The sequence below is a fragment of the Triturus cristatus genome, chromosome 5_2 (genome assembly GCF_964204655.1).
Source record: "Triturus cristatus chromosome 5_2, aTriCri1.1, whole genome shotgun sequence".
Classification (NCBI taxonomy): Eukaryota; Metazoa; Chordata; class Amphibia; order Caudata; family Salamandridae; genus Triturus; species Triturus cristatus.
Genome location: NC_140588.1, coordinates 446,562,958 through 447,716,390, shown reverse-complemented (window position 1 = coordinate 447,716,390; position 1,153,433 = coordinate 446,562,958). Strand labels below are relative to the sequence as shown.

The 1,153,433-nt window shown below is 44.2% G+C and overlaps 1 protein-coding gene across 7 annotated transcripts; it reads left to right on the top strand.

The window, feature by feature from the left end:
• Window positions 1–257,815: 257,815 nt before the first annotated feature.
• On the top strand, window positions 257,816–1,042,730 carry TNS3 (tensin 3). Of its 7 annotated transcripts, none has more exons than XM_085607385.1 (32): window positions 257,816–258,045; window positions 582,928–583,039; window positions 616,537–616,574; window positions 658,552–658,590; window positions 702,040–702,081; window positions 727,813–727,865; window positions 733,747–733,918; window positions 737,810–737,860; window positions 741,030–741,152; window positions 744,426–744,490; window positions 745,793–745,876; window positions 754,443–754,555; window positions 772,767–772,827; window positions 772,919–772,994; window positions 782,822–782,951; window positions 786,216–786,281; window positions 796,808–796,912; window positions 859,736–860,980; window positions 915,331–915,488; window positions 923,605–923,731; window positions 923,832–923,915; window positions 985,376–985,553; window positions 989,723–990,366; window positions 992,779–992,865; window positions 996,368–996,499; window positions 1,011,600–1,011,695; window positions 1,015,832–1,015,909; window positions 1,017,387–1,017,464; window positions 1,035,675–1,035,843; window positions 1,036,824–1,036,892; window positions 1,038,363–1,038,389; window positions 1,039,103–1,042,730. In XM_085607385.1, exons 1-32 carry the CDS (start codon window positions 257,950–257,952, stop codon window positions 1,039,245–1,039,247), a joined length of 4,743 nt encoding a protein of 1,580 aa, XP_085463511.1. In that variant the 5' UTR covers window positions 257,816–257,949; the 3' UTR covers window positions 1,039,248–1,042,730. The 7 variants fall into 7 exon arrangements, with proteins under 7 accessions (XP_085463511.1, XP_085463510.1, XP_085463513.1 ...); XM_085607384.1 differs by lacking the exon at window positions 257,816–258,045 and adding an exon at window positions 364,196–364,560; XM_085607387.1 differs by lacking the exon at window positions 257,816–258,045 and adding an exon at window positions 482,215–482,485.
• The last annotated feature ends 110,703 nt before the right edge of the window (window positions 1,042,731–1,153,433 follow it).

Sequence of the window (1,153,433 nt, the reverse complement as noted above, 5' to 3'; positions counted from 1 at the left end):
TTTTGTGTACAGCAGTTACGCAGCATCAACATGTCAAACCGACATGGAGGAGGAGCGTGTATGAAAGAAACAAAGTGGGGTGATGGCGTTTTTAAAGCCAAATATTCCAGAACATACAAGATGCAGCAGCTTTTCATTTCCTTCACATTGTAAATCTAGAGAATCGTTAAACTTCTCTTGTGAGCAGGTCTTATATTTAACTCAAAGAAAGCATACTGGGGCAAAGTACTCCTTCTTCAAAAAGGTTTCAGCCATAATACGGAAGTCGACGGTGAGTATAGCCCGCTGCAGTTTCTCCAGCGCACCCACGTGACAGCGCAGCTTGAAGCACTCGACCTTCTGCTGGGAGCATCTCTGTGAGAACCAAGGAGAGACGTCAGTAATGCAAATGGCATGCAGCAGACAACCGTTCAAAAATAAGGTCACCTTTTCAATAGAGGAGCTTGGATGAAGAATGTTAGTGGAACTAGAGATTTTCTTAACTACGCAGTACATCGAAAATAAAATATTAACTTGAGAAGTACTTCACAAAAAGGGTGTCAGTACATTCACTGCACTCCAGCAAGAGTATAGAGGGAGGGAAAATATAAATACAAAATGTAGAAAAGCTTCAGAGGACAGTTATGTAGCAATAGAGTACGGGCATGGAGAAAGCATAAACCTGTGTTGTTGCTACAGCAGGCAGTGTGAGGTAGACTGCAAAGGCGTCGAAGCAAGAGTGAAAAGAGGCGTGAGATGGCGCAGTTACATGCAAGAGAGAAGGAGCAGAAGGAACAAGCGCGCGCGGCCACGCTAATTGCAAACAGATGGACCCTGCGTGCCGCTGCTCGCTCCTGCAAGGTGGATGCCAGCACAAGCACGAGTGCTTGAAAAGAGCAGACCAATTCCAAAAGGTCATCTCCTAGGGCACCGCATGCGCTGGCTAGGCGAGACCTAAAAACTCTTACAGCTACACCCAGGGCTAGTAGCCTGGACACCGATAAAATGGACGCCCAGATAAGCTTGCTGCAAACCCTAGCAACTGTCACAATAGCGATTGATGCAAAACGGGACCATTTACACTCATTAATTAGGCGGGCACAGGAATTTGCAAAGAACAAAGCAATATATTGCCAGTGTGACCCGATAGTGGAAAAGTTATCCACTTTACCAGAAATATAACTGTTATGATCACTACCGCTGAGCTGCTGCCTCTCAGCCGCGAACAGGCAACACAGGACCAGGCAGCTGGACAGAAAGCATCTCCACCACAAGCAAATGAAAATGGGAAGCTAGATAATGATGGGAGTTAATTGTCCAGGAAAAACAAAAAAAGCCTTAGCAAATTGAATAAAAATAACTAAAAGCACGAAAGGTCTGTAATTGCGATTTCCGTTTTGGCTAGGCCTAGAAAACTTGAGATCAAAGCAGGGGCGGCTCCTCCACGTGGGCGTCGGAGCGTCACCCCACTGCTTTCTCACAGTGCGAGAAGCAGAAACGTAAAATGGTATAAATACCATTTTACGTTTCTGCTTATCGCACTGCGAGAAAGCAGAAGAAGGGTATGCCTGGTTGGGGCGGGCAGGTGGGCGAGTCGGGGAGGAGTGGCTAGTCCAATGTTATGGGCACTGACTATTTGGTCAAACCAGTCATAGCACTCTGCATGAAGAAAACGGCCTCCCCATAGACGCCTGTAAGGACGGCATCCTAGCCAATCCCAACGCTGCCGTCACAGCGTTGTGATTGGCTTAGGGAAAGAGAGGGAGGCTGCCTGCTTCTGCTTTCTGTGAGCAGAGAGCAGGAGACGTGACGCGGGAGTCTGGCACCGGAGGTGAAGGTACGTTTTATTTGTATTTTATTAAATTAACCCCCCACCCCATGCAACCCCCCCACCCGCGATTTATGCCAGCTGCAACTGGATCAAAGGGTATGGAATACTGGGCTTTCAAATTTCCTGGGTAGGGGGAAAGAAACGAACGAAGTGAGATCATGTTTCAAGGAGGAGAAGTTTGCCTTAAGCTCTATAAATCACAAACAACAATTATCTAGGTGGGGCATAACATTTTTGTACACCTTGCCAGAGAGACATTCTATGTTGCTGAACCCTTCTGCCCCTAACCCATGTCAGCCTACTAGAACACATGCTTGAGGCCCTAAAACCATATCAGTATTGAGGAACGATAAAGGCACAAATGAGCAAGTTGCAAGAAATATGCCCTCTCAAAAAGGGCCAAATGAGTATCAACAGGAAGCACTTCACCTTTGGCCAGAAGCAGAATATGTGTAAATGAGGAAAAGCTATGGCTGCACAGGCTGCAAAACTAATAAAGCAGAGGACTTTCCCCCACCTCTCTTCCAGTCCAACTGGACCTGGCTGGATGGCGGCCTAAATGACTGTTCACAATCAGCGCAAGATAAATAGAACTAGCCTGACTATGCGGGAGATAAAAATCTGGTAATGGATTGTGAGAGGTCTATCAGAGCAAGGAGACAAACAAAGGGAACTCACTAAGTACGACATAATCTGCCTGCAGGAAACCTGTAGTCAGGAGCAGGATTAGTTCCTTTAGTATGCAAACTTTGCATCACCTGCCATACCCTCTCAATGTGGTGAATGTCCTAGTGGAGGGGTTGCAATCCAAATAAAGAGTGACTTGGTGGTGTGGCCAAGCCACGGACCAAGATTGCCGCGTGGCATTGATGGTCCGCCAGCCTTTCCAGCTTTATGGCGATATTCCCTGTAAATGCGGCAGCGTTCGCACCCAAAATCGGCGCCACTGATTCCCCTACCTCCACTGATCGCGGCGATCCGTCCAGACTGCTGAACTGTGTCCCCTCAGCGAGTGCCCGGCTCACGGCGTGCTGGATGACTGAGCACATGATGACGGTGGCCTGAACTACTTCCCGGCGGGCCACGTGGACTGGAGCGGGCAGCGGCTGGTGCCTGATCGTGGCTGGGACCTGTTGTGGCGGTGAGTGCTCCGGGCACGGGCTGTTTGGTGGCTCTCTTCCTCCCCCCTGTTGGACATCTGAGGCTCTGCTGCGGCCGTGTACGGCTGCCCCGGTTCCTACCATTTGCTCCCACCACACCCCGAGGCCCTCCGATCCCTGTGCCCGGCTGCGCTCCTACACTGGCCTCACCTTCACGCCATATACCCTGAGAGAGGCCTACCACTTCAGTGCCCAGCTCTTCTTCTTCACCTGAGGTGGGAGGCCCGCAACTGGTTGCTGCCACCCTGATTAGTTTGAAGGCAGGGGTCGGCATTCTCCCCCTGTGCTGGCGCCCCATCATACATCAACTCCTTTCACATCGCCTGCAGCCAGCGCCCGACCAGTTTCAAGTGGGCCCCCCCTTGTCTCGACATGCCACGCTGAATGCCTGGCATAACCTCACTCTTGGGTGCCTTATGCAGTGCACTGCCACATGGGATTGCTCATCGCTGCCCTATGCTTCACCTGCTGCCGACCTCCTGCGAGCTATATTGGGGACTACATCCGCCACTAGCGCCTTGTCCTGAGCTCAGACACCTCATTGCGCCTGGCCATGCTGGGGCGCACGCATGTTTCCATGCTGATCTGCACAGGGATGGTGCCTGTCTCCTCCTTCGTCATTCAGGGTCTGGGGTATTGACCCTTCATCACATTCGCCTGTGTGCTTGGAGTCTTCTACTATCCGTTACCTACAATTGGCCACCCTGATTGCCCCTTTGTTACCATGTTGGCTTTGCAGCACCACGGTATGGGCCACAAGGATCCTAAACAGAAGACCCTCCCCTTCGAAAAACTTGCAGAGAAGACCCCTGAAGACGGCGCCAGTATGGCTGAGGGCGGGCAGGGAGCAGGCCATGCTGACGACCCCTCCGCCCCACCCACTTCTTGCAAGAGATGAAAGCGGGCTTCAGAGCACTAGATGGACGCTTTGACGCTTTAGACAAAAGTCTTGCGAGCTTGGGGTCTAAAATCCAAGTCACGACAGACGCCAAGACGTGGTGGAGGTGCTTATTTCAGACATTGAGGATGGAACGCGCAATCCCTGAAACGGGTGGAGCGTGTTGAGCGCATCCTCAAAGAAGTAGCTCTGAAGAACGAGGACCTTGAAGCGCGCAGCAGACGCAACAACATCCGCATACTGGGAATTTCAGAAACCACCGCCACGGGCCGCCTTGACTTCTTTGTAGAAACCTTACTGGATGACATGTTTGGGAAGGAATCCTTTACTTCCGACTTTTGTGGTGTAGCGCGCTCCCCACTCCATGGGGCCCCGGCCCAACCCGGATTACCCTCAATGGCCTAATATAGCCCGCATTATGAACTTTCGGGACAGCGACACTGCACTACGGCTTGCCAGAGAACATGGAGACACCAGGTGGCAGGGCTCCAAACTCTCCTTCTATCCGGACTTTACCTTCATGGTGTAGGAGGCCCGCCGCAACTATAATGGGGTCAAGGCCACCCTACGGAACTTAGGTTTGAAATATGGCATGTTATACCCTGCACGGTTAAGAATCGACGTTAATGGCCGTCCTCTAATTTTTGACAACCCCTCTGAAGTGCAGGAATTCTTGCCGTACATATAAGCGGTTCAACACTCAGACAAGCACAGGCGATGGTGCTACCTCTCCCCAGCACAGTGGCTCCGATGTAAGCATGAAACTCTTTGCTGGCCCCGGGACTGGCTGACGCTGCGGGACTATTCCTTTTCCATTATAACAGGACTGAATTGGGATAACATTACCTATAATACTGTAAGTTTTCAAATAGCTGGTAAGCTGGTGTGGCGTTGCCTACCCTCATGGTGTCCACCTTGGGTTTGTTTTTTGATACTTGGTTGTACCATTCCAGGGATTTCCCATTTCACTGTAAAGCCAATAGGTACTTCACATATTGTTGTCTGTTATGGGTCTGCCTCGCTTGTTTCTTAGTGAGGGTGAGTGTGGGGGGGAAATTGCAATCACATTGTCATTTTCGGTTATCTTCTGGCAGATGCACTGTCATTGTCAGCGTTTAAGAGTTAGAGCTTGTATTTGTCACCTAAGCTGCGCCTAGAAGATGGCTCAGCTGGGTAATATTGAAGGTCCCTCTGGCCTGTCCTTGATGTCCTGGAACGTTAAAGGTCTCAACGATAATCGTAAGAGACGAAACGTGATCCACTATCTTATTCGGCACAATGTTGACATCGCCTTTCTGTAGGAAACGCATTTACCCAAGTCCAACTCTGCTGGTTTTGCCTCCAGTTGGGGTGCGCACGGGTACTTTGCCAACTTCAGCAACTATGCTTGTGGCACTGCCATTCTCATCCACAAAAGGGTTCCCTTCAGCCTCCGTTCAATTGTGCAGGACGATAAGGGTAGGTACCTCATTGTCACTGGGTCACTGATGGGTCACAGTGCAGCTTTGGTGTGTATCAGTGCCCCGAACACTGACTCTCCTGAATTCTTTAATACCCTACATGCCCAACTCTCTAAGATAGATCCTGTTCTATTATTGGTGGGAGGGGATCTCAACCTGCTCCTTAATCCCGCACTAGATGGCACCTCTGACTCCCCCCGGCACTAAAGCGCGCGCGCCGTCTCCTTCTTGACCTATGTGAGCATTTCTCTCTCCTAGACATCTGGTGCATGCGCAACTCGTCCCACACTGAGTACACACATTATGCGGGCCAGCACAACACCTGGACTAGATTGATTATTGGTTTGTCTCCCCTCGTATCTCCAACTGGGTCTATTCCCTCATGACTCTCCCGAGAACCTATTCTGATCATTCCCCCGTAAAGCTCCTGCTTAGGGTTCCCCGTCCCGAAGGGTTTGAACGCCAATGGTGCTTCCCCAGCCGCGCACTCAAAGATGACCTCTGCCATACTGAAGTACGCGAGGCCATCAAAGACTATTTCCTCCTCAACACTGGCTCCGTTGACACTTGGGTGGTTTTATGGGAAGGGTTCAAGGCGTACATCAGGGGCGTTTGCATCACCAAGCATGCTGGGGTGCTCAAGGATCTCTGGAACACTCTCTCACGTTTAGACCTAGCTGAATTAGCCCTGACATGGCTGGGAAATGTCTGGCCCTCCTCACGGAATACAGGGATGCAGCAGATCGTGAGATACTCTACTTAGGCAAATATCAAACCGCTCAACGATACGGCGAGGGCGAACGCTCAGGCCGGGCGCTGGCCCAGATGCTTCGGCCTCCTTACAGCAAGGCCTATGTCACTGAGCTGCGCTCCTCTACAAACCAGATGCTAACCGGCACCTCGGTATTTCGCAACATATTTCTGGCTTATTTTACATCCCTCTATACATCCAAAGTAGGTTGCGACCCCTCAGCACAGGAGACGTATCTATCCGAGATCGCTTTAGTCTATTTGGAAAAAAAATATGCAGGACTTTTTAGCAGAGCCCATCTCTGAGGCCGATGTTTTCGGAGCCATCTACTCCCTTAGATGCTCATCGGCCCCAGGCCTCGATGGCTTTACCGGGGTGTTTTACAAGGCTTATAAAAAGTTGCTTGCACCGCAACTAATCAAAATGTATGCTGAGGCCCTCGAGAAACAAATTTTCCTCCCACACTCCAGGAAGCGGTCGTCATACTCCTTCCTAAACCGGGCAAATACCCGTTGTTGTATGGGTCTTATTATGATTTGTTCTTCTTCTGCCTGAACTTCTTCTTCTTCTTCTATCTGGCCCTGCTCAGGGTTCGGAGTAGCTTTGTTCACTTCTACCTGAGTGTGTTCTTCTTTCCCTGTCTTTTCCTTTCTATTTTCCTTACTCTCTAATTTCTTTCTTCTTCTTGTTTTACTAACAACTTTAGGTATGTCAGTCACTGGTATCCACCCTTCCTGACTTGTGCTTGGTTGTTCTTCATCTATTTGTCTTTCGGAATCTGTCACTCTAGATTGTTTGACTTCACAACCTTCAGCTTCTAACGTTTCAGCTTGTTCAGTCAGTTGCTGCTCTTGTTGTTCAGGTGGGCTTGGTACTCTTCTGGTATGACTAGCATGAATCCAATTGGGTAAACCTGCACACTTCACTGCCATGGTAGTGACCAGTATGACTTGATGTGGTTTATCCCACCTGGGTGCTAGACACGATTTCCTCGCATGTTTCTTCACTAACACCCAGTCTCCAATATCCAATAATGCGCCTGGCTTGGCTGCCATGCAACTACGTCTTCTCCAACCTGATGAGAGACAGAACGCACCAGATCAGCCAATCCTTTGCAATAGTCCAATACCAGATCATCAGTTATATTCATCAATTTTTGTCCAGAAATAAATGCTTGTCTCATTGCCCTTCCTATGAGTATTTCATGAGGACTCAATCCTGTCTTTTTCTCAGGAATGCTTCTGAGACCCATCAGTACAAGAGGCAATGCATCTGGCCATTTTAGCATTGTAGAGGCACACACCTTCCCTAATCTTGACTTGATTGTGCCGTTAAGCTGTTCAACCACTATAGAAGCCTCTGGGCGATAAGCACAGTGCAGTTTTTGTTCCATGTTAAATGCAGCACAGATTAATCGAATGATCTCATTATTAAAATGAGGTCCTCTATCTGATTCCAAAGTGACTGGAAAACCAAATCGAGGAATCAACTCTCTCAACAGTAACTAAGCAACTGTGAGACTGTCATTTCTTCTAGTGGGGTATGCCTCCAACCATCTCTAGAATACGCACACTATGACAAGGACATACTTCAATCCATTGCACGGAGGCAACTCAATGAAATGTAACTGCAGCCTAGTGAATGGTCCTTCTGCCTTTCCAATAAGCATCATTGGCAAAGGCTCTCTGCAACTACCCTAGACCTTGGATTGTACCAATTTTGTCTGAATAGTCTGATCATTGCATCCCTACCAATGTGCGTTGTCCCATGATATACCCTTGCCATTTGAGAGAGCAAACAATCTGGCATGACAGGTCTGCCATCTGAGTATACCCACACTTCATCTTCTGTTCTCTTTATGCAAATTGACCTTATCCAGATTTCCCTTTCCTTCTCCTCAACTTCTTCCTGCAACTGTCTGACCTCATCCCATGTTTCTAGAGCTGAGAAAAACATAAGTTGGAAGCTGGTTTCATTTGATTCAATTTTTCTGTTGATTGCCATTGTATTTCTTGCACAATATTGAGCACTTTGGTCAGCATATTGATTACCTGTCGTCACATAGTCATTTCCGGACTAATGTGCAGCACACTTGACCACTGCTACTTCTTTTGGCAATTGTAATGATTCCAACAACTCCTTTACATTTTTGCTATTTCTAATTGAAGATCCTGAAGAAGTCAAAAATCCCCTCTGCATCCAGAGCTGGCCAAAATCATGCACAACCCCAAAACCATATTGACTGTCCGTAATATGGTTATTCTCCAATTCTTCCCAATTTTGCATGCCTTCGTTAAAGCCAGCAATTCATCTACTTGTGCAGACTTGACTCCTGGTAAACAGGAAGCTTCAATGACTCCTGATATCTTACATACAACGTATGCAGCACTTAACCCTCCTCCTTCCGTTCTCAATCACGACCCATCCACGAACAATACATGATCTGATTCCGTCAAGGGTACTTCTTTTATGTCTGGGTGGGGCTTAGTACACATTTCAGTCACATCCAAACAATAATGATAAACTTAATTTTCAATTCTTCGCAACATGGATCTGGTAATAATGTTCAGGATTCCTCATTGTACATCTTATCACTGTCACATTTTCAGCTCCCAAAACCACTCTTTCATACTTAGTCATCTGACTAGGAGTGAGGTGCTGTGTTCAAGTCCTTGTTAAAAGAATCTCAACTGAGTGTGGCACATACACCTTTACAGGATGTCCCATCAAAATTGATTCACTTTGCTCCAGACTCATGCAGGTAGCAGCTGCTGCTTTTAAGCAGCCAGGTAAGGTTGAAGCCACGGGATCCAAAGTGGCAGAAAAATATGCCACTGGACGTCAGCTTAATCCATGCCTCTGAGTCAAAACTGAGAGTGGACAACTTTCTCGCTCACAACAAAACAAAGCAAATTCTTTTGAATAATCAGGCATGCCCAAGGCAGCGGCCTCACACAGACAATTTTGCAGTTTCACAAATGCTCCCAAACTTTCATCATTCTAATCAATTGGATCTTTCACTCTTTTCCGAGTCAATTGTATCAATGGTTTTGCCAGCAGGGAAAAAACATTTATCCACTGCCTACAATACCCGACCACTCCCAGAAACATTCTCATCTCCTTCTGTGTCTGAGGTAGTTGCATTTGTTTGATTATTTTTATTCTTTCTAGGGTCACTTTTCTATCTCCTCTTTCTATTTTATGCCCTAAATATTTAACTTCTTGTTGACAAAACTGCAATTTCTCCGGAGACACCTTGTGTACTCCTTCGGCCAAATGGTTCAGCAATGCAATTGTGTCAGTGACACAATCTTCTCATGTCTTTGATGCCACCAATAGGTCATCAATATACTGAACCAGAACTGATTTTCCGGGGATAATTAATGATTCTAGACACTTTTTCATAATTTGATTGAAAATTGAGGGACTCTCTGTATACCCTTGAGGAACTCTGCACCATGCCAAAACACGATCTCCAAACTAGATACTGGCTGTCTGGGTGTAAAGGAAATGGAAAGAATGCCTGGAGCAAATCAATTACTGTATACCAACTTGCATTCCAGGGTATTTGATAAAGGATCACTGCTGGATTTGGCACCACTGAGCAACAAGGCACTACAATTTTGTTAATCTTCCGCAAACCCTGCACTATCCTGTATTTACCGCTAGGCTTTTTGAGTCCCATAATTGGCAAATTACAAGGACTACCCATTATTTCTTTCCGAATTACCTGCTCAATCATTTGGTCAATTACTGGAGCAACTCCTGCTTTTACTTCTGGACTCATTTTGTACTGTCGTGTGTTTGGATGGATTGCACCTTCTTTTACCACTATTTTCACTAGATCTACATTGGCCATTAGCCTTATATAATTTCCTGAAAAGTCCCACACCTCTGGATTCACTGTGGTTCTCAATTCTTCTGGTAATTCACTTTCCGTTAATAATTTCTTTAAACTTTTCTTATTAAATCTCCAGTAGTAACAACATAAAACCAGCGCTACTGTCTGTTCCACTAAACAAAGGATAGATTTCAACTTACTCAAGGAGTTAAGAATTACTCTTTTTCCGCTACGAGTAAAACCCCTGTTTACCCTTCATTCAAGCTTGGGAGAACATGTTACTACTTCAGTGTTAACCCTTTTGGGAAATAAGACCAAAGTTTCACCAGCGAACCCTCTGCTATCACTCGCACTCTACCTTTACACAATATAGTCCCTAATATAACACTACCAGCCCTGGGTAGCTTTTCAGAATTATGACATCAGACGAGTAACCTTCTGCAGTGTGGCTTCTTTCACCACCCGCTATTCAGAATTCCATTTCCGGGATGCCCAGGTAACCTCTGTACCTGTTCTTCTAAATGACATAAAACAAGATACTACCTCTTTTGTTAAACATAAATCAATAGTCAATATTCATCACCAAACGAGCCAATAATACCCATAGCTCTGAAACCAGAAAACTGATCCAGCGGTTCGACAACAACAGATACTCCACTACCATATACTCACCTGGGCCCATAAACTCACAGTGCGTAAACCGCTGGCGTCAAGTTTGTGATTTTCACTATATATTTGGATTAGTTTTTAATGCCTCTGTTCATCTCTAACTAACCCTTTACAAAACAAAAAGTTCTTTCCTCTGGTCGAAGGACCATTAGTTGAACTAATTGATGGTGAAAATAGCATAAAAACTAATGTACTTATACCTTAAAATATGATGAAATCACCACAGACTCTGTTGTGATTTAAATCCTTATCTAACTTTCAAGTGCATGTGAACCATCTCAAAATACAGTGCAGTCACCAACATTCATGGGAGAGAAAAATTCAATTAATAAACACCGTGCATTTGCCTCAGACTCATACAGTAATCAATGCTCAGAAAGGGAGAGGACAAAGAGAAAAGAATGAGAAATTATAGTTACCAAGGATGGTGTGGAAGACCAACCCCCTGGCAAAAGGGCTGGTAAGGGTCCCCGGGGATAGGTCAGGAGACAAAGACTTGAGGACAGGAATCAGGACAGGATAGTTGACCTCTCTAGAATACCGACGGTTGCACCGCACCCCTCTCTGACACTCTCTTTCTCATCGAGATTCTTCCGCAATCTTCAGATCTAACCCAAATTCATTAGGATAGAGAATTCTGCTTCAGGCTCTGCAGTCAGCTCCCTCCACCCAGCTCTAGGCTTCTTCAGCTGTTCATCAGCAACACCAGCATCTCACAGAATCATCTCCGCACCCAGTCTGCATCTCCTTCAGCATCTGTGTACCCCATTCTCTGTTCCCCAAACTAACTAAGGCTATCTTAATTATATCTTTCGTTTCTTAATGTTCCACCCACTAAAGTTTCAATATCGGGAAAATACTAAATTTGATTAGTCAGGCAAGGGGGGATCTTCATCACACCATGCTTACATGACACAAAAATCAGTTCAGTTATAGTTCGCAAACCCATCCCCTTACTTTGTATTTATAGATTTTATTCCCATACACTAATTGTGTCAACATTGAAACATTTAACCTTATGGTGAATGCGTCTCTTCATTGTTGAACTCTGCACCGTCCTGTTCCCATGATGTTTCACTTGCTCATTGGCCTGATTCAAATGCTCTGTCATTGTTCATGGTTCTCTTTCAGTGGACATGCGCAGACTTCACGTCACTCAGCACAATTCAGTTATGCGAGAGAGACCCAAATACGTGCTAATAATAAAAGTCAGAAGACAAATATAAATTTTTCACATAAAGTGGTTGCACTGTATACCACCCACCTCTACTGTATCCCATTTTATTTATTAATACTTGTCCCGGCATTAGCATTAGTAAAATAGCTTGTTTTCATTTCAGCTAAGCAGGTGCCATGCACGTGAGCCTTCAAGACTCCATTTTTAAAGCTTATGCTCATGCGCCAGAATTTCCCTTCAAGCATCAGTTTGTCATCTTACGTAGATGTAGTTGACGCATGCGCAAAACAGATTTCCCGTTTAAAGCGGTATTAGTCCTTCTTCAATGTTTTCTTCGTTAGTATATGCATACGCACGCTTCACTAATCTGCGTGTTCATGTAGTGTGAATTAGTTTTCACAAAACTTTATAAATAACTTGTTAGTGAGTTAAACGAGTGGATTGTTTCCGCACAAGTCTCTTTTCTACGAGTCCTTGCTCCATCAGTATCATTATACAGTAATACATGGGTCAGAGTTAAATTAACATCAAATTGGACGACGTCATACAACATTTTTATCAACAAAGGGCTGAAACAGGGCTGTGTACTAGCCCCTCTGCTTTTTAATCTTAAACTGGCAGATTTAGAAAGCTACCTGGTAGTTCTAAGAGTTGCCCGTCTCATCTGCCAAAGAAAAAAATAAACATTCTGGAATATGCAGATGACATGGTGGTACTCGACTATACTTAAATTGGCCTTCAGAGATCATTAGAGTCTCTCAAACAATAATGCACAGCAAATAAAATTACCATTAGCCTGAAAAAAACAAAAACAATGATCTTTGGTAGACGCCTGATTAATAATGGTGCCTGGTTGATTGGAGGATCAAGACTTGAAAGAACAACAAGTTTCAAGTACCCCTGTGCCACACTGGATGGAAGAGGAAGTAAGAACGCACAGCTGGGCACCTTGAAAACAACTGCAAAACACCTCACATACAAGATGGGCCAACTTAAAAGAAGCGTTGCATGCCAAAATACAGAGGCCCTTCTAACGGTGGTGGCAGCTAAGATGATGCCCGCATTAACATATGGTACAATGGTGTTTAAGGACAACCTTCATGAGTGGTTAGACAAACAGCAATGTATCTGCTATCGGCATATCTTTGCCCTTCCAGATTGTACTAGCCACTCGCAAATAAGGCTAGAATTCAAACTGACAAAGTAGGATCTAATTCTAAGGGCAAAATTCATAACTTACTGCCGATCATTACAAATGGCCTCAACAGGTTCAATGAAACAACTGCTCTGGGAGATATTCCAGCCCCGTGGTTCACACTGGGGTCTGCTTTTGACAACCACAAATAAGGCTTTAAATGCGGAAGATCTACTAAACAATAGTCTACCATCAAGAACCATAGCAAAATTGTTAACAAAGCAAGAAAAGATAATTTAGTGGGAACATGATTTAAGGGACTTAAAATCTAAATATGATCGCATTGGGTGTGCGAGACGACTCCCCTGTCACCCTACCTGATTCCCTGCGCTCGCCGCTCCCTTACCACAAAAAGTATGCCCTCATGAGAATGCGCTTTGGACTAATACCCCTAGAAGGCTACTGGTATGGCCGTAATGAGGGGGAAGTTGATGCACAATGCAGATGGTGAGGTAAAACAGAAGAAGCTATTGGCTCTGACCAATATTTTGAATCCTAAACATAAGGATATGTGGAGTTGCTGTTCTTGCCTGTCTACAAGGTGAATCATGTCATCTATCTGGGCACCTAATAAAGTTTATGAAATCTGTAACACGAAACCTAAAAATGCCCAAGTTGGTCATTGAAGTCTAGGAATATATTAAATCTGCATGAGACACAATCCATGTTTTATCTTTGAAAGCACTTTTTACAAACATGACTGAGGCACATACCATACAAGAGCCACATACTTCTAACAAGGAATTACGAAGCAGGATGTGTTTTTAGGACAGCTCAATTGTTATGCCATCATTTACATGCATGTTTTAGGCAGAAACTATATTTTATACTCAAAAGCATTTTAAAGTAACTCAGCACCAGAGCAACTACAAACCTGCGTGAGGCACAAATCATGTTTTATCATTGTAGGCACGACGCACTTTTGGATTTTTATAGACTACACTTAGTGGGCAGCACTTCAATGGTATGGACTTCCTCGATCATATTGTAGCCTCTTCCATTAGCACACTTGCTATTGTATGTTTTTATTCTGTTTTTATTCTCTCTGCCGTTACTTTTTCCTGCCTAAGATGAAATTATTTTGAATAACTGAACATTATTAAACTTAATTACTTACTTACTCAGTCTCAGGGACATTTAGAAATCTGAGGTTATTCCTCTGGGACTGGTTTTCTAGCCTCTCTAGATCCTCCTTCAGACCCTGGTTTTGTTTAGAGCAGTGTTTCCCAAACTGTGGTCCGCGGACCCCCGGGGGTCCGTGACACATTCCCAGGGGGTCCGCAGGCAGCAGTTTTAAAAGCACTGCAAAGTATCTTGTATAATTAACAGTTTTCAAACAACAATAAAAGTGTCAAGATAACACCAGTGATTAATGTACCTGCTGGAGAGAGATGAGAGTTTTGTCCTGTGGCAGCTTTGAGTTATCTAATGTAGCACAGAGGGTTAATACTCCTACTGCAAAGAACATGTACCATGCATTTTAAAAAACAGTATTTTATGTGCATAGGTCAGTGGGTTACTGCTTTTGTCACAGAGATTAGTTTGTTACGGTGCAGTTCATAAGTAACAATCGTAATCTAGCACAGTGACCTTTAAACTGTCATCAAAGAGCTGCTTGGAAACTGCAAGGTACAAGTTAGTGACATGTTTTGTCCCAGTCTTTCATTATCCTGATGCTGCTAAAAAGGTTTAATTGGGTGGAAATACATTTTTATTGTTAAAGTCAATGCTAACCACTGTGTTATGTTCTGAATCCTGAGTTTGTGCTTCTCCAGACCAAACACTCTTTAAAAATGCCTACCAGTATGAATGACGTGAATTCTAAACCTTGTAGTCCCCTTTGCCTTATGTGATATTTTCTATACACTGATTTATACATATGATTCACTCTCTTTATATGTGTGTGATGCAAAGTGCTCTGACATCCTACAATGGTATGAGAGATGCTATAAAAAAAAATAGACATGTGACAGAGGGGCTATGGAGAGATGAGAGGCACTGTTGGAGGGTGATAGTGGGGGAATTATTTGAAGAACCCCAAAAATGATTGTCGTATTCTGGTACATAGTAAGGACTTAATTTACTATTCTTTAAAAGCTAATACAATTCAATATGTAATGATAACTGAGTTGTAGACTGCACCATTGTTTCCAAAACAAAAACTTTTTGGGGGGGAGAGCATCCCAAAGACCCCTTTGTAGTGGTCAGGCTCACTCACTGCACTTGGTGTGCACCGTATGGGGACAGGTCTGAAAACATTTGCCAGGGCTGCTTTGGGTTTCCAGTCTTGCCCTGGCAGGAGCCTCGTACTGCGAAATAAAACCAACCATTTAAAAGTTAGTCACAGCCACGCAGCAAAAACCTTCCCATTAATTTTTTTCATTGTTTGAAAATTCTTTCAATATAAAATGCAACAGCAGTGGCGGAGAGTGCCGTTAGCCTCCTTGGCTTAACGACACGCTCCGCCACTTCAGAAACACAGGGCTGCACCAATATTTACGGGAATATGATGCAGCCATGCGTTTCCCCTGCACTCGCGCTACACTTAACCTTGTGGCGCCAACGCAGGCACCCTTGCACCATAGTGCAAGGGTGTTTGCGTTTATGGGAAGATTGTTTATGTACAGTAAGGTCCCCCTTTCTGCACATAAACAATTTTGAAATGCTGTTTTGTCACTTCTATATGTGCTGCTTAATGAAGCACACATGGAAGTTACAAAATGTCTTTTTTTTAAAAAGATTGTTTATGTGCAGGAAGGGTCACCTTCCTGAACACAAACAATCAAAGGCGTTTCGCAAAATAAAGCATTTCTCCTTGTTTCGCCGAATTAAGACCTGGTTTTCCCTGGTCTTAATTTTGGCGCTGCTTTTCATTTATACTGCCCTTGTCAATAGGGGGCAGTGTCAAAATCAATGGGTGTTGCGGTGGAATGCCCACCGCAACACCCACTGCCCACCCCTTTCATGCTAAGCATTGGGTGAAAGGGCGTCTTATTTACAAGGCAGCGTTAAGCCACGTTAAGTGGCGTATTGCTGCCTTGTAAATAAGGCAAAGACCCTATTGCCACGAAATGTCGCAATAAGTGACGTTCTCATGGTGATAGGGGCTTGTAAATATGCCGCTAAAATCCTTAGTAATTGGAGTATTTGTTTTGTGTGCACGCGTGTGTTTATTTTTTTCTAATTACTGTTTTAATGTTTGAAATTTAAATCCTACAAATTGCTTGGGGGTCCCCGGCTTCCAGTGGTAACTCAATGGGGGTCCTCAGGAGTCAAAAGTTTGGGAACCATTTGTATTCTTCTTGACAACCTCCTCCTCTAATACTCTGGTCCAAGCAGCTACTTAGACCAGTTTCTTGTCCAAGGCTGAGCAGGAAGCTTGGATCCCTGACTGGTTGGCTTCAAATTTCTCAAACCTGCTTTTAATTTCTTCCTTTAAATCCATAAGAATAGCAGCCAGTGATTAATTAGGCTGCACCCCGGCTGCCACAGACCCCTCAAGACCATCAGAACCTCCAGAATGCGTAGCCTTCTTCTGACAACACACCTTACCTTCCTGCCCAGGTCCCTCTGGTAGGGTCACAGCCTCAAATATATTGCTGGTGGCCACTTGTGTATTAATCTGAAACACTCGATCCTCCTCAGAGGTGCTTACTGCGACAGAGGTGGAGTAATTTTCCCCACTACTTACCCCAGCAGAGTTGGTAAGAGACAGGAGAGCACTCTTGGACTGGCTTCCCATATCCCCTCTAGAGGGGTTTCAATGATCTGGAGGGCAAGAGAGGCCATAACCTTGAAAAATGAATTCGGGGAGGGCGTTACTCTTATCTGTTGCACCTGTGATCTTATTAGGTGGTGTTACCAACTTCCCAGATCACCCAGTTCTGTTGACGGCAACACTACGGCCTCCCTCAAGTGTGCCGCATAGGCCCTTCTCCCCAGGTTCCGAATTGATAGAGGTAATGGTATAATATTGCACAGGACTTACCCTTTCTCCGGGTAAGGCATGGTCTCATAAAGCATACCTTGAGGTCTTACCCACATTCAGGTCTCTTTTTTCCATAGGAGTGGGATGCAGTAACCTTCTAACCTCCTCCTCTGTCTCCTGCCTCTCCTTACCTCTGTCTGATGCTGTTGTGCCCCTTCGTGGTTGCTGGGAGGCTGCTTGGACATGTACTGATACTGCAGCTATGGGCCCTGATACAGGCCCTCCTGCCATGCTGGAATCCCATGCAGCTTCCTCCCAGCACGATATCCCACGCTGGCCGTCGCATCCGGGGCCACGCCGCAATCATGGGCCACGAAAATATAGGGGGGCCACTTGCTAGCACGCACTCATGCCAGGTAAGTCAGTCACATCATTTCTGCAAGCTCAGCGGGGCAAGGGGTGCACACACACCGGCGCTCAGTGCTTTTCCTACCCGGGAGCTCGAAGCCTCTAGTACACAGCCGCCATGTTTCCGCTGAGTGTGGTCTACTTACAATGGTAACAAATGAATCTCACCTGTGTGAAATAAACATTTAGCAATACTAGGATTGCTGTATGCAGGCAATGGTTAAAAACAAGGTTCAACGTGTAGTTTCAGTTTTCTTTCTGCTTAGTAATTAGTGCATTCTGCTGGGCAATAAGTTGTGGGGTCATCATAGTAGAATTATTACTAATGGCTGCAGAAGTAAGATTTTTTTTCCCCGCAAAGTGCTACAGCAAGAACTTCCTTTCTCAGTTCTCTGAGGCGAAATATGTCCTAGAATGTTTATTTTTTAGTGTGTGACAATACCTGCTGTGTTTTAAATGTACCTAAATATTGGTAGAAATATATCTCTGAATGCTTTTAATCATATCTTGTTTTTTATGTAGCGCTTTTTAAGTGTCTATGTGCCAGTGTAAGCAATAGATGTTACTGTTACCAAACTTAATTGTACTCAATCTTACAAAAGTTTGTGATAGATAACGGGTATTTGTCAGACACCTTCAGGGGTCCACAGGGCAAATTTCGGTTACTGGGCCCCATATGTGTTGGTTGAGGTCGTTTGCCACAGGGGTCCTGGAGTCCAGGAACTCTGAAAATTGGGCCAAGTACATCCCTTTCTGCACTTGACTTTCAGGGTAGTGAGGGTGAGCAGTCACAGGCTTCTCAGTGAGGTAGTGGTGTAGGGGGGGCAGGACCTCAGAACGCAGCAGCCAAACAATCAGCACAATAGGGTAATGTCCAGCCATGCGCTTATCTTTAAGAAAACTAAAGTACTTTTGGTCCCACTGTGAAACTAAATACTACACAATTTAGCCGATCCGCTATACAGGGTTGTTGTAAATTGCGCTAAGAAATCATGAGGTAGTACACTTCCTTCCATCCCGATAATCGTCTTCCCTTCCACTGAGGTTAATACCCTGCTACTACAGTCCCCACATAAGTAGGGTTGAAGGGATGGATTAGGTTCAGATGCAGTGTAAAGTGTTAAGATGGCTTTTCTACCATAGTGTCTGAAGCAAGCATGGCGTTTTCACCTGCACACATCTCAATCATTTTCATCCCCAGTCACATCTAGGCCCTATCATTGATCAGCAGTCTTCCAGGCTCTGTGGCAAATTTCATTACATGACTGGAGACTGCCATTATGCATATTATCTTTTTTTTAAAGAACTTAAAAACACAATAAAACAATAATCTAGAATTAGAAGTCCTTAGTTCATAAATAATACCCTCATAGAATGTCCTTCTTCTTTTAAATGATGCTCCTGAGAAACATAAGTACTGTGAGAGAGAAAATATGGATTAGGTTGATTGATTGATTTATGTGAAGATAGTGTTGTAGGTATTTGAGGTGAATATAAAAAATAACTAGTGAATAGGATAAGACAATATTAGAGATTAGCTGATGTTAGTAGCTTAGTTAAACAGTTTACGGATAACTATGGCTCCAGCTCAAGAGGGTAGTGATGAGATTTCAGATGAGAAAATAAGTCAGGATATCATTAAAAGAAGTATTCAGCAGAAAAGGAAGGCTCAGGTTAAGAAAACTATTGAGAGTATACTTACAAAGAGAGAGGATTTGGGTTCTGGGGATTCATTTTGGTCAATGTCTGAAGAGGAGGATGTAAGATGTGAAAAAAGGAGGAAAAAAAAAAAGAATATTGAAAGGACGGCCATGACCAAAATAGGAAAGGATGGATTGAACACCATCAAAGAAAGATGTGTCCTAAGCGGCATGCAAGGGAAAGATGTCCTGAGTGACACACAAGAGCAAATAGATGAGGAACTTTATGGAATGGAATTGGGTCATGGTTCAATGTCAGGTGTAAATAAGGAATTTGACTAATACGATTTATATTTCAACAAGCTTATGACTTCAGTTCAGAATTAGAGAATATTGTGGGGGGGAAAAATCGAACAAAGTGATTAGATATCCCTTAGGGAAGGAGATGTTTACTCTACATGCGACCCTTGACCCTTCTTAGGCAGGTCGCTCCCCACGCCGCACAGCACCACCTGTGTGCCCGTGCTCTCAGCCCAGCTGCCGCTGACGAAGTATGAGGCCCTCCTCCACCCGCAGGCTACCACCTGCGCCACATCTCTGGCGACCAATGGTAGGCCGTATGTTTGTTCTGCTGTTGTCCTGCTCTGCTGTATCTGCATTGCCTCTGTGCTAATTGTGTATTCTGTCTCTTCCCCCCCGGTACTCAGTTATTCCTGTGCCTTTTTTGCCTTCTGTACCCTCGCCGCTTCTGCCCCGTTCTTCCCGCCGCTGCGTCCCCTGCGGCCCCGCCCCCGCTCGCTTCAATCTGTCTTAGCGTATTTGTGCTGCTTTGACACTATTATTTTATCTGCATTTTCTTCCCCCTTTCCCTCCTTGTGCCATTCTGTGCCCATTTTGCCTTCTGTACCCTCGCCGCTCCTGCCCTGTTCTTCCCGCTGCTGCGTCCCCTGCGGCCCCGCCCCCGGTCTCCCATTCGTCCGCTCCCACCTCCCAGCTGCTCCTCCCTCCCACCTCCCCTTCTTATGGCGGCTGCTGCGTGGTGAAGGGAGCGACCCTTGACCCTTCTTAGGCAGGTCGCTCCCCACGTCGCACAGCACCACCTGTGTGCCCGTGCCCTCAGCCCAGCTGCCGCTGCCACTGATGAAGTACGAGGCCCTCCTCCACCCGCAGGCTACCACCTGCACCTCATCCCTGGTGGCCAGTGGTAGGCAGTAGGTTTTTTCTGCTGTTGTCCTGCTCTGCTGTATCTGCATTGCCTCTGTGCTAATTGTGTATTCTGTCTCTTCCCCCCTGTACTCAGTTATTCCTGTGCCCTTTATGCCTTCTGTACCCTCGCCGCTCCTGCCCCTTTCTTCCCGCCGCTGCGTCCCCTGCGGCCTGCCCCCCCCGCTCTCCCATTCGTCCGCTCCCACCTCCCAGCTGCTCCTCCCTCCCACCTCCCCTACTTATGTCGGCCACGCCACTGGCACGCCGAAGGCGCGCCTAAGGCAAGCCCGTCTGCGCCCGTCCATGCCTGGACCGCATCCAGCCCCAGAACCCCTGGCTCCCGCAAACGTCGCAACACCTGTCTCCGCTACGATGCCAGCGCCCTCCACGCACTAAACACCGGACGATCACGCACCTGCTGCCTGGCCACCCCAAAGCGCACCCAAGGACCCTTCTCCTGCCAGGACTGCAGCTTCACCAGCGTCCGGCCTGCCAAACCACTGACCAGGAAAGAACCCAACTACCTCACATGTATTCTTATCAACATCCGCTCTGCCCGCAAACACGCCGTTGAACTCTGGGACCTACTCGACTCAACGTCCCCAGATGTTGCCTTCCTGACGGAGACCTGGCTGAACCCCTCCTCGACACCGGACATCACCATAGCCATCCCGGAAGGCTACAAGATCACCCGCAGGGACCGCGCCAACGGAGTAGGAGGAGGAATCGCCATCGTCCACAGGAACACTCTCAAAGTCTCGACAAACACCGACGACACCCTCAGCACCGCCGAACACCTGCGCTTCACAAACCACACCAACCCCAAAACCACCCTCAGAGGAACCCTCATCTACAGACCCCCCAGACCCTGACCACAGTTCAGGGACTCCATCGATGACTTCATCAGCACACATGCCCTCGCCTCCATGGACTACATCCTCCTTGGGGACCTGAACTTCCACCTCGTGAACAACAACGACACCAGCTCCACCACCCTGATCGCCATCCTCGGACTCAGACAACGCGTCACAACTCCCACCCACTCGGCCGGCCACACGCTGGACCCCATCTTCTCCACGAGCCCCCACGTCGCCTTCAACCACACCACTGAACTCCACTGGACCGACTATCGCTGCATCAACTTCACCTTCTGGAAACCCGCCACATACCACCGCACCCAACAGATGCCTCGCCGATGCTGGAGCAAAGTCACCGAAGACCAGCTAATAAACACCCTCGCCCAGAGCCCACCCGGCGACCCTACCGACCCTGACACCGCCGCCCGCAACCCCAGACAGTGAATCGACGACAGCGCCAACACCCTCGCCCCGCTCAAGAAACCCTCCAACAGCCACACTAGCAAGAAAGCCTACTGGTTCACTGAAGACCTCCAGGCCTCCAAGCAAACTTGCTGAAAGCTAGAGAAGAACTGGCTCCGTGAACGAACACCGGACAGCTACGCAGCACACAAGGACGCCGCCCGCAGACATCATCACCTCATCAGATCCGCCAAAAGGGCCTCCTTCAAAGACCGCCTAGACAACAACGCACATAACATCAAAGAGCTTTTGAACATCGTGAAGGAAGTCTCCAACCCCAACGACATTCCACCTCCGCAAGACCTGTGCAATTCGCTGGCCATCTTCTTCCACCGCAAGATCGCAGACATCCACGACAGCTTCAACGGCACGACCGCCCCAACAACCACTGAGACCTCCACCCCCACAACCACTGAGACCTCCGTCCCCACGACCACCACCCGCACTAACCGCCTGATCTCCTGGACCAACATCAACGACGACACCATCAAGATCATGAACACCATCCACTCCAGATCCCCGTCAGACCCATGCCCACACCACATCTTCAACAAAGCCAGCACCACCATCGCACCCCATCTCCGGAAAGCCATCAGCATTTCCTTCAAGACAGCAACCTTCCTGGAGAGCTGGAAGCACACCGGGATCAACGCCTTACTCAAGAAACCCAAGGCAGACCCCAAGGACCTCAAGAACTTCAGGCCCATCTCCCTGCTCCCGTTCCCGGTGAAGGTCATCGAGAAGACCGTCAACAAATAACTGACCCACTACCTTGAGGAGAACAGCATCCTGGACCCATCCCAGTCCGGGTTCCGCAGCAAGCACAGCACCGAAACGGCCCTCATCGCCACCACCGAGTACATCAGAACCCTGCTAGACAATGGAGAAACCGCGGCCCTGATCCTCCTTGACCTGTCAGCCGCATTCGACACGGCCTGCCACCGCACACTACACACACACCTCCGACGCGCCGGGATCCAAGAGAAGGCCCTGGACTGGATCACCTCCTTCCTCTCCGGCAGAACATAGAGCGTCCAACTCCCCCCCTTCCACTCCGAAGCCACCGAGATCATCTGCGGGCATATCCCAGGGCTCATCCCTCAGCCCAACGTTGTTTAACATCTACATGGCACCGCTCGCCCACGTCGCTCGATCGCATGACCTTAACATCATCTCTTATGCCAATGACACCCAGCTGATCCTCTCCCTCACCAAGGACCCCCACACCGCCAAAACCAGCCTCCACGAAGGAATGAAGGCCGTCGCCGAATGGATGAGGAACAGCCGACTGAAGCTGAACTCGGATAAGACAGAGGTCCTCATCCTCGGATCCACCCTTTTGGCTTGGGATGACTCCTGGTGGCAGACCGCACTGGGAACAGCTCCAAAACTGACCGACCATGCACGCAACCTAGGGGTCATCCTCGACTCCACCCTCTACATGACTAAACAGGTCAATGCCGTTTCTTCCTCCTGCTTCAATAACCTCCACATGCTCCGCAAGATCTACAAGTGGATCCCCACTGGAATGAGAAGAACAGTCACCCAGGCCCTAGTCAGCAGCAGGTTGGACTACGGAAATGCCCTCTATGCAGGAGCCTCTGCCAAACTCCTGAAACGGCTTCAACGCATCCAGAACACCTCTGCATGCCTGATCCTCAACATCCCTAGCCGCAGCCACATCACACCCCACCTGAGAGACCTGCACTGGCTCCCCATCATCAAGAGGATAACCTTCAAGCTCCTCACCCACTCACACAAGGCACTCCACAACACCGGACCAGCGTACCTCAACAGACGACTCAGCTTCTACACCACCACTCGCCAGCTCCGCTCCGAAGACCTCGCCCTTGCCACAGTCCCCTGCATCCAAAGAGCGACCGCCGGCAGCAGATCGTTCTCCCACCTCGCCTCCAAGACCTGGAACACCCTCCCCACCCACCTACGGCACGCCAAAGACCTGCTGACCTTCAGAAGACTCCTCAAGACTTGGCTCTTCGAGCAGTAGCCGCATTCCCCACCCTCCAGCGCCTTGAGACCCTCACAGGTAAGTAGTGCGCTTTACAAATGCTATGATTGATTGATTGATTGATACATGGCATTAGACACCCAAGAAGTGGAGAATGTTGGCCTATGGAGCATGTTAGTACATTTATTAAAGAGTGGATAACAAAACCTTTGGAGAAAGAACTAAGAAGGGTATTGAAGGCTGAATGAGCAAGGCCAGTGATAGATGGAAAAGTTTGTTGCACTCCAAATTTAGATCCAGAAATCATTACTTTTTTGTCTAGATTGAGAAGAGAACCTTGCAAAGGTCTTGGAAGGTCTGTAAAACAATGTCAAGACAAGTTATTAGATATTTTGGGTTCACTGGCATGGATTTTAAAGATGGCAGAGGAAGTTCATTTGAATGATACCTCTGTGTATTTGGAATTATTGCAAGGCTGGAGTCAGAGAGCAGTGGTGTTGTTAGAAAATGCTAATGCAGAATAATTAATGGCAGAAATAAGGACAGACATTTTAATTAATATAAGCCCAACATTTGGAGATATGGCAGAGAGAGAGACTATTGATAATGCAAAAGGATTACGTTTTGGAGAAAGGTTAGTGAAGAGCTTAGGAAAATATATTTCAACAATTAAAGCCTTGGATATGGCTCAGTTTAATATAATGAAGATGTTCAGAGGAGATGTTTTTGGAAGGGTCGGCCAAAGGGACCTTTCGGCTGGCCAAAGTGTACAAATGTCCCAATACACTTACCAAAATAGAGGTTTTGGAAAGGCCTTCCAAACCTCTTTGTCCTTCTATCTTAACCGAGGGAGATCAGGAAGAGAAAGAGTTGCACGTGGGTAGGGCAAAAACTCTTCAGGATTTCATGATGAGTACATTGACTACTTTTGGTGCTTCCCAAAGAAAAGTGGGGATTGGCCAAGACACTTTTTAAAGGTATGAGAAGAATTAACTTAAGATCAATGGGTATTAAGAACCATTCAGGGATTCGAAATATATTTTATGGAGTATAACAGAAGACCAAAAGGCTGTAGTAGATTCCGAAATAGATTCATTGGTACAAAAAGGGGCAAGAAGGTCAGTAGAGAAAAATGTTTAAAAAAAATGCGAGCACCCTCTTTTTAGTGGAAAAGAAAGACAAAGGACAGAGGCCAGTAATGAACCTAACACAGTAGAGCAAAGTTTAGGTTTACAGACATTTCAAGGTGGAAGGAATCCATTCATTAAGAGACATATTTTTAAAGAATGACTGGTTAGTGAAATTGGACCTTAAGGATGCTTATTTTACAATTCCTATGAAGAGCAGAAGTCAAATGTATTTATAGTTCACATGGGGGAAAACAGTTATTTAAGTGTCAATGTCTCCCTTTTGGTCTTTCATCTGCACCATGGTGTTTCACCAAGGCGATGGCAGTGGTAATAGCGTATCTGAGTGAGAGAGGAATCCTGTTAATAGACTATCTAGATGATATATTGACACTGTCTCAGGATTTGACGGAATTGAGGAGACAGTCGCTGTTGATAAGAAATCTTTTGGAGAATTTGGGACTCATAATAAACGAGGAAAAGTCAAACTTATCAAGATGGAGTTTTTAGGATTTCAGATGTCTACGGTCAAGATTATGTTACAGTTACCAGGGAATAAAGTGAGAATGATCAAAAAGATAGGGCGTGTTTTAAGGGAAAAACTTTTGACATTGACAGACTTGGTAAGGATGGTAGGATTGTTATTGTCCTCAATTCAAGCTATATTTCCTTGTCCCTTGCATTATCGGGCATTGCAAAGTGTGAAGGCAGAGGCTCTGAGACAAGATTAGTGGTATAGCGACAGAATAGAGCAGAATCAGAAAGCAAGGGAGGAGCTAAGTAGGTGGTTGGACAATCTGGAGGCATAGAATGGTTGGGTCATTTTTGGATGGGTCATGGATTTTGTTTCAGAGGCAGTTGCCAGTTTGAAAGGATGGGGTTCTCGATTAGGAGAACAACAAACAGGAGGAGAATGGTCAGAAAAGGAGAGGATACAACACATAAATTGTCTGAAGTTGACAGCAGGCTTGTATGCCTTGAAAAGCCTCAGGGAGGAGCTGAAAGGTCAGGCAGCAGTAACATTTATCAATCGATTAGGAGGGACCACATCCGGTGGGTTGTCAGAGTTAACAAAAGAAGTATAGTATTTCTGCCTGGAACGCCAAATAGGCGTGAGTACTTGCAAAGGCAAATAAATACTGTTGCAGATTGGAATTCACTCAATCTGAGGGATTTCAGTGATTAGAAGTTGAGTCAAGTATGTTTCAAGGAAATAGAAGTACATGTTTTTGCATGCAGGTTGCCTTAGCAAGTAGACAGGAATTTCAGTTGTGTTCCAGACTCGGAAGCATGTGTAGTGGAGCATTTCAACAGAGTTGGACAGGAATGCGAGCCTGTGTGTTTCCACCTTTTGAAATGAACCAGAGGGTTCTTCTGAAGGTGAGAAGTGAGAGATGTCCCCTAGTATTGGTGCCACCATTTTGGGTGTCCCAAGCATGGGTTCTGATAGTGTTGGAATTGGCTTACGAAATACCTTTTATGATTCCGGCAAGAAAATGTTTGGCAATGAATGGAGAGAAAGAGGAACATCCATTAGTAAAGAGCAAGGTATTGAACCTTCTTGCTTGCAGAGTGTCAGGAGATCTGATTGTTTATGGGGACTTTTGAAGAGGGCTTTTGAGCAACTTGAAGAGTCATGGGCATCAGGAATAGGATGTAGATATAAGGGAAAATGGAATGTCTAGGTATGTTGATACTTGAAGAGGAGTTTGTATCCTGTGGAGGTTCCTGTTGTAGAGGTGGTACATTTTCTAGTGGAACAATTTGAAAAAGATTTAACTTACAGGACAATGAATTGTCATAAATCAGCAGTTCCATCAGGACATGCTCAGGTTGGTGGAAGGTGCGACGAGATATTGTGGTGTGTAGAATTATAAAGAGTATGTGGCTGAGGATGCCTCCTACAGTGAGATATGAATATTTGTGGGATGTGAATGTGGAATTGAGTTTGTTTCAGTCATGGCCACGAAACAAATATCTGGATTTGAAGAGACTTACAGTTAAGTTGACAACATTATTATACTTGATATCTTCTCAAAGAGTGTTGGACGTATAAGCTTTGGCGATAAGTTACAGAATCTATGGTCCAGATGGAGTATTTTTGGGGATTTGGAAAATAACAAAAACAATGTCTAAATCAATATTTTATCCAAAATGTGATAAATGTAATAAGCTGTGTGTGGTAGAATGTTTGATGGCATATGAGAACAAAATTCTGGAATACAAATGAGAAGCAGTTATTAATATCTTATGTTAAACCTTAATTTGGAGTGAGTACGGCTACTATAGCTAGCTAGATTAAATGGGTGATAGATCAAGCACGTATAGATGTGGGAACGTTTAAAGCACATTCAACGAGGGGTGCTATGGCAAGTAAAGCATTTTGTTCTCGTGGAAGATTGGAGGAGATTATGAAGGCAGCAGATTAGCTAATGCTACTACTTTTGTGAGGCATTACTTAGACTGATAGAACATATGGTAAATGTAATTTTGAAGGGCTTTCAACATGAATGTTGGTAGCTTCCAGTCTTGTAATGAAATGGCGATTCTCCAATTGTAATGAGTAGAGAATCAAAATTTAATTAATGGCACAGAGGCTAAAATTATCCCACCCTCCTCTCCCATAAAAAAGAAAAAGCAGAGAAATTTTGGGAGGGAGGAGAATGTTAAAGAAAATAAGAATAAGTTAATATATTTCTTGTCTTCACAGGATGTGCATTTTTGAGGATATTCTGTTGAAGTGCAGTCTGATTTGCTTTCCTAGATGCTCAGGAAGAAGAGAGCGAAGAAGGAGATTTGAACAGTTTAAAGATTAGAAAGAAATTAGGAGAAAGAAGCTTTGGAATGTATCCACGCATATAAAAGAGGAAGGGCATTCTATGAGGGGATAATTTATGGACTAAGAAGTTCTAATTTCAAATTGTTGTTTTATTTTGTTGGTAAGTTCTTTAAATAAAAGATAATATGTATAATGTTAGCCTACATGTCTTTAATGAAATTTTGATTCTCTACTCATTGCAATTGTAGATTCGTCCTTCTCCTTCGAGGGTGTTCACCACAGCAGTTGCTGCATACACAACGATCTCTGAACAAAAGTGCCTCAGATAGGCTCCAAAAGTCCTCAACAGTGGTGGCCCTTTGTGCTCAGTTGCGAACTGGCGCTTTAGCTAGAAGTAGTTACGACCTCAAGGCCTCATCCTCTTCAGGTGTTGGGGTAGTTGCAGCAATTAGGGAGATTTAGGGTTTCTTGCTTCAGTAGTGCTTCAATCTTCCTGTTGGCAGAGGAGTCAGCCCCAGGCACTCATTGCGATGGAGTACCTTCTAATGCTTTTTTTTTTTAAACATAATTTTATTATTTTACCAAGTTTGCACAGTTCTTACAGTGGCGTGACATTACATAATAACTCTTACATATAACTTGCACTGTAAAATAGCTTCTTGTCCGCTTCCCATAGCTGTTCCCGGCTCTTACAATTGTCTACAATACTGCACGATTCGGCAAATACTATATATCCACAACAATAATAAGAGTAACTTCTAATGCTTAATCAGCCCCAGTGTCTTCATGAAAAATCCAAAGAAAGACCAGTCAAAACCCTCATCACTTTAGTGTCTGGGTCTGTACTGTTCAGCAACAGGAATGCAGGCAATACACTTACACTGACTGTGAATGAGAGGTACACACACACTCTCACACACTCTCACCCACTCTCTCACTCTATCTCACACTCTATCTCAGCGCAAGTGTCTAGGTCACACATAACAGTGGGCACAAGAGGGGTCAGAATGGCACTCTTTCACTGACACACATATAAAGGTCTGTTCATTCATGCTACACATCATTAAACACAGTACACTGCCACCACTGTTTTATGTGATGAACTCTGAACATTGACAGTCGTCCACTCTTTACTATGAGGGCGTTTGCTGCACCCCACGACGTCACAGGATAGTTTTTAGCCTCTACCTCTGCACACAGGTCTGATTAGAATGATTCCAGGTTCAAAATAAAAAGCAAACATGCAGGGAGGGGACATTCCTCCTCCCTACCTCCAACATTAGTTAATACACTGAAATCTGCACACTTTTTACTGCACATTTTACACTGATACATTTTGGCAGGATTGACTTGCCGAAATATGTCAGGGGAAAACAACATCAGGCTATAAATAGAGCACAACGCGGATTTCTGATCCCTGTCCAGACGCATGTTCTCACAGTGTCAGAAATTATCTCCAAACTCAGACGCCTCAGTCTTTCAGACATTCATAGTCATGGCCTGTAGAGTGCTAGATGCAAACGCCGAGCTTTTAATTCACTTGGAGCAACTTGCTGGTGCATGCACTTTGATCAGACAATTTTTGCCCAGGGGGTTTATTTTAGTTCATCAATTTCAGTCTTCCTTAGCATCCAAAATACTGTAATAAATGTAATGATAGGCCAGCAAATTGTAGTTGGAAAGCAAAGAGGCTGTAATCATGTACTTTAATGTACTGTACAATTCTAGTCGAGAACATATGACCTTTTTCTCACAATACCAATTTAAATCTAGATGTAGTGAAGCGTTGATTTAGAGCGACTAAATAGCAAACTTTGTTAGTTGCATACTTATTCATTCTCAGTGTATTACTCTTGCTACTGGTGTCCTTAAGTTGTGTACAGACGAGCACACACATTTGGGGGCAGATTTACAAGGAAAGTGACTCAGTGCGTGCCGCAAGCCATTTGGCTGCGCCGCACTGAGTCACTTTCAAAGCACAGGTTTGCAACATATTTACAATATGTCGCATCCCTGTGCTTACCCTGCGCTGGCGCACAAATGGCTACCATGCGCCGGCACAGGCACCCTTGCATCATGGTGCAAGGATGCCTGCGTTGCGGGGAGATTGTTTATGTGCAGGAAGGATTCCCTTCCTGCACATAAACAATCAGAAATTACTTTTTTCAACTTCTATGTGTGCTGCATTAGCACACATAGAACTTGCAAAACATCATTGTTTTACTGATTGTTTACATTCAGGAAGGGACACCTTCCTATACATAAACAATCACAAGAGGTGATTTCCTCTTTCTATGTGTGCTGCTGAATGCAGCAAGCATAGAAAGAGGAAAAACACGAGGACAAATTAATAAATTTCTCCTCGTTGCACCTCCCTTCGCCTCCCCTGGGGAGGCGTAGCATTCAGATGTATTTCTAGATTTACGATTTCTTGTAAATCTGGAAATGTGTCTGGGGTCATGGGTGTTGCATGGGAACACCCACAGCAACACCCATGGAACCCCCCTTTCACACAAAGTGCTGCGTTCAAAGGGGCCGTATTTACTAGAACAGGAAAAGTCCCTCAGGGTGGCTTTTCCTGTCCTTCTAAATATGGGGCAATAAAATGAGCTGCCGGTGCGTCACAAAAGTGACGCACCGGTGGCGCAATAGGGTGTAAATGTACCGCTTAGTGTCTAATAGTCTGGTATTTTGGTTTTAACAATATCTTGCAACTGCCTTCTCATCAGAATTGTTGTAAAAATGTTGCATTCTTTCTCAGTCAGATTCAATGTGCAGGAATGTAAGGCTATCCATTTTCTTTTGTAACCCCTCCCCTCCAGAATCCACTTGCTTTAGGTCAGGTGGTTATCCTCAGATAGATGGCTGATGTTCAACTTCCTGAATTTTCAATCACAGATAAAGCACAGGTTCTGTGTTTGTCCTGTTGACCTGGTGTTGGCCTGCTGCTGGCCTTTGCATTCCTGCTATCCTCACAACACTACAGATAGTGCATGATCAAAGGAGGTGCCATGGTGCTCTTCTTTGACCAATGGTTGTTGGGGATTTGTGGAAGACTGGGAACTTCCAACCAATCAGTCAATATAAATATTATTCGGTTTTAGAAATAAAAACCATAAAAGCAATACAAGTCATAGGATGACGTATCCAATAAAATCCATCCTCAATAAAATCAGGATAAAATAAGAAAAAGACAAAGCATACAATATGTAAAAATACATGTAAAAGACCACGGATCGAACGCACTCTGTGCAATTGGGCAATTTTAAATCTGCACCGTTCATCTTGCCAAGGGGGGGGGGGGTGCCTCAAGTGTCCTCGTTAAGCCCTACGCTTTTTAATATTTATGTTTCCAAATTAGCTTCCTTGATTAGAAGCTTTGATTTAATTCCCACCTCTTATGCCAACGACACTCAATTGGTTATCTCAGCAGTGGACAAGGACATCAACTACTCCATCAAACTTCATGACTGTATGGTCACCCTGAGCAACTGGATGGGTAGGCACTGCTTGAAGTTGAACTCAGGAAAAACTGAGGTGGTGTTATTTGGAAACCTTTCCCCTCAGTTGTCACCAGTTTGGTGGCCAGACACACTGGGCCCTACTCCTATACCATTAACCAAAGCAAATAATGTGGGGGTCATCACAGATAAAAAACTCAACATGAAGTCCCAAGTTTCTAAGGTGGTCTCCTCCTCCTTCCTCACTATCAGAATTGTACCTAAAAGTCTGCCTATTATTCCCATAAATAAACGAAAAACAGTACTGACCTCCCTTGTCTTATCCAAATTGGATTACTGTAATGGATTGTATTTTAACTTACAATCCAATTTGCTTAGAAGGTTGCAGGCAGTACAAAACCCCGCGGCTAGACTGGTCTTGGATGTTCCTAAATACCAGTCTATCAGAGCAGGCATTCAGGAATTGCACTGGCTACCAGTTGGTCAGCGGATCAAATTTAAGGCTCTTTGCACTTCGTATAAGGCATTGCATAGAGAAGGACCACGATTTCTTTAGGACCTTTTTTCAGTTGGTATTCTCCAACAGATCGCTTCATTCAGCTAATGCCTACCTGATGCCCACCTCTAGAATCAAAAGGATTAATTGGGGGGTGAAGGAGTTTCAGCTACAACACTATAAAGGAATGGAACGCTCTTCCACTCTCCCTTAGGAAGACTTCATCCCTGCTTGAGTTCAGGAAACTGCTCAAAACATGGCTCTTTAGAAATTAGCTTTTCCTGACACAGCATGGCAGACCGTGAGCGCCTAGACACCTTCGGATAGTAGTGCACATAATAAATTGTTAAATTGTTATAACATAACATACCAAATCATTTAAAACAGCCATGTACACCTACAAATTTCAACACAACCTTGTTTCAACCTTACCGCAACTTTTAAAAAGCTAAGGACGTTAAAAATGGTATCAGGGCAGGTTGGACCGGAGTAAAATTAGCCCTTTTCAATACAAGTGGAAGATGTAATTTCCTGGGAACAACATAAAAATAGTAAAACATGGTAAAATGTAGAGTGTCCTGCAGAGACCCATTATCACAGCTGCAGGACAAAAGCATATGGCCCCAATTCCCACAAAGAGGGTAAGCTAACAAAAAAGGCAATAGATCCAACCAAAACCTCATTAATAAAAACAGATCACACCTGCTTTTAACACACAAAAAGTAGAGCTCGGTGGAGGGCACAGTTTTCAACATAACATAATGACGAATGCTGGGCTTCAAAAAGGCACCCTCTTTCCTATCAAATAACCCCTGTCTTAAAAAATGGTCTTTCACCAGATTATAGTCCTTCTTGCGAATCCCCTCTGGGTTTCTAAATAAATCTACAATTCCTAGACTCAAAAGGGAGTTTTGAATATATTTAAACCAAGGGGTATGCAGGAAATGGTCAAGAGACAGACAATCCTTTATAATTTCCTTACTCAGTTGGATTCCAGGTCGGGACCAAACACTCACCCAGAGAGAAAGAGGGTGAAAGGGCATAGTTTCAGTTAAATAAGCCACTCAAATTTCTTCTTGCACAGAGTATGTGGGGGCTGTTTGCGGGATGCACAGAAAACGTCTCAAAAAAGCATTCTCTACCATTTGCAGCTCGTACAGGTTAGTTTATCTCCAGATCTCGCTCCCATATACTACTTTAGAAATAAGCTTGGCCCTGTAAATCTGTAAAAGTGCCCCAGCAGGCCTGCTGCCCAGACGCGATGCAAAGTTAAATACAGCAACGTTTGCCCTGACATAATTCTCCCTCTACCTATTAACCAGGAGATGCCAATTTAAAGCAGAATTGATCAACAATCCAAGATAGGAGAATATACTGGTCTGTGGCACAGAAGAAGAACCTACTTTAAAAGTGGATGATTTTGTAGAACGCGAGCCAACAACCATCACAAAAGATTTTTTATCGTTCACCGAAAGATCTTACTCCTTCATGAAGTGGACAAAGGAATTCAACAAAGACTGCAGTTCCCTGATGGTCCTAGCCATCAGAACTGCATCATCTGTGTATAATAAGAATGGTAAACATTGCTGCTCCACCTGTGGGCAATCTACATTTAGATCCACTAAAACATGCTCCAGGTGGTAAATATACAAGTTAAAAAGAAAGGGGCCAGGATACAGCCCTGCCGCACCTCTTTGAATTTTGAAGCCTCCTATAGCCTTTAAGTCTTTAGAATAACTTACCGCAGCCGTTGTGTCCCTGTGAACATCTCTCAGAAATAAAACAATGTCCTGGTCCACCCCAATGGATAGCATGATCTGCCAAAGCTTAGATCTATTTACACGATCAAATGCTGATGAAGGTCCATAAATGCCAAATTAATGATACCGGGGTGAGCATCGGTGTATTTACTAAGGACCAGATATAAATTCAGGTACAATGGAACAGGTGTAAACCCGCTATCCCAGTTGAGACCGGGAAAATAATATAACAATAGAACAACGACTCAACTGGTGTATCAAGCAGGGGACTGTTCATCAAATTGTATCAATCATATAGCACAGGAAAAGGGACAAGGGAGACCAAAGTAAGGTGGAAAGGTTGTTATTTACATATAGAAGCACGAATTGACAACTAAACTGTAGTGACCATAACAGCCAAATGTGCACTGGAAGTGTTGTGGTGAATAAACGGCGCAGTGACACAAGTGATTATGAAACAACGTGAGGTGGCGCAGGAACAATATACAGTGGGGCTCAAACAAAAGTATTTACAATAGACAGGTACAGTTTCAAAGTTTGTAAAGAGACCCTTCGATTGCCGCAAATGGCGTTATGGAGTCGACGGCGTTTTGACCAGTATAACTAATGGTCATCATCAGGACGATGGTTACATTAATTCTTGAATTGTGCTCTGTGGTCACTATGGGGAGTGAGAGTCCAGAGGGTGCATCCCACTCGTATAGATTTCGTCACTTGCAGGGAGCAGCGTTCAATGGCTAGCTGAAGTCTTGTGGAGGATATCCAAGGTCAAGAGGAGGCGGCGAGTCAAAGGCTGGGCTGGAAGTGAATTAACAAGTCTACGGGAGCTGCTCAATGAGTCCAGGGGGAAGGCAAGATCAGCTGAGTTGTAGCCGGAAAGCCTGCGTGAATCCGGGGGGGGGGGGGACACAAGTAAAGCGTGCTTTATGATTGATACAATTTGATGAACAGTCCCCTGCCTGATACACCAGTTGAGTTATTGTTCTACTGTTATATCAGATATAAATTCAGGCATTGATCTACTGTGGGCCACCCAGAACTAAATCAATACTGGACCTTGGATAAAACATTATTGAAATCGGCCCAGTTAGAAAGTCTTCCAGGAGAATACATCCCAGCACCTTGACCACCGAAACAAGCAACGAGATGGACCTATAACAATGGGTACTGTCCCTATCTCCCTTCTTAAAAACAGGAATAATGGTGAACATTGCCCATGAGGAGGGGGACCAACTATCACTGCCACGATGAGGACAGTGGTCAGGATTGGAACCCAGACATCCACGTCTAGTACATAGAGGTCAGGTGGTATCCCATCGAGACCAGGAGCTTTACTCTTAGATAATCCCAAGATACTTTTCCTATCCTCCTCGGCAGATATTATTAAAGCGGCTTTCCCTTCTACCACAACCTCTCCCCCACAAAATGCGGATAATGGGGGGATGTAGATTATCTCAAAGTGGGCCACCCAACTATCTTCAGGGATGTGAGCCTCCAGAGGAGAAGCAGCATCAGCTGCAACGAAAGGGATAATAATAATGCTCCATAATTTGGAGCTAGTTTGCAAAGGGCTAGCCTCAATCAAATCTGACCGGGCCGCCCCCTTAAAGATGAGTATAAAGGGAGTTGTAAAAAAAGGTCTGGAGTTATCTTAAACCACTTAAGCCTCCTACCCCCATCAGTGGCCTTAATGGCCCCTTTTAAACCCACCCTGGGTGTTTGGGCCAACAGCAACCGACAAGATTTTACACACACCAGGTTGTGGTCACTAGAAGTTCTCAAAGATATAAAAAAATCTGAAATATCAGGAGAAAGAAATGCAGAAACAAAAATAAAATCTATAAATGACTCACAACCCGTTCATGTAAAGGTGGGGTTAATGTCCTTCCTTGTGGGGTAAAGCTTTTCCATAGACGAAACCAGGTCAAACTCATTCAATATGGCGTTAAGATTGTGCCCTGTTGGGTGTGTTCCATGTGCATTCCTGTCGCAAGGAAACAACCTAGGGCAGCTTCACCGCCTACCCTCAAATCCCCACACAAATCAACATTAAAATCACCAACAACCATGACATTTGTGGTTGACAAATTCAAACCTTTTTTCGGTCCTTCAATATGAGCCCAAAATCTCAATATTGCTGATCCCTGAAGGGGAAGCAATGGTAATATACAAATTCAACAGTGACAACTTAGTGGACTCTGTGGAAAATACAAGAGCTTGCAGGATAGAGACTTTTGTTGGAAGGTTTAACCAATCTGCATCTAATGGACACCAAGATAACCAGCCCACCCATTGACCTGCCGGACGTGAAGGTGTTGTAGGTGTAGAAAAGGTTATATCATCCAAAAAAAAGCAGTTTGAGGTGGCAGAGGTCTCCTGAAGACAGATCACATCAAAGCCTATAATAAAACAGAGTCACTTAGGGTCACAAAACTTGCCAACAAGTCCAGCAATGTTCCAGCTGATTATTTTACACTCCTTACGACCGAGAAATGTGGGCTCTGGGGAGGTGTGTGTTGGGGAGGCATTCTGTTCCGCCATCTGAAGATTGCCCCCATCCAGCCAATTCAGGGAAGATAGGGGGCAAATCTATTAAAGAGGGCCAAGTCACTAGGGGCCTCATGCTGGTTACCCTAAACCATTGCCGAATGGCCTGAGACATGCCCCTGACTGGGATGTAAAATGTGATCTGATGGTCTGTAAAAGAACCCCAGGGGAAGGGCCACGATGGAGAAGACGGGACCATTATGAGAAGGGACGTCTGGTTGATTCTAAAATTCTTCTCGCCATATTCAGCCAGTTAAAATAAGTAATAATGCAATCTCCTACAAGATTTTCCTAGACCCAGCCTACCCAGTTCACTTTTCGTACCATGTTAATATATCCTTTCCCAGGGTGGTATTTAATCCCAAACAATGCAGGACATTTTTTTAATTGATTAAAATCCTCCTCATATGGAAGAGATGGTGCATTCCCCGAGACCACCAGATAAGGTGTGGCGTCAGGAGATTGGGTTAAGGGTGTCCAGCCTGGACAGAACGGGACTTGATGCGCTATTGTGGACCCTGTTAACCTCTCCTTTGGACGTTCGAACCGCTGCTGACTAATGTCGGTCAGTAGCCACTTCAGGGTGCACGTCCACTCTCACCGATAAGGAGGTAAGTTTTCACCCCTTCAGCTGATTATGGGAGCTAACAATAGCACCAGAGCTCTGGACTTTTGTTGACTCAATATCCCTTGCCATTACCAGACGCTAAGGGTCACCTAACCTAATGGAAGAAGGTGAGGCTAAGCCAGGTTGGTTGAAAACAGAGGGTTCTGCAGGACACATTGGATGTGTCAGGTTCTGTTTACAAAATTCCTTTTCAATGGCTGCTAGACGTGAACTTATGAGCTCCAGTATTGCCTTCACTGCAGCTATCAAAGAGTCATGAAAGGAGTCCATCAAAACCATCATGTCAGACTTAGTCATAACCATGGAAGCAGAATTACCAGACAATGAATCATCATTAACCCATGGACGCTTAGGCCTACTTTCAGTCATCAGGCGTTTCCTTTTGCCGACTGCCATGGGCGCCTCCGCCAGTACAGACTGAGGAATGAGTGGCAAGGCATTGCACAGTCTTGCAAGCGCATAAGGTGCGATGGGGCTTCTGTGGCATGGGTAGCAGGTGTGGTATTTTTAGAAAGATGAAGCTCAGGAATTCATTTAAAATGTTGTTTATTCAGCACTTATAAATGACCCCTGATCAGGGAAGATCCTCAGCAACTGTGTCCTTCAACCTCCCAAGGTCCAGACAGGATTCCAACACTGAAAGCACACAGGTTGTTTAGTAGCACTATGCCATCACTGGGAGAATACTCATTACATAATATGTTTATGCATATCAGAATATAACATAACAACATCCTAACAAAAGAAATACAGTGACTTAACTCTACAAAACAAATTATAAACATACAAAATCTTTCAGCCATATTCGTTTATTCTTGTTTTGCACACTAGACTCTCTTCTGCCCAAACCCCTATCAGCACTAATGGGAACTTTGGTTTTGTTCAGGCACTCTCTCTCCTCCGTTTCACTGCAAAGGGAAACTCTTCTGATATCCCGCCATCAGAAAGTAACAAAGAATTTCACTTCATTGCCACCAATCTTCTTGGGCTCGACAACTATGCACATCCTTTCTTGACCAGATTTCCTGGATATACCTTCACCAACATACCTTTCTCATACCTAGTGCTTCTTGTGCGCACTCTTTCATTAATTATTCCTCTGATTATATTGTGCCTGATAAGTTTCATCATTGTTTCTTCTCTCTTTGCTCTTCACCTTCTTGTGCCCACACCTTTCCATCCATGCTGGCAGGGTCATGGTGCATGGCACTCTGCTTCTTGAGTTCAAAATATTTTATTGAATTATATTCAAATCCAACTAATAAAGACAATACACAAAATATTATTATTTAGCAAAAAAAAATACCTAAATAACTGCATACCGTAACCAGAGTCAATAAAAAAATTACAATAGGTAATGAGAGAGTACATATTTAAAAGATACATAAAGGGAGAAAGGAAGGAAGGGTAGGGAGGGAATAAATATTACAACTAATGCATAAGATGCATACAGAGCTACTAAATTTCATAATAGAAATAATCTGGTAACGTAAAAATCAGAATTAAAAAATTATTAATACAGTATTAAAAGGATAAATATACATCAACAGGTAACCAAAAAGATTGATAAGAGAAGGAATTGTGAGTAATCCCATTCAAAGACAATTGAGCACCTCTTCTAGAAAAAATAACCCACGACCACCAAGCATTAACAGATAACTTAGAAACATCTTTCCAACAAAAAGTAATGGATTTTAAAGCAGCTGAGATAAGGAAATTGAAGAGTTTGCATTCTAAATCATGTAAATATTGTGATATAATAGCAGATTTACAAATTATTAATTGATAGGGGACATCAATTTGAATTTTAAAAATCTTTTTTATGATATCCCAAACTTCAGACCAAAATGTAAAAACCGAAGGACAATCAAAAAGCATGTGTTGTAATGTGCCTGGATGTAATTTGCAGTGCCAACAATCTGGAGAGGGGAGAAGTTTAGCTTGGAATAAACACGATGGAGTCCATAAACGATTGTAAAGGATATAAGAATTAGTTTGGTAAATTGAAACAGGCAGCCAACCAGATATACTACTAAGCCAAATATCTTTCCACGTATCAGTAGATAAAGAAAGTGAAAGTTCATTGTTCCAAAAATTGGAAATCATCTCTATATTGTTACCTAGAGTATTTGATAATTTTGTATATAAAATAGAAACCCCATGGGAAGATTTTGAAACTGTTTGAATATAAATAGATAAATCAGCTGTCACATTTGAAGGAATTGCATTGGGGAAGGAATCTAAAATTGAATTACACAAGTATTAATATTTAATAAGATCAGACTTCAATAAACCAAATCTTGTTTGTAACATTTCAAAAGAAATAAAAGTATTATTGGAATAAACATCTTTGAGATAAAAAATACCAGCCTTAATCCATGAAAACCATAAACTAATATTTGTTTAATTTAATAACATTACTATACCATAGAGATAACTCATCAGTAGTGTTTATGGGGAAAAAGAAAAATTCAAGATCATTAAATATCATTTTAGTAGATTTAATAATAACTGATTTTTGAAAAAATTGAGTATTATTATGCATGGACACCAAAGTAGGTAGCGGAAATGAGTTTACAATTGATTTCTCAATACAGAGCCATGCAGGAGGATTATTTAAAAAGGAGTGATTAAACCATAATGAAGTTTGTTTTAAAATAAAAGCTTTATGATAAAGAAAAAAGTCTGGGATACCGAACCCAGCATTACATTTAGGAACTTTTAATTTTTTATAAATAATACGAGGAGATTTGTTGTTCCACAAAAACTTTGACAATAATTTATCAACATCTTCATAAAACTGTAATGGAAATTGAGTAGGAACCATGGCAAGGGTATAAAAGATTTTGGGGCTACAGTCATTTTAATAGCATCCATCCTAACCCACCATGAAAGATGTAATGATGACCATTTAGACGTTTTGTCTTTACTATAATTTAGGATGAAATCACAATTTAAATTTATTGTCGACTTTATGGATGAGGAAAATAAAATTCCAAGATATTTTAACTAATTCTTTTGCCAAATGATGTCATGCATGGGAAGCATATCAGGGGTGCAATAAACATTTAAGGGAAAAAATTAAGTTTTGTTGGTATTTAAAGTGTATCCAGAAACTGTAGAATACTTTGTTATAATATCCATTAATGAGGGAAAAGAAGATAAAGGGTCACTAACAAATAAAAGCACATCATCTGCATAAGCAAGGGTTTTAACAGTAACATCTTTAGTAATGATTCCTTTAATATTATCACATTTTCTTATTAAGCTAAGGAAAGGTTCAATGCCAATTAAAAATAAAAGAGGAGAAGGAGGACATCCTTGACTTGTACCTCTAAAAATCGAAAATTGAGATGAAACTTGACCATTAATAAATAAACGAGCAGTAGGGGCAAAATATAGAGCTGAAAGTATGCGAATATCAAATGCCTTTTCAGCATCTAAGGCTAAAATTCCAGATGGCACCGATAAAGTAGGACTTTGTTCAATAATATGTAGCAAGGTTCTCGTGTTATTAGCAGAATATCTATTCTTCATAAAACCAGACTGGTCAGAGTGTATAATAGAATCTAATATGGGGCCCAATCTAGTAGCAAGTATTTTAGCATATAATTTACAGTCTTGATTAATTAAGAATATAGGACGATAATTAGATACAAGGGTGGGATCTTTCTCTGGTTTCGGAAGTACTATAATTAAAGCTTCTGTAAAAGAACCAGAGGTAGATCCTGTAGATCCCAAAAACTTAAAAAGTTGGTGTAAAAAAGGTAAAAGGCGAGTCTGAAATTCTTTGTAAAATTCCGCTGGAATCCCATCAGGACCTGGAGATTTGTTCTTTTTAAGAGATTTTATAGCTGATAAGATTTCATCTTTAGTAACGGGAACATCAAGTCCAATTTTATCTGATTCAGAAATCTTGGGCAACTTACAGGAATCTAAAAAGGATTTGATTAAGGAAACATCCTGAAAATCGGGTGTATTATATAATGTAGAGTAGAAATTCAAAAACTCATTAACAATTCCATTGTGCGAGAGAGCAATTTTACCATGTGGACCATGAATTGAATTAATTTGAGTTTTATCTTTCTTTATGCGCAAGTAATTAGCTAATAGTCTTCCGGATCTGTTGGCATTAAAGCTAAATCTGGCTTTGGAATTAGAGATTTGAATACCTGCTCTTTTACTAAGGATTGAATTAAATTCATAACACAATTTTTGTAGTTTAAATTTATATTGAGGATTGTTGGATGTAATAAAAAGTCGTTCAAATTTCGCAATCTGTTTTTGTATATTTTTAGCATTAGCATGAAAGGTTTTATTTTCATGAGCCATAATAGATATTGTAACACCCCTAATATACGCTTTGAAAGCATCTCATCTGTTAATTATAGAAGTAGAGCCTTCTGGATTAAGTATAAAATATTCCTGAATGGCATCTAAAAGATTTAAAATTATACCAGTGTTCATTCGCCATCTAGATTGTTTAGTATAAGTTGATTCCAAATTCAGGACCAAAGAAATCATAGCATGATCTGAAATGTCAATGTTACCAATATTAGAAGCAGTTATTGAACTGATTAGTTGCCTGGAGACCAAAAAACAATCAATTCTAGAATGGGAATTATGAGGGTTGAAGAAGAATATAAAACATTTTTCCGTCGGAAAATGTAACCTCCAAATATCAACTAACTTATTGGCTTGAATAAATGATTTGAAAGCAAAATAAACGTTAGAAGGGTGAAACTTAGTAAGAGATAATCTATCTAATAAAGGGTCAAAAATAACATTAAAATCACCTCCAACAATTAAAGGGGCATTACCGATCTTTAGAACCTCTGTTGTAATATTGGTCCAAAAAACTGGGTCATCTGCTGTAGGACGATAAACATTTAATAAAAATAGAAATGAGTCATGAACTTTAATTTTAACGAGTATATATCTATAATCCGTATCTGAAGTTTTACTCAAAATTTTACAGTGAAGTTTTTTTGCAAAGAAAATAACTACACCATTTTTTTTACCATTGGCACGAGAAGAGACAGTAGCATCTATCCATTTCTTTTTCATATAATCTAAAATGTTATCATCAATATGAGTCTCTTGTATAAAACAAACATCAGCTTTGCAATTACCTAGATAATCTAGAATTTTTGTACGTTTAACTGGATGGCGCAATCCTTTAACATTTAATGAAACTACTTTAATACTATGTATATTAGCCATAAGAGAAGAAAGGAGAAAAGAGTTCAAGAAGAGGAAGATATAAGAAGATCAAGAGAATAAGAAAAAGTTAGCTCCAGATAAGAAAAAAGGAAAGGGAAAATGAAAAACCATGGAAAAAACGACAAACAGAAGGCAGAAATTTGAAATGTGAAACGCACATGCGCTGCACAAGCATGACCAGAACCGCTGGAGCCCTTTACAGAAAATTTTCAGTGCTGTGTCAGAAAAGGCATAACTGGCAAAAATTAAGTAGCAGTGTCATTGGTATCCATAGAATGCTGTGACTGATGATCCAAAAAATGCCTCAAGTCTTCTGGACGCTGAAAAGATTTTGAAAAATTATCCTTCCAAATGCGCATCGTCGATGGATCAAAGAGACCATATTTGTAGCCTAGACTGCGGAGTTGAGGACGGAAAGCAGTAAATTCTTTGCGGATTGAGACAGTTTCTTTGGCAAAGTCTTGATGAATATAAATTCTATTCCCATTGACCATCAAAGAAGGTATTTCTCTAGCTGCTTTTCTGATTAGAACCAAATGGTGGTGTCGAAGAACTTTAAAAATCATTTGTCGCGGTTTTGTGTGCTGAGGGTTCCTATGTGAGGGTGTTCTATGAGCTTTATCAATTTCAAACTTTTCTGAAAATTTAATTTGTAAAAGACCAGGTAATAGGCTCTCCAAATATAGTCTACAATTATCTCCCTTAACATTTTCAGGTAAATTAAATAGGCGTAAATTATATTGTCTGTTACGATTTTCCAAGTCCAATAATGTTGAGCACATAGGTGAAATTTTTGCCACAAGTGGAACAAATGAATCAATTTTGACCTTATTATCCTGTATTTTAATTGAATTATCCGAAATTTCATTGACAGGCTGGCCATGTCTTTACGCACATTTTTTACTTCAGATGCAATAGTGTCTGTTTTGACACAAAGTGCTTGAATCGCCTCTAATATTGAAGAGAGTGAGGGTTCAGAAGACTCCACTACTTTAGATTTAGCAGGAGGAGGAGAAACTTGTTGCCTCCTTTTATTAACAGAACCTTTAACTTCCATTTCAAAGTGAAAAGAAAAGTCAAAAATAGAATTGCAGAAGTAAAATAACAAATGAAGAAATGAAAGCTATGGAACTATCCAAGAAATGACTGGTGCAGCAGCTAAAATAGGCTGGGGGAGTGGCTAGGCCCAAGCCATTCCTTTTCCTGAATGATCACTCCGCTCCCTTGACTGAAAGCCTGGCTGTACCTGAGAGCTGTGTAAGGAGCAGGAGCCAGGCGGTGAGAAAACTCACTGCAGCTGCGCAGAAACCTCTCAAAACGCTCCACAATGAAGGTTAGTGCCATAAAAATGCAGCGACCTCCTTTATGCTGCTTTCCTGACAGGATTTCGTCATTAATTAATTAAAATCAGGCCGAAAACGCGCGAAGACCCTCTCACGGCGGCCATCTTGAATCACGCGCTCGCGCGTCTCCCCGGCAATCTGCCTCTTAACAAACCAAAAGGAGTTACTCCTGTAACAGAATGAGGAGTCGTTAACTCCACAGCATTGCCTTAACTTGATGTTTCAATACCAATTACTTGATAACACCAGTCGAACACACTCACCCAACACACGGATAAAAAAATTCTATAAAGCCACCCCATTTTTCAAGAAACCCAAATAATTCTTTTAACACAAATTGTGGTCCATTGTCTTTGAGAATTTCCGCAGGACAACCTTCCCTGTAAAAAACATTCCTCACAAAAATCAAATACGCTGCTGTTTTTAACCTCTCTTACAAATGCCACCTCTGGCCACTTAGAATAAGAATTGATTAATACAATTGCGTATCTTTAATTTGCTCCCAAACATTCAAAGGGACCACAAATGTCAAGGTCCACTTTCTCCCACACTTGATTAAGTAAATTCATTGGACTTATAGAGCTTTCCTGAACAGTATGGGACTTGTCGCTACACCTACAAGGGTTACAATCCCTAACAAACCTTTCAATGTGTCTATCCATGCCTTGCCACCAAAGATACATTCTGACTTTCCTTTTCATGGCCGATACCCCACGAAGTCCTTCGTGCATAATGTTCAACAACCTCTTGAGCAAACTTTCTGGCACCACCAACTTCTCACCCCATCTCACTATACGAACATTAACAGACGATTCCTTCCACAAATTCTTATAATCCAACAAAGAATTCTTTCTTTTCCACCCTAGTGGCACAGGTAATTTCTCATTTAATTTAAATAAAGCAAGATCACTTTCTATTGCTTTCATCCATTCTGTTCTCCCAATGGCATTTTATGCTACTGACAATTCTCCAGCAGGCCATTCTTCCTCATCTTCAGGTTGGTTTCCTTACAACTCAAAGGCAATCTGGGCATGCAATCCGCATTAACATTACTCACGCCCGGAACATACTTTATTGTGAACACCTACTCCTGTAAACGATGCAACCACTTTGCTACCCGGGGTTGCTTTTCCTGCGCCTGTTGTGGAAAATAAGTCTATCAGTGGTTTGTAATCAGTTTTGCAGCTTGAAATGCGCACCCTATACATAAATACGGAAATGTTGTACCCCCACCAATAAGCCAATGCCTCCTTTTCCACTGTAGAATACATGCATTCTGCACCCTTGAGTGTGTGTGACACAAATGCCACCACCCTTTCTTTTCCCTAATGCTCCTCCATTAACACTGCACCAAGGCCATATCCACTGGCATCTGTGACCACTATGGTTCTATCCTTGGGATCAAATGGTTTAGGTGTGACTATTTCAGCAGTTTTCACAACATTAAATGCAAGCTGGCACTCTTCTGACCATACAAATATCACATTCCTTTTCATCAATTCACAGAGGACATGCACTCTCTCCACAAAATTAATGCACAAATTTGGCATAGTATTCCGCAAGATCAATGAAAAATCTTAACTTGTCCTAGTCTTGCAGAGGTGGAGCTTTCTCAATTGCTTATGTTTAGGTTTGATGCTTTCACGTGTCAAAGTCTGACCAAGATATTCCACTTCTAGTTTGCAAAACTTATACTTCTGAAGATCTATGGTGAGACCAGCCTTATCTAATCTACTTACAATTCCTTCAAATTTGCATCCTGTTGGGTTCTGTTTTCTCCCCACACTAGCACATCATCCTCAAAAACTAGTACATTCGACATATCCCTCAACACATCGTGCATGATCCTCTTGAAAACTGCTGATGCTAATTCAAAGGGCATGCGGATGAATCAGTATGCCCCTTCGGGTGTGATGAAGGCTGTCAAATGCCTGGATTTCTTAAGTAACCGTCCCTGATGATAGGCACTTGACAGATCTATTGTAGTAAAGTACCCACCACAGACACCCCTGCAAGCATCTCATTGATGCGGGGCAAAAGATGCCGGTCGATCTAAATACTCTCATTGACATCCCTCAAATTCACACAAATTCAGATTTTTCCATTGGGTTTTCTTGTGATCACGATGGGACTAAGCCACTCTGAGGCTTCTATAAAACCATCATTACATAATCTTTGTAGCTCTTCTTTCAAGGGATCTCTTAACACTATAGGAACTTTCCACACTTTGATACCTTAGGTATGGCTCTCTTTTTTAGAATAATACTGTGTTCAAATTTCTTAAGACATCCCAACTTGGTGTTGAACAAGTTTGGAAATTTGGTAACTCATTACTCTGTGTAACTCTGTGGTTCTGTCAATAACACCTGCTGAGGGTGGTTGGGATTCAAAATCATTCCTAACATGCGCTGTACTTTCCATCCAAGAAGAGCTTTATCTTTCTCCTCCAAATAGACTTTGTCTTCAGCTACTTTCTTTTGAGCCTTTATTCTTGCAACAAAACACCTCAATTTATTTATTCCCGTAGTACCCTTCTGGCACCACATCAGTCGGACTCAGTATGCAGGAACCCAATCCCTGCCAGATAGATTTGTCAACTATAGTAAAAGGAGAGCACGAATCTGCACACACATGTACTTCCTTTCCATTGACCCATATAATACACTTTGGGGGGAGATATTCGTCGCATTTTAACACATTCAATTCTACCGACTGATTTCCCTGATTCTGCCCTTCACTCATCATCAACACTTCCACCTCCTCAATATCACTAGTGTCACTATCTACGTCTTGTCTCATGTCAGCATTCTTTATCAGACCCACTGTTCTTTTCTTTACAGATGAATCGCCCATTTTACAAATTCTAGAAAAATAGCCCAAATCTTTGCATTTGAAACATTTGCTTCTCGCAGCCGGACAATTAGAGGCATCTGCATTATGCCTTATGCTGCCACATCTATAACACTCTTTTTTCATATTTTCAAAAACCCTTGCCATTCTTCTCTTCTCGTCTGGGTTGAGTTTAAACTCTTTACTATTGGACACTTCACATACTTTATCAGATTCAAAAACCTGCTTAGATCCTCCTGATTCCCCCCAATTCTTTTACATACACTGCAGTATTTTCCATTCTATTTGCAATTGCAATTGTTTTGTCCAATGAAGAATCTTTGAAATCTAAAAGTGTTTCCTGAATTTTATTGAATTGGAAATTCTATTTAATAGTTGATCTCTAATAATATTGTTGCTCAGATCTTTGGTCCTACATGTGACTGCAACCTTCATAAAGTGGCCACAGACTGACTAATGGACACTCCTGACTCTTCTGCAAGTGAAAAATATCTATGCCGGTCTACTATTGTCAGGACTCACGGGAGGCTTCCTCCTTCTAACTTAACGCTGGCTACTATTTTCCCCCTACAAACTCACCAAAAGGCAGTTAATCCCTTAAACTGGAGCACTAGTTGGCACAGCAGGAACTCCAAAATGGCTGCCAAAATTCTGACCACTGCAACAGCACACCGCTGTTAGCAGTCTAGTCTTTTAGGTTTAATGACAGTCTGGTGAAGTGCACTCCAACATTCCACTGTGCACTTCACTGAAGAATTTAATGGAAGAGCACCTGTTTTCCTCAGCGTCATGGAAGTCAGTTAGGGTAGTTGCGGTAAAATCGGGGTTAGCTTCGTCGGAAAACTTTATTCTTCACAGAATCAGGTTAGTGTTTTCAAACGTAGCTCATGGCTAATAAATTCTGAGAGGAAAAGTTGTCAAGCATATTGTAAATTGGAATGCGTCCAATAGTGTTGAAGCCTTGATAACTATTTAAGTCACCAGACTAATATTTTCTTTGAGTAGTGTTTTCCTCACAGAGAGTGTTTAAAAATAGATTTCGGTTCAGCTGACATTGCCAGCTGCTTCCGAGTTTGAGAGGCGTGGGTGTGACCTTTCTACATGCCGTATCTTTCTTGAAAGCATTGAAAAAAACTCCTTAAGGCTTAATTGAGTTGAGAGAGTCAGAGTTAAACGTGGGCATGATTCTTCCACATGCCACGTATTAAAGTCGTAGACCAAATAAATAGTGAAAGGTATTAAAATAATTATTTCCTAATAAATTCATAACCAAGAGCCTTGTGAAATCATAAAAATAGTGAAAGGCATTAAAAGAATCCATTCTAGTAAACTCATTACCGAGTGCTTGGTGATATTGTGAAACTCCATTGAAAGACAGAAGGCTTGTCTTTAATCAATCCTGAACCCCAGTACAAGGCATCACGTCAGTCCTCTCACAGTCAGTGAGTACAGTTGGGAGAAAGGGAAACCCCGACATTATATAATAAAAGAATAAAAACATATACTTACCTTATCTTTCTTGTTTAATGGCAGAGCAGGATCAAATGCAGATTGTTCCTGTAAGTGAAAAGCAGAGAACTGAGTGAAGACTTATAGTAATAACATCGCAGACAATATAAGAGAAGTAAGAAGAGAAGTAGGCTTCAAATACCTTCTGGTAAGATACGTTATCTAATACACAATTAAAAAGTAAGTTAAGGAATAGTAAGGTAAAGTGACCAATGTAAATGTTCACAGTCCTGTAAGAAGAAAAAGAAGAAGACGAAGCAGAACAGGCAGAGTTTGGAGCTATCTCTTCTCTGTCCCCAACCCCTTTCCCCCCTTAGAACTCACCTGCGATAGAACACTAAAGACCTGGAAGAGAGGTTCTGAGAAGGGCATTGGGACTTAGCGTCATTCTGCTCCTGTGCAGTTCAGACTGCTTAAAGCACTAGTATTGACAACTACTATGCTGACTTTCCATTCAAAATTGTTCTCGAGTGCTTTAAGATCATCCTCATAAGCAACTTCATCATCATTGTCTGAACCATCCACATTCCTACCCACAGCTACAGGTTTTGGCAACGTTTTAACACTTTTCTCCCTTATATGCTCAAGCAGTGCTTCAGAATGGCTAATTTCCTTTTAGCCACATAATCATCGCCACCTATGGCCTCCAAATATGTCTGAAACACCTCTTTCCAGTCTTCCAATGGCATGCAGGGCAAACCATGATCTTGCAGATAAGAGGGTGGAGCAGGTGTAGACTGTGTTGCCATGGTTGACAGCCTGCCAAAGCTGTTAAAAATAACTATGTCAGAATAAGCTATGCATATACCAGAGCAACTCTCTTCACTGCTGCCTATAATAACACCTGTGTAATGTCCTCCAGCGGGGTAGCGGTTCAGTTTACCCACACCTGGAGAGTACGCATCTGCGCTGGCACATGACGCCATACGCTTGTATAAAATAAAGAGGCATGGTCCCGTATCGGCAGTCGGGACCACGCGATAGAACCAAGCACCCGTGTTGCGTCTTGATTGCGGCCGCCGCAGCGTGCACTAAGTACCCCGCGCAGCGGCCCCTTTACACTGGCGACAAGGCGGTGATGAGCTCACACCGCTTCACTGATCAGCTGTAAGTAACCTGTGCCACGAGATAAGGCCCTGCAGCCACACTGTGAGCCAGCCTGCTGCCTCTCATCAAGGCCCTGCAGCCATACGAAGAGCCAGCCAGACAGTGCAAGCCAGCTGCCACTACTTGTGGCCCTGCAGCCACATAAAGGGCCAGCCTGCTGCCACTAGTGGAAGCCCTACAACCCTGTGAGTACCACCCTGTGAGTACCAGTGCTCGGGGCACTGAATCGCCCCCAGTGCCTGGCTACATATGCACGTGCGTCAGGTCCTCAGCACCCCCTGGTGGACATCGACGATGGGGGCATGCGGTGACACCATGATACACCGTGCCAGGGCCCATCTGCGTCGCGGCCAACCTCAGTCAGGCAGCTGCCACCCCGGTCTGGTAGACAGGCAGTGCTCGTGCCGTGAGGTGCTCCCACAGCTGCGTCAAGATGGTGTCGATCCCGGCCATCGAGCCCTTCGTAGTGGACGGTGCCCCCTCCTCCCTCGCCCCTAAATGGAGAGACTGGACTGACCGTCTCCAAATCTATTTTGAAGGGGTAGGAATCATTGGATGCATTCCACAGGCATTTGAAAGAGCTGGCCAGCATGTGCGGTTTTCAAGATGAACAGGACGAAATCAGGACCCAGATAATACAAGGCTGTTACTCCTCGAAGCTCAGGGAAAACATCCTCCAAAAATCCAGCAAACCCTTGGTGGACATCCTCACCATGGGGAGGTCGAAAGAACTAGCGAAGGCCAGAGCATCCCACATGGAGGCCGCCCTCCACCGTCCCATCAAGATGGAGCAGGTGAACATGGTAGAAGCCAAGTCACTCCAAAACCCAGGGAGGCGCCCGCAAGACAAGAAGGAGTACGGCTACTGCGGGGGAACGCCCCATTGCATGTAGGACTGCCTGGCGAAAGGAAAGAAGTGCACGGCCTGCAGATGGATGAACCATTTCACGGCAGTATGCAGGTCATCGAAGGCCTGGAAGGAAACGTAGCTGAAACGCAAGACAGCGAAGACATGGACGATGACATGGGCGATTACCCTGTCCATTATGTGTTCACAGTGGATCAACCGCCATGGGAAAGACGCCAGCTCCCAAAATGCCGAATCCAGATTCACCACCAAGACATGCAGGCCACCATAGACACAGGGGCCTCACTCGAACTGATGGCCGCCAACGTATATAACCAATTGAGTCCACGTCCACCCTTGCGCAAAGCAAGTATCGGGTATTTTCCTATGGACAGAAGACACCTATCCCACTCTTGGGATGCTTCAAAACCGAACTTAGGCATCAGGATCCCAAGATCCCCACCACAGTGTATGTGACCAAAGAAGGAAGCGGAGTGCTGGTAAGCGGCCAGACAGCAGAAGAACTGAGGCTGATCTCTTTTGCTCTCGCTGTCCAATTAGCGGCCATCATGGAGGAATTCAACGACATCTTCAAAGGAATTGGATGCTTAAAAGGGAAAGATGTCTCTCTCCACATCGACCAATCAGTTCAACCGGTGGCGCTGAGGCATAGGCACATAGCGTTCCACCTACAACAAAAAGTCGAAGATGTGCTGGAGGTGCTGGTCCCTGGACCAGTTGAAAGACTCTGTGTCAAGACTTATTTATTCAACCTACAGAGCTATTCAAACATCGTTGTGTTTTTTCCTGGCCTCTCAAAAAACGACATTTCTGTGAAATCCACTGTGTATATATTGTGCACCCTCACTACAGCACTGAGCACCATATTCACCTTGTCACAAATTGCAAAGCATTTTATGTTACGTTTTTACGTTTTGACAGCCACATGAATCAATGGGGATATTCGTAAATGACGTAATTTATAAAACTTCTGAATACCCTCTATGGTGTCCCTAGGTGTGTCATTATTGATGTTTTTTGATAAATCATTTTCTCTGTGAGTAAACCAATGACTGGTTTAATGTTTTAAAGAGATAACCTTTACCCGACAGAACCAACTGTTCATAGTATATATCATTGCCCAGGTTCTGAGGGATACTGGGTCACCCCATTGTTAATATATTCGGAGGTGCTGGAGCGGCAAGGGATCATAGAGAAGGTCAGCAGGCCTACTCCATGGGTGTCCCCGATCATGATGGCGATAAAACCAAAACAGCCAGGGCAGGTCCGCATCTGTGTTGACATGCGCCTCTCAAATGCGGCCATAATAAGAGAACGCCACACAACCTCCACCATCAATGACATTCTGGGCGAGCTAACCGGCGCTGTGTGGTTTTCAAAGATGGACCTGCGGTCAGGGTATCACCAACTGCCCCTTCACCCGGACTCCCGCTATATCACCACATTCTCCACACACGTAGGCCTCAGACGATACAAGCACCTCAACTTTGGGATCTTGAGTGCCGCTGAGGTGTTTCAGAACACCATTAGAGAAGTCCTCAGCAGACTCTCAGGAGTTTTGAAAGTGAGTGACGACCTGTTGGTATATGCCTCATCAGTGGAGGATCACCACCAGAGACTCCGCAGCATTCTCCAGCGAATCAAAGAGTCTGACCTCACCCTGCACAAAGAAAAGTGCCAGTTCTTGAAGAACAAAATCAGCTTCTTTGGCTACACGTTCTCGGACAAAGGAGTGGCCCCAGACCCCGACAAGGTGCGAGACATTCAGGAAGCCCCGGCGCCCTCCAACATCTCTGAAGTACGGAGTTTGCTAGGGATGGTAAACTTCTGTGGGCCTTTCATCCCGGATTTAACCAACATCACAAAGCACCTCAGGGAGCTGACAAAGTCCACCAGCACGTGGCAGTGGGGCCCCGACCAAGAGCAAGCTTTCAAAGACACTGAAGCGGCACTCCAGCTGACAGTACGCTGTCAAACTTTGACCCAGCCCGGCCCACCAACGTCGCCTATGATGCCAGCCCCTATGGGATAGGGCAGTGCCCACGCAACAACAACGCAATGACGAATGGGCTCCGATTGCCTACACAAGCCGCTCCCTGACATAAACTGAGCAGCGCTACTCTCAGATAGAGAGGGAGGCAATCGCCATCCACTGGGCCTGTCGGCATTTCCATATTTCCGTGTATGGACACCCATTTACAGTTTCCACCGACCACAAGCCCCTCATACTCCTGTTTCAAGGATCCACGTCAAAGCCCCCCCCCCCAGGATAGAAAAATTGATTCTTCAATTGCAAGGATATGACTACCGGGTAGAGTACAAACCAGGCCTATCTAACTCAGCATACTACCTCTCGAGACACCCGAGGGCCGCAACCAAAGCAGAGGAAGAGGATGCCGAGGACACCAAGGAATACGTCCGTTTCATGGCGGAAAGTTCCCGACCGCTTCCCATAAGCCTTGAAGCCATAGTGGAAACCACTCAGAAGGGTGAGTGTATGCAACTTGCCATCACCGCAGTGGGTGCCTGCTTAGAGGTCTGCGGCTAGTGATCCCGTCAAGCCTTGCTCAACAGGTGGTGGCTCTCGCACATCAAGGGCACCAGGGCGTGGTGAAGACGAAAGGTCGGCTGAGAGCGAAAGTGTGGTTCCTGGGGATGGACCCGATGGTCGAGCAGACGGTCAGAACATGCCAATGGTGGCAGATGTCAGGCCAACCGGATTGTCCTCACCCTGTCATCACTGAAGACAACCCCCAATGACCGTGGGAGTGCATCAGTATGGACTTTGGGCATCTTCCGGATGGGCGCTATGCCCTTGTGGTCATAGATGACTACACGAAATACCCCGAGATAGAAATCGTCGGAGGCCAAACAGCCACGGAAGTGATCACCAAAGTAGAGAAGATCATTGTAACTCATGGGATCTTTGAGGTGGTGAAGACAGACAATGGACAGCCCGTTCAGGGACAAGAGTTTGGCAACTATCTCAAGTCTTGGGGCATCCAACGTCAGAAAGTAACACCGCGCACTCTCAACAAAGTCATTCGCATTGCGCATGCCGAGAAAGCACCCTTGAAAAGAGCCATCTATAGCTTCCTGAGGGAATACAGATTGACGCCTCATCTCATGACCAAGAGGGCACCGGGACCAGCAAGCATGGGTCGAGTGGTGCGAGACACTATTCCCCAGTGGCGGTGCGTCCATTAGGGCTCTGGGGCATTGCCCCACAAGCCGCCCGCAGCTCCCTCGGCGTCTCTGAACTTCACTAAACTCTTAGTTTACTTAAGTTCAGAGACGCGAGGGAGAACTGACAATCATGTCAGTCAGCATGACGTCGGACCGCCCACCCCCTTCAGAGTCTGAAGGGGGTGGGTGGTCTGGCGTCATGTTGACTGACATGCATGCATTGTCGGACCAGGGGCAGGCAGCAGGACAAGTGCGCATGGCTGGTGAAGGTCGGCAAATTTTTCCGCCGTGCCCAGTCATGCTCACTAGTGTCTGCTCAGGCTGCGGCTGCGCATTAGGAGAGCGAGGTGTGAGCAAATGCTTAAACCTCGGTCTCCTAATGGGCAGGCAGGCAGCGAGCAGCGCTGCCCTGCTAAGCTAATCCTGGCGCTGCTGGAGCAGTGCCAGGATTGGCTGAGAGGGTTTGCCAGCAGTGACGCGGCTGTTTGTAGGCGCCAACCAACAGGACCCCGGAGCAGAGGCAGCGCGGACCGGGTCAGGTAAGTTTTACATTTTATTTTAAAACTCCCCCCTCGGTCCCCACCCCTGCGTGATTCCCCCACCCTACTATGAGCCGCGACTGAATTTCAGCACACTTCTAGCATGCTTTCCTACTTGCAGCATACCTCACCCGAGGCTTTAATTAGCAGCTGGCAATATCCTAAAAGCTGGGACTAGAGTTCAAAAAATGTAACCTTTGTTCCCTTAATCATAAGTGGTAAAATAATTATCGACAGTTCATTTTTATCCGTTCAGTCTGCCTTCCAGAAAAACAGAAGAGGACCTGAAAGTGGTGACCCACTTGGTTGGAGAGATTGTAAATGCAGTCCAGTTGAGAATAGACTTGATGCATAGACTGCTCCCTGTGAACACTTCCTGAAAGGTTGATGCTGAATCAGGCTGCCGGAAAGTCAATGGAATGTTGCAATAGAAACATGCCATGACGGTGACGTCCGCCTGGCCAAAGTGTGCTGTGGGCGTTAGATGTTGCTAGGGAATGTGCCAGGGCTCTGCTCAGCTTACCGCAATGGTGCCTGTGCTCAACCTGCGCAGTGTGTATGCTTTCTGTGTGTGACAGTGGCATTAGAACATCAGGCAGCCTGTGTGCGGCATTCGAGCTCCAGGCAGTATGTGTGCACACTGTGTGCGGCACCCGACCCTAGATAGCTTGTGAGTTGTGAACCTGGAGAGCGTTTGCACTCTCTGTGTGTTGTATAGGAGTTTGGACAGTTTTTGTGCTGTGTGTTGCATCCGACCATCTATGCGGCACCGAAGCTGAACAGTGTGTGAGCGTGCTTTCTGTGTGTGGCATTCAAACCTCGGAGTGGCAGTGTGCTTTCTGTGGGAAACAACCTTTACAACGCAACTTTTACAACACTATGCTATTACAACGCATTTTTTACAACGCAAAAGCTTTTACAACGCATGCATTTACAACGTATGCTGTTATATGGTAAGTACTTTTACAACGCATATACCATTACAACGCATACAACGCAAAAGCTTTTACAACGCATGCATTTACAACGCATGCATTTACAACGCATGCTGTTATATGGTAAGTACTTTTACAACGCATATACCATTACAACGCTTTTTTTTTTTATTTATTTATAAGAAAAATGTGTTTCGAATAAAATTTAATTAATATTGTATTATTTATATTAAATACTATTTTTGATAATTATGAAAGAGTAATTATTGAGTATAAATTATTTATTAATTTAGAAAAATTAAAAACAAAAGATTAATACTTGAGTATTTTTCAAATATCAAAGAGTATTTTTTAAGTTAAATTAAATAAATATAAATTTAATAATAAATGATTTGTATTATGAGAAATTAATACTTGAGTATTTTTTATTTTATTTTACAAACATGTAATAAATAATATAAAAGAATAAAAAAAAGAAAGTACTGTTGGAGTATATAAAAAGTAATTAAGTAATATTTTATTATTTAATATTATACTATATTTATAAAATTATGACAGATTAAATAATGTGTACAAATTATGTAATACATTTTTAAAAATATAAATATAAAATATTAGAAGTATTAAAAAATAAAGATCTAAAATTTAAATAATCATATTAAGAACTTTAATTTTAAAAATAAGAAAGATTATATAATGTGTATTAATTATATAAAAAATATGTTAAAAATCTAATAATTAGAGTTATTATAAAATAATAATACTAGAGCATTTATTTTTAAAAAATATTTAAAAAAATGTATTAAAAAATTAGTATTATGAAAGATTAATACTTGAGTATTTTTAACCTTCTTATATAAAGTGTAATGATTGTAATAATTTTTTTTTAAAAAGTTAGAGTACTTTTGGAGTATTATAATATAAAATAAGAGAAATGTTAACAAAAAAAATAAAGATAAAAAACAAAAAATATTTTTAATATTAATAGAGTAATTAGAAATGTATTTAACATGAAATTAAACCAAAAGAAAATAGAGCAAAGAAAATAGAACTTACTTGAAAAACAATTCCCACGCTTTTGCATTGAAGTCTATGAGCTTATTTGTCCTTCATTTATTTTGGCAGCTTCAGAATATACAACCCGCGGAACAAGAAAAGAAGGAGCAGAAAGAGCAGAAAGAGCAAGTTTGGAAGGAAAAAGAAAATAGAGTCGAGGTAAGGAACACATTTAGTAAATTTACATTTAAAAAATAACGTTTTACATGATTAAATTACAATTTAAAAAAATAATAACAGTAAACAAATAAGGTTTATAAAATATTTCTTTATTGGAACAAACTTAAAAAATAATCATAATTGTTATTGATTTTTTGAACATAATGTACATTATTTAGAAAACATAGAAATAATTTATTAACATTTATAAACATTTATTTACAGATTATATAAATAAAATAGTCCGTAATAAACATTGATGCGCGCGATGACGTCATGACGTGAGCGTCGACGTAATTCGCCATTTTGAAGAGCATCGGAGGAGGAAGCAGCAGGAAGCTGATCTGCGTCCAGGTAGGAAACATTTTCACTTTTAATTATAGATTAAACCTTTAATAATGATACATATATAGTAAGAAAAGAATAAGGAGAGGTTGCGGAATAACTAATTGATGTTGTAAATGTTTTAAATCATGTCCACATTTATGTCATTAATGTATGCCTATGTCGGGTCGCGCAAAAGAATTGGTTCATTACAAAAATGTATGTAACTGTAAAATTATTATTTATTTATTTATTTATTTTTTTTTTTAAAAGATTTTATTGTGCATAAAAAGGGTTACAAACACGGGCCTACAACCACCAGGGCCGGCCGCTAGTAGTCGAAGTGTTCCAGCATATCAGAAAACAATGACTGGCCCACAGGGGCTCCGCACTATCACAGTAGATCAGACTGCACATAAGGGAAATCAGAATACACACTTTTAGTATAAATAACAACAAAAAAGAAAAATACAAAAATACAACAAACAAGGCGAAACGACTTATGGAGGGCGGCGAACACCAGCCGGGGGAGTCAACACCCAACCACCCGAGGGCGGTCAAAAAAAGAAGACCTGAGAGGGAGGGGGGGGCCACGAGAGAACCAAATCTGTACTCCAAAGTACGAGATACACAAGGAACCCTCAAGGATCAGGGGGACGAGGCAACCCCGGACGTATCCACCAAAGGGGGAGCACAGATAGACCCACGATACGCGTTCCACTGCCCCCAAATTCTACCCCAAGCCCCCGGTTTACCACGAGCCACATACACCGTTTTCTCCCTGAACATGCACCAGTCCATGTTCTCCTTCCAGACGGACACGGTGGGGGGCCGTTGGGAACCCCAACGCTGTGCAATATCTCTCTTTGCAATCATGTTCCCCAAGGCCGCCCACCGAGCCTGAGCCGCATTGCAGTCATTGGGCTCCCATACATTCAGTACACAACGACGCACCTCCGGCAGCAAAGCGACCCCGGTGACTCATCTCATAATATCATGCACCCGGCGCCAGTAGTCCGCCACCTCGCGGCATTCCCATAGGATATGGAGAAAGGTAGCACTGAGCCCGCAGCCACGCTTACAGAGTCCGTCGTCTGAAAACCCCATCGAGACCAGGCGGGGGCCCGTCACATATACACGATGGAGAATCTTAAGCTGGACCAGGCGGAGACGGGCCGGGATGGCCACCTCCTTAGGGGATGATAGTGCAGTCTGCCAGTCCTCATCGTCCAGCTCCACTCCATCTCCCGTCCATGCCTCCCGAAGACGCACCAAGAGGTCAGCCAGATTGTTTATCAGTTTTTTGTAAATCAGGGAGATAGTACTGTCGGGGACGTGACCATCGAGGATGCGGTCCTCGAGAGGCGAAGAAGAAGGGACCGTGGTCCCCTCCCCAAAGACCGAAAGCAGGGCGTGCCGAACCTGTGCATAATGGAAGAACTCTCTGTCACTAAGCTCATACTCGCGCTGAAGCGCCGCGAAGGATTTAACCGCACCTTTAACCCACAGGTCCCCACTCTGCTGATGCCGATCGTATCCCAGCGCTCAAAGCCTTTCGTTGTCCAGAGGTTTCCCAAGCGGTCTGAGTCGAATAGAGGAGTGGCGCACGTTAAATGCTCACTCCAGCCCATCGCAACGTTAGCCGCCTTCCATACACTGACCGCAATCCTGGTAGGGCCCGTAAGGGCCCTACCAGCAGACCGCGAGTAAAGCGCTCTGTTATAGTTACCGCCGGGGAGCAGGAATGTATCCATCTCATATGCCGGGTTCGAACCAGGAGCGTACGTAGCATGATTAATGGCAGACAGCTGGGAGGCCCAATAGTACCGTCTAATATCAGGAAGCGCGATGCCCCCGTCATACCAGGAAAGAGTCAGCTTGGCCAAAGCGATACGCGATCGCCCGTCCCAAACCAGTCTCCTCTGCAAACTCTCCACCTCCCTAAAGTAGGCCGCAGGAATGACATCGAAGGAGTTCTGGAGTGCATAAAGGAATCTGGGAAGGGACATCATTTTAAACAACGCCGCGCGACCAAGCGGAGACAAGGGCAGCTTACACCACCGAGCCGTATCTGCCCTCAAACGCCGGAGTGGAGACAGGAGATTCTGCTCATAGCGGACCGCCGGATCCAACGAAACGTACACCCCCAGGTATTTAAAGCCGGACTGAGATATTTGGAGCAGAAGCCGAGGCGGCAAGAGAGGAAGACCACCAGAGATAGGATACACACAAGATTTGGACCAGTTGATTATCAGACCCGAGTTTTTCCCGAAGGAAGTAAGGACATCAAAGAGAACATTGAGCGACTTCCGCGGTGAGGTGAGATACAAGAGAATATCATCCGCGTACAATGAAACCCGATCCTCGAAGCCCGGGGCCCACCGGAGCCCTCTAATCGAGGGCTCCCAACGGAGCCAGGCAGCGAGCGGGTCCAGGGCGAGAGCAAAGAGCAGCGGGGACAACGGGCACCCCTGCCTAGTTCCCCTCCCGAGAGCGAAAGGCCGAGAAACCCGCCCATTGACAACCACCTGAGCCATTGGTCCAGCATAAAGGAGCTTCACCCAGCTAAGGAACCCCTCCCCAAAACCAAACTTCGCCAGGACGGCCCAAAGAAATGGCCATTCAATGGTATCAAAGGCCATCGTGGCGTCTAGGGAAACCAATATGGCCGGTTCAGCGAAGTACTCAGCCCTAGCGAGGACGCCGTGCAGACGCCGTAAGTTGAGAGCGGTATTACGATGTGGGATGAAGCCACATTGATCCGGATGTATCAAGTCACATATAACGCTCAGCAATCGATTGGCGAGGACCTTAGCAAGGATTTTGGGTTCGGCATTTAGCAGGGAAATAGGCCTATAGGAGGCACAGCGGTCACGTGGCTTACCCTCCTTGGGAATCACCACTATAGTAGCCAGACGCTGGTCGTCAGGAAGGGAACCCCTCTCGAGCGATTCCTGAAACATGTGACGGAGGAAAGGCGCGATTTTATCCGGGCGCAACTTATATAGTTCAATCGGCAGACCGTTGGGGCCCATAGCCTTGCCCGAGCGGAGGGAGCGAATCGCAGTAGCTATCTCTTCGACAGACAAAGGGGCATCCATCAGCTCGCGGTCCTCGACGGATAAGCCGGGCAGGGCAATATCCCGAAGCAGAAGACGAGAGTCGTCCTCATCTCTATCAGACACCGGGGAGTACACTGCACGGAGGTGGTCAGCAAAACACTCAACAATCTCACCAGGCTCAGTCACACACACTCCATCCGACACCCGAAGCTCCGGGACCACACGATTCACTCTCTCCTTCTTGTCCAACCAGGCAATCAGCTTACCCGCCTTGTCTCCGGCGTCATACAACCTACCCTGCTGCTCCCTATATATATTCTTGGCAGCATCAGTGACGAGAGACTTATATTCAAACTGCTTCAGGCTGAGGGCATGCAGCCCCTCCGGGGTGACACCCGCCTCCAAGGCTGCCTCCAGCCCCGATATTTCAGTCTCCAGCGTCACAACCGCCTCTCTCTTAACCCTCTTGGCCTCCACTATCTGGGACAGGGCATGCCCGCGGAGCACTGCTTTGAAAGCTTCCCACAGGGACACCGAGGACAACACCGACCCCTCATTCTCAGAAAAATATTGATCAATCGACTTAATCAGGCTATCACGGATCTTGGGGTCTCGCAGGTACCAAGGGTTAATAGGAGCGATCCGCCTAGCGGATCGCGACCCGGTGTCAAAAAGCAACCACAGTGGGGAATGATCAGAAATACCCCTGGCCAGGTGTTTGACCTCTCGAATCCGAGTAGCCTGGGCCGCGGGCATAAGGAAATAATCCAGTCTGGAGAGACTCCCATGGGCCCCAGAGTGAAAGGTGTACTGACACTGTGTCGGATGCATTAACCTCCAACAGTCCACCAGACCGAAGGTCTCCAGGAGCCCGCCCAGCCACGCCTGGGCAGCAGGGAGGGCCCTGGGCGGATGACGGTCCAGGTCACCCGAGACAACCGAATTAAAGTCCCCACCCATAAGCAAAAGACTGTCAGGAAGCCCAAGCAACATACGACCCAAGTCTGAGAAGGTGGAGTTCTGGAGGCCCGGGGGAACATAGACCGAGATCAAGGAAAGGGACTGCCCCTCCCACCTCCCAGTCAGAGCCACATAGCGCCCTCTATCGTCTGGGACCACCCTGGTGATCTCCAACGGAAGTGAAGCTCGCAAGAGAATGCCCACCCCTCTCGAACCAGTGGTGAAACCAGAGTGGGCCACAAGTCGATATCCCCCCCTGTTCATAGCCCGACAAACATTGCCCACCAGATGCGTCTCCTGTAAGAACACCACATCAGGAGTCAGACGACGCAGATATTGCAGCACAACACCCCGTTTGATACGGTCCCCCAATCCATTGACGTTCCAAGACATCAATCTCAACCCGTCCCCCCCATCCCCTCCAGTAGATCAAGGGCCCCCTAGCAAAGAGCTCAATACCCAAGGATGAACCATAGCCAATACTTCGCCTTGAAAACAAAAAACACAAATCCAAACAACCCCACCCACCCACCAACCCCCCCCCAACTCCAACACCCCCCACCCTGCACCCCTGCGGTCCAAAAAACCACCCCAACTTGCAGTGTGCCTGTCGCCCTACAAACCCCATTCTACGAAAAGACCCCGGAGGAGGGAAGGGACCCGTCCCCGCCCGCTCCCCACACACAACATAGTGAAACAAAATGCACAAAAGAAGTAGAACCCAGCCGAACAGTACAACATGGCAGAGTCCGGGACCATAAGTCACTCCAAAGGAGACCCACCACCCTCGGTACCGGCAGAGGGCCCAGTCCGGTCACCCCGGTCCGGCAGCGAATCCAGCCAGTCACTCACAGTCGCAGGAGAGTCAAAAAAGGTAGTCCGATCTTCATGTTCCACTCGGAGCCTTGCAGGATAAAGCATAGAGTACTTGAGACCGAGGTCCCGGAGACGCCGCTTCACCCCCTGGAAGCCCATCCGCTGTTTCTGGACAAGTTGGGTGAAGTCCGGGAAAAAGTTAATGGACGAGTTCTCATGTCGGACCGGGCCATGGACCCGTGAGGCCTGCAGAATCGCGTCTCGGTCTCTGTAATGGAAAAGTCTCGCAACTATAGGCCTCAGGGGGGCACCCGGTCGCGGCCGGCCACCTGGGACTCGATGGGCCCGCTCCACAGCGAAAAACTTACTCAGGCCAGCGGGAGCAAGATGTTCGAGGATGAGCTCCTCGACCAGGAGATCAACCGGGCGGTTATCGGAGGTCTCCGGAACGCCTATGACACGGATGTTATTGCGGCGGGCCCGTCCCTCGAAGTCTTCCAGCCGCCGGGCCATCAGATCATTGGCCGACTTGAGATCGCCGAGAGTGGCCTGCAGGTCCGACACGTCCGTACCAAGGGAGGACGTCCGCACATCCAGCGATTGAACCCTCTCGTTGGTCTTAGAGAGATCCGCCCGGATTAGCGCAATGTCAATGGCCACCGTGTCGATTTTATGGGCCAAGGCCTCGTACTGCGTAGCGATGGTCTCTCTGATGCCCTTAATGGCGCCCATGATGTCCTGCAGGGACAGATCCGGAGAAACGGACGGGCCACCACTGGTGTCCTCCGGGGGGACATTGGCCGTCCCGGGGGATCCTTTACCCTGAGTGTAGCGGTCCATGTTGTTCGTCTGGACCGGTCCCCCACGTAGGGATGCTTTGGTCTTACGCCTCTCGGGGTCTCCCTTGCCTCCCATGAGAACCTCGATCGCCGAAGGGGACCACCGAGGAAGCGTCGAGGTGGCACAAGCCAGGCAGACGCGTGTCGCACCACAGGCCGCAATATGGCGGAGCGAAGGGACCACCGTCAATGAGCACACTGGCAGCAGACGAAGCCACCGGCATCAAGCGAAGGCACAATGAGAGCCCAGTCGCGCCAAGCAAGTCCACAGTCCAGCCCCTCAAAGACCAAAAGTGAAACCGAAAGTGATGTGACGGCCACTGGCACAGCCCCGCTGCCGTTGTTGTTCAACTACGCCCCGGCTCCACAGATCACCCTCGCATCGGGCACAGCCGTCGGGTGGGCCTCAAAAGTTCAAACCACCATAACTCCGGATTGCCAGGTCCGATTTGATTTCCCAGATTCCATCAACCAAGTCAGGATAGAGTCAGGATAAATTCCGAGGAGCAGCGAGGGTCCGGGGAGCCCTGTGCTCACGCGACCATATTGGATGCGCGCTAGGCTCCTCCCTGTAAAATTATTTTTAGTTACTGCTCACAAAGTTTCTTTCTTAACTTCGGAACCAATAATACTGATTTAGATCTTCATTTCTAAGAGAAAAATAATGGCGTATTCGTAAATTTTGGAAAAATGTGATTGATTTTTAATTGGTGTTTATGCAGCAATGTGCATTTAGGATAATGGCTTGACTTGTACAATTTTGAGTAGGTTGATTTTTGGTAAATTTTTAGGCCGGTAATTAATAAAGAAGTTTTCTGAAATTAATCTACTGGCGTTTGGTTTTTGAAAAATTGGTCCAATACTATGGAACAGTAGATTTGATCACATTGGTAGTTTTGCTATTATTGAAGATTTGAAAAAAAAAAAAAAAAAAAAAAAAAAAAAGAGACCCGACTTGTAAGTTTGAAAAAAATTTTAGAAAAACATTGTATGCCAATTGTAATTTAAAAGTATTTAAATTTGAAGCAAAGCAAGAAAGTAAGTAAAAAACATATTTTAGAAAGAAAGAATGTTAGAAAGATTTTCCAGGTAGTCTATAGCCACACACAACGAAAATTGTTGTACAATAGCCAATAGTCTCTCAGACATTTCCTTAGTTTTGACAGTTACTCGTGGGTTTAGACTACCTGCAAGTGTTTGGGCTAGTCTCATTTCTTGAAAACTTTGCTCCTTCTTCAAAGTTTCCAAGAAAGAGTAGAAGTTAGGATGAGGTTTGCCAATTGTGTGGTTGAAGGAGTTATGCCATCCCTCAATGGCATTGTTTGTTTTTGCTTCTCCCTCTAAACAACTCGTGTAGCAGTTCCACCACTCCACATGGAATCGTGGCTTCCTCCTGCGACCCGATCTGCTTAGGTGCCCAATCCATGTGTCCTCGAAATAATTTAGAATGGGTGCCAATTTCTCTTCATTACTTGTATAATAAACAGATTCTATAATTGCAGTGTAGTACCCGTCCACACTATCGGGAGCAACAAAACAAAGTGCTGTTAATTTTTTTAGTTCAAATTGTAGTTTGCTATCACGAGAATATTCTGCAACTAGGGATGTTTTTTGTAATTTACGCCAAAATGCCTGGGAAAAATGGAAAAAACATCCCTGAATTTGGGTATCCGTGTACGTTTTATTGATCACATTGATCATGCTCAATTCAAAATCAATAATTATTTTCCTAGGACTTTGAGATGTTTTACTTTTAATAACTGATAAAAGTTCAGTGTATGTTGCAGAAGTCTTATCAGGTAGCAAACTATATACTAAGGGGATTACACTATTGTTAATTTTGGCATGTATAGTGTAAATTTGAGTGAAAGGATGGGGTGTACTTTTAAACGTCCCATCCATCATCCAAATTTCACTATTTTCTAACTTTGCAAGGTTACGTGGGGTGCTAAAAATGAGAATTCGTTTCTGAGGGTTTTCGTTATCATGCAGAAGGAAAGGTTCGTCAGAAAAAGAAATAGAAAGATCATGTGGAATTCTAATGTCAGAGAAAGAATGTGGTGTAGTTAATTGAATGTTACTTGCCTGCTTTTGTCTTTGAATAATTCTTCTCAAATTAGGAATTATAGGCATGTTACTAGCAACATGACTGGGGACATGCTGTGCAACCTCTCTTAAAATGGATCCTGTAGAATCATTGGAGGTGCTTGCAATAGCTTTCATTTCGTTAACTGTTTCTCTTATTTCTACCTCCATTGCAGAGGCAGAGTGGTTATGTTCTGTTGTTTTCACAACTAAATTATCAAGAGTAACCGCTCTGCCACTGCAATGGGTAGTGTAGTATTGCACACACCTCCAATGATTTCTAGGAAAACGTATTCTTTCCTTACTATAAATGTATCCTGCATGGTTTAATACATTTTTCCCTTTCCTCGATTTTAAATATTTAGCTGCTTCAAGAGTAGACATTATCTGTGAAGAGAAGAGAAGAAAAAAAAATTAGGATGTAAAAGTATATACACTAGCTCTAATGTTACCCCTACACCATCCAACAGTTTCCCTACTGCTACACCTTCCTGGAGTTAGAATAGTAAATTTTACCCCTAGACCATCCAACACTTTCCCTACTGCTGCACCTTCCTGGAGTTAGAATAGTAAATTATACCCCTACACCATCCAACACTTTCCCTACTGCTGCACCTTCCTGGAGTTAGAATAGTAAATTTTACCCCTACACCATCCAACACTTTCCCTACTGCTGCACCTTCCTGGAGTTAGAATAGTAAATTATACCCCTACACCATCCAACACTTTCCCTACTGCTGCACCTCCCTGGAGTTAGAATAGTAAATTTTACCCCTACACCATCCCACACTTTCCCTACTGCTGCACCTTCCAGGAGTTAGAATAGTAAATTTTACCCCTACACCATCCAACACTTTCCCTACTGCTGCACCTCCCTGGAGTTAGAATAGTAAATTTTACCCCTAGACCATCCCACACTTTCCCTACTGCTGCACCTTCCTGGAGTTAGAATAGTAATATTTATTACAACTACAACTCATATTTTCTGCATTGTGGGATTTTCAGTTTTGCTCCACATTTTAATACACTTCTCCACCCTAAAACCCCTAATTTCCCTGCATCCCGTGCCAGATTTTATTGTACATTTTATTAAAAAAATATTTTTTTCGCGTTGTAATGGTATGCGTTGTAATGGTTTTCGTTGTAACAGCACTTTTAAGTATTTTAATAGGTTTAGCGTTGTAAAAGTATTCGTTGTAAAGTAAAGTGTTGTAGTAGTGTTTGCGTTGTAAAAAATGCGTTGTAATGGTAGGCGTTGTAATAGCATGCGTTGTAACGTCATACATCCGCAAAAAGGACTTAAAAGTCGTTTATGCATGATTAACAGAGTAATGAATTGGATGCGTTTGAATGCCATTCACAGAAAGCAGACCACTCTCTGAGGACACAGAAAGCACACCTATTCTCCCGAGGGTTGAATGCCACACACACAAAGCACACCACTGTCTGAGGATTGAATGCCACACACAGAAAGCGGATGTATGACGTTACAACGCATGCTATTACAACGCCTACCATTACAACGCATTTTTTTCCCATCCTCGTCGCCATTGTTGCAATGTTAATGTTTGTTGGATCCAATGATGACCAGAGGTAGCCAGGAAGTATAACAGAAGTAGAAGGTTTATTGGCCTGTACATCTGGATCGGAATAAAGAAGCTGAAGATATCTCTACTTTGTCTTCTTTACACTCCACAGGAAACGCACGTATAGGTAGTTGCAGAGAATCCTTTTTGCAAGTGCTATTACCCATTTTTACCACTATTTACTTCCTGGTGGTTTGTGCTTGACTCCATGTAGGTGCTAGTTAAAAGAAGCAGAGATTTAGAACGACGACTACCGTTGCTCAATTTAAACACAATGTAAGTTTAAACACAATGTAAGTCAGGAGCCTGCCTGGAAATGTTTAATCACTATGTCTGTGCCTGCGTGTGTAGGGAGGTACCCATGCATGTCTGCGTGCAATTTATTTTTGCATGGGATTCGTGCCACACAGTACCCGCTGCTTCCTCCCCAGAGCCAGGCCGACCTCTGATGTCTGTAATAACGGGTGTCATAAACACGGGGCACACCCACCCGCTGGTGGCGGGAGTGGAATGCCCTAACTGGCAGGTTGTGTTTTAAACAGATGGAGTGGACAGTGTGTTTGCTACGACGTTGTCAGGCTGAGATGGAACTTTCTCGCGAGCGTATCAGGTGTAAAGGGAAGTGGTGGGCTGGGACGTGTGGTCTGTGGTGGGGAGGGCCGGGCAGTACCTGGAAAGGTGCAGGCAGCGGTGAAATGCATGAGGCATCCCGAGATGGTTTGTATAAGGAAAAAAAAACTGTTTTGGGTCGGTCTCCTTCGATGTTTTACTCTTACCCCGAACTGGCGACTGTGGTGGGCAGTGCATGATCCTGCCAAGTGGTTGGCGTGTCACGGCTCTGAAATGTGTGGGCACGAGCTGTGAAATGTGTGGGCCTTGTGGTATGCGAATATGAGTGGAATGCAACTTTCTGCCGCGCGCAAACATCCAGACTCCTGGTGAACTGTGCCGTGTTACACAAGTGGTAACAGAAGGTGCGGTGCTGCAGCCCCGTGTGGGTACTGAGGTTGCACCGCGAGTGTGCTCAGGGCAAAGGCTGTGCACGCGGTGGTCGCCGAGTGTGGTTGCTGCAGCCCCGTGTGGGTACAGGGACTGCATGGCATGTGTGATCAGTGCACAGGCTGTGCACGCAATGGTCGCTGAGTGTGGGTGTTGCAGCGCTGTGTGGGTACAGGGACTGCACCGCGAGTGTGCTCAGGGCACAGGCTGTGCCTCGGTGGTCGACGAATGTGGGTGTTGCAGCTCTGAGAAGAACACATAAGCCTCATCAGTTGAAGTTTCAATAATGAAGGTGCTGCTGTTTTGACATGTGGCATTGACAAAAACAACAAGTCTGATGAATTCAGTTTCAAGTGTACATTGTACAAATCTTGATTTGTTTTTATGGCTGGAGCAGGACGTATCCGGAACATTAACAGCCGGTAAGGGAACAGACTGCTCATCCATGTCCAATATTGACTTAGGAGTGCAGCATTAAAGTGTATTTTAACAGAATCGTCTCCAAGCGCTAAGAGTGTTCTTTTCCAGAGAAAGGGTAGAAGACATAAAAATGCATCAGACCACTTGAGGCGGAAACATCACTTTAATAATAATAACCGTTTATTGAGCACATCACACAAGGAATTGCTTAATGGCGCTCAAATAATACGTGATGTTATTTAACCGACTCAAGGGTATTCGTTTAACACACTTTCCTTTGCGTCAAGATAGCTCAGTGTGTTCGTGCGCAGGCTGAGCAGGTCTGTGTAGGTAGAATCTGAAGGCACAAGGTTTAGACCCAATGAAAGCATGCCACCTTTCTTCCACACTAGGGTGAAACACCAATACATTTTAGTTGGGTCGTAGCACAATATATTTAGCCCTTAAAGATTGTCTAGACGCTGTGGAAGCAGTATTTTGGCGTTGTGTCGGCCTAGCGCCCCGTATTTGCATTTCAACTCATAGAGCTATCTAATCAACCCTGTTTTTTTGGGAAGGATGCCATTTGGTAGGTGGGTGTATTTGCAGGGTGAACTTGGCGTCATCTGTTCAATATCCTGTCTGAGACTTGAGTGATGAAAGCAGGCAGGGCCAGGACAAGTGCATATTAAGACACACATAATTGAAGGCCAAAACTCCTTCCACAGGCCTCAATGCTATTTGATTCACAGACTCACTATTTCAGAATTTCAGTTTTTAATGTGTTTAATATTTCAAGACTGTACGTTCCCACTGCTTAATAAGCCTTGATTTATCGCTGCATTCATTTGCTTTAAAATGCACCATTTGCCAAACTTTTAAAAATTTCTTTCTCAGGATAGGGACTCTCCCTAGACCCCAGGTTTGTCCTTTGAACGTGTTCACATCGCTAACCAGTGTTTTCTATTGGAAAGGGTAGAGTCAAAGCACTCTTGCTTAGTACCCTAGCCCTCTTCAGAAGTCAGACTTGCTTGGCAACCCAGAAAGTCTCTGAAATAATGTATGAGTTTTATTTTATGAATGCCTTAAAAAACTGAATCTTTAGTCCATTTATCACAGAAATAGTGCTGAAAATCGCACCAAAAAGATGCCAATTTTTTTAAAAATTCTTCACCAGAGGGAGAACCTGCCCAAACCCCCCTTATTGCCGTCGGGATGGCTCGCTGCGCTCGCTCGCGCAAGTTGATTCGTTCTGCATACGCCTCACCAGTTTCAAATTCCACTAGCCGCCACTGCTATTCCCCATCACCCGAACTGGGCCCCTTCCCAGATCGACAATACAAGGGTCCTAGTCAAAAGAACCAGTACCAACCACCATCCTAGTGTCAACCGAAGAGCGAAAGCATCGACCATCCGAGAAAGGGACATGGTCTATGTCAAAGACAGACACCCAGGGAGCAAATCTGACCGAGGAACACCATCACCGCTCGGAACCCCAGACGGAGGACTGTCCAACTCCCCAGTGGGATCTTCGGAGGGCAGGGTCCTACAGGAATTGGCCCCCTCCCTATCGTCATCACAAGGAGAGCATTCCAGATACTGCCTGAGGAGCAATCCGGCTCCCTCGTCCTGTATGGCGGGATTCATGGTATGAAGAACCAAAGACTCGCAGCGGACTTTGACCTGGACTGGGTAGGAGCTGAGAGAAGACGGCCCGACCAGAACTTGTAACAGATCAACATGTTGATGTTTTGTTTATGTTTGATAAAGGTTGGAAGGAATGGAATGTCCTCCGGCGGGGTAGCGGTTCAATTTACCCACGCCTGGAGAGTACGCATCAGCTCTGGCGCATGACGCCATGTGCTTGTATAAAATAAAGAGGCGTGGCCCCATATCAGCAGTTGGGACCACGTGATAGAACCAAGCACCCGTGTTGCGTCCTGATTGCGGCCGCCGCAGTGCGCACTAAATACCCCGCACAGCGGCCCCTTTACAACCTGAACCTGATTTTAACTTAACCAGAAATCGACAATTGCCTTACTTTCTTGAAGCATGTGTGTCGCTGTTGACAGGCTTTATTATGGTAAGCCCCTCACCGTAGCCATTGCACAAACTCTCATTGTTTAGTACAGCTTTCTTGTATCTGTGTTCTCTGACTATGGGTTGTTCCTCTGCACCCTCGTTGCAGCTTAAACGGGAACCGCACTTAAACAAGATGGCGGCACGCAAACGTGGGCCATGGCGTCACAGTATTCCTACACAGCAACGTGGCACGCAAGCACCACCATACGTCACAACACTCACATGCTGCAACACGACGACACGTCACTGTGATCGTCGCATCTGCAGCAAACAGGGACAGCTTTCACTCTGCAGTCTGCACCGGCATGCTCCAGCCGATTTGAATGTCACCCCTTCAGACTGCACCGGCCAGGAGCAGTGCAATCCTCCCAGCATGCCCTTCCTCGACAGCTGCTAACTCCAGGCAAGTGATTCTATAACAGTTGCAGAATGCTTGCGCTCGTTCACGCTCCTGAAGAGCAGGACTTTGATTCCAAACAAAGTCCTTCGGGAGCTAGTGTCATGTGACTTCAGAAATAAGCTCCAAATCCAGAAGGGGAAGCAGCCAGGTCTGTCAGGTGAACAACTAATCACCTCCTTGAGGATCTTAAGGCACTGTAATATAACTTCTAATTGCTGAACTGCAGTCTTAGTAATTGCTGTTTCCTCATTCCTTCTAAAACATGGTTTCTTGATTAAAAGCTTTCTCCACGGATCTTGGAAAGATGAAGCTCAGGAGTTCATTTAAAAGGGAGCTTATTCAGCACATATAAATGACCCCTGATCAGGCACGATCTTCAGCAACTGTGTCCTTCATCCTTCCAAGATCCAATCAGAATTCCAGGAGCAGAAGCACACAAGTTGCATAGGAACACTATGCCATCACTGGGGGAATAATCATAGTGTAACATTTTTATGCATATCAGAATATAACAGATATGCTCCCAAACTCTGCCCGATACACTGGAAAGTGTTAAGGATTTCTAGCCCTGAACAGGGGAGAGGGGCAAGGGAGTACCAGATAAACCAGGTAAGCCAAGGGGTAAAAGAGGAAGGGGAGAGCGAGAAAGATGATGGGTAACCAGCTCAAATTTCTTGTCCCGGACACCGTGGTGCACAGTAAAAAGGTGGCAACCGTCCTTGTACATGCCCTAGGCAACCACCTGAGACTTACGTTTCCTCATGGGTACCCCAAGCTTGCTCAGATACTGGCCCTGGACCCAAGGTCTTTCACACAACCCCAGTCTGAGAGGTCATAGGAATTAATGAGCCTTCACAATGCTCCTCTACAAACTGCCAACAAATAATGATGCAGATATAAATCTCCTGGACTCCGTACTATAATATGCTCAGTTATATAAATTAGTGGGCCAGTACACACATCCAATGGGTTAGTTGACGAAATAAAATAATATATGTAGAAACAACTCCTACTAGGTCCATCAGATGTCTCAGATGAGTCCAGATGAAGGCGGGAAAAGCCTGCCCCTCAATCCACCCACTCCTTTCACAGAGCAGACGGGATAAAGCCATTGAGGCTACGAGATCCCGTCTAAGCTTGTGCTCAGAGCCAAGAGGGAGGGCCCAGCACAGCTCTTTCAGGAACATAATTATGGGACACTGAGTCCCTCGTTGCTCCAGACAGCAAGCAGCAGATAACCACCCGACGTCCTATGTCGCGGTAGGTGGAGGGCGCTTTTCAGTGCTTGGGGAAACTGGTCATGGGCCCCTACTCTTCCAGGTACAGAATTATGAGACAAAAAGTCCCTCGTAGCTCCAGACAGCAGGCAGCAGTTAACCACCATCAAAAAAGGCTTATAGATTTTAGCTAAATCGAATCTGAAATCAAGTAACCAGGGGCAACTGGATTATTTATTGGGGCATCAGGTTTCGATTTTAACTTACTGGCCTTAGTTATCCCCCTTTGAACTTTTCAGGCGCAGCCGGTCCCACTCTTGGTATGACTCCAAGGCCCAAGCGCGTCCCGTGGTGCAATTTCCAGTGGTGCTTAACAGCGCTGGATTGGTGGGAGCTCCTCCTCCTGGGCTCACACTGGCTACTGGGGAATGAAGTCCCAGAGTGTCGATGACAGAAGAACGGGTATGAAGGCGTCCAACATTTCATTAGTGTCATGTTTCACCGGTGCTGCAATTACCTAACCATGTCCATGTTCAAGTAGTGATACATTCCATAGTGTTTTTGCAAAAGTACACATACCACAGTATACCTGACTGGACTCTGTTCTTTCTCGGATAATGACTGGTTAGTATATTTGGCAAACCTATGCCTGGCCAATACTATCTGTGTATTCACCACAGCCAGCTTGCGTGTATCTGTAACACCTGCTGAAGGACAAACCCAATAGGTCTGATGCAGCGCGGAGGACAAGATTTTCATATTCTCCTTATGTCACAGATTCTTATTCACAACAGCTCACTCATACACTCATTCATTAGTGGGGCCCATAACACCAACACACTCCTCATTCAACTAAACTCACTCGAATATGTACTTAGGAGAATAAGGCGCTGGACATGTGGGTACCTTATTACCTGTCAGGATTAAATTGTATTTACATTATATACACCTTCTATATATACATCTTCAGAATCCTGACCTTAACATCAAGGCACTCCACCACTTGGTCGATGGACCAATTAGTTGGACTGGTTGATGGTGAATTAGAACCTGCTAAATCACAATTAAAGCCTAGAAAACATTTGGTATTTTTCGATAATTAATTAAAGAACCACAAAACTAATTTCTTATTATTTAAATTTGGTTTATCTAATAATAAATTTCTTTACGCTGCATTTCTTCATTATAGCTCATAATATAATTTTTGTTTTACTTAAAGAGAGAATCAAGCATTTAGTAAATAAACATACATTTTGAAAGACGTAGTCAATTAGTTACCAATTTTCAAATGAAGACGGCTCCTGATCAAAAAGAGAGTTATCCGCATTCCCTGGTACAACTCCCAGGACAGGCTGTCTGAACCACAGCAAGGAATCAAACCAGCAGACGAAATATAGGATGCACTGCAAGTTTCCTCCCAGAACGCCAAATAAACCCAAGGCAAACCAACAAATCGCCATCAGCTCAACGCAACCTAACACCATGAATGATCAAAAGCTAATAACCCACCCCAATGGCGGATGAGGGCATTTTATTCCCTTTTTCCCTCTTACTTCATACTAACATGCAACATTTGGGGCCAGAGAAAATGTTCTGATTGGACAGTTCAGGGTTATCTGTAGGTTAATAAAAGTTTTTTTGCGCAAAACCGGTTCTTCATGATGACTTGGCATGACAAAGCGTAACTGGTCAAGTTTATTCTAGCTCCCAGGCGACAGCCATTGTATGTAGCACTTCAAGGGAAAGATGTAATCGTTTCACAGGTTCTGTATTGTCTTTTCCGCTGTTCCCACCGTGTCATGTATTTGACTGGCAGTCAATTCCGATTTCTGTCCTTGGTAGGGAACGCGGTGTCAAAAGTTTAAGTTATTTGGTGATCTTCAGAGCCGTTCTGGCATGCGCATAATTAATTGCTCCCACATGGTGACATTTACTGATGAGGACGCCATCTTAGGTACTGCGGCCTAGTAGGCCCGAATGCTAACTTAAGCAAAAATAGACATAACAGTAATTAGAATATGGAAATGAAGATGCTAATGTTTAAACCCACACTAATACCAAAATATATTAGTATTTCCCCAGCTGAGGCAACATTTAAAGCAATAATACTTACCATTTAATGTATTTAAAGCACAGACAATCACAAAGCAACATATATCATGGAATTCTACTGTTTCACCACAATCTAAGATTAGTTTGCATACCATACTTAATTAATTAATTATTCTGCCATGCAATTAGCAATTTAGTCCCACGTGTCTCTTGTGTTTATCATGGTGTAAAAGTTGATTAATAGTTTCCCTGCAAACATGTTAAATAAATTAATTTTTAGAATAATTACGTAATTAAGTACATGGAAATTGGAGGAGGTATACAAAATGTTGTTTTACCTGCTCCATCAATCCCCCCTTTGGTGATTTTATTTATCACCACTTCTCACTAATTTCAATAAATTTATCTACAGAAATGGTTTTATTAAATTCCACTTGCATTTGTTAGTTTTAAATCATAGTGTTCTCCATACCGTTTTCTTTTTTTCTTGTACACATTATCTTGTAACTCTTCTAATTCTATTTCTTCTATCTCTCTTTCTCTTATTTATTTCTGTTTGTTTTTCTTGTTTTCTCTTTTTATCTTCTTTTGTAATTTTCTTCTTTTTATGCACACACATACTAACATTAACTAATATTAACACTAAAATAATCACAAAGGTTACAGGTATCAGTATTTTTCCCACAAAGTAGCTACCTAGTTTTGTTAATAGATTCTTAATAGTGGAAAAACCCTTACCAAGTTTCTCCCATACACCTTCAACCTACATTGGAACAATTTCTCCATGCAAATCAGTTATATTCTTAATATATTTCTTTAGATTCTGACTTTCGTCAGGAATATAAGTACAGCAATGTTGTACTTTCAGCATTCCACAGACTCCTCCCTGTTTTGCCAATACAATGTCAAGGGCAAGTCAATTTTACCATAGCTCTCATGGCAACCATTTCGGTATTTACCATTAAAAACCCTCCAGCTGTGCTTGTTGATAAACGATCTACAACTGTAGACAATTTTCTAATTTTATGTGCATTCAGAGATATTCCAACTGCTGGTATCAGTGCTCCAAAGATATCTCCAATAATTACTGACTAACTCTCCCTCTTTCTATGTGTTAGTTGTCTACCTATATTATGCAATCCGTCATTTCCCCTTTCCACATGAAATATTTTTGGAAAGACCAGGCCTACATAACATGTCCCGTACCAGTGGTCCGGCAACCTATAATAAGCTCTGTTCCCACAAATGTAATATATTCCGGGGAATACTGGATCTTTCCTCCTCTAAGTCCCCATCCCCCTATATTCCTGAATAAATCATAGCACTCACTTGCTCCTACAAAATAATTATCATATACCGTATTATCTTTACTTATTGTCAAGAATTCCTGTCATACAAGGGAAACACGCCCTTATGTAAACAGGAGAGCTGTTACATAACTCAAGGGAAACACGCCCTTATGTAAACAGGAGAGCTGTTACATAACTCAAGGGAAACACGCCCTTATGTAAACAGGAGAGCTGTTACATAACTCAAGGGAAACACGCCCTTATGTAAACAGGAGAGCTGTTACATAACTCAAGGAAAACACGCCCTATAAAGGGAGGAACCGGGAGGTACAAGGCTGTCGGATATTGTGTTTACTCCGACGTACCTGCTTCGTGAAGAGCAGTGTTCAGGAGTGGTGCTCCAGTAAGGCAAGAACGGAGGTAGGTCGAGTCGTTACTCCCTGGGCCGTGTCTTGCCCCATCGTCACCTGTGAAGGACCCGGAAGCTCTACCGGTCAACCATTGAGCTTCGCTTTTTGACTCGGCTGAGTCCAAGCGCAGTGGCGCTTTTGCTGGTTGGAGTCGTAACTCCCAGCCCGACCAGAGACACAGGGACTGCCAGCTGTAACGCACACCAGGAGGTGTTTGCCGCGTTACAGACTCGGAAGTCCACAGGATCGATCGAGCGGCTGCTCTCGGTTCAGTCTTCTTGCTTGTGATTGGGGTATCGGTGACGCATCACCAGGTGGTGACTCCGCGTCCCGGTGCAGTCTGAGGAAGAGGTTGAGCGGCTGCTCCCTTCAGGTAGAGACCCCGGCTGGGTGTTTCCCTGACTCCTCGATTCTCCCCAACACTCTTCGTGCCCCTCACAGCCTACCGATTGGCATTGTCGGCCATTTCATTTCTGCCCTCTGTTGGCATACGCCGGGATCGGCGTATATGCAGAGGACGGTTAGGACCATCCATGCTGTGGGCTGGTAACGTACTTAGCCTGGAGGATTCCAGTGACTATAACTTTTGTTTGTTCTTTGTATTTTATTTGCCTTCATTAAAAGAACTAACCCTTCACCAGTGGTTGCGTCCTCATTGTCGTGTCTGTTAAACGATCCTGAGACGTTCAGGGCGTTACACTTATGCATAACTTTCCTTCCTGGGGCCAATCTAAAGCCATTGCTGGGTTTGTTTCTCCCTTTAAATGATTTTCCTTCCCAACATTCCAAAATGTTGTTTCCATCTTTTCCCCAGTCACCTTCTTTTGCATTTTAATTCTCCTTTCCTCTACCATATTCAGGAAAGTTTTCTCTTTTTTTCTTAAACTACAAGTAAGGTTATTCTTAAACACCTCTTCTAAAGTTAATTCTCTTTTTTCTAGGAAAAATTCACTAAGAGTTTTACCAGGCTTTACCCTATTTAATTCAGGAACTACAGGAATTTGTGAGAAAATATTATCCATATCAGTGTAATAATATTCTGATTTTTCTGTTTTATAAAACAAACTGGCTAGAACACTACACGTTAGCCAGTATGTCAAAGGAAAGTGATAATAAGTAACACCTTCTGATACAGATGCAGGTAACTGCATACATACGTAGCAGTCTCTAACATCCATTGTTTTTATATTTTTGTACAATAATTTTGAAAAAACATTGTTAGAGAAATTATTTATAGACTTATCTTTGTGAAATTCTTTTCTATCTACCAATTTTTTGATATGACTGTCATCTTTCCTTGTATCATTATTTCCATTTACTGTGTGTCCACCTATCTCTTCAAATGTTACTCTAAATGAAATTGTTATTGCTAATATAATCCACACAAGCATTAATAATCCTGTACAACAAAAACACATTTTACACCACCTTTGGAGAAATCCACATGTCGGACTTCTATTCTCATTGTTTGCCATTTTGGTAATGATCAGTGTTTTTTGACTTAGCCTCTTTCTTCAATGATTTACCTTTGTCTAAACCTAAGGCTTTAGTTGCCTACTTGGTTCTTTTCTGGTCATATGTCTTGTACAGTTTTATTTCTTTTTGATTTCTTTTTGTCACTCAATCCATTTGTTAATCGTCCTTATCTTTAGATTCACAGTCCTTGTTCAAAATTTCCTGATCATCCGTTTCTTCTCTAGTGTCAGACAAGATAACTCTCAGGATTTACAAATCTTCTTCTTCTTTATCCACCTCTTGCACAGTCACTCTTAGACTTTCTTGGCTATCAGGTTCCTCTTGTACATCAGGAAGTGCCACATATGTCCATTCTGGTGACTTGTACTTTAGGTTTGGCTTCTTTATCTTCTTTGTGCTTTGCAAGGGCTTCTGATCTGTGTCCTATTATTTCTCTTGACTAGACACTTCATTCACTTGTTCAGCATTATCAGGCTTTATTCTGGTCAGTCGGTATCTCAACCTCTTGATTTTGTTGGGCCAAATATCTTCTTTCAAAGGCCTTTTCAATTTAGTTCCTTTTCTTTCTCGCTCTGTTTTCCAAGCTCTTTTCCTTAAAATTCTTCCACCTTTACTCTCTGTTCCACTTTCTTCTGATTCTGTATCTGTCTGGATTTCACTTTCTTTAGATTTTATCCTCAATATTTCAGGTTCACTGTCTGTATCTATCCCTCCTCGTGTTTCTTCCACACAATCTTCCTGCTGACTATTTGTCCCTTTTTCTACCTGTGTGTGTTGTGTCCCTACACCTCCTTGGGGTTCTTCCGCAATTACTTCACCCTCACTCTCTGTATCTAATCCCACACGTTCTATCTCTATGATTTCGGGGGGAATTTCTCTTGTGCTTGTACTCGGGATTTCTTTTCCAAAGATCACTTGTTCAGTTCTTCCAGTATCTTGATTTGTTCTTTCTTGTATTCCCACTGATTCGGTTTCAGATTCAGAGCTTGTATCAGAAATTTCAAGTCGTCTTCTCAGTGGTATATTTTCTTTTACAATAATTTGACTTGAACCCTCTCCTCCTGTTTCTGGGTTTCGCCCTGTTCTCGTTTCTTCCGATTCTGATTCAGAACTAGTATCTGATACTTCTCGTTGTTCCTCTTCGGATTGATCTTCTGGATTTGGGACTCGAAGAGTGTGACTGGCATGAATCCAATTCTTCACCCCTGCACACTTCACAGCAGTTGTTGTCAGAATCACTTGTCGTGGTTTTCCCCAGCGTGGAACCAGACAATTTCTCCTTTGGTGTACCTTTGTGCGGACCCATTCTCCAGGACTCAAGTCATGAGCTGGCTTCTTTTCAAGAGTGGTCGCATCTGGTCCAACCTGATGAAACACAGAATGTACCATATAAGCCAATCCTTTGTAATAATCCAAGACAAAGTCATCAGATATAGGCAGCAGTTTGTTGACAGGAATGAAAACATTTCTCATTGCTCTACCCATGATAACTTCATGGGGGCTCAAACCCGTTTTCCTATCAGAAATTGATCTAAGGCTCATTAGAACCAGAGGCAAGACATCTGGCAATTTTAGACCTGTGGCCAAACACATTTTCCACTATCGTTTTTTTTATGGTGCCATTCACCTGTTCTACCACCCCAGAAGCCTCTGGTCGGTAGGCACAATGCAATTTTTGTTGTACATTTAATGCTTCACAAATCAATTTTATAATTTCATTCTGAAAATGTGTCCCTCTATCTGTTTCAATCGTTACTGGAAAACCAAATCTAGAAATGAACTCTCACAATAGGAGTTTTGCTACAGTAACTCCATCATTCCTTCTGGTCGGGTAAGCCTCAACCCAACGAGAAAACAGACAGACAATCACCAGTACATATCTTAGCCTGTTGCATGAAGGCATTTCAATGAAATCAAGTTGCATCTGATTGAAAGGACCTCCCTCCCGTCCTATGGTTCCCAGACTGACTACAGTTTTCCTTCCTGGATTGAATTGTTGGCATATGAGACATCTTTGACAAAGGCTCTCAGCTATAAGCTGAATCTTTGCATTATACCAAGTTTGCTTAAAAAGTCTAATCATGGCATCCCTGCCTGTGTGAGCTTGCCCATGGTACATCCGTGCTATGGTAGAAATCATGCTATCAGGCATTACTGGTCTTCAATTTCTGTAAACCCAAACTTTGTCTGCTTCTCTTTGTGTACATCCTGATTTTATCAACTGTTTCTTCTCATCTTCCTCTGCCTCTTCCTGCAATTGTCTAACTTCATCCCACGTACTTACAGTGTTAGTAAAAAGCAAGGGGCATAAATCCATTTCCTTCTCCCTGTTACGATTTAAGGAAGTTTGATTTCGTACACAATATTGCGCTAGATCATTGGCAAATTCATTACCTGCTGACACGTAGTCAGTTAGTTCCCTTTCTGTGTGCACTACATTTAATAACATCAATTTGTTTAGGCAGCTGTATCGCCTCAAGTAATTTTCCAACTATTTCTGCATTTCTGATTGGAGTTCCACTCGACGTCAAGAAACCTCTATGGGACCAAATCTGCCCAAAGTCATGCACCACTCCAAACCCATACTGACTGTCAGTAACCACAGTGATTCGCAAATTCTTTCCCAACTTGCATGCTCTAATCAGTGCAAACAATTCAGCAATTTGAGCAGATCGTACTCCTTTCAAACAGGATGCTTTCAAAACAGTCACTACGGTGCACACGGCATATGCAGCACTCAAAATCCCTTCTCCAGTTCTTAGGCATGACCATCCACAAACATCACATAGTCACTCTCTCTCAAGGGCACATCTCTTATGTCCGGACACGGTTTGGTGCAAAAATCAAGCACTTCCATACAATCATGATCAACTTCATCTTTCACCTCTGCATTCAGAGCATCAGGCAGCAACGTTGATGGGTTCACATTAGTGCATCTTACAAGACTAACATTTGTAGCACCCAGAATCACCTTTTCATATTTGGTTAGACGACTATGTGTCATGAACTGTGTTTTACTTCTTGTCAAAAGGATCGCCATATCATGGGGAACATGCACTCTCACAGGGTATCCCATTACAATTCCTTCACTTTGTTCCAAGCTCTTACAGGTGGCAGCCACGGCTTTCAAACATCCAGGCAATGCTACAGCTACTGGATCTAGTACAGCTGAAAAATAAGCAATCGGTCGTCTCAATCTTCCATGTCTCTGCACTAGTACGGAAAGAGCACATCCATCTCTCTGGCTGCAATAAAGTTCAAATTCTTTTTCATAGTCAGGCATTCCAAGAGCCGGTGTTTCACACAAGCTGTCTCTCAATTGTTTAAAAGATTTAATCTCTTCTTTATTCAGTTCAAGGGGATCTTTCACATCACTCTTTGTCAGGCGTACCAATGGTTTTGCGAGCAGTGAAAAGTTGCTGATCCACTGTCGACAATATCCCACCATTCCAAGAAACATTATTTCTGTGTCATTGGGGTTCTCATTCCTTTAATTATTTTAATTCTGTCCATTGTTACTTTTCTCAGGCCTTTTCAATCTTATGACCTAAGTATTGTACCTCTTTCTGACAAAACTGCAATTTTGATGGGGATACTTTAAGTCCTCCATCTGCCAAATGATTTAACATGGCAACTGTGTCAACCACACATGCTTCTCACGTTTTCGATGCCAACAATAGGTCATCGATATATTGAACAAGCACTGACCTTTCTGGCATTTTTAAATCTTCCAGTGACTTCTTCAGAATCTGATTAAATATAGAAGGACTCTCTGTATACCCTTGAGGGATACAGCACCATGCTCACCGAACCGGAACGCAAAAATGTGTTGGATATCAGGGTGCAACGGAATAGAAAAGAAAGCATGACACAAGTCAATGACTGTGTACCATTCTACATCATGAGGAATCTGATATAGAATTACTGAGGGGTTTGGCACAATGGGACAGCAAGGAACAACAATTTTATTCACCTTTCTCAAATCCTGTACTATCCTAAAAGTCCCATTTGGCTTTTTCAAACCCATGATCGGAGAGTTACATGGACTGCTCATTATTTCTCTCAGGATTCCTTGTTCAATCATTCTGTCTACTACATGTGTTACTCCTGCAATTATTTCTGGTGTTAGCTTATACTGAGGAATATTCGGGTAATTTACTCCTTCTTTTACAGTTATCTTTACAGGATCTACTCTTTTCATTAATCCAACATCTTCTCCTGTGAAATCCCACACTTCTGTTGTCACTGTCTTTTTTAACTCTTGAGGTAATTCTTCTGGATCGAATACAACAAATGATTCGGTAATTTCAGGTTCTAAGTTTGCCGTTGTCATTCTGTACAGTACATCTTCATCTGGGGTTTCAAAGGCTATACCATCAGGTGGCAAAAATACCGGTGGGTAAGGGGGTCGAGGGGAAGTTTAAAGACCTGCACGGACAAAATCCCCTATTCACTAGTCATATAACAACAAGGAATCCGTGGGTCTACTGAGACAGAGCTGAATGCTAATGGCAACAGGACAAAATGCTACAAAGAAAAAAGTCCTCATAAAGAGGACTAAGTCCCATCACCCACCGAAGTGGCATGATTCATCATCTGGGGCCTCCTCTTAACCACACCTAGTGTGGTTAAGGAGCTACAACTGCTTTGCTATTGAAGAAAAAGGAGGAGCTCACGGATGTTTTCTTAAAAATAACAACCTGGATGTGCTAATCTTAACAGAGACTGAAGCTGCCTAACGTGTGGTGAAACTACGTGTGTAGAGAAGTGCGGTGTAAATAAACAGTGAGTTAAAATTGACTACCTAAAGAAAAATATGTTTATTAAGTATCTTTAGATGTCAAAAAATAAAATCAAGAAAGGTGTTCCACAGTCAATTGTCAAACACGCTATGAGCAAATGTGGTCAATAGCATACATGGTCAACATGTTTCAGCCAAACGTGATCTAACATTATGATCATGGCTTTCTTCAGGACCGATTCGTACTACTAGTGTAAGGAATCACATAACAAAAGCAAACTGGAACGATACCACCTACAGATATACCTGCTCCTAAAGGAGTGAGCGGAACTGCAAGGGTTGACAATGGTCACCTGTTCAAAAAGAAGGGGGGAGGGGCAAGAAACAGGAGAACACATCAATGTAACAGATGGTCTTGAAGCACAGCACTCAGTCACTAGAACAACTGACGAAATACTAAACAGTTGACATACTCAGGTCACTGAATGACCTTCTTACCCGTAATAAATCGGGGATAATCGCCTCCACTCCTGGTGACAACTCAGGGCGTGAGGCAGCGCTCTATATAAAAAAATCAAACGAAGACAAACTAATACAAAGAAGAAGTCTAGTACACAGTACTGCAGTCTGTGGAAGAGCAATGGCATGGCTCCAACGTTGTAAATCTGAAAATCACTCAGCAAGGCTGCCTGGGCCAAAATAGTTGTTTATATTAACGAACAGACCTAGACAGTACTAACACTATAGGTATGTATAGTAAAAGACGACCCAGTGAAGAGCAAATCAGGAAATGATATTTGCCCAAATCGCTCGTAAAAAAGCGTCCAAATGCACTTTGTAACCAGGGAGCTCTGGCTAAGATCTCAAAAACGGAACCCCTAGTTCATGTGGCCTGATGTATCTGGCCGCAAAACCGGTATGCCACAACTTCATTTGCAGCACCATACCAGATGGCACAATGGCTGGGTTATCTGGAAGCAGGCTGACACCCTAGCCGATGTACCCATTATATCAAAACATGGCTACCCACAAAGAGCAAACAAAAGCGCCGTCCTGGTTGCTTGAACATAAGCGTCCGAATGCTCAAAAGCTTAATAAAACTAACGTCGTAGTCTCGAAGACGAGACCGACCTGAAGTGGGGCCAAATACGTCTGTTAACGGCAAAGAGAAGCCAAAACAAACATTGCATTAGACCAAATGACTAGAATGTTGTATACACTCAAAGTAAACTGCCACAATAGCAAGTAAATACATAGTCCCCCAGTCAAGGGTGAGAAAGGAAAGGTCAAGGCGCGCAAACTGCATTACCTGGCCGTCGCTACCCCGGGCGGTCTTCCTGATCGTACTGAGCGGTAATGGGGCCAGGTCAAGCGCGTCTTTATAAAAACGTCAGAAGCCCGCAAACTGGCGTGCGGGGCGTGACAACAGATACGTCCATGTCACGTGATCGGAGTATATCGGCTTCCCGCTGGCGTTGCACTGCATATGTATCCTAGGCATTATGGGATATGTAGTCGAAGCCCAACGCGAATATGTTCATACAATATTGTTGTTGAAAAGAAATGTTGGTAAATTACCTCCACCCTCACCAAATAGTGTAATAGTCGGAAACTTTAACTAACCATAGTCACGTAACTGATCTCTGTCTCAACACACTGGTGGGAATACAGTCAGGATATGCCAGGCAATAGGTTGAGCGGATACTGGTTACTGCCGTGGTACTAAAAGAGGAAACAAATGTACTCAATAGTAGGAGGTAGATACCACAGGCGTAAGCTCAAGAACAGAACCGGTCTGTAAAGGAAGGCCCAAATGTACAAGGAACATAAAACTGAAACAACACTAACCGATATTGGGAGTGTATGTATAGGAGCATATGTCGCGGTGCAGGCAAATGGTAGACCATATCGAACCGCAACACCCTAGGCACGGACTCAAAAGGACCCTTCACAAATCAACTATTGAAACTGGAGACCCAGCAATGCTTAATGTTAGGAAATACATTCACTGGTCACTGGACTCAAGTGGGTCCACATACGAGTTACCTTATCATGCTTCAACGTAGGGAAGGCCAAGGAATGGCATCATTCAGCCCAACTATATCGCTGTGAATTTTAAACACCCAACGTTGTTCTATTTTAAACAGAAAAGCTGATATGTCAGTGACATGTCTAGGAATGGAGGGTTGTTCAAGGACAGTCCATGAGACTTCGTCAGGTTTGTAAATCAATTCAACGAAATGGTTGGCCAAGCGAGTCGATTGTTTTTTGCACCTAATAGTTCTCTTATGTTCCATTATTCTGAGCTTAACTTTCCTGGTCGTCATTCCTACGTATCTCTTATTGCAGGGGCATGTGATTAGATAAATCACCTTTTCGCTGTTACAGTTTGTGTGCTTAATTTGTCGCCAAGGTTTACCGGTGCCTACATCGATCTCAGTGGTATGTGAAGTTTGTGGACACACAGTGCAGCTACCACAGGCATAGTGTCCTTGTACAGGGGGCAAATGCCACAAGGTATTAGCGGGGGCAGCAGCTGTGTTTCTAGGACGTGTGTGCACTAGTGTGTCGCGCAAATTAGCACTTCTCTTAAATGAGAAGAGTGGAGGTGGAAGTTGAACAAGACCAACATTGAGAATCCGCCAATGTTTACGTATAATTTTTTGAATTTGACTAGATTGTGTGCTGAAGGTGTTGACACAAGTCAGTCTATTCAGAGCTGGTTTGGATACAGCAGGTTCAAGTAACGAGTCACGATTGTTGTTCGAGGCCCATTTATAGGATTGTCGAATCAGTCTGGGAGGGTATCGCCTCGCCCGAAAACTATGGGACAGAGAGTCGGCATGTTTCCTGAAGTTGTCGACCGTGGAACAATTCCGTCTCAACCTCAAGAATTGCCCAAAGGGTAAACCCTCACGGGTTGACTTAGGATGGAAGCTGTCATATCGTAAGATGGAATTTCTAGCCATGGGCTTAGTGTAAAGTTCACTGCCAAGGCCGTTGTCACACGGAAAAATCCGAAGATCTAAAAACGGTAAACTCAATTTGCTAGTTTCCATAGTAGAGTTGAGGAAGGCGTTCTGGGTATTAAGCCAGCCATGAAACGCATTCAATGTTAGCAAATCGCCTCTCCAGATGACAAAAATATCATCAATGTAGCGTTTCCACTCAATGATGTAATTACGATAAGGATTGTCCAAATTGAGTACACTCTTCTGTTCGAATAAATGTACGTATAGATTAGCCAGGCTGGGAGCGAAAACACTTCCCATTGACGTACCGGAGATTTGGAGATAAAACTGATCTTCATATTTAAAAAAATTCTCCGTCATGGCAAGCCTGGCACAATCCATAATAAAAGGAACAGGTGAACTCAGCTCCTCTGACTTGCCATCGATGAGGCCTCTGATAGCTGTGAGTGTCTCTGTCTGTGGTATACAGGTGTACAGAGATTCGATGTCAATACTGACGAGGAAATCTGTCTCAGTGTCAAACCTAATATCAGGAAGCAACTGGAGGACAGCTTTAGTATCCTGCAGGTACGTAGGCATCAATTTCACTAAGGGCCTCAGGAAAAAATCTACAAATGTTGAAAGAGGGTCAAGAAGTGAACCTAGCCCTGAAATGATGGGTCTTCCGGGGGAGGACGTTGTTCCTTATGTATCTTCGGTAACACATAAAAGTAGGGTTTACCGGATGTTTGGTTACCAAGAACTCAGCCTCATGTGCAGAGATCCAGCCCTCGAGTTTAGCCTCGTCGACTAACTCAATGATTTCCTTCTTGAGTCTGTGCGTGGGGTCCAGAGCGAGTAGTTTGTAAGAATGCTCATCATTGAGCTGTCGCAAACACTCAGCCCTATAGTCCCCTGTGTTGAGAATGACAATGGCTCCACCCTTGTCGGTGGGCTTAATAATGATGTCAAAGTTTTTGGAAAAGGAAATGAGGGCCTGTTTTTCAAGTCTAGGGAGATTTTGGTACTGTCCACTGGACGAAGTCTGTAACTTGGAGATATCGTTGGTGACAGCTGTTTCATAAGCAAGAACATGAGCGGGCATCGCATGAATCGGTGGATTAAAAGTGGATTTAACCCGTAATCCACTATTGCCGGATTCAGCATTTTCATAGATGTTATCTTGGAAGAAGAAGTGAAGTCTAATCTTACGAAAGAAACAAGCTAGTTCACATTGCGTGGTAAACGGATCTCCCGTATTAGTAGGCACAAAGCCCAAGCCTCTGTTAAGGACTTTATCTTCCATGTCAGTAAGGGTATATGAGCTCAAATTAACCACTAATTGCCGCTTGGTCCCGCAACTAGTGAACCCTTTGTTGTACTGGGTAGATGTCTCTGAGATGTTTGGGGGCTCCAGTGGACTCGTGTTTGTGATTGTGGTCCTCTTCTTCGTCCTCTGGAGCATCCCCGGCCTTGTCCTAAAAAAGGCTGGTTGGAAAAAAACTGTGGTGGAGGATTGAAAGGCATCATCTGCTGATGGAAAGGGAGATTCGGATATTGCCATTGTGCTGGATGCCACCACTGTGCTTGTTGGTTCCCTCGCCAGTTGTGCCTATAGTTATTACCTCTCCCTCTATTGCGTGTCGGTCCATGCTCAGTGGAATCAGAGTCGCTGGACCATTCGTCTGATCCTGAGGTGAAATAATTAGAGCCATATTTTCTGCCTTTCTTATTGAATTCAGGTGGTGCATAGTTTTCTTGTGTGTATGGATAAAATTTCTCTAAGGAAAATTTAGCCAGGTCTTTTTTGAATTTATCAATTTTTGTAACCAAAACACTGTCTTTAAATTCCTTGTTGGATTTATTTGTCTCTTCAAGATTTATCTTGAATATGGTATTAGACAGTGTGGTCTTGATCTGCCCCTCAAGTAATTGTATCTCAATTAGTATAGCATCGGCAATGCGCTTAGCGGTACTGATGATCAAGATCAACCAGTCGCGAGTGCATTGCCAAGCTATTAGAGTGCAGTCTTTAAGAAAAGCCTTATCTTGTAGAAAGAGGTGAGGAATGTTGGTAACAATCAAACCAGTAGGTGCACAATTACCCCGGAGGTACTCTGTCATAATAGCCCCGTGAATACCAGTCCGGGTATGTGACTTTTTAAGGATGAGAAGTTTGGACCACTCATCTCCAGTTCCCCTTGTTGTGGTAATGGTGGTGTCAATGATACTGGGAGTCGTAGTCAGAATAAGTCTTGCCATTTCTTCGTCAAACGCAAGACCGTCAGGTGTACAAAAGATGGTGCAATTCGTCTTGCACAGTAAATCCCTCCCCAATAGATTTACAGGACTAGTGTCGCAGACTACAAGACAATGAATGTCAGTGAATTTCCCTATTCTAACCTTTACAGGATCAGAAAGATAAGCTTTTATCTGTCTGTTTGAAACTCCAACTACTTGGATTGTTTCACCTGAGAGAGGAAGATTTTTCACTTCAGCTGATCTAACAGTTGAACAGTTGAACGAGTAGCACCAGTATCCACTAGGAAAGTAATATTTACTTCATTCACCTTTCCATCCACAAAGGGTCCTGACTGGTCTAACTCTAGAGTTGCGCCAAGTACGCACTCCTCTTCCTCGCCTAGACACCGTCAATAAATCTCTTCTGACTCACTCTCATCGTGCTGCAGCCAATACTGCGGAATGGCACCAGCGTGCCGTAGCTTTGTTACCTGTTCTTCGTTGTAGAATCCTGTCTCATTACTGTATCTTTGATGATTTACGTTCTGCGTAAAAGGTGGTTTTGGCACCTGACACTGTTGGGAAACAACCTGCTGCTGTCGCGGCAGTTGGCAACTCACCTCATTCTGCACCTGTGGATTTAATGATGAACTATCACCATTAGCTTTCGGTGGCATTTTACACTCCGATTTCCAATGCCCTAACTTTCCGCAATTATGACATGGCCATTTCTTTTTAGTTTCATCTATGCTGATCTGTCCTTTTACTTTCCCAATATTGGGTTTTGATCTTGCTTGCCCTATTCCACTGGCTTGTTCACTTAACTGAGCTTCTTGTCGTTCCACTACTGTAACCTGTGCCCACATCGCCTTTTCTTTCAATTTACGCTGTTTGGCTTTAATTTCATCACTAAAATATTTTGCATGTCGCAACACCTCGTATATCTTTTTGTTTTGCCAATCTACTGTATGCTGTTTAATCATTTCACTCACTTCAGGTCTTAAACCATAAACAAACCTGTACACAAAATGACTCAAATCCTTTTCACTCAATTTCTCATCTCCACTATATTGTTTAAAAGCCAACAGTAACCTTTCGTAATATGCATGCACTGATTCTTTAGCCTCTTGATGAGTTCTGTCGATCTTTAACCAATCAGTTTCTTTCGGAGGTACTTTATATTTCAGGAAAGTAATAACCTGATCATATTTTTTCATTACTTCTAGATCTGGGGCTCCTGTCTTAGGATCCCCAGAATAGTCTTGCGTTGGCCAATCCATTATAATCTTACATTCTGCCCATAAATCTGCAGGCACAATTATATCAAAAAGACCATTCAAATCTATCCACAACACTTTTGTACCATTCAACTGGCTTTTCTCTCAACCTCGGGAAATCGTTTGTAAATGACAAAATATCCTATCTAGTCCATGGAACATATACATATCCTCCTCCAGGAATTTCTCTCATAGGGCATTCTTTTACTACTGGCTCTTTTTCTCTCATTGGGAAAGCTAGAGAGGACTTATCTGTGGTTTCCTCTTTCTTCCAAAAACATCTGCTTTTCCTTCAATCCACATCACCCCATTTTCTCAATAACGCAATGAATTCTTTCATTTGGGTCAATCTTCTTGCAGTATTCAAATTTTCAATATCTTTTTCAGAAAAATCTACCCTGTATGGTTTCTGTAATGACCTGATTTTTTCAAAATCTATACCCATTTCACTAACTGTGTCTTCTAGCTTTTCATGTAAAGTCCTTGCTCTCCAAGTAATGATTTTACATAAAAACATTAGTTCCTCATCTTGATATGCTTTTAATTTTTCAGTTACCTTTAATTTTGCCACATCTAAAAGTTGTGGTTCTGTATCTTTTTTCTGTAAACTCCTAAGCCAATCACTTAATTCTTCAGATGTTGGCCCTACAGGGGTTGTCGCTATTCTCATTTTATCCGATATTCCCTCTAGGGGATCAGTTGTCGATTCCGTTGCCATAGGTGTTTTACTTGCTTGACTTTGATTTACGGTTACATTTTTAGGAGTACTTAGTCTGGATATTCCTGCAGTAACCTTCCACTCATTTTCTCCTGAACTACTCCTTTCTTTCTCCTTTTGCATACTGACATTATATGGGACTGTTAATGCTCACTATCCTTTTGTTTATCAAAAACAGGTATCACTGGTCCTATAGTTACAGGCACAGTCACTGCTTCCACATTCTTTGTTAATTCTCTAATCTTTTTAGTTAATTCCAGTGTAGTTCTAACTAATTCTGCAGACCTTTTTTCCAATTCTTACTGTTTGTGACATTTCCGCATCTTTAAATGGCTTATTTTTCCCAAAATTATTTGTCATTTGTTAAATATTTGTTTTCGTTACAGTCTCTTGTGGTGGTGCACTTGGTGTCATCAACGCAGAATCTTGTTGATATGGAGGTTTGTTTTATAGCAGGTAAGCACAATCCTGTGAAGGAAGTGTCCCTCGTTGCACTCGTAATGAGAACGAAGTTCTCTTTAATAATAAACTGAGTTTCACACTTTGTCCGAGGTCAATGTTGTTTATTAGACCTTTTCTTCATATGATCATGTAGAATTGTAATCATTCATGTATAATCATCAATTTATTCAGATGCCCAATGCATTTCGGGCTGTTCAAGCCCTTCATCAGGGGCGACACTTGTTAGGTGTGCAGGTTGCGGTTTCACATAGTGAAAAAACGCTTAGTCTGTTTTTCATTGTGTGTTTTTTTTATAGAACATGTCCTCCAGCACTTCATCCTCTGATTCACTCACTCCATATTTATAGCTTTCTGACCCTGTGTTATTTCTCTTTTCTGTGCATTTGCTCCCACTCATCTCACCACCATTTCTTAAAGGAAACATGCCATCCGTCATGCTTGCATTTCGCCATCTACTCATTCTGTCATCATGACTTTCTTGACCACAATGTCTACCAAATATATAATTATACCTTCTCCCACTCCGATGCTTTTCCCTTTCATACATCTCTTCCTCCCATTCAGTCAAAGCCTCGAATTTGGTAGGTCTGGGTTTCGGTTCTAATCTCATCATTCTATCTCTTAAATTTCATAGTACTGCCAAACTAAATGAACCATTTTCCGGAAACGCTAACACTCCATCATCTTTAGTATACTTTGCCCAATTCTCCAACCAAATACATGTATGATAACCATATTTTGCTACCATAAAAGATGCAGGCATTTTCGGTGGAGGAAGTATCTGTCCTTCCCTAGTTACAATTGACTTATCCTTTTTAAATAGGCTTTTGATTCTCCCAAACCATGATTTTTTCTCCTTCTCAGGTGGATCGTAGTACATCATTTTTATTTTTCAAAAATTCTTAATCAACTTAAGCTTCGCAAATCCCCTCTCTACAGCTTCTCCGTATTCTTACCAATCCCAGCGCGACTCACACTAACGCACCAATCCTGGGCGTCTACGTCACTCCTGAATATCTCCAATGTCAGCGCGACTCACACTAACGCACCAATCCTGGGCGTTTACGTCACTCTGGTGATTCTCCACTCCCAGCGCTTCATTTGTCTGCAGCTGGCCAATCCCAGTGCGGTCTTTCTGACGTCAGCTTCCCTCGCTACTCCTACTCTTGCTGACCCCTCCTTCACAAACAATTTCGGCAAACATTTCTTACGTTTTCTTTAATCAAAACCTGTTAGTAACAACATAAAACATCTCCATTGCCTGTTTTGCTAAACCAAAGAGATAATTTTTACTCATTTACAAAAGAATTCTGTCTTTCCAGTAGGCAGCGCTTACCTCTACCCTACCACAGAATTTTCGCTGATAAAGTAGCACTTCCCTCTACCTTACCCTTCTTACAAGCTTAGGGGAGACCTGTTACTTTTCCAGGGATATTCAGAGCTCACAATTGACTCCTGTTCTTAAGGCTGAAATTTCACAGGTGGCCTTCGCTATCCATACACCACTCACACACAGAAAATGTCCCTAAAGATAACACACGACAATGTTACCACTTTGAAATCAGACAATGCACTGTGCGACTTTACTTGCCACACATTTTCCCCTGCCTGCATACAGGGCAACCAGCTTCCTACTTCCCAGAAGCTTCAAATTTCTGACTACACTTAACGTAAACAATACTCAAAATAAATTGTTAGACATAAATCGATAACCACCAAACCAATACAATAATAACCATCAATCTGCTACCAAGAAATCTGATGCAGCGCGGAGGACAAGATTTTCATATTCTCCTTATGTCACAGATTCTTATTCACAAGAGCTCACTCATGCACTCATTCATTGGTGGGGCCCATACACCAACACACTTATCATTCAACTAAACTCACTCGAATCTGTACTTAGGAGAATAAGGCGCTGGACATGTGGGTACCTTATTACCTGTCAGGATTAAATTGTATTTACATTATATACACCTTCTATATATACATCTTCAGAATCCTGACCTTAACATCAAGGCACTCCACCACTTGGTCGATGGATCAATTAGTTGGACTGGTTGATGGTGAATTAGAACCTGCTAAATCACAATTAAAGCCTAGGAAACATTTGGTATTTTTCTGTAATTAATTAAAGAACCACAAAACTCATTTCTTATTATTTCAATTTGGTTTATCTAATAATACATTTCTTTACGTTGCATTTCTTCACTATAGCTCATAATATAATTTTAGGTTTATTTAAAGAGAAAATCAAGCATTTAGTAAATGAACATAAATGTTGAAAGACGTAGTCAATTAGTTACCCATTTTCAAATGAAGACGGCTCCTGATCAAAAAGAGTTATCCGCATTCTCTGGTACAACTCCCAGGACAGGCTGTCTGACCCACAGCAAGGAATCAAACTGTCAGACGAAATAAAGGATGCACTGCAAGTTTCCTCTCAGAACGCCAAATAAACCCAAGGCAAACCAACAAATCGCCAACAGCTCAACGCAACCTAACACCATGAACGATCAAAAGCTAATAACCCACCCCAATGGCGGATGAGGGCATTTTATACCCTTTTTCCCTCTTACTTCATACTAACATGCAACATTTGGGGCCAGAGAAAATGTTCTGATTGGACAGTTCGGGGTTATCTCTAGGTTAATAAAAGTTTCTTTGCGCAAAACCGGTTCTTCATGATGACTTTGCATGAGAAAGCGTAACTGGTCAAGTTTATTCTAGCTCCCAGGCGAGAGCCATTGAATGTAGCACTTCAAGGGAAAGAAGTCATCGTTTCACAGGTTCTGTATTGACTTTTCCGCTGATCCCACCGTGTCATGTATTTGGCTGGCAGTCAATTCCGATTTCTGTCTTTGGTAGGGAAGCGGTGTCAAAAGTTTAAGTTATTTGGTGATCTTCAGGGCCGTTCGGGCATGTGCATAATTCATTGCTCCCACATGGTGACATTTACTGATGAGGACGCCATCTTAGGTCCTGCAGCCTAGTAGGCCCGAATTCCAACTTAAGCAAAACTAGACATAACAGTGATTAGAATATGGAAATGAAGAGGCTAATGTTTAAACCCACACTAATACCAATATATATTAGTGTTTCCCTAGCTGAGGCAACATTTAAAGCAATAATACTTACCATTTAATGTTTTTAAAGCACAGACAATCACAAAGCAACATATATCATGCAATTCTACTGTTTCACCACAATCTAAGATTAGTTTGCGTACCATAGTTAATTAATTAATTATTCTGCCAAGCAATTAGCAATTTAGTCCCACGTGTATCTCGTGTTTATCAAGGTGTAAAAGTTGATTAATAGTTTCAATGCAAACATGTTAATTAAATTAATTTTTAGATTAATTACGTAATTAAGTACATGCAAATTAGAGGAGGTATAAACAATTTTGTTTTACCTGCTCCATCAGGTCACACGTGAGTTAGCCATCCTTTCGTGTGTGTTGCTAATACTGAACAACATTGACAAAAAAACGAAATTGCTGCTGCATCCTGACATATGTGTGCACGTGTGCATGCGCCTTGACATGGTGTCCATTTTGTATTTTTATTTGAGACCTACTGACCTTGCCAATGCTGGTTTCTCTGGAATTCAGCTTCTTGAAGTTTGAAAACTAGTTCCAGTTTCGTACGTACAGCTGCTGGGAGGATGAATATCCAAGTGCTTTAATACGAACTACTGTACCAGCAGGAGTAAATCTGCGTTCTTCACTGTCATTTATCAAACCTCACGGTTTCAACTATTTATTTTCTTTGTATTATAAGTAAATGCATGTGAGCAGTTGTGCAGGATGGTCCAGTATCAATCAGTGCTGAAGCTTTCTATGATGTTATCATTGGAATACTGGAGCTGATGTAGAGGGGAAGAAAATTAAATGAAAGTTGCAGGATGTGGAGAAGTGAAGGCAGGGAGTTGATTGGAGAAAGGGTGGAGGCCAGGAGCTGCAGTCTTTTTGCAGGTAACCTTGAGCAGGCCTTTTCTCAAGTAGTGCCTTGGGCGCTTCTACAGTTACAGCGTTACCCAAGCCTATCCTGTGTGATAACTCATGTTTATGAGACCACAAATGCTGCTTCACGGGGCCAACCTTGCTTTCTCAGGTAAAGCTCTACTGTATGACAGGTTGTGAATGCTGTTATAAATTCTACCCGGGCCATGGATTTTTTGTCTATTAAAAATTCAGGCAACAGAATCTTTTACCTGTTTATTCTGATTATTGCAGTGGGCCATCAGTTGGAACCATCAAAGTGGAGAATGGGTGTGTCAGAAGAGATAGGTTGCCGAATGGCCCTTTACATTTGCTAATCTTTCATAAAAGGAAGGCTGGCAGAGTAAGCAGCCTACGGCCGGAATCCAGTACTCTGAAAGATTTAGCAGCACACTTATCTTAACTTAATATAATCTCTACAGTTCTAGAGTAACGTGCTTAAAGGATGGGATATTTCCACAATGAACTGTGATGTATGATTTTAGCCATGGGCATCAGCAGGGGGTGGGGGGATTGACAAGGAGTGGCGCTTGCACCCCCGTGGATTTTTCACTTACCCTTTAAAAAAATCAGTATTGCGCTGCCAGTATTGAGCTGACGTCACCGCGTGCCACAACATCAGCGATGCGCAGGGGCAGTGGCAGGTCAGCTTCCGGCAGCATCAGGCTTCACGTGCCTCCGCAGCATCCCATCGTACAGTCATTGCTTGCTGGCTTGTCCCAGCTCCTATTTGCTTCAAAGATCAGTGAATAAGAAGTGGTTGGTTGCATTCTGTGGATGCCAGTGTTTATGTGGTACAAAATTGCTGTTTATAGTTCTGTGAACTGCTAAGATGGGCTAGTCCTGTTTTGGATGCCACACCCTCTACCAATTACAACACACAGGTTCTCTGGCGTGAGGCAAACTCCACCCCCTGCATACACTGGACATGGGGCAGCTCCTCCGTAAGGCAGAGGAACGTCACCCCCCTGCTGAAAGCCATCAGAGGCAAATGAAAAAATGAAATTATAACAATTTTATTATTATTTTATTTTTCCCTGAGCCAGAGCCAGCCGGGTCAGGGCGGGGCCATCCTCAGCTTTTGGAGGAGTAATCGGCACTTCTAAGTGCACATGTCAGTTTGGATGACCGTCTTAGGCCGGCTAAACAGACATGCGCACTTAGTCTTTCTCCAACACGAGCTGTATTGCACAACCGGGTGGAGAACAGGCCCAGGCTCACAGGCACTGTTTGAGCGGTAAACCAGGTCACTCAGACCAATACCAACTCTTCTCTCATGCTGGGAATACCATTCCCAGCATGAGAGAAGCGCTGAGATTGGAATCTGGGAGGCTGCGCAGTGTGCACCAGCTCTGGACTTCCAGAGTCGAAGATCGAGCGAGAGTCAAAAATTGTCTAGCAAGCGCGACAAAGAATTTTCAATTCTATTAAGGACACGGAGGCGAGGATTATGCTTCTCTATTCTTTACTGACATACACAGCAGCCAATAAACAACTTTAAACTGGCATGAACCCGGAAGGACTACCCCCTTCCTGTATATGTACCAATCACAACACAGTCCACAACATAAGACTGTCCGATACTCTCTGATCTTCCTCTTTCTTTGCCTTTGTCTTTAACCGTTCAACCAAACTGGAAAACTTCACATGATGTGGAGCCTTGTCCGAAGTGATCTCCTCCGTCATGTCAACGAACCGCACTTTGTGGATTCCGAAACCGCAGCTTCAAGTCTGTTTGTTCTGTTCACCTGAAATGGAAACTAATATCGTAATTTCCATTCGAAACAATGACACTGTATTAAACTTTCATCATTACAGGGTGGGTACAACATCTTAGCAGTAACACCATATTGTTGTTCAAATTAAAGCTTGGGTGGGATAATCCTCGCCTCCGTGTCCTTAATAGAATTGAAAATTATTTGTCGCGCTTGCTAGACAATTTTTCATTCTATGTCAGTCCACGGAGGCTCCGATTATGCTAGTTTAAAGTTGATTCACCACCACCGAAGCTACATCCACAATAGGTTTATGGTAAAACGTTTTGAATGTGGAATCAGCCGACCAGTCTGCCACAGTCATGATATCTTGCAACCGGGAACCCGCCCCAAAAGACTTTGAGGCCATAGCTCCTCTAACAGAATGAGCTCCAAAAATGGAAACATCCACCCCAGCAAGACCCAGTAACCAAGTGACCCACCTGGCCAGGGTTGCAGATGTGACCGGGCGAAAAGGTCTCTGAAGAGCAATTAATAATTGTCCTGACACATCAGATCTAAATTCCCTAGTACAATCCTCATAAACCTTCAAACACTTGACAACACACAATTTGCTGTGATGAGGAAAAGCAGGGTATGTAATACACAGAGAATGCGTTTTAGTACGTCTTGAAATCGTAAAGGAAACTCCCGAAGGAGTAAATACTCTACCTGCCAAATCCAATGCCCGCACATCCGACACTCGTCTACATGAGATTAGACACAGCAAGACTGTCAATTTTGCCGATAATTGTTTCCTAGACAAGCCTTCATTATTCGGCCAGTTTCTCAAAAAACGCCATACCACCGAAACGTCCCAAAGTACGGTGTACTTAGGTTGAGGAGGATTCACTAAACGAATACCTCGCACCACCTTGCAAACCAAAGGGTGTTCCCCCACCGGTCTGCCTTCCACATGCGGGTGGCCCGCCGAAATTGCCGATCTAAAGTTATTCACCGTCCGGTATGCCAAGCCGGATTTGGCTAGTTCCGACAAAAAATTCACAATCAGATGAATGTCGGATCCCACTGGATCACTCTGTCGCTCACCACACCAACCAACCCATCGCTTCCAAGCAGATTTGTATCGTTTGTGTGTGGAGGGTGCCCAAGCCTGAGATAAGAAAAAGAGTGTCTTGCGAAACTCCCGGCACCTGCCAGCGACGCCTGAAAGTCTCCAGGCCATGAGAACCAACTGGTCCTGCAACACTAACGGGTGTCGAAGCCCCTGTGGATCCGTGAGAATGTCCGGAAACGAGCGAAGTCAAACCGGAGGCGCACAAACCAAGGTCAAGGCGATTGGAAACCATGCTTGTGCTTTCCAACAAGGAGTAACCAGAACCAGTTCTGCGAGTCTGTGCCAACACCCTCGGGATCATGGCAAATGGTGGAAAGGCATATAGAATGCCCGTCGTCCACGAGTAAAGAAAGGCGTCCGAGCCGACCGCTAGAGGGTCCGGCCGCCAACTGTAGAACCGTGGAAGCTGACTGTTGAGTCTGGACGCAAACAGGTCCAACACACAAGGTCCCCACTTGAGGTTCAACGCCTCGAATCTGCTGGGATGCAGCCTCCAATCGCTGCTGTCCCGCAAATGTCGTGAATTCCAATCGGCAATCACGTTGGATGACCCGGGAATATATTCCGCCATCACCACCAGACGATGGTCCAGGCAATAATACCAGAAGTCCTTGGCTATCTCCGCCAAGAGGCGAGATCGGGTCCCTCCGAGCCGATTTATGTATCGCACCGCGGACACATTGTCCATGCGGAGGAGAATGCAACAAGAAACCTTCTGAGGGGCCAGAGTACAAATCGCAAATGCTCCCGCAAGAAGTTCCAAGCAGTTTATATGCAATTTCAGTTCCTCCTGAGACCACCGACCCCCCGTCTCCATGGTCCCGCAACACGCTCCCCAGCCCCATCGACTCGCATCTGATTCTATCACTACATCCGGGCTGGAGGAGAAAATGGCCCTGCCGTTCCAGGCATCCATATTGTCTAACCACCAATTGATCTCCGTACGAGCCTCTGCTGAAAGGGATATCTGTTGCGCATACGAGAGACCCTTGCGTAAATGCAAAATTTTCAATCTCTGAAGGGCCCTGTAATGCAATGGTCCCGGAAATATCGCCTGAATGGACGCAGCCAAAAGGCCTACAAGGTGAGCTAGCGTCCGTAATGATATTGTCGGAGAGGCAAGCGCTCTCCTCAATTCCTTCCTGATTGCCACTCTCTTCTTCAAAGGAAGCAGTAACTGACACGTGAGATAGTTGATTTGAAATCCCAAAAAATCCATCGATTGCGATGGGATCAGAACTGACTTCTCTAGATTCAATTGGAAACCTAGTTCCTGCAACAGTCGGAGCGTCCAAGACAGGTGCCTCATCAAGAGTTCTTTCGACTGTGCCATAATTAGAATGTCGTCGAGATAAATTATCAGACGCACCCCCTCGTTCTCTCAACCATTGCACCACCGGTCTCATGAGTTTGGTGAAACACCAAGGGGCGGAAGACAGACCAAAGGGCATTGCGGAAAACTCGAACCACTGGCCGCGCCAGAGAAACTGGAGAAACCTTCTGTGTGGCGGGAATATTGAAACCGCCAGATAGGCGTCCTTCAGATCTAAGTGAACTAGCCAATCCTGTTCTAGAAGGATGTCCCGCAGTAAATGGATGCCCTCCATTTTGAAGTGGCGATACACCACCCATGCGTTGAATTCCCTGAGATTCAACACCAAGCAAAACCCTTTGTCCTTCTTCGGAACCAAGAAAATCGTGCTTACAAAACCCCGAGAATGGGGAATAGACCTCACTATCGCGCCTTTTTGGAGTAACGCTTCCACTTCCCTGTCGATGAAACTCTGTTCTTGTAGGGAAAAATGTAGGGAGCCGGGCATCTGATTCTGATTTGGAGTGGCGTGGAACTCTATGTGGAAGCCCTGCACTGTTTGCAAAACCCAGGGATCGACCGTAATCTCTTGCCACCTGTGAAGGAACAACGCAATGCGACCTCCCACCATGCACTCTGTGGTATTCAAAATCGTTACCTGAATAGGAGCTATCTCCGGAATGTTGTTGTCCTCTGTAGACTCCTCTGTGGCCTCAACCTCGTCCACCCCGATTGCGGGAGGGGTAAAACTGCGGCTTCTGACCACCTCTGCCTCTTTGCTCAGCACCTCGGGAGGTCTGGTTATAACCTCGGCTGGACCCTCGACCCCTGGAGCGTCCGGCCCTATCAAAAACACCAGTGTGGAACACCTTCTTGATGTTTGCCTGCGCCTTATCTAGTGCCGAAAACGTGGCCACGTATTTGCCCATTTCTTTGACAAATTTGTCGCCAAACAGCATGCCATTGGCCAAGGAACCCAGTTCAGTCGTGGCCATCTCCGCCAGTTGAGAGTCTATGCGCATTAAGAAGGAGCGCCTCCTTTCCGTTGAAAGCGCCACATTGGCATTGCCCAAAAAACACAGGGCCCGCTGAGCCCACTCCATAACATCCGAAGTGTCCAACAGAACGTTTTGGTTCTTGGCGTTGACCGCCGCATCCAATATTTTTGTAAGGGGGCCCGAAACATCCAACAGTTTATCCTGGCACCCCCCGGCAGGCTATATCCAAACCCTTTTTCGGGTCCTTCGCGAATTTTCGCATAAACGTAGCCATGTTCGGATCTAACTCTGGCGTGTCTGCCACTTTACCAGCCAGCGAGGGTCTCGGGCATTCCGACCTTAAGGTGGCGCGCACCTCTTTCTCAAAACCCTGTCGTAGGTTTACCCCCACATAATGGGCCACCTCCGGACAAGGAACCCACTCCGAGGATCGAGGGTGTATAAGACTCTGAGGGTCAAATAAAAGGTTTTTGGGAGCCTGGCTGTCATCTGCTTTATAAGCAGTATGTGTCGCCTTTTTCGTTTTCTTTTTGGGCCTTACCGACTCCACCTCTGAGTCAGAGGTGTTTGTAGTAGACGGAAAAGATTCATCAGTAGTATAAGAAGCCATGGAGCCATGGTCTTTCATGACGTTTTTGGCCATGCGCGCCAAAACTTTGGCAGAAGACTGTGAAGTGCCCGCGCCACTATGATGAGTTTTCATCTTCCTCTTGCCATACTTGAGGAGAGGTTTAGTAAAAGGCTTTAGGGCTTTTATCAAAGCTTTGTTAACTGAACCCTGGACGTGGGTATCCAGGGCTTCAACCAAATTCTCCTCCAATTGTTCAGGCTCCTCATATTCCTCATATGCATCACACTCTACCCACTGATTTTCCTCTTCGGCGTAGTACGCCATTGCTTCAAGCAGAGAGGTCTGGAGGAGATTCAAGGGGGGGAGCAGCCCAGGGGTCTGTCAGAACCTGTCACTAAAAAGTGCACAGAAAAAATGAAACCTAAACTAAAGGTTCTTAACCTAAACACAGATCAAGGTGGAAGGAGAAACCCCTTATAAGCTCCCCTAGAGCAAAGCTCTATGCCGGTAACACGCTCCGGTCAGCGTTAGAATAATGAGGCCAGAGATGTGTGCAGTCTTTGTACGCTGTGCGCGAAGAGCCGTTAACTCGAAATGAACGAAAACGGGTCTTCGCGCACAGACACAGCGTCCGGGGCAACGACGCGACCGCTCTCTGAGCATGAGCGTGTCGTGTCTGCCTCCTCCTTCTCCACCGCCCCCTAGCGCTCGTAACAATCAAACGACGCGCGCGCTGCCGTACACGACGTCCCCAGAGGTACCGGAGCCGAGAAAAACAAACACCTCAGAAATCCTTACACTAGCCGCGCCATAACCTACCACAACAGTAAAACAATCCTGAATATATTTATAAACCAGCGGTAATACCATCAATACAAGAACTTCCCCACAATTTTTTAACACAACGATAAAAGGTAATGGAAAAGCACTTATCTGCTGCTGCAGCAGCAAAGAAAGAGGAAGATCAGAGAGTATCGGACAGTCTTATGTTGTGGACTGTGTTGTGATTGGTACATATACAGGAAGGGGGTAGTCCTTCCGGGTTAATGCCAGTTTAAAGTTGTTTATTGGCTGCTGTGTATGTCAGTAAAGAATAGAGAAGCATAATCGGAGCCTCCGTGGACTGACATAGAATTGCAAGGCGGTGGCCACAGGAGCACCAAATAAGTACAATTTTATATATTTTTAACTATGTCTTTCGTGTTTTTTTTTTGTATAACCTCCACCCCTCCCCCCGCCCGAACACTTCACAATGCAAGCAGCCGCTACTGCACTGGAATCACAACACCCACTGCACAATTCGTCAGTCACACCCTGTGAGGCTAGAGAAGGGACACTACTGTTATTCATCTGTTCTTCCACGAGGCGACCATAAGCTCCCTCTATTTGAAACCCACTACCCATTCTTGCTTCTCTGAACAAGTTCTTCTGAAACAAAATGTGGGGATATCTTAAACGGCTCACAGCAGACCCCTTAATAAACTCTCAATTCAACTTGTTTACGGTATGTAATGGGCAGGTTGTTGAACGTGTAAAGGTGTGCAGGCAAACAAACACCTTTCCTTTTAACTCTTCCACCATGTTTAGTTTTACTTTTCTTCAAAATTGGACTTTGAGAAATGAGACAGTAAAAGTTCAGAGAAATGATTTGGTGCATCTTTCATGGAACATTAAAGATGAAGACGTACTTGGCTCGGATTGTATATTTTGTAAAACCTCATGCAAAATAAATGGTTTGATGTACGACTTTGCAAATCCACATAACTGCCTTATTCCAGTTTACTTTATACCCCGAAAAGAACTCAAATCCATCAATAGGAATTAAAGAAACTGGAAAAAACATCCAGGTTGGGTAATGCTGCACATTACATCATCTGGATGCTAGGGCAGTTTGTAATTCATCCACCCTCAATGTTTTAGTGCAGTAAGTCCTTGCAAAATTAACTACTGACGTTCTGAACTGTCATTCCTCCACAGAAGCAAAGTGATGAATGAGTACACCTCCCCTCACAACTTCAGCACATCATTCCTTGGAGAAGCCAGGTAAGAGTGGGCACTGATCTGATCTGAACTACCCCTTCCAAGGGGCATACGAGGGTCCTCTCTAGTTGTTTGTGACCAGTATGGAAAAGGAGACTCTGGACTTCTCTTCAGTACACAGTAACTTCTTTACTTACAAGAACAGCTCACTGGTGCAGTTGATTCATTAAGCAGGGGCATAACACAGGCCCCCGCAGCCCCGCGGTGCAGGGGGGGCCCCAAGGTCCAGGGGGCCCCCTCCACACAGCACTCGGTCTGCAGAGCTCCTGAATGAGCCTGAAGAGGGCCCCCTCCATGGGCCTTGCAAGGAGGCCCCCTCGAGTTTCGTTACGCCAGTGTCATTAGGTATGCCAAGGCTTAAGACTCTACTGCAACCAACCATAGCACTCCTCAGCCTCCCACCATTACACTGCATCTCTTTACAGCCCACAAACCAATGCTCCTGTGTAGAAGGCCAACTGGTTACTGGATGATGGTGTGCAGAATGGTATAATCAGTCATTTAGATTCACATGTTTCATAGCACACTGCATTCCACCACCAGCCCTTTTGCTTTATTGAGGTGGAATGTGTCTAGAACTGTGAGAGCAGAAACATTTCCTATATTCACTTCTAATGATAATCTGCCTTAGGCTTCAAACAGGAAAAAGGCATTTTACAATGACACACAGATTTTTGGTGCTGAAAAGACGAGGCTTTCATATTCAATGCCGGGCCTCAACTAGACCCTTTTCCTTTAAAAAATAAATGCTTGCGGAGATACTGAACCTTTTACAAATATACTTAATGTGAATGCCTTAAGATTTTATCCTGATTGTAGAAATTTACTTTTTATTTAACCTAGAAAGTAAAACATGTGTGCAGAATTAACGTGCAGTTTGTATTAAATTAAACAACATTTAATAGTGCAGAACACAGTGACAGCTTGCTAGAATAATGGTTGTGAATGTGCTTTCAGATACGCTTGCAAATTTGACCTCAGCTTAGCATTCGGTATAACATATGAAAGGGAATGTTGCCTTTAGTTTGCTGACACAGAGCACCATTCATTAATGTTTTCAAAAAACCTTCATTTACTGTAGAGAACAGAAAATATACGTGTTACAAAATGCATTACAAGTTTATGTTTCTAATAATTTTCTGCTGAATAATCTTTTTCTTGCAGTCGTAGAAACGTTTTGTAAAGATTATTTGTTTAGTTAAAATACAATTTACTTTATTATAGGGTTAGGGCAGTGAAGTTATGGAAGCTAAGAAATGTGCCATGGAGATGTATTCTTGCAACCGTGGAAAGATACAGCCTGCTGGATAACAGAAAAATGTGTAAGAATGAGGAGGAATGTGCCTATTGGAGAATGCTGAATTGTCATTGGATGGAGACAAGAACAGGATACATTTTGTTTTGCAACATGAGAACTCTTTGTGGGTTCTGACTGACATAATTTGTGCCCCCCTTCTTAGAATAGGGTATTATTTCCTTTATGGAATGCGTTGAATGCATTAATTTATTATGACCTACACTATTTATATTTGTCTATTATCAATTCTGAAACCTGATTGATATTTGACAAATGAATAAAGACCCAGAATTCCTAAACTTTATTTAGAAAATAAAACCCTTTAAAGCTACACACAACTCTCATTATTGACTGAAATTTGGAATTTCATTTAAATTTCTTGTGATTTTAAAAGAGCTATTTTGATCAAAATACGGTGGCAAAGATCCATCACCTGCGAGAGTAGAAGGTGGTGCTGTAACGGGTCCTGATGGTGATTAAAAGGTTGCGCTACATTTATAAATTTGACCCAAGAATTCAGCCCTCACTGAACCAAGCTTACACCTGCTTGGATAGATGCTTGTTTGAATGGCTCTGTTACTATGAAGAACTTGGAATTAGCCAAGGAGAAAGTGGTGGATTACAAAATCAAATGAAAGAGTATCATGATACTCGATATGGAGTGAAGTAATGTGGTACAACCAGAAGAGGGGGACTTAGCATATATTCCTCAGTGGGCCACAATGAAACCAGCACCTTCAAACGAAGTAGAAAGGGTTAAAATAAAGGAAGGACAAAATAAACAAACAAAATACGAGAAAACAAAGAAAGGGCTCTGTTTGAAATCGGGAGAGTAAAACGGCATGGAAACAGAAGAGCAACTACAAAGGGAGGAGGCGTGGCTAGAGACGCAGAGTGAGGAAGTTGAAGAGGAGACTTCGGTGGAGGAGCTGTGGAATCTATGCACTGTGCTCTGACATCGACACCCCGTTGCCCTCAGGACCCAAGGTCTCACACCTGCAACTGACGTATCACCTCTCCTGCACTCCACATTATCCCTGGGTTTTAGCGGCTCAATGACCCTGCACCCCCTCAGGGAACCAATGATTTGATTTGTGCATTTGTAAAGTGCACGATTGCCAAGGGGCGTCTTGGCGCTACAGACAGGTGGATCAAGTAAGGTTGCCAGAATGGTGTGTTGATCCTGTTAATTGGAAAAGAGGCAGCTTTCAGTGCCTTTCTGAAAAATAGAAGTGTAGGGCTACTCTTTATGGCAACTGGGAGTAGGTTCCATGTCTTGATTGTCCCTAACAGGAAACTTCTTCCGCCCCAGCGTGCTTTCTTAAACCTGGGTTTTTCCAGAAGTTTGCTGTGTGCGGATCTTAGACTTCTAGACAGCGCATACCATTTCAGGTGAGTCCTCAGGAATTGAGGCCCAACGCCATGTAATGCTTTATAGGCAAGGCATTGGGATTTAAACTTAATCCTCTTATCCACCGGGAGCCAGTGTAGGGCTCTTAAACCGTGGGAAACTGGCTCAAACCAGGGGATATCCAATACTAATCTGGCTGCCGCCTTTTGCAGGCGCTTCAGCCTTTGTAGATACTGAGATTGGATCCCCACATACAGGGCATTGCAGTAGTCCAACCTCGACAAGGCTAGTGCTGTAACCAGAGTTTTTAGGGAATCAGGTGGGATGAATGGACGAATTTTCCTGATAATTTTTAGGATTAATCAAATGGTTGAGGAGAAGGTATTGATCTGACTATTAAATGTCAGCTTATCATTGAAGATAAATCCCAGATCTTTTACCTTAGACGCTGGTGTTGGGCAGTCGCCCAGACTGGCGGGCCACCATTTAGGTGACCAAAAGAAGAGTCAGAGCCCAACAGCAAGACCTCAGTCTTTCCACCTTTCAATTTTAAACAGTTGGACTGCATCCACAAGTTAACCTGTGTCATGCAGCTGTTAAAACCGTCCCCTGTCTCATCCAAGTTGCTTGAGACTAACACCACCAACTGGGTGTCGTCAGTGTAAGAGACAACTGAGAACCCAAACTGCCTGATAAATGTGGCCAGAGGGGCCACATATACATTACAAAGTGTGGGGCTCAATGACGAGCCCTGTGGCACACCACCGGGAGTTTGAAAGGCTCGGAAGAAAAGGCTCTGGATTCCACTGGAAAAGACCTATTGGCAAGAAAAGATGACAGTAATGTGAGGGTAGTGCCTCTGATCCCCAACTCAAATAGCCTCTTGGCTAATATTTCATGGTTCACAGTGTAAAAGGAAGCCGATAGAACTAAAAAACTCAAGGCCGCTTTCCCCCCGTGTCTAGTGTTGCCCTTAGTTCCTCTACAGCCATGACCAGTGCTGTCTCCGTTCCATGCGCCTCCCGGAACCCGTACTCGGAGGGATCTAGGAGGTTCCTGGAGGTAATAAAAGCAGTAAGCTGAACATTTAGTATTTTCTCCAGCACCTTGTTTGGAAATGGTAGTCTGGAGATGGGTCGGTAACTACCGGGATAGTTGGGGTCAAGATTCGTTTTTTTTTAAGAGAGGAAGGATAGAGGCTATTTTCCAGGCGTCTGGGAAAGTGCCCAACTGAATTATCCCATTGAAAACTACTCCTAACTGTTGACTTAGTATTTCTGGAATCAGGTGCAGAACTTTAGGAGGACAGGGGTCCGCTGGGTTCCCTGATTTAGATGTTTTTACCACCTGAACAATCTGTTCTAGCGTGGGGAGAGAAAGAGCGAAGGACGAATTGGCGGAAGTGGAATCTGTAAATGCTGCAATGTTCTTAGGGATGGGGTCAGTGCTGTCTTTAAAGGATTTATTCACCCTCTCAACTTTCTCCTTAAACAACTGCCCCAGTGCATTGCAGAATTCAGCACTGCTTTCCCTCATAGGTGTCTCTGGTAGTTTGGATAATTTTGTTACTGTTGAGAAGAGCTCTTTGCTGGAATTCCTAGCCTGAAGGATTTTTGATGAAAAAGATTTACTTTTTTCTTCTAAAATCAGTTTATTATATTCTGCCAAGGCTTGAGCATACTTAGTTTTTTCTGTGGGGTCATAGTTTTCTCTCCACTTTCTTTTAGCGCTTCTACAGGTTTGTTTTAGCTTAACAGAAGACCATGGTTCTGATGGGATTTTCCGCCTGGGAAGAAAACTCTTCGGAGGGCTAAAAGATCTACTGCTGATTTGATCAGCCTATGATCAGACAAATTAGTGTCAGTAGTAAGGTCTGGTTTTGAGTGAAGTAAGGTGACTTGTGGAGTGCAGGGGTTGATGTTGGACCAGCCCCAGCAGTTGACTGGGACTGGTGGAATTGAGGATCTTGGCAAGTGCTGATCTATATTTAATGTTAAAATTATGGCTTTGTGGTCTGACCAGGGGACGGGAATCACTTCTAAACTTTAAGAGATGGATTTGACGTAATGATACCATCTAGGGCAGAGGTCTTCAAATTGTGGGGCGCGCCCCCCTGGGGGGGGGCGTGGATGGGTTCCCAGGGGGCGCAAATGCCTCTGCAAACACATGTAAATGAAGATGGCCTGGAAGCTGCATTTCCAGACTGTCTTCATTTACTCAGTGCCCTTGAAGTCAAAACTGTGATCGGAGTGCCTTGGGGTCAGAGGACACTCGGTGTGCTTGCAGGGTCAAAGATGTTGCTAAAAACTAAGTCTTCGTTTTGTGTATTCACAGTAATTTAAGTGCATGATTGCTAGATGTGGGAATTAAACTGGTACTTTTGAATGGAAATATGCCAGGATAGTGTTAACAAGTGTAAAAACGGCAAAATAATGCAGTAATGCTATCACAAAATGTTCAGCATTATTTAGCATAATTCGCCTTTGCTTGCTGCAAAATGTTGTTAACCCTGCTGCGTAATTTGGCCTTCTCCTGCCACATAATTCCAGTGCCCCTGTTTATAGTGCTGTGAGGCCACAGTCTGTGGCAGAAAGCACTGTAAATATGTAAGTCAGTATTTTAAAATAATATTTCACATAGTATAAGCTAGGGTTCTGCAAATTGATGCAGTGTTTGCGATAAAACACATTTTTACAAAATATAGTTTTTAGTAATGAGTAATCAGACTATATCTAATGCAGACATGTTTATGTGTCTCCGTTATTCCAGAACTCAGCTGATAACACCCCAACATTACATCTATAACAGAATAAATATTTGCCACCATGAAGCTTTAAGCAGAGCTACTGGAATTATTCAGCACGAGAGGACCACATTATGTGGCATGGTTGAATAACTTATGCAGCAAGAAAACATAAATTATGCGGCAGAATGCAGCACATTTTGTGGTTAGCTTTACTTCATTATTTTGACATTTTAATTTATGGTTATGCTGTTAGGAGCAATATTTCACCTCATTAGTACCAGTTTAACACCCAAATACAGCAATAAGCAGTTACAAGATTACCAGTCAATCTTTGCAAAAGACCTTCCACTGATCCTGAACACTGTCCCGTTTTAAGTAACTTTTATTCCATTTGAGCGGGAAACAATTTTTTGGGGCTTAATTCTGCAGATTTCGCAGCAGATGATGGATTATGTAGCAAATGCGGTAAACTCGTAATTATGTGGAAAACGCTGCTGCTGCAGAAACTCATAATTCTAGTGACCCTGGCTTTAAGTGACTCAATCAATTAAGGCTAGTAAGAAGGCTGATTTCTTCTCTATCTTTCTGCAGTACCCCCACACCCTTCAGGCAGAGGCACCTCAAAGTCAGCATTAACTGTTCAGGGACAGTTTTTATTGTGATAGCTATGTCCATGGGGAGGCAGGTAAAAGGCCAGCTGGGTTGCATTCAGATGCAGAGCCCTAATCCTCTCGACCCTGGGGCCTCAGAGTAATGGTCCAGGAGAAAGAGGAAAGGAGCGAGATTCATGGATGTTGTCAAATAGATGACCCAGAACAGAGAGCACTGTATGGGGGCTAATGTTTATATTTACAAATGGCCAGAGACAGCTTCTTGAGAGCAATACCCCAAAGAAGGGGACAATATAAGTGGCCTTCTCCTTTTTTTTTTTAAAGGGCCGTTCATCGGTGCAGCAGGTACTGCTGCCAGGTGTGTAAGTGGCCACTGTTGGTTATCATTAATGAAGCAGATGCAGCAGGGCTGGGGCCCAGGGGTTTGAGGGGCCCACTGCATCCCGGTTATGACTGTCTACCTTTAAAAAAGGGGCATGGGAGATTATTTTTCTTTCTAGCATTACGACCAAGGGCACCCTCGCAGAAGAAAGGGATACAACATGGGAGCTCTTTTTTTCGAACAGGACAGAGAGCCTGTTTCAAGATTGGAGTGATGGTCAGGCATGATGGGGACGAGGTGAAAGATGCAGAGGAGATAGCCTGCTACTCAGGACTGCAGTTATCATTAGTAAAGTAGGTGTAGTTGCATTAGGGTCTAAGGGTGTGAGGGGCTCACAAACAAACCCAATTCTGGGGAGCAGTTTTTGGGACAATACATTTTTTTGTTTCATGCATGAACTATAGAAAAAGTACTCCTGAAATCATCTCAAAAGCCACGCCTTCTGCACGCAGCCATATCCGTCCTGCTCTCCCAATCCTTGCTGTAAAGTTTTGGAGGGGGGCCCAACCTCAAAAGATTTTCCTTAGGGGGGCTCAGAGCAAAAAGGTTTGAAGACCTCTGATCTAGGGTGTGCCCTGTGACGTGCATGTCGTTCTTGACGAACTGTGTCAGGGAGAAGCTATCCATCATATCAACTAGTGCAGCAGTATCATGGTCCGCCAGTTTTTCCAAGTGATAGTTGAAGTCGCCTAATATTGTAAAATCGGATGCATCTAGACTGGATTCTAAGAGAGGGCTGATGGCATTCAGGAAAGAGGTTCTTGCGCTGGGAGGCCTATATAAAAGAAGGCCTTTTAATGTGTAATTATTACTTAGCGAGATCTGAAAGGAAAGTGTTTCACCGTCTGTGGAGCTTCCAGGAGATGTTCCAGTAACTTGCAAGTTATCTCTAAAGATAATTGTTAGTCCCCCCCGCGTTTGTTTGCTCTGTCAGCTCTAAGGATAGAATATCCTGCTGGAATTGCTACGGCAAGGTCAGGATCGGAAGATTCATCTGCCCATGTTCTGTGATGAATGCCATGTCAAGCTTATGAGCGCCCACCATTTCTGCAACATTGGTGTTGTGTTTTGTTAGTAACCGTGTATTGATCAGCATAGCCTGGAATGCCTTAGTGGTTTGTGCTGGAAGATTGTGGCCTTAACTTTATTGAAGCTAAGGTGCGGTTTACAGTGCTGGCACTGCTTAGGCTCACTCTGAAGGTCTAATAGAGGGCAGCAAGGGTTTGAATCAACCTTGTTTAGCCTGAGTAGTTCGTCCCGGGAGTATTTGATAATAGTACTTGCTTCAAGGGGGAAACGTGAAGGGGGTCTGGCCATGGGCGCGGTCCAGGCGCGGTCCAGGCGCAGACTGGCTTGCCTTTGGCGCACGTCTGCTGCGGGTACACTCTGGCATCAGGCTAAGTAGGGTGTGCATCGGGAAGAGTAGCCCGCTATCTGCCGGAGGTGCTTGCCTGCCCAGAAGTGAGGGAGATTCAGGAGCCCAGGAATACGCCCTCCCCACAATCTGCACTTGCCGTGTCGGACCGGGGCCGTAAACCAGGCTGCAAGCCTCCCAGGACACCTCCTTCGTGCACCCAGCTGTGACAAGGTAACGGCGGGAAATAGTCAAAACCGGGAGTACACATGCGTTATTCCTAAAGTGCAAATGTGCAAATTCCTAATCATAACATAGATACAATTGCCCAGGATACACAGGTAAAAATCCACAGTTTAAAATGATAAAAATATAGCAGCCACAGCAATTCTTACCGCACCTAGCTGCACGTCCGCTCTGGCATCAGGCTAAGTAGGGTGTGCAGAGGGAAGTGTTGGAGGTGTAACTTTACTTGTTGTAGTATATATCTGGATGCAATGACAGAAACAGCAAAATACTAGTTGGGCGGCGCACTATGCTAAGCACAAGATTTTAGCATTGGTGTTTTAAGCCACGTCCTTAATTACATCGTACTCCCCCAGATTTTTTCATCCCACTTAAAGCCCTGGAAACAACATTATGTCACAGTCACCTCAGTGGGCATCTAACATGACTCATGTCTTCCACTTTTTCAGATTGTCTATGTTCAGGGGCATAGTGAACACCCTCCCCCCCCCCCAACCACTTGCTTTAGGAACTACAGCGGGGGGGGGGCGCAAGATGGGCCTTTTCTGTCTGCAAATCTGCAGACAAAGGCTCAGCTCACAATGAGAAAAGGTGGGTGAATAAGTAAGTGAATGAATGGGTGACTGGCTAGATGGATTAGTGAAAGGATGAATGAAAGGGTGAATGAATAGATAATGAAAGAAAGGATGGATGGATGCGTGAGTGAGTGGAAGGATGGATGAGAGAAAAGGTAAATAGATGGATGTATGGGTGGAAGGGTAGATGGATGGGTAAAAGGATGGATGGATGAGTGAACGGATGGATGGATGAGTGAAATGATGAATGGCTTGATCAATTGATAAGTGAAAGGGTGAATGGATGAGTGAAAGGGTGGATGAAAGGGTGAATGAGTGACTGAAAGGGAGGGTAGATGGACAAAAGGATGGATAGATGAGTGAAGGAGTGAAAGGGTGGATGGATGAGAGAAAGGATGGATGGTGAGTGATAGGGTCAATGGATGGATTCATGAGTGGATGAGTAGATGGATGGATGGGTGGGTGGCTGGAAGGATGGATGGATAAGTGAAAGGGGGATGGATAGAGAAAGGGAGGATGGATGGATGGATGACTGAAAAGGTGAATGGGTGGAAGAATACGTGACTGGGTGGATGGATGAGTAAGTGAAAGGATGGCTGGATGGGTGAAAGGGTAAATGGCTGGAGGGATGGATGAGAGAAATGATGGATGGAAGGATACATGATGGATAGGTTTGCAAATGGCTGAATATGTTTGGATATAGATGGGCACACAGATGGAAAGACAGAATAAATGGTGAAAGACTGAATGATGGATGAAAGAATGATTACACCTTGTAGCCCCCATTATCTTAAGTAATTTTTGCTATACATCGACGTTCAAATTTATATGAGTCATTGTCTCTATATAATATGTGTGTGATGTAATGCACTCAGACACCCCGCCCAACCTACTTGGGATGAGTAACATTATAAATGAAATGAAATACACATGAGATGGAGTCTATGTGAAAATGAGGGTGGTAGCAAGACTGGACTGGTTTGACCGGGCATCAGGTGTTTCTCTGGGAGGCTGGAAAGAGGGGGAGGGCGGTTTTGTTACTGGGGGCTGGCACTGCAAAGTTCTTTGTATATCCAGCAGGTTTCAGGCAACAATAAAAGCAGCCTCACTTATATTCAGGTGTGGTTCACCATTGTCTGGTGGCTAATGTAACTGCTGGAGCTAGATGGGAGTTTTGAATCATCATAGGTAGCAAAATGGGTTATTATGCCTGCTGCAAAGAATGTGTGCCAAGCATATCAAAGAATAGTATTTTATGTGCAAGATCTCAGTGGGTTACTACTTTTGTCACTGATATTCTTTTGTTACTGTGCAGTTCATAAGTTACATATGTAATCTAGCACAGTGAGCATCAAAGAGCTGCATGCAAGCTGCATGGTACAGGTTACAAAAAGTCATGTTTTCTTCCCAGTCTTTCATTATCCTGATGTTGCTAAAAAGGTTTGTTAGGTTAGGAATACATTCTTATCATTAAAGTTAACCCTAACCACAGTGGTATGTTCTGAATCTTGAGTTTGTGCTCTTCAGGCCAGGCACTCTTGCAAAATGCCTACCAGTATAGGTGACATGTGCACCCGACACCTTGTAGTGCCCTTTGCCTTATGTAACATGTTCTATATACTGATTACACACATATGATTCATTGTCTTTGTATGTGTGTGTGATGTAAAGTGCTCCAACATCTTATACTGGTACAAGAAGGGCTATAACACAACTGAAATACATGTGAGAGAGGGGTTGTGGAGAGATGTGAGGCACAGAGGGAATCATTGAAGAGCCCCTTCAAAGATTGTTGTATCCTGGTGCACAGTAAAATCCTTATTTACTATGCTTTAGAAGCTAATACAATTGACATATAATGACAAATGTGTTGTAGAATGCACCATGTTTCCCAAATTTTCTTGGGGTGCGAAAACAAAGGCTGTATGCTGTTTGTTTGTTTGTAACACACAACAACTTTTAAATATCTGTGAATAAACTGTGCAAATGTTTCAAAACATATCAACAATTAGGAAATCACAAATGGACCACTTGTTTGTAATTCAGAAGTGTGCTGGAAACCGAGTTTTATTAGAATCATAACAATCAAGAAAATGTACTTCGTGATGTTCAAATGATACATATTCGCTGAAACCACATTTGCACACATTAGTATTTGTGCGTTATATAGTTTTATCAGTAAAACTGCATGTTGGCATTTTGCTTCCATGCATGGAAAATGTTTTGTATGTAAAAGACAGTGCCTCCTTCTGCACTACAATTATGCCTCAACAGCCTATACAGTTTCTAGTTTGTAGCACACTTCTGTGCATCAATGAGAATCTGCAGTTTAAAGCTCTCAGAAATAAAACAGCCCAATCAGTTTTCTATTTGCGATATTCAGCTAAAATAAGGAGGGCTGATATAGGCTAGCCAGGGCATGATATAGTATTGTCAACTCCTATCTAACCACTCTGCCCCACAATAATACCATAACACTCTGCAGTGTGCAGCCAATTATAGCTCATGCAGTCTGGTTTATACCTCCCTTTTCCTGCTTCATGCTCTTACCCTCATACAAGACCACTCTGCTACGGGTCTTATCCATCACTCAGAACTATATCAGCCCCTATACCACTCATCCCTAGCTGAACAGAAATGGAATGCTTTAAGCGACCTGACACATAAAGCTGGTCACTGTGAGGACTGCACTGTAGTCCAGCACTGCAGGTCCCAATTAGCTGCATCCTATGCGTGCTGCTTTACATCTCACAATGCCTATCCGAGCAGATCTTCCCGACCATTTCTCTTACGAAACATGCCTGCTTAGGACCATGAATTGTAAAATAAATATCATACTAGACAACCGAGTGCAGTAACCATATAAATAGATTATTATCATATGAAATACCACGAAAGAAAACTCCTGCACAGTTGCTCAAAGATGTGGGCATACTGAAAAAGAATCATGAAGTGCACGATTGTCTCAACCTAATATAAACTTATTTTGACTTGTACTTAAGTGGTTGTCTATTTACTTAGTTATATACTATTGCGTGACCTCCTGTGATGTGTCTGTAAAATGTACCTTTTGTCCGGAAGTTTTGGCCTGAATTTTGACCTCCTGTCCTGAATTTTTGTCCTAAATGTTGCCCCTTTGCCCTGAATTTTTACACTCACCCTCCTGAATTTGCACCCATGCCAGTTGGTCACCCTAGCTGTTTATAAATTGGTTCTTGTCTCAGATCATCAAAGAAAGATGGTTGCCCAGCACTTGCTGGATTTTCAGGAGAATGTGTTGCCTTTGTATGCTATCATTACTCCGATTGCAGATGGAGATCCCCATCTGGAAGAGTCTGTTGATGTTTTACCCGAAGTTTCATACTTATAAGAGGAATCCTCTTGCGTTAGTTCAGATGCAGTCACCAATGCGCGCTTGCAGGATCCCGAGGTTGCTTGTGGGGCAGATCAGAGAGCCAGTTTTGAGACTGCTTTTCCACTCGTAGCTAATCTTCAGGGTTCTCACCAAGACCTTGTAACCCATAATGTACGAATCTCTTGAGATCCGTGATTTTTAAAGGATTAATGTGCTGATTCTCGTTCCAATGTTTGTGAAGAGAGAGATGTGTCATATCCTTTGTCACTGTGTTTTATTCATATGATTGTGTTTGCCTTTTGTTTCTATTCTTGGCCTGGCACTGTGCAGCAGACTTGTTTACTTACCTTTCCATTCGTGTCACTGCATTCTGATGCTGGGCTTCCTGACTGTTTGGTATTTGGAAGTCTAGAGTCCGGTGTACTTGGACCATGTTTTGGTGGGATCTTCATACACCAATAAACTTTTACAACTTACCCTAAGGAATGAAAGTGGTTCCACGCCAGAAGGTGATCCCGGTCATCGCTACATGAGGCCAGAGGAAGTACCACAGGCAAGCAGCAAATTCTAGGTTAACTGTGGCTTACAAACTGGGTACAACAAATATTGTCTAACATTCAAGATTATTTCAGTGCAGTCAGATTAATAAAGCTTCTCTTTTTACTGAACATCAATTACGCAGCATAGATTTACTAAACAACATACACAACAGAAACACACAGAAAGTGCAATCCGGTCCGCAAATTAAAACCCAGCAATAGGCCAGACAAGATATCTAGGGGCTTACCGGGGCTGCCGGTGCATCACTTTTTGAGGCGCACCAGCAGCGCATTTTCCTGCCCCATATTTACAAGGACAGGAAAAGAAACCCTGTGTGGCTTTTCCTGTCCTTGTAAATATGGCCCCTTTATGTGCAGCACATTGCGTGAAAGGGGCCTTCCATGGGTGTTCCCACGTAACACCCATGAAACGAGACACATTTCCAGATTTACGATAAATCATAAACCTGGAAATGCGTCTGAATGCTATGCCTCCCCAAGGGAGGCGAAGGGAGGTGCAATGAGGAGAAATGTATTCCTTTGTCCTTGTTTTTTTTTTCTCTTTCTATGCGTGCTGCATTCTGCAGGACACATAGAATGAGGAAATCTCCTCTGGTGACTGCTTACGTACAGGAAGGTGTCTAGCTATGTCCCTAGCTGTGATCCTACCACTCTCACCACATCAGAATCTCCTCCTCTCTTCTTGAATTCTGCAAGAAGGTGAAGACCTGGCTTTTCAATTACCAAACCTACCACAGGTACGGCTCCGTGCACACACCTACTTAGTGCCAGGGTACCCTCATGGGTGATACTGCGCTTTACCAACAGACATAACATAACATCTGTATACCACAGCCTCAGACACTGTGGTGGTTGGGTTAATAAAATGTGTGGAGAACGCCTAATTAAAATAAATATTAATTGGAAAAAGAGGAAACGAAAACATTATCTTGGTTGAACAGTAGAAAGTGAAAGCAGACGTATAGAACAGAAGTCCGTGTATTTTGCGCCCTATCTTGGAAAGGGAACAGAGTTGCCAAACAAAAGCCTTTTGTTTGGTGGAAGCCTTCCCGGGTTAATGCAGCAGAGAGTATTGTTGCTGGCAGCAGATTTGCTCCTGCAATAACATCCTTTCCTTTTCATGGGCAGCTTTTTCAGCAGCCTTCCAAAGCCCGCTCTGAACTGTTTGTTCAGAGTCTCCAGAAAAGGCTTTGCAAACTGCAGAGTCAAATGGCAGCAACAAAGCCGGATGTTTTGATTGCAAGAAGGTATTCTGTGTCAACAGCGCGTCATTCGACTTGCAGACCTCGAAACCGGGGCAACATGGAGGCAGAGCTGCCGGTGACAGCGGGGGTTCCCTGGGGCTGGGGACACCAGCGGAGCAAACATGGCGCTGGCGTGTGCCGCGTGCATAGACAGGGCGTGTCCTCTGGCTTTTAAATACACGTACTGTTTAAACAAATATGTGGTGGTTGGGAAGTGATAGCCGTTATTTGTCCGGTACCCTTACTTTCTTTACAGATGCGCCGCTTTGCACGGGTGGGTTGGTTCAGCTGTTGCTGCACTCTTTGTCATCTGAGGACGTTGGCGTCGCATTGCATCGGCACCTGCACAAAATATGAAAGCATCAATCATGGCCTCGGCTTCCAAAAGAAACCTTGAACTTGTCTTTCCACATTTTGGATGGAAGTTACCTAGAGTTTCACAAGCTGAGTGCTTCTTCATTTGACACGTATTTATACAACATTCATTTTCACAATCAGCCTGCATTAAGTGGGAAGTTTCATTTTTTTGTTTTGTTAATTTGATAGCCCTTTTTCTTTTTTGCTTTATATTAGGTCGTTTAGTAACCAAGATAGTTCTCCTTGCCTGGATGGCCATGCTACTACACCACACTATGTGTACACAACAAACGCCTCTCTGGCACGGCGCTTGGTTGCGAGAGGTGGCGATACTGCACTGTTTCGCCGACTGGAGAGATGCATTGATGGCTCCAAGGATGCTTGCAATCTCTGCTAGATTGCAACTGATCCAAACAGTATTATCAGTATTATCTTTATTATGCTTATATTTCCCCGGCTCGCATGCACAGGGCGGGTTTACTTCCAAGACCTAGCTGTCCCCATTGTGGGATGGACCCTGCTGGCTTTTATCATATGGTGCGGTCCTGCTCTTTGGTTCAGAAGTTTAGGTCCGCCGTGGTTGGTGAACTGACAGAAGTCCTGGGCTGGGAAGTTTCTCTCTACCCTTTGTAAATATTGCTTGGTGTGCCAGAGGGCTCGGGAGGTACAAGGGCTGAACAATTACTTTTGGGCACCGCCCTCCTGGTCACCAAACATGATATTGCCGCACCATGAGCATCTTCTAGTTCACCAACTCTTCTGCTATGGCACCGGGGAGTGGATTGGTGTGCGCAACAGGAGAAGCCAGCCTAAAAGGCAAGGGCATAAACATGGACGAGTCTGAGCGAAGTTGTTGGGCCAATTCGCCTGAGATCATACCTGCTATTGGGATGAGGGTGCTGACTGGGGTATATGTCTTGTGTTCTCTGACTGTCACTGCTATGATCAAACTCTGTATCCTTTTCTATGACAACCTATTAATGTGTCACTTAGATGTAATTTTTCATCTTTTCTGGTTTACAAAAAAAAGCCAATAATGTGTTTATCAAAAATATTAGGTTGTTTTGTTGAGCAATAATGCAAGTACATTTTGTATAAAGTGGAATGAGCTGGAGCACCTCATTCTGATGTTGGTTCTCTGCCTCACTAAATGATGAAGTCAAGATGGGAAAGTTGGGGACTCATTTTCCGCATGTTTTGGTGGGCCTCCTTTTGGCTTCCTTGTCACAGGGCAGGGGGAGCATGCAGTCCTCTTTCTCTGGCAAGAACATGGCTGCCATTTTAGGAATAGCGACTCCGTGCTCTCTACGACATTTACTTCCCACAAACATGATACTGCAACCTGCTCTCATTGTACTCCAAGGTCCAAAAAGGGGTTGTAATAATTCTTCATTTGGCTCTGTCGATCGGGGGGAACGACCAGTAGGCAAAACATTTGATTTTTATTTTAGCACAATATATTGTATATAATTATCTACTGGCGGTCGCCAGTAGATAGTTATAGTTAGGACCGAGTTTCCATAGGAAATCTGAAAATTCTATTTTGAATAACTTTGGCGCCGGTTGACGAATCCTCGCAAAATTTTCAAAACTAATGGGGTGCTCCGCTCAGCTCCTACCCTGAAAGTCTCGGGGTGATTCGTCAAGCGGGGGCTGAGAAAAAAGGGGGGTCCCAAAACGCGTTTTCCCCATGCATTTTCCCATAGGACCTTTAGTCGAAGGTACAGCCCGAACGGCTGAACAGAATTACTTGAAATTTGGCAAAGAGGTAGTCCTCAGGTCAGGCATGTGCCTTTTGCATATATGGTGTCAATCTGTTCAGTAGTTCCTGATAAAATTGCAGTTAAAAGCACATAAATATCTATAAGCGCGCACGGTGCGCGCACCATAACGTACGCGAGCGTAATTCTGATTGGTGGTTACATGTCAGTCAACATTCGAATCGGTCGAAATCAGGAAGTGTCGGCCGCCATTTTGTGTGTTTTGTGTGTGACAGTGAAAAAGAAAGGTGGAGAACGTGAAAAGGGGGCAGGGTAGAGAGTTCCTGACCCCCTAGCCTTTGTCAGGGGGTCCCTGAAGGACCCCGAAGGGTGAAAAAAACATTTTATTTTTTTTTCAAAAAGTCGTGGGGTGCGCGCACCGTGCGCGCACAGTGAAAAACCTTAAAAAAAAAGACATTTTAAATGAGCCATTCCATATTACAGGATACAGTCAATCTATAACTATATACATAGGTAGCTTATTGTGAAATAAATATATAAAAAATATAATAAAACATACATAACTTAGCATTTGAAAAACCTTACAAATTCACTTAAAAAACCATAGGTTTCACACACGTTATAGTTAGGAATTAGCATTTAAAAAACCTTGCAAATTCACTTAAAAAACCATAGGTTTCACACATGTTATAGTTAGCTGGACATTTCACTCGTAAAAAACCATTGAAATTCCCCCGTTATAGTTAGTTCAGATAACTATAACTCGCGCGCCCGCAATCCACTGCTCATGACGTCACATATACAATGTTTTTTTACGAGTAAAATGTCCAGCTAACTATAACATGTGTGAAACCTATGGTTTTTTAAGTGAATTTGCAAGGTTTTTTAAATGCTAATTCCTAACTATAACGTGTGTGAAACCTATGGTTTTTTAAATGAATATATATATATATATAATGACAACTTATGAGACACAATGCCATCATAATAAAGAAGCATCTACATTGAACTGCATACTGGGAAAGTCCAGGCGCTCTTTAGCCCAGACCATGATATGCCCATCATTTCCCCCAAACTTTCTTGTGTTTCTACGGACAACCCCTGGATATATATATATATATATATATATATATATATATATATATATATATATATATTCCCAGTCAACTCGCAAAATCTCCCTCTGGTGCGAGAAAAGAGCCACACGAATCCAGTTTCCTGAAATTTCTTGTTTATTTCACAGGGCAAAGACGCGTTTCGAGCAAACAAGCTCTTGGTCATATATATATATGGATTCTTCTTGCCATGTGCACCTGTGGATTCCACTGTTTGTCAAGGTCTCTTTTGGCAAGCATAGTTCCTATTCCAATATCAGTGTGATCTCCTCGACTTCCACTAAAGTCTTCTAGAATACCCAGCAATGCAATATAAAGAGATGGTTTCACTAGTCCCCCAATAACCCGAGAGAGAGAGAGAGAGAGAGAGAGAGAGAGGAGCAAATCTACCCTGAAACTACTGTGCAATGAGAGGACATTCCCATAGCATGTGACAAAAGTGCCTCTGTCCCCTCAAGCAACGGAAACACACAGATGTGGATAATATATTCACCTGATACAGACTGATGGGATTAAAATAAGCCATATGTAAGTACTTAAGCTGGATGAGTCGGAGCTGTGAAGAGTGATATTGATACTGATATATGTTTGTAAAGCACAATAAACACCCACGGAAGTCTTGGCGCTGGCATCTGTAAGGAACTGTACTGTGGTAACAAGATTAATGGAAGCGAAAGAGGGAAAGAGAAGAGCCAGGATTTGAGATTTTTCCTGAAAATGTTCAAATTTGACTGACATCTCAAATGACAAGGCAACCAAAATGGACAGGTGGAGTGGACAAAACTCCTCCCATCCCGAGATAATTTTGGGACAGTAACTTTTTTGGAAGCTCTGAGTGCAGACATCTATTAGGGGTACACCATAAGAAGGTTTTCTTTAGATACTAAGGGCCAGTGCCATGGAGAGCTTTGTGCACTATGCACCATGCTTTAAAGGCCGCTCTCTTTTTACTGGGAGCCAGTAAAGATCCACCAGTGCCTCAGAAACAGAATGGATTTTTTTTAATTTTCTTGCAGAGCTTTGCTGCAGCATTTTGCAGCCTCTGAAGTTTGTTGAAGGTGCCTTGTTGAATGCCCAAATCAAGGACATTACAATAGTCTAGTCTTGACAAAACTAGAGAGATTATGGTTGTCTTCTGTAGGTTAAATGGGATGAAAGGCTAGATTTTATTCAGGCCTTTTAGCAGGAGGAAACAGGCTGAAGTGAGTTTGTTGATCTGATCAATGAATGAGAGTTTTGAGTCAAAGGTTACACACAAATTCCTAACATGGGGTACTGGCATGGGGAGAGGACCCAGATTTGTGTCCACCAGGAAGAGTTCCAAAATAAGGTGCCCTTACCAAAAAAAGGAGCACCTCAGTTTTCTCCCTATTTAGCTTCAGGCAATGACAGCACATCCAGCTGCCAACGATCACCTTTGGTGACTCACAGTTGTCTCTCCAGTCAGAATCATCTAATGTACCCAACTAATATCCCATAATGTTCTCAGGTACGACAACAGGTCTGGGGAATAAATCACTAGGAACTTTTAGATCCAGGATATCCCCCCTTTCCCTATGGGGACAATGAGGATCCTTCCTTCAAGTTGTGGGCTAAATTCGGTTATATACCAAAGGCTTCCTGATGGTACATGACAGCATGACACAATTGTAAGTAGTTGTAGAATTGAGATTTTTGTAATTTGAATTCAGTCTGAAGATCATGAAAGTTTTCATAGATGTGCCCTGCCAGATGTCCCTAATGTGGATATGCTAATAAGGTCCCATATGTCAAAATCTTTGAGGGATGACAAATGTTGCACCCATCAGTCCCAATACAGGGGTTTTTCTGATCTCATCTGATCCATCGCTGCACGAATCTCAATGCAAGCAGGACTATTTTATTGGGATAGTCCATGCAATAGGACTCCTGCAGAGCAATCCCTGGATGTTATCTTGTCCCACCACTGCCACTTCCAGATGGAAGGCAGGGTCGTGCCATTCACCACTTAGCCAATCATTAATCAACATCATCTGTGCTGCCCAGAAATACAGATGCATGCTCGCCATGCCCATTCCTCTGATATGTGGCGACTGAACACATTTACCAAAGGCCAACCAAGAAGGATGGTTCATCCACAAAAAGGATTGTATTCTAGCAAGTACCTTCTGAAACCAAGCATTTGGAATGAGCAGGGGAAAGTGTTGTAGAACGTAGAGGAGCTGTGTCAGTGTCATCATTTGAAACATGGTTAATCTGCCAAGAACATTGAGGGATGAGTTTGGCCCATTTAGTGAGATCAGTGGTTAATCTGATAAAAAGAGGTCTCTGGTTCAAACTGCTCAACTGTTCAAGCATGCTAAGTTGGGCTCCAGAGCAAAGTGCATCCAGAGGTAATGAAAGCTAAGCCTGTGTACCGGCAGCCATTACTGCCAATCCACTGCATCCCTGTCTCATTGTAATGGAACCAGGAGAGATTTGAACCAAGTAACCCTCAGGCCTGATGCTTCCCCATAAAGTGCCAACATATGAAGCAGGTGGGTCAGGAGAGGAATAAGAGGATGTCATATCGTCTTCCACTATCAAACCTTAGTTGAATCCTCAAAGATGGCCATCACATCTAATCCACACTGCTGGGAGTTCTATGGCTCATGTGAAATGGAGGTGGGGGTAAGGGACAGCCCTGCCTGATGCCGCTACAATCTGGAATAAAATGGACAGAGAGCAAAACTCAATATTTTGTAGCATCCTTTGACAAAATATATTATCAAAGGCTTTCTTGAAGTGTATAGGCATTAAGGCACTATGGTTTTTCAAGTTGCTTATACTTGCCAGTGATATTTGGACTCTCTGGATACAATGTCTGGTGCTGCAATGTGACAGAAAGCTAAATTTTTTGGGGTGGACCGACTGCTGCAAAACAACAATACAAGCAGGCAGTTAGCAAGGGCCTTTGTGTAGATTTTAATCTCTGTATTTATAAGAGATATTGACAGGAAGAGGGCACAGTGGTCAGGAGGGTAGCCAGGTTTATGTTAGACCACAAGTCCATGAGTCCAGCTCTAGCGGAAAGTGCCTTTTTTCAGCTGCTTCTAGGTACATATCCAACAAGTCAACAATGCAGTCAAAATCTCCTCCTTTTACCAATGGGTAGCAGATTATGTTTGCTAAAATGTGGACATCTCACTGAGAAATGTGGATTGCTCATGATTGTGAGCACATATTTTTACAAGTGCCACGTCTCTGCCATCTAATTTACCAACTGGCACTATGTTTCATCCCTCTTTTTATATAGTGACTGTATCTGCCTGGAAAGGTATCTCTGAGTGAATCCATATGAAAACTCATCTGGCAAAGGCAGAGTATTATAAATTGTCTGGCCTCCTTTTTTTGTAGTGCCTTCTGCGTGGTTGAGATGCCTCTTGTAGGAGTGCTATGTGTGCCCCTCTCTGTAAGAAATTGGTTTTTGGCTGAGAGGGGAGGAAGCCAGGCAATAAACACAATCCTTGTCAGGTTGAACAACAAAAGTTACAAAAGTCACAATAATAACCTGTACTTAACACTCTGGTAACTTGCCACAAAAGCCATCAGGCTTAACTTAGAGACAATGTGTAAAGTATTTATGCAGCACACAAACACTAATAAAGTGAAAACACACCACAAGAAAAATCCCAAGTAAATTTAGAAAAATAAAGTACATTTTAATAAATAAAATCATCCCAGAACAACAACAAAAACATCAGTAGAACCATGGAAATATCAATCCTCAAGTTTTAGGTAAAAATAGCACTTAAAAGCACAAAGTGCCACTCAGTGTCATCCAGTTGTGCTAGATTGGGAGAAAGTCACAAGTTTAGGACAACCGCAATGCAGCACAGTTGGATACAGTGACCAGATTAGCCCTGCTGAAGAGTAACCTTTGGAGTACAGCATGAAGAGTTGTGATTGCAGTGGAGGAGGAAGCAAGGAGCAGGTAGAGCATGGCAGATGGTCATCGCTGTTGCGTAAAGAGCAAGCCTGGCGTGATGGCTTGTCATTGCAGTCGGTCATTACCTTGAATGGGGAGTGATATTACATCCCTTTGTTTATATTCCAACAAGCTTGGGCCACAATCCTACCTCTTCCGAGGTGGCACACCCTGAAAAGGTACTTGTGCATTGGAAATCTGTTAGCATTGTGCATTGATGGCACCAGATTTGTTGGCATCATCAGCTGTAGTCACAGTTTATTACCAATTCTCATCCATTTTTGTACATTCCACCAAGCCAAATCCCACAAAACATATTCCTGGTGCCCCTTATCTAGTGTCCTTGGCCCTTCCACACTTCTAACCACCTCTAACCACCTCCTCAATTTCTACAATGCCGCCCTCATCAGCAACGTTGGTGCAGGTGTTGCAGGGATTCTGCATAAACACAGAACTATGCGCGGGGATATGGGACCTTGGTGGGTCTTCCTACCACCTTAGTACCCACGAACCCAGGACCGACTAGCTATAGTATCTCACTTGCTCTCCTACTCACTCACAGAGAAGCAAATGATTAGACACCCCAGAACACAACACTCCCAGATCTCTCAGGAATCGCAGTAACAAGACACACCCTTTTGCTCACTCTATTGTACTTGTCCACAATAAGATCTGACAGAGGCACGAAACAGATTAAAATATTTATTTTAACTAACGTGCCCTAACATGCAGTATACATGCCACAACAAGTAGGAAAATGCATAGCACAAATACAGTCAGCATAGCAGCTAGTCCATACATCATGAAGGGAGATGTCATCATAAAAAGACAATGGAGAAAAGACTATAGTGCCTAACCTCCCTCCCCTTGTTAGAAGAAGTATTATTATATAAGAGAAGATCTCTGGCCTTTGTCAACAGACCACATACCTTAGCCTGTAGATGGTAGATCTACATCATAGGTGCTGTCTTGCTCTTTTCCCTGGAAAGGTCCCTCTCCAAGTGTGTGCACCTATTTGTGTACCCCACTAAAAACCCAAGTACGCTGTCCAAACAACAGCTGCATCGGTATGTTTTGTCTAAAGGCTAAGGTCTGGCCAGAACAAAATAGCATGGGGCACTGTTGTTCAACCTTGCACATAATGTTCAGTCAAAATCCCAGGAGCATGCAGAGAAGCGAACATAGCGATGAGTTCCTATGTGAAAGCAGTCATTCAAATTATTGCAAAAAATAAAGACGTGTAGTAAAGTGTGCAAAGCAGCAGACAAGCTGCAACGTGCTCATGCTAAGTTAGTGAAAAACGACAATGTCCCCATGGGCCACGTGACACAGGCAAGCTGGAGAAGGGAGGGAATAAGAAAGAAAGGGGAAGGGAAGGGTGGGATATGGGGAGGGGGTAAGGGGAAGGTATGGGTGGGTGGAAGCGGGAGGCAGAGGTCGCAGCTGGAGGTGGAACACAGTAATGTGCAGATATCATGTCCAGGATGTCCAAGTGGGAGTCCACCGAATGAGTAGTGAGGGTCTGCTCATCTAGCTCCCTGATAGACCCACCACAGGCCTTCAGTCGAGTGTCCCGATAAGTTGGGGGAAGATGGCAGTGACAGCTTTCACTTCAGGGTATATCCCGCAAGAAGGTTGTCCATGTTTGTCTAAACACCACCATTTGGTCCTGCATGCTGTAAATAACACGTTCATGTGAGGCTGTCTGTACCGTCGCCACCATCCAGTCCTCCTGTGAGTGGGCACAGTCGACCTCCACTGACGAAGGATACAGATTTTAGCTGTGGCCAGGGCAGTATGAAGAAGGCGGCATGTGGACGGGAGATGTCTGGGAAGTCTCTGGTGTCCTGGAGGAGAATGAGGGGTAGTGAGGGGAAGTTGGAGTGGCACGGATGCTCCTAAAGTGTCTCTGACGTTAGACCAGAAGGGCCGGCTTGAAGGGCATTCGCAAAGAATGTGGGTGAGATCGCAGTGGGGGTCAGAGCACCTCCAACAGTTCGCATGAGGAAGTAAACAGGCCCTATTCAATTTCGTTGGGATCCAGTGGCATTCTTGAAGTGCTTTGAAGAGGCAGAATTTCATCCAAGCTTACCGGGTGCCCCTGTCCAAGTCCTCCAGATTGTCGTCATCAAAAGTAATCTGTCAGCGGCCTTGCCACTTGCAACTAAGTCTGTGTGAGAGTGGTTTGAAGAAAGATGACTCAAGAGCGTGCCGTAAAGGCCCGACATGCCCTGAGGTCTGCCCCATGTGGAAAGGTAGGTCACCACTGGTGAGGATCACAAGGTCCAGGGGTGCGGGCTGAGGCAACATCTCAGGCAGTGCTGCAGCTGCAGTACTGCAAGGCCTGTCATGGGTGGAGGCCAAACTCCTCCTGCAGATGGTTGAAGGGTTTCAGAATACCTTCATGCAGGATCTGGTCTAGGGTATGTATCCCCGCCTCCATCCAGCTTGTTCAATGGAGGGGCTGGCCATCGATGCGAACACTCTCCTTACCCCACAGCAGTGCCTTGTCGTGCAATCGGGGGTCCACCCCCAACAGGCAATGAGCCGGTTGCCAGGCTCTGTGCAAGACCTGCAGTACAGGGTGTAGGGATTGCAGGCGGGCGCGCAGTCCCCATAAAGGAGGCTAGGATCATTGTTGCTCAACAGAAGAAACAGTTCTGTGTGGGCCCACTGTGGGGGGTCTGGGGTACCCAGAGCTAGAATGCCAGTTGAGAGAGGTGGAGGGCAAGAGCATAGTGCTCCATAGAAGGTAGCCCCAGACCTCCATAGGAGCGGCATAGCATGAGTCTAGATGTGACTAGGTGGGTCGCATGGAGCCCCATATAAAGGACCCAATCTGGGAGTCAATTGAGCGTAAGATGTATAAGGGCACCACAAGGGGCAGCATGCCCAGCATGTAGGTAAAGAGAAGTAGCGTGACCATGCTCACAGGCTGCACCCTGCCCCACATAGAAAATCCCAGGGGGACCCTTTTTTGAAGTCAAGCTTCATTTGAGTTATCAAGGGGGTCAGATTATCGATGGCCATCCCTTTTAGGCCCCTACTATCCAGTATCCCCAGGTATTTAAGTTGGGAGTGCTATCAACGGAAAGGATAGCCGTGGATAGCCACCTTCGTGGTGCCAGATGATAGCGGGAGGGCCTCACTCATGCCCCAATTTACTGTATATCAAATCAGAGCTGAGAAGCTATCAATGACTTCCAGAAATGCCGGCAGGGAGGGTTGGAGATCTGGGAGTGTAAGCAAAGCATAGTCAGCGGAGAGGTATACTTTGGAGAGGCCACCCGCAATGGGTACAAACGTTATGTGCGGCAATTGACGTATGACATAGGCCAATGGTTCCATGGCAAGGAAGAATAGGAGAGGGGAGAGTGGGCAGCCTTGCAGAGTGCCCCTCTGGATCTTAAAGGGGTCAGAAAGGAAACCCCCGCAGTTGACCTGAGCTATCGGGAAGTCATGTAACAGTCGCACCTTAGCGATGAATTAGTCTCCCAAGTCAAACCTTTTTATGGTGGCAAAGAGATATCTCCATTCAATGCAGTTGAATGCCTTCTCTGCATTTAAGGAGAGGGCCACTGAATCGGTCGGGAGGTTCTTAGTGGACCAAAGGGCTTGGGCCAAGGTATGGAGATGGTTCCTAGATGATCGTTCCGGCACAAAGCCGACCTGCGTGTGGTAAATTAGAGAGGGGATAAACGTACCCAAATGCACCACCAGTATGCTAGCGAGGATTTTAATATCACTATTCAAAAGGGATATGGGTCTTTATCTGCAGAACAATAAGGACTGCCTGTCAGGTTTGGGTAACACCGGGATCACTACCTTGTTAGAGAGGGCCCCAGAGAGGCCGTCTGCTACAATTCCTGGAAGGCGGCGTGTAAGGAATTAATCACCTCCTCCCCTGACCACCAATAAAATTCAACGGCAAAGCCATCCTCCACCGTGGACTTGTGATAGGACAATTTAGAGAGGGCCAGTGCTATCTTCTCTCTGCTAATCTCGCCCATTAAGAGCTCCCTGCCTTTGTCCAAGAAGGCGAGGGAGGTCAACCCTCTCCAGGAAAGTGGCTACCTGATCATCCTGTTGCAGGGATTCTGCTTATACACAGAACTATGCGTAGAACCCCAGGACCTCAGTGAATTGTGGTGTACCAGAAACTCACCTCAGAACCCAGAACCCAGTATCCGGCTAACATAAGTGTCCCATTCGTTATCCGAGATTTAGCTCAGAGATCCCAATGAATAGACAACCCAGAACAAGCTACTTAGTGTACTCTCAGGAATGGTGGGAATCAGGAATACCTGTTCGTATATTATTCTCACATCAGTCCACAACAATAATCAACAGAGACACGGTGTAAATAAAAAGAGTTTATTTTTATAGACCACGTGTCCTAAGATGCAGTACTTTGGCTAATACAAGCAGACAAATGATTAATATCAAAACCATCAACATAGTTACAATACCATAGAATATGAAAGGGGTGATCATATTATAATGACAGTGGATACTACCACCTTCCCTTTACTAAGAAGCTAATATTATTATTATGCTAATAGAAGGTCTCTTAGGCTTGAATAGGGGACCCCATACCTCAAAGATCAGCTTAGTGAAATCACATCACAGGAGCATCAGGAGTCTTCTCGCAGGAAGGCTCGTCTTCGGTCTGAATAATAAACATGATGTCTGTGATATTAAAAGCACCAACTTTCAGGTATTTGCAGCTGCGCGTGTGTTATGGCTAAATAGTGGGTCGATCAACCTAGAGTAGAAAACATGCATTGTGTAATAATCCAGACTGTTTGTCACACCATGTACAGACCAAGGTCGCTGCGCAGAGCTTAGGATGGTAACAACAGATTGCTCTCGTGTGAGGCAAGTCTCGAGTCAGCAGTTTGTTTAAGAAATAACATGTAAACGCAGTGTCGTGTGCAAAAGCAGAAAGATGGCTTTCTAACATTTAACGTGGTTATGCTAACCTAACAATGTATGTCCGTATTCAGGGAGAACTCACTACACGCCCCCTTGATCGAAGCACTATTTAATAGGCAAGAAAATACAGAACGCAGAGTTCAGTTTCGACAGAGCAGAACAAGGCGTAACCAATTCAAAGTGTCAGAATGCGCTAAAGTCCGAAACTACAAAAAAATATAAACATGGGTAAAAAAAAATGCAAGTAAAAAAAAAACTCAAAACGACCATCAGGACGAGAAAAAAGAAAGAAAGGAATAAGTGTTGCGCTAGGGTGCTGTCCAGTAGCACAGGCGCAAAGGACGATAGTTCAGTTAATCCATGAACGTATAGGCAGCATAAGTGGCAACCGCTTCCAACAAAAAATCGTTTGCAGGGCCACTAAAAGTCTCAGCCATCCAATTAATTAAAGAAAAGGAACATACGTGTTCTTCAACCATCGGAGCCTCTAGCACAATCAGAGGGCACCCGGAATGTTCCTCCAAATAGCTCATAGCCAAGAAGTCGTAGACAGCCGCTGAGATGTCCCAATTACCCAGGATACCATGCGCCGCACCACAGGCCATAATCCGGACGCCAGAACAGGCCAACTCGTGAGCCACTAGGGGCCCCATCAGTCGATCGAAACCCGGCACCGGAGACACCGTATTGGTTAAGCACAAATCCAGAGGCCATTCAAAGGGACAATCCAGGCAGTGAAATACAGGTTGCACGCAGGTGAAGTAGGAGTACCTGAAGGATAATCCATATGCCAGGCTCAAAGTCGCCAATGGCAAAGTACCATAAAAGTCAAGCATCCTATCACGAAGAAGATGCAGACGGGACAGGTGCTCGTGTGGCACAGAAAGAGCAGCCATTTCGTAGCACGAAAAGTAAAAGCAGCACACCTGCCACCAGCGCCAGAAGCAGCGGAATACCACCAAAGACACTCGAGAAAATCGAATGAAAAAATGCCGGAATCACACCAAAAATAGTTTGGAAAGAGGTCACGAGACCTGAGCCTACAAGTTTAAAAAAATGAGCCAGGCCGGTCGTGGACGAGGCATTGAAAATAGTTTGGATCAAAGCGCCGAAATGCAGGGGGAGGTCAGTATTCAGAAGCGCCTGTACCTCCGTGCGCGTATTAGCAACGTGAAGGACAAATGTTTCACGAGATGAAGTCAATGGCACCTCTTTTTGGGACAATAGAGCTCTTATTCTGCTCAACTTGTTGAACTCTGCTTTCAAGGTTGGAATCGAAGGCCAGATAGAAACATCCAGCCGCCCATGCGGGGGTGGAAAAAGAACATTATTGCAGCAGACAACTTTCTGCGAGACAGTTACTATGTACGGGATTCCCACTAACATCCCGCAGCAAGCTTCATTATTCAAAATTAAATAACTACCGTTTGCAAGCAGCGTGAAAGAAGGCGTAATCACAGGCACTGGGATACCTCGTAGGACGCAGGCTAAATTCGGGGCTTGTACATTGCATGCGCCGTGTAATTGAATGTGCCTACATACCAAGGAATGGTCTGGTGTCGTGGTACATTCCTCGCCTTTCAAATAAACCTCAGTTCCGTCCCTAGTACATCTATACGCAAAGGGGAGGGACCAAACCTCATGTATGAAAGCAGTGCCCAGCGGTTCATATCTACCTAAAGCATAATGTTTCATACAAGACGTAAACTTAAAAAGTGCAAAAGGCAGAGTTATCAATCCGTGGACTAACCACGTAGCTGAATTGATCTCCGCTACAGAGAAAGGCAACGGTTCTAACTTTTCAATATGCAACAAAGAATATGTAGCATCTTTCATGGACATAAATCGCTGCTTGTCAGTAAGGTTAAAAGGAAGGAATAACGATGTAGTGTTCAGATAGTCCCAAGGGACTCTCCCTGCCTTTAACGTCTGCAACGTCCATGCAAACTGCATAACAGAACGCAACTGGTTTTGACCATGATATAACACAGACATATCATCATGCACAATATCAACAACAGAAGAAACAATATTATCTAATGTATAAATTCTAGAAGAGAGAGTGCTAATGCTATTATCTATAACGGCTAAAACCTTCTCCATGTTTGATTGGTCAATAGCTCTCAATCTGGAAGCCGCCTCAATCTGCGACAACTTCCAGACTTCGTTGTAAATAGCATACGCCCACCTTTTTGTTCTGCCACCCACAGGACCTTTAACAAAATCATTCAAATCTATTTTGTCATGTAATTGTGATAAATGAACTTTGACAGATGCCAAGGTGGAATGTCGCAGCCAAGATTGACATAACTTACCCACAGAGTATGTAGTAACAGTATGTGACGACTCAAACCGGGGGTCCACACGTTCCTGAGTATACCCCGGTTGCAGTCCCAGAAAACGACGTTGACAGGTGTCAGAACTGCTTTGCCATATCAACCAACCTTCACTATTAATTTTAGAAATATTGAAAGATGTATTTGAAATTAACGATTGCAAAGCATGAAGGGTCAGATCTGTGTGGTTATCCCAATTGGGGTAAGCGCCCAGATCCGGCTCAGAAGGAGACTTTAATTGTTTAGAAGTGGCCAATCCAAAACAGGTGGTTTGGAAGATGGATGAATTTAAAAATAGTATATGATTTGGTATAAGACAGGCACGATGTAAGGCCTCTGTACCCTGGACCTGCCACGGTTTGGAACCCCAAACCGACTTTAGATCAATAGTAGCCTTCCATAGATCATAACCTTTGATTGACAACTCGTCCAGAAAGGACTTGGAATAAAGTAACTTGGTGTGTGTCAGTCGAACCTTTGCGGCAGACTCAGGCAGCACCTTAAAATAAAATGCTGCCGGGTTGGAAACACTGAAATCGGTAAAATAAGAATACTTATTAACTAGGGTTTGTGAACTTCCGAAAGAGGGAGTAGGACAGTGTTCCCATTGGGTAAAATTTACAAAATTTCTAAATGTGTTTGCCTTATGCAGGAAGTGATTGCCATAATGTTGAAAACAATACTGTTCCGCATAATTAGCCGCATTTTCATATAAATCTTCAGCATCAAAAGCGGCATATTATTTCAAATCTGAAAACAGTGATTCAATGGCGTGTACATCCCAATCATCAGAACGTATGTTCTGCCTAACCACATCACCCATAGAAACACGAAATACATTAGGAACATTAATGACCTCTGTAGGCCCATGAATTTGGAATTTTACAGCATCCCATGCGATTCCATCTAAGACGGGCCAGGCAGTAATATTCACAAAAGTCTGGTCCCTTTTCATGATGTGGGACGAGGAGTGGGGGGCCAAAGTTCCATCGATAAGTCTAATTGTTGATCTCTCTCTCAAATAGTGGCCATCCACCAAACGGAAAAAAACTATCACAAATCCAATTGACATAAACAGAAAAATAGTAAAAAGCATCAACCAGATGTATGTCCAAGGAGCAATCAAAAAATGTCTCTTAAACCAGCTGAAAAAAACAGCAATGTTCGATGGGGGGCTTGAGTGCAATGAGTTAGTGTCAAAGGAGAAACGGGACTGGCCAAGTGCTGTAGATTGTAAAACAGGCGAGGGACCACGTGTAGGATAAGCATACTCAGTCTCATCGGGCAAACCACCAGCCGATGGTATCAACAAGGGATCAGTAACTGATTGCATCTCGATGGCAACATCAGGCAAGGTGTTAGAAGCAAGAGTCAACACAGAATTTCTTTGCATCGTCTGGCATGAAACTGCTGGAGTCATACTAAGTAGTATCGGCCACTCGCTGAAGTTTGACATTGTCAATAGAGATGTACCTGTTTTCTTTGCGACCAGGAAGTGGAGGTAAAATGACTGTTCTTGTACCCTGCACTCCAAGCACTGGAACTGGTGCACGATAAGAGGGGCCGAACTCCTTCTTGTTCTCCACCTTCTCACGGACCAGGTCTCCAACTCGGGGTAGCCAGCCGACTACCGGAATCTGAACTTCAGCTTCAGATATGGAGGGCAAGTGTTCCTTCGATAGAGTGTCTCTGGCTTCTTGTAGAGTCTGCAAAACAGCACAGTGATCATCTACGTCAAAGGGTGCGGTCGACGCCGCCATGTCTAGACCATCAAGGTCCGGGACAAACATTCTGATTCCGAAGAGCATCATGTACGGGGTCCGCCCACCCAGAGACCTTCTAGGGAGATTATTAAGTGCACGTTGGACGTGATACAAATGGGCTAGCCAGTTCCGGCCTGTGCCTAAAACACGTGCTGTCAATGATTGCTTTAAGTCACGGTTCATTCGCTCCACCACACTATTACCCTCAGGTCGGTAGGGGGACGAAAATTTGACTAGGACCCCCAAATTTCTCATAGCCTCCTTGTAAGCCTTAGAGGCGAACGCAGGGCCCTGATCAGAATGGAAGGTACCACACGCAAAAGTTCCCACAAAGACACGCAAATCCCTGATGACAGTCCGCGAGTCAGCACTCCTTTGTGGCCATACCCATAGAAAACGTGTGCACGAATCCACTGCAACCAAGATGTACTTGTACGCAGTATCAGAAGAAAAAGGACCGCAGTGATCCAAATAAACACAACCAAATGGCTTATTAGATATGTACAACTGTGTTTGTGGTGGGCGCGCAACAGTAGACGGTTTAATCTGTTGGCAAATGTCACAATCAAGAACATAAGCGCGCGCTTGTTTATATAAACCAAACCACCAGTAACGTTGTTGTAGCAGAGATATTGTGGCTGACACTCCGGCGTGGGCAGACGCCAACCCCTCATGAGCAGCCAGAATCAGTGCGGGTCTGCAGTCCGCGTTGGGAATAATTCTGTCACCAACGTCGTTAATCCTCACTAATGGGACATTATCAGGACTTAAATGGTAAATGTAACGAGAAGGAAAACCCTTCGGGTAATCGCCTCCCTTTTCTGTAGCAGCAATAGCTGCCAAGATGTCATCATCAATCTTACTCTTTGATCTGGTAACTGCTGCCACTAAGTATGTAGCCACTGCTGTTTTTGCCGCCTCGTCAGCCAAGCTGTTGCCGACAGCATGGACACCAAGTCGCTGGTGACCAAGAGTGTGAATCACGTTCACGAGAGGGAGACGTTCTTTAAAGTCTGCCACTCGAACCCAAAGCGTTTTATGCTTAATTGTGCCACCTTTCGTGTCTCGATAGTCATTCTGAGACCAGAAGTGTAAATTGTCATTGTAGGACTGGACACAGTAGAAAGAATCACTCACTATAAGAGTAGTGACCCGGGGATCAGCAAACTCCAGTGCAAGCACTAGAGCCCGAAGCTCCGCCAATTGCGCGGTACAATCGCCCAATGACTGCGTATGCACTGCATCAGATTGGAATTCACCATTTACGAAAGTACCTACGACAATTGCGCAAGCCGCTGAATAAGCGTGCTTTGATCCAATTGCGGGCTGCGCAGACCCGTCAGTGTATATGACACAATGGTATTCTTCGAGCGGGCGCAAAGACAGAGGAGCCGGATGAACGAATTCATACTGCAAGAACTCTTGAGTCTGTAATGAGGCATCAAAGATGTAGGTGACGTCTGGCGACGTCAGTGTTGTAGCCCATTGTATCCACCGAGGATGCAAAGCTTTAGAATTTGGTACACTTGCCTTTGTCACTGCTTCTAAGGCAGGATAGGGTGTTACAACCAGAATCTGTTTCCCATGTGACAGTGCGCGTTCTTTAAGGATCGCCATCTGTACTGCAGTCAGAACTTTTTCGACCGCGGAAAAACGTAATTCAGCAGAGGTGTACAAGTGGGATTTGTACGCAATGGGGACTGTATCGCCCTCATTAAACGTCAAATACGTGAAACCCACGGCGCCTGGCACAATTCTTATTACCAGGTTAGTGCGGTTATCACGTGTCAGCAAATATTGTGAAGCAAGAAGGTCAGCCTGTAAAGACTGTAAAATTTTAGAATGTTCCAGCTGCCAGCTAGACTTCGAAAATGTGGGTTGTACCAAGGCGTAAAACGGCTTGATACGCTGGGCATAATCAGGAATGTACGTACGGCCGAAATTCAGAAAGCCCAGCAGAGATTGTAATTTCTTCAGTGTCGTCGGTGCACTCAAGCATGCGCACTTCTCCAGAAAGTGGGGAGCTAACCCCTTCCCTTCATTATTGAGCTCGTAGCCCAAAAACAACACCGTATATTCCGCGATGTGAGACTTCGCAAAATTAAATTTGTAGCCATAGTCAGCAAAACTCACTACAATATTGTCGACTCGAGACAGATGCGGCAACAGCTCATCATCCGTGAGGTAGATATCGTCAACATAGGAGTATGCCTCGGGGTCTATTCTTTCTAAGAGAGAAACCACGCGAGCGGAAAAGACGCCAGGGCTATTTTTGTAACCCATGGCTAATCTCGTAAACTGTTTTTGTTTGCCGCCCGATGTAAACGCTGTCCACTGGCTACTCAGTGTGGACAGGTTATGGCTAAAAAAGCCATTGGAAATGTCAAGTGTCGTTTTAAACCTTTTACGCACGAGACTGTCGACAAGAGCCGAGCTATGTGTATTTTGTACCGCGCAGGTCCGGCAATGGGAGTTTAGGTGCCGGTAATCCAAAACTAAACGGTACGAGCCGTCAGGCTTCGTTACAGTGAATAAAGGGTTATTCATAGGGGACACACAAGTTTCAATAACACCCTGATATTCCAATTGTTCAAGGATCGCCGCGACGTGGGGTCTAGCTTCACGACGCATGGGATATTGGGGCTGAGGCTGGGGCATAGACCGCAATGGAATCTCATGACAGGGGGACAACCTGTCCCAACCCACCTGAGTACGATACACCGCTGGCGCAAGCGCCAGCGCCCACTCCCCGGCGTACACTTCAGCCTGGTCCTTAGGCACTGTGTGCGCAAAGGACGGGAGGATTACCTCCTCCCCTCTAGGAGCTTCCAAAATGAAGGCTGGGGGCCAATCTGCCTCCGCTAGGAGGATATCATAGGTGGTGGTCAGATTATCCCAAAAAATCCCTTTTATAGTACGTTGTATGTCGCCCTCAATTAATAAGACTATTTCATAAAGTCTGTCAGGGGGAGCCACTCTGGTGTCAGCTGTTTCAACAGTAACCAATACATCAGTTGCTGTCACCGCCAGAAATGGACGCAGAGCTTGACGGACTATGGTAATTTCCGCCGCGCTGTCCAGTAGCGTCAGCGCCCATGTCCGGTTCCGAAGCTGTGTCCGGACTATCTGAGGCATACCTTGCCGTCAGAGCCGCCACTTTCTTCTTCTGAAACGGGGGTCTTTGTCGAGCAAATTCGTCCTGCTTGCCTTTCCCCTCAGTCTGTCGGGGTTGGTCACGCTGTTGTGGAGCACCTCGACCTTTGCCACCGCCTCCGCCACCGGACTGTGTAGCCGATGTTTCCTGTGAAGAACGAGGAGAACGCTGTTCAGAAACCTGAAATCTATCAGGAGACTTAATAGTAGCACGATCTCGCAGATCATAAGTGCGTTCACTACTTGACTGTACGGGAGAGGCAGGCCGAGAGCCCTGTTTCTGCTGCTGCTTTCCCTGTTGTTTAGTCCGCCAAGGTTGTTTTTGAAAAATTGGCCGACCATCCTTACCAGAAGTTTCTGCCTTACCCTGCTGCTTAGAATCGGGATTTTTGATCACAGGCTTAACTCCTAAAGAGCTACGACCCAAATCACGATATGCTTCTGAAATTATTTTTGCAAATTCCTGCGGTTTGTCCTCTTCAGCAACTTTCTTCAGTTCATTACGAACCTGAAAGTGCAACGCATCACCCTTAAGGTTTCCCATTATCATGGTAGCCACCAGGCCAAAATCTCCGAGGAGCCGCATCCCTAATTCTATCGCAGACTCCGCTCCATGGTCCTCTTGAACCTGTTTAATTATGGAGGGCAGCTGTAACATAGACGGAGTGCCAAAGCACTGCGCGTACGTCGCAGCAAAAATCTTACCCCAGGATACACAATCATCTATATGGGGAACTAAGTCTTTAGGCAAACTAATGGTGAGGATCCTGTGTTTTTCCACAGGAGTTGTATGCGGATAAACCGCCTCTATTTGGTCAAATTTTTTAGCAAGCCAAAAAGGATAATCATCCCTTGTGAGGGGGCGCTTGCCCATAACAGAATTGACCATAACAGGACTAATGACCACCGCGTGACGATCACTAGGTTGTCCCGCACTAACAGGCGCCCCCGCCTGTACAGTGCGTGACACATACTGCACTAACGCCCTATATACTGATATAAGAGCAGTGTGTAGTACACGCAATTCAGCCACCGTCACCGTGAGGTAACGGGGATGAGGCGTAAATCCGGCTAGTACCGGCCAAGTGGCCCCTGCAATTGATAAAGGGCCCATTCTCGGCGGTATAACCACATGGGGAAGGGCGCCATTAAACCAAATCTGATGTTGCCAAGCAGATATCGGTATCTCCTGTGTCCTATACGGCGCATAGTTAGCAGGCACGGCAGTAGCAGTGTAAGAATGAAAGGTATCGTCATCCCCACTGACTGCCGGAATCGTCACCCAAGAATAGAATAACTCAAATGGGTGAGCCGCATCGGCTCCCACCACAAAGATGACGTCCATGCCCGTGTCCGGCACTCCATACTGCGTCAAATGACATTTCAGTGCCGCGCGGCTATGCGCCGCAATGTCAACTGCCATAAGGACAAGCTATACTTCAAGTATTCAGTAGCACAAGGGTTCAGTAACCTTTTTAATGATCAAGCTTGAAGGAACCTATATCAATAGAATTAGGTAGGTTTAAATCCGTCAGACTTGTTATCCGGAAACAAGAATGAGGGTGCTGTGGACTAAATGTAAGCACTACTAAGGCGTTTCAACTCATAGACCAAACGTTAGGTGTGCCATGTTGCAGGGATTCTGCTTATACACAGAACTATGCGTAGAACCCCAGGACCTCAGTGAATTGTGGTGTACCAGAAACTCACCTCAGAACCCAGAACCTAGCATAAGTGTCCCATTCGTTATCCGAGATTTAGCTCAGAGATCCCAATGAATAGACAACCCAGAACAAGCTACTTAGTGTACTCTCAGGAATGGTGGGAATCAGGAATACCTGTTCGTATATTATTCTCACATCAGTCCACAACAATAATCAACAGAGACACGGTGTAAATAAAAAGAGTTTATTTTTATAGACCACGTGTCCTAAGATGCAGTACTTTGGCTAATACAAGCAGACAAATGATTAATATCAAAACCATCAACATAGTTACAATACCATAGAATATGAAAGGGGTGATCATATTATAATGACAGTGGATACTACCACCTTCCCTTTACTAAGAAGCTAATATTATTATTATGCTAATAGAAGGTCTCTTAGGCTTGAATAGGGGACCCCATACCTCAAAGATCAGCTTAGTGAAATCACATCACAGGAGCATCAGGAGTCTTCTCGCAGGAAGGCTCGTCTTCGGTCTGAATAATAAACATGATGTCTGTGATATTAAAAGCACCAACTTTCAGGTATTTGCAGCTGCGCGTGTGTTATGGCTAAATAGTGGGTCGATCAACCTAGAGTAGAAAACATGCATTGTGTAATAATCCAGACTGTTTGTCACACCATGTACAGACCAAGGTCGCTGCGCAGAGCTTAGGATGGTAACAACAGATTGCTCTCGTGTGAGGCAAGTCTCGAGTCAGCAGTTTGTTTAAGAAATAACATGTAAACGCAGTGTCGTGTGCAAAAGCAGAAAGATGGCTTTCTAACATTTAACGTGGTTATGCTAACCTAACAATGTATGTCCGTATTCAGGGAGAACTCACTACAATCCTTACCTGCAGCCACCGGGTTATGCAGTGTTTTATAGAAAGACGCAAACTCATTAACAATGTCCTGTGGCTAGGTGAGGACCTCCCCGGTCGCTGTGTGTATGGCAGCTTTGGAGGTGAAGAGGCCATTAAGGGCCATTCGGGCCTGCTCTTGGCGGTGGCAATTGGGCACAGTGGGGTGGGCTATCCCGCCTTCCAGTTCAGTCAGATGCAGGGATGTCTGTCTGTTGGACATATCTGCTTCTCTCATGAGTCTGCCCCATATGGTCGCTTTTGCGGCCACCTATAGGACTCTGTGGGAGTCCACGGGGCCTTTGTTGTCCAACATGTAGGTGGAAACATGGGCTTGCAGTTAGGATTTACCCTGGGGGAAGCGGTATCGCTGCACGTTCAAGCACCATGGTTTGCGGCCCGGGGACGCCAAGCCCATGTTAAGGGATAATAGGACCGGTAAGTGATCGGACAAGACGGCGTCCAGTATGGTGGAGTCACCGACCTGGGCCACCATCGAGTGGGAGATAAGAAAATAATCCAGTCTGGATTGTGTACTGTGGACATAAAAGTATATTCCTTGTCTGTCAGGAGGCAAAGTCACCAATAGTCCACCAGGCCATGGTCCGAGGCTCCATCTCCCAGCAGGGCCCTGTCCAATTCATTCCCCTTATCGAGGGGACTAGTCCTGTCTAGCACCCCATCCGGTGCAAGGTTCCAATCCCCCCAATGAAATACTGGGACACCCTGATCTCTACAAGCAGATGGTTCCGCTGGAGAAAGAAAGGACACTTAGCCCCCGTCGGGCACATACCGAGCCCACGCAAAGGAATCTCTCCCATCTGCAAATTGGCAAAAGCATACCACATTTTTAGCACCGTAGTGGGCAGTGATTTGCGGAGGAGTATAGCCACTCCGCATTTGCGGGGCGGTCCGCCCTCAGCAGAGACTTGTGCGGAAACGCTGCTATGTATCACCCTGCCCACCCAATCAGAGTGCAGCTTGTGGGACTCATCCGCCCTCTTGGCCTGAGGTAAGAAAGCAAGTTCTTTTGTTTGAAGTAGTGTTTAAGGCCATTGATGTTCCAAGATAAAACACGTTTGGGGGGTGCAGTAGAGGGGGACATGGTGGAACCGATGGTCGGCAGTAGTACTGGGTGACGAGGGGGAGTAAGTGATGGGGAGCTAGACATAGGAAAGGGGGGGAGGGGATGAGGTAGGGAGATGTCCTGGGATATTAGGTTTATGGGTCGGTGCGCTGCTGCAGGCCGTCAGGGGGGGCGGGGAAGGACTGGGGATGGGAGGCGGGGAGGCTGTAATGTCTGGACAGAGAGTGGGGAGATAATAGAGAAAGAATAATCACAGATAGGAGGGGGGGTAGGAGGTGGTAGGGCAGAAAGAAGGGGTGCTAAGGAGGGGGGAGTGAAAGGGCAACCAAGGGAGGGACCATGTACGCAGGAAGGGCACCTTCCAAGGAGCACAAGCCGGTGTGGAATGCGGGCCATTAAAGGGGAGACTGAGAGCAATATCAAGGAGGGAGAAAGTGGGAGGGGGCAGGAAAAGGGAGAATAGGCAAGCCACACAGGAATAGAAGGGCAACACCGAGCTACGTGAAGAGCATGCCTGGCACCACCAATGGTCATCAGTGTCATGGACAGTTGTTGCTGGAGCTTCGTGGTGGTGGTCACCGTCGGCTGTCGTGGCTGTAGCACGAAGTGTAAATCTCATGTTGATGTTCGTCACAGGAGGCTGCTGTAGCGCGAAGAGCTCTGTTCACCAGATCTTTGTGGTGGTGGTCGCCATTGACGTCTGAGTCCCAGTGCGAAAAGGCCAATTCTTCAGAATTTCTTCTTTTCTTCCACAGGAGTGCACACTGATGCCAGCCAAGGGTTCAGGACCTGGGGAGGTACCTCTTGGGGATCAGAGACTCCAGGTCCAATTGCATTTCCAGGCAGGTCCAGTTGCAGCAGGTCATCTGGGCAGTTGCAGAGAGGCCTCTGAAGCTTGTTGTGTTCCTGTAGCTCAGAACGGAGGGTAAGCCAACTGATCCTTGGATTCACTCAGGTATCCTGGGATGAAGGGAGCGGTCCAGTCGTCTTTCTCATAAAGCAGGACAAGTCTCAAGCAGCAGAGCAGTTTTCTGTAGAATAAGGCAGGCCTCAAGCAGCAGGGCAGCCCTCCGGTAGCAGCAAGGCAGTCCTCTGAGGAACAAGTCATGCCTCAAGCAGCGGGACAGTCCTCTGGAAATCAAGGGTGTCCTTCCTGTGTAGTCCACAAGTGCAGAAAGTGTAACAAAGACGTAGTTCAGGAGGTCCAATGTTTATACTAGGTACAAGCCTTTTGAAGTGGGCGTAATATATTGGCTACCCCCCCCCATCTGGTTCTGGAAAGCACCTTCCTTTTCCTGCCAAGGCTCCAAGTAGTCTAGGGTGACAAAAGAAGGTGTCAAGTCCCGTTGCGTATGTGCTCAAGGCAGCCCTTTAAAAAGTAAGTGGGGCAGGAAACTGCTCTGCCTCAACTATCCTGGTAGGCTGGCCCCTTGTCTCACGTCTGGGAGGAATACACAAAGGTCTACTGCCAAGCTATTCACAGTCATGTGACCCAAGGTACAGGCTACATGCACCAAATGCTTAGGACATGAAAATGTCACCTTTCTAAAAGTGGCATTTTTAAAATAGTGACTTAAAACCCGACCTTATCAATAAAGAGGGTTCAAAATTACAATTCATTTGAGACCAAACATGGCATTTCTACCATTCCCAATCAAAAGTTAGCACTTATTAAATGGAATATGGTAACTCAATGTTATCCTATGGGAGAGGTAGTCCTTAAAGCAGTGAAAAACGAATTTGGGAGTTTTTCACTACTGGGATATGTAAAACCTAAAAACACATGTACTACTTTTTAAATACAATGCACCCTGCCATATTGGCTGTCTAGGGCTTACCTTTCGGGTGACTTATATGTTTTTGTCAGGAATCCTGCCACAGGTCACTTCTCTTGATTATCACAAATATACTGGCATGATTCATATCGTTCCTCCCAACACTTATGAATGAACAAACATCTTGTACACTGACTTTTGACTGTATTACATGCTGTTGGTGATTGCTAGCTGCAGCTGTTGTTCCCCGGTTTGTTTAAAAAGGCTTAATACTTTTACAATTTTACCATGCATATGCAAGATCAGGTTTCAGGCGCCATGGAACCATCCAGAAAATCCAGCAGAATAAGTTTCAAGCAACCGGCATAGATTACCTTAACGTGAAGCTTCTGGCAGACAGCCCTCATTAAATAAATCACCTGCACCAGTTCCTTGCTATATAGCAATTAGCATGCAACCTTTGTGAACATTCTAAAGCATCTTCTAGAAGGCAGCCTCATCAAGTTAATTATTTGCACCTGTTTCTTATTACAAACAATTAGATTGCGACCTTTGTGAACGTTCCGAAGAAGTGCAAAACAAATTCAAGCTGTCTTATTTAAAGACCGTCCACACTCCTCCCCTTCGCTTAGTCTCTTTGCCTACCTTACCTGTTTCCCAGCTTCCAGGACTCTGACTTGCCAGCTCCCTTATTCTTCTCGCTTCAACCTCACTGAGAAGAACATCTCACATTAGTCTTGCACCTGGATGGAAAAAATGAGAGAATAAAGAAGAGATGCATTTACAGACTTGTTTTCGCTACCCGCTGAGCTCAGTTGCAACATCATGCTGTAAACAAAGGTAACCAGTGTTTTTGTTCAACTTGTATATACTGTTGTCAAGTGCTCTGCCAAGACGAATTGGGTGACACTAGCCCCGTCCAAAGTTGCTTGTGAGTTTGATGCTGAAATCATACTCACTGAATGTTTCGAAACTTTGATGAAGGAGCCTCTACGGATTATCTAAAAAAGAAGCAACAGCAAAAGTAAAGGTTGGTTGAGATTTGAAAAAGCTTTCATGAGGTGGTACCTTAGGAGATATAGTTAATACTAGATTAAAGCCTTATTATTTGTTTGTTTTTAGATCCATTTCTGCTGGTACCATTCATCAGACTGGTGTGAATGCCTGCTGCAATGTTGGAGTTGAGTAGATGAACCACGGCATCTTTTGACTCCACACACTCTCTACATCCCAACCTCCGTCCCCCTGGGATTTGCCACCGGAGCAGTGTCTCCTCCTGTAAACCGAGGGAAAGTCTCGGGCGGATTCAGGAACCACCCCCTTTTGTACCGTTTTTTCACCACCCCCTTTTGTACCGCTGGATTCAGGAACTAGCATCGCCGCCCCATTGGAATCACCTGGGATCAGGGTAGGGCGGCTTATGACAGAAGGCTAAGCCACAATACTATACATTCCTTTTGGGTGGCACCATGATGAGTCAAGACCAAATATTCTCGGGTGATCTAGCACATGCCTTATCAGGGGACCTCAATGACACTAACAATCTGCCTGAGTTAATTCAGCAGTTGCAATTAGATTTGAACAGGTTAAAAGCATAAAATGCAACACTTAAGGAAGAGTTGCAACCAGAAAGGACACATTTCACGTAATGGAGTGACACTAAATCTAAGAATAGCCGCCCAGTCTTGACCCAGCCTGTGTTTGGAGAACCATTCCAGAGAGGGGCGTTTACAACTACTGACCAGAATCTGCATGTATCTGTCTCTCCACTTAGTCCTGTGTCCTTAGCAGCTCCAAAATGCTTTCATGGCGACAGTACTAAATTTGCAGCTTTTATGAGTCAATGCCAATTACATTTCCTATGCAAACCTCAGGAGTTCCCCAATGACACTGCTAAAGTAGTGTTTGTAATGTCTTATTTGGGGGGTGTATCTGCAAACTGGGCAATTATTTTAATAGAAACATAAGATCCCCTTTTGTTCACCTATCTGCTTTTAAGGCTGCCATGACTAAGTTATTTTATCCAAGCAAGTGATGATGAGTTATTAAACCTGCGACAAGTCTCTAAGGACCTGCTGACTTATATCACTACTTTCAATTGACTGGTGGTAGAAACACACTTGCCAGAAGAGAAACGAACATCCTTATTTTATCAAGGGTTACCAGAGGACCTTAAAGATTCCCTCTTGCATATTGTTGATGTGCCCAACGATTGTGCAGAATTTATTGATCTTGTGGTTGAGCTAGATCACCAATTGGGCGGGCAAAAGGGTGACCGATCTCGCAGTGACACCAGAGTAGTTGTTCTCAAAGGCGAGCAGAAGGAGTCAGACAGTAAGATTCTTGATACTGAACCTATGCAGATTGGAGGTATAAATGGTCCACTATCTAATGAGGAAAAGGAATGTCGCCACAAATTAAACCTATGTCTTTATTGTGGCACAGCTGGTCATTTCGCTAGGGAATGTTCGGCAAACCCAAAAAAGACTGAGGCTGTGGCTAGTGTTGAGGTCGATCAAGAACAGGGAAACTAAGGCTCTCTACCAGAAGGGAGATCGTCTCATCGAGAGAAACCATACAGATCTCACAATATTTGACCAATGTAGGAACCCAAACTCTACAGCATCTAATTTTCTGAGTTACAGTAATCTTATCCCCACAGCGGAGGCACATAATATCCATGCTTATTGATTCAGGGGCCTCAGGCAATTTCTTTGATTTGACCCTAGCTGCCAGACTTGGGCTCACAAAAGTTCCCAAAGAAAAATCTGAACCTGTGCGAGCTGTAGATGATATAGAGTTCTCTTCTGGACTAATATGTTTTGAGACAGAGGCTCTAACCTTTGTGTGCGATAATGCGCATACTGAACGGCTTGTCTTTGATCTAAGAGACACTGCCACCTTTGGGGTCATTTTGGAAGTACCTTGGCTAGAACACCATAATCCAAAAATTGATTGGGTGCACTACACTGTAACCTTGGGCTCACCCTTTTGCACTACTACCTGCTACCAACAGGCTCCAGAGGTGGGAATACCTGTGCATTGCATCTTGGTCCAAGGAACAGAAAACCTTAAAATACCCAAAGAATACTAAGACTTTCAAGATGTTTTTGACCATGTGAAAGCCACTCTACTGCCCCCACACAGAGACTTTGATTGCCGCATAGATTTCCTCCTGGGGGCAACATTGCCCTACAGTAGAGTCTACGCGTTGACGGAATCTGAAACTCGATATCTACGCAAATATCTGGATGAATTACTAGAGATAGGTTTTACATGCCACTCCACATTGCCTGTTTTTCCCCACTCTTCTTTGTACCCAAGGAGAATGGGGAGTTGAGGGCTTGAGTTGATAACAGGGCGGTCAATAAGGTGACTTTTAAGAACCGCTATTCTCTCCCGTTAATTCAGGTGTTACTTGATCAGGTTGGAAATTCCACCATTCACACAAAATGAGATTTACGGGGTGCTTACAACCGAATCCGTGTACGAAAAGGCGATTAATGGAAAACCACCTTTAGGGCTAAGTTTGGGTTGTTTGAACATACTGTTATGCCCTTTGGGCTACGTAATGCTCCGGCAATATTTCAGTATTTTATTAATGAGGTTTTGAGGGAGTTTTTGGATGTTTGTGCAATTGTCTACATAGACAACATTCTGATTTACACAAATTCAGAACAAGAACATGTACAGCATGTACGCACCATCTGGCAGCACCTTAGGGAAAATGCTCTCTTTGCTAAATTAGACAAATGTGCCTTCCATGTACAGCCAGTAGAGTTTCTGGGGTATCACTTATCTACGACAGGCATCACTATGGACCCCAAAAGGGTAGAAGCCATTATCAATTGGCCAACTCAACCAAATGTCAAGGAAATTCAATAGAGACTTGGCTTTGGCAATTTCTACTGTGGTTTCATCCTGCACTTTTCAGAGATAGCAGCGAGCATAACACAGTTGCTAAAAAAAGGGACAACCATTCACGTGGTCTCCAGGAGGTAATCAGGCATTGCAACTGTTAAAACCTAAATTCACCACTGTATCCATCCTTCAGCATCCCAATCAAGACCAGCCCTATTACATAAAAGCTGCTGCTTCGCAGGTAGTTGTAGGAGGAATTTTATTTCAAAAGAACCCACGAACTGGCTACATGCATTCCATAGCCTTTTATTCCTAAAAACATCTACCAGCGATTCCAAACTAAATGGTGGCAGAAAGAGAACTTCTGATCATCAAACTGCTGTTCACTGAATGGAGGCATTACCTACAGGGGCCTAAACATACTGTTAGAATATTCTCATATCATACAAATGTACAATTCTTTAGCTCTGTGAGAGCTTCCACCCCCTGCTAAATGCGATGGCTGCATTTCTTTAGTGGGTTCAATTTCATCATCACCTATCGCCCGGGACCAAGCAGTTACAGTCTGATGTTCTTTCTAGACTGGGGGAATGCCCACCGGTAATGATGAGCCTTGCGCCCTCACAAGTGATTAAATTACTTGTGTACTCTGAATACAATTGAATTGAGGGTAGAGGCTATCGAGGTCGGCACCTAACAAATGTAAAGTGTCCCTATGTATCGTAGTAGTGCAAAGAACCAAGGAGCACTCCCCTCTATGCTCCTTATCTAGGAATGAAATCTTATATCAACAGTAAACACAAAAAGGTTCAGCCCTATTCAACAATTATAACAACCAATATCAATATCAAAGAAACAATGAGCACACAAGAACATGTCCAGATCCCAGATGTTGATTTCTTAAAAGGATTTTTCTTTATTGAGTTCATTTAAAAATCAGAAGACCATAACCGACGCGTTTCATCTCACAAAGAGACTTTTTCAGGGCTTTTTGGAATCACAGAGAAATCTATTCAAAAGACGTTGTAGATTTCAACCGATTGTCAAGGAGTCCATGTTTCGGAGACTTTTATGTACAAGGCATTATCAGCGATGGCTCTGTCGCCTGCAGCACGTGTGCTCGTCAGTTTCAGGTACTCTGTGTACTCTGTTTGTTGGTGCTGATTGGTTAATCCTCCTGAGTATGAGGTAGACATATGAAAACTGAATGTGATATCCCCATCCTGTGGGGAACGTCCCCAATCTGCACTTGATTTTATAATTCAAACAATCAAAAAAGTATTCAACCTAGTTCCACAATTTTGTCTTTATTTTCTTTTCACTTCAGTTTAAAGTATCCATTTTCTGATATTTGTCAATGTAACAATATTTCATAACACAAATGTGCCCAATGCATTTTGGGCGGTGCCCTTCATCAGGGGGTCAATACTACAAACATAGAAGAAACCTTCTTTAGTAAGAACCCATGATAATCCATATTTTCTAAATCTCCATGCAATTAATTATAAGGTGCATTCAAGTATCACAACGTGATTATGATGACATCCATAATGTATACAAGATGAAGTTCACAATAAATGTGTGCATGAGGAGTGCTAGGATAACCGATAAATCAGCAAGGTGCCTGGCTGTGACATGAAGCAGTGCCAATTCAGTGAAAGTACATGCAAATTCCTGTAACGTACCATTAAAAAAAGTGCCAATTCTTAAGGGACAAAATGTAAAATGGAGCACCGCAATAAGTTTACAAAAATGTGTCCTAAGTAAACTCATAGCAGTGTTGTGTGTAGATTTAGATTCCTTGTATAGGTTTCCCAATTTATGCCCTCATATAGGTACAATTCATATTGCCCTTATTTAGGCATAGAAAATCCAGCCCTTATTTAGGCATTGTCCGTGCTAACCAAACACAGGCATGGTCTCCTACATCCGTCAATCCACGTCACAACAAGTTCTTGGAAAACCGACTCTTAAGCCTTTAGGAATTTCCCTTGCTTGGATATTGATTTCTCCAAGAACTCATTTATTATGCATGAACATCTATTCCCTAGGGCTTCATTCATGACGTTCCGATGTCCGACTTTTACGTCACTACAGGCATTCCTAAACACCTTCAAGGTATAAATATACCTGCACTTGCCCTGGCAAACCACGGTTCCGGTACGGTCCAGTTCGACTGCCTACTTGCGGTTCACCACGACAAGTTCGGAAGGAGATCGAGCTCCCGCCTGATGCACTGACCAGACGCTGTCATCCTCCTCGCAGAGAATCTAGCTCCAGTGTTTCTGACTCCCCTTGCGGGGTGTTAGATATCGAGTCTCGGAAAGAGATTCCAACCTCACACATTCTAAGGTATGGAGCAGACTAGAACTTAGAGAAACTTTTGGCAACTCTTGGCAAAACTAAAACTATAGCTAGCTATACTTTATAAAACAGCACCTACTTCTTACCTCGTACTACACTTAGGTTAGGTACGCTGGGGTAGAACTATTTAGAAGCATCAGATGAGTATTCACATTTTAACTTGTGTTATTTATGTATGTATTTTTATGAATATATGTCATAGCTACAAACCATGCTATTGCAGTATTATTTTATCTTACTGCTAACCCTGTACGTATTGTATTTCGCATTCTGTCTTACGATTGGAGCAGTTCATATCTCTTGCATGAGAAATAAGACTGTTCAATAAACCCCTTTTTATTGAAACACCAGTCTCTCTATTTCTGTGCAACTCTGTGGAAACGAAGCATGCACGATTGACTGAGTGAAACTGTTATCTATTGTTTCCATGGTTCTGAGATTGTTCCGACTCTAAGGGAAACAAAGTTGTCATGTTTATGCGGTTGTCAGAAACTAATCCCTTCTTGTATAGTCGAGAAGTTTCTATTGCCCTCTGAGTTAGCTGGCACACACAAGTAATTAAGTTTAATGTACTCGATAGAGACATACTGACCTCAGTCCTATGTCAAAATTATAGTGTATATTATTCCAATGCACAGAGCCTATTGGGGATATAGGAACTACACTACATGGTGCCCAACGGCTTGGTAAGGCACTAATTTAACGCTAGATACTGAAGTAACTCAGTCGTGCTTTTCTCAGAGACCCCTACTCATAATACTCCATAAGACATCTGGAGTGGGTAGGAATAACATCCGCCATTGCTGAGTAGGACAAAAATCCTATGTATTAGATGTTTGGTTTGTTCAACGTTGAAGGATACAGTGTTCCAAAATATTGTGCACCTTATCTTTGTTCCCTTGAAACTTGCTCTGAAACTTTCATTAAACAATGACCGAAAATGGCACAAACACGAAACTGGTGGAGCTGTACCCGACGAAGTCGCAGCAGCTTTATATTATACAGGTATTGATGAAACCGATGAAAATGCAAAAATCATCGCTCCAAATTTAAGGAGAGCCATCACTCTAAAACTTATAAAACATGACCTAGAGGTGGTAGGGCAGTTTTTGTGATAGAGGCACATGAATCTCACCAGACAGAGGTATTCTATTCATGGAAAGTATTCCCAGAATCAAATCCAGTAACTAAAACGTTTCACTTCTACAAAGAAGATGAACCACCTGAGGAATATATTCCTTTCGAGGATAGTGAAATTCCACTCACATACCAGGAGCATGATCTGTGGTTTAAAGGCGCCCTAAAACATTACAATCACATTACCAGGCTCGGTCCACTAGGTAGACCAGGAGCAACATGGCCGATTTTAGCCGGCTACACACCTCATCCGGACATTTAAGAAAAGGCAGATGTAGAATTACTTGCTCAACTCAAAGAGTTTATCAACATTTATAGACAATTGGTTCAATATGTTATGAGGACTTTCACAGTCCAACCAACAATATCAATTCCAAGACAAACCTCTCACCAGGGGAATGCGCTAAAAATCACTCCACAGACTTTACACGCAGTCATGGGTAAAATGCCCACAAAACGTGATCAAATTCCATTCTGGATAGCTCAAAAAATTACTCAAATTTAAGCAGTATTTCCTAATACTAACCCTTATGAGAAACACAGAATTCTAACAATCTGTTTACCAATGGGGATCACACCACATCTGGAAGACTGCACAACTTGGGGCACAGTCTTTGCTGCAATCTACACAAAAACACATGATGTCCTGAAACAGATTCAAAATGAATACGGGGCAGAGCCTGCTCTGAATTTAGGAATGAAGTTACTTAAAAATTTCGACCAGGTCTCAACAATAATATTATCTAATATTAAAGGGGAAGCAGAATCAGTGGCAATCCGCCAAAAATGAAGGAAATTTGATGTAACAGAACAACCACAAGAACTAGCCAGAATAATTGAAAAATCCTATGAAGAATTAGACAGTTTGGGAGGGAAACCAGTTAAACCACAACTGTCTGAAAGTCCTGATAAGGTCTTTCCTAAAAACAATCCTACCTCTTCTAAAAAGAAGCTGGAAAATAAAAAAACAACAATCAAAAGAGAAAGATTCTCAATCCCGAGGTAGGTCTCCTCAAAAGGAGCCCTCTGAAAGGAGGTATAACCTCAGGAATAGGGATAATTTGAGAAAACCTGACAGGTATCAAGATACTGATACACGTTCCGCTTGTACCTTTCAGATATCATCACAGACTTCTAAAAGAAGAGGATGGTCAGAGAACAAAGAAGAACGCATAAAGTTCAAAGACGATCAACACGTTCAGAAAAACAAACCAAAACCACAATTCTCCAAAAAAGAAGGTAGCAGGTCTGAAGATGAGACATGCAGAGAATTCTGAGAACACATCTCAAAAACGGAGAATGGGCTCAGACAATGTTGGACAGCGCAGCAGAAGTTACAGTAGCTCGCCAGAACCTGAAGGGGCTTCTGGAGACAGTGGACTTGAATGAGGACATTCAAGTTGAAACTGCAGATACCAGGGTTAGTTCTCCGCATAGGTTATATCAAATAACACTCCGGATGGAAAGAGGCATACCAAGAAAAGTGAAAGCACTCTTTTGGGAGCGACTTTCAAAGGGTTATGATATACTTCTAGCAGAAAAAGACTGGCCACCAGAATCTGCCAGGGAGTGCCCACATGGCGAAGGCATGGCAAAGACATCATTATGCCAGCCTTCTCCAATGATGTTCCAGTACACTTAAAATATACTTATGCCAGGAAATGGGCAGTGGCCCAGGCCGCAGCATTATATAAGAATCGTGTAGGATGGGATGAGGACTCACCTCACCACAAAATCCAATTAAAAAATCAACCAACTGCACAAAGGCAGTATCCAATTAAGCAAAAAGCTAAACAACAGGTCAGGGAGATCTTAGATCAACTTGAATACCAAGGGGTGATTGAAACATGCACCTCATCAATGAACAATCCTTTGTTTCCTGTCTCCAAACCAGACAATACATATTGTCTAGTTTTGGATTACAGACACAGAAAACATTTGTAGTGCAAAATGCACACAGTACAGCATTAATGAATAACATTGTGCGTAAAAAGTACAAAACCACATTAGACATTTCAAATGGTTTCTTTTGTCAAAATATTGCACCTGAAAGTAGATATTTGACCGCTTTCTCAATAATGGGGGCCTAGCGTCAATTATGTCGACTCCCACAGGGGTTCAACAACATCCCAGGGTTATTCTCAGCAAGAGTAACAGAGTTACTACAAATTTATGATGACGAGGCATTGTCATATGTCGATGATATATATCTGACAGACGATGACCTGGACAGACACTTGAACAGGGTGAACACCATTATATTGGGCTTCGCCTCTGAGGGTTACAAATTCAACTTTAAAGGGTCCAGAATTGCCCATCTCAACGTCCTTTTCCTAGGATATGAACTTTCAAGTGAAGGCAAAAGCCTGGCAGCTAACTTTTTAGAAAAGTGTGCGCTGCTCCAACCTCCAAAAACGCTGAAAAACTTACAGTTGTGTGGCAGAGCAGCAGCGGGAGCGGACCCATGGCACCCCGGGGTAACCTCCGTGGACACACTCCCACCGATCGGAAGACCAGCCCCCGACCAGAACTAAAGAAGAAAAGCAGAAGAGGCAGAACAAGCGTTGGGTTTTGACGAGGCTGAAGGAGGCTGGAGAACGGACGGTGGAGACGAGGACAGCGACGAGGAAGCAAGGAGCACCGCGACGGAAGGAGGATCCAGACCGGGAGAGAACAGAGGAGTGGAAAGCAGAGAAGCGTAGAGCCAAGGACCGGACGAGAGGAGCAGAGGACACAGCGACGGAGCGAACCCAGAGGCAACCGACAGCGAGAGCGAAGAACTCCAGGGCAATACCCCTCGGGAAGGCGCAGAAGACGAGGCAGCCGTGACCCCGTTGCAGAGTCACGGTACAAGGCAAGTGGCGAGAGGGGCAAGGGGGTCTGGCAGAGCTGGGCGATGTACCGGGTAGCATTTCTGGGTTATTGAGGTGCGGGACCTGGCAGTGCTTAAGTAATAATAATAATACAATAATACAGAAATTTGTAAAGCGCGAACAGCTACCTCCAGAGAGGTGTCCCGGCGCTAGCGAGTCCTACAGCCAAAAGCGAGTAGTCAGGGAGAAAAGGATTATTGCATAAAGAGCCAAGTTTTTAGGAGCTTCCTAAAGCTAGCTTCTGTAGTGGCAGATTGGATGGCAGGGGGCAAGGTATTCCATAATTTACCCGTGCCGGCAGAGAAGGACCTGCCACCAAGTCTAGCTTTCCTCACACGCGGAGTAGTTAGCTTGAGCAAGGAATTTGAGCGCAGCTCTCGTCTTTGGTGGTAGCGAGGCAGTCGAAGTTTTAGATAATTGGGACATGTGCCTTTTAGTGCTCTGAAAGCCAAGGTAAGCACCTTGAACTTAATTCTGCTTGCCACTGGCAGCCAGTGCAGCTCGTGCAGATGCGGAGAGATGTGCTGCCTGAAAGGGACACGTTTTATCAATCTCGCAGCCGCATTCTGCACGATCTGTAAGCGTTGCACCGCATATTTGGGCAGACCAAGAAAAAGGCCATTAGAATAGTCAAGTCGAGATGTGATTGTTGCGTGAACAACCGTTTTACGACACTCGACTGGTAGCAGGGGCAGAAATTTTCGCAAACTTCTGAGTTTATGCAGACAGCCAGCGGTAAGCTGTTGTATATGCGGCAAGAAAGACAAATTCTCATCCCATCATTTTTTGCATGGGTTCCGGGAGATGGAGCCGGGCCCATTTCTGTTGGCCACCACAGGTCCGAAGAGGGGTGTTTGAGATTGCCGAAGAATAATACCTCTGTTTTGCTCGCATTCATTTTGAGTTTATTGGTGTTCATCCATTTGGCCACGTCTCGAAGACAGCCCCTGATTTTACTAAAAGCTGCCTCAGACGTGTCTGTATAGGGGAAGACCAATTGAGTGTCATCCGCGTATGATATTGCCTTGACCCCCCATTTAGCAATCAAGGTGAAAAGCGGGGCCAGATAGACATTGAACAGCAAAGGGCTGAGTGCCGACCCTTGAGGGACACCACATCAGAGGCCTTTAGGTTCAGAAGAGAAGGGGCCTAGAGCCACTTTCTGGGACCGATCTGTAAGGTAGGAGTGTAGCCAGTCAAGAGCTTTGTCACCAAGGCCGATGTCCTTAAGTCGGATCAACAGTCTGCTGTGATCTACCGTGTCAAAAGCAGCGGATAGATCCAGGAGCACCAGCATAGCTGATGCCCCTGAATCCAAGGACCACCTGATTGACTCGGCAACCTCAATGAGGGCCGTCTCGGTGCTAAAGCCGGCCCTAAATCCAGACTGAGTTTCATGTAGGGCACCGCTTGCTTCAACAAAGCTGTTAAGCTGCCGTTGGATCAGTTTTTCGAGCATTTTGCCAGGGGCTGCTAGAAGGGAGATGGGTCGGAGATTGCTCAGATCATCCGGCGCGCCTTGGGTTTTTTTTTTAGCGGGAGAAGAGTGGCCTGTTTCCAGCAATCCGGGAACATGCCTGTTGTAATAGACGTGTTCCATACGTGTAAGAGGGGAACTGTGATTGCGTCAGACATTAGTTTCCACAGTTTAGGTGGACATGGATCATCAGGTGCCCCAGATTTACATTTATTTCTTTCTTTCAGTGCCTCGGAGAGGGTGATGGGCTGAAATTGGTTTAAGGAGAAAGCGGGTGGCTCAGAAGCTCCCAGCTCATCCATAGATGTTGGCTCGGGGTGCGTGAAAGTATCATACACTTTTAATATTTTAGTGTCGAAGAAATCTGAGATGGTTTCACAGAGACTTGCGGATGGGATAATATCCGTCTCGATGGCTCTGGGCTTGAAGAAAGATTTAACAATCTTAAAAACTTCCTTACTTGATTGTTCCGCCTGCTGGATGGAGGTTGCAAAGAAGATTTTTTTGGCTTTTTTTATGGATAAATGTAGGGCATGGAGGGCTTTTTTATAGCTGGTTTTGGCTAATTCGCAGTAATTAGCTCGCCAAAGGCGCTCCAGCTTTTTGCATTTACTTTTTTCGGCCATCAGCTCAGGAGAGAACCATGGAGCAGAGGGAGATTCTCTGCGCGACGTAGCGATTCTGGCCGGAGCGATAGAGTCCACTACATTGCTAATCCAAGAATTTAGAGATGCAGCATCGGAGTTTACATCCGAGGTAAGGGGTAGGGGGATTGCTCGAAGTGCCGGGCATAGGGTGTCCGTTGTTAAATTATCCCATTTTCTCCGCACATAAGAGCGTTTCCCCGTGATTTGAGACTGGGAGGAGATTGAGAAGGACAAGGTAATTAAGTAGTGGTCCGTCCAAAGCAGAGGTATCGGAGAATTAGCTTTAATGTTCGGTATGTTGGAAAAGAAAAGGTCCAGCATATGCCCCACCCGATGCGTGGGGCCTGCAACAGCTTGAGTTAGATTGGCCGATTGCAGGGTTGAGATGAGGTGAGTAGCCTGTGGACAGTCAGGATTATCGGCGTGAAGATTGAAATCGCCGGCTACGATATAATGCGGGTGGGCTAGAGAGTTCAGGACTATAGAGTCCATAAGCTCACTCAAAGATGATGCCGGGCAGTCCGGGGGTCTGTAAATAATTAAGCCTGTAAGAGACAGTTGGGGGGAAGTTTGGAGGCAGAAGTGTAAGCCCTCTGTGCCTGGGAATGTAGTAGGAGTGGAGGACAACAATGTGTATTTCTCGTTGTAGATGAAAGCCACTCCACCACCTCTCCGGCCTTCCTTTCTATTAGAGAAGCTCAGTTTAAAGCCTGGCGGGATTGCTATCGCAATGGATGACATGTTGTCCTCATTGAGCCATGTCTACGTAAGGCACAAGGCGTCCCAATTTGAGTCCGCTATTAGTAAGCATAAGTCGTCAGCATGCTTAGGAAGGGATCTGCAGTTCAGTAGACCGATCCTGAGTTGGGTAGCGGAGGAATTGCGAGATGGTTTGCTTGCTTTATTGGGAGGTGATACTGTTTGGGGAGAGACGATGCCCAGAGACTTTTGGCAGCGTGGGCAGTGGGGCGGGAGATCCTGAGTCATCAGATTGAACACAGGCGGCTGACAGGGAGTGGCGGCGTTCAGTGACCGTAACTCCGCACTGGACCAGACAATCCTTTGATTGTGTGAATGGACACAGGCAGAGTGGCTGGCGCTGGACGTGATCTGGTCGCGGACGGGCGCAGACTGTCTTGCCTTAGGCGCGCCTTCGGCGCGCAAACAGCGCGCCCGCTGCGCCCGTCCGCTGCGCTTCCGGGGGAAGCACATGTTTTTATGTTGGGGGAGGTGTGGCCTGAAGGGGGGTGGGCGTGGCCGCAGTCTTCCCCTCACCCAGCGCAGGTGTGTCAGGATCCCTCGTGAGCGTTCAGTCGGCTCGTTGGGAAAGTGCACGTGGTAGCAGCAAGGTGTTTGTTAAAAGCACAAGTTAATACACAACAAAGCTTAAAATGCAGTTTTTTAAAAAACCTCCCGGCTATTCGCCTCAGGAGCTTGCAGGACAGTGACCGCGCTTGTGAATCAGCGCGCTCTTTATAGCTACGGGAAAAGGGGGCGTGGCCTGAAGGGGGGTGGGCGTGGCCGCAGTCTTCCCCTCACCCAGCGCAGGTGTGTCAGGATCCCTCGTGAGCGTTCAGTCGGCTCGTTGGGAAAGTGCACGTGGTAGCAGCAAGGTGTTTGTTAAAAGCACAAGTTAATACACAACAAAGCTTAAAATGCAGTTTTTTTTAAAAACCTCCCGGCTATTCGCCTCAGGAGCTTGCAGGACAGTGACCGCGCTTGTGAATCAGCGCGCTCTTTATAGCTACAGGAAAAGGGGGCGTGGCCTGAAGGGGGTGGGCGTGGCCGCAGTCTTCCCCTCACCCAGCGCAGGTGTGTCAGGATCCCTCGTGAGCGTTCAGTCGGCTCGTTGGGAAAGTGCACGTGGTAGCAGCAAGGTGTTTGTTAAAAGCACAAGTTAATACACAACAAAGCTTAAAATGCAGTTTTTTTTAAAAAAAACCTCCCGGCTATTCGCCTCAGGAGCTTGCAGGACAGTGACCGCGCTTGTGAATCAGCGCGCTCTTTATAGCTACGGGAAAAGGGGGCGTGGCCTGAAGCCTGAAGGGGGTGGGCGTGGCCGCAGTCTTCCCCTCACCCAGCGCAGGTGTGTCAGGATCCCTCGTGAGCGTTCAGTCGGCTCGTTGGGAAAGTGCACGTGGTAGCAGCAAGGTGTTTGTTAAAAGCACAAGTTAATACACAACAAAGCTTAAAATGCAGTTTTTTTAAAAACCTCCCGGCTATTCGCCTCAGGAGCTTGCAGGACAGTCTGGGTGTAATACACCTGTAAAGAAGTCTGGCTAAGCGGCGCTTGCGTAACTGGGGCACACATAGGCCTCAAGTGGAGGTAGAACTCCTGGCCCTTTCTCCCTACCTGCACGGGTGGGTTTCCTCACAAACCCCCCCTCTTTCTTTCTGTAGGTATTCTTTGGCGCATAGCCTCTTGTTTGTTGTAAGAGAAACTGTGCTCAAGACTAGAGGCCACCCCCCTTTACTGTTGTCACCAGACGGGTGGGAGCAATAAATAGAAAACATAGGGTCTCTAACTTCCTGTTCCACTCGCCATTTCCCCGAGGCGGAGACCCCGAGAAGAAGAAAATTCCCAGAACAGACCGGAAGACCCCTTTTGAGAGACAACAAGAACCCAGACCCAAGACCCCAAAAGACACAGGACGCGAATAAAAACCCGGAGTCACTGAACTGTATTTAATAAACTGTGGGGCCGATTCACAGAACTAACTTAAGACAAAATCCTAAACTTACAACTTTTGGTATTCACAGAAGTTAGGATTTTGTCTTAAGTTTGTCTTAAGACAAACTTAAGACAGACTTAAGACAGACTTAAGACAAACTTAAGACAAACTTAAGACAGACTTAAGACAGACTTAAGACAGACTTAAGACAGAATCCTAACTTAAGTCTGTCTTAAGACTGTCTTAAGACAAACTTAAGACAAAATCCTAACTTCTGTGAATTCCAAAAGTAGTAAGTTTAGGATTTTGTCTTAAGTTAGTTCTGTGAATCGGGCCCACAGTGTTATACCGAATCCCTGGCCTTGCGTCCTTTCTGGTGTATGACAAGTGGTGTCAGAAGTGGGATTTCCCCCTCTTATCCCATCACACATCAGGAAAATGACCAACCCCTTAGGCCTCGAGGACATGTTGAAACAGTTGGCCGAAGGCCAACGTCATCTCCAGCTGGTCGTAGAGGGACAAGCAACTGAGGCCAAAACAGACCGGGAACACCTGCAGGAAGCCCTCCAGGCCCAGGCTGGGCTCATAGTACAGAACTAGACGGTTCAAGACACCGCCATCCAAAGGTTAACGGACACCATCGCTAGCAGCAAAGTGCACCCCAACGTCCCAAGCTCGGTCCTACAGAAGTTCCAACCCATTGAAGACCCCGACTTCTTTTTCACGAACTTTGAAAGGGTCGCAAGTACTGCCCAGTGGCCGGTTGAGCGTTGGGAACAATATGTTGCCCCTTTGTTGTCAGGGGAATTGCAGACTGCCTACCAGGCCGCCAACCCATCAGGCACCACCCCGTATGACCTCGTGAAAAAGGCATCCTGGAAAGACTTGGCTGTGACCAAGAATATTATCGGATAAAATTCCGTAAGGAGAAATGGCTTCCCCACGACAACCCCTGGGCCTTGTTCTATATGGTCCAGGACCTAGGGAATAGATGGTTGCAACCCCATAGCTCCAGTATGGAGCAAGTAATGGAGAAGGTCCTTCTGGAGCAGTATCTGGATGCCCTCCCCGCCCCTACCCGTGCTTGGGTTAAACAACACCCCAAGGTATCAATCACAGAGGCAATGGAATTGGCATGTGCCCACCAGAGGGTCCCGGAGATGAGAGCCCTACCGATTAGGCCACCTATGAGCAACACGCCTGATGGAGAGCCCATACGCCAGGCCCCAACAACCCTCCGATCCGGCCCCTCATAAATCCCGCTTTCCTCCCTCGTCCCGCCCCCAATGCTTTCGCTGTGCCGAGTGGGGGCATATCGCCTGCCTCTGCCCCCAAAGACACAACACGACCGAACCCATGGAGGTTGGTTATACCAGAGGACGGGTCCTGTTGATTGGGGACCGGAATAAAGCCTATCACCTGGATCTTGTCATTAACGGCAGGCCCATCAACGCTCTGATCGACTCCGGATGTCGTCACTCAGTGCTCACCCAAGCCCGCGCCCGCAATGGAAAACGGAAGAGAAGGTGGCAATCACCTGTATCCACGGGGACCAGAAGACCTATCCGGTGGCTGAGGTGGTCCTCACGGACAACGGAATAGAAAGAGGCCTGAGGGTGGGTGTGATCCCTAAGCTAGTGGAAGAATGCATTATCGGGACGGATTGCCCCGACTTCACAACGTATATGGCTAGAGCCAGCAAAGAAGAAGAACGCACCTTGCTAAAAACGACACCCTTTTACACCGAAAGTATAGAAGGGGGTAGGTATAGGGAGAAGAAAACCCGCAGCACCAAAAGAAAACAGAAACACGAGGTGGTGTTAAACGGGCTCGCTAACCCCCTTTCCGCCTCCTCCTCTGCTACAAACGGGGAGACAGGAAGACCCCGCAGCTTCAGGGCAGCACAAACAGAGGACCCCTCTGTGGGAAACGCCTGGGCCCAGATAGTTCCAGAAGACGACGACCAGGTAGGCCCCAGTTTTTACAAGTCCAAAGGGTTGTTATACAGACGAGTGGGAAGGGGTACGGAAACGACAAGACAGCTGCTGGTGCCCACCCCCTACCGCCTCCAAGTCCTTCACTTGCCACATAACCAAGCCAGGGGGGGGGCATTATGGGAGAAAGAAAACCGAGGAGTACCTCCTCCGCCGGTTCTACAGGCCAGGGGTATTCTTGGATATCAGACGGCACTGTGCTGCCTGTCCCTTGTGCCAACGAACCAATCCCTCCCATGTGCCCCGAGCGCCCCTAATGCCCCTTCCTATTATTGACACCCCGTTCACCAGAGTAGGTATGGACCTTGTAGGTCCCTTGCTCACATCCTCACGAGGCCACCAATACATATTAGTATGGGTGTACTACGCAACCCGATACCCTGAAGCCATACCCCTCTCTAGTATGACAACTAACAATGTGGCCCACGCGATGTTGGGGTTCTTTAGCCGGGTGGGCTTTCCCAGGGAACTTCTGACAGATCAAGGCACACCTTTTATGTCCAAACTGATGTCTCAGATCTGCAAACTTTTAGGCATCCAACAGATACAGACGTCGTATGCTACCCCCAAACGGATGAGTTGGTAGAACGATATAACCACACCATCAAAACCATTCTAAGGAAGGCAGTGTTGTCATCGGGCAGGGACTGGGACAGACACCTACCCCTCACCCTGTTTGCGATACGTACACATACCCAGTCATCCACCGGTTATAGCCCCTTTGAACTTGTCTTTGGACGAAAGCCCAGAACCCTTCTAGAGATGGCAGCAGAGAAGTGGGAGGAGGAAGAGGACGAGGAACAGGGCCTGCTTGACTATGCCACCAGCCTCAAGGACAGACTAGCCACATTGTGGGGACAGGTGAAGGAAAACCTGGAGGCCGCACAGAAAGGACAAAAAGGGGCATACGACCGGCAAGCCAGTCTGAGAACGTTCCAGGTAGGAGATAAGGTTCTCCTTTTATTGCCTACATCCGACAATAAACTCCTAGCACATTGGAAAGAACCCTTTAGCATCATCCAACAGGTCACCCCCATTACCTATCAGGTTGCAGTCCCCCACACCAGAAGGGTAGGACAGATCTACCACATAAACCTCCTAAAGAAATGGGAGGAGGACCCCAACCCAGATCCCCCACAACACCTCGCCTTATTGATAACAGAACAACAACCCCTGACCATCTCTTTTGCGCCCCTAGACCAGGATAGCACCCCTGTGGCGGTCCCGATGGGACCCAGAGTTGACAATACCCAAAAAGAGACCCTTGTTACGATTATCAAGGAATACAGGGATGTCATCTCTAAACAGCCTGGCAGGACTCCCCTAATACAGCATCACATAAACACCAATGGGGCTAAACCTGTTAGACTACGCCCCTACCGTATCCCGGAAGCCCGAAGACAGGTAGTAGAACAAGGGGTCGAGACCATGCCACGGGACGCCATCATAGAACACTCAAACAGCCCGTGGTGCTCCCCCATAATACTGGTTCCAAAACCCGAGGGGTCAGTGAGGTTCTGTGTAGATTTCCGTCAGTTGAACTCCCTATCCCGTTTTGATTCATATCCCATTCACAGAGTGGATGAGATGATTGAGAGACTAGGCACAGCTAGGTACCTCACCACTCTAGACCTCACAAAAGGGTAGTGGCAGATCGCCCTGGCACTTGAGGCCAGGGAGAAAACAGCATTTGCTACCCCCTCCTGCCTCTTTCATTTCAAAGTCCTACCGTTTGGCCTCCATGGAGCCCCAGCCACCTTTCAGAGACTGATGGACATCGTTTTACGGCCCCATCAACAATATGCAGCCACATATCTCAATGACAATGTCATTTACAGCCCCTCCTGGGAACAACACCTCACCCACTTGTGGGCCGTGCTGGACAGTCTACGGCAAGCAGGACTCACAGCCAACCCTGCTAAATGCATGCTTGCAACAGGCTCCGCTCGGTTCCTGGGCTATCACATGCAAGAAGGGTGTCTCAAGCCACAGGTGGACAAAATAGATGCCATTAGGAACTTACCCTTGCCCTCCACCAAAAAGTGAATACGAGCCTTCCAGGGCCTCGTAGGATACTACCGAAGGTTCATTCCCCGTTTTTCAGACATTGCAGCCCCTCTGACCGACATGCTTTCAAAGGACCACCCCAACACCATTAGGGAATGGACGACCGAACAACAAAAGAGTCTGGCCACGTTGAAGGACACCCTATGCCACAAACCCGTCCTGCTGTGTCCTGATTTCACCAAACCATTCACCTTGCAAACCAATGCCTCAGACCGAGGTCTGGGGGCGGTGTTGTCCCAACCCGACCCCCTTGGCAATTTGCATCCTATCGTTTACCTCAGCTGCAAGCTGTTATCCCGACAAACCCGCTATTCAATGGTTGAGAAGGAATGCTTGGCCATCAAATGGGCTGTTCAATCCCTCCAATACTACCTACTTGGCCGATCCTTCCGTCTAATTACCGACCATGCGCCGTTGCTATGGCTGGCACGAAACAAAGACACCAATGTACATGTGTTGCGGTGGTTCCTGGCCTTACAACCTTTCTCATTTCAGGTATCTCATCGGCCTGGGGTTCAACAGACCAATGTGGACTACCTCTCCAGACCAGAGGCGGCTTTGTGGCCTGGTCGGCCATGCCTGGTGGGAATGCCGTGTGGCAGAGCAGCAGCGGGGAAGGACCCAAGGCACCCCGGGGGCACCTCCGAGGACACACTCCCACTGATCGGAAGGCCGGCCCCGACCAGAACGAAAGAAGAAAAGCGGAAGAGGCAGGACAAGCATTGGGTTTTGACGTGGTGGAAGGAGGCTGGAGAATGGACCGTGGAGACGAGGACAGCGACGAGTAAGAAAGGAGCACCGCGACAGAAGGAGGATCCGGACCGGGCGAGAACAGAGGAGTGGAAAGTGGAGAAGCGGAGAAACAAGGACCGGACGAGAGGAGCGGAGGAGACAGCGACGGAGCGAACCCAGAGGCAACGGCCAGTGAGAGCGAGGGACTCCAGGGTAACACCCCTCGGGAAGGTGCAGAGGATGAGGAAGCCGTGACCCCTTTGCCAGGTCACGGTACAAGGCAAGTGGCGAGAGGGGCAAGGGGGGTCTGGCAGAGCTGGGCGATGTACCGGGTGGCATTTCTGGGTTATTGAGGTGCGGGACTGGGTGGTGCTTAAGTCTGGGTGTATTACACCTGTAAAGAAGTCTGGCTAAGCGGCGCTTGCGTAACTGGGGCACACATAGGCCTCCAGTGGAGGTAGAACTCTTGGCCTTTTCTCCCTACCTGCATGGGCGGGTTTCCTCACAAACCTCCCCTCTTTCTTTCTGTAGGTATTCTTTGGCGCATAACCTCTTGTTTGTTTTAAGAGCAACCGGGTGAGGTAACGCGTTGCTCAAGACTAGAGGCTCCCCCTTTCTGTTGTCACCAAACGGGTGAGAGCAATAAATAAAAAACACAGGGTCTCTAACTGCCTGTTCCACTCTCCATTTCCCCGAGGCAGATACCCCGAGAGGAAGAAAATTCCCAGAACAGACCAGAAAACCCCTTCTGAGAGACGACAAGAACCCAGACCCAAGACCCCCAAAAGACACAGGATGCAAATAAAAACCCGGAGTCACTGAACTGTACTTAATAAACACGGTGTTATACCGAATCCCTGGCCTTGCGTCCTTTCTGGTGTGTGACAAGTCGATTCAAGGTTTCCTGAATTTTGGAAGAACATACATTCTACACTACGCAGAGAGGGTTAAACCTCTCTACAAATTAATCAAACCTGACTTGGACACAAGAACACACAGAAATTCTCCGTTCACGTCAAACAGACATGTTAGCAACTAAACACTTGCAAACACGCGTAAATGTACGCAACTTAGTGATCCGAATCATTCCGGGTCAATGTGGATCCACCTACTTAACTTTTAACAAAGGTGAAAAAGTACCAATTGCATAAAAATTACACTTGTACACACAAGCAGAAATGAAATTAACTTCTACAGAAAATATTCTGACAGCAGTTCAAACCGCTGTAGCAAAAGAAAGAGACTAGCACAGGGGAAACGCATTATGGTTGTGACTCCTGTACCAGCCTTAGAGGCAGTTACAAAAGCGAGTATTCCGAATGCAAAAGCTTGACATCCAAGATGGATACAATGGATTAATTCTCTTGCTGCAACTGATGTTTAATATGTTTATGATTCTTATTTACAAACACAAGCATTCCTGCAATACGAACACGAATGTCCTCTGCCTACTGAATTTCTCCCTCTTGATCAGTACAAATTTATAATTTATACTGACGGATCTGCACAACCCGCTACGGAGAGTAAATAAGCTTACAGTGCAGCATGCGCGATCGTTAAAGGTCGTATGCGCGATGGCAAATTCAGACCAATGGTCACAAAAACACAATCTCTAGGAGATTGTACAGCTCAGCGAGCTGAACTACAAGCATTCAAGATGGCACTTGAAAATACGGATCGCGAATTCCCCACACACATGGTGTGCGATTCTTTTTACTGTGTTCAATCTTACAATGAATATTTGCAGAATTGGCTTCAAAATGGTTTCAAAGATGCAAAAGGTGGCACAATCAAGCATAGAATGCTTTGGGAACAAGTAGTTCAGTTGCGAAAAGGACTACAAAACACTCACGTGACACACGCTGAGTCATCAACATGATGGCGTTCACGTTGAAGGGAATTCATTGGCTGATGAAGCCGCGAAAGGGGCTGTGCAAACGGCTTCCGTAGCTGCAATCACTCGTTGAAAAACAAAAATAGACAGTGAAATAATACTGGCTGTCAATGTTTCAAGCAAAGACAGCGGTGCAGCGTTACCTAAAGAATTTTCACTCAAATACTCATATATAATTGATGCGAACAATGTTCTGTTTGCTCGAATCCCTGGAGTGGGGGATAGGGTAATACCAAACATGGAACATAGATTAGGACTAATCCTAGCAGCACATGAAGGGATCGCCCCTGCCCATGCAGGTGTTTCCGCCACAGTATCGTTATTAAAACAGAGATACTGGTGGCCAGGCATTAGGAAACAGACCAGGAATTATGTTTTGGAATATGAAATATGCCAAAAGATGATAGTCTCTACTGTGAAACGTCCTGCGCAGATGCCCCTGTTAATTTCAGATAAACCATTAGCATATGTTTACCTGGACCACTGCGGTCCCTTACAAAGGGATGGTAACTATAAATATATCATGGTCGCAGTGGATTTGTGTTCTAGGTTCCTATGGATGTGGCCTCAGCGCTCGGCTGACGCTCAAACTGTTATAAAAGATTTGCGAGTCTTTATTTGCACACACGCAATTGGCACACTACCTTCTGACCAGGATCCTGTGTTTAGCTCTCGAGCTTACAAAGAAGCCATGGCCAGTTTGGGCGTAGCATTGCGGTATTTTTCTCCATTCCATCCTGAGGGAAATTCTGTTGTGGAAAGAAAAAAACGGGACATAAAGTAGTCTATAACAGCTAGGGTATTAGGCTCGGGTGATGGGTGGGTCAAACACCTTTATGGGGTCCAGCCCGCACTTAGCAACTTGCCAAGAAGTTCTCTAGGGGGTGTCACTCCATATGAAGTTCTATTTGGAAATAGAATGTTGGTACCGGAACTTGATATGCAAGGCACAGTGATGGAAAATAAGAAATTTGATATCAAAGATCGTTTGGCTGTTTTACAGGACTTAAATGAACTAAGAACGAAACAAAGCAACGTGCTCCTGAAGCCAACCATCACTGGGGAAAAACCGGCCGTCCCAGCAAGGCCTGTCTGGATCCCAAAGCTTGGTGATCTAGTCAGAGAAAAGATCGCGGATAAGAAGGAATTTGGGCCTTCTTACAGACAACCAGTACCTGTCCTAGCAATCCACGGATCAAGAAGAGTACTTTTGCCGCCCCTTGATGGTAAAAAGGAGAAAAGATTTGTGTCTATTGACCTGATCAAACCAAACTATGTGGCTGATACTAAGCAGTAGGCCAAGTGGACTCCGACAATGTAGCAGACGCACTCCGCTGGCTACAATCCAAGGTGTTCAAACTGAGAGACTCATCCCCTTTGAAGATTCTGCAGTGATTAAAGGACTAGGCAACAAAGCTATAGAACTCGTCCCTTTTGAGACCCAAATAACAGTTCGTCCTGATACACCTGTCTACAATGAAGTAACAAGTGATCAAATGGTTCCAGCGAATTCAACAAATCCTGATGCAATTCCAACCATTGACAGAACTGCCTCTGGCTATTTCATGAACTTTGATGCGTTTTCTGAGGATCCCACCGAATCTGAAACGACGCCAGCACAAAGAACTTTCAAAGAACAAGCAACAGACTTTTTTCATCTCCTGAAAAAGACTTATCTGGTTTCACCATGGATTGAACCATGTATTGTTTCGGGAATATTCATCTTTCTACTATGGTTAGCTCTGATAATAACTCTGGGTGTGCTGATAAGTGGAAGATATATTCAAATGGACACAGCAAGTAAAAGAGTGAACTTACTTCTCCAGAAACACAAATTATCCCATTGTGAAGCAAGAGACTTGTCAGCAGTGAACATCACAGCCGTTCCTATACATGATGGTATAGTTTGGGACCAAACTGAATATGACATTTTTGGCCCGTCTGAGCTTTTGAAGATTCCACATTTATTTAAGATTTCATTGAGTGACTTTATTACCTCTAGTACATTTTCTGATGATTGGGACTTTGAGACTGTTAATAACATGATGTCTGATCCAGAGATGTCTACAGTATTCACAAATCATGAATATTTAGAGGGTTCATCAGACTATGAACAAATGTATTGGTATAACCACTATGGTCATCATTTCTTGCATAAAACTGCATCACCTAGAAATGTATTTATGTATAACCAATGGGTTTGGTAAAGCAACGGGGCCCCTACTGTCTTGATATACAGCCCAAGCAGGGAATAAACTAATAAGGGAAAAGGTGAACACCGGGCACAGTGTCGGGTAAATACTAATTGCAAATTGACTCCCAATTAAACAAAGCTATCTCACATTCCACTAACAGTTAGCAAATTATGCCTAACACTCATTAATCTAAAAAATGGATAAACAAACAGGCTAATAAGTGCATGATAAATCTCTTTAATTAATACAAAATATAAATATATTTTTTTTGTTTTTCGTTTTTCAATATATTTTTTTACAATGAATTGTTTTCTTTATGTCAACATATATATTTTTGGACAGTAATATATCAATACGTCATCATGTTACTAATATATATACAAGTTAATTCCTATATACAATATGTAGGTTCTGATTAAACTGTGATTAGTTTTTCATAATAAGTTTACATAGCCTGCTGATGTTATCACAATAATTTCTTTCTTTTACTCTGATTATTTTTCCTCACACATTCAATAGACTGAAGCAATATTCAAAAAACGGTGAAAACTTATTTTTATCAGATTTATACTCAATTGATGATAAATGAGCACATAGGCGGTCGATTGACACAACGCGTTTCGGCTAGGCCTTCGTCAGGAACCCGCTCTGAGTTTTACACTATATGTGAAAAATAATAACAAAAAAACAAGTACCAATTAAAAACCAATTTTACGAATTGTTTTTGGGAGTCAATGTGGCAATAATTATTCATTAACAAAAATACATTATGTATAAATTCATTTGAATTATCGGATCCAATCCAAAGTCTCTCCACTCTATACTGAACTCAACACTCTTAAAATAAAGTTGTAGAATGCAACAACCCTGTATTCCGATAAGGAAAGGGCGCTTTCAATCTACTGTAACCGCACTAACAATGACCAATCGGCTAATAACCTGGGGTCTGATATGACAGGAGAATGATAGGCCCTTCTAATTTTTACGTAGAGATAAGTCCTCTACTTCTGAATGGGATGTATCTTAATGGCGCTTTTCTGAAACTATGCGAGATAAATACACGTCATCTATACTATATCTCCAACCTACTTATATCTGTTAATCTATTTCAAACAAATTCATACTGACCCTTTTTCCAAATTGGCTGTTATCGTTTTTGACCTCTGTTTGTAAGTTGACCCCAGATTGTATTCTTATTTTGAACGACGATATATGATATTTTGACTCTAAGGACAAGAAAGATAAATGTATGTCTCGCAACCTGAAGGCCGGTAAATGTGCGGTTCTAATCTCTAATTATTAACATGTTCTTATAATATCTTCCATACATTTTCCTCGAGTACTTACTTGCTCAAACTGTGTTCTTCTGGATATCAGTATGACTTCCAATAAAACATATATGTGGCGGTGGATTGCACCTTCTTTTCTGTCTTGACGGGAGGGATCAGATCTGCGGGTTTAGATATACGCGCGAGTTTATTCTGGAGGTTTTACTTTTAATAACTCTTTTTAAAGAAAAGCCTTTGTTCATAAACTTATTAATATTAGCTAAGCTGATGTCGATAATTAGGCAGTTACCTATATTTCTATTTGGTTAATTTCAGATCTAGCTGTACACTGTTACCAAATATTTCGTTTGTGCATTTATAATTCGCCCGTATGTATTTGATACACATACCTTGTTTGCTCTTATCTGTTCGTTCTATTCATGATAAATCTTTTTCGTCTGTCCTGGCGATATCTATTCTTCCGCGTCTCGCGATCTATTCCGTACTCCTGTTGGGTGGTATAAATAAATGTCTATCAATTCTTACTAAATATAACCACACCAGGTTGAACGTCTATTTGAAAGTGTTCCCCATGGTTCAAATAACTCCAGATATTACAAAGAACCCACCCTGTCTCCAATTAATCATAAAGTGAGCCTTCTGGAAGTCGAGTGTCATGATGGCTTACACTCTTTAAGGCTTCCGGTCAACACGGTTTGTATTTCTGGGTAAATTTAGTTTGCCAATTTGCCTGAGTCTATATGCAGTTTAATCTCTAATTTTTATCTTTCCTTCTCCTAACATGAACCTAAAGCTACATTTACCTCGTCTCTGTTGGGCTCCGCGTCCTCGTCTGGTTCAGCAGTAATCAGGCTCGCGGCCATTTTTGGTCTATTTACGTACGCCGGTTGGACGTGCGTTTCCTTAACGTGCTTGATCACTCGCATAGATATAGGACTAGTGGCAAACCCGATAATGATTCCTTAACTCTCGCCATATTTGAATGATTGGTTTATCTCTTTGTTATTCCCATCTTATTTAGTAAACATCCAAATGGCGGCTGTTACATATTTAGATTAAAGATTTCTAAAATGCCCCCAGTTTGTTCTTTGTCTTCAAAGGTGGTGAATAGGATTTTGTTATATATAGACTCTAACTGTCGGTGACGTGTATTCTATGCAGTGATGAAATCTGCCAATCATTAAGTCCAGCAGCGCTGGTGGTAACACCCCTCTGTGTGTGATTAGAACTAAGACCTAAATCTCATAGTATTGTCTTCTTAATAGTTTGTTGACTACAATCTTTTATTACCTCGTCTATATTTGCTGATATTGTTCGAACCTCCTATGGCATGTTACCACTAGATGGGAAATCAGTATTTTATTAATCGGTGGTTCTATGTCCATTCCCTTTTCTTTTCAGTTTATTAGACCTGACATAAGGTCAGGTTAGAATTTTAACTGGACTGACCTTTGTCATAAATATGGATTATCCATTATTTTTAATAGCTTGATCCCAAGGTATTTCTTGGTTCAACCCTGATGTAGCTGTATTAAGGATAAACATCCAATACACCTCTCTCATTTTTCTGATTTTATCCGTCTGTTCTCCTACTCGGGGCCAAATCTTTTCCAAAATATACCACTTAATGTCATCTGGTGTATGTCCCAGATCTAAAAAATGTTGCACCATGGGTGCCGATGTTTTCTGCGTTCTGATTGCAGATCTATGCTCTGTCAGTCTGACGTTAAATGCTCTCCCTGTTTCTCCCACATATCCCATGTGGCATGGACAAATAATCAAGTAGATGACATTTGTTGATTTACAGTTGTTTAATGTCTTGGGAGAAATATTAACGCCATTGAATGTGAATGTCACTGCTTCAATGGCCATTGAGCAAGATTTACACGTGGTGCATTTGTAGTTCCCCACCACTTTTTTAGAGCCTTCCAGATTGGTTTGGATGAAGGTAGTTTATCCATTTTTTAGATTAATGAGTGTTAGGCATAATTTGCTAACTGTTAGTGGAATGTGAGATCGCTTTGTTTAATTGGGAGTCAATTTGCAATTAGTATTTACCCGACACTGTGCCCGGTGTTCACCTTTTCCCTTATTTGTATAACCAATGGGAACATTGTCCTATACCTCCAAAGGGTAGTTCAAAAACTTTTGGAATGAAATTTCCATATTTTTCAGGCTTCAATTTGTCTAATGCAGAAACGTTTTACTTTAAAAATGTGAACAAGACAGGAACGAAAAATATGTTAACCAATACGAAACAGATTTATTCTGCAGCCTTTATTGCCCAAATGTCTAGATAGGGCTTCGACTTTTGGAAAGACAACATTGAGACAAAATCTGTCTGGGGTACAAAAGATTGGCAAGTACAGGGTGTAGAAGCTTTGTTTAGAGCCTGTATCATCTCTGAGCAAATTATGTTTTTGAATGACACTGTCCAGCAAACGTCTTGCCTTGGGTTAGCCAAGATCAAAGACATGAACACACCGACCATACCTATACCTGCAAGTAATAGCACCACACGGGGGGTGGTCAACGTCCATAATATTTTGCATCACAACAGATCAGATCTAGAATAGAAAAAATGGTTGCTTTGGCCCACAGACATGAATAACTGTCATGATCGATTCCTGAACAAAACACAGGGTTTCACTATCAATAGGCCAGACCCATGCTATTTTCAAAAACAGCATCCAGGGGTTGTAACAACATACAGTGTAGGGAAACTTTGCCTTGATTGGCTACAGAAAACTACACTGAAGGATGTAAAACAACACTTAACTTTACTTCAAGAAGGCGCAGACCTTAGGGAATTCTTGCTAGGACCAAGAAAGCCGTGTCAAAAACATTTCATATATGCCGGTATCTATGCTGCTTATAATGAAGCATGGAAGGTTACCCAAGCAGAGACTGCAGAACGAATACGAGAAATTGATCGTATTAATTTAGCGAAAACTCTCTCTGTAGTAGACAAGGGGTTAACGACTCTGTCGTCAAGAATATATTCATTGGACAGCATTGTGTCTTCTGTCATAGACATCATGGAACAAGACTTTGTCATGTTGCAACATGGTCAGTCTCAGCTACGTTCTATCATGCTATTGGGCTGGATGCTACAAAACTTGCGTGCAGGCTATGTGCCTTGGCATTTAATCAACACTACGTCACTGTTTTCAGAATTCAATCTCACTGATAAACAGATCAAACTGGCACAAAGGGGAGCAGACTATACTGTGCTGAGCATTGAAAAACTGGAACAATTACCATTCCCAGTGGCAGAAAAAACAGCTACTGAATGGCTCATACGTGGTAAAATTACTCTGCCTGTTACAACTTTCCATTTTCAGTATTGCCTAAAACATATGTCAGTAGGCAAATATGAAAGGTTGGGTAAAGAATACATCAAGACATCTTGGGATTTACCTTACACCCATAGATGTTGGAGTGGGGGGCGTGAAGTGTTTCTTAGCGGTACAAACTGTGAAAACGCACTAAGCGGTTCTCTCCTTTGTCAGGGTATTAACTTACACGGGGCCTGTGATGGTTCCACTACAAACTTATCCTGTCACCTGCAAGGTTCACCGGCTGCAGGGATTAATCCAATTTTTGGCCAACTTTCTAATGGGAGTTACATTATGTTGAATGATCACAGCTGCTGTGGCATGTTGCCAGGCATTCCATATCTAGTTACGGTTACATCCAGGGTCACTTGCTGTATGCAAGTCTTGTTTCCACAAATAGACACAGTCAGGGAGTCGCCTTTATTGCCTTCACTGAACATCTCTTCTATACGAATTGATACTCTAAGCAGAATGAAAGCCATTCTTTTACAACAAACTGTGCCACTGACCTTGGCCGAAGAAACCTATGATTTACAAGTCGCAAGGACTTCTGCCGAGATACATACCCTTTTGTATACAAACTGCCCTGTACATTTCTCAGAAATGTTAGGTCGTATCTTAAACATGTCTGATACGAGCGGTATTATACATGTATTTAAAAATGTATGTGCAGGACTGTTAGCACCTTTGCAAGCAGTCCTCGGCATATTTCCAAACTTTGTGCACTCTGTGTTTGGCAGACTGCCGTTCCTTTTAGCACTCGTTGCAGGGATCCTATTATTGCTCCTACTGCTACGATATGGCAAGCCAAATCACCAACAACACCCGATTCACCATGGAGAGAGCTCTATTGGAGATGAAGTGTCGTGAGCGCATCGTCCAAATTTTGGGTTTACCTCGTCTCCTAGAATTAAACACCACATGGTTTCTGTCATTCAGACCAATCTGTCAAGATTGCATCTTACCTGTTCTACGCTGCCTGCTCTGCGGTGAAGAATGCGTGCCAGACATCTGTCTAACGCTCCCATCAGTCATGCCTACAGATATCGATACTCTGCTGGACCTGGTAACGGCCCATGCTCTGTGTTGTCCCCAGCGGCTACCAATCCTGATGACAGCATTCATTGAGATCTCACATCCGCAAATTGCTACTGCTGAGGTACGAGAAGAAACATCAGGCACGCAGGTAACATTCGATTGGAACATTGCTGATGCAACCAATGCTGAAGGCGATAGTTCACATCTATGTGCAGTTAATCTTCTAAACGAGGTATTCCAACTTTCACCTACAACGGTAGACGACTTTTTGTCTACGAGATTAGAAGATTTCATGTTTTCTCCAGGTCCACACACTGACTTTTGATTCAGGCACACAGTGTTCCAATGAGACTCTGAATTTGGCCTTCATTCTTTTCAGACAAGGGACTAACTTTGGAATGTTCTTCCTATGATGAATTTTTTTTCCCAAATTTGTATTTTTTTTCATTTTTTGGCACAGTAATCTGCTGATAGTAGAACTATTCATAGAGAACAGAATTCTTTGAAAATCTTCCAGGGACATTATGCCACCCTTCACATCAACAATTGATTTGTGTTAACCTGATATGAAATGGTTTTGGCCCCTTTTCTTCTGTATTAACGAGCCATTTCATCATGTGTATATATTTCTGGTTCATTCTTTTTAGCATTTCCAATGCATACAACTCGCTTCCTGGTGGAAACGCCACGAGCGCCAATCAGTGAAGAGTGGGAGGGGCTAAGGCTGACTAGGGATACAAATGCCGCCAGCAGCACGGGAGCAACCACTTTGAAGGTGCCACTGCCTGTGTCAAGCACCAGCGCTACTACCGCCCTGTTTTTTAACAATTGTGTTGCTATTGAATCTGAAAGTCACAAACTTACTTGATGCACTTATTATTATTTTTCAAATTTAACTCACCGCGGCGATACCCGCCGTCACACCGGCTCAACTTGCTTCCTGGTGGAAACCCCACGAGCGCCAAACAGTGAAGAGTGGGAGGGGCTAAGGCTGACTAGGGATACAAATGCCGCCAGCAGCACAGGAGCGCAGCAGAAGCGCGCAGCGGAAGCGCGCAGCGGACGCGCCAGCGGCGCGCCAAAGACGCACCAAAGGCAAGCCCGTCTGCGCTCGTCCGCGGCCGACCGGGGCAAGGGTCAAGCCAATATGCTCAAAGCACTATCTACTCCACGGCCAGACTAAAATCACTCCACTCCAACGAACTAGCAATCGACCAGCGCTGTCTGGCTAACATAGTCACGAACAGGATAATGGCAAAAAGATCCTCATTTCCCGAATTCTATGATCGCACATACCCGAGTAAGAGACTGAACCTCAAGGCCACAAACAAGGAACAACCCCTAACAGTTATCTATCTAAATACCCGTTCCATGGTCAAACACCAACTTGAAATACATAATCTACTGGCGACCGAAAAAACAGGTATCCTACTGTTAACAGAAACCTGGTTAACACAGGACTCCTCCCCTGATATCCTAGCAGCTCTACCTAGCGACCATTACATCCTCCAAGCTAACTGCCATCAGGGAAAAACAGGAGGGGGGTGGCAGCTATAATAATCAAGACCTAAAATTCTCAGCACTTACCCCCCTCGACCTACCACAAGCAGACAACCTACTGATTAAACTAGAGTCCGATTCCGCCCCGCTAGTCTGTGTCTTACTCTACAGACCACCACAGAGCATGCCACAGTTCCCACAGTCTTTGAGTGAACAAATGACACATTCACAACAAACCACGCGAAAATACTACTGATTGTTGATCTTAACTACTGGGCTAACGACCCAGCTGGTGGACCTCACTCAGCGGAATTAACTGATTTACTTACAGGGCTAAACCTCCGTCAGCATATCACCTCTGCTACTCACATTAAAGGGCATACATTAGACCAGTTATGGTCCACAAACCTGACCATAACAAATCCAGATGTCACTCCTTGTATCTGGTCAGATCATTACCTCATAAACTTTTCAATAAACAACCTTACAAAACCTAAAATTCCCCTACCTGAACCTGGATACTTTAGGAGCTGGAACACCATCGACAAAGTCCAATTCCTCGAAACCCTGGCCAATACAATCCCCATCAACCAATCCTCTATAGATGAGAGTGAGGAAAACCTGTCAGAATGGCTCTTGACAGCCAGCAATAAACATGCCCCACTAAGGAAAATACAACGAGCACATCGTCACGAAGCCCAGAAATGGTTTTCTGACGATTTAAAAAAGTTAAAACTTGCTCTGCGCCAAGCGGAAAGGAAATGGAGAAGCAAATACTCACCCAACGACAAAAGCACCTCTCTAACAGCCCTTAGAACTTATAAAAAATGATTCTGACCACAAAGGCCGAATACTTTTCACTTAAAATCATCACCTCCAAAAACTGATCAAAGGACATTTTTTCAATAATGAATGACCTATCAAACCCTGACCGAGTGACCTTAAAAACCACACCTTCGCAATCCTTATGCGACTCCCTGAATAACCTCTGCATTGACAAAATCAAAACTATCAAAGCAAGCATCCCCACATGCACAAAGCCCACTTGTCAAAACAAACCAAAAAACACACAAAGGCTAGAACAAATCCCAATGATAAGCCAAGACGTTTTTACAGACCTACTGACCAAAGTAAAATCTGGCTCTCCTAGGGACTATTGCCCCCCTTGGATCCTAAAGGAAGCCTTTACAGCCTGCCCAGATCCAGCCATGGCCCTCTTAAAGAAATCACTATCCCAGGGATACGTACCTGATGCTTTTAAAGAGGTGTTTGTCATCCCCCTCCTGAAGAAGCCAGGATCAGATCCCGGAACTCTTACCAACTACCGACCTATCTCACTGCTTCCCTATATGGCCAAACTACTCAAAGCCCACGTAGCCAAAAGCCTATCCACCTTTCTGGAGCAGTCAGATTACCTGGACCCTCATCAAGCAGGGTTCCGCCCAGCTTACTACACAGAATCAGTGGTATTGTCAGTCCTGGACTCTCTGTGTGAGAAAGCGAACGGAGGTTCCCCCCAAGCCCTGGTGCTGCTGGATCTTTCCGCTGCTTTTGACACGGTCGACCACAACATCCTGGTCGACCGTGTCATGGATGCAGGAATCCAAGGATTGGCCCTTGAATGGATAAACTTCTTTCTAACAAACCGTTATCAAGCGGTCCGCCTGGGAAACTTCACAACCCCCAAGATTAAGAACACCTGCGGTGTTCCCCAGGGCTCCTCTCTCTCCCCGCACTTATTTAATTTATACCTCCTCCCCCTGACCCGTGCACTAAAAGAAAGGAAAGTCCAAACCTTCAATTATGCAGATGATTTTCAACTGATATTTCCGATTAATGACTCCCCTACCACCGTCCTCGAATTCCGGACAACTATGCTGTTCATCCGTGACTGGATGAACAGCAACCACCTCAAGTTAAATCCTGACAAAACGGAAGTGATCCTCACAGGAGGCTCATTGAACCCCTGGAGCTCCCACTTCTGGCCTAAAGAACTGAGACAGCCCCCCGTCCCCTCTACATCTGCAAAAACCTTGGGAGTCATAATCTATAATGACCTCACCATGAGAAATCAAATTGGGTCTGTGATCTCAACATGTTGCTTTCAACTAAGGAAAATAAGGAGAATCAGTTGGTTCCTCACTCAGGAAGCAAAAATACAGGCAGTTCACGCTATGGTGATAGCCCACATCGATTATGCCAACTCTCTTTACCTTGGCATCCCGGCCTATCTCACCCACCGCCTTCAAATGGTTCAAAACCAGGCAGCCAGACTGATCTTTCAAAAAAACAGGCGCCAACATATTACCCCTCTTATTAGGAAACTTCATTGGCTTCCAATAACCCAGAGATGCGCCTTCAAGGTAGGATGCATCATCTTCAAATCCCTGAATAGTAAAAACCCAAAATTCATCAACAGTTTGATCAATAGATACACTCCTACCCGCAACTTACGATCTGCTCACATGCATATCCTGACAACACCATCTTTCAGGCTAAAACGCGCTGGGGGGACAAGGTTCGCCACCCTAGGCCCTAAACTCTGGAACTCCCTGCCTCTTGAGAGCAGATCCTGCACAAACCTCATGAGCTTCCGCAAACTCCTAAAAACTTGGCTATTTAAACAGGCATACTAGTAACACCTTAGTCTAACACCTTCAGAGCAGCGCCATGAAACCAACCTGGTGTACGTGCGCTATACAAATAAAGTTTAACATAACATAACATAACATATGCTTAGAATGAAATATTGCTTTTAATATGTACAGCCCCTTATGCATAGTAGTGGTTTTGTAATGCATTTTTAGGGCATATGTTTTTAGATATGTTTTAGCTAATCATGCGATACTCTCTTTTAGATATGTTTAGTATGTTTGGGATTTAGTAATGTCGTTCATACAAAACTGGAGTGGGTGTTGTGTGTAGATTTAGATTCCGTATATAGGTTTCCCGATTTATGCCATTATATATGTATAATTCATATTGCCTTTATTTAGGCATAGAAAATCCAGCCCTTATTTAGGCATTGTCCATGCTAACCAAATAAAGGCATGGTCTCCTACATCCGTCAATTCACGTCACGAGTTCTTGGAAAACCAGACTCTTAAGCCTTTAGGAATTTCCCTTGCTTGGATATTGATTTCTCCAAGAACTCATTTATTATGCATGAACATCTATTCCTTAGGGGTTCATTCATGATGTCCCGATGCCCGACTTTTACGTCAATACAGGCATTCCTAAACACCTTCAAGGTATAAATATATCTGCACTTGCCCTGGCAAACCATGGTTCCGGTACGGTCCAGTTCGACTGCCTACTTGCGGTTCGCCATGACAAGTTTGGAAGGAGATCGAGTTCCCATCTGATGCACTGACCAGACGCTGTCATCCTCCTCGCAGAGAATCCAGCTCCAGTGTTTCTGACTCCCCTTGCAGGGTGTTAGATATCGAGTCCCGGAAAGAGATTCCAACCTCACACATTCTAAGGTATGGAGCAGACTAGAACTTAGAGAAACTTTTGGCAACTCTTGGCAAAACTAAAACTATAGCTAGCTATACTTTAGAAAACAGCACCTACTTCTTACCTCGTACTACACTTAGGTTAGGTACTCTTGGGTAGAACTATTTAGAAGCATCAGATGAGTATTCACATTTTAGCCTGTGTTATTTATGTATGTATTTTTATGAATATATGTCATAGCTACAAACCATGCTTTGCAGTATTATTTTATCTTACTGCTAACCCTGTACATATTGTACTTCACATCCTGTCTTACGATTGTAGCAGTTCATATCTCTTGCATGAGAAATAAGACTGTTCAATAAACCCCTTTTTATTGAAACGCCCGTCTCTCTATTCCTGTGCAACTCTGTAGAAACGAAGCATGCACGATTGACTGAGTGAAACTGTTATCTATTGTTTCCATGGTTCTGAGACTGTTCCGACTCTAAGGGAAACAAAGTTGTCATGTTTATGCAGTTGTCAGAAACTAATCCCTTCTTGTATATTCGAGAAGTTTCTAGTAACCTCTGAATTAGCTGGCACACACAAGTAATTAAGTTTAATGTACTCGATAGAGACATACTGACCTCAGTCCTATGTCAAAACTATAGTGTGTATTATTCCAATGCGCAGAGCCTATCAGGGATACAGGAACTACACTACTGCAGACCATGTGAACCGGTTAATATTCTAAAAAGTGAAATGTGTTGTACCCAGTTGCCAACCAAGTACTTTTGAATACCCTACTATAAACGAGGGAAACGTTTCAGGCTCCATACCCAGTGAACAGTAAAAACAAATATTTAGCGAATATCAACCCCCGTGCACATACCTCATAAGTCTGAAAATTTAACAAATTAATCTCCGTCCCATGTAGGTATCACGGTAGTTGAAAAACAACTTCCATGGTTAGTCTCGGCATGTCTGTCAGGGAAAATGCAATGTGTGGAGTTGTTGAATGCACGATAAATAAGAGTGAACCCTAACCCTGAATGGATTCCCGTAATCATCTCGGAAGTAAAAAGTAATCGTGCCGAATAAGTACAAATCATGATTAAAAAAGGATAAAATATAAAATGAATAGTAAAGAAATTAAAAAAGCCAGATCATATCAACATAATTAGTGCCACAAGTGAAAAATCAAAATACACCATACAACCAAATGTGTTTCATGTGTGATGACAATAAAGTTTTATCCTTTGCAAAAAACGCTCAGTACTTCACCCGCCCGTATACAAGAAATGTATACGAACATGTGTATGATATATGCGTGAAATGCACCATTTGTAGTTAAAAAACCTTTTTAAACATATTCAATTGATATTTAAGGTAGAAGAGTGTCACAGTAAGAATGTCATTTTATGTATATTAATGAGGTTTCGAAAGTCAAAATCTACCATTACAATCCATTTCACTGCCAACAATCTCCTGAAAACTGATGAAATAAAAAGTAAATCACTAAAAAATATAACAAAAACTCAAAACTGTAAATACTGGGTGAACACAAAAATATCCTGTTATCACAATAAATGCGGCTAATTCTTAACATATGTAAATGTATGCGTCTTGTAAAGCGCACTGCTGCCCTGAGGCGTCGTGGCGCTGTAGACCGCTGGGGAACCCGTCCTGGCTATCCCTGTGAGATGGTACCTCCAGGGTATCTCCAAGGTGAAACCAGGCATCCCCGGCGAATGTGGGGGGCCGTTGTGGAGATGAGGCAAGCTAATGCCCAGAGTTGCCGAGTGTGTTCCTGGTTAGAGTAGGTACCGAGGCGAGAATTATCGAGTCAGTTTTGACCCTGGTCCACGACCCTGCCGCGTTGGGAATTGAACCCTGGTCCCTGGCCGATTCTCTGCTTGCGGATCTGCCGCCTCAAACCAGTGAGCCACACCTCTCAACATATGTAGCACTTGTTTAGCGAACACTACCTCTGTGGTTAATCACAAATATTTGCATGGGTACATGACAATCTATAAGAAGCAATTTAAGTCCTTAGGTTCATTTAAACCCTAGGGGTTAACCATGTCCAATCTATTAATCCAATTGATTTCTTTCTGTAATAAGAATTTAGAATTGTCTCTGCCAACTGCTATTGGAATTTGCTCAAGAATTAGGAATCTGAGTTGACTAATGTTGTGTTGATGAGAACTGAAATGAACAGCAACGGTGGGTTTTTGATTGTTCGTCCATATATTACTCTTTTGTTCTGTTTATTTTCCTCTCTGTTTTCCCACATATTCAAGTCCACATGGACATTTCAGCATGTAAATAACGTAGCTGGAATCACATGTTGCTGTTAATTTTAGTTTAATCTTAGTAACTCAAGAAGGATGTACTAATACATGACCTTTTATAATAGAATTACAATTGCCCCAATTCATGCACAGCAAGGTGCCTCGATAACCTTTAGATTTTTGGTTCGGACATTTCTTTAGAAGTTGTCCCAAGTTTCTGGTGGGAACATAGGCAAATCTGGGTTGCTTGTCAAACAAACCTTTGAAATCTTTCTCTGTTTTTAACATAGGCCAATATTTCAATATTGCTTATTTGACGCTATAACTGTGCATAGAAAATGTGTACAGAAAGGTCATTCAATTTGTCATCCTTGTTTTTACTCCTTTCCTGGGTAGTTAATAAATCCTCTCGTGTTTTCAAGTCAACTCTGTAAACTGCTTCTTGTAAAATTTGATTTAAGAAAGGATTCTTAAATATTATATCTATTTTGGAATACATTAAAATTGTAATGACTTTATATACTAAGAGTTGAAACAATTTTTTTTTTAAATTAGTGTAACAATATTTTGCAACAATATATTTTTGTAGTTGAAACTTTTTTTTTCATTCTAATTTTATTTGAAAATACTTTATTTTTGGAGTCCATATTTTGGCAGTTGATATTTTCATACCTTCTAGGCTACTTAATGTTTTGGTATTAAATATTTAGGTCAGTTTTATTTATAGCATAGAATGTCAATATTTTGGTAGTAGATATTTTGAAACGTAGGTATCTACTTAAAGCATTCTTTGGCTCCTTGTATCTCCTTGCGGCATTCTCTTTTTACCTACATATCACACAGCTGCACAGGTACTCTGCAAAGAAAGCAACAATGTTTGTCAATGCAAGGTAGAGAACATGCAAGTGCCTGAGAAATCACTGACACTGAACACCTTCTGGTTAAGCTTATAGTTATTTAACAATGTAAGGACATAGTGCATCACAGTGGCAATCACATCTTTACTGAAGAACAACAACTAGATGTGTTCTTATTTTCTCTGTGCCCTTTCTTTGCAGGCCATGCAGTGGTGGCCATTTTGTGTAGCCAGTGTGTGTGTATACCATAGGCTGTTGTGTATTCTTTTTATTTAATGCCCTTTCTTTGCTTGCCATGTGACTATGGCCATTTCGTGTAGCCAGTGTGTGTGTTTGCAATGCCATGTGTTCTTTTTCTCTCCACAGCCTTTCTTTGCTGGCCATGTGGCAGTGGCCATTTTGTGTAGCCAGTGTGAGTGTGGACACAGTGGCCATTTTGCCTTTGTTCTCTATGCCTCCTTATTTGCTGGCCATCCGGCAACCACCATTTTGTGGAGCCAGTTAGTGTGTGTGTTTGGTGACCATTTTGTCTTTGTCCTCCATGCCTTCTTCAGTGGCCATGTGGTAGATGAGCTACTTTACATCATTCTGTACAGCCAGAGTGTGCCTAAATCCCTTTATTCCACATTTAAAGGCAATTTCTTAGGACCATTGATAAAAGAGGCCTATGACATATTTTTTTCCTTTTCCCTGATATATTTATTTGAGCTTGTGACTTATAGTAGTACAGTGTGCTGTTGGTTTGGTAATCATTGTTTAGATTTTTTTCCTGCCTCTCCCTGCTGCCGATCGTTTCCCAATAATAATAATGATAATAATAATAATAATCCACATTTGTAAAGCGCGAACAATCACCCATAAGGGTCTCTAGGCTCTGGGGGTCGTCGGGAAGATTAAGCAAGCTATTGCTCAGAGTCGCATGGCGCCACACCTCCTCCCAATGGGCTCTAAGCCTGGTGGGTTACTCACCAACAATTATTTTATATATTTTTTTTTGCCAGAGTCTCCATAGGCCCTAGGGCCTAGTGGATCACCATAAATTATTCAATGTATTTTTTTCACTTTTGCCAGCCCACCCCCCGCCTCTCAAAGAGTCCCCATAGGCTCTGGGACCTGATGGGTTACCAGCAATAATTTAGTGTATTTATATTCTATTTTTACCAGCCTCCTCCTGCCTCCCATATAGTCCCATAGGCTCCTGGACCTAGTGGGTCACCAGCAATTATTTATGTATTTTTTTAATTTGTACCTGCCTCCCATATGGTCCCCAAGGGACCTAGGGCTGCTGGGTCATTTGCAAACAATTATTTAATATATATGTTTTTTTCCTGCATCTACTGCCTCCTATAGGGTTCCACTCCCCACTATAACTCTGGAGGGACACAAACTAACCTTTTCTGTGTAATTGTGTTGCCATGTGAAACATTGTTGATGAGTGTTCTTTGGTACACTAATGTTAAACACTTAGGATGATAATGATGATGACAACTTCATTTGTCTCACATTGCTTGATTCTTATTGCATTTCACCGATTTGTTTTGTTGCTTTGCACTTGGTGCAGAAGACATTGCAAACAGTCCTGATATTCCTGAAGGAATAAGCTGACAGTGGCACTGGAGTCCTCCACTGCCAAGCGCTTCTTCTCATGGTGCAAAGTGCTAAGAAATGGCCCCAAAGAAGTAGGTTCCTGCCAAGACAGTGGCCAGTGGAGAGAAGAAGAATACATTTGCCAGTGCCTCCACTGACATCAAGCCCTCATCCTTTTTCAGGAAATGTGACATACCTGCTGCAGCCTCTTCCAGGCAGACAAAGAGGCGGAGATTCCTGCAGTAACAGTACCACCACCACCAAAACCTAAGGCCATGCCTCTCAATGTTGCAGTGACTGCAGGTATGGAGAGCAGAGGATCTCAATTGGAATTGCCTCAGCCACAAACTTCATTGTTGCAGGAAAGTGACAAAAACATGAGCTGCAGTCAGCAACAGATATTCTAGACGTAGCAGAAGAACAGGAGGTGGAGGTTCTTGCTGAGCAGGAGAGCACTATGCTACTGGAGGCCAACTGTCTCATTTGAAAAGGCAACACACAATCATGTGGGAAGAGCACCTTAAAAGGTTTGGAATTTGAATTTTTTACATAAAAATAAAGGCTTTTTTTATAAAATGAGGAATTAACATTATAAACTGAACTGTAGAACTTGACATCTTCGTGAAATGTGCTGTTTGCTGCAAAAGGAATTTCTTTCCTTCCCCACACCATATAACATCTGCCATATGTTTATAATGAACGAGTATATTAATGAAAGAAATGCTTGTTGTAGGTTTAAATTCCACTATCTAACCAAGACATGCTAGATATTAATGTTTCATTTCATAGAGCAGACCATTGATAATATACAATGGGACACTGAGCAGCTAACAAAGTAGGCTTACAAAGGTTCTCATGAGGCCCTTCCTAGATGTATCTTTTTGTAATACACTGTAGCCACATTCAAATAACTACATGTCGACATGGAAGTTTACTGTGGAAATCGAGGGAGAAGGAGATGGACCACTGGACGATCCTTCCTCATTGGCTATAGATGACATAACCACCTGTTTTTGCAACATGTCTTTGCTTTCTATATAGTAGGTGTTCCTAGCTAGAGAGTTAAGGCATTCAATGCACCCCTGATTTGCTACACGCTACTGCTAACGTTGATTTATTTGTTTTCCTTACAATTTGTGAGGAGACTTTCTATCTTATGCTGATCATAGTTACAGCTGTGATTAATTCCTTTACCTGTTTTAACCGTTACTACTGTAGCTGTTAGGAAATTTGGCTGAGTTTCTAGAAATACTCTTTATGGGAAGTAGACCTTTCCATAGCTATCAGCCTTTTGCTCTAAAAAAATTACTTGCTGTTTTCCAGAAGGAACTCTTTATGGGTTCTTGCTGGGATAGGCTAGGTCCTTTAGATTAGTATAGGGCCTCATTTGTTATGGAACATTGTTATTTTGTATGCTTGTTCTAACCAAATTTTCTCAAAATTTCCTGTAAATGGATTTATTTGACTACTCTGAATAAAAAGACAAAACAATACAGACTAATCACTTAAAGAGAAAATAAACTTTTAAAATGTCACCAAAACTCTCATTATTGACTGAACATCTAATGTTGAAGATGGTGTTTATTTTGCAGATGTGTATGGGTTGTGCTCCCTTCTAATATGGTGGCAAAGATTTATCGACCTGAAGAGGTGTGGAAATTGGAAGTTCTCTTAGTTTGAAGTGGAGCTACTTATATACATTGTATGATATTTCCGTGCTTGCAAAAGCATGGCAGCTGATTAAGATTGAGAGCCAGCAGCTGAAGTAATGGAAGAAGGCGGTGAGGAGGAGGAGGAAGAAGAGGATGGCTGCAGCAGCATCACGCAGAGCAGCCTCTTAGCTGTCCCCATAGTATACAACCCTTACCACACCAATCTTTGCATGGCAACTCCCACCCCCAGGTAGCCTACTTGCTGTTGGCATCAATAGGTTGCTTGTCGCAGTAGTACCTAAGAAAAGCAGTCTACTTTTAAGGCTCTGTTTACCAAGGAAGCACCATACCACCGACACCACAAAAACCTAGGGCCAGATGTACGGCCATTTCCTTTAGCAACTCCTTTAGCAACTCGCAATTAGCGACTCATGGCGAGTCGCAAATTGCAAGGGGCTAAATTAAATGTACAACAGTGTTATTACACTGTTTTGCGATTCCCGGGGATGGTGGCCTGCTGGGCTCAGCAGACCCCATGTCCGGAACTGCTTTTTAATAAAGCAGCTCTTTTTTTTTTTAAATGCAGCCCATTTTCCTTAAAGGAAAACGGGATGCATTTTTAAAAAAAAGAAATTAAACGTTTTCGTTTCATTTTTCAAGGGCAGTCAGTGGTCCCTGGGACCACTGCCTGTCCTTACAAAATACTTTTACAGACGGTCAGAAAGTGGAAGGGGTGCCCTGAAGACCCCTTCCAAATTGCGACTACATTACCCACCTCTTGAAAAGGGTAGTAATTTGCGAGTGTCTTGCAACCGCAATTGCGGTCACAAAACATTCACACATAGCATTGCGGACTCAATTAGGAAGTGAACCCCCATCCTAATTGCGACTCGCAATTCCTAAATAGCCAGCCGCAAATAAATTGCAACTCGCTATTTAGGAGTTGTACATGACCAACAGTGATTTTGCATGCGGAAACGGGTTCGCAAACCCGTTTGCACATGTAAAATCACGTCTTACATCTGGCCCCTCGTTTCTACAATGGGAAGCTAGCAAAAAATATTAGTGCTTGATCTCCTCCCTTATTTCTTTTGTGGAATGAGTGGGCTTCCTAGAATTTGTGGTTGCTCTCTACCCATAATAAAAGGTTCCCAGCTCGAGCTATTTTGCCAGAGTGACTGTTCCAGCACTGCATCATGATGTGCTGCAATTGGTTGGCAACGCTAAGAAGCAGAGCACTGTTCAATACGTCCAGCTGATGATGGACATCTGGACTAGTTGTCAAGCAATAGATTACCTGTGAATCACTGCACACTGGGTGTCGTTCCAGGAAGTTAGCAAAGGCAGCTGATGGTCTCACTGCAAATTATACTTTTTAGAGCATCCAGCAGAATTTAACAGTTGCGATGTTTGCCTTGGAGAAATTGCAAACAGCTGCCAACATCTTGGAAAAGATTAATACCAACGTCTTTGAATGGCTTAAATCCAGAGGTCTCACAATTGGATTTGTTGCCACTGACGGCTGTGATATAGTTAAAGCCATGGCTGATGGATATTTCAGAGTCCTGCATTTGGCACATTGCATCAATCTAATTGTGCATGACTTTCTTTAAAAGAAGAGGTAGTCAGCAACATACTGGCTGATGAATATGCACTCAATTCAGTCATTAATTCAAAACCTCGAAGCAGTTGAGGGTATTTCAGGGTGTTACTAAACTGCCTGTTAAAGTTCTTGGACAGGAGGTGCCAACACGTTGTAGCTCAACCTACTACATGCTGGAACAACTGTTTGAGCAGTACAAATCTGTCAATGATTATATAATTCAAAGGGCTGCCATAGCCATGACAATGGAGGTGGGGGCTAAAGGAGTGCCTCATATAAATGCTACTTCCTTTCGAGATAATGACATGGGAAGTCAGCAAAGAAGATAGTACCATGAGCCATGTAACCCCATTGTTGCATCTGCTACAGAAGCAGGTGAAAGGGTGGAAAACACATTCATCAGTGTCTATGAAGAAGCAGCTTCATTATTAGATAGCTGAATCCATCATTTGAATACTAATCAAAGGCAGCAAAAAGAGATTATTTCCTCTAAAGACTACATCTTTGCCACAATACTGAATCCATGATACAAACTAAGCACTGGCCACATTAATTCCTTTTACTAAAACAGATGTCTTTGTTTGCAAGACTTGTATTGTCAGTAAAGCGACTGATCTAAAAGAAGAATTACAGCAAATTTGAGGACAGAGCAAAAGTTCTGAAGTGCAGCCTTCAATCTCCACATAGAACAGTGCTGTTGGCTCGCATTGACATGTAGTTCCTATAAACCTATATAGGATCTCCCCATTTAGACAACATAGACTGTGGGATTGGTGTTCAGACTGATTCCAGACACCCCCACCGGGTATGTTTGCCTGTGTACCAGCTAGCTCACAGTGCCACAGTAAACTCCTCTTACCAAGGAGAGAATAGTTTTGGCAACTATCAAACATGACACCCCTGCCCCATCAGGGATAGTGGAAACAGTACAATACTTTTCGCTTCACTCCTTCTCATTTTGTCTCAGCGAGATTCACCTAAATAAACGGTGGGGACGTTTTCAATAAGTATTTATTGAACCAGCGTCATTCTAGTGTAAAATAGGTGTGCTGAAACAACCAGAAGGCAGAAACAGATATAAACGATATTAAGTACCAACAGAGAAAATGGATGGTAGTTCTACCATAGTGCTAAAATAATGCATATATGCAAGCATATAAATACATGACAATAGTAATGCATACTTCTATGATGCAGCCCTAACTAGATATACCTAATTGTACCTAGCATGTATGTAGGTGTAGAGCCAAGAATCCTCCTAGGCTGAAGCCAACCCCATTACCTGAAGTGAGAGACTGTGGGACCCCGTCTTGATCTCAAGATGGACAGCCTGCGAGGGATGTCAGACCACTGTGAGGTGGAGTGTTTACGTGCACGAACCTCAGCATCCCACGTCAGTGTGTCAGCATGGAAGTCTTTCTCCTCTTCTGCTCTGGCAAGGATATGGTGTATATATGCCCAAAAAGGTACCCTCAGGGGACTCTACCTTGCTGTGTCATGTCGGTTGAGGATGACGGAAGGGATGACCCTTATACATAGGTATTATGCAGAAGATTGTAATCCTGCTGTGATTCTGGGAATCTTCATGCATAATTAATGAGGCTAGTTATCGGAGAAAGCCACACAACATTTTATGCAGTGCTTAACTAGGTAAAAGGTCAATACCAAAACCCGTTATGTAGTGTAATGGTATGGTAAATGTAGGTGAAAGGTTAGGAGAATACTCGGGCCTATATCTGTTGTCAGTTTATGTAAGAGTAAATGCATAGCGCTTGCGTGCTGTATGCATTCCTCGCACATTTAGAGTGAGGAGACAAACATCAGCCGTGGGTGTCATGAAGAAACATTGGTGGAGCGGGAGGAGAAAGGCATGGGAAAGATGCCTTTCAAGCCTCACGCGCACCCCAACTGTTGTAAGTTTCTAAGGTCAGTGGCATCCGCCCGCCTTGTGGTTAGGGTCAGTGTGAAGGGGGGGTCAAGTGACAGGGTAAAAATTGGGGAGGAAGATGCTCCCAAGACTGGGAACCTGCCACAACAGGCAGTGTAGTGTAGTGTGGGGCTGAACCGTACATGTGCCTTAGCTAACAATGTGTGTGGCCTAAGAGGAATCAGGGATGGTGTTTGGGCCGAGTGCCCATCTAAGCTGTACTGCAAGATCACTGAGGATACTTAAAGGGGACAGGAGCCACTAGGGTCAACATTTTAAATACGAGTATCCACTGGTTGAGGGGTCACCAAGGGTGGAGTCACTGACTTTCCTCGCGAAGTGTTTGAATCACTGACATATTCCTCGGATGTGAAGATATGAGGGCCCCTCTCGCCATCTGAGGCCATTAAGGCTGGTCCTAGAGCCGCTGTCGCTTGCAGGCCCTTCCTGTACTCTGCAATGACCTGTTCCATGTTGGAGATCCTTTGATGGAGCCCAAATGCAGGGATTTGGAGCGTGGCTTGATTTTCTTTCTGCGGCGATGCCCGTTCCAAGGTTCTCGCACTCGTTCAATTTGCCCAGGTTCCCCGCGCGGATGTTCTTGGAGGTTCTGCTCAATCCAGTCAAACGCCCCGGTTGGATTTGTAAAGAAGGTGGTGGTTCCGTCATGCATTATCTTGAGGCTTGCTGGAAATAGCAGTGAGTACTGTATACCTTGTTGGCGAACGTGGCGCTTTACTTCCAGGAAGAATGATAGCTGGCGTTGCACCGCTCGGAAGTAGTTGGGGAAGAGCATGACACGTTTGTTCTCTACTCGAATGGGACAATTTTTCCCGGCTGCTCACAGCACTGCATCTCTATAGTGGATTTGAAGATGTTTTGCTAGTAGTGGTCAAGGGGAGGACCCCGGGGGCAGGCGGCGCACCGGTATGCGGTGCGCTCGTCCTACGAGAAAAAGACTGTTAATTCTGAGGACAGTGTGAAGGATCTAAGCCATGTCTCCACACAGCTATTGGGGTCAGACCCTTCAACCCCTTCCAGTAGGCAGAGGACCCGAATATTGCTCCTCTGTGAGCGCCCTTCCAGGTCAACCGCTCATTCCTCCAGCATTGCAACCCAACTTTGTATTTCTTGTAGCGTCTCTTGCTGCGACTTTGCCATGGATTGTAAGTTAGAATGGTTTTCTCACTGTCTGCAACCTTGTCTGCCAGGTTGCGGTGGTCAAAGTGAAGTAGGTTGAGGACCGTGGCTAGGGCCCCAAATCTGTCCTCCATAGTGATCCTGGAATGTTCGATAGCCGCTAGTACCTTGAGCGGTTTCTCGGATGGGGAGAGGGTGTCCAGTTCCTCCAAGTATCCTTGCTGGCTTTTGCTCGCTTAGGAGGGGCTGTGCATTGGGGTGGGCACCTGCGGCCCAACATTTGAGTGTTGCATCCCCATGGTCCACGGGGAGGGGGAGAGAACACCTTACTGTGCTCCACCATACTAGCTCGCTGAGGCCCACTCACCTAGGAGTGGTATCCTGCCCCCTTTTCTCTGTGTCCAAAGGGGTCAGGTTTGCTGGCCAGTTACGGTAGGAATCCCTCTTGGTGTGTCTCAGAATGGGTAGATATATATAGACATTGATAGATATAAACTTTACTTTTCTGTTATGTATGTTATACAGGATGGATGTATAACACGCCTAATAGGCTAATGCACACATTAACGCACACATCAATATACACATACATTAATATTTTTGAATATATATTCAAAAATGTTATTTATCTCTGTGTTCATATATTATGTATGCGTCTATCATACATAGTATACAAAACAACAATTATTTATGATATACATGCACATTTAATTTTATATAATATATCTATTATAAATAGAACATTAATATTTTAATTATATAAAATATGTGATAAATATATATATTGAGAATAACATGCACATTGATTATATATAAAATATTTATCTAAAGAATAAAATAAACAATTATATATATATGTCTGCTAGGCCATAGCCCTGACCGGGCCTTCTGCCAGCAAGAGGGAAGGTGGCAATGCGCATAAAAAAACTAGCATTACCACCTCCACCTCGCTAATCATGTGGCAAGGAATCACCCCCTCATGCCGCCATCTGCCAGAGGGGGTGCGGGACATGACAGCGCTGACGGCCTCTGCCATAGCTACGGGTTGAGTGGGACTGCTAAAAAAAACCAGATTAAGCGGGGGCAATTAAACTAAAACAAACACACAAAGGAGTTGGAAAGTAATTTAAAAAAGTGAAAATAGACTAAAAAAGGGTCACTGGTGAAGAAGAATGGGGTCAATTGGGTTGGATGAGGCCTAGGGACAGAGACATCTTAAGGATTTCGGGGCCCCTAGGCTAAAAATAATTTGGGACCTCTTGCTCAGAACTTCTCTGGATTTATTATCCATTTCAGCTCATTCAAGCCCTCAACAGCTATGGTCTGATCATACACTCTTCGTTGGACCCCAAACATTTAAGGGGACCCCACTCCTTCAGTGGCAAAGTCTTTGAATATTTATGAGATACTTAGACTTGGAAGACCCTTTACATATCATGCAGGGGTCCCACTTTGCCCATGCCTTAAAATAGCTCTGCCTAGGGTACAGAAAACACAAGAGGATAACTAGGCAGGAGCAGCCCTTAAAATCAAAAATGGCGGCGCGCATGCGCACTGCAAGATACTGGTTGCTTTTTTAGCGTCACTGGCGTCATTTTTCTGTGCGAGAGATGCATCTTGCATAATTCTACATAATCTTGTGAAATTTCTGGGGATGACGTGATTTACGCCCACCTCTAATTAATACCACCCAATTACCAGTTTGGGGGGAATAATATGCTGGTTTTGGTCCTTACCACACCAAAATCTTCATGTTCCAGAAGGTTTGACCTGACGAAACACATCATTGCTAACAATAGTCACCGCAAGCATCGCAGGTAACCAGGCCGCTAGTAACGAGGACCGAACTAGTAGAGGGCTCCAAACTGTGCTTGGATAGTATCTGGGGACAATGCAAAAAAAAGGAGAGAGAGCACGTGTAAGAGCTTTCGCATAAATCCTTGCGTTCATTAACCTGTGTCAGTGTGGGCTAATAAATCAAAACAATAGTGAATCCTTATGTAGGCCGGAATTTCTGCGTCCACATAAACTTGCTGTTGTACATGGCAATGATAAATGCACAAAATCAACTACCAGCCTTGTTATCTATTTTCTAAAACTCTCCTATAGAGAAAGAAAGACACAGAATCCAAGACTGCACACATGTCCACCCAGGCATTGTGTGAGTTTGCTGCCTTGCAGAGCTCCACATTGTCAAGCAGGAGGACATATGGTGCTGTTTACTTTAAACCAGAAGGGTTGTGTGGTGCCGCCGCAGGCCAGGTGAAGTGATGCTCGTGTGTCAACACATTTGTCACCCAGCAGTGCGCTGCGCCCACTGGCAGCAGATAAGCATCGGGGGGCTAGTTTGGACGGTGCTCGGCCTGCTCACTGCCTCTCTGAGTGATCTCTTTTGTCACACAGACTGAGACGCATTAGCACATTCCAAAGAAAAGTGGAAGCCCGGGCTATCAACCCGCTTCTTTCTTGTGGCAAAGCGCATCGAAAATCCAAAGAGATCACATCAAATTACAGATATGTTTTCACGTTCTGTTGACCTAAGTCGACAGCACTTAATAGCGCAGAGTAACTGACCAGCTGAACCTCCCCACATCTATTTCAGTTTCCTGGGTACTTTATCAGGAAAAAGTACCGTAACTGGACAATAAAGATATTTGCTGTGCCGTCCTGCAAAACTGTGCATCTCACTCTCGGAGGATTTCTTGGGAGTGCTAGCACTTTCACAGAAAGCCAGCAATTGGACCCCCCAGAGCTGTGCAAGTAACATGTTGGCTCAGAACTCCAAAGTTTTCTTAGAATGCACTCCACGCCAGGCCCAGGACACTCTCGAGTATCAGTGCGCACTATAAGTATTATATAACATATAACTCCTACACGTGAGCTGCAAGTTCTTGAAGTCCATGTGTGAGTAGCTCATTCTTTCCAGGTTTTTTTTGCTTTCCATTCTGAAACTTGAAGTCCAGATTTTATAACGAGACTACAAGTCCAAGAATGCAAAGTAACGACTGAACGAAAAGGCTGCTGATCTGGTGCCACAGACACATAGTTCAAAACTCTCTTACTTGTTTCTTTGTTTAATTTCAAAGCTTTATTCGACAGCATGTCATAAAAGCAAGTAAACATCCTAACATATACTATAAATACAACAAAATAAAATTCATTATATATTTTTTTTTTAAAACTCATTAAATCATGATGCTGTCGATTACAGGGATTAAAAAGGGATTTCAACAACAATAAATAAAAACAATTCAGAAGGAAAACTTAATTTTAAAAGTTAATCATACATCCTTTGATGTCAAAAGTTCATTGGCCAACTTCTGAAGGCTTTAAGGTGCGGGAGCGTATGATCCAAGCCCACCCTAAAAATTTTGCGACAGCAATTGCTATACAGGGTGTGCAATCTGATTCGAGTATTCTTAAGGCCTCCTTGTACCTGCGTGTCCCCAAATTTATACACACTGGTTTTAGCCACCTACGGCGTGGGTTAGTGTACAGGGGACAAGCAAACAGCAGATGGCCAATGTCCTCGGTCAGATCTTTGCAACGGTGACACTTGTCCTGAGTAGAAGACCATTTATGGGAGAATGCTTTTACAGGAAGGGTCCCAATTCTGAACTGAAAGTACAGTTTTCTATCAGGGACCCTTTCTATAATGTCCCAGTAAGCCTCACAAAATGGTATTGATTTGATATCAAGAAAACGACCCGTTAATTTAGCTTTTTGGCCAGGTCTAGGCACAGGCATCAAGGTCATATCCCAGTACATTTTTTTAAGGGTTGACTTAGATGGAATACTTGGGCATTTGGATCATCCCATAGGTGATCTAATTCCAGTTTTATTAACAAGCCCCTGATTTCCTTAAGCCATAGAATAGAATGAAAGCGATCAGCCCTGATGATATCCTTCAGGGCAATGGCATAATGGGCTAGTTCGGGAGTTGTCATAAACCGTCGCCAATAAAGAAGGGGACGTAACCGTACTAGATCCTCTATTTTATTCCTGCCCAGGTCATATGCGAGCGGAACGGTTGGGGTACTTTGTGGGACTCCAGCTAAGCAACGTAAAAACTTGTTTTCTGCCAGTCCTAGTTGTTTCAAGTTAGCGAAACCCCACAGTTCCGAGACATACAAAGAAGCACTTATGACTTTCATATTATAAATTTCTAAGGCAGGAGTAATGGGCTTAGTTAAGGAAGATTTATGTTTAGAGACAATTGCACCCGCCAGCTGGTGAAATTTTAAAGTAACCATATCAATATGACTTTTCCAGCTCATGTTGCGCTGGAGAGATATTCCTAGGTACGTAAATGCCTCAACCTGTTCCAATGGGGTACCATTAAAATGAATTACACCTCTGAATTTTTTCCTCTGATTCAGGGACATGAACTTGGTTTTGGAGGTGTTTATCTCAAGTCCACGCGATTGACAAAAAACTCCAAACGCGTTTAATGCCTTCTGGAGCCCACTCGGTGTCCGCGAAACTATCAGCGTATCGTCCGCAAACATGAGGACTGGCACGCGAGCCCCTGCTTGTACCGGGGCATCCGTAGGGGAGCAACTAAGGTGATCTACAATGCCGTTAATGTATAAAGAAAACAGCGTAGGTGCCAAGACACACCCCTGTCGGACACCACGCTCGACAGGAAATGGGTGGGTCACCTCACCCTGAGCCCCCCACCTGATTCTTGCATAGTTGTTCTCATGCAGGCGGACAAGTAACGCTAACAGTTCCGGCGCCATCCCTGCTTCAGCGAGAACCCTCCAAAATTTAGAACGGGGAACTAAATCAAAGGCTGATTTCAGGTCTATAAAGACCGCATAAAGGGTCCCATTGGACAAGGTCACGTTCCTCCAATATAGTGCTAAGAAATAGAAGACCTGGTCAACAGAGCTGGTGCAGGGTCGAAAACCAGCTTGATACGGGGATAAAATGTCATTTTCTTCTACCCATGATTGCAGTTTGTTTTGCACTAATCGACCTATAAGTTTTTGGGCTGAGTCTTTAAGACTGATAGGTCTATAGTTGCAAGGTAATGATTTGTCACCCTTTTTAAAAAACGGAATTATTTCCGCACCTTTCCATGAGGTGGGGATAGGTGCACCCATAGCCACAGAATTAGCTAACCATTGAAAATACTGACACCAAGATGATCTATCACTTAAAAACAGATCGGCTGGGATCCCATCCATTCCTGGGGCTCTACCCCCAGTCACGCAATCTAGTGCTAAATTGACGTATTTGATCGAGAATATCTGTTTTTGATAAAAAATAGTGGGGGGAAGTGAACACTCTCCTTCAGTTGGGTTGGAACCATATTGCGGTCTAAAAAAATCAACCCACTGATGTTTAGCAACATTATTTTGGGGCGATTGGGCAGTCCCTCCTCTATCCCACTTGACTATAGCCCAAAATTGCTTTTGATCTTTAGCTGCGCAAGCAAGTTTCAGATCACGCCACTGTTCCTCATCCCACTGTTTCTTGGCCACTTTCTGTGTGTGCCTATATATCTTTCTAGCTTTTCTCACACCTTCAATATTTCTAGATCTAAGTTCAGCACCAAGATTCTGGCGCGCTACTTTACAAGCTTTATTGTACCATCCCGCCTCAAGTGTTTTTATTTTATTGGCCGTTTCTATCTTTTCTATCTTTATGGTCTTCATAAAGAACCCTTGAAGTTTAATAAAGAAAAGAATATGAGCCTCAAGCATGACTTGGGGAAAATTTTGATTGGCAGTTTGAATGTTTAAATTAGCCACTTCATCAATCACCACTTTTTTAAGAACCTCCAGTTTCTCTGGGTTCTCAATAAATCTGCCCCATTTAACATGGCGCATGTTATTCGATGCTACAATGTCCAGAGTAGTTTTCTCCCCCCCTGATTTAGGTTCTCTAAACCCATTAGGAGCTTTGAATTCCATGCAAAGAGGGTTATGATCACTTTCCACCCTGGATATTATAATCATATCAATCAGCCTATGCCATTCTCTAATATCCACCAGGAAATAATCTATACGGCCAGAAGACCTGCCATTGTCAAATGTTCTTACTCCCAGGCGATCAGACGACGTACGCCCATTGGCTGCTCTAAGCCCTCTCTCTAAACATAGAGCTTTAAGTTGGATAGCTACTGCTGACCATCTTTTGACTGCGGGAAGATCCAACTGAGGGACGCCCCATTTACTGTCCTCCTCAGCAGCAAGAAATTGGTCCTCATGTCCAAGTGGCTCAAATGTCGTATTAACATCGCCTCCCACAATAATAGACAACTGAGTTGGGAGTGCTGCAAGCTGTTGATCAAGAACAGTGATTACCTCAGATAAATGTCCCCCGGTCATCCCTCTAGCATAAATGTTAAAGATTGCCATTCCATGGCCGGTTGACCATATGATATTCACGGACAAAATGTCATTTAATGGAGAGCTCTGTTGCTTGATTTTGCAGCTTAATGATTGACGGATCCACATTATCAAACCCCCTGATGGTCGACCTTTGGTTTTTTTAGTGGCGGGTATTTGAAAATTAAGGAACCCCAAGCGGTATACCGGGACCAATGACCAGGATTCCTGAAATAGGATAATGTCAAACTGGTCAACAAAGCTACACCATTCAGGAGACCCTAGCTTGTTACCAATTCCAGCAAGGTTCCAAGAAAGAAAAGTCAACCCTGCCTCAGCTGCTAAGAAACAGGAAGGGTCTTGTATTGTTAATAAGCTTTGGGCCTCCCCCTCCGTCCCATTCTCATGCTCAGCATTAATACATGAGCTACCAGGTGGCTCTATTAATGGTACCTTAGATCCTAAATTATCACATTCTGGAGGGCTGGAGCATATCGGTATGCCTGGGTCAGTTGTCTCAAACTGTCTCTCTATAAGGTTAGATACTCCCCTCATTTCAGGTCGGGGATAGGGTTGACGTTTGATAAAATTAATCTCTGCACCATGGGAGCACACGAGCTATCAAATTTATCTTTATTCTTATTCTCTAATCTATCATCCCTATCAAGTCAATCACATTCGTTCAGATCAGACAAGACCCCAAACCTGTTTTCCAAGCTAATACTCCAGTTACTGTTTAGGTCACTCCTGCCCCAGTTATTAGAGACGGAAATCCGCCTTAATCTTGATCTCATTAGATTCGCTTCGCTGCCTCCCTTACGATAGAAATATTCTAGCGTTAGTGGAATTATGGCGGTGCACCTTCGTTGTGGAGGAAATATGTTGGTCAGGACATTGGGGAGAACGCCTAGATTTGAAAAATTAAGAACTATGCAGTCTCCCACAAATTTTTTCGGATTATTCCCTGACCATGCTACTCTTCTTGCCATAATGATTTCCCCTGCTAATTGTTGTTTACCCCAAGGAGACATCTTCATATTATTTGACAACCAGTGCAGCGATTTACTAATCAAAGAGGATGTAGATTCCGCTTTACCAGGTAACAGAGTGGGTACGTTAGCAAGAACCAATACAAGAGGGGAAGCCTCAATAATGCATTGGAATGGGTCTCTCGCTTGGTCTAGTGAAGTAGGTCTTAATAGGGGACCTTCATTGGCTACATTATGTACGTCCCTATCTACTATAGATTGAGTAGGGGGAGGATTCACTATCACTTTTTCTTCAGCCCCTACCCCACACCTAGGGAGCACCACATTTGGTGCAGATCTATTTAGCACCGGGGTTGAAGAGCTATCCACCTCCTCCACAGTCTTATTTATGAGAACGCACAGTCTTGATACCTCTGCCGTAAGCAGTTCAATTTTAGCCACCAATGGTTTGATAATACACTGAATCTTAGAATCGATCATACTAGCTATTTTTATGGTTAGCTCATCCTCATTCTCTTTGTTATCGTGTGTCCCATTTGTCTCATTCTTATCCAGGCTTTTAGATACGTTGGTTAACTTTTTCCTACCTGGCCGAGACCCACTACTTTTGCACTGCGTTTTTCTACATGCTCTAACTGCTCTGGTCATAGGAGGGGGAACTGGAGACGGGGATTTCACTACTTCAACATCTGAAGCTACATCTGTTTCGAGATTAGTTTGCAGGTTGGTGACAAAAGACACACTTTGTTCAGAGGTGTCACTAACTAAAACCTCCACGTCAGCAACAACACTGCTATTAACCTGTAATGAGGAATCTAGCGAAGGTTCTGATAGGGATCTCGTCGTAGAGGGAATGGAAGAGCAGCTCAACCCTAGTGAGGCCCTCCTATCATTATTGATTTTACTTACAACCTGCACCAGATAATTGTCCATGGTATTAGGCACAGAGGAGACCTTTAATTTAGACATATCTCAAAAACAATTATGACAATACCACACTATTACTCTATACTGAATGTCCCAATCCGTGAGTAGGAATTGATGTTTCGACAGTTAAGATTGTCCACCGTTATTTTGCAATGTTACGATGCTATGTAGACTAAACAAATAACACTCAAGGGTCAACAGTACCTTTATGTCCGTGCCATGATCGGTGACAGGTCCTTGTAGAAAATATAAGGGGGGTGGCCCGTCCCGTCCTCACACGACCTCGGACGGCCTCAGACGGCCCGCCCTTTGTCCGGGCTTCGTCCGGCACGTCCCGCGCGCGTTCCGCGCAGCGGATAGAATCAGATTGTTATTGAGGTGTCAACCAATAGGCGGGTGGGCGGGCGGGAAGCCAGCTGGTGTAGCGCACGGACTCCTGGGAAACGGAGTCCAGTGCAGAGGCCCTTCACCCGACAGCAGCAGCTCTGGCCAAAACAAAGTGGACACAGCCCCTCCTGGGACAACGGCAGCTGGGAGCACAAGTAAGCAAACAACAGCGATGCGGGACCCGCGCCAGCGGGTTCCGCGAGGTCTTTTATGCAGGCGAATGCAATTAGTGAAAGATGGGCGGGCGGGAAGCCAGCTGGTGAGGCGCACGGACTCCTGGGAAACGGAGTCCAGTGCAGAGGCCCTTCACCCAACAGCAGCAGCTCTGGCCGAAACAAAGTGGACACAGCCCCTCCTGGGACAACGGCAGCTGGGAGCACAAGTAAGCAAACAACAGCGATGCGGGACCCGCGCCAGCGGGATCCGCGAGGTCTTTTATGCAGGCGAATGCAATTAGTGACAGATGGGCAGGCGGGAAGCCAGCTGGTGTAGCGCACGGACTCCTGGGAAACGGAGTCCAGTGCAGAGGCCCTTCACCCGACAGCAGCAGCTCTGGCCGAAACAAAGTGGACACAGCCACTCCTGGGACAACGGCAGCTGGGAGCACAAGTAAGCAAACAACAGCGATGCGGGACCCGCGCCAGCGGGTTCCGCGAGGTCTTTTATGCAGGCGAATGCAATTAGTGACAGATGGGCGGGCGGGAAGCCAGCTGGTGTAGCGCACGGACTCCTGGGAAACGGAGTCCAGTGCAGAGGCCCTTCACCCGACAGCAGCAGCTCTGGCCGAAACAAAGTGGACACAGCCCCTCCTGGGACAACGGCAGCTGGGAGCACAAGTAAGCAAACAACAGCGATGCGGGACTTACTTGTTTCATAATCACATGCTGCTACCCTTTCACGCAGATATCTGCGTTAAAGGAGCATGCAATGGGCTTTCCACCACAACCCCCATTGCTTTTTGACACTGCTCCAGATTTTCAAGGATCTGTACATCTGAGGCAGTGCCAAAAAACACCATGCAAAAGCAGGCATTAGAATGGCAAAACAAGGATAAATACTTTTTTTTCTCCTTGTCTTTGCTTTTCCCATGTGTGCTGCAGAATAAATGAATAATGACGATTAGCTACTTAGCACACATAGAAGTAACACATTATTGATTGTTTAAGTGCAGGAAGGGACACCTTCCAGCACATACACTACAACGCAGATGCAAGGGTGCAGGAAAACACACGGGTGTGCTTGTGCCATAATGTTGTAAAGACGGTGCATCCCTACGTTTTGGAAATGTCGGAGCACAGCACTGCCAATTTTGGCGCAGCTCTGCTCTCCAACCTTTCGTGTACATATACCCCTTTATTTTGACCAATTGAAGGCTGGGAATAAACAGGGTCAGGCTGCCCTTTCTGCCAGGGGCGTTTACCTGGCAGGATACATGCTAGGGGAAACCCCCACAGGCCCCGTGACGCGGGAGTCTCCACCCTCCAGGCACTCCCGCACTGTGCCTGAGAGCTCCTGATTGGGTTCGGTTGTGGGGAGCCAACTACATTAACTGTGCAAGGATGGGGCCCTCAAGTTTGGTTAAGCTACTGCAACCCCATAAGTACCAATAGCACCATTCTAGTTGCCGCCTCCTGCAGTGTGGAGCAGGTTTTACATTTTTTTGCAAGGGCTGATTTTGGTTTCAAAACCATCACTGTGAAAAAGTTCCTTTTTAAGGTTTTATTCTGAGAGCGCGCATAAGTGAGGCACCTCCAGGGGGAGGGGCTGGGGAAGCATATTTTTTTCATGGGAAAAATTGCAGTTGTCCACAAGACCATTGCCCACAAAACCCTGTGTACAAGTGGGTGTGCTGAAAGCCTTTAGCATGCATGGTAGTAAGTAGGAATTCACAAATGTCTTCCAGAAGCACTCCTGGAGAACTGAGACTGGCGCAGGTTTCCAAGAATATGCTTGGAAACCTCTGTTAATTATTTATATCTAGATATATGCACTCGTGTGCGATGGTAAACCTGAGAGTGCGTATTTCCTAATTTTTCTGAGAACTGGGCCCCATGGTGCTTAGCATGTAGCAGAACTCTAGTGCATTATGCTGCACTGAGCAACAACTACACAGCGTTTAGACATGTCCATGTTCACAAAAGGCGATTGCATGCACCTGCAGGTTTGACATGGAATTGAGCAGACAGGAAACACCTTGCAGCGCTACATAGAAGTAACAAAGGCTGACATCACAGATGCGAAGGTAAAAGAACAGAAGGTTGAAAGAGCTCTGCCCCCCCGAGGGGTAACATATGTTCTTTAAAAAAAGAAATTCAGGGACTTTTGAGCTTAAAAAGATCGCCTTACATCGCCTCGGCAAAGATTCACTCACCTTCTGATCTGTCCTCTGACACATTTCCTCTCGCATTGCCCTTTGGTCCTGCACTTACAGATGTCCTTCTGCAAGTTACATTTATGTTAATTAGCCATCTTGTTTAATGGTCTGACAGCGGCTTTGATTCTGGAGCAGCCACAGCCAAGTAGCCATCAAACAAGATTAGATATTGCTCAAGTCAATAAAGAAACTGCGCTCACATGCTCAGTTCAAAATTTGGGTTGTCAACTCTCTGCAATGGTGACCACTGTACTGTTGTTTAGTGTTAAAGACATCCATCTTACAAATTCATCTTACAAAGTGTTCAATGTTTCTTAGAAATTCAGGGCCAGATGTACAAAGCATTTTTCTGTGAATAGGGCCGCTTGCGACCGGAAAAATGCTTATTCAAATGTACAAAATGCAAACTGTCATTTGGTAACTTGTTACCGGATCGCATTTTGCATTTGCGACTCGATATTTGGAAGGGGTATGTTTAGCGCATCCCTTCCAAATTTCGAATCCGCATGTATGTATTATTGTTTTATGACCAAATTTCGGCTGCAAAACAGTAATACTTTACCAGTAATACTTTACCACCAGTTTAAAACTCAAAGGGGAAGGGGTCCACAAGGGACCTCTGTCTCTTTGAGAGTATAAATAATATTTTTTTTAAGAGCAAGCAGTGGTCACTGTGTACTATTAAAAAATAAATCAATGTTCCATTGTTTTTATTTTTAAACGCATCCCATCTAAAAAACAAAAAGATTGGTTTATTAAAAAAGCAATCACAGACATGGTGGTCTGCTGACTTCCGCAGGCCACCATCCCTTTGATGGCTGTGATTCCTAATGGGTCACAAACTGCAACCTACCTCATTAATATTCAAAAGTTTCATTCATTAAGAATATCGATTTCCTAATTGCAATTAGGAGCGAATTGCAGCTACGAAATCGGTATTCCTAATGTTTGTATATCTGGCCGTGAGCTCTTTTGGCTTTTACCTACAAAATGTTCATAAACATTTTCTGGTAAATCTTACTGTGCAGCATGTATTTGTAAATTTGAACCAATCTGGACCATGGTCCACCGTGGCTCATCAAATCTTTTTTATTTTTATTTATTTTTTGATGAAAATTCACGCAGGCTTACACTATTACTCGCCCACAACCCGGAGGCCGGCTGTTTCATTTCTGATAGACACAACGCAGCTTATCCCACATCCCGGGGGCTGGGCATCACTGTCTTCTTATGCTTTAAGTTGACATCTCTATCAAGAAGAGCAGCCCATCTCGCCATTCCTTTTAGTCTGTTCCCTATTAGGGACTACAAAGTTTTCTTCTTAGATCATCACATAAAACTTAACATCAACCCCCCCCCCCACTCCTGTCGAGAAATCCTGTCAGCTGCTCCCAAGGCCCCCCCACACATTCAATGCCTGGCATGCCACGCTCTCTAACAGGCCTATAATATCTAACCAGAACGTTCACAATTGAACAGTGCCAGATGACCTTTTGTGTCCTCTAGTTCTCAAACTGTACCCTGAGACGCATGCCCCCCTCTATACAGCAATATTCGGAACTCCAACAGACGTCATAGAACTCGACTCAGTTCGGACCAGCACCCGCCGCATCCAGGGCCGATTCTTCTTCTTCCCCAGCCCTAGGCTTCTCCCCCGTACCACCCCTCCTGAGGTATTCAGCATACAGTCCCCAAAAGTTCTTTGGTCTGCTTCTCGGGGGCTGCAGTTCGCTAAACGTCTCCGACTGCGTACAGCAATAGAGCACGTCTCGTTTCCACTGCGCCATCGTGGGCAAGGGGCCCCGCATCCAACATATAGCCACCCTGCGCTTGGCGATCAGCATGCCAATGTCTACTAGTCTACGCGCTGCCTTTGGGAGCCCCCTCGAGTGTCCCAGCAGTGCCACCACAGGATCCAGATTTAATTCCAAGTCAGCTATCTCTCCGATCCGTCGAAATATAGCCTCCCAAAATTTGCGTACGCCGGGGCAGTTCCACGCCAAATGCATGAAGTCTGCATCCGGGTGTGCACACCTCTCACATGCCGACCCCTCGCGCAGGCCATATCTGTGCAGCTTTTCCGGCGTGTACTATACTCTGTTTATTAATTTGAAGTGTATAAGTCTATGCTTGCCATGCAATGAAATGCGACGTATACCAGCACAGCAATATGACCACATGGCATCGTCTATCACTGTGTCCGGGTCCCCTTGCCAGGCCAATCGGGCTTTAGTATATTTCTGGGATCTCTGCGACATCGCTATGCAATATAACTTGCACATCATCCTACGAGGGCTTTTGTGCTTGATTAGATACGATAATCTCAGAACCTCAGGGGGTTCGACCATATCCTCACCTAGGTGTTGTCGCCATGCGCCTCTGACCCTATGAAATTGAAATCGCTGTAGCGGAGTGGAGGTCTCCGATGTCGACGCCACGTCTTCCCACGTTTTAGCGATCCCGTCCTGAAACAAGTCACCCAGCAAGTGTATGCCTAATCCCCGCAGGGACCGCACAACGCCACAGTCCCTGCAAGGGGACAACCACACCGCCCATTCAAGGGGCATGGCCGGAGAGTATAACAGCGCTCCCGCAATCTGCCTAAGCAGCCAGTTCCATGCATGCCGAGTAGCGTTTAATGAATCTAAGAAACCAGTTCTACGATCGGCTGTCTCAAACATGACCGCGGGTAACGGGAGAGGAGCTGCAAACAACCTCTCGAGTTTTAGGTATGGAATCGCGTCATCGCCATGTACCTAGGCATGCGCCTGTGCTCCCTGTGCAATCCTGTAATATAATTCCATATCGAGCGCCCCTAGGCCCCCCATGTGGTATGGTAGCTTCAGGACGCTCCAACGCACACGAGCTTGCTTCCCTGCCCACGCCTGGCTCATCAAATCTAAGGGCATTATTTACAGGTTGGCCAAGCCCTGACTGCCAACCTGGCGGTGCCTCCATCCAATGAATGAATGAATGAGTGATTTCTACGTGAGGGATGTGTGGGTTGTTATGTCTGCCCGAGCCAGGTTTTTAATGTTTTCCAAAATTCTGTTTCTGAATCCAACAGGCACAGGTGGGGTGGGAGGGAGTTCCAGCATTTTGTAGATAGAACCGCAGAAGATCTACTGCCCAAATGAGCTTTAGGGAAGCGTGGAACTTTTAGGAGTCGCAGGTTGTTGGATCTCAAGACCCGCTTTTGATAGTAAAGCTGTAGCCTCTTCCGGAGGTACATAGGTTCCAAGTTTCTAGAGGCCCTAAAAGCAAGGATCAGTGACTTGAAATTTATCCTCCTAATCACAGGGAGCCAATGAAGCTGTCTCAGATGCAGAGAGATGTGGTGAGGCAAAGGTACCCGCCTAATGAATCTTGCCACAGAGTTTTGGATAATTTGCAGCCTGCGCATTAGGTGTGCAGGTAGCCACAAGTATAGGCTGTTTCATAGGCCAAGTGAGAAGTAACCAGAGCATGGACCACTGTCTTACAATGTTTCTCCGGCAGGAAGCATATACATTTCTTTATTGCCCTCATCTTCCAAAAACATGTAGAGGAGATGTGTCGTACCTGGGCGGAGAAAGGGAGCTCCTTATCTAGCCTGATTCCCAGCTTTCTGGCTGACTCTGAGGGGATTGGGGGTGGATTCATTTCTGATGGCCACCAGAGATTGAGCGCAGGGGGAGACGCCTGGCTAAAAAACAGGACTTTCATTTTTTTCTGCATTTAATTTCAGGCAGTTCTTATTCATCCATGCCGAGATGTTTCTAGACATGCCTTGAAATTATGAAAAGCCTCCACTGCGTGCCCTTCAAAAGGGAACACCTGTTGCATGTCGTTCGTGTAAGAGACCACTTTCACATTCCACAAATCCATCAGAGTAGCCAGTGGGGCGAGGTAGATGTTAAAAAGCAACAGGCTGAGTGCCGAGCACTGCGGTACCCTGCACTTCAGATGTTTCTGTGATGAGAGAAAAGGGCGAAGAAACACCTGTTCGGAGCGACTCTCCAAAAATGATCGTAGCCTGGACAAAGCCGTACCTCGAGCTCCAGCCTGATTTAGCCTCCTGAGCAAGATTCGGTGTGCTACCATATCAAATGCTGCCAATAAATCCAGCAGAAACAACATGGCCTAAGTGCCTTGTTCCATGGACTCCCATATTGAATCAGAGACTTCTAATAGAGCTGTCTCTGTGCTATGGCCAGCTCTGAAACTGGATTGGGAAGCATTAAGGAGACCATTGGTTTCAATAAAGATTGCCAGTTGCTTATGCACCATCCTCTCTAAGATTTTTGTTGGGGCAGGGAGCAACGAAATAGGTCTGAAATTACAAAGAACCCTAGGATCAGTCACTGGTTTTTTTGTAGCGGTAGTAGGAACGCATGCTTCCAAGCCTCAGGGTAAATGTCTATTTTCAAGGAGGAGTTCCAGATATGATTGAGTATGGGATTTAGTCAGTCTTAATAGCTCAGCTAGCGATTCCTCAATAGGCAGAGGGACACAATCTGACATTGTGGCGTGAGAGTCTGGGAAGGGCAGCGGGGTGGAGTGTTCCTCCTCCGGAGGAAACGTAGAATATATATTGTGAATCAGTTTCAAAAGAATCCGATAAATTTGAGCAGAGTTCCGGAGGGGGAAGAAATGGGCGGTCTAAGGCTATAGGGTTCATAAAAGTTTCTGCAATCTTAAATATTTCTTTGGCGAAGTTGTCTGCGCTCTCAATGCAGTTGGCAAAATATTCCCTCATCTTGCAATGCTTCGGCCTGTGAAATGTTTTCAAACCTACTTTATATAGGTCCTTGTCTCCAAGTACGTTCCAACTTCTTGCAGCAACTCTTCTCCCTTCTTAGTTCCTCAGAGAACCAAGGGGCAGAGGTTTGGATCTTTTCCTAGTGGTCGGCTTTAGTGGTGCTACTGTATCTAGGGCAGTCGTGACCCATTCGTTGAAACCGGAAGAGTCATTGTCTGGGTCGCCTGTCAACTGTGGCAGAGACTCTAGGAGTACCGGCCCCAGGGTGTCTGTGGTAGCTCTTCACCAATCCCTTATCCTATCATCGTTTGTCCAATATACTGAGGGCCTAGCCTCTATGCTAAAGGTAAACAGTACAAGAAAGTGGTCAGACCAGATCAACATAGGGGGGTACCCACTCTAAGGTCCGCGTTGTTAGAAAAAATCAGATCTAGCATGTGGCCATCTGTATGGGTGGGTGCAGAGACAAGTTGCCTGAGGTTGAGGCCAACCAATGTCTCCAAAAACTGGGCCGCCTGGGCGCATGATCCCATGTGGCGGTGGTAGATGCACTGGCTTTATGCTGGCAGAGCATCATCTAGCTCTATCAGCCAAAATCTTTGACGTGACAGCCTGTCTTCCACTGGGCCACCTGGTCACAGTGATGGCTGCTGTTGGGACGGATAAGTCCCTTGCATGATGATGGACATGCACCCCTGCACTGGATGCTTCATCTGCAATGATGCCTGGATCCCTGATGCTGATTTTTGTTGTCATGGGCATACACGGACAATGTGTGTGCGCCACAACAAAGACCTGTCTCACAGATTGCGGTCTTTGGACCAGGAGGGGTGCCCAAATCGCTACCCTCATATTAGTGAAAGGCTTCTGTCTTTGCCAGGAGTTACGTAGCACAAGCATGATGGTGACAGCATACTTTGGAGTGATCAGTTGAAGTGAGTAGGTCTTTTTACCTATGTCACTGGTGTGAAGCCTACAGTTTCACTCATGTAATGTTCCACTGCTGTGTGCATAGCTCACATTTGGCCTCCATCAAGTTAGCATATAGTGCTGTACAGTGCGTGTGCGTTCTATGCAAGTGCTGGGTGTATGAGTCCCTGTGAATGTAGTGCAATACAAGAAATATTCCATTGCTAGTTTACCCTGCCCTGATCTACATGCACACCCAGGCTGGGAAACAGTTAATGCCTGCAACAGACAGTGGGAAAACAACTTGCACATCAGGACTATTGGTATTTACTTTTCAAAATGTCACCTCCGTTTATCAAAATCAAAAATCAGTGCTGGCCTGGCAAAATAAAGGTGCCCACTTGGCACCTGTAGCATGCTTCTCGCACTTGGAATTATATATTTTTTAATATTTTATGTTTATCCTACCTCTACATTATAGGAAACAGTAAAATCAACATGTGCAAGTATAATAAAGCTCATAATAACATTATCTGTTGAAAGATGGTACTATAGACCAAAAGCATCATAGACAACAAAATTAACCACGCTCAGGGACGTGAGGAAAGACGTTTACAGGAAGTAGAAAGGAGCTGGGTATACTCTAAGCGATGTGTAAATTTTTAATAATCAGAATTTCTAGGGGCCTGATTATGAGTTTAGGTGCTATTTATAGCACCTGATAAATGTTTGTAAATATACTGTGCAGGTATTTCAGGATATATAAAAATTAGAAAAGCACAAATGAAGCACTTTTTTTGTAACTCTGAAGTGTGGTGAAAATAAATATTTGAATACGACCAGAACAAATCAAAACACTAGGTGATGCCATTTCCACACATTATTGTTTGTGCGCTGTATACATTTATTAGCAAAACTGTATGTCTGTGCAAATGTAATGGCCATTTCAATTGAAAATGTGTTGTCTGTAATGGCAGTACTTTATCACATCATGCAAATTCCCTACTATGTCAATCCACTCTACACCACTCTATAACACACCACTCCATTCTACACCAATCCACTCCACGCTACTCCACTCTATGACATGCCACTCCAGTCTACGCCATGCCACTCCACTCTACCACTCTACTCTACAACATGCCGCTCCACTCTGCACCAGTCCAATCTTTACCACTCCACTCTAATCTGACACTGCACTCCACTCTATGCCAAGACATACCTCTCCACTCTATGCCACTCCATTACACATCCCTCCACTCTACTACATGACAATCTACGCCACAACACTGCACGACACTCTAGGCCACTCCACTCTACAACACTTTATTCCACTCTATGCTATGCCTCTTCAGTCCACTCCACTCTGCCACTCACTCTGCCACTCCACTCTACCCCGACTCCACTCTATGCCACTTCACTCTATTCTACAACACTCTATGCCCCTTCACTCTATGACTACTTCATTCTATGCCACTCTACTACACTGTACTTAACTCTATTCTATGACACACTACTTCTCTCTACCCCACTGCTCCATTCTATGCCATTCCACTCTATAGAACTCCACAACACTCCACTCTACGACACTCCACTTGATGACAATTCATGACGCTCCACTTGACGGCACTCCAGGAAACTCCACTCGACGGCACTCCACTCTAAGCCACTCTACTCTGCTCTGTGACAATCTATTCCACTCTACGCTACTCTACTTCACTCTATGCAAATCCCTCTATGCCACTCCATCCCACTTTTCTCCACTCTATGCCACTCTATTCTACTTCACTCTACTCCATGACACTCTGCTCCACACTATGCCACTCCACGACACCATATTCCACTCTACGCTCCTCCACTCTATGCCCCTTCACTCTACTCCACTCTACAACACTGTATTCTATGACACTCTATTCCAATCCACTCTACGACAATCTACTTGACACTGCGCCTTAACAGTCTACTCCACTGTACACAACTCCTTCTAACACCACTTCATGCCACTCTTCTCCACTCTACGCCACTCCATTCTACTCTATTTTTTGACACTCTATACCACTCCACAACACTGTACTCCATTCTAAATCACTCTACTCCACTCCATGCCACTCCAATCTCCGACACGTGATGCCCCTCCACTCTGCACACTTCCACTCCACCTCCTCCACAATACTCCATGACACTCACCTCTATGCCACTCTACAGCACTCCACAACACTCAACCCCATGACACTCTACGTAACTCCACTCTGATACTCTATGTCACTCCACTGTATGACGCTCCACTCTATGCTAATCCACTCTGCAACACTTTACTTCACTCTATGCCACTCCAGTGTACCCCATTCTGCTTTACGAAACTCCACTCCAAGACACTCTGCAACACTTCACTCAATGACAGTCCACTCCACTCTATGGCACTCCACGACACTCTGACACTCTACTCCACCCTATGCAACTTCCTCTATGCCACTCTAATCCACTCTTGTGTCTTTCCACTCTACGGCAACTTCCTCTATGCCACTCCAAGCCACTTTACTCCACTCTATGCAACTTCACTCCGTCTACTCCACTCTACTCCAGTCTATGCCACTCTACTCTACAACACACCACTCCACTCTATGACACTCTACTCCCTTCATGACAATCACAACACTCTTTGCCACTCTACACCACTCCACTCTACACCTCTCCACGACACTCTACGCCACTCCATGAATCTCCACTCTAATCCACTCTACTGTATTCCACTCAACTCCCTCTATGTCACTCCACTGCACTCCATGCAATTCTCGTCTACACCACTAACTTTTAACCATGCTGAACAGCAGCCACACTGGTATACACCGTGGCTAAAATACATTGGCAAAGCCAATAGCTCTTGCATAAGAGAGGCCTATTGGCTTTGCCAATGCATGCCTCAATAGGAAATATTCTTCTCGGAACTCGGCTGTACTTCATGGACTCATCTGGCCAGGTCCTGCTGTATCAAAAAGATCAGAAAATGAGCACGCAACAAGCGCAGGTTAATGCAGAATAATATGCATCTGCGTAAGGACAAATAAATAAGACATTCTGTATTTTGGAAAAACCTTTCTAATGCTGTCCAGTCACTAGACTCTAATAATAAAGACTTTAGACTTACTGACTGAGCAAGTGGATTTGCGACAGGAACATTCAGTACACCCGACTCCAGCAAAAGACAATGTGTGTGCACAGGAACCTTTTGTGAGAGAAGGAATCATGTTCTCGGGCTACAGAGCAATTGTAATGACACAATCTGTGATGTATGAGAATCCAATTAAAGCAGGTGTTTTGGGCTGACAAGTCCTTTTGCTTCCTATGGCATCTCAACGAGATATAGATGAGACCTAGTGATGCAGGAAATTGCTCTTTGGGTATTCTGATTTATTTTTTCTTTACCCTGCAAGATCTGATGATCCCTTCTGCTTGATGCTACAGAGAACATCTAGGAGAACGGCGTAGAGCTGAAGACCTGTCATTCTTCCTTGGGTCTACCTCTGTGCTCCTAGTTCTGTTCAGGAGGATAGGACTGTTGGAGCCCACATTAGTTCTGCTGCATCCAGGCGACACTAGAGATCTAGGAGTGCAGTAGGTGAGTGAAATTTACACAGAGAGATCACTGTAAGAATTCACGAACATTTTCAGTGCATTTCCGTACTTTCATGCACTTCTAAAGTTACATCTGGATAATCCAGATACACACAATGTTAAAAGTAGTTGAAAGATCTCAGAACACACCTATTTTTTTAAACTTTGTTGTAAAGAAAGCCTTCATACAGGGAATTATTTTCTATGTGAAGTGGAAAACGAATTGCCATAGCCTTATCCTTGCAGAATTTACACAAAGCTTACAATCTATATTTTCTGTGAATCGATCTGTTATTTGTCTTTTCTGCATCGAGGGGTTCTAGTCTACCCACATAACATTTTCTGTTGGAAAATAAATGTGTTTGCATATGGAGAAAAATACTGCTCCCAAAGCCTGAAGCATTAGATTATCAAATGAGTTACCGTCCGAGGTAGCTCTGAACCTTCTGGCTTTTGTGTCAGGGTCCCCACCCCAGTGATGGCAAACATGGCAGCTACCCAGAAGGATGGGGACATGATGTTTTCTTGCTGAAATGAAAAACAATGATGGCCAGACAAGTGTCCTAGTAGGGCCCAGGTGTTGACTTGGTCAGGGGAAGATATCCGGTATGTAATGCCGACAATAGGGAGTTCCATTTGTACTGCTGAGGTTGGAGCAAGATTTGAGATGAAGAAGGGGAGAAGACTAAGACCCGAGGTGAATGAGACAGATGCGGATGAGAGATGAGCAAAGGAGGCTGAAGATGGGGTCGGGGGAGCGCAGTGGAGCAGAGTGGAGAAGAAACAAACACTCGCGGTAGGAGCAGAAGGTAGGTGGAGGAGAGCAGTGCAGAGCACAGCAGATCAGAGGATAGATGAAGAATGGAGGTAAGAGGGTTGGGCAAGGAAATATGAAACCTGACTTACAGGATCTCAAGAACAACCCAGCACTCAGTTGCGGTGTTTCTCATAATAGAGGATGTGAGTCCATGATGCCATGACTTCAACTTTGTGTCCTGGCCGACGGCAAGTGTGGGGAATGCGATTGGGATTTGAAAGGGAGAGTAAGTGATAACCAAGTCGGACAAGTGGGGTTAAGAGCAGCAAAGACCCACAAAGACCCACACAGAAAACAACTTAAGTGATGAGCAGCACTGCAGAGATAGTGAATGAGAACACAAAGACTAACCACAAATAAGAGGAAACCTAGGAATCACGAGGACAAGGATCTCACCAGAGGTGGACGAACAATATGTATCAACAAATGGTTTTGGTTCCTCCTATTTGATAATATACTTCAGAGCTGATGCTTGTCTTATCTGTTCTCTGAGCATGAAGCCCTCCCTCTACAAACTGGGTGAGTACGAGACAAAGCAGCCTTGTGCTCAAAATTCCTTCTACCCACTGACTGGGAGCAAGTCCATTGGAACCTGCTTTGTTTCAGTAAGGCAATAAAAAACATTCTTGCCAGGCCCTGAACTTAAAGTACTCTGCATTTGCACCCGCTCTGCGCACCCCCGGGGCACTTTGGTATTACAGAAGGGGCTGCAGATGCTCGTTCGTCCCCTTCTGTTTTACTGAAGGCGCTGGTGCACATGCAGCTCCCGCACTTCCTCAAAAGGGAGTTCCCTCATTTGCATAGGGGCTGGTCCCATGCAAATGAGGGAATCCCTTTGCCTCTGTGCCCACGCCATATTACACATATGGGCGCAGAGGCAAAGTAGCTCTCAGAAGGGGCAATGACAGTGCGCCACCTAGAAGGTGGCGAACTGTCAGTGCACCCCCTGATTGCAGCCCTCTGGCGGGAGGAAAGAGGGTCCCATGGACGCCCCAGACATCCACTTGCAGGCGGGTGCAGTCACTGAATGCACCCGCCTGCAAGGGGAGCTCTAATCCCTTTTAAAAGTGCAGACGGGTTGCCGTCTGCACTGTAAAACATGAAGCAGATGCTTTAAAGCCGCTCTGTATTTCACTTGAATGCGCTGCCCCCAGGGCAGCACGAGTTCGCAATAAGTATCCTGTCTGAGGGAGTTGTGGCCACCTCCTTGACAGGATTTAGTGTATTGGGGCCGGGTGGGTGCACTTGCCAGGGCCACTCAGTCTACATGAGGGACACATTTGGTGTCCATGTGCATAATCCAGTTCAAACCAGCTCTAGGAGCCGTTGGCTTCCGCTCTGGCGCAAAACTGGACAAAGGAAATGCGAGTAACCTCCCCTCTGTCCAAAGCCTCCCATGGGAGGATCCCCTGAATCATCCCAACTCTTACTTAAGGGCTTACCTGAGGGTGGGTCCCTAGATTCTTCGGGAGACACGATTCAATTCAGACACCATTTCTACTTCTACCGTCTGGGCACTCTGGACTTTGCTGGACTTTGTTTGGGCTTGACTTTGTCCTCCTTTCAATCTGCTGCATCGACTGTGCCTGTGCACCATACAGGAACCTTTCAAGGCCTGTGGGCATCCAAGACACCTGAAGGAAACTCCCTTGAAGTGAAGGAGTCACTTCCATGATTCGCAGGCACCGCAACTGAGCTGACTGGTCTGCTGATCCTGAGCTCCTATGGACTCTGAAAGGTTCTGCATCACAGGTGGGGGTTCTCCGCAGGCCTACCATGCCCTCTTACCAAGTTTGAGGCCAGTATCCCTCCTGAGAGCTGCAGAAACCAAACCCCTGTGCACCGCATCGGCTTGCAGTTGAAAAGGTTTGTTGGCCTCCTTCCACCAAGATCTTCGGGCTCCAAGTAGCCCCAACCTCAAGCATCTCCAGTGACCAAAGTCTTTGTCCACATCGCATCGTTTGCACTGTGGCCAGGGCCGGACTGGGAACTGAAAGCAGCCCTGGCAAATTTTGGCAGACCAGCCCCCGTCCGGCGCGTAGCGAACGCGAGCAGCACCCGAGCCCGACCGCTAACTCCCCCCAAGAAAATTTTGGAAAACGACAGATCAAAATGGTGAATTTTACAGCACATTTATCATTACATATTCAATTGTATCAACTTTCAAAGCACAGTAAATAGTAGGTGATGACCTTAAAGAGCACCAGGTTACCCACCCAGTCATATGTACCCATAGACATTCTTTCAGAGAGCACCAAAAATAGACCCAAGAAGTGAATCTGAGAGGTAAAAGTGAGACCAGCCCCCCACATGGTGTGTAGCGAGCAAGCACCCGGGCTAGCAAGCATGGAAATGTCCCACATGAGCCTCCAGCTCCAGGTCACTGAGGCCGAAAACTAAGGAAATAGTCCACATAATTAAGCACCCAGGCCAGAAAGCATGGAAATGTCACACATAACCACCCAGGCTGACAGAAGGCATGGAAATGTCTCAAATGGCATGGCACCCTGGCCAGAAAGCATGAAAAATTAACACAAAGGCCCTGGCCTTGAAATGACACATCTTTAAATAGCCTACTTAAGTGGGTGACACAATAAGTGTTGCAGGTCCACTAGCAGCATTTAATGTACAGTCCCTGGGTACATGTAGAACCACATTTCTAGGGACTTACAAGTAAATTAAAATTGCCAATTCGGTGTAAGCCAATTTGACCATGTTTGAAAGGAAAGAGCGCAAGCACTTTAGCACTGGTTAGTGGTGGTAAAGTGCCCTTGGATACTCGTGGTGGCACTGCCCTTGTTGGTTTCTACGCCTGCATCAGGGCTAATGGAGAAGGCAGGAGCAGAAAATAAACTAAGGAGGGTTTTAAAGGACCTATTGGTGTGTGAAGTGCCCCACACCTGACGACTTTAAAAACTTTTCACTATAAGAGAGAGGAGGAGGAGGGGGCATAAACAAGGAGCCTCTCCCCTAAAACTCAAGCAAAAGCTTCAGAGGCTACCACTAATTTCCTAGGGAGGTTGCAACCCCCTTTATGGACGTCAGCAATGCAGAGCCTCCACACACAAGCTGGAAGGCTGCTTTGTGCAAGGGTTTCCAGCTCACCTTGTCTAGCACTATGATAACAGCTCTTGCCGACCATGTGAAGGGAGCTAATAGTGTGACACATGCTCACACCGTGTGAGGTAGCAGTTCTAGCTTCCACATCTGATCTTGCCCTTGCTGCCCCTGGGCCCTTAGGAGCAAGTGGGAGGCTGTTGAAGGGCTTGGGCTGGGATCAGAGATCAACTCTGTGATGTCATCAGAGGATTGGTGATGTCATTTGCCTAACACTGCGCCTTCTGTAGAGAACTCTGTGCAGCAAATTTGTTACAGATTGGAATCGATGAAAGGCAGACCCTGCCTTTTCAGCTTTCTGAGGCCAAAAAACACGAAAACTATTCAGCTGGATATTGTGTTCCTTAGACATTGAAATAGAATCATAGAACACACAGGGATTGGGTATTATGAAACAGCAAGTCTCTTTCGAAAACTTCTGTCAGATTGCACACTGGGAACTGCAGCTACTGTCACTGTGGCCCGATTGCATCTTGTAGAAGTGAACCATCCGCTGAACAGTGAACACTGAACAGTGAACACACAAGTGCGCATTTTAACAGCGCAAACTCCTTTCTTGTGAAATTCGGACTGAAATCCGAACATTTAAAAAAAAAAATGTAAGTCACGAACCAACTGAGCCAGCATCAAGGGAACGCACCGAGGGCTCCTAGAAATGTACACGTTAGCCTAAGCGGCAAGTGCCAGCGGCAACACCAGTGGGCAGTGGAAATCAAAACAAAACGACTCACTCGTGTAAAAAAGAAAGAAAAAAACCACTAGAAAGCCCTGTTGTCTGCTTAAAATATATTTTTCAGCACGAGCCCCAAGTTTGGGCTTGTGATGAAAAATATATTTTAAGCAGACTTGCTGACTCCAACCTTTGCCCCAGTTACAGCACCCAAGAGTCAAGCAGCACAGCGCCACCAAAGGGAGCACACGACATGTATCCTGCCTGCTGGCTCGGAACATTTCAGCTGGCCTGGCCCTGCTCGGAGTCTGACACACACACGAACAATAGACAACACCTGACCCTGACGAAAAGAAAACCCATTTTTACAGAATCGGACCTGAGCTCATCAGGGTTTGAATTCAGTGCTGCACTGTTGGGGGCAGCGGGCGGCCCGTGGATGGAGGAACCAAAGCAGGCAGGCCTGCTCACTAATAAATCCACACTCAGGGTCCAGGGCTCTAGTGTGCTGTGCGCCTGTGCTGCGGGCACAAAACTGGGCCGGGGAATAAACAAAAAGTTATAGGCCAAGGCCCAGACTGGGCCTTCATTGAATGTTAACATGCATTTCCCGCCTAGAATCTCTGTTAACAGATCACCATCTGCTTTCATTTCATTTTGTCAACTCCCATTCTGCTTTTTTGCCTATTTTAACGGGCCACCCAAAGAAGAGGAAAAAAATACGGTTTTATTGACCCAGTCCGCATCACTAACTCGCACCAACCGTACGTAGCCATTTTAGAATGCTATTTTGTTTGTTGACGTCTGATGGGGATCTGAGACCTATCTTGACATCATTTCCTGGACAGCGCCTTTAAATCTGCTGTTTCCCCAGTGGATGGCTATCATTGTTGTGTCAAAGGAGAGGATGTGGCATAACAACCAGAGTTGCCGACTTTGGAGCTGGGGAACCGGGTTCGAGCCTCGGCGTCAGCTCAACATCCTGTGATTCTGGGCAAATCACTTGAATCACTTCATCTCCCTGTGCCTACCAAAAATGAATGTGTTTCTTTGTAATGTGACTGGTGCTCAAGTAAAGGGCTCCAATACATTTGGGTTGCAAAAAAATAACAAGTAACCGACATCCTGCTCATTCGAAGAATTCCTCTGAAGCAGAAAGATATACGATACCATTTAGAAGCTGATAGTGTCAACAACACGTGCCAACAAATTTGATGTTATGATATATTTTAGAGGGCCTGGCAAGTGGCAAATCACTTAATCTCCCCATGTAAAGTGCTTTCATACCTTCGAGTCGAGTACGCGCTATATAAAACTGCAATAAAAAATAAAATAAAAATACCACCATAGCAATCATACCTACGTACTTCCGAGCTATGCTGTCGTTCAACTCATGTTCTAATTTATACAACTCTTCCAGTTTAACTGAAAACAGGCATAATACAGTTCTCTTCTCCTCTTGTGCACGGCACCTTGTTCATGATGAAGCCCCGCGGGCCTTCGCTTGAATGCCTGCGCAGGCCCAGATCAGAGCTGTGCACCTGTGTCTGACTGTAATCACACTTTCTGCAGCACATGAGCTAATGTACAACATTTCCAAGAAAGGCAAGATTTGTTAGTTCGCTCATGAGGTGCAGAAAGCAAAACTTGGAAAAACCTTTTGTTTAATCCCGGCCCGGCCCACAGTGCCATGATGAATCTATCCACCCCCCCCCCTCTTTTCTACACCCTCCAGATGCCGACCCCTTATAGTCCATGTGTTGTCATCTGCCTGCTGGTGACAGGTAAAGGTAATGCTCATGTGAGCTGGTTACCTGCTAGTGGCAGGGCAGCCCCAGAGACCAGGGCGCAGAGGCACTCTCAGCAAAGCGCATAGAAAAGAGAAAACAGAAATGGGGTGATGCGGCTGTGCAGAAAAAGCCACCGGCCTCGTCATTTTAGCGCTATGTTTAATAACTCCACACATAACCTGAACAGCATTCTTGATGAAATGTCAACTTAATGTTACAAAGGCAAACAATAAAAACAAGCAGACACGCACACGATGTGAAATGTCTCCAATAAGCTGCCCCCCCATAAATGACAATGGAGCTAATACAAACAATGCACGTTTCGTTCCTGCCCCACTGTGGCCCTCTGGTCTTAAGACTTCAGCTCTGCCCCTCCCGCAGTTGCCTACATGTACTTCGATCCTACGGTTATTTACCTGCGTTGACCCCGCGCTCCTACTGCACTTTCTGGCTTCTGCTGTGGTATTGTGTAATATATTATCTGATTGCAAATGCAAACAATGTGCAAAAATGCAAATGACACTCACCTGCGGGCGGCAGACAGTCGGGAGCAGGGACACTCGGACAGGCAGGGGCCAGGGCTAGAAATAATTAAATTATGGGGACGGTGCCAAGAGAGGGCCTCTCTCGTCGTCTGGCTTAGTTCTCTGGAATGCGGATCACTCACGCGCACTTTTTATTGAGCGAGCCCTAATGCGCATGTCACCAACAGCCGCGCCCGCCCCACCCCCCTAAGGTGGGTGAACTGAAGAAGACTAAGAGGCCACACAGACGCTGCGGCGGGCTCCGTGCGGAGACATCTGCGTGCTGCACGTGCGCGCACGACCCACCCCCTAAAATGGCACTCGCACTCCAATGCATTATTTGATTAGCAGCAGAGATTGAGTTTTTGCGCGGAGCGAGGAAAGAGTGAGAGTCACGAAGACGCACGCCGCTGCGCAGCAGAGTACTGTAGTGATGAGTCAGTGACTACTGTACTAGTGACTGTGTACAAAAAAATCGGCCCCAACAACAAAACCGGCCCCCGGCCAAAAAACCGGCCCCCACCCCTGGCAGCCTACCGGGGGATTGCCCGGTGCCCGGCATTGCCAGTCCGGGCCTGACTGTGGCCTGCATCTTTTGGTGAGATGCTTGAGGTCTTCTTGCGACTCCAGAGCCTCCGGCCTTTGTGTCCTGTTGAGGGTCACCTTTATTTCTTTTGAGCTCCCCTGATTGCTCACGGCCTGCCCTGACTCCCCTGCTTGTGGTGAGTCCCCTAGACCTTGCTGGTCCCGACATTACACCTTCTTCGACTTCTAAGTGGTTTGCAGTTGCCAAGGCTTGTTGGTACTCCCCCCAAACACCGACCCCTCAACTCTCGTGAGACAGCTTGTGCACGGCTCCTGGTCTTCCTCAGCATCGCCTGGTCCTCACAACTACAGAGTCATGGTCACTTTCAACTCTCCTGCAACTCCAGACATCGGTGGCCATTCGTCTTCAAGATCTCCTGGTCACTCCTGAGTGACATAGACTCTGTCCCCTCTGCTTGCAGGTACTTCTCATCCTGAATCCACCTTCGGATTCCACCAGGCACTTTCTGTTTCTCCAGCAGCGGCACTTTCCTGAAGTCCTCCATTGGGTTTGACAACGGTTTCCGACACCACTTCACACCTATGCACCCGGCTTCCCTGGTGTAGGTAACATGGGTACTAAGGTATCCATAGGTGGGGTGGCTCTCTAACCTTCTATCTTCTACTGGGTGTCTTCAGGGTCCACTGGGAATGGTCCTTAATATTTAAAATTCCAACCGCGACTTACACGTTAATTTGTACAGAGAACCCGGTCTGGTGCCCATACTGCACACGCTCTCCGTAGGGTTCCTAGTCTCTCACCTTGGGTGGTTCCTTGGGTCCCCAGCACTTCTACATCCTCTCGACATTGTCTTGACCCGAGTTGTGGTTCTTATACCACTTTCTTAGTATATGGTTTGGTCTCCCCCTGGGGTCCACAGTGTATTCTGTGCTATTTACTTGATTTCTTTGCAAAGTATTGTGTGCATTGTGCATTTCTCCGGGTAGGAGATATTTGTTTGAGAGTATTATATAATTAATACATATTTTTAGATACCTTGTGTGGTTCTTTTCACTTAATCCATACATATAAGATTGCATTCTGGTACAAAAAGTTACTTTACACTCCTTCTGGACTAAGCATGAAGGCTGCTCTCCACAGTTATCACTTAGAGAGCTTCTAAGGTTGTCTAAGACCTCTTAAATCAGCACTCGTTGCAAAGCATTTGTTTTCTAAGCATGCCATTACAACGCAAGTCATTACAACGACTTGCTGTAGGGGGGAGCTGGAGTTTGGAATAGTATAATTTACTATTCTAACTCTATTGTGTGCAACAATAGGGAAGGTGTTGGATTGAAAATCCAACAAATCCAATACCGTCCGACCCCTACAGCAAGTCGTTGTAATGACTTGCGTTGTAATGGCATGCAATGTATTGCAATTATTGTAAACGGTGTTTCCCCCTCTTAAATCACCATAAGGGTTGTCTGGATTGGTGCAGGGTGCCCACTTTCATAAGTGAACATCATATATCTGGCCAGCTTCTCACAGAAGTCTTATCACAAAATAAGTGAATTGATGAGTGCTACAGTCAACGAAATCATAAAACTTTTTGGGCTGCTATATGGGTGGTATAAACGTTATGGCATTGGTGGTTTAGGTGTAATGTTTGTAATTTCCACAGTGAGACAATAGAACAAAGAGGGTTTTATTAAATGAATCACTTTGCATTTATGGGACATCTTATGGATAAATCAAGTTCCCCACCATTTTATATGATTTACTGTGGTAGAGTAAAATCAAGTTTCTATGAGTGCATTAGCGTCAAGGTTGCAGCTTTGGAATTTGGATTAGAGACCGAAGACCTACAGTCAGAAGGGCTGCATTAACATTTGTATAGGACATGGGTCACTAAGATCAGAGAAGGCTTTCTTCTGAGGTTTCTTGAACAAATTGATATTTGATTATATTTAGAATGTCTAAATTAGATGATTTTGTTAACATGATATGTTGTGGTATATGTGATCACATGGACAAAATTAAAATTACACATGTAGATTTGCTCGTGTAAACTCACTGCAACATCTAGTTGTAACATTGCAATTTTTTTCTTGCTGTTCATCATTTCCAAGTGTAAATGTACTATTTGGTGTAGACTTCCATATCCCCACTCCCTCTAAGCTGGAACTGGAGCCTGCTAAAACAGTATTTACGAGTGTAAATTAGTCCTAGTTACTTTTCACACACAGGCGGAGGTCTTTGCCACAAGGGTGTAGATCTCCCCGTTGCAAAGCATAGGGAAAATTTATAGAGATGAATGATTATTAAAAAAAATGTATTAATGTAAAATAAAAATGTAAATTTACCTAACATAATTATTATTAACCTGGAACTAAAAACATGGTACAGCACTTTAACTTTGTTATGATTTTTTATTATTTGAAATGTTTTATTAAAAATAATACTCATTATCATTCTTACACTTGATTATTATGTAGTAATTTTTCAGCTTATTTGTTCAATTAATTTTATTTGGTTTTATTTATTTATTTATTTGTAATTAAGTTAATTATTTTTAATACAATAATTTTAATTGAATATACCTTTTCATATTTATATGTAAATTAGAATTCCCAATAAATGATCATATTTACCATTATTTCCTATTGGTTGTTCTTTAAGTTATTGTCTCTATTATTTGCTATGTGAGTGTGTTGCAATACCTGTGAGTGTCCATGTGTGGTTCTAGACCTGCTCCAAGTACATTTATGACTATTTTGCATCATTTTTAGGTCTCGCCTTGCTATCGCGTAAGCGATCGCAAGGCGAGACTATTGTAAGGGGGCATTTCAAAGTGCTCCCAAAAGCGGATTGCATGGCTAGCACGCACACAATCACGTGCATCGTGCCGCCATGCAATCCGCTTTGGCATCGCACTTCAAAGGGTCCGCTCCCCCACCTGGAATGCGCTCCCCCGCCAAGCGCGCGCGCCACACTCCGCCGGGCTTGTCTTGTTTAGGTCTGGCCTTTGGGAAAGCTTTACATGTCTTGCCAGACTACACGTCCTCCACGTTGTTTGCTTCCACTCACCAAAGCATACAGTATGGAGCCATCAGTGGACCAACAGGCTCATTTCACTCTGAGTGAATGCACAAAGCCTGCATAAGTCTTCCAACATTCACTAAAAACAGTTCCTTTCTCTTCAGTAACAAATCTGCTTCAAAGTGTATTTTAGTGTTTCTTATTTCATTTATGTTTTAATAATAACTTTAAATATCAGTTATTTTTTGGGCTAACACTTAAGGTGGCCAGTTTGATGGTAATGTATTTTCCATCTTCCTTTTAAAGCTGTTCTTGGTTAGGAGAGAATGTATTGTCTCCTCACAAGTTATTAGTAATAGAAAAATGCATGGCCCAACTGAAATTATTATTTAAAAAACAACAATAGTAACACAGCCACGATAGTTAATGTTCTTTAAATTGTTTTGTTGCAAGCATTTGGCTGCCACGTTGATGTGGCTGCATGTTTTCATATTTATTTTCAGGCTATAGGTTTGCGATTAAAAACTTAACCATCTCACCAACATGCCCAGTCCATATCTACTGGTTTTGCCAATGTTTGCTTTATATAGGTGGTGCTTAAAGGAAAAGGCATGATATTGCCTAAGATAGTGGTAAGAGGTTTACTGACACGTTGTTCCTGGTCCAAGTTTCTAGCTTTCCATGTGGTTAGCGTTAGCTTCGCCGGAAAGAGTGAAATTTTGGGCCGGAAGCAATGGTAAGTTAATGTCACCAGAAGGGCTGGAAATGCAGGGGATCCGGTTGAATCCAGTAGTTATTGATGAATCAGAACCCAGATCAAGGCCAGCTTTCGTAAAATGTCATGGCTGCGCACCGACGCACTTTGCCAACACCAGGAGGTGCATACACTTTGCGTTCAGAACAATAACCTGCGGGGAGTGACATAACACACTTATTTTCAGTTCCAGCAGGGTCCAACATAAATGCCTCACTTACGTGGCCATCAGCAATCCTTTTGTTCAAGTCTCATACTGGCTGGGAGCTAGCAGAACAGAACACCTAGACACCAGTTATAAGAAACAAAGACACAGCATGTCACTTAACAACTGCTTCAGAGAAAAACTATGGTTTAGAAGCAGGATTTTGAGTTTTGCTAGCACTGTTTCTAAGAGAGATTTGTACACTGTAAGGTCAGATGTATTAGGCTATATAAGCAATGACGTTATTACCAATTTCTAACACTAACTAACGAGCGTTTATCACTCCTCTAGAGGAAGCCTATTTTGCAACATTTGAACAACATGGCTTGAGAAAAGAACTGCAAGGTTCCACACTTAAGCTTTGCAGTTTCATGCAGCTCCTCGATGCCGGTGTATAACTTGCTGAACTATATTTCAAGAATAGTAACTAGTAAACTGTATGTAACACAAATATCTCTGAAAGAAAAACAGTACCTCAATGAGCAGTACGCATAAAATACAAATCTGTCGCTGATAACATGTTACCAGTTGTGCTCTGCGGCAGGCACATTAACCCTCTATGCTATTTCATTAGTAAAACCTGTGACTAGACTGCACACGTGTGTCCAGCAAGTGCGTTAACCACCAAAGTTATCTCACAGTTACTATACCCTGGAAAATGCTGTGTATGCAGCGACACCTGTAGCAGGTGCCTGAACCCCATAAAAAAAAATTTAATGCAGCGTATTTGTGGCCAATTCATTAAACCAGAACACATTTACTATCACATCTGGCCTTTTTGCCAATTTATTAGGGGCAGAATTTTTGAAAAATAAATGTAAAGGTTGGACTCTGCCCTTTGTGACTCCGCCCCCTTTCTGCTGCCACATCTTGAGCCACAATTCATAGGAACCCAGTTAATTTTTTTCCATTTCTTGCTTTGGTCACCAGTCGGAGTCATTGTCCTCCGGAGGGGGTGAGGTGACAGAGTCTAGGGAGAATAGCTACTATTGCATAAAAGTAAAAGCAACATGCAGGCCACAGAGCTCTCACTTTTCCCGGGCCCAGGCATGAATAGCTCATCCAGCTCTGGTGTTTTTTTTGTTGTTTTGTTTGCTTTGCATTCTGGGATTTGCAGCCCTGATTTTACAATGGTGCAAACACGACTACACTTCCCAGCATGCTGGCATTTTACAGCCAGGTGAATGCAGGAACACCTTGAAGGCTTACAGACCGAAAATTGTGCTGCCCCTTTAAAGATAAAAACTTATTCACATAATAGCTTTAGCTTTTTTGCCTAGTGGGAGTCTAGTGGTCTTTAACTGATTACACTGCTGCGATATATTTGCAATAACTAGGTTTAGGAGCATGTCTTTCGTGCAGACTGTAAACCCTCGACAATAAATGCATTCGTGTGTACTATATTTTTATTGAAATTGTCACTGCTATACATGGAAATACAAAAGTGCAGATACTCACTCGTTAGAGTCCCTGTTTGCTTTTGAAAAGTGCCAGGACTCTCGCATTAAATCTACTGCAGCAGTGCTGAGAAGTGCTGGTACTCTCACTGTCAAACGAAAAAACATGCAGGTACTCAGCACCTGCCCAATTAAAGCAGTGGAGACTGTAGTCCTAAATTCCTACATTTGTGCTCGAGTTTCAAGCAAATAAAATCATGACGTGTGGACTGGAAAGATGTAATTGGGCCAGAGCCCAGTTGCACCCACCGTGGCCGGCAGGGCATGAAGTCATCACGCTGCTTTGATCCTGGGGATGGGAGGGGCGGTGGGTGGTGCAGAGGCGCGGGCACGAAGGCGGAGGGCGAGCGGCGCAATCGAGCAGTTTGCCTCGGGCTCGACACTGACTAGAATCCGCCCTGAAGGGACAGACACACTACTGTGCACTGCGGGTAACGTGCATCACTAACAATTGACAGTGCCAAAGCCACCCGGGTCATGCACAAAAGCACCACAAAGCAACTCGCCAAAGCCACAGGCGTTTGGGTGAACAACTGTTTTTGCTTCTAATGCAATTTATTACCTTAGAGAATCTTTCCGCAGAATAAATCTTTTTATAAATCTTTTTATACACACAACACTCTAAACAAGCATTGGCATAGCCAATAGGTCTCGCTTTTGGGACATAATAAGTATTTAGTTATGCAGCACAATATCCTTGGTGCAACACCATCAACTGTTGCATTGCTAAACACTGATAAGGTCCCAAAAGCGAGACCTATTGGCTATGCCAATGCTTGTTGGTTATTGTAACTGTGTATGTGCAGATTGTGAATAGCAGTGGGCTTACTCTTTTGGGTGTGGATCTTTGTATTTCTATGTTCCTACCTTACATCTCCTTTGTGGTAAACATCGTTTACAACAAAGTCGATACATCACATGCCATTACAACGCAGTCATTACAGCGACCGTGTTATTACATCGCATACCATTACAACGCAAGTCATTTTCACATTTAATCTTTCAAATTTCATATCTCAACTTCTACATATTGTTATTTTTGTCCTTTTGGTCTTGTTTTACTTAAATAAATATTCTCTATTTTTCTAAACATGTGTGGAGTCTTTTTGTGGTGTTTTCATTGAGTTACTGTAATTTAAGTGTTGCACAAATACTTTACACAGTGCCTCTTAAATTAAGCCTGACTGCTCTGTGCCAAGCTGCCAGAGGGTGAGCACACGTTAATTTAGGGTAGGTATCTGTCTTTTCCTGACTAGAGTGGAGGTCCCTATTTGCCTAGGGTGCATACCTCTACCAACTAAAAACCCCTTTTCTAACACTCTCCCATTTAGTAGTAAGTACTCCCCATTTTCCAGCCACTCCCCAGGGTTCTTCTCACATTTACTACTAAAATGTACACTTACATGTGCAGAGACCTCTGCTACCTGGGCGAATAACACTTAATGGAAAGGTTAGGATAGGCAGAGCTCTTTGCATGTAGATTTGTCAATAGGATTTTGTATTATGTGAGTACTACTAACTGTTCTATGAAGTGCAGTATGTGAATAGGATCCATAGAATATTCCAGTCTATGGGTTGTAATTTAGAAGTAATGTGCGGGAAGGAATGTTCCAAAGCACTGGAGTTGGAGTGCATACTGGGCTCTTCCCGAGCCGGTGTGTTAAGGAAGATGCAACGGGGTGGGCAGGAAAGCAGTTCCTGAGAGGTGCCTATGTAATAGGGATGCAGAGCGTGGTTTCCCGAATTTGTATCAGCGCAGGCAAGTGATCTTGCTTCAGTCCGATGCCAAACAGTTCCTTTTGGGGCATGAACAAGAGATTTGTGTATCAGTAAACAGTAATAGGCTGTAATGAAGTATGAGGTAAGTAATTACTCCAAATATGAATCATGCCTATAGGTGGTTGAATGCTTGTGTGGAAAGTCAGTTTGCATGTTGCTGATTTGGTGTAGCTGAACTGGAGCAGTCTGTGTCAGAATAGGAGTAGGTTTGTTTGAGTTTATGAGGAAGGCTACCTTGCTATATACTGATATTCTGCTGTCTAGTCTTGTACCCTGAGTCTTACAGTGGGAGTGAAAGAGGGTGAGATAATGTTGACATAGTTGGCAGATATGATGTGCACAGTCTCAATTTTAGCTTTGTAGGTGTGACAGATGCTTTTAGGGCTTAGTATTGCTGCAGCCAACAAAAGGGCAAAAATAATCTTTCAGATTATTCGGGAACTAATGGACCCGGATTGTTTAAAGCAAGAACTTACATCTTCCCAGGAACTCTGTGATGATCTCGCTGATTTCTTTTACAAAAAAATCAGCAAGATTTTGGAGGACATTGGTAGCTCTGTTTAGACAGTATCCCCTGAACTGAATACCGCTGATAATCTAGAGACACTTTTCAGAGCGACTAACGGCCAAAGCTTTACCAAACTATCAGTTTTAGGTGCCACTGAGACCCTAAAGGGCACGGACTCTAATGAAAGCCATAATTGTAGGCTTAATCTCTTTGATACTATCTTTGAGCAGACCTTTTTAGATATTGCCTGGTCCACTACCTCGAGATCTCACTTGGATCCTCTACCTCTGGGGATATGGAAAGAACTGGGAGATGAGCTTACTCTCCCTACACTGCAGGTGTGCAACCAATCCTTAGAGATGGGTACGGTACCTCAGACCTGGAAGAATCCAATTGTTATCCCCCTCTTGAAAAAAATAGTCAGCTGATCCCTCGGTTCTGAATGACTATAGGCGCATTTCACTCCTCCCCTTCCCAGTGAAGATTCTAGAATAATATGTAAGTAGAAGATTATCTCAATATCTGGAATCTTACTCTCTCCTTGAGGATGAACAATTTGGTTTTCAATCTGGACATAGGACGGAATCAGTCTTACTTGTCACCTTGGACAATTTACGGATGCGGGTAGATAACGGGCAGTTGACAGTATTGATCATGCTTGATTTGTCGTCTACCTTTGACATGGTCAACCACAAAGTCTTTTAGTCCAGATTAACCTCAATTGGAGTTGGAGGTACAGTGCTAAAGTGTATGGAGTTGTACCTGTCAGATAGGTGTCAGGTTTTTTCCCTGCAGACCTACTGCTCTTAATTTAAAAAACTGTGACAGGGAGTACCACAGGGCTCAGCACTCAGCCATGTACCGCTCAACATTTATAAAAGGCCAGTTAAAACCTTGATAAAGGAGCATGATTTTAGGTTGGTCAACTATGCCAATGACACCCAGCTGATTTTGTCTCTTAATCATAATCAAGAGGGGACAGTAACGGCATTTCAGAAAGGCAGGCTAGGGCGAGCACCTAAGCCAGGCACAAATCACCACTCTAGTCAGAGCAAGGGAGTTACACACCAAAGATAACCCCTGATCACCCCCTTGGTAGCTTGGCACGAGCATTCAGGCTTATCCCAGAGGCAATGTACAACACACTCACACAGCAGCAACACATTAGGCACACCACAAAATAAACGCCACACAAGGTTATGTAAAAATAGCCTTTGTAATACCCATAAAACACATTAGAACGTATTCACATATATACACTGTGCCGCCTGGCACTAGGTATGACTTTACAGGGAATTATATACATCACAGGGCCAATTGGGCCACTGTCATATCACAACTCACAGGTAGTGAAAACAACCAGTAACTACTAGTAATAAGGCACTTAGCAAAACACATTAGGCATACATCATAATCATCAGTGCACCCTAGTAAATGCTAACAACGAGCACCCACCTATGAATGCATCAGGCATTAGGCATAACACAGGATAGTTTGCATAACATCACAGTAGGCCATGCACCATAGTAACATCAGGCCCAGCGGTGTACCTTTGGCCAAAGCATTGCTCAGCAACAGTGCACCAACGTACCCACTTTCAGAGGGCACACCTTATCTCAGAGCACAAGACGTGTGAATTTCCAGCGTGCACCATAGTGAACACCTGTCCCAGTACCCACATAAAACATAAGAAGGGTCATGGGTTACACATTGTCCATAGTACAAACTCCCAAACTACGGCTCGTTACCCTGAACACCTCCTGGTAGGCTTCTGGGCCTTCTGCCCGCCTTCGACCAGGAATGCATTAATCCCTGATCCCAACCGGGCCCTCCGAGGAAACCTCCTCTGTTCCAGGGGAGGAGGGGGACCTCCACCGAGGTTCCCCCTTATGCCCCCAAGAAAGAAGGGACCACTGTCACTAATACGGTAGAGGGGCTAGGCCACTACTCTCAGGCCAATGGGGCAAGCCGCGCCCCCTCTCCCTGCAGGCCCGCAATTGCTGGTCTTTCTCACCTGGGAGACAAGAGGAAGCTTGCAGTGGCCTGCGTTTGGCCTGCTCCACAAGGTGTGCCTTTAGATAGGTGCCGGAAGGGGGAACGATACTCACCCGCCTCCGGCCACAGCCATACCCTTGGCTGACATCGGCCCACAGCCTCTCTCCATTTTCACTGGGGCGGTTTCACGTGGCCCAAGGCCTCCTATGGAAGCACCATGCCTCTAATGACAATTCGAGGAACTGCGGCCGCCTGTGACCTCGCGGTTTAGCCGCTCCAGCCCGGAGACATACAAGGCTCTCTGGAGAGGTCCTTTGGGGACGAACAGGCGTGGAGCGAAGTCTCCGCCTCACCCCTTCCTGGGCGTACTATCAGGCAGCATGTGGGGCTCTCTCCACCTCACAGGAGCCTCGCCCACGACCAGGAGTCCTCCGCCTGACTTCCATTCCCCGTCATGGCCTTTCTCGCCGTGGTCGAAGCACAAGCCCACCTCTTGATTTCTGGGCCGCACCTAAAGGTGCCCACCACACCCTCCTGATGGGCAGACACAGTGCAGAGGACCAAGCCCACACACAGGCCTGGGGACCACGCAGGGCTCTCCTCGTCCTCATGAGAGCCCCGCCCAAGACCAGGCAGCTTCCTTGTGCAAAACCCAGCCAACAGCCAGGCAACACAGGGAAATCCCAGAGCCAGGATTCCTTCTCCTCAGGATACCTGGATGGAACCAGCGCAGGGCACTGCACTTCTGAGCAAAAGGAAAACAAGGACGGGCTCCACACGCTCAGTCAGGAGGTCACCAGGAGCAATAATAACAAAGTTCCAGGGCTCTTCAGAAGTGGAGCGTCCAAAGCGCTTCACCGCGCACTGGAGGCAGAGTCTCCTTCCAGTTTGATCATCTCAGGCAGGCCAGAACACCGGGGCTCTGCAACAGGGCAGCAGCTTCACTCCCATGAGTAGGGAGCCCCAGATGGTGGTTCCTCCTGGGCCCAGTAGTTCCAAAGTAAGCACATAGCACCCACATGGGGTCACAGCCCCAATACGTATACCACACAAGGTCTTTGTTCTTCCCCTGGCACAGGGCTCTGTGCCCGGTCCAAACCAGTTCTGGGGGGTACTTCCCTACACTTTTTCATGTGCATGACATCCTCATTTGTCAGTGTAGGCTCTGGCCCCAGACACACAACATGGGGGCGGACCCAGCATTGTGTAGTGCAGGCACAGTCCTATTCAGGAACAGGTGCTACTCCTCCAACTACCGCAAATGCTGATCAGCCTATTCAGCCCCTCTGGAGCCACTGCACCTCCCCAGCCCCTGTCACTCCAGAGCCAGACATGCAATACACAACAGGCAGGCACAAAGACACATCGCACACAGAAATGCCCACTTCTAAAAGTGGTATTTTAAAAATAGTGATAATAAATCTGCAAACATCATTATGCAGCATTTATTACCACTATTCCAAGTATACCAAACTTGACCACGCTACTCCTCTCAGGTCAGGAATTACCACTGAAACATGTATCAGGGAATACCCAATGCATTCCTATGAGAGGGCAGCCTCACAGTAGTGAGAAACCAAAATAGCTGTTTGTCACTACCAGGACATGCCACACAGTTAAGGCACATGTCCTACCTTTTACCTACAGAGCACTCTGCCCATAGGGCTAGCTAGGGCCTACTTAGGGGTGACTGATATGTAGTGAAAGGGGAGTCACAGACGTGGTACCTACTTTATGTGCCACGTCACAGTAGCAGTAAACTGAGCGTGCAGGCCCTGCAATGGCAGAGGCCTGAAACGGGTTTGAAAGGCTACTTGGGTGGCTGATGCAAGCAGCGCTGCAAGACCACCAGTAACATTTAATTTACTGGCCCTGGGTATATGAGATACCACTTTACAAGGGACTGATAGGTAAATTAAATACGCCAAACAGTGTAGACCAATCTTACCACGTTTTACCATGGACAGCACATGCACTCTACACTGGACAGCAATGATAAAGTGCCCAGAGTCCTAAAACCACCAACACCAGGTCAGAAAAAATACCAGGAGGAAGGCAAAAAGTTCAGGGATGACCCTGCAAAAAGGGCCAAGTCTAACAGCCGACCACAAAGTCTTTTTGTCCAGATTAACCTCAATTGGATTTGGAGGAACAGCGCTAAATTGGATGGAGTTGTACCTGTCAGATAGGTGTCAGGTTGTTTCCTTGCCAACCTACTGCTCTGAATTTAAAAAACTGCGACAGGGAGTACCACAGGGCTCAGCACTCAGCCCTGTCCCACTCAACATTTATACGAGGCCACTTATAACCTTGATAAAGGAGCATGACATTAGGTTGATCAACTATGCCAATGACACCCAGCTAATTTTGTCCCTCAATAATAATCAAGAGATGGAAATAACGGCATTTCAGAAAGGCATGCTGGATATTGTCTGCTGGATGAATGCAATTTCATTTAAACTAAATAGGGACAAAACAGAATTTCTGTGTTGCTCGGCAAATAAGATTTCCATGATTCTCCCCTCTAACTTTTGGTCCCTCTCATCTGGAGATGAGCTGTTGCAATCAGACATAGTCTGAAACTTGAGGGTCACATTTGATAACAAGTTATCCTTAGGGACAAATGTCACAAAATTAGCAGGCACATGTTTTGCACTTTTATGAAGTCTCAGGAATGTGCTACCACTACTGCCTATTCTAGCGAAATCACTTGAACCGGGTAGCGTCATACTCAGTAGGTTGGACCTCTGTAACGCCTTGCTACTTGTGGTCCCTGGTTATTTGCTGAACAGATTATATAGAGTCCAAGTGGCAGCAGCTAAACTTGCCTTAAACAGACCTCGCAGATCATTAACATCTAATGCCTTGAAGGAACTGCGCTGGCTGCCTCTGAAGCAGAGGATCCTCTTTAAAGCCATGTGCATTGTGTTAAAGGCATTTACAGGTCACGGGCCCGGTGCCCCTACAACGAAGACTGAAGGGGTATACTCTGGAGCGACACCTTTGCCATAGCACTGCAAGCTTAGTCTGTGTCAATAAGTTTCAGAAGGCAAAATAAGGGGGTCGAGCCAAAGTGGATCAACTCTGGAACAAGCTGCCACCATACCTTAGATCCGCAATATTTTTGCTAAAATTCAGGAAAGCTTTGAAGACCTGGCTTTTCCCCAAATAATCCTCACCTATGTTTTGTTCCCTGATGGCTACATGTTAGCAGTTTATGTATCTACCTACATGCTTTAGCACCAGGATACCAGTATGGTGACAGCTGTGCTCTATAAATGTAATAAATAAAAATAAAAAAAGGTCTGTCAGGTTATCAAATAATTTGGTGAAGATATAGAGGGTTGATATACCAACACTACATCATCAACTTCCAATTTTCAAACATGTTGATGTGTAGATCCCATTTTTGGTTATAGTAACCCGGGATAGCAAGTTTTTCCAGTAGGAGATGTTGGTGTTTTGAGAGTGAGATGTCTCAAACAACATACAGCCACGAGTTACCACTTAGTAGAGAGAGATAATGTTGTAATAAGATGTCACATGAGGATAAAAGGCATGCATCTGTTTATCCTGACATTACACTGTCAGTACGCTTCCTTGTAAAATCACTATGTTTACAACATCAGCATGAGTATGGAAAACGTTTGAGAGCCCAAATCACATTTATGCACAAGATCACTTTTAAGTGCAGAGTCACCCCAAGCACAAAGGCTTGAGGTATCAAATGGATATAAATTACATGTATATGCATAATCAGCTTTAGGTTCAAAATCACCATTTGTTCACCAACGGTAGGAGTGTGTTTTGGAGCAAATTTCACTTTTGGGGACAAAAACATATTTTGATGCAGAATCACCCCTGGTGCAACGGGAAACAACCTTTACAACGCAGTCATTACATCGCACTACATTTACAACACAGTCATTACATCGCAACATCCTTTATAACGCATGTCACTACAATGCAGCCATTACATTGCATGTCACTACAACGCATGACACTACAACGTATGTCACTACAACGCAGGCATTACATCGCTTGTTATTAAAACGCATACCATTACAACGCATAGTACCCCTACATTATCCAACACTTACCCTACTGTTGATATTTACCCCTACACTATCCAACACTTACCCTACTGTTGCACCCCCTGGAGTTAGAATAGTAATTTTTACCCCTACACTATCCAACACTTAATCTACTGTTGCACCCCCTGGAGTTAGAATAGTAATTTTTACCCCTACACTATTCAACACTTACCTTAAATGCAATGTAATGGTATGCGTTGTAAAGGTATGATGCGATGTATTGGAATGCGTTGTAAATGTAGTTTTAAAAAATTCATTGTAGTGGCATGCGATGTAAATGTATGCGTTGTAAAGGATGTTGCGCTGTAAAAACTGCGTTGTAGAGGCATGCATTGTAAATGTATGCGTTGTAACGTCATACATTCAATGCAACATCAATATGCATATGAGGACACTTTTAGGAGATAAAACTCTATATTTTCTGCTACTCCTGTGCCCAAGGCTGGAGTAGACATGTCCCGGTCCCCATGAAAGCAGACTGCTTGTATCAGGAATTGGGGATTTGGTGTTTTTCCCTGCCTCTTGCCAAACCCAGAGGGAGTGGGTGATATTATAGGGATGGATACATAGCACCCCTCTAGCCCATGGGTTGGTGGGGAGGCTAGCTGTAGGGCGGAGACACTTCCTCCCAGCCCATGGGGAAGGCTGGGTGTTCTGGTGTTCTGTGAAAGCATCACTGACAACCCTACCCGGTCCTTGGACAAGGTCTGGAAGGGTTAAAAAATATTCCTACTCAGCACATGGCCAAAGATGGTAAGAGGAAATGTCATGTTCTTCCTAATCTCTCTTAGGTATGCCTAGGTAGGCATGGAATATTATTTCCTCCTCAAAGCTTGGGAAAGGCCAGAAGGAGAAATGGTGGTGGATCAGCCTGTGCAGTTCACTCTGGAATGAGGGAAGGCCAGAGAGGTTTTCAATTAACTCTCTCTCTTCCTGTCTGTATGCTTCCACATTTCTGTGTATTTTGTCAGGTTTGTACTAGACTCATTATTCTAGACTCAGCGGGAGTGATGCTAATATCCACACTTCCCTGAACCCACTGACTAGCATGCAAAGGTTATATATGCTGGTCCTGGTCAGTAGTAGATCCAAGAAAAAGAGGAACGGAATTGGAGAGAGAAACAGAAACAGTATATATTCACTCTGCCTGTTCTTATATCAGAAAATCAAAGTCCAATTCCTTCATCTCAAGGGTTATCCCAGAACACTATTCTGCAACCTGGAAGCCTTTGATAACACTAGATGATAGTGGAATGAGTTCCAATCTCCTGGCAACAAGAATCCGGTTGTAGTAACTTCTCCATTGCCTACTGCTCTGAAACACAAGGAACTTACTCCCATGAATGCAAGATGGCCTCCATTAAAGCAAGTTATGTGAGAGTCCTGTTACACTCTGGTACATGTAGTTTGTCTTGATTCTCCTTGTGCATTACGCTTAGTGCAGGCATTGAAGCCTCACACCATGCAGCATTCACCCTCAGGTACGAAAGTCTTGAGAATCTAAGAAGTTCAGAGGAGTGCATCTCCATGCATGCCCTGCGTGTAGAGGTGAATGTGGTCTACAGGTCATGGCAATATGTCAGTATACCCTCTTGCCAATGTCTTCCAATGTTTACGTATCTCCCCTCAATATCGTGAGTAAAAGCAAAGGTACTTTTAACCCCTTCAGTGCTCATGACAGAGCCACTCCGTCATGAGCCACGGGTGCCGTGTGCTCATGACGGAGTGGTTCCGTCATGCTGCGGCCGTTGGCCGCCGCTCCTCCCACGCTGCGCTGATTCCCCGCCTGTGCGGGCGATTAGCGCAGTGGGCGGAGTCATGACGGAACCACTCCGTCATGAGCACAGCTCAACCGTGGCTCATGACGGAGTGGCTCCGTCATGAGCACAGCGCCACCGCGCTGCCCCCAACCCCCCCCAGCGCTGAGGCGGAATTCCCGCCGCAGCCAAGGGGTTAATAATTGAATTAAAAGGTAGACTCCTGACCAATAAACTGTTATTTGTCCTTTCAGGTTCTAGGGAGGAGTTCCAATGAAATATAACTGATAATGGAGGTGGACACCCCAATTAATTTTTAGGTGCCACTTTTGGCTGTGCTGTTACTCTTCTTATTGTAGGCATAGTTATCTGGCTATTCTGATATGTTTCAAAGTAACACAAGAAGGGAGTGAAGAGGTAATGCGCAAAAGAGTTATATTGTCAAAAAACAAAGGGATCCACCCTTATGGGAAAGTATAGAAGTGTTCCTCCAGTCTACGTGTGTCTCCTACAATGATGGAAAGCACACAGCTTTGTTTAAATACCCCTCACCCACCAAAAGGTTCCACGGAGCCGCGGTGAGGCAGTGTCCTGGTGAGGAGGTAACCTTGATATTTGTGTGACTATAGGTACCCCTTCCCTCCCGTTTTGAAGGCTCATGGGGCATTATCTGGGCGATATAAGAAACCCATTCCGCAATATACCTACAGGGGTATAGTTTACTGTGCATGTTAAATTTATATGCACAACTTAGTTAGGATTATATGTAAATACACAGTTATTTTGATTTGAGTGTAGAAGGGATCTCTTCTAGGTCCTGATGAGAAGCCAGGGGAGGGCTTTGAAACATGTCGACACAGGAGACACTGCTCATTAAAGCATAGTATTTCCATCTCATTCCCCACTTTTAACAATACCAGCTCAAAGGAACATTAAAATGTATTTTTTTCACTGAGCCAGGTATTGTTAAATTTTTCACCATTCACCCTTCGCTCACTTCTGACCCTTCCACTCACACTCCTACACCATACATAGTATTGTTTTTCATAACCAGTGCTCCCACATAGTCGTAGGTCGCAGCACACCCTGTCCCGCAGCGGGGCGAGAAGACCTCGATGATAAAGCATGCCACTAAGGGTCCTTTTGGTGGGTGAGGGGTATTTAAACAAAGCTGTGTGCTTTCCACCATTGTAGGAGACACACGTAGTCTGGAGGAACACTTCTATACTTTCCCATAAGGGTGGATCCCTTTGTTTTTTTTTTTACAATAATCTGATATGTAGGCAACACACCCAGGTGACACAACATATTGCATACAAATGGCATTTAGGTGCTGATGTGTAAGATTTTAGGAGCATCTGCCTGCATATACACTTCTGTAGCATGAGAAAATGGCGGAATCACTGCGATCCTAGTATACATTCATTATGCTACTGCGTTTAATGCATGGAGGTTCTTTAGTAGGAAATTATGTGTCGTAGCTTTCATGGAAATCACTGATGACTAGCCATATTAAAACAAAAACAGCAGTTCGCATTCAAAAAGCAGGCCCATTCAATGCAAACTTCATTATGTTATGTTGGGTTGTGTTGTGCTATGTTATTAATACTTGTATTGTGCAAACCACCATTTCCTTGGCATTGTGGCCCATTCAGTGTCTGGGTGCCCTTTCCTGTGCAAGTACAAAACCGGTCAATAGATTTTGTCTAATTTGATTGTTTGCGATTAGAAGTGAGTATGTTCAGTGTTTAATTTAGAAGAGGTTTATATAAATTAGTGTGAAGGTAAATTGTGTTTTACGTGCCTTGGTTGTGTTCGTTCTTCTGAGTGGTCTGTTATCCAATGCTCAGCTAAGGTCAAGTTTTCTCTATGCATCATGATCCCTGTCCATGGTTATGATGTGCAGGAGCGCTTTTATGTTGGATGTATTGGACTGCTCCTAGGGTGTAAGTTACTGTGGTGTGTGACGGTGCCATTGGTTTGGATGGCCGTTTGACGGTGTTCCTGGAGCAGTGATGTGTGGCGGTATTGTTGGGTGGAGGTTGCTGTTCTCAGGGCTTTAAGTGGATCGGATTCTGCCTGTGCTAAGCACCAGCAGTTCTAAAACACAGGTGCTGAGATGGGTCCCTATCAGGCTCTTAATTTTTACCCTCACCCTAGGAATGTAAAAAAGATCTTACTGAGAGGGGCACTATCAGCCATCAGAGCTAATCAAAAGATAGGCACCTGCTAGTTATCTGAAAGAGCACCTGCTAGTGATCTGAAAGTGCACCTGCTAGTGATCTGAAAGTGCACCTGCCAGTGATCTGAAAGTGCACCTGCCAGTGATCTGAAAGTGAACCTGCTAGGGATCTGAAAGTGCACGCTGTGGGGATCCGCAGCTGGGTAGGAGGGGTGAAGGCCATAGCTTAGGCTTTAAATTCAGCAGATCCACAGCGATAAAGCTGCTGCTTGGGCAGCTGCTGCCAAGTGTTACCAGCTTCTAGATATTTTTTTCAAGCTGACAATAAATACAAGTAAGTATTTTACACAGTGTTTTATTTAGCATTTCTGATGGAACGGTATAGTTATTTCACAGTATCATAATTACAGAATTGAAGCATTTTCACTATTGTTTACCACAAAGTCGTTGATGTTACTCATTCACCTTCTGCAGCTAACAACCATTGATAAAGCCAATAGTTGTGACTTGTTTTACGTGCATGCCAGTTGTTCTATTATATATCTGGATGCAATAACAGAAAGAGGCAGCAAAGTACCAGTCAGGCCAAAGAGATTTGTATCCTACATGTTTAAGCCACAACCTTTATTACAAAGGTTACACCCCTTTGGGAGCCCCCCTTCCCACCCACAGTTGTTTCACCCCATTTAAAGCTCTGCACTGTTTTGGGTGCGCGTGCAAAGGGCTGTTGAAAGTGCATTTAAGGGACACTGGTTTTGCTGGCGCACGGTCGGGCCGTTGTTGAGGGCTTCCACCATCCAGCAGCAACACCCTGGTTTGATTTGATTTGATTTGATTTATAGATTTGTATAGCGCACGTATGCCCAAGGGCGTCTTGGTGCTGGAATTAGCAGGAACGCTGGAGTTTGGCAGGACCTTGTGATGCTAATACAATATTCGAGCAGGTCAGTTAACGAATAACCATGTTTACAGCAGTCTTCTAAATGACATGAGCGACGTGCTGCTCTTTATCGAGATCGGCAGGAGGTTCCAAGTTTTCGCTGTCCCTAATAGGACGCTTCTGCCCCCCCCCCCCCAGCGAACCTCTTTGTACCTGGGTATTAATAGCAGTTTTGAATGAGATGATCTTAAATTTCTGGCTAGCATATACCATTTCAAATGCATCCTCAGATACAGTGGTCCTTTACCCTGTAGGGCTTTATAAGCTAGGAATTGTGATCTGAATTTAAATCTTTTTTCCACTGGGAGCCAGTGGAGGTCTCTCAATCTATGGGAAACTGATTCATATTTGGGGGTGTCCAATATTAATCTAGCTGCAGCATTCTGCATTCGCTGCAGTTTTAATAAAAACTGGGATTGTATCCCCACATATAGGGCATTGCCATAGTCCAGTCTGGAGAGGGCCACGGTTGTGACCAGTGTTTTTAATGCATCCGAGGGAATAAAGGGGCGGATCTTCCTGATCATCTTTAAAATACCCCAGAAGGTGGAGGTAAGCTTGTTGTTCTGACACTCAAATGTCAATCTGTCATCAAATACAACACCTAGGTTCTTAACCTTAGGGACTGGATTTGGGCATTCGCCACAAATTAGCCGGCCATCATCTTGGAGACCAAAAGGAGGCGTTGGATCCTAGCAGCAAAACTTCAGTTTTTTCGCCGTTCAATTTCAAGCAGTTGGTCTGCATCCAAGTATTTACCTGTGACATGCAGCTGTTAAAACGATCGGCTGTCTCTTCTACATTATTTGAGACTGATACCACCACCTGGGTGTCATCGGCATAGGAGACCACCGAGAAACCACATTGTCTAATGATCAAAGCCAAAGAAGCCACATAGATATTATAAAGTGTGGGACTCAAAGAGGAGCCTTGAGGCATCCCACATGGCAGTTTGAAAGATTTGGACACCGATCCACCCACTTCTACTGCAAAAGTTCTGTCCGTTAGGTAGGATGACAGTAGAGTAAGGGCGGTATCTTGAAATCCCAACTCCGCTAGTCTACCAATTAGAATTTCATGATTAACATTATTGAAGGCCGCCGATAGATCTAACAAAATCAAGGTGGCCTTCCCTCCTGCATCCAGTGTTCTTCTAAGTTCCTCTGCCGCCATGACCAGAGCAGTCTCTGTTCCGTGGCCCTCTCTAAGCCCATATTGTGAATGGTCCAGGAGGTCTCTGGCGGGAATCAAAGTTATATTCTGTATGTTAAGCAATTTCTCCAACACCTTAGATGGAAAAGGAATCCTAGAGATCAGACGGTAGCTACTAGGTTCCTTAGGGTCAAGGTTGAGTTTCTTTAACAGAGGCAGGACTGAGGCTGCCTTCCATGCCTCTGGAAACAGGCCTGACTTTATTATCTCTGTGAACACTAGTCTAAGTTGTTCACTGAATATTTCAGGGAACAGATTGGAAACTTTAGGAGGACAGGGGTCTGACGGGGCTCCTGACTTGGTTCTCTTCACCACTTGAGTGATCTGTTTCTCCAAGGGAGAGGAAAAGGAGAAACCCGTGCCGGGTGTGTGTGTATCTGGTCCTGGCTTAGTTATCTTGAAGGAGGAGTGATTGCTCTCTTTGAAGGTTGTATACACTGTCTCAGCTTTGTTTATAAAAAATTGTCCCAGAGTATTACAAAATTCCGGGCTACTAGTTGTCTAAGATTTAGCTGGAAGATTGGCTATTTTTTTTACTGTAGCAAACAGCTCCCTACTGGAGTTCTTGGCCTCCAATATTTTCGTTGTAAAATGTTTGCTTTTTTGCTCAATGATCAGTTTCTTGTAGTATGTGCATATTCAATTTTTCTCGCCTGATCATAATTAGCTCTCCACTTTCTTTTGGACCTTCTGCATGCTTTTATTTTGTGCTCGAAGTTTTTCTGAGAACCAAGGTTCAGAGGGTTTTTTCTTTCTGGACAAGAAACTCTTTTTGGGGGCTACCGCATCTACTGCTGTTTTGACCCAGGTGGTTAATCTATGAACCACCGCATTGGTATCAGATACAAGGTTTTGTTTAGATGAAAGTAATAGGGCCTGTAAATCAGGGGTATTCATTTTTGCCCAATCATGGTGAGTGACCGAGATGGGTGTGCTCATTGATGTTACTTGTTGCCAATTAGCCCTTACAGTGAGTATTATAGCTCTGTGGTCCCACCAAGGTACAGGAATAACCTCCAGAATTTTGAGCATAGGATTAGAGGTAAAAATTCCATCTAAGGTATGTCCAACGACATGTGTCTCTTGCTTAACTATCTGTCCCAGTGAGAATCCTGCCATAGCGTCGATAAGTGCGGTAGTGTTGTGGTCTGTTGCATTTTCTAGGTGATAGTTAAAATCTCCTAATACTGTAAAATCAGAACAGTTTATACTGGATTCCAAGAAGGGACTGATTCTGTCCATAAGAGGGGTCTGTGCCTACGGCGGCCGATATATAAGAAGTCCTTTTAGTGTGTAGTTATTATTACATAGTATCTGGAAGGCTAGCATTTCACAGTCAGGAGAGCTACCGGTTGAGGATACAACCACTATCAGTTCTTCTCTATAAATGACCCCCCGGCTTGAGTGTTCTATCAGCTCTGGTCATAGTATAGCCTGCGGGGAGTGATAGTGCTAATGCCAGCTCTGGGTCTGAGGCTGCACCTGCCCAAGTCTCAGTTATAAAAGCCAGATCGAGATTATGACTTTCTATCATTTCTGCAATTTCTGTATTATGTTTTACAAACGAGCGTGCGTTTATTAACACAGCTTTAATCCCTTTAGTGGTATCCGTGTGCGCTGGTTTTTGATGTTTTGTCAAGGACTTGACTCTCATAAAACTGAGCTGCAACCTACAGTGCTCACACTTCTTGGGCTCCTTCTGGAGATCAAGTAGCGGAGAACAAGATGTTTTGCGCCTTGAGTTCAACTCCAATAGCTCTTCTCTTGAATATGTCACATTTCTCCGTTCTTCAGAGAAATGCACAGGGGTTATGGCGCTGGGCGCGGGCCAGATGCAGACGGGCGCAGATGGGCTTGCCTTTGCACGCATCCGCTGCGCGTGTGCTCTAGCATCGGGTTAAGTAGGTGGTTTTCGCTGGAAGACTGGCCCGCTAACCGCTCTCACCCGAAAGTATCCAAAATCCCCCCAATATGTCAGCCTAAAAGCGCCCTCCGCACAACGGCACTTACCACGTCGGACCGAGGCATAAGATGGCGAGATCGGGAGTCAGGCACCCTGTCACCCGAACTAAGTGCAGCCCCAAGAGCAGCAGTAGGTAAGCGTGAGTGTGCAAATAACAAATTAAAACAGTTGGAACTGTAACATAAAAGTAGCAGCAATTTTCAATATTCAATCTTAAAATATTTACACTTTAAGATCAATTAGAACTCATCAAGCAGCACCGCCGTAACACAGCAGTCCTACCACTGGTGGGACTTCAGTCCCAGGGTGCACCTTCTCCCATTTTCTGCCATCTGCCTCCCTCACTTAATCTTGCAGGGCCGCCAATCACCCTGGTGAGACTACAAGTCCCAGGGTGCAACGTGAGCCCCTACCGCTGCCGCAGGTGAGGGGGAGTATATATAACAGTGGGTAATGGTGCCTGCAAGGGATTTTGTTTAAGTACACTTAATTTGCATCAGAGTCAATCTACTGCAAATGCTGTTCAAATGGGTGTACATTTTTTATGAATGCACACTTAATGACATTGCTAAATTTATTAGAAGGGTACAAAAGACTAAAACAGCACAAGGTGAATGAGGTTTACAAATTATTCGTTTTTCCTAACACCTCATAATCACCAATGTGAACATCTATTTAAACACAGTATATATAAGGAAAATGTAACTGGTCAACACAGAAAACAATTCCTTTGACAAATGAAAAACAGCGGAAGTAGATGTGGTTGTCGACGTTTCTGTCTTGTTGCTGGAAACATCCATCAGACCATCTTCAGGACAATGGATTTGAGTGTTGAATGACCCCTGTTAGACCCCTGTGATATTCCATCAATTAAAAATCAATAAAAGATCAAAAAAATTCCATGAGTAATTGCAATTGTTGATGAAATCCTAATTATATTGAAGCCCTAATCAAGGGGGGAACTATTGAAAGGTTTCTTTGTTCTATAGGTCCATAATGGGGAGGAGAACAAAAAGAGAAAGTGACATCATGCTGATTGTGAAACGGCAAGAATACAGACAGATGTACATGTGAGCTATAACGGGACCTTCTGTCTGTGGCTAAAAAAGGCCTTAACTCTTAGGTATCAAAAGGATCGCAAAGGTGAACCGTTGTACATCATCAGATTTTGTTCTCCTCCCCAGTATGGACCTATAGAACAAAGAAACTTTTCAATAGCTCCCCCCTTGATGTCCGAAATGATTAAGGCTTCAATATAATTAGGATTTCATCAACAATTGCAATTACTCATGGAGTTTTCAAAAAAGTGAGTTTTTAATCTTTTTGACCATATACTCACCACTTCTTTTTATTTTCCACTTACTGGTATGTTATCTCTAAATTGTTCTCAAAGGTAGTGGTTCTAAATCCCATCACTTTTTTTGATGTTTCTGAAATGGGATAAGTCATTTATTCTTTTTTTTTTACTTTGTTCACGGTTGTTTCTTTCTTTTTTCTTATAATTTTTTGATCTTTTATTGATTTATAATTAAGGCTCCATGTTTTCCGTTTTTACTGATTTTTACAGATAAATACAGACAGAAAACTATTTATTTTCCTGTCTGTATTTATTTTTAGATGTGGATAAAAGTGGAAATTGGTTTGTTTTTTAGTGATTCTATATGCTGTCAATCATGTCTGCTTGGACAAAAATACATGCAATTGAGCCACACAGAGGCAGACAAGGCTGGGACCCTGTTGGCAAAATTACTACGGGACAACCCCACTAACGTTGTTATTAATGAGGTCACCCTTGCAGGAGATACAGTGTCTACCCAGGGAGATATTAATGAGGCTTTTAGACAATACTATGCAACACTCTATAGTGAGCCATGGGAAGAAGTGAGCACACACATAGATGAGTTTTTATCCACCATACCATGCCCTCAGCTATCAGCAGACGCACAGAATGGGTTACTGGACTCCATCACTAATTCAGAAATTAAGGCCGCCATTAAGGGTCTCCCCCAAAACAAAACCCCTGGGATGGATGGCTTGCCAGCTGAATTTTATGCTACCTATGCGGATATCCTTGTGCTCCAGTTGGAAATCTTATATAAAGAGGCACTGGAGAAGGGCTACCTGCCCCTCACCACAGCGCAGGCGCTGGTGGTGTCACTCCCGAAACCAGGTAGGGACCCTACTGACATGTCTAGCTACCGTCCATTATCATTGTTAACAACGGAGTATAAAATACTTAGTAAAGTCCTGGCCAATAGACTCCTGCCGACACTGCATAAACTGATCCATATAGATCAGACAGGTTTCCAGCCTGCGCGTAGTACGTCATTGAACACTAGGAGACTGCACCACCTACTTGCAGAGGCCCCAAACCGATATGATTATGCGGGTTGTGTTTCGTTAGATATGCGCCAAGCGTTTGACACCATTAAATGAGATTACATATTCAGGGCCCAAGGGAGATTTGTACTGCCGGAAGAGTATGTTGGGTGGATCCGCCTCTTATACAACGCTCCTACGGCTAGAGCACGGACGGGAGGGCACATATCGACAGAATACCAGATACGCAAGGGAACGAGGCAGGAGTGCCTGCTTTCGTCGCTTATTTTCATACTGGCACTTGAACCTTTGGCACTGAAGATCTGGGCGGAGCTGGTTGACATGAGGATAACGGTGGGTAACACCACGCACTTGCTGTCGGCATATGCGGATGATATTATCCTATACTTGCGTGATCTCCGCACCCCTATGGACGCCATGGCTACGATGTTTGAACGTTTCGAACGGCTGTCAGGTCTCGCTATCAACCCAATGAAATCGACGGTATTCTTCTTTAAAGAACAGGCGCCCTTACTGGACATTCAGTTTGGCACACTACAGTTCAAGGTTGCACCTCACACGGAAATATCTAGGCATCCACGTATATTGGACTCAGGCAGACATGATAGAGGGCAATCTGAACAGAGCCCTGAGAGCCCTACGATCTAGCATTACCTTTTGGACCACTCTGCCACTGAATCGAATGTGTATTACATTGTGGAATATCAAGTACGTCATTGAAGATCAGCTAACAGAAATTGTTGTAGAATGATGTATGTAAATACTGCAAGATATCTGTAGAGATTACTATGCACTGCTGCGCTACTGTGTGGACCATGTAAACTTTAAAAAACCAATAAAATTATGTTTAAAAAAATGACTGCTTGGACAATAGCTGTGTAGATTGACAGGGAAGGGGATTAAAAAATATATAGGGATTTTAACAAAGAGCCTAAACAGCAGTTGATTTGCACAACCTTGATACAAAAATGTACACATTTTCTCACAAGTGCATATTTTACCATCTGAGTGTGTATATACCATTGAAATCTGTCAGGCATTCAGGCAGGAGTGCAAATTAACTGGTTAAATAAATGCCGAAATACACAAATTTCAACTTCATTTTTTCACAAAACCTAAAATAAATATGGATCAATACAGGTAAAATTTGCAAAAAATAAATATGGATAAATACAGATGGAAATGGCAAAAATATAAACACCATAAAACCGGGAGCCTTATTTATAATTGATGGAATACCACAGGGGTCTAACAGGGGTCATTCAACACTTAAATCTATTGTCCTGAATATGGTCTGACGGATGTTTCCACCTACAAGACCGAAACATCGACAACCACATCTACTTCCACTGTTTTTCCTTTGCCATAAGGAATTATTTTCTGTGTTAACCAGTTTCATTTTCCTTATATATATTGTGTTTGGAATAGATGTTCACATGGGTGATTATGAGGTGTTAGGAAAAATGAATCATTTATAAATCTCATTAGCCTTGTGCTGTTTGATTCTTGTGTACCCTTCTAATAAATTTTGCTTTGTCATTAAATGTGAATTCTTGAAAAATGTACACCCGTTTGAACAGCATTTTTAGTAGATTGACTCTGATGCAAATTAGGAAACTTAGTTTTTGATTGATCAGCTGCAAGCTACCAGAAGGAGCTTGCAATTAACATATTGTATATGAAACGTCTAAGTGTACTTAAACAAAATCCCTTGCAGGCACCACCATTACCCACTGTTATATATACTGCCCAAGCCTTCAAGGGTTTATTGGGTCCCCCACTTTTTCTTACAGTATTATTGTGCAGACAATTGTCTGTTGTGGGTCACTTTTTGAGAAGTGGTTTTGTCTTAATCGATTTTGATTATGTGTCCCAATAGGCCTCCCTATCTTTATGTCTGAGGCTGGGACTCTTTCTTATACTGAGGAATACATCCTTCAAATAGCTGCTGGCCCATCCCTCTTAGGGAATAGGGGCCCAATACCACAACTTCCTTATGAATCTGATCTAAATCAATTAGAAAGAGTGAAGAAAAAATTGGTGAGAGCAGAGTTACATGCAAAGTTTTTAACGGACAGTCTCAATGCGAACATAATCCCTACAGGGTTACAAATTAGGAATATACCTATCATCCTCATGGATGATGAAGACTTTAAAATAGGATTTAGTTACTTTGCCAAAAAGTGCTCACGCACTTGGATGGTGTTGAGCATTGAAGCAGCCCTAAAACATATTAAGCTACTTTCCAAAGAAATCGAGAATCTAGAGAAAAATATCAACACTGAATTGAGCATTACAAACACTAAGCTCCTTTTGTTTAATATTGCACTAACAATAAAGGATTTTGAAGAATTTAATGCACACAAGAAAACTGATAAATTGCATTAAGAGATATAGCAAAGAAAGAACCTATCCATATTTCAATAAGTATTTCTATCTCCCTCAAGGCCCCAACCAACCATCTCGCAAAAGAACAGCATTTTCTGATACTAATTCTGATTCAAGCAGCGACCAGCCCTCAGAGAACTCATATCGCCCACAGTTTAATCAGCAGCCATCCACATCCCAACAGGTTTGTTAAGGACAGGATCGGAGGGGGACGGGCCCCCCAGACAGCAACGGATAACTAAATGAGGATGGTTTCGCAATCAGTATACTCCAGGATTAAGGCAGACGAAGAACCAATACTACGAGTGGTAGGACCTCAACAAACCGTCCCAATCTTTAATCTGTCTAAACACGTACTATCAGAATCAGAGATCTCTGATCTTTCAGCTGGTTTATCATTTGTACCAACTTACAGAAATTACTTGTTACAAACTAAAGTGGAACTTTATAAGTTCTTTCGATCAGTGAGACTTAAAAACTTTCTTGCCAACAGTTTATTGATATCTTCAAAGGACACTAAAGGTCTCCACAATCCATCCACTTTCTTTCTAGCTAACACAATGGTTGCAAAGGAGGGCATAACATTTGAAAATGCCATCCTGACTGAAATAGACAATCTGTTTAAGAATGCTTCATTTGTCCAATACAATCTTACCAAAAATGAACAGAAGGCACTGCGACATCTACAAACTCTCCCTGAAAGTATCATCAAGCCGGCAGATAAGGGTGGAGGAGTAGTCCTATGGGATAAAGATGCATATAGATCAGAACTGATTAAACAACTTTCAGTGGAAGAACACTACAAAAAACTAACAAGTGATCCCACAAAAAAATCGACCAATATCATTTCCACTCTTAGGGCCCGATTCTGATGCAGTTTGGAAAGCTTCCCGACCGAATTGGTTTGGAAATAGTTTCCGACCCACTCGGATCGGGAGAGTCCGACCGACCGAGTACGATGCATCCGGATGTTTCCTGATATAATTTGGTTGGACTCCCATTGACTTCAGTGGGAGACTGAGAGGCATTTTAGCAATAACATGCGATATTTATCGCAAAACGTGCTTAGCGCGTTAATTTTTATCGCTGCCTGTCGCTGGATATTTTAGCAGAGAAAACATGCTATTAGCAACGTTTATCTCCACTGTGCTAAAATATCCAGCGATAGCGGCGAAATGCCTGAATATCGCTGGAAATCCAGCAATATTCACGCATTAACGTCATGGTGGACTTAGCCTGAAGATCCACCTCCCATTGAGGAATACAGGTAAGTCAGGTTTCCAGCAGGTGTTAAATACCAGTGATAATCGTGCTTAGTGTGATTTTTTTAATCGCTTCGCCTGCGTTGGTAATAGGCGATAGCTGTGTTAGCGACAGCTTTCAGTCGCTACCAGTTTGGGTATGCCCACTTTGCATGTCATTAGCGATAAATATCACTGACATGCAAAGCGGGCCCCAAACCGGTCGCTATCCCCTGGAAGCTGTCACTAACTGCTGTTAGTGACAGCTTGATGATAGGGCGATAAAAAAAATCACAGCTTTAGCGGCAAAAAGTGCCGCTAAAGTGGCGATCAAGCCCTTGATAATATGCCCCTATGTTCCTAACCGCATCGTAATTGGGCCACCGGTCGGGAAGACATGTTCCCGATCAGATTTGGAAGGAACAAATGCTGTTAGGAGGTCTTCCTAACCGCATCGTAATCTGGCCCTAGGTGGGAATGCTTTCCTAACCGCATCAGAATCAGGCCCTTAGTCATCAAGGTCATGATGGAGGTTTGTTGAGTGAGAAGGAGGCTTCCTTTCTCATCAATAAAGCACCAACAGTACTGGTAATATATGTATTACCAAAGGTACATAAAAATGCAACCACACCCCCCCCCGGATGACCAATTGTATCTGGATGTAATTCAATTCTCAAGCCTCTGGTCCAGTATGCCGATTTTTTTATCCGCCACTTTGCAACAGAGCAAGAGACGTGCATTAGAGAGACGACAGCGGTCATTAATATAGTTAAGAAACAACCGTTTGACCCTGTCCATGATCTTTTGGTGTCTATGGACATAGAAAGTCTATACACCAATATTCCACAAAATGAAGTTCTCTTGATTTTGGAGGAATTACTAGAGGGAAGACCAAGGCCACATAATGTTCCTACTTCCTTCCGTATTGAATGTGTAAGAATTTCATTATGTGAAAACGTCTTCCTTTTTTAAAACATGTTCTATCAACAACAGAAGGGCGAGGCCATGGAGGCAGTTTATGCCCCGGATATAGCAAACATTTGTGTCTCAACCTTCGAAAAAGATTTCATATATGATGTGCCTAACCTTTTTTCATCTAACATCATTCGTTGATGATGTCTTTTTAATCTGGAGAGGCAGTAAGGATCTCCTTTGTGCTTTTCATACATGGCTCAATTCCAGAAACCCCCATCTAAAATTTACACTTGAACTTTTTGGACATAACTATTAAAGTAGATACTAACAATCTTCTTTACACTTCATTATACACAAACCCACTGCAAGAAATACTCTGCTACAATATAACAGCCACCACCCACAGGCCCTCAAAGATGGGTTACCATTTCAGCAGTTTCTGCGTTTACGCAGAAACTGTACCCGCAAAGAGGATTATTTCTTGGAAGCAAAGAAACTCAAAGAAAATTTGAGAGCACCAGGGTAAACAAGTAAACTGCTAAAAAGATCTTTAAAATATGCATGGTACAATAACTGGGAGGCACTATTGGAAGTCAAAGGAAAACCCAAACAACCAGAGCTAGTCTGTGTATATACATGTGGTACCCATTCTAACAAAATCAAAAACAATAGTAAATAAACATTGGACATCACTGAAAGGTTTACATGAACTAAAAAATAAGCCTATGTTTTCCCTTAGGAGGGGCTCCAACTTAAAGTACCGTCTAGTCCATGCCTATGCAACACCTATTACTAACACTGTAGATAACATGCAACAGTTGGTCTCAGTGGTGGGACACTACAAGATGCAAATTGTGTACAGCCTGTGGAACTACTCAGACCACCAAGTCATTTGAAATCAATGGACAAAAGGTGGTACTTAAACAATTTTCAAATTGTAACGCAGGCCAGAATGTCCCGTTAAAGCTCACATGTACGTCTGTCTGTATTCTTGCGGTTTCACAATCAGCATGATGTCACTTTCTCTTTTTGTTCTCCTCCCCATTATGGACCTATTGAACAAATAAACTTTTCAATAGCTACCCCCTTGATGTCGGAAATGATTAAGGCTTCAATATAATTAGGATTTCATCAACAACTGCAATTACTCATGGAATTTCAAAAAGTGAGTTTTTAGTCTTTTTGACTATATACTCACCACATCTTTTTATTGCTCCATATGTTATCTCTAAATTCTTCTCAAAGGTAGTGGTTCTAAATCCCTTCACTTTTTTGATGTTTCTGAAATGGAATAAGTCATTTATTCTCTTTTTCCTATTCTTTACGGGTGTTTCTTTCTTTATTCTTATAATTTATTGATCTTTTCTTGATTTATAATTAAGGCTCCCTGTTTTCCATTTTTGCAGATTTTTACAGATAAATACAGACAGAAAACAATGTATTACTGTCCGCATTTATTTTTAAAAGTGGATAAATACAGAAAATGGTGCTTCTTCTAAGTGACTCTGTGTGCTGTCTTTCATGAATTGTAGCCCAACAGCTGAGCAGATGGACAGCATGGAAACTTAAAAAACAGGATGGAATTTCTATCAATAATTCCATATGTCAACATACATTTGTGGTGTAAAGCTAATATTTAGTGACTGTATTGTTGGATAATATTTAGCAGCTTAAATAGCTAAATCACAACAGACATCAACGTATGAGTGTGTGTCTATCAGTTAAATAAATATGGAAATGTACAGTTTTACAACTTCATTTATACACAAAACACAAAATGAATATGGATAACTACAGATAAAATGGCCAAAAAAGAAATATGGATAAATACAGATGGAAATGTTAAAAAAATGAATCAACACCCGTTTGATATGACTGAGGATCTCTTTCCAAAAGAGAGCTAGGAGGGGACAGGTCCACCAAATGTGTAGAAAATCTCCCGGCGCCTGTGTACAACGCTAGCAGAGAGGAGACGTCTTAGGGAACATCTTCTGGAGTCGAACCGGGGTGTAATACCATTGAGTCATCACCTTATAGGCTGACTCCTGCTGAGGGATACTGCGTAGAATTTTAGGGATGTCCCTCCACAGCCTCGCCCATTGAGAGGGGGTGGCACCTGAGCCAGGGACAGCCTGCCACTTCAACTGGTATAGATGAGGAGCTGGCCGCTGTGCATGTTGCAATACCCGGTAGATACGTGAGATCAACCCCTTATATGTGCCGAATGTACGTGCTAGCTGTTCGAACGGTGTGTAGGATCGCGTGGCCGCCTGCGTCAGGGAGGAGCCCTGAATCCAGTGTCGAAGCTGGATGTATTGGAACTTGTCGTTCTCCGAGAGCCCAAACTCGTGCTTGCATTGCGCAAAAGACTTAAAACTACCCCCCGTGAAGAGGTTCCCGATCGTCCTACAGCCAGTCTCCGTCCAATTGGCAAAAAAGGGCGGACGACACGCTGGGGGGAACTGCGGATTGCGTGCAATTGGGGTGTAAGGGGATGGAAAGGAAGTGAGACCCCCGCGAACCGCCACCTTGTCCCAGATCTCCAGGACCGTTCTGGTGGGGACAGCCAGATAGGCGCTGCGATGGCGCGTCTCTCGAGGTAGCCAGGCATGGTCCCACAAAGGGCGGCAGGTGACTGCCCGATCCATGTGGAACCACACCTTTTCACTCTCCCACGCCCCCCATTCCAAGACATAACGGAGATGCGACGCCCAATAGTATTCAAGAAGGTTCGGGCACGCGAGGCCACCCCTGTCGCGGGGGAGCATCAAGATCGTGTTAGAGAAACGCGGTTTCTTCCCACCCCATATAAACGCTACAAGCTCGCGTTGGAGCCCCTGGATCTGGTGTTCTGGGATCGGTGTCGGCAGCGTTTGGAAGAGGTACAAGATCTTTGGGAGGATGGACATCTTCACCGTGTTGAGTCCACCAAGCCAAGATAGCTGCAAGGCTCTCCACGTACCCAGGTCCATCTGGACTGAACATTTATACTCCTGCCAATTGGCCTGCGTCCAGGTGGCCAGATCCGTGGTCAAGTTAAGGCCTAGGTAGCGCACCGACTGAGTCGCCCATTGGTAGGGAACGCAGGTCCGGAGCGCCAAGAGATCCCCATCTGGGATCGTGATATTGAGGGCCCAAGATTTCGCATGGTTGATTTTGAGCCCGGACGCACGTTCAAACTCTTGAAGCAGCAAGTGGACCGCCGGCAGGGAATGCAGCGGATCCAATAGGGTAAGAAGAAGGTCGTCCGCGAAGAGGGCGATCTTATGCTCCACCCCTCGAAGGGAGATACCACGGATATCGGGGGACCGGCGTATCATGATGGCTAGGGGCTCCACCACAAGAGCGAACAGCAGGGGGCAGCCCTGCCGAGTACCCCTACAGATGGGAAAGGCCTGTGTAAGCTGACCGTTCATGCGTACCCTAGCCACCGGCGAGAGATAGGGGGCCATAATGCGCGCCACCATCTTCGGGCCCAGACCCACCCTCCGTAGAACCTCCCGGAGGAACAGCCAGTCCACCCGGTCAAACGCTTTATCCGCGTCAAGCGAGAGCAAGCATGCCGGTATCCCCCAATGTTTGGCTTTTCCAACGATGTGCGCAATACGGCGTACATTGTCGGCCCCCTGACGGTGTTGGATGAACCCCACCTGATCCGGCTCGATGAGATTGGGCATGTGGACACTGAGCCGTTTAGCCAACAGTTTAGTGTACAACTTGAGGTCTGTGTTTAACAACGCAATAGGCCGATAAGAGGTGCAGAGAGTATGATCTTTCCCGGGTTTCGGGATGAGAGCAATTTCGGCCATTGCCATATCCGTCGACGGGCCCGTCATCTCATCGAACGAGTTGAAGAGGCGAAGGAGATACGGTTGTAGTTGTGGCCAGAAGGTGCGGTAGAAGGATACCGGCAACCCATCCGGGCCTGGCGCTTTACCCAGCGGAAGATCGCGCAAGGCGCCAGCCATTTCCTCCGAGGTAATGGAAACCTCGAGAAGTCCTGACTGGCGCTCACCTAACGATTCCCAGACACAGGCCCCCACAGTAGAGGCTATCAAATCCGGCGCTGGGGTGTCAGCGGTATAGAGAGTCACGTAAAAGTCGTGGAACATTTGGAGCTTAGCCGACTCCGCGGTGGCCCAGGATCCGTCCTCCCATTGCAACTTTGCGATGTGAGCCTTGGCCGCCCGCGTACGCAGGCGTCGTGCCAGCACGGCGCCCACCTTCTCACCACCCGCATAATAACGCTGCTTGAGCGCCAATAAGGCGCGCTCCGCCTTATTCGTTCTGTGCGCTCGGAGCTGGCCTCTAAGGATAGCCAGGCGGCGTTTGTGTGTCATCAACGGACGCTCGTGGTCCATCCTCTCCAGCATTTTGACCTCCCTCTCGAGCTTATGCTCGTACAGTCGAGTCTCCCGTGCTCTCGCGGCCGCGATAGCGGTGAGGGTGCCCCGTATGGTAGCCTTGAAAGGGTCCCACAAGAGGGGAAGGGGAGTCCCTGGGAGGTCGTTATCCGCAAAGTAAGCTAGGATAGCTGCCTGAATTTCCTCCTTGTCTACTGGGTCCCGGAGTACGTGGTCTGGAAACCTCCACCGACTCGAACGCGGGGGGCCGGTGCAGCGCTCATGGAGACTCAGTTCCACGTGGGCGTGGTCAGAGATAGAGATGCTGGAGTGCGTCGCCGTTATGGTATCTTTAAGCAGGGAGTGCGAGACCAGCAGCAGGTCTATACGAGAGTAAGAGCGATGCGCATGCGAGTAGTACGTGTAATCTCGCAGGCCTGGGGAGTGGTAGGGCCAAACATCCACTAAATTGAGGGCACCGAGGGAGCTCTTCACTGCCGCAGACATGGCCCCCACCCCATGAAAGGCTCCCCCACAGCGATCCAGCTCTGCATCCCACACCAAGTTGAAGTCCCCCCCAACTATGAGATCCGTGTTAACCTGCTCTAAATGGTCCCTGATCAACCTGCGTAGAAAAGGATCTTGACCCTGGTTGGGAGCATAAAGGTTACATAGGGTGAGTGTGCGATGTCCCCTCTTGACCTCAACCTTTAAGAACCTACCCTCATTGTCCCGTAGCTCCTTAGAACCCCCTGGGTTAATTCCCGCCCTGCAGAGAATGGCCACCCCCGCCGTCTTGGTAGTAGCCGAGGCCCAGAACTGTCGGGGATAGCGAGGGTAGGCCATACGGGGCATGTCAGCCTTAAGGAGGTGGGTCTCCTGTAGAAATATTATGTCAGGTTTCTGGAGCAATAGGTACCGCCACACTTGGCGACGCTTATTGGGCGAGTTGAGCCCCTTCACATTAAGGGAAAGGACCTTCCAGCACAGCTCAACAGACATATTCCGTATCCCCCAGGCATGCTATGACCCCCCCAGACCTCCACCCGCCAGCACGCCCCCCCTGCCAAAAGGGCACCAAGGATAGGGAAAGATAGGGGGAAGGGAAGAACCCAAAAAAACAACCCATACTCTTAACCGGCCAACATGGCCAACATGACCTATTCCAGTCTAGGGAGTAGCCAGGCCTCGCGGCACAGGCTGTCCCAGAGATGTCACTCTCCCATGGATAGGCGTGGGGGTTCGTCATCGCCCGACCATGAGACCACAGCACCAAGAGCCCGCTCCGGGCCACCGCCTCTCCTGTGGATACGTTGTGTCGAAGAGCAGGCCCAGGCGCGCCACCGCAGCGGAGCGCCAAATACAGGAATGACGGAGCCACCAAAGCGGCCGCCGGCCCAGTAGACCGGGAGCACACACAATGTAAGTGTTGACATCACGGAGAGGTGGCCTCCCCAAGGGGTCTCATTTGTGGGGTGACGCCTGCGAGCCCATCAGCGACGATCCTCCCTCCAGGGATTTGATGTGCTGGATAATGTCTTGCTTATCTCGTGATGTTCTGCTGCCATCCGGGGAGGAAGGGTGCCGGGAACGGCGCACCGTAGACCATTGCGGCTTCGGGGGGGCTCTCCGAGCAGCAGGGCGCCACGCCAGACTGCCCGACGGGGAGTCCGGGATCTGGAGCAACTGGGCTGCCTCACGATAGGAGCGTAGCACTCGGCGCTTCGATTCCCACTGGAATATGAGTGCGAAAGGATGACCCCACTGGTAGCGGATATTGAGATCTCGCAGCTTGTCCGTGACGGGTCTGAAGTCCCTGCGGCGACGAAGAGTCGTGGATGCCAGGTCCTGGAACAGCTGAGCAGGCGTGCCTTTATAGAGGATTTCAGGTTTGTCCCTGGCTGCTTTGAGTATCGCTTCCTTCTCTACAAAGATGTGGACCCTCGTCAGGATGTCAGGGATGAGCCCAGGTCTCCCAGGCGGCCCTGAGACCCTGTGTGCTCGATCCAGGGCTGGCGGCGAAGCATCATCGTCTCCGCGGATCTCCTGGAGCAGGTCCGCCACAAATGTCATGATATCCTCCCCTTCGGCCCCAATCGGAACACCCCTAATGCGAATGTTGTTCCGGCGCCCTCTGTTTTCCAAATCCTCCTGTTTGATCTGGAGCTCGACATGCTGTTCCTCCAGGGTCGCCAGTCGCTGCCATAGGTGTTCCTGATCCTCCGTGCGGGCATCCAGGGTTTTTTTCCATGTCGTCGACACGGTCCCCCAGGTCACCCACCTCTTTCTGAAGGTCTTTGACGCAGGCCTGGACTTCCGTGCGAAGGGACCCAATTTCCGTCTTGAGCTCCTGCATAAACAGCGCCATGAAGGACTGAGTGACCGGCTCAGCGGAGGCACCCTCTCCCGATGAGGCAGCGCTCGGCTTTCCCCATAAGTCTATGACAGAAGCGTCTTTCGAGGTCGCCGGAGGCTCCTTCCCGGGCTTCGTGCGAGTCATGCTGCAAGACTGTCCGTGCTAGACCCCTTTGAAAAGGTCAAGCCCCCCCCGGCAGGCAGACGCAGAGTCACGCAGGGGGCCAGAGGTTCCAACTCAGCAGCCGCGCGCCCACAGGGGCCCCTCCAAGGATCACCGCTTCACGCGCCCTCTGTAGCGGGGTCTCCGCAGTGCGTCGGGTCGGATCCGCCTCAAGACCCCACAGTCCGCGCTGGTGCCCCCGCTCCCGGCCAAGTGTCCCACAGCGCCTCGTGCCCTCCAGCCCTCACACTCCTGGGCTTGCAGTCCCCGCGCGGGAAACCTCAGCTCGGGCAAGACGACCTACAGTCTAGGGGCCCGGTGACGACCCCCGGAATCAACTCACCGCACACAAGCTGGCGTCGTCTTGTAGCTCCGTCGCCGGTTCTTCACGGGCTCCCGCCCCGACCACACCGTGCAGGCAAAAAGGCGGCAGCCGGTCACCTCCCGGGTCTTCAGAGCTGGCAAAGGTCCCCAGCCAGCGCGCAGGAGGCCCCCGATGGTCGCAAGGGCAGCCCCGTGCCCTGCCGCAGGAGACCCAGGCCGGAGCTCCAGGACAAGGCTCCCCACTGGCCCACGGTCCGAGGCAGCAGCCCCGGAGGTCCCCAGGCTCCAGCCGCTCCAGGGGCCGCCACACCACCAGGCCCTAACCGCTTCGAAAGGCCGAGTCAAAAGGCCGGATCGGCTGGCACAGCGCTCACCGCTGCTCTGCTCCCGGCCCTCCACAGCGTCTTGCCCCGATTCACCTGCCTCCAGGGATGATGCAGGCGAGACCTCCGATCAGTCCTCCCGGCCCCAGAGGCCCCAAGGGACACCAGCGGACCGCCAGGGGGCTCCCACAGCCACCGGCGCGCCTCAGCCCGCCACCTCACCGGAGTCTCTTCGTGGGCCGACCACGTCCTCTCCCGCCTCAGGAAACGGCGGCCAGGTCCTCCTCCGCGACTTTCCACCGCTCCGGCTGAGCAGCGCCGGCCGGGGTTTACAGCCCAGATCACCTCTCGGGCAGCGGACCCTGCTCCAACTCCGTTGTCACCGCTAATGCTGCGCTGCCTGTCGGCCCAGGTGGCCTGCACCTCCGTCTGCCCGCCCTGGGGGAAGGCCAGCCCAGGGGAAAATGGCGGCTGCAACTCCACCAACGGGGGTCCCCGAGATCTGCACCCCAGGTGGTCTGGTCCGGCGTCCGCGGCACCACAAGGCAGCTCCGATGGAGTCGTCCCAGCCCTCCGGGCCTCCGATCTCTCCCCCGCTGCAGCTGCTGGGCGCCAGGAGCTTCGGACGGGTGGCGGGCAAAATGGCGGGCAGTGCAGCGATCTCTGAGCCCTCGCCACCTCAGAATCCGGCGTTCTCCGCTGTCCCCGATCGCCTCCGAGCCCCGCACCGGGTGCCCCTCGCAGTCAGCTCCACACAGGTATCGATCCGGGCCCGGGCTCCGCCACAACACCGCTTAAAGATGGCAAATGGTCACAGCGGCGGCCCGGAGCAGAAGCGGCACACGTCTCACTCCATTCCTGGTGAGACCACGCCCCCAAACTTAGTTTTTGATGTATCAGCTACAAGCTACTAGACGGAGCTTGCGATTAACATATTGTATATGACATGTCTGTGAGAAAGTGGGTTTCTGTTGCAGTAAACCCCACCATTTTCTTTTGTTGCCAGTCTACTGATGCTCTTTGACTTGATGCGCTCTGGGGCCCTGCCAATCAGGCATTGCAAGTGCAGTGTACCATTAAAGAGTATATGGTGCTGGGAGGTTGTCATTACGAACTCCACAGTACCATGATGGATACACTGAAGTCTAGGAAGATTGAAATCAAACTTCTCAGCACGTTGTACCCACACTGATGCCAGTGTGGGTTTCAATGTAAAACGCACGACAGAGGACATTTTAGAAATGGCCCCTGAACTCGACCCACAACTAGTGTCCCGACTGAGTGGCTGTTTAGGCTGCCACCCACCAGACATGTTGCTGGACCCCTGGGTCGAGAGCCATCCGCTCTCGAGGGCCTGCAACAATGCACATCCTGGGACGAGGTGCTAGGTCACCTCCCCTAGGATGGGCAGGGGAAGCTTCAAAGGCCTGCCGCCTTTGTGAGCTTCTCCAGACCACTTGCTGTACTCAGCAACTGGTCCCCACTAGTGCTACCCCCCACTTTGGGCTAGAGAACCGGCGGGAAAAACAAGTGAGGAAGAGAGGTGTGCCCACCTCTGCCAACTCCACCCCTAAGGTGGGGAGGCGAGGTGAAGCACAACCTCGAGTCCCCACCATCTTGAGGATGGGGGGACCCAGCCAACCAGGGACAGGCTCCTGCCCCCCTCCCACTGGAGAGTGGCAGAATAGGGGGTGTACCCACCCCAGGGAAGGGACCGATTGGTCCCTGCCCTTTACCTACCTGTAACGCCCCTAAATATAGTATTTAGGGGCACCCTGAACCTTCCTTCCTCAGATCCAGCAACCACAAGAAAAGAAGAGAAGAAGGACAAAAAGCAGTGCAGAGCTAACAAGAGGACGACGCCGACTGACTTGGCCCCAGCCCTAGAGGCCTGTCTCCCCTCGAACCTGCTCCTGCAAAACCCCAGCGTGTCCAGCGGACAGCAACCTCAAAATCCCCGGAAGACCTGCCTGCCTACACTTTCCAAGCTGTTTCTCCCATGAACACCGGACGTGTTTGAACTGCAGCTTCTGGTGCCAGCCAGGAACAGCGAATTCTGCACACTCTGCACCCGCTGAATCCGGCCCGAGCTCGAGTAGACAAATACCACGAGGAGGTCCCCCCGGCAATCCTGACCCATGATCCAGCAACCCCTGACCTGCTTCAAGCCTCCTGACGTTGCTGAAGCCTCAATCCAGAGGACCCCGCTACCGCGACCGGAGCAGGTAACAAAATCCGACGTCCCAAGGCACCCCTGCACCCGATGCCCCACGGCCTTGTGTGCCCAACCTAGTGGTGCTTAACCAACCCTCAACATCCCAACTTACCCCTCGAAGTGGTGGTCACTCCTGGAGGATCCTCGACCCCGAGCCTGCAGTGTTTCTTTGTCACGGAGAATCTCCTTTGAAATCAACAGGGCACCCGACCTCAAAACAGCACCCTGCACCCGGCTGCCCTAGTGCCGCTGAGGGTGCAACTTTAGTGCTAACTTGGTCCCCAACTTGCCGTGAGCTTAACCCTAGGAGCTTTGCTCCCACAACCCCGTGACCGGCTTGCCAGCAGCCACCAACCGAAGTCCCCCTATCCTCCATACGATAACATTGGGCCTCAACACTCTGCACCCGGCCGCCCTAGTGCCACTGGGGGTGCAACAACAGTGCATCACTGACCCTGGGAGACCCCTGAGTCTTGCCCCAGAACCCTAACTTCAAAGACCGAATACTCACCTATAAACCGATAACCTGTTTTTCCTCATAGGATAACATTGACACATTTTCTCCCAAAAAGTTTCTAAGTGTCGACTTTTGAAACTAAGAATATTCCTTAAGAATCACACAAATAACCTAACCGAACCCAGGTGTCCAGCACTGAGTAAGAAAAGTAACTAAAAAGTAACTTACCTGTGAATTGAATTTCCTTCCACAGGATAACATTGGGGGTTCTTTGTGAAAAAGTTTCTGTCAACTTTTGAAATACAAGAATATTCTTTAAAAATCTTACAAACTACAAAAACGTAATTAATTACCTGTTTTAAGTAGATGTCCCGGTGCTGAATCTAGGAGTCTAGGAGTCCAGCACTGGATTACAAAAGTAACGCAAAAGTAATTTACCTGCCATTTTCAGGAAAAGCCTATGTATTTCATTGTACTGGTCCAAAAAGTTTCGAAGTGTGGACTTTTGAAATCTGAATATATTCTTTAAAAACCGTACAAACTATGAATACGTTATTAAGTAAATGTCCCAGTGCTGAACCTAGGAGTCCAGCATTGGATTACAAGAGTAACGCAAAAGTAATTTTACATGCATTTACTTCAAAAAGCCATTCATTTAAATGTACTGCATTAACTAAGTATTGCAACCTACTGCATCCCCTGTAAATCAAATCAAGTACAATCTTCATTTTCATTCACTATTGACAACAAGTAACTTGTTACTGAAAAGAATTGAATGCTTACCTGTATCAGGCTTGCTTGGTTCTAATAAAATAACAGTATATCTTTTTATACAAAAACAATTGGCCTAGAGTTCAGTCCTTGAGTGTGCGATTTCATTTGCTGACTGAGTGTGTACATCAAATGTTTAACACTGTCCTCTGATACTGCCTTACTGCTCCACCAAGTTACCACTTTGGAGAGTAAGGTTCTATCTAACTTTAACCTCTGCCAAACCTCTGGAGACCCTTTGACTCTATACACACTGTACCTCACTTTGGTGCATTATATATAGAGCCAGTTTCTTACAATGTCTAACTAAGTGTACTTAAACAAAATCCCTTGCAGGCACCATTACCCACTTTTACATATCCTGCCCAAGCCTTCAAGGGTTTATTGGGTCCCCCACTTTTTTTGCAGCAGGTGAGGGAAAGGTGCTTGCACTGCGATCAATAGCGCTACCTCAACCTTCCCCCCCCCGGAGGCCAGGGACACACCCGGGCCATGCCCGGGCAAAGCTTGGGTCAAGGGCGGGCCCGTCCTTGCCAGGGAGGAGCAGGGTCACACCCTTGGCTCCGACTCTCCCATAGTCACCTGCGGGTAAGAAGTTGTTGGTTCCATAATTTTATCGTTTGCCTTCTTCTTTCTGAGACACCATCCGGCTAATACCCCTGGAATTGTTCCCACAAAAAGTACTTTGCTGAACTGTATGTAGCCACTTGATGTTAACTGGTCCAATTGCAGCAGGGATCAAGGTGGTTTCTTGGCAGGAGCTTCTGTTGAGGAATCAGAGGAGTGTCTCTTATACGATCCAATGGAACATCTTTGTCTATCACTCCCCACTGTAGGGGGCCGGGGAGAATCTGAGACATTTCTGATAACATTTCTTGTTTGTTGGCCGACTAACTTGTAATTACTCGCCTTCACTTAGTAAGGTCTGAGAAGGACGGTGATCATATTAGAGACTTTCGACTACTGGCCAGAATCGTGAGCCCATGGACTGAAAACTCTTTCCCTTTTCACTTGCTAATTGTGCTTTATGTATTTAATGGGGCCTCTCCCCTGCACAGTTCACATTTTGTCTAAATTGACCTGAGGTGCTCGTTTGCTGATCCTAGTGAGGTGGCTGCACCGCTGTACCGCCAAGGCTCAATATGAGAAAGCGCACCTGCCCCGCTAAACAACAACTACGACCCCAAGTAATCCCTTCCTCCTCACTGCCACCAACTTCAATCGACAGGATGTTACAGAGGGCTACGGGTGTGGTAACCACAGAAATACAGCTCACTGAGAGGCGCTTGTCATTAAACCCAGATCTCTGTCGTCCGGTGTTTGATCTATCTACTTCTCAAGTTGCCACCCCAGCTCCTACACCCAGGGTAAGGTAACTGTGCCTCTGCCATCCCCACATCCAGAAGTTGCACATAAAACAGTAACCGTATTGTTACCAGTATGCCAAAGAATGGGAAGCACAAGCAAGCAAGTGGGGTGGGAGCCAAAAGAAAGAAAACTAATGTCGGGTCCATAACTAGTGTGGAGGACCGGGATAATCATGCCGAAAATGCATTATGAAAATGCAGGATGTACTGCTAACTCTCAAGCAGACATGGATTATCCATCTCGGTGCTTAATTTGTTAACGGACTTATAGAGCCAATTTGGAGCTATTGTGAAGGAAGAACTTGCCCCCCTAGTTGATGGCATAGATAAATTGGTAATAACGGGGAATAGTAGGCAAACATACACCAGTGCAAGTACCACACAAGTCTTACTGAGGGGGAATGATTTTAGCTGCCAGGTAGATACCTCAAATTTGACACCTTTAGATAGGCCTGGTGCGCTGAGGAATCAAGATCCCTTCATTTTCCCGGGTTCCAGGCGGGCTAATAGTCATCAGATAAGTAAAACTACCTTGACTTCACTGGAAAGGCCAGGTGCACGGCAGGCCCAAGATCATATCATCTTCACTGGACCCAGGAGTTTTAACTGTGAGGTTGGGAACAATAACTCAGCCCATCAGAAACGGGGTATGAATAGAAACGACCCCACTCCACTAGGGTCTATAGAGAGAAGAGAAGGGTTGGGGGATGGGGTGGGGAGGGTTCAGGCGGTAGGCCCGAATTAACAAACCTGCCCACTATAAACTCACCCCCAGCTTCATCTCCATATGTAATTATAATGACAGGAGTACCAAAAATGTAAAATGGCCAGAGGGAAACACAACTGGACCTCAGGAATAAATGTTTGTTCTGGTTGGCAAGGTACATGCAGTTCCCCTATGATATGGCAGGGGAAATCCTAATGGTCCGTAGAGTTGGTTGGGTGGGAAGCAGTCAAAAGACAACACAAGGGGATTGTGTAGTTATCAATTTCAAAAATCCCTAGACCGTTTGTAGTATACTAAATCAGAAATATAATCCCCAGGAGCCACCCACAGGGATTAGGGCCTTTGCACTGGACTATTTTTATTCTCACTGCTACATGCCAGCTAGGGCCCATATTAGCTCAGATATAGGCAGGCGGCCACGGGAACTTCAAACTATGGGCTACTTGCACCCACCTCCCAGACCCTTGCTATTCAATATACCAGTAACAAATATATTTGGGCTTCTGGAAGAGGTTGATTGACATGCAATGATACTGGGACCAGCCCATGGTTTTAGATCCCCGAGGTCTGCAAGAGAGCTAGAGGAATATAGTTGTGGCCAGCCTAGCCAAACCACTCGCCTAGGGGTAGGAGCAGAATCAAAGGAGTGGGAAATTGTAACACAACAGATGACCAATGGTGTAGTAGGGATATGGGAAGAGTTGCCTGTAACACCAGCTGACCTAATACCCGCTCTCCTAAGCAACATCATATTGAGGGAAGGTGCATCCAAGAGAGTATTACACTGTTATCCCTTGGGCCAAACGAGGGATATTCAACCCCCCGTTATCTATATTTTTGATGGCACCCATGAAAAGCGTAAACTAGGTAATAAGCTGAGGGTCTTATCCTGGAACGTTGCTGGTTTAAAAAGCAAACTGTCCTGCCCCGATTGGGGGCTTTTTGTGGACCAGTATGACGTATGCATGCTTTAGGAAACCTGGGCACGGAAAGACTCTCTAAAGGTGGGGTTTGCGTCATTTAATGTCCCTGCCATCTTGAGGGTAAGGGATAGACCATCTGGGGGTGTATGCATTTGGGTTGGCTCTCATCTGGGCTGTAAAGTTGAACAGTTGAACTTCTCGTCTAATGACATCCAGTGTGTAGCACTTACTTTTCCCCCTAAGCTCAAGATAGCTTTTATTAACGTTTAGTCTCGACCTGTTAGCCTGAGCAATGAATCCCCGACCATTGACCAATTGAATCTCTTTATTCCTACTGTCCCCAAAAGTGTGTGGTTAATTGTAGCGGGGGTTTAATTGTCAGTTTGAGCCCCTAGTTGAGCCCATTGATACAACCCCTAGCGAGGAGGATCTGCGATAGCTAATATCAGACCCTCAAATCCCACCGATTAAGGCTTGGTACCCGCTGGCCCTCCAGATCAACTCAGTCACATTGACCCACTCCCTGAGAGCGTTTAACGGCCGCACTAAATTGGATATGCCTGGGAAGTTAACATTCAATAGACTAGGTCAATCTTCCTTGCTGGATTATATCCTAGTGGAGGCTAGGCTATGGCAAATGGTTGTTGATTTCACTGTCCTGCCGCAACACAACAGCGATCACAACACTCTGACCATGAAACTGGGGTTGCCGGACTTTGGAAATACCATGGTCAACTGTACCTCCTTAGACACTAGATTAATACTCCCCAATAACAGAAGAATAATAAGGTGGGGGGCAATTCAGCAGTCACCCGATAAGCTGGTCACACTATATACAGCAATGATTGCGTCCCTATTAGAAATGGGAGAGGCTGTCTCAGCAGAAGGTATTTTACTAACCATCAATAGAGTTGCAAGTTTGCATTCAGTATTAACTTACAAACTGGTTAATATATTTTATCCAACGATTCCCTCTAGGGTGAAAAAAGGGGCTATTTGATCTTGTTATAACGATAGCTGCCGAAAGGCTAAGCCGGCCATGATAAAGGCCATTAGAGCAAAGGATAGGTCCCTAACCAAACAAATGCGGGGGCTGTATAGAGAAAGTATCCAACAAGCAAAAAAGACCTGGGAACTGGAGAGATGGGATGCCTTAAAAACCGCTCTATCCAATAAAGACATGAAGGTGTTTTGGTCCATAGTAAGTACAGGCAGTAGCGAAGGCAAGCCAGCCATAGAGCCAAACATAGCAGCAGATGTATGGAAGACTCATTTCCAGGCTTTATGTACCACAAAGGAAGCAGTTGGCCCAACTGATGAAACATCCATCATTTCTTTGGGGACTATTCATGAAGAGGCTCCTGTGATTACTTTGACTGAAGTTTTAAACGCAATAAGCAAGCTTCCCTTCGACAAAGCACCGGGATTGGACAAGTTACGGGGGATCTCTTTCGGGCAGAAACAAAAATATAGGGACCCTATATATGGGTTTTATTTAACGCTATTATGAAAGGTATGGCGATCCTTGAAACCTGGGATGGGGCAGAAATTGTCCCAGTTTTTAAAAAGGGTTGACCCCTTTTGCCTGCAAACTATAGGCCGATCAGTCTGATCGATGTCACCCAGAAATTATTTGCACGGGTACTCCTTGATCGCCTCCAGGTGTGGATGGAAGAGCATGAAATTCTGTGCCCATATAAAGCCGGATTCTGAAAAAACATTTCCACCGTTGCTCAAATATATAGACTCCAACCTTCATATTGGAAAACGGTGACAATAGAGGGTGGCAGTCTCTATTTAATATTTCTGGATCTGAAGACGGCCTTTGATTTGGTGCCCGGAGCTAAATTATGGGGTGTACTTTGAGATCTGGGGATCCCCTCTACCTCCTGAGTTTGCTTATGAGATTGCATGAAGGCAACTGCGCCCAAGTGAGGTATGGGAAATGTGGTGAGCTAACCTCTTGACTCCCAGTTGACAGAGGAGTACAGCAGGGTTGTGTGCTTGCACCTACCCTGTTTTGCTACTTTGTTAACGCATTGGTCGCCCAACTCATTGAGGTAAAGTATAACGATGCCCCGAAAATAGCACGTAGAAAGGAAGCAGCAATGATAGTTTTGTTACCTTCTGCAAAAAGAGGGGGCTGGAGATTAACAAGCAGAAAACTAAATTTATGGTCTTCAACCCGGCCAACATATCATGTTCTAAACCTCGTTTAGACGGCACTATGCTTGAGAGGGTGTCGGTATTTGATTACCTAGATGTCACCTTGACAGAAAATCTGGAGCGGGGGCCGTAAACGTCCAAAGCAAGTCTCAAGCTAGTCCAGACTGTGGGGGGAAGTGCAAGACTGTATAGAAACTCCTCCTACAAGCCAGCTTGGCCAATAACAGAGATTTACAAAGTGCAAGCAAGGGGTGCGACAATGTATCGGGCTGAATTATGGGGTCATGTTGTTCTGGTAGTTTGAGTAATATAGAGAATAATTTTATTAGGCAGTTGTTGGGTCTCCCCCCCCCCCACCCCCAGTACCTCCCCTTACCCCCCTACAGCTGGACTTGGGAATCAGACCAATTGGGGATGAGATTGGACTTAGACCCCTAACGTTTTGGCGCAGACTGTGGGTAACCCCGGAACTTGCCGTCTATTGGTCAGAATTAAAAGAGTTACTCGGTTTCCCGGGTGTAGGTAAAATACCATGGTTTGTATATGTAAAGGATAAATGTTGTAGGCTGGGAAAATCAAGTTCATGGAGAAATCCAGAGGAATCGAGCCCGGTAATTTCACGCTCAGAATTTGTAAGATCTTATAGGATGCACAAACTTGCAGATATCCAGGGGAGCTCGGCCTTAGCACATCTGACAACCGAATTCTTGAAATTCAAAGACGAGTATGTATTAGAGTCTTTTCTGGATGACATCCAACCAACTCAGGCAAGGAAATTATATGTTCAGTTTAGATTTGGGCCCTTGCCGCTTCGTGCTTTATCTAACAAATGGTCAAAAACGACATCTCGATGGTACCCTGCCTGCAATTGTGAGGAAGAGTCAGAGCTCCATGTTTTTTTCTTTTGTACTGGCTATAAATCAGCTGGACAGCGCTTGCTTATCCAACTGTGCAGGAACTTAGGGTGTGTGCATTGCTAGGAGGCATTTAGAGTCCTAAAGTATGATACCTAAACGCCCATTGTCTTTGCTGTATCTAGATTTCTAACCTCGATGTGGCGTACGCGCTGGATGTTCCTACATTTGTTACAGCAGCCTTAAAAGTAGATCTTTTAACTGTTTTATCTAAAAAATGTTACTCTTTTCAATGTTTTTACATCAAGTCTGCTGATGACATGAGTTTTTACTTCGACAAATTGCATGTGCAGTTGGTTATGTCCCATGTGGCTTTTACATAAGGGGAAACATAGATGGTAGCTGATGAGGGCGGGTTGCTGACTTGAATTGTCCTGTTCTACCACCATGTGATGCACTTTAACTCTGTTAATCCATTAATTTGCATAGCTATTTATGGGAATGTTTTATACTACATGTTTTTTATGTATGTGAATTTTTTGTGTGCTCACTTTTATGGTCCACGATGATGGAAATAAAGTCTGTTGGAATGGAATGGAAAGTGGAGTGATTGTGATTGCCCTTGTTGTGTCTAGGCTGGCTGTAAATTGTGCATCCTTCACCGGACTGCTGAAGGCTGATCCCTGCCCATCTGCTCACAACAGTGACACCTTATAAGTGATACTGTTTGCAATTATATAACAACTGCAAATGTAGACCGAGAAATGTGACACTAGATGCTGATGTCTCACAAAAAGTGTGCATTCACCTAACACTCTTCTGGGCGCGTGTGAAGGCCGGCCGCAGTGCGTGCCTGGCACCGGGCCTGGATCTGGGCGGGCTGGGTAAGGCTCGCAGCTATTGTGCCTAGATGCTCGTGCGCTGCTGCCAGTACCGAGGCGGGAATGCGGAGCGTCCCAGACTCCGTTTACTGAATGGATGTGTTCAGCTATGTGTTGGAAACGCGTGTTGACATCTGAAATGCCCTGTGGAAGCAGCCAATCCCCGAGCGGGAAGACTCTGGGGGTGAAAGGGAGGGTGGGAGGGAAAGGGCCAGGAGGAGATGGCGAGGGGGTGGGGCCGCGCGGGCACATTGTTAGCAGGAGCCGAGAGGTGAAGCCCCTGCTCCACGCGCACGGCATGGGCTGAGGGGCTCCGGAGCTGTCCTGCACGCCGGACATCATTAGACCAGGCACTGCTGCCGGGGAACTACCACAGGGGCAAAGATGCGGGGGGTCTCTTTCCGCTGCTGTCGGAAGAAGAACAAGCCCAAAAAACAAGCGGAGTGTTCGGTGCCGCTTCTGGAGCGCACTCCTAAACAGGTACATTTTACAGGTTTCTTCAGTCTGACGCTTCTGTGGGCGGCTTAGAGACTTCACCTGTCACCGCAGCGCACTCGGTGCCCGTGGAAAGCACCCGGGTACGTGACTGTCTCTAAAGAGACTGCCGCAACCCGGGAATGCTTTCCATAGAGTCGGCTTTCTATACAGTGCAAAAGCAATCTAGCGCACTGTCGTGCATTGACGGGTCCTATACTTTGGGAAACTATACCATAATACAGTAAGTTGCGACTATTCACTACATGAATATACTGGGTGATTTCAACGTGCATTACTGTACAAAACTATACTACGCGGTGCTATGCTTGCTGCATCAAAATATTGTTTCGTGTAGTACTTTAGAGCACTTCATCCTTGAATCTAGTGCGGCTAAATATAGTTAATATGCGCAGAGAAGAATATAGTGTAGAGTGGTACAGTATTGCACAGTGTGGAATTGTAGAGTGTCGTTGCATTTCATTGGCACCAGGAGTATTTTTAAAAGAGCAGGTGCTGTCAGGTGCGGTCACTTCTCAGCCGGGGCTCCTTGCTTTTAATGGGAGAGTACCGGTACCTCTCAGTTGCGACAGGTACTCTAGGGTTGCAAATACCACAACTTCTATCTTTCCATTTCAAGCACTGCTCACCGCCACACATAAAACGACGTCATCAACTTAGCTCCAATTCAAAATTGTATTGGTTGATAGTTATTATACGTTTATGTTTATAGGTTGCGTTTGCCTATGCTCTCACACAGCTATTTGAGTTTTGTGGTTCATGGTCATTTCTTTAGTATATTCTCTCATGGTCTTCGGAGAGGGGGGCACCACAGAATGTTCAGAGGTCCAGAGATTGTGTGCTCTGGTTTTGTTGGCTGGTGGAAGACTTGCATTTCATGACGATGATGTTATGGAGACTACCATGATGGGTTGCATGGGCTTGTCCCTCTCGATTGGTGGCCAGTCAGATAGAGCGAACATAGTCTCCTTATAGCCCTGTGTTCATGGTAGGGATGTGCCTTGGACGTGGGGGGCTGCCCAAGAGCTGGGGGGTCGTCCTGTTGAGAAGGACCCTAAAACTATAGACTTTGCTGCAAAGTTTGTTCATCAAACCCATCGCTGACCCACCACAGAGTTGTAGGGCATTCAGTGTGGTGCGGCTATTGGTCTGTAAGCAGGGGCCTTGAGACCCATAAATTCGCTGCTCTACACATTCTTCCAGACTGGCTTGATTCAGCTTTCTGGAAAATATTGGTGTTTGAAAAAGCTGCCTGTTTTGACCCCTGATAGTCCCATGACGCTCCCCAAAGAGGGGAAACTCACACACTGCAGTTGACACTCTACGCCACAAGATCATGTAAATGGCAAACGTGTGCGTTACAAGAATTGTATAACTTAACATTACATATAATGTATTTTACACTGTGATCATTTGGTCTCTTTATACCATACTTTTCTCTCTTTTGTACTGGTCTGTACAATATTATACGGTACTATATAGTGCTATACAATGCACTACTATACCATACCACTGCGTACTAGAGCTTCATATCTATGACAAACATATCTCCCAACACTTGAGAGTGGCCTTGAATGAAACATTGAGTCAGAGAGAGGCAAAGTTTTGTTTCCCTTTCTAAGTTCTTCGAATGTGACAATTTAAAAAAGTGACAGAGAAGAGACATATATCAACATACAGCCAGTTCTAGGTACGCAGATCTGAACCACCACTCCGAATAAGTGACTCGACCAGGGGTATGAGAGTTTCATAGCAAGTGTTCCTAGGGACTAAAGAAGTTGTGATATTCTTGCCTCTTCTAAAAGAATTAATGCAGAAAAATTGTGCAGGACATGATTGGTTACTATTTTTTCCAGATAAGGTATTAGGCAAAGATGGCAGTCACTTTGCTTGTCCTTTTCCCCCTGAATGTGCAGTGTGGTACTTTTGGTGGTGGTGGGGGATGCAGACCATGGGAAAGGTCCGTCTCTGGTGCATTTAGAGGCTCTGAGACCTCTGCTTCTACTGGCTGCCCTGTCTGCCATCCCAGAGGCCGGTATTTAACATGTCTGTCATTGAAAGGAAATGAAGTTTGAAAGACTTCATCTGTCAGTGTGGGGATTTGAACCCATGACCCTCACATTCTTAGTGCCATCACCACCTGAGCCCTGCTAAGTCCCGCCTCCCCTCAGCTGTGGCGGAGGTACCCCAGCCAGTACCACAAACTGAGTGCAAGTCACAGCTCCACGCTTTCCCTTCCTATATGTATCGTAGCTTCGGTTTCCCATGAATCCGGTCTGCAAACATGAACACCTGCAAGGAAATCTGAATATGCATTTCACCTCAGGGGCCTCGATTAAAAACTGCAGTGCAAACAATCCAGCGTCGAAGGGTTCTAAACACAGACTACCAGAGAGCAAACAGGAAAACTCAGAACTGTGCTTAGGCAGAGAAGTTGCTGCTCAGGGCTGGTCCACGCATCTTGGGGTTTGACTGGAATGTGTATCTCGCATGCCCCACAAACAAATAGCTCTGGACACGTCTGCCCTTTTTCATGCATGTTTAGCTAACTTCCATGCAGTTAATTTAATATATTAGGTGCCTTGGCATACAGACATGGATAAAACTGGTTGCATTGATTTTATTTCTTGAATGCCAGTTTTGTCCACTTAAACATTAGCTATCCGTTTTATGAATCTCACTTTGATGGATGAACTGTGAAGTCCCGCCCCCCTCCCATCATGCAGTTCGTTATACACATCTAAACAATCGCACCGTTTTTGTTTTGATCGGTTCTCTTGTGTTGTGATATGCTTTGTAATGCCAAGCTGTATTTTGTATGCTATGTTTTGTTGCACGATGCCACTCTATCCTATGTTTTGCCATGCTTTGTCATTAAATAAAGCGAATTCACGCAATGTTAAGCTGTTGTGCCGCGTTTCTGACTGCTATGCAATGTAATGTGATGCTAGGGTAAAGATTGCTATGCTAGGCTATGTTTAGCAATGCAGTGCTGTTTGTTTTCTGGCCTATGCTGTGTTTTGCTTTGCTAGCCCACACTGTGTGGTTGTGTTAATATTTTCTGCGATATGCTATGTTTTGCAATTTTGTGCCATGCTACCTTATATTTGTCTATATTGTGTTTTGTTGTGTTAACAGTTTGATTCCGACGTCTTCCTCTTTGTCTAGAGGTTTCTGAGGTATTCAGGCTCTGGCTAAACATTGGGAGGGTTCCTTTCAATTCGGTGCAGGCGGAATGTTTTTCGTGCTCTTTGCTTTTGCCATGTATTGCTTATCTTTTTTTTCGCGCAAACGTTGTTTTCCTTTATCATCTCCATAGTTTTCATTCCCCGAGTCAGACGTACGTACTGAAGCATTGTTGCCAGAATTCGCCTTCCCTATAGCCTGCCTGTGCCTTATATATACGCGCTCATGACCAATGACGGATGCCACTTTCTGATGGGCCACGGGGTGCCGCCCGGTTACAGACCCAGGGGGTGTCCCACTCTCACTGGGACATTCCCCGCATTCCATAGCGTCGTGTCGTCCCACTCAGCAGCTCCTCGCATCATGGAAACCCAGCGAAAACACCCGTAGCCTGCTCGACTTTTTATCAAAGAGTCCTCACGTCTGCTTTAAAACTGCAGGTCAGGAGAGCACGCTGTGAGGTCATCAGGCAGCGACAAGAAGGCTCCTTGGCAAATGGAACTGTGGTATTGACTAGCGGTGCTGAAGTTTGCATGCGCCATTTACAATGCACAAACCTGTGCTAGATCTGGGTTGTAACGATATACCAGAGGTCTTCGGACCCTACAAATCTATGGGGCATCATATTCTTATTCAGTTGATAAGGGAAGCTTGACGTTTGGTTATTACAGCACACTTAGTGCAACCTATCGCAATAAATGAATATTAATTCACTATAACTCCAGGGTAATGTCGGTGTATAGTGTTTGAACACATTGAGGTTAGGTTTAGAGCTGTTGCCTTGGCTGAGCTCTAAAACAACGTGGCACTAACACAGCTATACTTGCTGTATGTCTCAGATGAACTGAACTAAGGAGGAAATTAAACAAAGCTTCCCAGAAGTAAACCTTTACCCATGCAGGCTGGTACAATTACACAAGGCACTACCAATGCGCGCCAAGTGCCTATCATGTACATTGCTTTAAATGCCCAGCAAAGGAAATATTAGGAAAGGACATTTCCCTTGGCGTTGCCTTATTACAAAGAAGGCATGGATATGCAGTTCATGTCTTAAATGGGACGTTCACCTTTGACCTCTTGCATGACACGGATAAGCTGTGACTAATCAAGCTGTTACTTATTGCTGTGTGGTGGAGTATTGTTTCTTTTTGAAAACGCAGCAGCAGGCACTGCCATAGATATGCAAAGGACTGTTTTACAAACTTGTGTATTCCTTCGGTATTCGACAGACTCTGAGATCCGCTGTTTCTAGAAGAGAGTAAAATGTCCGTAAAAAACTCAGCAATCATCCTATAAGCAGGGAGAGGGGGGCCTGCAGGGTCAGACTGGCCTATACGGCAGTCTGGCAGTGTCAGAAGGGCTGGTGTGGCAGGTCAGTGTGTGGGCCAGTTTCTTCGCGGATTGTGTGCCTGTTTCATGGTCTGCTGGGCCAATTTTTACGTTTGATTTCCCCGATATTACCGCAAACATGGCCTGCAGGAATCACAAATGCGTGTAGACTCCTAACTACTTGTAAAACATCTATACGATGTGTCTTTGAAAGTTCAAAACTGCCCTTTATGCAAATGGTGAAACACTTACTTTGGTGCCCGGGCCTAGTTTGTGCCCCAGTCCGACCCTGGGCACCCCATGCCCGACCGCAGTCTCCTCGGCCATTGATCAGAGTTTTGTAGCTGCTTTGAAGGCAGACTCATTGTGCCCCCCACACTGGGCGCTTTTCTTTGGGACATTTCTCCCAGTTCCAGATGTGATGCCAATTAACGTTTGAGGGGCAGCGGGGTCAGGGCTGCGCCAGACTTCATTCAAACAGTATGTACAGAAAGGCATAAATGTGTCAAGGTCTTTCTGCCGGCGTAGGCTTTCAATCCAAACAAGCCCAGGGAGGCTGGGGTCGCAGGAAGAAGGTTCCAATAACAGAGGGGCCTGAAAATGGCAACCCGAGAAAACAGAGGCCTTCCCAGCCTCGGCAGAGGCCCGTCAGAAACCTTTCAAGTCACAGTACATTTAAGACAAGGATTGCTCCTCGGGGGCCACTCTGTAAAGCTATTGTATACACCGCTCTCAACGCCCTATACATTCTTTTCGGGACAAACTTAGGTAGCCCTGATTGTTGCAAGAATGTTCTCTTGTAGCCTGCAAGGCAACCAGTTGATTTCTCCATTTTACCAAATGAATCCTTAGTTAAGGGTTAACAGCGTATTGCGAATGTCTTCAATATTTCCTAACTTGTAAGAGAATTGTGTTTGGGCCGCAGCATTGAGCGGTCGCAGTGTGTTGGTGTTAGCTCATATTACTTTTGAATTTTTTCTGGACAGAGAGTCCAGAATGTGGCTGCACACATCGCCATATCTGAGTCAACTCCGTTGCCCGACTGGAGCGGAACAGGCCACAGTGGCCAAAGTGTTACAATTCAAGACCTGTTTCCCAGTTCACAATACTTCCCATGTCACAGACACACTACGGACACTGGTCCCCTACTCACTAAAGGTCATTCTCAAAGTTCAGATTTCCAACAATCCTCTAATACTATAAAGTCAGCAAAGATGGTGAAGTCTATTTTGTAGGAGTCAAGTGATTACGGATCCAATTTTCCAAAACCTCCAGGTAAATTAGCAGTGATATGAGATTCTGCAAAATAGTACGTGGTAGGCGCACAGATGGGTCTCCTGCCCAGCAGGGATTGTGTTTTCCTTAGATTTTCAAAGCAATATAGATAGCAGAGTGTGCCCTCTACAAAGCCTCACTGTAAACCAGAGCAAGACACGCTGACTTCTAGAGTTATGTATGAGTTTAAATGGCAGTTAGTTCTTAGCAGTTGGACCATATTTGAAAAGGTAACACCAGCTACTAACAGTAACTGCAAACATCCAGGCTTGGTAATTAATGTTAGGCCTCTTAACTTCACAGTTAACTGTCTGTGAGCCAAGGAGGCTGCAAGATCGATACACAATTTCTACTCCTTTTCAGTGAAATATAATTTCAAGATAGGTCTGAAACTCAAACTCCATCCTAAGATTTTCTCCTCTGTTGCTGCTGTTGGATTCTTTGCTACTGCCCCAGACTGGCAAGATCCAGTACCGCTCAAGGCCTACAAGCTCCATGTTGATCTTGCCAGCCAAAGATTCATCCCTCCAAGGACAGTTCTGCCTCCGAGAACCTGCATAGAGGATTATTCTATTGAGCTTTTCCCCCCTGTTGCTGTCTGGTAACACTTTCTAGAAGGTAGCCTCTCGGTAACCCATGTTATACCCCGGACAGACAATATGGCATCCAGAAGGTTTCATCCAGGGTTGTAACACAGGCCCCTGCAGCCCCCGTGGTGCGGGGGGGGGGGGACCAAGCTCCAGGGTGCCCCCTCAGCACAGCACTCTTGCCGGAGAGCTCTTGATTGAGCCGGGAGGGGGGCCCTTCACGTTCCTTGCAGGGAGGCCCCCTCAATTTTCGTTGCGCCAGTGGTTTCATCCTTTCCTCTCAGCCTCTAAAAAAGAGGTGAAGGACTGACCCCCTACATGCAGTCAGTGACAGTGGGTCCTGTAAGTAATAGAGCACAGACCATATATCTACTCAGTAATCTGACAAGACTACTTTGGAAAGTGTTCAAACCCCACATGGGGCCTTTGCAGGATGGGGCAACATCGATTTTATATTAAATCCTCCCATTTTTCAATCAGAGAAAGAAAAGTGAACACCAGGTTCAATGTTAAAAGAATAAGCAGCAATTTGCCAGAAGACATTTGACTTCTGCCTTTGAATGTACAACAAATGTGCCAAGCACAACATGTAAAGGCATTTTTATTGCTCACTCACCTTCTGAACCCCAGCATGGCTATTTGAGGGTGCTGCAGAATTCCCCCACACCTCTACTTTTTTTTTGTTGCGGTTTTATATAGTGCAAACTCGACCCGAAGGTATCGGAGCACTTTACATGAGCATCAGTTACATTACACAAGGACACATTTATTTTTGGTAGGCATTGGGGACATTAAGTGATTTGCCCAGAATCACAGGATGTTGAGCCAACACCAAGACTTAAACCTGGTTCCCCAATTCCAAAGTCAGCAGCTCTGGCTGTTACATCACATCCCTTATAAGAAAGCAGACGCTCAACTGTGCGGTGCACCACTGCACCTTATCGTGATATGGCCCATGCAGCCTAATGTTGTGCAGTTAAACAACTCGCTAGCGGTGAGGGCAGTAAGTAAAGTGTGCACTGGTGTGTTGTCCTTGAAGTTTGTCACTAAGCTCCAATCATGCTCTACTTTATGTGGTCCCACCACCACTGGGCCACGTACAACAAAACTACAACCTATACAAAAGGAGCGTGCAATTCATTAGTCCTTCAATCATTGGGAGCATTCCAAGCAAGATGCTCATTAATAATCTATTCTTAATATCCCACTAAAGAAAGTCCTTAGGGAGTCTTTTTGTTGAAAGCGTGTCTGATTCTATCAATCTTTCGATTCCCGCCGTACGTTAGAAGAGAATACGGCAGGTCATAGAAGAACACTTAAACACAAGTTAAACTGTAACGACCATATTGACACAACAGAACGTGGGAATCTCGTGAGATTTGAAGCCCTGATGATGTCCACATAGGACGAAACACGTTGGCTGGACTGATTTGATTTGTGTGTTATGGACGAAATATTGGATTGAAAAATCGACAAAGAATTGACAATTCAACAAAAAGCCTCCCTAAGGACTTTCTTTATGTGGGATATCTAGAATGGACGATTAAGGAGCATCTTACTCAAAATGTTCACAATTATTGAAGGACTAATGAATGGCACGGTCCTTTTGTATAGGCTGTAGTGATAATGTGCAGTACAGGAACAGGATAGTGGTGACCCATCTTCATCACTTGCCCCACTCTTGTTCCTTCCTCAAGTGGAACATGCGCCTACGCGGTTCCTTCCGATAGACAAAGCGCTGCACTGGGCCATCACACAAGCCCAACCTGAAATCACCTCCAAATGTGAGCTTAGTCCTGGTCAAGCCCTCCAGGGAGCAGCTTTTCCCCAGCACAGCACTCTCCCTGCTTTAGTTCCTGTCCCCGTGAGTTCATCAGCGTGAGGCGGGGTGGACTCATGCCTTGTTAGGCAGCAGCAGTCCAGAGACTCCCCCGGGTAACTCGCACAACTTGCGAACACAATTATCCGTTCATTAAGCGCACCTCTCTTAGACCGCGTCCGGCACATCAGCAGGCAGCTCGCTAATTCCAGCATCATTAGCCTAATGTGGTTCACCGATGCGGTGCGTGCTGGCCACACTTCCAGTCTAATTGATTTAATTACACATGTGTTGTTTGCAGCCGCGCGCACCTGTGGTTTCACTGTCGAGTCCTGTGAACACTCTTCTGTGGGAAATGAGAATCAGAGATGAAGTAAAAAGAATGAGAGAAGCAATCTAACTGAAGTGGTGGAGGGCACATTTTATGGTAAAACTCGCCTTTACAGCGAGCGGTGCGTGTATTTAATTTGCGGGGGCAATACATCTGGAGCATTTAGGCACTTATTCTGAGTGCCTCATTAACGTCGCCTCAGGCCTACGTGCTTTTTTGGGCCAGACTCAATATTACAATTTGTGCGCTAATTTCATCGTGACTCAGCCTTTTCCCCTGCGTGACTTTGCATCTGGTCGACTTTGTGCATGGAAAAACCAAACGGCTGAAAGTTTTGCATTATGGAATATTACCATGTTACCTCTTTTACCAATTGGCGAAAGTCGGAATTGGAAAGCATAATTAGAAAAGGGAGCAAGCATTGGCAAAGCCAACAGATCTCACCTTTGCAAAGCACCCAACGACAAAATTATGCAGCTGTATTTTTTCTTTTTTATTACTGACCCGAGTTAAATCAATAACAAAAAAACAAACACCGTGCATAAGTTTTTTTTTAAGTGGGTGGGGAGCAACATTGTGGGGAGGGGTGAAAGAAGGAAGAGAGGGCAGCCAAAGCAACACAGTGTCCGGCAGGAGTGACACAGAGAAGGAGGGCGGCAGGAGTGACACAGAAGTGACACAGGAGAACGGGGCAAAAGCTACACAGGGAGACAGGTGGGTGGGGGGGGGGGGGTGGAAGCTACACATCATGCGGATGGGGAGAAAGGAAATGGCGAGAAAGTAGATCATTGGGGGGGAGCAAATGGATAAAAAAGACCAATGTGGAGCGGGCAGAGAAAAGCACACAGGTGAGAAACGTCACAGTGGGAGTGGGGAAGCACTCAGTATATAGAGAGCAACCTACACACTGCTAACAAATAAGAAGCAAGCAAATATGAGAATGACAATGAGGCCAACCAATGGTAAGCAATGGGCGGGATCTAAGTCCACTGTAGGCAAATAATACGTCTCACAACAGACAGCCAATGCGCTGTCTAGTTCGAAAAACCTAAAAAAGACAACAGCTTATGGCATCAGTATTTCCCCATGCATTATTACAGTCCCTAGAGAGAAACATTTTATAGCATAATTGGATATTTGTTTACCACTTTATGCTTCCACCTTCTTGCAGCTCTTTGAATGTGAACTGTTCAACATTGACTCACAGAACCATATTCCCAGCTACCATTAACCCCTTGAGTGCCCATGACGAGATGGTCTCGTCATGGGCCGCGGTTGCGCTGTGCCCATGACGAGACTATCTCGTCATGAACCCCGCCCACTAATTCAACGCCCGGCACAGGGCGGGGAAAGGGCGGGGCACACAAGGGGTTAATGGTTTAGCTGCAACAACGTTTTAGCTAACAAAAAGGCTGTGTTAAACCATGTAGTATGTTGTCTCCCTGTAACTAATAAACCATTGAGAACCCTGTAGTATAATTTTTAGCTGGGTTGTAAATATTTTCTCCAAGCAGTATACCTGTGGTACTGGAACAATTTTCAGAGAGGGTGTTCTCCCATCCATGTTACACCACTGAAGTCACTGAAGAAGTGTAGCAAATGAGTGACGCCCATTTAGGAGAAGAGTGTTAAGAGGGCGATATTTAGCCAGTGGTGCATTTTGGACAACACGCTCACACATATATTAGTAAATTATGGTGTGATACGACAGTGTAATTACTGACGGCACATTTTCTTTCGACATGACCACTACGTTGCCACAGACATGCAGCTTTACTGATTAAACTATATAGCGCACAAGCCATAATGTGTGGAAATTGGGTTTCACAAATATTTATTATTTGTGCACCACTAAGTAAAGCGACTTGCTACATTTTGACCTGATTAAAATATTTTTTCCATCATACTGCAGAATTACAAAAGAAATGTGCTTCGTTTGTGCTTTCCTAACTACTGATATTTTTTGACTAATTTGTACAGTTCATTGACAGGTATTTTCTTTTTATTGTTTAAAAAAAATACGTTCTACAGCCTTTCCTTCGTCTCTCCCTGTACACTAGCAAGACAGTCACATAGTTCACTGTACAAAATCCTTTCAGTTTGAGGACAGAGAAAGTAAAGTAAACACCAATCTCCATGTTAAAATAATAAGCAGCAGTTTGACAAAAGACATAACCTGACATTTGACTTCAGTCTCTGAACACAGTAAATGTGACAAGATAAAAACAATATTTGAAGGCATCTTTATCGCTCCTTCACCCTCTGAAGTCCAGCATGGTTATTTTTTTTTGGGGGGGGGGGCTGTGGTACCTCTACTTCCAGCACCTATGCAGTATACTCAGGGGAGAGACATTACAAAATGTAATCTATCTCTGCCTTGGGTCAACGGCCTATTACTTTCTGGTTCTCTGCAGAAGTTCTGGATGGAGATTACTCTCCAGAGCCTGTACTGCGACACTTGGATGCCTTTGCGCCTTCATCTGAGGGACTGTAAAGGATTCTCTGTCACCACCCCAAATGGTAGGAAGTCTTACGGAGAGCCACTAATGAGCCCATCCCAGGCAGGCCAAAGTAGATAAGCTACATTCCGGTCTACTTTCAGAGGAATGGTCATCCTTTCTCTAAATTGATATGTGATGCTAGTGTTGGATGCTGAAGGACCTTCATCAAATGGGGCACACATCCCTGCCAGAGAGGCACAACAACCAGCCTACATGCCTGCCATCATGATGGCCAGTGTCTTTTGCCAGCTGTTTTTTTCCCCTCTGACCCACCTAGAGACTAGAGCTCCCTAGCACCCTTTTACAAAATCATGAATTGTCCATCATTGGTTTCACATCTCCGCAACATTGATTCCTTTCTCAATGTTACAGGCTCAGGAGGTGCTCAGTGCAGACTTCCTTCCTCCTCCAATTCAAACTGAAATACTCAGCATGAAAGGGCTAGTTCAGTTTCTGGGTACAAAAGGTCATGCTTATTAATTTACAAAAAATAACAGCAAGAAACAACATAACACACCATACCTGTCATTTTACACTTATGCAGAAAAAATGAAAAAACTAGAAATACAAATATTTGATATCAGTTCAAAAACAGATTGTTTTCGTTGCAAGTACTGAGATCCACATTTCATTCCACCAACACTACAGTAAAGAAACCACCGGCCTACTGAGAGACCACCCACGACCTCTGGCCAACCACACACCTGTCATGGTCTTGCTCCTCCCGATCATCAGATTAATGGAGGTGGATCTTTACCTTGCCGTCAGACCAGGAGCTTACACCTCCATGCCCAAACTGCTGTCAGAATGGTTAGCCATCACTCCCAAACTAGTGTGATTGTTCCCGAAAATGAACATTGCTGCTTGCCAACCTCAGTGCTGCCCTAAGGGAGAACAAGGAGAGGACAACGCTCACTCAATTAACTGTCGCTGTGGCCTGGCCGCCATCAGGTGAGGAATGGGAAGGCTGCAGAATAAACCACCAGGTGAAGTAATTTTGCTGTAGACCTCTTGCTGCAGTGTCCTGCCAAACGGGGATCGTGGGAAAGAAAGGCCACGAGAAGATGGCCCCAGCCTAAAATAACCATCTCGGTGCCATGATTCTGGACTGACTTTGATGTGCAGATCACACCATTTCGTGAGAGGCGGAAAGGCAGGAAGTATGAGGCTGAGCAATGGTGTGATCCCCTGAATCCACTACCTTCAGCCAGAGAATTAGAAGCGCATGGGAGGGGTAGAGATCCGCAGACACCCACGGTCTCGTACTGCACACCCGTAAATCGGTGTGATTGCCATTACATAAAACAAAAGGGCAACTTAAGGCTTCACTGACGGATACTTGTGTATTTTCTGCTTAAGTGCAACATGACATTCACTTTTGTAGATCATCAGAGCATGTAGAGATCAATATTTTATAATACATACTAAATATGCATTGAGATGTGTGTTTCTGTGCCTATAAAATAATAATACCTTCCTATGTGTTCACGGGAAATAATGAATGCGTGTCCCAGCAAGTTCTCCAACCAACCTCCTACCAGACTGCTGTCTCCATCACGCTTTTGGTGTTTTTCCATTCTCATTATTTAACTGTATCTGAGAGAGGTCCTTATGACCTCTTTGACTGATTTTCCTTTAACTTCTATTCCTGGATTGCATTTCACGCACGTTGTACGAATACCTATCTAATTATTGTCTTAAGCCTACCGTCTCCCCCTCTTTGTTTCTGATCCCTTTTCCATTTATCTTATTTCATCTCCTACTTTGACAGCTTTCCACCGTACGTAGGTAGTATTAGCGCTATATAATTACATAGCCCTGGATATTTGCAGGGACCTAGTCTTTTGAAAATAAGTTGAAGGGCTTAGATATGTTATTGTGTGGTCTGGTTTTTTTTGCAGACGATTGATATCTCATGTAGTCTTCCACTCTGGATTGTTCTGTATTATACAGTTTTGTTAGGTGACCCAAAACACAGAGCTACACTACCTCCTGCTCTGGATCTAAGGCGTGTTATGCGGTCTATTTACACATATAGGTATAATGCACATGAGGTCCACAGGGGGCTTTGTGACCTCTTCTGCTGCGTTCTACCTATGGGATATGATATGTGGTAGGCTACTCTTGATTTAATGTGTTAAGACTATATGCTTGTGATGGATGGCAGAAGTAGATTTTGAGTTCTCTCACTTTGGAGGTTGCACCTGGGAAGTTAACATTGTTTTGCACTGTCTCCTAATTTTGATTACACGTTCATGATTCTAAAAGATGGTTTTGCTTCTCTGCCCATCGAAGTTTCTACATGTACGGCAGTTGATGCTTACTTTGCTACACCATACAAAGGTAAGATAAACACAATTGGTGTAGCACTGGTAAGAACCCAGGAGCACCGATGAAGCCTTTAGAGTGTTTGTAGATAAACACCACACCTATTCTAAAGCACTCCATTCTAGGTGGGCCCCTCTCGTGACCATTTGTTCCTTCACACGTCCTGCGGTGGTGGAAGCTCGTTCTCAGTACAGACGGCCAAGCTCTGGAACTCGATTCCTGCAAAAGTTAAAATACCTAATAACCACTTGGCATTAGGGAGAAACTTAAAATCGTAATTACTTCCAATCAGATACTTCTTGTATGTTTACCGTTCCCAACGAAGGTGATAGGCACTTAAATATATGACCACATCTATTCTCACACCTTCCTACAGGGCTTCATGCTTAAGCACAGACACATGGTCACCCCACCATGAATGAAACATGTCTCTGTTCTCAATGCACTACACCCATACTTCCCATGTAGTTTTAACAACAAACTCACGACCACTCAACCATGCTGACTTGGAAGGCCCCCAAGGAGCCAGCTTGATTACTGCAGGGACACTTTGAGACCATGCCACTAGTCTGAAGAGGTACATACAATCTGTAGTACAAGTCCAATGTACAAATATGAATTCACAATTGTGTAGTTAGGAGAGCAACGTGTTATTACCCTTCTTGTACAGGTTTCACAGACAAACACAAGTTACTGTGTTGGTTAAAAAAAAGTTTCAAGCTTCTGGGCCTGGGGATTTGCCAACTCGGTCGATTTATTACAATCTTTTCGGGGTTGGGGGACGGTGTATTCACATGTGACACCTTGTGTGTAGAAAGTCCTCCTCCTGCCCTCAGGTCCTGCCCTAATGTTGAAATTTCAGGACAGAATGTCCGAAACAGTATGGTTTGCTCTTTTTTTCAGCACAGGGCCAGTATGTGTATCTAATTACGTTTACGTTGTTTCCGCTTTTAATGCTGTTGTAGCCTCATTGCTGCCCACTAGGTTTGTGAGCGTGGGAACTTTTTTGTTTTAACAAAAATCATAGAAATGGGTTATTAGACATGGAGAGAGGCAAGTCTAGATGTCTGGGTCACATTTTTGGAAGACCGAGTTATGCATAGGTACACCTTTTGGCTACAGTGAACTACTGCTTTCCGCACCGTAGCTTTACAGCACAAGCCAACTATGGCACTTAACTCAAAAGTCTTTTTCCAACTCCCGTGCAGTCGGGGACAATGTACTTGAACTGGGAAGGGAGAAGTGATTTACAAATGACTCCTGGTGCGGAGTGTTTTTTCTCCTCGTGTTGGAGCTGCAGCATTACCAGCAGGCCTTGCCTCGCCAGCCAAAACACTGCTTATGAATCGCGCATTCCTGTCTAACTCCCTTAAAAGAGAGATGTAAAAAGACACATGAGGAGGGATATTTCGAAGCCCCTATCTATTGCCACCGGGGCATCACTTTTTTTCACGCTCCGGTGGCGTACCGCCATTTACCATATTTACAAGGTGGCGCTAAGTGTTTGCGTGACTTAACCCCACATTGCAAATATGCCCCTTTCCGCCGCAGTCCTCTGCGGCAAAGGGGCATGCAATGGGTGTTGTGGTGGGCATTCAACCGCAACTCCCATTGCTTTTTGATGCAGTCCCATATTTACAAGACTGAGGCAGCGCCAAAAACGAACCCCATGGAATACCAGGCATTAGAATGGTGATACATGGAGAAAATATACATTTCTCCTCGTTTTTTGCTCTTTCCATGTGTGCTGCATTCTGCAGCATGCATCGAAAGAGCAAGTTGCCATTATTGATTGTTTATGTGCCGGAAGGTGTCCCTTCTTGCACATAAACAATCGTCCCTGCAGCGTAGGCACCATTGTGGCAAGGTGCCTGCGCTGGTCCTAGGCAGCTTTTTTTGCACCAGTGCTAGGGGAAACACAGGGGTGCACCGTATTCTTGTGAATACAGCGCATCTCTGCATTTTAAAAATGTCGGGAGCGCGGCGAGGCCAAGTTTGGCGCAGCTCCGCTCTCTAACATCTTTTGTGAATACGCCCGATGTTTGCTTTAGTTTTGGCCATAATCTTTTGGGTTTTGAATCCAAGCCATAGAATAGGTATTTTTTTTAAAACGTGTGCCTATTTGCAAACGTTCAATGTAGCAGGGCCCAAACCATAATAAAAACACACAAGGAGACGGGGACCTATTTCAAAGTGAAGTTCTTTTGCATTTGGAAAGGGGTGGAGGCAGAGAGAGCCTCGTCAGTGGAGGCTGCAGGAAGGGGAGCCCCTGCTGTTCTGGGACAGTTTGTTGGGACAGGTGGCCCTGCCGCTTGGGCGATTAGCTCTCCTGGGCAATGACAGATGCCGTCTATCCTTGCGAGCTCACTTCTCCTCCCCAGGGGCATACAGAGACACTAATTAATACTGCGTGGCAGCAAGGCGGAAAAGCACGGGATTAACATCATTTTCCAGTTCTTTTCCTCAGTAATATTTGAATGAGCTTTTTGTTCGTAATAGTTAATCGCCGATGGGGCAGGCCCCTAGACGTATAATGCCCATAGGACACTGTGAAAAGTAAACACGAGTGCTGATTTGGACCGGGTTGGGACAGAGAATAGACCTGTACATCACATTATAAGTGACCCCCCTTCGGGAATAAGATAGATGATAAAAAGGTCGCGCCCATTTGCATATCACGGAGGTTTTAGACTTGTAAAGTCAAGCCTTATAGTGGTTTTTCAAGGTATGGAAGACTGCATGCATGTGTGCTTGCTGCAGGCAATGTTTGTGACAACATTAGAGAAGTCAACTGCAAAAACCACCTCACCAGATCAAAAACCCGGCCCACAAACAATCAAGACACCAGCCCCTGCACTGATCTCAGCGCAGTCCTCCGGGCTGCATAGGCCAGCCCGACCCTGGCTGCTCCAAGCCACAGAATGAGATTTTGGAACTGAATGAGGGGAAGTATTCTTGGTTGTGGCGTTAATGGTAGCCATGGGTGTGGGACAGAGGAATGCGGCCTCCAGAAAGAGTGCCTTACATCACGAATAGAGCGGTACAAAAGGGGGTGGTGATGGACGGAGCATCAGAACCAATCAAACACTTACACACAGTCAACAGATCTGGGTTTGATCCAGCCCGAACTGCCAAGGCATACCTTACCTGGACCGGAAACAAGCTTCCTAGGACCGGTTTCTGGCATTTCAGCCGTCTTCAGCCAGGCTTGCTTGAATCCAGTGGCAAAGTGAGCAAGGGACTCACGTCTGAGCATACCCTGCCAACTTATGGCGAACAAAGCGGTACAAAAGGGGGTGGTGATGGACGGAGCATCAGAACCAATCAAACACTCACACCCAGTCAACAGATCTGGGTTTGATCCATCACCGTTCTTTAGCCCACTCTGCCACCCCAGTTCAGACATGGCCATATGCAAATCAGTCTGACCCTGTGCCTCATGGGAATAGTCCAGCCCGAACTGCCAAGCCATGCCTTCCCTGGACCGGAAACAAGCTTCCTAGGACCGGTTTCTGGTATTTCAGCCGTTTTCAGCCAGGCTTGCTTGAATCCAGTGGCAAAGTGAGCAAGGGACTCACGTCTGAGCATACCCTGCCAACTTATGGCAAACAAAGCGGTACAAAAGGGGGTGGTGATGGACGGAGCATCAGAACCAATCAAACACTCACACCCAGTCAACAGATCTGGGTTTGATCCATCACCGTTATTTAGCCCACTCTGCCACCCCAGTTCAGACATGGCCATATGCAAATCAGGCTGACCCTGTGTCTCATGGGAACAGTCCAGCCCAAACTGCCAAGCCATGCCTTCCCTGGACCGGAAACAAGCTTCACGAATAGGGCAAACACAGGAATGTGTTAGACATAGTAGTGTGCATGTCACACCTTTCCCCAAAAGTTGTAACATCTTCATAAGTGAAAAGCTATAGGATAGGGTTCGGACATTCACCTTAACTTTCTGACTCAGTACCTCTTTGAGTTTATATGTATGGATTAGCCATGGCTATCCATGATTTATACATTCCCACCCATAGGTGACTGCATTTAAGTAATGTCATTGGACCTTCTTTGCTAGCCTTACGTTTTCCAATGTTGACAACGCTTTTTTGATGCTTCTTACACCGAGTGGCGATCTTTCTTTCTGCCCAGCCATTCCTTTCATTAGCATATGACATTCAAGCACATAAGATATAGGCTATGAGGCACAAACATAGCGGCCCAAAGAGGTACATTGTCCAGAGAATTTGAGCAGGCTGGAGTGGCCATGTGTTTAGCAGGTAAAATCCCCAGTAGTCTGGGGAGCAATTAACCACTGGGGCTGGATTAGGCATCCTCAGCCTTTACAGCCTTCAAAGCTGTATTAAGGGGGAAGCACAAAGTTGTCTTCTAGGCACATGCAGTACATGATTTGTTGCTGCAGCATAGTAATGCCCCCCCCTCCCCGTCACACTGGCGGACACTGAAATATTGGAAAGTTATATTAGATTATCTGTCAACCTTTGAGTTTTTAGTTCCTATATTTGGGAGATTGTGCTGTAAAGATAATTTCCTAGCCTTTAAAAAACTATCATGAGGGAAAGCTTCCCCACCGCCCAAAGCTCTCCTAACCCCTGAACAGGATTTGCTTGCGTTTGGCAGTATAGGGCTGGTGTTAAAACATTTCAAGTGCTGCTGGAAAAAGAGTCTAGATGATTTTGAGGATCTAATTAATTACTGAGTAAGTCTAGCTTGTATTCAATATATCCTCCCCTAACACATGACCTCCACTTATGTTAACCACTTATTTTGTTTACCAAAGTTTATTCTAATATTTTTTGGTTGAAGGGCTGCAGCGGCCATCGAGAAGACATGTTGTTCTTTTTACCCAGTCTTACATCACTAACAATCAAGAACAATAGGAATTCTAGGACATTGCATTGCTGATGATGTCAGCTTGAGCTTTGAGCCATATTGTGACATCATTCACCGATCCGCCCCTTTAAATTGCTTAGTAAACACCTCAGTATGTCAAACAAATTTCCAGATAGTGGTTCAGAATTTGAAGCTGCCACAAGCTAAAAGAACTGGTGGAAACACGTTTACCTTTTGTTACATATTCATTTTACAAACACCAGACTGTGCTTCATAGTATTAGTATAGGCATGGGGTGGATATTACAGTTTGCAGGGATAGACCGAGCTGCAGACGAAGACAAATGCTTGCAGTGCTACTGCAGGATGATAAACGGGAAGACTAGATGGGGGCTTGTATTCTGTTTCTGGGCACTATCAATATATCTGTACATGGCCACATTTATTTTACAGCTGTTACCATCTGAAAAGCAGTGCAGCATGATTGGTGGGCCACTGGACATTGGTACCCTACATAGATGCGTATACACGTATTGCAGCATTCCCAGCCTGTTTTAGTGGCTCCTGATATGGTCTGTACTCCGTATTCTGATGATATGCGATTTTAAGCGAAATATCAACACAAACACTCTTTATATGTACCCTGTACACACATCAACTCAACTGATAAAACACATATAGGCATGGATTCTTCTCTGTTACCTTAATTTGTTCTCACATTACTTCGTTTGCAAGTCCGGATTATTCCAAAAACCAAGAACAGAATAATAAGCTTGATTCTGGCCTCCTAGAACGGACTCTACAACTTTTTTACAATCTCTTCACTGGCTGCCAGTAAAGAAAAGAATATCTTTTTAAATATGCCGCTTAACCTATAAGGCTCTGCGGGGGAAAGGTTCTCAGCATCTTTGTCAGTGTCATTCCAGTGATAAGGAGCTTCTGGCGGTCCCATGCATTCAACGATCTAGATGTGGTGGAAGAGCCTTCTCTTACGTGGCTCCCACATTCTGGAATAAATTGCCATTTTCTGACCAAATTTAGCCAGACTGCAGAAAATTTAGGAAAGCATGAAAAATGGCACTGTTTTAGATTTTACATTCGGTTTCAGTGGGTGGACTGCGCGCCGAGATACCCCGGTCGGGGTGATTCGTTCGCGGTAACAAATTAGATTCTATTGTATTCCTATAATCCCAGGTAGGCTGGCTCCAGATTTTCCAAAAAAGCCAGTGTGCAGTGTTTGTTCTGCTCCCTGGGTTCAGGTAGTGAGGATGCATTGTCAAGCTGCTTCTCCATTTCCATGTCAAGCCTCATTACTCAGGAAGTGCCGCAGCCCCATGTGAGAGCCGTCGAGAGAGGCCCTATTAAAGCTGACACCATTAGCAGAGCTCCCTTCAGACAGGCCAGACTGGCTTGGCCATGGAAGGCTGATTACCCTCCAGGTATGGATGCGGCAACATGGCGGAGCACTTAAGAGCAGATGATGCTAATCACAGTTGACACTGGGAGTCTGGCCTCTCTGCAAAGGGAGCTCTTGCCGCAGATGGCGCGCGACATGCAAAGTTTTGAGGTGTGCTTGTTCAGCTTTCTATGATTTGTAAGCATTACTCTCCGTCCACACCTCTCTTAGGTAATATTGCGTTGCTTTATATACCCATAATTCTAACCCACCCCTCTATTTAACCATCAGCCTGTGTCATCTTTCGCAACACTGATGTCCTCAAACTTTCTTTGGTAGTCAGTTATGTTAATGATTTGTCATGAATACTCCTCGGAAGCTATTGAACTGGTTACTTAATTTCATCTGTAAAACAAACACTGTTTTTCAAGTTGGGGGTTCATCAAATGTGTGTAGTGACATTTCACACCCCCAACCAGTCTTATTCATGACTAAGAGGCGCATGAATCCCCTTAAAACACTCTATAGTATGATTTTACTTCAAAAACAAAACTAACTTTCAGCACCCATTGTTTGTTGGTTTGGGTATTAACGAAGCTCGCAAAAAAAGATCCGACATCAGGGATCAGAGAACCTAGCTAGATGGGAAGGGAGGGGTCTACTTAGTGAGTAAGACGCACCTCAAATAGAGAAAAGAAAATACTTTCTTGAGTCCCCTCACTCACCAAAGGTTTCCCCTAGGTGACATGCTTCATCATTGGGGCCATCCCAAGCATCTACTGCTTGGGGCGTGCTGCGGCTTGCGACGGTTACGTAGGAGCACTATTTAGTGAAGACTATGTGTAGTGCAGTGAGAGGGGAGTGGTGTAGGTTTAAATTAAAAATTACCTAGCTAGTGAGCGTAAATGAGTTTATTCGTGCTCCTAGTTGGTAAAGGATAAAAAGGGGGGTTAATAAAAGGGAGGAATTAGGTAATAATGTGCTAATAGTCCCTAATATTGAAAGCCAACATGTTTCGAGGTTATCCCCTAAACCTCTTCTTCAGGACCGCATGGGGACCAGCCCCATGTGTACCACTCCGTGCAAAGACCTACAATAAGGTGATAAAGTAAAAAGGAAAAATAAACGCGCACACTAGTGTTAGCGTAAATCAATTACATACGGTTAGATTGAACGCATAGTATTTAGTAGTTAATCAAAATTTGCCTCATGGTCTGCCGGGGTGGAGGAGCCTAAATAACCTTGACTCGGCTTGCCTCCGTCAAATTGACCTATTGGATCCCATCGACGGACCGCATCTAATTAACAAAGCTCTACATTTCTTTGATAGCTGCTCTGATTTTCTTGTAGTTGAATACGCATGTGTGGGTATTATACCATTTCTGCACATTAGTGAAAGATGTTCTCCCAACTCTGGGTTTTCTTGAACCAGAATACCCCTCACTGAAATTATCACACTTTCGGCCTTAGGGCCACAATATGCATGTTATATATTTGAGACTTTGCTTCATTTCTAAGTTTGAAAATAAGTAAATCCATATGGTATTTCGATTGTATGATGTGACAGAAAGAATCACCCTTTTTTAAGAAAGAAAAATAAAACATATATATGAAAACAGTTGTACAGGTTAAAGTTTAGAACCTAAGAAGTGCTCTAATGTTAGGGATGTTTGTAGTGCACTGCATGTTGTGAAAGGCTGTACCTTATCTTGCTCTTGGTGTGTGCCTCAATTTGTCCTTATTGTGTTACTACTACTTCACATTGTGTTAAGGCCTTGGGGAAACCCCCTATGCCTAGAGGCGGGATATTCTATTAACATGATTCAGAGAAGTAATCAAAATATTCAATAATGGGCACAAATGACTCTTCATTCCACTGTATGCTTTTAAGAGCCCACAGATAACTTCAACTTTCTGAACGACATCACAGTCAACTACACTGAACTACGAAGGACAATACTTTCTCCAAAACTATTCATTGGTAACATACAACTTCATGACTTCCTGGTGAGCAGTGTGGCAGGTTCCCATTTTTATACTGTAATATATGTTGCACTGAAACTTTTGTTTGCTTAATAATGTTGATTCAGGTCTATACATAACCAGACATGGCTTCCTTAACCCCTTCGGTGCTCATGACGGAACGGTTCCGTCATGAGCCACGGTTGAGCTGTGCTCATGACGGAACCGTTCCGTCATGACCACGCCCGCGCAAGATTCCATCAGCACAGCGGCGGAATCTGCGCAGCATGGAAGGGGTTAAGCTTTGTTGAAGGTCTAAGCAAATATTGCAGTATACAATCAAACCCATAAATCCGGTCAGAGGCACTCAGAATGCCACAAGCAACACCAGTCTTTATAGGGATCCAGAGGTGGTATATCATCTTTAACCTTTCCAAGATTACTGGAATGTGCTTTGTGCATTACCTTCTGTCCTCTATACCACTGTAAGGGGACAGAGAGGTTCATTGCATTTTGCTAAGAAGATTAGGTGAATCACAAGTGATTGATTGTTCCACTGATGTGTCTCAAGGAAGCCCAAACTTCTTCTTCCATAGCCCTAGACTTGCACCATGAAGAGCTCACAGTTTCAATCACAGGAGGCTATTATGGGAAATAAATACTGAGTGCGGTTTTATCAACAGGCGGTTGCATATTGTGTGGTCGCAATACGTTTCTCTCCACCCTAGAGTCAAAACTATGAATTTGGAGATACGATTAGTATACTTTAGGGATTGGGCCTTCTTTCACGTTCACTGGTGAAACAATCGGCAAGGACTCGGTGCTAATGGTCCATTTTAAATAAGGTCACTCTCTTGATGGTACTTGCAGATGGTCAGTTTCTGCCAACAAACAGCAATCCATCATCGTGACAGCTGGACAGATTGTGGTAGCTCAGGTATCCCCTTATGACCCTGAGGTTTCTCTCAGGATGTTGTCATGTGTGCGGAAAAACAATGCAATGTGGTGAAGGTAATAAGTATTGGTTGCCAGACCTAAAAAAATCGACATGGTCACTGTTTCAACTAAAAGGCCAAACCGATGTTGTTTATTTAGTTTTAACCATTGGGAAACACATTTACTCTATAAAGAAGAATCATGCATAAACTTATAATTAGGCAACGTAAGGGGCAGTGGAAAAGAATCCTCAGAAGTAAGATGGGGGGCACACTTCCCAAGGCATCTTAGTCAGTTTTGGTCAATATCCTTTTCATAGGTAAAAGTAGAAGATGCAGAGTTAGACTCTAGAGCTGTAGTTCTTAACTTGTGGTCCGAGGATCCTTGGGGGTCCGCGAGGCCTACTCAGGGGGTCTGGTCTGCAACTGTCTCACAAGATTAAATCATATTAAAATTTATAAATTAAAACTAATAAAGTATATGCTAATAAAATAGCCCAATGGGAAATGTGAAAACGTTATCTATATTTGATTGTGAATTGCACAAAATATTTCAATAGTTGAGCGTTTGCGTTGTGTATACTTGTTTTTGTATTTTTGTGTATTGTTTTCAGGGTTAAAATCATAGAAATTGCTTCGGCCTGGGTTTCCTGGCTTCCTATTATGACTTTTGGGGGTCCCCCGATTCCAGTAATGATTCATTGGGGGTCCACAGAAGTCAAAAGTTTAAGAATGGCTGCCCTAGAGTATTTATGTTTTCATGCTTATGACTGCTGACAGGAATGATTAAAGAACCTATGTTGCAGGAATATAATTCTGAATGATTGATTTGTTGTTTTATAGTTTTCGAACATGCCACATGAACCACCAGATACCAGAAATCAAATGTAGAGCCTTCTCCTACCCTTGTAGCACAACATTGTGAGCAGCACCCCATTGCTTTGTAGCAGTTAGATAGGTGCTCAATGATTCAAAGAGTTGTGTGTGCATGTAAGTCGAATTTAAAGTACCAAAAACTTGAAAAACATAAGGCAAATGCCCGAGCTTAAATTCAGGATGAGTGAACGTTTCCGCCTGAAAATCTAATTTACTACCTTGAACATTCTGTCACTTTTGCGAATTTCACGTTGGAGTACATTTCCAACAGGGGCACAACATGAAAAATTCCCGGGCTGATATCTTGCAAAATCCATTCTACTCTGGCATTGCACATAAGGCTACTTTAAAACGCACAATTGAGTGCAATTAATAGCGGAGAGAGACAAGAAATAATATGATTTCATTAATTAATTTTCACTTTTTCCTCAGGTGAGTTTTTTTTTAGTGCTTTGTACCTTTTTTTTTCACTGTCACTTTATTAACTCCATTCATTAATTCATCGATTTATTTCCATTTTCGCCGGGGGTGGGGGGCTGTGGATGGGGTTATCTGCTGGGATAATTGTTTTCTCTATGGAGTAAAACACTAAAAGAAAAAAAAAACATGTGCACGTTAGCAGCAGGCATTGCCCTATGAATTTTCCGAGAGGTGGAAATTTCACTAGAGTGTGCTTGGACGGCTAGGAGTATGCTTGATGGGCTAAGATTTCTGTGTAATTTCATGTGCACTCGCATGGAGTTTTTTTAACCACCAAAAATGAGAAATCTACATTAATCAAAAACATAAGTCTACAACACTTACATTTATTCACACATTTCTTTATGAATATGGCCAAGTGGTTTGAAAAACACTTTGCTTCCGTTGCTAATTAATGAATGCCATTAGCCCCAGTTGCCCTAGTAAACATCTGCCTGAAAGCAGGCTCTGTCCTCGTGGTATGAGAGAGCTTGTGGATAGGATGGATCAACAAGGGTAGTAGGGCTAATGAGCCTGCTGGCTTTTTAAGGCACTTGTTCTCCTTTTTGATATTTAGAACCACCCTTTAAGTTTAAATAAACAAAACTCATGTACCAAAATGCAGGGAGTAGGAGAAAATGCGGTGGGCATAGCGATGAGAAGTGCATATGGAACAGTGGCACAAGGACCCAGATTTGTTCGATTTCCGCTGCTTCCCAACTGTGGCTGTCTTTAGCTATCTAATTGATTATAAGATGACGCGTTTCGCCTGTTTCCGTTGGGTACCATGGCACCCTTGCTTATTCCACTCATCATTTGAGTCCAAGCCTAGTGATCTATAATAAGTGCAGTTTTTGTGGTCGTAAATTGGAATGGGGGAATGCTGCAAAGGTGCCACCTGTATCTTTCACCAATCATTGTTCACACCATTCCCCCCATTTACTAGTGTATCAACCTAATCTAAAGTCGTGGATGTTCCCCATGCTCAGCTGTCTTACTGGGCAAATGTGGGCAATCTGAGGAACTATCGCCTATGCCTTTTGGCAAATTTTGCATAATGCTACAGCTTCCATTACTCCATTTATCGATATAGACTAAAGTATTGGAAAAATGTGTCTGAGTGTATATCACCCATTATGGATTTGTTATAAAGTTAGGCACATATGCTTGGAGGATGGCAGAGTGTTTGCTACTCGTTTCTGAGAAATTTAACACCTAACAGAGTCGATGAATGCGCAAATAATATTCGCCATTCACCAATCGCTCATTGGAAATCAGAGAATTAGGTGCAAACTCCTTTACTAAACTGTGAAAGTTGCAAGACCTTAAATTAGAAAATTGGAATATTGAGCACTCCATTGAAGACAATGGAGTGCTCTGGGCATCTAATGGCTCATAGAAGCCCAGAGAGCAACAATCCAATGTTTTTTCTATCTAACAGCTGTTGCTATGGACAGAGGCCACTCGGAGCCCAAGGGGGTATAAACCCCCTCTAGCTCCGAGAGGCCTTTCTTTTTACAAACTAGAACATTCTTCCCTCTAGGGGTGGAACGTTCTAATCTAGCCTTAGAGCCCTACATAGCTTGCTCTACTGGCCATTAAAGCCCGCTCCCATGTTAAAGGTCTCTGCCGTAACAGCGTGCCTTTAAAGACCGGTAGAGCCCGCTATGTCGGGTTCTAAGGCTATATTAGAACATTGGAATGTTCAGAGTGCTGTTGAACACGTGGCGTGGTTCAGGACTGATATAGGCTGGTCCTGGACCTTCCGCTCCCACATTCATTGGATGTCTTTCAGTTTTTACCCTCATGGGCTGGAATGCGCTTACATCATATTAGCCCATTGCTGAGGGTTATACCTTTCATTCAAATACCTCTTACTCATTAAAGGTTATCACCTCCAGCTTGGTTTTTTAACTCAGGGAGAGGGTTTTAATAGCTGGTATAGTTTCAACAGTGATTTAGAATACAAAATGGAATATTACAGGTAATATTGGTCGTATTGGAATCTGCAGCATTCTAACAACCTGCTTTAATAGCTCACATACACAGAACAACAAGGATAATAGGGAAGAATTAATTGTCTTTTCTAAAAAAAGAAATAATACTAGAACCTGTGACATTCATAGTATGTTTGTGTTTGCTTCAACATTCATTTTACTAGTTCTCATAAATGTATACACAAACAAGCTCTTTAGTACACAATCAAATTGGATAGGTTGGACTAAAATTAATTAAGAGCTCACAAAAAGGTATTAAAGAATGTATTGTATAACTGATGTTGCGGTGTTTCTGCGATGAACTAGAAAAAAGCAGGGACGCAGCAAATGGTGTTGTGTCCCAAAAGTATACATTGTCATCTGGTGGGCTACTGCACCTAATGTGTCCAAAAAGTAATGCGATATTTCAATAAACCTGGTCCAACTATTCATATTTAAATACAACTAAAGCACATGATTGTGTTAAGTAGTTAATCGCGGTGAATGCTTGAGGTGGCATGAGGAAGGCTTTGACTTGGTCAGTGTCTTGTGGTGGATGCTTCAGCACACACAGCCTTTTAATACTATCACACAGAGCAAGGTTTTGAAGGCATGTAATTTGAACGTTGTTTGACCCCAGACTGACTGCCTTTTGGTTGTCCTTAATTAATGAAACAATGGCCCCTGTGAATAGCAAACAAGTACATAATTCTCCTTGGCTGACCTTCCTCAAAAGAATAGGGTGTCTCGCTGACAAGCCGCAATCATTTTTGATCGCTCTTCTGCTCATGAACAAATATGGATAGTGTCAGGAACCTAGACTTGCAGCTTCTTTTTTAAGATTATTTCTATATTTGCCCCAGACGCCCATAATTTGCCTAGATATATGAAGTGGTATAGCCACAATGCACTCTTTCTTATCTAAGGATGGCCCCGAGATTAAGGACAACTAGAGCTATCAGGGTCACACCTAATTGGGCTGTGCTTATATTTATTGTCCCGAGCTACAGACTAAGGGGCTTATTTACAAGCCCCATGCGCCACCGCAACGCAAAATGCAGACCCATATCTACGAGGCCACACGAAGCCACTTTGCGTGGCTTTTCATGGCCTCGTAGATATGGTGTAAGGCAATGCAGCGCAAGTTGCTGCTTTGCAGTACACTGCGTCAGGGGGGCCTTCCATGGGTGTTGCATTGGGTTTTCCTACGCAACACCCATGGGTTTTGACACATTCCCAGATTTACAAGGATTTGTAATCATGGGAATGTGTCAACACTCGGGTGGTGTAACGAGGTGAAATATCTTTATTTCTCCTCGTTTTTTACTCTTATGTGTGCTGCATTCTGCAGCACACATAGAAAGAGGAAAAAGCCTCCCAGGAGTGTTATTTGTGCAGGAAGGTCTCCCTTCCTGCACGAAAACAATCCCTGTCCTTTCGAATATGCATAGTGCAGCGCAGGAAAAAGACTTGCAGAGCTTGCCTCCGCCAGATCATTGCAAATGAGGCCCTTAGACTTTTTCCTAGTACTCCTTACTTTAAGCATCTGAATTAAGACACTGTTGCACAAACCGGCTGCCAAAAGAGTATTGTCACATTTATTGAACTAAAAAACAACCACAGTAGCACAGGCCCTGCATTATATAACGAATATCATATATCAATGTTATTGCTAAAACTTGCGTAACTTCTCCACTTGGAGTATCTCATTAATTTGTCTGGAAGGCAACTTGAAGCTTGTCCTGCCCAGTTGTCAGTCTGTTCTCCAGATGTCGTTGCCTCTCGGCTGCTTAGGGAGTCGGCAGCCTCTGTGTTTCAGTGTTCCTTATCTGACTTGTGAGATGGCGGGACTCCACACTTTCCCACATGAAACGTGAGTGCAAGTCTAACGATATAGCATGTTATCTGCAAACAAACTTCCATTACTGTGTAGGGTGATATGTCACCAGCAGTCCCCCTTTCCCGCTCTGCCCCAAGAAGGACTTAAACCTTATCAAATGAAATCTCTTTCGAACACGGTCAGTGTGTGAGTGAAGACAGACAGACAGGAGTGAGGGATGTTAGGAGGCTGCATGATACATGCTCCAGTGCTCCCTAATGAAATGCCAAAAAAAGAGAGATACCGAGTTAGAAAAATAAAAACACAAGTATCTAAGGCATAACGATCGACATCATAGACTCACTGGTAAAGGTAAAGCCTTTCTAAGACGGGGCCTACATGCCCGATGCAAAACCACCAGGCACGCTCCTGCATGCCACCAATGCAAGACAAGGAATGCTGAAAAGGATCACAAGGAAGATGACATGTTTTTGCCCTTCAGTGACTTCAAGCTAGGTATTGGCTTCCGAGGCGAGGTTTAATACTGTTTCACAACGACAAGGCTCTATCTGCTTTTGAAATCCTCACCATGATTCATAAACCCTTCCAAGTAACCTCCAGTGTTAGCCTGAAAAACCACAGAGCAGAGTTTGTGAGCCAGTTTCTATTGCTGGCACTTCTAAGTCGATGAACCCCATATATGTTCTGATACCTGGGAATCGGAAACCATCCTTAGCAATTCGATGAAAGGAATTAGTAAGAAGGGATGTTTCGAAAGATAGAATTTCTGATTTCATTTGGTTAATACCTATCTATCACAGTGGCGGCTCCTCCGCTAAGGGGGAGGAGCGTCGCCCCACTGCTTTATGCAGTGTAAAAAAGGAAAAATAAAATGATAACTTGAGGTTATTATCATTTTATTTTTTACCGTTGTGGTGTCTTTGTGGGGCGGGGCTACCCTCAGACCAGGGGGAGGGGTGGTTTGTACTCCCAATGTCAGCATGAGCGGTTGGCCAAACAGTCATGCGCACATAGCATGTTCTCAATGCAGGCTGCATTACAGCCTGCATGGAGAACATGCCCACTCCTCCAGCCACTGGCTGAGCTCCATGCCACGGCGGTCAGACCAATCACAACGCTGCATTGCAGTGTTGTGATTTGCTGCGGGGAGCATGGGAGCCTTGGTGCTTTCTGTTTCCCCCAAAAAGGCAGAAAGAGGACGCAGAGAGGTGGTAGCGGCCAGCCAGCTGGCTGGCCGGGAGGTAAGTGAATATTTTTTTTAACCCTATTCCCCCTGGCCCTACCCGCTCTCCCTGCCTCCCTGCTGCTTCCAGGTAGGAGCCGCCACTGATCGATGACTAGGCACATGTTAGAGAAAATACCAGGACTCTTTATCAAAGGTAACCAATATGTTTTGGTCGACGGTAACCTACTTCAATTTGGACTTGCATATATCATTTAATAAGAATACCAACATGTAATTATAATCAATACAACCAGGCCTTCTTCTTGAGAATGTGATTGTAAATATTTTCTTGTGTGCAACTTCTTTTAGTAGCTTTATGACATGATTAACTTCTTTGTAACAATATTGTAGACAACACAGTATGTGAAGAAGGTAACAAAATGAAATATACAAATAAAAACAACTCTGTTGACAATCCCTGGTTTATATAATAATCTAAATAGATACCTGTTGACACGTCACGGGTGTTTCCCATATATAATAGCCCTTATAAAGCAATGGATTTTCTGTTGACGTTTCGACCCAGAGGATATTCATTGAGTCTCGTCAGGACAAGTCATCTGTCAATTGTAAGCACCAAGAGAGGAACTCCTCTTTGAGAGGAGATGCAGCAGCGAATGCAAGAAGCACGTCTATTCTCGGATACTAGAGATCGAGTTGAGAGACTATATATCTCCAAACACCTTTGAATTCAAGTAACTTGTGTGAGAAACTGGCTATAATTCTTTATAGTTGAACCTCAGGTTAAGAGTTTGAATTGCTGAATCTTCATTTTTGAACTTTGGCATTGTACACAATGAGTCTCTTGATGCTGCACTTTTGTCACAAAGAAGATTGCCAATGCCCATTTACAGAGTAAATAGAGCATACCCCTAAACCACATTGAATTGGAGAAGTTGGAAATAGTGTGTTCTTTGCTCCAAGGATTGAAGGCGTTTTGGAAAAATTGAGACCTGAGCTGCAAGCTGTTGTGGGAGGGTCTGCGAGACACGTGTGAAACCAGCTTTGTCAAGATGTCTGAAGCAGCTTCTCCAGTGGAAAGACAATATAGTACAAAGAATCTGTCTTTGTGTCAATGAAAACACATATCCTAAAGGATCTATCACAACTCGATCAATCAAGTGTTGGCAAAGCCAATAGAACTCACCTTTTTTTGACATATTGTCATATTGACTTTGCCAATGTTTTTACTTATGCTGCGCAACATCAGCAAAACGAAATTATGGTAGGTGCATAATTCCTGATGTGTGAACATGTATGTGCATATTTGATGATGTCTGCCTGCACATGCCTGCACATGCGTAATGGTGCGAGCAATATTTTATTAATTTACTCACCTTTCTAGCGTGGTGTCCACCTTTCCAATCGACAATTATTATTTTTTTTGATTTGTGCAAAAACAATTTTTTTGTAAACCGAGTGGCCTGACGGCAAATGGAAGCTGCCGGGCCCCCCAAAAATGAAGACGTTAAACCAAAATAAAATTTTACGTTGGGCTGAAGAGAGGGGGGAAGAAGTCAAAATGGGGATGGGGTGGAGGCAAACGAAAGTGGGCTGGGAAGCAATGGAGAAACTTGAGTTGGGGTGGGGAGCAAAAGCAGGAAAAAAGTAAACCCTGAGTGGGTGAATCAATGGACTAGCGGGTCCTGACGGTAGAAGTGAGAAACATAGAGCGCACAAGAGTGAGGTCATGCTTTTGAGAAGGGAAAGCAGCAAATGAGGGAGAGAGCAGGAAAAGGCCTGCACTTTTATCGAGTGCTTAAAGAAAAAGAAGAAAGTTGTTCCTTGAATGTGAGCAATGGATGATACAAGCAAATAATGTTGTAGAAATTATGCACCAGTTTAGGGACTAACACAAGAAGAGGTAGGAATGCCATCAACCAAAAAGCAAGCACATGAGAGTGACAAGAACATCAACAAATGGTAAGCTGTGGTCTGCCTCTAAGCGCATAGTAAATTTATGGTATTGTCTTCAAGTGGTCTGTCTCAAACAGAGAGCTAAAAGCTGTATGTGGAACAGACCTAAAAATGAACTTGAGAATATATGGCACTGCTATGAATTGTTGTACCACTGAACCAACTGAGGCAAAGCCCCATGCTAGTAAGATGCATAAGTAGGCAGAAAGATGTGCAGTAGCTTTTTTCAGATCAAACTGCCATTCAGAGAAGACGTACACCAATCACAAAGAACGAGTGGTCACTGTTGAACCATTGGCTCATCATGCCAGCCCAGCCTCATTACCAGAATCAATTCAGGGAACTAATTCCAAGAGTGCATGGAACATTGCGACCCTTGTGCATTTATTGGACAGGTCAACCTACACGAAAGAAGACTTTCTTTACCCTACAGGGCTTGATTCCTGGGAAACTATGTGTAGTTTGGAACAGCTTCTGTGCAGGTACAGCGACACAGGGTATCTTTTGCTAATGCTTTTATCTAATCGAGTAGCAAATAAAGGTTGAGCAAGTACAACTAAGGATAGGTTTCAACGGCCTCAAAATTAGCTCCAATTCAGGTTCTCAGGGTATCCACAGTGAAGTATATGAGGGGAATTGGCCAGGAAATTGTATGTGCAACTCAGACTAGGGACCCTTCCACTATTTGCGTATACCAGCAAATGGGTGAAAGAGCAAAAGGGTGAATGTCCTGCATGTAATTATAAGGAAGAGTCTAAATTACATGTTCTGCTCCTCTGCCCTGCCTATCTGCTGCCGCGCAAGTGCTGGTTAATCCAACTATGCAAGAATCTGGGTGTTGTGCGCTGCGTAGAGGCCTACAGAGTTTTAAAGTATGACACTCATCCACCAATTGTCTTCGCTGTATCACGATTTTTAAATTGCATGTGGCATATCCGGCGGGCTTTTTTAAGTAGATCCCATGGGGAAGAACAAATGTTTTGATTTTGCGCAGGCATTTTAACTGTGTATTCAAGTTGTGGGTCTATCGCCTTAGTCCTATATTTTTATTTTTGTAAATTTTAGATTGCAGCTCATCTAAGGACGGTTGCTTTTATTAAGTTTTTAACGGGTTGAAGACAGAATTATGTATTAAGTATAATTTGATATCCCTGCTGTGACTCTTATTTCTTGGGTGTTCATTGGACAATCACTGAACATGAAGATGATTTGAGCTATTCCAATTTTTAATTACAAGTGTATATTAACTGATTTATTGTAAATTGTACTTTTATGGCCCTAGTGGCCGAAATAAGGTTAATGAATGGAAAGGAAATTGGCCTATGGTGCATTTTAGTAGAAAGTGTTTTCAAATTTCTTGTCACCCCTCAAAAAACAGATTTTTACGGTTCTGTGACTTTGTGAGCAATCACCATATTTATGAAGTCTGGCCACTCGCATGTCATTTTTTAGGTGATTTCCTCGGCCTGTTTGATTTCTGTTAGTAGTTTTTTTATAAAAATATACAACGTTTTGTTATTGCTATACTTTGTGGCAAGATTTTTCGTCCATTTCTAATTTTAGTACAATTGCCAATGAAAGATGTTAATGACATTTTCTGTATAGAAGTTGTGATTGCTTCTCCATTTATGTGAATTAAATCAATAGTGCATAAAAAGAAATAAACAGTATGTGTCCCAACATAGAAAACAGACATATTGGGACAAATTTATGAAAACAGTCATGGCTGCGAGAAGTAGTTCTAGAAGAGTACTGTTTTACAAATGACTACATGTCTTTGTGAATCAGCTCTGTAATAACTAACTCCCTCTTAGCCAAAGTGCAAAGAGGGCACAGTCCTTTCTATGAACTGCATATGAATATTTCCTGAATAGTCCCATTTTGTCTAATTGTAAATCTCATGGGGCTCATTCACAAAGAGTGTTATAGCGCGAACGTGACCCTTGTGGGTATCAGAGCGCTTTACAATAGATCAAAGACAAATCGAATCAATAGTATCAAAAGTCAAAATCAACAAAGGATACTTCAACAGTAAAACGTCTGAGCAACAACCAGAAGGCTCCCTGTTTTTATAGTACGGGGAAATAAAAACAAAATGAACAATGCATATTTATTTAAGTACTCCAAAATGCCTTGGAGAATCGGTCGAATTGTTTGGACTGGTACCGACCTTCCTTGCTACATCTCACAAGCAGTAGAAAAAGACTGATAAACGGATGCCTGCTTTCCTCCCCTGAGACTGTCAGACAGAGATTTAATGAACATGAGCAACATTTCCATGTATTGCTCATGCATGTTCACCTGAACCTCCCTGAAAACGGCGATTTACATGTCATTTTAAGGAAAGTGTTGGAGTGCCGGGACAGGCATTAAAAATAGGACCAGTCCTGGGAAATCCAGGACGTCAGACGTCGTAGCACATCAAAGCCACACTTTTGGGCTCTGCCAATGCTTGTTTGCAGTTGTGTCTGGGTCTAAACAAACCCACGCACACCCTTGCTTTCTTGTATATAAAGCACCGGCTTCTGACCCTGCAGCCAAAGGGTCAGACGAGACCGATACACACACAGTGAAAGGGTTAGGTTATATTCGCGGCAGTGGTGAATAAGGAAGACGAACAAGCAAGCGTCTTCACGCTTAGATTTCCTGACCAATGTAGGTATATTTATTTCTTTGCAGAAGCAGCGCTCGAGGACGCTTCACAATCGTAGAAGAGCGGAGGGAGCCGTTTCACAGTTCGAGTGCGTTTCTAAAGGGCCAATTCCACTTGCGCAACCTGGAATATTTCACTTTTGAGCGAAAGCCACGGCCTGCTAATGCACACAGGCTCAGCCGAGAAGGCTGTAAACGGACTGAACGCTGTGCAAGGGTCTCCTTTTAAGGAGATAGGGTTTGAGCTAGGCAAAGAAAAAACAAACGAAGCGCTGGCAAAAAGTGGAAGGATTAAAGTATCATATACCTCCCCAGAGCATTGCTAAGCACCTGACCTCTAAAAACAGCCAAACAAACCTTCCAACCAATGCAGCAAGCAGGAGGGCTTTCTAAAACAGTGGAAGACGCTGTGATGTTGTAAGAAAATAATGTAAGCTTGTTGTCTGATTTCCCCTTTGTGGCATGTGTCTGGGCCAGGCGCAGGACACGGTGGGATACCAGCAGGGGTGGTAGGATGCCTGCCAGCTCAGCAAAAGCACAAATGTAAGAGACAATGGCAAAGCCAATAGGCCTCACCTTTTGGGCCTGTTGACTTTACCAGTGTTCCCCACTGCTATGAACAGCATCAGCTTAAAGCTTTTTTTTACCGATACCGATCACCCAAAATAAAATTATATTAAAAATGCTCGATGATGCCAGCACCGTTTGTTTTAATTATAGATCCAAGATGGATTGGTAAATAAAAAATACAATTTCACCTCTCTGTAAGGTGATGCTGCTCAAAGCAATTTGTTGCCTGGCCTTTCAAAAACATTAAGATAAGAAAACAGACCCACATACAGAAATGCACCTCCTATCAGCAAGAACTTGCCCTTAACTTTTGCCTAATGACGTTAATGGGCAGGCAGCACAAGTTTGTATTCCTTTACTAAATCTAGATAGCTACAATAACGAGAGTCCACATCACTCATAGTCCAAATTTTTTTTATTTCGAAGAGGCAAGAATGGAAATCTGAGGGCTCTGGTATAGCGAGAACAATTTTTCAGTCCAGAGGGGAGGCTGAAGAATTCCACTCTATAGAAACTTTTGTTTGTTTGTTGACCTGCACCAGTCTAAGGTGTACATATGACATGCTGGTGGTATTCACAACTACTCTAAATGGGCATCAAGTAGTTGGTTGACAATCAACACTATGATTGACTTGCTCTTCACAGTTACGTTCAGGCTCCCATTAATTATTTCTTGACTCAGATGTAAAATTCCAATTCCGATAGACAGTGCTTATTAGCTTTCCAGCATAGGGTAGAAGTTCAATTCAGCCAATTTGTCTTTTTTGGTGAAAACATTTCTTAAATTTCCACTTTCCTCGTACAATCCTTGTCTTCCATTAAGATTGTAGCTGACCATCTGTGAGCCTCAATTCTTAACTTCATTTAAGTTGATTCTGCACCCCTAAATGATGAATAATCTCTTTGTCTATATTTTATCAGTGCACGTATTCTTAATTCATTGTCTATTGTAGTGGCGGCTGGTGGGATTTGAAAGTGGTGACGTAAAAGTTGGTTATGACTTTAATTTATCGAGTAACGTGGCGCTTAATGGACAAACGTGGGTTTCAGGATGAGTCATCCTCCCAAGACGAAATTGAAAAAAGATTGGCATATGGTTCATTTTGAAGCAAATGAATTTAGTGATAAAGCAAGGCTTATAAAGCAGTGGGAACGTATAGTTTTGAAATATTAAACACATTAAAAACTGCCCCACATGTTACTGCATTAATATGTTCAACGGTTACTGTAGTGTGCAAATTGTACAGCACGAGAACTTCAGCCTTTTAAAGTGTGTGCTTGCCCAGTGTCTTGCACCGCAAGTGGCATCAACTTTGGAAGAAAATGTTTGACCAGGCCTCAGGAAGCACCCACAGCTGATTGCTGTAATCAGTCATATAGAAATATTGCAGACATGTCTTTAAGTGAGATGATAAAAGTGGGTGCTTTATAAAAGGGAACATGTAAAATACATTTCTGTGATTCCCATAGTGCGCCACTTGACCGGTATTTTGGTTTCTCTCTTAGATGTAATTGGATCCAAGTATATACCACAACAACTGACATACACCTAATGCCTATTAGTACAATTGGCTTTGTCAATGGTTGTTTGCTGTTTAAGATAAATGAGTAACAACAATGATTTGCTATATATAATTAACATTGGAAATGTTTCAATTCTGAAATTGTGAGTCTATTTATTAAATAGTATAGATGCCAGTGGAAGGAGTTTTGGCCTTCAGTTATGTGCGCTTTATTTTAGATATGTATGCCCTTTTTCTCTGCATATCTCATCCATCTTCATGTCTTCAACCACCCTTTGTTCACTCTTTCCCGAATGCTCTTCTTCGCATCTCTCTCACTTCACCACTTCCAAACATACACTGCACTCACTCACGTTTAAACAATTGTATTTCCTTTTGCTTTTGCCTTTGACATCTGTGCACCCCCTTCACACACATTTGCACAGATTTTCAAGTGCAGCGGGAATACATGACCATTGTTCTGTGTTCTCTGAAGAGAGGCCAGCCCACTGACAGGCACTTCCTTTGGCTTCAGCGTCAGAGCTCTCAATCAAAGTCCCTCATAAACACCTGGTACGGCTCAAAGTTTGCACTATTTAAGAGTAGTAAGATGCACAGAAAGAAAGACAGAAGCACAGCATGATAAAATAGCTAACACTCTTGGGGAAAGCGAGATTAAGTAAAACGTGAAATAAGAGAGGAACTAAATCGCTGACATGCATTGCCTTAACGTTTTTAACACTCATTGTTTGTAAATCAATCCATGTTTTCGGCATTAATGTTAAGGGCATGGAAATAGGGCAGCTTTCTCACTACACCGCAGTAAACTCTCTTTCCCATGAGCACATATTTCTCCCTTTGCCCCTGACTCTGATATTTGGATTAACTTTGCAAGGGAACAAAAACCATGCTCGTCTTTTGGATCAATTTTACGTGGAAACAAATACAGCATGCCTACTTCTGAAGAGGCCTGAGGTGTCACAGTGGGCGAGGTTATTATGACCAGAGGTCTCAGCACAATACACATTACACAAGATTAGCATTATAACACTTACCATTCCAGAGGACAAGGCTCCAAATCACACGTGCTTGCATCCACTCCTATGTGTGACGAATGGAAAAGGGTTGGATCTATGCCTGTGAATTGCAGACGGCAGCCGTCACGCAGGGACAGAGACCCTGATGCCTGAAACCGTGACGCCAAAAGCATCACTGGCCTACAGCGGATGCTACCATAGACTACAATGGCAATGAAGGGCTTTAGAACGGTAAGCCCTGCATCACGCGTCACAGTTCAGAAAGTTGATTTACTGTCTGGCTTCTGTCTCCTGCTTCCGAGCGAGGCGGGGCAGGCAGCCTGAGACTGACAGCCCGTGCTCAAATACATCAATTTGTTTAGCAATAGAATCATATCTCTAAACAAACTGATCTATTTAATGTTTGTGCAGAAAGATGTAGAAATGTCAGTGGGATGCAGCCCCAGAGCCCTAATGGAGAAACCGACCCTGGTCTATTGATCTTTCTGCCCATGAAACTGTTCACTCATCTGTGGTTAATGCATGTATCCATCCACCCATCCAGCTAGCTGGTTAAGTTTGTGCTGTGCCCTGGATGTGTTCTGTAGCAGCAATGACAGATGTTTCCTGATTGCGGTCAGTATTCAGCTGAAAACTGCAGACGTATTTTGATTCACTAGAGTTTAAGACTGCCTTGCCTTGACCACTTGCTCCAATCTGTTTTTACAGTTATCCTTCGAAGTGATGTATGATATTGGGGTAGACAGCGCAATAAACTCTTTACTTGGTTGATGTAATAAAAGGTTGCTTTTTAGGTTTCTACTGTACTATCAGCAAAATCTATTGTTATTAAAAAAAGGCTTAAAAATGGGCTTAGAGTCTGCCCATTACTTACCAATACTTATCATTGGTTGACTTTCACATCACACTCATTTTCATGCTTCTTATTGGTCACACCACCTGCTTCCTCCAGGCTGCTCGCCTCCTCCTGCTTTCTTCCTGTGGCCTGTGACCCCTGCAGTGGAGCATGGACCTATCACAGTTTCCTGTTTTGGCCAGTGTCCTTCCACTGGCCATGCACTGCGCCAGGAACTTTAAAAAAATATAAACATTTTGCCATGTAGTCTAGAAGAGTGCATGGCGCTGTAAGGTCTACCTCAACCTCCTTCCACTGTCTATTGTTGCTTCTTTCTACACCCTTTCCTGCGGCTCACTCGTGTTGTCCTCCCCACACCCTCCTCCCTCTGTCTGTTGCTGCTGCCTCCCTCTGCCCACGCACCTCCATGGTGTTGCTTCCCCACTCCCCTGCCTGCTGTATGTTGTTTCTGTTTGCCCCCTCCTCCCCCCAGCACCTTATTAGACATATTGCAGTGCAGGCTGCTGTTTAACATGGCTGAAAAGAAAAAAAGCACCATGATGTGGTCAAAGCTGGATGCATCATAGCACTTCTAACAAAACATTCAGCAAACCCAATAGACCTCGCATGAGCGAAATCTATTGGCTTTGCCAGTGCTTGTTTTAGATGAAACTCGGACTTAAACTCAAATTCAGAAGCCAACATGTTTGCCCCCTTCAGCTTAGGTCAACATAGTTTACTTAGGCTGCAGACGTATGCCATAGATTCCGCCTATCCCTTAAACATACCCACTTTAAATGGCATCACCCTCCCACCCCCAACTGACCTCGCTCTCAAATGTCATCATGCTTCCTGGTAACCGTCTATTTTCTCTGCCTCTGCTTCGTTCTCCTGCATGTAACTGTCCACATTCCAGCCTGTCCACTCAGGGATGCACACAAGTAGCCCACTGCTCAGCCTGCTCACTGGGGTATCAGGGATGCTAAATCCTGTCCCATTTCCTCTACAATCGCATAATATCATGGCCTGGCGACCTTGTGACTGGTGTATTGTATCTGCGCTTACAACCATAAGGCTTGCAAAAAACATTCAAACCACATCCATATACACACAATTCTTCAGGTAGTTCACCTCAAACAAACTCATTCCATACCCTGACAGCCATCACAACCAATCACAAGACAGTGAGAGTAGGCCACAGATGGCAAAAGTAGAAAAGACGAACCCCGCTAGCCTGCACATCAAACCCATCACATGGCTTCCTACTCGACCATTGGCAGAGCATGAGTGACAGAGCACATACTCAAACTCAGCAGTAGCCTGGGTCAAGAGAGGGAGCCAGAGCCTTTCTTACGCCAAAAACCACTTTGGAGCAGGCAGCACGAAAACTCACAACTCTGCTTGTATGAGAAAAGGCAGTATTATCTGGGAGAAGGCCAACCTTACATGGAAACATCCTCACGCACATTTGGGTGTACACATTATAAAGTTCACTAAATACCAAACGAGTCCAATGCAACCTTACACATGGCCATATTCCAAACAATTCAGCATCCCCTCAAAGGCCAGACAGTGGCTCGGTATTTCTGTTTCAGCTGTAAACTAGAGTTTTTGGTCGAAACAAGCTTACAGGTGGTGACAGTTTAACTCGTCCGGCCTTCCCAGGTGTGGTAACCCTGCATTAGTATTTTACCATTGAAGTATCCTCCATGTCATACCTGCTGCAGATCCTGAAATTGATGTCATGTGAAGAATTATGGGTTTACATGAGAAAGTGGCGCAGCAGCCGAATTCTGCTTGTTATACTTAGTTCAGTGGGGATTATGGGAAATCATTTTGGGCGTCCTCAGGACCTTGAGTGTCTGATACCGAAAGCAATATTACTGCCCGGAAGTACCAAATGCTTCTATTCATGGACCCACTTGTCACTCACTCTGTGTTCCCTCCTCACATCCTTCTCTTCCTGCCAAGCCTGTCTTCCCACGAGCTTCCATGCATCAGACATTAATTACATAGTGTAAGAGCCCTGAGAGCAGGAGCGATAAACGGTACCTCCTACTACGGTGGGGGCGAAGGCATTTACATTGGGGCACACTACCTTGCTACATTTCAAGATTGTGATCAGTTTATCTGCTATCTAGAGGATTTGTGTGCAAGGAATGAATGAAACGATGATCACAAACTGAGATGAGGGCGACCAAAATCCCTTAATTTTAATTACTCCGTCCAGCAGGCAGCCGTGTCTGGAGGATGCGCCGAGAGAGGCCCTGTGAGCCCTGGAAGGATGCTGGCAAACAACACGGCAATTAAGGGGGAGTTTCTCAGTGCTGGAAGTGCAGGCGTCTTTATTAGCGCAGTTATTTATACCACAGATTACAGTTATTTCAGAAAACAGCCCCCGAAAATTCCAGACTAATTATAGCTTATAAGGAGATGGAAGCTGAGATTTGTAAAATTGTTCCTGGCTCATTTGTCCATCCCTCCTCTAATGGCCAGGCTAGAGAAGAGGAGTGTGGGCTTGGACGACAAGACTAAAAGAAGCCATTGCTAAGCGTTCCTTACGCCTTCAATCAGATGTGGAATTGTGGATATTAGGATTTAACAGAGAAAAGAGTGCAAATAAGCCCCTAATAAAAGAGGAAACTGAGTACAGCAGGTAACAGAAGCTATTGTGGTTCCTAAGGAACATGTCATGAAGAGGAAGGAGAGTAAGAAAAAGAGTGATACTAAATGGGGAGCATACTATTAAGAACACAAGAATTCATACATTCAGAAAATGAATAGGGCTCGTCATGGAAAGTGCACTAGTAGTGGTCAATATTGTACCAGCGCTGGCAATTTTAGAGAAGTCTTCCATTTCTTGTACTAAGTGGCGCAAAACGCTATTTGGCATTTTCTATCTCTTCACTTGTCACTGGTACAAATGTCACTGCCAAATTGTAGTAAAACGGGCGTGGCCTGGCTGGCTAAAATGGTGGATGTCCCGAGCTAGGTTTCTGTCGGCTCTGTAGAGACTGCTCCCAGTCCTAGGAGCTGGCGTCACAATCTTCCTCGTCCAGTCCTCTCTCCTGTCGCCAGCAACCACTGGAAGTGACTGGTCATAAACTTACCGGACAGGGATGGCTGTTGCTGGACTGGGGCCTCGTTGTGGCCTGGAGACAACATGGCAGCCGCCACTGGATCATAGCAGGGCTGGACTGGGAACAGCAACCAGCCCTGGCTGATTGCTGCTCGACCGACCCTGGGAGCGGGGGTGGGGGGTGCTAATAAAAAGCACCGCTCCAGCTTTTGTTCCTGGGGACCGATATTGCAGCACTGCTGCAAAACCTGCCCCCAGCTACAGAACCCGCCCGGCCCTCCGGGGAAACGCCCGGTGCCCGCTGCGGCCAGTCTGGCCCTGGATGGTAGGTCAAAGACTACGGTGTCACCCAGCTGGCCTACAGGCACAGATGGCCACAGAGTGCAGGTGCTGTTCCATTCCTTTGCTAAGGCTCTCTTAGTTGCCCAAGAGTGAGCGGGCACTAGGGAGGCTCTGAAGCTGGTAACATGCTTCCTGTGTTTCCGCATGGCTGGAAGGTGCTCAACTGATGGAGGATGTAACCATGCCAGAGATGGGTCTCCAGTAGTATCTGGGTGAGTGTGGGGGACATGAGGTGTGGACTCCCTGATTCCTGCCCAGAGGATTCTAGATGGAGGCAGGATGCCTTGGAGTGTTCGCTCCCCCCACCCCTATGTGCTGTACTGGACCTACACAAAGAAGGAAGAGAGTGGAGCACTACCCTCTCTCCTGACTGAACACACAGCCCCACTCCAGGAACACATTTCAGGAGTGGTGGAGCTGTCGAGACACAGTACACCCAAGGCCTGTTTTAAACCTTTCAGGATAGGGACTGGCCGCACACTGGGCTGCAAGGCGGCTGCCTGGGGCATTAAGGTAGACAGCTATTTTGTGGGTGGATTGTAAGGGCTGGCTCTCACTGTGAATACATAACACAACCTATTGGAAGCTGGTGAGACTACTGACCTGTAATGGTACTGAGAGGCATACTGGCTCTGTGAGGGTGCGATTGGGCCCCCAAGCTCCATTTTTGGTCCAAGGTACCCCTGTGGGTCGAAAAGGGCGAGTGGCAGTGACACATGGCTTCCAGCATCTCAGGCCCTGTACAGAAGATTCAGCTGCACGTGCTACTCTCAATTGACTGGAAGGGTTGCGGAGCAAGCGGGTTGAATCCTGACTGGAGATAGAGCAGTCTCTTGGGCGTTCATGGGACTCTGCTAGTACCCTTGACTACCTGATAATCACAGAGGGAGGAAAACTTTCTGCTGCCTGTCGGGATGACTTTTGACCTGAAGTTTTCAAACCTGAGCTGCCTCCCCGCTGGTTGATGCCCATAGTAACACCAACCTACTACTGGCCTGTTCTGGCAAACGTGTGATCAGCTGAGCAATGGGGAATGAATGGCTTCCTGTCTCCCAGGTGGAAACTAAAATGGGCAAATTCCCAGCTTCTGTGTCGAGCTCCCAGGGTGTGTCTGAAGGAGGGAGGCAACCCACCTGTTTTCAGGAGGTCAGAAACACTGGCACTATTCTTCAGGTATCCATTAGAGACCAAAATGGGAGCGGGGAGGTCGAGGTCACTCACTTTCTGCAGGATCTCTGTATTGAGATTGACAGAGTAATATAAGGTGAAGGGTGTATCTCAGAGCTAGGAAACAGTGTGGGAGATCAAATCCACCGTCTCTCATCTATCGATGACATCCAAATGCCTGGATGATCGGGTGGAAGATGCAGGCGAGGTGAACTAATCTCTGATTTGTGGACTTCCTGGAGGGAACGGAGGGCTTGACTCTGGAGAGGTTCTTGGAGACATGGATTGCATCTTGGATGCCTGCAGACCAGCTCTTGGCATGCTTGATTGTCGAGAAGGCCCACAGGTCACTGGTACAGAAGTTCCCTTCAGTTTCCTCAAGTGCCCTGGGACTGGGGGACTGAGCCAAAATCCCTACACTGTAACAGGGTTCAGGTTGAGGATCGACTGATCAGCAAACCCGGAATAAAAGTGAGGAGGGGCAATCGGCTGCGTGGGTGCAGAAAGTCCAGTAAGAGACACAGAGCAACCAGGAAAAGATTTGACACCTCTGGGAAGGAAGAGGATCATTCAAGGCAAGCTGCAATCTGAAACCTGACCCAAAGAGGCGTTCACCTACCCCCTTGGATGAGAGGTCTGGGGGAGTACTAGAGAAAATAATCACTGGATGATTGCCAAGTTTTCCTTTTTCTTCCTTTTATGCCAGCAGCACTGTATCAATTTAAGCGTATTCTTGCTGGGCCTGTAATGGTGGAGGGGGATTATTTTTTAGTAAGGTATAATGGGGTGTGACCAATGCTTCTGGGGTGGAAGTGTTGGGGTGTAGCTGGGCATGGTGGGGAATGGTTTTGTTTGTTTGACTGTCTTTGGTTTAGGCAATCCACGTTTGTACACATTGCAAGTTCAATCTATAGGCAAGATCCCCCGAAGGCAACACGCACATGAAATTTGGAAATGTTTCCTCTGCAGAGGTAGAAACAATGACAACCTTTGTATGCCTCATGATTTAAGCTCTTACTGCCGTCTATGCCTTTACAGTTATGACATGGAATGCTAATGGTCTAAATGACCATCTTAAAAGGGCAGTTCATCGATTCGCCAAGCACCATGCACCAGTGGTTCTAATGCTACAGGAAGCTCACTTCATGGGCAATAGATGCTAGTTCTTTGCCCAATATGGCTACGATAGAGTGTATCATGCAGGACACACCAAGGGGTCCTGGGGAATGGTGATTCTGCTGCATAAAGTGCTCCCCTTTGCTGATTCAAAAAATCCACCTGGACCTACTTGGGAGGTATGTGATAACAGAGGGGATCTTAGAGGGCAGACATTTTAACCTGCTGAGCTTATACATTCCCCCATTGCTCACCAAGACTATGGTCAAAGTTTTTAGAGGACTCATGCTTGCTCTGCCCTAACAGGTCACCATTATAGGAGGTGATTTCAATGATATTGTGGATCCTGGGTTGGCCTCCACCGGGAACCAGGGCAACAGACGCAGAAGAGGAGGCTTGGCGTATTGGTGAATTAAATGTTTTTGTGCAATATCTGGCAAATCTAAAAAAACGATGAATCCAGGCATATAGTCGTGTCTGCAGCCCACAAGACACGGTCATGCATTGATTTGCTATTGCTATCAGCCACTATCCCTGTGTATACAACAGCTGCTTACATCCTACCCTGAGGTATATTGAATACTCTCCAGTTTTCTGCTGCTTTGGAATTTGCGGTGGGGGCTGCCGACCAATATGGCTTCTAAATGTCTGGTTCCTTGCAGACAAACAGATGGCACGGTTTCTAGGAAAATAATTGAAAACTTATCTAGATTTGAATTAAGGGCCAGTGTGTTCGCCTGGTACATTTTGGGCAGCTGGAAAGGCACTGTATGAGAAATCACCAAGCCCTTTCTGTGGGGTACAGTGAGGGGTATGCACTGACAGATTGGAGATTAATTTCCTGGTGTTAGGGACGGAGGACCAAGGGCACCTGATGGAGCAGGTATGATCTCAGCTGGAGATCGATAGATCCTCTCTTAGATAACCCTGCCTGGAGGAGGCATGTTAGTGTGAGATGAACTGAGCTAGGAGTGTATATGGATGGATGATAAGTTGGGAAAGCTGCTGTAAAAGTCAGCAGCAAAGGATTTGGATACCCATGTGGTCTCTCACTGAACGGATGGGTCAGGGAGGTGCATCTTCACTACAGCATACATTGCTTCCGCATATGTGGACTACTATCGTTCTGCTTGTGCGGTACATAAGTGATCAGCACAAGAGCTATCTGCTCCTTTTATTAAGGTTCTTCCTTTACCCAGACTAAAATTCACTGACCGAGTTGAATGTGATCATCCCATGACCCAGGCAGAGATAGAGATAACCATAAAGGATATGAACTCAGGTAAGACACCAGGACCGGATGGTTATTTAATCAAATACTATAGTAGATTTCAGTCCCTCCTGATACCACAACTCCTAGACTTGTACTCCAAAGACATTGACATGGGCTGTTTCCTACCTGAGCTAAACCTGGTCACCATAATGGTGATACATAAACCGGGCCGTCGGCTGGACAGATATTGCTCCTACCATTTAATCTCTCTGATAAATGCTGAGATCAAACTGAATGACAAGGTGCTGCGAACAGGCTTCTCTGGATGCTAGCACACCCGGTCCATCCGGGCCAATGTGGCTTTATACCACATCGTAGTACGAGACACTGCTTACAAAGAGTGAAGATAGCCCTTGCATGATGCCTACACTGTCTGAAGGCGTCCACTGCGCTAATGCTTATAGATGTCGATTAAGTTCATTCCATACATCTGTGCCCTCTATGCACATTCACAAGCCCGATGTCGGTAAATGGTATTCTTTTCTCCCATTCCAGATCCGCAGGGGTTTCAGGCAGGGATGCCCCATGTCACTCCTTTAATTTGTTCTAGTTGTAGAGCCCTTGGTGTGTATGGGTTTGTTGGACTCCACAGATATTGGGCTTTGACTGGGGCGTAGCAGTGGAAGACAGAATTGCCCTCGATGCAGATGACTCCCTCTTGTACCTCTCTCAAACATCCCTTACAGGGCCTCGTTAAATTCAAATACTGGAGCTTAATGGCTAGGCCTCCTGCCTACAAGTTAATTTGGTCAAAATCCTTGTTGGTTCCACTAAGGGGCGATACTGGAGATGTAAATTGACAATCATGCTTTTCAATTCGTTGACTCAGTTTCCAATATCTTGGAATCCATATTGCCCTTGAAGCTAGTCTCACTTGAAGCCTGAACTTGGGACCACTAATGCTAAAAAGGAAGAATGATGTTAATAGATGGTCCAGGACACCACTCAATATTTTGGGCTGGGTGCCCTGTTTAAGATGACGGTTCTACCACACCTCCTTAAGGTGCTCCAGAATTTCCCACTGATTATCCCCCAAAGTTGGTTGTGAGAGCTACTGGCTAGAGTTCAATCCTATCTGTGATTACATCGGACTCCCCATGTGGCTTTTTGGACAAATTTGCCTAATCAACATATGATGCAGGGATGTCCATAGTGGGCTTGCGTCTTTATTTCTGGGTAGTTTAGATCTTGGTTGGGAGTGATTCGCTGAATAGAGGCTGCTGTGACCCTACCTTTCACCTAAAGGTGGCAATGCCAGGTCAAAAACACATTGGGGCATATTCTCAAGAACGTGTGATAACTACCGCAAAATAAGCTTAACACAATTCTTCACATCGCAGTCTATCGTGGGAAAATAACGCCGTGTTAACATGGCCCTAAACATTGGCCTCAGCAAATGGGTCCTTTGCCGGCCCCAGCAACTACTGTACGTAATCTCGGGATCCTCCTTGATAACCAACTATCCTTCAGGCAACATGTGGTGAAAGTCGCAGCCACCTGTACTACCATCATCAGGTGGCTGAAGAAGATCACATGGATGCTTCCTCTCGACACGCAGAAATCAGTGGTCCATGCCTTAGTGACCTCACGGCTGGACTACGGAAATGTTTTACTTCTGGGTGCCGACAAGGTGGTTTCCCGCAAACTTCAAGTGGTTCAGAACATGGCCGCCCGCTTACTTTGTAATTTGTCTAGAACCATGTCTGTTTCCTCTTCTCTTCGCGACCTGCATTGGCTACGCATTGAATCGAGGTCCAAATTCAAAGCTTTATGCTTTATGCATCGTATTAAAGCTGGCAAATCCCCTCATTCTTTATCCACCTTAGTCCATCAGTATTGTCCTTCCCGTACTCTCAGATCCTCCTCCCAGTGTAGATTCTCAGTTCCCCGTTTCAAGCGTACTAGAGTTGGTGGGCGCTCCTTTGCCTATCTGGCGCCCACGCTTTGGAATTCGCTTCCCATCCCTTTGCGGACGGAAACTTGCTATCTTAAATTCCGCAAAGGAGTTAAAACCTGGTTGTTTTCCTTGTAACCTGCTTTGACATTGTTGCTGGCCCGTGCCATTTTTTGTGCCTCCAGCGCCGGGAAACCTACAGGTAGCTGTGCACTTAATAAGTCTATATATAATAATAATAATATCCCCAACACGGCGGTACTATGCAATAGTCTCACGATAACACGACAAATGGCTGCGTCAAAATTAATGCATCAGGGTGAGTAATGACCAGGGACTTGGGGGACGGAGGGGTGGCAGTCCTGAGGGTGGTTGCTGTGGGTGTTGTGGTCCTGTTGGGGCTCCGAGCTGCATGATCAGTGGCTCCATGGCATCTGTTGGTCTTCAGGTGTGGCTGTGGGCTGGGCTCCCTTTTCTGGTGCAGGTTGTCGTCCGACTTTGCACCAGGTCAGAGCAGGTGTTAATTTCCTGCTGCTAGCACGCCTTATCGCCTGTTTTGTGGTCTTATCGCCAATCTGGCTGGTTGTTGAGAATGTTGAGGTGTGGTGTTGTCGCGGCTTGTTTCTCAAGAACGCCTACTCTGCATCTCATTAGCGATAGTTGCCTGGGTCATCGGTGGCAATGTTTTTTGCGGCTGCTATCGCAGGTAAACTGGTGGTATCGGCTGTTAGCACCAGCTTGTGAATGGGGCAATACATTTATCGTGACTTTGGCTGCGATAAAGAGCCAATAACTCGGCGATAGATCCTTGAGAATATGCCCCATTGTAGGGCTGCTTTTTGCTGCCCTCATCCCATGTGTCCACCGAAGATTTACTTGAGTGGTCCTGTTAGCATGGTTATCAGCACTGAGATGGATTGAATGGGATCGCAAAATTACACTAGAGACGCCCCTCTGGGATGGCCAATGGTTGGAGCATTCTGCACAACATGAGAGCTTCCACAGGTGGGACCTCATCAGCATATCGTAAAGAGTGCCATCTGGCAGGTGGCACAAATGAAGCCCTTTCTAGACCGTCAAAGCGAATTTCAAGTACGGAAATCTCAAATTTATCGATCTTTACAATTGTGTCACATCCTTACACGTCATCAGGAATTGCTTACCAATATACCCAGATACAACCCACTTGAGGCAAGAAGGGTCCTTATTTGTCCTTTGAGGAAAGGGGGTATAGCTCAGATTTATAAGTCACTGGTCATCAACTCCTCTGATCTCTTTTCAGAACTAAAGGCAGTGTGGGAGGTATGACTGGGCTTATTAGATGAGGGTGATTGGAGGGACTCTTGTATCAAAGTTTCTTTATGTCTTTGGCTTATCCAAATCAAATATCTCCATGTCACTTACCAGACTCCCAAATGACTGTGGTAGGTCAGAAAGCTCCCAAAGCCCACATGCTTCCGATGTTCACGGATGAGGGTGATTTCTATCACATGATGTGGGGATGTCCCATTATAACTTTACTAGTGCAGAATTGTTTTCTACTCTTTCCCTCGACAGAGTTCATGGGAGACCAATAGACCACTCCCCAAGTGGCATTACTAGTTATCCTTGAAGAGTTAGGGGTGCACATGGAGACGATGCTTTGGTTGGAATTGAGACTGTGATCGCCAAAAGAGACATTGCTAAACATTTGAACACTGCCACCCCCTCTTCTTTGGAGGAGTGGCACTCAGCTATGAACTGGTGTGCAAAGTTGGAGCAACCAATATATCAGACAAGGGGTGGTCCCCAGAAGCACAACAAAGTCTGGAGCAAATGGTGCGTTTTTTATAGCCTTGGATGACGTGCTTGTGGAAGTATTAGAACTGTTGACTGCTCAAGGGTAATCTTATAATGTGATTCCATTTATATGCCTTTGTTTCCAAAATAATAAAATGTAATAAAAAAATTGTAGTCAAGCAATAAATAATGTTTAAAACTCCCTTAAATTAAATGCCACTTCACCAGTCCTCCCAAAATTGTATTGAATATAACAGTCTAAAAAGTTGATTTGTTTCCCCTTTAACTCAATGTAGGTCAGTCCCTCAGAATAAACAAAAACGAAAAGCAGCCATATCCAACATACCATCCATCACTATGGGCTTCATCTCGTGTCACTGCAAAATAGCCCTGCGCTGGTGCAAAACAGCTTGTCAGTAGCGTAAATTATGGGATCTAGCATTAGATGATATTGATCATTATTCACCATGTCTCGCTTTAGATAAAAGTTTCTTACAGGCTTGGCAGAGCAGTCCTCATTATAGCTTCTTCCTGAATCCGAGATGCGCCAGTGTTGCCGTGCAGCAAAAGATAATTCAGTTGTTTTTTGTGTGTATAATATTGGGGTTTATTTGTCCCCCACCACTGGCAAAATCCCTCAAGTTGCTCCTCACTACGGTCTAATCCCTCTTTCAAGAGGCGGAATCAGCAGTACATTTTAGAACTGCTCTGTTGTATATAACATCTTAAGTAAAGAAGCTTCTCAGTTTGTCCTCCATCTTGGTACCTTTTGAAGTGAGTGAGATTGTTAATGTATTTGAAAAGGGGAAAAGGCACGAGGCTTCAACTTTTATAGGGCAAGCCAATAGAACTGAATATTTTAGTAGCAGGCAGTCATGCTAATAGAAGACTAAAAAGTGGCGGGATTTGCATTAGGAGGGGTTTGGTTTTTGGAAAATAAAAATGCAAGGTCCTGACACACTGAAAGTTTTATTTTAGTGCTTTCAGGATATTTGCCAAGCGCTGGATGCAAGAGCTGTTGGTTTGTATTCCTCCAGATTGTCTGAGGAAGAGACAACCTCTTAATGTAGCCACAGTGTCACTTTATTGGATGAACAAATGTGAAGATAACGGGTGGTCCTCAGAAGGACCTGCCAAACAGGAGGCAAATGCCAACTGGCAAAAAACCTCCAAGAGGGAACCTTCAGACTGGGATATAATGGAGCTGATTGCAAGGATACTGGAACAGGAAAGAGGACAGGATCCAGGGTTGAAGAAGGCGGCAAGAGGAGCTGAAGGGAACACTGGAGTATTCCAGCAAGAGTGATGAAAAGAGACTTCCCAAGAGCGCGGTGATGAAACTATTCCTGGGCTGGTCTGCTAGTTTAGGTTTGAAATATGATGTGATGTCATAGATCCACAATCTGAGGCTGGGAAACTACGGCTACTTCCAGGAGTGGCAGCATCATGGATTGGTATAAAATTTTACCATCAAATCCTTCTTCTTTAACAGTTAAATTGCCCCAAACTACTCAAATTTCTGTCTGAGGATTCAAAAATACCAGATACGCCATGGCTCCGTGGCCCTTTCAAATAGCCCATGATAATTCTGCAAAAGCTAGCCATATCCAACGGGGAAGCTGGGGCCCCAGCAGTTACTCAAGTAGTCGATACCCAGGAAAGTGGGCTCGATGCTCTGAGGCAGCCCATTGGCTGCTGTGGAACCAGGATTACGCCTGCCACCTGCTGATGGATTTCCAGTGGCGCTCATGTTCACTCCACCACTGGAGAGTGCAGCATTCACGCTCTGGGCTTGACTGGCCTATAGGGCGGTGCCTGAAACGCTGGTCTGACAGATGAGTGTGAGGGCTGTTTTTTTTTACTGCTTGTGGGTCTGTTTTATAACCTGTTGGGCCAGTTTTTATTGTTGATTTCCCTGATATTAAAACAAACATTGCCTGCAGCAAGCACAAATCCATGCAGTCTCCCATATCCTGCAGAACACTTGTTTATCATTTTTAACAAGTTTTAAACTGCCACAATTTACAAACAAAGGACACTTTTATGGCTGTCTAATTCACCAATGGGGGCCACTTTTATTTGGCTGCCTGGGCCTATTTTCTGTTCCAGTCTGACCCTGTCAATGCTTCCGCCAGCTAAATTGAGTGCAGCAATATTGTGTGTTTTTTCCTTTCCATTTGCGCTGATCATGAAAATAAAAGTGGCTGCCATGGCATAGAGACTCAGACCCTAAATATTGCAGTTCTTCAAATGCCATGTGAGTTGGAGGGTGTTTCTGACACTGGAGCCAGAAGTTGCTCCTCTGTCAGAAACATAAGTGCTTCCATCGGCCCTAGAGGTGCACAAACCACTGAAAGCTCTGGCTCAGCTCTAGGTATACTTGAAACCTGAGCCCAAAACAAGCTGAGCTTTTATGGGAGGTGATGTGGCTACAGCTGCCGACCATGTAACATAGGGGCCAGGTTTGAGCTTTGGCAACCACTGGGAATAAGTAAAATATCCAGCGGCACATAACTCATTATATTTACGTCACTTTTCCAATCTACTTCACTCCCTTCTGACAAGAGAGAAGGGCACTTATGCTTATGTCTGGTGATGCACTCAGCCCATAATTTAGTTTTTACATCTTACTGGGGAATGCCAATACTGAAACTTTCAGACACTTTGGTAGAATTTGAAAAATGTCTGAATTCATGGCATTTTCTGCGTATTCAGAAGGTATTGAAGGCCGGCTTTGAAAGCAGCACATCATTTTTGCAAATGGAATGGGAATTAGAAACGTAAAGTATGTTGGATATATATTCCCGGGACACCCGATGCAAACGTCAAGTACAAACGTGGATACATTGATCCTAAACGTGGAGATGGACACTGAGCAGCGGCAACAAGTAGGCTTATCTTCTGTGGGGTAGAGTACATGGCCACTGTGGCTTTGTAAATGATCGGGCATTTTACCGAGGGGGGGAGGATTGATCAGAGGCCAGTATTTGAGGTCTCAGGGATGCTGGGATGCCATTGGGTGTCTTATACCACTCTTTAGCTCTCCGGGGTTCATAGCAGCAGACACCAGGGGGAGGGAGAGAGTGAGTGAGTGAGAGAGAGAGAGAGAGAGAGAGAGAGAGAGTGAGAGAGAATGAATGAATATAGAAAGAGGAAAGCCTTCCCTGGGAAGATAAGTACCATGCCAATTAAAAAAGGGGCACAGTGATATCTAATACAAGATAAGTACTCACAGATGATAAAACCCAAGAATCAATTTTCAGTATACTCATTCTAAAATATTTTACCAGGTTAGTTTGTTTCATCATGGAAAGTACTTGGTCAAATATGAGCTGTATGGCATACTACTCTTTGGGAAAGTAGGAGCTGTGGCGTGACTTTGAGTGGTTCAAATTTCTAGTAGAGGAGCATCAAACTCATGTCAGGATTGAGGTGTGTTTGCGTGAAATAACCTTAGTAATGATGGTGTTAGATATTTGTATGCAACTCCAACTGTACACCCTGGGCTGTATTTACAACAAAGTGACTCAGCGCGGTGCCGTGAGCCATTTTGCTGCGCAGCACAGTCACTTACAAAGCGCAGGGATGCGTAATATCTACAGCGATATGATGAATCCCTTTGCTCCTCTCTGCGCTGGTGCACAATTAGCTGCCATGCGCCGATGCAGGGACCCGTGCAATGTGGTGCAAGGGTGCCTGCATTGAGGGGAGATTGTTTTTGTGCAGGAATAAAAACAATCACAAGAGGTGATTTCCTCTATCTATGCATGCTGCATTTGAAAAAAGAAGGAGAAATTGAAACATTTCTCATAAATCTGGAAATGTGGCAGAAGCCATAGGTGTTGCCTGGGAACACCCCCAGCAGCACCCATGGCACGCCCCTTTCACGCAAAGTGCTGCATGTAACGGGGTCATATTTACAAGGACACGAAAAGCCACTCAGGGTGGCTTACGTGTGCTTGTAAATATGAGGCAACAAGATGTGCTGCCAGTGCGTCACTAAAAGTGGCGCACCGGCAGTGCAAGGGGCTTGTAAGTAAGCCCCCCTGTGTCTCGTTAGATCAGAGGTACTTCTGCTTCATCCACAATGTTCTGTTGGTCGCAGGCACCAACTTGCACCGTTCCTACACGAACTCGTCCTCACTGTGAGCAGCATACAATTGCATGGGCCTCGCCTAAAGCACACTTCCTGTAAGTGACGTCATATGCACCCATGGTGCCCCATCTTTGCCTCAGCCTGCCCCATCATTTAAAGGGTGAGGTAATCTGATAGCAATTAGCCTTTTTGACAGCTGTTAACACTTTCTCGAACAACCAGTACTGTTCACCTGGGTGCAAATGAGGACAAGACAGACCACCTGTAAGACAGAAGTGCACAGTGTAATCGTTTCACTGTTGGACTATATTTAAAATTGCAGGAACATGGAAATTTAAGAAATGCCTTGTAAAATGAAGACTTTGCTTCTCGGATATCTCTTGTCTGCACTTGTAAATTCCTCAAATGGAGGGCAGCACAACAGGGTACAGTAAAACAAAACAATCAGCTCGACTTTCATGCTGGTACAAAAAGCTCAGTGGGTTAACTGCCCTGTGGCTGACTTTTGACGGTGTGTTTCCTAGTGGGCTGTTTGGCTTCCTATCTTCCTTTGGTTGATAAATGGTTACTCGTCTGTGGAGTGACCTGCTATTGATTTAGTTTGATGTATGTACTACTCACAAGGCACAGTAACCGCCAGAGGACTTAACAGTACACCACAGAGCAGACCTTAGAGGACCTTGCAATACAGTTTGCTGGTAGGTGCTACTTCCGGCACTGCCACCTCGTAACCCCTGTACGGACCTTGCTAGCCATGATGTCAGGGGTCAGGCACAGAAAGAAAGCAGGAGTCTAAGAGCCAGCCCTTTCATTGTGCCCAATTACACAGCTGGGTGAAAGGGTGCATGACTTCTCATCCGCTACCCCCCCTCCGTCTGTTGATGAATCATCATCCATAATAGGGAAAAAAGACGTTGATTGTACACTGCACCCAGTGGCAGCTAGTCTGCTATGGTGGAGGAGCGTCCTCCCATGCCAGCCTCAAAACTTGAAAAATAAAACGAAAATAAATGGCTTATTATCGTTTTCTTTTTCAAGTTCTAGTCTTGGGGGGCGGGTCATTTGCGGGGGCAGTCAGGAGAGGGAGTGGTGGTCAGTTTGGCCAGCCGTCTCAGGATGACCAAACCGATCGGTGCACTGAGCTGTCTCTTACCCCTGCTGCGTTGCCAGGTTGGAGACAGCAAGCACAGGCTTACAGTCCCTCTGGGAGCGCTTCACAATGTGCGCCCGGTTTCTGTAGATAAGATTAAATCCACAGCATACAGTGTCTCAAGCAGTTATCCAAGTGTACAGGAGAACAAGTCCGACCATTTGTTAACGCTAAACTCACAGGCGATTAAATGTCAAACTATATTTAAAATACCATACCCTGACCTTTTATAAATGCCCTGATAAAAAAGAGTGCTGAATGCTTAGCTTACATTTTGTCTGGTCATGAAGAGGCACCAAACCAGAGTGATATAGTTTATTTCATTTCACACAGATTACAGTAAAGCACTGAATTGAGGGAATCAGTTGAGATACAGTTATTGCTTGTTTTCAATTCACTAACCCTTTTTCTGTGAATTTTTGTCAGGTGAAGACCCCCCTGCTTTAGAATTGGAAGACATGTAATAAACACTTTGCCACTCCTCCACTCCTGTTTTTTTTATAAACATAGAATGCATTTAATTTGTGGAGAAATGCTTTGCTCTGTACCCTCTAAAACAAGCATTGGCATAGCTAATAGGTCTCGCTTTTTGGAATATAAGTGATGTTTCATAAGATTTTTCTTTGTAGTGAGTTGTATTAGGTGTTGTGTCTGTGGTATATATTGTTTTATTAATATGTGTTATGTAATTATATTGTTGTGGTAGAAGGGTAGAGGGGTAGTATGGGGGTAGAAGAGGGTAGAAGGCTAGAGGGTTATAACAAAGTAGAGGGGTAGAAGAGGGATAGTAGAGGGCTGTAGGGTTAGTAGAGGGGTAGAGGGGTATTAGAGGGCTAGAAGGGGTAGATGGCTATTAGATGGGTATATGGTTAGAAGGGTAGATGAGGGGTATAAGATGGGTAGAGCGATAGTAGAGTGTTTGAGGAGGGGTAGTAGAGTGCTAGAGGGGTAGTAAAGGATTAGATTTGTAGAAGATGTGTATAAGTGGGGTAGTATAGGTACAGAAGAGGGTTAGTGTAGGATTTGAACAGTGGTAGTAGAGGGGTAGTTGAATGTAGGTGATAGGTTGTATCCCACATTTTTTTGAAAGGTGCTGTAGTGGTAGCTATGTAGATCTGCCTTCTGTTTAATTAGCAAATCAATGTAATGTATTACAATTGTAATATTATGTAATCTTATGAGTTACCAATTAAAAGGAGACTTGTATAATAATTTTTGTACACAAATATGTATTTATGTTAAACACACTGTACTTGTCTGTTTATGAGGCTAGAGGTTAAAGCATATCACTCACATTTAATAGCAAATAGTAAATTACCATAATCTATATTGATCCCTAGGGGTGTACTAAAGTAACTAAAGTAAACAAACCCAATATTATTAACCCCTTCCATGCCCATGACGGAACGGTTCCGTCATGAGCATCGGTTGCGCTGTGCTCATGACGGAACCGTTCCGTCATGGCCCCGCCCGCGCTCGAACCCTTCAGCACCGCGGGGGAATTCTCGCCGCGCTGAAGGGGTTAAAGAGTATGTGTTTATTGTGTTAGAGGGGTAGTACAAAGGTAGAGTTGTAGTAGAGTGTTAGCGGGGAAGATGAGGGGTATTAAAGGCTTAGTAGTGTAAAAGGTTAGAGAGGTATCATAGTGTTATTAGAGGGATTATAAAGGGGTATCTGTTTATATGGGTAGAAGGGTAGAGAGTGCTATCTGTAATTATATGGTTGTGGTAGAAGTGTATAGGTATTTTTTAGGTTTAGAAGAGGGTATAAGGCTTGAGGGCTATATCGTTAGTAGAGGGGTAGAAGAGGGATAGTAGAGGGCTATAAGGTTAGTAGAGGGGTAGAGCGGTATTAGAGTGGTAGAAGGGTATTAAAGAGGTAAAGGGGTATTAGATGTGTATATGGTTAGAAGGGTAGATGAGGGGTATAAGAGGAGTAGAGCGATAGTAGAGTGTTTGAGGAGGAGTCTTATAGTGGTAGAGGGTTAGTAAAGGATTAGATTTGTAGAAGATGTGTAGAAGTTGTGTATTATAGGTGTAGAAGAGGTTTAGTGTTGGTTTTGAAGAGTGTTGTTAGAGGGGCAGTTGAATGTAGGTGATAGGTTGTATACAACTTTTATTGAAAGGTGGCTCAGTGGTAGCTATGGAGATCTGCCTTTTGTTTAATTTGCAAACCAATGTACTGCATTGCAATTTGTATAGTATGTAATATTAGGAGTAACCAATTAAAATGAGACTTGTATAATATTTGAACACACCGGGCAACAATAAAGACGAATTCTTGTTTTTATGTAATTTTTTATGAGTCATTTTAGATATCGCCACCTCGACCCGAAGGTTTTTGAGCGCTTTACTCGAGCAGCAGTTATGTCACACAGGGACACATTCATTTGTAGCAAGCAAGGGGGAGTAAGTGATTTGCCCTGAATCACAGGATGTTCAGCCGACACCCAAGGACCGGAGCCGGCAATTGTGGCCGTTAAGCCACATCCTATCTTGGTTCTGTACTGCCAGGCAGAGCAAAGAGCGAAAGAGAGGGCTTGTCCTTGCTAAGCAAGCTGCTCCGTATTACAGGTGCGCGCCCAGTCACTAGACTGCTGATGGTGGTCGTAGGTAGTCTACAAAGTCACGGAGCGGCGATGGAAGCCAGGATGGGGGTGCATTTACTTCAGCCTAAGCCAACATTGTGTAGGCCAGCTATGGCGTGCCACTGACCCCTCAGCGTCCGACACTGAAAACATCCTGCAGCCGCGTCCTTTATAATAAAGGCATTTTCTGCAAAAGTGCTTATCTATGGCCACTAGCTAAAATTAAGTTATTTTGTAGAAACATACTGCGGCCGCGTCATGTACAACGTGGCTGCAGGGAGTCGTAAATGCTGTGTATTTCTTTCAGCGCGATGCGCGCGCTCATATTTGAAATACATTTGTAATGCTGCAGCAGCAACATACTTAAAAGTGGCTCGGTATGGACTTTTTTTTTGCTGTGAATGGCAAAGCAAACGTGCAGCTGCAGCATTACAAATGCATTCAAACATCAGCGTGTTGAGATAAAGCAAACACTATCGACACTGTTCAGCAGAGTTGAATTTAATTTTTTTTTATTCAGGGCACACAATGAAAGCAAGGCCTATTGTCTTTCCAAATGCATTTTGTAATCCATCTCTGATGGCACCAAGTGTTGGAGACATTACATAGGCTTTATTACCGCGTTGGATGGATGCATAGTTTCCCAAATATGGGCCAACTTTTTAACCTTATCCTTTACCACCACCCAGTGTTAATATTGACATAGTCAGAGTGTTTCTTTGCATACAATTCTCTCTTCGAAGAACTTGTAGAGCGAACCGGAAGCATTACAATTTTACACACCGGGCAACAATAAAGACAAATCCTTTTTTCTATGTAATTTTTTAAGAGTCATTTCAGATATCGCCACCTCGACCCGAAGGTATTTAAGCGCTTTACACGAGCAGCAGTTATGTCACACAGGGACACATTCATTTGTAGCAAGCCAGGGGGAGTAAGTGATTTGCCCTGAATCACAGGATGTTCAGCCGACGCCCAAGAACTGGAGCCGGCAATTTTAGCCGTGTGACCTATCCCTCGCATTGCGTACTCCAACAGGCCACTGACCAACACTTGTTTCCCCAAGGTAAGTTAGTAAAACTTGTGCCTTCTTGTAAGCAGACTAAAGTGGTGCGTGCAGTGCTCACAGCTCTCCCCACAAAACCACACTTAGCTCCCTTCTCAGAGAACCTTCAGGGTTTCCCACAGCCAGAGATTACGGTATGAAGCCTCCTCCAGCACCCTCATTGGCAAAAGCCTCCAAACCCTCTGAAAAGTAGCAGAAAGCTTGTGTTGCAACTAGCCTCCCAGAGCGAGTCAGACGCTTCCAGGCCAATAGCAACACAGCATTAATTCAGAGCGTTGTATCGTGTGCATGACCTGCAAATCCTGGACTGTTGCTGTTACTAAAATGACCAAATATAGAATACGAGCGGGTTTAACATGTACATCTGTCACTTACACTGTGCCTCGCGCGGCATCAGGTGGAGGAGCGATTCACTTGCGGGAGCGATAATTGCTACCATACGGTGGCGCTCGCTCCCGCAAGTGAATCTCCACACGTGCACGCGTTGCCATTAAAGGCAATGGAACGTGTGCACGGTTGTGGGTGAAAAAAGGCGACCGATGGCTTAAGGTCTCCTCCTTTGCAGCGCATGCGCGCTGCGTAGGTGAGACCTAAAAACTAGGCTGTGTAGGGTGTTCTCAAACCTAAGGCACGCTACTCCTACCTGTTTGGGCGTAACTGTAAGTGTACGTGCAAGGTTTGAATCACCATTGGAAATGGTTGTAAATACCCACAAATGTACAGCTTTGTGGTCATCGCCAACATTCGCAAACTTTCTGAAAATATGATGGAATTTCTCATTATCGTGCTTTTTACTATACCCAAGACTGTGGAAAATAATGAAAGTCAGAAATGCTGTCTGCACTCTAAAAATAAAAAAAAACCTGCTGTTAATCAGGAGGTGTCATTTTCGTTACAGACAGCCATTTTGTGTGCACTGTAGATGGGCAAAAGACAAAAAGTCCTGTGACTTGGGCTTCAGTATTTGCTTCCACAACACAGAAAAGAGCAGACATAGCCATCACATGCAGCTAACGTGTTGGCTTTCTTTCCTGTTGATTGGGCAGACTTTTGAGCCTTTTTCATTTCAGGCATAACGTGTTTATATCCTCTTCCGAGATTTCACATTGTGAGCTTTATTTATGAGAAGTGTTGCATCGCTGCGACAAAGCAGCGATGCAACACTTCTCATTGCGCCCTCCTTGCAACACCATGGATGCACTGTATTTACGGTACGGTGCATCAGGTCTCAAGGAGTTACAGATACGTCAAAGTGATGCATTGCTGGGGTGTGTTTGAAAGTAACTCAAGCAATTTGTCCTTTCACATGGGGCAAGCCCCATGTGAAAGGGTCTGCGTCACCCCAACGCCTGCCATGAGGCAGGCATAAGGTTTTGATGCAATGGCTTCCTAGAAATGGCGCACTGAAATCTTATAGATTTCAATGCGCCACTTCTACGAGGCTTTGATGAAAACGCCCACCCGGCATACATTATACCTGACGCAGGTGTAATGTAGCGCAGGGGTTTACGAAGTGACGCATCTACCTAGATGCATCACTTCATAAATATGGAGCAATGAGGTGCATTATTTACGCCCCCGCAGCGTCACAAAATGTGACACAGCTCTGGTGTAAATGTGATGCAGGGCTTCATAAATAAGGCCCTCTATTTGTAGGGACAGGGCAAATACATGATATAAATCTGTAAGATTTTCCTTCAGTGGAGCTACCATTCACCCTTGGCACTGTGGCACTGTATCCTTTTAAGGATGCTCAGGGTGTTTGAAGTGAAGTGCTGCTTTTTCTGGGGGGCGGGAGGGTTTCCTACTAAGAAGAAACACTAAGGTTCCATTGTCACTACTAATTGGCAAATCACTTTAGATTTGGTCACTAGAATCCGAGGCCAACTCAGAACTGTTTCAGTTTGCAACAGGGAGGGCAAGAGAGGGCAACTCCACCGAGAGCCATTGAGTGCCTCAAAGAGTTGTTCTAAAAGGCGTAGCAGCTTTGAATAGAGGAAATGCCTTTGTGTTTGTTCTTTTTCAGACACCCTTTTTGTAAAGTCAGCTCCTAGTGGATTTTTTCATAAATGAATTTCCCCATTGAAGCATGGGCAGTGACACCAGCTCCAGTCAAGCAAGGACAATGGTAGTTTCCCCCAAAATGCCACCCATTCATGTATCCCATTAGTGTGTGCTTTCATGAATGTGGTCTCTGATCTGCCCTGTGATGAAGATGTTCAGATTTGCTTTTAGCCACATACATGCTGACCATGTGATCAGCTTGTCTGAAACCCACCAAGTGCTGTTTCAGTTTGAGTCGGGAGGCGTCAGAGTGTGGACATAACAGCATTACCCGACCGAGGGGGCTCCCCGTTGGCCTCTTTTTGTGGCAACAATGGAAAACTTCCTTTCCCAGGATTCTGGAACTTAAAGGACTTCCCACATTTCATTCAAACTAATGAGAGAATAGAGTGTTCTTTTAAAGGCCAAGTTACTGTTGGTGAGTCTGCAAAGCTGCTTTTTTGAGCAGAAAAAGACAGTAAGAGAAACATAGAATTTGAAACTTGAAGAGGAACTGGTCTGTCTACTCTTTCCCGTATCACTGGCCCCCTACTGCAGGCCATCTTCCAATTTATGAATTTATGTGACCTTTTCTTTATTACTTTTTCATCTGTGGAAGTGGGTGATTCCTTGGCCTTATTCATACTTGGAACACCCTCTTTCTCTGTTTTCAGTCTGCATTTTTCAATCAGAAAAACAGGTAGTGATGAAAATACATATGCATGCTGGGTCGATGGCTGTAGCTTTCTGCCTGCTGGAAGTGTGATGTTGGAGTGTACTGTGCGAAATGGTCTTCATCGGGTTAACTGATGAGATGCATAAGGCAGTGGCCCTCATGATGTCACAAACATTAAGGCTGTTCATAGTTTACCCTGGCTTCATAGGAAGGGTCACTGAAAGATGATAAAGAAATAAAATTCCACTAATAAAATTAAGAAACAGTACTTCCCTTAAATGTACCTATCCAAAATGTCTGAGCTTAACAAATCATTTAAATCCTTTGGGTCTCAGCTGGTCCTGCATGCTCTTTCATGTTCATTTGGAAATCTACACACAAACCCTGGCTTGTGGTTTTGATGGAAATGGCATCTTGCCATCTGTCACTTGCGTCCCCAGTTATTTAAATGCTCTTTCTTGGAGAAGTTTATGCTTAGAAAGTAACACATCAACTACAAAACTAATGCTAATAGACAGTGAGTGTGCTCAGCGTACAAGGGTTGAAAATGACGTGAAGGTGTAGCTGTGTAAAACAATAGGGCCATTTGGGACTGAGCCTGTACATTAGGCACTCCTGAGATTTGACATAACTGTATTGTTCAGTCCTCTTCATGTACGTATGTATGTATGTATGTGTGTTCTTAGATAGCGCTCGACTTACCCTTGGGCATCTCGGCGCTTGCATTGGGAACCCGTCCTGGCTTTTCCCTGTGAGATAACCCGTACTGGGCATCCCCAAGGTGAAAGCCAGGCATCCCGCCGCGGGGGGGGGGGGCCGTAGTGGAGATTAAGCAAGCTATTGCCTAGAGTTGCAGAGTGTGAACCCATGATTCGAGTAGGCACCGAAGTGAGAATTATCGAGTCCGTGGACACTTGGGCTCAGACCCTGCCGCGTCGGGAATTGAACCCATTGTGATTTGGCTTCTTGTAAAGTTGTGGGGCACTTACAAGGGGGTGAAAGGTCAGAATAAAGCATCTTCTGAAACTTTAGGCTGCATATAGCAATACAGTACCATATCTTGCAGCTGCAATAACCCGGGCAACAGTCTCAGCACACATGAATGGCCTGATCACAAAAAAAGACACATATTCAGGACAGCGCAGGCACAGCACACAGCCACATGCCAGTTGCATAATGACAGTTATGCACACAGTAACAGCCAAGCACATATAGATGACATATATCAACCATCCAGCAGACACTGACCACCCGGAACACAACAGCAATCAAGGAAACAACCTTACCCAGTCAACAGAGACTGACATACACACAGCAGCAAATGCAAAACAAGCATTTGCAATGCAATAGGTCTCGCATTTACGCGAGTTTAAGCTATTGGCATTGTAAATGACAATGCCTTTTATTTATGTTTTAAAAAACAAAACAAAAATGAAAGGCATCGTCATTTGCAATGTCAATAGCTCAAACTCTCGTAAATGCAAGACCTATTGCATTGCAAATGCTTGTTATTTAATTACGGTGGATTGGGCCCACCTCTACTCACCCCCACTCATCAATAATACACAAGGCGTTTCTGTTGATCGCTGCTTAATGAGTCTCCGCTTATGATAATTAAAGTCCCGGCAAATCAAACCTCGGAAGATGGCTGCGGATAGGGCGGCCTGCTGGGATAAAAAGTCGGGAAGTGGCACATTAGCTGTGGTGGCATGGAGAGAAGCAGTCCCGGCTCCAGGATTCGTGCTCTGAGAGGGCCATGCCATTGGAGCAGCAGGTATAGTAGCACCGGAACCTGGGGCCCCGAGGGGCCCATTGAATCCTGATAATTGTAGTCTTTTATTACCGCAAAAGCAGTCACAGGGCCAGGAGGGACCACTCATGCTGCGTAGTGGTGGGGTGGGGAGAGGGGGGAACACAAAAAAAATGAGCGGGGCGAGGGAGGGACTGCAGCGCTGCGTAATGGCACACAGCGTTCTAGGCGCAGAGTGCTTACCTCCGTACAGCAGAAGAGATTAGATGGTGGGTGGTGGGGAGAAAGGGCAAGACATGCATTAGGACATAAAAAGCATCGAAGACGTGATGCAATACGATTTATTTCAGGTCACATGGCAAAGAATGCTCTTATTTTTGGCCCTGTTATTGCCGTGAATAGAGTCATTAAAAGGTGACAGTGGACCAATCAGCGATAACTGCTGGTCTGCGAGGTATCTTCAAGAAAACAAGTTATAGAACGTTGGTCGTTGTGACGTGTATGCAAAATCATGTAATAACGTCACTTGTCAACAGTCACAGGTCAAAGAGACGAGGTATGCGGAGTCCCTCCATACTGAGTTAAAGAGGGTTGGGAAGTACGTTTCTGCCTGGTGTGCATGTGCGTTAATTCGGAGTGGGGAACCCCTTGTTGGGTAATGAGCGCCGGGCTCTATAAGTCTGGAACTTCACAGAAACTCGCTAACATGATATAAATGAAGCTGCGAAAAAAAGTACCAAGGAAGATAAAAGACATAACAAAGGAAAAAGAAACAACGGGATAGAGAAACGATTAAATAAAGCACACGATTGAAGCAAAACGAGACAGAAAGAACAAGCGCGCACTGAAGCTGACGGAGTGGGAGGGGGAGTGGGGGCGGGCACGCAGGCTGACAAATGGTGCGATGAATCACGGCTAAAGTGAAAGCAAACAAGTGGTTGCAGGACTCCAAATGGTGCGCGCGCCCGGACGGGTCACATGCACTGTAGTTGGAGGCCTGCAAAGCCACTGTTTGCACTTCCAAAACGCGCTTACTATAAGTCTCGCCAGAGCAGCGCTAAAGCGCTGGTCAGGCGAGACCTAAAGAACTATTGATGGACAGAATGCAGAACAATGTCATACATTCACCCCAGTACAGAGATCTGGGCCTAAATCCATCTTTTTTTTGCACACCATGCCATTCCAGTTTGGACCCAGCCATATGCAAAGCAGTCCTGACCCTGTGCCCAATGGGAACAGTCCAGTCCGAACTGCTAGGCCAGGTCCTCCCTGGACTGCAAACAGGCATCCTAGGACCGGTTTCGGGGTTTCACCCCTCTTCAGCCAGGATAGCTTGATTCCAGTGGCATGGAGAGCACACAGCAGCATACAGACACAGCTCCAGCACACATGCACAGACCCAGGGCATCAAAGTTCCAGCAAACAGTCACTCATGTAGTGCAACTTCACATACTCAGAAATGCATTTGTGAATCCCTCAAAAACTCCCTGTTAGCAAAAGTGAAAAGAGGTACATTTCCTCCTATATGTATTACTAATCATATATGAATATTCCCATGTTATTCCCAATTTAGGTGCTTGGGGACCAATCCACAAATGCATTTAGGAGTACCTGAAGTAGTACTACAGGGGTAGCAGTACCTGTCCCCTTAGACCCCATAGTGTTCCAGCAACAGTTCGAATAGTGCTCACTTGTCTGTAAGCTCCATTATAGAAAGTCAAGTCACACACTCTCACTCACATACTTTTACCTAGTAAACACCATACGTGATGGACGTTTGGAAGAGGCCATTTCATTTCGTGTAGGATGAGGTCTCTGCTCTGCACCTCCTGTCTGTGAGACTGCAGCCACTTGCCTCACTTCGAATGTGCCACTCTGGGAGCCCCAGGTGGAGAGGCCTATATGTCAGGCACCGCTCCCGCCATACATTCCATGTGCAACAAATGGTGGCGAGCCATTACTTTGATGTCTTCGTGTTATTTTGTGTCTCCAAGAATGCTGCCGTTCTGTCATTTTTCAGGGAGGGCCGTGATGGGTGGTCCAGGGGCTGCGCTGGGGAGCTCCGAAGCCCCACCAGGCTCTCGGTGTAATTAGCCTCTTTATGGCTTCTCATTAAGTGCGCGTTGTCAATCAGCGTAGCAGGGAGGAGGAAGAAAGGCTTTTACTTCAGCCGGTGGCGGAATGCCTTAGACATACGAGGGCATATTCACAATACACAGCCGCCCCGGAACCCTGCACTGAGTTGTATAGATGAACTTCTGCGAAGGCCCAGGATCTAAACATTGTGTGTAAACAAACTGAGGTCGTTTCCGTTTTTATAGCACAAAAACCCTACGTTGTTTCCACAAACTGTATACGTGATGGGTTGTCAAAAGACAAGGAATCTTGCACTTGTGAATGAGAAGAAAGAGTTTGTATCAGCGTCCAACACTGGACTGTACACATTATTTCTATTTACGTTTCATGTATGCTGAGCCACTGGAAAGATGTGCTAATGGAGGACCAACTTAAGTGACAGAATTGATTAAATTATGCTGCACGCAAATTATATGGCAAAATTCTGCACACTCTGTAGTCGTATTATTTCGGTGTTTTATCATTTTAACTCACACTACTACTGCAAGGGTATATGTTTCACATCCTAAGCACCAGTTTATCACTTGAATGCAGCAATTAGCACATAAAAGGTGGCCATTTAAATCATGAAAAGAATCTGCCCCTGCACAGCACCACATGTGTCACTGAGCCACGTGTGGCACAGTCTATCTGAAATGTTTGATCTATTCGACCAGGAAACACATATATATTTATGTCGAAAATGCCAATGCTGCACATTCGCATAATACCAGTGCCCTGCTTACATGTAAATTCATGTCATGTGAAAGGGGACGTGGTTCCAGCCCTTATCGATAGAGCCTAGGTTTCAACATTTGCAAAACCATTGTTCAGTGCAGGATACCTGTATACAGCGATGTGCACAGAGGCATGTAAGACTCCATGTGTAGTGTAGATGTATGAATCCTCTTGGCCGTCAGTCTGACAATGCAACATAGGGTTGGGGTTGAACTAACCCGAACTATCCGCAGGATCCTGGTAGCACTGGAATTTTTTGACTGCATGTGCTAGATGTCAGGATAATGGTCACAGTAAACACGTGAGGTTCTAGGCAACCTTAGGCCCAATAAAGGAGAGGTTTGACCATTCTTTGACCGCACACATTAAAAACCGAAGTAAATCAGGTTTTATTCGGTTTTAAGATAAAAATTCTAGCTTTGCATATGACTGAAAATCCAATAAAGGAAGCTTAAAATGCTGTGAAGCTCTTGGAGAATAGACTCTTGACTGAGTGATGCGCCTCTCCTTGGCACTGTGCTCCTAGAGCCCCGGGGTGTCTCGCCGCAAACTTCTTTCAGCACCAAGGACAACTCCAGTTATCCATGGTGCTGATCCCATAGGATGAATTGGCACATTTTAGTGTTTCTATTTCTATGGAACTAGCCCTTGCCAGATTTTATTGTTTGTGATAATTGTGTTATACTGTGTCTGATTCAACCATGCACACCAGGTTCCAAGCAGCTCAAAAGAATCATTAAAGCTTTGGAACCCCAACTTTCACTAATAAACCAAATACTCAGCCTTTTGAACAATAGCGAACACTCAACAAGTACAGTTGTCGCTTTTGTAATTTCTAGGCAGTCTCTATAATTTGGGGACGTGGGTAAAAACAAGTGTACTTTTCACTAATCTCATCCTGAAAAGGCAGGCTTGTAACATGGCAATGACTGAGGATGGACACAGCCAGTTACTCCAACATTAAATAAAAAGTGGGAGCCACAGTATCAGAAGATGTGGTCGGTTTTAATAAACAAACGAAGGCAACAAATTTGGTAATGGGCAATTCCGTAAGAGCTCACATTTAAGAGCGTGCTCGCTGTAGAGCATTCTCACAAATGACAAGAAATGTCTAGTCAGTGTGGAGTTGCTAACATAGTACGAACGCGCAGTAGCTGATCCGGTGTAATAGCCGGCTACAACAACGAAAGAGACTCTGGAGTGATGATTAAATGATTGTTATGTATGGCTCGCATAGAGAGCCACTATCGTTTATCTCATTTTCTGTATCACATAATCTACTACTATGACCTAACAACTGTTGACAACAAAACTGGTTGCACACTGTTGTGCTGTCCTAAAGGCCTTCCGGGCCTCTCTGAGAGCCATCTCTGCTTGTTTGCTTTGACGGAAGGCAGAAAGCACAGCTGTCGGAGTGGGAAGGAATGTGGTGGGGTTGGTCAACAATGGCAGGTACGCTTTCTTTTTTTTTTTTTTACCTTTGGGACAGGGATACATAGCAGAGGCTATGTTATGCACGGCACCCCCATTACTCCTCTACCACAGCGTAGCATTTGAAAGCAGGGGCAGATGATTTTGGGGGCTATGCATAACATAAAATTATAGCTGGCTAAAAAGTGAATTACGGGGGTGTTTTCACCACATGGTATTATAGACAACTTGAGCTTCCCTCTCGTTGTCTATTTGATGTCACTCAGAACCCCTTGGTGAAGAACATCACATTTATTCCCTCTTACTTATCTAAAATTCTATATATTTCTGGTCACTTTTGGTCTCTTATAATTAAGGCTCCTAGTTTTCCATTTTGTACTGATTTTTACACATAAATACAAATAGAAAACTATCCATTTCCCTGTCTGTATTTGTTTGTAAATATGGAAAAATACAAAAAATAAGTTTTATTTTAAACACTTCTCACTACTGTCAATCATAGGTGGCCGTCAGCAGCTGTTCAGATTGACATATCGGGAATTTTTTTTTTTTAAAGAAAATAATCCTAATCAAGTTTAAATAACTGTATTTGTATAGATTTTTTAGTTGGTCCACTATCTAAATGTTTTCAGGTGCTTGCATTGTTTGGGAAATTTCTAGAATCCGCTGGATATTTAAACGTGACTATATTTTTGTTAGGTAAATAAATGTGGAAATATAGCCATTTCAACTTAATGTTTACACTAAATACAGATAAATATATATAAAATGAGCGCAAAATAGATATGGATAAATACTGACAGAAATGTCAAAAAACATAAATACCATAAAACATGGAGCCCCATTTTCTGTATTCTCTTCTTACTGAAGTGGGAGTGCTGAAGCCACTAATAATACAGTGTGTTGTCGGTTGCCTCTACAAACAAAAATGAAGGCATATATTTATAGAATAGTAATAAACTAAACAGTAAATAAATGAATTATATATATAACACTTCACAGAACATTGCTAATGTTTGCAAAGAGCATTGCTTACTCATAACTGCATATTTCAAAAGTTTTTCAAAAGTAATTTGGATGCAAAATATTACAAGCAGGGACTTGTGATCAGCAGCAAAGAATATTCTGATGCATATGGTACCAGAAAATCGAGTTTTAAATATCGTGCTACAAAAATAATGTAGCAAAAATAACAACTGCCAAAATAGCTACAAGGTAAATATATAAACTAGGTACCTAGATGTGGAGTTAAGAACAGTAAATCTCTGTCCTCACCTATATAAACTTACCTTTACAAGAGTTTTGTTGTCAATGTTTTTGCTGCATCCATCCATCACACAATGACTTGGAAATAAGAAACCAACTATGTTGGAAAGAGTTATAAAACAGTTCAAAAACATGTAAATCAGAGCATGTGAAACAAAGACGGTCCTTTTCACATAGGAAAACATCTGGAGCATAGACTTGGTTCACAGTAGAGGTAGCTAAATTCAGAAAGCACTAGGGGGGATACAACTGAGTAACAAAAATGAAAAGGGAGGTGTAAAGTTAGAGATCTTGAATGTGCAGGCAACAGAGTGCTGAACAAGGCCTGGAGCCTCTGGATACGATATAAGACAGTTTGTAATGAAATAGGGTGATTGAGAGTGGTGAGGCCTGATCTGTGGGAATGTAGTGTTCCATGGGGAATATTTATAGTAATAGTAGGGTGGCTTCTAGGGAATGTGGTTGAGCGTGGAGACCATGGAGTATATATGTGATATGCCTAGAAAGGGTAATGAATAGAGAGAAGGTGCCTAAAATCCACGTTGGTATGTGTGGCAAGAGCCAGAAAAATGGCTGCTCCTACCACATTAAATATTTGGAAAACAGAAAAACCGTCTTGAAATTAGCTACTCATTTGAAATCCAGCGCTAAAGGAGTACCCATTGAGTGAGACACCTTTCTCTTTTCTCAGTAAGTCTCCTCTTTTTCACGACTTGCTGTTATTTGCAGAAGTCTATAAGCACTCTCGGCACAACCAAGGAACATGGGTCACCAGCAACGTGGTGCGGTGTAAGAGACAGGCATAATTGGATTGCCCGTGGGCCCTTCACATTACAAGGCCTGGGTGCAACAGCACCTGCTTCACTAATGATGGGTATTCCACCTCACCAGCCCCCCCCCATGCCCCCGGGGCACATCCAGAGCAGCAAAATGCTGGTGATTGTGGCAGAATGAGATTTATGTTTTAGAATGCAACGTGAACACCATTTTGGTAAAAGTCCAAGACTCAGGGGCATATTTACAATGAAGTGATGGAGTGCAGTGTTACCCTTGTTGGCTTAACACCATGCTCCGCTACTTTTACAACAATACGGTGCAGCCCTGGGTTTCCCCTTGTGCTGGTGCTAAATTGAGCTGCCTAGTGCCAATGCAGGCACGATTTCACCACAGTACAAGGGTGTCTGCGTTGCAGGGGAAGATTGTTTATGTGCAGAAAGGTGTTCCTACCTGCACATAAATAATCTGAAATGGCAAATTGTATCTTCTATGTCGGCTTCATTGAGCAGAACACATAGAAGTCGCAACTCATCATTTTTACAATGGTTGTTTATGTGCAACATAAGCAATCAATGGCTTTTTGCTGTTTCTATGTGGGCTGCACAATGCTCCTCGTTGAACCTGTTTGAGACCAGGTTTTCCTTGGTCTTAATTTTTGCGCTGACCCATATTTACACTGCTCTTGTAAATACAGGACAGTGTCAAAATCAAGGGGTTTTGCGGTGGATCGCCCATCACAACACCCATTGCCCACCCCTTTCACGCAAAGTAAAGCGTGAAAGGGTGCCTTATTTACACGGCAGCGTTAAGCCATTTACACGGCAGTGGTAAGCCATTTACACGGCAGCGTTAAGCTACATAAGTGGCTTAACGCTGCCGTGTCAATAAGACGAAGCCCCTATCGCCACAGGGACGTCACTTTTATGTAAATAAGCCCCTCATTTTATTGTACGCCATTCACCTGCTCTCCTGGTCTCCTTATCAGCATACGCCTTCTACATAAACATACTGACTGAGTTAATCCACTTCATGTACAAAGAGGATTTTCGCAGTCTGGATCACCGGATAGAGAGATATGACTTATGGTCAGAAGTTGATAAAGCAAGCTGACACAGCTCTCTGAATTACGCATTAAAGCATTTGTAGGTTGGCCTCGCTTGGGAGCACACAGATTCAGTTGTGATATTTGCCTGCAGTCTTTATTAACTCTTCTTTTTAAATAATGTCACCGTTCTAATATTTTTTTGGTCTTGATTTGGAACCCAGGCAGCTCCCTTGAGGCGCCTTGATTTAGAAGGGGGAGAGAGAGAAAGAAAGACAGAACTAAACTCACGGTAAACCCCCTCCCAGGGTGTGTACATTTAGAATGCAATTACCAGGACTTCCTGTGCACCTGGCTTCAGACGGGGTAGTGGATTTGACTTTGTTTTCGCCATTCGAACCACGAGGGTGAAGCGTGCCTCCCTCACTCTTCATGACAATGGCTTCTGTATCTGTGTGTTCAGGGCCCGCAAAACATCCAACTGCGTTCCTCTGTGGGCCCCTTCCAGTCTGGAGGTCTGCCAGCCGCGCCAAGATGAATGCACACACCGGAAGCAGGGTGCAGCGAGGCATGCCGGGCGTTCACGTAAATACACGCATTCATCCAGCAGTTATTTGTACATGCTGGTGAGCCTGGGGGGGGGCAAACCAGCAGCTTTCTGCCCTGAACTCCCAGTGACATCAGGGTGTGCCTCTCCTTCCAAGGAACATCTTTGAAGAAGAACTTCAAAGGGCCCCACGCCTTCTCTTCAGGGAGAGTTCCTCCTGTAAAATATCCATTCATTCTAAAACCTGCAAAGGCCTCATTACCAGTCAGGCGGGGGGTGGAAATACATCTTGGAATTCTGTTGTAATTGATTCTGAGTGGGCCGGTTTTACCACACCTGTGTCTTTCCAGGTGTGGAACAACTAGATCCAATTTTACAGTACGGTAATCCCACAAATCGAAGGAGGTCGGGCTGCAACATCCAAGACTCCTTCTCAGTTTTTTTCTGACATTAGGTGACATATAATGCTCCTCCCTGCCAGAAAGCACCGGCCCCTTTCTTCCCCACTCCCTCCAATATCCCTTCACTTTCCCCACCCAATGGAATTTGGAATTCTGTGTGGTTTTACGGCCAAAAGGACCGCCCACACAATAATTCCCCGATCCATGAGGTTTAATTTATACTTCTACCTAGGTAGATTGGCCACATGGTGAGAGTGAAGTCACTTGATTTTACCATGCGCCTACAGCTGTGCAACTGCGAATGAGGGCCTGAGGGCCTTCGCATCACAAGTACTGGAATACAAAATAACTTCATGGTGCTGTGATGCTTTTCATAGCAATAATTGGGGAGAGGGGTAGGCCTAACAGCTAGGGCGGTCGACCTTGAATCTGGGGAACTGGGTTTGAGTCTCGGCAACCACGCTGAACATCCTGTGATTCTGAGCAAATCTGTTAATCTCCCCGTGCCTAACAAAAATTAATGTGTCCCCATGTAACGCAACTGGTGCCATGTAAAATGCTCTGATACCCGATTCGGGTCAAGTTCGTGCTATATAAAACTCTACAAAAAAAAATATATGTATATATGTTATTGCAGTTCTATATTCCAAACCCTAACCTCTCTACAAGTAATGCATTGTGGCATCTTGTGTACTATGTTATAGTATATTTGTGATTATCCAGGGCGAATAAGGCAAATTCAGGGGGAAAACCTTATATGGCACTGAGCTCTATCAAAGATTCCTGGATACTTTTAAAAATAATTAAACATTAAACCTGCACCATTTTGCATTCTGGAAGCAGGTAGACAAAAAATTAGGGAGACAGCGGACTTTGCTGTAAGCTTTCTGTAGGGGAACAGAGGGTTGTGCAGTCTGAATGAATTAGTTAGTGAATGGCTGACTAGCTGAGTGAGCACACTGTATAGAACATGTTTAAGATAGCTCTGCGATTTAATACTTCCTGCTGAAATCTACTGTGATTGGAAGATCGCAAGCTTAACTCTCAGCTCAGCTGACTCAGCCTTTCATCCCTCTTAGGTTGGTAAAATTAGCAGCATTGAATTGGGTAATAGTAACATCTGGGATCTGCAGCACTTACAAATTGCAGACGTCAGGCTATGAGGCACTGAACAAAGGAGTTCTTATTATTTTCATCATTACCAAATACAATAAAGTGTCTTCGAGTAACGCTCACCTAAAAATAGTCACTCTGTGACACAAGCCAACCTCCGGCAAGTATGACGTCTGCCGTCTATGGAATGCATATGTCTAGCAATACTGTTAAACATCGTGTGCGGGTGGCAATTCCAAATGTGAAGAGCCTAAATTGTTAACTGTCTCAGTCCTTTAGAAGACAATCTTGAAGAAATACCCTCTAAGATTGACCCTCAGGCATAGATTCTGTGCCTGAAACATAATGGGATATTTTATCTTGACCAGTTTGATCGAAGATCTAAAAGTGAAGCAAACAAGTTTGACCCCAATCTGGTCTTTGCAGGAAGCTTTCAACAGGCCTTTCGTACCAACAATATTCATGGTGGTGCCTCTGCAATCTCTTGAGCAGTTGCATAACTGAATTGAGGGCTACTCAGAGAAGATGAGTACATGTTCTGGCAATCCTGCATGCATAGACTTGCACTCATCCAAGGTTGTGTTGACTAATGCACTCACAAAAACCCATCAGAACTATTGAGATTGAATAGGAAGCACACCTCTTATTAGCTTCAGCCCCCAAAGCAAATATCTGATATTCTTCTGAGTAGGAATGACCAAACTCCTTATTGATGAGGAAGAGTGAAACCATGTAGGTAAAACTCAAGAGGACACAAAATGGAACTTCGAGGCAGCTCTAGTAACAAATAAGACCCTACAGTCAGTTACTAGCTAGTTACTGTAACATGCTTTTGTTACGTCTTCAGACTTGAAGCAGAGTTCTGGTGTTCATGTCTACTAGTAGTAGGTGCACTTGGATTTCTATTAGAGATAGCAGGCTGCCACCCTTGTTTTGGACTTGAGTACCCTTGGCCTCAGGGATCAAGAAGACAGCAGCGGGGACAAAAAGAAAACGGGGTATTTACAGTTGTTTTTGTTTTCGTTCTGCTGTTTCCACTCCTTGGCCTTCCTCTAGCCCCTCAACAGCTGTTGATGTGCTAAAGGATGGGACAAGGGGTCAAATCTGGGATATTGTAAATATGACGTCAGTTTCAAGGAAATGGAAAGGGAAACAGTGTGCCTAGACTTTCCTGCCACCCCAAACTGGAAGATGAAGATTGTTTCAATCATATTGCGCAGACATATTCTAGTATCAGCCTGGAAAATCTGACATCAGGGTAATAATGCGAGCCATGAAAAATCAGAGAGGACAGGGATGGGCATGAATGAGTGTGACATCAGGAATGGGTGGCACAACAAAAGTCCAGAGGGTCAGTGGTCATGAAGATTGAGAGGCTAAGAGGCACAGGGAAAGTAGCAAGAAATAAGAGTGGCCTCTATGTTATGCGGTTTAGGTGAGAGTGTTTGTTGTTGTGCTATTAAAACCCTACCAAGAAAAGCAACAGCTTTGCAATCAGAGCACTCTAAATGTTTCTTTGTCTAAGCGTTGGGAGAACTGGCCAGTCTTGGGCAGAAAGATGACTGAGGTCTGTTTTTCTTGATTGAAGATTCAAAGGTCTTACTGAAGAGCTGGGATTTGATGGCAGCTTTTATTTTCAATAGGAAATATTAAAATGATGTTTTGCACACAAAAGCATCGCCAGGGAGATGGAAGCAGCGATGACAAAAAGCCAGGACATAGGTCTTGAGAAAAGTCACGGGAAACATAGGGATGTGGGATGGACAGAAAGTGTGGGCTCTTGAATGAGAAGAGAGAATTGGATATGGCGGCAAACATTAGCAGTGCTGTCGGACGTGTTGTATTTTTGTGAGTTATGCGCCATATTTGTTTAGAGCACTTTGGTCCATCGAAGCTCCCAGGGGCCTTTTTGGAGCTGCATGTTGGCTGCTGTTGGACAGCCAAGTGGTCCTGCAACAGCATGCGTTTGATCTTGTGTTGGTGGTGTTACTTGAAGGCGTGGTACCAGGAATCCTGGCGTGTTCCTGATGATGTGCTACCTGGTGTAGTCTAAAACATAACAGGTTCTTCAGGAAGTTGGTTGGCAGCCCACCAATGTAGAGGAAGATTGCGAGGCAAAATTCAGAGATCCCGCTGACTTTGCGAAATGGTTCTTGGTAAAGGAGCATCTGCTGGCACGGCCTGAGGATTTTCATCAAAATGCAGTGCTGGCTCGCCGCTGTTCCAACACTGGCGGTCGGCATTCTTTTTGTATTTTAGAAATAAAATTACAAAATTGTTTTTTAAAAAACACAAATGTCAAGGGGAGTGGTGCACATGAACTTTTCTCCCTGCATGCGGGGTCATTGATGAGTTTTCCTGCTGGGAAAGCCAGACCTTGCCTGGTGGTCCCGAGAAGGCACATTAAGCGTCAAGAGTCCAGCTCTAAATAGGGTGAGCCCTCCTAAACATTGACACTGGCGGCCCTCTGGCAGATAGGCTGCTGGGAAGAAGTCCCCGACAGCGAATCCGCAGAGGCTTCACCATTGGAAACTGGCAGGTTTCCACATCTCAATAAGGATGAGGCAGGGCAACCACTCATTGGTCAGGTTTACACATCCCATCAACCTCTAAATGACCCCCCAAGTCACTAATGACGTAATATATGTGCTGAAGGTGAATACATTAAACTGATGTGCACTGCACGCAATAATAAAATGAATACCGCAATGCATAAAACTGTTAGTAGGAAATAGAAAGTTTGGTGACACAGACATTGTTATCATTATTAACTTTGTTGTCCGGCGTCCGCTTCTAGTGTACCCAGCTTTCAAATATTACAGTTATGCCCAGAAGGGGTTAAACACGTGTTCTTCACTTTTATAATTGACACTGTCACTTTTGGTAAGAAAACAAACTTGTTTTTTCAACTTTCCCCTTATTATTGTGAACACGGCTAATGATTCATGGTGTTGTGTAATATGTTACTGTAACAGACTCGTGAGCAAGTGACACATTTTGCCCGGTGCTTTCAATGTCCATTACAGGAACCATGACTCAGGAGACTGAGTTTGTCCACAGTCACACTGCCTGCCATGTGACTGACCCAGTTAAGGCACTGACAACTTCCTAAATCCACCCACAACCCTTATTCCCTTAGCCCTCCGTCTTGCACGTCACCACCACCAAAAATATAAACTACTACCAATTGTGTTAGACACTGTAAAGGTCGCCACATACGTACGCTACTGAATTTCCTCTTTCTTATGCAGAAGTACCCATGAAATGTTCGACCATTTCTCCTTCTGCAAAGCTCTTAGAAGAATGTAAACTGTGGAGTGTGCACTATACAAACAAAAGGAAAATGAACCTAAAAATAAAATAGTTTGATAGAACGTCTTATATATTCTCTCCTTCCATGAGAGTTCAAGTTGAAGTCAAGTAGTGTTTGTGATGTGAAATTTCTACTTAAACTCTTTTTGTAAAATTGAACCCGCATTCTCCTAAAGTGAGTGAAGGGCACCACATTTCTAAGTTCAGTTGTGAGGGTCATTGTGTGTTTGTTGTTCTGACTTAAACGTTGTTGGGTATTTGACCGCAGGAACCAAAGCAGCTAGCCATGTCCTCCCGGTTCTCCATCCCACCCCCTGCAATAGAAGATACTGCTTCCTTCTTATGAGCACCAGATTTGTGAAACATAGGCTTGGCAAGGGACATACAACACTGGCTGTGCTTCAACTTTCAAGCAAACACTGAATTATTTGAGCAAATGTATTGTTGTTCACTAAATTTACCAGGATGATTGTGGGAGGGTTGGGGCAGGCTGGGACAGGCTTGCCACTCATTGTGAGCTCCCCACCATTGAAACTTTCAGCAAACATCTTGCCTTTTTATGTGTCATTTTACATATAAAGCTAGTTTTTCTTGAGTGTTTCTTTCTTTGCTGTTAAAAAAAGCTTGCCCTGACAAGGTTTCCCTTGGGTGGCAAGACTTACTGGAAGCAGGATCTTTTGTAAGGAAAAACTCCTCCAGGATGAAGAGAGGCAGAAACAATCTTTTGAACTCTGAAGCGATTTGGGTGGTGGTGTTGCTGCAAATGTAGCACCAGACTGTGTAAGCCTTCTGACTCACAGACCATGGAGAACATCATCTTTCTATGATGCGTTGCAATTATGTTCCAAGTAAAGTCGGTGCTGCTGGCAAGAAGCTTAATGGACCCTTGTGATCATGTACAGCGCTTTACTGCTGTTTCGCTAAGTTTGCGCTGTAGAAATACCAATTTTAGGTTGGCCCAAAAAAGGGTTTTGCCATCATTCAGCTTCTTGAATATGGGTGTATTATTCTCAGTCATTTGCAATGATAAAATCCTCCGGCACTGCAGTTGTAATAAATGAAAGTTTCTGGCTACGAGGAACTGTGAATTGTAAACAATTGTAGTGTGGTCTTGATAAAATGCTGTGTTTTGTTGGTCGTTCCCAGGATGTTTTTGAAGGTTGTGACTGCCGCTTGGATTGAACTCTGAACCTTACTATTTGACTCCATGTTGTGGTGCTGTGCTGAATTACACAATCAGAGAGTGGCAAACTCTGCAATGAAGACTGCGAATCAGGAGTGCGAGAGGGGATTTCTGTGAAACCATGAGGCTTACTCCATAGGAGGCAAACAAGCATTATCCAATCCACTGGGGGATGTGGGTTACATCCACCATGGATGTTGCTTCTTCAAAATGCCGGGGTAGCGGAAGAGATGTTACACACCCTTTTACCCTAATTAAATAAAAGGATGTAACATCATATTACCCTGTGTCCCTGAATCGTGCCAGGAAGTAATGTCGCTTGACTTTACCTCAGATAATATCACAATCATTGTCATTGCTGAAGTGCCATAGTAATTTTGTGATTAATATGAAAATACAACACAAATGTCTCTTTTGGATACACCTGTATTAGGGTGCTGACATGACCTTTAAAAGTAGCATTGTGTAATACAAGGCATGCCCTAAATTTTAGGGGGCGAAGAGAATGAGGGGTTTGCACCAAAGAAACTTTTGAAATAGTGCATTTTAAAGCAAATCTTTCACATTTGCTAAAAGGTGTGGACCTTGGAAATGCACTAGTTTAATATATACTTTCATGGTGCGCCAAGCCAATGAAACCTGTCACTCACCCAAATGTGTTATGAGTGCCCCTAAATGCCAAAAATAATATTGTGTCAGGGCCAACATTTTGTCATGGGTCCCCTGCATATGCTATGGGTGCCCCCTTATTCCACCAATTACATACAATATGTCAGTCCAAGAGTTTTCCTACTAATGTTAGCATATACCATGGGTGAGCCATATGTAAAAATGTAGCTCTAGTGTGTTGGGGCCAGCATTTTGTCATGGTTGTCCCTCTCCTATATACCACAGCTGTCCTCATTTATCCCAAGAATCACCTCTAAGGAGCTAGTCCCAGCATCTTGCCATAGTTATCCAGTATGCCAAGAGTTACCCATAGAATGCCAGTACCACTATTTTACCATTGGTGCCCATGATGTAAAGAATTACCTATAGTATACCAGCGCCAGCATTTTTTAGTGGGTGTGCCATACCAAGAAATATCTCCAGTATGCCGGCGCCAACCTTTAGCTTGTATGTCCCATAAGTCATGTACTATCTCTAGTATGCCAGTGCCAGTATTTTATCACAGACCCTGTCCCATTAAGAATTGTCTCCAGTATGCCAGCGCCAGTATTTTTGCCTGGGGTGGTCTATAAGCCAAGAATTACCTTTGGTATATCGGGACCAAAGGGAGACTCGCAAGCATAACCACAGTCTCACTCACACTCATTTACATTCACTCAATCATGCTCATTCTCTCCTATTCACTCAATACTTCTCACTCACTTTCACTCGGTCTTGCTCTCATTCATTCACATATACTCTCACTCGCTCATAATTATTCACACTGACTTACACTCACTGTTACTTTCACTCCCTCATTCTCACTCAGTCTGACTCACTCATACTCACTTATTGACATCCAATGTGATTTATTCTCACTCACTACCTGTCATTCACACTTTCACTCACACACGCACACAAAAACACATTTTTAAACATAAATGCTCCTCTCTTATACACACTCTCATCCACAAACATGCACACAGCATTCCTTGCAAAATATTTTTACTTAACCTCAGCTGCCAGTGAAGGTTCCATTCTAGCTTCTGATGATCCATTTTTGATTACACTAATAGTGAATAATATACAATTATTCAGATTTAGCATTAGAAAAATGAGCCAAAAGCAAGGAGTGCAGAGCCTCTCATGTGGTCTTGGCACAGAGTTTGCCACCTCTGAGGCCAGGGATAGCAAAGACAGTGCCATGGGTTGCAAGGATCAAGCCAGGGGTCGCATATATGAGCTCTAGTGACTTGTAAATGAAGGCCATGCATCCATATTTGAGTCAACTCAGTTGAGTGGTTTTTGATAATCAGAACATCCAGACACACCCAGCTGTAGATTGTACTACCTATCCAGACCTCAGACAGGTCACTCAGTGACCCTCAAGCCTTCAAGTGTTTTCTCTGCATATTCTTCCTCTGAAGCATATTTTCGAGTTTCCTCTATCAACTCTAAACATTAAATTCTTCAATTCTTTGCACCAAACCGAAATGTCCTTTATGTGTCCCTGCAATGCTACTCTGTATTTGAGCATGGATGTTTGTCTGTCATTTCTGCATGTTAGTCAACATGTTTTATAAATGTACCTATGGTTAGTTAATTGGAGGTTTAATGATTGATAGTGACAGCGTAAGAAGGACAGAAATTGACCCTCATCTTTAGTATCAGGAGCAGGGTCCAATCCAGTAGCATAGATGTGGAGATGTTGTGGTCTCCGGAGAGGTAGGTCTTCATTTTCTTTCTGAATAGCTGTAAACCTGGGATAGTATTGATATTGATGATGTTGATGTTACAGATCCTTGGAACAAGATGGAGAAAAGATTTTTTCTCGTTTTTCTGCTGTGTCCAATGTGTACCAGCTTCTGGTGTAGAGCTGTGCACCAGATGAGATTAGATTATTGACCAGGTATGCAGGGTTGTGCTTCTTCTGGAGGCCTTATAAGTGACATATCTGGTCATAAGGAAGATGTGGGTTTGGAGGGAGACCCAGTTTAGTTCCACCAGGGTTTCGGGTGATATTGTCGGATTCGTTTGGGTATTAATTGTATAGGATATCTGGTGCCTTTCAGGGGTCCTGTATGTTCTGCCATAGACCATAGAGCAGGGCTTTGCTTCCATCCATGAGCGAGGGGACTGAGGGGTATATTATCAAGACAGGCGATAAAATTATCGCCGCTTTAGCGGCAGAAAACTGCCACTAAAACGGCGATAATGGCCTTGATAATATGCTCTATGGAATTCCAATTGAAGCTCAGGTTAGATTTGAAGGACATCTAACATGGGCTTCAATTGGAATTCCATAGAGCATATTATCAAGCCCATTATCGCCGTTTCAGCTGCAGTTTTCTGCCGCTAAAGCGGCGATAATTTTATCGCCTGTCTTGATAATATGCCCCTAAGGCTTAGATTCTTGTTCTAAAGTCGGCTTGGAAGAAGTTATCCGTCAATTTGTAAGCATCATTGGCGATGGTGAATGGTTAACATAAGGCAGTCAAGAATCAGCTTTGTTTTGAAGAAAAAAACATGTCCAGTTGTTTCTTTCACTGTTGAGGAGCTGTCTTTTTCCCCAGCTTTGTGTTTGTTTAACACTACAAAGAGAAATAAAACACTCTTACATAATGGATAAATTCACTCTTTTCAACAGAAAGTATGGCTGAGCTTTGTCTGGATTTATATTTGGGAAAACTAGGCTGGGACAATGTTTACTGTTGTTAATGGGACAAATATTTGGGGTCTACAGTCTGGTCTGCGGTAAACATTGGTTGGTCTGGGAAGGTAAATGCAATTTCAATGGAACCTCATTATGGAGGAAATTGAATGGCGATTTATATTGCCAGATCACTTACTTTGATGTTAACAACGCTATTGGGGATCATTGCCTTCGATTTTATCGTTTACGAAATGCCGCACATAGCCACTATAAGCCATATGTGTAATGTTCTCCATACAAAGTAAAAGACTGTCACTGTAAACTGACGGATACATTTCAAATTTGCTAAAGTCAACAATAAAGTTTGTTCAAAAAAAAAAAAAATGGAGGAAATTGAAGAGCCAGCTGCGCTAGCCACATTGTGCCATGAGTTCAATTCTGGAGGAATCCAATTACTTTCCAGTGAAGCACTTTGCTGATCTTTAAGAACCTAATTCCTTTTTGGATAAATTCTTGTGTTTTGTGAAAACCATTCTCTCTCCAAGTCTAAGTGAGAAGCCCAAAAAGACTCTGGGTTATCTGAAGAAATAGATATTTATTTAGTTTACATTATCATGTATCTATCAACAGCAAGGAAGCGTCACATATTCAACATTACTGCTACTATCAAATAGTTCTCCCAATGATGTTATTGCGTAACTAGATTTTTCTAAATCTTTCATTTGTAGCTGTGACAGCAGTGTTCCAATAGGTTTATAAGGGGGTCCCATATGCCCTGGGAGGGGCAGTGTTTTGAATAGCGTAGAATAGGGAAATTAAGCTTGATTGAGAGTGTACTCGAATGGCGCTTATGCAGTGCTGTTTAGCTGAACTGAGCAGACCGCTGCAGAGACACCATTGTTCCCACAAAAGACAGCAGGAAACATAGCATACAAACATTGATCCTGTCATTGTGTGGAAGCATGCTACAGTAACTCAATGCACTACCTTTTATGACAATAACAGAAAATTGACTATTTTTGACATCTTTTGATGAGATATTTCTTGGAATGATGTTCGCTCATTGTAGTTTTTTTATGCTTGTACCGAATTTTGATCACTTTGACATATGTTCCTCAAGTATTCATAAAATGAAAATAAATTGTTAAATTGTACTGCAAACCTGCTGTTATTTATAGATTTACTGTGTCTGAATGGTAGGTGCAGGACCTGTAAATTAAATTATTTCTATTATATTTAATGAAGTGGGGTTTGGTGCCTTGCAAAAAAGCCATCATGATGAATTATTGAGAGTTGAACTTATATCATGTTAGCAGCTGCTCAGAAGTGCCCTGGGACATGTGGTTTCGCCTGTTTTATGGTTCGAGGCGCTGGCGCCCTGCTCTCAGACTATTAAAGAGCGTTGAGCGGGGAGATCACACGTTGTTACTTTCCTTGTAATTCGGTTTTGCAGAACCCCTCATTATTGTTTGCCAAAAATGCTTTTCTCCTGAGACATACTGTTTCAATTAACAGTCAGACTGGGACATTCAGTGATGGGATCTGATACCCCACAAATCAGCAGCTTTTACGAGCCTCGCTGCGGTTCCCAAAGTATATTATTTTTTACAAAGGGAATTTAAACTTAAACAACGTCTTTTAATAGGGAATGTGGAAGAACAAACAACACAAAAGTACTTCTTAATTAAACTCTTCTATACATGACTACTTTCATGACCTGTGAACCACATTGATTTGGCGGTATCCCCTTACAATACTGAGAAAAATGTACAAAATAAAAACAGGCTTTTGCAAAGTCAATAGGTTTGGCTTGGGACCCAGTGGTTTTTAGCCTTGCTGTTCAGGTTCCCCGATAATGGGCATCATGGCTGAAAAACAAAAGACACTATGATGTGGTGATTGTAGGAGCATGCACCCCCCATACGCACACCTATAAAATGATACAAGCATTTTTATTTTTTATTTACTGATTTGGATCAGTAAAATAGCGTGAAAGCATGTTTTTAAAGTGAATGTGGAGTCAGCCTGGCAAGAAAGCAACAAGGAGAAGTTCAGAAGAGTGAGGACAACATTGAGGAGGGGGGCAGTGGAGAAGCATGCGGGTGACAGACAGCAACACAAGAGTGCTGAGGGAAGGATATACATGAAGGAGACAGCTGGCAAAGACATGCACTCTCATTAAGTGCTGAATCAAAAGAAGAAAGTAGTGCTTGAAAAGCATGCATATAAGCCAGCCATTCTAAAGAGACAGTAAAGAGGCTGTGCAACATAGAAGAGGCAAACACAAGATTGAAAAGTTGGTACACAAATAAGGAGCAGGCGAATAAGAGTGAAAGCCAACCCATGGTAAGCAGTAGGAGGGATTCAAGCCCCTGAATGTTCTTAGTAAGCCCACAATATGTCTCTCAACAAACAATACATTTTTCGAGTGGGCTCGACCTAAAGATGAAGTGAGTTCCTGTATAACCTCCTGACATGGGGCAATGCACATTCCTGGGGCTTGTATGACATTGGCACAAAATTAAAGAAGGTGGGTGCATATCATCAAGGGGCCGCGATAAAATTATCACCGCTTTAGCGTCCATCTCGGGCGAAAAGCGGCGATAATTTTATCGCACTATCACCAAGGACACGCTAGCGCGTGAATCCATGCCTCAGCGCCCATTTTCCTAATGCCCAGCGTCCCAACACTAATGATATGCAAAGTGGGCGTACCTTACTAATATCACTTGGTAAATGTCGCTAACACAACTATCTCCTTTCATCAATCTTGCCACAAACCCGCGTAGCGATGTAAAAAATAGCGCAAACCACTCTTATCGCTGGTTTCTTAACGCCTGCTTACAATCTGACTTAGCCATTATATCCTATGGGAGGTGGATTGTAAGGATAAGTCCACCCTGCCCTCTCACCAAGGATTCGCCTATCACTGTGCTTTTATCGCTGGATTTCCAGTGATAATCGCACATTTTGCCGTTATCGCTGGATTTATCGCATTGGAGATAAGCGTTGATGATAACGCGCTATCTCGGCGATATAATCCAGCGATAGCCGGCAATAATTATGCTCGCGCTAAGCGCGCTTAGCGATAATTATCGCTGGCTGCTGCTGATATGCCCCCAAGTGGTTTAAATGAAGATAGTTGGTACATGTACTGTATTGAATTTTGTTTTATATATTTATATAGTGTTGTCCATAACCCTTGTATAATTGATGTAATGATTCATTGTCCTGATGGTGTTGCAGAGAAATAAACCCGGTCATGCATGTAGCTACAATCCGCTATACCTTGGTCTTTTTAGGTCTGGCTTGGCTGTGTAACTGTCTGCATCATCTATTCCTACCAATGTTTTAAATAAACATAGAGTGAGCTCTGGCTGTGCCCACAGGAGTATTAATCTCTCACCTCATGCTGTTGGCTGTTTTTGGTATCCTTCCATCTTCTTGTGCTGCCATTGGAATGTATGAGGGATTATTTTACACCCTGAAAGCACTCTCAATCATCACAGTGTTCCATGTTAAGTTCCTTGTCTCCTATATACATACTGTAGAGAATGCAGTACGTTTGCTACTGTGTTTCAATTTTGGCAAACCCCAAAGTCTGGCTTTAATGAGGTGAGCAGCATGTGTGCATACAAGCAGCATTTGTAAATGCCCATCATTACATGCATTAGCACACTGAAGTCAGGCCTACTGACTTTGCCAATGCTTGCTTTATATAGACGTTGTTGCTAACTGTATATTCTAAAGTTAAAACAACATATTGTAAACAAGAAATACAATTTACTCAGGGCTGGACAGCCTTTGTAAATGCCCAAGGGTGCACCGTTTCTCTCACACACATAAAATTGTTACTGTTTAACACATGTATAATTGAGGCCATAGATAATAATGCATTGGGCAAGGCATTTATTTATTTATTTATTTTGGCGTTTTATATAGCGCGAACATGACCCGTCCGGGTATCAGAGCACTGTACAAATAGCTATCAAGTCATACAATATCAGGAAAGGAGAAAAAGCAAATGACAATCAGAGATGGAATAACCATGGAGTTACATATATATAGTTTATCATTAAGCTTATCAGTTCTAAGAGCCTCTGCAAGTCCACTCGACGTTCGTCAGACTGAAGAAGGTTCATCGTTCCTGGTGAAGGAATCTATGCATCAAGAGTTTCTATAATGACTTAATAGCGCTTTGCAAACAAACCTATCAGGCCACGTGCCTGCCAACCCCAGAATCACCTCAGTAGACCAAGAAACCATTTTCCTATCATCACCCGAATCTTCACGTGTGTTGCTGCCTGATACATACCTCCCAATCTTTCACAGTTTTATAGACTGCCAATCACCTAGGATGAAGGGATCGTTTGAAATGGCACAACAAGAACTGCCTGAAGCAGTTATACACATTTTGCTAAATATTTTATTGATACATGCACATATGTGTACGATCTATGTATTTATGTGTGTAAGTTTATATAAGACAAACCTAGCTGCAAACTAGTGGGGCTCTGCATTCATACACAAGCCACACATTCGTGCCTATATCCATGGTTGTATTGCCTCTGCAAGGCACTGAATAGTTGTAGAAATACCTGAACCCATGCTTAATGAATACTGCATTCTTTCATAAATAATTATTTAAATAGCATAGACATAGAACATGTGGAATACTTCTACACCTGCCATGTAGTAATGCAACAATTAATCAACAAAATATATTATTACAGTGCATCATCATAAAACAGTTAAAAATTTAATATAGCTTATACTTCATCACCGAAGATTAAAATGAAAAGAATATTAAATATACACTTAATTGGGGTGGTTAAATTATGAGTTTGTTAGTTCTAATATAAAATAATTGATCAAACTCTTTCAACAATTACTAAATTTGGATAAATTGCCTCGAGCAATGGTAATTTGATGTTCAGATTCACAATTCACTGCAAATTGGTGCAAAATAATTTTTCCAGTTTTTCGTTATAAGCATGCATCGCTATTGATACTGGATCAAGAGTTGTGCATATGACCTGGACGTGCAGAAAGTATCTCACCAGATAATGATAATACAGTTGAAGTCCTCACAGAAATAACTGATGTGCCTGCATCAATTAATTCCATAGAAACGTCAATGAAGAATCAAGGGTCATCACAATTTGGGGCATAAAGTGTGAGAAGATGAAATTATTTTTACCCCTAAGACAAGTTGTGCCATAGACCATTGCCTGTTCTTTCCAGTTTTTGCAGCTATAAGTTTATAGACATTATTCAGAATTATAACTATGACCCCTTCTTTCTTACCCCACCTGCGTAGTTAACAATCTAGTAGATTGCGGGTGCTGCATCTGCCCTTCTAGCTTTATTTGAAAAAATCTTTTTACTTTACCTCTTTGTTGAATGACTCTCTTGCAGGCATGATATATCATGTTTCATTCATATTGCCTCAGAGAGATTTCTTGCTCTTTTAATACCGCTACTCAAACCTTTGACTTTCCAACTTAGTATTCTAAATTTGATCCAACAAAGATAAGTGGAATTGAGCTCTGTATGACTGTAATACATTATAGTTTGTTAGGTACTGTTGATTTAATTTTTATTTGCACCTCTTCTTTGTACCAACATCCCTGTCACCCTGTCACCTTTTTGCCCTCCCTTTCCTTCACAGCATCCCATCATGACTCCACCTCCACCAATCATGTGGTTCTCCTGTGAGTGAGTCATTCAAATAGATAGGCTCTTTTAGCCATTGAGAGAGTGCTGGGTGTCAGGCGTTTAGGTGAAATGAGATCAGAGAGCACAATAATCATGTGTAATAGAAAGAGAGCAATCTCTGAAAATATTAGAAAACATATGAAGGTATGTTAAAGGTAAAATGCAACAAAAAGGGCAAATGAGAGTAGGAAAGAGGCTAAGCTGTAATTCAGGATAAGTGAGAAGAAAGGCAAAAACCGGATTATTTAGCGATCAGGTTACTTTCATTTGCTTATTCATTTGCTATGTATAGCAATAGATTTTATTTTTCAAATCTACTCATTGGTGCATGTTCTAAAGATAGAACGTTGTTTTGCCTTTGAAAGAATTTTTGAGTCTTAAGGGTTCCTGTAGTGTAACAATTGCTGCTATAGCTTGAAATGTATTGATCAATTTTCATGGCTACCTCTTTTTATCTATGGTTGTTTTGAAAAAAAGCCTAACCCATATAAGAAGACATAGCCATTACAAGTGGTTGAATTCTTAGGCCCTGCAAGCTGAAAAAAAGTTTATCCCTTAATAGGAAATCTAAAAAGATGTGTTAGTATGGTATGTAGATTAGCAGGGGACTTTGTGCTCCAAACAGGTTCATAGTGTGCCCTCTGCATCTCTTTAAAAAACTCCTATGTCTTTGGATCAGGAAGTACATTGCTTAACATATCCACTAAGCAATGCTAAGTATTGGACCCTCTTTGATGGCAGAAATCTTTACGTTGTTCAGGTACTGCTTATTTTACAAGTTTTCTATTTTATTAGAGAAGCCTTGTACATTTTTGGATAATATTTCAGTGTGCATTACGGCTGTAGAAGGCCGATTTTCCATCTCCAAGAACCCTCTGTTCAATCTGAGATCATATACAGGAATGCCAGTGACTTGTTGCTGAATCAGAGAGAGCCAAATTAGCAGCAAGTAATTTCTCAAAGCTCGTTCTTCAGTCCTCTCTTTACAGGCTAATTATGTCTATTATAGTACTACATCTCTGAAATTTTCATTGTAGAGGTGGATAGGTTAATTGTCAAGCCCTACGGGCCTCTGCGTGATGAGGTTGCATGAGAGGTATGAATTTTGCTTTGATTTTGTACTTTCCACTGGATGACAGTTTTTTCTACTAAAAAGGTAGTATCATAACTAGTTCTATTGACGTTGTTGAGACCAGAATTTGTAGAGGCTCATAAGTGCCATATCAAATTATTTGCGGTAGAACTACCTTTACTTGGGGTGCCCATTCTGCGACTGGTGATATTGCATGAGTGCTTGTTACTGTCAGTTTCTACATTGTTAGTGGGTGGCCCAGAGCATGTTGATGTAGCAGAGACAATAGTTCATTTGTTTAGACTTGGCTTTCCTATTACTTATGGCCAAGGAACACTTTCACAAAAATCAGTTCTTGCCACCATGTTCCCTGTTCTGCTTCTTGATCTCAGTAAACCTGGGGCTTAAGGCTATGATTGTGTACTGTTACACTCTTACCTCATCTGCCTGCTCTGACTTCTGATTTACTCCCCATTTCGGTTGCGGCTGCTCTAAAAATGGGAGTTCCCTGGTAGTTATGGCGGCCCTGGCAGCAGAATTATCCAGACCTCCCAGGGGACTAGTTGTCTCCTCTTAAAATAAAAGAATTTCAGTATCCTCAACATCTGCCAACTGATTGTTATGTGAATCTGTATCTGGGTGCACATCAGCGGTAGGATTCTGTTCTGAAGCCGCTTCAAAGGTATCTCCTGTGTTACTCCTTGAGGCTGTTGATTCTTGCTATCCCCATTTTGGCTTTTGATAAGGAATCTTCATGTAATGCAATTCCCAGGACCATGAAGCTTTCTACACTTTCAGTTGCATCGTAGCTACCATGGTCTCTGACAACATGAGGGGGTTTGTCTGAGTTTATGCGATACATTTGTCCCCATGCTGCATTCAAGTTGCACGCCTAAATGCTGGCTAGCTCATTGAGCTGCCCCTTCCATCTTATTGCCAACTCCACAGAAATCTTTAATTTCCTTACCTACTGTCATTATCAGGATTAACCACTTTTGCACTGATGAGCAGTCTGAAAAAAGTCTTGTAACTGGCCAAAATGTCGAGATGGGTTTGATGCAGTGGGCTCTTCCATGTTAATGTGAATTTGCCCCTGGCATTCCCTTTGTGTTGTGCCAGTGGGGGGTGGAAGGCAACCTGTAATGGTCAGGATGTGCAACAGCTCAGCACCGGTGTTCATTCTTGCATTTATGACTCCTGGAGTCTCAGACCAAATCTATCCTTTCTCGAGTACCGCTCACCATAGCTTACCAAAGTATTGACAAGGCGGGAGATGCGTTGCCTCCATGTTAGTGGATCAGCCCATTGCCCCATTCGCAGACCAAAAGTGTGAACAATCATTTGGTTTGTCACAATGACAAGGACACTGAGATGGCAAATGTGTCAATCACTTAAAAAAAAAAGGTTAAAGGGATGTTATAGTTAGATGAAAATATCAGTAAAATATAACGTTTTAAATAATTGATAACACTGTGCATTGAATTTTAGTTACTTTACGGCACAAGATATAGTGGGTTGAGATAACTATAACTGGTGAATGCCAGTGGTTTTGTTAGATCAAAACATTATATTTTACTGACACTTTCACATAACTATAACATCCCTTTAACCTTTGTTTTAAGTGATATATATATATATATATATATACATATATATATATATATATATATATATATATATATATATATATATATATATATATATATAGTTAATGTATATTATAAGCAAAATCACTGATTCAATGTTTTGATATATCTGTGCTTTGAAATAACATCTAACCAGCTGCACAGCTTTCAGCAGCTATAGATAGTCAGCTTAGGTTACGAGAGCTTTGTGCGCCACCTGCCTTCTTGTTTATGCTCTGATTTAGAGCAACATCAAAAAGTTGCCAGTGGGCAGTTTATAAAGCAAAGAAACGTCTGTTCTCTGAATAAAAACATCACAGCAGATGTGGGCCATTTCCTGGTAGATGTGGGCCATTTCCTGGTAGCTTGAGCTGCTAAACTGTGGATTTAAAAATGGCCTGGAAAGTATGAAATAGATCCTGAGTGGTGTTTAAAAAATACGATCTAAGAAGTTGCAAAACAATGAAATATTTTTGAAGGCTAGCGTGTTTTTGTTGGAATCTGTACAATGTTTTGTAGTTCATTTCGACTACTTTGTATACGTTTATGGATATACTTGCTGGATGGAGTGCAAGTTTGTGGTCAGACCTGGCTGCATGGTGTCAATGAGTTTCCTTCTGCACGGATGTGTGTCTGGTAACATCAGCAATTCTTTCCATTAGAAGGAGCCTGGATCTCACCCTCTTTTAAAAGTCTGGATCCCTCCCACTTTTCTTACTGCCCCACGCAGGTTATTTTCCCTACTGTCCCCCTGCGTGCAGCTGTAGGGATTACAAACCCCTCTCTGTTTCGTGTAATCTCCCGATTACATGCTCGCAGTAACTGGTGTAATGTCACAATTAAAGTAACGTGATCAGTTGCAAAAAGCGAGAGGCTTGTATGTTAAGTATACAGCTGCACTGAAACATAGCTGCCAAAGTTTCATATTGCTAGTGTGTGACATTTTCAAAATTTCAGTGTAGTTATGAGTGACATTCAGCGACTATGAGAGACACTTTCTCATGAGCAAAATCAAGCAATGAAGACGAGGGAAACATATATAAATATCAGTAATTACACCCATTTGAGCAATGAGAAAATCTAAGAAGATCTTAAAACTGCTGCAAAGCACCAGAAATGGAAGTGCACTAACCTAGTGCCCTTATATAGGGGTGCCGCCAGGAGGCGGTGTGTCGCAGCAGACAGGCCCCAGATTGAGGGGTTTTGAGGGAAGCAGAGGGGTCTGAAAAAGCTTCATAGTTTAGCTGTTAATCAATAGCTCAGTTCTTTCTGGGTCAGGAGGTCATCAGAAGCAGGTACATCCTTAATTGCATTTTCTTAAAATTCTTAAATAAAATATCACATCCTTTACATCCTTTACCTGGTCTGAATCCTCCTTGCAGCGCACCCCAGATTCCTTTCCAAGGAGCGAACGCCAGACATGCTACCTGAAGTAGGAGTTTCTGTGTTTGGAAGCAGGTCACGCACTATTTTCAGATGAAGAGACACACCCACAGCGTGGGCAGTTGCTGGGCATTATGCAGATACCCAGTAGCGGTCCGTGGAGGGAGTTCAGTGGGGCAGTGAGGCGGGGCGGGGGAGGGGCAGGGTGGGTTAATGTAAACACCGGAATATGGATGAACGGAGGTAAGTACACATTTAAATAAATAAAACAAATTTCGTTGCGCGCGCTGCATCGCATTTTGCGATGCAGCGCACGCAAAGGAATTCGTTTTATTTATTTAATTGTGTACTTACCTCCGTTCATCCATATTCCGGTGTTTACATTTCCCCACGCTGCCTCTCCCCCGCCCCGCCTCTCTGCCCCACTGAACTCCCTCCACGGACCGCTACTGCAGATACCGCAAAAACCGAAATTGAAAGGTGTGTGTCTCAATAGGCGACGCACATGTGCCTCCGTCATTGTCCAGGGGCAGTGCACTGATTCAGGCATGTCCGATTTACAGAGGTGAGATGTTAAGGTTGTGTAGCAAATAGGGAAGACTGCGTGCCTGTTTAGGAGGCGGAATATATCCTTCCCCTTCCTTTGGCGTGCTCTTCCTACCCGAAGCACTTGGATTAAAGGAGGTGTTTAGAAAAACAATGCACTATGCTGTGGAGAAGTAGGGTGCAGCAGGGGGATGTATAACTTTACAATGGAGCAATCCCAGACGTATTCAAGTGAGAAGACAGAAATGCCTGTGCACACCTATAGAGAATACTGGTTTCTTCAGAATGACTGTTGAATGGGTGTCATTCTTTAACAAAATTAGGTGACTTTTACGTTGGCATTATAATTCAGTGGGGATGATTCGTGGTAGAAGGTACTGTATGTAAAATGACATTAGATTGGAGGATTGCTACACATCAGCCAACATTAGTGTACCATAGAGAATTCCCTAGTGCAGACTGGATATGGGGTCCGCACGTGCCTTTGTTTTGAGCCTTTCTCATGGACGCCACCATGTTTGGAGCGAACTCGGTTTGGTTAGGATTCATTCGGAGCTGCCTGTGCAGCCCAGCCACAGGCCTGCTCTGCTGCCCCTGCCCTGCCCCGTCATTGTAAGTTAATTGAGCACAGTCGTGGACATCCGCACCACTGTAATGTAGTGCGACTGCGGTGGTCGCGGACAGTCAGGTGGTCAAGGTGATAAAAATGTGTGATAATGCACTAAAATGTTGTGCTGCAGAACACCACAATAAAATGCATTAATCTAACGCCTGATGCGTGGTACTTGGCAGGGCTGCTAAAAGGCAACCACTTGCAACAATACAACAGTCTTAATCAATTCTGTAGAAAAAAACGGTCAGAACTACAAACTTACATATACATATTTAAATATTAAAATATAAAAAATAATTACTAATAATAATTAATATATTTTTCAAAATATTTACTACCATTCATAAAGTTTAAACCATAGATTGAAAAATAAAATCATAATTCGAAATTACCAATCATAAAAGTTAAAATATTTAAATAACATTTATATATTTTTTTAAATCTTTTTTTAAAAAAAAGGAAAATTAATCTTTATTAATAGTTTGGCTATATATTTATAAATGTTATTCTATTTTTTCTTTTTCTTGTTTTAATTATTTAATACAATTATTATATATCTCCATCAATATGAAATTAAAATGTATTATTTTTTAAATAAAATATATTTAAAAATTCTAAATTATTAATTTGCATATCTTTAAAATTAAATATCTAAAATGTTATTTTAAATTATTACATTTTTTAAACTCTCCCCACCCTTATCCTCTAAAAGCCCAATATCCTGCTACTATGAAAATATAATAAACATTTATTTATATATTTATTTAAATACATTATTACAACCAAAAATACAAATTCCAAGAATATAAATAAAAATAATAAACATATAAATCAAACACATTACAATAAATGATATACTAATTCACACTTACACACGATATTACACGTAACAATATTTTCTACATCAATATTTATTGTAATGATATTAAAAACACTAAAAACCATGGGCCTGATTACTATGTTGGTGGGACCCCCACCGACAGGCCGTCGTTGCCGATCCTACCGAAAGACGATCCTTTGGTTTGATTGGCGCATTAGGGTGCAGCAGGTTCGACCGCAGAGGTCGGGAGAAAAGACCACCGCCTAAGACAGGATCTAGAATCCCGTTGGGAGGCGGTCGGAATTGTATCCCTAGCATGGAGGTAGTGCCTGCACAGGCACCGCCGTTGGGATTACAATGTCCTTTCCCAACAGCCTTTTCATGGTGGTCCGCCTGTCATGAAAAGGGTGTCGGAAATGGACTTCGGGGGCCCCAGTCCCAGTGGACCACTGTAAAGTGGCCCGGGGGCACATGTAGTGCCCCCATGCACATTCATGCACGGTGTGCCAGGCACCACATGGTGCCAGGCACACGGTGCATGAATGTGCACAAAGTGCACTTTCACACTGCAGCTTGTGCTGTGGCCCTTTTCCTGGGACTGGCTTTAGCTTCAATGTAAAATAGCACTTTTCCGACTGCCAGCACGGTCGTCTCATTCTAATTGGGCAGTCAGACCGCTGCATGCTTGTCGGTCAGTCTCCTGACGTGATAGCGGGCAGCGGTATGTCTGGCCATTATCATAATGTGCTCCTATATTTTTACCTTTGTTATTCTTGTCGATGATATTTTTGATATCTTAATATTCTTTACATGATATTTTTGTATCATGATATTTTCTTCTAATATTTTGCCCAAAAATCCCCAAGTGCAAGGAAGGAAATTCCTCTTCTACCCTAGGACTGCTGTTTGTATATTAAAACACAGCAATAATCAGGGTTTAGTAAGCCCCTCGGGGCTTACTAAACCCTGATTATTGCAGCCTTCGCCCCTCGGGGCGAAGGCTGCGCTTGCGCAGTCTCGCTTGCGAGATTTAACGTTTTCTAGTAGTGGGGCTTGAACCCGCCCCTCTTCTCCATTGGCTGGCTTCCTAAACGGAGGCCAGCTATTGGAGGAGAGGGGCGTCTGTCCATTTAAGCCCCGTCTTTTTCGGATTCGGGGGCGTGTTTTTTAGTTTCTTTCTCTCCTCTGGAATGTAAACATTCCAGCCAAAGGGAAGAGGAGAGAAAGAAAAACACGCCCCCGAATCCGAAAATGACGCTGCGTTTCTCCGAGGCATTTCTGCTTGACCTCGGAGAAAGATGGTGGTGTTCATGGCGTCATCCCCGTCCACACGGCCAGGCTGGTGCTCGTCCTCTCCCCCTGCTCTCGGCTCCAGGTCATGCCGAACGTGGTTCAAAGTGGGGGGTAGTTTAGCTTTCCAGCTGCTCCTCTTTCTGTGGGTATTCGCACAGTACCTGTGTTCACGTGATGAACTGCACCACACAAGGTCCTCATGTGAGCAAACATATCTTCTGAGGTGATCATGCACCTCTCGGCTTGGCTGCCATACTGATAAGAGGACAGTACATTCACTTCTTAGAAGGGTTGCTATGCGTTTTATGGGACAGGTCTGCTCTATTTTAACAGTTCGTTTCACAGGTGTGTTGGCAATCTGAGCAGAGAGGCCAAGGAATGCAGAGACGTTTTAAGGCATGGACAAAGTGGGCTCCGGCCCAGGGCCCTAGCCTTGCAAGGGGCCCCCTGATAAAGCCAGCTATGTTCTGCAGAGTCTTGCCCTGATGACCTTGAATGATTTTTTAAACAGATTGTTGTAAATAGCGTCGTGGCAGTCATTAATAATGGTTGTTTTGACGAGCAGTGCGCAGAGTATCAGTGACAACACACTTAAACAGGTAACTAACCACTAAATCGGAAGTCTGATCCTTGCGCTCACCTCACCACATTGTGTGATCTTGGGCGAATCACGGATATGCCCCTATAGCTGGTTTCACATGTCTGCCAAAAAGTGGAGGCTCTTAAGAGGCCAATCATTTGTTTAATTATGGCGTATAAATTGATTTGAAACCTGCACAAATATTAGTCCTAGACCTCCCCCCCCCCCCGGTTAGCATCAAGCTTCCATTTGTTCTTAATACATAAGGGGGGGTGAGGGTAAAGGGGGTGATGGTAACTTATCCTGCCCTCTAAGCACTGCCCTGGCTTGCAGCAACCGGCTGGACAGTCCATCCCTGGTAGTACATTTTGTGATGGTATTGCTTAATTAGTTTGTCATTTTTGCATGTTAAAACTGCATGGACAAAGGTTTTACACCATTAGTACCAGTTTAACACGCGAGTACAGCCATAGGCAACAAAGAGACCAGTTAACATTTGAACAGGAGGTGAAGTGGGTGCCACTTCTGCTTTGGCTCCCAAGATCAATGTGTATGTGTCTAGATCTATGTGTGTGTGTGTGTGGCTCTCTATGTGTGTGTGTGGTTCTGTATGTGGGTGTGTGGCTCTGTATGTGGGTGTGTGGCTCTGTGTGTGTGTGTGTGTGTGGCTGTGTGTGTGTGTATGTGGCTCTGTGTATGTATGTGTAGCTCTGTGCGTGTGGCTGTGTGTGGCTCTGTGTGTGTGGCTCTGTGTGTGTGTGGGTGGCTCTGTGTGCGTGTGGGTGGCTCTGTGTTTGTGTGGGTGGCTCTGTGTGTGTGTGGGAGGCTCTGTGTGTGTTGGTGGGAGGCTCAATGTGTGTGTGGGTGGCTCTGTGTGTGTGGCTCTGTGTGTGTGGCTTTTTTTGTAGGTGGCTCTATGCGTGGTGGCTCTGTCTGTGTGTGGGTAACTCTGTGTGTGTGTGTAGGTGGCTCTGTGGGTGGCTCTATTTGTGTGTGGGTTGCTCTATGTGAGTGGCTCTGTGTGTGTGGGTGGCTCTGTGTGTGTGGGTGGCTCTGTGTGTGTGGGTGGCTTTGTGTGTGTAGCTCTGTGTGTGGGTGCAAATGAAATAGGTCTCGCATTTAAGAGTGATTAAGCTATTGACATTGTAAATAACAATGCCGTTTCTTTAAATGTTTTAAAAACATAAATAAAAATAATGTCATGAGCAATGCCAATAGTTCTAACTTTAACATTGCCGAGACCATTGCATTGTAAATGCTTGTTCATACTGGAGCTCCGGCATGGACTTTAAAAGTGCCCAGAATTCTCTGCGTGCATAACGCCTATAAATGTAGAGGCAAGACAATGCATGAGTTGATCGGCTTTTAGTAGCTCACAATTATTTTCACTGATCAGAAGTAGCTCTCAGTGCACAAAAGTTTGCAGGACCGCTGCTCTACACAATAATCATATATTGCATTAAAAAAACTACAGAAACACACATCTGGAAAATGTGAACATTCTTAGTAGAAGTAAGATGAAGTAAAGCGTGAAATATAAATGAGGGCTGCCCACTGACATTACATTACGCTTACATTAAGCGTTATCACTGTATTGACTATCACCGCTGTTGGGCGGGCCCTTTTCCTGGCGATTTTGAAATCTTGGCGGCCATATAAGGTGCACACTGGGACGCCTGGCGGCGCCATTTTGGAGCTCGGACGTTCTAGTCGTCACAAGGACGCTAGACGTTTACATAAGGGGGTCATGCTGACGCGCAGCGGATTCGCGCAGCGGGATCGCCGGATTTCCGCCGGAGTTACGCCTGAGTTCAGCCCGTCTGCGCCCGTCCGCGCTGAGGACGGGCTGCGGGACGGGCCGGGAACAGAAGACTTTCACTCTGCGCCTCAGGTAACATGTTCTTACTCCTTTCAGGAGATGACTGCGTTAAGGCCTTCTCTACTAGCCTGTCATCATAGTTTTTCGCCTGAGGGCATCCTACGCTCCTCTATATGCCATACATGTAATGGGGCTCTATTGCCCTCTTGCTCCATTATCGGGTCAACACATAGCTGGTCCTCTTACATTGCCCCATTCCTCTTCTATTGTTGTCGATTTTGGCATGACTTTATCGGCTCTGTCAGATTTTGTTTACCCTGCCTTATCTGCTGCGGCATTCTGGGAATGTTTATGATCTTGTGTGTTGTGGTTTTACTGGTTTGGAGACTGGGGATGTATTTTTGTGAAAGTATGCCATGTAGCGCTTTACAATCAAATAAGAGGAAGTTCTCAGTAAAAATTAAAAAAAGGGGAAACCTGCTCTTCTTTTTTGTTTGAGATTTCGGTACCCTAAAAAAGAAAAGACATTAGTATTTTTTTTAAAGGATTCTCACCCACCACACAGGCCTCATGATCGAGCCTTCGCCTGGAATGTAAATGCATCCAGGCAGGCTCGACCTGATGGTCAAAGGGAATACTTTGAGATCTTGGTTCAAAATGACTGCATCTGAAGAAACAAAAATTACCTAAGGGACTACCCAATTATAGATAGTTGCAAATCTTACAAAATTACTACTGGTAAGGATAAAAACAAAAGAAATCAGATGCTAATGAAGGTTATTAGTTTCTCTGCCTTTGATTCTTAGGTCTACATGTTTCAGCCTGCACAACTATGACCAAGAGGGTCATTAGGCTTTCGCGGGCCCAAAGGAACATGCCTGATGGTTAGGTTTTACAGGTTCTACACACTTTGTGCCAACCATCCATTCGACATGCTCTCATTCACACATGCCACACAAACCAATCTGCAGTTGTCAGGTCGTTATCTGGAGTTACAAAGAAATCATTACTCATTCTTAATATTGTTGCTCTGACATTTATAGACTTTTTTCACATTGCATGCTAGGGTGTCACACTGTGCTGCACTGCACCCCTCTGAATCGGGATATAGTCACAGTAACATGTGCCACACAATAAACACTCATCTGTTAATTTATTAAACATTGTTCAAGTTATGTTTCGGCATAGCGCCTATGAATTTTGCTCTATGTATCTATGTGCCAATGCACTTACAAATACATGCATATAATGGCATTATTTCTATATGTCTGCATGTCATGCACTTACCACAACATTGCTTAATTTGAGCCGGTGGTTTCCGGTGCTCGGCAGCAACACTTAGTGGCTGATTACGATGTCAGGGGGAGTTGCCTGTGCCCGACATTGTCTCGGTCATGGGACCAACCAACACCCAGTCAGCGGTCCCGACCGGCCCATTAGGATGCGACCGAACACCTTTCGGTCGCATTCCTACATTTTATAATGGAAGCATGTATTCCGGTCGTAAACCAACCGGAGTGCATGCTCCCATTGTAAAATGGGAGGTGCAGTTCATCCCTGCACCCCGTGGCAGGCACCTCAAGGTGCCTGCCACGGGGTGCAGTGATCAACAGGGGCACACCATAGGTGCCCCCTCAGCCTCCAACCAGAGGCAGTGCTCCCAATTGGGGCCCTGCTGGAGGCCACCAAAGTCACGTTCCGACAGCTGTTCTGTGTCGAAGAGGATGGCACGGAAAGACTGCCAAAACCAGACATGGTAATCCCAAGGGCAGAAAGAGCCACCCTTGAGATTACTGGCCGTAATTCGACTGACTGAAAACACTCGGAATGGCCGTTCGGATTCCTTTGCAACCTCCTCCATTGTAATGAGGCAGTCGGAAAGAAATCCGACCGGCATAATGCGATGCGGTCGGAAAGGCTTTGACCAATGGTCGGAGCCTTTTCCAACAGCATCGTAATCAGCCCCTTAATTGTTATCACCGACACTTATTCCAGTATGCCACACGGTGGAGCTGTTTGAGTCATTTAGAGATGAACAGAACAGTTGTTCATTAATTCAATATACATTACAATGACTAATCCCTGCCTCCCAAGCCATTCTTGTAGCTTTGGGGGCCTGGAAAAGTCTGAATTGTCACACTTGTAGGAATGTGATGGTTAGTAGTTGTGTACACCCCGTTGTTGACAGGGCTGGCAGGGGCAATGGGTGAGGAAATCTGAAGAGGCCTCCTGACAAGGGACCTTGTGGTTTTTACAAATTAAGCACTGTACCACAACCCTGTGTTGGCATTCCCTCTATGCCTATAGATATATCACTTTAGGACATCAGATTCATAACATAGAAACACCTATCATGATCCTTCACTGGTAATGATAAGACCTGTGCCATCTTTCACCACAGGAGGTCGCTGGTGCAATCTCCGGTTTTATGATGAACTTTCCAGTTTAGCCTCAGCTTCTGTTGTGTTTATGAGTCTGCAAAAGGGGGTTTGAAGGGAAAGAGTTTGTTGGATTTTTAAATGCAGGCTCTGAATTGCATGTACTCGAGAACTAGCTGGACCCTCACACGGTTATTACTTTGGCGATGATGCGATACAATACATGCAGACGTGTCCAAATCCAGTCATCAAAGCCGGGATCAGGCTAGCCCCACAGGAAACACTTGCACACAGTGTCTTTATTTACCAAGTTGTTGGTTACCATGAAAATCTGGCATGATTGCAGCCCTAGAGGACTGGAGTTGGCAACCACAATAATAATGATGACGCACAAGTCACTGATAACATGCCCCATCATTTTATCATTTACAAATCCTATTAGGGTTTACAATTTTGTATTTAGGTCAATGTACATTAGCAACGGTCCAATTTACAATGAAGAGGTAACTATTGAAAAATCCAGAATTAAAAGGAAGGTGAGGTTCCTTACGTGCTCGTAAAGATCTTAATTATTTTAACGTGCACATTCCACGCTATTATAAATAATGGAGCGTAAAGTATAAAAGAAAATAACAGTTCTCTAAGTTGTCTCGACAGGATACCTACTGCCTCACTACACCCACCCAGGGCTCCAAGTGATATAGTGCCTTTCAAATTATTGGTGCAGCTGACTCATTGGTACAAAACTCATCTTCTGATGATTGATTTTTTTTTAAAAGGTGCAAGTTCAGATCGTTGTGGGATGCAATTATACATGAGCTCAACGACTGTGTGACTGTAATAAAAACATAAAGGCAACGACAGAGCTGGAAATTAAGACTTTATGCTGTTGTGACAAGTGGGCACATCCAAGTCAGAGACTAGCTATTTTTGTAAAAACAAATCTGTGTGATATTGCACTTTAACTGATAAAATATCTTCGGCCCTGATTATGATATTGGGCGGTTGGACCGCCATCTGCTGTTGTGGTGGTCAGGAGATAGGACCACTGTGGTGGAAGTCGGAAAGTGCACCTTTACACTGCAGCGCAGGAAAAGGGTCGCAGCTCAAGCGGCCATGTAAAAGGGCACTTTGTGCACATCTGTGCACCTTGTGCTATGCACCATATGGTACATGGTGCATGGATGTGTGTGGGGGCACTACATGTGTCCCCAAGGCCACTTTGCAGTAGCCCACAAGGGACGGGCCCTGTTTGAGGCCCCCAAAGTACCTTTGTGACATCCTTTTCATGGCCGTTGGACCATCATGAAAAGGCTGTCAGAGAGGGATATCATAATCCCGATGGCGGTGCCTGCCTCGGCACTGCCTCCAATCGGGATCATGATTCCGACTGCCGCCACGCCAGGATCACTGATCTTGACCCTGGCGGAGGCAGTGATAGTCCACCGACAGGTCGGAAAGGCCAACATTGTAATGTGGTGGTCGGACCGCAGGGCTGTCTGTTGGGGGGACTGTCTAACTGTCATTATAATGAGGCACTTAGTGTACTAAGTGTCCCCAATTATGAAAGGATGTAGGCTGAATCTGACTGAGCAGGACTCGAGCTTGTGACTTTCAGATCATTGCAGATATTAGCAGCAACTATTACCTCACTGAGTTATAACAGGTCCTATCGCTATCTAACATCGCCTTATCGAATCTGAGAAAACAAACTAGTTTGTGGAAGCTGCTAGAATCCAGGGAGCTTATTTACAGATCCCTTGCTCCGCCAGTGTGTCAGTTTTTCCCATATAAAAAGTGACACACCGGCGGCACAAGGAGCTTGCAAATAGGTCCCCTAGATGTGAGGACTATCAAGGGATAATGCACCCCATATGCAATTCAGGCCCATATGTTTAGTCCCAGGAAAGGAATCCACAGGAATCCAAAACAAAGAGCAGGATTAGAATTGACCAAAAGTGATGTGGTCTTATTGTTGGCTATGGAGGCCTGGAGTCTTAATCCTAGCTTCACAATATGATAAATTATTTGCTCCTCAGGAAATCACAACTTTTCCCCATCAAAGTCGGACTAGGCTGGCCAAAAAAAGTAATCAAATGTAATGAAATGAAATGTAGTATTCTGGAGTATCCGCTAATAAGTCAAAATGGTGACATCACAGTTTTATGGAAGCCACTTTGTCCAGAGAAGGTTAAAAAGACAGTGATGTTGTTAACTCCACTAGCATGGCATTCGTTGTAGGTTTAGTGATCTATGGGATGTACAGTCTGACTACTCTGTATGTGTGAAAGGGCACTAAAATCAAATGTGATTAAAAATAACACCTTTTGGGGGGAGGAGCCTAGCGCTTGACCAAGATGGCCGCGTGAGCTTTGAGCTCCCGAGACCCTCGTGCCCTCCGTCGACTATCCTGTCTCTAATCCTGTTTGCATGCATGGCATCGTGCAGATGACTAGTCAGGGAGGCGATTGATGCTACCCGCGGTCGGATCGCCCACCGGGAACCGGAGTTATGCATGGCGGAAGATTGAGGCCTATCTCCGAAGGATGCCAGGGGCTGGAGTTGGCAGGATGCCCGGCCTCTAATTGAACAACAGCGGCCAGGCGAGGTGTGAACTACCGGACGGAGGTCTACATCCTTTCACTTTCACTTTCTCGTCCTTTGTTGGCCCTGCCCAGGGAGTGCTCTCGGCTGCCTTATTATTATTTGGACGCTCTGCACGCTACTCTGGTGGCCCATCGCAGGACTGCGCACTCCTGCCTCCTTTCGCTGAGAGAGGGTCGTCCTGATTGAACCGACCTGCTTGAGCCAACCATGTCGGGCAAGGCAGAGGTGGATCGGCCGAAGCCTAAGGCCACCAGGCGGGGAGCCTATACTCAGGCCAACAATATGGACCGCTACGCCCAGCAGAAGGGGTCACCGGGTGGACCGAGCCAGTCGCCGGATGCACAGAAGGCTGCCTCACCCTTGGCCCCGGAGCTCTCGCTCCAGGATGTCATGGGAGCGCTCGACGGACTGCAGACTTCGATTGGGAGACAGTTTGATGCCCTGGCGCACAAAGTGGATGCCATCTTGGTGGACGTTAATCTGATCCGTGCGGATTTGGGCAAAACGAATGAACGAGTTAAAACCCTGGACCTCAAGACCACGGGCCTCGCCGCTGATGTCTCGGAAATAAAGACCGAGGTCCGTAAGTTGCGGACCGAGAGTGATCTCGCCGCCCGTCGGCTGGAGGACTTTGAGAGCCGGGCCAGGCGCAACAACGTGCGCGTTATAGGGGTCCCGGAGTCCTCGGACGAGACTTCTGTAGACCTGCTAGTGGAGGACTTGGTGCTTAATCATCTGCAGCCTAAGGGTCTTGGAAAGTTTTTCGCAGTTGAGAGGGCACATAGGGTGCCGGGTGGTAGGCCCAAGGTGGGAGCCCCACCGAGGCCGATTGTCGCCCGGCTCTTTCATTTTCGAGATCGTGACGCTATCCTGCAAGCATCGAGGGTGACGGGCCCGGTCCCCTTCCAGAACGCTTCGGTGAATTTCTATGCTGACTTCACCCAGCAGGTGCAGAGGCAGAGGCAGGGCTTCCTGGGGGTGAAGAGGCGGCTTCGGGAGAGGGAACTGAAATATGCCATGCTCTTCCCTGCGAGACTACGTGTGGTGTACGAAGACCGAACATTCTTTTTTGAGTCGCCTGTCATGGCCGAGGAATGGCTGGACGCTCTGCCCCGACGACGGACGGGAGAGGACACTGCCGCAGATGGGGACAGTGGCCGGGATGAACAAGGTTGATGTCTTCGGAACCGGACTGACTCGTTTTGACTCCAGTTAATGACTTGCACAGAATGCAGTAAATACGGAGGGTTGTGGGAGGACGAGGGGAGCTCTTTCCTCCCTTAGGGTACTTTTTGTAGATTTTGGGTTCGGTAGGGCGACAGGCACACTGCAAGTTGTGGGGGCTTTGTAAGCTGCAGCAGGGGTGCAGGGTGGGGGGGATAGTTGGGATTTTGGGTTCGTTGTTGGGGGGTTTGTTTATGCAAGGCGTATTGACTATTTTCAGGGCTGTTCCATGGTGGCTCTTCGGGTGTGGGGTGGGCCTCCTTACGTTTGGGGATGGGGGGTAGGGGTTTAAGTGTTATTAGCTGGAATGTTAATGGTTTGGGGGATCGCATTAAGCGCGGGATTGTTTTGCAATTCTTGAAACGGTCATTACCGGATGTCGCCCTACTGCAGGAGACGCACCTTATAGGTAACATGTGCTATGCTCTTAATAGGAAGGGTTATAAATTCGTAGCACATTCGGGATTTTCCTCTGGGTCCAGGGGTGTGGGCATCCTAGTCAGAGCCTCGCTACCATTTGAGGTGGACTCCACCATTGTTGACGATAGGGGGAGGTTTGTGGCGGTGGCGGGGCGGTGGGAAGGAAGAACTTTGGTTTTAGTTTCGGTTTATGTCCCGCCGGCCCTGCAGGCCTCCACGTTTACAGATCTGGGTAGGGCTTTGCTGGATCTCCCGGGGGGTATGCTTGTGGTGGGGGGTGACTTCAATGCTGTTGGCTCTGGGCTACTGGATAGATACCCGCCCAGAGACACGGGGGGGGCTCAGAAGTGGCTTCCAGACTTTCTTGACACACTTGGCCTGATAGACTGCTGGAGGCTCCTGCACCCCACACAGAGCCAATACACCTTCCACTCCGGAGCGCATGGTAGCCTCTCTAGGATTGATTACCTGCTCACTCTGGCTGCGCACGCCTCAATGGTGTCCGAGGCCAGGCACATGGCGCGTGGTATATCGGACCATTCGCCAGTGTGGGTCAGGCTGGATGTTGGCCGTGAGGGAGGTGGAAGAGTGGCTCCTATTAACCCTTGGTACTTCCTAGACCCCAAGATGCGCAGCGCACTGGTGAAGACAGTTAAAAAAAATTTCAAGGATAACCAGGGATCCGTGGACTCGCCAGTGTCGCTGTGGGAAGCGTTCAAGACCGTGCTGCGCGGGGAGGCTCTCTCCCTTGTAGTGGCGGCCAAGCGGCGGAGAGATGGCGAGGTCATGCAGGTTGAGGAGGAGATTGTGGCTTTGGAGGGAGCGCTAGAGGAGGAGGTTACAGAGGCCTCACTGCATGAGCTGAGCTTGAAGCAAGCCGAGTATAAGGACCTGGTGACGAATGTCGCTAAGACCCTCAGTAGGGAACAGCAGGGCCGTTTGTATGATGTTGGTGACAAGGCCGGGAAACTCCTAGCTTGGCTGGACAAAAAAGAACGGGTTAATAGAGTAGTGCCGGAGTTGACGGGAGAGGGGGGAGAGGTGATTGTGGAACCTGAGAGGATTGTGCAGTGCTTCATGGACTATTTCCGTATGGTTTATACCTCAGTGTCGGATAGGCCGCCCGAGGACTCGCGTGACCTCTTGCGTGATATTGCTATGCCCTGTCTTTCCGATGTAGATAGGGACGATTTGGACGGAGACATAACGGTCGATGAGGTGGCGGGAGCTATCCGCGCGCTGAACTCGGGCAAGGCCTCGGGCCCGAACGGCTTGCCAATTGACCTGTATAAGCTGTTTCCGGATATGGTTGCCCCTCACCTGCGCGCCATGTTCGTGGAGGCGCGGGGGAGTGGGACACTCCCGTTGGATCAGCGACTGGCGACGATTGTTGTTATACACAAAGATGGTAAACCCCGAGATAAGTGTGCCTCATATAGGCCTATCTCCCTTCTTAACGCCGAGCCAAAGATTCTGGCTAAAGTCCTGGCGGCCCGATTGGTCAGGGTGATTGGAGACTTGGTCCACCCTGATCAATCCGGTTTTATTCCGCATCGTAACACCGCGTTAAACCTTCGGCGCCTTCATGGCGTGATCGCCAGGGCGGGCACGCTGCGTGAACCAGCCGTTGTGGCGTCTCTCGATGCCACGATGGCCTTTGATACGGTGGAATGGGCATATTTGTGGGCGGTGCTGGCCAAGTTCGGCTTTGGCCATGGCTTTGTGAGCTGGGTGAGGTTGCTGTATGAGGGACCCCTTGCAAGTGTGGTGGTAAATGGCCGGGCGTCGACTCCGTTTCAGCTTGGGAGGGGCACTCGGCAAGGTTGCCCCCTGTCGCCATTGTTGTTCGCCCTCGCCCTTGAGCCATTGGCGGCGTGGATACGCTGGAACCCGGATATACGGGGACTTAGATGGTCGCCCGAACACGAGGACCGCATTTCGCTATATGCTGATGACATCCTGTTGTATCTTGCCTCGCCCAAGAAATCACTGATAGTGGTCTGTGACGTTCTTACATCTTTCGGTAGGAATTCGGGTCTCGTCATCAACTGGAGTAAATCGTATTTATATGTTCTGAGTGGCGAGGTTCCACCGATCCCGCGAACTTGTTCAATCCAGATCGCTCAGCAGGGCTTCGTGTATTTGGGGATCTTTATCTCCACGGACTCCGCTTTGCGGTATGAGAGGAACCTGCTCCCTCCCTTGGCGCGACTGCGGCGGGATGTAGAGGGCTGGCGGAGGCTGCCACTCTCCCTCGTTGGGCGCGCTGCCTTGTTCAAAATGATGTCTCTTCCCCGGTTCCTCTACGCATTGCAGAATACTTTAGATTGGGTACCGGCCAAATACTTTCGGGAGATCGAAAGCCTCCAACGAACGTTGTTGTGGGACGGGCGGCCTCGAATAGCAATTGCTAAGTTGACGCTACCATGGTATGATGGGGGTATTGCGCTTCCAGACATCCGACGCTACTATTGGGCCACCCAGCTGAGCGCGATTAATCATGGTCTCTATGGCCCTGCCCTCAGCCCTGGTTATGCCATGGATAGGTGGTTGCTGCGTGGTGGTAACTATCACAGGGCGTTGTACTCGCGGTCTCTGGACTCGTCCCTCACGGGGCCTACTGGGGTGGCGGTGCGTGTGTGGAAGATGGCAACTGACTCGCTGGGCTGGAAGGATAGGCTCACCCTCGCTACCCCGTTGTTTGAATCTGAAAGATTGGGCAGGCTTTGGCATACGAAAGGTTTTGACAAATGGGACCTGATCGGCATCTCCAGGGTTGGAGATGTGCTGATTAAGGGGAGGGTGAAGTCCTTTGAAGAGTTGCAGAAGGAGTATGAGCTGGGGGCTTCCGAGTTTTTCCGCTATGTTCAGGTGCGTCATGCCCTCCGGTCAGTCCTCGTGGAGGGTGAGAAGGTGCCTGAGTTTTCTCCTTTGGAGGACCGGATCCTTGATGGCCATATGCCTGAGAGCACGATCTCGCTCATCTACAAGAAATTGATAAACGTCCGGGCGGATGCGCTTCTGGGGCTGCGGGACCAGTGGACTAGGGATGGACTCAAGTTGGATGATGAGGATTGGCAGTCAGCTGTTTCCTCTCCCAAGGAGGTTGCGATCCCGTCGCGTCTGAGGTTGGTGCAGCTCAAAATACTGCATCGAGTGTATGTGACGGGGCCAAGGCTGGTTCATATGGGTTTCTCTGAGGAAGGCCTATGTAGGAGGGGATGCGGTATGGTGGGTACCTTCCTGCATATCATCTGGGAATGTGGTGTCATCGCGGAATTCTGGAGGAGAGTCCATGCAGTGATGGGGGAGGTGACGGGCATTGCTATGCAGCCGGAAGCGCGGTGTTGTCTCCTGAATGTCTGGGGGCCCACTGATCACAATGCGGCGCAGACCCAATGGGTGACTCTGGGTAACATGGTCGCTAAGAGAGATATAGCGCGATTGTGGGGCTCCGTGGGGCCCCCCACATTGACCGCGTGGAAAGAAAATATGGATTGGAGTATGCTCAGGGAGAAGACAGTGTATTGCGCTAGAGGCTGCCCTCGGAAGTGGCACGCCATCTGGGGGAGGTGGAATCAATATAGGGGGGGAATATGTCTTGCCCCTGATTTGGATCCCCCCGAGGAACAACTTTCTTCTTGATATTCTTTCCAGCTCAGTATATAAGATGTGATGATTAATTGACTGCTTGGTCCTCTGCTGTCCCCCTTCTTTCTCTTATCATAGAACTGTGACTGTTAGATGATTGGGGTCTGACCTCACCTGGGGGGCTTTCACCATGGGCACTCAGTGTTTTTGCCTTGCTGGGGTTTGTTGTGTGTTTGTGTTTATTTAAAAATGGAATCTTTTCACTGCTCCTTTAATGCAATGTGGACGCTTCTTTGTCCTTCTCTGTCGAAGCTGCCGAACCTCCGGGTTGTCGGCTGAATAGCTGTGTCCAGACTCTTGACGAAATAAAGGTTTTTTATAAAAAAAAAAAAAAAATAACACCTTTGTGAGAAAATGTAAACACAATTGCCCAATGACAAAAAAGAAAGAAAAGACAATTAAATGTTCACTCGGTTATTTACATTTATGTCCAAGTGCAGATTTGCTCCTACTTTTTGGAATTCGCAAACCCTTGTGGGATTCCACATGGAAACCTGCATAAGGAGCTGGTTTACATGTGGGTTTCTTGGGAAATCAGTTGCTTTTTTTTGTAATCCATTCAGGGGTAACAGATTCCCCCATGCAAATTATTTTTTTTCTCCACAGGGAAAATATTATTCACAAATTTCCAATTCTATCTACGCCTTGGAACGCCATTAATCCCACCCTTTGATTGGGATTCACAGGTACAGATATGACCGCACAGGTAATTGGGCTATGCCTGCAGGAATCCCTTTGTGAATTCCTGGCAGGCATAACTCAGGTAAGTGCGGTCGTAAACTCTTGTTTATGGCCGAATTTACCTTTGTGAATAGGCCCGATCAATTAATCAACCTTTTTTTGTAGCAAAAATTTATTATGTTGTCATGAAGTGGAACACTTTATAGTTTATTGAACACTTTCTTGTCACAAGATTTTGAAATGCTGAGTGAGGAATGATGCTTGGTAAAGGTGGCACTGATGTTCTACCTGAAAATAACACTTGACGTTACTAGAAGCTTTAAATCGTAAAAACAATTGCATTAAGGAAACAATAGAGCAGATCCGTTCTGCACCCTTTGTGCTGCTTCACCTTAAACATCTGAGCAAAGATATTACATGTATATTTTGCACAGTTTGGGAAATGAAAACAATTTTGCTTTACGTTTGCAGTTTGCATATAATAAGGGACGGAGAAAACAGCTGTCGCCCTTGGCTTTAAATTTAGGTCATCACACAAAAAGTATTTCCTTCACTCCGAAAGCAAAAAGAAACCATGCAAACCCTTCCCTCCATATATCTACCTGGCGCAAAATTTAGATGATGTGGCTCAAGTTTGGAGAAAATAAGTTGTACGCTGTTCTTTTTTATCTGAGGAGTAAAAATAGCACAAAAAGAAGGAAAAAATTGAGGCATTAAAAAGCCGACAGTGATATGGGCGCCAGGTGTTTATCAATAATGACCCATCACAATTCTCACGCTTTCTAAACCATGCTACTTCTGCAGGACTGTTTCCGGTAAGATGTCGTGTTTGCTTGTATGAGGATGCGACCCTATGGTTTTACACTACAGCCGGCTCACTTTTCTCTTGAACCACCTCCGTGCCGTCCCCCACCCTCCGGTCCCCAGGGCTGGCGCGTTACATGTAATTACGCTCCCCTGTTATTGTGCCCTTGCTGAGTTTGCTGGTCCAAAACCCTCCCACCGGGGAGAGAGGAAACACGGCGTTTCCTCCGTCGAGAGGCCGCTTCAGGCTTCCTTCTTACAGGCAGCCCCAGCCGGGATGTGAACAGTTCGTGTCCGCGTAGGATTCGGTGTGATATCGAACAAGGAGTGGCGAAGAAGGCGCGAGAGGGCTTCCTCTGTCTGTGCGCACCTGACTGAAGGCCGGGCCCCGCGGCTGCATTTATTGGTGGCCAGCCCGAGCTGGGAAAGATTCCAAGAGCCGACGAGGATGAGGAGTCCGCAAATTGTCTCTGGTCAGCAGAACTAATTCTCCCAGGCCGATGAAGGGACTGGGATGGGAGTTCCTGATGGGCTGCACCGCGAGCCTGGCCGGGCGGGAGAATGAGCTGTGCACCACCACCCTGGAGTACCACCCGCACACCCGGAGGCAGTGGGACAGCGGGGCCATGATTCGGGTAAGGAAGCTGCAAATGTGCACAAAAGGGAACTGTCCCCCAGTTTAGGCGGCGCTTACTCCCGAGGTGACGGCGCCAAGAGTGACCTAACAGGGTGCAACGGGCCCTAATTTAAGCAAAGAAAATCAACCCCTCGCTCCAAGTTGTTTAGGAAAAGACAGCCCCGGAGATACAGTGAGCTCTTAAACTGCAGGGCCCTGGTGCAACCGAACTTGCTGCACTCATAGCTGTGCCCCAGCGTTTTTTAAGCTGCCTGTTGTGGTACATGTGGGCTCTGGGGCAGAGGGAGTGACATGATCACACAAGCTGATCACACAAGCTGATCAAGAGGGGAGCTTGCATTTGAAGACAAAACAGAGTTGACAATCCAGGGCCTGATTGAGAGGTTGGTGGATGGAGTAAACACAGGCCGGGCCGTGGAGGACTTTACATATGCCGACCATTTGAAAGTTTGGTGTAAGTCTGCCATTGATGACGGAACCAAACATCAAACTTTTAAAAGCTTTTACTTTTCCAAAACCGAACTCTCAAAGTGGGAATTTGCTTTTGGAAAAGTACCAGAACTATGGAGTTCTCTCCCTTGATGTGGGGCAAATTTTTTTTTACTGTCCTTCGCTGCGGTGATGGACAGTAAAAAAAAATCTGACCTCCTACTCTAAATATAGTGGACGGTTGGATGGCTTACCTCCGACGGCGTATACTCCCTCAGGTCATTGGAGGAAGGTATTTTACTCCATCTTTTTAAATCTGTATGCCAAAGCGAAATTGGGTAGGCAACCAAAAGTTTGGCAGACAGGGTACTCCATTGTCGTTACGATAGAGTACCCTGTCTGCCAACATGGACGTCAACCACCAAAATGTCAGGGGCAGTAGAAGTGACATTGCACCCCATTTGACCTTTACTTTGACTCACACACACATGCTTACACATAGTAACGCATTCACGCATTCACACACTCGCACACATAAACACATTCTCACCCGCAAGCATGTATACAACATACATTTAACAGCACTTTTTACTTACCTTAGCCTCCAGATAGGGTCATATTCCAGCTAATGTACTCCATTTTTTTATTGCACTAATAGTGAATAATATTATTCAATTTTTGTATAATAAAAACAATTGACAGAAACCAGGCAAGTGGAACTCCAATCAGCGTCCACTAGGAAGAGCTGCCACTGTGTTACATGCACTGATTTTGCCACCTCTTAGGCCAAGGATCCCAAAAGCATTGCCAGGGATAGCAAGGAGCAAGCCAGGGGTCGCAACTGCGATCCCTGGTGACCCCAAAATGACGTCCATGTCTGCCAAACTCTAAATTGGGCCCTTAGTCTTATTGGGCAAATAGCCTCTAAATCAGAAGGAAAAGTATAGTTGGAGAAACTGAAGTGGGTGGATGTGTTAGGTAACATGACCAGAAAACATTTTGAAATGGAATCATTGTGCATGTTCGATCTTAACTGTTGCCTTGCCGGATTTGGCATGTTCATTGAAGAAATCCTGTTTACTGCTTTTTCCTCGGCTATGTAAAGTTTTTACAGCAAATTACTGATCAATGTGAATATTGATTTTGAATGAAATTTTTTTTATGTTGCCTACTCAAATGAAAATAACTTGTTCATTCACAGTTCTCTTTGCTCAGGAGGAGACCACAGAGCCAGAGAGAGGCGTAGGTGGTCTTCTCCCTAGCAAACAGTTTTGCGAAAGGGCAACCAAGAGCTGTAAGGGGTTTCTCTTAGTTCATGCTTTGGTGACTTGCCACAAATCCTGGTCGCTATGCTTTTGAGTGCAATGAAGGGCCCAATCATGAGGTCGAAGATTAGTGGGAAAATATTATCAGATGGTGGACAGCAGACATTTTGGCCACTGTGAGTGTAGTTGTCCTCAGTGCAGCCCAACAAGTATCTAGCCCTGATGTGGAGCCTCGTTTGGAGTAGTGTTGCAGCATTACTGTGTTACTAGTAATGGAGAATCTGGAAGTAGGGACAAGGGCTCTATGCGGGCTTGCACTGTACCATGCACCGACGGAGACTTTTGTCACACAGCTTGCCTGAAATCAGTAGAACTGAGATCCCAACTTCAAGCAATTCAAATACTTTTAGAAATAGTCATGGGTCAGACTAACTTCCTTCTAATATCATTCTTGTAAAATACAAAATAGATAAATATATCTGAACTGAGGCCCATTCTCACACTGAAGGACCATATTCAGAAAGTACATATTGCTTACATACAAAAGTATCTTTTGACCTGGTTGCACACATTGGTGCCAGTGCAGTGCAGATTGGCGCTGTCATGTTCACTAACTGATTCAGTGGAATAGTTGGTCGGTTGGGGCAAATGTCGGAAGAAAATAGCACAATATGGTAGAAAAATGTATGTAATCTCACATAATGGTCAGAATAGGGCGCACCAATCCATTGACTGATTAAAGTGCATATGCTGGAGAGTGCTTTGTTTGTGGCAAGAGCGAAAGAACGATGGATGAAACCCAGATCTTGGTGACTGAGGGTGAATGCGTGCATTGTTCAGCGTTCCGTCCATCATCTGTTCTTGTTGTACTTGTTTGTGGCAAGAGCACATGGATGGTCCCAGTCCTGAGCTGTATTGCAGTTTTACCTTCCTTGGGGAAGCACCTCCTAGGCCCCGCCTCCAGTCTCATCTTCCTGCTGCACGCCCTGACACATCCGAATGTTTTTACGGTCTGCAGCAGGTAATCCTGCTTCAAAAAGCAGCTTGTCAGGTGCTGAGGTGCAGACAGAAAGAGAACAACAGAGCACACGAATGCCTCAATGAAGTGGATGAAATAAAGGAACACATTCTCAATGTGAAGTGCATGGCGCGTGATCAAGTGCATCCTGGCTCTCTTGTTCATGTTAGGCCAGACTTTTTATTCAAAAGTTGTTTCTTTTGTTAACAGCTTTAGTGCCGTTTGCCAATTCTGCATGAAACTGTCCAAAAAAACCTCCTCCAATTTGGGTTTCAGCATGACAAGTTCTGTGCAGATCGATAAAGGGGAGGGAAATAAAGGGGGCCTCCAACAAGTGACTTTCCCAATGTAACTACCATAGGATTCTTTGCAGTTTGCTGCAGCCCAAGCAGCTGAACTGCACCAAACTTGGCATGAAAATAGCACTTCCCCCAAGAAAGGAACTTTGATTGGTATGCTGTAAATTGTTGAGTGTTTTTTGAAAAATTAGCATTACAAAAATGCGTTGGACGAGCTTGAAAGGGTTTAAAAGTTAGAGATATCTTGACTGTTAGCAGATGGCCCACCAACCTGGGTTCGAGGATGATCCATACACCCATATTCAAAAAATCAAGCAATGTGATTGGATGATGACATTTTTTGCCATCATCCATTTTGGGTTCATGGACCGACTGCTGGCCCACAAACTCTATCCCTCTAATTGACTGGACACTACTCAGAAAAATCTGTTTGAAGTTGTCATTACAGGAGTAGTCTGAAAAAAAGTGAAGGAGTCATAGGGTCAGGGGTGGCATCCCCATACCTCCTGGCTCAGATTGATGAGAGCTAAAGGGACCCTCCAGTTGTCAAAATGTTGAAAAAGTTGCTTATGCCACAGAGCTTGTATTCCCTGAGGCAGGGGTTATGGACCTACACCGATGCTTCAAAGTTTGAAAAACCTGACTCAGGGTCAACAAGAATGGCAAAAAGGGCCCCATCACCCCTACAGAGTTCCCTGATGGGTTGATTAACCCGGTACTTGGTTTGCAAACCTTGTCGGAGGCCAATTAAGATCTACAAGTCTCTAAGGATTTGAAAACTCCTCCCTCAAAATGAATTATTAAAAAGACAAAAAAAATAAAAAAGAAAGGGCCCAGTTCCTGTTTGGCCATCTGAAGGCTGTGCGCAGCGGGGTTGGGTGCTGGGCCTATACCAAGCAATGCAGGAAACCCCCAATCAGCATGGGAATTGTTTCAAATAAGTTGAATGTAGTATGTCATAAAAAACAGAAATGAACTGAATTACAGTTAAAGAGAAGTTATGGTTAAGATTGGTTAAAAAAACAGTTTTTTAAAAACCTCTGAAATTCACCTAAAAATACAGTTCAAGTGAAGTTGTGGATTCCATAATAAAATCTAAAAAACATTGAAATTCGGCAGGTATCATTATCACAACCATGTATACGCATGTAGATCTGGCATGAATATAGACCGTAAGATGCCAAAGGCGACAGATTTAGCCGTACGAGTGAGACTGGGGTGGGGTGGGAGGAGGGATTTGGGGACTGTTTTTGTATTACCGTGGTACCGTAACACAATCAACTGGGATGGATGTCCCAAAAGAATTATATCCTGTTACAATTACTATGTAGACTGAGTATGCGTAGTTAACTTATAGTAAGAATATGTCGTACATGTGTACAATTGTTATAAAGAAATGACTGCAGACACTACCAATATGTAATGTGATGGTGGGACATATGAAGCTTGAAGGAAAAATCCAGAAAGTATGTTTAAAAAAAATCAAAAAATCATTATCACAACCATAACTTGCATAGCAGCAAAGTGATCAGAAGCGGCTCCTCCGTAATGGCGGAGGAGCATCAATCAGCTCACTGAGTCAGCAAGCGAAAAATAAAATGATAATAAAACAATATTAGCATTTTTCTTCCCCATTGACTGAGCCAGGGATTCTTGGGCAGGGCGGGGCCAGGCTGGCCATGGCAGGAAGGAGAAGTGGTAGGTGCACTGAAAAGTGTGAATGCCAGTTTGGCCGGCCGTCTTATGCCGGCCAAACAGACATGCGCACTTAGGTTTCTCCAACCCCGCTGTGCTGCACAGCCAGGTTGGAGAAACAGCACAGATGCCCAAGCACTGTCTGAGCGGAAGACCAATCCTGGCACTGCTCTCATGCTATTAAGAGAAGCGCCAGGATTGGGTGGGGAGCCTGTGCTAGTGTCCCAGGGACTGCTGGGACACCATCAGGAGAGAAGAGGAGCACCGAGGTGGCCGGCAGCATTGGCGGTAGGACACGTATATTTAAAAAAATTATTATAATTTCCCTAATCCTCCCTCCCACTTCAGTTTTGTAATGGCCGCCACTGGACGTAATCCATCCATCACACTCCATATGCAATGTGTATGACCTCACAATACTTACAAAAATAACTAACAACACCTAAAAGCACAACGTCATTAAATAACAACAAAACTACATTCATAGTCATCTCAATCATAGTTTTAATGGTAATAATCCATATTTTTGCCCTGGCTCGCTGTTGTTTTCTGGTGTGCCTTGATCTTCTATTAAACAAAGGTTACGGTTAGGTTAAAATGTCAGTAAAACATAACATTTTAAACCAACAAACCACTGATATTCTCCAGTTATAGTTATCTCAACTAAGTATAACTTGTGCCCTATAGTAACTAAAATTCCATGCACAGTGTTGTTATCAATGATGTAATTTCAGATATCATTAGGGATGTTATCAAACGAGTCACTGAACATGTGATGAGTGATGTGGCATGTGAGGGTGCCAGCAGTGCATGGCCATGGTGCAAGTTATTGTTAGGCTCCTTTGAGTTCCAAGGGAGCTCATGCTCTGATATACTGGCTCCAACACGAAGAGAAATGTTATGGCTGCTATGAGAGGACACAGGTATTCAGTCCCTGTGTCCTGAAAATTAAAACAAAATAAGGTACAAGGGGGCAGGTTAGGAGTTAGGAGTAGGAGTAGGAGCAGGACTCTCAGGGGGGCCAGTGTGATCCACTTACACCCACAAGTCCCAAGTGTGAACAGGGGCCCGCACTGGCTCCTGCAAGGGACCTGTGAAATCAGAAAAAAGGGGTGCATGAGTGGTGTATGGGTTGGTCCTGTGGCTAACCTACACCATGCACAGTCAATGGCTATGTGCAGCAGGGGGTGGCAGGTGGCAGGTTGTTATAGTTACATATGGTAATAAAATATTACTTTATGTAAAAACAACATTGAAATTCACTGAAAAACAAAAAGGGTACAGTGACGTTATAATTAGGTGCGGTAATAATATCTTTATTTAAATTTTAAAAACTTAGAAATTTATTGAAAAAACCAAAAGTTAAAGTGACGTTATAGTTACTCAAAAATGTCAGTTTAAAAGTAAAATTTTAAAGTTAAAAAACACTTCAAGTCAATGGTTATAGTTAGCTGAAATATTTTAACTTTTGCCCTCGCCATGTAATTCTTATGACACACGAACATAACATCCACAGCTAACCACCTTATCTTCAGAAGACTACTCAAGAATTGGCTTTTCCCCACATAACCACCATACTCAAACATAAATATACAGCATATCCCTCTGTATATAATCATTTATTTGAACTATAGATGTGAACCTACTTATGTGTAGTGCTTTGTATAAACATGTATAATAATTATGTTTTGAAAGATATAGATATGCGTTAGTTCTACTCAAAAAATGAACATTATACTTATAGGTACTTTATTCTATGTCTAACATGTATATAAATGACTGCATAAATAAATAAATCTTTTGATCATAACTATTTATCTACAATTGCTTCACTAATGAATTACAAAAAATAAAAACAAATACATTAATTTAAAGTACATTACTTGAAAGTCTGAGTTTATTAAATGCAACTTTAATCTACATAGATTACCTTCCTTATGTATATATATTCATTCCATGTACTTATGAATCTATATATTTATTACTTTGCTTCTAATTCAGCATATCCAACGCACTACCCTATATCTCACCCTATATCTCTCACAATATATCCTCTACCTCCGCTCTGACTCATCTCAAACCTCATTCTAATAATCTCTCCAATGCACTACCCTCTTTCTCACCCTATACCGCTCTAAATATATCCTCTACCTCAACTCTGTGGCTCATCGCAAACCTCATTCCACTACTCTTTCCAATGCACTACCCTATTTCTCACCTTATACCTCTATCCATATATCCTCTACCTCCACTCTCTCATTCATCCCAAACCCCATACCACTACTACAAGCCCCAAAATAACCCTTTCTAGACTCTTCCCTTCTCTACCCCTTCTTGCATCATCTAATACCTCTTTTACTATTTAGATCTCCCAAAAAAGCCTTTCTAAACCCTTCTCTCAGACTCTCCCCATCACCTCCCCTTTACTCATCCCAACCCCCCTCCTACTGCTATGAACTCCCTAAAAAACCTTCTAGACCCTTCCCTCTTCCATCCCTCCACTATCCTTTTCAATGTAAATAATAGACTAACATGTCCACCGCGCAAATTAATTTCATACTTTCCCAGACTAATTCACTACTAATCCTGTTTGGGTTCTGGATTAGCATGCTACTTGCCTAAAAGTGCTTGAACACTTCATCAGGGTTAGCAAGCACTATATAAATGCAAACCTTTTCCCTCTTCTATCCCTCCACTATCCTTCCCAATCCAAATAAAAGACTAACATAGCCACCGCTCCAATTAATTTCATATTTCACTATACTAGTTCACCACTAATCCTTTATAAATTCCAGAGTAGCGTCCTACTCGCAGAAAAAGCACTCACTTCGTCCCCTCGTCAGGGGTAGTAAGCGCTATATAAATACAATTACAATACAATACTATACATATTACATCACTGATGACATGTTTCATGACATCATTGATTACAGTTTCAGGATGATCTGTTAAGTGGGGGACAAAGAAAAGGCATTTTCTCCATCCAGTTTCCTATATGGATTTTAAGAAGTATTTTAGAAAAAACAGCTGACCAGAATTACATCAAATTACCCAGAAAGTATGCTTTTTGTGATTTGGTGTTAATCCACTCTGTGTTTTTTGAGAAATTAAGGTTCCTATGTTAGTGATACCTGGACGGGACCTAGCAGTCCCTCAGCAATCTGATTGACAGGGTGTAATATCAAAAGATATGTTGCAGCTGCAATTTTGCGGACTTAGGGACTAGGTCTCAGTGTCCTGAGTTTAAAAATAAGTACAAGGTGGCAGGGTAGGAGTTGTGGGATAAAGGTTGTGTGCCGAAGGAACCTTTGATGAATGTTCACACAACTGTCCCAAACAAGTACATCCACCTCCACTCCTTCCCTTGGAAGTTTCGGGGCGATCTGCCAAGCAGGGGCTGAGAAAAATGGGGGCCCCAAAATGCATTTTCCCCATTCAATTCCCATAGGAAATTTTAGCTAGAGCTACAGCCAAAACAGCTGAACATAATCCCACCAAATGTGTTGGGAAACTAGATCTTTATCCAGAAAGTGTGCTTTTGTGATTTGGTGTAAATCCAGTAAGCAGTTTTGGAGATATTAAGTTCAAAAGGTATTATTGGCAGTTGGGCTGAAATAAAAAAAATCTAAGCCTTCTGATTGGCCGAGGGGGCGTTTTTTGAAGGGAGTAGTACATTACACTGGAAACGCATTTTTTGGCACAGCTTGATGAATCTCCCTGTGTGGAAATTTAGCGTGCAAACTGAACATTATCTGCGCCATCTTGCCTCTCCCCAGCGCCACGCACAACGAATGCACGGCCGCCATTTTAGGCACCCCGCTCTCTCCCCGCTCACTCTCGACCGCCAGCGTTTTCCCTTGGCGCTGCAAGCATCCCCCGCGCGCCGGCCACCCCCGCTCTCTCATACAGGCCATAAACCCTCTCCTTCTGCGCGACCCTGCTACGGAACCACTTCCAACCGACAACCCATACATGGTCATGCCTCTCCTTTGATAACCCCCCCCCCTTCCTCTGCGCCCCATTGTCTGAACTGGTCCCAGGCCATCGCCTAGCCCTGCGGATGCAGTTTATTGCCCCTACTGTAAGGGAAACACCCCACATCAAAGGGATTACAGTAGAATCAAAGCCCCTACCCCCTGAGACCCGGCCGGTTGCACACACCCCCGGGAATTAGCGGAATTCCCTGCTGCGCGATAGCCATCTCCCACTGCGGGTAGGGTGGGAACCTCTACTGTAACCATGTGTGGGATCGGATCTGAGCCGGGGCTTCAGGGGATATTTCCCCGCACATCAAGGGAATCTCAAGAATGTACTATATGTAATAAAGCAATAAACCAGTGTATAAGAGACCAGGTCTCAGAGATGCAGTTAGAGCACCTCGTGACGATACCTTGCTGTCTGATCTGATGTGTTCTGCTCCGACGGAATAAAACTTTGTTTCCTGCCTTCCAGTCTCCGGCGCCTGCCTCTTTTATTGGTAAATCATCGAGTGGTATGAGAGGCGATTACCGCCGGGCAAATCCTTGAAAGATTATCGACTGAAACTGCCGCTACCATTTAACAATTGGCGTCCCAAACGTGGGGCCCATCAGCCACACGTGGATCCAGTGGGAGAGGTCCCGACGACAGAGTGAACGACTGCAACGATCGGGAGAGCTCCTGCCCAATAGACCCTCGTCTGGCAGCCGATCATCCGAACTTCACTGGTTCCGAGCAGACCTCTCTCGAGTGATCTACGGTCCTGACTGGGAACCATCAGGAGTGCCGCGGCAAATACGGAGAATAGAGGACGATCGGGCGCTGGAGGCGGAAGACGAGAAACTGTCCATGCGGTCCGGGTAAGGTCGTGAAATACGACAAAAGTGCGAAATAATTGATTGATTGTTTGAATACTAGTATTGCTCATTGATTGTTCTTTTTGAGATATTCGCTGTCTACAAACGGGGAGGAGTAGGAATACTCTCTCTCTCTCCCTTTGCAGATAGTGAAGGGTAGGTAACGCAGACTTTTGTCCCCGTTGAAACCCGTCGTGCCTATCTTTATCTCCCCATTGATTGATTGTCCGAACATTGATTGTTTTGAAGAATAGTGCTTTTGAGATATTCTCTGTTTGCAAATAACGTAGAATAGGAATATTCTGTCTAGTCTTTGCAAATAGTGAAGGGTAGGTAACGCAGACTTTTGTCCCCGTTGAAACCCGTCGTGCCTATCTTTATCTCCCCATTGATTGATTGATTGATTGTCCGAACACTAGTTGTTCGATATTGGTTCTTTGGAGGTATTCTCTGCTTACAAATAACGAAGAATAGAGATATTCTGTCTAGTCTTTGCAAGCAGTGAAAAGATAGGTAGTGCTGACTTTTGTCCCCGTTGAAACCCGTCATGCCTATCTTCTCCCCACTGATTGGTAGTTGGTTCTGCCCGGACCGCTTATTAGAGGTGAACCATCCGGCTCCACTGGAGGGCACCCCTAATAAGGACATGTTCACTAAATATGGACTAGTCGCCGTAGCTTATAGCAAGCTGTGGCATAAATATACCAAGAAGGACCCCGAAAGTCAGTGGCCACTGATGGGATCCTTCGACGACCATAAGATAGAAGCACTAGAAATAGCTCTGCGTAGCAATAAGACGACGCCTACTATGCTTGACAGTATCGGCATGTGGCGCAAAGAAGCAACGCAACGGAAAAAGAGGGAAGAAGTAAAAGCAGAAAAGGAATTACGAAAGGCAGCTCACCTTGCCGCTAAAAAGTTAGAAGAAGACATAAAAGAGAGAAGGGAAACTAAACTAAGACAGGAGCCCGAAACCTCAGGCCAGTACGCTGTTAGGACCCCTTCTCTGCTCTACCCTGTATTGTCCTCCAAGCAGCAAACGAATGACGAATTACTGTTAGGTCCCCCGACCATTTACATGCCCCCTCCGTATGCACCCTCCCAATCGGTAGTGCAACACCCACAACCCCCGAACACGAACGAAAGCAGTACAGGGGCCTCGGCCCTCACGGCCTCCGCGCCGGCTGAGCCTCTTGTACTGAACCTAACGTCGACTACAACGTTAGACGACCATGAGATAGGAAAGAAAGAGTCCACCAGAATGAATCGGTTAACTAAAGATGAACGAGCAGGAATTGACAAGATAGTAGGGACGCTGGTGGAGCGAAAAGAAAGTGAGGAGTATATAACGGACGTGTATAAATCGTATGCCGACAGCCGCAGACGACACTTCGTCGTACGGCTCTGTTATCGCACCCTGAATACATATGAGAATAGGTACCACGATAAAGGTCCCGAAGGCCTAGCGGCCCTATATAGGAAGGTAGACATTGGGGAAGAAAGAGAGGGCGATGTAACGAACCTCTTCACTCGTACACTCGAGGTCTACCGACACCTTAAAGAACATGGACAGACAACCACAACGGAAACCCCCATGGCAACTAAGCCCCAGGGAGGAAGGGCCGATGCCATGATGCCCATTAAAGAAGCTGCCCCCTACTGGGTCCCCCCACGGGGTCAGGGAACACACGACGACATCAACCACCAAGATGCGAAGGGAAGGGTTGTATATAACTGGGTCTACCAGCCGTGGGACCGGCAAGATATTTTGACCTTTAGAAAGACCCTACCCGACTTGAGAAAGAACCCGACTGCCTTCTACACTGAATTAGGCACAGCCTTAGGCTCAACGATAATGACGTTAGCAGATATCGACTTGTTCTTTGGGCTATGTTTGCCGGCTGATGTGTGGAAACAAATCCGGAAGGTTGACCACGCTGAGCCGTTCGGATATACCTGGGTACAACTCGATACCATAGATAAACAGCGAGAGCCAGGACAGAAACCCCCGAAAGCCATCTTAGAGCTCCCAGACAAGATTGTACAAAAACTGAAGACTCTAATCCCAGAAAGAAAGGTAGACTGGTCGATAGTGACAGCTTGCCGCCAGAAACCCCAGGAAGATGTGTCTGAATACTTCTCCCGATTCGAGACTGTGTTTTCCGATTACAGTGGCCAAGACATGACCACCGCAACCGGACACCACCTCTTTGTCCAGAATTATGTAAAGGGTCTGTCGCCAGAAGTTTCCCAGAAGTTACAGACCAGCGAGAGTAGTTGGGCAGCCTCCAAACCCGCAGCAATTCTCCAGATGGCCCAATACTACGAAAACCAGAAGAACGAGAACGATAGGGCGTCAGAGAAGAAGAAAAAGGAATTAAAGGAGAGGGTGATGATAGCACAGTTGCAGGGGGTGACCATAGGAAGGGAACCCCCAAAAGAGAATTACCAACCAACCGCCCCTAGAAAGCTACCCCCTAGAGACCATACACCTACGCCCTACAACGGACGGAGAGACTTAGATGGGAACCAATGTGCGTTCTGTAGAGGGTTCGGACACTGGAAATCCCAGTGCCCGGTCCTTCTGGAAATGAATAAAAATAGGAACCCCAGAGACACAGCATATGACCACAGAAATAGAGGACGGGAACGAGGGCACACGAACGACGCCATCAACGACAGGCCAGGCAGATCAAACACCTTTGATCGCCCCCGACAAAACCAGTGTCAGCAGTCCGACTATGAAAGCACTCATGACTTCGCATAGGACCGCCAGGGGCAAGGGAGGGATCCAGTCGAACTCCGTGTTGACCAGCAAGGTCCTTACGTCACCGCTAAGGTCTTGGGCACAAAATCTCCATTCCTGGTAGATACTGGGGCGACACGTAGTGCGTTATCTAAACGACTGATTCCTAGGGCACCCTTGTCTGGCTCACACGTAACCTCAATAGGCTTTGACGGAACGCCCTCCACTAACCCCTTATCAGCACCAATCCCCTTTGATTTAGAAGATAACACCACTGACACGACCTTTCTGCTCTCCTCCAACACCCCCGATGCTATTATGGGACTTGATTTGCTAAAACATTTTCGAGCCACTATCAGATGCTCCCCAGACAGAGTTCGAGTCATCCTACACGATAACCCAGATCTGTCCAGACCCTGTCACACTCGGCGTATGCTCTCTATAACCGATGCCGATATGTCCCTACTCGACACATTACCTTCACATCTATGGGCTAAAACCGACTCAGATGTAGGGCGCATGGTGATCGACCCGGTACACATAACCGTCCGACCGGACGCAGTACTCCCAAAGCTTCCTCAGTATCGGATATCCCCCGAAGGCGAGAAGGCATTGGTGGAAATCATCGAGTCCCTGGTCGAGGCAGGAGTGGTAGAAGAAGTAGCGAGTAATGTTTGCAACAGCCCTATCCTACCCATTGTAAAGAAGCAAGGCGAGGGGGATGAGAAAGCCTACCGTTTCATTGTTGACTTGCGAGAGGTTAACAAAGTAGTCATACCCCAGTACCCCGTAGTCTCAGACATCACCACTATCCTCACCCTGATTCCATCCACCGCCACCATCTTTACTGTCATTGACCTCAAGAACGCATTCTTTTCCATCCCCATCCACCCAGACAGCCGCTACCTGTTCGGCTTCACTTTAAAAGCCCGTTCGTACAGATTCTGTAGGGCACCCCAAGGTTACACTGAGAGTCCCAGTATTTACAGCCAGGCCCTCAAGAGGCAACTAGATGCAGTCCAACTACCCGATGGAGTGGCGTTGATACAGTACGTCGATGACATTCTTTTAGCGGCCGACACCACTCCACTTGCCGTCACAGCCACCATTCACCTCCTCCGCTTCCTTGCGGAGAACGGTCACAAGGTCTCCAGAAAGAAATTGCAATTCTGCCAGCCCCAAGTAACGTATCTAGGCCACCTACTATCCAAAGACGGGAGGAAACTTACCCCTGACCGAATTCAAACCATCCTAGAAACCCCTGTTCCCAAAACTCAGAAGCAAGTGCGGTCCCTAGTGGGCCTCACCTCCTTCTGTCGTCAGTGGTTGCCAAATTTCAGTCTTATCGTAAAACCTCTGCTTTCCCTGCTGGCTAAAGATACCCCCTTCCCCCTCCCCTGGACACCCGAATGCCAATCCTCCTTCAAAGAATTACGGGATGCCCTCTGCTCAGCCCCAGTCCTAGGAACCCCAAACTACACTAAACCTTTCTCCCTCTACACCCACGAAAGGGAGGGATGCGCATTGTCTGTCCTAACCCAGTCCATAGGCCCTAAACAACGCCCTTGTGCCTACTTCTCTGCCACTCTCGACCCCGTAGCCAGAGCCTTGCCTGCCTGCCTTCGAGCAGTAGCCGCCGCTGCTGTCTCTATCCGACAAAGTGAGGGGATCGTGCTCTCGAACCCCCTCACTGTATTGGTGCCCCATGCTGTTGATACCCTCCTGAACCAAACCAAAACTCAACACCTGACTAGCGCACGACTGACTGGGTACGAACTGACTCTGCTTGCACCCCACATCACATTGAAACGATGCACCACTCTGAATCCAGCCACTCTACTACCTCTCCCTGACACTGACCCCAATGCGTCCCCTATACATGACTGCGTGACCCTCACCGACGAACAGACCAAGAGTAGGGTTGACCTCCGGGATACTGCCTTCCCGAACCCTGACGGAGAACTGTGGGTGGATGGCTCATGCATCAAGCTCCCTGATGGCACCACCTCGGCTGCCTATGCAGTCACCACAGCTCGAACAGTTGTTGAGACGGCCCGCATCACACAGCGATCCGCACAGGCGGCTGAACTAATTGCCCTCACACGAGCCTGCATCCTGGCAGCAGGGACAACCGCAAACATTTACACAGACAGTCAGTATGCCTTTGGGGTAGTTCACCACTTCGGGCTCTTATGGAAAGAGAGGGGATTCTTGACTTCTCATGGCACACCCATCCTGCATGGAGACCTAGTCTCTGCCCTGACCGAAGCAGTCCTCCTCCCCACACGGTTAGCTGTGATCAAATGCCAGGCACACAAGAAGGTGACAGACATTATAGGTCAGGGAAATGCACTAGCTGACATTACTGCCCGAACCACAGCCGAGAATAGGTCCACGACCCGTATGTACGTGACCAGGTCACAAACTGAGAAATGGAAGGATGCTAGGGAAACGATTAGGGATATCCAACTAGCCAGCCCACCACACGAATTAACTGAATGGGCCCGGGTAGGATTGAAGGACGATGACGGTTGTTGGCGAACTAAAGACTCGAACAAATGGCTGCTACCCGACTCATACTTGACCCCCATGCTGACCATGGCACACTCCCCCGCACACATAGGGTCTGCCCCCATGATCGAACTCATCTCCAAAGTCTGGCACAACGACAGAATACCGGACTCAGCCAAACGTCTGGTCCAACAATGCCTAGTATGCCTCCAACACAACCCTGGGAAAGGAACTGCTGTACCCCGGGGAGGGTTTGGGGTCCCCAATCACCCCTTTGAAGTCCTACAAATGGACTACGTCCAGCTAGAAAGGTGCCAAGGTTTAAAGTATGTGCTTGTCGTTGTATGTGCCTTCAGCAAGTGGGTGGAAGCCTACCCGACCCATGATAACACCGCTATGACTACCGCAAAAGTACTACTGAAGGAATTCTTCCCCCGATACGGCCTTTGTCGAATTTTGTGGAGCGACAATGGCCCCCACTTCGTAGCCGAAGTTATCCAACTCATCTTAAAAGGGTTGGGTGTAAAACAGAAGTTCCATGCGGTCTTCCATCCCCAATCTGCAGGCCTGGTTGAGCGACACAATGCCACATTGAAGCTTAAGATAGCAAAAATAGTCGCCACCACAGGACTAAGATGGCCAGACGCTCTCCCACTAGCATTGCTATCAATGCGTTCCACCCCCACCAAACACCACTTAACCCCCTACGAGGTCGTCTTTGGGCGGCCCATGAACCTTTGGACTGCACCAAAACCATCATCCATCCACGACGTCCCGGACGTCCTCATGTCTGACTATTTGTATAACCTAACTAAGACATTGTCTGTTATCCACCAGCAGGTGCTGCACGCCATTCCCGATGTTTCCAGGGGCCCGGGACACGACATCCAACCCGGTGACTTCGTCTTAGTGCGTAACTTCCAGCGCACCAAGAGTCTGGAGCCCCGGTGGACGGGCCCCCTACAAGTCCTGATCACCACCCGAACAGCTCTTCGAGTGGAGGGGAAACGCAATTGGCTGCATGCACACCACTGCAAGAAGGTATCACCGACCCTGACAACCACGGACAACATCACCACCCAAGAGGAACTACTGGACAAAGACCGACCATCCCTGAACCGCGGCCCGGATACAGAGACACTTGAGTTGATTGAATATCCCGATCCCACTGTGCCATCCAAAGAAGGGTATAACTTGCGACGAAAGGAGAGAACTTCGGCTAAGCAGACCACAGGCTAAGTGGAAATCTCAGAACGGTAGCCTAGTCACCTAAAAGGCCACCAGGAGAGAAACTAAAACAAAGTCTGTGGTTCTGCCCGCTACCGAGTCTCTTGAAGGTGATGGAAGCGCCCGACATGAAGATGATGGAAGCAACCGGACGTCCGAAGATCCACTACAGAAACCCAAAGACTGACCGAATGCACAGCTTAAAGACTATTGCACTTTTCATTACCCTTCTCTTTTGCCTTCTCCTCATGGTCACCTTCTGGATCATGGAGGAGAGCACACCCGCTCATAAGACATTACTGACCACCGTTCAACCTACCACCACGAAAGAACATCATCTGATCTCGCTTTCACCCCAACTCCGAGAAAGGCGTAAGGAGTTCTGGAATAACTCTTTTGTGCAGTTGCTCCACCAACACAATCTTGTTACCAACGCCACTAATTGCTGGATCTGTGGACTGCTACCACACGCCACTGGACACTCTATCCCTTTCATCCCTTCACCTTTTTCTGTCCATGGTTCCTGCCTCGCCTGGCTAATCCTCCTGCAAGAAAGCTACAAGGACAATGCCACTTCCGGCAGAACCATGTCACACTTTTACCATGGGTTCTGGCTGAACAAAACTGGAAGAACTTCTGCCCTCTTCTGCCCTCTGAGATCGAACACTTCCTTTCACATGGACATCCCTGCCAAAGAACGAGTTGAAATGCAAGTGTTCAACAATCCAGCCAGACCCACCTTCTCTTACCTCCGGAAACGGACGGCCGCCACCCTAACAGTGGCCCTGTCCGTCATCATCATCACTGGGTCTGTATGCCTCGAAGGCCTGGGGGCACAGCTGGTGGGCCACAGCTCCTGCCTCATCACCCGAACATTGGACTCAGTTGACCCACCCTCCTTTGTTGCCTCCCCGAATATGTACTTCATCTGTGGTACTAAGGCCTACACCTGGCTTCCGAAAGGTTGGGGAGGCACCTGCTACATCGCCTTTGTCCTTCCTCCGACGTATGTGGCTCCAGCAAACCATCACCGACAGAAACGGGCCAAGGACATTGTGCAGGCCGACTCCACCGGAGCACAGTTCATGGACGCAGTCAAAGGCCTTGTTCCACTCTGGGGTCCGATGGCAAACAGCCGTGCCATCCGCCACTTAACCCAGGCAGTCGAAACGGCAATGAACATTACAGCTGGCGCCCTCGCCAACAACACCGCTGAGCTTCAGGCCGTCCGCCTGGTGGCTCTCCAGAACCGCCTTGTTCTAGACGTGGTTCTGGCAGATCGTGGAGGAGCATGCCGCATCATTGGGTCCAGCTGTTGTACCTACGTACCGGATAACTCACCCTCAGTCTACAAAGCAATTGAACATCTCCACAGACTGTCCGCAGAGGTTCATCAAGAACAAGAAGAATGGTCACTGGGGAGTTGGTTTTGGGACACTATTAAAGGTTGGGGATGGAGACTGTTTTCATTTATCCTGATACCGATTGTGTTACTATGTGGATGTTGCTTGGGAATTCAGTGTCTGCCACCTTTATGTTCACTTTTTATGAACTGCATCTGCCCTAAGACTTTGGACTTTGAAACTGAGCGGATGAAAGCTCTGAACGAGGTGGAGGTACGGGGTATTATGGGGATAGATCCAAACTAGGCAAGCTGGCGAGACATGTTAAAAGGGAGGACTGTGGAAATTTAGCGTGCAAACTGAACATTATCTGCGCCATCTTGCCTCTCCCCAGCGCCACGCACAACGAATGCACGGCCGCCATTTTAGGCACCCCGCTCTCTCCCCGCTCACTCTCGACCGCCAGCGTTTTCCCTTGGCGCTGCAAGCATCCCCCGCGCGCCGGCCACCCCCGCTCTCTCATACAGGCCATAAACCCTCTCCTTCTGCGCGACCCTGCTACGGAACCACTTCCAACCGACAACCCATACATGGTCATGCCTCTCCTTTGATAACCCCCCCCCCTTCCTCTGCGCCCCATTGTCTGAACTGGTCCCAGGCCATCGCCTAGCCCTGCGGATGCAGTTTATTGCCCCTACTGTAAGGGAAACACCCCACATCAAAGGGATTACAGTAGAATCAAAGCCCCTACCCCCTGAGACCCGGCCGGTTGCACACACCCCCGGGAATTAGCGGAATTCCCTGCTGCGCGATAGCCATCTCCCACTGCGGGTAGGGTGGGAACCTCTACTGTAACCATGTGTGGGATCGGATCTGAGCCGGGGCTTCAGGGGATATTTCCCCGCACATCAAGGGAATCTCAAGAATGTACTATATGTAATAAAGCAATAAACCAGTGTATAAGAGACCAGGTCTCAGAGATGCAGTTAGAGCACCTCGTGACGATACCTTGCTGTCTGATCTGATGTGTTCTGCTCCGACGGAATAAAACTTTGTTTCCTGCCTTCCAGTCTCCGGCGCCTGCCTCTTTTATTGGTAAATCATCGAGTGGTATGAGAGGCGATTACCGCCGGGCAAATCCTTGAAAGATTATCGACTGAAACTGCCGCTACCATTTAACACCTGAAGTTTCTAAAACAAAGTTCACTCATTTTAACTCCTTCATGGAAAGTTTCACTCTGATCCATCAAGCAGAGGCCAAGTAATGACAAAGGTTCCAAAACATTGATTTCCCATGTTAATTACCATAGTAACTTTGCTCTCCAATACAGGAAAAAACAGACTGAACAGAAATTTGGCAGAAAGTTAGAACTTTAATTAGAAAGTATGCTTTTCGTTGTTTGATGTAAATCCACTCAGTAGTAATAGAGACATTTGCATTTAAAGAGGTGCTCAAGATGGTCATGAAGGGGTTAATCTCTAGGAAAAGGTAGTGATAGCTGGACCATTATGGACCGTGGGACTTCCACATGGCTCCTGCCATAACCAAAAATTAAAAAATGTCTCAAATTCCTGAGGGACCTTTTTCTATCAGTCAATGGGGTACCATGGAACAGAAACCATACCGCTGTACCCAGAACCTTATTGCGGTACCTTGCAATCTAATTGGCCAGCTGCAACTGCTTAAGAAAATGTTGCTGTGGCCATTAGAGGACTTGAGGACTCAGTGCTTATGCCCTGAAATGTTTTAAGGAGGCAGGGTAGGGACACCCTGACCCCAAGGCACGTATGGAGGACTCACAGGGACCCCATAGTAATTATGTAAACCATTTTATTAACATGTACTGAGGCACACCTGCGGGATCCAGCACAATTCTGCCGTGAGGTTCCATGGTACTCGTGTTACAAACTTCCATCCCATGGTAAAATGCAAGCTTCACTGAGGAAACTTGCACAGAACCATGGGATGTAGGTTTGTGAGGCAGGTACCACAAGGGTACCATGCTAACCGAAAAAAGTAAAACAAAAAAATGAAAAGGACAACCGGTACCACAAGAGTACCACGATGCAAGGAAAAAGTTTGGAAAATGAAAGGGAGAAGACAATATGGGTTCAGAATGCACAGCTGAAGGCTAGGCACAGCACAGGTTGGGACCCTCCAGGGTTTTGGAACTCCTCCTTGCCAAAGGTGGGGGTTTGCTGCATGCAAACACTTGGCCGTTGGTCCAGTTTAGTATATGACCAAAAATAAAAACCTGAATCTCATTAAAAAAACGAACGTTAAAGTGTTATTGTTAGCGCCCATTTCGAACAGTCATTATAGTTAGGTTAGGTTCTAAGACCTTAACTAAAAAAAATTGAAAAACAAATTCACTGAAAAAAATAAATGTTAAAGTGACATTATAGTTAGGTGTTGGAATGAGCCATGAACTCAATTTTATACACCCAAAAAACACTGAAATACAGCAGTTATAGGTTTGTCAAAAACCTATAATGTCCGCCCCTATCATGCACTACTTATGACCTCACATATTACCTCACTTATGACATGTTAAAATGAAAAAAAAAGGGACAAGAATGTGGGGTGGACATTTGCGCAAGGATGGGCGTAGGAACTGTCCAGTTAATAGTGTAGTCTAGCCACGAATAACAATGAAGTATCTTTGGAAGAAGACTGTAAAAGCTTTGATAAATTTAATAATCAGTTGTAAATCGTTGAGAGCCAAATACATGCATGCATTTTTTACTGAGGATGGGCTAGGTGGAGTTTTTTATTCAATTCAGTATATTTTAGTTAAGGCTTCTAAAGGGTGTTCAAAACTCAAGTAAGAATTGTACTTACGAGGCAAAGGAGACGATATGAGGGATTGCGGAGAGGCACGAGGGTGGAGAGTAACCTTAGGGCTTACTGAATGGAAGTGACATTGGAAGCATAGTAGATTTGGAGTATACTTTAGGCATGGAGGAAATGGTGTGCATGGTGGAGTAAAGTACATGAGGGATGGGAGAGATGGCATGAAATGCGGAGGAGAAAGTTTGGAGGTAGAAAAAAGAGACTAACAAAATGTTGTTCAAGGACTTGAGGCGTGGTGGAAAGGTTGTAAGTGGTAGAAGAAAAAATCCAAGGAGGGAAGTTGAGGGAATGGATGGTGGAGGAAAAGTGGGGCAGGATTGTGAAAGTGCCTGAAGGATGACGAGAAGGGTATGAGAGCTGAAAGTGGGGGTGTGGAGGGTCTTCAAAAGCACCTGAGGACAACATTGGATGACAAATTCAGAGAGTGCATTGTAGATTGATTTATAAACTTGTATAACAAAGCTGTGTATATTTATTTTCTAGTTATCTTTGACTGCTGTAACATCATTGCAAATTGTTTGTTTTGCAGAGGGCTTGCATGTTGCCTCACAGCATCTTTAAAACGCTAAAAAGCCTCCAAAGAGTGGAATTCTTCGGTGTTGATGTGTCTGTGTGCCAGTAGCACCTGCTCAGGTGGATAGTCTTCTTTGGGCTATATGACCTATGCTCAACTCTGAATCAAAGCTAGTGATTCACCCTTTGGTTGCACAGTCCCTTATCGCTCTTAAGGGTCCTGTCCGGTCATGGGATTGCGGAGGCTCAGAGACTTCATGAACATATTGAGACACTTTTCTACTTTAACTTTGGGGTGTAGCCCTTTCCAAGACAAGCGACTTGAGTTTTAACTGACAGGCTTTCCCGCCTAAGTTTGGATTTTGCAATGGCCCATGAGATCTCATCCCTGGAAGGGGGAAAGTGGAGCACAAAGGGATGGAGTTGGGCCTTTCCTCTGGAAAAGCTGTGCATTGTTGATAGTTTTGTAAATTTGCCTCTGTAGTCACCGCAGGAGTGATGTGATTGAATTGAACACAAAATACACTGTACATTTTGTTCGGAACACAGTTTCACCAGGTCTCTCTGTAATTCCTTCTCTTGGCAACTCGTCAAAGTTCATTTTGAAAAATAGCACAATGCGACAAGCTAACTGAATAATTCTTTTATTCAGCTTGCTGTTTCTAATGTAACCTCCAAATAAACAGCATTTAAGGATTCTCATTCCGATTTGCAAGCTGTTGCTTCTCTTAGAAAGTCAATTTCCAGACGAAGAATACCAACTTCCGACTATTGGATTCCTAAATTACATTTTAACAGTGGCGGCTCCTCCGCTAAGGAGTAGGAGCGTCGCCCCAGTGCTCAACAGGGAAAATAAAATGATAATAACATATCGTTATACATATCGTTATTATCATTTTATTTTCTCTCTTGCAGTCAGTGGTGGGGCGGGCTGGGCGGGGGAGGAGAGGTGTGCACTCCCAAAGTGTGCATGAACTGTTTGGGCTGACAAAACAGTTCATGCGCACTTTGCATGTTCCTACCAAGCTGCATTACACAGCATGGCCAGGAACATGTACAGGGTCCCTGTTCCAGTCTAAGCGCCGATCCACAACGCTCAGACCAATCACAACGCTTGCATTGCAGCCTTGTGATTGGCTCAGGGGAGCTTGTCTGCTTGGGTGCTTCCTGCTGCCGCCAGCCAGAACAGAGGGATTATGAGGACAGAGGGGAGGCGGTGGCCAGCTGTTAAAGGTAAGTCCTTTTTTTTGTAGTGTATTCCCCTCCCCCGCCTCACCACCTCCATCCGGTAACAGCCGCTACCTCATTTTAAGGACGATGGCAACCTTGTAGCAGATGGTTGCAAACTATGTGACATAAGTTCACGGTTATGAAAACTTTTCTTCTGTGTTTCACCTGTCGACCACGCACAAGATAAAAAGGGTTCAATAATTAACTGCCATTGTGACGGAAATGTGGATTGAACTACAAGAATGGTCTGCAAAATAATACAAAAGATCGAATATGTTACAACATATATAAGATATTGGTTGAATAGCTGCATAACTCAGTTGCTGAGCATCTGATGCAAATATTGCTGTGTACACTTGAGCTCGCAGGTTAAAATTCCAGTCAGACTGGTTCATTCTTTCATCTCATCAATGTATCTCAGCCTTTTCACAGTTATTTAAAGTTGTAGGAACCCGTAGTACTATCAAAGATAAAACTGCATGAGTTCCCTACTGACCAGTTTGCTGCATACTAAGGAGCGGTAGAAAGCTGTGCCTCAAAACTCTCCCTGTTTCTGTAGAGTAGTCAGTCCAACAGACAGCATAGAAAGTAACATTCAGTGAGAAGCATCACTTAGAAGAAGAAATAGTAGTTTAATAATCACCTTAAAATAAAACTTTAGTTATCAACTTGAAAATGTCAAACTGTATAATGTTATAATGAATATTGAAAGTCTGGTGATTTTAGCACTAATGGTTACAGGGTTAGTGATGCCTGTGTCCCCAATGCATTGTGAAAAGAGGTTTAGATGTATGGTTGAGCCATGTCGGGTGAATCGTGTTTAGGTTTATCAACCATGTTGGGTGAGTTTGTGTTCCGGTTTATGGTTGAACTATGTTGGGTGAGTTTGTGTTTAGGTTTGTGGTTGAACCATGTCGGGTGAATTTGTGTTTAGACTTGTATTTGAACCATGCTGGGTGAGTTTGCCCCAGTTTGGGACCCTCCCATAGGAAACAATGGTCTTGGGTTACCATGTGGTGTTTTTGCATCGTGGATAGCTACAGAGCTGTCCAGAGTAATGTCATTATTTAGCGTGGAGCCTAGAGCTAACGGAGGTGCCCCCTTTGGTTTTATTTCTCATGGAATTATTTGGGGTATGAGCCAAAGTAAAAAAAGTAGATTCAAAGTCAAATCAAAGTTAAATTACATCCAAGGAACCTTCCTGGTAGCTTATGTTCTGTTGGTCGAGGTACACATTTTAGGGCGAAGCTTACAAGAAAGTGCAGCTGTCGGATTTGCAGAGACATTCAGAAAGCTTTCCTGGAAATGCATTCCACCCACTGCTTAACATCAGTTTTGTGTTTTGTAACGTACAGTTGCTTGCTTTCCATTTGCTGGCTTTATTTTTTTTAGGCTGTCCAGTATGTTATTGTCCCGTCTGTGGAGCATATTCAGTTTACTGTACTCTTCCGCGAGTGTTCGCTCTCTGTAAGCAAGCCTTTAAATGCTGTTCTTATCTTGTCACATTTGCTTTGCATTCAAAGACCGAGGTCAAATGTCAGGCCCTGCCTTCTGAGTTTGGTGTTTACTTTTCTTTCTCTAACATCAAAGTGTGATGATTTATGTGATAATCATGCTGGGTACTGGGGGTGTGCTGGAGGAAGGCTGTGCAATGTTATATTTTTTCGAGCATACAACTAAATGTAAATGTCTGTAAATGAACTGTGCAAATATTTCAGTATGTATGAGAATTAGGAAAGCACTAATAAAGCATTTTTTTACTTCCTTTCTTTAACACAAAAACAACAGCCAAGAGCTGCTGTTAATCAGGGGGCCTCATGTAAAGTTCAGGAGGACGGCATGCGGCCCCCGGGCCGTACTTTGAGTATCAGTGCTGTAGAGCATTGGTGCTAGTCAACAAGGGAAACAAAATACAGAATGGAAGTACAGTTCCATATGTGTTTTGGGGGATGAGTTGGCTCTTCCATTTGCCACCTATAAGCGTACATGCGTCCTGACAAATGTGACGGTATGCATGCTTGCTATAAGTCATCATGTTAAATAAGTGGGACTGTTCAATCCTATGGCAGGGTTTCCCTTCCCAAAGATATTGAGCAGTTTCCCATTAAATAATAATACATATGTAGGTGCGGTTTTCTGTTGCAGTTAAGTTATCCTCACCTTGGCAGTACTTCATTTGTCCCGGTTTTTGCTGATGCTCCGCACTGGCACTTACTCTGTAACAACAGTACATATTTATGGCAGTCTACCGCGTGGTGGCGCTGTGTTTTTTTAAAGCATATGAGCAAAAGCTTTAAGAATTAAATATACGATTTAAAAAAGATAATGCCGGGGTGTTCAGGCCGTTCTTACTGCTTCGGGTCTTCTAGTGCAGTCCAAATTGTATAATTTGTAGGACTGTAATGGTAAGTAAGTGTTGTTGGTACTGGTATTTGGCAGCACTGGCAGGGACCTGAGGTGGAACAAGCAGTAGTGGCCTCTGTACAAATATCTTGGGCCCTGGCATTTATTATTTTACAAATTAAGCACTGCACCAGGGTTTAAAAAAACAAAGGCTTCAAAGCAATAGAAAGGGGGTGGGGTGACTACAAAACCCCTACGCTCCCAGTTGTCCTGAAAAATGGCACTCTGTTGAGCCTTTCAATAAAGCGCATCACTCCTGTTATATCAACCAGAAATCATAGCTCTTAATACCACTTACAATAGTAATTGCAGGGCAAAACATGCCCTCTTTGCACCACTCTCTGATGTCTAGAACAGTGTCATTCCACCTTTGTGTAATAAGTAACAATGTTCCTGTATGAATAAAAAAAGATTTATGTTGAGCATTCAGTGCCTGTTCAAAGTGCATCCAAGGCCCCAAGGGGAGTATTAATGCTACCCAATTCAATAGGCATGAACTTGGTATGGGTGTTTATTCGAGAATCCTAATACAATGGGATTATAGTGGAAGAAAGTGAATTTGTGGCGCTAGCTGTTTACGCATGTAGGTGTGCTCACACGCACCATTGTGCCTGCCTCTGCATGTGTGTGTCTTTGTGTCCGTATTGGACAATGAAGATGAGGCTGTAATTAGCTGTTTTCCAATACACAATTAATACAAAGCCAGCAACTTTTCTACTTTAACTTCAGTTCTGAGGGCTTGATTCTTGTATTTATATGTACGGCAATTTAGCTAATTTTGGAAAAAGTTAATTTTTCTTAATAATTCTCTCACTTTTTAGGTGGCCTTCTATGAAATTAGCCAGATCTACAAACTATTAACATTTATCTACCATGACGGGAGGTGTGCCAATGCCTAGCTGTTGTATGTGAGCTTACATTGCCTTTGTCATAGGCCCTCCAAATCATTAACCTGTAGTTTTAGTTTTCTGCAAACAGGATCAGGACCTTAGCTATAGTTTGACGCTCATAGGCACTTACTGTTCACCACAATGTGAAACTAGCTAAGTATGCATTCTATTTCAGTGCTTATGCGACAACATTAAACTGGATACTTTGGCCATGAATTCAAACTGTATGTATGTATGATGTATGTATGTGGTATTAGTAGTTATAGTCACTTTACCACATGCACATTTTGTAAATATGTATCTATAAAGTGCTTAATTTGTAAAAAAGAAAAAAAGAAGTGCCAGGGCCCTCCGCAGGTGGCCACTGCAGCTTGCACCACCCTTTGGCCCTGCTAGTCCTGCCAGTGACAGTACCAACCCAATTACTAACCATCACACTCCTACAAGAGTGGCAATTCAGACTATTCTAGGCCCCCACAGCTATGAGAATGGCTCGGGCGGTGGGTATTAGTCCTTTTATATGTATATTTAATTAATAAACAACAGTTGTGCGCTCATTTAGACAAACAGTGCCACTATGTGGCAGACTGTCATAATTACTGGTGTTGACAACTAAGTGCTGGTGCCGAGCACTGGAAACCACAGGCTGAAATAAAGCACAGGAGTATTTGACTACATATTTACTCACCAACTGTACCAACAGTCAAGGGAGAGTGAAACCCTGGGCCTCCTTCTCAGTGACTTTCAACTCCAGACCGTTGAAGCAGCAACACTAACAGTTCATTTTAGCTTCTTCTCCATAAACTAAGCTGGTGGTGCCTCAGACATTTAGTCTTAGGCCGTAGACGCTTCCTTGATCTGCTCACCATCAGAATGATTATGAAGACTGAGACGTCCTAACCAGGGAGTGTTGTGTGTGTTTGCAACAGACGTGGCTGATACTCACAGGTCACACACCCTGGTACCAGCCAGCCCCAAGGACATAGGCATTTGCCTTCACCTTCTACTCTGTAAAGTTTAGATCTGAGTGCACATGGGACACATGTCTCATCTGCAGTGCCATCAGGGGTAACAAACGCTATATAAATGTAAACCTTTTTCCCTCTGCTATCCCTCCGCTATCCTTCTCAATCCAAATAACTGACTAACCTATCTACCTCTCAAATTACTTGCATATTTCACTTTACTAATTCAACACTAATCCTTTGTGGGTACCGGAGTAGCGTGCTACTCACCGAAAAAGCGCTTCAACCCCTCGTCAGGGGTAGTAAGCGCTATATAAATGCAATTACAATACAATATGAATAAATGATTACAAAAAAACTAAAATGCGTGACAACATTTGGGTGTGGGCGAAATTTGGTGTCACATAGCAGAAATGTAAGCGACAGGGGGAAGCAGGCATGGCAGTCTCATGTTTATAGCAATGAATGAGCAAAAGGAAATGTTGATGCCTCATTGGTGTCTGTATTCTTCCGTCTAACATAAAGACAGGTGTCTGATTTGCTGCTGTCATCACCGAACACATGCGCACAGTCACAACTACAAGTTTCTTGCCTCTCTCTGATGTCCCACCCCCATCCCAAGGAAAGCAGAGGTTTTACACACAGCAGTCCATTCCATGACATTCATGGCATAAAGCAAGGCAGTAAACCCTTTTACTCAGGGTGGGGTAAAGAACTGTCCCCCCCCCCCCATCCCTCCCCCCCCCCAGGCAGCCTTTTTAAGAGATCAGCATCCCCCCCCGCCCACAAACATACAGTGGAATAGTGTATAATTTGAGTGTTTATATTTTTCTTTTGACTGGAGTTTCTGTGGCTTAGCCCTTTGGCAACCCTTTGTTCTACCGTATAATTATTTTACACAAACTATAGGTTTGTATGTGAGGCAGAGCTGTAGAATATTTTGTACTGAAATGCAAGTTTCCGCTGGGACTTTTCAAGACCAAACGCAAGGCAGAAGAACATAAAGTGATTCCTTTGGGATTGTTGCCCACTCACAAAGCCCACATTTCTCGTAAAGGCATGAGTTCAATTTGGCAGAAATCCATAAAAGTGCAAGAGCGCCTTTGGTGACCAAGGACAGTTATGTGGCCTGTGCAGTACTGGCTTCCATATTATGTCTTCACAGTTCGTGAGTTGCTGGTTTCATACAGAGGAATTAAAATGTCTTTTTTTTTTTTTTTATTAAAATCATTTATTTTCATCGTAGTTTTACACATGCAATTATTGAAAATAACAGAGTATCATAGGTAATTACATATTAAGGGCCCAGTTGAAAAACAGTCAGCTGCGGCCCTTCCTAATGGGCTGAAAGGCCACGCCTCCTCAACTTTTGTCAACCATAACGAGTGTCTGTAAGGTTGAGCAAAGGTCAGCATGACAGACACTCTTTATTTTCAAGTCAGGCAGCCAAGAGCTAGACATGCGCTAAGTGCGCATGCTCCTGGCTGCACGAGCTGAACTTTGCCAAACTGGAGAAGTCACAGCTCCTGTGGGTGTGGCCTCTTCAGCCTGGCAAAGCACCTCGAGGCCCTCCCACTCGTGACGAGGTGGAGCATCAGTGATTGCCTCAGACCTAGGCACTTTAGTTCTAAGCCCTGAAGTACCCAGGGTTGAGTATCAATCCCTGACGCCTGGTCACATCCCACTCTGTGACAAGTCCTCCTGGGATCTCCGAGGCAGAGCACAGCACAGGTAAGTGTGATTTTATTTTTAATGTTTCGTTCCTGTGTACATGACTATTTGGGAGTGAATGTTGTGAATGGATATGTGTGTGTGTACATGTGTGTGTGAAAGCATAAGTGTAAATATTTGTTGGTCAACTTGTCAAACAAAATATTTGTCAACTTGACAAACAAATGCTTTTTTTTTGGTAAAAGCGCCCCATGCTGAGCTTTCACTTTATTGTCAGCCACGCCAATTTCTTTAGACGCGGCTCATCTAAGAAAAGGGTGCGGCCGACATTAAAGTGAAAGCGCCCCATGGGCGCTTTGGCAAACAAGCATTTACAATGCAATAGGTCTCGCATTTATGAGAGTTCCGTAAATGCAAGACCTATTGCATTGCAAATGATTGTTTTTTACTTCTGCATAGGTATTGATAAATTGAGCTGATAATGATTGTGCTCCTGTACAGAGCGCACATGGCCTGCATTAGTTTGGTCTGGACTGTCCCTATTGGCGTAGGGCCATGACTGAAATGCTTGGTCCCTGTTTGTAAACTCAGTGAGCAACAATGATGGTCTGGAATGCAACCCTGGCTAATCAGCAGTTTCTGGGATTACTTCAAGCATTTCAACCCTGTCTTTTTTTTCCTTTCTCCATTGTTGCTGATAGTCACATTTTGCGTTTTGAAACTTTCCACTCATTTTCTTAGCAGAATCCTTAGTATGCAGAGATTCAGGACAAAGGTGTTTTGGATTGGAGCAAATGGCATAATTTTTTGTAAGGGCTGCAATGCCCTTAGGCCAAGTTTGCACTATATAAAACTGCAAAAATAAATGATTCATTTGGAAGCCCCAGATGAAAACCACATGTACGTGACCGGCTAGATGCTGTTGAGATCACAATGAAAGGACTTAAAGAAACACAAGAGCTGATTTCTTCAGTAAGGTAACAGTCCCCTAACTCACTGTTACTCATGCTCAGCATGGCTACCAGAGAAATTCTGTATGAGGGAGGCTTGCAAAGTTCTCCATATCTGAGAGGGCCACGGCAAGTGACCTTAAAACACTAAGGTCAGAGAAGATGTAAGTTGACCCTGGATATCCTGTCTGGACCAGGATCGACAAAAAATCATGCATTCCTGCAGGACTCCAACAGAGTTGCTCCGAAGTCTGCAGTGGCTGCAAAAGCTGTTCAGCTCTTGGGCAGGGATGGGTTTCCAAAGAAAACCTCTTGTAAATCACCGGCTTTGCCTTTCATAGTCCTTATTTTTGGAGACTGGAGTATTTCTTAAGCATCTCAAGACGCTGTTAAAGAAATTGGGTATTAAGGGAAAGGAGAGAAGTCCTTAGAGGTGCATGACGTGTTTTGTCCCAGTCCACACTGAATGATCCTAATTTAAACTAAATAAGTGAGAAAGGGATACAGTGGAGGGGTTGACTGCAGTGTCCAAGTGGTCCCCATTGGAAATCAGATCTGTGTGTTTAGTGACACCTCATGATCAAAGAGTAAGGGGTACTACTTTTGATAGAGGGTAGAAGGAGTATAAGGGAGAAATCTCTGGTTACAGCAGATCTTTCCTATCCTAACACGAAACAAAAAAATTGCCACTTACTGTAAGTAGTGTGCTGTTGAAGAAAATACACCTCTATGTGTCTTACATATTTAAAAAGTAGTACTTTCAGGGAGCGTATCGGAACCTGATGCATAATCATTATACACATATTGAGGGAACCTCAATCTAATTCTTGAAAAGCATGAGGAGTCCTTGGAAGAGTCTTTGGATGAAAAAAAGATGTGTTTGTGAAAAGGACATCTCAATATAACATAATGTGTGTTTGTAAAGTGTACAGTCAGTTCTTGAAATATCTGGGTTCTGAAATTCAGATGTTTGTGGTTACCCACATTTTATCGACCTCAGAAAGTTCAAAATCTGAGTGAAGCTGTCATAATTTGAACCTCTTAGCATGTGAATGCGTCAGTCCACACAGCCACTAGACCAAGTTCAAAAAGCACACTTTGTGATATGAACCACCTGTAGACATGCTATCCACTTCACACGTCTCCATATGAAGGACCTATGAGCTTGACAGAATCGCCTCTGAAAAACATGTGTGCTTGATGAGGTTTGTATGGTGTGCTGTAAACAAAGGGACAGTTGTCTCATGCACAAAGGTGGCCAGATTGGGAAGGATTCCGAGAAGGACCAAGAAAAAGTGAGTTGATGAGTGGTAAAATGCAGTTTCTTAGGGGTAAAATTATTGTTGTAACAGGGTGGAAAAGTGGGATGGGTTTTAAACATTTTGGCAGGGAGTTCCATATATTTTCAAAAATTGGCAACGTTCTATCATTATGGACTCTGAACAACAAATTCAGTTGTGGGAGCTAAATTCAAATCTACACACTGAAGCAATGCATTTCATTATACTTCTCAGTTCTCTTTGTGGGTAAAAAACAAATCTTTTCCTTCTGATAACAGAGCTAAAATAGGCAGCAGCCTGCAGGCGTTAAGCACGAGACTCTTGAATTTATTCACATTTAGTGCTGATAGCAAAGAAGCTGCTTTAATGTAGAAAAGGTTTATTCACATGAATACTTCTTCAAAATGACATTGACAGCTGAATTCGGCGGCTTCTCAACATTTGCAGCATTGCCAATGAATAGAAAATTGAAGGCATTGGCTAATGAGTTAACATAGGAACTTAGGACGCCTTTTATTGTATCACAGACAAAATAAAATGAGCTGAAAGTTAAAGGATTCATCTGACAATTGCGGTGAGCTTCCATCTGTAAATTGAGTAAAAAGTCAGAAGTTAGTCTCATGATATTTTACTTCTAGATCAATTAATGTGTTTGCTGCGGAACATCTCCCAAAAAGCAGTGTATGTCCTATTCACAAAACTCCTGGGTCACCCCACCCCTTTAATGGTGAGTGATGTGTTAGATTTCTGCTGCCAGAGTATCAGCAGGTTCCATTTTTTTTATTTCTTTTTTATTTATAAAGTTTTGTTCAGCACAAATATGACCCCAGTGGGTATCAGAGCGCTTTACATGGAGGGAGGGAGGGTATAAGTTGGACTGACAAAGTAGTCACATATATGAGTGACAAACACAACAATAAAAATAAACAGAGTAATAAGCTTGATCTCTGATAATATTAATCGTTGAGGAGGTCAAGCATCATAAAAAATAGCTAGTATGGTTATGTTCAATAAGCATAAGGATGTTGTCTTAGGGCAAATATATGGTAATCAGAAATGATTTTGCTTCTTTTTTGAAGGAGGCAGTAGATGAGATTAGACAAACATCCGGTGGCAGAGAATTCTTGCTTCATACAGTAGCCAGTTCAGGGATTTTAGAGCTGGTGAGAAGTGTGCATTTCTTTTTGTTCTGGAGATGAGTCTGGCTGCTGAGTTAAGGGCAGCTCTTAGAGGGTCTAACTTGTATCGAGGTGGGCCACATAGTATGGCACTACCATAATTCAGTCTGGGCAATACAAGAGCTTGAACCGCTTCTTTAGGTCTTCATGTGGGCGGTACGGTTTAAGTTTCTGCAGAATGCTCATCTGGTAATTTGCTTCTTTGGTGACTGAGCTAATGTGATCCTGCATATTCAGATATTTGTCTAATTTAATTCCCAAGTATCTAGCAGAGTCTATGATGTGAGGAGAGCAGTTGAGGACTGTAAGATGTTTCATCCAAAGATCGATCTTGGGGATGTTATTCGGCAGGTGAGATGAGAAGGAATTCGGTGTTGGCAGCGTTGAGCTTTAGATGGTTATCTGTGAGCCAAAGATGAGTGTTTTGCAAAGTAGAATTGCATTGACTATGATCAGAGTAAGTCCTGGCAGCAGTCAGTGAGATAAGTCTAGAGCGAGGTGTGGCACCGTGGGTGTCCACATGGCCCAAGATCAACAAACCTAATGATGCAGGAACCTCCCAGGCAGTTCTAAAACAAAGGCTTAAGTCACACTTTGCGTAGCTTATGTGCCACGCTCATACCATTGTATGGTTAGGTTGTCAGGAAATCACAAGCACCACAATGGAACCTACTTTTGTGCCACTGACCTCCACTCGCAACCCATTCATTTTGCACCTTAGTAGAGTTATGAACTTCCCTGCATGCCTGACATTACAGGTACTGAGTAGGTGTCACCAATGTTGATTTCTCAGAGTAGTGAAAAAGAGCTGCACCACACAATCAAGGTCTGGAAGCACAATTTAATTACTACAATTTCTGGGGGGAGGCACTAGTAGTTTGCAACTTCCTCAAGAGCTCTGTAGTCCACATTCAAGCTCCAAAAGGGCCAGGTATGATAGGAAAAAGAATCAACAACAAAGCTTCAGAGAATGGCAGCCACTCTGGAGCTCAGCTGGCCATGCCTTGCCAAATTGTTAATGTCATTAAAATGTGAAATTACATATCAATTCTGAAAAGATTGATAACCTGGTCATCGATGGTGGAGATCGGCAGTCTGGGCTCCCTGCCAGGCCAGTCAGTACAGTCCACCACCTTAGAATTCTTTTTGATCAAGAGCTAACTCTTATCCCTCAAATCAGCAAGGTATCTTCAACGCGCTTCTACTATTTGAGGATTCTAAAAAATAATCTTCCTCTTCTTGCCAAAACTTTCTTTCCAGTGGTCCAGACTATTTTGTGATCTTGGCTGGGTCATTGTAAATCTTTATAATAGTGTCTCCTGGTCTATTTGATTCCTCATTTTTAATGTACTTAAAATTTCGCTACAAGGTTATGTGTTGGACTTTTATACAAAGTGTGCAGATCAGTGTATCTGAAAAGGATACATTGGTTATTATTAACAAAGCATACCCCTTTAAATAGTCTGTACACTTGTTTTACGTACCTGCAGGTCCAGTGTCCAGTATTCCTTCGGAAAATTCCAGCTGTATGCAAGCCTTCACGGACACTGCCCCACACTCACATACAAATCACACAACTAGACCACCGCTGTAGGGCTCACAGAGCCTAACGTGTTCTTCCAGTTTCGCCACGGGGGCATATTTATCATGGCTTGATAAATCTAGAGTAATGCAACGCATCACAAATTACTGCATTGCGTTACTCTGCCCCAGGGAGAAGTTCCCTTGGTGGAGCTGGAGCATGGGTTTTCCCATGCATCCATCCATGGATTTTGGCGCATTCCCAAACTTACCATTACTGGTAGGCCTGGGAATGCGTCAAAATGCTATACTTACCTAGGTGAGGCGTAACAAGGAGGAATATCCTTATTCCTCCTAATTTCTTTCCTCTTTCTATGTGCGCTGCATTCTGCAGCACACATAGAAAGAGGAAAATACCTCTGAGGGTCGTTTTTCTGCAGGAAGGGGTCCCTACAACGCAGGCAACCTTGCACCTCGGTGCAAGGATGCCTGCATTGACGCCAGGCAGCACATTGTGCGCCAGCACAAGGGAAGGACAGGAATGCACTGAATAATGTTAAATACAGCGTATGCCTGCCCTTTCCTTTTCATGCAACGCAGCGAGGTGGTTTTCAGCGCTGCGTGAAAACTTGATAAATGTGCGTTCTGAATGATCCTTATTTAAGATCGGAGCTCGACACAGGCCTCGGAGGAATGCTTGGCATAGCCGAGCATCGCTGAGTGCTGATCCGCGCCTCCAAGCCCAAGCCTTCTACTCTCAAACCAGTCATCCAGGCATGGTGACATCTGATGGGTCCCTGGCGGACAGACATTCACAACAGTACAAACAGGACGAAAGTGCTCTTCTAACTTTGGTTAAAAAGTTAAAGTGCAAGAAGTAGCAAAGAACAACGGCAGCAACTTTGTAGTTACAAAGTAACCTTTCACTTTTTCGGCGCAGACTGCCCCCCACCCCCCAGGAAACAGGCATAGGCTTCCAAGATATTGAGACAGGAGGTCAAGCAGCGAATACAGGAAGCATCCTCTGGCTGTAATGTTACACCCTGAGTCAAGGCAGCTGGAAACTCTGATTCACCGCGGGAAGAATGTTTGCGGCACTTTCTAAAAGTAGAACATATTTCATGAAAACGGGGAGGTGATAAACAAAAGAAGAAATGTAAGCATTATCGGCCAAAACGTTATTGCAAGCGAAGACGAAACGCCGAAAAAACAATGCCCTGTTTTTCTTGTGAAATACACAATATATCTCCTTCTTGCTTCGAAAGAACGAATTGCATACTTTTAGAACAATGTATTTTATTTTATTTTCAATAAACGGATCATCCCTGCCCATTCAAGCACAGAGTTCTTGTCATCAACCAGTAGTGAATGTGCTGGATAAACCATGCCCACTGTTGGTCAACCCATCCCTTCACTTCTCACTGTGTGTGGGTCGCTTGCAGATTACATTGTAACTCTGCCATTTTGGACTTTTAAGTTCATCTCTTATTGCCATTGCTATGGGGGGGGGGGGGGGAATACACTTACCAGCTTTGTGATTGGTCTGAGCGCCGTGGTTTGGCGCTCAGACCGGCAAGTGGGAGCCTGTACATATTCTCTACCCAGGCTATAATGCAAAGTGCGCATGACTGGCCAGCCCAAGACGGCCAGCCAAACCATCATGCGTACTTACAGTGTGCCCAGCACTCCTCGCCATGCTCCTCCGTGTGCAGAGCAGCCCCGCCCCACACAACTGCTTCACCAGGAACAAGTAAAATGATAATAGAATCATGTTACTATCATTTTAGTTTTCCTTGTAGCATTTTGTTAGTGCTTTCCTGCCTCTTGTAGAAGACCGAATGCTCTTCAACTGGTCGAGTGGGTAGTTACACAACCAAGCAGTCAAAGGGTTCTGCTGAAAGAATCTTTGGTCAGTCCTTCAGTCTCACCCTAGGGTTCGCTCCCTTACTATTCCCTCCTTTTGATATGTTTAACAGTTGTGACCACTGTTCCTCTTTCCTGGTCCTTCCTGTGCTAATGTCATTTATATTTCTTGTACCCTTGTAACTACCTTTCTGTAAAGCGCTTTGATACCCCCAGTGGTCTTGTCTGTGCTATATAAAACTCTTTAAATAAAAATAAATAAATAAAGTAGTCCATGGATGGGAGAAAGATGCTGGTTGCAGTGTCATCTAGTTAATGTTAAGCTTTGGTGTCATGCATGATGCTGGAATAGTGTGATCCAGACTTGTCTTGGAAGCATGTGGTAACGTTATGTGTGTGGTACTGGAAGCAAAGTGTTATGTCTGAATCTCAGATTCAACCCAGTGTATTCATTTATTTGATCTTGGGATAAGACTTAGCCCCAAAGATCAAAGGGACATATACTGTGACATATCTCAACTCGGTTATCCCAGTGAAATGTTACTAGTACTGAACAATTTTTAGTGACTCTCCTTTTTAAGGTTGAGCTAGTGTCCAGACCCTACATTATAGGGCTTGTAGACATGAGGCATGATCAGTCATTCCTTCCTTAAATGTACATAAATGCAAGTACTGCTCTATTTAATATGTTACTGGTGTTTACTGCCAACATTCAGATGTCTGCTAAACTGTGAAAACCACTCTGTGTAAGACATATACTGAATTAGAAATATTTCAAACAAAGGCCCCCATTACCATAGAGTCATGAATATCGCATCGGCATTCCAGCACCCAAAGTGCAATACCGTGAAAATCGGTAAATTAGCTTTGTGGAAATACCAAGTCATTACAAGATTGTGACTAGGCAATGGAGAATTCCATGTGGAAATCTATGTTTCCATGCTGAAATTTGCCTGATAATCCTCATTTGTTGACCCCTCTTCACATGCACATTTCACCTGCAGCTGGTAACTCTTGTTGAGGCAGCAACAGGAATTCAGCCCTCTCAGATGAGGGCCTCACTGTCCAGTGATTCTTTCCAGGAAGTTATGCAGGGATTAGGACGGGTTGGGTAAGCACTTGAGTTAAACAGAGAGACAGTAGTGTGCATATGGGGAGGGCTCCACCTCCAAGCCCATGTGCCTTTGTAATGTAGCTACTGCTGAGAAAAAGAGTCTTCCAAAATAGTTCTAAGTATTAAAAAATGTCTCTTGTTTACCGCTGTTTGTTCTAAAAAGTGCTTTGGTTGCCAACTTACTCTTCTCTATCAAAAGATGGGATATAGAACTCATGGTACTTTGAAGCTGGTCTTACAGAGGTGTGAGATCGTTGCTTGGAAATGTCGCCTGTTTCTTCTTTTTAAGTTGTCAGAATGATCAGATTTCAGAAGTCCAGTTTCTGAACACACCTTATTAAACAAGTTATTCTTGTCTATGCAATGACAGTGGCAAGGATTGTCCAATTGACACCCAACCCGGAGAGCTTTCTTTTGTGTTCTTTTTCTTGGTCCTTTGCTAGGTTGCCCGTGTATTTGCTCTCATTCTTGGGGAGTGCATAGACATTCTAGATCCAGGTGCCTTGTGTGCTGGACAGTACTTCATTTGATTTAAAAATAAAAAAATTAAAAAAGGTCTGGAATCCACAGTTTCTCGTAGAAGTGTGCTGACCACAGCTTGGGCCAATCACTTCAACAATCCACTGCCAATGTGGACACCGCACAATGCGCTCAGTGTTAGCACCGCACACCCATGTGCAAGTGGCCCAGTTTGGGGGCAGGGAAATGGCTGGTCAACACCAAAAAACTGGCAGAAGCATACTAAGAGCACACACTGATTAAGTTGTATGTGTGATATATGCTTTACTATAATCATTAATACCAGTTCCAGTGGATGCAGTGGCCGTCCATTTGTAATTGGAAGGAAAGTGCAAGTTGCTATAATTGGGATTGTTTCGGTAGCTGTTGGTGTAGTTGCAGTGTGGAAATAGAAACCAGCCATTTAGAGGTAATACCAGCAATCATAGAGTGCACTGTTCTAACTCATCAGACTGATTAGTAAATATCGTTTGTGTTATCATATAGCTTAGCGAACCAACTTTATTTACACGCTGATGAGAACAGAGAAGTGCACCTGAATTAATATATGAATGCAGTGATTCATTATAACATATACATCCAGGTAAACAACACATATTGCAAAATATGAGATTGACATAGAAGAACCAACACTTGTAGTTTTAACAAGGAGATGAATAAGACAGATGTGACAAAGAACCCAAACAATATTTTCAAATTATAAACATCAAAAGAGTCAATAGACTTAAGAAAAAATGTGAAACAAAAATATATACAGACTGATATGGGTGCTAAACCTTGAATACAGCTAATGTATGTCCCTAGATGAGACATTCAGAAATATAAACAACAATACAACTAACTATTCAGTATACTGACAATCAAGTAGTCTTGGTTTACAGGGCAAGGCAGAATTTTTGGGGCGTAGCATCCCTAAGGTCCTCACACACTGAAGAAGTAACTGCAGCGGCGGCTCCTCCGCAATGGTGTAGGAGCGTCACCCCACTGGGTCAGCCGACAGCTGAAAAATAAAACAATATAGTTTTATTTTTCAGCTGCTGGCGGAACCAGCGTGTGTGGGGATGGGCAGGGCCATGGGAGGGGGGCAGAGTGGTGTGCACTGCTAACTGTGCATGTTTGTTTGGTCGCTGACTTGTGCCAGAGCGAGCATTCAACAAGCCTGCTAAGGCCAATCCCCTGCTACTCTCATGCAGCATGAGAGCAGCGTGGGGATTGCACAGGGAGTCTATGGTGTTGTCCCAGGGACTGCTGGAACCAGGAATCAAAGGAGCTCTGAGGCGTGAGGTGGCAGAAGCAGTATCAGGTACGTTTTCTTTTTTTATTATTCCACCGCATGCTCTGCCCCACCTGTGCCCCCTCCACCTGCCCCACCACTGTTTAAACGCATCGACTGCCACAGAGTAACTGAGGCTGATGTCTTCTGTAATGCACTGACATTGCTCTCCTGGAGACTTGAGTTATTCTGTGTAACTGGGCAACTATAGCAGTCTGATCTTAAAGGGAGTGAGTGACCCCTCTCGAGTTTGTAAATACCCTATCCACAATACAAGAGTCTAATTTGAGCAGAAGGCTTGACCAGGTATTTATCAAATACAGATATTTTACAGTGGCAGGACCTCTGTGTTTTATAATTGTATTTGCAGCTTGGAGAACCTTGTATATCTGATTTCTAGTTCTACTCTTCATTGCTATTTAGGTTATTTTAGGAATCTTGGACTGGCAGGCTGAGCTCAATCCAGCACACAGAACTGTTTGCCCCCTCTATGAAATGTACTTTAACTCGCTGGGCAAGCTAGTTTTCATTTCTCTCCCCTACTTTACGTTTGGTATGAAGAGTCCAACAGTATGTATGTATTGGTATTATATAGCACAAACGTAGCTAGGAACCACCAGAGCGCTGCATATTACATGGACGGGAGTAGGAGACGATTTTGTCCATCAGATTAGGATTACACACATACATTTTAGATACATTAAATTTCACATTTTTAGGCACTGGGAGATTACGTGATTTTCCTAGTTTCACACGATGTTGAGCAAAGCGATGAGCCCTGGATTCAAACCAGGGGTCCCCAAGTTCCAAATTTGGCAGCTCTAGCCACTAAACTACATCTCTCAACTCATCCAAGAATTTTGATGCATAAAAGTGCATTCAATTTTGAAATCATCCCTCTAACATCAACACCAACCACTGAAATAATACAGCCGATATCACTCATTATTCGTAACGTAATACGTACACTCTCAGGAGCAATTAATCGTGGTACTTCTTCCCACAAGACCAGCAGCCATAGCCAGCTGAAAAAGTTGGGGGTCAGCCGCTACATCTCTATTTATAAAAAAAAAATCTTATCTTTATTAACAAGATTGCATGTGACAAGTTTACGGCAATGTTACATCCCATCTTTCGTCATATATCTCGGCTCTGAGCTATCTGCATATGAACACAATAATTCTCAATTTTACATTTGCGTGGCATATATTTTTCAGTTACTTTCATTTAGATGCTTAGAGAACTAGTAGCAATATTTGGGAAAATTCTCAATTTTACATTTGCGTGGCATATATTTTTCAGTTACTTTCATTTAGATGATTAGAGAACTAGTAGCAATATTTGGGAAGTAGTTCAACTCGGATTTTGCGTGCAATCATTTTGTACCTAATACACTAAACAGTAACAAGACTACATCGTCTAATATAAGAGATGATGAAGAAAAAAAGAAGAAAGGGTACGATGAATAACAGAAAGAGGGGAAGGGCAGTGGTCGGTCCCGGCAGCTTCCTATGCAGACAAACAGAAATTATTCTAGGCTTGGGCTTCAGTCATTCATAGCAGAAACCTTATATAATGGCAGACCCGTACATGTCTATTAATGAGCACTTTCAAATATCTCTTCCTGCTCAATCCACTATCCCACCATCCTATAGTTCCAGTTTTATCTAGAGCACAACCAGCAGTTGAGCGTAAAGGGGAGCCACATTCCAATTAAACCGAAGGGACCAAGACAGCTCCTCTCTTTTATCCATGAGAAGTCTTTTAAGGCATATTAAACGATGCTGTACTTTTTACAGGTTTAAAAGGGACTATCCCAGATGATCCCACATTCAACGTTGCTTTCCATCTTGTACGCATGACTGCTTATGGGCAAAGTCAGGGACCTAAGTGCCCCTTTTTGACATGGTCACCACCACTTTTTTCCAGGTATTCAATGCAATTTTGACTGAAGTGCACTGGGTTCCTGCTACCTAGGGCCCCAGTGCCAGTGCTCTTTCCCTAAAATAAAGTAACTGTGCAATTGGTCCCCAATTGGCAAGACTTTTAGATGCTATGTATGTCCCTAGTAAATGGTACCACTGGTACCTAGGGCATGGGTACTAAAGAGGGTCCCTAAGGGCAGCAGCATGTATCGTGCCACCTTAAGGGACCCACCACCAAACTGATGCAGACTACCATTGCAGGCTGCGTGAAATGGTGCAGACAAAAGTGTAAACATGACATGGCACACACCCTGTGTACTATGTCCACAGACACTGCATGCACTATATGTAATTCACCTCTACAACAGGCCTGGATAAGGCAGGGTGGATTATATTACATGTGGGAACATATCCTATTTGGAGGGGGATGTGAAAGTTCCTTTTTGTTGCTTGAGAAATGGGCTCCAACAGTAATATATATTTAAAATGATCTTATTGGTCACCTAATAAACTTTTATGATGGTGCCGCTAAAAACAAGCGGAGATATTAGGAATGTTAATTGTTCAAAATGATCAACATGTTTCGGCATTTGCTCTTAGAGCCCACTGTCACATTGCATGCAGCACAGAATGAGGAATCTTAGGGCCTAATGAAAGCAACTGACCCTTGTTCACTTGGCTTTTTTGAGCTGTGCAGTGCAATATTTCAAAGATGCCTCCATTGGTGAAGTTTACTGTTTTGTGCCTCACTCATGTCCACCATCATGGAATTGAATATGTTGTAATACAAGTATATTTGCGCTACATTTCCAAACACAACACATTTCTGCTGCACATTGTTATTATTCTCACAGTTGGCTAATTTATGTTTTTGTAAAAATGCTCTTTAGTTTATCATTTTCAGGTACCAATCTTTGTATTTGTATTTTATTTAATTAGGACATCTGTAATTTGATTCAGTTCCATATACATTTCCTTTGAGTTGAATTTAAAAAAATGTGAGAACATATCTGCATGATCAGATATGCCTCTGTGCTGTCTAGTTCAATTGCTAGATAATACAAGTGAACAGGGTAGCCATTCTAAGTATATGTACTGGGCGCTACTCATTATGAGTTGCCTAGCTACATGATGGCTTCACTGAAACATATTGTGTTTGGTATCAAGCTCCATGTCTTAATAAATCCATACTGATGCCAGTAGTGGATTTATCAAAACATGCACCCAGAGGGCACCTTAGAGGTGCCCCTTGAAAACCTACCAGCCTCTTGGTGTGCTGGCTGACTAGTATCATCCATCCTGCCACCACAGACATGTTTCTAACCCACTTCAGGTGACAGCCCACCCTCTCTGAAACCAGAAACAATGTCTGCTCTGGAGAAAGGATAGCTAGTGAAATTGCATTACAAGGCCAGGGACTTCAAAGCCCCTGCCACCTTTGATAATCGATCCCACTACCCCCAGACCTGAGAGATGCCGCCCCCCCCGTCCGTGGGCCCATTTGGCATCAGGGCAGGTGGGAAATTAGCTATGCTAGGAGGCGTGATGCAATACCAGACCAGTCACATCCCTCAGGTGGGCTGCCTGATGTACCCCATGAAAGAAGGGTTCCACAATTTTTATTTTCATGGAACTAGGAATACTGGAAAAGGGTTATGCCCACTCCCCACTGGAAGTGGTCATAACAGGAGTTTAGTACCTTCAATGGTAAGTACCCTATTGGCTACTACCCTTCAATCCCCTTTGAAGGAAGTGAAACAAATAGGGTCACCCGGGTCACTCGCGACCACCTCTCTGTCTTCCTAGAAATGAAGAGTCGGGGAGACAGTAGAGAATACAAACCAAGTTATTTATTAGTAAATGTGCTGCAGTGGAGTCCAGTCTGACCAGCCTCATGGGAAAGCTGCCGAATGGTGGCTACAAATAAAAATGGCGCCATGAATGCTAACGTAACACAGTATAGAGCTTGAGCAAGGGGCAATAACATTTTCAATTTCAACTCCTTAAAGCTCCAAAATTGAGTATTTAGGTGGCCACCTGACACCAGGAACTTAGATTTGTCTGACTGAAGAAAAGAAGAAGATAAAGAAGAGCCGAAGAATCAAGAACTGGGGTCTGTTGTTGGACTTTGGCACAAAACCCTTGCCTGCCTACCTGTTCCTGTCCCGACATTTGCAACACCCTGACTTGTCCTGAAGCTGTGTATACTTTAAAAGCCTTGGGGGGCCTCTGGCACTTCGCCAAGTCATCAGAATCTCCCTTGGAGTGGAGGAGCCACTTCCCTGCAGCCTGCAGCCACCAACCGTAACTTCCGGTTCACCAATCTGCTGCTCACTGGGTCCACCGATGCAGTAGCCACAGAGGAAGAGATAACCATGCTCCTAGAGGTCAGATCCATCTCCCCACCAAGTGAGAAGACGCCAGGACCAACAGGAGTGCCTTGCATCAATACCTGGTTTACTGGACCCGCTGCAGCCACCAAAGCTTGTTTGAGACAAATTCGGACTACAATGCTGAAAAGACCAAGCGGCCGACGAGGGACGTCAGCATCGCAGAGGCCAGCAACATGAGTGCCTAGCTGTCCTGTATCGTCCACCTTTGCAGGTCTAACTGAGATCTGTGGGTGCCTTTAACGCACTGGCACCAGCGGACAAAAACCCTCTACATCTGAGATGCGTAGCCCATGTCTATGACAACCAATGGTGCTCCCCTGCTCCCTTGACCCCAGAAACTGAGCCCCCCACTGGGAGCTCCCGGTCTTGTACCCATGCCCCCTTCTTGCCTACAGTGTAGCGCGCAAGGCGACCAACCTGTCCAGCACCTCTGCACCCGGACACTCCAGGGCAGGAAAGCATTACCGCATGAAAACGCATTTGAGTGAACATTTAACTTACCTGCTAAAATTGCTATTACGAAAAGTAAATTACCCATTTACAGAGTTCTTGGTGTTAAAATAAATATAACATAACTCTGTATCTGCCTAGAAACACAGCAGAAAAAAGTATCTCAATCCTTGCATGTTGTAATTTGAGGGATCTACATGAAGTAGTGCTTTCAAAACTGTCGCTTCAAAAGTACTGTCCCTAATACTGGCACCACATCACTATCCAGCTGAGAAACCTCAATGTCCATCCAAGATCCATCACTGTTATATTGATTTTGTGAAAATGAAGAACTTGGTGGTGAACTGGAATAGAAAGTTAATAAAGACTTTTGGAGAACTAAAGTCCAATTTAGGATGTTTTTATAAGCTACAGTAAATATCTTGCATGTTAACTCTTAGCTTGTTTAAATTAATTTTATATAGGTCTTATTTATGCCAACCTCAGCTATTCTAAAGAGATCAATGCCTGTGAAGGTGGGTGGTGTTCAATCAGAGAAAGTGAGACTCAGTAGCAAGAAAGCCTGCTTCAATCACTAGGTACGTTTCCTGTTAGGGCCAGAATGCCTTTCAAGATTCTGTGCTTGTAAGTTATTGATAGACACTGTTCCTCAATATGATATGTTATGGAAAATGTACTGTTTGTACGGAACAGAGATGGTACTTGACTGATAATTGCTACCATCAAAATTTATAAGCAGGATTCACATCCATTGTTCAGTACAGACTGACAGGCTTTGTGATCACGTCCAAAAGAATTCAGCTTAAGAAAAAACTAAATCCAACTGAGAAATGTCCTTAAAACTAAGATTTGTAACTAAGTTATGGTTTGTCTCAACATGTGTTCTTGTATATCTAAAGGTGATTGGGTTTGCACTTTGCATTTTATCAAATATCAAATCATAAAAATCATCACATAAACCAATTTCTCCTGTCTTATAGTAAAAGAAGAGGATTCCCATGTTATCCATCCTGACAAATCAATTGATCACGTAATTCTCAAAAGTTGCACACACCCTCCAGGCCACAGAAAGGTGTTTCAGTTCCTTCCTACCACATTTTACAAAACTGCAGTGACACGATCACCAACCTTCTAGGACTAGCAGCCACATGTATTTTAAAATCTCATTTTCATATATATATTTATATTTTTTAACATGTAATTGTGTATATATATATATATGTCAATAAACCTTTCTTTTCAGCGATCCTCTGCACTCCGGATCAAGAAGGGAACGGACTCCGCTTTTATTTTACCCAATATAGTTTATTTTTTTATATTCGTGCGCTCTGCCACCATGACGCGTTTCGGGCTCTGCAGCCCTTGATCACATGTATATATGTATGTATTCTTGTAACTCGTCTCATACAACCTCTCATATACCAGGAATAGCCGATGCGGACCCAAAATGCTGGTGCTATTGATTTATTTCGTGCCCTGCACCAACCGCCATAACGCGTTTCGGCCTTCCAGAGGCCTTGATCACATATATGTATATATATTTTTTTGATTTTTTTTTTTGTTATATGTCCCTGCCCCATTGAATGGCCATGTGTGGTACTGCACTTACCGTTGTTTCTTTTTGACTGTAGTAACGTACACTTGTAAATTTTGCTCCATCCTGTTTTCGGTAGGTGGAGACATGTAAATCTGCACTTTTGAACAGCTTTACTTCCGTAACTGGTAAATAGTCAAAAGTAGCAAAGTTACTCAAAAGTGTAAGAGTCAGCTTGCATGTGTAAATTACTCAAATGCTTAAGTTATCTTTGTGAGCCCTATGTGGTGTAAATATCAGGTGATATTATTAGTGATATTATTCCCCAAATAGACTCCAGATTAAGAATTAGGAATAACTGCACAGACTTGAAATTTTTGGGCACATTTTTGTACAGAATCCCAGTCCTGTGGAGATTAGTGTTCACATTTACCACCAGCATTGAACAAGTAGTAAATGTGAACAAGGGTACAAGCATAGGGAGGAGGCTTGGGATATGGGTAGGGTGATGAATGCAAGGGAAAGATGTGGCCTGGCAGGCATGAGAAGTAAATGCTCCCTCTTCCCTTAGAAGGCGGCATTCGAGGGATGCGAACAGAATGCAGGCTGTACTTGCGACCCACTTCCAAAGCAATTTTACTGGCCTCAATTTCTGACTGGTAAACTTGAACTTAGTATTCCTGCACCTAGCAAATCCAGGTTTGGGTACACTGGGGAATTTGTAATATAGCAGTGTAGTATCCTACCTGGAGACACGATGCATTGCAATTAGGCCATTAATGGTTCTTATTTTACCCACCTTAGAAGGATGGAGAAAAGATTTGGTCCTTCTGGGTTCACACATGTGTCCTGCAGTCCGTGGCATGTTTCTGTGGCCGTTGTTCAACTCCTGAAAATCCAGCTCTTCTGGACCTATGCAAGGCACTGCTGATCTAGATTCTAGACAGATCTTTGCATCAGAAGGCAGAAAAGGAAGTGCAGTGGTGTAAAAGTGTTCTTTTGTGGCAACCTGATTAATAATGGTTAGAATGGTAAACTGTTATGTCGATACATAAAGTCAGAAATCCCATCACCGGCTTATTCTCATGATGTGAGTAGATTTTCAGCTTTTCGGTTTTCGTTAAAATTCCCAGTCCCTAGTTATGCAAATCTATGACAAATATAATTTCTATGAGTACACCTAACCATACAAGAGTGGATCTTCAACTGGTTTACATTTCCTGACAACCCATGCCTTAACATGTTTTTTCCCACCATGTTTTATTTCCTCTTTGAGAAAGCTCTACCTCTACACCCTTGTGAAATATTGAGGATTCTGTGTCTTTCCCATGCCCACTTTAAATATGTACTCAAGCTTTTTTGCCACTTAGGCCTAGAAAAGGTGCACGACTTTTCAATGATCCAAGCAACTTAGAATTGTGGCTCCTGAAATGCTCCTGATGCACTAGCAAAAGGCAGTTTTCGGATCTTTTATAGTAATTTAGCATCTCCCTAGGGTGGATTTACATCATCACCTTTATAGAATCACCAGTCAAGCTCAGGCCATCTTTTACATTAACCAGTTGCATATGTCACTTTTAAAGCAATGTGGTATTAACATCATTAAAATTGTGGTAATACAGAATTTCTAATGGGGTAAAGCCACATTACAGCATACAAAGGACAGCCCATTGGCACTAGCAAATGTTGATGCTAGTTCTACAACATTAGACGAGGAAAGATTTGCAAAAACTTAATTTATTCCCGTTACTTTCCATTTAAAGATACTTTTGAAGTAATAATACAATACTGCGTTTGTTAGACGGACCGGGAGGGTCGGCCGAGGACAAGGGGAGAGGTCTCCGGGGAGAGCCGTCTCCAGCGATCGTACAGATAAATAACTTCCCCCCCACAGACAGACACCACACAAGGAGAAGATTTAGCGTTCTTTATAGGTAATTCCTTAAGGTACGATGCAATGGTACAAGGAGGTCTGGACTCAGGGGTCCCCTCGGTTCAAGTCTCTCAAGATGGGGAGAAGGGGGTAGCGGGACAGTCTGGTTACCAGTCTGGTAGTTGAGATGGTCTGGTGGATAGCTCACAATCCTCGAGCTTGGTGTTCTAGCTGGGACGGGCCGCGGCAGCGCCAGCAGGTCCCGGTGAAGATGGTCGATACACGGTCCGCGGCAGCGCCAGCAGGTCCCGGGAAGATGGTCGATACACGGTCCGCGGCAGCGCCAGCAGGTCCCGGTGAAGATGGTCGTTACAACGGGCCGCGGCAGCGCCAGCAGGTCCCGACGAGGATGGATGTTGCAGAAGGCCGCGGCAGCGCCAGCAGGCAGGACGATAGTTCACAAGGTAGGGCTACGGCAGCGCCAGTAGTCCGTCAAGGCTGAGTTCTCTCGGTGTCTCTCGACTCCAGGATACAACTACCGTCCTGCTCCGGAGCTGCCCTAGTTATAGGTCTGGCGCCCTTTGATGTCCGGACCCTCGCACTTGGAGGTCGGAGGGTCCGGGATGAAGGTGTCCAGACACCCAGCAGGGGGTGGAGCCAGCGCCTGGGGGAGCTGGAGGCGATCGGCACCTGGCGGGGGAGAGCCCTTGACGCTTCGTTCTCCCATTGACCTGCCAAGTGGTCCGCTCACCTCCTGGGTGGATGGTGGTGCCGGGATGTCGGGGCCGGCCAGGCCCAGGGTTAGGGTCGGGTGGAGGCCACGCGGCCTCGTGGCGCAGGGCCCAAGATGGCGGCTTGATCCGGCCGGGGGAGCCGGTGGTGGCTCGGTCCCGTGATACATGGAGGTCCGGGGGCAGGAGTTCCGTCGGGAGACGGGGTGCGGGTGATTCTCGTGGGTCACGCCTGGCGGGCCGGGGCTTGGGCCCTGTCATGCGGGGAGGGAGCAAGCCCTTCGTGTGGCCTGTCCAACATGCGTCCCCCCCAGCTGAAGGCGGGGAGAGTCACCCATCTTCCTGGGGACTCTCCTCGTCGAGGCGGAAAAAGCGTGACAGGCCATCTGCGTTGGCGTGGTCTTGGCCCGGTCGATGTTCCACGGTGAAGTCCATTCCCTGCAGGGAGATGGACCAGCGCAATAGTTTTGGGTTCTCCCCCCGCATCTGCATCAGCCACTGCAGGGGTCGATGGTCGGTTTGTACCCGGAAGTGGGTACCGAAGAGATAGGGCCGGAGCTTTTTGAGGGCCCACACCACTGCGAAGGCCTCCCTCTCGATTGTGCTCCAGCGCTGTTCTCGGGCCAGGAGACGTCTGCTGATGAAGGCCACCGGCTGGTCATGACCCTCGGGGTTCAGTTGGGAAAGAACCGCTCCGATGCCGTGGTCGGAGGCGTCTGTCTGTACAATGAATTCCCGACTGTAATCGGGGGCCTGGAGCACAGGGGGGGTGCACAGGGCGGCCTTCAGCTTTTCGAAGGCCGCTTGACAGTCGGGGGTCCAGTTAATCCGCTTCGGCTGGTTTTTGGACGTGAGACCCGTGAGGGGCCCCACAATGCTGCCGTAGTCCCTCACGAACCGCCGGTAGTAGCCGGTGAGCCCCAAGAAGGCTCGGACCTCGGTCTGGGTGACGGGGGGCTGCCAGGACTGGATGGCAGCAATTTTAAGTTGCAGCGGGGCCACCAGCCCGCTTCCCACCTGGTGTCCGAGGTAGGTCACGGACCCTTGACCAATTTGGCATTTGCCGGCCTTAATCGTGAGGCCGGCCCGCTGGAGGGCCTGCAGGACCTCTTGGAGGTGGAGGAGGTGGTCGGACCAGTGGCGGCTGTACACAGCGATATCGTCCAGGTAGGCGGCGCTGAACTCTTCGAGCCCCGCCAAGACCTGGTTCACTAGACGTTGAAAAGTAGCGGGGGCATTCTTCATGCCGAAGGGCATGGCCTTGAAGTGGTAGTGGCCATCGGGGGTAGAGAAGGCGGACCGTTCCTGAGACCGATCTGCCAGTAGCCCGCTGTTAGGTCGAAGATGCTGAGGTAGCGGGCGGCCCCCAGCCGGTCGATCAATTCATCCGCTCGGGGGATAGGATGAGCGTCGGTCCGGGTGACAGCGTTCAAGCCCCAGTAGTCGACGCAGAATCTCAGTTCAGGTGTGGTGCCGGGGGCAGCGGCTTTGGGGACCAGTACAACCGGGCTGGCCCAGGGGCTGTCCGAGGGCTCGATGACCCCGATCGTGAGCATTTTGGCCACTTCCTCTTGGATGCAGGCCCGTACCCGATCTGGCACGCGGTAGGCCCGGTGTCGGATAGGGGGACTGTCCCCGGTGTCCATGTCGTGCAAGCACCAAGGGGTGATCCCGGGGGTGAGGGAGAACAGTGTAGCGAACCGCCGCAGGAGGTCCCGGCAGCCCTGGCGTTGCTCTGGGGTGAGGGCATCGGAGAGCCGGACCCTGTCCACGGAACCGTCGTTCTCCTGAGTCTTCAGGAGATCCGGGAGGGGTTCGGAGTCCTCCTCCGCCCCACTGTCCGTAGCCATCAGGAGGCTGAGTTCTGAGCGCACAAAGTGTGGTTTGAGTCTGTTGGTGTGGAGGACCCGAAGGGGGTTCCGGGGGGTCCCCATGTCGATGAGGTAAGTGACGGGGCTTTTGCGCTCGACCACTTTGAAGGGCCCCGTCCACTTATCTTGCAAGGCACATGGTTCGGTGGGGGACATCACCCACACTTGTTGACCAGGTTCGAACTCGACGGAGGAGGCATTGTGATCGTACCATTTTTTCATGTCCTCCTGACTGGCCTCGAGGTTCGCCTTGGCCATCTCCCTGAAGCGCCGGGTCTGATTGCGTAGGGCCAGGAGGTACTTGAAGACGTCTGTAGGGGTCTTTAGGGGGGCCATCTCCCAACCTTCTTTGACTAGGCTGAGGGGCCCTCGCACAGGGTGCCCGTACAGGAGTTCGAAAGGGCTAAAGCCGAGGGACTTCTGGGGAACTTGTCGATAGGCGAAGAGGAGGCACGGGAGTAGTACATCCCACTGGCGACGGAGGGGTTCTTCCAATCCCCCAATCATCCCCTTGAGGGTGCGGTTGAATCGCTCCACTAGTCCGTTCCCTTGGGGGTGATAGGGGGTCGTGAATCGGTAGGTGACCCCGCACTGTTGCCAGAGGGACTTCATATATTTTGAGATAAAGTTCGTGCCTCGGTCGCTGATGACTTCTCGGGGGAATCCCACCCGGGAGAAGATCCCCATTAGGGCCCGGCCAACCACCGGAGCTGTTACAGTTCGTAGGGGTACCGCCTCGCCTCGGGGTAGCGGGTGGCGTGGTCCACCAGTACCAGGATGAACCTATGTCCTTGTGCCGTGCGGGGGTCCAGGGGCCCCACAATGTCTATCCCTACCCTCTCGAACGGGGTGGTGACCACTGGGAAGGGTTGCAGAGGGGCTTTCAGCTTACGGCCGCTCTTCCCACTGGCCTGGCACGTGGGGCAGGACCGGCAGTGGTTAAGGACGTCGTTCCGCATCTTCGGCCAAAAAAAGTGAGTCACTAGGCGACTGTAGGTTTTGTCCTGGCCCAGGTGTCCAGCCAGGGGGACATCGTGGGCCAGAGTTAGTAGGAAGTCTCTGAAGCGGAGAGGTACCACCAGCACTCGACTGGCCCCCAGCTCTGCGATTCTTTGTTCGCTGTATAGCAGGTCGTTATCCCAATAGACCCAATGAGTTCCGGTGGAGTCCCCTGCGCTCTGGGCGCTGGCTTGCTGGCGGAGTCCCTCGAGGGAGGGGCAGGTCTTTTGCTCCTGGCGGAACTGTTCTTGGGTGGGCCCCCCTTCTTGACGCCACTGAGCCAGGCCGGGGAGGTCCTGGGGTTGCGCGACCCCTTCGGCCGTTGGTTCTGGGGGGTTGGCCTCGTCGCTGTCCTCTACTGGGGCGACCGGGGGTGGAGGTGCTGGCCATTCTGGTTCTTCTGATCGGGGGACGGCACGGGCGGCCATGGACCGGGTGGTTACGCAGGCCCAGTCCGGGAGGCCCAGCATCCCCAGGTGCTCTCTTCTTTCGACGGTGGCCCACGGGGAACTCTCAAGGTCATTCCCCAGGAGGCAGTCCACGGGGGCATCATCCCGGACCGTCACTTTCAACAGGCCGGAGACCCCTCCCCATTCGAAGGGGACGCAGGCCATTTGACACAGACTTTCGGAATTGTCGGCTGAGCGGACGGGGCAGAGAATGTTCGGCAGGATCTGCTCGGGCTTCACCAGGTGACAGCGGACGGCCATCACACTGGCGCCCGTGTCACGTAAGGCCTCGGCCCGACGCCCATTAATGGTCACCCACTGGCCGTATTTCCGGGTGTTGGCGGGTAGGGGAGCCCGCGGGACCATGTCTTTTCCCCCTAGGCACGCTAGAACCATGGCGGCCGGTTCCCACTCTTGCTGGGCCGGCTCATATTCTTCCTGTTCCTCTGATAGTCGTTCTTCCCCCAGGGCGGCGGCAGCTACCTGGCGGGGCCTTGGTGTTTGGTTCTGCGGGCAGCTCGGGTCATTGGCGTAGTGGCCGACTCGCTGGCATCGGTGGCACGTGACGTTGGCTCGGAACCCCGGGCGCATCGGGGGGTTGCCCCGGCCGGCCGGGGGCGGGGTGCTGGCCACGGGCGTTGCCGGGATGGTGTCTCTCCCTCGCCCCTGGCCTCCTCCTCCTCCCCGGGGACGGTGCTGGCCTTGGTTGTTTCGGTTTTGCTCGTGTGGTCCTCTCCGGCCCACTCGGGTGCTTTCCCATCGGTCAGCTTCGGCGGCGAGTTGCCGGGGGTCAGTCAATTTACTGTCGAGGAGGTGCTGCCTGAGCTCGACGAAATAGTTGTTCGACAGGTGCTCCCATACCATAAGGTTAAAGAGTTGCTCGTAGGTCGTTACATGGCTCCCCTTGATCCAACCCTCGAAGGCTCGGCTGAAATAGTTGACGTACTCCACCCAAGTTGTACCCGGGATCCGGGTGCAGTCTCTGAACCTCTGGCGGTACATCTCGGGTGTGAGGCCGTAGCGGGTGAGGAGGGCAGCCTTCATGTGGTCGTAGGACGACATCTGGTGATCTGGGAGCTGCAATAGGGCATCGCGGCCTTCGTTGACGAACCTCCCCCATAGTCCGGCTCCCCAATCACTCCGGTCGATCCGGTGGGAGGTCATGGCGATCTCGTAGGCTTTGAACCACTGTTGTATGTCGTCTTCTCGGACATACTCTCGGACAACATCCTTGGGGATGTGGACTTTTTTCTCGGTTGCTCCCGGGGTGTGCGGTCGCTCAGGCACCCCCGGTTCTTTATTCTGTTTCCGAAGTTCTATTTCCGCCAGTTGGCGCTCGTGTTCGAGTGTTATTCTTTTTTCCTCGAGCTCTCTCTGTCTCTTTTCTTCTCGTTCTTCTCGGAGCCGCAGATGTTCTAGATTTAGTTTCTGCTCGGCTAACTTTAGTTCACCGTCCATCTTGAGTCGTGCCATTTCCAACTCATGTAATCTGGTTCTTTCTCTTTCTTGGATCTCCTCCTGCGAGAGGCCCGTTCTCCGCTCCTCGGGAGCCGTGGCGTTCCCCTCTGGTGCGACACTGTTTTGGTCGGGGGATCCGGCGACCCCAGTTTCTGCCCACGACTCAAGGGCGTGCTTCAAATCGTCTTTGGTACTCAGGCCGGTGGTAGCAATGCCTAGTTCCATGCAGAATTGTTTAAGTTCGCGGTGGCTATATTCTTCCAACTTATCCATTTGGAGCTTTTCATTGGAACCGCTATCTTTGGCTGACATCGTGGTTTTGTCGTGGGGTGAGCTACTCTCTGTACGATTACGCGTTGATTCGGATCGCGCCGCTGGCCACCAATGTTAGACGGACCGGGAGGGTCGGCCGAGGACAAGGGGAGAGGTCTCCGGGGAGAGCCGTCTCCAGCGATCGTACAGATAAATAACTTCCCCCCCACAGACAGACACCACACAAGGAGAAGATTTAGTGTTCTTTATAGGTAATTCCTTAAGGTACGATGCAATGGTACAAGGAGGTCTGGACTCAGGGGTCCCCTCGGTTCAAGTCTCTCAAGATGGGGAGAAGGGGGTAGCGGGACAGTCTGGTTACCAGTCTGGTAGTTGAGATGGTCTGGTGGATAGCTCACAATCCTCGAGCTTGGTGTTCTAGCTGGGACGGGCCGCGGCAGCGCCAGCAGGTCCCGGTGAAGATGGTCGATACACGGTCCGCGGCAGCGCCAGCAGGTCCCGGGAAGATGGTCGATACACGGTCCGCGGCAGCGCCAGCAGGTCCCGGTGAAGATGGTCGTTACAACGGGCCGCGGCAGCGCCAGCAGGTCCCGACGAGGATGGATGTTGCAGAAGGCCGCGGCAGCGCCAGCAGGCAGGACGATAGTTCACAAGGTAGGGCTACGGCAGCGCCAGTAGTCCGTCAAGGCTGAGTTCTCTCGGTGTCTCTCGACTCCAGGATACAACTACCGTCCTGCTCCGGAGCTGCCCTAGTTATAGGTCTGGCGCCCTTTGATGTCCGGACCCTCGCACTTGGAGGTCGGAGGGTCCGGGATGAAGGTGTCCAGACACCCAGCAGGGGGTGGAGCCAGCGCCTGGGGGAGCTGGAGGCGATCGGCACCTGGCGGGGGAGAGCCCTTGACGCTTCGTTCTCCCATTGACCTGCCAAGTGGTCCGCTCACCTCCTGGGTGATTGGTGGTGCCGGGATGTCGGGGCCGGCCAGGCCCAGGGTTAGGGTCGGGTGGAGGCCACGCGGCCTCGTGGCGCAGGGCCCAAGATGGCGGCTTGATCCGGCCGGGGGAGCCGGTGGTGGCTCGGTCCCGTGATACATGGAGGTCCGGGGGCAGGAGTTCCGTCGGGAGACGGGGTGCGGGTGATTCTCGTGGGTCACGCCTGGCGGGCCGGGGCTTGGGCCCTGTCATGCGGGGAGGGAGCAAGCCCTTCGTGTGGCCTGTCCAACAGCGTTCATCTTAAATACCAGTACTCGGTGCAATATCATAAATACCAATAAATTAATATCATTGTTTACAGCAAGTTTCAACACCCATTTGGTAGGTTTGTTGCTACATATCTTACTTCACTGTCTTCTCCCTACTTTGCCTTTCCTGAGAATACCCATGATCCCAACCCTATCCCTTCATCTACTACTATAAAAAAAATCTGTGGTACTGGTGGATTTTCTGTGGTCTTAAGTTCTATCTGCAGGTGTAATGTCTGTGGATCTTGATTCTGTGATCCAGAATCTGGGAATGGCCGTGGAATTACTAGTGGGATTTGGCTACAGGAAAATGCTGTTACTCGGGTCCTTTGTATACTTTAAACCCAACAATGGCTGTTTTATAAGCGGGACCGTGTGCTTATGGTAAGCTTTGTAGCACACTGTGCTGGTATGCATGAGGTTGTTGACGTGGGACACGAATGGGACAACCTAAAATGGAAGGCGTGCCAGGGGGAACTGGCAGGAACTGATCACACTTGTCACTCGCAGCCTTGCTCTTTTTTTCCAAAAAGCTTTTTAATTGCTTTTTTTCTGGGAACAGGAATGACTTGGGAGCACAGGGCCACCGACCACCTTTTATTTACCTAAAACCGTTCCAGGGAAAGAAGGAGGCTAACATCCTGTGGGCAACAGAAAAGGGCAAAATGTTAATGGAATCTCCACTCCTAATGTGTTTTGTCAGTCATCCAAGCAGCGTGAGGTAACACTCCACGCTGCCTTTCTAAAGAAAGGAATCAAAGGGCTGTTTATAAGTGCGGTACTTAGCAGGACAAAAGGTTTCCATTATTTTGTGAAAGAAAATGTCAAGCATAAACTCTTTTTTCATGTTCCTATAAGCCCAAAAAGTAAGGAATGTCTGCTTGCTGCCAAATCTGATACACACTCCGGCTGTCACTCCAAGGCAAATTAAAACCACTCCAGCCCTCAACCTGGGTGGTTCTTCCCAGTCAACAGGGCTTCAACCACACTCCTCTGGAAGAAAACGTATGTGCTAATGCCTTGAGTATCGCATTACGGCAGAGTGGTTTAAGTTGTGGAACTTCAGAAAGGAAATGTGGAAAGATGTGTTTCCCTTGCTTTTCATTTTAATTGTATATGTATTTTAACAATTTATTGAGGTTTTACTTTCCCTGCTCAGTACTATTACCGGTTGGAAATACAATCTTGGTATGCGTGCTTAAAGGGTACAGGGAAATGTAGTAACGCACAGTATGTATGGTATGTAATATACAGTTTTAATGTTCAAACGTGGCTTTGTCCCTTTTTTTTAAACCTTATGTGCTCATTGGTAGGTTTGTCACAACTGCTGAATTATGTCCTTAGTTTAATGAAAATATTTTTCATACATATGTTATCCCTCATTACTTCACACATCCTATAGAAACGGAACACATTGGTGCATGTATTTGTACTTTCTGCACCGCATACCTTTGATCCATTTCATTGAGAATTAGTTGGTCATGTAAGTGTGGGATTTGCCTCAATATATGTCTCCTGCCACCCTCCCCCAAATCCCACATGCCCCCTCCTTCCAACACAAAACAATACATGGTGCTTCTAACTATATTTGTTCGACACTATCACTACTCCCTCTGTCATGATCCTCCTTTTACTCCACACACAAACCATCTTGGTATCTGAAACCCCCTTCCGCTAATCCTGTGAGCCCCTCCCCCATATACCACTAAGTAACTATTTTCATCTGTAATGTGAACCCTCCAGAAACACAGGGGAAACACTCACAGCTGTGAATGCAGCCACCACCAATCATTTTTAGACCTCTGCCTGATACTAGCAAAATGTATCCTCAGTCCTTGTCTCATTACAGAAAATTGGGGATCAGTGGGGCCCTAACCTTGCATCAACTAAGTCTGACAGAGCTGCTTCAATACTCACACCCACCTGTCTGTCCTCTGCAGAGCTTGGGTCCTAAACACCTTGGATTGTAGTAAAATCCAGGCAGGTAGCATTCCTTGATGCTGGGCAAGAGTAGATATTTCTCTCAGTTGTGGCTACTCATGTTCGACAGGTGTGTCAAATATTAGGTTTTTAACATTGTTGGTGTCTGCATTAGACTGGGTGAATGATTCACCAAAGCATAAACCCTACTTTGTTTATATGTGTGAACCTCACTACAGTCAAGAGTCACTTGAAGAGCCACTTTCCTGTCCGCCATCGACTTACGCTCATTTGGGGTGAGGAGATCTAGAGGATGCCATTACTCATGCATGCGTAATGTATGACACTGCTCTAAAAGGCTGTACTGTTGAAGAAGAAGCACCTATCACAACCTGGTCATTGGCTTCTAGTTTGGTGCTGAAGAGTAAAGGAATACTTTAGCCGAATCGGAAAGAGGTACTTTTCTTCAGAAGCTCTGAGTAGCTTATACGGTTTCTTAATACTCTTTGCCTGGGCTTCAGATGAACTCAGAAGAGTGAAAATAATATGACTAGCTTATATTCAGCAGATTATCCTGCTTACCAGATTGTTTTGTCACTGGGACATGGAAATCTAGAATGAGTCTTATCAGAGACTAATCTTAAAGAAGATGTATTCCAAGGTCTTCCCAGAGGGTCCTGAAGAATGGAGAAATCATCATGGGTAGTTGGAATGTCATCCGATTTCTACTGTAATTCCCCATTTTTGGCCCATTCTCATTGGTAGCTTTCCTCTGGTGACATGTCTTGGGGGAATTCCATGGAATGAGGTATTCCCGCTCTTCCTTTTGCCGCACAGTGCTCCGCTTACCAGCTGTCATTTCCCGGTCAAGGGGACCGCAACGCTTGGTCTTCCCGCCTGCTTTCATTGCAGGGCTCGCCAAATCTTAAAAATCTTACTTGACCTGCAGGTCTAGTGACTAGAATTTTCTACTCGACCGAACATCAATGCACTTGACCCACAAATTGGTTTCATACAAATTTTCTTTAAAACATTTGCAGCGCCGTTGATCTATGACCATTAAGACATGATCGAATTTTTTTGCCTCATTACTATTCACACTGAAATGTTTTTAAAGTTACGAGCACGGCCTTGGATAAACACTCTCAGCAGTACTCGGGTACACTACTGTACATTAAACATACTAGAGCATGGCCCCGGATGAATACTCTTAGCAGTACTCAGGTTCAACGCTGTACCTTAACATACTAGATTACGGCCCCGGCAGCTCAACATCCTGTCATTCTGGGCAAATCACTTAATCTCCCCGTGCCTAACAAAAATGAGTGTGTCCTTGTATACCATAACTGGTGCTCATGTTAAGCACTCCAATACCTTCGGGTCGAGTAAGCGCTATACAAATCTGCAAAAAAAGACACTCTTAGCAGTACTCGGGTACACTGCTGTACCTTAAACATATTAGAGTACGGCCCCAGATAAACACATGCTCAAGGGTCCTGTGACCTCAGTGACAGAGTCACTGTCACTCTATGGTGTGCTGCTTCATAGGCCTGCCTTCAAGACTGGAGGTGAACTTCAGAATTAATTGTGGTGGACTGGCCTTCAAGGTTAACCTACACTTGCCACTGCTAGGGTCCACCTGCTGGTGCTAAGACACCAGGGCTTTTAAGATCTTGTGGGGCCTTCTAAGGCTTAGCATGGAAATGTGCTCTCAGGGAGAGTGGTCTAGTGGACTGGTCATGAAGGCTGAACCTGGTTCCCCAGTTCCAAATTCAGCAGCTCTGACCATAGTTCCACATCCTCTCCTCCACTGAACACCATACTGCCCCATTGAGAGAAACTTGCACTGCACTGACCCGCTATAAACACCTGGATGCGACTCAATTCAAATTACACACTAATTAGGAGCAATATGCTGCCTAAAAAAAATTAACAACATCCTAGTAAAAGCAAACACTCATAGAGAATGCAATATTAAGTAAAGCATGTGAAATGTAACTAGGAACAACATGGTTACCTTTTTGTTTTTACACTCATTATTCAGAAATTAGTGAGTGCTTTTGCCTGAAAAGTTAAGTCCAGGACTACAGGGTCCAGAAGGGGCCCGTTTCAATGCCCATTGCTTATAGCCTTACAAAACGTAAGCAGTGTGGTTTAAAAAGAGCCACAGTATGCATTTTGTTTTCCAATTCACCCATCAAGCAGGTATTTCAGAACCTGCATGAATAGTGCACTTTCCCACCCAGGAAAAACCATGTTGTTCAAAGAGCTAGGAGAAAACAAAAGTAGCGCTTCACTGGCAAACACTGTAAAGTGGCGCTAATGTGTTTAGGGGTGAATAACTCAATCTGGATTATCTGGCCACCTTGCAACCACTCTGTCTTGCTTTAGTTTTTTCATATTTTGAATGTTTTATTTCTCTCCACCCCGAGGATGCACTTGAAATTGAAAAATGTCAGAAAAAGCCGACGTATCCAGCAAGTGTTTTTCTTTTTTGGATCCATTTCACAAGGGAGCAAATAAACGAAAGGAGGAAAGAGAAGGTAATACGAGTTTCTTGAAGTCTTGGTTTTACTAAATGAGCATGAGGGCGACAGTTAGAGAGGGAAGAGAGAGAGGGAAAAAAAGGGGGTGGGGGGTTTGTCTTATTTGGGCACGAAGGAAAAGACAGAGTCCTTTTCCTTCTCTGCCCGTTTCGCCCGCACTGATATCGCTTAGCAAGTTAATGTGTATAGGTATTCGGACGGCTGGCTGGGAATGAAGAGCTCACTCGCCAGGCCAGTCAAGTAGGCCTGAAAACTGTCTCGCCCTGAAAGAAATTGACTCGCATTTGCGAGCGGGCGAGTACATTTTTCGAGCCCTGCATTGCCATATCCGACCACAACACCCAACATTCCCTACCTGGCGCACGGCCCCCATCGTCACCAGGAAGCGCCAGGAGGCGCTTCAAAAGCGGCTGCGGGCTCCCGCAGCGCATGATGCAGGCGGACATGACCAGGCCACGCCCGGGCCAAGGGCAGGCCCGTCTGAGCCCGTCCGCGGACGGACGAGGCTGGGCTGGGCCCCCCCTCTTCGGGTTTGTTGCCAGGGCTCCCGCTTGGATCTGCCTATGGCAACTTCGGAGATCTAACCCTCCAAAGTAAGTGGAACATTGCCTCAGTACCTGCCTTCCTCCATATTACAAGTAGCGGAAAGGAGGTACGACTGTTCTTTATTGATGATTGGCCCTGATTTCTGACTGTTTGGACCTGATTAATACCTTGACTGCTCTTCTTGTAGTTGAACTCTTGTCTGGAGAGATAGGAGGGCCTGTTTGTTTTGCCCTCTTTTCTGTCATCATTATTCGTTGGCATAGCTTATTCTGTTTTTTTCATTCTATAGTTCTCGACCCTTGATTATTCAGTCATGGTCAGGCGCAAAGCTGTATCTGCCACTGCCTTGGTGAAAGGAAAGACTGTCTCCACTGCGTCAGTAACGACAATGGACCCGTTTTTGCAGCGGGCAGCAGCAGTGATAGATAAGGAGATCGAGTTGGTCAATAGGACTCTCTCCAGGTATTCAATCAGCATTTTGCATCCTCCTCTTGTAGATACTCTTGCACCCCAGATAGAGGGCGACGACGAACTCTCGAGCTTAGCCAGTAACTCTGGGATTATTGAGATCTCACAGGTCAGCGAGGGGGCAACAAATGTGTTAATAGCCCCCACTGAGCAAGCGCCAATGCCTCTTCTGCCTGTCATTACAATATGCAACAAAGGGGGTAACGACCCATTACTTCCTCTGGGAATTGGTGTTAAAGCGAGCAGCAAGCCGACGGATTCAATCCCAGCTTCTCGTAGTGAAGATGTTAACCTGGCAGCTAAAGAGAATATTCGGTCAGGCGTTGGCTCTAAACGTAAAACTCAATCTATCAGGGGTAAAGAGAAGAAATCAAAACCTAACTGGGCCCCTAAACCCCGATGCCCGCCTCAGTACCCTCTACTCCTACTTCTATCTTGGATCTTCCTGGGGCGCTGGAAGCCTTTCAAGGAGTGATGACCAGCTAACTGGATTTACAACTGGGCCCTATTGTGGAAAGGCTGACTCGGATCGAGAAAACCTTAGTAACCCGGAACATTAATGGCTTATCTCCCTTGCTAGAAGGGTTAAAGGCTAAACAGAGCCAGAGTGCTGCAAGGGTCCCTGGAGCACGGACAAACTTGACGAACACTATTGTGGATCAGGAACAAAATCAACCGCAGATGCTGTCTGTAGCAAAGGGGGGGCTTGGAGCTAGGAGTAAAGGCACAAGCGAGAGAAGGGATACTCCTGTACAGGCTAAGGTCACGGGTGAAAGCCATAGCTCAAGGTCACAGATGATGGGTAGTAGTGAGGCTCAGTCACTGAGATTTCCAGTTATTGACTCCCCTGTGGGATCAACGAGGATTATGGCCAGCTAAAAAATAAAGTACTGCACTGGCTATCTAATAACACCGTTTTGGGTGCACGGGGGGCTAATGATATCATCATGGTGCACAGAGTCAGTTGGATTGGCAGCTCGTGTAAACTGGGTACTGGCGACTGTGTTATCATCAATGTCGATAGTCCACATGTTGATGGTAGGATTTTGTCTAGGGGCAGATACCCTACCTTTCCAAAGGCTGGATCAGTTGTTAGGGCCCTACCACTGGGTTTCTTTTATAAACCTGAATCCCCTGGGGATATTCCTAGAAACCTTTCTAGAGAAGCTCATCAAGATGGGTGGTCACAAAGATTTCCACCTGCTTTTGCGCAATTGCCTATACCATTAGCTCATTCAACATCGTGGTCTGGCTGCCAGTATATTGCCCCTCCCAATTTGGAGTTCAGTAATAGATTCTCCTCATTGGCAGGGTTGGAGGAGTGGGATTGACTCAGGAGCCTTACACCTTCTGGTATTGAGTTCGACCCTAATGCACAGCATTCCCCAGTGGTAGCTGAGGGGGCCCCATGCGTATTGGCTAGTGAGTTTGAGCCTAACAAACAGCATTCTTCAGTGGTATCTGAGGAGGCCCCATGCTTATCTGCTAATAACATCTTATTGTGGAATATTGCGGGTTTGGCTAACAAGATTCATGACCGATTATGGTTGCAATTTGTGAATCAATTTTCTGTGATTTGTTTACAAGAAACGTGGTTGGCGGACTGTGATTTGTTCTTGGAGAGATACAAGGCGTTTATTTTTAGCCAGTCTCCTCCTCTGTGGATGGAAGATCTAAGGGTGGCCTTGTTACTTATATGTCCCTGGTGGTTGACTGCCAGATTCAGGTTGTGCCGTCTCCAAGTCCAGGGATACAGGCGCTGATATTAAAAAGGGGTGCTACGGGATTGGGTCTCATTAATTTTTATAACTCCGTGGCATGCCCATCAGGTGTCTGTTATATCACAACCCTGGGTTCGTTCATAAGGCAGTCCTTTGGTTCTAACCTCCACAACCTCGTGGTTTTGAGTGATTTTAACATCCATCCTTGTGGAGACTCAAGGATAACATGTATATCTAATTTAGGCTGCCCCCGGACGAGGGGGATTCACTCTGAACATCTCGCTAAGGGGGGATTATTAAATGATTTAATAAATTAAATCGATTTGCTGTCCCTGGTGTCACTATCTGACCCACATAGTCCAGCTCCCGTTTCCACCTTTAAAGGGAGAGGTAGTGGTTCTTTTATAGATCACATTTTAATTTCCTCTGTCTTGCAAGCTTTATTTTGCGGTTTCACTATCCTGGAAACTGTTTTTAGCAACCATAACCCGCTCTGTGCCCAACTGACTGGTCCGCTTTTATCAGAAAATAGTAGCGGGGCATCTAAGGGTACGCTAAGACCAACAGACGGACAACGACGGCTTAAATGGTCCCAGATCTCTCCAAATGAGTTTTATTGTGCAGTTAGAATATCCTGCGCTTCCGAGCATAAAGAGCTACGGGGGTAGATTAACTGTATGTAGGGTGACGTGGTCTTCCCGCCCTCCTATACGCGGATGACACAGTTCTTTTATTGAGGACTGCTAGAGGTTTGCAATCCTTGTTAGATGCTTTTTCCAACTTTATGTCAGACAGGGAGCTATCGTCAATAATTCGAAATCTTATGTAATGCAGGTGGGGTCTCGTCCCCCAAAAAGTTTTCAATTTAGAGTTGGCCCCGCTAAAGTCACTTGCACTAACGTTTTTTCTTATCTTGGGGTCCTTATGGATGACCAGTTTAAATAGGGGTCACTATTACGCAGGAAAAAGAGGGATCTGGCCCGGGTGAATGCGGCCATATTTAATTTTGCTTCCAAACTAGGGTAGAGACCAATTGCAGCTAAGCTGACAATTTATCGAGCAAAAAGTGTGGCTACAGCTAGCTCTGGTAGCGAAATTTGGGGACATATCTCTGCAGATTCTCTTCAGGTGGCTGAGAATACTTTTCCGAAGCGCCTGTTGTGTGTTCCGCGTGGTTTGTCTAAGCTGGTGGCCCATGAGGAACTGGGGGTCCCCTTCCTAAGCTTCATCCTGGCATTACGCCCACTTGTGTTTTGGCTGAAGTGCTGGCTGAATAAGGCATTAACTCTTAACCACTTGATTTTATGGCTTTTGACAATGTGTACCGAATACCATGGCTTAAATATATCAAAAGTAGCCTTGAAGGGTTAGGGCGTGTTGATTTATATTCTAATCCTGAAACTATTGTAAAGAAGGACGTGGAGATAATTAGGGAATCCTTCCTCACTTTAAGAAAACTGGGAAGAGACGAGCGGGAATTACAGAAACCTAGTGTTCGTATTTATTTAACGCTCAAGACGACTCCATCTACTGAACCATATCTTTTGGGGTCTTTATCCACATATGAGCAGTTTTTATTGACTAGGTTTCGTATGAATCTTTTTCACCTCCTGCTTGCCAGGCCAAGAGGGTGCAGTAGAGGGCAATCGTTGGCACCCTGTGGCTGCGACGGACAGTCTTCACAGGATTTCCTACACTTTGTGCTCTTTTGTACCTTTTTTGCAATACCTCATAGGTATTTTTTAGTCCCTATTTTAAAGAGGTTGAATTTTACCCAGGCTCGTCCTGCCCTCCTGTATTTACAATGGTTGAAGGAGGACTGCATATCTTTTATTGTTGGCTACTTAAAATCCACTGTAAGAACCTGGGCTTGTTTAGATTCTTGGGTATAGCTGAGGTACCTCTAAGGACTTTTAGGCCGAGGAGGACTAGCTCACCCTTAAAGGGCAACATCAATCTAAGGGGGATGTGGTCTGCTCGGTTTTAGGTATGTTATTGTTTTTGATTAAACTAGGAGGGGAAGCAAGTTTTTTTAAATATATTTCATAAGGTATACTATTTAATGAAATCATGTTTTAATGTATTTTGGATTTTTGTGTAACTTTTATGGTTTACTTATGCGAAACCAAATAAAGTTTATTTGATTTGATCTGCGGTATTCCTGAATTTCTTGTATTTTTCTTTTCGGTCAGAAACACTATATCTGGCATAACCGGAAATCAGCTTTACCCGGTGCACATTTAAATGTCTAGATGAGAGACTTTTCATATATGTACTGAGGTTCTAAATCGCACCTTCGCAAAGGTTATTTAAAGCTGCCCCCAGTGCGCTCCCACTATCTCATTCTTTAAATAAATACCCTGCCATAAATAGAGCCCAAAATAGGTGCACTCTGCAGGGCTCTGTCCAGTGTTGGTTCATGTGATGTCTGCCTAGAAGATAAACACGTGCTTTGGGAGCAGCTTGTTCCCAATGGCGTCATTGTTTTATTTCTTTTATATTTTTAGCTTCTCTGATCATCAGGCTGTCCACGTGGGTTATGCAGCGCTCATTTGGTGATATCACACTATTTTATTTCTCCATGATAAGAGACCTCATACAATAGTCACCTCAGAGGAAACGAATTGCATAGTATTATCGTCTGTTTGCACCATTTAAACTCTAGTCAACTCGGGTTTACCCGGTAAAAACGGTTTTTACCCCAACGGCTCACTGCAAGCCCTGCCATGATCAATGCCTCGTGCTGCACGCCTGGACCGGAGACAAACGTCCCTGTACGTAATATGATCTGCGCTTTCACTTAGCGTGACTGCGACGTCTTATCCAAACTGCGTGTCAAGGCAGAAGAACAGGACAAACAAAGAGGGTGTTTGGTTAAATAAGACCCACTTCCTCCAGTCTGGGATTTCTCATTCTCTGCGAAAATACTTATTACAAAAGACGAAAGGTGAGCACTGCCACATTTGTTAGAAATTCTGCTAAGTAGAAGTTTGGAATTAGTCGGCTGGATCTGAATGGCTGTTTGAGGTAAAAAGGGGAATGACCATAGAAGGGTAACTGGGAATTCCTTCCGAGAGGTGCGGCCTGTGCAATTAAGGGCTTGGTTTAAAACACTCAACTAAAATCCTGTGCTTAACACAGTGCCCCCAATCTGTATTTGAGTTCCTTTCTGTGAGTTGTTTTATTATTGCCTTCAGACATGTCACACAAGGAACATATGCCTAAAACAAGCTACACACATTGTCTGTGCCAGTGCTTGTTAGCAGTATCAGATAGATGAGCAGCAATGATTTTGTTGTGAATAGTCAGTATTGAAAATATTTAAATTCTGAAAATATGAAACTGTGATTTAAATATTACTTAGGTGTGTGGAAGTGGGATTGTATTCGAGTTTCTCAGTCACTCTCGCTCTCCCCTTCACAGTACTTTACTCTGCAGTCTCGCACTCTATGAGACACTTGCAACCTTTTTCTCCTCACATCTTTTTGAAATTCTCCCATCTCCACATCTCAACTGTCATCTCCTTCCTCTTCCTCACTCTATTTTCTATATCTATCTTCCCTTTCGCATGACCCTTCTTCCTTCATCTGCCCTTCACCATGCTCTGGCTCTCTTTCGGTCTCACACACTCACACTCTCACACACATATTCTTTCTCTTTTCTGATGGTGCTGTCGATATTTCAACAGCTGTGCATAAATCCTTCATACGCTTTCACATAAAGTGGTATATGCAATTTGTATGTATTTGAACATTGCTGTGTAACACTGTTTTTTTTTTTCTTTGTTTTACTAGGCACCTGTAATTTACGCAATTTTGTAACTCGCTAATCCTCATGTAAAGCGCTCTGATACCTCTAGGTCTAGCCAGCGCTATATAAAACTCTGCAAATAAGTAAATAAATAAATTGCTCTGTGCGCACTGCAGAGAGGCCAAGGATTGGATGAGCAGGTAGCTGGAACACCTTTATGATCAACTAACTAGAAACTCACACTGACTTCTGCATCGACTCCATAGCTCTCAGTAGTGTCCCATCATGAGAACATCTGGAAACAGCAAATACTCCTAGGGCAGGGGTCTCCAACGAGTATCTCGGGAGCTACTGGTAGCTCGCCAGTACCTTCAAAGTAGCTCTCTGATGTGAAGTCAAGCCCAGTATCAATTTCAGATTAGGTGCCTATTAAAGAAGGCAGCACTGATCATCTCAAGACCCTAAGAGTGACAGCCAGCCAAACTTATCACAGTAACTCATACTAACACTCAAACACACACTGTGGCAGCTTATAGGACCTGCTACATGACAGTCTATATCCAATCTCAATATAATTAAGCTACAAGGAGATTGACCATGTTGTAGTCCCTCCTTTAGCAGTCACAACATGTGAAAAAACTATGGCAGCAGTAGCCTGAGCTGGAATCAGTGCTAACTCACCAAAGTGCGGGACTGCAGGAGTCAGAGTGAAAATGTCAGTTAGATGTATGATCAGCTCAAGACCTGAGGAAAACAGGATATGATCCAGACCTGAGAAAATTAAGAGATTCATCAACATTTATGTGTGTGCCCATAATAAACACTATTGCTTCCTGAAACTATGCCTGGTGCCAAGAACCACTAAATATATATGCTAGCCACATCATAAGAGTGTTATATTTTGCTTAATTGTGTCCATTACTGAAATAATAGTGCCAATGGCATACTTATGGTCATCCTTGACTATTTCAGTATTTTTGGTCTAGTTGTGGTATGCTGGCAGCCATCATAGACCTACTCTGAGCATGTCTGGCCTATATGTACCTATTCCTGGCATACTAATGGTCATGACTGCTATGTGGTCTTATCCCTGATCCTTCTGGTTTCTAGCCTTGGCACAACTGTGTCCTTAGTATAATGGTGGGCATTACTGGCATAATCCAGGCATCCCTGGTGCTATGGTGAGCATCCATTATGATATAATGGGGTAACCCACAATTGTCCACGGACCTGGGTAACGATTGGTATGGGAAACAACGGTCCTAGACTTCTTTAAAGCTACAATTGAGTTATGAAAAACATTCATTAGTCAAAGGGCATCCAGTACATATAGAATTAGCATTGTATCATTAATGTACCACCATTTTCTTTACAATGCAAACAAGTATATCCTAAAAAGACACAAAGGCACAAAATATCGCTCCAATAGTGACTGTTTATTATTTAGTTACTTTTATAAAAGATCACCATATTCAATGCTCCAAATAGAGAAAGAGGTTTCTCCAAGGGGAGTGTGAAAAAAGGAATGTGCTCGTGAAGTAGGACAGATATAAAGGAGGGGAATCCAAAAAGCAAATTCAATAACCAATCAATTACACATTCAGGTATCCTTAGTAAAACTGGTTGTGGTTCATAGTGGCACCAGTTTTACAGATAGGCCAGTCACTTATGGATTTACAAATATTCTTTTCATGATTTTCTGATGATTCACAGAGAATATTCATCTGTGAAAAGGCAGGCTGAGATGATATCAGGTACAGGCCCACTGGGGGAGCGTGTCGACATTTCGACCCTGGTGCAATGAGGGTAATTTATATCCTCTGCAGGCGGGTCTTCCTCAGGGGCTGTATCCTCACTGTACCTCACCCTAGGTTGCTTCTCCTCCAACCGTCCTGAGGAAGACACGCCTGCTGAGGATATAATTACCCTCATTGCAGTTTTAGTTTTCAAAAATGGGGTTTCTTCTGGAAAATTGAGTTTGTTTGCCCACAGTATTAGATAGAAAAATGTGCATTTTCAGAAACTGTTAAATGATAATTCAAGCTGAGCTGGGGAGAAGTACTGCTGTGTTTGTCCTTTGTGCCACTGGGCATGTCAAGATTTGAATGTTACTTCGTAAGTCAAGGGGAGGCATTTAATATTGAACTTCTTCCCAGCATTTCTGCTGGTAACCGCACTTGGTATACTCAGGTGGTAACTACTGAAAATCTTGCTTTGGGTAGTCATAGTGTAGTCACTATTTTGCAGGTGTAAAATTTGCTAGTAGCTCAGGAAGACTTTCCTTGAGCAGAAGTAGCTCTCACTACAGAAAAGGTTGGAGACCCCTGTCCTAGGGAATGCAAATTAAGTTAAACATGACACGTTACAGGGACTGCATCGCTGCCATGGCTTATGGAAAATGCCTTACAGCTTATTATTGAGAAATTGATTTGTGTTTTTGCCCGTAAATTTAAGGACATGGATGTAGCTGCCGTCTGGGACCTGTATTAGTGTAATTTTTTACTTTCGGCTGGGTTATGGGACCTAGTAGGACCCTGGGGAAGGTATTCTGACGTCAGACGGATCAGTAATGGTGAAGTGGGGAGACAGAAAAGGCATATCCTCTGTGAAGAACGAAGTGGCAATACTTTTAAACAATCCAGAATGATTAAAATGAATTATTAGGGTCTTGTGTGCAATCCAAACTTGGTAAAGTTATTGCTTGGTGGACTGAGAGGTACATCAAGGCCAAAATTCTAGGGAGGTATTTACTGCATGCAGTAAGTACATTGTCCCAGGGTAAGATATTTACCTGGTGCTGTAAATACCTCATATTCTGATTGGTCAATAACACTTAACTCCCATGTTTTGTCTTTTCTCCTGACATTTTCCCCGGTATGGTTTGACCTGCCAAAATCTGTCCAAGCTGATAATTGTAAAACCTTGAATTCTAATGGCAATTTTTGGGAGGATAGGAATTCTCCACCAAACTCAGAATCGGGGTCGGACTGGTCTTTAATACTATCGGAAATTACCCCCTGTGGGTGGAGGTTGAGGGACTGAAACCATTTGAGCCCGGTTTTGGAAGCCCAGGGCTACTTCTGGTGCCTATGTCACTTTCCCCAGATCCCCGAGATTAGTTGCAGCCGGCACAGGGGTTTCAAGAGAGAGAGAGGGCTGGAGAGACAGTGAGTGATCAGACAGGGAGAGCGTGAGAGATCGGTCCAAACTGCGGTGGCATATTGTGTAAAATAATGATGGACTGCGATGCGGCCTCAAGTAATTAACTTGGCTGAGATTAGTTCAAGCATTCCATCCATCACCTTTTGTATACTTAGGTTCAAATTCAAAACACTCTGCTTGACCCACAAAGCATATAGTAGAAGATGCCCTATATTCTAATAATAATGTCCTCACACTACCATCTTCCCAGGGAACTTTGTTATGCCATTCAACCCTTGTTCCCACATCATCCATTCAAGTGTATAAAACATAGCAACGACGCTTGGTTGTATTGGGCCTTAAACTGTTGAACACCTTGGATAGTAAAATCAGAGATTAACCAAATTACCTCCAATTCCGGAAATGTCTTTAAATCAATATCTTCGAGAAATCATTTGTCTGAATCAACCTTTGGCATCGCATTAGAAGAATGTGGGTTGAGGCCTCTCCACTCCTATCGGCCTTTAATGCCACACTGTCTACTCTATATTGTTTAGGGTACTTTGGTATCTGTATCATAGAGCTCCAAAGTTGTTGGAAGATGACAACAAGTTTTCTACAAAATATAAGTGTGAAGAAGAGTGCCAGAACTGGAAATCACTCACTTTGTTAGGTGTTGAAATGTCATGCTTTGGCCCAAATTGGTGACATCACACTGACAGGCACATGCATCAACCATTTTTGCGAGCGCAAACGGTGCGATTCGCATAAATCGGCCGTTTTTGCCCGCAAAAGGGGCTTTTGCGATGCATCAAGGTTCAAGGCACACGCAATTTAAGAATTCGCAAGTAATTGCGAATTCTCAAATTGTGATTGCATTTAAGGAATCACATTTTGTGGTTCCTTAAATGCAACGCATGATAAAATCGCAAATAGCGATTTTGGTAATAGGGGCCACAAATTACCATCAATTTGAACTTGGTGGTAATTTGCAAAAACTTTGAAAAGTGCACTAAAGTGCATTTTTCAAAGTTGTAGGTTACACATTTACATAATTGACATGTTGAAATGAAAACACTTCTTCTGTTAAAGGACAGTTTTAGTATTATAATAAGAATAAATACAAGTCATCAGTGTAAAAAGGGAAACTGGCTTTGCTTTGAACTAACAGCGCATCTACTCTAGACAGATAGTTTTGTTTTTCGGTGCCCATACCGTTCTCTCTACCTGACATTATTTCTCCTTTACTCATATGATTTTAGTTGTGATAAAGGAATGATCTTTCTTTTTAAGTGTTATATGTACTCCTGGATCTTCTCATGTATGTTTGTTAATTGCAAATCGCACTGGCACCCTGGGCCGTATTTTGAAAGTGCCCCGGGGGCACAACAGGTGTTTGCGCCTGTTTTGCGCACCCTCGGGCACTTTTGTATTACAAAAGGGGCCGCAGACGTTTGTGCGGCTCCTTCTGTATTACCGATAGAGCTGGCACACGTAAAGCGCCAGCACTATCTTCAGGTGGCGTTCCCTCATTTGGGGGCACGCCCTATGCAAATGAGGGAATCCCTTTGCCTCTACGCCTGCAACATATTACAGACACGGGCGCAGAGGCAAAGAAGCTCTCAGGAGGTGCACTGACAATGTGCCACCTAAGGTGTGCACTGTCAGTGCACCTCCTGAGAGCTTCCCTCTGGAGGAAGGAAAGGTGGTCCTATGGACCACCCCCAGACATGCCCTTGCAGGTGGGTGCAATCACTGACCTCACCCGCTGGAAGAGGATCTCTAATCCCCTTTAAAAGTGGAGGCGGGTGCCGCCTGCACTGTGAAAACACAGAGCGGCTTCAAATCAGCTGCTCTTTTTTTCACATGAATGTGCTGCCCACAGGGCAGCAAGAGTTCGTGGCTGCCCTGGGGGCAGCGCATTCACCGTAATGCAGCACATTTTCCTGGATTGAGCAGGCTGCACATTTTTAAAGGTGCGTCCCAGCGCTAACCAGATTAATGCGCTGCATGTATAATACGGCCCCTTATGTCTGGAGAAGTGACATAGAAGAAGCCTTAAATAAAATAAATAAATATATTTATCTATTACTCACTGCCTGCTGCGCTTAGCCTGTCCAGCGCTTCTTAGGGACTCTTGGCTTATAATTGTTCACAGTTTAAATTCCGATTTAGCATATACCCTTTCGGCAGCAAGAATCTAGAGCGATCTTTGGGTCCCGAGCACAAACTTTTTCTCCGGATTACTGTTGCACGAGTTACCAGGCTCCAAATAAATGTAAAAGTTAGCTAAGGCTGCTCTTTTCTACATGTCACCTCATTGCTGTGCTGCATGACAGACTCGATAAGCATGTTTTTGTGATGCAGAGGAAGCCATTTATGAACATGAATAGACAGGGAACAATAGCAACAGCCGCTCCAAGGATGGGAGCTGGAAGGAAGCGAAGTGTATGGAGTGAGAACATCAGTTCAGGAACATCATGTGGCCTCAAGCTAAGAGTCGAGGTGAATATGCTTTTTCAGTTCCTTTGAGAAGAGTTGTAAGGGTGTTGTGGATACATGGGCTGCTATTAGATCTTCGGAATGGTGGCCTCACTTACATAAAACCTTGTCTAGCGCATAGGCGGTAGTCTTTTAGGAACTACAAACTTCAAGCTGTCAATGGTTCACAGGCTATGATTGGACAAATGTAATTTTTACGGTAAGTAGTTGGGATTCCCACGGTGTAATATCTCCTAAATGTAGGTCAAGAGACTAAATAGAACGTCTGCCTGACCTGGTGAACTTTGACGCACTTGTATTATTGGTGCAATTGGAGATGTTAAAGGGAGGCAGATTGCAGAGTTCTGAATTAATTGAAGAAGAATGGAATTCTCTTGGGGAGACTCAGAAAGACAGAATAGACCATTCCAGGAACTTGGAGAGCGCCTTCTTCTGGAACGCATCATTGGGAGGGCTGTTGTAAGAGGTGTGCACACCATTACTACTTAGGATGAGCTGTATATTAGAGTCTGACAGTGTTTTGTCTCTTAGAAGCAGAGATGGAATTCGTAAGGATTGCCCTTCATCTCACGCTTGGCGGACAACTTGGTATCTTCCATATTATTTGTACTTGTATTTATCATTGCACATGGAGTAGACTGGACGAGGAAACAGAATGTTGTACATATCACACATACAGTGTTCGCCCTGCAAGACAGGGGTGGGACATAAAATATAGCTTAAAAGAGGATTTTTCCCACCAGCACTCATTTTAGGGGACCAGCACTTATATTTCCTCATCAAACATTTACCGAGAGCAATAGAGGGTAAAACACACAATGGTGAAAGGAGGAGGAAGAGAAAGACTAAAAAACCACCACAACGGGAGAATGTGGGGGCGTACAAGAGTGAGATAAAGGCGCAGGAATTGTCTGGTAGTGGATTAAGAAGCATGAGGCGGAATAAAGACTACGCAGCCTTGGTATTCCGTGTGCTGACATTTAATAGCACCAGCTGTGGGCTTCTGAGCTGAACTATGGGCACCGGTACTCTGTTCGTGGTGTCACAATAGCCCCTGCAGTGCGGGGTGGCCTGAGCTCCAGGGGGCCCTTCCAGCACTGTGCATGAGTGATGGGCCCCTGGCCTTAGAGCTCCGGACTGGGTCCGGAGCGTGAGGGGCCCTCCTTCATGTACTTTGTAGAGGGGTGTTTCAAGTTTCGTTATGCCACTGCACTCTTTCTTTTACAATTAAGCAGTGCGGGTGGGGTAGATCTTGCTGGACCTTCATGGCCTGAAACCAGAATCAACGTTTTGCTGGATGCATTTTATTCTTTAAATAACGTTAAAGTTCTCTTTTTGACCTCCCTTTCCAAGACTTTCCTGGTATTGGGTACTTTGGGGATCTAAAGTGAACCAAGACGTTTTAGTCACTAAAGTAACAACTGTACCTAGTCAATGGCTGGCGAAGGGGTAGCGAAGAAGACTGCAAAAAGAGAAATACATATATAAGAAAAACAATTCACGCGGGAATCAGTGGTTTTAAATTCAAATTCATAGCATTTGCATATCACTTGATCTTTTGTCTCCAAGGAGGTGAGAAAGCCATTTTGGAGGGCGAGCCCCCAGCAATCAATGCAGAGAAAAATATTTTTGGGAGGGTGATGTGGCTTTTCAGGGAGGGTGGTCCCATTAAAGCATAGCGGAGGTATTTTGTTTATTGGGAGATTTACGATGAACCCAGGATGATTGGGACTCTCCAAATGAGGGTGGTTTGAGAGTTATGGCATTGTCCAAATACATGCATTTCTGTACTGTATGGTCCTGCTTGGATCTGTGTTACCAGGGAGTTCACAGGCAGTAGCTTTCCTACTGACTGACTCAACGCTCGGCCCAGGAGAAAGCATATTTTTGTGATTAAGTGTGATAAATACATATTTTAGTTATTGCTTGGATGCATCCCTCCCAGGCCTTTATTTTCCCTCTTCTGTCACCAGGGAACACATTCTAAAGGTTCTCTGGCCTCTTTTACCTAGTTGACAGCATTTCTATGCTGTGCGTGCCAAGCGCTGTAGCGCCTGTCAGTGTAATTCTTTCCTTCCTTTGCAGCTGTCCTGGCTACAATGGGCACTGACACAGGAAAAACGTGTTTGCATGAGGGCTGCCCAAGGGCTCCAGGCAGGTGCAGACTTTTCCTCAGCAGAGAACAATTCAGACATTAATATTTGACCTCAAGAGAGTGGAACTGCTTGAAAACAAACTATACTGTCCTTGACTGCATCTGGCAGCCCTGGTCAGTGAATGCACATACTCTGGGTTTGTATTGCATGGCCTTTGAACATTTGGGGGCTTACCAGGGGTGTGCTGTCTTCTTATGAATTTTGGAGGACCTGGACAAGACATATTTTATGGGTGCCAGTACGGAACAAATTTGATTGTATTACCCGTTCCGTGCTAATTAGAGCCCGCATGATGCCAAACTACACTGAATTATATATTAGATCTTTAATAAGGTCACACAAAGACAGTTTAAATCTGTTTTGCCTGGGCCCCAAAAAATCTTTAAGATGACACTGGGTAGAGAGTCAGGGGTAGTTAGAGAGGTCTCGATATGGAAATACAATAGAAATGGCTGAAATAGAAGGAAAGTCCCCTCTCCCTGGGATCCCCTTGGAAGGAGAGGGCCCTGTGAAGTTGCCCACTTTGCCCTTGCCTTGAAGCGTCCCTGTTGGTGTGGTCTGGAGAGCTCAAGGGTGATCCTAGGTCGAGGTAATAATTCTAGGCAGCCACCTTGTGCTCCACAACAGGGGGTGCTCTTACAAACAGCAGATGTCGCCCTATGACCATGGGTGGGAAAGTGGTGACAGCACAACAAAAGTCCTTGCACTAGCCCTGCCAGTGTTCATGTTTTTCCCTTTTTTTTTATCATGCGAGACTATCTATCATGATGTTAGTCTTTTGTTACTGCAGTAGAATTAGTGTCTGTATTTATTTTTATATCTAGTCTTTGCTCAACAGGGTGACATAGCTTTTGATTGTGGCCAAATTACCTAACCTATTTAAAGTCAGCCCTTTGTAACATATCATCTTTGTGCTTCGGTTATTTAACTGTGGATTTACAGAGGTAAAGGTAAAATCTGGGCTTAATTTTGAGTGATGGAAGGCCTATGCTGCACTGACCTTCCCGGTGTATTAATTTATTTCTTTCCCTCACCTAGAAGAATCAACTGAATGTAAATACCATTTTATGTTGCTGCCTGGCTGCTGGCGTTTTCTTAGTGGGGCACAGTCTGCTCGTTTCATGAACTCAGTGGCTGGTGAAGTTCAGGTGTTCCACTTTGTTACAGTTTCCCATTGTCAACTTTGGAGGTCTCTTCTAAGCATGATGGCACATTATTGACTAGAGTCGGGAAATAAGAAATTAGAAAAAAGGTTTGGACAGTAAAGGAGTTCCAACTCTAAGAAATGGATTTGTTTTTCCGTGATTTCATCCCAGTTCCTCTTATTACATATGTTGGACAGGGGGAGAGTGAGCCAACCAAATGGAGCCAAGCAGGATGGTAGCCTTCAGTTAGTGATTAGGGAATTGGTTCTTGAGCAAATTGTGTGGGTCTTTCCTACGTTGGCCATCCCCCACACATTTACTAGATCATTAACTAAGGGTTATCTTGAATGTTTTTATTTAAAAGTATTAATGATGTACCGAACGTTGGATTTTCTGTATGTTTTTGGGTCCAATATAGCTATTTAAATCTCCTCATAGTATTAGGTTGGTGTGTCGGAGGAGATCTTGAATTCTTCTTGGAACTCTTACATTTTCTTCCACAATGTTTTATCAGGTACTTGTGCCATCAACTTAAAACAAAGGAAGACCCCTCCCAGGGAATGGTAATCTACACATCTTCCTTCCTTGAGTTTTATCTAACAGAATTGAAATCGAGCTCTTGTTCATTCTGTGAGAAGAGTGCTAAGTGTTTTTTTAGTTCTGCTTATTCCTTTTGACATAGGTGTGTTTCCTGGATAAAGGTGATGTTAGTTTTCAGCTCACTGTGGTGGGATAGAATCGTATGTCCTTTCATTTTGCGATTCATTTAAAAGTCTCTTGTGAAAAGCACTGTTTCTAGGCATTGTTTTTTTAGCTGTGATGGTATTGCTCATTAATTGGTCATGTCTTCCATGTCTGCTTTTCCCATCATTTGTCTAATGTCCGGAGTGAAAGTTTTGTGGTGCCTAGATATGTAACTGGAATGGCTGTTAATACCCATTTCTTACACTCTTGGGTTGCAGCGTGTTTTTTTTGGTTTTTTTTATACAATTCTGCATATCGGCTTTCTTTCCTCCATTGTCCATGATGTCAAAGTAAAAATGTGAGATACTGCCTTCAGAGCTACTAACATTGGTGTGATAGCAAAACTGTAAGGTATAACACCATAGGTGACTGCTTGAAGACAGAGCTTCTGGTGCAGTCTGCACATATTCAACTGTTACGTGAGGAAACAGACTTGTTTTTCTGAAGATTGCAAGTTAGGGTAGTGTGGGGTTGGTTATTTCTATGTGCCTTGTTGCATGGTGACTTTTCTAGAGTCAGATAGAATAGACTTATTGTAGAGTGCGTTGCCTAGGATTGGTCTGTTTGGTCTCTATTTCCTGTTAGGAAGAGGAGTCCAGAAAGGTTTATAGATCTTCTGACTCATCAAAGGTTTGAAATGTGTCTTTATGAGTGATTCTGCCTCTGCCTGGGTATATAATTCTGGATTCAATGTGTAATTTCATGGTGGCCTCAAATGAAAGACTGTGTTTTTCCTCACAAGTGTTGCGTTTGCTAGGACTTAAATAGGCGCTATATAGTCATTGGACAGCCCATGTGATATGTCTTCTCTTTGCGGAATAATGTTTGCCTGTCTGTATTCAAGGAATTACATTATTATGCTTCTTGTATTTTGATCCCATTAGCATTTTTTAGGAGGGCCAAATCAGTGTACTTGTTGGGTTCTCAGTTATTCATCAAAAGGGAAGTTGAGGAGTCTTGGTAGATTGTTTGTTTAGAAGGTAATCATGTATTGTATTTCTTTCCCTTCATGTTAGCCATAAATACTTATGTTATTCTTTCTATTTCTAGTTTTAAATTCCTCATGCACGTTTTGGGGTTGGATCACCAGAAATTTGAGTTCCGGTACTCTAAAAGGGAAGAGTTCCAATCTGTTAATTTTCTTTTCATTCTCATAGAATACATAATAATGGATTCCAACAGGAGGTTTGGGCAGCAGGCTACATAAAGTCTGTTTTCCATGTTGGTAGGTTAAATGTCGGACCATGCATTAGATATAGAATGGCCTAGTTATCTATATCATCCAACGAAGATAGGTTAAATATTTGAAGGTTTACTAAACTGTATACCATAGACGAACGAGACAAGGCAAACAAAGGTTAAGGGAGGCAAATAAAATGGTAGGCAGTTTGCAGGGTCTCTAAAGAGAAAATGGGGAAAACAAGCCTTCCAACACCCCACCACCCATTATTATGCATGGTTACATATAACCTTGGTCAGTAGTTTTGGTGCAGGACTGTCTAACCTATATCACATTATCAGGGCAGGCACTGAATCTATATTATTCCAATTTACAATCATAGGACTGTATATATATTTCACGTTATGTTACCAGAATTTGTGTATTGTATTTCTATGATTTTTATCTTACTGTTGAGCATTCAGAAAGCAGACGATCTTATGTGCATAGAGTGAAAATCTGTCAAAGCTCCTGCCCTTGTGCAGCAATGGCGGAGATCACAGTTTTATGCTTCACCTCTAAAGTGTTTACACAAACTTCCGAACATACCTAAGAGACGTTAAAAACACATTTAATATAACAGAACTTTATCGATAAAAGACCTTATAATGGATATCATAGCATTCACCAATGGGAAAAATGGACCAATACCAAACATCAGATGGTAGACATCACAAGGTCAGCATGTTTGTTTGCAATTGTGCATATTTAAATGTTTGGAAAAATGCCAATCATAATCAGATACTTTCTGGTCCTGATATCCATAAAAAAAGAGTTTGTCCATATGATTTTATTGTAAACAAAATGTTATTGTTTTCAATATAAAACATAAAGCAATAGCTGCCATGATACGTTACAAATAATGAATAATGGACTGGGGAAGCACATATTAAATACATTTAAAAAATGACAAGCACGCAAATACATATACTCAATAGGCTAAAAATGACAAGTAAGCAAGTACATATTATAAATAGGTTAAAAATGACAAGCAAGCACGGACAGTCAGAGTGCAAAACCTATTCAAACATACTATTAGTCCACTACAACTTCTAACTAGCAAACAACAACTAACTCCCCCACCTACAGTTACCACTTGCCAAACTGTCATAAGTGGTGTGCCACAATGCCCAGCATCAACAAAGTTCACCACAGTAGTTCCAAATTCACCCCAGAAGATCCATGCAAGGTCAGATAGTACCACTCTCTAGATCCTCCTGAGAAATCATGGACGCTATTCAGCGTTTCCGTGTCAATATTCGGGGCCAACAAGCAATCCACAAGGTGTTCCCATGCTCTAGCCCTTTAATTCTTTCCCCGCCATCTCTTCAGGTCCCAAAACAACACAGCACTCTCAAGACCTGCTTATTTAACCAGTTCTTCACGCCATTTAATCATTCGAGGGCCTCTCGTAGACTTCCAATGCATTGTCAAGTTTCTTTTTGCGAGAATCAATGCCAAGTTGATAAATCTACTAGTGATTTTCCTCTTTTTGGGGTGAAGATATCCCCCAAGGATGCAGGCTATGGGTGTACAAGGGTCGTTCATAAAGGTATTTAATTACCACAGTTCATTATCTCTTCCCAGAACTCCACTAAGGGGGGGCAGGACCATACCATATGGAACATTTCTGCCCCCTATTACCCACATCTTGAACATTTAAAAACACATATTTTTGCCATTGTGTCAAGCATGGGGTGACAAGTGTCATCACTGAGGGGGGTGACAAAATGGACATAATATGTGTTTAAAGCACATGTTTTTGCCATTTTGTCAACCCCATTCCCCCTCAGTGATGACACCAGGGGCGGCCCGTACCCACCGCACACCTCTTCCTACACCCCTGATTATACATATTGATCCATATGACTATATGTCACTTCATCATAGAACTTATCTTTTATTCAAAATGTGAATTTCTCTAGCATAAAGAGTTATGAATGTATTCACACTCCATATATGTGGTTCAACACCTCACACAATTTATTGAAATGAAATTCCCTAATGCATTTCAGTGGGGAACCTACATCAGGGAAGCGATCATTGCCTGTATTTGAATTCAGTGATTTACATATGCAAATCTGAGAAAATGATTACAATGAAATTATTACAATCTCAGATTTTCATATGTAAATCACTGAATTCAAATACAGGCAATGATCGCTTCCCTAATGAAGGTTCCCAGGGGAACAGGGAACAGTAGTTGCCAGTGAGACAGCTCATATACATCACTTTATACGCCTATCAGAAGCAAGTTTGGAAGACATTGGTTATGAATAAACTGTGGTGAACATTCACAGATAAGCTTTCAATTAGACCTTTTCTTTTTTCTACGTCAGCTAACATGGTTGGGCTACTCCAGACTATGTTTAAATGGGCTGTCTTAGGCTTGGCACACAACAGGCAAAGGCTCTTAGGGCCATATGTAGGTAGCCTAACATTTACCGCTTCATAAATACCGAATTTTACCGATTCGGTATTTATGAAGCGGTAAATGATATGTAGGTAATCTATCGGTAATATTTACCGATTCGGAATGGGTCGGTAATTTAGAATCGGTATTTACCGATTCGGTAATGGTAACTGGCTTCCCATTGATTCCTATGGGCCAGGAGGCCCATAGGAATCAATGGGAAGCCAGTTACCATTACCGAATCGGTAAATACCGATTCGGTAATGGGGGGAGCACAATCAAGGGTGGCAGGGTGTCACAGTGACACCCTGTTGCACCCCTGATTCCTGCATGTGTGCACATGTGGCGCACATACATGCCCTAAGGGCATGTATGTCTGCCACATTGCACACTTCAAAGTGCACAAAAATGCTTTTACACAGCTATTCATCATTTACCACCAACTTTTAGTTGGTGGTAAATAACGAATCCCCACACCATCGACACACTCCCCCTACATCTCATTTCAGGATTCGGTATTTACCGAATCCTGAAATGTGCCCCCTACATACCAAAAGCCTAAATACCGGTCGGTAACGGGATATTTACCGAAAATCGGCCGTTACCGACCGGTATTAGTCTTCCTACATATGGCCCTTAATGTTTAAATTATGCGTACACTCAAAATCAGATGTTTAAACTGTCTAACCCGAATATTGAGCACTATGTCTAGTTTTGTTTCTTTCTACAGCTTACATCCACTGATTGCTTGATATCTCAAAAAGTCTTTTCCCACTATACTCCTAAACCTTGCATGAAAAACTGTCCTTGGCTTAGTTCTCTTTGATTTCTCTCCTTTATTTCTCCAGAGTGACCCTCTTCTTATCTACAATCCTCTGCATGCCTTCTGCTTCTGAGTATAGCCTCCTCTCAGTCTCATGCCTGTCTGCCTCAATCCTTCTTATTGTAATTATGAAATTGGCTGATACCTCATGTCATACATCACAACCTATCCTCTTTAAAACCCTAACCCTGTAAATTAACCTTGCCTAATCTCCACCAGCCTATCTCACCAACCATTCACTTGAAACCACATTGCCCCCACTACCTAATTTGAATTAATATAATATTTCACATAGTAACTTTAGTAAATGCATGCAATTTTTCTTGAGAGCACATGACTAATACCAATAACCAATAAGAAAGCAGATAAACTGCTGAATTATTCTAGCTGACACATAAAATGCCAAACATGCACAAATTGTGCTTAAAATACATTGGTGAATTATGAAAAACAGAAAATGAAAAGATTTAGTTACTGCATTCTAAAAGCATGCAGAAGACATTAGGTTAGATAACACCATTCATTTGAATAACAGGTTTGTGATGTATAAATTGTGTTGGTATATTTAACTTAGTGATGACTTACGGATTATAAAAGATTCATAAATCATCTTCATTAAATAACAATATGTGTGAAAAATGTATGAAACTATTGTAATTTAGATGGCATTGTGTGTAAATTTTAGGACTTTCATTCAAAAACTCCATGTTTTGCACATGTGAAAATGTGCACCAAGTGGTGAAAGAGAAAAGGATGCTCCCTGTTTATAAGATTAAATGTTTTGAAACTTTCAGAGAATAATCTTCATATATGTACTAATGAGAATTACTAGAAACAACATTATTATTCAATGTTTTGAAATATTTTTCTACCTTGATACTTTGAAAAAGAAGTAATACATCATAGATATACATGTCAATTTCAATTAAACTAAATTGCTTTGTGAGTGCAAATGAGTTTAAAGACACATATAAGAAGCTGGAGACCCTAGAATGAAATGTATATTCCCATTGTTTTATATTCTGTGTTTCATGAAGCAAACTCAATTTAGGCCTGCATTTTCCTTGCTTCCTTGCATTTCATTCTCATGGAAAGGCTCCGTGTGGACTGAAACTATGTTTCATACAGAAAGTTCCCATGCGCATACTAGGATTACTTGCAACTTTTTTTGTTACTCTGAGAACATCTGCCATGAGAAACTGTCCTCTTGAACTCACTTGTGCTTCTTCAAAAAGACCATTGTTGAAAATAATACACACTGAATGGTTTGATGGCTTACGTGATGGTCGCCACCTTTTTGCTATAATATGTCTTTTCTTTATGCTGCATGACAATCACCCTATACAAACTGACCAATGGACTGAGAGGTCTGACCAGATAAGATGACCCAGGAGGTTTCACCCCGAGACTTGTGGATTAATATGCGCTGTGTGACGAAGTGATGAGGTATTGAGTTGTTGGCTGTTGGAGACCCTTTCCTTCTCTTTTGGAGTTCTTGCTCTTTTGTGGACTCTATTGGCTGACGCGTATGCTGTGCGCGCCATTCCCAGACATCTTTCCCTTTAGGGAAAGAACCTTTGAGCTGAGATGGTTCATGCCCTTTTCTGAACCCTTCTAGAGATTTGGTAACAGATGGACCACAACATTTGATTATTCTGCACTCCTAGAATAAATGCCTGATATTGATGTATTTACTCTCCTTACATTTTCTGAAAAAACCAAACCATCCTCAATTCCTGTTTCTGTCTATCCATTTCTCATCCTCAATTATTGATTGTGCATTCCAATTGAGTATTAATGAGGGACAGGACTAGCCCTGTTTGCTACCCAAAGCAGTAGAGCATGCCCAATCCTCACTTAGCGTGGAAGAGAGACTCTCGCTGCAGAGAAAACTAAGCCCAGCCTCCTATGGAGAGCCACAGTCACCATCTTGTATCATCTGTTTACAATAAAGATGAAAGTGAAGTGCTCACTGACAGTTCTGCCACTCATCACTAGTTACACAAATCCTAATATTTGTTGTCTGTTGCAATAATGCTCAAAGGGTTTTCATGACCAGACATGACAGTTTGGTAAATTTCTGCTTCCTTTAACCAAAACAGTGAAATAAAAATCTCCACTGCCACATCTTAGCCTCGCCACTTTTCACCAAAGCAAATGTCAATCATCTCCCGAATAACCGTTGCTCAAGCTATCTATCGTCCTGTGTGTGGCGACTGGGTCCTAGGCCCGCATGCTAGAGGAAGAACGACACATTTCAGTCGGATCCTATAAATCAGAGGTTCTACCCCGAACTGGGCCTATTCCCAGCTTGGTAACATGAGCGCCACAACATTGGCTAAAGAGAACACGTAAACCCTATGACGCAGTTCTCGTGGCTTTGTGTACCACTGGTGTCCCTTCTATTACCCTTTTTGTTGTCTAGTCACAACGACTACCACTTTAACATATTAATCATATACAACGCATATGCAACTTTTTTCATAACGTTCTTCGTCATGTAGTTATATAGGTTAATTCATAGGCATAAGTTTTTTATTTGCAAACATACGTTTTAAATCACTCCCGTGCAACACTCATTTCAGCATGCACATATCTCGTATATTAATTTTTTGCCGTTAAACATGCCAGGCCTATCGGGTCATCTTTTTCCTGGTTCACAAATGCTTGCCTTGCTCCATGTTCCATTTACGCAATACCAGTGTATTAGACTTTAAATCCACCAGAGGGCAGCATAGTTCGTCAACGTTGCCTATATTTCTTTGTAGATAGCCCATTTGTTTGAAGTGTGTTTTTTTTTATTATTAGTTGTTTCGGTCTGAGATGAATGAATAAACAGCTACATATCAAGAGAAGCTTTGTTTTAATTAGATCATTAATACTCGAAACAGGTGTGCAAAACGGAACCCCTTTTAGGTCGATCCTAAAAGAATTCCAGTTTTGGAATGGATCCTTAAAGACATTTACTAATTCAGTGACAGCCGGGCATGTAATGCAGTTTCACACATTTTTAAATTAAATGCCAAAACACCGATCTTTTTTATTTTGATATCTCTATCGGTATTTCACATTAATAATATAACAGCAGTGACACGATGTTACACAAGGCGGGCCGTTTTCCGTTCTCAATAGCGCAGGTAATGAAACAAACATTTCAATGGCAATGTAGTACTGGTCACTGGTCATGTTCCAGCATACCTGTCCTACAGTCGCATACATTAGACGAAGTGGAATTCCCAGATTTCGGCCAGTTTGCGTGGGGAGCCTCGCGCTACGTATATCTACATACATCTCCATCATCGCACACCTGTGCGTGCCCTCGAGACATGCGCGAACTGGCGGGGCCGTGGGAGCCAGTGTCGGGCTAACAGGAAGCCCAAACCAATGAATGTCTGAGCGCAAAGCAGGAAGCCCGCCTCCCTTATCATTCCCAACAGCGCCAGAGCCAGGGATAAAGTGATAGGCATGTGAAACACCTTAGAATTGGTCAACAATATAACGGGCAAGAGCATGTCATGTGAAAGAGGTCCGTTCTCTCAGTAATACACCTAAAGAATCGTGGGGGGAGGGGGAATTTTCTCCATCTTCCAAAGACGCAGTGGTATACAATATATACTTATGCATATACTTACATTGGATAAATCTGAGGTTAGTCGAGATTGCAGTTTTGCAGACACCCATTTTTACCTCCCCGCCAGTCACTGTCATGCACTGGACCGACATCCAATTCCCAAGCAGCGTTGATATCTACCTGCCTATTGGGGCTGTTATTTATGAGGCAGGTGGATCTGAGTAGTAATATTTCCATCCAAGGGCTCTCATAGTTTTTTTGCCTGTTATGGACTTTGACCCAACACATTCTCCAGGACCTCCCTGTGGTCTCCTAGTGCATGCCTCAACTGTAGGTATTTATGACATTGGGAATTGCATTAAATAAACCCCCTTGATAAGTCTATGAAGACCAAACTTAGGGTTAGGATACATAACTCCCCACAAATAAAGCCAGATTCTTGCCCACCATCCTCCTGCAGTATGCACTGAGGGGCATATGTATAGCAAATTCTCCAAGAGGCAGCCCTTCAAAAGTCAGAACCTGGAACGACCTCTGTCCTTCTCTGGCACAAGAGCATAAAAGCCAGAAACACGATTTTTGACTTCTTATATGGGGCTGATCTTTACAGATAAGCGAGAACTCGCTTCCGCATAGCTGGACGATGCAAGGTGGCACCTTCAAAGGATGACTACAAATGTTCTCTCTCGCTCCAAGCAGATGAGAGACCAAACACAATGACTGAGGCCTTGGTGTAGAGCCTAGGCCCATGATGGGTGGCACTGGAATGACAAATTGAGGATGCAGGGTACCTGGAGGGGAATGACAGCAGTGACTGGTGAGGTAGACTTGGACGGGAGGAGGGGGTGGAAAACTGCAAACGCTTGGTCAGCGCTTACTCATCAGGCGGATTGGAGTGTCTGTTTCTGGACATTTCTGATGCCCAAGTAGGGCAGAAGTACCCTTGTTCAGACCCAGCTTGTAGTTTGGATGAGTTCACTCCCCAGCAGCTGGCGCTCCAGAGAAAGCCTACTAATGGTGAGGCTACTGGCGGCTCCAACAGAGCCGGCCGCCAGAATGTGCTTCAGCCTCCGTAAGCAAGACCACATTTAACCTCTTCTTAAATCCCTTCATTGACTTCGAGGAGATGCCAGGATTAAAGTTAAAGTCATCCGCACTTTCAACAAAGCTTATTGGGGCAGAGGCTGCATTTACCTGCAGAAATTGACACTTTAGTGCATCCAATTCAGAATCCTTTGCTCGATATCCACCCACCTGATTTATAAACAGCACTGCATGTGAGGAATTGATTTCCAGAGGGACTCGTTACTGATAAAACTGACCTTGATGTATGTTTTGTTTGGATTACGTTTGTCAGTCGAAAAAACACGAACAACCCTGCAATGATCAACATACAGAACAATCTCCATGGAAATACAAGCTGGTGATGTTGATGTCGGCCATTTGGAAAGCGTTGCTGAATAATGTTTAGGTACATCGATCCAAATGGTCTTGTGTGATTTCTTGGCTATGAAGGTTGTTTTGACTTCCTGTCTTTGCTGATCTTGAAGAAGTGTCCTCTCCTCTTTGTTTCATGTCGGTATTTGTCCAATGGGCACATCCAATTACATACAAGCTCCTTCAGCTCTTAAAGGATGCTTTCATATTTTTTGGGATGCTCATGGTCTTAAGTGCAGTTTGGCCTTAGTTAGGAGCAGTTTCATCAGTGGCAATACAGCTTGCCAAGTTCTAATTCTCAACATACTAAACAATGAGGCGTAGGGGATGTATTTACCAATATGCTCATATTAAAATGTATAATTCTTTGAAAAAAGCATACTACTTTACTTCATGGCATTGTGTTCATCCCCAGCAGTTTCTTCATGGGCTGTGCTTTCAGGGATGGAGTCCACATGGAGCCCAGTTTTAGTTTTTCAGAATGAACATGAAACTTTGCTACACCTTGGGGTCGAGTGCAGTGAACTATATCTTTTTTGAACGTACAGGAGTTCTCCCTCCGGAGCCTTGGATCAACCCGAGGGCACCTCATGCGTTGCAGTACACTCAGCTGCCTTGAACAAGTCAGACAATTTCCACTCCAGCAGTTGAAGATTCTGAATTCTTCCCTACGAATGACCAATGACCTGATTTTATTTCAGGAGCCAAATCATTTGCAGTGACGACAGAGTTCTGCAGGCTTCCAACTGATGCAGCATGAGAATGCAAGTGTGTGCATACACTATTTTTTAAAGAGGAAGACAATTGAATTGGAAATTTACCAACCACAATTGTGTATTTTGTGCTTTTCTAATACTGCCCTGTTTGAATTGTAAAATTCGCAATATTCGCTGTATGACATGAACATGTCCTTCTAATTCATGAACATATAAGTAAATATTGTCATGTCCCAGATCAGCCACACACATCCATATCAAGGTAAATGAAGAGAGTCTTACAAGTCTGCTCCACTGCAGACTTAAAGAGTAAAAAGTCATGCATTTATAAATAAACATTTAAATATAAATTGTTTTCTTTAGGTTCATATTCGATTAACATATTTCACAGACCGCACTTGAGAGGCCCTGAATGATTTTCATATGTATATTCTTATACGGTCGTTAGTGTTTGACAGTAAAGTTGATGGTATGGGCCCCATAGGAGGACTATTTAATCCTTAGCAAAAATGCAAAGTGTTAGCGTAAGAATTATTACAGGTCAATCTTTTAGACCATAATGTATGGCCGCGACCACTAAGGATGCCATGGGTGAGTGTAGTCAATTCGACTATGGACGTAGAGCACACGAGCATACAAATAACTTGTGGCGGGTTTTCTTTCTGGAAGGGGTTTGCTTTACCATGAGCAATCTATTGGATAATTTCATACAGGTGTTTTCGGTTTCAAAATGTTGATGGTTTCCTCTCACTGTTTTCATTGCTATTCTAACTCATAACTGAATTACTTGTTCCAGTAGTGTTACACAAATAACTATGTGCCACAAAGGAAATGATTTCGTGCAGGATTATTTCTTATACACCGTAGCTCATAGCATACTAAAATCCACAACCACATTCTCTAGTGCAACTAATTGTAAATACATTTACTTAACAAAGAAAACATATATTATCAAGCGAGTGAAGTGTGGTTTTAAATGAAAGCCATTTCTTCCTGAAAAATATGATATGCTTTGTTTTTCTACTGCTCAAAACTCAAGGTTTGATTGTGTTTCTTAACGTTTTATTCATGAGGTATTTTAATTAGCTTAATATGCATCCTGAAAAAAACGCTTATTTGTCCTGTGCCCGTTAACCATGATAAATTCTTTTATTGGTAACTTTTGTTTTCCAGAAATGAGCCAATAGCTGAATATGCTATCATAGTTAGGTGTTCCATCAAAATTATAAGCAATCTTGTTTCACTGTATAGTGTCTCAGACATCGGAAATCGCCTCTTGTATTCATGCACAGCATTCTTGATAAAAGTAAGATATATTTACTTTCAGTGGCTTGCACCATTTCCTCAGAAAATACTTACATGAAGTGTTTCTTCATGAGTAGGCCATAAACGGGGACAATGAGGAAATGCCCTATATTGGAACTGACAATCAATGTCCTCTTTGCCCACATCATCCACCGGTGAACTTCAAAGGCATGCAATCCATGTTATCATAGCCAGCCCAAAGGTCACAGTGTGATCTGTGTCCCTTCCAGTGATGCCTACAATTTGGCCACCAGGATGCAGGTACGTGTCCAATCATACGTTTTGACGGGGTGTGACTAAAAGGCGAGGAGTAATCATGCTATGTTAGCTGTCTACAGCCATCTGAGGACCACAACAACAGTTGACAAAGAAGTGTCTGCAGCCAATGAGAAGTGTGGCTCCAGAGATGATGAGGGATGAAGTCATTACCTATGAATATCGCTCTTTAGTGTTCTTCCTGCTTGCGCCCATCAATTTTCTAGCCGCCAAAAGATGCTCCTGTCGTTGGATACTTAGATTACGTTCTAGTAAATTCGTCCATATGCACCAACATCTGGGTTAAATGAAGAAACTCCCTAATGTGCTTACGGTTACACTATTGACTTTGACTTTCTGTCAACATTGCATCAATTGGCAAGCAAAAAAGTGGGGGTTACCATGTCCGTGCACCGTACAGCTGCCAAACAAACACTTCTCTTTCAATCTTGCACCTAATGGCCCCACACCAAATAACCCAGCGACAAAAATTGAACACAACAGAAAATATGCAGCCACATTCCCTCTAGTCCAACTACGTATAGCACTACTCAACTCATACCAAATCCATCAACCAATAAGGCTCCATAATTGGCACACTTGCACAAGAGCATCACAAAATACACTAACTCTCACAATTTAAGATCTCCCCTATTTGTAAATGTCTTATCTCTGCTATCTTTGTTCTGTCCTGTCAAAGCTTTGAGGATCAGAGCTTCAGAACCCCCCGCCCCCAAGTCTATCACCCACTCAATACCCTGGTTGATTTTTCTCCCAGTTAATGACCCTAATATTTCTCTCCAGTCTACCTTTAATGCGTTACTTGAATATTCATATTGTCACCCGCTCAAATGCTGCCACTCTTCATGAAAATTGGTTATATTATATTGATTTATATTGTGCACTAAATACCCGAGAGTGTATCCAGGTGCTTGAGCAGGTGTGTAGATTTGTGATTCCCATGGTGCTGATATGAAGAGCCAGGTCTTCAGCTTCTTGTGGAACTCTAGAAGTGAGGAGGAGGCTCAAATGTGTTGAGGGAAGTCATTCCATGTCTTGGGGGGAATGTAGGAGAATGAGCGACCTCCAGTTTTGCGGTGATGCAGGACAGGTGTGCAAGTGAGAGTTAGGCAGAGCTTAGGTGTCTGGTGGGTTGGTTGAAGTGTATGCAGCTGCTCAGGTATTCTGGTCCTGTGTTGTGTACGGTTTTGTATGTGTGTGTGCAAAGTTTGAATTGGCTGTGCTTGTGACTGGGGAGCCTGTGAAACTTCCTGAGGTGTGATGTGTTGTGGGTGCAGGGTCAAGTATGAGTCTTGCAGCGGTGTTCTGGGTGGTCTGGAGTATGCGTAGTAATTGTTTGGAGATTCCTGCATAGATAGTGTTGCTGTAGACCAGCCTGCTGGTGATGAGTGCTTGTGTGACGGTCCGTTTGGTGTTTGTAAGCAACCATTTGAAAATGTTTCCCAACATGCATAGGATGTGGAAGCAGGAGGTGTACACTGCGTTGACTTGAGCCGTCATGTTGAGCATGTCATCTAGAATTATCCCTAGATTTCTAGCGTGGTCTGTGTGTGTTGGTCTTAGTTCCGATGGCCACCAGATGGAGTCCCATGGGGAGGTCTTGTTGCAGAAGACCAGTATTTCCAACTTATCGAAGTTGAGGTTCAGGCAGTTGGTTCGCATCTAGTCTGCTACCGTGGTCATTCACTTGGTGAAGTTGGTTCTCGCAGTGGTTGTTTTGTCTGTCAGAGAATGAATGAGTTGGTGTCATTGTCGTGGGAGATGACTGCGAAGTCTTGTGATCGGATGATGTTGGCGAGCGGTGTCATATATTTGTTGAAAAGGGTGGGGCTAAGGGATGATCCCTGTGGGAATTCGCATATCAATTTCTTAGTCTCTCATGTGAAGAGTGGGAGCCTGACCATTTGGGTTCTACCCGTGAGGAAAGAACAGATCCATTTGAGAGTGGATCATTGTATGCCAATATCATGGAGATCTCAGATGAGGGTGTTATGGGAGACAGTGCTGAAGGCCGCAGAGAGGTCGAGCAGGACGAGGGCTGCTGTTTCGGTGCTGTAGTTCATCTGAATCCTGAGTGAATGTTGTCTAGAAGATGCCGATGATCAAGGTGGTTTGTGAGTTGCTTGTTGGTGGCTTTCTCAATCCCTTTGGCTGGATTTGGAAGCAGTGAGCTGGGTCGTGCGTTGCTCAGTTGATTCCGGGTGGCTGTGGGCTTCTTGAGGAGGGCGTTGATTTCTACAAGTTTCCATTCAGTGGTCCAGACCCATGATGCTATCTCTTCCCTGCTCCAGTGTTTTGGTAGTGGATGGGGCAGCACATCATTCCTTTGCTCCCCACACTATTTAGTATGTGCAAAAGGAGGAAGCACAGCAGATGCATGCAGCAGGCGAGGCACTGGCACGCCTAAGGCAAGCCCGTCTGCACCAGTCAGCGTCCCGAAAGTGACAAGCTCCAGCTATGCTGCCCATTTATTGAGAGACAATGGAGTTATTATGACATACTCTAAAGCTTAACTACTAGCCCTGAATAAAACAAATATGTGCCTCAATAAATTGGACCCTCTTCAGGCAACCACCGCCCCCACGTGTTCTCACTGCAATTTTAAGAATAGAACATGCATTTTATTTATTTATATATTTATATAGCACACTACTACCCTAGGGCGTCTAGGCGATTGGCAACTAAACTGCATTGACAGGGATTCCTGCCAGAGCCGCCCTCCAAACAAAGGGAAAGAACCCGTTGTAGGACTCTTTATTAATGCGCTGTCCCTCCAAAAACATGCAGTTTGTGCTCACGACCTTCTCTGTGATGTGCTATTTATCACGGAAACTTGTTTGTTAGCCTCATTTAAACCTACAATAGAAATGGCTATTCCACCCGGATATAAGATGCAGAACCTTGATTGTGCTCTAGGGAGAGGAGGAGGCATTGCCATTATTTATAAGCACACCTACACATGTTCTACTTTCCAAGTAGCTGATCTATTTGAGGTAGAAGCATTAGGCTTCTGCCTGTCATTGAATGCCCAGCAGTCTGTTGGCAGCATCTTGACCACCTTGGCCAGTGGCCCCTTTTTGAACTCCCTCTACAAGGCAGTCTCGTGTACACTTCTGCATTACTCACAGTGCATTGTCTCAGGCGATTTCAACATACATTGGGACTCCCCCTTGGACAAAGACATAATCAGCCTTAAGAATACTATGACCTCCATAGGTCTCTCTCAATGCGTTGATAAATCTACTCACACTGGAGGCTATATTATAGATTACATTTTTTCTAATATAAGTCTAAGCATGTGTAACCCCCCGTCTACCTTGTCCTGACCACTACTTGATCCATTTCAGTTTTTCACTCATCCCTTTTCTGAAGTCGGGATCTTTTCCCTGCTCGGCCCTTAGTTAGACCTTTCTTCAGGATTACACAGAAGAGCCTGCTGATTACTCTTGAAAAAAATAATGCAAACTTATTAGGTCGTACAGAGTCTTTTGAGCCAGATGCTCAAGCAATGGGCTACTGGATACGTGCCACAGTGGAAAAATTAGACCCCCTCCCTATCGAATACCTGGTAGATCGAAGATCTCAAGCCCCTGGTTTAATAATACACTGAAACAGCAGAAGAAAATATATAAAATGGCTGAAAGAGCCTGTCAACAAAACTATGATTTTGAGGACAGAGCCAAGTATAAAATGGCGCTTAAGAATTAATGCCCTTATCAATGCCACTAAAAGGCAGAAAATAAATCTCTAAGAAATGTTTAAAATTGTAAAAAGATTTTCTGATCCAGCTGCCTGACATCTAAGCAAGACTCCCTCTGCTAAGTGGTGTTTACAACTGGCCAACTTCTTTCATAATAAAATAGAGGACATTCAGAATAGTTTATCTAATACAGGAATTCCAGATGCTAGCCCTTTGCTTCCATCTAGGCACTCTGGTCCTATTCCTGCTCCCTCTCCTAGTTTGATTTGATTTCCTTTGAGGACTTCAGGACGGCCATTTTAAAACTGAAGTCAGGCTCTCCCTCCAATCCCAGCCCCCATTTCTCCTACCTCTTGGTGTGGATGCCATTAATCCTGGTATGAATTCTTTACTTAATATGTCTTTAGCATCTGGCATTGTCCCCCCTTGCTGGAAACAGGAGCAAAGTTCTGCCACTATTAACAAAGCCTAATTCTGATCCCAAATTTGCTAGTAATTATAGGCCTGTTTCCCTCCTGCCAGCTCCATCAAAAGGTGTGGACAGAGAAATGTGTTAATCAGCAGGTGTCCAATTATATAGAATCTAATGGAATACTTCACCCCAGTTAGTCAGGGTTTAGGCCAGAATGTTGCCCGAGTCTGTTCTCTTGGAAGTCTCTGAACAGATAAAAAGCACTGTGGATGCAGGCAGGAAGGCAGTCTTGGTGTTGGTAGACTTGTCAGCTGCTTTTGACATGGTCCCTCTTCCCAGGCTGCTTTCTCGCCTTCTTGACATAGGCATCAGACACTGCGCTGAAGTGGCTAACATCCTTTCTGCCAGATAGATGCTAGGAAGTCAGGCTGCCCCCTTTATCATCGGGTAACAGATCTGTCCCTGCTGGAGTGCCTCAGGGTTCAGCCCTTAGACCCACGATGTTTAACATCTACATGACCCCATTGGTGGCACTGGTTGAATCCTTTGGGGGCAAGATACTATCTTTATGCAGACAACACTCAACTGGGCATCTCCTTCAAGAAAGGTGAGTTCATTACTTCGAATGGAATTAAACCCTATATTTCGGCTGTTTTTCTTTGGATGGAAATGAGCAAGCTTATCTGTAACGCCGATAAGACGGAGGTTCTTAGCTTTGGTCACAATTTCAGTTTCAACCTGCAGGCCCACTTGCCAGACAAGGCTTCTCTGCCCAACCTGCAAGTGGACTGGGAAGAAAACTTGGGAGACAAGTTCAATAATTAGATGACCATGCATAATAAAATCAATACAGTGGTACTCATGTGCTTTGATCTCATGTGCTCGGCAAAATTTGTTTTGCATATTTTCTCTGTACTAGTGAGAATAGCAGTGGTACTGGCATTAATTCTGTCCACGCTTGACTATGCTAATGCCCTTTATGCAGGTCTCCCACTATACTTGATGAAAAAACTGCAGACAGTTCAAAATGCGGCTGCTCGCTGCATGCTTAATTTAACATACCAAGCACATGTCCCATTGCATTTGAAAAAACCTGCATTGGCTCCCTGTGAACAAGCGAATCACATTTAAGATCCTTCTCCTAATGCACAGAGCAATAAACCACACTGGTTCAGTCTACTTGTCACCCCTTACTTACCTGGGAGAACTTTGTGCTCATGCGGTGACCACTTGGCTGTACTTCCTAGGGTCCGCCTTACCAAATTAGGGGAAAAATGCTTCTCATTCCTGGGACATCAGGCCTGGAATAGGCTCCTTAGAGAATTGTGACATATGGAAGAAGAGACTCTTTTCAGAAAGAAACTCAGGACGTGGCATTTATTATACTCCAGCATTCTTTCTCATCCAAACCATACTTCACAAAAGCATGGGTCCCTAAAGTCTCTATAATCTCACCCAAGCTTTTCAACATCTACATGAAATCATTACTGGCACTGATCAATTAATTTCACCTCACATGCTTTAACTTTGTAGATAACAGACAAATACTCCTTAAACTGGAAAGCCCCAAAGAAATTGGAAACTCACACATGTTTAGTTGACTCAGGGTCATTGATCAGTGGGTGTCATGGAACCATCTCAAATTAAATGCTTCCAACACAGAAATACTCACATGAGGGGCGTTTGGAAATATTATGACCCACTGGCTGCCTGGCCTGACAATCTGGGAACACCGCCTTAAGTATCCAAGGAATTAAGAAACCTTAGATTTACCATGGACTCCAAGCTATCAATGAATGCCTAAGTGGACAAACTAGCAAGATCAAGCTTCATTACTATAAAAACTCTGCGACGCATCTTCTCCTATCTGGGGTTTCCACTCAAGGTCCAGGCTACTATCTTTCTTGTACTGTCTAAACTTGATTATGCCAATAGCCTCTACCAAGGATCACCTTTAACAACTATGAAAAGGCTACAATGGATTCAGAAATCTGCTGTCAGACTACTTCTACATGTAAAGTCACAAGCCCACATCTCCCCAGCCTTGAAGGCCCTGCATTGGTTGCCAGTTGACAGAAGATCAACTTTTAGGCTGGTTTGTATCATCCACAAGGGGATACTTCTCTTCATCAGGAATAACATCAACAAATACATTCAACAAATGAACCTCTGCTCTATATTGGCACCTCGCCTCAAAATCACACCATACAGGAATAAAACAATAGGTGGCACATCCTTCTATATTCAAACAGCCAAACTATGAAACTCTTTACCCCAAATATAAGATCTATGGATAACTATCTTATCTTCAGAAGACTACTAAAGAATCGGCTTTTCCCACATAACCACCATATTCAAACATAAAGATACAGCATATCCCTGTGTATATAACCATTTATTTGGATTATATGCATGTATCTAGATATGCGTATTCCTTTGTATAAATGTGTATAATAATTATGTTTATATAAATATATAGATATTTGTTAGGTCTGCTTAACAAATGTACATTTTATCTTTGGGTTTATTATTCAATGTTTAACTTGTATGTAGGTCACTGCATAAATATGTAGCATTTTTATCAGAACTATTTATCTACAGTTGCTTCACTATTGAATTATTAAAAGGAAACAAAATAAAAAATATATAAAAACAAATAAATTAGCTTAAAGTAAAACGACACTTGAAAGTCCCGAGTTTATTAAATACAACTTAAATCTAGATATATTACCTTCCTTATTTATATATACTTTCCATGTACTACTGTATCTTTTATCTTCCCCCTCCATTTCTCCTTACTCATCCCAAACCTCCTCCTACTGCTATGATCGCCAAATAAACACTTTCTAGACCCTTCCCTCTTCTGTCCCTCCTCTATTTTTTCAATCCAACTAACAGACTCACATGTCCACTGCTCCAATTCATTTCATATTTCCCTATAATAATTTACCACTTTGGGTTCCGGAGTAGTGTGCTACTCCCCAAAAAGTGTGTTGGCGCCTCATATGGGGTAGGAAGCGCTATATAAAGAGACGTCTAAGTTTCAAATCTAATTAATCTTCTTGTTTAGAACACACCTAGCTGTATGTGCAGTCTAACACATGCAGTAACTATGGCTGCCCAGCAGAAGGCCCAACCGTTAATTTTAACAGTGTGTCATACTATAGTTTTCACAAAGCAAATAAGCACTTTGTATCAGAAATATGTAAAAGTGGATACAGTAGCCATCAATTAAATAAACAAGAGAATAACCACTGGCCATTGCGTCAGAAATAGCTGCATTTAGGACAAAATATTCCTAATATGGGAGATAAGCATACTCTGCTTGAAAGAAACAGACCATACGTACCGACTCACATGTTAGGGCAAACCGCTTGATCTATTGTTCAATGGAGGCTGAGCACCTAGGGACTATTTTCTTTAAAAATGTTTTTCTCACATTATGCTTTGCCCTGTAACAGCCATGCTATGCTAAGAAAGACTAAGAAACCAATGTTTCGAAGGAACTCTCCTCTACTACGTTGCTTAGCACTGCCTTCTATTTATGCATAGCTCTGACATGCCGCTTTTTATCTTCTTTCTAGCACTTTCAAACCCAAGAGATAACATGTGGTGATGTATATAAATGGAATAACAATATGATAAATGGTGGGAGGTTGAATGGTTCAGGTGGCAACATGCTATGGTTGGCATTAAGCAGGCAGGTAGACATTGGTTCAGCCAAAAGGATGAGCTCATTTTGTCTACTTGTAGGAGAGTCCGGCCATCTTGTATCTGTAGTTGCTGCTTGTGGGTGTCTAAACATCTGTTTTCAGTGGTCTTCAGAATAGTACATAATTCTGCAGCGGGTGAATGGAGTAGTTCTTGGCCCTGTATCCTCAGGTGATATAGCCTCGTGTTTTAGGCTTTTGAGCTTTGATTAACAGATTGGATTGTCAAAGCCTTGACTGAACGAGAGGTATAGTGTGGCTCATTTCTGTATCTCTTCTGAACTCTTTATTCAGAACAAGCTCATTATGCACAACATTTTTAATTGAAATTGGTTGCTACAGTGCACCAGTAGGACGTGTATAGAATGGGCCTGTTACCGAGGTGTATCTTGTGATTGAGTATCCACCTTTTTGTCGACTTTGTGTGTATCACAACCTGTTAATGTACTTCTCAGTTGGCGCCACTGGACCGCCTAGCTATGGTCCATGCGAGCCATGACATGTCAACTGATACGCGTAACTCTTTATACCTCACGAAGGAGTGACCAGACCTGCAGGGCACTTGGAAGTTGATTCCCTTCAATTTAAAGTTTGTTTGGGGGAATGATTGAAAGGTCTTAGTCAAAAGTTACTCCACGTGCTCAGGCAATATCCCAGTGTGGAAAGTTTAAGTCATGAGAATTCAGGTTTTCACACATCTCTTGTCGCAATCACAAGATAGCTTGTATTCGAATGCTGTGTGGAGTTTCGTCTTCACGTGCATTTAACATAGTGTATGGAAGTGTCATTCACAACAACCGGTTTTGGGCTATTAGGGGCAAAATTGTGATACTTCTCTTTGCTCTTCCACCACGCTCCAATTGTCAAAGAATGTAGAGGGAATAGATGAGGGAGATGAGGTCTAATCATTTTGTGGTGGACTCTGGAACCACAAGACCAAATATCTTGTTGAAATTGAGTAATCTTAGATAAATCCCTTACCACTTCCCTGAGCCTCAGTTGTCCTGTCTATAAACATACACATAGTATGCATAATAGAAAACAATATTTGGCAAATCCAATAAGCTTGGTCTTAGCACTCTGGTAGGATGGTTATTTTTTTTTAAAGTGTATTAAACAAAAGTGACCGTGTAAGTGTGTATCCTCCCCTTCTTAGAACAGGTATTTAAACCTTTTTTAGTTTGAATGCACATCATAGAAAATACGATTCTTATTACCTCAGGAAAATATTGACTTTGAATTACTGTTACGTGACGGCATAGTTTAATCACGATAGCTAAAAAACATACAATAAATGTAGAATTGAATCAAAATAAAAACATTGACAAATTAAAATACTGGCTTTCTATCCCTGCACAGAAGTGCACTTCATTTTATGTGGAATTTCATATGTGAACCGGCAAAATGCTATCGCTCGCAGTCCAAGAAAGTCAATGCTTCCAGTGGGCTGACCTTTTTGCCCCTTGCTATATGCTGTACTTGGAGGAAGCAACATGTGAATGAATGTTGAAAAGACAAATGTATGAAGAGGCTGACCCAAAGCCTCTCTGTTTATGCATAAATATGTCCATTTTTTATTTATGTTTGATTTTGGTCTGACCATGAGACATCTTTAGCTGGCTCGACAGCCTTATGTAGTATTATGTCATGTGTATTTGTAAAGCACACCATCACCCAAGCGGGTATCCTGGCGCTGAGCAGATCTGTGTGACTAGCCCTGCCTTTGGTAGGTTGGTTAATGGAAAAGTCAGGCCTTTAGCTTCTTGCAGAATTCAGTAAGAGATTAGGAGGCTCAGAAGTGTTGTGGGAGGCAAGTCCATGATTTAGGAGTGATGTTAGAGAACTCCTGTCCTCCTGATCTGGTTCTGCATATGCATGGGATGTGGACGAGTAGGAGTCCTGCAGAGCGGAAGTGTCTGGGTGGTTGGTGGAAGGAGATGCAACTGTTCAAGTAGGTGTGGCCTAGGTTGTGAAGTGCCTTGAATGTGTGTGTGAGTAGCTAGAAATTAGCACGTCTCTGTATTGGGAGCTAGTAGAGCTCCCTGAGGCGTGATGTGATGTGAGTTCTGTGTGGTAGGTTGAGTTTGACTACATGGATCTGGATCGTGTGTAGTCTTCTAGTGAGTTGCTTGGTGATCCTGATGTAGAGGGTGTTCCCATTAGTCCAACTTGCTGGTGACTAGGGTGAGTGACAGTTTTTCTAGTGTTGCACGGGAGCCATTTGAAGATCTTCCTTAGCATCCTCAGCGAGTGGAAGCAGGATGCAGTGATGTTGTTGACTTGTGCGGTCATGTCCAGTTTGCTGTTGGTGATTATTCTAAGGTTCCTGGCATGGGGGCTGATGTGGGTCTGAGTTTGGCTGGCTGCCAGTTGGAGTTTCCTTTTGAGGTGTCTTGCTGAAGATCACTACATCTGTCTTGTCAGTGTTGAGCTTGAGACAATTGGCTTTCATCCAGTTAGCAACTTTGGTCATGCAGGCTATAACCTTGTTTCTTGTGTTGGGCTACTTTCCCTAGAGAGAGAGTATGAGTTGTTTCTTGATGGCATAGGAGAGGATGTAGATATTGTGTGTGCAGATGACATTGATCAGAGGGATTATGTATGCATCAAAGAGGGTGGGGCTAAGCAAAGAACCTTGAGGCACTCCACAAATTAGTTTGTGGGCTTCCAAGGAGTAAGGTGCCAGGCTGACAGCTTGTGTGTTATCCATTAAGAAGGAGCAGATCCAGTGGAGATCAGGTCCTTGAATGCCAATCTCATGCAAATGCTTGATGAGGATGGTGTATGAGACCAATGCTGCAGAGAGATCCAAGAGATTGAGAGCTGCTGTGTCTCCTCTCTCAACCATCATGCGGATGTCATCTGTGGCGGCAATAAGTTCTGTTTCTATACTGTGGTTGGACCTGAATCTGGACTGCGTGGCATCGAGAAACTGATGGTTGGGGAGGTGGTTGATGAGGGGTTGGTTGATTATTTCACTAAGGCCTTTGCCTGGTATGATAGGATGGCAATGGGCTTGTAGTTGGAAAATGTGGCTGGGAACCGATGGTTTCTTCAGCAGGGGTATGGTGATGGCATGTTTCCAGGTGTCTGGAATGTGGCTGCGTCTATGTAGGCATTGAGGATGAGTGTTAGTGCTTCACAGATCGGTAGGAGTCCTTTGGTGAGGAGTGGTGAGGCAAGGGTCAGATACGTCCCCGAGTGGATGGTCTTCATTGTAGCAGAGATTACAACTGTGGTAATGGTATGCCCTGAGGTTAGAGTTCGTTCTTCAGCTGAGATGAGAAGTTGAGTTGCAACGGTGATGGGGTACGGTTAAGGATAAAAGTTGCTGTATATTGATGTGGTTTTGTTACAGAATAATTCTGAGAGCTTGTTACAAACTTCTTGTGATGGGGTGATATTGCTGGAGGTGGCAGGAGGCACGGTGAAATCGTGAATGATGGTGAAAATTCCCTTGCTGCTGTTAGTGACAGTGTCAATGCGATCTGCAAGAGCTGTCTGTTTGGTGTTCTGCATCTGCTGGTGGTAGCGTCTTAGGACTGATTTGAAGGTCTCTTTATCTGTGGTGTCTTGACTTGTTCCCCTTTTTTGCTCCAGTTGCTTGCAGTGGGGTTTTGTCAGCATGAGTTCCTCTGTGTACCATCTGGCCTGTGGTCAATGTCTTGCCGATAGGTTGCTCTTGAGGGAAGCCAGAGTGTTGGCACATGTAGTAGGTCTTGATGGCATTTGGCAAGTTACTTGTGTGCTCAGGCCCACTCCTCATCTGTGATGCTCTTCCAGCTGTGGCAAGTGGTTCCAGTGGTGGTAGGTTTGTGGTGATGTGGGATGGGTATACTGAAACTGACTAGGCTGTAGTCTGTCCGGTTTATACTTGGTGGCTTGTTGACTGTGATGTTGCTGATTAAGGTTTGAATTGCATACAATAGGTGTCCGGTGGTGTGTGGTTGGTAGCATACTGGGTGTGGCCAAGGATTCCAAGGTTTACTAAAAGGGCCATAGAGTTTGGGTAAGTGTGGTCTTCTAAGTGAAAGTTAAGGTCTCTGAGGAGGATGAGTGTTCTGGTTTTGATGATCAGGGGTGCAATGAAGTCAGTGATGTCCCTGGTGAAACTGGTGTATGTTTTTGCTGGTCTGTATATGAGGATTCCGCTCAGGGAGAAATTGGCTGTGATGTGTACCTTGAATATGAGGTGTTCAGTGAAGCGGGTAGGGGTGACTTTGTATGTGGTGTAGCTGATGACATTTTTTAATAGGATGGTGACTCCACCTCTAAAGTAGTGCTGACGGGCTTTCCCGGTGAACTTGTAGCCAGCGGGGATGGCTGTAGCGATGTCTGGTGCAGAAGTTGGGTTTAATCATGTTTCTGTGAGAAAGAGCAGGTTCAGAGCATTGTCGTGCAGAGGGTCCCATATCTCTGTGGTGTGTTTGGTGAGCATTCTGGTGTTGAGGAGCATTAATACAAGTGTTGTGTGGGTGGTGTTTGGTCTGTGTGAGCATGAGTGGGTGGCTGGTTTGTGTGAGTGTGAACAAGTGGGGTGCTGGCTGATGTTGTTGCAGGAATTGTGGGTGCAGGGTATGGGAAAGTGTGTGGTAACTTGCAGGAGGCCATTGAATGCTCATTCCATGTTGTGTGGTGCGATGTGGCACCAGTGCGGTGAGCAGTGTCCGGGGCTGAGAGCATGGTGGAGTGTGGCAGGGTAGCGATGGGTAGAGGGAGAACCAGGGGTTTCTGGTGCAGGACACGATTCAAGTGCAGGTGAGCTTGCCTATGGTACACCTGCAGTGAGTATGCTGTGCATCCACAATGCAGCTACCAGACGTAGGTTTGGGATGGGGAAGAGCACATGGTGCTGTGGGTGGGAAACCAGTGATGTCCAATCCTATGCAGATGGATGATGAGGAATCCAGCAATGTCACTTCCTGTGCAGATGGATGATGGGAAATCCAGTGATATCACTGTGTTGATGGGTGATTGGAAAATAAGTCCTATTGCTTGGCTTTTTCTTTTAAATATGGTTTTGGAGGCCAACTAGAGATGTCACTTACTGTGGAGATGGATGATGTGAAATCCAGTGTTATCGCTCTGTGCAGATCGGTGTTGGGAAATGAAGTCCTCCTGCTTAGCTTTTTCTTTTAAAAACCCAGCGCAATAAACAAATAAGCGTAATAAATAAAATCATAAATAAAAAAAAATACATGCATATGTAGAGGAGCTTTAGGTCAGCAAAGTTAATCAATTATCTATTTGACTGTCATTTACATTTTGCTTCTGCCCATCACAGCAGACAGCATGGAGTAATGGGTCAGACCACTTTAACAATCGCAATCTCTTGCGTTGCGAGTGACAGTATTTTGTCTGGAGGCAGGTTCAGATCCACCTAAAATTAAAAGTGCTTCCTGTGCGAGGGCTGATGGGCTAGTAGGCATTTAACTTTCAATTCTTTATCTTTTTTGTTGTTGTCATTCTTGTGTTTTTAACTTATGCCTTCAGATTCCAGTAATTCAAAGCCAACAGTAGCTTTTCTTTGCGGCAATATGAATCATATTTCCCGCTGATGTATATTATGTCTTTTTTTCTTGTTGTTATATCTGTTTCATATTCTTGCGATAAAGAAAATAAATAACCACCCCTCCTACTTGCCAAGGCCAGACCTCCTGGCATTGTCAATATTTGCTTATAAAGGCTGGTGAGACACATAAAGTTGTATTTAGGCCAAACCTAAAAAGTCTAGACATACCCTATGACGTCTTGGAGCCTTGGGCTGTGGATTTCTGATGCATAATATACATAATCTTCTCTTATTCTTTCAAGAAAAAGGAAAGCTTTTAATATGCTGACAAAGGAGTGACTCAAACATGCCCTTGCTGCCGCCACAGCGTTTCACCTGATATGAAAGCCGCGGCACATTGCGGTTTAACAGGGAGGCCCTGAGGGAGAGGCGCTCCCCGGGAGCTCATCGGGGAGTCCCTTCTCCATTCATATCTGACTGCACTGGGGAGGCTCATATTTCTCTTTACCTCACAACCAGGGGAGTTCCAGTTGTAGAGAGGTAAGCATTGTAATTTTTTTTTTCACACCCTTACAGAGAAGGGATCGCGTGTAAAGCACAATAAAATACAGCCGTCACTAATGTACAAGTGACAGAGTGCTTTGAAACATGTCATTCTCCGTCAACCACTCAGCACTGAAACATGCAGTGATCAGCAGGTCAAGAGTTTGAATTTCTGGCAAGGATGACTCAGCCTTCCATCCTTCCAAGGTCAGTAAATGGAGTACCATTAAACTGGATAATAGTAACACCTGCTATTTACAGTGTGGTAGTAAGCACTATGGGGCCGCTTACGACCTTAGGTCGGAGGCTTTCCGACTGAGATCTTTGCGACCTCCGGTTGGGGGCATTGGGGGCACAATAGTGATCCCTATAGTAAAATTAAGGATGGGTTACAGTGAATTACAAAATTTATTTTCATCGAGGGGTTCTGAGTGACATCAAATAGTCAACAAGAGCAAAGCTTAAGTTGTTTATGTTGTCACTTAGAACCCCGTAATTCTCTTTTTACACATCTATAATTTTATTTTATGTATCGCCCCACAAATCATCTGCTCCTGCTTTCAACTAATATGCAGGGGCAGAGGAATAATGGGAGAGTCATATATAAAATGGCTATCCTCACTGATCAAAATGTGAAAAAACACCCTTCCCTGCACTGAAAACCTCTCAGTCAGCCTGCACTGAAAGGACGTTATGACGTGGCAACAGTGGGCAACACGTTTTGTTACCAACTGTTTCTACATCATAGCAGTGAATTACCAGATTTAGAATCTGGTGTAAACGATAGAGGCTTCCTGTGGAAGCCATTCATAACATACAGAAAGTTTATGTATCCACTACTAGGTAATGTTCGTAGTGCACCATTACACCTCATACTAACTATGCTGTACATTCTACTCTCCATTAAACCTTATCTGGCTTTACTTCCTGTGGTAGTAGTTGATTCTGCAACACTACTGTGCATTAGAAGCATTCAAAGCCCCTAAACCAATCTACCCCACGTGGGGCACAGAACCACATAATCAATAAATGAGACTTTCGTAAGTAATTTTCTTTAAATGCCACGAGGCAATGGAAAGTTCTTAAGGCAGAACACGTACTACTGCCCTTCACATACTCTTTCCTTACAGGTGCGCACATTTTATATAGAGACCAGGCAAGGAGGCTGGAAGGGGAGTAAAAGCGTCATGATTGGTCACTGTGACGCCTGTACCCTCCTACCACAACAAACAACAAAGAAAGACTAGGGTGTTTATGCATAGCTTTCGCTGCACGTGGCAGAGGATTCGAGGCATCTGCATGCTGAGCACACTGATGGATACTGAAGGACAGCAAGCAGAAGAAACCAGAGATGGTTTTGGCCCACTTTGGAAACAATAATGTATTTTGCTGCCCTCCTGTTGTTTCTGTTTTTTTTTTTTAACGCGTGATCGCGCTGCTCACGGATATTGTTTTTCACTTACAGAAAAAAGCCTCTCTCTCAGTAAGCTGTCTGAGTCACAAGCCGCATTGTTGAGAAACTCTGAGACACAGAGGGCCTTATTTGTGACAGCAGAGCAGACCGCACTAACACAGGCTTATCATTCTACACAGCCTACTTGCAAATGAATGCACTGACCATACCGTGCAGTTTGAGGTCTAAGGGGGGCAAAGTTTTGCTAGACCACAGACTGATGCTGGGAACAAGGCTGCCACAACCCAACCAAAAGCATGTGGGGCATAAACAAACAGTTGACATTTGGAAAACTGACCTTGTACTGGCCCCCGTACAATATGGGACTAAAGCCTTTCCAGTATTTCTATTCATATATGTTATAAAAGGCCAGTATGGAGGGTAAGGCAACTTTTCAGCACTGAATGACGAAAACAGTGGTCATACTGCATTCCCTGCTGTTGAGAATAGGGTAAGTGCACTTCACTACTGCAGTGGTGAAGCTAGTGGGGGGCACTGCTTTTGGGGTCAGCGGAGGTGAGCAAGTCGTGTCTATCGACTACCACCAGAACCCCCCCCCCCGAGAACAAGTCACCTGTCCTGAGTAGATGCTAGCGTTCAGAGAGATCGATCTACAATTCAACTGTTACAGGGAAAAGGATCCTTCTCAGCAAAATGATATGGAGGTTGGTGGTCTCCATGACTGCTCTGATCTGCTGCATATAGGAGAGGTCTGAGTCAAAGCAGATGCTGAGATGATATTTAAATAGAGATGTAGGTGCTGCTCGCAGTTCTGAACGCCTTTAACAAGGTATGGTCGTGGTGATTTTATGGCCTGTTGGCTGAATCTCTGCCACGGTCCAGCTCACACAAAGTTGATCTCCAGCATCCATTCATGTGCCTGGAGCATATTGTGACATCTTTCCAATGTTCTGGGCTGGTCTCCAGATAGAAGTGAAACTCAACATCATGCAGGTACAATTTTAAATTGAGTTTGGTGGAAGGTGTCTTCCTCTAAGGGTCACATATATATGAAGAATAGCAGAGGAAAGAGAGTTGAGCCTTTGGGGATACCACAAGTGACATTGTTTGGTGGAGTATTTGATTTGATAGTGTTATGTCTGCCTTGCTGTTACCACTATAAACAAGCATTGGCATAGCAAATAGTTCTCATATTTGTGGGCTATTGGCTTTGCTTTGCCGATGGTTTTTAGCCACACTGCATAGCATCTTGGATGATGAGCAGCATGGCTAAAGTTAAAATATTAAACAAATCAATGCCTTGATGTGTGCAGCCACCTGTGTCAATTTGAAGGCACATACACCACACAGTTGCACCTGCAAAACGACATAGGTGTTTATTTTCTTTCTAGTTACTAATCCCAGTAGGATCATTAACTAAAACACCTCATGAAAATTAAACCTTTTATTCCTCAAGATGATCTCAAGACAATTGTACAATCCCTAGTCCTTTCTAAACTGGACTATGGAAACACCATCCTAAGAGGGTCACCAAAAGCTCACCTAGCCTCACTAAGGTCAGTCCTTAACATGGCAGCCTGACTCATAACTGGTGTAAAAAGATTTGAACACATCTCACCAACCCTCAATGCACTCAACTGGCTTCCCATGGAAGGTAGATGTATTTACAAACTGGCCTGCATCACACACAAGGCCCTTCACACCCAATCCCCAAACTACCTAAACAGCAAACTAGCAAAAGCAGGAAAATCCAGAACTCTGAGAAGCAGCAACTCTCTTCTTCTCATCCCTCCGAAACTTAAAAAGAATACGATCCAGTGCCGGTCCTTCTCTGGCAGCGTACCCAGGATGTGGAACGCACTCCCTATTGATCTCAGATGCAACCCCTCCTTCTCTTGCTTCAAAAAGAACCTGAAACTCTTTCTCCTCAACCAATACTTTACCGACCAAGTCAAACAACCTAGGCATCTATAACCTAAAGTGACTCCCCACTCACTTTGACCTTCAAGGATGGTGGTTTTCTGACTGTGTTAGCCACCTGCGTCCTTCTGCCCTCACTGGATACATAAGTATTATGTCTTTGCTTTTATCTTTATGCATCCTCATGTCCGCGATGTTATGCAATCTTTTCTTTTCCTTTTTGTATGTAAAGCGCTCTGATACCCACGGGTCTAGCTAGCGCTATTTAAAACTTTATAAATTAATAAAAGAAAAAGAAAATTAAATGCACAAAATTAGTTTTTTTCTTCAAAGCAGGTGGGCAGAGGGAGCAGAAGCAGCACAGGGTAGAATAGGGGAACGGCAAAGCAACATGGTTGAGGATGAGGGTGGGAACACCGAAGCAACACAGGAAGAGATGCATTATAACTTCAGGATTGAGGGAAAGCAACATGGCGGGTGCGGGCGGGTGGATGTGATGGGAGAAGCACTCAAGTATACGGGCATCACAAGAGGGAGGGAGTGGGGAGAAGCAGTCAGGCAGAAGAGAGCAACATGGAGTGCAGATGGTGAGAGGTGTACACGAGGGAGACAGCTCAAAAAAACACACACTCTAATGGAGTGCTTCACACAAAAGAAAAAGTAGTACTTGAAAAGCAAGCAGTGGAATCAGTGATGCCAGCCAATCAAAGAGATTGTATTGAGGCAATGTTCCATGGGAGGGACTAACACAAGAATGAGAAGCTTGGAAACAAGAAGCAGTCAAATGAGACAGACAAGAAAAGCCAATCGGTGGTAAACAATGGGATGACTCCAAGCCCCTCTAATTTGTTGGTAATCCACAATATGCCTCACAACAGACAGAGCATAGGCTGTCTAGTAGGCTCAACCTAAAAGGGATCCGATTTATATTGCAGAATGTTTCCTGTGACTCCCTCACCTAAACATGAGAGCCCTGATAGATGTGATTATGTAAGAAAATACATAACTTAATACGACAGCTCCTCAGTAGATATTAAAAAGTCAAAACAGTTGCCTTTCAGAAACATGGAGAACAATTTGACCTCCATACTGCAACATGATAAAACTCTCATACAATTGCTCTCTCGTGTTATGGGAACAATGCAGAGATTTACACTAATCAACATTTTTGGCAAAAGCCACCAGATCACATAAATGTTTCTAGTTTTTAAAAATAGAGCCTGAGATTGGAGTCGTTTTTCAGGCCATATAAACAATGGTTTAAATGCTGCTGACAGATGAGCCACTGGATTTCCAGAGTCCGCGCACCAATTGACTAATTTTCATCAAAATAGATACTTTCCACATTGCTCATTGGTGGCTTGAGTGCAAAGGCAACTTCCCTGATTTGTAGCCAGACCGCTATTTTTGGCTCCATCCTCACCTCTTTTAAGAAGGCAGTGCCTGGTTATATTTTCCATATCCATGCTGTCCTCGCTGTGGTTAAAGAAACATATGAACAAATTAAATTATCTAGTGTAAATAATTTGTCTGTTGTACAGTTGCAGCATTGGATTACCCTATAAGGCAATTAGGCAGTGCCCAATGGGTTGGTTGAAATGACTGCTCTCTCTCCGGAAAGGGTAAGTAGTATAGCATTCTTTATTGAGTTAAATTCATCGGAGACAAGGAGGGAGCGACCAGCCTGCAAGCTGCCAACAATCATCTCATTTACATTACTTTTCAGAATTCCTCGTGACATTCCAAAAGAATGGCAACCCGTCACACTGACGCACTCTAGAGAACCCCAAGGACATAACACATCTCCCTCCTTATAAAAACATAAAAATAACAAACAATAAATAATAAAGCTGTTCCTGAAAATAAAAATAGGGTACTACATTATCACATTAATGTTAAGAATTAACGCACCACATAATCACCATGCCAGACAGGTGCCCGCCTGGTCATCCCTTGACTCAAACCAAATTTCCCTTGCACCCCTCTTTCTTCAGACTGAACACCCTGGTTTCCATTAACCACATCCTTCAACAAACAGTCTGCAACTTTCATCATTCTCATTACTCAACAAGACAGTGTAGGCATAAACTTACTTCACCTGCAATGGCTCTGAAAATCTTGCTAACCCCTTGGTTTCTTACCATCCCTTCCATACATACACCTACTCCCCTGACACATTTCTCCAGGATGCCTGTCGACATCGCCAATGCATCCTCCACGCCCCTCTTCTTCTTTTCCACTTCCTTGGAAATCAACCCTCTAGACTTGCTTCCATGCATAACCTCAACGCATACTTTCCCAGTGATGCTGTTAGGTATAGTGCTATACGCCCATCCCAATTTCCTCACAACACTTCGCCACGGGTTACCTTGACTCAACGCCAATTGCAAGCCCTCCTTGAGAGTTCTATTCCACCTCTCAATAAGACCATTACTTTGGGGGTAATATACAGATGATTGTTTTTCTCCACACCATTAGCTTTTAAAAACTCCTCCATCTCTTGGGATACAAACTGTACACTGTTGTCAGTCACAACGCTCTCAGTTATTCTCTCACTTTCTCACAACTCTTCCAGAAATTTGATCACATCTTTCTTGATTACATGATCATTAAATGTAACTTATGGCCACCTTGAAAAATAGACAGTGACTACAATGGCATACTTGGGACAGGAGCCTAAAACCTTATTGGGACCAGAAATATCCAGATCAGTTTTCTGAGCATCCATTTCATCACTCTCTACCGTTTGTTTGTTATTTATCACTCCAAGCACATGCCATGCATTCTCTTATTGCTCTTTCCATATCTCTGTCTAAACCTGGCCACGAATACTCCATCCTCACCCTAAGCTTAGTTGCACTCATGCTGTGTGCCCCTCATGGGCCAACTTCAAGATATGACCCATCAACACTTTAAAGCTCTCCTCTTAGCATCACCTAACTCACTACAGACAACTCTGTACTCACATTACAGAAAGACTCTGCACCATCAGACGCCTTTTCTTTAGCAAGCCAACCATTTGCCATATATTACTTGCCTTCTTGCAATGTGCTGTACTCTTTCATTGCCTGGATCCACTCATAATGAGATATACATCAGTCGGTGAGTGCACATACGCTAGCCACAAGCTGCTCTTCTTCACCATCACCAACCTCACTTGAACTATTTACTGGTAACCTCGACAGGCAATCAGCCACCCCTTTGTCCCCTGGAACATATTCCATTCTGTAGCAGAATTCAGCATTTTCAAGATCCATCTCGCAGTTCTAGAAGAGGCTCGGCAAGTACCTTTGTAGGCAACAACATGTACTAGTGGACGATGATCAGTGTGAATCACGAAGTCTGTTCCCCACATAAACTTCCTAAAGCAATTCACACCCCACCGACATGCCAGACCCTCTCTCTGGATTGCGGAATATGTCAACTCTGCCCCTCTCAAAGGTCGTGAAGCGTAAGCACTGGTTACCTCCTTGTCATCCCTCTACTGCATTAAGACCACCCCCAACCCCACAGTGCTTGCATCTGTCCAAATTATGCTCTTGTCATATGTGTCAAAAGATTTCAAAGCTGGGGCCAATGTTATGCTTATTTTCAGTTGCACAAAATCACTTTCACACTCTTCATTCAATCCAAACTTGACATTTTTTACCATTAGCTTCTGCATGCATTTGGTCCTATCGACAAACACTGGAACAAACCGGGAATACTAGTCAGTTGATCCCAAAAATGAACACAACTGTTCTTTGTTCTATGGCGATGGGGCATTTCAATAGCTTTCACCAACCTAAGCACGCAAACCCTCTCACACCAATTTTACATTTGTCCAACCTGCTGGTCAGCCCATGCTCCTGCTTAGTTTCCAACACAGAATGTAGTGTTTCTCCTCACTCTCTCCAAATACCATAATATCACCTTGGAAATACGTTGCATTTCTTTTCTTCCTGAAAAGCTGGTGCATAGCCCTCTGAAACACCGCCGCAGCGGATGCCAGCCTGAATGGTATGCGTTTGAATCGATAAGCCCCTTCCAGTGTAATACATTATGTAACTGGCCTGGAATCTGGGTGTAAAGCGATCTGATGATATGCAGATGACAAATACAATGTACAGAAAAACGTAGCTCCCTTAATTGTCGACAACATATCACCAATGTTGGGCAGAGGATGATGATCCACCCAAACGGTCTTATTGAGATCATGAAGATATACACATAACCGTAGATCTCAGTTGCCCTTTCTTGCCAAAACAACTGGAGCCAACCATTTGGAGGCTTTGATCTCTTCAATAATGTCCTCTTCACACAATCTTTGCAGTTCCGTCCTTAAAGGTTCTCTCAAGACTATAGGCACAGTGCATGGTTTATGCATCTTAGGACATGCACCTTCCTTCAAGACAATTTTGTGCACAACCCCCTTATGCAAACCCAATGTTATTTCCTCCCACACATTGCTGTCAACTGTGTTTACATCTGCCCGTGCTTCCAGGACCTGATCTGGGTGGTTGGGATCCAACTTTATTAATAGGTCTCTCTGCTGTGGCCACCCCAGAAGACATGAACCATCTTTGGCAATGTACAACTTAGACATTGTTTTGACTCCCTGGAATTCCAGTGAACCTTCAAAATAACCCACCAAATCCTTCCAGGGAACCTTCAGAATAACCCACCAAATCAACTGACTTATCATAAGCCTTCAACTTAATGTTTGGGACACTCAGTATCCAATCAGGAAACTAACCACGGTACTCTTCTCCAATCAATGTGAAACGTGCACCGGAATCGGCCATTACACGCACCTTGACCCCATCAATTCTGATGGTACAGAAGGAGTGATCCCTATGTGTAGCAGTAACAGAAATTCTTCAGGCATATCATTTGATCTTCCTGCATCTCAAATGTTGACAGACCCCTTATTCCTTCCCTTTACAAATCCTTGAAAATGCCCCCCCATTTTACATTTCCCGCACACCTGACCGACGGCATGGCAACTAGAATCTGTAGCAACGTGCCTCTTCAAAACACACATGAAACAAAAATTATTCTATTCAGTAGACTGCTCTTCCTTTTAACAAACATTTGTTACTTCTTTTCCATCTACATTTTTCAAACAACCCCTTGTAGGCTTTCTACTCTTCTTGAGTCACCAGCCGCCATCTCCTTCAGTCCTTCCTCAGTATTTTCTGCCCTTTTTGCAATATCTATTGCCTTCTATAGAGTTAAATTCTCCATATTCAAAAGTTTTTCTTGAATTCTTTTGTCATTCGTTTGACATACAACCTTTGCACCAGCTGATCTCGAAGCATGTCATCCTAAAAACTCTTGTAATTGCAAGTGGATGCTAACAACCGCAACCCTGCTACAAAATTGTCTGCAGATTCATCTGGGACTTGAGTCTTTCTTTTAAACTTAAACCGCTCTACCACCTCATTCCTTGTTTTCCCAACAGTGCTATTTGTAGGCCTCCCACTCCGACTCATCATCATCCTTCTCTGGCAACAATGGAAGATGTTTTAATATGTGTCACCTTTCTACACCCAAACAATGCTTAAGCATGGCCAACTTACGTGAAGCAGTAAAAATGTCTCCCACCACTGCTTCCACATGAGCATTTTTTCAATCCTCTCATCCAATGATAGGCTAAAATGCTGTTAGCGCAATCATCCCATCGATGGCATGGCACCATGTGTGAATGTAGTAGTAGAAAATATCAGGTTTCTAAATGTGCATAAAAGAGCGCTATAGTTCGAATTTCCAAATCAGTTCCTTTACGAGGGAGTTAGAAAAGCTATGTGTATATACTTTCATAGAAAAAAATGCTTTAATAAAAGGTACACTTCAAACTTTGGTTTGTATATTGCTCCTCCAACACATTATTTAACACCGCCGCCAAACTTGGATTCCAAATAAAATAGCCGCTGCTATGCACGTCACAGGTTGCTGCTGCACTGCAGAAAACAATGCGCCGTCAGTCACTAGGTAACGAATGTAGCGTCATCCATGTCTGTGCATGAACACAGCTGAAATCAGCCTCTTGCGTTCCTGCAGATAGCGTGCCATTGCCTTATACTTGTAATAAGGTCTGGTCCTCCTTAACTGTCCGGTTGACATTACCCACCACAGTCACCAGTATACCTTCAACAAATAAGCTCAAACCCCAGCAGCTGGTGCTGCTGACCCCAGGAATGGGTGCTGTCCTCCCTGACAACAGTGTTCATTTTCTCCTCGTCGCCAGTGAAATGACTGCACTCTCTCTGGACAGGGTGAGTAGTAAAGGATAGTAAAGGATTCTTTATTGAGCTAAATTCATTAGAGAAAAGGAGGGAGCTGCCAGCCAGCCAACAATCAATCAATCAAGTAATATTTGTATAGTGCTGCATGTCACCCGCAAGAGTATCCTGGTGCTTGCTGCCAGGCTCATTCGTAGTGCCAGATTTTGAGCCCCTTCCTGAGTGAGTCGGTGAGTGAGGGTGCTGTGCAGAGGTGGATGGTGTTCCAAGCTTTGGCGGTGAGGTGGGAGAAAGATCTTCCTCTGGTGCAGCTGTGGAGTATGCGGGGGATCTCTGCAAGGATGAGGTGTGTGGATTGAAGGTTCTTGGGTTGTCAGTGGAAGTGCAGGTGGAGGTTCATTTAGGCAGGTTCTTGGTTGTGGAGGGCTTTGTGGGCGTGCACCAGGAGCTTGAAGTGGCATCTCTTCTGAACTGGAAGCCAGTGGAGGTCCCTCCGATGCCGGGTGACGTGGGTTCTTTTGGGCAGGTTGAGGATCAGTCTGGCTGCTGTGTTCTGGATTGATTTAAGTCAGTGCATGAGGTTGGAGGTGGTGCCTGCATAGAGTGAGTTGCCGCAGTCTCGTCGGCTGGTGATGAGGGCTTGCGTTACTGTCTTCCTGGTGCTGATGGGAAGCCACTTGAAAATCTTGTGGAGCATGTGGAAGCAGGCTGGGGAGACAGTGTTTACTTGGCATTTCATGGATAGTTCACTGTCGAGGAGGATGCTGAGGTTGCGTTATTTTGGCGATGGGGTGGGTCCGAGTTCTGATGGCCACCAGGAGTCATCCCAGAGGGCAGTGTGTTTGCCAAAGATGAGGACTTCAGTCTTGTCTGTGTTGAGCTTGAGGCAGTTTTCCCTAATCTGGGCTGGGATGCTTTTCATGCAGTTGTGGAAGTTAGTCTTCGTTGTGGTGGGGGTCGGCTGAGAGTGATAGGATGAGCTGGGTGTCATTGGCATAGGAGGTGATCTTGATGTCATGCGATCTGACGATGTCTGCAAGTGGTGGCATGTAGAAGTTGAAGAGTGTTGGGCTGAGGAATAAGCCTTGGGTAACATTGCATATGTTGTCCTTGGCTTGCGATGTGAAAGGGGGTAGTGGGACTTTCTGGGTGCGTCCCGCGAGGAAGGATGCCATCCATCTGAGTGTGTCATCTGTGATGCCGACCTGGTGTAATCGTTCGATGAGTGTGTGGTGGGAGACAGTGCCGAAGGCTGCCGAGAGGTCAAGTAAGATCAGGACGGCTGATTCTCCTCTGTCCAGTAGGGTGTGGGTTTCGTCTGTTGTGGCAATCAGGCCTGAGTAGCAGGATGGGGCTGTAGTTCTGGAGCTCACTGGGGTCAGTCGAGGGTTTCTTGAGGAGTGGTCTGACCTCGGCGTGTTTCCACTTGTCGGGGAAGGTCGCCGTAGTTATTGAGTCATTGAGGATGGTGGTGAGTTGGCAGCTGATTTAGTCTTTTCTGAGGTTGAAGAGTCGGGCGCAGGGGTTGGTGGGTGATCCAGAGTGGATGGTGTTAATCAGAGTGGTAGTGTTCGGTGAGGTGAGTTGTTCCTATGCAGTGAGTGGGTGGTCAGCGGTGGTGGTCGATCAGTGGCTGAGGAGTTTGGAGGGTCAGGAGTCGAAGTTTTTATAGATGGTTGCAATCTTTTTGTGGAAGTGGTCGGCAAGGGCGTTGCAGAGTTCTTGTGATGGCTGACGGGCATGTGAACTCTGACGATGGTGAAGAGTTCCTTGGTTTGGTTGGGCCTTGTGTCAATTTGGTGGCTTAGGGCCTCTTTTTGCACAGCTTTGATCTGTCAGTGGTAGTTGTTGAGGGCTTATTTGAAGGTGGCTCTGTCGCTGAGATTTCTGCTGGTGTACTATCTTCTTTCAAGTTGTTTGCACCTGCGTTTTTATGAGCGGAGTTCTGGGGTGTACTATCTGGCTTGTTTGGAGGGTCTGTGTGTTTTGGCTGGTCTGGTGGGGGTGACTCAGTCAGCGGTGCTGGTTATCCAGTCATTGAGGTTCTGTACTGCTTGATTAACATTGGTGTGGTCTTTGGGCTGTGTGGTGCTGACGGCGTCGATCCATCGTTGCTGGGTGCCCTTTGACCAGTTGCGAGAGGGGGTGCTGTGTCCATGGGGGCGGGGGAATAGGCAGGTCCAGCGATGGTGAAATGTACGATGCAGTGGTCCGACCAGGTGAGTTCTGAGGTGTGGTGGTATTTTATTCTGTTGCTGGATGTGAATGTGGGGTCCAGAGTGTTTCCTGCTTTGTGCATGGTGTCAGTGACTAGCTGCTTCAGTCCGGTGTTGTCCAGCCTTTATAGGAGATCAGTGGAGCTAGTTTCGGTTGTCTCATGCAGGTGAAAGTTGAGGTCTCCCAGGAGGATTTAGTGTTCTGATTCTATGGCAAGCAGGGTGATGAAGTCAGCGATGGCTTTGCTGAGGCCAATTAATGGTCCTGATGGTCTATATGCGAGGGTGGAAGCCACCAGTGAGCTTCTCCTTTACATTCCTTTTTAGAATTTCCCCAGGACATTTCAAACGAATAACTTGTCACACCCATGCTCTCTAGAAAACACCCCAGGACATAACATTTGTCTTACAGGACAGTACGTGGGCCGTTTTTAGGTCGAGCCTAGATTCAGCATGCATGCGCTGCTCTGCCAGACTTGTTGTAGTGGAGTAGGGAATAGGAGCCCCACCCACTCTTCACCCATATTTGCCATTGACTTGTGTCATTGTCCTTCCTAAATTCTGACTTCTGATTCATAAATCGGCTTGTTAATCCCTCCTTAGTATCGCCTCGTCTTCCTTTGTCACCTCCAATGGCGACTGGCCCTATTACTTTGGTTGTTACACTGTACCTGTTATTTTGTCTTTAAGCACTATTTTCTTTGTCGAGTTTCTCTGACTGCAGGCATGAGGTGCTTTGGTGCCTTCTTTACCCCCCTCCCGTTGTCCATGACTTCTTTAACCCCCCGCCCTCCCTTTCGTTGTCATGCCTTCTTTAACACCCCCCACCCTCCCTCCCATTGTCATGCCTTCTTTAACACCCCCCACCCTCTCTCACATTGTCCTGCCTTTTTTTACCCCCGTCCCGTTGTCCATGCCTAGTTTACCCGCCAGCCCACCCTCCCGCCCGTTGTCCATGATGCCTACCATTTGCAATGCAATACGAGTTAGAGCTATTGGCATTGCAAATGACAATGCCTTGTATTTATGTTTTGGTTTTTAAAACATAAATAAAACGCATTGTCATTTACAATGCCAATAGCTTAAACTCGCGTAAATGCGAGACCTAGTGCATTGCAAATGCTTGTTTTGTCTGTTTGTCGGCCTGTTTTATGGTCGGATGGGCCGGTTTTTACTGCTTATTTCCCTGATATTACAACAAACATAACCTGCAGCAAGTCAAATCCATGCACACTCCCATACCTTCTAAAACACTTACTCAGCGTGTTTTTACAAGTTAAAAACGGCTACAATTTGCAAACAATAGCCACTTTTTAAGTTACCCGAGTCACTAATAGGGGCCACTTTTATTTTGGTTCCAGAGTCTATTTTCTTTCCCAGTCCGACTCTGTCCAGTGGTGCTGTGAAGGATGCTCTCTTTGGTCTGAAATGTGTAGTCCAGCACTGGCTAAGAAGTACTAGTTGAACAGGTCTAGACTGAGTTGTGTTCAAACAATAGGACACACACAGGGGACAGAGAAAGGACAAGTCAGAAGGTAAATTAACCAGGGCTGGATCTGAAAGGGCTATTCTTTGTAAACTTTAGGCAATGGTCCGAAAAGCAGATGCGAAATAACTGACAGCACTCAAGGATGTTTACAGTCATCTTCTGCCCCAGTTTCTACACCCCCTTCTACATAACCCATTGTCCAAGTTTGCAGTTTTCTGTGCTTTTTCTGCGTTCTGCAGACTGGCCGTGTGAGAAAAAGTCATATTTTCAAGATGACATGGTCCATCACTTAACAAATGGTGTTCAACTGAGGTTCTCCAATTATAGAGCGAAAAACTCCCTCTTTCTTCAGTGAACCGACCTCTTTCCGTTCAGTTTACTCATCTGGAGAAATAAAACAAATAGGCTCTAAGTAGGTTGTTTTAATTGCTGCGTGTGTAACTGCTCAAGGTTTTGTCTTTGGTGCATTTGTCTTTGGTGAGAGCAAGCACACAAGTGAATCCATGTGGATTTTATATAAAACTAAAATGAGTGAATTTAAGAGGTGAGCTCCCTCTTTTTTTCTTCTTCTCTATTGCATCAACCCCTTCCACATTCCCTTCCTTTAAACACTTCTAACCCCCGTCCTACTAATAGCCCCTGAGGCTGTAGCCTTCCCTCATTCTAGCTTCTCCAAATTAGACTCCCTCTCTTGTAAAGAAAATATCTTCTTTCCTCGGTACAGTGAGGAATAAAATAAAGAAATGTGGGTTACAGTGAGGGCTCTCAAGGGACTATAAAATACATGTTCTATTTAAGGAAGACTCTAGACTAATTCTCTATAGAGTAGGGTATTTTTTGCCTGTGCACCTATGGCAGTGCAAATCATACTTTGGTGCTGGCAAATTTATGGTGACCTCTTTGCACAACTTGTACACATGATGCAACTGTTCTCTTGCTGTGTAATGTTATTTCTCTCATGTCTATTACATAGAACAACAGGGTGTTACATAAAGAAGCAGGCAGCTCTTTAGGGATAAGAGGTAGTACAATGTCCTCCATTGTAGTGGCCTACACCTTGGTTAGCGCTCATCTGTTCCCCCCAGCTGCATCTCATTCACTGACGTTAAAATGGGATCCCTCTCGAATTCCTGTCCTACTTTGACCTGCCATGTTATAATATGATAGGTGAGCTGGAGATGGAGATATGCCCTTATTATCTCCGTGAGCCAGAAGACTCATTCTTTGCAGACATTGTGACTATGTTGGCATTATCACAGGTGCAGAATAGGACCATCTTCATGGTACAACACTAGGCAAAATGTATAACAAAATCTAGGGCAATTATTTAAGGGTGGCAAGGGAGGTAACATTCAACTACCAAGTTAAGACCTTTTATGAAAGTGTTTGCTTGCCAGGTCCACCTGTTCTCCTTGATCATCAGTAATTGGTCAACATCGTGTTTCCTCTTAAAACAATTGCCCTCTTCGAGCACACAACATTTCATATTCTAGCTAATTTTTGTATTCATAATGTTCAACCAGGGGTGCGTTTGTCATATCACAACAAATTCTGCATTGGTGTTGTAAGATACTACGCTGACTTTCCTTTAATGTTTTGCCAATATAATACAAACCATATGTACAGTTTTGGTAGACCAATTAGAAAAATGTTGAATTTGCCATTAATATAAAATTTCATAGTACATATCTTATTACATGCTTAGCAACTACCACAACAGTAAAGCCCCAGAATTGTTCCAAACCCCTCATTTGTGTTACAGTGTTTTTACGAGGTTCTCTGCAGGCTCGTACAAATCTGTCACGCAAATTAGGACCTCTTTTAAATTAAAACAAGATTTTCTCAATTAAAAATTCTCAGTGTGTAACTGACGCCAATTTTATTTTTAAACTATGGTTTCTGATGTCATTACCTTCCGTACTAAATATGGTAACACACACCAAATGGGGATCCTTAATTTTTTCTTTCACAGTAAGTAACGATTGTACGATGGATACATTGGCATTTGGCATAATATGCCAAATGCTTTTGGGAAATATTTTGGTAGGATATGATAAGTTTCAAGGCTACGATTTTTGCCTTTTTGAAGTAACCAGTTTTTGGGGTTTTTTAGTACAGTTGCACCTAATCCAAAAAATTGTTTTTATGGTAAATTGTCTCTGAGGTTTTAGGGATGAAAATCTGTGTCTTCTTCGATCAATAAATCTAGAAAATATTTGTTAGTAGTGTTATGTTCAAAAGTAAATTGTAGGTTTGTGTTTTGTATGTTTAGCCATTCATGAAAGTAATGTAAATTAATCAGTGGTCCTTGCCAGATCATCAGAAAATCATCAATGTAATACAACCATTTTCTTACATTTGAATTAAAGAGGTTGGTATCAGGATAGATGGTAGTTCTCAAACATAGCGACATAAACATTTGTTATATTAGGAGCAAAAATGGTTCCAAGTGCTACTCCTTTACTTTAGGCAAAAAAGTGTCCAAAATAAAAGTTATGTTTAAGAGCAATTTTTAACACAATCAATAATGAATGAAGTGGATATCTTATGTGGTCTGGGATAGGAATCCAAAAGTGAATCGAAGACTTAAAAGGTCTTTGGGTTGAGGAAGGTTATTATAAAGACTCTGTGTCCACAGTTAGCAAAAGGTCCGTGGATTTGTCAAAAGCGATACCTTCAGTTACATTCCTGACAAACATACTATCTCAGGTGTGGAAACGACAATGAGGAACAAATGGTTTTATTAAAAAAATGGTATATTCAGCAAGAGGTTGGAGAATGGATTGATAACCTGCAAAAATGGGATGGTAAGGAAGTTTAGAGCAATTCATATGTATTTTGGATCAAGTGTAATAAGCCGGAATGATATAGCCACATTTGTTAAGATATGCAAACTCATTTTCAGTAAGGTGTGACTCATTGAATCCTTTTTAAGTCAGTTAAGCATCTCTTTATGAACAGAATTTGTCAGATCACTGGGCAATTGGGTACAGTGCAGTGAATGTTTAAGTTAGCTGAAGATGTTGTTGTTATAATGAGTCTTATTTTGAAAAACTATCCCACCCCCTTTATTGGCTGGTTAATCCTTATATCCTCTAAGAAAGCTAGTGATTGAAATGCTTTGGTTTAAGTTTGTGCTGTGATTTAATGATGTTGTGATTTTGGGTGTTGTTACTCATTGGTATAAATATTGAGGTCAAAAACATTGCATTTGGAGTATGAGATATTGTTTGCATGACTGTTCTGTGAGTTCTGGACTGCAGAGCTAACCATAACTTGCAAATGTCCGTGTTTTTTTGTGGTATTAATTTGTGAAGCTATCTATACTTTAAGTGTATTTTTTATGATTTTTTTAAAATATATGTTATATATTATAACCAATCCTCACAATAACTCCACTTGAACTGCAGTTTGTTCAATGAAGACAGACAGACAGCCAGATAGATAGATAGACAAATGGATATCCTTGGTGGGAATCTAAAGCACTCCAACTGGCATTAGGGTCCTGGGAGCCTTTGAGAGTACATGGTTGGAAGGGTGTTGCCTGAAGTTGGGGCAACAAATTGGATGAGGTGCAGGAGGGTCAAGCGATGTGGTGGAAGCACGCAGAGTAGTGTGGGCAGCATCAAATGTAGAAGCTGTCAGTGATGTGCGTCACCTGGATACAAAAGAGTTAGTGGAGTCAACTCAGGAACAACTGATAACAAACCCATTGGAGGAACTGTTAAGCCACCATGGGTGTGATAAAGTGGGTCCACCCAGGAGTGGCAGAGGATGCAACCCTATGAAACACCCACTGGCAGATGGGGCAAGCGGAGGTTGGGAGGGGGTCTGGAGCCAGGCCATTCCATGTCCCAAAAAGTGGCAATGCCACCAGGATGCACCTTTAATCTCTCAGCACCTTACCTGGACGCCCTGGGAGGACTTAAATAGGACACAAGGTAGGCGAGTCCCGTAAAGAGACATTGTGACATGGCACAACTCTCCAGTAGTAGCGCAGCCTGCACCCGGGGTGCACAAACAACTGGTATCATTGATACAGCTCAAAAACACAGACCTGCTCTAAACCGGGACGTATACTGTGAGCATACCCCAAGACATGGCTTGGGGTATGCTCACAGTATACCTCCCGGCTTAGAGCAGGTCTGTGTTTCTGAGATATATTGTGAGTGGAGGGCGACCTGCGATATATCCCTCTTGCGCTCCTTTTGTGAAAGAAACCTTTTATACAGCACCTCCGCCCCTGACCCCGCGCTGCGGTACTTTTGGGTGGCCAAGCAAGAGGCTACTTTGATTGTTGTGCATGGGTAGTAGTTTGTGGTTTTATAGTGTGGTCTGTCCCTTTTATCAGTAGGAACATCTTTGTTAATTGTAGTAGGTAGTCTTTTGCGGTCCATCAATCTCTTATTAACATGTCGCACCCACCTGCTTTGAATACCAAGTAGTTACAAAAAACGGACACTAGGGGTCAAAGGTTGTGTGATACCACTTCCTCATATCTTAGAAGTCAAAAGTCAGGTTGTGTGAAATCATCTGGTCAAAAGTTAGGTAATGCCACTGTCGTTATCTCTGTGTCTGCTGTGCGCCTTTGAAGAAATGTTCCAGATGTGTACAAGCTAGATAAACAAACACACAAGCACTTAACAGGGACTTCTTGGAGAAGAGCAACACATATAGCGCATGGATACCTAACTGGGGTTGTGAAAAGAGTCTTGCAACTGCACGCTCATCCACTCTTGCAATTTTACAGGAAGTCCCTTAAGTATTTTGCTACGAAATTCTATGTACCCTGCTTTTGAAAAAAATGTTGTCCCGCCATTATCTGTGATACGTAGATTAAAAACGCACGCTTCGGGCAGTTTTACGCATGTGAGACAGCCCTGCAAGAGCTTGTTTACACTGTCGTTCATCGCGGGCGCCTTTTTATCAGCAGCAGGAATTCTGTGCCTACAAGCCAGCATATTTCTCGCCTTCTTCGTTTTAGGCAGGGCTCGGGTTACCTGCTTCCGTGAGGGCCCAGCTGATGCAAAACCCTGTGCAGGCAGGGCGCCTGTGAAGAAGCGGGAAGCAAACTTACCTGAAGCCATCAATTCAAAAAAACAAAATGAGAGCCAGGTAACAACTTAAAGAAGTCACAACAGCGGGCACGGGCTGTCAGTCGTTCTGATTTGTGACAGGCCTGTTTGACGGAGACTGTTCTGCAGAGCAATCAGTGCACTTCACTGCCTGGCTGGGGAGGAGGCGAGGGGGCCGGTACTGCCCCGGCCTCCTCCTCCTCCCAGAGAGGCTCCTGCGGGGAGAGAGGGAGGGAAGTGCCTGCCTTCAGCGCAGAGCCGCACATGGGAGGAGAGAACCCGTACATACACACGCCGTGTGCCGCCTCCCAGCTCGCCCCCAGCCTGGAGCCGGCGAACTGCCCGCCCTCTGCGTGTTTCAGCTTTGGAGCGCTTCGAGGCCGCCTGTGGGACACACGTGCTTGTGGGATTGTGCGGTGCTTGGGTGGATTGTCTGCTGCCTGCAGGACGGCGAGGGGGCTCCTGGTACTGTCTGTAGCCCGGAGAGAGAGAAGCGGGTCGTGCGCACGCCGCCACTGTAAAGGTAAACTGCGCGGTACGGGGGAAGCTGGGAACTTGCACGGTGGTGACAAATGCAGCCCGTCTTTACTGTAGTTCATCCCAGAAGGCATTTGAATCTCATTGTCGTGTGTGCGTCAACTTTACGCTGGGATTTTGATTGCAGGATATGCACTTCCGGGACTGTGTGTAATTGTTTAACTAAGGCATATGCGTGGACTTTGGATGTTCTGAGACGTTTGTCGCTGCAGTGGTGTATTTCAGCCCGAGACGTTTGTGTTGTAGTCTTCTGCAGGGGGGTAGCATTGTTTCAGTGTCTATGGGACAAGGTTGTCTGTACTCTGAATTCGAGGACTGGGCAGGCAGATCAGCGGTTACTTCCCCTACCCCACCAGGGATGGCACCTCCTTGAGAGAGGTGCGTCTTGTTCGTAGTGCCCCGCGCAGTTGTCAGTGCCCCCCTGCCCCCTCGAGTTTCTCCTGCCTTGCCACACCTCCATTTGCAGAAGAAAGCAGTGTTGCGCACTTTAGCCACTAAGCATCCTTAACTCGAGTACACGCTGTCACTCCTTCTCTCAGCCCTCCGCTTTTCCGTCTTTCGGATGCCGGCAGGCACTCGACGCAAAGAACGAGGGAGTGGGGAGGGATCTCCTTGGCACTCAAAGCCCCTCTTCCGGCCCCCCTCTCACGGGTGGCATCTTAACCAAGCCCTGCTTTGAACCAACGACTCGCTGCGTTCTGGACTTGTTTTGCATTCGAGGACTTCTTTGGCTCCCAACATTGTAAGCAGTGCATTAAAAATCCCAGGATGTAGAGTGCAGATGGCCAAAACTTGAGAGTAAGGTGTCTCACGTGACTGGAGGCTTCTGTGCAGACATGGGCACTGACAACTCACCCTTGTTTATGAGGGAATGTCTCCGGCCATATACCAGGAAAGATGCTTGCTACCTAACTAAACTCTTCAAAAAATGTAATCTGGACTTTTCCCAGCAAGGACGGAGACCCCCTTTGTTCGTGAAACCATCGTCTTTCTTTTCCACCAGTTCACTATTTGTTAAAGCGGTCTACCCTTCTCCAGTGACATTTTAGGGCTCCAAATGAGACATTACCCTGTCAGAGCACCCAAGTTGCGCTTTGTCAGACAACTGTGATTTACAGGTTGCTTGTTTTAACCAGTGTAATTGTAGTTATATAGCGCTTACTTCCCCTGACGAGGCGTTGAAGCGCTTTGCGGCGAGTAGCACACTACTACTCCACACCCCAAAACAATTAGGGATGGATTCGTTTAGGGAAATGGGAATATTGTATTCGTATAGGGAGGTATGAGTTAATTTGAGGTAGGACATGTGAGTCTGTTAGTTGGGCTGAATAGAGTAATGGAGGGATAGAAGAGGGAATAAACCCAGAAGTGTTATTTGGGAGGTCATAGTTGTATGCTGAGGTCTGGGATGAGTAATGGAGAGATGGAGGAGGGAAGAACGTGTAGAAAGGGATTAGGGAGAAAGATGAACAGAGTAGAAAAACAAGCATTGGCATAGCCAATAGGTCTCGCCTTTGGGACCTTATAAGTGTTTAGCCATGCAACAGTTGCATAACTAAATACTTATAAGGTCCCAAAAGCGAGACCTATTGGCTATGCAAAGCGGCCGTGCGGCCGCGAAAGTGAAAGTAATCGCGGTAAAGTGCGGCGCCCGCGCACATGCACTGTAGCTCTAGGCTGGCTTGGTAGCACTTTTTGGAGCCCTCTCAATAAGTCTCGCCAGACCAGCGCATGCGCTGGGTCAGGCGAGACCTAATGAGGTTTGGGATGAGTTAAAGTAGAGATAACATGAGGTAGAATTTAGTAGGGTTATTTGGGAGATCATGGTAGTAAACTGATGTTTGGGGTGATTCAGGAGGTGTAGAGGAGGGAGCAGTCTAGGAAGGGTTATTTTGGAGATCATAGTAGTAGAAAGGGTTTGGGATGAGAGAGTGAAGATACAGGATACATTGATAGAGGTGTGGTTTGATGGTAGGGCAGAGTAAAGCTTTTGAGAGATTTTTTTCTTCTGTACAATAAGACTAAAAACATAGGTACGTGATTGCATAGTAAGGGAGTATATGTGTAAGGAATATAATATATTGAGATTAATGTGTTTTTGTGGATGTAGTTAGAGGAGCTATTGATGTGGTTTTCTGTGAAAGATTTGTATGTGCAGTACTGCTGGTGAGTGGTATTTGATTAGTACGGGGTGGTGATGGTTTTTGGAGAAGAGTATGTGGTGTGTAAGAGGGGATGGTCAAGAGTTATGAGTGTTCGATTTGATCACTGAATACGTAATGTGTGTGATGGAGTGGTGTGTAAGGATTTTACGTTGGTGTGTAATTGGTAAAAAGAGGAGACGGGTGATGGTGGCTAGTGTGATGGAGATTATGAAAGATCGTTAAGCAGATTTGGCTCATCTGCCATTTGTAGTTTTGTTGTCAGTCACAAGTGCAAGACTTCAAGTCCCAGAATGCCAGGGAGTAAAATACGACTAGTTGAGCAACTCGGGCCTGACATGACCAACATATGATCTCTACTATGCTGTGTATTTTTGAAATGTGAATATGTGTCATACAAAACATATGACGTAACATGAAGCTCCCCAAGAAGTGATTTTACAGAGTTCGGTCTTTCGCAGGGTGACTTGGCTTTCAGAGATCTCATGTCAGCATTGAGTTGCTTGTCTTTTGTTCTTTGCATTCTGGTACTTGTAGGTTTGCCTAATGTTTTCACATTATCAGTCGAGGCTACAAGTCCCGTAATGCAAGGAAAAAAAGCACCTGCAGATCTGTGACGAGTTATTCATTGACCTAAAGATCGTCAGTGATTGGAGGGCAGTCACCTGTGGTCTCATGTCACACAGAGTGAGTCCATAAGGTCAGGATGTGTTGTGCTGTGCAGCATGCCTGAAACTTTCACTGCACTTCCGTATATTTCTGTCCTTGTCACTCTACACGAGACAGTCAGGTCCCTAGCCTTTAGGTGCATTAAACCAGGCTATTTTCCATGCTGGACATTTCTGCAAATATGGTAGAAATCAAAGTGAGTGGCGGCTAATTTCCCAAATAACCACTGATCGATGCGTGCTGGGAAGGGAGAGATGCGTGGCAGGCTCCAGATGACCCCAAAACAAGGCGCTCGTGATTTCCGGTAAAATATTCCGATTTTAATGTATGACAGTTCTGAAGTAAAAAATATATCGGGCAAGCCATCTGGTGCGAGCACACGCCTCGTAAAGGGGGCCCTGCCCCCGGTATATTTTGCACGTCTAATTAATTTTATTCAATAGGGTAGATGCCGGCGGTTCATACAGACAGACGTCCTTCAGACGCAGCACAGTGGCATGGGCTGGCAGCCGTGGTGCCATCACACTTCAGAAATATAATGCACAGTGACAAGCCTGTGTGTCTGTCTCTCTGGCTCGCTGGTTTGCATACTCACACATTAGCTGTTGCATAATCCGTTTCTCGTCCACTTTGTAAACAATGGTGGTCTCTTTTACAAACAGTCAGGGAACAGGAAGGGAGACTGGGCCAGAGAAAGAGGTCGCCGTGCCTTTGGCATAGCCCCTCCCCCCACTTCATCTGTGCCTTTCATTTGCAAGCGGCTGTGGGAAATGTCTGGCCCTGGTAAACTGGCGGACGCAAAATAAAGTTAAAGTGTTGAGTGTTTTGAAATGAATCATAATACATATGGGATTGTCTGCAATTTAAAGGTGAGATAACAACGTGATCTGGTCACATTCCTTCCTGCCTTTCTAGTCAACAGCACAGTGCATGCTGGGACATGTAGGAGAGCAAAACTGCATGTGCTACCATGCAAACGACTTTGCCTACATAGGCTGGTCTAGCTGAGGGCGTAAGACGTGCCCACGGGCTTTCTAAAGGGCGGCACATTGTTTGTGCTGGTTGGGACAGTCTATGACTACTCTCTTTCAGAGCCTGCCACAGATCCCAAACAGCAGAGTTAATCCAGTAAAGCACAGACTGTGTGTGCACTTGTGTTCCACCCCTTTGCGGATACTTGTGCCTTGCACTGTGAGAGTGTTATAAAAAGAGCATCGCACCCAAGAGAGGTGACTGCAACCACAATCTTCTGCAATATTTTAATAAGTTTTCAAGGAAATATTTATACTCGCATTTAAAGCATTGTTATGAAAATTATGTCAACATCTTGCATCTATCATGAGCATTGTTTAGCCGTGTGTGACTTGTCCATCTGGAGAGGATGCTTGGATGTGTGACCTTTGACAACTGGTTGTTTTCAAGGAAATTGTCTCAAAAAATGGGGCGCCCTTTGACCGCTCTTGTTTTATTAGTCTTGTTGGCTTCTGTGGTGGTTTTCCGGCCTGTTGCCACGGAGACCAAAACGTTTTTAGAAAAGTATTTGTTTTTTGGAGAGTGCATACTTCATTACCTCTTGGCACCATGTCAGATAAAAGCACACTGAGTGACAGCGGCGTGGGAGTGGGTGTGTGCCGCACGTGAAGGGTGTGGGTTCCCACAGTTGTGCTAGCATTTTCTTGCATGAGATCATGCTGTTTGTGCCAGGAAGGCACTAGACTCTAAAGAAAAACATACTTTTTAAAAGTGTTGTTCCAAAATTCTCAATGCGGTACCCAAGCGCCTGACCGAAAGCTGGGCTTTACTGTATATCTGGCACACTGTCTTGTTTGCTCTGCCCGTGTAACAAAATAACCACAGAGGCCAGTTAAATGCCTGTTAGGCCGAAACCACATACAGCGAAATAAGCCTTACCTTCCTTCGCCGCCACCCACTAGTAATCGCAGTGCTTCGCAAATGGCTGTCGGCCGTGCTTTTGTTCCTTTCAGTGTGGAAGAATATATTATAATTTGTTTGATTAAATGGCTTTATTCATTTGGATTCAGAGAACAAATTATCCTTTCGCCTAGTGATTTTGTGTTTTGCGCGTGTCTGCCCCATCCACTCTTGTATACCAGACAGAAACTTCCTACATCACCAACCTGGTTGCTGCTGGTGACTAGCATGGGCCTACTGGAAACAAAAGTCGGAGATCTGTAATTTGGTGGACTTTTACCACCGTTCCATCATGGTGATCTCCAACTCATTGAAAGGCTGTTAGAGGTTCATTGAGCAGACGCCTGTTGTAAGAGCCATGACCCTTTCCTCCCTTCTTTAGTATAGGCTTCAAACTTTTCTGGAAACGGCTTCATGGCCGTTATCTGTTCCAGCACTTGGGCTGAGCCCCTTGTAAATGCAGATGGAGCTATTGCACTGTTCTTGTCTGTAGAATATCTGTGTACAGGTGTGGAGGGAGAATTTGTGGTGTGTCTTGTCTAGAAGGGATAATTGGTGGAATTATATTGCTTCTTCTTTGCACCCTCATTTTCTTCTCCATGTCATTCCCGTTTGGTAAACCTGTAACAACTTGAAATGTATATGCTGAGATCATAACCAGAAGGTTTGTTGCAGTCTTCATGGTCCTTTTAGGTCGAGCTTACAAGACAGTAGGAGCTATCTGGCTTGGAAAGATCTATTGTGGCTTACCACGAAGTTACAGGGGTTTACTGCCCGCTCATTGCTTCCCATTGGTTGGTTTTATTGTCCCTTTTATTTGTTTCCATCATAATGGATGGCTTGACTTACTCCGTCTCGTCCAACTTGTGTTTGTCCCTCCCATGGAGCATAGCATCTTTAAATCCTTTTGCTTTGCTGACTTGTGTCCTCCCACTGATCAGTTTTAGGGAACTATTTTTTTCTTTTGGTTAAGCACTCCATGGGTTTTCCCTTCTTGCCCTTGTATGCTTTTACCTTCCATATCCCTTACCTGTAATCCATGTTGCTCTCTCCCTTGTGTGCCTCTCTCCCGCAAAGAGTGTCTGTGCTCCTTGTTGGCCTCTCCGTCATGTCCCCCCTCAAAACCTTTCCATGCCCCCACACTCTGTTGCTCTCGCTTTGTGTCCTTTCCTTGCACTCAAAGCACCTCTTCCGTCCTGCTCTCCCTCTTGCTGGCTCCCTCAAGTGCTTCCTACTGGAAATCACTACCCCCTGCTCTCCATGTTGCTCTCTTCCTTTGTTTACTGCCATGGTCCGTGTTGCTCTCTTCCTTGTGTGCTTCTCTCCCCCGCAGCCACAACCGCTGCACCTGCAACTCTGTGTTGCTCTCTGACTGGTATACTTCCAGCTGCCACACTCCAGGTTGCTCTCTCCCTCGTGTGCTTCCCCCCGCAACACCCCCGTGCCCCACCGCAGTCCGCGTGGTTCTCTCTATTGTGTCCTAGCTACAACATTTAGTTCACCTTTTCCTAAAGAGCCCACACTCCATGTTGCTCTGTACCTCTGTTGCCTTTCCTCATGCAGTCCCCTCAAAACCGCATTGGTAAAATCAATAGGTCCAAAAGGCAAACCTTGTTAGCTTTGCCAATGCTTGTTTATAGTACCCACTGTATAGGTATTTCATGAGCATGAATCACTTAGTTTGAGTTTTGGCTGAAATGGTATACTCAATTCATGCTTTCATAATGAATAGCTTGTCCTTTAATTATTAGCTCTCATCTTAGGGAAAGAAGTGCACTCTTGACTCTGTGGTCATTGATGTATTCAATAGCACTATTGCATTACCCTCCCCCACCACACCGCACCACACCGCACCACACAGGGACCACTTCCCAATCACATTACTTGGTTCATAAGGTGCACCAGCACCCGAAAAAACAGGTTCTTCTCTGCAATGAAAGACGTTTACAGGGTGGGTATCACGATGGGTGATACCCAAAATTATTCATGTTTTTACATCTGTCTCTCAGCGACAGGGACTTGAGCATCGTGTTAAAGATGAGGGCAAGATCTAGAGAAGAAGAAAATATCCCCTGCCATTGCTTGCTTGGGTCTGGAGGTGCTGGCAGCAGGGGTTAATGCTTACCGAGGACGGGGTACAGCACATCACTGTCCCTGAAGCAGGAGGCGAATGGAGGTGATGCCATCAAATGGCCAAACGCAGAGCATTTTGTGGTGCGTCACAGCCACATAGTCGTATTCTAGGGCAACTGCAGCTCGTTCTTATGGGAACCAGTGCGAGGCCCCGTGGAGGGTCACATTGAACGGGACAAGGAACACCCATAAGGCAACTGGCCATTTTCAAGATGTTGCTTTCTTACCCACCAGAGCCACGAGGCACAGCATCTGTTTGTTGGGGATGGATCTGAATAATGATGGGTTCATCAAAGAAGGCCGGGAGTAATCATTGGCCCTTGACATGTTAAAGAGTAGTGCCTTTGAGGGGAGGACGAAGAGACTCCTTCTCAGTTCTCTAAAGTAGGAGATTGAAGACTGGGACGACACACAACAATTTCCAGAAAAGCACACATGTAGCTTCTTCACTGACTCATTTTAAAGCCATGAGAACCACACTGTGAAATTTATTATAGGGAAATCCTACTGAAGGTGACCCAGGTGAAGGCACGTTCACACGTCAAAGTTAGTAGTTCAACCTCTGAATCTTTTCCCTCGTCATTTGAGCATGGACTAGGATCCGACCCGTCCTGCAAAGGGTAGCATGTACAGGTGCTACAGGCGACAGAAGCCCTCCCTTATCTAGGAAGAAATGTGGGATTGAAGCGCAGTGAGAATCAGTTCTGGATTGTTTGACTAATTGATTTAGATGGGGCACAAAAAATAACATCCATAAAAGTAGGATTCAATGATTACCAACAACAAGGGAAGGTTTGAGGCAACAGAAAACTCACCCATGTGGAAAAAGTAGATTAAAAGAAGCGAAGGGCTTAAAAGAAGGTATAGAGCGGTCTAGATTTTGCCTCCAGTCAGGCATTTTTCCTCAAATGTCCTTTGTAAAGAGGTTCCAAAAGTTGTCTGCAACCATCTATCGTAGAGAGGCTTGTAGAGTCATATTGGGGATAGTGGAACTTGAAGCAAAATGTCTTTATGGCATAGAATTTCCAAATCGTGTAATATCAGCTTTGTGTGCAAGAGCTTCCTTTGTGGATCCGCATCATGACCACAAGGCACGGAAGGTGGAAGACCAAGATGACTGAGTCAAAATCCTTGTTCAGTCTCCCTTGCCTAGCTCAGTAACAGGTTTACAGAGTTGGCAGCCATGATCTTTAAAGACAAGAAGCACATGTTTTGTGCTCAGGGAAATCTCCAAACCAAGTTATGCCGGCTTTAACTTTCCCCTCTTTTTAGGGGGTGAACAGCCTAATTGCATCATATGGGAACCAGAGAGAGCTTTTAGGACAAGCATCACACTGAAAACTGTAACTCTAAAGGTTACACCACTATTCCCTTACCCAAAATCAATATCCCAGACTACTCCAGGGTTCATGGTTTGATCCGGACTGTAGGGTTCTGAAGGGCATGGAGAAGAAGTACACAATGTTCCTCACCCTATAATGACACCCTTTTCAAAAATCACTTTAAAATGGGGTCTGCAGATGAGCCTACTCAATGTCCTCCAGCGGGGATTCATGGCCACATAAAATGTTCACGATACCCATTTGCACTTTGCGATTCACAAAAAGAATGAATTATTTTTCTTCTTGACCCTACTGGTTAATCATCACAAGTCCAAAGTATTACCAATTGCCCTAAATTCACCACCAATGGTATTCGAAAAGGCTGGGGCACCCTTGTTAGGCATCCTCCAGAATGAGAGCCTGAGGGCCCACCCTACTCTGACCATTGGCTGGAACACATGCCATCTTTTGCAGCGTGTACCGGTAAATCAACCTTTTTTCCACTTCCAAAAATATAGTGTTGGAACGTAGTTTAAAATAATCCGAGTTTCATGCCCACCATAGTAACTTTAATTGGTCACCACCTGTACAGAAAACATGTATTCTTTCCCCCCACCAAACGAGCTCACTACAGGCGCTCTGGGGATGCAATTGAAGCCAAAACACCAACTTGAATTAAATCTTGAGAAACTTTTTTAAACAATATTCTGTTTTCATGTTCTTGGTTGGTAGACCTCCGGGAGGGCTGGTGTTCATCTGCTTATGGGGGCTGGCATTATTAAGGGTGTGTTTATTTTTGAAAGGGTGTTATTACATTTAGACTGAAGGACTTATCCTGCCTCCCGAAAAAGCGAGTGCTTGCTAACCCCTGTGAAAGAATGTCGTTTAAAGGCACACATTCAAGCGTAGAAGAAGGCAAAGTGTGACCAGTGTACTGGAGAAACGTACAGGAGTGCATCCTGTTTGTAAGTAAGAACATGCAGACAAAACATCAGATGTCCCTTGCGAGAGAGATTTATTCCGAGGCCGCAGGCCGTACTGTCGCAGCCCCGGCCGGTGTTGACGTGTAATTAGCATTGTGCTCGCCCTCGTGGGAGCGCGCCGCCATTCTGAGCCAGGCCGGGACCGATCTGATAGCCCCAGGGGCTCAGCAGCACCCGCCGCACAGGGCTGAGGTAATGAATTGCTCGGGGCCCGGGGGACAGATTGATTCGCGGCGATAATTCCAAGGGACAGGTGTGTTGACGCAGGCCCCCCCGTGGCCCACCTCCAGTGGGGAGATCTGAGGGAGGCAGCCGGCTTCAGAAGCCTGCCGGCCTGGGAGGGGGGCATTAGGGGTGATTGTGTGTCTCTGTACCCCTCTATTTGTGCATAAGCCGCATGGACGAGCAGCTAAGTTGAAGGGAAGGGGAAAGGTGCTAAAACACAAAGTACGTTAATCCTTTCAGGAATGTGCCGCGGCCCGGCTGGGGTGGGGGGTGGATGGTATTATCAGTTTGAAGTTGAGTTTGACCTCTCACGAGTTAAAGCGGTGTTTGTCGGGGTGGTTTCCAAGAGAGAGTCGAGCGAAGGTGAAACGCAGTTTGAAGCAAGTACAGTGACGAAACAGTACATTATCGAGTGAGACCCACATGGACACTCAATAGCTCCACGTCAAGAGACACCATGTTCCAGGCCTCGGCTTTCTTTTTATCAAACAATGCATTCTGGGACTAGCACACTGGGTTGGTTCACTTACATTGAAACAAAGTCCCAGATTACAACTGTTTGGAAAAATAAAGATGGCAAATTAGCATGTGGTGCCGTGATGACCGGAGTCGTACCTCTGCTCACATTGCACGTGAAGTTTCAGATTGGAGGAAGGAGCGCATGCGACGCCAAAGCTAACGGTCTGCAAATATATAGAGTCATAAAAATCGTGTTAGTAGTCATTTTGTGGTAAAGTGGAAGGTACTGAGACAAATCCTTTAACCAATCCTGGCGCTGCTCTCACCAGCATAAGAGCATCGTCAGGATTGGAGGGAGCGGCCTTACTCGGCGCTCTCGAGAGCGCTGGATGCCTGTGCTTTCTCTCTCTAAGATAGCTAGGTTAGAGAAGTTTAAAATGTGCATGTCTGCTGGCAGTCCCAAGCCGACCAAAGAATCATGCACATTTTAAAGCGCGTAGCTCCCTGCTGCCACTCAGTAGGAATGGCCCGCCCTGTCCTATCACTCAGTTTGGGGCGGGTCGTTGCTGAAAAATTTAATGGTACTAAATAGACTTTATTACCATCTTATTTTTCAGCTCTGGCCTGGGGCTTTTCTTCATGGGGCGACGACTCTCTTCTCAGCCGGAGGAGCCGCCCCTGAGTGTGCGTCTCACTCTCTTCCTTTGTGGCAGGCATATCACACAATAATGTGGTCAGGGGGTCTCAAGATAACCACCATCTGCTGTGTTACTGATACAGCTGAGCTGTTAGCTCACTGCACAGGTATACAGAGGCCTAGTGCCAAAAAGGCAGGCCCCATGTTGCAGGAGCCAGAGGGGCCCAATTTATGCACCTAGTCCCCTTGCCTTCCCCTCCTGTAAGGTTAGGCCAGAGTGTTTGCTTGTTTGAAGTTTTCCATAGTATGGGCCATGTCAGGGTGACAACAGGGCACTGTACGTTTTGCAGCACGAAGACCAGCACATCCGAAACATTGAAGCAACTGTAAAATTCAACTAACTTGAGGCAATGGTATTTTTTCTTTGCTTGACTCGATTAGTACAATATTAAAGAGAACAATTTGCATAGTATATATAGCATGATCACTGAACTATAGAAAGGGCAATAAATCAGTCAGAAATGGTAATTATTGGATCTTCTAGTATTCATGGGGCCTCCATACAGGTGAGCTTTCTAGCATTAGTTGCTTGTAATTGGCCCTTGGCTTCAATAGCATTCACCTTTGATTCTATGTCTAGACGCCCTCCTCTATCTGGACGCGCCTGGCTACGAAGTATTTCAATTACTAACCTGGCCTACTTTTCACTTGTTTGAGCCAAAAATGTGCATTCCTATTTCCAATTGAGAAATGAATGAAACTGTCCTGGATTGTGGAACGTAAATGTGCATTTAAATAATATTGTTTTTAGTTTCAAAACTGCCATTATATAAGCACTCCGATAGCCGCCAGGTGTGGTTTGTGTATTATAAAAAAACTACCATATAAAAATATTATTTTAAACGTTTTGTGTAGGCCTATGGTCCCTATGAGGCGAGCATTATTTCATCAATTTTTTACGTTGCAATAAGATGGCGCTTTCCTGAGCTCTGGCGGGGCATTTTTGCAAGTGTCGCGTCTGTGCCCCCAGAGAAGGATTAGTGCTGTATATTTTATTTACAGAATTTCAGAATTCTAATGTGATAGTATTTCTGAATGTCCTTCGTATACTGCTGAAAAGTTAAGAGTGGTTTCTTACCCAATATCTGGTAAGCACGAGTGAAACAAAATGAGATACTAAAAGATGGAGAATGGTTTTAATAAAATAAAATAAAAAGATGCATGCCCCGGGGTTTGCTCAGATTTATTCTCTGTTGCAAGGGCTGGATACTTTTTTCCAGACATCAGTTTTAATTTGAGTAAATGCTTCAACATGTGTTCCGCACGCTGGACTGTGTCATGCATGCAAAATCAGGGTTGTTCCCCCCGCCGCCCACCCCCTGCTGCCCTTTCCGCCCCACTTGAAATATATTTAAGTATGTATATAACATTTCCTTCCTTCAAGACATGAAAAGGCGACCCTGTTAGACATTCTGAAAACATGTTCCGCTTGCAGGGACGAGGCGTGCTGGAGATTGAAAGGGAGGAGTTGCTTGGGAATCACGGACTGGCCTTGAGAGGAGAATGCTGCCTGGGCAATCTGTTATCAAGCATTGGCGCGGAGTATTCTTGCCGCGACTCCCTCGCGCCTGCAAGAAATGCAGTTTATGAATGAACTCTGAGGAGCCGAGATGCTGTGTGAAAGCGAGCCTAGAGGGATTCTAGACAGGCCGTGGCTGCAAGATGCAATATTCACAATTTGAACTCACTTTATGCTCTTGCGTCACTGTGCTCTTGCTGTTTCATTAAAACCCACCAATCTAGTTTATCGCTCTCTCCTTCACTTTATTTATTTGTCTTATAGAACTTGCTTTCGGCCCTTGTAAACTACTCAGCCCAGTTGTTTCTGTGAATCTTTGGGTGCATCTTTTGTACAGCACATATCATATTCATCCAGGGATTTCTTGTAGCTAAGAACCAACAAGGACCCAAGAACAGTAGATTAAGTAAAATAATGAAATAAAAGGGCTATATTTTTGGGGAAACGGATGTGGTAGGCCTGCAAGGTAAATGTGAGAAGAAGCAGATTGCGCCATTGCTTACGATTTGTTGACTTTACTTTGGCAAGGAGACAGGGGAGCGCCGGGAAGGCGGGACGAGTGGCTGCCTTTAATTTGTAAGCAAAAGTGCAATACTCTCAACAAATTACGATTGGGTTCAGAACATAGTAGAGACCCTGCTGGTACATAAGCAGCCAGCTAATCGCTCAAGAATTGATCGGCAAATCCAAAGACATTGCAGTATTCGGCACAGAGTACCATGTAGGATATGATCTCTTCAAAAGGCAAACAGGCAAGCCATCTGAATAGGCATGAGACTGGTTTTGACTTCCAGTCCCAATCAAAACTGTGCTAGCAACTGTTTGACTGCACAAGATACTACGTATTGTCTTAATGCAGGGTTTGATAAATGTGTTGGATTTTTAGGCCTTTCTATGTGCCACATTGTGGGCATGAATTTGCAGAGCACACAAGATAATGACATCTAGCACAGTGAATGTGGCAAGCCTGCACTATTATGGGCAATGCCTGTGTGAGAAAAAAGTCTCTGGACCAAAGTGCCAGCTGTCCCATCCTACTGTTTTTCTTTAGTCCATGAAGTTTTTCAATATTCTCCTTTTATGTTTTTGGCTCAGTCTGAGGGTCTTTCAGAATTTCGCTTAATGAGGATGTGACTTAACGGCTAGAGCAGCTGACCTTGAAGCTGGGGAGCCAAGTTCGAGTCTGTAGAGAGGCTCAAACATCTTGTGATTCTGGGAAAATCTCTTAACCTCCCTGTGCCTAAAAAGATGAATGTCTCCGTCTGTAATAAAACTGGTGCGTGCTCATGTTAGGTGCTCTGATGCCTTCGGGTTGGGTTTGTGCTATATAAAAATGCAAAGCAAAAAAACAAAAGTTACTTTATATTATGCTGATTTGTAGAGTGTACTATAGCCTCGGAAGGTATCCTGTCATTGACCACACAAGTTACACCCTTGCTGTGCTGGAGTAAGAGAAGCCCAGAAGTAGTATGCACATCCCATTGTGGTCGATGGAGTACCACTCCGCCGCCGCTAGGTCAAGGGCCTCTTATAACATAAACTCTTGGGGTAATTTTTTTGCCTAATGAAATTTAAACTTTATCATCAATACCCAGATGCTGATCATAATAATGATCATTGATATTAGATGTAGTGTGAAAGGATGAATGATCAGACTTGGTGCACTTGTCATTAGACCTCCCTAGATGACCGCAAACATCTGTTTTCATGGCAGCTGAATGTAAGGTGGAGCATGGCTGCTTCCAATGTTCAACAAAAGGATCAACTCAAAGTCCATACTTCTTCCCTCTTGGATTCTTTGCTACAGTGTCGGTCTCGGAGGACAGGTTGCATGTTAGTGCAGAGCCGTGCGGAGAATACTTATTTAATGCCACAAAGGCACCAACTTGTACACTGCATTCTGTAGTAGGACACGTCTCCTCTACCCAGAATCTCTGTTGAGGAGAGATAGCTTATCCTAGTATGGCATCTTTAAATTGTAAAGATGCACCTGATGTGATTGGCAGTGTCTTGCCTCTTTCAGAAGACTGTGATTCTAAGCTGCAGCCCAACTCCAGCATTTTGAAAAACTACATTATCGCAGATCTGAGTGAGCCCTGTGTGCAGTTGTTCCTGAATATGGATTTGAGGGAAGTCCCATTGTCTTGAGACTGGTCCAAAATCATGTAAGACCTATAGGGTGGCTATTCAAGAACCTACTCTTTAGGTGCCAGTGATCTGAGTGGTGATTCTGCCTGGTGGCAACACACTTCCTCTACTATCACTAGCCAGTTTAAACTTTATGGAACCCACTCCCCTCTTGCCCTTGCAGAGGATCAGCACTTCACTGGCGTACCTGCTGGTCAGGTATAGAGCTGGAAGCATGTGCTACTCACCTCTCGCATTACCTTATCCAGGTATCCATGAACCTCCCGCAAATCTGGCATCCTTTAGATGTACAAACTTTATAAATTCCTCCTTTTGCAAATCCCAATTCAAATATTTCAGGGCTGGTGACATCGCAATAGGCCCTTGGAATCAAACCAGAAGAGACTCCCACAATACAATATCTAGAAAGAGTGTTGTTCTTCTGGACACAGTCTGCATTGGTTTTACCACAACGCAACTGCATGATGAATGGAGGCAAATCAGCCCGCCATCTGCGTCTAGTGGCGTCGAGTTAGGCTGTTTTGAGCACATGCAAGCGAGGATTGTTTTCAGTTTTCATGGAGAATGTAGCGCCAGTTGTGAAACTGCTGTCATTATTCATATTAAGGTAACAAGTTCTAGCTTGTGAGGTGGATGGTGATTTAAAGAAATGTGTAGGCACTTGGTAGAGAAGAATACATGTCTGTTTCTTCCCTTTATCATTAAACTGCTTTTGATCGATCTTTGTTTTGCTGACGATTTATCTTGTGAGCATGTTTTCAAGACATTTCTCTAAAATATATTGTAATTTCAGAAAGTGAGCAGATTGATAACGAGGGGTTTGACTATGAAGGGTGTTGTGGATGTCTGAAGCCAAGCATTTAAGCAAGAACTAATTAACCCTTTAATATATTTTTTTATTTTTAGAGTAAAAGACATCCAGGCTTCCCTGCCAGGACTCGTAGATTACAAAAACAGGGCATGAATCTTGCAGTTCAGCTGTTTGGAGTGTGAGAGTAACACTTTTCCTAACACGACAAAAGACATGGCACTTTACCTATGAGGCCCAAAATGTATGTGTAGGATGTATCGTGTCTGTGGGCCTCCTGTACGAGTAACAGTTAATCAATGAGAGAAACAGAAGTTTGGCGAAAAGTAGGCTTGCTCCAGTGTTCCTATTTTTTTAAGTCCGTTGGCTCAGTTTGGTTCAATCTTTTCACGTTCTTTTGGATAAGAGAATATCCTGTAATGAGATCAGCTAGAGGTGTGATGATCTTTGTGAAACCAGGTGCGCCATTTTAAGAATAGTCACAGAATCCTAGGAACATTGTAGTTGCTTCAGACCATTGAGTTTTGTCACCCGTAAAGTGGTTCTCCACCTTAAATGAATCAACAGCTCTACCTTGGGCTGAAGCAATGTGTCCAATGTACCTGACAGCGCTTTATGAACCGTGTTTGCTTCCCATGACTAGTTCCAGTGCTTGAGCAATTAGTCTGTCCAGAACTTCCATCAACCAAATGGACATGCACTTGGAGAGGTTGAACAAACAAGACCATGTGATATAGGTACATGAGGATTTTGACTAGACCAATCAACCAATATCTGTAACATTAGTCCTTGAAGTCGAGCTGCTGTCATTATTATATTTATTTACGTTTATTTCTGGACTCTTATTACGAACATCCATTATTATGAATTATTGCTGCCAGTTGGACAATCCAGTCTTTCATCATATGGGTAGAGTACTGGTCTAAAACGGTTTAGTCCATGGAGTGATTATTGGGGGAGAAAAAATGTGATCATAAAAATACAAACGCCATGAACAAACGTCACTTGCGTTCTGGTTGTTCACCTTTTTAACCGCTGTGTTTTTAAACTCACAAACAGCGGTGTAGTTATGTAACTGGTGTAATGGAGTGATGTTTGTGAATTTCACGTTAGTAGTGTAACACGAAATTCCTAAAATGATGTGAGTTATGCTGGTGTAATTTATATTTCACCTGTGCTTAATTAATATTAATTCTTAAATCACTATTTCTTTATCCACTTCTGTGTTGGAAAGGCGTGGCGTTTTCTTGATCCCTGAATGATTCCAGCACTCAATATACCTTCCTAGTGTTATCAACATGTTTCTTGTTCATTAGATTTGTGTCATCATTGATAAGTCCCATGGCATGTCTTGCATCCCATTCTCCGTGTGTGTCCATTATTTCCTATACTTTTTCTTTGGACTGGTTTAATATCTTTTCATTAGTAACACAGGTGACAAAAAATAGGGAGTATTTAAACATTTGTTTTACTACACAGATGGCATGTAGTCCAAACTCATACTAAGTAACTCTGATATAACTGTTAATAAAAAATAAATAATAAATGCTTTTAATTTGAAAAAGCACACACTCTGGGTGAAAATTAAAACCCATTCTGTTAGATCCTCTTCAGAAAACCTCATATTGTTTACACTTGGGCATTGTAAAGCGGACTGTTATGTGGGGTGCTTTTCTGTAATGAAGAATTAGCATATCACATAATTGAGTTTTTTTTTTTTTTTAAATGAAAAACTTGCCTCTCAGAAGTAATTCATTTGGAAGTGTTTGACTTAGTGAGCTCCACCGCTTAATTTAAGTTTCCCACTAATGTTTTTAGCAGCATAGGGCAAGGCCTGCGACCCAAAAGAAAATCATGGTGTTTATTCTTTTAAAGGGTGATCATGTCAATCAAGGAGGAAGCAAAATACAAACCTGTCTTTCGTTGTTGAAGCAGTAGCAACTACACTGAAGGAAAATCTCTCACCCCAATAAACCAGACATGATACCTGCAAGAGGAAAAAAACATTTCCTTTCCATTGTTAATACAATTAATTTCCGATGTTATGGTGGGTCCAATGCAGTTGTCAAAAATCATCGATTGCAGCGTTCATGAGCAACTAAACACTTGCCATGGTCATTTAGACACCCAAAGGCCTCCTGAGGTGGGTTTCACGCCACTTCATCTAGTTTTACTGTCTGCTTCCAAAACGGTGGGCACCCCTTATTGCGCCAGCTCAACACGGTCATGGCGGTAGTCACTAGAATGTTGGGTGGTGAAAAGCTTCCATGCGCTTCTCAGCAAGCCTTGTGCTGTTCTACTGATACAGGCTCTTTTAAACAATAATTCAGATCTGGACACATGTCAAATATCTGAGCTCTTTGATGCATGCATAATATTTTAGGTTGGATGGCGTTCAGGAACCTGAGGCACACACTCTGTTTACCCAAGAAAATATTTATTTTCTTGTTTTTTATTTTTACCTGTTGACATTGAGATTTCCACAACAAATCAGAGGACCACCCAAAATGCAGGCATTGGGAATGGCTGTAGGAGGATTCCTGTTTCACAGAACACTGTAAATTGGCCTCCCAACTATAACCCGTCAGACTGCTGCATTGTAAACGATGAATGATTTAATTTTCAGTGTTTTGGTCCCAAGATTTTGGGTGTGCTCTAAATAAGGAACATTTTGCTTCTTGGTAGCATCGAACCTGTGAACGCCAATGGCTTGAGTGACGTAGTTTTTAGTGCGCGCCTTCTGGCCGTCCTTTATTCTACGGATCCTTAAGAGCGCGGCGTTTGATATTTTTAGAGCTCGTGCTCCAGGTGGCAGCTAGTATGTATCCATGCATCTGCTGCATCTCTGCCTCAAAAATGGTGAGCAAATATTGACAACTCCCACAGAGGGAAGACACACCCAAGCTGCACGCTGCTCTTGCTGAAAGAGCTCTGATTTCAAGAGAAGAAAATGCTCTGATCCTAGTTTAAAATGCCTGTAACCTTAGCTCCTAACAATGGGGCAGGTGTCCCCTTTCAGAGAGCGGGGGGACGCTTGAAGCATCGTTTGTTCGAGTTTATGGTGTGGTCGACCTTGCTTTTGAAGCTTTTGCCAAGAAACATGAAATGGTTAAGCCGCATCGTCTACAGGGTCACCCTTGACACCCTTTACTGCTGTTGTGCGCCTCACTATTTACTTACACAGAGGATGGAAGTATGTTGGAGTGGAATGAACAACAATGCACACGTACATAAAATGGCAGAGACCTTTCACAAAACCTTGCCCGTATAGTTACTTTTTAGGTCTGGGTTTTGAAAGCACAGTTGTGAAACGGAGGTGCTGCTTACACTAGGGCTTCCAGAACCGCAGGTTAAGAAATGCTGACTTAGTCTAAACAAAATATATCATGGCTGTTGTAATATGGGCGTGGTTTTGCAGTGAGTATTCTTGCTCGATGGAAAAAATCCCCAACAACTAAATCTGTAATGGATCTATTGAGATTTATACCCTTATTTCACTGTTTTATAAATAGTTAAATCACTCGTACAACTCCCAATAGAGCTCTAGGATAGCTCAGTGACATTCCTTACAGAAGTAAAAAAACGATTTAAAAAACCCATACTAATAACAATAAAAGTCAAAGTTGCGGGTTATATGAAAGAAAAAATAATAATCTGCATAATTACCAACATCCAGTGTGAAATCATTATTTTACAAATAGTTCTGGAAAAGCATCACATACCATGAAATGTACCCATACAAATTTTTATGTTTGTAGTAAATGTCTTCTATGGCATCTGCGTTCTAGAGATTTGTAGCAAGGAAAACAGATGTTCTGTCATATGTCCTCTCAATGCACATCACCTATTCGCTGGCTTGTCTCAACTTCTCTTCTTCTTCTCAATCCACTAGCTCCAGATAAAGTCAATATCTGCTCTGCTATCCCTGGCACAGGTTGACAGTCTACTGCTTCATGTTCAATGTCTCCAAAACTGAAATTGAATAATCTCTATCTTCGATCACACCCAAATTCAATCCCTCTCTCATCCTCCCTTAATGATATCATGCCCTCAAACTCAGCCTTGAACATTGGGAATCCTATTGTACAGCCATTCACTGTTCTCCACTACCTCTCCAGCACCCTCTGGCTGCTTCCTCTTCTTCAACATCCATAGGATCCAGCCCTACCTTTCCTTCCACACCACAGCGGCCTGATTAACTTTCAGGTCGAGAGCAAACTTGACTGTTGCAACAGTCACCATTTTGCGTTCCATATTTTTCCTTTCTTGTTATATAGAAAATGTTCAACCTTGCTACATGTTCAGCTTCTTAAGATGCCACCAGTAAACTCCTCTTCGTTGCAGGAGGCTGGCTTGTTTTTGGAAAAAAATGAGTTGTACTAGTTTAGCATCCTGGTCTGACTCTCATCTAGGACTTGAACCCTTACAGTCACGTCCAAGCTATTGTACACCCATATTCATCCCATTGCCTTGCCACGCCACCATGGCCTGCCAGCTCCCAAAAGCCTTTCTGTCACCTAAGGATCTTGCACTCTTCACTCCATCCCTCTCACTAGAAATGAGGTTGATTGATTGATTGATTGATGGGAAACTTATATAGCGCAGCTATCGCCCTACGGGCATCTTGGCGCTTTAGACTGAAGAACCATACCAAAGAGGACAGAAGAGGAGCAGGGGGAGCGAACCGGGTTAGATTTTGGGATAGAGCCAGGTTTTAAGTCCCTTACGAAATTCAGTTAGAGAGTTACATTGTCTCAGATTCAGAGGAAGCTTGTTCCACATACCGGCAGCTACTACACTGAAGGCCCTTCCACCTACCCTGGAACGTTTGAATCTCGGGACTGTCAGCAGGCCTGCAGTAGAGGAACGAAGCTGTCTGATTGGCAGATGACGGACAAACTTGTCCTGCATCGGGGCTGGGCCCAGTCCGTGCACTGCTCGGAAGGTCAAACACAGAGACTTAAAAGAGACCCTCTCCTTGACAGGGAGCCAGTGTAGGTCCCTCAGTGCTCCAGTGGCCGACGAACTGCGACGCCGATCGAGCACTAATTTAGCTGCTGCTGACTGTATCCTCTGCAGTCCCTGGAAGATGTACTGCGGAGCCCCCAAATAGAGGGAATTGCAGTAATCAAGCCTGCTTAAAACCGTACTGCGTACTACCATAGCTCGTGACTCCCTGGGGAGTAGGGGTAGAATACTTCGAAGTAGTCGCAGCAGAGCGAAGCAGACTGAGGTGGTCTTACTAGCCTGGGATCCCATTTGAAGGTCATCATCAAGGATCACCCCAAGATTGCGTACCTTACTGACCGGTTTTAGGGGATCTTCCTCTGGAGAGAGTCTAAATTCAGAAGGTAGATGTTTTGGAATCCTAGTGGGAGAGCAGAAAACCACCTCAGTTTTACCACTATTGAACTGGAGAGAATTCCTTCTGAGCCAGTCCGTGGTCTGCTTCATGCATTGTAGGAACTGCTCCATAGGTAGTGCATCATCCCCTTCCAAGGAGAAGGCCAGCTGCGTGTCGTCAGCGTAGTTCACCAAGCTGACGCCAAAAGATTTAATTAGAGGGAACAGGGGCCGTAAGTAGATGTTAAAAAGGATGGGACTAATGGCAGATCCCTGCGGCACCCCGTGTGCAACTGGAAACCGACTAGAGGAAAAAGGGGTCATGGTGACTACCTGCTGTCTGCCTTCTAGGTAGGATTGCAGCCATTGCAGCGCTCTTCCTTTAACACCTATCTGCCTTAGTCTCTCCACCAGGACTGGATGGCTCACCGTATCGAATGCTGCCGACATATCGAGGAGCACTAAAATCATGGCATTCCCGTTGTCGGCACGCATTCGAAGATTATCTAACATGGTGACCAGAGCTGTTTCAGTCCCGTGGCCAGGACGAAAGCCGAACTGATCCCTATCAAGCAGGAAATTCTCCTCCAGGAAGCAAGACAGTGTCTTGCTTACCGATTTTTCGAGAATTTTCACCGGGTAGGGCAGGAGTGAAATAGGCCTAAAGTTAGCAGGTACCAAAGGGTCCAGGTTAGGTTTCTTAATCAGTGGGGTTACCACTGCTAATTTCCAGCAGTCTGGAACCGATCCATCCATCAGGGACTGATTGCAAATCATTCTCATCCAAGGGAAGGTGTTACGCCCATGTAGTTTCCAGACTTTATGGGGGAGAGGGTCTAGAGGAGAGCCAGAAGACACGCTTTCTATAAGACTATCAAAAGCCTCTTGAGAGAGTGGTTGGAAGCTGTCTAGAGCCGCGGTTAGCGAAGGGTCTGCGTCGGCCAGGCTGGTTATTTCCTCAGAGCCTTCCTGAGTAAAGTCATGTAATGTGTTGACAATGTTAGCAATTTTCTCCTGGAAGAAGGAGGCGATTTCATTGCACAGGGCTTGTGAGGGAGCTACTCTATTGTTCATACAGTCCGGAAAAGAGAGATCACGGACTATCTTAAAAAGGGCTTTTGTCCCGTTGGAAGCCTGGGTAATGGAGCTCGCATAGAAATCTGCCTTAGACCTCAGGATCAGAGCTTTGTATTGTAATTGAATCAGACGCAGGTCTGTCTTGTCGTCTTCGGCGTAATTTCTTCTCCATTTCCTCTCTGCTTGCCTTCGGGAGAGTTTAAGTTGATGCAGCTCCTCATTGTACCAAGGTGCTGATCTTTTCCTCACCTTCTTTAGTGACTTTATAGGAATGATGTAATCGAGGGTCTTAATGATCTGTGCAGTGAATGATCTATAATTTTCATCCACGGACAGGGCAGGGGAGAAGTGGCTGACTTCCGGTGATATAATTAAAGGGTCAGCTTTGGCCAATTTGGCCCACTCTCTGTCTTTCCTATAGGAGTACTGCTGGCTGGGCTTGTTCTTCCAACGGGGCAACACCAAGCTCAAATGTATGAGAGAGTGGTCCGTCCAGTTCAGGGGCGCAATATTTAATATCTTGGTTAAAGCCGGGTTGGCAAATACCAGATCCAAAATGTGCCCCTTCTGATGGGTAGGACTGGCCACCAGTTGGTGGAGATTTAAGTTAGAGCAGGTGTGCTGGAGGTCTCTCAGTTGGCTACTGAGGCCTCCATCCTCAGTAAGGTTAAAATCGCCTAGTATGATCATGTTGGTGTGGGCAAGTTTCAAGTTAATGATGGTGTCGGCGAGGAGATGAAATTGTGTTGTCGCACCCGGGGGCCTATAACAAAGCATCCCTGTAAGTAAATTCCCACCGGGAGACTGTAGAGAAAAGCCCATACTCTCTATCCCCCCGACCTCGTCAATCTGAAAAGGTCTGAAATCTAGTGTGTCCTTAAATATCATGCCCACACCGCCCCCTCTACTGCCTCCATGCTTGTGGGTGGGCACTTGATGCCCCTCTATCTTTGCCACATGACAGACCCAGCATTAATTTCTACTTACTCTCTTTTGGGCAAACATGCACAGAGACTAATGTACACAACTCCTGGTAACATTACAAACATAAGATACACAATTGATGGACAGAATGCAGAACAAATCATAACATTCACCCCCAGTCAAGAGATCTGGGTTAAATCCATCATTCTTTTGCTCACAATGCCACCCCAGTTTAGACCTGGCCATATGCAAATCAGTCTTGACCCTGTGCCTCATGGGAACAGTCCAGCCCGAACTGCCAAGCCATGTTTTCCCTGGACCGGAATCAAGCATCCTAGGACCGGTTTCGGGGTTTCCCCCTCTTCAGCCAGGATAGCTTGATTCCAGTGGCACAGTGAGCCCGGGACCCACGTCTGGGCATACCTAGCGCACTTAGGGCGAGAAAGTAAAAGACACACAATTGATGGACGGAATGCAGAACAATTCATAACATTCACCCCCAGTCAAGATATCTGGATTAAATCCATCATTCTTTTGCTCACAATGCAATCCCAGTTTAGACCTGGCCATATGCAAATCAGTTGATGGACAGAATGCAGAACAATGTCATTCATTCACCCCAGTACAGAGATCTGGGCCTAAATCCATAGTTTTTTGCTCACCATGCCATTCCAGTTTGGACCCAGACATATGCAAATCAGTCTTGACCCTGTGCCTCATGGGAACAGTCCAGCCCAATCTGCCAAGCCAGGTCCTCCCTGGACTGGAAACAAGCATTCTAGGACCGGTTTCGGGGTTTCACCCCTCTTCAGCCAGGATAGCTTGATTTCAGTGGCTTGGAGAGCACGAGACCCACGTCTGGGCATACCCATTCCACTCGGGGTGACAAATGCAAAAACAACAGTTGATGGACAGAATGCAGAACAATGTCATACATTCACCCCAGTACAGAGATCTGGGCCATGACTGGGAGTGAATGTTTTGATTTGTTCTGCATTCCGTCCATCAACTGTGTGTCTTTTGCTAAGTCAAATACATACTGTACAATTAAATACAAAAATGTAATTGCTGCTGCTGTATATAGTCAAGCTTGGAAGTCAAGGTAACAGATACAACACAACAACCTGCATGGATCATGAATATTGTACTGGCTTAGGCACTGTACACATAAATAAACATGTCTAGGACTGTGACAAGTGCCTGGTACCAAGCCACCCCCACCCCCCCCTTTGGACTTTAATACTGAAATTCTAGCTTCTGTGTGTCTGAAGCTTACATCTGACCTTGAAGTAATGTAGCAACTCCTTGTTTTGGCAACAAGGATTGGCAATGTATTGTTATTTTTCCTTGTAATAAAAAAGCCGGTGTTTGGCCAAGCAGTAAAGAAGGCAGATATAAAATTGGATGTTTTTGCCAGCCAGTCCAGATGCACCCTTCGGACAAAACCGTGTTTTGGTGAAAAGCGGATGATGTAGACATTCATTGACATTAATGCAGATTTAGATTAACATTCAATAAAATATGTATAGTATCATATTCTCTTGTAGTTGTTTGATGCTCCCAGCCCATGTAAGGTGAAGCAATATGGCAAAGAAATTCTACTTTTATACCACTTAAGTCAACTTATCCCATAAGCTTCATCCCTTTGTGATACTGTAGTTTGGACCAACATGAAGTTCATAAAGTTCCATGTCTCATATCGACAATATAGTTCAGTTAGGTGTCTGTGATAGAACTAGGACTCGTAGTACCGGCCAGAGTCTTGTCATATTGACTTGCTGTGTAGTGTATTCAGGTCGTCATTAATTGCCTATCTTTTAATTACTGTTTTTGTCTCTTATGTAAATTGTGGGGTTGAAGAATTAGATGACTATCTTAAGTACACATTTAGTCAACTGGATCTGTCACATCCATAAGACAGTTTGTGATGGCAACTATTCTCTCCCAGGATAGACAGACAAAGGGAAATGGAAATCTTTTCACAGACCCACTGCTGATTGGTTAATAGCCTTCAATAGGAAAACCAAAGAGTCACCAGTTTGGTAATAGTATAACGTTTTTTCCAGTTCGTCAAGGCAAACGTGGAATGTTTCTGTGCTTGTAAACATGAGAATAATTTCCATGTATTATCACCAGTTAGTATCTTGAACTAATTTTGGGTAGAAATGTGTCACTGTTTTGTCTCTGTGTAAAATAACTGCGTTATTGTCTGAAGGCGACAATGCCATTGCCCTGACTTGACTGAAGAAATTTGCTGTTTTCAAAGCAACTGACCTCTGTATGACCTTGAAAGAGTGGATCACCTGTAGAAGTACGATTTTTAGGTTTCATGACTCAACCTTTCTGTTGCCCACTCCATTCATGGTCCGAATAAACATTGCAGATTTGCTCCTGTATGTGTGGATCTCTTGTTAGACATGGGTCCTCTTGGTCTCGGTGCATTGTCACGCACGGTAGTGAGTTTTTAGCCAGTGCCATCCATGGTAAAGAAGGGGGGAAGGACTGTTTTTATAAACTTTGCTTTTTGAGAAATCTTGCCAAAAGCTGTTTGGATGCAGTAGAGGAACGTTTTGGAAGTGAAGTTACTGCCAGGTCATTGTGTTATTTTTATTTGTATAGTACTTACTACCATTATTATGTCATTGTAGCACACTCATAGTGTGGGTGACCATTCTTGCGTGCGTCGATTGTGTCTCTATGCTGATGTTAGGTTGTGAGTGGTTAGAAGGGAGCTTGCCTAGTGTTTAGAAGTGATTTCTGTAGGTTATTGTGTGAAAATTAAAATAATTTTAACTTCTAGAATTGTTTTAGTATTCTCTTATGGGCTGAGTGGGTGAAACAAATGAATTCTCCTTTTGTCTTGGAGTGTGTGGTTGATTATCCATTGCTGAGCTGGTGTAAAGTGATTTCCATATATGCATTATAACTCATTTAGACAATTGTGATGCAAAGTTATGTTCATGCAAGTGTGGTACATTTATTCTAGCTGTATTGTAATGTTTCTAGGTTGTATGGTAGTGTGGTGCATGGGGGTGCTGTCTTGTCAGCACTTTGCTAACTATATGACTTTGTTACTGCGTTAAGCACATGAGGGTGTAGGAGTTGTGACTAGTGTGTGCTGTCTGTTTATCATCATTTGTAGGTGTGTCTGGAACAATGGTGTGTGATCATATTGGTGAGTAGAGAGTGCTGTCGGCACAAACCCACATTATGGGATATTGGAACTGTTTTGGGTGCACGTGGTAAAGACTGAATGTTATGTACTGATTGGGAGGATGTTGTTTGTGTAATGCATTATGGTGGTACATGCTTGCCAGAACTAGCTATTCCAGAAGCAGAGCCACTGTGTAAACATCTGTCAATTCAAGAAATGGTAATTAGGGCCTCATGTAGGTAGCCAAATACCGGTCGGTAACGGCCGATTTTCGGTAAATATGCCGTTACCGACCGGTATTCAGACAAGTGAGATGTAGGAGTTCAAAAACGACTTTTCGGTAAATATGAGGCGGTAAATACCGAATCATATTTACCGAATTCTAAAATACCGATTCATATTTACCGAAGACATAATTAACGAATCGGTAAACATGAAGTGGTAAATATGAAGTGGTAAAATCTAAAATGACATGTAGGAGCACTCGGTAATTAAGAAATCCAGTAAAATCGGTAAATAAGAGTCGGTAATTAACACGGATTGAAAGCAGGTGGTAACCATCAACAATGCATATAATCAAACCCAAAATGCAACAGCGTGGACAACATGGCCGCTATGTACGTCATTGCAAGGCGCCTACGTCTACAGGCAGCAGGACTGAGGGTGTGGCGACGGGAGGAACAAATCTACAGACAGCGCATCACACTATTCCAGCTGACTGATGCAGAGATACATGAGAGGTACAGGCTAGACCCCGAAACCATCATGGACTTAATCAGGGACCTACACCCACTCCTGGACCATCCAATAAGAAGGGCGCACGCCATACCCCCACATGTGCAGGTGCTCTGCAGCCTACATCTGTTGGCATCCGGCAGTTATCAGGTGGTGATAGCTGCGGTGGGTGGGGTATCCCAGAGTTGCCTGTCACGTTTCTTCAGGAAGTTCCTGGATGCCATGATGCAGAGAATGCACCACTACATAAGCTTCCCGAACACACAGGCTGCACTGCAGAAAACAAAAACTGACTTTTATCACATGGCACAGTTCCCCCATGTCATCGGCTGTATTGATGGTACACACATCCCAATCTGTCCTCCAGCTGATACAGAGCACATCTACAGGAACAGGAAGTCCACCCACTCCATCAATGTGCAGGTGATCTGTGATGCAGGGAACATCATCACAGATATAGTTGCAAAGTTTCCGGGGAGCACCCACGACTCTTACATCTTCCAGAATAGTGGGATCTACACACGACTGAGTGCCGGAGAATTCGGAGAGGGATACCTGCTAGGTAAGTAACAGTGACGCCCCTTGAAACCTGCAAATCATAGTGTATAGAGGCTTGTTACTGATGGTTCCCTTTTACTCATCCAGGCGACAGTGCATATGCATGCCGGTCATTCATCCTCACTCCCTACCTACACCCAGCAACCCAGAGTGAGAGACGATACAACGTGGCACACAAAACAACACGCAATGTGGTGGAGCGCACGTTTGGACTACTGAAGAGCAGGTTCCGCTGCCTCCACAAGAGCGGAGGCGCACGCCAGTACAAACCCATCACCTGCTGCAAGATTATTGCCACTTGTGCAATGCTGCACAACCTTGCCACGAAAAAAGGTACAGATGTGGAACTAACATATTTTGAGGACAACGAGGATGAGTCAGGCCAGCCAGAGGGCAACGCAGCTAGAGTGCCAACTGCAATCGATGGGAGAGAGAGACGGGCAGTGATCACATGCAACTATTTCTGAGTAAGTAAGGGGACACAGCGAGTTGTGATAAGTCCTGACGTAGGTTTAATGTGGCACCACGCCATGAACACATGAACAGGCCAATCTGGCAATATACCATCTATACAAGGAGTATGTCCAGGGTTACGTCACCCAATGGGAAGTGGCTAAGCAGGGCCACATCAATGTTTGCGCATACGCGCTGCAGTGGTGGATTGCACGGCCTGTGCATCCTCACTAGAGCCAACCCCAAGCCGCCTGCTGCTCCTGCGTGCTTCTGGGACGGGGGGTGTGATGCTGCTGCTGGTGTCGATGCTCTCCGCAGCATCCCCTGCAGCAGTTGTCGACGCCTGACTAGTCAATAGCACCCCTAGTGCACTTGTCACCTGCACCATCCCCCGAGACAGGTCGCTGCAGCACTGTGTTAGGCCCTCCTGCATCGTCACAGAGCGCCGGCACAGCAGAGAAGTCGCAGTTGCCAGACGGTTGAGTGCCCTGCTGGTGGTGTCCCGTCTCTGGCGTTCCCGGCGCCGTGCTTCGATGTCAGCATCTAATTTGCTGCACAACTGCTGGATTGACTGGGACATGTCCCGAATGCCCGCAGCCATGCCGCTAATGTTAGTGTCCATGTTGACTAATGTTGTCTTCATCACCCGCATGTGCCTCTGGACTGACATGACTGCCTTTGATTGCAGGCGCTGTTGCTTCAACATTTGGCCCTCGAGCCCCAAGAAGACACCATGGCCGTCAGTGGGTGCTGGTGGACTCTGGACACGCGACCTGCGGCGCCCTCTTGCTTCCGTCTGTGCTGCCTGTGAGGTGTGGGGCACAGTGGCATGGCTCCCTTCCTGGGGCCCGGTGCGGTCTTCTGGGCCCATGCTGTCGTCTGACGAGGTGTCTAAGGCTCGTAGCCTGGCTGCTGGACGCCTCCTCATTCTCACACCTGCAAGCGGAGATGTGGCCGGTGAATCGAACATGAGTGGCGATGCTGGCTCTGGTGGTGGTGATGCTGGCTCTCGGTGAGGTGATGCTGGCTCTGTGTGCGGCGAGGCTGGCTGTGTTGGTGGTGCGGCTGCCAGTGGGCCTGCTCCCTGGTCTGCACTTGTGCTGGCTAGAGGTGATTCATGTGGCCGGTGTGCCGTCTCTCCTGCAGCATGCCCTGTCCTGCATGATGTCACATCTGTGGACAGAAATACAACATTGGCTCAGTGTCCCCGAAGGGCTGCATTGCAAGCGTCACAATAATCATTTCACATTCCAATATGTCCCCTGTCTCCTTGTGCCTCGAGTGCGTGACATGCCTTGTTGCCCTGTAACATTTACGTCATGGTTAGTGTTGCCCTGACTACATCTCCCGGAATGCATTGCCTGTCTGCACTGACACGTGTGGACTGCAGTGTGATTCTCGTTTCACAATGGGGGATGTGGGATAGGGGTAGGGGGGGCTACATTGCTGTGCTTTCGTCTTACCTTGGTGTGTTGCGGCTCTGGCAGAGCTGTCGGCGTCCCCAAGACCCACGACGCTCTCTTGCTCGATTGTGGCCGCCACCAGCTCCTCCAGTTCGGTGAGGGCAGGTGCCCTGTTGGTTCCACCTCCGGTCTGGCTGGCCTCCTTCTGGATGTCGCCCATCTTCCTCTTGGTTACAATCCTGAGGTCATACCAGCGCTTTTTGAGGACCTCAATGTCCCTGTGGGTCACTCCCACAGCATTGACCTGCGCCTGGATGGCCAGCCATATGTTGCGCTTTTCAGCCTCAGGCACTTGCAGGGATTGCCTTCCAAACAGCTTCTGGTGCTGCTTCACCACCTCCTCCACCAGCACCTGGAGTTCCTTGGGGCTAAATTTCTGCTTCCTCCTCCTTTCCCCTCCGTCTTTCTGTGTTCTCTGGCTGGACATGCTGTTCGTTTACCCGCTCGCACATGCAACGGCTCCCTGCCTCTCCTCTGCACTCCAAGCCTCTCCAGGGTCGGCTGATTATGTACACCTGCCTGGGTGTGGCCACTTCGGCTAATGATGTACACCTGCCTGGGTGTGGGCACTTCCTGGTTGGGTGGGCTGTCATTGCACTGGATTGGCTGTTTCGTCAAGTCATGTGTTTTGATTTACCGAATCCGTACATACCGATTCGGTATTTACCGATTCGGTAAATACCACCTCGGTATTTACCGATTCGGTGAATTCCGATTCGTATTTACCGACTGTTACCGAATCGGTAACTGTTACCGAATTTTTACCTACATATAACTTACCGATTCTAATTTACCGATTCGGTACGGCTCGGTATTTAAGAACCGGTAAAATTTATTTACCTACATGAGGCCCTTAGTGCTGTAAGACAGAAGCAAGGTTCACCTGCAGGAAAAGACAGTGCAGATTAAGACTCGTGATTACCCTGCTAGCAGAGGTAAATACAAATTGATGTGAGGAGTTGCTTATTTTTTAGGTTTGGTCTAAAGATGGCTTTATCTGTCCTACCAGCACCATTTTTTCAAAAATAGGCATACTAAAAACACATACATAAACACATATGTAAAGGAGCTTTCAGCCGGCCCTCCTCGCCCATGGTCTGTTCAGGTGTCATTCACATTTTTCTTCGGCCCACAACAGCATACAACGTTGGGCAATGGGTCCGCACACTTCATGCATTGGTTGTATTGCACTGTGGATGGTGGCATTTCAGCTCATCACATGCTCAGCTGCCAGGAAAGGACTGCATTTCACGGCCAGGGCTTGAGTTCCTGGGCTACTGTGCCACTACTTTTTTTTAAATTTATTTTTAAATACTATTAGCATTATTTTGTGCATATTGCATGTTTGCAAACATGATAACAAAAGTGGTGCAACTTCTAATTCCAGGTCCATTAGTTTTGCCAATTTTTTTTATGCTCTAACATTGCAGTGTGTTGTCTAAAGAATACAGTTGGTTCCTTGTTGGGTGCTTGTGGAGTGGGAATACTGGCTTTACTGTCAGGGCTTCACAGGTTATTTAATTGGGCTCTAGAAACCAGCACTTCCAAACTAAGTAAACACCCTGACATTGTTGCTGTGCTCTTGACCAAAGTGCATTTGATGTAAGGCGACAAGACGTGTGGGACCATGCAGGTGTGCAGGGGGGGAGCCTAAGACCTCTGGAAGTGACACTCTTTTCCTTTGGTGTGACATCGGGGAGCATCACCCGACAGTTGCACGGCTGGTACGCAAAAATTGTTCATATGGACTGTAGAGATCTGGGTGTAGGATCCTACCAAGATCCTACCAGACAGGAGTAACGAGCAGTGACTGAAGAAGCCTGCCCCGCTTTGAGACCTTTGCAAGGGGATCCTTTCAAACCTGGTGTGACATGGCATATGGCACGCCTTACCTTGTTAGCCAACCAGACCTCGGGTCGCAGTAGGGAAGGACGAGAATTTGGCGGGAAGAGAGTGAAAAGGGGCATGGAGCTGCAAGCAAGAGGGGGAATGAGTAAGGCGAGGTAAAAGCTGGCGGAAGGGAAGTACCGAGATGGATGTGTTTTTTAACCAGTTTGAAACATTACCTTGTATTGCTTTTTTCTCAGCCCAGTTAACTGTTGAGTTTGCATTATTATTGCTTTTTTTACCTGTAGCTTCCCTTTCTGCTGTCTTGAATATGAAGAATAGAATGTTGTAGCATGTTACTGGCATTTCTATATATAGCGCCCAATCCAAAGAAGACACAGCAGCACATTCGGTAGTCGCTGAGGGGTTCTGTGTGATTTTTGTAAAGTTTTTAAGCGCTTTATGACACAATGGTGTCGATTTGGCTTGTGAAGATGTGCCCTCAGTAAAACAAATGGGTCTGCGCTGATGTTAGGTGATTGTGTTTGCCTCCGTGGCTGATGGATACAACTTCAACGCTCTTCCAGGGGTGCAGGCCTTCCATTGTACGACTAAAAGCTTGTGAAGGACTCGACACAGTGGACCAGGATGCTTCTGTATTACTAAAGAACAGAGATTTCCTTGCGTCATTTGCGCACAAACATGTGGAATTTTACAATGCATTAATGCGCTGGGGTACATTAGAGCCACACGCATCATAACAGATGTAATTAACAAGATATTAAATGCCAGAACATAGTATTTATGCTATGTACTCCCCAAATCTTAACTCGGCTGGCTGACAACTTAACCCCCGGTTGCTCTGTGATACAATAGAATAATCAATCGTAGGCTGATCAAATAGACGAACACGGCAGCATGTGCACGTGCCCACGGAATCATAAAGTGAGCTATAAACGTCTGACAGCCAGGCAGAGAGCAGTGTGATAAAGGGTCGCGAGGGCACAGTTCTCGTGCTTTGCGTGCAGCCTGCCAGCTGCCGAGTCAAGCGGGAGGGAGGGCCAGTAAACCGCGCTTTTGTGGCAGGCATGGACTTCGAGCTCCGCTCATATTAAGGAACAGTCGCTGCTGGGCGCAGACGCCATGGTTGTTGTTGTAACACACTCCTGGACAGTTTGAAGTCGCGCGCTGCGTCCCCGCGAGAGGTGCGCGAGAGATTCGCGTGAGGCGAGAGGAAGTCGTGAAGTTGAACAGAAGGGAAAGCGCTTGAGGTGGAATGCGGGCAGCTTTTCTTTTACTCGAATCACGTGGCAAGTCCTTTGTTGTGGTCGAGATCAAAATGCAGTACAATTCTTCCATCGTGGGCAGGGGGAAGCGCCCAGGGGCCTGGGTGGGGAGAGCTGTCGACCCCTGTAACCAATAGTTATTTGCAAACCTGTTATATGTTTACAATGTCTGCTAAAAGTGATTTACAGGTTTAAAGGGGTGCCCCAAGGAGACATTCGTTTTCTTTCCTCTTTTAATGACAAATACTTAAATCATCAGTTCTTATTTTTATCAATACCACTGAAGTGTCCTGTCACAAGTCTTAATCAATTTCCAATTAAAACTTATTGCTTTTGAAGCCCCGTGTTGCGCACAATTCACTAAAAATGGTAGGCCTTCTGATTGCATCTCTCATGGTTTGGTAGGGATTTTAGCATTGTTGGGGTAAGGCTCGGATTGTCTTATTTTAAGGCAATATGAAGGGCTAGTCTGTGTTACAGTCAAAGGGGCGGGGTTGAAGAAACGCTAGTGGTTATGTTTTGGGCCAGGCTTGGTTAGGGTTTGATCACTGTTATGTTTAGGGCTAGGCAGGGCTTTAAGTAGGCCGTGTCTCGCCGGTGCTGAGCACCGGCAGTTTTTTAAAGGGGGCCTCCAAACGGGTCTCTATCGGGCTCTGTTTTGTGCCCTGGCACAGGCGGTCCATTTTTTCCCGCACTGCAGTGACAGCAGGCACATTGATCTGTGCATACTCACACTGCTCACCCCTCACTAGTGAAGTTACAAAGGGAAATCCTTTAAAGAGAGTAATTTTCTCTCTGGATTCCCCTTCTCTTTTTGAAACTCAGGAGCAGCAACATTGTCCTGGTGTCACCAGGGCTTTAAGCGGAAGCTTTTTCAATATTATTTACAAGTCATAGTTGCTGCTTATTTATCCTATGCAACTAACATCAATTGACAAAGACAGTAGTCCTGGCTTGTTGTAGATATGTTACTTGTTGTATCATATATCTGGATGCAATCACGGAAACAGCAAAATACAAGTCGGGGGGCACACTATGCTAAGCATAGATTTTAGCTTACGTGTTTTAAGCCATGCCCTTAATTTAATTGACCATGCCCCTTTGAGAGCCCCCCCCCCCCAGAATTTTTTGACCCCACTTAAAGCTCTGGGGCTAGGGTTCTTAGAGTTCCGCTCAAGATTAGGGTAAGGGTTGTAGATCTTTTAGTGTGAGGTCTGTGTTTAGTGTTAGAGTAGTAATATTAAGGGTTACATTTCAGCCGAGGTGAAGGATTTACTACATCCTTGCATTGATCATAAGGGTCTCTTAATATTCTTGAATGTAAAGCAAAATACTTTTTTGTGATCTATTATTAAATATCATAGTCTCATAAATGGATTCATGCAATCTCCATTAACACATACATCTGCCTAATAAAGCTTATTTCGGGTACAATTGGCAAATGATGTTACCTTGGAACAGAAATGATACCAAGTCTGTGCTAGTGACTTACGTACTTTTTCATAAATTTTTTATATGGTGGGTTTTACATGGTACAGAGGACATTTTGTACTCTTGAAGCAGCATTTGACTTTATGACCACTCAATCGGTGGGAGATTGTAACTGTGGGGTCCTTGAAGCAGGGATGCCCTGTGTGGGATGAGGAGGTCCAGGTCTATGACAGATTTTTAGCATATCTGCATAAGAAAGCATCTCAGTGTACGTTCCATTTGTAGTGAAAGTAAGAGGGGTGTTGTATACTAATATCTCTATGGAAGACCAAGAACCATATCCTAATCCTTCCAGGCCGTAAAACAGTTCCTGCTCTGCCACAGATCCAGCCAACCACCTATTGCTTTTCCGACCATGCCGTACTGAACTACAAGACCATTCAGTTTGCAAAAGATGCTTCTTGTCCGCTACCTTGCTTTTTGTCACTCAGATTAGCTGTTGCGGGTGGAACATTCTTTTTTAAGTATTTTGTCTGTGATCCAATCATCCTATTGCTTGGTTATTGTAAATTAAAATGTAGCCAACGTGCATAAATCCACATAATGTAGCCTGTGAGTCACTGTGTTACAAAATTAAACGACAGCCACTTAAATGGAGTGGCATATGTAGTTCCATGTAGCTGCTGTGGCAGGCGGGTGGCAACATTATGGCATAGAAAATGAATTGTAAAGATACATGTGTCACTATTGTTCCGTGTTGGTAATCCGCCCAGAATATTATAAGGGACCTTTGCTAGGCATCTGTACTATGTACGCATATAACAAAACTCTAAAGCCTATAACAAAACTCCATTTCTTTCTCACGTGTATTAAGAATCCTGTAACAATGCTGAACTTTAAAGAGAAGGCAGTGCCACTCAAGCCTGGCACATAACTTTGTTTCGAAGTGAAGATAGTAACTTTTCAATCTGATTAGAGAATTGTTGATTTCCCTCATTTACTTTCATGGATAGAAATGTATTTTTGTGTCCGTTAGTAGGTCTTGGGGCATTTAGTGTGAGGCTGTATTACTAATGTCTTTGGCCAGATCACTTTGTGAGGCAGGCAGGGCATTTTATATGCATTTTGCTGTTCAGTAAAGTCCCTTTAAACTGTTTAAATTGCTTCATTTTCAGCGTGTTTACTTTCAAGCTTGTTCACTTACTAGTGATGTGGTTAGGCTGTTATGGAGAGACGCAGCCAGTGAAAATTTTAAGTACAGAATATGTAAGTTTGAAAAATATGACTTGGTATTAAAAGAGATTAGTGGAAATGCTTACTGCTGGTCATTTCTCTGGGTACAACTTCCATTTCTTAAACCAAGTAGGTTACTTTTGCCAGGGCACCTGGACCAATTGCATGGTCCCTTTCTGCAGTGTCACAGATGAGCTAAAAACTGATGGAATGTAATGCTCCTCATAGAAATTGCCAATTTATAATATGAATTCGATAATTTCCTTATTTCACCTTTTTGCAGCCTGTGTCTAAGATTTGCCACATTTTAACTAAAATGTTAATTTTGAGCAACGTAAAATGTCCACTAATGCAAAGATCCATTGAATCTATAAAAAGTTGTTTATCAGCAGAGGAATGTCAAAGGGATACTATACTCTCTGTTAAAAAAAAAAAAAGAGAGATGGCGGCGGTGGTGCTTCTGTTAAGATGTACACGCAATTTAGACATTCCTACCTGTGTCTTTGGATAAACAGTTGATCCAAGATTTGTATGAGAGAAGATGGGTTCATGGTATCAGACTCTGATTTTAGCCTCTGTCGCAGCGTCCGATACCTAGAGTTGTCATAAAAGCACTCGAAGTGATCACAACACAGCGCTGGAGATTTTGTAATGCGTTCTGAAACCTCTTTAGAGAAACTTTATAGAGTATTTTTGAGTCCTCAATACAAGCTGCCTCCAGCACTACTATCCAGAAGCCAGGCCTCCCTCTCTTCTCTTGTGATGATAGACTGAGTAGGAATATTTGATTATGGAGAGTTGTGTTTGGGGTTGCCAATAGATATTGAAGATGTACTTCAGCCATCTTCAAGTTGCCACAGATTTACTCAACAGCTAAGTCTTTTGTTCGTTTACAAAGAAAACAGCTTGAATCCTTCAATGCATCAATATGAAGATTTTTGGGCCGCCTCTTTACTGTCTCTATTTCTAATGAAACAGGGAGGAGCCATTCTGCTGTATCTGAGATGATGCTCAGTGTACCAGTGAGAAGACCACCATCTGGAGTCGTCTTCTTCACGGATCAGTTGATCTCTTCCTGAAAACATGTGTAAAGATGGAGGATTAATCTGTGCTATACCTGTACCGCCCTCATAAGATGCCGCCGAAAGCCTGAAATCCTGTCGCACTTAGTGACAGAATGGGCCAAGTAGCGCAGCAAATACACATTTTGTGTCTATGGAAAGCTGTGTGCATGCCTGTGAACATTTACGCAACAACTGACCAAGTGAGCACCAAAGAACAACTATTGTGGTAACCAGACCCTTCTTGGCCGTAGCCGCACAGTGTTGTGTTCTATGTAGTAATGATGTGAAGCTTCTTCAGATCTATTCCAAATGTTTTCTCTTCTGCCCTGAGCACTCTTTACTATGCCAGCAGCTTGCAAAATTCTTTCAGCTTTGTCTCTTTTATGTCGGAGGGTAACAAAGAAGCCCAGAGTTGTTTGTTGACCCACACATGCACTTTCCATACTTGTGTATATCCAGAGGGTTATAGAGAGCGTATTTCCACATGCACAGCATTCAGTTGCCATCAAGGGTTACAGGGTCTGCCAAAACTGATTTACAGGTTTATTAGGGCGGCTTTAAGGAGACATTTGTTTTCTTTTCTCTTTTAATGGCACCGGTTTAGATCATCAGTTCTTGTTTCTATCAATATCATAAATCCAATTAAATGTATTGCTTTTAAATCTGCATGTTGCATGCAGTTCACTAGTAAGCTTACGTCTTCTGATTGCAACTGTCTCCGTTAGGTAGTAGTTTTAGCATTGTAGGGTTGGGTTTAGGGTTAGTATTGGCTTTGCTGGAGGAAGTATAAATGGTAAGTCTATGTTACAGTCCTGGGCTAGGGTTGAAGAAACAATGTTATGTTTAGGGCTAGGGTTCTTAGCGTTCCGCTGAAGATTAGGGTAAGGGTTGTGGATCTGTTAGTGTGAGGTCTTTAGTGTGATACTATTAATATTAAGGGATAAACCTGGGCTGATGCGATGGATTTTCTAAATTCTTGCATTGATCGCAATGGTTGCTCAATAATCTTGAATGTAAAACAAAGTATATTTTTGTGATAACAGGCCATATGACAGTGGATCATACTGCCAATAATTGCCATTTTCATAATTCGAAAATATATTCTCTACTTGAAGCCAACACATTAGCACAGTACTTAGTGTAACCCCCCACCCTATATTTTACCCAAAAGCAGTTGATAGCTAATTGACCAGGTGAGAAAAAACGCTCAGAACAAAAATGCCATACAGTTTCCTTTTTGATGATTTTATTGGAGCATTTTAGGATTACGTTAGAGATTCTCTGAAGATTTTGGTTTTGTAAACTAGTGCATAGTGGACTTCCGTAGGTTGGCGGGACAGTTTCTTCATGGTGTGCGCACATCAGCACTCTTCCCAGTATTGCAGCCTTGTTCATGCTGTGCGCTTCCAAGGCGGTCATTGCTTGTTTTCACAGTCGTTAAATTAACATTCAATTTTAATGAACCTTGTTGTCCGGGAGGATCTTGGAGCACGCTATTCATGCACTCTGGTCTTAATGAAATTCTGGCGCCCCTGCAGTCCGTGACTGCTGCGACTCTAATCAACCCCTTTATACAAGACCTCAGAATTTGATGGAGTTTGCGTCTTTTTTAAAAAGCGCGACATGCATTCCATTCACAGCTTGATTGCTGTACCTCGTTCGTCCTTTGCAATGTTTCATCGCACAATACGGGTTGAAGAAGAATTGCACGTCAAGGTCGTATTTTTCAGAACTGTTGTAACCCGGAAATGGACATTACAACCCCTGGCTTCCTTTATTGTAAGAAAGTTGTGCATGATCATAATTGGGGACTAGGCGGTTAGGGCTGAGAATAAATACTGTATATTTTTTGTCGGATAGGTATAATATGGTAATTAGTGATGTACTCCTGATGCAATTGGCATACACTATTCGCTTACAGATCTTTGTTGAAGCCAAATTTAGCACTCAGCATATGAAAGGTCTCCAGATAGATCCCAAAACAAAAAATGTGAAATCTGAATATTCCAAGTAAAACTCCCCCTGTCTCCGGGAGGGTAGATTGACCACAGCTACGCCTTCTATTTAAATGGACAGGTTCTGTCCAGTACCTGTCTGCATGCACTTCTTTCATTTGAAAGGAATAGTAACTGCACTTCGCAGCATTGCTGCATTACATTTAATGGGAGAGTACAAGCAATTTTCAGGAGCAAGCAGATGCTGTGGATAGTGAGTACTCACACTTCTATATTTCCATTTAAAGCACTGACTGAAACATGAGTCCGTGGGGGAACTTCTGGGGTTTGGGATCTGAGAAAATGCCCTCAGTGTGGCTTATGGTAATGGACTTCTCTTGTGGTACTCAAAACACTTCCTTTACACGTCTATCATGGGGGTATATTCTGGTAAGGTTCTGTTCAAAGGCGGCCTGTGCGGGTAAGAGCAGTGTGGCTGCGTGGGGATTTCGACAGAACGACGGGGAAAAACTAAATAAATAAATTACCCTCGTTGTCTTCTGTCAAAATCCCCCCAACTCGACCCTCCCCCTTTCCGTCTCACCACTCTGACCCGCACGGGCCATGGCTGTTCTGATTCATTGCTCTAGTTTGCTAGGTTGAGAAAGCTGAAATGGTGGAATGTCCTTTACAGCCACCCAGATTAGTGGCTCACCCAACCGTGCAGCCATCAGGACATGAAGAGTGTGTGGAGTCCAATGCCATTATCTGGGAATCCTCTGAGGATACTTGCTCTCTGACACATATTCCTCCACAACACAGTTTTGAGGGAGGGTTGGAAGACCCACCTTGTTTCCGCTGATTCCCAGTGTGGAAAAGGCACCTGATGCCTACCTGTAGTTGAAAGGGGTCATCTAGGGACAGATCTTCCCAAGTGTCACTCAGTGCATTTGTTTATCAGTACAGGAGTAAGTTGAGAAGTTTACACAGGGACATTTTTAGGTCGAGCCTGGGCAGCGCATGCACTGCTCTACGAGGTATGCTGTATTTAGGTAGGGACTGGAAGCTCCGCCCACTCTCTGCCCATATTTTTCATTTGCTTGTGTCATTGTCTATTGTAAACTTTGGCTGTTCATTGGTCAATAGGTTTAGTAGTCCCTCCTTAGTACCGCCTTGTCTCATTTTGTAAACTCCCATGGTGACACCCCCTGTTTCGTGTGCTGTTACTTGGTAGGCTTTAATTACAGCGTCCGAGCACTATTTTCTCATATAGCTTTGTCCTGCCTTCTGTTGCAGGCAGTACAAGCTCTCTCGTAACACTTTTTTTGATGTTTTTATAGCACAGGCCGCCAAACGACTTGTAATGCACAGGTCTCGCATTTGCAAGAGTTTAAGCTATTGACATTGTAAATGACAATGCCAGTAAATGCGAGACCTATTGCATTACAAAGGGTTGTTTCAATGTTAGTATGGAGTGTGAGGCATCAGCCCACCCAAAAAGTGGGCCTAGATATTCTGCAAATAAGATCTCTTTTGCTTCTCCATGTGTTTCGTGTATTTTTCAGCTGCTCACTTGAGTAGTTTAAACAAATGTGCATTTTACTTATAGTTTTGAACTGTGATAAACTGTTTTCAAATTGTATAAAAGTTTTTAATGCTTAAAATTGTAGAAACATAATAGAGGTTTAAATAATGACATGCATATACAATGCTAAACTTTAGGATGCATGGGACAATTTTAAGTATACATTTTAATTTGTATTCTATTTTGAAAATAGTGAATAAAATACTGACTACCTCAAATCTTAGTTTGGAGCATTACGTGACACCACTAGTTGGAGCCAGAGGAATGCTAGGGTTAGTTAAAGATGGAAGTTGAATCACTGTTCTACCCATCACAGAAGTGCTACCACAATATTGCAACATCAGAAATACCAGCCTCAACAGAACCGATTGAAGCATGTAAATATGTGGTATCAAGAGGGCGTGTGATGAAGATATTTAAGAACATCAAGTGCAAAAATGCAGTGTCTGAGACGCACAATTATCAGCAAACATGTAGGTGTAGGAATGTGGGTGATGAGAGATGCGCTAGACTAACAAGCAAAATAACCTTTTCCTTAGAAAGGTTCTCATGAACAAACCGGGTGGGATGTAGTGAGGAATGAGGCATTCAAGCCCGAAGCAGGAGTCTAAAGAACGGGGTGCAAAAGGCCCATTACTGCCTGTTTAAGAGAAATAGATAGCATGCTGGACTCAGGTCTGCCAGGCCACATCTGCCAACAACTTAAGTCTAAAATAAACATTGATAGCAAATTAAAATTATGTGTACAAACAGAATATGAACACACTTCACAGTCCTTTTGAAAGATATACACAGTGATGTCTGTGGTGTGCATAGAGAAAACTGGTAAGGACTGTGAATTGAGCAGCATATGATGAAAGGAAGTGGAGGAAAACAACTTGTTCATTCTTTCCAGATGGATATCTACGGACACACGGAGATGTGAGGGACACTAAATCATTCCGTTTTGAAGGAAACAACAGCGTTTGAAATCTGGGATTCTGACCTGTCTAGGCAATAGCCATCAGGACATACCTCAGTCTCCATGGCAAGTCAGGACACCAGAAAGGCTGGGATTTCGGGAAGTGGGCAGTACAAGAGGCGGCCTTGTGTGTGTGTGCTATTGACTCTTGAGGGTTACTAATGAGCCCCTCTGGCTATATTGACTCTTGCATGTAGGCACCACACTTCTACTGCTGAACTCGTCTTGTTCATTTGTCACACTTCACATAATGCCCTTCACCAGAGACCGAGGATCTTTGATCAAAGGACTAGTTATTGACCGAATCTCCTCCTACAATTCCATCAGATCGAGTATAATCTTGCTGCTCCTGGTCACATGACCTCCTTTCAGCAACATCTTTGGCTTACCTACAGTCTCAATCATCTTACCACCCCCCCTTCAACACCTGCTGCAGCCCCCCACTGGACCTCATCAAGTCCTTCAACCTAACATGTAACAGCTACACCCTCGACTCTTGGATCATCCTCTTGCAAGAAAACCCAAGGCGCCTAGACATCTTAGTACTAGACCGCTGCCTTTGAGATGTTGACCAGTGGATTCTTAGGAATTTCGTTAAACTCAGTTCATTCAAAACAGAGATCCTAAATGCGGAAATTGGAAGAACTACTAGTTAAAGACCATCTGATTGTAGGAACTCCATGCCCTACTAGCGACACCGAATGCATTGAGAAACCTCAGCATGCTCATGGACCTCTGCTCATTCCTTGTCCTGGAAGTGAACTAAGGTATGACGAGCACATTCCACATAAAGTAAACTATCGAATGAAGTTTCCACCACCATCAGCTTCAGGACACCACCTATATGCCACGTGTCATGTTGACTATTCCGATGGATTCTTCCTTGGAGCCTTGCTGTTACTGTGCTGAAGACAGCGGTACAAAAGGGGGTGGTGATGGACGGAGCATCAGAACCAATCAAACACTCACACCCAGTCAACAGATCCGGGTTTGATCCATCACCGTTCTTTAGCCCACTCTGCCACCCCAGTTCAGACATGGCCATATGCAAATGCCAGAAACCGGTCCTAGGAAGCTTGTTTCCGGTCCAAGGAAGGCATGGCCTGGCAGTTCGGGCTGGACTGTTCCCATGAGGCACAGGGTAAGACTGATTTGCATATGGCCATGTCTGAACTGGGGTGGCAGAGTGGGCTAAAGAACGGTGATGGATCAAACCCAGATCTGTTGACTGGGTGTGAGTGTTTGATTGGTTCTGATGCTCCGTCCATCACCACCCCCTTTTGTACCGCACTGTGCTGAAGACAGTCTGAGTCCAAAGCGTGCCAGTAAGACTACACCTTCACCTATGAGGTCACCGCTCACCTGCCCTCTTAAGTCCTTTATGCCAACCAACAGAAAGATGCTCAGTCTTCAGAGCTCTCTGCATTGCTCATTTGGGCATGTACTGCAAGTGCCCTTCCTTCATCTCTGTGAAGCTGTAAGGATATTCACACAAGATATTCCTCCACTATATAACATGCATCAGTGGAACCTCCTTCTCCACATCAGTAGTAAAACCTTGGAACTCTCTCCGTGCATAGGTAAGAAACATTCAAGGAATTCATGAAGGCAATGAAGATGTTGCCTTTCCCAAAGTGAGGATGGAGAGGCACACAACCAGCAGATGAACCACACGCCATCTCTAGGAGTTATTGGAACTGCCAAAATCTACACTAATTCACCCTAAGGATGGTAGGCACAACCAGAGCACCGCTATCTCACTCTCATTTGCTCAATATCATATACAGTGGCACCACATGAGAAGCCATCTGCCCTGCCCGCAGGGCACCAAACATTCCCACTATGGCCACACCACATTCCTTTGTCTTTCTCCATCCACAAACAAGGGACTTTATAAGCCTAAACATCCTCTAGCTCACTGCTTTTAAGTACACAACAGGTTGCAGTGATAATGCCTCAATGAGAGCACAAATGCTGTCCTCTCCATCGAACTGAAACACTTCCTGCATAGGAAGCACCAGAGACACGCAAATCCCCATCGAAGCATGCCTACGGAGTCGCATATTACCCATGGGTAAATGCACTTCAGTGCCCCATCAGGTTTTTGAAGCACTATATTAATGAAAAACATGCATATGTGCATTGAGAAAACCCAAAACAACTAGCTGCTGCTGGAATGCTTGACCGTATTTGTTCTGATACTAACCGGCAGGAAATAAAGGCAACCTTTTTTTTATGACACTGGGGACGATACATATATATGGTGGACATTTCTGTGCCTAGCTGCAAAAATGTTCTTCTGAATCCAGCTGTGGCATGTGGATTTTTGGACTTCATATGTTAAGTGGAAAATACACAACATTTTTTTGGGCAAAAAAAGAAAATATGAAACCAGAATCCACCAATATCCGTTTCTTAGATGCTTTTGGAACCAGGGTTATTAGAAGACAGAACATATGCCACAAAAATATATAGAAGAAAAAAAGTGAAAGACAGCCACACACATGGAATATAAAAAAAAAACTAACCCTCATATACAATTTTAATATAACAGTAGGAATGCTTCCTAAGAGAATACGTACAGAAACATTGTTTCAGATTTACTTCTCATCATAGGAAAATATGATTGCTGTTGATGCGAAGAAAAGGTACTATTGGCTTAGAGGTACTTTAACCTTCTGACATGAACACATTGTGTAAACACACAAGAATGACAACATAAAAAAAAGAATGACAAGAGAAGAAAAAATGTCAAAGTTAAGTATTGGCCCATCTGCCTGGACACAATTGTGCACTTATGTGTTTTTAAAGAGATGCACAAATGTGACCAGACAAAATGCTGTAACAGTGGACCAGAGCCATTGGGTTGACCCATTGTCCCATGCTGTACGCTCTTGTGGGCAGAAGGCATATGTGACACATCAATGAAAGGGGCTAGTCCAAACGTCTCCTTGGTGTATGCGTGCTTTTAGGCATCTTTTTTTCTTTTAACAAGGCAAGCAAGACAGCTGAGGCTGTCTCTAGACCAGGCCTAAAAATGACTAATCAAAACAACTTTGTTTTCTAAAAAGGCTAAAAAACAACGTACATTCTAAAGCACCCCTCCTCCCCTTAGTTCTAATTCCTGCTTCTCCCTGAAGCAGCCGCGGGAACGCACACGCTTGAAGACGACCAACATCGCACATATTTACATCCTGTTCACTGGCGATCTGTTGATTTGCTGTTCGGTGTCCGGAATAGGTGTTAGCTGCGCTACATCTAGTTTCACCCGCTATGGGGTTGGTTCAGAGCTAAAGCACACTCTGCACCACTGTGCAATAGAGGAAACCCCCCCCCCCCCCCCAATGCCTCAATCCGCTAAGGAACTATGCAAAGAATTCAGGAGTGACAAAGCGCGCTGTCATAGCAGACAGACACACAGCAACAGAGCAACAATGCTCCTATGTTCCTTTATATTTACCCGCGGGAGGGACAGTATATTTTATCACATATAGTTCCAATATCAGTGAATGGCACATTCTTTCTGTCCGTTTTGTATTTTCCCTGCCTCTGGAGGGAGTTAAAAGTAAAAGAAAAAAAAAGTGTCCCCAGAGGGCATTCATTTTGAATTGACTCGGGCACTCTTTGATCGTTCCCATCTGGAGGCTGGCTTGTTTTAGCATGTTCTAATCTTCGCCCTGAAATCCCCCCGCCCTCCTTTTTACATTTTTCTTTTCATTTCTATTTTGGAGCATTACTCAAAGCCCACACACGTCCTTTTACTGACTGTTCATTCTTTCTTGCAGGACTCTCTTTCTGTATCCACTTTACAGTGCATCTTTGGCTCCAGGCTAGCTGGTGGGACTCAGCCATGCCCAGGAACCCCCTACCCCCCGCCCCCCAAACACGCGCGCACAAGGGTGAATAATGCTCACCGGATACGTGCTCTATAGAAGGGGGGCACTTGAGACTAGGTTGACCACTCCTTTCAGGTCATTGTGGAAACTGATTACAATCCTGAACTTTTATTAATCGCCTAAAGTATGCTTGGTGATATAGTCCTGTTTTGCTTCAATAATAAGTTTAACACACCTGAAAGCAATGCTTTGTGGGTGGAAAGTACAGGGCTGGAGTCATTGTCTGTAGTGACTGTGTTATCTAAATACTCTTCTTATCTACATTTCACATTGTTAATGTAAAAGTGGCTGAACCTTGTTTTTTAATATTTAACTTTTTGATCATCCAGTTTCTTTCCAAGTTCTCCTTTTCCATCTTATCCTAGGCTGTTCAGTCCATAGATTGAAGAACTTCTTTAGTGTTCAACAGTTTGATGAGTGCACTGATTTTCTAACTCTTGCTCCAACCTTCAAGGCAGGTCTTAAATAGACAACCTTTATGACAGTCCAGCTAAGAGCATCCTTTCACCTCTTTTCTATATAGTCTCTTATGCAGAGACCACCTCTTAAGGCGGGAGATATATTATCTTGCCTAAGGTCTTCCCATTAGAACATGGTGATATCTCCATGAATAAATACTGACTGGGTGCTGAATACTTTTTTGTGTTGATATGAGCAGCTATATTGTGGTAGTTTTATAGTGGACACAACATCCTGTTGTAGCAGTTTTTATAGTGGATGGCGTAATCATTTTCAAGAAGTGTCACTCTTGCTCTGCTCAAAACTGACATTATATTGAGCTTCAGTTATGTTTTATTGCCCTTCGTGGCAAACCAATAGCCTATATAACAAGGTGTTCTGCAATGAATTTGGAAATTAGGGCTTGTCAAGGAAGGACAACTTGGAGTTTTCAAATGTTGCACAATTAGTATGTGCTTTCCTGGAGTAGTTGGTGGTGTGATAATGAAGTGGGTGTTCTGAGAGGGTTCACAGTCGAGCCAAATATTAGTTGTAATTGTCGGGGTACATTGCAAAGTATACCTCAATAAAAGAAAAGTATGGAATTTTTTCTGGTAAGAAGCCGTATATCGGACGATGCCATGCATGCCTTTACCTCATGGGCACTGCAGTACGTTGACCTTTCTGGTGTGTTGTAATAGTAGACAGGGCTTTACCAATCAATTGCAGTGCTACTGAGATATATAATTTTATTTGGAGAAAGCCCCAACCCCCCTTATTTATGTACATATGTGTGTGTGTATATATATATATATATATATATATATGTGTGTGTGTGTGTATGTATGTATATATGTGTGTATATATATATATTATCTACTGGCGGTCACCAGTAGATAGTTATAGTTAGGACCGTGTTTCCATAGGAAATCTCAAAATTCTATTTTGAATAACTTTGGCGCCGGTTGACGAATCTTCGTGAAATTTTCAAAAATAATGGGGCGCTCCGCTCAGCTCCTACCCTGAAAGTCTCTGGGTGATTCGTCAAGCGGGGGCCGAGAAAAAAGGGGGGTCCCAAAACACGTTTTCCCCATGCATTTTTCCATAGGACCTTTAGTCGAAGGTACAGCCCGAACGGCTGAACAGAATTACTTGAAATTTGGCAGAGAGGTAGTCCTCAGGTCAGGGAACTGCCTTTTGCAGGTCTGGGGTCAATCTGTTCAGTATTTCCTGAGAAAATAGCATTTAAAAGCATATAAATATCTATACGCGCGCACCGTGCGCGCACGGTGCGCGTACGTGCGCAATTCTGATTGGTTGTTAGATGTCAGTCAACATTCGAATCGGTCGAAATCAGGAAGTGTCGGCCGCCATTTTGTCTCTCGCACTGAAAAGGAAAGGGGGAAAAAAGGTGGAAAACGTGAAAAGGGGGCAGGGAAGAGAGTTCCTGACCCCCTAGCCTTTGTCAGGGGGTCACAGAAGGACCCCCATGGGTGAAAGAAATGTTTTTTTTTTTTTTTCTAAAAATCGCGGGGTGCGCGCCCGGTGCACGGTGCGCACAGCGCACCGTGCGTCCAATGAAGGCGCACGCGCACGGTGAAAAACCTTAAAAAAAAAAATATTAATAATAAATACATAACTTAGCATTTAAAAAAACGTACAAATTCACTTAAAAAACCATAGGTTTCACACACGTTATAGTTAGGAATTAGCATTTAAAAAACCTTGCAAATTCACTTAAAAAACCATAGGTTTCACACAGGTTATAGTTAGGTGGACATTTCACTCGTAAAAAACCAATGAAATTCCCCCGTTATAGTTAGTTCAGATAACTATAACTCGCGCGACCGCCACTCTATCACAAGGATGATGTCATCAGTGATGTAATATGTGACGTCATGAGCAGTGGATTGCGGGCGCGCGAGTTATAGTTATCTGAACTAACTATAACGGGGGAATTTCATTGGTTTTTTACGAGTGAAATGTCCACCTAACTATAACCTGTGTGAAACCTATCGTTTTTTAAGTGAATATATATATTACCTACTGGCAGTCGCCAGTAGGTAGATATAGTTAGGACCTATTTTCCATAGGAAATCCGCAACATTCTATTTGGAATAACTTTGGCGCCGATTGACGAATCTTCGCGAAATTTTCAAAACTTTTGGCCAGCTCCGGTCCGCTCCTATTCTGAAAGTTTCACGGTGATTCGTCAAGCGGGGGCCAGGAAACGGGGGGGTGCCAAAACGCGTTTTCCCCATGCAATTTCCCATAGGACCTTTAGCCGCAGCTACAGCCCGAACAGCTGAACGGAATTACACCAAATTTGGCAAAGAGGTAGTCCTTAGTTCAGACTCGTGCCTTTTGCTTAAATGGTGTAAATCCGTTCAGTAGTTCTTGAGAAAATGACATTTAAAAGTACATATATATCTATGGCCTCGGAGGATCCGCGTACCGTAAGAGCACCCAGCGCGGGCACCCTGCCGTTTACGAGCTGCATTCTAATTGGCTGTCAACACTCCAAATCAGGAAGTGTTGGCAGCCATCTTGTGCCTCGGTAGAAGAAATCAGCAAAAGAAACGCAAAAAGGGGGCAGGGTCGAAACACCCTGACCCCCTAGGCCTGCTCAGGGTGTCCCACAAGGACTCCCAGGGTTAAAAAAAAAGCATTAAAAAAAAAAAAAAACGCAAGATTTGCACACCCAGTGCGAATTTTGTCCGAAAAAAAAAAAAAAATGAAACGCGGGTTCCCGCGCTTCTTTGGTAATTGGCCCCCGGGGGGGCCAAATCCCGGGGGCATTTTCAAAAAATAGTGTGGGGGTCCCAATCCCCCCACACTGCCTCGGGGACCGCCACCCCCCCCCAAGGGCTTATTAATATTGGGTGGGGGGACTCTCAGGCCCCCCAGCCCTGGGGACCGCCACCCCCGGGGCTTATTAAAATTGGGTGGGGGGGGCTCTCAGGCCCCCCCCAGCCCCGGGGACCGCCACCCCCGGGGGCTTCTTCAAAATGTGGGAGGGGGGCCGCGCGGCCCCCCTCCTGGAGCCTTGGCTAGGTCCTGGGGACCGCCACCCCCAGGGCCGGCTCCTGCAGTGTCCCTGGGTACCCACCCCCGGGACACTGTAGTTTGCAATGACAGGGCGGGAGCCTCGCGGCTCCCACTCTGTCATTGCAAACTGATTTCCTGTTTGGAACAGAGAGCAGGAAACCTGCTCTCTCTTCCAAATAGGAAAGCAGATTGCTTTTCCACAGGGGGAGCAGCATGTTAGCTGCTCCCCGTCTGGAAAAGGAATGCCGGCTCCTGCAGGATGTGGGGAGCCGGCTTGGACCGCGGGGGGAATGGGGACTCCCCCACAGCCCCCAACGAAGAGGGCCAGCCCCGGGACTAGTAGTGGCCCGGGAGGGGGGCCACGCGGCCCCCCTCCTCATAAAAAAAAACGCCCCGGGGATGGGGTCCCCGGGGCCATGAGCGGCCACAGGAGGGGGGGCAAGGCAGCCCCCCTCCAAAATAAAAATAAAAAAAAGGGCCCTGCCTCAGGGGATGGTGTCCCCGGGGCAAATTATGGCCTCGGGAGGGGGGCCACGCGGCCCCCTTCCCGATTTTCATATTTTTTTAAAAATAAATTGGGGACAGGCCCTGGGGGATGGGGTCCCCAGGGCCAATAAATTAGAAAAAATAAAAAAACGGGATGGGGTGGAGGCCACGCCCCCTCCTTGCACCACTCTGCAAACGCGCCCCCTGGCGCGTTTGCAGAGGGGGAACTAATTCCCCTTGAATACTGGGGGTCCCTGGGGGCCAACTAGCCCACCAGGAACCTCCAGTATGCACCAGGGGGCTGCGTTGCAGAGAGGTGTAATGAAGCCACGCCCCTATTTACACCTCTCTGCAACGCAGCTCCGTGGCGCTTACTGGAGGTACCTGGTGGGCTAGATGGCCGCCAGGGGACCTCAGGATTCAAGAGGACTTAATCCCCCAACTTAAAACGTGCCATATCGGAGGAATTTCAATGGTTTTGTATGAGTGAAATGTCCAGCTAACTATAACACCCCTAAAATCTATGTTTCTTTCAGTGAATTTCTAAGGTTTTTTAAATGCTAATTCCGAACTATATCAGGCCTGAAACCTATGGTTTTTTCAGTGTGTGTGTATATATATATATATATATATATATATAAATATTCACAAAATGCCCCTTCCGACTGTATTGACCCAGATGGGAGGTGGCGCACACTCCGGCGGAGCGTGCCGGTAATTAAGTTCCAAAGTAGAGAAAAAGCAATCCCAGTGCGCTCTCAGGAGACAAAGCCACAGACACGAAATGCAAAGAGGGGTTGTTTATTCCACAACGCGTTTCAGCTCGGAAGCCTTGATCACGTGGAAGAATGTGTACAACAGGGTAACTGATAAAGTTGTAATTCATAAACATGGACATGGGACTGAAAGGCCAGCCCAAAGGCATATTCGCCGACTATGGCAGACATGTTGGAATGTGCAACAAAGAGTAATAATTGTCTGGGTATGCATTCATAATTATCAAGTGATCAAACAACAATGTAATTGAAAATAATGGATGAATAAAACACGATGTTTCAAATATATACGCTACAAGAAAATGAAAATAATAGGAAAAATGCCTAGAATCAAACAAATTGTAGCGTTATTGTGAGTAAATGCATAGTGCTTACGAACTCGAGAACGGGGCTGGTGCCTGGCAAGGCTCATCAAAAACAAATTAAATGTATGACCCAACTGGGTTTGGATAAGGGGATAAAAATAAAATGAATAAAGTAAAATGAAATGAAAATGTGAACCCAAATGGGTTCGCGTTACGATAGGTAACAGCGTGTATGTCAGGCAGAAGGGTCACATTTGTATGAAATACAACCTGAGGGTCAAATACCCCAGGAAAATGAGTATAGTGCATGAGTCCCATAAAGTCCAAAATTAATGGAATGCCGATAAAATCAGTTACCGTGCTCGAAAACGTGAAGAAACGGAAGGAAGGGTAGGTGGCCCGTGCGGAGTGAGTGCCAGTGAGAGGGCACCTTCCTTTCTTCCTGAAATGAAAAAAACACAAAAAAGACATAGTTAAAATTGCCGTGGCAAATACTCAAAAAAGTACATACATAGTCAAATGGGAAGAAGAATCTCAGACCTGTAATCAGAAAAATGAATATCATGAGGTGAGCGAGAGAACTAAAATTGCCACATAGTTAATGATACAGACATAAAACAGTAGTAATCCTGACAAATGGTTATTCCTTTAAATGAACGGACAATTCTTCATCAAAATTGAGGCCCCCTGGGTGTTTGGTTTGAAATTGGACTATGTACTTGGACTCACGTTGCCTTAATTTGAGTACCCTGTTGCCTCCTCTAAAATTGATTGTAATTTGTTCCAATATGAAAAAAGTGAGGAGTTCAGGGTTAGAAAAATGTGTTTCTTCAAAGTGGCGGGCCACTGGGTATTTCACATCCTTGTGGATTATGGCTCGGTAATGTTCAAGGATACGTTTTTTGGCAGGCAGGGTGGTGCTGCCAATGTACCAACGAAGACAGGGACATTCAATGACATAGACAACAAAAGTGGTGCTGCATGTCAGAAATTCTCTGATTTCTTTCGTGACGCCATTATAATTGAGTTTGTTGCGGAACTTGCTGTTCTTACAGGCCTTACAATGGCCGCAAGGGTAGAAACCCTCGAGGCCATGTTGATGTCTGGTAGGGTAAATGGTGACATCACTTCTCACCACCATGTCCCTAATGCTCCTGCCTTTGCGATAGGTGATACTTGGTCTGTTAGGTATGGTCTCACCAATTATATTATCGCATTTGAGGATGTCCCAATGTTTGGCTATAGTTTTGTGTATACTGCTAGAGTCAGAGTTAAAAGTCATGATCATCCTGGTGGTGTTAGTGGTGTCATCATTTGTCTCAATCGGTTTGTCTGAAATGGTATTCTCCCTGGGTATGGCATCCGCTCTAGTTTTGGCTCTCTGGAGAACCCAGTTAGGGTATCCCCTGAGCTTGAAACGTGAGATCATCTCCCTGCTGGTGGTTTCATATGTCTCTGGGGTGCTGCAATTCCTCTTTGCCCTCAACAGTTCGCCGTAAGGGATACTCCACTTGAGTATCTCCGGGTGGCTGCTGAGGGCATGCAGCACACTGTTGCCTGCAGTTGACTTTCTAAAGAGAGTGGTTTGCATGGCATTGTCAATGATTTCTATCTTGACATCTAGAAATTCTGCACTGTTTTTGCTGATATGGCTGGTCAAGACAATGTTGTTATCATTGATGTTGAGTTTGTCAATAAATTTGGTGGCTTGTTCTTCATCGCCATTCCAAATGACAAACAAATCATCAATGTAACGCATCCATGTGGTGACTTGGTCGAGATCTTGTTTGTACTCAGGGTTGGTGAATACTTGTTCCTCCCACAATCCCATAAAGAGATTGGCCAGACTTGGGGCAAAGCAAGAACCCATAGCGATCCCGACCACCTGTCTGTATAGTTCACCGTTGAACAAAAAAATATTGTTGGTCAGACAGTGATGGATCATTTCAATAATCATGGCACTGTGGTCTCTGAGACGTAGGGGTCTGGATTTGAGATAATATTCACATGCCTCTATGCCCTGACGGTGGTCAATAATAGTGTAAAGTGACTGTACGTCCAGAGTGATGAGACAAGAATTGGTTTCCCATGTGATGTTATTGAGTTTTTTGAGGAAGTCTTTTGTGTCCCTGATGTAACTGGGAAGATTACTGACATAGTCTCTCAAAAAATGATCAATATATTTGGAGACATGCTCCGAAACACTGCCCCTGGAGGATACAATAGGGCGCCCGGGGGGATTTTTGGGGTCTTTGTGCAATTTCGGAAGAAGATACAGTGCAGGAAGGATAGGATGGTCATTCTTTAAATAGGTATATTCCTCCCACTCAAGTAGACCTTTCTCTCTCCACATGATAAGCTTGTCCCATAGTGTGGTGATGCTGGTATTATATCTGTCAACCCTGATATGTTCATAATAACGGGTGTCAGAAAGTTGCCTAATGGCTTCAGTGATATATCCGTCCCTGTCTAAGATGACAACATTGCCGCCCTTGTCAGCAGGGCGGATGATGATATTGTTGTCTTCAATCAATGATTTAAGTGATTGTCGTTGTGTGTAAGTTAGATTGTTGTATTGGTTTCTCTTCTTACTGTGTCTCAGAGTGCATAAAGACTTGGTGACGCAATCATGAAATGTATCGATAGGATCATAAGGAGATGTTGGAAAGAAGGTGGATTTTGGTTTGAAGCCTGAGGAGGCATGACTGTCAGTGGAGAGGCCGACTATATCAGCAACTTGAGTTGTGCTCAGTTGTTCTCCACTGTTGTGTGGTAAATAAAATCTTCTTTACCGGACTGAATTTCATACGGAATCTTAAAATAAAGTAAAATAGCTCAAAATAACAAGAGGCAGAATCCGTGGTATAAGAGGTTTTCTAAATGGGCTTTATTCCATTCAAAATGGCCGACTCGAGTCGCGGCCTTCAGGTTCCGTCACCACGAGGGTTCAGGAAGTGAAGTACAATACTTTATTGACAGACATGCATTTTTATAATAAGTACATTACAATGAAATGAATGTAGAAGGCGTAACATTTGATAAGAAGAGTGACATGACAGGTACGTAATCGAAACTAGGCGTAATAAGGAGTAAAAGAAACATGATTGGTTAGGATTATCAGACATAGGTGGATCTATAAGATAATACTTGGCATAGATGCGCGCGCAGCAGCATGACGTGTGATAGACGTGCAACTAGGGGTGAAGGGGACTTGACATTTAGCTCTACATGTGGAGACGAGAAGTCTGGGGGGTCAAGTCAACCTAATCCCAAATCATATCTAACATCCTATGTTTAAAGAACTATGTTATCCACAAGGAAGGACTCTCGGACAGAATCTAGTCTATACTGACTGTGTGCGTGCACAAACGTCTAAGTGTCTATATGAGATGCGAGGGATAGAAAACTTTCCATGGCAGCAGGGCTATGAATCACTTGCAGGAGGACGGAAAGGCTGAGTCCTTGCTTGTGAGCTAAGGGAAATGTTTACCTAAATCACTAGACAGGAATGCATCGGCTGAAGAGCAAAATAGATAATTCGAAGGTGAAATACAACTTCTTGGCAGGCAGGCGAAAACTGGCCGAGGTAGGCACCGTTAGCTGCACAGGGAGTAGGACAAAGTTCATGGATACAGATGCGAGCTCAAGCTGAAGCTGTCAGAGACAGAGAGCAGGGAAAGGCTTTGAGGACAGAATCGGGCCTACTTGCCTGAACTGTAAAAATGGAGTAACTTAGCCATATAAAGTCGGTGGTCTTTTATACTTAGGAATCGAATATCCAGCCCATTGATGGCGGATCTGACAGAGAACATGTCGACGGTAGACACACATATGTTTGCGTCTTAGAAACTGGAACTGGAGGGAACATACATGTACTTGTAACATGCATATAGAACCGTTGGGGTCCAAGATAGGGGACATAACTGATCAGGAAAATCCACATTTCCACATTCCCTCCTTGTCCCCTTCTTGCCCTTCAAGAGACATCAATCTTTATCATTCCATCGATTTGCTCATGGAGCATCATTTCTTCTTCCTTCTTCTTCCGGCATTCTGAACGAGACCTGTGATATGGGATGCATGATGTGGCACACAGACCACAAATCGCTGGTCCACATTGCAGACATAAACAACAACTGAAAAGCATAAGAAGGCCAATACCTAGGAAGGATAAAACTCTCCATCCCCAGGCTGATATCATACTCCAAAACCACCCGGACCACGTCCAAGTGCCTGGATTCTCGTGTATCTGGCTTACAATCTTATGAAGGCGTGTTATAGCTTTATATACAGATGGCGAATTTTCTGGTATGAATATGCAGCAGCTGGATCCGATGACCCTGCAAGCTCCGCCCCTATCGGCCAGGATGACGTCAAGGACAAGACGATTCTGGAGAACAACAATTCTCATCGCTGATTGTTCCTCTGTCAGATTGCCTAGGGCGGCTATAGTCTCGTTTACTACAGCTTCAAGAGTCTTGGTGAGTCTGCGTATCAGCTTACTATTTGATATTGTACCTATATAGGGAAAGATACCTTTATTGAAATCTACATATTTGTCCCATGCTGTCTCAGTATAATCGACAACTGGGAGATCTCTTCGCTCTCTATTGTGTACTAAATGAACATTTCGATAATAATCAGGGGGAGCTAGGAAAACAGGTGGCAAAAGGAATGCTATGTAACAGGTACCATCCCAATCTAGAGGCAGACGCATATATGCCGTCTGGCCACATATGAAGTAAGAATGGCGAGAAGCTCTAAATGAAGATTTACCTTGATCACTATATTCTACTGTAGTAACACATTTACTATGGCCCATATGTATGGAACCAACTTTTCTCACACATAATTCACCCTTAACTGGAAATACTGACATAGTGGGCAGAATTAGTTCAACTTCGGATTTGACATTCAAAATCATAAGATTAGGCGTAAAATTACCTAATTTATACACTTCATTTTCTAAATCAGTTCCTGTTCTACTGGGGTGACCCTCCTTATTAGGGTGACAGACTTTGAATAAAACTAGATTCAGATTTCCCCATATCCAATGTTGTTGATAAACTGCTGTGTCTGGGTCTATGGAATTTAATAAACTAAACCATGCTCCACAGGAGCCATTGTGTGTGAACGGATGTGGAAAGAAAGGCAGAACTCCTTTGTTATTCTGATAGGGAGGAAGTCGGCCACACACCCAACAATTGGTGGCATTACTAGTCTGATGGGAATGATGTAACATACTAATGAATGTGTTATTGCGCAGCGCAAGTCTATAGGACAACTCATGTGGCGGTAGGTCTCTAAAAGAATGTTCTCCAGTTATATTGAAAGCACGTTTAGAAACAGGATAATACATATGCAACAATATACTTGCAGTAACTATTAAAAAACTCAAGAAAAACAAAATTAATAAAGTCACAATACAGTGGCTACGCAGTGATTTACAATAAGCATGTCGTTTCATTATGATTCTGGACTCTACATGATTCAGACCTAAGGGATACATGTCGGGACAGATTCAACCGCTTCACCTTGGAGAGGACTTAAACAATCAAATCGTCCGACAGTTTAGATCTGGACCTGAGTTTCTGTTTATAGAGTTCGGTGCTACTGGCCTCAGCCAAAGGTAGCTTTGAGTCAATGGGGGAAGACACACGGGGAGTACTGTTTGTGTCAGGAGGAAGTCCATGAAATTTTTTTATATGGCTGGAATGCACCCAGCCTTTCCTCCCTTCGATCTTCACAGCTGTTCTGGTCGTCAGCAGGACCAACTTAGGAAGCCTCCACCTTGGCTCCAGTTGGGTTTTCCGATCAAAATTCCTGACGAGAACATAATCGCCGGGAATTACGTCATGAGGTTTCACCTCGGTGTTGTCAGGAAAAGCTGCGACTACCTGTGAACGGCAAGATTGTAGTGCAGACATCAAGGAAGCCAGGTAATCTGTCAGCATATTACAGTCAACATCAGTTATTTTACGGGGTATAGGCGTCCCCCACATATTCGGTGGCCTACCAAAGATCACCTCATAAGGCGATAGCCCTGTTCGAGAGTGTGCTACCATCCTCATGTAAAATAGCGCAACTGGTAAGGCTATTATCCAGTCCACACCCTTTTCCTGACATATTTTAGACAATCTGATTTTTAAAAGTTGATTATGTCGTTCCACGAGACCTGCTGCCTCGGGGTGTCGGACACAGTGGAATTTCCACTGATATCCCAACAAGAGTGAGACATGTTTCATTAATTCGGATGAGAAAGGCTGACCGTTATCTGAATATACAACACGTGGTAAACCGTACCGTGGGAAGAATTCTCTAATTAGCTGCTTGGCAGTAGTCGGGGCAGTGTAATCTGATACGGGATACGCCTCTGTCCAACGGGAGAGAGCGCAGACAACTACGAGAACATATTTGAATCCTCGACAACGTTCCATCTGAATATAATCCATCTGGAGGACTTCAAAAGGATGGTCAGGAGGCTGAAATCCACCCTGCTCTACGGGAACACTCTTTCCTGGATTAAACTGACAACATATCATACAGGTACGAACTTTTTGTTTAGCTGCTGCTCGTAAATGTTTATTGAACCAAATGTGCTGAATGCTGTCTAGCATAGCCTTCTCTCCTAAATGTGCTGGACTGTGAACTGTAGCTATAATGGCTTGAACCATGGAATCAGGGAGAAACCATACAGATTTCTCCTTCGTCATCCATCCTTGATCTGTCTGGATCCCTCCTAGTTCAGTCCACTTCTTTATTTCTTCTGCTGTGGCATGTGTCTGTATGTCAATTACGTCAAGTGCGGGGTCCTTAATTGTCATACACTGTGTTGGTGTCTGAACTATTGGCTTTGTCATGTCTAATGTGCGATTCTGAGCAGTCTGTTTAGCTGTTTTGTCAGCTAAATCATTGCCTTGAGAAATGGTATCAGTAACCTTCGTGTGTGCTTTACATTTCATAATCGATATAGCAGTGGGTAGATGTATTGCGTCTAACAAAGCATGAATGAGGGGTCCGTGCTGAATGTGGGCACCATGGGAGGTTAAATAACCTCTCTCTCGCCACAGCACGCCGAAGTCGTGTACAACTCCGAATGCATAACGTGAGTCAGTGTATACATTAACTTTCTTATTTGTGGCTTGAATACAGGCTTGTGTTAGAGCAATAAGTTCTGCTGCTTGGGCTGACAAAGTATCTATACAATTTGTCTCAATAACTTCAGTGTCTGTTGTGACTGCATACGCGGCCACTAAGTCTCCTGTACTTGCTCTCATGCACGATCCGTCTACATACAACGTCAGGTCTGGATCTAACAATGGAACGTCTGTCAAGTCTTGTCTAGGTTTCGTCTTTATTTCAATGATTTCAACACAATCATGAGCTAGTGGGTCTGTTCCAATTACAGGTAATAGTGTAGCAGGATTCAATGTATTACACCGTCGGATCTCTATGTGTGGTTGAAACAATGTCAGTTCATAACCGGTAAGTCTTGCTATGGTCAAGTGTTGTGTTTGTGTTCGGTTCACAAGAACCTCTACTGCATGTGGTACTTGTACTGTCAATGGGTGTCCTAATACTATGGCATCGCTTTGTCTGATAGCTAAGGCTGTCGCTGCCACTGATTTCAGGCATGCAGGCAAAGCCTGAGCTACGGGATCTAATGTACTGGAAAAATAAGCACATGGCTTGCGTGATCCTGCTTGATCCTGAGTGAGTACTGACAAGGCAGTACCTTCGCGTTCTGTAACAAAGAGTGTAAAATGTTTGCTATAACATGGCGTTGCTAAAACAGGTGCTTGACATAAAGCTTCCTTTAGGCTTTCAAAAGCTTGTGTATGTTCCTGAGTCCAAGGGAGAACAGTCGATGTGGCTGCCTCCTGTGTGGTTAACTGAATGAGTGGTTTTGCTAGAAATGCGTACTGAGGGATCCACTGCCTACAATATGAAGTGAGGCCTATGAAAGCCCGCACCTCCTTTTGTGTCTGGGGTATTGACATGTTAGCAATTAACTGGATGCGATCTGGTGTAAGCTGCCTTCCCTCCTTGGACAGCGAGTGACCAAGATAAATAACTCGCTGGACACAGAATTGCAGCTTAGAAGGAGACACCTTGTGCCCCTTGTCGGCTAGAAAATGTAAAACTGTCAGAGAAGCCTTTTCACATTCTGACTCGCTTCTCGCGGTGATCAGTAGATCATCGACATATTGAAGCAGTGCAGTATTGACTGGCATGCGGATACTGTCAAGTTCTCGTTTCAGTGCTTGGCTGTAGATGCTGGGGCTTTCTGTGAATCCTTGGGGAGCGCGTGAGAATTTAAAGCTGCGCCCATTTAAACTGAATCCGAACAAGTATTGGCTTTCCGGATCTATTGGGACGCTAAAGAAGGCATTCTTGAGATCGATTACAGTAAAGAATGTTGCTTCGGAATCAATTGCTGTCAACAATGATGATATATCAGGGACCACAGGGAATTGTGGTACAATGCATTTGTTTAGTTCACGCAAATCAATGACCAATCGGTATACTGGTGGGGCAGTAGGGTCAGTTCGTTTAAGAATCGGAATTATCGGTGAATTACATATATTGGAGTCTGTTTCTATAACTACTCCCTGGGCAATCAGCTCATCAATTATTTTCAGCAAAGCCACTACAGCATCATGCGGTAACTTGTATTGTCGCATTCGTGGTAGTACCACTCCTGCTTTCAATGTAACTCGATAGGGTGTAATGTTCATGCAGCCAACATCCGTAGGGCCTTGTGCCCATAGATGTACTGGTAAAGTCTGTAGTCGGGGATCCATGTCTCTAGACACATAGTGACCTTTAAAATCACGTAAAAACAACCTTACTCCTTCCGGAGAACAACATATTATGGCTCCTAGTGCTTTCAGAGTTTTAATTCCTAACAGATTTTCTGGGCATGATTTAGTAAGCAATAAATCTGTAGTTCGTGTCAAAGGTCCTATCGTAAGTGGTAGAGGCTGTGATACTTCATTAACAATAGGTTTTCCTGAAAAACCAAGGGAAACATTTTGAGAGCCTGAGAGGGGTGCCCCTGGAACTTCACTACGTTTTATTGTTGTTCGACTTGCCCCTGTATCGAGTAAGAATTTTCTATTTTGACCTAATAATTCACTATGTACATAAGGTCCTTCTTGATCTACAGGAATCTCGATGAGCGGTAAGTCAACTTCCCTCTCTAGGCTGGTTCATGCGTAATGCTGATATTCAGGGTATTCATACTGTGCAGTCTGATACATTTGTCGTGTCGTTGTTTGTGTGGCAGTAGCAGGCAACGGTGGTGCAGCTGGCACAAACTGTATGGGTTGCTGTGAGGCTGGCATTGCCTGTTGCTGAACTGGCATGGACTGTCCATGCTGCATAGCTCCTTGTTCATTCTGATCTTGTCTAACTAATTGTGGTCTCTCTTTTGCAATACCTGTAGCTATATTACGTTTCAGGACTGGACAATCATGTACATAATGGCCTAGTTGTTTACAGTAATTGCAGGTTCCTTTTACAGGAACTGCAGAATCACCAGAATGTGTCACACCCTTTTTGTGACCATCTGCTGGTACTGTCTGAGAAACTAGCATTTTCATTTTTGTATCCTTCATGCGTCTATGCTCATGTTCTTGTTCATCCCTAATTCTATTGTGATGATACTGTAACATTTGTAGCATTTGCGACGGAGTGTTACTTTGCCAGGTACTCTCGAATTTCAATATTCTATTCTTCACTGGAGGCAATGCATTTTCCACCAATTTTGTCACAAATAAATGTGGATATGAGTCACTACTTGCTTTTATACCACTATTTATACAAAAACATTTTTCAAATCGAGCATAATAATCGCTTGTGTCTTCATCTTGCTTTTGTTTGCAGGCTGTGATTGCACCCCAATCTTCCTTTTTTGTAGTTAATAAACGTGGCAGTACCTGTACTAGTAAACCTGGTAACAGTTTAACTTTATCCCCGAGCCCCGAACCTGCAGTTCGGCCCCTTTCTTCCTCTGCTAATGCTGTCCAGTCTATCTTTTGGTCTCCTACTTCCCACTCTTTTTCTTTCAGTTTTTCATAAATGCCAGCAGGCAAAAGCACCTTTAATATCGTCATAATATCAGGAAAGGTGTACTCTCCCATCAGTAACATGTCTTTAATTTCTCGGTGGAAACCCGCTGGGTCCTTGTCGTGACTAGGTACTACTTTCTTCATTTCTAATAATTCCATTTTTGATATGGGTGTGTAAACAAATACACGGTGAAACTCATTGTCTTCGCCTTTTATTGGGTGCACTTCTCGTAAAGGATTTTGTCTATCCATATAGTACGGTGCTCTTTCTCTGCGGGGCAGGGAGAGAGAATCTGGATTTACAAAAAGGACATACTGTTTACGTGACACTAATATCTCTTTAATTAGCTTGTTACTAGAACCTCTCCATCTGTTCGTGAGTAGTTCCGTTAATATATCAGGTAAAGGACCGGGGTCAGCATGTTGGCTCTTATATAATATGAGGAGTTGCTGAATCATATAGATTCCAGCTAAGCGTTGTTCATCTGTACTGAGATTAAAAAACGTGTGTGCTACGGTCTCATCACCGTATTTTTCAGGACTGTCAATCCAGTGAACGGCTGATCTGGCTAATTCTTGCTCATCCATGGAATCGAGGAGGTGGTAACCCCTTCGTTCTCGTAGTATCTTATCTGCGGCTTGAAACGAATGTTCAGGAGATTTCAGATTTATTACAGGCGTCGGATACGTTCTGCTATTATTTGGACATACAGAGTGTATGGGATCAGAAAAACATCTAGTATTTTCACAGGATCTTCCTCTGCCTACATAGGCTATGGTCTCTGACTGTCTTGCGGAATTCCCTGACACTTCATCTTGCTCAAACTCGTCTGTTCCCAATCTTTCTTCATGAATACGCTCTATTTCTTTACGTATTTTTCGGCACATGGCTATTATACAATTTTGCTTATCGTGTCTCCCTTCTGATATATTCTGACTCCATCTTGTAAGAATAAGCATTGCATTCGGGTCTACCCCCGGACGATCTTGATTTCTGATTACACAGTTTATGAGGAAACGTAACAGTTCCCCCTGTATCTCTACTTTCTGGAATTCCATAGCTCTGTTAATACATCCTGGATCTCGTCCTGTTTGAACAAAATGATATATGTTATCCAGATGCGTAGTCATCCCTGGTAACCTCGCTAAATACTCTGCGGCTCGCCTGATACGTAATGATGCCAGGACCATTTCGTCCTCTTTACCAACCACCGGGTCATATCTACAATTTACAAGGAGTTCCTTAAGCGTACGTTCACTTATGAATTTAGGTGTACGTGAATGTGCTGACTCTTGAAAGACAAGTTTATTTATTCTAGGTGGTGTGAAGGTATTGCTAGCCCCTCCCGTGGCCCCATCTGGGGCGTCGGGTGTGAATGGGTTCGTTGAACGTGATACAGCAACTATGGGTGTCGATACCCCTGTAGAGTCGACTGCGGAGACAGATGCGGAAACAGATGTGCTTGCCGAAGCTTGTGTCGGGACTTGCTGTTGCACGGGGACAGATACCTGATCCTGACGTTGAACCCCTCCGCCAGACGGTCTATGTGGTGTGGCGTTAGCATACTCGGGAGCTGCGTCATCTAGATATGAGGAAAGAAAAACATCTTCTGCGGTTCTGGGAAGCCCCTTTGGATGTACCTTAATTGGAAATAATGGGGGTGGCAAGTCTTTTGGTATTTCTGTAACAGCTTTAGGTAGTCCTTCGGCTAGAAGGGGATACATACCATTCATAAGAGCATTTCTTTGTCTATTCACTTGTTCTGATTTCACTCGGATACCTTCCTTAATTAATAGATTTTCTTGAACTTTATTCGAACTTTCTTTACTCCTCTCTTCTTGTCTACGTGCTTTTTCTGTTCGTCTATGAGATTCTTTACGCCATAACTCAACAGCGTCTTTCTGTGACTGTCTGACCTTTCTTTTCCATAACTCTTCCTCCACTTTCATGATGCATTCTGCATCCCAGGTTCCCGCTACGGGCCACCTTTGACTTTCCGGCAATCCCTTGGTATAATCTACCCATAGATCAAGAAACAATATGGCATCTAAGCCATGTTTATGGTACATAAAATGCCCTGGAGTGTCCCTAGGAGGAATAGGAACTGCTTCTTCAAGCACCCCTTTTCTGGTAGTAATCTGTCTTAACTTCGAGAAGAGCGGCATATTTACAACTGATCTGATACTTACTCTTGAATTTTCTTAATACGAAAAAACACAATAAATGAACAGTGAACAATGAACAGTCATTCATACTACAATATTTTGAACACTTTAAACATTAAACATTAAACATTGTAACAATGATCGACAATGATGACAGTCTGCCTAACTAATCACCACGCTGAATTCTTGACAATAACTGAATACTTCGGAATACTTGATATACTGCTAAACAGTACATATACACTGCTAAACAGTGCAGACCGGATTTGTGTACCCAAATCCGTCTTGACCGGCACAACCTATGTGCGCGTCAACACGCCTCCCCGGCGATGGTACTCACCGAGTAGCTCCTTGAAACGGAAGGCCTCAGAGAATGGACAGGACTCGATAACTGCGGACAGCGGACCCTCTGGACATCGGGATTTCGAAAGACCTGGTGGGCCTCTGTATACCTCGGATCTTGCTCTCTCAGCTAGGCTCTGGTCGGGATACTTCGCACTTCTCACCGCCTCGTCTGGGTTGATCGCAGCCTCAGTCGCCCCCGCTTTGACCGGAGGGAGCTTACAGGAAATCCTGCTGGTACGCGTTTATGGTCCGTCCAGCTGTGGCAGGAGACCGGGCCTGCAACGCACCGCCGGCGCGTGAGATGAGAAAGTGTCCCTATTCGGGCGCCATTATGTGGTAAATAAAATCTTCTTTACCGGACTGAATTTCATACGGAATCTTAAAATAAAGTAAAATAGCTCAAAATAACAAGAGGCAGAATCCGTGGTATAAGAGGTTTTCTAAATGGGCTTTATTCCATTCAAAATGGCCGACTCGAGTCGCGGCCTTCAGGTTCCGTCACCACGAGGGTTCAGGAAGTGAAGTACAATACTTTATTGACAGACATGCATTTTTATAATAAGTACATTACAATGAAATGAATGTAGAAGGCGTAACATTTGATAAGAAGAGTGACATGACAGGTACGTAATCGAAACTAGGCGTAATAAGGAGTAAAAGAAACATGATTGGTTAGGATTATCAGACATAGGTGGATCTATAAGATAATACTTGGCATAGATGCGCGCGCAGCAGCATGACGTGTGATAGACGTGCAACTAGGGGTGAAGGGGACTTGACATTTAGCTCTACATGTGGAGACGAGAAGTCTGGGGGGTCAAGTCAACCTAATCCCAAATCATATCTAACATCCTATGTTTAAAGAACTATGTTATCCACAAGGAAGGACTCTCGGACAGAATCTAGTCTATACTGACTGTGTGCGTGCACAAACGTCTAAGTGTCTATATGAGATGCGAGGGATAGAAAACTTTCCATGGCAGCAGGGCTATGAATCACTTGCAGGAGGACGGAAAGGCTGAGTCCTTGCTTGTGAGCTAAGGGAAATGTTTACCTAAATCACTAGACAGGAATGCATCGGCTGAAGAGCAAAATAGATAATTCGAAGGTGAAATACAACTTCTTGGCAGGCAGGCGAAAACTGGCCGAGGTAGGCACCGTTAGCTGCACAGGGAGTAGGACAAAGTTCATGGATACAGATGCGAGCTCAAGCTGAAGCTGTCAGAGACAGAGAGCAGGGAAAGGCTTTGAGGACAGAATCGGGCCTACTTGCCTGAACTGTAAAAATGGAGTAACTTAGCCATATAAAGTCGGTGGTCTTTTATACTTAGGAATCGAATATCCAGCCCATTGATGGCGGATCTGACAGAGAACATGTCGACGGTAGACACACATATGTTTGCGTCTTAGAAACTGGAACTGGAGGGAACATACATGTACTTGTAACATGCATATAGAACCGTTGGGGTCCAAGATAGGGGACATAACTGATCAGGAAAATCCACATTTCCACAGTTGGCACCCTCCGTTCCTGAGCTGCAATTCTGATCAAGAACTATCATATCACTCAGTATCTCAATATCGCTTAATGTGATGTTGTTCAAATGGTGCGATGCATTAGACAAGTTCCTACTGGGATTGTTCAATCTTTTGAGTTTGTGCCATTTTTTTAATTTGAGTTTTCTTACAAACTTAAAGATATCAATTCTGGTATCAGTGAAGTTGAAAGGAGCAGAGGGGCAGAAAGAAAGACCTAGGCATAAAGTCATTTTTTCAGTCTCAGTGATGTTTCTTTGAGATAGGTTGACAACTGTTTTGTTTACCGTAATGGAATCCATTAATAGTTCTTTCTTGGGCGAGTTCTTGTTCCCACGGTGCCCCTGGCTCTGCCTCTTCTGCCATCGCTGCTGAAGTCTCTTGCAATTTTAACTATGTCTTTTTTGTGTTTTTTTCATTTCAGGAAGAAAGGAAGGTGCCCTCTCACTGGCACTCACTCCGCACGGGCCACCTACCCTTCCTTCCGTTTCTTCACGTTTTCGAGCACGGTAACTGATTTTATCGGCATTCCATTAATTTTGGACTTTATGGGACTCATGCACTATACTCATTTTCCTGGGGTATTTGACCCTCAGGTTGTATTTCATACAAATGTGACCCTTCTGCCTGACATACACGCTGTTACCTATCGTAACGCGAACCCATTTGGGTTCACATTTTCATTTCATTTTACTTTATTCATTTTATTTTTATCCCCTTATCCAAACCCAGTTGGGTCATACATTTAATTTGTTTTTGATGAGCCTTGCCAGGCACCAGCCCCGTTCTCGAGTTCGTAAGCACTATGCATTTACTCACAATAACGCTACAATTTGTTTGATTCTAGGCATTTTTCCTATTATTTTCATTTTCTTGTAGCGTATATATTTGAAACATCGTGTTTTATTCATCCATTATTTTCAATTACATTGTTGTTTGATCACTTGATAATTATGAATGCATACCCAGACAATTATTACTCTTTGTTGCACATTCCAACATGTCTGCCATAGTCGGCGAATATGCCTTTGGGCTGGCCTTTCAGTCCCATGTCCATGTTTATGAATTACAACTTTATCAGTTACCCTGTTGTACACATTCTTCCACGTGATCAAGGCTTCCGAGCTGAAACGCGTTGTGGAATAAACAACCCCTCTTTGCATTTCGTGTCTGTGGCTTTGTCTCCTGAGAGCGCACTGGGATTGCTTTTTCTCTACTTTGGATATATATATATATATATATATATATATATATATATATATATATATATATATATTATTTATTTAAAAAAAATGTTTTTCTCTCTCCACTACCCTTTTACGTTTACTCCTTACCACCCCAATTTTTTACCCATCACTAAACCTGAAAAACCCTTACTATCCCATACTGTTCCCCGCCCATGCCAATCGCTGAACCCTAAAACACTTTATTAATCTTTACCCATCCCTGAACCCTAAAAACACATTAGTGCCTCATATCCCTGAAGATAGAAAACCCTTAAAACAATTACTAACCCGTACCACTACCCATTCCTGAAGCCTACAAACCCTTTATCAACCTGCACCCTTACTCAGCCCTGATTTTTAAAATTCCCTACAAACTCTTAACCCTTGAACCCTTGTACATCTCATGAAGGCCTTTTATACATGACTTAATAATGATACCCTGATGATAGCAGCCCCCTGGAGTTAGCAACACGTTTTTGGTTTGCACATGCTACTTTTTGTGGAAACAGAAAAAGGAAGATACCGAATCTGGCTATTCAATCTCATTTCAATGATTAGATTACAGAAGAATTGCCAGCTAGTTTGCAATACCTTTTGGACCTGGGCATTTTGGGTGATCTAAACTGAGGGCTTGGTGTGCAGACTCTGGACACCGTCACAGGATGAGTCAGTCGTTAGACCAGCTAGCTCTACAGTGCCACAATCACCCCCCTGTATTCTACAGCGGTGTAGGTAGTTTCAGGCAACCACTGAACATGACAACCCTGATTCCTCAGGTATCGTGGAAACAATACGGTATCTTTCACTCAGTCACTCATGCTCGCTTTTCTCAGAATACATAGAATGACGATTGGAACGGTTTCAATAATTATTTATTGGTCAAGCGTCAGTCTAGTATGAAACATATTAGCTGTGACAATCAAAAGACAGGAGCAGACAAATGTAATTGCTAATACCAATATCGTAAAAAGTAGATGCATTTCTATAGTGCTAATAAGATGAATTAAAACATATTATATAAAACAATAGCATTGGCGTACTCCTACGATGCGAAACCTACCTAAATGTACCTAGCCTAGGTATGTGGGTGAAGCAGTGTATGTAAATGGCAGGATAGATCCTAATGGAGCCAAGAATCCCCCGGGGAAGTGCTAACCCCTCACCTGATGGTTCTGAATGAAGGACCCCGCCGTCCCTGCTTCGAGGATGGCACCCCGCAAGGGATGTCAGGTCTCTGCCTGTTGAAGGATCAGCCTGCAGAGTCTCGGTCTGGAAAGAATTCTCCTCTGTGTCTGTTAGGGTGAGGGAGGGTCTTTTATACTAAAGTGGTCTCTCCGGTGTTTTTCTAGAATCGATATGTTTTGAAAACATTTGCTAATACCCTGCTAATCCTTTTCTACAATTTACTTTCTGCTGAGCACTAGATCCAGGTTGGGGATCAGTGGGTTTGTTACGGGGAACAAGATATGAACCCTACTCCCCTTCTACGCTTCTCGCAGTTGGGTTTCTAAACATAACATCTTTGCTCAGGATGCCATTTGGATAGTTCACTATCCAACTCCGAGAGATTGCACTGAGCAGTGTCTCGATCTCTATTCAGACATTCCTGGAGGTGCTCCGATAGGGTCACTGCTGTCCGCTCCAGTTTCAGACTTCCTTCGAGTTAAGGACCCAGGTATTGAAACAGAGTCCATTCAAATCTGCTTGTGCTGGATGTTACTTGAAGGATAAAAACAGAGAGAGGCAGAGCGATTCCACTGGGAACCTGATTGCCACACCATGGCGCAAATGTGTCGGCACTGGATGAGAACTGAAAACCAGAGGTGGACAGTAGCAGAATGAGGAACCTGAGACCCAGAAGACTTGCCAGAATGAAAAGAGACTATGAGGCAAGAGTCGTAGGTGGCCTCGGAGGGCTTATTTGTTGGTTTCTTGATAGGAAGTGATTGTCCTCTGACATTCAGGCTGATTAAATTGGATGCGTACTATACCTTACAATTATACATAATGGCCCCATCCTGTGCCTGGGAGACAGACAGCCATTGTTTCCCTGCTGGAGGTCTCCCGCTTCAGGGGGATTACAATTTAAGTATGTAATTCCATTGCGACAGGAAACAATATTTTTGAGAATAGCTTAAAATAGAACTTTTATTTCCCCTCATAAGGCCCACAGGTCTCCCACCCACGCTACCTCCGAGTTCGAAGCCAACAGGGGGATGGTTCAGGAGGGGTTTTTGAGGTGCGTCGTCCTGGAGGCTTTTTATACTTAGAGGCTTTTTATACTTAGAGGCGTGTATTTTAATTCTTAAAGTAGTGTTTTCAACAACACCCCATCTCTCCCGTTTTATTGCGGCCTGGCAAACGTACAATGGAGCCCTTACAGTGATGACAATGGCCCTGTCTCCTAGTTTGAGGCCGGCTTCAGTGTCCCATGGCCGGCACCGCTCTTGCTCAGTAGTCTGGGGCAATGAACTGATGAGTTGTTGAACAGCTCGACCACTTTCGCTTCGAGTACAAAACGTGTTCTCTTCTTCTTGCCTCCTCTTCAGCAGCTTTCAAATGTAAACAGGGCACATCACTGTGGTACTTCAGCTGCATAAGAGCCCTTTTGCCATTTATTTGTTATTGTCTTTAGCGCAATGTTTTTGTGACGCGTAAATAACCTTGGACCCAACCGGTGGGCAAAGAGTGCCACTTGGACTCCATCTCTCCAAGCCATGTTTTTTCCCCCTTTTCTGACACAAAAAATGCTCGGTATACCCATTTGTTTGATGGTACTGTGTAGCCACTAAAAATGTTTGTTAAGGTTCCCAAGTGAGAGGGTTTGGCTTTCTCCAGAGTTTTGCTTTTCTTTGCGGAACCTCCTCTTTCTGGTGTCAGGGGAGGGTCACCACCACCAGCATGTTTGTTTGATTCCCTCCCAAGCTTCTGTCAGCAGCAGGGCTCCGTTCCTACCTCTGCTCCCACACCCCACCTCTGCCTCCCCATGTTGACCCTCTTATGTTCACAGTCACAATGTACTTTGAAAACAGCACAACCCGCGCATATTTTTCACGAATAAAGGCCTGCTTGAACCTTCAAAGAAATAAAGGAGGGGGGGGGGCGCTTCTGAGGAAAAAAACAAGAGTGCCACAAGCACTTCTGAGAATACCAGACCACGCTTCCAAATGCTAGAGCGCCGTGACATGTTTTACTAACAATTAGCACGGGGTAATTATGGACAGTAATTGGAGTTCGTGCTGTGAGAGCTGAGAAATTGTGGTGAACGAGAAACTCCATGCCCTGCGGTGCGTGGGACTCAAAGGCAGGGTAATTGTAAGGTTCGCAAAGAGATCCACTTTAGAAAGTCATCTTGGCTCGTGGTGCCAGTCACCACTGTTTCAGGGGTCATGTGAACACCCAATCCTGGGTGATCACAGCACACCTTTGAAAAATCCAATATCGCTGGGTGTGGTATTGACTGGGTGCGCTACTACCGCGCTATTCCAAGTTTCAGTTCTTGGAATGAGTGATACCACAATAATAGCACAGGTTCTCCATGTTCTGCAGTTTCCGTAACTCCGAAGGGGAGATATTTGGCTGCAATGATTTGCACCAGTTTTACCCAATGAAAGTTGTGCAGGTTAAAACCTGCGAGGGGAGCTATACCTTTGAAAACCCCGATTCAGATGCAAACAGGAGGTTGTATCTGAATTTGTATTTGTGCTGGTGTTGCAAAGCGCCCATGGCAGGATCCTGCTGACAAAACTATATGCACAGAGAAAGGAAAGATGTAGGTCTGTACGGGAAATGTGTCAGTCGCGAGCCTAGATCGAAGGTAATGGAGCACATTATAGGGTCACAAGTGAAGGTGCAACAGCCAGCAAGAAACATTACATTATGAAATTCACAAGTTATTTAACACACGGAAGGAAATAAATGCACCACAGAACCAAATAAAAGTGAGTTATGACTGAATATGCAGTACAGTGGAAAATGGCACTGAATCCTTCTCCATGACTACTACAGCTTCCCCTGTCCTGCCCTCTTCCATGTGGGTGACCTCGAAATGAGGAGTACCTGTGGTTGGGTGCCCACACTTTCTTCTGAGTTCTGCACTCTTAAGATTCCAAAGCCCCTTATGGAGGAAACCTTTGTTTGTCATTAATTGTCCCAGTCTTTTTCCCCTCAGCACGTGCCACTGATTCAGCTAGAAAAATAGTAGGCGGATGTTTTGTTGTGTTCATCAGTAAGACTTATTCATCCAAGCAAGGCATCTTAACAGAATTTAGATTTCATTTATAGTAAGAACCACAAGCAAAGAATTAGCACCTTGTGCCTTTTGGGCATCTCTCTCCATGTGAAAGGTAGGCTTCTGTCGTTGTCAACCAGCTGTTCATGTTCAGTCGCGATTTTGGTCCTTTGTTTATGATCTGCACTGTAACATGGCCTGGGTACTGAGAGAAGCCATACTTGAAACAGTCAAAATGACTATCTCGGAGTCTCAGTGGACACTGGGTTATCTTGGTGTAACCACCTGTTGAGCAGGAAGCTCCTATCAGTCACCACCACCAAGTCTATAACGAGGCTCGCTAAATTATTTGGTGGTAGAGCAATTGAATCACCTTTAAAGGAATTAAGAGTAAAGTTATTCGCTCTATTTATGACTCACTTGTTTTAAATGGCGAGACCATAAATAATCTTTAAAAGAATTACATGCAGAGAACTTGACAATTCTTTCATCTGCGAGCTGCCATACCTCATTCTGTTATCAGGTTGTAGTTGAATTTCAGATCTCCAGTACCACTTCACAACGGAGCTATACTTGACTACATTTGTGACTGCGCTGGGTCCGATTCAACAACTCTAAAATCTCTAATTTATACGGAGCTTAAAAAAACCTCAAACAAGGATATGGAACTGAACATCCCAACATTAAATAAGCTAATTGAAGCTCATCATTTACTGGACCTAGAGACTCTGGTTAAGTTTAGTCGAGTGGCACGTAAAAATGCAATACGACGGGCCCTACTTACTACTCAGAGGGAGAATGATCTTGCTTCACTAAATAAGTATAAATATATGGACCTGGTATCCGAATCCTCTCTGCTGCCACCTCAGGATTACATCAGCTCCAGTTTGCACCATGCAGTTTAAATGAAATATTTAAGATTTTGACTTCTCTACATACCCATCTATGAATCTGAGGGATCTTGGAATCAGAGCTTGCAAATGAAGATTGCCTGCAGCCTTTATGTTCTAAAAAATAAGCCATCATGCACGTACTATGAATTTGTCCAAGTTTCTTGCACCTAAGAAGACTATACTTGCAAACAACTTTTTATTGATGCAAAAATAAGATCAACTTTAGAGTCTGCTAGTGTTGTTTTAGACTTATACTTAATGCTAACATTATTATTTTTACAAAATTCTTAGATTTCGCACATTAAATGCTACAAAACTGTGTCTAGCATAATCTTAATTCTTGAGAAATACATTCAAATGGAACTCATTTAAACATACATTTGTGATATCACAGATATTTCTGTGCAGGCTGAATCCAAAACTCATCAATGCAGCATTTCAAACATTTAGAAGGAGCAATGATAACTCAATCATTATGTAACACGGTTCAGCCGAAGCGAGTTTATTCCAAAGCAAACATAAATTCTAACAATAACTGTAGAGAATAGGCAGTATTAAGTGAAAGAATAGTAGTAACAGAACCCAGGTGTGTAGTCAACTAAATAAATAATGGAAAAAGTGAAGAAAAAAAAGTGTAGAAGAATCAACACAAAATAAAGGTGATTGGCTGATACTAATGCGAGACATCAGTTTCATGTACACACAGTCATGGATATAACAGTGCAATTATTGTATTTGTATCTTCAAAAACCAAGACACGTTGTCTCTATACTCGTGTCGACGACGTTTCGACCCTTTCATAGTAATAGGGTCTCATCAGGACTGGAGATAACAGGGGTCTAGGGAAAAAGACTAAGTATTAGAAAAAATTTAAATCTATTCATTAATTAAAAGGCTGTGGGCAAATGTAAAGTATATACTGGCTTAGATGGAGATATACGTCTAATCTCTGGTAATTTAGGAGAACATCAATTGCAGGCAGCAATCCCTAAAGAAAAAGAGGTTGATGAATAATTGGAACAAGTGGTGGAATATGTCAGTAGTGGAGTACACTAATTGACCCTCACCTAAAAACCCTGGTGTGTGGGTTGAACAGGGATGATTCAACAGTCAACTGAAAAGTTATCTTAAGTCCTGAAAAGAACCTATTACTCTGAAAGGGTCGAAACATCGTCAACACGAGCATAGAGACAAAGTGTCTTGCTTTTTAAAGATACAATCATTGCACTATTGTATCCATGACTGTATTTACCTGAAACTGCTGTCTCACATTTGTATCAGCCAATCGCCTTTGTTTTGTGTTGATTCTTGTAAATATTGTTTTTCACTTTTTCCATAATTTCCTTGGTCTTGGTTGATTACATACCTGGGGTCTGTTTACTACTCTTCTTTCACTTAACACTGCCCATTATCTACAGTTATTGTCATAATTTATGCTTGCTTTGGAAAAAACTCAGTTCGGCTGATCTGTGTTACATAATGATTGAGTTATCATTACTCCTTCTAAATGTTTGAAATGCTGCATTGATGTGTTTTGGATTCAACCTGCACAGAAGTATCTATGATATTCAAAAGGTTATGTTTAAATGAGTTCCATGTGAATGTATTTCTCAAGGATTACTTGATAGCCCTGTTCGCATGGACATAAATTGCTCTTGTTGACTTGTTTATTTGTATAATCTTAAGTCACTTTTAACAATACTTTTCTGTTTTTAAGCGTCGTATTATGTGACTTATTCCTAACTTGACATTTGTTAGCAAGACGAGCCTCTAATGAGCATTAAAAAGAACATCCAGCTCGTACGCTGATACTGTTTTACCTCACAAGGACTACGTATGAAACTTGGCAGTCTGTAACTATTCATTTGGCATTGGTACGTACTTCGCCAGTGGAAGAAAACAAACGATGACTCAAACTTGAAGCATTGATTCAATCTGCATAAGAAACTTAATATGCAAATTACCCACATCTGGGACTTCTCAGATGTTGGCAAATAAAGATGTAAATTACCGAAAAGAGCTGGAATGACTCCTACCATAATAGGACCACTGCAAAGTGAACTTGCTAACCCTAGGGCAAGACTCCTCAGGCCTAAGCCTGGGTCTGCCAGCCAAAATTAAACAAACAAATTACCTCCCTGTGAAGCAAAGTATGTCCTGTAACACACTTCTCCTAGTTTGCAGTTTTAGATGGAATGTGCTTTTCTGAAATCTGCAGTAGATAACATGAAGCCTCTCAGTACAGATCCGCAGCTCCATGCTCCTTAAAATACAGCCTTCAATGCCAAAGGTCTGAGACCTTCCAAGTTATGCGCAGCCCTTCCAGTACACACACAACTAAAATCACTTCACATACATGATATTTCTGAAAACCCAACTCTTCCCCTACATCTTCAGACTTTGGATAAAACAAGCACATAATATGTGTCTTACTACAGGGCAAACCACTTCAGCCAGAAGATTCTTTGCTTGCATATGAAATGACCAATGCATAAATGAATAAATGGGTTCTGTTTTCCCATACTATCAGAGTGAACAGTCTGCTGGCATCATGTCATCTCTTGTCCAATGGATTCCCAAGCCTCTTGCTTGCTTGAAAGGTGTTTCCTTTCTTTGAAGCCAGTTTCAGAATAGACCATCGATACTGCTGGCTAAGTGAAGGCAGATACATAAGGTTTCACTAGAGTCCCATACTGAAGAAACTTAAAAAAAACAAATCTCCAAATTGTGTGTGTAACTACTCCGAGGAAATAGCATTTCTTTTTTAGGTCGAGCCATGGCTGTATTTAGGTATGGACTTGAAGCTCCGCCCACTCTCTACCCATATTTTTCATTGGCTTGTGTCATTGTCAACTGTAAACTGTGGTCAATAGGCTTAGTAGTCCCTCCTTAGTACCGCCTTGTCTCATTTTGTAACCTCCCATGGTCGACACACCCGGTTACGTGTGTTGTTACACGGTTGTCTTTAATTACAGCCTCCGAGAATTATTTTCTCAAGACATGCACTTTCCTAACACTTTAAAAAAAAAATATATAGCACGAGCGCTAAACGCATTTGCAATGCAATAGGTCTTGCATTTGCGAGAGTTTAAACTATGGGCATTGTTAATATCAATGCCTTTTATTCATCTGTTTTAAAAAGAACACATAAATAAAAGGCATTGTCATTTACAATGCCAATAGCTCAAACTCTTGTACATGCTAGACCTATTGCACTGCAAATGCTTGTTTTGGTTCTGTCTTGTATTTTTGTTTCCGTTTCCTTGGTGGGGTTGAGGTGCTCTCTTTCTAAGGCATTTTTTTTTGCAGCTGCAATTGTGTCTCGAAAGTTCAGCCCGTGTCTAAATAACAATAGTTTGATGGCCATACTCTTGTACAAGGATAGAACCCACAACAAGACCTGCTGGAAAACAGCAAAACCCTCGTTCAAGACGAGCTGTGCACCTTTCACACAACGTTAATCTCGTTGTTTGGTTTTGATGAACCAGTGAACTTCCTTTTTTATAAAAATAGTTTTCCCCACATACTTGTAGCATTGAATTTATATATTGTAAGATCCTATCTACAGTCTGACAGGAAAGTCTGGAGACACTGATTTGCTATTCCTATCTCTGAATACTGCTTCTTCGTTTTCTTAAGTCTTGTTCGAAGGCTAGAGTTCAAGTTTGGAGAAGATTGAGCAATTACTGTGCATTGCCAAATGACATCACTGTTTTTGAGTTAATTTTTGTGGAGCCCTCGAATACATTTACATTTAATTATGAAGAGTGCCTATTTGCGGCCTGTGGTTAGAAGTGAATAAGAGTTAAGAATATAGGTAGTGTTGTTTGTTTGTTTGATTTGCTCAGTTTTTGGTTTGTTTTGATTGCGAAGCGAGTCCCTCTTTGTATAGAAAAGGCTAACAGCAAGAGTGGACACAACAATCTGACTCAGTAATATTCCAGGAAGGCTGTTTATTCTGCTGACTTTGATTTGCCTTCATTCTGATCTGTCCAACTCGTCTACAGCTTCCGAAGTTTCATTTACATTATACATTCAAAGTCGCACTGTTTTCTGTCATTTTTTGACTGGCTTGTTTACTTGCATTGTTTTGTTGTCAGCTGATGTAATAACTGGAATATCCAGCAGCTGTGTGCTTTGTATGGTGTTATGATATCCGATAAGATATAAGAATTGAGGGAATTGGGCTTGTACACGTGTATATGTAAAAAGTAAAATTCTTGCAGTAAACCTCACTTTTTACTTTAAAAGAAACATACTATCTTGTTGTGTCGATGGAGTAATCCAGTGTTCTTAAGGTCACCTTTTAAAGAAAACCATTGCTAGTTATTCAAAGATAAGAGGGCCTAGATTTTCAAGCCTATGCGGCATCTAACAAATCATTAATGGTGACATTCATTGAGTAGCCAAGTCCACTTCAGTCAGTCCTGTAAACATGTAGCTGCCCGCAGCGCACGCAGTGTGCCCTTGTAAGGGGGCGTTCACTGTAGTGCCGCATTCTGGCACATCCACCGTGCTCCACTTACTGGGACCCCCCAAAGAAGTCCTCCAAGTCCAGCGCTTCGCTGCGTCATTTCTGGCGCACAAGGGGTTGGAGTCTGGTACTTATACTTGCCCCCACCCACTGGCCGTCCTCTGTGTTCCCCTGCTGAATGCACAGGGGAAAATGGGCAGGTAAAATGGTAGCACCGATTGGGTTGGCCACGGTTCAGTTCGACTCATCAGGCAGGTGGGCAGCTTATGGTTACTCATTACTTCCTGCCCTTGGATCGCCCGTAAGTTTAACCCACTACTTTGGCATACTTCATGTATGAAATAAACCTGAACCAATCTGTTTTCCAGCAAACTTTGTGTGGCGTGATTATTTAGTGCAGTTTCTACTATGTACCTTACTATTCTTCAGGGGAGGGTTGCCGATATTGGCGCTATGTACACAGTGTTCTTCCTGGACCAGAAGTCATCTGGTTGGGAAGGACCAAGTCTTTACCACATTCTGCATTCCAGGGTGTCTTGGGTGCTTTATGTCTTTGCCAGGAGGGAAGTTCTACTTGAATGAGGGATGGACTCATGCCTTTGTGGATAGTGCTACAGTGCTTTGAAGGAAGAGGGTCTAACTAGGAGAGCATGGTCACATAAGCATAGTTGTAGTAATTGTCTTGCCGCTGCATTTTTGAATCTTTCAAGTCTTCAGATTAGGAAGAGTGGAACCCAGACCCATAGTCCCTTGCATAGTCTGTGCAGGAAAGGACAAGGTCGATGATAACCTATAACCTCTGTGGGAAACCGAGGAGTGGGGCAATGTGCCAGTGATTACATGCCCTAAGAGGAACTTTATGTGACTTGGTTCAATTGGAGGCAAAGAAGGAGCTTTAGTTAATTAACTCTCCCATTGTCCTTACCTTAGTAAATATCGACGGTGGATGGCCACGTTCATGCGAAAGGATGTTTGTGAAGACTTTCCAAGAGCACCCTCTATTCTTAGGATAGTCATTTTCTATTTGTCTTTTGTTGTAATCCCGTCTGTGTGTGTACATGCACATGCGCCTGATTTCGTGCCTCTCTGTACTTTTTGTTGTGTAAATATGAGACCTTTAAACTAAAAAAACAAGCTTACTTCGTTCATGAATACTTGCAAGAATGTGGTCAAAGTGCTGTTATTGTGAAGGGTCAAGATTTAATTCTCAAGTCAGCTATGTACGTGTCACACTCAATGTGTTGTTTCGACCAATGCGGTCATTTGTCTCATCGGACATGGTGTGCACTCAAAGTGATCATCATTGTTACATATTCTGGGAAGGACTGCCCACCAATGCAGGGTGGCGTTTCCCCACAGATCCCAAGGATGTGTTTGCACGTACAAATTTACTATCGTTGCTCATGCTTTGGACCACTGCATTGAAATAAGGTCAGTTCATACCATAAAGAAGGCTAAGACATGGCTGTGTTACCAGACCACAGGAAACTCTTGGAGACAACGCATGGTACGGGATGGCGGTAAGCAAGGCCTGTCTGTAGCCTCATGTGGAGATTCTGAGCATGTTGTTGACATTCTACAGCCTCCTGTGCAGATCATGAGCAGTTCTGTGACCATATGTTGAGTTCCATAGAGTCATGAGCATGCTTCTAGTTGGCTGTGGCATCCTGTGCACATCCTGCACATGTATGTGACAGTCTTTGGCCTTCCATGCAGATCATAGACATATCGGTGAGAATCTGCTGCCTCCCATACATAACATTAGCATTTCTGTGACCGTATGTGGGCTTCCCTAGAGTCATGAGCATGTGTGTGATGGTCTGTGGCCTCTGGTACACATCTGAAGTATGTTAGAAATGGATTTTGACCTCACTTACCAATTGTGAGCATGTTAATGATAACTGGATTCGGCTGAGACCAGTCGTGAGTATATATCCTTAAATGGAGGTTGGACCATGTGTGTATGTTAAATTGACAATTCCTCAAATATACTAGGAGAGACTCTTAAACATGGTTTCTTTTGTGTGTGCATAATTGTGAAATATATTTCACTCCTCTCAAAGAGCATCGCTCCCAAATCTTCTTGCTTTATCTGCCTTTGTTGTAAACTAAGAGATTATTTCAGAGAAAAAAAACTTTGTCCCTCATGATATTCATTTAGAACATGCTATGTCATTTGTCACAAATGGTTTTATTCTGTGGCACAGTTCTCATTGTGTTTCTTTTGCTAATGTAATTGGAGTTCATACAAAATATTGCAAAGCAAGCACCAGCATCGTAAGTTTAGCAGATGGGGAGACAGGAAAAGTAACCTTTAATTTTCAACCTGCCACTTGAATGCTTCACAGCACAGTGACTGCCTCTGGTTTTCACTATAGGTGTTGTAACCTAGATGCACTGATTGTGAGAAAATATTGTGTGGCTGTAGATCAGAGGGCTTCTAACTCAAGTGATCTCAGGGAGGGCGCCAGGCTCGGGCAAGAGAAGCATCATGCTTTGTTTTAAGTGATAAAAACATGAGCGGCCGTAAGGCACTTTGTGATGGGCCATCACTAACATTTTGTCATTTATATTCTGACTGTGAGTATGTGTACAAGGGATAGCAGAACTTAACTGCAATTTTTTTTTAAAACCGTTTTTATTAAGAACAAACTGCAGCATCAAATCACATTACGTAGACATCTTCGGCAAAATTATACAAGGTCTCAGCATTGCATCACACCCATCCAACCATCAGGAATACATAGGACCACAATCAGTAACGGCTTTACACGTATTATGATAGTTACAACCGTGCGCCAGGGGCAATACAGCAAGATAGCCCCCCACTGGTTCACCACCTTAACGTTAAGATCTTAGTTGCCTTGGGTGTGGGCCATCAACACCTCATCTCCTCCCCCCAACAATAATAATCTCTCCCTTCTCAGTTCCACCATAGGAGATATGCAGATCTCGCCCCTGTATTTGTTCCAGCAACCCCACTTATGATCCCATTTTCATGGGCACCCTCTCCCTTTATACACCGTTTTTTCGGCAATCATGGCATAGTCCATGTCCTTGGCCCAGTCGCGCAGATGCGGTATAGTGTCCACCCCCCACTTCTGAGCAATATTCCGTTTTGCTATACTCCGCCCCAAAGTGGCCCACAAATGCTCCGCTTGTGTGAGGTCAGTTGCTTCCCAGATATTAAAGAGACATAGTGTGGGAGATGGCTGTATAGGTTTGTCACAAGTCCTGGTCAATTTTTGGGTGACATCCTTCCATTATTGTTGTATATGGGGGTAGTCCCAAAGGATATGTATGAATGTGCCAGTCTGGTTACAGTGTCGGAGGCAGAGTGGATCAGGCATCCGGTCCATTCTGAATAACAATATAGCGTCAAAATATACCCGGTGGAGAATCTTGAGTTGAGCCAGCCGAAGTCGCATCGGAATGGCCACCTCTCGAGGCGAGGCCAATGCCTCTCTCCAGTCCTCCTCAGCCAGTTCCCCCAAGTCCGCCTCCCAACGCGAACGTAGTTTCAGCATTGGGTCAGTACGGTTATTGATCAATTTCTTATACGTGAGGGAAATAGCTTTACGGTCCATTGGGTCCAGCAATAACCTGTCCTCAAGCGGCAAGGAATCCGGAAGCAGGGCATATTTCGGGAGGGCCGAATCAATGGCATGGCTGATCTGGAGATATCTGAAAGCCTCTGACTGTGCTAGTTGGTACTTGACTCAGAGGTCCGCAAACGTTGCCTTCTTCTCCTTCCCCTTCCCCCACACATCCCCCACTGTGGAAATCCCTATCATGTCCCATTTGTCAAACCCCGAACAGGTACTGAGGCGGCCCAAAATGTCTGGTTCCCATAGAGGGGTAACCTTCGTTAGGCGTCCCTGCCACCCCAGCCGCCGCTGGACAGCGTGCCACTCTTCCACCGTACGTGCCGTGGGGCCAGTCAGGCATAGTTTTCGATGGTTAGTGTACAATGCTCTATTATAGCCCCCTTTACCCATTATTAACTGCAATTTTTAAATCTTTTTAGACATATTAAAACATTGCCAATTTAGCATAATAATTGTGAAAACATTGTGGGGGAGGGGCTGATGATTTTTTTTTTTTACGGGAGGCACGCATTAAGAAGTTTGAAGACCCGACTGATTACTCAGCGCCGCAGACGTGGTGGGTGACTCTGGGATATATGGTAGCCAAGCGTGATATTGCTCAACTGTGGGGATCCCAGAGGCCCCCGACGGTCTCGGCCTGGAAAGAACACATGGACTGGTGCATGTTTCGCGAAAAAGTGGTGTATGTGGCGAGGGGTAAGCCTGGGACATGGGTGAAAGTATGGGGCCCCTGGAACGCCTACCGAGGGGGTATCTGCGCGCCACCGCTGCTGCCTGATCCCTCGCCAGCTCCATCCCCTTAGCCGACTCATTCCCCCGCTGCCGGGCATTGGGTTCCCCCAGTCCTCGCTTTGCTCTCTTCCCCCTCTTCACACTTCTGTGTATAGTTGGGATCCCCCCTCTTGGGGAGCACGTGCTGCTATTTTTGATTGTGGGTTGCCTTGTGGGTGTGGTTTTAATTTTCGTTGTTCTTAATTAAAATGAAACCGCATAATGGGGCCTGGATGATGTGGTTTTTGACATTGTTATCTACTGAGAAATGCTCCTCCTGTAATACCACGTGTTCCATAAATGTATGTCGTATGTTCCTACCATTGCTAGCGGCCGGCCGGAAGGTTGTGGGCCCATACTTGTATATTTTTAAGACCTGTAATAAACGGTTTCAAAAAAACAAAAAAAAAAAAAAAGAAGTTTGAAGACCACTGGTGTAGATACACAATCTCTGCATAGTCCTGCCATCTAGTGTTGGGCTCGGACATTACAACTTCATTTTGTTAGAAGAATCTTCAAGTCAAGGAATGTTCTGTTACTCTACTCCATGCCATCAACGACTGGAGAACAGTCACTGCATGCAGATTTCCCCTATGGGCACATTTTCTCTTTTCGAATGACTGCTTGAAATCGATGCCCAGGTGGCTGCCTCCCTAATACGTGCCTTGGTCGATTCCTCTTCATTCTCTTCGTAGAAAAATCAGTTGCAATGTCTGACCCCAACACTATATTGCAGGAGTATGAAGAGCATGTGCATCTACAGCACTGCACACTGCAAACAGATTCTTACACTGTAAATAAAATGTTCCTTCATATGCATATTGCACAAACTAAACCATGATACAAACATTGCAGCATTTACTTTTGTGTGGATATACAAAGCACCTTGTTGTGTCTTATAAATGCCATATATACTGTAAGGTGTCATATGTGAAAGCTGTATTTCTGTAAAGATTTATTTGGTTACTTTGCCTTAAATCTTTGACACATTTAGATTGTGGTTTCCTGGAAATTTCTTGGGAGAGAGCACAGCTGGGCAACTTCTCGATGATCCTAAATGGGATGATATGAGCTGTATGAATACTTCTCTCTAAATAGAGATTAATAGTTTAGAAATGGTATTATATTTGCATTCCATAGCACTTTTCTACCCCTTATGAGACCCAAAGCCTTGTAACTGCAAGTTGTCCTGGTTAAATGTCATATGTTGTCTAAAGGAAAATTGTGATTCCATCTATCAGGTGCTACATTTTGCAGGGTTGAGAACCTGGTGACAATCATTATAAGCATAATGCAGTATAGACTGGATGTACCAGTGCGCAAAGCCGCAGGTTAGTATAAGCATATATGTGAGCAAATCACAGATTACATGCAAAGTGCTCCTCCGAATCGAGAAACACAACTTCTGCAATACATATCTCGGACATTTATGTTCAAAAGATTGACATTACTTGGTGGAGCAAGCACTGATAAAGCCAGTAAGTCTGAAGTTGGCTGCCAGCCTATTCACTTATCAATGCTTTTTTTCATAGTTTTTGTAAAGCTTTTTTTGCTGTGGAAGCTGCTAGGTCTTCGACTAATATCAAAGAAAGCACTAGCACCGAGGTCGAGCGCCCTAGCACCGAGGTCGAGCGCCCTAGCACCGAGGTCGAGCGCCCTAGCACCGAGGTCGAGCGCCCTAGCCGTTAGGCCAACTCCTCTCCCTATTTACATTTCAGATGTTGGTTGACATATTCTAGTCACCAGAGGTTATATCGAGCCATCCTAGTAAGTTAGCAACATCTTTTTGTGCAGAAAATGCTCATGCATATTTGTGCAATTCAGCCATTTAATATTCCACGTTTGGCAAATAAGCACCATTGGGTTAATAATAGTTACCACCTTTGTTAGGGATCCTAAAGATGATGCTTGTGTCTATATGAATACAATGTTTTTATTGATATGCAGCATGTTTATATCCGGTTAAGATTGCATCGAATTAATGTTGTAAAGTAGGAAGTGATTTCTTATATGCTTTTTTTGGAGTCCTACCAGAGATGCCTCATAATGTGCTTACGCATTTCCTAATTACTTAAGCCCTCTATTGTCAGTATTTCCGAAGGGTTTGGCTTGTGCAGGGCCATTGTTAGCTGTGATCATTCAGGTAGCTTCGATCAGATATGCTAGATGTGCTGATAATTCATGATGAAGGCGAGGATGGGGTGCCCTGTGCTTGGTCGACGCGCAGACTAGGAGTGTTTTTGTATTGTGAAAATAGTTGTTAAGGTCCAATAGGCAGTGCCTGTTTTGTTGAAGTAAGATGACCGAGATCTGGGCAGAGAGCTGACCTGACAATAGTAGATGTTAATCTTGAGGCTTGAGATGACTCACTGCTAATGGCGTTTTGCATGAGTAGAAGCACAATAGAGTTGCACAGGGAATAAATGTTTGGCTTGGAAAATAGGAGGAAGCTTTTTGTACAGTAGTGTACTCTGAAGTCACACTGTGTTTGTGCCACCCTTTTACACTATCTTCCTAGCTACATTTACTTGCTGTTGGGGGGCAAACAATGATGGAGAAAGGAAGAGCGGGTTGGGGCAAGCAACAATGAAAGGAGGGAGAGCAGGGTGGGGGCAAGTCACAATGAAAGGGGGGAGCAAGCAACACGGAATTGGGCAAACCACAACAGAGGGGGCAAGCAACAATGGAGGGAGGGTGGATGGGGGCAAAAAGATGGACTGTGGGGGAAGAGGGAGAAGTACACAAGTGAGCCTGCTGAAAAAGGTACACTCTACCAGAGTACTTAAGCTCAAAGAAAAACATTTAGAATTTACAAAAATAAACAGCGGAGGGCACAAATAATGCATCCATGCTGCTGAGGAGGGGCATACAAACAAAGAGGAAGGAAGCCTATGATAGGTGACCAATAAGAAGCAAGCAATATAGAGTGATAATGAATCCAACCAATGGTAAGCAATGGGCAATCTCTCAGCCCACTGAAACAAAATGTCTCAGAGACAGTGCATGTAACTTAAAAGTTTGCAATGGAAGGATAGAAGCCAGCTAATCCGAAAAATGGCAAAAAGGCTATGCTGCTCCATGAGTTGGACAAACATGTGATGGACAAGCTGGGACAAGGAAAGTCTTTGAATCATTAGTAAGAAAATAATGACAGTGCCTGCCAGTGGTAAGTAATGGGTGGGCTTTAAGCTCCTGTAAGGTCTTGATAAACCAACAGTAGGTATTTTGCAACGAGAGAGCTTGCGCCGTCTGATTACCCCGATGGAAAACTGTGTCTGGTTGGAAGCTGTAGTGACTCAAACTGTATTATCATTCCAATATGTTTTCAAAATACTAATTTGACTTGGATATAAGGTGGGCCTTTGTCACTGTTCATTTTAAGAATCTACTCCCACGGTCGTTCTTCAGTTTTTTTAATGAGTATTTGCAGACACTTTTCAGGGCGGCTCGCATTCCATCAGTAGAAATGAAGCAAAAAGCACAGAAGCAACAAGTGAGCTCTTGTCTGATGATAGTGAGTTGACAACTTGGAGGAGGCTCTTGAAGGTTTGAAGGCCCCTAGGGCAGGAAGTGAATCAGAAGTATACAAAGCCACGGTGCATATCGTCAGTGCCAGTTTAATTTTAAATATTTATTTTTGGATGAGACTAAGGAGTGATGAATGAGGGAAGAATTTAGAAAGGGTTGTTTGGGCGATCATAGAAGTAAATTGAGGTTTGGGATGATCCGAGGAGAGTAGAGTGTAGAAAGGTTTTATTTGGAGATCATAGTAGTAGAATGAGGTAGAGGATATATGGAGAGAGGTATAGATTAAAACATAGGGTAGTGTTTTGGAGAGACTCAAAATGTTTTTTTTTCAGTAGGAGTAAAGTAATGAATATATAGATACATAAGTACATAGAGGTCATACATGAATAGGGAATGTAATATATTAAGAATTAAGTTGTATTTAATAAACTCAGATTTTCAAATGTTGCTGTACTTTAAGCACATTTATTTGTGTTTACATTTTTTTTTTTAATATTTCAATAGTGAAGCAATTGTAGATAGTTATGAAAATATTTACATACTGTGATAGATAAACGGAGAACCGTAAGCATCTAATCAAATAACTTATATTAAAACTAACATGGGCATCACTCCAAATGTGCATGAAAGAGGCTACTGTTCATTTGAATGCACTAAATTCAAATGTTTACACTCTTTAGTTCACTCTGCTATGAACGGAAGTAGTTGAAGATTCCAATACTACCACTATCGAACCCCACGTCTCCTGTTTGGTCCAATCCCGCAGGCATCTCTACAGAGCATTGTACTCGGAAGCCACACTCTGTCTGTGCCATCATTTCACACTGCGTTCCTAGCTACACCTATTTATCTATCTCTATGTACCTTCATAGATATAATCTACTTTAGTTTGCCAAGCAGACATTTCCCATGTTTCTCTATGTGTGATGCAATGTGCTGAAATAAGATTATGGCTTTCAGAAAACTAATGTTCAGGTCTATTTGTTTCATAATATCCCTTGGGAGCATGCTCCATCTGCGCCTGTGTCCTGTCGTTTTCCATTCCTTTCAACACCCACATCTGCCCAATAATTATGCTGTCTACAGTTGATGCATTATTGTATTCCGGTGAATGCTTTGGTGTCAACTCTAGCCCTGCGCTTATTCCCTGGAACCGCCCAGCTCTAATTAAAGATTGAAAGAAATCACTATATTGGGAGGCAACAAAGAACTTGGTCCACCTTCTTTTATTCTATGTGAAGCAGGTATCTAGTATTCTTCCCTTCAGGAAACAGATGTCACCGTAGAAGCTATTCATGCAGATGTGAAGGGAACCTGTTGGGGATCCGCCCTCTCAACCGTCCGGTGGGCCTTTGACCGAGTAACATCTGCTGGTTAGGTCTGGCTATGATGCAAAGTTGTGCTAATCTGTTCTGGGTTAGAACATCAAAGATAAGTCCTACATCAAGCATCGCGAAATTGGAAGTATACATTAAAACCTATATGATAAAGACGAGCATAATGATTTTGGAAGATAAAATAGAATTCGGAGAAACTCATCTAAATAAATGGCATGGATGCCTTAGAATGAATCCATATGGACTGAAATTCTGAATGTTGCATCTAGAGAGTATGCTTAACTGCAGGGCTGTTTTCCAGAATGCAGAAATGGCATTTTGTCTCAGCAAGAAATTTCCAAGGCTAGGTGCAGTGATTTGTCCACAATCGCATAATTGCAAAAATTATTCTTTCCAAAAATATTCTTCCACCACTGTTAAGATTAACAAATTGGGAAACGTTAGAATCTACGTTTTGGGAAACTTGTGTATAAATACTTATGTTGGCTGGACAGAAATGTTAGTAGAGTAAACATCGCTGTGTCTGATAATTGAAGCAGGCTGCATGAGTCCCAGGTGCAGAAGAGAAAACTAAGATTGAGTAGTGACTTTGTTTTATTTTTTGAAGCTTAGTTTTATTACCATTTTGGAGAAAACATTACAAGCAGGGGGATTAAGCAGAAATGGGACAGAGGCATACAAGTCCCAGAAGAACTCTCATCTCTCACATGCATCCTTTTGTGTTAGTCTTCCATACTCACTGGGCTTTCCTCACACTCACTAGTTGCAGTCCACAGGTTTCACAGTGTCACTTCAGGTCTAGTAATTTGGGTTTTTGCTCCCCCAAATCACATTTCCCATCCTGGATGGTAGCATTACCGGGCACTCCATGTCCTAGATACCATCAGATCCCAGAGTTGAAGGTACAGAAAAGAAACATTTCAGATTTGGGAGACTAGTTTTTCTATGATTTGTAAGGGAAACCAAAGTGGATGGGTTAAATGGAGGATAAAAGAAGATGGAACATTGCGAAAGGGGAAAACAACTACCACTGTCCGTTGGAAACTTTAATTTCAGTGTCGATTGTGACACCAATTGGGGCTGTGTTATATATATTTGGTACACTTTTCCTGTTTGCCCAATGCCACACTGTTCAGAAGATGCACCAGGAGCAAACGGGGAAAGAGCGCCCTATTATGCAGAATGCAGTGCTCCCAGGGCAGCCATGAACTTGTGCTGCCCTCGGGGCAGTGCTTTCAAGTGAAATACGGAGCGTCTGCTTCACGGCCGCTCCATGTTTCACAGTATAGGTGGGCATGCTGCCTGCACTTGCAATGGGGAGAGAGATTCTCTTACAGGCCGGTGCAGTGGGTGATGGCACTCACCTGCAGGATGATATCTGGGGGGTCCATGGGACCCCCTTTTTTGCCTCAGAGGGCTGCTTTAGGAGACGCACTGAAAGAGTACCACCTTTTTGTGTTGACCTTTTAGTGTGCCTCCTAAAGGCATGTCTGCCTCTGCGGCCACATCAGTGATATGGCACAGAGATAAAGTGATGCAAATGAGGGAATGCCCTCGCATGAAAGCACTGGTACTACATGTGCGCCAGAGCTAACAGTATTACAGAAGTATACGCGCAAGCAGACGCAGCCCCTTTCTGTAATACTTTTGTGCCCTGGGGCTGCACAAAGTGGGTGCACACGCCTTTTGTCTCCCCGACGCACAATGTATAATTGGGCCCCAAGTGTGAGACAGGAAGGCCTCCGCTGTAAACAATTCTCAACTTCCCTAGGGTGCTCTCTCAGTTGGTGTCGGATGTGTTTGACGTTTTAGCCAACTCTATCAGTAAATGTTGGGTTGGTCTTCAACGCATAGGTGGTGGTGACAGTCTCTCTTCATGGAAGACAAATATTTAATAGAATCGGCAGTGTCCCAAAATATGAATTTCTTTCCACCTGTTACTGCCAATACGTGTGCTGGAAAAAAAGAAGTCCTGCTAACGCTGCTCTTGCCATCAACTCCTTTTTTGGTCGAACTTCATCCTTCTCATCCCAGTGGCTTGAAAGATATCTGAGAAGAACAATATCAGGCTCTCTTCCGGTTGTATATTTTTTCCCCATCTTGCTGCATCACACATTTCATCAGTCAGGTCTCATGCTTCAGAAAGAAGATGACTGTAGGGCCTGATGTCCATCTAGGTAAATGAGGCTTTCATCTACTCCTCTGGAATAATCTGCCCATTTCTCCTATTAAAACTTCTGAGGGGATGTCAAGGGTATCAGACACCCACCCCATCTGGAAGTTTTGGAAATTATTTTATCTTGCCTGGAATGTCAAGTACCCTGATATTTTTGGCTCTGAGTTTTTCGCCATTTCAAAACTTCTCGCCATGTTGCTCTAGTGGTTTGAAACATTTATTGTTTATGTCATGACCATCTCATCTAGTGTATCTAGTGTTGCTACTCGCGCTTGCCAGGCTTCACATTTTGCATGTAAGGTTTGGATGGCTTTTTCAATGTGCCAGAGCATTTCCATCACACCCTGTTCTGAGGGACGAATAGTTCAGCAGAAAGGAAACCGGGTCACACACTTGTGTGCTTTCTCCTTCTCACTGTTTGCTCGTTGCCCTTGTAGGCGCGAAGAAATATGATTTTTTTCTTTGTCCTTTCGCCATTATGTAAGACGTTTTTATTAAAATACTTATGCAGTTTCAAGATCCCTCCAATATGGCCTGTAATAAGTCTGCCCCACAGTCCTGTTTCTGTGTCTTGTCCCGAGGAAAGGCTAAATGAAAAGGACTGCTGCTCTGTGCTCCACTTTTCATCCACTGCATAGAACACTGTGGGCCATGGCGGCCATGGAGCAATTATATCATGGACCTCCAGCCCTATGGCATCCTCTCCACTTCTTTTGTGCCTTCACTCTTTAAGCTCTTCCCAGCTCCCTAAATGAAGCAGGCGTGTTCCCTGCCACCGCACCATGAACCCTATGCACTTGTACCTGGTTCAGAACACACCATTAAATCTTACCAGTATGCATCTTCCAATTTTCCAAAGGTGCCACCCAAAGTGCCCCAGCCTTGTCTTCATTGTCCAATGTGCCTCCGATTGGTTCGCAGAGCCACTTCAGAGCTTGATTGTGAGTAGAATAGGTTTGGCTGCATCCTGGCCGCCATCTTGACCACGCTCCCGAACTCTGTGGGGTTATAATAGATTTACTAATGATAAGGTGATGAATCCTTAATGAATAAGATTTGTGACTGGGGCTAGAGGGTATTATGGACTATGTGTTGGATGGATGGCTAGCTCATAAAGAGGATGAATAAAGTTATGGACTGACAGACGGAAAAGCTAACGGACTTTCAGATGTTTTAACAGTGACATTCCCTCTTCCAAAGGGCTGCTATCAGGGGGTGTGCTGACAGCGCACCCCCTAACAGCTTCTTTGCCTCTGCGCCCACGTCTATAATATGGCATGGGCGCAGAGGCAAAAGCATTCCCTCATTTGCCTGGCACCACATCCCCATGCCAATGAGGGAACGCCCTCTTCAGGAAGGACTGGCTGTGCGCCAGCGCTTATAGTATTACAGACTGGGCCGCACAAGCATCTGCATCCCCTTCTGTTATACCAAAGTGCCCCGTGGCCGCAAAAGGTGGGCGCAATTGCCCGTGACACGCCCAGGGCTCTGATATATTTATTGCTAGTATTTTGCACTCAGTGGTAAAAAGAACAGCATTGAGTTAATTATTTAAATATAATATTTAATATTTGCAAATCTGCAAAGATGTAAGGCAGTTAAGTGTCATACCCAAATACAGCATTATTGCTACTTTCAAGGTACAGTACTTATTTCTATATTTGTTTGATAGACGCTGCAAGTTTATTTAGAATAAAAAAAGTCTCTGCCACATGTCGTATCAGCTGAAGGTTTATCCCAGCGCATTCATTCTCTGGCGCAATGTGATATTGTTTGCTCTTAAGATTATTAATTGGCAGTCCCTCCCAAAAAATTGTATTAGCGAGCAGGTTTTAATAGGTCAACACAGCCCTCAATAAACTCCGATTTCTAATCCAAAGCAAACTTTTGGAAGCACTTTGCCTATTTATCATAAACTCTAAATGTCAGGAAGGTTTTCTAAATCTGAACATTACCCCCAGGTCCCTCCGTCCTCGACACCGTCATGGACAAGTGAGATCTACTATCTCACTGACAGAAAAAAGAACGAAGGAATGCTGGACCTACCCTCCCCCTCCCACTGGGAGTACTTAAGGAGTACCGTCCCAGCATTCCTCCTGTTCTTTTTTCTGTCATCCTGACAGTGTGAGGACGCGGCAGGAGCGTGGGCGCTCCTGCCTTCTTTCTGGATGTGGCGTTGTGGCTGCTGGGTCTTACCTGGATGCCGGCGGCCCTTCGCTGTTTGCCTCTCCCTCCCTGCTGGGCTTGGGGGGAGTGGCGCGGGCCTCTTCATTCCGGACCTCGCGGCGGTGTAATACCGCGTTGGTTCTCTCCTGGCCCGATGGCCGCCTCTCCCGGCCTGCTGGGCTTGCTGGGGGGCGTGGCCGCGCTGCTCCTCTGATTGGATGGCGCTGATTCCCCGGCCGGATGTGGTCATGCCTGACTTCCGGTTTTTGAGCGTGGGGACGGAAGTCAGGCACCTCGTGATTGCCGGCTTTGGGGAAACTCGTTTAAAAACGAGCGTTTGGGGTGAGTACCGCATAGCGGTTGTTATCTCTGGTAATATTGCTGTTGTTGGTGTGTTTTTGTGATGGGAAAACATTCCAGGAAACGTCATCACCGGGAGAGGTCGTCCTCTTCCTCTAGTGCTTCCAGGTCTCCCTCTCCTGCCAGATCCAGGCGCCGTGATACTGGTGCTGATGCGCATATTAAGCGCTTGATCAGGGAGACTTTGTCTGAGATGGGTGATGCTGGATCCCGTCGCAGGTGTCCTGCTCCTGTGTCTTCGGACTCTAGTGGCGATGAGTCTGCGGGTTTGGGAGAGGAGGAGTTGAAAGGCAAATATGTGGACAAGGAGACTATGTCCGCTATTGTGCAGCATGTTAAAGAGAACATGGGGTTCCCTGACGGAGACGCGCCTAGTACCTCTAGGGGCCCTTTGTTGCGACAATTTCAGAGTGCTGCCACTGTCGATGTCCCTGTCCATCCCTTCATCCGAGATGTTTTGAAGCGCGAGTGGGCTGATCCGGATCGCATCCTGATTCCGCGCTTCATGACTAAACTCTATCCTCTGCAGGATATGGCTACTGAACTACCTGATTCGATTCCTATTGACTCGTTTGTGGCTAGTTTGGTGGGGCGTACTTCCCTTGCTGAGGATGCTGTACTGAAGGATCCGGTTGACAAGAAGGCGGATGTGGCGCTCCGTAAAGTGTATTCTGGTTCCCACCTGGCCTTACGAGCAGGCATCTACGGGACTTATGTGTCGCAGTCACTGTTGTCTGACCTGAAGTCCCTCTATCAGTCTATGGATAATGCCACGGACTGTTCTGGTTTGCTGGAGCAGATTGAGCGTCAGGTGGAACTCCTATCTGATGTCTCCTTTGACGTTGTGCGGGCTTCGGCTCTTTCCGGGGGAGCTTGTGTGGCTGCACGGCGCAGTCTTGTCCTTAAGGACTGGAAGACTGACTCTGCGCAGAAGGCATGCGCTTTGAGGTTGCCCTTTCAGGGTACTATGTTGTTTGGGGGGGAGTTGGAGGCAAAGTTACACAAATTGTTTAAGGAAAAGAAACATTCCTCTTCCTTTAAAATCTCTACTACTGCTCCTGTCCCTTCTAAACCCAAATCTTTCTTTCGCCCTGCTTCTCGTAGACAGTTTGTGAGAGGCCAGGGTAAGTTTGCTTCTGGCCGTGGTCGGGACCGTAAGGCTAAATCCCCTCCTCCTGCCAAGCCACGTTCCTGACTCTTTGGCGGTGGTTCCCGGGTTGTTGGTTGGAGGGCGGCTGCGCTTCTTCCTGGCTGCCTGGGTTCAGTCTTGTTCCGACGTCTGGGTGTTGGACATCATTCGCCAGGGTTATGTTCTGGAGTTTACGACTCCGCCTCCGGACTCGGGTGTTCGGCCGACTCCTTGGCCTTCGAGTCGCGTAAAGCGGTCTCATCTTTCTCTCGGGCTTCTGGACCTTCTTCGAAAAGGTGCCATTCAGGAGGTCCCCCCGCTGGAGACGGGGTTGGGTTTCTATTCCCTGGTCTTTCTGGTTCCAAAGAACACGGGGGGTTTCCGCTTAATTTTGGATCTGCGGGTTATGAACAAATGGGTGGCCAGAATTCCTTTCCGCATGGAGACTTTACAAAGGATAATTCCGTTGGTACTGCCGGGGCACTTCATGTGTACCCTCGACCTTCAGGATGCGTACTACCATGTACCGATCCATCCTCGGTCCCGCAGGTTTCTGAGGTTTTGTGTTCAGGGACGTCATTTCCAGTTCATGGTCTTGCCGTTCGGTCTCCGGTCGGCGCCACGGGTGTTTACGAAGGTGGTGGCGCCTTTGGTCGCATGGCTTCATCTCCAAGGGGTGATGGTATACCCCTATTTAGACGACTGGTTGATCCATGCTCCATCTCGGGTCCTGTTACTGGAGGCCAGGGAGGTGGTGTGCTCGGCGTTGCGGGCCCATGGTTTCCTGATCAACTTGCCCAAGTGTCAACTGACTCCGTCTCAGGACATGGTTTTTATTGGGGCCCGATTCCGTTCGGATCTGAACCGTGTGTTCCTCCCCGAACCTCGGGTGACGACGTTGGTGTCCCTTGCTCATCGTTTCTGGTTGGGGGGAGCCTTTCCGGTGCGCCTTTGGTTGCGTCTTATGGGTCTGATGGCGGCGACTGTTTTTACAGTGGCTTGGGCACGGTTTCATCTGCGCCCCCTTTGGGTGTACCTTCTGTCTCTTTGGGATCCCCGGTCCCTCGCTTTGGAGATTCTCATTCCTGTGTCTCCAGTGGTCCTCCCGGTTCTTCTTTGGTGGTCTGTGAGGGATCATCTGTCTTTGGGCCTGCCTCTGCAGTCTTCTCCTTCTCTGGTCTTGACTTCGGATGCCAGCGCCTTGGGTTGGGGGGCGACCTTGGGGTCTCGCTCCCTTCAAGGTCGTTGGTCCCTCCTGGAGAGCCGCCGGTCATCCAACTGGAGAGAGCTCACGGCGGTGTCCCGGGCTGTGATGGGTTTCCGCGCTCTGTTGCTCGATCGGAACGTGTTGGTGCGGTCCGACAATATGGTGACGGTGGCCTATCTGAATCATCAAGGGGGGATTCGTTCGGCGTCTTTGAATGCGGTGGTGGTGCCCCTATTTTGTTGGGCGGAGGGCCATCTGCTGTCTCTGACGGCGGTTCATCTTCGGGGAGTGGACAACTTTGTGGCGGACGCCCTGAGTCGGTGCTTTCCGGATTCTCTGGAGTTGTCTCTCACCCCGGTTGCGTTTCGGCTTGTGTGCGGGAAGTTTGGGCATCCCTTTCTGGACCTCTTTGCCTCCCGGCACAATGCTCAGCTCCCTCGTTTTTGCTCCCGGTTTCTGCAGGAGGGTTGCTGGGGGGTGGACGCTCTGTCTCTCCCGTGGCCGTCGCGTCTCCTCTATGCCTTCCCCCCCCTGGCGCTGGTTCCCAGGTTTATGGCCCGGTTGTGTCAGGAGGATCGGGAGGTGGTGGCGGTGCTACCGTTTTGGCCTCGGAGGTCTTGGTTTCCGACGGTGCGGCTTTTGGCGGTGCAGGGTCCTTGGTTTCTTCCCCTGTCTCCGTCTCCTCTGCGGTCTTCCCCGTGCCTGTCTCTTCTCCGGTTGCGGTTGTCGGTGTGGAGGTTGAAAGGCAGGGTTGGCGACGGCGCGGTTTTCCGGAACATTTAGCGATGGCTCTTCAGCGTTCCCGACGGCCTTCTACCCTTAAGGCTTATGATCGTCATTGGGGTAATTTTAATCGCTGGTGTTCTGCGTTGGGTGTCTCCCCTTTGTTCTGTTCCGTGCCGGTTGTCCTTCAATTCTTGTGGGAAGGTTTCGAGAAGGGTTTGGCTGTTTCTACGCTGCGTGCCCAGTGGGCCGCTGTTCGGGCTTTTCGTTCCCCGTGGGGGAATCTTTCGGATGTTGAAGAATTGGTTTCTCGTCTTCTTCGCAGTTTTACTGTTTCCCGGCCTGTGCCTCGCCCTTCCTTTCCCCTGTGGGACTTGCCTTTGGTCCTGCGGGTTTTGGTCGGTCCTCCTTTTGAGCCCTTGGAGACGGTGGATTTAAAGTTTCTCACCCTCAAGGTGGTTTTCCTGGTGGCTGTCACCTCTGCTCGACGTCTTGGGGAGTTGGGGGCCTTGATGGCTCGTGCTCCCTTTCTGTCTTTCACGGAGGGTGGGGTTGTTCTCCGCCTGGATTCTTCCTTTGTGCCGAAGGTTTCTTCGCAATTTCACAGGTGCCAGGAGTTGGTGTTGCCCTCCCTGGGCTCTGTCTTGGATTCTCCCGGTGGTCCCCGGTGGTCTTTGTTGGATGTGTGCAGGGCTCTGCGCGTTTATCTTGACCGAACTGCGGAATTTCGCAAGTCGGACTCCCTTTTTGTCTCCTTTGGTGCGGCTTCTCTGGGGTGTAAGGCTTCTTCTGTGTCCATCGGCCGTTGGCTGAAGCAAGCCATTTCCTTGGCCTACTCTCTGTCTGGTTCTCCTCCTCCTTTGGGGGTTCAGGGTCGTTCTACGAGAGGGGTGGCTGCTTCTTGGGCGGAGGTTCGGGGTGTTCCTCTCTCTGAGATTTGCAGGGCTGCCACGTGGGCCTCTTCTAATACCTTCATCAGGCATTATCGTCTCCTCAATCTTTTGGGGGATGATGGAGGTTTTGCATTGGGGGTGTTGAGCTCTGTTCGCTCCTCAATGTTTTTTTCTGCTTATTTCCAATAAATCTCTGGGTTTGTTTGCTGTCCTGGTGGTTTGTTGTGTTTTCTGGTATGAATGCCGGTGTTTGCTTTGGTATTTCTCACTTGTCCATGACGGTGTCGAGGACGGAGGGACCTGGGGGTAATGTCCTATTACTTACCGGTAATCTTCATTACTCCGGGTCCCGTAGTCCTCGACACCGTCATGACTTCCCTCCCTCCCTCCCTGTCTGCCGGCCTTCATTGGTGCTTGGTATTTCAGGAGGAATGCTGGGACGGTACTCCTTAAGTACTCCCAGTGGGAGGGGGAGGGTAGGTCCAGCATTCCTTCGTTCTTTTTTCTGTCAGTGAGATAGTAGATCTCACTTGTCCATGACGGTGTCGAGGACTACGGGACCCGGAGTAATGAAGATTACCGGTAAGTAATAGGACATGTTTACCCATAGGGATCTCCTGGCAGACAAGGATTGTTTGGTCTGGCGTGGCTGTAATGGAAGTCCTGCATGTAAAGGAAGCCCTGGCTCGTGCGAGGGACACGATACCTTCTGACCTCTTGCGGCTCCATCTTGAATCTAACTCATTGCTAGTTATGTTTCGGAGCAGTACTTATCGATTTTCAGAGGTGGTTAACTTGGTTATGAAAGTGAAATTTGTGCCATAGGTGTAATTACAAAATACAGCTTTCGCAAGAATTGGGTGATTTTGAATTTTGTAATAATCTCTAAGGCGTAAGGTCTATCAGGTCAAAATGATTATGCTATTAAGCCAGCGGTCGAAGGGCATTAAGAAAAGTATGGGAACTGTGATGCTGCATGCAATGGGGCGGGGTCAGTGAGCATGGGGGCGGGGTCAAACGTGTGGCTAAAAAAACTAAATATTCTGTACTTTTTTCATCTTTCACCTTCAGAGAGCTACGTATAAAATAATGTGCAGCTTAAATGAAATATAAATAAAAAAGTCAAGATAATCAATGGGAAATGCATTAAAGTACCTTACGAAACCTCTATTAGTTAATGAACTACAGAGGTTAATTTGTAAGCAGAGAGCCCCAGATTTAAATCCTGGTTGGTGCAGTGGAGAATAGTGACTTGTGTATTTTTAGTGCTTCGAGGTCCCAGCCTGTGACAGAAAGCACTGTGAATATGTAAGTCATTATTTTAAGCATGCATTACACACAATGTAAGTTAGAATGCTACAAAACATGCAAAAAGGATGAAGATAAAATGGTGCTCCCAAAATATAGATTTTAGTAATGGCCAGACTGTACGTAATGCATTTTTAAAAATATATTAACTGTCCCTTAAACTTCACAACTCAGCTAGTAACTCCCTTGCACTTCCAGTCCAAAAAATAAATCTGTCATCACAAAGCTTCGAGTGATTCCATCAATTAAAGCCTGTACCGGCTCCCAAGTTTCCTTTACATTTGCAGATTAACGAGTTGTGCACATTTGTATTTCTTTCAGGCCAGCAGGCACACTGGCTAGTAGGATTGTCGAATGTTTAGTTGTCTGCCCACCGTCGGTTTAACAGCACAGGAGACTAACTGAATGACACTTCAGCTGAAGCATTTAAACTTTCGGAATTAAATGTCCTGGGACGGTTGTAATTTCACAACAAGCATTGGTATAGCCAATAGGTCTCGCCTATTGGGACCTTATAAGTGTTTAGCCATGCAACAGTTGTATAACTAAATACTTCTAAGGTCCCAAAAGCGAGACCTATTGGCTATGCCAAGCGGGCGTGCAGCCGCAAAAGTGAAAGTAATCGCGGTAAAGCGTGGCACGCCCGCGCACATGCACTGTAGCTCTAGGCTGGCAGCACTTTTTGGAGCCCTCTCAATAAGTCTCGCCAGACCAGCGCATGCGCTGGGTCAGGCGAGACCTAAAAAGTAAGGGAGCGGTTTTTCATGAATTTAAGAAAGGACGGGCAGGCCGTGCCTTTCTGATCCCGCCCACTTTGACCTATGTATTGAGCCCTAATCTTTGGTGTGTGCAACTATCTACCCTCACAGTCCCATAGCGAGATGGCTGTGATAACACACAAGAAGATGATCTGCCTAATTCGAAATGCGTAAACCTCACAGAGAGATTCTTTGCCTCGTTTTTGAGAATGAATTATTATCTTTTCAATCCTTTTTTCATATGTTCAACTCTTAAGTAATATTTATGTGGTGAAAGTCATGCCGGAATATTGTGAGTTAATTTAAAAAGCTCTGATTTAACTGCCACTGTGTGTCCTATCAGTTAGCTTTACAGAATGTAGTCTCTGTTACTGCAAACTGAGATATGGGTTATATTATTAGGCATTTGTTAATACCATATAAAAAGGAGATTTATTATGCCACATCCAGTGCCTGATTTGACCCTTATTTCTGACGTGAACTTGGTTTTTGTTCCAAGCTCCACCCAGGAGAGCAGATCTCCCATCCTCCCGATTCATTCAGTTGTACACTGTTCTCAAAGCAGTGTCATTTACAGCTGACTCTTTTCCAGCTAGCCTTTTTATTGTCTGGCTTGACAGCTCAGCTATCACTAGACAATTACATGAACATTACTAGAGAGGGGCTTTGGCCCCGCCCGCTTGTTGGGAGCCAGAAGTACATGTTTTTATTGGGCAGAAGTTGTGTGCTTCCACAAAAAAGCACTTGCCCACCACACAAATCATTTTGTTTATTTATCCAGCAGCCTGAGATTAAACTTTCTGGGACACAAACATGACACTGTAATGCTATTGAAGTGTCTTAGATTACAAGATGATTTATGTTGCTTTTCTCTGGCAGGAGCACAAATGGGAAGAGGCCAGTCTGTAACCTACATGGACATTTAGGTCTGGTTTAGCAGTGCAACAGTCACCTGACTTTTTAACCTACATCAATATTATTTGACAGTTCTTTGCTCCCAAACAGATCTATATTAATTCCAATGCTATTTACTTGTAACACTTTACATTGCCGTACTACATTATTGTAAAGCCAGACTTAATGGCATTGCCAATGCTTGTTGGCTATTGTATTTGCCCCGGCTCCCTGAATGAGTACAGTGAATGTCAAAGAGTTAGGTTTCGCAGGCCATGCTCAGGGTTGTGTTGTAAATGTTTGAATGCACATGTTGAGAAAGAAGAAAATAACTGCAGAAGAACAAGCCGTCCTTTGCCTCCCTGAAATCTATTTGCACGACACGTTGAGGGCACGTCTTGGTGGTGGATGACCATGGAGGTTGTCCTGAACAGAGCTCCATTTTGAAACTCGGAGCAACCTACACTTGGCATGTACATTATCATAGTTACATGCCAACCTTTGGGGAGAAGACTGTAATAGTGGAAGAATCTATAAATGAAGTAACGTAGGATGTTATTTTTCGATTTCAAATTTGTATAAAGCTCGACTCCTTTCAAAAGCGATCATGGCGCTGTGCATTTTAACATCCAAGTAACGCAGGGTGGCACCTTAAAGAGAATTATCATGCAACTATGCTGAAGGAAAGATCACAGAGCAATAGATGTACAATTCTACAAATGTCTTTTCATATAACATCACCATAGGGTGTAAGGGGTGACATATCATGAGATTGTCTATAGGAGAAGGAACGTGGAAATAAAAGGTAGTGAAATAAATGGGCCAGTACATGCCAAGAGTTTTTAACGGCATAAAGGGATACGTCGTCCGACAATTAACTAGTGTTAGCATTCTTTTGTGTCTGGCGTTAGCTAAGGACTGTTAATCTAAATAAAAATATATATAATGTATATATAATGTACTTGATAGTAGGCAGTGGCATTACATAAAATGGTAGGGCCCCCCTATACAATGTGAAAAGGGGCTTCTGAGTCTCCCATATCTCACAGATATTGATTGGCCTTGTGTGGACTGGGATCCCTTTGAATGGTTTGGGGTCCCCTGAAGGGTCAGGGGCTCAGCTGAGCCGCAGGGATGTGTTCTACCCTTACCTGTAAGGTCATTCAGACAGTTTTGTTTATTCATTGATCTGTCAATCTGCCATTTGCAATTTATTTTCTGCTCACTAACACACACAGCATGGGACACAGGTCAGCCGACTTCACCTATTGGCTTGCCTCTGCGAGAGAGGACATTATTGCTCTTGCACAATGTGCACATACACACAAAAAGAAGTTCCCTTGTGTATTTTAGAAAAAAATATGCACAAACATTGGCAGAGCCAAAAGTTGGCAGCCAACACCAGACTCATTGGCTTTACCAGTGCTTGTTTTTTTTGGCAGTTGATATTTCAGTACTGGCCCAGCCTTCTCCAGGAAAGGTGGATGTGATGATTTTTGAGGGAGAGACGGAACCCACCACTTCAGCCTGAGCAAGAGGAACACTTCTTTTAGATCCCTTTGTCCTGCACCACCAAAATGTGAAATCAAGGTCGAGCTGCTGTAAGGAATCGTTTTACAAAGGAGCTTTTTCCTGCCTTCATTTTGTAAACATTGATCCAAGTGTATGAGTCTACACATCTGGATTGTTCTTCTATGCACAGCATCATCTTGCTCTGATGGAGAGGGCACAGGCCCTGCATTACAGGGCGCTTTGACTGACGTATGGGTTACTTGGTTCATAGTATATCTGTTCTCCGAGATCTGAATTTGTTACTTTTGAAGCTTTAGATTGAGATAAAGGGACATCTGATGACTTAGACCTCTAAGGCTTGTGATGCTATGTGATTGCTCGACCTTGCAATCCTTGGATACATAGGAAATACCCTGCTCTCGATCAGCATGCCCTCTGCGCCTGTGATCCAACACTTCCCTTTAGATGGCCATGTCTTGAAAGTGCTGGGCTGGAGACTGAAAGCTTTTAGTGACCTTCTGTGTAGGTGTTTTGCATTCGTTTGCGCCAACTCTCAAATATGCATTTTGGCTTGCATTTGCAGAACTGTTTTCTGTGTCGTACTCTACATTTTACTGCTGGTTTTGTGCAGCAGCACTATGTCACTCATAAGAGTGTTTATTTTCCCTTCTTCGATAGAACATCTCATTATTATGATGGTCATGGTGGCGATGAACTGATGGTTGGCTGAAACATATTAACAGTGCCATTTCTGCGGCAGCTGTCCGAGTACATTTTTGAAGAACATGACACCTTGTGCTGCTATGTTAGTTGTTATGATATGTTATCGGTCTGTTTTTTATAGAAAGCTAATCACCTGTCAGGGTATCCAGGCGCTCTGCAGCATGGGTTGGAGGCCAGCCCTGCGGTCTCACTCGAAAAGCCAGCTCTTTTTGGTGAAAGTAAATGTGTCTGTTCAGGTAGGCAGGGCCAGTGTTGTGGAGAGTTTTGTAGGTGTGGGTGAGGGGTTTAAAGTGTGTGAGCTTGTGTATTGGGAGTCTGTGGAGTTTCCTAATGTGTGGTGTGATGTGTGCTCAGCGTGGAAGGATAAGGACTAGTCTGACTGCTGTGTTTTGGATAAACTGCAGTCTTTTTGTCAGCTGGTTGGTAATCCCTGCCTACAGGGTGTTTCCACAGTCTAGTCTGCTTTTTAAAACCTTACTTGGTCATAAAAAGTTGTGAAACGTTTCTACCAGAGGTCTCATTTTAAAGCCGCAGGGAGAGGAAGGCTGCACGGCCTAGTATGGGTGGGTTGAACTCCTGTACGAGCAAAAGATGGCAGCTTTACAGATTCGCTAAACAGACCCTCAAGGTGCGCCCATAATTCTACTGTTCAGTGTAAATCAGCGGGCAAGGCCGAATGGTGGCTGCCAAGAGAGCCAGGCTATCAAAGGCCCTACACAAGGTGCAGAGGCGTTTTTTGGGGGGTAGATGTTGACATATTTTCTTTTTCTCAAATTGTTTTTAGTATTTCCATGGACATACAAAGAGTATTACAACAAGACATTTTATAAACCATTTGTTATAGCATAGCCATAATACAAATCCGTATCGAATAGGATGGTTGTATCATTAAGTCGCAGCCTAATTAACAGTCGGAGCATTTTGTCTGGCCACCTGCTACTCAGGGAGAAAAATTACAGTGCAACATTTGTAATCTATTTTATGTATTTAATTTTGTATAGTTGCAACATTTTAGTAGAGAACAAGAAGGGGTCATTTATAGTAGCAAATGAACAATATGGTGAGCAAAACGTGTCTGCCAAGTCTTAATACAGGGTTTTTATGACGAAACTTAGTAATGGCTAAGTATGATGAAAAACACCACAACAGCTGCATCAGCCTGGGTTGAAATTTGTTACCTAAATGTGGCTGTTTAGGTTGACATTGACAGCATGGAAGAACGCAATGCATCTACCTGTGTACTCTCTATTGCATCCTTCAGCGTTAAGGTTACCAGATGTGATCAAAGACACCATTTTCCAGATCAGGGCTTTTAACAACCCAATGCATTCAGGGAATTGTAGTCTTCATTAATTTTACCTGAACTAAATGGACTAAGCTTTGAAAGCCATGATTTGTAAAAGGGAAGCCATGATGTGGAGCCATCTGTAACGTTATCCACCCTCCACCCACCTAGTGACCTATGCGCTCTGTCCGCCCAATCCCCACGCCCCCCAGTTTAGTGCTCTGATGATTTTGGCTAGGCTCATGCTATTCAAATATATATATATTAAGGCACCTTGAAACACGATACATTCTTGAGCTCGACACAAAACAGCCAGGGGGTCTCAATACAAGTGAGGATTTACACACTTATCTTTACTAGATATATATCAGACCACCCGCAGTTCAGCTCCTTTCAGAAACCAGCATACATACACACATTTATATATACACATTCTTGTATACCATATTCCTCACCATCTGCTAACATCATCACCATTCTTCTCTTTTTGATAATACATCTTTTAGATATAAGGTTTTTAAACCTCATGTATTTGAAATATTAATTAATCAATTTGCACAGGACTTAATTTTATGAAAAGATTTGATATTATGATTGTTTTACGGGTAATTTTAGGAATTAAACTGTAATTTTGATATTGTATTTATATATTTAATATTTATTGTATTGACTCTATTAATATATGAATGGGATACAATCGCCTCTCAGAAATGTTCTAATAGTTTGCTAGCCATACAGATGAGAATATTCTTTCATTTTATTCGCGAGACCAATTTGTTATGACTTACAGTTTAGACAAGTTAGGTCGGTGACATGAGAATTAGCTTAAAGTTATTTGTATATATATATACATTTTTTTCGAAGTATATTGTTCATATACTTTTTCTGCACATGCACTTTATCTTCAGCACCGGTTCTTTAATTATTTATATTTGTATTGGGTACACTGTTAGATTGAATTTTTGCAACAGGGTCTAAAATTACTTAATAGACATCGATTCAAAACATGATGCCTCCCGCATTTATGCTGCTATATTGTTAGGATTGCTCCTAATCAGATTATATGGATAACGTAAATGCTGAAGAGCTATGTTGCTCTAGGCATTGAAACGCAAGATGCATTTAAGCAATTAATTTTCTCTGCATCATGTATAGATTTGTATATATATATATATATATATATATATTTTTTTTTTTTTTCTATTTCTATTGAAACATGTGACCTGGCATTTGCACTTTAAAAATGGTGATTCTCCGTGTGAGCGCTGTCATGTGATCACGGCAGAGGAGCTGCCGAAACGCGTCATGGCGGAGTGTTACTTGCAATAAAAACAAGATAAGCACTTAACTGGGTCCACTCTCGTTTTGTTCCAGTACAGCGGAGTTTGAAAGGCGAGCTTCCTATATATATATATATATATATATATATATATATATATATATATATATATATATATATATCCATATATATATCCATACGAGAACCTCCGGCATGGAGTCCCTGACCCTTCAGGGCGGCTTCTTAGGCGGGCACGGAGGGGTCCCGTCACATCCTCACTCAAAAGAAACAAGAAGAAGCCCAATACTGAGGAGAGAGGCTTTATTCAGGGTCATGCGGCATAAGAAAGCTTCCTAAATTCCAACATGTTTCGGCGGATGAGCCTTGGTCACGGAAGGAAGTTGACCGCCCAGTGCGTTACTGCACGCATAATATATATATATATATATAAAGATAGATGGGTGAATATAGTAAACCCTCTAATACATGCATTTTAGCTAATATAAAGAAAGAAGCAATAATAATATAGGCTGTGGGTGTCTTGTGCTGTAAGGCCTCTGGAACTGGTGCAAATAATCCGTGCAAATGCAATATATCTACAATGTTAACCACCCCTCCTTCAAGCTATGTAAGAAGTTTATGGCAGAATTGTTACCATTACTAAATCTATAAATGCTGCCTTACATGGCTGAAGCCTGTGTGTCATTGTTGTGACTGCTCCATTACCGTTTTCCAGCCCCACAAGGCAGGTGTCGGAATAAAAGTCTGAGCTATTATTTGTTCTCTGTTGCAGCCAGAAGAATTCGCCTCGAGGTCTCACACCTTCAAGAACAAGTCGTTTCGAAGGCCCAGGACCTGCAGCCTCTGCAAGCAGGCCCTCGACAGCCAGGGCATCTCGTGCAGAGGTAAGGAAGAGCGTGCGCTTGCCAGGGGTGCTGGCTAGCAGGCCCTCGACAGCCAGGGCATCTCGTGCAGAGGTAAGGAAGGGCGCGCTCTCGCCAGGGGTGCTGGCCAGCAGGCCCTCGACAGCCAGGGCATCTCGTGCAGAGGTAAGGAAGGGCGCGCGCTCACCAGGGGTGCTGGCCAGCAGGCCCTCGACATCCAGGGCATCTCGTGCAGAGGTAAGGAAGGGCGCGCTCTCGCCAGGGGTGCTGGCCAGCAGGCCCTCGACAGCCAGGGCATCTCGTGTAGAGGTAAGGAAGGGCGCGCGCTCACCAGGGGTGCTGGCCAGCAGGCCCTCGACAGCCAGGGCATCTCGTGCAGAGGCAAGGAAGGGCGCGCGCTCGCCAGGGGCGCTGGTCTCACTTGTGAGGAAAGAGACTCCATTACAGACCCGTTTCTAAAACCTGCCGTCTAAGAATGTGCCTTTCATGCACACCCCGCCAGACTGCACGGTCAGCATGAACCCACATGGGTTATGTTTGCATTTGGCAGCGCGGAAGTTGTGTTTGACTTTGTGCCCCTGTGACTTAAGGCTGCAGAGGTGTGGTGTAGAACATATCTCAGCAAATTGGAAATAAAGAACATGTGTATGGGGTTTATGGGCAGAAAACCCAACAGCGAATAAAGTTACTATAACCAGTAGGCTGTGACGGGAATGCTGAACACAGACAAGGCAAAGGTGTTCACTCATAGGTGTGTCGTAGTGTTTGTAGGGATCATTCTAACATTGAGACACATGCGTGATCTATATCAAATTAAGGTAGTCTGTTTTTTATTAATGTGACTTAAAATTGCCGTCGTCATTTTTGTTCGCTTGACATTATATGGAAACGAAAAAAGCATGTTTTATAGATTTCTGCCAGAAATACTAAACCGAAATTGACTACTTCGAAGTTCAATTTCATGCAATAGAAACGTAAGAAAGAGTAAGGACCCATCCAGGTTAGGTGTTTTGTGAAACCTATCTTAAATGTCTTCTTATTTTGCTCTGCGTACATCACAAAAAGCATCCTTGTCCAAGGCCTCAGTCACCCACTCAGGTGTACTTTACCCATACTGGCTGCCTACCAAGCGATGTACAGCTACCGTCTTTACGTTTGCCATTTCTCTGGGAAGGTTCTGCCACTATAAGAGCATTTTGACAAACCTGGCGCTTTGATTTTCATTGCTTGTAAGTACTGCGAGATTTACCCCCTTTCCCTTCCCTTTAAAAAAAAACAAAAAAACACAGATTTGTTCTCCAGCGTTACCCTTACTTCCCCCCTGCTCTAAACTCCCTCATGTCTGTACTATCTCTTTTTAGATGTATTCGGTACCTTTTTTTTTTTCCTTTTACAGTCACTCTGTCAGTTCCCCTCCCTGTCCCAGCTGAATGATCCTTGAGGGGCCTGTATGGGGTCAATTTATAGTAAGTGTCCCTAGTCACAAATATACTGAATTTCCACTACTCCGCGGAGCCCGATTTGCAGGTCGCGCATGTTTCTGCACACTCAGTTGCTGTTCATCGTGTTCTTCTCCAAGAAATCACTAAGTCTTCTGCGTCCCTGCTTTGTCCCCTCACAAAGCCTCGTTTGATCATCCACTGAGTCAAGAACACCTACAATCTTGACCAGCTCTCTCTCTCTCCAAGCGACTGGTTAGGCATCTTGGTACCTTGGGCTCACCATGAAGACTAGGTTGGGAAGGTTGGTGTGTTTAAAAGTGCAAAGGGTGCCCAGTCCAAAGCTACAGGGCGTGTGTCCCACTCATACAGCTTAAGTCTGCATGCTGGAATCCTCTCTTTTTGCAATTTGCTCTCTCCTCATGCATCGGTTTCTTTCTCTTTTTCTCAAACAGGTGACATCAGGTGATAACTTGCACTGTGAACTCTGTCACTTGTTATTAGTAGCTTATTTGTTACCTGACATTTAAAATGATTCTAATATTATATTATCCTGAAGAGGTTAAAACGTGAAGTGTATTTGGCAGGATTTGCAGTGATGAATTGTGATGATGAATATGTATGAATGGAAAACTGAGAGGCCAGCAGCCCCATGATGCCAAATGTGAAACTAATGAAAACCTAGTCTCCCAAGCTATTCTTACCTGAGGGCACACTCTTTAAAATATTGGAAGCAAGTTCTGTTTGTTTTTTGCCACACCACCCCTTCATCAAGTACATTCCTTCATCCAAAAACATGAAATGTTTCACAAGTAAAGGGGACCCCTGCAGGGCACAAGTAAGGCAGCACTGGGACTGATACAGCATAAGACAGGCAGATCCTGTAGTTAGGTTATTGACCAGAGCAAAGAGTTTTGCAACCACCTGGGTAGTTTGGGATGAGGTGTTGTGAAAGTATGAGCCCCAGTATTCATACAATGACTGGGACAGTGAGCAGTGGGAGAGAGGATGAGGCCCTTGCCAGCAAATACCAATTGAAAGGACTATTTCCAAGTCACAGGTCCTTGGATCCATATGTAAGGGACCGGGCAGTGAGCAAGAGAGGCTACGTCACTGAGTGACGTCTCTGATTTAAAGAGAGTACTGAGTGAGGGCCACTGACTATTTCAATATTAACTTTACACCAGGCTTCTCCTATGAGTAGCTGGTGAGCTACTGATAGCTCACAATCATGCTGTGAGTAGTTCTCCTGTGTACAGCCCAGCCTATTGAATTAGAAGCTTTTGCTTGCATGAAACAATATATTTATACCAACATCGAGAGCTTGTAATCAAGACAAAAATGCATGTGTTTTCAGAACTCATAAGCTGATGTTTGGTGAAAAATGGCTGCGTTTTCAAAATATATTTAAAGCTGATATTTGAGTGATGAATCACGTGGCACTGGGGGCACCAGTTGCTAATCATTACCTTGGTGCCAAAGGCTTTACAGTTATTGCTGTTATGAATTATCCATGTAGAGACGTTAGAACCTGAAAAACATTTTTTTATATTACTGCTGGCAACTCTGTATGATGCACTGAGATCACGGTTTGTAATATTGCATTTGGTGGACACTAATGTGAACATGTCTGATATGGTCACTATTACAACACTAATAATGCTATTAGCTCGGGATGATATTTATTGATCATAAGTAGCTCTTATTACAGAGAAGGTTGGAGATCCCCTTCTTTAAATGAATAAAATGAGCTATGCAAACAAGTGATGGACGGAATGCTGAATAAATCATACATTCACCCCCAATCAAGAGATCTGGGTTAAATCCATCGTTCTTTTGCTCACCATGCCACCCCCAGTTTAGACCCAGCCATATGCAAATCAGTCTTGACCCTGTGCCTCATGGGAACAGTCCAGACCGAACTGCCAAGCCAGGTCCTCCCTGGACCGGAAACAAGCATCCTGAGATATTACCCCAGATTTGCATATAGCTGGGTCTGAACTGAGGTGGTAAAGTGAGCTAAATAATGATGATGGAGTTAACCCAGATCTGTGACTGGGGGTGAGTGTCCGAAAAGTTTCAGTGCTCCGTCCATCATTTCCTTGTGTTTGCTTAAATGAATAAAACAGCCATTTAATTAAATAGTTTAACAATTTCTTTCCCGAATTCAGCTTTTCCAAATAAAGGCAGTTATTTTTTTATTTTTTTTTAAGACAAAGTCTGAAGCAAAAGAATTAAAAAAACAAGTTGGAAGATAATGCTCAAACAAAAACACTTTAATAACATAACCTGTAACATAAAACTATGCTGTAAATAATTGATTGTAGTCACATAAAATTATTCTTTTCACCATTTCTTGTTGCTATAATATGTGAAATTCTTTCTAACTTCATTGAAGGGTTACCATCATACAATAATAAATCCCCAGGTGAGTATTTCAAATATTAGTGAAAAAAATCTAATTGACCCTGTTTAGCTTATATTCTGTGAATTTCCCTCAGGGTCTCAACTCTCAGACATGTGGGTTGGTATTAATTATTCATTGACGCATGTGGATTGATAAAAAGATGCATCCTCTGCAGGAAGGGTATCTGCCTCTCAATCATTGATTCTTCACTTTATCAAATTGTAATTTTCTGTTATTCCGTTTGCCAGAAAATCAGGAATGTCTAGAGATGTTGCGGGTTGTACCTAGAAGTATTACATATTCATTCACATTGAGCTATTGTGAAGGTCCACCCTCCCTCTAATGTGAGGACGTGTGTCTGTGCAATAACCCCAAAGAACCCAAAACTGCCAATAGTGTCTAATGAAAGGGCTCTTGAAAATGCGTTTCATTATAATACATCCAACTATGATGAGTGGTGGGTTAATTGAGAGTTATGCGCATACTGATGTGCACATACTTGATTTCACGTGCTCTGGCATTTTGTCACATCCTTAATCCAGCAAACCAGTCTTACTCTGGGCAGTGGCATTACAAGAGAATGTCCCCCCATAAAACATGGTGATTCCATCTTCGCTGTTCAATGGTGATCCAATTTAAGGCACTTTGAATAACACAGCAGACAATGCAATCAAGCGGACGAACGTTCTTCCATCCAAAGTTGTGTACGTAGAGTGCAACGTAAAGCCTTGCCTCAAAGTTCGACCTCTGTATGGAGGTTCTTCGTTTCCACAATTGGTGGCCACGAAGGTGGCCTCTTCTAGGTTCAAATAGCCAGACTCGTGACTGTTTCACATCTGCCGTTAGGAAAATATAGGTCCACCTCACCTTTTGTAGAGCTCTAACAACTTGACTAATTCTGCTTGTTTGTGAATTGCTCAGCGCCTCACTAAAAACAACAGAATTCCGAGAAAAGCCCTTGTATTTAGCGTTGCAGTCAAACCTACTCTCGCTACTCAGACCAGCAACATAAATGACCTGTGGTCTCCAAGTAATTTTGCAAACCTCACCTGGGTACATTTAGTTTGCCCCTCAGAACTAAGCTATGTATGAAAATGTGTTCCATTTCTTCTATGTCTCTTCAACGCGGTCCCTTTCAGATGCATTAACTGATCTTTCTAACTATTCATGCAGGTCCATGCACTCTTAGCACGCCAACACTTCTTTGCCAGATCTCGCAACAGAGCCTCAACACACAGTAGCCACTCCGTTCCCTAAAAACACGAGAGCATAATGCTCATGCTAGAGGAGGGCGCTATGGTGACAACTCATCTGGAGGATAAATTGGTTTCATTCTTGGGTGTTACGTTTCTCCTTCCAAAGAGTTCTAATATCATAACAAAGGGTTTCACGGTCAGTGAGCATGTAGGCACTGGGAAAAAGAAAGGCATGTCATTTTTTTAAATCTTTAATGATTGCCTATGTAATCTCTACCATCTTTTGTTCAATGAAGAGTGTGACTGGCAGGGTTGGTACTTAAATATCCATCGTACGCATTGCTTTGCCCGTAATCCCTCAAAAATGTGGATTCAGTCAGATTAAACCAGGACCGAGTGAGATGTGCGCGAATGCCTCGGATTCCATTTTCCAAACGGAGCGAGATGTGCCAAAGGGCAAATGAATTGTTCAGGTGGTAATTTCACTTGTCACTCGACCTATATTTTCCAAAATGTAATGTGGACTGCAGCCTTTTTTTTTACCTCTTATAATTTCCTCCTCGCTGAATCTTTCAGTCCCCTGCTTTTAGTATTCCTTGTAAAGAAACCTTTGTTTCAATGGCCTTTTCCATTTCAGATAATTTTGCAGCTTTTACTAATTACGTTTTTTCTGGCCAACCTGGATTAAAAATCGAAGGCACGGCACAGAGTACAAGAGCATACGAACTGACTTGGAGTTGGTGCTTCTCTAGAGTAACCACATGCATACAACTCAATGAACTGTGGTAGCCTGCACCCACCAAGCAAGTTCCATGTTCTGCTGTGGTATTGTTCTGTATGGGGCCTTCAGATGTCAGTCAAGAAGTGACCCCCACATCCCTTAGTGGGAAATGTAATTTCTCAAGCTTTCCTGATTTAGGGTTGAATTTAATGGCGTCTGGATAAGCCGTGTGCTCTATTCAGGCTCTGTGCCATACCACGTGTTAGGTTTTGAAAAGCAATTTTGCCTTTGTAAATAGCTCCATTGTTGCATCACCAGGACTCAGTGTCCTGAAAGTGAATGTATATTCACGTTTTCTGGGAATTAATAGTCTGGTGACATGATTTCAGGGTTTCACAACTCTATTAGTATAACACAGGAAAATTGCACTATAGCTTATAGTCTGATATTGCCAGTAAATGCTCACTGTTCTGTTGGAATTTGCAGGTCGCATGAGTTCGAATCACAGCTAGGCCACCAAAGCTTGTCAACTTCCTGAAATCAAAAAAAGGCTGGCACTAAGTTGGTCAAAGGTAACATCTCCTATTTATTTGCAAACATCAAAACTACTGAATGAAGCACGATGTAACAAGTTATTTTAGGGGTTACAGCCTCCAGGCATGTCTAGAGCTACAGTCGTATAGAGACCTTGGAGGTGGGTCAACAGTAGTTCTACTAGGGGTGGGCAGAACTCATGGAGTTCTACTCTGCAGAATTCTGTGGAGTTACATAACAACTTTGCATGATTCCGCAGAGTTCTGCCCACTCGTAGTAATTTGATGCTGGCAGTGCTGAGTTGATTTATGTGCCTTTTGCCTTGCGGATAGAAGCAGAAGAAGTCCTATTTGTCTCAACAGGACACGATGCCTTGTGGAACGAAGAGCTACCTACAATCGAACTGTGGACTTAGTTAGAGCAGTTAAAAGAAGCGCCTGTTAAACACAATTTAAAGGAGTTCCTAGCTTGTCGGAAATGTAATTTCACAAGTTGTGCAAATGCTCAATTGTGGTTTGTGCACGCACATAGCCCCTTTGCCGCTAAGTGTCGCTCGCCTGGATGTCCCGGTACACGGCCTTCACCAGTTCGGCTGTCTACTCGTTACTCTGGCTGTTGATGATTACGTCCCACAGCACGAAAACAGCCCGATGCCGGGCCAACTCTAGGGCAGAGAGCCAACCCAGGCTGCTACCAGTTCCTGTTGTCATGCACAACTTGCCCGAAACGGTCTTTTCCCAGGGCTGCACCATCCAGCGACCTGCTGCCTATACGAAGACCCAGAGCACCTTCAGGGTGACCAGCAGCAGCTCCAGCAGGATTGTTGTTTATCCCGCCAGCTGGAGAGGGTGGATCACCTCCGAGTACAGCAAACACTGTGCGGCAGCACTGCCTTGGCATGCCCCAGAGACAGCCTGATCCTACCCTCCTGATTTCATTGGGAGCTTACCGGACCTTGGACTAGTCCCTATCTCCTGACAGAGGTTCTTGAAATCCATAAGCCTCTGCCTCGGTTCCCACTTTTATCTACTTCAAGAACTGAAGATACGGACGGGCCAATTGCAAAAGTTGATTTACTGACTGACTATCCCTGAGAGGGGCTGCTGCCTGTACAGCCCCTGTTAAACAAATGGCGCATAAATATTTGAAAAGGAGGTAACAGGTGCGTACGATATACAAACATATTGGCTATGACATGGAAAATGTGTGCTGTAATTATGCCAAACAGAAATTCTCCCATTGACATACAGGGAGCCAAACGTCTGTATGCTTTATTTTTGTTAAAGCTCTCAGGAGCTGTGCAGTGCATTTGTTACGCTAATTATGGGTGGGCGGTGGGCTCTGGTAAACTCTGCCATGTGGCGGTTGGCAGAGTTATTGCCAAACTCCGCTCTCCACTGGCAGAGCCGAGTTTACCGCCCACTCCTAAATTTCACCCAGTGCTCAGTGTGAATTAAAATACATATAGACTCTAAAGGCAGGATAGGGAGTTAGTGAGCCTTAGATGGAGTAGACCGCAGTGTCCAACGTAAAATAGCTAAGGTTGGATCAGTGGCAGAATTTAAAAGTGAACTAATCTATGTGTCAGTGGCTGTTGTGGAAATTAATCAATCACTCAGTATTTGTAAAGCACGGCTGCTTTACCCATAAAGGTCTCGAGGTCCTGTGGGGTTCATGCTCAGGAGTGTTCAGGGCTGGATGCAGACCCTTTTTCTCCATTCTGTAATAGTGATGAACCCTAAACATCTAAATCCCTTAATTTTTGCATAGCCTACATCTCCCTGCCCCACTGCATTCACAGACCTTGGAGTAAAAATTCTAAATGCACTAATGAACCAAACAATATACTTTGTAACAGATGGCACAAGTTGGATAAGCCAATAGCTTCTACTATAAGCACTTAAGAAATCTAACACCCTGTTCAGATGTCAAATATTGGGCCACATTGGTCTCCCTATAACGTTACTCTGATTGGGCTTTTCAATACATTGTATGTATGTGTCCTTCGAGTGTCAATAATCTAAAATGTTGAAGTGATTTAACAAAGGAGCACTGCTTATCGTCTGGCAAAAATTATTGGACCTCCTTTAATTAACTCTCCTAATTAGCTGTTAAGGCCATACAGTAGCTCCCTTCAAAACAGCATCGTGTACCTAAGATACTGTCGGATTCACAGCGTATTGCAGAACTTGGGCTCCAACAATCATAGTTTTCAAGATGGTCGGGAGTCATTTCACTCATAGCTGTGGAGGGACACATTGGTGACCCAGTGCCCCCTTCTGACTCCATTAACGTCCAGAATGACTGAAACCCATTTAAATTTCATAAAGAGTCTAGAATGTTAATTTGTTAGAGACTTTTGTTTTGCGTAGACTTGGCTCAAAGGTAGTGGCGGCTGGCACGGATCGGGGGAGGTGAGCGGGGGTGGAGAGGACTGGAGGGAAGCAGTGTAAAAAACCGCACCTTCTCGCCACTTCTTTGCCACGTCTCTCCTCCTTAGTCCCTCGCTCCAACCAGAACCAGAAGCAAACCCAGGCTCCCCATAGCCAATCACAACGCTGCAATGCAATGTTGTGATTGGTCTGAGTGCCGTGGTTCAGCACTCAGGCAGTGGGACCCTGGGCATGTTCTCCACCCAGGCTGCAAAAGAGCCTGGGTGGAGAACATGCAAAGTGTGCATGAATGTTTGGCCGGTCCGAGACAGTTGGCCAAACATTCGTGCGCACTTACAAAGTGTGCCTACCACTCCTCCCTCTGCTCTGAGAGCAGAGCTGCTCCGCCCTGCAAAGCTGCCTCAGCAGGAAAAAATAAAATGATAATAACTTTGAGTTATCATTTTATTTTTCCTATATTTCACCGCTTAAAAGCAGTGTGGCGACGCTCCGCCGCATTAGCGGAGGAGCTGCCACTGCTCAAAGCCATCAGAGCACTTTACATGAGCACCAGATTACACTACACATGGTCAGATTTCTTTTTTTAGGCACTAGGAGATTAAGGGATTTGCCCACAATCACAGGATGTTGATCGGACACCGGAACTTGAACCTCGTTCCCCAGTTACAAAACATCAGACTAAGATGATCCGTGAAATGATTGACAGCTATGAGTCTGCATCTCAGGCCGTTAGGCCGCATCTCCTCCCTGTGATGGCTGGCTTAATTTTTGGCTGGTAATCCGTACATAAATTGTGTTTCTGGATAGTTGATGACTTGTACCGTGAAACTGTTAAAATGTGGCATTTAATGGACATAACATGGCATGGAATCCAGTGCACTCCCATACACTAACACCATGTGATCCCTTCATGATTTATGATTTACTTTGCTGATTCCAAATTTATACTGTTGTATTGTATTTCTCTGGTGAGCAGAGTGAAATTAATCCGGCATTTCCAGTTCTATCTCTCTTAATGCTGAGTTTTCCTCCTATATGTGGACTACACGTGCACTTTTTGTAGGACTACTATAAAACTCTGGCACTCATTGTGACAAACTGGTTTTAGCAGAAAGCATCATCCCTTAAGTTCCTGAAGTGCAGACTCTTGGCCTAGCCCGGATGTAGAGGCATCACTTGAAGACGTAGTTAGAGGTCTTCGAGTTCATTCTGTGACCGCGCACAACATTTCTCCTGGTGGCCTACTGCCCATCATGTAAGTGCTGGGAGCGTAACCTATTTTGCTGCCCTGTGGTTTGCCGAAGAATGTCTGCCTGTTGCCCATGGCAGCTCTAGGGTGTCATCATCTCTGTTAAAAATAATTTACAGTCAAAAAGTGGGATCCTCATCTAAGATCTGAAAATGTGCAAACATGTTGGGAAGCGTGAGGAAGGAAAAAGCCTTCCAAGCAGTCCACGGGAAGGATTACTTTTAAAATCTGTTTATTTGTGCATTAACACAGCCACCACTGAAGAATCTTTGCCATTTTTATGATTGGCTAATTGACCACTTTTTACTGTAATATTATTTTCGCGGCTAACACGTGTCTTTTCAGTGTAGTACTTTTGGAGCAGGATGCGTTGCTAAGTACGAGTGAGTGAGTATACAGGGATTGGAACCAACCCATATACTCAGCTTTGAGGTTTTGCAAAAGTGTGGCCCTAGGCATTGGACAATGTCCCTCATTAATACTTCTTTTTCCCAGAGTATTGTGTGGCCGGATCTCTCATCCGCGCTGCACGGCCCCTAAGCACGCTGCTGCCAATTGCAGTTGTGAGTTAAACCAAATAAATATTTTGCTGAATCTTGGAGTGATTACATATGCTTTTCCAAACTCCTAATGTAAACACTGGCTGCTTTTAGATGCAACCACAGTAGCACACAGTACGAATTATGCTGACGCTGAAAGGGAACCTGATCAAATGTGTTTTTCTATGTTATGGCGAAGCCCTCACAACTCCCTAGCTAGTGGCAGCAAAATATAGACTCTTCAAAGAGTATCCTTGTCTCACACTTTGGTATCATTGGCTGAGCTCAAGACATGCTCTGACTGGAGGTTCTGGGTTTACTAGATTTGTCCACGCAAACAATCAAGTAATTTAAAAGAATAAGGAATTCAGGTTCCAAACCAAATCCAGAAAGAGGATTTTCTATTAGCTAATAAGTTCATGTGATGCCTGGGACGCGGAATAGAATGTGTTTATCAGTCCGAAGGCTAGTAGGAGCTACCACGCATGTAGTCTCCTATACCATCATCATCATCATCATCATCATCATCATCATCAGTCTTTATTCGATTTAAAAGTGAATCATAAAAGACACAAACATAAAACAAGAGCACAATTTTTGAGCCCACGATAATACTAAACATCAATAAATACATTAAAATACAATTTAAAAAAAGTATTAAATAAATCAGTATACTGACGAGAGGATCCAACAAATAATAAAAGGACATGTTACTATTACAGATTCTAAATCACTAAGTTGAAAAACAAGTCTCAAGACTCAAAAGGGACACAAACCCCAAGTTCCATTAATGGGCATCAAGGGTGCACTTAATTGCTTTTCTCCGCAAGGACCAAGCCCAACCCAAATATTTAGCTAGGGCAACAGAAACTATTGTCAGAGAGCTAGTGCGCAAAATTCGTAACGCCACAGTGCTGCTCCTAGTGCCAAGGGTCTTGCACATGGGAGAAAGCCAAACACGCCTTGAGATGGTAAATGCCGAAGAGGCAAACAGGAAATGCGGAATGGTTTCAGATTTAGCCCCGCATGCAGGGCATAATTCCTCCGATTTCCTAGCCCACCTTCCTGTCAAAGATCTAAGAGGCAGGGAGCCAGCTCTAAACTGGAAATAAAGTTTCCTATCACCAACATTAGTGACCAAATCCCAGTATAGTTCTAGAGTGGGAGTAATTTTAGCCTCTAGAAAGCTACCGGACATCCCTGAAGCTCTGTTCAGTACCTGGAACTCTACTCTTTCCCAATATACCGTTTTAAGAGTACTCTTTGATGGGAACTGTGCAGTCGCCGGGTCACACCATAACCCCTCCATGCCCATATCTTTCAGCGTCGCATGTAGGTTTTTCAGCCATACGATTTTGTGAAAAACATCGGTTTTTATGATGTCCATAAGGCCATTAGCGTAATGGGAGAGCTCAGGGGTAGTCCAAAGCCTCCGCCAGTATAAAACCGGTCGGAGCCTTGCAATGTCCAAAATGGACCTCCTACCTAGATCATATCTGAGTGGAATCAGAGGGGTACTCTGAGGGAGGCCAGTTATACTGCGAAGAAATTTATGCTCAACACTGGATAGAGTGGCTAGCTGATCAAAACCCCAAAGCTCCGCCCCGTAAAGAACAGAACTTAAGGCCTTAGCTTCATAAACTTGCAATACAGGGCTTATTGGCTTTGTAAATGACTTGTTGAATTCCCTGCTTAAAGCACCGGTTAGTTGTTTAAATCGCAGGGTGGCCACTTCGATGTGTTTACGCCATTTATTGTCATTTGATATTTGCATGCCAAGATACGTGAAGTTAGTGACCATCTCTAAAGGTTGCCCATTCATAAACCCCTTTTTCCCTCGAAAGCTGGAATGGGGGTTGAAGGCCATGAATTTTGTCTTTGCCACATTAACCTCCAGACCATAGTCGAGGCAGTAATCGTCAAACGGGCGCAGGGCTTTTTGCAGACCACTCGATGTTCTGGATACAATAAGCGTATCGTCTGCAAACATTAGTATAGGGATGGAAACACCAGCCAACCTTGGGGCGTCGGTGTTCACAGAAAGCATAAGATCAACTATCCCATTGATGTATAGCGAGAAGAGCGTGGGTGCCATAGTACAACCTTGTCGCACACCACGCTCAACCGGGAACTCAGGGGTAACCTCACCTGGCCCACCCCACTGAATCCTAGCATAGTTAAACTCGTGCAATCGCATAGCCAATGTCAAAATTTCTTTAGGAAGACCTAGTTTTTCCAGTACTGCCCACAACCGGTGACGAGGCACAAGGTCAAAAGCAGCTCTCAAGTCCACAAAAGCTGCGTAGAGGCTGCCCTTGCCCAGCGCCACCACCTTCCAATGGAGCTGGACAAAACGGAAAACCTGGTCCACTGTGCTGGTTAATTTGCGGAAACCGGCTTGGAGAGGGGACAAAATGCTATTAACATCGATCCACTCCTGAATCTGATTCAGGACCATCCTCCCAATCACCTTCTGAATAGAATCTATAAGGCTAATTGGCCTGTAATTGCCTGGGAGTGCCTTATCACCCTTCTTGAATACGGGGATGATGACAGCACCCCCCCCCCATGATTTAGGAACGGGTGCACCTACAGCCACAGCATTAGCCAATAGGGTTACATACTTGCTACAACTGTCTTTGTTATGGAGAAAGACATCCGAAGGAACCCCATCTTGTCCAGGGGCTCGGCCACTCATTACAGAACCCAGGGCCTTCAAAGCGTCTTGAATGCAAAAGGGACCTAGGGAGAAAAGAGCATGATTTGGAACCCAGGCAAAATTAAATGAGGAATTACAGGCATATTGGGGTTTGAAGTATTTAACCCACTCCACCTGAGAGACATAATTAGAAGGGCTATCAGGCCGCCCACCTCTGTCCCACTTGATGATGTTCCAAAATAACCGTGAATCTCTAGAACGACAAGCGCTTTTTAAATCAAGCCAATGTTGTTCGTCCCAATTCTTTTTGGCCGTTCTTACAGCTTTTTTATACAGTAATCTAGCAAAGCGAACACAATCCTTGTGTCCACTAGAAAGAGCTATAGCCAGATTGGCCCTAGATTGCCTGCAAGCATCATCATACCATCTATGACTCTTTAGTGGAGTCTTGTTCGTTTTCCTCATAGGCTTCATAAAATACGAGCCTATTTCGTTAAACAGCTTATCATGAAGTTCAGTGGCTACTATGCTGCGTGGCTCAGAGGTCAACATACCCTCGAGCTCCAGAATGGCACCAGCTAATTTCATGTCAATATCAGCAATTGCCAGATTATTGAGCTTGAGGTCGCGCCACTTGAGTCTACGCATATCATTGGTAGAAACTGCTTCAGGCGGCCTCGATTCCATGTCTTCAGCTACTGGGCGGGTACTAGACCACCATTGGTGAGTTACACAGATAGGGTTGTGATCACTCTCTGCTCTAACCTTAACCACCATATCTAAGACAAATTGACATAATTTCAGGCTACATAGGACGTAGTCAATCCTACTAGAGTGCCGTCCGTTGTCAAATGTCTTGGCCCCTTGTTTGTCGCCTGGCGTCATTCCATTCAGGGCCCTCAAACCATACTCATAACAAAAAGCATTAACCTGGATGATCGTCTCAGACCACCTTTTTATAGGATTAAGGTCAAGCTCAGGTACCCCCCAAAGTTGGTCTTCCATAGGATCAACGCCCCACCCAAAGTCTGGATCCAAGAGTGGTTCAAAGGTGACATTCAGATCCCCAGCGACAACAACTCGCCTCCCACCCGAGTACAGGTCTATAAGGGAAACCAAGTAAGTCAATACCCGTGAACCCGACCTATTAGGTCCTCTCATATACAAGTTGTAGATGTCCAGATCACCCAAGGGGCCCAATGGAAGCCTGACTAGTTGGATATCGTCAGACTTAGTTAGAACTGCATGAGCTCCTGGGAATACATCCTGTCGAACCCAAGTTACCAGACCTCCCATCGGACGCCCCTTGGGACCCTGGATTGCAGGGACACAAAAATTCAAGAAGCCCTGCATAAACTGGGGCTCACAGGACCAGGTCTCCTGGAAGAGGCAAACGTCAAAACCACCTATAAAAGCTGTCCATTCTGGGGAGTCCATTTTTGACTTCAGACCTGCGACATTCCAGGAAACCATTGATCCCCTCGCCGTTCCATGGCCAGGCGTATGTAATGGATTGGCATAGGTCTGCTCACAACCCCTTTGTATTTCACCAACCAATTTAGGAGTTGATGCATCTGCTGCTTGAGACACCCCATTAGCAGAACAATGGACTACCTTTCCTCTATTCTTAGGCTCACCTGTAAAGAAACTTGAGTTGGTTGGCATAATAGGAAGCGGCGTCCCAGACACCGGTCAGGCTAAAGCTACTGGGTAGCACAAGTCATTGGTTCCCCAATTTGCCCGGTCAGGACTAAATCTTGCAGGAATGTTGGCATTAGAATTATAAAAATACCTTAGGTCATGAACCCCAATTTTCGACTGGTCACAGGCCAATGAGTGGTCACAAATAAAACGTACTATGCGTCTGTCTTCAAAGTTAATGATGATGGAGTCCCCGGGGATATCTTGGGGTCTTGGTCCTACCCAGCTAACCCTTCTAGCAAAAAGAATCTTCCCGTCCAAATAATTCGGGATCGGTCTATTCCTATTAAGCCAGAAAGTAACTTTGTTTTTTAGTTGTTGGTAGGATTCCAATATACCTTCTTTTAGTTCGGGGACACCTGTCAATACAGCTACATAAGGAATAGAATCAGGTGGGAGGTGAATATGAGCCCTGGGGAGTGTGCTGGTTTTGACCCCAGACTCCATGGTTACTCCTTTACTCACACTCTTTTTTCCAGGATCAATACTGGAAATACTTGTAGGGTAGTCCCTTTCATGGTCAACACCTTGATTGATGAGATTATCTGTAGTCAGGGCCTTGGGGAGAGAAACCTCAGGATTGTCCCTAGGCAATGCATCCGGGTCAGAAGGCAAAAGTGGCTGAACGGAAGGAGTAGAATTTACCCTGGAGGAGCTATCCCTGTCCTTGCCCGTCCCTGCCTGATCCTGACTGGGCTGGGCCCACCGCCCCCTTGACCAATGGGGATTGGCCGCGGGAAACTACCCCATGAAAATTCAAGAACACGGCCACCATCAGGCCGCCGCCGCAAACTGGTCCACACCGGCCTGCACCTATATTCGGGGCCTGCGAGGTGGGGGTGCGGCCCTCGTCCACAGGTGAGGCACCATTATGAGACTGGTGTGCTGTAAAGGAAACCGACATTGCCACCCCCCAACATACAGCCGTTCCTTCCAATGAAAACCAGCCAGAAAACTGTACTTGCGTTAGAGAATTTCTCCTACCACTTACTTCTAATTATCAAAATATGTGCCTTTTCATAATTTTCTATGATCAGCATATTTCTCTTGTGCCACAATAATGTTCTGTGCTTTTAAGCATTATGGTGCTTCCTAAAATGGAAAAATAGCAAGCAAGCCTGATGTATTTTTGTCTACACCGGAGCTATGGGTTGTTCCAGATCTTAAAGTATTGGTTGATTGCATGAACCCCAGCTTTAGGATGGGATGGTCTCTAAACCCTTTGCTTTTTAACAAATATTTAGTTAGAAAATAAGATCTAATATCTGTTTACAATGTTTTCAATCATGAAAAAATTTCCTCTAGAGGTGGTATTCTGCTTGCTTTGATTACTCGCATAAAGACTTTCCTAATCAATCACAGCAAAGATAGTATTTGCACACAGAAAAGATGAATTAGAGCTAACATTGGCCATTGTAATAATTTTTAGGTTATGTATTCACCGTGACAGCCCTTTTTGGTAAGATCTGCTCATAGACCATCTTTGTCCGATATGTGCAGGAGTTTTACGTTTTTGACTTCTGTTCCGTTCAAACTCTTCTTGGAATCAAAGTCCTCGAAGAAGCAAGCAGCTGATCCTCCTGATGGTGTCCTGCCGATGATGGAAGGTGGCTGGCTGTCCATCAGAGGACTCTTCTTTCTGCTATGCAGCCTACATTCGATCTGCCCCAGAGGTCACTCACATTGAGACTGGTGTGGTCTCAGGATGGAGTCCTTCCCACGATAGAATACACCTTCCCATGTTGAGCAGATTGGGCAGTGCATCCGAGGGATGCGGCTAGCTCACAATGCATTTCAGCCACACATGCTGGTTGGCTACTTACACTGCTCCCTTACAGTGTATTGTAGACATTTGGCAATGAATGAAGATCTGCCTTTGGTCTTGAGTAACTGATGACTAATGGGTGATTTTAACATCATATCCATTGTGAATACATACGTGTTTCAATTAGCCAAACGCAGGGCCTGAGTTGCAAAGGGCTTCTGCCCCGCAGTCGTGGGGGGAGTCTTTGCATTCGGGGTGCAGTCTCTGCAGTGAGAATTCTCACTGCAGAGATTACCTCCCAAGTGCTGATCCTCCCCCACGACTGTGGGGCCTCCGCCATGAGTATGGAGGTCATTTGTGAATCAGGCCCTCAGTGTTTAACTGGGTATTCATTCATGCAGCAGTTGTTCTCTGAGCACCCGCAATGCCAGTTCTGTACACTTTCCCTTAAAATCCTGCAAGTACAAAGTTCTCTCCCAAATCTGATGGGAGGGCGCTGTCAAGCCCTGTAGAGTAGCTGTCATTTCCTCTCCTTCTGTAGCCTCCTGACAATAGATCCTCATGTTGCAGGTGAATGACCGGATAATAGATCCACATGTTGCAGGTAAATGACCGAACAGCTCAGTAAATGAAACCCAGTGTCCGTTCCACTGAATCACCGGGTTCTGTGGCTGGTCAAGAGACCAGTGACCGGCTACGCTTTGTTTAGGAGCCCTCAGTAGCCAGTATGAGCTAAGCCATGGCTGCCCCTCCCTTTCCCCCAGGCTCACAACAAGCACCCACTACAACATTAGTAGTAGGTGTAACACCTGTGCGTCTCCCCTGTTAACTTACCCTTTTTCTTAAGGTTTAACTACTGCTCTCATTTACAGCCCTGGAAATCCGAGCAGGATTCTGAGTAACTTGCACATTATGATCAATATCTACGTTGATAACGCAAATGGAGGTGCACCAAGTAGAGAAGTCCAATCAAACTTGTTTCAAAATCTTTATTTTCTCTTTTTTTCAATGCTTTTTCTTTATTTACATATATCGTTCAGCCAACGCGCTTTGTTCCATTAACAGTAGAAACTCCATCGGGGCTTCACAGTTTTCGTGAAGCAAGGTGACGGATACTTAGCAGGGTATCTTACAGGGGGCACGGTGATGCCCCGGGGAAATCCCTAAATTGCCAGCGTACATAGCTGGGACAAGAATATTGAACGTATTTTGGAAACATCACTTACTTGCATAGATGATGAAGCCCTGATAAAGTTCCTACTGTTTATGGAACGAAACACGTTGGCTGGACAATATATGTAAATAGAGAAAAAGCAATGAAAAAAAGAGAAAATAAAGATTTTGAAACAATAATATTGATTGGACTTCTTTACTTGGTGCACCTCCATTTGCGTTATTGACCAAGGATCTGGTACACAGGGGCACCGAACACAGGCAGGGGCCGGAGTAATTGTGCACAGGACTTATAACTTTATACGAAACCAAGCGTGAGGTGCAGACTGGAAGGTCCGCCGTTAGGTTCTTTTTCAATCAATATCTATGTTGTTGAGACATCTCTAGAAACCCTTCACCCCCAATTAAGTTCTCGCTGAGGGAACTCGACCTATAGCAAATGTGAGAGGTATTTTGAGTAACGAGATTGGCCTTTTAATTGTTTTTTTCAGGAATGCCTTGTGGTTTTTCCGATTTACAACAATGGGTTTTGAAAGCCTTTATCGCTGGCAACGATTGAAAGTCCTGTTTTTTTAAAGTATCCAAACGTACAGAGCATGAAATAACACCTTGCAAGTAGTGAATGGAAAATCTGGGATTTTCCTACTGTGTTAACTGCTTGGATTCCAGCAGTCGCTGGAAGAGGATTACCTGAAACCCACGTGGTTAGTGTGAAACGATGCCAATAAAACAACAGTGGAAACATAAACCTGCTCCAACAGCTGATGGCACACTTGCCGCTTGTTGTCCTGCCCTTGCTTCAGCAGCACACGTTTATTTCATCAGCTGTTTGCCGTTGGGTGGCCACCCATGACTTGTTTATTGTTATTTACCGGCTAAGAATACATCACCCCCCACCTGCAGCAAGTTCATTGACGTATAGCTCAAAGTAATGGCGCTGCTCTTCTGGGGATGTTCACAACGTGTTAGTTTGATTTTTGTTGAAATAATAAAAGCGTGAATATCAAAACAGATGAATTCTTCAAGAAGAATAACTTCCATTTATTGTCATGGGCCTACCCTGATTTGAACAAGCCTGGCTCTGAAGGAAGTGGAAAGCCTGAACAGGCTGTGATTAATTTCCAGATGCGGGTGGGGATTTCCAGTGACTAGAAGCCACCTCAGAATTGGAACTCCCTACCTTCACACAATACTTGAAAAATTCATAAATACTAGTGAAACGAATTTCATAGTTAGAGCTTGGAAGTTTGCATAATTGGCTTTTCTAATGTATCCCCTAGACTGGAATCCCCCACCCCCATGGCAGCCTTGCTGTGACCTCAGAGCCTCATATGTGCTTTGACTTGTTGTCTTTATTCTGCACTGAGCTCCTTAAGGTGACTGACTTCTGGTGAGCGGCATTAGTTGTGTTCATTGAGCTGCTGCTTCTGGTGTACATTACCTTTCGACTGTGCAAAAACATTCACAAAAAACACCCAAGGAAATAATGTGAGCCCGACATATTGGGTCAGAATTCACACCCATTGGGAGTTATTCCCCATGCAATGAGGAATAATATTTGCTAAAGTTCTCTGAGGCTAGCTTTGCTCCTCAGTATTACTCCTGATGACCGGTATTGTACATACATCAAGTGTTACTCATTTGTGCACAAACTCAGGAGATAGTGCAGCTTCTGCAAAAGTCGTGATTTAAAAACCACGTTGACTTTTAAGGTTAGTGCGACAAGCGGAATGAGGCCGTATATATAACAAATGTAGACTTACAGGGTGGGTCGCGTCCCTTGCACTGCCTGGTGAAGAGGCAAAGAAGGCAGATTGAGGACACGTGAGAGTTGCAGTGGCGGTTGAGGGAGGCTTATAGACACCTACTCTCAGACAAAGCAGGATTTGTTCTGCCCTTCATGGGCCTGTGTATTAAATCAGCTAGTATCACATTTTCCACATTTTTGTTACTGATTTCTACTGATAAGATTATTTATATCACGCTACATTCTACAATGCCCAACTCTACAAAATATTATCTTCATCACCATATATAATTAACTGATAACATGTTATTTTTCTGGCAGTAATTGTTAGTGGTTCTCCAATCACAACATTTGGGGACTTATACATTGTATTGTACAAACAGTGGGTACACAGCGGGTCCCTTCCACCGTGCAGACTTCACATACACTGCTTTCTGAACCTTAGCAAGTACAAGCCACAGGAATTTAATAAAAGTGTCCGTTTGCTCTTGTGCCGCAAAAGATGCTCTGGGAGAGATGACCGAGTGATGTAACAATTCATATACCTGTGTGGATGCGCTTGGATTCTGATGGGCAGGGTCTCTGCAGTCCGGCACCAGCAGCCTGCTGGAAGGCACGAAGGACAGTTGCACCAGTGATGAAAGTTCTCCAGATTCCAAAAGTGGGGGATACGCATTCCATTGGCGGTGTTGATTTTATTGAATGACTGGCCCACTCCCTTAGATGCCATGGGCGTGAGGCTTCTGCAGGACAGGCAGCCAGGCCACACTCCAGGGCTCAGGCGAGGCAGGTGTTCTTGGAACAGAAGGCCGGGATCCCCCATCTTGGGTCGGGACTGGATTTTATTTTCAGAGGGAGCAGATGTGTGGAATGCTGAAATGCCCCCTCCCCTCCTCCTGTCAGCTGTCGAGGCCGGCATTGAAGTGGTCAGTCAGTGGCACGTGCGACTCTGCCAGTCCCCTGGGCGGCTCCGGGCAGACACTCGTGGACCGGGCAGGGAGGCAGTCAGGAAGAGGCCTTACCCAACGGAGAACGGGCAGGGAGAGTCTCCCGGGCGCTCGGAGGATGCCGAGAGACGCCCAACGCTGGATTCGGAGGCATTGTTGCTGTAAGTCCCATTACCCTCTATTTCCATTGATTCTGCCCATTTCAAGACAGGCAAACGCACACTTCCCCGCCCCATAACCCCCCCCCCCCCACCTTTTCACCTCCTCTTCCTCTATTACCCCACCCTCAGGCAGGGGGTTTGGTGCACGAACTTGAATGTATATATTATTGTGACTGGGGCGAGCTGTATGTGTGTTTTGGTTTCACACATAATTTGCGCTACACAATTAACGTTTGTGAGTGAATATATGACCCACACAATTTAAATACATGTGGCTGTGTGTGATCTAAGTATGTATGTCCAGCGCCGGCCTTAAGACTGGTGGCGCCCTGTGCGACAATGTCTTTTGGCGCCCCCCCAATGACCACCTCTGCACAGATTCCCTCACTTGCACCCTTTAACGGTGCCCCCTCAAGCTCCGTAACCACTGACTCTCAGATTCATTTCGTTTTATAGCACCACTCATACCAGTGTAAGGTGTCTGAGCACTTTACATCACACACACATTGCACAGAGACAATCATATGTTTTTAAATCAGTGAATAGGAAATGTTACATCAGATAGGGCTACAAGGTGTAGGGTAGGCGTGCCTTGTCATCGATACTGGCAGGCAATATTGTTTAAGAGTCCTTATTCTGGAAAAGCACAAATTCGGAATTAAAAACGTAACATCATTGTTAGGGGTTCTCTTTCATAATAAAAATTGTTTTCTAACCAAATGAACCCTTTTGGCAAGATTAGGATAGTGAAAGACTGGACAAAAAAGCATATAGCTTTAACATATACCTTGCAGTTTGCATGCAGCTCTTTGATGACAGTTAATTGCTCAATGTTATATATCAGAATGTTGACTAGTAAAGGACAACTAACAAAAGGAGCTCTCTTACAAAAGCAGGAACCCACTGACCTATTTACATGATATGCACTTTGTTATCTGCATGGTACACGTTCTTAGCAGCAGGCAGTTTAACCCTCTGCGCTACCTTAATACTATTCAATACTTCTACTAGACAAACCTCCGGATTCTTTCCAGGAAGATGTTTAATGACCATTTGAATTGATGCCTGGAAAGGGCTGGAGGCCAGCAACGTGAAAGAAAGTGCTTTTAAAATGATAATTTACTTGGGAAAATTACGCCCCCACCCCAAGTCAGTGCCCGGTGTGGTGGCACCAATCGCACCACCCTAGAGCTGGCCCTGTGTATGCCAGAGGGAAGCACGGACCATTTCCTTGCCCACGTGCCCACGGCATACCACATAATTTCACACATTAGCTTACTTAAACATTTAAGCATATAGGATCCTAGAAAACACAACAAGAGACCTATAATCAGATCTATATACACATATCCACACAATAACCACACTAGACAGAAAAACACACACTTCGTTCACCCTCTCTCGCGCACATATAGTGACATATCTAAAGTACAATTTTCTATGTTTAGGTACAGTAAGGATATAGTTTTCATTTAACTACTGGGTATTATAAAGTTTTTACGATTCTACAAAACGAGCTGCATTTGGCAAACCTATCCATGTTTGATTTGTATGTCTGCATTCTGTAAACCAAGGGCAGTTAACATCTGGATCCACCTTCACCACTAACTTATTCCAGAGTCAAATCAAAAATGTTCCTGTTGACACAAAAACAAAAACAAGGAATTCGATGACTGCTGTCGGCCAGTTGGCAGATGGAAGATCTTGTACCCAACAATAGACTAATCGACAATGTCAGTCATATTTAATTGTATTACCTTGTTTACAGTTCTGTGCTTGTTTCTGAAAGAGATGTATAGATAGAAGACCACAGAATATGAGGAACTCTTAGGTTGAGGGATGGCTTTTGTACAGGTGGGGCAGATGAAACTGGGGCAACACACCTGGATCCAGCTGTTATGCTAACTTTTACCTGCGTTAGCCAGGTCTAACAGAAATGTGAGCGTATTCCACATTCCATGCATAAACACAGGGCCTGAGGTTCAGTGCTGTCTAGGTGTCAGCCTATCAGGAGCAGGGCTTCTGCTACTTTAAGCCAGCATTAGATATGGTTTTCCTGTGTCGAGACGTGGTTATAAAGTTGGAAAAAGTCACCAAACGTGCTGCTTTGACCTAAGTGTTCTTGCCTGTTAAAGTTTCTATGCAGACTTCATAACCCCACAAAACAAGCATTTGCAATGCAATAGGTCTCGCCTTTGCATAAGTTTGAGCTATTGGCATTGTAAAGGACAATGCCTTTTATTTATGTGTTTTGAAAACCTGCAAGCGGTGCGTAAATACGCACTTTGTACTTATAGTCTTTGCTTACGAGAAGCAAGGTTGGCTGTAAAAGAGGCGCAGTTACTGCCAGCCTTGCTTCTCGTAAGCAACGACTATAAGTACAAAGTGCGTGTTTACGCACCGCTTAAGCAAAGGGAACAGAAGGCTAGAAGATACAGTATTGGCTAGAAGAGCGCAAAGGGAAGATCAGGATAAGAAGAAGGATGAAGAGGTGACTGGAGCAGAGGTAAATGGAAGTAGAGAAATGGAAGCAGGGAACAGATGTGATCAGAGGGAAAAGAAAACTTTTAGAGATAACACAGAAAGCAGGAAATAGAGGATGGGAAATTGAAGATCAGAAGTAGAGAAAATGGAAGAAAGAATAAGGAAGATTAAATAAATGTTTAGAAAAGAGGGGAGAGGAAGCAACTGAAACAGATTGAAGATGAAATACATTTTTTTGAAAATAAGGAAAGAAAACAGATGAAGTAGAAGGAACATGAAATATACTGCTGAAAAAAAGGGGGGAAGTGAAGGAAATAAGCTGATGAAAGAACGGAGGGAATCAGAAACAAGGCTGACAGTCTCTTTTACTGCCAGCCTTGCTTCTCGTAAGCAAGGACTATACGTTCAAAGTGCATGTTTATGCACCGATTGCAGGTTTTAAAAACAAATGAATAAAAGGCATTGTCATTTACAATGCCAATAGCTCCAACTCTCGCAAATGCGAGACCTATTGCATTGCAAATGCTTGTTGGGCTTGCTACTGAGAGTCTGGGTTGGGGAACTTGATTAGTCACATTCACAGGACGAATCTACTTATGGTGTAGTGCTTCGTTAACACCAGGGAGCAGTCAATTTGTGGATACTATACACAAGAATGTTATTGCACTTTCTGATGATTATGTAGCGCAGTGCTTCCCAAACTTTGTAGAACAACGGCATCATTTTTAGAATAACAAACTTTCGCGACCATTCTTGCTTTAATGGACAGTGTGCACAGTGGACCAGCTGGGTGGGTTTTGCAGCAACACAGTTAAGTGTTTTGGTCCCTTCTGCAGTCACAAAGAATTTCTTCTTTTACTCAAAGGCTAAAATTCTTAACTCTGCTGTAATGAAGGTTAGGCCAAGATCAGAGCAAGGGATTTGCTGCTCTTTGTATTCAAAGAAGAGGGGATTAGGAATCTAGGGTTTTGTTATATTAAGGTCCAGCATACGTACCCCAGTACTTAAGTATAAACAACAAAGTATGCAGTTCCTAACTAAAGAGGCAGGAAATATATAAGGACAAAATTCTAACTGTAAAAAGGGATACCAGTGAACGACAGGAGAGTGATCTCCTATTGTTGGAATAAAGCCCTCACACACCTAACAAGAAGGTGTCTTGCTTCATCATCGGGCCCTGCTCCTACTCGGGCCGGCGCTGCAATGCCCGATCAGGCACCCGTGATGGGGCCTACTTATCGGAGATCTTTTTCCAAAGGCCGTTGGGTGAGATGTAAGTGAAGGTCTTGGTGTAGGTGAATGGGTGGGTATGTGAAGTGATTTAAAATAGGGGAACAAATCCAATCAAAACTATTTTAATGTACATGGTTCTTCCCCTAGTTAAAAAATGTGAAAACTTGCGCGTATGTACACACAATGTTGTGTTTTTATACGCTAATTTATGTGGTCAACATGTTTCATGCCTATTTAATCAAGTAGATGGCAATTCATCAGGACCTAACCAGTAATCCTACCTACACACATTTTTTGGTGGTGGACACAAAACACAGGAAGTGAAGAGTGACCACCCTTACAGCACCCTAAAAAAGTGTGAGGGTACCTCTGGTATAATCAAAGCTAAATGTAACCTGTGGAAATAAAAAACAGTTAGAATAGTCAGGGATAAAAACCTTGTCGTACCTCTTCACACCAACCACCATGATTGATTATGACAAGTGGTAGTGAATCACACGCGTGTAAAGCTCGTAGGCTGTGACATGCTGAATAAAAAACACACATCAACGTATTAGGAGATGGTAAGGTGATGGAGGGCAGTCAGGCAATCACAATGAGATTGATAAAAGACAAGAGAAAACTTACATAGTTAAAGGTTTGTTAGAACAAGAGCTGCGTCCTTACCCATGTCTCTAATGATCCGGGCCAAGTCGGTACCGGTCGCTGCGGACACTCACTTCTAGTGCCCTGATTTAATAAAGGTATGTTAGTGAGAAATATAGACAGCAGAAATAAGGGGGTGTACAAATATGCAGTGAACCCCATGAGGTTAAAGGAACTGACCAAAAACGGTCTTATGGGTCAGAGAAATGAAATAAATACAACTAAAATGACAGAGGAAGTCATCTACACGCTTATTAGGATCATATAAGGTGCGGACCATCCAACTTATCTTACAAAGAGATGTGACAAGCACTCCAAAGTATAGGAGATGCTAGTCAAAACGTGCGTTTCCACAAGAAGCATTACCAAATTTGCTGCTCTTTGACCATTACATTTATAGATGCTCTGGTGTCTACTGATGCATTACTCATTAATGCATTGCTTCCGCTTTACATCTCTAGACCTTGAAGTAACAAGTGTCATGGGCTGGTGGTCAATAATCAGCACATTGGGCATGTCCGTTTTGTATGGTTTACAGAGCAGGTATGTACCTAGCTATAAAGGTACATACCTACATGGACCCTTGCAATTAAAGTGGCTTTCTGCCAGTTCTAATTGCTTAGCCAACAGCAGTGTGCATACTCGGACTTGCTATTTGGATGTCAGAATTAAAACCACAGGCCTGCAAGTTCCACCCAGTTTAATGATGCAGGCAGAAACAAAACAGAACCAGTTCACAGTACATTCACGCCTAGAAGAGGGAGGGCGAGCATGAATAAGAAACAACTTGCTTATGCCTTTTACGGAAATGAAGGTGTGAGGGGGAACTTTAGTGGAGAGGTGGAGAGCCTGGAAGAACTTAGGCAAAGAAGGGTGGGAAAAGCGAGGCAAACATGCAAATGAACCAATGTATTAACGGGACGGATACAACGGAATTATTCCTAAATCATACCTTGTCCTCTTGCTCTCGCAGCATCTGCTCCTTCAGTCCCTCTAGCTCCTGGGGGAGCCTGTTTCGCAGGGACAGCAGCTCTTGGTGCAATTCCCGCAGCGCATTCCTTTGAGCCAGGTACAGCCAGGCTAGAGTCCCGAGGGCTCCTGCCAGCAGGGCCCGGAGAAGCCATATCAATGCATGGAGCCGTGAGGACGAGGGAGCAGCAGACCGAGACGAGGAGCTCCGAGACTCACGGGAAGGCTTCGGGGTAGAATTAACTTCCTCACTACTGCGTGCAGAGGGTGTCCCATGGCCACCTTTTCCCTTCCTCTGCCGTGATGACATGATGGGTACGACTACTTGCACCCGATTCAAGCTGCCTCATAAAAATGCACCGTCTGGTCTTGACACCTTAAGCAACGGACTATGTAACTTCCTGCCCAGGAATAGGCGTTAAATTAAGCCAAGTGGGAGGATAAAGAAGAGCAAACACGGTTGCTTATACGGGAATGCTATAGAAAAGTGTAAAACTGCCCTTCGACTCTTTCTCATGCAACGTAATACATAAGCTGCATCCCAGAAAAGAATTGCCATTCAGCGATGCGATGGAGAAAATAGATCCAAATGCTCTGATACTTAGTAAAATGCTAGATAAAGTGTTACCGGTGCATGCGACTAATGCACTCCGTTGTTTGTAACACAGGGCATCGGATTCCGCACCAGAATCTGTATCAAGGGAAAGTGCAAGGAAAACAATTAATTATAAAGATCTCAAAGTTTTCAAATGTTGAGCACAGCTTGCTCCGCGCGAACCATTTACTCCAGGGATCTGCCTAAACAAGCACGATCCGCTTTCACTTTCGTCCGTTGTGATAGCTTTCTTGTCTTTATGGGGCCATGTGTTTGAAACACATGACCCCATAAAGATAAGAAAGCTTTCACAACGCACTGAAGTCAGTCAAGCTCGTCCAAATGGGACGGCTCCAAAAGCCAAACGAAAACATCAGGAACAGCTCTTTTCCAATGGCTGGCCGCCGTTTAGCATAAACGGTGATGCCAGCCAATGGAAAAGAGGGGCGGGGCTTAAAGCCCTTTACAGAAAATACTTAAAAACGTTAAATCTCGCCAGCAAGACTGCGCATGTGCGCTGCCCACGCCAGCCGAGACCTAAAAACGACAGCTATACTCGGAAGACTGAGGCATGCACCAGTATACCAAGGACAGCTGAAGTGACCTCGCACCCTTTTAAATAAAGCGGCATCACAGGGTTGGAAACTTGTGCCACCCTTAAACCATCAATAGTTTCTTCTTTGTTGCTAAGAGGCCACAGGAGTGTCACAGATACCAATCTTGACAATTTGTGAGGGACAGAATGTGAGAGGTCTCTGTGATTTCAGTTTGTGTTTGCTTGTCGTACATTAAAAAGCCTCCAGGGCGTTTGAACTGTGTTCCACCTTTGTCCTGTACTGTTAGGATTGCGCTTTTGTGTTGAAATGTGATCACAACAAAAGTATGTTGTCATCTAATTCCATTCATGATGACCTTTATCAGAGTTATTATAGAACAAAATAACCTGATTGTAATGGCTTATCAGTGACATTTGAAACACCTACAATGCTGGCAGTAATATGTGGATGGGAGCGGGGTTTTGTGCAAACACCCAAGGTTTGCAGCTTTCGAATGTGTAGGCTCCAGTTACAGCTCAGGGATTAAATGACATCTGCCCCCCATAGTTCTACATGCATTGTTTTGATTCATTTTTTAAACTGTTGAATTTGAGTTGTAATTTTATGTGCTGGAATGGACCTGGCCTATTGACCCTAGTACTTTGTTAAGACTCCAAATAAGTCATGATTTGCTGTCAGAAATACACGACTGTGTCTCAAAATGTTACCTTACAAACAACCCTCAGTAGGGGAGTTTATCATTTAAAACAACATTTGGCACAACCTTACATTCCAGTAAAATCATTGAGATCCTCAACCTCTCGCACATAAGTGATTCCCAGAGAACTCAAAAGTAGACGCGGTGGTCTGCCTTTCTCCTTTCCTGCTTCCAAATTATGGAATTCACTTCCATTTGTGCTTCAGAACTCTGTGGGTGAGCTTACCTTTAGGAAATCTCTCAAGGCATGGCTCTTTGAGTATTCGAGTTAAGAGGTTCTCTGGTTAGTGCTGGGAGGCCCTTGGTTGGTAGCCAGACTCCTTTTAAGTCAAAATAAAATAGTTGCTTTTGGCATTGAAATGCCCCAGTGCTTCCGACCCTTGCCGATCTGTCTTCAGTAGGCCCGGCCCCTAATGTTTCAGTAGAAAATCATGCTAGGACTATTTCTGCTGCTTGGCTCTTCTTTGGGGTCCTAAAACATAGTGGGCGATAATCCTTTTCAAAACCTGTGCAGTAGAGTTGACTTACCAGTAACTAGGACTACACTAGTTGGGAGAGTTGAGGATTTACCAATAAGTTGCATACGCCACTTTGTATGTTACATCGCACAGCTGTGAAAAGAAAATATTCTTTTGGAAACTAGAAGAGTGATAAAAAAGAAGCTTGTACCGTAGTGATCAAGTATAACAAATATAGTTGCTTTTTATCCACAGTATAGATCGCGATTATAAGAAGGTGGGGCCACTAGAATTATGAGATTCTGTGACCATGGTGTTTTCCGCATAATTACGAATTTGCTGCTTTTGCCACATAATTCTCCATCTGCTGCACAATTTGCAAATTTTAACAAAAAACAGTTTCTAGCTCAAATGGATGAAAAATTACTAAAAATGTCTCAATGTGTTCCTGTGCTGTGGAAGGTCCTTCGCAAAATTTGACTAGTCGTTTCAGTTGGTTATTGCTGCATTTGATTGTTAAAAGTACACTAATGAGGTGAAATCTTTGTCCAGACACTGTTACCATGAGTAAAAATAGCAATATAGTGAAGTAATACTATGACCGAATGTGCCTCAATTTGCCACTTAATTTGCTTTTTTTTGCAGCATAATTTAGTCAACCCTGCCACATAATTTGGACCTTCCCTGCCATATAATTCCAGTGGCCCTATTTTTGCAACATACACACCATCACACAGCTGATGATTTTTGGCACTAGTAAACCCGGATATATAAATACAGCTTTTTAAATACATAGAAGAGACACTCTCTGGAGACACGCTGTTCTCTTGACATTTGCTGTTAATTGTTTGCTTGTGTTCGTGACGATATCATGTGGCAGAGCCGTGCCAAGGTGTTGGCATGAGAAAGTTGCCCTTATTGAAAGCATCTATGACGCAACAAATATCAGAAGGCCTCTGAGTGCTATTGTGTGTGTTTGCACAATGTGTAAGGCAAAGACAGCCAAAGAAATGAAAGGTCATGAGGCAACAACTAGTCTTGTCGCGTCCCACGCTCTCTGTTGGGGATACGTGTAGGAGTTCTCCTATGGTCTTGTGCTGCTTCAATTCTGCATTTCTGGCCCTAACATAATCCTCTGTTTCCAAGTGGAAGCATATTGTTGATGGTCTCCTCCAGAATGGATATATAGAAAAGTAGGGCAACACAACTCTATCTGTGAAGACTTGAGTGCCGTTGCTCCCCAAAGAGACTTTTTTTAACAAAACCAAGGCGCCTTAAACTATATTTGAGATCGCAATTCAGGTGAGAGTTAGATTTCAACAGCGTTCAATTTGGGTTTGTGATAATCTATTTCAGGTGATAAATAGGATGCTGCTGCTAAGTATCTCAAAATAATTCAATTATCATATTTTAGGGTTAACTCATTTTTTTGCTCTAGTTTATGAAGGTGGGGTTTCAAATGATTGAAGTAGCTTTGTGGTTCCCTGGGAGTAGTGTGACAAGCACAGTAGCACTGCTTTTTGTCTCAGATCTACTTTTAAACTCGTAATCTGAGGATTCAGCGTGCCTTATGTGTGTAGATACAATGTGGCAAAGGGTGTTTTACGTCCGCGTCTCGTTTGGATTGACCCTGTTTACTCATATGGCATCTTTTCAAAGGGCTGAAGCAACATAACATGGCACTGCATTCACCAAGCACATAAGTTATGGTTCTTGTCTCTTCCTAAGTAAACTTAATTTTCTGCTCTTTTCTGAAGGATTTTCTGGTCATAATCTGTACTGGACCTATCTCTAACAATTCACTTAGAACGCACTACCATGCCTTTTACACTTGACAAGCCACACATGTCACTTTTTCAGCCACACCTACTGCAGTATGCTAGACCCACCTCTACACAAGGTTAGTGTTAGACCTGACAGCATTAGGGTCGTCTTCCCCCAAAATGTTGGCTTCTACCTTCCTGAAATTCATTTTTGTTTGCCTTAGGAGTCTGCACTCGTTACCACAGCTAACTAGTGCTAAAGTGCTTGTGCTCTCTCCCTAAAACATGGTACAACTGGCTTACACATAATTGGTATATATAAATTGCTTATAAGTCCATAGTATATGGTAGTATATGTACATAAGGCCTGTTCATTTAATGCTACTAGTGGGCCTGCAGCAGTCATTGTGCCACCCACTAAAGTAGCCCTTTAATGTTTTAGGCATGCCATTGCAGCCCTTGGTGTAACGTTAAACCTGCCAATTTAGCCTGGCAAAATTAACCTAAAGCCAGGCCTAATTTCCTTTTAAAACATATAAGCCACCCCTAAGGTAGGCCCTAGACAGCCGATAGGGCAGCGTCATTGCATTTAAAAGGTAGTACAAGTGTTTTTAAGTTTTGCATGTCCTGGTAGTGAAAAACTCCAACATTAATTTTTTACTACCGTAAGGCCTACCTCTCCCTTAGGATAAAATTGGGTTACCCTATCACATCTAATAAGTGCTAACGTTTGACTGAGAACAGGTAGAAATATCATGGTTGGTCTCAAATATTTATAATTTAACACCCTCTTTAATCCTTAATTATGAAAATGCCACTTTTAGAAAGTTTGATTTGATGCTTGCAGCCTGTTTCCTTGGTCACATCACAAAATGAATAGTTGGTCCAAATGGGAGGTGCAGAGCTGTGCACAGCCCCACTTATATTTCAAAGGAGCTGATTCAGCACAGTCACAAAGGAATTCACATTAGACTTTTGTCACCCCAGACGTCCTAGGAACAGGGCAGGGAGGAAGAATTTCCTGAATCATCTGTGTAAGGGACTCCACTTGTTTCTTCCACTTCAAAAGTGGCACAAGCTATAACAACTGGACCCTCAGATCCACTTTTCCATACAGACCTGTTGATACAATAGAAGAAGGACTGCTCAGCTGCAGAGGACTGCGCTGCTGCTTGAGGCCGGCCTTACTCTCTGATGAAGGAAGTCTGGACCTGCTCCCTTCATCCCAGGTAGAGTTACCCCAAGGGTCAGGTGACTGACCTCCTGTTGTGAGTTACAGGGACACAACAAGCTCCAGAGGCATCCCTGCAACTGTCCAGCTGACCTGACCTGCAACTGGACTTGCATGAGCCCTGCTAGCCTCTGTTGTAGTGAGTTCCCGGTCCTCAAGAGGTGCCTCCCCAGATCCTAGACACTTGGCTGGCACCGGCAGAGCTAGTCCAGTGAAGAAAAGGAGAAATCCTAAAGTTTAAGGCTCTTTGCAACCATGAATGTGCCCGTTTGTTGTGAGATATTGCTGCCCACAACAACCAATAACTCAAAGCTCCAGTGGACTCAACTCGTGGCACTACAGCGGACGCCTGCAATTACCAGCAACACAGGTTCTGCGAATCACTCTACAGCATCAGCAGCTCGCCATGACCACCAACGTAACGCTCCAGGAATGACCGTCCATGACACCTGACAGAATCTTTATGCAACAGTAAAGACTTTCCTCCACACCCAGCCTGCTCTTCATGCCTCTGTGACGCTCTCCTGGTCCTCACTGCCTCCTCCATCGTGAACTAGACTCTGTGCGCCAATCTTTGAAAAGCTATTTTTTCAGCTGAACTAACCTGGTCCCTGTATCCGGCTCATGCTCCATTGTGGTCGGCCTGAACTTGTGAGTTTTCCATGGTTTAGCACAACCAGATCCTCACGAGCGACACTATGCGTTTGGGCGCTTTAATTACCTAAAACATTGAAATGGCATATCTCCTGTTCTACTTATTGGATTTTTGTTGTTTAGGTCTCATTTTGTTCATTTAATTTTACTCTAATTTTCTAAATTGGCATGGGATTTTTCTTGTGCTGCATTTTCACTTAATTACTGTTGGTGTGCTGCATAATTACTTTACACATGGCCTCTAAGTTAAGCCTGACTGCTTTTGTGCCAAGTGACCAGAGGGTTAAGCACAGATTAGTTTGTGACATTTGTTGTTAACCCTGACAGGGATTGTGGTTTTTGCTTGAGAAGGGTATTCACCCCCTTCAACCAAAAAAAAACAATTCTCACAATTAGGCACTCCCTCAACACAATATTATCTTCATCTCCTTTTCTGTACTAACTTATGCCTTTACCTCCTATTTTATTCTAGTTCCATCTCAGACAGTGAGTTGTCTCTCCCTACTAAATGCTAGCCTTAGCCCAGACTCCCACATTGTTCATGCACTAACCTACTTCCTGCATTGTATTATGCATACGTTCCACCCTGTATAAGCCCCACTTCATACGCAGGACTAATCCAATCGCTTTGAGCCTCCCCCATTTCAGTCCTAGCCCTACCTTCTGAAATGTAGAAACCCCTACACTTTCATTTTAGACACCACAACACCAACACTGTCGTGTCCCTGTCTGCTACGTGGCAGTAGCCTGTCATCCGGCGCCATAGCAGACTCTCCTACAGGATACTAGATACTCTTTCTACCATGGTCCTACCCCACATGCTACTGCGCAAATTTCGACGTTCCGGCACATTTCTGGTCCTGCCTCTGGTAAACCTCATTGATCTAGCCACTCCTGTAATAGTGTCTGGGCTAATCTGTCCTAGTTCTACCTACCAGTTTTCCGACCACCCCTAGCACAGTATTCCAGTCTCACTTACTACTCCACCCTCCACAGTGCTCGTCCTAATTTCTACGTTTCTCAAGTCCAGCTATACACTGCATAATATTGAGCTCTTTCAGTGTGCTGCCCCTGCTCCCTAATGAGGAGTCATTTCGCTTTCTAAACTGCACCAGCTGCACTTTCTACTCCAAGTGACATACAGTTTTCAAGCAAGAACTTAACATTTGATCACTTTGAAGGTCGATGACATGAGTATTTTTGAGTTTGGGCCTGTTGTTTACAGTGCCACGAGGCTGCAAAACTGATGTCAAGCACAATATGAAATTGTTATTATTATTATTATTACTACTACTACTACTACTCTACTAGGTGCTTTTAGTGAGGCGCAGTAGTATGAATGGAAATGGAGAAAGTGCTGTCATTTTAGTGAATTAGTTCAGTATTTCTTCTACATATCAGTCCTACAGTAGCTGTACACAATTTGGTTCACCTATATAACGTCAGCTGTTTCATTGTTTTTTGGCTGCAACAGAACTGTCCTTACTTTCCCTTCGACCTGCAGAAAAATGTCTTGTGTGTAATGAATTATTCACTTGATCACGCTGTCCTTTTATGTTACTTATTTGCCTGTAATATTTCTTCCCTTTGCTTCCCTCTAGTTTGCAAGTATGTTTGCCACAGGAAATGTGAAGCAAAGGTAAGGCCTATGAAATCTTTTTCAAGTACATTATTGTTTTTGTGGTAGTCTCAGTGTTTGAAGTGCATTAAAAAAAAAAGTATTGAAACTGTGATTCTGCGCTCATTTGGGTGTGGAGTGACTGAGCGAGCTTGGTCAAAGGCGTGGCTATAAAAGCAAAATATTCTGTAACTTCTTATGGTCTTTCACCTTCAGATAACTACATATAAAAAAACCACAGCTTAGATGAAAATGAAATGCAAGTTATGTTAATCAGTGGAAAATATACTATTGTACATTAGGAAATCTCTATTAGTTAATGCATTTCACCAGAGAGCTGCAGAATTGAATCCTGGTTGGTGCGGTGGAGAATAGCGACTTATGTATGTTTAGTGCTACAAGGTCCCAGTCTGTGACAGAAAGCACTGTGAACATGTAAGCCAATATTTTAAACTTGCATTACAGCAAGTATAAGATAGGCTGCTAAAAAATGTGCAGAAAAGCTTTAAGATTAAAGTGCTTTCAAAATATAGATTTTAGTAATACCCAGACTGTATGTAGTGCAACTTTTTCTGTTTTATAAGCACACACTCCATAGCTTAACTGGTAGGTCCATTACAATATCTCTCAAAAAGAATAAATGTGTGTCATAAGGAAGCTTCAAGTGATTCCATGAAATAAAGCCATTACCAGCTCCCAAACACCCTTTACATTTGCAGATTGACCAGTTGTGCACATTTACATTTCTTTCAGGGAAGCAGACACCCTGGCAAGAAGGCTTCCCCACTGTTTCTCTGCACAGGAAACTCCCTGCCTTACACTTCTGAAGCATTAAAGCTGTTGGAATTAACCATCCCAGATGGTTGTCTTTTCACAAAAAGTTGTGGAAGTATTTATCTAAAATTAAAAAAGCATGGGCACGTCATGCCCCATCTGACCCCACCTCCTTCGACCATTGGGTAGTTTTGACTTCTAAATGTTCTTAGTACTCTGTATGTAGCTAGTGGAAAGGGCACCATGTACCAAACTTCTGTGACTGCGACAGAGAGAGAACATTTTCCATAATTGTCCTGATATATTGTATGATGAATCTCCTAATGTGAAAAATATGAACTGGTGCTCGGGGAACTGAGATCTCTAAAAGGCAAATCAGGTGGACTTTATCACGAACTTTATGTGCAGTCACTTCTATTTCACAACATTTTCACCTCAAAAGATTTCATGGTGAATTGTTAAAAACACATGGATTTTGTTACAAAAACAAATTGACCTATATATAGGTAAAAAAAATCAATACTAGGGTGTGGAGGGGGATGGGACATTCTTGTAAAAATAAAATAAACTTTTTGGGGAAACGAATCATGGAAAAAACAACATACAATTTAAGAAAACAATTACAAGTGTTAATCAAGCATTGACAAAGATAATAGGTCTCACCTAGTAAAAAAAAAAAGGTTATTTCTGATGCTGAATAGCACCAGCAATCCCCTCACCCCCAGAACAGCATCATTTTGTACAGATACATGCCGCCATGTTTATGTCATGACTCAGCAGTTTCTCCAATGGTGAATGCCTGTGCGTATGTCATCAAGCATGTGCACGTTTCATGATGTGGTGGCCTGTTTTTTAAATTTACTATTCCAAGATGACGGACGAGCATCTTGAAGTGAGTAATTTAAAAGAAAAAAGTCTGCAAACGTGCATTAAGGGAAAGAGAGGTCCTGTAGCAAATTGCAGCTCCCAAGCCCTACTAAAAAGTAAAAAAAAAAAAAAAGATCAGAAAGGGGGATCAAAAAAAGGGATCAAATCCCCAATGAGGTGGTGGTAAAAAAGAAGAACCGATAACCAAGTGGGATGGGAAGCTGGCAAGCAACTGACCAGCTTGGTGGGGGGGGGGGTTAAAGCACCTCAGAGGGCAAGGAGATGAGATGGGAAGGGGGAAGCATCACACAAGTGAGAGTGAGGAGACCCAAGAAAATACATGCACGCCCGGTACATGCTAAGTACAGAATCTATCTATATATCCATCTATCACATAATATGCTGGGTTTTAAGAAATATATTACTGCGCTAGCTGTGATTTATTCCTGGAACTTGGCCTTGACCCAGTTGCAAATTATTTCATGTTTAGGTCAAGCTTACCAGACTGTGGTTGCTAAAGACCTATCGTGGGCTTGTAAAGAACTTACTGGAGCTTACAGTCCACCCATTGCTTACCAGTGGCTGACTTTATTGTCGCTCTCATTTAAGTGCTTCCTATTTGGTGGCTTTCCTTGCCCCAGTGTGTCCATTTTGTGTCTGTACTGCCCCTTTCGGGATAGCCTCTATACTATCTGTCTGGTTGGCTGGCTTCTGTCCTTCCACTGCTCACTTTTTGAAAAATGCTTTTTTATCCTTTTGCTTAAGCATGTGTTTGGTTTTCCAGCTCTCTTCCTTGTGTGCTTGTCCCACAGAAACAAATCTCCTTTCACCGTGTCGCTGTCTCCCCTGTGTGCTTCTCGCACACTAAACTCCCTTTTCCCCATGCTCTGTGTTGCTTTCTTGCTTTTGTGCTTCTCTCCTATCTTGCTCTTCCTTCTCTCCACCCCACATCCACACCCAGTGCTTCCTCCTTACTAGCCCCCACACTGCATCTAAGCCCACTGTCTTTATTTTTTTTTTTTTTGGTGTTATTTTGGGAATGGGGTGTGGTGGGTTGGGTGAAGTGGGGCATCAGGCAGAAGATTACTTCCTGCCTCCAGAATCTTAACAAAAGGTGCTTTTGCACTATTTAAAAACAAATATATATATATATGTGTGTGTGTACACGTGTAATGATGCATGGGTTCACGCACTTCTTCACATTTGTCTGTACAATGGCATAGTTGCGTTATTTACTTTTTTTAATTTACTTTTGGCCTTCTTTGGTGCACAGCGACCTGCCAATGCTGTTCGCGACCAGCAAAAGCCATTGGCAAAGCTAATTGTTCCCAAAGGCGAGGCTTTGCCAATGCTTGCTTTCTTGTAGTGGCTTGAGGAGTTGCTTGCGTGCGTCGCACCCACATTGCCCCTAAACTCCCAAATATACTTCATTCTTTGTAGTATGATCTGCACTTCCACTGGTTCTGACACCGTGCTCGGATATAAGATATGTATTTTATTAAAAGGAAGCCAAAATTCTGCATATTTGACAGATTGCCCTGATCGTTCATAAACTAAAATACGAAACAGTGATGAAAAACATATGAATCCATATTTTGGTGAGTATTTTCCTTTTAACTCATTTTTGTTATACTTTTACCAGAGTTTCGGTGTTACATAGGCTGTATGCCACTGAGCCTTTACACTTCAAAGATAATTTGAATTGTAACAGCCGTGAGCTTGTACTCGGTGGACGTGCACCCTTTGTTGAACATCCCTGGACTTTCTGATTTATGTATAGATTATCAGATGGCCGTTTCTGTCCTAGTGGAAAGTAGGGAACAATCGGCAGGTCGTGTCCGTAAAGCGGTCCGGGCTGGGGTGTACCAGAGAACACTTCATGGTGAGCCCCCACCCAGCCTGTATGAGTGAGTCAGTCAGTCCTGCCTCACCTGGACCAGGGTCCCTGGGAGAGACGTATCACACGTCCATATTTAACAAAGACGCACGCGCAGGGAGCAGATGGCCCCGTTGAAGCTCTGTGCATCAGGCCATCTGTTTTCCTGTTCTTGTTCAGGTGATAACTGAAAGGAATGCGCTGATTACCAATGCATGGCTGGCAGACTTGTGTCCACGCAGCAGTCACCGGACCTGCCCCAGGGGCCAAGGACGGGGAAGGTATGTCGGCATTGAGATGTCTTGGCAGAGCCCCTGGGAGGCCGTGCAGCGTAGGCCACGCTGTGCGTAATCAGATTCCCTCGAGCCGCACGTTGATTATTCGTGTGTCTCGCGACGGGTGAGCTTGGCATGGCTCCGGCCGAATGTCCGCCTCAGACTCGGCCCTTGGTCACGTGGGACTGGCGAGCTGAGATGGAGCCGGGCTAGGACTACCCTTTCCCTCCACAATGCAGTTAAAAAACTGTTAGCTGTTTTTTCTTTTGAAATTTTATGTTAATAAATGTCATTCAATGCAGTAACATGTTCTAATGTACTCATTTGAAACACAAAGGATAAAGGAGCAACTTTTTGAAATGGCCTTTGTCATATATATATATTTTTTTTACATGGCGTTTATTGTGTTATTTACATGCCAAATGTTTCAATGCTTTGTGTTTTTTAGAGTTAAGCCAGACCCTTGGCTCAGCTCTGGATTGGCCCGCTATCTGAATGTGTTAATTTGCCCACCTCTTCGGTGCTGTACTTAGGAAAGAAGACTACATGAAAGTTTAGCATTCCCAGTGGCGGCTGGTGTCCGGGCAGAGTGGCGAACAGGTGAGGTTAGGCAGGGAGTTGACGACCACAGACTAAACAACAACAACAAAAAAAGAACTTACCTTACCTTCAGCCAACAGCATAATGCTTTTCTGCGTCTCTGCAGACAGGCTCCCAAAATCCCCTGCGGCCAATCCTGACCCTGCTCTCAGCAGCATGAGACCTGCATCCGGATTGGCCTGAGCACCCTCGATTTGCGCTGCCAGGGAGACTGGGAGCCTGTGCCTGCTGCAGTGGCGTAGCTAGAGCTTGTGGCGCCCGGGGCTATCCCTCAGATTGCCGCCCCGGTGGGGGAGGGGGGGGGGGTGGGGGGGGGAGAAAGGACAGCACGCACTTGAAAGAGGTCCGAGAGACACGTAGCATCGCCGCTAATAGTTACCTCGATCATGCAAGTTACATGCACATACATGACACGGTCCAGGGCTACACAGCTGAATACACCAGTGACCGGCAGTACAAAGGAGGACACACAGACTGCATGATCTATCTGGGGACTCAGAAAAACCACATGCGACATCTATCAGAAAGCTGCGTGAACGATTACCTGGTAATCACCTCAGCACAATGTAAACATGCACATACATGACACTGTTCCGGGATCCGTCATTTACAGCTGACAATAAATGACCAAACATCATGGTCCCCCCCATTAAAGCAGTGGGGACGTGCACAAACGTGATGTGCTCTGAGGACCCAGAGCCAACTTAACAGTGTCGAAGCCTGTAATTCTTTATCTTTCAAAAACAGCAAATTAATTATTCACAGGGAATGACTCACTGTGTGCCCTTAGAACTAAACTCAGCACAAAGGGGTCAGTCAGCTCCACAACCTTGCCAACACAGACCAGATACAAAGCCCGCTCTGGTGGCCCAATGGCAACAACCAGGGATCACGCCCTGTCATTACTTCTAAGAAGCAGCAACCAACTCCCTGGGACCCAAAGCCAGCTTGTAATAGTGCATCTCTCCCTAAGAGCAACCTCAGCACACACATGGTGCACAGCCTACCCAGGGGGCCCAAAGCTAAAATATAGGGAGTGGAGACACATTGTCATCACAATCCTTAAAGCTGTAGGGGCCATGGGAATATGTTCAACCCTATCCAGGGACTCCGTGAATAATCAGAAGAAACAAGAAACATTACATTTTTCTGCAATTTTGTTTTCACATTACTTTCATGGTAACCAACATTGTTAAAAGTCTGCAAAAACAGTAAAATCATAATAACGTGTCTAGTATGGAACGCCAAGGCTGTGTAACACACGTCCCTGTAACACACGTCTTCAGCTGCCTCCCAGACCCGAATGTAGGCATGGCAGAATCAAGGTCTGGAGAAAAATAACCACTTAAAAGAAGTCCGGATATGAAGTAAGTTATGTGTGCTTTTACGCATGTGTGTTTCAAAATGTCCACGGCTCAATCATTGGACAGTAGTAGCTTGCTACTACTGGTATCGCTCTACTCACAGACATCCAGGAATAAAGCCCTTCATCAGATCCCTTACGCATTTCAAAAGGTTCATAACCTTAGTGGACACAGACCTGGATGCGCCTAGACAACTGCTGACTAACTGGAGCAATCACACTGGCAACCTGCGATCACAACTGGAGCTCTCGTAACCTAGGCCCTGGTGCCCTGGGATCAGAGAATACCAGGTTCTTCTCTTGTATCTCAATCTTTTGTGTTCCTTTCCTCTCACAAGCCAAAATGCTTAAGGTAAATAGCTCACACAACATTCAACTCTCTCTAGAACTCTAGGCTCTACAGATGAATGCATTATTTAGGAAGAGAGAGTAGAAAGGCTTGCCTGTGCTCGCAGGTAAATGTATCAATGAGAGAATGGAAGCAGAGAGGTCAGTTTATCCCTGCTGTTTCCTGAGGAGAATTACAAGAAGACATCAACATAAGGGCAGGGTACAGACTGACATTTACCCAGAGACAGGTGCAATAGCCCACATGTCTAACTGGCGCTAACAGCACAGCCACCACTAGCTCAGATGAAGACTTATTCCACACTCAGCGCTTATAGTACAAGTATCACTCATATGTCACAGATAGCAAAAGTACTACTTACGTGCCACAGTGACCACAGCTATCATCACATGTCAAAGGCAGCTGATTAGTACCATTCATCTGATCAATCCCTTGCTCTTCTGGTTAATTTCTTACTCAGTACAAACAGCAAATCTATCCTTTAAGTTTTTTGTCAGCAGAGCTACTCTCACCAGACAACAGAGCATTCCCAAACAAGTTACAGGGAACAAAGTTATGCCTTAATAGCAGCTGAGCTATCCCTGAATAGGTGATTGTCCTTCTGACAATCTGTCTGCACGGTGTCTAAGCAACTAGGGAACAGGGAACCAGTGAACAAGAGGGGTTCGGGAGCTAATGCTTTCAGAATGGCGTTTGGAGTAAGAGAGACTCTCATACTTTAGTGGGACAGGTAAAACAAAGGAACCGGGAGACGCAATAGATAGGCCTTGGTGACAGAGAGACCTTAATATTGAGCAGCTTTAGGCTGGGAAACATCAGGCAGAGTAGAAATGGAAGGCTAGAACAAGACAACAGAGACATTGAAAGCAAGAGACAGGCCAGTTCCAACTACAAGGATGCAGGCAAATAAGAACCTAGGGTGGAATGTTTGAATTTGAACCTAGATGAGGAACAATGCATACCAAAGGAGAAACATAAAATCCACAAATATTGCACTAGAATGACTCTTGCATCAACCACCTGTGTCATGTAGAAGGGCACATGGCATTACTTTCAAACAACACTACCATAGCTGACACTAATTAGGGGGAAGGATTCAAGGCCCTAACCTCCACTGTGAACCACCATGCAGAACCCCCAAACACACTCAACATTAACACAGGTTAGGCTGGAAAGTGTCAAGAGTCTCTCCTCCTTCCCCCCAACTCCCTTTATAGAACAGCTCTATGAGGATAACCAATGTCTTCCAAGCCAGCCACCCACATTAATGTGATTCAGTTCCTCTACTGGAAAACCTCTGATGGATGAATCACAATGTCTGCATAAAGTGCCGAGGCCAAGTAATTGGCTATCTCTGAACCATATCTGGCAGGTCAACATAACAGAACTACTGCTACACATGCTAAACAATGCTCTGTGTGTTTGGAAACGTTGCATACCAGCTGTCCATACTGTCCCTATGCTGTGTGTGAATTAGCGAAGCTTTAAGAGACCGTTCCACTTAAAAAAACAAAAGAAATCAAAATGACTGTCCTTGTCAATTTTTTTTATATTTAGCTGCTTACAATTGTGTTTCCATTATTTTTTTATAAAATTTCCCAAATTAAGCTTGAATATTGACGTTCAAACAGTTTGAATCAAACTTCTATGTAGGTACACCAGGAATACACTGTTGTATGTATCAAGTCTGCATCATCTAGGGCTGTAAGGGCACAGCCTGTCACCATTTCACATAATTATATTAAAAAGTAACGAAGTGTGCAAGGATAAACGTTTCCTGTCTCTGTCCCCAGTTCTCTCACAAGAGGAACCTAATAGACAAGAACTGCGCCGGGGCTTACCTGTTTGAATGAAGCTCCCCTCACGCTACATTCCACAAACAGTGCTCCAGGTTTAAATGTCTCGTCCTCGCAAGCACCAGGAGACCCCAAGCCTAGGCACCCCAAGCTCCGCTGCACAGCGCCGTCCACAGGAAGCGAAAGCACTATTTTGTGTCCCGACCCGGACCAGACCCCAGGCGGCGCGCACAATGAACCCGGACGCCTCCGCCCAGCGTGCAGTCAACCTCGCAGAAGCTCGTACGACGTCACGGGCCTATGCTAGGTGGTGGTGGCGGCGTGCGTACGCTGCAGGCAGCAGTTGCAAGCAGCAGGTGGCGGTGCGCACGCGCTCGTACTTCAAACAGGACCGCGCGCGTGGCACTGGTGGCCCATTGCAGTGGCCTTTATAATTTATTTGGGGACACTGACACTACTGTAACAGTAGTGTCAGATTCCCCAAATAAATTATAAAGGCCGCCGCAACGGGCCACCAGTGCTGCGCGACCGCCACCCCAAAAATAGTGCCGCCTGGGGCGGACCGCCCCCATCTTAGCTACGCCCCTGGAATCAGGTGAGTGAGATGGGGCGTGAGAAGATGGGATGAAATGGGAAAAGGGAGGGTGGGGAAGGGAGATGCAATGGTGACTGAAGTGTAATGGATGGAATGTAAGTGGATGGAAAGAGATGGGAGAATGGTGGGATGGAATGCAATGGGATAGGGGATGGGAAAGTAAAAGGGATGGGGTGGTCTTTGGGATGGGCTATGATGCGAGGTGATGTGATGAGATGAGGAGAGGGTAGGTGGGGTTGGGGTTTGATCTTGTAGCGTTCAGATGGGATGGATTGAGAAGATGGTGAGGTAGGATTTGATGCAAATGGGATGGGGTGGGGTGAGATGTGAGGGAAGAAATGAGATGTGAGGGAAAGGGGTGAGATGGGCATGGTGGGGGTTTGGTTTGATGGGACAGGGTAGAGTTGTGGTATAGGGTGGGACAGGAAGGAGTGGGCCAGGGTGGAATGAGGTGTGATGAGAAGGCAGGGTACAGTGCTGCATGGTAATTGTTACTTCAATGCTGCACACTGGAGAACTGAATGTCAGCCTTGGATACATGGAGAATGTGAGAAAGGACAATTGTAAGGGCACTTTTCAAAAACTTCAAATAAATAAGAGTTATTGGTACCTGAAGCATTACTACAATAAAAGTAAATTGGATTTTTTTTCCAAATTAAATAACATATTCTATAATTACTCACAGAGTGCTCTGGTTATCAACCTTGAAAGGATGAAAGGCTAAGATCCACTTTACTGCGATTCAAACTTCTGACCTGCAGGTAAAACTAGAGGTCTTAACTTGCTGGGCCTTCTTGCTGGCTGCTGACGTATTACCACTCCTCCACCCACTCCTTCGGCATCGTAGTGCAGTGTGTGCACATTTTGAAACATAACTAATCAGTCCAGAAAGAAGTGCGGAGGAGCTATTCAGTTTCACAGTCCCGCAGGTTTTATATTACTAAAGAGAGAGAACGCACATATTAGCCCCACCTTCAGGGGCTGGAGCCTACTTCTGCTGCTAAATTAGCTGGGGCAAGGCTGATTTTGGATATTCGCGCTGAAGAGGAGAGAAAGAGTTGCTTTGCTGCAGAAGACGCAGGGCCTGCGCCACTAAAACATTTTACAAATGCAGTGATACAACCTCACGAGCGGGCGGTGGGGAGGGCAAAAGTTTAAGCATTATCAAAATTTCACAGGCACTTTTGTAAAATGCGAGGCATTTTTTACAAAAGTGTTGATATTGTGATTTTTTTTTGCAATCATGAATCCTGAAGGGTTTGATTTACACCTTAAACAATAAGCATGCTAAATCTATTCATCGGTTTCTATGAAATGGTAAATGCAGTTCATCCCGAAAGTTTCCAACAGTCAGTTTATGTGGCATTTAACCGTTTTTCTATGAAATCACGTGCAACCCTGTGGAGCAGGTAGGCACAGACTATGGCTGGTGCTTTGAAGAGACAGCCATTGTCACTTGGTGCTGTGTATCTGTGAAAGCATGCAGAACTTCCACAGATCAGACCCAGTGATGGCTCTCTGTGATCTCACTTCCAAGCAATCACCTGCTCGCACACAATCACCTGCTCACTCGCACGCAATCACCAGGCCTCGGGTCATCTACTGCATGCATTAGCTAGGCTGTGAAACAGTGGCGGTCTGTAGCCAATCAGTTCATGGACTGTCCAGTGCATCACACGTGAAAAACTATTTCAAGATGTTATGCACCTACCACATGTTTACTGCAGAATGTGTAACGTCATGCAAATGGTTGCTAGATATCACAGCTGAACACTGACACACAGGCTCACCATAAACCCATGGCAAGTTTAATTCAAGAAACTAAAGAAGCTATAAACATATCACAAACACACCCTCCTTCACCCCCACTCAGTGGAGTGTGAACACGGAAGCACATTGGAGCAACTGTGCTTATAGCAGAACTCACAAAACTTGTGTACTTTGACATTTTTTTTTTTTTGCATATTTATATAGCGCAAACTCGACCCGAAGGTATTAGAGCCAGGGCCGGCTTAAGTGCTGGTGGCGCCCTGTGCGACGTTTGTTGGCGCCCCCCAATGACCACCTCCACCACCACGGGTATCTCTCGCTAGCACCCTTTAACAGTGACCAAGTCTCCATAACCACACTCTCTCAGATGCACTGAATTAGTTATAGCGCCACTCATACCAGTGTAGGGTGTCCGAGCACTTTGCATCACACACACATTACACAGAGACATAGGAAATGTTACATAAGCCAAAGGACTAAAAGTGTAGGAGTCACATGTCATCCATACTGATAGGCAGTATAGTTTAAGAGTGCTTGGTGTGGAAAAGCACAAACTCCGAGGCGAAAATGAAACCGCGTAGTTGGGAGTTTTCTTTAATAATAAGAATCGATTTCAAGCCAAATTAACCCTTTTTGCAACATTAATTAATGTTCTAATAATGTATACTCTGCAGTCTGTATGCAATTCCAGGATGAAACTTAATAGCTCACTATACTATATTAGGACTTTAAGTTATAAATTGCAAGTAACAAAAGGATGTCTCTTTTGATAGCAGTAACCTGCTGATCTGTTTGCATCATACGCACTCTGTAATCTACTTGGTACACGTTCTTTGCAGCAGGAATATTAACCCTCTGCACCCTCAACTATACAAAATGCTGATCTCTCGCCAGGAAGGTAATTAATCACACGAGTTATCTTGACATTTATGTAAGGCCTGGTAATTGGGGGGAATGGGGGGGGGGGGGAGAAACGCTGCAGCAGGTGCTTCAAAAGCATAATAAAACTTTCAAACACGGCGCTGCCAGGAAGCCAGCACCTGGTGTGGTGACCTCGAGGCTCGAACTCTGGTTTCCAGCACCAAAGGCGATAGTTTAGGCCAGCCGAGGGACCACATCCTCTCCCCTTCATCTAAAATCACTTACTTGCGCCCGGCGTTCTCAGAAAGTGCCGTGGAGGGTCCTCTGGTCTCTGCCCTGCCTGTAGTCCACTTCCCCGAATAATTAACTGCTTCGAGCCTAGGGCGGTACATCGCTTCTTGACTCGCAGATTTGTTTTGTATCTATCTTCTCTCTGCCTGCAGCTCCGTCGGCCTGCCACCACCTCCGCCCGGATCGCTGTCAACCTTGCAGAAGCTCGTGTTCTGCGACGTCACGGGCCTATGCTAGGTGGTGGCGGGCGGTGCGCATGCGCTTACATTTTAAACAGGGCCGCGCGCGCGGCACTGGTGGCCCGTTGCGGCGGCCTTTATAATTTATTTGGGGACACTGACTGACACTACTGTAACAGTAGTGTCAGTGTCCCCAAATAAATTATAAAGGCCGCCGCAACGGGCCACCAGTGCCGCGCGGCTGCCGCCCTAAAAATAGTGCCGCCTGGGGCGGACCGCCCCCACCGCCCCCCCCTAGCTACGCGCCTGGCCTGCTGTCTCCAACCTGGCAACACAGCTCTGGTTGGAGGCCCCTTCAGTGCATGGTTTAGCCGTTCTGAGATGGCCGGCCAAATCCACATGCGCACTTCAGGCAGTGCATACCACTCCCCCTCAATGCCTGTCACTCCCCGTGGCCTCGCCCCCAAGATGCGGCACACTTAGAAGAAAAATAAAACAATAATAAAATGGGTTTAAAACCCGTTTTATTTTTCAAGTTTTTTTAGGGTGCTGACAGGCAGGTTTTTTTTGGGGGGGGATGCTCCTCTGCCATAGCAGAGGAGCTACTGGAGCGAATTCCCCCAGCAGATATCGGTGCATGCAATCTCGCGCTTGTGCGTCTATACTTGCTGAGCTTTGCTTCCAGGAGCATGAAATTGAGACCCATACAAATCATCTCCAGGGACTTGTTGTTTTATTTAAGCTTCGTGTCCATAACTGAATTATTGTTCTTCCTTCCTCTGCTTCTCTTTCCTTGGCAGTGGGAATGGCTTGTGATGTTAGTACCGGCTACACCGCAGTGGGTGAATTTTGACAGGCACCGATGCTCCGATTTCTAGGAAAACTGTAAGGGCCTGGAAGTGGACATGTAATTCTAGATGCAGGGCTCGAGGTGAAAGCTCTGGAACATTTACATTTCTTTGCAGTTGCTTCTCTGTAAGTTTCCGTGTTTAATTCTTACCAGACAAAATTATCTTTGACAGCTGGAGAGGCATGTTTTCTAAATATTTTTAAGTGGTACATGAAGAGAAAAAGCACTGTTTCGGGAAACAGCTTTCAGATTCTAAGCCCAGCCATTTTGTACTTACCAGTGGTTTTTTAGATGGTACTTCTGACGAGGCTTCTGAGTCTCTGGAGATGGGTTCCCCAGGGTCTCTAATCTTGCGTGTCGGTGGCTTTCAAGCTGTTTATCGAGGCTCACTGCAAGAATGGTGTGAGGATTTGCAGCACAACAGGAAAAATAAAATGTGGGCCTCTGGTGCACTCATCTTGTTCTCATTAAGCAGCCAGTTTGCAGTGCTTTTTGTTATATTTTTGTCCTCCCCCTCCAGCATGTTTGTAGGGTGTGCATTTTGTTGCCCAAACTTTACATAAGCAGTTTGTATGTAAGAAGTCACGGATGTAAGGAGTCTCCATGTCTAATGATGACAGTGCTTTCAGTATGTGGACCACTGAATTTCTCTGCGTAAGCACAATCAAGAGGCAAGATCGGCCCGTGTATCCCACACTCCTCTTTGAATTGGTTGTCTTGGTTGTCCTCCAGTTTAACGAGGATGTGGATACTTTGGCTGAACTGAAAGTGGAAGTAGCCCTTGTTATGAAGCCCACATCTGTCCCAACCCTCAAGTTCCTTCCCTTGTCTGCAGTTCATCTGCATCCTGGAGCTGTCCTTTCTCTGATGCCTGGCATAGGCACAGGATGTAGCATCTGCTATCTGTGATGGATAAGGAAGGAGTGAGGTGCATGGGCCAGTGGTCAGACTCCACACCCAGGGGCTGAATTACATATTGGCTCACCAAATACATTCACCAAAGGAACCTCCTCTCTAGTTTGGCACCTCGCCTCAAAATCCCACCATACAAGAAAAAAAACTCTCTGTCCAAGCAGCCAAACTATGGAACTCTTTACCCCCCAAACATAAGATCTACGGAGAACTACCTTATCTTCCGAAGACTACTCAAGAGTTGGCTCTTCCCCATATAACTACCATACTTGTATAAATGTGTATAATAATTGTGTGTGTGTGTATATATATATTCACTGAAAAAAACATAGGTTTCACACACGTTATAGTTAGGAATTAGCATTTAAAAAACCTTGCAAATTAACTGAAAAAAACATAGGTTTCACACACTTTATAGTTAGCTGGACATTGAACTCGAAAAAAACCATTGAAATTCCCCCGTTATAGCTAGTTCAGCTAACTATAACTCACGCGCCCACAATCCACTGCTGATGACGTCACATATTACATCACTGATGACATGGTCAGTGACATCACTGATGACATCACTGATGACATCTCAAATGACATCACTGATGACATCACTGATGACAACATCCAGTGACTGTGTGTTTCTGTAAAATTTAAATATGTTTTATATATTTATAGTGAAAGGCCTGTGGAAGAATGAGTGGCTGTACAAGTGTGTGAATGGATGATTTTCTACGTGCGTAATTGACTGGAAAAGTGAGTCATTAAATGTATTACTGCAGACTAGTGACTAAACTGTTTGAATGTCTTCATGTTTCTGTCTGTTGGTGTATAAGTGGCTGCATGGTTTTGTGAATAGCTATATGAGTGTCTATATGGATTATCGATTGGTTGTCTGAGTATCTGTATGGGTGGTTGAGTGTTTGTGTGGGTAGGCTGTGTGTGACTATCCATAGATGTGTGAGTGGGTGATTCCATGGGTGCATGGTTTTAACAGTGCATCTGTGATGGACTGTATGGTCGAGTGAGTGTATGTATGGGTGTGTTAGGGATTGAATGTATATCTCAGTGGTTAAATTTGTGACTAACTACATATGTGAAAGGCAGTATATATGCGTGTAAGAGTATATAAGTGGGTATATGCAAGAGTGTGTGATTGTGAGAGTGGCTGTATGGATGAGTGTGTGCTTGTATCAAGGATTGTATAAGAGCGTAAGAATGTGGTACTATTTTTATGAGTAAGTGAACTTGTGTGTGTATAACTGCATAGGTGAGTAAATGGGAGTGTGATTAATTATTTGCATGACTGACTAGGTGTGACAGTACCTCTATGGATGATTGGTGGTGTGTGAGTGTCTATGTAGGTGGATAAATGCATATGATAGTCTTGTACGGAGTGACTGTAAGTATGAGTGACTGTACATATGAATGAGTGGAGGTGTATGTAATCCTAAGAGTTAATAAGTGGGTATGTAGTTATTGGTATTGGAGTATCTATGGTTTTGAGAATGGACGTCTGAAATTTTGAGTTCGTGTATCATCGGTTAAATTAGGGTGTGAGAAGATGCAGTAATTTATCACATTGATGATGTCATCAGTGATGTCATCAGTGATGTCACTGACCATGTCATGAGTGATGTAATATGTGACGTCATCAGCAGTGTATTGCGGGCGCGCGAGTTATAGTTAGCTGAACTAACTATAACGGGGGAATTTCGATGTTTTTTTTCGAGTGAAATGTCCAGCTAACTATAACGTGTGTGAAACCTATGGTTTTTTCAGTGAATTTGCAAGGTTTTTTAAATGCTAATTCCTAACTATAACGTGTGTGAAACCTATGGTTTTTTCAGTGAATTTCAAAGGTTTTTTAAATGCTAACTCCTAACTTTAATGTGTGTGAAACCTATGGTTTTTTAAGTGAATTTGCAAGGTTTTTTAAATGCTAATTTATGAATGTTTTATTTTATTTTTTAATTATTTATTTTACAATAAGCTACCTATGTATATAATTATAGATTTACTGTATCCTGCAATATGGAATGGCTCAGCTTTTTTTTTTTTATTTTGGATATAGTTGAACAGCATAGTTAATATCTTCTATAAACCTCTAAACATATATATATATATTTTTTTTAAGGGCTTTTGACTGTGCACGCACCGTACGCGTACCGTACGTTTACGGTACGCGTACCGTGCGCGCACGGTGCTTGCATGCGTATGTGCTCCGTGTGCGCATGCGTACGTGCTCCACGTGCGCGTGCGTGATGCGTACGTGTGTGCTCCGTACACGCATGCGCGCGTGCTCCTTTCGCGCATGCGCGCATGCTCCGTATGCGCGTGCTCCGTACGCGCATGCGTGCTTGTACCGTGCGTGCTCCGTGCACGCACCATACGCGCTCGGTGTGCGCACGGCAAGTCATGTGATCAAGAAACAACACTTTTCATTGGTTTATAGTAGTTTCAGGTCATGTGATTAAGAAACAACACTTTTCATTGGTTTATAGTAGTTTCAGTTCCAGAAACTTCCAACACCACACCCGCTCCCTTCATTATTACTTCTGATTCCCTGGGAGAAGGAGCTGAGCAGCTTTTCTAGTACTTCAGTACTTCAGAATGGCAGAGCAGCAGTCATCTTCTGGGAGTGAGCAGGAGACCCTCAGTGCTGGTGTCTTATGCGGACACCAGCATTCCGCTAATAGAGAAGAAGATACAGCAGCACACGTGCGGCACCCTATAATTTTGCCATGTCTGTTTTTTTCTCTGTCCCTCAATTAACACAACGGCTCTTTTTAGAGCCACCTAACATCTAAACACTTAAATTTGTTTTTTAATTCTATTTTTTAAATGTTTTTTTCCCCGCCGTGCGCACACCGTGCGCGCACGGTACGCGCACCCCGCGATTTAAAAAAATGTTTTTTTCACCCTTCATGGTCCCTCAGGGACCCCCTGACAAAAGCTAGGGGGTCAGGAACTCTGTACCCTGCCCCCTTTTCACGTTCTCCACCTTTCTTTTAAATGGAAGCACACATTTCTTTTTTTTGCATATTTCAACCCTTTCTAAATGATTTCTACCCCCAACATGACTTCTGCCTGCTAGCATAGCATTAGATCATGGAACACTGGTGTGAGCAGAGACGTCAGAAGTTCAGCACATAATGTTTCTAATCCAAAGAGCAAGATTGCTTAACTTTTCAAACCTAACAGCAAATCCAAAGTAATGTTCTGTGGGAACACATTTTTCTGGACCAATACAAAACATGCTTTTAAAATTTTTAACATACAGCCTAGTTTTTATTGTAAAATGGTCTGAAACAGCCAATGAGTTCTTTTTAAAAACAAAAAAGTATATAAGCCTCCATTTTACAACTACCTTTCTTTTCATTTTGTCATTCTACTGAAAGATACCTTCAGAGTGCATCCAGGTCTCCTCCTCACTCCCTGAAATACACTGCTGTTCTACCATTTTCAATTAAAATTGATTGCTGCTCAGCTCCTTGTCCCAGGTAATAAGAAGAAATAGTGGAGGGAGTGGCTATGGTGTATGAAGATTCTGGAAGAGAAACTACTATGAACCAATGCTTCTGAGTGCATCCAGATGTCCTCCTCACTCCCTGAAGTAGAGTGCTCTTCTGCCATTTACAACTAAAATTGGAAAATAATCTATGCCGATTATATACAATTGTGAAACAAATCACAAACATGCATTAGATATTCTAGAAGGGAGGTAAATATACAAATTTATCCTGAATGCATTTGTCAGCAAGAACAGTTCACCATACACAGATTAACACTAATATTATTTGATAATTAATTAGTGTTCTGAATCAGAAATGCACAAATACCGTTAGAGCAAAACAAAAAGAAGCCCTAACAAAAAAGTAATCTAGAACAAATTAATATTCTCAAGTGGTAGAACCAAAATTACATAAAGCTAGAGAAGAAAAAGAAAGGATGAGAAAAGGGGAGATAGAGGAAAAGGAGCCCAGAACACAAGAGTGCTCTTAAAAGCATTGTTCAATAATTTTATCATACCTTGATTGTAAGGAATATATCATATGCCCTTTGGGATATATTCCTTATATAGACAAAGCCAAGCGAATGAATAGTAATGCAAGTGGATCTGTGAAAGAATAAATAAAACACAGATATCCCTTTAGAGACAATCATAATCGCACCATTCGATGTCACACATATTCTATGTATATGTGCAGCAGACAATATATAATGTACACTATCGATAAGTCGAATTTTACCAATATTCTTAATATATAAGTATTTACAAAGAGTCCACAGATGCTCACTTTTTGGAACATGTATATCCAGAAACTGGATGCCCCAGAGTATAACCTCAACTTTTAAGCATGGAAATGACTTATAGGACATAGGTTGTTATATACAGTAATTTAAAGATCTCAAGGAAACAACGGTGCAGTGTCACTATGTGGATGAAATACATATGACAATAGAATTTGTGTCCTCACTATCATTATTGTGTGGACAGTATACACTATTAAGAGGTCACAGAATGCCACTCTTGTAGGCTCAGAAATTTTTACATTAAAAGCACAAAGGCGCGCCATTAAACAACAATCATAACATCTCACGTGATATCCCAAACATATATATCAATATCTAAAAGATTAATAATTAGGGCGTTTGATGAGCTGAAGAATACCCAACAGAAGCGATACGGTAACACAACATTATACAAATGTCATAATGTTTGATATCAGTTCCCTATTGGCATTAAAGAATTAAGGTAAAGCCACATAAGGGTGTCTCATCCCAAACCTCCTCCTACTGCTATGATTTCTTCTATCCATACATTATCCTTTTGAATTCAACTAACAGACTCACATGTCCTCAGCTCAAATTAATTTCATATTTCCCTATACTAATTCACCTCTAATCCTGTTTTTGGGTTCCGGCGTAACGTGCTGCTCGCCAAAAAGCGATTCGACACCTCATCAGGGGTAGCAAGCGCTATATAGATGCAAACCCTTCCCTCTTCTATCCCTCCACTATTCTTTTTAATCCAAATAACAAACTCACATGTCCACAGTTCAAATTAATTTCATATTTCCCTATACTTATTCACCACTAATCCTTTTTGGGTTCTGGAGTATCCTGCTACTCGCCGAAAAAGCGATTTGATGCCTCGTCACACGTAGTAAGTGCTATATAAATGCAATTACAGTTACAATTGGCTGCACTGTCCCTGTTTACGCCATCATGCACCCTTACCAAGGTTTGCCCGGGGAGGCGGGGCAAGGCATTCGATTACACAATAAATGCACTGACTTCAGCAAAGGTGCAAACTGGGACAGATCACGCCTGCGCTGAGGTGAAAGTCAAGGCCACAGTTTGAAACCTATGCTCCGTCTTTTACTGGAGGTGGATTGGCCTCTGAAGAAGGTGAATGGCGTCCCCCCCCCCGCAGGCAGGTGCAGTGTGCGCCCTCCTGTAAGGGGAAGCTATGAGGTCCTTCTGACCCAGTTTATTCCTCCTTGGGGGTGCCCTTGACTGTGCGCCATCTTTATTTGGTGCACAATCACTGCACCTTCTGAGAGCTCATGTGCTTCTGTGCCATTGTATATAATATGATGCATTCGCAAAGACAAAGTGTTTCCCAATCTTAATGGCTATAATATAAATAACTATCCACCTGCATGAATGTGCCCTACAAGAGCACACCTAGCAAATAACATGCAGTTATAAAAGGAGGAAGAGAATATGAAAAAGAAGACAGAGATGAGGATAGTCGTACAGTTATGTAAAATTTATAGATAGTACAGTATATATCTAACAAATGCTTGCAGCCCCATCCTATCTCGCAGACATTAAATAAACCTAATTAATCAAATAAAACTAAGCCGCCTGTTTTCCCTTCTTATTCCTACTTCAATTATTTTTATTTTTATTGAAAAACACATGATATTTTATTCAATGTTTGAAAAATATGTTGCTCTTTCTTCTCCCCTTATAGCAATGCTTGGGCATCTCCATACTGATTGTCAGCAGCTTCATGGATGGCTTCTCTGTTATTGATAGTGTGGGATATTATTTTCTTTTAATCCAACTGTGCGGCAATCTAGTAATCCATTAATCTGATCTGCACAGATCATAAACGCAGGGTGTAATGTCTGACATTTCACTTTAAATCCAAGCTCCATGCCACAATTTCAGAATATCCACAAGAGAGATGTACACATACAATAGTTGTTGTGCCTATTACATAGATCTTTAAGTAACATCAGGATCAGAGGTTCAAATCTTGTTGAAGCTGAAGCAATAAGAAATATTTTGTGGTTGATTCAATTTGTAACTCCCATGCTTAGTTTCTTAATAGTTACTATAATGATACATACATATGTTGACATCGCCAATTTAATGCACACGAAAATCCACATCACTGACCACTCTTCTCACTGCACGACCACTCTCCTTTATCCCTCACTTGGAGCTACTTCCATTGCTACCTTCTCTCTGACCTCCCCGACAGAGTTACTCAACTTTCTGAAATCTGCCTGTTCATTACAGACCTACCAACTCACACGGTGCCACTGTGTGTGACATATCGTCTCCCTTCACACAGTCACCCAGTTAGGAGCCAATTATACACTATGGCAAGTAAGATGAGCTTGAAACCACTGCATAAAGTGGCTTTCTAACTTGTCTTTGGTGGCTTTAAGCAGCCATTGTCCATTAATGGGGTTGCAAACACCCCAGGAAATTTGCAGCAGCCCTTTTTAAGTTTAGCCTGTCAGCACATGTGCTGCTTTGCGAGGCATGCTGTAATGTAGACTGTGGCATGAAGCCCCTCCTCTTTTTTTCAATCGTTCCTATTTGTGCCTTTTATAAAAACATGCTTTTGTTTGGTCAGCATGTCTAATTACTCCCAACGTTTGTTGTTTTAGATCCTCCCTGCGGACTGCTCCTGCTACATGTGCTTTTCCGGTTTTTTAATTGACGTGTATTTGAGCGCACTCCTTTATTCTTTGTTTGATGGCTTGTGTAGTAGCATGCTGCATGCATGGCTCCCACCTTACAAACCGCAGCAATGGCTTGTGTATTAGCATGCTGCAAGCACGGTGACTACCTTACGGACAGCGCCTTTCTTTTTTACCCCAGGCATCTTTTAACCCCTTCCATGCTCATGACGGAACGATTCCGTCATGAGCATCGGTTGAGCTGTGCTCATGACGGAACCGTTCCGTCATGGCCCCGCCCGCGCTCGAACCCTTCAGCACCGCGGGGGAATCCGCGCAGCGCTGAAGGGGTTAATGTATGCTGCACACGCAGCGCCTACCCTACGGACTGTGTTTTTTTTTTTTTACCCCAAGGATCTTTTAATTATTATAAGCACAACTGCTTTGTACAGTAAAGCTGCACAGTTGGGAGCAGGTCTGTGTTTCAGCTTTTTAGCGGAGGCATTGTTTTCTGGTTCCCGAAGCCGCGCTTACATTTTCTACTCAGGACGTTTTCATAATAATCAGCAGGATTGCTTTGTACAGTAACAGTGTGCCCAGTTCGGTACACTTTTGAGTTTATGCTTATTTGTGTATAGTAACAGTGTGCCCAGTTTGGAGCAGTTTTGTGTTTCTGCTTTTTAACAGAGGCATTGTTTTCCGGCTGTGGAAGCTGCAGTTGCATTTTCTCCCAAGGATCTTTTTATAATAATCAGTAGGATTGCTCTCTACAGTATTGGTGCTTGGTGATAATGCTCTGGCCTTTGTGTTCTTGGTTCACTCCCATGACCTATTCACTCATTTTCTCCTGGTCGTCCCTCCATTACTTCGGTGCAAGTCACCTCACATCACAGTACATACTCGCTTTCCCATTGGGCGCCCTCCGCATCACATGACATTGTCAAAACCTATCAGTGCTGGTGTTCGTCGATGTGCATTCCCCCCCACCCCCAAGGCACTGTTGTTTATGTTGCATTGGGTTCTGTTGCAGTATGTTGTTTCTTCCCCCGTCTACTGTTTCTTTACATTAAAGCGATTTATTAGACTCAGTCTGATTGTGTAACTGGCTCAGGATTTTAAAGGTTAACAAGGATGTTAACACCCCAAGTGAGACGGGTATACCCAGACGTGGGTCCCGTGCTCTCCATGCCACTGGAGTAAAGCTATCCTGGCTGATGAGGGCTGAAAGCCCGAAACCGGTCCTAGGATGCTTGTTTCTAGTCAAGGGAGGACCTGGACTGGCAGTTCGGGCTGGACTGTTCCCATTGGGCGCAGGGTCAAGACTGATTTGCATATGGGTGGGTCTAAACTGGAATGGCATGGTGAGCAAAAAAATGATGGATTTAGGCCCAGATCTCTGTACTGGGTGAATGTATGACATTGTTCTGCATTCTGTCCATCGGTTGTTCTTTTTGCATTTGTCACCCCGAGTGGGAGGGGTATGCTCAGACGTGGGTCCCGTGCTCTCCATGCCACTGGAGTAAAGCTATCCTGGCTGATGAGGGCTGAAAGCCCGAAACCGGTCCTAGTATGCTTGTTTCCAGTCCAGGGAGGACACGGCTTGGCAGTTTGGGCTGGACTGTTCCCATTGGACGCAGGGTCAAGACTGATTTGCATATGGCTGGGTCCAAACTGGAATGGCATGGTGAGCAAAAAAATGATGGATTTAGGCCCAGATCTCAGTACTGGGGTGAATGTATGACATTGTTCTGCATTATGTCCATCAGTTGTTCTTTTTCCCATTGTATAATGGCCGCCAAGTTTGACGTCTATGCTCTCAGCATGCAGCCATTAGGCAAACTGGTCCATCTTTTATTTCAGTTTTCTTCTTCATGTAAACTTCTTCCAAGTTCTACAGTTCCATCTCCTTTTCATTTCCCCCCTTTCTCTAGCATTCTTTCTGTTTCCATTTTCTTTCCTCTTTCACTCCTTTGGTAGATAAAAGACATTGCCATTTACAACGTCAATACCTAACACTCACAAATGCAAGACCAATTTGCATTGCAAAAGCTTGTTTTTTGGGGAGGGGAGTAGAAGGGGCTTCTGGGGGGGGGGCAGAGTGCCTCTTGAATAGTTCTTGGCATGTAGCCCTGCCCCCTACCTCACGTTTAATTAGATTTTTTAGTTGCTGGGTCTGTCATTATTGCATTGCAATCCACTGTATTATGGCATGTTTATAGTTCTTACCGAGCCTGTGTGGGGCACCTTAGTGCTTATGCACACAAGTGTAGTGCGCCACATCGTTTTTGATTTAATGCTGTTTTTGATTTAAGCCTACGAAGGAAGTGTTTCGCTTTATTGTGTGTTGACCACCAAGGTGCTGCATTGTGAAAATATTTCCTGGACTCATTTTTTACCGACATTTTAAACTTCTTGCCTAGTTGAAGCAGTTTCTCCCCACTTCCCCATTTATTTGAACCCTCACTACTTACTGGGGTCTAGCACCATCGACTCATCGTTGCTGTGCTTTTACTCCTGAAGGAAAAACAAATCCGTGTTTGTTCTTGTGTATCGTTTGTGTTAGTAGCGCTGCGGCAGCTAAATAACTGGCTCCATGCTGCATACCCACTTTTGGTGGCCAAAACAAGAAACAAATTATGATTGTTACCAGACTTCCTCGGGGCTGGAAAATGAAAATCCTGGGATGTAAACTAAAGCCCTTGAGCTGTGTAGGTTGAGGCTAGAGGTTAAAAATAAATGCCTGAAATCAAATTTTAAGCTAATTCCTTCTTTAGATCAGTTTGACGCTCTCAAAATACCTCTAAAGCACTCAATTTTTTGCATAGAACGACTGTATTTTTGGAGGAAAAAAAATAATTTTTGGAAAATTTTGAAGGGAGTTTATGGCTTGATAATCTCAGTGAACATTACAAATCTGAAATGTTACTTGCTTTGCTGTTTGATGTCAGTTGGCGCATCATTAACCCTTGAAATGTTGGGAATATTGGAACACCATTTGTTCTAGATCACAATATATGTGTCTGAAGCAATTCTCACCGAGATGAACTTCCCTGATCACAAGAAATAAAATATGCTGTGAGTACAGGCATTGACAATAAAAGTCGGTTTATGAATTCATAAAATCGAGCTGAGGAATTACACATGTGTTTTTGTGGCACGGATTCTGAAAGGTGGGTATCCTATTTCTATTTTTACTTTATGATTGTCGAATCTCTGAATATTAAAGGATCATTAACACACACCAGATGTCCGGAAACCCGCTTTATGTGCACAATAACTAATGCCACATGAACCGGACTGCTCTCCGAGTGTAGGCCGGAAAAGCTGGTTCAGATCCCCCAGGCCCTGGGAAGGAAATTAATGCTTTTTGGAAAGCAGCACAGAAAGGAAAGGGCTTTCAGTGGGCATATACTTTCCAAATTTTCTCAAGAGTAGTGCACTATGGCCTACTCCGTGTATTAAATCTCAAATCCTGGCTGTCATTGCAATTGTTATCGCTTGATAAAAACCCAAATACCAACATGCACAACAGCATGTATTTTTGTATTTGTTTCATTGTTTGTTTTTTTGTGCTTAGACATGGAGATGTTGTTTCTGCTGGGAAGGTGTGGTGGTGTTTCCAGAGATAAAGCGTGGGATTGGAGTCTGCAGTCACGAGATTAAGGACTTTGCTTTCCTTTCTACAGTCTACATACATAGCATTTTGGTCAGACATAGCTTGCCTTGACTAATAATACTGCGAATTATATCAACCTGGTTCTTAAATGATGTTTTTGTAAATGGAAACTTTACTTTTCCAAATTTTTAGATCTCATTAAAAGTAGAACCATGTACTTTTTACCCTGGGGAGGGTGGTGTGGGCTGCTACAGCACAAATCTATTTAGGCGTTTTTTGGTTGATCCTGAAAATCCCATGATGAATTCTAGCCCCATCCACAACCTGTTACTTTTACATGTAGGGACATGGTTGGAGTGGGACTCTTTCACTTGATGACATCACGGGACAAGGTTGAGAGTGGCCATGACAGGGGGAAGGCCTCAAGGTCGTTTTTCTAAAATAAGTGTAATTCACATTAGAACATTGGAATGCTGGGAGCTCAGTTGAAAACAATGGAGAGCTCTGGGCTTCTAATGGCAGGTAGAAGCCCAGAGCATCAACATTCCATTTTTTAACAAAGGCCTCCATGAACCCGAGAGGATTTCATCCGTCTCGGACTCCGTGAGTCCTTTGTGTTACGTATTCGAACATTCTGCCCTTAAGAGGCGAATGTTCTAATAGCCCTAGAGCCTTCCATAGCGGGCCCTACCGGCCATTAAAGGCCGTCTCCCTTCGGCCCAGGCCTTTAACTCTAGAGTGGGCCTTTAATGGCCGGTAAAGCCTGCTTTCGTGGGCCCTAAAAATATATTGTAATCCCAACCATAAAACGTGGATGTCCGTGGGACAAAGATACAGCCATATAGAAATGCCCTTTAGTAACAGAGAGCAGAGGGAATAGTTAACACCCATTGTCTGCAGCCCTGGCTTCCTTTTAGTTTTCACAACCAGTTGATGGTGACTCTATTGGTCTGTGCCCAAAATCTCACAGATCAAGCTATCTTTACTGATCTTAGAAGAAACTCATCAGCACGTAGTGGTCTAGTTAACAACGTTTTTGGGTATATGAAAATGCTACTTATGTACTCAAAAGGCAGTTTATAAATGTAAATTTCACATCCTGATTAGCTGAAGCAGTTGCTGCATTCCTAGTTTCTTTTGGCTGCAAAATGGCTGTTTTTGGGTGGGCTTCCTTGCAGAAGTAGGTTAAACACCCGCAAAATCATAAGACTGTGGGTATTTGCGTACGTCTAGCAAATAGTTCCCCACTCTGGAGCGGGAGCATACGTATATCTGCGTCTCAGTGGGGAGAGATAAGTTATATATGATACATTTGTGCTTCATTTATGCAAGGATAAAATTGTTCCTAGTGGAAATTCTTCTCTCGTTAAATTGACGTCCGTCTTAGGTTTCCAGAAGAATTCCAGGAATTTTTGTGAACATGTGTCCATTCATGACGCCCTTGTTTTGATCACGTTTCTTAGTGAATTCTTCCATTGAGATAATCGAATTTCTGTGGCATTGTCCTTCCCTCAGGATGCTGCGTTCTACTCTTTGCTAGCTGCAGTCTAAACATTTCCTTGCAGATCTAATCAAAGCTGGGGAGGGGCGTGTGTGGGGCGGAGAGCTGGTATTAATTACATGAAATCCTAGTGTCGGCTAATAAACTGAGTGGCAGCAAGCCTCTTCTGCACAGACCAGCCAGACCAAACAATTTATTGCCTTGGAACATTGTGAGTTTATTTTTCTTTTCCTTCCAGGGTCGTTTGATTCACATTACTGGCTTTAATGACTTTCCAAGTACTTATCAGGCCAAAAGGATACTTAACATAGGGAGGGAGTGGACCCAACAACCTCTGTCAAAAGCTGAGGCTTCTGCCAGAGTGTTGTCTTTTTTTCTAGTTCTTATTTTAGACGTGTTTGTTTTTTGTACTAGTTTCCTTCATGGTTTATTTAGATGGATGAGAGCAGGCCTATAAGCCACCATTCCAGATTTCTGCTTTCTTTTCCAGGCATCTTTTTTTGTTAGTATGATACATACTTACGCAATCAATTTTAGCCCATTTGAACAAACGGCAAAAATATGTCTGTTGTATTCCTTTGCAACCTACAGATGGGCGTACCTTATGCCATGCTGTTGGAGTCACCATACTGAAGGAATAATCTATGCTTTTGTTTTTGTTCCGTGGACCTGTTTTCCTGTTAGGTCATAGTCCTCCAACTGAAGAAGAGCACCCTCTGCAGACTGGACATTAAGCTCTTAAATTCTTGATAGAACTCCAGTTCAACCCCAAAAGTCAGCATTTCTTCCTCTGTGAAATACAATAGGCACATAACACTAATGTACTGGACAAATTGTGTACATTTTACCCTTGCACCACTTCCTCCATTCCCAAAGCGGTAACGAATTTTGGCTGGAACCCACCATGACTGTTATGCTGGTAACATGGTTTTCTTGGAACTAGTCATGATTTTTAGATAAATGTCAGCTGATTTGCTAAAATAAACTTTAATGTTCAACTTGACAGATCTTTTTTTATTCCAAATTAGAACATGGGCATCTCCCACAATTCTTCTGGTATCAAAGTGCAAATAAATATTAGACAGTTCCCTCGCCCCTCCTATTCTGCGCCTCTCATTTGCTCATTTACACATGAAAGCAAACTTGAGTACTAAGACGGTCTAACTATTAGTCACCAAAAATACACTACCTTTCTCTTTGAGAGTCATCAACTTTACAATCTGATAACATTTTGCTGTTCCTCAATGCCAGCTGATTCCCCATCAACAACAGACCAGCTGGCATTGGTAATGACATCTCAGCAGAGATTTTTCTGAGTCTAACTTTTTGTGACATAACTACTTCTCCTGCAACCCATCTCCAATGATCCTCTTTAATAGGCGTATGGAAAAGCCCTCCATCAGTGCCAGTTCATGCATTTTTTAACTAAACACTTTTGAGGACAATTCCACATTTATTGATAGGCACCGCCATATTCCCCAGGTTAACACCCTGTTCTAGTCAAGGCTGGACTCTGGCAGTGTTATGTATGTAGCCTAGCAAGTCTTGCAGAAGTTCCTGAGTTTCTTGCAGCTGATTCAAAATATAGTTTTTTTCAGTCGGCTGAAGAAATTTGATTATATAGCACCCATTTTAAGGTACATTGGATTCCTATTCAATTTAGATTAACCTTTAAGGCCATGGCCATCATTCACAGAATTAAGTTAGTGCGAAATTGGCAATTTGTTTGCTTCTTTCAGTAATTTGAAATATGAGGCACATTTCCTTTCAAACTTTCCACAAGCCTGTGTTTGCATCTGAATATAAAAGTAGTCAGAATGAAATTGTAACTATAATTGTCATGGAAAACACCAGCATTCAAGGCCTAGTCTTTTCTGTGTAAAACGTTTAATTGTGTCTTTGGATTAGGTATTTTGTCTTTGAAAATAACTATTCACTATAACTATTCCGGCTGGACTGTTCCTATTGGAGCAGCCCCACAGCTTATTTGCATAAGGCTGGTACCTGCCTGAGGTGGCATGAAGGACAAAAAAAACAATGGACTGGCTTGTGACCCAGAGTATTTTCCGGTGGCTGGGATTAATTTAGGCAATCCATCCATCACTGTTTTGTTTTCCTCGCCACTAAATATACAGCAGCCTGGGCCATAATGCCCCCCCCTGCACAATGGTTTGGCCACAATTGCTGAATTGTGCCATATATTGCCATCTTCCTGCAATATGATCCTTGCTCACACATGTAATGGACGAAGCACTCTTTGTGGTTTTTATAACTCTTTCTGCTGGGGGGATAGCACAGGATTGCTTATATTAATTTGACAAGATTGTTTCAGTGATATACAAATTAAATTATGGCCTATAATGTAGGCACTGCAAAAAAAGCGAAGAAAGCAGGTGGGAAAATCATTGTCATCCGTCACTGAGATTCCTTCCCTACAGCTCACCGAGATCAGTACCTCATGATCTAAGAAGATTCCAGTCACAATCTGACTCCTCCTCCAATTCAACAAATCCCTGATGGATGGCTGACCTCTACATCTTGACTACTTAGAAGCTCCCTGTCCTTAATAACTACAGAAATCTCTCTTCCCTTAACTTAGTAAATTCTCTTCGATCACAATCATGGCCATTCGCTTGAACAGCATTCCAGTTGCCCATGACTAGGTTGGTGCTCTATAAAAATCCAAATACATACATTCACCCAGGTACATCATATCTTCATTCACCCTGAAAAGTTACACTGGAAGTTACTGTAGCTTCTTTTTTTCAAAAGCTAACCTACCTAGCCCTTTATTACAATTTGCAATATAGGATAGATTGTTCAACATGAAAAGCATCAAGACATCTGTTGATTTATATTTGAGTGGGTTGTGTTCAGATGAATGGTGGTGGGGGGCATTCTGGGTAAGAAATATGAGAGTGATGGGAGTAGTCTGTCTCACTTGGCTTTCTTCACTGCTTGGGAGAATTTACTTCTTGTCCTGATGATGAGTTTCTCAGTTAAACATCTTTGCTTCTTGGCCCTAGTTCAAACCTCATCTCTTGCATGGTATAAGTTGATATGTTCAGTGGAAAACCAGAAAATGTGCTTCCACGTCAGTTTCTGTTTTTAGGTTGAGCCTGAGCAGCGCATGCGCTGCTCTGTGGAGCATTCTGTATTCGAGTATAAACTTGAAGCTCCGCCCATATTTTTCATTGGCTTGTGTCATTGTCCTTTGTAAATGCTGGCTTCTAAATTGTTAATAGTCTTGTTAGTCCCTCCTTAGTACTGCCTGGTCTTCATTTGTAACCTCCCAGGAGTACTTGCCCTTTTCCTTCTGTTTTTACACGGTATGTCTGTAAGCACTATTTTCTTTAATGCGTTTCTCCTACTGCAGGCATGAGATGCTTTCCAGCAACATTAAGCGCACCATGCGCGCTTTCACTTTCCAAGCAGCCCAGGACAATGGCGGGCGCTTCTTTGAATAGGTCTCGCATTTACAAGAGTTTGAGCTATTGGCATTGCAAATGACAATACCTTTTATTTGTGTTAATTATCAAAACAGGTCAATAAAAGACAGAGTAATTTACAATGCCAATAGCTTAAACTCTCGCAAATGCGAGACCTATTGCATTGCAAATGCTTGTTAAGTGTGCCTCTTGTTTTTGAGCTAAAGAGGGTTCAATCTGGTAATGTCTGAGCATCACCAAAAAGAGAAATTTGTAAAAATCCACGCCAGTCGAAGGCCATTATATCTTCAATAAAAGCCCGAATTTCGGAGTCTTCCAGTGCCATTTGTAGACAATGAAAGTAAGAAAGTGAGTGGGTCTAGCGGCCCGTAGTCATTTCGTCTTTGTCCTGTTTACATTCTTACTAAAGTCCTAATTTACTGCATCAGGTTCTTGCTGCCCTGGTAGTATTTTCGTGACAAAAAATGCGGCCATCAAGTTTTATATCTCTGCATGAGCAACAATGCTTTAAAAATCATCTCCCTGTCCAGAAAATCTTGAAACTTAGCTTTACTCTTTGCAGTGCTTTATTCGACTCCTGAGAGTTTCCTTTTATTGCAACGAAAACAGGGAGGTTTGTTATTGTGCTTCTGGAGTAGGTCGCATGGGACAAAATAAAGATTTGTTTACCCTTTTGAAGCAGCAGTCAGTCTCGAACAAACCATTATATTACAAAAAATAAATGAATGAACAGAGAGGAGCCGATTGTGGGTCTTCGTCTCGGATACGGCAGTCACGGTACACAAAGATGTGGGGATACTAGAACAGAGTTAAAGGACGCTGTCATCTACCACAGATCCCAGGGTGAGCTTCAATCATAACCGCCTGCCTTTAACTCCGTGGGAGGTCTTTTATGGCAGGCTGATGGGTGAGGTTTGTCATTTGACAGTCTGACACCGACAATAGTTCAACATCTAAACCAGAAATTAAAGTACTCAGGTTTCATAAAATATTTTCAAGCAAAACTATGAGGCCTCCATTTCCTTTAACAGAAACAACCAATCACATTTCCCCTTACAGGCGTTTACGCGTTAAAATACTTGTAGCCATAAGAATGATTTAATAGAACACTAACAGCAATCCTCTAAAACGTAAACCGGAAGCTTGTGTCCCCTTATCCTGTTCTGCCAGTCCACTTTTCAAGCACCCTTGCGTACAGCATACAATCCTTTTTAAGGCACAGAACATTTAAGATTCTATTGCTAGCGACGGGGTGTTCCAACAGATCTAAAGGGCTATGGGATCTACTAATTTCGGGTATGAATAGTAGGTGGTTAAGGAAAGCCGAGAGTATATTACGTTTGCTTTGAGAGACCAACCTTTTAGGATCTTCCTGTTCCGTATGTAGAAACTCATTTGATTAACTCTCATTTTTGCTGGGTGAGTCCACCAAACATCAGCACCAATAAAATGTTGGTGATTCGCTACAGACCATTCCTGGATTCGCTTCCTTTTAAGGAAGTCTCCGCTTTTAATGGATTTCAGTCAATATGTTCTGCTGTGTATTTAACCACTTCATCACCTGAAATACAGAAGGCATGTACCTCATTCATTCGGCCATTAAACCTTAGAAGCCCAGAGGATGGCTGTCCTGCCATAGGCATACATGGCGTGTAATGCTGTGTGACATTGGAGGCTGAACAATATCTCTCGTAGACCGTAACAGAAATCCGTACATAGTATTCGCTTTTGTATGACACACATTACAATACTGATAAATGCAAAGTAGAACCAGTGTTTATAAACCATATCACAAGCGCATCCTATATTATTAGGGAGTACTGAAAGGAAATCACACACGTGAATAAAATACACAGTTATTCTTATAATCCCACAGTTTTGAGGCTCATTGTGTTGTACACAGAGGGATGAACATGTAAACGTGCATTATAATTACACACAACTAAAGAAACAATAGTCCTCAGCTGCCCCACATTGAAAGACTTTCTGGGAGAAAATTCTCCGCTAAATTCTTTTAAATTGTTCCACTGTACTGATATCTTTATTATCTGAAGGCACCGGCGAAGATCTCTTCTTTTATCAGTGTAAAATGCTTAGAACAGCATTCTTCATGGTATGCATTACCCACAATCTGGCTGTGCCTGCAGGAGTTGTGAACATACATGCAACTTTGTGGCACTAGAAGTACCATAGGTGCCGGTGGCCTGTGCTGGACTAGGAGGCTGGAAGCTCTGTGAATCTTTCAGTTAAGCGTAAGCTAAGTGCATTGGTTGTTGATCGCCTAGATCAAGTCGTTTCTTGGCTATTTTATGATTAGCAAGAGCTTGATACTAAGGCACAAGAACATTATTTTCACTCGGAATACATTGCATGAAGACAGACTCACCACCAACTACCGCCTCACTCTTTTCTAAAATAATGGATAAAAAAAGACAGTGAAATATCGAGGCTAGAAATCAAACAAATCGCTCAAAGTTTCATAAAAACAATTATTTAAGTTTTTAAAATAAAAGCCAGATAGCAAATGGTACAACTGACCTTGTACCCTCAATTAATAGAGCGCACAAAAGAAGGGACATGCAAAGAGATGAAGCAAGCAGGCAAGGTGGCTCTGTACTATAAAGCACAATAATAAATTGAGGTCAAGGGTAACCCTGGATCGCCGACCTCCTTGAATCCCTCCAGCCCTCACAGGAATTTCTCGGAGTTTGCCAACGTGACCATGTCCTGGTGTACTTGTTCGGGCGCCCTCTAGTTTCATAGACAGGCAGTCCGAGAATCTTGCAGTGGTCCAGCCCATCCGGGCACTTCCCAGGGATACAGCCTGGATGAGCCTCCCCCACCTGACATTGGATTCAGGCACTCTGCCTGTGCAGTAAGGCTAGCCCACCAGAGAAGAGTCTTCAGCAGACTGTTAACTACCATCGCTTTATATCTAGGCGAGCCTTTCTTTTTATTGTTTTTTTTGTATTGTCTTTTCACATAGGTGTTTTGCCCTCAAACCCCTCTTGATGTTCAAAGCACGCTGCACGTTTGTTGCATTTGCTACGTTCAGGAACGCTGGCTACACACAGCAGTTGCTGTCATCAGAAAGTGCTGAAGTCGGTGACCGACCTTGCCTTTTATCTCCATTGTTCTTGGGGTAGTAAACACGTTGATTAATGTTCCTTTGAATGTATCGGTACTTGTTTGAAGCCTACAGGTGAATGCTTCCCTGCATCGGTTCCTGAAAGCAGTCAGGTGTGTGAGCTTGTTGAACAAACAAGGTGTGTCTTTGAGCTAGGCTCCATGGTGGCATTTGGGAACTTTGGTGGGAGACATTCTGATTGTGAATGGAGAATAGTTGAAGCAGTTATATTCTCTGGTGCACTGGTTTTGACCTTTTTGTGTTTTCTTCTGCATGTGATTTTGTAGATGGGTTAGTCCGAGTGGTCTCTCAAGGTACGCTTTGCTTCTCTAGTTAAAGAGGTTATTGACATTTTCTTTTTGAAGTATCATATGGCCAACATGGTTTCCTCTTTCACTGAAGTTTGTTTTCAAATCACAGTAAAACACTTAAAGTTTGCAAATATGTAATATTTATACAATATTCTCCATTGTGACTTTTTTCATTCTACCGCTGGCAGTCATGATAACAAGTTATTTCCCGGGATGCCATGGTTTGAGGATGTTACCGGTAGAGCCGCTCTATTGAAATGTAAGTGGCCACCACCATATAAGAGAGTTTTCAGAAAATCACAGCTGTATAGCAGAAGCCACAACTGGGGGGTGCGTTCCTCGTTTTTAATTGTTCGTTTTTTTCTCTCCCAAAGTGCTTTCCGTAGTCACCATTATATTTATTTCTGTTTTACAGCTTCAATAAACATAAGCTTCAATAAACATAAGGGGCTTAGACATCAGAAGACAGCTCACCATGATAGAACAAGCATTTGCAATGCAATAGGTCTCGCATTTACACAAGACCTATTACATTGCAAATGGTAGGCATCCCGGACAACGGGAGGGAGGACGGGTGAGGGGGGGTGAGAAGGCACGGACAACTGGAGGGAGAGCGGGCGGGGGGATGGGGGAGAAGGCACGACAATGGGAGGGCGGGCGAAGAAGGCATGGACAACGGGAGGGCGGTGGAGGAAGAAGGTATGACAATGGTAGGGAGGGGGGAGTAATGAAGGCACCAAAGCATGCGTGCCTGCAGTAGGAGAACCTCATTAAAGAAAATGCTGCTCACAGTCTAAATAACACATTTGAGATGTCAACAGTGATGTCATCAGTGATGTCACTGACCATGTCATGAGTGATGTAATATGTGACGTCATCAGCAGTGCATTGCGGGGCGCGAGTTATAGTTAGCTGAACTAACTATAACGGGGGAATTTCTAGGGTTTTGTACGAGGGAAATGTCCAGCTAACTATAACGCCCCTGAAACCTATGGTTTGCTAGTGAATTTCCACGGTTTTTTAAATGCCAATTCCTAACTATAACGTGCATGAAACCTATTGTTTTTTCTGTGAATTTCAAAGCTTTTTTAAATGCTAATTCCTATCTATAACTTATCTCTAAAGGTATGATGTTTAATGATTTTCATTGAATTTCTAAATTTTTCAATTTTAGTGTGTCAATTCCTTTAATTATGTTTTTTTAAAATACTTTTTTATCACCTATTTTTTTACTTATTTTTTCAAATAATTCTTTTAAAAATTAAAAAATATTTGTTTTTATTGGGTTTAAAAAAATTGTTAATGTTTTAAAATATATTTTTATATATATATTTTTTTTAAATGTAAACTATATTTTCAAAACTTTATTTTTTATTTTTTTTTCTCCATTTTTTTGGGATCCGCACACCCAACGCGTTAGGAACCGCACACCCTGAGCACATTTCGCCGTTTTAAAAAAAAAAAAGGGGGGGGGCCCCAGGGGGTCCTTCTGGGACCCCCTAAGCAACACTAGACGGTCAGAGTATTTATACCCTGCCCCCTTTACATCTTTCACACACTTATTTCCCTTACTTAATCAGCTTCGCTTCTACCGAGGCACAAAATGGCTGCCAACAGTTCCTGGTTTCGAATGTAGACAGACACTTGACAGCCAATTAGCATTCAGCGCGTGATCGGGAGGGTGCGCACTTGGTTCGGGGAGGGTGCGCTTAGGGTGCGCGGATCCTCCGAGGCCATAGATATATCTATCTTTTTTAGTCTAATTTTCTCAGGAACTACTGAACGGATTTACACCATTTATGCAAAAGGCACGAGTCTGAACTGAGGACTACCTCTTTGCCAAATTTGGTGTAATTCCGTTCAGCAGTTCGGGCTGTAGCTGCGTCAACAGGTCCTATGGGAAATTGCATGGCGAAAACGCGTTTTGGGACCCCCCTTTTTTCTCGGCCCCCGCTTGACGAATCACCATGAAACTTTCAGGATAGGAGCGGACCGGAGCTGGCCAAAAGTTTGGAAAATTTCGCAAAGATTCGTCAACCGGCGCCAGACTTATTGGGAATAGAATGTTGCGGATTTCCTATGGAAAATAGGTCCTAACTATAACTACCTACTGGCGACCGCCAGTAGGTAATATATATACACACACATACATACATACACACACACATAAAGACAGGCTGGAGCACCATGGTAAATTTGAATATATATTTTAACAATTTGGATGTACAATGATCTACTACTGAAATGTGCTCTAATAACATTGTCTTACTCATTTAATAAAGTCCTTGCAATTTTTTCTTATTTCATGTTCATTCTGCGACTTCTTTTCAACACATCTAACTTATTGTAGACTATGGTTTTCTGTACTTCTAGTCTGTGTGCAGCTAGCATCCGCATGTTAATTAGCCCGCATGTAATCTTTGGCTTAGTCTGAGCCTCCCTATGTGGCATAGCGGCCGGTGTCCTCAACCAGGCTCAGTTCATGCCAGGTGTTTGGGTTTGTGAGAGCGTACCTGTAGCTAAGACCTCTAGGTTCAGATGTCCTTGTGTACAATGTTGATGTTGAGTCTCTAGGTAAGGGATAGTCATGACCTGCTCAATGAGTTGTTTTGCTTCTAGTGTAGGTAGTTGTCCTTGCTGTAAGGATGTGTATGTGACTGCGTGGAGCTAGCCGTGACAAGTGAGTTGGTCTAGAGACAAAGCCTAGCGTAGTCATCCTAAGTGGAATGCTCGGGAGTTGTGGGTGCAGAGCATTGATAGTGTATTCTGAGGTCAGAACATTGCTAACAAACACCAGACACAAAGGTTAGATGCCATTCAGACAGAGATAGATATTTGTTATGCACCTGATTAAAGGTACAGTGTCCATTACCGGATGTAGAAAGGCAGAGCCGAGAAGCATTAGGCAGGGCACCACTTTAAGTAGACTCCACTGTTGATGGTCGGTCCTGGGTTAAACCAGCAGCCTACAGTGCCTCTCCTCTCGGTGCCATACCAGGCCCAATGGAGCTACATGGTACTACATACTGATGCAGCCCTACATAGGCCCTGCCAAAGAGCTTTCTCGAAGTTGTTTAAACATGAACTTGTTTGTCTATGTTAAATTGAAATTCCCTTCTGTCCAGCTTTAGCACACCGATATTTTGTGGTTTTCCTCAATTCTTCATGAAATATCACCTTAAGAAAGAGTTTAGATCTTGTGTACAGTTTACTTCTTTAAGAGTGCATATGTAAACGTCTTTCTACGTGTTGCTGCGGTGGTGTAGTTGATTCCTCGCTGGATGGGAATATCCCGCTAGCGAGGGGTAATTTGGATGCGCACAGGCTGCTGTTTGCCAATTCCTTCTGCCTAGTAACCAAATAGAAGGGCGGCATGGTGGTGGGCAACCATCGCAATACTTTCAGAGAGTAAACAGTCGAAGGGAAGGAGCTGGAATACAGAATACGGTACATTTCTCTGTTTTCTAGAAGATAACACATTTACTTTTAGCTGTAAATAGAAACCGCTACATGAATCGCGGAAAAATGAGCCTCTTCCCTTAATTTTCATGTTTTCTTTTAGTCGCACAACAAAATATGATTATTTTATTTTAGTGGGTGTGATATAATTCATCCTGTATTATCCCTATTAAAATATATTGTTACAATGTTATTTGTGATATAATTAGCTGTTTACAAGGGCGTACCCCTGCTATCGCAGTATACCCTCACGTTTCATGCTACTGCTTGGACACTCCACCACGCTGCACCACTACATTGGTTTATATTCCACAGGTAAGGGCTCCAATATGTTAGTGTTGGACTTGTGTGTATGATAGCAATAACCCTGATTTTATGATTATAGCTTATATTTGGCCTTTCATGGACGATGAGGGAGGGAAGGTAGTGTTGGAAAAAAAAATTACATTAATTTTAAAATGTAACTGATCATGCGGCCACCTCGCACTCTGGTGCTTCTCTGTTCTACCGCTTCTCCCGGCAGTCCCTGGCACAGTCTCTCTATCCAATACAGATGCAGCTCTCATGCCATGAGAGCAGTGCCAAGGATTGGCCTGAGCGGGCTGCTTGGATACTCTGCTCGGGCACAGGGAGTGTGGGCCGTTTCTCCAAATGTAGTTGGAGAAACCTAAATGCGCATGTCTGTTTGGCCGGCCTGAGAGTATGAGCGGCTACTGAAAAGGCTACTACACTTCTCTCCACAGCTGCGAATGCAAGGCCGTTTGATTTTGAGGGAATGTGGGATCAGTGCCCCCTCTTTTGTATTTTCACCCATCATTGCGGTTTGGCATTTACCATGAAACAGTGACACCCCTTAGAGAGTCGACAATAAATGATTCTGTTCCTAGTGGTTAGTGCATCACTAGAAGCACCCCGGATGGTTGCTCATGGCCCACAGTTCTGACGGGCGAGAAAGAAGCATTTGCTACCGAGTCTGGGAAGGATCCAGCTGTTGGGTTGGGCAGGTGATGCCAATCCTCATTCCGTGGATCGACTGTGGTACCCTACATGTTGGCCCACGCATTGTCGTTGTTCTGCTCTTGGGGCCTTTGGTATGTGAGTGTGCAGCTTGTGGATTGTCCCCAAGGAGAATATAGCGTGAGAGGGGGGGGTTGCGACTTCCTCTGGGGGTAATCTCAGATGCGGGCAGAAAAGAAAAGTAACATTTTGCAGTAACGCGATTGCATTGGCGCTGCTATGAAGTCATTCACTCGTATTCGTAGCTGTTGAACAGTGGGTAGCATTGCCTCCAAGGGGTGTTACTTCCCCCGCCTTAACTACAAAAGAGTCCTACTCTTGGGGCCCGATTTAGATTTCGTCAAACGGGTTACTCCATCACAACCACTGTGACGGAGTAACCCCGTCTGCCGAAATCTGAATCAGGCTCTTAGTCTATTGAAAAACAATCTTTAAAGCATATTACTTCCTTATCTGGACTCTTACAAACCTCCATATGTCGCTGAATCACACCTCGTGCCTTAATGACTCATCCCATGTATCTTTTACCTGTACTAGGCTGTTATGTGTTAGGCCTATTAATATCGAATTGCTCTTATGCCCACAACTGCATAGAAGCCAGGATGTATGTGATACCGCTGGTCTAATCGTCGTCTTCCTTTTCCTTCTCCTCTTTCTCCTTTCTTTTTTCGGCTTTGCTTCTTCTCTCTATTGATCACTTGGGTTAGCATCTTGAATACTCTCATAGGAATATAAACCTTTTGTATGCTTTTAGACACGTTATATTTTTGCTTTACATATATGATGTGCTAACCCTGAAACAGTATTACTCTTTGTATCTTTCTTATGGAAATCAATAACGTTTTTTTTTAAATAAAAACAATTGCACACATCAGAGTGCACTGGCATACTGTGATTACTTTCACCACACAACTATAGTTCATTTTAAACATGGTTGCATTTACATCTTAAGGAGTTTACCCCTCGCCCCATTGACGTTTGTTATTCTGGCATTCTGTCTAGTTGCTCTGTGAGAAGCACCATTTGGACTTGTTAGTGTTGAAAAGCTATCTATCGCTGTTTTGAGAAAAAAAATTGTTTCCTTAATATATGACCCAGTTAAATCTAGTCTAAGTATTAGTAGCTCGGCACCGCTAAATAACAGTAGAGGGCGCTGTGGTACAGCTAGTCACTGTATCAAATCTATGCTCCTACAGTGCAGAAATGGACCTCTAAATCAGAGGTGTTCCAGCTGTAAATTGTAAATTGATACTTGTATAGCGCACTACTCACCCGCAAGGGTCTCAAGGCGCTTGTACGAATACCGCTGTGGAACCCATCCTGGCTTTCCCTGTGAGTCTCCCCCCCCCCCCCACCCACCCAGGGGTCCTACCTGCATACCCAGAGTGGGGTAAACGTTTCAGCAAGTATCTATATATAAAGATGGCCTTGGAAGCATAACATTGCTTATTTGGCCTTTTTCCAGGCAGCCTTCATTTACCAGCAGTGGCAGAAGGGCATACTCAAAGCAGGGGAACTTTAATCCTGAGTGCCACGAAGACGGGTTCAGTGAGTGTTGGCAGGGTCAAACAAGTGGCTAAGATATCAAAATATTATGCAACTATTTTATTGTTTTTTCGCCTTCAGCTAACTACATGTAAACTAAGGTACATAACTGACAAAAAAACATAAATGCAAGTTAAACTACCCAGTAGGAAATGCAGTGTTTTACGTTATGAAACCTCAGTTGGTTAATTCTATCACTGCAGACGTCTGAGTGTGTGACCTGAGAGTCACAGAATGGAATTTTGTGGTTGGCGCAGTTTGGAATAGTGACGTGTGGTTATAGAGCTGCGAGGGTCCAGCCTTTGACAGAAAACCCTGTGAATATATGTCCTGCTTCTAGAATTGTATCCCATATAGTAAAAGATAGGCTGCTGCACAATGATTTACAGCCCAATTGAGTTTTGAAGTAGAAGCGTAGTCTGCCAAACTATTGGTCCGCCTGCCCAGACCGGTAGGTTTACGCCGAATGAGTAAAATTTAATCTGTCAACGTAAACCTTGCCTCAACAGGGCAAAGAACGGGCTATTGGAGATGAGCCATCTGACCGAGCACCTAAGAGAGGGCATTCTGATGTTTGGTTTTTTTCCCGATAATTTTTTTTTTCCTGCCTGGCTCCATTAGGAATATCTTGGCTGTGATGGACAGTAAAAAAACAAAAAACAAGCAATGGCAACAAAATTAGGTCTTGCTTAGAGAAATCGGATTTGGAAATGATTTTTAGCCATGCTGTACAGCCTGCTGTGTAGCTCGGCTGGAAATAATGTATAGAAAAGTGCTATGATGTGGCCTTCGTGCCATTTTGAAGGTGCATACCAACTTAGATAAGTGCAGCTAGAAAATAATGTGAGTATTTTTTTCTTTTTATTTACCAATGCAAAATGAAGTAACAAAATGTTGTGTAAAATGTGCTTTTTTTTCATAATGATAATGTGCTTTTCTTTCTAAAATAAAAATAAAAAAGCTGAACGGCTAGTGGGTTGAAGGTGGGGAGCAGGTGGGGGATGAGGTAACATGGAGTGAGGGAGGGTGGAAGAGCAGGATGTGGGTGGAGGAGAGAAGGAAACGCGAGCGCCAACAATGAGCATGAACACAGACAACAGACAGTGGACGGGCAGGGATAGTGAAGGAAATGGACAATGGAAGGTGGGTGGGGGTCTGGAAGCACATGCAGAACAGAGGGTGTGCTTGCCATGGATGGGGAAACAAGCAGACAACAGATGATGTGTGGGGTGGATGGGATGGGGAAGCACCCGGACAGTGGAGGGGGGTGAGGAAACATGAACGTCAATGCATGGTGGGCGGGGCAGAAGCATGAATGGCAGGTAGGGAGGGCAGGCAAGAAAGAGGAACAGGAAGTACACAAGGGAGAGAGGTCGAAAATAGGCACTTCTGTCGAGTGCTTAACGAAAAACAAAAATGTAGCACCTGAAAAAGGCAGCTGTGCAAGGAAAATACGTTCATGTTCCAGGTGAAGAGTCAAACACCACAAGAGGAAGGAAAGCCCATGGAAACTGACAAATAAGAATCAAACAAATAAGAGTACAATAAAAGCAACGAATGATGAGCAGTGGGCGGAATCTAATCCCACAGTAAACTAACAAAAGACAACTCATGCACTGACTTAGGTGAGGCCTAAATATGACCCCCACTCAATGCGAGAAAACTTCCATGGTGTTGGGCCATTTTTTTTGTTTTCCCGCAACAAACTCTGGCTCTGGGAGTTTGTTTTCGGAAATTAAAAAACTTTTTCGTATGTTGTAAGCTTCCATTAGCAAGGAGGGATGCTCACCGCACTTTTAAATTGCTTTGTATGAGCTGCTGTGATGGCTGCTCATATACACCAATTACCGCAGGGCTGGCGGTTCCGGTGCTGAATCACCCCAAGTCATGAATGGTAAGTACTAAAGCATAGAGACAGAAATGAACGATAAAGCAGCAGGTTTTGAAGGTGGAAACTTGGAAAAGTTGCAAATTTCTGGAAACATCTACACACTTGGGATCAGAAGGGATCTGTGAAACCCAGGAAGTACTGATCCCTAAGGAATGTCAATCACACAGAAGTACAACTGGCTATAGCCAATTGTACGTCTGTGTGATTGACGAATGTTCTGGGAACAACATTGTTCTGTTCTCAGTCAGCACTGTTGGATTGCACAACACACTACTGGAATATTTAATTGCAGGCTGGTGGCCTTGTTTACCACTTTGATGCATATGTGGGAGAACATGCATACAAGCTGTTAATTTGAACTGTAATTGGTAATATGAAGGAAAGATTAAGGTCCTCATTCTGTCTGGCCCGCAGATCCTGATTCCGGTGCAAACTAAAGCATGCTCCTGAATCTGGATTATTACTGGAGCCTTAATTGAGCACCACAACGATGTTCGCTCATAAGATTTCCACAAAGGCATGCAGTGCACATTCTGAGTTTGCGCACTGCCGAATAGAGAAACACATGCACTAAGTGAGCTATCCTCCAATCCATGATCTGAAAAACAGAATGAGTTTTTGAGTTCCGAAGTAGCGTGCTACTCACTGAAAAGCGCTTCAACACCTCATCAGGGGTAGGAAATGCTATATAAATGCAAAGCCTTCCCTCTTCTATCCCTCCACTATCCTTTTCAATCTTAATAACAAACTAACATGTCCACCGCTCAAATTAATTTCATATTTCCCTATGCTAGTTCACTAATCATTTTTGGGTTCCGGAGTAACGTGCTACTTGCCAAAAAAGTACTTCGACGTTTCGTCAGGAGTAGTAAGCACTAAATAAATGCAATTACAATTAGAATGATGCTGTCAGTGCACACCTGGCGGCATCAATGTTTTTTGTGTACACTTCAGACAGAACGAAGGCTGTAGATGTAGTTCAACTTTACAAACCAAGGTATGCCCCTTGTTGTAGAGCAGGAAACTAATTTAAGGGATAAAAATAGGGAGAATTCTAGGGAAATGATATTTTCTCCAGCAGTGGGTGGAGTCACTGGTGATAGCTCATGCACTGCATCCACTTCTGTCTTTTAATTTCTTTTAGAGGGGATGGGTGGAAGGCCAGTTCTCGAAGGTTCCAAGTTGACGATGCATGCACTTACGCGTTTTGCTATGGAACTTCATCAAGAGCATCAGACAAAAATAGCAAGACTCGACTTTGGAGCCCACCCAGGTAGAAGAGATGTCTGCTCTAGTGATACAGGTGCAAGATATTGATTCTCTAGAGATGAGTTCGGACAGCAACAAGGTCTCCTCTCGAGGAGAAGTTAAGTGTGTTTGTCACTTTCACAGCAAATCTCGGCAGTGTCTTTCTCATAGTTCACCACAGTGTGAATTATGAATTGGCCCTTGTCTGCTGCTTTCTCAACGGCCATTGCGAACGTTTCTTGCTCAATTTATACGTGTTGACTTCCTCTGTTTGTCAAACTTTGTGTGTGGCTGCTTGCTTATCGGTACTTCCGACATTAATTGCTTCATTAAAGTATAGATTGGGAAATCACATTTGCCAGCATTGTTTGGAGGTGTTTTATCTCCGTGTTTGCTATCAACCTGGGTTATTAATGCGTGTTTGATGCGAGACACCCACAGTATTTTCTCTCTGCCACCAGCTGGTTGAACAGCTCAAAGTGGGTGTTTTTTTTAATACACAGTGTTCCACGGTAGGATGTACACAGCTAATCCACAGTGTTCTGTTTTATTGCAGGTTGTAACACCCTGTTTCCTGCCAGGCAACTATGAACTCGTAAGTGTTCTTTCTATATGTTGATAATGAAAGCTTTGTTTTGTTTAGCATCAGCCTGCAGTTTGGATGTAGTTTATTTCAGCTCTGCCTGTGCTTGCATTTACCTCATTGTAATTAGCTTGGCCACCCACTTCTGTGGCCACAATAACAAAACAGCTACCAGTCAGCGATTCTGTTAGCATCAAGCCACTTTGCATGTCGGAGAGAGCCGGTATGTGGTAGCCGATAAAGTGTTTGACCCTCGCAGGTGACCCAGCACTTGACTATTCAGAATGCTCTATGGAACATGTCTCTGCTTTGGCTTCTGGCTGCTGCGTTCCAGTATTCTTGTTAGGCACCTTTTAGTGCCTAGTCGCTTCTCTGGCGCTAGGATAAAAATGCATTCATTGAAACCCCTGAGGACTTTGAAGATGGAGCAAGAATGTAACGCCGGTCCCAAGGGCAGGGGTCTTCAAACTGGGGGCAGGCCACCCTTAGGGGGGCCCTCAAGTGATCCCAGTGGGGGGGCCCAAGGCTCTGGCCAAACGAAGCATGATGGTAAAAACAGTACTACGTTTTAAGCAGAAACAATGAACGGCAATAAGCTGCTTTGAAATGGGCCATCACTAACACCTTTTGTTATTTATATCGTGGCTGGGAGTGTGTGTCAAAAGGGAAAAGACTCCAAATATTCTTCAAAACCCCCAGCCCAATTTCTAATAATCACACTGTGGATACTTATAAAAGTTAGTAAGGCCTGTCTGACCAGAATAGTATGTTTGGCAATCATGTATTTGATTACATTTTTAGGTCTCGCCTAGCGTTGTAGCGCTTATGCGCTGCTCGCTCTGCGAGGCTTCTTGTAATCGATTTCATTTTAGAAGTGGAGTGTGGGCTCCGCCCCTTCTTTCTATTGGCTTGCGTCATCCTCCATGCTAAACGCTGGCTTCACATTGTGAACAAGAATTTTTAGTCCCTCCTTGTTACCGCCCTGTCTCCTTTTGGCCCCGCCCACCCAGACTGGATCTTTCACATGGGGCGGTACACTTTCTCCTTTATTAGAGGGTAAGCACTCTTTTGTGTATATTCTGCGCTCCACGGACCACCATGTACAGCACTATAGCACAGTCCTTGTTTTGTTTTTATTGTGCAATGCTTTTTATTAGTTATTTATTTACTTTTTTTCACTTTAGCGGCACATGCGCTTTACCTTTAACTATGTTAAAGTAAAGCGCGGATGTCGCAATTGTTGAAAAATTAAAAAAATAGATGTTTTTCTATTTGTTTACTTTTGCCACAATCACGGCACCCGCGCTTTACTTTAACATGGTTAAAGGTAAAGCGCGGGTGCCGCGATTGTTGTTGCTCTTTACCTTTTGCTTAGATACCTCTTTCCATAACGCGTTGCAACTGGCGTCTGCTCCTTTACTGTGTTTACAGTGAGAGCTCTAGAAGGGAAGGTCTCAGTGTCCGCTGTGAGCAGGCCGTGTTTACCGCTTCCCACAGACGCCATTTGTATTAAGTGAGTGTCGCTTGCCTCTCCGTGGGGCACGCCGCAGTGGTCACTGTCGGAGCACTCCAAGTAATACCGTAGGACGTGTCCTGCTTCTCCAAGTCTCCATGGATATCCCTGGTCGATAACTCTTGGGTTAAAGACAGGGTGGGTCAGCACAAAGTAAATAATGGGGCCCCAGTCACCGTCGTTTCACCATTTGTCTTCGAGCTGGCGGCCTCCACTGTTCGCACTATTGACTCTGCTGCTTTGCTGAGTTGTGGGGCACATGCAGTGGATTACTTTCACGATTCGGCTGTTGACTTGTTTGTTTCCAGTGAGCAGTCGACGTGAGAAGGGTGTGTTAAAATATAGACAATAACATTATTTTCCGTAAATATACACAACGTACTTTGATAGCAATGGAAACAGTCAGAGCACTGTACCGATGTATAGAGAACTTGAGTCCCAATCAGATGTGTTCTGTAGAGGTCGCTCATCAAAAGGTGCATTCCTGCAGGTAGCATTGCCCAGCATATCATTTAGAAATAATCTCCCTTTAATGAATTCCATTAAAAATTAATATTTCTTCCAGGCGGGCTTAGTTAAAGTTTTATTTCTGATTTTCATACAACAACCCTTTTAAACTAAATAATGTGTGAACAGTCTTTAGTCTTCAGGTATTTAGTCCATTTTATTTTGCTTGACTTAGTTTTGTTGCCAGAGCAAGCACACAGTGGCTTTATTGTATTGTATACTGCTGCCTAATTTTTACACAGTGTGGCACTCACTTTTTCCTAATTTGTATACTGTCACTCTTTCCTATCTATCACCCTAAGCGCCGCTGTATCTACCACCTGCTCCTGACAGTCTCTGTCTCTCTGCTTTTCTCTGCTGGGGAAGTTTCAGTGTGTCTCTTCCCATGTGCTTCTGTTTTCTGTCATCACCTGCCCTGCAAAGTCACTGCAATTGAACCCTGGGCCATAGAACTAAGCCTGACCATCCCAAGGTGGTAGAAAGCACGCTGGAGAATGCAAGATTCCTAGGTCCATGTGTTAGGTGCTGCTCCAGTCCAGGTTTTCTTTCTTTGAATTCTGGGACTTGTAGTCTTGTTTAAGCCATTATAAAACGGAACTGCAAGCCCCAGAAGTATAAGGGAAAAAAACTCGAACCTGAGTAGTTCTTCATAGACTTTGGAAAATTGGCAACTATGGAGAATGACAAAAATGACAAACGGGCATCCGGACTGTGGTCATCAGATGTAGCATCATTTCATCAAAGCACAATAAAAACTCAATAAAAACAGGTAAGCTTTTTCAATAATGCAGTATGGACAACTTAGAGGAGAATCCCCACTCAGTTGCCTCTAACAACCACTTTGAAATAAAATAACAACAAGCATTTGCAATGTAATAGGTCTTGAAATTTAGAAACTTTGACCTATTGTACTGTAAATGGCAATGCCATTTATTATTGCAGGTTTTTTAAACACATAAAAAAAAGGTATTGTCATTTACAACGCCACTAGCTCAAAATCACGCAATTGCGAGACCTAATGCATTGCAAATGATTGTTTAAACTGTAACAGAACTTAACTGCCATGTGTAAATAAGTGTAGACATATTTAAATATTTTCTATTTAATAGAATAATTGTTAAAAATTCTTGATTATTATTTTTTTCATTGGGTGGGGTGCGGCATTGAAAAGTTTGAAGACCTCTGCCCTAGGGTGTATAAGGGCCCTCATGCTGCAGAGGGGTCCCTTTCAGCCAAATGCCTTGAATGTCCATAAGATATGGGAGTGTTAGGGCCCCTCATCTTGCAGGGAAAACCCACTATTTTGCAGTATGCCAGGGGACAGAGCGAAGGTAAAGTCTAGACCTACCAAAAGGTTAAATAAAACTTCTTTTGCATGCAGTTTCACTACTAAATTAAATGTGCTACGCTTATTGGGATTCATTCAAGGCATTTTCTTTAGACAAATCATTTAGTTAGCTGTAAGTTCTCTGAAGGGGCCAGAGTTCAAAATGTGATAATCTCCAGTGGGCATGTTTTACCTACTCTGTGAACGCAAAGATCCTACCCCTGTTGATCTTCACACAGCAGAGCACACTTGACTTCGCGGTGGAAATATCAGGGCGGGCTACCGTAATATCTTCTATACTGTGCTATTCAAAAACGATATTGACCGCATTGTTTACAGGCACGTATCTACACCACTAAAGCATGGCAAGCCTAGCACTGACTTCAGATAAAACATTATGTGCCTTAGCCACAAGGCCCTGCATCATTAAACCCTACGTGCCTAACGTAGATCTTAAGGAGTCACCTGTGATCCAGATGTTTAAAATAGCCTTCTCTCTTCTTGTTTTCCATCCAACCTTCTTGGAGTAAGAACCTGACAATGATTAAATGGTGGTAGGGAGTGCGATAAAATAAAGGTATTGGTAAAGCCAATAAGTTTGATGTTTGTACTCTTCACTGTTTGCTTTGTTGGGGCTTGTTACTTAACTGGGGATTCAGTGCAGACAAAACATCTGCCAAATGGATGCCACTGGAAAAAAGAGTTGCTTTCTTTTCAGCATCGACCATTTTTCAGATGCTTTTGTCAGTGCTTGCTCCCTGGGGCGGCTGCTGTGCTTGCCGACTGACATGGAAGCCATCTCGGAAATGTAATACAATATTAGGGTATGTACAAAACAGATCTCAAGCGGCTACCATGTTTCTGATTAGTTGGAGAGCGGGACAGCAGCACAGGGGAGTGAGCCCTGAAAAAAGCAGCTAAAAATCGATGCTACAGTAAATAAAGCAACCATTTTTAGGCTTCAAGCCTTCCAGACATCGCAGCTTTCTGGTTTTGTAACAACATATTGGGGACATTCATTGAAAGCTTCCCTGTGAATTCATTCAGCCTGTTGCTTACAATTGGCTTTGTGACTCACATTTGCTTGCTTTCTTTTTGCTGGCTTTATTTGTTTTAGGCTTTCCAGCTTGATTTCGTCCCTTCATTTGCCCAAACCTTATTTACTGTATTCTTCCACCACTACTGTATTTCTGTAAAAAGGCCTTTAAATCTTGTTCTCGTCTTGTCACATTTGCTGTGCAGACAAAGACAGAGGTCGAATGTTAGGCTCGGTCTTCCAGGGAGCTTGGTGTTTATTTTTCTTTCTCTGACTTCAAAGTGATAGGATTTATGTGACAATCAAGTCTGCACTCTACTCTGCATCATTCCACACCTCTGTACACTATGCCAGTGCACTCTACCCCACACTACTCTATTATGCACCACTGCACTCTTTGCCAGTGCACTCTACACCACTCCATTCAGTGCCACTCCTTTCTATGCTACTCCACTGCAGCACTCTACTCTGTACTACTCCACTCTATACCAATCCACTCTACCTCACTCTAGTCTACTCTGCATCACTGCACTCTACACCACTGTACTGTACCATGCACCACTCCAATCTACTCTGAAACAATCTACTCTTCACCTCATTCTGCGCCACTGCACTCTGTGCCTAGACACTCTACTCTGCACCGCTGTACTCTATGCCACTATACTGTACTCTGCAACACTCAAAGCCAGCAGGACTCTATGCCATTCTACTCCATGCCACTGCTTTCTACACCACTCTGCCCTGCACCACTCTACTCAGTGCAACCGCACTCCATTCCAGTGCACTCTATGCCACTCCACTATACACGACTGCACTCTGACAGTGTGCTCTGCAACGCTGCGCACTCTGCCACTTCACTTTCTGCCACTGCTCTCTACACCAATGCACACTATGCCACCACAGTCTACGCCACTCTACTCTGGATCACTCCGCTCTATGCCACTCTACCCTGCACCACTCCACTCTATGCCACTTCACTTCTTGCCACTTTACTCTGCAACATTGCATTCTCCGCCACTAAACTCTATACCACTCTACTCTGCAGACACTGCACTCTATGCCTCTTCACTCTACTCTGCACACTCTACTCTATATGACTCTATGCCTATGCCCTGCACACCACTGCACTCTACATCCCTCCACTCTAAGCCAATCCACTGTAAGCCACTCTAATCTACTCTGCACCACTGCACTCTACGACACTGCACTCTGACACTCTACTTTATGCCACTGCACACTCTGCTACCCTTTTCCACTCTGTGCCATTCTCCTCTAAGCCACTACACTCTCATCATTGCAATCTACCCTGCGCCACTCCACTCAACTGAATGCCACCCTATTCTATGGCACTGCTCTCGACACCACAGCACCATGCCAATGCACTCTACACCACTTTATGCAAAACCAATTCGCTCCAATCTACTCTGCACCACTGCACTCTATGCCACTGTACTCTATTTGTCATCACTCTACGCCACTGCACTCTACACCAATGCACTCTCCACTCTACTCTACTGCACTCTCTGCCACTGAACTCTGCGCCTCTCTACTTTGCACCACTCTAGTTGTCACCACTATACTGTATGCCATTGCATTCTATGCCATCTCACTCTACTCTGTTACTTTACTGCACTCTACACCAATTCACTCCGTCACTACACTCTGCACCACTACACTCTATGCCAACCCGCTCTATGCCACTCTAATCTACTGTGCACCACTGCAGTCTGACACAGCACTCTACACCACTCTACTCTTTGCCAGTGCACTGTTTGCCAGTGCACTCCTTGCCACTGTTCTCTTTGCCACTCCACTATTTGCCACTGCTCTCTACACCACACCACTCTAGTCTAGGCTACTCCACTCTGCCACTCCATGCCGCTCTACTCTGCAACACTGTATTCTATGCCACTGCACTCTACGCCAATGCACCACTCTACTCTGTCCCACTATATTGTACTCTGCATCACTGTACACCACTGCACTTTGCTTCACTCTGCGCCACTGCACTCTAAACCACTCTATTCCACTGTGAACCACTTTACTCTATGCATTGCATGCTATGGCACTGCACTCTATGCTCTGTCACTCTACACCACTCTACTCTGTACCACTCTACTCTACGGCATTGAGCTCTACGCCAATGCACTCTAAACCAATTTACTCAAAACCAATGCAGTTTACACCACTGCACTGTATGCCACTATTCTTTACCCTGCAACACTATGCTATTGCATGCTATGCCACTGCACGCTATGCTACTCTACTCTGCACCACTACATTGTGCACCAATGCGCTCTATGCTACTCTACAGCACTGCACTCTATGCTGCTGCTCTCTATTCCATTGCACTCTATACCACTGCAGTCTACTCTACACCATTCAACTGTAAGCCACTCTACTGCACTCTAAGCCAATGCGCTCTAAGCCACTAAACTGTACATCACTCCACTCTGATCTATTCTGTACCACTGCACTCTACTCCAATTTACTCTGTCACTACACTCTACACCAATACACTCTACGCCAATGCGCTGTATGCCACTCTAATCTGCTGTGCACCACTGCAGTCTGACACTGCACTCTACACCACTCTACTCTTTGCCAGTGCACTCTTTACCAGTCCAATCTTTGCCACTGCTCTCTACACCACTCTAGTCTAGGCCACTCCACTCTGCTCTGCCACTCCACTCTATGCCGCTCCACTTTGCAACACTGTATTCTATGCCACTGTGCTCTACGCCAATACACTCTATGCCACACTGCACCACTCTACTCTGTCTCACTATATTGTACTCTGCATCACTTTACGCCACTGCACTCTTCTTCACTCTGCGCCACCACACTCTAAACAACTCTATTCCACTGTGAACCACTTCACTCTATGCCATTGCATGCTATGGCACTGCACTCTACGCTGTGCCACTCTCCACCACTCTACTCTGCACCACTCTACTCTGCGGCACTGCGCTCTAAGCCAATGCACTCTACACCACTTTACTCAAAACCAATGCACTCTACACCTCTGCACTCTAAGCCACTATTCTCTACCCTGCAACACTATGCCATTGCACGCTGTGCTAATGAATGCTATGCCACTCTACTCTGCACCAATACACTGTGCACCAATGCGCTCTATGCCACTCCACGACAATCTATGCTGCTGCACTCTATTCCACTGCTGTCTATGCCAATGCAGTCTACTCTGCACCATTCAACTGTAAGACACTCTACTGCACTCTAAGCCAATGCACTCTAAGCCACTAAACTCTACATCACTCCACTCTGATTTATTCTGCACCACTTTCACTGCACTCTACACTACTCTAAACCTCTGCACTCTACCCTGCACTAATGTGCTCCACCCCACCCTACTTCACTTCTTTCCAAATTGATGTAATCTTCTCTATGTCACTGCATTCTACACCACTGTGCTCTACCCCACTCTTCGCCTTTGAACTGTATACCACTGCAGTCTACTCTTCACCACTCTACTCTACACCAATTCAGTCTACACTACTTTACTCAAAACCAATGCACTCTATGCTAGTCTACTCTGCACTACTGTACTTTACACCAATTCACTCTAGGCCAATTTATGACACTCCACAACACTACACTATGATGCTCTAGCCCATTATACTCTACTCCACTCTATGACACTCCACAACATTCTAATCCACTTTGCCATTCTACAACACTACTCCACTCTATGCAACTCCCTCTATGCCACTCCATGCCACTTTACTTCACTCTATTCTATGACATTCTACACCACTCCACTACTCCACTATATGCCACTCGACTGACACTCTGCGCCACTTGACTCTTCAACACTCTACTCCACTCTTTGCCATTTAATGTCCTACACTACTCCTTTCTGTGCCACTCTACTCTATGGCAATCCACTCTAATCTATGCCATTCTACTCTGCAAAACTCTATTCCACTCTTCTCAACACCCTCTACGCCACTCCCCTCTGTTCTACAGCACTCACCTCTGTTCTACGCCACTCAACGCCACTCCATGCCACTCCACAACACTCTACTCCACTCTGACACTCTACTCCACTCTATTCAACTCACCTCTACGTCCTTCCACTCTGTGACATTCTACTCCCTTCACGTCACTCCACAATGCTCAACACACTATACTCTACGCCACTCCATGACGCTCCACTCCACCCAACTGTACTTTACGCCACTCCATGACTCTCTACACCACTCAGTAGCACGCCACTTTACCACACTCCACTCGACTCTCATTTACCCCACTAAGTTTTAGGCATGATGAACAGAAGCCACGCTAGTGTACATGACTACAATATATTGGCAAAGCCAAAAGATCTTGTGTAGGTGAGACCTATTGGCTTTGCCGATAATTGTTAGATCTGGTTTGTCAGAGCAACTGTGTGTAAGTTCTGTTAATACTAATACTTTAAAATGTACATAGAGTCGGCTTTGGCTCTGCAGAAGTGACATATTTGTCTTACCTCGTGCTATTGGCTAATTGATTCATCATTCTGCCTCATAGGAAGTGCTTCCATTGATGCGGAGTGCCTTTTTCTGATGTGAACTAGTCCATGTGCATTCCATACAGTTTTCATGTTCAGTTCTGTAATCCCTAAATCCATTTTATACAAAAATCTATATTTTTTTTACTGCTTTTCCCACAAGATCTGCAAAGCCGGTATGTCTGGCTTTAATATGCTAAACAAAGGTTTTGCATTAAAACAAGTATTTAACCCCTTCCCCGCTCATGACGGAACCGTTCCGTCATGAGCCACGGTTGAGCTGTGCTCATGACGGAACGGTTCCGTCATGACACGCCCGTTGGCGGCCGCTCCGCCTGCGCGGCGCTGTTTCCCCGCCTGTGCGGGGGGACAACGCAAATGGGCGGAGTCATGACGGAACCGTTCCGTCATGAGCACAGCTCAACTGTGGCTCATGACGGAGCGGCTCCGTCATGAGCACAGGCCCACCGCGCTGCCCCCCTGCCCCCCCCCCAGCGCTGCAGCGGAATGTCCGCAGCAGCGAAGGGGTTAAGTGTCTTCCTTCAAATCACATCTGTCCTTAGTGTCCTAATACTGTTGTATCGAGAACAACAGCAAATTCGGGAGCGTTACACCAAAAGCAAACGTGTTGCAGGGATGATAAGTCTATGTGAATTCATCATTTTTATTAAAGGGTTGGCCCGAAGGCGAGTCTTGTAGTCACTTCGACTTCTTCAAATAACTTAATTGAAACAGTAATGACACTAACACTGGAGTTTGAACATTATTTTGGTGGTCGCACCACCCTATTATAGAATACAGGGTAGTCCCCATGAGTGGCACAAACCTATATGCATCAAACCTATAATAAACTAAGTATTAAAAAAAGTTTTAATTTCTGGCAATTTTAACAAGCACAGTTGGAGGGTTACCTGACCAGCAACAGCAAAGTAATCAACTGCTCCTTGCCAGAGAAAATAATGTATCCTTCATCAATGTCAATTATGTAGGTAGAGGTATCCTGTTTCATGAGATTTAAGTGCACAGTAGTATGTATGCATTTATATGGTATTTCTATAGCGCAAACATACGTGCAAAAGGCAGAGGAATGCTGAATATGGTCAAAGACAAGAAGTGAGAAAGAAATATGCCCCAGTGATTCTTCCACATCCCCTTTCCCATCTCCTTCCCCTTTTTCATTTTCAAAAGAATTTACCTGCAAAACAGCACGTGTTGTGTACCTTGGCTCTTTGACAGAAACCTTGCATTCAAACTTACAGTGGTATAGGAAACCTTGTCTACTATGTCAAACCAATTAATATTTTATTTTCTATCTAGAACATTAAACTTCTTTGGTATTTTTTTTATATACTTCATATGTGCTAAAACAGGCAATGGTTTCCTTACAACTGCCTGCTATTAAAAGGGACTGGCCCGTATGAACTTTTTACAGGGATTAAAGCTTTGTTGACTTGTGGTTTGTTATGTCGGTGTCTAAAGTCGTGGCTCTTTTGCACAAGTGATTTATGAGTTTATTTTGTGGAGAGTTCTTAGATGGAGGTATGTACTCTGCCATCTAGCCAGCCCACACATACCTACAGAGCCTCTCTGTACCACATATTTGCTCTTCCTACCTTGTACTACAGAGCATAGGAGTTCTGAATTTGGCAGTTACACACCACCGCAGTCACTACAGTCCGCATGCATGCCACAGGCCCAAGATGGCTGAGAAGCCACACCTACAGAGGTCATTGTGTATGCCTGCATAGCATGCCAGTGAAGCAGCCTCACAGCACGTGAGACACACTCAGTGACACTCATTCACTGTCTGCAGGCCATGCCACGGTTAGCATGCTCCAACACACACGTACCACACACACACACACCACTGGTACTGACCGTTGATCCTGCAACCCACCATTGTTTTCAATTCGTAGACCACCATTCTTTGTACATAACATGTCCCATAGTTTGTGAGGCTCTAAACAAGGACTGAGCATAGACGGCTTATACTTTGTGGTGATGTGGCCGCAGGCCATTTCATGGAAAAATGAGACCTGCCTGAGTCACAAAATGGCCGTCTCCGGGTACCCCAGTCTCTTTGTGTTGAGAATACAACATCTTGGTTTCTTTGAGCTAGTTCTGCGTGACTTATGGAACCTAAATTTGAGAAGAGTTTAATTCTGAAGAGAATTAGTGGCTTATTTTTTTGCCTGTTAAAGTATAACTTTTCATAAACAGTTAATGTTTTATAATTACACTTTAACCCAGAAAAGAAAAGGGCAAAAGGAAAAGCAGATGGTTTGTAAACCAATGGCTAAACTCCTTTCCGCCCTCTGGGCAACTCTCGAATGTATTTCTTTGCAATTTAAATCCGGTATCCGGGGAGAACTAGCAGACATTTTCCTATAGACAGCAGTGGCGTCTCTGAGACTGGGAATGTGGTAGGTGGTGTGTACTTGAGGAAGTGGGCGAAGTGACAGGGTCTGCTCGCAGGGGCTGGGGCTGCATTTGGTTTGCGTTATGAGGCAGAATTCACTTGACACTCTTAACTTTACATGCAGAGACCTGGCATGGCAACTCGGTGTCCCTTTCTCGCCCCCCCCCCCCATTGCTTGCCCTCCATGATGTACGCCTCTGTCAGAAACTCTGTAGAGACCCTGAGAGGTCAGTTTATTCTGACCGGTGGTGACTGCAGTTTTAAAGTGAGTGATTCCAGATGTTTGCCATGACTATGGAGCATAGAAGACTGACCCTGACAAAGATGATGCTGGAGAGAGGGGGAAGGGAAGAGGGGAAACGGATAAAGGAGGAGACCTAAACAGAGAAAAAGAGCTAGACGGAGGGAGAGAGAAAGAGGAGGAGGTAGGAGAGAGGGGTAAAGAGAGAGAGGGAGAAAGAGAGGCATGTAAAGGGAGTAGAGGGCAGTTAAGGGGAAGAGCGAGGGCCGATAGGCAAAGAGAGGGAGAAATGGGAAGACAGATGGAAAAATAGATGGAGGGGAGAAAAAAGAGACAAGAATAATGTGAAAGAGATGAGCAGGACAAAGATGAGGGAAGAGGAAAAAAGGATTGAAGAGATGGGATAAGAGAAGGAGACAGGCGATGTAAAGAGACAGAAAGATAGTATTAGAGAGTGTCTACACCTGACACTCAAAATGCAATACATTCTATCACTGCAGTTCCTTTAAATGCAAATAAACCTGTAAAAGGCTGTTGCCTTTTGAAATCCATCATATAAGGAAATAAATGGAGAGTGAGGAAGAAAAGAAACTGTTGGTTAGGGAAAACCGAGGAGAAAGAAGTGGGTGAAATTTAAGCAAAGAATTTATGGAACCTACTGGGCGTTAAATAGAAGCCGGTGGAAGGCATTGACTCAAAGAGATACGTTATAGAGGGGAAGGAGGAATGAAGCATGGGTTTGATAAGGGTAAAAACAAAAAGACCAGAGTTCCTGAGAGGAGACAGAATGACGTTGAACAACCAAGGTGAGATAAGGCTTTCTGAAATGTGACACCACAGAAGAAACAGTCCCTGACGTTATAATGTTTTATCAAATTCTTCTATGATTTAACTCTATTGAGTGGCTGAGGTCCACTAATTGCAGAGTTTGGTACAGTGCATGACAACCTCAGTGTATTAGTGGCTTCTACTCACTGTCTCACCAAATTTGAGAGGAATGTTTTCTGAAACACTGGCTGTTGTCTGCCTTGTCTGCCTATATTGAGTATGGCTTTAATTCCAGGTGCTTTTGGTCTGGACAGAATATCTGAGGGGGTGCACTCAATTCTGTTTCAAGTGCCCCCCAGGAATGATTTGAGATGGTGAGTGTGTTATGTCCCTATTCTATCTTTCTGCCAACCAGACAGTGTAAGAGTAACATCTTATTAGAGTTTTAGGATAAGGAAAAAAAAACAAAGGTTCCTCTAAGGGATGACACTTGTGAGGCACAGGGAAGAAAGGTGAGGGAGGAAGGGTGGGAAGGATAAAAGTGCAAAACAATCCGTATAGCGAGAAAGATGAAACAATTAATCAATTTAGTTAATTTGGCTAACCTGACATTTTTTTGGTAGGGGCCTCCCTCCAGTCCTGCTCTGTCTCTTTCACCTACTGGCAGGGGAACATTTTCACAGCAATAGAGCAGAGTTGTAAGATTAGTGCCTCGGATCAGGGATTCTGTAGCATTGTACGTTTTATGCCTCAATTTTGGTGTTTGCTGCAGGGTGGCCGCTTTCCATTTGTATAAAATCAATATATATATATATCTCAATCAGAGTTCGGGGGCGCCAAGCACTTTAGGGAGCTGTCAGGAATACCACAAAAAGATGTGAATAAAGAAAAAGAAACATTCACAAGCAGAATTGCATCCTATTGCACAATTCCCTGGTATCGATAGATACATCTACCCTGCCGAGCTCCCTGCTCTGGAACTTAACGATGGGTGTTCAGAACCCAGCTGCTGTGGCATGCCATGCCCGTAACATCCATCATGATAAACAGCCTGAGCTCCGCCTTGGCGCGCCATCACCCTGTTATGGCCTCATGACCAAACCAACTTTCTTTGTCAGTACACTCTGCCAGCCCCACAGAAGTGGAATCAATGACTGGGGTGACGGTGACGTGGAAGCAGGCCTTGACTGTCCGACTGTTCCGGTGCCTCGTTTTCTCTCTTGCCTTTCTCTTCTTTACCCTGTTTCTATTATATCTCTGTTTCCCCGTTCCTCTTCCTGTGTTTCATTGGCTTGCCACCATTTTGTTTTCACGTTGTTCACGTTTAGAATGGTGTGCCCTTCGAATTCTTTGTGTACCACTGAATTCGTTTCCTATTGATATGCCGGCCCCATAGCATGAGACCGGATTCTCTCTGCTCCTCAGTAAACATTTCTCTCTCTGTAAATAACGACTACTGGGACATCTTTACAAGGATTGCTCAGACACATGTATTTCAGTTGTGTGATTAGTGGAGCAGTTGTGTTCTTTTGGCTAGATATCAGCATTTTTTTCTCTTCAGTTACTCATTTATCTTCGAGACATTCCCTTCTTAGCATTCTTCCTACTAGAAAATAAATTTTATATGCAGAGCTTTAATTTAGTGGTGATGTTATGTACAAGAAAGTGGAAATAATTATCTTGCTGTTTTTCTTGTATATGACATCCGTTTACACGTGTTATGAAGCACCCCCTATTGTACGTTATAAGGGTATTGCAAGTCACTTTAGAGTTCTGTGGCTATATTGAAGAATGATGCAGAAGGCCAAGTTCCTATATAAGGTCATTGAACTCCAAGATGTCTTGCAATATACTTCTATGTACGGTAGAGCTTGAGTTTTCCGTATAATGGATTGTCCCACTATCACTTGACTCGGGGTGAGTGTCTGAAAAGTTTCAGTGCTCCATCCATCATCTCCTTATGTTTGCTTTGTTCGCCCTAAGTTGGCAGGGTATGCCCAGATGTGGGTCCCTTGCTCACTTTGCTACTGGATTCAAGCTAGCCTGGCTGATGAGGGGTGTTACCCCGAAACCGGTCCCAGGATGCTTGTTACCGATCCAGGGAAGACCTGCTTTGGCAGTTCGGGCTGGACTGTTCTCATAAGGAACAGCGTTAAGACTGATTTGTATATAGCTGGGTCTGAACTAGGGTGGCGAAGTGAGCTAAAGATGATGGATTTAACCCAGATCAGTTGACTGGGGGTGAGTGTTAGCAATGTTTAACACTCTGTCCATCATCCCCTTTGGTTTTGCTTTGTTCGCCCTAAGTTGGCAGGGTATGCCCAGACGTGGGTACCTTGCTCACTTTGCCACTGGATTCAAGCTAGCCTGGCTGATGACGACTGATTAGCCAGAAACCGGTCCCAGGATGCTTGTTTCCGTTCCAGGGAAGAAATGGCTTGGCAGTTCGGGCTGGACTGTTTCCATGAGGCACAGGGTCAGACTGATTTGCATATGGCCATGTCTGAACTGGGGTGGCGGAGTGAGCTAAAGAATGATGATGGATTAAACCCAGATCAGTTGACTGGGGGTGAGTGCTTGCAATGTTCAACACTCCGTCCATCATCCCCTTTGGCTTTGCGATATAATATTGTTAGCCACATAGCAATCATGATAGTCATTACTAATTAGTTCATTGGAAAGAAACCTCTGTTGTAGATTAACGTAATAACCTTGTAATTAGTTTGCTATATTTTAGGTGTAATGTGATACCATTTGAGCGATTATTCAATCTGTATTTTATGCTTAATATACAGCCTGGTTTGAAGTGTTCGCAACCAATCAAATCTCAGTACAAGATCGGGAGGGGTCGCGGTTCCACCTAGATATATAAATTTGAATTTTGGTTAATATCTCTGAAACTACTGTACGGATTTACACTAAATAGCAAAAAGCCACTTCCCTGGACCAACATCTACCTGTCTGCCAAACTTGATGTAATTCCGTTCAGCAATTTAGGCTGTATCTGTGTCTAAAGGTCCCATGGGGATTAACATGGGGAAAATGTGTTTTGGGATCCCACTTTTTCTTGGCCCAGCTCGGCGGATCACCGCTAAACTTTCAAGACAGCAGCTGAAGTGAGCGTCCTATTAGTTTAGAAAACTTCGTTGGGATTCGTCAAACGGCGCCAAAGTTATTGTCAAATGAAAAAACACTCTTCCTATGGAAACTGGGTCCTAGGTGCCTCAACTCAAACCCTGGCATGGAGCTCAGGGTACTCTCTGTCTTTGTGACACTGCTGAGTCTGACTGCTCCTACACCAGAGATGAGGACCTCACACCGGTCATTTGCGGGTGACCACCAGTGGATCCCTTTTCCTCTACCTCTTGGACACTCAAAGGACCACTGGACAGTTTTGTATATATTTCACACTATCTGAATCTTGTTCTGAGCTCTGGTATAAGCAGAAGCACTACCACCACAAGTCCTGATGAATGCAGGGACACCTCTTTCGAGTATTATAGGCTGAAACATGTTGACCTATTCTAGTGACATGATTGAGCAGGTCTATTTCTCCTTGCGGTGTCCGTCCTATTTTTTTAATCCTGGCCCAGAGATGCATCAAGAATGGTATTTGCGTACCTTGTAGTCTGTTTTAGTTTTCACTTTTTCTTTGTTTAAGCGCTGCTGATCTCACCACCCTCAGCTCATTAAAGGGTATTTACTATACCTCTCGAAACATCCACTGTGCTCTTCCCTCTCAGTGAGGAGGTTGTAGTGTGCATTGTGACTAGGCATCCTGGTTTGAGGAGGTTCCAGATGAAGCATGAAACCTATGGGGGTGTGCGGGAAATCGTCCTTTAATAGGAATATTCCACCTTTTCCTTTTTTTCTTCTCTTTGTCATTCTGTAGACCCAGGAATTTTCTTGTGCTTCATAGTGGTATTTTGGGTAGTCAATTTCTGATGGTCTTTAAATCTCCTGTGACCCGCCTCTTGTGTTTTTGTTTCTGTCATTAACCCCTTCAGCGCGGCGCGGATTTCCGCGCCACGCTGAAGGTTCTGAGCGCGGGCGGGGCCATGACGGAACGGTTCCATCATAAGCACAGCCCAACCGACGTGCATGACGGAACCGTTCCGTCATCGGCGTCGAAGGGGTTAATATCTGCCAGTGTCAAGAAATACATGCTGGCACTGAGCACCAGCAAACATCCGCTCAAATTAAGCACCAGTTAAAACATGACGGATATTATGTCTACCGTATTACAGGTGCCATAGGCTATAATGCATTTGTAATAAGTTGACAGGCCATCCACTACATTTGTGATGCAGTGTCCTGTCTGTAAAACTACAAATAATGTCCTGAATTCCACATAAAATGTTGTTGTAAGTAAAAAAGATCTACATGCAAATTGTTCAAGCTTTCTTTTGATAGTATTTGGCTGGTGGACACCGGGCAGCTTGAGCTTTCTGCTGTGTTTTGCTCGTACCCATTTCTGAAATTAAGAAAATTAATTAAATATTGGTTAACATCACAAAGGCTTGAATGTGCCGAAAAAAGGAGTAAGACATTCAAAGTTGTTCCAAGCAAATTATATATATTGCCAGGTGCTCCTTAAATCCTTAAGATGTCACAGCAGACCTTTGTTTATATATTCTGGCATGTGAAACAAGTGGTGCAGCCTTAAATATGCCTATCTTATTAGTCAAACCCTACTGTGAAAAGTTTATCTTTTTTAGTTTTATTAAATGGATTGGCTGACGTGCCTGCCAAAATAACCTTACAGGCCTTGCTCATTAAAGGTGTTGTGGAAAGACCACAGAAACCTGAATTGAGACCTCACACTGACAGCTTCCTGAGTCTGAGACATGCCGGCTTTAATCCTGCAGGAATGTGAAGTGACTTATGTACATCTGCAGACCTATCTGCTTAACCTACAGGTCATGAATTCCAATCCCTGCAGGGTCATCTCAGCTGCTCATCCTTCACAGGTTGATACATTTACCTCCATTGCATTGCTAATTAGTAACGCATAAGTAATGTAAAGCATTTAAACATTGAAAAGACTGGCCTCTTAATTGCAATATATAAAATAAGGTGTCATTTTCTTCTTGCATTTGATTCAAAAGACCCTGCTGGTATGCACATGTTTTACTTAGTTTAATTGAGCTCTCCAATTTCTACATGCAAGTGTACTGTCATTGCCAAACACGATCCATACCTTGATTTACACCAGTGCCTGCATTATCCCACTTCCTCATCCTTATGCAGAGGCCAAATGCCCACTCTGACGTATGGAAATAGTTCTGCTTTTGCACATATACCCGTGTGCATACACACATGTGATTGTTTTGGTGTAAGTTCGTAGTAAAAAGCACCGCGAGGGCTCCACCTTTTTAAGTTGATGTGCACATTCTTCATAGATGCTCTGATAAGCCCGTTGTGACCTGAGGGGATCTAAAATTCCAGCTTTTCATGCCAAGACACGCCTACTCCTGCCTCCTTCTCCCACGCCTTCCCACGATTTCTCATTTTCCTTTGAATTATTTATTAGATTTTTGTGATTCTTTTTTGCTTATCTCCCCTTTGTTTGCCCATTTCATTCTGCCTACCTCACTGTGCAAAGTTAATGAATATATGGGCTGTGTAACCTGTCTGAGTCTGCATTCCTGTTGAGGGAACCACTGGTGCGGAAGATGAAACCGGCAATAATTGCCCTCATGACATCCTTGCAGTTGTGACACACACTTAGGGATAACTTCTGCAGCAGATAGAAGATTGAATGGGATGACTTTCTACGTGTTGAGATAAAGTGCATTTTTTCTTTAACATACACCTCCTTACTCCAGTGTTGGCTCATCCGCAAAGGCAGAGGAGGGCCGCCCCACTGCATTTTTGCAGTGGAAAAAGGAAAAATAAAAAGATAATGCTACATTATTATTTTATTTTCCCTTTTTCATGCAGCTTTATGGGGAGGGGCCTGGCTGTTGTCACAGTCGGCAAGAGGAGGAATGGTGCGCACTTAAGTGCGCATGACGGTTTGGTCAACCAAACAGTGTTGCGCACTAGGTTCCCCACCAGGCTGCATTACACAGCCTGGTGAGGAACATGCATAGGCTCCCTGTCCCCTTCTGTACGCCGATCCACAGTGCTCAGACCTATCGCCACGCTGCGTTGCAGCGCTGTGATTGGCTTACGGGAGCCTGATTTATTTTTCAATCCCCCGCCCCTACCCCACCCGTTCTACTCGGTGACAGACGCTACTGCCTTACTCCTTCCTTTTTAGGTCTTACTTGATAGTACACCTGCCTGGGACATTTTTGTTGCAAGTCTTTAACTTATGCACAGAGTAGAATTTGGCTCCTCTCACTGGAGCAATTCTCTCTCACATCATGCTGTTTGCTGTACCTTTCCACCTCCTACAAAGTGCTTGCTATGCAGGGACTGATTCACAACTTAAAAGTACTCTAATCTGTCACAGATATTGATGATATTGATTATAGCCTTAGAGCTCACCATTGCAGGCTCTACCAGCCATTAAAGGCCCGCTCCAGCGTTCAAGTTGGCGAGGGCCTTTAACAAGGAAACTGGCATTTAATGGCTGGTAGAGCCACTAAGGAGGGCTCTAAGGCTATTACAACATTTCACCTCTAGAGGACAGAAAGTTATAATTTAGAAAACAAAGGCCTCACGGAGGCTCGTGAGCCTTTCGTTTACAGCAACAGTGTAATGTTGGCGGTCCGGGCTTCTACTGGCCATTAGAAGCCCAGAGAACTCCATTGTTTTCAATAGAGCTCCCATTATTCCAGTGTTCTAATATAGCCTTATAGCCCACCGTAGCGGGCTATACCGGCTATTAAAGGCCCGCTGCAGCGTTAAAGGCCCGAGCCGAAGGCGAGGGACTTTAACAAGGCAGCGGGACTTTAATAGTGGTACAGCCCCGCTACGAAGGGCTATAAGGCTATTAGAACATTCTGCCACTAGAGGGCAGAATGTTCTAACAAATTAAACAAAGGCTTCTCGAAGCTCGAGGGGATTTAAATCCCCTCGAGCTTCGAGAGGCTTTTGTAAAACATTGGAATGTTGCTCTGTGGGCCTTTACCGGCCTGTAGAAGCAGGGAGCACTCCACTGTCTACAGTGGAGCTTCCAACATTCCAATGTTCTAATATCTCGTAGATGCTTTGTATACAGAAAAAGTGTGTTATTTTGTTTTCTAGTGAAGCAGTCTTTTTAATGATTTAATCAGAACACAAAGTGCAAGCCAGCCCTGTTGGCTTTGCCAATGATTGTGGAAGGTATTTGCTTCTCCAGAACACTACATCTTTAGGCTGGACTACGTTAATCCCTTTGGATAGTGCAAAGTGCAGTCCCCTGTGAGCTATCAGTGAAGTAAATCATTAGTATTTGATAATGATCACTTTGGCGCGTTGTTTCAAAGTAATTTATGAAGCAAGAGTTTTCCTGCCTCCTCCTTGGGCTTAATGAGCCTATGGTCTGCAATACATTACCAACCTGCACCATCCATTACACCCACAGGTACACTACGGTTGCAGGCGAGCAGGCTTTAACTATCCCATGCCAAAATGCAAGCCCATAGGTCGCTGCTGTATCTCTGCTGTGGACTTGCACCTGTGATTTGCGAACACTGAGGTGTGCTGTTTTCATGGCATTTACAAAGCCTCTGGTGATGGAAATTCGGATGTTTAGCACAAGAGAATCTTCAAGTGAATTACTTATTAGAGTTAAAATATTGACTCATGAGTGCAAAAGTTGTAGGCTTATACCCGAGACATCTTTTTTTCCTTAGAACTTCCTAAAATGACATGGGCTCCTTCGGAATTGGGAATAAGCAGCTCCCGTTTTATAAACCGCTCTCCTTGTGTGCCCGCCCGCCCACCCCTGGATAATTTGTTCCTGTGTTTGAGGTCTGGGAAGGAGATGCGTATTCCCCACCTTGGGAGTGAGCAATGTCTTCTTTCGGTCGTATTTGCTACCCATTGCATCTCCCTCAGTCCAGTCGGGCGCAGGGCACCTATTGCAATCACTGGCACATGGGTGGAAGGAGGGGAGATTTGCGGCATAGGACGCACTCCCTCCTCACCCAGCCTTGTGTGCCTGGGATCCCCTCAGGACTCTTCATATATTCAGGCAAATGCCAGTCTGCATGGAGAATATAGAGGCAAGGAGACCATGTCTGTTGCCATGTTTGGATGAGTTCACTTGTGAAACTGCGGCTGGGCACTGTTTCATGCTAGATGAGATTCCTAACCAGCCTCAAAGACAGTAAACTTTATAAACCAGATATAGATTAATGTGTTCACCTAAATATGCCTTTTTGGGTCAGTTTGTGGCATCAATACATATACATCCTTCAGTGCTATCAATGTTTATAGGGTATTTTGATACGTACTTTAAAAAAGATAGCATGGCTAAGTCTATACGTCGGCTTTAGTGTGCTAACACCTAGAAACACAGGGCATTCACAAATGCTGTGTGCAAGCGTTGCGTACACAAATGCTATTTAAAACATTAAAACAAGCCCTGTTTTTTCCAATGCTGGTAAAAAGTCACAAAAGCGACAGATTTTTGTGTAGAATGAATACAGGAGGTAAATAATTGAATATTATAGTTTGATGTTTGAGTGTACTTTTCATATGTAAAATAGTTCCTTGTGCATTCCATTACAGCCACTTACAGAAGGCAGAATGATAGGACAAGCAGCCAGTTGTACTAGGTGAGGGAAAAATACTTCTCTTGGTGGAGCCAAAACACCCCACTCTATTTAAGGGATAGGCAACAATAGGTCTCCCTGACAGTTGTGCTACCAAGCAAGACCATAAAGACCTAAAACTCATGTTTTAGTACCTCAGCGTTCCTAATGCTGAGCTGATCAGGATTGAAACATTATGCATACTCCCTGGAACTGTTATATTAGCATACACAAGAGGGAGGAGCGTGAAGTACACGTGTTACATATTTACTGGCAAGGGCGATCAGTACCAGTGGTCACATCAGCTCAGGCAGAATTCTGATCCTTTCTTTGTCCAGTCCTCAGTCAACCCCCTTTGAATCTTTGTTTGACTCAGCAACTTTGAGGGATCTTGTTTTACATCATTTGTTAGCACAGCTGTGACCTACCTTCGTGTTAATGAAGAGAACTGACAGTGACTGAGAGCCCTGTTGGAAATATTCACATCTGGGGAAGGCAGATTTCCATTTCAGTTCGAATTGATGGAGTGTGGGGGTCTCTTGTTGAAAGCACTAAAATAGCCCAGAAATAACATCAGATGGCAGAGACTCCTCGGAAGAGTGATGCATAAGCTAGTTCATTTAATGGGGGATTTTTTATGTTTAAAAAACATGCAAAATGTTGCAACTAGAGTAAAGGGATAAATATAGGGCCTGATTCAAAAAGATTTTTGGGGCTCTTAATGTTTATGGACAGATGAAAAGACCTCCATTCACGCCTGTTAGAAATTCACAAAAGGGTTCCTGGCAGGTGTAAATGGATTTACTACTGCATATTTGTCTGCCATCCCATTCAATTAGAGAGAATTGGGTATTATGAGTCATGGTTTGTCTTGCATGTTTGTAAAAACCCACAAACATGAAACTTTGACTTGGCCGCTCCTGACCCTAGAAATGGTCAGAAATGTACCAAAGCCAATGGAATGGATCAGCCACAGATTTGCTCTGTTTTCCACATGAAGGAAAAAAAATCATAAATCTGCCCCACATAGATTTCCGCATAGGCAGCCCATAGGAGATGTTGCATGACATTCCCAACCTTCACAGCTTTCCAAAGAAACTACTGGGAATGTTTTTGAATTCTTCAAAGTAGTAAATTTCTAACCATATGTAGATTTATTTCTACGGGTGTAGATTTACTCCTATTTTCGTGAATAGGGCTCATAGTGTTCGTGGTTATGTTAATCTTTCATTATTCACCATGTCCACTTTTCAGGAGGTACTTTAGACGCATCTCACCCTTTGTATAGGAAAGAGACATTAATACATTTGGACAATACTGTGCAAGGGCCTTTGTGTGGTAGCAAAATGTCACTTCCACGATGAATGCTGAAATGCATTTTTCCGGTTCTGTACTTTAGAAGGCACATTATAGTAAGTCAGGCCAGAAGCCATTGGTAAGAGGCTGTTTTAGGTCGAAGCCTCCCAGACAGTGTAGGTGTCTGAATTGCTAACTACATAGTTTACTCAAAACCAGTGGACTCTACGCCACCGCACTCTATGGCGATTTACTCTGCACCACTGTGCTTTACGCCATTTCACTTGAGGTCTCTCTACGACACTACACTTTGCACAACTCCACTCTGACGCTCTACTTCATTAAACTCTACTCCACTCTACAACATTCTAGTCCACTCTGTGCCACTTTACAGCACTAATCCACTCTACAATGCTCTACGCAACTCTCACTGTCACTCCATGCTACTTCACTCCACTCTGTTCTATCACACACTACTCCAGTCTACGCCACTCTACTTCCCTACACTACTCCACTCTGTCACACTACGACAGTCTACTCCAGTGTACTCCATTCTACATCACTCTACACAACACTCTCTATGCCATACCACTCTGCTCTACACCACTCCACAACACTTGGGAGGCAGGTGATATTCATTTTTAATATGTATTGAGTTAAAAAGTAACTGTTGTTGCGGTCATCTCTAAATTAGCCAGATAGCATCCACCTTATGGCAGACTGTCACAAGCCCCGGTGCTGACAATTAAGTGCTGGTGCTGACCACTGGAAACCACTGGCTCAAATTAAGCACTGAGGCAGGCTTATATTTCGAAGTTTTTACTTTGACGGCACCCTGCAGTCAGGTTGTTTCCTCTTAGACTATTGAGATTAGCCCGTCAATGAGCAGCCCTCGAGGACAGTACGGGCGATATATCTTCCACAGCTTTGGGGAGACCTTATCTGATAAGGACCCAAGGTGAGACGCACTGAGCTGAAATAATACAATAAAAATGAACCCTCTGCCTTGCCACCCAGAGTGACCTGCAAAGCTGACCATACTTCCGTTTGACGTTTGTGTCAGTCAGGAAGGCGCAATGCACATGTGGAGTACCAGACTCAAAGGGTCCTAACCATCAATTTCTCCTATGAGTGTGTTGGATAGCAGTTCTCAAAGAAGTATGCAGGCTGAAAAGTCCAGACTGGTTCATATCACTAAATGTAAGGCCAACAGTTAGGCGCAGTGGGGCCTCATAAACTCTCGGTAGCTTCCGACTAGCTCTCACTGATATTGCATGAAGACTGTGATACATCATACAGAAAATTGAGTGATATTTCTCACTAAGTGTATTATCTTTGATCATCATTCTTTGTCTGGATTTTTGTCCTTTTGACTGCAAATACAGATTATAAACATGCATATCGGATTATAAAGATGCATGGTTTCAAAGAGAAGTCGCTGCTCTTCTGAAAGCCTAACTTTTCGCGCTCCTCTGCACCATTCCTAGGAGCAAAGTTAAACATTAATCACTTCATGGTCAGCACCATGTACTTGCCAGGTTCCTCGGCTATTGGACTAAGTGCCTGTCAAACTGTCTTTACCCCAATGTTATAATTTCTCGCAAATAATTTCGCCTTTCAGTCACTCGCTTTGTGTTTAATAAAGGCTGTTAGCTAGGCCAGTTTCTTTCATCTCAAAGGCTGCTTATTTTTAAAGGTCTGAAGCTGAGGCCATCTAGATTATCACTAGGGTCGGTGTCTATCCTCAGAGGGCGGTTGCAACAAAGTTATTTATGAACATTAAATTAGAGGGCCTTGGTCAGTCATCTACTCTTGTGGTAGACATGAGTATGGTGGTTGCTCGCAAGAGGGCCGAATGCATGGGTAGGGTCAATGCTCTCCAGATGTGGGCTGCAAAAAAAAGATTTGGGGTCTGGAGAGCCCCCAAGCAGAGTACATGAGTGGAACTATAGTTGAGAATCAGTTACACTATGTTGTGGGTGATAGTCACACATTAGGTTATGCACTGAGAAAAACACACTCTTTGCATCTTAAGTGTGCATGCAAAATTCTTTTATTATCGTCCGTCCTTGTTCAGACATGAAACAAGTTGTCTTCAACTTTGGTAGAAGTAACATTTGAAGTACATCATATGCTTGATCAAAAAGTTCTCTTCACACAGTAGTGGTACAGCACAGCCAAGCCAGCACCATCACACACGATGCTACAAGACTTCCCAGCAAAGGACTAGTAGCATCAGTGTCATATCCAGGCAGCCGTATGCATCCTACCAGTGGAGCAGTGAGGCAACCACAGGACAGCAATGTGAGGTGCAGCAGAACAGCTAAGTGAATACATAGAATGAAAGTGAGAATGAACATTGTGATTCAAAGATACACACCATCTGATTGTGGCAGCATAGGTTCTCAGACTCTGATGCTGAAGTTCAGAGGGAAAAGGGACCCAGAACGAACATTTCTGCAAGTGCCCTAAAGGAAGGGAGGAGGTAGCTAACTTGGCTCCAAAGGGTTGACATGCTTCTTTTGTGGTAAGGAGGTTAATGTTCAAAGATGAAACCTTTGCGTGGAGTTGTTGGACAGAGAGGAGATTATGGAAGCACGAGTGTAGCTTGTGGTAGTCCAGATGTTGATTTTCAAAGTAAACAACTACAGGGACAAGTTAATGAAATAAATGAATAAATATTTATTGTGTTAAAATCAATCAATTAGAATTAAATCAGGATAAAAAATTCAATCAATTTTAAGCAAATTGTCTTGAGATCCACTTAACAGTAAACAAATCATCATAAAAACTAACCTTGAGTCTGGAACATTATACTTGCCTCATTGAAGTACCTAGATAAGGTGCGATGACAATCAAAGAGGCGAGTCTCCAATAAGTTAAGTCAAGATATTTCCCCAATCAATCAATCAGGGAATTGTAAGCGCGCTACTCACCCATGAGGGTCGCAAGGCGCTGAGGGGGGGTCCGCAGATCTGCTTAGCCGAAGAGCCAGGTCTTGAGGGTCTTATAGAAGTTGTTCAGGGACAAGTTAATGCGCAGATGCAGCAGCTCATCAGATCCATTGGACTTTGCTGGTAGTGTGGTTAGTATCTTTAAATTGCTTTATAATTCACCGTGATCACATTCAAATACCCTGATGCCTAACTATGTCAAAGTGCATGTTTGCTGAAGATGAAGTCTTATATTTAAGAGTTGTCATATTGGACTGAAATGATGCAAGTCATCTCTCAACTCACCGAAAAACCAAATCTAGATCCCATGGAATGGTGCCTGCTTGGTATATCTCAGACCCCAGGAAAGCCAAGGTTGCAATAAGCTTTACTGACATGGCTCGGGTACTAGCAAAGTGGGCATTAGCCAAGCAACGAAAATCCATACTACATCCCTATTACAGTGACATTGAAATGTGAAGTTGAATAATGGGCTAAAGTAAAAAGTGAAGCGCTTCGTACGAATGGGAAGCATGGCCTACAGAAGAGACCTTTGACAGCGCAGTGGGACTGCATTAGAAATGCTTCATGAGCAAATCCACTAAGGTACCCAGTAAACAACAACCCCTCCTCATCCCCGATTTGAGACTCCACCGCCTATTGGGATCATAACTTTGAGATTAGAGAATGGTTCATTGCTGTTTCCTACCTTTTTAATTCCATGCTAGTGCATAACATAAATGCCTCCTAGGCCCTAAATCGCAAGGCTGATTTTTGATCTCCTTCAGACTAGGAGGACACAGGAGGGGGTGCTCTGGGGCAGAATGATTACAGGTGGGAATGGGGATCCTACATGAGGTCAGAGATATATATTCCACAATATTTGAAATAAGTACTACAGAGCATTACCACTTTATAAACGTATTCAAAACTTTTACATTTTTACATAGTGACAGGTTTTGCGCATTAATAGAAATTGTGGTGAGCCAAATACATATCAGATGGAAAACAGCTCTTTATAAACTCTATATCGTATGTTACGAATATGGTGGTTGCTCACAAGAGGGCCGAATGCATGGGTAGGGTCAATGCTCTCCAGATGTGGGCTGCAAAAAAACTGAAGATTTGGGGTCTGGAGAGCCCCCAAGCAGAGTACATGAGTGGAACTATAGTTGAGAATCAGTTGGACTATGTTGTGGGTGATAGTCACACATTAGGTTATGCACTGAGAAAAACACACTCTTTGCATCTTAAGTGTCCATGCAAAATTCTTTTATTATTGTCCGTCCTTGTTCAGACATAAAACAAGTTGTCTTCAACTTTGGTAGAAGTAACATGTGAAGTACATCATATGCTTGATCAAAAAGTTCAACCTCTCCTCATCCCCGATTTGAGACTCCCCAGCCTATTGGGATCATAACTTTGAAATTAGAGATTGGTTCATTGCTGTTTCCTACCTTTTTAATGCCATGCTAGTGCATAACATAAATGCCTCCTAGGCCCTGAATCGCAAGGCTGATTTTTGATCTCCTTCAGACTAGGAGGACACAGGAGGGGGTGCTCTGGGGCAGAACGATTACAGGTGGGAATGGGGATCATACATGAGATCAGAGATATATATTCCACAATATTTGAAATAAGTACTACAGAGCATTACCACTTTATAAACGTATTCAAAAGTTTTACATTTTTACATAGTGAGAGGTTTTGTGCATTAATAGAAATTGTGATGAGCCAAAAATATATCAGATGGAAAACAGCTCTTTATAAACTCTATATCGTATGTTACGAATAATAAATATTTTATAAAAATGGTTTAAAAAGAAGAGTTGTCTCATTCTGTGTTTATACTTATTGGATTGGACTTGTATATGTGTGGTTTCATACAATGTTCAGGAATATTGTTTTCAGTGAAAACTACCACAGTGCTAAGACCTCTGCATTGTTGTGCTGGAAGGGCATGAATTTTATTTGTCCTCTTCCTAGATAATACTAATTGATTATATTTTTCAGTGCTATGGAAATGTACCCCCGTGAGGGCACACTGGTGCAGGGTCACCCACTCGTCCACGGGTCCGAAGACTAACAAAAGAGAGATTAGCAATGAAATGGAGTAAAACAAACCAAGTTTATTAAATACTCATGAGCAGGACTGCATCCGAACAACACCCTCAAGTGTTGTGGGAGGAAGTACACTGAATTCACAAACCATCGTCCTTGTATGCGTTTTTGTTGCAATGCAAGCATGTGGAGAGAAATGGAAAGAGCAAGGTTAGACATGGAAATAACTATCAGCAAACAAGGGCAGGTGGATGACCACTTGGTCAGCAAATAAGGAGGGGGAGCAGGAATGTTTATGACAGCAGTAAACGGTCAATAGATAGCCTCTAAGACCAGATGCACCGGCAGCTACAAATCCCCCAGCACGTACATTGCTTAGCCATGTCGAAAGAGGTCACCTAAAGTTGATGACACAAGCAGGGTGAAAAGGCGAACAGCAGAGGACAGAAGAATTACGAAGGAAGCGAAATGGATGCCACAGCCAAAATGGCTGTCGCTTATGCTAACGTAAAATATTACACGTTCCCACAGTGCTCTTTCCATTTATTTGGCCTCTTTGTCAGACTATTGCTCAGATAAAGAAATTGAACATTTTGTGATCACTTTGAGAAGCATTTGAGTAACTGCCTTCAGATAATTGACTGTATCCAACTATGTTGCTGCTGAAAACATCCTGCTACGTTGATGACTGAGCCAACAAACTGTAAGGACGACCACCCCCCACACACAAAGTTTAGATCATTTCGTATGTGTCTTTTTCTTCTTGTTTTGTGAAAAATAGCCACATTTTCTTCACTGGAGACATGGGACAGCTGTAAATTTATCCTTCAGGTCCTCGTGGGCCACAACAGCGAATTCTTCTGTGGCTCTGCCAGGCATAGTTGAGATATAGTATCGTGGTGCATTCCGCACTCATCTGGTTTTGGCCAGTCTACCGAGGGGACCAATGAGTATTTTGTACTGTACTGGAAACATCAAAGAGCGTTTATGCCAAGATCACCACTTCGCTTCCCTTTCCTGAGTATTCATGTAGCAATTGCTCCTCCTGGGAAAAGCTCTCAGTGACTGTGGGTCAAATCTGATGCTATACGTTTGATTTATTGTCTCTGTGTTTTTTGTAAAGCAGATGTCTTGGAGCAAACTAAATGAGGGATAACAGGCAGTGCTTTGTTCGGAAGGTCCTCACAGGCAGGTGGGTGGCAAGACTCTGGGTCAGGGTCCCGAGTAGTCAATTACACAAGACTGGGTAGCAGGGGAATCACAGCCCCACAGGAGCTGCATCCTCTGTGTCACGTTATTATGAATCGAATTTTGGAAGTTATTGCAGACTCAGAGGGACAGGCATATTATTGTTCAAGCAGTGGTTGTTATGAATGGTGACTTTGTGCTTCTTGCTGGGAAAGAGGGAGCTCTCTGTTTTTTTTCTATTTCATTGTGTCCATTGCACGGTGACGCAACTGTTGCCTATGCTGGAGGCAGTGTGCTAAAGAAAGTGTGGACACCGCTCTCAATGAGTTTTCCCGTTCATAAATTTAGACATAAAACAACTTCAAGACGGCCTCCTTGTGGGTAAATAAAATTTTTCCTAATCCAACTGTGTTCAGTAAGTTTTTCTTCTCAACCTGTATGATAAAAGTTCTGAAAATTAATTTATGTTTTCTTAGTGTCGTATCGGGCTGCTAGCCTACTGTATGACACATGCAATAATATATATATATATATATATATATTTTTTAATAAAGTTTAGCTGGGCAGCATGGAGGATTAAACGGACTCGTCATATTACCTTGTGCTAGGAGAGACACGATTTGCACGTGGAACTAAGGCTATGTATCTGCTGTCTGAATTTAAGAAATATTTAGTCTAAAAATCTGTCCTAAAACATAGAGATTATGTCCTATCCGCCATCTTCATATAAACAAAATGAGGATGGAGAGGCTATTCAGTGGGGGCCATATGCCTTCTCAGTGCATATACAAAAATATACAGACATATCAGGCATGAAAATTGGAAATCTTGGACAAAATGGACTCGCTAAGCACCAGGTTGAACCCTGCCTGTCAATTCTGTTATTAGATCTCCAAAGGGATTATGCTAGTGCTAGGTGAGTCCACTGGGGTAGCGCTTGAATAATGGGTAAGTGATGCATTCTTTTTTGCGCTACCCAAACTGGTTGGCATAGCTCTGACATTAAAGACTGAGTCTGATAAATAGTTATTTATAGTTTACAAACACAGGGCCACTCAGGAACCGTCTTCCATTGTACAGTTCTCAAATCTAAAGCAGGATACGTATTGCCCTTCATAAACGACTCACTAATGTGCTGCATTAATTTACGACACTGTCTGCCACTTCACATTCCTGTGCTGTGTTTCTGTGCTGATTTGGGTGTTTTATGTGGTTATAAAGCTTATCTACCACCAATCAATGATTAGCCCATCCTTTCCTGTTTTAAGGCGACACTCGGAGTATGTGATTCTCATTGGATTGCCTTCTTTAAATATTGCGTTTTTCCTGTTTTGTTCGCACCCATGTAAATCCAGATCACAGACACAAGAAAGTGTTTTAATAGAACATTTACTTGTGTTTATTGCATGCATCCCAGCTACCAAACAGTACAATTAGTGGCTTGTTGAATAGGTATCCCTGGTCCTGATGAACGCCACAGTCCTGCTCTAGGGTTTAAAGTTGGTGGCTGAAACATGTTGACCATACTGTAGAAGGTGACTAATACTATCACCAGCCATTTCTTTTTTAGATCTTACCGTAGGAGACATGAATCAATTGTCTGCCTATAAATAATGTCTACTTTTTTAATCCCTCTGTTAATTCTCTTACCAAATTAAATATGGATATATTGATACCATTAAAAAAAAATTATATCAAAAGAACTCCTTATAAAATCACCAAAGCAATACCAAACACCACAGTTGGATGAGTAGCAGACCTGAGGATAAATCATGTCATTTCAGCGGGTTAAGGTCTCCCTCCTAATAACAAGAATGTTGTCCAAGTTCCATTTCCAGGTATTATGCCATTTACAGCTACAAAAATGTGCTTTGGCTGAATTTTTTTGGGGGGTGTAGGGATGGTGGATGAGGAGTCTCCCATACACTAGATTTATTCCCCTGAAGTCCACAAAGATGGAAGATCAAGAGATGCATTTCTGAATCTTTATCATCTTGCACACACTCTGCCATGATTTATTTCACTATTGTACACTGTTGTGTACCTTCGGCATCTATTCCCGGGATCTCGAGCTGGTTTGACCCCTTATCGCACAAATGTACATTTTCCCTTTGTGCTCACACTTATATTAAAACAGGCATTTCGAGTGAAATTAATAATGTTACAATGATTGGATTGATCTTTCTAATTATTTGTAAGCTATCGTTTCATTTGATCATGCCAAGTATTCATTTTATAAACATCCTCTGTGTCCATGTATACTTCTGTCTCCTTGGTATTTTTACAATCCTATAGATGTTGTCAGGTGATACCTTCCGATTGGCTAAGAAGAAACCATGACCGTAAAACGTAACTTTAATTGTAGACTCACCAATTGTGTTTGGATTGAATGGATTTATTGATTAGTGACTTGTCTTATAGGCATCCTTGCAGTCTTTCCATGAATGTTGCAATATAAATGCATTTGTGTATTTGAAGCTGGAGGATTTTGTGGTTGCAAGGGTGTATGTAATCTTTGTGTTGATTATACGTGGGAAGTGTGTGTTTTTGAGGGTCACTAAGGTGCAGTGACCATGTTATGGAAAGCATGCTTAGCAATGTGATCATTAAAGTAGTGTGAGGGATAGACACACAATTTATGGTTTTCAGTAACCTGTCATCTTTGAGCAGCGCTGCACGTACCTTTATAGTATTTCTTATGATCATAGTCCACTTAGCTGGTTTGTGCACTAGGTTGTCCATTGTGCTTTACTTTGTTTAAAGTTTATGGTCCAGAGCAGATATAGATTGGAGGTAGATTTGGTGGGGGGATCTTCTTTGATGGACTTTGTTACTATCATCCTACATCTGATTGTCATTGTGAGATGTCAAGAACCAGCCAGTGTATGTAGCCTGTTGGGAACCACTCTGGTGGACTAAATTAAAGTTTTCTGTTGACCAGCGGTATGTGGAAGGTCTCTTCGGTTATTTCATGCCTGTTCAGTTGTTGATTGGTGGTTTATATCTTTGGAATTACACTTCACTTGGTGATAGATATGAGACATAAGATAGCTTTATCTTATGTGAGCGTAAGAGTGTCAAGACGTATTTGAGAATTTTTGTTCAGCCTCTATGAACTACAGTTGACTGCCTGACCACTATATGTTATGGCATCAGTATTACTGTGAGCCAAGAGGGTTATATATGAATTGAAATGACTGTTTACTACCCAGGATAGACATAGGTTAGACCCACATATCTTAAAGCAGTGTGCTAGTTGGGCCGTTCCATATCTGTGGACTGAAAAGTGCATTTGAACGTGCAATTGTTATTCTGGGCCCTATCCCAGGGTTGCAGGATGATGTAGTTACCTTGGAAATAACCATGTTTTCAACTTTTTTTTCAAGAGTATATACTCCTGAATACATCAAATCTTGGCTGGTGGTGAGTTCCAGAGCTTGGTGACTTGAATAGAGAAAGAGGAACCAAGGTGGTATGATGATCCATGGTGCAAGCCTGTAGTACAGTGTTCTATTTCATTTGTATTGCTTTAATTTAACTTGCAGATATAGTGGTCCTTTTCCCTAAGATCCTCTGTGGACAATGCAGAGTGCCTGGGACATTGCTCCCTTAGCTGTAGGTAGTCAGTGTAATGATTGCAGGGCAGAAGTCATGCTTTCTCTGTGGTGAAGGCTGAGAAGGAGTCTTGCGGCAGCATTGTGGATGAGTTGTATTTCGTGCATGATGAAACTGGGGGCTCCATGGTATAGGCGGTTGACATAATAAAGCCTGAAGATTAGGAGTGTTGGGATAGCTTTTAGCTTTTGTTGTTACCCAAGGTTTGGGAAGATGAGACACCGTATTTTCACTGTGCAGAAAGTGCTTTATAAGTCGATGTCTGGTTGCAACAACATATTGGAGACATCCTGAAAGCTTACCTAAGAATGCATTTCGCCCAATGCTTACCATTGGGTTTGCGTTTTGTCACTCACATTTGCTTGCTTTCCTTTTGCTGAATGTATTTGTTTTAGCTCATCCAGCTTGTGTTTGCCCCTCCCATGGAGCATAGCCAGTGTTTACAAACACTCTGATTGTCTCCTTCTATGTTTCCGCCAATAGATGCTTTTTGGGAAAACATTTGTTTTTCTCGTGAAGCACTCTGTGAAAGTGCATTTGCTTTCTGTCTGTCTTTGGCTGTTGGAGTCGCATCCCATGGTGAGTGCTCCAAGTTGTTTTCTCTCTCCTGTTTTGCTGTCCCTACCTCCACGCTCCATGCTTTTGTCCTTCTTCACCGTCTCTCCCTCCGTGCTGCTTCACTCTCTGTCCACTCCCCGCCCATGTGTTTCTATCCACATACATTCCTCTTGCTGGGATGCTGTTTTCCCCCTCTCTCCAATGAGCTTCTTCCTGGCCACCCACCCTCCCTGTGAGGCTGTTGTTGCTTTTTCCTTGATCCCCTGTTTCCCCACCCATCCTCCCTCATTGCCACTGTTGTCTTTCTCCATCCACCCTTCATTACTGCTGCTGCCCCCCCCCCCCCCAGTTGCTGCGGTTACTTACTGGGCATCCACCCTTCCTCTGTTTCCTCCATTGCTGGTGTTGATTTTCCTCACCTACCCTCCTTCCATCCCCTCTAGTGCTACTGTTACTTTTTCCACGCCCACTATCCCTCTATTGATTCTGTGGATTTCTAACCACCCAACCTAGTCCATTCCAGCTGTCGCCTAGTGTATCATTCTCTCCATTGCCTTTGTTGCTTTTTTCCTGCCCTCCCTCCTTCCGTTGCTTCCGTTGTTTTTCCCTTTCCACGCTTCCTACCTTTCCCAACCACCCTCCCATCATTGCCACAGTTACTGCCCTTGCTTTTCTCCACCCATCCTTCCTACATAGTTGGTTTTACTTAGCGTCCACCAAGACTTATTAGCTTCACCAACAGCCGTGCCTTGTTAACATTTGTTATCAAGGAGAAGTATGATTCCATAGTTACCCATACATTTCTGACTTTGCTTGATGTTATTGGATGGGCTTTGAGTCTGGTGTGCTTCAGTTCTTCTGAATTGCATCACTGCCTTAAACAGCCACAACACCCTAGCAGTGTGCAAACATGGTCTCTGGCTTTCTCTTTCAGAGAATATTCCCCCATGCAGACAGTTTCTATCCTGTTGCTCTCCTGGCCCCAGGGGCAGTGGCATGATGCAGCAATACTACATGTGGTGCCACTGTCATGTGGACACCCCATTGGTATAAAAAAATCATAAAATAGGACTTCATTTGATTAGAAATCGGGAGTGGAAAATCACACTTGGCGGGTGATGAAAATCCTACCTAAAGCCCTGCCAACTTTCCATGCCTTTGAAATAATGCGTTTTGTAAAGTGTACAACTATCCCTTGGGGCCTTTTGGCACTGAATAACAAAATGTTTATTCTTACCCAACTCAGTGGTACTCATTTTATCAACCTCAGAAGGATGAAGAGTGAACCTGTTAAGAATCTAACCTGTGACCATGAGTTAAAACTCAGATTCCTGTAGTGGATGCAGTATGTCACTGAGCCACCAAACGTTAGCTTCAAAATGCACCTTTTATAGCATTAGGCCACATATGTGGATGGCTGCTTACTAAATTCCATCCACTAAATCGATTTTCGATTATTTGAGTTCTCAGAAATGGGCTTCTATTGTTTTGTTTTTCTATACATACTACAGGTTGAACGGGAGCGGCGACATATCAAATTGGGCCATGAGTGACACCAATACTACATAGTTAGGGAGGAAAGTGGGCTGTTGACAGCATTTCCCCACAGATTGGACATTTAGAAAACACGGGCAGACATCTGCTAATGCCCCAAACCAAATAAATTTAAACAAGAGTAGAAAAGAACAGTTGACGGCCCCTCTCCCCTTGCAAGTAATTTTAATTTCTGTAAATAATTGCAACCAGTTACGGATAGACACTACATCACTGTCAAGTTAAACATCGCACATGTCGTGGTGTGGTTATGATTTAATTAAGAAGGAATTTACACGGTGACCTGCTTGTCTTTGTAGGTTGGCCTTGTCATGGTTCCACCTCATTTAATTCCCCAGGTGGCCTTGCATGGTCATGGCTTAGAAAGATTTGAGTGCGGTTACACTCATTTTTCAACTAGACAGGAGTCGATGTTTACCCATGTCTGACCGTGGTTCTGAGCAGTAGTTTACTTTGCTTTCAGCAGTTGAGTTTTCTTCTGTTTTCTGAGGTGTCTACCATAAGAGATGTTTTGTAATGTGTTCTTTAGAAGTTAAAACTTGGCTGTGCTAGAAACCGACACTTCAAAGCCAAAAAATGAGCTTGATGGCACACGATATTTTAAGAGGAAGGTAATGAAAGGTTCTGGAATGGCTCCAGCGTTAGTATCCTAGTGTGATTAATGTTTAGAATGATTGAGCCGCTCTGTACAGTCAAGACGGCCAGCATAACCCCATCCACCACTTCATTAACACCCATAAAGTATATCTGTGGTTTCAAGCCGCAGGTCCATCACCCGTTCAGAACAGGGAGGGTTTTCTAATAAATTATCCCTTCCTTCTCCCCAACGCTCTGCCATTATTTCTTTTGTTTATTTAATTTAATTTCCTTATTGTGTTTTTGCTATTTTGTTTTCTTGTTTCTCTTTCTGTATACCTGGTTAGTAAGTCAGTTGCATTCTCTCCCTTACTTCGTTTTTTCTTGCTACCACACTCCTTTCTGAAATTAGTTTAATCTTCCCTAGTACACTTCCTCCCTTCTTCTTCCATTCATCCTTCCTTCTGTCGTTCTTCCGTTTTGCCATTTCTTCTCTGGCTCTGCCTTTGTCTCCCTGAGCCAGATGCCCTGTGACTATGTATTTCCACCTCTCTCATGCAATCAGAAATAGTATGGAAATCAATCTGAATATGACGTTTAAATGTCAGGCGGGTGTTCTTACTTTAAACAACCAAAAGGGCCTGTGGGTATGGCTCCATAATCCGATGGCAGTCGTTGTGCATTTTATGACTATTCTTTTCTTTTTTGCGACTGCATTATTTTTACATTGTTAAAATATTACCTTTGGTGCGAAGCTTGCTTGTTGGCTGAAGGAGTGATGTTGAAAGTAAATGAAACAATCAATAACAAAACAGTAACAAATATGAAATATAAAATTACACCTGTCCCATTACTATATCAAATCAATATAAAGCAAGTTTCAACCAATGTATTCTGGGGTCAAAAATGGGCCTTTAAATCCTATGGGAAAATTAGAAGCAAGAGAGCAAGTCTAAGGCCAACTGCTAATGATTTCCACAGCGCGGGTATTGCTGCTAACAGGCCCATGATAAGGGGGCATTATCTCCCCCCTCCCCTTTCTCTGATGGACCACTTCCCCGAAGCAACATATGTTTTATAGCTTTTTAAGCAGAGCTAGCATATCTTTATTAATGACAAGGCAGTTAACAATTATAAATCCTCTAGATGCATCAGATACTGGATCTGCCTTTTTTTTCTCTTTCTATTTAGGACATATTTTAAAATGTGAAGTAAGTCTCCCTCTTATGATCGACCTCACTTCAAGTCGATGGCCCTGCAAAAACATGACATGCACGGATACTGAGAGTGTTTTGTGTGCACTCATGGATTCGCAAGTCTAGTCACTTACTTATTCTGGGTAGTAAGTCCATTGCCTTGGGCACACGACAAGCCACTTTGAATTGTAAGTGCAGAGAACTGGTATATGTAATGTGTTCACATTTTCTTGTGTACGTAAGGAGTTGTTTTGCTGTAGTAAGTAAGAAGAACATTTAGATAATCTGGTCAACATGGGCTTCCCACCATCACTAGTGGAAAGCACTAGGGACTGTCCCACGTAGCGAATGAGGAATGGGGGAGAAAAGGCTTTAATACATTTACCAATGTTCGATGGAGCCTGGGAAACTTGCAGTTCCTTAGCAATGAGTTCAACCATGGAAATCTTAGAATCTGGCAAGAATGTCAAGGAGTAAGCTGAACTGACCACCGTAGGGCGTCACAGTATTGGTGCCCAGAATAAATTGCGAGCGTGACTGGTCCAGAATAATCAAAGAAAAGGTTGAAACTCCGATTTGATGATGCAGGGCTCGGTTTCTTTTCAAGATCATTTGTCTTCCTTGCTGGAGCCTTGAAGTTGAAACTTAACAGCTGATCGCAATGCTTATGAGGAGGCCTTAACTACCCTTGTTTGACTGTACCCTGTTTTTAGCAGGAGTCTGAATCCGAGGCATAGACAGTGGGCATGTACATGCAGAGACGTTTTAAGGCATGGGCAAAGTGGGCTCTGGCCCAGGGCCCCACCTTTCAACGGGGCCCCTTGTTATTTGGTCAGGACAGGGCCCCTCATTAATTTATCTGAATAGTCAAGCTGTAATAACTACCTCCATGGCTTTTGGTAATAGTATATTGGCAGGTATATCACAACCTCGTACAGGGCTGCCCCGTCGTCCACCTCCATGCCAATCTATGTGCTATAGTGCTGTATGTGGATCCGGGCAGTTCAAGGGCAACTCGAAAAAAGGAGGGATGATAAACGGTAGGGGTGCTGATTTAAAATAAGCAATCGCCTATCATTTTTCTTCTTCCTTTTACTATTGCTTAACTTTCAAGGAATATCCAATGGACCTGATTTAGGTGAAAAATGATCATAAAGGCAAAGTTCTTGGTAACAGAGTCCCCCAAAATAGGTGTGGCCGAGGACCCCCAAATTCCTTAATATGTCACTGTGTACATGTGTGTCTGCAAGTCCTGGAAAAGAACACTACTGAACAGTAGAATTGGGGATTCATAAATCTAGTGCGGCAATGAGGCTTTTGTTCTGGCAACATAATAACTTCACTGTAGGCTGCAAATGAGCGCCCAAGGTCTTGGGGTTGAGCCCTGAACATTCCTACGTCTGTATTAGAGGAATAGTAAATTATTACTTGTTCATTTGTGGCCCTCACGCCTCAAGCCTTCTTGAATATAGTCTGACACGAATAGACTGTAAACATCAAAACATGGTAAACATTAACAAACGATAGGCAAAGATTAAGTAATTACTTGGTATCAACTAGGGATCTATTGCAGGAAAAAGTGAACAATTTGTAACAATTAACAGGGCAGTAGCTGCTTGGAAAACAATGTTGCCATACTACAAAGAAACTAAAAACAACTGTACGTCCTGGTTCAGATCCGCCTCAAGCCAAAGAACCAGCTCGTGACTGCACAGAGGCTGCCTCATAACACCATCAGGGTGGCACCCCTGATACAGCTGGAAGTGTTAATACCATTACTGTTTAACACATGTAAATGCTTATTTATTTACAGGGTACTGCACGAGCCGTTTTGAAGATATGCTAAAATGTGTGTAAATTCTCCACTGGTTTTGCACATGTTTAACAGAGCCCAGGTGTCAATGCAGTGACACTCAAGGATATCTGCTGCTGGTGAACATGTAATGGAGGCAGTTCCCCTGGAATTATCTGCTGTGTGTGAAATAATGCCACCCCTTTTTCTTGGAATGCTGAACTATGCTTCTGGTTAGTTGGGGTTCTGTGCACAAACTTGCGCAGAAACAAAAATTCTACTGGTTTATCTAAATATTTGTATCGCAATAGTTGTTGTCAAATATGCCGCAGTCACCATGTTTACAATTGCTATTTGGGCCCTTCCCTTTTAGTATTTTTGAGGCTGGCAAGTATTTATCTTTTGCCTTAGAGTAGTTTTATGTAGGGGTGGGTAGTAAACTACGCTCTGCCGGCGCAGTTCGCTGAGTTTTGCCACTCTGTGCTCCGCTTGGTGCACAGAATTCGACAAAAACTCTCCCAACTTCAACATAGCAGAGTTTACCAGCACCCACCCCTAGTTTCAGTACACATGTTTGCGTATAATTGCTGCCCTTGGCCCTTGCCAGCATCAACTTACACAGCTGCTGCACGTGTTGACACCGATCAGCCAATCAGAGCAAGGGCAGCAGTTGGGCTGTGGCTGCCTGGCGCTAGCGCTATTAACATTGCCGCTTCGAATCAACAGCCACCTTCGGGAGGCCGGCATGTGCACGTGCCAGAGGGCAGTTGCAAGGGAGCGGGTAAGACAGCTGTCCGCATGGCACCTGGAACTGCGTGTGCACCTCGCTGCACTTCCCTCCCTATCTGCTGCAAGTATTGCTGCTGGAGAGGGCTAGGGGCGGCAGTGGGTGACTGAAAGCAGTGAGCAGGGCGGCCAGGCTTTGAGGGGCTCCGAGAGTGAGATGAGGCACATGGACAGTGCTTGCCCGGCTGAGGGCTTGTGGAATGGCTATACGAAGAGTTTCGCCAGCCTGCTGAGGACTGACCCATAGTGCTGCTGTTGCTGTTAGCCAGCCTCGCCAGGCTGCAGGCCGTCGCCAGTCTGGGCTACCTGTCTCCTGCCACCCATCCCCTCTGTACCTTTCTGGCCTGGCTGTTGGCCTCCCTCCTGTCCCTCAGCTCTGACCGCTTCAGCCACTCCAGGAGGCTGTCCCAATAGGAACCGCTGAAGAGACGGTGCCTGTGATTACGTCCAGCTCCATGTCCCTGGGGGAGACCGCCAGCACCTACTACCACAGTGAGAAGATGGCCCGGAGACCATCTCTGACCAGCATCTCTCTGGAGTGGGTAGGTGTGAAAAGCCCAAAAACTTCTGTATGATTCATGGGTGCGGGTGGGCAAACGTGTCTGGACTCTGGTGGCAAAGCCCTTTACTTTCAGCCTGGTAAACCTGGGAGTGTTTCAGTCAGAACAGTGCCTTCCATGGCTCGGGAATCGTGATTGTCACATGTGAGAGAGAACCAGCATGATGCATCAAGCTTCTCCAGTATTAAAGTTGGAAAGTCTCAGAGCCAGAGAAGGCCTCGCTGAACTTTCTTAGTAAGAAAGGATAGAAAAAACAGTCAGATGGGGCAAACTTTCGTTGTATAAACACCCTGGAGGTGGGCTTCGCCGTGGCCGGAACTCCGCGGAATAGCAGAGTTTTCATGGAACTCCATGGAGTAAAACTCTGCGAGTTCTGCCCCCCAACACACACACGTTTTATGGTGTATACAGAGTTGTTTTGTGCTTTCTTGAGTGACTTCAAACCTTGAACATTTATCTCAGTGGATTCACAGCTCAAGAAAATAGCGACCCAAAAACAGTTGGTTGGAACCATCCTGAAGTTCTGTGCTAGCTTTTTATTCACCTATTGAATACATTTATCTGCACAGCACCACAGACTCTGTGCCGTCCACTGACCTGTCTCCTGCATGAAGGTCATCTGGCCAGTCATGGCCTAATGTTATTTTGGGTTCGTATGGTGCTATCAAAACCAAAGAAATGGTGTCTATCTTTTGGACCATTGGATTGTTAAAAGGAATCTGCAACAATTTGGGGTGTGTCCCTCGATCAATAACCTTGATGGGCTATATCATGCCAAAAAAAATTCTGTGCCAGTTGCTCCTTGGAAGTATTATGGCACTTCCTGAAAATCCTGAATGATCCTAAATCCAGATATTATCCCATAGCACCCTTTATTTTTTAGAACTTTGAGAGGCTGAGTGACAACCTGGTTACGAGCTGTGCAACATCATTTTCAGTATGGTTCTAAGTAGGTGCACTACCATAGGAAAATCACTTTCAAAGAACTCTTTAAATGCAGGTTGATAAAAACAAAATAATTTTACCAGCGAAGTCGATGAAGGAGTGACTTTATGAATTAAGTATTAAAATCTCTGGAGTTCCACTTCCTTCCAATGTTTCTTGTTTCCTTAAGTGCGATTCGAATACAATGTTGATCCTAGATGCACTGCCTGTCCTAAGTAATTGTTAGGGGCAAATAAAGGATAGTCTTTTAAAATGTTTCTAGACTGGTCAGAGGCATCTGCTTCCATTACATTTCTTTAATAATGTTTCAGAACGTCTGTGAGAGTAGCAGTGAGGTTTTTTTTAAGCACAAATAACAGCACATTGCATGACTGGTCCCTGTACCACACACAGTAAACCATCCAAATTCTCATTATTCCAGCGGGGTCTGAAATTAGAAAATGTGGAACATATGTTCCCAAAACATGACATTTTTCTTCTTACTAATATTGAAATGTAGATTTTCCTTTTTATTTATCCTCGTGTCCGCTGCCTTTTTATAATAAATGCAGACCACATCTGAAGGCTCTGACTGTTCCCAGTAGACATGGTCTATAAAGCTTTTTTTTAAATATATATAAAAACGTTTCCTGATGGGTAGCTCAATCGAGCAAATGTTTGTTTACTGGTTGATGGCGCCTTAAAAATGATGCTAGCTCTAGGAAAATTGAATCCTTGCATCAAATCACATAGTTGGTCCACGCTACGTGGCACAACTGGCCGTTCTGATCTTTCCTGCTCCCGCACAATGAATAAGGTAAAATATAACTCTTAAGTTCTGGTAGATTCAGAATAAGTATAACATCACTGAATGGAGGTTTTGCAAACTCTTATTTTCTATATGTTCATTTCTTCTCAGGAGCAGAGCACATATTTGATAATACAGGTCCCCTAAATTGCTTATCGCCAACTGTCAGTCAAAAGAACCCCTTGCATAAAATGTATTTGCTCCCTTCCAGTTGTAGGCAGATTAATTCCGGGCCACAGCTGATACCCCAATATGTAAATGGTCGTGGTGGGAGGAGATGGTGACCATGTGGGTGGATCTCATCTTCATATCTTGCCCAAAGATCCAAGATATACACCTACGGTCTTATATTTCAGCATTGACTGGTTACATCACAGCACCAACATCTACATTTATTAAAGTGCATCACAAACGCATGCCCGCCTTGCTGTCCTCATGGCCCTTGTTGGTAAGTCTGGCATTGAAGACGTGGTCTACGATGCTTTTGACTGAAGAATGGGAAGAGTTCCTGGCTCCAAAATTCCCATCAAATGTGTTATGATCTGCCTTCTGTCTTTTAGGACCTGGTTTGATGTGTCTAAGAGAAGCATGATATTGGTGCATACTAGTTTCTGCGAGAAATATGAATAGTTGATACTGAATTGTTCTTACCACGCTGTTAGGAGGAATGTAGCCATGTGTGTTTTATTATCGGTTCATTTGAAAAAGTTGAAAAAATAGGCTTGAATGTTTTTTTTCTTTCTTTGGCACTAATAGATAATTTCCAGTTCTTAGAATTTGGAAGAAACTTGCAATAAATTGACTTTGTGTCTTTTTATAAGAATGCTACTTGCCTTCACACAGCCACGGAGGGTATGTTTGGAGTATTGGATGCTAAATCAAGTCTAACCCCATACACTCACAAAATGCACCTGCAGTGCTGAAACATGGATAATGCACTGTTATCTTAAACTAAACTCTGAGAAGGCTGTGCCCATTATAAGTAATATTAACATGTTTTTATATAGAGCTCGTATTCCTGCACTTCTGCTATTTCTTGCGTGCTGTAAATAACAGGTGTGTTACTATTACCCAATGTTGATGTTACGCAATTTACCGGCATCGGAAAGATGGAAGGGCTGATTAGGCCCTGCCAGGATGCGACCTCATGAACTGCCATGTGCCACATGTCATTGGTGGGCGTTTAGAACATCAAACTCAGAGCCCCGAGAGAGAGAGAGAGAGAGAGAGGGGTGTTGGGGCATGGGCTTTGTCTAGTTGTTCTATATAGCCATGATATGAACGCGTTTTTCTTTTTTAAACGAATATTTTGAAAAGGTGAAAAGAATAGAACAAATCACTTGGAAAAAAACTGTAAAGGAAGTGACGTATGTCTTCAGTGCGCCATATTTTAACTTTGGAGGGTTATCTTGCGTTCATTCTTGGTTCTGCTTATTACTTCACACCTACTGCCTCTTGTTTTGTTCTTTTACACTGGTATGATCCAGGTGAGTTTGCCTCTCTTAAAAAAAAAGCCACTTGTACCATTTGGAGTTCCTGCTCACAGCAGGATGTTAGCCGCCTTCCAGTCGGTTCAACGCGCTCTAATTTCCGAGGTAGTTCTAGGCCTTGGGCGTACGTGATTTCACCCCCTCCAAAGCTGCGCCTTATCAAAATCACGATAACGTTAAACTTGAACTTGCGCCAGTAACCTTGGTGCCGGCCATGCTGATGGCCAGAGAGAATGCCGATGCCCAGCCGTGAGAGAGTGAGAGGAGAGAGGGTGTGTGTGTGTCTGCGTCTGTCTGTCTCTCCTGTGACCGTCCTCTGGCAGTGCTCGAGCTCAAGAGAGAGAATGCCCAGGTGCCCACAGGGACCTAACGCCTCGAGGATGTGCCAGGTAACGTGAGTACAGGTGCTGCCTGTGCTCATATCAGCGCGCGCCGTTGGCACAGCGATAGTAGGCACGAGAGGGAGGAGGGGGGAGTCTGAGAAGGCGAACACGTGGCTCCTGTTCCTTCTTGCCTCTCTCTGAAGAGCCTCGCCGCCGTCTTACTTTCTGGGAGTAGGCGCGAGACCCCCCGACCCTCGTTTCTCTGTGGTGGGTGTTGTTCCAGTGACCGCGTCCTCGCCCGCAAGGAGTGATACGCATCTTGCAGGGCCTGGGAAGCGGGAAGCTGGCAGCTGGTGCGTGCGCGCGGGCCTCTCTGAACGCGCGGAGCACAGGGCGCACTTTGTTTGGGCTGCGAGGGACCGACGGCGCGCGCGCTCCTTTGATCTTGGGATCTTTGAATCCAGCGTTTCTGGCCCTGAATGTTTTGCTTTCCCCATAATCGTTAATATTGCTATCGGTCAAGTTGAAGCTCTGACGCACAACACCACTGTGTGTTTATTCAGTGTTTTCATTACCCGGAGGAACTGCAGGTAACTCTTAGATGCCCGAGTGCGTCCATGGAGGATGCACGTGCGTTGCAATCTCGAGAAGGAGGGCTACACCTGTGGGTACCATGTGGCCGCTGCTCATATAGTTTGGTAACTTTTTAGTAGGCAGCTTTTTGTTGTGTTGTAACAACTTATGTTTAGTTACAATAACTTAATTATTGTTTTCTTTATCTTTGCAGCCTAACATCTCAGAGTCAACGTTAAGTCATGTGATCAGAACAGTAAGTAACCTTAATTAATAAATTGCTTACTTTTATTTAAATGAGCGAAGGTAATTTTTAACCTGACTGCAGGTTTTAACCCAAACATTATTAACCTGGAGTGATGGTAGGAGAGCAGTTTAAATTGGGGCAAATATTCTCTGTGTGATTGGGTGCACTCAATAGAGGCGATTGATGACTACATTGTGAAGCAGGGTTGCCTAAATTGTGTGAGAAGAAAAAGCAAATTATATGGTGCAATGTTGCACATTCTGTTGCAATATTCCATGGTTTTGTAATCCTAACTCATTGATATTGACCTGCACAACTTTTAGCCTCAATAGAACTGTTTAACCTCTGTATACAGCAATTAGTGACTAACGGGTAGCTAATTAACAATTGTGTGGAGTCTACCGCTGCGTGGCAACATGTGTGGTGCTTTTTAAGTAATATTTGATCAATTTGACATGGAAACCTTTTTGTTGAAATCCTCAAATTATGCTGCTGATGGTGGCTAATGCACAGGAAGATGATGGACTGATTTATATAACAATGGCATGAGCCGATCACCTGTGCTTAGAGACGCATGGGCATTCAGGTCGAATGAGAAATAAGTGAGTGTGTAGTATTTGGCGGCAGGAGTTAGGGGTCAGAAAGCAAGGTCTACCATTAGTGGTGGAAGAAGACAATGGTGAGTCGGTGGGTGGGTAGTGTGAGTATGGTAAAGAGTTTGATTGTTTTGTTCTCATGTGTTACATACAGATGGGGCGTGGCTCTTTCCTTTCACCTGGAGTTAATTCTAGCCATGGGCAGGATTTAAATTATGCTGGCGTATGCAAGAATTTCTTATTAACCTTGTGACATGAAATTCCTGAAATTGCACTTCTAGGCCACTTCGTGTAGTTATGCGCCGTTCATAGTAAACATCTTACCATGAATGCACCGTTCAATGTAAAAAATTAGAGTGAACCCACAAGTACAGTGAGCAGATGTTTGTCGTAGTGTTTTTGCACTATTTTTAGTATGAAATGCGGTTTTGTGTCAAATTGATTTGAAGAACCTTTTTTCCTAAATATTGCACGGAATGACAGGTTTGCGTTTAGCGTAATTTTTCCAACATTTCACAAAATTATGCACAAGCAAATTGTGACTTTCGTATAGCCCTAGTTTATTCTTTAGAGAGTCTTATTGAATAAAAACCAAGAACACTAGAGTTGAGATACCCTGTGCAGTCTTAAAAATAAAAACATCCATTAATTTCACTATGTTGTGAGGCTAAATATAGCAGAAACAAAGAAGAGATAACCTGTAAGTTTTAAAAATCACCCTGTTCCTCACTGGCAATCTGTGTAGGGCCGTAACAGGGCAAATGGGTATCTCGCTTTCGTTTACCATAAATAAAACATGTTACAGAATTCTGCACACTCTGGAGTCTATGTTAGCCCGGAGTTTACCAAAGCACCTGCAAGTAATTTATGCTGATTAGTGAATAGAGGTAAGCATGGGGTCTCATGCTCAAATTGCCATTTCTTAAAGTAATTTGTTTTATCTTGGCGGTGAAATAGATCATATGGACAAAAAGAGCATGTGATTTGGTGTTGGATGGAATGTCTGATAAGGTGAATTCTGCAAACGGAGTTTTCATTGACACCACTGCAGCTCTGGTGGACAAATGAAATCTTGCACTTTGGGCACTCCCTCACATCTTCTTGTGACCATTTCTGGTGGCACCAAAAGTCAGTTGCCTGCAGTGGTCTCAAGAACCCTAGTTTTAGATCCATTACATTTGAGTTCTCTTGTGTTTCTCTGTTTGGCTGGCAAAGGCCTTGGACACATCTGGCACGGATGCACCTCTGTGCTATGAGTCTGTAATTGCAACTGAAGATCACGAGCAGCCTCGTATTGGATTTTGCCCAGATGCTGCGAAAATAGGGAGACGCTATGTTAGTATGTAAAGTGTCACGGAAAAGTTAAATATGCCACGTGGTTTGGATTTCATCATTAGCCCTCACGGTTCTAGCAGCAACACCCGCGTTTATGTCTTAAGCCCCTGAAGTGCGCAGGCCTCGTGTGCAATTGCCGGATATTCTGAAGGCGCCTGCACTGTTCAAATACGACGGGACAGTTGCAAAGCCTCGGAGCTGCAGACCTGACCTGGGACAGCCCTGCGCCTGCCTGCCGTTCAGATCTTATACTGTTTCCTATATCCCCGCCCTCCCAGTCCTGGCTCTCGACTCCCCAGAGTTCAGGCTCTGAAGTGACCTTTCAAGATGGCCTCCTGCCGTCCAGCCGGACAATAAGGTTCTTTCTGAGGGCCCCCTCCTTTGTACAGGCCCAGCCGCCTCCCTGTTTATTCAGCACTGGTTACTTATTAGATACACCAAGGTCAGACGCCTTTCTATCACGGAATGTGAGCAGTCGCTGGGGCATAACTGACCGTTGCAGAGCACGTTACAGCGAATCGAGCCGCAGGCATATTTTTTTTGTTTGTTTTGGTTACCATAGAAAAATGACGTCTCTTCTGTGTTCCACGAGAGTTATTTTTGTCTTCCAGAGTTTGCGTCTGTGTACTAGTCAGAGACAAACCTAGTGCGTGCTTTTCAACCTTTTGAGTCACGTGGTCTGGTGAGCTAGAGAGATTTTGGAGGCTTGTCCTATTGAAATCAATGAAGATTAAACATTTGTGGAGGACGAGGAAGGTTTTCAGGAAATCTATGGAGACATTTGGCTTGGGGTGATGGTTTAACAGTGAGGACATTATAAATACTGGAAACTTGTGGTCTCTTCTGCAGAGCACATTTGCATGTTGTCTGTTTGAACAGATAAGTAGAATTTCTATGGAATCGGCGAGTACAATTATACACAGTGCTTTAAATGCGCAGGTACTGTCTGCACTGGGTACCTGCACTTCTTCATTTTGAAAGGGAGAGAGTGTGCACTTCTCAGCACTGCTTGAATACATTTAATGACAGAGTACCAGCACCTCTTAGGAACAAACAGGTACTCTAAAGAGTGAGTACCTGTACTTCTATAATTCCCTCAAAGCACTAATTATAAGTAGGGTCACCAAGCATTCAATCCAGTGATAGACATTTCATCTGGACGTTGCACGTGCAGTGGCGGCTTCAAAGTGCCGGTTTCCAAGAGATGAGTCATTGGTGCCCCTGTCTGTGTTGGATGCAGTGTATTGTGGATGGGCGCTGTGGTCATAATACTGCAGCTAGTTGCAAACAGCCTTGATTCTATTCAAAGGTGAAAAGAGCTACTCGGAGCTCAGTTGGTGATCCTGTTCCAATATACGTTTAACTTTTGAGTCCCAAGCTCTGGCAAGCTTAGAAGCCATTCCAAACAGACATGTCAGGTAAGTCTTAACTTTCTAATTCCGTAATGATTCAACATTTAAAAAAAAAAAGAAAAACCATGCTATTTATTAAATGGAATTAATTGATACCCGGTCAACCGTGCATAGCAATCAAATTAATGTAAACTGTCAGCTCTCTACACTTTTCTTCTCTTCCCACCAATACATGCATCTGCAATGTGAGTGGTCACCCTTGTGCAACACAAAAGTGCTTTGAATGTGGGCCACACTTCAATCAGCAGGCTTCTAACCAAGCACCCCCCTACAGTGTAGCATGCTACCATCTGCTGATTCACTTCAATGCCTTATCAGGGTAGGAAACTGTATTTTAATGCAATTACAGTACAGCCACAGTACAAAGCATTCCCAGAATATACCACTTTAACTTTGTGCCCTGTTTGCCCTAATATACTCCCTGCCCTCCACAACACTGTTGCGAGCCAATCAGGTTACTGGTGCTATCATGCAAACTATTCCTCTACATGTATTGCTTATACTTATCCCCAGGGTCCGCAGCATTAGGCAACACTGGAAAATAAAATTATGTGGCAGAGCTGACTAAGTTTCTCTTTACATTCTACCCACCTGCCTACCTGCTGTCCTTTTGACCACTGGACTCCCCTCCCTATACTGTCCTACTTGGAGCTCTAAATATAAGGTGCACTTGAATCAGCCCAGTGTACAAAAATCAAAGAGCGCTAATATTACAATCAGGGAGCGGTGAAGATGTAACGTCATTTAGATAAAGCTGAGGAAGGTTTGCTACTACTGCCATCAGTTGTTCTTTGATGCCTGCTGTGTAGCGTTCTTGTGCTTAACTACGACGGGATCCAATACTGCAGTTGCCTCTGTGCCCACCTCAGCCATTCTTGAATGCCACTGACTTAGCAGAGGCATGGTAGATACAGGGCCTAGTACCTTTTAATTTCACCTTTACAGATTATTCCTGTTGGGTCAGACGAAGGAGACATCTATCGGCATGTTCAAGAACCAAGATAAGACAACAGAAATACTAGATATGAGCCATGAAAGGAGAAAAAAACACAAAACGTCTTTCTATATAATAGAAACAGCCTCAGAGAGGGGGCACATGGAACAAAAGTGAATAAATCAGAGGACAACGAGAACCATGGTTACATCAGATTAACAGTATTTGACCGGAACAAAAAACAAAAAACTTTTTGTTTAAATTGAAATACTTATGGAAACAAAAGTATGGCTGCTAGACCAAAGAATCACATTCGAAGGAAAAATCAATTGAATCTGCTACAAAATATGTTTGCAGCTTTTTCGGGTGGATGTGGGAAGACGAGAGGGATACATAATGTTAGCAGAGAGTACATGTTGTGCTCACACTCGCCTCTGGAGTAGGCAGGAAGCAAGCATGCAGCAGGAGTACAGGGAGCCTCAGAGATGAGAAGCTGGAATGGCCATCAGAAATGATTATTGGTAAATGGCACTTTATGCTCCAAGGTCAATTGACCTATATTACCAGTGTAAGTGTTTATTCCTGGTGATTTTATGTGCTGCTATGCCGAAACAAGCAGAGAGATGCAGATTGAAGAGATATCAGAGGACTGAAAAAAGGAAGTGAAAAAATGGCAAACCACCTATCTCCACTCGAAAAACAAAAAGTACCTTTTATGTCGAGCCTGGGCAGCGCATGCACTGCTCTGCGAGGCATGCTATATTCAGGCATTGACTTGAAGCTCTGCTCATTTTCCACCCATCTTTTCAATTGGCTCCTATTACTGTTGTTTCTAAATGGCTGCTTTAGATTCATGAATAGGCTTAGTAGTTCCTCCTTAGTACCGCCTTGTCTGCATTTGTAACCTCCTATAAGGACTGGACTTTTTACTTGTGTTGTTGCACGGTCTGTGTTATCTACAGTCTGAGCACAATTTTCTTTAATGACTTTCCCCTATTGCAGGCACAAAGTGCTTGACTGCAATGCTGCGCTACTGTTTCAGCAAGGCACACCTTTCTATAGATGAACCGCTTCTAAAGAAAGGGGTGAAGATGCCGTTAAAGTGACAGCGCCGCACGGGCAGCATTTACAAAAAAATAAAATGTTTGTCAACTTGACAAATATGCCTTTTTTTTTTTTTTGCAAAAGCCCATGGTGCACTTTTACAAGCATTTGCAATGCAACAAGTCTTGCATTTGCGAGAGTTTAAGCTATTGGCATTGCAAATACAATGCGATACCAAAGGGGATGATTGACAGAGCGTTTGAGCAAATCAAACACTCACCCCCAGTCAACTGATCTGGGTTTAATCCATCATCATTCTTTAGCTCACTCCACCACCCCAGTTCAGACATGGCCATATGCAAATCAGTCTGACCCTGTGCCTCATGGGAACAGTCCAGTCCGAACTGCCAAGCCATGTCTTCCCTGGACCGGAAACAAGCATCCTGGAGTGAATGTATGACATTGTTCTGCATTCTGTCCATCAACAGTTCTTTTTGCATTTGTCACCCCGAGTGGGACGGGTATGCTCAGACGTGAGTCCCGTGCTCTCCATGTCACTGGAATCAAGCTATCCTGGCTGAAGAGGGGTGAAACCCCGAAACCGGTCCTAGGATGCTTGTTTCCAGTCCAGGGAGGACGTGCCCTGGAAGTTCGGGCTGGACTGTTCCCATGGGGCACAGGGTCAAGACTGATTTGCATTTGGCTGGGTCCAAACTGGAATGGCATGGTGAGCAAAAAAACAATGGATTTAGGCCCAGATCTCTGTACTGGGGTGAATGTATGACATTGTTCTGCATTCTGTCCATCAACAGTTCTTTTTGCATTTGTCAACCCGAGTGGGACGGGTATGCTCAGAAGTGAGTCCCGTGCTCTCCATGTGACTGGAATCAAGCTATCCTTGCTGAAGAGGGATGAAACCCCGAACCCGGTCCTAGGATGCTTGTTTCCAGTCCAGGGAGGACCTGGCCTGGCAGTTCGGGCTGGACTGTTCCCATGGGGCACAGGGTCAAGACTGATTTGCATATGGCTGGGTCCAAACTGGAATGGCATGGTGAGCAAAAAAACGATGGATTTAGGCCCAGATCTCTGTACTGGGGTGAATGTATGACATTGTTCTGCATTCTGTCCATCAACTGTTCTTTTTGCATTTGTCACCCCGAGTGGGACGGGTATGCTCAGACGTGAGTCCTGTTCTCTCCATGCCACTGGAATCAAGCTATACTGGCTGAAGAGGGGTGAAACCCCGAAACCGGTCCTAGGATGCTTGTTTCCAGTCCAGGGAGGACCTGGCTTGGCAGTTCGGGCTGGACTGTTCCCATGGGACACAGGGTCAAGACTGATTAGCTTATGGATGGGTTCAAACTGGAATGGCATGGTGAGCAAAAAAACAATGGATTTAGGCCCAGATCTCTGTACTGGGGTGAAAGTATGACATTGTTCTGCATTCTGTCCATCAACAGTTCTTTTTGCAATTGCAAATACAATGACAATAGCTTAAACTCTCGCAAATGTGAGGCCTGTTGCATTTCAAATGCTTGTTTGATTTTGGTTTCAAGATTTTTTCCTATATTTTTAATATTTTGTGTTTATGATTCACTTTCAAATAGAATTATCTTTTCTGTGGGTTTAGTCTCTGCAATAAAGAACTCCGAAATATGGGCTCTTTCGGACCATTTTCACCAGTTCTTATGTCATTTTAATATCAACAATAGTATTTCTCTAATTATGTATCAAATCATCTTTAGAAATTGCACCATAGAAAGTGATCGGTTGAGCTAAATGTGTTTACAGCACTTTGTAAATCATGGATAATACAATAGCAAATCAGTGATAAGAACAAGAAAGAAGAATGATCTAGGTCAGCATACCTTTCTAGCAGGTGTGATATCATCAAGTTGACTTGTGACCAGGTATAAGGTGAGATGACACTTTTGGTAATTACTACATGTTATTGTGGGGATATCTCCCCTTCCATGTTGGTTGGAGTTGAAAGATATCTACCTTGAAATACCTCAAAGCCGATCAATATTTGCCAACCTTATTATAATACTCCAATCAAATATCCATCCCATTTCAAAAGTGCCTTGTACAAAGATAGATTTTCTGAAAGGCAAACTCTCCACTGTCTTAAAAAAATAATCTATAGAAAAATAATTTTGGAAAAAAAATTCACATTTTGTGAACTGCCACGTGGAGCATGATTGAGGGGTGGTCAAAATGCTAATTTGTCTGCTGTGATAGGCTTCCAGCGCTAGTGCTGTGACCCACACAATGTGCCAGGAAAATCAAGTTTTGCATTGTACTCTTAGTTTCCGTTTTATATCTAAATCGTATGAGTTTCTTATATCACAGGTCTTTAACAAAAAGCAGTCATGGAGAGTTAGATTGTTAGCTTGAGCCTACCAGACCGTGCTGCACTCTGTGACATATTGTGGGCACACCATGAACATAGAGGGGCTTTCAGCTCATTTCTTACAATTGGTTACATTAATGTTACTCTCAGTTGCCTATTTCTGATATGATGGCTTGCCTTGTCCATCTTGTGTCTCTCCTTCACCTGGAACATTGCCAATTTACTTGTGTCCTTCCACTGCTTGCTTTTAGGAAACTACCTTTTTCTTTTGTGTGAAGCACTCCACAAGTGTGCATGTGTTTTCTAGCTGTCTCCCTGGTATGCTTCTCTTCCACCCTCTGCTCTCTATGTTGCTTTCTCTCACTTATAAACTCATGTCGACAGTGACTACAACAATCAGGTGGTAGTCTTTTTTTTCTTCTTTAGCCATCTAGGTTGCTAAAAACCATTGACTAAGCCAGTAAAGTGAGGCCTGTTGGCTTTGCTAATGCTTGTTATAAATATCTTCAAGTGGAGGTAGTTATGTGCACCATTCAGAATGGTGGTTTAAGGCATTCTGTAGTTTGCTGCCAGTGATTTACTGCCACGTTTCCATTGTTACACGTTTTGTTGGCGAACTAGGTGCCTTTGCTGCTATATACTTGTGTCTGGTGTACAGTGAGTGGCAAAAGTTTATAAATAGCAGTGACCTTTTCTAGGCAGACTTCTGGAAGGTGCACAGTGTTTTGATTTGATGCTTTTTTTTCCAGTGGAACAAGTTCTTTCAAGGCTGTCACGTGGTCACGCTTTCAATGGTTAATGCACAGTTTGGACCTACAGTTCTTACTAACCATGGATTCATGAAATGGATACTAAAGTTATATGGGATATGAGAGAAGCAGGGTTGTATTCTGTGAGTTATGCGCATGCTGGTGGACTTATAGTTCAAAACGTGGAGTCTAGAGTAAGAAAACCATATGGCATTGAATGAACGGAGCCATGGAGGCTGAAGACTGGGTTTACCTACAGAGGATGCAACTGCAAGTGAGGGATCTCTATGCAACATATTCTTCACTCACACTGGACTGATTATGAATTGAATGTTGAGTCATAAATATCTTTTTTTTATGTTGGAATTTTGAAAAGTTCTTTACATCTCTAAGCATAAATCACATGTTGTAGGTGCTTCTACCGAATTTCTAATAAAAAAGAAAGCACAAATGAAGGTGTGACATCCCCTTTGGGACTGTTTCATCATTTGCTAATTTGTTTGAGGTGGAAAAGTTCAAAAATCTGAAAAGTACAGCGCTATTATTAACATAATTTCCGCTAGGCACTTTCAGGATTGGCAGAATTTTCCATTTAGTATGAACAGTGCTTGATACTGGTGTTCTGCCTGCTTCCAAAAGATGCCCATTTTGCCAGACAAGGGAACTGTTGCATAGGTAGATACGCCATCACATGATCTTGGTCAGCTACTGGTCCCCGGTAAGTCACTGATCTGCATCGCATCCCATTAGACTAACTAGAGTGGAGAGTGATGTGACATTCCTGATCTTACACGGAATAGACCACACCCACTGCAAAGCTACCCCTCAGAGAGTCACGCAATTAAGGTGAGTTTTGCATTAACTCTTTAGTTGCTACCAGCCTTTTCCCTAAGATTTGCCAAGGCAGCTTTTACCCAAGGATTTTTAGTGGCTCTGTGAAGTGCTCCTGTGCCACTTACTGAGAAGGATTTGTTTTAGTCCTTAAAGTCGTTTTTTATCTATTTCAAGATATCAGAGGTGAGTGCCATGGATACCAATAGCTGTCACCTTTTCTTTCAGAAAATATGATATGAGCTTGAATTGAAAATAATTAAAAATTGTAATAGCTAAGCCCTCAGAGGAAGCAACGTATTCTAAATGTAATTGCCAACGTACAGACAGAAGTGTCACATTTGCCTGTGCTTTTGACAAGATGGACATCTCATCTCTGACACATATCAAACATTAGTACCAGGTTTTCGCCCAGCTAGGAGCACATCAGTGTTAAGCAGTAGAAAACAGAATTTCGAGCGCTTGATATTTTCTCTTAATGGGCCAATAATTAATTCCGTGTCGCAGATTTGTAATTTCTTGTTAGAAGCGCTGTGCTTGTAGGGCATGATAAATGCTAAGCATGAACCGTATTTAAATGCTTAAAGAGACGTTTTGGGCTTTTGAATATATTATAGCAATGAATTCTACAAATGCTTTTGTTTTCAGTCTCTTCACACTTTCTGTAGATTGTCTGCCCACCTTCCGAATATAGGTATTAGTTCTCTATAAAACTGTATTTGCAAACACATTTTTGCTTTTTAAACAAAAGGTGTGTGTGTGTGTTTTTTTTTTGTTAATATTTATGCAGCCGGTGCTTTTCTGAGTACCGCCTGAGGAAATGGATATTCGGAGCATTAGGCCATTACAGGGCCGTCATTATGGCACTGCTTGGAAAGAGGCTCATTGTGTGAGTGAGAGTGACTTACTGAAAGGCGCTGCAGAAAGTGTCCCGGTTTTTAGGGCTCACCTGCATCAGCAATTGTGCACTAGCTTGTGAGAGATATTGTCTTGAATAAGGGACTTGGAGCCCGCCCATTGCTTACCATTTATGAGCTTCATTGTCACTCTCATTTGCTGCCTTCCAATTGAGCAGCACAAGCTGTCTTCGCTTCCTCTTCTTGCTGCAGGAGCAAAGACCAAGTACTGTTTGCTTCAGGTTTATTAAGGTCCTTCTGTTGCTGTGATTGAGGTACTATTTTTTTAAACATTTCTTTCTTAGCTCCCCCTCCTCTTGGGGGCAAAGCTTCTTATATCCACAATCCATTTAACTATACTCACTAGACATAGTTAAAGATTTTGTTCCAAAATTGCAGTTACCTGTAATAGACATTTGCATCCTAAGTTCAATGGGCCACAAGAGTATCCACAAAAGTAATGACAATGATAGCACCCCTTTCCCAAAGTGAAGTGTGTCTTCAGGAGCCCGCATGGAGGAGGGTCTGAACTCCTTGTAGCTGTTTCTGAAGGCGCTGCACCACCGAGTTACACTATCTCAGGCTATGTTCAGCAGTCTCTTCAGCTTTAGTGAGAGGGTTATGGTCCACTCCTTTGACGAGTCTGTGCTAAAATTTGTGAGATGCGGGAGTAATCTTTTCAACAGTTGGAGCATTATTTTTCAAAGCGCAAATTGGTCATGGTCAGAGGGAGAGCCTTTGGGTACCATTTTAGTTAAACAGTCAAATCTACCTTTATTGCAGAGCCTTTAGCACAGCGATTTTTCTTCTCCTGAGTTGCTCAGCTCTTCTTAATATTCAAACATATCTCTCCACATATGGGAGAAATACTGACCTTGTGCAATAAATTCACAAACGTTCTTCTCAGGGGCAGTAATTCTAGTGGATTCAGAATGCCAATTTCAATCTAGTTTTTGACGTTGTCCATGATCCGCATGGTGTAAGTTTGAATCACATCAGTGTGGAGTCATTCTTCCATGCATCTTCTTTCAGTAAATTGAATAACTTGTTAGTTGGTAATAGTTTAGTAGCAGCTATTATTTACTGCAGTTAGAACTATAATAGTATGGTATCTAGAAATACGTTGTTATTTATATAGGTCGCCCTTTATTTCTGAGCAGATCCTGAATTCAGACAGTTCTCCATAGCATTAGACACACGCTCGTGATGAGTAGAACATTATGATAGGTAGTACGACTGTTCTGGCACGTAAAAGCTGTATGTACCAATAGTGTTTGTCTTTGAAGTGTACTGCTTTAATTATTCCACAGCAAACTTATTATTCTTCCAAACTTTTGAAAAGTGCATGAAGTACTGTGGGTGGTGGTAACTTCTTGTTATGGGCGCTCAAGTATTTTAGGGGTTACATTTGAACATGATGATTTTAAAAGCCTGTTTGCGCTGGTCCAACGCCTCACACCTGTATCCCACTGTTTCCGTTACAATGCCACACCTGTAGTAGTTATTTTCCTCCGTTACAGTTGCCACACCTATAAACCTAGCCTCTGTTTCCCTCCATTTTTATCTCTTTCAGTTACAGTTCCTGCACCTGGTTCTCTGTTTTAGTCCATTTTCTTTTCTACGGGAAACTCCAAACTTCCCACAGTAAATGAACAATACAGTCGGTTTGTTTCATGGCCATGCCTCGCCCCGCCTAGTTAAACATGGACTTTGGAGCAGTATGCCCTCACAATGCCTATGTCAATGGTATTCTGTTTCTCGTTATCTCACTGCTACTGTTAGCAAGCTTGACTTTCCTGTAATTTAATAGCACCTGCTTATGTAGGAGTATTTATAGAGTTGCCTCAGAAGAGCCATTGGCATCAAAGCACTTTATCTTATGTTTTGTTTTATTAATATGTCTGTGATTGACTCACTTGTGATTTTCTGGTAAATCCAGTAGTGAGTTATGGGGAACACCTTTTATGGCATAAAGTCCTGTTCATCTGAGGAACTTTTCCCATCTTAATTGCAGCTTTGTAGACTTGGCTTGCCTAGCATTATACACGAGCTGTTTGATGTCCTGCTCCGAAGAAGGAAAAAAACCTTTGAGTACTGCCATTAGCTTGGATCATAAACAATTTCTCTTTGTGCCTCTTGTACTCTCACCAGTAGCCTGTGCCTAATCTCACTCTGAAATATGTCTAAACCATGTTGATCAAAGAAACACATGAGATTGACTTTAAAGTTACAATGCTTGTGGGAGTAAGCATTGGCAAAGCCAATAGTTCTGACCTGGATAACCCTACAATGTATGGTCTTAATTGTTGTAAACAAATGCATATGAAAAAGTAAAGTTAATCAAAAGTAAAAATTGCACACTCTGAATGTGGTGTGCATAAGTAAAAATAACCTACTGCAAAAATATTTATAAAATATAGAATAAAAACAGAAATTAAAGGAGAGATTGGCCTACAGTTGTAGCGCTGAAATGGACTACTTTTTAGGCCAATGTGCAAATTTGCATAAGCAAAAATGATATCACTCACAGTGAAGACAGACGAATGTTGATGTGGGTGCCCGACTGATCTACGCCTTATACTTTGGTAGTTATAAGGAATATGTGAATTTTACTTGAATAGCCCAATAGACGAAGAGGGATGACCAAAACCCACTGCACAAGAGGAATCATGGTTCATACCATACCAGTAAAGACATATTCATTAAACCATCGTGATCAATTCTATTTTCAAATGTATTGAGAGATTAAGCATGTATGCTAACTAATGTTATCTTTGAGGTCTGATTCAATGTTGTTGCTGTTTGTCTAATGCCCTATTACTGGTTGCTCACAGTACCAACTGCCCGTCATTGCTACAGGTGCATCCTATTTCATTTTCTTCATTCACCATTTCGAAATAGGTGCCTTGTGTCCTATTGAAGGGGGTTGCTGCTAGGAGAGCCCCAAGTGTTTCTCTTTCTGTTTCTGTTTCATAAAGTGAATACTTGCGCAAGCCTGTAGTAGATATCATGCAAAGAGCCAACAGCGCCTCTTTTCATATCTAGGTAGGTATCCATAAGACGTATTTGGTATCTTGAATTCCCTCCCATGCGAATCTTATGTTGCTAGATCGTCATACAAAAGTTTATATATTTATTCAATGTGCCGCACTTTAACCCCTTCAGTGCCCCGCCCTTTCCCCCTGCTGTGCCGGGCCTTTCATTAGCGGGCGGGGTCCATGACGAGATAGTCTCGTCATGGGCACAGCGCAACCGTGCTCCATGACGAGACTATCTCGTCATGGGCATAGAAGAGGTTAAGAAGAAACAGGTATTCTTTCCAACCCTGAACAGAAGTTTGAGCGGGTTGAGTTAAAAGCAAGCTGGGTGAAGGATTCAGGATACCCCTGAAGCTGACCGTCCATTGTATCGAGTAGGATGATTCGCTCTGCAATTTCAACCTCTTTCCACCTATAGAAGGTAGATCTTAAAAGACTGAGGTGCAAGAATACAGGACTGGAACCTATAGAACGTGCTCATTCCTTCTCTGAGAGAACAGACAAAATATCTTCTTCAAACACCATCTGTGCTAATTCATTGAATGTGTAAAGCTGAACTTGCCAAACTCTCTTTATTTTTGGATGACACATTTTCATTCATTTATTCATTCTTTCAAATAAATAAACAATGGAGTTTAGGAAGATTTAATGGTGCATTTCATTATGTTTTTTTAATGACTTTATGAAGCATTAGACCTTTTTCCTTTGATCCCATCGTTGGTCAAAATGTCGCCTCCACTCAAGGATGGTTTTCCATAGCATAGCCCTTTATTGCATCTAGTAATATCTTCAACAAAGGTGACAAATCTTCGGGCCGGACTGCGAACCCAAAGCAGCCCTGACAATGTTGACGGACCAGCCCCCCTGCTGCTTTTATTACTAGGGGCCGATATAGTAGCATTACTAAAAAACAGGCCCCCAGTAACAAAAACGTCCCCCTCCACTGCAAAATCAGCCTTCGCCCATACGTCCTCCTGGGGAAATGCCCGATGCCCGCCACGGCCAGTTTGGCCCTGCAAATCTTACAACATTTCCATGGGCAACTCTAACGCATAATGTCACATTGACAGCAGACAGTGTGATGTGCTATCCATATGCTCAATTTACTATGCTTGCACCTGACTCTTAATGGAGATACCACCGAGCTGACTGTTGACAATCCTTACACCATTTCGTCCCACACTTAGTGTCCCTTCACTCCCACCGTTATGTCCCTTTATCAGTGGAACTGTAAAGCAACTTTTCTAATCAAACATATTTTAAACCTCTCCCATATATAGTGATCTATATTTATTGATTAACAGTTGTGAACCAATATACATTAGAGCATGTTTTGGTTTTATGAAAAGCTCAACAAATAAATATAAGTTGACAAAGCTGTCTCTACGTATGACACGTGTTGATCCTATTTTTTGTCTGGTTGGTTATTCATGCCACTTAAGGTGCAATCAGATTGTGAATCGAGGAATGGAGCAAACAGTGTGGGGAGGGACACTCGATGGTGTTAGTGAGCATTATCTGGTATGGGGCTGGAAGACCATGCATTGGTAGCAGAAAAACACGTTTATGCCCCTAGATTGGTCAATGCTTATTATGGATTTGTCAATGGCTTCAACATTTACAGTTGATAACAATTTCTGCTTCAAAGGGTCCTTAGTACATAAAAAGATATTTCCATACACTGCTAATTCTGAAACCATGGAGTGTGAAGTTGGATACCAAGTGACTTAAACCTTTTCCCAAGACGAAAAATGCAAGCTGTTCTTTGTCTCGCAATAATTTGAGGTTCATGCATGTCAGTGTTGATTTTCATCTTATAAAAATATAATGATCACCTGCTCACAAGTCTCCACAATATTGAAATAGCATAAGTATTTGTAAAGCGCACAATTAACCACTTGAGGCATGTTGGTGCAGATGTTTATTGTTACCCAAGTCAGTGCTACTCCGTGGCACTCGTTACATCAACCTCAAAGTCTGATGAGCAAAAATAAGTACTGGTTGCAAAAAATTAGTGCTTATTGGCTACACTTCCAACCACCAGCTCAAATTAAGCACTGTACAAGTATCAGCAAGGATTACTGAAGTGGGTGTATTAGTTCTCTGACCCACCTGATCCAGTGTTGGCTACAACGTATCACTTGCCATTGTGTCACAACGCTATTGCTGGCTCAATCTCTGCCCTGTCAATTACCTTTATTGTTGAGAATAGAGAATAGAGTAGCGGGGCAAGGATGTCATTAGTGTATGCAAGAGCTATTGGGTTTGCTAAAATGTTTTAGCAATGTTGTACACCAGAGTGGCTGCTGTTTAGCATGGCTAAAAGTTAGTAGCGTAAAGGAGAGTGGTGTGGATAGGAGTGACGTAAAGTGTAGTAGAGTGGAGTGTTATGGAGTGGCGTGGAGTGCTGTATAGTAGAGTTGAATGGAGTGTCGTGGATTAGCAAACAGTTTTGTGGAGTGTCGTGAAGGAAGTAGAGTGTCGTAGATCACATGGGCGTAGAGTTGAGTGGCATAGAGAGGAGCACAGTGTCAGAGTTGAGTAGAGTGCCGTATAGTGAAGTGGCATAGAGTGTCGTGGATTGGTGTAAAGCACAGTGGAGTGGTGTGGAGGGTGTTGCGTAGAGTGGCATACAGCGGTGTAGATTGTCATAGACTGGAATGGCGTGGAGTAGAGTGTCATAGAATAGAGGGGAGTAAAGTGGCACGGAGTAGCATAGAGGGAGTTGTGTAGAGATTCGTAGAGTGGAATAGTGTTGTAGAATTGCATAGAGTGGAGTGGTATAGAGTGAAGTACTGTGTCAGTGGAGCAGAGATTAATGGAGTAGAGAGAGCATCATAGAGTGGAGTATCACAGAGTAGAGTGTTGTAGAGTGGCCTAGAATGAAGTGGCATAAAGTACAGTGGTGCAGAGTAGATTGGTGTAGAGTGCAGTGGCATTGAGTGCATTGGATTTGAATAAAGTGATGTAGAGTGGATTACATAGAGTGTAGAGAATATTGTAGAGTATAAGGGTGTAAAGTGCAGTGGTGCAAAGTAGTTGGCATAGGTGCAGTGGTGTAGGGTGCATTGGTTTTGAGTAAAGTGGTGTAGAGTGCATTAGCGTAGAGTGCAGTGGTTTAGAGTACAGCGGCATAGAGTAGAGGGCAGTGGCTTAGAGTGGAGTAGAGTGATGTAGAGTACAGTGGCATAAAGTGCAGTGCCGTAGAGTAAATTGTTTCAGAGTAGAGTGGTGTGGTGCATGTTAGAGTATAGTGGTGCAGCATAGAGCACAGTGGTGCAGGGTAGAGCACAGTGGCATAGAGGAGCGTGGTGTAGAGTAGAGTTGCACAACATTGATTACAGTGGTATAGAGTAGAGTGGCGTAGTGTGTATTGGCATAGAGTGCAGTGGCATAAGGTAGATTGTTTCAGAGAAGAGTGAGTTAGTGTAGAGTGGAGTGGTGCAGGGTAGTGTGGAGTGATATAGAGTAGTGGTGTAGAGTGCAGTGTTGCAGAGTGGGGTGACGTGGAATGGTGCAGAGTGGAGTGGCCTAGACTCAAGTGGTGTAGAGTGCAATTTCATAGAGTACAGTGATGCATAGTAGATTAGTGGTGTGGAGTGCATTGGTATAGAGTGCAGTCGAGTTTCGTAAAGTGGAGTAGAGTGTCGTAGAGTGCAGTACTGCAGAATAGAGTGTTGTAGAGTGCAGTGGTGTAGAGTAGCGCAGAGTGCAGTGATGTAGAGTGGTACAGAGTAAAGTGACCGTGTAATGGTGTAGAGTACAGTGTTGTTGAGTATAGTGGTGTACAGTGCAGTGGTGCACAGTAGACTGGTATAGAGTGCAGTGGCGTAGGGTATTGGTTTTGATAAAAATGGGGTAGAGAGTATTGGTGTAGAGTGCAGTGGCATAGGGTGTGTGGAGTGGCGTAGAGTGGATTAGTGCAGAGGGTAATAGAGTGGCATAGACTGCAGTGGCATAGAGAAGATTATTTCAGAGTAGAGTAAAGTGGCATAGAGTGCAGTGGAATAGAGTAAAGTTTCATAGAGTGCAGTGCTGCAGAGTAGATTAGATTGGATTGGCATAGAGTACAGTGACATAGAGTGAATTGATGCAGAGTAGAGTGATGTGGCATAGAGTAGAGTGGTGCAGTGGCATAGAGTGCAGTGGCGTAGAGTGCAGTCATACATAGTAGAGTGCGGTGTTGTAGAGTGGTGCAGAGAGCAGTGCCATAGAGTACATTGCTGCAGAGTAGAATAGTGACGTAGAGTGCAGTCACAGAGTGCAATGTTGTAGAGTGCAGTGGCATACAGTAGACTGTTGTAGACTATAGTGGTGTAAAGTGCAGTTTTAAAAAGACATTGGCATAGGTAAAGTGGCGCAGTGTGCATTGGTGTTGAGTAAAGCGGTGTAGAGTGCAGTGGTTTAGAGTAGAGCGACATAGCGTAGAGTGCAGTGGCGTAGAGTAGCACATAGAGTGAAGTGGAGCATTGGCATAGAGTGCAGTGGTGTAGAGTAGGTTGTTTCAGAATCAAGTGGAGCGGTGCAGAGTAGATTATAGTGGTGCAGGGTAGAGTGCAGTGATATAGAGTAGTGGCATAGAGTAGAGTGTCATTGAGTAGAGTGGCTCAGCATTGCTTGCAGTTGCGTAGCGGTGAGTGGCATATAGTGCATTGGTGTAGAGTAGATTGTTTTAGAGTAGAATTAAGTGGCATTGAGTGGAGTGGTGCAAGGTAGTGGCGTAGAGTGTATTGGTGTTGAGTAAAACGGTGTAGAGTGCAGTGGTTTAGAGTAGAGTGACATAACGTAGAGTGCAGTGGCGTAGAGTCGCACATAGAGTGAAGTGGTGCATTGGCATAGAGTGCAGTGGTGTAGAGTAGGTTGTTTCAGAATCAAGTGGAGTGGTGCAGAGTAGATTATAGTGGTGCAGGGTAGAGTGCAGTGATATAGAGTAGTGGAATAGAGTAGAGTGTCATTGAGTAGAGTGGCTCAGCATTGCTTGCAGTTGCGTAGAGGTGAGTGGCATATAGTGCATTGGTGTAGAGTAGATTGTTTTAGAGTAGAATTAAGTGGCATTGAGTGGAGTGGTGCAGGGTAGTGGCGTAGAGTGTATTGTCACAAAGTTCAGTATTGCAAAGTGGAGTGGCGTGGAGGAGTGTAGAGTGCAGTGGCCAAGAGTACAGTGGTGCAAAGTAGAGTGATATAAAGTGCACTGGCATAGAGTAGAGTGGTGCAGAGCAGTGAGGCGTAGAGTGAGGTGCTGTAGAGTGCAGTTTAAGAGTACAGTGGTGCACTGTAGATTAGAGTGGCGTAGAGTGTAGACAAGTGGCGAAGAGTGGCACAGAGTAGAGTGTCGTAAAGTGAGTGCAGTGACACACAGTGGTGCAGCGTAAAGTGATGAGTGCAGTGGTGTAGAGTAGACTGACTTAGAGCGCAGTGGTGCAGAATACAGTGGCTTAGAGTGCAGTGAAGCAGAGTAGAGCAGTGTAGAGTACAGTCTGCAGAGTAGACTAGAGTAGCATATAGTGCAGTGACGCAGAGTAGAATAGAGTGGCATAGAGTGCAGTGGCACAAAGTGATTTGGTGCAGAGTAGATTGGCATCCAGTGAATTGGCTGTGAGTAAAGTGCTGTAGTGTGTGTTGGCATAGAGTGCAGTGTTGCAGAATAGGGTGGCATTGAGTGGATTGACACAGAGTAGTGTAGAGAGCAGTGGCAAAGAGTGCAGTGGTGCATAGTAGAGTACCATGGGGTAGATTGCATTGGCATAAAATAGCGTGGTGTAGAGTAGAGAGGCGTAGATTAAAGTGGCGCAGACAAGAGTGCAGTGACAGTGTGGATTGGTGCAGAGTAGAGTGGGGTAAAGTGGAGTATGTATGGTATGGTAGCATGCTGCCATTACAGCCAACACATTTTCAATTGAAATGACCATTACATTTGCACTCATATCCAGTTTTACTGATAAAGGTATACAGCACACAAACGATAATGTGTGGAAATGTCATCAACCAATGCATTGATTTGATTATCTGTACAGTTTATTTACAGACATTTAAATTTTGTGTGCTGAAAAAAGAACATCTGTACAGCCTTCCTCAAGCAAACCCCCCAACTAGTCAGCATGAATGTCACATAAATTCTAACGCTTTGAAGTCCGAGAAACAAAAATAAACACCAAGCTCCCTGGAAGACAGAGCCTGAAATGTGACCTCTGTCTTTGAATGCACCGCAAATGTGACAAGATAAGAACAAGATTTAAAGGCTTGTTTACAGAAAGTGAGTTTGTTCAAGAATACAGTAAACAAGGTTTGGTCAACGGGAGGGAGGAGCTCGAGCTGGGACAGCCTAAAGCAAATAAAGGCAGCAAATAGCTAGAGAATGTGAGTTAAAAACCACAAACCCAATGGTAAATAACAGGTGAATTGCATTCCTAGGTCAACGTTCTGAATGTCCCTAAGATCTCTTTAGGAAACCAGACATGGTCTCTATGTCACTATTCGGATAGTCAAATAATATCATAATGGAGATGCAGAGATCCTTCTCACACCCCTTGGGCCCTGGTGCTGCTGCGCCTGCTGCAGCATTAATAGCTAATGTCCTAGCTGTGATTCTCGTGTCAAAGGCAGAGGGAATTGAAAGTGGCTTGAGTTTTGCTGTTCCTTTTGTGTGTGTGTTTGTGTTCTATGTAATAGCAAGGCTTCTGCTTCCCTCTGCTGGCAGCACACGTACACTAAACGTAGCTACGACTGTATGTCATGATAAGTGGTTAGCGACTTCCATGATCATATCCTTCCCCAGCGTATAGACAGTGAACAAATAATTTCATTGCTATTTACTTGTATGGAAGAGTAGAGCGATTTAGATCAGCAGAACAAGTAGGGAATATCAGTGTGCATGCAGAGGAACAAATAGAACCATGGGAGTATCTGTTTTCTATGTGAAATGTTAATTACATTGAAACAGTTTATTTGTAATGTTCCACAGAACAATATACATTGACAACTTTAAAAGTTAAATATCCAAAAAGGTCTACAATCTAGAACATATATTATCAAGTCCAGAGTGTATTGAAGTTTTAGTTTATTAACTGTAATATGAGCCAGAAACCGTCTTCAGAAAGCATTTCATAGTGAAAACTAAACTGGACAAAAAACCAAATATATAATGTCTTGTTTTAGGTAGTTGAAGAGGTCTCTTTTCACTTCCCAATGACTTGTATTACAGTGGTTCAAGGATTGTCACAATATGCAGTCCTTCTGTCATGAAATCTTAATACATAGGGGCCTATTTACAAACCGCATTTTTTAGCACATTTAGTAGTACTACAATAGTACTCTTTGACATACTGTAAAATGCTATTCACTAACTTACGTGTGGAGGCCTCTGCCACTCCTGTCTTTTATGTGTTAACATCTCCAGGCTGACTCAGAAGACCTCTGCAAACGTACCCATAGTTTTTTTGGAAGGATGTAGGAGGGACAGTAGGGTGTGGCCGGAAGAGGGGAATACTTATTACAAAAAGGGAGGGGTTTACGGAAGCCTTTAGGTAGGACAAAAGTCCCACCCACAAAAGAGAAAAATCATTGCGATTCGCAAACTGCACTTCTAGTATTCCCACATCCAGAAAGGACTCAAAACAGTAGTAAATGTACTCCAGCTTAGCCTTCGAGTAAGCCCAGCACCACAAATGGCCAATCACTGGTACTGCAAAACACTCCCATAGAAATTATGAAGCCAACACATTTTAGAAATATATTCGAAAATAAAGATCCATATTTTATAGCTTTGGGAATTAATTATCCTTTTTAAGAAATACTGAGTAGTGTTCTGCTTATTGTTTTCCTTTTCAAATGCCATTCATAATATATTTTTGAAATCATATCCTGGTCAATTATATATCAAGCCTTAAATACTTTTTAGGTTTATTTATTTTCTTATATCCATATCCTGTTGAATGTTAAAACAGGATTAATTTTTATTTCTATTCGTTTTACTCTTAAATGCAAATGATGTAGATTTATCTAGCAGGACACCTGCAACACACCTGGCAATTGCAGGAGTTATTGCTCTGAATTTCACTACACATTTCAGCACCAACCAGTCACTGCCAGGATTACCACATAAGAAATGAACTCAGACACCAAACAACATTTTCTACCTTCTTAATGTTGGTGAATGTGTTTGTTGCTTTGTCTCTCCTTTTGAGTAATAACTATTCGAGTCACAGCAGAGAGAGTGTTTACAGGCAAAGGATCAACATCTTTGGGTGCCCAGAGAAGCTGTCATTCCCAGATACCACTTCTCAGCTGATATGAACCGTGACCAGCAGCATAGTGTGAGCTCAAGCTCTTACAACATTGGGATCTAACAAGCATGCCAGTCACGATGCTTGCATATCAGGTGCTGAGATGCATCAACTGAAGAGTGCAGTAGTGTATCACCGTACCACAGTCACTGGTGGAAAGGCAAAAGGTTGCGAGGGAAATTGAGCATTGACTCCTCACACTAGGTTCTTCAGCGACCTCATCACACACCGCACACCGTTTCTGCAACAATACACCACTTGCACTCCATCATCGTGCAAGCTGTTTACGATGCCAGGGTTGCTTCACTGATGTGTACGCTGCCTTTCCTGGAGACGCACACAACAGCTACATATTCTGAAAGTCACCTTTTGAACGTGGCTTGATTGCAGAGGATTTCGGTGACATGTGGCTAATTACGAAGTAAAAATACCTCAAACTGGTAACACGTGCATCTGGGTAGTGCCATCTTCAACATTCTCAATCATCACTGCAACACAATACACACATATTACCCTCACATCCACTGCATGTTTACAGGCATAATGTATTAAATGTGTAATATAGGCCCCTTTTTAAACATTTCGTATGTCTTTTTTGCAGGTGATGCCAAGTATTCTGTCCCTCCCCATCTTCTCACATTCTACAAACGCACTACCTCAACAGAGGTGAAGTAGGGCACACATATGTACACACGCCATTATTTAGCATTCTTTTAGCATCCTTAAGTAACAATTCAGATGCCTTGGCCATACAGGGGAGTTGGGTTGCTGCAGTACTCCCCAGAAGTATGCAAGATTGTGATAGCCTCTTGCATGCTGCACAACATCGCAATGCTTAGGGGCCTACATCTAGATCTTGAGCCTCATCTACAGCCACATCCTGGTACCTGGGATGGCATACAGACCAGGATAGAGTTCAGGATCTTCAGGTGTGGGATCTTCTAGTTAACTCCTGTGTTTTTTTTTGTTTCCCTTAAGCTGCTACTTTGGTTGTAGCATTTATGGGGCTGGCCATTCTCCTGTCAGTGATGGATTGTGGACTACTACCACACTGTACATATTTACAGGGACATAGCTTCCATTGGGTTTCATGTGCAGTGGCACTGGGTCCCACTGGACCCTGATTATTGATGTATTTCATTATTCATACACCTGCCATGGGGCCCATGACGCCCTGGCGACACTACTGCACATATAACATCCCGAGACAACTGTTTATTTCATATATCATCAACTAGCATTATTTGCTGTAGTGAAAAAGTAATTTGACTCTTCGTTTTCTATAGCATTCAAGAGTTTATCATAAACAACACTTAAACATAAAATCTTACATAGTACACTTGTGGTTTAGGGCAAACATACTTTACATAATCTTTACATAACACATGTGCATTAGGTACACAAAGGATCTCTTGTAATAGTTTTGTGGTTCTATCAATTGTTTTGTGTTTTCGCCACATGCAAAGATCTCCCTTCTACATGCAGATGTATCTCCTCTGATTGGAGAGGGTTCCCTCCCTCATGTAGAGGATTCCCTCTGTCATGCAGAGGGTTGCCTCCATCACATGGAGGGTTCCCTCCCACAGGCAGTGGTCTGCGCCCCGAGTGCAGAGGTTCTGCAAAGTGGGTGAAATACAAAATACAGTTGTAAAGTTACTAGTAGTAACTTTAGTGTCGTAAGTTACTTCTATTTAGACTGCGTTTCCTAAACCAAGGGGGTGGAGACCTGCAAGTCTACACTTTGTAGTAAATATACATTCAGAAATGGTGAATACCCTAAAATAGTAAATTTCTACAAAGTATATTTAAACGTACACATGTGGGTTTATTCATGTATACGATTACCTTTGTAAGTAGGCCCCATCATTTATAATTTGTATACAGGTAGGGCTTTAAGTGGGATGAAAAAACTGGGGGGGGAGGGGTCTCTCAAAGGGGCGTGGCCAGTGTAAATAAGGGCGTGGCTTAAGAACACATCAGCTAAAAATCTGTGCTTAGCATAGTGTGCTGCCCCACTTTATTTTGCTGTTTATCTCACTGCATCCAGATATATGATACAACAAGTAACATCATACCTACAACAATTCAGGACTATTGGCTTTGTCAATGGTTGTTAGTTGCATAAGATAAATAAGCAGCAACTATGGCTTGTAAATAATATTGAAAAAGCTTACAGCCCTGGTGACACCACAATAATGTTGCTGCTCCTGAGCTTCCAAAAGAGAAGGGAAATCCAGAGAGTAAATGACTCTTTAAAGGACTTCACTTCCCCTACAACGCTCACCAGTCATGACGTCATGACGTAACTTCTCCACAAGTGAGAAGTGAGCAGTGTGAGCACATGCACATCGATGTACGTGCTGTCACTGCAGTACGGAAAAAACAAGGACCGCCTCTGCCAGGGCACAAAACAGAGCCCGAATGAGACCTGTTTCGAGGCCCTCTTAAAAAAACTGCCGGTGCTCAGACCCGGTGAGACCCGGCCCACTTAAAGCCCTGCATACAGGCAACACATGCGAAAGATGTGCAGGTTTCTCAGGCTACAGAACAGTGGGCAAGATGTGAGGGCAAGGAGAAGCTCTGATTTGTTTGGCAAAACGATTTATTTTTTTCAATAATCTCTTTGAATTTAAATTGATTAATTTCTACCAAGTTTGACACTAGATTTGTTGTACAAAATACAAGTGATATACAATGTACTAAAGAAGAAATGTTTACAGCTAAATACACCCAATTAATTTTGGGCTCTACTTAAGTCACTCAACCCTAAGAATGACTCAATTCAGGAATGTCTACTGCATATAAATCTTCAGCTTAACAGTTACAGTACAAAAGAATACAGAAAAATAGCGACAATGTTCATAGGCTTTCTCTAAACACTTTCATGAATTCTTTCAAGCCACCCATCAACGAGACTGCACTGTATTGAAAACATTTTATGTGGCTGGGAGGAAAACTTATTAGCAAACTTACTTTCAACTTAAGGGCACAGACTGTATCCCTGCGGTGGTGGGATTTCCATAAGAACATGCTAACACAATGATGTCGCGCTTTCTCACAACGAAGCTTTGATCAGCCATAGATACAAACAATTGTAATGTGCAGATTTCAAAGACTTAAGTCTACTAATATAGTTCAAAAACATCTCTGGCGTGTGTTGTCTCTTACTTTAGTAATTTACAAGTGTAAATGTATGTCTTTAATGTTGTTTGCAATATTTACACATTGCGGAAACATGACATATGGTTGGTGAGAAATTTGGTGATATTTAACTACTAAATACTTCTAAAAGATTTTCTAGCTAGAATACCCTTTTCCAATCTGAAGTATTACATGTCTTCCCCTTCACACCCTGGAGGAGTGAGGTGTTATTATGCACTTCCCTACTCTTTCTGTACCATTTACAGGTCACCATTCAGCTTCATGTTTAGGTGTGCATCAGTATTGGAAATCTATGTACTGTAAACTATTATAAAGTTATTCGTAGTTTACACATTATTAGCATTGCATTTTCTCGATCACCATCTTAACTCTGCCCTTGGAACACCTACTTCTGCATGCCAGAACTATGAAAACTCTGCATACTTTCCAGACATATTCACTTATTACTGATACTTCTGCTTTGAAGGACCGAAACTCCTACTTTGGTGAATCAGATCTACATTTGCAGTTTAGAACCTCATACATGCATAAGGTTGATTTGTGTACTGCATATGTATAACTGAGTTTGTGTAGTGAATTCAAGCTGTGCAGTGCAGGTAGAGGGACCGTGGTCTGTTTTGCTAACTAGCATCTCCAGCTATGTAATTAGATTTCCACAACAAATCATTATTTTGCAGTCATTGTAACAGTCTCCATTGTTCACCAAGGTTAAACAAAGCACATGATCAAATACATATTATCAGGAGGCACGGTCATACATGAAAATGTAAGGGCGAGCAAAATACACATTATTTTTTCTCTTGCTGTTCCTCTCTCTTGTGACATTTTTAAATATAAGTGTCTATGCTCGCTTTATATAAAAAATCTTAGTTGGTTCTCCTCGTATCTAACAGCTAACAATTTATTTTCGACGAGGCTGGTGGTGTGAGAGGGGAGTGTTGTGGCATTTTGTTGCTGATCTACATACATAAACAGAGTCTCTGCTAAAATAAAGAGCAGACAGGGAATGAGTACATTTGGGGGAATCCTCTGTATTGTATAATCAAGAAAAGCTGTTTATTGCCGTTAAATGGTTTGTTAAGTTAAACACGTATTTATTTAATTCCAGGGTTCATCAACTTTTTCCAAGAGCTCTTCTTTCTCCTGTGATAAAACATCTCAGTGAGTATTTTAATACCCTTATGTTTTAAATGTTAACAGAGTAACACACAGTAACAGTGAGTACTTCCTAGTTATAAACTGCTCTTTTTCGTTTTCTTTCCCCATAAGAATTTAAAAGAGATATGCATACCTTAAACACGGGAAAACTATTCAGTTTTAGTGGACTTTCCAAGAAATATAGTTGTTACTTTTTGCATTTTAATTGCTAAATTTTTCAAACCATTTTTCAAAGCCCATTCTCTCTGAATCATCAATTCTGTCTGAGATAACAAATTGAAGCAATGGTAGGCCTTGTAACCCACCTGGAGGAGATCGGCCTTCTGCCACTAAGGTATTGCATCTGTAGCATGAATTAAACGGCTGTGTTGGTGATAGCCAGAATGCACATTTATCTAACACCCAAGATAACTTAAAATCATTTTGTTCAGACATAGTTATTGAAATAATAATAAAATAGTATGTTTTGCTAGGAATTGCACACCTGTTATGATAGTTCTAGAAATGGATCCACAAACGTATCTGAAAACAAACCCTTCATTCCATTTTACTCTTTCCTTTATGTATCTAGGTGTGATAATCTTATACAGTGTAAAATCCACAGGCATACATCTGACTCTTAAAATCAAGCTGCTCAATGTCATATTTCAAAGATATTGTCTTCAAACATTTGTTTTTTTACTGTTTGAGATATAAATGGCATATGAAGATCATACTACTGTTGCTACCACCATTTCCCAATGAACAGTCATGTACCTTTCCGTAAATATTGTCCTAAAGAGAGCAGTGATTAATAGTCATCCATTTTATATCTCATTCAAATCCGCAAAGCATTTTGAGCATCTCCCCCTTTTAGTACTCACATAAAGTTTATCTGAAAACCAGCACAGTGCTAGCAAAATTCTATAAACTTATTTTTTCTGATCTAGCAGAATTTGTAGTATTTGGTTGTAAAAGCTTTGTAACAAATATTGTGTGTTTTTTAATACAGTAGAAAAACATCAGTCTACATTGACATACATTGGTCAGGTAAAATATCTAGTGATAGGAAGGTGCAATTTAATTTTGTATACTGCTACTAACTGCTTATGTGGTAATCAAAAATAAAGACAGAAGGAGTCAATATTAGCTCATTACTGGTGTTCTTGCTCAAAAATGTTAAAGAGAAACTACAAGTCTCATGTAGGAAGCTGGCTTTTTATGTAGTGGGTCAATGTAATGGCACACCATGCAAACGGTCCAGACGACCCTTTTTGGTTTAATCCCAAGTGCTCTATGTGTGGTAGTGTGATCAAGCAGCTTAGGCTTATCAGAGGGGAGTGTTAAGCATTTGTTGTACACACAAAGTCAATAAATGGTACACACACTCAAAATGAAATCTGAGACCAATTCATAAAAATAACACAGACGTCAGACGTTTATATATTTTTAGACACCAAGAGCATCAGGAAAGTACTTTTGGAGTCATGAATTTTACGGAGAAATAGTAAAATGTTCAAATAACGATTTTTTGAAGTATAAGCCTCGAATGCGGCAATGTTATCCTATGGAAGGAAAGACACATACTGTATCCATATACTTGCAAGTGGTTGTAGAAGGTGCCCTTTAGGACTTAAGGAGCTTGGGGGGGCCAAAGTCCAAAGGGTTTTAATGCCCTGGGGTGTCAGCGTGCAAAGGTGCTGGTCGCGATGCTAGCCTTGAGTACTACACAGTTTAGTCCACGGTGCCTATAACAAAAAGGGTGCGAGTGGAGACAAATCCGTTGGAACTCAAAAGAGGGGCTCGTCTTGTGAAGGTCTCTGGAGCAAGGGGACGCAGTCGTTTTTTCTGAATCCGGACTGTGGGGCTTGGGCATAGAGCTGTTTGGCCAGCTGAGCACTTGTGTTGGAGGCTCTCACGGTCCTTGGTCTTGACTTGCAGAGAGGAAGAAAACCGACAGAAAGGCCAATCTCAGTGTGAGCCTCTTTGGTCCTGTTGTTCCTTGGTGGGCAGTTCAGTTTTGAGGGTGGTGGTGGCGGCAAATGCTCCAGTGTCCAGGGTATTGGTGCAGTGTGGCTTCTGGATGGTCTAGCATCTCGAGACTCACTGGAGAGACTGGGCTGACCTATTGGAACCACAGTGACTTTCTCCTTGTGAGATCCTTCTTTGGTTGGCCTGATGGCCAGCAAACCTAAGTACCGGACTCTTGTGGTCGGTGCCTGTAGCTGCAGGGGATAGCTCCTCCACCCCAAGGGAGATGCTAAGTGGTTGTTGAGGTGCTAGACAGATCACAAGGGTTTGAAGAGGACGCTCCACTTCTGGACGAGTTAGTCTGGCAATTGTCAAGGTTAACAGCAGCCAGGCAGGGTTTGGCACCAATTTCGGAGCAGTTCCTCTGTTCTTACAGTGTCAACTCTTCTTTGTCCTTCTTTGATTCCCAGGCAGTCGAAACTGAAGCTCTGGTTTCAAGGGAACTCCTAAATACTGAATGTAGGGGTATTTAGGGGAGTGTAGGGCAGCAGACAATAGGCAACCTACCCTTGGATTGTTTACACCCCCTATAGGACCACTTCCTGTGAGGAGTGGGCATAGTCTTCCTATGACCCAGAGTTCCTAGTTTCACCAAATCCAAGTTGGTGAAACCTTTTTTCAATTGTCCTCTTCAGGTGGCCCACCTTAGGGGTATGCCTAGCCTGTAAGTGTGACACCCCTTCTGACTATCTAATTTCCCGCCTGCTCTGGGGACAAATGGGCCTCAGGCCAGGGGATGGTGTTCCCCAGGTCTGGGGGAAGCCATGATCGCATTTCAAAGGTGGTAGGGGCTTTGAAGCCTCTGGCCTTGAGATGCTAATCTGCTAGCCATCCTGCTGGAGGAGGTGTGATCACCTTCTACTGGACAGGCATTGTTCCTGGCCTCCGAGAGCGTGGGCTCTCACCTACAGGGGGTCAGAAACTTGTCTGCTGTGGCAGGCTGGAAGATATTGCTCCTGCAGATGTGTCCTCACAGGTCATATATAATGCACCCTACCTTAGGGCTGTAAGGCCTTCTGTAGGGGTGACTTGCATATAATGCATGCAGTGTACAGGTGCATGGCACATAGTAAGTGTGCCATGTCTTGTTTTCAGAAAGTGCCCTGGGTAGTCGGTGGTGCCATTTACTAGGAACTTACAGGGGTGCTAAAGTCCTTGCCAATTGAGTTACAATTGAACCTTTGTCTTGTTTTTAAGGAGAGAGCACCGGCACTGGGTCCTTGTTAGCAGGGTCCCAGTGCACTACCACTCAACAACCCCAGAACCAGTAAGCAAAACGTTGGAGTGACCATGTAATAAAATGCCACTTTCCTACATCCCATAATGCAAAATTTTGTTTCAGGGGCTTATTGGGAGTTCAATGGTCTCAAGAACGCCAAACCTGTGGTGGCGGTCCGACCACCTGGTTACAAGTCCGGCAGTCGGACAGCCACCAGCCCGCCACAACACCGCTTCCACCACCAGGATTCTGGGTCCCTCTGAGCGGGCAGTGTGCATAGTGGGGAGGAATGGTGGCGGTGCCGCCCACATTATGACTTGCCTTTCCACAAGCCTTTTCAACGTGGTGAAACCACCATGAAGAAGCTGGCAGAAAGGCAAGGAGGAGGCTCAAAACAGGGTTGTGCATGGGGGCACATGTTGTGCCCCCCTTGCAATTGCACCTTAGTTTGTGCATTGTGTGCCATGTACAACATGGTGCATGACACAAATTGCACAGATGTACAGATGGCACTGCACCACGGCGGCATTGCTGCGGCTTCACTTAATGGCCGAGCCATGCTGCTGTGGTGGGACCGCTGGCCCATCGATCCACTCTTAATGTTTAAAGACCACCAGCATTGTAGTATTGCAGCGTACGCGGCTTCAGACTTCCAAAATCGTAATAAGCCCCATAGTCTTGATTGTATGAAAGTGACATAAGTAACATGGTGCCCTTCGGCAACTTTGAATATCCACAAAATAGCAGTACCACTTCTATGTTTACACGCAGGGATTCAGCAGACCCTACTGAAAAAGTCAGGTTTTAGCTGTGTAAGAATGCATGGGTTCAAATTAATATAGTGGAATTTTGGGAGGTGACTAGTCCAAAGCATTCTATCTTATGGACAAAAGAGACCATCCCCATCTTTAAAAATATGTATTGGAGAATTAAGAGATGACCTGCAAATGGTGGTTTATTAACTAGTCTTAGAATTGCCTTATGCCGTTAATAGTTTGCTTAAGCAGGTGTTGTCCCTATAGAGTGAGAGACAGTGAGCATGTGAGAGAGACCATGAGAGATAGAAAAGTGTGCATGATTGAGAACGATGTATCAAGTGTTGAAGTGACATAGAGCTATCCAGGCAAAACACAGAAAGACGGTGTATAACAAAGTGTACCAAAGGTCCTTTGCCTACAGTCATTGTGGGCAGGCCGTATAAATACTGTTCATCACTGATTTCCAGCCGTTATTAAAACAGTGGGAAAACACCACTGAAATCTGGATTCAAAAAGGATGGGGGTCGATTTATTTTGCGTGTCTTGGAGGCAAGCCAGGTGAGTTTCCACTTATGTATGCAGGAACAGGGTCCCAGTATCTGGACTTCGATCATGGCACGGATGTACTGAGTCCTCCATCGTACGTCTAGTTGTTCTTGGTCTGAATGGGGAGAATGGCATTGAACCCTTCTCTAGTGATGCTTTTGTATGTGGCACAGCAATTCACCTTATATCAAAGGAGACTGTCTCGTCATCTGCTGGTCTTTGATTAACGCTTAGGGCTGTTTGAGTCTGATCACTGTGAATGTTGTGGGGATTCCCATTGGACTGAACAGCATCTGTGTGGATTCCTGCCATGGCATCAGTGGTGGGAACACGCCAAGGATGATCGCCTTTGATTGTGATCCCTGTTTGTTGGATTCGATTTTAGGGATCTTAATGTCAACCTTACTCTTACAAAAGGTAGATAGGTAGACATATAGAAGAGCAATGGACTACATCACACTCGTGCCCTAAATGATCTGATACTTAGGGGCTTATTACGATCTCGGTCGGAAAGCCTCCAACCTTAGGTCGGAGGTTTTCCGACCGAGATCGTTGGTTTCAATTCCGAACGCCTAATTACAATATAGGCGGTCAGAATTAAAACCAGCTGGTCATTCCGGCTGGATTCCGATGGGCTCCAGGAGCACGATGGCCAGTCGGAGGCTGGCCCGTAATCCCAATGGACAGCATTTCTGCCGTTGTGATTACGATGCTCGGTTTCTGATAGGCTTTCTGACATAGAACACCCGTCGGAAAGCGAGTTCGGGGGCCCCTAGCAGGGCCTCCTTCTCTTTGCGGCCTCCTGTTGGGCGCTGAAGGGGCACCTATAGTGGCCCCTGGTGCCTGCCACGCGGTGCAGGGATGAACACAATCTCCCATTTCTCTAAAGGAGCTTGTGCTTCGGCCGGTTTACGGCCACAGCACAAGCTCCCGTAGGGAAATGGGAGTCTGAGACCGCACCATGTACGGTCGCATCGTAATTCTGCGATCAGGACCGCCCACCTGAGGTCGGGTGGAACCGTATCCGCGGCGGTGTTGGGCAGACACAAGTCTGCCTGACATTGTAGTAAACCCCAAAGGGTAATGAGCATACAAATGAAATAGTCAGAAAACGTTCAATATCAGAACTATAAAATGTGCCCCACTTAAACCCTGCAGTGTAAAATACTCTGATGTAAAAAGTAATGAGAATTGTTGGCAAGCTATCATTACCAGTTTTCTAGTTGTCTGATGATTAAATTGCATTTGTTTTGTAAAGTAATTTCATTAAACTCTAGACACACAAAATGCACAAAAACGTAGTGTAATTTCACTAACGTTTCCTTGCTTGACGATCTTCCATTTACCACAGAGGCGCAGACTTTGACCACGTCATGGAGGAGGGCTACGAGCTGGATCTTACCTACGTCACGGAGCGGATCATTGCGGTCTCGTTCCCAAGCAGCTGCTCCGAAGACACATACCTGCACAACCTTCAAAATGTGACACGCATGTTGAAGTCCAAGCACACAGACAACTATTTGGTAATGGTGCTTTTTAACCCCTTCGCTGCTGCGGACATTCCGCTGCAGCGCTGGGGGGGGCAGGGGGGCAGCGCGGTGGGCCTGTGCTCATGACGGAGCCGCTCCGTCATGAGCCACAGTTGAGCTGTGCTCATGACGGAACGGTTCCGTCATGACTCCGCCCATTTGCGTTGTCGCCCCGCACAGGCGGGGAAACAGCGCCGCGCAGGCGGAGCGGCCGCCAACAGGATTGTCATGACGGAACCGTTCCGTCATGAGCACACGCCAACCGTGGCTCATGACGGAACGGTTCCGTCATGAGCGGGGAAGGGGTTAATCATGGTGCGCATGTTTTACAAAAAAGATGGATTCATGCTGGTTTCTGCTGCCTGTGAAACGTTTGGGAAATATTCCAGTTGACTTTGAATGCCAGTATATCCGGGGACACGTGCAAACTGATTTAACTTCTTTGAAAATTGATATTGAAAAACGAAGTGGGGCATGGTCCGACTACTTGCTCTTGTATTAGCTGGAATGGTAGACTGACCCCAAACCATGAGGGTCAGATTTGCCCAACTTGCGTGGATTCATGTCAATCACAACGTAAAATAAGATCCTCCCCCCCCCCCCCAGTTCTAAATTGTGTTAAATCGCTCACAATTTGTTGTTATATTTCTGTAGTCAGTGAAACCCCCATTATTTAAAAGTTATTCGTTAAGAGTAGTCTTCCAAATGACATTCCGTTTAGTTGTTTTAGTTAACATTAATTTATTATTTTTATCTTCGTTGCCTGATTTTCGACATAGTTTTGCATAATAAATCCATGGAATTTGTTAAAGAGAAATATAGGTCTGCAGTTTGACAGTGTCATTGCAATAGATATTTTGCACAATCCTACCATCTAGTGTTCATTCTCGGAATAACCTGAGAACACCGAGACCCCTTGTGATGCCAGCGATCTGATCTCATGCTGAACTAGCACTGAAAAAGTCAGTAGGTCTGCTGCAGTTCTGTAACTAAACAAAACACAGTCGCTTTATGTACACAATGCGTCTTTGACATAAATAATTTAATATATTATGATTAAGTGTCATTTTGAGATGTAAGATAGTCCCTCTCGTATTGCAAGGTAAGCTTTTCAAAATGATACACCACACAGCTGATGGCATGACGTAAGAGAGGTTTTCACCTCTGGGCAGAACCAAACCCACTCTATATAGAATTTAAATAATTAGTAACAGCAGGTCGGACAGACACCTGCGCTCTTAAGCCAGACCTGTAATGTCTATTCTTAATACAAGTTTTGCCTGAGTTTACCAGAACAGAATGTTATAGCAATTTAGGGCCATATGTATCAATCAAATTTGCGATCGCAAACGCCGAAATTCGCGGAATTTCGGCGTTTGCGATCGCAAATTTGCTAAGTGGAATGTATGAAGGCAAATCTGCGTGCAAAATAAGGAATCGCAAAATTTGCGATTGCTTATTTTGCAATTGCATTTAAGGAATCGCAAATTTAGCGATTCCTTAAATGCAATGTAAGAAGCACCAAAAAAGTGCAATTTGGCCTTAAGGAATCGCAAATTGGCACCAACTACAGGTCGTTGGTAATTTGCGATTTCTTTCAGAAATGCACATTTTTGCATTTTTCAAAGTGGCATGTGGCGCACACACATGCCCTTAGGACATGTATGTGCACCCATGCTCATTTCAGGGGTGCAACAGGGTGTCCTTTTGACACCCTGGCACACTTGAAATTGCATTCTCAATTTGTGATTCTCTAATTGAGAATCGCAAATTGAGAATGTCTTCCCATTCATTCCTATGGGCCTCTGGGCCCATAGGAATGAATGGGGAGGTATTCCTTAATTGCGAATTGCAATTTGCAATTCGCAATTAAGGAATATGTAGGACTCGCAAAATGTATTCAAGTCCTACATACATAGCGTTTTGCGATTCTCAATTAGCGATTCCCAGAAATTCGCTATTTGAGAATCGCAAAACCTAACATTGATACATATGGCCCTTAATGTATTCTGACTTCATAAACAACTTCAAAGATGCTGGCTGTGTTTTCAGAGTGGAAGAGGTGAATTTGTATTTAAAATCCACTAACTGGAAGCCAAAAACGCCTATGCTTAAATAAAATTCCACTCATGCAGCTTGATTTAATAATGACTGAACAAGCACCATGATTCATTTTGTACCGTCCTGGCAAAGCCCACCATCAGTCTCTAACTTAGTTACATTATCTCGCATAAAAACTCGCTTTGTGCTTCCTCATTTGAAACTTGTACGTCATATTCCAGTTCTTCATTACTAACCTTCACAGAGCGCTTGAACTGCAGATGGCCTCTTGATGTGGTTTCTTGGCAGCCACTGCCAGCAAACGTGGGTGGAGAGGTGGGCGTGGGGGGTACAAGAGAAGAGAATGCCACAAGTAGAGCTACCTCCAGCAATACGTGTTTCTTGTAATTCTTTATTGCATTGTGAATGTCAGGAGTCACCTGTTGTGCATCATTTTTCTGTCCAGGCATCAGATTCAAATATTAACTTGTTTTTCTTAAAAGTTTACCATAGTGTACGTCATCCAAGGATGTGTCTTTAGTGAGACTCCCATAGGACCTCACCTGTGAGCATCAGCATTGTCTTTATATTGATTTAAGTATAAGTAGGAATATTGTTACTTCCACTTGGAGAAGTATTGTAGTGTAATGTGTCGGTATTTATAAAGTACTTTAAATACCACTCGTGAAGCCTTGTACTGCTACCAAAAGTAAAACGTGTGATAGAACTGGAACTAGTTAGTACTAGCCACACTAGTAGAAGGACTTCTGTTAGTATTAGACCTACTAATTTTAGTGTAAGTAGTAGTATAATTGTTCCTGCAGTAGACATGGTACAAGTAATAACATAAATAATTGGTATTAGTTCTAGTACAGCTAGTAATTATACCATAGATTGTGGTATTACCTTTGCCTCTAGCAGTTCTCTGCACTGCTGCCTTTGACACCCAGGTATCTGCAAGTAGGCTTCTCAGCATCATACCTGGGCCGTGAATGACTACAGCCCAGCCTCATTCCTGCAGATGACTGTCCTTGGATAGCACTAGGCTATCACCCTGCTTCCTCTCTCATCTGGAGAATGGAAGGCAGAGGTATATCTGTATTTACACCTGTACAACTTAAATAATCGCCATTGTGTGCTCATCTAACACAACACCTGGAGTTTAAAGGGTTGGAATGAATAGCCACCGTGACGCGACAGATGAAGGACTTTCTAAACTGTACAAAATGTAGGTAAAATACGCTATAGACATAGTTGTTTTAGGTTATTCGTATTGGTAAAGGATAGACATCACGGGAAGGAGTTATATTTGGTTACCAGGTTTATGTTTTTTAATATACTATTTCTTGATATAGGTCATGTGTAGTCAGTAATGAATTGCGTAACTTGCCTTTTTGTGCTAGGTCTCTGAAAAAAAAAGGTTCAACTGTGTGAAAGGTCGTTGGTCAGTTTGTTCTCCTGTGGATTGAGTTATGGTCATAGTAAGTCGTTGTCATCTATTCTGGTAGTACACGGCGCATATTGCTTGTTGCTGAGTATGTGAGTGAAAGAAATTCACACTATGGAGCACCATGGCAGACTGAGTGCCGCAGTCTCTCTCCAAAGCTTAGCAGTGCAGCACGTTCAGGCTGTGCAAACTGTTTTGTTTAGGTACTTTTTCACTGACTGACATCAATGTACTTTTCTCCTTTCATGGCAAAAAGCACTGAGTGTTTTCTAGCTGTCTATAATGCAAAGCCCAAAAGTTAAGTTGTATTTCTGATCAGTAGCCACAAGATATCTGCTTGTTAAAAATAAAATGTTGTGGATTTGCAATGTTTCATTATGCTCCTCTTTTATTAACAGGTGTTAAACCTTTCTGAAAAGAGATATGAGCTTGCCAAACTTAACTCAAAGGTACTGGATTTGTTTATCTTACACATTTGCTGAAATGTAATTCCCCAACAGTGGCTTTCTCCACATCCCAGTCTCCATATTTTATTTCACATGTCAAACGGCTGGCTACTAAATATGAAAACATTGTTTGTTATGTGTGTTCCTGTTGATGCTCTCAGTCAGTTTATGTGAAAATGATGCTTGATGGCTCTGGCCTCCTTAAGTTTATTGAGCAGCATGCGCCACACACACAATCTGAAGCAAAGTATTGAGTGACAAAAACTTTGTAATAAACCCCCAAAATGAGACATGTTACCTTAGAAATTCCCTATATTCTTAATAGCTCTTTAAGAGTTCTCAAAATATAAATTTCACAAGTTTTCCTCAAGTTGTATATGTCTTTAAAATTGAGATAATCTTTACAATTAAATATACTTATCAGTTATTTTAATGTATTTACGGGTAAAAATCTTTTATACTTGATATTGGACTCTTTGTAAGGCCGATTACTCGCTGCAATGTGAGACATTAAACGTATAGTTCGTATTCCACAAAAAACAAAAAGTTAATGAAGGGAACGTATTTAACACCCTCTGCACTACTGACAAATCCTGTCTATCATATTTAGGATCTGTTGTAAAGAATTTAACAATGGTTTCCTTTTTTTTTTTTTACACTAATGATAACGAAGATTCAAGTACCATGCAAGACTAGCAGGTTTGCTCAGCTGCCTATATCTTAATTGGATGTTCCAGGCTACATGTCCAAGAACACAAATAGATTTTACACAATTCTTTTTGGTGATCTGTGTATCATCTCTTTCTTGATTTTTAATCATAAAAGGTTTTGAATACCTAATGTGTTTTTATAGTGTTAGTAAAATTCTCTAAGACAAAAGCGATGCATTTTCATAATTTGAAGTATAATTTCATGCCACGGAAGCATTGACAAATTTACCTTTTTGTATTTTTTGTATATATGACATGGGTTTCATACACTTCGATATACTACACAAAGCAGGTACCACATGGCTCTTGCATACAGAATAGGCAGAGCATAGACAAGGACAGCTCAGTTCTTGTGGAAAGCTACATGAGTCAGAAACAGTGCACACTGGTTTACAAACAGATGGGCAAAGCATGGGCTGCAGGACTGCACACTTGATTATCACACACACAGAGGATAGAAGAGAGGTTGCTGCAGTTCGAGTTGTCAAGCAGCCCCCATCTTCACATTTAACGTGCCTGCCCTAAGAATCATTCATCTCTAATGGATATGCAATGGAAGAGGGGTGTCTAGTGTAGAATACGGTTCCTTGGCACCGTGTGCTTCTGGGACATGGACTTGTTGACCAGCTCACACAAACCCAGTCTGCCCATGGAGAAGCTCCACTTGGATGTCCTTTACCAGCCCACTTCCACATTCAATGACACAATACTGCCCCAAAGTAGTGAAAAACTGTGGAACATTGTCACGCTTTAAATATTCATTAGGTTTTCAGGGCAAGCTTATTTTAATTTTTTGGGACTTTCTTCAGCACCCATTGTCTCTTGTCATTTTTAAAATACGAAATTAATCTGGAAAGTGGACAACCACTTTTATAAAGAGTCGATTTAATTTACAGTTTTATACACCCACATACGTTTTTTGGGCCCATACATTTTTTATGATGTATATTGTATGAGACCAAATACCAAAAGAATTATCAGGTACTGAACCTTTGGAAACCGCAGAGCCCCACAATAAGAAATCTGTGCTTCAGTGTGCAAACCCCTCTTTCAAGTATTTCAAAGCCCCAGGAGATAATCAATGAACCTTAAAATATTTCGGAAATGTCCCTTATTTTTCATCAACTGTGCTTTCCCTCCATTGCCAAAACCACCTCCCTGCACATTGGCGTCTAAATGTCTGCTGAATGTATGTGAGAGCACATACACTCCAAGGCGTCAGAGAGAACGTCACAGTTAAAAGGGCCTCTGCGCACCTGAGCACTTTCTGAGCTCAATTGCATTTTTTAAAGGCAGAGAAGGAATCTTGCCACCCACCTCCTCCAGTTATCACTATCTAACTCTAAGCATTGGGAATCCAGATAAAAAGCAGAAAATCAAAAATACAATTTGAATTCCTCCACAATGTTTATCTTGAACGATTTCACAAACACAAACCTTTTCAGGGCTTAGTAAGGTTATGTATTACCTGCATGGTTTTGGGGTCATGCAAAGGCCTTCTTTCAATGGAGGGTGGCAACTATAACACAGGAAGAAAGAGAGGTTGGAAATGCCAATGAAACAATTACCATAAGAGCTGAACAGACGAGACAACTTTCCACAGTTAGCCACAGCCACCCCTACAGGCTACTTGCGGCACTTGTACACTGGCCGGATACCAAGTCAGTAGACTACCAGATGGATGTTCGCTCTCTTTTGAATGTGACCATACTCCCTGCAGCCCACTTGCGTGCAGAAGCTGGCCTTTTGTGACCATTCAGGGTGTTTTAGGCAGTCACATTTGCTTCCTAGTGCATACCCATCCATGTGTAGCGGTTACAGTTCACGGAGACAGTCTGCATAGCCCTATAATTTAGCATTTCTGTTCACAGTCGCTGAGCTCTCTGCAGCAACTTTAAGCCAGTTGTTAGCACGATCTGCAACACCTAAACAAAGAACCCCAAAAAAGCTTTGAGTTGTGTGCCTAGCTGCTTCCTGGCAGAAGATCAGCAGTAGGTTGCTTTTCTTGTCCTTCTTTACCGATGATCTTATCTAGGATGATAAATGGAGACGTATAAAAACATTCTTTTAAGCAAATAACTTTATCTAAGACATGAGTTTCAAGGAAGAGACACATTTGCTAACAAACAGGCCCCACGTTCCTCGGTAATACTTCATCTACACTCGGCGAGTGCGCCTTTCTGTCTGTGACTGCTAATTAGAACAGCCCCAGGGGATGCTGTGTGCATACTTTACTCGGCACGTACATGCAATAGGAGATGGCCAAGATAGTTACAAATAGGACATAAATCAAATCACTGCTTTTGATTTTTAAGGCGATTATTTTCTTTTTTTACTCATCCTGTTTTTTTTGTGAATGCTTGATATGAAACTCCCCTAATAAAATTGTCAAAATAGTGCAAGTATGATTATTAGGATCAGTTATGAGTATTAATGAATTCTGAGGATTTTCTCTGTTGTAGGTCATGGATGTGGGCTGGCCGGACCTCCATGCCCCTCCACTCGACAAGATGTGCACCATCTGCAAGGCCATGGAGTCTTGGCTGAACAGCGACCCACTGCATGTGGTGGTCATTCACTGCAGGGTAAGTCATGCTTTTCAGGGACACAGCTCCTTGTCATCACCTTCCTCTCATGTGGGCTGTTTCAGTTGAAGTCTTTTGGGCTTGCCGTCCCATATACCACTTTTGAAATTTCTGGTTTATAGTGCTACCTATGTGGAAAGAGTTTTAGTGTCATGTGGGAGATTCTTAGGGGCGCACCCAACGTGTCTTGGTAAACTTTGAGCTGCACTTGCACATTGAGTGAAGGGAAAATGTGTAAGAGAGATACAATTTCGTTTTGCATGTATTTACCCCATTTGAGTACGTGGTAGTTGCATATGTGTGAGAAGTTACAAGGTTTTTGAAGATCATGTGAGAATATATTTTATTTTGTCACAGTGAACGAGCCTGGGAAAATTCAGAGCGTGGTTGGGGACATTAGTTAGCTTGTAGAGTGTGTTCACAATTGCAAGACGATGGGCTGAGATTGAAGACTTAAGGGATGGAAGGTCTGAAGTGTCTTGTATGAAGTTGCAAGGTGTCTGTATTTGAGAAGTAATCTCTTATGGCTTTCTTCTATGCCTAGGGTTCATAGGAGGATGGAATGAAGTGGACAGAACACTGTTGAGAGTGCGAATGGGTTTCCTAGTTATTATTTGTGGTGACCTTTATAGTTCAGCTGTCTTTTATTTCGCTTTTGTTTTATTCTCCCATATGTTTTCTTTTTTCTGTCTGTTCTCTTTTCTCCTTTCAATTTCTTCTGATCACTTTTCATCAATACTCTTCTTAATTTCATTCCCCCTTTGTTTTAATTTTTCCTTTTTCTTCTTCATCACTTATTTCTTCATGTCTCCCTTTTTATATTTTCCGGTTAGATCTGCATTTACTGCCTTCCCTCTATCTGTTTCATTCCATCCCTACCACTTTATTAGTTTCTTCTTTCCCTTACACTTCCATACTTCATCTCCTGTTAATTTTCCTTCTTTGCTTTTAGTTCTGTGTCATTAATGTTCTTCCTTTCTTTATATTTTCCCTTCAGCCTACTTCTTTCTTTCCTAAATGAACGCCTACCTGTCCTTACTGTGTTTCCTTTCATTTCCATTGCTCCTTGCGTAACCATTGCTTGATTTTATTTTTACTAGACTTAACATTTTGTGTTATAGATCCCAAAACACACAAGCTATTGGGTAGGAGAATTCATAAAGCGTGTGAGGTACAGTTTATGCGTGACTTAAGTTCAGACTAACCGCATACATACAGCCCCCCTTGTTCTGCAGTTTTCTATTTAGCTTTCTGTTGTTTGTTTCTCCTCAATACATTTTTTCGTTTTTTGCTTTCTTCTTTTAGGTGTAATATGTTTTATTTGTAATATTTCTGTAATCTCTCACAGTTTTTTTCTATTTCCCCTAACGTTTTTACTCCATCCAACAAAACCGTTAAAGTTGCTGAAGTTATTGAAAGTTCTGTCTCATGCCTATATTTAAAACTTACAATTTTTACTAACTTTTTTGTTAAACCGTGAGAATGTTTGAAAAATACCCCAAAATGAACATTAACTATAAAACAGAACTGTCATTCACAAAATGGAAATGTGACAGATTACCAAAGTTCAGAGAAATATCTCTAAGCTGTCAGAAGGCCTGTTCTCTGAAGGGTTCTTCCTTTTTGTCACTCCATACCAGAAATAGTGAAGATGCTCGGGCTTGTCCTGACTGAGCCGCGTATTGCTACTGCGAGGAGACATAGTTTCTTACGGTTAGTGAGCGAGCAGAAGGTATTATTTTAAGACATGATTGCTTGATTTGTTGCACATTCACAAAGGTATGCTTTAGGAATGAAGGATTGAGGCCCTGTTTTCAACAGAGGTTCGTTCAGAAAGGCATTGAAATAGCAAAACTGAATTAGCATCATTATGATGGCTCCAAGACACTTTCCATTACCATCATCATATGCTCCAGCACTGGATAACACTGCCTTGTGTGTTTTTAGTGGGGTTGGAGCAGGGGTAGAACTGGAGACCAACGTTTTTCTTCCTGTGTCGTCTTGATAGTTCTTACTATGTGCTCAACCCCAATTTCAATTCTTTTGACCTCTAAGACAGCTAGAATTAATATATTTTGTAACAATATTGACTTTAGTAGACAGGCAGAAGTGCATTTGTTTTGTTTAACGCAACAGCTTTCTCTAAAATGTGAATTATAAAATGTAGCAGCAGTGTCCATGTTTTACTTTACAAAGCATTCTCCTCTCTCACTGTGAAGCACAGAACTCTAGAACTTTCGAAGGATATTTATTCTTCGCCAAGAATACGTTAATACAAAGTCTGCATGGAATGTGCATAAAATGTACCCTACTTCCACTAAGGATCCTGGAAGCACAAGCTCTGCCAGATAATGACAAGAACTTGAGCATCGTTTTTCGTCAATTATTAATCAACGTCCATTTGTTAAGACCGTGTGATGCACGAACATACTGCCACATAGGGTCGATTCCCACAAGCCAAAAAAAGAGTACTGAATTCCCTGGGTTCTGTTATTGCAGAACTAAAATTTGTAATGGGCGGATGAAAGAAAATAATATTTCCTGTAGAGTAGCTGGTTAAATTTTTTTTTAAACTCATGTCTTTTCCCCTTTTAAATCTTTTAATGGGGTTGCTTGCACTTTTTGTGGGCCTTGTCTAATTATTATGGAAATCTTGCTTCAAAATCGTTATATGGATCCAGGTAAAGTTAACTTGTGACCTTGCATTATTTAGTTGTAGGGCTCTTTTTTTATTCGTTTTTAAAACACCTCAACGCCCTTCAATTGGCTGACACAGAGTCGCTTTGTCACCCAAATTGCTCATGCTCCTCTCCAATTGCTTTTGTTGCATAATTTCCTGCTCTCTCACCGATTCAATGGCATTGAATGCGCCGTCAGGCAAACCAGCTTGCTCCACATTAGGTGGGTTCAATTCTAATCCCACTCAGCCTCCTCTCTGACTAGCTGCTAACCAGCATCCCAGCTCCTCAAGGCTGTGCATCATCTGTACCCCAGAGGACACTGCAGCATCAAGTTACACAATAATAGGACCGCAAAGGACATTTTCGTTTTTTAAGAAAACAAAACAAACACATTCTTTGAACTTGAGTGTCATCTCGGAGTGCTTTTCTTTTTTATCCTCTACCAAAAACAAAAATGATACCAATGACAAATAGACTTGAACCTGACAGGAAAACAGGTAAGGAAGCAAAGACAGTAATACAGATGTCCTGATAAGTGCATTATTTCGAAGTGTGTATTACCAAGGCTCTCTCTCTCTCTCTCTCTCCCCAGGGTGGAAAGGGAAGAGTAGGTGTCGTGATATCATCGTACATGCACTTCACCAATGTGTCTGCGAGGTAAGTGGGTGGAACTCTCCTTGCTTCTTTCAGAAATAGCCTCACTGCACCAGTCCACATTTAATAGGTGTCCATCATGATAGCCATGCAGTGAACAGAGGGCGCTTGCATGTAAAAGAATTTACGAAGGCTTGAGACAGACATTAATTTGTACGAGCACAGACAGAGATTGAGATTTGACATAGTCCGCAGTTTCACAGCTGGTGAGCAAAATAGGGTAGTTGTGGCCGGCAGCCCGTATCTCGTGGGATTGTTTTATTTACTTAAATAATGGTGTTCTTATTGTTCGGACCTATGATTGAGGAGCAGCAGCATACTGTACACCGCAAGTGTAATATTGATAATGTTATGCGATATGCACAGCACTGTTGTGGCAAACATTCAACGTAGAGCGACCAGTGGTTTAACTGCAAATGGATACAAGAAGTTTAGTTATTTTTGGATGGGTTGCAAAGGGCCAAAGAATTCAGCTGTTTTCGGATAGGAGTTCAGTAAAGCGGTGTTTGTAGAACTATTGGAGACACAGAAAGAATCTGAATATCGAAGATGGCTCATTCCACATGTGGGGAACTACTTTGAGAAGGTTTGTCCATGCATCCTTCCTTTGTACGGTTTATGGGTTTCGAGTCTTGTGGAGACATGGCTAAAGATGAACAGGTTGTATGTATGCCAGTTAGTTGTAGACGGTACTGTTGGCCTTTAACTGGATGACTTCTTGAAGGGAGAGCAAGAGCAGTTCTATCCGGACAGAGTGGTTCCATTTCTTTAGGTGTTTGTTCAGGCAGGCTGCTGCAAGTAACAAGCACCTCTGTGGTGGGTGGAAGTTGAGTAATGTGACAACATCAGAGTCCTATGTGCAGGCCAGTTTTTCACCGTCAGTGGGAAAGGATGAGGGCCTGAAATGTGGCTCACAAGCTGGTTGTCAGAAGGCAGTATTTACGCTCTGGAGGGCTCTGAGTTGGTACCAGGCAGTTGAGAACTCTTTGCTAACGCAATGCTTGTGAAAGCCAGAGATTTGTTGCAATCTGTGAGGCCATCCTGAGTGACTGCCATGAGGCAGGATTTGTGTGACCAGGGCCATGAGAGACTGACTATTAAGGAATACAATCAGGTTTGATGGTGCTGTAGTTCATCTGGCAAGCCAACATCAAGGCTTTAATGGCAGAGAAGCAGGTTAGTCCAAATGTTGGGCTGTGTTTGTTGGGAATTGCATTGAACTGACCTTTTAGGGCTCATTTCCTTAAAATAGGAGAAAAGATGGTAAGCTGTTGTTTCAAGACTTGCCTCGTTCTGTTTTTGCAGTGCCGACCAAGCTTTGGACCGATTTGCAATGAAGAAGTTCTTTGATGACAAAGTTTCAGCTTTAATGCAGCCATCACAAAAGAGGTACCGCACATCTTCCTACATATTTTTTACGACAGTCGCAAGAACAGCGTCACCTTACTTCATTCACTCCACCCTAGGCAGCATTCCTTCTTTATATATGCATTCCAAAACGTACTTCCTATTATGCCACACCCAGTCAGTGCTCAGAAACGTAATTAGTCATCATGTTCTTAGAATACATATTTTGAGTAGGGTTTGACGAGGGAAACTTTTTTGGCTCATTGCAGCACTTCTGTGAGTGTCTGTGGATTTACGGCGTGAATTTTAACATTCTTAAAATGCATCTGATCGAGAGCAATAGAAAGTAAGCCTCCCACACCATCAATGCAGACATCTCTGAAATGGCCACTAATCTACACAAATGTATCTGTGGAAGTTATCTGTGTATGTATAAAATAACCTATAAGGGAATAAAAAGAATGCCTCGTTTTGGGCAGCTCATTGAAACCTGGACCTGAGAAAAAACAGTTTTATCATAAATCTGACCACTCCTATTCATGGGGTCTACCTTGTCTACTCCATTGAGCCAAGGGTAATTACTTCATGATGAGCACTAAGTGTTTGTGCTACACATGGCACAGCTGGCATCCATGTTGGAGCACAACTGAGAAAGCAAAATGGCAGGATACATTGGTGATAAGCAGCAGCTTAATGGCCTATTGGTTCTAAGGACTGTCTGGTTTGGGGGCATATGAGTGTCTTTATTTCTCATCTACCGTCTAAATGTAATAATGCTATTGAACAGCCATGCTGTTTGGATTCAATTATTGGCCTCATAGCTGGTAGCTTTTTGTGCATCTGAAGGCAAAGGTATATGTTGAACCCCGTTATTTATTTGAAACCTGCTTAACAAACTATGACGCCTCATCTGCTTTGCTAAAAAATTGAATAGAAAGCAGCCCCCGTGGTCTCCTAAATAATTCTATACCTGGTCTAAACTTCCTAGTGGCTGTCAGAGGCAGGAAAAGCTAGCAACAGAAACAGCTGGAAGTCCACCTTCGTGGGTTTGCTGTGATCCCACCCCAGCAACAAGATAGTTTAGGGCAATGCACGTAAGGAACAATATATTTCAGCACAAGTAAGCTAAAGTGCTGTTGTAGTTTTACCAACATTTGAGGGGGAAAGTGAGAACGTTGCATGATTAATCAGACTGCTGTTTTGCATATGTTACTGCATCTGTGACATGAGATCCAAATAAAGGGTCCCAGAAATATGTATTCGTACAGGTTCTTGATCTTTGCATCTGGGCTTTTCCTATTGCTAAAGCCGCCTTTTTATTGACGGTGCATACAGTGCATTCCACTTCTGAGTTGTCTGTTGTTTATTAGATGGTTTTACTACTATGTTATGGGTAAGCAGCTGACCGCATAGGTGGTTATTGAATCTGTGACCTGAAAGTCTTCGCAGTACGTGTTCATGCGACTGAGCTATATGGCAGGCTTCAGGAGGTCCTATTATCTCATGAGGCTTCGCCGTCTCCTAATTAGAAGGAAGGTGGAGTCTTATCGGTGTAGACGTAGAGGAGTTTGGAAATGACGCAGGGGGCTGAAAAGCTTATTGTTGGAAATCTAATGAATTAATTTACCAGCCCTTTCATTGCCTAAACACATCAATGAACTGCTCATTAGAGGGCCCTTGCCTTCCATCGCAAAATCCTTGCTATGAAGGGATTATGTTGAAAACGTGTATCTTGGTTTATTTTTAGCTGTGTTTGAGATTTTATTTATTTATTATATTGAGTGTAGTGCAGACCAAGGTCCAAGCAGCAGCAGAGTGCTTTAAGCATGAAGCCGGACTGTTTAAGAATCCATCAAGGGGGGGAACAAAGCGTCTTCTAAAAGTAAATGTCTTTAGCAGAAAGTCGGCTCACTCAACAGAAGCACCATTGTACACAATGTGTGCTTCCCAGAACTGCCCATGGAAGGGGGAGGGGCGAGAAGAGGGCGCAAAGCAGAAGGACTGGAGCGAGAGAGACGCGAGCGGCAAGTAAAGAAGTAGATGTGTGAATAATATGACGTCCACTGTACAGCAGAAGCACTACTGGACCATAACAAAATGGTAGTACGTCACCACAGAAACCTTAAATCTTTGCCCTGCAGCAGCACTCACAATATCTGTGCATTTTGGAGGTGTATATTCGGTACAGATGGGTGCATTGATTCAGCAGGTCTTCTATCCTGGGGTTTGCTCAAGCATGCATCACTAGTGCATGGACCAGATGAGGTTTATTAGCATGCGAAGAAGTCACCAACAATCTGTTAAATCATGGCTTTGCATCTGCGCTCTCTGTTAGTCTAGCTTTGCCTGAATCTTGCCAAGGTACCTTCCTGTATTCTGAGGATCTGGCAATAGTAGCCGAGGACAGCCTTTGACGTCGAATGAGTAATGCTTTCAATGGTAGACGCTTAACATTGCGCCTTTCCTGGGTTCTTGGTACATTAATAAAGGGTTTTTCAAAACCTGCAGTCCTACGAGGTCATTAAAAATGAATATCAGGTCGAATTGAGAGGCAAAGCCCCCCTTTCGCAGGTAACAAACAGACTGCAGGCATTTGGTCAGACTGACTGTGCCATGATTACCCGTTGCAATGCATGAGACTTTCTGCCTGCCACCTCCCTTGGGACAGTGCTAAGGCATGAGGGCAATGTCAAACTCTGCTCTAAGGTAATGTGTCTGATTGCGATGAAGGCCTGCATTCCGGGCCGAAGTACCCTCGAGCGGAAGAATACACAGCTGTCCGCACCATTCACTGGGCTTACAACCTCTTACTGCAGCGCTTCAGAATTTTGAGAACAAATTGTGAAATATGAGTGTTTTTGCAAAACTTCGGGCTGTGTTTTTATAGTTGAAATTACAATATCACTCCCACGATTTGAGTGTTCCAGAGCGTGCTATTGTGGGTATTTGACTGAAAAAAGCCCCAGTAGACCTCTGGCTGATTGGTGCCTTCAGTTCCACAAGGGCAGGACATGACGAGCAAACAAGCTTTCTATGAGCACCTCGTTAGCACGAGGAGTGCCGGAAGTGTGCGAGGCAACCAATAACAGACCTCCTACCTACACCGACAAAGGGATGTTTTGCTTCAAATAAATGCACCTGTATGTGGCATTTCGATACCTGCCTCTTGGTACTGATGAGCGTTCTACAAAGATGCAGGCATTCTCTGTTGAGTGGACCCCGACTGCCCACTGTGCAGTCAGTGACGCAAGGTGGATGGGTGGTAGGTGAAAGGCGTCTGTACAGCTGTGAGGTGGCCTAGTTGAGCTCTCAGTACCTAATTCCTTTACCCAAAGTCATTGGTCAGTGAGTTAAGCACTTGCTGCTGACATTGGTCTGTGATCTCCAGATCACACCTCAAAGTTCTGGCAGATTATATAAAACCTATTGTCCAACAAGCTATTTGTCTAGGAGCTCATCTATATATCTGTTTTGTTTCTCAAGGGGTTGTCCTTTAAATCTTATGCGATGTTTTCCAATGTAGCAACAATAAGTAATTTGGATGAAACTTTTTATACAATAGATTTCTGTGCAAATAATTTTTCAGAATAGAAATAATTTAGTTTTCTAATAAAATATATACTCGAGTACTGAAAGTGTTTTTTCTGATTTGAAGGAAGTCTGGGTCTAGTGAATAACTTTTTTTTTTATTCTGCCAGGGCCACCCACCCTTTCATCTTTCAAAGGGTTGATACATTTTTTTATTTAAATTAGGAAAAAGAGCCACCTGTTACTTAGAGTGTTACCAAAGGGCAAACACTTGGTAGTAAAAGCCGTACACACTAAAAAAGCGGAGTCGCTGGTGTCAATCGGGCTGTTTCTGCACATATATAGGGAGCCTTCAGGGTGGCATCGGCAGAGAGAGAGGGTGAGAGTGCAAGACTCATCTCAGGGAGCCCCCCCCCCCCCCCCCCGGTTTTGCATTATTCCACTACATGCAGCCTAATTCTCTCAATAGTGCCTCTGCGCTGTCAAACACATGTAAGTAAACATACCTTTCTCTGCTCTGAGAATGACCAGCAAGGTGTTTGAAATAACATAGCTGGAATATTTTACAGCACATGTTCAGCCCTTGGTGTAATATGGCACCACTTACAGACGACGGACGTTTACTGTTAGCAGACTCATTTATACTCCGCTTACGGACATCAGGAGGCGGACAGGCGGCGAGGGCCCGCTGGGATGTGAACTTGTGCCCTCAGAGGGAAATGCTGTTCTTGCAATAGACACACTAGTCCTCTGAGCCCCCAGATGCGGCTTCGTCTGCTCCAGCCTTCACTTATACTTCTGACAGTATTCTGGGGGAATGCAAAACCTGCTGCTAAATATATGCATTATTCAACCCCAAATATCATGGTGCCCTCTGCTACACAGCGTTTCTGATTGTCAACACAACCATAAAACTATCAGCAGATAACTTTGAGCGTAAAAATTACTTTTCTTACAGAAGGGTCCATGGTCTGGGTTTTGTGCCAATAACAGAAGTGTCGACAGGACATTTCAGTCACTAGTTTCATTAAAGACCTGCAGGGCTGGAGGCGAGAAACCCCAAATGGAACATCTGCGCCTGAAAGAGAGAGATTTAGTGATGTGATGAGTGCTGACGGACACATGTCCCTCTGCCCCTTTTGTCTTGGGGCGCCAGGAGAAATCTCACGACCTCCGGGCGAGAAAGACACTCTGCAGGTCAGGAGTTCCGACATGCCTGTCAGTGACATCACTGCAGAGGTTAGGTTCTAAGGCATACATTCTTGAAACTGAAGACGTCACCTGAATCGACTCGTTTCTGCTTCAGTGTCTTTCTTAGGTTCTTCCTGTGAACCTTTCACAGGTCTTCTACGCCCTAAAGGTGGGAGCGCTTTCCTCCTACCTTTGTGTAATTTGCTTTAGGCTGAAACTGGTTAGTAAAAGCCCATGCATGTCAACCTTGCTCTGTATCCAGTTCCCCTAAAGATGGTTCCGTGGGCACGGGTCATGCAATGGGACTTCACTCGGATTCCTTCGCTTTCCTTTGACTTTCTGACGTTTGAAGTTTGTGCACCACTCCGAAGTGCAAAAAATAGAAATATACCTCCCCTCCAAAGTCACAATCCACTTCCTGATATTTGCATTCCTGTAGAGGAGGTCTTGGGCCTTTGCATAGGAGCTGGCCAGGTAGGCTACTACTGCCTAATTTTCTTACCACTTGTGGCATGTGTAGGTTGTCTTTTACCCCTTCATACCCCTTTCGATAGGTGAGGTTCTGAGTCGCCTTCTGTTCTGTGTTTGTTTGAACGTAGTGTTGTATTTATTTAACGATGGCATTTTCAGGGCTGGTTTGTGACTACAGTAAGCATGTCTGTTTTCTCTGATAAAAAAGTACTTTTTTGTATTTTATCGAGGTTATATTTCTGACATCCCTTTAGAAGCACTAGAAGCAGCACATTCCCATTGTGGGATCACAGCTATCCAAGCATGTGTTAGAACCTTGAACTGTATTTCTGGATGCCTTCAGATGGTTCCTTATTGAGCCCTTCATTCTCGTTTTTATGTCTCATCTGCATCAGCTTTTAGCTGTCTGTTGTTGAAATCCACTGTGCACAATACAACTACTTGCAGTGCATTTTGGTTAAACCCATTGCATATCACTTGTTGGATTTCTTGTCAATCTTATTTGCCTGCTTCTTATTCAAAAGTTTTCCTTCTTCTAGTATTTTCCCTCCCCGGAGCATAGCTTATTTACCATTCTTTTGGATGGCTGACTTAAATTCTTTCATGGCTCACACCAGGAAACGACCTTTTTCTAATTCTTTCAGCCCTTCATAGAAGTTCATGTGTTTTCTTGCTCTCTCTCCCATCACACCTCTGCCACCCTTCATTCTTGTTCTTAGCTCAATTGTAAAAGCACAGCAACACTCACATTTTTCCAGTTTTAATTATACAGCAAACTTTGTAATGTTGTTTTTCTTTTATCTTCTGCCTTCCACATGTTGCATGAAAGCAGCATTTATGGCACTGGGGGTAGACTTCTGCACCCACTCAGCCTATGTTTGAGCCAGAACTATTATTGGAAGATGGCCTCTTCTCCAGGACGCCAATAAACCTTCTCCCTGGCTGCTGCTTAGTGCTAAATAGGTGGAGCATTTGTTCCTGTTCCTAGTCATATGGAAAGTAAATGGCGAGCATTTTCCTTTAAATTCTGACACTTCCTCAGAAAGTTTTTATGTTCTTTTAAGTACCTCCAGTTAACCTTCTGTGTTCTTTTAAAGCGGATTCATGCTTTTTAAATTGTTGTTTCCTGCATGAAATTTGAAAAACAAACATGCTGTTTAAAATGATTAAAAATATTGAATTCAATTATCCGTTTTGGGATACCTTAAGATAAGTATTTTTTATTATTTAATGGTGCTTTGCAAACAAGCCCTGGCAAAGCCAGTGGCTGAGTGCTCGCATTTTAAAGGTGAGACCTCTTGCTTGTGTTATATTGCTTTCTCATGTTTTCAGCTTTCACTCGATAGTAGAGGTAAACACTGCAAGGACCCACTGCTAAAGAGAGTCAGACAAAAAACAACAGACATTGCTCCCCTAGGTTGTCTGCTAGGCTGCCACTGCTGCTGCACATCTGTAATGTTGGTGACTGAGCCACAACAGCAGTAAAGCAACTGTCTTTCATTTATCAATTAGCAAACATTCACATGCGAGAGGCTTGTCAACTGTTGCATGCAGACCCCGTCCATATTCCATTCCCACCTCCATGTGAACAAATATCATCTTACTTCAAAACAGTGGTGCAGAACATAAGCGACTGCAACCAGTGGACAGTCGAGAAGGCTTGATTGTCTGCTTTGTAGTCACAGTGTGTATGTGTGATATAAAGACTGTAGATGCACCATCCTGATGTTTGAAAAAGCTATGTGTTACCTAAAAGAGCAATATCTGTGAATGAACAAGCGTGTAGATCTGGAGACTGTGTAGGGCCAATCAGGGCCGGCTTTAGTGCTGGTGGTGCCCTGTGCGACAATGTTTGTTGGTGCCCCCCCAATGACCACCTCCACCACGGATTCTCTCACTAGCACCCTTTAACAGTGACGAAGTCTCCATAACCACACTCTCTCAGATGCATTGAATTAGTTCTATAGCGCCACTCATACCAGTGTAGGGTGTCCGAGCACTTTACATCACACACACATTACACAGAGACAGTCAACAATACGTGTGTAAATCAGTGTATAGGAAATGTTACATAAGCCAAAGGACTAAAAGTGTAAGAGTCACATGTCATCCATACTGGTAGGCAGTATAGTTTAAGAGTGATTGGTGTGGAGAAGCACAAACTCAGAGTTGAAAATGAAACAGCATAGTTGGGAGTTCTCTTTAATAATAAGAATCAATTTCTAGCCAAATTAATCCTTTTTGCAACATTAATCAATGTTCTAATAATATATACTTTGCAGTGTGTATGCAGTTCTAGGATGAAAGTTAATAGTTCACTATTCTATATTAGGACTTTGAGTTATAAATTGCAAGTAACAAAAAGATGTCTCTTTTGAAAGCAGTAATCTGCTGATCTGTTTACATCATACGCACTCTGTAATCTGCTTGGTACACGTTCTTTGCAGCTGACATATTAACCCTCTGCACTAACTTCACATAAGTCAAATCATCAACTATGCAAAATGCTGATCTCTCTCCAGGAAGATAATTAATCACACGAGTTATTGTGATATTTATGTGAGGCCTGGTAATTGTTGGGGGAAAGAAACGCTGCAGCAGGTGCTTCAAAAGCATAATAAACTTTCAAGCACGGCGCCCCCAGGAAGCCAGCACCCGGTGCGGTGGCACCGGTCGCACCGCCCTAAAGCCGGCCCTGGGGCCATTGTATCAAGATTGGCCAAAATTAGCTCTGGCTGGATGGTGTCTCAGGGGGCATATCTACACTATAATGATCGTTTCTGTTTAGCAAGGTAAATACCTTATGTCACTAGTTGTATCTATAATAATAGAGAAAGTAAAATGGCTGCTTAACTACAGTGTATCCTTTATACGTTTCACTGTGATAAATACCTATAAACCATCTCTGGTAAGTATAATAGTTCTGTAGAACTTTTTTCTCCCAAGGTAATATTTGAGGAGCTATCAACATGACCTATTTTATTAAATGTTTTTCAGAAATAATTGTCATCAGAATAAAAAAAAATAAAAAAACCCAGCCTTTTTTAATTTGGTGAAGAATTAGGACCAAGACAAATTGTTGCAATTAAAGACGTTCCATTATTTTAGACTTGTCTTGATTGACGTAAGATGAACTGTACAGCACTCTAAAGCCCAGCTACGTGAACTTTTACATAAAGCAACACTTTTAAATAAATGGAATAAACAATATATTTGCATTGCATAAATTACCATGGTATTGGTAATCTTGTTTGAGATATTGAAAAAAACTTTGAGAAATTCACCCAAACAGTTTATTTCAGAACACGTTACATAGAGCCACCATAACCAACGTGTAGTTATGTATATTTAGCTTTAAAAACTTTTTTAATATGTACCTTTTTTTCTTTTTTTTTTTACCTTTAATGGCATTTTTCAGGTATGTTAATTTTCTAAGTGGCCTCTTATCCGGATCAGTGAAAATGAATGCCACCCCTCTCTTTCTGCACTATGTGATTCTTCATGGCATTCCAAACTTTGACACTGTGGGCGGTAAGTAAGATGGATGCAGAATGTATGAAAAATATGTGTAGGATGCAGTTTTTAGATTTAGACTTTTTAGCAGCTAAAACGTTTCCTTGTAATGCTTGTTTATGTTCAAAGTAACCTTCAGCATTCACCATGAAAACTAACGAAAGACAAAATGTTTTAAGTTACCATGTTTCTATTAGGTGGCAAACTGTAGTACAGTAATTTTTTTGTGGCTAAGTGGCTGATTTGGGGAGAGAAGGAGAAGTTGTAAGCAGAATCAATAAACACATTACATTTATAGCTTTGGGATATGCTTAGCTTTTCAGAGATGATAAAAACAAATGAAATCATAATCCTACGTATATTATCACTTGGGTAAGAGATTTTATTTATTTATTTATTTTATTTTTATTGTTTTATAGAGCGCGAACTTGACCCGTTCGGGTATCAGAGCGATTTACAGGGGATCATAGCAGTGTACAATACGCAAGGAATCACATTAAGGGTAGAGGACACGTATGTACAGTTTACATTTAAGTAACTCCCGATAAGGCCCCAGATTTCTTGATGAGGTAGCTCGGTATTTCGAAGGGAGGCGCTAGTCGGTAGTTGGTCAAGGTCTATGTGTTGGTAGGAGATGGCCAGCTTCTCGTGCTTTATACATTCACTTAGATTGTCTTTTATTTTTATTTCCTCCTAAAAATTTCCGTAACCCATAATATGCAAGAACCCTGATAATCCAGAAAGACAAAACATATAAACCTTCTTAATGCATATAGAAAATGGTATCATGAGGTCTGGGGTAGGGATGCACTTTGTTCACATGATACACATCCTGCAGAAAGACCACACGCCGGTACGTCCTTCCTACATGATGGTTAAAAACATATAGAATTATCGATGGATAACAGAGAATTACAGGGATTTTTTCACTGAGGGGTTCTGAGGGACATCAAATAGAGAACGAGTGCAAAGCACGAGTTGTCTACGATGTTACTCAGAATGCCGAGGTGAAAAACATCCCGTAATTCACTTTTTGCCCATCTATACTTTTATGTTATGTATGACCCCTAAAGTCATCTGTCCCTGCTTTCAACTGCAACGCAGTGGCAGAGGAATGATGTGGGAGTCATACATAAGAGGGCATCTGTCATTCATCCCTGTCCAAAAGGTTTTAAAAAAAACACCTGCCATCATTGACCAAACCCCCACCACCTTTCCTGCCTTCTTTCCCCTTCCTGCAGCTGTGCTTTTAAGCAGCACTGTGCTGACAGGCTCTCAGGGAGGCCTGTCAGCCTGGCCTGGTAGGTCTCTATGGCATCACAACAGTGGGTAACCAGTTTCGTAATCCGCTGTTGCTGTGTCAAAGCAGTGCGCTATGAGATTCAGAAAATGAAGCAAATAATAGAGGCTATCTATGAGAGCCATACATATTACAGTTTTTCCATTTTCAAAACCATGTAAATAATAGGTATTATTTTTAGACAATTTATTGATTTTCAACTGATAGACTTCAGAAAAGTGAAAGACTTAGTTGGCTCTGGTAAGATTCAAGCGTGTATCCGGCAGGTGACAACAGATGTCAGAAGTGAGTGTGTAACTCACTGACCTGTTTTCCAGGCTGCCCACTCTCTGTAAGTGGACATTGACACTCCTTTGCAGAATCCATTTCTGGAGACTAGAATGTAAACGTGATCTAAGCAACCTATTCCAGTGAAACTGCACAAGAGTAATTTTAATGCCACTGAATGAGCTCATATTTTCACAACGTGTTTACTATTAGACCTTTATACAAACAGAAACAGCATCACAACTTAATTTTCGAAGAGCAGAGCTCACCTCTTTATGTACGCATTTCTGCTACATTTAGCAGGCTGCTTGATATTGATGTGTCAAATAGAAGCGCTTTGACCTTTGGATTTTTTGTCAGTTTAACTGCTATAATATCTCCTCACAATTGTACTTTTTTAAAATTCTTTATTACATACATCTCAGTCGAACACAGCCATTTGCCTACAACCCTGGGGCCGGCAACATGTCATTGTGAATGGATATACACTGCTAATAAGCCAACCACCCGGAGGGCAGGCAGCGATTAAGAATCAAAGGAAATGATGGACGGAGTGTTGAACATTGCAAGCATTAAGAATCGCCAATCAAAAAATACATTATGTGCACAAAAAACTTGACGTGTAACCAAAGCACACAAACAAAACATACTCGGCTTGCGTCGTCAAAATGCGAACCAGTTATTTATAAAGCAGTGAGAGGTCAGTTGGAGATCAATGTACGGTGGGGGTCATTGCCTATCCAGCACATAGTCACTAGACCCGTGCCTCCAGTCACCTGAAATTACTGTATCCCCATAGGGGAATGGGCGGGGGTGACGAGGGGGGGGGGGGGAGGGAAAGGGGGTGTGATAAACTGCAATCACGACCCAGCTTTCAGGGTGTCACCGTCAGTGTTGCGTCCGACCCCACCTGCTACGTGGCAGGGCGCACATTGCCGTCAGGGTCCGCGTGAGTCTCAGTATCAGCGTCCGAGTCTCTGGCAAGCAAGTATGTTGTGTAAAGTCCCCAAAAGTTCTTGGGTCTGCTCCTGGGAGGGAGTAATTCACTGAAATTCTCCGTTTGTGTACTGCAGTAAAGCATGTCGTGCGACCATTGTGTCATTGTAGGTAAGGGGCCTCTCGACCAGCACATTGCAACTCGACGCTTAGCTATAAGGAGGCCCATATCCACCAGTCTACGCATTGCCTTAGGTAGTTGTTTGGTATACCCTAATAGAGCCAGGGTCGGATCTGGAGTTATATCGATATCTACTATTTTCCCCAGTTCCTGGGAGATAGATTCCCAGTATTTATACACGCCCGGGCATTGCCACACAAGATGGAAAAAATCTGCGGATTGTGTTCTGCATCTTTCACAAGCCGAGGACTCTCTTAACCCATATCTGTGCAGCCTCTCTGGGGTGTAGTACACTCTATTCACATACTTGAAGTGAATCAGTCTATGTCTGCCGTGTAAGGAGATACGTCGAGTACTAGTGCAGCAATAAGTCCACATGGCTTCATCTATATTCCGTTGTAAATCTCTTTGCCATGCAAGCCTGGCTTTGGTGTAATGATTTGCTCTATGGGACATTGCCAGTTTATATATATTGGTAACCATTTTACGGGGAGACTTGGCTCTGATTATGTAGGACAGTTCCGGTACTTCAGGGGGCTCCTGAAGTTCATCTCCCAGAATTCCATGCAATGCTCTCCTCTCTCTGTGAAACTGAAACCGTTATAACAGATTGCTAGGCACCGCCGGGTCCTCAACCTCTTCCCAGGACTTAACTGCCCAACTTGAAACAAATCCCCTGCCGTCAGTATGTTCAGTGAATGTAACGCACGTATAATCCCTTTATCCCTGCACGGGGCCACCCGAAGAGTCTATTCTATGGGCATTGCCGGGGAGTATAGCAGTGCCCCTGCCTGTAATTACAAAATGTTATGCCATGCATGTCGGGTAGAATTAATAGAATCCAATATCCCAGTCCTGCGGTCCATGGGTTCAAAGATCGTGGCCAGAAGGGGGAGGGGATCCGTAAAAAGTTTTTCCATACGAAGAAACGGGCTATCATGCGCCCCAAGTATCCAATAATAAGCTTGGGCGCCTTGTGCTGCTCTGTAATACAAGTTTAAATCTGGCGCACCTAACCCCCCCAAATGATATGGCAAGGTAAGTATCTGCCACTTCACCCTTGGTTGCTTGCCCACCCAGGCCAATTTTATCAATAATGCGTTGACTCTCTGAAAAAAGGAATTAGGTAAAACAAGAGGTATGTTCGTGAAGAGGAACAGAAATCTTGGCAGAACCACCATCTTAATGATAGAGACTCTGCCAAGTAGAGACAGTGGCAACTTAATCCAAGTTTCAACGTCATCTTCCAGCCTGCTGACTGCGGTGCCGTAGTTTTCTCTAAACACGATCTCCGAATCCGTGTGGAGACGGATACCAAGATATCGCATCACGTCCGTGGACCATTGCAGTGGATAGTCCGACTCAAAGGGTACCGTGGCTGGGGTGATCGGGAAGATTATGGATTTAGACCAATTAACACGTAGACCTGACAGGGCCCCGAAGTGTACTACTTCCCTAAGGACAGAGGAGAGATTGCTTTCCGGCTCGCGGACATACAGTAGTGTGTCATCTGCGTAGGTAGACACAATGATCTTGTAAGTTGGATAGCAGACACCTTTATGGCTATGATACTCTCTTAACGCACACGCCAGTGGTTCTGCCACTAAGGCGTATAAGATAGGGGACAACGGGCAGCCCTGCCTCGTTCCTCTGGATACCGTGTTCGGATCGGTTACCAAATCGCCTATCTTGATACGAGCCATAGGTGAATTATAAAGTACCCCTATCTGTTGAAGAAAGACTGGACCCAGACCCATCCTAGTGAGGACCTGTCGCAGGAAGGGCCATTCTACCGAATCAAAGGCCTTCTCCATGTCAAGGAAGACAGCGACCGCTTTAGAGACCGGATTGGTGTGTTGAGCGGTGCCGAACACCGTGCGGAGATTGTATTTAAGGTTCCTGTCCGGAATAAACCCTGCCTGTTCCGGGGCTATCAGTACTGGCGCCAGTGGCACAAGTTGATTAGTGAGTATCTTAGCGAATAGCTTGGTGTCCACGTTAAGCAGAGAGTGAATGATAGGACCCACACTCGTCTAAGGGTTTACCTAGTTTTGGGATGGCAACAATAATCGCTTCTCTCATTGATGGTGGCATTGTGCCCGTCACGCACATGTCATCAAAGAGCATTGAGAGGTGCGGGAGTAATAGATCAAGAAAACTTTTATAGAAGCTGACTGTGAGTCCGTCCGCTCCGAGAGCACCCGTGGCATTCATACCAGCCAGGGCTAATACAATCTCATCTTTTTCTACGGGACGCATTAGAAACTCACGGTGGGTGTTAGTGAGGAATAGTAATTTAATATGCTCTAAATAGGTAAGAAGTTCATCCTCCGAACCGGACGACCGTGCCGAATATAATTCAGCAAAAAATTGCCTGAACCTGTCCGCTATATCCACCTCATCCGTTAGAAACTCACCTCCTGACGACTTAAGTTCAGTGACCAGCGTTCTGCCTTGCTTGGCCTTCAAGATGTGGGCTAATACGGAACCCGGCCTATCCCCTTCCCCATATACTCGAACTGTGGCATATTTGCCTAGGTGCTTGATTTCACAGTCAGCTGCGTCTTGATATTCGCCCAGTAGTTCTTTGATTTCACGCCGTATTGCCTCATCGTTACACGACTGCTGACGCTGCTCCAAGTCGCCCAGTTTCCGTTCGAGATCAGCCAGTCTCTGTCGTATAGAGCGTAAAACCCCCGAGTGTTTCGCCATGGCCACTCCCCGATTGTAAACCTTGAAAGTCTCCCAAACGACTTGAAAACTATCTACGAATCCTACATTTACCTCAAAAAAAGATTCGATAGCCTCAGCCATGTCTTCTTTAAGGACCGGGTCCAGCAATGAATAAGGTGGAAACTGCCAGGTAAATGGCAGAATAGTCTTCTTTGGCACATTAAGTACCAACAAGAGAGGAGAATGGTCCGATAGTGTGCAAGGGAGTACCGTGCATTCCCGAATGTGGCCTATAAAAGGCGAAGAGATCAACCAGTAATCTATACGAGTGTGCAAATTATAATAGGCAGAGTAATGTGTGTAACCGCCCCCCCTCCGGATTTCTTGTTCGCCATACATCGCGAAGATCTATGCCTAGCAAAGCACTCTCAAGTGCTCTGGCCGCCGCGGAAGGTCGCCTCGACGGCCCTCCTGAGCTATCCAGATTCGGGTTCCTGACTTGATTGAAATCTCCTCCCCATGGGTACCGCGCCTCTGAGTACTTATAGACGATGCTAGCAAGAGCAGTGTAAAACTCCGGGCAGTCATAATTCGGGCCATAGACATTAACTACAATGAGAGCCACACCTTTCCCTCGACACCTAGAGATCACAAATTAGAAAAAAAATCTGATAGAGACGTCAAGCCGCAGATTCCTTAACTTAGAATATCCCCAGGTGTCAGACTGGATCCGGAAAACTTTTCCTGCAGCAGCACCTCTGCGCGCCGGGGAGCGGCGCCGTCCGGCACCGCCCTGACATTGTCCCCGGACATGATGTCAGTGGAGCCATATATGCACCTCCCGGTGCACTGACGTCCATTTTCTTCTTTTCCGCGTTTGAACGCGCATCCTGGAAAACCAGCAGTTCCTTGGCCTGGTTTTTGGGCCTTCTCGACACCGTGCGTGTCGGGGGGCGGGGTCAATGTTCAATGCCTTCCGGCTTTAAGGCTTGTGAAGCCTGTGCGCGCCAGATGTCTGGCACTGACCCGCACCTCATATGTATGTGGTGCCTCGGCATGCACCACGACTCCAAGGACTGTGGCGCATGTCAACAGATGAAGCAAAAAGTCCTTGAGGGAGCGGCGCATGAAATTGCTGGCCACACGGCTGTCCTGTCTAGCTCCCTCCCGTCGCCGCTCTTCTTCTCGGGATCGGGCTCGTTCCTGAGGCCGCTCCCTCGACCGCGGTGTGACACCAAGTAAGCGTAAGCACAGGCGTCGCTTACGGAGATCTTCTTCCACTCATGCCGCTACCGGCCATTCCTCTCGGAATGAGCCGGTTAGAGGCGTACGGCATCCTCCGTATTCACCCTTTCCGGGTGTTGGGGCAACACGTGCCCAAAAGGAGGCCTATTCTAAGGCACTCCAGGCTTGTTTTCAGTCGCCCCCTCTCCCTGGTGCGTCTTCGGGCCCTACAGAGGTAGCAGGCACTGTGGCCGGGTCATCGTCTGCGGATGTTTCCCCAGCACTGGCTGTGTGCGTCGACTCCGATTCCGGAGCCGACGTGACGCCGACAAGCCAGGGCCCAGAGCACAGCCCTCCCCGTCATTCAGCGCACAGCCCTGTAGGGCTCCCTGCGCCGACGTCTGAGGCGGCGCCGGCAACGCCGGCCTCGGCGCCGGTGGCGTGGGCCTCGGCGACGCCGACCTCGGTGCTGGGTACTGCCACAGGCTCGGCGCCAGCGCCTTCTACTTTCTCCAGGGAGGTTGTCGGCGTCCTGGCGACTCCACTACGGCGCCGCTCGACGTCGATTCTGGCGTCGAGCCAGCTTGCCTTGGTGGATGATCCCCCCCGATCCCTCGGGCGGCTGTAGGTTTTCCCTGCGGCGTCCGTTAATGCCGGTGCTCCCATCTACGTCTGCTCCTGTGGCTTCCCTGGACTCCCCTGATCAAGGTGCCAGGGTGCAAGTTCTTTGTGTAGCCTGGCCTTCGGTCAGTCTCCGCCTTCGCCACTCCTCATGTCCAGTGGTAGACTTAAGTGAACTGCTGGTGAACTAACACCAGTATACTGAGTGCACAGCTGTGCGGACTAAGGAAAACTCCTGAAAAACTTTTTAACTGGATACCCAAAATGGAAAGACATCAACAGTGCTTAAGCAAGAAATATATGTACAGCACGATGATCCCAAAGTTTGAATCAAAGTAAATCTTTTATGATCCAATCATAGCAAAACAAAAAAAAATTATTCACATAGCAACAATGAGTGAAAAACATAGGAAATTAAAGTACATCCATGTATATAAATTTTAGGCTGACAGCGTAAATATACGTCAATTCAAAAAGAAGTGCCCAATGCATTTCGGGATCGGATAACATCCCTTCTTCAGGGGCCGCTGTAAACAAAAGAATACACTTTAGCAACACATAATGCGACAAACATCGTAATCACAATAAAGAATCAATTCGAAAACCGGGAACAAGATGCAAGGTCAGTGAGTAACGGGAAAGACACCAGGTGGTCAGTTTCAAACTTTAGCAATTCAACATGGAGTGTGAACGGAGTGCTCCTAAAGAAAAAAACAACTTACTATACCATGTGACACACGTAAAAAAGCTAGTGCAAAAAGAAAGAAGACCACCATAAAGTGCAAGATAGCACAATAAAAGAGAAAAGGTGATGCATGTAAAGCTGCGTAGTACTCCCATGTGTGTAGGGAAGAACTGGGAAACGCTTACTAAGAATGAAAAGACGAAAGAGGAAAACTCCTTAGGGCTGAGAGTCGCAATTTCTGTCAGAATTATCGAGAAGCTTCAGACACGAACTCTGAAACAAGAAACAACACTAAAAGCCTCATAACCTCATCTAGTCACGCATTGGTTAGAACATCATCACACCATTGCACAGTTGAGATATACCATTCTTGAAATCATACCACTCAAATCGTCTACCAATAATGAGAGGACATTAGCGCAGAGAGAAGTTTGGTGGACCAAGTTTTTGCAGACCCTTTTACCCCATGGGCTTAATGACAAACTGGAAATGCAATGTTTTCTGTAATCTCTCTCAGACTGTAAGTCAGTCTCATCTTTAGCAATTTCACATTTTTTACATTTTTTTGAATTTTTTCTTTTTCCTTCTCAGTTTTCTATGTTTTTGCTTTGTCGTCACATGATTACTTGTGTCTTCATGTTTTATCTCTTTTTTAGTATTGTTCAGTTTACAGTGAATTCAGTTCTTGTATCTAGTTCTCCTTATAGTACTACCTCTCCATTCCTGTTTTTTTTTTTTTTTTTGTATTTCTTTCGCACTAGCGATTTTGGGTATGGGGTTTTCCAAGCTTTGCTTGAGGTTCATGCTGTACACTCTCCGAGGGGTGTCTTTTCCTTGGATGTTCGCTCCTTCGATTCAGGGACCTTTACCTCTGACCTCACTTTTGCCAGGGTTGTGCCTCGTTTTTCTCCCACTCTGTCTTCCGGGAGACTCTTGTTGGGTCACGTTTTCATTATTTCAACATTTTCCCTCCTGCTCTGGCTCCCCTCGGTGCTCTTACCCGACGGGTTCATGCAGGCTCTCTCCTTCATACAGTGTCCATGGGTCCTGCCCCGGTCTACTAATTCTGCCAGTGCCTAAAGTTTTCGGGTGCCCTTTTTCGGCTGCTACCTTCTTGCAGTTTGGTGCCTCTGGGCTGCTTTGCTACCCTACACGAAGTCCTTGCTTTCTTCATATGGCTCCAGTGTCCACACAACGTGCTTGGGTTCCTTCCTGTCTTTGCTCTGGTTGGTAACGCCCCACTGCTTGAAATCTGCCTTCACATATTATGGCACCATCGCCTGGTCATGGCGTGTCTTCTAACTTCCGTGCTACCGGCATCTTGTGCCATAAATTGGCATTTTGCCACTTATGTCACTCCTGTCTTACTGGGGCCAGTTTCCACAGAGCTCCTTCTCGCTGTTGTGCTCTTTAGGCCGGTATGCGAGGTCTCTGTCCTACTGGCTGCCGTCTCTCACAACTTGGCTGCCATCAGCATCTACAAAACTCGCCATATCTGGGATATGGTTCATTCTCCACGCTGGCGCTTTCTGGGTAAGGGGCAACATATTGCCTTTGCTGTCCCACGTGCAGTTGCGGGTACAAGTTCCCCAGTGTTCTTTCACACTGTTTTCTTGGACTACCTGTACTTGTTTAGGCTTTTGTCGCCACTTCAGATCCTGGAGATCTTTCCCACTCTGGGTGGGTTCATCTCCCTCTATCAAGACCTTAACTTTCACTTAGCCTCAACCCACTTTTCATGGGTTCTTTCCTGCTGTTTGTGACAGCTTCTATTGCCTTTGCCTCCCACTGCTTCCTCTCCCTTTAGAGCGTCATGCTCTGGTGGTTACCTGCGATCTGTCCTCCTTATGGACCCCTAAATTCTTTCTAGAACTGCATGGGATTCAGTCGCAGACCCGTCTCCTCTGTGGATATGGCTTTGGTATCTATTGTAAGTTAAGGAATCTGCGGCTAGACGTCTCTATCAGATGAACGAGTTACTTACCTTCGGTAACGATGTATCTGAAAGAGACATAGTCTAGCCGCAGATTCCTTAATGCCCGTCCTCCCCGTTCTGCGAGTACCTTTTCAGGTAGAGGCTTTTCTATACTCGCCTCCCTTGGGGTGGCTTGCCCTTTTGCAGAGTGATATACTCTCACTCCAACACAGACTGATTCATTCTGTTCATAGATCATCTGTTCCTTCCAGTCCTTGGCCTGGATTGTAGGGATGTGAAATCCTTCACGCTTTTTCCCACCATCCCGCTTTCCCCTTCTGCATTGCCTTGTGGTCTTTGCCACCTCGGCGGCCTTTCCTTCATGTCTATTGGCTATGTACATTGTGGATCTTTGATTGGGATTGCGACTTCTCTTTCTCGTGACGTCTTGTGGTGAATTCTCCTTAATCTAGTGTTCTGGACCTGTTCTCCTTCACGGTTTTACTTTCAGGATGTGGACTTTCTATCCTCTCCCAGGCTGTTTTTCCACATCCTTGTCCCCTTTTAACATTGCTTGAGCCTTCGCTCTTGCGGGGTGGCTCTCCAGAGCACTGCTCTATCTCACCTGTCAATTTCATCATTTTTGCACACTGTTCCTATAGTCTCACAGTTTTTTGGTGATGGCTCCGCGTTCTGACGGGCAAAATTTCTCCGACGAAAACTGACGTCAGCGCGTCGGGAGGGGCTTATATGGCTCCACTGACGTCATGTCCGGGGACAACGTCAGGGCGGAGCCGGACGGCGCCACCCCCCGGCACGCAGAGGTGCTGCTGCAGGAAAAGTTTTCCAGATCCAGTCTGACGCCTGGGGATATTCTAAGTTAAGGAATCTGCGGCTAGACTATGTCTCTACCAGATCCCTTGTTACCGAAGATAAGTAACTCGTTCTTTAATTGCATTCCCTGAGAACTTGCTTCCATGCCTCTTGTTTACATTCTACCTTCTATTTCGAGTATCCCGGTATATTGTGACACCCATGCACACATCTATTTAATACCGGGGCTTCCATATTTTGGTGTGTATAACACCACAATCTGAATATTATTCCCCATTTCACCAGAGAAAACTCATAGTGTGGGCTATGTATCACACCTGGTGAATTCCGAACCCTAGGGTATCGATATTTAACAGGTGCGGCAGAGCTTTAAGTGGGCTGGGTCCCATCGGTGCTCAGCACCGGCAGTTCTAACAAGCATTGGCATAGCCAATAGGTCTCACCTTTGGGACCTTATAAGATAAATTAAAGGCATTGTTTTTTAAATAAATAAAAAGAATAAACCTCGATTATCCATTAATCTGAAAAAATGCCCTGCATTCTAAGCTTTATTACTTTGGAGTGTGGTAAACGACATCCACTCGCGTGCATGCACACACGCTATCACACTCACATAGTGCGCCAGCTGATATAATATACTGTTCCATAAGTAAGCGAGAGGTGGCGTCCTATAGCACCGTCCTCGGATGCTCCCTCACTTTGACTAATTGTTCCGCGCGGTGAAACAAGGCTTTGTTTGTAATTCCCCCATGCCTAAAAAATGAGTTCCGTAATCCTGATCTGGTGGAAAGCGCTGTGAAGTTCTAGGGACATTTTCGCACTATATAAAACTGCAAAAAAACTTCTACATTAGGTATGTATGTTAGCCGTCTGATAAGGAACAAAACCCGGATTGTTTTTTCTGTAAAACATTATGTTAGTTTGCTTGATGAATGATTACCCACTCTGTGGAAATATAACGGAAAAGGGACGCCTGGAACAAGGTAACTTTATTCACAATCAACTACAGGAGAAGACCCCCTAGCCACGATGTGAATAACATGCTGTGTTTATACAGAGGATTTTTAAAAAAGTCCAAAATGTAATAAAGGGCATACTAAACAAAAGCCTGGAGATGCGGGGAATGAACCCGGGGCCTCATACATGCGAAACCTGCGCTCTATCACTGAGCTACATCCCCACTGTATCTGACCTAACACTATGCTACCCCATTATACCACGAAGGACAGGGGAGCCCGCCTTTCGGCGCGTAGAGAAGTGGTAAGGACAGTGGGAATAAGAGGACATTTTACAATTGGGTGGGGGGGTGTATATGAAGAGAAAAGAAAGGATAAAACTCGTTCCCCTCAAGTCTGCACAGCGACACCCTCACCGCTTCTCCAGGGAAAACAAATAACCGCCATGAAAACTCAGGCTGGCGGCAGATGTCACTCCCTGCAGCCTAGTGAACGGGAGTCTGGTCGAGGCCCCCAGCTCCCTCCCTCGGGCGCTACATCATGTAAGACAGGGCAGAGAGCCAGCCCTGTGCCATCATCACATGAAACTGAAGATCACACCGTGCATTATAAGAGGGGCGGAGAGCCAGCCCTGTACAATCATCACCTGAAACTGAAGATCACACCGTGTATTTTATAAGAGGGGCAGAGAGCCAGCCCTGTGCACCACATGAAACTGAAGATCACACCGTGCATTATAAGAGGGGCGGAGAGCCAGCCCTGTACAATCATCACCTGAAACTGAAGATCACACCGTGCACCTTATAAGAGGGGCAGAGAGCCAGCCCCGTGCACCACATGAAACTGAAGATCACACCGTGGATTATAAGAGGGGCGGAGAGCCAGCCCTGTACAATCATCACCTGAAACTGAAGATCACACCGTGCACCTTATAAGAGGGGCAGAGAGCCAGCCCCGTGCACCACATGAAACTGAAGATCACACCGTGCATTATAAGAGGGGCGGAGAGCCAGCCCTGTACAATCATCACCTGAAACTGAAGATCACACCGTGTATTTTATAAGAGGGGCAGAGAGCCAGCCCTGTGCACCACATGAAACTGAAGATCACACCGTGCATTATAAGAGGGGCGGAGAGCCAGCCCTGTACAATCATCACCTGAAACTGAAGATCACACCGTGCACCTTATAAGAGGGGCAGAGAGCCAGCCCCGTGCACCACATGAAACTGAAGATCACACCGTGGATTATAAGAGGGGCGGAGAGCCAGCCCTGTACAATCATCATCTGAAACTGAAGATCACACCGTGCACCTTATAAGAGGGGCAGAGAGCCAGCCCCGTGCACCACATGAAACTGAAGATCACACCGTGCACTATAAGAGGGGCGGAGAGCCAGCCCTGTACAATCATCACCTGAAACTGAAGATCACACCGTGTATTTTATAAGAGGGGCAGAGAGCCAGCCCTGTGCACCACATGAAACTGAAGATCACACCGTGCATTATAAGAGGGGCGGAGAGCCAGCCCTGTACAATCATCACCTGAAACTGAAGATCACACCGTGCATTTTATAAGAGGGGCAGAGAGCCAGCCCCGTGCATCGCATGAAACTGAAGATCACACCGTGCACCTTATAAGAGGGGCAGAGAGCCAGCCCCGTGCACCACATGAAACTGAAGATCACACCGTGGATTATAAGAGGGGCGGAGAGCCAGCCCTGTACAATCATCACCTGAAACTGAAGATCACACCGTGCACCTTATAAGAGGGCCAGAGAGCCAGCCCCGTGCACCACATGAAACTGAAGATCACACCGTGCATTATAAGAGGGGCGGAGAGCCAGCCCTGTACAATCATCACCTGAAACTGAAGATCACACCGTGTATTTTATAAGAGGGGCAGAGAGCCAGCCCTGTGCACCACATGAAACTGAAGATCACACCGTGCATTATAAGAGGGGCGGAGAGCCAGCCCTGTACAATCATCACCTGAAACTGAAGATCACACCGTGCACCTTATAAGAGGGGCAGAGAGCCAGCCCCGTGCACCACATGAAACTGAAGATCACACCGTGGATTATAAGAGGGGCGGAGAGCCAGCCCTGTACAATCATCACCTGAAACTGAAGATCACACCGTGCACCTTATAAGAGGGGCAGAGAGCCAGCCCCGTGCACCACATGAAACTGAAGATCACACCGTGCATTATAAGAGGGGCGGAGAGCCAGCCCTGTACAATCATCACCTGAAACTGAAGATCACACCGTGCACCTTATAAGAGGGGCAGAGAGCCAGCCCCGTGCACCACATGAAACTGAAGATCACACCGTGGATTATAAGAGGGGCGGAGAGCCAGCCCTGTACAATCATCACCTGAAACTGAAGATCACACCGTGCACCTTATAAGAGGGGCAGAGAGCCAGCCCCGTGCACCACATGAAACTGAAGATCACACCGTGCATTATAAGAGGGGCGGAGAGCAAGCCCTGTACAGTCATCACCTGAAACTGAAGATCACACCGTGCATTTTATAAGAGGGGCAGAGAGCCAGCCCCGTGCACCACATGAAACTGAAGATCACACCGTGCATTATAAGAGGGGCGGAGAGCCAGCCCTGTACAATCATCACCTGAAACTGAAGATCACACCGTGCACCTTATAAGAGGGGCGGAGAGCCAGCCCCGTGCATCACATGAAACTGAAGATCACACCATGCATTATAAGAGGGGCGGAGAGCCAGCCCTGTACAATCATCATCTGAAACTGAAGATCACACCGTGCACCTTATAAGAGGGGCAGAGAGCCAGCCCCGTGCATCACATGAAACTGAAGATCACACCGTGCATTATAAGAGGGGCGGAGAGCCAGCCCTGTACAATCATCACCTGAAACTGAAGATCACACCGTGTATTTTATAAGAGGGGCAGAGAGCCAGCCCTGTGCACCACATGAAACTGAAGATAACACCGTGCATTATAAGAGGGGCGGAGAGCCAGCCCTGTACAATCATCACCTGAAACTGAAGATCACACCGTGCACCTTATAAGAGGGGCAGAGAGCCAGCCCCGTGCATCACATGAAACTGAAGATCACACCATGCATTATAAGAGGGGCGGAGAGCCAGCCCTGTACAATCATCATCTGAAACTGAAGATCACACCGTGCACCTTATAAGAGGGGCAGAGAGCCAGCCCCGTGCATCGCATGAAACTGAAGATCACACCGTGCATTATAAGAGGGGCGGAGAGCCAGCCCTGTACAATCATCACCTGAAACTGAAGATCACACGGTGCACCTTATAAGAGGGGCAGAGAGCCAGCCCCGTGCATCGCATGAAACTGAAGATAACACCGTGCATTATAAGAGGGGCAGAGAGCCAGCCCCGTGCACCACATGAAACTGAAGATCACACGGTGCATTATAAGAGGGGCGGAGAGCAAGCCCTGTACAGTCATCACCTGAAACTTAAGATCACACCGTGCATTTTATAAGAGGGGCAGAGAGCCAGCCCCGTGCCTCGCATGAAACTGAAGATAACACAGTGCATCTTATAAGAGGGGCAGAGAGCCAGCCCCGTGCATCGCATGAAACTGAAGATAACACCGTGCATCTTATAAGAGGGGCAGAGAGCCAGCCCCGTGCACCACATGAAACTGAAGATCACACCGTGCATCTTATAAGAGGTGCAGAGAGCAAGCCCTGTGCATCGCATGAAACTGAAGATAACACCGTGCATCTTATAAGAGGGGCAGAGAGCCAGCCCCGTGCATCGCATGAAACTGAAGATAACACCGTGCATTATAAGAGGGGCGGAGAGCCAGCCCTGTACAATCATCACCTGAAACTGAAGATCAAACGGTGCACCTTATAAGAGGGGCAGAGAGCCAGCCCCATGCATCGCATGAAACTGAAGATAACACCGTGCATTATAAGAGGGGCAGAGAGCCAGCCCCGTGCACCACATGAAACTGAAGATCACACGGTGCATTATAAGAGGGGCGGAGAGCAAGCCCTGTACAGTCATCACCTGAAACTGAAGATCACACCGTGCATTTTATAAGAGGGGCAGAGAGCCAGCCCCGTGCATCGCATGAAACTGAAGATAACACAGTGCATCTTATAAGAGGGGCAGAGAGCCAGCCCCGTGCATCGCATGAAACTGAAGATAACACCGTGCATCTTATAAGAGGGGCAGAGAGCCAGCCCCGTGCACCACATGAAACTGAAGATCACACCGTGCATCTTATAAGAGGTGCAGAGAGCAAGCCCCGTGCATCGCATGAAACTGAAGATAACACCGTGCATCTTATAAGAGGGGCAGAGAGCCAGCCCCGTGCATCGCATGAAACTGAAGATAACACCGTGCATCTTATAAGAGGGGCAGAGAGCCAGCCCCGTGCATCGCATGAAACTGAAGATAACACCGTGCATCTTATAAGAGGGGCAGAGAGCCAGCCCCGTGCACCACATGAAACTGAAGATCACACCGTGCATCTTATAAGAGGTGCAGAGAGCAAGCCCCGTGCATCGCATGAAACTGAAGATAACACCGTGCATCTTATAAGAGGGGCAGAGAGCCAGCCCCGTGCATCGCATGAAACTGAAGATAACACCGTGCATCTTATAAGAGGGGCAGAGAGCCAGCCCCGTGCATCGCATGAAACTGAAGATAACACCGTGCATCTTATAAGAGGGGCAGAGAGCCAGCCCCGTGCACCACATGAAACTGAAGATCACACGGTGCATTATAAGAGGGGCGGAGAGCCAGCCCTGTACAATCATCACCTGAAACTGAAGATCACACCGTGCATTTTATAAGAGGGGCAGAGAGCCAGCCCCGTGCATTGCATGAAACTGAAGATCACACCATGCATTTTATAAGAGGGGCAGAGAGCCAGCCCCGTGCACCACATGAAACTGAACTCAGCAACTCTCTCACATCGATCGGGTAGTCTAGGCCTGTTTGTTAAGTTACATGTGTGTCTAGATATGGCTGGTGCATCCACATCTTCATGTGCCAGTCCACCTGCCGCTGCATGTGTTGCATTTTTGTTCAATTTACACACGGATCAATGAGTGGATATTTTGACTGCAGTGCATGTATAGGGCAGTGCACACTGCACGCATGGCAAGGATCTAGGCCACCTGCAGGATTCACACTGTGAGCAGCTGTCGCGCGCTCGCACTCTGACCACCTGACCATAAAGCACATAAACATAAGGGTGTCCAGGTGCCTGTGTTATTACTGAAGTAGACGGTTTTGTACAATAACCGGTAAGAAATGCAATCGCAGCAGCCCGCCTACAACATGGGGATGTTAAAAGTAAAATGCGTAAATATGAGAAACAAGCGCTGAAAGATGAGCGCGGCCCCGCAAGCACCTACAGCCTTTACCTTACGAGAGCGAGCAGCTGCGGGCGCGATAATTGCTAACAGATGGCGCCGCTGCTCGCTCCCGCAAGGCAAACGCCGCAAATGCACGAGTACCCATTGGAAACAGTGCAGAACATGCACGAGTTTCCACAACAGCCCGAAGCGATTTCAAGAGGTCCCTCCTAAGCAGCACTTGTGCGCTGCGTAGGCCAGAACTAAGAAGCAGGTGGTGAGACGGGTCCCTTTTGGGATCTCTATTACTGCCCCTACCCTCCGAGTAAACAAAAACAATCATTGCTTGGCAGCAGTACCACCCTTCACCGCATTTGATGTATATTTGTTTAATATAATTTCAAGGGCAGACCCGCTATTTCATCAGTTAATATTCCAGAAACTCTTGGTAGGGTCGGTCTTTAGCCGTGTGCTGCAATCAGCACCTAAATCCTTGCTTGCTGCATGTCACTAGTGAGTGAGACGAGAGTAGGGCACAAGGCCAGTTACTTGCCACGTTTTGCGTCATCATAGAGTGGTTTTCGCATTAGGCATACCTTTCTGCGCACCTTTAAGTAGAGGTTTGTCGCATCACCTTTCAGAATGCTAGAGTGGACTAAGCATGTCAGCATTCAACATTTATCTCATACCTTGAGGAAATGAGCCTCGTTTGACACAATGTCCTCTTTTTATTAAGTAGTGCATTAAATAAGAGAATCTGTAAATTTATCAGAAGACCCTCTACCTTCAAAGACTCCCCCATTAATTTACTCTGAATTTTGCACTACATGCTGAAAATATTTTGCATCGCTACTCCTTCGTACAAAATTTCTCCAATAATGTTCGTCTGTTTTGTAAGCAGCACTGAACTGTCCATGCAGAACCCCATACCATTTCCAGTTGTGAAGCATCTCTCTAGTGCAGTCTATTTTATCAGCATTCCCAATTATATACTGAAATACGCAATGTATTGTGTTCTTTTCAACTGCAACAATAATTGTACCCTTGGAAAACGTCCTTAAATTATATACAAATAAATTACCAATATTGTTTGTCTTTCCATTTTGTAAATGCACACCTGCAATAGACATTCCAGAACTCATTGTTTCGAAATCCCACACATTTCAATGTTGTGCATTGTATGGAATTGCTTTTTGTGCTATTTTCTCTTTTCTAATCAACAACACTTCCTTCCCTCTGCCTGGTTTATGGCTTTACCATTTACAGTTAAAGCTCACATATACTAATTCTGCCCTTTTGCTGTCCCTTACAGTCTGCAGACCGTTTCTGAAGATCTACCAGGCCATGCAGCCAGTGTATACATCAGGAATCTAGTAAGTTCAGTTGTGCTGCCAGCACAAGCAGTCTGAAAAAGCCCTTTGTACAGGCTATTTCTGATTCCTCTTCCTTGTATTTTATCCATAGCAATGTGGGACCTGAAAACCAAAGCCGAATCTGCATTGCTATAGAGCCCGCGCAGTTGCTGAAGGGAGATATCATGGTAAGCGCGTCTTAAATACTTTAATTCACCCGAGCCATTGATTGTGCACCTTCCTTCCGCAACAGAGTCAATTTGAACGATGACTGTCTTAAAGGAAGTTGATTTGGTATTTATGAATGCTCATTTGACAGTTGGCTTTAGTCCCCCTTGTCCAAATGAACTGTGATAATGATTATTTGGATTTGTCCTAGAGCTGATAATTTCTAATTTGCATAAATCCATTACTGGGGAAAAAAAATAGCCACATTGTTCATCTTCACCAGGCATGTACATCCTGACATTCCTACAGAAGTCTCTGGTAATTCCATGCATTATGACTTCAATGTAGAAATAATGTTTCTGTGGTCGGGTGTGGAGTGCCATTAAGTTTTGACTTTGTTTTTCAACCTTAATTGAGGAATATCTTGCAGAAAAAATCTTCTTTTTTTTCTGCGCATTTGACCATGGTGTGACCCCCCGGTTTTCCACATTAAATGAGCACAGTATCACCTTGTTGAAATGTGCCATGACCTCATAACAAAAAACCTTTATAATTCGATATTTTTCGATCTCCATATATCGTCTGCTAGGCTTTGGCCTTCTTTCTTTTTCCTTAGGTGGTCTTGACTCCGATCTTTCTCTTGTTTGCTCCATTTTTCAAATGATGATTTATAGCTAATCCCCCTCCATCTGTATCTTCTCACTATTGAGTCTTCCTCCCCTCTGGCTTTTTTTCTTTCCTTTTTTCTTCCTTTAATCACTTCCATGGCGAAATGCCTACCTCATTTTGTCCAGGCCACAGTATGATACATCACAGACATTGCAGAGACCTTCACCAAGCACCAGCTAAACACAAACGTTATCACAGAGATAAAGCTCACGCCTTCTACCTGACAGATTCTAGATGCCCGTCTCCAAAGACTACTATACATTGCTTTCCTCATCCTGCACCTTCCTGCCACCATCAGCTCCGTGGAGCTCATTGCCTGCCACTCTACCCTCTCTGTCTTCCAAACAGTGATAATATACATAATTTATAGACCTTCTGCGGCCAGAAAAACTGTCGCCCAAAGACGCTACTGATCACATCCCCACTTCGTTCACCAAACATTACAACAATTGCTTTCTAGGGTACCTCAGGCTCCCAGAAGTTGTATCCACCAAGACGGCATCAAAATCATCTGTCATCTTCATCAACACTATAACCTCATTCAACTGATCTCTGGCCCAGAGCACCCCAAAGAAAAACATCTAGATTTGGTTTGCCCCAGAAATACACCCCAATACCACCCTTCACACCACACCTCTAGAGTGTTCCTATCACATCTACCACACAAAATCCATTCACTGTCTATTAAGTAAACCCCATAAAAATACAGCAGTACTTCTTCTCAGAATTCCCAATTGACACTTTCAAGGAAGACCCACTCACCCTGAAAACGGCAAACAACCTCAAAGCATATGTAAATGTGCTCCTGAAGTCATATTTTAATCCGAAAGTAAATTTTGAATCTCATCCACCCCCTAAAATAGTGGTCTATGAAGCGTACATCTCGCTGTTATACTCTTGAACCAACAAGTGAGCCATTAAACAAAAAAAAGAAACATTTTCACACACCTGGATGATCTCCAGGCCCTAAAAGCGTTCTGCTCCTCATGTAGAAGCTTCATCACCTCTGCAAGTCAACTATAACAGACGCCTCTTGAAAACCCATAGCACTTGTTGGAGCTTTGAAGCACGGCTTGTAGACCATCTCCTATCCCCAGTACTCCTGTTGACAAATGTAACACAGTACACCTGTGCCTCACTGTTGGACCTGTCATCCTTAGGGTGGTCTTCCCCACAACTTTTTGCCTGCTTCCCTCCACTCTTGCTGTATCTTTTGTTGGCCTTAGGACCCTGAGCACTTTACCACTGCTAACCAGTGCTAAAATGCATGCACTTCTCCCCTAAACATGTTGATATTGATGTATCCCTGATTTATACATGTAGTTTACCTGTAAGTCCCTTGTAAAGTGGTATCCAGGGCATATATACTAAATGCTACTAGTGGGACTGCAGCACTGGTTGTGCCACCCAAACAAGTAGTCTTTCAAACATGTCTCAGGCCTTCCATTGCAGGGTCTGTGTGTGCAGTTTACTCCCACTTCCACTTGGTATTTCAAACCACTTGCCAAGCCTTTAACCTCCCTATTAATACACATAAGTCCACCCCTAAGGTATTCCCTAAGTGACCCTAAGTGCTGCGGCAAAAAATGATGGACAGTATGCTGAATAAATCAAACATTCTCCCCCTGTCAAGATATCTGGGTTAAATCCATCATTCTTTTGCTCACTACGCCACTCCAGTTTGGACCCAGACATATGCAAATCAGTCTTTACCCTGCTCTTCATGGGAAAAGTCCAGCCCGAACTGCCAAGCCGGGTCCTCCCTTGACCGGAAACAGGCATCCTGGGCACGGCTTCATGGTATATCACCCCTCATCAGCTAGGCTAACTTGAATCTAGTGGCACAGCGAGCAAGGGACCCACGTCTGGGCATACCCATCCCACTTAGGGCAAAGAGTGCTGTGGCAACAAATGATGGACAAAATGACAAATAAACTAAACATTCTCCCCCAGTCAAGAGATCCGGGTTAAATCCATTGTTCTTATGCTCACTACGCCACCCCAGTTGAACCCAGGCATATGCAAATCAGTCTTGACCCTGCTCCTCATTGGAACAGTCCAGCCTGAACTGCCAAGCCGGGTCCTCCCTGGACCGGAAGCAAGCATCTTGGGACCAGTTTCACGGTATATCACCCCTGATCAGCCAGGCGAGCTTGAATCCAGTGAGAAGTGGGTTCTGCAAAAAATTACGCATGGCCTTGAATGTGTAAGAATTTCCTCTATATTGCGCTTTGACACCGTTGCAGAGGCTGCTCAATGACGAAGAACGCACAGCCTGCGTGGCATTGCATTCTCTTCAATTAAGCACTGCATTCTCTTCAACGGAGCTCATCGACAATGTAAGACCCTCTCTGCACAGCTGGGCGATGACGCAGTAGACTCTTGACATCGACAAAGGCTCCATCCAAGGTATTTCTTCAGCGGGACGAGTCTGGGTACTGTAGTTGGCCTGCCATGTACCGCGGTCGGACCAAACTTAGACTTCTGCATTGGTCCCTCGCGACCTCAAGTGACCTTTTGACTGCTAGTGACTTCGAAGCACTATTTTTGGTTTATTTTTAAAAAATTCATATCTTGATTTCTACTTAATGGATGTTTGTCATTTTGGTCTTGTTTTAATCAGATAAATATTCTTTAGTTTTCTAAACCTGTGTGGAGTCTTTTTGTGGTGTTTACATTGAGTTACTGTATTTAATGTTACCCAAATACTTTACACATTGCCACTTAAGTTAAGCCTGACTGCTCTGTGCCAAGCTACCAGAGGGTGAGCGAAGGTTAATTTAGGGTGTGTATCTGACTTACCCTGACTAGGATGGTGGTCCCTGCTTGGACAGGGTGCAAACCTCTGCCAACTAGAGACCCCATTTCTAACACTCAGTAAACAATTGGACAAGATCAGGCACCACACTGATTGCACCATACAAAGACAGCCCGCCATTCAAATTATATACGTAATCGATTGTAAGTGATTTAGTGAATGTGTTACATCTTCACCCCCTCTTCCCACTAATTATTTGAATTTACAGTAGTCTTTATGGTGCTGTACAATAGCATGTAAAGTAACTTTAGAAGCCAATGGTCATTGCAAATAGAAATGCTAAGGAACTAAGGGCCTTATGTATGAAAGGTGTTTACCCAATCGTCTACCTGGATTATTATTTTTTAAGAGTTTTATGTAGCACGAACTAGACCCGAGAAATCGAGCACCAGTTTCGTTACGGATAGACACATTTATTTATTTTGTTAGGCACGGTGAGGGTTAAGTGATTTTCCCAGAATCACTGGATATTGAGCGTCGCTGGCGAGCCGGGACTCGAACCCAGTTCCCCAGCTTCGAAGTCGACCGCTCTATCCCTAAGGCTACATCCTCTCCCTGCGCTTTGGTACATAACATAAGGACCTAAAAACATTGTCGAGTAGACTGAGCAAGGCACTACTTTCAACATAAACACAGTGTGTGGCGAATTAAACATTGCAGCAGTCGTGTTTTCCTAGCCTGTTGCTTGTTTAATGCTAGCTCCTTTCTTTTGAAATAATATCCTATTCACCTAACCCTGCTGTACCAGTGAACAAGGAACTAGTGTGTGCCTGCAGACGCTTGGGTAGCACACGCCATGCAGCAGCCCCAAGGGGTCATCGTTTCAAAATCAAACTCAACTCTGCTTTTCGTTGAAAGGTGGAGCATTCGTATAGTGATGTTAATGAGCACAAGTTAACTGTAGAAAAGTGCCTTAAATGTCAGTTTATTCACATTTCGTCACTTTGAATGTATGCACTCACTTATTGAACTGTGGGCGTCTGAAAAATCCTCTGATATGCTTCTGCAAAAAAGGTGGTCTGTGTTTTAAATAAGTTGCCTTTCTCCATTCACACTGTGGGCTATGGGGTTTGTCTTTGAGTGTTTGGCTTTTAGTAGGTACTCTCATAAATTATCTTTTAAAGCAAGGGAACAATTATTTTGCTGCTATAACCTATTTGATAGTCCCATTTTGTGAATTATTATTCCTAGTGGTTAGCGCTGGAAAAATAAATGAGAGAAATACATGTATTTTATAACTTTATGTGTTAATCATTGGAGGGGTCAGTGTGACAAATTATGACTGTGACCTTAAGTCCACTGCTCCCCAGTGATTGAACACCCTCTTCAGGTTCTATTTTCCGCCATCAGCTTTGCAGCAATGAGTGCTTAGAGATTGATATGATTTTTTTTTAATGAGCTGTAAAACTCACCTGTTAATTCTTTACCCTACACCGGGGTTGGGGGGGGGGCGTGTCTGAAGGAGAAACATAGTAAGCAGTGCTTTAAATGGAAATAGAAGTGCAGGTACTCACTATTTAGAATACCTGTTTGCTCCTGAGAAGTGCAGCTACTCTCCCACTAGATGTATTGCAGAAGTGCTGAGAAGTGCAGATGCTCTCCCTTTTAAATTGAACAAGTGCAGGTACTCACTATTTAGAATACCTGTTTGCTCCTGAGAAGTGCAGCTACTCTCCCACTAGATGTATTGCAGAAGTGCTGAGAAGTGCAGATGCTCTCCCTTTTAAATTGAACAAGTGCAGGTACTCACTATTTAGAATACCTGTTTGCTCCTGAGAAGTGCAGCTACTCTCCCACTAGATGTATTGCAGAAGTGCTGAGAAGTGCAGATGCTCTCCCTTTTAAATTGAACAAGTGCAGGTACTCACTATTTAGAATACCTGTTTGCTCCTGAGAAGTGCAGCTACTCTCCCACTAGATGTATTGCAGAAGTGCTGAGAAGTGCAGATGCTCTCCCTTTTAAATTGAACAAGTGCAGGTACTCACTATTTAGAATACCTGTTTGCTCCTGAGAAGTGCAGCTACTCTCCCACTAGATGTATTGCAGAAGTGCTGAGAAGTGCAGATGCTCTCCCTTTTAAATTGAACAAGTGCAGGTACTCACATATTTAGAATACCTGTTTGCTCCTGAGAAGTGCAGCTACTCTCCCACTAGATGTATTGCAGAAGTGCTGAGAAGTGCAGATGCTCTCCCTTTTAAATTGAACAAGTGCAGGTACTCACTATTTAGAATACCTGTTTGCTCCTGAGAAGTGCAGCTACTCTCCCACTAGATGTATGGCAGAAGTGCTGAGAAGTGCAGATGCTCTCCCACTAGATGTATTGCAGAAGTGCTGAGAAGTGCAGATGCTCTCCCTTTTAAATTGAACAAGTGCAGGTACTCCGACTCGGCAGCACCTGCCCTTTTAAAACACAGATACTAAGGAATGTCTTTTAAAAATCTTCAGTGTTGTCAACTTCCTGGTCCTGGCGGGCTTACAGCTTTACTTGGGTCATTCCTATTCAAAAGCGAGGCAGACCTTCCCACCAGTTATGTGCAAATGAGTGATGTCATCTGCCCGCGCGCCATATAATGATCCCTTTTTCTGTGCTGCGCTGGCACAGAAGAGGTCTGAGCATTTCTTTTTGACTCCTTTATATACCGTAACTAGAAATCTCTCTGAGGCAGTGTATGCTTTGTTTACAATACAAACTAAGGATGCGGTATGCTTATGTGATTGGAAGCATCCAGTTCCAGTCCTGGGCTTTACAATTTACCAATAATTGTTTTCAGATGCATTAGGGCACCGTTGAAATAAACCAGAAGTAAAACTTCCAGACTGCATACTAGCCCAGGATTGGAAAATGGCGTCCCTGATGGAATCCTCTAGTGACTGTACATCACCCTATGGGCAAGTTATTAAAAGGCTCTGTGGCTCCTTCCACCACCTGAGGGGACAAAGCGCGATTTACTTTCGCAACTCCAACCTGCCTCCTCTGTCAATAACAAACTCTCACAGTGCTTACTGAGGGCATTGTATTGTATTGGTTATTGATGTAGCGCTTAGCATACCGTTTGCGAGGCCTATAGCGCTTAGGGTACGTGTCGTTGTTTTTCTATAGCAAATAAATTGCAGCATCAGTCACATAATCTTCTAGAAAAGTACATGTTGTGCATGAGCTTTTCTTACTTACTTTCTCCTGTTGGGCAGCCCTTGAGTTTTGCTCCACTGTGCGCGACATGGCCTCAACTTATTTCCTCGCCAGAATTCGACTAAAAGAGCTCAAGATACTCCGGGATAGAGGTCCAAGGTGACGCCGTGACTCAGCGGCCTTCTCCTGGAGACGACGGATATGCCAAGGCCACTGAAAGGCTGTGTCGCTTGGGAGGGCGATGACCTGGCGCCTCGAGGCAGGGGTGACTTGAACCCCCACAGGCGGCTCCGTCAGGAGTGACTGCACCCCTCATCGCTTGGTGCAGAGGCCGCGAGACGGAGCTCGGGGCTTCCAGCTGACAAACCCGGGGCAAGCACATTCGCCACCCTTCCTGTCTTTGCGACAAAAGCCCCCGTTTGATAACTCTTCCTCAATCCCTCATCAGTCTGGGACCTTTAAATCACGTCGTCTCTTCCAAGTATGGCTGCCGTGAAACCGGGCCTTCGGTAATTGCCAGAATTTTGAGGGAGGGCAAATGTGGGTGCTGGGAGCTCCTATTCCGCACGAGGGCTGTGTGCTGCTTCCTCCTCCCAGCACCCCAGGTTTAAAATGTCTGACATTTAGAAGCTGGCATGTGCAGCCTTCTCCATCACGTCTTTCAAATATAAGGCCAAGAGCACAGCCGCGTCCTCGGCCCGACATGCCTGGTTTACATGTTTATCTCCGGTCAGCTTATTTCATAACCTGTCGGCATTTTACACGTCAAGATGCTTTGTAAGGTGCCAGAGGTTAGCATTGCTTCGACCCTCTGCATGGTGTTGACATTCCTCCTGCTCTCACCGCCGCGCATGTAAACCCTACACTCCAGGCCCTGTGTCATTGAACCCTACGGGAAGATTGCTGCGATACCGCGACTGTATTTGTATCGGGCTGTTTGCTATAGTATTGGCATGTGTAGCAATAACAAAGCAGTTCCCTCGTTGCCTTAAGCTATGATGCAAGCAACTTTGTTTGGACAATTAACTAATATGCTTAATATTCAAAAATCGTCAATCAATAAAAGAAAGCCAAACTAACAGTTCCTTTGCAGATGTGCGTCTGTGCTTCAGGACTAGTGGCTGCGTTGCCATCTTGTGTTGATAAGAGATAGCGGTGTTATCCGCGGGGCGGGCGGGGCGCCCGCTTTGAAGTCCCCGGGACTGGAGGATGCACGCGGGGTCAGGGTCAGCACGCGAGGTCACCGCTTCTGAAGTTATCCAAGGAGTCATCGGTGCTTGGGAGGCTTCTGGACAAACTTCCATCCGAACCCCGCCCTTTGACCCTCTCCCTGTGACCTATGAACAGAATGTCTCTTTGATTAGCTGAAATGTTTGCACGAGTCTCCCATCGTGAGGCCTGATCCTAAAAAAAGGAAATGTACCAGTTTGTTTATAAGTGTGCTCGCGGTACATTTACGACTTCTTTAAATTCTCACAGAGGATTCTCGGAGTACTCCTGGATGCTCCGACTCTTGTAGTTGCCTTGTAGGAATTTTGGAATTCTTTTGTGCATTTCAAGTTCCTCCCTTGGGGGAGGCATTTTATCGCTTTTCGCATCCCATGATGCAAGAGGTGTACATTTATTCACGTGTAACGATTTCACAATAATACAACTACACTTTAAAACTTTTTTATTTTGTGTAATTTTTTATTCTCGCTGTTTAAATGTATTTCTGCTCGGATAAACCTTGTACTTTACATTTCCTCCAATGTCGGAGATATTCCCTTCCCATTTTCACATTGGATACAGATGTATTTCTGCCATTGCAAGGGAATAAATATCCATCTGTTTCCGAGGTGAAAAGGGTAAATAGTTTTTGCATACCCACAAATTCACAAGTTTGTGGGTATTCGCCTTCTTGCTAAAGTATCCCCCTCTCTGGCACTCCACCGCCTCCCCACCTGTGAGAGCAGGTTTGCTCACATTTCATGTTAGACTATAGAGGTGTCATATTATGCATGAGTAAAACACATTGAAAGTGTAACATTAATTTTTTGCCTTTACAACACGAGAATTTACACTCGCCAAATGAGTCCTACCTGCACTCAAGTTCAATTTGGGTATGGAAATGCCTTTGTGAATTAGAGCCTTCCAGGAATTGCTATATCAAGAGTGTGCACCTTCTCACAATGTGTCCCTGTTGTGCCAGAGTTGACAAAGCACTTATATAGCGCCTCAAGGCTACCCGCATCTTCTGTGAGTGGGTGGTGTCCGTTTGTGTGTTTACATCCACTCCTGCTAGGGGATGAACAGGGGCTCATGGACCGGAGCACTGAAGATGCTGTGTAAGATACTAAGTGAACCCCAGTGGGGGACATTTCTACCAGTTATAAGTTCCAGTTGACCCACAAAATATATGTCACCACAACGATAGGGACACCCAGCACTAAGCGGGACCTGGGTTAGATATGGTACAGCAGAAAATTGGTCCAACCGGGTTGGTTAATTTTAGAAAATAATCCACCCAAAAGAAAACATAAATATACAAAAATAAAGATCAATTCCACGATTTATAGAATGTCTTTTAGGTCACAAAATATATGGGCAAAACAGCTTCTTAATTTTAAAGTAGCTAATTCAGGCTTTGAAATGCATCAACAGCAGCTGGGAATATGTACTAATTGTGATACAACATTTGTCTTAAAGGAGCCGTGTGCTGTCTTAAACAGGGTTTAATAACTGAATACATACAATCATGTGAATTGTGGCTTGTAAAGACTCCTGGCAAAGAAAATGCCAGACTGCGGAAGGTTATCGAAAAATATTAACCATCTAATTTCAAACTAATGATTTGCAAAGAATATGTGTGCCCCTAATTGCAAAGTTTATGTGCGAACTTGTTCTACCTTTCGTTTGCTTACCTGCAGGGGGCACTATAACTGGAAACCTTGTCACTATTGCAGACTCACGCTGTGTAGCGCTGTTGCACATCCTCTATCAATTCTAGACTGACTTTGCCACTGTTATTGTTCCTAGTCATGTTTTGAAGTTTTTGCAGTAAGGTGTTTAATCATTTTGCACACCGTAGAACATGCTACACTTTACTACTATTTGCAGGCCTCCTCAGTAAAAGGCACCAACGACATGTAGTGCCCACACTGTAAAACAAAAATCATCTTAAACGACTTGCGCAATAAAGAAATAAAACAGACTGAACCAACGGTGCCTGCCTCCTTTCTCTTGCAGGTGAAATGTTACCATAAAAAGTACCGCTCTGCCACCCGGGATGTGGTGTTCCGCCTGCAGTTTCACACGGGGGCTGTTCAAGGCTACGGGCTGGTGTTTGGCAAAGAAGACTTGGACGGTGCCAACAGAGGTAGGCCGCTGTGCCCATGCACAGGTGTGTCCGACAATGGTGCTGGAACAGTTTTCAGCGTGCGGATGCTGCCATCGATAGTATGTCTCTGTAGTCATGGGGATAGTGAAATGTCCAGATGTTACACATTGACCAAGCTCATGTGGCAAGGGAGCAGTTTGTGTCTAGTGGTGCATCTTGGAGGACACTGTCCCAAATATGCGGCAAAAGCATGGTGTGGCAGGCTCCTGCCATTCCAAAGAGCACACTTTCCATTGAAATGGCCTCTTGAGGTCACCACTAATAGTGCAGGAGGCATGCAGGTTTACTGCTAAACATATATAGAGCTCAAAGTATAACGTGTTTAGATTGGGTATCAACTCATGCTTATCGTTTGCACACCACACTGGTAAAATGCCTTGGTTTGTTTTGATCCTATTAAATCTTTGTTTTCATCACAACAAAAAGGATACAAAACCGGAAATGCCTCATTTGTGCATTCCTTCCTGGTAGTATGTTTTGCAATGCCTATATAATTCATTTACATCTAGTTAAATATTGTTGTTTGTTGGAGACCATTTGACATTACACAGCCCTTCCTTTCAGACCCCCTATACCTCAGGATCACGTTCACTTGGTTAACATTACAAATGTCCCTTACCTTGCAATTAGAGAAAGAAATGTAAATGGCAATCTCTATCCTAAAGAAATAAGCAACAATTCGTCAGAGGACTTTTTGGTGTCATGTAACCTCTCACTTTGCATGCGCAGCAAATGGAACATGACACACAAAAAAATGTAAAGACCTATTTATTGCTTATTCTTCTCCTTCAAGGTTATTTCGGACGGATGCAGCTGCTCCTGCACCCCTACTTCAAGTACCCCCAGTGCTGGAGTGCCTTCAGGCCTCTCTAGCCAATGTCTACACGCAGTCTGATGCAGGGAAATGAATTAGCTGGTACTGTAGCATGACCCCTTCTCCCACAGCCAGGGCTGGAGTAAGGCTGGTACCATCCTTGGCACAGTATTTCTCACTGCTGTTCCACCACCCCCCAGCACAGAGGCTATGATGCTGATTTCAGAGTGTAGCCTGACAACCTTGCTTCTCACTTTGCAGCCCACACAAACCCAAAACTGGCCGGGCCTGCTTTCGTTCCAGTTGTAATCTCTAATAACCTCTGTTTCTTCCAGTTTGACACTCCTTGAATATCATTCGCAACCATTGTCCCCCAGCTTCTGTTACTTTCCTGGCAACAGAATTGGACATTGTTCTAATGCACTTTAAAAGAACTTAAAAGCTTCTCCCTGGAGCTTAAAGAAGGCGCACAAAACACAGTTAACTTAACATTTTTTTTCTGTGTACATTGCAGGGGCACTTTTTTCATACCAGTCACATTGTCGCCTGAAACTGAATTCATGTCATTGCTTTTCTGCGGGCCGTAGGGCATTGCACCGCCGGCCCGACGAGGAGCAACTGCCCGATGATGAAGCATGACATCCCTTGGGATGTGTGAGGGCAACAAGAGACAATTTGTGTCTCTCCCCACCCCTTGACCTGGCACCTCTTTTTTTTTTTCTTTTTTTTTCCCCTGTTTCCCTCCTTCTTTTTTCTCATATGTCCTCCCATTTATGAGGACTACGTGTTGACTCCTTGCATACACCGACCCTGGAACAGTGCCCCTTGTTTGATTTACGTATTGCTTTTCTTTGGCCACCAGATGTCAACCTAAGGCCTGTACTTTCCTCAGCTCGTTTTAAAAAGCAGAGAGACTTGACTCTGCCTGGTCTAATGAGCCTAGGGTCACAATCGAATATTGGTGTATTTTCTAGAAATTATTTCAACACATTTGTTATGAACCACCTGTCAAGCTATTTCAGTCTCAAAAGAATGTCATCTAATTCACATGCATGAGAATCCAACAAGACAACACGTTCATGACTGTCAGCCACCTTTGAGAGGTAACGTGGTGCCACTCTAGTTTGCTTGCTTCTTATTCAGCGGCTTTCCTTGCCCCAGCTTGTCCATGTTGTGATTGTCCCCCTCTAGAAGCACATCCTCTGTACAATCCCTTTGATAGGCTGACTTCTATCCTTCCACTGTTCACTTCTAAAGAACTACTTTTGTCTTGTTTGCGCTGTATGTGAGTGCATGTGTTTTCCAAGATTCTCCCTCTTTTGTGCTTCTCTCCCAAACCTCCCCGGGGCTGCCAACCTCTTGAGCTGAAAGTTCTGTCTCGTGTGCTTTTTCCCCTCACCAAACTCCCCCACTCTCTGTGCTGCTTCTCCCTTGTGTGCTGGTTTACCCCGACCCACCCACTCCTTGCTACTCCCCAAACCCACACACTCACCAGTGCTCCCCCACCCTCACCACACGGCTCTTTAAAAACAATCTATATATAATTTTGGAGCCCTGGCAGTAAATTGCTGCAGGGGCCTCCACCTTTAAAAAATCGTTTACACTACTGTAATTTCGTAAATACTATTCCATCTCGAATTAATACATAAATTGTGCTTGCATCATTTCGTATGTACGCTGCATGCACACGCCTACAAAATAGCGCGTGCACCCTCAAAATGACGTGCCTGTCGTGTCTTATCACTCTGCGGATATATTATAGATTTGTTTTCACTTTGGGCCATGCTGCACAGAATTGACAAAAGTCAGGCATTGGGCACTAGGTCCTGCTGGACCCGATGAGACCAGTTCACATTGCAGATATGCATGCCCACAAATTTTGCGCATGCCTTGCTTGGTCTTCAGCGAAATGCCACACATATAGGGCTCTGGGCTATATTATATATTGCAATTTCATATGCGTCTCCTGCTGCACATTGACAATTGAAAGACATACTCTATGTAAATAAAGGTGCTTGCAACCTCCTTCCCCAGTGCTGCAGAGCACACCAGTGTAAGACTTGGCCATGTCTCTCGCCGCGGCACCCATGCAGGGCTGTCTCGGGCGCCATTGACCCCCTCCCCGCCCCCCCACACACACACACAGCTCACATACACACCTCCAGGAGGGGGCGGCTGCCTGGAGATAGTCCGGACGGAGCCGCGTCCTCACGCGCCCGGGATACTAACAAGGCGCTCTCACTCCATTCAAGCCCCTGCTCGCAGGGCCCCTTTATTGGCAGACTGTGAACTTGCTTGTTCTCAAAAGCACTTTGTTGAAACTTCAGAGAGAAGCGGTGAGCTGGGGTCGCATCCGTTTGTAAAATCCAGATTTGTGCTAGCTTTCTGACACATTAAGACGTTCATGACGCGTCTCGTTGCCCTTCCAGATGGCCGCTTCCCCGACTATGGCAAGATCGAGCTGGTGTTCTCCGGAGGCCCGGAAAGAATTCAAGGTGAGTGATCGCGCGTTCACGCGCGGAATGTGCTATTGACTATCCCGAAAGAATGGCGTCACGCTGAATACATTTGTATCAAGCACAGACTCTTGAGGGGGGGGGGGGGGAGGGGCGGGGGGGATTAATCGAGCGCTGCAGCCCTCGTTGATGGATCGTGATGAATATGAATTTTAATATGCAAGATTTAGAAGGGGGGGGGGCCTGGAAACGGCGCAGAGGTTGCCTTAGAAGAAGAAAAAAATGCGCAGCATGTGAACACTTTCTGTTTGAAGTAGGTGCCCACACGCAGCCAGGGGGCACTTTAGGGCTGAGCCTTGTGCTGTGTTTCGCGTGCTTGTAACACAAAGCCTCGCAGCTTCAGGGGTGGATGATTAACTCATCACCGAGTTGTTTTTTAGGCCAGAGCAGTGTTTGCCGTACCGTGGAAAGGTAATTAAAAGAGGGCAGGGTTGGGTGAGGGCACTCCGGTGATAGGTGCCCTAGGCGCGAGGCTGGCAGGCTCGAGCACGGGTGTCTCCAGATGACTGGCGGGGTTTGCGCCATGGGCACATTCCTGTTCTTGGCAGCCTTAGACTCACGTCCCTCGATGTCCGGGCTCTGAAAATTTACCATTGGAGCTGAGCATAGGGCAGGCAGTAAATGTCTGCTCTGGTCATCCATAAACACGACTGCCAAACGGCTGTGTGTCACGTGTGACACGCCCACCCGGTGCTGACTGTTTACCGCCAGAAGTAGACCGCACCTCGTGAAGGTTAGTAAGCGCTTTACAACACGTAGAATGAGAAACGGAGCAATTACCAAAGCGCCGTTGCCTAAACACACTGCTCCGCATTACCCATAGCCCAGGGCTGCCTGGCAGTTATCTCCTGTACTTGTGTTCCTTCCTGGTAAACACTTCTTCCCTGTTTATAGCAACACTTCATACATTAATGAGTACCGTCCTACCACGATGGTACGGCACGGAACGGAAGGCTCAACGGGGAATGTGGAGGGGGTCCTCCTTATTGGTCTGCCTGTAGGGTAAGTAGGGAGGGACCTGCGTTCCAGTGAGAGGACGTGACGCTTCCTTGTTAAGCTTCGTTGGGATTGAGTAACTGCCAAGAGTTCAGACAAGAACTCATGGCTAAGGAATGAGACATGAAAGAGAAGGCTTGGCACACTATGAGTTACCAAAAACAAACCAGATATTCACCAGGACGAAGCATCCTGCTGCGAGTTGTCATTTGGTGGCTAATTGCTAGCTTGAACCACAGAGACCAATGTTCTGATCTTGGCTTGAGACTCTCACAAAAAAATATGTAATTCTGTGCAATGCCTTTATTTCTCGCTTTATTAAATCTGTGAATCAAGTAATGTAAAAATGTGTAATGTTAACATTAAATGCACCGTGTATTGAATCAGTTTTATTTCACTGCATGCCACTCCCACCAACCTTCCCTCCCGCCCTCGTTTCTGTAATCTAATTTCAACCTGGCACTGTGCACACCAACCCGACCTTGGTACACTGTGCCTATTGCTTAATGATCGTATTTTAGACTGTAAAACCTTTATTTGGCCCTACAGTTGTAATGTCTGCTCAAGGTCATGTTTGAAGGGCAGCCAGTCTCTGCGAGAACAAGCGAGTTATTTAGTTGGACTTATTTCATGTCCTCAACTTCTGCCCTCCTGGTGATAAAAATGATGTTGCACTCTAAGAAACATTCCTTTTGTATGGGCACTAGGCACACAGAAGCAAGGCACAAAAGCCCGTGAGAAAAGTAAAGTCAACCATGCCGATGAAATTTGCTCAGTTTGGCAGGGCCGAATGAGCAGCTGAAAAGCGTATAGAGCCAATTCAATTTATGTTGTGCCCTGTGTAAACTGTGAGTGCTGATCTACATTTCCAGTTTGAAGTTTTGGCATTGTATCTGGTAGATTAAGTAAATGATTGAATGAATGATTGATTGTTTTTGTGCCGCACTTGCAAAACAAAGTCTCTAGGTGCTCCAGTGCAAGAACAAATTAATATTTAGCATGCAGTTACTTCTAGGCGAGCAGGGTAGAGGCAAAGAGAGGAGCTAGTGTGATAACGTCTGTTGAGTGTGTTTTTATGAGGAGTGTGAATTGACCACATTTGTGTATTGGAAGCCAGTGAAGTTCCTTGAGGTGTGATGTAATATGAGTTCTGTGTGGGAGGTTGAAGATGAGTCTGTAATCTGCTAGTGAGTTGCTTGGGGATCCCGGCGTAGAGGGTGATCCCATAGTCCAACTTGCTGGTGAGACTCATGAGTGACAGTTTATATTGTGTTGTTTGGGAGCCGTTTGACGATCTTCCTCAGCATCTTCAGGGTATGGAGCAGGATGAAGTGACGGCATTGACTTGTGCAGTCACGTCTAGTTTGCTGCTGTTGATTATTCCGAGGTTCCTGGCATGGGTTCTGGGTGTAGGTGTGCGTCCAAGTTCAGCCAGCCACCTTTTAGAGTCCCACGGTGAGATGTTCTTGCCGAAGATCACTACTTCTGTCTTGGTCATGTTGAACTTGAGACAGTTGTCTTTGATCCACTTAGCAATTACGGTCATGCATAGTTGACATAGATATCTGTCAAAGGAGCCAGATAATGGAACTCACATGATCACAAAGCTATCTGTCAAAAATAAAGACTCACTTTAGCTCATTGGGACTTGTTCACAAAGGCATACATGAGTAAAGGAAGCAGTTCTTTCATGAATTCTAACACACCTTTGTGTATAGACACTGAAACCTCCAAATCCATATCAGTGAAATTGTAAAGATGGGTCTGCTGTTTCTATTTGTACTAATTGTATATGAATATTCACATTTTTTTTTACCATTTTGGATTCTATGGGTCAATTCACAAAGGGATGCAAGAGTGCATGAAAGAGTACTGTAAGAATGCTCTTTTTTGTACTCCTACATACCACTGTGAATCCGCCCCACTGAGTCCATCTGTGAAACAAGTTGTTAACGAGCATTTTGTGCCCCTCTAGAAGGGGCAAGTAGATTGGTCTTCGTCTCTATTTATGAGCACAGTGTACTAGTAACCATCAAAATATTGTGGATGGAGGCGGGGTGGATTGTGCATGCACCTCGAATCTAAATAGTTCCTAATTTTAGACATAACAGTGTAGTTCTTGTCAGAGCTTGGTTAACACACCACAAGAGTTGTTTTCCTTAGCCGAGTCACAGTGAGTGTGTTTGCATTTCACATTCCTCTTAAATTTGAACAGGCATCTGCACTGATTTTGTGAGACTTGTGGTTTGCTTTCTCCAAACATTTCCAGCTTTATAGTCCATACAGCACAGGGGATAGCTACTTGTCAGGAGGAGTTGGTTTGCTGCGCTTCTGATAGTAGTCTTTGTTGCTAAATCGTTTACTTAGGTTGAACTGCTGCCACACTAAGCTATGCGATAAGGCACAGTGGTTCCCATCAGGTGCCAGAATCATTAATGATTTGAATACCGACAAAAAACATGCTGTGTTGGCCGTAATCAATCAATGAAAATAACATTTTAACATGTAAAAAACAGAGGTAACACATACACCAAATACCATAACAATGTACTAAATTGAAGTAACAAAGTATACAGTGGCAAATAGTGCTCTGTGGATTCGGTGAGTGGCAAGAACATTCTTAGTTAAAAAAAAATGATTGACGGAATGCTTAACAATGCAAGCATCCCCCTCCCCCCACCCAGTCACAGATCTGGGTTTAATCCATTGTTTTTTTGCTCACCACTCCACCCCAGTTTGGACACAGCCATATGCAAATCAGTCTTGTCCTACAGTGTGGACGCAGCGAGGAAGGTGAATTTACTTTGTCTGCTGTCACCATTCTTGCTGCTGCATGTACTCAGCAAACACAAGGAGATGATGGACGGAACGCTGATACTTTTCAGACACTCACCCCCAGTCAAAGATCTGGGTTGAATCTATCATCAATCCTGACCTGAAACTGGCCCCAGTATGCTTGTTTCTGGTCCAGGGATGACCTGGCTTGGCAGTCGGGCTGGAATATTCCCATGAGGAATAGGGTCAAGACTGATTTGCATATGGCTGGGTCTGAACTGGGGTGGCGAAGTGAGCTAAAGAGCAATGATGGATTCAACCCAGATCTGTGACTGGGGGTGAGTGTCTGAAAAGTTTCAGCGCTCCGCCCATCATCTCCTTGTGTTTGCCACATGTACTCAAGCACACAATATAGTAAACAGCCTGCAAACTGAACCCTAACATAGACAGTTACCTTGCCCCCTAGAATGACATGTTTATACTTTTCAGCTCTCTTCTGCACATTTCCTTGAGGCCAATACATTTAAAAAGTAGGCCTTCTCAGTCGATACTTACATACCCACCCCCATCAGCTTTTGTCTTTTTTTAGGTGACATTTTATCTTTGAGAAAGTGTGCAAGGGGGTGGCGGAAAGGGTGTAGATACTCAGGATGGGAAACATCCGGACCAAGGAGGCCAAAGCCATGAGTTCTGGAAGTCCGCAAGCATTACCACGCTTGCCCAAATAACGACTTTGCCTTAAACACTCAAACTCGTAGTTAAGGCAAATGCATTCTTGTGTTCGGAATGGGTGGGGAAGAAGGAGCGTCAGGAAGTGGACACAGACAGGTAAGTGGGGCTGAGGCAGGGTCTGGGGGAGGGTTTTTTGGTAGTTTTCAGGGGTGGTGGGGGTTCAACATAGTTTTATGAGGTGTTGTGGGTTCGGGGTAGTTTTAAGGGTTGGTGAGGGTTTGGAGTAGTTTTCAGGGATGGTGGGGGCTCGGGGTAGTGTTCAGGGGTGATGGGGGAGTGGGGTAGATTTAAGGGGTGGTGGGGTTTGAGGTCTTTTTTAGGGGTGTGGGTTCGGGGTAGTTTTTAGGGGTGGAGGTTCGGGGTAATTTTATGGGGTGGGGGCTTCGAGGTAATTTTTAGGGGTGGGGGCTTCGGGGTAGTTTTTAGGGGTGGAGGGGGTTCGGAGTAGTTTTCAGGGGTGGGGGTTCGGGGTTGTTTTCAGGGGTGGAGGGGTGTTGGGGGTAGTTTTCAGGGGGTTCAAGATATTTTTTTAGGGGTTGTTTTTAGGGCTCAGGAAGGGGGTTGGGTTTAGGGATTAGGGGGAGGGCGGGTTGTTTTTAGGGCTCAGGGGAAGCGGGTGGTAATCTTAGTCAATCATACCCCTTTACTATGCATGCCATTACCACGAAAAATCATGGTAAAGACATGCGTGGTAAAGCAATGTGTGGTTAAGACGTGGTTGTTATACATACCGCGTTGTTTAGGTATGCGGGGTTGAGGAACTCGTTGTTCCGTCATACAACCACTCAGGATTGTTTGTTTTCAGCTGTACATTCAGTCATTGTCATTTTTATATTCTTTTTTAACTTGCAATAATATTGGAATGTTTGACATCTGCAGTAATTCTTTGCAAACTTGCAAAATAATCGGCGGCTAAAGGTGTAATGGAAGAAGGTTCTCTTTAATGCTCCTATGCTGTCCTTTGTCATGCTTGGATAAAGGTGGAGGAAAGCGCAAGTGAGTGTAGGGATCCCATGAGTCGTGCCGATTAAACTGTGCACTCTTTGCCATGGCTATCTAAAATAAGCTCACTTCTTATGTGACACTTAGAGTCTACACCATTGGGTGGCAAGAAGTGGAGTTCAATACCTGTTTGGAAGTTGAAAGGCACACGAGTTGGCACATCAGGGCGCAAAAGCTGAATTTCCACCCTAGCCCCATTTGCACACAGCTAGTTTGGTTTCATCCATTTGTGGCAATGCGATGGGCGGCTTTCGCCACTTCCTGGCAAACCCCAGCCACCTCCTCGAATGTAAACAGGCATTGTATGTTTACATCTGTAAACCTATTCACTAGCCATCACAGATTTAGACCAGATTCAGGCATGCACAAGTTGGAAAGCATCAATTTCAAGGCGGACCCATGGTACCCTGCAAGTGATCTGGGTAGTTTTAGTAACCTATGTAGATCATTTCATATAGAGAGCACGGCATGCCGCAAAATACAGTTTTTTGAATGCCACCTCACGAATGCCCATAGCCCCAGAGGCAATAGAACAGTTCATCTTGTTCCAGGGCATTCAAGCCACTCTCAGGGAGTCGGGGACTGATCTATAATATTGAAAACAACCTTCCAGTAACTGTGAAGGTGAGTTCTGTATCTTGGCAACAATCAAAACCTGAATGATAACTAACTGAGAAACCATTTTGCACCAGATCATACTTGATGGCTTTGTCATGTACGTGGCATCTTGTTTGTTAAATATGTTTCACTGTTTTCTTCTGTAATATACGAATGCACACTGGCATACATACACGCCATTGCATGTGAATGTGTGACTGGGACTTAAATTGATCATTTCAATTGATGCAGTGTTTTCTCTCTAATATTGCACAGTGTCCAATAAAACCCCACACATTAATTGATCTATTTATTGGCTTCTCTTCACTTGGTTATCTGATGGATTTTGCTCATTGCATTGAGGAGTGAATGACTTCAAGGTGTCAATGTTTGCTACCTAACGAGAACCAGAAATTAGTAACCAACTAATAAATCAGAAATTTGGCTCAAATAGATCCCTCTTAGTACCATACTGTAAATATACATAATGGCAACAGGAAGTCCAAATCTCCTAAAGACATTTTAACAAGTCAAGATCACACAGACTAAGAGCTCAGCTGCTGCATTACAGAATAATAATAGAACCTAATGTTCTGTAAGCAATTTATGACTATCTCTGCTATACATATATCAACTCTTATCTCTAACACAATCCCTGTGGAATGAATTAAGAAACTCAAGAGACTCAAACATCTAAAGATTTTATTAAAAAACAAAAAAAATTTAAGTAAATTATCATCAATTGAATTAAACAATCATTAGAAAATTAGTTAATGAATTCAGATAAGCCAATTTCAGGTGTAGTGTATCACTACACATTAGTACAGAAATTAAAGGTAAAGTTCTCAAAGTCCCTAGGCATAGATAGAGCAAGCAAGAGTCTTTAAATCGTCAGTTCAAAAGGAAATCTTGAAAAAGGGGATTTTTAGCATATGGTTCAGCCAGGAGTCCAAAGGAAGTCGGTAAGGCAGGAGATTCCTGCCTTCTCAGGGGTAGAAAGAGTCCATACGTTCTCAGCAGCCTCTAGCGAGTCAGCAAGCAAGCCAACCAGCTCAAGATAAGCAATGGGGAAAACAAGACCATAGAGCTAGCTAGCTAGCCAGCCAGTTGGTCGGAAAGAAGCAAAGGCACAAGGCAAAAAGGGGTAAAGGCTTCTCCTCCTCGGTGCATTTCAATAATATAGTTCATAAGTCCAGTTGTAACATCCACGGTGTTACACTATTACCATCAAACATCCATGTGATAATCTTCTGTTTACGAATTACAAAAGTGGAAACATGTAGGTATTTCCCTATGCCCATCATGGGAAACAACTGTCCTTCTTAATCGTAAAGTTATAGCACAAAAGACTATTCATTGCTACCTTGTGTGCTCGTTGCAAATGTCCGGTTCTCAAAGAAGTATCAATAATTTTAATACATAATGTACCCAGTCTCTTCATGTCTCATGAGAAAGAAAAAAAGTGTTCCATAAGTAGTAACTAGAACAATATACTACTGATAGTACTTCATGAGAAAGTGTAGGCCTGAAAACGAAGTCCAGTTAATTTAATATTAAAAGCAGTGTAGCGGGATTTAATTTATATTCATTAGAAATAAGTAAATAATTTCTCTAGGGCAGTGTCATGGATTTTCATAATAGGCTTGTTAAAATACGAAATACAGCCTGCTGCTATATTTGAAAAACACATACATGTAACATATATCCATACATTTATGAAGCAATATCATTTTAGGAAATGTAAGATCACTCTTACATAAGGAGCATTTTTGGAAAGTTTCAACCTGTTAACTTAAAGCTTGGTGGAATTGCACCAACTTTTCAGAGTTCAATAGTATACGTCAACGTGACTAGAGAAATAGTGCCAATTATTCTCACATTTCAATTCATCATACAAATCATAGCTGTGAATAAACTTAGTAATGTTTCATAACTATATTTCACACATTTATTATTGTCAAAGTATTATATTTCAAAAGCTTCAGGCTGATAAGTAAAATGTATAGAATGTTTAGCATGAGCACGACCTTTATGAAAATCAACTGTTAGACATTTTTGGTAATGCATTACGTTTTGTTACTAAACTCTAAAGCTTAAGCACTCTTTTACGGCGCATGCATTTTATTTTCTTCATAATCATGACATTTCTAAAACAGTGTGCAAGGTGCACATTCAATTTATATATCTGTTGTCATACGCATAGTGTGTTTAAAGGTCGTGTAAAGGATGAACAGTTTTTACACTGCATCACAATGGCTATGGAATTTATTGGCAAGTAGTATTTTTGTGGCGTGTGTGTAACGTGGTGGACAGCAGCAATCACCCTGATAGTAATTTTGCAACCCTTTGCCTCTGGTGCTGCTTTTGGGACTTGGCATTCAGATACAAAAATTCTTGACACAAGTCCCCTCCTTTTCAGCTTTTACTCGACTCGATTAGGTAATACCTTTGTATAAAAATAGCTCCTTAATCAATCACATGATAACTTATTTGTTCAAATAAGGAAACGTGGCAACACATATTTTTATGATAAGAATGTAGATAAGATCAGGGTGGAAGGCACACATGCGGCTCCTGGCCTAAGGTGCTGATTTCAACTACCCTTTTAGCACAGGGAACTGGGAAAAAACAAGATGTCTGCCTAGTTAGGTCATTATTTCAATGTGTTTTGTCATTTCTGTATGTGCGGAAGATCCATTAGCTCCTACAGACGTGAGCCTAACTCCTGACCTGCAGTCATTTATAACAGAGTGTGTGCAAAATCGATGATTACTCACTCAGTAGGTTTAAAAGCAACAAAGCTCCCTGAACACCACCTGCTTCACAAATATGAACAGAAAGAGCTGCTGGACCAGCAGGAGCGGATGGGAGAGAACACAGGCTAAAGCGATAAATGAAGTGCGTTTAGTTCTTACGCATGAATCACTATGTATACATTCAGCAGTGTACAGACTGTGTTGGTAATTTGAATAATCTCCATGTGGTGTGTAATACCATATCATGCTACCTGTAGGCAAATGCAAGGCATTCTTCATTCGCTGCAAATATACACAGACTCTATAGGCTAAGTAAGGTCTACTGTGTGGAAATTAGGACTGGAACTAAACACTTTCAAATTAAAATCTACTCCGCATAGTTTTTAAGAAACCACATTGTTTTGTATCTTTATTTAGCTTTTTTAGTTTTCTGCTCTGATCACTGACTAAATGTCTACAGTTGAGTGCACTTCAATTATGCCCTGAATAAACCTGCATTTAGTTGGGGAATGTCCTCGACTCAGACTTGAAAGGTTGCCGTATGTGAATCCAGTGCCCACTGGATCATATCTTTCCCCGTCATGCTGATGCTGAGCCTTGCAGATTGGGCAGTGGTGGTGCCTGCTTAGCTCAGTGTCCCATCCCCTCTTAAGGCAGACCCATAACTAGACCTGGGTGGAGTTCACAGAGTTTCCGCTACGTGGAACTCTGCAAAGTGATTTTGCGAAGTTCCGCAAGCAGCAGAGTAAGGTAAGTCGTGCTGCTTGCACTGATTGTTAGCACCAGGAGTTTGTTCCATGCTGTAAAATCAGCAGGAACCGCTTAACACGCAAGAGGGCGCAGCTTCTTTCTGCCGCTTGAGTATATGTTCTACTCGGGTGGCAGCTTCATGAACGCGAACAGCAGGTTTCCCAAGGTGAGAGGTAGTGATCTTCCACGACCACCTATGTTGAGAAATCTTGCCGGGAGGTGGTCTAGCGTTGGACTTTCCTTGCTTGCCAACTCAATGTTGGCGAGCCGCAAGCAAGTAAAAACTCTGCTGCGCCGCTTTGCAAAGTTTTTGGGAACTCTGCTCTCTACACGGAGTGTCGAGTGGGAAAAACTCCGCGAGGGGAGCAGAATTTACTGCCCAGGCCTAACCAAAAACTGAGATCTATCAACCATAATCACTTGCCTCAAGTATAAAAATATCGATGAACTTGAGCTCCTGTGATTTGCAGATTACACACGTCCATCTTTTCAGAAACATTAATTTGATCTTTTTATTTAGTTGATGCATAGATTGCTCTTGAGTCACTGCATGTGTTTTGTTAAATGCTGATGCAGAATGTTGAAAGTGATGGTTGGTGTTGGTAGTGCTCCTTTGGAGGACCATAAATCAAGTTGTCACTTAACGCTGAGGTGACACATGCAGTCATAAGTTTATCTTTAATGTTCCTGATGTTTTTACTGAATAATTCTTGCCTTCCACTGGTGCGTTGCCATTTGAATGATGCACACTGCCAGCTCGGATGAAAGCAACACATTATCTTTCCTGTTTCCTCGACACAAACATTTTTGATCTCTAGACTACAACTAAGTGAGATCCAGAATCTGAATGCTGATGTCATGAATAATGTATCTGACATGTTCTTTTGATGTTTAAAGGTTCTCAGCACCTGCAGAATGACCAGGGCGTAACAATAGATTACAACACTGCAGACCCACTCATTCGCTGGGATTCATATGAAAACATGAACGTTGATGCCGAAGGTGAGTGCGGATCATTGAGATAGATGAACAGACGGTTGCATCTCAAAAAATGTGGTGGCTATTAAATTGTTTCCTCTTTCTTCTCTTGCCTTTTGTAAGGAAAAATCAAGTTCCTATGTCTCTAGACAATTCTGTTTCTTTACCCTGATATTAATCCTGAACCTGTATACATCTGATGTTTGGCTTTAGGCAAAGTAACGTGTGGCTCTTGCATGCTAGCGTGCACTGTGTGTGCTACGCAGACTTGGCAGTGCTGGACGTTTATAGGAAATCCAAGTGAGCTTCTGTAGTGGCCCATGCTTTACAGAAGGGGTCAATTAACATTGTTGTCTAAAGGCAAACGGTTATGGTAAGACCAAACCTTACTTGTAAAGTTGATAATGTTTCCAATGTGAATATATGTATATATATTTATATTTATTTTGAGTCATAGCGGTAAGTACCGATCAGAAAGACACTTACTGGATGTCTCTCATAGATTAATGTTTTATTTTTGGTAGTAGTTCAATACAATCGTTGCAGGCCAATTTTAACATAAGCAGGATTTTTTAAGAACAAATAATATAGGCTTAAGTTTTAGGAATATAATACTGCACATTGCGTGGCAAGCACTATGGGAATACCCCTGCGGCACATCAAACTGGGGCACTTAGGGCCAGGAGACCCCCATTCTGGGTTCCACTCATCTACATCTCAAACAAATCCATGACAAGTCTCAGTCCTCTAATTTATTGTGGGTACACACCAGTCACGTTTATTCAATATCTTAAATGGGACCGGAATTAAACATTGACTAAGTAAGCAGATTATGAATTTTTCACTTTACAACATTGCAAACTTTTCCCCCTACCTTGCACAGCTGCCTAACAACTGGCAATTTGTCTAAGGTAAAGCAAACAGTATATACATGTATTTACATTTTACCTGCATCCTTGAGGGGTGGTCTGCTATCTCTAGACCACTGGGAACCTGCCCTGGGCCAGCCCTCCAGCACCAAGCCACGAAAAAGGGGGACCACAAGATGCCGTCAGACCAGGGACTCCAGCGCCATGCCCTACACTGATGAACTGTGACCTCCTGCCCCAAGCTTGGTGTGAATGTCAGTGTAGAATGAAGATTGTTCCCTGTCACCTCAGTGCTGCCCCATACAGAAATGGATGGGAAATGTACCTGTCTTTGAGAGTTATCTTTGAATTCCTCCTGCAATCCTGCCACCAGGGTGACCATGGAATTGAGGCCCTTTGCCCTCCCCACCAAAAACCAAGGATGCTGCAAAGACCAATTTTCTCAGGTGAAAAGGTCAGTTCCCTGATCAGACAAACACACCCCATCGCTGTGTAACATCTAGCCCCCTGTCATTAATTTATGGTGAATGTGGCCCAAGTGACTGGAGCCTGAAGCGAGTTGTGCCATTTCAGCGTTAAGACAACAGACAGAGACTTTTATTACCCTAGATCTTATGCCTGAGTCATACACTTCCTAGGTCTCATATTGGAAGAGAATATGCCAGCCTCCAGAAATGCTTGACCCAACTAAGCAAATTATTTTAAGACCCATTCTCTCAACTCTTTGAGGTCAATTTTACCAGGTTGTTGCTGCCCGTGTGAATGACGATGAGTTCGGGAACGGAGTCCCTCGCGGCTCGTCATATCTTCCACTAATGGCAGGATCCTCGGGCCTTTCATTCCACACCATCTGAGGGACACTTTCCTCAATATTATCAGCTTTGGTTTAAGAAACAGTTGCAGCCAATACACCACCAGCCGCACAAATGAATGCCTGATGACTCGCACGACTTTTAGTGACATCCCTACTACAAAATAGCAAAATGTAGGAAGTGTGAGTCTCCGGTAAACAAAGCGGGAAAATGTGCAACCCAGTAGACCCTTGGAGGCTTAGGTAATATAAACTCAATGTCGGGTAACAGTGCCAACAAGGAATATTTTCAATGTAGAGAATCTCAAGTAGTCTTTCAAAAAATGAATTGTTTCAAGTCTTTTTCATTGGCTTTTAAATGGATTTCAAAATTAATTATTTAAATTTACAATGAATCTATTGTGGTCCTAATGCACAGAAAATAATCAATATAAAACAAGTGTGTACTTTTCAAAATACAAATTTATGTAGAAAAAATGTGTTGTTCAAAAAGGGTACAAAATACAATTCACATACAGACAAAAGTGACAGAGATTCTTCACTATAATTATTTAGTCTCATGGGCACTTTTGCCATAGCCCATTTCAAACATTAGAACACAGGCAAATCGTCATTAATTATATAATGAATAATTCCTGAGATGATGGTTACAATGAAAATGGGTTTAGTTGTCGACGTTTTGGTCTTTGCTGTGAAAACCTCTATAAGACCCTCTTCAGGACAAATTGTTCTTATAAGGATGGAATAATCCAGGAACTATACGTCAATAAAAGATTTCAGAGTTTCAAAAAGTGATACACCCTTGAAAAAAAACTTAAAACGTTTTGTGCAAGTAAGGAGAGATTAAAAGGCCAAATATTGCCTAAGAAAGTGATGTGTTGAAAAAAAGAAAAATGAGTGAGACCATCACCAGTTCAAAGAGAAGGGCAAATTGCAAACACTTACTGAAAGACTCAGAACATGATAGTATGTTAGAGTACATGGAGCAATTCAATGCAGAAACGACGAAAGAATCGTGTTCCGAGAGTCTAAAAACAAAATAGTGCATGTTTAGAATAAATGAGCATGATGTCAATGACTCAAAATTGAGTCCGACCCTTCTAATTTAATGTGAGTACAAAGGTCCTTGTCTGAGTGTTAAGTACGCACAAAGATATATAAAGGGGCAGATCTGATCATCATTTTGATGATCACAGGTTTCCTACGTAACTGTTCAACGTTACCTAATTGGGTCTCGATATATTTAAACTGGGAAACAGGAAGTTAATGACATGACACGCCATGTAAATTTAGGAGTAAGGCAAGTATTGCACAAATTAATAATTCTAGCATCTAATCCGTATTCTTTTTTGTTACTTTCAGTAGAACCCCCTAAAGGTGTATAATAGTGTGCTTACCAGGTATAACGTAGTGGCACCCTTCTTTTAGTAAGCGCACACTGTAAACTCTCCAGTAAACAGGCTGTTAAGGCAGTTTAGGGCGAATGTTGCGCTTGTATTGTATTGTAATTGCATTTATATAGCTCTTACTACCCCTGATGGGGTGTTGAAGTGCTTTTTCAGCGAGTAGCACGCTACTCCGGAACCCATAAAGGATTAGTGTTGAATTAGTATAGTAAAAATATGAAAGTAATTTGAGTGGTGGATTTTAGTCCGTTATTTGGATTGAAAAGGATAGTGGAGGGATAGAAGAGGGGAAAAGGTTAGCATTTATGTAGTGCTTGCTACCCCTGATGTGGTGTTGAAGCACTTTTTTTGGCAAGCAGCACGCTACTCTGGAACCCGTAAAGGATTAGTGGTGAATTAGTATAGTGAAATATGAAATTTGAGAAGTGGACATGTTTGTTAGCTTGAAGCAAGAAGATGACCTGTGCCTTGTTCGTTTCGCTTCACCCTGTGTAAGACCTGCTTCAGTTGATAATGTGGCTGCACCTATTCTAAAGAAATGTGATGACCCTTTAGGGCTAGGTCAAGAACTGTTAGTGCAAAAGAAGTTCCCCATACTAGTGAATGAAAAGGGGAGAGAGAACACTCTTAAGTTCAGGCAAATATCCTAATTGGTTCGAATGTGTGCCAGTGGGCAGATTGGATTCAACAGGGCTGCATGAAGCTCAGTCCTTCCCTAACTGGTCCATTTTACACCTTCATTATTAAATTACCAAGTTATCCTCGGTGGTGTGCCCATAGCAGTATTGCAGACCGCACTGCTCTTTTTTTTTTTGTGTATTTGGGTGTGTGTATTCGCACATATTGTTTTTATTTTATTCAAATTACTCAACACGTTTACTTAGATTGTTTCAAGGACACTGAGCAGTCTGAGATCCAGCTTCTCCTGAAATAAACCAGGCCGCTATTTAATCACGTTCAGCCCCCTCGAAGCACTGCAAAACAGCAAACCTAAAATAGTACCAATTATAATTGCAGCTGTGGAACTGATGCTCTATTAAATGCCTTTATGACATTCCACCAGGAAAATTGGAATTAAATCACGGTTTGAGATTCTTTCTGCTCTGTACTCCTTCTGTTTCCAAGGATCTCTTCCTGCTGCCTGAAAGATCTGGTACAACACTGCTAGTTGTGTTAAAACCACGCAGGGCAATGACATGACTTTATTGCAAGAAGATACCGGAAAGGAAAGATAAGAGTATATTACTTTCCGTAATGATATCAGCCCATGAGGCATGGCGTTATCCCATGCGTTTTCCACTAATGTTGGACAGCCACCTTGATTTTTCCCTCTAAATTGTGAGCTTGCCACTTAAGAGGGCTTCTTGGTTGCTCTAGAGTTAGCTTCAGTGATGTCTATTTCATAAAGAACACAAAGGGTTACTTTGGAATAGGTGCCGGGCTATACCACTGGTGGTGGCGCTTTTGACTGCTGAAGTTCTAAGGAGATGGAGACCTGCATAAAAGCAGCGGAGACCACCTGTGTCCTATCTCCAAACGTTCAAAGACGATTTATAAAAAAAAAAAAACTATCCTAGAGGTTCACTATGTCCCAGTATTGCTCAAAATGTACCCTTCTCACGACTTTGGGTTTTTTCCAGATTTAACATATACCTCTACCTGGCTATCGGTGCATTGCCACTCGTAGCCTTTCAGTTATTGCGCATTAGAAGAGAGCTCATTGAGAAGTAGTGCTTTTGTCACCCACGCTGCTGAGATTTTAACTTCTGCGCTGCAGAATCTGCCTTCTTACTTACTTTATAAACTTTGTTTCGCCTGTAAGCCATAAAAGCACATAAGAAAAACATACATTTAAAACAGTTAAGATATTCAATATAAAATTAGCACTATTCTGTGCAATAAGTAGACATTAAAACAACGTATGACTCCTGACTATTAGGCAGGCTCCTACAACATGATAGACGTATGCAATATGTCAAGTAGTACCTGATATCTCCCTGGCTGGTGTTAGTCATTAACATAATTGCATAAGGAGCTAAACCGAAAACTGCACATCAAGCTGTACATAAGTCTGGCTTCTTTAACATTAACCCTGCCTTCTTTATTGGTATGCAGTGAAGGCCTTAAGAAAACACGAAATTGTCAAACGTGATTCATATCAGGACAATGCTTAAAAATGATAGTGTCTTATTATAGAGGTGAGCATCTCATTCAAAATTGTATGTATATGTTCTCAGTGGTGTACAGGCTAGCATTTCAAGGTACTTTGTTAACCACAGCTATCATTTTCTGATATCTCAACATTTTGAAGGGAGTTTTTTGACTTTCTAAGGTTTAGTTTCCAGGGATTTCCTAGTTCCTGTGGATATTGACGTTCAAATCTGAAATCTTCAAGAAGGCTGAGGATGCCCCACCCCTTGCTTGAATTTAGGAACTTCAATTTGTAGCTTCTGTTTATGAGGCTGATTATTGGAATAGCCAGGTCTTGAGAAGTTTCCGGAAGTGGAGATAACTGGGTTCAGCACGGATGGATGGGGCATTGTGTTCCAGAGTCTGGCCACACTGTAGGAAAATTATCTGCCTCTGCTTCTTACCCTTTTAATTTTCCGAATGACTGCAAGATGGAGACTAGTTGAGCGGAGACGTTTTTCAAGATGGTAAGGAGTAGTGAGAGGTCTGTTGATAGCCGGGCCGATACCCAAAAAGGCCTTATGGGCTATGCATAGAGCCTTAAATTTGGTTCTATCAGAGACAGGTAGCCAGTGAAGCATCTTCAGGGGTGGTTTGGCCGACTTATTTGTTGGCACCCCCAGCAGTAGTCTAGCAGCACCGTTCAGTGCAAGTTGGAGTTTCTTTAAAGCTGCTTTGGGTGCTCCAAGGTAGAGACAGTTTGCATAGTCCAAGCATGATAGCACCAGGGCCTGTATCAGGGTCCTCCTTGCACTCATTGGAAGGAGGGAGAGAACCTTGCGAAGTAATCAAATAGCTCCAGCTACTCCAGCCAGATGCCCAGGCTTTTTATCTTGGGCTGTGGAGTCGGGGCAGGCCCCAGGCAGTTGGGCCAGATCTGTTTGAGGTCTAATCCGGAGGTATTACCCAGGAGCATTAGCTCTGTTTTCTTGCCATTCAGCTTGAGGCAAGAATGTTCCATCCATGAAGCCATTTCCCCCAGGCAGGTTTCAAAGTCAGAGCGAAGAGAAGATTACAAATGTCAGTTTTATCACAATTTTCATGAGCTAATAAAGTTATTTCCCTGGTTGATGTTGCAGTTGTCAATAAAATAGGCCTGCCATGCCTCTTTGTATAGCTGGGCATGGCTCAATCCATTAGGGATGGATAGCAAAGGCTTGTTAGGACACATATGTCATCAGGTTTTGCACTCCTATCCTGCCACCACCCTGCAAACACATGTATTCTGCACTCAGTGTGTGCCCACGAAGTAGCATGTGAGGTTTAGATAAGTCTGGGTCATACAGGGTACAATTTTTACTTTTTGTAGAAAAGCAATAATCCTTGTGCTGGTTCAGAGAGTAGATTGTGCTCCTCAGTAATATTAGTAATAGCCAGGGGTGTAGCTTCCATGGTGCAGCGGCACCGGGACTCTGAGACCTTAAGGACACATGTAACGCTGGTTTTTGCTGTATTTCGCAGTTCACACAATGGCCGAGGGGGTGGAGGGGGGGGGGGGGGCGTTTTGTTCCTAGTACTAGGGCTTATGACACTGGCTACGCCACTAGTAATAGCTTTTTTTTATATAGAGCTTCACACCTCACCTTTGCCATTTCTAAGGGCTGTATGTGAAAGGTAATAGTATTACCCACATTGATACTCAATGTATTGACCTCAGAAGGATAAAAGATTGAGTGGTCCTTGCTGAAATCTGAGTTATTGGCTGCATGTCTACGAAGCAGGCGTTTAACTCACTGAGCCACACTGCCTGCTATCAAATCAATAGACAGTGCTGGATGTTGCAAGATAGTTCCAGACTCTAGCTGAGTACAAATGCAAGAAGATCACAAGCCAATTTCGAACCTGCTGTAAGTGGGATGCTGTCGTGCGAGAAGGAGTGTTCTTAGCAAAATGGTAGCTCATGCATGGGGTTTCTTTACCTGTTTTTCAGTAGGATGTTATTGGTGTACTGCTACCACGCGACAGCTGCTTCTCCCTCTGGAGTGCTGTTTCACATCACTTGTCTTCGCTGGCCTAGCGCTCCTCGTGAGGCATCTATTAAGGATGCAGCGAGGTGTGCCTGCATGCCTGTGCACGCCCTGCACCTTTCTTGAGTGGAAGGCATCTGAAAGCGTCTCCAGATAAGCAATGTCTGGAATCCTGGAATGCTGCTTGTCATGTGGGTTCGTGGCTTGCTTGACTCTTGTTTGCATTCCCTTTCCGCTCCTCCAGGGAAAGTAAATATCAGCTTGATGGAGCCCTGGATCAGACGGAGTTAAAGGATTGCTTTGAGGCAGGGCCTCTGCAGTGTTTGTAGGGGTGTAAGAAATAGCAACCAGTTGCATTCTTCACAATTGTCATGATTCAGTTCCTCACACGCAATTTAAAAACAGGGGAGACCACCATGTGCTGCTTCTTTGAGGTAGTTGAAGATTATAAAAATCTCTTTAGGATTGTATAATATGAACTCCAAGTATCATTTAAAAATTTTAAAAATACAAAAACAAATTTCACTCTGCAAATCTTCATTTAAAAAAAAAAAAAACACTCTGAAAACCTACATGCAGCTCTTATTCAAGGATTTGTCCGAGCATCGAGGCAGAAGTTAAGAGTATGGAAATTGTCATTAGGAAAGGATTACCCCCCCCCCCCCCCTCAAGGCCACAAGTAATGCCGCCTCATACTGCGTGCAGTGTGACCAAGTGCATGTATGCCCTTAAGCATGCATCTTCAAAACTCAGCTGAAGAGTTGGGTGTAGTTTGCTCTATGTAAGGGAAGGCTTCTCTTTCATACCACTGTCTGCCTCTGTTTTTTTTTTATAAAAAAGATTTTACTTTTAGCATTTAATGCAGGTAATCATCATGTTTGCACATATCAATCAACTCAGATCTGCAGAGCACGGGTATCCAGGCGCTAGGTACTTCCTGCTGGGATCAATCAAAAAGCCAGGTCTTGAGGTCCTTTCTGGATTCCCTGAAAGAGGATTATGTTCCGAGGTGAAGGGGGAAGGTGTAGGGAACTGTCTCTTTAAATAGTACACCAAAAAAGAGGTATACTATGCATAGAGTCCAGTATCCCTTATAAGTGGACAGGGGCTTGCTCTGGCAATCCCAAGGTGCTCTCTTCGGGGGGTAGTGTGGTCGAGCAGCCTTAGGCTTATCAGAGCGGAGTATTACACATCTGCAATACACACACAACCAATAAATGGTACAAATGACTCAATAACGAGATCCACACCAATTTATTGAAATAACCCGTATCTTTATAAATATAATTTTTGGACTGGGGGGCCAGGCCAGCTGAACCAATAGGGGGCTCAAGTCTCACAATGCTCGGGGACGTCGGGACACTTTTGGTCCTCTTTTCCTTGGGCCGGGTGCAGAGGTGTCTTGAGGCTTCAGGTTTTTGTCACCGGAGAAACTTGCAGTAGAGGGGGCCTGCACAAAGAGGCTGCAGGTGGCATCGGGAACTCTAAGGCTCTTGGAGGCACAGGGAGCTGCAGGACAACTTGTCTTTGGTGCAATTGTCAAGGACAGCAGACAGGCCGGCAGTTTTGGCACCAAGCCAGTTGCTGATCTTCTGTTCTTACTTTTGCGACTCTTCAGTGTCCGTCTTCTTTTTTCAGGTCGGCCGGTTCTAATTTCCAGTTGCCAGGGGCTCCCCTAATTACTAGATTTAGGAGTGTTAGGGGAGTATATGGTAGAAGCCAATGGGCTACTTAGCCGTTTGGTCTCTACATGACCACTTCCTGTGAGAAGTATGCATAACCCCATAATACCAGAGTTCTTAATTCTGCCAGCACAATGATGGCAGCCTCTGAAATTTCGTGTCCACTTCAGGTAGCCTACCTTAGTGTTGGAACTAGCCTGAAGGTGAACACCCCTCTCTGACTACTAATTCTCCTGCCTGTCCACATGCCAATTGGGCCCTGCAGGGTGGGGGGGGGGGGGGGGGTGGCATCCCTCTGAGGAATGCCCCCTGCCTTGGAATGCAAATGTATATGTAATCCTATTGGAAGGGGGTGTAAACACCCTATACTGGAGCAGGCTTTGTTTATGACCTCCTGAGAGGTTGGCCCTCACCCCTGGGGGTCAGAAGCTCGTCTGTGATGGCAGGCTGGTCGGGACCATTAGTCAGTACACTAGTAGTTGGCAGGTTTTCAGGGGGCACCTCTAAGGTAACCTCTGGGTGCATTTATTAATAAATCCATTACTGGAATCAATGTCGGCTTATTAATACAAGATGTTTCAGTGGAGCCATCATGTAGCTGGGGAACTCGTTTTTACCAGTGTCCAGCAAAGGTACTTAAAATGGCTTCCCTGGTGACATGCACTGGCAGTAATTGAACTGGCCAGCACTGGGGCATTTCTTTTCATGTACATATGTCCACACATGCAGTATAGTGCACCCTGCCATAGGGCTGTAAGGCCTGCTGTAGAGGTGACTTACATATACGGCATGCAGTGTCTCTTAGGCATGGCACATCTTTTCAGGATGGGGAGCCAGTGGAGGTTTCTGCGGTGGGAGATGATGTGAGTCCTTTGGGGAGGTCGAGGATGAGTCTGGCAGCTGAGTTCTGTATTGTCTGGAGTCACTTCAGAAGTTGGATGTTGATTCCTGTGTAGAGTGCTTTGCAGTAGGCCAGGTGGCGGGTGACCAGGGCTTGAATGGCGATTTTCCTGGTGCTGACGGGTAGCCATCTGAAGATCTTTCAGGGCATGTGCAGGGTGTGGAAGCAGGCGGGGGAGACTGTGTTGATCTGGCATTTCGTGGTGTTTGCTGTCCAGCATGATGCCAAGGTTGCGAGAGTGGTCTGTTGGTGTGGGTCAGAGTTCCAAGGGCCACTAGGTGTCGTTCGACGGGGAGGTGGTGTTCCCAAAAATCAGCACTTCCGGCTTGTCCGTGTTAACATTTCAGGCAGTTGGTCTGCATCCAGTAGGCAACAGTTGTGGAAGTTGGTTCTACTGGTAATGGGGTCTTCTGAGAGCGAGAGTATGTGCTGGGTGTCGTCTGTGTAGGATTTGATGTTGCGGCCATGAGTTCTGACAATGTTGGCCCGGGCGCTATGTAAGTGTTGAACAAGGTGGGGCTAAGGATGAACCTTGAGGGACGCTGCTGATTGTGTTCATATGTTCTGAAGTGAAGGGTGGTGACGTATTCTCTGGATTCGTCCTGTGTGGAAAGATGTGATCCATTTATGGGTGTTTCCCTTGATCCCAATATGATGGAGTCTCTTGATGAGAGTGTGGTGGGGTGTGGTATTCAGCACTGCTAAAAGTTTGAGGAGGATCAGGGCAGCCATTTCCCCCTGGTTGACGAGGGTTCTGATGTCGGTGGCAGCGATCAGGGTGGTCTCGGTGCTCTGGTTGGTGTGGAAACCAGATTGGGAGGTGTCCAGCAGGTTGTTTCTCGCCAGGTGTTAGGTGAATTGGCAGTTGATAGCCTTCTCAAGAACTTAGGTGGGAAGGGGAGCAGAGAGATGGAGCTACAGCCGGCACATTAAGAGTATAATGATGTATGCAGTTGCAGCGAGTGGGATCACAGTAGCGCTGACTGCCTGCTACCACACCCTAGTGGTAGTGGTGTATAGTGACACATAGAAAATCTATTTTTTGTATTAAAAAAACCATCTGATGAAGCTGAAAAATGAATTTGTCACATGTCAGGTAATAGAAAATAAAATGCCCTGTGGTCCCTGTGGAAACACTGGAAGTAGAGCTTTGGGATGGGATTGATTAGGAGGATTGTTCAATCTAATCTTTGACTGAAATATGGCTCGCTGCTTCTTTACTGTATAAATGCACATGCAAAAAAGAGTAATAAAAACAAAACTAAACAATTGGATGGCTGATAAATAATTTAGCGGAAGTGAGTCAGTAGGTACATTTCAGATACTTACTCCACATGAAATGTGTTTTTGATGTCTAACTTTGACCCCATTGGACAAATAGGCATGAAATTGTCCTAAAAATAAATATTTCATAAATGTAACCCTGGAAAGTTCTGACAGATTGTTCAAGGGGTTAAGGGCCAGATTTATCAAAATGTTGTATTGGCCTTTGGTCATGCAAGGGCAACTCAGAACTAAAGTCAGATTTACGAGGCCTTTGGCTCTGCAGTTCTTGGTAAATCTGGAGTTACGCATGGTAGCGCACGTTTCTCTGCTCCGGGGAGGCATTCCATGGATGGAGCATGGGTGTTCCACGCATCCACTTATGGATTTTGGTGCACGCCCAAACTTACCAGGAGTAGTAGACCTGGGAATGCGTCAAAATGCTATGCCTTTCCAGTGGAGGCATAATGAGAAGAAATTTCTTTATTTCCCCTTCATTTGTTCCTCTTCTGCAGCACACGTAGAAAGAGGAAAAAGCCTCAGAGAATTGTTTTTGTGTAGGAAGTTGTCCCTTTGGGCACAAAAATCAATTTAACCTGCAAGCCATGCAAGGGTTCCTGCTTTTGCGCTAGGCAGCCCAAAAGTCTGCCAGCACAAGGAGTGAACAGGAATGTGCCATATAATGTTAAATATGGCACATTGACACTCACTGTAATTTGTGCTGTCTAGTGAGCACAAGAATCTGAACAAACATGCAACAAATGTTTAGCAGATTGTAGCAATATTTACAGATCCTTTTTTGGTGAGGTGAAAAATCCAAAAATCATTTTTGGAAAAATACCCATGAATATCTGTTGCCATGTGGGCAGAAGGAGGGAAACATCATACCCTCAGTCTCTATTAGATTGTGAAATCACATTTTTGTCTGGAAATTGCATCATTTTGTTGTAAGAATCTTATATTGTTAACCAATTTGAATTTTATTCTGTGCCATGCCTATTATTAGTTTCCCTTTCCATTATATACCCACAACACTATCCCTAACTATTCCCTGATGCGAGTGTATAGTCTTTGTGGGGTATGAACACTGGTGAGGCCCTGCTCCCAGTACCATTTTCTACTGGACATACCTGCACTGTTTGCAGCATGAAAAAAAGAAATGTATGACCTTGCCTCACATCAAATCAGCAAGAAACTTTATTAAAGATAATATGTCTACTTAGGCTAGTTTTTTGATAGTTATGTGTGTGTTGGTCTAGGAGGGAAACAATTTCCTGAAGTTTATGACTGATGAGTGCTGCCTTTGCTCAATGTTGACTGCTTGCAGGTACTGTAGGCACAGAGTGTAGCTATTATCTGCACCAAGTGTTCACCTGGCGGCACACCATGTGAAAACACAGACTGAAAAATTATAGATTGCAAAATAATATCCTACCAATAGGTGCTAGGGGATCGGTACAAATGAATATTCTAGCTAAAAGTTATTTTTGCACGGTTGATGTTTTGCATAGATTTTTTACAGTGTTCATTTTTGCAATTTATGCAAGTTCAAGCCATGTTTCCATTTCATACCCAGATGGGTTTGGCATGAGGCTATGTTCAGGAGACAGTGTAGGTAGATAGACTGGTAACAGATCATGGCTGAAAGCTGTGCCCATGGTAAGATGGAGTGGACTTGATGTGTTGCAGTAGGCCAGAATCTCGGCCAGAACCTGCATTACACAGCTGATAGAGCATTGTGGTCTCTGGGGCAGGGGGAGTGGACACAGAGCTAATGGAGCATTCCTTATTGCTGATTCCAGTGAGCTCTGTGGGCCGGGTATGTGACCACAGGGCATTGCTACACACGATGTCACTTCACCAGTGTCTGCTGTGCCCAGTGGCCTCTGAGGGCAGGGTAAGAAGGCACAGGTATTTGTAGGCCACAAACTATGCCTTGAGATTACAGTCCATAAACATGTGCCATGCCTAATTGATACTGTAGGCTACAATACTGAGTACAAAGCTACCGAGTTTTACTGTGCCCAACAGGTACAAGAATTGGGCCAGGGGGTGGTATGGGTGTGTATTTAACTAAAACTCGTTGGGAAAGCCTGATTAACCAGCAAAGATATATATTTGCCACACCAGGGTAGTAGGCGCAGAGATTTTTTCCCCACTCAATGTAACCTTTACCAAGAAAAAAATCAGATTGAAAGAAAAAATTTAAATTGATTAAAACCGATCTGAAAAAAGTGAGACAAACAATGCATATTTCTTTTTTTCTAAACCAAGAAGCCTTTCTACACTAACATGTCTATACACATATCTTGCAGGGACAGATGTTTTTTTTCTAACTGCTGGAATTAGTTGTGCGTCTTGCAAAACATAGAATTTTGGTTAAAGAATACCTTATCAAAACAAAGGTTGGAAGGTGAATGTAGGATAGAAATATTGGTATAAATATACTTGCACTTATATTGGGCCCCGAATAAGGGGGAATCCACATGCAATACATTGTTTTTCCCTCTCTTACACACACGCCTAACCTTTATTTTAGTTGAAACCTTCTTCTTTTTGCAGGTAATTAAATAACCACAGAGAAGAAATGATCTTGCGACAACCTGAAAATTTCTCAATAGGTGTAATGCTTAGTTTATACCATCTTATTTTCTCAGGCAATTAAACAACCACATAGAATGAAAAGTACTCTTGTGGCATATCCTGAATAGCTCATTACTTTCCAGCAATGTTTTCAAGTATGAGAACCAAACTTGCTATACACAATGTTGTGAAAGCGTTGAGTTAGTCAACTTGTTCAGGGGCCGATTGGAGACTTTGGGAAGATTCCTCACATTCATGCAAATCAGTAGGATTCTCGTGGAAGGCTTGATTGACTGGCAGTGATTTGGAAAGAATAATAATGAGCAATGAAAAATGATTAAGTTAGCCTGAGCTGTCGTATTCGGCATACCTGCTCCAAAAATGTTGTCCTCAGAATTTGCATTTCTTGGCAATATCAATTTTGTTAACCAGATACTTCTTTATTCATCTTTGCCTAAAATTCGAGGCCATACGTATTGCAACAGTATTTGAGAGTAAAGTCATTCTGAAAAAGTCATTGTCCTAAATTGAGAGAAGATATTTTAACTAGAATTTGCAAGGAGTTTGGCGTCCCTGTCTTACTCGCTAAATGATGGTCTCTTCGAAGCTTGATCTACTACATTTTATGCATCATTTTACATTCTTGTTTGATCTGAATAAAATTTCAGTCAACAGATTTAGTTTAGACCTGTGGCAATTTGTAGAGCATCACATGATTGTTGACTTGAATTCTGACACAGTCAAGCATCTGTTTCCTGAGAAGTTGGCCAAGGCAGGTAATTACCGCACTGGTGGATTTTCATTGAATTTGCATAGAGCAGTGCTTGGAAAATGAGGATAGACTGCATGTCAAGTTTTGCCGGCCTTCTCAAGACAAAGGTTTGTCTATTATATGCTTCAAACCAGTTTAAAATTTGTTTATTTAGTTACTTCTGATGTTTTATACACTGACAACGTACACTTGAATAATAATTTTAAACATTTTACTGATTCATTTGATGTAGTCTTTGGAGAATTCTTATTCTGTGTGGATTTTAGGAGGTTCAAAGAAATTGATAAAGACTTTTAATAAACCTAGCCCTATGTCCATGGAACACTCTTTGACATACTTCCTCTTAACTTACTCTAGTAATATTGATGCAGGAGCTCCAGCCTATGTCACATTTTGCTTGCTTTCCGAAACGTAACATTTGTAAGTAGCTATTCACTTCTGGTGATTTGCAGAGAGCTTAACTGTGCTTTTATGGATCATGGAATTGCTATTCTGTGCCTGTTCTGCTTGGAGTTCTTATGAGGCTATCGTAATTGTGATGTAAACAAGGTTCAAGTCAGAGATCCTCAAGTATTGTGTACTTCATATTCAAACACTAGTGGGTATCATAGGTTAAAGACGCTGTCACCAAGACGCGTCACCCAGGACAGCAAAGAGTGCCTGTGCTGGTGAGCCAGATACATCACCATGTCAAGCCTTTCTTCCATTAATTATCCAATGTTCTAAAGTCTAGTCCTGATAAATTGGTGTTTCTGGGTTGTGTGATTCACTGTTTCAATATTATCCCGTTTTGAAGAGTTTGTTAACTCATTACTAGTTTCTAAGGACTTTAGTCCTTGAGAGATGTTGATGGTACTGCCATACATAGTCAGGCCTGGATTGTTTTTATGAAGGAGTTGGCCAGGCCGCAGACATATCCCTTTGCAAAAGGGGCCTGGACTTCTATACAAAGGCTTCTGAGTACCAGTCTTCAATAGTTCCCTCTTCCATAGAGGTCACCAATGCTTGTATTTTGTCTTTACATCATAGTCAAATGCTAGTCCAGTCTCAAAGTAGTGTTGGAAATAATTTTCATTTAGGCTGGCATTAGTCAAGTGCAAAATAAATCAGAAAATTATAAAGTTCCAAACATACAGTATCTGTGCAGCAGAATCAAACGTTACAACTGTGTTCTTATTTTGCACTCCTCCTCAAGCCACATTTCTCTTTACGTCACTGTTGCTGTGATACCTTGCTGATGGCCACCTTTAATGTGCAGCTTTGAAACAAGACCTGAATCTGTCTACTAGTGGTAGTCCCAAAAAATAAACTCACAAGCAGAACTTGGATTTTAAAATTGGGTGGTGCTATATTGAAGGCAGAAGAGTATGTCCACCCCACTATTTTTTGTGTTTAAGATCGAATTATTAGGAAATGCATACCTCCAACAGAAATCCCAAAATTAAATCACCTGGTGGTGGCCATCCCAGTAGCAGCTGGCCTCCTAAGATGAACATTGCGAGAGGAGGGGAATGTACTGCCCACATCCATTATCTTTCAGCAAAGAACATGGGTCTATCCCTCTGCCCTAACCCCTCAGCCTTTGGTAGCTGGCAGGGAGAAGGCCTTAGAAACTCGTCGATAGAGGGATATGCCTACTCAAAGCCCCACCTTAAAAATGATAATAACATGCTTTTTTTAGTTCCATAAAGCACTTTGGTATTTCAAAGCGCTGTACATAACAGATGTTATTATTACCCAGTTTATGGTGCTCACTTTCTTGACTTCAGAAGGATGGCATGCTGAGTCTGCCTTGCCAGGATTCCAACTTTTGACGTCCAGGGCACTGATTTCTCAGTAGCAAGCTTAAAATTACTGAGCCATCCTGCAAGCCACAGCAAGTGGCTTCCAGCGTGCTTCCTATCCTGGCCCAGAGGTATACAGAAAATAATAGAGCAGAGGGCAAATCGGTTTGATTCTACTCTACCTTGCACATCACAGCATGAATGTGCAGGAGGACTATCCTTGACCCTTGCCGCATTAGGCTTCTAAGCAAAGCTATGTACTCCAATCCCATCCACCGACCCCTCCTGCTACCCTAACCGTCCCCCCCCCCCCCCCCCACAATCTTTTTGGCTGGCCCGTGGACCTGGCTGCAGTAGTGGTGTGGTGTTTTAGTAAAGTCCCCATTCTTTGAGTCATAGAAAACTGGAAACAGAAATGTGGTTACTCTCGTTTGAGTATTGCCAGTGCTTTCTGTTCAAGGGTTACTCTGATGTGGCAATAGACAAATGAACCAGGGAGGTGGTCAGTGTTCCCAGGGAGGCCGCCATTTAATGAAGGCAGACGTTCAGAATGTTCTGAGGCAAAGAGAATCGCCGGGTGTCCAATTTCTTTGCTGGCATTCCATGTAAATGGCCCTTTTAAGTGAAATAAACCACTTTTGACAACTAACTGCTTCCAGACACACTCCTGCATCCTCTCAGACAAAGGCGCACAGAGTTGCATCACTGGAATTCTTGCTGCTGGGGGTGGCCCCTAGTTTGGGAAACTAAAACTAATATGAAACCTAAGAAAAGTAAGTCTGTTGAAGGGACACTCATTATCTTCCTAAATGTTTTGATGTTGAAAGGCAGAATTTAGGGGTTTACCAAAGATGCCCTCTGCTGTGAGAATAATAACATACAATGTAAAACAGTAAAACATTTGGCATGCCCTTTGGTATGGCATGTGTTTGCGGTTGCTGCATAGTGGTGAAGTTGCAGTGCATAATGGAGGTGGTGTACAGCGCTGAGGTACAGTGTGGTCACTTGTGTGCACTACATTCTACGGGTTTTGTTCAGTTTGAGGGTGCTGAGGGGTGATGTATTGTATGGGAGTGTTGTGCATTATGTAGGTGGAGAGCTGTTTAATATGCAGGGGGTATTGTATGATAGGTGCTTGTTAACAAGCAGACACTGTATAATAAAAGGAGACACGTAACGTTGTGAAATGGTGCTGTACTATATGTGGGGGCTGTACGGTACATAAGTGCTGTGATTAGCAAGTACTGTGGTTATGAAAGTGCCCAGTGGCGTAACGAAATGTGAGGGGGCCTCCCTGCTGGATACTTGGAAGGGGCCCCTCTGGTTGACCTCTTCATGTAGGACTTTCATAGGGTACATGTTGTTTGTGGGGGGGTTAGGCTAAAGGTCTGGCTATGCCACTGTCCTCAGGTCTGCTTCGGAGGCTGTCGGTGCTTCTTCAAGGGTTGTGGACTGTGGGTTCAGGTCAGAGGCAAGGGGTGCAGGCGGACTAGAGGGGGGGCTGTATTCCAATCTCTGTGCCCCCCTTCAAGAGAGCCCTCTGAGCATTCACCCACGTGTTCTAGGCTAGGAGGGGCCCACTGCCCATCCTCAACTCCTCCCCCCCCCTCCCCCCCCCCCCCCCGCTCATGGCTGGGGCAGGGTGGCCCTTTTCCCTCGCCTGCACTGGGGTCCGAGGCACCCTTGTGCACACCACAGAGAGGCGCAGAGGCAAGCACGGTCCAGGCACCTGTCAAGAGCCTGTGAGGGGGTAAAATTATAGTGCTGCGAAGCTGGATCAATCACTCTTTTACACAACTACCTACTTCGTAGCCGAGGTGACCCAGGCCACAAAATATTAGAGGTTGATGCACAAGAGGAAAATGCCTGATTGTGCGATCTTCAGAAGCGGGAACAATGGTAAAGGTGCTTTATTTAAAGGGCTACGCTCCTTTCGAGTGTACGTCTGTCCCCGAAGGCCCCTACCTCTGCGGATAGAGGCCGCAGAACCCCCTGGAGGACAGAACTTGCAGGGCTGTGCGCCCCAGAGCCCAGCAAGCAGCTACCCCCTCATCAAGGAGACGAAGACCCTGTAAGAGGGAGGCTACAGAACAGTAAAACAAGGGCCCCTTTTGAGGATTAGCATACATTCCCTTTGTTAAGCTGGCTTTCCTTGTTATGGTTCATTAGAATAAGAAACCCCCCCTCATTAATGACAATAAAGTACATATTATTCCTTATGGAACAGCATACATGGCCTTTGTTAGGCAATTTTACCTTGTTATATGATTAATGAGAATGAGACGCCCCTCCTCTCCCTCATTAATGACAATAAATAATATATTATTCTCTGCAGCTCGGCACATACGGCCTTTGTTATGCTGTCTGTCCTTAGAATAATCTGTCACTGCAGCCCCTTGACTATCCCAGGAATCCCCTCGCAGACTTGAGTAGGTACCGACTGCTTCTATATTTACACATTTTCAGAGTTATAACTAACGGTGAGACTCTCTTTCGCCCCGTCACTTGTTTCCAGAGACGCCCTTTATTGCACCTCGTGTATTTTTCACGCTTAAAATATGTATTTCAATCTAAAGCTTTGCAGGTCACGTGGGCACAAGACGGCCTCATGGGCTTTTAGTGAAGCCGGGATTCGGTTCAGTTGAACATGGAGTGGGCTATGTAAGAGTGCAGCAGGTGCAGTGGCATCGGGACCCCGCTACGTGGGGAGCCGCTTCACCTCAGTTAGTGTCTCTTTTGCACTATAAAACCAGGGAGTGGCATATCCAGTCTCCTTGCTTGCGTTGGGGCCCATGTGCTTATGGGGGAGTGGGGCATGCAGGGTGTGTTGGGCCGAAAGCCAGGGAGGGTGGGGGTGATTTGCCACGTATAGTTTCCACACTAGTCTCAAAGACTTGTATTATGTTGTGTGCGTGACTGACAGCCAAGGAAAACCAGGCTTTGGGGTCCTGTGTGGAGTGAGGTGCGTGACTGACGGCCAGGCTGTCGGTGAAGTTGTGTGTGGAGTGATGTACATGACTGACGGCCAGGCTGTAGGTGTGTGTGGAGTGAGGTTTGTGACTGACGGCCAGGCTGGTGGTCCCTGCATGGAGTTAGGTGCGTGACTGACGGCCAGGTTGTTGGTTCCTGTCTGGAGTGAGGTGGGTGAATGTGTAAGGTTCGCAATCAGTATCCTTGTGGTAACACTAATTGTGTTGTCGCAGGTGGGGGCTGGGGGGAGGGGCAGTAGTGCACGGTTCTCGCGGCAGTCTGGTTTACTCACCCCCTGCAGTGTTAATGAGTGACCCGCGGTCTGGAGGGAGGTGCGGAGAGGTCCTTCTGGACCCCGGGAGGACGTAAAGAACTCTTACCTCATGCGAGTGTCCGGGCGGGGGGCGAAGGGGGCTAGGGGCTGTGGGATGGACAACCGAAGAGGCCAGGGTTGTAGGGACAGAGGAGACAGGACACATAGCACGGTGTGACCACGAGGGTTCGGGTACCGAGGGCCACCTTAGGGTGCGGAGGACAGGAGACAAAGAGGGCGGGAGTATCGGTGTTGAGGATGTATTGAAATGAGTTGTATCCCAGTGTACGGCTTCCAAGGAAGTCTTTTGTTTATGTTTATTGTGCGTCACGAGCTGTCATCTCCGAATGTTCGGAGGATATTTATGTGACGTCAGCGCTGGTCCGGTCACTTGCCAACCCTGTTGTGATCGGGGCACGCCAATGCTGTTTGGCCTTCGTGGGCCCTTGTGATTTAATTCGTAATAAAGAATTATTTGGCAACGTTACACGGCCTGTTTCCCTGCCTCAATCGGGAAGAGGAGGGCAAAGGATCCAGGAGAGGGGTCGATGTCACTGACAGGAGCAGTGTTGAGGGTAAGAGGGTAGTAATAATCCAGAAGAAGAGTTAATGATCCGGGGGGTATACAGTGGAGCAGATAAGCCAGCATAGGGGTCGGTCAGTGAGAGGGTGGTATAGAGGGAGTAGATAACCCAGCAGAGGGGTCGGTTGGTGTCACTGAGAGGGTGGTATAGAGGGGATCAGATAATCCAGGTATTGATGTCACTGCAAGGGGGAGTGTTGAGGGTAAGAGGAGAGTAATAACCCAGAAGAGGGGTCGGTGTCAGTAAGGGTGGTGGTGTGGAGAGAAAGAGCGGGAGATAAGCCAGACAAGAGGTTGGTGTCACCGAGGCAGATGGTGCGGATGGAAAGAGAAGACGGCCTGAGGCTGGGCTGTCAGGGAGGTGAGAAGAGAGAGTAAGGGGCATCAACAACCACAGCAGAGGGCTTGGACGAGATGAGCCGCTCACTGCTCTAGCACCTAGACAGCCGCACCTGCAGCAGCGTCACAAGCAGTGCTTTGACACAGGACTCTCAAACGTGATAGGCAGAGGTGAGAAAAGGGAACACTTGTCAGGAACGTTTACAAGGTGCGCGTTCGGCAAAAGTGTAAAGAAAAGGGGGTGAATAAGGTAATGGAGGATAGGTGGTTACTGAATGATAACACGGTCCCTCCTGAGTTCTTGGGGAGGGGGCGCTAGGATGCAGGTCAGCCGCTGGAGGGAGGGGGAGGATCAGATGAATGCTATTGCACTAGGCAGAGCGCAGGTGCAAGCCACCAGCATCACACAACTAAAGTCACGTGGGCTGGGGAAAAATCAAATTACTTCTTAAGGAGAAAGAGAAAGAAATGAGCCAGAGACATTTAGTGGCATTAGTGGCGACTAGTGGCGCATTCAGAGCACATAATACTAATATATGATTATATTGTGGCCGAATATTGCCACTTCTAGAGAGTGCATCCACCAGTGAATAACACCTTTTTGAATAACAAGTGCCCAGAAATAACCAGTGGACCGGACTCCCTTATGATGGGGAAAAGTAAGGCCTTGTTTGCTTTTCACTACTTTTGATGGTCAGTTTTAAAAAACACACCTGGACACGGTAGTGCACCGTGTATGACCCTTCTCTTCCAGTTATACAGGTCCCAGCCTCCACTTGCCACTGGCCCCACCCCTGGTAGATGCACCTGAGGCCTGCAGCTTCGGTGGCTGGCAGGGGCGGGCTGCAGAAGACCACGGGCAGCAATTATTAAATTATGGTCTCCTCCCTGCCTGGGACCCACCAGCCACCTCACGTGCAGGTTACGCTGCGCATGACAATACTGGCCCAGCCTTGGCCCACCCTATGCCTCACCCGGAGGGTGGAGGCTGAATACCACGCAGCTGCGTGACACACAAAATGTCATCACATATGCGCCGGTTTATTTATGACGCGTGGTGGCGGGAGTTACTTTAAAAGTACGTTCCAGGCGGACCCTGCTGTTGGCAAATGTAATATGTGCCGAGGTGGCCCCTGCAGCTCAAGGCCACCCCCGCAACTCGGAGGCTGCGGTGGCCTGTGTTACGCCCCTGGGCCCCCATACAGATTAAGTCCTAAAGGAGACCCCTGAAATATGCTTGCAAGTACCTGTGTGCAGTATATGTTTCTTTCTCCATGGGAAAGCATTACCACGTAGAAACGCATTTGTGTGAAAGTTTTACTTACCTGTAAAACTTCTCCATGTCAAAATGTAGATGAGCTAGTATCATCAGAACGTTTCGGTCTATGATCGATCAGTACATGGACTATCTTAATTAATAGTATCTGGAATCGAGATGCGCACACACACACACACGTATTTAAATATATAACATTTGAGTGGGATAATTGTGAAAATGAATGTGTCAGCGCAAAATCTCCCAGACTTCAACGCATGCGTGACATAACTCGATTTGTTGATTTCTTTACTTGCGGCTGGGCTAGGAGTATGAAAATGAAATTGTGATATACTTCTCTTATGCACTCAACAATCTGTCTCAATCCTAGGGCTTACTGCCTTCCCCTTTGCCATTAATTCAGTAACGTTAAATTCCAAAGTGTAACAATGTTCGCATCACCCTTTTACATTTTCAGGGGTGTGCACAGCAGGGTTGCAGAGAACTGGGCAAATGTAATTTTTCAAGAGATAAAGATTTTTTAAATACTTTGCAGCACCATCTGTTAACGTAGCCTCACTGTTAAATTATCCGTAACTGGCTTTCAACAAAGGCGGAGCTACAGTAAGGGCCCCTAGAGTTATGCGATTCTTTGGTGATGTCCGCTTAATGATGGATTTGCCACTCTTTGGTATGAAATCCACCAACGGATGCCTAATATGCAGAGTTCAACAAAACATCTTTTAACTCCAATGGATAATAATTGGGGTTTTTTAAGTGCCACTTGTAGTGTTGCGCATGTGCAGGCGCTTTGAAAAGTTTAACAGTTCATCTTTCAAATGCTTTCTTTTTGTATTCAGGTATTAAATGAAATGAAACCTGAGTTTACCTAGAGAGACTTTAATGTACATTAAAATATCAAAGTAGCAAACTATTACTGCCCTAGAATACGCAGCATTATACCACTTAATTGGCCTATTTTGCCGCATAATTTAATCAACTTAGCGTCATAATTTGACTTTAAATTGGGACATAATTCATACCATTTTTACTATAACTATTTTCCATCCTGCCCAATTGTACTCAGGCCCGTAACACATCCCTGGTTACTGCGTAGTTCCAAACTTCTGAAAGGTGCACAGTACATAGAAATGCACGTTTCGAGCTGCTTGAAGTACTGTTGTACAACACTGCACTGCATTTAAATATTTGCTGGTTTACTGCAAGGTTGGCAAAGAACTCAAACATTAGTCATTTATAAAAAGTTAAAATAGTTCTTGCGATGCCAATTGGTTCACAAGCAACACTGTAATTTCTTCTGAGTATGGGGAAATATGAAGTGATGCCCACACCTTCTTTTCCTTTTCAGTTGTCCGTCACGCAGGGTAGCTACAAGAAAAAAGGTGCAAAGCATGTAATTGGTGGTTAGCATAATTTACTATTCAAAGCTGAATGCTTTCATACAAGTAACATGCAAATTTTAAGACAGCCTTGAGCTTTCCTCATTTATGTTTTGTGAAGGTGACTGTTCTCTCATCTCACTGGCATCAGTTGTGAATTCATCGCTTACGAACTGGAGTAATTTTGGAACAGCCTGTGCTCTTCTTTAATGCTTACAAATCTATGGTGACAGTCATTGTTTTGCTCCTGTCCTCCAGGGTGAAGCCCTCTGCCTGGCTCAAAACAACCTTTACCCGAGGTCACTGAGTAATTTTCATCGCCACCTTCGTGCTCAAAATTATTTTTTATGATGCCCACCCAATAGCAACTACCAAGGCTCCCCCAGCAGTGCTTCGGGTTCCTATCCTGAACGACAAAGGCAAAGCAACCATGCACCAGGCTAAAACGCAAGCCAAAGTACAAGCCACCATCTATGCCCTGTGCAAACTTCAAGGTAAATTACACAGCCCTACTACGAAACCCATCATGAGAGTGACAAAATCTAAACTCCTCGCAGTTGCTGGGTACGCATCACAGGCATTCCCAGGAAAGATGGAAAAGATGATGGAAAAAGCCCAGTGCCAGTATTGCAAAAGGCTCTTTAGGCTTCCCAAGTATACACAAAATACCCTGATTCGGCTCGAGTTTGGCCCAGTACAACAAAAATACGAATGCAGGAGCACACTAGTTAAATTTTGGTTTAAGACGTTAAAAACCCAGAAAGGATCCCTTAGGGAGGTATTGAGAACTATATTTGAGGGGGCATCGAACCCATGGCAGAAATACTGTCTGGAAACGGTGGCAGAGTTGGACTTATCTAGAGCATCCTGGTCCCAAGAAGAACTAAATTACTCTGCAATAAAGAGGGAGCTAAATAAGCACACTACCCTGATATCAAGGAGTGAAGATACAGCAAGACTGAAGGCAAACAGAGGGCTGGCCGGCTTAATTACAGCATAAAATCCAGCCATATATGCACAACCCTCTGGGAAGGAAGTGTTTGAAAGAAATTCAATGGGCGCGCCTAGTCCCCCTGCCAATACAAGAACTGAACCCGGGCTGGAAATTGTTAAACAATATAGTCAGTTGTAGGCTGTGCAATTATAGGGCAGAATCGTTGGTAAACCTACTATGCTGCTTCCCAGCATTATTGCAACATCGACGTATACTGCTAAAACCAAGGTTCCTAAGGCACAGGACCAGAAAATGCTCTGAGGCAGTGGCTCTGCTCCAGTCCAGCATGGAGCCCTCGGACCTGGCTAAATTCAGCAAACTTATGAATACGACACGAAGTGTCCTAGCCGAAGAAAACAGCACAGAGGAAAAGTGTGCAGTGGCTACTGTTGAGTCTCCGATAGCAACAGAAGGAGCCGAACGGTGATGAGCCCCCTCCAGGAAACAAACTGCATGGCACTCATAAGTCCCGCAATGAATTAAGTGTCAACTCCCTATGAACAGACAGGAACAGGGACCTCTCTAATACTTAATTTTAAAACCAATGAATTTTAGAACAAGATCACATTTTAGAAATGGCCTGTCATTACAGACCAAATGACATTTCTAATTTTTATACACGTTCAGACATATGTATCATAATGACGTGAGATACGTATTTTAGTGCAATTTTTGATATTGTACTGTATTCTATCCTCTGTCTTCAGGATAGAATGAATGAATGAATTTTTAATTTTATTTTGCATAGTTAGCAAAATTAAATTAAAAATTCATTCATTCATTCATTCTATACTGAAGACAGAGGATCACGTCAAAGCTCACCAAGCAAGAGATTCACCATCTGCATGAAGTCTCCCTCACACGCCTCTGTGCCGAGCGGTGTTAGAGAGTTTAGGTGTTTCCTGAGATGAAATGTTTCTATTTTTGTCCTTGTAATAACTGCAAAAAGCCTTCATCCATCATATTTATCATCTATCTCAGAACACTAAGAGTACCTCTGACTCAATACCAAAAAATGATGATAGATTAATTCCCGATTCTTTAGGTCAGTGTCTTCTCATTCGTGTTCTAGCCTTACTCTCTGCAGATTCTTTTTTTAACTAGATTTTCATTTTGAAGGGTCTGCCACAGGCTGCTTGGTTTGAGACTCAAAACATTCAGTTCTACTTCCGAAACTTTGACAACTTACGCCTGAATGACTAAAGTTAAAATGACGCTTTAAGTACTGTCTGTGTTGTGACATAGACATTTCAGTAGTATTTCTGTCCCACCCATTGGCTTACCCAGTAGAGCTTTATCACAATGCAGTTTCCACCAGAGCCTTCAGGAAAACAGTAAATCAGTGGAGTATATTCACAATGCATGTTGTACTAGTGGTACTAGTTATTATCAACTTCAATGGTATCAAATCCTTGACCCTCCCCTCCCCCCCCCCCCCCCCCCACCTGTATTGACGTGGCCGTAGGGGACTTATGGTCTTTAAATTGGAAGAGACGTGATCAATTGGACCCTCATGACTGACTTGAATATATTGTTGTAACATTGCTTATTGATGAGAGATAGCATTTTTAACAGAAACGCTGTACAAGACAACAAGAGAAACAGTAGTGGTACATAGATCGATGAAGCGCGAGGTAGTTGACATTGACAACTCTGCTGCTATAGGATTTTGGAAGAAAAAACAACTAGACAAAGTTAAACCTCTAAGCCTCAGAGTTATGAATCAAATGTTACTCGCAGAAAACTGAAGTCAACTTTAGACTTCAATCGAAGTCGTCCAAGCATGCCAGCATTGCTGTAAAGGATGCTATTGTGGCAGAAAGAAGAAGACTGTTTTTTAGGTCTCGCTGAGCCAGCGCATGCATGCGCTGCTCTGCAAGAGATTTAGTGAGTGGCTTTTGAAAGTGCTACGAAAGGCTGTTGCTGGCCTCAAGCCTGCGTGCACATGCACGCGTGCAGCCGCCATGTGGGTTTCTGTCGAGGCTCATTAAGCCTTGCATGTCTCTCTCCGTGCTTCAATTCCCCCCCCCCCCCTCCCCCACCACAGATCGCGTCACTCTGCTGGCCTCGGTCGGGCCTTTAACGCTGCGTCGGTACGGCAGGCTATAAAGCCATTTTATACAATCCTAGACTGTACATTTAGTTTTAAGTTAGAACAGAAAATATCTGAAACAAACAAAGTCGAGTTGTATTACAGTGGCCCTGGGCAAATCAGTTGGTCTTGGTTCATTGATATTCGTTTTACTCTAGCGTGACCAGCAGGGAATGATTATTGAAAAAACAATTAATTAATGTAACTTCTGCAGACGCTATCTCCTTTACGTCAAAAGCGGCGTAAACGAATTCCGTTTGCGTTTTCCTATGCCTTAGATGTCTATAGTGTTGTGACCACAATGTAAATAAAATATTTTTGACTTCAAAATATGTTTTTGTTTGTCTTACCGGTGAGGTAGAAGGACGGGTGAGAGGGTGAGTGTAAGGGAGGGGGCCACCTATCCGAGTGCCATCTCTCTTCTTCATACAAGTGCAGACACTTAATGATGTGCATTTCCATCCTTGCAGCTATTCGTTGGGAGACTGGTGGGATAGCTCAGCGGGTTAATGTACAATAGGTTCGGATGAGTTTACTTAAACTTTTTCCCCCCATGTTGGCAACATGTGTAGTATTGTTATCTAATCATAGCGGGACTATGGCAGCATGACTGCGTGCACACCGACTGTTCTTGCAGAGCAAACAAACATGAAACCGGTTTCAGAGAGACTTGTTAGCAGTTTATCATTCTCGTAAAGCAGGGCTCGTGGTACCAGTCACAGATGCTGCCATGATCGAATATTATAGCTGCAAAGAGTGTGTTTAAATTCAATGCAGTCATATATTTGGTGCCTCTGCTATGATGATTTCTCAGTAATGTTTCAGACACTCTCCAGATACCAACCTCTTTTGCTCAATTTCATATGTGCGCCACTGCTCTGGTTTGTGCTATATAACGCAACCCCTGATCTCTAGCAGTGCCCTTTTTGCATATCTACATTGTGCGGCCTGCTGCGTAGTTCCTACGAAGCCACTCGTGTGGTTCCATTGGTCAGCTAAAGATAACAAGATTAGGGAGTGTAGAGGGAAGACCCAGCATGGGCCCAGGAGATGGATACGTCCTCCACTCTGAATTAGTTATTAAACACAAGGATCCATCTCTTTAGGGAGAAAATGGAAAATCAAAAGACCTGGGTTCAAAAAACGGAGATAAATGGGTGTAAGTGTCCCACGATGGTTGGACACACACAAAGTTGTTTAAATACCCCTCACACACCAAGAATGACCCATGGTGTCATGCTTCATCATAGGGGTCTTCCCGCCCCGCTGCGGGACGGGGCGTGCTACGACCTGCGAATACGCGGGAGCACTGATGATAAAGTGCTATGTGTAGTGCAAAGGGAGGGTCTGGGGTAAATGTAAATGTGAGATTAAAAAGGACCTGGCCCCTTAGGACAAAAGAACTTTAATAAGTCAAGGGGGGCTGGTACTAGTAAAAAGGTGGTGCGGAGACTTCCTACTCAATGTGCGGTTACTCCTAGTATGTTGTCAACATGTTTCGATGCAAAGCATCTTCATCAGGACAGGGCTGAGATCCCTCCTATGTGAAAAGGTATATACTTATGAAAATACTATAAACATAAGTGAGAGAATGCAATTAATCATGCGTAAATATACAGTACCTAATGGTATGTGTATATGTTCTGTAGAGGAAAAAAGAAAAAGGACAAATACTCGTTGAGTTTCCCAGGAATTACAGTCATTATACCTGCAAACATAAGAAGTGTGCCACTAATGTGACAGAAAACGTGATAGTTAGCCATAACTCTTAATTTATTGCAGAAAAAAGTGCGGTGACCTGTAAGGAAATAGAGACATACAAGACACTACAAACAGATAACAGAAAACACACACACTATAAAATGTGTGGACTATATTCTAAAATAGAGATGGACCCAGTGGTAACTCGAATACATACTTAGGTATATGTGAGGTATTGCCTCATGAACCTTAGGGCGGGTGGAGACAAATAAGGGGCCTCAATGCTGAAAAAAGAGAATGAAAAAAGGAGAAATGGCAGTTATCCCCTGAATACTCCTTGAGAAATGCCGTATCGGTTCCTCGAGCGGCTGTGCCGTACTCACGTATCCTCGTACTGCCAATCGCTTAATGTGCATCCATCCCGTGGTTCCGCCGATATGTGAAACCCTGTCTAAGGTGCTCTATTTAAGTGTAGCCAGCTAATGTTGAATTACGGTGAACTCGCTACACCTGGTGACCTGCAAAGACTTCCGGTCCAGGGATTAGAGGAAGACTAAACCTGATAGAGTAAAAATTACCGTCAACCGGAAGTGAGGACCCGATATGAGTTTTCGGAAAAGTATTTCCGGAATAAACGTAAACATCGTAGGTGAAAAAACCCGTCTGTTGTGAAACATCCAGTTACAATGAATGAATAAAGATTTTTAACTCTAGAGTCACCCCTCGCGTGCCACAATCGTCAGGAGGTACGATGCCAGCCATTGTTGTAAACGGAAGGTGAATGCGGGCAGTATTAAAAGAGAGATCCCGGTGTTGGGAAAGGACGAGAAAGTCATATTGAGGATTGAGAATGGGAAGTTAATACTTCACGTGCCACAATCGTCAGGAGGTACGATGTCAGCCTTTGTTGTAAACAGAGGGTGAATGCGGGCAGTCATAAAAGAAAGAGAGAGATCCCGGTAGTGGGAAAAGAAGGGATAGTCATATTGAGGATTGAGAGTTGGCAGTAATACTTAAGGCCCTTATTGGAACAAAAAGAAAGAAAAAAAGGAAAAATTATTCAGACAATGGGGTTAATACTAATAGTCAGCCAAGATAAACGAACCAGGGATATCAGCTCTGGATATCCTAAAGGTCACTTGCAAAAAATGCTGCTGTGTATAGATAGATGGTAGCTGGCAGTATTCCCTGAAAGTTATATGTTACATAGTACCAAAAAAAGGGGGATGGATAGTCGCTGCCTTCTAATTTGGTGAGTCGTACATAAAGGGAGGTACCACAGAACAGCATGTGTCAATAGACCTAAATGGGAGAGAGATATGGTACTATGTTAACTGAGACCATGGTATCTCATCATTCAGACCCTTCACATGTGTGCTCAGACGGAACACCCAGCGTTGTTCTTTCTCAGAGTTCATGGTCGGTCTGTAGTTGTTCTATGACCGTCCATCTTAGGTCATTGACCCCATGGTTTTCAGTCAAAAAATGGGTTGCCATCTTTGTTGTACTCTTCTTACAGCGAATATTACTCTTATGTTCGCCAATTCGAATTTTCACTTGTCTGGTGGTCATACCCACATATTCCATCTTACAGGGGCAAGTGATAAGATACACAACATTTTTGCTGTTGCAATTGGTGAATCTTCTCTGTTCCCAGGAAGTCCCGTTGGCGAAAGTGACGTGGGTACTCTTTTTAGTTAGAGTGCAAGTACTACACATGCCGCATGGATGATGTCCTTTGACGGGTGGTTGAATACTTCTTGAGATCTGTTGGACAGGTGGTTTGCGTGGTCTGGTGTGAATCAAAATATCTTTTAAATTTCTGCCTCTCTTATGGGAAAACATGGGTTTCGGTAGATTTAAGCCGCCACAATTCAGAATTTTCCAATTCTTATTTATGATCTTGGACACTTGGTTTGAATGTGTGTTATAGGTTGTGACACAAATAGGTCTGATTTCTTCTTCCTGTGGTATCCGGTTCTCTAAAAGAGAGTCCCTATTGTTGTTCCTTGCTCTCTTGAGTCCTTTCTTGACAATTGACTCGGGATAGTTCCGGTCTAACAATTTCTTCTCCAGATCTTTAGCCTGGGCCCTGAAGTCTGTCAATTCTGAACAATTCCTCTGTAAACGCAGGAACTGGCCATAGGGGAGATTATCCCGAAGGTGCCTGGGGTGGAAACTATCGTATAGCAGTAGGCAGTTTTTCGCCGTTGGTTTGAAATGTGTACTGGATTTCAATCTACCTTCATCTGCGTAGATGTTGAGATTTAGGAATACTAGGTTACTGTTAGATGATGTGTGTGTGAATTTAAGAAAGGTGTTTTGTTCATTCAACCAATTCATAAAGGTGGTCACTGAATCAGAGTCCCCTCTCCAAATCACGAAGACGTCATCAATGTAACGTTTCCACAGAATGATGTTCTGATAGAACGGGTTATGTGGGTTGAGTAACCTCTGGGACTCCAGGTGGTGAACATATAATCCCGCTAGGCTCGGAGCAAAGGTACTACCCATGCTGGTACCGTGTTTTTGTAGGTAGTGGACATCTTGGTACAGAAAGAAATTCTTCTTGAGGGCCAAGGTAATGCATTCCATTACTAGGTTGCGGGGAGTGTGATAGTTCCAAGTTGTAGAAAAAAGAACCTCCTCAATGATATCCAAGGTGTCATCATTCGGTAAGCTAGTGTATAAGCTCTCCACATCCAATCCAATTAGCAGGTGTTGTGCTGGATCAAACGTCAGCTCTTCAAGGAGTTGTAAGACTGCTTTGGTATCTTTCAAATAAGTGTCAGTCTCTTGGACTAGTGGTCGAAGAAATGCATCTGCAAATTTCGACAAAGGTTCTAGTATTGAACCAATCCCAGATACAATGGGGCGTCCAGGAGGATGTTCCAGGTTTTTATGAATTTTGGGGATTGTGTAGAAATAGGGAGTTCTAGGTGCCTTCTGAACAAGGAAGTCAGCCTCTTTTCTCGTGATCCAATCATGTGCAGTGGCCTCTTCCACTATTCCCATTATGCGGACCCGAATACTTTCAGTGGGATCATCATTAAGGATCTCATAGTTCCTCTGATCACCCAGTAGTCTCCTGCACTCGTTATCATAGTTGGTTGTTGTCTGTATGACCGTGGCTCCGCCTTTGTCGGCTGGCTTAATGGTAATATCCATGTTATTGGCTAGTTGTTGTAGAGCCTCTTTCTCTGCTCTAGTCATATTCTGGAATGTCTTATTGTCCTTCTGGAGTATGTTGTTAAGATCCTCCATAACTGCTTTCTCGAAAGTTAGCAGTTCGATGGGTAAAGTGGAGTCCATCGGGGTAAAGGTGGATTTTGACCTCAATCCCGTATCGGATGACTGGGTAGGGACTGTAATTTGATCAGAGAAAAAGACCTTGAGTTTAAGCTTGCGCATGAACTCTTTAATTTCCAGACAGAGTTTGAATTTATCCACTTTGTTGGTGGGCACGACACCCAATCTTTTCTCTAATGCTACCGTTTGATGATGGGTTAGGGTAACGGTTGAAAGGTTGACCACTAGTTGTCCTTTCGGCTGGTCGATGGTTGGTTCGACGCCGCTGTCATGCTCCGTGTTGATACCTTCGTTAGATCCTCTTGGTCGCTGTTCCAATGGACCTGGTTGCCCCTCCGGTTTCTTCCTCGTGATGGTCCTGGACGCATCCCTAAAAAAGGAGGTGGACCATAATAGTTGTAGTCTTGTGGGGCGGGATTCCAATGCTGAAAGGGTACTCCCATAGGTGGAGGTCCAAAGGGATATTGGGTGTATAGTGGTGGACCCTGATAACCACCCCATCCCCTGCCTCTCGGTCTGTATGGTCTCTGTTGCTGACCTCTTCCCCTCTGATTTCTCGAACCGCTGTTTCTACTTGAACAGGAATCATTGGATGCCGCATCCGAGAGATCGCTGTCTGTGTCCTGGTCACTGCCTGTTTTCCGTTGGATATAATCATCCCTAATATAGGGGTATACTCGTTCATGGCTGAAAGCTGCTGTGTCCTTCTTCAATTTCTTATACTTGCTTTGTTTCAGTGAGATTTCATATTCACTCATTTCTTGATTTAATTCTTCAAGTCGTTTTTTGAGGACAGCGGTTGATTGATAACTCTTCATTTGAACCTCAATCTTTTGTATGTCAATCTTCAATTCCTGGCTGAGGCGAGTAGCTGTCTTGATAATCAGGACTAGCCAGTCCCTTGTGCAGTGCCATGATATGAGTGACCAGTCTCTTTTAAAAGTCTTATCGTGCTGGAAGATAAACGGTTCGTTACGGACTATTAAACCTCTAGGCGCTGTATTGGCCCTAAGGTACTCCGTCATTAGAAGACCATGCACTGCTGTCTTGATCTGCGTTCTCCTTAACTTGGTCAGACCATCCCAGTCAGAACTATTGAGCCCAGGGTCTGTATTGCTCAAACCCTCAAAAGGGTTGAGGGCTGCCAGAATCCGGTCAACCTCCTCGTCGTCAAATGTAAGGCCCGCAGACTCAGCCATTTTCGTGAACGGCTGGAACTGTGAGTGTGTGAAGGTGAGACTACAGGTAGGTGGTGGTGGGTATGAGTGTGTGTTTACAGTGTAATCTGTGAAAAGGGTATTACTAAAAATAGTGAAAGAAAGCACACTGGCTTTGTATCCCACAAGGGGAAGGAAAACTCCCACAGCTGTACGCTGTCGAAATAGCTAAAGATAACAAGATTAGGGAGTGTAGAGGGAAGACCCAGCATGGGCCCAGGAGATGGATACGTCCTCCACTCTGAATTAGTTATTCAACACAAGGATCCATCTCTTTAGGGAGAAAATGGAAAATCAAAAGACCTGGGTTCAAAAAACTGAGATAAATGGGTGTAAGTGTCCCACGATGGTTGGACACACACAAAGTTGTTTAAATACCCCTCACACACCAAGAATGACCCATGGTGTCATGCTTTATCATAGGGGTCTTCCCGCCCCGCTGCGGGACGGGGCGTGCTACGACCTGCGAATACGCAGGAGCACTGATGATAAAGTGCTATGTGTAGTGCAAAGGGAGGGTCTGGGGTAAATGTAAATGTGAGATTAAAAAGGACCTGGCCCCTTAGGACAAAAGAACTTTAATAAGTCAAGGGGGGCTGGTACTGGTAAAAAGGTGGTGCGGAGACTTCCTACTCAATGTGCGGTTACTCCTAGTATGTTGTCAACATGTTTCGATGCAAAGCATCTTCATCAGGACAGGGCCGAGATCCCTCCTATGTGAAAAGGTATATACTTTTGAAAATACTATAAACATAAGTGAGAGAATGCAATTAATCATTCGTAAATATACAGTACCTAATGGTATGTGTATATGTTCTGTAGAGGAAAAAAGAAAAAGGACAAATACTCGTTTAGTTTCCCAGGAATTACAGTCATTATACCTGCAAACATAAGAAGTGTGCCACTAATGTGACAGAAAACGTGATAGTTAGCCATAACTCTTAATTTATTGCAGAAAAAAGTGCGGTGACCTGTAAGGAAATAGAGACATACAAGACACTACAAACAGATAACAGAAAACACACACTCTATAAAATGCGTGGACTATACTCTAAAATAGAGATAGACCATTGGTCAGTTCTGGCTTTGCGGCAGATTGCATTCTGGGACTTGCAGTTCACATTTTAGGAATGCGAATCCTGGCCTGAAAGGTGGAAATTGCTGATGGTTAAAATGCCATGACAGGCTGTAGGTGTCGCACATGTGACACTGGACCACTATACTATGATCACACTGATTTTGTTGTTGCCCTTTGTAATTTGCACCTCATAATCATTACAACACGTGCTAATGTTTTAAGCTCAAAAGGGTGGACTCTGGTTTTCTGACTTTAACCGTGTTGGCGACAATATGTGGCCGTATGTAATAAAGCTGACTTTCAAAATGTTGACTACTTAAAAGATGAGCTGAATGTGTCAAGGAAATAATGTTTTTTTCCTTCATTATTACCTATGACTATTTCAAAAATTGTTGAATTAAAAAAAATTGTTTTGTTACATGCTTTTTTAAAAATCTAACTGTACTGTAATAACACCTTAGTGCTCCTTAACGCTTCATATCCCTGAACCCTTAAAACCCCAAGCTACCCATTACAGCTACCCTTTCCTGAACCCTAAGACCCCTTTACGCATCCTATCCATAACTTCAGAAACACCTTACTACCCCTTCACGCTACCCTTGACGGAACTCTAAATTTGTTGTACTATCTATTAAAGCTACATTCCCTGAAACATAAAAAACACTTGATAATACTTAATGCTAGTCTTTCCGGAAACCTAAAAACCCTTTACTGTCCCTAATGGTGCCCATCTCTGAACCTAAAAATCCCTTACTTCCCCTTATAGCTACCCTTACTTGAACCCTAAATCCCTTACTACCCGTAACGCTACCCTCCCCTGAATCCTAAGCACCCGTACTTACGTAGGAGGAAGCCCCCTTGCCACAGCAACAAGGACACTTACGTCTGCTCTGCACAACGTTCTTCTATTTTTTTAATCACCAATTTTCATATCTATTCTTCAGTAGTGACACAGCTTTTCTGCAGTCTGCTTTTATACCCACAATAGTTTTTACTGCAATCCCAATAGGTCCCTCTAAGACCAGCTGGTGATGATCCTATTGAGGTTGGGGGAGTCGGCCTGTGCAACTGTTTTTGCCCTTGAGAAGCAGCAAAGCTGCACCATGGCGTATGAAGGCTTTAGATGATGAGTGGCGGTGGCCCAGCCTGTGCTTTTTTTTCGCGTTTAAAAAAAAAAGGAAAATGGCCCCTACAATAAGTGATTGCATACTTCTTGTTCTGCTGTTTAAACGTAGAAGGGAGTAGACCAGTTTTTTTTTTTTACATGTAAGAGTTACATTTGAATTAAGACTCATTTTTTATTGCGCCGTGAAGCTGCAAAATGCGACAGCAGGTGCTATGCAAGCTAACAGGCTATATCGCAATGGGAAGGGGCGGGTGCGGAATCGGGAGCCCAAAGCTTAACGTATATATTTAGGTTTGGATATTTCTCGACCCATGGACGAAAATATCCTTAAACGTGATTCAACAATATTGATGGGTCAAACCCGTTCAAAACTCCACAGCCCTGTTGCACACTCCATTCACCCCGGGGAGGCCAGGACCTGCTGACGGGAATCAACAAACATTGGCATAGCCAATAGGTCTCGCTTTTGGGACCTTATAAGTATGTAGTTATGCAGCACAATATCCTTGGTGCAACAACATTAACTGTTGCATGGCTAAACACTTATAAGGTCCCAAAAGCGAGACCTATTGGCTATGCCAATGCTTGTTGGTATTGACTTACAGTGAATTTCCATTTTACGAGGGGAAAAAAGCAAGAAAAGTAAAGAAATAGAATTTTTTTTTGGCTATAAAAATAAAGTAAACCTTGTCTATAGGGAAAGTTATTATCCTGCCTTTAATGCACTTTATGGTGTAGTGTGGGATACTTTTTAAGCTAACGAGATAATAACACCAACACCGAGCCATCTAGTTACACATTAGGGTAGTGCTGGTATCCCACGACTGATTTACTACAGATTTCAAGAAACCGCTTTAAGTACGGTGAGATACGGAGAGTTGTGACTACAGCGGTGGCATTAGAACATATTTGTGGCTTGTGGCCACATTTCTTGGAGGTAGGCAGCTTGTTTGTTCTAGACCTCTTGGCTCCTCACCTCGCAGCCTCAAACGATGCTGGGACAGTTAAGGTCAGACCACACTGGTTAGGACGGTTAACCCCGTGAATTTTTCTTTGTGCAACTTTTGAATAGTTCCTGCCATCTGTGTCCCTAAACGGAGCCCTGGGGGAAAGCTATTCGGAAAAGTGGATTTTTGTGCGGTGAAAGAACAAATATGGCACAGAACTTCCATAGAGACGGTTTGCCGGGCTCCCGCGGCCTCGGCTGATTAGAGTGCGCCTGGAAGGCGGGGGTCGAAAAAAATGAACATGTAGGAAGTAATTCGCCGAGTGAATCACCTTTCCAAGTAAGCCCCCGCCTGAGCCGCGGGAGTTCAGATTTCACTGAACCTGGTTACAGCCCGTCTCCGCCCTCATGTTTACATTTTCCCTGGCTTGCATTTGGCAGATTTCAAAGTCCCACCAGAGCTCGGCACGGCCAGCAGCAGCTTCCCTCCGAGGGCGGCGGGGAGCGCACCAGTTAGTCAGTCTCCCTCCCTCTTGGACCCTCGCGCCGGGCACGTCCATGCACATCTGCTTTCTGTTCAGTGTTTCCTGCAGGGGATGTCGGCAGACTGAGGAGGCCGTCGCGCAGTGCCTTCGCTTCTCTGGGAAGGTAGGTGGATTCCATGGTGGACTGAGACAAGGGGGGCGCGGATCTGAACACACCGGGGTAACGTGGGCGCAACGCAGCCACTAGGCGCTAGGTCTTACGCAGCCACTAGGCGCTAGGTCTCACGGAAACTAGAAAAAAAAGTGCATCTTAATCTTGAAACAAGTTGCACGAATGTTTGACGCTCTATTTCTTGCACGTGTGCAAGTTAAATAGGCAGCCTCTGGTTTCCTAACAATGGTTTTCCCGAACTTGGTGCTTGTAGCTGCGACGTAGGCTGCCCGGTGGCACAAGCGCAGGGGATAACGCTCGTAAGGGGTGGGGGGCGGAAGGGAGAAATGTCACAGCCTCGCGGGAAGGAATGCAGCCCGGGGCTTGTCCGGAGCTGCCCGAGAGAAGCATTTATTTGTAAAATAGGAAGGTAATCCGCTGCCTGAGCCAGTGCCATGGTGCCCACGGAAGGTGTGTTGGCTTGATTTGAACTTTACTTTTTTTTTTCGCCTGGTAGTTGTGCGGACCGGCCTTGGTTTTCTGGCTTGTTTACCTAGCTGGCTTTGGTTTGCCTCTGTTTTCACATGTGGTGAATGGTCTGGAAAGGGGATAGCTGTGGGACGGGGAGTGCGGCTGAAAGAAAGAAATGCCTTTTTCCCTCTTGGACTCTGTACTCAGGTATTTGAATTTCAAGGCAGGAAATGCTGTGGGGGTGGGGGATTGGAATGCGCACATTCTGCAGCGCCGTCTCTTCGGGGTAGATTATCCTTTGCCTGGTGTTGTTATTTGCATGTAAATGAATCCAGGTCACCTCACCTCTGTAGTGAGGTAGCTGAAGGGCGTTTTTGACATGAACCTGTCACGTTGCTTCTAGACTCTCTCTCCTTTAATAGCTCTTTTAATTATGGATTCCCTGTTCTTATGCCGAGTTGCGTACACATTAATCATCTCTCTTCAGCAGCATCCTTCTGCAGCAGTCCCCAGGCTTTATACTTTTTTTCAGCCTTTTAATGCAGCGTTTAATCACCGATAACGCTCTTGGGGTGAACTTTTTTTGTTTGTTAAAGATGTTTGTATGATCTTAAAGAAGTGCAAATAACATGTTGTGCAAAAGCTATAATTATGAACAGAAAACACAAGTCTCGCTCACTGGGGCCAGTCTCCCACCTTAGAATAGTTGTGTCGCTTTTCTGCAGCCGCCGTGGCCCTGTGGACTTTGATGGAGTTTTGCAGTGTTCTGTTAAAATGGGACTTTTGGACTAACAGCCTGTAACCTCCCTTCTGTGTACTTCTGAGCCTTGAGATCACATTACAGTTCCTGGAGCATGCAGCTTGCAAAAGTCCCCCTGTGGAAGTGATGATGGCATTGAAATGTTGCTCCAACTTGAAATGTCCTCTGAGGTAAATTGTACCTTATGAGTATTATTTAGATTCATAGCTCGAGACAATCAATTTTAAGTCCCTTTTCTATTAAAAACGTGGACTGGATCCTTTATAGTGTCTCACTGTACTAATGCACCTATTCTTGCCCATGTTGATAATCTGAGTATGAAAGTGGGGGAGGTGCTTGGAGAGGCAAAGCCTCAAGACGGTCATGATGTCCCTCCCCCCCCTGAAGTGTGGTAGTGAATAGCATACTACACCTAGTGCCACTACAAATATGGTTTTTGCTATGACATTTTTTCATGTGCATTTGGTTTATCTAAACGTTTTGAAACAAAGCCAGCACGCAAAGGATTACATTTATGCACTAATGTAAAATCATATTGACGAGACCTTGTGAATATTCGGGAAGTTATTTCCTTGTGCAAATTAATTACTATTCACAATCTGTGAGGCAGTAAACGGTGCTTTGCTCAAGTCAGTTTTGCTCTACTGGGGTAGGAAACTCGATTTTGACTTTTACCTTGTAGTAATAAACTTGTGAAGGTGTGTTTACTAGTAAAGTCGCTCTAAATAATGTGTTTTTCCGCCACATTTATTTTCACTACCGTTTCATACAAAATCGAAATATATATATTACCTACTGGCGGTCGACAGTAGGTAGTTATAGTTAGGACCTAGTTTCCATTGGAAAAACATTTTTGACTTGCCTATGACGAATATTCACAAAATTTTCCAAAACAAAGTGACCCGGTGATTCTTGTTGTGAATGGAAAGTTTTGGGTGATCCTTCAAGTGGGGGCAGGGAGAAGGGGGGGGGGGGGGGTAAAAAAAACGTGCATTTCTCATGTTAATTCCCATAGGAAGTTTTGGACATGACTCCAGCCCAAACCACTTAACCAAATTTGGCAGAAAGGTAGGTGTTGGTCCAGAAAGCCTTCTTTTTGTGAATTGGTGTAAATCCGAGTAGTAGTTTTGGAGATATTTAGGAAAATCCTAATTTGTATATATAGTGATGCGGATTCCCCGAGAATCCGACAGCCCCCATGCTCAAATCTGATTGGCTGCCAACAGTTCAAACCAGAAAGTGTTAGCAGCCATCTTGGGACTCTGCTTGAGAAGGGGGCAGGGTAGGGATACCCTGACTCTCTAGGCCTCTTGGGAGGGGTACCAGAGGGACCATTCCAGGGCAAAAAAAGTAAAAAAAATAAAATAAAAAAAGCCAGGTCCCGTGGGCATGCGTCCATAAATAAAAGAGGGGGGTTTCATGGACCCCTGTGCCCCGGGGACCGCCACCTCCCCAGGCCTATTGCAATATGAATTAGGGGTGGGGGGGGCGACTCTCAGACTACCCGTGCTCTGGGGAGTACCGCCTCCATGGGGTTATTTAATTTTGTAATGGGGTGGGCGTCATGGACCCCCTGGGCCTCGGGGACAACCACCTCCCTGGGGCAAAATGTAATTTTTTTAAATGGGAGGAGGGCCATGCGGACCCCCCCACACCCTTCTCCCAGGTCGTTCTCATACGGAACCTGGGGCCGGCCCTACTACAACAAAGGAGGGAGCCATGCGGCCTCCCTCCTGGAGCCATGGATGGATGGAACCTGTTCTTGGATAAATACCCAGTGTAGAATTAATTCTGGCATGATGCTCATTTCATAGAAATTAATCCTCAGCAAATTACAGTTGGGGTTTACATAAAAAAAATGTAGGAATTCACTGAAAATAACAAAGGTTACAGGGACATCATAGTTAGGAAATAGAATTTATAAAACCTTAGAAATTCACTGAGAAAACCAAACTTACGCCCCCGCAATGCACTGTTAATGACTTCTTATACTACATGACTCGTGACATGGTCAGTGACATCACTGATGACATCTAAAAGTACATCATAGATGACATTACTGATGACATCATCCACAGAACCACTGACACACCCACTTATACCCCATATAGTATCTCATACATTCACTCCCACATAATCACTGACATACCCATTCACAGACCCATACAAACACTCATACATCTACTCACTAATCCATGGAGTCACTCACACATCAACTCACCCATTTATTCACTAACACAACCACAAACTCCTATATACATGCACTCATGCATCTATTCAGTGACCAATATACCCACTCACACATCCAAACAGACATACAGACACTTGCATATCCATTCTTACACCCATAGTCTCTCACACAGTAAATCAGTCACCCATACAACTACACACATACCTACCCAGTCACCCATACAGTCCTTCACTTAGCCACTCACCCATATAGTTACACACACACACACACACACGCGCACACACACACACACACGCACACACACACACACACACACACACACACACACACACACATTAACTTATTCCTACATAGACTAACACATATAATCACTCACCTATACAGGCACTGAGACAAACACATACTCTCCCATACAACCTCACTCGCAGTCACTTACTCATACAGCACTCACACACCCATTAACTCACCCACCCACCCATACACCCACCCACTCACCCATACACCCACTTACACACCCATTCATGCACCTGTACAACCACTCAAGTACCCTGTCACTTACCCATACAGATATGTATGTTCCTCCACACTCATTCAGCCACTCATGCAGCCTTGCATTCACCATTTACAGCCACTGACACACCCTCACACTCACCCATACAGCCACTCATTCTCTCTCTCATTTACTATTACAGCCACTTACACACCCACTTGCTCACCCATACAACACATACGCACCCACCCCCTCACCCATTCAGGCAATCCCACAGCCACTTACCTTAGTATATATATTTAGAACTCAGTACCTTTTAGAAAACACTCACAATCACTGCATGATGTAATCAGTGATGTCATTGACCATGTCATGAGTGATGTAATATGTGATGTTATAAGCAGTGCATTGCGGGGGCGTAAATTATAGTTAGCTCGGGGAGCTATAACTGCTGAATTTTTTTGTACAAATGAAATGTCAGCCTAACTATAACGTCCCTTTAACCTTTATTTTTTACAGTATATATATATATATATATAATGTATCGGGCCACTAGAATTATGTGTTTTTTCATCCGTGACTTTTTTTGCACAAGTATAGATTGGCCGCGTTTGCTGCATAATTGCCACCTGCTGCATAATCTGAGAATGGTAACAAGAAAAATGCTTCGAGTTCAAACAGATCAAAAGTTAACAAAACAGTGGAGACATGTTCATGTGCAGTGGAAGGCCCATCCCAAAGGTAAACTGGTCATCTTTCAAACGACCGCTGGATTTATAGAGCATCAATTCTGTTCCTTTGGTTTCTTAACTTCAGAGTGAGGAATCTCATATTTGGGGAAAGCACCGCAGATAGGTCTCTCAATATTTTACTTTTTGTATGTGCTAAACTTCACTGAAGAAAATCAATTCGAGCACCAGCAGTGACTTACTAGCTGCCACGTGGCTGCTAAATTCCTCAGTTCCTTATTATGATAGCTGGATAACAGTCAATTTCCAAAGATAAACAAGCACTTGCAGCAATTAGAAGCACAATGGTAACTCAACTGCTAAGATTCTCCTCTGGCAAATCAGATAATTTTTTGGCCAATCCGATTCAGATTAACATAATCCCTGGGTGGAACTTCATACACCAAACTATCCCTAAAGTGGAGGAAATCCTGTTGCTGGATGCTCTACCTAGTATATCCTTCCTTTCACAAAACAAAGGATTTTACACCGCCCCCACTATAAAGCAGACCCTAAGACTATTGAGTATTAGTTACAGGAAACTAAACCAATGTTTTGAAAATGCATTATTACCGGGTGCTGTATTTAAAGCCGGGTGCAGCATTGTGTAGAGAAACAAATGCAATGTGTAACACTTTCAGTAGAATAATAATAATAAAAAAACTAGATTTTCAGAATGAAAAAAATAGGTAACATACCTGAAAAATTGAATCAGTGCCCAAATCCTGTGTATCTGTTAAGAAATTAAATTTCCTATTGTGTCCTTGCTTTAAGCTAAATTGAGTCGGTCACAAACAAACAGATGCAAAATGCCACCCTCCTTGAATTTCACACTTATGCAAATATGTTTTCCATTTGCACTGAAACATCGTGTTTCACATTCTAATATTTATTTCTGCTGGAGTCTTTATTGTGTAAATTGAGTAAAATTGAAGACCTGGAGGACTACTACGTTCATGAAGTGTAGTGTACATATTCTGTCTCTTGATCTCAAATTTTGGTGTAGTTAATGTGACTTGTTGCACCGATGTGAGGCCCTGGAGGAGGTTTGTCGTGGAGAGTGACTAGTGGTGTGGAGTTTGCACATGTTTTTTCTTCTCCCTGATTTCAAGAGTGGGGACTCGAGTGAATTCCAGGGACCTTCTAAACTGGTTCAGTTTGTGCACTGGAATCGATTATGTTGTGATTTGTTAGTGTTGGTTGGTTGATGGTCACCCAGGGTTGTAAGAGGATTTGCCAAGTAAGCGAGTTGGATTGGTCGTACAGCAGTTTACCATTCTAGATATATAGTCAGTGAAGCAACTCCTCCACAATGATACAGGCGTTGCCCAGGAATAAAACATTTCCAGTACTCAAACATGCACAGAGCAAGTGATCAGCCTTAGCATCTCAAGCCCATCCGTGCAGACAGTGCACAAATGTTTACCTCATTACGAACAATAGCGTTGCCACTGAAACGCTGAGATACATTTGAGCAGGATGTGTAATGGTGTTCAGCCCACATAGTAAACACTGCAGGTAGGACACAAGAACCCAACACATTTTAGGCCATTCTGTTCAGGAAGTGCACACACATTTAGCACTTCCCGATCTCATTACATTATGAAATACAGAGGCATGAATCAACTTTCACACCTAATGTGAGGCTTTGAAATGGAAGTTGTGTTGTAATCATAACATTGTGACTTATATTGAGTGTGGTAATGTAGCCAACGAGTTGTGCATTCACAAAATTGTTAGTAATGATCAAAGAGGGCCCTTTACCTTTTGGAAAAATATAAACAATAAATTGAAAATATGTGGTATGATCTGACTTTCTGCTGCTCTGGAAGAAGTCAGGGCACAGAGTCCTGCAGGCAGAATCCTCAGTTTATCCATGCATTGAGTACACGCGTGACAAGTGTAGAGGTCTGAACCTCTGTTTTATTCCAACCTGCAAACATTATAGGGCGTAGGTATTGCTAATAACTTTACTCTTAGCCACTCGGTGTCGAGCACTACTTTAGGGAGGTTTGAAGGTCTGGACTGTTGAAGTCATTCTCTCATCCTGGAAGCCTCTATGTTTTTGCTGAGCTTCCAGGTCCGGTTGTGAAAAAAGACCTCCAGTTTAGGATGCGTGAGCACTTATCTGGGGCCTTGTGGTGAAGGTCCTCAGGAAAGGGTTTTTCAACAGATCTGCTGAACATTTATGTGAGTTTTCCATACTTGTTGTACAATTATCCAATACCATTGCATTGCTTTCCGGCTCTTGTCTTTATATGCATACCTAGGAGTTTTTCAATAGTTTGTGAACTCATTTACTCCAGACCATTTCAGCATCCTATTCTTAAGCACAAAAAATTGAACTAATGAGCATCATGTAATGATTTACATTTTGGCAACAAGATTAACACAACATGAGACGGTCACAGCCTTGGCAGGTCTTTTTAAAAAAAACCTCAGTTGGCTGCAAAAGGTAGTGTTAAATTCAAAACCCTTTCATCGGCCATATGGCGGCCTGCAATGATCATGAAAGACCTTTGCAGCTTGACTAACTAGAAGTCCATTTCCAACGCCAGTTTGAACTTTTGTTCTGTCTGGTTCAATGAAAAGACTGGTTATCTATTCAATACGCACCCTGTTCATTGTGTGGTTCAGTCATTTGTGTTGCTGTATTTTGCAGAAGCAAACAGCAGCAGTGTCAATGGCAACTTTCTAGAGTAGTTCACAATAACATCAGTTAGCTGCACTGATCTCCGAGCAAGTGAACACAGCACTCAACTATTCTGTGCTCTTGGCTGGCACCAACAGTGTTCATGTTCCTAAGTGTGAGCATATTCATATTCAATTGGATCACTATTTTTGATTCCTGACTCCATCTCACCATCCTCACATGATTGGTAATTACTGTAATATAATTTGTTTAAAATGCAGTTAATATTTGCAATAAGACATCCACACATTTCAGGAATCCTATGCATCTACAAAGCAACATCAGTGGGAGAAGTGGACAAAAAAACAGTAAAAGGAATATTCACATAATCTATTCTAAAGGCCACAAAGTCGGATAATTGACCCACCTCAGCTATTCAAGATTTGAACCAGCCACCTGCCCCAATGCAGACCATATCACATAAAAGTCTTTCGGAAACCAGGATTTTCTGGATTTTGCCCATGTGCTCTAGACAGCCAGGTCTATGCTTATTATATCAGTCTTGGTATTCTTTGTGAACATCTGTATAAAGGCCTTGGGACTCTTAAACTGAAATATAGAATCAGTTTATGTAATAAGGCACCACAGCCGCCTTAAAAAACAAGGAATTTCTTAGGTTTTAATTAACAAAATGAAATGTTCTCTTTGTTCATAAGAACAGTTTACGGTCTGTTGCTTGTTCCAATTTCAGAAAGCTCCTTCTTAACAAATGTTGTTGTAGCTGAAGGCTCAGCAATAGAAGGAACTATTTATAGTGGAAAAGAAAACAAGCAGTATGAATAGACCCCTTTTTAAAGCTTTTGCCAAAATAGAGTCCCGCCTAGAGCTTAAGTCAGAGAAAAACACTAGTAGACTTATTAATGGACTCATAGAACATAATCCTCCCAGTTCTCTAAGTTCGGAAGGTGACTTAAATATCTTTCTGGTGTGGCCGCTCAAGGGTAGGTAACTGGTGTCAATGGACGCAGACCCTTTTTTACAGAAAAGGTGGATTGCAAAGTCTGCAAATCACACCTTAAAAATCACTCATTGTGCACCTACATAGAATACTCTTTTCTTAGAAAACACATTCTCTTGTTTCCACCAAAGTACTCTAGTATTCCAAAAGTGTTTCCTGAGCATGACAAGTCAGCGGGAAGGTGTGTAAAAAGATGTCCGGTTTACAGTGTGGGCTTACGTTGTACAGAAAACTTTGTGAGGCATGCAGAATGGGCTTTCACCGTTGGAGGAATTTGATGTTCATTGTGGACCGTAATGTGGCCAACCATTGACTTTGTTATGCAGGCACCTTCATCGCATCCTCCACTAATCAAATATGACACTCTGAGTATGTTTTTCTTGAACTGAATGCATAATTAGAATGGCTCCATTGAAATGCGCAAGCGAGGGTTCATGGTTTGAGTGCGTGTATTTTTTTTTTATTTCAAAGTATTTTATTAATTTTTACAGACAAGTACATTAGCATTTCCGTTACAAGGTACCAGCCAAGCATGGTTGATGTTGGCGTAGCTATAGGTAATTGTTATACATGTTTAGCTGCACCTCTTTACATTGACTTGCTAGGAGATTAAGGTCAGGGTGATAGAAAGTGAGAGAATAGGAAAGAAAGCGTGGAGATAGGTTACAGGAAGTGTTCTATAGTGATGGGCCTAGCCTGGGTTTGTAGCGTTTTGTGAAAAGCCGACTCCCCCAAGTGGTCTCACGGGGGTTCATAGGGGTCCAGATTACCATTGAATCAAGGGTAGAATGTTGCCAAAACGAAGTATAATGTACTTTTGGATCTGGTGCTAAAACTGAGCCAGCTGTACCTCCTTCAACAGATCCATGTAAATTCCTTTTTACCTTGTATTGTGCTTCTTGGCTGCCTGAAAAACATACCAAAAAACCATTGCCATTTATTTTTCTCATGAAGCATTTAAGATCCAACTGTAATAAATAAAATAAATAGTAATCAATAAAAAAACTTTGTATAGGCAATTCTCCCGACCAGCATATTGTATCCTTAGCTCTTATAAAACTAGTTAAGAAAGATCCCCATTCAAGGCTCTCTTGCTAGTGCAATAATAGCTTCATGAATACACTCTGGGCGACCTCTGGAAAGTCTTACAGCTCTGCATCTCTACTCAAAGACTACAACAGTCTGTAACACCCAAACCCTTATCTATACGGTAGACATTCCAAGAGTTTCACTGACCGATCTCTCCAAGTTGAATGCTCAACCAACTACAGCAGTTATGATTGGGAATGTTATCAGCAAATCAACATCAGGAAGAAATGCAACTCTCTCTTCTATTGCCGGTATTTGCATAGATTAGCATCCAATCAAGGCAATTGAATGGGAGGTATCATTTGAGGCGCGAGCACCTCATTTGTGGAGAGTAGCAGAAACACAAGCCGTTTTGTTAACACACTGTAAGACAGAAGCTGCAGAAACAAGCAAGCAGAAATACGAGACAAGAGCCCCGTTGTGCAAATGTGGGATGGACACATTATTAGCTGTCAATCCGCTGCGGATTCTTAGGGTTAGTGCCATGTGCTTTGATGACCAAGGTAGTTTGTTCTTTGTAATATTATCTGCCTATTACACAGGTCTGGGTGCCTGACAAATCTTCATAACTGTAATCAACTTAGAAGTCGTTAAAAGCTTTGCATTCTTAAGTGGTTCTTCAAACTGTTTAAAATCATTATTGCATGTGTCCGAGAGTTTGTGAGAGAGATTCTACAACTTAAATAACTGAAAAGTTACAAGCATGCCCTACCGCTTACACAAAATCTTTATTATTGCAAAACCGATAAACTTGCATGCGTGCAGTGACTCTAAACATATAGCTGAATAGAATTTGTTGATAAACTCATTAAGTTAGCCAGGAGTCAGATCGCAGGTTTTGCATGCTCATGCTTGTTGAAAAATGTACAGTGACTTACTTCCAGGTGCAAGTATATTTTCGTACAGTTTGAACGACAGCCTGTTGCTAGCTATCTCAAAGTAGTTGAGATATTGCATTGTCTGCAGGTTTGAAAACTTGCTGTACAGAAATGTTAAAGACCATGCCCCTCAAAGACAAAAGTGTTTATGCAAAAATCTCCAATTCTGTTGGAGAAGGTTTTGTATTTTACCAACTTTTCAAACGCCTTTGTATATATCTTTGAAAATACATGGCCATGCTGTGTTCTCGTTAAAATAGAGGCTCAATTCTGTTGAGTGCAGTGGCCACCAATAGGTCGATAGCGAGATTAGCGATGACCTCCATTCTGATTGGACATAGGCATGATGTTAGAAGTACTCTGCTTCTGCACTGTACACACCTCTTGTCTGTTTTTCTTATAGGGCAACAGAATGTGCTGTTCTGCGAGAACTCTGGTTTGCATCTTAGCTAGAACATACCAAGTAGACATGACTGATAATGAATTGCTATTGTTGACAATAAACATGCAACATTAATGTGGCCGGTTGATTTGCCAGGAAGTATACAATAGAGGACGTCAATACCAAATGTCCACAATTTTCTCTCCCACTCTCTTTCTGCTCCCTCCTCCCCAATTGAACAATTTTTATGACATTTAATCTTGAACTACTTTTCAAAGAAGGCAACCTATGTCCAGTGCATATCTGTAAAAATGTTTCAGTCCTAGTGATTGATTGAAACACATTGATGCCAATTTGTTAACCATCAACGATCTCGCAGATGTACATGAACGCATAGCGACTAACTATAATGCAGTCCTATGAGAGGCATAACAGATGCAGACTTACATTAACAGCTGTAGAGTTCCAATAAACCCTCCACACAGAAAAGCAACCCTTAGGACTTAACTAGTCGATTCACCTCTTCAATATAGACTCCTCAACAAAGTATATGTCAAAAGCGGAGACTCGTATCTCCGCAATGGCAATTCAAATTCTGGTTGTGGGTTACACTCTCAATGGGGACTGATATCTTGCCTTAAAAGTCCCTAATAAGAATTCATATTTCAGACAAATGTTTTAACAATTTTAAAAGATGTTTCCAGCGATATAGATCTCACGAATATATTTTAATGATTGAAACGGTGTCCCTGATGATTTTTTTGGCACACAGTAAAGTGCTGGGTGTGTTGTCCTTCACTGAACATTATTGAATATGAAACTCCTTAATATCATTGCACAAATGAGCTTTAAGTGCTTGTCTGGTACTGGGATAGCAGAGTAAATGTTAGATACGTTCTATTTTCAGTTTTCGATTTTGGTTGTTAAGGTACAAGGAAGTTTTGAAACAAAACCTCTATGCATTCTCCTCTTACTCCGCCGCCTGCCCAGTACTAAAGGAATAAGCACACTACTGTTTCTGAAAAAGATAGCTAGTGAGAGTGGTGGCAAAGTGCACTTTGCATGTTGTAGCCAAGCACAAGTGTTTGCAGAATTACTACATGTCGTTGCAAATCCATGCAAGGAATACAAAACACTTTGGCATCCCTTTATGTATTGTACTGACATGCTCCATACATAGAGACATATGTGCCTGCATCTCCATAACCAGGTGTGGTAAAGAGTAGGTGTAACATCTTGATAATAGGCTAGATGAGGTATTTTTCTTGGCAAACGTAAACCTTTCAGGAGAAGCGAGGCTTTTGGAATCCTTGAAGTCAAATGAAGCAAGGGATCTGCTCCCAGAGGTCATGTACAAGTCCAGTGGCTCTCTTAGATCCAATTTACAGGACTTCAGGATGAATTGCCTACAGGTGTGGAAGTTATACCAGGCATGCAAAACATCATGGTCAGTATATTTTGTAGTGCCTGTTTGCACAACATCAGAAAATAGTCCCTTGAGTGACCTTCATTGGAATAAAATGCACTTTGGGACTTTTGGGTGTGCTTTCATTTTAGGTAGGAGCTGGAGGACAGGGTTTAACCAATGATGTTGGAGAAAAAAATAACCTGTTGGAAGGAGAGTTAGAATTGACAAATATTGAACCTTGTGTTTTGCCTTCAGTGGGCCTACTGACTTTCGAATGACGTTTTTTCATATGACGGATGCAATAATTGGATGAATAAAGTCCCATCTAGGGTGTGCCACAAAAATGCCATAAGTGTTTGCTGTTTCAGGTGCAGCACTGCAGCTTTAGAATTTGTGAAATACCTTCCAAGTCAGGCCAGTCAGTAAAGAGAAATGTTGACACGGATTTCGTACTCAGAACTATCTGGATCAGTGTAGCTTTGTCCAGACACAAGCAAGGCACAGTTGCACAAAGTTATTTTCTTGGCTTATGTTTGCTTGAAATCATGCACAAGCAGATGATACTTGACAGAGTCCTACCGTCGTACCCACCCAACTCCTAGTGACGAGGGTTTCAAGTACCTGTTTTACCATATACCGCTCCCCTAGTCATTGGCTGGGGCAAGCAGAACAGATGCCCCAGGGCAAAACCAAGATCGTCTCTGAGCTGAACTCTACCCATCTTCTGTATTTGACAATAAACTTTGTAAATAGGTGGTAAGACTAAATTTGATGGCACACACATTTTTAATATTGTGTGGGCTGCTAAATTATGAAGATTACTGGTTTAGTGGGATTTTTTAGGTAGTTGTTTGCTCCCAGTTCTTCATGGATTGTGGTAACAGTGGGTGCAAACAATGAGCAAGCTATTGCAGGTCCTTGAGTTTCTGTGATGAGCAGAAAAACATGTGTAATGACTTGCCACCGTGTACTAAGTCTTTGTTGTGTTCACTTTGCTTCGTCATCTGTTGCTTTGTAACGTTTTCCTTTCTGCCCCCACATAAACTCTAGCAGGCAGTGACAACACTTAAACTACCTAGGAGGAAGTGGGATTTTCCTAGTCTTGAATGGAATCGTTTTTCATAACTTCGGGGTATGTGTTGGCTTTGTTTCTATTTAATATGAAACCATATCCCTCAAGAAGGGAGCCTTTTGCAGTTTAGTAATTGTCTAGTCCTCACTTGTTCCCAACAAATATATATCATTTTTCCGGAGGTGCTCAAGTTCACATTTTTCCAGCGACCGTTTTGTTTTCATTTCTTTCTTTTTTGTGTGTGTGCAATATTCTGTTTTCGTGCCTTAGGGAACACTTGGCATTCCGCGGCGTGTCTTCTGTACACAGAGCAGTGGAAGCTGCGTTTCTTTCTAATACTCTATTAACTATCATTTTCCTGGAAGTGCTAACCCCTAGGACGTCATACAGGATGCACGACCTCTGGGCAGTATCCATGAATGGTTCTTGTGGGATCCATTATTATCGAAAGATCAAGCTCGCATAGGACATCCCTTCAAGACAGAAAGTTCCCAGGATTCTAAATGGTAATTTAAAACATCTGCTTCCCCTCTTGTTACCTGCATTCCACACTTCCCCGTTAACTTACAGTACAGACTGTATTAAGGACATAAGTTTCATATTGCCGATTGTTGCCACATTATTTTTGACTGACTGCATCTTTACTATTAAGAAGTAATCAAATGCACTAATCTGTAACCCACACAACAATTCTAACAGGCGCACCAGCATTCATTCTTTTTACAAGGTAATTTAATTAAGCAACTTGCACCCTATATTAATATGGTAAAAAGAAGTTTGCCTGAGCTGTTGGACTTGAAAGGATATTGCAAGTTTCAGGGTTAATTACAACATGATCATCACCCATATATCCCATATTGTTGTTGAAGCAAAAAGCAAGGTGGGAAGGATAAGCTATGTAGGAGTCCTGACAGGCAGAAGGCGAGACACAAAAAAGGCAAGTATCATACCTTATCAGAGTAAAAAAGACAAACTGATATACCTTGCGTATGTGTCAGTGGCAGAAATGATACTCAGCATGTGTAGTTAGTCTTTCCACCAAGGAGCGAGTTGGCTTGTTGAGTATTCTGGCAGAGCTGGTTTTGCCAACCTGCCGCTTGAACAGTGTTCACTCTGCAGCGGATGACCTACATACGTGCTCCAGGATTCCCTTTGGGTTATAACGCGCGCTTTCTAAATTCGAATAACATAACAGCAGGTGCAGTGTAATGCACAGTTCAGTTGTCAGGCAGATGCACAGAGTGGAAGATGGGCTGTGCGAAAATCTTTTTCTCAGTATCTCATATGGCTTAAATATGTGGCAAATTAAATAACAAGCACTGGCAAAGCCAATAAGTCTGGCATTTGGCAGCCATACTTTTGGCTTTGACAATGTTTACTTGGCCATGGTTTATGTGAAGCGTTGTCATTAGGGAAGCTGCTGCCCCAAACCCCATTAAAAAATGGGTAAAAGCAAAAATATTTTATTGGTCCCAAAAACACCCCTTGCCATAATAGACTCTAGCTTAGAAGGGGACTACTTTATGTGTGCATGTGCACCTTATGAAAGGGAAGGATGACGTCACTCACAGTGAAGTTACTCATTGGCTGCAGTGGACTGACCCATTGTCTCACGGTGTATGCCATAGTGGGCGGAAGCAAAATATGAATGACACAATAACAAGCTAATAGGCTAAGAGGGCAGGCTGAAAGCCCCTACAAGTTAAGTATATTTACTATAATTGTTTGTAAAATCAAAAGGTCTTGGCCAACGTCAGACTTAAAGATGGAAGGAATTGTTATTAATAAAAAACCTACACAGTTCATTTAGCTTTTGCAAATCATAAAGCTTTTTCTTTGCAGGAGTTAAAGAGGGGTTTGTCTCACAATCGTGGGATACTCACTGGACATTTCAGTTAATTAGAACGTGCACCTTTACTTCATGCCCCTATTATGTATTATATTTGAGAACTAACTGCTCTCCTAGCTTATTCATAAACTTGTACCTTTGCCAGTTTTTGTTCTTGTCATATGTTCAATCTTTTAGCATTCATTATGTGGCACATGGAAAAATAATCTCAAATATTTTCACAGGAAAGCAAGCAATTCCCAGGCACAGAACTCGGTGTTCCTCGTAAAAGAAACAATACTTGTGATAATTGTATATTATATTGCGATCCCATGTTTGCATCCAGCAAATGGTATGCACTTTTGATGTGTAAATACACATTTTTACTGAGGTTCACTGAATTTCTGGATCTCTGCTTACATGACAAGCCTTAGCACAATGTAACAAGCTGCCGTTTCAAAAGTGGCTTTGTCACAGAGATAAAGACAGTTTTGAAAATACGTTCAGCAATTACAAATGCAGTCGCGTTTTGAGACTTACTTGTGTGATGAGGGTTTACTCGCATACTTTATTGTGTTCTCTGGAGCCCAAGGACGGCAAATACCAAAACCAAGATCGTTAAAAAAAAAAGTTGGCTTCAAAATGTTAAGGTTGTCAGTTAATAAAAACAAAAACGTTTTCCCGCGGAAAAATTAGGTACCCTCTCAATTATATAGTGTGGTACACTTTCAAGCGAGCAGTGTCTCCTGTACTGTGCTCTCTGATGAAGGAAGCCACACACCTGCTGTTAAGCCTGAGGATTCATGAGAGTAAAATATGTTTATGTTTATATGTTTCGGTCCGAAAGCACAACCGTGGTATACAAAAGTTGCTTTACTTGATTCTCAAGTGGGAGTTGCTTCGAAATGGCATTGGATTAATGGGGTTTCCTTTGAAAACAAACTCTTTCAACATTTAAAAATCATTTGGGAATGAAAGCTGATAATTACAGTCCAAATTCACCGCAGTTTATAAAAATCTGCTTGGGTGGCTGACATACCTTTTGATAATTTCAAAAGAGCTGTAATGTGAAAGATCCCAGAAAGATTACCGTATGCAACGGGAATGTTGCCTTGTGAATTTTGGATGAATTGCAGGAATAACAATAAGATGGACAGCCTTAAAATGAACGAAACTACATTGCAAGAGAAGCTACAGACTAGGATATTAAGAGCCTAAAGAGGTGGAGGCAGCAACACCAGCAAACTCCCGAAGTCGATCCAGAGAAACAGGAAATGAGGTTTCCCTCACCTCAGAGAAGAACAGTGGAAATATATATATTTCAGGAAATAATTCAATGCCTTGAAAAAACGGGGTGCAGCATTCACATCTAGTTAGAAGGGGATTCCTGATCGAAAATGTTATTCCTTTACTTGGTGGCTAGGGAAAATGAAGGTAGCATGTGTTGGGGGTTGTCTAAGTGACAGGTTGTAATAAACCGAGTCTATTTTGAAGCTATGGATGTGGCAAGTGCTATGCCACAAGAATCATCACCCGGACCAGTACTTACAAGTGCATGCACTAGTTGCGCTGTAGAAGCGTAGATTTAGCATGCTTGTTTATATATGGAATTAAGATCTCTGCAAGCATTAATTCATCATAAAAAGCCGAAGCATATGTTGTATTTGTTACAAATCTGTTAAATACTCTCATGAGTGTCTAGCACGCCCAAGCCTTTTAGGGGCAGAACTCATGTGAAAAACAGGAGGAAACTAGGAGTATGAAGATCAATAAACACACTTGGGGTTGTCTCATCTGATGGCCTTTAAGTGTTAACACTTGAGACCAGGCAAGCTCGAGTTGAAGAACATCGAGAGGGATAAACCGAAGAAGGAGGGCGTCTGTCCACTGTGCTTGTCAATAGACGCCTTGCAGGGTGTGGCAAATCATGAGATAAGCCATCAGAATGGTCCATTGTTTTAATCACAAATCCTAGAGGATCTAAATGTCAACATGTTTGTTTTTACTGGAGGGATAGGAGTATATGTTGAGCTTTGCGTCAACCTATTTACAGATGGAGAACTCATGATCTGAGACCGGAGGAGGACCAAGAGCAACAGTAGAAACTATTTATTAACAAACTGTTCCTAAATGGAGATGAAAACAACTAATACTAAAGGATTTTGGCATATGCATGAACAGCACAGAACGGTTATGGTGAGGTTAAGGATGATGTGGGGTCTGTGCCAGAAACTTAGGCAGGAAATGGGTGGCCTGGCAGGAATTGGCATTCCGGGTTTTGGGTATATCTGTTAATCACATTTACCAAATATAGCTGATTGTCTTTTTAAGTGGCGCTTGAGGTGAAATGTAGGGGAATTGGGGTGTGGTAAAACTGTGAATGTATCTCACGTCCAAAAGTCTTTCCATCTGCAAAGGAAGAGATGCTTGGAAAATGTTTATATTTGATATATTACACACCACTCGTCTCCAAACTACCGGCCAATAACTATTTTTGTGACAACATGGTATATTCAGCTGTACAGCCCTCATAAATTGGGATGAAATGAATTTTTTTCTGCTGTGTTATATGCTACTAGTGCGTGACTTGTGTTGTCATGCCTCGCTATAAAAATGAACACCGCAACATATTTTGTCACTATGGCTGCTTCAGGGTGCTACTTTTTAGGTCAAGCCTACTAGACAGGGCAAGCGACGTCTCTTGCGAGACATATAGGGCTTACAAGAACATAGAGAGGCTTGTAACCCGCCCATTGCTTACCATTGGTTGGCTTTCCTTGTCACTTATTTGCTTGCTTCTTATTTGTGTCCCTGCTTGTCAGTCTTGTGGTTGTCCCTCACTTGGGGTAGTACCGCTTTACGGTCTCTTTGACTGGCTGTCATCTCTGCTGCAATTGCTTGCTTCTCAAGCATAATTTTTTTCTTTAGTGTTAAGCACTATATGAGTGTGTTTGTTTCGAGCCATCTCTCTCGTGCACGTTTCTCCCCCTGCACTCTGTGTTGCTCTGTCTCCATTTTTTCCTGCCTACCCTACATCCTGCGGTTACTCGTGTGCTTCTGCCCATTGCTTCCACCCCATGCGTTATTTCTAGTTTTTTGCCCTGAGCTGTGACCTTGGGGTAGCACTTTCTCCCATTCCCAAGTAGTGGGGGAATTTATAACTTTCCCCAAATATTCCAGGGCTGGAGTTAAAATAGTAAATAAGCCTCCTGGAATATTTGGGGGAAAGTTGCCCTTTCCTCAGATATTCTTGGACTGGAGCTAGAATAGTGAATTTGACCTTCCAGTGTCTGCCACGCCCACTGCTGCCCTAAGGGCACATTTCACGGCAAGAAAAACGAGCGAGCCACCCACGCCCACCATCTTGCTTTCCCTCAACCCATGTGATGTTGCTTGTCCCTCCCACCCTCCCCATGTTGCTTTTGCGTCCCCTCCAGACCTCAGTCACCTGTTGCCTTCGTATCTCCTCCTATATTGCTGTGGCACCGATTCCTAACCTGTGTTGCTTTGCTGTTTCTCCCAACTTCCCAGTGTTGGTTCTGGTTTTATTTTATTTTTAGTTGCCGATTCAATTTTGATCAGTAACTAAAAAGAAAAAGCACCATCATCAAAGTCTTTTTTTTTTAAACTTTAGCCACGCTGCTGTAAAGTGTGGTTAAAAAAACTTTGGCAAAACCAATATGGCACAATGGATGAGACCTATTGGCTTTGCCAGTGCTCGTTTACAAGTTATTAATAAAGCTGTTTCCAAATGAAGTTTTTTTTCCTACAGTATACCGTTTGTAACCAGAGCATCTGTTAATGATGATAGTGGCACATGTGCCTCTCCTTATTATGACATAAGTAAGTAATTAATATATATTTTGAAGTCGTGTGTGGGAGAGAGAACAGGATATCGGGACCTCCTTTTTGTCTGTAGAAGGAAGTGCTGGCTAAAGGTCGGTCTAGAAAATGAGTGCATAAAAGTTAAAATTATATTCTGGACCATTGGCTGTTTGATGAATAGTCAGTCTTCAGTGGCATTATGCACTGTTGAATATGAATAGATGACTCCATGACGACACCTAGATTTTAATGGTCATTGGCCTGTGAATTATTGCAACCAGAAGCTATTGTCTACACCATAGCAGTGATATCCTATAGACAAGCAGCAAATCCAGACTCATTAACACAAGGACATGACTCATTGTAGCATTAGTGAACAAAATAATTATTGAGAAAACAAGGAAATGGGTTAGCGTACCAATTTTCGGCAGCCTCCCTCTGTCGCTAGACCAGAGAAGGAAAGTTAGGGTTGGGTTTGCTGCCATGGTAATTCAGCACTCCGCTGCCGCCTGCCAATTGTCCCCCCCCCCCATCCCCCCGGAAGCCACATTTTTATGATACCGTGGGGTAGAAGTGGGTGAGTTTAGATTTCCAGTGAGTAGGGGTTTAATTTTACCTAAATTGGAAAGATAATGGTTACCACCTCTTTTGGAAATCAAAACAGAGAAGATTTGGATCTTGTGGATAAGAAATCAGACCACAGACTATCGCAATTTACAGTAAGCTCTCCAATCATAATGCCACCCCATAACCTATTTATAATTTGGCACATATCACAGCTAACATCACTGGGTGATAATCAGTTCAGAAAACTCTTTGTGCAGTACCAACATGCTCCATTACTAACTAGTACTGGGTAATGATCAATACCTACTGGTATCAGTGCAGAGTTTGCATCCACGGATACAGTCAGTGTAAGTCTGAAATGACAGTGCTTTTATAGGAAAGCTCTGGACAAGACAAGCTGTGAGCATGTGTCTGCTCTACGGAGATAGTACCAAATAGTGGATGGTCAATGACTTTGATTTAAAGGAAAGTTTGATGTGTGGAAACCAGGTTTAAAAACAATCATGTGTGAAGTCTTGCCTTTGAGTTGGCAACATACGGTGGTATATATTAAGAAAAGTGGTACTATAGGTATAGATTATCAGAAGAATGAGCGTTCAGTTTAATCAGTATAACCATTTCTTTAAACCTTCATTTTGATGTTCACAGCGGCATGTTGTAGTACAATATGACCTTACTGAATTTAAATGCACAGGCAATGCTGGTGTTTGTAGAGTTAGAGCGCAATCTGCTCTTTTTGTCATACATGTACCCACTTGTGTTTTTGATTTTTCTACTGTCTTGTTTGGACTGTCTGCTAGGGGTGCACGGGACTTGGATGGATAACGAGTTAATGTTCTGCTTGCCCGCTAACACTTCCCTCAAGTGTATGAAAGGATGCACATAGTTTTGAGACTATATTGTAGTTTCACCCTTAGGGCACATAAAACATTGATTTTTAGGTCTCGCCTGGCGTTAGCAGTGCGCATGCACTGCTCTCGCCATGCAAGGGCTTCTTGGAATCAATACGGTTCCAGAAGTCGTGTCTCTGCTCTGCCTGCAATTTCCATTCGTGCGCGTCGTTTTGCATCATAGGTTATGCAAAACACAGTGGCATGATTGCATCGGAGGCATTTTAATCCCTCCTGGTTGCCACCCTGTCAGCTTTTGGCCCCACCCACCCGGATTGGACCGTTTACTTGCGGCAGGAGACAGTGTCTCTAAATTAGCCGCTAAGCACTTTTTTTTGCTATTGCGGCATTTAGCTTCAACAATGCCTGATGTGCCTTTCGTTTCCCACGTCTTCCTTAGTGTGAGTTTGTTTCACCTACAGTCCTTCTCTCCTCTATGTTGCTTACGCCCACCTCCCGCCCTCCCTGCGTTTCGTCCATTTTCCCCATCTTCCTTCGTGTTGCTTCTAGGTCCCCTGTTGCTTGTGAAATAGATAGCTTACCACCGGCAGCTTTGAAAATGACAAACTCGGCTAACGATCCATCTTTTTAGGTGTCGCGCCTAGCGTTGCAGTGTACAGCCCTGCTCGCGCAGCGAGATACCTTTTGTAGGGGGTTTGAAAATGGACCTAGAAATTGTACATGCTCGTGCGTGTGCCTTTCCTTTTGTGTTACGCGATTGGCCTTTCTGTTTGTGTTTTTATTTAAGACATCACTCATTTGACACTCATGACACTTGTATAATGCACTGAAGAAACAGACGTGGCATGGAAAATCGATATCTATTCTCCCTATAGAGAAATGTAATCCAGGTGGGTCGAACGAGGTGTGCGCGAAGTTACAGCTTGCAGCGTAGCTAAATTAATGCCAAGCTTACTGAAAGCAGGCAATGACTAGCTACTTGTTAATGATGACTTTTTAGTCACTTAATTTTGAGGTCAGTGTGAAGGGGAGGCAGTGAGCACTGGCCCTTTTTCGTGGAAATGACCATGGGAGGTTTGGCGGAAGATCAGCAGGAAAGGGTGGTTGGCACGAGTGGGGTTTCTTGGAATGTTGGATGTTCATTCCAGTCTAGCGCCAACAATGGAGAACCACAGAGATAGACGCTATCTAGAAACGTGTGTATGTGCCAGTGCTTAATTTGTAAAAGAATAAGCATCAATGCCCAAAAGTTTGAGTCAGAATCCGCTGCAGAATAAAATGAGTTGTGGTGGTGGCCAGCATATGCTCAAATTAAGCACTATATGTATGAGGTATTTATATAGTGTGAACCTAGACAGACAGTGCTGAAGACAGTGAGGCACTTTAATTTTTCACTCTACTGTGCTGAATATCTCATTAATTCCATAAAGTCTGACTGGGAATTGTAATGGGAATGGTAGAGAAGGGCAGCAGGCTTTGCACATGCCTTGGCAAAGTGACTGGAGTGGGGGAGAAAGGTCTGAGGGAATTGCAGACTGCGGGTCCGAATCACACAGATGTTTGCGAGCCAAGGTGAAATGTACAGGTAGAGTTGGGCGAGCTATTGAAAGCTCGTGCCAAGCATGGCTCTGGCTCAGCTTGAGGTCGTGTTAGAACCTCGAGCCCATAATAAACCTTCATGTGGCTGCTGCCTGCCACCCTCGCTCCACCCTCGAGCACACTGAAGTAAAAACAGAGCATTAACATTTGAGATAAAAAAGGAACGGCACATAGATACCCATTTATTGGCTGATTTGTACGAAATGAAAACAGAAAACCAAGATTAATCACTGCTTCCCCGCTTAACCAAAAAGTGTGATCTTTGGCATATATTTTATTTTACTCAGTGCTTTAATTGGGTAAGTAAAGTCTTTTACTGAGTACCTGCACTTCTTTAATGTGAAAGGGAGAGTCCCTACCCTTCTCAGCACTGCTGCAATACATTTAATGGGAGAGTACCAACACTTCTCAGGAATAAATACATACTCTGATAGAGAGTACCAGCACTTCTATATTTCTATTTAAAGCACTAATTTTACAGATCCTCCACACCATGAGGTATGAAAGCACTTTCAAATAAATGAGTTCAGAATACTATGCATTTGATTTAATAGACTATAATGTTGCACTACCTAGAAGAACCTGGGTCACGTACAGGGTTCATGTGACAACTGTCTTGCCTCATAGGTCACTGATGGCACTGTCACCAGAGTGAGGGCAGGGGGAGGAGGAAGGATTCTAAATTCATGTTTAAAAACCGTATATTTTAATTAGTACTTCTCAGTGCAGTGGTATAATGTGACGTATTAAAGTCTAAGCTTCAACATGTTAAAAATATTCACTATTTTAATTTTAAGAGAATTTATAATAATGTCTGTGATGTTTATTGTGTGACAAACATGTTCAGTGCTTGGCTCATCCAAAAGGCTCTAAGATCCAAGCCAGATCCATGGCTCGACTCTAATTTGGTTCATCCTGTTAATTTGTGGGCTCGCTCACCTCTATTTACATGGAGTAACAAAACAAGCATTTGCAATGCAATAGGTCTCACATTTGAGTGAGTTTGAGCTATTGACATTGCAAATAACAATGCCTCTTATTTTAGTTTTAGTTTTTAAAACATAAATAAAAGTCATTGTCATTTACAATGCCAATAGCTTCAACTCATGTAAATGCGAGACCTATTGCATTGCAAATGTTTGTTTTTTTATACTGCTGCCCTTCTCTGCTTCACAAGCCTAGCTTGTCTTTGGTGCTTCGCGGCCACCCGCCATTTCCCTTTGTTTTCATTGCTTCGCTATGCCCTCTAAATCGTATGTTTATTTATTTCTTTAATGAGCGCGGCGCCCGCTAGGGACACCGCGCTCACTTTATTTATTTATATCATTGCGCGTCTTTCGCGGCGCCCACTTCAGGGACATCGCGTTCTGCTAGTTAGTTTTTTATTTACTTAAGAAATTAGCACTGCGCCTCTTCAAGGACACCGCGCTCGGTTTATTTATATATTTTTTAACTTTAAAACTGAACGCAGCGCCCGCTTCAAGGACACCGCGCTCAGCGTTAAAGTTAAAAAAAAAAAAACAAGCGCGGTATCCTTCAAGCGGTGCTGCGCTCAGTTTTAAACTTAAGCATTTGCATTGCCATGGAACCTATTGCATTGCAAATGCTTGTCTTTTGCAGCTCTAGGTGGCCTTTGTTGACGGTTGAAGACATGTTGGTACATCTATTGTTATGTGAACGTGGTTTAAATGCGCATTTAAATAGATTTGGTGCATTTTTAAAATCAGTTTAAGGAGCGCTGACTGCAATTTTTTGACTGTAATGCGGATTGCAGTGGATTTTTTATGAGTCTCGTCGTGTGAGGACAAAAACAAACACAACGCGCCTTATGTCTGGGTGCGTTTAAACCTCAAAGGTCATCTGCGAGCACACTGCACAGCTGCGTGACAACGTAAAAGCTTCGACATTTTGTCAGATTGTTACCCGAGCTTGGATCCTCGGGGGGTTTAGAGCTCTATCACCATGTTTACACATAGAACTAAAAGTTCTGGGATTGCCCAAGATCACAAATTGTCGCCGGGGCTACCGGAGTCTCAACCTGCGTCCTCGACGCCACGAAATAGGAGCCATGTTAGACGTTAGTGGTGTAATACGCGACGAGTGAGTGACTTCTTTTAAGCTCAGCCAAGCCCCTCTCCATCCTCATATAGGAGCTTCCAGGGCCCAGTACTTATATCGATAGGATAAGGCTGCTGTGGGGCTCTAGAGCCCCCCTGAGGGGTAAGTACAGTGCCCTCGCCTGAGATCTCACTGCATCTCCCGCCAAAAGCTGGGCGCTGCCATCCATCCACCACCCGCCCCTTGTAGACCGCTGTCAGCTCTAGGGGCCACCACGGTCGCAACACTCTCCACCCTCCCTTCCAGGAAGCGGCACTTTATTGTAGCGCCTGGAAGCAGGCCGGTCTTCAGTACACATTCCCCATTCACTGCACTCACAGTCCAGCTTTACTTTGAAAGGGGCACAAGACATTTTTATCCAAAAAGATAAATAGTGACACTGAATTTTTATTCAGCTTGAGCCTATCAACAAAAGAAATAACACATATATTAACAATAGTAATAAAATGTTGATCATATTAATATAATAGTACTGGAAGGTTAGAAGCATTTTCTTCATAATTCTGTCGTTGTCCGGGGGGTCTTAGCACTTGTAGCATCAATACTGTTACTTCTAGGATTAGTGAACTTAATTGGTAGTATAATGAGAAGGGTGGTATTGATAATATATATGGAACAGCGGTATTACATTTTCATTTGAACGTTGTTGGTATAATGGTAATGAGATGGATTGGCAACGATGTTACACATATTGACAGATTTATGATCTGTGACACTATTAACATTTTTTGTAACATGCTAATAGCACTTGTAGTATTAATAGTGGTGCTAACAAATAATGAGTATTTATCTTTGTAGTATGAGTGGTACCGAGGATAGCGTTAATCCTCTGGGTAGTGTTAGTACATTTAGAATTAACTGTAGCGTTAGCAGTGATACTAATACTATTAGTAATAGTGTTTGCCCATACTACTAGAACTTGTAGTGCTACTGTCTATTAATTATCATCAGTGCTAGATCTATTTGTAATGCCCAAGGTTCTACCAGTAGCATGCGTAGCATCAACAGGCAGAGCATTAGCATCCGTATTTCCCTAGTGTTAGCCGTACTAGCAGTAGTTGTAGTAGTACTGGCAGCGTTAGTAGTATTAGCAGACATATTGTTTAGATTATTACTAGCATTGGTAGTTGTAGCAGTAGTCATCATAATTCTGCGAATGCTAGTATTGCTAGTAGAGGCAGTACTATTACTAGTAGCATTAGTTGGGCATTAGGATTAGTTTAACAGTGTTCGTACTATCACTAGAAGCAGTATATAGTTTAGGATTGAAAATAAAAATATGGTTTTCAGGCCGTGCAGAACCTCTTAAAAGCCGTGCAGCGGCTTTGAAGGTCAGCAGATTTGAGGTGTTCAGACCGATGTTTTCCATTAGCGAGTCACGACGGCGTGATTGCTGTGCCAACATAACTCAACATAAACGTTCAGAGCCATGAAATATTTCATTTGTCGAAATCCTTTGAGCCTGGATTCGTGTTCTCCTTGTAGTCTCCTGCAAGGGTTCCGCAGTAATATCATTCTAGGCAAGTAAAAAATACATGTTAATCATCTTCGTGCCTTCCTAATTCGTTCTTCTGTTTGTTGTCCGTGTCCTATAGCTCATTAAGCGAGCACTAATGAAGGTAATGGGACCACCACGTATGCATTGGTTCCCTTGCGTTTTAAGTAATGTGATCTGTGTAAAAATCGAGTTCTGCCCGAGAGAAATGGTAGTAAGCTTGCTATGTGTGTAGTGGCTGATTAAGGGCCAGCCCAGCCCAGAGACTGACCTGTTTTTGTGCTATTGTCTTAAAGAGCCTATTAAAAATGCAAATGGTCTCGCCTTTCATTAAGTTGAAGCCATTTGCTTTGCTATACAATACAATTAGCAAAGAAAATGGCTTTAACTTAATCAAAGACGAGACCTATTGTATTTTCAGTGCTTGTTTTTAAAGAGTTTCCTCCTATTTTCTCATTTTGTAGCTGCCCTACGGACTTCCTTTTGTTTGCCTTTGAAAAGGCATTGGCAACCCCTGGAGCATGTACCACTCATGATGGTCTTAATTTTTCCACCAACTTCTTGACTTCTCTAGCTGTAACCCATGCTTACCATGAGCAATAGACTAAATGCCATTAGGTTCTGAGGTCTTTAGCAGGCAAGCGCAGAATATGATCCAACATGCCGGTTCAAAAGGCTCCTTTATTATAAAGCCTCTGTCATCTCAGACAGCCATTGACCCATGAGAGCGTATTCATTATGGACTGACAGACGGGGAACTGCAAGGCCCGTGTTAAAAACATGCATCTCCAGAATTGACAAAGCCCTTGTTAAATTTTTGAGGAATGCACGCTTGTCTTGTCTCTGACATACCTGTGCCTTAATAGCGTGAATCTTCAAACAAACCTAAACATCGTCCTTCTGAGCACAGGCTTGTAATTTAACTTCCAAGAAAGGGGAGAATAAGAAGTTCCATTTTCAGTCTGTTTATTGGCCTATAGATCTCCGTGGTGGGCTGCAGAGAATGCTAATTTTCCTTTGTATCCCACATTCTAGCCTGCATGGGCGTGTTTATAAATCAAATGCACAGCTTGAGGGAAGAGAAAATGAGCAAGATGTATGTTTCTTTGTGTAGGAATAGTGTGTGTGATCTTTACCAACTGACTAAGGAAGTATTGATTCCTGCATTCTTATCATCTTAACTGCACCATTGTTATCATATTTGGAATTCTAATACATTGTTTTTTCTCCCCTCACCCCAATTTCTTCCATTTTCCAGTTTTGCATACCCAAGGACCAATCGATGGCAGCTTGTATGCCAAAGTGAGGAAAAAGAGCACGTCCGATGTGGCCCCAGGTGTCCCTTCAAGCAGCAGCCCAGATCACAGTGACCACACACTTTCAGTCAGTAGCGACTCGGGGCACTCCACAGCCTCTGTGAAGACAGACAGGACAGAGGAACCGGTGGTCCAAAGCCCCAACCGCTGCTTAAGTCCCCAAGAGAAGGCTGAGCTGGACAATCTTCTCAGTGGCTTTGGCTTAACAAACACGGTCAGTCCTCTGAAGGATATGACCGATGCGCGAAGCAAGTACAGTGGGACCCGGCACATAGTGCCAGTTCAGGTCCATGTGAACGGAGACTCCAAGCTGAAAGAAAGAGAGACTGACATATTGGATGATGAAATGCCGAACCATGATTTGCACAGTGTGGACAGCATAGGCACCCTGTCCTCCTCTGAAGGGCAGCCGTCCAACAACCACGGGAACTACAATTGTCACAAAAGTAGTCAGAATTCCTTGTTATCAGATGGGTTTGGAAGTAACCCTGGAGAGGACCACTTAAATGCATTGGCACCCGACCTTGGGATAGGTGTGGACCCTATGTTTGAAAGATCATATGTTATAAGCGAGCTGAAGAAGGGCCAGCAACTACAGGAGAATCCCCCTGTGTCCCCTCAGCAACAGGCCTTCGGCCAGAGCAATTACTCAACCCAGACTTGGGTACGGCAGCAGCAAATGGTCAATGCGCATCAGTACAGTTACTCTGCTGACACTGATGGGAGGTTTGGTATTCACTGTACAATAGACAATTCAAGCAGTTCGGATAACCAGCCCAAAATGCCTGTTTCGCCAACCAGGGGAACAAGCAGTCGAAGTGCTGTTCAGCGAGGTGTAGGAAGCTCGCCATCCATAGGCCAAGCACACGAGATTCAGGGAGAGGAGGCATTTGGATCAAAAGTGATGTTTGAGCACAACATAAACGGTGTGGATGTTGAATTGAATAAAGACGGCACGTCATCGTCTCCTACTCTTGATATTGACCAATCAATTGAGCAGCTGAACAAACTAATCTTGGAGCTTGACCCCACCTTTGAGCCCATCCCAACTCGCATGAACAGCGTAATCAGGGACACAAGTCAAATGAATGGTACTAGAAGGAAGGACATTGACATGAGTGTGCATGGAGAAAGCCCTCGCTTTCAGGAGAAAAGGGAAGTGGTTTCAAGGAGTGTGTCCTTGCAAGGTAAGGCTACGCATATTTTCCTCTTTTCTATCTATTTTGATTTATTCCAACAGTGTTTGTGTACGCTTGCGGCTGAAAGTGGACATGTTACTTGTCTGTTTTGTGGTTGTTCAAGAATGAACTTTAAAATGTTTGCTTTTAGATGGACATAATTGATTTACTATGCAACAATTAAAATAGACATATGTTACACAATCATTTGAAAATGTTGCTGATTTTTAACAATTCTGGTAGCATGTGATTCAGATTGAAGAGTACCAAGCACCGACCTTTGGCCTTACATGGAAACTGGAGGAAGAATTGTAAACCAATGCGTAAAGTACAGGCTATTCATTGTGGTCTCCAGTTGTATAAGTAAATGAGAATTTGGGCCACCTGCTAGGAACATTGTAATTCGTGATAGAAACTCAGTCTCATTTGAATCATTTGAGTGGAATGTGGGTATCTCTTGGTGGACTGGTACTGGTACTTTCCCTTTAGTGAGCAGTATATTGTGGCATTCTCCATTCCTCAGTGGTGGTGGAGTAGACGTTGAGGCAGCTAAGGATGGACATGTTCATAACTTAGAATAGAACTATTTAAATATAAAAGCATGTGCTGAGGTAGGGTGGAGGCTGGAAGTTCTCTAAGAAGTCTATGTCGATTTCCTTAATAAAGCTCATTCAAATAAAACAAAGATTCTCTACGTTTTATAAAGTGTTTTCTTTTATATGTTGCAGTGGACAATGGACAGCCATTCGTGGCTCAACGTGAGTTTTGAGTCACCCTCAGTGCTTGACAGTATTATTATTATTATTTATTATGTGTATTTGACAATATACCTAATGTTGTCAGAAAGTAGATATCTCAGATTTTCCAAAAAGGTGACCTTAATGTTATGAAAGATCACACAATTTTATGTATTTTTCAATACTTTTCCTTCATTGAGATTTAAAAAAAATATTCATATACTGTCTGTGTGTGATGCCAACCAAATCACTGTACATATAGAAACAATTGAAAGTCTAGTACCCATCCTTTCTCTAAAACAATTACAGTCTCGCTGTTTCATATTAAAATATACTGTTTTGTGTTATGTTATGTTAACTAACATTTGTATAGCACACATCTACAATAGCTATGGACCTATGGTGCTTTTGAAGTCTGGGTCCCCTATATATTCGTATTAAGTCGTATTGGTCAGATGATATGGATGTGCTGATGAGTTGGCAATGATTAGTCAACTTATTGGACTTGGGAGTTGTCTGGAGTTCTGTAATAGCTGACTGAATGGTCTTTTTATGCAATGCTGGATGCATGTGAGGCGTTTAAATCATTCTGTTAACATAATGCTATTATTTTGGAGAAAAGCATACAGTCAAAAGAGTGCTGGCCTTACAATCATTTATAGGTCCATACAAGATTCTAGAAATGATTTTGACGGGACTGTATTCTGCTTCCTACTTTTAGAAGTTTAGATGTAAAATTAATTCCTACGAAATTCCCATACGTGATATTTTTAAACAGGTAAAATATAAGTTATATTTTCTTTTTACACCAGGTACATCTTTTTTTCTCTGAGCAATGCTTTATTTGTAGCTGGGCATTTACAAAAACCGGAACTATGTATTTTCCCCTTGAAAGAAACTCTTCGCATCAAGTAACTACAATAGTAGAGCACCTTCCTTACATCACTACTTCTGTCACTGATCAGAGCTGATTTTCACACTACTGCAGGTAGAAGCTTAAGCAAATACATGTCTGCGCATTCAATGCTCTCTATTTTCTACTGTGAGTATTTACTGAAGTATAGATTGTAACAAATGCCAGTATATATGTTCTCACGGTTTGAGTGGATTGCATAATATTCATTTAATTAAGCTAGAAGAACAAGTAAGATGGTATGTTACGCAACATTGTGAGTGAGAGTAGGACATTCTTGGCCCTGGCTGTGCTGTGACCCAGCATACCCCCCACCCTGTTGCAAGCCAATGATACTTGGTCAGGCAGAGCCATCCCATGGTGCTGAAGAGCACGTGTGTCATGGAGTGATGGGGAGGGTGCATCCAGGGGTGGAGGGGCTGGGATGATGGATGTTGTAGATGTAAAATAAGCATGACTATAGCAGCAGCACAAACTTTATGATTGAAAATACACACTTATTAGTAGCAGAGCAGTAATTCAGGTTGTCAGTAAGTCTGCCGCAAGTGCAGTACAAACTATTTGTTTAGCCAGAAGAGAAATTTTTATAAATCCTTGAACTTTGACTAGAGGTTCCATATGTTCTGTGTTTGGTGGGTGCCAGTGTAGATTAGGAGTATAAGTAATGTGCTATAGCTTTCCAGTTGAACTGAAACATAATTGTAGGCACAGTATAATTAGACATGCTATCACCAGTTTATAACGAAGTTTAGAGGGTTTAGGTTTCTAAGAAGAGGTTTATGAGGAAGAACCATGCAGAAGTGGGTTAAAAGAAACATCCAGATTTATGAATTCCCATGAAAAATATTTTGAAGCCCACTAAGAAGCTAGACATCAAGACCAAAGAGTTTCTTAACTCTCGATGTAGGATTTGGATGGTTTACCCTGGGGCTATTCACAAGCAATTTAAGCTCTGCTAAGCGGGCACTTTCCATACGTGATGTACAGAGAACACAATTATTTAGGCCTTAAGGAGGATATTCGTGAAGAACCTGTATTTTTTTCTTCACTACTGTCAAAGATGTGGCGGAACAGGTAATGGAGCAGAACGTATCAACAATGCATGTTGTTTTATGTACAAATGTAGCAAAGTTATATGTAGGGAAACATTTGTAATGTGTTACCAAACCCATAGATTGAGGAGAAGGCAGGAATGAAGTGTCTAGCACAGCCCTTAATGTGTTCTATTTTTGTGTCCTCTTGCTGGAGGGGTGTGCTTGGTCATTACAGTGTACAGGCTGTGGACCAAGGTCCATATGGACCTGAACTGTGACAAAAATGGGGATCACCCTTTATCTCAGATTCCACACTTCAGAGGATATTGGGCAACTGGGCACTGTTTTACAACATTACCCGAATTGCCATTGTCATTATATGGTCTTGTGATTCTCCTCAATTAATCTAGAGGAAGACAATCTTATTCCAGATCTTAGGACCTCCATGTGAGGGTTAGGTAGCTGGGGGTGGTGAGGGGTATTATTAACAGTTCTGATTGGCCACATCTAAAGGAATATTGAAAATACTTCAAAAGGCTAAATTCCAAGAGATGAGCGGGGAGAAGGGGGTAGAGCCACATTTCTTGAAACTAGAAAAGGTAGGTAGGCACAAGTCACCAAGGAATGAGTCTGCGGTTCCCATGTTTTAGGAGAGTCTGGTAAGAGCCATGCATCATATGATCCCAATGGCCACTCCCATGCCAGCTCCTGAGGCTTCATGGAATGTAAAAGATGAAACTGTGAGATCAAGATGGATGAAGGGGGGTTGTTAATGATCAGGGGATGAGTCAAAACAAAGGAGAATGGAGCAAGATCACACAAAGTTAGAGGAACTGCATCCAGTTAGAATGGAATGACAAATATGAAGGAGCTTTGGAGAGACAAATGCATCAGGCAAATAGAGCAGCATGGATGAAGTTCAGATGAGGAAACATGAGGGAGCACTGGATGCATGGCACATCATCATTAATTAGCAGGTTGAAAGAGGCAAACAGTGCTATGGTAGGACAATTAGCAGGAACACGGCCAAGACACAAAAAAACTAGGGAGAGATGATGCATCATCGAGCAATTGACCAGAGGAAAGGGTTAAATACAAAAAGACAGAGCAGAATCAAGTGCAGGCATGATTACAGAACATTAGGGAGGACTTGAGGGATCGGATTTTACACCTTTTCAAGGACTACTCCAGACAGCCTTGGGTCAAGAACTAAATTAGTTAGCCTGCTCTCTTGTCCTTTTGTGGTGGGCTCCGGAGTTCCTCTGTCCCTACAAGAAAACTGGGGATCCTCTTTGTCATTCTATAGGAAACACTAAGATTACCAATGAGACATGCCTGTCACAGCGCTCCAATGTGCCCTGGAGCCGAGGAAGCTCATATAGTTGACAAACAGTAATGTCAGAGGTAAACACCTTCCTTACCAAACTTTGTGTTACTCAAGAGTCTCTGGAAGATCTGCAAGTGGTTGAACTATATGTACACTAGACTTGCCTTTACAGACCTCATCACAGTGAGAGATGCTGTCTGCTAGCCTTGCAGTCAGCCTAACCAGGATCTCTCCCCATTATGTGGGGAGAGCCTGCAGCATCGTGATGGGCCTCTGTGCTGCTGCGTGTCCTGCCTGCTTGCGTTCTGGTGGGTGGAAGTCAGTCTCTATGCTGCCACCAGGCTGCATGATATGGAACCCTACTCCAATGAGGACAGAGAATAGGTATCCTCAGAAAATGACCTAGCTGTGTGCACTAATCAGCGCTGCATACAAATAGTGAAGCTTCACATATGGTTCAGATACTCAGAGCGAACTTTAAGAATGTACAGAATTTGAACAATGAAAGAAACTTTGAGATAAACTAGATCAAATGTAAACACTTCAGATACAAATGCCAGCTGTTATCTCTCTTTGCTAAGTACAAGTCAGGAATTGGGAAATTGTTTTTGATGAAGAAAAAAAAAGAAAAATATATTGCCTGATTAAATAAGGAGAAAGGTATTGAAGTTTGCTTAGAATGGGTGGCGCACTTGTAATCCTGGCAGCACCTTGCTCTTGAGCAACGCAAATGTGCACACATAGAGCTGTTTGGCATGGCTGCAAGGATACTGACATGTTGATGGTCTCTATTGGGTCGTATAAACCCCAGTGGGGAGTGGAACCCATCCTGAACCGGTTTTCCCTTCACCTGTTCACTCACCAGAGTAAATGGGGTGCTTCTTCTAAAGAATAGGACACACTTTCTCTGTTATGGATGGATGTATCACTAGTGATTGCTAGAGGGGAACAGCACCACACTACAGTATGTATAAGTTTGAACCTGCAATACAATTGGCGAGTTGTGTGCTGTAGCAAAGCACAATTTTGTGAAATTGGTCCTTAGTGGTGTTTTCCACAGTTTGCACTGTAGTATCTAGGAGACAAACAGTGTGCTCAAGTTGGTATCAAAGAGAGTACAGGACACTACCTGCACAAATATATTATGGTCTCCAATGCCATGTAGGATGGAGAGGAAATCGGTGGCAGTGTGGCATAGTTATTGCCTTTCAATGTCATCTATTGATGGGGGAAAGAGTGGCAACTCCCTGTTGTACATTGTTTATCCTGCTTAGTCTCCTGAGGTGAAGTCTCACCTCCTCACACTGTTCATGCTCTACTAATGTCTGGGCTGGAAGTGAGTACAGATCTACCTTACCTAGAATTCCCCTCCTACCTTCCCCTCGCATCTCTTTCCTGTGGAGGACGATCATTACGGAGGATACTGCTAAACGCATGTGATGGCCACGTAAAAGCCAATCATCAACGTGTGACCCATTAGCATATTAAAGGCAGTGGTGTATTTTTGGGCTATTTGTGCCTAGAAAAGGTTACTATACATAAACCTGCTGTCCAATAGCTAATAGAAGGGGTGGTTGTGGGAGGGTTAGAGGTCATCTAATTTGGCATCGAGCATGTAATTCGGGATCAAAGAGCAGCTGATGTTTTGCCTACTCTCCTGATGCCAGGGGAAGAATGGGGCAGTGCACTTGTGACCACGGCTCCAATATTAAGGTGATTTTTGCTTCATTCGAAGCACAGCACAAATTCTGAATAATATTCTTAAATGTGTACCATGGAAACTAGCCACTTCCTCAACACTCTGCAACCATTAAAAGTAATCTCACTTGCCTGCTCAAGAAGTATGCTCAGATCTACAACACTGTTATAACCAACATGAATGAAATGGAGGTCAGGGGTCCTCGATTCATCAATTGTATTAGTCTTGGGTATTTTATATAACTCATAAGTTTAGTAATACCAGCTGACGGAGAAAAATGTTGATTTTCTAATCAAATAAATGCTGAAAAACGTTCATTTATCCTGTTAGTTCTACCAAAAAAGAATGCACTCAGATCGATCACAGATTGAGCAAAACACATTTCTTCCTTTAGACTGGTCTGACTCCCTTGTGTGTGCGGCTGTGATAAGAGGAGTGTAAATGCTGATTTCTGTAGGATCCATATTTATGTTTACTATAAGTAAAAACATTTTTAGAACTAGAGGAGTTTTAATACTAAGGAGTTGAAAAGTTTGTTATCTCATATTAAGCTAAATACTCTTAATGTAAATGTAAAGTTTACTTCTCTATACCATTTACAATATCAGTCAGTATACTCATGGTTTATTTGCACGCTGTACGGTTGAAACCTGCTTCCATGTATCCTCAATTTGCCTTCGAAAACCTCATGATGGACACATGCGTGACACCACTTCCTTTGCTGAACACATTGTGTCATTGCCTAACAATGTTCGCCTTTATGTGCTTGACTGACAAATATATGTTTATTGGGGAAAAAAGGAGGTGGTGCGAAGGCAGTTTGATATTTTCCAGCTCTAAGCAGAACTTTGCTTTATGCATTTTTTGGCAATTTTCATTGTTCAATACATCGCATGCATTGAAACGACTGGGAAAGTTGTGTGAAATTAAATCCCCGTGGATGTTAGAAGAGAACAGAAGTGAAGTAGCAGGACATCTGGATACAGTTGCCTGGAACATCTTCAGAGCTATGTTTGGGAGTACGAGAAAAAGTTCTTTGAAGTTCTTCCAGATAGTTTTTCATCAGTCATTTTCCCTTTCTTTTGTGTATTTCATTGGCGAGGGAAAAATCTTTTCAGACATTTCTGACACTGGTATTATGAGCTGTGCCAAATGTTCATTTTTCTGCTACGTGATTGCAGAGAGCCTCACGTTCCAAAAAGCTTGTAAAAGGGACAGGAAATGTCAGCTTGCTGTCTAGTGCAAACACAACATCCCATGGCTATCTATTTCAGTTTGTTGAGTTAAAAGTGGAAGTCGAAGTTAGCAGCAAGCTGTGCTGTCTAGGATGGCATTTCACAAGGGCAATGTTTGACCAGAGTTTAGTGGTAAATTCTTGAAAGACCAGCCTATTGTCCACTGAGATTCTTGAGTCATTCCTGCATTAAGCAGGCACGACAGCTCAAATTCGAGCCAGGCGGACTCAGCTAATGAAGTAACTATTGTGCTCTTCAGCCAGTAGAAAAAACCCAGCTCATCATTTGGAGAAGCGTGGGCAATGAATCCAGTTTGGAAATGTTTGTTCTATGAAAACTGATATTCCTTCTTTGAACACATTATCCTACTGACTTCTCCAATGACTGCACAATTCACAAAATGAAGGCAATGCACCCACATCGTAGTAGAGCTACACATTTCATACAGGGGCGGTTCCTTATCAGGGGGCATGGGGGCGTTGCTCTACCGTGTGTGGTGCCAAGTGCCTTATTTTAGAATATCTCCTTTTCAATCACTGGGCACTTGGATGCTCACTGCAGAAGTTAGGCTTGCAGCCTCGGGGGTGGTGTAACAAGCCAAAGAGGTATGACCAACTTGGGGGATTGGCAATACTGGCAGGTGAAATTCAGTGCGCATGTCAGGTTGGACGGGTTTCGAAATGCAGCCAACCTGACATGCACACTTCAGGGCTTGAACCAGTTCTTTATTATGGTGCTGGGGGCAACCAGCACAGCCCTCCTGGTCTCCTTTGGAGCGCTGGCTTCTCCTGTTCCAACCAATCCTTACTTTGCTCACAAGCAACTTTAAGTATAAAAAGCATGAGAGCAAAGCCCGTATTGGTTTGGGAAAAGCCAGCCTGTCCCCGCAGCTTGGGCTTTGAAGGCAGTACGGGGTGGGATCACTAAAGACATGACCAGTCACTCTGTGAGTTTATTTTAAGACCACACAGTGATTAATCATGTTTGTTTCATGGTGATGCGATGGCGCTGCTTTCCCCCATGCACAGTGCCAGTGACGCCATTGTGCATGAGTCCGGTCCTTGAGTGAATCCAGTTAAAGCCTGTACTTTAGGACTCTGCGGCATTTCGGTCCCAACGTACACCCAGTGAGGCACAATTTATATAATTTCAACTTATGTCTTCGCTCCGTGGCAAAAGAAGGGTATTATTTGTATTTTCATTGCCATTACATAATTGGTGCATTATGCTGTATAATACAGCATTGCACAAATGTAAGCCCTTTAAACAAGGGAAACGAGGGAGTTTTATTAATAATGTTGCGGCTCTTCCTAAATGTTTATTGTAGCTCTGAAATTGGTTTGTAGTCCACGAGCAGTTACTAAAGTTGCGTTTTTTTAAATCCATCCATTATATTATTGGCTATTTGGAACATAACTGTACTTGCCCATTTCAGTAAGAACGCACATTATAGTGCTATATAGTGTGCATACTAAAGGCCTGCTTTTGTTATGTGCAGCTGGTATTGGGACAAAACGGCTACTTTGTTTGCACTTCTATACCATTTTGCTTTTTAAACGCGTCCTCAATTTCTAACAGCCATTTCTGTATTTTAAGTACTCTTTTAGAATGATTCTGTATGAATGGCCTGCATGCAGGGGGGGGGTCCGAGACAATGGTCAAGGCTCTCACTCTCTCCCTGTACCTCATTCGGGGATGCTTTCAATTATGTGCTTCAAACTGGAAGTTTCTTGTGACCTCATAAAACAGAAAATGTATACATGGCAAGACAATTCGAAGTCTCCATCATTTCGATATAGTAGGCTGAGTAGACGGTTTGATAAGAGAGCATGTGTAGCTGGATTGAGGCTAACTGGATTGGTGTATAGAGAGATCAATCAGGGGGTTTTAAGCGCACTACTTAACTGTGAGGGTCTCAAGGCGCTGGAGGGGAGGGCAGTTCCGTTCAGTCAAAGAGCCAGGTCTTGAGGGCCTGCCTGAAGGTGTCCAGGGAGGGGGCACGTCTGATGTCAATCGGGAGATTGACGGGCGTGACTGGCTGGATGGGAGATTGTCTGATGTGGCTGGATCTGATCCTCTTGTCCATCTAGTAGTTCCCAATAATTTTTTTTTGAAGGTCATGTGCAGGACGTAATAGAAAGGTAAAAAAGTAGCCAGGTTGCACTTTGATTTTTAGGCCGAGCATGGTCAGCGCATGCGCTGCGAGGCATGCTCTATTCAGGTAGGGACTTGAAGCTCCGCCCAATCTCTGCCCATATTTTTAATTGGCTTGTCATTGTCCACTGTAAACTGTGGCTGTTCATTGGTCAATATGCTTAGTAGTCCCGCCTTAGTGCCCCCTTCTCTTATTTTGTAACCTCCTGTGGCAACAACCACTGTTACATGTGTTATTACTTGGTAGGCTTTATTACAGCCTCCGAGCACTATTTTCTCAAATAGCTTTGTTCTACTTGCTGCTGCAGGCAGGACACGCTCTCTCCTATGACTTAAAAAAAAAAAAATGTATAGCACAAGCGCATTTGCAATAGGTCTCACATTTGCGAGAGTTTAAGTTATTGGCATTGTAAATGAAAATGCCTTTTATTAATCTGTTTTTAAAGCAACACATAAATAAAAGGCATTGTAATTTACAATGCCACTAGCTCAAACTCTCGTAAATGTGTTACCTATTGCATTGCAAATGCTTGTTCTTTTTGCTGTTTGTTCATTTTTAACCACAGAGTAGTTCACAAGCATACATTGAAGTCCCCTGGGTAGACATCTGTATTGACAGATAAGATCAGCAACTTGTTCCATAAAGTAAAATTACCATTGGTGTGAAATGCTTGGATTTTATCTATGAGACTAGTTAGTAGATAAACAAAACCTCTGGTGCACTGAATGACAGTCAGCTGCCTGGAATGAGCTTCTGAAGTTATTATTCATTTCCCTGTCATTTTGATTTACCCGTTCTATGGAAAATGTGAGAATGTGTTTTTTAAATTAGTGCCTTGAGGGCTCTTAAATCAGCAGCTGTTCTACTGCATACAAAAAGAACAGGAATAAATGAAGCTGATTCGTTTTCTGAAGTCTGCAAAGGCAAATTCTTTCTTTTTTTAAATGTACAAATACCAAAAGTGGAAAAAAAACAAGTAAAGTTTTACAAGCTCGGGGCTTAACGGAAATACTCTGTACACATGCTTGTTTCCTACAAAAACAATTTGTTGCATGTTTCCACCACTTGTCCTGTCCTCCCAGTTTGCCTTTCTACCCAGCCGCTATCTTACATGAATGGCAAAGCTTACTTCGTGGGAAGACAGGAATCAGGGACCTTTGATGTAGTGCTGGTTCAGCCTTTAATTTGGGAACAATTGAGGTGTTCCTTAGTTTTTTAGGTCTTGCCTAGCGTTGCAGCTCATGCGCCGCTCGCTCTGCGAGGCCTCTTGTAATCGAGGAGATTTTGGAAGTGGAGTGGCAGCTCCGCCCATCATTTTTATTGGCGGGCATCATCCTTTATGGTAAACGCTCGCTTTCTATTTGAAGTGAGGCATGTTTGTTCCCTCCCTGTCTCCTTTTCGGCTCACCCACCCGGACTGGATTGTTTGCTCGCGGCGTGACACGGTGTCTCTTAATGAGCCGCTAAGCACTTTTTTCTTCTATTACAACAATGGCAGCGCCCTGCAGAGGAGTCCTCTGTTGTGTGCTCTGCTTTCGCAAGGGCGCTCGCGCGTACGCCGGCCCTGAATAACATGAGTGCCAAACAATGCCTGTGGGGCCATACCAGGCGATACTTTGTAACCCCTAGCCTAAGAGCTGAACCAAAAACGAATGCTGAAGCAGTCCTCAGACCCGCTTAGTTCTGCTAACCAATCCACTTAGCACAGGTCCCTCTGTCCTTGCTATTTTTATCTGGACTCTCGGCAGCCATGCCATTTCCCGCGTGGTCTTCTAGAGATGCTCACGCGCACAGAGTACACAACATCCATTCCACAGATGCATTCCTTTTCCGGGGTCGTCTTCCCATCCTTACTGCCATGCGCAGCGTGTTCTCCGAGCCCAGCAAAGACACAGGTATCTTAGGAGACCACCCCACTACCGCATCCACTCTTGAAATGGGCATGTATGTTATGTGCTGTGACCACCCTACCGTGGGCATTTAATGTGCCCATTCCACCGAAGTCATGACTCTAAACAAGATTAGAGATGCACGTGCCCTCCTTACTGCCTACCTCCTCCAACCAGAGCCCACCCATGGCATCTATCAGCATTGCCCAACAGCCCTGCCACCTGCTGATATTAAAGATGGAGACAGACACTAAGGCACGCACATAGACGCAGTCCGGGCAGATAACAGGTTCTAGACGATAGTAAAAACATCAACATCGTATACAGAGAGGAAACAGAGGGCACTAAACTTCATCGTTAAGTTGCTGCCACAATCGCTGCACAGGGTCACGCGTTCTACTGAGCATGAGAGATCACAAACAGCAGCTGTGTTGACTCAAACTTTATGACCTCATGCACATCTCGCTGTACTGACCTCAATGATTTGCCCTCCGCCCGTTGGTCGTCTTCCTCCTCTGGCTGTTCCTGCCCTGCGCCTCCACGGACAGCAGACCACGTCCACTTGGCCCACTGCACTGGCGACAGTATCTGCTACAAGCTGAATGCCATGTTTCCGAGCGAGAAACCCCCCCCCCCCCCCCCCCCCCCCCTCCGAAAGGTCCTCTTTCAAAATGGAGGGAATGTGAAAAATGTAAAGCGACAGCAGCGCCTGTCGGTGGAACCGCAGATATATAATACATAGGGTGACCAGATTATGCGAGTTTGAGCTATTGACATTGACATTGAAAATAACAAAGCCTTTTATTTTTGTTTTAGTTTATAAAACAGAAATAAAAGGCATTGTCATTTACAATGCCAGTAGCTCAACCTGCGTAAATGCGAGACCTATTGCATTGCAAATGCTTGTTGAATGGTATGGTATGATTGGCTGACTTATATGGCACATTATAATGGAACGAATTCACATCCTGGTACCAAATAGGATGGAGTGGGAAGAAATGGGGCTACGCAGACCAACTATTTAAAAAGTTGTATTGTAAAGAAATTTGGGATTTCTAGTGAATTTTTGTAGCGCAGTGTGCATTTGGAATGACGGTCCATGATAGGAGAAACAACCTGCTCCTCAGAGTAATGAAGCGCGTGGCACAGTCAGCAGGGAGACTTGGCACCATGGCCCATATTATTGTTAAATTTCCAGGCACAATGTTGACATTATGGTTTTGTATTAGTCCAGGAAATGTAATCCCAGCAGAGCAGAGATTACTGAGACAGTCTGCTCATTTCACTTAGACAGACAGATGGGAATCCCAGTCCCGCGCCAAACCATGACCTCACTCAGAGGCCCACAATTTCCAGTACTATGCTTGCTAATTTATTTTGGTACTGTCAGAGCATACACTGATGCACAGCGCATGTGTAGAATAATACTACAGCAATACTGTGTGGCATGATAAATGACCTTGAGGCAGTATTGCCTCCTCCTTGATCGGCTTCCAAGCGCGCTGGTGTGTTCCATTTACCTGGATAATCAACAGCCACTTTTCTAATGTTCAGGTTTTTATTTCAATGTTAAAAATTCAGAAGCATCCTCTTGATGTGCGTCTGCTGGACCTGTGCCCGGTGAGACATTTCAAGCAATCGGTTCATGTCTGGAATGCCAATTGAGCAAAGTAGTGGTTTAATCAATTCTTTTCGCATAGGTCAGCACAGTGTTAAATCACAGTGCTTCAAGTGGCCTACTTTACCGAGATTACACATCCCTTCTCTTTACCTTGCGCCACCTTCCAGTCATTACGGGAAGATGAACGTGTACAGCATGTCGGCCATTATCGCTGGAGTAAGCGCTTTAGTAATGAGCTGGTCTTCTTCCCCTTGGAGTAAAAATGAAACATGTATGTTGTCACTATTTTTGGCACTAGGCCAGGCTTCCAGTCAATTCTGTGTTCAAGACACGATGAAATTATGCAGAACATTTTATGTGAACTCCCTAATTTCGGTGGTTGTGGTCTGGTCTTTTTAACTTGACTAAATGACCATCAACAGTGGTTCATTCTCAGTTGTGTCTGCAGGCTGGCTGGTGGCTGCACAGAGGACTCACTGCCTCCTGTTATGTTCTACACAGAGGGTTTCTGCGGCCTCAGCCGCTTTCTTTGTCTGAGTTGAGCCTGCCAATGTGGAGGTGTGAAAGGGGGATCCAAACGGATGGGTTCATCGCTCCGTTGTTGTCAGTGACTTCATTAAGCAAAAGTTGGGAAATTCATGATTTTTGTCAAACGGCCTTTGGAATTATTCTGTGATGCATTTTTTTTAATTGCATTGTTTGGGAGATTTTGTGATGAACTTGGAGACATGATTAAAATCTAGTGGGGACATTTCCAGGCGATTTACGATTTTCATTAATATTTCAATGCACCAAGCTATGAAACGTCTACAGCTGACTGATAACTTTTGGTCACAATCGGGTGTAAATATTTCAAGGTTAGCATTTCAGTACATGTCACTCATGAAATATTAACCACTATAAACATTGAGTTACCTTTTATGCAGTAGATAAATGGTATTGCAAACTGATTTGCTAGTTACACAGAAATTTAAAATGTGTTATCACATTCTAAAACTTTTCTCTTCCGACCTGAATGAATTTCCCAACAAGACAAATTCTGGACTTTTTGGTCAGTTTCAACTTCGGATCAGAACTCAAGCATAAATGTGTTGCTGAAGCACATGGGAGAAATAACTTCAGACCAGTAGCAAGAACTGCTAATCGCGTTCCACATTAAATGCCGGCACAGCAGTGAATCTGAAGATACACATTCAGCCCGGATTCAAGTGCCATGGTGGTAGATGATCCTGAAGACCCTCTCTGTAGGTTGTGGCTACATTCTGATGATAGGGCTATGCATAGCAGTACCATGTATGTGTTTTCTGTGTGGTTGTGACTCAGATATTTTTATTACATTATCCTTGCCACAAAGTAGGGGTATGCCAGTAATTTGGCAGAGTCTATCAATTTTACGATATAGCAAAAGAAAACAAGACATCAAGCTAGCCTGTCTGGTGCCAAGACTTGCTCACATTTTTATAAATCCCTGCATATGTTTTTACGTGAGGGTTTTTGAAAGTTCAGGATCTACACAACCCCACTGTCCCATAGCCCCAGAGCATTGAGGACTTGTCAACTGAGCGTATGTGTCTTAACCACAGAGTGACTGCTTGGCCATTCTGTAGGGTATTAGTGACAGAGCCAAGACTCTAAAGGCCTCTTATCTGAGGCAGGTTACACCATTCTACCCCCCATCGGAATCTATTTTATTTAAAATTTGGGCTTAAAGGCTCACAAAGTTATATGCCAGTACTTGGGTACTCTTTACCACATGCAGCTGCATGTGACTGGCATGAAAGGCCTCTTATCTGAGGCAGGTTACACCGGTCTACCCCCCATCGGAATCTATTTTATTTAAAATTTGGGCTTTATGGCCCACAAAGTTATATGCCAGTACTTGGGTACTCTTTACCACATGCAGCTGCATGTGACTGGCATGAAAGGCCTCTTATCTGAGGCAGGTTACACCGGTCTACCCCCCATCGGAATCTATTTTATTTAAAATTTGGGCTTTATGGCCCACAAAGTTATATGCCAGTACTTGGGTACTCTTTACCACATGCAGCTGCATGTGACTGGCATGAAAGGCCTCTTATCTGAGGCAGGTTACACCGGTCTACCCCCCATCGGAATCTATTTTATTTAAAATTTGGGCTTTATGGCCCACAAAGTTATATGCCAGTACTTGGGTACTCTTTACCACATGCAGCTGCATGTGACTGGCATGAAAGGCCTCTTATCTGAGGCAGGTTACACCGGTCTACCCCCCATCGGAATCTATTTTATTTAAAATTTCGGCTTTAAGGCTCACAAAGTTATATGCCAGTACTTGGGTACTCTTTACCACATGCAGCTGCATGTGACTGGTTTGCGATAAGAAGCTGTACACCATTTGAAAGTGGCTCCCATATTTTACATCTGTGTTCTAACAGCACAACATTTGGAAGTAATTCTAATATTTATACTCCACATTCTCTGCTGACCTCTGTGCTTTCCAAGGTGCCCAGCAGCTGTGGGGGTGCGCCTCTGAATGGCACCGCCGAGGTATTTTCTTTTCATCTACTCCCCCACGCCTGCTCCCACGGGATTAATGAGATCCTGGCTGTAGTTATGGAAACAGAATGCTCGCAGCATTCCTCTGCTGGGATGTCAAGGTGCGGAGTTCACTTCGCAGGATGCTGATAGGCCTGCTCGCTCCCTCACGTCCCATGACTCCCTGCCCTTGCTACCTGCTCGCCCCATGACTGGCAAGTCCCACTGCTGCTTCGGTCTTTCACTTCATGCCATTTCCTTAAGTTTTTTTTACTCTCACGGTCTTTGAATCCCCAGTTTCAAGACCCCCCTTTTCCACCCTTCCCACGGTTCTGCTTACTCTGCACTCAGCACAGGGCTGTACTAGGACGGGTTTGACTAGAAGTGTGACCGATAAGTACTGACTTGTGCCTTGGAACTTTATGACTGGGGTAGCCCCACACCCTCTTTATTTCCATGCCTCCCACCCTCACGCATAGTTAGATAGTAAAGAGTAGCACATATTTAATTTCAATGTCCAAGGGCCTGATTACAAGTATCGGTAACAATACCCCGGGGTTCGTTATTTATCGGGTGCAATAAATAGCTCCTGTTACAAGTTACTGGTGAATAACATGCAGATTTTGGTGTTTAACACACGAAAATCCGCATGATGTGGTAAATACTGTACACAGGTTCCCTACTAAATTTCTGAAGGTGTCATTCTTTGCTAAATTAAAATGCAGATCTCTAAACACTTTATGCAAAACGTGCCATGCCTAACAGCTACTCCGATAAGAGGTGGCGCTTCTTGTCTTTCCTGGCATGTCCACGTGACACACGACATTTCATGTTTCACCACTTCTTCAGAAAAACATAAATCCTTGTCCTGCAGTGGCATTTGCATATAACCATGAATTCTAAAAGTGAAGTTGGTGGTAAAAGCATATGACGGCTTGTGTGACGACATAGTTTGCATCTTTGAATCATACTGCCAGCTAACAAGCATTGGCAAAGTTAACATGTCTGATTTTGGCAATCATGCATTGCATTCTATTTGGCAAACGTGTAATATGCAGAAAAGCAAAAATATAAAAATAAAGGAGTAGATCAGCTGCTCAGGCACACTGGCCCTGGTACTGAAGTGCACTCCTTTTCGGGCAGCTGTGCCTGTGACGAGGTGAAATGCAGTCACTCACAGTGCAAGAGGGGCACAGGCTGAAATGGCCTGATCCATAGTACCATGCTGTTGCGGGAGAAAACAATATGTGTATGACAAGGGAACAGACCAATAGATGAAGAAAGCTGTATATGTTTATGTGTGAATTTTGTGAATGTTTTGGAAAAGATGAGGCTGACACAACAGCTAAACCTGCCACTAGGCCAGACTTAATTGGAAAACACGAGGCTCGCAGGACACTGAACCTACACAAGACCTAAAAAATAGTTTTTCTAGAATCGTAAATAGAAAACCAGTAAGCAGAGTCGGGGAAAATGTAGAAATGTTTATGCCACTTAGAGGTGTTATTTTATCTCGTTATTAATACTCTATTTCCTTGACCAGACAGAGAGTCTATGTTTCAGAAAAGTGAATGAAGCTCTACTAGACGTTCAAAAAATGTTTATCCCCAAACTCAATACCTTTTTTATAAGAAGCTTGCACTTTCCCCTTTCTTGCATACTCCTGTTTTGGAGCCGTCTTCTTACATTTGCTTCAGGGAAGCATTAATAGACATGTTGCTACTTGTTATACTCTCCTTCTTCCAAAACAAATACATAATAAAATAAAGTGCTCTCGGACCTAGTAGGACATTTTGATCTACAATTGTTAGACACCCACGGATTGTTTACTTCTTTGCTGAGTATGTCAGCAGTTTGTATCGCTCTCATTGCAAACTCTAATCACGCCTAGCTCTTTATTGATGTGAAGTGGCTCAGTGGGTGGGATGTGATATGATATAAAAACAGTTGTCTTTAAAAAGCAAAATAATTGTAGGGCCGCTCAAGTGGCATGCATAAAGGATACCTGTTTATGCAAGCCATTTTCAGATCCATCTTTGGCCTTCCTTTCCTGGGCGTTCTCCTTGAGACCGTGTGCTCTAGGCAATTTTCCTCACTCCCTGAATCCCACATTGTTCTTACTTCCAGTTCAGCATCCACCTCAACACGGGGTGGGAATCTCCTTTCGGATGTGCTGTGATTAACTTCTCCATTTCACTGGCTCGGGCCTTCCCTTACTCTTCCGCACCATCAGCTGCATCTTACTCTTCAGCTGTATAGCCATACATGCTGATTTTGGAGCACCGGACACTCAAGTCATTCACATAATTACTTAAGCACTGGTTGGTTCCACCTGGCTGAGTTGGCATCCTTTTTGTACTGACCGTCCCCATCACTTGTGTAGTATACAGAAAGATTAGCCTCATCACCTAGCCTCTTCAATGTTTTTGTGCCCGCTGACATTAATCATCGAATCCCATAATATTGCTTTGTGAACAAGTGCGGTTATTATCCCCATCCCTTAAAATTACATGAAAGATTTGTAAACTGTCTACAACTGAGATTCTGCCTCACACGAATACTGCAACGGATATACCAGATGCTACTGGTCTCTACAGCCTCCGCGTCCGTTTTCATTAGCTTATCTCGTTCCTTGGGTCCCTCAGCCCAACTGACGTATAAATTAGAGACTGCAGGGCACTTACTACTTGTGTCCAAATTTCACTGCATCCCCTAGGTCAGAGGCGTCTGCGGGAGCTTATTCCGCCATCTGCACTAACTGTATCCCTTCCAGTTATATCCTCCATTATTTCCCTGCAAGAAAGTACGCAACTCAAGGCCTTGGTCATTGATGATAAACACCTTCATTTCAGGGTCCTCAAATACAGCACCAAGGTCTGTCTCGCCTGCAAGCTGACCAGCCACCCTAGTCAGTCTTCTTGAACCAACTTGCCATCCAACCAGCTGGAAAGAAGAAGTTTTGTGAGAGAACCTCATAAACCCAGAGCTCCATCCTTTGGGGTTTAAGCTCGCTCTATTTCAGGCTTAAGGCATCCTTACGGAGATTCATCCAAGGTCTGATGTGTCCACTGCCACCCAGGATGAATCTAAAAATCTTGCATCCAAATATTCGCCCCATTAGTTGATCACTTTTTACCTGCTAGCACCCTTAATTGGCTGGGACTTAGCATGGTCCGTGCATCCCACCCACCATTCCAGCAAAAAAAAAGCTTTGCCCTTCAATTAATCATTCGTATTCCACGCGAATCACTGACATTATCTGAGACATGTATATGTATGTGGACTGTGCCTATCCAGTTTAATGCCTTCTAGCCAGTACTGAGAGAATGCCACTGGAGCTTAGCACTGGCAGCCCATATAACAATGTGCGTCTCATATATATTATACATTGTTGTAGGTTTTTGCAATTTGTACTTTAAAATAAAGAGGTCACACTGCTGTGATGAACATAATTACAACAACCAACATTCAAATAACTGACTAACATATCCACCACTCAAATTACTTTAATATTTGACTGTACTAATTCATCACTAATCCTTTATGGGTTCCAGAGTAGCGTGCTACTCGCCGAAAAAGCACTTCAACACCCCATCAGCTGTAGCAGGCGCTATATAAATGCACACCCTTTTCCATCTTCTTTCACCTCCACTATCCTTCTCAATCATAATAACTGGCTAACATATCCACCACTCAAATTACTTTCATATTTCACCACTAATCCTTTATGGATTCCGGACTAGCTTGCTACTTGCCGTAAAATCGCCTCAACACCCCATCATGGGTAGCAAGCGCAATATAAATGCAAATCTTTTTCTCTCTTCTATCCCTCCGCTATCCTTCTCAATCCAAATAACTGACTAACATAACGTATCCATCACTCAAATTACTTTCATATTTCTCTATACTAATTCACCAGTAATCCTTCATGGGTTCCGGAGTAGTGTGCTACTTGCTGAAAAATGGCTTCAACGCCTCTTCGGGGTAGTAAGTGCTATATAAATGCAATTACAATACAATTGCAATACAGCAATTTTGTCTCTCCAGATCTTTTCTCCATGAACGTAACTACTGTGTAGGAGTCATATTTGAGATGCTGCATGGTGGAAAAGAACTGGAACATTATATTTGGAACCAGGAACTTCAGTTTAAGTCCTATCTAACAAAGCACATCATGATAGTGTGTGTTTTACTATAGGTTAGATCCCTTTCCTCATGTTCTGAACCGTAACAAGCACCGTGAAATTAATCTGTTGATTCTTTCACACCATTACAGATCGTAACCTGCCTCGCAATGCCTTTTACTGTATGTAAGCAAAGACGCCTTTTCCATGCTTCAGCTAGAATATCCCTGGCAGAATACCAAGATACACTCATTTAAAATGTCTAGATACAGTCTTGTTCCTTTGGACTCATTTACATTGTCTGCGCTTATCCTGAAAATCGGGCATGCACCCTGCCCTCATGAACATATGTTGGACAAGCCTGTATTGGCCCAAAAGTTAAGTCGGTGCCCACATGTTTCAAAATGAAGCTTGTCCTGAACTGATTGCAAAGGCCCTTTGCATTAAATTGATTTCAGTGTAACAATAATAGGGCAAAGGGGTACCTCGAGTTAACCCATTTCACTCTTTTTGCTTAGGATAACTTGCGCTCCTGCATCTTTTCAAATCAGAGCAGTTGTGGATACGTTTGTGCAGCGTACCACCCATACCATAATTCAAATGATTTAGAAATGGAAAAAATCCAGTTACAAAATAATTTGACTGCCCGCTTGTTTGCTGTCAGCAACAGGCCTATAAAACTACCTCTTCCCCACCAGTCTTTTCGAGATTTGATTGGCTGGTTGGAAGAGACTACTCTTCAGTTCCATGAAAGACGACATAAACTGAGACATTATTAGGGAGTAAGTGGGGGGGGGGGTGAAATTTGCATAGTTTGCTTTAGTTTAATTACATGAAATTCTGCAAAAATAAAGTAAAATGCAAACTGTCACTTTGGGCTACATTTTAGCCTAAAAGGGCATTCTCGCGTCAATTTAGGGACACAAGGGCGTGTTTCGCGCTAAAACAAGAAGCCCACAAAACACACATGCCGTGCATTAAACATTTCTTTGTTCTCATTGTTCCGGTGTTTCCTGCGAACGCTGTGCATGTATGCCACTTGACATAAAGGCATCATTTTGGGAATTTTGTGTAATACGCGCAACATGAAATTCGCGATATTACATGAGATTATGCTGGCATAATGGAAATTTCCATCATTTCAATTTATATTTTACCTTACTGAGGGACATATGGTAAGTGTGCTTAGCGTTCATCGTGAACACTGCACTTTGAAGAGGGAATGAGGTCTCTGAGGAGAAAGTGTCTCACACATGTGAGAGAATTCCCTAGTGGATATATCCTGGTCATACCAGTCCCTGCTTGGGTTAGTCTTTTATTTGAATGAGTGGAGTCTCAATTCACGCCAGCTGTGCTGAAGGCATTCCTTAGGTTGAAGGGAGCTAAAGGGCGGCTCTAAACATGTACTTGCTAAATACATAGACCACACGTGCCAAGTGGCAGACGGGAGAGTTTAAACTGCTGGGTGTGTACCCGAATTCGAATTCCTTGTGCCCAACAGCTCTATGTTTGGAACGTTGATATTTGTTTTTAACTATGAAAGCTCAAATTGGGGACGGGAGACTAAACCAGACAGTATGCAAATTAGGTCATTTTTAGGTCCCGGCTAGGCAACGCATGCGCTGTCTCGAAGAGATGTGTTGTGTTCTAACTGTGGGCTTACAGGCCGCCCATTTCCTATCATTGGTAAACTTCAGCGTCGTTCTAATTTTCTTTGCTGGCATTCGTCGTGTCATGCAGGAGTCATGCCCACTTCTTGTGTTTGTTCCTCCCATAGTGCATAGACCAAGTACGCCTCCTTACACTGTTCCCGGGTGGCGGAGATATTTTTAGGTCTCACCTGACCCAGCGCATGCGCTGATCTGGCGAGACTTATTGAGAGGGCTCCAAAAAGTGCTACCAGGCCAGCCTAGAGCTACAGTGCATGTGCGCTGGCACGCGCGCCACGCGTGACCGCGATTACTTTCACTTTCCGGACGCAGGGCTGCTTTGATGTTTATTCGCAATCACGTTCACTTTTGCGGCCACACGGCCGCTTGGCATAGCCAATAGGTCTCGCTTTTGGGACCTTATAAGTATTTAGTTATGCAACTGTTGCATCGCTAAACACTTATAAGGTCCCAAAGGCGAGACCTATTGGCTATGCCAATGCTTGTTTTCTTTGTTTTCAAGTCCGCCATAGGAGTACTCGTGTTTTCAGTCCGCCTCTTGTACACATACCATTAAAATGCATGCATATGTACATAAACTAATGCATTTCAGTCGTTAATACATTAACAGCACTTTTTTTTTTTTGCACAAACCAGTGGTTTTAGAGCGCTCGCTACATAACCTGTCTTGCCATAGTGCAAACTCAAGCTGATGGTATTGGAGCACTTTAAGTGCTCACCACTTATATTACACAATGACACATTTATTGTCGTAGGCAGGGGGAAGCGTTTGTGATTTGCCCAGAATCGCAAATTGTTCAACCGAACCCGAGATTCGAACCTGGTTCCCCTGTCGGAAGCTCTGACCATTATGCTGCATTCTCACTTCACTTCAAGCTCCTCAACTGTTTCTCAATATCACTTCCACATTTGTTCAGCAAGATCCCGTCAGCACCGAACAAGCATTGGCAAAGCCAATAGATCTCGGCATAACCCGAGCTATTGGCCTTGTCAATGTGAATGTCTTGTTGCCAAATTGTCTAGCTGAACATCTGGTGTTCTGCATGACTGGAAGTCACTAAAATGACCTATGATGCAGCCAGCGCAGACCACGTCAATGCGCTTTTTTGTGTTAGGAGGGGGAGGACAATAAACTCAACATAGGCAGGTGAAGAGACTGTGCACAGCTCAACATCCTGTGATTCTGGGCTTTCAGTAGCTTTAAGCCATGTTGAACAGCAGATGTGCTGCTAGACAACATGGCTAAAAGACATTCACATTGACAAGGCCAATAGCTTGGGCATTGCCGAGACCTATTGGCTTTGCCAATGATTGTTACCCCTGTAACACTTCCTCTTGTTGCCTAGTTATAGTTTCTTGAGTTAACTATTATTGGTGAATTTCATTGCTTTTTTTTTGTTTAAAATATTATGATTAAATGTAAGTTTTCACCTGATTTTTATAACGTAAAGTAAAATCTTATCACCATAGGTAAGTACGCCGGTCAATGCCCCTTCCTGCCCAACAACCAAACCCTAACTGACACCAACCCCTTCTTTTTTTGTTTTTGTGTTTTTTTTAACTGTTTCCCGATCATGCAGGACTTTTGCAGAAGCAAGGGAGCCTGCCCTGGCTCCCTTATAATTCCTATGTGATCCCACCCCCCCAAAGAAAAAAAAAACTATCCCATTTGACCCCAGGCCCCCGCCCGCAGACGGACCAGGGAATAAGGGTACCCCTACCTGGCTATTATTTGAAGTTGCGTGCCCACAGGACTCCTGTGCACCCAACCATCCACATATATATACATTTTGAACCTTAGTTTCTCAAGACTACTGAATAGATTTACACTAAATCACAAAAAGCACGCTTTCTGGTTAAAGATCCAGCATTCTGTCAAAATTAGTGTTATTCCAGTTAGCCATTTTCATGGTAGCTCTGTTAAAGAAATCCCTGTGGAAATCGCATCGGGATATTGAGTTTTTGGACCCCCTTTTTCTCAGCTTCCGCTTGATGGATCACCTCAAACTTTCCAGGAAAGAGCCAAGGTGGATTAACGTTTTTTAAATAAAAAGTTTTGTGAAGATTCATCAAACCGTGCCAAATAAGAGCATGTAGTGGGTGTATGTGTGCTTGCGGGAAGGACAATACATGAAGGGTGAAGTGTTGTGCAGCGCGCATGTTGAGTATGTGTGATGGCAGTAGGTGTTTGTAAATAACACACCCTGGTCAAAGATATAAAACCGCCAGTGCTGAACAGTGCACACAGACTGAGTGTGTGTACTAAATACATGTGCACGTGTAAAGGTACAATGCATAGAGGTAACAGTGCTAGACCAAAAGTGTTCGTGCAGTGGTACATACATGAAGGATTCTGGGTTCCATTTTAGGAAGCACAGGCCTGCCTGGTGAGGACACAAAGAGGAGAGGAATCCCCCCCCCCCCACCCCAGACAGATTTGTGTATTGCTGCATTCATGTGGGCTGGGGGGACACACACTGGAGGGAAAAGGAAGAGGCTCCCTTTCCACTTCAAACAACTGCTCTTAGATTCATTGATAGATCACAAGAAAGGGGCCTGGACACATCTCAGGAAGGGAGCTGGGGCTGATAAGAGAATCATAAAGAGTAGGGATGTGGGTCTGGGATAAACCAGGTGTAAATTCTGGTCACTCCCATAAATTGTGCTGTGGGACAATCAGCTTCGTAGTCTTGCTTGCTGTGACAGACATCTTTCATGAGGAAAGAAGAGAGAGAGAATATCTACTTCAAAAGGAGCAGAACCCCATCATAAAACTTCAAAAACTTAAACCCTAAATCGTGTTTGGTGTCTGGAAAAGGACTAGAAGGGGAAGGTGAGACCCCAAATATTTGTCATCTGCCAAGTGGCCAGACGGGCAGTGTGAGAAGGGGAAGCTCTGCAAGACGTCTTCCTGTTACCAGGACTGGGGGCAACGACCTGCTAGTCTCCTTGTTGGGAGAGGGATTGTCACCCATGAAAATTAGGATGACCTGCCCTGGAGCACCAGTGCCTGTCTGCTTGTCAATACCAGTTTGCCCTGTGAGGAAGAGGAGAGCCTTAGAGGAAGCGAATCATTGGGAAGCCCTACCATAAAGACTCTCTGTGAAAGGTGGGAGGATTCAGCTGAGCACCGATCGAGCCATAACTCATGTTTAGGATTGTTTTTGGTGAACCCCGTATGCCAAGAGAGGGCCACTGTAGACTGAGGCAAGTGCTGAACGGGTCTCGCTAAGTCTGTGCTGCGGTGACCCTGTATGCCAGAGGGGGCCACTTGTAAAGTTACTTCTTTGAGCAGTGCCAAGACTTGTGACTGTCTGGACCAAGGCATTTGTGCTGGAAGTGTCTGTGCTCGTAATGCTATCTGCCGTCCCAACCATATATGCCAGGAGAGGCTGCCGGTATCAGTGTTGCCCCAGAAGTTGGACCACAGCCCGAAAGATAGACTGAGGCTACGATTGGCAGGTTGGACCCACACTGTGAGGGAACTGATCCCGACTCACCGGTAAGGACTTCCGCAGATGCAGTGGATGCCATCACACCCTCGGTGTCTCCAATCAGGAGCTGAAGAAAGGATTCCTTCATGCACTTCACTCCCCCCGGTAGGGTAAAAGGATAAAACCAAACTTAATGCATCTTCGCAAGCTTCGAGTTGCTCTGACAACTATGAGACCCCCTGCAGTGCCACTCAGGGGAACGAGCCTGTGCCCACAGGTGCTGCCACGTAGGCAGCAAGCAGCCCAACTTCTTCGTTCTGAGCAGGACGTGCAGATGTGCGTTGAAACCACCCGCTGCACCGTTGAACTGCTTCATGCTGAGAGAGCGTGTAAGATGTGAATTGGGCCAGATGGGCCCCAAGGGACTCGCTGGTAACAATGCTGCAGCACCAAAGACACTTCTGACTAAAATCCAGAAGACTGAAAGGGGAACTCCTGAATACAGTCTAATTGTGAGCACCCCTGGATGCGGCCAGCGGTGAATGAGGAATAACCCGGCACATGTTACAAGAAGGAGGGTTGGATAGGGATTTGCCTGACCACCACCAGAGCCCCGATCTCAAGGGAATTGTATCATTCCTTGTGAATGTCATATTACTTTGCTTGTGTAGAGATAGAAATAAAATACTACTTGTCTTATAAAAGCAAGTATTTGACTACACTGACGCTGATACTGTTCATACTGTTTGCACTTTGACTTATGAGTCGTGTTCACTGACCTGTATCTATATCCTACCTCCGAGGGAGCCTGAACTCTTGACCACCGCTACTATTGAGAATCAAGTGTAGAAGGGATACTTGGCCCAGTTGAGCAGGATCCATTGTAGGTTGGGCTCCAGGATATCAACAGTAAAAGGCCTATGCTGCCATGGTTGGGCCTGGTAACCCTTGTGTGCCCTCTGAAAGCGGTTCTGACATACATACATACATATGTATAAATATATATATTTATAGGTGAAACCATGTGTTGTAATATGCTAAAGATGGGTGATGTCATCCATGACATATTGCTATGGTGTAGGGGTTCTAGAGTGAGCTCATCATGAGCTGATGGGAAGAATGTTGGGAAAAGGAATGTTAAGAGATCTCTGGATGAACCTGCTGGCAGTTGGATGGCTGAGCTGCATTACCTGTATCTTCAATTAAACCTCTACTCTTAACTTCAAATGGAGTCTGGTTCATCATTCAACCCATTGAAGTGTACTTTTTAACACTGGCGACGACTGGGAAAGCAGCTCAACTCCAGACAACAGCGGTGACTTATGAAGATTGGAAATTCACCCTCATCACATTGATCTAAAATTCAACTTTCAAGTAAGACTCTAACGTTTAGTTCAAGGCACATATTTATTTGGGACTACTTCACCTTTTCCTTCAAACCTTCTCTGTATGAAAGGAGATACTTATCACCTACACAGCGTTGCACTCTAACTTTTTAAACGCTCGTTGTACTGGTGTAATATATACGTATGAATGTTTATTCAAATAACTGAAATTCTTTCAGAGACGCGCTGGTGGTGTAAAACAGCTGATTAGCTTTGACGGCGTTCCTCGCGTTTTCGTCAATTTAAAAAAAAAATAATTAATTAAAAGCTTCCAGCCATCATATTATGATTTAAACTGGATTCACCTGTCATTTGCTCGTGCCATTTCCATCTCGAGTGCTAAGCGCGTGGTTGATCAACATTCTCTAAAACGTTCGTCACTCTGTTTGCTGTTACCACCATTGTCAAAGGCCATCGCTATTGGTTGTACGTCTCTTCGTCTGGAACGCAGCGTTTCCTGTTGCCCTACCAACCGTGACGCGCACGACGCCCTGGTACGTTAAGGAAACATTGATGAATTCTTTTGTTCAACGACGAAACCTCTGTCCGTCTGGAACGCAGCGTCTCCTGTTGCCCCAGTAACCTTGAAGCGCACGACGCGCTTGTACGCAGAGGAGCCACGTCCTTTATTTTGCATAAAGCGCCATTCACACGATGGGTGAAGAGTGAGGGGCGTTTACTTTACGTACCGCTGACACACACAGCTATTCAACGATAAAGTAATCATTTTGTGTGTCAAGACTGTCTTTGTTTGGTTCATGCAGCGCTGACACGCACAGCTCGTGTATTTACTTTATGTGAGTGAGTATTAGACCGGCCAGTGCTGTCACTTACAGTTATTAAAGGTAAAAGCATTATTCTGGGGATCTGAGCAGCGCTGACACACACAGCTATTCAATAGTGAAGTAATCATTCTGTGTGTCAAGACAACTTTTGTTTGGTCCAAGCAGCGCTGACACGCACAGCTCGTCAATAGTAAAGAATAAGTTTTTTTTGGTTTGGTCTAAAAAGCGCTGACACACACAGCTCGTCAACAGTAACAGTAAAAGACATCATAAAGGTTTTTTTTGCAATCTATTTAGCTGTAAATACATTATTCTGCGTATCTATTGTCAACTACGCTGATACGCACAGCTTATATTAATCACCAATTAATCTAATTTACAACAACAACCCTGATATTTAACTTGGGAAGGTAAATGCAGTAATCTATGCATTGTTTGATAAGATATGAGGATATGTACAGCTGTTAAATTCTGTAAGCTTTATTAATTTTCACATTCTCATTAAGCTTAGTCATTTGTGCAGCTTGTTGTATTTATAGGGTATATCTTTTGAGCCATGCAAAATGTTACGGCTGCACCGTTTTTTTTACAGTCTCCGGGTGATCCGCCTATTAAATGGTCTAAGTGGAAGAAAGTTTTTGAGCGTTATGCTCGTGTATGCGGCACTTCCCTTAGTGTGGAGAGGAAAACGGCTCTGCTAATGCACTGTCTTGGATCTGAGGGTCAAGATGTTTTTGATCATCTTCCTGATGTTCCAGGCAGTGCTGCTACAGGTCTGAATGAATTTGAACAGTGTATATATAAGCTTGATGCACATTATTTACCTAAGGTTAGTACTATTTTGGAACGCTATCATTTTGGTAGACGTATGCAAAAAGAGGGTGAAAGCATTGAAAATTATGTGACTGATCTCAGACGGCTAGCCTCCACATGCAAATTTGATATCTTAATTGAGGAGAGGATAAGAGACCAATTTATGCTTGGTTGTATCTCTGAAAAAGTGAGAGATGAGCTTTGGCTTAAAGACGAACCCTCTCTTGATGAGGTGTTGGTCATAGCCAAAAGAATAGAACACTCATTAGCGTGTGTGAAAGAGATAAAGAAGGATATTGACAAAGTTAGTTCTGATGTCACAGTAATTGATACTGATGTATCTAGAAAGCCTTTTGATTCTGTAAGAAAATTTCAGGCTAAGGACAAGTTGAATGCTAAGTCTCATGTCAAAGCTCGAGCCCAGTTTAAAAAGAGTGGTAAGTGTTATAGATGCAACAGCACAACTCATTGGGCAAATGATAAATCTTGTCCTGCCCTGAATGTCGTGTGTTCCTTTTGTAAAAAGAAGGGTCACAGTGTAAATGCTTGTAGGATCAAAGCATCAAGTGGTATAGTAAATGAGGTTTCTCAAGATAATGATACAGAATTACATGATTTTGAATGTGGGCAAATTGTAGTCCAAGTTGGTAGTGATGGGCCTCTAGACTTTATTCTAGTGGAAGGTCATAGAACTAAAGTATTGTTTGACTCAGGAGCTAAGATTACTATTGTCTCTAGTAAATTCTTTAGTGACAATTTGAGCACTAAGGTAAAGCTGTTGAAACCTGACATTCGTCCTACCTCCTATGGTGGTGATCCCATTGAATTAAGAGGGTACTTTGTGGGACTAATTGAATTTAAGGATCGTTTCACCTCTGGGAAGATTTATGTTTCCAAAAAGGGTGATAGTATCATTAGCTGGTGGCACCAAAAAGATCTATGTGTCATGTTAGATCCCAATAGCACTCCTCCGGTTATCGTTAAAGAAAAGAATACGGTTGAGTTTATTGACAATACTTCTTTAGATTCTCAACTTATGGTTGAATTTCCCCAAGTATTTGGTGAAAAGTTGGGGTGTCTTAAAGGATACTGTCATAAAATAAAGTTAGTCCCAGGATCCATTCCTGTGTCGAGTAAGGTGAGAAATGTTCCGTTTACACTCAAAGAAGATATGTTTAAAGAGATAGACAAACTTAAATCTCAGGGCATTATTGAAGAGGTTGAGGGAACATCTTGGTTGGCTCCGGTAGTGGCTGCTAGAAAACCTGATGGGTCTCTGAGATTATGTGTGGACCTGAGACAGCTTAACAAGTGTGTACAGGTTGATAAGTATCCCCTCCCAAACATATCTGAGCTGTTGAGCATGGTGGCAGGGGCTAGAATTTTTAGTACTATTGACCTGACGTCAGCATATCATCAGATACTCCTTGATGAGTCTTCTAAAGATTTGACGGCGTTTGTTACACCTTTTGGGACATTCAGGTTTATAAGACTTCCATTTGGGTTGGTTTCAGCTGCTTCAGTTTTTCAACGGGTCATGGAGAAGGTTTTGGTTAACATACCTGGTATTTGTGTATATCAGGACGATATTTTGGTGTATGGTTCTGACGTGAATGAGCATGGGAAGAGAGTGAGACAAGTACTAGGTAGACTTGCTGCCCACAACCTGACCATTAAACGGGCAAAATGCAAATTTGGTTGTGAAAAGATTGATTATTTGGGACATACCATAAGTGCGGAGGGTGTGGTTCCAAAAGCTGATCTAGTAAACACTATTAAGGATCTGATGGCCCCAACTTCTAAGGAAGAATTAATGCGATTTCTCGGCATGGCCGAATATTACAACAAATTCATAAAGAATTTTGCTGAAGTCACATATAACATAAGGAATCTTCTTAAAAAGGGCGTAAGTTTTTGTTGGGATGAATCTTGTGAGAAGGAGTTTTGTGAACTAAAGCAAAGGTTACAAAAGGCTCCTAATCTTCGAAATTTTGATCCTACCAAAACATCTATTATTTCTACAGATGCAAGTTTAAAAGGCCTTGGTGCGGTGTTGTATCAAGGTGGTATTGCTCCAGAGAACACCATCATGTTTATTTCAAGAAGTCTGAAAGGGGCTGAAACCAGATATTCAGTTATTGAGCGGGAAGCGTTGGCAGTCTATTGGGCTGTTAAAAAGTTCAAAAAGTTTTTGTGGGGTACATCTTTTGTAGTAAAAACTGACCATAAACCGCTGTGTGAAGTGTTAACTAACAAAGGCATTGACTCAATTTCACCGCGAATATCGAAATGGGTTGTTGGTTTACAAGGTTTTGACTTTGTGGTCAAGTATGTTCCTGGTAGTGAAAACTTTGTGGCAGACACACTTTCCAGATTGGTACCGACGATTAAACCAGGTTTAGTGGACTCTCAGAAGGATGTTGATTTTAGTAGTTCTCAAGATTTTGTGTGTGGGATAGATTATGAAGTGATTTCTCATGAAAAGTGGTTGGATGCATGTAACGCCGATGCTTCCATTCAAGAGGTATTGAATCTCATTTGTAATGGTTGGCATCATAAGGAACAGGGTGGTTCTTCAGTGAGAGATTTTTGGTTAGTGAAGGATCAACTTTCCTGTTGTGATGGTATATTATTGAGGGGTCATAGATTGGTACCACCTGTATCTTTAAGAAAAGAACTACTAAATATAGCCCATGAGGCACACTTGGGTATTTCCAAAACGAAAGAAAGGGTTCGTTCTAGTTATTGGTGGCCAGGTATTGATAATCAGGTTGAACATTTGGTTAGAGAGTGTGTTCAGTGTACTCTCAGTGAGAAAGGACTTAAGACCAGAACTCAACCCATGGAGAAAAGATCTCGTCCTAGAGGTCCGTGGAAGGATATAGCTTTGGATATCTTAGGACCTGTGCATGGGGATGGTTCAGATACCTTTGTGGTTGTAATCATGGATCTGTTTTCTAGGTGGCCTGAGATATTTTGTGTTAAGAATGTAAACACAACAACTGTTATTGACTGTTTAAAGAAGCTCATTGCAAAGGAGGGTATTCCTGAAACTATTCTGACCGATAACGGGGTTCAACTGGTTTCAGGGGACATGGAAAATTTCCTCAGTGGGTGTGGAATTGTACATAAAAAGTGTGTTTTGTATCATCCAGAGTCAAATGGCACTGTGGAAAGATTTAACAGAGTTCTTAAAGATACTATCTCTTTAGCAAAGCAAAATGGGCTAGATTGGAAAGAAGAAATTTCAAAAAGGGTTTGCATATATCGTTTTGCTCCCCATTCTACAACAGGGAAATCTCCTTTTTTTTTGTTTAGGGGAAGGAATCCTGATACTTTCTTAGAGCCTCCTTGGGTAAACAAATTTCTTTCAGCTAATGTGTTGAGTGATGATGGCACTTTTTGGAAGAACAAGGAAGATTTGAAGTGCCTTAAAAGTAAAGAAAACTATGATTTACGGCATGCTGTCAAAACAACAAATGTGTCGGTTGGTGACATGGTTAGAATTAAAAAACCTGGGTTTTGTACTGCTGGTTCTAAATTTTCCAAACCCATCAAGGTGATAAAGGTTTTTGATAATGCAATAAGGACTGCTGATCACAGGGTTTGGAATTTGAGTCGTGTTGTGGTTTGCAATAAGGTTGATGATGTAAATATTTCTCAAGATTTGTTTAAAAAAACGAGCGTTCCCCATGTATTATCAAGACCTAGTAGGGTTTCACGCACTCCTGCTTATCTGAAGGACTATGTTGTGTGATGTTTGGTTGTTCACAGTATATTTATGCAAAATGTAAAGGAGGGAGATATGTTGTAATATGCTAAAGATGGGTGATGTCATCCATGACATATTGCTATGGTGTAGGGGTTCTAGAGTGAGCTCATCATGAGCTGATGGGAAGAATGTTGGGAAAAGGAATGTTAAGAGATCTCTGGATGAACCTGCTGGCAGTTGGATGGCTGAGCTGCATTACCTGTATCTTCAATTAAACCTCTACTCTTAACTTCAAATGGAGTCTGGTTCATCATTCAACCCATTGAAGTGTACTTTTTAACACCATGCTTCTGTAAATTTGACTGTAGGCACGTTATGGTTTTGATACGTACGATAGCCATATTTGGTCAATTTCAGAAGTTTTTCGATATTATAACTTAACGTAAAAGTTAACTCCTTTTATGCAAGTTTTGTCAGTTAATTTTGGGGTGTTTTGAATTAGGTTTCTAGCTCACTTTAATTGTGTGATTTTCCAACCTGGAATTGATTCAAGACTCTGGTTTTGTTCACAGAAAATGTTCGAAAACAATTTATTGGCTCCATAAATGGTCTAGTGTTGCTTGTTGACAAAACACACAGAGCTTTCAGCATATCGGGTTTCAATTAAAGTTTGCAAATGTGGTTCTCGAAATGGTTTGCAATGGAGCTAAAATTAACCCTTTCACAACTGTTAGTCATTTCACACTTTCAAAGTCTTAGATACCATAAGATTTCTGGTTGGGCTAAGCCATTATGTTTTTGCCAAGCTGGTTGTAATTGTTGATCTTCTTCTGCTGTCCGTACAAAATTTAGCACAAATTATACTGTGACCAAAACCTGTTTTCTAATTATTCATGCACATTACTCGTATTATAAGCAATTAGACATCAAAAAAGGGTTTTCCTAGTAACTACGTAACTTAACCATATCTATATAGTTGTTGGTACCAACTTTGTTATATAGTACATAGTCCATATTCGGTGCATTTTTCAAGTCCTAGATCTATCTCTCTGCTCCAGATGCTTGATTTTCATCACTAAGATAAAAATCTCAAAACTTTTTTTGTTTATTCAAACAAATGTGTTCATGTGGGTCATGAAGTCAACACATGACTTTTTTTTATTTTATTTTTTTAATGATGGCTGAATGATGAATTGCAGGAGCACAGTTGAGTTGTCGGGTGACCACCTGCCTGTGTTTATTTTTGCTATTATAAGAAGGAGGAGGTTTGGCTGCCAGACTTTTATCTGGACTCCATGAAAGATCTCAATGGATTGTGCCAAGAGCCATTAACGTCTATCTGTCTGTACTTGTAAAAGCGTTAGAGGCGGGTCTCCATTAGCAGGATGTGATATCAGTTGATCTCTGTGCCCACGTATAAGTGTGCAGCATGCCCTCCAAAAGCTTAGCCTGCAGGTGCTCTTATAAAAGAAGAAAACACATAAGTCTTTCTTTGTGTTCTTATCTTCCCAAAGAGAACAGGCTGCACCTTGAATCTAAGGGCTCTGTGCAGTGCATTTAGCAGCGGTTATAATGGTGGAAATCCTGTTCCCCTAATCCACAGTTAATCTCTGTATTTTTTTACTGTGCAGTTGATAAAAACGCACAATACACAGCTCTCGTATGGGGGTCTAGTTTCCAAATCCCTTTTTTAGGCTATTAATGGCAACCCCGGAGAAATTGAACACCATAGGCACTATTCACTAAGGTAAAATCTTTCTTAAACATAAGTTTATGACTGAATTTAAATTCTTTTTTTTGTACACTTGCCAGGAATCTACAAAGAGACTCCTGCCCGGAATAAATGCTTTTACTTGTTCAGATTTTTTACACCACAGATGTAGAGATAGATGTCTGCAGTAGCTAATTCCACTATCGCTGGCAAGTTGGTGCCCTAAGGTGTAGGCCTTGGCATTTTGGGAACACCGACAATCGTACTTTGTTACAAACTCCTCCTCGTCCCCTTTCTACCTTGGAAATTGCCAGAAAATAAGGGGAATGGATCACCCCCACGTTTGGTGGGGCTGTAGAAGGGCTTTTTCCACATGGAAAAAGAAAAAATGTCGATCTGCACTGGAGGCTCCATTTCCCTTCAGAGGAGTTTACCGCTATAGAGAATGCCACACAGGGTGTAAAGGAGCATTTTGAATAAGTCACATGATATTCCCAGAAGTATGCCTCAGCTTGCCTGGCATAATTGTAACAATGCATGTGATTTAAAAAAAAAAAAAGTTGTAAAAGTGTACTCAAACAGATATTTTAATGACCTTTTTTTTAGTGAATAAGGCCTCTTGTGCCAAGGCTGTGTATTAGGCTAACTCCCTCCCCAGACTTGAAAACCTACTCTGGAAACAATCCTACATTAAGAAAAGCACACATTAAAATCGTGTTATCCTTCCAGCTGAAATTTTCATACTTTAACTTAGTGCAGGGTCTTATTTTCTTAGTTTTATAGATTTGGTCTCTGGTACTCAGATTTTGGCAACATTCAGTCCATGTGTAAAACATTGTTGGGATATTTTTTACAGGCAGCAAGCAGCCATAACATTCAAACTTTCTTCTGAATTGGCAGGAAATGGCAGTATAGTTGTCACAGAGGGGGAGAGCGGAGTGAGCCTGGGTTGACCCGTAGAGGACCGCTCTTTGCCTAAAGTTTGGGGCAGGTCGATGGAGAAGGCTATTGGAATGAATGCACCGATGCATTAGACAGTCTCTCTTTACATGGATTACTTAACAGCATATGTCAAAAGTACTAAATAACGTGTATCATGAAAAGTAATAAAATTACAGAGGTAGAGGTCCATAACAAGTGAGCTACGGTTCACTTAAAGGGAAGAGAACATAGGAGTTTTTGGTGATATTAAAAAAAGAATGACATAAGGAACATTGTTCAACATTATGCAATGAATGCTCTGCACTTTCAAAGAACTAACGTGCTGAAGTTTGCCCATTCCAATCCTTGGCACGAATAATTGTGGTAGGACACTAAAGGATTACATTTTCTACCCTGAACACTAAATAATGTTCCACCTTTTCAGAAGCATCTCATCATGGACCACGTTTTCTGTGCCATGTCGCCACGTGTCTTGCGGACATGGCTCTTCCTTTTAAAATGCTGATATGACTTCACTTATTCCCATCCCACTGATGCCTTTTGCCTCTGCTTCAACTATCCCTTGGTGGATTATAATCAGTTGATGTGTTCAAAGGTCATACCTAGGGCTCTCAGTCTGTATGTGCAGCTGCTCAGTGCATGCCCATAGATTAAGTATAAATGTCTAAAGTGTGTTTAGTCTATACACATTGTTTTCAACTTTCAATTCAATTAGTTTTCCTTGAATTGTAAAACAACTGTAATCATTTTTACAGATATAGTTCTGTTAAAATAGTTTTACAAACGGACAGGTCATGACTTAAATCACTTTATTGTGGTCTAATAAGCATAGTGAGCCCTGAAAGTGTTTCCAAGCCAGAAAGGCTTGTGTTACTTATCTGCCAAAACGAGAACTTGCTAGATACTACAAAGTGAATGTGACTGTAGCTGGGCATGTCCCCAACTGAACCGAGAAGCTTGCATCGGTGCTGCATGTGCTGTACCCGAAGAGCACTGCTCTGCTCCTGTGCACAATATGTGTGGGGGAAACTTGCAGTTCAGAGAGAGAGAGAGAGAGAGAGACTGGTTCTGTTGCTGCCTGTGCTGTACTTTGTGTATATGTTTAGACAATTGACTGCTGCTGCCTGTAATTATCTGCACTCTACCTATTGTGATCTGACTGGGCATCACTGCTGCCTCGGCTGAACCTGTTGTAAGTGGTGTCACTGGCCATCCTGCACATAATTTTGTGTTTGAGTGACACATGTGTTCCTGGTGCCACATGTGTTGTAATTGGTGTGTGTTGTGCTTGAGAAAACCTTTTCACAACACAAGAGCCAAAAGCAGCTGTGCTTCTCTGTGCTTGCTTCGTAGTGATATTAACACCTGGTATTTGATAGCAATCATACGGTGATTAGTCCACCATTCCATTACTGTCAACTTGATACTGTGTGGAGTACCACCAGAAATATTTCTCCTAGCAAAAGTTGGCCGTATATTTTTTATAGACAATAAATATACTGTTGCGTTAGTCATGCCCGATTCACCACGTTAATCAATATATTTCCCTTCACTTTTAAGTAGGCGCATTTTTAGGTGTGCCTGGTATTTGCTGCTACCACTTTCTAACACTACTGCCACACGCAATATGAGCACTTTAGTGGGCTACATATTTGATGTAATACCTGCCTGGTGCTCAAAACACAGTTAGGAATGTCTTTGATCTGAAATGTAAACATTCTCATAAGCCTGCTCCTTATGGTTTACATATTTGCCCTTCTGCTCCCTAGCCTTTAGTGTGTTAGGAAACCATTGTGTTCACTGCAGTGATAACATGCCTGTGACATATTTCAAAATCCCACTACCAGGACATAAAATTATAGATTGCGGTTTTTTCGTGAACTCAGCCCCCATTCTTTTAGATTGATCACTGTTTGATGCTGAGTCACATTCCATTCTTTTGCAATGGCTGGCAGACAGTGGGGTGAGTGGCTTGGTGCTTGGCTAGATTATGTCCCTACTGGACAACAGAGTGCAAGCTGTTTGGATGGGCCATTCATTACTCAGTAGACAACAGATATTTACCCTTTAGGGTGCAAGAGGGCTCTTCATCAGGCATGTCTGTTTAACATAAATATTACCCCTTTAGCTTCCCTGATAAGTCCTTTGTCGTTAAAGTCATCTCGTACACAGATGGACACTTTTGAAACCTGTGTATCCAGGGAATTTGAGTGGATGGGAGATCTACTTGCAGTGCAACTCTGATAACACTGACCTCTTACTTTCTGGTCAGAATATTTTGGCTGGAATTCCTACTTCCACTGCCTCAGCCTGTTAAGGTGTCTAGAAGTCTGGGAGTAAAATGTGACTGTAGTCTATCTTTCCAGACTCACGTGATGTCAGTTGTCGGCATCTGTGTAGCACTGCTTTGAACTTTAAAAGAGTTACTGGCTTTTTCTTACCACTGGCCTGTTGCAAAATAGTGGTCTGTGTCTTAATTGCATCAAGGCGAGGCTACCCTACTGTTCTTTACCATGGCCTTCCAGACAGGCTGAGTAGTTTGCTGCAAACAATGCAAAACGCTGCAGTGTGACTTACTTTGAAAATTCCTAAACGCACCTCAGTCTCGCACCAATGCTCCATTGACTGCCAGTAAAACAGCAGATTCTGTTTAAAGCTCTTCTCACGGTCCACCACGTGTTTTACATAATTAGGCCTAACTATCTTTCTGATTGGATTTCGCTTTACTGTTCCTCTAGAACACGTAGATCTCCTGATGCTCTCCAGATGCGCTCCTGATGCACTTCCACAGGTGAAGTCATTCCAGATCAGGGGCTTCCTTCAGGTTTCTGGCGCCCACCAGTGGAACGCCCTACCTGCCTAACTGCGCTACACCAGTAACGAGTCTTCATTCAAAGAACTCCTTAAAACAAGACTGTTGGCTCTGGTTTAATCCTGAATTGGTGATTGGAGTTCTCTGCCTTTAGCAATAGCACCGGGACACTCCTCAGAGTAGCCATCACACTCTACAAATCCTTTAATCCATTTATTCAAATAGACATACTGCACCAAATGAAGGCAATTTACATAAAGGAAAAGAGCACCTTGAGTTGTACTCTTGACCCTTGACTCGTACATGATGTAATGTGGATAATTGTTTACCTTTTTGTACAATTGTTCAATAGTCCTTTAAGAATGACGCTTTTCACTGGAATAGAAATTGCATTAGTTGTAACCAGCATTTGCAAAGCCAATAAAATGAATGCTTTGCTAATGGCTTTGCCAGTGCTTGTTTGTGCACAAAAAAATGGATACTAGAGAAACCAGTATTGGCAACGCAGATAGATGTCACTGAACAGCAGCAGCAAAAAAAAATAAAAAAATGACATCTTCTATATGGTCATGATTCATTACCTATGTACATTGAAGAGTGATAATGTTACGGTGCCCCTAGTGTGATGACACGTGCACACCACCATGCACATGTATGTGGCAAGAATCTGTGGAGACCATTGTTTCTCTTTAAGTTCCTGTTCCGAGATGGTGGAAGTCCATCTTAGAGCGAGGAAAGAGGGATCTGAGGATGGAAAACAGCACATAAGGGATAGAGCAGAGAAGAACATGCGCTCCCTTGAAGCGCTGAAAGAGGGAAGAGGAAAAAAATAGGGGCAAAGATAGTTTCTTGATGTGGAGCTGTGGAAGAATATAAACCATTCAGTCAAAAGGATGGGAAAAAGCTGTGCTGCAATGGAGGGGCAAACACAAGATGAAGAAGAAAAGCCATCTAATAAGCACATACATTCGATGGGCAGGAAAGCGAACCAGTGGTAAGCAGTGAGCTGACCCAGAGTCCACTAAGTATTTAAATTCTACACACTAGGTGAGGCCTGAAAAGGGTTGCTTCTTTTGTTGTAGCCTTGCATTTTTCAGATACTTTTATCAGTGCTCACTGCCCATCCCGACTAAACCGCACAATAACTGTAAAATAGACCCTCAAGAATTACAGTGGAGGAGGTCCTCCGGCATTAAATTGGAGGCAGAAAGACGCAAACAACATTCGATAAACAGTGAGACTGAAATACCCCTGTTGACTTAGCCATGGTACGATTGACAGTGTATCAAACAATCACTTAAGGTTCCAGTGCAAAAAAAGGCCAGTGACTGAAGGAGTATGCTCCAAAGACCCTTAAGATAACTGTAGAGGACAGTATGTTTGCCATGAATGGTGCAGACACCAAAGAGATCAAACTAAAAAATCACAAGAAAACAAATGACACTTTGCACAATGAGTGAAATATTGAGAAACACACATTTTCTTTTCCTTTATCGGGTGTTTCCCAAACTGTGGATGGATCTTGAGAATTTATTGCTTAGACTTTCTTAACCTACCATAATTGGCTCGAGATCCATCCACAGTTTGGGAAACACCTTATAAAGGAAAAGAAAATGACTTGCATTATTAGATAAAGTGATTTGATGTTGAGCCGATGGCGAAAATTGAACACTGGCCCCCAGCTACTGAGTCGGTAGCTCTGACCGCTGAGCCATATGCTCTCCCTCTGGGTCAGCACAATACTATATATATATTTGCTTGTTGAAGCATTCTGCGGCTCTGGGAGTAATGAGGCGCAAGGACCAAGTCCTGATGGAAAGGACATTATTACAGCACATTACTTTTGTATCTATCGAGGATTTTTGTATAGTGATTCACGTCACCTTTCGGCTGCTTCGGAGCGCTGTCATTGGTGCGACATAGTGTGCTGCTGGGTGGTCTCTAAGCTTAAAAAAAACATGAGCCAACAGGGTTACTTCCATTACATCCATTCAGAGGGGAACAGTCTTGTTGGTTGTTGTTTTCAAGCACCCGTGCAAAAACATTACAGTCTACTGACTTTCCTTTGGCACACTCAGTACAACAAGAAGATTGTCACACAATTCACTTTACTTTTCTTTCTCTACCTGCAAAGTGAGAAGAGTTTGTACTCACCCATCCCCTTTGTTAAACAAGCATTTACAATGCAATAGGCCTCACATTGATGAGAGTTTGAGCTACTGGCACTGTAAATGACAATAGCTTAAATTCTTGCCAATGCAAGACCTACTACATTGTAAATATTTCCATGCCGCGCTTTCACATTAATAGAGGCCGCGCCCTTTCTTTAGACGAGCCGTATCTAAAGAAAGATCTGTGGCCGCTATTAGTGAAAAGGCAGCATGGGTGCTTTTACCAAAAAAGCATTTGTTTGTCAACTTAACAAACAAATGTTTTTTTGGGTAAAAGCGCCCCATACCACGTTTTCACTTTAATAGCGGCCGCAGACCTTTCTTTAGACACAGCTCGTCTATAGAAAGGGGCGTGGCCTCTACTAATGTAAAATCGAGGCATGTAAATATTTGCAATATAGTAGGTCTTGCATTGGCAAGAATTTAAGCTATTGTCATTTACAGTGCCAGTAGCTCAAACTCTCATCAATGCGAGACCTATTGCATTGCAAATGCTTGTTTAACAAAGGGGATGGGTGAGTACAAACTCTTCTCACTTTGCAGGTAGAGAAAGAAAAGTAAAGTGAATTGTGTGACAATCTTCTTGTTGTACTGAGTGTACCAAAGGAAAGGCAGTAGATTGTAATGTTTTTGCAACACACAAAAAAATATAAATTCCTGTAAATGAATTGTGTGCATTCAGCAGTTTGGAAAGCGCAAACAAAGCACATATTTGTGCAATTTTGAAGTGTGATTTGAACCAAAATTGTAATAGTATCAAAACAAATCTCTTTAATTGGTGATGCACGCATGCTAAATGTTCACTGAAACACCATTTCCACAAACTATGATTTGTATGCAATACAGTTTCATCAGTAAAACTGAATGTCTGTGCAAATATAGTAGACGTTTCAGTGGCAAATATGCTGTCTGTAAATTACATGGTTCTAAAAGGCTTGGGAAGCACTACAATAGAATGATTATTTTTATTTTTTGTACTTAAATCACTCACAATCCAGATGAGTGTTCTTGATTGATAGTGTGCTTTTTTTTTTAAATGAGATATGATCTGTATGAGTAAATCGAAATTCAGCATGTGTAGGTAGTGAACAGGGCCACTGGAATTATGCGATTGTTCGACGGCAGCGTTTTTCTCGTAATAATACATAAATCGCTTTTGCCATACAATCAATTCTCTGCACAAAACTGTTTCTAACTCAAACAGTTCAAAAGTTACTAAAAATGCAACAACGCTTGTTCCACGCATTGGAAGTCCCTTTCTAAAGATTGACTGTTTACCTTTCTGTTGCTTATTTCAAGATTTTGATGTTAAACTGGTACTAATGGGGTGCAACGAATGTATTAATAAATGTAAAAATGGCAAAATGAAGTAATACTATCTTCAAGTGTGCTGCATTATGCCTCATGAGTTGCCTTTTCTTGCTGCATAATTTACTCAACCCTGCTGTGTAATTTGGCCCTTCCCTGACCCATAATTCCAGTGGCCCTGGTAATCATTGTCTTTGCATGTTGGATTTATGTTAAGACACTAAGATCAGGTTTGAAGGTGAATTAATCAGTCCTAGAATTAACAATATGCAGAGCACGCACAGTCACAATAAAAGCTAGAAATGTATTCCTGTGTTTGCACAATAGACAAAGAAAATGTAAAATTAGACGAGTATGATGGTATTTTTGATGCTTTTATATTCGGTGGCTGTCCGATTACCTGATAAATGGCATTTTCGAGTTAGGTCATGTTAGATTTCGTAAAATTCTATTTATTTGACGAAGGAAGAGTTATCCGCCTTTTAATGACTATGCAATTTTTTTTCAAAGTCATAAGCACTTCGTCCCTGTGTCATAGCAGTACTTAAACTTTGCAACATTAATACATTTCAGAATTCTAGTCTTAAAACGAGGATTTGCGTGGTTCATACAGTTTTTGTAGATTCATAGAATTTCTGAGTACACCTCAAAATGGACGCAATTGTAGACTTTCATATGTGCTTCTTGACAACCAGGCACGCTCCATTTTATTTTCTGCGTGGCACGGAAAATGGAAATATATTTTTTCTTTTCATTCGCCATCGGGAATCTTGATTACCACTGTTGGAGAAACACTTCTCTTGCACCTTTAGCCTTGGAAGGCTTTTTTTTGTTCCTGCTGCTGTTTTCAGGAATAACTTTAAATGTGGTGAGACAACTTGCACGTTTTTTCTGTTCCCTAACTTTTGCGACTTTACAGCCCTCCACTCCACAGTCACTGAAACGCGCCGCCCCACGCTTAGTCTAAGCATTACCTCAGCCAACAATCCAGGCAGGTTGCGCGCATAACTTTACACCGATCCCTAGTCTTTGAATTTGGGAATTTCCATCTGGACGTCATTTTTGTTGCACTCTTAAATTATTCTTCCATGCGTGCACACACGTCTGTGGCGCTGGCCCACTCTTGCCCAACATCTCGTCATTGGTGTCATTCTACCACCACCCTGTGGCCTGTATGGTTACTACGCTTCGAGTCCTTCGTGTGGTTGCATCGGCCATGAATAATACATCCAGGAGTAATTCTACAGACGTGAGACCCATTGGTATTTGCTGAATCATGCCGTAGTGTTAGTAATGTCTGCCCATTCCACGGTGGGCATCCTAAATACAAATGCTCAAGATATACTCTATGAGTTAGAGCTGTCATCTTTGAAACAGGGAAAACCAGGTTTGAACACAACCTCCTGTGATTCTAGAAAAAGCGCGTAATCTCTCCGTGCACAATAAGAAAATAAAATGTGTAATGTAAATTGTTTATATTGTAAAGCGCTCTAATGTCCTTTGGCCAGGTTTACAGCAACAAAAAAAGTCTTATCTTTTTCAGTTGCAATATCGTTTTAGTGGCAGTGTACTAAAGTTTGAGTCCATTGAGCTTAAAACAATCTCCGCTGACCGCCATCCACAGATTTATTTTTAAGTCTTACACAGCTGTTTGTAAACTTATTGATACCCATAACGTACAATAATCATATAGTGGCTTTTGGCTCCTCTGAGAGAAGTAATTCTCTCACCTCATGCTATTTGCTGTTCAGATGATCATTCCACCTCCTATGGAGCTCTTGTATTGAAATGTATGAGGGACTATATATAATATATGAAAAGTGTAATCAATCACCATAGATTTAATTCTGTATCTAATAGAGGCATTTTATACCCCCCCAAACCCTCCTAAAAAAGAAAGAAAAGTGATTGCTGGTTAACATCCCCAATCCCGAGAGTTTAGGGTCATTGAGGGAGTGTGAGTGCTAATGTGGACTGGAGTCAGTTTAGCCTAAAGGAGTTAAGCGCTGCTATAAACTGCGAGCTGTGTGGGTGTTTTTTAGATGAAATTACATGCTGAAATTGTATACACAATATCCCTTTCTCTTGTTCATATTTTTTCTTACTGTTCTCCCTCATCTTCCCTGCTGTACCCCCCTCCCCATCACCCTTGCTCCCGGTCCTCCCCCCCACACACTTATTTTTCTCCCTCCATATTTGTTTGCTTGTCTGTCTAACCTTTCCTCTTAATAATTTATCATAAAGTAAAACTCGTGATTTCTGATCCAACTGCCAGAAATGTCAAATGTAGCAAATAGTTGTGATGCCAAGATGCTTTTTAGCAATGTTTAGGTTACCTTGGTTCATTGTATGCCTTTTGGCATGTGTACAAATGTTAGGCTTAGCAATGCACAGGCGACAGAAACATTAGTTTCCTGTGTTTATCCGTACACGTGCACCTGAAGTCTGGAATGGGCACACACCTGTGGAATGGCACTGTGGTGGTGTTGCATTGTGCCCCTAGAAAGATGGCACACGGTAATGGGGAACCAGGCAGCGATCACTAGGTTTGCTTTTACCAGAAACGTGATCTCGTAATAGTTTGCGCATTAGAGAAAAAATAAATATTCGAGAATTTAAAGTATGTAGAAGTGGGTTCTCAGTCAACCCTTGGCCATTACTCTTTAATGTTTCTCCACCCACCTCCCCGGTCACAGCACCTGCACTTTGTACGTTTAAAGACTTGTACTTGTCTGTTTGTCATGATTGTGCAATATGGGTGGCCCTTTCTTTTGGCTACAGTAATTGGCATTCTTATTATCCTACAGCAAATAGTGCACTCCCTAGTACTGAACTTATGATGGAAGAACTCCTGACCAAAGCATGAAGTCTTCTGCTGAGTGCATGAAGTCAGGCCGGTCCTCAGTACGAACCGGCGCAAACTTGTTTTTGAGCAAGTCTGTATTTATCTAAAGAACTATCATCACATTCCTTTAATCCGTAAAAGAAATATTGATATTTTGTGGGATATCATTTTTCTCTGTTTTGTTTGCTATGGTTGGGATTACTTAGACATTTGTTTGGCACCCAACTTGCGCCTAAGGAGGGCAGGTACCCACTTGCTTTTTCTATTCCGTGCCAATTCTTTAGTCTGAATGGACCTTCTCATTTGGTAGCAAATGCCCCCGCGTTTATTTTAGTCATACTGAATGGATTGCAGTGTTGGAAATGGAAAAAGTATATTCCGAGAGTCCATAAAATGAAATCATGCTGTGGCAGTGGGAAAGGGGTGGAGTCACGAGAGTGGGAGGAGTCACAAAAAGCTGAGCCTGACAGTCAATGTATACGTTATTTTAAACTCTGCGGAAAATAAATTGCCAGTTAACATAAATGTGACAGTAAATCTGTTGTGGCTTAATTAGACACAAAGAGGCTTCATTTTAAAGTATCTTATCAGGTAAAGGTACCTACTGTATCGATCTTGTGCAGCACTTTTCAGGGACTATTGATAGTAAGATAACTCTGGTGGTTAACATACTTGCTGGAGAGATCTGTGTTTTGTCCAGCCACAGCTTTGACGCATAATGCAGCATAGAGGGTTGGTTAATATGTGTAAAACTTTTTTTTCTCAGTCTTTCATTATTAAGGGTTACTAAAAAGGGCTTCTTTGGGTAGTAATATAGTCTTATAAGAATAGACAACCCCAGTAAATGTGTTACATTTTAAATCCTTACATTGTGTTTCCCCGACCATGCAGTCTTAACATATAATGCCTACCAGTATGGACGAGATGGGATTCTTAGACCTTGTTACGCACATTGTATTGTGTAACACCCTACATTGGGATGAGTAGTGGTACAAAAATGAAATGAAAAAATACATTAGTATGTGCTATTTAAATCAGTAATTACTCATACAGACAAATACACGTAACATTTACAGTGCATGCACATCTCTTCCATACAGCGGTTGAAAAAAGTAAAAAATCGGCCTCCAAATAAATGTTTCTCCTAAGTACTTGTGAGGTGATAACAAGCTGAGGTGCCGTTGTTTCCCTCCATTGCATTGGTGCCCAGATATCAGGCTCTAGATAGCTCCTATCTAGAATGATGCTTGAACAAAAGGAGGGCTGCTGGCCCTTTAAATCAGGTTTTTGTTTTGAGCCTAGCAAGAAGTTAAAATAAGAAATCCCCATCAGTGACTGCAGGTTTCTGCTGTGAACTTAAAGCAGAAAATGTGCAGGCACTGTTAAATGCGTCTCGTGTTGGCACATTACTCTGGCATAAATTCACTATATTTCACTGGGACTGGTCTAGATACCAGATCCGACTCAATAATAGCCAGTCAGATCTGTGATCCATTTGAATCACCTTATTTCCTGCAGTGAGGGATTTTTTCCAGCAGAGGTATGTGAACTATAATAAAACAGCTTTTTGCATCCACTAATTTGTCAATAATGTCAGGTTATCTGGTCCATGCAGTGTTTTAGGTTGATCATATTAGTACCGATTGGCCCTGCCTCGGGTAGGCTCTATCATCCTTATGTCATGATGTGAGGCCTAAGTAGGCACTTTCATGTGGGTGAAATGGTCAGATTGAGGAACTCGGTGTTGGCTTCATAACATTCAAGAGAAGCATCACTTGTGGTTGTGGCATGTGTGCTTAAGAATACCAACCAGGACTGATGCAAAGCAGACAGTATTAATTGCAGAAGTGGCAAGAACAAATAAACCAAAGGCATTGTCAGAAGAAGGAATGCACAACTTTGGTCCTCAAGAGCCAAGGTGGTGCCAGATGTTCAGGATAATTAATAAAACTAAATATAAATGGAAATTATGAATATAGCTGTTGTGTTTCATGCATGTTAATGCCTTAAGTTTAGATTCAGTGACTGTTTATAAATCTGTGGTATGCTTAGAATCTGCCTTTTTTTTTGGCCTGACGTTGGACTCCTGACCTAGACTGAAATGAGTCAACCATAAGATCCAGGAAAAATAAGTGAGATATGTGGTTCAAGGACGTGAAGAGGGAATCAAAACTATGTTTGATTCAATCGAAAGCCCATTAACTAGGCAAGTTAGGATGGCTGGATTAGCCATTAAGCAAAATTAACATGCATTTAGGTCATCAAGGCAAGTGGGGCACTACAGACATTTTCCATTGCTGGATTTACCATTGACCATATGGTGCAAAACTGCAAACGGTACAGCTGAACCTATAAATAAAGAGGAAGTATGCAAAAATAAACATTATTTTCCATCTTAATGTAAATTTTGTTTCATTTGAAAAATAACATTTTATTTTATGGTTTGTTTATATTTTGATTTAGATCTATAAAGTGGCACTAACGTCTTTTAAGTGCTTAGAGCCGCTAAATGTCTAGCCCTGAAAGTCGTTCATAGTGGAGTGAAAGCAATGTCAGATACTCATTTGGATGTAATCCAGTGGAAGATACGGTGTAGAAAAACTAAGTAGAATGGGTCTAAAGCCTCAGTTGCTAGACACACACTCACCTCTCTTAGTGTCTTGATCCCTGCCTCCCCCTCCTAAGATCACAAAAGACATAAACTGACTAGAAGCATGTGTGATCTCCACATATTAAAAGAGTTATTGCTGGCCAAAAATGTATGGACCTCAAGCCAATGCATTGATGTTTGTTAAGTTGAATGCCAAGATGTCCACAGCTCCTACCTCTGCCTGAGCCACGGGCCTTGTTTAGGTTTGCCAGTGAATCAAAGAGAGGATAGCACACACTGGAATGAATCCTACTGCTTGCTATGAGGCAACGAGTGAAGTTACTGAGATTTTCTGGCTAATCATTCCATCTCCGCCCAGTGTTTTGTATTTGTATAGTGTTTTGTAATGTGCAAAAAACATATTCTAGGTATGTTTGAGTAGGTTGGCCTCCCTTGGATTATGTTGTGGCAGCATTCAGAAGACTAGCTTTTGCTTTCATGGTCCCCGTTGGTTTGATGGAAAGCTTCTTTTGAAATTGTAGTCAGGTGAGAATGAAAGACTATGTTCAATGCAAGGTATTGGGGAAGCTTACCATTTGTTGCGTGGGGATTTTTACTCTGCATCCCCTTGTGGATCGAAAGGCTGGTGGTGATGAAGGTGGGGAGTGGTTGGCAGTCAGGAGTCTTGATTTGATGCTTTTGCAAAGAACGTGGCCTTCCTGATGCTCAGCACATTTGGAATTTGATTGTGATATCATGTTTATTCTAGAGCTGTGCCGCTGTTGCTTTCAGTGTCCTTGTTTTTTCATCTCACTCTGTATTGGATGATTAGGGTACCATCTGCACCCAAACTCTCTGACAGGGACTTAGTAGAGAGCCAGATTCTGGAGGTACTTGAGACTTTTCCAGCTGTAGTCTGTATGCCTGGCTCACAAGTTTTTGAAGTAATTTAATTCATCTGCTGGTCCCGTTGGATGTCTTTCAGAGCAGGCACTATGTTTTCTAAAGTTAAAGCAAATTTATTTTGCCTGTCTATATTGCACCATCTTGACATTTACACTTTGCTTCTGAGGGAAGAACATAGTCCCAGTCAGGACAATAGTCCAGATTCTCACAAGAGCACAATTTTTTAAAACCTTTTAAAGGTAGGGATACTGTCTGCTCCATATTCCTTAAATTTAGTCAGATGCCATCCTAGAGTGAAGCAACTCTATGGAAGTAGTGGATGAGTTTAATGGTTCCCTGTATTTTTTGCAGCAGATAGCAGCTCTCAAATGCCAAACTGCGGTGGTAGCATCATTAAAAAGAGTACCACGTTTGATATTGTGCTTCAGTAAGAAAGAAGCCCACTGCATTTCCAAATTGGAACTTGGAGGCCGATTACGATGGCGGACGGACTTGAGTCCGCCCGCCATTGTAGCAGGTACGGGACCGCCCACCTGTAAGGCGACGGTCCCGCACTCCAAATCACGATGCAACTGCCTCCGTGGCGGTCACATGCAGTGATTTCACATTGTGGACGGTGCTGCTGACTGACACCACCGCAGTGTTGGAAATCGCATGTTGTGTATTTCCCTGCACAATGTGGCAGGCACCACGCGGTGCCTGACACCTTGTACATTGAAGTTTAGGCAGGGGGGCACTATGGGTACCCCCCCCCCAGTGCACATACACCCTCCCCCCACACAGACCAGCCTCCGCCAGCCTTTCCATGGCAGTTCCACCACCATGGAAAGGCTGGCTGACACCAGCATTGTAATCTGGCGGGTGGTGCCTGCTAGGCACCGCCGCTATTTTACCCATGCTGACTGCTCTGCCAGGCCATCGTGACGATTGCCTGTGGCGGAAGCGTGGAAGGCGGTCTTTGTGACCGCCGTGGTCACAAAGCGATTTCCCCACCATCCTAATGTGGCAGGGGGAAATGGGAGTCAGATGGCGAAGGGACCGCCTCCGCACGGGTGGCGGTCCCTCCACCATCATAATCGGCCCCTAAGACAGGTGTCTGGTCCAAGATGAACAAAGCTATACTCATCTTATATACAGGCCAGCCTCCAAATGCTTTCAGTTATACAGCACAGAGGTACCCGGGAATGTCAGACCTCCCTGATGTTTACGTTTGGTACGTACTCTCTTACAGATTCATGTTTTTTTTTTCCATCATAGAAAAACATTTTGTTTTTATGTAAAACTCAGTGGCTGAAATGGTACAAAGTATGTAGAGTGCTTGGAATATTAACAGGAGCCTGGGAAGTAGCCTCATTAGGTCTGGCGTTAGCCAAGACTCTTTGATTTTACTAAAATTATATATATATATAAAACATTCTTATGTGGCTTTTACTCCACCCTCTTCATCTATTGATCTGTAGTTGTATCAATTTTTAGGCCTACCCTGTGACAACAATGTGCTCTTGTGTGTGAGAGATATTGTTTTCTACAAGGGGCTTGGAGCCCGGCCACTGCTGACCATTCGTTGGCTTCATTGTCACTCTACTGTTCTGCCTCATAGATGGCCAACACATGCCGGTTTCACTTCCTTTTCTTTCATGGGGAGCATGGACAAAGTACTGACTGCTTCATCTTGATTAGTGCCATTCTGCTGCTCGCACTGTGATTGAGGTACTATTTTCCTTCTTTTCCTTTCTTCCCATCGTGTTTCTCCTTGCCTCCCACCACAATCCGTTGCCTGTTGCTTGTTCCTTCCCACCCCCCACTCTCCCATTGTCTGTGTTGCTCATTCCCTTCCACCCTCATCCTCACATTGTCTGTGTTGTACCCCACCCGCCATAAGAAAAAAATAAAGAGCTATGACACGGTCACTGCTGGCCGCGTCATAGCGCTTTTATTTCCCATTCTCTCCCATCCTCCCTCCAGTTTTCTGTGTTGCCCACAACGTAATTGGAGATATATCTGTGACATACTTCACACTTCTCAACACTATTGGCTGCTGAACAATGCAATCCAAAGCTTATGGTTTATAAATATTGTTTACATGTTTTTCGTCTTTTATTTTATAGTAAACATAGCTCATTAATTATATGTGGCATTCAGAACCGCCTAGCACCAAAGGGTACAGATTATTCTCTTGTTATAATGCAAGGCACTTACTTTGCATAACCTCATTTATTTATTTATTTATTTATTTATTTATTTATTTATTTATTTATTTTCTTATTGGTGATCACTGCTGTTTGGGTGCCTTTGTGTGATGTTTTTGATGCCTGGCCGTTGTGGCAAAATATTTGAAAGAGCCCAGGAAACTTGTAAATGAGCTTTAAAATAGGGCTGACCACTCACACTGCATACGGTATCGCAGTCCCTGCATGGCATAGCGCAAATTTAAGATCTTACGGCCATATCAGGATGAATTACATAGTGCGTTTTCTTGTTAAGACTTCTTATGTCAATTAATAATTGCTGATTTTTTCATTCACATTTTCCCACTTTGATTGTTGAAAACAAGTAATATTCATTTTAGAGTACGGGGGTGTTATCTCAGAGTTGATTCCAACCTCTGAGTGCTGTTGCTACAATGTGATTTTGTTATATGCATATTGGCTCCTCTCTGCTGATCTGAGTTCTTAAATATGTAACTTCTATGGGCCCCCACTGAAAAACAGTTTGAAACCAGGTACTCCATGCTACAATATAAATGTTTTGCGCTGAAAAACAATACAAAAACAGGCATCAGCAAATCTAATAGGTCACACTATTGCAAGATCTTTTGGCTGTGTCAATGTTTGTTTTAGCCCGGTTGTAAAGCAGCATGGTTGAAGGAAAAAAAGCTATTACATGTCCAGTGTTGGCTAGTACGTCATAGTGCTCTTTTTTCCGCTGTCCCATTGCCCATACCCTCCCTCACGTTGTCCGTGATGCACATCCGCCCTATAAGTGTTATGCAGCCAGCGCTGACCACATCATAGTACTTTAAAAAAAATAAACCTTTAACCATGTTGCACAGCTGCTGACAAAATGTATAAAAAAACCTTGACAAAGTCGATAGATTTTGCATTGGCGCAACTTATTTGCTTTGCCAATGCTTGTCCTTCCACCCACTTCAGCCATTGGCCAGGGATTACTATGGCAATGTGTTCTTTTTGAGGCCAAAGAATATTTTTGCTTCTAGCCAATGTTTTTCTTTTTTTTTAATATACTGACAAGGGTTTGACAGCTCCCCCAACGACAAGGTTTTACAAAAGGATGCCATATCTACTGGCTCTGTCAATATTTGTACACGATTTCCTGCGTAGCCCACTCTTCAAGGTGTGAAAATATTTCTCATACGTGTTTGGGACGTTGAATTTGTACAATGAAGCATGAGAACAATATCCTAAGATATCTCGCTCTTTTTTATTAGCTCACTTGTGTGACATGGATGTTATTTGAGATTTTGCAGCTGGTCAAGTCTTTTGAATTTACATGATTTATCCTGAATCTTAATACCCAGGTTAAAGCGTTGGAATTCTGATTTGGAGGGGGGCTCTAGGATTGATAATATGCACCATGTAGATGATGTAAACAGCAGACAACACTGCTGTACGATTTGTGCCACCTGTCCCACTCTGTGTATTGTTATGTTATGCCAACTCTTTTCAGTTAGTGGTTCAATGAACAAGGCATTCACCGTGGGTAGAGAGTCAAAATCCTTTATTTGGCTACAATTGCAGTCGAATTTCAGAGGACAGAGGATTAACCACTTACCTGGAACTGGTCCTCACAAAAGTTAGACAAACCTATTTCCTTTAAAATGTAACTTGAAAACCTGTGTGACTGAAGATTGTTTTACCTGCCTTGGAGAGGCCACAGGGAGTTTAGGTCTGGATTGACAGCACCGATTGGCACCAATACGTACATACATAGAGTGGGTTTTAGCAACTCACAGTGAAGCATGTCTCTCTCACGTCATGCTATTGGCAGTTTAGCGCTTCATTCGTTCTACTATGGAGGGCATGACTGCAATGCCGCAGGAACTATTTTATATCCCCCAAGTACTTTGGATCATTACAAGTTGTATTCGCTTCCTCATCGTTTTTTCTTTTTTTTTTTCTCCCTTACTGTTTTAGTCAGGAATGAAAATTCATGGCCAACCAATTGCTTTGCCAATGCTTACTTCTTTTGCCTACCTAAAGTTCGAGGAGATTTTGCATTCCACTGTGGGCCGGTTACTAGCTGTGTTTATAACCAGAAGTTATTTTCTAGTAAAATAACGGATTGAAAGTTCAGTGATAGTTGATATGTTGTGGTGAATAGCCTGGCTTGCTGCATACAGCCCAGTACATCCTGTCCTATGCGAGGAACACCATGTAATGAATTGTCTTTATAACCTTTCTTGCCGCATATTCAGCATACATCAGTCACACTTGCGGTTTTCGCCTGTGTCCATTAGCTAGAGAATTAGCCCTTTGTGCGCTATCAGATGTGCTTTGTTATAACCATGAAATTGACTTTTAAGAAACGTGAAATGTGGCATTGAAATACTGTGAAAAGTGGATTTTCCTGCTCATTTGGAAAAACAAGTAGTGATGGTTTTATGTAGTGGGCAACCGAGGCAGAGCTAGCAGAAACTAGGGAATCAGCAGGCCATGAGGTCTTTGCTCAGTTTTATTCTGAAGCATTTGGATATATTTGTTTACAGTGTTTAATTTGATTTAAAAAAGCATGTTCCACTAAATAAAAAGTTACTTAAAAGTGGCGTACTTAGGAGAACGTCCACCCTTCCCTTAAGATATAAACAAAAAATGAGCACTTTACGTAGCCCAAATTTCAACATTCAATGTCTTTTACGACTCAGACACTAAGTGTTATTATTCAACTCAATGGGAGTCGTTTCATTAACCTTAGGAGCAAAGCACTTAATGCTAAGAAAAAAGATACTACACATAACACATTTACAGTGGTGGTATAGTATGAAGAATAGCAACAGACCTTAAGTATCATATTTGTTAATTTAAAGTATATAAAAAAAGAGTGAGCTATGAAGTGTTGGGCCTTCTGGTGACATCCAGTACATTTGCAATCATTGTGATATATATCTTCATCGGAGAAATAGGGCAGCCTTTCATGAATAATATGTTAACACGTGTTGAAAGAGGATAAAAAAACATAGAATTTTAAAAATATTGCTGTCAACTTGGTTAGAATCCATAATGTGTATGAATTATGTTGCACTTGTGCATTACAGTTTTTTTAGGAAATGCTTATTTGTTATTTGTTGCTAGTCAAACATGGAAGAGCTATAGAAAACATAATGTGTTGCAGTAAAGGGATACTGTAATATAACTACAGATGATTGTATTTATTTCTTAGTACAAGCGAGCCCTGAGTGGAAATTATTGGCTTTGTCGTAAATCCAAAGGCTTTGAATACCTAATTTCTGTGAATTATGGAAAAATCGGCTTTTGCAGTTTGACTATGTAAAATTGTTATACGATGCCTGTATGTTGAGTCATCAAAATGTCATGGGCAGTGGACGTGACATAACACTCCCTGTGACCTCATGTCACATCACAACTTTGACCTCTTGTCCTGCTATTACGAGCCTCCTATCTGCTAATAAACTTAATTGGTGTTGAGAGCTTAGGTAAAAGAGAAGCAGAAAAAATTACTAAAAGTAAAATTGGTTCTTAGTGTACTGTTTACTTATTGTTCCTGTATCAGCAGTCTTACTGTCTGAGAACAGGGGTAACAAAGTCAGTGCAGTGACACTAAAGTGCTACACAAGCGCAAGGGCTATAGAATGCCATGGTTCAAATTTTCAAAGTATACCAAAAAATAAGCTTGTCCATTGAGTACAAATTGCGAGAGCCCGAGGATTAGCCAAGAATGGTATTTAAGACTAAACACCCAACTTACAGATTTCATCCTTTGGGAAATCCTGGTGGCTCTTGAAAATGTCAATGGACCTTTGCCACCGTATTAGAAAGGAACAAGAACGAAGACATAAACTACGCATATATCATCAACGATCAGATAATTAATGTTCAGTTAATGATGAGGTTGATGAACACCCTTATTTATCTTAAAAGATTTGTATTGTTTGGTCATCTTTATTCAGAATAGCCAGTTTACAAAAACATCAATAAAAGAATGATTAGTGACAGCATAAATCAATACAAAGTGTTCCACAAAGGATAATTGTCACTAAACTAGCTAAGCAACCTAACCTACTCTAAATGGAACCCATGAAGAGTTCTTTTCGGAAAAGAGCAAGATTCAGAATACAAGATGAACTACCCATAAAGAGTTGTTCTGGAAACTCAGTCGAGTTCCCTACAGCTGCAATAGCAATCCTCATCGGTAGCATTAATTCGAAAAGGGTCTTTCGGTAAAGAAGGATAAAGTCACCTTTATCAGTAGCTGTCGACAACAGAAGTAAAAGACCAACTCTCCGGTAGAAGAGTCACAAGGCAGGGAAAAAGAGATCTGGATCAGAGTCTAAGAGAGCCTCCTCCTAACTACCTATGAATACTTATTAAAATAAAATCACACAATAATATATTGAAGCTTATTAGACGTTAGCTCCTCTCATCCAATGAAAAACGCTCATCCAATGGTGACTTCAACTTTCGATGCTTCTCCTCCTGATTCCCATGGTAAACATTCATGCCAATATAGTGTTAAACATTGTTTCAGAACTTTGTTACATGGAGGAAAGTTCTCATGAGAACCTTCTTACCTAAGCTGAAAGATGCGCTCTAGGGCCATTGTGAATACAAAGCAAGTTGGATATGATGGGGCAAACTAGCCATATTATTCTGTGAAGAATTCATAAAATATATCTAAACCATTAGCTATTCAAGCAGTCGTAGCAAAGCTGATTGTATTTAGGTAGGTGATCTAATTTGGTGTGAGGAAGATAAAGAAACACATGTTTGAAGTCAGCACATTCCTCAGCAAGTTGCTGATGCGAGGCACAGTATCCAAAATAAGCGACTGCTAAACTACGAGCAGGAGTTGAGAGAAAAAGGCTATTAGGCCTTACTAAAAGGGCATAAATAAGAATGGTTGCCTAGTACAATCCTTTTCTACATAATTTCGTATACACTTTAATAAAGACACTTTCCCCAATATGTGGCAGGCGAGGAGGAATAAAATACCTTTGAATTTACACAAGGAGGTCTACGTTCGTTCTTTTTTCCTTGGAGAAACTTGTGAGCGAAGAGAGCTCATATATATATATATATATATATATATATATATATATTATTTGCTGCATTAATAAGGACTCTTTCACGTTTATGCAGCAAGCACATCTATATATGTGTCATTATCTATGTGAAAACATTTCTACAGATGTTCAAGCTGTAGTTTAAGTGTGCTGCAATTCTAACATGGTCTGTAAGTCAATTTTTCAGTTTCGAAGTAATTTCCTCCAAAATCGTAAAATTAATTGTTGGTCACCTAATTTATATTTTCAAAATGAGGTATTAAAATCAAAATGACACTTGATCTAAGTATATTTATAAAAATTAATAGCGTTTCATGTAAGTCTAAAAACATTTTTTGTAGAAGGAGGAGGAATATGTTTCCGATTATTGTCCATCTTTCTATTATGTTCCATGGACACTTGCTCAAGGAGTATTTACTTACAGTATAGTTTTATGAACCTTAAGATTTATATTTTGTGCATTTTACTTACCCTTACCCTCCCCACACTTACTATATCTCCTCCTGAGTGTGATAGTGCACAGTATTAGGGAAAATAAAGTTATCTCAAATTAAAGATTGGCTCTAACATTCTGATTACAGAACTTTTAAGAAATATATGTTGGGGCCCTTTGCATTGTATTGAGGCCTGGAAGTTGATGATAGGCATGCCAATGTTGCTGATTATAATAGGGACCATTGTTATCTGGGTTTCAGATTGCAGTTATGGAGAATGCCAGAAGTGGTTAAAGAAACACTCTGATTTTTCTCTCTTTTTTCTATTCTTACAGGTTCATCTTTAAAAGAAAGTAATTCAGGTGGGAGGAGCAGGAAGCTCAGTGTTGGGCAGTATGATAACGATGTCACCGAGCCACTGCCATATTCGAGATATGGTTGGAAGACGTTGCCAGAACAGACATCAAGTCCTGCTGCTCTGATGACCAAAGAGGTAGTTTACAAGTTGTAATCCAACAATCCATTCAACACGACTGCATGGTCTATAGCTCGCTCGTGCTATTTTTAGATGCTGGACAAGCAAAAGGCAAATGTGTTGCTTTCCAGTTAGGTATCATTGGAGGATGACCAGAGTTGGAAAGGTTGTGCCTTTCAAACAACTCTATGTTCCAAAATTAATGACAATTATGTTCATATTTTTATTGGTTTGCTAACGGCCTCAGTTCAGCTTAAAGAAAGCTGAAAGATACATTTCGTCCTTTGCAGTGGGATGCCTGAATAACTATTTCATTTTATATAACGCAGACTAGCTTTTTTGTGTGCAAATAGGCCTCTTATCCTTCTGAAAATATGCACATAAAAAGGTACCTACTTGCTTGCCACTTCATATAGCAATCAAGAATTCATAGAATGATATAGGATTATGATCTTTGATGCCCCACTCATCTGATAAATACATATTTGTTGATCATATCTTTCCCAATATACCACCCTTTCTTCTATCAGTGACCAGAACCATTTGCTTTCCACCTTCCTGGGTTGACTACCTGTCTTCATGTGCCTTAAAACTGCTATCAGTTCATGCATTGTACTTTACAGCTTTATAACATCCATATTTTAGTGCATCTTTTTGTGTATTTTAGCTACATATAACATACACCAATATTTCTCTAATTTCATTAGGCTTACTCAATTTCAACTCGAGTGTCATTCCTGGAAGTTTTAATAATTAAACATCCATATTGAATTTGTAGGGTATATACATTTGTGTTATATTAAGTTTATTATTTAGATTACTAAAATCTTTACAGTTCAGATGGTTAAATTTCTGTTGCCATTAGAACAGTCTTCATCAATTGAAATGCTATCCATCCCAATTAAATATTTAACAATTAATTATACTAAATTTACCCAAAAATATGTAACTCTTCTTAATTACATCTTTAGAGTCACCAGACCATAGACAATTCCGTTTTTCTTAATTGCATACCGGAGAAAATGTTGAAGCATTTTTATTCTCAAAACCCCTAACAATGGGCATTATAGGGTTCTTTGTAACGGAGTGACCACAAATACAAGATGTATCGTAATGTGATATCCCCTTCTATAGCACAATGTGAGCTAGCATTGAAAACTGTTATGCTCACTTTGAGATTTGTTTTCCCCAAACTATGTTAACAAACTGGTCATAGAGTTTTGGAGACACTTGTTACTTCCTTCATTGAATTATGAAATATCGATGGAAGTTGACTGAACTGCTCTTCTATCTGGGTATTCTCATGCTGTTTTTCATCCTTTTTGTAATGGGGATAGCAAGGTCTTGGATTAAAACAGTTACTTCAGAGACTCATTCTGTTTACGCAACCCCTTCGTAAATTCAATGCAATGCTTGAAATGCATATCAATAATAGCAAATATATATTTTTGTGAGCCATATTTGGGATTGATATTTCTTCAGCTCTAGTCCTCACTTCATATTTTAAATCATAACTTCATATATGTTTTTTGGTAAATGTGTAGTTGGAAATGTATTAATATTGCAGGGTTTTTCCCCATCAGCATGAATTACACATTCACTGCTAACCTGGAATTTCTACCATGATCTTTCTACAGGCAGGATAGAGAGTTGATAAAGTTTAAAATGAATATAGAACCAACATACCTCCGTGCAAATAGACTTATAGCATTATTTGATGTTCAGTGTGGCTGCTTGAAAACTCCAGTTAGACTAACTTTATGTCAGTATCGTTCTAAATCCTCTTTAAAATAGTTAATGTTTTCTATATTTTATTAATGTACATTTCACCATCCCTTTATTTGATATACCATGATGTACTAGGCCTATCTTTGTTCCAGATCTCTTTCTGGGGGCCACAGGTCAGACAAGGTTACTGGCCCAAACCGTGGAGATTCAGGTCATTTGCCACTATTGTTTGGTAGTCGGAGGTCCTTCCTACTATGGCTTGCAACCTGGTCCAAATATAACCCATTGACTCTCAGGGTTGCAAGGGTGGACAGTCACAGACCTCCCATTGAGGTAGAGTGGGGGCAACAGACGCAATGATGTATTCTCCATCCCAAAGCTAGCCTTTTAAGTAAAAGAAAGTACTTTAACCATACAGATTTAGTTAATAAATTCTGCACATTTCAAAGGTGGTTCAGTGGTTGTATATCATTAACAATTGGAGTGAGAAAGAGACTAAACTAGACCCTACCTCTCGTGATACATCACGGCACACAGAGATGTTGTAATCAGTTGGATAGGTACAGTTCCGTTTTGTTAGTACCTACTCTGAGAACTTCTTTGTGTACCCATGCTAACTATTTGAAATTTGAGCAATTCCAAGAAATGGATAAGTGGGTCTCAAAAAATGTGACATGCTTCATCACAGGCCACCTCATCCAAGTAGGATGGTGCTATCAGGGTGGACTCAACCTCAAAGGGGATTGTATTGCAGGAGTTCTTAGAAATTATTTATCTGGGGCCCAGTTTTACTAACTAAAAAATACCATGGGATAAACCACAAGAATTACTTTATTAGGTGGTACCCTTGGTATGAGTAAAAAATACTAGTAGAGTATGTTTAGAGGATGTTATTGTGTCATAGCCTTCAGGTACATCTGTGGTGCCGACATGTTTCTGCCCATAATTTAGCCTATATAAACATCCTGGGCATTGATCTGGGTTTTTAGGATCCCTATGTTCTTCTATTTGTAAATATACCGGAAAGGACCTACGTTTCCTTGTTAAGTCAAAGGTAAGATACCCAAATCCAGAGAGGCCCCTTGCCTCATGCTCTGTTTAGGGGTGGGCGCCTCCTATTCTCACATTTTCATCAAGGAGATTCACCCTCTCTATTCCCAACGTACCCCCAGGCACAGCTGTCTGGTGTAGGAGGGGCCATCCAAACACAGACCATGAGGCATAATTCAAGTATTTCACCCATCACTTTTTAGGTCTCGCCTGGCATTGGAGCGCGCATGCGCTCCTCGCCTGCGAGAGCTATAGCTAACGATATATTTCAGAAGGGGGCTTTAAGCCCCGCCCCTGTTTACGATAGTTGCGCGTCATACTTTATGCTAATCGCAGCCTCGCAATTAGCTTTTCGTCATTTCGGTTACCGGTTACCGCCCTATGGACATTTAGGTCGGCCCATCTGGACAAGCTCACGCCATCTTTGTTTCTGCGCATCATCACTAGTTAGGTGAGGGGGATAAATCTTTCCAGCTGCCTTCCTCACCATCTTCCCTTCCCACCTTTCCGTGCACACAGCAGCAGCAGAGTAACAGATATTGGCAAGCAGTGTCTCAGCAGTGCCTCTTTCCTTTCCTGTCCTCTCTCCCTTCTGCCATTGGCGTCTTCCGTTTTTATTTTCCTTACAGGGTTTTACCGCTGGAAAAATACAGAGCGGCTCGGGGGCAGCCCGACACTGGGAACGCCAGGGCTTCTGCTTAAGTCCAAACATGCTGCCTAGCGGGAGAGCGCGGGCTGCCCCCTGAGATTCAGGTATTTGCTAAGTGCAACATAATCATGGCTACAGTGCGGCTTTCAGGCTCAGTGCTGGCACGGTTCTGGAAAAGGGAGTTCAATGCAATGTATCATAATCCGCACAGCACCGTCCTGGTGCTATTTTTTTAATTTTATTTTATGCGTTTTTATATAGCGCGGACTTTACCCGAAGGTGTCCTAGCACTTCGGATTCACCACTGCGACGCACAACCGATTTTCTGGGACGATGTAATTGAGGGATACTTTGTTTTTAAATGTTGAAAAAAACATACTTTAGCAGCAAAGCGTGCACTTTAAGAGGAGAAAAACAAATGCATGCTATGTCACCAAAAGTTGTAAGGCACTCAGCCTCTCTACGAAAACGCATTTGTTGTATACAGGACAGTGCCCTGGTAGGAAAGCTTACATTTCAAGTGCTTTACTTAATTTTGCTTTTAACAACAGTCCACGTGGCCCGAGAGGGCTCCGGACATGCTGCCGTGCTGGGCTCATCATCTCCCCACCCCGTCCTTGCATAAATGTGGCACCCCTCCGCTTTTGTTGGATACTGCATACCAGCGCTGCAGCTGCCTCCTCCTCCACTGCTTGGTATTTGAAGGCATTTAAAAAATACATTTTGCTGATTTATTAGCGTGAACTTGACCCGAAGATATAGGAGCGCTTTACATAAGCACCAGTTACGTTACACAAGGACACATTCGTTTTTTGGTTGGCACGGGCAGATTAAGTGATTCGCTGACACAGAGGCTCCAACTTCATTCCCCAGCTCCAAAGTCGGCAGCTCTAGCCGTGAGGCCACATCCTCTTTCCTTCGCATGGTGAAAGTGAGGAGAAAAGAAAACTATCATTATGCACTACTATAATTAAATTGTTCACTACTAACGTCTTAATTGTGGCAGTGTATAACTATAGATTTATTTTCTCCTAAATTTCATTCGTTCCATGTTCGTAACAACATCGCAACCTGCAGGCTGCATGGGGCACAGATCCAGCATTTGCAATGCAATAGGTCTCGCATTTGCGAGAGTTGTAAGCTATTGGCATTTTAAATGACAATGCCTTTAGTTTATCTGTTTTAAAAAAACAACACATGAAAAAGGCATTGTCATTTACAATGCCAATAGCTGAAACCCTTGCAAATGTGAGACCTATTGCATTGCAAATGCTTGTTTGTCTTTCTCTGTGTGATGATTAGGGGTGGGCGGAATTTGCGTAGTCGCGCTACGCAAAGCTCCGCGAAACGGTAAAAAATCTCCGCAAACACGCGGAATTGCTTGTTCGCAATGCTTTTTTCCTATTCGCGAATGGTGTTTGCGTGCTCGAGGGGAAATATCTAGCGAACACGCATTTTGCGAACGCGAACAAACAAAAAATTCCGCGAAGCCACGGAACACAGAATTTTGGGCAATTCAGTGTTCTCCGCGGAACGCGAAATTACCAAATTCCGCAAATTCCGCGAGCGGAACGGAATTTACCGCCCAGGTCTAGTGATGATGTAATGTGACGAGTATGTAGGACGTGGGCCCTGTGTTCACCATGACATTGGAATCAAACTGCACTTCACTTAAGAGGCCGAAATAGGCTGGAGCCTGTCTGGTGTTGCTTGGTTCCTGTTCAGAAGGTGGTTCAAGCTGTACTCACCAGATTTGCTTGCAGATTTTATTCTCTAATGTGTCATAATGAGCAACAACAACCGATGGGCTGGAACGTGGCCCAGAGTAATTGTCGAAGATTAGTTCTTGGATTCCTTCCATTATGCTTTTATTTTTCTCGCTCTTCTAAATTGTGGCCTAGACTCGTGCTTTCATTGGGTGAATCAATTTGCTTCAAAGATGATGGTTAACAATGTCTCCTAATCCATCATGAAATTTAGTTAACTTTGGGACTGTTGGTTGTTTTTATTTTTATTTTGATGTAGGAGGTTAGAATCGATTAATATAATTCTACCAGCAAGGGTTATGTTCCTTTGCAGTAACCATACATACAATACCCCATACCACAAAATCCATAAGCTCTTTTACATAATATGTATACAAAATGCTTTTTTTCATTTGTGGCATTTCTTGGGTCACTGGAAACAACTATATTTGATGCAGTTTCGTATTTCACCAGTAGAGGTCTTTCTTTAACAGCTTCTCGGATGCTGTAAAAAGACAACGATTACGATTTGTTTTCTCAAATAACAGCCAGTGGAATGCATATAGAGAACATGTTTCAGATCAGTGTGGCTCGCAATAACTCCTGAAAAGCCTACTATGCGATACATTTCTGACTTTTCTTCTTGAAAGCTGTTTTATTCGGTTATTCGGTCAAACCCTATTGACACAAAAAGCCAATTTTGTAGCATAGCAGCAAAACATTGCTACAAAGTGCATATGAGTGAGCAGATTTGATATAGTCCAGTGAATATGGTCCAGACTGTCTCACCATCCGTATCGATTGAGGGGGGCATCCAGTGACAAGATAAGGTTTGTCCTCTTACCCAATCGTATACAATCAACAACAATAAAGGGTCCATATTGTCCCTTTGTTTGACGTCTGCTAGCGTTGTCAAATCTAAAGCGACGGGATTCACTGGTTAGCTGCTAAATAAATTGAGGCTTCATGTTTATTCTGATGCAATGCGCTGTCATTTTAAAAACAAAAAATTGCAATATCTATGCAGAGTATACAACAATTTTCCACTAAGGTAATCATTTGATACGATAAATGAGAACATTCAAGTTAACCAAAGAGTTAGTCAATCTTCCTTCTACACTACTTATACATCCAGAATAATTAAGTGCCATGTTTACAAATTTAAACAACGAAACATTTTGAAGAAAGAGGAAGAGCCTGCTTCATGCCGATTTTGGGCACTCGGCGAGGAGTCAATCAATAACTCTTTGCGTTGGGTACGTGTATTAAAAAATCAAGCAATGATTAGCTCTGGACTATTGTAAGTGCTCAACAAAGTAAAAATTAATCATTAATCAAATATATAGTATTTCAATATTTGTAGTCAAGTTAAAAAAATATTATTTCGGCAAACCAGGGCACTAAAAGTACAGTTAAAAAGAAGTACATAATAAAATAGATCAAAAGATACCTAAAACAAATAGAGAGCGCAGTAAGCAATGCGCTTAGGCATCTTAATTTATCGGCTAAAACTCATGATTAATACAATACAAGAACATGCAAATACATACAAAATACAGGACAGAAGAAAAAGCCCAAAATGCACAGCATGTTGCACAGTATAAGGAAGCGGGTATATAGCAAAAAGAATAATTTCTCTAGAAAGAAGTGGAAACCTTCCTCCTGAGCATCCACATAGTGCCCAAAAACTTAGCAGCTGAGATGGCATACAGTGGATGGCAGTCCATTCTGAGGATGAGAAAGGCATTAGAGTTCCTACGCATGCCTTGCTGCCTACAAATAGGTGCAGGTACAGTGAGGGCAAGTAAAATGCGCAGTCATAGTTCCTGGAATAGTCGACAATGTTCAACCCATACATAAATCGTGGACCATCATTATGATGAAAGGCAAGTAAATAAGAGTACCACTTGACAAAGGACCATAAAGAGGTGAATGAGGCAGTCGATCTGGAATACAGAATTAAATGGCAGGAGTTTATAGGACATCCAGAAACTAGATGAAGCTGGAACTACAATTCCCAGTTTGCAGTCAATTATTGTTAATAGATGTGTACCATTAGCAGTTCCTGCGGGTATGTCTCATGCACTGTATGCATACATAACGCCTGAAATGAAGAAAAAAGATGGTGCAATTCAGCCGACAAGTAAATAGGCAGTGGGATAAAAAAAAACTCCTTCTACAACGTCTTAGTAAAGACTGCCATTATTTTTAAGGGGAAAAAAACCTAAATTAGTCATTTAAATGGAGGGGCTGCATATTGTCACTGTCCTCCAGCAAGGATGCCTCTTTGCATCTGGCAGGTCTGATTTTGATTTTCATTCTTACAAAGACTATTCATGAGTACCATTTTGTTGGGTAATAATGGTGTGGTACTAATTTTATTCTATTTTCCTACTGGTTGTGGTGTGTGCCAGATAACTAGCTACTATTAATATCTGCTTTCCTTTTAAAGAAAATCTACCCCTACAATTGTGACCCACTTTTAACAAAAAAATTCTCTAAATATTTATACCACATACCACCATCGCATCGCGTCTTCTGTCTGTCCACCTTGGCTCATTTGCATGTCTGCTGTAAATACATTTATAGTTATGCCAAAGTAAAGGTCTCACCAATCACCAACATGCCTTAAACCAATTTTAAGGACCAAGTTGCCAGTTACATGGAAATCAGATCTTGAGAAGCAGGTAGTTAAATCAGCGTAAGCCTAAACATACATATACATAAGGGTTCCTAAAATAAGGCTCACTAGGTCTACAGGCTTGAAATTCTCTGCTAAAAAGGCCTGATTTGGCCATAAGTTATTTTCTAAATCAGTCATTCACTTTAAGTACCCTTAGATTTCAGACATGACTAGGAGTGTATGTTTGACGGATTCCATTACTTCACATGGGAAGGCTAATGATTTGGTTTCACGTGTTCCGTTATAGTTCACTAATGGGTGTATTTGAACCTATTTTAGAAGAGCATCGGTGGCTACCAAAGCAATCATGATGAAGTGGACTCGAGCATCTTCTCTCCGACTAAGAATGGCAGTGATTCCGTACCACCCACTCCGGCTTTTCCTGTGTCGCCTCAGACCCCGTATGGTAAGAAGAAGAAAATCTGCATTCAAATTCATCTACTGTACGTAAATATTGATGTACTGATGCAATCAACTTACCTTGGTGGCTTCTTTCTTTCCCTCAGTGAAAATCCCACCTAGTTTCTCCCAGATGACTCCATTGGGGCAGCCGCTGTTTAATTCGCCTCAGATGTACCAAACAGGCCATGGTAGGAGCATCATTTTTGCGCATTTCACAATCATTGATCTCCGTGTTATGAATAGTTAGTAAGGTGTCATAGTGAGAGATAGTCAATATCACCAGGCTGCTCAGCCTTAGTTCATTAGTTTTTTCACCATGTGCCCTCCATTCTGTGTCCTGAAACACATCTTTTTGTTCCTTTTCATTTGAGTAAAACTATAATGTATATGTCGCTTCCCACTATGTTCACCATGCATTCCAGAAGTACTATGCTTTTTCTGTTTTTCTTATGTCCTAGCCAGTGACTGAATCAAAAACTTCTCCAATCATATTTGCCAATTCTTTTAATATAATTCATAGTAAAACCGTAGTGGTATGAAGAAAACGTTCTTTTTTCCTGATGACGTATACCTAAAATAACCCCTTGTGCACACAATTAAGTGTAATAGCTTAGTGGAATTTGGTGGAAAGTGTAGTACTGTAAAGTGCCCAGGAAATGCTTGGTAAATCCTGGATGAATATATGCGCTCTATTTGAAATGGTGTGAATAAAGCCTTTGTTCATACAAATGAATGCAGGTTGAGACATAAGTGTTCAGCATGTTTTGTGGTGTAGTCCAGTTTAGTAGTATAGACCCTCCGCTGTATTGTGAGATCACAACATTATGTTTAAGGCTCCCAGTTTTCTGCTTTTACAGATAAAAACAGGCAGAAAACATTAATTTTCTTGTCTGTATTAATTTTTAAATGTGGATGGAAACGGAAATTGGTTTGCTCTTTGACTAATTCTAAATACTGCTTGCCATAACTGCTAGGCAATAGATGAGTGGATTGATAGATAAGGGGGTTAAAAAAGAAAGGAATTTTAGTAAAGAGGCTTTAGCAGCAGTAGATAAGCACAAGGTTGATACTGAAATTTGCATATTTTCTTATAAGTGCCCTGATTTATCATAAATGGGTGTTTACAGCACTGAAACCTGGCAGACATTGAACCATGAGTGCATATTTATCGGTTAAATAATTGTGGAACTATACTAATTTCAGCTCCATTTTTCCACAAAATCCAAAATAAATATGGATAAATACTGATAAAATTAGTAAAAAATAAATATGGATAAATACAGATGGAAAAGGCAAAAAAATAAATACCATAAAACCGGGAGCCCTAATTATGTTCCATATTATTTCATTTGCATTGGATTTTTCTGAAATAGGTTTTGTCTCGGGAGGTGGATAATATCATTTTGGTAGTATAGACGTTCAATGGAGGAAGGGCAGTGTCAGATAGGGAAAGTCTTCCCACACAGACCAGATGATTCCATTGAACACTACTTTATTTGCTTGTAGAATGTGTTCCCATCTGCAGTACAATGTGTCATTTATTAGTTTACGGCAGTATGAAATTGTATGGATGGTGAAAAAGTCTTCATTTATTTTCTCACTTCCTCCTAGGCCTATCGAAATTGGCTCACAGTGCTGTTACACACGCTGAAAGAGCTTTTGATTTCTTGTGCTAAAAATATTCCGTTATTATGTCAGCAACTCCCTATCCCAAAAGGAGCCCTTATACGTGCTATGCAAAAATAGTCCAATCTAAGACATTTTTCTTCTCGTTAGACTTGTTCTTGAAACTGTACAAGATTAAATAGACTTAAGTACCACAGTTTAACCACTGAAGATGTTTCCACTGTTGTAAAATACCAGATTTAGTCCATTAAAATGCATCTCAACCTTTGCAGAATTGATTTTCTTTAGAATATATGAAAAAGAGTTAACGAGGAAAACTAAAACAATGTAGTTCACTCTAATTCACCAGAGGCTTAATTCGCTAGAGGATTTTCTGTGTGTGCTCTGTCTTCAAATTTCTCATCATTAGTTGAGTTTAAAGCTTTGTGACTCGTGCAGGGCGGTTTTCCCATGAAATCACTTAGGGTGCTTGCTCAATATGTGTTTGTGCCAACCAGCATAGAATTCCAAAGGCAAGTTCATATATTTGTCATACCGAACTCAATCCAGCCTTTCTTTTCATCCTCGTGAAAATCTGTTTACAGTTTTCAGATCTGGCTTAGTGCCCTTGTTGGAGCAGTGTTTGGTCAAAATTGAGGTTTTTGCGGTTTTAGAGCGGAATATTGTACATTTAGCCCGGACTTCAAACATAACATCCTGTAAATGCCTGCCACTGGTTTCATGCTAGTCCTGATGTGTATTGCTGCCCTGGATAGCACCAAGGCTCCAATTCACAAAATATTTTGTGCACCTGAGTGGCATTTAAGTACGTAGGAAAATGAATTAACATTAATAAATGTCTTAGCTTGGTTCACTGAATTTAGATTAATAGGGAATTATTAGCAGAAAATGCACATATGGTTAATGATCAAGACAACTGGGAGAAAAAAGAGTTTTATACTGGGGAGACCATGCAAAGGCTTTAGAAATTCTCGTAATGTAAGAACTTTCAGGCTTCCACAAAACATTTGCAAAATATAAACGAAACACATACATTTATGCAAACATCCAAAACAATATTGAAATGCAAATGAAGGGGTTTCACCACATGAAAGGACATGCTCCCAGTGGTGCAAACATAGAGTGGAAATCAGACTTTTCATTAACCCTAAACTTGTGGAAAATGTTAGTGTAGAAAGGAGACTTAAGCCTTGAAAACTACAAAGATTGTGGTTGTCCAGGTCCGCCCTGTTTTACTTTCATGAATACTCAGAAAAGTGAGAATGCACGATCAGTTTAGTCATTTCTATTATCTTAAATTTCAGAATGTGTTTGTAAATCCTGGCCAAATACTCAAGCAAACTAAAAGAAACATGTCACATATTCATCTTTTTTAAAAGGTTGGTAACCTTTGCACACCGGGAAACTAAACTAATTCATGGTAGTGTTGAATGGAAATAATAAATTGAGAGGTAATTTACAAAACAAAACCTTTCCAAAAGGTAAGACAATGAAGACTGGTTGAAAAAGAATGAAACAATTGTGGAGGAGTTGGAAATATTTAAAACAATTGATAAAATAAGTGTGTGCAATGATGATTGGCGTATTCAGAGCAATTTAGAGAGATGACTGGTTTGAAGTGCGAACAGGATTTGAGAATTACTGTGGGTAAATCTGTAACACCTGTATACTCTTATAACTACAAATAATAAAATAATGGCTCTGCAGCAAAAGTATGAAGAGACTGGAGTTCAGAAGCCCAATTCTGAAAGGAAGAAAGTGGAGAAACAAGAAGGAAGGAAGTGGAGGAATAAAAAGATAAGGTCTGTGGCTGAACTGAGGTTTCAATTAAACAGCCTAAATTAGTAGAGTGTACATGGAAGGGCGAGTCTAGCTCATCGGAATTAATACTAGTCTTTATAAATGACATTTTCTTTAGTGATAAAATAAATGTCCTTAAAGACTGGTAATGTTTTGGTTTGATATAAACCATTAGACCCTTGTAAACCTTTGGCTATTGTGTGAGGAAAATTGAATGATTCAGCTAATGCAATGGTGGCCTACAGTCCCAGTTATCACTAACTTCCTGGACGTGTATTTGATAACATTCCCTGGGGAAAGGCTTCTGTCATTGGGAAAGGAGGGATATAATATCAGCTTATCGGATCGCAGAAGCAAACTGCAAATCAGTCTATACATTTAGGGTAAGAAACGGCATAGAATTTTTCATATTATCGGGTAGTTATGTTAATGGAGCATTCAAGACAAATTCACCATCTTCTCACGCCTTTAGATCCTATGTTGGGTCCTCATTAGTTTATTGTACATTCATGCATGCAAATAAATGGCAATTAATTAGTAGATCTAAAAACTAAGAAACCTTGCCCACAGGAAGTGTACTATTTCTTAAAAGATTAGTCTGAGGAAGATATTGTACAAACATTGGGGAGAATCCCAGCTAGGTTTAGAATGGTTAATATGGCGACATTGAAACTGAAAACCCTGTTAACTAACAAGATATAAGATAATCTACTCAATGAAATGACAGAGTATACTAATAGATTGCAGTTAATCACTTATTCAGGTGTATTGTACAGAGTTTGAAAGTAAGCACTATAAAAAGACACAATACAATAATGAGTAAAGTGATCTTCAAATGATTTCCTGTAAAAACTGTTTCCCTCAGACATCTGATTTCTACAGTTGTATTTTGAGATTGTTAGACAGGAGAGGCGGAAATAGTTGATTTTCTTTCTTTCAATGAAAAATGTAATTCAAGATCTTATCAGTCCATTTTCAGATTTGTTTTAAAACATATATTGGAAAGTAAATATTATGTCGGACTGCTAGTTGCCATTCACATCAATTTCACAAATGACAAACTGCTCACAAGTGCACTGGAGAAATTTCAGTCAGTTCGGGATCCACTGTTGTGAAATAAAGGTGCTCTGTTTTGAAGTCTTTTGTGAAGTTTTGAAAACTTGATGATGCCTTTTGAGGTATTGCTATTAAGATTTGTGGTAGGGGAGTGGGTCATTTCATGATTTCTAGGTGCATAAACATTTGGTGGCAGTTTGAATTTTTTTTTTTTTTTTTGAAACCTTTATTACAGAATTCAAAAAATATACAAAGATGGGCCTACAACCTTCAGGCCGGCCGCTAGCAAACAGTAAGAGCATAGAATACAGTCAGTAAACACACGCTGCAGCGTGAGAGAGATCACAGGAGTTGAAAGAAGCGTTGGCGGCCACACCGTCCGGACCCCCCACATGGCGGTTCCATTTTTATATAAGAAACGACAAACAAATCCACAAGGCAGCCAAAAGTCAAAGCAGCAGTATGAGCTCCCCTGGGGAGGACCCTACCGATCCACAGGAATAGCGGGGGGGATAGGCCGGGGCGGAGTCAAAGTGGACTCAAGGCCCAGAACCAAGGCGACAAGCAGACTAGGGAGACGGGGCCAGTGCCAGATCAGGCGTCAGCGGCGGGGTACAAATTCCGCCACGGTAGGAGTTCCAGGGGCCCCACACTTTCACCCATTTCCCAGGCTTACCTCTCGCAACATACACTACCTTTTCCCGAAACATACACCAATCCATGTTGTCCTTCCACGCCGAGACCGTTGGCAACCTCTGGGAGCCCCACAATTGCGCTATGTCACGCTTGGCCACCATATATCCAAGAGTCACCCTCCACGTCTGCTGCACTGAGTAGTCAGTCGGCTCCCACACATTCAGCAGACATCTCCTCGCCTCGGGAAGCAGCGTCACATGCGTGACCGCCTGCAACACCGCATGCACACCACGCCAGAATCGCGCCACCTCCGGGCATTCCCACAAAATATGGAGGAAGGTCCCTAAAGAACCACACCCACGCTTACACAACCCATCCACGGCATATCCCATACGCATCAGACCCGGCCCCGTAACATAGACCCTATGGAGTATTTTGAGCTGGACGAAGCGAAGGCGAGCCGGTATGGCCACCTCTTTCGGGGAGGCCACTGCAGACACCCAGTCCTCGTCATCCAGCTCCAATCCATCGGCAACCCATGCCTCACGAAGGCTAGTCAGCAGTCCCGAGCGATCGTTGATGAGCTTTTTGTAAATCAATGAAATCGTGCCGTCCGGTACATGCCCATCTAGCACTCTATCTTCCAGAGGGGAGTACTCCGGGATGGAGGCAACATCCGGGAATACGGAGCACAGCGCGTGACGGACCTGTATATATCGGAAGTACTCCCTGTCCTGCAACTGGAATTCAGTCTGCAGCACATCGAACGTTTTGAATCCCCCCCTCGTCCAGAGATCGCCCACCTTGCTGATGCCTATCATGTCCCACTTCTCAAAGCCCTTCGAGGTCCACAGGGAGCCCAGCCGCTCAGATGCATACAGTGGCGTCGCCCGGGTCAACCGATCCTTCCACCCCATCGCCAAGTTTGCCGCGTGCCACACCCGTACCGCGACCCGCGTAGGGCCCGTCAGACGTGCGTCGAGCGATCTATAATAAAGCGCCCGATTATAGTCGCCACCCGGCAGTAACAGTTTATCCATTTCAAAGGCCGGGATAAGAGCGGGCCCATAAAGGCCGTGGTTTATAGCAGCCAGCTGGGAGGCCCAGTAATACCGTTTGATGTCTGGGAGGGCGACCCCCCCGTCGTACCACGGGAGCGTCAGCTTCGCAAGGGCGATACGCGGCCTACCCTCCCAGAACAGGCGTCGCTGCAGACTCTCCACATCGCGAAAGTAGCGCGCCGGGACAACGTCCATCGTGTTCTGTAAAGCGTATAGGAAACGTGGCAGCGACATCATCTTAAACAATGCCGCACGGCCGAGCGGTGAGAGCGGCAAGCGCCTCCAACGCCCCACGTCCTCCTTCAGGCGCTGGAGGGGGGGGGAGCAAGTTCTGTTTATATCGGGCCTCAGCGTCCAGGGTAATGAAGATACCCAGGTACTTAAATCCCTGCGGAGCGACCTGGATAGGACAACCCCGCGGGAGGATAGGAGCCTCCCCGGAAAGGACATACACACAGGATTTAGCCCAGTTGATGACTAAGCCGGAGTTGCGGCCAAATGAATGCAAAACATCCACTAGTACAATCAGCGATTTACGCGGGGAAGCAAGGTATAAAAGAATATCGTCAGCGTAAAGGGATACGCGATCCTCATACTCGGGGGTCCATCGGAGACCACGAATAGAAGGGTGCCACCGCAGCCACTCCGCCAGGGGCTCCAAGGCAAGCGCGAAGAGGAGCGGCGATAGCGGGCAGCCCTGCCGCGTGCCCCTGCCCAGCTCAAACGGAGCCGACACTCTACCGTTCACCGCCACCTGCGCCAGCGGTCCGGAGTATAACAGTTTCACCCAACCAATGAATCCCGTCCAAAACCAAACTTAGCCAGCGTCGCCCAAATATATGGCCACTCAAGCGTGTCGAACGCCATAGTGGCGTCCAGGGACGCCAAAATGGCCGGCTCTCGTATGAACGGGACCCGCGCGAGCACCCCATGCAAACGCCGCAGGTTGAGCGCGGTGTTGCGATGAGGGATAAAGCCGGACTGGTCCTGGTGAATCAGATCGCCTACCACGCCAACCAGCCGATTAGCCAGCACCTTGGCGAGAATTTTGGGTTCCGCATTCAACAGCGAAATGGGCCTGTAAGACGTGACCCGATCCCGCGGCCTCCCCTCCTTATGAATAACCACGATAGTGGCCAGACGCTGGTCCAGCGGGAGGGAACCCGCCGCGCGGGCCGCGAGGAACATAGCACGGAGATGCAGTTTGAATTTTTTAAGCACATTTCATGAAAATGTTGTGACATTTGATGCTAAAAATTTGTATTCTCAACACCAATTTGTCATCCTTGACTAATACGGCGGTGGAAAAGCCTATGCCATTGTCCTGCATGGATGAACGCATTGGTGGAAAAAAACAATCTATATGTGTGGCTGGTACATTTATTACTGTGGACCATTAGCTGATTTCCTCATAAAAGTCACAATAAGGAGATGCCCAAAAAGTATAAAACCTTAAACAACTACAAGCAAACGTTTTCAATCCAACCAATACATGGCAGACTTCAGTGTGTAAATGTAAATCTATTAACGCTACAAATGTAGGTAACTGCTTTCATACTACAGGTTGATAGGCTCCTGACATTTATTGTGTCACAGACTCCGGGAATCTGCCTGTCAGGATTTCAATATTAGTGCAGGAAGCTTCCGCTCTGAGATGATCAGTTTAGGCGAAATTGTTAAGGGGTTGTGGAAATTTGCAGCCTTTCTAGGGAAACTTTGGGATCCAGCCCCAAAGGTCAGATTCAGTTTCCTCCATTTGCTGTTGATCTAAATACTACTGGCCTCAAATCATTGCCCAGCGGGGTGGCAGTGAGCAGTGTGTCTCTGCTGCCAATCTGACCACAGCACTCATCTCGTGAGCCTTGAAATGACTCTTGCCTCTTTCACTTCTGCCAAGCTATTCTAACCCCTGTTACTTCATTGCCCTCTGAAACAAATTCACTCTCTTTCCCACTAAATATTTCTTGCTGCCAGCCTGGTGGGACTAAATCTGCTTTCTGGAATGAGCACCCCTACTGTGGGACTGCCTACTCTTCCATCAAGTTTCCAATGCACTTCTCTGTTGTACCAGAAACATTAGCCACCCCTATCATCAGACTCCAGTTCTCTAGCTCTTTCATTACAGTGATTACACCTGCCAGTGTCAGATGTCAGACAGAGTCAACTAAGAGCTCTTCCACTGTGCTTTTTTGTAGGGTGCCTACATCCTCTTTGCTGCAGGATTTTCTTTGCCTGACCCTCACTGCCTTCTGCTGCTATGCACATCATGGTCATCACCACATAACATACTGAGCCAAAATTTATAGGTTTTCTCAAAAATTATGCATGTATGCGTGTTACGTGAAATGCTCATGCATGGTCTTTGCATAAGAAAGTTCACTGTATTTTCCATATTGTTTTAAAAGTAATATGGTTAGCGTTGCTAGTGCAGGACGCAGCCACAACACAGAACTCGTTTACAGTTTCCACTAGACAGTGCTCACACCATTCTCATATGAGTTAAAATTACACGAGAAACATAAGAAAACAACAATTTGTGATATACAGGAAACTTAATATGTGAGATTTGCACAAGATTACGAAGACCAAAAAAATATCTGGAACTAAGTACACATTGAAATAAGTGGGCCTGCTGGAGAAGTAGGGGTTGGAGCAGGTGCTGAAAGTGCCAATAGTCAACAGTAAATTAATAACATCCAGTCGCCCTGCATGTTTTCTTTCCTAATTGCCTGAGCATGTGAACTCTTGCCAAATCTTGCAGGCCAGTCTCATTTTACTTTGGGGTGGGCGAAAATGTTCACTTGCATGTGATTTTTGTTAAAAAAAAAATGCATATTATATAAAATACATTTTGCCAGTCTTTTAAAAAAAAATTACGAAAGGGCATTCCTTGTCTACAGAAATCACAAAAAGACACCAGAAGGAGTCTGCTTGGAGTAAAATGTCCGGTAGCACACATCAGTTTCACAGTTTCGGTGATAATATTTTCTGCTCAAACCTATCGCCCACAGGTGAGAACTAAGCAAAAAGGTTTAACAAGAGGATAACAAAAATAACATGAAATACCCAAGAACCAACAGTTAGCATTTACGCAAGATTTTGCTTGTGTAAAAAAACATTTCACCTGGACCTAATTTTACCCTGCCATGTATTTTGAAGAGGGTAGTTCCTATGTCAGTGTATGTCAGGGGTCTCCAACCTTTTCTGTACCTAAAGCTACTTAAGTTCACTGAAAAATGTTCTGAGCTATTAAAATTATAAGTGTTGTAACAGTGACTACATCACTGAAAAGATTACAATAGTGGCCACCGTATGCAAGATTACCAGTAGTGATCTCCTCAATGCATCAGGCAGAGTTGTCAGCAGAAATGAAAAAATGTGTTGCCAAATTGGAATGTCTCTATAAGGGTAATAATTGATAGCCACAACTGCAATGCCACTGGCATCACGCTACAAATATTACTAATACTGCATGATTTATCACTCAAATATTAGATTTGAATATATTTGAAATCCTTTATCACCTTATGCATTCTGAAATGCACACATTTTCATTGTGGATTCACGCATTTTAATTTTGATATACGTATATTAATTCAAACAAACAAAACCTTCTAATTTAGTAGGCTGGGCTGTATAGAGGAGAGATATTTCTAGGTAACTGAAGAGCGACCAGTAGCTCCCTAGGGTCTTGTTGGAGAAGCCTGGTGTATATATGTATAAACACTATCTGTCCTTGGGTGTGAAGTCTCATAGAGGTAAATAGATTTTGTTGTGGAAAACCTGTGAAGATAACTGTCCACTCTTGTATTTACAGTCCTGTTCCCTGCAGAGAAATGACCTTCCCTTTGGACACACACCACCCTTTTCCCTCCTCACCCGCCCCCTCCCATTCCTTCTGTTTGTAAGCAAGCTCACTGGTGAGAGAGCTGCCTTCAGCAGAGTTTCCTGTGCAGTTCAGAAGGCGGTGGACAGAGGCTCATTATGTGGCCCTTTCATGAAGAGATAAAGACCCCTTTGTCTATGAAGTCTCAGTACTAATTGCGCCTTCTTTGTTTCGTTCATTCTTCAGGTAATAAACTTTTGAGGCTGAAACTGTGCTGCAGTAGCAGCCAAGGGACCCTGGGAGCAGACATTGTGTGCTCCGAAGCCCTGCTCACGGATACTAATTGCTTTTTCTGATGCTATGGCGGAAAGCAAAAGAAACTGTGCAAATCTCTCACTGACACTGGCTTCGTTGAGGCGGGTTTACAGTTCACCCCAGTCCAGTGCATGTGCTTTTAACAATACTAATTTTGTTCTGCATGTCCATTGCAGTTCTTGGCCAACAGTAAACTTCTTAAATTAGCATTTTGTTCTCTGCAGGCACTAGGTTTAGTCCCCATAGCTGCAGCAGCCATGTCATTGTTTTACATAATCTGCATTAGTATTATGGTAGTTGGTAAAGAGCGTCAATGCCTCAACTGTATTCTGCAGTCCTCTAAAGGTCATCTGCATTCCTCGATTTATTAGCAAAGGAAAGCTCAAAAAGCCCAGATGTTGGTGCTCGGCCATGCCAAGGCATTTATCGCTCTGTGCTGGTGTCTGCTCAGCAGAGACAGAGAAAGCTGTTCTCCTTTCTTTCCATCACCCTAGTTGCATAGTGATACATAGTGCCAAACAAGTTAAGGAGTCTTCACTGCTGTGTGCTGAGCAAACTAAATATCCCCTCAAAATTCAAGCACACGGCATGGTTATCAGGGTTCATTGCAGTGCTCACACCTTCTTTGCTTGAATAGTTCCAACACTACTGAAGCGTTTACTACTTACCTCAGAGGTAAGTTGGAAAACCACAACTTCAGTCTGTTCTTTGAACTGCTAATTAAATCAAAGCCCTCAGCATCACATCTCCCAAAATGTCTTACTTTACATCGGCTGACCAAGGGAAACTCTATCTCTGTTGATAGCAGTTTTGAATGGCTGATATCTGGTCTCGGTGTAAAATAGGTTTCCAGGTGCATGTCTACGCCATAGCAACTTGCTTCAACCATGTTGAACGTCATAAATCAGATACATGCTTATATAGACGGCTGGTGGTTGACTTTACCCTGTCCCTATCAGGGACTCGAGGTGCTAAAAGTTAACATGTTAATGAGACTTCTCTAGAAACTATAAAAGAACCCACCCTCCACTCACAGAATTGATTCTACTTGACAGGACATTTTTAAAATTCTTCTGGGAGGGTAAGAAGCATATATTCAGAGTAGCATTCTTATTAGCTAAAAGGGAAGGGGTGGCTTGTGATTAAAAGATCACATGAGGCTAAAATGCTTTGTGTCAAAAGGTCAAGGGAGTGCTCATTAGGGTCTTAATCCTAAGGGCCGGTGGGAGACAGCACTCTATTCACGCCTCCTTTTGTTCCTGTGTTGTTACGGGTCAACTTTTCTTGCCTTTTTAACACTTTGGGATCATCATAACCCTCTTGGAGGGCGGGTTCTCCCCTGAACCACAGTAGTTATCATCCTCCTCTGTGGATCAGTGCTTTGACAAATAGAATGAAAAGGTGCACGATGAATTTGTAAGTTTATAATCCCCTTTCAGGAGCTATAGGAATCATACTGACTGCATGCTTCAACTCTTTTTTACAAGCACAACTTGTTCACTGTGCTGCAAGCTACCCCCTTCATTTCTCCAGGATTGTAATCCCCCTATTAATCTAGCAGCAGACACTCTTAGATATTCCACTCTATCTCGGCTGCTGCCTGTCCAACCAGCTCAATAGCTCTTCTCTTTCGACAAGCTGGGCAGAATAGCTAGTGACGCCTGTACCTAAAGGGAATTTGGTTAAGGCGTGGAAAACGCAGAACAAGGTTGTGTTTTGACTTTGCTTCAGAGGCGTCCAAAATAAGACAAACTCTTGAGTGCTTCGGTTGCTTTAGGTTGCAGATTTACAAGATAAATGCAAGTGTGACGGGGCATGTTCACGGAAAGGGCAAGCCACATTGGGTCATGTCTTTTAAATTTGCCCCAAGATATATCTGCAGGTCGTCGAATCCCCTAAAAAGTGTACTCAAATTAGACATACCACCGTTTCTGATGATGGTTTTTATTGATATGAATAAGGACATTCACCAGATCATTCACTCCTTGAATAAGATTGTGGTGCATAAGTGTTTTGCAATGTGCAGGCTGATCATTGTGCTCTAGAATAAGAAAACTCCACCAACATGTGATAAGTGGCCCACACTTCCAAGTCTCCAGAACTGTTCGCGTATATATCCTGGCTGAACTAAACAGACTGTCTCGTCGTTTATAGGAAGAGCTGGTGACGTTCTACATATGGACACCTTTCCTCCATCAACCCAGACTGGTTTGCACCGGTGCACTAACAAGTGTTTTGCCGCTGTCCTGCCTGCTTGCATCCTCTTGAGTGACTAAGAAACTGGTTGTGTCTGGGGAGACACATTTCTTCAAAGATATACACATTTCAACTTGAATTGTTGATTATTCTGTATTATTTACGTAGATGCTGTGCATAACCAGATATTTCTATTTTGCATTTATTCTGCAATCACGGGCCCGCTGGTATCATATGACTATATTATTTTGATAATCAGGACCGTTTAGGTGAAGTTTTAAAAAATACCCTGATTAAGAGCTGTAAATAACCAGGTGTAATAGTCACTTCTGTAGTAATAGTGAAACAGCAGAGATTTGCTACCACCTTTATCAAGTTAGGCAGGAGTTTTACAGATTTTTACCAATTCACACAATTGTATAGTTCAGTATTATATAGCTTATAATAATTCATTTTATGCCCAAGAAAACCTAATGACTTTGTATTTTTATTTATTAGCACATGTGTCACATTTGTTAGGTACGCAACTAATCATCTGCTTAAATCATCATTTGCGAGTTTTGTGTGACATCAGGGTCACAGAGGTCGGACCAAGAAACTTCCACTCCATCTTAATGTCATTCCTGGGTAGATAGTATCCTTACCAACCGAGTTGCACAAGCATATCCTTATGTGATTTATTTCCTGTGTACAGTTCATATAAAATATATATAAAGTGCAAACATGTCACTATAGTGGAATCAACACATTAAGTAGCTCACACAATATTACATTAACACCCTCACTTGGAGCCAGCGGCTAATTATTTGAGGAATCCCAGGTGTGGTAATACTTCTGATATCATAGGGGGAAAATGCCAAATAGTGAGTTAAATCCTGTGATCATGCAGAACATTATAGTGAGATAAGGTTGTGTTTCAACACACATTTTGGCTCTGCCCTCTAATAGTTATGGCAGAATGCCACGCCAGTGGTGTCAGTGCCCTTGTTAATAGCGCTAAGTGACATAATTGTAGCCAATTCTAAGGGAATTCTGGTCTACAACACTGACCAATAACTATTCGGTGCATAATCGTGCCTAAATTAAAGAAAATGCCGCTACTTGGCCAGTATAAATGTAGAGCTTCAGTTATGACATTAGTTTACCAGCAGCACAGTAATGCATGTTGTCTGGACTTTCCTGTTGGTTTCATTGAGAAGTGATACCTTTTGGGGTTTTAGTGACGAAGGGCCTGATTACGTAGGTGGTGAAACCACCACCGACAGCCTGTCGGTGGTGGTTTCACCATCATCGTAACCAGGTTTTCCGCCCGCCAGATTTCCATAGCGTCGGAAACGTGGCGGGCGGAAAGACCGTCCGCCCTGGTTTCAACAAGCGGACTGTACCCGACCGCCTGTCGGAACTCACCGCAGTCCCAGTATTGCGGCAGTGCCTGCCAGACACCGCCGTTGGGATTATGACATCCCTTTCCAATGGTCTTTTCGCTGCGGTCAAACTGCCATGAAAAGACCGGCGGAAATGGATTTGGGGGCCCGTAGCGGGCCCCTCATTATCCCAGGGCCTGGCTCAAGGGCACTGGGGGGCACCTATGGTGCCCCCTACATATCCCTGCACCATGTGGCTGGCACCGCATGGTGCTTGCCACATGGTGCAGGGATATGCCAGTTCCTTCATTTTTGCATTGCGGCGGGGGCTGCTGAACTCATTCCCGCCACAATGCAAAATATAAGTGATGCGACCGCCGTGGTGGCGGTTGCATCGTAATTCAGAATGTGGGCGGCCGGTCCCAAATCCAAAACGATGGCTTCAGTCCGTCCGCCATCGTAATGAGCCCTTAAGCTTGCCTTAGCTATCTCCAATTGTCCTATATGTTGGTAGATTCTGGCAGACTTATTGCACCTCTCACTGAACAAGCTGTAATCCTGCATATGGGGTAATAATACCTGCCAAACTTTAAAAACTCTGATGTGAACGTCTGGTGGTAATTTCAATTCAGTTGATTCTGTAAATGACCACTGCAGTCTGAACCATAATTTAAGTAGACCTGTGTCCATAATCAAGCCATGAGCTGGCACATGCAGTGCAATACTAATGTGATTGCTTGTAAATATATGCTCAGATTTAAAATACTGACAGGACTTAACTACAACTTCCAGTGTGCTTTTTCTAAAGCGTTAACTGGGGCGGGGTGTACTGGGGAGTGGGTTAGACATACATTTATAAATATTCTGGTTTAGTTCCTGGACACTGAAGCTGGGACTTATTGAATAATTGTGCTTTGGTTATGAAGTCTTGGAAGAACCCTCCTGTGCAGCACAATGGTAGAGACACTTAGGATGGTGGTTTTTCTGCACCCTGACTTCTCTAACCTTTGCATTGCGTGGTGTTTGCTTGTGCTGACCAGCAGGGCCGATGAGCCCGCTTCAGAGTGCCGAGTTCAGCATCAGTGTGCCAGTGGTTGTATCGACGCTGTCATTGCTGGAAACGTGTGTTTTTTGCTACCAGACTTGGATAGAGTGACACGGCAACCAGTCTCGCCACAGACTATGCTGCTTCACTTAGTTTTTTTTAATATATATAAATACATTTTGCTTGTTAATTGTCGTTTTAGCCCACCAACAGTGTTCTTTGTATTTCAGTGTTTGCAATTCTTTTCCGTACTGCCGATGCCTTGTGCCTCAGAGTCCCCAAAGGTATCAATACAATGGTCGCCTTCTTTCAGTGTATTAATATGCTCCAGTGACTCGGGTAGTGCTGAGATGAGGTGGGGTAGGAGGATAACTAAACAACCAGCAAATGCCAATATTGGTCCGTTTGCTCTCGGTGGCTGAGTTTCGCGTTTCTTAAAGCCCGACTCCCACCAGGCTCTAATGAAACAACGAGCCCTCTTGACGCCTCCGAAGCGACCGAGCTGCTAAAACAAACCAGCAATTCGAAGAGCTCTAAACACAAATCCCGTCTCCCGATAAACCAGATAAAAACGCGGTGTACGCCAATGAAGCCCGGTCAGCAGGCTCTCAGTTGAAGGCCACTGAGGGGTGTCACTGTCTGCAATCGACGTAAAACAACAGCTCCCCCCCCCCCCCCCAGCTCAGCCTTCGGATTTGTGTTTCTAACAAACGATCCACTTTAATAAATGGGCTTTTCTTCAATTACTGGCTTTCCGTTTATTTGAGCAATGGATGTTAATGTGATTGAATCTTTTGGGGGGTTTCGGGGGAGAGAGGAGGGGCGCCGGGTTCACAGACGTAGAGGAATTGAAAGGCGACGCCCCCCTGCTCTTGGCCAGAGGGCGGCGCACCATTGATGGGCAATTAATTTGTTTTCCTCCTGGACCAACAGTGAGGTGGGTCATTGGTACTTTCAACCTGGAGAATAATGGGCACGCGCCTCGTTAAAAAAAATAACATTTAAAGTCATCTGGCTCAAATGGCACAATGAAGAAAAAAAATCCCTTGTAGTTGCCCTCAGGGCGCTATGTGTGAGAAACAGCACGTGACACGCTCCTGGTGTCCCACCCCAAGGGAAGGGGACTGTGCACAAGTAGTGCTTTTAGTTCGCAGCAGAACCCCTTCCATTGTTACATCAACAACTTGCTGCGTACAGCGTAAATATCACATAATTTGTGTGGCTGCCTTTTCTGTAGCCTAACGGGTGTCTAATTGATGAATGTGGTCCTTTAAGCTGATCCCTCTGACCTAAACTAAAAGAGATGCCCTCACTCTATGGAGGTGTTGGCTACCCTACGATAATTTTCAATTATATACTTTAAAGAAACAAAACAAAATCTAAAACTTAACCCATAAAAAATCTATTTACCTCTAAACCGCCAGCCCCACAACAAACAGCATTAATAAATGGTTGACCAGTGTACACATCAAAGCTCGCGCAGTTGTGAACTTTGAAAAGTAAATGATTCTCGCAGTGGACTCCGCTAGGTGACTTTTGAAAAGTAAATGATTCTCGCAGTGGACAAGTACTTAATAAAATGTTTTACACCAAGAGGGACTTGAAGGGCGTAAAAATTCTGTCTTGCCCCAGGCAGCTATTGTTATCACCTCTGTTTTAACCAAGGATTTTGGAGAAGGGTGTTTGGGCATTTCATCCCATGCTACTCAAACTTTACAGGTTAATTCACAGTATGTTCTCTTAAAACTGTGACTTTGCCTCGCCCATGTGCAAGGTATTATTTCAACCCTTCACCTCAAAGGGAATCTAGCATTTAAGTTTATTTACTTGTCTGTTAAAGCTCTTCAGTTTCCTCTTTGCTGGAAAAAATAGGGAGCACTACATCATTAACGTGGACTCCCACTCAAAAAACAGCAAGAAAAAGTTTGTTGTGTGTGTATTCGACCTTTTACTGGACACCAAGGTCAGACTGACCTATAGGGGAATCGGGCAGTGCCCAATGGGCTGTTCTCAGAGATCAGTGTGTGGGCTGTTTTTTAACCGTTTTTGGGCCTGTTTTATTTCCAGGTTGGCCGGTGTTTACTGTTGATTTCCCTGATATTCCCACAAACATTGCCTGCACCAAAAATAAATCATGCAGTCTCCCATACCTTGCAAAACACCTATACAGGATGTCTTCCCATTGTCAAAACTGGCCTGATTTTGTAAATGTGAGCCACCTTTTAACTATCTCTTTCGCTAATGGGCCAGTTTTATTTTTGTGCCCTCGCCTGTTTTTTGCCCCAGTCCGACCCTGCTGGACGCTGCCTTATGATGCACAGTTTTGTGCATCCTGCATCTCTTTGGTGTTTGCATCTGCGCGTGGACGATCCCTTCAGGATGTTGGACCACGTCACATGCAGGGTGATATAAGGGGACAACAACTTGAGGATCTTTCAACGTCACTTTAAGCTGCTCAATCTGCTTCCTACATCTTTTAGAGGAGGGGCCATCAGGTTGAGTTTGAGAGGGCTCTGGGCTTGGTCATTGGTGCGCCCTAGCAGTGTCACTTCCGGGCCAGCTTTGTAAGGGGTGTGAGGCTTTCAAGGGCCAGCACTCACAAGCGCATCCTGGATCTGCTTTTCTTGCATCCAGGGCTGGCCTTTAGCATGGGTGAGCTGAGCCCATAACTGGGCCATCGACGTCCGGTGGGGTGCCAGGAGCTGGTTCCATGCAGGTCATGCAGCAGTGTCACTCTGAAATGGCTCCAGCGAGTCAGACCACACTGTGTTTAATAATTCTTTTTCTTAGACAGGTTGCATAAGCCCCATTAAAATCCTATTGCTCTCCCATCTCCTCACTCTCTACCCCTTCTCATTTACAATATGTCATTCGCATGGAAGGCGCTGAGCTGTGGGTGATTCAGGTGAGAGTGGGGGAGGAGAGCGCAAGTTTGTGTAATCAGCCGAGATTTGACCTTGAAAACAATAGTCCGACCCCTCCAGCGCCACACTGTCCACCCCATGGTCACATTTTACTTAGTAGAAACAGCATGGAAGAAATGGGTAGACAGGAGAAAACCGGGCAGTGAAGGTCTCACTCGGGAGCAGCTGAACCTCTAGAACACTAAATTCTAATTATTTTCTAAACATGAAACATCTTACATATTTCTGGTCACATAATGCTGACAAATAGGAAACTATTTTGCTACTCGATTAGTGGTATTTTGTTGAGCTCTGTCTTTTCTGTTTGGGTTGTAGCCATTGCAGTTTTGTTGCGCCTCACTATAAATACAGGACTTCAACTACCAGGATGCAAAGAAAATACATATTTCATAAATTAATGGAGATAATGCTTTGCTCCTTGTATATCTCAAGTTACAGACTACAACTAGGATGAAAAGCGGGGGTGGGGGGGGGGGACTCAGGGGTGCCAAATTTGGTTCTGCCCAGGGTGCTATCTGAGCAAAGGCCAGTCCTGCTTGCAGCAGTCGTTAAGTGACCATGCCCCTTTCAGTTCATCCACATATGAATAGCTTTTGAATATAGTGTGACTAGCTCTTCCCACAGCGAGGGTGCAAGTGCATGCCTTTATAGGCACACATATACCGCTTTTAATGAAGCGTCACTAGAGGTCTCTGAACGCACAGAGACTGAGAGGCAAAGAACCCCCTAATCTGTGGTGTTTCTCATCGTAAGGACTGTCTGCAGCATGACCCGCTCCTATTGGCAGGCTGGGCGTGTCGGGCACCTCTGACATGTCCTGTGCTAGTACTGTGCGTAGTTTCCTTCCAACATCCTCTCTGAGAGCCATGCTCCACTCTGGGGAATACATCCGAACAACTTTAAGAGGAAACCGGTCGTACATTATTTGCAGTAAACCGTTTCCCAAGGCTCTTCCTGTGCACTGAAATGCATTTGGAAAAGAAGAAAATACAGACATTCGATGGCGCAGGATAATGCAGGCTGCTGCTTTTGGAAGAAGCGGGATAGAATTGGGGCACTGGGTTTGAAAAAGGGCAAAAATAGATGTCCTAAACATCGCCAAATTGGATGCTCTTAGGGTTTGCCCCCTATTTCCAGTGATGCAGCGATAATACCGGGCCACTTTCTCTATAGATCTGTGTATTCTGCTGCTGTTAAACCATTTTCATGATAACTATGTGTATTAAGACCATATAATTTGCAATAAATTATACTGTTTGCTGATAGATTAAGTTTGTAACTTAATTGACTACTCCCCGAGTCCAGGCAATGCCCATCAAAGAAAAACAAAAAGAGTTAGGTAAATTGTTTGAATTAATCTCAGCCACTAGTAATTATTCTGGACTGCATTCCAGTACTTCAGTCTTTTTTTGCCCACTAAGCCACCTCAGACAGGAACCAACTGTATGCAAATCAGCCTTGGTCCAGCTCCAGTAGGAACAGTCCAGCCAAAACTGTCAGGTTTTGTCCCTGGTGAACCAGAACATAAGCAACCCAAGACCAGTTTTTGCCTATTTGGGCCTCATTAGTAGGGTGAAGCTCGAGTCCCATGGGGCTGTGAGCACAGCACCCGCATTTGGGTCCATCTGTCGCACTAATGTAAACAAAAATGCAATGGTTGGGTTGGTTGAATTATTCGCAGCCACTGGTAAACCCGAAGACACTCGCGTGCCAGTGAGTCTCCCGAGGTTCACATCCATATGTCACCCTGTGTGGGCATTGAAGTGCCTCTCCGGACCAGCAAAGGATATATTGAGGCATGGCTGCATGAAGGCATTTTAGGGGCATAGCCTGAATATTTGTATGTGATCCTCATAGATTTTGACATCATACAGGACAATGGGTCCCACAAGATTCCATTTTCTAATGCGGTTGCGCTGACGTGTCTTCTGCGCTTGTAAAGTATTGTGGTCCACTATAGCAGCTCAATGGGTTGAGCACCCACTGCAGAAATCTTTGTGCAAACTACTGGTGACATATCCGAATCACGTGTGCGTCCAGGTCAGTCCACCGGAGTCTTTCACCCCTCTGATACCAATAGAGCACCATTAAGAAGACATAGTTACACCTGCCAGGTATAGTGCTGCAAAATGGCAAAAACTGCCAGGGAGCGCTACAGCTAAGTATACACGAACGTGAATATTATTGTTGCATTGTGGATTTCAAAGCCATTTGGCGGATCCGCATTTATTTCAGAGATGTTCCCTAGTTCTGTAAAAGGAAAGCCCCGAATCATGTTTTCAGCATTTACCCGCGGCCCTCTTGCGTCACTTCTGACAGCCGCCCGCCTCCTCCTCCTGCTTCTGTTTCCAGCATGGCTCCTTCATCTGATGATGCACTGGAGTTCTTAGGAGATGGAGCGACTGAAGAGGCCAGGGTCAGACTGTGAAAGAAAAGACACTCGAGGGCTTTGTTGCTGGACACAGAAAGGAACGAGAGCCGGGCACTCGCTAACTCCTCCCTAGACCACCCCCTGCCATTTGGCCTTTTACTTTCTTATTTTGTCGGACACAGCGGCAGTAGTTTGGGAAGCGCGGTAACAAAGCTGCGTGTGTCGGTGGGGCGAGGGGGGGGGGGGGGGCTTAAAAGTCACATTCGAATGAGGCGGAGTCAGCAGAGCGTGAATGGAGGGAGTGCGAGTGTGACAGGAGAAGGCAAAAACCAACAGAAACATTCAGTGGATTCGACGCCCCCGGGAGAGCGGACGGTGCCCCGTTGTCAGAAGAAGCCGAAGTACTTTATCAGGAGGAAATCCCTCTCCCCTTCGGTGCTTTCTGGAGAGGGTTTGAGATCTGCCTACTCTGCAGTGTGTGCGTAACCGGGGGAGAGCGGGGGGTGGGAAGGGGAGGAAGCCGGCCAGCAGTCCCGGGAGCCTCCCGCCCGCAGTCTTTGCTCGCTCCAGCTGCCAGGCAGGCGGCGCTGCGTTTTGAAGTGGAGGCGAGAGGGGGAGGCTGACGGGACGTTTCTGTCCCGTGGCGAGCTTTAAAGAGCCCCCGCTTCAGCGAGAGGAGCCCGGCCATGACTTCTTCCATAGGTAGGTGTGTTTTGGGTTTGGGGGTTTTCGCCGCCTTTGTGCTCCGTGTCCTGTGCAGTTTTTTCCAGCACGCTTCACGGTGGTTCTTAAAATGCAATTTCCTCGGCTCTTTCGATACGCTTCTATTGTCTTGAGTTCCCACAAGTCAAAGCACAGCTGCGGCCGGAATGCAATCTTTGTGGTGGGCGGAAAGGCAGCCAGAAATGTGCCGGTGTCTTATCCGGCTTGCCATCAGCATGTTGTAATGCACAATTATTGAACATTACATACCATGCAGCCGTTTACTTTGCAAAGTAGACTGCTGGCGTCTGGAGGGCAGACAGACGTGTCTGCATGCGCCTCAGTGTGTTTGTGTGTTTTTCCCTATTTTACATTGGATACGGTGCAGATAACCTAGAAAGTGTGACGTGACGACGTATTTCGTCGTTGTTAGTGCATCTGTCCACGTTGTGTATCTGGTACTCAGTGCTGTCTGTGAGAAGTCCTGTAAAACCACGAGCTCGTCCAATAAGCAGTGTGCACCACCAGGAACTTCAATTAGGTGACTCACCCTGTGATTGCCTGCTCCCAGGGAACTCCGGTCCGCGCTGGGAATGATGATTACCACTGAGAGGGAGCGCCGGCCTCCCGTTTTACTGCACAGGAATCTTGCCATAGGTTTGTGGAATGGCGAGACAGATGGGTTATTTAAAGTCTGGTTCAACTTCCTTACCCCATCAACCTTGCAGAACGTGAAGACGACAGAAAGCGTACTGGGCCGCCTTTGTTAAAGGTTCTGAAACCCGCTGTCAACGTTACAGAAACACCACAACCCAACATTTTCAAGCAATGAACTTCACTCTTGAATGTAGTACTTTCACCCTCTTATCTATGTACTCTCATCCATCTTCTCACCTATTCATCCACCCACTAATCCATCCATCTTTCCAATCATCCTTCCTACCTTTCTTTCCATTGAATATTCCTTCTTTTTTTATTTACCCATTTTTCGTTTTCTTGCTCATGCTTGCTCTGCTTTTAACGCTGGCATTCCTTTATTGGGTTATAGGGTTAATTTTTCATTTTGAGCTTTTGTCTGCTGAGCTGAAGATAGAAGGTGCCCACAAAGAACCCCGCTTATCTCCTAAAGAGAGGGGTTCACAAATCCCCCGTTAACACACCTGTCAGGTGGGACCCTCTTTAAATTGCCTGTTTAGCTGTCCCTGGAATCCATTTCAAGTAAGTCACTTTGATCCCCTACAACACACAGGGAAGTGTTGTGAGGAATGCTTGATTTAATCTCAGTCACTGTCGATCTTTTAGAGCCACATTTTAGGCCATTGTTTTGATCCACCGTGCCAGCCTAGACCGTGACCCACTTTATACCCATCAATCTTGGTCTCGGTCCAAAGACGGTGACCAACTATATACAAATAATCATTGGTCTCGGTCTAATACAAACAGTTCAGTCTGAACTGCCAGGCCAGGTCCCCTCCAAAAGGGAACAGAAGCAAACTTAAACAGGTTTCTGGCTCCTTGGGCCCACAAGACGGCACCATACCGCATGACCCTCGAAGAGACGCACTAGAGATAATCCTCAGGAAACAAAGAACCAAGACAGGTGAGAGCATTAGGCCTCACGAGTGTGTATGGTGTGCGTGCACAAGAAAGGGCAAGGACACTGACGATGCAGCCCTGACGAAGGCCCAGACCCGATTGGGCTCACAACGAGGGCCGAAAAATGTCCGCATCAAGACAAGGGTATTATTGAACAATTACATTCAATAGAACCCACCAATTTCATATTTTTATCCATATCCCAGGTGCCCTCCTAATAAAGTAAAACCTATAAGTATACCATGAGGTATTTTTAATACATCACTTCTGGGTCCCTGCTTATCCAGTTTGCTTTATCTAAGAACTCCCATTTCCACCCATGGTTGAGTCCGCCCTGGCAGTACCATCTTACCAGGGTGTGGATAGGCGCAGATGATGATCATGTCACGATAAGTGAGTGAGGCGTCTACTCTAATATCTTTGGATACCCCCATAGGAGTAAGAACTAACCAAAGGTAACACCTGACATCCTAATATATTAGGGAACCAGATGTATACCCATAAGAACCTCTGAGTAATCAGTTGCTCATGCGTGTGTGAGTTTCGACAGTGGGAGAGTGCAACTGATTCCACTATCTCTCGCTCTCCTTTAGTGATTACAAGGATTGTAAGCCACCCTTCCCATCTACAGTTGATAGGATTGTAAGCCACCCTTCCCATCTACAGTTGATAGGATTGTAAGTCACCCATGCCGTCTACAGTTGATAGGCTCATCCTGGGCCGTTTCACGGCTTCCGCCTAGGACCTCCGTGTAACTGTGAAGCCAACCCCTTTCCCTCTGGGCCTGAGGGAAGATACTAATGATTTACCTGGGCAGCACCACTTCCCTTTAATCTTGAGCTACCATGCGGGCACCAAGAAAGGAACAACACAGTGCTAGCATGTGAAATGATTCGGTTTTTAACCCCTTCAGCGCAGCGCGGATTTCCGCGCCACGCTGAAGGTTCCGTGCGCGGGCGGGGCCATGACGGAGCGGTTCCGTCATGCGCACAGCGCAACCGACGTGCATGACGGAACCGCTCCGTCATGCGCGTCGAAGGGGTTAAATGCTTTGATAGTGAAAGTATTAAGTTCTTTTCATACGACAGGCCTGTGGATATTTGGAAGGTATTACAGGCCCACCTTTGGGTTTTCAGATTGGGATTGAATTCAGTAAAGAACAGCATTTTCAAGCATGTTGCTGTTTTCATTCTCAACAAGTCCCACCCATGCTGCTTAATGTCTATGAAATCTTAGCAATGGATCATTGACAACATCTTTGTTGTTGCGCTTTTTGTTTTGCGGTGTAATCTTTGTATTTCATTAGACTTGGAAACTCCATTGGGCATTGTGTTGATTAAATCTGAACCTCCCAGGTATCTCTGCGAATTTTCAGTGCACGGGTCTGCCTCAGTCCGACCTCTCTGTCAGCAGATACAACCATAAGTATCAAAAGTATGATCCTTGAATGGGCAGCAACCTCTCGCATTTCCAGCAGATATCTCTCTGCTTTACTTGCCAGGGGAAGATGCTTCATAAATAAATGGTACCTCATTGCAGTGTTTATATAGTGCTTTATACCCCTTTGCCGGGTGCTCATGCACATCTTATTTACATGCTTTTCAAGTCAGAGGTTGAACAGCAGATGTGTTTTTCAGACTTGATGCCCCTATTTACTTTGTCGCAACCCAGCCCTCTGACTGGGAAGTGAGTGCAGGCTTTCCATCTATTCTCGTCCTCTGGGATTGGCTGAGAAGCCTCCATGGAACCCATTTCCTTTTTCTGGTAACACACAACTACTGATCCGATGTCATACATAGTGTAAATACTGTCAATGATGGACGTTTCATAAGCAGGGTTCTCCAGCAATTAAAAAATTAAATCTTTTTCCTGCAGCCTAAAAATATCAATAAAAGGTCCAAGTGTTAGCCAGGTGATATGGGAGAGATTATTTGTTGTTGTTGCGTTTGTGATGTGAAATAGGATTTGAAAATCAGAGGACAACCTTCTCATAGTACACAGTAAATAGATGTTGTTTCATTAGCGTAGATTGGCATAGAACAGTTGTGTCTGTTTCTCAAGTTTCTCTAGCCAGATATCATTTTCTCCTGTCGTGTCAATATCACTATTTGATGCATGGTCAGATAAATTCGGGAGTCTTTTGTAATATAGGAAGCAGAAAACGCATCGTACATTATGCTTGAAAGCAAAACACAAGGTCCATAAAATGGTTTCACCAAAATGCAGGCTAGAATATAGCTCTGCGGCAACAGCATATCGTACTGGATAACTTTTAAATTGTGGCCTCAGTGATTTCGTATGTAAGTTTTCTGTGTCGAAAGAATAATGTCAGACACCCTGGAGTAGGGTACAGACTTTAATACAGAAAGGTGTTTGACTTGTTCTAATAGTGCATTGAAGCCAGTGTTGTGCACGTGGACAAAGTATCCCAGATCAACAATTTTCTCCAATTTTAAACTTCACTATTTCACAATGTTGGATTAAAGAATTTGTCAGGTGGTGCGACCCAAAGCATACCGTTGCCTTGTTGAAGTATAATCAATTGTCCTTTTGAAGAGCCTTCTCTTACACCACCGTTCTTGCAACTGAATCAGTAGTGTAGTGGTTCGTAGGGCAAAGGAAAATGAAGGAGTTGGTATTCAGTATAATACTGATGCAAAAAGCTATTTTAGCATTCCGTAAAGTATAGAGCAGAATAATACATTATTACATTTGTATGTCTGAGACACTGCATTGTGGATGTTTACTTCTGATACTTATGTTTTGCCTCTCACAGGAATATTGTTTTGATTTGTAAGACTCAAGGGATTTGTTCCACAAAATCACTGTTTCCTCCTGAAAGTGCAGCATCCACACATTTCAGTTTTCTTCCTTGAAAATGTGATTTTGGAAGTGGTGGAATTGGATCAATATGTCTCTGGAGATCCTACTCTATATATTAAATGAATATTGATTTTTTTTGTGTCTTCTACTCCTTGGGTTTCTTGTCGTACTCCATTAAGGATATTGTATCTACATGTGTTTCTTTGACACAATTATCATTTGTTATTTTCTCCATTGGTACTTTCAGTCCCCTCATTACTCAGATATAATTCTGTTTTTTTCTCTTAGTTATTTTCAATTTTTAGAAAATAAATCTTTTATTAACATTACAAAAGTCTGAGTTTTAGCACCACACCCAGCCTCAATTTATTTTTTATTTTTGCCGTGCTATCATAATAATTTATCTGCTGTATTATTTTTTCATACCATTTTATTTTCTTTCTTGGTTTTATACAATAAGTAGAAAACAAGAAAACGCAAGAATCTGAATAGTGCATCTATAACTGCAGACTATGTAGGGCAGCGCCACCTTTAGAACTGCTGTGCGTAACACTAGAATGAACTCACCTCCCTCAAATGATCTCCAAACACTGCCCTCAGACTTCAGTTGTTCCAGTTCCAGCATCCACGTAACCTCATAACTATGCTGCAAATCCCACTGCTTATGCGACTCCAACTCTCCAAGTGAATGACCCATGTAAAATATGCGAGCAGCTTTACCAATTTAGCTGTGCTCAATACAACGCCCTGGCCAATCACCCACGTGGAAGCTCTCAAAATACAGATAGCGGATTATAGCATGATTCTTCATATAGCCATTGGGAACCTAAAGGGACCTAACACCTAAGCATTTGTCCAGCACCATCAGGTGTGCATTCCATATTTTCATGGGGTCCGGCGTATCCTGCCTCCTTGGGGACTCCTTCAGTTCTGAGCAGTGGTAGTGGAACAATTTTCTGAGTTGGAGGGCTGCCATCAATGTTACATCACTGAAGTTTAAGGCACTGTCAAAAATCCAAGCGTTTTAAAAAGAACAAGTACAGTAACTGAGCCATGCCCATTGAGCAGGAGAGTGGCAGAGGTGTGTTATGTAGCCAGTGGTGCATTTTGGAACACACTGTTGCATATATATTACTAAAGCATGGTGTGGTAGCACACAGTCGTTTACAGACAGCATATTTTTTATTGAAATTGCCAAAAATCTTGCACTGTTGCAGTATAAAACTATATATCGCACAAATGTGTGGAATTCCGGTTTCCCCAAATATTTACTATTTGCACATCACCAAGTAAAGTATCTTAATTTGTCATGATCCTATTAAAATCTTTGTTTCCATAAGAATTACAAAGAATATGCTTCATTGTGGTTTCCTAACTGTTCATGTTTTGAAAGATTTGTAGAGTTTATTTACAATTACTTACATTTTGTTGTGTTAGAAAAAACTGTTAGCCTTTTCTTCCACACTCCCTGTACCCCAGCCAGATCGACAAATACTTCACTTCACAAAATCATCTAACTTCCATTCAGAGAAACAATACCTTAATCTCCATAAGAATGAACAAGCAGTTTGCTGGAAGAGCTAGCCTGACATCCGACTTTCGTCCTTGAACTCACAGCAAAGTGACAAGATAAAAACAACAAGCATTAAAAATACAGTAGGTCTCGCCTTTGATTAAGTGAAAGCCATTTGCTTTGCTAATGGTATTGCATAGCAATTAGCAAAGCAAATGGCTTTGACTTAATTAAAGGGGAAACCTATTGCATTTTCAATGCTTGTTAGGTCAGTATCGGGCAATGACATCGCAAGAGAGCCGGTGACAAGGGGATAGCAAACATAATAGCAATTAGCAAAACAAGCGAAAGAGCGCCATGCACGCTTTGTGCAGAGCTTTCACGTGTAATCCCACGCCGCGCGTGCCCATCTTCTGTCCGTCCGCGTGTTTGCTTTGGAATCCGTATTGATTCCAAAAGGCTCTTGCATGGGAAGAGCAGCGCATGCGTGCTGCTAACGTCAGGCAAGACCAACAAATGAATGATATCTTTATTGCTCATTCACCGTCTGAACTCCAGCAAGTCTGTTTTTGGTGGTGCTGCAGCACCCCTATATTCATTGCCCCAGTAGAGAACCATTTATACACATTTGAGATCCATCCAATCACTGCCAAGGAGCAGTGCATCTTCCATAGCGTTATCACCTCACAACATGTGATTATAAACACTGTCTCCAGCCCTGGGCTTTTGCCCACAAAGCATTGTTATCAGGAGCCATAACACAGAAGGTGCCCCGGGTGCCCAACAGGCGTGTGCGCCTGCTTTGTGCGCCCGGAGGCAATTTGTCATTACAGGATGAGCCGCAGACTTTCGTGTGGACCCTTCTTTAATACTGATATAGTGCCAACGCTATTGTGAGGGAGGATCCCTCATTTGCATGAGGGTTTGGCCCCATGCAAATAAGGGGTTCACTGCCTCTGTGCCCGTGCCATATTACAGACACCGGCGCAGACACAAACAGGCCATTAGGAGGTGCACTCCCAGAGCAAAAAAAGGCCACTTCCTGCAGTCGCCTGCAAGGGGTTTTCTTTCCCCTCTTCACAAAGTTCAGGTGGCTTGCCTGCCTACTCTGTAAAACACGGACCGGCTTTGAAGCAGCTGCTTCTTATTTCATTTGAATGTGCGTCTCCCAAGGTAGACGCAAGTTCGCAGCTGCCCTGAGGGAAGTACATTCATCATATTGGAGTGCACTTTCCCTGTTTGCATCCGGGGCACCTGTTTAAAGGTGAACCATGACGCAAACAAGTAAAGTGTGCCCTGTTGGTAATATGGGCCCAGGTGGGTTACTGTAAGTAGCTAACTGGACACAAACCAAAAATACAGTTCAAAATTTAGTAGGTTATCACACGGAATCCCTGGGCTGGAGACAGTGCCATTAATGACATGGAGTGAGGTGATCACCCTGGTTGTACACTTGCCCAGAGGAAAGGATTGATCAAGAAACCTATGGTGCTGCTTTATCCCTTCTGATGGGAGGATGAGTATCCTCAGCATATAGATGAAAGTTGTAATGATTTCACTGAACACAGTGCTTTCTGCACATATATACCTCATCGGAAATCAAAACAGCTAGCGGTGGGGGCAATCCCAAATCGGATGCTTGAGATTTACATCCGACCAGCAGTTTGGTATTCATCAGACAGAGTATTGTATATCTTATGTGGTCATGAGGAAGTCAGATATGTATGATGTAAAGAGTTCAATTGCAGTTCTCTTACATTTCATGTCCTCTCCCACATTTCCCCTTTTTAAAGGTGGTTGTACAGTTTGACGTGTAGAAGTCCTACTAAAGGTTAGTCTTGGGAAAGAATCTTTAGATGTTGTCATTCTTGCAGCTAGACATGACATTTCCTGTTGAAATGCTATGCCCTAGTTTAATTTGTCATTCTGTTTAACCAATATTGTGTTTGTTTTGTTAATCAGTTTTCTGTGCAAGATCAAGATCTTGAAATGTGTTGTCTCGTTCACAGATTGCACAGCCACTTGCGTCAGAAATGTTGTTACAAAGGGCCTGATTCTGAGCGTAAAATCACCTTGGGAGATACCACCTTACCTAACCCTGAGTTCACTGGTTCAAGCTCACATCCGGTGCCCTTCCTCAGTGTTTTAGTACACAGATTCTCCTTGCTTAAAGCAGGAGAAATAAGCATGGAGGATAGGGTTCGGAATTCATGGGCCACTTGTTATTCCCCATTCTAGCCACCCAAACTCAGAATTCTCTGGTGCGGGGCTGAAAATAGGTTTTTACTAAACTGTTAAATCTCTTGTAAATTAGATATATCTCCATTTTGTCACCATGTCCACTTGCCCTCTCGTCAGCAGGCTTTGGTTAACAACCTAGAACCTTAGGGATAAGATTGGTTGCCACCATGTTCATGTAATGCTGGTGCTATTTATCTGATGCTACACAGGTTGCCTTTCTACAAAAAACAAAAAGAAAAACAAAGTGTGGCAACCTAGAAAATGTAATTGAAAGACATTACGAAGCAAATGTTCTCTGAATAGACATTCTTTCAAGAACAAATATAAATTTCAATTGACTGTAAGCTGGTTAACCTGCAGCATGATAGGCACAGTGAGGAATAGAAATGTTATTTTCAAAATTGTCTCATCAGACATGTACAGTCAGATCATAGAGCTGTATATGATGCGAGTATGTCTTCCCCTTTGGGGAGCACAAGCATTGTACCATTCTCACAGGAAGAGTTTAAAAAAATATATGTATTCAGCTATAAACAATGGTTTGTACAAATAGCCAAATGATATGGTTCTGTAAAGCCCATTGATTCTGCCTGAAGTCTTTTGAGAGCTATGTGGGTGTTGAGGCATGCCTATGCAGAGTGTCAGGGAATGTACGGAAAGCCTTGTTACCTGTGGCTTCACTAGTGATAGCAAGTGGATTGGTTGGAGGTGTGTTTGACACTCCCTGCTCCTTGTAAAGCTGACAAATTGAAGAATGCCTTAGAGACTACAGCCTGTGATTTGTTGAGTGTTTGCCAGACATTTTTAGGGTTGTTTATATGCTAGAGAGCAACAAAGCGGTCACTTTGACCTCGGTTTTGTTAACCCCTTCGGTGCTCATGACGGAATGGTTCCGTCATGAGCACCAGTGCTCCTGTGCACTAAATCCCTCTGCTGCAGACAGCAGAGGGATTTCCCTTTTTTTATTGGCCTCGGGAGGTTGGAAAAGAGCTTTCTCAACCTCCTGAGGGCAACTTACATTTTCATTGCAATGCCGATCACGCGCATGGTGCACCAACGTCATTACAATGAAAATGAAACTGAAAAGAGCCAATAAACGTATTGAGGCGACATTAAAATTGCCTATCACAAAATGGTTTGGGCCCTTGCCTGTCGCGGGTACTTGGGCCTCCCACACGAGTGAGGCACCATTTTTATAGGGAGACCGGGGGGAACACTGGGTGGTAGGAAATATGTGTCAGCCCGGTGATGCCACAACTTTCCCACACAAAAATGTGTGGAAAAAGTGATTTTTTCCAGCTAGATTTGAGATTTGCAGGGGATTCTGGGTAAGAAAAGGTTGGGGGATCCACACAAGCCATACCTTCCTGGAATCCCCCAGGTGTCTAGTTTTCAGAAATGTGTGGGTTTGGTAGGATTCCCTAGCTGACTGCCGAGCAAGGCGCCAAAATCCCAGGTGACCCCCTTGCAAAAACCAGGTCGTTTTGTGATAGGCAATTTTGATGTTGACTCAATACGTTTTGGGCCCTTGTCTGTCACGGGTACTTGTGCCTCCCACACCAGTGAGGCACCATTTTTATCAGGAGACCTGGGGGAACACTGGGTGGTAGGAAATTTGTGTCAGCTCGGTGATGCCACAACTTTCCCACACAAAAATGTGTGGAAAAAGTGATTTTTTCCAGCTAGATTTGAGATTTGCAGGGGATTCTGGGTAAGAAAAGGTTGGGGGATCCACACAAGCCATACCTTCCTGGAATCCCCCAGGTGTCTAGTTTTCAGAAATTTGTGGGTTTGGTAGGTTTCCCTAGCTGGCCGCCGAGCACGGGGCCAAAAACCCAGGTGACCCCCCCCCCCTTGCAAAACCAGGTCGTTTTGTGATAGGCAATTTTGATGTCGCCTCAATACGTTTTGGGCCCTTACCTGTCGCGGGTACTTGGGCCTCCCACACGAGTGAAGCACCATTTTTATCGGGAGACCTCGGGGAACTCTGGGTGGTAGGAAATTTGTGTCAGCCCGGTGATGCCACAACTTTCCCACACAAAAATGTGTGGAAAAAGTGATTTTTTTTCAGCTAAATTTGAGGTTTGCAGGGGATTCTGGGTAAGAAAACGTTGGGGGATCCATGCAAGCCATACCTCCCTGGCATCCCCCGGGTGTCTAGTTTTCAAAAATGTATAGGTTTGCTAGGTTTCCCTAGGTGCCGGCAGAGCTAGGGTTAAAAAACTACAACTAGGCCTTTTGCAAAAAAAGGGTCATTTTTCACTGAAAATGTGATGTGTCCACCTTGCGTTTTGGGTAGTTTCCTGTAGCGGGCACTAGGCCTACCCACACAAGTGAGGTGCCATTTTTCGCAGAAAAGAGTTTGGGGATCGCGGGATGGGTAGAATTGTGTGGATCCACGCAGATTCCAGAAGTTTCCACCACAGAAATGTGAGGAAAATGTGTTTTTTTGGACAAATATTTAGGTTTGCAAGAGATTCTGGGTAACAGAACCTGGTGAAAGCCAGTCAAGTCACCCCATCCTGGATTCCCTTGGGTGTCTAGTTTTCAGAAATGTATAGGTTTGCTAGGTTTCCCTAGGTGTTGGCAGAGCTAGGATTAAAAAACTACAGCTAGGCCCTTGCAAAAAAAAGAGTCAATTTTCACTGTGAAAATGTGGTGTGTCCACATTGCATTTTGGGCTGTTTCCTGTTGCAGTCACTAGGCCTACCCACACAAGTGAGGTACCATTTTTCTCGGAAGACTTTGGGGAATGCGGGGGGAGGAATTTTGTGGATCCACGCAGCTTCCAGAACTTTGCACCACAGAAATGTGAGGAAAATTTGTTTCTTTTGACAATTGTTTAGGTTTGCAAGGGATTCTGGGTAACAGAACCTAGTGAGAGCCACTCAAGTCACCCCATCCTGGATTCCCCTGGGTGTCTAGTTTTAAAAAATGTGTAGGTTTACTAGGTTTCCCTAGGTGAAGGCAGAGCTACGGTTCAAAAACTACAGCTAAGCACTTTGCGAAAAAAGGCTCATTTTTCATTGTGAAAATGTAGTGTGTCCACGTTGCGTTTTGAGCCGTTTCCTGTCGTGGGCACAAGGCCTACCCACAACAAGTGAGGTACCATTTTTATCGGGAGACTTAGGGTAACACAGAATTGTAGAGCAACTGTTGACTTTCGATGCATTTCTGCCTTCCAAATGAAATACTATGTGTAAAAAAGAAGTCAGTTTGAAAAATGACCTATATTTCTCATGCTAGTATGGGTACAATTTCGGAAATGTGCAAATATCTACTGTTTCTAAACTCTATATTTTGTTCCCATTTCAGAAATACATAGGTGTCTTTCATACCGATTTTTCCTTGTATACATTTTCCCAAAATAATTGCTATATACCCGGTACATAATAAAAAAACATTGCAAGACGCTGCTCAGTTATTGGCTCTGGGTTCGGCTGGTTCTTGGTGAACCTACAAGTCCTATATAAACCCACAACCAGAAAGGTCCAGCAAATGTAACGGTATATTGCTTTCAAACAGCTGTCATAATTAGAAGAAGTTACAGGTGAAAATGTTGACACCAATGGCTGTTTTTTTTCAACAAATTTTCAATTTTTGCTATATTTAACTGTTATTTTCTATGAAGGAACCTTGAAGGATCTACACAAATGACCCCTTGCTGAATATTTAGCTTTCCAGGATCCATAATTGCTTTCATACCCATTTCTACCATTAACTGGAAGGAGGTTGAAAGCAAAGAAAATAGTAAAAATAGGCTATGTCCCAGAAAAATACCGAAACTGTGTAAACAATTTTGGTTTTCTGACAAAAGTCTGCTTGTCCCTGAAAGCTGGGAAGATGGCGTTTTCAGCACCACAACCCCTTTTTTGATACCATTTGCAGGGAAAAAAACAGACGCTTTCATCTTAGCCCTTTTTTCCAATTTTTCCCCCAAAAACTAAAATGTAGCTGTATTTTGGCTAATTTCTGTGTCCCCTCCAGGGGAATCCACAAACCCTGGGTAACTTTAGAATCCCCATGATGTTGGAAAAAAAGGATGCAAATTTGGCGTGGATACCTCATGTGGTCAAAAAGTTACAGGGGCCTAGGCGCGAACTACCCCAAATAGTAAAAAAAAAAAAAAGGCTTAGCACGGGGGGGTTGGGGGGGCCTAGCAGCGAAGAGGTTAAAGGGCACACACTTGGGTCCTACCAACTCTAAATAAAATAGAGGAGCTGTTTATGTGTCATACTGTTTGTTTTCAATCTCTGCGGGAGGTGCTTTTGTAACTTAATAGTTTTCATTTTCATCCCAGGTGTAAGTCACGCTGTGGTTATAAGTAGACTTGGGCAAAAGTTTCATATGGTGTAATTTCTATTGTTGTGCATTATGCTTGTTAGATCGTTAGATCGTTACGGCCTGTTGTGTGATTTCAAGTCCATTCTGGTAAAGATCCTATTGCAGGAGCACACGCTCAACACGAATAAACAGAATACGAGCAAAACCAAATGGGAGGACACATTTCATGCACAGATATAGAGCTAACTGCCACATTACATTTTGCATAATTTTTCTGAAATTTTGGCTTGTTGCCCAAAAGGATATTATGCAAATTTTGCGCACTACTTGTTAAAATTATTTTTTTTCAAGATTATCTACCGTTGGCAGAGTCTTGCTGTTTACATGTGCCAAACCATGCTAAGGCCAGGTTAGGCTGCCTCTTCTCTAGAAATTAATGCTACGAAGCTTGAGCTCCTCACAAGCCAAATGAAGGATAGCGCTAACATGGACCAGTCTGGAAGGTGCATACAGTGTGTATGTTAGAGGTTAGCATAAGGCCATGCTATTGGTTTGGCTGTCTGTCACTCTAGGGGCCTTGCACAGATTCCCTGAATGAGATACTAGGCTTGACTTCAACTCTCAGAGCTACTTTGAAGAAACTGGTGAGCTAACGGTAGCTCCCAGCTAACTTTTGTAGACCCCTGGTGTAGGCACCGTCTATATTCTGTACTTTATAGTTTTGGCATTAGCTAGCTGAGTCCCCTCACGTAGCATGAGGGGCAGGCCAGTGGAGTGAGAGAGGCACTTCGGTCAGGGGCTGAATAGTGTACCCTACATTCTGGGTCAGCTGTAATAATAGTTGTAAGTCATCAATGGCCAACTGCTGAAAATATTAGTTTAAAAGTGTCTCCTCTCTCTGGCTGGGAATGAAAAACTTTAAAAGTTTGCATTCCTGCTCCTTATGTTAGTTGGGTTGTATTTATTTATATCCTTCCCGCCTCTTGTACTTATTTCCCATGAAAAGGCCAAAAACATTGACTTTAAAAAATGCAAAACATGTGTTTGTAGAATTTTTTCACAAAGGAAAACATCCTCTCGGCTTCCTTTTCCTGTTTAACTAAATCAAAATAAACATAAACTGTAAGCGGGCTACACAGTGATGAGCACTCTGCTGCCCTCACTTGTCGCATAAGAATTGCCCAGGGGCTCTAAGGGAGTTTGAATAGTATGTGCGCGCTTTAGTGATATGTAATTCAAAGAAAGATTGCACTTTCGTTCAAGGTCAATACGCTACGTCCCAGCTTGCATGCTATGTACCCAGCTGTTAATCCTAGTATCTCCCACCTTCGATTCCTTTGCTCTCATTTCTGATGCAGCCTTCGACGTGAATGGATTTGGGTGTCCTGTAAATGTGACCACAAAAGACAACCTCTGTGCCTTTGGCACCAGTAGTGAAGAGAGAGTGCTGGGAATATCTTCCTTTTCAGAGACTGGGTCCTTGAGCCCCTGTGAGGGACACAGTAAAACCTCTCCTGAAGTGAACTCCTTTGCAGCTGCTTTTCAGTTAGATTTGTTTTACCCCCAAGACCCAAGGGATCACTTTGAAGAATGCGGTGTCCCTTCCCAACCCTATGAAATCCCTTCAGTTTTGGAGCGTCACATGCGTCTGTTTTTGTCACCATGACCTTGGACCACACAAACCATATTTGAGGTCATTAATTATAAGTGCATCCGAGGGGTGTACATAACAATACGGTAAGTAGACAACATGCGAGGAAAATGAGGCATGCTGCTATATTTGCACTGTTAATGGAGGACAATAAAAGTGTACAAATATACAAGGGATGCACAACATAGTATCCTATTGGGATGAGATGGGGAATGAGCTGTTACAATCTAGGATCTTTGGTTGTAAGTCTAGAATGTGTTCCAAAGACAGGCAGATGTCTATTTGTTCATGGATGCCTGAGATTAGTTTCTTATACCTTTCTGTTTTCTGTACCAAATCAACCCAGTAGTGGATCAGAACTCCTCGTGGACACTTCCGAACAAGGTGCAAAATGATTCTTGCATCTTAGAGCAGCGTGATGCTCGGCCAGGATGCATTTGGGCTTCAGCTGATTACATTTGTATGGTTACTATATAGAACCTTAGAATAGTGTTTGATCAGAGCTTGAATTATGGATCTGGATTACAGCTGTGGTATAGTGTTTTTTTTTTTATTCTCATCGGGTACTACCAGTAGCTATATTCAGGTCAATGCCTGGGACATTAGTCCATGCTTGTGTGCACAACAGGTGGAGCTCGCAGGCAGACTGGTGCGGTGGTTCTAGTTGGTGCCAAACATGACTACCTTGTTGCTACATGCATAATTTGTTTCTCCGCAATGCCCTCCAAAGAGTTCCACATTCAGTTCAAGGTGGGCATCAAAAAGCTTTGCAAGGCACCAAACAATTGTGTTTTCTGATCTATCGGACTCTTCGAATCCATTGTACCATGTGCTTCTGATGCCACTGACCATTCAGGGCACTAAAGACAAGTTCCTCCATCGCTCAGTTGGGTGCTCTTCTTAGAGTGCAGAGTTTAGTTGCTTCTCTGTTGTGTCTCCACCTGGTAAAGAACGATACAAGGTTTATGCTTCCTTTCCTACATTCCCCTTATTTTTATTTTGTGTGTTTTGCTAGTTTCAGTGGATTAAGTAAAGCTGTGTTTTTGTATCCTTTTATGCTGCGTTACAGTTTGTGAATGTGATATTTTAAGGACTGGTCCTCTGTTGCATGGTAAAAGGATCATCATTACGAACATGCCACAGGGGAAAGGAGTGTGTGGAAAAGCAGACAAGAAAGAAAGGAAGAATGCAGCAACATCGTGTTGTTGGCAGTGATGATAAGTAACGACAGTGAAGGGGCCAAGGACCGGACACTAGGATGGTTCTGAGACATGCTGGACTCTCCATCGCCTTGTCGGTCAGGAAAAATCAATGGTCTCGTGTTACCGAGGTAGGCCAGGTGAAGGTACTCCGGGGGTCAAACAAAAACTCAAAACACAATCACACTTTACATGGGAATTATAGCAAATAAGACATTCTCTACACAGAGGAGTTGGTAAATATCCTTTACAGGGCAAGGTCCATTCAAAACATTTTTTGGCAATGAATGTCTCTTAATGCAAAACCCTCGAATCAACCATAATTGTATTTTTCCCAATGTAACATCTGACACTTTACAACTTAAGCAGTCGAAAGTCAACACTGCCATCACCGTCCTTCTTCTTTGCTGCTTCCTGGGTTATTTCCAGCTGAAAAGAGGCTCTTGATACTTTGTTACTTTTTGTAGGATAACAAAGAACAAAAACACACACAAAATATCTAGGAGTGTTTTAGGAGGAATTATATTGCCAAACATACTTTCAGCTGTGTCCTTCTGTTTGAAGGCGATTTGAAAGCCTGCTGATCTAATTCTGTGGCACGTCTGGACAATGACCAGTAATGAGGTAACATCTAGATTGCTGCAGGCGAAAGCTTTGATAAAGTGTATTTTATGCATGTTAATTTGTGGCTTTCTTTGTGAGTGATCACCTTATAATATGTAGAAAACAAGTCAGTAGACTGTATCCTGGTGGCTGCCTACACTTAAGGAGGCACACGCCTTTGCAGCTGTCTTTTGCACAAACTGCAACTGTTCAAGAAATTAAGCCAAGAGCCCATAACTATGCTATTATAATGAATGTACGGTAGTAAAACCAGAGAAACTGGGGCCATCTCTTCTTTGGTGTAGGTCAGAAATGGACAAAAAGTGGTAACGTCCATAGAGGAAATGGGTTAGTCTGAACATTAAAAGTGATTTGTGCTGCTAGAGCATGGGTACTCAATAAACACACAAAAAGAGAACTTGGGGTCAAACAAAAAAAGCACGTAAAGAGATGAACACAAATGCCAATAACCAATTGTTGATACCACATAGGCATTAAGAGCAGAGCAAGGATTTCCACCAATCTACCTCTCAAAGTAGAGCAAGGATATGAGTCAGTCAAGCTCTAATGATCAATATCATCATTTGGTCATCCGCCAGAAATAGAAAGTCTGTCCCTTGATCAAAAAGGACTGCTTCGCTGGCAAGCTCAGTTGCTCAGAGTAAATGCCTTAGGTTTTGACCTAAAGATAGCAGTCACTTGGGTTTACTGCTAGAGTTCTTTTTGCACCGTTTTTATTAGGTGTGAGGAGGGTGGTATCTTTCAGAGTAGTTTGTCTCTCCACACAACCTTTTTAAATTATTTTCACCTATTTACTTTTTGCACTGCACCACATAGGATTTTTCCATTATTGACATGAGCATACCTTCTCTTTCTTTTGGTATGGTCCCGCTAAGGCATTTACTCTGAGCAACTGAGCTTGCCAGCGAAGCAGTCCTTTTTTTGATCAAGGGACAGACTTTCTATTTCTGGCGGATGACCAAATTATGATATTGATCATTAGAGCTTGACTGACTCATATCCTTGCTCTACTTTGAGAGGTAGATTGATGGAAATCCTTGCTCTGCTCTTAATGCCTATGTGGTATCACAATTGGTTATTGGCATTTGTGTTCATCTCTTTACGTGCTTCTTTTGTTTGACCCCCAGTTCTCTTTTTGTGTGTTTATTGAGTTTGAATAGGGGATTAGGACTTGGGCAGGTCATAAAAAACGTTTCCCTTAGACCCTTTTCTATTGGTTTGTTTGAGAGCATGGGTACTCGCAAACATTTGCCCAGGGGCCACAAAGTATGGTCTGTGGTGTGACGGAGGGCCGCAGTGATACCAGTAGGGTGGCGGTAGGGGTCCGGCTGGGTCAGGTATTGTGTAAGGTGGTTATAGGGGAAGCACATCATGTACATCTAGTGGCTGAGCTGCACTATGTGAAACCAGAAAACCTGGGATTAATCCCAGCTTTCCCCTTGCACAAACTGTGTGGTTCTAGTCTTGTTTTTCACTTGCCTCCTTTTTTCTTCATCATGGCATATAAGAGGACCTCGAAACACATGAGTTGAGAAAGTGCTCTATACAAAACCTTCTCCTGTGTTTGATTATAATGTTGTCCACTTATATTAGCAACCGAGGCCACCCAAAGGTGCACATGACAATTGACTTGCCTCTTAGTTCACTATTGGCATTGTTATCAGGGTGGGATGGGGAAGCATAAATTAATGTTTGAAAACTAGCACTTGAAAAAAACAAAAAAGCTCTCATTGCAGTGGTATGGTAAAACGCTTCTGTATGTTAATGAAATACGCTTTTTTGAATTGACGAAACATAATCCTATTTTTACACATTTGTTGCATGATGTCTTTATAAATAAAGGTGTTCCTAAAGCTGGCACCACCTTAATAACTTCAAACAACCTGCAAATAAATGCTTTTCTTTTTCATTAACATTATTTCGGAATATTAGTGCTCAGCAAATAAATGCTGTTTGCCCGGGTTGGGGGGCACATGTTAAGGTCGAGGGGACCGCAAGTCCTGGTCCATACTTTGAGTATAACTGTGCAAGAGCATGGCTTTTATCTATTATCACCCCCTATATTTATAAGTGTGTTGGCTTGATTTGAGAAATGTTTCTATGCCTTTAGTCGTGGGGATAGACCACAACGTATATGTCTTAACACAAAGAATTTAACACATGTTTGTAGCGATATATTCTGGATTGATAGACACTTCTTGACCAGTGTTTTCAATGATCTTTTTTGGGAAGATGGGACCTGTCCGTTGAGCAGTGAGGGATTAAAGTGCAATAGCAGGGATTGTCCCAGATTCTGATCAGTACTAGTGTTTTAAAGATGGTGAGTTGGCAAACTCCTAGTGTTGAGTGCAAGGACTTGCTGGTCTTGACCAATATCTAAAAACACTCCTTCAAGAGCAACATGACGCGAAGCCCAACACTGCATGTTGAATTAGCTTTGTGTTGGAGTTTCCAAAGGTCTTTGTGGACTCGTAGGGTATCATTCGGGTTCCTGGATTAGAACAACTCTTGTTTGACATTTGACCAAGTTTTTCTCTCTTTCTTGTAAAAGCGTCTTCATTACTAAGGTGAAAATATTAACACCCATACTACTACTACTTTTGCACATGATTGTACGTGTGAGAGTCGTTCATTCACTGAAATAAATGTTTCCTTGACAGTCCTTTGCATTCTGCATTCTGAGGAGTTCCACGAGAATGGCCTGCTTTAAAAGCAGACTGCTAGCGACAGCTGAACGGTAGTCGTGATTTGGAATGAGGAATGCCTTAGGAAGGGTCATGTCTGACGTCGGGATGGCGACCCGTGCAGCCTGGAGACTTGCCTGAGCAGCTGACCAAATTCCTAACCCAGGGAGGTTCTGCTTGAGTCAGTAGCAGCGCTTTCTCCTAAATCCATGGGAGCACACGTGCAGGGACTCTGTGTCTCCTGGGAGGACCATTTATAGTTTGCCAAAAGGAAGGAAACAAAGTGTACAGATACATTTTTAGAATGTTCCTGAGCATGTTCCATCCTACTGGGGCTCTGTTAGCTCCTCCAGTCACTGTGTCAGCCATTCTCAACTCGCTTGGGGTGGCTCACGTGGGAATTGAGGCTAAATCTAGCTTCAAAATTGGTTCAACGTTAAAGTGAAGCCAGCCATTGTGGTGGGATAATTAGGACTCATTGTCCAGCTCTCCACAGCGGCTCTCCACATAAGATTCCTCTTCCCATGAGTGAATCCATACTGATTTAGCCCAACTGTCAATGAAAAGTCATATGTGGGAGTCCACTAAGAGGGGCAGGGGGGTGGTTCTAAGAGAAATTTAAAAAGGGGGTTTGGAAAATTGGAGCTCGGCCGAGGTGGTAAAACAATTATAACTTGTGTTTTAGGTAAAGCTTGCTTCCAGTCTTTTGTCTTTTGACATCAGTGTATATAAGTGGGGTTTGTTTCACCAATTTTATGGTGCTCAATATGGCACTTCTACAAGCAGAATGGCTCCATAAGTTAGGTATTTGGCGCAGAAACATGCAATATTCTGCAGGTCTCTAATTAAACTTCCAGCTCAGCAATGCTGACCCCGCTTTTCATCATTTAGAGATGGATTGATTGAGCAGCAGCAAAATGGGCAATAGAAACACCTCTTTTGTTCAGCTCTTAGATAAGAAGTGCGATATGAATCACGACATAAAGAAGCTGGTTATTGGTCGATCTCTGAAGTATGAAATGCTGAGTGTCAGGATTCAAACCTGTGACTTGTGTGTTGCAAATCCGAGAATATGTGGTCATTTTGGGTAAGAAGGTAAAGGAAGTAGGGGGGAGTTAGCTTTCATCAGATTAAATGTCTTTATACTAAAAATAACACCACCAGTATTACCTCATACAAGTGAGTAAAGAAGGATGTAGGCCCCTGGTAGCTGTGACTCACATGTTTGCTTTCTAAACCACCACCATGCTACTTCCTGACTACTCTAAGTGCAGCCTTGAGACATCAGGGGCTATATTACAAATAGTGCCCTAAGGCACAGTGGCATGTACTCCCGCTTTTCCAGCCCCTTGGGCACTATGGTATTACAGGAGGGGCCACAGACGCTTGTGCTGCCCCATCTGTAGTGCTGCTAGCACTGGGGCACATGTAGCGCCAGCGCTATCTTCAGATGGAAGTCCCTGATTTGCATGGAGACATGACCCTATGCAAATGAGGAAATCACTTTGACTCTGTGCCATTTTATGAATGCGTGCTCAGAAGCAAACATGCTCTTAGACTGCGTACTGACCGTGCATCACCAAAAGGTGGTGCACTATCCGTGCCTCCCATGAGGGCAGCTGTCTGGAAAGGGGAAAGTGGGTCCCATGGACACCCCAGACATCCCCTTTCCAGTGGGTGCAGTCACTAACTGCACTCGCCTGCAGGGGCATATCTAACCCCTTTTTAAAGCACAGACGAGTTGCCACCTGCACAGAGAATCACTTTCAAGCAGCTGCTTCCTATTTTACTGAATGCACGAGTTCCCGGCTGCCCTGAGGGCAACGCATCCTTCATAGGAAGGCGCACTGTCCCTGTTTGTGTCTGGTGCACCTGTTTAAAAGTGTGCTGTGGTGCAAACAAGGACAGCACACCCTATCAGTACTAGGGGTCTAAGAGATAAAGATTAGCCATGACACTGGCTCATACTTACAGGGCACGAGTACCTCCTCATCCCACAATATAGCTAACCTCATCACAATACAATATTGCTTAATATCCCACCACCAGCAGGGTATCATTCTAAATGTGTGCTCTAAACCGGATAACTTCTCTGGCCAGTTATTTGGTACTTTGATGCACTAGTCTTTAGGAAGCTGTTTCTGACCCCTAATCAGGGAGTATCATTTGACCGGGTGCTCCTTCAGGGCAGTGTACACCCACAGGGCACCCCACATCTTTCGAGTTAGAATCCCTTTAAATGAATAACTTTATTTTAGCAGTTTATTTGCATCACAGCCTTCCAGTCCGAACTTCCAACCAACACCCTTATTTCGATACTGGTTTCTCCTGCATCCACCCATAGAACGTTGCTGGATGCAGTATATATTAGTGGTTGCGATGGGGCTTTTGTACTGTCTGTTTGAATCTGGTAGCTGGCATCCGAAATGCACATCAATTGAGGTTGCGGACTAAGAATATATATTTTAAGACTCTCTATTCTTCTGAAACTAGTATGTTTATACAAATTACAGGCAGAGAGCATTGGCAGGTTTCCTTTTCTAAGATGGCTCAGCATGTTATGTCCTGTTGCAGACAGCACGTTTGACCTGTTGACCATGAGTTCGAATCCCAGTAGGTTCTACTTAACTTTTCACCCGATGAGGTTAATAAATCAATACCAGTACCTATTTCCAAACAATGTAAAACTGTGTAAGCGTTACTGCATTGCCACTTTCTAAAAAAAAAAAGTATGCAAGTCAGGGCATCCGGATTGGCATTAAATCATAGAACTGTATTAACTGAGACACTTCCTCAGCATCTCTTAATTGAAGTGTACTTTTTTTAACGAAGCTATCTTCGCCATAATGTTCTAAACAAACTGTTTACCTCTGCCTTAGTGGAAATTCATGTTCCTACTCCGAAAGCAGCACCTGCAGCATGGCCTTTTGTCGTATACCGGATTCTTTTAGGGTTCCCAGTTTCTCCAACATCTTTGGCTTTTCTGTGTTCTAAGCTGGAGAGGCTCTATTTCCATATCTCATCGGAATCATGTAAAGACAGGGAGACTGCAAGTTTGGAAAATATCTTAATATTTCTTTCAGAAGCAGCGCGACTGCACCGATGAAACACTTCTGACCATTCACAACTATTGGCACGTTTTAAGGACTGCATAATTTGCGCGAGATCACATTTTCCATCATCTGCATTTAGAACAGTCCAGTGAATGCGTTTGTTGTTCACACTTTTCCTCCCCTTTATAAATAGCAGTGAGACAAGCAGCAGAAATGTCTCTGCTGTCGCTAATGTGGCAGATACTGATGGCAAACAGTAGTCCAGACACCTGTCTCTTAGATCTATTTTCACAATGCCTCAGTTGGTGAGAGGTTGCAGTGACCTAGATCCGACTGACAGCCACAGTTTCCGCTTCCTTCGGTTTTCGATTTCGGCCTCGTTTGAGAAACTTTGTCTCTCTGAAGTTGAGAACCTTTTCTCTGGGGAGGTCCAGCAGCTCCCAGAAGGAGCTAAAAGGAGAAAGAACACTTTTTGAGACAGTATCAATGCACACATACATTTTGTTCAGTTAAGCTAATGTATGTGTAATTTTGAACCTATCTACCAGATGCACGACTGGTTTAATGAATGGTTTCATAGCCTACTTCATTTAAAGTGCAAAAATGGAAAATGTGTTCAAGGTGACTCGGAGGTCACAGCTTCATCGTGTTGGCTTATTATTGTCAACACGCGAACAGCTACATAAGACCTTGGGTTGAGCTACTTCCAGACACCTCCTGGTCGTTGGAGTTCCCCCTGTACCAGAGGGGAGGCGAGAACCCTTCTTCCACCCTAGTTTGTTTGAATTTCTTGAAGTGAGCACCTCCGGCTGTTGGCTCATACCACTTCAGTGTTCCGCAGGTAGGCATTTATCTGACACATCCAGATGGTGTCTAAGGCAGGGAGCAGATAGAAACAACATGTGCCATTTTGATAAACTCAAACAGAAGGGGAAGAGACATTCTTGGAGATGGTGTTGCACTCCCTCTTCCTCCTCCACACCAGGGAATGTCAGGAATGTACACAGTGACGTTCCCCTCGTCTCTGAATGTAGCTTTTCTTACCATTAAGGTTCATTTAAGCTATTTTAAAGGTGATGATCGTTTTAGCTGTTATTTGAGCAACCTATCAAACTGGATTTTGAGTGTCTTCCAAACGGCCCATTTATTTATCATTTTATGTGGTTGTATTAAATGATATGTTTTCTCAATACATCTGCACTGGAGAATAGGGAAAACAAATAATAAAACGAAAAAGGCTCTTAAATTTGATAATTTAGAGATCTTAGCTAATTTAGAGAGCTTACAGTGCTGAGACAAGGCCTTACTACTACACTTTCAGACTACTAATTGTTCAGGGAAAGTCCTGAAATGCACAGCTCCCTGCTGTCCTATCACTACTGTCCACCTCCAGCATAGTGAGTTTGCCATTTTCCATGTTACTCATCCTCAGAATCTGTGCTGATCAAAATATTGCATTCCGTACTCTTGATTGCAATACAGTTTTATCGAAGGGCAGAAAAAAAGTATTGCACATAGTAAAAAGATAAGTATATGCAAAGATATATTCTTTCTGCATATGTTACTCTCATTGCCACTGGCTCAGTGATGAAGCTGTGACTTTGGCTTGCCCATCTGTTGTGGGGGTGAATCTTATGCGGTGGAGAGCATGTGCCGTAGTTCTACTTTTTATTTTCATACTTTTTAAAGGGTTTGGGTTTCTGCCATTTAAGAACAAAACCACTAAATAAATGAAACCTAGGTGAGTGCTAACAGTGGAAAGAAAATCTTTAAGCAACTTGCTTTCACTCTCTCAAGATTACTGATTTGCTATTGAAAGCGTGCAGAATGGCATATTACTTGATTTTTTTTCTTTTGATTTCGGAACTTCTTGGAAGAGAAATGTACCCTTTAAATGTAAGCACCCACACCATTGAAGAATTCCTGTTCCTGCCTTCTTTTATTAATAGTACTGCCGCAAGCTGTGTAGATGTGCGTATGGCGACTGTCATCTGAATTGTTCAGGATCCAGATGCTCCTTCTATTGGTAGGACTCCTATTGTGGGTGGGTTCTGGAATGAGTTAGATTCTGCTATGAAAAGAGCTGACCAATGAAAAACGAAATACTATCATTTAAAGCAAGCAACCGCACTTGCCTTATTGGTGCAGTCTTGGAGGGGAAATTTGCAAAATTAAGACCTTGTGTGGCACGTGTGATTAATTAACCTTTTGTTTTACTTGCTAAAACAATGTAATTTAAGATGTTTAGTGGTGCTGCCTAGTTTAAAAATAGTATGTTGTATTTCGCTGTGGATGCGCTGCAGGAGTAGTTTTCGCTTTCAAATATAAAGGCATTTTTCAGGTCTGATTTGTATATGATTTTGCACTTCAATGATATGTTTATGGGTAACTCTGAGAAATTGAAACTCAATGGTGCTGATGCTGTGAGGTATCTACACTCTCCCAGAGCTGATGCCTATACATAAATAAAATTCTCAGAAGGGCATAATCATGGAACATTGGTATAGAGAAATTTAAAGGAGACACTTTGCCTCGGGGTGTTTCCACGCTAAATATGATGCCTGTCATAACAGCTGAAACAGCGTTTCCTGTGGGACAGTGTCAAGGAATGTGATGCTAATATTCGCAATCGTAATGCAGGTAAGGGTTACGTCGATATTAGAAGGAGAAAAACCATAAACAACTCAATGTTCAGTAATAACAGTAGTTATTTATCTAAATATAAACACAGTTTTATCAAAACAGTGAAAGAGTGTCCCCAAGTGAACATGGAACCTAAACAAAATAGTAGTGACATATTTGTGACATGTACAATTGGCTTCTAACATGTGTAAAAGGTGACCATTATAGCAGGGCTGAAGATGGCCACCTAGCAGGAGTTCCCCTTAGAAGCTCCGGGGCTTGGGATCCTTTTTTGTGCAAATCCCTGGTTATGCCCCCCCATCCACCCGACAACCCGAGGATAGGAAAGCGGCAGCAACACCACTTTCCCAGATACACCCTGCCAAACAGTGATTTTGAGCAGATATCTCACCTGAAGATTTTTGCCAACAACGACGACTCCCCGTGTCTGCCTCTGACCCATGAGAAGTCCAAAGCCTCCTGAATCCTGGCTGATGTGGTCATGGAGTGCCGAAGCAGCTTGTAGCGAGTTGAGTATCCTCCTGCTTCGCATCGCGTCCGATCCTGCGAATGATTTCTGGGACAGTGGCGAGCTGATCATTCTACCCCTACCTCTTCGCAGCAGTCGAGACTCCGACTATGGCGCTGACTCAGTCCTCATCTCTGGCTTTGCTATAGATCGCCGCACCGAGCCGCGAGACACTGGCCGCAGGGTAACGTGAAACTTTCACCTGCCTAGCATCGTGCCCATTCCTGTGGATCTCTCTGGCATTGCCGAGCTGATCGCTCGACCCCCACCCCTCCGCAACAGTCGAGATGCTGGCTATGGTTGCGCCAATGATCGCCGCACTGGAGCCTTGAGACATCGGTTTCAGGGAGCGGTGGGACGAGTCCACTTAGGACAGTCTTTTTCAGATTCCCTTTTCACGGGATTTGACCGGATGGTCCATATTTGTTTGCATGCATTGTGGGCACAGCGCGAGTTACCACATAAAAAAGCACCTCTTGGAGGGTGCGACATCGACTGCCTGACAAATTTTTGTGGAATGGTGCCTGACCCTAAGATGGTGGTATCATGAAGTCGAGGAAGTTTTTCCTCCCCCCCCCCCCAGTTCTGGGATTGCGCATTTGTATGGTTGCAACAACATGCTTATGTGAGGAAATAACAAAGTATGCTCAACTTTCCTCTGCAAGCTAGACGCCTGACCCTAAGATGGCCGCTGAAATGAGGGGCAGGCACTCCTACCTCAAACCAGCTGCAAAATAGTGATCTCCACTTTGATCTTGCCAGCAGGTACGGTCCCCCCGCTTTACGAACATTTCAATGCTTCTGTAGGCTGACGATGTCCTCACAAGCCCCTCTTCTTATAATGTGAGAGACGTCTGATCGAACAGAATCACAATATAGTAAAATGACAGCGAAAAAGCTACCCAGTGCCAAGTATTAAGACAAGGCGACTGAATCCTAATCCAAAACAAAAAAGGGATTCCAAGGCCAAATAGTATTTCAGTTGCAAATGCCCGTAAAGGAGGCGGTCATCCATAACGGCCCTCAACAAAACGGTAGTCATCCCTAATTGGCTTCCACCTTCCATTAAACTGCCTCCCCCCACCCGAAGGTGAAATACCACACAGAACAAGGACTTCCCACATTATGGCTGGTCCACACATGATACCGGAAGGAAACCGCGCATACTCTATTCAATACCCTCCCAATCTATCTAAAAGTGCCTCGAAAATGTTCAAACACAACCTTCTTAGAAAAAACCCCCGTAATCTTGTTTCTGGACCCCTCCTTCAACACCAAGAAATGCGCTATAATCAATAACCTCATATTCTTCACAAGAAGAATAGCCAAATGTCGGTCTGCATTCTCTAAGCTACTAACCATCCATGCCTATAAAAATATCCCCTACGGAACTAGGATAACAACAATACCCTCACCAAACCTCAAAGCCACCCTGAACATAACATCCTACAAAAATGGCACTGTTCTTATACAAGCAGCTAACAAGGACCTAGAACATTTCGACAAATACTTTCTCACCCTAAAAACCCACACCATCTCCCCACCCAACGCACCACAGGACCTATCTACCCCTCATCTCACGAAGATCAGAGTCCCCCACCCCTACCCAGAACCTATGAAAGAGGCAACAACAACTCACCTCCTTCAGAACTCGTATCACCTACACCCTCAAGTGGAATCATTCTCAGCACCAACAACGCCCCTCCCGTTATGTCCAATCTCTGACCTTCCGCATCTCCACACTCAGCCACCTCCCCTATCCCCACTGCTCTCACCCTCCTCCACAACCCTCTACCGACTGCTGATGAAACTCTCCTCACAACCCTCTACCGAGAGATAATTACACCCACCACGACACAGCCACTCTATCGAGTCAGATTAAAGCCCCCAGCCAGCACATACCCCTACCATTATCTTCCACCCCGCTCCTAGCTACACCTACCCACCACACTACCCACACAGTCATCAAACCCCTCAGCAATACTACTCCCAGCCCTCCCTGCCCGATGATCCTGTCCCTTCCTCCCTATCACCCTTCTGAACATGACCCACTCATAACCCAGTCCTACCTAACATCTAGGAAACTACAAAACGTTATACTAGATATCCAAAGCATCCTACTACTTGCTGAAAATTCTCTTTCCAAACTCACCCATCTTCAACACTCTAGCAGCAGTCAACAATGTGATAAAAACGATCCCCCTGCCTAATCGACACCTACGCACTCGCAAACTCCCCAACTACCTAACGGACCTGGATATCCATACCCATCTATTACTATACAAAACTCCTACGAGCCCCATCACACTTGAGGAAGATCTCAACTACCTAACGGACCTGGAAATCCGAACCCTTATACTGTCATACGAATCCCCCACTTTCCACATAACTAATGAAGAAGAATTCTCTATTCTCCCAGACCCCATTAACCCAAACAGAACATCCCATCCAAAACACAGAGGAATAAACTCCAATCCATAACCCCTAACCCGGAAATTCACAAGCTGACTGTAAAGAATTCCTCAAAACCGATCTCCTGCCTTCTCCTAAACTGTTCAGCCTTAAAACACGCCTCGGACATCGCCGACCTCACCCTCAACATGAAAACGGACATAACCATCCTCACGGAAACTTGGCTCAATGAATCGTCCTCCCCATGCCTAGACCTTCTAGTCCCCCCCCTCAGACTACAACATTATTAGACTAGATAGACCTCTCAAAAAGGGCGGAGGACTAGCCTGCATTCATCGATCCGACATTACCATCTCAAGTTTCACTCCGAACCCATGGACTCCTGTGAATACCTTGGGATCTCTGTCAAATAAGATAACCATTCCCAAAAACTACTATCCTCTGCCATCCCCCAGGTAAGAACGTAGTATTTACAGACCAACCTATGGAAATCATTACTACAAACTCTGCCCCTCTTTCCAACGACATATTCCTCGGCGACTTCAACCTCCACTGGGAAACCCCCTTGACAAACAGGTCAACGCCCTCAAAACCTTCCTAGCAGACCATTCCTTGATCCAAGCTATCTCAAAGCCCACTCGCTCTAAAGGTGCTACTCATGACTGGCTCATCCCTAAACAAAATACAATTGAATCTATCTCGATTACCCCTTGTGACTGGTCAGACCATCACATCATCACCTTCCAAATTTCCTCCACAACCAAGAAAACTTTCCCGCAACAAAACGAGCCCAAACAATGGATAAGAAACATGAAAAACCTCGACTGGGACAACCTAGCCTCCCACTGAGAGAAAGTCCTCATCTCCCTAACAACATGTCCGACGTCAGTGACCTCACCGATCACTACAACTCCACAATGACCAAGGTCTTTGACCAAGCTGCTCCACCTAAACTCAAACGAATTCCAGACAAAGACAAAAACCCATGGTTTAACGAAGCCCTGAATAAAGAAAGATGTAAACTTAGATCATAAGAACGGAAATGGAGACAACATCCCTCCCCCTCCATCTTAAACTACTTCGGAAAGCTAGAAACTCCCATAACAAAAGTATTCTACAATCTAAAAAAGACTTCTTTAGATCAGAACTAGACAATGCCAAAAACGAACCAAAGAAACTCTTTGAATTTCTAAACAACAATCAAACAAATTGGCTAAATCCTCTCTCCTGACCCCAGAATCCCAGCTTAGCAGCGAATAATTTTCTTCATTCTTCACAGCAAAAACGAACTCCCTCCAACTTGAGCTTAACACAGCAGCAACCAACTCAACCACCCCTAAGAACCTTCAAGCTGAAAACCCTGAACAACCAGAGTTACTTTTGCCAAAAAATAACTCTCACTGGTCCACCTTCAAACTTTACGATCTTAATGACATCACCAAATCTTTATCAACTACCAAACTCAAAAACCACTTCAATGACCCAGTCCCCTTAAATTGCCTTCCCCACATCTACCAAGTCATCTCCCCTCTTTGGACCAAAATCATCAACGCCTCGCTAGCACAAGGACACATACCGGACTGCCTAAAACGGGCCAAGTCACCCCTATACTAAAGAAACCGACAGCAAACCCCTTTGACCCCAATAATTTCTGACCCATAACCAACATTCCCATGCTAGTCATCGTCCTGGAAAGATGTGTTCAACAACAACTGAACCAACACATCATGGACTTCATCCTTCTGAACATCCACCAATCGGGTTTCAGATCAGGCCATAGCACAGAAACAGTCATTCTGCATATAGTGGACGACGCCCTCCTTGCTCTTGACCGCAACGAAACCTGTCTACTAGTCCTGCTCAACCTCTCCTCAGCCTTCGACACTGTCAATCACGACAATATTCTAGGAAGACTAGAAGATAGGATGGGTTTATCTGGCACAGTCCTTCAATGGTTCAAATCCTTTCTGGAAAACAGAACGCAATCGTTCATGGTGAACAAAAATCTTTTTCCCTCCTCACCGAACCCTCTAGGAGTACCTCAAGGCTCTACCCTATCCCCCACCCTATTCAACCTATATGTCGAACCACTAACCGAACTACTGCAGCAGGTGAACATAGCCTACCACATGTATGCGGACGACACTCAACTTTACATCAAGATCTGCTCCATTGAAGACATAAAGAAGATGAACTTGGCACTCGAAAAGACCATTCATTGGATAACAACCAACTTCCTCAAGCTAAACTCGCAAAAAACTGAATTTCTTCTTATCTCCCCCCCTAATAATTCCCAGGAGACAAAGGAATGGACCAAGTTGATCACTACATTGAACTGCACGCCAACTCTGGTGGACTCCACCAAATCACATGGAATTACACTAGATAAGAACCTCAACATGCAAACACACATCAACCTGCTAGCTAAAAACGCAGGCTTTCACCTCAGCTATCTTAGGAAAATGAAACCTTTCATCGAGAACCCGGACCTGAAAACTGCACTTCCATCTCAAGGCTGGAGTACGGACGCACCATCCTCGCGGGGCTTCCCAAAATCTCAACCGCCCCTTTAAAAGCATGTCTCAATGCCGCAGCAAGACTCCTAACAGGATCTAGGAAATTTGACCATATATCGCCACACCTGAAAGCAGTCAACTGGCAACCTTATGAAGCTTCAATCCACCTAAAAATGGCATGCATCACTCACAAAGCGCTTCACCACAATACTCCCCCATACCTATCCCATAAACGTACCTTTTCTGGAGGAATCAGACATTCTAGGAGCGTTGATAATTTACTCCTGAAACCTTCTCGTTTCAACAAGAAAAAACCCTCTGACAGAGCATTCGCCGGAGCAGCACCAAGAATATGGAACTCGCTTCCTCCCTACATCAGAAAAATGTCCTCTACTCCTTTGTTAAAAAAAGAAGCAAAATAATTCCTTATGTGCAAATTCCTCCCATAAACTATCACACGGACCATCCCAGATCTTCACCCTTAAACTTGCCTCTTTTATCCCTCTAAGGACACCCTCGCTGCTCATGACCCGTTGCTCAGAAATACTCTCACGCCTGTGACCCTCCAAACTTTGTAACATTTGCGGATTTTATGTATGCTATACTCTGCTAATGGTTTTATTTGTACTGTGCCCTCATTGTAAAGCACTCTGATACCCTACCCTGGGTCTAGTCCGCGCTATAGAAAACTAAAAATAAATAAAATAGATACAAATAAATAAAACAGCATGGCTGTATTAAAGGCAATGGAACGGCTTGTACCTGAGAGGAAGGATATTATGTCAGCTTGAAGGACGTGCAGGAAGTGATAGTGTGACAAAAAGTGGTTTTTTTTTTTTTTACTCAAATGGGACCCAGCTGGGCACTGCACGTGTGTGGGGAGAAATGAAAAGAATGAATCAGCACTTCATATCTCAAAAACAAAAATGGTGGATACACGTATTACTCTGTGTGAAACCAAAAAGAATGCACTCACCCCACGGAGGGGAAGGGGAGCTGACAGGGATGTGCCATTGCCTTTTATACAGCCATGCTGGTTTATACAGGTCTCACACTGATATTATCGACAAAAGCAAAGCAAACCATTTTCCCAGCTCCTATTCTTATATAAGGACGCTGTTGTCATTATTCATTTCTTCAAATTGTAGACTTTTACAAATTTTGGAAACCAACTGTACATGTCACAAATATGTCACTACTATTTTTTTAGGTTTCATGTTCATCTGGGGACTCTCTTTCACTGTTGTTTTGAAAAAAACTGTATTTATATTTACGCAAATAACTATTGTTATTACGGAACATTGAGTTGTATATGGTTTTTCTCCTTCTGATATCGACGTAATCCTTACCTTCATTGCGATTGCGCATATTAGCATCACATTCCTTGACATTGTCCCACAGGAACCACTGTTTCTGTTTATAAAAGACTTACCCTGGTTCTGTGTGAGTAGGGTCTCCCTTGTCTCTTGTTCTTGTCTGCACAGCTGGTCACAGTGACAGTGAAGTACCTGGACACTCCTTGGCCAAAGGCCTATATGCTGCTTTTATTGGCTGACAGTTGCTAAATGACTTGTGACAGTGACTTAGCGTGTTTTCTGTTGGCACTGACCTGAGTATTCAGTATCATGTAGTTTACAGACCATAGGTCTTTTAATGAATTTCACGTTTATGACCCTAAACTCAGAGAGAAAGTTTGTTTCTGAATGATGCCAAATAAGTTAGAAGTTGTTCTAAAAAGAGTCTGTGGTTTCACATATTAATATACATCTGAGATTCATCTAATCCTCAATGAGTCCTAATATTAAATACATGATCCAACATCATGTGGAAAATATCACACGCAAATTTCACTTTGTCATCATTTATTAAAGAAAGTCAATATCCTGAAGCCTAGTGTGAAGAAGTAAGGGCATCGTTGCTGCCTTCATATTAGTTAATAAGATAATTACAGTTGGGCTCTACTGTACTAGTGCACATGATTACTTTATCATCAGAAAGTGTTCCCTCCAGTATATAAATGTGAAACATTGTCAGTTTGGTCTGGACCATTCAGGTTTCAGGTAACAAATATTGCCTAGGTGAAAAGATATCAATGACCATGTCAGTGAAATAATTGTTGCTGCTCATTCTAGGAAGGGTTATAAAACTATTTCCAAACAATATGAAGTCCATCATTCCACAGTGAGAAAGATTATTATCAATAAATGTAATGACTGTTGCCGGATGCCCAGGAGTATTTGTCCCAGCAAATTCACCCTGAGATAAGACCAAATCATGACACCCAGGGATCTACATACCTTTCTCAGTACAATACTCTTTAGAGTTCATCATTCACAGTTATCAAAAGTGTGAACAAGTAGGGCGTTTATGGCAAGGCAGCCAGAAAAAAAGCTTCTTTTATGCGAAAAGAGCATTGTTGCATTACATGACCTGGGTGTGTAAAACAGCACATGAATGAACGACAAGACTTCTCCAAGAGTGTCATCTAGGCATAGGAGGCCAAAAGGAAGTTGTTTGAATATAATGCACAACAGCATGTTTGGCAGAAACCAAGCAGAGTATAACCTCAAAAACCTCACCTGGATGCCTCAAACTCATTAAGTCAACCATTAATGAGTAGCATGTGCAGATTGCCTTTGTACATCATTTTATAACTATATTTTGTGGAGAAAACACATTTTTTCAGCTGCAAAATCCATAAGGGAGATTACTGTGTCACTTTATATCTGTGGTCCAAACCTACTGCCATCTTCTGAGTTAAGCCTTGACTGCTTTAATATAACTAGCTTTCGAGAGTCAACTCTGCAAAGGAAATAACATGTTTATCCAATTTGAGTCTATTAACATTTCCCTTGGGCACCAGTGATGAATAACCGTAACTACTACAATATACTACTTAGAAATGACTGCCTGAGCTAGAGAAAGGACTTAAAGAACTTTTAAAGTTATCACACTAAAGACACACAATACTGAAGACACCAGAATTGTGAGGCCTTAACAAGCTTATCTTAAATCCTCTAGTTGTATGTTAACATTACATCACACAACACTATAAATGAGTTGTGACGGTAACTCTAATCAAATCATGAAAACCTCTCAGATGTTTTATAATGGCACAACCATGAGAGCACTTTGAGTGTAAAATGCCACTTGAAAGTATTTGTGATACTGTTGTTGGCACTTTGTAGTAATCATCTTTTGTAATTGAAGGGTTGCAATGTCCGCAAATGGCGAGCATTTTCCTCCAGTTCCCATCCCTCATCCAAGGTGTTGCCACCGGTCCTAGCTTTCCTCATATTTATAAACTGGTGTCAGTATGAGTTCTTGGAAGCCGGTTATGACATGAAATCTAATAGTAAAACATGCTCGTTTAACCATATATGCTTTATGGCGTGATTGTAGTTTCTTCTCTAGTATTTTGCCAAGAGCAAATGCTTTTCTTGAACATTATTGTATGCTTCGGGATAGGAAAGTTTCTTTATCTCTTTTGCAATATTTTGACTCTTTTGAATTCCTTATGCCTTTCGAGCTGTCGATGACTTATGGGTGTTTGTAGTGGGTTTTATCTATTGTTAACTTTGGAATTCCTACTGTTCAGAAATTTGGACTTTACTAAGGCAATACTTGATCTATAGATTTTTTTTCTTTGATCTTTGTCAAAACCCTACTTGGGCAAGAGAGATCACAAAGTGGTAGAATCCAGGATGGACTGGGCACTTCAAATGAAAAAAATGCATAGTTTTTCTTTTACATTCACAGTGATGTAATCCTTCTGTCTTGTCAACAGACCAGTTAAATGTGATTTCTACTACTTATTTGCTTTATTTCTACTACTTCAATACGTATTTCTGTTGCAAAAAATTAAACCTATGTTTTCATTTGTGCCACTCTTTATCTTGTCTTGACCAACTTACATTTGCACCATGTGGTCAGAGACTTTTACGAATATTCATATAAGACCAGGGCAGCATTTGTTTAATTGTAAACAATTCTTTCAAAGAATTAAAACCTAGAAATTCACAGTATTTCATTACAACCAGAATTTGACTTTCTGCACCTACCAGTTAGCCAAGTCTGTGCTCATAAACCCAGCACATTCAAGTATTTTTAGGTTAGTCAACAGTGGGTTTGTGAATCCATTGTTTACTTCCTGCTAATATCAAACTTTGTTTATTTCGAGACATCCTCGAGCTGCACTGCAATCAACACGTGTAAATTGGGCATCCATGATAGACATATTTCTTTAAAACCTACATTCAAAATGGCACTTTCTTATATTTTGAGGTTCATCAGGGATTTGGCTAGGGATGTTTGAAGCAAACAGGTGTGTACTCATTAGTAATAGTTTCTGTGTGAAACATTATGTCTGTTCCTTCATTGTTCGGTGACTAGAAGTACAGAGTCCCGGTTTAAATTCTACAAACTGAGAGCTATCCTAGTCGAGCTTCAGTTCCTTCTAGTGTTGAGTCTAGCCTTCCAGTCATTTCTGTGAATTTGAAATTAATTCACACATGCATTTTCTTGTTTACTCAGTTTGATTGTTCCAAATCATTTCACTCCGTCCCACCACAGTTGTAGATGTGCCCTCACTGTTGGAGATTCAGAGCTCATCAGTGTAATTGTGTGTATGTATGTATGTGTTGATATTTGTAAAGTACAAACCTAGCTCGAGAGCTATCTTATTTGCCTGGTAAGCTGGGATCTTATTGTTGCAGGTTTTTATAAGTGGTGCATCTGGTCTTGAAGATGATCCAGGCTGGTAGGGAAGCCAGTGTAAGTCTTTTAATATAGGGGTGATGTGGTTGAATTTCAATGAGCCCTTGATGGGCTACATCACTGCATGTACAATGCCTTAGAGGGTGCTATGGTGCTATCGGGGAGACTGCTGAGCAGGGCATTGCCTCCTTCCAAATGTTAGGGGACTAAGGCTTGTACAGTTGATGCTTTTGCCAAACAAGAGAAATGTAGTCTTTGTGGGGTGCAACTTCAGAAAATTAGTTGACACCCACGATTGGATAAGTTTGAGGCAGTGTTTGAGTCTGTATGTCATTGTGGAGGATAATTTTAAGTAGAGTTGGGTATCATCTGCATGTTGATGGATCTTGATACTGCTCTCTGCAACAATGATTGGGATCCATGAAGATGAGAATCAAGATGATGTGAGCATGAGGATGAACTCTTGGGGTACTCCGCAGCTTGTACTCCGCAGTTTCCTTGAGCTTGTGGAGACTGTTTGCACTGGATTGTCCCAGGTAATTCTGGCTGTCCTGAAGTGGGTAGGAGCAGACACCAGGAAGGTATTGGAAGATCTTGCTTCTAGATTTGGGGGTAGGTTTCTAATTTTCACAGGTGATCAGCAACAAGTTGTATTTATGAATTGTGATTTGTCGGAGAACATTCTTCAGTGCAATTATGTATATGTAATTTCCTATAAGAGATTATTTTGCTAAAAGCAAAGAGGTTAAGCAGTAATATGATACTGGGCTTCTTCCTGTCGTTTAGAAGGGGGGTGTCATCGACTATTTGGAGGGTGGCTGTCTCAGTGCTGCAGTGTGGTCTGAACACACATGCCTGCGTACAGGCGTGTACCTTCACCGGTCATTTATAAGAGGGTGGCTCTACTCTGTTTTTAAGTCAGCAATGAAATATTTAACTTCTCAAGCAGGCATCTGATGCAGATACCTGCAATGCACTCAGTCTGAGGGACAGAAGTTTACTGGTGCCTACAACATGTGCCCACTGCTTCTTGCTTTGACTTTAGGGAAACTAACTGTGCCGATGCCTGAGTAGCATATTGAATAGTAAGTCAACCCGCGCGGTAACTCCATTTCCCGCGTCTGTTTCTGTAAAAGAAACGGAGGACAGAATGTGCAAACTCTGGTATTCCATGTCTCTGTGCGCTGTCCTTAAACGAGATGGCCCTAAGTGTCAAACAATGTTTACATTCATAGACACGTGCGCACCCCTCTCTCCATTATCATCTTATTCTCCTATCCATGCACAAAAGTTGATGCCAACATGAGCTGTGCTACTGAATGGCTTAGGATAAGAGCCACACAACTTGTTTTGAGGTTCATGCTTCTTTTACATTGGAGCATAATAATTAATCACTGGTTTCTTACATTGGCTGACATTCATTGTCTGTTTTGTCTCTTAATACACAAACATACTTAATATAGCAGCAATAATCTGTCATAATCCCATTTGGAATCTCTTCAAGCCAACTTTTAAATCCAGAACATAAGCTAAAATGAGTTTGCCTCATGCATGATTTTCAGCGTGAAAATCAATTTGAGATCATTTAGCAAAGGGCCAGGATGAGGCTGCACTTGGAATGAATTGATTAATCACATAGTGATGAAAGATTAATTATAATTGCTGTGCTGTTAAATTGACATGATTCACATGAAATGGAACCAAACATGCACAATGTCATGGGTAACATGAATATTTCACAAAGGGAAGAGGTCGATTGAGGCACACTTCTTTCTGGTTGTGGTTGGTGCATGCGCCTTTTTCATCTCTCTCTTCACCTACCGACAACTTTCTGGCGGCTACATTTTAAAGATGCATATCATTCAGTGGCATATTGCATAAGCCTGATGTCACACGCATACACATTAGTGTGTCCAAACGTGTTTTGCACCAGCGGTTCCAATACTAAAGACCGATGGGAGGTAAAATTTTTATTTGTTTGCTCGTATTTGTTCAGCATATGTGAGGGTTATTTGGATGGAAACGACACGCCCAAGTATTCACAAAGTTTGGCAGATGCTTGGTGACACATGAGTGTGATTAAACACGTGTTAACCAAAAGTCTATGTGAATGTGTGGCCTAACTTTAAGAATTGGAAAAGCCTCTCTATAATTCAAGAGCAGACATGGAGTGCTTAAATGAGCCAGAGAGATAGGTTTTCTCATTTGCCTTGTGCATGCTATGAGCCTATGTATGCCGTGAATCTAATACACTCAAATATAGTAACTAATGGACCCCCTTGAAGTACATAAAACAGCTCTATTGTCAATGCAGTTTGTTACCAGCTTCCACATTTGGTCATTCCTTCTTCTTTATTTTACTATAGTAGGTTTGAAATAGTGTGTGGCTTCCCAGATGAGGAGCCAAAGCGCTTTAGTCAACCATTAGTTTGCTATGTCTTGGGGGAGTGCTTAGATGGAAGAGTGCTGAATTACATCGTTTGGGGTTGGGCTTGGTGTGCTAGACTGGTGCTCTTCTCCAGAGTGATGTTCTTATTGGAATGTTCTGTTGCTGTAACGAAATAATTAACCCAAGCAATACATAAATACATACATAGATCCTGTCTTAGTTTGATGCACCTGAGGCGAGGGAAGAGGAGTGAGGTGCTGCATGCATGCACTTTATAGTAATTGTGTCTGGTTAGAAAGGTCTTTATAAAGTCCACATAGGCATAACAGAGTAAAAGCCCAGGACATGTCCTGGATGTAGGCAGTCATAGCAGAGGGTGTAGCCAGTCACCACAGGAGTGTTGGGTGAGTACCCACAGGTGTGGACTGCACACAGGATTGAGTGTTCTTTTTGGTCCATTCACAAGTGACAGGTGATTTACCCACAGGCATGCACTGGATGCATGCGTACACTGTAAACAGCCCGAAGAGTCTGTCGGTCAGAAGTGAAGACGAAAACACAGAGCAAAAGCATTTTAGAGACTGCTCAGGGACAGCAGAGGAGCAGCCCATAGACATGTGATAGTTACAAGTAACTAGGGCAAGCGACCTAAAAAACAGGCCAAGAGTGATAGAGATGTAACCCTTAGGCATGCACATGACAAATGCAGGTATAGCACATGCTCTTTAACTAGCTAACCAGGAGCAACAGGGAAGCATGCCCCAAGCTTGCTCTAGATTTGACCGGGTTGCCTGGCCTTGAGGTTATGATATATCACAGGGACCTCCACACACAAATGAAAATCGACAATCTGAGAAGAAAGGAGACAAACATGCAAAAATCAAATAATATCAGAAATATAAGAAAGTTAAAGCCAAAATACTCAATAGCATGCACAGGTTATGGGCAGCCATGGTATAAGCTTTCTAGAGTCCACTCAGGAGCAACACAGGAGTAGCCCATGACATGCCATGCATACAATCAGACTGCATGGCAAATGATATATACAGCTCCCCCCAGCATGTCCTCTCCACAGGCATCCTGGGTAACGTGTTGCATAGGTTCCCCTCAGAAATGAAAGCAGAGCGACTCACAGGCATGTCCTAGATACAAGAGACCTAGAGTATATGCTTCATAAGTTCAACCCAGGAGTTATAGGGAGCAATCTCACCAGGCTTCTGAGATCCGCAGTAATAGCGTTGGTAGTAGGAGACTATTGTGGAATGAAAGTGGTTGGTAGATTACTCGATAGAATAATAGATAAATGATAGAATGAGTTTAGGGAAGATTACTCAATAGATTTACTAGATTACTCGACAGAATAATAGATAAAGGATAGAATGACTTTATGGAAGTATTTTCTTGTGGAGAAGCTCAGGAGCCACCTGGCCCAGACAAACACACACGACACAACCTCCACTCCCTACACCTGGAGGCTCAATGGGGAAGATTAAACAAGAAACTGACCTGGCTTATCTAGCTTCACAGCACAGAAGATTTGCACAGCATAACAAATACTTGAGTAATTCTCGAAGCCCAGGGAGCAAGTTTAGGAGCGAAAAAAAGGGAGGAAAGTAAGACAGCCAGGGTCACAGAGCAACATGCAGCTTGAAAAGGCCAAAAACCCCTGATTTATCAAGCGAGCACGTGCAGCTGGTTAACTTTAAAACAGTTAAAGAAGCAATCACTTCAGTCTAGCAAGCGTATTGCTTTTAGGGCGCAGATTTAATAGGTACAAAATGCACAATTCACAAGCAGCATACAATGCCACCTCAGAACACTGGGGATTAGCACCTCATGACTTTCCCATGTTGTCACAGACCAGAAGTACTAAGTTGAATCTAGATTGCGACTGGTCAGAGGGATAAGTATAACAGCCATGTCCTGCATTAAGTCTTGGTCCAAACACAACGCTGTTCGAGTTCTCTAATGTAATGTTGAATGTAAACGTGGATCATATGTACTACTTTTGATTTTTTTGCAAACCTCTTCTGTTCAAAATGTTACTAACTGCATCAGGCTTGGCTGATAGTGCATGATCTGAGAAAGCATTGCTTTTACCAGAAGCACACAACCTGGCTGTTAGTCAGTGGAATCGATCGTGCCAACAATAGTTAACTGGTAAAGACAAAGAGGTGGGGATCTGAACCTATATATGATCTTAAAGAACCTGAACATTATTGTTCTTACTTAATTATACTTTAACACACATACTTCCACCTGTGCAACATGGATTTAATCGTTTAGTGCCTTTGCTTGATGGTGTTATTGTGTCGGTTTGCAGGACAACTGCATTTGTTGACATGTCTTGTTGAATTATGTTGGCTCTCTCTGTTAAATTGTGCTGTTGCCTTTCATTATTACGACTGTTGGCTCTCATTACTTCATGTTCTTTGCTGCTCTTCCTTGTGCCTTTTCTTCTTAGTCCTCTTTTCTCCACTAACCACTCTTCTGAACTATTTATTTCTCTTATACCTGACCTCAATTTGTCACTCTGCTACCATATTATCTGTCATGCTTGGATGTCATTCACATGTAAACCTCAGTATTTGTTTGTCTCCGCAAGTTCGTACACCGTTCTCCTCAGCCAATAACACCTGAATTGCATTTGTTTCTCGGATGCACCTCAATACATAAATATGTCCCATCAGTACCAGAAACCTTTTGCTCGGTTTTAAAATGATTATCACTCACTTCCACTTTCACAATGTCAGATCAATTGTTAATGCTTATAAGGTGGATTAGTGCAAGAGCCTCTTGGTGGATCCCCTGAAGCTTTCCTTCCACCCCACCCATTCACATAGATATCAGCTTTTCTACACAAGCACCCTATAGTCTTCCATGCTATGTATCCTTTCCCCATTATAGACAGTGGGCAGGCTGGTCATCTGCCAGGAGCACAGTCCTGTTTAAGTCCCTCAATTTCTTTTAGGCAATGCCCTGTGCATCCCTCCTAATTATGCAGGCTACTTTTCCAGATATAGCAGCTACTCAGTCACTTTACTCTTAACCATCCACTCCTATCAGTGTCTACACTGCTGAGTGCTCCATTGTGTTTCCGCTCAGTCCATTTGCTTGGCCCCTACTCTAGACCTACCTCCCATCTAAACTCGAAGAGTCGGAGCGAAGCTGCTTATTTACCATGCATCAAATCCTGATCTTGTCCTAAGCATGATATTCAAACGTGTCTGTCCACGATGAGCACTCCACGCAAGCCGAATGTTCTTCACTAATTTATAAATATGCATATTTCTCATACTTCTCAGTTTGTTAATCTGTCTTGTTGCATCGTCTACTCTCCAACACATCACCTGTGACCACACACCTTGCTTAACTCTGCTGTGTATCAATGGCCAGTTGCATGCAGACCTTTTCTTCCTGAGATGTTTGTTTTCCACAAGTTGTCAATAAATAACATTTTATAGCAGTTTTGTATGTGAATATGAATATTTCACACCGAAAAAAATGTGTCCGGTATATGATCTGGGTATGGGAAGTATTTTGCAATTTCCTTTCTAGATATTCACAAGGACATGAAGTCGATACCTGTAGGATAATAAACCGATGCACTGAGGATGTTGACAATTAAAAACGTATGACAAATTAGTCATAACTAAACGTGTGTCATGTAGTTAATTTGTCTATCTTTTAAACCATTGTAGTATGTAAATGTTTTAAGATCAGTGTTTGCCTGCCTTAACTTGAGCAGTAAAAACGACTTTAGTGTAACCATACACAAGTGAGCCAGCTCTTAGTTCAAATTAATATAAATCACAAACATGCTTTCTAAAAATGATGGTATTTCTTTTAAAAGTACTCTTTTCTCGCTCTTTAGCCTCAGAGACCCGTAGTTACCCAGAAAACCTCAACAACACCCTTGCAATGTCGGACGGCTCGGTTGGAGCGAACGCTGCCCTCTTCAGGACGGAAGTGTCGTCTGTGTCTTCCTGTCAGCGACCCTACGCCTCGCCTTGCACCCTATCTAGCCTCAGTCCGGCGTCCAGAGGAGAAAGGTAAGAAACCGATTTAACCTCAAATACTTTAAATCTGGTATTTTGTTGTCCCTTCGAAGACATTACACACAGTGTGAGGTGGCATGAGGCCAGAACGATTTCTGGGAAGTTGTGTAAGTAATATTGTCTCATAAAGTAGTTTAAATCTCTTTGAAGGACTCTTAAATGTATTTCTGTATAAGCTTGTAGTTGTGTCAGTCAGTCTTCCGAGAATGTAAAGGTTTTCAGGGGATGTATTTTTTAGCCGTGCATAGCAGTTTCACATTACGTTGAAGTCTTTATTTTGAGACTGTGTGAAATTAATGCAGATAATGCTCTTATAATTGAATTTGCCACTCCATCATCTCTAAATTGCATAGAAATAAAATGTTCCTCTGTACTGTGGAACTTTTTTCTATCCCCATGCCTTACTTCATTTCATCTGGGTTATTTTTTAATCTATTGCAAAACTGTATATATTCCTGTTAAGTCTCCTTTAGCCTCATGAAGCGAAGTCCATCAAACTGACTGCTGATGACATTGACTGCAGCCTTAAATTCATACGACTCCGAAACAACATGTGATGCTATTCTCTGCTGCCACTTTAGGGACAGTGACCTATCCACTTTAGATTTTCCCCTTCCATAGGTTTTTTACCTCCTGCAAGTTTGATAAATGTGTCTTCAACAGTCCCCTGCAGTTTCATTTTGATATGGATGTCAGTGTTTACCACACTCATTTTAACTTGTTTTTTTCAAGTGTATTTGCCTTTGTTGTTGTATTTGAGGTTTTTTATGAAGAGATTGTGATTTGTGTTTAGAACATCTGACTTGGGAAGAGGACTGCTCGGGATAGAATTGTACGTGCACTCGCTACTGGGAACCCCCCAGTGCAGCATGGTAAAATTGAATTCGTACAAAGCTGTGGGCGAGGACAGTGGGTGCAGGATACTTATCCAAGCAGGCCTGTTCAAATATCATTTACGCCTCTCAACTTCCTGGGTTTCACCAAATCATCACTTCTACAACTCCGCTTTACATAGTCTAAAATCCATCTTTTTTTAGTATTGCAAAATAATTATTTTTTATTTATTGTTGTGAATCATGTTTCCCCAACATGAGACTTTTAGACCATTTTCGAGTGCCGTGAAATGCAAACATGTTTAGTGGTAGTCAAATATAATTTGAAAGCATTATACTATGAGCGATGATCAATATGACTAAGATTGTTGTTGTGCTATTCTCCTTGATCGACTTAAAGCCCAGCAAGTTCTTCCCTATGAGATAAAAGGGTGTGCTTTAAACATTGGAATATTGGTGTGGTTTTAGACACATCCGCCCACAGTTATCAGCTTGTCCTCTAACAATACTTGTTACTGTCTCGAGGATATATGAAGGTCTCTTTTCTCTCATATGCGATTATCTGAGTAGTTCAGCTCTCAGCAGCCTCCTGAAGAGAGGATAGTTTGCCTGCAACATCCAGAACTGGCGGAGAATATTTCAGAGAGTTTTGCATCCACAGATGGCCTCATATATATTAGTCTTATGAATTTTAGTTAGCAGCCAGTCAGCACCGTGGCTCTTTCAAGTACTTTCAGAACTTAGTTTATGGCTAGTTTTGGATGTGTCAATACCATTCTTGACCCTTACCTCCACTGCCAGCCTGTGGCATATCTTAGAGTGGGTTTGGGGTATTTGTGTTTCTTCGAGTTGAGGGCTTAGTTTTGTAGCTGTAATAACTTGTGTACGAGTTTCTTGGGTAATCCGCTGTACACTACATTGTTGTATTCCTTTCTGATCATCTCGGAAGATCTGGGTAACTCCACTACAGTGATCACTTTACAGGAAAGATGGAAACTTGTGGGAAAGAAAGGGTGGAAAATTGCTACTTTTCAATAGTTTTCATCTGAGGGATCAATATTAGATCTGGGTCGCAATTCATGACCGGGGAACATAAAAGAAGATCTTTATTTGTTGTGTTAAATAGTGTGCTTTTGTATTGCACATTTCCAGTATTTAAAGGCTGGAGTACATTGCTGTATTGTTTAGAATGAGTACCATTGAGTTGGGTAACAATAAACATCTGTTATTCAGCGCCAAGGTACCCTTGGGTGAGCGTGCGCTTTACAAATGCACATGTTTTGTTATGTTGGTTAGTGGTGGAGTATGTTGAATCATTTACAGGTCTGTTTGTGGAGCATTGTGTTCATGGGATGTATGTGTTGAAGGACGTTGGAGTTTGTTTCGTTCCACTGAGGTGTACCGTTGTTTATTGTTTGGCTTTTATGTGGATATTAATTTTTGAGGCATACTTGAGCATTATGCAGCTTGATACCATTCTGTATTCTTGCAGAGGTGGATATATGCGAGAGAATGTTCTGTTGAGGTGGCAAACAAATGAGCCAATTTGGCGGCCTGGAGCCATTTTTTGAGTTAAGTTATAGTATTCTGTGGGAGGTTTTGCTGATGTTGAGTGCTGATGGGTTATATTACTGTGATTTGAATTAACACTGAAACTTACTTCGAACTTTTCTCAAAATTTTGAAAATCCTTCAGCTAAACAGACTCTTCGAAGTATCCAAAACTCGAGGCTTCTAAGTATCCAGTATGCTGGCAGCTCGAACGACTGCTGTTATTGATCACTTTAATTTCTGCACCCCGAGGACGCATGTTGCGGGACTGCTTCGAGTGCCCACTTGCATGTCTGTGGTCCATTGAATTGCATGTCTGTGGTCCATTGAAAGTACTGGCATTGGAAACTGTAGTTGGGATGCTGGTACGGTAGTGTCTTTGCCGCTATCCCAGAAATTGTCTTCTGTCGCAGCACAGGAACTGTTTTGCGCAGTGTTTTGTTGATGAAAAGCAATTCAAATATATCAAGGGCATGGTGTTCTCACACGCCTCTGCCCCAAACTGCTCCCCTGGCTTTGTAATAAAGGAATCTCGTTCCCATTTCGGTTTTCCCACGCTGGGGAATTGTTGTTTCCTCGGTGGAACTGCGTTGCTTGACATTCGTGCGTCGCTGCAGAATGCCTTCTCCTTCAACTCACAAACTCATTAGCATATGCCCGCCCAGACTGACAAGCTCGTCTTTCAAGGGCCAGTGATGTCACCCCTTTACAAAGAGCCCTTCTATTGGCTAACGTGCATGATGCGAGTGGACCCTCTCTCTGAATGCCTCATTCCCTTGTCTCAAGACCAAACGGAGGGGAGCTGTGAAGAGGTGATGTCTAGGCGTGAGTACTATTTGTATTCATTTAACTTCCTAACTTAAGAAATCCGTTTTTTTATCTGCGTTCCAAGAGATGTAGCAGAAACTCTAAGATGCTTGCAAGCCCACTCTTATTTTTGAAATACTGAACTTTGGGTTGATCTAAAACTGCATCTCTGAAAGTGCCCTGTAAATTACTGTTTGAAGTGTTTACTGTAACAGGCCTGTAATGTAAGCTCTCGTATCTGTTACATTCAGGTTCCTTCTATGCAATTGAAAGACTTGTCTAATTGTTTTTCCTCTTTCACACTTAGTTTCCTTCTGTGATGTGTGTGACTTGTTTTCATTTTGCAGTACACTTTAAGTAAGTGTATTTTTCATTTGTGTATAAAAATAAATTAAACTTTCTTCTGCACGTCCTCGGATATGTCTGGCACTATGCTCTTTTTGGGCATATTGGCTTCACTTTCCTCTTTCTGCATTATAAATACAACCGTGCTTCCAATGTTAATATTTCCAACCTTGAAAGTAAGTTTGCAGCTGTCTGTGCACCCTCCTGGGTTGAAACTTGTTTGAAGTATCGGTAATTAGACACAATTTAAATATACATAACTTAAATGTTTTTATTAGCTATGAACTTCACTTAACTGTAGTGATCCACGCACAAATAGATATTGTTTGTTGCTAAAATTCCTTATTCTTGATCGTGAGAAGGGGAGGGGACCTCTAAAGAGATCCTCTCTAGTGAAAGGTTGAAATATAATATAATCCCACCTCCATGAAGAAGCAGGGACAAGTCTCTTGTTCCAGGTGGGAGCATTTGCTTTCCAAACAAACTACACTTGTTACGTCTGATCACTCGTGCTGTACACATTTTGCCAAATTCTCTTTTTAAAAACAAATGACTCATTGTTGTATAATGGAATACAGGTCGTGTATAACATTTTCTGAGCAATCTTATTTTTCTTTGTTTCCAATAGCCCATCTGCAGTTGAGCATCTCTGGCTGGAAAGCAATGCCAAATCGAACGTCACATCACAGTCTGCAATGGGAAATAGCAGGTCCATCGGAAGTTACCTGGGCTCAAACGATGTTTCGGGTTCCACACAAGATAGCTCATTTTCATCACGTTTCACATCATCAGGACGACAGGTTGCATCGATGAAGAGCCGTGAGGGTTCACCTCCAGCCGAAGGGCAGCAAGAACATTCCTCCATTAGCCAAACGCTCCGGAACTTTAATGTCACTGGAGGCACTGTTGGTGGACCACAGCGGGATGACAAACAAAGTTTATTTCTGGCTAGCTCCAATGGCTCTGCCAAAACTGTCAACAGCACACAGCTGTCGAGCATAATGGACAATGGCCTTTTGCAACACAGCCTTGGCATGGCATCAGCAGGAAGTGGCGAGGGCAGCCCGGTCCTGCAGCATACTGGAATAAACACTCACCCGCAGCCCCCCTTGCCTGAAAAGAAGAGGATATCTGAGGGAGAGCGTTCTTTTGGGTCAATATCCCCATCTTCCAGCGGCTTCTCCAGCCCACACAGTGGCAGTACGATTAGCATTCCGTTTCCAAATGTCCTTCCTGATTTTTCAAAACTTTTGAGCGCTTCTCCTTTGCCAGGTGAGCACTTTATTCTGCTCCGTGAGGTGCCTTTGATTATTGGAATTGCAATTTTTTTTGTGCTTTAAAATATCATTCAGAGTGCCAAAAAAACAGGCAAATTACAGACATTTTCATTCCCCCCCAATAAATATATACCTTTTTAATAATGAAAGGCTGAATTCCTTGAGGTTGTCCTGGGGGCATGAATACAATTAGATAATTAAATCAGTTCTCTTTGATGGCTTTGTCCTTCTCCCATTTTGGCCTGTTGTGTTTCTAGTTTTCTTCCTGTGTTGTGTATTCGATAGTACACTTTTTTCCTAGTTCTAACTAGAGACGCTACTTATGCAGTTCTCCACAGAGGGCAGAGAAGAAGCATGAAGTCGGCAAACCGTTAAGGGAGGACCCAAACGAATAGCGCCAAAAATGAATAAGTCATCCAAATGTTAACACTTATGAAATGTTTTTTAATATGTGTCTCAATCAATATAAATCGTTTTTTGTCTCATGCAAAATAAATATAGAAATCCCATTATGCTGAAGTGCATGTAAACGTGCTTGTAGACAACATTGAAATGCATGCAGTAATGTATCCTTTAATACTGCTGGTATTTGTATGTCAGTTCTTACCCAATCTGTTATTTCTTAGTGTCAGGATTGCAGGTTTATAGATAGTTTACCAATAGGATTTCTGTGCCTCTCGTTTCAACATATGCTCACCCACCTATATTTTAAAAAACATAGTTGACTGATTTAGAGTGTCAGCATTGTCGCCACTCACATACACATTGTCTAGGACCCTGAAGGATGTCCACAGACAATTATGACCTGCTTACATCATATGTTTGCGTTATCGTGTTTGATTGGAAGCAGACATGGTTTACTCATGCCATCACACATTTATTCTTTCCTCCTTATCAGCAGTGGCATTAATGCCATTCTAAAATACAAGCTAGAATCCAAAGAGAAAATAGATTTCTGTTTTTTGAGCGCCTGTGTCTGGAGCTTTTTCTGGTAGATGAGATAGGTTAAGTCCCTGTTCACCCAGTGAAAGGCATTAAAATGTGTTTATTACAGGGATCTGGAGAGACAGTATTCCACAGGACTTATGCTAGCACATACCATCACTGTTGTAACCAACTTCCTTCCTTTAAGGCATACAGTTGTCCCAGTTCTAACTAGCTATGTTTAAAACTTAATGGGCTATATGATTGTTATAACAATGGAAGGTTTGCTAGCCACACCGAAGTGAGTAACCGTGCCTCAAAGTGCCTAAAGGAGCTAGGCTAAAATGCAGAACAAAGTCCTAGATGACCATCACACAAATGTTGCATATAGGTTATTCACAGAAGATGCAGATTCTAGGATACTGTCATAAGGCATGCAAAAGCAATGCACGTTCCATGCAGACTCTCCTACAACCGGGAGAGATATTTACTTGAAATGTCTGCATGAAGCACTCGCACGGAAGCGAAAAATTATACTGATTTTGACTGAGACTATTCTAGATATGAGTATATCTGTCACAGCTGTGTTTTAATCAGTTTGTTAGAAATACAATTTTGCAAAAGTTTATTTCTCTAATTTCAGTTGTTTAATTAATCTGTACCCAAATTTTCTGCAGTTGGGTTTATGCTGGAAATCTTTTATTGCATCATTCTTCTCTACTCTCTATATCAGCCCTGTTTTACACAACTCCACATTAGTTTCTCTGTGAGGCTGGCGGGAGGAGGGGGAGTATCCACTCCCTTTATATGTCAACCCGTTACTCTTCTGATCTCGCCTTCTCCCGCTCCTTACGTTCTCTTCTTCTCAAGCCTGTTTAACTTTTAGCTTTGCACCCGCAACATAGAACTTTCTCCTATGGTCTCTCTTACAATTGCCTTTTTTCCCCTTACTCTCATAGCTGCTCCCTGATGGATCAATCACAGCTTCCCTGTACTTCTTGAATTTCGCAACTAGCTGCTTCTAAATAGTACAGCTCATTTTGGCTCTACGTATAAGCATCTAAGTTCATTGTTCTTCTCTCATCCAGTTGTAGTTATGTATTGGTTTTAGAAAGTTTTTTTTCTATTAAGAATTTCTTTTTAAGTAAAATAACATTGGTTGCAAATTACATTTCGAAGTTATTGTATTGTCCATGAATTTAATTGGAACTAAATGAGGCAAGCAATTATTGTCATTGATGTCAATCCATTCTTCCAATTTGTAACTAAATAGCTTTGTTGTCTTTCTCCTTATTCTACTCATGTTTGGATCCTTCACCTCTAATAGTGCACCCTTCCTTTCAATACTCATATAAGGCCTGATTTCCTGGCATCAAGTTGTGTGTTTTCCATAATTCCTAGACTAGTTTGGACTTGAGATCAGTGACCAGTGGTGAACGAATAAATTATTTCTTTCCCTCATGGGTGTTTTCTTTCTCTATAGAATATCCAGTCGATAAACACCTTACTGTGAAATTTGTCCAAGACACCTCCAAGTTCTGGTATAAACCAGATATTTCAAGAGAACAAGGTAATGCAAATTAACTGAAAATTCTTAGTAAACTGTCTTGTATCCTGAAAAGGTTTTGGGTGTATAGCTTAGTAGATGACCATGAGCATCAGCATCTATGGAAAATCATGAGCAATTATAGTGTAACCAATGTAGTATATTGGGGGGCCTTTTTATGGCTTTCTATATTAACCCACTTGAATTCCACAAAGACTATGACATTGTCATCAATTCCCATGAACCTTTGCTAAAACACCAGAGATGAACCACAATGTAACATTGCTGCTATCACAAAACAAAGGGCCTTACTTATAGTTTAGCAGATGGGATACTCCATCACAAATGTGAAGTATGTCCTCTCCGTCTTATTACATGTGCAGTGTAGCCTATGGCACTTGTATAATGGCGGATGGGATATCTATCACGTTTTGATGGAATATATCCTGTCCACCAAACTCTGAGTAAGGCATTCAATATTATGAGGCTTTAACACTTCAGAAGCACCAATCCAGCCAAAACAGGCTGAGCAGTGCATTGTACAACTGAACTTGGAGGGTGCTCTGTGAGTTTTACACTCCATTCTGACCAAATTGCCTTCAAGTAAAACAAGCTTTTGCAATGCAATAGGTCTCGCATTTACGAGAGTTTAAGCTATTGGCATTGTAAATGACAATAGCTTTTATTTATATGTTTTGATAATTAACACATAAATAAAAGGCTTTGTCACTTACAATGCCAATAGCTCAAACTCTTGTAAATGCGAGACCTATTGCGTTTCAAAGAAGCGCCCGCCATTGTCTCGGGCTGCTTGGAAAATGAAAGCTCACATGGTGTGCTGAATGTTACAGGAAAGCATGTCCTGCCTGCAGTAAGCGAAACTCATTAAAGAAAAGAGTGCTTACAGACTAAATAAGACATACCGTGTAACAAAAGTAAAAGGGACAGTCCTCGTGAGAGGTTACAAATGAAAACCAGGCTGTACTAAGGAGGGACTAACAAGCCTATTAACGAATCAGAAGCCAGCATTTACAATGGCCAATGAAAAATATGGGCGGAGATTGAGCGGAGCTTCAACTCCATACTCAAATCCAGCATGCCCCTCAGAGCAGGGCATGCGCTGCCCAGACTCAACCTAAAAACGGACTAAGTGATGCTGTACTGAGGTGCCGTAGCTAAGCAGAACGATCAGCTGCATAGTGAATGGTACAGAACCAGGAGAGAAATTAGGGTACCACTACATTACTCCTAAAATTATTATAAATGCAGACCCAAACACGTTATTCTATGCAAATTTACTTAATTGGAAGAACAATGTAATGCAAATAGTACTATATATTTTTGTTTAATTTTTCAAGTTGAATCCTGTGGCATTTAAGTTTTGTGAGTGATACAAGCTTAGAAGGTTTAATATCGTAGAGAGCGAGCTCAAAGCAGAGCACTTCTTTTTCCTCAACTCTTTTCAGCCTTGGCACGGTTCCTAGTAAAAATTTGGATGTGAACGGCACAATTCATTGCCACTCATCATTGTGTCTGTGATCTAAAAGATGGAACGACAGCAAACCTTAGAGGCGCTAGTACAGTATCACCTGACTCGATCTGAATGTAAATTAGCCCCAGTTTGCCTGCAGTGGGGCATTCCCCAGTTCCCCATGGCTCTTTCATATTTCCAGAGCTAAATGCCTGTCCAGGAAGGTATAGCGCGAGTTCTCCATGGCTACTAGGAGCCATCAGCAAGGCCTAAACAACCGATGTTCCAAAACATCTTGGGCTCTTTGCATAGTCTTGGCTTGGCTTGATGTTCAGGAAAACAAGAGTATTCCTGGATTGGTGAGGTGGTCAGACCACCAGACGGCTTGTAGTAGTCTATACCCTAAAGAATAACAATTTTCTGTGTCTGCAGATGTGAGTCTGGAAGCGGTACGAGGAATCAGCAAACTTGGGGAAATTAATGCAAGCCACCTATAACAATGTGATCACACAACTCCCAGGCATCCCATGCCATACGAGTCCCTGCTTTTTAGTGAATAGAAGCTCAGAATGTTATACAAAAAGCTTTCACAGTAGCAAGAATTTCAAATCAGGGGAACAACTGTGAAGTTCAATGTCCATAAAAAATACAAGTTCATTTTAACATGTTTCTAAATATTTATAGTTACCAGTAGTTGTTTCTGTAAGATCCGTACAAAGACACACAGATTCACATTCAACTTGAAGCAGGGAGGCTAGTGCTCTCATCTCCTCTGAACCCTGCAATCGACCCCTGCTGGACTCCTGAACTCGACCCGGACATACTTTGCCTCCCACATTCCAAAACACTGTCAGGATGTTCATTCAAACGCTGCATGGCTTCCACACAAAATATACCTAAACAAAAAATAGGCCCCCCAGCAGAGAGAAAAAAAACAAGCATGAGTAATGTATGAATAAAAGACAAAACAAAAGGTAGGAAACAGTGCGGGTGAATACCAGTGTTGGAAAAAAGAGAACCCAAAATCAAAACCTAGATTACATAAGCATGACCTGGCCATGAGGTTAATGCGTAATTAGTTGTGGGGGTCTATGCCGAAGCTTCACTGACTGAGACATTATTATGTGACAGTAAGAGAGCATTCAGGCATGGCATGCTGTGGCGGGGGCGGGGGAGCGCAATCCAGGTGGGGGAGCGGACCCTTTGAAGTATGATGCCGAGGCTGTGGCTACACGTGCATGTGCCAGTGGGCTGAAGCGCTTCCCCAAACGGATTGCATGGCGGCACGATGCACGTGATTGTGCGCGTGCTCGCCATGCAATCCACTTTTGGGAGCACTTTGAAATGCCCCTCTTACTAGAGTCTCGCATAGCGATTGCGTAAACGCAATAGCTAGGCGAGACCTAAAAAGAATAGTTTCACGCTTAATTTGCAACAATAGCAGCACAGAAGTAAATACAGAAAAATAGTTTCAATTTGTAGATACTGAAACTTGTGTGCATTTATTCTTATTGAAAGCTCTTTCTGCATTCCCTGCAGAATCAGCATATGCAATTGTGCAAACCAGAAATATAAAAAACATATTTTTTGTAAATTGTAAGTATTATTCAAAAAGAGGACTTTGTACTCTAGACACTTAGCAATGATCCTACATTGCAATGCTTTATACCGATGCACTGTTTCTACAGACACTCAATATGTTTATTTGATGACAATCACGAAAATAGTCATTGTTGACATGAACAAGATTAGTGGAACAGGACTCTCTTCTTTGTATTGTATGAGTTAGATGTATCCTGTTAAATTTCTGGGTCATCCACTTCTTCCCAAATTTCTTCTCGAGTTAAATCATATAAATCTGTGTGCTTCAAGAAAAACAAAATGATCGGAAGCCCTCCTGTTAGATTTAAAATTACTTTACTGTTCTGCTTTGTATATCTCATAACTGGCCAATTGTTGGTAGACCTGATATTGGCCTGGAAATTGCAGAATTACAGTTGAGCACGGTCTTTTGTTTCGACTAGCATCTTATAACTTGTGTTTATCTGCTTGCAGCCATCACAGTGCTGAAGGACAAAGACCCAGGATCTTTTGTTGTTCGTGATAGCCACTCATTCAGGGGAGCATACGGCCTGGCCATGAAGGTGGCAACACCACCACCAACAGTGATCCAGCAAAACAAGAAAGGTACTACCTTTTCTTTTGCTCAAAACATGTATATTGGAATTTAAAAATAAATGTGGACGATTTACAGGTTAGAGTTTCCATTAGAGCCGTTAAACAAATCAAGGAGATGCACCAACCTTCACAGGATTAAAGTAGGACATGGAGGTAATCTTAAAATGTGAATTACATGTTAATACACTTTGATTAGAGGAATACACCTATTAACATTTTAGCAGTGACATCATACCCTCGATAGTTTGTCAAGTCCCTACTGTAGTTTGTCCCATTCTGACACACAAATGTTACTTACTGGAATGCAAAAGGAATACTGTGTGTTTAAAAAGCAAATTTAGGCCGCTTTCATCCCCTACTATACATTCAGGTGAGTTGGCTACTATTTTATTGGAACATGGAGCCAACTGAAAACTTCAGTGATAGCAATGTTTAATCAAATGAGGTTGTGAGTTTGGAAGTATACAAAAGGTCATAGAACTAGGTAGGGACATACTCGTGATATCTTGCATACATACATGTGTGGTTGAATGATTGGATGTTGAGGTTGATACTATTGGCCTACAAAATAGCGCAACTACTAAATAGCTTCCTATCACTACATTACAGGGTAAGTGTAGATTTACTATTCTTAAATCCACTTCCACTTTCATTAGAGTTCCCATTTGGTGTAGAGCTTAGACTGGTTTAGTAATATCATTTTATGATGCTTTATTTTGTGTGCAGCATAGTGACCCAATACTCCGTGTGTACATACTACTAGCAAGATAATCTTGAACTTAATTACGTGGCATTTGGCTACTGAAGTATGTTGTCCGCCGAACATGGTCAACAATACAAACACATTAAAGATCTTCATGTGTGTACTAAAGATACACAACCCATTGCAGGTGCACTTCATGTGTGCTTAGTGAAGATGCACACCCCAGACTCAATATCTAGATATGTCTCAGCAAAGCTGAATGTCAAAGATTCACCTTGGGATGTATGAAGTCAGTGCAACTGTTTTTAATGAGTGTAAAAACATGCAATGACTGCAAGATCAATACTGCCTTGGCAAAGCGGTTAAAATCTCACATGCTTACCCGCTTATCCTTCAAAGTGTTCCTAGTTGAGTAACCCCTTCGTTTGTCTACTGTGTTGCAGCAGTACCCTGCCAGGTGGAATTTGGTTCTGATCTCTGGAGGACTGTCCTTAATCAGGAAGTACGTCCTGTGTCTCGACTCTCGTGTATTTTACTCTTGTTCTGATTCTGAATTCTAATAATACTTATGGAATATGGGTGAGAATGCTTACCTATTTTGCCATCTATCTGAGCACATTCAAACAAGTAGGAAGGAGGCCCTCGTCCAATGGCGGGTGTTGCTAAGAGGAAAATACTGGAAAGAAAGTATGTTTTTTCCACTTCTTATCAGCACTGGTGTGTTGTGACTTGAGGAGCATTGAGAGTTGTTATACTGTTAGCATAACATTCCATGTGCCTCTTGTTTCTTGACTGGCTACTTTGATTTAAATTGCCTGAATTAGACGCACTATTAGGCTGCTGCTGTCAGTGGTGTGTTATAAAACTTAGAGTGAGCTACCTGCAATCACAGAGTACATCATGATCAGAATGTAGCCCAGCTGTTCTATCTAAACAAAGGCACTTGCGTGGTCAGAATGTATTGCTATTGCCACTTATCTGAGACACGTTAGTGATAGATTCCTTACCTTAGAATATTCCCCAGGCGTCAGTCTGGAACTGGAAAGTTTTCTGCTTAGCAGTACCCCTGCGCGCCAGTAGGTGGTCCCGTGCGGCTCTGCACCTGTCACTGGCGTCGTGCACGCCGAGATGACGTCACGGAGGCTACTTAGGTGCCACCCATGTGCGCTGACGTCCGTTCTTTCTTTTTCCGCGCCGAATGCACAGATCCGGATTGAGCACATACCCCGGTCAATTTTTGACCACTTTTTTGAGACTTTTGTCTCCTTCTCTTGTCTCCTGGTGCACATAGGGATGCCCGGCTTTAAGTCTTGTGGGTCGTGCCGCCGTAATATGTCGGTGGCGGACCCCCATGATGTCTGCCTCTACTGCCTGGAGACCGACCGTGAATGTCGGGACTGCCGTGCCATGGCCCGAAGGCCTTGCGGGAGTGGCGCCGGAAGTTGCTGGAGGTCCGGCACTCCTCTCACCGCCGCTCCGGGTCTAGGGGCCGTTTGCGGGACCGGAGCCCTCGCTCCTCAGACTCTTAAGTCTTCACCTTCAGATTCCGGTAAGCGACGCCATAAGAAGTCGGAGAAGCGTGTTTGCTCTCCGACGTCCCCCGTCGCTCCCCGGAGCCAGACGAGAGGGACAGGGGCTCCGCCCCTGCGGCTCCGCCCCTGCGGCTCCTCCGGAGCCTGGGAGTCCCACGGCCTACCCGCTATCCCGCGTCCATCGGCGACTCCCGAACAGATGCAAGAGTTTCTTGCTGCCATGGACCGCCTGTTTAGGCCTCGGGCTCCCGCCGGCGTTCCTGTTGGCCCCGCAGTCTCATGTCCAGATCCTGTTGACCCGGCAGCACCGCCTCTGGTGCGGGCCCCGGAGCCACTGGATCCAGCGCCTGCAGCTCCGGCGCCACAAGGTGCAGCACCGCTGGCTCCAGCACTGGCGCTGCCCTTGGCTCCGACCCTAGCACCACCCTTGGCTCCGGCCCTAGCGCCGTCCTTGGATCCGCCACAGGCGCCGCACTGGGTGCCGTTTATCCCACCCCAGCCCCGGTTCTCAGACCATTTCGTTCCGACCTGGGATCCTTATTGGGATGCAGTTCCGGTCTGCCCCGGCCGGTGCCGCTCCCGGCGCCGCTGGCCCCCTTTCCTGGTCCGGTCCTGCCGCCGCAGCCGGCTCCTTCCACCCCGGAGCCGGATGCGGACTGGGACGGCTCCGAGGACCCCCTTGCGCGGCAGTGTGACTCCGGGCAAGATTGGGTGGATGACCTTCAAGATGCGGGTGAACGTGATGTGTCTTCTGACCCGGGGTTTGCCTCCCCTCCGCCTACTTTGGAGGAGGGCGCTTCCTACACTATGGTGCTGCGTCGAGCTGCGGAGGCTCTCCATCTCGACCTCCCTATGGTGGCCCTTAAGACCAACCTCCTTACGGAGGTGCTCCAGACGGAGTCTACGTCGTCGGAGCCGCGGCTCCCTTTCAAGGAGGCCCTTACCAAAGTCCTCTTGGGCACTTAGTTGCGGCCGGCCTCGGGGGCACCGGTGGATAAGAACGTCGCTAGGTGTCATCGCCCGGCACCTGGTGACCCTGCCTTCTTGACCACTCACCCCCGCCTGAGAGCCTGGTCATTCAAGCCTCGACGTCGCAGAGTGCCTTTCCCAGGGCTCCGCCGGATAAGGACTCTTAAGAAGCTAGACCAATATGGCAAGAGGTTGTTCTCCTCGGCCAGCTTGGGGTTGCGGTCGGTTAATACCGCCTGCTTGTTGGGCCGTTACTCCCACGCCGTGTGGGATACGGTAGCAGAGGTCCTGCCTCAGTGTTCTGAAGAGGTCCAGGACGTCCTTTCCCAAGCGATTGTGGAGGGCAAGGATGCGGCGAAGTTTGCCATCAGGTGTGGTCTGGACACAGCTGATTCCTTGGGCAAGGCGATTTCCACAACTGTGGCGTTGCGGCGTCATGCCTGGTTGAAGTCTACCGGGTTCTCGCTTGATGTCCAGAGCTCGCTCATGGACATGCCCTTTGATGGCTCTCGCCTCTTTGGCGACAAGGCGGACAGTGCCCTGTAGCGCTTTAAGGACTCACGGGCCACGGCTAAGTCTTTGGGTCTTTCCGTTAAGAGCCCTGCCACGCCTGGGTTTTTCGTTCCTTTCGTGGTCAGGGTAAAGGCGCCCAGTCGCGCTCCTCTGCAAAGCCTGTGCAGAACCTGCCTCAGCGTGGCCGCAGCTTCCGCAGGGGTGGGTCTGGTAACCAGCGGGTGGGGCAGTCCACCGCCGCACCCGCTGCTTCCACCTCCAAGACTTCCTAATCTGAGCTTCAGGGGGCACCCCACGCCGGTTGGATCCGTCACCACCTCCACCACTGGCGCAGTATCACTTCGGACAAGTGGGTGCTGCAGCTAATCTGCCAAGGGTACTCGCTCCCTTTTCTGTCCTTCCCTCCAGCCATGCCACCTCGGTACCACCGCATGTCGGGGGATCATTTGGCTCTTCTCCGTCAGGAAGTCACGGCCCTGCTGGCCAAGGGGGCCATCGAGTACGTTCCCGATCAGGAAGTAGGGAGTGGTTGCTATTCCCACTACTTTCTCGTCCCCAAGAAGGACAAGGGTGGCCTACGCCCCATCTTGGACCTCCGGGATGTCAATAGCTTCCTCCGGAAGGAGAAGTTCAAGATGCTGACTCTGGCCAGGAGCATTTTCAGTTTGCTCTGCTCCCCTTCGGCCTTACCAGCGCCCCTCGGGTGATCACGGAAGTGATGGCGGTGGTCGCAGCTCATCTGCGCAGGTCAGGGGTGTCAGTCTTCCCCTACCTCGACGACTGGCTGTTGAAGGCGGATTCGCCTCAGGCAGTGGTCTCCCACCTCCAGACTACGGCCGACCTCCTGCATCTGCTGGGGTTCTCCATCAATGTGCCGAAGTCGCACCCGAGTCCCTCTCAGAAACTCACTTTCATTGGAGCAGTTCTGGATTCACCGCTGTTTCAGGTTTATCCTCCCGAACAGCGAGTCTGGGATATTCAGGCTATGGTTCCACTCTTTCAGCCTCTATCCTGTCAGGATGATCCTCCGGCTTCTGGGCCTGATGGCCTTCTGCATCCTGCTGGTGCTGCATGCCAGATGGCATGTACAGGCTCTGCAGTGGGACCTGAAGTTCCGTTGGCATCAGGGCAACCTGTCCGATCATGTCCAGATCTCGGAGGGCACCGCACGGCAATTGCAGTGGTGGCTCACGAATCGCGATTGGGTCAATGGCAGATCCCTCTCCCTTCCCCAACCGGAGCACACAGTAGTGACTGATGCGTCCCTCCTGGGTTGGGGAGGCCACATGGGAGAGGTGGAGTTCAGAGGCCTCTGGTCTCCGGCGGAGTACCGGCTCCATATCAACCTTCTGGATCTACTGACAATCCGGCTTGCACTGAAGGCATTCCTTCCCTCTGTCCGGGGAGTGTAGTGCAGGTGTTCACAGACCACACCACCGCCATGTGGTATTGCAACAAACAGGGCAGGGTGGGGTCGTGGGCCCTATGTCAGGAGGCTCTGCGCCTCTGGAAGTGGCCGGGACATTAAGGCATTACCTTGGTGGTTCAACACCTGGCAGGTTCTCAGAACGCCAGGGCGGACGAACTCAGCCGCCGGTGGATGGTGGATCACGAGTGGCGTCTGAACTTGGACTTGGCGCAAGGTCTCTTTCTGCGATGGGGAGAGCCTTGGTGTGATCTATTCGCCACCAAAGAGAACGCGCAATGTCATCAGTTCTGCGCTTGGAGTTTCCAAGGCGGCACTCGCTCGGAGACGCTTTTCGTCTCGAGTGGAGATGCGGTCTGTTGTACGCCTTTCCGCCTATACCACTTCTGCCCAGAGTGCTGAAGAAGATCTGAAAGAAACACGTTAGTTAGATTCCTCACCTTAGAATATCCCCAGGCGTCAGACTGGATCCGGAAGATTTTTCGTCAGCAATACCCCTTGCGCGTCGCTAGGCGTCGTCTGCGGCTCCGCGTCCGTCGTCGGCGTCGGAATGACGTCGTCAGAGTACTTAGACGCCGCCCTCGCGCGCTGACGTCAGTTCTTCTTTTTTCCGCGCCAGTAAGCGCAGATCCGGGAGAGCTACCCCTTTAGTCACTTTTTGACTAACTTTTTTCGATCCTTTTTGATCTTGTCTCGACTCCGGTGCCGGTAGGATGCCTGGTTTTAAAGCCTGTGCTGACTGCAACCGCTTGATGTCGGTTACGGACCATCACCGCCGGTGCCTTTACAGCTTGGGCCTCGACCACGACGCGGCGTCGTGTTCGGACTGCAAGGCCCTGACCTCGAAGGCTAGACGGGAGCGGTCCCGTAAGCTTCTCGAGCTTCGCCACTCGGCTCCGCGCCCCTCTCGATCCCGGTCCAGGAGGAGGTCCAAGGATCGGTCGCGGAGCCGCAGCCGACGTCATCATCGATCGTCTGGCTCCAAGTCTTCGGGTAAGTCGAAGCACTCCAAGAAGTCCAAGAGGCGACACCGCTCTTCGGACTCCCCTCGGCGGTTGTGCGACTCGGCCGAGGGTCAGGGTGGTTCCACCCCCGCGGCTCCATCGCGCAAGTCCCCATACCCGCCGGTCCCTGGGACTGACGCGACGCCGGCGGAAGTCAGTGCCTTCCTCTCGGCCATGAGGAACCTGGCTCCGCCGTCGACGCCCGCTGGCGCGCCTTCGGGCCCCGCGGACCCGACTGGGCAACCTTGCCTGCCGGCGGCTCCGGCCCCGTCGACGGCTCCGGCCTCGACGCCGCAAGCGCCCGAGGGACCCGTTCCCGAGTCCCCGCCGACGCCGGTCGACCTCGTCACGCCTCCTCCGCCGGCGTCGACACCGGTACCACCTCCGACGCCGACTCCGCTCGGCGTCGAGCCCCAGTTCAGCCCCACTCCGGGCCTGGCGCCGTTACGGCGTCGATGGACGCCGCGTTCGGCGCCGCTGGAGACACATTTTTTCTATCGCCCGGCTCCGATCCTTCCTCCTGCATACCAGGAATCGGATGATGGGGGCGAATTGAAGGGATCCGAGGATCCTATGGCCGCTCAGGCTCAACTGTCACAGGACTGGGCAGATGAACTGGGGGAGGCCAGTGGTCTGGATACCTCTCCAGACACTGGATTCATCTCTCCTCCGACTGTGGCTTCGGAGGAGGGTGCTGCTTTCTCTGTGGTGCTGCGCAAGGCGGCCGCAGCCCTTGGGCTCGAGCTACCTGCCGTGGCTGTGAGGACTAACGTCCTCACTGAGGTGCTTCAGTCTGCAGCAAGCTCCACTGAGCCTCTGCTGCCATTCAATGAGGCCCTCACTGACGTTCTGCAGGGCACCTGGTCCAAGCCCTCCACAGTTCCTCCTGTGGACAGGAACGTCGCCAGGCGCCACCGCCCTGCTCCGGGCGACCCCAGTTTTCTGTCCCAACACCCTACCCCCAAGAGCCTGGTTATCCAGGCCTCTACCTCCCAATCCTCCTTCCCGACCGCTCCGCCGGACCGGGAATCCAAGAGACTGGAACAGTTCGGCAAAAAGCTGTTCTCCTCCCTTAGTTTGGGTCTGCGGTCTTTGAACACCGCCTGTCTCTTTGACCGTTATTCCCACTCTCTGTGGGATACGGTGGAGGACGTGCTGCCCCTGTGTCCGGAGGAGGTCCAGACACGACTTACCCAGGCTCTGGCCGATGGGAGGGATGCAGCGCGATATGCTATCCGATGTGGGCTTGACACTACGGACTCGCTGGGTAGGGCGATTTCTACCTCAGTGGCGCTTAGACGTCACGCCTGGCTGCGGTCCACGTCCTTTTCGGGCGATGTCCAGAGCACCCTCATGGACATGCCCTTTGATGGCACTCACCTTTTCGGCGAGAAAGCGGACAGTGCGCTGAATCTCTTTAAGGACTCCCGGGCTACGGGCAAGTCCTTGGGCCTCTCGGCCCCGCGGTCGCAAACTTCCGCCTTTCACCCCTTTCGTGGCCAAGGAAGGGGTGCCTCCTCACGTGCGCCTAGCCACCAGCCGCAGAACCAACCTGCGCGCGGTCGCGGACGTGGTTTCCGCCGAGGCGGTTCTGGAGGATGACGCGGTCAGCCCACATCCACCCCAGCAGCATCCGCCTCAAAGCCTTCCTAGTCCGAGCTTTCAGGCCCATTCCACGCCAGTGGGCGGCAGAGTTCGCCATCACCTGCTCCACTGGCGGTCCATCACATCGGACAGGTGGATGCTGCAAATCGTCCGAAGGGGCTACTCCCTCCCCTTCGAGACGACCCCTCCAGCCATGCCACCGCAGCACCACCGTATCTCGGGGAATCATTTGAATCTTCTCCACGAGGAAGTTTCGGCCCTCTTGGCCAAGGGGGCCGTCGAGCGCGTTCCGAGCCCAGAAGTAGGTCGTGGTTGTTATTCCCACTACTTTCTGGTTCCCAAGAAGGGCAAAGGGGGCCTACGCCCTATCTTGGACCTCCGGAACGTCAATGCCTTCCTCCGGAAGGAGAGGTTCAAGATGTTAACTTTGGCTCAGGTTCTAGCTGCCCTAGACCCTGGAGACTGGATGGTGGCGTTGGACTTGCAGGACGCATATTTCCACATCCCCGTCCTGCCGGCCCACCGGCGTTACCTGCGGTTCACAGTGGGTCAAGAGCACTTTCAGTTTACCGTGCTCCCCTTCGGCCTCACCAGTGCCCCTCGGGTGTTCACGAAAGTGATGGCGGTGGTCGCAGCTCATCTGCGCAGATCGGGGGTTCCAGTCTTCCCCTATCTCGACGACTGGTTGTTGAAGACTGGCTCGCCCCAGGCAGTCGTCTCCCACCTCCAGACTATGGCGGATCTCCTGCATTTGCTGGGATTTTCCATCAACGTGCCGAAGTCACACCTGAGTCCCTCTCAGAAGCTCCTCTTCATCGGAGCGGTTCTCGATTCGGCGCAGTTCCGGGTCTATCCACCGAACAGCGGGTCCGGGATATTCAGGCCGTGATTCCCATCTTTCGGCCTCTATCCTGGGTTTCGGTCAGGCTAGTGTTGCGGCTTCTGGGGCTGATGGCCTCCTGCATCCTACTAGTGCATCACGCCAGGGGGCGCATGCGGGCTCTGCAGTGGGACCTGAAGTTTCAGTGGGCCCAGCATCACGGCAACCTGTCCGACCATGTCTTGATCTCGGAGGGCACTGCACAGCAGTTGCAGTGGTGGCTCACGGACCGCGATTGGGTCAAGGGCAAGAGCCTCTCCCTACCCCAACCGGAGCATGTCGTAGTGACGGATGCGTCCCTCCTGGGATGGGGTGGCCATATGGGAGAGGCGGAGATCAGAGGCCTCTGGTCTCCGGCGGAGTCTCGTCTCCACATCAACCTGTTGGAGTTGAGAGCGATCCGGCTTGCACTGAAAGCCTTCCTTCCCTCTGTCTGGGGAAGTGTCGTGCAGGTGTTCACGGACAACACCACCGCCATGTGGTATTGCAACAAACAGGGCGGGATGGGGTCGTGGACCCTTTGTCAGGAGGCTCTGCGCCTCTGGACATGGCTGGAACACCAGGGCGTCACCCTGGTGGTTCAACATCTGGCGGGCTCTCTGAACGCCAGAGCAGACGAACTCAGCCGCCGGTGCATGATGGATCACGAATGGCGTCTGAACTCCGAAGTGGCGCAAGGTCTCTTTCAGCAGTGGGGAGAGCCTTGGTTAGATCTATTCGCCACCGAAGAGAACGCGCAATGTCAGCAGTTCTGCGCGTTGGAATTTCCAAGGCGGCACTCGCTCGGCGACGCTTTTCGTCACGAGTGGAGTTGCGGTCTGTTGTACGCCTTTCCGCCTATACCACTTCTGCCCAGAGTGCTGAAGAAGATCAGGCACGACCGGGCCCAAGTCATCTTGGTGGCTCTGGATTGGGCACGAAGGTACTGGTATCCCGAGCTACTCAGTATGTTGACCGATCCTCCGATACGTCTTCCCCTTCGGGAGGATCTTCTGTCGCAGCAGCAGGGGACGGTCCTACACCCGAACCTGTCCAGCCTCCACCTCCATGCGTGGAAATTGAGCGGCGGCAGTTGATGCCATTTGACTTGCCTCCTGAAGTCTGTGATATCATTCTGGCAGCCAGGCGTCCCTCCACAAAGACGGTATACGCCTGCCGGTGGAACAAATTTGTGGCATGGTGCACAGCAAAGGCTGTGGATCCCCTTTCCGCCCCTCTTTCTGAGGTTCTCCTCTTTCTTCTTTCTTTGGCCCGGCAGGGCTCTGCCCTGGGCACCTTGAAAGGTTATCTTGCTGCCATGTCTGCCTTCTTGCGGCTTCCTGATCAGCCTTCTCTTTTCAAGTCCCCTGTAGTTACACGCATTCTAAAAGGCATTACTCACACGTTCCCTCCTGTCCCTTTTGTAATGCCTCAGTGGGACTTGAATCTTGTTCTCACATTTCTAATGTGCGCTCCCTTTGAGCCTCTTCATAATTGTCCTCTTCGTCTGCTGACGCTTAAGACTGCTTTTCTGGTAGCCATCACCTCAGCTAGACGGGTGAGTGAGCTCCAGGCTTTATCATCAAAGCCTCCTTTTCTCTCTGTTCATCCGGACAAGGTTGTCCTTCGGCTCGTCCCTCCTTTCTTCCGAAAGTGGTGACCCCCTTTCATCTTGGGCAGTCTGTCACCTTGCCCACCTTCTTTCCGCCTCCGCATCCTTCCAAAGAGGAAGAGAGGCTCCACCGTCTGGACCCAAAACGTGCGCTCTCCTTTTATCTGGACCGCACAAAGCAGTTCCGGGTGGACGACCAACTTTTCGTTGGATACGTGGGTGCTAAGAAGGGGAAAGCTGTGCACAAACGGACCATCTCTCGGTGGGTCGTTTTGTGCATCAAAATTTGTTACTCCTTGGCAAAAAAGGACCCTCCTGTTGGGCTGCGAGCCCATTCTACTCGGGCCACGGCGGCTACTACTGCTTTGGGGCGGGGAGTCCCTTTGCAGGACATCTGTCAGGCGGCGACGTGGGCTTCGCTACACACGTTTGCCAGGCATTATTGCCTTGACAGCCAAGTCCGGAGGGATGGCTTCTTTGGCCGTTCTGTCCTCCAGGACTTTCTGGTGTGATCTTGGTTCGCAGACCCACCACCGGGGATGGTATTGCTTGGGTATCTATTCTAAGGTGAGGAATCTAACTAACGTGTTTCTTTCAGATGAACAAGTTACTTACCTTCGGTAACGATGTATCTGTAAGAAACATTAGTTAGTTAGATCCCTCACCGACCCACCCATCCTCCCCGTTCTGCGAACTGACATCTAGGGTTAAGGTTATCCTTTTCAGGCCCCTAGATTTTCTTTTTGGCACCAGTGTCGGTCTTTGCATGGCTCTGCGTTCCTGGCGCGGAAAGCTATGTACAAGAACTGACGTCAGCGCGCGAGGGCGGTGTCTAAGTACTCCGACGACGTCATTCCGGCGCACGACGACGGACGCGGAGCCGCAGACGACGCCTAGCGACGCGCAAGGGGTATTGCTGACGAAAAATCTTCCGGATCCAGTCTGACGCCTGGGGATATTCTAAGGTGAGGAATCTAACTAACTAATGTCTCTTACAGATACATCGTTACCGAAGGTAAGTAACTTGTTCATCAGGTGCGACCGGGCACAAGTTATTCTTGTGGCTTTAGACTGGGCTCGAAGATTATGGTATCCCGAGCTACTCAGTATGAGCATCGATCCCCGATCCGTCTGCCTCTTCAGGAGGATCTTCTTTCGCAGCAGCAGGGGACGGTCCTCCACCCGAACCTGTCCAGCCTCCACCTCCATGTTCGGAGATTGAGCGGCGACAGTTGACACCTTTCAATCTTCCTCCTGAAGTCTGTGATGTCATCCTGGCAGCCAGACATCCCTCCACTAAAACGGTGTACGCCGGTAGGTGGAACAGATTTGTGGCATGGTGCACAGCTAAGACTGTGGATCCCCTTTCTGCCCCTCTTTCTGAGGTTCTTTTGTTGGTTCTCTCGTTGGCCCAGCAGGGTTAAAGGTTATCTTTCGGCCATCTCTGCCTTTCTACGGCTTCCGGTTGTTAGCTGTTTTCTTAAGGACATTACGCAAACGTTCCCACCTGTGCCCTTCATAATGCCTCAGTGGAACTTGAATCTTGTCTAGACTTTTCTGATGTGCGCTCCCTTTGAGCCCCTTCATAACTGTCCCTTACGTCTTCTTTCTCTCAAGACGGCTTACCTGGTAGCTATCACCTCTACCAGAAGAGTGAGTGAGCTCCAGGCTCTTTCTTCCAAACCTCCTTTCCTTTCTGTTCATCCGGACAAGGTGGTTCTGAGGACACGTCCTTCTTTCTTGCCAACGGTTGTCACGCCCTTCCACATGGGGCAGACCATCACTTTGTCCACCTTTTTTCCGCTTCCTTCAAGGGAAGAGGAGCGGCTCCACCGTCTGGACCGAAAACGTGCGCTCGCATTCTATCTGCAGCGTACACAGCAGTTCCGGGTGGATGATCAGCTCTTTGTTGGCTACGTGGGTGCCAAAAGAGGTCGGGCGGTGCACAAACGGACCATCTCCCGGTGGGTCGTTCTGTGCATCAAAGCCTGTTACTCCTTGGCCAAGAAGGAGCCTCCTGTGGGACTGCGTGCCCATTTGACCAGGGCAACTGCAGCCACTACTGCCTTGGGACGCGGTGTCCCCTTGCAGGATATTTGTCAGGCAGCTACGTGGGCCTCGCTGCACACATTTACCAAGCACTACTGCTTTGACAGTCCGGTCCGGAGAGACGGCTTCTTTGGCCATTCTGTGCTCCGTGACTTTCTGGTGTAATTTTGTTCGCAGACTCACCACCGGGGTTGTTATTGCTGGGGTATCTATTCTAAGGTAAGGAATCTATCACTAACGTGTCACTTTCAGATGCACAAGTTGCTACTTGTGTAACAATATATCTGTAAGAGACATTAGTTAAGGATAGATTCCTTACCGCCCCACCCATCCTCCCCTTTCTGCGAACGGATTACTAGGGTTAAGATCATCCCCTTTTAGGGCTCTAGTTTTATGCACCAAAGGTCAGTTTCTCTCATGGCTCTGCGTTTCGGCGCAGACAGTTGTGTACAGAACTGACGTCAGCGTGCATGGGTGGCGCCTAAGTAGCCTCCGTGACGTCATCTCGGCGCGCACGACGCCAGTGACGGGCGCAGAGCCGTTCAGCGCCACCTACTGGCGCGCAGGGGTACTGCTAAGCAGAAAACTTTCCGGATCCAGACTGACGCCTGGGGAATATTCTAAGATAAGGAATCTATCACTAACTAATGTCTCTTACAGATATATTGTTACACAAGTAGTAACTTGTGCTTTAGAAACAGACATTGGCATACCATTCCTATTCCAACACAGATGCATCCCACAAGTTTCTTGCACTGTGTGGAATGACAGGAGGAGAAAAGTTGAAATTTTTTGTTTAAGTGGACCGTAACGAATAGCCCAGCCTATTCATATTAATATTGCTGGAGAACTCACAAGAGTAAAGCATATTTAACACATTACTGAGTTTTATAGGGAAATTACGGTGACTGCCCAAAACAAACAGCATGTCTAGATCCTGTAGCTAAGTCTTAATGACTATTTTGTGTTTTTGCAGGATACTGCGCTTACTGTAGTTTCTGCTTCTTTGGAATACTAGCATCATTTCTGCTTATGTTTAGGTGATAAGTTAAGAAATTTAATTTCAAGATTCTAAACAAGACCATGGGCTGGTTATCCAGGTTATCAAGCAAATTGGCTTAATTTGTCCGATCAATTAGAAAGCGCCCAGAAGAATTGTTCAATAACTAGTTTTTAGCTTTTGGCCTCTTAGGTTTGCAACTCCAAAGGAACTATTAAAGTGACTGTCAATTACTTTTGTCTTATGATGATAATGTTGGTTGCTAATGGAGGTTACATTTTTGATTTCCATATTGTCGGACCATTATCAGGAAGATAAATGTTTTGCTTTTTTGTGGACCTGGGCAAGAGAATCATGACTTAGTTAATTGTAATGGATAATTTATCAATTTCCTTTACGCAAATGGTCCTTAGATTGGATGACCCGGAGAAGAAGTATAAGATGTGTTGGAGATTTGCTATTGCAATTTTAACTCAGGGCATTATCTGTATTCTTTGCTTTGTTCAGTTTAACTGTTTGGTCCTGGCCTGGGCAAATATTCTGCAGCTTTTGCTTCCTCTGAAACTGACTGCATAATCTTTGAGAGATGCATTCAGGAGAATTATTTTCATATAGGCAAATCCTTTCAGTTGCTATTCTTATGATCTGTGTGTTAGTACCTCAGACATTTTGTGAGGTATCTTTTTGGTTTAAGTTTCTTGAGTGCTACGTTTTGTGGCTAGGTATGTCTGTAGTGATAATTCATTCGTGTTTTAGGGCAGCTTTGCGGAATCTGGTCTTGATAACTACATTTGTAGGCCTTGTTGGTACTTTCTGATTGTTATTTGTCAATAAGGTGGGTTTTTGTAAAATTACCTCTTTTCAGTGCATATTGCAAAACCCTTCAACATACATGTTTCTAGTAGAGGTAAGCACTGTCAGCTTGCAGGTTGCTGCTGGCATTACTTACAATTTTACCATTACAAATAACCAAGTTTGACAGCTCGGCTGTCAGTAGGGATAGCTGGCGTTATATCTTTTTGCAAATAGCTTGAAGGCTCCCGTGATACTGGAGCACAATGGCATATTAGTGATACCAGTCTATTTCACAGGAATGTGACTTTCTCTGCATTTTCTGAAATTGCATCATCTATAATTTGAGGGCATTGGAATAGCAAAGTAAGTCCTTGTTCTGTGTCTCTTGTCTCTGACTGACAGCCATTGCTGCCACTGGCCTCGACTTCTCAGTGCTAAGCGTGAAGTGCAAAACATAAGGACAGGATCACTGCCACATTGATTTATTACATCTAGTGTGGCAAACATCAGTGTGTTTATCATCTAGACCAGTATGCCATACTGGACGACGTATTTATTCACTTGTTGTTAGGGCAAGCTCAACACACAATATTAAACATTCAGTTTGTCAAGAGATGCCACAATTTATGTGGCATTGATTTGATCCCTGTGTGGAATAGTAGGCGCAGATTCGTATGTAGAGAGCCAGATTGAGCTGTTTTAGGCCAGTTTAAGAGATGTAGTAAATGGAAAGCATTGAATAGGAAAAGTGAAAGTATAGTTTGGTGAATGCATGTTTTGTTACAGATATAATTAGAGCACCTGGCTCAACATCCTAAATCTCTGACAGCCTTTAAAGTGAGTGCACACAACAGCAACAATCAATGTTCCTAATATTTTATTTAAGAATTCAATCTGTCATTCGGCACGAAAATATTTATTTCTACAGGCCATTGATTTGTGCTATGCTGAGCTGTATTAGCAAAATGTAAATGTTGGACAACACATTTTCACTAGGTATGTTTGATATGGTCAACTGACTCTGTTCGTATTTTCAAAACAGCTGGAGATTTAACAAATGAACTTGTGCGACATTTTCTGATTGAATGCACCCACAAGGGAGTACGCCTGAAAGGATGCCCGAACGAGCCATATTTTGGTAGGTATCTCAGGTGAAAGGTAATGGGAATGATGATGTTGGATCAGTTCCGTAAACAAGCCCACATTCTTCCACTGTTATATTTAGATTATTGCCATTTTCTGTGTGTCTTCTTAAGATATGCCTGGGTGGGCAAGCAGTAAAGCATGGTGAGGAAAATTTTGTCGTTTAGAGACAAGGTAATTACAGGGTCCTAAAGCCAGTTCTTTGGTAATTAGCAAAGGAAAAAAACATTTACTCTTAACCTCTTCGCTGCGGCGCAAATTCCGCCGCAGCGTGCTGAGCATTCCAATCGCGGGCGTGGTCATGACGGCTCCCGGGAGCCGTCATGAGCATGGAAGAGGCTAATCGATGCACATGAATGAAGGAATGCTCTAAGTGGACAGAAAATGACTATCCCCAGATATGTATTTAATTTAGTCAGTTCATCGATGACTGCTCAGCCAACCTCTGGCAAAGAGGAAAGTTTTCATGCAACAAAATCAATTTGTAATCTCGTCTTTGCCAGGGCCTGCACAGTTTTCTGAGGTCTAAGTTTTCAGTGACCATAGAGTATCATGCATTTTTATTGGGAACTGGAGGTGTGTTAGATTAATCATCACTAGTGTTACGGGAGTAGGGTTCATGTGAAGTTCACTGCGCGGGAACGCATTGGCAGAGCCTTTGTTTTGAGACTAAGTATCTATAATATGCGAGGAATGTGAGTGGTGTGCGGAAATATCATATTTTCTTTTTCTGCAAATCATGGCATCTCATCTTTTGTTATGTTTTCATGCTAAATATTTTTTACCTTGAAAAAGACCCTCAAATCACATGCCTACAGAAAGCATAGTCAGATAGTTGTGACTTTGCTTGACTGAAACTCAAAAGCAGAAAAAGACATGAAGTTGACTGTCATCCTAATATTTTCAGAGGTGCCTGAAAATATTTGTCTGAGCTGATTAATTTTTTATTCAGCTAAGATGTCAATTAACAAACAAGTTGGTAGTTTGCAGCAGAGGTTAGCTGCAAACGAATCAGCCTAAGTACTTTCCCTACTGTGGTGAGCAGTTGTGAGTCGACATTTTGTTTTAGGAAGTAGCTGTGAACATCCTATTTGGCCGTTCTTTTCTTAAACTTGCTTCCCAGTCTTGCCTACCTTCTCCGGATCAGTTGCTTCGATTTTATCCTTTGTTGTAGTACTTAAGCAAAACTCAACCACACCTACTTGCAGCCTTTTCATCTCTCCAGAAAGTGATCCTATGATAAAACGGCATTTCCCTTAATATACTTCACTCCCATTATTGAACCTTTGTCTAAAGCATTTCCATTGTTTGCAAGTAAGTGAATAAAAAGGCGGAAGGAGATAGTGAGACCTTTTCAGTTGTCCTGGAGCACCAGGTGGTTACTGTGCAGCATCCACATTGAATACTGTTGTTTGGCATTGTTGTTGCAGTACTATTTAAATACCAATTGAATAACCAAGATTTGCATATTTGGTTCTCCGAGGCTTGAGAGCGAGCTTTGAAGGCTAGGTCAAGGAGTTCGAAAGTTGAATCCCACCATAGATGAAGCATGACCGTGTAATCCCACTTGATAACCTCATTGTTTGGTCAGATCTAGATCTCCTAATGCACATAGAATCTTAACTTGAGGGAGTTTGGGGGGTGCATTGTGGAGTAAAGCCTAAGAAATGTGTGCCATGACTCCTAGCCCCCATGCACATTTTCTAAGGCCCACTAGCCCCCGGCAGGTTTAATGCTGTCACTAGTCACACTCAACACCTCACATTTTGATCCCTGACAAAATTTGAATAACTATTCTCTGGAACAGGTCTCTTCCTGCACCTTCGACTTGATACTTCGTTTGTGCAAATCAGTAGTAATCTCAAGACTCACATTTTAATAATCTGTCTAGCATCCTAAACTTTATTGCTCTCTCCCCCCACTCACTGTGGTGATATATTTCACATTCCGTCCTTGTCTGTGTATATTTATTGTCTTTATTTCACCATGTAAGCTTACCAGCATCTCCTCACATTTTGGCTACTTATCCTGTTATGTACATTGCTCTTCAAGCCTTTAGGGCTTTGATTATGCTATATAAATATCTCAAACAGGATCAAATAATTTGACAAAGTAGTAAGCATTTACTGTACTTTGTATTTTCACTCAATTATTCGATTGTCTGAAAGGTTTGGCTTTCAGTAATTTCTTAAAATGTAAATATTTCAGCTGTTCGCGCCCGTGTTTCCAAGAATCTGCCATATGTTGTCTTCTGAGCATCTATCAGTTTACATTACTTGGTTTTACTGATGTGATATTCAGTGTTGAAAAACATCTTTTCAATGTTTTTTTAGCTTCTTGTTCTAGCATTCTTTTGTGCATGATCCTGGCTGCCATACGGTGCTCCTGCAGTTCTTTTAAGGCAGTTACGAGCTTGCCCTGTTTCTCGCAGTTTAGAAATATTATGACTGCGTTTTGAATATCTGGATCCTGTGCATGAATCTCTTGAATGGGCCAGTATAGCTCTTATTGCAGTAGTCGGTTAGACAACGAGTAGCAATCTTGTTATAGTAACAGAATAGTTTGTTTATAGGAATGGTATGACTTTGAGTAGCATTGTCTGGTGGAATTTGGTACCATTAGACAAACCCATCCATTTATGTAGAGGGACACATGTACTCATGTAATAAGCATAGTATATGCAAATCTTGAAAAAAGGTTTTGAAAGATTTTGAAATGCACAAGCATTGCGAACAAAGAAATAGAAACATCATACTATTGCACGTGACTACTTGCTTTATTCATGTGGGCGTTTCCGTGGCTCGAGTGTGGTGAAATAACCTGAACGCCCATGCAATTAAAAGTTCCAACTTTTAAACACGTACATCACTGGCTGATCCAGTTGCAGGGGTTGTAGAAAAGGTAGGTGCAGTACTTAGTAGTTCTAGAAAGAAGTGTTAGTCAAGGGTAGAATCACGTGTCTCAAAAAATACATCAATCGAAAGAAAAATGTACAATTTCAGAAATCCCCTACTATGCTCCTACACTCTGTACCCAGTGGGTGGAATATACATGTCGGATTAAAGAAGCAAGCATGCATCAGCATAGAGACTTTACAGTATGCAAAAGTTAGATATGTGACAAAGCCAGAAAAAAATATGAATTAGCCATAGCTGTGTAAATTACATCTATGCATATGCATAACATCGTATGTTCAAATTCAATCTTTATTTGGTTATAAGCATAATCATAAAATTCATTAAAATCCATGATAATTACATAGGGGCGTCATGATCACATGATCATACCATGTGACCTCAAGCTTATATAATTCAACCATCTTTCACAGAAGCAACAGTGCACAGAATAAAATTAAACATAAATAGAATGTTCAATGTATTGCATATTCGACAATTATTCAAAAAGCACCTCTAATATAAAAAGAGGATAAAAGTCATTTAGACCAGTAAGAGAGATGGAAATCAATAGACTTCCTTCACTGTAAGGCGCGTAAAAAAAATGCTCCCACAGAATGGCACACAGAATGGTCAGGCAGCAAAGAAAGAAAACAAAGTGCAGGCTTATATTGGTGAAAAACACAATTTTTAAAGATTGGTACCAAATACTTACGCCTAGGGGGTTAATAACATTGATAGAAAAATAGAAAATGAGCCAAGGTTGTGGGGGAAGACTCATCGCATGGGCAAAGTAAAATAGACTTTAGTTCAAATTCTGATAGGAAAACAGCTGACATCTGATAGACTCCATGCAAAATTTTGCATGTTTTAATATATACTTATTTTTTTGATTTGGACCTATTGCGTTTTAGAAGACAATTCTTATTTGTAATAGTGCGAACTGTGTATGCCGTCATCAGTTCTTGATACATGCTCACGTGTGGTTACTTAACAGTGAACTTGCAAGATCTTTGCAGTGTATTCTGTTTGCAGGTGTAATATACATTTGGGAAACCTTACACTTTATTTATTCAGGCTCTGATTGCTGGGACTACAGCTACATACCGCAATAATAAATTAATTCTCCTAAGCATATTTCTCTTATCTTGTATGTTACTTGATGATAATGGCAAGTTAAACTTTCTCGGCCTCAAGGAACGACTCTCCATATTTCATTTTGCTTTTCTAACCACAGGAAGTTTGACAGCTTTGGTGTATCAACATTCCATCACTCCACTGGCACTGCCCTGCAAACTACTCATCCCTGACAGAGGTATGCTTGGTTAACCACAAATGAAGGAAATGAAGTGAAGTGATGCTTGACTCCAGAGCAGTAATTAATTAACATTTTTTGCAATCTGTTTAAATAAGCAAGTGAATTTGCAGAGAGAGATCTTTAAATTAAAGCTATTTGCTTGTTTTTTTTTCTCCATAGGAGAGTCACCCCCCAAAAAGATACTAGCGAAAGTAAATGTATAGAGCTGCATAGTATGTATTCTAGTCAGATTGCTGATCGTGTTGTGTTTGTATGTTTGTGTTTCAACCAGCATGTTGTGACAATCTTGGTACACTGTAGGGCAATCTTTTCCTCATCGCAGACAAATAAAATGTGAATTACTCTTTAAGTAGAAATAACATTTGTTAATTATAAACTTTCCAAGTGACTGTGCATTTTGTGATGTTCAAAATATGATTTATGAAGAACTTAAATATGTATTATAGTTTTACATGAAGACAAGCCATATATCTGTATCAGAGCTAGTTCACTGCTGAATGATTTACAGTATGTGTATAGACCTCTTAGTTGCACCTGTTATTATTGAGTACTTGCCTTTGAAAGATGGCTTTCTCACCGGCCTTCTCTATTCATGTATGGGATCCATTTTTGCGGACAGGCGAAATGGATCCCACACAAGAGGGTGGATTCATCTAGTTCGAAAATGGAGGTATAATCATGATGCCAAGATGTGCTGTATAGAGGGTATTGAGATCTCACCACAGCACTATGATTATTTACCTTTTATTCATCCACACGCCCTGTGAGACCTCAGCACTCATAGTGTGGAAGAGTTGTAGAGCCATTGTTGTTTTTGTTTGTATATATGTGCATTTTAAGTATGCTGCAATGTTTACAGCAAGAAAATCAGAAAGGATTTTAAAAAAAACTTGTAGCTACTGGAGTATTTCGTTTATTAAGCTTTGATTTCCTTCCTGTGGGTTCTTTTCTGCTTTGTTTGATCCTCTGCATGTTTTATCACTGTGGCTGAACAGTCATTTTGCTGTGTTTAGAAAGCAACAGAAAATCTGGATGTCTATTGCAGGCTGGGATTGAGAGCAGACTGAATAATTACCTGAACATCCATGCTTTTGCTTATTGTTTCTAAGTGTCTCAACTTAAGGAGGCAAAACAAGGGGTATATGCTTACCCACGCATTTTGAAAAGTTGCTATGTTTTGTAATGAGCCTCAGTGACAATCAACTTAGTACAACTAAGCACAATGTAATAATGAAAATTAATCATGTATTAGCTGAGCGAGTAATTTTAAATTTAGCCAATCAATTTCCTCTTTAGAACAGGCGTGCATAAAACCTGTTTATTAAAATGACTCAAGTACACTGAAGCGGATGTTAAGCCTTAAGTACATTTTTGTGTGCATAATGTATTCAATCAAAGATATGCCAGCAGTGTCTTTGTGTGTCATTTTGGTATGCCTTATTAATAATTTTTCTTTATTAATATTTTATGGTAGATCCATTGGAGGAGATGACAGAGTCATCCATGCAGAATGCTGCAAACTCAGCTGCTGAACTATTGAAACAAGGGGCAGGTCAGTGCATCTGTCTCTTTCTAGATAATATACGACTGTCTTTAAAAATAAGATATTTGTAAAAATAAATTTTCTAATTATTGCTACAATGAATAGTTGTACTTCTATATTCATTTCATCCATGTTTACCTTGTGAGAATGCAAGTGTGTAGATGGAAAGAGACAATATATTGTTTTTGTTTTAATGTGTCCAAAAATGCAGAAGCCTCTGCAGTATTCCCTTCAAATCTCACCTTTCATAACTATTTTGTGCTCTAATTTAATGTAGGGCTGGTATTAAAGATTTCAAGTCCTCCCGTTTTCACATCTACATGTTTGACCTCCTAGGGCTCTGCATTATATGTATGACAACTGCACCCGACTTCAAAACAGGATTGTCTAGAAGAGGGATATCTAAGACAGCAATTGCTGAATATAACTACGTTCACAAAAGTAACCGGGCTTGCATGCTTCGAACATCCCAACATTTACAAGCATCAAGTTAATAAAGAATATATTCTCTTTGTCTTCAAGCTGTTCTTCCTATTGTGAGAGTAGCTCACGTTTCTGGCGTGTTCACACACGTGCTCCTTTGGAAGCAGGATGTGCATACTGTACTAAAGTTTCTAGTTTTCAGTGCTGTTGAATAGCTACATTACTGCAGATCCAAAGCACACATATGACCTGGTTCTTGCTTGCCCATTTTGACTCCCAGTGCAGGGTAACTTGAAAGGTGGTATTGTGAAGAATTTGCAGTACAACTTGTTGAAGCTGGGCGTTTAAATGGTTTGGTGCAAAGAGGAACTGAAATTGACATTTTGTTTTCATACAGAATAAATAACTCCAGTCTCCTTGTAGGGAAATAAACTCTAAATGTGCTCATTAGTAAGTGCATTTGAAGTAGTTCAAGCTGGCAGGTGAACTGTCAGATCTCCTTGTTAATTACTGTTCAGCTATTCAGGAATATGCTAAACTATCTAAAAAGTGTACACAAGCCAAGCATTCTGTTCTCAATATCTCACTTTGGGGGAGAACAGAGATTCATACCCTGTTTTCCCTATTCATATTTTCCTGCAACTCCCAAACTTCAAATAAGCTTGTTCATACCATGACTTAAACTGGACCTGCCTTGCTTCCTAGAAGATACCTACAGTGTGAAACGTCAGCATATGTATTTTCACATTCGAAGTTTAGAAAACTGCTGAAGTTCTTATGCTATTCGATAGGATGAAAGCATTTCTAGAACAAAACCCTTCTGTTAGCAGCATCAGTAGCCTCCTTACCTTTTTTTATTTTTAGAAACCCTCCACTCTTAGAGTCGTCACCGTACCAGCTGCTGTCACAAACTGCGGATGATCAGGGCGCTCTCACACACTAAATTTTACATTTTACCCTCAGTAGGGGAAGCACTTGGTACCCATGGTGCAGTAGCCTTTTACATTTTGTCGTTTCACAAGCAAGACTTAATGTAATTTTAAGGTGATACTTTTTAGGTCTCGCCTGGCGTAGGCTGCGGGCATGCTTAATCTCGCTGGCGAGATTTAATGATATGAAGTATTTTCTAAGGGGTATTAAGCCCCGCCCCTCTTTTCCATTGGCTGGCGTCACCATTTATGCTAAACGGTGGCCAGCCATTGGAAAAGAGCTCCTTCTGACGTATTCGCTCGGCTATGTCGGACGTCCCATTTGGACAGCCTCGTCTGCCTTGCGTTCGTCGTGAAAGTTTTCTTCTATTTATGGGGCCATGTGTTTCAAACAGATGGCCCCATAAAGACAAGAACGCTTTCAAGTGCTTGTTTTTAGGGTGGGGTGGTCTGCTGGCTGCCTGGTAGTGAGCAGGGCTCATGCGTATGATTTGGAAAAAGTGCGCGTGGCTCTGAGGGAAGGTCAAGGCAGGCATTCAGAGGCCAGGCCAGAGAGGGAGAGCGGGACAGCCGGGAAAGAGAGCGGCACCCGTAATTTAATGTCCCCTGTCTGCCGCCCGCAGGTGAGTACATCAAATGCGAAGGAATGTGGGCCATATAATGGCTGCAGTATTGCGTCAGATATCGGGGTGCGAGGACTGTTGTGCAACCACTCACTCACCCCTGAGCTCGTGGCGTTGGGTCCATGTTACCGCCTGCCCGGGCTCTCCTTGCTCATGAGGACAGGTTGTTTGTTCAGTGTCACGCCGTTCGTTTACTTCCGCTAGTGACTGTCGTGTACAAACCGGAAGAGCAGCATGGACTTTTGTCCGGCACTTCGCGGTGAGGTTTGTAATTCGCGGCCGATTCTAGCAGAGTGAATGGAGACTCACGCGGCAACACAGATTGTCAGTAGAGGAGCCGGGAATAGGGTTCCGGAATCCGTTAATCTGGAGACCTTTTCAGCTCCCAGTTACACATCTCTCAACATTATATTTGCCACAGGGGGCAATTTCAGCACAGCACGACTCCTGTCCCAGGCTTTCCCTATCCGGTGCATTAGTTCACATGAAGCACAGACTACAACACCCAGAGGCCCTTTGGTGTGTTACATGGAAGCCTTGGTCGTGACGTCAAGGTGTGATCTGTCCGCTCTGCAGAGCTTAAGCTGATATCATGGTTTACATTTAAAGATGGAAGAGTCTGTGGTGTGAGACAAGGGACTGGTACGTTAGCAGCATGGTGGTCTAATGCACCCACTGCGTAAGCCTCGTTTCTCCTGAATGTCGAGGCTGGAATCTACTGCGGGGCAACTCAGTCTGCACTACACATCTATGTCGCAAAATAAAAACCTTAATATATGCAGCTTCTGAAGTACCTGCACAGAATCAAATAGATGTGTCCTTAGAGTGCAGATGGTGACAGGCACTGTTACAATACCGAACACGTATCAGCAGAGAGGCCAATGATGGAATGGGCATAAATTGTGCAGTGGCAGTTCTGCCACAACACGGTTAAGGGGATATTGTAGGCAGTGCGAGGGAGCAGATGTGCACACCATGGCGAGAAATGGGGGGGTTCAACCTTGGCTTGCTCAACTGTACTTGTGGCCTCGGGTGTCATGAAAGCAGTGACAAGAACAGGCAGTAGTTTCTATTTCTTGTCATCCGCTTGACCTCACAGCAGCCAATAGGTGCAAAGGGTGGCACAAGGGGACAACCCTGTGTAGTCACTAGGAGTCAAAGGGCGAGTGTTGCCACTCCAGCACCCCCTGGCATTTTGGCGGGGTAGAGGGCCTTGTTTTTCCAGATTCTCACACAGTTTCCCTAGAGCAGTGAGTCCCAAATAACATAAAAATTAAACTTTCGAGGGGACTGCTCGGGAATTAGTTTGATCGTACCATCTGCTTCCCGGGTGTGCCTATCTGCTCCACGCCTCAGTGGGGGCAGATCTCGTTTGAGCTGCCACAGGTCTCACCTTTCAATAGCAGTGATCGTCTGACTCTTTCCACGTTGCTTCCCAATGAGTAAAAATAATGCACGGGACATTTTCCTACCCCCCCCCCCCCCCCCCACGTCACTTCTTCTACTCCTTCATTGACGGAAACCATCTCGATGGTGTCCATTACCTCTCCTATTCTGTCGACGAGGATTACTATCCTGTCAAAAAAGCCCATCATCGACTAAGTCGTCGTCGACTAAGTCCGCGTCGAAGCCTTCATCGTTGAAGAGAGAAGTGTCCACAAAGATCTCGTCATCGAAGGTCCTGTCGACGATGATTCCGCCAGCGAAGAGCCTGCCGACGAAGATCCCATCGACGAAGACCCCGTCAAGCCCGTTGGCGAAGATCCCGTCGATGACGAGTCCGTCGACGAAGACCCCGTCGACGACGACGATAGCCCCGTCGACGATGGCCTCGTCGACGATGGACACTAAAAGCCTGTTGACATCAAAAGTATCCACTGAGAGCCCGTCGACGACGATATCAGGAGATTTGCCTGTTCCGTCTACGACATCTACAATGGCGCCCTCTCATTCCACTCCTATTTCCACCAGGAGTTTTCAACTAAAGACTTTTCAGAGGCACGACTGTAGCGATATATCACCGCTTACTCCCTCACATCTCCTGGAAACATATGTGCAGGGTGAGGATGATGACTATGAGGATGACAAGGACGAAGGGCCCTTTGGAATTGCTCGCCATCCTTCTGAACTGCACATCAAATGTCAAGAGGACGATGATGATAAGGAAGAGGACAATTATCAAGAACATTACTATCAAGAGGACATTATCGTCCCGCATCATAAACCTTACTATAAACAACCTCGTCAGAGCGAGATGTCACATCTGCCTTCAACTCTGATTCAAGACCTGCAAGCCATGCTTGCAGATTGTAGACAGCGTTTTCCAACGCAGCCAGTCATTCCGCAGGTTCCGGTAACTGCGCCGCTTCCGGACCCTTTGCCTGTGCCTGAGGATCCAGTCCCAACACCTCAACTTCCTGATCCTCCACAGGATCCGCGTCAAGCTCAATATTCAGCCTCTGAGGAAGAGGTCGAGGAGGGTGAACAACCAGATCCAGCAGATCCTTGGGATTCATATATAATCCCTATGCCTTTGCCACCCACCCCTCTACCATCTGATTCGCCCTCAGAGGATATAGGGGGGTTTCATAATCTTATGCAGCGGTCCGCGACCAGGTTCCACTTACCAGTTACCATTGAACAGTCTGACTGTTTTCGCCATGATTTTAAGGAGGAGTCAAGGAAGGTCACCAGAGCTATCCCAATCATCGACTATATTTGGAAGAAAGGAGTCAAAATTATGAAAAATCCTGCATCGGTGCCAGCGGTGCTCCCGCGGATAGACAAAAAATACCGTGCTCCGGCCAATAGTCCTTCCTGTCTCATTGGCCATCCTCGGCCAAATTCGGTAATCTCGCAGGCAGCCCAACAAAAATCTAAGAATCCGGCAGCACCTATTACTACACCGCCGGATAGGGAGGGGCGATGCCTGGATTTAATTGGCAAAAAATTTTCCACAATGGCAGCTGCATCCATCAGAGCAGCCAACTCGCTAGCGATGATAGGGCGTTATGACCGCCAGACGTGGTCAGAAATGGCAAGCTTTATTGAGCTCATTCCAGAAGACAACAGACAAGACGCTCGGAAGGTTTTGTTGGAGGGTGAGCGTGCAGCGTCCAAGACTATCGACTGCGCTTTGGATATTGTCAATACTAATTTCCGTCAGCTGGCTGGTGCAGCCATACTCAGACGCCAAGGTTGGCTTAGGGCCACCACCTTCAGGCCAGAGGTCCAAACAAAGATATTGGATATGGCCTATGATGGCGAATCATTGTTTGGAAAGCATATAGATGACGCACTCCAGGCAATAAAGACTGATACCGATACCGCAAGATCCTTGGGCTCTTTGCAGTATAAGCGCGGTACCTTCAGAGGAGAAAGAGGCCGTGGGTTTTCATCCAGAGGAGGGTATCAAACCCAACAGAATAGGTACCAGCCTCAGTATAGACAATCGTATCAGTTCTCGTACAGACAAACCAACACGTCTGAATCAAGGACGAGACACCACAAGGAAGCAATGATTTCTGCAGGGTGCCTTCCACTCCTTTTCCCCTCCCTGTGGGTGCGAAAATTTCAACTTTTGTGAACAAGTGGCAGGAGATTACGTCGGACCAATGGGTTCTGGACCTGGTACACAACGGTCATACCTTAGAGTTTGTCACCAAGCCACCCAACACACCACCCAAGGGACCCCCTCCCCTTCACTTACTATTCAAAGAAGCTTTAACGATGCTCCTCAAGAATGCAATCGAGAAGGTTCTCACACTTCAAAAAGGGACGGGTTTCTATTCCCGCTTTTTTCTCATCAAGAAGAAATCAGGGGAGTGGCGTCCGATCTTAGACCTTCGCAACCTGAACAAATTCCTCAAGAAGCAGGGATTTCGCATGGTCACACTCGCAGAAATTCTAGGTTGTCTCAACGAGGGAGATTTTCTAGCTTCTTTGGATATGGAAGACGCTTACTTTCACATCCCAATACATCCGAAGCATCGCAAGTATCTTCGCTTCACCGTGGCTGGCGCCCATTATCATTTCAAAGTGCTCCCGTTTGGTCTAAAATCTGCCCCAAGGATCTTTACGAAGTGCCTAGCTCCTGTGGAGGCAGCGTTACGATCCCAGGGAATCCAAGTCTTCCCGTATTTGGACGATTGGTTACTAAAAAGCCCTTCGGAAAGCTCAGTCAAGACAGCTGTGCAACATCTCTTCATCTGTTCCACTCTCTGGGGCTTACTGTGAACAGGAGCAAATCTCAGTTACACCCAAGGCAGGTCCTGCCTTTTCTGGGAGCTCTGATAGATACCGTCCGCTGCAAGGCATTCTTATCTCACGAACGGCAGGTTCGTCTTCTAAAGTTGGCAATCCTGATTTCCAAAAGAAAGTCCGTTTCTGTCCGGATGTTCGCGTCGCTCCTAGGGATGTGCTCGTCTGCAATACACCTCGTCGCTTTGGCACGACTTCGGATGCGACCCCTGCAGGAGGAGTTACACTTTCAGTGGCAGCAGGCTGTGGGTTCCTTCGACGACATCCTCAGAGTGACTCCAGGCATAAAGAGCGCTCTACGTTGGTGGTCCCACGCACCCAACTCAGCAGAAGGGCTCACTTTCATTCAGAAGGTTCCGGACTTTGTCCTCACTACGGATGCTTCTATGGAAGGATGGGGAGGTCATCTCCAAGATTTACAGATACAGGGGAAATGGTCTCCAGAGTACAAGAACAAGCACATCAACAACCTGGAATTGCGAGCAATTTTCCTGTCTCTGCAAGCTTTCCTTCCAAGGATAGCAGGTTCTTCGGTTCTGGTTCGGACCGACAATACCACCAGCATGTTTTACGTGAACAAGCAAGGAGGGACAAGATCAGCAACTCTATCCACAGAGGCTCAGGAGTTGTGGGAAAGGGTCACACTCCACAACATAACCCTCAGAGCAGAACATGTCAGAGGTCTCTGCAATACATTAGCAGACACGCTCAGCAGATCCCAATCGGATTGCCACGAATGGGAGTTAGAGCAGGCTCAAGTGCTCGGAGTATTCAGAGCTTGGGGCACGCCAACACTGGATTTGTTTGCAACAAAAGAAAACAAAAAATGCCGCTTTTATGCCAGCAGATACCCTCAACAGGGGTCAAGGGGGAATACCCTATCCATGCGATGGTCAGGGATTTGTGCTTACGCTTTTCCCCCGATACCTCTAATACCGAGAGTCATACGCAAGGTGAAGTTGGAGGGCTGTCGTCTCATCTTGATTGCACCCAGATGGCCACGCCAGTATTGGTTTCAGGAGCTTCTATTATTATCCCAGGACCAGCCGATCCGTCTTCTTCCGACGCCCACAATGCTGTCAAGGAACAGAGGTCAGGTACTCCACCCGGACCCTCAGTCCCTACATTTACACGCATGGCTCCTGACTTCTTAGAATTCAAGGATCTGGATATCCCTCAAGACTGTAGGGATATATTAGCGAAATCACGAGCTCACAGCACGATAAAAACTTACCGTCTAAAGTGGAAACGTTTTTGCTGTTGGTGTGAAACAAACCAGGTTCACCCGGTGGAAGCTCCTGCAGAACAGATCCTCCCTTATTTGTTACATTTGGCAAGATCTGGGCTTTATTTCCCTTCAGTCAAGGTCCATTTAGCCGCACTTTCCAGATTCAGAAAGGGGGCTCATGGCCCTTCTCTGTGTTAATCCTCTCTAATTAAGCAGTTTATGAAAGGACTTTTCCGGGAGTTTCCTCCGGTCAGGCTTCCTCCACCGGAGTGGGAACTCAACACAGTCTTAATGCAATTAATGAAACATTCATTCGAGCCTATCCACAAGGCTGATCTCAAATTCCTCACCTGGAAGGTTGCCTTACTTCTTGGCCTGACGTCAGCTAGACGAGTGAGTGAAATTCAAGCTTTCACTGTGAAGGAACCTTTTCTACGCTTCACTCAAGACTACGTGCACCTCCGAACTAATCCGACATTCATTCCTAAGGTGCCGTCACAGTTTCATCTTAATGAACCGGTGAAGTTAAAAACTTTCTTTCCTAATCCATCTACTCCAGTGCAGCGAGCCTTACATTCTCTCGATATCAAGAGATGTCTCAAATTCTATCTTCAGAAAACAAAAAACCTTAGAAAGTCTGATCAATTGTTTGTTGCTTATGGCCAAGCTACCCTGGGGAATGCAGTGACAAAATCCACTATTGCCAGATGGATAGCATCAACAATCCAGTTCTGCCATGACAAGGCTCACAGGCCGTTGTTACGAAAACCCAGGGTCCATTCCACGAGAACAGTAGCAGCGTCTACAGCGTTGTTTGCTGGTGTGACTCTGGAGAATATTTGCCGCGCTGCGACATGGAAGAGTGTTCACACTTTTACGAGACATTACAGCCTCCAATCTACGCATCAAGGCGATGCAGCGGTCGGACAATCTGTCCTGCAACATCTTTTTCTTTGAGATAATTTCAGGTACCTTCTCTCCACTTTTCACATGTTATATGTTGATATCTGTTAGCATGTGTGAGAAAGTGGCTCCGTATATACTGTTCCCTAATAGGTACAGGGTGTACAGAGTCCACAGTCCCCCAGGGGCTGATAGAGGTTAAAGTTAGGTATGACCTTACTCTCTAAAGTGGTAGCTTGGTCGAGCAGTAAGGCAGTACCAGAGGACAGTGTAAAGCATTTGTTGTACACACTCAGTCAGCAAATGGTCTCACACACTCAATAACTCTAGGCCAATGGTTTATATATATAAAATATATGCTTGTTTTATTTTTAGAACCACAAAGGGAATACAAATATACTTTCTCAGAATGAGAGGTTGAGTATAAATATTTTTGCAATAAGCAATGGATTTTTGTAAATAGTCACAGTTGGTTGCAATAAACAATCCTATTTCCTAAACATGACAATGCATTGAGCTCAATGGTAAATTCAGGTTATTTGTAATAAATTACTTTTCAGATTACTTTTGGAATTCCAGGTCTGGCTCCTAGATCCAGCCCTGGGACAATATTCAGAATCAAGTGGTGAAAGTCGACTTAATTACTGTACTGATTTTTAAATAATATTTAGCTATTTCAAAAGTTGACACTTAGAAAATATTTCAAAGAAAACATTCAATGGATCTCTATGACAAGAAATTCAAGTTGCAGGTAGAGTACTTTATCGTTACTTTTGTAATCCAGGTCTGGGTACCTAGACTCAGCACTGGGGTCTTTATCAGAAACAGGTAAGTAATTACGTTTGCAGAAATTGTACGATTTTAAAAGAATATTTCAAGATTGCAGAAATCAACACTTAGAATAAATTTCACAGAAAAGCAGTCAATGGTTTCCTATGGAAGAAAAATGAGTTAAAGGTAAGTATAGTTGTGGGTACTTTTCAGAGTCAGTGCTGGGCACCAAGATCCAGCACTGGGAGCTCACCTAAGAGCAGGTGAGTAAATTCGTTTTTGGTACTCGGCTGATTTTTGGTGAATATTTTGAGTTTTGAAAAGTTCACACTTAGAAGAATTTCCAAGAAAAAGCCAGCCAATGTTACCCTATGAGGAAAATGAAGTTCGCGGTTTAAGGGTAAGTTCTCGACTGGCAGAGTTGAAGTTCTGGGCATAGACTCGGGGGTCTCCCAGGGTCAGGTAGGTACAGTCAGTTCACCCTCAGCGGTTTCAGGACGGCCGGGTGCAGAGAGAGTTAGGCCCAATGTTAGCCTATGAAGAATAGGGGGGCCTGGTTTGGTGGCTGCTGACTAGCAGGCCACGCGGCTGTGGGAGCTGGGCTCCTGGTCACTCACTCAGGGCAAGTGGGGAAGTAGGCTAGTGTAGAGATTGCACTGCCAGGGCCACTCGGGCGGCGGGGTGCAGGGTGCTTTTGAGCCGTCGGGCGCTCAATGGAAATCAATGGGAATGTTCCGGTTAGGAAAAAGGCTGCAAGCTCGGGGACGAGGATGCTTCAGGTACCACCAACACTTCGAGAGGTAAGTTGGGTAGTTGTAGGTTAGGTGGGTACCCCGGGATTGGGCACAGGGGGCCGTAGGGCGCCGCGTGCAGGGGTGCCTTTTGGTGTCGGGAAATCTTACCCTCTGATGATCGCGGTTGGGGTGGGGCACCTTGGTCCGAGGCTGCAGGCTTCTTCCGGAATGTTGAGGGGGGTCCTTGGGTGCCGGACTCGCGGTCACAGTCGCCGTGGGGTCGTCCTCAGGGTCTTTGTCCACTCCGGCACTGGCCAGGCTTGGCTGGTGCAGAGTGTGCTGGGTTCGCGGTTCCGGGCTGCTGCCAGGGGTTAGAAATAGGTTTCTGAGTAGAGCCTCTACTCATGGGAGTCCCAGGGGCTTAGAGCCAAAAGGTAGCCAGGTCCTCCGGGGTTTGGTGAGGTTGCTGGCCACGAGAGATGCCGCGCTGGTGCAGGTCCTGGAGTCGACAGGCCGGTAGGGCTGGGGCCAAAGCAGTTGGTGTCTTCTTCCCTTTTTAGCAGCTGCAGGGCAGGTCTTTGTTCTTCTTGCTCTTCTTGTAGTTTTTCGAATCTGGAATCTGGGGATGGAAGGTTCAGGGTGCCCCTAAATACTAGATTTAGGGGCGTTACAGGTAGGTGAAGGTCAGAGACCAATGGGTCCTTGTCCTGGGGTGGGTACACCCCCTATCCTGCCCCTCTCCTGTGGAAGGGGGGCAGTAGCCTAATCCTGATAGGGTAGGGCCTCCCATCTTCAAGATGACGAGAGCCCGGAGATGTGCTTCACCTCGCCTCCCCCACCTGAGGGGTGGGGTGGGCAGGCTGGCACATCCCCTGTCCTTGTATGGGGTTTCCGACCAAGCTTCCCGCCAGAGTGGGGGGTTGCAGTGGCCTGGGGAAACTCCTAGAGGTGGCAGGCCTTTGAAGCTTCCCTTTGCTCATCCTGGGGGAGGAGATTTATCACCTCACCCAGGATGTGCATTGTTGCAGGCCCGGGAGAGCAGAGGCTCTCCCACCCAGGGGTCCAGCAACGTGTCTGCTGTGTGGCAGCCTGGGCAGCCTCAGAGCAGACGTGGATTGTAGGTTAGTTGTAAGGGGGCATCTCTAAGATGCCCTCTGGGGTGCTTGGTACATTAAATCTCACACTGGCATCAGTGTGGGTTTAATGTGCTGAGAAGTTTGATACCAAACTTCCCAGTCTTTAGTGTTGCCATTATGGTGCTGTGGAGCTCGTGTTTGACGAGCTCTCAGCACCATATACTCTTAAATGGCAGCACTGCACTTACAGTGCCCGGGAATGGACCTGGGTACTGTAGGGGCACAGGGCTCCTGCTCCTGTGCCCACACCATGGGCATAAGGCACCCAGTCAGAGGGGTGACTGACATATGCCTTGGCAGTGTGGGTGTTGGGCATGGCACACAGGGATGTGTGCCATGTCGACTCTTCATTTTGTCCTGCACCCAGACACTCAGCCTGCAAAGGCAGTGTGTGTGTGTAAGGGTACAGGGCCCCTAAGGGTGGCACAATGAGTGCTGCAGCCCTTAGGGGCCTTCCCTGGTCACAAGGCCCTGGGTACCTAGGGTACCATTTACATGGGGCTGACATGTGGCCAGGGTTTGCCAATTTGGAGTTTGTGTGTTTAAGGACGGAACATAGGCCCTGGGCACCTGATTGGCAGGAGTCCAGGGTACACTCAGTCAAAGTACATTCAGCAATTTAGCAAAAAGTGGGGGCATACCATGCAAGAAAGAGGGCACTTTCTCACAGCATGACAATGGCATGTTTAGAATGATGATATATTTCACTTTGAATGTTATTGCATTACATACTACTTTCTCTTTGTTGCTTGCATGTTTCGAATTTTAAGATTGGGTTTCTTATACCTTTTGTAAACGAGTTGTGGATGCATCTGGGGAGTATCAGCACTAGTCTCCCACGATCCGCAAACGACTGTATACTTGGTATACTGCTCGCTATACTGATTCAGGCATGTGAATCTATGAAAGATACCCCAATACTGGATAAGAAAACAAGTTACTTACCTGTAACTACAGTTATCCAGTATCGGTATCTTTCATAGATTCACATGCACCCACCCTCCTCCCCGTAGAGTCAGTTCTCTATGTTTTGGGACATTTACTTCCCACTCATGCTAGGAAAATCTGAGGAGAACAGGGTCTGCTGAGAGGGTTCTAGAAGGGTGCTGGTGTCTGATTGGTTGTTAACAAATTCTTGGTTCTTTTGCATAATGAGGTAGATAGGCTGCTAAGATCTAGGCTTTAGGCCTTTTCTTTGGGCCTACTACTAACACTTTTGGCACTACTTTTTTATTTACCGGGGACTCCCGCCTCGGCGACGGGGAATGATTCAGGCATGTGAATCTATGAAAGATACCAATACTGGATAACTCATGCCAATGAGACGATAAACGACTAAACACATTTTCAAATAAAGCACTCTGCCAGGTTATTTTAATATGTTCCGCAAAAATGTAAGTCATATTTATCATGGGAATTTGGAGGTGGTTGTGTTGTGGGCGAAGAGGCTGAGGAATGTGCTCAGATATGGCCTAAGTCCTCACACAAGCATTCCTAAAAGACCAAGGCTGTGACGCAGCGCCGGCCCTTGCATTGGATGCTGGTTAAGGTGGACGGCGGACCGCGGCGGCAGTCAGGTGGTGTAATGGCGCGTGCTGCCCCCTCGCCCAGCACTCCCTACTCTGATCAGTTCTAGTTACAGAACTCTCCATAACACTTTTTTTCGGTTTCAAAGGCACGAGTTAACCAATTGTGTTGCCTGCCCGTCTGTACGTTTAACCCTCCCTCTGGGACATATAATCTTGAAAATGCCAGTGCCTTACACGGGATGATGAGGGTGGCGGCCCCAAAATCCTCTTTGGCTCTGGAAGCCTTTATTCGAGCGCTTCGCCAACGCAATTAATAAATGTGAAATAATATCCTGTGTTTGGCAAATTCATTAAAGATGTCCCACAGGGCAATGCATAATCCAAAGCAGCAGGATATTTTATTTAACACTTAATGTAGGTCCTTTATCAAGGGGCAAAAGAAAATAACTGGAAAAGTTACGTTTAAAAGAAAGTGGCAATACTTTGGTTATTCAGTTGAAATTACATGTTTTAAGTGCTGGAAATGTCACTAAACAGATTTTATTGCCACTGCATTGAAGCACCAGCATGCGACCTAAAGAAAGGTGTTTTTTTTCTTCCGCTGGTCAAAGACTGGACTGGGGTCTTGTGGGGCCACAACTCCTGTGCCCATTATTGCCAGGCGTGAGCACTGGCTAAGCCTCTTGCATCCGCTGTTGTTATCTCTGGTATATCCAACGCAAATTCAGGGTCCAGAGAGTTCCTACCAGATTTACCCGAGTTTTGGTTTCTTCTGCCGTATCACTCCCAAGTGCTTATTTCCGTCTTCCTTGTCCAGTGCCATGCTTTTAGTTACCGTGACTTCTCAAAGGCCTGATTAGTGTTTAGAAAGGAAACACAAAAGTTTGGGTGTTCTGTATCTAGCTCTAGTTTGTTGCACCAAGCTTTCAATATTAGAAAGACATGATGGCTAGCGGTTAAAGTGCTACTCTCAGAATCTTATAACCCCGCTTCAAATCCAGTATCTGCACTTAACCACATGTAGTGCCATTTTGTGCGAGTCACTCTTGCTCCTTTGCAACATAGAAACTCGAGTGCAAATATGATATCTTAAATGCAGTGTAGTGCATTGCCACAATCTTATGGTTCCCAGGTGCTTTCACAATCTGTGTACCCTTTACGTTTCTGGCATTCTTGTTGACGTTTGTTCTGTTGATATTCCAATTTGTCGTGTTTCCCATTGTTAATACGGTGTGTTGGATGGTCATTAGTAAAGCTGGAGTAGGATTATATATTGTTTAGTCATGGAATATTTTGTATAGTGAACTGCTAGATTGAGCTCTGGGTCTGTGTGGAACATTATCTTTGCTTAGTTCCGCTGGGGTGTAGAATTGGCTCATTTGCAGTGCTTAATTTGAGCTGTTGCTGGCAGGTGGGGCCCACCAGCACATATACCTCATCGAGTTGGACCCAGAACAAGAGAGAACAAGCATTAAAAATGCAATAGATCTCGCCTTTCATAAAGTTAAAGCCATTTGCTTTGTTATACAATACCATTAGCAAAGCAAATGGCTTTAACTTAATCAAAGGCGAGACCTATTGCATTTTCAATGCTTGTTTGCTTATCTTCTGCGGTTCATACCTGGCGAGCATTGTAATGGAATCCACTGAAAGTCTAAGTTTACAAAAGGGCTGCCATACCTCAAACTTTATTCATCAGTAACTGTGTGTCTAGGGGTGGGGGATAGAAGAGGACACATTTTTAACTGTAGACCTCATTAGTGAACAGTGTCATGGCCAGGGTCATTTGCTTCTTATCAACATTGGTGTTGCTCTTTTTCCTGTATTATTAAAGATGAATGCGTTTTTGTAACATTGCTTCACTTGTAACCAGCCCCTTTTTTATCTGGCCAGTTTACAAAAGAATTGACACGTTTTGGGTGCCAGAATAACAATTTACATTTAGCTACACTAACTACTGTTAGCTCTCTGGCCCTCTATATTATTTCATTGGAACATTTGAGGGCTTTGTTTCCTGACCTACCTCCTGTTCTGTGTTGTCAATCCGCTGTAAAGCTGCAGTGGAAATTTCAAATAACTGTCCTATTTATGTCCAAGTGACTGATTGGCCTTGAACATACAGCTCCTTCATTTATCTACAGATCTTTCCCCCTCCTTCTAGTTATACATGCAGTTGGAAGGAATTTGCCACTTAAAATAAGACTCGATGATTATGAAAGACTGCCTAGTGAATTATTGGATGTCGGTATTCCAGTCGGTGTTGTGGCAAAAACAAGTTGGGGCTGGCAAGGATGTTCTGAGAAAGTGTTGGTACCCATGCCAGATAGTGCTAGCTGTCTATATTGTGCCATCTTACGGTGCACCCACAACAGCAATTATGGGTAGGAGGCATGTCATTCTGATGGAGTACATTGTCTTTTGAGGTTTTACTCTTTTATTGTGATGGTAATCAAAGTCGAAACCTCTTGTGAATAAGTATATTATCGTCCTTCAAGGTAGAGGGTGAGAAATTGTTTTTATTAGTTTCTCACAGTAGAAATGAGTAATCGTTGGAAGCGGTGAAGAATTTTTCTCATCTGAATCATAATACATTATTAGGTTTAAAGTAGTTAAGCTCATTAAAGGGCTGTGTTTACCAAAAATCACATTCATTGTGGAGTTTGTCACATCATGCATGGCACATAACGTACTGCTCTCAGACTAATCTCAAACCAACACACTACCAGCCATGAGTAAGAAACTGAGTACCTACTTACTTAACCACCAAGAAGGCCCTGGATCCTTGAATAAGGGTTAGTAAGGCACAATACAAACGCTACAATACAGTTAAAAAAAAATCAAGAGGACTGCATGAATTGTCGTCTTTACTGAAAAATTTAAAAAACTTCTTGCTTGTTAATGGAAGAATTATTTTGTATGTGGTTTTTCGAAACTAAGCAGTTTCTACAGCCAGCAAGGTGGCAGAAACATTGTAAAATGCCTGCTCTATTATGTTCTGTTGCGAACAAATGCCCTGATTTGTGGAGTGGCTTAGAATTTGGACAGATGCCTTTGAGGCAAGTACAGCAGATTGAAGGCATCTGTTTTACTGGAAGTAAAAAGGTGTTTGAATATGCCCTGAACACAAGTCTATGTTCTTAGAAATCCTTGCATAATGAATAGCATAATGTCTACTGGATTTCAGTGATACACTTAAGATGTTCGTAGATGGAAACCCACCCTCTAGAGAGTGTTTCCATCTCAGACTGAAAGATACACATAAAGGTGTCATACGCTGTTTGATAGATTTTTTTTTTTAAAGACTACCATTTATATCAATGTGAACTAAATACATTTTGATCAGGGAAAAACCAGTTAGTTGGCTTTGAAATAGTAAGTAAGTAATATATTTATTGTTTGGTTAATTAAAACCTTTACAATTTCCATGTAAAAAGCGTATTAGCAGCAGAATTCCTATCCTAAAACCATTTAAATAAAACATATAAAACTTTCTTGAGTTGTATTAACATCCCCAAAGAGATTAACAGTAAATGTCTGCACAGTCCATCAATTAAGAAAGCAAGGCTCAGTTATCAAAGAGAGAGAGAGAGACTGTTTTGTCATCAGTTGGTTGTTAACAGCAGTGAAGAAAGATTTGCTGTTAGCTTTACTACTCAAGCATATAACGACTAAGTGTTAGGTAAGCATAGAATGTCAGTTTTGCTTTAATATAATGATTTAAGGGGCCATAAGATGCAAAAATTAAGCGATCCAGTCACTTGACGCAAGAGCTTTTGCCCCTGCCACTTCCATGAACTGGACAAAGCGACCCGCCAGCTGTACATCTCCACCTCCAAAACATGCCATCACAGCCTGTCTGCAGGTTCTTATCCGCTTTCTAACAAAGAGCGGCTTTGGTAGCTGTTGCCGTTCGGCCTGTAGCTTTCTGCATATACATAGTAGGTGTAATACACTTTCATTAGCATCCTCACATAGGCGGCATATTGACTGACCCTGGACACGCTTCCACGGAGGAAGATTCGGTAAAGATGGCAAAATACCCAATCGAAGATAAAGATATTTTTCTTTCTTCTTTCTATTGAATCCCGTGCCTAAGTATGGTTGTGGAGAGAGTTTGTCTTAGCTGTGAACCACAAACCATCCGTGGGCTCTTTCTGTAAGTGCCGCCTTGTCTTCTACTAATGATAGCTTTTTCACTGTCTTATTAACAATTTGTTTAAAACAATGATAAGACCCTGAGGCGGCCCAAAGTTCCTTGAGACCCAGACGTTCTATTGATGCTATCAAATAGGTCCTTGCTGCACACTCCTTCCTTAGATGTATTTCATTCCATAGATATGAGATCAGTGTGCCTTTTTCAGATTTTTTTATCCTATACCAGGTCTTAACGTATGCTCCTTTGCGGGCTATTTCTTGACTTTGCACGCCGAATTCTAGCCTTATTTGGGCTGGCGAGACGTACTTTGGTAAATTAAATATTATCCTGGCAGCTCTTGAGACAGTTCTGTCCAAAGTGAGTGCATCTCTTCCCCTCAGACACTCACTCCCATACGTGAATGCCGGGATGAGTTTTACTTGCCAGGCTTCTAGAAGTGGAATAAGGCTAGGGCCGGGCGTTTTCTGTTTGATTGATTTTATGGCTACCGCTATTGTAATGCCTCTTCTTTTAATTGCTTCTTTTTGTAAATTGAAAGACCCCTTGTTATCCATGATCACACCTAGATACTTATATCGGTCAACTACTTCGATTAGTGAATCTGCCATATACCAGGAGTATTTAGAGGTTTCCTTCTTTGAATGTATCCTCATAACCTTCGTTTTGTCATGATTAATAGTTAATCCGTTAGATATTGAATATCGACTAGTTATGTTCAATAAGTGTTGGAGACCGATGGGGGTCTGGCTTTGAAATGCAGCCATTTGCTGTGTGAACTTGGAAGGGGTGCATATGTCTGAACAGGAAAATGAAGGGCTTTTTAACCTTAGTTGCGCTGTACTTTCTTAGGATGGTGGTCGTTTAGCTGTTCACTTTGTCCTGGCTTAGTCCCCAGACATCTTGACATGTCTGATTGGCCATAACACTGCAATCTATGGTGGTCGAGATGACTTCAACAACAGCTACATCAACTTTATTCAGTTCGGGAGAGCTATGATTCAAATGACAGTGTTCACCATGAAAGGAAACCATTTAACTTTTAAAGCCTTAGTACCACTGGTCTTAATTTGTTGCAGCTGGATACTCAACTTATTGGACTGTCTCTTTGAATGTACAACTGTGCAATGATTATAGCTGGCAAGAGTCTACAAAATTCTACAGTGAACTGCTAGCTTTTGAAAAGAACATGATGTTTTGCTCTTTTTCACCTGAAGTCTTACAACAATGCTTTTTGTGTTATACCTATCCAAAAAGGAAGATTGGGCCAGGTCGGTGCATCATGCAAATAGTACTAAATTAAAGGTTACATTTAGTTTTATGGATATTTTAGCACACATATATGTATGGCTGTGATCTGTAAAAGGTTATTGGACACATTATATTCATTCACACTTAATAGCCCACTATGAAGTTTAGGTGTATGCTGTACATTTTTCAAAACCTCTGACTCTTTTTTCCCACAGGTCATTTCAAAACGTCCTTGAACTAAATACCTTTCCTGCTTTTTCTTCTGTTTTCCCCCCACAGCATGCAATGTCTGGTATCTGAACTCGGTGGAAATGGAGTCCCTCACGGGCTATCAAGCAGTGCAGAAAGCACTGAGCATTACACAGATACAGGAGCCACCGCCCATCTCAACTGTGGTGCACTTCAAGGTGTCCGCCCAGGGGATTACGCTGACTGACAATCAGAGGAAGTAGGTCAATCAAATGCTACTGTATAGACAGATGGTGTTGAAGCATCTGCTTTGTTTTTTTCATATCTATGTGCAGATACATCCATGGCCTAGTATGTTCTTTTATCTTTTGCAAGTGTTTTGCACAAGCCTTCATGCATTTATTAAATCATTTGCCAGTAAAGGCCTCCCTCCTTTCTCTTCAATCTCTCCAGACCCTCTGCTTTCCGACCCACAATAGACCCTATGTTGTAAGGATATAGGTGTGGGATTTACAGAGTCGCATAATTCATTACTGCTGTTAAAATATCGTATTTTAAGATATTTGCCTTCAAAGTCTACGGTTTTCATTCAAAAAGGGAGTGTGGTAGTAGGCGAGAATACAGGAGCCACCTACCCAATATGCAAAGGTCTGAATGTGATGGATAGAGGCTTTTGATAGTGGGACTGTTCTAACAGGAACCGTAGTCGGTGACTGTCAACGGGCGAGTGGGGCAACGTGTGTGCTCCAGTTGACAATCTATGTTTGACCCAACTTCTCCAAAAATAGACAAGGAGGAGGGGGCACCAGTGTATGTCTTAGAAAACCATCACTGTGTGAATTGGTTTCTACTCTACCCCTCTCCCCTGGTGGTGAGTAGATACCTACCCTCGTGGGCAAATCTCACAAGGGAACCTGTGTTCAGCAAATAAATATCTTCTAAAAAAAGTCCTTTTATCCTGTGTTTCCAGATAATACTGTTTTGTAATTTTTGCACGCCCAGGCATTAGTTTGTTGGAACGAAATGTCCACATGAATGCAATTTTTTCTGTAATGAGATATTTGTCTTACTGAAGCATATACTGTCTTTGAGCCTGAGGATGCCCCCATAATATTTTAGGACACACATTATGCCTCTGCTTTTGCATATTAGCTACTTTCTGGTTTCTTTGGAACTGTTTTGACGATGCCGCAATCATGTTCGCATTGTTATACAATTGTTTTTATCTTTTGTTCCCAGGCTCTTTTTCCGAAGGCATTATCCTGTCAACACCGTCATTTTTTGTGCCCTGGATCCACATGAGAGAAAGTAAGCATGTTTCAATGTAACTGTTTAGTCTTTTCTGTCTAATTATTTGAAATGTCATAATTACATTAATGAGGCAGGGTAAAGAGCCTAAATTTCAAGTACATCCAATGCTTTAGCAGAATATCTTAAGTGATGACCTTCAACCAGCCAGTGGATTGCCTAACAATTAATGCCAATAAGGTACTAATTACATGAGGGTTTATTTATGAGGTGAGTTTGAGGTTTCTGAGGTTCATGCCAGTTGTCTATGAAGCTGAAATTATAATATGTCATTTGAAGGTGATCTGCCCCAAATTAAATACAGTGCAAATTCTCACTCAATGATTTAGTTTTTTACAAAAGACAAAAGGCCCCGTTTGCTCGGCTAATTATGTGTAGTGTGATGTAACCCTGGAAAGTTATTTTTACGTGTGCAAAATCATTTCTCTAAATCTGATGTTAAATTTGCACTTGCTAGTGAATTTACCCACACTAAGATTTTTCTGACTAAACCTACAACCATTAGTGAGTGTGACAAGTTGTAAATGGTTTTGAGTTTGTGAACACCAACAAACGTGTGCGTGATTAGGTATTCACAAACTTTACAACCTCTTTCCACCCTGATAGGGATCGAAAATGTACTGTTAAGGGAATTGTTGAATCCCTTTTCACTGTACAAGGGGGAAGGGAAGGAAGGGTTTTTCCTACAATGATATTTTTTTCCTAATGTAGAAAATTAAAATAGAAAGGTTAGCAACTGCATTGCGCGGGTGCTGTTGATTTTCTCTTCTGATTTTTTTTTTGCATAAGAAGGTAGTATTCATTAGAATATCCCTTGAGTGTGCCAGGAAACCTACAACTGTCGTAGGATTCCTGTCGTAACGTGGGAACATTTAGTGAATTGCAAAAAGTTGAGATGTGCACCAATGCAAGGTTTGAAACCTTCTGGTGCTGTCTTTTATTTTCCAACGTCGGTTCTAATTGTCACTTTTTAGAAAGACTTCTTACTTGAGTCCAAAGGTTATCTCTCATACCAATTCATGAACATCTCTTTAAAGCATTGCTTTACCCCAAAATGAGCACCAATAAAGAAACTGCACATTATTTTTGAATTTTATCATGAATTGGCCATACGCTAACAATGAAAAGTCATTTTACTATGCTGCAGTTGTTCCACAGGTATATTATTCTCTTCCATCTCTATCAGACAGTCTAAAGCAGCTTTTTTGGTATGCTACCAATTTCATTTGTACATACTTAAAAGTAATACTGATTTAACTACCTTGTGAAACCTTTTAGTCTTCACCACAATTGGATTCTGTTGAGGATAAGATTTCGCAACTGTTGCTTAACTGGTGGAGTGAACTTAGCCATCACTATCCTCAATTTGCAGATAAAATGTACGTTTATTTTGAAATGCAAATTTAGAAGTGACACACCTAACTTCTTCTGTCTTTTTCTATTCTCTTTGTTTTTTTCCTGTTATATCAGATGGACAAAAGACGGACTGTCAGCAAAGTAAGTAGCTCCAAAGTGTCCCGTTATAATTGTGTGTATGTGTTGGACCTAGTTTTTCCCTCTTGTAAAGGAAATAGAATAGCTGAACTAGCGTAAAAATGTAAGAAGAGCTATATTCAACTTAAAATATCTGTCATCATCTATCCATACGATGTCCAGTGACCTATCTTCTAATTTCTTTGGTCTGGGAGAGCTGATTATTTGCCTTTAAGTCAGTAGAATTCATGCTACTTTACCTGCAATCATTTCCACCTAAAGCATCTGCTGCTCATAAGAGGTGCTGTAGAGCCTTAAGAGCAATTTTCAGTGTGACAGTCTACCCTCTCATATTTCAGAGAATGCAATTAAGGCAGGGGATTGGTCAGTAGTGAACAAGATGATATGCGTTATCCTTACATTTCTGTCTTGTGGGTGTAGGGGCGGAGAGATGCCACAAATGTCCTTTTACATCCCTCAAGATGACAGCCATAGGAGAGCATAATAGAGTCTACAACACAGTATCTCTCCAACTTTTGGTTTTTTTAAGGAGTTCAGTGAAGGTTGTTTGGAAGGGGGTGATTGAGACATTTATCCATATCATGTAAAAGACTTCCTCTTTACTGACAGTCTTAATTGAGCATCAGTCAGGAAGTTTTAGGAGTACGTGTCTTACCTTAGTCATATTGAAGCTTGCCGTAATCTGATAATTAATATTTCTTTATTTTCTTATGTAGAGTGTTTGGCTTTGTTGCGAGGAAGCAAGGGAGTGCCAACGACAACATATGCCACCTTTTTGCAGAACATGATCCAGAGCAACCTGCCAGCGCCATTGTGAACTTTGTATCAAAGGTCATGATCGGTTCTCAGAAGAAAAACTGAAGTTGCCCCACATTACATGTGCAGACTCCATAACGAGCACTTCATTGCCTTTCTCACCTGGAGCGCGGTGTGTCAGACACTTGACCACTGGTCTCAAGATGGCATTTTTCTATGATGTATAAAGTAAAAGAAAAAGAGTGTGGAAAGGGAAACTAAATCCAAGGCCATATGAACTTTATATACTTTTTCCAAATGACTTGTCCTGATATTGCAGGACGTTTTGGGTGACAGAGGAACAGAAAAAGGATGAGGCAAAGACCGGATTGAATTACACCACAGCGAGTTCAATTGAGTGTAATCCCCAAGCTGATTGGTTCTTTTTGAGCTGTAGTGCCATTTTGCATATAGTATGAAGACAGCAAAAAGAAGACAAAATGCGCAGAAGTGGACCAAACATTGGTATTCTTATAATTAAATGAGTCACATCATGTCTACACTTTCAACTGTTAAGCCTACCTTATGGCAGTAGGCACCTTGTCCTTTAAAGGGTTACCTTAAGAATGTAACAAGGATGATTGTCAAAGAGTGAAGGCTATGCTTCAGGGACTGCATGGTTGCACCAATCCGCCACAAACTGATATCACCACATTGGATGTTTTTGAGGTCACAATTTAATTTATTTTGATTTTTCTGCTTTTCCTCTCACTTTTATCATTCTTGTGAAAGCAAATCTATTGGAGCTTCTTAGCAAGATTCAGTATGTAAGATAATGAAGGTATGTGCAAGTTGATTCTACTGAAGAAATGTGAAGAGAGAATTTTAATCTGGACAAGCATACGCTGACCATGTTCCACCACTGCTATGGGTGAGATTTTGTATTTTGTGAGTCCTGTGGACTGTGCCACAGACAGCCAATGATATTCTGGCCAAATCCTTCAATATTTTTTCTATGGCATAGTAGTGTAATTCCAAAAAGAGCTTGTATTGACTGCAGTTGTCTCATGTGGTGTGTTGTATGCCTGCCTTTATTTCCATATTGGTAACACGATAAAGCACTGTGCAGAATATCTTTTTAGCATGAACATCTGATGAGATCTCTCTTCCTTTGAAACATGGTTAGCTGAGCTTATCTATGAACTTTGTGATATTGGCTGTTGGATTTATGTCTGGTGGAACTTGTAGTGTGCGGCTAAGGCTGCTAAAAGATGAAAAAAGGTAAAGTGCATTGTGAAAAGAGAAGGAATAATGTGTATCTGGGGATTTCTGATTTTAGAGAAGCTCAATTTTAAGGAAGTAAAGTGAGTGGAAATGTATATTAAATCAAATAATTTGTGTTCCTCCCAATACCAGGCTATGTATTGTATAGACGAGGTAATCACTTGTGCCATATGTTCTATTCTCACCTTAAACCATGACAGTTTAAAAGTGTCCCCTAAAAAGAAGACCATGTTTGTGCCTTTTATATTTTACTTACAGCTGGTGGGGTTTAACAGTTGCCTCTTTATATTTTTGTATTAATTTGTGTAATTTTTGTTGTATTGTCAAAAGAAAATATAAAAGTATATTTCCCATTCATTTGAATCACTCACTTAAACATTGTGTTAATATATCTCGATAGCTTTTTATGGTTGATGTAAATTTTCCAGTTTTGCATTGCATTTTCAGCAAAGTAAAAAAAAAATTTTGGGGGAACCCAACCAATTTCTAACATCTTGTGATTAGGCTTTTTTCAATTGAAAAATGCCAGCACCATAATGTTTGCCAGCAAAAAGCATACACCAAATATCATGCCTTTACGGGACAGTCAGTCCAAACGTCCGTACATAAGAGTAAAAGCTACATTTGTTGTCTACCATAAAATAGTGCTGGGTTGTTCTGAGTGATCAAGATGTCCACTTGAGTGAAGCCATTTTACCATCCAAGATAAGCCTCTGGTTCTTTAATTTCTACTGAATGTATCAGTTGCCCTATGTTGCTTTTCCTCCTCATTGTTACGTCTGGATTTTCAGGGACCACAACTGAGAATGGGGGAAACCTCGGGTAAGTGTGTGAACTCTTCTGGCACAAGCATTGCATAAACACCAATGAAAACCATTTAAACAGGATTTGGTCTTCCTTAGACCTTCGTTATAGTGATTATAAACTCACGTAATGGTAGAATGCGTAACAATGTGTGCACACGGATGGTATACAGGTGTAAAACAACATAGCATTTCTAATGCCCCCTCCTGGAGCATCTGGGCTTTTGAATTGGAGATTATTTTGGTATCTGCAAAGTGCATCAGGTTGTGTAAGAATAGACACAAACATAAATCTGGCAATCACCAATTTCATTTGAATACTTTTATATTTTCTGTGTGCGCACTGTTGCAGGCATTCTTTTGAGAACATAGTTGGTTCCATTTAATGCTCTAAACTAAACACTGCTACTAAAATACCAAAGCCAGAATGTTCCGAATTACAACTTCTCTGTTTTTTCGAACACACCATTCTATGTTCACAGAGACCCGTGTTTATTTTATAACTTATGAGTATGTGGAAAATGTCAGAATACAGAGAATTTAAATTTTTTAGATTTGGCTTATTTGAGCGGCCAGCAGTGTATGGATGACATCCACACCATTGCCAAACAAACTCTTATTGAAGCAATCGCATTAAGTGCCTCACATTTTTGTGAAACATGACAAATTCTAATTTATTATTTCTTTTGTAAGGTTTATACACCTTAACATCAAAATATAAACAGCATGTCTCAGTGTGACAATTTTGTCTAATTTCGTACTATTTGTTTAATCACACTCTGACTATGACTTCTTTGTTCTTCAAGAGGGACAGCAGATTGCATTTACTGCTGTTAAGAAAACATATTTGAAATGGTTGGTCACAGTTCCTGGGTTGGTCACACAAGCAAGTATTAAAAATTAGTATTTTTGTTTGTGCAAGTTGTGCCCTTACAAAATTATTGATGATTCTTGAATCCAGATTACCGTGGAGCAGTGTATCAGTATTTTTTTAAAGAATACTTCTTCCACCGAGTATACCTTTTTAATGGTGTAATATCTTGTGCTTGATTTTAATTAGAAATAGTTGGTACAAGTCCACTAAGCACACAACATTAGCTTTTACCCTCTCCGTCAATGACCAACACTTGATGTATTCCAGCACTTTCTTTTTTTTCCCCCATTGTTTTTATAGACACTGTGCAAATGTGCCCCACAACTATTTCAATAAACTCTTGCAGGACATCAGTTTGCTACTACTACTTAGCAAGACAAATATAAGCCTACTTTTTAAATGTACTTCTATATCGTACAGTGTTAATAGTTATTAAATCATGTTAGACACCGTCTTTTATTGAAATGGTGCCAGTGTATCTGCCATTATCAAATGTATCATTCTAATAATGTGCTTTAAGCTTTTTTCTTTAACCTGTAAAAATGTATCCATTATGTAAATGAATGTTCTATAAGTTTCTTGTATAGTCATTTTCTTTGCTCTTCAAATGTCACCTTGATCCAAATTATAATAAAATTATAAATTTGATAAGTCTCCTGCATTTTCAGTTAGCTAGCAGACTCATTTTGTAGCTTCTTTGCTATGCACTTTGCAAAGAGAGCAAATCATTGTAATTCTTAGTACTGCATTATAGGAAGCTCTTCAACATCACATATAGTCACATTTGCGTAAAAGAAATATACAAAATGTGCTTGCCTCAGATAGTAGTCCAAAGATCTGAGCAATGGAGCAACTCTTGACAAAGAAAACACCCTTTTAGTATCCAGTGCCAGCAAAATAGGGAAATCTAATTCTTGAAAAAGGAAAATGCGACTTTTCATCTTTTATGATGAGACTGTTCGAAGGAAGTTATTCTTAGCTTGCAATAATACACCTGAAGCGTCTAATTCTCTTGTCTTTCCAAGGTAGCACCATCTCAACTAACTCTCAGATTGAGGATGGAACTTTTGAATTAGAATGTAGGACTATGATCTTCCAATCATACTTCCATCTTATGCTATTGCATTGTAACTGTCCCATTAATAACTAAAAACTATTTTATTGCTTGGTCATCAACACAGAATTTTACCCAAAACAAATAACCGAAGTGATTATGGGTACGGTGATGCACCTTGTAGACAGCTGAAATTAAAAATCGATCATTAAAAGTAAATCTAACAAATCTTTCTCAACCAGTGCCACTAAAGGAAGGTGAGTTTTCAAATTAATTTGATACAAATAGAATCTCCAGAGATAGCTTTACTAATCTCTTAAAGTATAACATTAAATGCATACAGTACAATAGGTTTGATGTGCTATTATTCCCCAGTCCCTAAGCTTCATAGCTTTGTCATACCAAAAAGAATGTAGTGCATTACCAACCCTTTATTGAAATAATTTGAAACAGTATTTCTTTAGAAATACTGATGTATGGCAGAGAACCTCTCTTCTAAAGTCTATCCTTTGTGATATTTTCTCACAAAGAATTAAAGTGGAAAACAAATGCACAGGAGTGAAGCATGAGAGGGGGAAGGGTCAGAAGGATAGTTGCACAGAAATTCATTGTCCTAATTGAAATTAGTATTTGGAAGTTAAACCACAAATTCCTAAATCTTGATCTTGAGAACCCTATGCGAAGTAATGGTAATGAAACATAGCAGTGCAAAGGAATAGTTTCAGGATACATGGATCAGTCCAAGCATATCATGAGTATGTCAAAACTCAGACTCCGTTTTTGTCAGCTTGTTCTGCCTACGCAGCTATGTTGAGTCACTCCACCAGGTTATGAAACAACCTGTCCAGTTTACTGAAATCACTATTAATGGCATGCTCTTTTGAATTAACGTGGTCTCCAGCCATGTTATTTTGGACCCAATCATATCTAGGTATTCAGATGCTAGTTCATTTATTTTCAGGAAGCCCTCGAGTATCCACTGCCATTATTCAGTTTGCTGGACTGCCCGATCTTGCTTTGGGGTTTGGTGCTTCCTCTGAAATTTTACCCTGTTTTGGAACCTTTTTTGATTCTATTGCTTCTAGTCAAAAACTGTTATCACTGCTTCTACTCTTTCTTTAGGCACCTTCAGTGTCTTAGGAAAGGACCTGCGTTAGTGGCATTACCTTGGCAAGGAAAACACTGATCCGGGTGCTGGTTATCAGTCGCCTGGAATATGTGAATGCCCTGTTGATGGCAGTCAATAATACTTTTCTGATAAAACTTCAAATCATACGAAATACAGCTGCCCGTCTGATCTGTAACCTACCAGCAGGTTCTCCTTCGGCCCCTATTTTAAGATCCTTGCACTGGTTGGGGGTTAGAAAAGGCATCTTTTTTAAGACTTGCTGTCTTGCCCCCAAATACCCTTTTAAGAAAATCGCTTTCATAGTAGAAAGATAAACTGCTTCATTACTGCCCAACATGCACATTGAGTTCCACTGACAAAGCGTTTCTCTCTATCTCTCGAATTCGGCTCTCCAGATATGGAGGTAGAACATTCTCTTATATGTCTCCAAGTGCATGAAACCAACTTCCTGTCCATCTGCGCGGCTGTGCAGACTTCGCCAATTTAAGACGCAGTTGAAAACCTGGCTATTTTAGATCTAATACAATAGTTCCTGAAGAGGTTAGCACTGAGATACACCTTTGCTGTGCTCTACAAATGGTTATCATATCATTAAGATAGAAACATGAAAACAAAGACACAGTTACTCCACAGGTGTATTAGCTAATCAATAACTAGAACCAATTGATGTTCTTAAAGAAATATGCACAAGTACACATGTGCCCTTTTAGGCAAAGACAAGTACAATACTCATCTTCAAAGCAAAGTTGTATTTCTGTTGTGAAAACAAGTTATACTGGATACTTTTAACTGCAAATTTCTAATGTTTTAAATATTTCCTGGTGCTAGACTGGATCTTGAGATTCTTTTTCAGCAGTGATACCCTAAGAGTCGGTATACACTGTGGAAGTGACAGATATATGTAGGAACTTTGTTCCTTCATGTCTGTTTCTTTTTTTTCACGCTCTTAGACACTGATCTGGAGCTCCACACCCAAATCCCAACTTTCTTCCTCTTCCAATGACTCCAAAATTATGTCGCTCAGCAAAAAAACAATAGAATTAAAGTCTTGCTGCAACATTAGGAAACAGCATGCTCATCTACTAGACTACATGGTTGCTTATATGCAGAATAAACAACAAAAGTCCCTCAATTGTTAAAGCATCTATGGGAGGGTCTTAAATAACTTATTAGTTCTAGGACACCAACAGTCCCGTCATGAGACCTCAATGTAGTCCTTACACAACTCATAGGACATCCTTTTAGCGTTTACATTCTTGCCAGATACCTAGTCTTTCTAGTGACAAGTACTTCCTACATAGAGTTGGCAAAATTGTAAGCCTTACTAGTAGAGGAGACTTCCATTCAAGTTCATACTAATCACGTCTTCGTGAGGACAAACCTCAATTTTCCTTAATGGGCCATCTCCCCATTCCATGTGAATCAGACCACTGACTTGGTGGTTTTCTTTGCAGATTCTCATCAACTGCAGAAAGAACATTACACATATGTAAAGAGGGCATATGCTGACCATACCAAATACATTCACAAAATAAACTAACTGTTAGTGGCTTTTTCAAAACCCTATGTTCGAGGCATATGAGCTGCAGATTACACACTTGTGCATAGATCGCCATCTGGTGTTGGGCCCGGATGTTTGCAGTTGTTTTTCCTCTTGGAAAGTCTTTGGAAGTCACGAGGTCGGTGACTCCTCCTTTGGATCGTATTGCGCATGGACTTCGGCTCCATCCTCAGATTGTTTTTTTCCGCCATCGGGCTCAGATGTGATCTTCGCGCTCCAGTTCCGAACAGCTTCCAGTTCGACGATCGACGCGCAATCTTCACCCCAATTCACGGTATTGTTTTCGATCGCAATCTCCCCACTCGACGCGGCTCTCATCGGCAAGAACTTTCGATTCCGGTCGTCAACGACGGCCTTCGGGCCTATCCAAGCTCCGGTCCTGGCTAATGGAAAGGACTCCCTTCAAGAAGTGCCCTCGATGTGGGTCCAAATTCCCCCACACCGATCTCCACGAAGTATGTAATCTCTGCCTCTCCCCTGAACATGAGGCTCGAGATTGTCCGGCATGTAAGTCCTTCCGGTCCAAGAAAACCATTCGAGACCGAAGGGCCAGAAGAACCATGGCACACTCGTCGACGGCGATTCCGGACGACATCTTCGGGGAAGGCGTCGACGCTCCAGAAAAACACCACACCGACGAGGGACTCGTCAGCACCTCCAAAGCCGACGATTCAGATGTGGAGGACATCACTCAGGCACAGAGGGTCGTGAGTACTAATCTACCCCCCCCACACCCTCACCGGCACCGAAAAAGGCTTCGGGGGCCTTCGCCTCCGGGCCTAAGCAAGACCAAAGACACTGCTTCCCACACCGCACCTTTGGGACCGGTAAAGAACCGATTAAGCCTTCCGGCGGCTCGGGCTCGAGCCAGCCCACCATCTGCACCAAAAAAGAAAATGGCCTCCGCCTCGACACCGAGCCCTGCACCGAAACACTCGGCTCCAGCTCCTCGGTGCCGACACCATCTTTGGCACAGACAAAACCACACAAGGCCACCGACACTTCGAAGCCGAAATCCATCTTGGCGCCGACCAAACAATCAGACTTTTCCAAGCATAGTTCCAAACAACGAACCAGCGTGGATAAAGCCAAAAAACCAACGGCCGGACGCCTTCGGCGCCGACGGACCAACCAACCTCACCAGAACTCTTTACACCGGATCCATTACAAAAAACACTAACCAAGGATCCTAAAACCGGACATTTGATGCTCTCCATCAAAAAGAGACAGCTGGAAAAACCTGCTCCGCCTCCACCTCCAAAGAGGAAGGACTCTGCTGCCCCTCCTTTCAGAATACCTTCCCCACCTCCACCGCCCCCTCCACCTTCCCCTCCTCCACCGTCTCCGCCCCCACCTCATCATTCCCCAGCACCCTCTCCGGATGATGATGATCAGGGGGACCCATATGATGACATAGGAGACGTGCCCCAAGATTTACCTACAGGGGACCCCACTCCCACAGGCTCCCCAGACCCATGGGACGATTATAGTATCCCTGACATCCCTAACGTCCCACAGGATGATCTCTACCCTTCCAGACCTTCCCCACCAGAAGACTCGCTGGGGTTCAACCATCTACTACAAAGGGCAGCACACTATCACGGGGTAGATCTCCATACCAACCCCGTGGAGGAGGATTTCCTCCTCGATACTTTTGACACCACACATAGGACTACCTCCATATTGCCTATGCTCAAGGGAGTTCTAAAACATGCGCCAGAGGTCTTTAAAGACCCAGTCCGAGCCAGGGTCATTAACCCGCACATTGAAAAGAAAAACATCCGCCCCTACAGATCCCTCCTACATCAGAGGGCCAGCACCACTAAGATTCTCTGGTAGTGTCCACAGCACGTAAAAGGTCCAACTCCCAAGCGTCAGGCGAAGCACCACCACCTGACAAAGAGTCTAAACTCTTGGACGCATCAGGCAAGCGTACTGCATCCCAAGCTGCCAACATATGGCGTATCGCTAATACACAAGCGCTACTAGCCAGGTATGACAGGGCCCATTATGACGAATTAGAAGCCATAATGCAACATCTCCCTGATAATTACAAACCTAGGGCCAACGAGCTAATTCAGGAGGGCAAAACCATTACTAATATCTCCATACGTTGTGCCCTAGATGCAGCAGACACAGCCTCCAGGGCCATTAATACTAGTGTCCTCCTCCGTCGCCATGCCTGGCTAAGGATCTCAGGTTTTAAACCGGAGGTACAAGCCTCCATCCTCAACAATCCCTTTGACCAGGAACATCTCTTTGGCCCAAAAGTGGATGAAGCCCTAGTAAAGATGAAAAAGGACACAGACACGGCAAAATCCATGGGAGCCTTACAATCACACCCTCCCAGGCGCTCTTTTCGCCGTTCTTCCTTTCGGAGCACATCCAGAGGCTACTCCTCCGACACTGCTTCCACCCCATATAAGGCCCCTACCCAGTCCACCTTTACAAGGGTCTACCAAAGAGGCGGCTACAGGGGCAACAATAACAACGGCAGAGGCAAGACAAACACCGCCCGCTCTGCCACTGCATCCTACCCAATAACTTCCCTCCACTCCCCCCAGACCATCCCACTCCGGTCGGGGGCACACTCCAAAATTTCCTCCCTGTCTGGGCTACCATCACCTCAGACAAATAGGTAACACAAATAATTCGGTCAGGCTACTGCCTAGAACTAATATCTACCCCCCAAACATTCCACCCAGACAACGCCCAATGTCACAAGAACATCTAACACTACTAAAGCAGGAGGTAATCTCCCTCCTACAGAAAAGGGCGATAGAACACGTTCCTACCAACCAAAGAAATATGGGGGTCTCTTCCCTATACTTTCTCATACCAAAAAGGAACGAAACTCTGCGGCCCATCCTAGATCTCCGGCCCCTGAACAGATACATACACTCAGACCATTTTCACATGGTAACGCTTCAGCAGGTACTTCCACTGCTTTCCCAAAACGACTTCCTGACCACTTTAGACCTAAAAGACGCTTATTTCCACATTCCAGTGCACACCGCTCACAGGAAGTTCCTCAGATTTGTAGTGGAAGGCCAACACTACCAATTCAAAGTACTCCCATTCGGAGTCACAACAGCACCACGAGTATTCACCAAGTGCCTAGCAGTAGTAGCAGCACACCTCAGGAGACAACACATCCATGTCTTCCCATATCTAGACGACTGGCTAATAAAAGCCAGTTCATACAGCCAGTGTGTACAACACATGCATGCCACTATCCAGCTACTTCACCAACTGGGCTTCACAGTAAACCACGCAAAGTCCCATCTACAACCATCCCACATAAAACAATACCTCGGTGCCACCATAGACACCTCAAAAGCGCTAGGATTACAAGCATTCAGGCTCTACACGCAAAATTCATGGCACAACACTCCCTTCCAGCTCGAGTGTTTATGCAACAAATAGGGATGATGGCCTCTTGCATCATCATAGTACCTCACGCTAGACTCCAGATGCGTCCTCTCCAAGAGTGTTTAGCGCGCCAATGGAACCAGGCCCAAGGTCAATTAACAGATCTGGTGTTGGTAGACGGTCGTACCCATCGCTCTCTGCAGTGGTGGACCACCACAAACCTTTCCAAAGGTCGACCGTTCCTGGACCCGGTTCCCCAGATAGTACTAACAACAGACGCATCGCTCTCCGGCTGGGGAGCTCATCTATTACATCTCACCGTGCAGGGCACATGGACACCGCAACAGAAGTTACTCCATACCAACCATCTGGAGTTACTAGCAATCTTCTTAGCCCTAAAATCTTTTCAAACACAGATTTCAGGCAAAGCAGTCCTAATCCGCACAGACAACATGACAGCCATGTACTATATTCAAAAACAAGGCGGCACACACTCTCCACAGCTCTCTCAGCTACCACAGAGCATATGGAGCTGGGCCATACCCCAGGAAATCTTTCTCCTAGCTCAACATGTCCCAGGAGTCCAAAACACTATGGCAGATCTGCTCAGCAGACAAACACAACAAATTCACGAGTGGGAACTTCACCCACAAGTTCTACACCAGTACTTTCAAATGTGGGGGCATCCACAGATAGACCTTCGCCACCCACGAATACACCAAATGCCCAAGCTTCGCTGCCAGATATCCACACCCATTGTCCAAAGGAAATGCGATATGGATGAACTGGTCAGGCAGATTTGCGTACGCTTTTCTGCCTCTCCCACTCATTCCACTAGTGGTGCGCAAACTACAGCACTCCCTCACACTAATCCTAGTAGCTCCAACTTGGGCCAGACAACCGTGGTACACCACACTGCTGGGAACTATCTGTAGTACCGCACCAAAAATTACGCCTCTCTCCACACCTCTTAACCCAGAACCATGGAGAGATCAGACACCCGGACCCAGCTCAGCTCAATCTTGCGATCTGGCTCCTGAAATCCTAGAATTCGGTAATCTAAATCTTCCCCCTGACTGTATGAACATCATCAAAGAAGCTAGGCGACCCACCACTAGGGCGTGCTACGCCGCCAAGTGGAAACGTTTTGTTGTCTATTGTCACAACAACACCATCAATCCCCTAGACGTCTCCATTCAACACATCATAGGCTACTTACTCCACCTACAAAGGTGCAATCTAGCCTATACGTCCATTTGCCTGCACCTCGCAGCCATAGCAGCTTACCTACAAAACAGGCAACATCTATCACTCTTTAGAGTACTTGCCATTAAAGCCTTCATGGTAGGCCTTAAAAGAATAATTTCCCCCAGAGTGCCACCCTCACCTGTGTGGAACCTAAATATCGTTCTCACCAGACTAATGGGGCCTCCCTTCGAACCACTTCGAACAACTTAATGTGGAAAACCGCTTTTCTCGTAGCCATCACTTCCCTCAGAAGGGTCAATGAGATACAAGCATTTACCATTCAAGAACCTTTTCTACAAATGCACCATAACAAAGTTGTTCTCCGTACCAACCCAAAATTCCTCCCTAAAGCCATTTCTCCCTTTCACCTAAACCAATCTGTAGAACTACCAGTATTCTTCTCGCAACCACAGACCGTTGCAGAAAGAGCTCTCCACACACTAGATGTCAAACGAGCCTTACTCTACTACATCAAGAGAACACAACCTTTCCATAAGACCAAACAACTGTTTGTCTCTTTCTCTCCACCACACAAGGGCAACCCCATCTCCAAGTCGGGGATAGCTAGGTGGATTGTCAAATGCATTCAGATTTGCTACCACAAAGCAAATCGAACGTTATCCGTTCCCCCTAAAGCCCATTCTACACGTAAAATAGGGGCTTCAATGGCTTTTCTAGGAAACATCCCATTAGATGATATCTGCAAAGCAGCTACATGGTCAACACCGCACACTTTCACTAAACACTATTGTGTAGATGTGCAAACTAAGCAACAGGCTGTACTCAAAACATTATTTCAAACCACTGCAACAGATACGGGTGGCCGCCGCTAAGGATGGGTACTGCTATATGATCTATGCACAAGTGTGTAATCTGTAGCTCATAAGCCTCGAATGGAATATGCTACTTACCAGTATGCATCTGTTCTTGGCATGTAGAGCTGCAGATCTACACACGCCCACCCGCCTCCCAGGCTACCTTTATCTGTTCCAGTTTATCTTATTTAGATACTACACACATGGGCCTCTTCACTGTTATTACTACGCTCCATCTTTCCCTGCTGGCGAAAAACAATCTGAGGATGGAGCCGAAGCCCATGCGCAATACGATCCAAAGGAGGAGTCACCGACCTCGTGACTTCCAAAGACTTTCCAAGAGGAAAAACAACTGCAAACATCCGGGCCCAACACCAGATGGCGATCTATGCACAAGTGTGTAGATCTGCAGCTCTACATGCCAAGAACAGATGCATACTGGTAAGTAGCATATTCCTTCCTAGTTAGGGCTCGAAAGGTGGATAGTGAATTCTATAATATTATGTTACGCTAAAGCTAAACATACTAATCTGAAAGAGACACGTTAGTGATAGATTCCTTACCTTAGAATATACCCAGGCATCAGACTGGATCCGTAAAGATTTTCATCAGCAGTACCCCTGCGCATTGGTAGGCGTCGTCGTACGGCTCCACGTACGGCGCTGGCGTCGTAGTCACTGAGATGACGTCGCTGGAGCTACTTAGACGCGCCAACCCGCGCTGATGTCAGCTCTTTCTTTTTCCGCACCTGCAAGTGCAGATCCGGAGAGAGCGGTACCCCCAGTAATTTTTAGGTCTTGTCTAGGCAGCACGCATGTGCTGCTCTAGGAGATGACCTTTAGAAATTGGTCATCTCCTTTTCAAGCACACGCGTGCTTGTGGTAGCACCCACCTTGTGGTTACGAGCAGCGGTTCGCGCACTCGCACCACTCGGGGGACGCTGCAGCTGCTTTTGGGGCTGCGCTTGTTTTGAGTGTCTCGCTCTAGACTTCAATACGCATGACAATTAATTGCTCAAGGCCCACAACCACAATACCAGTCCAAAAGGTATGTCCATCCAAACGTGTAAACGCTTAGAAGCAGCCAAAGAGCACCATTTGCTGCAATATTGTGAAATAAACAAAACACCCTCCACGCCAACAAGGATGCTCGCCTGGTCCTCCATCACAAACAAGGAAGTATGCACCTTCCTCCTTTAACAACTACAGTCCGGCACTTAACCCCTTTCACATAAACCCTCTTCCTTCCTCCTTCGTACAAGCGAGCAATAATCCTCATTTCCCTCAAACTACAACTTTGCGGACAACTATTCACTCGCACCTCAAGAATAGAAGCATTGAATATTCGTCTACAAATGTGGACTGCTGCACAACAGCCACATGCGCAAGTGTGTACTCTCCTTCACAACATACATATCTGGACCTCTCTGTAACACGCAAGCATGCAGTCTGCTTCTGATCACACAATATGTACCCTACTTGGAATCACACAATATGCACTCTCCTTCCCCACACACAAAACGTAATTCTCCCTTCACACACACAAGCAAGCACTCTGCTTCCCCACACAAGATTATATTCTCATTTTACACACCTAAGCGTGCTCTCTACTTCTGATCACACAATATATAACTACTTTCATCACACAATATGCACTCTCATTGCCCACCCACATGATTGTATTCTCATGTTACAAACATAAGCATGAACTCTACTTCTGATCACACATTATGTACCCTACTTTCATCACACAATATGCACTCTCCTTCCCAATACATAAAATTGCATTCTTCTTTCACATACAAAAGCATGCGCATTCCGTCCATGAACACAGTATGAAGTCTCCTTCCAAACATACACTACAACACTTTCCAACACATAGGCTTGCACTTTTCTTTTCCCCACAAGCACATCCCCTACAATTACAAAGCATACACTCTTCTTCCGTGCACACAAGCATGCACTCCTTGTACACAAGTGCATATACACACACACACACATATGTTGCCTTAAAACGCAGCACATATATAAGTCCAGGGCCACTGCAATTATGCGACGGGGGAGAACCAAATTATGTGACTGACTAAATTATGCCGCAAGTAAAGGGAAATTATGCGTTGTAATGCGGTACATTTTTCTGGACAAGTATTTCACTTTATTAGTACCAGTTTAAGACCTAAATACAGCAAAAAGCAGTTGAAAGATTACACTACGCAGAGACGTGGTGCCACGCTTTTTATAACTTTTGATCCCTTTGAGCTGGAACATTTTTGTTGAGATTTGCAGATTATGCAGCAGATGGATTATGTGGCAAACACAACAAATCCATAATTATGCGAAAAACACTGCGTCTGCATATTTGCATAATTCAAGTGGCCCTGTATAAGACACCCACCACCTATGCACACTTCAGAGCATAATCCAGCACACAATACAATAGCACCACTAGACACTATAACAATGACACAATTATGCACTCGTTTCAAACCCACAACATCCTTGCGAATATAAAGCATGCACTGTCCTCCTAAGCACACAGTCGTACAGCCTCTCACCAACATGCGCGCGCCTGCACTCTCCTTCGAGATGCACAAGTGAATACTCTTCGACATAGACCTAAAATTGCCCATCCCATCATATGCACACAAATTCACTCTTCTCACTCACACTAATGGATGCAGTCAGAATAAACCTACACAAGCATTGTCCAACTTCCCACAAACATGCAACCCCTGTGTACACACACCCATATGTAGCCCTCACTCACAACTTCTAGATAGGACACAAATTCCCCCCAGCCAATCCATGCAACTGTTAGCCAAGTAAACTCTACAGCGTCATTTGGCACAAAACAAGTGTCACAAACTAGGCGTATACATTCCCTCTCTTAACACAAGAGCACACAGTCTGTCCCCTGGGTGAAAGTGTGCACTCTTCTAAAATACAAGCCCACTCTTCTTCCGAACATATAACCACGTGCCCTGCTTCCACACCCAGACAAATGCACCCTGCTTCACAAACAGAAGCTCGTGTTTCCCACACAAGTGCGCGTGCAGGGCCCCTCATTCCACGCAAACACACGCAATGCCGTCCCCACAGAAGCATGCACTGCCCCTTGCAGTTGTAAACTCCACAGCTCATAGCTGTTGCAAACTTCCTGTCATGTGTCGTCCCACTCACTCCTCTTCCCTCCTTCATGCCATCTGTTTCACGTGTACATTTGCCAGTAAGTTCCTATGGACAGCCTGCTCAGCCCATGCACAATGTTTCTTGATAAGACGCTTTGGTAAGCATGGATCTGAAAGAGACACATTAGTGATAGATTCCTTACCTTAGAATATCCCCAGGCATCAGACTGGATCCGGAACGTTTTCATCAGCAGTACCCCTGCGCGTCGGTAGGTGTCGTCGTGCAGCTCCGCGTACGTCGCTGGCGTAGTCGCCGAGATGACGTCGGAGCTACTTAGACGTGCCCACGCGCGCTGACGTCAGTTCTTTATGTTTCCCCACCAGAAAGCGCAGATTTGAGAGAGAGCGGTACTCCTAGTTAATATTTTAACTTTGTTCCGAGACTTGTTTCTCTTGCTTCGACTTCTGGTGCAGTAGAGATGCCCGGGTTTAAGTCCTGTCGGGACTGCCGTCGGAACATGTCGGTGGCGGACCCACATAACGTGACTCTTGTCTGCTTGGGGACGCCCATGACCCCGAGGCGTGCCCTGATTGTCGGGCCATAGCATCGAAGGTTTTGCGGGAGCATTCTCGAAAGTTGTTGAAGGCCCAGCATTCGGCTCCACGACGCCCGAGATCCCGCTCCTGAGGAAGGTCGGGAGACAGGTCGCGAGGCCGTCACCACCGTTCGTCGGAATCGGGGACAGGTAAGTCAAGGTGCCATTAAAAGTCGAAGAAGCGACGTCGCTCTTAGTCTACCCCTCACCGGTCGCGGTACATGGTGGAGGGGGCGGGTGGTCACTCACCTGCGGCGCGGTGGAGCCTCCGTTGTTGCATGCGGCCTACCCGCCTTTCCCGGGGCTGTACGCGACTCCAGAAGAAATACAGGTCTTCCTGTCGGCCATGGGCCGTTTATTTGCCCTATCGGGCCCCTTCGGCGCGCCTTTGGGCCCCATGGACCCCTTGGGAGGCTCTGCCCCGTGCCGCTGCCTTTGGGCCCGATTACGCCGGCCAGATGCCCTGATGCGCCGTTGGGTCCGGCCTCGGCGCCGCTGTTGGTTCCAGCATCGGTGCAGCCGTTTGCTCCGGCCTCGTTGCCGCCATTGGCTCCGGTCTCAGCGCTGCCTTTGGCCCCGGCCTCGATGCCGTCGATTGGTTCCAGCATCGGCGCAGCCATTGGCTCCGGCCTCGGCAACTCAGTTGCATCCAGCCTCGGTGCCGCATCCGGCGCCGGACACGCCGTCGTTGCCCCCACGACCTCTCAAACGGCAAAGGACCGAAGGGGGGTACTAGGAGGGGTCTGAGGACCTTCTCGCAGCTCGGTGGGAGGATGTACTAAATTGGCAACAAGGAGAGTTATCTCCACACCCTAATACACTGTCCCCTTCTTCCGTAGCTATGGAGGTGGTTGGTTCATTCTGTGGTGTTGCGTAGGGGAGGCTCCTAGCCTCAAATTCCCTACAGTGCTGATCAGACCTCTCCTGACTTCAGTGTTTCAGCAGCGGGCTCCTCCACGGAGCCGCTACTACCCCTCAATAACGCACTTAAACCTACCACAGGGGCTCCTGTGGATACAAGGCAACCCCAGTTTCATCACACAACTCCTAACATCAGAGTGGCTAGTCCAACACTCTGCCTCTCCAAGTGCCATTTGACCTCTATTCACACTGTGTGGAACACGGTGGCGCAGGTGCTGCCTCAGTCTCTAGGGGAGGCTTGCAAGGCGCTCTCCCAAGCAATTGCCAAGGGCAATGATGCGGCAAGGTTCACCATCCATTGTGGTCTTGACTCCGCCTCCTCCATAGGCAGGGCAATTTGCATATAGCAGCGCAGCCACGAACAGGGTCCCGGGGCTAGCGGGCAGATCAGCCCTAAAGACCTTCCTAGTCTGCTGTTTCAGTCCAGTGTTTAAGGCCCACCACTCACCAGTGGGCGGCAGGATTCGCCATCACCTCCCCCACTGGCGCACCATCACTTAGAACAGGTGGGTTCTGCAAATAACTCCAGCATGAGGTTGCGAACCTCTTGGCCAAAGGGGGCCATTGAGCACGTTCCAATTTCAGAAGTAGGTTATGGTTGTTGCTCTCTGTAGGAAGGTGGATATCTGACTATGGTTACCCCCAAATTTTTGCCTAGTGTCTAGCTGGTTTTTCGACTTAGTTGGCCTGAGATCCTGCAATTCAGGATCTCAGCCTATCTGCTCTCTCTTTAAAATGGACTCCATGTACCCTAGGTGCATAACCCATTGGAACTAGATCACCCTGTGAGCCCCTGTACCAGCGTACACTAGGTACCCAGGGCATTGGTGTATCTAAGGCCACCAGGGGCTGAAGCATGTATTGTGCCACCCCTGGCCTGGCCTAACAAATTTGACACAACTGGCTGATCAATCAGCTGGGGTAAGTTGGTGTAACCACCTCTTACTTAGGTGTAGTATACCTATACCTAACCTTAAATGGGACACATGTTAACCTATAAGTCACTCCTATGGCAGGCCTTTACAATCCTGAAGGCAGAGTGCTTGGTTCCATGTGGGATGGTGCTCTGGCATGAGCTGAGCCTGTCTGCAGTGGTCGGAACAACTTCCTTCTACCGTTTCCAGATATCGTCATACCATATACTCTTAAGGGCATTATGAACCTCGCGGTTAAATGCTATCTTTGGTTTGGCTTTATCAAAACATGTCGAGTAAGGTGTCATACGAATTGGAATACTAACCCCTCGCCAATTCTGGCGACGGGGTTAGCATTCCACCCTTCTAGAGGGACACGACATGTACAGTACCTGAAACCCGGGTAAAATCAGACATAGCCTCAGCTCCACAAAATGGATGCTGCCACCACAGACACAAGTCTGCCCTCCTGCTGCTGGGAGTCCTTCCAGCTTGGGAGGTGTGGACAAAGGGTTTCCTGCCAAGGGAGGTGCGAGCACCACCCCAGACAGGATTTTGTGTATTGGTCAGGTAGGGCTTGAAAGAAACCAGACATGCCTGAGGCTCACAAGGAGCCTCGGTGCATATGCCAGTTCAAACCGGTCCTGGGGCACACCAGCCCCGGACCTGGGGCGAGCTGGACAAAGGATTGGGGGTGTAACCACCCCCCTTCCTGGTCCCACCCTTAGGGAGGGACCTAGCAGGTAGTCCGGCCCCTAGAATCAGCTGTAAGGTAGGAGCTGTGTCCTAAGACTTCAGACATCCTGGAATCAACTTAACCACAAGAAGAAGACGGGAACTTCGATGCTCTGCTGCACAGAGGACTGAAGGAAATCTCCCCTATGGTCAGGGAGTGACCATCTTGCTAACGCAAGCACCAAACAGCTATTGAACGTCTGCTTTGCCGCCGCCTCCAGCCGGAGCCCGAGCCCAGAGCCCAACAAGACCTGGACCTCCAGACCTCTCATCGCCCGATCCACAGTCCCTGCAAAGAAGGAACCCGTGGAGGCACCGAGACATGTGGAACCAGCCATCTTGGAAGACCGACGACAAGCTGCAAGCGCGACGACAGAGGCTCCCTCCAAGTTGTGCTTTGGGTCCTGAGAAGCCCAACCATCGAGCAGCATCTGCACCAAAGATGAGCCCTCCAGCATCTCCACGATCTGCGTGGGGCCCCTCTGCACTTTGCATCTCGACGCGCCTGCCCGGTCCCTGGCCCTTTGGCTAGTGCCCATTTTGGCGACGAACTTTGAAAACCACGACGCTGGTCTGGTTGCTCCAGACTGGCCCTAGCTGCTCTCCAAAAGAGCAGCCCCTCTGACCTTGCTGGTCAGAACAATCAGCTTTCTTGAACTTCCACGACTCCTGCCTTTGCCAAGGCTTGTTTGCTTCTTTCGAGTCGCCAACAGCTAGAGCCTGCGTGGGACAGCTCGTGACTCGACTCCTGGATGTCGTCTACCTTCAGGGACCACGTGGCTGCGGAGACAAGCTACACCTAACCACCTGCACCCGACATCGCCTGGTACCTACCTGGTGCCACGCCAGTCACTGGCTAGTGACTGTGAACACTGTCCCCTCTGCTATCAGGTCTTCTACAACTCCGATCCACCCTTGGATCCAACGCAGCTCTTCTGGACCGACCGCCTGCAGCATCTTTGTCATCAGGCTCCATTGAATCGATAGAAGAAACCCGACGCACTTCGAGACCTATGCACCCGCTTCCTGTGGGTGAGGTAAAGCTGGCACTCCGGTGTCCAAGTGTAGAGAAACATCTCTAGTGTCTGTGTTTTGAATCTTGAGATCGTAGTCCATCCAGAAGACCCTTTCTGCAGTAACTTTTTAACTTTTACGCACCCGTTGAAAACCTATGGGAGCACGCGTGTGACTTTCCTCACAGCACACGCGACCCGTGGACCTCCTGGTCACTAACTGAAGTTAGCTCCTTGTAGGCCCAGCGATTCTAGAGGCCCTAGGCCTTTTCCCTTTCCTGTTCGTGGTACTTATACCACTATTTTAGTATATGGGTTGAGTGGCCACCAGGGCCCATCCATATAAAGTGCAACTTCTGTGTATTATAACGTTGGCTTGTTTAACGATTTGTGCTCCTGTGCTCATAAAGAGTCTAGGGGATACTTTGAGAAATAAATACATATATATTTTGAATATATATCTGTGTGGTGTCCTTTCATTGGTATGAAGGGGGGTTACAGTTGGTAAAACAGCCTGCTTAACACGCTTTAACGAGTTTAGCCTCAAAGACTTCTTAGCCTACGCTACCACTAGGGCAACTAGTCCGAAAAGGTTGACTTACAACCACACCATAAGGGTTGCTTGGCATGGTACAAGGTGGTCACTTTAACTAGTGAACATCATATACCAGGCCAACTTCTCACATTGGTGAGCAGCGGTTGGATTTGAGCTTGCTGTGTTTTACCATTGTAATCTCTTGGTTACCAATTGAAAGATCACATAGGTACCTGTAGGTACTGTGAGAAGTTGGCCTGGCATATGCTGTTCCTAGTTATAGGGACACCTTGCACCAGTCCAATTCGACTCTTATTGATGATAGGTTTAAGACAACCTTTAAAGAAAGCTATCCTAGTGGTAGCTGTGGAGAGCAGCCTTCAGGCTAAGTCTTGAAGGAGTGTTAAGCTTATTGTTTTACCATAACCTCTTGAATAACCAAATGAAAGAGTAGCCCACACAGGTATATATATAAAATATATGTATTTATTCTAGACAGAATCCCACAGTCCCTTTATGTGGCTAGTGGCAAAGTTACACTTCAAACAAGCATTTATAAACACAATAAATAGCACAGAAATCAATGGGCCCCAGGGAGGGACCAAACCATATACTAAAATAGTGGTATAAGAACCACGACAATTCTACAGGCAATGCCTAGGGCATTCAGGATCGCTTGCCCCTTCAGAATCCACCCACAGTTAATAGGAAGGGGACCCACGGGAGACGCGTGCAGTGCAAAGAGCTGCTATCGGGATCGCAATGTTAGCCTATGGAGAATGTCGCGGTTGAATATTTAAAGTTTAAAGACACTTCTAGCAGTAGTACAAAGTTAAGGCTTGAGACTTAAGGCTTTGGAGAGCCCACCACCACGGGAGTACCGAAGTACCACTGTTACCTGCCCCAGGGAAGCCGGGTGCATAGGTCGATTCAGGTGTCGGGTCGCGGGCTGATTTTCTATGGAAAAGTAGTCCAAACTGCTGCTAGCTGAAAGCGTCGTTGAAGTCGTCAGGATTGAAGATGTAGAAAAGGTAAAGATGAACCTGAAAGCAGAGGGGACAGAGTCTGGGTCACAGCACAGTGACCAGGGGGCTCACAGCAAGGAGCCTGTCGATGTCGGGTGCTTCAGGTGAGGTAGGTGCAGCTGGGCTCTGCAGTCACGGGCTCCGGGAGGCTTCAAGGAAGGCCAGCTTCTGGAGGGCGACTGTCCCATGTCGGATGAGGGTCGCTGCGGTGTTAGTGTCCCGATTGGATCCACTAAGCCTTGGCAACCGCAACCCACGCAAGACGGACAAAGCAGCTGCTGGTGCAGACCCACGAGGTCTGAGGGTGCTCTCCTTTGCAGGGAGCGCAGAGCAGGCCTGGAGCAACCAGGGGAACTCTTGGAAAGGTAGATTGTCCTCCGTCAGGGCCCACAAGTCGAGAGACAAGGAACCGCGGAAGGCAGCAAAATGGAGTGCGTAAAAGGGCTCCCACGGGCCACCGGAGCGGACTAGGGAGCTGAGCTTTGGCACGGATGCTGCTTGAAGGTTGGCTCAGAAATGGGCCAAAGCACAACTTCCCCACTGGTCGGGGTCGTGTGCTATGCAAGAGGTGGCCGGGGTCTCGGGGTATGCAGGGATCTCGGCACCCACGTGGTCCACGGTGCTCAGACTTGCTGGGCACGCTCACAGGACTCTGGGATGCACTGGAGACCCACCTCAAGGTTGATGAAAGGCGTCGAAGTTCGTGAGAGCAGCGAAGTTCCAACCGGGTATCTTGCAGTCTTTTAGGTGCCTGCCAAGCAGGGGGATAACTCCTTTATCCCAAGGGAGATTTCTTCAGTCAGCTGGGCAGCAGCTCATCGAAGGTCAGTTCTGTTAGGTTCTGGACGAATCTGAGGCTCTGGGGCCATGTTATTCCCATATATCCCCAAGATTAGGGGAAGGTCCCAAATAGAGCATACCAATCAGAGTAGAGGCGGGAAAGGGTGGCTACACCCACTCCCCTTTGTGTGTTTCCCGCCTGGGCGAGGGGCAGGATGCCCCTGAACCGGTTCCAGGCGGTGTATGCAGAATTGGGGCTCTGCAGCTGCCTACGTGCAACTCTGAATGGACATTTGGTGCACCCACCCTGTTCCAATCCACATATCCTGTCTGGGGAGGTGCTGGCACCTCCCTGCCACAGGAGCCCTATTGTCCAGATGGCGAGGCTGGGGTTTTCCCCAGCAACAGCTAGCCAGAGTCGTGTAGGTGGCGGACAGTAGCCATTTTGTGGTACATGTGCACTTTTAAATTGGTGTCTAAATTCTACCGCTTTTCCCATATCACCCTCCTAGCAAGGGGGAATCGTACCCTCATGCCCATGGCTGGACTGGGGGTATGATTCCTTCATGTTTGACACCAAACACGATATGGTTCTGTGTAGCCACTCTCAAGTTATCGCGATGACGCGATTCACTTATAATGCGGTTAAGAGTATATGGTATGGCTACACTACAAACAACCCAGTAACGGTTTTACGAAGGTTGCAGAGAGGCCCTACTCACGTAGGGGTTCCCCCTCACACATACCTCAGCACCCAGCCCTGTAGGATTACCAGGGCCTGCCATAGGGGTGACCTATGAGAGTATATGTGTTGTAATGGTATGGGATATAGGGTACCTCCATCCCTGTAAGGGGTGCTAGCACCACCTTACCCAGACTACAGTAGTGGTCTGGTGGTGTCAGTTTGTGTGGCTGTCCCAGGGTGGCACAATAAGTGCTGCAGCCCTGGTAGGCCTACTGGGGGACCCATGCCCTGGGTACCTAGGGTACCATCTACAAGGGTCTGGTAGGGTATGCCCAGCATCCAATTGGTTGGTACCTAGGGTACTCACATTGTTTAACAGAGGAAGCAGATAGGCTGGGGTCCTGGATAGCAGGGCCACAGCCTGGCTAAAGTCATAAAAACAGTCAAAACATCAGCAAAAAGTTGGGGGCAACTATGCAGTCGATGCCACTCTCCTACAGGTACATATAAAACAAGATAGATATACTTAAGTTCTACTGAACTTGGTTGTTGTAGAGCAAAGGGAGTAGCACACCCTGACTACAACTACTAGATAGGTTTAGTAGGTAAACCCAAGTGTAGGTAGATTGCAACACATCCACCCACACTTAAGAGCAATGGAGGGGGCAGAGGGGTCCAAGGTACCCATCTCTGTCGAGAGTGACCCCCAGAGGGCACCAACTCTCTTTGCTACCCTAAATCAAAATGAGCTCAGGCAGTTGGCAAATATCAGGGGCCTTAAACAGCCCAAGAACCCTACTTCTGCTGAACTCAGAGAGCTTTTGCAAGCTGATGAAGATCAGAAAGCTCTCAAGAAAGCCTCCCAGTTAGGCCCCTTAGGGACTGGAACAGGAGGCCCCCCTTCTGAAGATGCCACTGAGGTACCCCTTTCCAATAATCACCCCTTAGATGAGATTCATACTACAGAGGATGAGAGTGATAGGGATACAGATGTTAGTGGGGATGAAGGGAGAACTAGCCCAGTGCCAAGTGTTATACGTGGCCCAGCTAACCTAAGGCTATTGGGGACTGACAATGGGATCATCCCATTGGATCTCCCCAGTGGACTTAACCAGGGGCTTGGGAGGCAAAGGAATCACTCAGGTGAATCTAATGCTTCTCATGCCTCTAGAGGCTCTCAAGGTCACTCCAGAAGAAGGATGACCACCCCTCAGAGGAGGGAACATGAGGCCAGAATGCAGGAAGCTCAGCTGAGAATCAGGAGACAGGAGCTAGAAGTAGCTCTGATGGAAGAGAAACTGAGTAAGGCTAGGCAACCTAGAGAGAGTGGGTCTATACCCACTGGTGGCAGCATTGTCCCTAAGGACAAAGATAGGGTCTTTGATAATAGGAACCTGTCCAAGGTTGTGCCCTCCTACAAAAGTGGGGATGACATCCACAAATGGATGACTGCTCTTGAGAGAGCCTGCAAAGTGCAGCAGGTTCCTGAAGACCAGTGGGCAGCAATCTTATGGCTCTCCTTTGAAGGTAGAGGCAGAGATAGGCTCCTCACTGTTAGAGAGGAGGATGTCAGAAACTACAGAGCCCTGAAGAGTGTCCTGGTTGAGGGGTTAGGCTTAACCACTGAACAGTACAGGTTAATGTTCAGAGATACCCAGAAGACACAGACTCAGGACTGGTCTGAATATGTGGAATGTGCCACTAAGGCTTTGGAGGGTTGGTTGCTGGGAAGTAAGGTATCTGATTATACAGGATTGTACAATGTGATGATGAGAGAGCAGATTTTAAGTAATTGTCAAAACCAGCTTCTCCATCAACACCTGGTAGACTCAGATTTGACCTCTCCCCAAGAATTGGGAAAGAGGGCAGATAAATGGGTCAGGACCAGGATCAGGCCTAAAAACCAGGGTGGTGACCAAAAGAAAGATACCACCAAGCCTCAAGAGAAGGGTGGGGATAAAGCAAAAGAGAAATCTTCCTCAGGGCCCCAAAACTCCACACAGGGTGGTGGGTCCCAAGCTCCCTCCTCTACCACAGCTAAAAAGCCTTACTGCCATGAATGTAAAATTCCTGGGCATTGGGAAACTGACAGCAGTTGCCCAAAGGCTAAAACCAAAACTGGTCCTCCAATTACTCCTGTCACACCACCTATTACTGTCAGCAGTAGTCCCCCAGGTGGTGGGAGTGCCCCCAGAAATTTGGGTGGGTTTACTTGGGGAACACAGGGGGGCCCTGGCTTAGCCAATTCCCCTACAGCAACTACTCTTGTCTGTGATGGTGGCATGGGGTTTGCCAACTTCACTGCCTGTCCCAACACTTTGGGTAGGTACAGACAGGAGCCCTACATCAATGGTACAAAAGCTGAGGCCTACAGAGACACTGGAGCTAGCATCACTATGGTGGCCCATTGGCTAATTCCCTCTGAGCAGCTTTTGCCTGGTTTCTCCTACCAGGTAACAAACATTGATGGCAAACAAAACAGTCATCCCATGGCAGAGGTATGTCTCAGCTGGGGAGGTGTCGCTGGCCCTAAAAGGGTGGCAGTGTCCCCAACCTTGCCTGTAGACTGCTTACTGGGGAATGACTTAGAACTCTCAGCTTGGGCTGGAGTTGAACAAGACACCCATTCTAAAATGGTAGGCCTTTCACAAAAGGGTAGGGGGGTTGTGCCATTCACAACCCCTGTCCAAATAGATTTCCTCCCTGGAAAGGTTGGAAGGGCAGTGGTAGCCACAGCCCAGGCACAGACAGACTTCCCTGTAGAGACTGGCAGAGCTGTGACAGTCACAGCTCAAACACAAACTGAGTGCCCCCCTGAAAAGGTTGGCAAGGCTGTAATGGTCTCAGCCTATACTCAGACTGACATAGGTGTAGTGAAGCCTGAAACTATGGATCACTCCACACAAACAGAGAGTAGTGGGGAGGAAGAAAAGTCTCCCTCTCCCCAGACATTAGGAAAAGGTCAGCCTCCTCAGGGATCTGACCTCACCCCTTGTGAAGGAACTGCCCCAGAGGTAGCCAGGCCTGGCCTGGCAGAGCCTCTGAGGTCAGTGGCCCCTTCCAAGGTGGGACCCAGTCTGGTGCAGGTAGCCTGCCTCTCTCTACCCTGCCGCGGTCAGCCCAGGGCTGCAGAGGTCAGGGAGGCCAGTGGACCCCCAGAGGGCCCCTATCCACAAGAACCGCCCCATCAAAAGAATGAGGATTGCCTGGCTAGTAGCCCTAGTCAGGTGATGGGTAAAAACATTCCTGAGGGATCTCCTTTACAGGTAGTTAGGGACCTCCCCCAGAGGGATTCTGTTGGGCACAGGCAAACATGGGCCCCAAACCTGACCTGTCCCTCCAGTAAGCCCACAAAAGGGACCCAGCCTCCAGCTTTAGGTAGCCAGAGGCTGACCCTGAGAGCACAGTGCAACTCAGCTAAAGAGAGAAAGGCATCCATGGTGGAGGATGATTGGAGGAAGCTGAGGCCTCACTTTGAGGACCCTCACTTCAGTACTCCATCTCCACACCAGCCTTTTACTTTGCAAAGACACACCAAAGGTAGAGATTCCCTATGGTGGAGACCCTATGATACCTTTAGGGTGAGGGATTGCTTAGTGGACCATGAGACAGGGGGTAACCATGTCAGTGCTGGTTCCTCCTTATATGGCCACTTGGGCAATAAAGGCTTACCTGGTCAAGGACAGCTTTATCTCCCTTCGTTGGGGGGGGGGGGGGGCGGTTGTGTAGGAAGGTGGATATCTGACTATGGTTACCCCCAAATTTTTGCCTAGTGTCTAGCTGGTTTTTCGACTTAGTTGGCCTGAGATCCTGCAATTCAGGATCTCAGCCTATCTGCTCTCTCTTTAAAATGGACTCCATGTACCCTAGGTGCATAACCCATTGGAACTAGATCACCCTGTGAGCCCCTGTACCAGTGTACACTAGGTACCCAGGGCATTGGTGTATCTAAGGCCACCAGGGGCTGAAGCATGTATTGTGCCACCCCTGGCCTGGCCTAACAAATTTGACACAACTGGCTGATCAATCAGCTGGGGTAAGTTGGTGTAACCACCTCTTACTTAGGTGTAGTATACCTATACCTAACCTTAAATGGGACACATGTTAACCTATAAGTCACTCCTATGGCAGGCCTTAACAATCCTGAAGGCAGAGTGCTTGGTTCCATGTGGGATGGTGCTCTGGCATGAGCTGAGCCTGTCTGCAGTGGTCGGAACAACTTCCTTCTACCGTTTCCAGATATCGTCATACCATATACTCTTAAGGGCATTATGAACCTCGCGGTTAAATGCTATCTTTGGTTTGGCTTTATCAAAACATGTCGAGTAAGGTGTCATACGAATTGGAATACTAACCCCTCGCCAATTCTGGCGACGGGGTTAGCATTCCACCCTTCTAGAGGGACACGACATGTACAGTACCTGAAACCCGGGTAAAATCAGACATAGCCTCAGCTCCACAAAATGGATGCTGCCACCACAGACACAAGTCTGCCCTCCTGCTGCTGGGAGTCCTTCCAGCTTGGGAGGTGTGGACAAAGGGTTTCCTGCCAAGGGAGGTGCGAGCACCACCCCAGACAGGATTTTGTGTATTGGTCAGGTAGGGCTTGAAAGAAACCAGACATGCCTGAGGCTCACAAGGAGCCTCGGTGCATATGCCAGTTCAAACCGGTCCTGGGGCACACCAGCCCCGGACCTGGGGCGAGTTGGACAAAGGATTGGGGGTGTAACCACCCCCCTTCCTGGTCCCACCCTTAGGGAGGGACCTAGCAGGTAGTCCGGCCCCTAGAATCCGCTTAAAGGTAGGAGCTGTGTCCTAAGACTTCAGACATCCTGGAATCAACTTAACCACAAGAAGAAGACGGGAACTTCGACGCTCTGCTGCACAGAGGACTGAAGGAAATCTCCCCTATGGTCAGGGAGTGACCATCTTGCTAACGCAAGCACCAACCAGCTATTGAACGTCTGCTTTGCCGCCGCCTCCAGCCGGAGCCCGAGCCCAGAGCCCAACAAGACCTGGACCTCCAGACCTCTCACCGCCCGATCCACAGTCCCTGCAAAGAAGGAACCCGTGGAGGCACCGAGACACGTGGAGCCAGCCATCTTGGAAGACCGACGACAAGCTGCAAGCGCGACGACAGAGGCTCCCTCCAAGTTGTGCTTTGGGTCCTGAGAAGCCCAACCATTGAGCAGCATCTGCACCAAAGGTGAGCCCTCCAGCATCTCCACGATCTGCGTGGGGCCCCTCTGCACTTTGCATCTCGACGCGCCTGCCCGGTCCCTGGCCCGTTGGCTAGTGGCCATTTTGGCGACGAACTTTGAAAACCACGATGCTGGTCTGGTTGCTCCAGACTGGCCCTAGCTGCTCTCCAAAAGAGCAGCCCCTCTGACCTTGCTGGTCAGAACAATCAGCTTTCTTGAACTTCCACGACTCCTGCCTTTGCCAAGGCTTGTTTGCTTCTTTCGAGTCGGCAACACCGCCGACAGCGAGAGCCTGAGTGGGACAGCTCGTGACTCGACTCCTGGACGTCGTCGACCTTCAGGGACCACGTGGCTGCGGAGACAAGCTACACCTAACCACCTGTTTGCACCCGACATCGCCTGGTACCTACCTGGTGCCACGCCGGTCACTGGCTAGTGACTGTGAACACTGTCCCCTCGGCTTTCAGGTCTTCTACAACTCCGATCCACCCTTGGATCCAACGCAGCTCTTCTGGACCGACCGCCTGCAGCATCTTTGTCATCAGGCTCCATTGAATCGATAGAAGAAACCCGACGCACTTCGAGACCTATGCACCCGCTTCCTGTGGGTGAGGTAAAGCTGGCACTCCGGTGTCCAAGTGTAGAGAAACATCTCTAGTGTCTGTGTTTTGAATCTTGAGATCGTAGTCCATCCAGAAGACCCTTTCTGCAGTAACTTTTTAACTTTTACGCACCCATTGAAAACCTATGGGAGCACGCGTGTGACTTTCCTCACTGCACACGCGACCCGTGGACCTCCTGGTCACTAACTGAAGTTAGCTCCTTGTAGGCCCAGCGATTCTAGAGGCCCTAGGCCTTTTCCCTTTCCTGTTCGTGGTACTTATACCACTATTTTAGTATATGGGTTGAGTGGCCACCAGGGCCCATCCATATAAAGTGCAACTTCTGTGTATTATAACGTTGTCTTGTTTAACGATTTGTGCTCCTGTGCTCATAAAGAGTCTAGGGGATACTTTGAGAAATAAATACATATATATTTTGAATATATATCTGTGTGGTGTCCTTTCATTGGTATGAAGGGGGGTTACAGTTGGTAAAACAGCCTGCTTAACACGCTTTAACGAGTTTAGCCTCAAAGACTGCTTAGCCTACGCTACCACTAGGGCAGCTAGTCCGAAAAGGTTGACTTACAACCACACCATAAGGGTTGCTTGGCATGGTACAAGGTGGTCACTTTAACTAGTGAACATCATATACCAGGCCAACTTCTCACACTCTCACTACTTCTTAATTCCAAAGTAGGACAACGGCCTAGTCCTATCGTAAACCTCCGGAACGCCGCTCGCTTCCTCCGGAAGGAGAAGTTAAAAATGCTCACGCTTGCTCAGGTCTTGTCTTCCCTTGACCCGCAGGACTGGGTTGTACAATTGGACTTGCAGGATGCTTATTTTCATAACCCCATCCTGCCGGCCTACCGGCGTTACTTGCGGTTCATAGTAGGCCAGAGCACTTTCAGTTCACCGTGCTCCCTTTCGGCCTAACCAGTGCCCCTCGGGTGTTCCCGAAAATGATGGTGGTGGTCACAGCTCATCTGTGCAGATCAGGGGTTTCAGTCTCTCCCTATCTCGACGACTAGCTGTTAAAGGCGGGCTTGCCCCAGGTAGTTGTCTCCCACCTCCAGACAGCGGCTGACTCCCTGCATTTGCTGGGGTTTTCTAGCAACGTGCCGAATTTGCATCTGATCCCCTCTCAAAAGCTCCTCTTCATCGGAGCCGTTCTGGAGATGGTGCAATTTCAGGGTTTATTCTCCCGAAGAGCGAGTCCGGGATCTTCGGGCAATGATTCCGATCTTTCAGCCCTTGTCCTGGGTTTCGGTCAGGAAGACACTGAGGCTGCTTGACCTCATGGCCTCCTGCAACTTGCTGATCAATCATGCCAGATCGCAAATGCGGGCTATGCAGTGGGATCTGCAGTTCCAGTGGACGCAGCATCAGGGAAACCTGTCCGACTACGTCCAGATCTTGGACGGCACTGTACAAGACTTGCAGTGGTGGCTCACAGACCAGCATTGGGTCAGTATCAGATCCCTCGCCCTTCCCCAACCGGAGCATACAGTGGTGACGGATGCGTCCCTCCTGTGATTGGGGGGCCACAGGGGAGAGGAGAAGATCAGAGGCATCTGGTCTCCGGCGGAATCCAAGCTCCATGTCAACCTTTTGGAGCTCAGGGAGATCCTCCTTGCACTGAAAGCATTCCTTCCCTCTGTCCAATGGAGAGTAGTGCAAGTGTTCACAGACAACACCACCGCCATGTGGTACTGCAACAAGCAAGGCGGGGTGGGATCGTGCACCCTATGTCTGGAGGCTCTGCGCCTCTGGAAGTGGCTGGAATGCCAGGGCATTTTTCTGGTGGTTCAACGCTTGGCAGGTTCTTTAAACGCCAGGGTGGATGAACTCAGCCGTCGGTGCATAATGGATCACGAATGGCGTCTTCACTTGCAGGTGGCGCAAGTTCTCTTTCTACAGTGGGGAGACCCTTGGTTACATCTCTTCACCCCCGACGAGAACGTGCACTGTCGTAGTTCTGCGAGTTGGAGTTTCCAAGGCGGCCCTTGCTCGGAGCCGCTTTTCGTCGCGAGTGGAGTAGCGGTCTGTTGTACATCTTTCCGCATATACCAATTCTAACCAAAGTGCTGAAGAAGATCAGATGCAACCAGGCCCAAGTCATTCTTGGGGCACCAAATTGGGCTCAAAGAGTTTGGTATCCCAAGCTACTCAGTATGAGCGTGGATTCCCCGATCCGGCTGCCTCTTCGGGAGGATCTTCTGTCGCAGCCGCAGGGGACGGTCCTCCACCCGAACCTGTCCAGCCTCCACCTCCTTGCGTGTAGATTGAGCGGTGACAGTTGATTCCTTTTGACTTGCCTCCTAAAGTCCCTGATGTCATTCTGGCAGCCTGGCGTCTCTCCACTAAAACGGTATAGGCCTGCTGGTGGAACAAATTTATGGCATGGTGCACAGCGAAAGCTGTAGATCCCCTTTCTGCCCCTCTTTCTGAGGTCCTTTTGTTCCTTCTCTTCTGGGCACTATTACAGGCAACCTTTCTGCTCTTTCAGCCTTTCCCTTTGAGCCTCTTCATAATTTTACAAACTGTCTTCCTGGTGGCTATCACCTCTGCTAGGCGTGTGAGATAGCTCCAGGATCTTTCCTGTAAACCTCCTTTCCTGTCGGTTCATCCGGACAAGGTTGGGCTTCGACCACGTCCCTCCTTTCTATCAAAAGCAGTTACTGCCTTTCATCTGGGGCAAACTGTCATTCTGCCCACTTTCTTTCCGCCTCCGCACCCTTCCAGAGAGGAAGAGAGGCTCCACCGTCTGGACCCAAACGAGCACTTTCCTTCTACTTCAACCGCACACAACAGTTCCGGGTGGATGACCAGCTCTTTGTTGGCTACGTGGGCATCAATAAAGGCCGGGCTGTGCACAAATGAACTATCTCGCGCTAGGTTGTCTTGTGTCTTCAAGCCTATTACTCTTTGGCTAAAAAGGAACCTCCGGTAAAGTTACGCGCCCATTCGACCAGGGCGACGGCAGCTACTACAGCATTGGGATGCGGTGTCCCACTGCAACACATCTATCAGGTGACCACGTGGGCCTCGCTGCACACTTTCACTACGCATTATTGCCTTGACAGTCAAGTCCGGAGAAACGTCGTCTTTGGCCGTTCAGTTCTCCGTGACTTTCTGGTGTAATCTCACTTCGCAGACCCACCACCGGGGTTGGTATTGCTTGGATATGTATTCTAAGGTAAGGAATCTATCACTACCGTGTCTCTTTCAGATGCACAAGGTACTTACTTGTGTAACGATATATCTGTAAGAGACATTAGTTAGTGATAGATGCCTTACCTCCCGCCCATCCTCCCCGTTCTGCAAACTGATCTCTAGGGTTGAGGTCATCCCTTTCAGGGCCCTAGTTTTAATGCACCAGTAGTCGGTCTCTGGCGTGGCTCTGCGTTCCTGGCGCGAAAAGTCGTGTACAGAACTGACGTCAGTGCGCGTGGGCACGTCTAATTAGCTCCGACGATGTCATCTCGCCGACTACGACGCCAGCGACATACGCGGAGCTGCACGACGACGCCTACCGACACGCAGGGGTACTGCTGCCGAAAACTTTCCAGATCCAGTCTGATGCCTAGGGATATTTTAAGGTAAGGAATCTATCACTAACTAATGTCTCTTACGGATATATCGTTACACAAGTAAGTAACTTGTGCAATACAAACACACACGCAGAACCACGATCTTCTGACACGTGTGCACGCCTCTTCATGAATACACAGACGCAGAGCTCTCAAGAAGCCCCACGTCCAGCAGATCTGTTCCTTTTTACTTTGCATTCTGGGACTTGTAGTCCTGTACCTATAACGGGTAAATACAAATTGGCGACCTGAAGGCTATGATAATGGCACAAGTGTCTTCAATCTCAATACCACACAAGATCAGTAAGAGTGTCGTCTTGGAATCTTATGGCACAAACCGCACACCACATCCCAACTGCAAAGCTAATGACAAAAGACGCACCTCTCAAACACGTGGGGCAGCTGTAAGTCGCAAGACCAGCCATTTGTCCAGAGGCGTGGTTTCTGTTGGTGCAACAGGTGCAGGGGCACCGTGGCCCAATGAACCATGAGTATTGCTGTATTTCACAGTTTAAACATTGGCGTGGGTGGTGGCCGGATGGGGTGGGAGTAATGGGGAAGAGGGTAATGCATTTGACTTGTGGTTACACTCACTGCAGATAGCCAATAGTTACTAGGAGGCGCGGCAGGTAAGACACCTTATCTTATATATATATGTTTTTAAATCACAGATTATCATGACAAATACCAGAGGACAAAGAAAGAAAACAGGACAGGATGGCTTCTGACACCTGGCATGGGACTTCTCGAGGGGTCTGCAGGTGCATGCAGTCTCTGGGGCACACAGAAATTGCTTTCCTAAGAGGCACACGTGTGCACTCTTTTTCATACAGAGCCACACGTGCATACATACACAATCTTTCCACGGACAGTCAGGAAGATACACATTCACGCTGACTTCACACGCACACGCTCTCCACTCACTTCTCACACACACACTTCAAATACACCCTCACACATCACACACACACAATTTCTTCCACAAACCTGCCTTTCCCAGCTGCACATCCGTAAATGCACTTTTTACCTCCAAACATGAACTACAAAAAGACATTTAACAACGTTTTCAAAGACACCGACGGATTGCACTCGTGGGACCCGCGGGGGATTCTGCCTGCTTAAGTTACTGACGCGAGCCCTGCGTTCCCCTGCCGTGCCTGGGAAATGCTGTCTTCCTATTTAACCAACACATCCCCTTTATTAACTTTGGACAGAAACTTAACACTTAGCCAACTCCTATAAAATGTGATTTATATTTTTTGTTTTATTAATATTATTTGTATACTACACTGTAAATATGGCTTCTAGGCGCTTTCAAGAATAGATTTCGTACAATAAAAGAGCTAAGCTCAATGCACCTCCTACAAGCAAATGAAGCAATCTGAACCCCAACCTACTATACGAACTGACAAGCAAACACCAGCCCGTGTGTGTCTTTCGATTACGAACAGCGCCCTGATGTCCTCAAAATGTGTTTTCCGTTATGATACGCAGATGAGTGAGTGTGTGTGTGTGCGCCCGCGCTCTTTTCATTCACAGCATGGAGCTCACCTGCGCTCCGATTTCGGCCGGCTGTCACTTAATATCCAGTGGGCAAATGGTCGTCCATTCCCCCTGATTTCAATCGGGCCCATGTCAATTTTGCTGGGACTCTGTAAACTGTGTCAAAGACCAACAGAGAACAGAAGGCTATGACCAGTTGCAGAGTTCCGTGCGTGTCCTGCAGTTTACACTTTCAAATGGCGTCCTTTCTGAAATAAATTGTGGGTTCTATAAACTGAGTACCACACTTTTAGTTAATAGAAGGCTCTGAGATATTTACGGAGCTGCACATAGGCGAGAAAGCATACATAGAAACACCTGCACACATTAATGATGTGTGCTACATCGATTGGCACGCTGCAGCTGCTTTTGGGTCAGTGCTTGATTTGAGTGTCTCGCTCTGGACTTCCGGTTAACTTTTGCTGTGTATGCATGGCCATGCTTGATTTCATGTCTGTTCACGCGCCCACCAGGTGTTTAATGAGTCTGCCCTTCCCTCTCTCACTCGTCCCATAACATGAGCAAATATGAGCGCTCTGTTTTCATTACCGCGGTCGCTTTTTTCTGTTTAAAAAGCTTTATTTGAGAAAATAACAAAATATACAAAAGACCAGCAAAACAGCGTAAGTATAGTAAAGGAAAGTATGGCAGAAGAATTGGCTAGTACAATAATAATTAAAAAAATGGAAGCTGTTTAGATTTTTATGAGAAATAGGAAGGGAAGATCGGGGGAAGAAAGTAGAAGAGGGATAGGAAAAAGTTTCTTACAGATTTGTTTGATAAAAAATACATATGACAAATGTGAATAAATTTCCTAATAAATAGTGCGTATAATAAGCCAACAAGGGTATAAAAGCGAAGGTCAGAGAGAAAAAGCATTCAAGGAGGTTTCAAATTTTCGGAGTTGAAACGGGAATTATCTGCTAAAACTAGCTGGTCTAAATAAGTAATGAGCGGTAACCAAAAAATATCTCTATTCATCATTGGCTTACAGGAGGAGGCGAAAGCAATATCAAGTTGATGAAAATGGCAAAGACTATTCCATCAGTGTTGTACAGAGAGTTTTGTGAGTGTTTTCCAGTTGAGAGAAATGTGCTGAAAGGCCAGGGCAGGCATAAAGTCAAAGAAACCATGAGAGTGGGAGGGCAAATGCAAAGAATCAGAAAGACTTCCAGAGAAAAAAACAGGAATCGAATAAGAAGTGGAGACATGAAACCAGCGAGAAATATAGGACCATACTTTTTCCCAAAAGATAGAAACCGAAGGGCAAAGGAAAAGAAGATGAATAAGATTGGCATTAGAAGAACCACATGTCCAACAATTAGAATCAGTAGAGTGAGAAAAACGGGCTATAGAGGCAGGGGTGAGATAAAGTTTATGATAAAGGAAAAACATAGATTGGGTGAGAGAAGCAGAGCGAGAGATTTTTAGAGAACGGGCCCAAAGTTTGTCTGAGAAGGCGATAGGCCATTCACATCCCAGGTCGGATTTCCAAGAGAGTTCCAATTTGGATTTTGCGCGCCTAGGACCAGGGGCAGAGAAGTACCTATAGATGAGAGAATCCTTGGGGATAGAAATAAGTATCCTAAGGAGAGAATTTTGGACAATAGGAAGAGACAAAGAGGGAAGAGAATATTAAGAATTATGGATGACCGGCATGAGAGTAGTGAATTTCTGTAAAAAGGACCGGCGACAATGGAATGTGGCATGAAACTGGGGGAAGGAACATGGAGATAATCCGTCAAAAAAGGTTTTTGACCCAAATTATGCCCTTTGACCTCCAGGTGTTCCAGAAAATGGTTCTGCTATTAATAAGGGAATTATGCCAAATTGGAGATTCTAAAAAGGACTCTCTGGAAATGGGAGAAGGTAGTACCAAAGGTTTCAGAAGGGAACAAGTGTGTTTAAACAAGGGAAGAGAGGTACAGGGGTTTTTGGCAGAAAACGCCATAACCTCCTTTAAAGAAAAGGGTAATAACAAGGTTTGATCAATGGATAACCAAAGGGGAGTAAAGGGGACGGTTCGAAAAGAAGCCATTTGGAGGCCTGATGAAGAGAAAATGATTTATGATATAGACGAAAGTCAGGGAAGTTCACGCCTCCATTAGACTTCGACTTACGAAGAGAAGATAAGGAAAGCCTGGCTTTCTTGTTTTTCCAGAGAAACTTAGACAAGAATCAATACGCTTGAAATAATATGCAGGAATGTGAACAGGGAGCATGGAGAATGTATAAATCAAAATAGGCGTAATCATCATTTTGATTGAGTCCAAGCAGCCCCACCAAGAAAGAAAAAGGGGGTTCCAAGAGGATAGTAGTTTGTCAATTCGGGATAAGACAGCAGACCTATTTAATTTAATGGAAGAATCAATGGAGTTGGAGAACCACATACCTAAATATTTAATTTTTTAACTATTCCAGGCAAAGCCTGTGGAAGAAAAAGAATGAGGAAGACAAAATTTAGTGAGGGGGAGAATTTCTGTTTTGTCTGAGTTCATTTTATAACCAGAAACAAGGGAAAAGGAATCAAATTCATGTAATAAGGGGGGGAATAGAAGTTTCGGGCGCAAAAATATAAAGCAAGATATCATCTGCATAGGCGGAAAGTTTTAAATGATGATCACCATAAGAAAACACAGACATGGAATCGGTATTACGAATAGAGGATAGTAAGGGTTCAAGAGCCAAGAAGAAGAGACGGGGAAAGAAGGCAGCCTTGGCGAACTTCGCATTGAAGAGGAAAATAAGATGCACGACCATTAGCTAATACCGAGGCTCTGGGGGTAGAGTACAATAAAGAGATAAGTGAAATCAATTTGGGGCCAAAACCGTGTCATTTTAAAGATGCAAATAAAAAGGGTCAACTAACTTTGTCAAAAGCCTTTTAGGCATCAACCGAAATGGCCGCTAAGGATGTGGAAAGGGAGGGGATTTTGTTTAAAACATTGAGAAGAAGACGAGAATTATCTGAAGTTAGTCTACCCTTAACAAAACCGCACTGCTCCTTCCGAACTAAATGAGGCATAAGGGGATCTAGACGTAGAGCAAGTGTTTTAGCAAAGAGCTTATAATCAACATTAACTAAGGAGATCAGGCGATAATTTTTACAAGACATGGGATCACAACCTTCTTTATGTATGAGGCAAATTGTGGCTTCCTGAAAAGTACCTTCTGCCTTACCGGCAAGAAAAAATGAACGGAAAAGATTTAAGAGTTTAGGAAGTAATAAAGTAGAAAAATGCAAATAAAATTCAACAGAAAAACAATGAGGGCCAGGAGTCTTACCCTTCGTTAAGGTATTCAAGGCAGTGGATAATTCAATAAGAGATAGGTCTGTTTCAAGATCAGAAAAATTAAGATGTGAATTGGAGGGAGTTGGAAGTTTATTAAGATAGGATTGGATAAGAGAGGAGGAAGGATAAGATTTTGGGGTATAGAGATCCTCATAAAAAAGCTTGAATTCATTGAGAATGTCCAGATCTTTGTGTAGGAGAGAACCGCTTGAAGAGTAAATGGAGTCAATTAGAGTACGATCCTTGCGTGTTTTGAAGTAGTTCGCTAAAAGCTTACCTGTTTTATTGCTACCACCGTAGTATCTGGCGCTACTACGAAGAAGTAATGAGGAAGCATTATCAGTAGTAGTTTTATTAAATGATAATTTAGCATGAATTAAGTCTAGCGGGGGCGAGTCCATTGAAGAAGTATAAAAATTATGTTCTTAAGTTTTGATATATGCCAATGTGGATTTTCGTTGTTGAAGGACACGTTTCTTTTTTTTTTTTAGACAAAATCTATAATAAAACCTCTCGCAGTAGCCTTAAAAGAATCCCATAAGATATGGGGGGAGGAGTTGGGATCACTGTTGAGGTAAAAAAATTAATTAGCAAAAGTGAGGAAAGAAGAAGAGAAAAGAGGGTCAAGAAGAAGAGAGTTATTAAAACGCCAGCGGGAGGACCTGGGATGTGGAGGGAGCAAATCAAGATCTGTTACCACTGGGGCATGATCAGAGATGACGATCGGCTCCATAGAAGAGGATAAAAGATTTTGAGATAAAGACTGAAAAAATAAGATATAATCAAGATGAAAAAGGGAATTATGAGGAGGAGAGAAGAAAGAAAAGTAAAGAGTGTCGGGGTGGGAGAGTCCCCAAGAGTAGGTGTGCTTGAGAAATAGTGCTGAGAAAATGTTTGAGTTTTATGTGGAGTGAAGCGAACCTGAGATTGGCGGTCAAGCAATGGGTCCACAACTCGATTGCAATGCCTCCTAATATAAAGAGATCATCCCTGAACTGAATACATTTCTGCATAATCAGTGGCCAAAATGAACAATCAGGATGTGTAGGTCCATAGATATTAAAAACAATTAAGGAAGCATTATTAATTAATAACTTAGCTAACAACCATCTGTATCAGTTTCTTGCGATATAATTTTACAATTTATTTTCTTGTGGCATAAAATTATAACACCATTTTTCTTATTGGTAGAGGGAGAGAATAACATTGAACCCACCCAGCCTCTTTTTAATTTTAACGCTTCAATTTCTGTAAGGTGGGTTTCTTGTACAATAACTAAATCAGGGTTATAAGAGGCGAGATGGGAAAGTATTCTCTGTCTTTTAATTGGATTAACAAAACCATTCACATTCCAGGATACAACTCTGAATGTAAAACCATTAGAAATACATAAAGAAACAAGATATGCAATAATGAAAAGATGAAACAAGAAACAAATGGGAGAAAGGGAAAGAAGACAAAGGAAGGAGAAGTGGGAGTCAATTAGAAGAAGAGAAGGAAATAATATATCCATTAGAAGATAGGAGGCAAGAAGGAAAAGAGGGAAAGAGAAAAGAAAACCAAGAAAAGACAGTACATATCCCAAAAGGATGACTGAAAAAATATACCTGAGGGGGACAAAGAAGTAACACAACAACACAAGGGCAAGGAAGATGCACAACAAGATGAAACTCCTGAACCCGGAATCTCCTTACCACACCAGGACAAGGAGAAATACGAAAGTGGACCAAATAAATTGGAAGACAACAGACGAAACCTGTAGGGATATAAAAGAGGAGATGGAACAAACCTCATATATACTAAAGAAATTACACGCGTAAACAAACCGAAAAAATATGAAGGCGAAAAGGAATTGCACAATTGAACCATAAAGCAGCCATAATGAATAGTACAAAGAGAAAACAACAGGTGCACAACTAATGAACTAGAAGAAAGACTAATAAAGTCTATGATGAGCACTAGAGAGAATTCGAAAAAGTACCCACTAACAAACATGAGAGATAGGGAGAGACAAATATAAACCATGCAGATGAAACCTATTTTAAACATTAACACAATTGAACCAAAAGATAACAAAACTGAAGAGTGCAAAGAAATAACAGTAGGAATATTTAACTAATCAATCATTAGAGAAACAACAAAAACTATGATGTTACCAGAGGAAAGTTTAAAATGTTACTTTCAATCAAACATGAAAAGTAGGAGCAGACACATATGGAATGTGCCATTGAATCCTACAAAAACCATATGAGAAACTGCAGAGAGATATAAATAAGTGTATAGCTGATCAACCAGTAGAAGGACCAGCTGTGTCCATGTTGCTTGTAGTGTGGGAATGGATTCATTTCTTAAGTTCCGCAGGATCTTCAAATGACGTAGTCTGGTTCTGAAAGGTCACTTTAAAAATGCAGGGTTGAAAAAGGCCATAACGAGCTCCAACAGAACGAAAAGGTGCACCAAGGTTAAGGAACTCCTTCCGTCTGGCTGCAGTAGCATTGGAAACATCCTGGGATAGGAAGACCCTTTGGCCAAGCCAAGAAAGTTGTCGCTTAATTCTAGCTGCAGAGAGGACTGAGAATAAGTCAGTGAATTTCAAAAAGAGGATAATGGCACCTCTAGGTCTGACTGAAGAAGCTGAAAGATGGGGGCGAGGACCAAGCCTGTGAGCTCTCTGAATGTTGAGGGATGTTGAAGATGGCATGTCCAACAATTTCGGCGGAAAGGAGGAGAAGAAGGAGACCGGGTCGTCCCCTCCAAAGCTTCAGGCAGTCCATAAATATGCAGGTTATTCCTCCTGTTTCGATTTTCCAAATCCTCAGTGTGCTGTTGGAGCCTGCGTACCTCTTTTTCCAGAGAAGAAAGTCTCTGAGAGTCGCCTTGGGCATCCAAGATTTGCTGCTCCATTGTGGACATTCTATTCTCCATTGAGAGCCACTTTTCCTCCAGGGATTGCATTTTGCTGTTTGTTTCCTCTACAAACGGTCGTAAGGCACGAATCTCCTCCAGCAACAGTTCCATGGAGATGGGAGGAGATGCCCTATCCGGAGAAGGAGGATCATGCTTCAGACGTTTAGAAGTTGAAGAAGTTGGAGAAGGCTTATTATTTGCAGATTGTGATGAGGGACTGCGAGTAGAGTCAACCCCAGCCATCTCTCCAGCAACAAAAGACAGAGGCACCACTGACAATGAAGATGGAGCTGGGTTTGAGGTACGTTCCTTAGGGACAAAGATAAATTGTGGCTTACGCAATTTTCCCATAAGAGGCGTCAAACAGGTAGAGCAACGTCCGTCACACACGAAGAGTGTCAAAGGAAATATATAAAACAATTGTTGTGACAAACTTTCTCAAAAAGAGTAATATATGACACTAAGTTGAAGTGACAACATGAGGATAGCCAATGGTGAGGCAAACAATGAAAGCGAGTCATATAATAAAGTAGTAACATCCAAGTAGTAGAGCTTTTGGAGAAGCGACAAAAAGGATTAATTAGGTAAAAAGAGGCATCTGTCGATAAAAAGAAGAAACAGGGCTCCTCTGGGAGTAAAATACTGACGAGCGCATATATAGGAATAGTAGTGCCAAATCTGTGGAGTAGGAGCCTGGAGATGAAGGTAGCCATGAAAAAAATATATATATATCAAGACGTGCCTTCAACATGAGGAAATACAAACGCAGCCAAAGGAATGCGCTCCTCAGGCATTGCAGGATAAGACCTGACAGGAATGATGCATTCAAAATGGCGGCAGCGATGAGGTGAGTGGAGCAGCACAGAAATGAAGGGGAAGCTCGACGCACTTCAAAATCACCACTAGCTCCCCATGCTGAAGTAGTGTTCCGCTTGAAGGGAGGCCGTTATCCGCTGAGAAATTATGTGAGAAAACGCATCAGAAGCTCGAAGTCCGTCCTGGTGCGGCAGAGCTCCCCGATCAGGCGGCCATCTTGGACGGCACTGAAACCACACTCCCACCACTGTCGCTTTAACTTTCGCTTTGTGTGCATGGAAATTGTGCAGAATAATGTGCTTGCATTTTGTGCACAACATATTGTGTTTACAAGATGTGAGAGCATTCCATCGGGTCTGCGCCACTCAACATGTGCACCATATATATGCAATACAGATCATAGTTTATAGTGTACATTGCATTGCGTGAGTATGTATGCCTTCCATGCACGTGATATTGTGAATAATGCCACTTGGTGAACAGTAGGCTGTGCTCTGTCGTCTATTTAATTTATTGTTTGTGCGTTCTGTAAAACAACATGGGTGGATTCTGCCTATGCAAGGCACAGATTGTATGCATTCCGCATCTGCCTGCTGTGTGTTTAGAGTACATACGTGTGCGTGGCTTGTGTGTTTAGCACATGTGTATTCACACTGTTCTTAAACAATATTGTCTGCTTGAATGATATGTGCATTCTATAGGTTGAAAGTATACTATAGAGTGTACATGACGTGTTTTACAGTGTACTGCTTTTGCATGTTTGTTTTCTGTGTTGTATGCATTTTGATGACTGTACAGTTCATTGTGCGTGCAAGCTCTGTGTCTGCAGCAGCATGGTAGTGTGTTTTTACAACACACCGTGCAAGCAGTTTAAAAAAAACCATTGTGTTGATTGCACTATATATTGTGTGAACGTGTCCTGGGTTTGTATGTATACTGCACGCTGTTAGTACAGAATATTCAGTGTTCACACCATCTCGAGGCGCTGTGCATACATTGACTTTTTTTTTCTTTGCTGCGTTTCTCACCATTCGTGCGTCTTCTGCGGCTTTTCAATGTCCCTGGCCTGAATAATGGGATTCCCCCAATATTTACACATTTCAATCTGCCATTTATCACCCGTGGCTGCTGACATCTTACATTGTTACTGATGCATAATGGCCTAGTCCTTAGGGCGCAAAAGCCCAGCTGAATCCACTGTCAACGTCTTAAAACCGGGTCCACAAACGCGTCAGATGTTAATCCACGTATGAGTGTTGTGGGGAGCAGGGTGGGGGCACTGATGACTTCTATCCCACTGCATAACACCATGTGACTTGGCATTGTACCCCTCAAATGTCTCTATATCACTGAATGCAATAGACAAGCATCGTGATCTTGCTGTTACTCCACTAAGAATGAACACCCCGGGGAAGTGTCTGTCAGTGTGTCACAGGTGGAAACAAGAGCACCCCTGTCACTTCTACGAAATAAAGAGCTCCAGACATGTCTGTCACACTGTCTCACTGCAATAAAATAGGGCACCCCCTGATATGTCTATAGCACTGCGTGACTGCTAGAAATATAAAGAGCACTGCAGACATGTCTGTCACACTGCATCACTGCAACAAACATACAGCACCCGCCGATATGCCTATATCACTGTAATAAAAATAGAGCACCCAGATATGTCTATGATACTGCATCACTGCTATAAATATACAGCATCTGTAGATTTGTCACACTGCATCACCAAAATGAAAATAGGGCACCCCTATATGTCTATTGCATTGCATAAATGCTACAAATATAAGCACCGCAGACATGTCTGTCCCACTGCAACACTGCAACAAACATACAGCATCTGCAAATAAGTCTATCTCACTACAGAAAATATAGAGCATCCCTGAATGTCTTTCACTCTGCAGTACTCCGAGAAATTAAGAGCATCTCCAGGTGTGTCTCTCACACTGCACCACTGCAATATAAATAGAGCACCTCCAGATATGTCTAAAATATAAAGAGCACCACAGACATGTCTGTCTCTCTGCATCATCCCCTAAATATAACACTGTGTCAGTAACTGTGATAAATAAGAGTACCTCTGGGCATGTCTATAACTCTGCATCAATATGTCTTTTCACACTCCATCAATATGTTTTATCACACTGCATCACTATGTCTTGTCCAAGGCCACTGGAATTATGCGATTGTGTGGCCGCTGCGATTTTCGCATCATTATTGAGTTGCCGCAATTGCCACATAATCTGCAGATTTTAACCCAAACAAAATGTTTCTAGCTCAAACTGCTCAAATGTTGAGTATGCAGCACAATATCCTTGGTGCAACAACATCAACTGTTGCATGGGTAAACCCTTATAAGGTCCCAAAGGCGAGACCTATTGGCTATGCCAATGCTTGTTTGACTGAGTTTTTGGGACTTTTTGTCTCTGTTTTCAAGTATATATCACTCTACAGGTGCATAGGGGTGCCCAGTTTTAAGTCCTGCACAGCTGATGTCGGTGACGGACCCGCACCGGGAGTGTCTCTACTGCCTGGGGCACGACCATGACTCCAGGTCGTGCCCCCACTGCCGGGCCATGGCTCCGAAAACTTTGAATGAGCGGCTCCGAAAGTGGCTGGAGGCCCGGGAGTTGGCTCTGCACCGTTTAAGGTCCCGGTCCCATGGGGGGTCGAGGAACCGTCCGCGGAGCCATCACCATCATTCGAAGTCTTCGCACTCAGAGTCAGGTACGGCGAAGCACAAGAAAGCGAAGAAGCGTTGTCACTCTTCGCCTTTCCCTAGCCAGGCGCGCAACGCGGCTAAGGGTGCAGGTAGCGCCGCCCCTGCAGCTCCGTCAGAGCCTACGCAGTTGCCGATGGCCTACCCGCCCTTGCCGGGTCCATCGGCGACTCTTGCCCAGCTGCAGGAGTTCCTATCAGCCATGGCACGTGTCTTCAGACCGTCCGGCCCCGCCGGTGTGCCTGCGGGACCGGCTGGAGGTCCTGGTTCTTCGACGTCACCGGCTCAGGCCCCGACGTCGTCGATGACGCCAGCCTCGACGCCTAGGGACCCCGTGGATCCTGGCCTGGATCCCTGTCCATTCCGGTTGGCCCTGTACGACCTCCACCGGCATCGACGGCGCCGCTGCCAGTGCCGGTGCAGCCCCGCCCGACGCCGTCCGCGGTTTCCTCCCCGGCGTGGAGCCGGTGCCAGAAGGGTGTCTACCGATGCCGGTTGGGAACATCTCTCCCTATATCCACCGACATCCATATGTTCCAACTGTTCAGCAGGCTGTGGAGGACGGGGAGGACTGGGAAGGGGTCTGAGGACCCTCTCGCAGCTCAATGCGAGTTAGACCCGGACTGGGATGAGGATTCGGGGGATGCAGGTGACCAGGATTATGCTCCGGAACCTGGCGCACTGTCTCCTTCTACCGTGGCTACGGAGGAGGGTGGTTCATATTCAATGGTATGGACAGCCGAGGCTCTCCATCTCAAGCTCCCTACTGTGGCCGTCAGGACTAACCTCCTGACAGAGGTGCTTCGGCCAGCTTCTGCTTCTATGGAGCAGCTGCTGCCCTTTAACGATGCACTCTCGAACGTTCTTTTGGGCACCTGGTCCAGGCCCAACAGAGGGGCTCCTGTGGACAAGAACGTGGCCTGATGCCATCGCCTGGCCCCAGGCGACCCCGTTTTCCTCTCCCAACACCCCACCCCTGAGAGCTTGGTTGTCCAAGCCTCTGCGTCACCAAGCGCATTCCCTTCGGCACCTCCGGACAGGGAATCCAAGAAACTGGAGCAGTTTGGGAAGAAGATTTTTTCTTCCGCCAGTTCGGGACTGCGGTCTGGGAACACCGCATGTCTCTTGGGCCATTACTCTCATTCTGTGTGGGATACGGTTGCGCAAGTGCTTCCACAGTGTCTGGTGGAGGCTCGGGCAATACTTTCCCAAGCTATTGCTGAGGGGAGAGACGCAGCCAAGTTCATCATCTGGTGTGATCTTGACACTGCTGACTCGCTGGGCAGAGCGATTTCAACTACAGTGGCGCCTGGCTGCGGACGACTGGCTTTTCTGGGGATGTCCAGAACACATTGATGGACATGCCCTTTGATGGCACTCGCCTGTTCTGCGATAAAGCAGATGGCGCGTTGGAACGTTTAAAGGACTCACGGTCTACGGCCAAGTCCTTAGGCCTTTCAGTTACACGCAAACCTTCCGCTTATGCTTTTCGCTCCTTTCGTGGCCAATGAAGGGGCGCCCGGCACGTTCGTTTCAGAGCCACAGGCCTGCGCAGCAACTTTCTCAGCGCAGCCGGGGACATGGGACCCGCAGAGGCGGGTCACGGGGCCAGCGTGCAGGTCAGTCCACAACCCCCCCTGCAGCCCCTGCCTCCAAACCTTCCTAGTCCGGTGTTTCAGGCCCACCAGACGCCAGTGGGTGGCAGGATTCGCCATTCTCTCTACCACTGGCGCACCATCACATCGGACAGGTGAGTTCTGCAGCTTGTCTGAAGGGGCTACTCCCTCCCCTTCGAGACTACCCCTCCAGCCATGCCACCACAGTACCACCGCATTTCGGGGGATCACTTGACACTTATCCAGCAGGAAGTTTCAGCCCACTTGGCCAAGGGGACCATAGAGCGCATTCCAATGCCAGAAGTAGGTCGTGGTTGTTACTCCCGCTACTTCCTGGTTCCAAAGAAGGACAAGGGCCTGCGTCCTATCTTAGACCTTCGGAACGTCAATCGCTTCCTCCAGAAGGAGAAGTTCAAGATGCTCACACTTGCTCAGGTCTTGTCTGCCCTAGACCTGCAAGACTGGATGGTAGCGTTGGACTTGCAGGACGCTTATTTTTATATCCCCGTCCTGCTGGCCCACCGGCGTTCCCTGCGGTTCACGGTAGACCACGAGCACTTTCAGTTCACCGTGATCCCTTTTGGCCTTACCAGCGCCCATGGGTGTTCACAAAAGTGATGGCGGTGGTCGCATCTCATCTGCGCAGATCAGGGGTTTCAGTCTTCCCCTATCTTGACGACTGGTTGTTGAAGGATGGCTCGCCCGAAACAGTCGTATCGCACCACCAGACTACGGCCGACCTCCAGAATTTGCTGGGGTTCTCCATCAACGTGCCGAAGTCGCACCTGATTCCCTCTCAGAAGTTCCTCTTCATCAGAGTGGTTCTGGACATGGCGCAGTTTCAGGTCTATCCTCCCGAACAGCGAGTCCGGGACATTCGGGCTATGATTCCGATCTTTCAGCCCTTGCTCCGGGACGACCTTGAGGCTGCTGGGCCTCATGGCCTCCTGCATCCTGCTCACCAACCATGTCAGCTGGCATATGCGGGCTCCTCAGCGGGACCTGAAGTTCCAGTGGGCGCAGCATCAGGGGAACCTGTCCGACTACGTCCAGATCTCGGAGGGCACTGCACAACAATTGCAGTGGTGGCTCACGAATCAGCATTGGGTCAGTAGCAGGTCCCTCTCCCTTCCCCAACCGGAGCACACAGTTGTGACGGATGCATCCCTCCTGGGCTGGGGTGGCCACATGGGTGAGGCGGAGAGCAGAGGCTTCTGGTCTCAGGCGGAGTCCCGGCTCCATATCAACATTCTGGAGCTTTGGGCGATCCTTCTTGCACTGAAGGCATTTCTTCCCTCTGTCAAGGGGAAAGTGGTGCAGGTGTTCACAGACAACACCACCGCCATGTGGTATTGCAACAAACAAGGCGGGGTGGGATCGTGGACCCTATGTCAGGCGGCTCTGCGCCTCTAGACATGGCTGGAACTTCAAGGCATTTCCTTGACGGTTCAACACCTTGAACGCCAGGGCGGACGAACTCAGCTGCCGGTGCATGATGGATCACGAATGGCGTCTTCACTCAGAGGTGGTGCAAGGTCTCTTTCAACAGTGGGGAGAGCCTTGGTTAGATCTATTCGCCACCGAAGAGAACGAGCAATGTCAGCGGTTCTGCGCGCTGGAATTTCCAAGGTGGCACTCGCTCGGCGATGCTTTTCGTGTATTGTATGCCTTTCCGCCTATAACACTTCTACCCAGAGTGCTGAAGAACATCAGGCGCGACCGGGCCCAAGTCATTCTTGTGGCCCCGGACTGGGCTCTAAGAGTTTGGTATCCCGAGCTACTCAGTATGAGCATGTATCCCCCGATCCGACTGCCTCTTCGGGAGGATCTTCTGTCGCAGCAGCAGGGGACGGTCCTCCACCCGAACCTGTCCAGACTCCACCTCCTTGCGTGGAGATTGAGCGACAGGAGTTGATTCCATTTGACTTGCCTCCTGAAGTCTGTTATGTCATTCTGGCAGCCAGGCGTCCATCCACTAAATCGGTATACGCCTGCAGGTGGAACAAATTTGGGGCATGGTGCACAGCAAAGGCTGTGGACCCCCTTTCAGAGGTCCTTTTGTTCCTTCTTTCCAGGCCCGGCAGGGTTCTGCTCTGGGCGCTATCAAGGGCTACCTTTCTGCAATCTCGGCCTTTCTCAGGCTCCCTGATCAGCCCTCCCTTTTCAAGTCCCCTGTTGTTAATAGATTTCTCAAAGGCATTACTCACCTTTTCCCTCCTATGCCGTTTGTGATGCCGCAGTGGGACTTGAATCTGGTTCTTACTTATTTGATGTGCGCTCCCTTTGAGCCGCTTCACAACTGTCCTCTTCATTTAGTAACTTTGAAGACTGCTTTCCTGGTTGCCATCACCTCTACTAGGCACGTGATTGAGCTCCAGGCACTTTCCAGTAAGCCTCCTTTTCTGTCTGTCCATCTCGACAAGGTTGTGCTTCGCATTCGTCCTTCCATTTTGCCAAAAGTTGTCACTGCTTTTCACATTGGGCAAACTATCACCTTGCCCACTTTCTTTCCGCCTCTGCACCCTTCCAGAGAGAAAGAGAGGCTCCACCGTTTGGACCCAAAACGTGCGCTTTAATTTTACTTAAATCGCACACAACAGTTCCGGGTGGATGACCAGCTCTTTGTTGGCTATGTGGGCACCAAGAAAGGCCAAGAAAGGCCTATCTCCCACTGGGCTGTCTTGTGTATCAAAGCCTGTTATTTTCTGGCTAAAAAGGAACCTTCAGTGGGGTTGCGCGCCCATTCTACCAGGGCGACAGCAGCTACTACTGCATTGGGACGTGGTGTCCCCCTGCAAGGCATCTGTCAGGTAGCCACGTGGGCCTCGCTGCACACTTTTACTAAGCATTATTGCCTTGACAGTCAAGTCCAGAGAGACAGCTTCTTTGGTCATTGTGTTCTCCGTGACTTTCTGGTGTGATCTTTGTTCACAGACCCACCACCGGGGTTGGTATTGCTTGGGTGTCTATTCTAAGGTAGGGAATCTATCACTAATGTGTCTCTTTCAGATGCACAGGTTACTTACTTGTGTAATGATATATCTGTAAGAGGCATTAGTTAGTGATAGATTCCTTACGGCCCCATCCATCCTCCCCGTTCTGCAAACTGATTTCTAGGGTTAAGGTCATCCCATTCAGGGCCCTAGTATCTTGCATGGCTCTGCGTTCCTGGCGCGGAAAGTCGTGTACAGAACTGACGTCAGCGCACGTGGGCGCGTCTAAGTAGCTCCAGCGATGTCATCTCGGCGACTACGACGCCAGCGACGTACGTGGAGCCATACGACGACGTCTACCGACGCACAGGGCAACTGCTGACTAAAATCTTTCCGGAACCAGTCTGACCCCTGGGGATATTCTAAGGTAAGGAATCTATCACTAACTAATGTCTCTTGCAGATATATCGTTACACAAGTAAGTAACTTGTGCTTCACACTATGCCTAGAGCATATCCTACTATTGCTTTCCTTGGAGACATACCGCTTGCAGACATGCAAAGCAGCCCCAACGTCTACAAGCATACTTTCACAAAGCATTTTTGTGTGAACATTAATGCCTGACAAGAGGCGAAGGCCAGGCAAACATTCTTTGAAACATCCCTACCATCTGGTTCATCTGCTCTTAAGACAATGCTTTAGAGGAAGAACACTACTTTTCAGTCTATACAATGCTAGTGATCCACAGTAACACATGCTACAAATGGAAGACGGGGCAGGCCTGGTTGCTCACTGGACTAATGCGTTCCACTGTAGGGGTCTGTGTTTGACCTAATGGTCACAGGTTCATATCTCAGCAGGTCCACACAGCCTTTCATACTTCTGAGGTCGACAAAATGAGTACCATTGAGTTGGGTAACAATAAACATCTGTTATTCAGCACCAAGATACCCATTGTGGTGGACGTGCGCTTTTCAAATGCACATGTTATGAATATGTTACTTATCTCAGACTTTCAGTTTGTAGTCTATGATGCTATAGAGTCACATGCACACTCTCACCTCCTGGGATGCAAGCTCATGTCCTGAAGGTCTACATTATAATCATTACTGATCCCTTCTCAAAGGACCTGTAGATATATACTTTCCTGATTTGCTTCACTTCACTCAATTTCACTCATACTTTGGGGGAAAACAATCTAAGCTGGTTTCATTTGGGGATCACAAGTCACCTCAAAACTAAAAACTATACTTTGAAGAAAATACACTAGCAACGTCTATGCCTAATGGCAGTAGTGTGCAAAGCATGTGAATCTACAGCACTACAAACTGATTGTTACAGATAAGTACCCCTTTAACTTAGTTTGAGACTCCTTAACATCATTTTGTTTAAAATATTCACATGGGATAACTTCTGGTGTGTATGTTTCGTCTTCCATAAACCATAAATCAGAGGCCTGCTACAGATTACCGTTTTTAAGCCTAAAATGTTGAAATATCTAAATACAATTATACTTGTATTCTTGAGAGTGATAGAGATACTGAGAGAGTTGGATCTCTCTGTGCAGAATATAAAGGGATAGTATATTTTTCCTGAGGGAGAGAACAAAGAAGCATTAGAGGAGATCAGACAGGAACAGCGATTGGATTCCGAATTTGAGGAGATGTTCTCATATCATTTTAAGCCACAAGACTATGCCCTTTTAAAGAAGATGCAAGACAAGACTAAAGTCTCTTAAGTTGAAGATGCCACAATGCAAAGTACTTCAGGGGCTAAAGGAATTTGCATCCAAGTCATAAACCAACTTATTAACGTTGATGCACTCAATGATCAAAGACAAGCCATACAAATTCAAGCTGTCGAGTAGGGTTTTGATGTCCCATTATTCTAGATCTAAGAAAAAGGCCACTGGAAAGAAAATACCAAAAATACATGGACCCAAATTCACAGAATGATCTTAATTAAAAATGGAAGGAGAAGTCATATATCTAAAAAGAAAATAAAGAATCTTACGTCAAAAGATATTGAACTACCATAGTTGCCAAAAGTTGTTAAAGCAGAAAGAAGGAAGAAGAATCTCAAAGGCTAAACTGCCAGTTTAATACTTTAGAGGAGATTTTACCTGCTTGTTAAACTCCAACGACTTTAGGAGTAAAAGGACCAACAGAGGATGCAAAATTGCTGAAAAAGAAAGAAAAGAAAAATCCCTTGATCACCGCTTCCCAAACATTTTAGAACCACAGCCCATTTTTTAGAGCAACTAACATATGCAACCCCCCTAGCTTTAACAGACATGAGGCGGGACAATTTGTTTTGATGTAGGAGACACGATTTCGAAATGCAGTGAATTACCAAAATAGCATAATCTTTGCAATTTTGTGTGATCTCACTAACAGCAATTGTTTGTAACAGTCACAACTCTGACCACACCCTTCTGTATGTCTTTTGTGAGACATTGATGAAGATCAATCAAGATATTGATGTGCCCATAAAAGTGGCAGATGGTGAACTGCACTGGAACACTTTCCATACTGGGACGCTGGCCTGTGGCATCTGTTCACTAGAATGACACAGCTTTTGAAAAGTCTTGGTGTTGATGCAACTGATTTTAGCCAATTTGAAACAACTCTTTCTGCTTGCAGTAGAGTGTGAGTTAAGGAAGGCCTCGTATCCTTGTTTGTTTTAAAACAAGGATCATTGGGGCATTTTGGAATACATGTATAATATTATGTAGTGCAAGCACTGCCACACCTATATTTCTCAGTTTATAAGTGAAAGTCATACACAAGTGGTATCATTGCGTATGATCATGTATGGTGAGCACATTCTCTCTTGAAATGACTTTGTGAAGTAAAACAATATAGCAGCAACACATCCTGGAAGGTAAACCTGGAAACCTACTTGGGATTACTTGTAAGTGTTTTTTTAAAAATGGATTTAGGGACATAGTTAAGCACCTTTGCATCAGTGGTGTTGATACAATTTTCATAGTGGAGGGTGTTGATATCAATGTCACACTATTGAATGCCTATGGATTATATACAATCCTAGCTTTACACCAAGTGTAGCAAATCTATTCAGCAGGAGAGTGGTATGGGTGTAGTATGGACCCGATGGTGTACTTTGGAGTATACAGTCACAAATATATTACTAAAGCATCATATAGGTTGCATACAGTTTTACAGATAAAAATATATAACCCAAATCATAATGTTTGGAAATTGTATTTCAGTGAATATTTTATCATTTGCACACCACCAATTAGAACTGTATTGATTTGCTTTGGTACTATTAAAATCTTTGTTTCCACCACACTTAAGACTTGCAAAAAAAACATGCTTCATTTTGATTTTCCAAATTTCTGATATATTTTGAAATATGTGTATAGTTAAATTTCAGGTATTTAAATTTTGGTGTGTGTTAAAATAATGACAATCTGGCCTACAGCCTTTCATTTCACACTCTGTGTACCCCAACAAGATTGTCACATAGTTCACTGTAAAAGCTCCTCTTACTTTGCAGTCAGAGAAAGACAAGTAAACACAATCCCTGTGTTAAGAGAATAAGCAGCAATTTGTCAGATGATATAGCCTGATGTTTCGCCTGTCTTTGAGGTACAGCAACTGTGACAAATGTAAAGGCATCTTTATTTATTGCTCATTTGTGAGAAATCTGGTCATGACCCACCAGTGGGTCGTGACCTACAGTTGTGGAAACACTGCCCTAGATGTCTCAGGAAGAACAGTAGGGTGAACAAGTAAACATAGATAATGTTTTTATTAACATAGATATTGTTGAAAAATCCATAGTTGACAAAATTCACAATGGAGAGAAGCCATAGAACAATATATATATGTGCATTCTCCTTAGGAAGAGGTAGAATTATACCCTCCTAAGTCTTCACCATTCATTATCATAAAAAAAAAACAGCCCACATCTGGAATGGACTATGGAAATCCATAAAAGATTCACATACAAATTAGCTGACAAATCAGAGGAATATGAGAGTGTGTGTGGAGCTTTTCTACATAATATTCAGGACTGACCAATGACTCTTTATGCCACCCCACCCCGCATGTTCCCCACAGCCTATCATCCGGCTGGTTTGTCCCTCCCTTAACGTCACAGACTAATGGATGGCGGGGCTTTTCAACCATCTCTGGTACACCCGTTTTCTAGTTTGCAATCACTGCTTAGCTTTCAGGATCTAGCGCCCCTTTCTATGGTTATTAGTATGACTGCTAGCCCGATACTGCCCCCTTTTGCTAGGCCTCAAAATGTGATTCAGCCACAGGCCTTGGGGATGTATGTGTACCCGCTTGCGATACCCTTTACCTCCTGATCCTGTAGCACATGTAGTGATTTACTTGACTCACTACCATAGTTTCTACCTACTCCTTCCTCGGCTCTTACCCCCTTTTCTCCACCCACATAGTTATTTTTATTACTCATGACTACTGTCCCCACTTATGTCCCCTACTCCTCTGTACACCAGTAGTCAGTTCCATATGAGCTGGAGCCCCTCCCACCCATCATCCTGAATGTTCACACTCTGGTGACCCTCAGTGCCTGGGTAGGCTCAGACTTCTGAAACTGGGGTTTCCTTTCCTTGCCTACAGTTCTGGTCAATACCTGTTGTTTGCTGTAATGTTTTACTGCTTTGGAAACGAATAAATGAATGTTGCAAAAAGAAAAAAAAAGTTGGCAACACTTACAGGATGGAAAATGTGGAAGAACATGAAAAAACATGTTTATTATTTGAGACTTTAAATTCTATACAAAAAATGAGTTGGTCTCTACCCATCTCACCACCAGCAATTCAACATGGTCTGGAGTGTTTTTTTAGAATAAAACATGTATCATGCATGGTTATCCTGATACCTGAGAAAAACTAAAAGGTCTTAGCAGAGGATCCACAACATAGAAGATTGTATATGACCCTTATTCCATAACTGTTACAAAAGCAAGGAAAAGGGCTTAGACTCTAATTATGCAAGGGCAACCGCCAGACAAAGACAGTAAGCACTTGGATGCTGTTGGTAGAAACATGGTGAAAGAAGCAGCATTGCTAACTCAATTGCACTGTATCAATTATGGGAGAAAGTGTAGGAATTAGTTCAACATCTTCCAGAGAATCAGCAAAAGAGAGTCAAAGCGCTAGTAGAAGAGGGAAAGATAATTCAAAGTTCTTTATCGGAAGTCAGCTATGGTCTTTACAGGTATGAGCTGCCAATTGTCTACAGGAATAATTTTACACAGACATGCTTAGTTATGTATCTTGGGATCCAAGAATGAAGGGCGATCCAATATTGTTTACAAGCTCTTCACAGGGCAGCATTTGTTTGACCCAGCTGTTACTCAACCTTTAGAACAAATTAAAAATGCTATTGACGGGTGGCGTGGCTTGCTGCCGTGCAACATGGCCGCAGCCTAAAGGAGCTCCGGGACCACCGAGAGGTTCCCCCAGCCATCCGTACATTAATCCGCATGGAACATACACCCAACATGCTTCCACGGTGATGGGAAGGTGTTCAGCCCTTGGTGAGCGAATTTCCCGCGACATCCTTGCCACAGTGCGGCGCCGGTGAACAAAAATCATCTGAGGCATGTGCTCGCCTCCACAGCAGCGGCCTCGAGTGAGGGACAAGCCCAGCGAAGTGACGCCCGGCCTGCGGCGACGGTGCCCTGTGCGCGGGGCCCCCCCTCATCACAATCAAAGCAGAGGAGGTCCGGCTCCGGATAGGTATAGTCCGGGGGCCAAATCGCTGTGCGACAGCAGCAGAACAGAACCGCCCGAGGCCTGGACATACATCTGCAGTGGCGGCCCCGAGTTTGGCGACGGCCCGGGGAGGTGACGCCCGGACCGCGACGGCCCCCCTCCTCTCTCCCACGGAGGGTAGGGGCAGTGTGGACCAAGCAATATTGAGGCCCTCCTGGGATGCTGAAGCCCCGGGGCCTCTGCCAAGGAATGCACTGTGGACGAAGTGGTGGCGCCGCATACCTCATGCCACATAGCGCTGACTCTCCCACCATCACGGCCGCCCGCATTTGGAGGTACCAGGGGGATCTAGCATAGACTTTGGGCAGAGCGGCCCTCCTAACCGACGGAGCAGGTCTCAGGGGCGAAGGCTGACTTGAATTGGGCGCTGCGCTGGGCCCATAAATGTACTGTAAGTGCCCCGGGGCGTAGCCAGTTCTTGGCATAGGGCGTCATCCTGCATTCTCGCCCGGCCGGGCTACGTTCTTACAGAGTCAGTCCCAGGCCCAGCAATACAGCGGACTACGGGGAGGAAATCTAAGGCTGGGTACCACGACCCCTTAAGTACCCCTCCAGACGCAACAGCGACACAGTATACCCACCCCATTTACTGGGACGGTGTCCTCGCCAAAGCAGGAAAACCGACAGGCCGAGCGCGGTGTCCACCCGTGTGGCAGGCGGCGGCAAATACTGCGCCATCTCTAGAGTGAGCATTTTTTGCCACGCACAGCATCATAATGGGGAGTAAGGGCCAGTGGGCGCCGCAACAGCTGAAACTAGTCAAATTTGCCTACCCCAAGGACGTTCCTGCGCTGCCAGATAAAACAGCCACCAAGGAACAACCCCCCACACAGGACGGCCAGCACGAAGTAACACTGCAGGACATTATGGACGCACTTACTACGGTGGGGTCAATTTCAGCGGATGTCTCATTTTTACGCGCGGACTTCCACAAATGGCCGCGAGAGTGAAGGAAGTGGAGGACGTAACGTCTTCTCTGGTCAAAGACACCACCACCTTGCAGCAGAAGGTCAAACAACTAGAGGCCAAAAATAAGTTCTTGGCGGAGAAGCTGGATGACCAGGAAGGGCGCTCCTGGCGCAACAACGTCAGGATCACGGGTTTTCCGGAGAGTGAAGGGGGACCAGCAATGGACCTGTACGTTGAAGAGCTAATCAAGACGAGACTTCAGCCGACTGTCTAGTTTCTTCTCTGTCGAAAGGGCGCATAGAGTACCAGGAGGTAAACCGTAACCGGGGGCCCCCCCAAGACCGTTGCTGGCCCGCATCTTCAACTTCCGTGACCGCGACGCCATTCTGCAGACTGCACGGGTGGCCCCGCCATTGCGCATCATGAACTCAGTAGTTTTCTTTTTCCCCGTATTATACGGCTGCAGTCACCAAGAGAAGGCGGAACTTCCTAGAGGTGAAAAAGGAACTGCGACGCAGAGAAATCACATACTCTATGTTGTTTCCGGCAAGATTAAGGGTTGTGGCAGATGGCAAAACCTGGTTCTTTGAGGCGCCGGAGGAAGTCTATGACTGGCTGGAGGGATGGAGACAAGTGGGACGTACAGATAGACCAGCGAGTCAACATCAATGGCGTTCATCGCGGGAGCACTCTTCAAGCGAAAAGAATGGCAGAGATACCCTAAACGCCAAAAAGGGGGAGGCTGGAAGGTGAAGTCAAGGATCCCACAGATCGAAACAACTACTCATCAACCGCAGGACAGGCTGGTAGATACCGGCTGGCACTGCGGCACTGAGAGATGGACCGGCACGGCTGGACGGGATCGGCTGGCACTGGACTAATTAGACACTCTGCAGGGGTCGACGCTGACACTGATACTTACAATACCATAATCTGCTAAATTGGGGACAATGGGGAGCCCCGAGGGACATCTCGGACTTCATCTCCCACACACAATTACTGTTTAAGGGGTTGAAGCACTCTCTAATGTTGGGGGGGCGAGTAGTTGGGAATCCGTCTTGCAGGGGAGCAGGGAGGGGGGAGGAAGGAGGGGTGTTGTTCACGTTGTCGGTTATTGTTTCAAAGGTAGTTTCAAAAGAATATTCACAGCCGAAACACTTTGCCACTGGAAAGGGCCCTCTTAAACCCACAAAGAAGCAAATGTTCCTATGCCGATTGACTGCACACAGACGCTAGGATCCGGAATACACAGCCCCTCCCAGTCACAGCCCCCCCTAACGGTTATATCCTGAAATGTGAATGGCCTGGGTAACAAAATAAAGAGGGGATTAGTGCTACAATATCTTAAAAGGCATGCCCCATCCATAGTCCTAATACAGGAATCACATCTGGTCGGTACGGCGACCAAGGCGTTGGACAGATGGGGATTTCGTATAGCGGTCCATGCTGAGTTCACATCGGGTTCAAGAGGAGTTGGGATCCTCTTGAAGAAAAGCTACCCACTAATAGTAACTGGGACTTGGACGGACGATCAAGGGTGTTTTGCGGCACTATCCTGTCAGTGGGAGGGGCGACTGTACAACATTGTGGCAGTTTACATTCCCCCAGCACTTCACGGCCTCGCCTTCCTTGCCCTAGGTACATTTCTGTCGACACTTTTCCCCGGGGAATTAATTATGGGAGGCGACTTTAATGCCACAGTGGACGCTGCTATTGACAGATACCCACACAGAGTTTAGGGGGCTGCTTCCTCTCCCCTCCGGCAACTCTTAGATGCAATGGGGCTGGTGGATGCGTGGCGAACGCGATATCCTGAAACACTACAATACACCTTCCACTCAGGGGTACATAACAGCCTATCCCGTATTGATTATATATTTACCTCCCCGACCAGGGAAGTGAAATTAAACACCTTCCAAGGGGTATCTCAGATCACGGACCCATACATATGACATATACGTCTCACCTTATGGGATGAAAACGCACATACCCACTACACCCGGGATACCTTAAAGACCCCAAAATTTTGAAAACCCTCCACAAGACCTCTAAACACTATTTCCAAGACAACATGCACTCGGTGGCCTCACCTGTCATCCTATGGGAAGCCTATAAAACAGTCCTCCACGGGCAAGCCATTTCAGTGATCACTGCCCACAAACGGGAACAAAATCACCAGATTGGGGAGCTGGAGCGGGAGGTTAGCCTAGCTGACAGCATACATGCGGCAGATCCCACCGACCATACGACCCACTCCCTTCGACTTGCGCAACATGCCTACGGTGACTTCACAAGGGAACGCGTCAAGGAGAAGATCGCAAAAACACAACACACCATCTACAAAGTCGGGGACAAAGCGGGTAGGCTGCTGGCCTGGTTGGAAAAAAAAGAACGGGCCAGTCGCTGTGTGGCACAGATTTGTCTTTCCTCGGGAGAATTGCTGAGGGACCCTAAAGACATAGTCACCGCATTCGCACAACACTTTGAAGCAGTATACTCCCCCATAGCAACGACCTCAGAAGAGGACAGCCAGCATACATCAAAGACATACCTATGCCAAAACTGGCACCGCAAGATACCCAGGCGTTGGAAGTGGGCCTCACATTGGAGGAAATCACTGCTGCCATTAAAGGGCTGCAGTCCGGGAAAACCTTGGGTCCCAACGGTATCCCATTAGAACTCTATAAGAAAGAGTCCGACATGCTGGCGCCTCACTTATTGAACATGTTCAAGACTAGCCTAGAGGAAGGGATACTCCCTAGGGACAAACGGTTGGCCACTCTTATTGCAACCCCGAAACCAGGCAAACCTCCACAGGACTGTTCCTCTTACCGCCCAATCTCACTTCTCAACGCGGAGGCGAAAATACTCGCCAAAGTGTTAGCCACCAGGCTACAACCTCATCTCGTGACCTTAATACACCCCGACCAATCTGGCTTCATGCCAGGCAGAAACACAGCAATGAATCTGCGAAGACTCCATGGGGTGCTGGCTAGGGTACCTACCATACAGGAGGATGCAGTCATCCTTTCTCTGGATGCAAGTATGGCCTTCGACCGAGTCGAATGTCCCTTTCTTTTCGCAGTTCAGAAACACCTCGGCTTCGGGCCCAATTCTTGTGCCTGGATCCGGTTACTATACACAAAACCATTGGCACAGGTGGTGGTCAACGGGCGGCTGGCGGAGGAGTTCCCCTTGGGGCGTGACACCAGACAGGGGTGCCCCCTGTCCCCGTTGTTGTTCGCTCTTGTACTGGAGCCACTGGCGGCATGGATTAGGTGGGACCCGGCAATACAGGGACTGCGCTGGATGGAGGGATGGGAAGATAGAATATCCCTCTACGCAGACGACATCCTGCTTTACATGGCGAACCCCCGAGAGTCCATTATCTGCCTGCTGGACATCTGCGCATCATACAGCAGAGTTTCCGGCTACACGATTAACTGGGCAAAGCCGGTATTGTACACGCTCAAAGGCCCCCCCCCCGCGTCTCCCCCCAGGCGTAGAAATATCTCTGGCAATGGAGGGATTTAAATATCTCGGTATATACATTACACCACACCCCACACAGTTCTACGACCATAATCTCCTGCCCCCCACTGAAGAGACTCCGCAGTGATGGGAGGTGGTGGCACTCCCTCCCACTGACACTACTTGGGAGAGCAGCCCTGTTCAAAATGATGGCTCTGCCCAGATTCTTATATGCGCTACAGAGCACCCCATCACCTGTTCGAGACTCCTACTTCAAATTAATCGAAGCGGAAGTGGGATACCTCCTATGGGAGGGAAGGCCCCCACGGATAGTGCAGCGTAAGCTAATTCGGAGTTGGTATGACGGGGGTATAGCCCTTTCCAACATCAAGTTCTACTACTGGGCCTCCCAACTCATCGTGATTAATCAATGGCTCCACGCCCCACAAGACGAACCTGCATTACGTATGGACAGGCACACTCTTGGTACAGACGGGATTATGGGAGCCCTATATGACAACAAACGGAAGCAGGAACTGAGGGGTCCTACAACACACACTGTACATGTCTGGTCAGTGGCACAGCGGGCGCTAGGTTGGGAGGGAGTGATGACAAAACATACACCACTCTGGGACGCCCCCAGGCTGGGTACACTACGAACCAGTAAAGGATTTTCCTGGTGGGACCAAATAGGCATCTCCATCGGGGACCTGTGGAAAAAAGGGGAAGTGGTGACATTTGCCCAGCTACAAGCAACATATCAAATGGCCGGGACTGAGTACTTCAGATATATACAAATAAAGCACGCACTCACAAAAGCTGTACCCCCGGGAACTGACCTCCTGGATGCCTCGCCGCTAGAGGACCGACTATTGACAGACCACCTCACCAAAAAAGCGACCTCCCTAACATATCGTAAGTTGATTAATAACCAAACAGACCCTACCCAGACTCTCAGGGAGAAATGGCAAGCTGAGATAGGCGAAATGAACGAACAAGACTGGCAGGAAGCCCTCGCTTCCCCGCGAGAGTTAGCAATCCCTTCAAGGCTAAAATTAGTGCAACCTAAAATATTGCCCAGAACTTACTACACCAGGACCACACTTTATAAGATAGGAAGGGCAGAGTCTCCGCTTTGCCTTAGAGGCTGTGGGGCTGAGGGTACCTTTTACCACACATTATGGGACTCTCCCCGCATTGCTACCTATTGGAAGGCGATAATCGACACACTCACCAGGGTTGGTGGACATCAGATCTCCCTCGATCCGAGGAAATGCCTACTCAATGTGTGGGAACCAACAGACTTGAACCACGCAGAGCAAAACTGGGCGACCATGGGTATGGCGTTTGCCAAACGAAACATTGCTTGACAGTGGGGGGCTCAGGCGGTCCCCTCTCTCAAACAATGGTGCTGTGATCTAGACGGCGCCATGGTGGCAGAAAAAGCAGTCTTTGTTAATAGAGGCTGTCCACAAAAATGGAAGAGGGTGTGGGGCAGATGGAACGAATTTCGTGGGAATATATGTGCTCCTCCACCAGAGGACTCAGATCCGGACCTGAGCGACTAAAAAGCATTGGAAGAGCATTGAGAGACAACACACCATATCTTTTTCTGTTTAAGGGGCTGAGACAAATGGCAAAATTATTTGTATATGTGGAGAGCTCTTTGTGGCAATGGAACTGAAAAACAATTGTACTGTCTTATAATATGACCTAAATAATTGTATTTGGCTGTGAACCACTGTTAACCTTAAAAACAATATTTACAAAAAAAAAAAAAAAATGCTATTGACACAGCTAAATCAACGGACATTAGAAACGAGCACTTCCACTATTGTTGCACTCGCTCAAATCAACCTTCAGGAAGTTTTGCTTCTTTTAAAGGGACAGGTCAATGACAATAATCCATGCCACCAAGGCTTCATTTTTGAGGTCTCGGAACGTCAACCGGGCACACCTCAGGGTGGTGCCTCAGCAAACACAAAATAACCTGCTACCCTGCGAATATAAACGTTTAGAGGGCAGAATAAAGGCCAGCCTACTTCTAGTGGGATTCATAAAGAACATGGCTACCCAGAGGCTTCCCAGCACTAACATTCACAACAAAGCTGACAATCAACGCCCATCAGAGCATGCTTATCAGATAGAGACTAAACTCTATAGAGACAGGCTTTTCATTGCTTCCTGAATGTATGTTTGTTATCCATCAGATGTAGGCTAATAGGCATAGAATTCCACAGCTTGGTGACAAGGTAGGAAAAGGTGCACATGCCACATCTCATCCTAAGAATTTGAGGAACTATCATGAGTCGTGCATTGGTCGACCTTAGGATCCTACTTGGAGAGTATGGCAGCATAAGAGCCCCTAATAGAGGATGGGCTCTCGTTTGCATGAAGTGCGTTATATGCAATGCATAGGGCTTTGAACTTCACCTGTTGATTAATAGGAGGCTAGTGAATCATAACCAGGACACTGAACTGATAAATGTCTTGGAATATTGTGCAAAAGGTAAACCACTGCATTTTGCATGACTTGTAACTTTTTAGTCACATATCGTGGAGCGCTCAGGTAGAGTGACTTTTCATGGTCCAGGTATGAGAGTATCAAGGCCAGTACAATGATCTTTCTTTAAAAAGTAGGGGAAGTAGATCTAACATTTTTAGAAGCATCCTGAGAAGGCCACAACAGCAGGTTTTCTTGCTTGGGCTTCCATTGAAAGGGCGTTGTCTAGACACACGTTTTATAGGCTTTTTAGGGGAGGGTGCAGCACCTAGACATTCAGGCCATCCTAATGGAAACTGGATATTTGGATTGTTGCCCAGCATCATGATTTCAGTATTGTCTCCATTGAACTTAAGCAAACACAAGGAGATGATGGACAGAGCGCTGAAACTTTTCAGACACTCAACCCCAGTCACAGATCTGGGTTTAATCCATCATCGTTCTTTAGCTCCTTTGTCACCCCAGTTCAGAGCAAGCTGTATTCAAATCAGTCTTGACCTTGTGCCTCATGGGAACAGTCCAGCCCAAACTGCCAAACCAGGTCTTCCCTGGATCGGAAACAAGTATCCTGGGACTGGTTTCGGGGTAACACCCCTCATCAGCCAGGCTAGCTAGAATCCAGTGGCAAAGTGAGCAAGGGACCCACGCCTGGGCATACCCTGCCAACTTGGGGCAAACACAAGGAGATGATGGACGGAGCGCTGAAACTTTTCAGACACTCACCCCCAGTCACAGATCTGGGTTTAATCCATCATCGTTCTTTAGCTCACCTCGCCACTCCAGTTCAGACGCAGCAATATGCAAATCAGTCTTGACCCTGCAACAAATGGGAACAGTCCAGCCCGAACTGCCAGGCCAGGTACTCCCTGGACTGGAATAAGCATCCTAGGACCTGTTTCGGGGTTTCACCCCTCATCAGCGAGGATAGCAAGACTCCAGTGGCATGGAGAGCACGGAACCCACGTCTGGGCATACCTGTGCCACTCGGGTGACAAATGCAAAAAGAAAAATTGATGGACAGAATGCAGAACAATGCCATACATTCCACCCAGTATAGATATTTGGGCCTGAATCCATTGTTTCTTTGCTCTCCATGCCATTCCAGTTTGAACCCAGTCCCGAAACTGGTCCCCGGATGCTTGTTTCCGGTCCAGGGAAGACCTGGCTTGGCAGTTCGGGCTGGACTGTTCCAAAATGGAACAGGGTCAAGACTGATTTGCAAATGGCTGGGTCCAAACTGGGATGGCGTGGTGAGAACGATGGATTAAACCCAGATCTTTGTATCTGAAAGAGACATGTTAGTGACAGATTCCTTACCTTAGAATATCCCCAGGCATCAGACTGGTTACGGAAAGTTTTCATCAGCAGTACCCCTGCGCGTCGGTAGGCATCGTCGTACGGCTCCGAGTTGTCGGAGCTACTTAGATGTGCCCACGCATGCTGACGTCAGTTCTTTCTTTTTCCGTGCCAGCAGCGCTGATCCGAGAGAGAGCGGTACCCCTAGTTAAAAAGTTTTAACTTGGTTTCTGACAACTTGTTTTGTCGAGTACTTGACTCCTGGTGCAGTAGGGATGCTCGGGTTTAAGTCCTGTAGGGCCTGCTGCCGAAACATGTCGGTAGCGGACCCGCATGACGTGTGTCTCTTTTGCTTGGGGCACGCCCATGACCCCGAGGCATGCCCCGATTGTCGGGCCATGGCGCCGAAAGCTTTGCGGGAGCGCTCCCACAAGATGTTGGAGGTCCGGCAATCGGTTCCATACCAATCGAGGTCCCGATCCCGTGTGAGGTCAAGGGTCCAGTCGCGGAGCCATCAGCATCGCTCGTCGGAATCGGGGACAGGTAAGTCTCAGCACCATAAAAAGTTGAAGAAGCGACGTCGCTCTTCCTCTACCCCTCACCGGTTGCGGGACACGGTGGAAGGGGCGGGCGGTCACTTCCCCGCAGCTCCGTTGGCGCCTCCGTTGTTGCCTGCGGCCTACTCATCCTTTCTGGGACCGCACGCGACTTCGGACGAGGTGCAGGCCTTCATGTCGGCCTTGCGCTATTTGTTTGCCCCGTCGGGTCCCTCCGGAGCGCCTTCGGGCCCACGGATCCGTCAGGAGGGTCTGCCTCCGTGCCGCAGCATTTGGCCTCTGCTACGCCAGCACCATACCCTACGACACCGCCGGCTCCGGCCTCGGCACTGGTGTCGGCTCCGGCACCGGGTCTGGATCTGGCCTTGACGCCGGGCGCGGCGCTGATGCTGGATGGCGCCGAACTGGGACTGGTATCTTACCCCCCATTCCATTGCTTGAAGGGGAGTTTATCCCATTTCCCAGGACACCTCGTCCTTACCGGCCTCTTCAACAACCGGTGGACGAAGGGGAGTACTGGTAGGGGTCTGAGGACCCTCTTGCAGCTCAATGCGAGGATGAGCCTGAATGGGAAGGCGATGTGGAGGGTCCAGTAGATCTGGATTTCTCTCCACACCCTGGTACTCTGTCGCCTTCTTCTGTGGCTATGCAGGAGGTGGGGACTTTTTCAGTGGTGTTGCGTAGGGTGGCTGAGGCTCTTAACCTCGAGCTCCCTTCTGTACCTATCAGGACCAATCTCCTGACTGAGGTGCTGCAGCCACAGTCCTCCTCTGTGAAGCCGTTGCTGCCCTTCAATGAAGCACTTACAGATATCCTGTTGGGCACCTGGATTAAACCTAACACAGGAGTCGCTGTGGACAAGGGTGTGGTACGCCGCCATCGCCCGGCGCCGGGCGATCCCAGCTTTCTCACACAACACCCGACGCCTGAGAGTCTGGTTGTCCAGGCTTCTGCCTCGCCGAGTGCATTCCCTTCTGCTTCTCCGGACAAGGAATCTAGGAAACTGGAGCAATTTGGGAAAAAGATTTTCACTTCTGCCAACTCTGGGTTGCGGGCGGTGAATACTGCGTGCCTGCTAGGCCGCTATTCCCATTCTGTGTGGGACACCGTGGTACAGGTGCTGCCTCAGTGCCCTGTGCAAGCACGGGCGGTTCTCGCCCAAGCCATTACCGAAGGGAGAGATGCTGCAAAATGTACTATCCGTTGTGGGCTTGACACGGCCGATTCTTTCCGTAGGGCACTTTCCACAACAGTGGCGCTCCGTCGTTATGCCTTTGCTCCGAACTACTGGCTTCTCTGGGGATGTCCAGAGCACCTTGTTGGACATGCCCTTTCATGGCACATGCCTCTTTGGTGATAAGGTGGATAGCACCCTGGAACGCTTTAGGGAATCTCGGGCTACGGCCCAGTCCGTGGGTCTCGCTTTTTGCTCCTTTCGAGGTCAGGGTCGGGGCGCCCAGGTGCATTCCTTTCAGACCCGCAAGCCTGGGCAGCTACAGTCTCAGTGCAGCCGCGGACATGGGACCCGCCGTGGTGAGTCCCGAGGACAGCGGGCAGGTCAATCCACCACCTCCCCTCCCGTCACCACCTCTAAACCTTCCTAGTCCGGTGTTTCAGGCCCACCAGACACCAGTGGGTGGCAGGATTCGCCATCACCTTCCACACTGGCGCACCATTACCTTGGACAGATGGGTTCTGCAAATTGTCCGAAGGGGCTACTCCCTCCCCTTCGAGTCTACCCCTCCAGCCATGCCACCTCAGTACCACCGCATGTCGGGTGATCACTTGTCACTTCTCCGGCTGAAAGTTGTGGCTCGCTTGGCCAAAGGGGCCATCGAGCGCGTTCCGACGCCAGAAGCAGGTCGTGGTTGTTATTCCCACTACTTCGTGGTTCCAAAGAAGGACAAGGGCCTGTGGCCTATCTTCGACCTCTGGAAGGTCAATCGCTTCCTCCGGAGGGAGAAGTTCAAGATGCTCACGCTTGCTCAGGTCTTGTCTGCCCTAGACCCGCAAGACTGGTTGGTAGCGTTGGACTTGCAGGATGCTTATTTTCATATTCCCTTCCTGCCAGCCCACCAGCGTTACCTACAGTTCATGTTGAGAGATAAGGACGGTGCACAATATAGCACAAGTTAAGTAGTTTCGGTCTTGTGACACAATCTTTATTTTCTTTTTTCAATACGGCACAGCCAACGCGTTTCGTTCCCACGGAACTTCGTCAGGGCTGAAAAGAGTATATATATATACATAAAAACCGTTACAGTAGGTAGGACATACAAACATTAACACTATTAAATATATATATTTAAACATATATATGGACATAAATATAAAACTCTAGACAATTTCAGGATGGTTAAAACACATGCAACCTAACAAACATACATATCTTCACATTTCAGAAAAACATAATTGTAGAACAAAAGAAGAATTTTGATAAAAGACTAAATACACAACAAACACATATCACAACACATTTTTTTAGACAAAACCAATATTTTTACCTGAAACATTAACAAAAGAGCACAAACATATATAGCCTCAAGAAACATATAAAAATACATTAAAAAACATATACAAAAATTATAAACATTTTTTCAGGAATATGAAGACCAATGAAATTGCAGGTAGGTGTATATAAAGTAAGAATCTCAACAATATGCCATGAGGATCTATCTACATATATATAGAACACCTGCCAAGAATTCGACCTCCAACATCCTATCTCATTAGTGTAACACCCATAAAACAATCATTTGGTTATGAAAAGGAGGCTATATCACCTTCTGAATACAAAAATGGTATCATCGTTATAGCAAATTGCAGTAAAGTAAGAAAGCCTCAGGTTTCCTAAAATAAGGTCATTAATACTCAGTAACAGTCTCACCTTTTATTGCATCAGTTTGTGCAAAATCCTATATATCCATATCATTCTAGCTTTCTGATATTGAAATTCAAAAAATTGCGTTGATCTAAAATTAAACGAAAGTGGGAAAGCAACAAGTCAAAAACCATGTCAACTTGAGCTTTAGATTCGAGCAAAAGTACATAAACAAACGACAGACAACATCACGCGGGGTCAGAGTCTCAGTCCCATCTAGGTATTGATTTCCATCGTCTCAAAAGAGAATAAACCAATAAAAAATCGGTAATTACACATTGTCCATTCCTAGTGTTGATAAACCCAAAATTAGAACATGTTTCTTCCCTTAACCATTAAAAATCCGCGAAGCAAGATGTTTATAATATACATCCTATACATTTTGGAGCAACCATCAAAGAGCAAAAGGATTTGGCATAAGGTACTTATAGATGTCACAATGCACATCCAATATAATCGTATTACATTTAACATATACCAAGGAAAAACCTATCTGTGCTAATGTATGTGCACGGACATTAGTCGAACACGATAGATAAATAGTTAAAAATTGACGATGTCCGCTTACCTCCAATATAATGAGATAAGCGTAATCCTCACGACAGAACAAATATCGGTCCTATCCACTCAAAAGTTTCATTTCTAAAATGCCAAGCCAAAGAGATAATAAATACATAGTATCATCCCAAATACGACAACATTACGTTAGTCAGTGGTTACATCTTCCGGATAAATAAACAATACAACACTAAGAAAAACCATGTCATACCTGGAAAGTCTCCATGCCGACCGTAATAGCGGTCCACTCGTAGTGTTTGAAGCAAGTTCGAGTAACCCGCCATTACCGCTTTCCCGTTCTAAAATCCCTCAGATTACCCATCATGCCTCTCCCCCAGGTCACATGTCACACAACGTCGATCTCTGACAAAAACGAGCGCAAATAATGCGCCATATTGTAATGGCAATAAGAGCTCACTATAAGCTCATTATTGGCGAATATACGTCTACCATATTTGTTCTAAATCAAATATACGGCAAGTATTATTATTTGACATGTTGGCCAAATAATCGACACACATAATAAAGCGAAATTACATCGGCACATTTTGTATTTGAAAGTCCGATACGGAAAAATATTTTTATATTTTGAAAAGAATCTCCGAACCAATTATACGTCCGGTCTATTGGAATATATTAAAATTGATGGTGATCACAGTTTGAAGAAGAAAACAATTTAGAAGGGAAAACTATCACACCCCCAGGCATAAACACGGTGTGCTAGACGTAACAAATAGAAACCAAAAATGGACAAACGCGCCATATTGGAGTTTCAAAGTTGATGGAAATAAATACTCCCGTGAAAAAATATCACCACAATATGTAAGGGAAAGCGTTATTCATAGATAAGTATCATACATAGTAATGAGACGAGAGATCATGGGACAGAATAAATCTAGTAAGAGTCTCCAAATACGACCCGAAAACATAGAAAGATAATCCTCATCTATATGAAAATCAAATTTACAGGGGCACAGAAATTTAACCGATGAACTCATTCACATCGTAATCACGTTGGGGAATGTTAAGTCGCTGTGGAGTGAATCAACAGACAACTGATATAACTATAATCAAAATCATTTGGTTTACTTGATATATCTCCTACATATATCTGGAATTGTAGTAGATACATTTCAAAGAAAGTAATGCATTTCACAATCCGTATTATGTCCCAGACTAGTGGCCCTTAGATTACATATCCATTTTGATTCTCTTTGACGCAGTAATAGTTCCCTATTACCACCTCTTGTTAGTACCGGGACATGATCAATGGCATGGAACCAAAAAGACTGATCACACGGATGTTCTTGCGCATAGTGGTTTGTTATGGGATATCTTGTATCCTTAGTTTTGATTGCACGTCGGTGTTCCTGCATCCTTATTTTAAGACTACGAATAGTGCTACCAACGTAAATAATTCCACAATTGCAACCTAGGACATAAACCACATATGTGGTATTACAATTCAAGAAGTAATTGATCGTATAATTCCTACTGGTATTGTAACAAAAATCCAGCGTCTTATTCTTGCCCATCGGGCAAACATTACACATTCCACAAGTAAAGAAACCCTTTGGTTTCTCAGGCAACCAGGAAAGTGTGCTTTTGGGTGTTGTAACATAACTCGGACATAATGTGTTTTTAAGGGATCTCCCCCTTCTGTAGGTAATGGAAGGTCTATTCTCAATTGACTCATTAAGTCCCGGAATTTCCGTCAAAAGGGACCAGTGCCTACGGAAAATGTTGAAGATAGCACTACTATGTGTATTGTATTGGGTGACAAACCTAATTCCAGAGTTGATACCCTCCCTAGTCTGCTTGTCCAATAACGTATCATTTCTGCTTACACTAAGGATTCTCCGTTCCGCCTTCATTAAGACTTTCTTTTCGTACCCCCGTTTACTGAATCTCCCAATGGTGTCATTGATGTTGGTCTTAAAAGTGTCCTCCTCACTGCAATTGCGTCGGATTCTTATCATCTCACCATATGGGATGTTATTAATTACAGAACATGGGTGTGCACTTTTAGCGTGCAACACTGCATTGCATGAAGTTTCCTTTCTATACAAGGTACTGTGTATCTGATCTCCTTTGATATAAAACTGGATATCCAAAAAATTAATACGCTCTTTATGATGTACCATGGAAAACTTAACATTGAAGTTATTTGCATTAAGGTACATTACATACTGGTCAAGCTGTTGCACAGACCCGGACCAAATACAGATTACATCGTCAATATACCTCCCCCAGTATACGATGTTATTGATCCAGGGGGAGGCACCTCTGCCCCAAGCATGCTCCCTCTCGAACCACCCCATAAAGAGGCAGGCGTACGAGGGAGCAAACTTGGAACCCATCGCCGTCCCGTGTATTTGGTGGAACCAGCGCTTATCAAAGAGAAAAAAATTATTGGTGAGAATAATTTTGATCATAGAGATAATCATCTCATTGTAGTCATACTGGCCCGCATCATCCTTATCCAAGAATGACTGAACTGCTCTAATGCCATATTCCTGATTAATACATGTGTAGAGACTTTCCACATCAAGTGTCACAAAAATAAGGTCACTGGACCACTCAAAGTCTTTAAATTTTGTCAAAATGTCTTTACTGTCCCTGACATAAGAGGGCAAGTTAGGGACATATTTTTGGAGTTTTGAATCAACAAATTGAGACAGTTTCTCGGTGGGTGAGCCCACCCCCGAGATGATGGGCCTGCCAGGTGGAAATTGTCCTCCCTTATGTACCTTGGGTAATACATAGATACATGGAAAGGAAGGACAATCAACCCTCAAAAACTTATATTCATCCAAACTTAATAGTCCAGTTTCCCTCCATTCAGACAGCTTTGCATTAATCATGGTGGTGCTATTTGGAATGGGATTGTTGAAAACCTCTTGATAATATATTGGGTTATCTAATTGTCTGGCTATTTCCTTCATGTAATCCATGTGATTCATGATAACAATATTCCCGCCCTTATCCGCTTCCCTGATGACAATACTGGGATCGTTGTTAAGTCTTTTTAGGGCCAGTCTCTCACCTCTAGTGATGTTGTTACTTGTTTTAGGTGTATATTTGTTGGGAGTTTCAAGGGCATAAAGATCTTGAGTGACCCTATCATGAAAGGTATCAATGTTATGATGGTATGAGTGAGTTGGTATAAACAGTTCATGGTGGGCAACGAGCACTTCAGTTCACCGTGCTCCCTTTCGGCCTTACCATCGCCCCTCAGGAGTTCACGAAAGTGATGGTGGTGGGCGCAGCTCATCTGCGCAGATCAGGGGTTTCAGTCTTCCCCTAACTCGATGACTGGTTGTTGAAGGCGGGCTCGACCCAGACAGTCATCTCCCACCTCCAGACTACGGCCTACCTCCTGCATTTGCTGGGGTTTTCCATAAACGTGCCGAAGTCGCACCTGATTCCCTCTCAGAAGCTCCTCTTCATCGGAGCGGTTCTGGATACGGCGCAGTTTTGGGTTTATCCTCCTGAACAGCGAATCCGGGACATTCGGGCTATGATTCCGATCTTTCGGCCCTGGTCCTGGGTTCCGGTCAGGAAGACCCTGAGGCTGCTGGGCCTCATGGCCTCCTGCATCCTGCTAATCGATCATGCCAGATTGCATATACGGGCTCTGCAGTGGGACCTGAAGTTCCAGTGGACGCAGGATCGGGGGAACCTGTCCGACTACATCCAGATCTGGGAGGGCACTGCACAGGACTTGCAGTGGTGGCTCATGAACCAGCGTTGGGTCAGCGGCAGGTCCCTCTCACTTCCCCAACCGGAGTACACAGTAGTGACGGACACGTCCCTCCTGGGATGGGGCGGCCACATGGGAGAGGCGGAGATCAGAGGCCTGTGGTCTCCGGTGGAGTCCAAGCTCCATGTCAATCTTTTGGAGCTCAGGGCGATCCAACTTGCACTGAAAGCATTCCTTCCCTCTGTCAAGGGGAGAGTAGTGCAGGTGTTCACAGACAACACCACCGCCATATGGTACTGCAACAAGCAAGGCAGGGTGGGGTCGTGGACCCTATGTCAGGAGGCTCTACGTCTCTGGACGTGGCTGGAATGTCAAGGCATTTCCTTGGTGGTTCAACACTTGGCAGGTACACTGAACGCCAGGGCGGACGAACTCAGGCACCGGTGCATGTTGGATCACGAATGGCGTCTTCACTCGAAAGTGGTGGAAGGTCTCTTTCAGCAGTGGGAAGAACCTTGGTTAGATCAATTAGCCACCGAAGAGAACGCGCAATGTCATCAGTTCTGCGCGTTGGAGTTTCCAAGGCGGCACTCGCTAAGTGACGCTTTTCGTCGCGAGTGGAGTTGCGGTCTGTGGTACGCCTTTCTGCCTATACCACTTCTGTCCAGAATGCTGAAGAAGATCAGGCGCGACCGGGCCCAAGTCATTCTTGTGGCACCGGACTGGGCTCGAAGAGTTTGGTATTCCGAGCTACTTAGTATGAGCGTGGATCCCCCGATCCGACTGCCTCTTCGGGAGGATCTCCTGTCGCAGCAACAGGGGACGGTCCTCCACCCGAACCTGTCCAGCCTCCACCTCCTTGCGTGGAGATTGAGCGGCGACAGCTGATTCCATTTGACTTGCCTCCTGAAGTCTGTAATGTGATTCTGGCAGCCAGGCGTCCCGCCACTAAAATGGTATACGCCTGGCGGTGGAAAAAACTTGTGGCATGGTGCACAGCGAAAGCTGTAGATCCTCTTGCTGTCCCTCTTCCTGAGGTCCTATTGTTCCTTCTCTCTTTTGCCCAGCAGGGCTCTGCTCTGGGCACTATCAAGGGCTATGTTTCTGCTCTTTCAGCCTATTTTAGGCTGCCTGATCAGCCCTCTCTTTTCAAGTCCCCAGTTGTCCCTCCTATTCCTTTTGTGATGCCTCAATGGGACTTGAACCTGGTTCTCACATACTTGATGTGCGCTCCCTTTGAGCCTCTTCATAACTTTCCTTTACGGTTATGAACTTTGAAAACTGTCTTCCTGGTGGCTATCACCTCCGCTCGGCAGGTGAGTGAGCTCCAGGCTCTTTCCTGGCGATTCATTCGGACAAGGTTGTGCTTCGACCGCGCCCCTCCTTTCTACCAAAAGTAGTCTCTGCCTTTCATCTCCGACAAACTGTCATTCTGCCGACTTTCTTTCCGCCTCCGCACCCTTCTAGAGAAGAGGAGAGGCTCAACCGTCAGGACCCAAAACGTGCGCTTTCGTTCTATCTCAACCGCACACAACAGTTCCGGGTGGATGACCAGCTCTTTGTTGGCTACGTGGGCGCCAAGAAAGGCCGGGCTGTGCACAAGCGCAATCTCTCTCGATATCTTGTGCATTAAAGCCTGTTACTCTCTGGCTAAAAAGGGACCTCCGGTTGGGCTGCACACCCATTCTACCAGGGCGACAGCAGCTACTACAGCATTGGGACGCGGTGTCCCCCTGCAAGACATCTGTCAGGCGGCCACTTGGGCTTCGTTGCATACTTTCACTAAGCACTATTGCCTTGACAGTCAGGTCCGGAGAGACGGCTTCTTTGGCCGTTCGGTTCTCCGTGACTTTCTGGTGTAATTTCACTTCGCAGACCCACCACCGGCACTGGCATTGCTTGGGTATGTATTCTAAGGTAAGGAATCTATCACTAACGTGTCTCTTTAAGATGCACAAGTTACTTACTTGTGTACGATATATCTGTAAGAGACATTAGTTTGTGACAGATTCCTTACCGCCCGCCTATCCTCCCCGTTCTGCGAACTGTTCTCTAGGGTTCAGGTCATCCCTTTCAGGGCCCTAATTCTATTGCCCCAGTAGTCGGTCTCTGGCATGGCTCTGCGCTGCTGGCACAGAAAAGTTGTGTACAGAACTGACGTCAGCATGCGTGGGCGCGACTAAGTAGCTCCGACAACGTCATCTCAGCAGCTACGACGCCAGCGACGTACGCGGTGCCGTACGACGACGCCTACCGACACGCAGGGGTACTGCTGATAAAAACTTTCTGGATCCAGTCTGATGCCTGGGGATATTCTAAAGTAAGGAATCTATCACTAACTAATGTCTCTTACAGATATATCGTTACACAAGTAAGTAACTTGTGCGACTGGCAGTGAATGTTTGCATTTTTCAAGATTCCGTCCATCAATTGTTTCTTTGCATAGATATTAATGGAGGCACAGGCTTTACAAAAAGTCACATAGCAAATAATGGTAAAATAAGTATATTTTACAAATTAATGTATAAAATACTGACTTGTGAATACATGCATTTACTAACATATTTAATTGATATATATACTAAATGGAAAGCTATAAATTAAACATAACTCACAATACATTTGTATTTAAAAAATAATTACACTATACTTTCTTCATTAAAATGTATACCTTGTTGCACAATGTTAATAATGCATAATTTAGTAGTTTAAAACAAAAAAGTTAATGTGTTTTAAAATGTTGCTCCCTGGAAAATATAGATCAAATGCTGAAGATATATCTAACAATGATTTCAACAATTGCAATGCACTGGTAATGAAAGTAGTGACTGTCCATGACTCATCTCTAGCAGAAGATCGTTACAACAGCAACCAATCACAGCCAGCCTCCCCACAGAAGAATGAATGCACACAAAAAAACCTATTACTGTCTTTAATATGTTTTTGAACGTGTTTGTGGGACGTGCTTGAGGAAGAGTTTTTAAGGAGAAGAAAAGAGCAGGTTTATAGGCAAAGCTCAACATTTTTCGTATGTCCAAGCAAGCTGTTATTTCCAGACAACGCTTCTCACCAGCTGTGATCTTGGAAATGTTTGCTGAGTAGGAGAAGGAGCAGGATTCACTTGTAGGCTGCTCCCAGGTTATCTCATCCGACGTAAAAATGCTAGCTGCACTCCATTTAATGGTCACTAGATCATTCCCTACGGTCTCTGTGGTATCCTGGCTGGAATTCCAGTGTGAAATGTGAATGTGGAATGTACACACTGAGATTCCAGTGGTGGCAGCTGGCCCAGGCTTTTCTCTCCTGTGAAGATGCTCTTTCTTTTTCTATTCAGAAAAAGGAACAAGGGAACCCTTATAGTTGGAAGGGACCACGGGTAGTAGTAATTTTTAAGAGACAGTGGTCCCTTTCAAGGAGAATCTCTATAGATAACCACAACACTTCAATCAGGATCGGGTCTATTCGTGTTCGAATGGACTTAATTTGTAATTTATTTACACACATATAAAGCAAGACAATACACAGACAATAAGTGAGCAGGACGTGACAGGGTATTTGGAAATCAGCAGATTTCTTTACCACAGGCAAGTGACTTAAAAGTGACTCTTAGTGAAGATACAAATTAACAGTAGTCACAATAACACAGACATCTTATACTCCACATAATTCTTAATTTGCAGTTTAGAGTTTAAGATGTAATTGTCGACGATGTTTCGATCCCCAACAACGGTTATGGGATCATCATCAGGACTAAGCAATCGAGCTAATGCATGGGAAGTTGCTGTATGGCACATGGTGAGTGTGTAGTCGGGGCTAGAGGCAAGCAGCGATAGCGTGAATATGCCTGATGAAGGCCACGAAGAGAGCAAAAAGTACGGTCATGATAAGGATCCGGAGGGCCGGGTGGGAGTGTATGGTCCGGGGCCTTGGTTCAGATATGACCCGTAGTATGGGTATACGGGATGGCTGCATGAAGGAATACAGGATGGTAGTGTATCCCGGGAGGTATAGAACACGACGTGGAACCGGAAAGAATCTCACCAGTAAGAGGTCGGATGCAATCCGGTCACAGGATGTAAGCCGGAGTCTAGGATCTGGCTCGGATTAAAAGTGGAATCAAGGTGCCAGGTATCTAGCCGAAAGCAGCAGCGCTCGCTAAATGCTTTATATGTGTGTAAATAAATCTCTTTCTTTTTCTACGACATCAATAAAGAATTTTACCTGTTTTAAAGACGTGTAAGTATGATGATTTGAGATCAGAGCTCAACACTGGCGACGAGGAGGGGATGTCGGAAGTAGAGAAGCCTAGAACCCTGAATGGATAAAATTTGCCTGTTCCTGTGATCACTGTTTGACCAGGGCATGCCAGAATTAATTGCTGAATGAGAAGCACACTACAGTCCATAAAAGTCATACCTGTGATATTGTAAGAAGTAGCAAGTACATTTATAGGGTGATGTATATGCATGGAAACAGCCGAGGAGTTGATGATGCGCGTTGTGATTGATGGCGCGTGAAGAAAGTGGCTGGCGAAATTGCTGGTGTACTAATGAAGCTGAGACATTGACGCATGCTCAGCGTGAGGAGAGGCCGATGTAATTGTGACGAGGGACCGCTAGCACATCGGATTGCATCAAACTGTAGAGTGCTCAAATGTACATACGTGGAGCGAGCTGGGGACCATACTGGAAGGAGTAGAATATAAAACGGCATCTAAATGTTTTAAAAACAGGTTTCTAGTAGCAGACGGATATTGACCAGCGAACTTTAAGGTGGGTTGGTTGATTGAAGATACTGTGCAGACAGTAAGCAGAGATTTGCACACCTGGCAGGGCACTAACTGTTAAGCGGTGATGTCCACTCCAATAATAGATATAGATATAGAAATAGGTCGACAGAATTTGATGTTTGTGTTTGTGCATGTTTAGTTTTCTTTATTTCTGTTGATTTAGTATCACAATTTGTCTCTTTTTGAGTGAATCTGCGTTTAACGAGCGCTACTATTTAGAAATCTTAATTATTGCCGACCAACAGTATTTTTAGTAGATAATGGAAAGCCAGCATTGGACTGGGCTCAATGGAAAGAGGGTTTTGAAGCGTATTTGGAGGCTATTGGTGGGTAGGGGTATACAGAGAAACACAAATTTGCTTTATTGAAGCACTCTTTGGGTCCAAAAGGAAGATGGGTGTTAAATCATTTACCACCATTAATTGTGGATTAAGAAGATGGTGATGAGGATCAGGATGCATATGAGACAGAGGTAAGACAGTTAGATTTATTTTGTATTAAAAAAAACAAATGAAGTAGTAGCAAGACATAAATGCTTAGGTAGGGGTAAGCTACCAAATTAATCAACAGATGCATCTGTGAGTGATTTCAGAGTGTTGGCTGGGAAATGTAATTTACGATATCGTCACAGACACCCAGTATGGCTTCAGAATGGGCCGCTCAACTACTGACCAATGCCTCAATCTATATAATCTGGTCGCTAAATACACGGTTGCTGGCGAAGGTACAGTCTTTTTAGCTTTTATGGACTTAACAGCAGCCTTCGACCGGGTTAATCGAGGGAAATTATGGGAGATTCTAGAGTTGCTAGGGGTAGATTCGAGCTTGTTATTTATTTTAAAATCATTGCACTTTAGTACCACAGCTCAGGTCCGGTATAGTAACGAGGGGAACCTAACGGACCACTTTTCTTGTACAGGGGGCGTGAGACAAGGCTGCATCTTGGCGCCTTTCTTGTTTACATTATACATAAACGGTTTGGATAAGGCCCTGTGCACATTGGGAGTGGACTGCCCGAGAGTCGCAAGTAGAAGTATCCCGGTCTTATTGTACGCAGATGATGCAGTACTCCTCTCGCGTACAGGGAGGGGTCTGCAATCTCTTATAGATGGCTTCTGCGATTTTATGGCAAACTTAGATCTATCCCCCAACCTCACAAAATCCTACATCATGGAAGTAGGAAAAAGACCAACCAAGAATTTTATTTGTAAAATTGGGGGACACAAACTAGAGAAGGTCGAGGTTTTCTATTATTTAGGGATTACCTTCGACAAACATCTTAATTTTAGAGCACTAGCGACTGATAAATGCAAACAGCACGCGAGCATTATGGGCTCAATCATGAATCGTGCTACAAGACTAGGTAGATGGTCAGTGCTGGAAATATTGAACTTATATAACTCAATTTGTTGTTCTAAAATTATTTATGGGAGTGAGGTCTGGGGATTTAGAAATGTGGACTCTATACAACTAGAGGAAAACAAGTTCCTTAGGAGGATCTTGCAGGTTCCCCAAAGCACACCAGCCCATATTATTCACGAGGAGCTAGGGATCCCGTATATCTCTGACAGATTAAGCTTTAGGCCGTTACTGTGCTGGATCAAAATTTGGACCAACCCCGAAGCAAGCCTAAGCAGGGAAATTATAACAGACTGCATTAACAGGGAAAAAGGTCATAAAATTCCATGGCTTAAATATGTTCAGGATAAACTGGAGTGGCTGGGATGTGCAAAATATTTCAGGGAACCGTCAACATTAACACCTCAGTTAAAGGGCATTTTAAAGGCAGAATATATGAGGCGGATAGCCTGTGCCAGGGAAGATAGCGAAATTCTGAAAGGGTCAGTGAGGTCTCATATATTAACTAAATCTGTTGAAGGTCTCGAACCCTACCTGGCACTAATCCATAACAAAAATGATAGATTTTTAATGACCAGATTTAGACTGGATCTTTTACATCACATTTTAGCAGTCCCCGCGGGGTACACGAAAGAAATTGGTACAAAGGGTCCCTGTGGCTGCGATCTAGGATCTCCACAGGATACCCTACATTTTGTATTCTTTTGCCCTTTTTATGAATATCCGCGGGCTCTTTTTTTAAAATCCATCCTAAGGGCGAATAAATTTACCCAGGTTAGAGTAGCCCTTTTATATTTAAAACTGGCTGTGGAACCCTTCACACTGTTCTGTATCGTAAATTTTTTAAGACTAGCCGCGAAACTGAGGAAATCTAGAGGGGAGATGTAAGTGAGTTTATTTGCCGGGTGCTGTAGGCATCCGGATTAAAAGGCCCCCCGCACGATTGTCTTACATTGTACACAGAACAGGAGACGATTTATGGAGATTACACAAAGGATGAACTGTAATGTTTACAGTACCTGGGACGTTATAAGATGTTTGTTTTAATTAGGCTACGGCTTATTTTTAATGTGATTGATCTTATATGAACTACGATCCTGTATTTTATTCACTGTCATAAGTTTGGTATTCCCTACCTGTACAGATGTCCTCGCACTGCATTTTATAACTTTTAACATGAAATTTAGTCTTAATCCTGAGCCTAACTGATATCCTGGAATGGTCCATTAGATATGTTTTCTTTTTTAACTTTTTTAGATGAAATGTTCAGATTACTATATGTGAAATGTGTAAATACATTGTTCTTGTATGGATGTTTTAATATCCGAATAAAGATACTTTTGATGGGTAATTAGGGTGCATTTTGTGACCAAATGATTTGTGATCAAATGGTACAAAAGACATCTGAAAAGTGTGTTCATAAAATTATTTTGAAAGATAGCACTGTACCCAACGTACATAAGGTCAGGAATGTCCCCTTAGGCATGAGAGCTGCGTTGGGGAAAGAGCTAAATAGACCATGCAAACATAACAGTCGTCTGAATGATTATCTCCAGTGGTTGTTGTACATAAACCAAGTTGCAAATTGAGACATTGTGTGGATTTGAAAGACCTAAATGAATGTGTCTGGGTGGTCCTACATCCTTTGCCTAACATCAGATAAATGTTTGCAAAGGTTTATGGTGCAACAGTGTTTTCCATGTTGAATATCTCCAGTGCATATCACCAAATAGTACTGCTTGAGGAATTCCTTCATAACTCCTGAGTGAGCATATAGATATAAAAGAATGCCATTTGGAGTAATATCTGAATCTGCGGTATTTCAAAGAATAATGTATAAATTATTAAAGGATGCGAGAAATGTATTATATATTCAAGTCAATATTCTTGTTTTTTGGAAGATTAAAAATGATCATTCAGAAATATTGCTTAAAGTTTTGTCTATTTTTGGAAGAACATGGTTTGACGTTGACCAACGATAAATGCCGATTTGAAATACATTCGGTGGATTATCTTGGCCACAACATTAGTGTTAAGGGAATCACACAAAAGCATTGTCTTGTTAAAGCCATTGAAGGAGCCCCTGTACTCAGAAATAAAGATCAGCTCAGGTCATTTTTAGGCCTAGTGGAATATTATGCAAAGTTTATTCCATTGTGTTCAGGTAAGACTAAGGGCATGAGAGAATTGATTAAAAAACGTCCTACAATTGTTATGGGATGATGAATGAGCTGTAGAATCTAATGAATTGAAAAAGGAATTGCAATGGCTCCGGCTTTTTCATTGATTGATATCAATTATGAGTCAATCATTATGACAGATGCGTGTAGTTGAAGCAGGTACAATCATTCACATGATATATATTTTCCGTTGGGTAAAATCTGTCTGGTTTATATATTTGGGGGGTAAATTGTTGTGGTTGTCCCACCAATATTAGAACTTAACATGAATGTGCTTTTCTTAAGTATATATAGATATACATAGCCATCTGTTTTAGTTGTTCTTGTTTTAAATTTAACGCAGGGGAATGTGTGGTATCCCGGCTGGAATCTCTTTTTTAAAAAAAAAATTTTATTGAGCAGATTCGAGAAATACAAAAGAAAATATAGAACTATACAATAGTGCGAAAATATATTATACATAAGAAAAAGAAAAAGATATTCCAAAATTCGAGATGGCAAAACATTCAACAAACTTTTAAGATGATCAAGTAATAAAGTCAACGTATAGTACATTCCGGTTTCATTCCATTGACACAATAACATAATAGACCTTTAGAAATTGCATTAAGAGAACAAAGTTCTCTAAAGTACAGTGGAGAACTTAAAGTAAAAGAGTCCTTTATATGGACATCATATTAACTTGAGCATATATTTAGTCCCTTTGCAGCTCATACCAGTTGGCTATTGGTGTCCAGATTTGTTCCCCGTATAACCGTGATTTTTTCCCTCTGGTTCTATAAATTGCTACTTCTTGCTTGTATATTGCTAATAGTCTATTAAGCCATCCCTGGAAAGTTGGAGCTTCGGAATCTTTCCATCTTGCTGCAAGAATAATTCTATAAACAGCAGTGCCTATATAAATAGCAGGAATTTCTAAGTTGCTAAGGCCTAGGGAATCATCATACCCTAACAAAAACAGAGTGGTTGATATTCTTATTTCGTGTCCGAAAATTTCGGCCCAGTACTTCGTGATGCTTTTTTTAATCTGTTCTAATTTGGGGCATTCCGAGAACATATGTATAAGGTTAGCAGGTCCTAGTGTGCATCTAGGGCATTTATCATGTGCTATCTTACCCCAAGTGAACAGTTTGAAGGGTGTGTAATATAAGTTATATATAGTTTTGTAGATTTGGGCCTTTAGGTTGGAAGCAAGTAAGACTTTAGAAGATAAATGTAGAGTCATGTCTATATCAACATTAGCGTTGTTCAATTTATTAACCCAACTAGTTTCTGTATATTCAAGGTCATCGGGGTGATTTCTTATGATGATGTCATATATATTGCTTTTTCTGGTTGATTGTTTTCCTATAAGATCTAGGAGTGGTATGGGTTTTAGGTCTATATTTGATATAATTTGTCTAAGAGTTGTGTAAATTTGAATGAATTTTAGATAGTCTGTAGAATGGATTTGATATTTGACATATAGTTCGTCAAATGTTGTTTTGCCATCTCTGTCTAGGAAGTTGCCAATAGTTATTATGCCTAAATTCTCCCAACGCCTGGTTATATTATCGTTAAGGTAGTGTGGTATTACTGCGCTATACCATAAAGGTGTATATTTGGTATATTTTGAAATTGTCAATGTTTTAATGGTTCTATTCCAGGTTTTAAAGGCGTCTGTAATGGTTTTAAATTTTATCTTTTTAAAATAAGAAGGTTCTACTTGTCTCAGTAGTAGGCCTCTGGCTTTACTACCCAGCATTAGCTCATAAATTGATGGTATGGGTTGACCTTGATCGTTGTGATTATTGGGACAAGGTGTGAGCAAGACCGTCATTTGTTGTAAGATGGTTGCCCATAGATAGTATGTTAAATTTGGAATTGCTAAACCAAGATTAAAAATGATCATTCAGAAATATTGTTTAAAGTTTTGTCTATTTTTGGAAGAACATGGTTTGACGTTGACCAACGATAAATGCCGATTTGAAATACATTCGGTGGATTATCTTGGCCACAACATTAGTGTTAAGGGAATCACACAAAAGCATTGTCTTGTTAAAGCCATTGAAGGAGCCCCTGTACTCAGAAATAAAGATCAGCTCAGGTCATTTTTAGGCCTAGTGGAATATTATGCAAAGTTTATTCCATTGTGTTCAGGTAAGACTAAGGGCATGAGAGAATTGATTAAAAAACGTCCTACAATTGTTATGGGATGATGAATGAGCTGTAGAATCTAATGAATTGAAAAAGGAATTGCAATGGCTCCGGCTTTTTCATTGATTGATATCAATTATGAGTCAATCATTATGACAGATGCGTGTAGTTGAAGCAGGTACAATCATTCACATGATATATATTTTCCGTTGGGTAAAATCTGTCTGGTTTATATATTTGGGGGGTAAATTGTTGTGGTTGTCCCACCAATATTAGAACTTAACATGAATGTGCTTTTCTTAAGTATATATAGATATACATAGCCATCTGTTTTAGTTGTTCTTGTTTTAAATTTAACGGAGGGGAATGTGTGGTATCCCGGCTGGAATCTCAATGTGGAATGTACACACTGAGATTCCAGTGGTGAAAGTTGGCCCAGGATTTTCTCTCCTATGAAGATGCTCTTTTTTTTTTCTTCAACATAAATAAAGAATTTTACCTGTTTACAAACGGTTTGAGAATGTTGGCATCTCATAAGCAAGCCAGTCCTTAGGTTTACATCAGGTCCTGAGATGCATCAACAGACTGCACCAATACCACCAATACCCTGCTGTGCTCCTCCATGCTATTTGCTCCGGACACCGCTCACAACCCTGCTGCCACACTGTACCACAAAACCCAGCAGGAGCATTTATATACAGCTCCTTTAAGTTCTTATGCATTCTCCCACACCCTACACCTACCACTCTGGCACCAACAGCACCCTACTCACTCAGACTCTCACAAATCAGCCGCCCACTCACATTTACACACACCAAACAACACACAACCTTCACATGCATGCTCCTAAACTCCCGCTTGCACACCAAACAAGCCACAGATATATGGGACCTCCTGCAATACCATGCTCCGACCTGCTCTTACCTTATAATGAGTTGTAATGGCATGCATTGTAATGGTATGCGCTGTAGTGACATGCATTGTAATGGCATGCGATGTAAAGGCAGTTGCGTTGTAATAGTTGCATTGTAAAGGTAGGTCATTGTAATGACTGCGTTGTAATGGATGTTTCCCTCATCAAAGACTTCACCATGCCTGCTGCTGCCTCCCGCAAGATCACCCCCTTACAGGACCTTTGCAACAAGCGCTCTGAATTCTTCTGTAACAAAATCACCTCCATATACAGCAACTTTAATCCCTCAACCGGGTCCTGTCACAGTTCCAACTCAACTACTAATCGGACCCTTACCCCCACTACGCCTTCACCAAAGAACCCTCAACACCTCCATCTGCTCAGCCACATTCCCATTCACCAAGAAATATGCCACAATCATGTCCCTGCACAAGAAACCATCCACTGACGCAGCCACGCTTTTCATCAACAGACCCATATCCCTCCTACCATTCCTGGCAAAGATCTTTGGGAAACAAATCAACTGATGGCTCACCAACCAATTGCCAGCTCCACAAAACCACACAGTCCGGATTGAGGCCCAACCACGGTAAAGAAACAGCACTCATTCATTTAAGTAACGTCCTATATCGACGATACTCAACTGATTTTATTCCTGGATAGAGACTCCACTACTGCAGAATTACATTTTAAACTCTGCCTATCGAAGGTCATCCAGTGGATGAAGGACAACCATCTCAGGTGTAACACGGATAAAACTGAGATCCTCCCAATAGGGAAAGATAACCTCTTCCAACCAAGGGCATGGTGGCCATAGTCTCCCCTTCTACTGTTGAAGTAGCAACAAATCTGGGAGTGCAATTTGACACTTTACTCTCCTTCAAACCACAAGTCTTGAAAGTGACAGGGACCTGCTTTAGTCTAATTAAAACATAAAAAAAAATCTTAGATTTTATTCCCCTGTCTGCTAGGAAGACAATGGCCATGGCGTTGATTCTGTCGCGCCTGGACTACTACAACAGTCTTTTGGCGGGGGTTAATAAATCAACACTTAAGAGACTACAGATGGTCCAGCACGCGGCAGCCTGCTTAGTCCTGAAACTTCCTCGTAGGGCATCCGCTTCGGCAGCGTTGAAACTTCTTCATTGGCTACCTGTACACAAGAGAATTCTATTCAAAATCCTCGTCACTACCTTTAGAGCAGTACGAAAACTTGGTCCATTGTACATTTCAGCCAGATTCACCCCATACACCACAACTAGGACCCTTAGATCTCCCTCGGCTAAACTCCTCAAACTCCCCTGGTTCAGATATAAAACCTAGGGAGGGAAATCTGTAACCTTTCTAGGAGCCAAAGCATGCAATCTCATGCCAGCTCAATTGAGGCTTCTGGAGATAGAAACACAGTTTAGGAAAGCATTGAAGTCTTTGATTTTTGGAGCTGCAGATGAATTCTGTCAATCTCTTATAAAGGTCCTTGCTCCTATCTGCTCTGCTTGATGTCCATCTGCTTAGTGCCAGGATGCTCCTTCCGGAGTGACAGTGACAAATACCCAATTCAATTCAATTCAACTCAACTCATCTCTGCCACAGACAACATCCACATGCTCCTTGACAGAGATGATACAGCAGCCCTCAGTCTCCTGGACCTCTTTGCAGCATTTGACACGGACTCAAACCCCATTGTCATCAGGCACCTGCATGAGATTGGCATCCAAGGGCCCACTCTCCACTAGATCTGCTCCTTCTTAATTAATAGAACACCAGCTGTCAGCCTTGCTTCTTACTTCTTGGAAGCTCGAAAACACATATGTGGTGTGCCTCAAGGTTCATCATACATCCCTACCCTCTTCAACACATGATCACTTTGGCCAACTTCATCCGTGAAGACATCACTATCCTCTCCTACGCAGATGGCATGCAACTCATTCTACCTTTTGGACAATACCCTTAACACAAAAAATAACTACATCGCCTGCATGAACCAACTCACTAACTGGATAGAGGCCAACTGTCTTAAGCTCAACACTGAACTGTCTCAAGCTAATCACTTACAAGACAGAAGTAGTAATTTCCAGCAAGAACTCCTCGTCATGGGACTCCAAATGGTGGCTGGATGAACTCGGACCAACCCACAACCCACTCAGGAACCTCAGAATAATCATCAAAAGCAAACTGGAAATAACCGCACAAGTCAACGCCGTCATTCCATCCTGCTTCCACACTCTCACAATGCTGAGGAAGATCTTCAAATGACTCCCAAGCAACACTAGAAAAACTATAACTCATGCCCTAGTTACTAGCAAGTTGGATAATGGGAACAACCTCTATGCCGGTATCCCCAAACAACTCATTAGAAGACTACAAACCATTCAGAACTTGGTATCCAGACTCATCCTCAGGGAACTACACTGGCTTCCAATACGCAAATGTGCTCAATTCAAACTCCTCACACACACACACATTCAGGGTACTACACTACTCAGGCCCCAACTACCTGAACAGTTGTATCTCCTTAAACCTGGTTTCCCTCGCTCTACAGGACTCCTACTCAACTCCTACTCGCACACATCCCACGCATACACAGAACCATTTCAGGAGGACAGGCATTTTCTTATATTATTCCTAAAGTGTGCAATGACCTGCCACTCCATATCAGAGCCTCCTCTCTTATTGAATACTGCAAGAAGCTTAAGACCTGGCTTTTCAATTAACCAACCTACCATAGGCAGAGCTACGCACGCACACCTGCTCAGTGCTAGGATACCCTCACAGGTGATAGTGTGCTTTACACGTAACATATGGTTGGGCAGGATGAATGGTGGACATCCAAAACAGAGTTAACTCGGTTTGCTTTGCATAATGTATTTAACTAACATGGTGGGTTAAGGAAAAAATTACTTTACCTGTTCCAAAACATTGCTTCACGTATCCAGACCAGCATCAGAGCACACTATCTCATACACGAGATGGTATACATGAAAATATCTTATATAAGCATACATTTATTAGGTCTGATAATCATTTTTCAAATTTCTGGATCTTGTCCTCCATGTACAGTGACTCTTCCTGCATGCCAAGCCATTGCCCCAAGTGCAGAGGTTCTCCTCCTCACACAGGGCGGCGATCTCCACCGACCACTAAAAACAGGAAATGGCATAGAGGAAATCGACCATTTGGTCTGCATTCTGAGCTATCCTTACCTCAGAGAGGTATCCTCTTCCATCCTGCTGCTCCTTAGCAAAGCCTTTCCCCCAAAACATGGCTGTAGGACTTGAGGGGAAGCCCCCCTTGTTCTGAATGGAATTAAATATCACAAGGGAAGGGGTTGAAGCCAAGTACCCTCAGCTTTATGAGGGAACAGGTACCCAGCTGAGCAATGCAGCTTGTGCCCAAATCTGGAGGGGACATTGCCACTTGCTGCAGTGAAGTGCATGTCCACAAATTGCAAGGAAAGCGGTGACATATGCACTGGGAGGATCTGCATCACTGAGCGTCCATTAAGGCCCAAGACATTATGGGCTTGATATCCCAGCTACATACACAGCACCCCTGCATGAGACCACGGTGCCAGAAGTTCCTGAAAACTGCCTGAACAAAACCTCCATGCTCGCTTGAAGAGTTTAAGAAACAGAGGGACTGTAAGAATTTGCACATTTGTATTTGACACATAGCTAAACATGAGCTTAGAGAGTGCTGCCCTGTCAATTTTTCTCTATGAGCTTTCTCATAACCATACTTATTCTCTTTAACATGTTATGTGGTTGTTTGAAAGTTTGTGAAGTTCATATTTAATAACATGTATGTTGATTGTTTTCTTTTCCTTGACTGCTAATCGGTTATAGTGATATGGGAAAGGCTGACATTGTGTATCTTTCACTTACTTCTTAAGCAACATGTTTTACTTTATAGGTTCACACATTTACTGATTAATGTACTGAACTGTTGGTCGACAAATGTATAAAGTTGACAATGCTTTGTAGGCTGTAGTAAAAATACTTTTTACTCCAAGATAAACAGTGTGTGTGTAACCTGCTATGAACTGGCATTTCCAATGGGGGTACATTTGTGCATAACTTAACAAAACTCTCACCTCAACATACACAGACTTGGAATGGCTGATACCTCATTTATATTGTGAATTACCAATTTAAAGGACTTCTAATGTACAGAATTTTCAGATAAAAGTACTGGATATGGAGTGGTTTGGTTGAGTGAGCACATTGTCAGCAGTAATTTAAAAGATATGTATTATTAAACACATGATTTAACAAAGTCTCTGTTTTTGTGTTTATTCCTTTCCCGCAGACTGAGTTGGCTAACAAACAATAGAGCAGGACCAGAGACAAGAAGGGAGCTCCTCAGTTCAGAGGCGGGCATGTCGCCTTGATACCACCAGTGAGGAGGATAAGGAACAAAACACCAGCAGGGGTAGTGCACCCACCCAGAGTTTTACACGATCGTCCACCAAGAGGCTCTGGGCAGAAGTTGAAGAGTTCCTGGGGGGCAGTGGAAATGGGCACCACCAAAGCCATCTGGGCCTGCCACTGGTCCCGCATTAACTCTTGAGGCCCCATTTCCATTAGGTCCTTCAACTGCACCCCCTGCACATACTTCTCCTTCCAATGCCCGCCTGGAAGAACAAGAGCCAAGGGACAATTCTGCTACCAACATTGCACACCCCTCGTAGGATGCACAATTTCAGTGGCTGCATTCAAGTATGTGATATCAATTGTAGAGGCTCAGGAAATGCCCTCTGAGACATCCAGGGCTTTATGGGAGAAGTGTGGATGCTCCGAGAGATGGTCTCTGGGCAGCTACACACATTAACTTGTGTCCATGACCTCCTAAACTGCAGCTCTTCGGTCTCATCTGCCTCCACAACCTGCGCCACCTGATGTAGTCCCTTCTCCCTCTTTCCACACTGATTTAGCTTCAATATCTTTTGTTCTTTCTTCCTGTGTGGTATGTGGTCCTGCCCCATCCAGCCTATTTACGTCTTGTCGGAGGAAGATAAGATCAAAACGGAGAGTAAGATCAGCCAGTGACTTTTGCCCCTGAACCAGGGCCCAGATTTAGACACATCCTCTGACTTGGGGATCAGACTTCATTATTTAATTTGACAGTGGAGTCTTCGTTTTGGACTTTTTAAAAAACTTTATATCAACTAGTTCACTTGAAACTTCCTGATGTTGTTTTATAATTTGTTGGACCCCCTCCCACCTAAGTTAGCTTTTCTCTTCTATAAGTTCATAACTCATTTGTATACATTATAGCCCATTCCCAAGGACATTTTTTTGATCAAAGAGGATTCCTCTTTTTGTAATTAATACCCACATTTAGCAAAATTTATAAAAAATGAAAAACCTAACAAAATCTCTTTCTTTAATATAGTAAACATCATTTTAAATTGGCTTATCTTTGCAAATGTACAAAGTACACAACATACATACAAATATATTTGGGAAATAAAGGAAAAAACTGTCAACACATATGAAAGGTTGACACAGGTATGTGTTGTTAAAAGTGCTCATTTTGGTATTTAAAAAATGGTGAGAAAAATAAGTAAACACTTATTACGGGTGCTTTCTCTCCTACAATTCTGCCTATGCGATGCAGATGCTGAGAGTCTATTTCACTATGAATGCGTTCTGAGTGGTTGTGCAGGTGGTACTTCAGTTGGTCTGGTGGTAGTATTATTTCCTGCATCCTTTGGCTGTGAAGATTGGCACTGGTATTTTTTCCTACTGCCCTATCATCTTCATGGCCAAGGCAAGGTGTCTTACATTCTCTTTCCTATAAATTCTTAGCTGTTCTTGGCGCATCTTTGTCATGTCTTTGTAACATTTTATAGCATTAGCCAATGCGTGGGTCTGCCAGTCAATCATATGAAGGAGTTCTTTAAATAAGTGTGAAATTTCACGCAGAGTAGCCCCCCCATTGCACACATCAGTTTGTTGCTTGAAAAAGTGATCCTTCCAGTGATCAGCAGGAATCCATGACAACACCCCTTCTGCAGTTTGTGTGGCCATCTCAAATGATCAGCAGGTTCACCAGCACGGAGAGCATTGACACCAGGGAGGATGTGGGGAGGAGATTCATGAACGGGGAATATCTGCTCCTCAACAGGGATTTTCTCGCCTTCAGATGATTGAGAGAAGACTGGACATTAAACTTCAAGGATGGAGGGTGTAGGAGCTCGTACACAGAGACATTTGATGTGAGGCCTGTGTTGAGTGGATTGTTGTGTAGGAAGATGTAGCCTCAGTGGCTGCTTGGATAGTGACTGAGGACTGGCAACCCCCAGAAGGGTTGTTGGAGGAATGCAGCTGCCCAGCCATGAAGTGACCTTTATTCTTTTCAGTGTTGGGGCGACAATGCCATCCTCTTTTTCCATGTTCCTCTCCAACAGCTCCTGCTCTACACCCTTCTCCTCCTCTTCTTCTTGAGTAGTGCTCATTGCAGATGTTGCTTCATGTAGGGTCTGGTTCTCTCCTGGGATTGCCCACCTTCCTCTGCTTGCAGATAGTTTAGCATCATTGTCATTGGGAGCTCAATGTCCTCAGTACCTGGAAGAAGATTGCAACAGATGAAGTCCAATACATTTCTGTTTCGATGTTGTCACACAAAACATTACTTTAATAAATACTTTCCTGAGAAAACAAATTAAAGTTATAACCATGTTAGGCCAAGGCATCATATGTATTGAAAGATTGAACCATGGATGAGGTTAATACATATTTGCAAGGTGTAACTCACCAGCTCCAGCCACAGAGATGACTGATTTGGAGATCTGCTGTCATGTCATTTGCTGAACCCAGGTCCTTGTAGCTATACTGGACTAAGAATATCTAGATCCAGCCGCTAGAAAGGAAAGATGTAGGGTCAATTGATATAGTCAATCTTAATAAGTGTTCATGAATACAAAAGAAAATATATATTACAGAAATATATACAGCAGTTTTGACACCACCATGAAAAGCTTTTAGATGCTTGTTAGCATTGGCTATCTTTTCCATGGCATTCCCCCAGATCTTTTCCTTCTTGTTCTGGACCCATTTTTGTTGGCCACAGGACTTTGCAAACTTTACCCCTACTAACCAGGGGTAAGGTGCTTCTGCTCTTTCTTTCAAACATGTTAGAATTAGTATACACCCATTTGGCACTTTTAATTTGCTTGTAAATCCATAGCACATAGTACTTCATGTTAATTGAGTTCTACCCATGGGCTGCCGCACTCTTTGTGTCGCCCACCACAGTAGCATTGTAAAAACCTGTCTCCAGGGCTGCCACTGCAGCCTGGGGGTGCAGATTTAAACGGACATTTTAACATGTCAAAATAAGCCTTTGTACAGGCTTAAAAGTTCCTTTTTAAGACTTATTAGTCACCCTTAAGGTAGGTCTTAAATACCCATGGGGCAGGGGGCCTGCCATCCAAAAGTCCCTCTCGCAGCTCAGTGTGGGGATGCACCACACTAGGATGCCAATGTGGAGGATCTGAGCCATCTGGAATTTATCTCCACGCTCCGGTACACTTGCCTCTTCCTCCGTGGCTACGGAGCAGGATGGTACATTTTTTGGGGAGTTGCACAGGGCAGCTGAGGCTCTTAACCTCAATCTCCCTATGGTGTCTCTCAGGACCAATCTCCTGACTGAGGTGATTCGGCTAGGGGCCTCCTCCACGGAGCCGATGCTGCCCTTTAATCATGCACTTACAGACGCCCTCTGGGCGCCTGGTCCGCGCCTCCCACAGGTACTCCTGTGGATAGGAGTGTGGCACAACGGCATCGCCTGGCCCAGTTCGACCCCAGTTTCCTCACATAACACCCGACGCCAGACAGTCTGGTTGTCCAGGCCTCTGCTTCTCCCAGCGCATTCCCTTCCGCACCTCCGGATAGGGTACCCCAAAAAAAAAAAAAGGGTTGAGTGGTTTGAGAACGAGGTTTATCCTCTGCCACTTCAGGACTGCAGACAGTGCATACTGCATGCCTTTTGGCCCGCTATTCCCACTCTGTATGGGACACAGTGGCGCTGCTGCTGCCTCAATGTCTGACGGACGCTCAGACGGTATTCTCCCAAGCAATTACCGAGGGGAGAGCTGCGGCAACGTTTACTATATGTGGTGGCCTTGATACCACTGACTCCCTTGGCAGGGCAATTTCCACAACTGTGGCGCTCCGCCATTACGCCTGGCTCAGAGCCACTGGCTTCTCAGGGGATGTCCAGTATGCTTTGTTGGACATGCCCTTTGATGGCACGCGCCTCTTTGGTGACAACCCGGATGGCACGTTGGAACGTTTTAAGGACTCCCGGGCAATGGCCCAGTCCTTGGGCCTTTCCGCCACGTGCACTCCCTCGGGGTCTGCCTTTCGTTCCTTTCCTGGCAGGGACGAGGCACCCAAACACGTTCCTTTCAAAGCTGCAGGCCTGCGCAGCAACACTCTAGGCGCAGCTGCTGAAAGGGTACCCGCAGAGGTGAGTCACGGGGCCAGCGGCCGGGTCAGTCCGCCGCCTCCCCTGACACCACGGCCTCCAAACCTTCCTAGTCCGGGGTTTTTGAGCCCACCAAACGCAAGTGGGTGTCACGATTCGCCATCGCCTGCCCCACTGGCGCACCATCACTTCAGACAGTTGGGTTTCGCAGATAGTCCGAAGGGGCTACTCCCTCCCATTCCGTACTACCCCTTCGTACCACCGCATGTCGGGGGATCACGTGGCGCTGTTCCAGCAGGACGTTCCGGCCCTCTTGGTCAGAGGAGGCCATCAAGTGCGTTCCGTTGCCAATAGTAGGTCGTGGTTGGTATTCCCACTACTTCTTGAATCCAAAGAAGGACAAGGGCCTGTGTCCTCTTCTAGGCCTCTGGTACGTCACTTACTTCCTTCAGAAGAAAAAGTTCAAAATGCTCCCACTTTCAGTTCACCGTACTCCCTTTCGGCCTTACCAGCGCACCTCGGGTGTTCACAGATGTGATGGTGGTGGTCACAGCTCATCTGCGCATATCAGGGGTTTCAGCCTTCCCCTATCTCATCTACTGGCTGTTGACGGCGGGCTCACCCCGAGCAGTCGTCTCTCAGAAGCTCCTCTTCATCGGAGTTGTTCTGGACACGGCACGATTTCATGTTTGTCTTCCCTAACAGTGCGTCCATGAGCAGCAGATCCCTCTTCCTTCCCCAACTGGAGCACTCAGTGGTAACAGATGTGTCCCTCAGGGGATGAGGCGGCCATATGGGGAAGGCGGAGATCAGAGGCCTCTGGTGTCCGGCGGAGTCCGAGCTCCATATCAATCAGTTGGCGCTTACGGCGATCCTGCTTGCACTCGAACCATTCCTTCCCTCGGTCAAAGGGACAGTGGTGCAGGGGTTCTCGGACAGCACCACCACCATGTGGTACTGCAACTATCGAGACGGGGTGGGGTCGTGGACCCTATGTCAGTAGGCTCTGCACCTCTGGACATGGCTGGACCGCCAGGGCATTCTACTGGTAGTTCAACACTTGGCAGGTTCTGTGCACGCCGGGCGGACTAACTCAGCCGCCGGTGCATCATGGATCACGAATGGCGTCTTCACTCGGAGGTGCACAAGGTCTCTTTCCACAATGGGGAGGGCCTATTCGCCACCAAACAGAACACGCAATGTCAGCAGTTCTGCGCGTTGGAATTCCAAGGCGGCACTCGCTCGGAGACGCTTTTTGTCGTGAGTGGAGTTGCGGTCTGTTGTACGCCTTTCCACCTATTCCACTTCTACCCAGAGTGCTGAAGAAGATCAGAAGCAGCCAGGCCCAAGTTATTCTTGTGGCACCAGACTGGGCTTGAAGAGTTTGGTATCCTGAGCCTCTTCGGGAGGATCGTCTGTCGCAGCAACAGGGGATGGTACTCTACCCGAATCTGTCCAGCCTCCACCTCCTTGCGTGGAGATTGAGTGGCGACAGTTGATTCTATTTAACTTGCCTCCTGAAGTTTGTAATGTGATTCTGGCAGCCAGGCGTCCCTTACTTAAACTATATGCGCCTGCTGGTGGAACAAATTTGTGGCATGCAGCACAGCGAAAGCTGTGGACCCGTTCTTTCTGCCCCTCTTTATGAGGTCCTATTGTTCCTTCTCTCTTTGACCCAGCAGGGCTCTGCTCTGGGCACTGTTCAGGGCTACCTTTCTGTTCTTTCAGCCTTTTTCAGGGTGTTGTCCATTGATTTCTCAATGGCATTACTCACCTTTCCCCTCCTATTCCTTTTGTGATGCCTCACAGGGACTTGAACCTAGTTCTCACATACTTAATGTGTGCTCCCTTTGAGCCTCTTCATAACTGTCCTTTATGGTTATTGACTTTGACAACTGTCTTCCTGGTGGCTGTTACCTCAGCTAGGTGCGTGAGTGAACTCCAGGCTCTTTCATGCAATCCTCCTTTCCTGGCAGTTCATCCGGACAAGGCTGTGCTTCGTCCACGTCCCTCCTTTCTACCAAAAGTAGTCACTGCCTTTCATCTGGGGCAAACTGTCACTCTGCCTACTTTATTCCGGAGAGGAAGAGAGGCCCCACCGTCTAGACCCAAAACGTGCGCTTTCATTCTACCTCAACCGCACACAACTGTTCCGAGTGGATGACCAGCTCTTTGTTGGCTACGTGGGCGCCAAAAAGCCTGGGCTGTGCACAAGCAGACTATCTCCTGATGGTTTGTCCTGTGCATTAAAGCCTGTTACTCTCTGGCTAAAAAGGAACCTCCGGTAAAGCTGCGTGCACATTCTACCAGGGCGACGGCAGCTACTGCTGCATTGGGACGCAGTGTCCCCCTGCAGGACATCTGTCAGGCAGCCACTTGGGCCTCGCTGCATACTTTCACTAAGCACTGTTGCCTTGACAGTCAAGTCCGGAGAGACAGCTTCTTTAGCTGTTCGGTTCTCTGTGACTTTCTGGTGTATTCTCACTTCGCAGACCCACCACCGGGGTTGGTATTGCTTGGGTATGTATTCTAAGATAAGGAGTCTATCACTAACGTGTCTCTTTCAGATGCACAAGTTACTTACTTGTGTAACGATATATCTATAAGAGACATTAGTTAGTGATAGATTCCTTACCGCCCGCTGATCCTCCCCGTTCTGCGAACTGTTCTCTAGGGTTCAGGTCATCCCTTTCAGGGCCCTAGTTCTATTGCACCAGTAGTCGGTCTCTGGCATGGCTCTGCGTTCCTGGCGCGGAAAAGTCGTGTCCAGAACTGACGTCAGCGCGCGTGGGCGTGTCTAAGTAGCTCCGAGGACGTCGTCTCGGCGGCTATGATGCCAGCGACGTATGTGAAGCCGCACGACAACGCCTACCGACGCGCAGGAGTACTGCTGACGAAAAACTTTCCGGATACAGTCTGACGCCTGGGGATATTCTAAGGTAAGGAATCTATCACTAAATAATGTCTCTTACAGGTATATCGTTACACAAGTAAGTAACTTGTGCTTCAATACCAGTTACAAAACAAATTCCTGGGTGGTGCGAACAAATTACACCCTCGGCCTACTATCCCACCACTAAAATGGAATCTGGATATATTTTTAATATTTGATCCTATGTATAACACAAGTCTCATACATTTAACGTTGAAATCAGATTTCTTAGTCACTACTCTTTATGAATGCGAAGTGAACTACGGACATTGTTTGTGCAAGGGCCTCATTTAATTTTTCATAAATATAAGATGGTAAGACAAACACAAAAGTGGTTTCAGCTTATCATATAAATCCAGCAATACAATTACCTTCTTTTGTGTTTTTTTAATGTCTAATGCAACAACAGAAGTTTACATAAACGAGATCCAAAAAAGGCTAATATGTATTGTATCCAAGAAACAAATGTTTTTTGTTGAGCATACCCCTGACGTTCTAGGTTCTGGTGCTACCAAAGGAACCATTGCTCAGTTGATTGTTCAAACAATTCAAATACCTTACACTTTGGAAAATAAATCTCTTGCGGCAAAGTCCAGAGCACATTCCACAGGAAGAAAGGGAGCAATGTGGGCACTTATATGCTCTTTAGCCACAGCCATTAAGTCACAACAAGATGTTCTGCTAGGTCAGGCTGTGCTGAAACATTTGTTTGGTAGTACCTTTCCTTCTGTTCGTCCTCCATGTGGGGTTAATATCACTACCTATTTACTCACAGTCTGTGAATCTAGAATAGGTTCACATGCTATTATAAACTGCTTACTTACAGCAATCGCTTTGGAGCGTTACATTTTTCTAGGTTTACATGTAATACTGCCACCTTCTTGGTGAAGGAGAGAGGAGCCAGTGCTGTTTTTAGATTGAAAGACAAAACAAGCATTGGCAACTTATTAGTCTTGCCGTTGGGACCTATTGGCTTTGCCAGTGTGTTTTTTGGCTATCCTGAACAGGATCGATATAAAACAGTGTTTTTGGGGATGCTGTTTAGCATTGTCAGAAAAAGAACCAAAGATCCGATTAAGCTTCTTCTGTTGTCATTTGACTAATTCTGTGGGTGTGTGCAAATGTGCATGTGGCACCTATAGAATGAATCAGGCACCATATTGTTTTACTTTAGAGCGCCTGCACTTAGACGGCGGGCGCTACTTAGAATGGTCAATAAAAAATACATTTTATGTGCAATAAAGTGTTTTTGTGAAGGCCGGCTTCAATTTGCTGGCTGTCGTTCTAACAAAAATATACTTTAAAAAAGAACTACAGGGTCAGAGGAGCAACAGAGCAGTAGTTGGGGGCGGGGGGGGGCAACAGGAACTGAGGGAGGATAACTTAAACATGAAGCTGGGGAAGGAGAGAGCAGTACATGAAAGACAGCAACATAGACCATGGGTGGGCAGGGCATAGAAGCACACAGGGTAGCGCAACACAGAGCATGCGGGGAGAGGAGGAGGTAGAAGCAAAAATAGGTGGAAAACACATGAACACTGATGGAGTGCTCAACAAAAAAAGAAGTGCCCCAAAGGTGAGCACTGGAAGGACACAGGTAAACCTGGCAAAAGATGGTAAAAAGGTCTTGCTCCAGGGGAGGGACAAACACAAGATGGACAAGGAACGTCATTGGATAAGAAGCAAGGGAATGGGTAACAATATGGCCAACAAATGGTAAGCAATGGGTCGGCTCTAAGACCTTCTATGTCCTTGGTAAGCTCTTTTTGTAACTGTGCTGTCTAGTAGGCTCGATATACAAAATAACTTAAAATCAAAGGCACATTTGTGGGCTTACAGGTGACATTACAGTGAGTCATGCTGACCCCCTCACGTTCAATGCTCAAAGTACAAAGTTAGAAGGTAAAGATACATTTCCAGAGCCAACCTCTTAGATGGCAGACTAGTGCACCACATGTAAATCTAGAAGTGTTTCAAGGTCAAAACTGTTGCTGCAGGTGACCACTTGAGGTAAATTACCAGTGTTATATCCTAAACAATCTGGCTACACATGGGAGGTTGCTGCAAATTCCTCTACAGCCTAATGTATCTTAAGATGTAGCCTTTTTCTAACAAATAAATTAAGATAGAAGAGATTTACTTTTGCATTTTCCTGGACAATTTATAAGGGCAGAGTTTGTACAATTAATGCGCATGTACTGACAGGCAGCAGGCTGATTGTCATTGACTCCTCCATTTATGATTCCACTCCTTTCTATCACTCCCATTCAATTTGTATATTTCCAGTGTTAAAAAAGTCACATTTCCTGCACTGCAAAGACTTATATGCTTAAAGCAAGCAGCAAGCAATACTTGAGGAAAAAGTATAGAATTAAAAGTGGTACACCTAAAAATATTACTTGGAGCACTCTGACACCTAAGTATGAAAATCCAAATATAGCACTTGGCAGCAGTTGATTCACATTCCAAGCTTTAGCTTTACAGATTTATCATTGGGCTATTATTCATGGAAGCCTGCATTCCGAGTATAAACCCTGTCTATAATTTCCTTATTGCAGCTGGGCTCTGATTTCTCTACTCACCTGTAATAATATAATGACGTAGCTGTTCAACTGTAATAGCTTAGTACAGTTGAGCTGTGACATCATAATGCCTGATGCCATAGTCAGCAGCCAAGGCGATGAAAGGCAGGTCACAGAGCATCATTATAGCTACAGTTTAAACAATGTTCCTACTCATGATCTATTTTTTCCTAAAACAAACAGTGATTAGCTGATTAGCCCAAAAGAGAGTTATATGACAATATCTTTATTTTTTGCATGCTACAGTTCATTTCAGGAAAGAAAAACACTTGTTACTACTCAGACTGACCTACAACTTTTTTTAATTTGATTTCCCATTAACCTAACTCTAATATGTTTCTGCTACAAAATACAAATTACAAAATACAAGTTGATGTTTTTGATTTTGCACTACAGATTCAGCGTTTAGTACTCATGACTGAAACCATTCTATCTCTTTCATATGAATGAGCAAGATGCCATGGGTTTGAGTGGTTTGTGAGATGAGTGATGGCTTAACCATGTTTGGAAAGAATAAAAAAAAAACCTCTGCTGTACTTTAAAGGAATATTGTGTGTCACCTCAGAGTTCCATGACTTTATATGGGAATTTGGCCTTCAGCTTCAACTGTCTAGATGGCCAAGGAACCTCTATGTGAACTCCTGTGACTTGCAATGTCCTTATAACGCATGCAGGGGTACTTCATATCATATATGTTGCTCAAATATCCAGATTTATAGATTACCTACTAGTAAATGTTTTCTGTGTTTAACTATTGGTATTCAGCTTGCCAGAACCAAATACATGCTACAGTCAACAGAATCCAGTCTCTAAAATAAACTGACAAGCCAGTGTCATAATAGGATGTAGAGTAGGTCTGAAATCATAAGGGTGACCTGAGAATTCGCAAAGCATATCAAGTACGCAAACAATTTCCAGATACTAGTCCAAGAGGTGAAAACATACCAGTAAAGAAGATTGACTAATATAAAAATCAGAAATAAGCTGGATAAAAACCTAACACCACTCTGTTTTCATGATTCATTTACTTCCAAAGTATGTAACTAAACAATACGACTTCCTAACGCAAGTGCTATAATAAATGCAGCCTTTCTGTGAAATTGATGTGATATAAATATAGTACTAGGATGGCTGAAAAATCTGTTATAGAATTAAAAATGTTGTGCCTAATCCTGCCATCTGCAGTTTGGCTGAGGCAATGTCTTTAAGGCGTTCGAAAAATAAGCCTTGGCGGTTATCTTAGGCTCAATGCCAATCTCCCCAGGCTGGCGCCCTTCAGGGCCGGCTTTAGCGCTGATGGCACCCGGTGCAACAGTCTTTTTTGGCATTCCCCAATGACCTCCTTCCCCACTGATTCCTTTACTTCCACCCGCCAACACCTCCCCTTATCTCTCCATAGCCTCATCTGTGACATGCATTTTTTTAATAGTGCTACATAGTTCACTCACACTCAGTTCTGTGATCTGCATGGTGCACGTTCTTTGCAAATTAACCCTCTGTATTACTTTGATGAGTCAAAATAGCCACTAGACAAAAGTCCGATCTCTCTCCAGCAGGAACATTAACCACCAGAGTTATCTTGGCATTTTTCTTGACCCTGAAAAGTGCTGGACACACAAGGATCTGTGCAGTATGTGCCTTTAATCCAGAAGTTATTTTTAAACAGCGCCCCCACCCATCCCATATTAGTGCCAGGTGTGGCAGAACTAGTCGCGCTGCTCAGGGCCGGCGCAAGGCATGGGTACTGTGGGCAGCTGGCCAGGGCCTTGCACTCAGCCTACCAGCATAGGGCCCGCACAAGTGCAACACACCACCGGTGCTCATGTACCCCTGCCGATCCAATTTAACGAAAGGTGTCTCGTAACACTTGGGCCCATGGGAGGGGGTCCCCCCTTTCTGGGCATCTCAGGGATGGTGTGGAAAGGTCTAGGGGAGGGGGACACTTCCTCTTGTCCCAGTGCAATGAACTGCAATTAGGCCTCTGCCTCGCTGCCCATTTAGAGACACTGCAGGAAGCCCAATGTCCAGCACTCTAGCATCCCCACAGTTATAACCCTCAGCCTACAAGCAATTCTCGCACCTTAAGCGCGATATGAGCTGTAAAAGAGGTGCTTGTAGGAAGCTGAGAGGAGGTGCTGCGGCCCAGGAGAAGTCTCCACAAAGCATCTTCTGGAGCCCTGAAGGCGTCACTTATGTATATTAGAGGGGCTTCGCACATTCCCCTTCGCCCGGGGCCCCAAAAATCCTAGAACCTGCCCTGGCACTGCTGTAAAGCCAGCCCTAGGCCCCTTCCCTTGCTTGTGCTTTGCCCACTCACTAGCCATGGCAGCCAGCAGTGCCATGCCCTGACCACGCTCTGACCTTGCCCGAGCTGACTCAGCAGGTCTTTGATGGCAGCCTGTGATCCTCGCCACGACCGCTACCTCAACTTGGCATCAGTGTTCCGTCGCCACATGTCCATGAAGAAGATGGACAAGCACATGCTAAATGTTCAGCATAAGAACAGCAGCTACTTCGCGGAGTTGATACCGAACAACATTAAGACAGCGGTGTGTGACATCCACTCTGTGGTCTCAAGACGGTGGTCACCTTGATCGGAAACAGCACATTCATCCAGGAGCTCTTCAAGCGTACCTCCGAGCAGTTCACGGCCATGTTCTACCTCCAACCCTTCCTGCACTGGTACACGGGCGAGGGCATTGACAAAATGGAATTCACCAAGATGGAGAGCAACATGAACGACCGCCTGAGTACTAGCAGTACTAGGACTAGGACGCCATGGCGGAAAAGGATTTCGGGAAGGAGGTTGAGGAAGAAGCCTGATGAATCATTGTTTGGTCCATGTGAAAAAATACATTACTTTTCTATTAATTTGCATATCATTTAAGTTTCTCTTTTTTCCCTCAAGTTTGAAATCCAATCCCCTTTCCTTATTAGAGCTTTCTTTTGAAGGGCTGCAATGTCTCCACCAGCCCTGACTTAAAAACAACATGCAACCGCAGACAAGCGACCTCCTGTCTAAAGCACGTTCTTTTTATACACAGGACATGCATGGTCTGCAGGTGTTCCCTTGCTCCCTCAGTACTAGTCCTCTATGTCTGCACTAGCTTCATTACTTTCCTGCTCGATACAGACCTTACATGGGCTTCAGACTTGCCCTCCATTTTCCAGTATCAACTGCTGCAACCCTATGTGTTTCTCTAGCTTCTCTTGCCATGGTATCCTGTTTTATCCTTGCTTTTTTGCGACAATTGCTGCCCTGTGTGGTTCTTAAACAAGGTAGTACACGACGAAGAGGGAGACATAACCATTAGAATCAAGAGTTGTGAGAAAATCGTGAGTAGTTACATCCAGGATGAGCTCTGCCAGCAGTGCTGAGCAAGGTGCACCCTGATGCTCGGGTTCAGAACATCAACAGAAAAGCATGCCAGGTGATTTAGCACCAGGAAACCTCATGGTGTACGTGCACTCTGTAAGTTTCCTATAACAGAACATAACAACATAACAAAACTATAACTTGACGCCTTTTGTGAATCCGGTAAGAACCTCATAATGACCCTTGACTTTTCAGCTGTTAGGTTTGATTTGAGACACTCCTACTAGAATACTTTCCATAATCACTATTTTTACCGAATGTGAGAGAAATTAGGAGATGCACTAGAAACAGATGTACTCAGAGGAGGTAGCAGAGGAAAAAAAAATTGCATCCGTAGTCTGCTTTGTGTTTATTTACCTGTCATCCTGTGGTTCTACGTACAATTGTCATATAAAAGAAATACATAAATCACATTCTGCATCTTAAATTCGGGGCACGTCTGTTACTACCCACACCGCTGTATTACTTCAACTGGAATCCACCTCCCCCCTCAATTATGCCCATCTGAAGAAAATATTTTCTGTCATTTTATTCGCACCGAATGTAGGCGGTCTCTGAGGACTTGGGCTTCCTCGCATGGTGCTTGCTGGATACTCATCACGTGGACAGTGTTATTTTAATGTGTTGATAAAGTACATAATTAATGAGGCGAGAAATTGGAAGGATGCCTCCGAGCCACCGGATTAAGGGGCATATCTACAAGGCAGCGATATAAAATTATCGCCGCTTTTGCGGCCGTTTTCAGTCGAAAGGCGGCGATAATTTTATCGCTATATTAGCAAGGTCACGCTATCGCGTGAAACCTTGCCTTAGCGCCTGAATTCCTAACGCCCATCTTTGCATCTTTAATGAGATGCAAAGTGGGCGTTCCTCCCCAGGATAACGGGAGAAATGTCGCTAAGCGACATTTCTCCTATTATCAAGCCTCACGCAAAGCAGCATAGCGACAAGAAAAATAGCGATAAGCTCTGTTATCGCTACTTTCCTTACGCCTGCTGTGAAACTGACTTAGCCATGATATCCTATGTAAGGTGGATATCATGGCAAGTATGTGAGGCCCTATCAGCAAGCTAATGCTAAACTTTGTGGGATTATCGCTGGGTTTCCAACGATAATCTCACGTTTGGCAGTTAGCGCTAGGATTTTTATCGCTTTTGAGATAAGCGTTGCTAATAGCACGCTATCTCAGCGATAAAAATCTACGCTAGCCGGCGATAATTATCCTAGCGCTAAGTGCGCTTAGCGATAATTATCGCCGGTTGTTGCTGATATGCCCCTAACATTTTCCCTTCTACTCAGCTATTGGCTTTAAAAATATCAGAGCCTATAATCTCAGGTTTGTCATAGATTTACTTCTTTCCAGGGTTGAACAGAGAGTAAGGGGCATATCTACAAGGTGGCGATATAAAATTATTGCAGCTTTTGTGGTCGTTTTCAGTCAAAAAGCGGCGATAATTTTATTGCTATATTAGCAAGGTCACGCTATAGCGTGAAACCTTGCCTTAGCACCTGAATTCCTGACGCCCATCTTTGCATCTCTAATGAGATGCAAAGTGGGCATTCCTCCCCAGGATAATGGGAGAAATGTCGCTAAGCGACATTTCTCCTATTATCAAGCCTCACGCAAGGCAGCATAGCGACAAGGAAAATAGCGATAACCTCTGTTATCGCTACTTTCCTTACACCTGCTTTGAAACTGACGTAGCCATGATATCCTATGTAAGGTGGATATCATGGCTAAGTATGTGAGGCCCTATCAGCAAGCTATCGCCAAACTTCATGGGATTATCGCTGGGTTTCCAGCGCTAATCTCACGTTTGGCAGTTAGCGCCAGGATTTTTATAGCTTTCGAGATAAGCGTTGCTAATAGCACGCTATCTCAGCGATAAAAATCCACGCTAGCCGGCGATAATTATCCTAGCGCTAAGTGCGCTTAGCGATAACTATCGCCGGTTGTTGCTGATATGCCCCTAAGTAAGTAATTTTTATTTGCATAGTAAATTAAAACCATTGAAATACAAACATCAAGAATTAAAAGCAGATCTACATGCATTAATAAAAACAATATTTCAGTAATCACAATTTTTCATTTCTTTTTAAAATCATAAAAATGTATACTTTTGGGCGATCTTAAGTGGAAATAAGTACAGTTTTGAGTTGTAATACTATCTTATAGGCAATTAGGAATCAAGTCTTGGCATTTTCCTTTCCACCACCTTTATAAACTTCACAAGACCACAGTTCAGCTGTGGATCATGGGGTGCAAAGCAGGCAAGAACTGCTTGTCTTCGTGAGCGTATCCTTCGCTGATTAAAATGGCATTTTAGCAGATGCTTTCGTTCTTCCAAAAGTTCATTGCAGGAGCATAACAAATGCAGCATATCCTCTAGCACTGAGCCACATAATCGACAGGAGGAGCCCGCCTTGTCCTTTAGCCAGTGTGGAAAATGCTGGATATAGGGTAACAGGCCCAACCTGTACTTTAAAAACTTCATTTTAACAGTTTTAGTATAACCCAATTCAAGGTAGTTCTGTGGTGCTGGTGTGGAATACAAGTTCAGAGTCATCCAGCCGTGTGACCTTTTTGTGAGGGATGCCTTGTCTTCAACCCACAAAAGCAGTTTGATTGTTTTCCTGACCAGCTTTTTACGCGTTAAGTGATTTGTGGGGGTATCCCAAAGCTGATTTAAGCCAGTATTTGCCAAGCTGCTTTTGAGATACTTGGCAGCTGGTGAGGCTGAGTGTTGCTCTAACTCCTTCCATAGATAGTCATTTAGAGTTCCTTGTTTGGATTTTCACACTTTGTTCCAGCTAATTATGTACGTCCCCTGTCTTGCCAAAAGCTGTTTCTGGACGCCAACCTCTAGCCTAATTTGAGCCGGTGAAGTATGCTTGGGCAGGCTAAAAATAATACTGTTTGCAGCTATGACTGTATTATCAAGAGTCTTTACATCTCTGCCTCTCTGTACTTCACTCCCATAAGTGATTGTTGGCAGGAGTTTGGCTCGTATTACTTGTACCAGAGATAAGAGAGATGGGCCAGTGAGTTTACTGTTTAGTGCTTTTAAAGAGATTGCTAAGGCAAGGCCTTTACCTCTAATGCTGGTTTTCTTTTCAATGAACTGGCCGCTTTTATCGATTTTTACTCCTAGATATTTATATAGTAACGTATCCTCAATACGAGCATTGTTCCAAAACCAGGTATGCAATTTTTTCCTGTTCCTGCTGATCGTCATTGTCTGCGTTCTCTCCAGGTTTATGGTCAGTTCGCTTGCTTTGGAATAGCCCTGTGTAGCATTCACAAGATGTTGTAGCCCTACTTTTGTACGGCTGATTAGGACTATGTTGTCCGCATAGAGAAGACACGGTAATAATAGCCCGCCTAACTTGGGGGCGTGGGAGTTACAGCTATTTAGGATTGGGATGAGGTCCGCTAAAAATAAATAAAATAATGTGGGAGCTAAAACACAACCCTGTTTGAGGCCTTTGTTGGTTGGTATGCGTCTTGACAGAATGATCCATCACCCAGCTTTATCTGGACCTATGTCTCCGTAAGAAGGTCAATCAGCAAGTCTAACAGAGGCCTTGGTATCCTCCAGCTGTTCAATTTAGACCATAAGATGTTCCGATTTATATGGTCAAAAACAGCCTTATAGTCTATAAAGCAAAAGTGAATAGGCATTTTAGTTGATTCAGCCTTATCTATTAACATACCCATGGTTAGGATATTAGATGTTGTCACAACTGATTTAGCGAAGCGAGTCTGATTAACTGGAATTAGGGATTTCTCTGTGGCCCAGGCCTGCAACTCCTCCAAGAGTGTACCTGCAAAATACTTTGCCTCGTTGTCCATTAGGGCCACTATTCGATAGTCTTGTGGGAGTGACTTGTCCCCTGACTTAAAAGTGATGATTGAGCCCTTCCAGGAGCCAGGCAATCTGTTAAAATGTCTTATTTCCAGAAATAGTGGTTCGAGTGCTGCTGCCATTCATTCTCATCTTGTTTATAAAGGATGGGCGGAATTTCGTTCGGACCTGGCGCCCCCTCTCTTCTTTCTTTTTTGATTTGGTGCTTAATGATGTTTCGTATGCTTGTCAAACCATCATTTATAGTTAATGTATGACCTACTGGATTGCCGGCGCTCCTGTGGAATGTCTGTGCTTTATTTTTAATAAAGCTTCTTAACACATTGTCAGTTTTTGTCTCCAATTTAAAGTCCATATCTTGATTGAAATGATTCCTGAGGTAGTTTGCCCATTCTTCTTCTGTAATAGTCGAGAAAACTCCGTCATGCATCGGTCATATAAAAGTGTTTTATGGTTTTCCAAAATCTTGCACCATCGCTCCGTTTGTCAGCGTGTAGTTTTGCCCAAATGTTGTCCTCCACAGATCTGTTGGCTTCCCATTTTATTTTTTTCAGCATTGCCTTTAGTTTTCGTAAAAGATCAAGTTTCACTATGTCCATAGGGTTATACCGAAGTTGTCTCATCATGTAACCAATTGATCTTTTTGTGCACCTGATCTTCTCTTTATACTCTCGTGTAAAGTGTTTCATGCTGCTGCGGCCCAGTTGGAATTGTGGCTTAGGTCTTGTAGCGTAAGCTGCCATAGATGTTATAAATTGCTCCCATTTCTCTACTTCACTAGATCCGATTCTAGCATCAAAGTGCTGTTTACCCTTTTCCAGTATAATTACATTGGTTGCTGTTGAGTACTTAATCCTTTTATAATTGTTAGTGTAAACTGACTCTTTCGGCACCAAGGATAACTCAAATTTAGGCTTGCTAAATTTGAGGACAATTTCTTGGGGACAATGGTCGCTGTCAGCTTTTTCACCTATCTGAAATGAAGCCATATATTGAAATAAAGATAATGAAATAAAAGTGTAATCCAGTATAGTATTGCTTCTTGTTGATTGAAATGTTGTAGCTGGGGGTTATCTCCAGCAAATCTTCCATTTAATGCTTTGATATTAAAACGTTTGAGGTGTTCTAACATCTGCTTTCCTATTTCGGTTCGTGTGGATATTTGCAGCTTCCCTTGTAAGAGTATATCCCAAGCTGAATTTTGAGTTAGAATCTCGTCATCCGACGAGGTTCCCAGAAGATTAAGGTTGAAGTCCCCAGTGAGCAAAATATCTGTTATAGGTTTTTCCCGTATACACTTCTCCAGAAAGTCGCAGAGTTCTTTTGCTGCCTTTGATTTCATTTTTGGGTGAACATAGGCATTGATCAAAGTAAGATCGATGCCCCCTTTGCCTGGTTTTAGTTGTGAGGTGAGAAGGTTTACTGCCATTGACTCTGAAGAAGTTGGACCAACTTCATTGACCATATGGGCACTTGTGACTGAAACGTAGGTTACTAGACCGCCTTGGAGGTGACCGTATTTTGCCTTCCTTAGTGCACAAGTATAGAAGCGCAAATATCCCTAAAGGTGTGGCGGATCTGCTTGCCATTTTTCTTGTAGTGCCACAATGTCAAAAGATCTTATATAGCTAACAAAATCTGAGTCAGTCATTTTGGTGGCTAGACCATTAACGTTCCATGAGCATATTCGTAGATGGTTATGCTTGCTCGATCTTAAATGTGAGTCAGTTTTTTGTCAAATTGTTTGGTTGTTTATTGTTCTTGCGATCCATCTTAGATCTGTTAATCCAGTTGGTGATGTCACACCATCTTGGATGCTTCTGATGTTGCTACGATGTTGCTCATTACTTGTTCCACATTTTCCCTTCGCTCCTCTCAGCACCGATATTCCAGATCTGTTTACAGAATCCTGAGCTCCCACCATTGTTGATGGAATTAGTAGTTCCGGGTACCTTGGCTTTATATAAGGAGTTATTGTTCTCCCCCAATTTTTGAATGTATGAGCCTCTACTAGCATTTTTTGTGCGATTGATGATGTTGTCCATGTTGCTTTTGTTTTTTCACCGTCAGTTTCATTGTCATCTATGAATTCGATTGAAGCCAGATCCAAAGGTGTCACTTCCTTCAAAGAGAGAATATGAGCTAACAGCCGTTGAATATTACCTCTGTTCAGAATGTCATGCCTACATTTCAAGATATAATCCGGACTGAACCATATAGCACTTGTTACATTACTTAAATCCTCTGAGCTCCTGGTCCCTTTGTTGATATGGCTCAGTGATGAAAGCTCATATGCTCGTGTTGTTGATGATGATATCTGATGATTAGAAGATTCTACTTCGTCTCTCTCTTTTTGGGGTTGCACAGAGAGGAGAAACTGAATGTGTTAAAAGGCATGCGACTAGTGGACCAGATGACACAGAAACATATGAAAGTGCCAAAACTACTTTTGCTGAAATTCATTCATTTCATGGTAAAAACAACTTTTGATGCACATGACTGCAAAAACAGTCTTAAATGTAAAGCAATGGTTTTCCTGAAACTACTCGATGATAGTTCTTGCTTCTAATTAACATGGATTTGAGTCAATCTCCTCCTTTGAGGATGCTGTTATGTTCAGTCACCATCAGCTGCCAAGGAGTGTTGCTGGATGCAAGGACCTTGGAAGCACTGGTGAAAGCCCAATAGGGATCCTCCTTGGCTGGGGACATATACAATGGCAGCTTGCGCTGGAGATGTTTTTTGGCTGATGAAAATTCACTGGCCTGGAAAGGGTGGTGGCAAAACCAAAGGAAGCTTCTCTTCCTGCGAATCCTCCCTAAACCCTCAATGTAAAACAGATTTTTTTTTAGTTTCACAACAACAGGTTTATACATTCTAATGCAACCGGGTTGCACTTGTGGACCTCCGCAGTTGGCATTTTGCAGATTTTGATTCCCATAAATCAAGCAGAGATTTTCAGTGACAACTCTGTTACTCCTTCTGCAAAAAGGTGGTAGGATTAGTGCTTAATTAAAAAAAAGAAAACAAACGCCAGGTCCAAAAATGTCTTCTTGTCCGAGTGGCCACTGTTTGGGTTGCGAACGGGCACCACGGTCCCCTCATACATATTCTCTCTAAGTAGCTCCTAGGAGTGGTGGGATGCCACTAGGAGAATAGTAATGCCAACTGCACATAGGTCTGCCGCTTGGCAGGGTTGCGTGGCTAGAATAGTTGGATAATCACGTCTTTGTCACAAGCAGTAGACAATTGCAGTCACCTACTGAAGAAGTATACGATTTCAGGGATGCTTTGACGATAAAGGGAAGCGAGCATATGCAGAAACCCTCAAATAAACAAATGGAAATTTCAAGCTGTCTCTTGATATTTGTAAATAGAACACCGTCTTGTGTTTCACTTTGCACTCCGGTACTTGTGGGTCTGCCATTCTAATGTGAAAAGCAAAACAAACATCAGAAGGCAAGTGAATCAAACAACATTTGGTGAGCTACTGTTGCCAGACATGAGGCAAGTTGAGGTCTCCCTATTATTTATGTTGTCATGGTTATGAAACAGTGTCTTGGCACGATGCAAGCTTTTCACTGTTCCACAGAATTAGGCATCTGAGTTACAAAAACAAAAGGGAAATGACAGAAGACAACTTCAGTTTAACCGAATTTGTCTAGCTGTTCTAGGTCAGGTGTGAGGTTTATTCTCCATTACATGATGGTGTTTGTTGTCTTGGTATTTTCATTAAAAAAGACAACCTTACTCGTCCCTAATTGCAAACAGAATAATAGGACTAGTTATATAATAATCACCACTTCTGGCTAGTGCCACTAAGGGTGCCACACGCTACATGCAAGAGGCATACAGAAGTCCAATGCAAACTTAAAAAACTTACAGCTATGCATGAAGAATCGTTTTGTGCTGTACCTGGTGGTGGTTGGAGCACCTTATGCTCTTCTCCTTGTCACTGGTTTTTAGGTGATTGACTGTCCTGGTGCTGCTATGTGTGTGATCACCTACTGCGCTGGCAGTGGCGTAATGAAACTTGAGGGGCCCCCTGCAAGTTACACGGAGGGGGCCCCCAGTGCTCTGGACCCAACCAAGCCCATCGGCCGTGCACAGTGCCGGAGGGACCCCCCTGGAGCTCAGGCCCCCCATGCTCTGAAGGGCTGCGGGGGCTATCATTACGCCATTGTACGCTGGTAGGCCATAGCGTTGCCTGTCTATCAGCCAGTAGAGGCCACCATCTAAAATGTACCATTGGTAAACTATCTCTTAACTAACCTGGTGCCACTTTAACAACAAAATTAATCATCAGCCTTTGTGTTTATTTCAAGCCTTTAAAATCCAATTTTTAAGATGGCAGGGTCTTTGGAAGCAAGATCTCTGCAGGTCTATGTTTGTTCTTCCCTACTTCAGGGAAAGAGAACATGGGAGGAATTAAAGCAGAGGGTGATCTTCTGTTCTGGGCTTGGAGCTAGCAATGCTGCCTCGTCCCAGTAAAGGCAAAGCATGCACCATCTGGGTGATAAAGGATTAATGACTCATCTTGAATAGGGATGAGGTGATAAATCCCTTGCTTTCCTAGGAAGATCCACTGTCATTTGGACGCTGCGACTCGAGTCAAATTCAAGGATGGTAATGTGAATTCGAGGTGACTGGGTTTAATTTATTTGTATTTGTTGCAAAAAATATAAGTTATTAGACGGATTCAAAAATCATCTTATTTACCCTGATTTTATGAGTGGATTTTTAGTACTGCGCTTATATGTCTCTTAAAGGAGGCCTTTAATGTAGGTAGATACTTGGGGACCCTAGATGCTGTGAAGGTTTATTATTAAATTCTCCACCACAAAGAAGTCTCACCAAAGAGTAACTTTCAACAAACTGGGAATGATCAAGAGTAAACCCATTCACACCTGAGGGCTGTTCTTGGGAGACAGGTGCAAAGTCTGTGTATGTGGAAAATCGATCCAGCATCATGTGTGGGCTTATGGTTAATGTAAAGTACCTTGAACAAGATATTTCTTGAAATATGTCTTTTCACAAACCACCTTTGAAAAGTTTAAAAATTGCTCAGAGGTGCTCCTTGTTTCCTGAGGATTGGTTCAATGTGCAAGATCTTTAGGTTGCTTAGGAAGCTAGTACATGTAAGTGAGTAATTCATGATGCTTCTGGATGGGGTTGTCGCTGATGAAGAAGGAAAATAACCTTAAGGACTTTTGGAGGGAAAGGATTTGTCAGGGCAGCCAGCAGTGCCAATTATTTTGCTTATTTCTATGAGATCATCAGCGAAGTGCAGACTAAGTAGAGCAATCTAGATGATGAACTGTGGTTGACGCCATAAAAGTGTTCTTCAAAGAGCTTAACCTGGAGATAACTGTTTAGGCTTAGATTATGGAGATGAAGTGAGAAGCAAGGGTGCCATAAAAGGCGTGTAAAAGAACGATGGAAAACAGAGGGAGGTGCACTCTAGTATCCAGAATGTAGTCATAATTTGGTATAGTTATGTTAGTGGATAGGTATCTTGAGAGATCTGGGTCGTCTAGTGGAGGCTCATTACTTTCTCCACTCTAAATCTAGCTGCATCCCAAGGGGTATGGTCATGTTGTAGGCCCTGATCTATCAGTCGCATTTCTTACATGAACAGTTGGCCATCAAAGAAGAGTGCCAGCAGTAGCCTGAGCAGTAACTAGTGCTGTTCCACCGAAGTATGGGACTGCGGAAGCCAGAATGGAAATGTGTTGATTGAGTACATGATCATCTCATGGGCTGTGGCGTGCAGGGTATGGATCGAGAGTGAGGCAATTAGGAGCCTTATAGGCATTCCTCTGTGTGTGTTTAGGCATGTGTGAACCTTTATGTGTGTGTCAGTGTGTATGGCATTTTCTTTCCCTAATAAACAGTCACTTCCTGGAAGCTATGCCTAGTGTGAAGGACCACCAAAGGTATGTGCTAACCCCCATCATAAGGGGTTTACCTCTATTACAATGAACTCTGTTTATGTCATAATAGTGTCAATGGCATCATAATAGCCAGCCTTGATTATTTAGCCCATTGTTGGCCTAGTTGTGGCATACTATCAGTCATCATTCACATATTAAGAGCATGACTGGCCTAATTTTATCTTTCCCTGACATACTCAAAAAATAATGGCCATGATTGAACTATGGTGGATAACCTGCCCATTATGGCATCTGGTCTTGGCACAATGGTGTCCGCGGTATACCTGTGGGCATTATTGCAATATATCAGGCATCCTTGGTGTTATGGTGCACATACATGCCCTATGATTGTAATTTCGGGCATTTGAAGCAGATTATGTCCATGGAAAGCATTTGAACATCTGCGTATTTGATGAAATTGATAAGCTTGTGGTTGGAGAATTCACATTTCCTAAAAATGAAAAATGAATTTTGTTGGCAAAAATATGTTTTTACAGAAAAGATTTTTCTTCCTAACAATTAGCTTGTTGATTCAAAGTTTGGAAGTGCTATTTGATAGGAAATATGTGGATTTTCTGAAATTCATTTTCTGGAGACTTTGCTGTTGTTTTGTCCTTTGTGCAAGAGGACATTTGATGCTTTGGTTGTTATTTCATTAGTGTGCTGGAGGCATTTAGTATTGGTGTTTCTTTGGGTACCCGTAGTTGAAATGCCTGGGTGGTCATTGCTGATAATGCTGCTTACGGTGTTTTAGAGTAATTTAAACATATATGATCACTATGTTACAGAGACAACATTTTCTGGTAGCTGAGCAGGACTTACCTTGAGCAGAGATTGCTCTCACTACAGAAAAAGTTGGAGACCCCTGCACTAAGCACTCCAAAATGGAGCATGCTATGTGTTTCTAGCAACCAATGCTCCAAATAAATGATCTGCAGCAGAAATTAGATTTCAACACGCCTCCTTGACTGTCTTTGTAAAGATGGACGAGCAGTCAAAGCCTAACTCAATGGAGTTCTTGTGGAGTAAGTCAATGTACAGTACACGTTAACAATTACACTTATAATAACAGGTATGCTCCACAGTTCACAAAGGACATAGTGCAGTTTATTTAAAATTGAAGGGGCATAATATCAAGGAAATGCGATAATTATCGCATTTCCTGCTTAGCGCGACTTTGCACAACACCGGCTATCGCTGGATTCAATTGCCGAGATATCGCGTTATTATCAACGCATATCTCCATGGCGATCAAAAATCTGGCAATAGCGGCAAAATACGGGTTTATCGCTGGGAATCCAGTGATACACCAGCAGCGTAAGGGGAATCCTTGTTAATAGGGAGATGTGGATTGAGCCGTACAATCCACCTCCCATGTAACATATAGGCAAGTCCGGATTTTCTTAGACGTTAATTCCTGGTGATAACCGTGGTTAGCGCGGCTTATTGTAACGCTACGTGTGTCCTGGGTCATCTTGTAAATACGGCGAAGGACATTTAGCGATATTTTCCTGTTAGTTTTGGCAGGGAATGCCTACTTTGCATCTCATTAGAGATGCAATGCGAGGCGTGTGGAATACGGCTGCTAACATGCGCTTATGCATGTTAGTGCCGCATTGGTAATAGGACAATGTTATTATCTCCGCTTTTTTAGCTTTTAAAGCCAAAAAAGCAGAGATGTGGCCCTTGTTAATATGTCCCGTAATCTCTTTTGAGAACATTCCTTATAGATTGCTTTCTATTTCACTCAAATTGCAGCTAATCTTGCAAGACAGGGTAGCAATTCCTGTACGTCAAATCTTCTTTATGTTATATCAAACACTATTTACACAATCCTAATCAGAAGTGTATTGAATGTACTCTACTCATCAGGCGCTCTCCCTGCCTTTGCCTCTGGTCCTCTTTGAATAGTAGAAGGGCCATGACAGAACGGAAGAGTGAAGGATAAACGTGAGGCGACTATTGATTAATTCTGAAGGCGCAATGCGCTTTACATTTCCACGATGACTGTCCGTCTAACTTTCGGATTTTAAATATGGATCTTAATTCTGTCTCCATAATGCATATGTACATATTTTAATATTACATTTATATTTATCGTGTGTACTTTATATGCTTTTGACCTTGCTAACTGGCAGTTTCAATACATCCACAAAAAGAATGTATGCAGAAATAGGATTAGTCTACATAATACAATGGTTAACCACATAAGTTAAATATGATTTACACATTTTCTAAAAAACAAATATTATGCTTTCTATAAACCCTTCGTGGTGATGATATGATTGCATGAATCCTCCAGGTGACTCCTCACCATAAAAGAGTAGCACCCCTTTTTACAAATGTTACAATTTTTCATATTTTAAGTGCTTCCTGTTATTGTTTAGATTGTGCTCATCCTCTCATCACCCTCGACTTGGATCCTTCTCTGCTGAGGGTCTTGTGTCCTTTCCTGCTAAGCCTGCATCAAAACTCTGGGCTACTTAGTAGCTTGTCTCTCCAAGAGTATTATTGTTTCCTGATTTGTATCCCTTTTATTAAAGCTGGGGCGGTCGGAGCAAATACAGCGCTCCATAGTTACTGCCACTTATCACCATCAACACAATACTTACTCAAGTGCAATTTCTTTAAATAGACTCGCACTCAAACAACTATTGTGTAAATAGCTGCCATATTTTCATCCTTGTCCTTGCGCCATCTGATAATTTTATTTGGAACTCCGTAATTAAAGTGTCACAAATCCGTGTTCAAAATCATCGCAGTTCATTGTTTTTAGCATAGTTTATACCGAGGTCTAAAGTTCCAATGGGTAGATTTACAAGCCCCATGCGCCACTTTTGCCTCACTTTCCCGATGTTAAAGGTGACGCAAAAGTGGCGCAAGGGGCTTGTAAATCTGCCCCCAAGTGTATCAATGCAATGAAGTGAATCACCCGTGAGATCATTTGGGTTACGAGGAATCTATGTGGTCAAAGTCAGAAGTAAGTCAACACTACTGCACAATACACCTGACAACTAGGTGACAACCTGCTTGTGCGTTCATGTCTAACCATTGTACGAAGAGTTGTTGGTCCAATTAGACTTTTGGAGCCCACAAGTATGCAAGATCCTCCCCTTAAATCGTGTGACCCTATATCCAAGAATGATGCTGATCTTGTCGCTTTCACCGCCTTATTCAGGAAATCCTCCAGAAGACGCACACAGCCTGGCCCTAAGTTGTCTACAGGTGCTGCAGATGCTGTCTCCTTATCCATCAACTATGCAGTCATGTTGAAAAGCTCCTTAGCCCTTACTAGGTCGCTCAACAATTAATCATGGTCCCAGGGCACCCTAGGGTACACAGGTTGACATAGGCTAACCCCAACTTCCTCTGTGATTAAACCTCTTTATAGCACTCTTTAGATCCTGCTTCTACCTCTTTATTTTGATTCCACACCAAACAGATGTGTTTACCAAAATTCAGTGCACCTCTGGCTCCTGTGACTGACTGTCTCACTCAAGCAGGGTCATAAACGGGAGATAGCTGTGCTTGTCAGATCAATTCTGCATCCTCTAATATCTTTTGCACAGTGGGTTTTCCTCTATATTCATCCTCATCAACATTGAGAATTATTCAGCAACATATGACCTCCTAAAAGTGTTTTTGAGGTCGCCAGTCTGAGGCCGTATTAGACATTGTGCCCTGGGGCGCGACAGGCCTGTCGCATGCTCTGTTTCCTCGTGGTACTTTGGTATTACAGTAGGGGTCGCAGACGCTTGTGTGGTCCATTCTTAAAGACTGATCGTGCTGGTTACTATGTAGTTTAACGTCTTTATTGTATGCGGTTTTTAAAACCATTACAATTGCTAAAAGCTTGGAAGCGCAATGCGCATGTTAAAACAGTGCGATCAACATTTGAATACGGTTATTTAAAACAGTTACGATTATTGAAACAAAGGACGAGCTGAGCATATTAATACAGTATAATCAGCATTTGAAACATACAGGGAGTATCATACTAATTAGCTGATCGAAAATAATAGGCTGAAAAGTGCTAAAGCTGAGATTCCGTGGCAAGTTGTTCCTTTGGCCTGACACCATCAAAATGGCGACACACTGAGAAACTTCAATACAATGGGGAGGGGTACAATCTGTCCTGTCGACCAAACATATAATACATTAAATCACTTTAAAAACACCAGAGTGACCTTCCAAGTGCGTGCAAAAGTCTCACAACTGCTAGTGCGATGAGTGTAGTAACAAAGTGTTCATCATTAGTAGCAGCAAGTTAATTCCTAAGGTGCTAGTGCAACAGATATAGCAGCAAAATTATTTATTAATGTTTTTTTTTCCTAAAAAAGGCAGCTGCAAGGTATTCCTTGAATCAATCACCATCAATTTTGCGCCACACAGAGGTCATTTGTTGTTACTGTATCTTAAAAGAAACTGTAGTGCGTATGGTGACAGGTTATTCATAAAAACTGTCAGCAACAAGATTATGACATTTTAGGTTCACTGTCCTGTGCGCGCCCCTTGCCCTACGTAAATACCTGTGTTGCATCAACGAGAGAAAATTCGCAAATGTGAATACAGAGTTTTATTGCGAGTCGATCGTAAAATTAATGTCCTAGGAGGCGGAGGGATCTGGGCTACGCCTCTCAGGGGGCCCCCCAGGGATGACAGCAGAACCCACTGGGGAGGCCCTCACATGACTAAACCTGTTTGAAGCAATGGTAACACATCTTGTCAACAGAATATTCAAGACTGTATTGGCAGGGTTTAGGGAGTCAAATCTGGCCTGCCGGCATGTGCGAACTCCCAGTTTGTTTCACTCTCCCCGTAGCCTGGTCCTGCACTCATTCAACAATGCTGGTCAGAGAACCACGATGTGTTCAAAGGATTCTTCACAGCAGCCGCAGCCCCTACAGGTTGTTCCCTCGGAGGGCCCGACACCAGCTGCTTAGATGTTTCAAAAACACCAAGCTCCCCTAACCTAAGGCTGTTGAATCGTGCCTTCAGATGGATGGCATACGAGCAGGCAAGATATGATCTTGGGATGGCTAGCTGGTACCTGTTGATGAATGCCAAGGTATGCCTACGTTTGGTGAGTTGGGCTCTTTCTGAATGTAATGACCTAAGGTGGACACTTTTTCTGATGGCTGATTTAAAGGTTAATTGGCTAGGGTTACTGACCCAAAGTTCTTTCACATTCAATAATTGCTGGCAATACTCAAGGAACCAAATATGCTCTTGACTTGGCCAACTAGAGCTAGTTTCACTCCATAAAAATGCCTCTAGGCTGCCAGCCTGGGTCCCCGTAGCTTGTAACACAGGTTGAGGTATGCGCCAGCACTGGCTGCCCGCTAGTCAGGAAGGCCAAGTTCCAGCCTGATCTGGGGAGCAGATGAGGACTTTGGCAGCTGGAAATCCCATTTCTGTATCTTTCTTTATAACAACCATTGCGAACGATTGATAATGGTGTTGCTCGATCCACTGAAGACAGTTTTGGCATGTTGTGACCTGTTGAAGACTCTGTTACATGGCCTGGCTACCTCCTGTAATCCTCGGGTGGGGCAAAGTCAAGTCCATACCTCACGCTTGGGGGAGGCCCCTTGGTTGAGTTGCCACAGGACTGTCTTTGGGCTGCATTGTGGCTACATATGTGTTTGCATCTAGACAGCCACAACACCACCTCCGAGCCACTGCCTAGTGACTCGTGCAACGTCAGGGTTGGGTGTGTCCTTGTCAGATCATGCACTCACTATCGGGATCAGGACACAAGCCAGTTGAGCAGGTGGTCACTACTTCTTCAGATGTCACGGGTGCTTCATGTCATGTTGTATGGCAATGGTGCAGGACTCCAGTATTCTTACTTGATGCTCCAGGGGTGGCGGTGATGCACATGGCAATTGATGGAGTGGTTGCCATTAGATGACTTATACTATGGGTGGAGATGACTTGTATGGAGGAAGGGTGACTGGAGGGACTTTGCAGCCACATAGCTTGTTGTATACTTAGTGCAGCTCTTCTTCTTTGGCATGTGCGTTTACAAGCAGGGATGCCGTTTACTCTAAGCAGCCAGTGACAGGTGGCTGGACGGTCACACTGTGAAGCATCGGGCAGATACACAGTTCACACAAGCAGGTGGCTTATGTTTGGTACTTCCGCAGAGCTGTCTCCCATGAAGTCATCGAACCCCATTGGCTGGCTTGTGTTAGTAGGTGCACTCAGATAGTGGTACAAGTACTCGTTCTGGTCCCCTTGTTAATTTCTCCTGCGTACCTGTGGTCGTCCGTTCTTCTGTGTGAGAGTATTGTCTCACACCTTTCTCTCCACTGCTTTTCTTTTTCTCAATGTGGCAACGTGCTTCCTAATTGCTTGCAGTGTGATGTGGCATCCAGTCACATGCCTTCTCTGCACATGCTGCGAAGTGGCGACAGGCCAAGTGTTGCATGTCTTTTCTGCACATGCTGCAAAG

Bases quoted from the DNA above. Each gene is read 5' to 3' on its own strand.
- TNS3 (XM_085607384.1), top strand. From the start codon at position 364,426: ATGAAGGGACTGGGATGGGAGTTCCTGATGGGCTGCACCGCGAGCCTG. The intron at 737,861-741,029 runs GTACTGGATTTG...TCTCTGTTGTAG, and splicing joins TTGCCAAACTTAACTCAAAG to GTCATGGATGTGGGCTGGCC. The intron at 860,981-915,330 runs GTAAGGCTACGC...CTATTCTTACAG, and splicing joins AAGGAGTGTGTCCTTGCAAG to GTTCATCTTTAAAAGAAAGT.